Source organism: Anabrus simplex, chromosome 8, assembly GCF_040414725.1.
Source record: "Anabrus simplex isolate iqAnaSimp1 chromosome 8, ASM4041472v1, whole genome shotgun sequence".
In the NCBI taxonomy this organism is placed as follows: Eukaryota; Metazoa; Arthropoda; class Insecta; order Orthoptera; family Tettigoniidae; genus Anabrus; species Anabrus simplex.
In genome coordinates this window covers 129,179,351-130,332,783 of record NC_090272.1, presented here as the reverse complement: position 1 = coordinate 130,332,783, position 1,153,433 = coordinate 129,179,351, and the positions used below count along the sequence as shown (strand labels likewise).

The following is a 1,153,433-nucleotide window of genomic DNA, read 5'->3' as shown; positions in this document are numbered from 1 at the left end:
CTCCCTACCTTCTTTGATTTTCCTGTTTACTATTCTACATTTTCTTTTTAATTTTCTTATTTCCCTTGTATAAGCAGGGTCTGAGGTCATTTTACCCTTCTCAACAGGTACAAATCTCCCAAATGATTCCTTTGAATTTAGCCCAAAGTGTATCCACATTATTCACTTCACTTATCAATCAACTGAATTGTGATTTAAGGTAAGTCCCAAATTCATGAACTTTAGTTTTTCTGTACAATTTCTTGTCTTGTGCGACCCTCTTATTAAGCCTTTTTGGTACCAGTCCCACATCCATTATTACAGACTTATGGTCACCTATTCCTTCAATTACCTCAGTTTTATCAACAATTTCCCATGGTTTAATCAAGAATACATTTAGTAAGTTATTGGGACGAGTTGGCTCTTGTACTACATGTGTAAATCCTCCCTCAAAAATTAACTTTATTTCCCAGTTTCTGTTCATGGGCTTCACTTGCAGCTCCATTCCATTCAACCTCTGGCAAGTTTAGATTTCCCCCAATTATTACCACATCATTATTATTGTTTTTATGATTATAATCTATTAGTTTCTCAAATATTTCCATGTCTCTTTCCTCTTTTCCAGGCCTGTATGTTCCTATAATTCCCACCTCCTTCATATTTTCACAAATTAATTTTATCCCTAATATTTTCATCCCTTTCATCGGTGAACAACAAGTTTCCTTCACCAGAATAAACACCCCACCCCTTCCCTTTTTATCTTCTCGGTCTCTACGATAGACTGTGTACCCTTCTGGAAATACTTCTCTATTACCCACCCCTTCTCTCAACAACGATTCCACTCCTATCACCACATCAGTCTCATAAGATTCCATCAATGTACCGAATTTGAATTGTTTATTTACTACACTCTGACTGTTTACCAAGAGCCTAAAAGTAATATTCCCAAATGTTTTTTAAAAAATCTAGTTTTGCACTCACCGTTACAGTGGATCATCACGTTTTTCCTCTTATTCACAGCTAATCATGAATATCTTGCAGTGCTCTTGTTAGAATAATGAAACACTTGTATGGAATGACAAACTTTGTAATGTTCATTTTATTTCCTCACACACTTAGTTTCACGGCAGTGATAAAAAGCACTAGCTACGCAAATGTTCTGTCTACTTTAAATGATAAGAAAAAAATACGAATCAAAAAATCTGTACTGATTTAGCAGCATTAGGAATATGAAGGCTTAGTTTTCTAATACGATTTCCAGCATACACATTCATTCAATCAAAACATATCTATCACAAGACAAATATTATCCATCATTTTTATTTAAATGGACGTAAACCACGCTTAAATCTTATTAATACTTTAAATTGCTTTTTTCTTAAGTAATATGTCCTTAAACAACAGAATCGGGTTAGAGAAGTTGCATTCTTCTAGGAACTCCTCTGGAAAATCGTGTAAGAACGTTTCTAATAAACTTCTGTTTGTCCTCGGCCATTCTTTCACGGTACAAAGACAGCATGCAAAGCCCACTAAGTCGATCGTTTGTCATTGTTGATCTAAGCCAAGATTTCACCCTACGAAGCGTGCTGAAACTCCTCTCCGCTGTGCACGTTGTCGCGGGCAGGGATATATACAAATTCCTAAAACAACACCTACACTTGGGTAAAAATCCTTACTTTATTTTAAAAGTTCCAGGAAATTCATATCTGGTTTACAGTCCTTGGTTTGCCACACGTCATACCACAACTCTGCGTCCACCATTAACATGTCTACTTTGTAGATATTAGAAACAACTTTCATGGAATGCAAAAATCTTCCTTTCTTAATGTCTTCATAACACAAGGATGGAGAGAATACAGCATCAGTTGTTATGTTCTCCAAAACGCGACTCTAGAGACTGTATCATTGAGTCCATGTAGGGAATGTAGACTGAAATTCTGTAATAGTCCTCAGCCATAGTTTCATTCTGGTTTGCCCTGTGACGCTCCTTGGCAGCGGGGCGAGGGATCGTTATTTCAAATCCACTATTAGCAGCTGTGTCCTCAGCATCTACCATTATTCTTTGAAAGTGGGTAATTGAGTTTGATCGTTGCTTTTTAAAAAGGTCCAGTAGCAACAAGATATGTTCTCTAACTTTGAAGAGTTCCAGTCCTTCCGCTTGAAGGGAGTTTGTTACGGGTTCTAAAATGCCACTGTATTTTGCCATTACGTGAATTGCAACAACAAAGGCCGAGTTCGATGCTGAACAGTGAAGATTATGTGCATGTTGTCGAGTCTTGGAATTGAAACTTCGGCAGTTAGAAATATTTTCAAGAGCCTTCATGATACTGAAAAAGTTTTCTGAAAAGAGCCTAATACTTTTGTACTTTTAGGACCATCTTGTTTCACAGAAAAGAGGCAAGTTACAGATCTGCTTTCTTCGGAGTGGACTTTCGCGAAAAGAGTGAATTATTTCCTTGATGGAACCTGCCGCATTATTCACAACAGAGAGTTCATTGAGGTCGTTTATTACCAGGTTAAGTTTATGACTAGTACAGTGACAGAAAATAGCCTTTTGATACCTATCTTGTATTAATTTTGCAACTCCACCTTCACGTCATGCCGTAGTAGCACAACCGTCGTATCCTTGACCAGAGCTTGTTAAAAAATTCAAAATTGAATTTGCGACTGACTTGGCATTCATTTCTTCCGAAGGCTGAGACCCAAGGAATTCTTTACATACTTTCAAATCATAACTAGATGTATTCTTGACGAACCGAATTCCAATAGACAGCTGCTCGGTTCCAGATATGTCAGCTATCTCGTCAGCAATAACAGAGAAAGCATTGCATGAATTTGCTTCCGTAACCAGTATCTCTCGTAATTCCTGTTCACAAAATCTTATCATTTCATTTTGAATTCGATGAGAAGTGTACTTGGCATTTTTTGCAGAATTTGAGAGGTGTTCTTGTAGTTGAGCATCTCCCGCCTCCAGGCGGAATTCCAATAAATCATGGAAAATTCCGCTTTCTGACGTTTTCCCTCGAAGTGAGATATCATGGGTGCCACAGAAAATTATAGTTGACAAAAATGGTTCCAGCTTCTTTCTATTTTGTTCAATCTGATGGTGGAGACTACTATTTATTTGATCAGCTACCGTGAGTTGCCTTCCTTCGTAGATGTCCACAACAGTTTGATTTTATATGGTCTTTGGCGCTGGCATTGAAGTCCTTATATTTTGTGAAAGGTTTCGTAATGAATGAACCTTGAAGACCTCTTTTAACGCTCGGCTTAAACAGAACACACGTTCGGCGTAAAGCACCCTTCAGTTCACGAGAATAGCATAGCAACGTAGAATAATCCTTCAATCACTGGTGTCTGAAAGCGCGGCTGGTTCCAGCACACAAATCGCCTTTAAAATCGTAGGTTACTTGTGGGACCCATGGTTTTAACAATAATTCATACTTAAGAGTGTCACATATATTTTCCTGCATTAAGAACATGCCCATGTCTTTTCTGTCACTTTAATCTTGCAGAAATACTTCGTTAATAATCCCCCCTTGAAGTTCAGCCTTATCACAGCATTGTTCTACATCTTGTGAAGATTCCAGTTCGCGAACACTGCACTCTTTGTTCTGTTCAACACTGTCACTTGACGCACTTATTTCCTCAAAACGTCCAGTCCCTTCACTTAAGTTACTAAGTTTAGCCTTTTTGAAAAACCGTCTTATATCCATTTCTAATGCAAAAAGTCGCCAAATCGTTTGATTGTATTCGCAATAACTTATAACCGTTAAGTCAAATAGATAAAAAATCACTGAATCACTTCTCACTATAATAGCCGCTTTGATAACAACACAAACATCGCAGAATCAATGAACTATTATACAATGATTCGATTGTAGATGATTTAACACTACAAGTTAAGAACATACTGTACAACAACAATGGCAGACTGCCATTCTCTTATAGCAATCATCACTTTGTTCACAAGAAATTAGCCACCGTATTATTGTACGCCTTAAAAATAACAATGTACCGAATTTCGCAACACGAACAAAGATTGCGGTAAGAGGAAACAGCGTAAAATTAGGCGAGAGCACAATAAAAAGTCCGCTTTGTAAGCACGATCTTACTGGACTAATGTCTTACCAGTCAGCAAACACGACCTTGCTTTAGGGGGTTGAACTTCGCTAGAGGTGTGGTAATGTATAAAAATATCTCAAGAACGTGCTTTCCCTTATGGCCACTGCCGAGGACAAATTCCTAAGGTACCATACGAGGGGCGGCAAAAGAAGTCAGTCCGCACTCATGATGATGATTAGTGTAATGGAAACATACGGTACCTAAAACTAGGGTAGGCGTAACCACATTGGAAACTGAAGCAATATTTCCATTAGTAGCCTATTGCATGACATTATTATAATATTTTTCTTGAATATAAAAACCAATATAACGTCAGCAACATTAAATTGTTTACAGAAATTTCCGGTTATAACAGATGTTTATATGACTGTCCGTATAATCTGGTATGATATTACACAATTGAACATCAACCGTATTAGAATTCCAGGGGGGAAAGCGCCCCCGCTTCCCCCCCTTGCGGGCGCCCATGTGGAAAGTCGCGGAAATATGTTGAATAACTGTGAGATCCTTTTTGACGCCAATAACAAACCCGCCCCGCGGTTCATTAGGACGGTCACCACGAAAGAGACTGAAAAACCTGGATTGTGGATGTTGACGAGGAGTTGACAATCCGTCTCAGATGTCGCCGGTCACGGTCATCGAGGGTGGCTGGACGGCCGGTCGTTCGTCTGTTGTGGACGGTGACACCCGCATTCAACCGTTCACGATACACCCTGGACACGGTTGATCGTGTGAAACCGAATTCCCGCACCACTTCCGAAATCGCACTTCCCATCCGTCGGGCACCGACCACCATACCGCGTTCGAACGGTGTCAGCTCACGACGACGTTCTACGTTACACCTGTCACATGCAAAGCCACTGCTCACAAGGTCTCCTATACTACTGCCGCTGGCACAGGGGGCGTGTGGTGCGCAGACAACACACCTGCGCATCAGTGCTCCACTATCCCATTACATTTGCTCAATCAGTGTATATGTACCAGATATGAACAGAGAAAACATAATGTTTCAGTTAAATTCTAATACTTTTATGTAATTGACATATTTCCTCTTTCAAATGTCTAAAATGTCATTATTGGGAGAAGGAGTAAAATTCGATAGATACGATTGAGCCCATTCGTTCGAGTGACACCGTACAGGATGAACAGATGTGGCTTGGCAGTTACTTATACCCCATGAAGCTAATGGCCCTGAAATAGCTCAGTGGAAAATCTTTGAGAATTTTAATTGGTAATCTGAATTTGGTCGATTGAACTAGTTTCATACACAGGCGTACTTGTTGACTAGGTGAATACTTTTCCTTTTATACATTAGTGTAATGAAAATCTATTACACTAACATACGTTCTCTTAATGCCAACCGACCACATTTTGACGCTTCCCTTTCCATATATACCCCGGATATTTCTGTACTTAATGAGATCTTTCTGACTCCTCGTCAACATACACAATCCAGATTTTTCAGTCTCTTTCGTGGTGACCGCCCTAATGAACCGCCGGACGGGTTTGCTATTGGCGTCAAAAAGGATATCACAGCTATTCAACATAGTTCTGCGACTTTCCATAATCAGTTTCATGAAAACGTAATACTTAAAATCCTAAAATCTCGTTAAACTCTTGTACTTGCTACCCTTTATATACCGTCTCGCAATCCTGTACCTATCCATCGAACATTATGGTTCTGCAGCGTGGCGGCAATTATTGAGGCAAGCAACATCTAATTAGATCCAGATCTCTACGTATTCGAAGCTCACATCTATGTTCAGGCGTTTGCGGCGACCATCTACCATCTCCGCCATCTGGTGTCAGTTTCTTCAAGCTTTATACTCATCGAGGCGACTCTTCACTATCAGCACCATCCCCGAAGTTTCTGGAAACTACGCCCGGTGCCATGTCGGAGCTCCAGGAGACGGATCGAGACCATTCTGGATCCCGCCTTATGGACGACGAATTTGCTAAATTAGCCCGACCCTTGGATAGCGACGATGACCGCCACTTTAACCCTGAACGTTAAATTAAGAAACGCCGTGATGAGGGCAGTCTAGCTCCTTGTTGCACTGGTTCTACATGTACGCCAGCTAGTTCCCAGACCGAGCGAGCAGGCACGCCGTCCTCGATTCTCGGCATCCAACAATTACCACCTTCGTCACCTCAGTATCAAGCACCCCCACCTCTTCTATATATGCTTACTAATATTCGCAGCTATGCTACGGTTGCGAAAAATCTGGCCCTTCTTTTTAACATCCGACAGCGCAGTATCATTTCTCCCACACCACAGCTTCTACCTGCTTTTTACGTCATCAAACTAATTTATATTGAACCACATCTGGCCAATACCCGCTCTCTCTACCAGCTTATCTCCAGTTTTACCCCCAACATCTCTCAATACGATCTGGAGATTCAACGTACAACAGAAGGCTTCACCCTGAAAACGTGTAAGTCCATCTGCTCGCGTTTCACTTCGGCGACTGCAGCCCACCAACTAGGAAAACACGCCCGGGCGAATAATCTTACTCAGCAGCAACCAGCCCGTCGAACTGAGGCTCACTCTCGACCCACCCCCTTCTTCTTATCTGTGGTTGCTTATGCGGTTCAACGGGATTACACGGAGGACGAAGTGGTGGCCCAGCTCCAACAAGACGGCCATCAAATATACCGCGTCTTCCGCATCAGGAACGCAGAGGGACCAACTACTCTGGTACGCATTCTCTCCCGGGATGTTAACACCCTTGACTGCCTGCTCCGCGACGGCGCCATGATCTACACCCGCTGCCACCACCTCGAGCCATCCCAGCCATCACCCCCTAGGAAGATCAGCTGTGACCACTGTTAGCGGTGCGCCACCTGTCGAGTGAACCCTGCAAACAAGATCAGGTATGTGCCACATATGCGCAGGATCATCCTACATTTTCTTTCCTTAATCGTCAGAATCAGAAATGCATTAATTGTAACGAACCTCGCCCTGCCTATAGTTATAAACGTGAAGTTAAACCCGCTCCTGAAACTTCTAATCCGAGTCTGTTGTACCCGTCATTTCCCAGGATCATCCAACCTCGGCTCTTCGTCATCCCTCCCCTCCCCTGGTGTGGAGAACATCATCCACTTTATGATGATGGTCCTCCAAAACACCCTTCCTTTCCTGCGTCCCCATATCCCTACCCAGATCCAATTAGCGACACGGTTAGTTTTGAATACGCATGTCGATGTTGGTTATACGGGGAATAAAATGCACTTTGCTTTTTCCCCTAAATACCATCCCCAATCGATAGTTCTTGGAAGGTTTATTATGATAACATAAGATCACTTCAGTCTAACCGTGCCCTGTTCACCACTTCCCTTTCCATTTATACCCCGGATATTTTTGTGCTTAATGAGACCGTTCTGACACAGCGCCAACGACCTAACTTTTTTACTTACACTTTGTACCGCGGTGACCTGCCCCATAAGGCTCGTGGAGGCGTAGCTATTGGTGTCAGGCGGGATCTCACTACTAAACGTCACTTTCATCCTTCCTCTCTTACTCTCCATGAATATCTAATTATTGACATTTTTTCGTCTACTTGCACTTTTGCTCTCGCTACCACTTATTTAACTGCCGGTAACCCTCCTCCTTCTGATTTTATTCGGTATATTGACAATCATTTTCACGATTATATTATAGTCTGTGATATTAATATCACCTCATATACCCTTACTGCCCTTACTAACTTTAACACTCTCTGCGCGAATATCCTGGGTAATCGCATTCCTTTCCCCTTTCCTACCCTACCACGATCCAACACCACACCTGACGTTCTTATCATATCTCCTTCTTTTTACCTATCTCCGATTATTGCTAAATGTTTAGAAATCGGTAGTGATCATACACATGCCCTCATTGCCATTCCCGGTGTCCTCCTCACCTTCATTCTCTTCCACCCCGCCCCCCCCCCTCCTACTTGACGCTACAATCAGACTAACTGGACAGCATATCGACAGACTATTACAGACCTGCTTCAGAACTCCCCTTCACCTAATTCCTCCCAGAATCTTCTCTCTCTCATAACGCTCCTAGAACATGCACTAACAACAGCTAATCACTTACACATTCCCCGCCGTTCCTATCGTCCTAACAAGCCTCCTATTCCTCAAAAAGGACTACAGTTACTGCATTTAGTACATGACCTGTATCATCACTATCTTCGAACTCGTGACCCCACTACTCTGACTCAACATCGCCGAACCTTACGGCATGCTCGTTTCTATATCAAAGCTATTAAGCGAAAACAATGGACTACAGCGTGTACTGAACTCTCCGACGAACAGAACTCTCGACGATTTGGCAGACATTCAAACGTTTGACACAGAATACAAAATCCTACCCCATCTACCCCATTCATCATCTTCCGCACTCCCTACTACTGATAAGGAAAAAGCTGATTTGTTTGTTGATGATTTTTCCAAAGTCTTCTCTCCCTCCTTCTCTCCTGCACTCTACCATCCAGATAAGTCCATAATTAACCACTATAGTCATCCAGATCGTCCTGAACTTCAACCGTCCTTTCATCATTATCCTAAAATTGATTATACTCACCCACTCAATACCCCTATTACGCCTCATGAAATTCGTACCTTCCTTAAACTTCGGAAAAATACTGTCCCTGGATCTGATTCCATAACCTACCGTCATATCCCTGAAGCTCCACCCATTCTCTTCGATAACCACAGTTCAGTCTATACTACTATGCTCTATACTGGTATTTATCCCTCTGACTGGTGTCGAGCTAACTACTTTTCTTCTTCAAGCCTGGCAAACCTCATCCGAAATTTCTTCCTATAGGCCTATTAGTCTTTTACTCGTCTTATCTAAGATCTTAGAAGCCCTCTCATCACGTCGTATATCTAGCTATCGTACTACCATCAACCTCCTCCCCATCTGCCGAGCCGGATTCCGATCAAATTTCTCAACCCAGGATCATTTATTGCAAATTACGTCATCCCTAAATTTATTTCTACGCCCCCGGAAAACTGCTGCTCTTGTGTGTCTTGATAATCATAGAGCCTTTGTTACTATGTGGCACTCCGGGTTACTGTTTGAATTGCGCCATTTACCGCTTCCTCTGACTCTTATTCGTTTTATTTATCACCATCTTCTCTCCCGTATCTCTCGTATCTTAATTCATGGCACATCCTCTTATACTTTCCCTATGACTTCCGGAGTTCAAAAAGGTTCCCGACTTTCACCTTTGCTGTATATCCTTCTCACTCATGATATTCCCCAACCTGATCCCCCCTCCCCCTGTATCAATATGCAGATAATCTGGCTATTCTTGCCCTTTCCACCACGACTAACACATTAACTACTCAACTCCAAGCCTGCCTCACCACCCTCGAAACCTGGCTTCAATCCTAGTATCTGTCCGTTAAACCTGTTAAAATTCAATTTACTGTTTTCCGTAAAAAATCGAGTCTTTGCCGCCCCCGCCATCGAGTCCTACGAACTATGTATAATACACCCCTTATGGAAACTAATCTATTAAAATATGGAGGCATTACCTTTAAAAATAACCTCCAATGGAACCATCTCTTTGATATTATCTATGAAAACGCCTTTTCTCGCTTCCGCGCCTTCCGTACGCTCACTGGGAATATCTGGCGTCTTCGCCCCTCCCATATTATCCATATATACACATCCTTTATCAGTCCTGTAGTCACCTATGTCTCCCTGACTTGGTTGACTGCTCATGTTCGACAGTATATTCAGCTCTTGAAATTCGACAGACATGCTCTACGCATCGCACATCCCCTTCCCCTTGACACTCCCTCTGCTAACTTACAAACACTTTATTACTTACCCCACTATCCTTGGTCACCTTCACTCTCTACGCCTCAACTACCTCACCAAAGGTAATTATAATCCTACAATCCTATCATCACGGAAGCCCTGCCCTTATTCCATTTAGCTGATGCCATTCTTAATGACCGTCGCACACCCCAGAATTCTCACCTCTTTCCTTCCCCCACCCCTCTCCTCCACTGTCCTGTTATATGCTATAAACTGTACATCTTTTACAATTCTGGGTGAAGTGGTGCACGCTGTATTTCTACAGCACGACCAGTGTCTATCTATTGTTTTATTTATTTTATTATTATATTTGTTATTATTATCATTATTATTTTTATCATCACAATCTTTTCCTGTTTCTACTCCGGCACAAGCAAATGAACTTACCGTCCCATTAGTCGTTATCTTCTGTTAATTATTATTATTATTATTGCACCGGGAGGTACACCTCAACGCCGCGTATTCAAAATAAGCGCCTTAATGAACTCCTCTATCGAACAAAAGTGGAAACTACAACCACAGGAACTTAGAACTTTAACGAGAAGATGTCGCCACTGAAGAATCAATTAATTGTTCACTTGTAAAGTTTCCTAAACGGAGTGAATTTATCCTTGTTTTTTAGCCATTCATCAAGAAGTTTGGACATTTTTCTATAGATGTCACTACCTAGAAACTATGATTTGTATTTCTAGGATTTTGTAACTGATTGCTGTTCATTTATTTTTGGGTTTGCAATGTTTCATTTTTCTTTCCGCCAGTTTTGCATCTGGCCAATGAAATATTTCTGTTATTAATTTTCAACCTATCACTGGCTTCTTGTTCGATTTGGAGTGTACTTTGGAGCTCAACCTATAAAATTAAGAGGATGTGTCTTGATCAGTCGTGAATGATCTCGAACTTTCCCTGAGGGTTTATAAACTGCGGAGTTTCACGTTTCTTGGCCAGCTGATCGTCGTCTTCCAGAGAGTGTGTGTTTAAATAGGAGGCGGGCGGCCTCTTCGTTGGCAGCTAACACATCCATAAGGTAATGGCCATCTTTAACTGTAAATCGGGGATAGAGAGTGAATTACACTCTCGAGCTACCCTTCATCTTGGTTTGAGGTGACTACGTATGGTAACTGTTTTTCTTTCCGTAATGTGCTAAAGTAATTTCTATACGAGTCACCTCAGTAGTTTGGGAATAGCCCCTGTTTCATCGGCCTAGAGCCCCGTAGGTTTCTAAGTTTTCATTATCTTGGAGCGCAGTGTACGCCTCCATTCCTTTTGTGTTTGGGCCAGTTATTTAACCTGTTCTTTTCCTGGAAGGCCCCGTATGTTGGGTACCGTATTAAGTTTGAGAGACCAGAGATTGCTGTAACGTTGCCTTGAGTGGGCAGTAAGAAACTGAGAGCCTGTTAGCTATTTTTCAAGTTTTGTAATTGTAACGAGTGCCCCTGGAAGGCTAGATATTGTGTGTTGGGAGCAAGTGCTCTTGATTTGGGGGCTTTCTGCCCTTGACTTAATGGTTCCCAAGTTTTATCTTAACTTGTGTAAATGGATCCGGTATATCCGGAATTGTAAAACTAGGGGCTTGAAGCCTATAATCTGTAAATGTCAATAATTTTCGATTTTCCCAATCTTGTTTAATGATTGCTATTTGTACCTGTAATGTTGTTGTGAAAAAGATTGTTAAGTTCGTTTTCGGAAAAGAAATATAACCTTCTAAAATTTTACCTCAATTTTTGATATTATAGATAGACCCATTCAAGCCCGCACCTTCTTTCAACTCTGCGTTCCACAGATACCCTGGGTCATAATTAAGCCCTAAACACAGTATCCGTATCAAACTCTAAGAATTTTCTAAGTCGCTGGATTTTTTTCTCTCCTAAATTTGTAAATTTTCTTTCAGCATGTCTGGCCCTCGCGAAGTCCTCCATTCCGGCTACTTGCGCAAGGAGGAATTGATTTATGAAATACTTATTAGAAATGTTCAATCTGGAGGCACGGTTGTGGCAGATACAACAAACTTAAAGAGTCATTAGAATTACCTATTTGTATCCCAAATTTTGGGGGAAAAGAAATTGATGAGGCTCTATCCACTATCACTGATAACACCACTGAGCTAGCATCCGTAGTAAGTTTTTTGAAGTGAGTGATCCTTCTGCTAACCAACTTAAAAGAGTACAGGCTAAATTGTTCCATTTATATAATAAGGTTAGGGAACTATTGTCTCTCAAACTAAAAGAAGATCATGCTGAGGAAGCTAGTAATCATGTTGATCATCTTTCAAAAATGTCTAATAGAGTCAATCCACTTTTTGGGACTGCTACTCCCAAATCCGATCAAGCACCTTTAATCAACATGTCTGCTGAGGAAGGTCCTTCCAAGGGTGTAGAAGGTAGAAAATCTGGAGCAACGCAACAATCAGTCCCATCAGAAACAGAGTCTGGTCATCCCAAACAAATTCCAGCTTTTTAAAAATAATACTGTGTCTGAAGTTTCTCTACCCCCTAGGCAGTCACCAATTATGTCACCCTGTTTTAGTAGTTTGCCCCATCTTCTGACTATGTTGCTTGGGGGAATTTCAAAGTTTTCGGGAAATTCTAAGATTTCTAAGATTTTTAGTTGAATTTCAGGATCACACACTAATGTTTTCCCTCTCTCACACACAAATTCTTCAAATTATGCACCCGTATTCTGTAGGCGTCCTAGCGGACAAAATAGTCCAGGCAATTGCTGATCACTCGTCCATAGAAGACTTCCATGCTCACCTTTTAGCAAATTTCATTCCGACTTGGGCAATGTCCTCTCATATACAGAAGTTCTATTTTCGGGTACAACGTCTGGACGAAAATCTTGCAGACTTCATTCAAGATATCTAGTTTTATATCCGAGTGTTCGCTCTGCATTTTTCCGAGGACGAGGTTGTGCGGACTATTGTTGAAGGTATCTCTCCACCTTATAGATCCTACTTATGTTTTGAATCTCGTCCCCAAACATTTGCCGAGTTAGAGGCTATGGCGGTGTCAGCTGAAGGAGTAAGATATGCCGACACCTTAAGAGTCGCAAGAGAGCTCCCTCCGACCTCGCCGAACTTTCACCACACGTAAATGCTAGGCTTGCGGGTCTACAACAAGTGCCCTTTGATCAAATCCAGTGGGTCAAAAAATGGAGCAGGGTCATCACAAGGATGTTCCAAATGTGGCTCGTTTACTCATCTAGCCGAAAATTTCCCTAATGTTAATAGCGCCCCCTCCTGCTCAACTTCTGGTGCAACCTCCACAAACTCAAATAATAGGAAATGGCTAGTGTCTCCGACTGAGTCGGCGTGTTCATATTTTCAAGGCTCAACACCCGTTAAACCCAACGAAAGCTCGGAACAGGGTAGAAGTTCTTCTAACCCCGCATATGAATGCCCTAAAGAATGCCTCAGAATTGCCACGGAGTCCCGCGCACTCGTAACTATTTCTTAAGATTGAGTTGAATAGTGAACCCGTTACAGCTCTGTTAGACTCTGGGAGTGTTTGTTCTATTATTTCAGCTGAATGATATTCCAAATTAAAGTCGGTCTGTAAGTTTCCTGATTAATATGTGTCTTCGGTACAATGCGTTTCGGCTAATTCATCTCCTTTAGAAAATTTATGTTTTATCCTTGCCAAAATTCGTATTTCAAAGTTCACCTGGAAGGTAACATTGTTTGTGGCTAAACACTTGTCTTGCGCCATGATATTAGGAGCGGATTTCATGTTTTCTACCGGTCTGGAGCTCGACATTCAGAGCAAGTCGTGCACCTTCATATTTGTTAATAATTGTAAAATTCCTTTGCTAAAATGTAATTCTGTGTCATGTTCATCTGTTTCGCCTACCCAGGATGAGATTTTGTTGGACCTAGGACATCTACCTGAGGAGCAGGTTGATAGTATTCGTAAATTGCGTCAGTCGTTTCCTGATGTGTTTTCTGATACTCTTGGTGTTACTGACCTTATTGAATACAAGACTGAGGTTACGTATTCGATCCCAGTCAGATTTCCACCTTACAGGCTGTCTCCACCCAAAATGAAGGCTCTTAAAGAGATCATCGATCAGATGCTGAAAGATGGAATTATTCGACCCTCTAAGTCGACGTATTCATCGCCTATTTTTCTTGTGCCGAAACCCCAAGTTTGCTTCAGGCCTGTCATCGATTATAGGGCTTTAAATCGGAAGGTGGTGTTACAATGTGTGCCTCTTCCCGACCTTCACTCTTGTTTTTCATGGTTTCGGAGAGCTAAGTTCTTCACCATCCTTGATCTCAATCAAACGCACAACCAGATCCCTCTAGCTGAAGAATTGAAACATCTAACTGCCTTTGCCACGGATTGGAACTTGTATGAGTACAAGTGCGTGCCTTTCTGGCTCCCCACGGGGGCAGCTGTGCTCACTAGACTGCTAGATAGGGTTTTCTCCGATATCACATTTGAATACTTGTATCACTATCTTGATGATGTCGTCGTATTTTCAGAGACCTTTGAAGAGCATCTTGATCATCTGAAGGATCTTCTCAATCGTGTTCGTAAAGCTGGAATGACTGTCAAGTTATCCAAGGTAGCCTTTGCTAAGCCTTCCATGTCATCCCTATAGCATATTATGTCGCCCGATAGTGTTTCTATCGATCATTCCAGAACACAGTCGTCCGTGATTTCAAACCTCCCAAGGACATCAAAGGTGTTGCCAGGTTCATCGGCATGGTGAATTTCTTCAGTACGTTGATTCCTAATTTCGCTAACAGAGCGACGCCCTTGCACTTACTTCGTAGGAAAGGCGTCAAATTTGAGTGGGGGCCGTCTCAACAAGCCGCTTTTCAAGATCTTAAATTAGCTCTTTGCAACGTCCATGTCCTTGCTATGCCAGATTTTTCGAAGAAATTCATCGTTCAAACCGACGCCTCGTCATCGGCGGTAGCTGCTGTGCTTCTTCAGGAAACTGAACATGGAAGGCGACCCATCGCCTATGTGTCTAGGACATTTCCTGCCCAAGAGGCCAAATATTCCACCTATGAACTTGAGGGTTTGACAGTCTTATTTCCACTAGAGAAATTCCGACTCAATTTTGGAACATGTCAAGTTCGAACTGGAAACTGATAATCAAGGCTTATTTAGGGTATCAACTAGGCCGCGTCGTATTGGTCGTATAGCACGCTGGGCCATACGTATTTCTGCATTCGAGTTTGATGTAAGACATATTAGAGAATCTGAAAATGTTGTTGCGGATGGACTAAGCCGCATGTTTTCTCATGATGTGGAGACCGCCGAACAAGAATATAGTTCTTCTCTTCCCACGCCCATGCCTTCCGGTATTAATGCCATTCTAACTGATGACTCCATGTTGTTTAGGGATATTGAGAAATATCAGCGTGAAGATCCTGTGTTTGCCCCTACTAATGAAACACTTTCTTCTTCGGAACATGTCGTCCCTTATGTGGTGAGGAACGGGGTTTCTTGTTGCCCGTCGAGGCATGACCAAAAGATGAAAGTTGTACTTCGCGCTGTTCTTGTGCCTATGATCTTCAATTACTATCATGAGACCCCATTAAGGGGGCATTTAGGCATCTTCAAAACTCGAGAAACGATCCGAGAGATGTTCATTTGGAAAGGTATGGACGGTGAAATTTGAGAATTGGTAAAAGCTTCTAAATCATGTTTGATTAGTAAGCCCACCTTGTCCACCAAGCTAGGTTTATTATCTTCTCATCTGGCGTCACGCCCCATGGAACGCCTATATATAGACTACGCCGGACCCTTCCCCCAATCAAAGGGGAATGCCAATAAATTCATTCAGGTATGTGTAGATGGTTTCAGTAGATGTTCCTGGTTATTTTCGACTAAGCTGGCAACCGCTCAATCCACCATTTCTTGTTTAAATACCATATTGGCTTCTTTTGATCCATGTCAATATATAGTTTCTGACAATGCTAAAGCCTTTACACCCGACCTCTTCTGTAAATTCTGTTTTTATCTGTCTATATCACATATAACTACTTCGGCGTATTACCCTCAACCATCTCTGGCCGAGCGCGTCAATCGTAATCTCCGATCTGCTCTAATTGCATTTCATCATGAAGATCATTCCAGGTGGGATACGTCCCTACATTCGCTGGCCTTTGCTTTAAATTCGGCGGTCCACGAGTCTCACTAATTCACACCCGCTTCTCTTTATGTTTAAATTTATTTCTAACACACCGCTCTCTAACCTTTGGTCAATTAATGACATTTTGCCAGAGACAATAGATGCTGATAATATTAGGGATCTAAAAAGAAGGCTAAGTACAACCTGAAGGTTTCTCATGAAAATGTTAGGGAAGGATATGATCGTGGACGGAGGTCCATCAATTTGAAAGTCGGAGAAGTTATGGTATACGAAATTCCCTGTACTTGCGGTAAGGTATACATCGGACACATGCCGGTCCATTGGTACCCGTATCAAGGAACATGAACGTAATATTCGTGCCAACCAGCCAGACAAATCGGCAATAGCTGAGCACGCTCTATCGTCGGGTCATGATGTCATGTTCCAAGATGCCCGAGCTCTTACCCACACTAATCACTATGGGTCCAAGATTATACGGGAAGCTGTGGAAAAACGTAGAAATCCTAACAATTTCTACAGGGACACTGGCTATCAATTAAGTAATACCTGGTGGCGAACTATTAAGGATTTACGTAGGTAGTGCCCTTGCCTGCCCCTTCACTATTGTTATTTCGTCACGTTGTTTTACGAATTCGTGGATTGATGACATCAAGGAAGCCACGGCTCTCAGTTTAGAAAGACTTCGGAAATAGTATACGACAGGAAAACATGGCGCTCTTTGGTCTATGGGGTCACGGAGAGTCTTAAGCGACTAAGCGACTAAACGACTAACAACAACAACAACAACAACAATAACAACAACAACAACAACAACAACAACAGCAACAACAACAACAAATTCCTCATCGCCAGATGTTTCATTCCAGGCTTGTATTAATGTCATATGTTACGTACTCATGTAATGTGACCCTCTTAGACTGATCCGGATGGTTCGGTCAGTTTCCGCTTCGAACTCTAGCGGTGTGTCCCGTCCGATGAGCTATCTGGTGACGAATGACCGTATCATTCCCACTTCTATTATAACGTCTAAATTTCAAAAGCTCATTGTTTAGGAAGCCTTTCTGGTGGACAGTCGAGATTTCTTCTGATGACGCAGAACACAGTTTTCTGCGAAACGTAAAGAATTTCACCTGATTTTCTGGACACGGCATAAGCCAAAAAGCCGATACAGTATCATGCCTATGGTATTCGTGTGATGGTAATACTGCCAATCGTACTCATTCATAACAGGCATAGAAGCTCCATAACTGCTGTTAGAGCTTACAGAGGAGCTGAGATTAGGATCTGACCACAATATGAATATTGCTCCTGTTAAAATTAAATTGAAGACCTCTTGTGAGTCACAAACTGAGGAAAGATGCAAAGTTGACGCTAAGAAACTGAAGCAGGAGGATGAAAGATGAAAGCATAATGTGGAAATTGTAAACAGACTTCATATTCTCGTAGAAGATCCTACAGAAGTCATTGATGAAACAAATGAAGTTTGTGAACGAATGTGGAATAACGCGAATCAAATCATAACAACAGTAGCAATGAAAGTGATACCAAAAGGTGTTAATAAGAAAAAATATTAATTATTTATTTATTTAGCGTATAGCTAACACGTCACTTTACAAAAATACATTCTGTTTACAGTTTGAAGTATTTATAGGTTCAAATTATTTACATAGTCAACACACAATGGTGAAAACAGAAAGAGTCTCTTGGGTTTCCATGCTCTACAATGTGCCGAACTGTTCGCTTCACAACACCACAACTGCACGCCGCTGAATTAAGTATTCCCCATTTATGGAGCGAGTCGGCGCATCTGCCATGGCCAGTGCGAATCCTGTTGATAGTTGTCCAGGTCTTCCGTGGAAGATCAAAACCCTCTGAGATATTCTGATGGAGAACAGGTTATTCATACTTGCTTCCTGGCCTCAAGCAGATTAAAGTTAGCATCTGCTAGGTTTCTGGCTGTTCTAATAGGTGGGTGTCTAGATTTTGGCCTTTTAATAAGAGCACCACTCATGTCACCATGGATTGGCAACTGACTGTTGTTACTTATTCTCTTATAATCTCGTAGGAGAGCATTTTCTCGACGGAGATGGGGTGGTGGAATATGGCATAGAACTGGTAGCCAGAAAGTGGGAGTAGATCTAATTGTCCATGATATCGTACGTATAGTGTAGTTCAGCTGAGTGTCAATTAATTTGGTGTGACTGTCGTTCAGCCATATCGATGAGCAGTATACTGCAGCAGAGTACACAAGCCCAAGAGCTGAAGACCGTAGGGTAGATGCTAATGATCCCCAGGTGGTTCCACACAGCTTCTGTAAGATGTTATTTCTTGATCGTAACAGCAGCCGTATTCTGAAGGTGTTTCTTGAAGGACAGAGTTCTGTCAAGAGTAATCCCTAGATATTGTGGATATCTGTTGTGGGCAAGACAAGTGTTCTCAAACTGAACCTTCGGTTCACGATTGGCCATTTTGTTGCTAAGGTGAAAACAGGAAGCTTCACTTTTATATGGATTCGTTTGTAATCTCCATTTGCGAAAGCACTGTCCCAAGGTGGTAAGCTCAGCTGTAAGTGTTTCTTCAGTGTTCTCTATGAATTTATCTTGTACTGCCAGAGCCAAATCATCAGCATATCCGAATTTCCTAGAGATAGTTTCAGGTATATCAGCTATGTACAAGTTGAAAAGCAGAGGAGCGAACATAGAACTTTGGGGAAGATCATTAATTAGAGTTTTCTCACTGCTAATGCCATTTCCCAGTATTACACGAAACTTCCTCTTGGTGAGCATGCTATCAATAAGTCGTGCAAACTTCTTACATGGAAAAACGCGTAGTAGTTTGGAGGTAAGTCCTTGTTTCACGTCCGTAGGTTTAACCTCAAAGTGTCCTACAAGTGATCTCTGGGTGGTGCTAAGAAAGCAACGGCATTGGCAGCCAGACAATCCTTGGGATCTCCTGGCTTAAAATATACCAAAATGACAAGACTTCAGGGAAACGGTCCTTATAAGGACCAACAATATAGGAACCTAGGTCGAAGTAAGAAAAAAAAAGGATTCGATGAGGCATGTCAAGTTGCAGTTAATGAAGTGGCAATATGGCGTAAAAAAGTGACTGCAGTCTAATAAGAATATAGATGTTGAGGAACTATACAGAGAAAAACGGAAAGAATGTAGTAAATTCATTCGTAGAAAGGAAAAAGTCTACCTGAGACAACAAACAGAATCAATCCAAGATGACTACAGAAACAGGAACATCCGCAAGATGTATTCGAACTGTCAACACAATTAAAAACAGGATTTCAACCACGATCGAGTATTATGAGAGATAAGTCTGGAAATATAATTGCTGATCAGGACAAATTATTAAATTACTGTAAGCAATACTTCGATTCCTTGCTGAATTGTGACCAAGATGAGTAAAACCGAAGGTAACAGGAACTAGAATTAAGAATGCAAATAAGGCATTTTACTCTATGAGCCCTATATTAGGCTCCAAGTTTTTAACAAAGGAATGCCAAAATGATTGTCTACAATACAATCATTCGACCTGTACTCCGGTATGGTTCCGAGATATGGGGTATAACCAAGAAAGAGCAACAACAGTTGCAAATCTTTGAGATTAAAGTTTATAGAAACACATCTGGACCATGATTTGATCCTATCTCTCAAAGCTGGCAGAAAGGAGCTAATTATGAGACCTACACCCTCTCTCAACAACACACTATAATGGGTGCGATAGAATCCAACGGACTGCACTGGGCTGGACATGTAGCTAAGGATGAAGGATAACAGAGCACCAGTAGATCTATACAAGGGATCTCTTAATGGGGAAATACCTTCAGGAAGACCCTGAAGCACCTGGAAGGATGAGATCAACAAGGTATACCGGACCCTCCAAATTGATAAGTGGGAAGAGCAGGCTTAAATCGAAAAGGATGCAAGAGGATTGTGAGATCGGCACGGGAACTTCACGTCCCTCAGAAGCCTATGGAGTGAACGAGCGAGTGAGTATTACATACAGTTAAATCAGTTTCCAATATTTTACCATTTATATATTTGTATTTTATGAGTAACAATAGTATTTAGAAAAATAAGCTACTTCTGTTGAAACGAGAATCTATAAGACTGTACTAATTGTCCACACATAACCTCCCATGTCCAAAGTTAAGTATTATTTATTTAATACACTATTGAGTTGTGATTTATAGGCGTTACGTGAAACGATTCCAAGACCAATAAGCAAATACCACAACCTTCTTTTAACTATCAGTTGTAACATTACGGTTATTCGCGTTTTTCATCCATGCTGAACATCTGTATTTAGTGGACGTGCGGGATTTTACACACCACCACCTCAAATATGGCACCATCATTTTAAAAATATGTTCATGTCAAAATGACGTGAACCTCATTTTATTAACCTACTTCTCACCGTTAAAAGAAAAAATGGTTTATATATTTGATATTTTAAAAAAATTCACAGGTTCCTAACACACCAAGACAATTTCTTAATATTAGAGTTGTTTCACAGTGTTACCGAGGTAACGTTTGTAGCCTCTCTATTTATGTTTTTGGTCTGGCAAAATGCCGTAAAATCACTGTCACGTCGTGTTAACGTTCAACTCGTTTTCTGCTACTGTTTTCTAAGTGACTGGAGCTCATATTCCTAATTTATTTTATCTACCTTGCCTAAAACGCTCATTCCTATTTTAATACGGGAACTGCAAGTTGTGTTTCCGTTATTCAGTGCGAGCCAGCGCTGAATGTGTATCTGTCTAGTGCTGCCTTCTGCGCAGGCTAGCGCAATTTCTTAGCCTTGCCTATATCCCTGGCCAATCAGCGCTAGCGCTAGCGTAACTGACCTCTCCGTCTGACTTGAGAAAGCCAGGAGTCTGTTGATTGCTACAATGGCGAGAAGAATCAGGTTTGGATGGAGCTCTGAGCTAGATCTCAGGGTAACCATGGATTACGGCTAGTAATCATTGAGTGAGGATGTTGTTCTTCCTCAAGAAGAGTTTTTGAATTTTGCCTTCCATATTCTATTTTTTTTTCTCTGGTGGATTAAGTACGACTCCTGCAAGATAAATTTTGTGAGTATGTAACAATATGTGTCTCCAACATGGAATCAAGTGTAAACTGTAAGTTATTATATAGTTTTCATCACCAATCGCTTCGTGACTTAATGAAATGCTAAAACCTCGATTTGATTCCGGTCTTGAGTGTCCCTTTTGAAATTAATGTAATTAATGTAAACTGTTTAAAAACATTTCGGACTCTTTGTATTTTTCTATAGAAGGATGAGTTTCTCATTTATGTTTATTTCAAAACTATTATTCCCATGATTATTATTAAATGTTAAAATTAATATTTTCGGCAGTAACGTGGTGGTACTATTATTAACCTAAAGAAAAGTGTTAATTTGATTGTGATGCCTGACGGAGTTTCCACAAGTGTTGGTAACTAGTATTCGATCCCTTATTGATACTATTTATTTTTGGACTATCCTTTCTCTTAATTTTATCTTATTTTCTGAAGCTTCGTTATCCTTGATACCCTTTTGTTCATTCATGAATTTCTTTATTGTGGGATTGCTGGGATTGGTGCCTTCTTGTAATTTTGCCTGCACCGGTAACCATGGTGATCAGAGATGGGCACTATCGACTGAAAACCACTATCGACTACTCGGGCGATAGTCCCTTCGAACTATCGACTGAATAGTCGAATGTTTTCAGTCGAACAAAAGTATTCATTACCGTACTTCCTGTTGAGAAGACTGAACAGTCGAATGATTTCAGTCGAATGAAAGTATTCATATCACGCAAGTAGTCATTCCATGAAAAACATTCGAATGTTTCCAGTCGAAACTCTCCGTATCAAAAGTGGAGAGTGGTACTTTTACGAATTCGAGCCAATTTAACGCATTAGAAGAAAAGAAAAAAATGTTATATTGAGTGCCTTACAAATTTATTCAAAGAGACCCACGTTCGCAGCCGAGAAGTCCACTCCGCTCCACATTAGGAATAAGAGGCTGCACCACCTGGATATCCCAGTTCCGTATTCCATTGACGGAGAGCGGATACCAGAATCCGATTTACGCACTCGTTCGTACACGGGGCTAACAAATAGAGAGATGCCCTTAATACGAACCAACATCATACGAATGGCCTTTCTTGGTGCTAAATGGACAGTGAAACGTAGAAAGACGAAAATGAGGCTCTATTACTGAACAATGCTAACAATAATAATATGAAAAACTTATTGCTGTAGTACACCATCAAGATATATATGAGAACAGCCAAACACACTATCGTACTACTGTATTTTCTAGATTATTATTATATTTATGCCTTTATAAATGAATACCGGTAACGTAATTAATATAAACAAATATGCAACGAAATAAAGAGCACATAAACGACAAGAGAAAATCGCCATATTAAGTAGGTACCTATAAAGTTAACATATTATATATTACATATTCGAAGTGACTATAAACCGATGGTTCCATTCGCTGTGACGGGAGTGCGACTGAATTCAGTCGACTTGTTTAGTGCTGACTGGAGAGCAAAACGTGGGAGATCCGTGACGGTAATGCGACTGAATTCAGTCGACTAGTTTTTCAAAGTAGTCGACTGTTACGATAGTTTAAACTATCGACTAGTTCGATAGTTATCAGTCGATAGTGCCCATCTCTAATGGTGATGTTTTCTGATTTGATGATTGTTGATTTTTCAGTGACCTGATGAAGTGGAAATATCATTTTCTCTGGCACGAATTCAGTATCCTGTGCTGTAATTATCGTGTACTTTGATTCTTTTCTGATGTTTTAAAACCATTTCTTTTTATCTCTGATTATTTCTCGTTCCCCTTCGTATGTTGTTTTCTTTAGCCTATTTCTGGCCCATGATTGAATGTTTTTAATGGTGACGCGTGTGGAAACTCACGGCATGAAACTTGACTCCACGCAAGTGTACTAACTACCCTATTTGATCTCCCTCTTATTTAACTTTGGTCGGCCGTCCGCAAACTATTTATATGAGATCTTAATTTATTCTAAGTAGGTTTTTAGTGAATTTTCTTAACCCTGATTATGTTACCATTCTTTGAGCCTAATATTAAGGCATTGTTTCTTTCTCAGCTGTTAAACCAATTTTCGGTAAATTTCGAAATTAAATTCATTCTTGAAACCTGGTATCTAGTTTGTTTTCTTTCAGCTAGTGCTAAACCGGTTAATATCGTACGTTTTGCATCGCAGTATCCACGGTAACTTCTAGTTACTCAAGGTAAGCATTTCTTTGCCTTGGTCTTTATTCGTGTGGGTATGTGCCCAGAACTTCGGTTCATCTTTAAGTATTGTTTAACATTGACTTGTACTAGTACCAGCTCAATGGACGGTACCGGCTGGTGCAACAGCATGACTGGGTTACGTAAACGATGTTGATCCACGAAATATCACTGTAATATTTGTCACAAACGAAAGGTTATCATTGATTTAATCAAATAAACTCTCAAATCCCAGGTTGATTAAGAAATACCGTCGTTACTAGCAAGAAATATGTATACGTATTTACTGGCTGTAAATAGGAGACCATGGTGTTGCATTCCGCTGCTTGCGCAGTCTTTTGTTTCTTTCTTGAGGTCCAGGGCTGGCACCGATGAATGGGAGTGCTATGTCTGCGATTTTTGTTATCTTTGGCCATATGTCTTGCATTCCGCTGCTCGCGCCGTCGTTTGTTTTTTTCTTGAGGTCCAGGGCTGGCACCAACGAGCTCTCTTTCTAGCGAATGGGAGTGCGGGTACTTTGTTGAAAAAACAGCATGATCCCTGGACCAATATAAATATTGTAACAGTAAATGTGGTACTTTGGTGAGCACGAGAAACGCAGGGCGTGTACCAATATGTTGGAGTGCATACAGAGGGAGAGGGTTTTCTTTAAAAAAATCTGAGTTTATTAATAAGTCCAAATCATATCACCTCTGTACACAAGAAACAGTATGAAGTGTTCTTTCCTCGTCCTAGGGTTGGCGATGTCCTAGAATTCCGGCTGCTCCTCTCTTTCCGCACCATTGGACCACCATTCCTCCCTCGATGGAAGTTCTAGAAGATCCATGCGATGTCTAGAAGATCCATACGGTGTTGAAGTAGAGGGCGTTGGGATAGACCACGTAAATGATGAACGTGAACGAACACCGTTAAGCCTTGGGGCGTGTTAATACAAAAACTGCTTCTGCACAGATGAGAAAAAGGTAGAGCAATGGTTTTAACAAGGTTCATAACACGTAAGAATTGTATGATTGAAGGTTTATCACACGGTAGAATGTCACTGAAATCTATCCCGTGTTAAGTCATTAATCATTTGAAATGAAAAGGAATGTCACTAAACTCGAATAAGTATATAAGTTTAACACTCATAAAATGAAAATCCACTCGAAACTTGTCGTCGAATTTCATTAAAGTCAACTAATAAATAGTCACCTAAAGTTTGTGACACTTGGCAAAATGTGAAGTTATGCCACACGACACATTTCTTAGTTTGAACACCGTTCAATGTAATCAATTGGATTGAAATGAAGCAAGAATATTTCACTCGTGAAGTCAATCTTGTTCACGCATGTTAATGAAAGCGAAATTAATCATTTATCAACGACTGTTCGTAGAATTGAAAATGCACAGCTCTTAGTTCGAATGTTCATCGAATTGAAATACACAGTTCTAATACACAGTCTGCAGTTCATCACCTACAAATATTCACACAGTTTAGAGAATTATCTCCACACGAAATTGTAAATTAGTGACGTAGTCACTGTGTACTCAATCACTTGTTAATGCTTGTAATTTGAGTAATTCTAAGTTAAAGCACAGTCTCGTTAACTCGAAATATTCAATCACTTTGTAAGGAGCAAACTGTTCCAAATCCTGTCCACAACATTAAACTTTAAATTACAAGCACCTGGAGAAATAATCGCAAGTCTTAGATACTCGTGCAGAATAAACAGTCACCTGATAATGTTCAGAGTTTGATGGCGCACAATTTATATCACTCCCCGTTGGAGCAGAAGTTTATCACTCACGATTTAAAGAAACTAGTATACGTTCACACTCGACGGACTCGACGAATTATGACAGTCGCTTCACGTTGTATCGCGGTCCTCGCGAGCTGACTGCACGAACTCCACTGCAATGCATGCTCATACACACTGGTCTGCTAAGCGAAGCAGTACTACATTTATATTAGATATTTGAGCAAGTATCCAAAAGCGTACGAAAAGGGAACGTGCTCTTTACCAAATCACTTATGGCCAAATTAAGTGTGTGCGCTACACAGGGGACATGGCGGATAACTTTTGTACCGCAGCTACCATATTTGCAGCGTTATCTGTAGTAATTGCTGGCACTTTACCAGACAGCTGCCAAGAATTGATGATGTCTGGCAAGCGGCTAGCGATATGTTCCGCGGTATAACTTCCTTACAGAATTTCCGTTGCCAGACATGCGGACATAGGTGCATTTGACGCCTCTGATATAAAATGGGCAGTCACAGTTATGTACGGGTCTTGTCTAAGATGTCCAACAGTCCGTCGTTAAAGCTACATGTTTTGCTGCTGCCAGTTCTATGTTCAGCTTATTACGTACTTCGTCATATATTTCGCCGAGAATTCCCTAAGAAAAAATAAATATAACGTAGGTATCGATCACAGAAATAGCCGGCAATTAATTGTAATACTGTACAATAAATGGTGCAATATGAGTTCATTTTCCACCTACCTCAGACAGAGTTCGGCGACATGGTAGTTCATACCTCGGATTTAAATCGTTAACAAACTTCCTGAAGCCTTCATCCCGGACAGTGTCGAGCGGTTGCATATCTATAGAAACAAACATAGCCAAACTCCGATTCAACCGCTTATGCTATTCACTGCCTGGGGCGTACACCTCGTTACTTTGCTCAGTTGTTGTTTACAAACACTGCTTATGACTCCTCTTTAAATGATCAAATAAATTAAATGTGCCGCCTACCGTTGAAAAACTACGCGCACATAACTTGCACTTGGCAGATTTCTTCCGATCGCGTTCTGCATCGAAAAAATTCACCCGTCACACGCAGCAACTGACAACAAGGAGAGTTTTGTCTGAATGAGCAGAGCACGTTCGCTCCGTTTCCTCAGTCACCCTCCGTATACCTCCGCAATAGTACCGGAGAATACCGGTAGAGCGCTTCACTTGCTACTACCGATTCAATCACTCGGAGGACTGCCTCCTCTCCTCCTCTCCCAGCACTACAATATCCAAAACACGAATACAGACGAGAGAGGTTGCTACCAACAGCTCCTTTAATAAATATATATATATATATATTTTTGAAAACTCAAGACTTTGTAGTCTGCCATAAAACTTACTGAAGTATATCAACGGTTGAATCACAACAGTACTTGAAAAAAGAAATATATACTGTATTTATTTACGACAAGGGTTTTTACCACGAAATATCATGACATATATTACCCAAATAGAATATTCTGGAAGATCACTTTATAAAACTAATTTAACACAGACATAGAAGTGCAAGAACTATAAGGAAGCTTGAAGAAGGAACTCCACACAACACGAACTCTCAAATTTTAACAAGTGTTTTGACATACATAGATAATATCTTATGCCTTTGCTGGCGAGATGTAGTGTTTACAGTGCACTATGTCTTCTGGTATGGGCTATATCAAATTTGTTACTTTCATTGACCTGTCTCAGTCTCATCCTTGGCTTTGACAATATGAAAGTGACTGAGGTATGAGTGATGCTAGTAATACCATTGCTTATGCAGCCAGTCCCTGTTATGGATGGTGTGAAGTAGTGATGGGCAACGCTCTCGCTCGAGACTGACGTCGCAGATCTCGAGACTCTCGCGAGAATCCCGAGACCGATCCTCCTGTAGCGCAAGCTGTGAGACGTACCAGTAAGTACGACTGTAAACTTGACAGTATATCATTGGCAGTTATTGCATGGAATAACGTTCTCTTATGAAAACGCGTGAGCCAATACATTTTGTCAAACGCCTGGAAAAGTACTGCATGTTCAACTATGAACCCCTTAATACCATTAACTAAAGTGGAAACAGAATGTCAGTATCTTAAACTGTTCACGATTTATTTGGGGTGAACATCTTAGGTGAATAACAATGCATACTTTGTGAATAATTGTAGATAGGAGGTACACCTACTTGGATACTAGAGGCATGCATTATTCGAACCTGAGACGGGGAAGATGTGCTTTGCTACATATGCAACCCCCATTACACAGGAGTGGAACGTGTAACAGGGGTGATGGGCAACGCTCTCGAGTGCTGCGAGCTGTGCGACGTCACAGTATCTACGAGTGTAAGCTTGATAGTTATCATCAGCAGTTCTCACATGGAAACGTGTGTGACGATAAATTTTGTCAAAATCCTATGAAAGCACTGCATGTTGAACTATGAGCTCCTTACCATTAACGAAAGTGAATACAGAATGGCAGTATCTTAAACTGTTCACGAGTTGTGTCAGGTGGACATCTTAGCTGAATAACCCCTATAATTTGTTAATAATTGTTATTAGGATGTAATCCTACCTGGATGCCTCACAATCGTTGTCGGCAGGGTAGTTTCTTGTGATTCAGACCGGGTCGGAGGTGTTCGGTGACGATTCCTCTTCATTGACTTTTTGCTAGGGGCTTTACGTCGCACCGACACAGATAGGTCTTATGGCGACGATGGGATAGGAAAGGCCTAGGAGTTGGAAGGAAGCGGCCGTGGCCTTAATTAAGGTACAGCCCCAGCATTTGCCTGGTGTGAAATTGGGAAGCCACGGAAGACCATCTTCAGGGCTGCCGATAGTGGGATTCAACCTATCTCCCGGATGCAAGCTCACAGCGGCGCGCCTCTACGCGCACGGCCAACTCGCCCGGTCTTCATTGATATTATGCGTTTGTAAGTGCCGGATCATCCCAGAAGTATTTCTACCGATGTATTTTACTTCTTTTGAATAAGCAACACAGTGGGCTGTGCTATGTGACATCTCTTAAAAATAACCGACATCCACGACTTACGTTGCGTTTCGGACATCGTCTTCAAGTTGTCGCGTACAGTTCGACACAGTTCACATAGCACCGTCATATATCGAAGTACCTACCTAATTATGACGCGAATACTCTATAGCAATTTAGATTGCACATTCCATTCGTGCGTAATGGTGGTTGCATATGCAGCAAGGCGCGTTTTGCCTCGTCTCGAGTTCGAATAATGAACGCCTCTAGTATCCAGTTACGTGTACCTACAGTAGCCGTCAGGTTCTGTACTTAAAGCACTCATTCGTGTACCTACCAGTGCATACAATGCCCGAATGCGTATCCTTTATAATTATGTTATACTTCGTCAAAATAGACCTCGGTATAAACGAACGCCCTAGTCGCTTGTTGACACGTATTTACGAAAATGAGAAGGCCCGTGGGCTATTCGCATATTCGGAACAAACAACGTTCAGCTCCGACTACCTGCAGGACTAGGACACGCTGCTCGCCGTACATTGTGGGGACAACGCTCCCGAGATTTCTCGAAGTTTCTCGCGAGAAATCCCGAGACCTCGTCTCAGCCTGCCCATCACTAGTGAGTGCTGGTTGAAGGTCCACTCAGCATACGTGATTACAGTTGCGGAGCTATCTGACGGTGACATAACGGCCGAGAGGATTCGCCGTGATGACCACGTGACACCTCGTAATCTGCAGGCCATCAAGTTGAGCAGCGGTCGCTTGGTAGGCCATGGCCTTTCGGGCCTGTTGTGCCATGGGGTTTGGTTTGTATATGAAATAACGTAACTGGGTGAGTAGAAGTTAAATTATCATGTTTGTGTGATTTGGATTTAGGTCAATGCTGCCTGACATTCGTTACACTGGTGCTAGTCTTCCATTGTGTATTTCTTAAAATGAAGTCAATGTCTACGGTTGGTTTGAGTTTCTCCGCGTGGTTTAGGCTCAAGTTTTATTTTCTTCAATTTGCTTTACATCGCACCACCACAGATAGGTCTTATGGCAACGGTGGGATAGGAAAGGCCTAGACATGGGAAGGAAGAGCCCGTTGCCTTAATTAAAAGTACAGCCCCAGCATTTGCCTGGTGTGAAAATGGGGAAACCACCTTCAGGGCTGCCAACAGTGAGGTTCGAACCCACTATATCCCGCATGCAAGCTCACAGGTGCGCGGTCCTGACCGCATGGCGAACTCGCCCGGTTGGGCATAAGTAAGAATGTTATCATTTAAGATGTAAAACCCTCCTAATAATATTATCTTCTTAAATATTACTGCTTTTACAAACTCATTCTAAATTAACATTATCTGAGCACATAAAAATTGAAAGTGCGTTGTAATTTTTCTCTAATATGAGCACCATGATTTATAGCAGAAAGAAAATAAAATGAAATTGAAAAGACAAAAAAGATTAATATCATAGTGAAAAGTTAATTTGATTAGCTTTCTCCAGTGCAGACTAGGATTGACAAGATTGTAATGAGCTTTGTTTAGACTTTATGTTGTAATATTTTTCTGGAACAGCGTATTAACAATTGTATTCTTTTATTATAAAGCATGTGGGAAAAATTGGAAAAATTAAGACTTACGATACTAAGAGATCATTTTTCAGATAATTAATAATTTGAAGCAATACCTTACCCTAATATTAGAAGGTTTTATCAAGTTGTATCAATCATATCTTACGAATTCTAGGCCCAGGTTTATCAAATTTGTAATACCACTACACAGTTTGTATGAAAAATATGTAGTCTTTTTCAGAACAGCTTTTTAGTTCTAAACAATTATCCCCGATGAATTGGAAAAAGACAAACAAGAAAAAGAAGCCTAAATATTCTATATTTCATGTCAATGCGTTCTCTGAATCAACCACCCTATAACCTGTTTAGTTCTCGATTATAGTAAATGAAACATTTTTTGACAGTTCAATTTTTACTCACATGTGAAAAGAAATACCAGATCCCTTCTGATAGCTGTCTGTACAAATGAAGGCTGCACACAAATTCACCATCGTGAATATCTTTCCATTCCATAGGTAATGCGTAACTTTAGGCCTAATATTGCCGATCAATTTAACTAATGTAATGTATCAGCTCCCAGATTCCTTGAAAAGATTTGACAATATATTATCACTCCGTCACATATAATACCAAACCAGACACACTAACAGGCATGATTCAAATCGAAAACATGCAAGGGTCTGTAAACATTACCATGTGCTAGCCATGCATTCGAAGCTTAAGCGCTCGCAACATGGCGATGCGCGAAAGTGTTCAATATTCCGCTTAGCATCAGCGCGCTCTGCGAGTCTAGATAAGTAATATTAAAGTCTATGGTATTGAAAAGGTGGACCCTCTTGACAATTTATTTCTTATAATTGCACTTCAATACTGAACAAAAATTAAATTTATAGGTTATAATATTGTAACATTATCACAAATTCCTCTAAGAAACTTCACCATCATTTGCAACATTTATAGAATGCAAATACAAGCTTGCTTGAATATTCACGGTGATGAGAGTAAAGAATAAGTGATGAATCCTATTGTGTTACTATTTACACTCCTTATCTTTTTAAATAAGACCTGGAACACACTTATAGCTTCAGTTTAATTAATGCAGTTCTGACTATGAAAATTCAACCTCCCATGTATGGATTCTTGACTACTGGAGGCTAACAGAGACCTGTGGTTGCGACAAGTGCGTAACATAATACTGACACACTGCATGCATTGTATGAGCATATACCAATACTTTCCAAAATCTGCAGTTTGTGGGTCAAGTTTAAACAATTTCATTTAAGATATATCGGATTTGCAAATCTGTTTACACTCATATTCAAGTACTCTGGTTTTCTGTCTTCAGTAATATACCTTGGCTATCATTCATCACTAGAAGATTCTCAGAGCTGAGTAGGAGAAAAAAAAACACACACACTCTCTCTCTCTCTCTCTAAGAACACAGGTGACAATAGATAGAGACTTGAGAAGTCGTGCTGAAGAGCCTTTCCTTAAGGCTTAATTTTCTTAAGTTTTCGAATGTGATGTGTGGCCCAGGTGTAGTTCTTCCTAGCCGACACTCAAGGGCTAGCGGTGCAATGTCTATAATGAGGTAAGGAGAGGGTGAAACCTGGTGTCGGCACAACCTACTCCTGATGAATAACACCAAGGGGTCTGCTCAAGGTTTAATGTCCAATCTGGTGGACGAATCACCATCAACATGATATGACATCACTCCATACAAACACTAAGGAAAGGTTTGGATTTTAATCGTAACTTCTAATGCACAATCTAGCGATTAGAAATTGTAAACCTCTCCTACCCTACTGGCCAACATCCTGATAGTGACTTTGCTTTCCACCACCGAGACTTAAACTAGCTAACCATAGTGTCACACCATAAAGACTTGATACCGTAACGATCACAGCCACCAAGCAAGCAGTCTGGCGATGTAACTGCCTTCTTTTATGTCCAGTTGTTAAGAAACGAACTTCATACAATCTAGTCTAGAAAAAAACTATAAGACATCATCTTAATGTATTTATACATCTTCTACATACTAAAGTAAAGCACACGAGGTGCAAGTAACATCACCAATAGTTATTACTCTGAAAATAAATTCACCAATGTTCAAATGAAATGAACAGAAGCCATGTTAGATTGTTTATTGAATTTTAATGACACGATAATAAAAGTTTACTGATGTTGAAAACATAATACAAGTACATAATAGTATACAGTGATAAAAACTGCAGAGAATATATCTCAAGAAAACAACACACGCAGCTAGCCTTTATGTCAGGTTATCGACTTTTCTTGTAATAACACATTAATCTTTTAAACAATCAAAATAGCATACAACTATCTTGTCTGCTATGGGAAATCTTTGAGGTGTGTGAAACTACTAGATATTTGTGACACACTTGACAAATAGGAATGATGTGAAAGGTAATTTTTAACCACAAATGCCTAAACAGTATTTATTATTCAGATTACTCTATTATGTACAGTTCTGATCATCAGTCACATGACCATGCACACCACAATAAAGAAATTACAATCTTTCTATGAAATACAAAATGGAACACAATGAAATAAATATTTACATCCACGGACCAAGGTTGCATGACAGGTCTGAAGAGTCACGTGTGTCTCTGATGACCCAGAACAATTTTAGAGGGCTAAGAAACTTTTATCACCACAATGCAACTGCCACTCTGCATACTACATGTAATTAATTGTCAGATAAAAAATATGGTAAGTCAGTTGTATAAATTTGAATAGGCCTATTTAAAACCAATTTCTTACATAACAAAACTTAGTTATTTACTGTACATTACACTCAATTTCTTTCAATTTTTACAGCCCCAAAAATTGAAGGATCCAACATGTGAGAACCTCCAATTTTGTAGGGTGAACACAACTTTTAAGCCTACCTAAAGTATTCACTCACGTATCGACGACACGTTTACAGTTTGGAAAAAAATTCTCTAGTTAATGGACACAGTTCATTTTTGACAAAAATTGTCTTCATAAGTTACATATAAAATTTGAAAATTGGATTGATTGCTGTACGCAATAAAACTAATAAATGGAAATCAATAGGGTCATACTCAAGTTGTGCTGAAACGCACAATACCATACACTTGCCACAAAGCACAGCAATTCTTTTCCTTAACGTATGTGTAAAGGGGATGACAATGTGCAGTATTACTGCGGTTTCAGCGAGCTATGACTTCACTAGAATGCTGTCGAATGCTTCTATTAGCATAAAATATACTAGTTATGAACGTAAGCTGGGAGCCCTTCTTTCGAGGCATTGATAACACAGCCACGTTCTTACATAACCTGGGGATGCGGCATTGTTGACTCTCACCTGGAAATGGGCGGGAAAATACATATGGTACATGTGGACGGGAAGAGTATGTGTTCAAGTGGCAGGCTTGTTTATGTAATTCTTGTGAATATTTACCATGTCTAATTCAAGAGTACGAAATTTCGACAACGAATCCATAATGGATGTTCTTATGGAAGAAACGAGTTCTGAAAATGAGGATGAAAATTACACACTAAGTTAACATGACGATTCTGGCGCTTCAGGCAAGTAAATGTAGGTAATGAGCTAATTTCAAATTGGTATGAAGCGTAACGTAGTTTTATACCGCTTCGTGAAGTGGGTTCTGTAATACTGTTATATACCGCTTCCTAAAAATGTGGGTGTTTCCTGTGTACGGATGACAATCTGTAGCAACTTGACGCAACAGTGGGCAAGCAAATTCCTGATTGTAAACAAGGATACCAGTGCCAATTGATCAATTAGGTTAGAATCGGTATTACTGTGTTTCAGTAGATGTGTGCACAATACTAAGACAGATTTCGAAAGATAACCAAACTGGCATCTACAGCTGCGTCAGATTTTTTTAGTTTGTAAAACTTATTATCTTCATAAATTTATATTTAAAGATTGCTGCACTATTATGATAATTAAAACTCATTTTTGTGTAGAAGAAAATGGGATCTTTCTAAATATTCCAAAACTTGTTATAATCATGGCTTACCCTAGCATTGAAAAAATTTCAAAAACCATTAAAAATCCTGCGATTTTTGGAGGGTAGCACATTCAAATATGACCGTCTCCAATGTATTAACATGCCTGCAGTAGCCTGTTGTATTGATGAAACTTTTTGCAACAGAAAGAAATAGGTATATTAAACACGTGAGTAATGTTTAGCTATACCAAAAATTCCCGATACGCTTTATTTCCAAATTTTAAGGTATGGCACGCCGTATACCATCGGCATATTGTTACATTACATATTTAGCTGAAGCTAGTCGTCGGTTGATAGATCGATTGCAGACTCATTTATAGGAAGATCATCAATACATACATTGTAGTCGCCACTCCATGTTATAGTGTGTTTCACATTGGAGGTGGTGCTTGTTTTGAAATGTCTAAATTTTCAGTTACAAATTCTTACGAGTAAAGATTCTCTAGATTTTTATAGTAAATAATTGGAGAAGAAAAGTGTGTATTTTTGCAGATTCAGGTCCAATATATTTACCCAATTCAACTGGGTTATAGTTACTTTACCAACATACTTATTTTGTATATACAGGTGCTTATCTGAGAGGTAGTGCTTTGGAACTGCATGTAGTTGCCTGCCTCATCCCATTCTAAAAACAGTTTATCCCTATTTTAATCCAGTGTCCTCTTAGTCAAAAATTCTAATGTCAAAACAGGTTTCAGTAAAAAATGCAGAACTGATCATTAAAATTCATTTATAACATGGGCTATGGCAAACCATTATTATTCAACTTATAGACTGTAGCACTTCGGTATTGCTATCATGATATTTACATTTTTTTCTTGGTATCATGAAAAACTGCACAATTTTATTTTCTGCTTTCAGGTTCACTTTTTATTGTACCAATATCTGCTAAGGTTAGGTTGAATATTAAGATTTTGGCTATTGGCTTCAAACATTGTTTTCCTGCAAAAGACACCATTTAATTTGAAAGCTGTGGTAAAAACTACACTTCTGGTTTTACTTAACAATACACAATTGTGCAGTGTTATTGTAATGGTACAAAGTGGAATCATTCTTAAGACAAATTATTTTGCGGAGGGGTTTTGCATGCAGACTTTATTAATATTCTCCTTGTCCAGGGTTTAACACACAAGTGAATACAGTATATTGCAACAATCTACTTCAAAGGTGTGTATACATATATATAATTAAAAAACACTAAAGTGCAATGGGATATGATGGACCAAGACCAAATTTCAATTGAGAGATGTTTGTTACTTTGGTAATAATTATTTTACCATATACTTATTTCATATGTAAAGAGGCTTATTTGAGAGGGAGAGGCAGTGCTGTGGAACTGGAAGTTTCGGCCAGTTTCCTCAAATTTCGTAAACAGTTTATCCATATTATATAACACAGTTGTCTTGGCCTTCAAAGTGTCAAAATACTGCAGGTTTTAGTACAATATGCAGGACTGATAGAAATTAATTTTTTGAGACAATGTTGGTACAAAATGTTTGATGAACAAGATTTAAGACTGGAAATTTTAATTCAGTCAACATTAATATAACAGTTACTGCAAATAATTAAGCGCTTTGAATTCAGAGGGATGTTCAAGATAGCCATATCAATGGATGTGTGAAGTTCAACGAATCAACAACTATATTTCTTTTGTGAAAATTACTAAGAGTATCAGTAAAAATTTACCAATTTCTTGATTATGATGACTTTGAATTAATCTTTTCGGCTTTTATAATCCTAGGAGTACAAGTGAGAGTTGTGCGTCATTACTGAAGTATACTATAGTGATGTAATAATGTGTGAAGCGGCTTCTGGTGACAAATGAAAGATTCAAATGGCTCTCCTGAAAACAAAGTTTTCACGAAAGATTTTTCAGATGTTATGCATGTCTTCCATGTCAAGGTCTGCATGTATTGCATTTTGTACTCTGTAGCAGCTCCTTATTTAATGAGTGAACAGAGTTGATGAGATTATTAGGATTGCCTTCTAGAAATTATATGTACTCTTCATAGTTAAGGATCAAACAAAACCTTATGAAATTATAAAAAAAGAATCTGTTATTGTAGAAAACTTTTCTTAGGACATGCATGTTCAGTATAGCATAAACAAATTTTATATTTCAAGCATTTTTAGTTCCAGACTAACAAAATATATTACCCCCCCCCCCCCCCCCCTGCAAATAATTTTTAAGTATGTAGTTTTAAAAACTGCAAGAACTGCAGGAGTATTTCACAAGTAAAGTACACAATCAATCACACTATTATGCTGCATCGAAAGTTGTGTTTTAGAGTATCTGTAAAGTTCAAAACAGAAAGACACTGACCAAGCATACAAAAGAAGTGAACAAAATCCAAGTATACCATTAGAGTAACTTTGCACGATCTTATACTTCATAGATGGGCAACATCTATTATATAACTACAACATATTCATTTCCAAGACAAAGACATTTACCAGCAGTAAAATATATGAAGTGAATATTATACAAATTCTTGTAGTTGGTACTTAAATTCATCTTTATGAACCACATAATGCATTTTCAAGAGGAAATAGTTCACCTCTTGAAAGATAATACATTTCAAATTGTCCAGTCATTTCGTAAATCTAAAATACATACTGAAGAACCCAGCACACCATATGCACACACACATATTCAATTAACAGCAGCAACAGGAGTAGATGTTGTAACACATGCCTTCTTAACAGGGATATTAGCCTCGGGTTCAGATGCTGTTTGTTTCTTTTCACCCTTATCTTCTTCGGCATCTGCCTCCCCTAACTGTTCTTCACCTTCAGCGACAGCCTTGGCACCATCCCCTTCAGAAGATGGGTCAGCTCCTACACTACCCTTCTCGCTGTAGCGGAACCTGTCGTACCGTCCTCCTTCAGCATGAGAATCATCATCCTCGTCCGAGGATTTATTGCCCGGTTCAACTTCACGCAGTAACTCTCCTAGATCCTTGTCAACATCAGCCCATAATTTATCATCCATTCCTGCCTCCAAATCCTGGTCTAGATCTGTTTCGCGAGATTCACCCACAGTTTCTGAAGAAACATCAACTTTAGAGTCCCCCTGGGAAGCTTCACTACCACCCTCTTCCTTCTTTTTCTTCTTAGGCGAGTCAGTTGAAGGTTCTTCCAACTCCCCTTTGACATCCTTTTCTATGGATTCGTCTTCATCCATTTTCTGAAATAACATGCAACAATATTAAAAAACCTCATGCCAGTATTAGTTTAGATTTGCATTAAATAAAAAACCAACATAACACACCTAATTACAGAGAAAAATGAACTACAAATCTAAAAATTTGCAGATTTATATCAAGTATACATTTAAGACAGGTAGAAAGGAATATAAAGAGAAAAACTACAGATAGGCCCAAAGTATGGGTGAAAAAGAGGCAAGGACAAACATGAAAATATCTAAAGACAATGGTAAATTCAGCACTATCATGAAATATATATTTACATCAGGGCTGCAGAAATCCTGGGTGCCAGGATGACTGTATTTTTGCTAATGGTGGCTAGCCCCCCCCCCCAAACTGGTTTTCCACTTTTTTCGCACTTTCCTTCTTCTCATAACCATCAATTTGCAAAAAATTCCAGTGACATACGTCACTGAACCAGCTTAACCCATGCCACAATCATCTCAAAAACAAATCATTGCAAAACGAAAGAGAATATCTATTCTTTCATCTGCACAGGACAATCTATGTACATCCACGAATGAGAGACATTGCACTACGAATAGTGGATAGTAGACGTGCATAATACAGCTGGTCCTTATCTGTTAGAGCAGGAGAGCCATTGGTGGAAGAATAAAGAATTAACCGATTTCATCAAGCTATATTTTCCCAAGAGTCAGTAGTACAAGATTAAACCCAAGACACATGTGTGACTGATGTTCAAGTTTAGTCCTACAAGTGTTCAATATGACCACCACCAGCAGCACGGACCACATCGTGGTGATAGGACAATTCCTCCCAACCCGTTGCAGCATATCACCATCCACTGAGTTGATCACACGTGTTATCCGCTCTTGAAGGTCATCCAATGTAGAGGGTAGTGGCGGAACATAAACTTTGTCACCGACATATCCCCACAGGAAGAAGTCGAGAGGAGTGAGGTCTGGGGATCTAGGAGGCCATGCAAGTAGAGCACTATCTGTAGCAGTGTGTCGACCAATCCACCGTTGAGGCACTGTTTTATTCAGAAATACTAGCACTGGTAAGCTCCAATGGGGCAATGCTCCATCTTGTTGGAAAATGAAGTCGCATGAGTGTCTGCAGCAAAGGGAATAGCCTGGACCATAACACTGCGAGATAGCTTTGTCCTGTGACAGTGTTGGTGTTGAAGAAAGGGCCATAAACCCCGACATTACTGACCGCACAGAAAACATTTATCTTGGGAGAATCCAGTTCGTGCTCGATTGTAGAATGCGGGTGTTCGGTTCCCCAAATCCGAACACTGCGATGATTGACACAGCCATTGATCTGAAAGGTTGCTTCGTCACTAAAAGGTGTCTTCATTATTTTTCATGTTCAGCATCGCAGCACAGAATTCCATCCGTTGTCCCTCGTCAACATGTCTTGGTGCCCGAACAAGCTGAAGTCTGGACGGTTTCATGTGTAGGCGTCTTTTCAGGACACGCCAGATATTGGTACTGCTCACCTGAAGCTGACGGCAACCGTGAGATATGGATTTCCGGGGATTCCGAGTAAATGCCTCTTGGATTCTCCTCACAATTTCTTCTGACCATGCAGTTCACAGTCGATCAGGGCTTTTTCCTTTACGCAAACATCCCGTTTCCTGGAATTGTTGGAACCACCATCGGATGTTCTTGGGAGAGGGCCTGTAAGCGTCTTCATTAAATTTCCTACGGAACTCACATTGCACCATGACCACAGACCCGGTCCGTGCGAACACAACACCACAGAACGCTTTGTGCTGAGATGCTGCCATTGTTAGACTCACGCGGCAATCGAGTGAGCTCACTGCTGTGCAGGTTGAATGGAGTCTAGAGAAGGGGAGGGGAGGAAGGCGCGGAGCACTCTACTGACTACTAATAGAAATGCGAGGCCACACCCTTTGTAACGATATGCGACTCGTTCCGCTGCGTGGCTTGAGTACAGCGCAATAAGCCTTGGAAATCCGTTAAGTCTTTACGAAATACCCTATAGAATGAATCTGTGGTACTGTGTTACGTTTCAGAGGTTCTACGCACGCCCTGTGTTGTTATTCAAGTTTTAAAAAATGCAGGGCTTAGGCCTTTGAATCATAAATCTTGTGTCTGTGCAGGCATTTAGTATTGTTCTAGCCTTTGAACATGACTCAATAAGAAACTGGAGTGTAATGACCGATAAAATTCAAAGAAGAGAGGTATAAGAAACTGCCTTGGCTAGCATTCGATGAAACTACAGGTATGGCTCAATGTAAATCATGTATTTTGTTTCCAGATTCTTCAGATCAGTCTCCAAAAGAAGTAGCAGGTTTTACAGGGCCACTTACATCTAAGAAACGTAACGTATCTTTACAAGACAGAAACTGCGTGGCAGCTAGTAATACAACACGTTTTCGGACACAACTGCTGGCCATGTGTGTAAAGAAAATGGATTCTAATGCGCTTTTTAATATGAAGAAGCTTTTCAATACTGCAAATAACAATAACCCATTCACAGATTTGTAGGAAAATAATGCATACAAAACGAGAGGTATGAGTTCGAAGTTCTTGGAAGAGGGAAAAGAATTGTTCGAACTGTTGGAGTTGGTAAGCAGTGACAGTTTCATATTTTGGGACAACTCCTATCTATTGTGTGTGTTCTTCCAGTCTCTACAAGTTTGTGTGAGCAAGGATTTAGTCACATGAACCATACACAAGACAGATTCTGCTCATCATTAGAAACAAACATTTTGTGTGGTCTGATGATGTACCTGTAAAAATAATTTAATCGTAACAGGCAGAAAATACGGCGAGTTCTTTCATAAACCAGCACAGGAACTCAGGCTTTTGGTATGTCTGCAAGAGAGCCTCTAAATGAAGTTTAATCTGAAGTTAACTTGATTTTTAGCAGCAAGACCACAAGGAACAACCATGCTTGCAAATGACCATCAAAGAATTAAGTCATTATTCCGTAAGATTCTATGTTGAATATCAACTGAATTTTGTAAAACAAAACTGACAACTAGCATTTACAACCAATAGTTGTAGTAATCATCATCCTCTTCGGTTCCCATCTCCAGCCTCCTGGGTAGGGTTGTGAATGAAGGACCTCCATTGCTGCCTGTCTTTCCAAGACTCTTCTCCTCCCTTAAGTACATCTTCTGGTTTTCCTCTTCTCTATGGACTCCCACACTGAATCTGCCCATCTCTTTCGGGGTCTTCCTCGTGGTCTCTTCCCTGTTAACTTTTTTTTTGGCACACTCTTCTCCTATTCTCTAAATGCCCTTACCACTTTAGCTTTGTTGCTTCTATCCTGTCTTGAAGTTTCAAGATCCCTGCCCTTTTCCTTATCTCTTCATTTCTAGTTCTATCCTTTCTAGCCCTTGATGCCTGTGTTCGTATGCGTTCACAATAGGTTGAATATAATATTTTCTCCCATTTCTTCGGGATGTCTTGGTTCCACAAAACACCCCCTACACTCTGGTAGAAGCTGTTTACTTGTTGTATTCTTTTCCCAACTTATATTTCTGGACAGTTTAACCTTTTAAATGCTGAGTTACCACTTGACTGTTTGGTACCTCAGTGCTGAGTTTTTGCATTTGTATGTAAATTTATTTTGTAGAAGCCTCAATTTTTAACTGAGCAGTGTGGTGATTAGCTTGAAATGTTTACAAATGTTGGTTCTTTATAAATCTAAATGGAAATGGAAAATCCTACATTTATGTTCAATATTACTTTGAGAGAAAACAAAATTACACTTTTGTGCCCATGCGTACATTATCTTTATACAAAGTAAAGAGCCCACAATATTATTTCCGCAAATCTGTAGGCAATTAATACACGTAACTTCTTAGAAGAACATAAGTTGATATTTTAATATATCTTCTAAACCTGGAATGTGGTGATAAACGTTTTCTACTGGTTGTTTGTGATGTCGATTTGTTCAACTATCTGCACCAACTCCACTGGCACGAAAGTTTTTAAAAAATCAATTATTTAAGGGCTGTCATCAAACAATACTTGGCCCTCAGAGTCTGTCACAGTTACTTGAAAGTGTGGTGGAGAAAAGTAATCCGTCCACCAGGAAAATAGTGATAAAATAGCTTTTGAACTCCCCGCGTTTTTCTTTTTTTGTTTAGAAGGAGGCTCTATTTCTCTCACACATACAATATTTTTGGCACACACTGTATCACTCTCACTTTCAAAATGGCTTAATTCATTAAAATAATCATCACCATTTTTCACTTTCCGCTGTGATTAATAACTAAAAGATTCTTTAATCCGAAATAATATTGCTGCAAGGGCAACTAGACTGTTGTCCTGCCATGTTTGTTTACATCACAGATGAACTTCACAGACGTCTGCTATAATCTGTAATCGATTGATAAGAAGGCACAAAGCTCTTCATTTTACTTCACAAATGACACCATTTCAGTCAATTACATTCCTAGGAGAAATAAGATTCTTGCACTTATGAGAACTCTCTACCATGAGGTCGGTCATTTTATGTAGAAGCCTTGGCTTATTTTTCTATGTAGTCCTTAACATAGTCAATTTCCTTTTCACAAGCAGCTATCCTAAATTGTAAGACATAAAAATATTGTCACACACGATATTCTGACCACGTAACTTTCCTTATTTCTTTCTGGTACCACTCTGCTCTCCTTTCCTGTATAAATTTGGGCTTTCAGTATACATAAATATTTGCTATTGCACATGGTCCATATTTTGCTGGTTTACTTGGGATATACTGCTTGAATGGACAGTGGCCTCTAATTGGCACGAACTGCTCATCAACAGTAACATTTTCTCCTGGATTGTATAGTTTTGGAAGGACTTCTACCCACTTCTCCCAAATACTACAAATTGCAGCAAGTGGTTGGTACGTTATCATTGGTGCGGAAATTTTCCCTGAATTAAAGAGCCAGCCCAAAAGTTTAGGAGCCGGCTAACATTCTACCAACCTGATAGCTAAAAATAATTGAGTTGCACTACTTAGAGTTGACCTCTGTATTACCTTTTCTAATCTTAGCATTTAACCCGATGAGAGCTACGCCCACCTATAGACAGGCTGACGCAGCCGGTCCAGCACTGCTAAGCCCGTCTATAGACAGTGAGCGAAAACTTGAATTTTTTTTGAGTTTCCCGGTTTACTCTCGAGTGCCAATTTGATCTCTGATATGTTCTGCCATCTTTTCGACATTATGTGAGAAGAATTTTAGAAGTGGAGTGTGACAAACTTGTAATTTAGGCATGGATTCTAGAGTAGAACACAGCCAGGAAGTCGGTTTGAAGAGGGTTGCGCAGCAACATTCGCGCGCTTTATAGTATGATGGGTTTTTTGCAGGGTCAATAGAATCATTTCAGTAAGAAGTGCCTGTTTGTGGGGTCACGAGTGAATGTTTCGAGTTTTATTTGTAAATATCATAACCAACGAAATTACGGAATTATTTGCGTGTACGATGGATCTAGGAAGAGCAAAAAGACAAGTATTGTATGAACAGGCGAGGGAAATAGTATTTAGAGTGTATTTATATTTTGTAAGCATGCAGCAGCAGGTGTTCAGAGGCAGGGAAGGTGAGGAACGCCATGTTGCCATGCCTCAAAAGAAGACAGCTCGCGCGTGTATCGGCCTGCGGACAGTACAGAGGATAAAACAAGTTATGGGAGAAGGAAAAAAAAAAAATTACAGTGTTCAGGTCGCCAGGGAAGAAACCACAAGAGGAAGAAGCCAGCGACGGACTTTGACGAAAAATGTTCTGTGAACAACAATATTTAATATGTATTAAAACGGTGAATATCCTACGACATTGAAACTAGCCCATCCATTTACCTTCCTTAATATCTCCAAAATTTCCCTAACACTTCCCCTGGGTTTGGTGTTAAAAATTAATTTGGATTTTCAGGAAACTTTTAAGCCCGTGAAAAATATAGGTCATCACTTTGGAATTAAAGATATAACTGGATGAAAAAACATACGCCTACTTGCTCATTTTCATGGAAAAAATATTTCATAGCAGTGATAATGTATTTTTATCTCAGGCAAAGCAGCTATATCCGCAAATTAACCCATTAACTGCCATGATCCCCAATTGGGGATTTCTTCTTCCCTTGGAGATTCTGTTTCTATGCTTAGGTTGGTAACAATGATTACATACTGACATTGTTCTACAGACATTTTTGAAGCATGTGATTGAAGTGTTTGTTCATTGTTGCGAAGGCTGTGGGTTGTAGTGCGTGATTTCTGTGATGAGGCATGGTATTCAGAAGTTTCAACACTTTCAACACAAATCACAGTAAGTCACGTTATAATATTTTATTTCCCAATTCCAATCAACTGAATTTAATGCGTAATGCTTTCAGAAGATACAGAACACCTTTTCACCTCCATGGTTATTTTCATTTAGCATTGTAGGCTTCTGAAACAATCCCCATTTGGGGCTCATGGCAGATACCATGTAAGTTTTGTTTTATTTTTTTCAGATCGTAATGGGTCGCTATACTGCAGTTTGTCTTAGAGAAATTGAGGAAGTAGTCAATGATCCAAACTTTATGGTTCGTGACGTCCATGAAAATGACTGTGATGAGAATGGTACTATTGATATTGTTCAGCTACCACCGGATCACGTAGACAATATTTCTAACTGTGAGGACATTCACGAAACTGAACTAGAAGATATAGTCCCAACTGATGTACTGGGAAGATTGGAACTGCATACTCACCAAGAACAGCAATGTGAAGGAACTGTAGAACCTGAACTGGAAGATGCAAACCCCGCAAGAAAAAAAAGTAGGTCTAATATCACTTCTAAGTGGATAAGGGAAGACGTAACATACAGTAAATCATATGCTGACTCTCAAGAAATTGAGCAGCGGAAAGTCAGTCTGACAACAGAAAAGACCGCTGTTGGATGTTTTGAAGAATTCTTTGATGAAACAGTACTGAGACTGATTGTTAGTGAAAGCATTCGGTATGCCTCCCAAAACAATAATCACAGCTTCCAACTATCGCCCGAATGTATCCAAAAGTTCATAGGGATTCAGCTATTCACTGGATATCACGCCCTCTCTTAAGAGCAGCTGTATTGGAATGAAGATGAGGATTTTTGACGTATTTAACTGTGCGGAAATGTATGAGTCGCAACCGATATCTTGAAATACAATGCGACCTTCACTTCAACAACTCACTTCTGGATAGCATCCCGAGATCTGAGAGAGATAAACTTTGGAAAATTCGTCCATTATTAGATTTGCTAAAGAAGAGTTTTGATGAGCAAATGATACAATATTATGGGCATCACTACTTGAAGTAATTTATCAGCGGGAAGCCAGTGCGATTCGGCTTCAAGCAATGGGCCATGTGCTATTCCCAAAGTGGATACTGTAATCAGATGTCCGTGAACGAAGGAAAAACGAATGATACAAATGATGTATCACTTCTAGGACATGGTGCTTCAGTGACACTGAAAATAATTTCCATACTAAACGATCTCCATAAGTTCACAAAGTCTAATTTTGAGAACTTTTTTACAAGTATCCCTCTGATGAAAACACTAACAGAAATGGGAGTGAGAGCGACAGGGACCGTACGAATGAACAGAATGAACAAATGCCTTATTGAAAGTGAGATGAACATGATGAAGGAAGAGAGAGGAATCTGTGACTACAGGTTTGATACAGATCAGATGTAAGGCTTTTCAGGCGTTTGCTCTATTAACCAGCGTTTTGTCTTAGGTCTGACACTAGACTCATCAGAGTGGGATGTGTCAGACCCTACCCACTGACGCTGCTATAGTTCACCTATCCTTATGTCGTCCTGCACAGAAATATTGTGTCTCCTACACCACTCAGAAAGAAACAACTTACTTGCTGCCATTATCGGTATTCATAGTTATTGTACAACTCTCAGGTAGGATATTCAGTAATGTGTATTCAAGCCAGTTCTGAAAATTAACATTTTTCTTCTTCTTAGACCTCGGTACATACAACCAGGTAAAAATCCATTTCTGGTACATGCATGTAGCACAATAATTCTCTTTCACCCCTCTTTCAACGGGCACTGCCATTGTCCCCTCCGCAGAATCGCCTGGCCATCCTTTTCCTATGACACGGTTAGCATCGATCCAGTGTCAAGATGTCAACTATTACGATTCAATCGTAATAATTATGAATTACCCATCATAAATGCGCCTTTACGAATGACACAACATAAATTATGATTTTTTTGCTGACTTTTAAATGAAAGTGTATGAAATGTTCAAAAGGATGATTTTTTTGCTGACTTTTAAATGAAAGTGTATGAAATGTTCAAAAGGATACACAAGGAATGCCAATTCAGCTTGAATTCTCAAAATATTCTTTTTGGATTTCTCAGCAATCATTTATACCCCTGCCCTTTCTGGTCCCTCGTTTAAGAATATTTCGAATTCTCATGTGCCGAATGTAGCGTGTGCTTCCATACCGGAAAAATAGCCACCCGTTTAAGTGGTACATCTTGCAGAGTTACCTTTGATCGTCACATGATCAGACTTCCATGCAAGTATGCTAGTTCTTTTGTCTTTGTTTTGGCAGCAAAGTGGTGACAAACTCAGTCTCATTGTGAATACTGTGTGCGAATTTGGTTGTCAAATTTACATATACAATAGCAAACACTCGAAAATGAGTAGGTTGGTTTTCCAATCAGAATTCCTCTTCATCTATTGAATCCGTAGCTGACTGAATGGAGGAACAGACTTTTCCGCAGAGATGGCAGATAGTCCCAGGTGGAGAAGCCGTTGTTCTCCTTTTTCGGTCTTTATCCTTCCTTCGTTGCCTCTTATTGTTCGCTATTCGCTTACATATATTGCTCTTCTAGGATATATTCTAATCATGTGTTACGAAATGCAAAAAGTTTGAAATAATGAAGCGATTTCTTGTGCAGGAAAATACGAGTGGTGACACTGTGACTAGCGATGCTAGTAAGAAATCAAAACTAGGCTTAGTTCAAAAACTTAGGGAGGAACTCAAAAGAATAGCTCTGTTTACTGCGTTCCTCAAAACGTCCTTCATACGTGTTTTGAAGTATGTGTAGCCGCGATTTTTCAGTTGCGCATGGTGGACGAGTCTACTGTCGTAAACACGTGGCTAGCAAAATTCATACGAATACAGTTTAGCTGAGGGACACAAAAACAAGAATTTAACAATTTTTGCTAAATCCTCATAAGATGAAAGCTCAGTAAGTAACGCGGAATTGTTGTTTAAGATTTTTCTTGTTGAACACAACTTGCCTTTAGCCTGCAGTGACCATGCGGGATGTTTGTTCAAGAAAATGTTTCCTGATTCGAAAATAGCTTCGAAGTACGGTTATGCCAGAACAAGAACGGGAGCGCTAGTTCTACATTTGAGGGAAAGGTAACAGAGTTAATGAAGTCCCAGTCCTTTCCCTGGCAACAGATGGCACTCATGCTGTTAGCTCAATGAGGGGGGAATATCATTGCCCACCTATGCTATAGATTATTTTGCAACATTTTTTTTATTTTTTTAAACCTAATGTCCACCTCCGCAGCGCAACACTTGGGATTGTTGTCTTTGGAGGTTTGGGTTCAATTCCTGGTACTACCCAAGGTTTAAGAATGGCAGGAGGGTTGGTATGAGGTTAAAATGGTACATTGGAGGTGTGCCTGAAAAAAGCTGCAACACTATGCGATGAGAAATATATTTATTTACTAGTTTTGATACTGAAATTTTTGACATATTTCATCAGGAAATAGTAATTCTAAGAGAAATGGAAACATCATTAAACCTCGGGAACAAAACGTAGAATCAAAGACTGTGGTCATCTCCAAGTCTTTGTGAAATAAGAGTAAACTGTGGAACTACTCTTATGCCTTTTATGCACTAGCATGCTGCTGGAATTTTTTTGGAAATAGTCTACACAGCTTTGTGAGTGTACATCCAATTTTCAGGGTAAATTAATTATATCATGTACATATGCGAATTTCTGGAATATCTGTGCAACTATTGTGGCAATTGAGGAGTTTTATCATCAGAATCAGAAAGAAAGTGGAGTGTCATGAAATCCCTGGAAAGAAAGTGGAGTGCCATGTAATCCTTGAGCAACATAAAATTGATTCTCAGAGAGTACAATAATCTTTACAGTAAACCCTCAAAGTAGTCCATTGAATTGTCTAACATGTTGCCAATGACGCAGTTGCTTCAAATGTTTGAATTTTGCAACCTCATGTCCATAGCAATGGCAATGTCACCTCGCGTCCCATGCAATGGTTTGTACACTTATAAGGTCAAAACAGCACACAGGCAGGTCCTGTGAGTAAGGTTTGGTGTACCAGTACTTCCCACAGCCAGCATTGAATTTGCTTCTGCAGCCCCTGCTGCATGCATTCTAATATCATAAAGAAGGATGCCACTGCAGAGAAGATCTGAGCATTTGACCCCTAATGCCACGACATTAACTATGTCTGGATGAAGGTTCTGTAGTACGTTGTTGTCACTGATGTGTGGTGTGTGTAACGGACTCTTCAATTCATCGGCAACTACTGTTATGAAATTCGCCACGCACATAACCTTTTTTCTACGATTAGTATGGACTTACCCTCATCATGATATAAACTGCATTTTTTCTCCAACTGGAACTGGCATACTTCATACTTTGCACGAACTCTACTCTATTCATCTTCACCATCTTCGATAAACTAACTTCCTTTTTGCCGGCTGACGTCACGTGACCGCCTGGTTTATACGCGCGTGCTTCACTAATCTCTGGAATCTTCCAGATATATTTCTCATTCTACTCCACACTATAAATACCTGGCCTTCCTCTGGAAATACTGAGATGGACTTAGGCCTGTCTGGAGGGAGCAACATCCTACATCAACTTCGTCCTTAATTACATGTGCCCAGAAGTCTTCATTTGCGGGCAGTTCAATTTGCTTCATGATGAGGTATGACAAACTGATTTCTTTACTGTAAATACTTTTAATTGCATTGGGACAGACTTTCCCTGCAAAATTAAACTGGGAGCATGGCATTTCCAGGACGAAATTTCACTTGCCCCTTTTGTATTTAAAACTTTTCATTGACGACCTTCGTAACAACTTTCTTTTGAAATGTGCGTGTGGTGTATTGGCAACTCTGCGACTTCTACTGTACACACACTTCTATTCGTTCAGTGCTTCGGGATATTGTGAAACTGGTTCAATGGAACTACATTGTGATTATTCGGCTGTAGAACTACGTTACCTAGTGTTAATCTGTGTGATAACGGAACTAGTGATGACCTGCATATAGTATTTACATTTTGCTCAGACAATTTTTCTGCTGGTATACTCGGATTTGCTAACTGAACATCTTCCCTTTCTTGTCGTTCTGGGTTTCTCTTTTTATTGCAGTATTCATCCTTTCCTTGTTTGTCCCTTTCCTTTCCTGCGGCATTTTCTCTTTTTCCTTTCTTTCTCTTGGATATCTTATCTCTTTTTTTAAATAATGAATTTGTAATCCGTGTAAGTGGTTGGGAAAATTTTATATTTGTATAGTCCTCCTTTCATGTAAATTGTCAGGTCTGATTTATTATTTCAATATATATATCTAAATTTTATATTGGTTTCTGATCTATTTTCACTTATCATGTCCCTTATTCCTCCTTACATTTGTCTTTAACTTTCCAGGTTATGTAGCATCCTTTCCTTTGCCCAATATCTTGTTAGTCAGCAATGCTTGTTGGAGATTTCTAAGACCACGGCCTCCATTCTTAATTTGATAGTTATTTCATTGCATAAAACTTACTACTTGAGGGAAACTATTCTTAGATTTTCCCTTAGCACTCTTATACATAATATATGTATATTACTCCCATGGGCCCCGTTACATGTGGAACAAAGTGACATGCAATAACACCTCTTGACGTTGTAAGCACAATGAAAATGAGTTTCACAGGGAGGATGGTTCATCTGACACTTCTGTCTTCACGGTGGTCTTGCAAGTTGCCATTTCTGGAGACTGCACCCTGGCCCAAAATTCATCCAGGGTCACTATTCTCTCCAACATTTGTTCACCCAAATGCTGGTACTGTACGAAGTGGTCAGAGCATATGGAATACAGTGTTCACTTTTGCATGTCAGTTAGTCCAAATGGCACCAAATGTGATGAAATTTTAAAGAGACGATTTTCCCATAAAATTTTGTGAATGGTTCGTGTTTCAATGCCTGTTTCGTCTTTTAATTTGAGCAGTGTACATATGTCAACGTCCATACACTGGATGACATCAAAGTGGACATTAAAAGGTCTTCTGGAACGTTGCATGAAATGCTGATGCCTGTCTCGCAATGGTTCGGTGTGGATGGGCATTATTTCCCACAGCTTCTGCAAGCGCTCTGACTTTCTTTGGCACAGCAACCCCGACAAATCGGCCACTTCCATATAAACATGGAGGTCGAATGACTACTCCAGTCCCATCGCCCTGTGCGTAGTACCTGTCCTACATACTGCTATCTTGCACTGTGTCTTTGTACTATAAGAGACATGCTTTGCGCTATATACGACCTTTTAATGGTAACAGTACAAATGTGAGAAAACAAAGTTATGATGACCTATGCCCCCAATCATTGTATTTTACAAAAAAATAGCTGTAGATGTAGTAGAGCATGTATCCTTAAATAATTAGTATGATGGTTTAGATTCAGTCAAAACAATAATGCCAAAGAAACTTCAATTTCTTACCTCAACTTCTCCATCCTTCTTCTCATCAGAAGTCTTTTTTGATCCTGCTTCTTTTGCAGCATTTCTCTTGGCAATTCTTTTGCGATGAATTCTTTCGGCTTCCTTCCTCAGCATCTCATCGTCACGATGTCGAACATATCGTTGCAAGTGAGTTCGTGTACGACAGTGTACTGCCCGAGTTTTTTCTGGATTGTCAGACCTTGGTAAATAATGGCTGCACAACTCACAATAATAAACTTCTACAGTCTTGACATGTTCAGATCCTGCAAGAAATATAACAAATTAAATCTAATGCCTAAATGTCAAAAGAGTGCTAATTTAAAGAGAACAGTAATCACTATTTTCATACCTAATAATAAATTTTTAAAACATACGAATGTCGAGTCATAAGTCATGGCAACTATTTTTTATCTTGCAAACAGGAGACAACACGGAAAATCTAAGATATGCATTTGGAAATATAGGGCATGTACTTATACGTGGTGCCTGAAGACAAATTCTGACTTCCGGGGATTCTTGTAGGAAAGTGACAGAACACAGGCCATTGGTAAACATTGTTTTATTATGGTATAGACAGCAAATACACAAGACTACGTATGAAAGACAGGTCTCCACCAATTACAGACCCTCGAAATAATCACCCAAGGTTTCCACTGTGCATTGACAGCGGTGGGGCAGGCATTGAATACCATTCGCTGCATGTATATCGCTTACGTGTGGCACCCACCCACCTCGCCACTGTTCTACAACGCATGGCATGCACACCTAATGCTTCCCACAGCTTTGCATGGCACTGGAGTGCATTTTTGCTGCAGAGAACTGCTATTTTAATATACGATCGCTGCTCCTGCTTGTTGACTTCCATTTTGTGATACTCTTGCTCACACACTGAACTTGGGGGCATGCTTCGACCCACACGGTTGTTTACATACACCATCTAGTGGCATCTTGTACATACCGTACGCTTCCAAAATACATAACTTAGATTTTCCGTGTTGTCTTTTGTTTGTGAGAAAAAATATAGTTGCCATGACTTATGCCTCGACCTACGTATATGTAAATATAGGGAAGTTTTACACTTTGCCTCAACATACAGCTTCCGATCCCAGATGATGTTCAGGTTCACATTTTTAATGAATATCGTACATCATAAGTAGAGCTGGATTGTCTATGTAAGTACATATTTTGTTCCTGGCTATATAGATTATTGGAAAAAGGTACACATAGACAAATCACTATTTTAGGGTTATAACCAAAATATGATTTGACAAGATATTCTATATATTCTAAGGGTTATTAAATAAAATTATCAGAAGCCGGCACAATTCCTATCCTCACTGCTAGATGGGGGCTTCATTCTTTCCATCCCTGACCCAGTCGAATGACTGGAAACTGGCTGTGGATTTTCATTTTTCCTTTTCTTTTTACATATTTCAGCATTTTCCTTTTCACATACTATAAAAATGGCTGAGTTGAAGCTTCTCAGTCACATGTGGGGCTGTTAAGGGGTTACCTCAATAGGGGAGGATTAAGATAATTACGAGTGACATTTTTTGAAAGGGTGACAAGTGCAGAAAAAGACAATTGTAAAATCGGTGTTTTCTATACTTTCCAATCACCGGCAGGAAACACTGTTACTTTAATACTATGTGCCGGTATTTACACCTTTCATCCCTATTACAATAATTGCATTTAAACTACCCCCTTTCATATTCAAGCTCCCAGAACTATTTTTCTATTTCTGTGACCTCCTCCTCAAGAATTTCCAAATCTATATAATTATATAAAATAACATGTCCTGACTTGACTGATTCATCATCGCCGAGTCAAAAGTACTGGAGATAAAGAAATGAAGTTTGGAGGAAACATTGATATAATTTAGGTGATCACTACGGGAGGATTTTAGGATATTCCATCGCTAAGGGAGTGAAAAGCGGGATGATTTTTAAAATAAGTACCTATATCTCAAACTTAAGTTTTAAGACATGAAAATTGTTATTTGGAATCTCCTTAAAAAATAAGGAAACGCATACTTTTTTCCTTTGTTTTCAGAAAATCCTCGTATGGATGGCGAAAAATGGTGAAAAGGGTGCTGGGTGCTGAACATATTTTGTGAGGACATTTATATCTCAAAATCTGAAGATGTTACAATCATGAAAATTGGGGTTGGGAATCTCCTTTAAAAATTTGTTTGGAAAATCTACTTAAAGAGGGGGTTAACAAGAGTGACAAAGGCGGTGAATTTTAAGTATCTACACTATATTTTAAATATCTATACTATATCAAAAACACAATACGTTGCAAACTTGAAGATTGGTATTTGGAATCTCCTGTAAAAGTGAAGGAGCACGCAGTATTTGTTTCCTGAAAATCCACTTACTGGGAAGTGTTAGAGGGGATGAATTTTTAAAATGAGCACATAAACATTTTACAGATGTGAAAATTGGTATTTTTAATCTCTTCTCCAAATTAAGTAACACCTTTTCTGTTTTGACAAAAAAAGTGGAAATGATTGAAAAAGGGGGTTGAATTATTTTTCTTAGGAGATTGGTATAGCCAAAACTGGAGATATTACAGACGTGAAAATTGGTATTTGGAATCTCCTATAAATATAAAGAAACATGTTTTTTTTTGTTTCTGGAAAATTCATTTCATAGGGGGAGGGGAGTGTAAAAAGGACTGAAAAAGGGGTTAGCTTCATAAATGAAATAATTCATCCCTCCAAAATCGTTTGACGTACAAAGTTACAATTTTATGAGAAGGGTCTTTATGTCCTAGGTGTCTGATATGGTATACTTAAAAATATTTCTCCCATAGGGGTTTAGATGGGGGTTGATTCTCAAAAACACAATATCCATTCTTCCAAAACTGTTTCAGGCACAAACTTATTTTTTTTTGAAGGGTGGTTATCTATATCCTAGATGTTAATAAATATTTAAAAACATTCACCCCTTAAAAAAGTATTCATTCCTCCATTACTGTTTGACGTACAGAATTAACATTTCACAGGTTGGTCGATTTTACATCCTAAATGTTAAATAACACAGGGTTTACAACATTCAAATTCTTCCGTATGGGATTCAAACGAGTGTTAGATCAGAAAATAAATAATCATTCCCACAAAACCGTTTGACGTATGAACTGCGGGCATATTTTACCAGCTCAGCCGACAGTGGACTCTCCAAAATGTAAAACTTTGAAAAATAACTTTCAGTTTAACACCGTAGCAAAGCATGGGTATCTTGCTAGTCTATTCATAAAGCTTTCCTCTGTTAAAATATTTGCGAACATCAGTATATGGCATGCTTGCTGGCTTAAGACTTAAAATCAAGGATTGCATTGGACAAGTCCTTAACAAATTATGGCAAAGTAGGGATTTGTTCAGCATGCAACAAACATATTGCATGTTCCATGAAATTCCAGCTTGAAAAAAATGAACAAAGTGCTCTGCATAGAAAACAACAATTAGGTCTATAGAAGAAACAAATACAGTTGCAGCCTTCATTTTCTTTTTATAAAAGGTTATGGCAAACTGAGATGTCAAGAGGTACAGTGATATACTCTGATGCTGCAGCATATACACTGCCGAAAAAATTAATAGCAACTCTGTGAATTTTCTCCCCAGTTCAAACTATTTCATGTTTCAGTGTGACAGAATCTATAAATTTTCTGAAAGCTTGTTTTATTGCCTCTCTAATGCAAGGTAACAAATTAATTTAATGCCCTTCTTACTAATAACAATTGGCAGATATGCCATGCCCCTCCCCCCCACCAACCACTGTTTATGAGGTGGGGGGCATGGACAGAAATGGTTAACTTCTACAGTGGGCATCTACTGTTGGATTTTTTATTACGGACACTCGAGTTTAGGCGTTACTTGCAAATGATCTGATAGGCCAAATTTAAATTGATTTATACCAATATGCCCCTTGTTTCATTGTGCATGAGAGCATAAAAAGACAAATGATATTTGAAACTCATTAGATGTTTTTTATATGTGGTCGTAGTAAATATTTTCCAGGTTTTTGGCTTCTCGAGGAATCGCTCACTGAAACATATATACATGGAAAACTACTTGTCCAATTGTAATGAAATGTCTATATGCTATAACCACATGCATTAGTATTGCAATACTCAAGTTACAATTTTTTTCAACCAACCCCCCAAAAAAGTTGCTTTTCTAAAACAACTTTTTCTCAACCTAGGATAAACGTACAACAGGAAACTTGGAAGATAAAGTTGGAATTCAAGAGGACAAACTGGGGCAAATATTCATTTATAGGAAAGGGAGTTAGGGATTGGAATAACTTACCAAGAGAGATGTTCAATAAATTTCCAATTTCTTTGAAATCATTTAGGAAAAGGCTAGGAAAACAACAAATAGGGAATCTGCCACCTGGCCGACTGCCCTAAATGCAGATCAGTATTGATTGATTGATTGATTGATTGAATGATTGATTGAACTACAGCCACTGTAGCTGTACAGTGTGATACTGAATTTATAAACATTGATGGGAAGTTGTGTGCGCACTGCGATCGGTACCACACTGTACAGTGGTTGTAGTTTCTGATAACCAGTCGAGTGCTTAAAAACAAACCCTAGTTTCCCGTTGTAATTTTATCCTGGGCTAAGAAAAATTATAATATTCTTAGGGGTGGTTGAAATAAATTGTAACGAGTATTACACTACGAATATGTGGCTGTAACATATAAAAATTTCATTACCACCAAATACGCAGTTTTCCTTGTAGGTATTTATAAGCGAGCGGTTCTTAAAGAGGCAGCCAAAACCCCGTACATTTACTACAACCACAAATAAAAAATTATTGATCTGGAATTTTTTTTTGCTATTTGCTCTACGTCGCTCCGACACATATGTTTTATGTCTTACGACGACGATGGGATAGGAAAGGCCTAGGAATGGGAAGGAAGCAGCCGTGGCCTTAATTAAGGTACAGCCCCGGCATTTTCCTGATGTGAAAATGGGAAACCACGGAAAACCATCTTCAGGGCTGCCGACAGTGGGGCTCGAACCCACTATCTCCCAATTACTGGATACCGGCCGCACTTAAGCGACTGCAGCTATCGAGCTCAGTTGGAACTGGAAAAACAATTTATCCTATACACCCTAATGCAGAATTAAACAAGGATAATATTGGTATAACTCATATTGCAACAGGCCTATCAGTTTGAGAGTAATTGACGCCTAAACTCGAGTGTCCATAATAAAAATTCTGACAGTAGATGCTATAAAATGTTGTAGTCTTAAAAGTACCGTATCTATTTGTGAGTAACAAACTGCCTTTAGTAACACCAAAGTGGTCTCCTCAATAGCCTACATCAGCGGCAACTCCACCTGGTTTCAAGAAAACACTGGATGTCTAGAAACATCAGGGCTGCAACTGCAAGATTCTATAGGTGTCATGGAAGATGCAACTGAAAAACTAAGTGCTGAGAGAAATTCTGGTTTTTCAACACTACACAGCATGTGCTGGATCCTAAATGGAGATGTTGATCAACATGAGGACATTTCTCCACCAAAAATTTCACTCCTAAAATTTGCCCCAGTTACGCATGTGACTCTGAAAGATCTTTCTATGCATCTAAAAACATCCCGAGTAATGTCAGTAATAAACTTATCTCAATGACCGGAAAAACATTTAAAAATACGTAATTATTCACTGCGCTAAAAATGAAATGCATAGACATGTTTTGAATATTGTAACTCAGATAATTATAAGTCTGTACTGAATATCTATCTGATATATGGCTCCAGAGAAAATTAAGAAGTTGCTGATTGTGCTATAAAATTTAATATAAAGCATGTTTTGTAACAGAATGGTAACTTTATATTAAATATTACATATTTTGCCCACTCCACTTATTTTGGTGCTTTTTGTTACAAATTTAGCCACTTGAAACTACATAAAAATCCCAGCACTAATCATAAGTTAGGAAAGGGAACTAGGGTAGAGCTAAAAAGACAGAAGTGGAACATGATCATGAGAAAGTCAGGAGAAATAGGTTCTGCAGCTGAGATGATCTAATGAGTTGGGTGGATTTTGATAAATCACTCCCCATTTTTAAATTATTGTAATTTTTTTTCCTTGGTTATCTGATTTGACTGAAACCAAACCATTATACACACACGACCATAAGGTTTCCTTTGGCACTATGTATCTTTGTTGCAGGTGATAAAGTTTACGTGCAGAAGAGAGCACCAATATAGCAGCGTGATATGTCGTTTGGAGATCAATGATATGCGTGGGAAGGTGGTGGAGGGTTGAATGTGGTATTAATGTGATGTCAGATCCAAAAACAATTATGGTTCATGCAGTTAGAACCATTCTGAAAATCGACTTATCTAGGATATTGAAGTCACACTATTCCAAGGAATTGGAATTGCCCCCTGAAGACTGTGACCGCAGGATGAAGTTCGCTGAACCCTATCTGGTATGACAATGATTGGCCGGAATTGATTGACAATGTGTTGTGATCAGATATTATGTTGGCAGTTTTGTAAAAAGACAACTGTCATTACTGGGTGAATACGAATCCGCGCATTTGTTTGAAAATGCGCAGGGACGTCTGAAGATGACTGGTTTGTGGAATGACATCGCCTTCCATTGTTGGTCCGTTCTTTCTCCACACAACGAATGGCGAAAGGTGTCTGGAAATGATGCAATATTGTGTCTGGCCAGCAGTTAGCTAGTGTGTGTGGTTCAAAACACTGATCCCGTGCAATCAGCTGTCTTGATGCATCGACACAACAACGCTTCACTGTTATGAAGCAGTGAAAATGCATTGTGTCGTGTCACGTGAACAGAAAATCCAGTCGTTCTGTACATGTCAGTTAAATCGATGCTTCGAAACAGCAAAGCTTTGAAACAGTGACAGTGCGTGGTTTATCCTCTTGCCTGAATTGAAACACTCCGCATGACATTACCCCGAAAATGAGCCGACATTCACTAACAGACTCTCCATATTGCGAACCATGAGTGAAGATACTAAACGAAATATTTACTCCGCAATGTAAGATCTTCGTTTTACACACACGAAAAAAGGACATTATTATTCTCAAAGCAAAGTCATACTATAACAGAAAGATGTCAAGGTTGTCCAGTGAGCAAGTCTCAAATTATGTTTTTAAAACTTCAATCTGAAGTAGATTTTTAAACTGGATTAGGTCAAGTCTTACTGTACATGCAATACTAATCTTGGACTTTCCTTAGATTTAATTACTTATTTTATAATCATTCAAAGTAGTTCATTTAGTTTGTTAATGTATGTAAAATTCTGATTTTGGACACTTCTTATATTACCTTACCCATTATATAATTATTCAAGATATTCATTAACTTACATTACTATTTTACTATACATTTGTAACTTGATTAGGTTGTTACTATACACAGAATACCTTCCTGGAACTCTTCCTACATTTCATTAATCATTTTATAATTCATATCAGTTACTCTTTTAGTGCGCCTTTAACTATAAAATGATCCCTTTTAGTATCATTGTAATCTCGTACTGAAGAAGCAAATGAGTAGGGTAGTATCAAAGTTCAACGTGTCCATTTTTCACTAAAGGGATGTTTTGATCTATTATTGTATGAATTTTCATGCTGAATTCAAGTATGGAACCTGTTTGTTTCAAAAGAAGAACAGAAGTACTTCAAAACTGAGCTTATAGTTGGACATTGGGATCAAAACATGGCCAAGTCCAGTGTGCGTGTGAATCAAAACGGCCAAGTCCGCCAACAGTGAATCAGAGTGGAGTATTCATATAGCCTACCCATGATGCAACGCACACACAAACAGATATTACGTGCTGGTACTTTTGTTGGTGAAGCTGTTTCGACTGTTAGCTGTGTTATTTTAATGTTTTTACAAAGGAAATCCTTTTTATAATGGGAAGTGCTGTTTGCATTGTTGCCCCTCATGATGCTAGGAAACGTTCTAGCGACAGAAACAACTGGAAAGTAACCAGAGCCAAAGTTGGTAGGTAAGAAACCATCATCAATCACAACAACTATCAGCTTTCTGTAGATTATTGTAGGTAGTAAAACCTTGTGTCGTTGGAAACCATTAGTACTGTTGCTTTAACGATGCAGCACAATAAAGGTTAATAATGCATGTAAATAACTACTAATTTGTATGCAATCAAAGTTCCGTTGTTGAAGTACAATGTTCTTTGTAGATCGCGATCGGTATAGTACTTGCTGAATCTCATCACAATTTTTTCTTTTTATTCACAGATACTCTGAAAAAGGAATGCCTGAATATCCGAGGTGCAATCGCAGAGGAGGCCTCGGGTAGAAATGATGTACACTTCTGAAAATGGTGGATATTCAGAAGTTCCATTCAGGAGAAGCAGAAACAAGGCACTTTCCTCCTAAAATACATCAAAGAAACTCCGCCAGCTCGCCAAAGACCAAGGACAGGTTCAAGACCAGAAGCTACAAATTTTTTTTTTTTGCTACCTGTTTTACGTCGCACCGACACAGATAGGTCTTATGGCGACGATGGGACAGGGAAGGGGTAGGAGTGGGAAGGAAGCGGCCGTGGCCTTAATTAAGGTACAGCCCCAGCATTTGCCTGGTGTGAAAATGGGAAACCACGGAAAACCATTTTCAGGGCTGCCGACAGTGGGGTTCGAATCTACTATCTCCCGAATACTGGATACTGGCCGCACTTAAGCGACTGCAGCTATCGAGCTCGGTTTACTACAAATTATTTGTACTACGTAGAGAATGAAGTGAAAAATAAGATTGAGGATTACTAAACATAGAGTCGGAGGAGTTTTACAACGATTTAAAAGAATGGCTCTCTGCTACCAGTGGAGACCCAGAGGAGGTGATAGAAAGGAGCCCCTATTCCGGTATCGTAAGGAATCTGTCATAACATTTATACAGAAATTCAAGGGTGTGGAATCTCACTATGGGAGATCGCGAAGCAAGCGAATTTACCTCTCTTCTGATTTAAATCGGAACAAAATCTTCAGACTGTATCAAACCGAAGTAGCACAGGGAAGAGCCTTGGAAGGAAAAAAAACACCCCGTCCTTGTGTATTATTCGTAGGAAATTAAACATCAGTTTTGCAGCATCATTGGCTGATGCCTGTTCTTGCCATCTGGAGAGGCAAAAGTGGCCTCACATGAATAGCTGCCCCGCAGTCCAGACCTTAAACCCTGCGACTTTTTCCCAAGGAACGAGCAAAGAAAGAAGTGTACCGATAGAAACCAACCTCAGATAAATTGGAAGCAACAATCACCGCTGTGCTCATGAAGGTTCCAGCTACATGTTGGCACCTGAGGGGGTTTTCTTTCGGGCGCGTCCCAGGTGACGGATAGGGGGGGCAGTCCGGAATTGTCTGGAGGGTCTGAGGGAAATACAAAGGTTGGACCTTGACTAGTGGCAACTATTTATTTACAACAGATACAAAAGGGTTACATGTTAGCAACCTTTACTGTCCGTCAATGCAATCACCAGCGTTGTGTATAAATCGTTGCCAGCGATGTGGAAGTCGTAGCATACCTTCAGCAGAGCCTGTTCTGTTGATGGTGCGATGGAGCGGTCTACTGCCTGTCGAATCTCTGCAACAGTTCTGAAGTGAATCATCTTTGGAATCAAATCGAAGTCACAACTGTGTCAGCAGCGTCGTAACGGAACCATTTGTGCATTTCCGTCAAATCATGCGGAACCCACCATGATTCAATTCTTCGCATGCCCAGGCGTTCCTTCAGGATGTGAAGCACAGTCATATGCGCTAATCCGGTTTCTTGGGCGAGCTCGCAAATCGCCTGGTTTCGATCACTGTCCAGTATTGCACGTAGGACGACCTACCCGATGAGTGTCCGCCACAGTTTGCAGATCATCGCTGAAGGCTTTTGCCCAACGTGTCACTGTTCTGTAAGGCAATGCAGATTCCCTGCAAGCCACTTGAAGACCCTGATGACACTGTCGTGCTGTATGACCTCTGCCGCATTCAATCTTGATCCAATTCCGTTGTTCCTGTTGGGAAAACATAGTGACGTTATGTTAGACAGCTAGCTCACAAGAGACCGTGTTTCTTTCGCTTGGGCGTACGCAGGTGATCTGGGAAGGGCGAGTCCATTTGCTCTGAGGTAAGGTAGGTATGTAACCAACGTGTGCTATCAGCGCCAATATTAGATTCCGTTGCATACCTTGTCCACAGTAGTGTTGCCACTATTTAAGGCCCAACCCTTGTAAAATATCCTCTCGCGGACAGGTATTGCCAGAAAACACCTTGAGGCATTGTGATTGTTACTAGCCCAATTCAAAGCTTCTTGGAAGTGGAACCTCTCCCACACATGTCAGGGAGGCATCCATAGTTCCTCCAAATAGGTGATACGGTGGTTCAGGTGAGTTGGGCTGGTGGTCGAGGTGAAGGCTCACTGCGGAGGGCTGGAACCAACACATCACTTTGCTCTACGTAGCCTGGACAAGCCGCGCGTTGGGAAAAGGGCTACCCCAACCTAGGGGGAAAGTCATGGCTGTGAACTCGGTCATGATAATGCCAAGTGGAGACCACGTGAGTAGGCCTACTGAATGGGGAACCAACCTGGCTAGGTTCGGGCCAGGGACGGACCGCTGGACGGACAACAGAGACCTGGTCTCTGCTACAGAGAGCCTGAGTTGCGGGAGGAAAATGCCTGGCTGTATGTCTCACCATGGATGGTGAGAACGACGCTCAGGACCCTAAAAGGGGCACAAACCTCAGATAGATTGAAATATGGATGCTTATAAAGAACCAATTCAAAAGCATAAACATCAAGGGAAGCCATGGAAGCAGATCTGGAAGCAAGCCCAAGATGAAAAACTGGAGACAATTGGACAGGAAGTCGCCGACTCAAAACAAGAAATGGCAACAGAAGCTCCCGTAAAGACGACTGCTGCCACAAGCAAATCAGTAACATCCGTAGAGACAGAACTGAAGATTTCTGCATCGAAAATCAACAGATTTCGTATCGAAAGACCACCTCACAACAGTGCATATTACGAGGAAAGGAAGAGAGAGAGGAAAGAAGCCAAGGAACAGGGATCGCCGAGAGCCTATCCTTCTCACAACACCCAAAAGGCCAAGGTCGGGGGATAGTACGCCATCAACTTAGTTTACAAAACCGCCTGCCTAGAAACAGAAAGAAGAGAGGGTCACGTCCTTTTCGGAAAGACTAACTTCAATCAATGTAGCAATAATACCTAAAACATTTCCAGACGGGAAACTGAAGGAGGAAGACACAAAGGAACTTTCATCCGCACTGATAGCGCACATGAAACCACTGTTGGACGGATGCTTTCCAGGCTTCCATTAGTCTCCAAGGCTGGAACGTGGAGCAATGGTACTGATCTGTGCAAATCCAGAAAATAAAAGCTGGTTGGAATAGACAGTGGCCAAGTGCAACCCTTTGAAAGGGGAGAATTTGGAGGTGACAGAAGCCAAGAAGGTGCTGAATACTACAAAGGTCATCACCATGTTTCCTCCTCCATGTGACAAGATGAAGGCTGATGATGCGATTTGTCAGGATACATCAGCATGACACCAAACTTCCAACGAAAGAGTGGAGAGTGCTGAATGCAACAACTACTGATGACACAGGAACGACAATTGTTTTGGCCCTTAATGAAAGAGATTTTGAAGAGCTCAAGAAGAGAGGATTTACGGCCAAGCTTGGACTTCAGCAGATCAAATTTCAAGTAATTAAGGGAAAAACAAAACCTAGCGTTGGCAAGGATGGTACTGAAAGTTCTACAGGCCAACCAATAACATAAAAAATCAGCAGTTGCTAATTTCGTCAGGAAGTTCAAGTTCGAGGCTATCGATGTGGCACTTATACAAGAGCCATGGGTAGTTAAGGGTAGAGTAGCAGGACGGGAGAATCTGGAGGTAATCTACATCGAATATGCCTAGAACATGTTTACTTGTGAGCAGAAAACTGAAATGCCTTCTGTTACAGGAACATTGTTCGAAGGACTCAGTGGCGGCCAAGATGAAACTTGGAAATTGGGAAGGTCCCAGGGAAATAACCATACGTTCTACATAAGTCCCATATGACTCAACTAATCTGCCCCCATCAGAAGAAGTTGAGAACCTAAATTGCAATGCAAAGAGGAAAGGCGAACACCTAGTCCTTGGAGAAGATTCAAATTCACACCACACGGCATGGGGCAGTACGACTGCAATGTGAGGGGCGAGTCTGAGTTTATTATTGGAACTGAGTTGATGATATTAAACCTAGGAAAGCCTACATACATACATTATCATTATAGACTGTTATGCCTTTCAGCGTACAGACTGCAAGCCTCTGAGAAATTACTAAACGTCGCCACAATCCTCGATTTGTAACTAGTGTTGTGGCTTCATTTAGTTCTATACCTCTTATCCTTAAATCGTTAGAAACCGAGTCTAACCATCATCGTCTTGGTCTACCTCTATTTCTCTTACCCTCCATAGCAGAGTCCATTATTCTCCTAGGTAACCTATCCACCTCCATTCGCCTCACATGACCCCACCATCGAAGCCGGATTATGCGTACAGCTTCATCCATCAAGTTCATTCCTAAATTAGCCTTTATCTCCTCATTCCAAGTACCCTCCTGCCATTGTTCCCACCTGTTTGTACCAGCAATCATTGTTGCTACTTTCATGTCTGTTACTTCTAACTTATGAATAAGATATCCTGAGTCCACCCAGCTTTCGCTCCTGTAAAGCAAAGTTGGTCTGAAAACAGACTGATGTAAAGATAGTTTCGTCTGGGAGCTGACTTCCTTCGTACAGAATACTGCTGATCGTAACTGCGAGCTCAATGCATTGGCTTTACTACACCTTCATTCAATCTCACTATATTACCATCCTGGGAGAACACACAACCTAAATACTTGAAATTATCGACCTGTTCTAGCTTTGTATCACCAATCTGACATTCAATTCTGTTGAATTTCTTACCTAATGACATCAATTTAGTCTTCGAGAAGCTAATTTTCATACCATACTCATTGCACGTATTTTCAAGTCCCAACATACTAGACTGCAGGCTTTCGGCACAGACTACCATTAAGACCAAGTCGTCAGCATAGGCCAAACTGCTTACTACATTTCCACCTAACTGAATCCCTCCCTGCCATTTTATACCTTTCAGCAGATGATCCATGTAAACTACGAACAGCAAAGGTGAAAGATTACAGCCCTGTCTAAGTACCCTGAACCGAGAACTCATTCTACCATCAATTCTCACTGAAGCCCAATTGTCAACATAAATGCCTTTGATTGATTTTAATAATCTACCTTTAATTCCATAGTCCCCCAGTATGGCAAACATCTTTTCCCTCGGTACCTGCCATATGCTTTCTCTAGATCTACGAAACATAAACATAACTGCCTATTCCTCTCGTAGCATTTTTCAATTACCTGGCGCATACTGAAAATCTGATCCTGACAGCCTCTCACTGGTCTGAAACCACACTGGTTTTCATCCAACTTCCTCTCAACGACTGATCGCACCCTCCCTTCCAAGATGCCAGTGAATACTTTGCCTGGTATACTAATCGATGAGATACCTCGATAGTTGTTGCAATCCTTCCTGTTCCCTTGCTTATAGATAGGTGCAATTATTGCTTTTGCCCAATCTGAAGGTACCTTACCAACACTCCACGCTAATTTTACTACTCTATGAAGCCATTTCATCCCTGCCTTCCCACTATACTTCACCATTTCAGGTCTAATTTCATCTATTCCTGCTGCCTTATTACAATGGAGTTTATTTACCATCCTTTCCACTTCCTCAAGCATAATTTCACCATTGATGGTTATGAATTCCATGTTTTTGGTCCGTATTGAACTGAGAATAATATATAAGTAATAATAATAACAACGTAAACGTTTCCACCTTTTCAATACCACAATATATTCACAAAATTATAAATTACACGGTACTAGTTTCGACCCATCTAGGGGTCATCATCAGCCGTATTGGAGCAAAGATCATTTGTGGCGAAATCCTAAGAAAATGTAATTTTAAAGAATAACAAGTGAAATGAGATGTTATGGTAATAGTTAATAATACAAGGAATATACATACTAAGAGGTTTTTAACAAAGAATAAAGTATAAATGGCGTGTTGTAAAAATTATAATCATGGAAATCAGTAAGTTCTCGTATTGTAATGAAATATGGCTTAGGAAGAGGGCTTAAGGTGGGGCTGAAGGGTGCGGGAGAAAGTGTAATTGTCTTGGAAAAGTACCTTTGATTAAATTTAGGATTGAATTTAGGTTGGCTGCATTATTGTTTCTGAGGAAAGTGATAAATAGATCGAAGAGTATGTTGGGTTTCTCTGAGATTTCATTGGGATTGTGACTGGCATTAAAGTATTGGTCTAGGTGATGTAGTAATTTTCCATTATGTTGAGTAAAGGCCCCTTGTTTGCTAATACGAGGATGTCCATGTCTTGTTCAATATTGGTGAAATTATGGTTATAATCTTGCATGTGTTGGCCGATGGCTGAAAACCTGTTGTATTTTATTGCGTTAGTGTGCTCGTGGTATCTGATAATGAAGTTTCTCCCGGTTTGCCCGATGTAGGTTTTTTTACAGGTAGTACATTTGATCCTATAAACTCCTGATTTAAAAAAAACTGCTGGTCTTGTTGATGTGTGAAGTATTGTATAAAACGTTCATGTTCTTATTGTTGGTTTTGAAGGCTATTTTAACGCCTTGTTTCTTAAAGATGTTGGTTAACTTGTAGATATCATTGTTGAACGTGAAGGTGGAAAATGTTAGAGGTTTGGTTATTTCTTTTTTGAGGGTAGTTTTTGGGCGATGTTTGTGTTTATTGATTATCCTTTCTATAAAATGATTGCTGAAGCCGTTGAATTTTGCGATTCCGCGGATTGTGTTGAGTTCGTTTTTTAGATCCTTATTGGACATAGGTATGCTGAAGGCTCGGTGAACTAGGCTGTTGTATGTGGCTCGTTTGTGGGACTGGGGGTGCACTGAATCTTGGTGAATGGTGGAGGCTGTTTGAGTGGGTTTTCTGAAAATTTTATAACTGAAAGAATCTGAGTTTCTAATGATGGTTAAATCTAGAAAGTTGATTTTTTGATTTGATTCGGATTCTAGTGTGAATTTGATATGAGGATCAATATTGTTGAGTCTTAAGAGGGTGGTGGGTGCGTTAATTGATTTCTCATTCATGATTACAAAGACATCGTCGACATATCTGGCCCAAAAGAGAATGTTTTCGAATTCGTTGTCAATTTTGGTGTATTCGAGGAAGTCCAGGTATATTTCACCAACATCATTTTCGTCCTCCCCGTGAGCTTGGCTGTTTGCAACACCACCAGGATGATTTCCTTTTACAGTGAGATGATGTTCAAAATATTCCCTCCACCTCTCCAGTGCTTCCCTGGGATCTATTATGAGTTCACCTGAATTACTCAAAACACTGTTCATTTCCTTTTTCCCTCCCTTCCTAAGATTCTTTATTACTGTCCAAAAAGGTTTCCCCTGCTGCTTGACCTAGCCTTTCCAGGTTATTACCAAAATCTTCCCAAGACTTCTTTTTGGATTCAACAACTATTTGTTTTGCTCAGTTTCTTTCATCTACGTACAAATCCCTGCCTGCCTCGGCCCTGGTTTGGAGGCATTTCTGATCAGCCTTTTTTCGTTTACAGGCTGCTCTCACTTCATCATTCCACCAAGATGTTCGCCTTTTCCCATCTTTACACACAGTTGTTCCTAGGCATTCCCTTGCTGTTTCTACTACAGCATTCCTGTATGCCACCCATTCACTTTCTATATCCTGAACCCGCTTACTGTCTACTGTTCAAAACTTCTCACTAATCATAACCATGTACTTCTGTCAAATTTCCTCGCCCTGGAGATTTTCTACCCTTATTCGTTTGCAGATAGATTTCACTTTCTCTACCCTAGGCCTAGAGATACTTAGTTCACTACAGATCAGATGGTGGTCTGCATCATCGAAAAATCCACGAAAAACTCATACATTCCTAACAGATTTCCTGAATTGAAAGTCTGTTAAGATATAGTCTATTATGGATCTGGTACACTTATAAATAAAAAAATCGCAGGGAGGTAATAGGACATTATACTAAATACTACAGCTATTGCAAACTTTATTAAAGACTTAAAGGTGCCGGAGGTACCATAATCGGCATACCACCAGCACATCAGATTTGCAATAGATGCGAGACTATGTGGATTGAGATGTACAGAGACCCAAAAAGAACTAACTGGGATAGATACAGAGAAGTTCTGGGAAAGGCTGTACAAAAACTTCCAAATAACGTGAGGACAGAATGAATTGGATGAGGCAGTGGAACTATTATAAGAGGCCATTATAGACTCATTCCATGACAACTGTCCTCTCAAAGAAAAGAAAAACACCAAAAAAGTAAAGTGGTGGAACAACAAACTAGCCAAAATGAAAAAAGGAGGTTAGGATGTTGTATAGAATATCATCTAGAAATGGTATGTGGGACGTATATCATACAAAACTCGCCGAGAATAACCTAGGATACGGACAGCAAAAAGATCTTGGGGACTGTTTCGGTGAAAAAGTGGAATCACACACTGAAACAGCAAGGCTCCAGAAGGTTCTGAAAGCAACCCATATAAATCAGGTGGGGACACTGGAGAAACCAGATGGGTCGTTTACTCAGACGGGGAAGGACACGCTGGAGATGCTAATGGCGTCACTTTCCTGAGGCTGAGAAGACGATAAAAAGAAACTGTTGGAACAGAGACCGGAGCTCGAAGAGCAGACTGGAACTGTGCCAACAGAATAATAAAACACAACCATGTAAAATGGGCAATCGACACGTTTCACCCTATAAAGGCTCCGGGGCCAGGTGAGATACTTTGGATACTCTTACGGGAAGGATGGGAGATACTGGTCAATGCCCTAACTGACCTCTTAGAGCTAGTCTAGCTTTAGGGTACATGCCGAAATCATGGTCTGAAGCAAAAGCAATATTCATACCTACGCCTGGAAGGGCAAACTATGCCCAAGCTAAAGCATACAGACCATTATGTTTCTCAGTCATGCTGAAAGCAATGGAGAAAATTCTGGATAAACATATCACAAGAACGGTGCAATTGAACTCAACGTTACATGAAAATCAGTTTGCATATACACCTGGCAGATTCACTGAAGTAGCACTCCACCAGTTGGTTTGTAAACTAGAGGAAAGCGTAGAATATAAAGAAATTGCACTGGCGGCATTTCTAGATAGATATATATATATATATTTTTGTACAATTGGCTTTACGTCGCACTGACACAGATAGGCGTTATCGCGACGATGGGATAGGAAACGGTTAGGAGCGGGAAGGAAGCGGCATTGGCCTCAAGTGAGGTAAGTCCCAGCATTTGCCTGGTGTGAAAATGGGAAACCACGGAAAACCATCCTCAGGACTGCCAAAAGGGGGGTTCGAACCCATTATCTCCCGAATACTGGATACTGGCCACACAAGGGACTGCAGTTACTGAATTTGGTTTTCTAGATATAGAAGGAGCCTTCAGCAATACAACCTATGACTATGATCAAAGCACTGGAAAAGATCAAGATGAGTAAAACAGCCGTCAAATGGATTAAATCCACGTTACACGGATCGAAAATAAAAGCAGCCCTGTCTGAAGAAAAAAACGACGGTTAGGGCCACCCGAGGCTGTGCTCAGGGAAGAGTTCTTTCGCCTCTTCTGTGGAACCTTGTGGTGAAAAAAATCATAGCTATGCTCAACGAACAGGGTAGATATTCTTCCCGACACCAGTTCTCCACAAGGTTGGGTGATCTTTGCACGAGACCTTTATAACAGTCATCACCTTACCTCATACTGCAATTACTAGGTCATCTGCGTATCCTAGTGTATAGAAACCCTGGTATTGCCACTCACTTCTCCTGAAGCTCTCAAAGTACAACATTATCAAAATAATAAGGGTACCAGGGCATGCAGGTATAGGAGGAAATGAAAAGGCAGATAAACTAGCCAGGAAAGGAGCAGAAACACATTTTGTAGGCCCAGAAACTGTGTGCAGGATTTCCTAAGGACAAGCCCGACATTGCACAGAAAAATGGGTACAAAAGAAACAGGATACAGGCTCGCAAAGGAACTGTTAAAAGGGCCAAACAAGCATACTAAAAGAACTTTTGAAACCATTCCAGTTGGCCGTATGAGAAAGACGGCACAGAATAGTTCCCCAAGAGCATACCATGGAAAGAAAATTGCCAATAAAAGGCCCAGGGTTTGCTAATGACCTTGCTCTCTTGTCCAACAATAATCAAGAAACCACAGAACAAGTGATATCACTACAGGAATTAGCACAAAAAATTGGTCTTTGAATATCTTTTTAGAAGACAGTATTCATGTTTACTGACCCACCACTCAAACAAAATTGCCATAGGAACAAAGAAATCATAATTGTAGATACATTTAAATATCTGGGAGAAATAACATATAACCTCAATGAAAAGCCAGCATGGCATAACAGAATAAATAAATTCACCAGAGCAAAATATGTTACAAGGAATACCTACCAAAAAAAAGAGGGCCTGTCAATAGGGAACAAAATTAAAACACTACAAAACAGTCACTCAACCAGAAATAACATACACAAGTGAAACTATCTTCAAAACAACTAACACTGCACAAATAGACAAAATACTCAAGATAGAGAGAAGAATCATTAGAATGTGCAACAACAAATCATACCAAAAAGATAGACACTGGAGAGTAGATTCTCATGAAACAGTCTACAAGGAAATAGAACCAGTAATGAGCACAATCAGGAAGAAACGCATTTCATTTTTTGGACATCTAATCAAGACACCAGAGAACAGGATCATCAGGAGAATAATAGAAAAATTATGGAATAGTAAGCGCAACATTAAGTGGATTACAGAAAACAAGGAGGATAAGGATGAACTACAAATTTACAGTGGAAGACCTGAGAAACAAAACCAACAAAATCAGGAAACTCATAGACAAGCAAACCAGAATCAACAAACGGGCAATAGGAAGGGTGATTTCCGATGAAGAAAGAAGAATGAAGAATTACTGGGGTGACAGGAAACTGAAAAATTCTTTATACAAAGAAGTTGGCTAGAGTGGTCCAATGAAGGCCATAAAATGTATATAATAATAATAATAATAATAATAATAATAATAATATTGCTATTTGCTGTACGTCGCACCGACACACAGGTCTTATGGCGACGATGGGATAGGAAAGGCCTAGGAAGTGGAAGAAAGCGGCCGTGGCCTTAATTAAGGTACAGCCCCGGCATTTGCCTGGTGTGAAAATGGGAAACCACGGAAAACATCTTCCCGGCTGCCGACAGTGGGGCTCGAACCTACTATCTCCCGATTACTGGATACTGGCCACGCTTAAGCGACTGCAGCTGTCGAGCTCGGTATAATAATAATAATAATAATCCTGTACTGACTATATATCCAAAAGAGAATATTTAAGATAAACTTAAATATTATAAACAAGGGGTTGAATTGTACATTAAATTAAATTCTTGACAATGTTAAACTGTTTTTATCGATCATATGACTTATTATTTTAACGAAAAAAATTTGCTAAAATTATGTTTTAAATGTCATACCATACATCAATGTTTTTTAATATATCTTGCCAATTTTAAAAATACTTATTTTGTATTCTGATATACACACATACATACATACATACACACATAATCCCACGTCGTTCCATCCAAGCGATGGGTCGACAAACGACGCTTCTCTACCAGTTGCGGTCCTTGAACTTCTCTCCTTTTTCAATGCTTTCCAAAGTATGTCCTCTCTGTTGAATGTCAATCTTCACCATGTCCTTGTACCCGAGTCTTGGTCGCCCTCTTGGTCTTTTGTCTTCAAGTTTTAGATCGTACATTTTTTTTTTTGGTAATCTGTTATCACCCATGCGTCGCGTATGTCCATACCATCTCAGTCGCTGCACTGTTATTTTGTCCTGCAATCTTACAACTTGAGCCTGCTTGCGGATTTAATCATTACGGACTCTGTCCCTCCGGGTTTTGCCGATCATGCTACGGACAAATTTCATTTCTGCTGCCTGGATTCTACCAACATCTTTGTTTCTCACTGTCTATGTTTCGCAACCATAGGTCAGGATTGGTACGTAATAAGTTTCATATATGACTCTCTTACATTTTGTTGGTATTTTCTTGTTCCATATTATGTCTATTTTGTAAAAGTTGCTACCTGCCTGAATTCTGTGGGAAATTTCGTTATCTATAGAACCAGTATCAGAGATAACGCTTCCAAGATATTTGAACTGATGGTTCACCTGTAGCTGTTTCCCCTCCATTTCAATGTGTCCCATTGGTTGCCCGTATCTCTTCATGACCATAAAATCACTTTTCTCTTGGCTGAAGATGAATCCAAATTCTTTAGCAGATTCTGCCCAGGAATTAATTTGTCCTTGAAGATCATCTTTAGAGTCTCCCCAGAAGCATATATCATCCGCGAACAATGTAACTTTCATTTTCTTACCTCCAATGGTTTGGTTGAACTTTTCTCTGGATCACGTTCATCACAGTGATGAAAAGAAGAGGAGACAGAACACCACCCTGACTGAACCCAGATTTTATATCAAAGGTTTCAGTCATTCCTACACGTGTTTTGACTTTACTTCGGGTATCTTCATACAAATTCTTGATCCGGTGTATCATGTCATCCTGTATTCCAATTTTCTTCAGTGCTTCCCACACCTTCTCTCTATTCACTGCATCAAATGCTTTCTTGATATCCAGAAAGGCTAACCACAAATCTCCGTTGTGTTCAAAGTATTTTTCCATTAACTGACGGACTGTAAAGATTAAATCAGTTGATCTCCCCTTCCTGAATCCATACTGTTCTTCGAAGAGGTTCTCTTCAATAAGGGGTCTGATTTTACGCTCTATAATTCTTTCATAAAGTTTACCAACTTGAGATGTTAAAGTGATGCCTCTATACTTGGAACATTTCTTTCTGTCTCCTTTCTTGAAGACTGGAATTATGATGCCTGTTTTCCAATCGACTGGTATGTCCCCTTCTTTTCAGATCTTACGAAAGAGTCTGTAGATCCAATGTTTTCCAGAAATGCCCATTGCCTTGATCATTTCTCCATTAATTTCATCAGCCCCTGCTGGTTTTCCAGTTTTGATGTATTTCCAGGCATATTCTACATCATTCCATGTTAATTCTAACCTGTTGTCAGAGGCAGACTTGCAGGAGGTAGTACCGGTACTGTCTTTTTGAGTAGACTGCATGCAATTCACATTTAGTAATTCATCAAAGTAAGTCTTCCAAGTCTCTGATATAATAATATTAATTTATTATAGCTGATGATGTCCCTTACGTGACGAAACATGCACTATATAATAAATTATATTGTTTATAATATTTACGTTTATCTTAAATATTCTCTATTGAATATAAATTAATGTTGTTTTATGCATCAACAATGGGGGTACAGTGGCACAGTTCCTCAACATCAGAAGAGACATGAGGCGCAAGTGCAATTACGTGTAATACTTTACGAGATGTGTTAGAAATCACCAAGTTAGCTATGTAAGATAACACAGTCCTTAGCAGAAATTTTAGATGAAATCGAACATTAACACTAGAATGTTCGGTGTCTCATTCACTTGTATCAGGAATTCTGAGAGTACATGGGAATTGTTTAATACTCTATCACGCACAGCACGTTCTACCTGTATTACTTGCTTTGAACATTGTTGGTCGCCTCGATTTAGTTTTCATACTAACAGCCGGGCATTGAAAATGAAAATCTTTCCTGAAAACTAGTCACAAAATTCAAATTAGTTACGTGAACAACAAATTTTCGCCACGCACATAACCTTTTTTCTAAGATTAGTATGGACTTACCCTCATCATGATATAACTGCATTTTTTCTCCAACTGGAACTTGCATACTTCCGTGAACTTCCATACTTCATACTTTGCATGAACTCTACTCTATTCATCTTCACCATCTTCGATAAACTAACTTCCTTTTTGCCGGCTGACGTCACGTGACCGCCTCGTTTATTCGCGCATGCTTCACTAATCTCTGGAATCTTCCAGATTTATTTCTCATTCTACTCCACACTATAAATACTTGGCCTTCCTCTGGAAATATTGAGATGGACTTAGGCCTGTGTGGAGGGAGCAACATCCTACATCAACTTCGTCCTTATTTACATGTGCCCAGATGTCTTTATTTGCGAGCAGTTCAATTTGCTTCATGATGAGGTATGACAAACTGATTTCTTTACTGTAAATATTTTTAATTGCATTGGGACAGACTTTCCCTGCAAAATTAAACTGGGAGCATGGCATTTCCAGGACGAAATTTCACTTGCCCCTTTGTATTTAAAACCTTTCATTGACGAGCTTCGTAACAACTTTCTTTTGAAGTGTGCGTGTGGTGTATTGGCAACTGTGCGACTTCTACTGTATACACACTTCTATTCGTTCAGTGCTTCGGGATATTGTGAAAACTGGTTTAATGGAACTACATTGTGGTTATTTGGTTGTAGAACTAGGTCACCTAGTGTTAATCTGTGTGATAACGGAAGTGGTGGTGACCTACATATAGTATTTGCATTTTGCTCAGATAATTTTTCTGCTGGTATACTTGAATTTGCTAACTGAACATCTTCCTTTTCTTGTCGTTCTGGGTTTCTCTTTTTATTGCAGTATTCATCCTTTCCTTGTTTGTCCCTTTCCTTTCCTGTGGCATTCTTTCTCTTGGATATCTTATCTCTTTTTTTTTATATAATGTATTTGTAATCCGTGTAAGTGGTTGGGAAAATATTATATTTGTATAGTCCTCCTTTCATGTAAATTGTCAGAGGTTTGATTTATTATTTCAATATATATATATATTCATTTCAAAATTTTATATTGGTTTCTGATCTATTTTCACTTATGTGCCTTATTCCTCCTTACATTTTTCTTTAACTTTCCAGGTTATGTAGCATCCTTTCCTTTGCCCAATATCTTGTTACTCAGCAATGCTTGTTTGAGATTTTTAAGACCACGGCCTCCATTCTTAATTAGATAGTTACTTCATTGCATAAATCGTACTACATGGGGGGAAACTATTCTTAGATTTTCCCTTAGCACTATTTTACATAATATATGTATATTACTCCCATGGGCCCAGTTACAAGAGTTGTTACATTTTACAACACTCCCAAAATCCACCAACCTCACCTGACAGCATCACAAGGTTAGGCATTCATACAAGAAGTTGAGGCTACAATTAATATATAAGATTATCCTGCTTTTTGAACTCACCAAGGTTTTCGGCCTTTTTCTTCTTTTCCTCTCCCTCCTTCTTCTCCTTCTCACCTTTACCCTCTTCCTGTTCTTCACCATCCTCTCCAGTATCTGGAACAAACGATTTAATGAGTAATATAGCAACATACTAGCAAGTTAACAAACTGGAACAATACAGTTGACATCAAGTGTAATGAGGCGTCTTCAAGGCTTTTGCCTAATTAGCTATTTACTTCACATTTCTGATGATCTATTTTGTTTTTCATTGGCTTAATGCTGGTAACAGAATTATATCAAGCTTCTCAAACCTGTCTCTTTTTAAATTAAAAAAACAAAACAAAATACACCACTGTTCAACATGATCTCTATTCTATTTGGAGATTATGCAGCTAGCCATTTCAGACAGACAATCATGTTGGATAGCGTGACATAAGTGTATACAACAAAGTCTCTTGGAACTTCTTTGCTCGAAGTCATGGGACGCGACTTGTGGACAAGATTTTCAAGGAAGTAAAGAATTCAGTATGTACTCAAGTTAAACGGAGGTAAAATCAGGTTCTGACTATAACTGTGGTATCCCATAGGGGTTGGGGAGAAGGATAATAGAGAAGGGAAGAAATTAGAGCTGTGAATTGTTTAAAATAGGGTGTGAAACAAAATACCTCTTGAAAAAAAAAAAAAAAAGAAAAAAAAAGAAAAAACCGTGGCAAGATATTTAACGAATGCATTAATATTTAAAAAAATACAGAAGTATCAGAGTTCTTTAACGGCAAATGTCATAAACCACCAATAATTCCTTCCTATTATAGATGAACAGAAATCTATGTTAAAGTTGATTATTCCCAGTACTTACGATTTATGGAATCTCATGGACTGCAAAACAATGGAAATCGTGATTCATCTGATCACAACTCTAGAAAATTACTATGAGTGTTGCTGCAATACAATGGAAAAACATAAGTTAATCTATGCAGGGAAAATTACCGCATTCGCCACATAGTCGTCGCTTATGGCCAATTCATCAACACAGTCACAGTTGTGAGATGGTTACAACATATAAATAAAACCGGCACAAGCATGATGTATTCCCAGTTTGCAAACATTGGTCGATTGGTATCCGAACACGCAGACGAGGTGCAACAAAATGACCAACTGAGAATCTAATTCTCAAAGAAGAAAGTTATTATTTGCTCTTATCAATGGTAAACATCAGAATGAAAGTTCTTATCTCACAACATCGTCACATTCTTGTGGTCTGGTATTTATTATTTATTTATCATATGTCATATATACAGCGTGAAGCGAAATTCGCGCACTCGCAATAAAACGTGTTCGAGGCTTACATCAACGTAGTGGCTCGTACACTTGGTATACTTGCACCCTAGCTTGGGAATGACTGATTTAAGGTTTCTTTTCCTGTAAGTTTCCATCAAGATATTGTGTAAGAAGTTACATTGTATTTATCAACACATTTAGGATCCACATTCAAATACATACTTTTCCACGGTCATTGAAAGTCACTCAAACACTTTTTAAACACGCTTCGTACTTCATTCTTCACGAATATGAAGAGTTTATTGATCATACCTGTGCATAGCTAGGGGCGTTACTGCATATAATGTACGTTTTCTACAATTTGTTTTACGTCGCACCGATGATGGGATAGGTTTAGGAGTGGGATGAAGCGACCGTGGCCTTAATTAAGGTACAGTCCAACATTTGCAAGGTGTGAAAATGGGAAACCACGGTGTTGAACGCCATGTGTTTTCTTTCGTCAGAGGTCAGCACAATCAGACTGCTACAGCCCCAGTGGAAGGGGGACAGAGTCACGCACCTCACCGGCGTCAGTGAGTTCAGAGACTTGGACGAGCGTGGGTAACAGTATTGTGTTTGTGCGCTACAACATGGACCACAGCGTCCTAATGTATATTTTGTACAGTGTAAATAGTTTTGTGAATAAATGAAGTATGTAATGTACATTATGTTGGCCTTCCCTTTGCACTTAATGAAGTACATTTCGTGGACTGTGGGAAGAGCTAAGCCTCGTTCAACACGAGTAAGCAACTCTAAAACGAGACCGAACATTTTGGTCCTCCGGGCCGCATGTGATTCAGTGACGATATTACATCTCATAATCTGCGCATTTAGGTCTATTAGTGATAACAGTTTATTTACAAGTGTTTACATTTGTGAAGTACGAATGTGTTCGTTTTACCGCCAAACTTACAACCACCCACGTGCTAAGTACTGCGCAGTAAGGTACAAATGAGTGACTTCAACTAACGTGCCGTGTATGTGATTCACAACCATTTTGTACATGAAATACTGTGACTTGTGATGTGATTAACTGAGTTCTAATACAGTTCTCATTCATTTTAAACTTCGAGATTGGAGCGTGTGTTGCCGCCATCTTGCGCAGACGAATACAGTCTTGCCAACCCAATTGATGGAAAGTCCAAGGAGTAGTAATCCAGATCCGTAGCAGTAGTTCGAGAAGTGACCACCAGAGTGCAACCCACCCGCGCAGTGCCCTTTGGTTTTTAGCCCTGCTGTGGAAGGATACATTCTCCTGATCTGTAAGTAATCTGGCATTCCCAGTCCTTTATAACATATCCATTATTTCTTGTTATCCTTCACCATGGATCCTGTCCAGCAAAAAGGTCTCATAAAAAAGAGAGCAGTTATTAAGTCTCGTATAAAATGTATAGCTAGTTTTGTCAGTACATTTAATGAAGGCTCAAATCTGAATGATATTCGAGTTAGGCAAAGGCTGCTGTGTTCTAGTAAGGAGGAATACAACGATGTTCAAACCCAGTTAGAAATTAGCGATACCGAAGAAGTTCATGATGCAGATAGGGAATCCACTGAAGAAATCATCCTAGAAATAGAATCTAAGATGGAAACTGTTGAATGCAAATTCAAATGCAACTTCCCCCGCAACATCTAGTTCTTCAAATACCAGTAGCATACACGAAATAAGACTCCCTACAATTTCACTGCCAAAATTTACAGGAATTATTTCTGAATTTATTCATTTTCGAGATACCTTCCAGAGCCTAGTAATTAATAATCATGCCTTAACAGACATACAGAGGTACTATTACCTACTATCATGCTTATCGGGAGAACCTCATAAATTAATTTAAAGCTAGCCTGTCACTGAAAGCAATTTCAAGGTAGCCTGGGAATTAATCTTTCAGAGATATAATAACCCCAAATTGATTGTAGACCTACACATTAAGCAACTGCTAGATCTTCCGTCAGTTAAAACAGAGTCAGCGAAGGACTTAAGAGTGTTGCTAAATCAACTGCTGAGCAACCTGAGTGCTATTGAAGTAATGGAAATATATGTGCCTCTGTATGAAATTTTGTTATCTCGCTTAGTGCCAGATCGAATCAGCCTCGGTCTAAGAAAACAGTGGGAAGTTAAATCTTCAGATAAGAAGTTCCCTCGCTTGAAGGATTTAGTAGCTTTCTTGGAGAATAGTTGTCAAACTCTGGAGCTAATCAACCCCGAAAAACCCCAAAGCGACCAGCAACAGGTCGTATCCAAACATGGTGGTGATAAGAGCAGTAAGAAGTCCTTTGTCACAACAGCAACTCATTGTGAGTTTTGTAAGGCTTCTTACACCCTAACAAAATGCCCTAAGTTTCGTGAAGCCAGCGTTGGAAATAGAATAGATTTCACCAAGAAGTGTAAACTTTGCTTTAACTGTCTGGGTGCTAATCATACTTTAAAGGAGTGTAGTTCAGGAAATTGTCGAATCTGCAATACCAGACATCATACTCTGTTGCACAAGGATCCTACAATGCACATCCTACAATGCTTCTACTACATCAGAAACCAACCGGACTCAGCAGCAAACCTACTGTGCTGTGAAGAGCAACTATACTCATGTAGAAGTTCTATTGTCAACAGCTCTCGTAGTGGTCACAGACAAACGTGGGAATGTACATCAGTGCCGAGCTCTACTGGATAGTGCATCTCAAATGCATTTCATGTCCAGGCGTTTGGCAGATCGCTTAGGGATTGAACTGAGTCGGCACTCAATGCCTATAAGGGGAATTAGTGATACTAAGGCAACTGAATCATCACATATTTGTTAAATCCAAGTTACATTTAGGGTCACAGACTACACTACCCCTATTGTTAGTGCTGTACTTCCTCGCATAACTGGTCAGCTCCCTACAGTACAGCTTGACACGTCTGACTGTCAGCTACCACAGGACATTTCCTTGGCGGATCCTCAATTTAGTACACCAGGTGAAGTTGATTTACTACTGGGGGCTTCTGTGTTTTTTGACATACTGCGTCGTGGTCAACTCACGAGAGAAAATAATCTTGTACTACATGACACTGAATTTGGTTGGATCTTATCAGGCAAGATACCACCACACTCTCTCAAGTCTACCAGCAAGAAAGTAATGTCTTGTCTTGTGCGCGGCAATGAACTGCACGTACAGGTCGAACGATTTTGGCAACAAGAGGAAGTAAAGACGTCTCCCCCGCGTTCTAAGGAAGAAAGTCAGTGCGAAGAACACTTTGTGAACAACACTACTAGGGACAGCACCGGAAGATATGTTGTAAGACTGCCTATTAAACCACACCATGAGGAACTTGGGGATTCATTTAAATACGGCACTCGTTGCCTAAGTCAAATTGAACAGCGGTTACATCGTCAACCAGACTTGAAGAAGGACTATGTTGAGTTCATGACAGAATATGCTGATCATCACATGGAACTTGTGACAACGCAAACCAATAAGACAACATATTACTTGCCACATCATGCTGTAATTAAGCAGTCCAGCACTACCACTAAGGTCAGAGTCGTCTTCAACGCCTCTGCCAAAATTACTAGTAACTACTCACTGAACGATATCTTGATGGTTGGACCTACGGTGCAAGAAGACTTGTATTCTATCATCTTGAGATTTAGAACACATAAGTATGCCTTCACTGCAGATGTTACAAAAATGTACAGGCAAATTCTAGTTCATCCTGATGACCAAGATCTGCAACGCATTGTATGGCGTTCATCTCCGAATGAACCTATCCAGATTTATCGACTTTCCACTGTAACTTATGGTACCTCAGCGGCACCCTTTTTAGCCACGAGATGCCTGGTACAACTTGGCAACGATGGTGCACTGCAATACCCAAGAGCGTCGGAGACATTACGAAGAGACTTCTGTGTTGATGATGTTCTGAGTGGAGCAGATACCATTGAAGATGCACTCAGTCTGCAACAAGAGCTGATCGAACTACTCAGTAGCGCAGGCTTTCCTCTTCGTAAATGGTGTGCTAACCATCCTACTCTTTTAGAGCACATACCTCTTGAGCACCAAGAATCACAACTGCCCTAGAGTCTGGATGACAAGGAAGAGGGTACCATTAAGGCCTTGGGACTACTGCGGCATCCTCTAAAGGACATCTTCCAGTTTGTAGCTACCAGTCACACCCAGAAGACCACAACCTGGACAAAACGTAGTGTGTTATCCTGCATTTCATCCATTTTTGATCCTTTGGGCCTCTTAGGTCCAGTAATAATAAAATGTAAAATTTTCTTGCAACATTTATGGCAGGCGAAAGTGGACTGGGATCAGAGTTTGCCTCCTGAGCTATTAACTACTTGGGAACAGTTTCATGCATATTTGCCATCACTCAACGACATTCGCATCCCTCGAAGAGTGACGGGAGACGGACAGATTAAACAATATGAGTTACACGGATTCTCTGATGCTTCAGAAAGGGCCTTTGGAGCATCTGTTTACCTACGGAGTATAGATGTCAAGGATAATGTAACAGTAGTGCTGTTAAGCTTCAAATCCAGAGTAGCACCACTGAAACAGATTTCCCTCCCTAGACTTGAACTATGTGGTGCATTACTCCTTGTAAAATTAATGGATAAGGTTAAAACTGCACTTAACCTCAAAATTGAACAAAACTACTATTGGACTGATTCTACCACAGTACTAGCATGGCTTGCAGGAGAGCCCGCATCTTGGAAAACGTTTGTTGGTAACCGAGTGTCTGAGATACAACAACTTTCATCTGTAGAACAGTGGAACCATGTGACGTCACAGGACAATCCAGCCGACATCATTTCGAGAGGGACTGAACCACATCTTCTTCAAGACAATCTGTTATGGTGGGCGGGACCATCCTGGCTCTACCAGCCACCGTCAACCTGGCCTGTCAGCGACATGAAGAAAACTTCCGAACTCACTGATGTACCAGAGCAACGGAAACCAGCTGTTTGCTTACTTGATGTCAGTCATTTCCTTGAAGACTTAGTACAACGCTTTTCTTCTTGGTCACGGCTGGTGAGAGTCATGGCCTTCATACTGAGATACATAAACAACCTCAGGCTTGCTGCTTCAAGGAGACAGGTCTGACTGTAATAGAACTTCAAGAGGCATCGCACAGGATCATTCGTACTGCCCAAGAACGAGAATATGGTAAGGAGCTTCAAGATCTGCGACTTGGCAGACCGATCGCAAAGGACAGCAAGTTGAAGTCTCTTCATCCCTTTGTAGATGCAAACCAGATGCTTAGGGTGGGCGGCAGATTGGAACAATCGCAAGCTCCGTACAGCCAGAAACATCCCATCATCCTACCACCTAATCATCATGTGACTAGGTTGTTAGTAATGTGTGAGCAAATGCGACTTCTGCATGCTGGACCCCAACTTTTGCTTGCAACCATTAGACAACGATATTGGATACCTAATGGTAAGTCTGTCATTAGGCACATAACACACAAGTGTCTCCCTTGCTACAAGTTGAAGGCAAGTACATCAACTCAACTCATGGGCCAGCTCCCACACCACAGGGTAGAACCCAACAGACCAATTTTGAACTGCGGAGTTGACTATGGGGGTTCACTTTACATTAAGCAAGGGACTCGTAAGAGCAAAACAAAGCTAAAATGTTATATTGCAATATTCATCTGCATGGCTACCAAGGCGATCCATCTTGAACTTGTCTATGACCTGTCTACTGATGCGTTCGTAGCTGCTCTGCGTAGATTTACATCGCGTTGGGGTATCTGCCAGAATATCTACAGCGACAATGGAAGTACCTTCGTGGGAGCAAGAAACAAGCTACGGGAGCTTCACACCCTTTTCAGATCTCAAGTACATCAGAGGAAGGTGTATGACTTCACATCTCAATGTGGAATCCAGTGGCATTTTATTCCACCGCATGCCCCTAATTTTGGTGGGCTGTGGGAGGATGGCATAAAGTCTACTAAGTCCCATTTGAAGAAGGTTGCAGGAAATCTTGTACTGACTTTTGAAGAAATGTCTACGTTGTTAGTTCAGATTGAGGCATGCCTGAATTCGAGACCAATAACCAAATTGTCTTATAATCCTGATGACTATTCATTCCTGACTCCCGGTCACTTCCTGATTGGAGAACCTCTCACAACCATCCCAGAGCCAGATTTACTTACAGTTTCAGGTTCTCGTCTGTCCAGGTGGCAACTACTTCAGCGTTGCAGACAGTACTTCTGGAAGCGATGGTTAAGGGACTATCTATGTCAACTCCAGCAGCGGACTAAGTGGTCAGCAGGAAGGGTCAACCTTCAACCCAGAACTCTGGTTCTTCTCAAGGAAGACAACTTGCCACGTCTCGTGTGGCAGACAGGGATCGTGGTAGATACGCACGCAGGTGCTGACGGCTTGGTGCGAGTTGCCACTATTCGTACGCCCAAGGGGACCTTCAAACGGCCAATTGCAAAACTTTGTGTCTTCCCAGAAGAGGTTGAAACTGTATATAGTGAAAAAGTGTAATTAGTGAAAAGGTGTAATCTTTTATGTGCTAAAACTTTGGTTTTTTTCAGTTGACTTTTTCAGTGTGAGTGCTAATTTTTATTGTTCTTAATAATATTTATGTTTGTAATTTATATATAAATTAGGTGGGCGGTATGTTGAACGCTATGTGTTTTCTTTCGTCAGAGGTCAGCACAATCAGACTGCTACAGCCCCAGTGGAAGGGGGACAGAGTCACGCGCCTCACCGGCGTCAGTGAGTTCAGAGACTTGGACGAGCGCGGGTAACAGTATTGTGTTTGTGCGCTACAACATGGACCACAGCGTCCTAATGTATATTTAGTACAGTGTAGATAGATTTGTGAATAAATGAAGTATGTAATGTACATTATGTTGGCCATCCCTTTGCACTTAATGAAGTACATTTCGTGGACTGTGGGAAGAGCTAGGCCTCGTTCAACACGAGTAAGCAACTATAAAACGAGACCGAACACACGGAAAATGATATTCAGGGTTGCCGACAGTGGGGCTTGAACCCACTATATCCGGATGTAAGCTCACATCCGCGCGCCCCTAACTGCACGGCCAACTCAGCCGGTATATAATATACAACCAATACAGAGGTGTGCAAATTATTATGGTAAAACACTTTGGTCTACTCTTTCTTCTCACTAGTAACTCTTAAGACAATTTCTTGGTTGACTCATTAGTCATGACACATAATATGTATGCAGGGATACTATGCAGCAAATATATTACTTTTTATAACAATATTGGGTGCAAATGGTGGCAACACTGACTTGAACTGGAATTATTGACCATCTGTTGTGCTTCCATGTTACAGTGTGTTGCTTACATAAAGTTTGTGAAGGTATCTGATCTTTTATTGTTCAGTTTGAGTTGTGATATGCATAATATGATGTTATTTGGTTATGTTAGACTGTTTTGTTATAGTTTATGGTATTTCTTTTGCAGCAATTTTATTTTGAACTTGGATTCTTTGAAGTGTACTAAATTTTTAGGTTATGGGGCGTAAGAAGGACCTCTCACCAAGAAAAATAGGTATTGCAAGGACCTTACTGCAAGAGGGGTGTTATACACAGCAGCAGGTAGCTGAAAGACTCTGTATTTCTAAACAGGCCGTGAGTAATATCAAGAAAAGTGATGACGGTGGTTGTGTATACCAGCAAAGTCGTGTTGGGAAATGTGGCAGAAAGCCAAAACTAACACCAAGATCCAAAAGGAAACTCAAGAATCTTGCAATATCTAACCAGAAAGCAACTACCAGGGATCTGTCTGTGAAGATGGAAGAGAGTGGGGTACAGATATCTCCTTCAACAGTCAAAAGACAACTTTGCCTTTCAGGTTTAAAGGCAAGGAGACCAAGAAGAAAAGCCAAGATCACCCCAACAATAGCAGCTAAGACTTCAGTGGGCAAATTCCTTAACCCTTAGCACTCACGCGGCGGGCCATGCCCGACAACGAGAATACCCCGCATAGGTCCTATGTCGGGCAATGCCCGACATGACATCGTTCCCTATATAACTCCTTTGAGGGGTTACGCGTGCATGAATTACAGGTACAGTAAGGTACTGCAAACCTTCGACGAAAATTTGAAGCCATGTATAGCTATAATCTCTTTGAAAACAAGGTTTGGTCAGATCTTTGCAGACCATGTGTGTTTGTAAACAAACATTGCTTAGCAAAATGGCATCGTTCGAGCAGCGCGAGAAAGAAATCGCCAGACTTTTAGGTGAAAGTGACGTTGATTTCAGCGATAGTGGGAGTGATTTTCAATTAAATGGTGAGAAAGATATTGCGGAATGAGATTGTGTTGGTGAGTTTAGTGATAAAAATCCCGATAATGAGAAAATTATGCTGAATGATAATACTGGTACCTCTTCTGATGGATGGAGGAAATACCGTGACACTGACTTGGATTTCAAAAGCTCATTAACAGGTACGTCAGGTTATAAACAACCGCATGGTTGAATGAACTTACCTTTTTCCAATTATTACCTTTGACTAATGAGTAGACCTGGGATTTTAAGGCAAATGCCTATTTCGTTCCTTACGAAATAACATGATTTTTGTTAAATATGTTGACGTTTCATGATAAATCCCTTACATTAAAAGAGTTTTATAGTGCCCTAAAATGCCTATTTAGACCTTTAGAGCCTATTTTACTATTTTAGTGCCTAAAATGCCTATTTTCTATATTTAAAATAAAATTCAACTTCTGTAATTTTTACAATCACCCAATGGACATCCCTGGAATGAGCAGAACAGCAGAGGGTGGGTTTTTCGCAGAAATGTCGTTCTTCCAAGACAGCTGTCACCAAAGGAATGCTGAGTGAAGTGTGGAGGTGGAGGATTAGCTCAGAAGAACGAGCAGGTAGTAAAGGACGTACTGTGTCGAGTGACGGGGTGGAGGGGAGGATTATCTAGGAAGAACAAGGAGCAGGTAGTAAGAAGGGACATACTGTGTCAAGTCGCCAGTGAAAGAAAATCTGTTTAAGTGAATATAGTTCATCATGCCTAAAACGAAATCATCTAAGAGTGCTCTTATACAACAATGGCTTGTACAATTTCCATGGATGACTTTTGATGGCAAGATTATTTTCTGCCTGTACTGCAATAAACAGGTATGTGCATATATCTTAAATTTCATATTAATCTAAAACTAAGGTTGTGATATTGGCTCCTCTAATTAACTGTAGAGACCTAGTCCAGGCAACCTGGGTTCGATTTCTAGTATCAGCAGTAATTTAGAAATCTACGAGGTCTGGAACGGTGTTGACTCAGCATCGTGAGGACAACCGAGAAGCTACAGTGAGCAGGGGTCACGGAGGCAAGGCAATACGGCTGAGGGATGTATCGTGCTGACCACACGCCACCCAATATCTGCAAGCCATGAGCTGGGCAGCAACCGTTATTGAAAGCCAAGGCCCTTCGGGGATTGTAGTGTTCTTGTTCTTAATGAACTTTAGAGTAATAATGGTTTAATTTAAAGTTCAAAATTACACATTTTATTCAATAGCTCACCTTTTCTATTCATCATCTTAGTTTCTGATTGACATCACTTTATCGTGTTTTAGATTTCACATGAGAAAAAATGCCACCTTCAGCAGCATGCAGATACTGCCAGTCACAAAGCGAAAGCAGCCATGAAAATTAACATTAGACAGACTCTGCTCACACAAACTATATCTCCTACAACCCATAATGGTTTCTATGCTGATATGTGTAGAGCCATATTTGCAGCAAATATCCTCTGGAATGCGGTGCATAATCCTGTTTTCTGAGATTTTTTTACAGAAATACACCAAGCAGCACATCCCATCAGCATCTACATTAAAGAAAGCTACTAACATATTTGTTACAATGGGGTCATTTTGTCAATCAGGGAGGACATTCAGGAGTCTTGCATATCGTTATGTGTCGACGAAACCACCGACTCTGTGGGCACGTACATTGCTAACCTTATAGTAGGAAAACTGGAACCCAATCAGGCATCTACCGCTCACCTCCTTTGCTCTAAACAGCTTGAGAAAGTCAATAGTCAAAGCATTGCATACTTCATCAACAAGGGGTTGCAATTATTGTATCCTGGGAGTGTTGATGATTCTAAAGTCCTTCTCCTTGTCTCCGATGCTGCTTCCTACATGACTGCCACTGCACCTCTCCTCAAAACTTTCTGTCCTTCTTTGATTCATGTTACTTGCATGGCCCATGCCTTGCATAGACTCACAGAAACAGTTAGGGCCGAGTTTCCTGCAGTAAATACTCTTATTTCAACAATGAAGAAAGTGATCTGTAAGGCTCCATCAAGAATAGCCATCTTTCGAGAGAAACTCCCCTCTATTCCCCTTCCACCGCAGCCAATCATCACCCGTTGGGGTTCCTGGATGGAAGCTGCCCTGTATTATGCAGAACATCTTGAGGAAAACATGACTGTGATAGGCAAATTGCCTTTAATGGACAACTCTGCATGTGTGTCATCTGTCGAAGAGCTGTTAAATGATCGTTCCAGTGTTCAGAGAGACATTGCGTATATTCAGACAAATTTTTCATTTCTTCCAGTCACCATTACAAAAATGGAGGAAAAGGGAAACAGTCTCAAACAGAAATTTTCTCTAATTGAGGAAGCTGAGAATAACAGACAAAGTGCTAAGGGCAACGTAGGGGATAAAATAAGAGACAAGTGGTCTATTGTACTGCAGAAGAACCCAGGTTATTCAGTGCTGAAACGGGTACATCAGGTAATGGATGGGGAAAAGGTAGACTTACCAAGTGAAATTGAATTGAAAAATGTAGGTAAATTTCCCTATGCCCCTCTAACATCTGTGAGTGTGGAGCGCTCTTTTTCTGATTTCAAAAGGATTTTAACAGACAAAAGATACCGCCTTACTGTGGAAAATTTGGAGAAGATTATTGTTATGTACTGTAAAGCAAACTACGAATTAAAGTACTGTAGGAATGTTCCTCACAAATACTAAACACATACTCCATTCGCATTTACACCGTTATTGGATGCCTACAGTGCTGTAATTGTGTACAGTGATTTTAGTATTAAGGTTTTAGATCAGTACTGATAATGATATATCATATAATCCATAAGTTTTTTGACACATGACTTTTTTATATTGTTTTTGATAAATGTCTTCTTTATTCTGTCCTAATTTTGCAGGTATTTCGGTTAAGAATAGGGATACCACATTTCTTAAAGTAAAATAGTATAACGTTACACTTTAAGCGTATATTGTAATATCTTAAAGTCTATTTCCTGCCTATCCACACATTTTAAAAACATATTTTAAGTGCCTATTTTCTCTTTTAAAAGCCTATTTTAGGTGCCTAAAACTAATTTTTTTTTTAGAGCCTAAAATCCCAGGTCTACTGATGAGTCATTGTCGGAAATTGTGCGCGAGACTAACCGGTATGCTAGTGTTAACATTCAAAAGGTTACGCACCTCACGCGTGAGTCTATTAGGGGGCCGTGGATGGATGTTACATTTCCTGAATTCAAAGCATTTTTAGGCGTAATCCTAAATATAGCAATGAACAGCAAGCCTAAATTACGATGCGAGAGTAGTTTTTTCAGCAATACCTGCAGAAAAAAGCCTGGATTACATCCCGGCGAGTGTTTTGGGAAGTTTAACACAATGCACTATTACATACAAAACGTGACTGCCTGAGATAATTTTAGGTTTGAAAATGCTGAAAATTGCACCCGAATACTGTGTTGTACTTGTATTATATTTATTTTGTGTTTGCTTTAGCTGATTTTTATAAATATGCTGTCAATATGGTTGTGCTCTCTGTTATCCGTCGGCAAGCAGATTCTTAAATGGAGCTGGAGTAGCAGCAGTGTTCAGAATAAAAAGAGGGCTAAGAGTTAAAAGATTGGAGTGTTGTAGCCTGGAAAAAGGCAGGAATATTATTTTATAAATTCTTGAGCAATTTCTGTAATGGTAGGGTTTTCAAACATTGCAGTGCGGTAGTGCCACTTTTTTACAATGAAGTGGAAAAAGTTATCAAGATTAACAGTTCCAACACAATTTATTACCATGTAATCATGTGTCAATGTATGGCCTAAATACTTCATTTTTGCTTCAGTGATGAATCTGTCTTCAGTGTCGCTGAAGAATCCGCCCAGTATGTCCGCAGGAGGAAAAACGAAGAATTCCACCAGGAGTGTGTCCAAGAAACAGTGAAGCGCCCAGCATCCGTAATGGTGTGGAGTGTATTTTCTTGGCATGGAACTGGAAGGTTGTACATTGTGGAGGGCACGATGAGGCATGAACAGTATCTAAAAGTGTTGGATCAAAGACTACTAACTCAAATGAACGACTGGTATGGCTCAAATGAGTGCATTTTCATGCAAGACGGTGCACCATGCCATATGGCAAAGAAAGTGATATCCTTTCTACAAGAAAATGGTGTTACCCATTGGAAAATCTGTGGGCTACAGTAAAAACTTTAAAAAGGAAACCATTACCAATAAAGCACATTTGGTCGAGACACTCACAAAAATATGGTATCAAGATGAAACTATCAAAGAACACTCATAAAGGTCAAAGGCATGCATACCAAGTATTGAAGTGAAATAGTGATTCACTCTGTAACTTTTATGTCACTTCAAAACTGAAATAAAATATTTTTTTGTCTTTACCATAACAATTTGCACACCTCTGTACCTATATACTGTTGCATAAACTGTCTAAATTTCAAAACATAGAAATAATACAAAATGCTATCCATATTCATAAACAAATATAACTAACAAGGGAGTTGTTCGATTTGGACCCGACAAATTGCAATGAAACTTAGTAACATGATGAGCTAAGACATCCGGAACTCAATGGTGATAACCGTTCTGCCGTGATATCATATTTTCGTACCGGTATTTATTGACAGTAAATTTTTGCTCCAGTTTTCAATGGAACGTGGTGTGTAGATGGCAGCGATTTCAATGAAACATGGTAGGATGATCAATTAAGACATCAGAACATCGCTGCATGCATGATTGACGTTATATAGGTTACCCGCAGTGTGAAAAAATGAACGACTCTCAACAAGAATTCGAAAGTTTAAGCCTATTTATAGCATGCAAGTTTATATACAAATGACGAGGATTTCATATTACATATTTTAGCTTCAATTTTAAACGACAAGGAAGTATTAAAAGCCTAATATTTTGAAATATTCATATACTGTGCATGTTAGTAAAAGGGTTTGACGAGCAAGACATTCTGTTCATGTTGTCAAAATCTAATTTTCACTCTAAAGCGCACTGTTTAATGTAACTTTAAAAAAGAACTACAAATGCATTTCTTTAAAATATAACTATCAGTGTATTTCTACAGTGCATATGCAAGGTCAATACAGCTGCAAACCACCCAGCTGTTCTTTAGCTATTAATTATAACAATGACGTCGATTTTATGATAAAGTGAATATCAGCAATAAATTTAAGACAGGTGGATTGACAATTCATCAAAGTTTCATCGAAATCTGTCTGATCCAAACCAAATGCTTTCCTTGTAGTACTCAGCGCAAGTGAGATTTTGGTGCGATGGTTGAGAAAGAGCAGCACTCATAGAGGCAGCAAATCATTGGCTGAATGTCATTATGCGAATCTGTTAAACGTTGTGAAACCAGTTACAGCATATTTTTCTCAAGGGCACGAGCCACCGGTTGAAACTTTTAAATAAACTTAGAAACTGTGCAATCGAAATAGGCATGGGCAGGGAATTTTACGGCACTTAAAGTAAACATAAATGGGATAGCTTACACCAGGACCAAAGATACTCACACATTCGTTCAATACCATTTGGCCAACATGTGATATAGAGCGATAATTTTCAGACTTGAAAAAATATCCTTCCAGATATCGAAATGTGAATAATAATAATAATAATAATAATAATAATAATAATAATAATAATAATAATAATAATGGTAATACTAGGTAATAATTCCGTGCGGCTATTTCTAGCCTGGTAAAGCCCTTGTAAGACAGACCCTCCAATGAGGATGGGTGTCATCTGCCGTGTTATTGTAGTGGTGGATAGTGCTGTGTGTGAGTTGGAGGAATGTTGAGGATTTAAGGTTAAAATGTCTGACCCGACCACGAATCGAACCCAGGGCCCCCTGAACCAAAGAGTATTACGCTGACCATTTAGCTAAGGAGCAGGACGGAGTGAATAATGAAAGCCTTGAACAATTGAAAGTCATACCTTAAACGTAGCTGTTTTGTTTCGCCCTTTTCCGTGATTGTGAATGAATTTTATTTATAAAATGGTAGTCTATTTTGTGAAAAGAAAAAAATGTAATCTTAGCAATGAAGCCAAGGGAGGTATCACGCAAACACAACATGCCCATAACTCAGTTTAAGGCGAGTCGTGGTTGAGTAATGAGGTTCATACGACGACACAATGTTAGTACGAAGAACAATACAACGTGAAAGGTAGCCTGCTGATTACAAAGAAAAGATTGTAAATTTTCACCAATTTGTCCTTCGTCTGCACCAAGAAGCTTCCTCTAGCTTCTCAAATCGATAATGATCAGGTCTCCCGTCTTTTCTGATGTGCCTCGCGACAGTATTAGAGCACTAAAAGGATCATGAAATGCATATTTTATGGAAATCAGCAGCAGTGAGAAATTATGATGCACAGCAAAGCTTGCCATTACAGCTGACAGAAGAAAGTTACTGCCTTACATAATTTTCAAGAGGACAACAACGCTTAAGCAAATACAGTTTTTCACCGGGCTGAGTGGCTCAGATGGTTGTGGCGCTGGCCTTCTGAGCCCAACAAGGTGGGTTCAACCGTGGCTCTGTCCAGTTGTATTTGAAGGGCCTCATGCTTGTAGATTTACAGTCCTGTAAACGTACTCCTGCAGGACCGAATTCTGGCACTCAGGTGTCTCCAAAAACCGTAAAAGTAGTTAGTGGTGACAAAGCAAATAATATTAGAAGTACAAATTCCCCATGGAATTCACGACAAACATCTCCACATCCTCGTCCAACACCATACCCAATCCAACGATACATACGGTCTTTTACAGGGTTAAAATAGCAAATCAGCTCTCAGAAGCTATCAAGAATGCAACCTTGCCACATCCCAGGACACTGGCTGTTAAAAAAATTGTTATGTGGGATTCGAACCGTCTACTTCAAGTACTGTCTACTATCACTTATCTCCCTGCCCACTTGACCTATGGTGCCCATTTCCCAGCCTATACAGTAGCGTGCTCCCGGTCTGTTCGTCCACCTCCTGTTTTAAAGTACGTGTTCTGTGTATCTGTACTCGCTTTACGAGTTCATTCGAGGTACCCTTCATGAATTAATAGTGGCACCCACGATTTCTGCTGTCTTTAACCCGCAAACACACAGTTCGTTATATCACCCAGGTTTGGGGAGGGACCGATGTCTTTCAGAACTGTAGTAAATGTGAAGGGAGGCATGAAACTGTATTGCAAGGGGCTGATGGACCATGCAGTAAATATTAAAAAAACAATTTAAAGACTACAGCAGAAGTCCGTTATAACGAGAATTCATAACAGCCCCTGTAACGGATTGTCATTATATCCAATTTTTTTTTAAGTCGGGAAAACCCCCATACACATTAAAATCAGTATGACACGGCAATAAGTTTGTTCAAAACTAACATTTTTGCGGATAATATCCACACTACGGCTTACTTGTTTGTTATATTTGGAAATCCGATACTACGTGAAAGTGAATGTATAATTTCATTCTGAAAAAATTATAGTACTGTATTTCTCAGAATTCAAGACCACCTCCACTTTTTCCTTCAAAAAATGTAAATGTCTTAAAAAGTGCTTTGTAAAATCTTGTGAAAACCTTTCTTATATAGTACGCATTTTAGACTATTTTTAGACGCCGAACATTGGCTTTAGTTATGGCGTATTCCTTTGCGGCTGCACGATCATTATTTCAGCGGGTGCAATATCCATTAACTTAAAATTGGCATCATAATATCGAATAGAACCTGTTGAAAATTTGCTGGCAATACCTATTCCATGCGTCTCTACAACACGACGTTCCATCAGGAAAATATTCTTGCTTACTATAAAATTGTTACTTTCACTCAGCGTCCGATATAACTGGCTGCCGCTACACACACGTCTCACTTGCCGGGTTTAGCCAACTTCAGCGGCTAGCGATGTATATACCTAAGGTTTACAAATGAGTTTATTGTCCCACTGTATGGCAATTTCCGCCCTTGGGTTTCAAGTGCACATACCTCACAATTTCATCTTCGACTTCTTTAAAGCGTCCATGTTGTGGACCACTGAATGCATTTTTTGTGCAGTACACATTTTTAAGCTATCTTTGTCTTCACGCTAACACCGAATATTGGCTTTAGTTAGGCCTATATTTCCGAGTGTTTAATAACCACTTACTTAAAATTGGCATCATAATAAGGACGAGAACCTGTTGAAAATTTGCCGGCAATACCGTTGCCACGCAGTCTATCTGCAATCCATCGTAAAAATATTCCTGCGATCTATAAAATTTAATTTTACTAAGCGTCAGGTACAGTAGACGCGTTACAACTCTGCTACTGAGTAATCATGGTCTTTCTAAGAATTCGAACATGAATTTACAAGAAGGATAAAAAAAATCAGCAATATTTGGATGCCTATCATTCATAGTTGAAGACATACAGACCACAACATAAACAAGCAGGCCAGACCTCCAATTACATAACAATGCGGGCAAGTTCCCACTACCTGGCTGTGACACACCTTCCAGAATTCTCACGAGACATCCAGGGGGCTTACGTCAGCCAGAAAGGCTAGGATATAAAAGATCAAGGTCAGGGCCACTCTTGTAGTTTGATTGCCGCCTGGGAGACTGACTACCTCGGATCGAGTAGGGGTATTTGTCACCTTGACAAAGAATACTGCAATGCATTCGAAACGTCGGCAAACTGTACGTGATGTACAGACAACATAGTTCAACCCGGAAAATAAACTAAATTCTTCACACTGTGGAAGCTCCACCTCTAAGCTCGCATTTTTTATGCCATTCTGCAGATTTGAGAAACAATTGTGTAGAGGTTAATAGAATGTCATTCACTCTTTTATAATTCCCCGAGATCCAGTGGTGTTACACATAGGCACTATGACAACCGGTCGCCGCGGGTAGCGATGTATAATAAAGAGACGATCGTTTGTCAACGAGTTTTGAGCGAGTTTGCGCGAGGGTGAAAAGAAGTAGCGTGGTTCCAGAAGTTGCCAGTGGTATTCATTACTGTTAAAATTCTGAGGAAAAAATTGTCGTCTTGGATTCGGAGAAATAAGGTATTACTCCACAGGTGTCTGTGGCAAACATTTCAGTTTTCTTCTTCAAACGGCATCACCTAAACTACCCGTGTATGTATCACTAAAAACATTTCAAACGCATGTAGAGAAATGATAACTTCCTCGGTAAAAATTACACAGGAACAGCCTTTCCGAAATTTAACTAGACACGAGAATATCACGGAGATATAATTTAAGTTAGGACTGATCCTGTTCGACTTTCTCATGGCAATTTTCAAAAATATTAATATTCCGTATAACAGATCTGTCTTTCACATTATGCATAATATTTTCTCATGCCACGCACTTTCACTGCATCACCCTCCCTAATTCCTCCTCCTTCCACTTCTCACACCTCCCCTACCGCTCCTTCCCTCTCCCCACCTATGCCAACAATTGCTGTTCCCCTGACCTAAGCTGTCCATCGCGCTCAGTTCCTCTTCATCACGTGCCATAGCTTTACTGCCTCAGGTCCCACATTGAACTGCGAACATCATAGAAACCTTGGCTTCGAAACGTATTTGCACTTTACACGTTATGCTGCAACAATAGACAACAGACAATAGCACAGTCAACTTCAAAGCTCTCAGAGGAACGTTGTACATAAATCGAAGTTTGTATTTTTGTCAAATGAAAATGTTTACTACACCCTCAGCAAGTGACATTAATGAAAAATTACTACAAATGTGAATCTTTAAAAGTTTATGTTGAACCCTAACTCATGTTTGTACTACGCTCGTCCTATGTGACATTTAATGAAAAAGTAACTACAAATTTGAATCTTTTACTGCCAATTTCATCTCGAACTTACGCAAAATTTGAATGTGTTATATGTATTTAAAAGTTAGTGTTTATTGAGTCCAAACTCGTGTTTATTATAATTTTATTTCACCTTTCATAGACTGTTTTGAAGTGACATTTAATGAACAGTATGTACAAATTTGAATCTTTATTTATTTAATAGCGCACAAATGTGCATTAAAATACATTAATCTTTTGCATATTCTAGTCAAGATTTTGTTCTCTTGTTGCACTTGCTGAAATGATAGCGATTGCAATGTTTGTCACACAACATACACACACAATGTAGAGACGGTTCATGAAAGCCTGATCTCCGGCATAGACGATGGTGAAACCCATGTACCGCCAGCCTATTCAAAGCACTTCTCATGTCATTATTTGGATCGGTCCAGCTGTGGTCAATCATAGCATCGGTTGAGTAAAAGTCCAGGCTGATTTCTGCCTGTTTCCTCTTTCTCTCTCGGAGAGCTTCCTCTTTTTGCTGCATTCTCAATGCTATGTCTTGCCTCGCATTGAAGTGGTCTTGCTGCTCAAAGATCCCATAAACAAATGACAACTCTGGAGACGAAATACGCGGGAAACGGAATACGCATGTGCAAATATGGTTACGGATGATTCTGCTAGTGAGCTGGACTTACACGATGTGCGGGATGACAATCAGAGCCTTTCTTACCATGTGGGAAACCTGTGATTCATATTTCGTAGCAACCGTCCCATGACGCGCTAGGCGCATGATTGGCATGTGCTTATGAAGTAGCGTCACACGCCCAGCGCGTGATCCGCATCGAACGTGTTAAAATGGTATACAATACATGTATATTATGACTTGTGTGGCTACAATTTTTTTTTTTTTTTAAATGTCTGTAATGCAGTAACTTTACCCTCAGCATTTGAGGTAAAATCCTGCAGCAGTACTTGGGTTAAAGAAGCCCTCCTTGTGAACAAATAAGATTTCCTTCTGAAGACTCCAAGCAAGGTTCTCTGCGAAATGTAAAGAATTTCGCCTTGTTCTTTTGACATGGCAAAAGCCTGAAAGCTGTAAGATTACATCTATAATCATGAACTGTAAAAGCATCACACTAAATGTATTTAAGAAAAGGGCTAGGTAAATAATTTATAGGGAAATCACCTCCTGGACAACAGCACTACATGCAGATTTCTTTTAACAATCTGCTTTACATTGTACCAACACAGTAAGGTCTTATGGTGACAATGGGATAGGACACGGCCAGGCGTAGTGGTAAGGAAAGGGCCTAAGTCTTAACTAAGGTAAAGCATGGTCTGAAAATGGTGAAAGTATGGGCTGACGACAGAGGAGTTTGAACTCTGTACCGAATGCGGCTCACAGCTGCAGGCCCCTAACCGCACGGCTAACTTGCTCGGTAAAATGCAGATTACCGACGATTGATTGAACATTGTAACGTATAGTTTCCTTACACATATTACACTCTGAACATATACAATAACAATGCATGAAGGAAGAAAGGGGAAATACAAACCATCAACATCACCAACAGAATCCAAAATCATGAAGTTATCAAGATTGAGATCCTTATCTTCATCATCAGCACCACTGCCTTCCTCCTCAGTTTTCAATTTTTCTGACCGACGCCGCTGTCTTTCTGCTTTTGCAGCTTTACGCTGTAGAACAAAGGAAGAACTCATTTTAGTATGGAAGTATGATTAAGATATTTGCTACACCCAACAAAACGGCAAAGGCTATGTAATACACTACTTATAAGTGTTCTTATTTAAACTCAAGTCTGCTAATACTGTACCTCTAATCGACATAGGGGACCTAAAATGAACGGGTTGTAGTAGCAAGACCGACTCCAATACTCAGACCTTAATGCTACTCTCGATTGCTCAAAAATGCTGAATCGAGTAGCCGAATTTGTTGGAAATGTGGGTTTGTTTTGGTTTGTTGTGATCGTGTTCAGTCGGTGTTTTTTCATGAAAGTTGAGGATAAACGTTAGGTTATTTGTAGAATTTTAGTGTGGGATTGTGTATATGAATCAGTGAACATTCATGATATGTAATTATATGTACTAATGTGAAAAGGTGTTTATTTTAATATGGGTCGCTCATGCTGTGTGCCGGGTTGTAAATCAAACTACACGAATGCCTCTCGTACTAGTATTTTTAAGTTTCCTAAGGAGAAAACATTAAGAGTATACACTGTGACAATTTTGAAGTAAATGATAAAACAGTCGTATGCATGCACCACTTTGAGGATAAGTTTGTGGTTAGGGAAGATGTTTTTCCAGTTCTAAATGGAGAACCTATTCGTGTTCCTCGAAAATATCCAAAACTAAGTTATGATGCTTACCCCACAATTTTCCCCAATCAACCATCATATCTAACAGTCAGGATAAGTAAAGGAAGAAAAGATCCTGAAGAACGTGTGCAGAAGATATTACAGAGAGATGAGGATACTTTTAACGAATGGTGTGAACAGGATACTATTGCAGATTTTGATTCCTTTTTAAGTGAAATTAAAAATAGGCAGGTAAATCCATTCACAACGATCGTAAAGGAAGACTATGTTAGTTTTACTAAAATAGATGATAATGGATATCGAAATATTCCATCACTGTCTGTGTGCTTTAAAGTGTCTAGCGATTTAGATGTAAGTGTATTTATCTGTGCTTGCCTGTGGAAAAGTCTGCCTGGATCTTGGAGTCTAATGGAAACAAAACCTACAAGTGTGATAGATGGAGCAAACTGGAGAATCTGGTGAGTTGTCTTGCTAATTACAATGAGGAAAATGTAACTTCACTGATAAATGTTACAAAGGAGGGCATGCTACTCGATGCTGATATGAATGTAGAGAGGGCTGGAAAGATAAAGTTTGCATTAGAACAGTTGGAACTTGCTCTTTCTTGTCAAATTAAGTATTCAGCAGACCTTTTAATATGGGCTGCAAGTATTTCTTACTCACATCTAGGGTCTTATCAATCTTTGAGAAGAACAAACATAATGACACTACCTCACCGTGTTTATCTGAGACAGTTCTTGTCCAAAATAGGTCCATACAGTTCTGGTATCGGCCCTTTGCAAAAGTCATTTTTAAGAGAAAAAAGTAAGCTCCTGAATGATGATGAGAAAGTTGTCGCTATTTTGCTGGATGAGATCTATGTCAATTCCAAACTCGGTTATAAAGCAGGGAAAATAATAGGAATGGCTGAAAATAGCTCAGGAGGAGACTGCCACTACCATTCAGGCTTTCATGTCGTCCTCTTTCTTTACATTCAGACAATAAAGAAGTAATAGGTCATTTCCCTGTGAGAAACATGAATGCAAAAACTCTATTGACTCTATTGATGTCTTAACCTTCTATGGAGGAGCTTAAATTTGATGTAGTCTGCTTGATATCAGATAACCATAGCATGAATCGCAAGATGTTTGAGCTTTTGGGTGGTGGTACTCAAAAATCCTGCATTGCAAACCCAGCTAAACCTTCCAGGTCACTATCTCTTCTGTTTGACAGTGTACATTTGCTGAAATGTGTAAGAAACAATTGGTTAAATCAACCCAGTCAAACTTTTGTCATTCCTAACACTGAGCAGATATTTCCAAAAATAGAAAGCTTGCTACACTCTACTGCAAACCAATCTACTTTTCAGTACACAGATGTTGAGGCAAAGTTATCTGATAAATTAGAGACCTGTTCAATTCTGAAAAAAATATATTAAAACTGGCTCCAAACTTATCAAGAAAGGCACTGTATCCCACCGCTATAGAGACAGAATGTTGCTCTTGCTATGAGTATATTTGATACCAAAAACACAGTGGCACTGGATATGCTTAAAAGTAAGGGTGTCACTATTTCTGAGGGGACTGTCCAATTTTTAAAATTAGTTTCTAAGTGGTGGACTATTTCTAATGTTCAGCACCCAATGAAAGGGAAATACACACGAAATGATGATGCTAGCCCGATTAATGGCCCTGGTGATGCTAAGCTTGTCTTTCTAGAAACTATTAAGACATGTGTTGATATATGGCTTAGCAGCAGCTCACACAATGAGGGTAAACTTAGTAATGAAAGATTCTTAGCTTTTACACACACACTGACTGCAGTTGTTCAGTTATGCAGATATATTTTCAATAAATATAAAAGGTCCTACATTCTGACAGGTAAGCTACAGACAGACAGTTTACAGGGCAGATTCGGAGCATACAGAAGGTTAAGTAGCTGCACATATAATGTCCCAGTAGAACAAGTGCTAGAATCTGAACGAAGACTCAAGGTTATAAGTTTGTTAAAACTTCATTCTACAAAGTTAGGGGAAGTTACTCTCAAGGATCTGACAGTTACTTTCAGCCAAGATAAAATATTTGAGAACTTGGACAAATTTCAGTCTGCCCTGGATGAAACACCTTTAGTGTCGATTTCTCGAGACGCTAAAAATAACTGTATGTATTGCAAGTAACACGAGCATGAAGGTTTTGTTAAAGTTAGAGAAAAGTGGAAAGTGCACACAGTGGAAGCAAGTATTACGATCTGAAGATGATTCGATCATCAATTGTGACAAAGAAGATCTTCTATCTTACTTCAGTGAAGTCAACAGGGGTGGTTTGAAGTGTCCATCTTTTTTGATGTGTTTATGTTGTGATATTTATAGACTTTTTCAGGTACTCATTAGCAGCAGGTTTGAACCTGCATTTTTGAAGTTAGAAAATCAGAGAGATGCTGTGATTACATTAGGGATACGGTTTATAGAGAGCAATATAAGCAATGTAAGTGATGAACGCAGTTGTGGTGTGCCTTTGATAAAAATTTCTTAATAATGTAACTGAAGGCTACATTTACAGAATTGTAAAACATCTCTTCATCACACTGATTATCTTTCTAGTATGCCCTAGCTTTTGCTCCAATTACCGAGTCCTCATTGGCTTTCTGGTATTTCCTCCTCTTGAATTGAACACTCAAAAACGTAGGTAGATTCTGACAATATAACATGGCTGAACAAATCTGACCAACAGGTCAGTTGAAAGACCAGTAAGTTTCCTCATAAGAAGATCTATGGCTGGAGCATCTTGTTGCAGATATGTATTCACTGAGTTACTGGTCAACCCTCCTCATTTCAATGTTTGTAAGTTGGCACCTAAACATGTTTGGAAGTTATATGGTCGTCGCTTCCTTTTGTTTCCTGCAAGCGTTGTGAAATCACGGCCAGCTACATAGATATACGCTGCTCTCTCAACTAGAATAAGGGCGTATGACACATCAAGTCGGCCGTGTAGTAGGCTCTACTCCTTGCTCTGCCGTTCTCCACTGCACGCATTGTGGGCGTAGATAGAGTGGTATATTTAGCGCATTTCAGTTCTAATTATCCTAGTCGTTGGTTCGAAAAGAAGTGATTGGTTTTGTAAAATGAAGTGGAGTAAATGTCAAATTCTATCTTCTTCTAAGAAGAAGCAGTGTTACAGAAATATGGAGATGGTTACACAAACGAATGGCCAATCCCACTTGCTTCACATGTTAGCGAAAACCGCGTGTTCTGCCACTCCTTTTTGGACTATTTGAGTTTAATAAAGTACCGATGAACATCTCTAATTGGTGGACAAGCGCTCAGCCGCGTGATGGATTCGATCTTCGGAGATCTGGAATTTTCCTATGTCTTCAATTTTTTGGATGATCATCTCATTTTTTCACCAAGCTTTGTGGAGCACCCTGCTCACCTTCGAGAAGTTGTTAGTTGGCTGCACAAGCACGGCTTTACTATCAATCTGAAAAAGGCGTCTCTTTGCTCCAAGCATTCAAATTTCCTTGGTCATGTCATATCCGATTCCGGAATTGCCGTGAACCCCGACAGGGTAAAATGCCTCAGAGTGTTTCTCCGCCCAAAGAATGTCCGCGGTGTGAGAAGATTCCTTGGTATCGTCGGTTTTTACAGCCGTTTCATCAAAGATATTCCTCCAATTTCGACCCCCTTAAACCTTCTGAAAAGGAAAAACTCCCGTTTCGTCTGAGGAGAAGCTCAATCCCGTGCTTTCAATCAACTGAAGAATGCCCTTTGTGAAGCGCCTGTTCTCCACAGTCCAAATTTTTCCCGTGACTTTGTCCTACAGCGTGACTCCAGTGAACTTGCCGTTTCTGCTGTGCTTAACCAATCCGATGAGGACGGGAGGATAGTCCCTATTGCATACTTTAGCAAGTTGTTGCATGGAGCTGAGTTACGTTATTCCATCTATGAAAAGGAATGTCTGGCCGTAGTCTTAGGTGTTGAGAAATTCCGATCTTATTTAGAGCATAGTCATTTCTTCGTCCACACGGACAATCAAGCCCTATCGTGGATGAGCGCCAACGTCACGTGACTCGGCAGGACAGCTAGGTGGATCCTCCGGCTATCAGCTTACAAATTCACAGCTGTGCATGTTCGTGGGAAGGACAATGTTGGGGCCGACTGTCTGTCGCGTATGTTCGACAGTGTAAATGAGTCTGAGGTCGAACCTGAAGAAAATTGCCGTCAGTCCGATACAGTTGAAAGTCTTCATAAAAGGAAAGAAAAATTCCACCTAATCAATCCATTTATTTTCTTGTAAAGTATTACAATCTAGGACCGGTTTCGACCCTTCATAGGTCATCCTCAGCTATATCAGAATCACATTTGCATTTCTATCTTATACCTCTGAAAGACCTTCATGATATATTGTTTCATAATTTTCAGTGAAAACTTATCTTAAATACTTACAAATCAACAGTTGAAAGTATCAATATTTTTGCAAAGTTATCCCTGGTCCTTCACGGACATTTCTGAGCACCATAAAGATGACAGTGAGTGTCAGGAACTGATGACAATTTTTGGTCGAAACCGGTCCCATATGACTAAATAAATGAAATGTGAAGGTTTAACAGACTTGTAGAATCTATCACATAAATTTTCTTCAGTATTGAATAGGTGGACCTTGCAATTCCCTTGCTTATTTCTGAATCTCGATTCAATGCAGAACCAATAATGAAGTTTCTGACTTTAAATACACTGTATTAATTAATACAGAATGAATTTCTAACCTGTGAATGGAATGCGAAATACAAGCACAAAAAGGCTTACAAGGGCTGTTCAGTAATATCATTTAAAACCTTGCTCTCTCAAGATATAATTTATGCAGTGAAGTTCAGGAATTCAATTCTTGCCCCTGTTTTTACACCACTCTTCCCCAACCTACCTGTGTTGGAAATTGCATTCCTTTCACAAGGCATGGCAAAGAACATTTTCAGGGCTATGAAAAATTTAATCACGCCAAGTGGTAGTAGTGAATATTTGAGACACGGTAAGTGAGGTGTTTCTATAAGGATTTATTATGATGTGAATTGGAACTTCAAATTAACGATAAGCTAAGGAAGAAAGCACCTTAACCCCTCAAGCCGGAAGTTTAATCCAGAGCTGCTCACTTCTCAGACAGTATTTAAATTGAAGCTCAACAGAGGTTTAGACACCATCAAGTTAAAGAATTCATAATGTGAAATCTACGAAATATAATGTAATGAAACTTTTAGGACTACTCACCGGGACCAAGTCCAATATTTCTGAGTAACATATGTGACGGCTGCTGTTCAGGGTTGTCCATAATCACACGCAATATTTACAAAAATATATACGGGCATATAAATTTTTATTCCAAGTCTGCCTTTCCAGAGTATAACGAACTCATCCACAGAAGTATTTTCGGTGGGGATGCAAGCCGTCTGAAAATTTCCGTTTATAATATACAGGAGAGGGTGAATTTGAAAAGCTTTTTAGGTCCCATGTATGTATCCTGTGTAGAATTATCAACAAAATGTAACTATCGCAAAATGAGTTCAAACCTGCTCCTTGCCACTGTGTGAGGGAATGTAGGGGTTTCTAAAACTCCATCCCTGGTGAAATAGCTCTAGACGGTGCGTTTCTGTTCCTCATAAACATTACAATCCCCAAGAACACAAATTTCCTCCCGGCACTGGCTTCCACTTCCGGGTGCGTGAACTTGGTTTCAAGGGCACGCCATGTTCACACCCAGCTGCGTACCTATTTGTTTCTCGAACAATTAGGTCTATCACTCAGTCGTCTAAAAATAACAAAACATCCAAAATAAACGTGAAATGCTTTCTTGTAACTGGCGCACCCGAGAAGGGGATCTTTTGTGTGCTCGTGACGACATCTACCTCTCGCCACAACCACTGAACAGCGGACAAAGATATTACGGCTGAAGCTATTTCTGCTTCATTTGTGTTGCCTGCCACTTCTCCAGCAACCTCTTGCTATGCATAGTCACTATCTGTATCACTACCGAAACCACTGCCTTCTGAAACATCACTTCCACTACTCTCGTCTATCAAACCAAAAATTACCACGCCTGTAAGAGAATGAGATGGCCCAGCTATTCGTCGGCACTGAAGCAAAAAAATATCTGTGCAGGATTTGCTTTTGGTGCTTCAATTTTCAAGTTATAGTGCACAAAATATTCTTGAGATGGCAGGAAAGAACTGATACCTTTTAAAGAAAATACCTTGAAACTAAATAGAGCGCATCTCATGTTCTATCCCTTATCGATATGGTTGAAAAGCAGCATATACCAATCAATTTCGTATTAGTTCTAATTATGAAAGAGATGGCATGAAAGTACATAACTTCTAGATTCATATGGTGAAAACAAATCCCGCGAAGCAGCAATGTTACGAGTAATAGCATTTTAACTTCTGCATGCACTGGCCGTTTGTGGCACGTTAAACTGGCTGAACGTGTCTAGTCCAGGGGCGAGTGGTAACGAGGTTTCAATGTTAACTTGAACATCGACTTTCCATAATAAATTTGCTGTTAGCCATAATATTAGCACAAAATCTGCATTAACTGCGAAAAAGAAAAACTGTCATTGTTTGCAATCATACATACTATCAGAATAAAATTATATTCCTCCTTACCTTTATGTGGTCAAGTGAACAAAGGTGATTTTCATACAGCATAGGAGATTTAAACTCAAGTTCACACACATAGCAGATGGGCATCAAGAATTTCATCATTTCCTGTTGAAAGAAAGGGAGGTTATTGCACATTAGATCAAAACATTACACACCAAAGTCACAAAAAACCACGTACACAGAAAAGGACCTACAGGTAAAGGTGATAATCTGCAAAATAAAATAATAGATTACCAGCAGGTGTTAACATTAATCATGAGATAAAGAGGAATAGGCCAGAACCTTCAAAAATGACAACATGGAAATATTTAAATCTAAAGGGGCCCATAGACGTGCAAACTTATTGCGCAATATCAGGGTTTGTGCAATAAAATTGATAGTGTGTATTTAATATTGAAGGGTTGTGCAATATATCGTACGAAATCAAGAAAATTTGAAATATATTGCGCAAAACGCAATATACTGCGTTGTGTTTTGGCAATATTGTGCAATATCCCGTCCTTACGCCAGTTGGTATCAACCAGCGTTGAGAAGGTATCGTGATGGCAGGCAAAAAGGAGGATTAAAAGTTTATTTTTGAGTTTATCGAAGTGTACCATGGCCTTCCGGAACTGTGGGACATTAAGAGCAAAGCGAGGAGTTCATCATACAATTCACCATTCATGGGCAGAAAGTTTCGAAAATCATTTGGTTCCCATTTTCTCAGTTCATTGAGTAAATTTTCATGAGTGTACTTTTCTCTGTCTAGAAACCACTGTTTGGCCCTTGTGCTACTTATGCTTTACTCACCGAGATCCATCAAACATAAAAGCCGTTTAACCCTTACAACTCGTGTGTCGGGTGAGGCCCGACATTACGATATTCCCATTCTGGTCTCATGTCAGGGGAGACCCGACATGACATTTTATCGCCCACCGCTCGTCTGCCGTCTCTTCATCATCATCATCATCAGTTTTCCACTCCAGTTACCCGGGTGTGGTTTATGAGCACTCTCCACTTCTGTCTGTCCATGTACCACTCTTCTCTCAAGATGACATCCCAGCTGATTCCTTTTGTTCCTATGTCCTCTTCCACTTGGTCCAGCCACCTTTTCCTAGGTCTTCCTACCGGTCGTTTTCTGGCCACGACTGTGTGTAGCCATTGTTTTGCTGTCCTTCCATCGTCTATTCGTTTGACATGGCCAAACCATTTCAAACGAGCCCTTGTCACTTTTTCATTCAGGGATGGGTACACACCAGCTTGCTCCCTTATTCTTCATTCCTTACCCTGTCCCTTTTTGTCTTCTGTACCATAGTTCGTAGGAACTTCATTTCTGCGGCTTGTAGTTTGCTGTCCACTTGTTGGGTTGTTGTGCAGGTTTCTAGGCCATATGTCATTATGGGGGTGAAGTATGATTGGAATAGAATCTGCTTTGATCTTAAGGGAACTTGTTAGTTCCAGAGGAGGTTCCGAACTTGATGGTAAAACTGAGCTGATTTTTTAATGCGGTTGTTAATCTCAGGCTGTATTCTGTTATCACTTGAAATGATGCACCCAAGATATTTATATCGGTCTACTGTTTCCAGTTGTGTACCTTCCAGCATTATTTTTCCTTTCTTCTTCTGCCTGTTGATAGACATAGTAACAGTTTTCGATTCATTTATTGTTAATCCGTGTGCTTTCAAATGTTCATTCCAGGTGTTCAGCCTCTCTTGGACTTCCTTCTCTGTATTTCCCCAAATTACTACATCATCTGCAAATGCAGTGATGTCCATATTGTTCTTTTGCTTAATTTCTTACATGACTTCATCCATGACAGTGATAAAAAGTAATGGTGAAAGGGTACTGCCTTGTTGCACTCCTTTAGTGGTTTGGAACCAATCAGAATTACCGTTTCCTATCTGTACGCAACTGCAGCAGTCTTCGTAAAGCATTTTAACTTTCTGGATAAGCCCTTTGGGTACATTCTTCTTTCTTAAACATTCCCATATAGTCTTCCTTGGAACACTATCAAATGCTTTTTCGAGATCCAAAAACACTAGTGTTAAGTCTTTGCCCTTCTCCCAATGCTTTTCTAACAGTATTCTAAGTGCAAATATGAGATCGGTAGTTGATCGGTGTTCTCTGAATCGATATTGTTCTTCCTGTAGTTGTGGTTCTATTACTTTCCTTAGCCTTTTTTCAAGTATTTTCTCAAATATTTTCAAACCATGAGACAATAAAGTGATCCCTCTATAATTGCTACATTTCTACCGGCTTCCTTTTTTGAAGAGAGGTATTATTATTCCCTTTTTCCAATCATCTGGGACTTTCCTATCCTTCCATATTGCATTAATTACTCTATGAAGCCACTGTATTCCTATTGCACCAGTTGCTTTTATCATATCTGCACTGACTTCATCAAATCCTGTAGATCTTTCTTTGGGCATACTATTAAGGGCCGTCTATACTTCCTTCCATGTTGGCGGACTCTCTTGATCAGGCTCATCATTGCAGCTTAACTGACCTGCGTGGTTACATCATTGGAGTCTTTCCCAGTACTGTTGTATAAATTATCAAAATAGGATTTCATGATCTATCTTATTTCTGTCTCCTCCCTAACTATGTTACCATCTGGTTCCTCTATTGCTGTTATGTATTCATTGTCTCTTCTTATATTTCGTATTGTTTGGTAAAGTAGTTTAGAATTAGCTTTGCTGTCTTGCTTTAGTTTATCTGTGAAGCTTTCTGTTTTTCTTCGGCCACAATTTTCTTTACTTGTAACTTCTGATCTCTGTATTTCTGCTGCAGTTCGTTTACTCTAGATTCGTTCCTTTGACTTCCTTTTTGCATTTCTCTGTCTCTGGCTTTCCTGGTTTCATTTTTCACTTTCACAGCAATCTTCACCCGATCGTTCCACCAAGGAGTTTCTTTTCCCTTCATTTTGCTACTAGTTTTACCACAAACTTCTAATGCAGCTCCAACAATGCTTTCTTTGAATCTAGTCTCTTAGCCAACAAAATACGCAATGATATACTGTACTGCCATCTTTTGGTTCCGTGTGGTACTTTGTAGAATCCAGATACCATTTGACAGTCAGTCAAAAATCTATGATTTAGATGGCAGTGTAGCCATCAGCTGTCTACTCACGCCCATGAAAGCTAGAGCGATAGTAAATAAACATGGTCGCCATGTACTGTTCTAGTCATATACATGTTTTGTATGTCAGGCAACACACAAAACCACAGTATTTTCACACCTGTGATCCTAATGAATATATCTAATAGCATTTCACGATGCCTAAAAGTGAGCTGATGATGGTCGGTTTGTCTACTGTAACCCAACATGTACCTGATGTTGACGGCTGGCACAATTATAAATCAACAGGTCCAGATTTCAAGAAATCGCCATTTACAGTGGTTTCAGCCTACAAACTACTGTGAGGTATGAAACCAGAGGCTGAATAGTTTTTCAATTGCTTTTAAGCGATAAGTTGTACACTGAAATTATTAACGAAACCAATTGGTATGCGATAACGATAATAACAAAAAAGCAAAACAATTTGTCTTAAATATTGCTTACATTTTCTCCAGTATAGCTTGCTGTAAATGTGTCTCGCTTAACTACATCATTTAAAAGCAAGTGCTCTCTCCAAAATCATGAGAGATGAGTACAGGTCATATAAGATAAAAATTTACATTTAAAATACGAGTAGTAGAGACAACACACAGAACTTTAATTCGAGGGGTAAGGGTTAGAGACCCAGCAGAGTTTGCATTATCAATGTTATGTTCGCCTTGGACATATGTGCAGAGGACAAAAGGTTGTTCAGTCGAATGAATGTTGTGAAAACCAAAATTAGAAATAGGATAGAGACTGAGTTATTACAATCAATCTTAATAGTTAGAGCTGGTGTACGATAGCATAGTAAATGTTGTCATGATTCTCAACAGTCTCAACAAGTGATAAAACAAATTGGGACAGTACAAGATCACAAAGCAATATCTGCAGGAGAATCAACATCTATAGCAACTTCAAAAAGAAAACAGACCGAGATCCAGAAGTTCTATAATTCTAGTTCTTTTAAGTGTTCTGTAATTTTTTTTCTGTATGGTAACAACTCTGCAGGGCACTGTACGGTCTTAACATGTTAGCTGCCAGAACAGTACATTGTACTACTGAGAGTTTCTCATGAGGTCACAGGTGAACGAAATACTGCTGACAGGTATAGTTACATGACTTTCTCTATGGGCAGCTGACCACTGAACTGTTGACTTCGCTATGCTAGTGTGCATCTATGACCTCACAGCAAATCCTGGCACGCTTTTTGTTACTCCTACCGCCTTTAATCAGCAATGCACCAGAATTTGTCTAACCAGTTAAGCTGTGCTCTTTGGTGTGCCGGGTTAGCTAACTCACAAGCTCGCAATTTGGAAAATATATAGTGGGTTTGAATCTTACTGTCGGGGAATCTGTTAAGATTTTTGTTTGCATTTTCTAAACTGAAAACATTCATTGACAACACAGCAAAATTACCAATGAGTATCAGTCAAGGAGTAAATGGGAAACAACTTATATGAATAAATGTTCAAGAAAAATAATTTATTCATAAACTTTCACATATATGTTTGCCTTGAGAATGTCTGCCACATGGTACGTGAAACATGCAACCACCACTTCATAACCCTACTGCAGAACAATGAGTGCCATGAGTTTGTAGTTTTAAGAAGTAGTAAACTAATGGTGGCACAGACTGAGGTCCAATACCATCAAGCAACGCAAACTTCTCGTACCACTCCGGCCATCTAGCCAAAATCTTATACTGAATTTTTCTGTTTGGCCACACGGTACACTGGGGCGCCAGGAATTTTTATTGTGTTTAGTATGTGTATTGAACACTAAAGTGAAATCTCACTTAGAATATTGTTATACTTCTGATTTACTACAAGCACAGTAGAAAGAAAGCTTTGGAAACCAGGATATTTCTAGCTATGTGTCTCGGCAGACAATGTGTTAATACAAGTGTACTAATATTAAGGATATTGTGTGTGTGTGTGTATGTGCGCGCGCATGTACAATATACACAATATATATAATGAGCGAAGAAAAAATCAGTACATTTTAGTTATATTCAAAGGTATTTGCGTGTGTTTAGTGGCTTTGTTCATAGTGTAGACAACATTGTTGGAGACACATATCTGAGCTATATTAAGAATTAGGAAGAAAGTAAAATAAAATCATGCCTTCCTGTTACAAAACACATTGAAGTACAACGGTTCTTACAAAAAGAAATATTTTATACCTACCTAATTCATACATAAAGATTTTATCAATTTAGATCAATTAGATCATGTACCCTAAGACAATAAAATTAAAACAAAGAAAAATGATTTCCGTTGAAAATATTTTGTACTTACCCGATGATATTCAGAAGCCACATGTTTTGATTTCAGTTGCCTGTAATTCAGCTTGCAAATATGACAAAACTTTGTTCGTGCAGAGAGGGTGCCTCGTGCTTCCTCACTTTCTTCAACTACACGCTGCTTCTGCCGTTGTGTCAGACGCATTGAAGCCAGAGTTTGCTTGTGTTTAAGAGACTGCTTACGCATTGCACCAATATGTCGAGATGTAAACAAGTGCATAGTATATTCCTGAGGGGGAAAGAAAAAAATGAGTCGTTAAAATACAGACAAATCAACAGATACAGGGTCTCATAAGAAGGGAGAGAGAGAAAGGCAGCCTATATCATCATACCATGACTGGAGGCAAGATATATTATTTCACCAGCCCCTTACAAATACAGTAGAACCTCGATAATTCGAAATCGGTTAATTCAAAATCCCACCTAATTCGAAGCAGCTCTCGTTCCTGGAAACATGGGATAACAGTTTTGCATGTTATTTAAACTGTTTAATTCAAAATACGGACAATTCGTAATTCGAAGTACAATGTCCGTCCCATTACCGAAATTCAGACTTTTAATTCGAAACTGCCTTTGCATTTTAAAACAATAGTATGTTACAGAGTAATTTCAACTCGAAATTTATCCGTGTTATGATAGAACGCGTGCTCCGGAACGTGGTGGGATAGCTCTCCGCACTTACATTCATTACGGTGGGTCTACAGTGCGCTTCACGATTGCTAAGTTGAATGAAATCGGACTTCTTTTGTATTCAACCTTTTAAGGAACGTCATAATATCACGCAACAGGCAGTGAGCGGCAAGGATCATATAAGAGAAAGCGGAAAAACAGAGTCCGCCAACACTGGCGATGCCGACAGTTGACGAAAAAACATGGCTCATATAATAAATTCGTAGGCACCGAACAATATTGTCATTGCCAATGAAACTGCATTGCTTTATTTTAATGCGAGCCCAAACGGTCTTATGGTTTTAAAGGAGAAAGTAACAGCCGGGAAATCGTACAAGGTGGGGGTCATTGTAGTGCGTTGCAATGCACATGGAAACGAGAAATTTTATCCCCTTGTCATTTTAATATCGTCATAGGAAAGTTCGATAAGCCACAATGTTTTAAGGGCGCCGGGCACATTCCATGGCAGTACAAAGCATCCGAAAATGCAAACAGTACAGAAATCCCAAAAATAATGCATTTGTACAGGGGAACCAGAATAATTTATCCTCGTCTTTGAATTGTGTGAATTTTTTCTTTCGTTGCATGAGGTTATGTTTTTCAGCAATTGTAAATTGTAAATGCACCTTGTAGGATACATTTCAGAAACAATTTTTCCCATGGCATTTGAAAGGTTTAAACTGTGAATCAAGGTGACTGCATGTATTAATGGGTCTTAGAATACTTCGTCACGCGGCAAGTGTTTACGTTACTGAAGTACGAAAGAAGAAATCGTACAAGGATAGTCATAGTCAACGTCGATTTTAAGGGCATCGGGTACTTTCTGTGTAAATACAAGGCATCTAAAATGCATACAGTATAGTAATCCAATGAATAAAGCACTTGCACATGGGAGCCAGCATAGATTTCTCGTCATCTTGGAATAGAGGTTTTTCTTCTTTCGTTGCGTGAGGTTATGTTTGCCAGTGAGATATCCAAGTGGATACAGTAAATACACCTTCTTGGATATATTTTGGAAACAGTTCTTTTTTTCATGGCATTTGAAAGGTATAAACCATGAAGCAAGGTTAACTGCATGCAGTAACGGGCCTACGAATATTTTGTAACGCGGCAATGGTTGGTACTTCGAGAGAGAGAGAGATGAACCAGAATCTTGAACAAAACACTTTACTACCACATTAGCATGTCAACCACCTACCAACACAACAAAATCACAACATGAGTTTACATAGGTCCACTTAAAATGACGACTTTTACTAACAACTCAACTCCTAGGAAGGTCTTTTATATACCTTGCCTGGCCAGGCTTCTAGAAAGTATGACACCATGCATTCTTGTACCTTCGAGTAACAAAGACTATTACCCTGTGATGCACAAAATTGCACTGGATTTATACATCATAATTAAAGGTAATAATAAGTTATATACTGTTAAGTGTTCTTACATTAAATAAAGTTGTATTAATATATACAACCAGCAGACGTATCGTGACATAACCTCGTTTTGTTACACAAGACAGATCATACAACACACAAATAATGAATGATATGACTAAGATTTATACCTAATAAAGTTTCTACCGACAACCTGTCGTACATAACTACGTAGATAATTTTATTTTAATTTTTTAGCCAACATAGGACTACTTAGGTTTATGGAAGTTTTTCTTCTTTTCGTCAGCCCAATACAGTTTCATCCTTACAGAACGTAAATTTCTTTCTGCTCCTGAAATCACTCTTCCTGCTTGTTGATTTTTGTCGTTAGTCTAGTGTTTTTATCTTTCAATATGTTGAGTGTATTTGTTTTGTATTTTAAATCTTCGATTGTAATATGCAACTATCTCATGTCTTCTTTAAATTCTGTGATCCTTCTAATATTATTCTGACTCTTGCAAAATTATTCTACTATTTTTCAAGTGACCATATTAGATGTCCAAAGAATGATGTTCGTTTCTTTTTCATTGTACTAGTCACAGTTTCTATTTCTTAATAAACTGTCTCATTGGAAGCTGGCCCAGACTCCATTTACTTGATAATTTTTAACAATAATGTAAAACGGGTGATTGTTTGGTCCGCCCTGTCAATATATTATTAATATTTGAATAATTTATAGTACATGTTTCGGGAGCTGTAACACCCTTTGTCAGCGTATTTACATCAAAATCTACCTTACCCAAGTCTCAAGATATAACATCTTATCATATTAACATTAAGCATTGTCCTGTATAACCTCAACTCTACAACACTATATGTACATTTTGAGTTTTTGTATAATAATGCCTGTTGTAACCCAACACGTAAGACATGGAACATATTTAAAAACACTCTTGCATCGCCCACTCATTCCTCCTATCCTTTACACTCATACAATGTGTATCATCACTCTGGATGGATCGATTAGCTGAGTCAGCCACTGATAAAATGTTACTTGTCACTGCTTGTATTGCTGCTGCCACTATGAAGCTACCATCTTATCGCCCAATTGCACATCCTTTGAAGTTAACACCCTAATAGGTTGCATTGATATGTTCATCGTATCCATATTAAAAATTTTAGCCATGCATGTGCCGTCAGGGCAGATGGCGTTTGCTCGACTTTTTGAATCAGAGCGGAACCAACCTCCCGTTATGTTCCTGCAAATGCGCCCCTAACCGCACAGCCAACTTGCCCGGTAATACATTATTTACACCATCACACACACACACACACACACACACACACACACCTTCATTCTGATTTAACAGCCAAAATTGTGGCTTGCTTTGCTTTCTTCAGAAAGTCAATAGATTAGTGCTTGTATAACATGCTTCAGAACTTGTGGTCTTCAAAACAGAAATGGCTTCCAAAGTCCATTGGACATTGATGACCTAAACTATGTTCTGTTCCTCGTAATCAAACTAAAAATTAGTTCACACTCGGCATTACTATGTTATATGGTAAAACAAGACAGCATGAATCTATATATCTTGTCATATATGTCCGTCAGCTTCATGGATATTCAACAATACCCATTTTGAATAATTTGTAGCTTGGTTACTAACAACACTAGATAAGTCGTCTATCCGAAGAGCCGCAACTGGCTTTGGAGTTCATTCACACCATCATCTCTTGTTTGATATTCCCTTATACACAAAATAACTTGTAACTTCTCCAAAACAAAATTAACAGAAGAAAACTGTGCTCCTTTAATAGCATAAAGTTTAGCAACCTGTGCATGTTCTAGCACATTGTTTTAAAAAGGGAACTTGTTAAGCATGGAGTCACAGGCTGCACAAAAATAGTTTCTGAGAGATTGAGAATAAAGATTTGCCATCGTCTACTAGCACCGTAACCGCGCAGTTTACGGTTTGAATGCAAATTACCAGTTCTAGGAATAACCACCTCGTGCACACATGCTTCTACAACTTCTTCGTTAATTCTTCATGCATGCTTTGACATTTCTAAAGATGTTCTTTTCTTTTGGCACTTTTCTGCGAGTAATAGAAAATGTCAACAAGAATCTCATCAATTCTACCCGGTAAAGTTGCAACAGTTTTTTCAGCAGCTAAGTTAATTAGATGGCAGCTGCAACCAATACCAAAAATATCCTGACGAGCTTCTTCCAAAACTGCTAGAACTCCATTTTTCTGTCCAATCATAACAGGAGCCTTGTCAGAACAGAATGCCAGACGGTTCTTAATTGGCACTTTATTTAATTTCAACTGCAACAATAGCAGCTCTCCTATGTTGCACCCCAAACCCTCCAGGTTTATCAGTGATTTGAAGGTGTAAGATCGGCATTTACGTGTGTAACTTTCAACTAAGTGGGCTACCAACAGCCAGTTCAAAGTGTATCACAAGTAATTAAGAACATAATCCTACTTGTAAACAGCCATGCCAGGGAAAGGAAAGGTAGTAACAAAACAGCCCAGTGAAGCGCGCCCTACAAGAAGCTCTGAGAGACAAGGAAACACTCGCCACGCTAGCAAACATCATAGAAGACCAGGTAGCCAGGGCCATTAGAGACCAGCTTAAAGCTACGGTAAATTTTAATACGAAAGTAATCGAGGAGATGAGGGAAGCGCTCAAAACTAAGACCGATGCTCTCGAACAGTATCATCGGCGGCAATCACAGCGTGTGTTCGGCGTGCGGGAATCGAGTGGTGAGGACACGGACAAAGTTGTCATCGAGCTAGCTGACAGTATTGGAGTATATTTAATGCACGAGGACATAGACAGAAGTCGCAGGGTAGGCAAGATGGGTACAGATAAGCCGCGTCCGATAAAAGTGAAGTTCGTGTCACACCGCAAACGGAACGAACAAACTATTCAAATCTAAAAAGAAAATGAAAGGAACGGGCAAAACAATTAGAGAAGACCTCACGTCAATCAGGATGAAACTGTTACAAGAAGCTGCACTATATGGTATGTTGCGTACAAAAAAAAGTAAACTATCGGCTTTTATTACACAGTGAACATTATCTCCAGCTTTGGCAATAAACTGTTAATTTTCTGATATCCTTCCTTAGATTACAAATTACCAAGATATTTAACACACTTTACACGGTTAGCGAGGTCAATTTTGCCGCCACGTGGTAAGGTAATAACACGAGCACACGGTACAAAGCGCAAATTCGCCACCTTTTCTTGAATTTGGTATACATGGGAAACTCAAAGAATTGGTTCCCCTAAACACCTGATGATGTTTTTTCGTAGATTTACTCATGATTACCGATAAACAATGATCATAAGACAAAATTCACAATTCACGTACTCCACAACCTCAGTTTTTCCAATACGTGGCAATAAATATGAAGCAAATTAAGTGATGAAAATAATTCACGTTTTCTTTTCGTAACTACAGCATAAACTATGCTTTGTACTTCATGGTGAAGAACAAACTATTTTTTATAAAGAACGTAAATATTATCGAACGAATCAAAGCAAAGAACAAGCGTGCTGTTATCCAAGGGTCGGTCTCTACAAAAAGACATCAATCGACTGGGATTCAGGACGCATCCCGTATTCCCAGTCGAAGACTGTAAAGATTGGATGAATATAAATCAGAGCGGTGTATTGAATATTCGCTGGTCACACAGCGTGTACCAGCTCTGGCGCGAATTTAGAAAGAGGATCTTGGTACGTAAAATCATAAAATATTCCAGTTCATCCGCAACACACATTGCCTTTCCATAAACTTTACGGACAAGTCGTAAAAGTTGGCATGTATGCACTGCCCTTTTGCCTTCTTTATGAGCTGCAATAATTCGGCCCTGATTTGTGCTGCATCATGTCGTATACCGTAACTACTTAGCCATGTAATGATATTCTTCCGTGTGTTTGCTGTAGGAGGCTTGACCACTACAACTCAGTGATAGCTCGCATTGTCCATTACAATGACAAATGTGGGGCAGCAAGGCAAGAGCTGGTTAGAATACTGGTCTCGGAATGTTTCCCGTTCATTTTGTGTGGTAGTCTGAAATTTTTCAATTTTGATTTCGCCCTGAATAATAGTTTACTCTCTTAAACAAATCCAGATGCAGAAGAACCAGCATGGCATAGAATGAGGCAGACATCACCTACAGGAACATTACAAACACCCTCGCCTCTCTATTGACGGCCAATCATCGATCTTGTTTGTTTCTGGTTTACCCAAGCCTTGTCTAAGTAATACACGTTGTGGAATCTTCTCATGAATTTCGTGCATTGTCTTTTAGGTACTGTTTGTTTTTTCTCGCCTGCCCCACGGTGAAGGAGTAGTGTGCCTGCCTCTTACCCGGAGGCCCCAGATTCTATTACTGGCAAAAAAAGAAAATGCCCAATATGAGAAGGGCTGGGCATCAAAGGAGGGACCCCTGTAATATTTCCCCTACCATTCGTATTTGCCATGCCATTTGGGCAGCAGCAATAGCGCTACGTTCCATTGAAAAATTTCCTCCCTTAATTACATTATACACACCTGAAACATGCTTGTTTTAACATTCTCTGCATAGAATGAAATCTCCTCTTAAATCCAGTGGATTCATGCATTGCGTGGACTAACTTCTTTGCTGTAAGGAACACACCTCCATCATAAAAACTTAATATTTTACGGCTTAAAAAATTTGATCAAAATCGTCAAAGCCTGTTACTCTTTTAGGTACTGTGTGTTTTTTCCCCGCCAGTCCGACGGTGTAGGATGTGTCTGGCTCTTGCCCGGAGGCCCTGGGTTCTATTCCCGGCACAAAAAGAAAACTGCCCAATATGAGAAGTCCTGGGCATCGAAGGAGGGACCCTTGTTATGTATCCCCAACCATTCGCATCCAATCTTGTACAAGTAACCCGTCCATCCACCCCTTTTCTGGGATATGAACGAGGATCCCTCGTGAAAAATTTTACTTTAGGCATTGTTTTGTTTTAGAACAACATACGGTGGAAGCTTTATGCCAACACCTGTTACAGCAAGCATTGCAGTACATTGTTTTTTCTGCTTCCGGTAACACATGCGATAACACTACATGTCCCTTTCATATCGACTGTACAACTTTGTGACGTAGGAAACTGATTGGCGTCTGACCTGTGGTTCCTATTTGGGGAGCAAATATTCCTTTACTTTACGCTTTTCAAACACAAAGCGATGCAAATCAATTACTTTTTGGTAGATATCATTCGGCATTTTGTGGCATAATGTTGTTCTTCGTCAAAGAGAAAGTCCATTTCTCTGCATAAAATTAATCATAAAGTCTCGGCTAACCTTCAAATCCGAGACAATGATTCCATGTGCAGCAGCTATTTCTTGTCCTTTAAAAATACAGCATTTCGTGAGAACCGGCATGTCAAACACTGCGTAAGGAAATCTTATATTTAAGCAGATTCTCCAATGCTTTCGGAAACTTGCTGGTTTTGGCTCGCAAAATGCTTTGCGAGACTTGTTGGTCACTTGAGGTACGGTACACTTCTGTTACCACGGTAGCACATGTTGCATTAGGACACTGAATACCTTCGACCCACTGCCTTATTCCAGTATGTTTCGGTGTAACTAATCACTAGTTAATACAATTCTTGTTTTTATTATCCACACAGTTCAATAAATAAAATGTTTATTGTCTCTAAAGGGACAATACAATACAAATGTTAATTGGGACACGTTTCGCTCGCTGAATCGAGCATCTTCAGCCATCTTTTATATGATTTTCTCAAGGTTGAGTCATACAACAACATACATACATACATACATACATACATTATCATTATAGACTGTTATGCCTTTCAGCGTTCAGTCTGCAAGCCTCTGAGAATTTACTAAATGTCGCCACCATCCTCGATTTGCAACTAGTGTTGTGGCCTCATTTAGTTCTATACCTCTTATCTTTAAATCGTTAGAAACAGAGTCTAACCATCGTCGTCTTGGTCTCCCTCTACTTCTCTTACCCTCCATAACAGAGTCCATTATTCTCCTAGGTAACCTATCCTCCTCCATTCGCCTCACATGACCCCACCACCGAAGCCGGTTTATGCGTACAGCTTCATCCGTCGAGTTCATTCCTAAATTAGCCTTTATCTCCTCATTCCGAGTTCCCTCCTGCCATTGTTCCCACCTGTTTGTACCAGCAATCATTCTTGCTACTTTCATGTCTGTTACTTCTAACTTATGAATAAGATATCCTGAGTCCACCCAGCTTTCGCTCCCATAAAGCAAAGTTGGTCTGAAAACAGACCGATGTAAAGACAGTTTCGTCTGGGAGCTGACTTCCTTCTTACAGAATACTGCTGATCGCAACTGCGAGCTCACTGCATTAGCTTTACTACACCTTGATTCAATCTCACTTACTATATTACCATCCTGGGAAAACACACAACCTAAATACTTGAAATTATTGACCTGTTCTAGCTTTGTATCACCAATCTGACATTCAATTCTGTTGGATTTCTTACCTACTGAAATCAATTTAGTCTTCGAGAGGCTAATTTTCATACCATACTCATTGCACCTATTTTCAAGTTCCAAGATGAAGACTGCAGGCTTTGGGCACAATCTGATATTAAGACCAAGTCGTCAGCATAGGCCAGGCTGCTTACTACATTTCCACCTAACTGAATCCCTCCCTGCCATTTTATACCTTTCAGCATATGATCCATATAAACTACAAACAGCAAAGGTGAAAGATTACAGCCTTGTCTAACTCCTGTAAGTACCCTGAACCATGAATTCATTCTACCATCAATTCTCACTGAAGCCCAATTGTCAACATAAATGCCTTTGATTGATTTTAATAATCTACCTTTAATTCCATAGTCCCCCAGTATAGCGAACATCTTTTCCCTCGGTACCCTGTCATATGCTTTCTCTAGATCTACGAAACATAAACACAACTGCCTATTCCTCTCGTAGCATTTTTCAATTACCTGGCGCATACTGAAAATCTGATCCTGACAGCCTCTCTGTGGTCTGAAACCACACTGGTTGTCATCCAACTTCCTCTCAATGACTGATCGCACCCTCCCTTCCAAGATGCCTGTGAATACTTTGCCTGGTATACTAATCAATGAGATACCTCGATAGTTGTTGCAATCCTTCCTGTTCCCTTGCTTATAGATAGGTGCAATTACTGCTTTTGTCCAATCTGAAGGTACCTTACCAACACTCCACTCTAATTTTACTACTCTATGAAGCCATTTCATCCCTGCCTTATGACTATACTTCACCATTTCAGATCTAATTTCATCTATTCCTGCTGCCTTATGACAATGGAGTTTATTTACTATCCTTTCCACTTCCTCAAGCATAATTTCACCAACATCATTTTCCTCCTCCCCATGAGCTTGACTGTTTGCAACACCACCATGATGATTTCCTTTTACATTGAGAAGATGTTCAAAATATTCCCTCCACCTCTCCAGTGATTCCCTGGGATCTGTTATGAGCTCACCTGAATTACTCAAAACACTGTTCATTTCCTTTTTCCCTCCCTTCCTAAGATTCTTTATTACTGTCCAGAAAGGTTTCCCTGCTGCTTGACCTAGCCTTTCCAGGTTATTACCAAAATCTTCCCATGACTTCTTTTTGGATTCTACAACTATTTGTTTCGCTCTGTTTCTTTCATCTACGTACAAATCCCTGTCTGCCTCGGCAAACTTTCACGTTGCGTTTGCATACAATAAACCTTATAAAAATGTTTAAAAAAAAAGTCACTGCTTAAAAAGTAAACAAGTAAAATTGACAAATTGTATCAGGAATGGACTAGATGTTACATACATAATCATTATAGACTGTTATGCCTTTCAGCGTTCAGTCTGCAAGCCTCTGTGAATTTACAAAACGTAGCCACAATCCTCGATTTGCAACTAGTGTTATAATCTATTAGCTTCATTTCCGTATTGATTAGTATCACAGTATAAAGATAATTTAAAAGTCACCACCTTATCAAAACACAGATTTATTTACTTCAAAATTGGTAAATTAGGTCAAGACCGGTTTCGACCCCTAAGGGATCATCTTCAGTTGACATACATATAAAAAAGATATATACAAAAACATCATATGTAAAATATTAATCTTTTAGTTAATTCAATTGAGTCAATTTTTTTTTTTTTTTTTTTAGAATGTTGGTGGGTACATCTTAGTTTGAAAACGTGTGTGAGATTTATAGGCTCACCATGTCCAAATTATTGCGTATACAGGTCTTATACCTCCCTACATACAGCGTCAAAACTATTACATTCAATACAACCCATCTATTTGATGAAAACACTGGCAAATTGCTTACTGAAATGGCAAAGTGTGTACATTTGTAGTTCAAAAGCACATGCTGTTTGTTACATGCTGTCATATTACAATTTATATTACAAAGTATAGAATAAAATTATTCTCGTATTTGTGCACATTGATAATAGTGAGACTATTGTAGGGTCTTCAAAAAATACCGTTGTTTGAGGTATGTCACTGTATATCTGCTTTTTTGAAATGTCAATAGTCTAGTTACATTCTTATGTATAAGTTATGAAATTTCACTTTTTATGGTTCGGTCAAATGGAAGAAACATAGAATAACCTTGTTAATTTAGATTCTTCATGACTAAAATACTGGTATATAGTACATTAATACTAAAATACAAGTATGTGGTACCTTCTGTACTTGTTTAATATATCAAAATGGGGTTTACATTTCTTGACATTAGTTCTAAGGTTTGTTATCATTTGTAAAGTTGTGGTCTAATATGAAAGCCAGTTGGAAATGTTTAAAGTTAGTCTGATGGGAAAGGGTTCAATCCCTTGTTTATATTGTTTATTTTTGCCGCTTGTACAAGCATGGGATGATCTAGTTAAAATGAACTCTTTATACCTAAAATATTGGTATATGGTAGCTTATTAAAATAAATTCTTTACATTAAAAGTACTGATATGCAGTGCTATATGTGTACATTTTTCAAACGTAAGATAGGGTTAACATAGGTTAACAACAGTACTATGGGTTGTTACCGTTCGTGAGATTATAATCTGATAAAACTGGTCAGTTAGAAATATATGAAATGTTTACATAAATAGGACCGAATACATATTTATACTATGTTGCTTTGCCTCTTTTTACAGGTGATTTACGTGATGTAGTATAATATTGATGCAATTTTGTAAGCTGCTGCTGTTGGAGTTATCTTGAGATTCTGTATGTCGTTAGGAAAACATTTTCCTTTTTTTCGCGTGTCGTTACTAGTTGAATGGGTGATTATTGTGAAGTGGAGTGCATTTCAAATGTTGTGCGTCTTGATAAAGTTGCACGTTTTGTTGAGGCGTGGAGGCTTCTATATGTTGTAAAATAATGTATCTGCAAGCAGAAATAATAAGTGTATAATATGATGTGTAGTAGAGATGTGGAAAGTAAGTTACGTGTCGTATCACTTACGTTAAATGTTGAGACCGTGTATTCTGCGTGGCTGCCTGTCAGGATCTGTTGCGTGTTATTCTGGGGCTGTAATTAGCGGTGGGGGAGGGGAGGTTTGAAGGGATGGGTGGAGCGCTTGTGACGGGAGTGGGGTTGGAGGAGGGGAGATCTTGGAGCGGTTTATTTGTATGTATGGATTGTTGTTTGTCGATTCTTTGTAAACAATAATCTGCCAGGAGGGGAATAACGGCGTGGAAAGGAATATTGTTTTTGTCTATATTTTCGTTCAAGTTAAAATCTGGGTTGATGTATTTATCTAGGTTTATGTAGAATTCTTCTAGAATACTGAGCAAGGGGCTTTTTGGATTAGTATTAAGGATTTGCAAGTCGTTTGTAAATTTGTGCTTTTGATCATTAATGTGCTGTCCCATAGCTGAAAAATGTCTATATTTGATAGCATTTACGTGTTCATTATATCGTATTGAAAAACTTCTTCCAGTAAGCCCTACATAGCTGGCCCGGCAGTCGCTGCATTTTAGGCGGTAGACACCTGAATGGTTGTATTTGTTTATGTTGTTAACTGTTTTGGAATTGTATAGTATGTTAGTGTTGTTGCGTGTGGTTTTGTAGGCTATTTTTAGGCCTTGTTTTTTAAAAAATGTTCATTATAGAGAGTATATGGTTACTGTAGTAAGTAAATAATGCGTATCCTTTTTTATCTTTGACGGTTCTAGTTAACTTGGTTTTTGGTTGGTTTTTATTTTGTTAATGATCCGGTTTATCATTTCTCTTTTATATCCGTTTTGTTTGGCTATTTCGTGGATTAGGTTCAATTCTTCGTTTAAATCTTTTTTCATAAGTGGAATATTATATGCTCTGTATATCATGCTATATTATGCGGCTTTCTTGTGGGTGTATGGGTGGGTGGAATCCAATATTATTGTATTCGATGTATGGGTAGGTTTCCTGTATATGTTGTAAGTTAAATGGTTGTTATGTCTGGTTATGGATATATCTAAGTAGTTAATAGTGTTATTGTTTTCAGTTTCCATACTCAATTTTATGTGAGGATCTATTTTATTTAGTGGTTCTAAAATTGTATTTCCATTGGTATCTCTATTATCCATTATAATAAATACATCGTCAACAAATCTGCACCAAAGGATGTTTTCTATTTTTTGGATTTCTTGATGTTCTAGGTAGTCCATGTATATTTCAGCTATTATGCCTGATATTTGTGATCCCATGGGTAATCCTTTTTGATGGTATATGGTCTCGTGAAATTTGAAGTAATTGTTATTGATGCCCAAGTGTAATAATTTTATAAATTCATTTATTTCTAACTAGCATAGTTTGCTATAGTTGTTAAGATTGGATTCTATGATTGTTATGGTTTTTTGTGTAGGTGTATTAGGATACATGTTTGTTATGTCATATGTTGCTAGTTTGTAGTATTGTTCTATTTTTATATTTTTGGTAATATTGCAAAATTCTATTGAGTTTTTTTATGGTTTTATTTGCTTGAAAAATGTAATGTTTCTTGAGGAATTTTTGTATGAATTTTGAGAGTTTGTAGGTGGGATTTGGTCTATAGTTTATTATGGGTCTCATGGGAATATTGTCTTTATGGATTTTTGGATAAGCTTTAGCAGTAGGTATTCCTGGGTTCTTTGTGATCAATTTTGTAGTTTATTGTTCAGTGTTTTTCAACAGAGTTTTTAAGTTCTTTTGGATACTATCGGTTGGATCTTTGGTCTTAATTTGGAAGGTTTCATCTTGGAAACAAGTTTTTGTTTTTGTTATATATTCCTCTTTATCCATAATAACTGTTGTGTTTCCTTTGTCTGCTTTAGCTATTAAGTCATTTTGATGGATTTTGTTTTTAAGTTCTTTAATTTGTGTTTGGTCTATGATATCTTGTTTGTTAGTTTCTTGGTTGATTCTATTAATGTATTGTGGTAATGTTTTTTTTGATTTCATATCTGATTTCGTTTTGTTGTTCTTGAGGTATATTTTTTATGGCATTTTCGGTTTCAGTAATGTTTTCAAATACTGAGTTATTTTTCCAATTATGTTTAGGTCCCTTGCTCAGTATAGTAGATTCTACTTCATTGAAGACTGTATTAGTTAGATTTTTGACTGGTGGATGAAATTCATGTTGGTTGTTTTCAATGGGTGTAGTCATACGTTGTCTATTTTGTGTATAGTTGTGTGTATGTTGAATTTGTGATTGTTTTAATGCGTTAAGTTTTCTATTTAGGGTGTTTTGTTTCTGTATAGCTATGTTAGCTATCTTTTCATTAGTTATTTGTTGAAAATTGATCCAGTATGTATGTGGTAATTCATGTGAGGCTTTTAAGGTGTGTTTCATACATTTGTATGTTAAGGTGTTGTTTCTTTTTGTACATGAATTTGATCTCCTCTTTAAGCCATATTCGGTTTGTCTTATTTTGTGTGTTTCGGGTTTGGTAGGTACTTCTATGTTTGTTGTTATATTTCCAAAGAAATTTTGGAATTAAATTATTTTGTAGACATTGTTTTAAAAAAGTAATGTTTTTGACAACGTTAGTGATCTTAATTTACAGATTTTGATATTTGTATGCTGTTCTTTTTGCCTGGTTGGCTGTTCTATTATAATCTATTAGCTTCATTTCCGGATTGATTAGTATCACAGTATAAAGATAATTTAAAAGTCACCACATTATCAATACACAGATTTATTTACTTCAAAATTGGTAAATTAGGTCAAGACCGGTTTCGACCCCTAAGGGATCATCTTCAGTGACATACATATAAAAAAGATATATACAAAAACATCACATGTAAAATATTAATCTTTTAGTTAATTCAACTGAGTCAAAAATTTTTGTGTGTGTGTTTAGAATGTTGGTGGGTACATACGGAGGTATATGGTGAGCCTATAAATCTCACACACATGTTTTCAAACTAAGATGTACCCACCAACATTCTTTAAAAAAAAACACACACACACACACGAAAGACTCAAGACTCGCGTTGTTCAAGTTTGCCATGCACGTTTTTCATTTATACTGTATTTACACGAATAATCCAGGCAACTTAACTTTAGGTAGGCTTATTCTAAAAGAAAAAAAAGCCAACACTGACATAAAAACCGCACCCCAATTTCGTACCTCAAATTTCTTTTAAAAATATGCGGGTATTATTCCCGTAAATACAGTATTAGTATTATTTTTGTTTACGCTTGTGTTCTGGGTCAGTGAAAAGTGATCTGTTTAGAAATTGCAGTGTATTTGTATAATTTTACCGACGATAACGATCAAGGTGAAATTTAAGACGATGTGAAAAAGAGGTTGGGGGGGGGGGGATAAATTTGCATTATTCGATCAGATATGAGAGATTATTCCATGCTGAATGAGACTGATTGGAATGACTATGTTTGCCAACCAGTGCTCATTATAGAAAACTTCTGCTAGGGAAATAACGTGACTACTACCAATATACCCATGATTAGTACGAATTTCGCACGCTGTTTACAACGTTGCCAAGCAAAATTCTATGATGACGGATCAAAGAATCAACATTACACAACACAACGAGCACCGTGGAAAGGATAATTTTCTGATCTCGAATCAGCTATGGTTATATAACCGGCCCTAAACAGAATAATTTTGTCGCAATTTCTCAAGCTAAAAATACCATTTCGAATAATGAGAAAGCAGCCGAGCTTCAGAAACTGGTGCAACAATTCTTTCAGGAAAGGTATCTAATTAAAAATGAATTGAATGAAGGCGTGAAATGTATCATGCTCCCAGTAACTGCACTGCAGCCAGACTGCACTGGTTTTGATAAATTTTATTTTGATTTAATGTGGACGCCAACAATGTTCTCAGTGAATGTGATTCACCTCAATATGGTACAGTGGTTACAGGCAGAAGTTGCAACTTGAAGGCAATGCCGAACTTAATACAATGCTGTCATTAGAGCAATGATTTTCTTTTTGTATTGAGCAATCTGATTTGTTGTGGACCATAACAAACTATGTTGACTGTAGGCGTGATTCATCTCATTAAAAAACTAATTTTTGAAAACAGATGTTAATTTTGATAAAAACAGATGCTAATTTTTCCTGTCTTTAGCTACTGGCGTAACAAGAGGGAAAAATTGGGAGAGAGAAAACACATCTAGTTCCTTGCGTAGATATAAAAATTCTTAAGTGGGTTATACTCCAAACGGCTTTACTTCTAAGTTGACGTTTCGCAAAACAAATGATCATCGCCTTACCTCTGTTGCCAGCGCGCTAATGCTGCGGGAGCAGCTGGTACAATACAACTGCGGTAAACAGCCCTCGTAAAATGTAATACCGAACTCAGAAAAGCTAATGAATCGGGATTGGAAACAAATTCATAAAAACTACAGTTACTAACAACATCAGATACTAAAAAGTGTATGAGGAAATAACATCACTCACCCCTAACGGCTGGCACAGGAAGGACGTAGTGGCCTACAGAGGGAACTCTCCACTGATCTCAGAGTCACTTTCTTACCACCTGTCTTTCCCGAACTGCACCGAGACATACAAAACTCGCACGAACCAATACACGGACGTATTGTAAATAAAACTCGAGGTATTTTTATACACAACTATTAAACCTGTACTGTACTAACTTATGCTATGCTAAACTGTGAACTACACTATACTGCACTATACTAGAGAGATAAAGACTAATATGTAAAACAGTAATTACTGAAGAAAAATGCAGAATATCCCGATCCATACCGAATACCGTTCATGCTGAGCGAGATATGTTAACCATGTGGTCAATGTAAATATCGGAGTTGGCAACTAGGTTCTGAGATCGCACTCTGCCGATTAAGTCAATATGAACGGTAACTCGGGATTGGATGTCTATGTTTCAGCGCTAACCACCAGATAGAGATAAAATCAGTCAAAACTTGAATTTAGAAGTAAAGCAGTGCGGAGTATAACGAAGCAAGAGACGAAGGCAATGCTATAAACCACAAAATGATTAATTTTAAAGCACAAAAATATGTACCAAATGACACCACCTCTGCCAGCAGACCTACAGATCACGAGAAAACTAGCAATCAGTGTTACAAATCATCTCAGCTGTTATTTTTGGCTTTGACACGGGCTGCTACCATCATGACATAGCTTCTCTATTTTAACAAAGACTGACTGGAACCCCAACCCACCCTCAGATTCAGATAAAAATCCCCCATCCGGCATCTCGGTGTATGAGCAACGCGCTCTACCCCTAGACTGTGGGGTCAGTACTCCAAACGAATGAAATTATTTTAAAATTTAGCATGGCATGGGGATGTGGCGACCCCATCGCCCAATGGGTAACCACTGCACTCGGCCTCCCGAGTATTGGCGGGTAAACCATAGACTTTACAGACATGAGGAAATGCGTATCAGGCACAAACAATCTAGTGCATAACAAAGTATCAACACGATGATCCATGGTAGGCGTAGCAAGCCAGTGGTAGCTCACTTCAAATTGCTTTCAACAATCAAACGAGCCTCAGATGGAGATAAAAAATAATACCGAAATTGAAGAAGTCTTCAAGCAGATCTGTCAGGTATGACTGCCAAAATGGCTCCGACGAAAGACATATGTCCGAAGAACATAGTAAGATTTGGGACCATGAATATTTTGACCCTGACTGAAAACCTGAAGAACTTATAGATATGATGAAGAGGAAAAATCTATCCATATTGGGAATGAGTGAAACAAAATGAAGAAAAGCATGTAGAGAGATTCTCAGAGATGGCTACAAATTAGTATGGAGTGGATGCAAGAAGAGGCCAGAAATGGTGTAGCTTTCCCGATAACAAAAGACGCCATTATTGAAGTATCCTAAAACAATGAAAAGATCATTAACCCCTCAGCGCCGGCCTCTGTACGTGGTATGCACCCTATTTTCTTCCGTAGCTGCCGACCTCTATTCGTGGTATAGACCCATACATGGTTTCATATTTACGGCTATAGCGCAAAGAGTTTACGATTTATGGATATGAAAATTGTTTTGTTTCCAAGAAGAAATTTTGGGGTTTATCAATGTTGTAGAGTAAGAAATAAAGAACGTTAAATTGTAGTTGTTTTTGCAAGGATTAACATCTGTCACGTAAGTCTGAGCACTAATCTCTGTTTCGATTTTGAAAGTCTGTTTGCTTCATTCTTTCGCACAGAATAAAGAAATGATCTGAGAAATTTGTCTTTACACGTGATGGTCTTTGCTCTATTTGTGCATTGAGAGTGTGGTTTATTTATTATATTTGTCTTTATTTATCGCCTTGTAATATTTTTGTAACTCTCCAGGAGCGCTCCTTGTAGACATCAGTTAGTCTGCTTTCTGTCATACAATACGAGAACCAGTTGCGCATGGTATACATCTTGTTTGAAAGAGATATCTCGACCCTTCATCTGAAACACGTATAGAGTTGGTTTGTTTTGTCATAAATGTTATTCCCCTCATTCAGTTTCTTCATGCTGCTTTCGGTATCACTAGAGCTTCATCAGTCCGTGTGACGCGCCGCGCTCAATGGTTAGCTCCAGCCGTGGATTGACTGACAGTAACATGCTTGAAATATTGTACAATTAAGATGAGAATTTAGTCGGAAATAGTAGCGACAGTATGAGCAGAAGTGATAATGAAATAGATGATGTGATAAATGATGAAGAGGAACCAGTACTTGGAAATTTTGTGTGGTAGCCTAAGGATAATCATACAGGTCAAAGGGAAGTTTTCAACAGTGAATTTGGATTCCTGAATTCTCTAATATTCAGACAAGTAACAGGGACAAACATTGAGCAGTTATCTTGTCGGGTTCAGCTGATGGAAAGTTTCTTCACAAAATACGCTTGCTCGGGAAATGAAATATTCAAGGCCGGCGCGCATCCGATACCGTATTTCCCAGCATGATCGTCGCATAATTTATTTTCAATACAAAAATGGACTTTAAACATTTAATCGCATAATCGCCGCACGTCCAAATTTCGTTCACCAATCTGGTTAAAAGGTACATGGAACTGTTTTTCATCGAAGACCTACGGTTTTCTATGACCCTGCAATCGACGACAGAATACCAAGACTTCCTGCGTAATTTGAAATTTAAAAAGACCGAAATGTGGAGTGACTTCTACACAACCGACGCAATGACTACAACTGACCAGCAACAAAGTTGTTTTGAACTGAGACACGCGGTGACCTGTGCACCGGTCCACGGATTTCACCACAAGGCTTGTGCTACTCTCCGCTTTCACGATCCGAATAGTGACTGTGTATGTCGATGGTGCAATAGACTTTGTGGCCGTTACCATGCTTTGGAGTGCCCAAAGAGAGCCTACTCTCTGAAAAGTCTGTGTAGTGAGTAGTGCTATGTATTCTATTCTTTTATTTGACCATTGGTTGCAATAAAGATTTATTAACTGCAATGTACGTTGCTCATGAATGTGCAATTTAAATGATTTATGGGCAATTTGGCAACACAGTCACATTTGCGAGATGTTGCACAACGTACAAATAAATACCGGTATATGTACGACGCATGGCTTATTGGTAGGCTATCCGCACTATGACAACGTGGCCGCGAGACCGTGTACAATTTATTCACCCCCTACATATGAGTTCGCATTCAAAATACGTAAGGCTGTAAGTTATCGCTTATCGGCAACGTCGCCAGGAAATACCGGTACCAACACACACTTATCTCTTAGTGGACAAGAAGTCTGATAGAATTCTACGTTATTACAACCACCCGCCTCCCGGCGCAACAGTCGCGAAGGACCTTGGCCTAGCAAGCGGCCGCTGCTCAGCCCAAAGGCCTGCAGATTACGAGGTAGCGTGTGGACAGCACGACGAATCCTCATAGCCGTTATTCTTGGCTCTCTATACCGGGGCCGCAGTCTCAATGTCCGATAACTCCTTAACTGTAATCACATAGGTTGAGTGGACTTAGAACCAGCCCTTAGATACAGGTAAAATTCCCTGACGGGGCCGTTAAACGAACCCGGGGTCTCCGTGTAAGAGGCAGGCATGCTACCCCTACACCATAGGGCCGGCCCCCCGTGTTATTGAGCACAAAGTGAAATCCAAAGATGATAATGCAGATTTCCACGGAATTATACAGCTCACAGTCAGTTGTCATCGCTAGACTCTTATCTTATTACTACGTCATAAGTGTCCGGGCATGCGATGAAAACTCTTACCCAAGCAGTCTAGATAATTATTATCCAATGGTATTAAAGTTTTATTTTATAAAGTCGTAAGTAATGTAAAATCATCAATAACTTGGAAGAAATATTAACCTATTAACTATGTTTAAAAGTCATTGAAAAAATGAACGTTTGTTACTGACGTCTCCGAACACAGTCAACTACAGTAGATCTACACCGCGCTAGCTAGAGCGATGTATGAAGAAATTAAGTCATCCGGTTTGCGAGCTTTACGCAAGCGCACTAGTGCGTCGCAACCAATGAGCTCAACTGATAATAAATTGCTGCGTGCTTCCTTGCTGCCTAACAGTATTGGCTGATCTGGAATGGACAGATAACAGATGCATTTATTTGTTTATGACCGACGCGATTACTGTAGACATGTGTGCGTGAGAATTTAAGTTTTTAATTTGTGTTTGGGGTGTTTGTAGAAATAATTTGTTTTAATAGTGAACAATTACGGAAAGTGATTTATATTGCAAAACGTTCAACGTGTGAAGTATTTATAAGCGATTATGGGTAAATATAGAAACTATTCTGTGGGCTTCAAGCTAAGCGTAATTAACTTCGCTGAACAGCACGGGAACAGAGCTGCAGAAAGAAAATTTTCAATGAGTGATAAGTTGGTGCATGACTGGCAGAAATTAAAAAACAACCTAAAACCCACAAACCCATCTAGACGCGCATTTAGAAGTCCTTAAAAAAAAAAAGTTTCCTATAACTGAGGAAAAAGTGTTTATGTACGTCCATGAAATACGTAGCAATGGCTGCAGTGTATCATATGAAATGTTAGAAATTAAGGGATGGGAGGTAGCGTGCAAACACAACATAACTCAGTTTAAGGCAAGTCGTGGGTGGATTAAGGGGTTCATGCGACAACACAATCTATCAGTGCGAAGGAGAACAACACTAAGCCAAAAGCTGCCTGCTGATTACACAGACAAGATTGTAAATTTTCACAGATTTGTCAAACGTTTGCGCAAGGAAACTTCGTACTTGCTTTCTCAAATCGGTAATGCCGATCAGACTCCAATTTTTTTTATTATATGCCTCGCAACAGCACTATTGCGCTAAAAGGATCATGGAGTGTATTAATGAAAACCAGGGGTAGTGAGAATTTGCGATGCACGGCAATGGTAGCCATTATAGCTGACGGAAGAAAGTTGCCACCTTACATCATTGTCAAGACGAAAACGATGCCTAAGAATATACAGTTTCCTCGTGGAATTCATATACGGGTGCAACCAAAGGGTTGGATGGGCGTAGAACTCATACTGGACTGGGTTAAAACTGTGTGGGATAGAAGACCCGGTTCACTACTAAAACAACCAGCTCTGCTTGTTTTAGATAGTTTCCGAGGTCACCTCGTGAACGAAGTGAAGCAACTTCTCAGTAAAAATAAGACATGACAGATAGTCATTCCTGGTGGCCCAACATCTGCTTCGGAGCTAGTAGATGTATATATTAATAAACCCCTTAAAGACCACTTACGTCGATTTTACGAGTGAATGATGAGCGGCGATCAGCAATTGACGCCCGCTAGAAATATGAGGCGTCCACCCTCGGACTTGTTATGCTCGTGGGTGATGAGTTGGGACCTTATACCACCTGAGCTAGTCTCCAAGAGCTTCAAAAGGACTGGAATTTCGAATGCACTAGACCAGGGATGGCGAATCTATGCCACGCGTCACTAGGTGACACGCGAACACGATTTTGGTGGAACGCCACATGAACACAATATATATCTAAATTTTTTAAAATAATTTGTTTTACGTCACACCGACACAGATAGGTCTTACGGCGACGATGGGATAAGAAAGGCTTACGAGTGGGAAGGAAAATGCTGTGGCCGTAATTGTGGTATAGCCTCAGCATTTTTCCTGATGTGAAAATGGAAAACCACGGAAAACCATCTTCAGGGCTGCTGATAGTGGAGCTGGAACCCACTATCTCCCGGATGCAAACTCAGCCGCGCGCCCAACTTACCCGGTGATAATATTTAATGACGAAATGTGTTATAGTGGGAGCTTATTTTTTTTTACAAATAATATTAGGTATTCTCGAAACTTACATACGTAAAAATGTATTTTTGGAACTATTTGCAAAATACGACAACGGGACATGCAATCAAATGTGTTTACTAGAAATGTATCTAGTAAATAAATGAATCACTAAGTAAATAAATAACATATAATGAAACATAATCGGAAATTTAGAAAGGAAGTCGCGGGAGGGTATTGTTGTAGGTTGTAGACATTCCTTATTGGAAAATGGCAAGTGGCACAGACAATAGTTGAGAATAATAATCCAGACTTAAAATGGCACACTTGTTGGAAAAGGTTTGCCAACCCTGCACTAGACGGATGTGAAGATGACGCAGTGCGGCAGAGAGACGAAGAATCTGATAAAGGTATTAACAGCGGCGAAGACGGCGCATCAGATACCGAAACCTGCGATAGCGTCACAGAAGATTTGGAATAAATTGTGTACCGGCACGTCCGTATCTCACAACAAAGCGATAATTTTTTGCAAGTGTCATATTCTAACTTTAATACTCAAATTAATGACAATTAACTTAATACGTTCATTTTTATTTTCAGGTTGGAAAAACATTCGCCGAGTTGTTGCAAATTGTACCGGGCGGTACACCCCTACCCCACAAATTTAAATCTTACACCAATAAATCCTCCCCTATTAGAGAAAATCCGAACCTTAAAAACTGGACCAATTTACATGTTTCTCAGAAGATGTCACTACAGTAAAATTTTGTGATTACCAAGTTGTCAATACTGTGTGAATTTCAACGTGTTTTGTTTTCTATTGATCAGGAAGTGTGGACCTTCTCTTATAGATGTCCCTACTAAAAAATTAAGATCATGCACCCTGGTGCGAAGTGAAGGATTTTATTTGAAGATATTTTGTATTCATAGGTTTTTCTCTTTACTAAATTTCGTTCTATCATTTGTGGGTTGGCAGCAGTAATCTTTTCTTTCCGTCGGTTTTCATTTTAACCAATCAAGAATTTCAGTAATTAATTTTTGACCAATCATGTGTTTCTTCTTCGATTTTGGGTGTACCGTTTGATATCAACCAATAAAGAAATAGGGTGTGGCGTGTTTATTCATGAAAGGTCTCGAATCTTCCCCGAGGGCTTAGAAACTGCAGATTTTCACGGCTCTTGGCCACTTCAACAACCTCTAGCTTAGTGTGTGGAAGTGTAGCAGGGGGGCGGGAAGCACCTCTTCCTTCGGGCAGCCGCTCTTCAACAAGGTAATGGCCTTTTAACATATTTATTTCTTGCTAGCTCAGCAGTTTAACCCGCGTGGCAGGTCCGAAACCTTTAGTATGTAACCTATACCTATCTCTTGAAATATGTACAATTCTTCCGTCCTTGTAAAACTTCATATATCTTTAACTGTAATCCGGGGATAGAGAGTGCTTTACCCTCTCGAGCTCCCCTTCATTTTTGATTTGAGGTGACTACGTTTTCATAACCGATTATCTTCTCTTCCTAAATGTGTTAAAAATGTTTTCTTATACGAGTCACCTCCCTAGCTTGGGAATAGCCCCTGTGTCATGGGCCTAGTGCCTCTTAGGTTTTAAAATGTGTATTTAGGAGTGCTAATTCACGCCTCCTTTCCTTTCTTGTATTTAGGGCCATTTAAATTAACCTATTATGTTTCTTTTAAGGCCCTGTATGCTGGGTACGAGATACCCCTGTTTAATTCTTGTAAGTTGTGCCTCGAAGGCAAGTGATTGTAAAGTATGGTATTGCCTTGAATAGGCTTGAAAGATTGAGAGCGGGTCAGCTCTTTCTGGTGTTTTGAAAGGTGCCTCTAGGAGGCTTGACATTACTAGGTGGGAGCAAGTGTTCCATGTAATTAGGGGTTTTCTGCACTTGGGTAATTGTTGGTTGTGAGCTGAGAACTCAAGAATTATAAAACTTGGGGCTCAAAGCCCAGATTGTTAAATCCTCTTAAATCTTGGCTTTTCCTGGTCTTGTACCTGATTTGTTGGCTTCTTGTTATCTGTTGAAATTTAATGTGAAATTTGTTAAGTTTTTCTATTTTGAAAAAAATAAACTTTATTGAAATTTTAATTCATCTTTCGGCCTTGTAGTTAGACCCATTCCAGGCCGCACCTCCTTTCCCCTCTGCAGTCCACGGGTAACATCCGTAACACAAAAAATTATGAATTTTGTTTTAGACTATTTTAATTATTTTGATGTATAAATGCGAGTATTGCTTGCATCTATATATATAAAATAAGAGTTTTGTCTGTACATTGCTCAGAATTTGAAAAGAATGGTATTTCTGTATCTGTCATGTCCACAGTAACAAGAAAATGCAACTTTTACTTTTCCGTAATTTCTGTCTGTCTGTCTTTCTGTCTGTCTGTCTGTCTGTATGTATGTATACGCATCACGAGAAAAAGGCTGAAGAGAATTTAATGAAAATCGGAATGTAAAGTCGGGTGATGAACCGCTACAATCTAGGCTATAAATTATTTTAATCACGCTGAGTGAAACGGTAGTTTAGGGGAAGGCCTGAAATTTAATTCTCAAATATTTATGTTATTAGTGGTCGTGTCTTAATGAAAATCGCTAGACAAAGATGGGAAATAATTCGCTACAATATAGGCTATACACGCTGAGAAAAATGGTAGTTTAGGGGAAGGCCTAAAATTTAATTGTCAAATATTTATTTTATTAGTGGTCGTATCTTCATAAAAATTGGTATGCAAAGTCGGGGAATAGGTCGCTATAATCTAGGATATAAATAATGTTACTCGCACTGAGTGAAATGGTAGTTTAGGGGAAGGCCTGAAATGTAATTCTCAAATAAGTTATTTATGTTATTAGTGGTCGTATCGATAAATACTACATAACTAACATAACTTCAGTTATGTCGTAAGTTAGTAGTAGTTATGTAAGAAGTTATTAAATTTCCGATCACTTATGTCTTATACATTGTTACCGTACCGCATATAATCGGAGATATTCATGAATTTGGATTTTTGTTACTAAGTCCATATCAGGGCAGAGTCACGAGAAAATGGGTAAACAGAATTTAGTGAAAATCGGTATGTAAAGTCTGAGAATAAGGAACTACAGTCTACGATAAAAATAATTTTGTAAGACACCATAATATCACAGAGTCAAAAGAAAACTAATGTGTAGGCCTGATATATAGAAAGCTCATAAACTTTATCAACAATAACATTACATTGACCATTGTTTGTTGTAATGTGCTTTTTGTCTTCTGTTTCCTCTGATCCCCGATAGATAGGATTACTGCAGCGTACCAAAGTTTTTTAAAATTTGCTTGACGTCGCACCAACACAGGTAGGACTTATGGCGACGATGGGATACGAAATGAATAGTGGTGTGAAGGAAGCGGCCGTGGCTTTAAGGTAGAGCCTGGTGTGACTGGTGTGAAAATGGGAAACCAGGGAATACCATTTTTTTTTTTGCTTAATATCGCACCAACACAATGTTTTATGGCGACGATGGGATAGGAAAGCTCTAGGAAGTGGAAGGAAGCGGCCGTGGCTTTAGTTAAGGTACAGTCCCGGCATTTGCCTGGTGTGAAAATGTGAAACCACGGAAAACCATCGTCAGGGCTGCCGACAGTTGGGCTCGAACCCACTATTTCCCCAAATACCATCTTCAGGGTTGCCGGCAGTGGGGTTCGAATCCACTATCTCCCGGATGCAAGCTCACAGCTGCGTGCCCCTAACCACACGGCCAACTCGCCTGGTCGTACCGACTGTAACAGCCTGCCTGTATATTAGTGGGAAGTAGCTGGGGAGTAAGATAACTTAGAGGAGTGTTCACGGCAGTCTGCGACCTGGTTATTCCAGCTCTGGAACTTTGGACTCTTAGATCAGCACCATAGTACTGTTCGTTGAAAGTGAGAAAGTGTCCGGATTTTCATTTGATCGAGTATTTTATATGACAACATTGCTTTCAATCGCTACATTCCTACTGACGTTTTTGTAATGACCTATTTTGAATTCAGTTAGGAAAACCACCAAGTCAGTCTTTCTGAGAATCCCGTAGCGAAGCACGGGTACATCAGCTAGTCTTAAATATGTATCAAATTTTGTTATAAATAAATTTTTTGTGTAATACAAATACTGGTATTAAAAATTCTTCATATCATGGTCGCACCCTACTATTTTTTCGAAAATTTTGCTACAAAAAGTGTGACGATTATGCCGGGAAATACGGTAACACAGTTCCAAGGTTGCAGGAAAGGGATTTTATCAAGAAATTAGCACCCAAGAGTGAGAAATCCAAACCTCAGAGATACATCGTGTGTTCAAAATATGGCAAAAAACAACACGTCGAGGTACTGCTGCCAGGAGTGTGGCGTGGGCCTCTTATCACATGAAACTACAGTAAATTACTAAGGTAATGCGAAACAATTATCTAATTATCTGCATGTACATAAGTATCATGAGGAATTTCAAATTTTGTGAATATTGGGCTATTCTTATACTTGGAGTAACACTTTAAGTGAATCAAAGTATTTCAGTCGCGCGCAGTGGTAATCTCATCTGAACGCGGGGTAAGAAGCTCTTTAAAATGTTGCGATGCTGAGGGGTTAAATTATCTATGCAGTTGGAGTCCACAAATTACACAGTAGTGCAGGTATATGCACCACAGGTTGGATGTAGTACTCAAGAGAAGGAACAATTCTGTCATGATCTAGAAGATATAATTGATAAAGAAAATTTCATCATTATTGGCAACTTAAATGCACAAGTTGGGGCAGACATTTGGTTATGAAGAAATCGTTGCTCCCTATGGGTTTCGGAACAGAAATGCAGAAGGCGGGCAACTGCTTGATTTGTACAGAAGAACTGGATTGATCATCAAAAATGCCTTCTTCCAAAAACAAGACAGCCACACGATAAGATATAGCTGGGATGGAAAACATAAAAATCTCATCAACTATATCATCAGTAACAAAGGTGGAAGGAAATATGTAAATGTCAAAGTTATCCCCAGTGAGCGTACGAACTGATCACAGATTGATTGCAGACCTAAATCATGTGGCCAATACAACCCCAAAGAAAAAGTAAAGACTTAAATTAGACAAAGCCAAGCTGAAGGAAGAATATAAAATAAGGATACAGAGACACCAAAAGGGGATGTGAATACATTAGAAGAATCGAATTTTTTTAATGAAGTAACAGGATCAACCATGAAAGAAAGACATACCTTGGAGGAATGACAGGAGTTGGATTGGCTATAAAAGAGAGAAATTGGGCAAAAAAGATGCTAGACAAAGAAAACCAAGAGATGCACAAGATCCAGAAATGACTGAACTACAGGAACTCAACAGGGCAAAAACTTACTGCTAAGATGATTGTAAGAGAAGAGAAAGAGAAAAAATGGAATGAGTTTGTGGAAAAGTTGGAAGAAGACAGCAGAGGAAACAAGAAACTTCCTTGCAGAGTAATTAAAAACAAGCTAAATAACCTAGAAGACATCAAAGTAATAGAGCAGGACAATGGATCAGTAGTACGAGAGGAAGATGGAATCAGGAGGGAATTCAAGACTTTCTTCGACAAGCTCCAGAATGGAGAGGCATCAAATGTAATTCGAAACAGAGAAGAATCTCGAAAAATTGAAGAGCCCAGTAAAAATATGGAGCCACAAGTCACATGGCTGGAGGTGGAGAAGAGCCTTAAAAGTATGAAGAAAGGGAAAGCTGCAGGAATAGATGAGTTAAGTGTGGACATGTTGAGAGCAGGAGGAACGCCGGCAATCCAACGGCTATATAGACTCCTAAATGTAGAATGGCAGCAAAATTCCATCCCAGAAGACTGGAAGAAAGGTAGAAATGTGTCTATATTCAAGAAAGCCAGCAGACTGAAATGTACCAACTACCGTGACGTCACTCCACTCTCTCATGGACTAAAAATTCTGGAAAAAATGATAAGAGGATGGATTACGAGAAATTGTAGAATCACTTTTAGAAGAAGAAAAATATGGCTTTAGGCCTGGAAGATCAACAACAGATCTTATATTTGCTGTCAGGATGCTAATGGAAAAAAAAAAAAAAAAAATTGGGAAAAAGAGAAGCCTTTGAATGTATTGTTCCTTGACATCGAAAAGGCATATGACAGCATACCAAGGGAGCTTATTAGGTAGGGCCTGAGAAAGCTGAAAGTTCGAGACAGTAATTTCAAAAGTTAATATGCTTTACGAGAAAACCAGAAGCAGTGTACAAGTCCGTACTGGACGGTCAGACTGGTTTGAGAAAAAAAGGGGAGTACACTAAGGTAGTGCCTTGTCGCCCTTATTATTTGTCATTGTAATGGATACCATATTAAAGGCACTAAAAGAAAAGGGGCAACAAGACTTGAAAGCATTTGCAGATGTGTAGTAATTTGGGGTTACTTGGGGAAAGATATAGAAGAGAAAGTGCAGGGGTGGAGTCGAGAGTTTGAGAGATATGCATTAAACATAAAGAAACTAAAACAGTTGTATAGAAGGTACAGAAGGGTGACAATTAACCAGAAATCATGCTAAATGGCACTAAGCTGGACAATGTCACAGAATTTAAGTACTTGGGTAGTATAATGCCCACTGATAACTTAGCTAAATATGAAGTAAACAGTCGAATCAGCAAAACAATACATTTTTAGCTCCAAGTAAAACCGCTACTATGAGATAAACACGTACCACTCAAAACCAAGATGACACTGTATAAATCAAACTATACCCCTATCCTCACATACAGAACAGAAACTGCTACATTAATACGAAAGGACAACTAGAAACTCCAAGCAGCAGAAATGAAGTTCCTACGACCAATGATCCAGAGGATCAGGAATGAAAAAGTCAGAAGACTTAGAACTAGAAGACTCCTTACTCCAGAAGATCCAAAAGGCAAGACTGAAGTGGTTTGGTCATGTGTAAGGAATGAGTGCCAATACGTCTGCAAGAAAGGAATATGAAAGGGAAATAAGGGGAAAGAGACCAGTGGGCAGACCTAGAGAAAAATGGACAGATAAAGACTTAGTGAAGAAGGGTGTAGAGGAGACAGGTCAGGATTGGGAGCAGATGGTAACGGAAGAATGGTTCATGGACCGAACAAAATGGAAGGGGCGCGTATACCACACCTGGGAAATTGGAGATGGTCTATGATGATGATGATGATGACGATCATGGCAAAACAATGAAACACTATCCCCTTTAACTGGTTTCCTATTCTAGCCTAACTTCCCACTTTTAGAACATTCACTTTATGTTAATTCGTCTTTTGACATCTCATGATCTTGTATTATGTTGGAAATTCACACAAATGTGCATTCTACCAGTCAAAATCAATCAATACAACATCACGAATTCTGAAGACACATGAATACAGAAATGAAGGGAATCAATAATTCACCAAACAAGTCTTTCAAGGCAAGAGAGATGTCAATATCAGGCTAGATAATTCATGAATGGTACAGTCTAGCTTATCAATTTACTTTTGTTGCATGTAACAACGTTAATACAAGTTAAGAATTGAATTTCTCTCTTTTCTAAAAAAAAACTCTACAGCCTACCTGAAATGTAACACACTGTTTCAGACAGTGTGGGCACGAAAGTTTGATAAATGGCTTCCCGGTGAAAGTTCTGCGTACTGGGCGGCCTTCCTCACTCACAGCACGAGCATCAGAGTCCTGTTTTATTGTAACCTGCAAACAAATAATGTAGTATTATATTTTAAATTTATTAATTTGTTTGAAATTTCAGGCAAAACGCAAAAATCCAGAAGTTACAAATTAATAGACAACAGCAATTATGAATCACGAAAATCAGTTGCAATTCAGCCGGGGAGGTGAAAGGACGCAGAGTGCTGAGCGAGTAATAAGTGTACGAAGTATATATGTGAGTGCATCAACCGAACACGGGAGTATCAAAAGAGCAATATCGGTGTGGTACAGGCAGGTGGCAATGCAGGATGAAAGTGAAATCAGTAAAGAACCAGAAACAATAACCGTAACATCATCCAGATGGCGTTAAGATTAGTGGCGCTGCCATGAACGCTTTTGCGACCCGTACTTATAGACGTGATACTGTATAGGCTTTTGGGCTTATGCCTTTCAAGAAAATAAGGTCAAATTCCTAACGTTTCGCGGAACACTGTGCTCTGCGTCCTCAGATGTAATCTCAACTGACCACAAGAAAGACTTCTTAAACAATGACACTTTGAAATTTGGACGTTAAGACAGAAGTGTAAATGGTATGGTAATTCGCCACCAGATGGCCCCCAGGACGTGGCATAGGCCTAACGTTCAAAGCGGAAGCTGACCACACCATCACCATTGGATTTAGCAGTTCACATAACGTGTTTGCGTAACATGTTACGTCCTGGGGGCCACCTGGTGGCGAATGACCGTACCATTTCCATTTCTGTTATAACGTCCAAATTTCAAAGTGTCATTGTTTAAGAAGCCTTTCTCGTGGTCAGTCGAGATTTCATCCGAGGACGCAGAGCACAGTTTTCTGCGAAACGTCAGGAATTTCACCTTATCTTCTTGACACGGCAAAAGCCCATACAGTATCATGTCTATCAGTGGTGCTATTGGTGATTGGTGGTACTGAATTAAACCCGGGTCCTGAACTGTCTTGGGAAGATATGGCGAAGCTCAAGGAGGCCATGAAAGATGTGCCAAGTGGATAAGATGCAGGAAATGTTAATGGAGCAAAATAGGGAATTTCTGAGGACTTTCTTAGAAGCAGAAATAGAAACATCAAGGAGAGCCTGCTGCAGAATAACACAGTTGGGGCCTATTCCACAAAAGTACGGTCTTGTACATTACTAGTTACTAGTGTGTGTTCTTGTAATGTATTGTATGAGTTACGCGCGGTACATGCCGTATTTTTTTAGATCAATAATATTTAATCATAATGCAAGGCATTTAATGCGAGCTTGGTCTGTCTGCGCTCGGCGGAGCGAGCCCACCTGAAGAAGCTACAGCTGTACGAGTGACGTAGACGCAGGAGCAAGATAGGCTACCCGCCTGTTCTGCCACGTGCTACCCTGCATGGACTGACGTTCTAGAAGAAACGTCACACATTCCCAAATCTTCGACTATGAAATTTTCAAAACTCCTTTAGTAATGATCCTATCAATGCGAGGGATACGTCATTTTGCAGAGAACCATATAAACGTCTCTAATATTCAATTTTAAGTAAATCCAACAAAGGGATTCTCCAGTTATTCTACTTCAAAGAAATCTTGATATATGATGACGTAGAAGCACAAACTGTATTAAGACGAGCTCAATCCAACCAAGTCAGTCATAGCTGGGAGACCAGTCTGACTCACCATGCTGCACCATTACTCTGTTCGTCGAGGCAAAGTGCTCTCAAAATTTATCTTCGAATTCTACAAGTTTTTACAGTGGACTTATGTTCCGACAGTCGATTGGAACTTAGAAATTGTGCGCATGTAGGATCTTCGACATGTGACAAGTCTTTATAATTTGTGGAACTTAGTTTCTATCAACAAGTTTTGTGAATTTCAAAGTGACACACCACTACATTACAGGCTATTATTAACAGTGGAATTTTTTAGAACTCAGTCAGCTTATTTTCTTTGATTTATTAAGTAGAAGTGATCATGAAACTGTTTGAACTTCACTACCATAAATACAAGTGATTGCCTACTACATATTTTATACTTGCGTGCTTCGACACAAGTGATTAACTCTGGCTAGAAGCTAACGATACTCACTTCAAAATGAATTGAATTTAGAACTGTGTAAAATAATTGCTAACTTTATTATTTCTTCATATTCGGGGTTGAAGCGAACGATGCTCTATTCAAACCGAGTTCAATTTTGAACTGTGCATAATAATTGCTAATGTTATTTCTTCTTCAAAGTGTTTAATAATTGATTAGAGCGTTACTGACAGCAGTGTCAGTTGGATAAACTCTTGAGCAGCTGTATATTTATTTAAATGCTGAGTGCAACCATATTTTAGTGGAAAGCAACCACGAACTGTGCATAATATGTGAACAGTCTTCAGTTTTGTTATTTCTAAAGCTTATGCTCATGAACTGTGATCTATTTCTTTTCTTAATCTAATGCTGTCCACATCTTCATCCTTAAATAACATTTGATCGGCGTCATATTATGTCGATATTAAATCAAACGTTGGTGTCAAATAAGTGTCGGGGGACTATGCAATAGTGGACACTTGTGTGAGTGATAAAACTAGTGATTACCCTGCAAGATCATCGGAGACCAACTAGAACTTCAGAGGTACGAGTTCAATCCCATGTTGGTCTAACCAGGGTGTTCCAGCTCCATTCTATGGTGACGAACGAGGCCTGCAGAATGAGTTCCAGTCCAGTTCAGGATGGTAAGCTGGGAGTACGGGTTACCCAATAGACTATGCTGAAGACGACGAAAATCTACACCAAGGTGATATCCAAATTCAACATGAATTTATTTGAATAACCATTTTTAAAAGAACTTTCAAGTTTTCTTGTAGATAGGACCCTCCCTCCTGACCAAGCCCTAGCTATGTATTTTACCTGGAAATGCCGAGACGTAACTTGTGCGAATATAAACTAAATAGTAAATCTGGGCTATATTTTACTGTTACAGTATGGAGTCGAACACTTCTGCTCCACAAATATTGAAAGTCTCTTGTACATTACCAGTGAACTGTTACAAGTTTTACAAGTGACGAAATATCAATAAACATACTGCACCCTTGAAAATTGGTTATTGGTTTGTATAGAAAGAATATTTTATTACTGGGGTGGAATGATGCATAAAATTATCATCCAGGAAGGTGATTTCAACTCTGCACTGTCTGCTAGCCCGCAGGGAAACAGGTTTTTCCCGTGCCGTGTGTGCGAGTCTGGTTTTTTTTTTGTGCCTTGTAGAAGACATCAGAGGGGTGGCACGTGGACAGGAACTCGACCAGATTAAAAGTGATCAATACTTTGAGATTTTGACGTCATGATATTTAGCCAATTGGACCGCAAGGTTAGCCCGATCGCAAAATCTCAGCCAATAAAATTTAATTAACAAACACACCTACGTCTTAAAGAAATAAATACCCATGTACTTGGGGAAATCTTTCTCATTCTCATTTGCTCATTCGGCTCATTCTGTTCTGCTAATTCGCTCAGTTGCTCACTTGTCTACGGGAATAATTGTTCGAGCACGTGTTATTGGAAACGGCGTATCCGACGTGGAACATTACCAGCATTCATTTGAGGAAAGACGATAAATTTTCTGCTTCTGAGGAAATTTTATATCACAGAAATATCGGAAACGCCGCAGTTCAGATTTCCTTACCTTTATAAATCTGAAGAAAATTTTTAAAGTAGGTAAAAACTGTGCCATCTTGAAGAATCGAGTGTGTGTTATGAACTATTTCTAAGACAGATCTTTTAGTTTCAGCTTTCACCAGAAAACGCAAGATCCCCAGCAATCCTGAAATAGTTCGGAAGAATGGAACTTCAGTATCACGACGGAGTTTGTAATTGTCCTAAGTCCTCGCCTGCTGCAGCCATGTATCATTAAAATGTGAGGCATAATTCAGCCCGGGAGAGAATAACATCGGAGATGGAGTTTCGTTAAATATTCATTGATCATCAACCGAGTCCAGAAGCCAAGTCTACTACAGCTAAGATTTTAAATTATATTTTTCTCTATTTTCTGTTGTAATAATTATGTAGACGTAGTCCTTGCTTGAATATTTGAAATCATTTCTAATAGTCTTTGTAGTTAGGATTTTCACTCTTCTTTCACTGGTGTTGGTAGATTTGATGTGTGTGAGAGTGTATTTGGGACCTATAATTTGTTCTATTTGAGTGAGTGCTTCGTGACATGTTCTCACTGTCCCATGATAAGTCTAGGAAAGTGTTAAAAATATTTGACCCACGCGATAATAGTTATTAATTTATAAATTAATGATGGAATTTTTTTTTGAATTATTTGGGACAGAATATCGACGTGTTCTGTGAATTTAGGATTTTTCCTTGATGTTTTATGGTTTACCATAGATTCGAGATAGAATAGAGTCATCTATGATTTCATTAAACCATAGCCTGCGATGACGCGACCGCGCGCGTATAATAATAATAATAATTGGCATTATTACGGTCTAATAGAATGTTTAAAGGTCATGAGTGTAATTATTACTGTGCTTATAAGTGATTAATGTGTGCTATATAGAAGTAGATGTTGGCCTGGAATATTGGTCGTGGTTTGAATGCCCACAAATTTTGCATTTACTGTTATTGGTATTTCTGAGACTTGTAGATGGATCGTAAGATAGGATTTTATTTGTGTGTCCATTACATGAGTCAGTTAAGGAAGAGAGTGTGTTTTTGAACATAATTTCTTCTTATGCAGCACACCCATGTTGATCAATAATTCGAGATAATAAGAGATTAAAAATAACGTAGTCGTGACTCATAGACCGTATGCGCGAATGTTTATTTATCTGTGACTGTAGGCAGTTCTATGGAATTTTTAGTGATGATTTCTACTGTAAAATTATCCTGGAACATCGTTGTGGAATCTATTTCATTGGAAAAGTGATAATCCTGTCACAATCACACGTCAGACGATCGTAAAGGTAGCCCTTGTCTGATATTGTCATCGAGAGAAGCTCTCATATTTCAAATAAAATTTAAAATTAAAAATCAAGAGATAGGGTTCGATAAATCTATTTAATAATATTACCGTGGACCAAAGCTTGAATGTGAGATGGATGAATGACTGATTTTGTTTGTAATTGTGATTTCCATGGTTATATTTCGTCATGATATGTGTACGCTGAGCGCGTAAAGTTTCGATTATTTGTTGTTTTGTGGCGAGCATATTTGGCTCAATTATGAATCTTTAAGTAATTTTATGACGGAATAAGATAGATTAGGATCTTTGCTTTGAGGGAAAATGCTTAAGCAAGGATCGCGTCAATGAACTAAGCTCACAAAATGTAACTGTTTAACGCTATAATGCGAGAATTTTAAGCCTTTATTGTGAGTTGTGCACAACACTAGGTCAATTGACATAAAAATAAGAACCAAATGAGTTGGATATTTGATTTCAAAATAATTTTATTATATAATTTGAAGCTTAAATAATTAATTAGAATAATATTTAATTAATAGAAATGATTTATTTGATTTTTCGTCTGATGTAAAAAAAATTTTACTCACGGTTAAATGAATCGCAGAGTATTGCTAATTTAAATAATAATTTAAAAAAGGAAAAATAATTCAGATTTTTGATATTTTGAGACAGGATTTTCTCAAATAATAATTTATTTCATTTCCTCAGAGGATTTATTAAGACCCACTTTCGTATCTTTACAGAATGAAATTTAATGGAGAACTGTGGGTGCATTCCAGCAGGGAAGAGATAAATATTTTTATTACAAGATTTTGAAAATATTTATAGAATCTGGAAAGTGCTGATATTTTATTTAATAAATGTTAAAACCCATTTCTTTTCTCTGTTTTCATTTGTCGTCAGTCCTTAGATTGTCCCTGACCCCTATAATTTAGCGTTGCCTGTAAGCGAACGTTCCGCCTCTGGGAACTTTTGCTTACCGGCTGAGCTGCCCGGCAAAACGGGGGCAATACGTCATAGCATGAATCGGCTGTTTATCTTCGTATTCCATTCGTTGAATTAGGTTATGCTTGCCTCATTTATTGTAACATCGTATTTTAAGGTATGTTAAGAAGCAAATCTTGTAAGAACGCTAACATTTCTGTGAATTTCTGAATGCCACAATGTTATTTTTCAGTTTCTTTGATGATAGGAAATTACTCCGTTATTATCACCTATTCTGTTCTTCAGCAATCCTCGCATATGTTCCACGATAGCCTAACATACCTTGGTCCGTCATTAGGAATCAGATACCGCTAATAACGATATTCAGCCGCCAAACTTAATTGTTACGAAATTGCAAACTCTGCATGAATTGTTAAAATGGTGTCAAGAGAAACAATGTTATACATTTTGAAGGAAGTAGAAAGAAGGAAAGACATTTCTTTTCGGTGCATTCAGCGAGAGTCTGAAAAAACAAGACAAAATAAAAAATAAATGGTTGGATGGAAATATTTGACTTGGGAAAAGCTCATGGGAGTTTTTGAGGGGAAGAGTTGGAAGTATGTAAGATATTCTGCTCATTAATGATTCCAGGAATGTCTTATAACATGTTTGTTTAGTGGTTTCAGGCCAATGAACAATTTGAGGATAGTTCATATCATTTATTGCAGCTACCGCAGAATCCATTTCCTAGCAAATGTAGTGTTGTTAACAAGTGTTGTTTAGCGGAGAGAGATTTATTTGTGATTGTAAGATATTTTAACCTATGCCCAACACCTATCAAAAGTTCTTACAAATGTATTGTGCTTAACCTAAAACGCTCATTGTATTCAAATACAGTGCTACACTGGAAGTTTATTCTTACCCTATACAGACAGTTTTCATCACCATTACCAACACTACTGCTACCAGTAGACCACATATTTTTTAAAAAGTATCTGAAATAAGTATACTGAAATAGCACTAGTACTTTTATATATTATTGTTCTTTCACTGGTAGAGAATACTTCTCAATCACTAGTAAGTTACAAGTACTAGTACTTTCGTGGAACACAGCCATAAAACCTCACTGGTAATTTCTAAGTATGGAGTAGTAAAGTACAACTGTAAAAAAATCTTTGGCGGAACAGAAAGTCTGGTATTTGTACTAGTTACTAGAGAATTCGACTTGTAATATACAAGACCATACATGTGGAATAGGTCCCTGGACAAAATGAAGAAGTCCTCATTTAGAAGAAAGCATACAGAGGATGGGGCTAAAAGAACAAAGAAGAGAGAAGGCAGATAGGAGGAGAAATACAATAATCTAAGTGTTGGTAGAACCAGATATGGAAAAACTAAATGAAGTGATGGACAGCGTATCAGGGAGAAACTCAAGGTTAAATGCAATGACAGTGTCACTAATTGTGTATTCAAAATAGGGAAATATATGAAACGAAGACCGATCAAAGTAGACCTGGAACTGAACTTGAAGGCACAAAAAAGCTTTGAAGTATGAAAAACTTGAAAGGGTAAAAAATTTGGCTTTGAAAGAACTCAATCAAGAAGAAATGCAAAATATAAAAACACTTTCCTTTCATTGACTAAAAGCTCATCAATCAGGATTAAAAGATACATCCATGGAAACAAATTAGTGCTAGAGTTAATTCCTGGAATAGGCAGTGGACTGTTATACAGCGAGAAGTATCAACGTTCTGATATGTCAGCAATGAAGGTCAGTGATACGGGGCCAGCCAAGGCTGAAACTTGTCCCCAGTTTATTATAATTCAATAATACTGCATAATACAGTATTGAAAAAGGTGGACCATACGACATTAACTTCATAATTATAACTTCATAATTATTGTGATCACAATTCAATAGAGATCAAAACCATGAAGTTTATATCTTATCAGAGACCCTCTCCAGAAACAATTTGGGAAGAGCTTCACCCAGTTTGCACTCTGAAGTCTGGAATGGGACTATTTTTAAAAGGTTCAAAAGACGGGACCTCGAATACACTCGGTCTTCACTGCGGTGCATGGCTGACGAGATGACAGTGAAGATGACTTGGAATGACGCCATACCGGTAGCAAGGAAGTTAATGGCGCCAGACAATTAAAATGAAAGCTCTGGGGTAGGCCTACTGCTCAAGTGACAGAGACAAATTACCGGCCATTGAGTTATTTTTTATCAATATTGCATAACATAATACAATACCATTTATCCCTATTCTCTACGGGGTCTAATATGAAGCGAGACGAATTTTTGTAGGGAGTTTTTATGACCGTATACCCTCCCTCACGTCGACCTCATCAGAGGAATTACTGAGATGAAATGAATGACGTGATACGAGTAACTAAAAAATGGATTATAATTTATATGTGGGCCTAAAAGTTGTGTTCACCATTATAAACTTTTTTTCATTTAGAAATACTGCCTTCCAATGAAAATAGCCAGTATAACTCAAATATATCCATAAGTTTGTTAAAAGGCAGCGTAGAATGTATAATTTATAGCTTTTTATAGCCCAGAAGTCATGTACAAAATTTGAGATTATCGCATAATGGAACACATTTACTTTTTTTGGCTGTTAAAGTGGGAAAAAAAGGGGGTCGAATACAAGAGTAAATACAGTAAATGAAAGAAAGAAGCAGGAATAATTATAATGGAAGAATTCAATGCAAGTGTGGGTGAAAAAATCCAATGCACAATAGAGATATAGATGAAATTTTAATCGAAGTAACAAGAAGATAAAGGATGTAATGAGAAAGGTGAGAAACTATTAGAAATGTGTGCAGTACGGGAATTATACATCCTGACCGGTGGGTGGTCAGGGGATTAAACATGAAACCTGATTTATATTGTTGAGTCAGGCGGAAGTGCAATAGACTTAGCAATAGCATGTAAGTAAGCACTAACTTATCAAAGATTTACAGGTAAAGAACTGGACAGCTTCGCATCATTCCCCGGTTGTAATTCAATTACTGAGAGCTGAAGGAAACAGAAACAGCTGGTTAGGTATACACAGAGGAACTAAGAGGATAGTTCGGAGATTATTATAAAGGACAACCTTTTGATATTAAGAAGTACGGTACTGAGCACATGATAGAGTAATAACAACATAGAAGAAGCAATAAAAATTGGTTGCAAGACCAATAATTCGCACGATAAAAAGTGTAAGAAAGAGAAGGGCATATATAATTCAGGATACAGTGGAATCTCATTGGTACGGTCCTCAGTAACATGCTTTCCTGTTAATCATGTATAATGTCCGACTCGTTGCCTAAATGGTCAGCGTACCAGCCTTCAGTTCAGAGGCAACCGGGTTCGATTCCCAGCCGGATTTTCAGCTTAATTGGTTAGTTCCAATGGCCCGGGGGCTGGGTGTATGTGCTGTCATCGTCATTTCATGCTCATCACGACGTCCAAGTCGCCTACGGGGGTCAAAAAGAAAGGCCTTCACCTGGCGAGCCGAACCTGTCCCAGCATTAAAAGCCATACGACATTTCATTTCATGTCCTGGTCCCATAGCTTTAGCATTTTTATGCGCTCCCGGTTACTACGTTCAAATCTGGCATTCTTCATTTAATATTTTGGCCAGTCCTTGCCCATTTGTCAGTCAAGTTGGGCAACCAGCCATTGACGTGCGCGCATGTTACTGATGCAATGCGTGTTAGGGTGAGAGAGAAGACTTAACTACCCTTGCAGACAGCAAGTACCATTAATTTTATGTTGTGAACATTGGAACATGCCCTGGAGCATTCACAGGCTATTTCACGATGCCACACATTGCGTTTTCTCCACTAGCATTTGAAACGAGTCCGAGGACGGCCGCAGTCCACCTTTGTCTTGTATAATATTACAGCATACCTGCCAACCTTCAAAAAGAGAAATCCGGAAGATCCTCAAGCGGAAAATTTTTAACAACCCGCGCATGCGTAACAGTCTTCAGACCTAATGAAAAGTACGGACGGGGGGGAAGGGGGATTATAAACAATAGTAAAACAAGTCAAATACAGTGGAACCTCGCTGCATCGTTCATGGAACTGTCGTTTTCCCGTATTCATCGTTGAATTTATTCGGTCCCAAAAATGTTCCATATAAACCAATGTTGAATTTCCCCGCATCTATAGTTTCTCGAACTACCGTTTTATTGCATCGATCGTTGAAAAATTATTTGTCCTCGGTCACAATTTTCCCGCATTGATCGATCGTACGTAAGAAAAATATACGCTAAAGTTTTTTGTATTTTAGAGGGACAGCTCAATACCCTTAGCATATAATAACGGCAACCTGTTACACGAGAATGAACGAGCGATTCGGAGTTGCAAGTCTTGAACAAGGATCTTGTAGGCTGGAGTGCTGTGCGTAGGTTATTCGCGCACAACCTCACTATGAGGCTCCTGGTGACGTTTCTCCTCAGCCCGGAAACCGACCCCTAGAAGTATTCTTACCAACAAGAATTAAAACCTAGACAACGTAAAACTCAAATTTGCCACCACTTTCTGTGTTGGCATAGGCTAGCTAGGGCTGCCAACTTCGTCGAAACAAAAAAAGAAGAGAAAATTGTGTAGTGTGCCAAATACATTTTAATTAGTCACAGGGTGATTAATCGCGTCACACCTTGTGGAGTGTGAGGGATGCTATAGGCCTGTTGACTGCTTTGTTGCCCACTACCTCACAGTCTCATTACAAGCCAGACCAATAATCTTTTTCCATAACCTGGTCTTGTAGGCCTAGACACAAGTGTTCCTAATTTGGCAGCTTCGCACAAGCTGCTGTGATATCGTTCAAGACGCGGCGCCAACGAGCACAGAATATTCTCTGCTCGGTGCGTTGAATTTCTAACCTCAGTGACATCGTCTGGGTTGAGCTGCGGGGGCCGCGCCGTGTTGGGTATCTAATCTATCGTTCGCGAAGGGTCAACGGAATCTTTTCCTAAATACAGGTTATCGCCGTAATGTCCGTGTATATCTTTGATTTGCAAAAAGGGAACTGGACTTAAAGGTTTTCAGTTATTACGAAACGTGAAACGAAACTGCGTAAAAGTCACGCTTTTTATTTTCAACTCGTAGGTCTATAGCTCGGTTGCAATATTTCGATACCAGTGTGTATGGTATGAGCTAAATGGTTAGCACGTGTTGATCGTTGGTTCAAGGGGTCTCGACAGGGTCGAAGATTTTAACTTTCCTCGGTTAATTCCAAGGGTTCGGGGTCTGTCTGTTTGCCGAATTAAATATTAGAATTCATCTTAGGTAGGTCCGCATTTTCATTTGCACCTAGATCACCTATCACGCGACCACTCGAAAGACCTACACCCGGCTCCGGAGGCCACGCGCCATTATTGTTTTTATAATAATTATTATATTTACAAAACAAAGAATGTCCCAATAGAGTACCCGTCTTATTATTTAGCTTTTCGCCTATTATTTATGTTGCCTATATTTCGTTTTCCCACATCAGTCTTCATTTTCCCCCTGGCCCCTGAGAAGCGATGCATCAAGGTTTTACTGTATATGTTATAATCACCCCTGAAATTAAATACTTAAATAAAGTTACGTCTTGATGAGTGCTCATCCGTTTTTACTTAACACTGGGTCACTTTCCGTGATCGTATAAAATAAGGAAATTAAGCAGAATATGCCTCCCGAAAAGACTGATAAGAGCGTTTCTTAGTTGAACTCATTGCGAACACTACTAAAAATACTAAATCGCTTAGAAATTCGTCACACAATTCCACGAGTTTCAGAACTTCTGCCAATGTTACACACGCACACATACAAAGCTTTTCAGCTGCTACGAAGCATGACGCAGTTACTAAAGTTGTTTTATATAAATTCACCAGCCTGCTACTTTTCACGGATTTCATTTCTTCAAAATCACAGCCTGCTACTTGTTTGGGAACATCTCGCTGAATGAAGTAGCAGTTGTGGTAGGTGACAAAAGCACGGTGATAATCGATAATGTGATTATCGATACATTTACCGGTAGAATTTCAAACCAATTATTGTAGCTGGTCTTGCTCAAACACAATCTCGTACTGCCAGCTACTATCGAAAGTTGAACAAATCCGATTTGACCGCAGAGACCGAAACCAAGCGCGGATATTCAAAATCCGTACAATAACATTGTTCATCTGTACAACCGTAAGACACTCAAAATCCGTACATTTTATGGAAAACCAGAATACTTGGCAGGTATGTTACAGTAATTGATATTCAATTGCTATTTAAAGCATTGTCTCTGAATTCTATTGAGGCAATCTTCACTTGTAATATCCTACAAGACATCGCTATTGCTCATTAATTACTAAGGGTCGACTGCACAAACGATTACTACTTTTAAGCCTTAGCAACGTCTACCTAAAGAACGACTAAGTTGCGCATGCTCTTCCATTGCATAAACAATGCTCAGCTGGTATATAACTAGACATCGTTTGAAGTTTCAATATTGGTTCAAAAATAGAGATAGAAGTAGAGATCGGGCCTACTAGGAAGACGTCTGTTCACGTATGCGCATTTTGGATGTTCCAGCGTAGTGCATCCACTACTAATAAAGCTCCTGCTGCAAGGACAGTTCAGTGCATAAGATTACACTCAGCTGTCACGCACCGCTTTCTAATGTCTCGGTGTAGTGACAAACGATTACTAGTGGTGTACGTTAGGTCTATCTATGACAGTATGAAAGCGTTACAAGTAGCCTGCATTGTAAGGTGCTAAAGAGTCACGACTCGTGCAGCAATCTCGAACGTTACTGACCTTATGGAAAGGGAGGCAATGGAAGAAAAGTTTGTGATAGATTGTAAGAAAGTGCAGGAGAGACTATCACCAGCTGTTGGAGTGTCAAAAAGTCATGTGGGACAGATTAAGAGCGAAAAATGTACGAATTAGGAAAACTTATGGATAGTATGTTTGAAACAAACAAAAAATGAATGTCATGGACTCGACGACTTTGATGAACGTGCCATACGTCGAATTAACAATTTTTATTTAGTTGAAAAAGGTTTACCTACAGTTTCAAAAATTCGCGCAGAGTTAAAGAAAGACTTAATGTTCAAAGGATCCAATACTATTGTCAAGCGAATGCCTCGATGATTAGGATATTGTTGGAAAAAAAGACTACCACTAACAAGCGAATCCTAATAGAAAAACATGAGATAAAATTCAAAAGGTTTACGTATTTGAAAAACATTGCCCAGTATCGGGCAGAGGATAGGCCTATACAGTAGTTTACACGGATAAAACCTATATACATTTGTCCCATGTATCCAGCAAAGGCTGGTCTGATGATTCAATATCAGGTATAGCAGCACTCATGTCAAAAGGAAAAAGACTTTTCAATTTCCTTGGAGTGTGTTTGTTCTTGATGTGTATTATATTATTAATATCAACTTCTTTTACACAACGTCGCTCAGGTTATGAAGGCAGCTGTTATATCAAGCCATATTCTACACTGTACATCTACAGCGCCGTAAAGTTAATTTTACATCTAAATTATAATTCAAAACGATGGCTACGCAAATTGATACATGAGAAAGATTTTGACAGCTACTATAATAAGAGGTTAAATTATGTTCTAACTCCTTAAATCTATCTGAAAAACTTCTAAATACATTCATTTCGGCTAGGTATGTCTATAATTTACAGCTGGAAGGGAATTCCACCAAGAAAAATTTGCAGGGTGTTACATGTCAGTTATAACAAAAATTTCGGGTCAACTGTACGTCGCCACAACAAAGAGCGAGAAGGGAAAGTCAGCGTTCTCGCTCCCATGGCTCATCTGACTCATTACATGTTACACATCTCATGTCATGGTCCGTAATGAAATGTTCTTAAAATCAAAGAATAATACAGGATGATAAATTGCATCTATTCAATAGATAAGTTTTTTTCTTAATATTTTGACTTCATTAATATCGTTAAGGTTTAAATTTTTGTTGTAATATTGGTCTAAAAATATATAGATGTTTTCTAATTCTTTCATTAATTTCAGTTTAGCAACTGTTTTAATAGTGAAGTCTTGATCTATAGTAGTGAAATGATGACCTGCTTCTTTCATGTGAGACTCATAGGTGAAAATTTGTTATGTTTGGAGGCATCATAATTTTCCAAGTGTCTAGTGTGAAAGCTGCAGCCAGTTTATTACCATTATATCAATTTAGCGAAGAAATTTCTTCGTCTATAGCCATCCATGACTGTCGAGCTTCTGCCTTCACCCTCCACTTCTGTTCTAATTCTTTCGGCAACGCAAACACAAACTGTCCTCTGCCTACGACAGCTACCACAACGAACTCTTATCATATATGACTCCACTGCTTCTTTTCCTTCTTCCATTAAAGAAGGTTCACCAGGTGAGATGTCTACAGAATTAACTATCAGGAGAGCAAGTAACCAAAGCTGAGATTATATGGTGCATGCAAACTGTCATGCGGCACCATTCTTTTTGTGCCAGTTTGTTTATATCGTGTCAGAAGCACACATAAGTTTTAGATAAAATATGAGGAAAGTACATAAACATAATATAAATTCTTCAGTGACGAAGAGCCACATCAAACTATGTGAGCCCAAGACCTTGCGAGATCAAGTACATTTGGCTTCGATTTAACCAGGTCTTCTGTTGCGCAACTGAATGGGCATGATCTACATTACAGCAAATGGGCTGTCGTCTGCTCTTCTCTAATGCAGACAAGGTACTGTCCACTTCGAAAACCCATTTCTTCTGGTTGACCCTGCACCGAACACCAGAGCGCAGCATATTCAGTTCTCTCCAATTCACCCAATCTGTAACATGGCCAGGAGGGAGTTCCTCTTTTGGGGGCCATCCATTGACTTATACTCGTATGCTGAATCCTGGCACGCCATTCTTGAATTCTTAATTGCTGCACTGTTCCTGCAAGTGTTTCGGTTACTCTCAAGCAGCTTTTCCTAGACTTAAGGCACTGGCATGGTGGCTCATATCCAAACAAAGGGTAAGCTTCAGATGTCAAAGTCTGTCTCTTTTCTTTCTTGGTTGCCACTTCACGGCGGATATCAGGAGGTGCAATCCCCGCAAGGGAATACACTTTTTCCAACGGTGTAGGCCTCAAACATCCAGTAATAATGCGGCAGTCTCGTTGAGTACAACATCAACTGCGGAATAGCAGAGAGAAAGGGCATATGTTCTCACTGTTTCTGGTTGTGCTCCCCAAGATGTTCCAGTTAGCTTCTGCACAATATTGTTTCTAGCAGCCACTTTCTGCTTGATGTTCAAACAATGCTTTCTGTAGGTTTAAGGCACGATCCAGAGTGACTCCGAGGTACTTCGGGGTAGGACGGTGTTGTAATGCTATGTGCCAGTGAAGCTAGTGTACCCTTGTTCCCACCAACGTTTCCAGACTCTGAAATCGCTTCAAAAGTTCAACAACAGCATAGAACAAAAGTTGCATATACAATCACTCATGGTTTGGCTCCCTACTTTCACACACAAGTGCACACATTTCACAGTTGACTCCGACGAGTCATTGAATAACGTTTCTCAGATGGGCCAAATGGATTCTGTAGTTCGTTGTTTCAATACTGATACTAATGAGGTTTGCAATTCTTATTTGAATTCAGTGTCTCTTGGTCACTCTACCTCCTAGGATTTGTCAAATGGTTTTTTTTTTTTTCTTTCAAAACACTATATGGACTCAATCAAAGAAACTCTTACAAATTTCAATGTATGGTACATATGTTAATAAAACGTTCCTTCAGGATATAGGTAATTTATTAAATTACAATCCAAATGCTATTTTGGTGAACACAGGAACTTGTGGCTTGCATATTGTGCACAATTCACATACAGTAGAACCTCGACAATTCGAAATCGGTTAATTCAAAATCCCACGTAATTCGAAGAAGCTCTCGTTCCCGGAAACATGAGATACAGTTCTGCATGTTATTTAAATTGTTTAATTCGAAATACGGATAATTCGTAATTCGAAGTACATTGTCGGCCCCATTACCGAAATTCAGACTTTTAATTCGAAACTGCCTTTACCTTTTAAAACAATAGTACCGGTATGTTACAGAGTAATTTCAACTCAAAATTTATCCGCGTCATAATAGAACGCGTGTTCCGGAACGTGGAGGGGTAGCTTTCTGCACTTACACTCACTTCGGTAGGTCTACAGTGCGCTTCGTGATTGCCAAGTTGAATGAAATCTGAATTCTTTTGTACTCAACCTTTTATGGAACGCCGTAATATCACGCAACATGCAGTGTGCGGGAAAACATAATGCGCGAACAATGGCGATGCCGACAGTTGACGAAAAAGCGTGGCTCATATAATAAATTCGTAGGCACCGAACAATACTGTCATTGACGATGCAACTGCATTGTTTATTTTAATGCGAGCCCAAACGGTCTTATGGTTTTAAAGGAGAAAGTGCCAGCCGGTGAATCGTACAAGGGTCGGGGATGATGATCATTGTAGTGCGTTGCAATTGCAGTGCACATGGAAGCGAGAAACTATCCCCTCGTCATAGAAAAGTGCGATAAGCTACAATGTTTTAAGGGCGTCGGGCACTTTCCATCCCAGTAAAAAGCATCTAAAAATGCAAACAGTACAGATATCCAAAAAATAATGCATTGGCACAGGGGAACCAGCATAATTTATCCTCGTCTTTGAATTGTGTGATTTTTTTTCTTTTGTTGCGTGAGGTTATGTTTGTCAGTGATTTATCCAAGTGCATTATATGAACATTATAAATGCACCTTGTTGGATACATTTCGGTAATAGTTTTTCCATGGCATTGGAAAGGTTTAAACAGTGAATCGAGGTGATTGCATGTATTAATGGATCTTAGAATACTTTGACGCGGCGAGTGTTTACATTTCTGAAGTACGAGAGAAGTGCCATGGCGGGAAATCGTACAAGGATAGAGTCATAGGAAAGTTTGATTTTAAGGGCATCGGCTACTTTCTGTGCAAATACAAGGCATCTAAAATGCATACAGTATAGTACTCCAATGAATAAAGCACTTGCACATGGGAGCCAGCATAGATTTCTCCTCGTCTTTGAATCGTGCTTTTTTTTCCTTTCTTTCGTTGCGTGAGGTTATATTTGCCAGTGAGATATGCAAGTATTATTTGAATACTGTAAAGGCACATTTTTTGATAAATTTTGGAAATATTTCTTTTTTCATGGCATTTGAAAGGTATAAACTGTGAATCAAGGTTAACTGCATGCAGTAATGGGCCTTAGAATATTTCGTAACGCGGCAAGGGTTGGTACTTCTGAATTGCGCATTGGCGGTTAATTCGAAATCACGTAATTCGAAGTCCGATTTTTGAGTCCCAACGACTTCGAATTAACGAGGTTTTACTGTAAAATGCCAGTAAAAGGAAACCCAGTGGAATATTGCAGTCTCTTCGTGCTCTCCACTCCTTGATTTGTCCGGCTTGTTGGCTGAATGGTCAGCGTACGGACCTTCGGTTCAAAGGGTCCCGGGTTCGTTTCCCAGCCGGGTCACGGATTTTAACAGTAATTGGTTAATTCCAGTGGCCCGGGTGTTTTGTGCTGTCCCCAACATCCCTGCAACTCACACACCACACATGACACTATCCTCCACCACAATAAGATGCAGTTACCTACGCATGGCAGATGCCACCCACCCGTCATCGGAGGGTCTGCCTTACAACGGCTCCACCAGGCTAGAAAAAGCCACACTAAATTATTACTTCTTGCTTTGCTACGTTCCTGCAAAACGTGCTGATTATACACATTATTCAGGTTCAAGCGTATTTCCTTTGGAAAATTGTGCTATAAGGTGGCTTGCAAATTCGAAAGTCATTGAACGTGCTATAGAAATCCTACCTAATGTTGACAAATATGTGGAAGGAAAAAACAAAGACAAGAAAATCCTAAACTGTAAGAGCTTCAAAATAGTGTCAACTTCACTAAGATAATGTATGCACTTCCTAACAATATCTGACACTAAAACAAGAATAGGCACATTTTTAGCAAGAATAAAAGAAATTATTCGCAGCTAATGACTGGCATAAGAAGGATTTCATGGCTGATCATGACCACGGTGCTAATTCTTGCAGGGTCACATTGTCACTTGACTTTCATGAACTATACTGACATATGGTACACAGACGAACTATATACCAACCAACACAGAGATATAAATAAAATTACATCTACACTGAAGACTATTAAACCTATACCGCACATGCTGAGCCAGGTACCTTAAGCACGTGGCTGCCACATGGTGATGTATTGTAGACAATACTACACTACTACTGGTACTATAATGATTTATGTATGTATGTATGCATGCATGCATGCATGCATGCATGTATGTATGTATGCATGGACAGTATAGAAAATTTAATCAAAAGGTAATGATTTTCCAATCCCACCTACCACTCATTTCATCAGTAACTAAACAATTCTGCTGCAAGGTTTAATTACAAGCAGTAAGATGCTTCTCCGTGTGGCAAGAATTTGAGCCAATTTTATTAACTAACTAATTAGAGCAAGAAATAAATTCTTAATGCCTAAAAATAAGCATGAATACTGCCTCTTTACCAACAACTACAGTTCTTGGTTTTTAGCATTTGCGATAAAAACAAACTACGTGGTAGTATGTAAATGGGCTTTCATCTCATATGACCCCTACGAGTGGTTTTAAGCAATATAATGCGAAATTGGTTCCAAATGAGAATTTATATAATTTAGGCTAAATAGATGTGAAATGCTCTGTTTCATACAAAATAAACATGTATCTTTTTAAAAACGTCTACATTAGGCCGATTGCAGAGACAGTATTTAGACGACCTGTACGGCTAAATAATGCTTAAGTATGGCTGCCGCATTGCAGACACATTATTTATCTTGGACACCGTCTAAAACCAATGTTCAACTGGTCATGTATAAACACTGCAAAAAGCACAGTTTAACTTCAACACTGCCAAGTAAACACACACAACAGTGAAAACTAAAAAGTAGGTTGTATGGCATTTTTATATATATGTAATCGTATAAGTTTTCGGCAACTATCAGATGGGAAAAGGCAAGTCGTGGTGAGGGTGGTGATTATTGTTTAAAGAGTAAGAAGATCCGTGGCCATAATAACAACCCTAGTATTTGTCTTGTGTAAAAATAGGGAAACTAAAGAAAACAATCTTTAGCGCAGCCGATGATGCGTTTCGAACCTACAACCTCCACAATGCAGCTACATCTATGTGGCCCGTACAACACAATCCGTTACACATTACTATCCCTTCATCCTCCCCTCGTCGAAGCTACCATACTTATGAGTAGATAACACTCACTGTAACAATGCTATAATCAAGGCTACACTTCCACGTACCATGGCGTCGCTTTAGTGTCAATAATATGATGAGATTTAATTTCCACTTGAGTGACACCCTTACCTGTGGGCACGTCATGTTCATGCTTAGCCATATTTGAGTAATGTGTAGGAAGACAAACAGCTGACTGGCATTCGGCGCACACACCGATGAATTTCTATGGTTGTGACAAGCAAAGAGTTGCATGAAAGATACAGCAGATGTCCACTAGAGCGAGTGCGGCGTATAAGGAGAGCCCCGCTATAGCGACAATTTTTGGCGGTCCCTTCAAAATTCCTATATTAAACTGTGTGTTATCCTTCGGTTACAGCGAGAGCCCTATCACTGACGCATCCATCATTACGAGCAATTTTTTTCCGTTACCGATATTTATGCAGCCTAGCGATTATGTTGCATGCGATCGATCACCTTCGGTATCGTTTCCTCACTCTGTCCAGTAGCGAGTTCTCTAGTCAACATTCGAAGGAACTGCTGTGACATATAGAAAATTCAAAGTAAAATAACGTTTTGCGTAATAAATGCGTAAATAACTTGTCCGATAACACTTGAACCCTCGTTAAAAATAAAGACTGAGAAAACGATCGCTTAATTTTTATGCTAAATACCGCAATTAATTAACAATGGAATACACCTCAAGATATGGCAGCATGTATCATTGATTTCAAAGGTTAGTTTCTATTTTCTCGCATCTGTTAAATTTCAGAATATCATGTAAATTTATAGCGAGAAGGGTATTTTCTACTGGCGCTAGAAATACGTACCAGTACATATGTATTCGTGATAAATATAGTACGGTTAATTTACGTTCGGTGAAGCTGTTTGAATAAGAAAAAACTGGAATGTCTGTCACAAAATGCGATCGATCATCTTCGGTGCGGTATAATTTTCTCGCTATGGGCACTTGCGAGATCTCTCATAGACATTCGAAGGAGATGTCAGAGTTGATTAGTAACACCTGTCGACTGATGTTCTCAAGAGGAAATTCGAAATTAAAGAGAATAACACATTTTCGTAATAAATGCTTAAATAACGTGGCCGATAGCAGTAGTTTACTTGTTAAAAGTAAAGGCTGAAGTAAATGGTCTCTTAATTTTAATGTGACCGGTTACTGAAATTAAGTACATATGTAATACACCTCTACATATGGCAGAGTACTTCACTGATTTCAGAGGATAGTTTATACTATCTCGCGTTTGTTAAATTTTGGAATGGCCATTCCCATGTCAATTTTAGCTAGGAGGTTATCATTTCTCTACGTGCGTTTGAGATATGTTTTCATGTAACATATACGGTTACGTTAGATGACGCCGTTTGAAGAAGAAAATGGAAATGTTTGCCACAGAAGCCTGTGGAGTGATACCGCATTTCTCAGAATCCAAGAGGACAATTTTTTCTCATATGAAAAATCAAGATTTGTCATGCAATCATGGCCTTCACAACTACAGTAGTAAGTACGCTGCTACATTTCAAACCCCCTCCCCACTCGTGCGTGCACACAAAACTCATTGACGATATACGACCGTCCATTTATTATACATCGCTAGCCACGGCGACCGGTTGTACAGTGCCTATGTGTAACGTCACTGGGTCTCGGGAAATAGTGAAGAGAGAATGACATTCTATTAGCCTCAACACAATCATTTCTCAAATCTGCAGAATGGCATCAAAAAATTCGAGCCTTCAAATTCTTAGAAAGGTCATGGCTACTCAGTAGCAGAGTTATAACAACTCTACTGTACTTGACGCTTAGAAAACTTAAGTTTTATAGATACCGGTAGCAGGAATATTTTCGTGATGGATCGTTGTACTGTAAAGATACGTGGAACAGGTGTTGCCGGTAAATTCTCAATGGATGCTAGTCGATATTATGATGCCAATTTTAAGTTAATGGTTATTAAACACTCGAAAATGTAGAACAATCACGCAGCCGCAGGGAAATACGGCATAGGCCTAACTAAAGCCAATATTCGACGTTTGTGGGATGACAAGGATAGCTCAAAAATGCGTACTGCACAAAAAAAAGCATGCAGTGGTCCGCAACAAGGGCGCTTTTAAAGAACTCAGATGAAATTGAGAAGTACCGGTATGTGCACAAAAGCGCAAGGGGAGAACTGTGATACCACAGCGCAATAAAACTCATTCGTGGACCTTAATGTTCTCGATTAGGCCTATACATCATTAGCGGCTGAAATTGGCCGAAGCCGGCAAGTGAGATGTGCGTGTAGCGGTAGCCAATCACTGTATATTTGACGCTGAGTGAAAGTAACAGTTTTATAGTAAGCAAGAATATTTTCCTGATGGATCATCGTATTGTAGAAACGCATGAAATAGGTATTGCCGGCAAATTTTCAACGAGTTCTCTTCGATATTATGATGCCAATTTTATGGTAATAAAGAATGATTGTGCAGCCGTAGAATAATACGCCATAACTTTAGCCAATGTTCAGCGTCTAAAAATAGTCAAATGCGTACTATATAAGAAAGGCATTCATATTATTTTACAAAGCACTTTTTAAGACTGATTAACATTTTTGAAGGAAAAAGTAGATTCGAAAAATACGGTACTATAATTTTCTCAGAATGAAAATAAACACACACTTTAGAGTAGTATCAGATTTTGAAAAATAACAAATAAGTTAAGCCATAGAATGGATATTATCCACGCAGATGCAAGTTATGAACAAAGTGATTGCTGTTTACACTGTTTTTAATGTGCAAGGGGGTTTTGCCGACTTGTACAAAAAACGGTTGTAGCGACAATCCGTTATAGAGAGTAAATTTTCCGCTGTTATGAATTCTCGCTATAACGGACTTTTACTGTACTTCTGTCTCCATTTTCAAACCAAAATGAAACTTTAAGCGATGTCTAGTTAAACATAGAGTGAATCTTGTTCATGCAATGGAAGATCGTGCTCAATTTAGACGTCGTTTAGGTAGATGTTGTCTAAGGCTTAAAACTAGTCATCATTTCTGCAATCGGCCCTATGTTGTCATTTCTGTGGAAATTATTAGTAGAGTGCCTTAAATCTTTCAATGAGAGGAATATCTTTCAATGTGTGGAGTATCTTTCAATGGCCAAAGAGAAGTGCAAATAACAAGCAAACAGCTTAGTACACCTTCAAGCACACGCGTTCATTCACTTTGTGTTGACCCCTGATAACAGTCTGCTGTTCTTGACATAGGTGTTGAGCAACAGTTCTGTTTTTAAAGTACGGTAGCGATTTATTATCTGGTAGCCGAAGAACAGCGTGCCGAGAGTTACAAAATGGAACATATTTATGTAAGCGCTACAAATATATTCATGTGTCGACTTTGCAATAAAATTATGCCCATTTTTAACCAATTTGCTGCAAAACACTAAATTTGAGAAGTATAGATGCTACAAAACACTGCATGTGAAAATCAAAGCACTAAATCTCTGATTTTTAAATGCTATAAACCAGTAACTCTTCAACCTAATAACAAAATGAAAATATATGTCCTTACATGAACGCCTCCATTGTTCTTAGTTTCCGTCTTCTTTCCTTTGCCATCATCTTCCTCTTCCTCGTCATCATCCTCTTCTACTTCATCTACTTCTTCACCTTCTTCAGGTTCTTCATCCTTAGAAACTGTCTTCACTTTTCTCAGTTTCTTAACCTTTTCTTTCTTATCCGTAGTCTCTCCCTCTTCCAATTCACCATCTTCTTCAACCTAAATCGAAACAGATATAAAATGCAAAGTGTAACAAAACCATCAAGACAGCTTTCATTAACATAATATTCAGTACCAATGAAATAATAATTGGACAATGAATGGATATATGCATTACCATAGTTAATATTCATACAAACGACAAAACTTGCTTTTCAATAACACACTGATTATTAAATGAACAAATCAAGCTAGAAACACTTAGTCTGTCCATCACAAAGAGGATAGAATAGAATAGAGATGTAACTCAATGATGGATTTAGGTACAAAGCCACACAGCGCTAGTAGTTTCAGTCTGAAGTTTGAGATAGCACCACAGTATGCAATGTGTGCCATACCCGACTGTTATTAACAACAGATAGCGCAGAAGTAATATCCCGTGTAGTGACGCATATCTGGTTATGCTTACAGCTCTGCCCTCACCACTTATTTTTCTTTGCCCCTTGACCCCCACCCCTCCCGGCGATTATAATGCAGTTCTACTACTTCCATACCCAATACATTGTAATTCATATAATTTTATTTTACAAGTACTTACTATGGTGTAAATAATGATCTGATACCCCTAGTTCGTATGGTATACTATGTTATTAAGAACATAACCTCACGCCTCAAAGCAGCTTTAACTTCAAATGAATGATTGACACATTAACACAAAGCTGATATAACAAATAAGAAATCCCTTCAAAATCAAGACAGCAAAGCACACTGTATGCAAGAGAATGGGGGTATCACATAAATATCGAAGCACAACACAAAAATAACAAATGCACTGACACAGGAAATACATTATTATAGAATCACTCAGTTTCCAGTCCCTGAGGTATACTCAAGAGGATTTCAGGGGGACTGGTGAAGATATATTTCTAATAAACAAGCACAAGGAACAAAGAATTACAGCACAAGCACATGGAATTCAAACAAGAGAAATATTGTAGCATCATGGGATCTATCGCTTAAAATCGATATTAGTTCAAACAAGGTTAATCGATTGAGTCAAGTCTGATTCAATGCAATCCGGGAATATTATCTCCATAATACTTCACATTATACAACCAATTCTTTGTCAGAAGGACCCATTGATTGAGGTTAGACTGGAAATACTTCACTTTGAGACGAACAGCCTTTCTTTATCTTTGCATTTAAAATGGAAAATTCTAAATTCCCATGGAGAGAATTAGATATTTTTCACCAACAGAGCAGAGCAAAACACCTGAAAACCCTTACATCTGGCTATGTTTTGATATCTCTGCATTTAAGCCCTGCAGACCACAGGGCTTGAGTTCTAGCTGTGCTTTTGTCGTCGTCTGCCCCTTTTAGCATACTAGATTGTGTTGTTAGTGGCCTCTTGAGCCTCCCTATTGGCCCAGTATTCCTTCATTTTCTCGCTGAATTCTTTCCTCTGATCAATTTCCGGCTCCTTTGTAGCTAGCTGATGTAACCGATGTTAGGAAAGGTTTAGTTTTGACGATTAAACGGTATGGATTCTTGTCAGTTATGGTGGCTTGATTAATATTAAGCTCTGCAAGATCTCTGTGAACTTGTTTGGTCCACGGGAATCCAGGAGCTTTGCCTTTGTTAGCGATCTTCAAGATCTTATGAGATAACCTATTAGGATCCATCCTGTGTAGGGGTCCATAGAAAGTCAGACGTCTTTTGATGGCATCTATGAGGTTTTCTTGATGCTGGTAGAGCTCATTGTTGGGTTTCTACTAGCGCTGTGAAGTGGAGGCGGACCTCCTGTTGATTGAATCAGATAATACGATTATAGCGCTCCTCCGGTGATCTCCGTTACTAGCGACGGAGGCAAAGCAGTTACGGAGCTCCGGAGGTTAAACGGAGGGCCGCCTCCTATTCGCAACAGTAGCTCCGAGTGTAGGGACGTAGTGAGCTGTAATTTCAAACTTACGTCCGTGAATGTAGGCGCCCTATAAAAATCGTAACGTACATACACAAAAATTGATCTATATCACCGATATTCCATACAAAGAACGTATAGTCATTCAGAATAATTAATGCATCCTCTCATTTGTTATCAAGAAAATTCAATTATATCGATATATAGTACATACCCCATATACCAGTAGGTATAAACCCTATAGATACAACAAACAATACATCTAAATAGGTTCAGATGTTTCTCAGAAAAGTGCAGGCGCTTCCTGTGCAGAACTTACACAGTACACTTCGTTCATTATTATTATCATTATTATGGAAATATTCCGTTTATATTGGCGTTAGAATACAGTAGTTTCAAGTTAAATTTGAATTCGCTTTTAATTTCTAGACATACGTTAAAACAATCCGCAAAGGACATACATAGGTAAGGGATGATTATTTACGAGCGGATGGAGGAGTTCAAGCGGTTCAAGTATAAGTGCTGCGCTGTAAAATATGGCACAAATGACTCATTAACACCGGCCTCGCGTTGTAGGTGGCAACGCGCCCGCCTGTCACCCGGCAGCCCCAGGTTCAATTCCCGGCTGGGTCAAGGTTTTTTGTTTAAATTATTAATATCCCTGGTCTGGGTACTGGGTGTTGTTTGTGTCATCCATAACGTTCCTTTCCTCGCATTGAACACTTTACACTACCGCCATTTACATAATACATGCAGGTTTCCACACATATGGTGCAAGTAGAGGCAACAGATCTTCAAAGGTAGACGCCCCGAACATATAGCATTTAAAAAAAGTTAAAGGAGTGCAGTTTTGCGTAATAATAGCGACAAGTTATAAATTCCTGTGAAAATGCTTGTTCATTCCTCCCGTATGAAGTTCACACTACACGCTTGTCATTCAATGTGGGGTTTTTTTTCTAGTTGTTTTATGTCGCACCGACACAGATAGGTCTTATGGCGACGATGGGACAGGGAAGGGCTAGGAGTGGGAAGGAAGCGGCCGTGGCCTTAAGGTACAGCCTCAGCATTTGCCTGGTGTGTAAATGGGAAACCACGGAAAACCATTTTCAGGGCTGCCGACAGTGGGGTTCGAACCTACTATCTCCCGAATACTGGACACTGCCGCACTTAAGCTACTGCAGCTAACGAGCTCGGTCATTCAATGTTTGTATGTAAGAATGCTATCTGTAATATCGTCCAATAATAAGGGTACCGGCATAAACTGAGGGGCCTAGTTTCTCACGATAATAGTGACAAGTTATAAATTCCTGTGAAAATGCTCGTTCATTTCTCCCGTACGAAGTTCACATTACGCGCTTGACATTCAATTGGAGGTTCTGATACATAATTACCTTTGTACGTAAGAATGCTATCTGTAATATCGCCAAATAATTAAGGTATTAACTGAGGGGCGTAGTTTTGCACATTAACAGCGACAAGTTATAAGTTCCTGAGAAAATGCTGTTCATTTCTCCCGTACCAAGTTCACACTACGCGCTTGTAATTCAATCAGAGGTTCTCTGGAGGCACAGATTGAAAGCGCCCGGAGCCTCCGCTCCGTAAACAGCACTATTTTCTACCATCGTCTTCCTTCTGGTAGGATCCTTGGCCCTATAATTCTTCTCAGGAATTTCCGTTCTTGCACTTCCAGGGTTCTCAGTGGGGTCTCTTTAGTTAGGGATAGGTAATCTGCTGCGTGGAGAACTGATAGTCTGACTACTGCATTATAATGTCTCAGTTTTACATTCTTTGATAAATGTTTTGAGGCATACAGTTTTCTGCAGGCATGGTAGGCCTTCTCTAATTTGATTTTCCTTTGTTCAAGAGCCGCTGTTTCACTTTCGTCCTCCGATATCCACTCTCCGAGGTACTTCACACTTTTAGCTCTCTTGATATGCTTTGTATTAATGACTCCCATTGTTGTAGAAGCATCTTTGATAATGGTGATAAACTCTGTCTTTCCAATGTTGATCAAGAGACCCGCTTTAGCTGCTATAGAGTGCAGTGTTTTGAAGCAGCATAGTGGCCTCATGCATGTCCTTTGCTAATAAAGTATGCATGTCGTTTGCTAATAAAGTAAGGTCATCAGCAAAGGCCAGGCATGGAATCCTCAAGTTGTCTGCCTTAAACCCGATCCTTAATCCGCTGTTCTCAGGTAATGACCTGGGCCATTCTCACTTAAATAATATGCATGAGATACCATCTCCTTGCCTCACCCTTGTTTTGTTTGTGAAGCTCTCTGATAATTGACCTCTAAACTTAGGAAGTGGTGATGTGCAGGGTCGCTTGCACCAACCATTAATTTTTTTTTTAGGTCCAGTTCTTTTAAGGTGTTGAAGAGTCTGATTCTATCCACGGAGTCATATGCCTTCTGAAAGTCGACAAGTCAACAAACATAGCTACCCAATGTCGGCATCTTTTCTTGCTATACTGAAGGACGGTCTTCAGATTTTGTATCTGTTCCGCACAAGACCTTGCAGTTCTGAACCCTGCTTGATATTCTCCTACAGCCCCATTCACAATGCAAACGTAACGTAAACTTAAAATTAACGTTAACTTAGAAGTTAGCAGCCATGTTATCTAATGGAACCATTTGAAATGCGCCGACGTAAACTTAAATGAGAGTCCGTAAAATTACAGCATTGCAAACTCCAAGCTCTTGCGGTTAATTTTACGTTAGGTTTAACAACCAGCCAATCAGAGCAGATGTAAACCTTATATTTTGTGCACGATATAATGAATTCTTTTAATGAAACACTTGTATTTCTCGTTCAGCACAATCTTTGTGTGTATATATGATAAAAGGAAAAAGAATTACAAAGACATTGTGCCGAAAAAGAATACGTGGAAATCAATATACTCTAGCAATAAAATCTGATGGAAAATGGCAAGAGACAAGCTTGCAGCTCTGGTGACCGGACGAGAGACAATCCCTTACATAGATAAAACAGTGTTGCTGTACATTTCTTAACATTATGCCAGACTGCTAGTTTACGAAAACTGTATCATCCAAACACCTCATCGGATTGTGATAACTAGGCGCATGTCGGTAAAGGAGACCTTACACTTCTTTTTATTAAGAAAGGGGAATCCAATCGTAAGATAGTGTTAAAACAGTTCAGGTTCAATCCGCATGTACAAAACGAACTGATGAGGGTCATTTCTTAGAGTAGATTACCGAAATCGCCCTGAGATAACCTGTTTTGATTCAAGGGATGAACCCATTTTCTGCACCGTTGTTTAGTTCTCCTTTTCATGTAGGCCTACACATTTCCCAAGAGCAAAGCAAGAGGTGTCTGAAGTAATATGAATTCCGCTACCATGTTGTTTGATTCCATTGAGATATTAAAATATAAAACAGCGAGATAACCTAAAACCCTATTTCCATGCTAAATAACATGGCAGTGTTTTGACTGGCTGTTGTGTACTCCTTACGTTCCTCCATTGAGAATACAACAAATGTTACGTTAATTTTACGGTTACGTTACATCGTTAAGTTTACAGGTACGCTTGCATTGTGAATGGGGCCTAATTCTTTATCCAGTTGTCTTGTTATGTGCCATTCCAGAATCTTGGAAAAAACTTTATACGATACTGCAAGGAGCGATATTCCTCTATAGTTGCTGGGATCTGTTTTGCTTCCCTTCTTGTGGACTGGGTGGATGACAGCTGATGTCCAATCATCTGGGAGCCTTTCCTTAGCATATATGTCCAGGATTACTTTGAGTATGTGCCTGAATGTTTGCTCACCAGCTTGTTTCAACATTTCCACTGCTAATCCACCTTCTCCAGGGACTTTGTTGTTCTTGAGAAGTTGAAGGGTATCTTAATTCTTCATAGATGTGAGAAGGGATGTCTTTGTTATCCGGGTTAGCTGGTTCTCTTAACTGGGAGGTGCTGTGCAGGTTCTTCAGCATTCGAAAGTCCTTGGAAATAATCAGCTAGGGTCTTAATGCAGTCATCATTGAGGCACAGTGAACAGTCTGTTCTCTGGACGTTTTCTTTTCACCCCTCTTATGATGCTGGAGAAAGCTTGTACTTCAATCTAGCAACCCGTCGGAAGGACATTTGATTGCTTTCAAGTCTTGCAAAAAGAAACATGAAAGACCGTAATGGGACACGTGACCCAATACTTGGAAGGAAGATGATGATAAATGCTTGTAGGTTGGCTTCATTTTTATGATGGTTCCATTTGAGCCATGCTACTCGCCTGGCTTCTATAGCCTCATCGCATTCGTAAGACCAACATGGGTGCTTGTTTCCTTTAGGTCTGTAGGGGATAGTCTTCTGAGAAGCACCTGTTATAGCATGCAGAAGTGGGTCTCATGTTCGAGTGGTGTTAACCTATTGATATATTGGTTCAGACTCTCTTGGTAACTTGCACTGTCTTTAAGTCTGGTGATATCAAACCTAGAAATCATCTTTTTCTTCATCATAAGCATTGACTCTCTCTTATACGGTGGTTTCAGATTCATCTTAACCATGGACAGGTAATGATCAAAGTCTATGTTAGCACCTCGTAAAACCTTCACGTTCATGTCGCTGTGGTGCTTCTTGTCTATTACTACGTGGTCAATTTGCAACTCTCCAATCATGCTGTTTGGGCTGCGCTATGTCATGGCTTTCCTAGGTAGGTGTTTAAAAGCTGTAGACTTCAAGAGTAATCCACACTTCGTGCACAGATTGATTAGCCGTTCCCCATTCTTGTTGGTTCTCTTATGGACGGTGTGTATCTTCCTACAATCTTCCGGTATTCCTGTTCTATCCCAATCTGAGCATTGCAATCTCTTAGTAATATAGTTGTATGATGATGTGTGGAATGTGGTATAGGGTTTCCTCAAGGGTGTCCCAATACCGATCTGTAGTCTGTGGGTTTTTCTTGTTAGAATCATTTGTCGGAGCAAGGAAGTTAACCGGAGAGTATCCCCTATTGCTAAACCTGAAGGATAATACTGAAGTTCTGTCACTGGGTGAGGAGAAGCCAAGTATGCTAGCAACTAGTTTGTGGTGTAATGCGAACCCTGTCCCCAGCAAGGGTACATTCATCATGACTCTCTTACCAGGCTTTCCCTTATATATTCTATATTCTTGAGACTCCAAGGCATCTTCATCTGGGAACCTAGTCTCTTGTAAGGCTGCAATGCTGATGTTCTAGTCTTTCAGGATATCAAGAGTGTGTTAAAGTTTCCTGGTCTTGATCAGGGAGTTAATATTGATCGTAGCTAGGAATATGATGTTCTTTTTTCTTTTGGTTATGACTGGGTCACATCAAGGCATAGGTCCCCCAGAATCCGACGACCTATATGAGCTGTCAATAAAGGGGATGGATTGGTTACCACCTGAGGATCTAGCATTGTTTTCATACTTCATGTTTGATACAGTCTATCACGCAAGTGTGTATAGTTGGCCACCCGAAAGTGACCATGACTATCAAGGTTGTAAGCCTTGAAACTCCCAGCACTGATCGGCTAACTGACCCAGCTTCACGCTGAATTTGGTTAGCAAACCTTCCACTGGGTTGCTCAGCTTAACAGGCACACCTCTTGTAGGTTACATGCTGCAGTTCGAGTGAAAGAGACTAGTTGGATTCTCTTGCCGAATCCAATATTTTATGTTGCAGATACCTAGCAACGACGCATTTCACTCCCATTTGCCCGGAGTCACAAGGACACCCATCATGCCTACTTCCCTGCCATCAACAGAACATCCTACAACTATCGACTCATTGTGAATGACCTCCAGCGCCAACTAAAATTTTGGATGGGAACTACCTAAAGCTAGCTACAGATTGGAACCATAAGCCCCGTTAAACATTCACCGGGGTGGTCATCACATCTTTTGGGGACACTAATTATTGCTTACAACTTGCAGCCTTCTAGAGCACAGGGTGGAGAAGACTATATGAAACCTTTGCTAAATAGCTGACGATTATATAACTTGGTCACAAAAAATAACACCAGTATGACAAATAAGAAATCAGTAAGGGATGTGGCCACGATTCTAGATTTTGATTTAGTTAATATGAAAAATTTTAGGATAAGTTACGGCAAAACGGAGAGGTCACTGCATGGCTTTGTAATGCAACCAGTTAGATCTATCTAGCTTCTCCAACTTTAGAGACAAATACTGCGAGACGAGTGGGGTGGGACAGTTCATTTGAGTCAAGGAAGTGATTCCCAACAGTAGCAGAGATTTGGAATTAGAAGTGGAGGAGTATAAAAATGTATAGACAACACAGTTCCAGGGTTTGCGGGATATAACATGAGGGGAAGGGTGGAGGTTTTAATAAAAATGATATTTGTTCATGGCGTCGACTTCTGAAGGTCTTTTGCCACTACTTGAACGATATGACATGAACCTGCGTGTAATTGGAATTGTGGAAGTGTAGAATATTGAATGTGAGGAAAGGAACATTACGGACAACACAAACACTCAGTCCCCAGGCCAGGGATATTAATGATTTACAACTAATAACCCCTGACCCGCCCGGGAAACGAACCCGGGGCCACCGAGTGACAGGCAGACGCGTTGCCCCCTACACCGTGGGGCCGGACCAGGAGGGAGGGTTATATCAAAATTGAATAAAACAGGTACAAAGTGAATGGTCACTCGATGCTCTCTGAGCGAATTCCAACAGAGCGGTAAAGGTTCACAGTTTACTAACATGAGGGCAGTAGGCTTTAAAGGTGGTAAGGAATAGTAAAGATCCACTATATTATAACAGAGAATTAAAGAGATTAAGAAGGAGGTACAGGTTGGAAAGAAATAGCTGTGGAAGTAAGGAGAAATTGAAGGAACTTACTAGGAAAATGAATCTAGCAAAGAAGTCAGCTGAGTATAACATGAAAGCAAGCATAATAGGTGGCCATACAAATTTTAGTAAAAAATGGAAGGGTATGTATAAGTACTTTAACGCTCATGATTTTATGTTTAGTTTGCCTACATGAACAGTGGCTAAATATTTAGACACTTCAATAAGGTTGAATATGCTTGACAGAAGCCACTGATATTGAGCCTTATTGAATGTGGTGGTGTCTGCAGACGTTCAGCGACTTAATCTTTGGCCACGTTCTGTTCTGTGTGTCATTTCCTGCACTGTGCTACCATTTGGAACGAAAGTGGCTAAATATTTAGACACTGAGTTCTAGCATACCTAGCAGTATCACATGTTGTGTATATTCTTCAGTTTGTTGCTAATTATAGAATGTTTCTGGAGTGATTGCTATATTATATCCCGATAGTCATAATTTCATGCAAGTGTAATGATTTTTAACTACTGAATTGTCAATAATCCGTGTGAAGCTAATAGCCAAGAGTGCACATATTTTAGCATCAGCCTACTGTCAGCGGAAATGAACACGATCTGAAGTTCGTTTGAAAGGGTTTTATGAAGGAAAAAAAAAAAAAAACCAATATCAAATCCAATTAACAGTTTACCCTGCTACAACTGTTCTTCTAATAAAAAATAGAATTTGATCACTCGGGGAGAATTCATGTCACTACATATTTATCCACTGACCGATAAAGGGTTAAAGCAGAAACAGGTTCCAAGAAGGATATTCTAGGAATCATTAATGAACAACGGGAGTGTGTATGCGAGGATCTTCAAAAGGCAGAAGTTATCAGTTAGCAGTATGTAAAGATTGTTGGTTACAAGCATAATGTCCAGGTAGAGGAGGTGACTACTACTAAGGAAGTATTAAAATTTACCTATAACAACAATGACATTTACAGTAAGATACAAAAGTTGAAAACTAGAAAAACAGCTGGAATTGATAAGATTTCTGGGGATATACTAAAGGCAATGGGTTGTGATATAGTACCATATCTTAAGTACTTATATCATTATTGTTTGCTTGAAGGAGCTGTACCAAATTAATGGAGAGTTGATATAGTAGTCCCTGTGTATAAAGGAAAGTGTGATAGACATAATGCTGAAAAATTATAGGCTAGTAAGCTTTACACGCATTGCATGTAAGCTTTGGAAATGCAATCTTTCTGATTATATTAGACATGTACGCGAAATTAATAACTGGTTCGATAGAAGGCAATTTGGGTTTAGGAAGGGTTATTCCACTGAGGCTCAACTTGTAGGATCCCAGCAATATATAGCGGATATCCTGGATTCGGGAGGTCAATTGGACTGTATCGCGATTGACCTATCTAAGGCATTTGAAAGGGTAGATCATGGCAGACTACTGGCAAAAATAAGTGCAATTGGATTTGACAAAACAGTGACTGAATGGGTCGCTATGTTTCTAGAAAACAGAACTCGTAGAATGAGTAGGCGAAGCTTTGTCTGTCCCTGTAGTAATTAGGCGTGTTATTGGACCTTCATGTTTATATATATATATATACCAATGATATGTGTGAAGAATTGGAAATCAGAGATAAGGCTTTTTGCTGATGTTATTCTGTACAGCAGCCCTGTCCAACGCGGCGCCCGCGGGCGCTATGCGCCCGAGGTGCCCTTTTATGGCGCCCTCCGGAATTATTTTCCAAATTAAATTTTACTTAATATTTGAAAACAATACTTTTGCATTTCAATAAATATTCTTACTTTTCTCTTAAAAATACCGTCCTCAAATCAGTAAATTTGTTATATCCGTACCTCCAAATACACAAAGAGCTTTGAGTAAGCCATAAATGTGATCTAGGCCTAACTGACTCGTGTCCGCAATTAATTAAAGGATAGAAGAAAGGTTCAGAAGAGATATTCGACATGCAAGTAGGTGTGACAATGGTAAATCCTCCACAAACCCCTCACTGTGGGGTGGGGGTGTGGGGAGCTAGCGCCAGTTATGAGGCCCTCTCTACTCACGGAGCCAAATATAGTCGCATATTTATTTGCCAAACAGAACCGCTTCCTTATGATTCACTCGATTGCAATGCCATAAACTAGCTACCATGAGAGTTTCACCAGGACGACAATGGGACACCCAATTTGCCCACAAAGTAACTTTAATCCCAACAAAGCTGTGCCGTAAACAATGAACAAACAATTTATGAAGGTCTTACAATGGAATGTTCCCAGTTCCTAGCTTTCAGGCGAAAATTTAGTATTACTTGTGAGTTTATGCAGGGCCTATGGAATACGTTTTCAGTGCCTTGTGTTGTGATAAGTTGTACATTCAACATGTTTCGTGTGCTTATTTAATTACTATTTAAACTTTAAATTATTCAGATTATAACCAGTTATATTTCATTAAACATAACTCTTCGTAGCATGGCTAAAAGGCACAGTGAATGGGAGGACCAGTATTGCTTTATTGAAAACAAAGGAAAGTCTGTGTGTTTATTGCGTAATGCTAGCGTGTCTGTTCCTAAAATAAGTATTGTACAGCGACATTTTTTGACTAGTCACAAAAAATTTTACAGCGAATTTCCTGTTAATTCTGAACTAAGAAAACACAAAGTGAAAGAATTTAATTTAAATTAGCATTGCAACAAGGTGCATTTAAGAAGCCAGTTCAGCAAACGCGTAACGTGACAATAGCTTCTTACAAAGTTTGTTACGTTCTCGCTAAAAGGAAAAAAAGCTTTCATTGATGGGGAAGTAGTGAAAGAAGCTATGCTAAATGCCGCTGAATCTCTGTTCGAATCTCCCAAAGATAAATCTGAATTGATATCTTCAATCAAATGACTTCAGTTGTCTCACCAAACTGTTGCTAGGCGGGTTGAACAGATTTCTAATAATATGGAATCTAAATTACATCAGGATTTGAAATCGTGTGAACATTTTTCACTCCAGTTTGATGAAAGTGCTGATATGTCTGACACTGCTGAGTTGTGTATATTTGCTAGAAAGGTTTTTAATGATTTTACAGTAAAGGAAGAATTTGTCAAGCTATTGCCACTTCATGGACGTATTAGGGGAGAAAACATATTTAATGCTTTCATTAAATTCACCAAAGAGAGTAACTTACCACCGTCAAAGCTTGTCGCTATAACAACAGATGGGACACAGTCTATGACTGGCAGAAATAATGGATTTCTTTCTCTTTGCGCTAAGGATGGACCATTTCCAAAATTTCTTTCTTATCATTGTATTATTCACCAAGAAGCTTTATGCGCAAAGGTTTTAAAGTTCCAGCATGTCATAAAAAATTGTAACTCATGTCGTGAATTATATAAGATCGTCATCTACTCGTCATCGATTGTTCAGAAATATTTTAAGTATGTCAGATTCGGAGTATGGTGACGTCATCCTTCATGCATACGTAAGGTGGCTTAGTAGGGGGAAAACACACGAACGGTTTTGCTGCCTGTTGGATGAGATACAAGACTGGGAAATATTATCACGAACTTGATGATATACCTTGGCTAATCAAATTAGCATCCTTGGCAGCCATCACTTCAAAATTATATGAGTTAAATCTCGAGCTGCAAGGAAAAGATCATAATATTTCAGGTATGATAAGTATTTTCAATGCATTTGAAAAGAAATTTAAGGTATGGATTATCCATTTAAATAGACATTTCCTTTCACATTTTCCAAATTTGAAATCTATGGCAGATACAGTAAATGGCGGCGAGCGTGACTATTCATCTCTGGCTAAACATCTTGAAACTCTTGGGTCCGAATTTGGTAGCAGATTTGCCAGTTTTCAATGCTTGAACCAGTGGTCATGTTTGTCAATAATCCCTTCGCATCTGTTGACGTTTGTGAGCTTGGAGAGAGGGTGTGTGAAATATTTGAAAATTATAATCCTGAATAATTAGAAATGGAACTTTTAAGCCTTCAGTCAGACCTTTCTTTGAAATCCTTCTATGCAACATGTGGCAATTTCTGGACTCTGGTGGACGGTAAAAATATCCCATTACCCGCAGTGTTGCTCTGAAAAAGCAATCTTGTTTTGTTTCAATCTATCTTTGTGAAGTTGCGTTTTCGACTATGAACATAATAAAAAAACAACTACCGATCCTGCCTGACAGACACACACCTGGATGACGTGTTAAGAGCAGCCTGCTCCAGTTACACACCAGACATTCCTCAACTTACAGCGAGCATGCAGTGCTAGATTTCACATTAATTATGTGAGTAAATATATTTCCATAATTTTTAATTCTAGATGTATTATTATTATTATTATTATTATTATTATTATTATTATTTAGTCGTTATAGTACCGACAACAGTAGTCGAATTAGTGGAATCGTACCTGGCGCACGCATACCCATAGTTATCATGTGATGGTGCTCGCGTAGAAACGAACGTTGGACAGCCCTGCTGTACAGCATAATAAATAAGTTACAAGATTGTCAGCAACCACAAAATGACCACAATGTTGGGAGATGGACAGTAGGCAATGGTATGATGACAAGGGCCCGGATTTTTACGTTTTAACCTAGTCTTTCCTCGCTATTTAATTCACAAATTTTGATATATCCGTTTGTTACACGCTTCGTGCAGCAGAATATGCGAATTTTAGTGCACCTAAAAAAAAAAATTTTTTTAAAAGAGGTGTTGACACCTAAAATAACCTAAATAGCTCCTTTACCTTCTTCGTTATTTCCCCCATTGAAATGCATTGTAAAATTACTTCCACCGCAATTGCAAGCAGTAGGACAGATATAGTTCAGGTTACTATCATTAAATGCAGCACCACCCATGCTTCCCACTACACATGACATCTGGTAGCCTCCGGTCGTCCACAGAGAGTACAACCGGCAGAGTGTGTGATGAATGGTTCCTGCAGTATTTTCTAACCATAATTGTTGTATAGCGAAACAATGCCCAATTCGCGATTATTGAAAAAATGGATTCCTACAGATGGACACTTCACTATGAATGGTTGAGTAGCCTTCTATCAGGCGTGCTCCAAAGAAGTACGTTTCCCGTAACTGAGCTACAACCCGCATTGCAATACCCTACCTCGCTTCAGGTTAAATGTGAGCAGAAATCGCATCTTGAGCAACATAAATCTGCAGCTGCTCACATGCTTAGCATGGCGAGGAGAAATAAAGCCCGCCAGCAACAGTGAGCAAACGAATGGCCATGTGGTTGCGCGGCTGAAGGGGAGATAGTGGGTTCGAATCGGCAGCCATGAAGGTGGTTTTCCATTTTCACACCAGACAAATACTAGGGCTGTACCTTGATTAAGGCCACAGCCGCTTTCTTCCCACTCCTAGGCCTCTCTCATCCCATCATCTCCATAAGACCTAACTGTGTCAGTATGACGTAAAGCCACTAGAAAAAAAAAAAAAAAGCAAACAATTATTTCTTCCACAGTTGGCAGGCCTGAAATAAATAACTTTCACCTATGTCAGACGTCTGCACACAACCCACGGAACGTGCTAAGTAACCCGACCGTGAAAAAATTCTTGGGAGACATCAGTGGCCGCAGTATACCTAATGAATCCACTTTAAGGAAGAAATATTTGGATACTGTTTACCAGAAGACATTAGATGAAATAAGAGAAGATATAGGCAATCACTATAATTGGTGTTCCAACGATGAAACAACTGACAGTTGCGGTTGCTTAATAGAGAATGTTCGAAGATATGAGTTTTACCTTTGGAAGTGTGTCGGAGCCTTCTATTGACTTGGATTGGTGAGAGGACCATGTAAATGTCTCAGTGTGTCACTACGCCAGTTCTGATTATTATTGTTTAATTAACACGGGATGTGAATGGGCGTACAAAGACTTTTGTGCTTTGACTTCATATCAAGGAACTTCTTTTAATCTGGGAATAGTGAGAGGCTAAGTACATACTTCCACTGCGCCAGCTTTATTATGCCGTTGCTCTTTTGTTTTGACCGTTTGTTTCACACATGGTGTAAATGGGCGTATAAAGACATTTAATGTATATATTTCGATGTGTAACTACACCAGTTTTAAATAATATGTCCTTACTCATTTGTTTGTGATTTGTTTTATGGCTGATGATGACATTTAAATGTCAAAACCGGTTAAATAAATGTTGTGAATAACAACTATACAACACGTGATTAGTATTGAATAGGTTGAACCTTAAAAATAACTCATCTCTGTCATTGTGAATGTAGTAGTAGGTAGGCTGGATCAAAATGTACCAGGTAACCTTCATCTAATTGTTTATAAAGATATAGAACAAACTAACAGCAGCACAGTAACCTGCGCAGTGAGAGATGCTTAACGCGTATTGTGGCCAGCAGAGAACCAAGATAGTAAGTTCCTTTCGTTAGTGACAGACAGTGATGCGAACATGTTTAACGCAGGGCAGGTTCTGCAGTCCTGCCCGGGCACGCTACACGTAACGTGCTTGGCCCGAGGCCCGCAACGCCTTACGGAGGAGATTAGAAGCAACTTCAGTGATATGAACAGCGTGGTTTCGTCAGTCAAGAAAGATTTCTTAAATGCCCTACACGTATACAGTTGTTCACTTCCTCCACCTGGGCCGATACTTACCCGCTGGGGAACTTGGCTATCTGCTGCTGTTCTAGAAGGAATTTAAAATGTCGTCAATGACTTGGATGAAACAGAAGCTTCCTGCATCGCCAAGGCCAAGAAATCGCTTGAGTGCCCGACCCTCGTCGCTTCCCTTGCATATATTAAGACAGATTTTCGTTTTATACCAGAAGCTATTCTCCAGTTGGAAAGTACAACCTTGTCACTCAAAGATTCCCTGGACATCATTGGCAATGTCTCCAGAAGAGAAATACTTGGGCCATTGGGAGTGGCATGTTCTTCAAAGCTGATGAAGATTCAAAGCAATCCTGGTTTTGAAGATATGAAAGTCATCAAATCAGTATTACAGGGTGAAAAGTATTCAGGAAAATTACCCCTGTAACCTGCTGCAGTAGCTTTCATGCACTACGCTCCAATGACGTCATGTTCCACTGAAGGAACTTTTTTGTCATACAGGAATGTGTTAAGTGAACAGGAAATCATTTACACCAGACAATTTGGATATGTACGTTGTTACTTACTGTAATACCAAAAAATTACAAATGAACAATAAAGTGTATTCTCTGTGTGTTTTTATAAAAATGATAATGGAAACTTTTGCAAAATAAGTACATAAATTTTACAAAACTACAAAAACAGAAAATTATTGCTGCCTGTATTGATCCTGGAGGCAAAACCTAAATAACCTATTTTAAGAAAACAAGAAATCTAAAGTGAAGATTTATACCACCTAAAAATCCGGGCCCTAATGATGATAAACGGGGTTAAAAATCAGGTTGAAAGTTTCACAAATAGGAGAAGTCCTCTCAGTTTTAATTACTGTGTTGATGGGGCGAAAGTTTGCTTTGGGGATCATTGTAAATACCTAGGTCTTAACATAAGGAGGGATCTTCATTGGGGTAATCACGTAAATATGATTGTAAATAAAGGGAACAGATCTTTGCACATGGTTATGGGGGTATTTCAGGGTTGCAGTAAGGATGTAAAAGGAGAAGGCATGTAAGTCTCTGGTAAGAACCCAACTAGAGTATGGTATCAGTATATGGGACCCTCACCACGATTACTTGATTCAAGAACTGGAAAAAATCAAAGATAAGCAGCTCGATTTCTTCTGGGCGATTTCCGACAAAAGAGTAGCCTTACAAAAATGTTGCTAAGTTTGGGTTGGGAACACTTAGGACAAAGGAGACGAGCTGCTTGATTAAGTGGTATGTTCTGAGCTGTGAATGGAGCGATGGCGTGGGAGGACATCAGTAGACAAATAAGTTTGAGTGGTGTCTTTAAAAGTAGGGAAGATCACAATGTGAAGATAAAGTTGGAATTCAAGAGGACAAGTTGGGGCAAATATTCGTAAGGGGAGTTAGTGATTGCAATACCTTACCAAAGGAGTTGCTCAATAAATTTCCAATTCTCGGCAATCGTTTAAGAAAAGGCTAGGAAAAACACCATAGGAAATCGGCCACCTGGGCAACTGCCCTAAATGCAGATCAGTAGTGACTGATAAGCTTTTGGTTCAATAATGTACAATAAATGACGGTAGAAGATATCACACGCCCTAAGCACGTTTGGAATTTCATTAATAATAAAATCTTCCCGTCTGCCTCCCACTATGCTAATAAATGGAACTGAAATCCTCGAAAAAGATATAAAATTCTAAACGTATTTGTGCAAACTTTCGTGAAGTACCATTCTCCTTCAGAGCCCTGCAATGAAACTTTGTCCCCCATTTTCATTAGATCCAGTATCTATTCAAACTTCTGTGGTGGAAGTGACACGGATCCTGTCATCGGTGGAAATCAACAAATCATGTGGACCTAACGAGATACCTGGCATCGTCCTCCGTGAATGTGCTTCCCAACTAGCAAGTCCCTATGTGAAATTATAAATAAATCATGTAAGTGTGGGTGTTTTTCAGCTGAGTGGAAAAAGTGTTACGTAATCCCTACCTTTAAGGAAGGTGGTAAGGTGGTGTTCCATAACTATTGACCAGTAGTGCTGCTCTCACTTTTATCGAAGGTGGCGGAGAAAGTCATATATAATTGCCTGTATGAGTCTTTTAGTCAGTACATAGACCCATCACAGCATGGATTCATTAAAGGCAGGTCAACTGTTACCAATCTGGCAGTTTCTCTACAATTTCAGAGGCGTTGGACAGAGGTAAACAGGTTGATATGATATATACTGATTTCTCCAAAGCCTTCGACTTTTTACAACATGAAGCCTTGTCGAGAAAGTTGTCAGCTTAAGGAGTGTCCGGGAATATTTTTGAGTGGCCTAATGAGCTACTTGACGAAACAAATATGTTTTGTCAAGTCCGAGGGCTTGATCTCTAACCCCTATCGACCATCTGACGTCCCACAGGGATCACACTTAGGGCCTCTTCTATTTGTTTTGTTTCGAAATATTACTGCAGTCGTTCAGAGCAGTGAATGTCTCGTGTACGCTGATGACTTGAAACTATACTAAGTCATAGAAGAAGACAGTGATTGTGATTATCTACAAGAGGATCTGAAGCAAATATGCGAGTGCTGTAATAAGTGGTCCCTTAAAGCGAATAAATTCAAGTGTGGTGGCATTTCATTTACTCGGAAATTAACACCCGTACTTTAAAATCGTGGAGAACGTTTAAATCGTGTGGAGGAATTTAATGATCTAGGAGTAATTCTTAGTACAGGAATGGCTTATCCTTTGAGAAACACATTGATGGTCTTATAAAGAAATCTTTCAGGCTCCTGGGGTTTGTCAAAAGGAATTGTAGATTTCAGTAATATTGCATGCGTCAAAACACTGTTTTGTTCCCTGGCGAGGCCCTGTATCGAGTATTATTGTGAGGTGTGGATCCTGTATCAGAAAGGCCACACCATCTCGAGAGAGTACAGATAAGGTTCATGAGGTGGATTAGTTTCGGATTGCTGGGCACGCCACTCACTTCAAGCAGGTATGAAGAATTTGTAAACATTCTCGGAATGAATACGCTGACAATGCGCCGAAAATGTGCGAACGCAATGTTAGCGAATAAGTGCTTGTAGAGTAAAGTGGACTGTCCGGCTACAATGGGGTTGACCCCACTTCATGTTCCAAGCCGACGAACAAGGCAGAAATGTACATTCCACCTGCCCAAATGTAGGATGGTTGCACATGAAAATTCTTGGTTCATGCAAGCCCTTGGGACCATAAATCAGCTGGAAGGGTCACTCGACATTTTACGTCACCCTTCCACTGCAATTCGGAAAGTTCTTCTCAAGGGTGGAACGTCATAATTTTGTAAATTATGTAAATAATCAACATGTTAAGATTTATATCCGTTTGTATATATATATTATTTTATTATTTAATTGAACTTTTATTTAACTGTCTATTACATCATCTGCAATTGGGACATTCTGTAGATGATAAATAGATTCTATTCTATTCCATTCTTGTTCTAATACAACTTTTACCAAAGGAACAATAATTACTTTTTTATTTATTTATTTATTTAATTATTAGATACAGCCTATGGAGGGCCATTTTACACTAATTATATAATAATAATAATAATAATAATAATAATAATAATAATAATAATAAGTTTAAATAAGTATAAAAGATAAAGGTATAAACAACAATATTAAGTAACAACAATAATTAACAATTTTAACAGTAACAATGTAACAATGACAACGGTAACTGGCAAGTGTCGGTTTCAGAAATTAGGAAGAAGAAAGGTCAAGGGTTGGAGGGACGGAAAAAAGTGAAAACCTGGAGAGGACTTCAAAGGAATCTTTCAATTTTTTGTTTGAAGGATGCAAAAGGTGTGAATATGTCGATATCGGGTAGTGAATTACCAAGAGTAGGGAGACGGTGGAAGATAGAGCGTTGTGGTAAGGTTAGGCGCGGATGGGACACGATGAGTGTGCCGGTTGCGTGTAGGGCGGGGAGGAACGTGTATAGGGAAGTACGCCGGAAGAGTATTACATATGGTGTAGCCATTGACTATTTTATGAAGGTAACATAGATCAGAGAACTGTAAACGGCTTCTCAGGTCAAGTATACCTAGGTAGTTCATAATATCAGATTTAGTTTTGTACTTAAAAACAGGATTGCGAGTCTTAACAATGAAAGTGAAAAAGTTAAATACTATTTAGTTGAGATATGTTTGTGATAGCAGATGAGGACCAAATAGGGGAACAAAAGTCAATAATGGGGAGAATATACGGGACAAAGTATAACTTTAAGGCGTTAATATCATTAATTTCAGTAAACCTGTAAAGAATGCCTCGAGTACGCATAGCAAAGGATTTTATGGAGTGAACGTGAGCAGAGAAGGTTAGTTCACAGTCTAATATAACACCTAGAACTCTTACCTGAGAAGCCAATTGCAATGTATTTCCGTGGATGGTATATGCAGTGTTCATTCCTTGCTTTAGCAATGAAAAGCAGATTGTTTTGCACTTCTTAAAATTGGGAGAAAGATTCCATTTCTTGACCACACGAATACACACATATATTAAAATGAAATAGATGTTCGGCATAAAAATCATATAGAACAAATCATGAACATAATACAATTTGATCAGAGCCATGTTATTCAGCACTAAATTCCTATGAGAAAGAATATGAAATGACCTGATCTAACTCAAAAGAGTTAAAGAGCATATCATAATTAGCGGGAAGCTGCATCAAAGTGTACTAAACAATGAAAAGCTTCATTCTCCAAATAACGCAATCAGATTCTAACAAATTGTACCTTTCTCTTTTCAAATGATGAAAAGTTCTTAGAAGTGTATAAAAATGATTATTTGAATTCTCTTTATACTTTTTCATACTGAAAATTTAGAACAAAAATTAAACTTCACACGAACAAGGTAGAATCTGTAACATCTTGGGCAAGGCCGCACTAGATAGACAAGCCACAAGGCTCGGACCGTGACGTCACGAGAGTGGCTGGCGTTCTGCCTGGCAGTGTAGGGCCCGCTCTCACTTTCACCATGATATTGTTCATTTATTCAACCATAACAATGTAATTGAACACTCCTTTAATTATGGCTTTACTTAGGCTTGTATACTACAAGCGTTTTATGCGGGGGAAAAACTGGCTGGGCAGTATATGTACATCTCTTTATGTAAAATTACGCTGACATCGGTCACTCGTAGCTGAACACGGTATCATGTAAAAGATTAGAACGCATAATACGTATGCAAATAGTTGTAATGTTACCAGGAAAATACATGATGGCAATTCACAACAATAGTCTGAAACCTTTCTTAGAAATTAAGCTGCAACTTAAAACTTACCTAACAATTCCTAAAGTTTCAGTTTACATATTTTTATTTTCCTGAGGATTTCTTCTTCTTAGCCATGAGTTTGTATATGATAAATTTTCTAGTTGTCAGCTTGATTAAGCCAGTTATTTATTAAGATTTTAAATAAATCACCCGTGTCAATTATTTTTGGTGTTTCGTCAAATGGGTTTTGAAAAGTGGTTTGTAAATTGCTTTTGCACAACTTTTCAAACATTTTCCTACTAACACTATTATTAGAAATTATGCATGCTACCTTATAAGCTATAGGCCCATCTGTTAATACTTTAAAGACTTGCAAAGTTAGTTCTTCTAAGAAATGTCACCTTAGGTACTTGCATGGAAACAAATCAACAATGTCTTTATTTTTTTAAAGACTGGATGACAACATAAAAGTTGGTGCAGTTGTAGGTAATGTAGTGTTATTTTCTCCGCTTTTACTACTAAAAGCAACTGCCTCTACCTTTCCTCCTACCGGGCGACTTGGGTGTGCGGTTAGGGGCGTGCGGCTGTGAACGTGCATCGAGACATTGTGGGTTCGAATCCCACTATCGGCAGCCCTGAAGATGGTTTTCCTTCCAGCTGTTAGGCCTTTCCTATCACATTGTTGCCATAAGACCTATCCGTATCGGTGCGACGTAAAGCCACCAACAAAAACAAAAAATAAAACCTTTTCTCCTTTATAGTTCAGCTCACGTTTTACGTAGACTCCATCCAACAAGTTACAAAATCTTTCATGCTCGTTTAACAATTTTAGTTTCTTATTCAAGTAATTCCAATGTGAATCATTAATACCCGATTTTCCTGTACCTAGTTCTGCAGTAAAAGACTGAATAACCGGGTGAGGCATTGTAAGAAAAGTTACTGTCTTATCTTCCTTTACGCCCCAGGAAATACGAAAAATATTGAAGTGAACCATGTTATTAGTATACAGGAATAAGATACTTTCTTTGCAAAGGCTATATTTAACTGTTCCATACAAAAGTACAATTTATCAGTAATGATACACTCAACTTCACTTTCAATTTCATCGATTATTTTGTGCACAGATTCTATTTTGTCGTGGACAGTCACTTTTGAATTACAAGCAGGTCTAAACAGGAAGTTACAAATACTTTTCTAATTTGACCAATATCTTGCCCCCGTCACCTAATGCACGTACATCAGGGTTATCACTCAAGAAAATATCATGTTTAATGGCTTTAAAACCAAGAGCCGCGTTTAATGTTAAGGAAGTACCAATTTTTGGAATATTTTCCTCAGTCAAAAACATTCTGAAAATACAGAGACTCTGGCTGTTAAAATTGATGAAAACTTTGTCCAAATCTAATTTGCGTTTAATACTGAAATTACCCTGAACGTCATCAAAGTCCTTGATCCTGTCATATTCTTCCTCAGCTTTCTTTATTTCCTTCCTCTTCCCGTTTGTCAACTTCTTGTCTGAATAGGATTTTCGCTCGGTGTTGGAAGATTTTTGGACAAATTTCAAACTTAGGAATAGCGTCGTTTGAGAGTTTTAAATAGTTAGGTTTTACAGTTAAAATAGACTCACCAGGTCTTTTAACAGAGACATCCCCAATTACGAAACTTTGTTTAAGTGTTTTATGCAAATAACTGAGCTTGCTGAAGGGACGAATTCGGTTTGATGCATGGCTATAATCCACTTTTTGTTTCCGAAACAAGTCAGTAGGAAATTTAAACACTGAAATATTAGGCTGTTTTGAACTGTAGTTGATTCTACAACCAGGTATACAACATGACGTGGCCATAATTCACCATGTTCACACACGACAGCCTCACTGCTGCGAGGTTCAGATCAGCCTACAAGTCACTGGCGAGAAGTGAAGCGGCTGGCGACTTGTGTGACGTAGCGCCCGAAGTGGAGGGGGAGCCTTATGGCCTGTCTACCTAGTTGGCCTTGATCTTGGGCCGGGAGAGGGTGGGGTAAACAAAATTTTGACTACAAATAAAAGAAAGTGATGGAATTAATTTATTTATAAATTTGCAGTTACACTATATCTGTATCCTGAAGCACATAAAATAAGTAGAATTAATGTATTTAAAAATGAATTAATTCTGTATACAAAAATATGCTCCGGGGAAAACATCACTCATCTTGTATAGAACACTATCTTATTTTTATGTAGCACTGACACAGACAGGTTGTATGGCCGTGATGGGATAGAAGTGGGGAGGAAGCGACAATCCTTAACGTCTTCAGTAGCACGGGTGGCGCACGCTTGCCGATAACATTGCCGCCCGAAAAATTCTAGTTTAGCTGCAGTTTTCATTTCCTGACAATTAAAAGGTCTTCTAAACATCTATGGCCTTTTATTTGTGCATCTAGCACTGAGGTTTGTGAAGTTGTGGACTCGTCAGAATCCACGACACACTTCCCGGATGCTTCGACTTAGACGAGGACGCAAATGACTGGTTGAAAAATGACTAATTCAGGCTACTGCATAATGACAGACGAAGAAATGATTGCCTCGTGTGATGGTGAATTCAAAAATGAAACTGCCACTCCATCAGAAGCAATGAGTCATGGAGAGGCTATAATGCAGACGGACAAGCTCATAGCCTATTTAGAATCCCAGACTGAAACCACCCCGGCAGAACTGATGTTAGTAAAAAGTCTTTGTGATTGTGCTGCGCGCAAATGCTATACAACTGTATTGTAAAACAGATAAAAACTCGCACATGATTTTAGTGCAAAAAAACAGTGTCGTATATTTAAGAAGTGTTATTTTTTGTACAACTGAAAAATGTATTACTGTACAACTTCCTTAATAGATATTTGCTCGTGCATTAGACCCCCCCCCCCCCCGGCTTTTCGAGACGAATAAAATGAAAAAATAAATCAAGCCTACAAGACAACCAACGTAATTCGTCAGAGAACAACGATGATGAGTACAGATCTTATTGCAGCTCTGGTGACATCGCACAAATTGGAGAATAGTTTCGTCCGTACGACCTACGCAATGAAAAACGCCTTGGATCCATGTGGTACATCTGTGTTTCGTAGTTAAAAAATATCCGCCTCTGTAGCGTATGTCTACTGCAGCTCTGATGACGTCGCACAAATAAATAGGCCTAGCTTCGTGTCCAACCCGCGCAATGCAAGCATGCATCAGTCATGCTATACGTCTGTGTTTTGTAGTTAATAATGTCTGCCAGCATAATTGTTAGCACGATTAGTTGCCGCTTTCAGGGGTCTGACTTCGATCCCCGGTACCGTACTGCCAGAGATTTACAAATGGCAGGAAGGTTGATATGCAGTAAAAGCGGTACATGTTACTCCTCTCCACTGGGGGTGTGTCTAAAAAGAGCTGAACCACCTTGGGATGAGCAAACGGGTTTACTTTAGTAGAGAAATATTCGCGGTTGTTGCTATTTATACAGCAGGCGAGGTCATTAACAAAGTGGTTGTTTAATATCTCGTAATTCATGCCAATACAGGTATATATTTGGAGAAAGAAGGTTAAAAACGTGATAAAAGCTATCCAATTAAAACGATTGTTTTGCTTGCCAACGCAGCTAACAAACCATAATAATTTTATATCCCCACGTACCATAAAGGATTTTCGGAGACACCGAGCAAAACATACTAAGAGTATGCATTAATAAAAAAAGAGACAACGAACGTACAAAATTACACATTATGATAATAAAACGCATTACTGCCACACCTGTAGATATCCCCAAATGCGGTGTATTTCCCTGTTATATATTATCTTTTCTGTCAAACTTTGGGCACTATTTGGGCGATAATATACCTAACCTAAACAATGGGGTCTGTCTTACCTCATGGACAGCTGTTTTTGCAAATCCTGATGTGATAAATGTAGAGAACAAGCATGAAATGTACTTAAACATAAGGGTCTGTGTTTCAACAATCACAGTTATCAAGAGAATTTTCCAGTTACTATGTATTACATTCGGAAGTACAACTCGTAACATACGCTAGTTATCAACTGATGGTTTGGCATGCCTTCTACAGCACGGCTTTATTCGGAAGGAGTGGCTTCTGCTACATATAAACCAACTGGGAATACCAGAGACCATCTGGGAAAAGATTTACACTGTTTAGACTCTACAGTCTGGAACGAAATTATTTTTAAAAGGTTCAAAAAGCCGGGACCATATATACTCTTCATTGCAATGCATGGCTCACAGAGAATGAAGCATGGCTGACGCAACTGGCGAGATAGCAGTGAAGATGACGTCGCATAAAATGCCAACACGCCAGTCGCAAGGGAGGGAGGTTGGCGGCGCAAGGCGATAATTTAAATGAAAGCATTGATCACGTTTACTGTGTGCTACTGCTGAACTGACAGAGACAAATGACACACTATTAAGTTCTTTTGTATCAATGTTTAGTTATATGATAACACGATACCCTTATCCCTTTCTTCCACGGGATAAGAGTATGAAGCGAGACGAATTTTCGTAGCCAGTTTTTACGGCCGTATGCCCTTCCTGACGTCAGCCTCACCAGAGGAATTAATGAGATGTAACAAATGACGTGATACGAGTATCTAAAACGGACATTTATATGCACCGTAGGCCTAAAAGTCGTTTTCACCATTTATTGTCTTTACGCTTAGAAATACTGCATTCCAACGAAATTAGCCAGTAAAACTTAAAGACTCTAAGTTTGTTAAATAATAGTAGTATAGAAGGTTTACACGTACAATATATAGATCGGTATAACCTAGAAGTCGTGCGTTTGCTGCACAAAATTTTGAGGTTATCGCATATCGGACCCCTCTTAACTATTTATAGCTGTACAAGTGTGGGGGGGGGGGGAAGGGGTCTAATACGCAACTAAATATGATATATAACATATTGTTTTTCAGTTTTTCCGGAATATCCGCATTTTCGATAATCCGGATCAGTTCCGGTCCCACTTAATCCAGATAACCTAGGTTTCTGCGTATTACGTGTTGATAGTCTAGAAGTAAGTCGAAATCCAAAGTATATATCCGTTTTTTTGTTGGGGTAAGTAAGCGAATCTAATTGTACAGCGGTGGCTTATAGTGTGCCTGTGTCTGGAAGATAGATTTGGTTCTGGGAAAAGAGCTTTTCAATCGCGATCATAGTTCCACCGCTATCTCCATCCTTGTGTGTTCTGTATATAGTGTATTGTGGTACAGAGTATCGTTTAGCAAAATGTCAATGTCGTGTTCCGTGAGGTAGTGTTTTGGCTCTTCCTTTTTTTTCTGGGTCTTTTAGGCTGTTTGCATTCCATGGCAGGATTGAATACTGCAGATATTGAAACTGAGCTGAATATAGGTGACAAAAGTGACAGAATCGTTGAGTAGGGGTGGAGGTGAATTTTTAAGTGAGGAAATAACGCATCAACGAAGATAATTTTAGTGATAACAGTGATGCAAGTGAAAACAGATATGGAGAATTCGGACCTGATTGCGATGCCGCGGCATTTCAGTTAACACAAATATTTCGTTTCGTTACTCCGAATGATTATATGGATGATGTTGAACCTGTGCTTAATTTCGAAAGAGAATTGCGAGAAATATATCATTTTTCACATATGTTAGGAGGAGACAAACTATTCAGTGAGATAGCCACTTGCATATATATCAATGCAGCATTAAAACAGGCACATTCCGGAAACATAGATACAGAATGTGAAAACACTTGCTCAGGGGAAATAGAAGGTGATATACAGTATAGATTCCACTTCCAGAATCACGCAGTTATTGGTTTAGAGGGATTCATACAACATGAGAATGTGACAAATAGAGCACACCTTACTGTCGAGTACCACAATTAGGGAAGGGGGTGGAGGTCTGAACCAACAACCTTATGACTCAATGAATACGGATATGGATGTGATGGTTAGTTTTCTAATATTATTGAAAATTTGAATACATTGTGATCAACAGTTTATATTATATTTAACTTTTTCTGAAAGAGTGTGTTCTGCTTCAATTTTTCCTTAATAATAAGTTGAAATCTGGCGACGAGCGGCTAGAAAATGTGGGCGGGAAAGGGTAAATACATTAACAAACTAGATAGCTGCAGTCGCTTAAGTGCGGCCAGTATCCAGTATTCGGGAGATAGTGGGTTCGAACCCCACTATCGGCAGCCTTGAAGATGGTTGTCCGTGGTTTCCACATTTTCACACCAGGCAAATGCTGAGGTTGTACCTTAATTAAGGCCACAGCCACTTCCTTCTCTGTCCGATTGTCACCATAAGACCTATCTGTGTCGGTGCGATGTAAAGCCAATACAAAAAAAAATTAAATGCATGCTAGAAACTTGGACAGCACATTTAAGTCACTCTTTAGTACGTTCGTAACTCCAACCGTAGGAAATTTAAATTAGCGGACCCTGTTACGTTGCGCACATGACAGGCAAGCAACAAATGGCCTGTGGAAGGATTTGGTAGAGTATTTAATTTCACAGTGTAGGAGCTTTGTTGTATGTTGGCCTACAGCTGCAGGGAGCTTCAGTCCCAAGCCAGTCTTACGGCCGGTTTCAGCAAGCTTCTTTTATGAATTTGACGACTGTTTAACTTAGACAATTCGTTTATCGTCCATTTTTTCATTTCTTCAATGTCTGTTTACTTTGACGATTGTCAAATGCACAGTCAATTTTGACGCGCCAATTTTGGACCTTCAGACATGATGATTCGTTTAATATGGTGTGTCCGTGTTGTAAATTACAGATCTCTTTCAAAGTGTTTTAAGCGTTTCGGCATTTTACAGGAAGTGTTAAAGCATTTCACAGAACATTAGTTAGAAGATCATAAATGTGGGAGACAACTTTGATGCTGAATTACTGTATATAGAATTATTGGAGAATCTGGGACCTGAACATGCAATTTCTGATTGTAATGATCATTTCTTCTCAATGGATGACTTCAATTTTGTAACTAGGTTCAGACTTTCCAAGAGAGTAGTACCGAAACTTTTAGAGTAAATTGAAAATAGACTGAAATATCCTACTAATAGAAACCGTCCGTTAACACCGATACAACAACTACTTTTAACTCTACGTTTTTATGTTACTGGTTTTTTTCAATTGGTACTAGCAGATGTGAATGGTGTACCTAAATCAACAATTTGTCGCTATATTAGGAAAGTTTCTGAAGCAATTGGTTCCTTGAAACCCCTGTATGTGAATTTCCCTGAAGGTGACGAAGCTCGTTCAGTTATACGCGATTTTTATATGATAGGCAACTTCCCCGGAGTAATAGGTGCCATCGACTGCACACATATACCTATACAGTCTCCTGGTGGACATAATGCATTAGTTTTCCGCAACAGAAAGTCCTATTTCTCAATTAATGTAGACTATTTGTGATGCTAATTCACTAATAAGGAATATTGTTGCTAGATGGCCTGGATCCGTTCATGACAGTTTTATTTTGGTAATTCTGAAACTAGAATGAAATTTGAAACAGGAAGAATCCAAGACGGACATCTCCTAGGGGATAATGGATATCGGCTTACACATTTTCTTCTTACGACATTCTTAAATCCACGAAATCAAGGCGACGAAAACTAAAACAGAGCCCAAATTAAGACAAGAAACACTGTTGAACGACAATATGGAGTATGGAAGAGGAGATTTCCAGCCTTATCACTGGGTTTAAAAACAACAATAACAACATCTTTGTCTGTCATAGTGGCTACCGCTGTGCTACATAATATTGCTATGCAAACAAAGGAAGATGAACCCCCGGAAAATGAAGTACTCAATCACTATCTAGAAGAAAAAAAGACGACTTAACAGGAATTATTTAGCCTGTGAGGAAATTAATGTAGGCCTACCAGGCTTAGCTGCTCAAGATGGTCCTCCAGTTGTTAATCGGAACAGAATCGTTGAAAACCATTTCCGTTAAGACACTGCTTTAAAAGTGGAATACATTTAAAACACACGAGTTCTGTATCACTAATATTATATAAACAAGTGCAGACTTTGTTTCCTATAGCACATTACAGGCAATATTTAATGTGACTATTATTCTTACCAATATGTCATTGGTTAATGTTACTTAAGTTTATAGGTTAATACATTCATAGATCATTATTACATTATTATTATTATTATTATTATTATTATTAATAATTTAGTCTCTTGTTTCTTCAAATAAAAGGAAAGTTTTGCCTCTAGAACTGCACTTCAGTTTTTCATTTTCTTGCTTTTTTTTCGGTTCCTTTTTTCATGTGTATTAAGGCTAGTTCTTCGTTATGCCTTAATTGGAGCCTGTCTAATTCTTGCTTGCAGAGATCCCTTCTTGCTTCTGACAATTCAATAACTTTTTAACGAGCTTTCAATGCTTCCGATTTCTTAGTCATCTTAAAAGAAGGCCGGTTTCTTGACGCCCACGGTAACTTGCTACCGCTAGTTGATGGTGGAAGGTCATGGATTGTATTCGGGACCGTTTCTTCACTAGTAGGAATAAGGATCTCTGTAATAGGTTCTTCTTCAAACGCCACCAGTACATTGCATGGTTCAATAGTGTTGCTACTGGATGCGATTAGGCCTATGTATGCAGAATCGCTATCCAAGTTGTTGGGAAGAGACTCTACTTGGTCCCCGATGATTTCTAGGAGTTGTGATGATGTTTGGTCTAATGAATGGGTTACAGCAATTCCACTTCCAGTTTTAAACATATTTACCTTATCCTAGCATCTTTTTTGCTTAGCCCTTCTTTTGAAGTTGTCATAAAACATTTTCAGTTGTTTCACTGACTTCTTACAAACAAATTCATGAGAATGAAAACAATTTGCAAGTTCTATCCACGTTTTCTCTTTAACACGCAACTTTATGCCATCAGCTTTCTTGTTTTCAATTGTCTCTTTCCTTTTGGCAACAAGACTCACGAACAAACTCTTCTCGTCTTCAGAGAATTTGGATCCTCTCTCCTTTGACGACATATTATTATCTTCCATTTTTGAGACCACTCTTACAACAGAAAATTAAATTATGAAACAAGTCTATTTTCAACCACAGCTCAGTACTTCAATTATTAATCGAGAAATGGTAATCAGATCGTAAAATGAAACTCGATATAACGTCGTTTTGAAATGCCGAGACCATGTCAAAATAAACGGAGCGTCTATTCCAGCTCACTAGTGATGATTAAATGTAAAAGGTTTTGACGAAGCGTTAAAAAAGAAACGGGTTGTCATTTTTGACAGGCGTCAAGCATATTAGGACGAAGCTTGGTGAAACCGGCCATAATTCTCTTTGCGTCTGATGTGTTGGTGTTTAAATTTCCAATCGTGAGGCCTACTTCAGTTGGTGTGGGTTTGACCCTCTTGCGTGCTTAGCCACCTTCACGCCTAGGCCTAAACTAAGAACTGATTGTTCAAATAGAATCTTACAGATGATGCAGAGGCGGAGAGTAACGGCCATCATCAGTTAACCGTCTCCAGATTCCCAGGTGCGGTGTATGAGCGCTCGCCAGTTCAGTTGATTCACGTACCATTCTTCTTTCTGTACTTTATTCCAATTCACTCCTGTATGTTCTAGATTTTGTTTGACTTGTTGGATCCATCTCCGGGGCCGATGGCCTTCAATGTTAGGCCCCTTAAAACAACAAGCATCATCATCAGATCCACCTCTTTCGAGGTCTGCCCCTATGTCTTTTGCCATTTAAGGTCTTCCCCAACCATTCCTTAGCTACTGAGCAAGAATCCGTTCTCATTACATGGCCATGCCATTTCAATCTTGATCCGACTGATAGAACAAGGTATGAAAATGTGATTGGTCCAAATGGCTTTGGAAACAGGAACCAAGAAAGTGAAGATCTGCTGGACTTCTGTTTAAGAAATAAGCTCACACTTCAGAACACCTTTCTCCAGCCATAAAGTACCAAGATACAGCTGGGATGGACAGCCGAAGTCTTTAATCGATTATATTACAATCTCTGATAAGGAAGCAGGTTTGTTCATCACCCATGTGAAAGCATCACCAGGGGAAATCTTGGACAGTGGGCACTTCTAGAACAATATGCGGATGAAATGTCTGAGGTGGCAGTCCATGGTTACTTGTTACTGGACATTAGTTTTTATGCACGTCAAACAAAGCGGATCGCCCATGAATTCAACATCAGTATTGTGACCTGTATCAGAACCCGATAGTGTACCTATAAGGACACATTTGACACATTTCTCACTTTTAATTTAAAAGTTACTTGTGCAATTATTTTTCTTATGTGATTTACAGCAGTTGTTATGGAACCCACAATAGACAATAACTTTGTCGGATATACCAGTGGTCGTGTGTTTCAGAAAGAGTGATATAATTTAACCCGTTATTGAGAGAGTATCCTCAAATTTGTACCCATCTCCTTCTCTAATGAAATGTGAAGGACCCAGCATGCTTGCATTATTTTTGCATTTCCTTAACCCTTTGTTACCCATACCTACCATATGGCAACAATTACTTTTACTCTTTACAGAAACAATTATACTGAACACCGTGCTATTTCAGCCCATATTAGCCACTTGGATATCTTTTCTTCGAAATAATTGTGTTTGTGAAGTTGGTAACACTGTTAGAGCTCCACGACTTCTATTTTAATCTCAACAGCTGCTTCAAACATGGAATGTGAATGGCGGGCTTCATTTTCAGCTATGAATAAAAAGTTTATTTGAAGCAAGAGTCATTAAATAATAATAGATACATGTCAGTAAAAGACTCCAAATTATGTTTTTACTATGAATGAAGTCATATCCCAAACGTATTTCACTGTAATTGGTTCCTAAAATAATTATTGCCATATGGCAACTATCGTCATTGGAGATTAGGTTGTACAGATTTGTTTACTTCTAGAATTTCATACCTTTATTTCATATGATTCAATTTTCTTGATGAATGTACTTCTTCTTCTTGCGTTACGGCCTCTGTAGGACCACGGACAGCTCCTTCATGGATTGCATTTTCTTCTTGTCCTCCCAGAACCTCTCTTCTTCTCTCCCGCTCTTCTTCCGAGATATTCAGTATCCTCTTCTCTTGTCTACTCCACTGGTGACTCTCAATCCTTTTCCTGTACCCATCCCTATCATTGATCTCTGGCATATTAGTCGGTATGTACTTGCTTCTCCAATTTTCCTTTTCTTCCACCTTGATCCCCAATTCCGACCAATCTTTCCGAGTTCAACTACCCACTTGGTTCCTGTCCTTCCTCGTGTCCTCGCTGTTGTTTCCCATATTCTTTTCGTCATTCTATCCATATTCATCCTGATTACATGTCCCGCAAACCTTGCTCTTTTCAGTGTGATTTCTTCTGAGATTGTTCTCATGTTCCGGTATAGTTCTTCCCTGGGTCTCCTCATCCATCTCTCACCTCCTCTCTTAGGGCCTAGTATTTTCCTCAATATTTTTCTCTCCTCTTTCTCTAGTTGTTCCGCACCATTTCTTCCTAGTGCTATTGTCTCAGCAGCATATAATACAGCATTTCTCACCGTTGCCTTGTAATGTCTAATCTTTGCGTCTGTAGATATATTCTTTTTATTGTATATATCTCTGGTCATACAGAAGGCTGATCGCATCTTCTTTACCCTCTCTGTTATTCCCTCATTGCTCCTATTCCTTCCTGTTATAAATTCTCCCAGGTACTTGAATTTGTCCACCTTTTGCACGGTGCCTTCCGGTGTTGTCCAATCCTCAGTGGTATTCAATGTCTTTGTCTTGTTGTAGGCGATCCTCTGTCCTACCCTTCCGGCTATATTGCTTAAGTTGTTGAGTTGTGTCTTTGCATGTTCTGTCTCACTTACTATAGCTATGTCGTCCGCAAAGGCTAGACAATCTACTTGGGCCCTATTGTCCTTTTTGTCCCCAACATGCGTCTTTGGTATTCCCATTGTCTCATTCATCGTTCTCCACTGCCTGATGACTTCATCCAGAGCTATGTTGAACAACATTGGTGATAATCCATCTCCTTGTTTGACACCAGTGTTGATATCAAATTCTTCAGAGAGTACTCCTCTGAATCTCACCCTTGCCTTTGTGTCTGATAGTATTTCCATTATGAGTTCATGTGTAGTGCCATCTAATCCTCTGTTCTTCAGGATTCTTCCAAGGGTTTGTCTGTCGATGGAGTCATATGCCTTAGTGAAATCTACAAAGGTTACCACCGTTTTTTTTGTTCTTTAAGGCCCGATGTTCTATCAGTTGTTTCAGTATAAATATCTGTTCTATGCATCCTCTTCCCTTCCTAAATCCTGCTTGGTAGTCTCCAATTGTACTTTCTAACTGTTCTTCCAGTCTATTGAGCAGGACTTTCGACAACACCTTATAGCCAATCTCTAGTAGCGAAATTCCTCTATAGTTGTTTGCATCCCTCTTGTCTCCCTTCTTATGTATTGGTATTATGATTGCATTCTTCCATCCTTCTGGTAACTTCTTTGTTCTCCAAATCTGGAGGATGATGTTGGTCATGTTGTCTACTGCCTCGTCACCTCCCCACTTAATCATCTCAGCTGATATTCCATCTTCTCCGGTTGCTTTGTTATTCTTTAGATCACTTATGGCCTGTGCAACCTCATCTCTAGTTGGAGGATATGACTCTCTTCTGTGTTTGTCCCCAGCTCCAGCTCTTCTTCAGGTGGTTCACAGTTTAACAGGTCATGAAAGTATTCTGCAAGTATCCTACAGTTCTCCTTCGTACTAACTGCCAGATCCCCATTCTTATCTCTTATAAAGAGTTCTCTGCCTTTATATCCACTCAGACTCTTTTTGAATTTCCCAAAAAAGTCTCTACTATTGTTTTTCCTGAAGTTGTTTTCAATTTCATCCAATTCCTGCTTCATCCTCTGTCTTTTGGTCCATCTTATGGTTCTGGCTGTTTCCTTCCTTACTCATAGGAAAACTTCCCATTTTTCCAGGTTCTTCTTAATGCTCCAGTCTCTCCAGGCTTTCCTGCGATTCTCAATCGCTTTCTCACAGTCCGTATTCCACCACCAGTGTTTCTTTTTCTTTTCTTCCTTTCCCCATATTTCAGCCTGTTTCCTCATATTCAGCTTCATGTCATCCCATCCATTGCCAGTTTCTATTCCTTCCTCGTATTTGGATCGATTGTGCCGTAATTTGTCTCTGTCTATATTTATTTTTCCAGTTGGTCTACTTGTCTGTGACAGTCTATCCCTGTGCGGAATCCAAAGGCACTTGATTTCTGTAAGATAGTGATCTGATTCTATTCTTGTGTTCTTTCTGACCTTTGTGTTCATAATCTCTTTAGTGTTTGTCAGACTGATTGCCACATGGTCAATCTGGAATTCCCCAATGTGGGTGCATGGGCTTGCCCATGTCTTTTTCTTATTCGGTTTGGCCCTGAAGTGAGTTGTCATAAGTCTCATTTTGTGTTCTCGACATAGTTCAATTAACCTTTCTCAGTTTTTGTTCGTCCTCTTGTGTGCTGGGTACTTGCCTACTATCCGCTTATGTTGCTTCTCCCTCCCTACCTGTGCATTATAATCACCTACAAGTATCTTTACTTGTCTGTGTGGTATGCTTTTCAGTGTATCATCCAGTTCTTCCCAGAAACTGTCAACAGCTTTCTTGTCTTTTCTGTTCTTGTCATTGGTAGGCGCATGTCCATTTACTATGGTATATTTTTTGTTCCCTGCTCGAATTGATAACGTGGATATCCTTTCAGACCTACTCTTCATTTCAATTATGCCATCCTCATACCTCTTGTCTATTATGAATCCTGTACCAAAGCATGTAGGTGTGTGTCTTCCTTTTCCCACTCTGATTCCTTGTTTTCCTTTCAACACTATGAAGCCTTCTGACTCCACTGTGTCTTCATCACTATATCTTGTTTCTTGCATGGCTAGTATCCCAATGTTTCTTTCTCTCATCTCATCTATTACCTGTTTAAGTTTACCAGTCTTTGTCATTGTCTGTACATTTATGGTCCCCATCCTGAAAATCTTTTTCGTTTTGATCCTTTTCGAGGTTCTTGGGAGCTCCGACTCTTCCCATTCGCACATTCTGGCAGGTCCCCCAGAATCCGAATGCCTGCTTGCGTCAACTTTGTTTGACGGGGGATTGTCCCCCTGGGGTAATCTCAATTCTACAGTGCGATCCATTCCATGAGCTAAAAGGAATGTTTGTTGGGACAGTTATACGACTGAGGTTGTTAGCCCCAGAAGATGAAATAAGAGCTTGATGTTCAGCTCAGGCTGGCATTTCCTCCAAACCTCACGCTTCGGTTTTCCCGCCGGTACTCGGGTGGCTGACTGCAGTGGTTTCCCACTGGGCGATGGGTGCGGCACGTCCCTACGCCTGACTTGATGAATGTACTGTGTACCCCACTGCATTATTGTTTCTTTATTAGTACATATAGGTCATTCATATTAAAACTAAGTTACGAGTTATTTTTTGATGTAGTCAACCTAACAAGAGATGTTTTCTTGGTAGGACCCCAACCTCCCAGTGTCACATGAAGATTTGCACTTTATCCGTAATGAGGCAGTAATTCCTGATGGGGATTTATCAGATGTTGATACTGATTAAGATGACCCTGAAACAGTAGAACAGAATATTGTTCGCAGGAGCATTACAACTGATCCTGAACCACCAAATTCAGTAGACATGACTGCACTGACTCATAGGTCCAATCTTCCTGCATAGATAATTGTGCTGTAATAGACATTTCTGGTACCAACAGTTCACCTACTTAACTCTAGCAAACATCCAGCATCAACAACAATTGAAAAAATTAAAATTAATCCAAAATGGAGAAAAGTCTATTTTGATTCCCCTTGCACTTATATTGTTGAAATTTCAGATTGTGATTGGAAATTCACTCACAACTGCAGAAAAGTCACAAACGAGGAAAAGAGGTCAACCGAGCTCAGAATAGCAGGCTGCTGTGACAAAAAGGCCAAAAGTAGCCATGCCAGTTTCAGATGTGAGCTTTGATGGGTTGTGCCAATGGCCAGTTTATATTCCAAAAAACAAAGCGTAGGAACCGTTAAGTGGGTTTCACCAGGGTGATGTGTAAGGTTGGTTTATGCTTGAATGGTAATAATGACTGCTGCTTGCCATTTAACAATGGTTATTTAAAGTTCAGATGAACGAGGCCCACATCATATTTAGTATTCAACTGTAATTGCAATTTCTTTCACTGTTTTATTATATTAATTGATGAGTTTATTGTGATGTATTCAAATGTAAGTTGAATTTTTAACTTTTTCACCGTTTTACTCTATTAATTGATGTGTTTATTGTGATGTATACCAATTGTGCAATAAGAATATGGAATTTAGTGAGTGCAAATTACTTTCTCTTCTTTACATAAACCAATTTCAAGATTAATAAAGAGACTTGATATTTAACACAGCTACTTACCATCAAGTACTCTTCTTCACTCGTGTTTCTAAAGACTGCAGTTTCATCTCTTTACATGAGAGTTTCCAACAGTCTAACAATTTTTATGCTGATGTTTGAACTGTTTAATACCCGATAAAGTTTCTCCTACACCCTCAACCATCAAATGCCCCGCTTTACTTGTTTAAACGTAACAATTTATTTCAAACCTCACTTGAAGCGAGCAACGGAAACATCTCTTTACAAAATTTACGATCTTAAAAAACTACCAGTATACAATTAGTTACCAATTTTTAAACAAGGACAATCATAAATTTACGACTATTTCTATATTAGACTTTATCACGGTTTCATTTTGTCAACCATTTCGCTCACCATTTGAAACACATTTCCAACATCATCTTTATATTCATATGTAATTTAATTATAATCAGGTACATGATTAATTAACTTTCAGATTAAGATTAGGCTGAAGATGCCCTTAATTAAAGGGTGAAACATGTCCCTATAATTTTGTTTACAGATTTAATTCTTTATTAACATCTCTTTTTATGTATTGAATAGGTGGAATAATGAAACTTTATTATTTACTTGGCTTCATTGTACATTTCAATACAGACCAAAATATGAGAATTTTAGCATGTAATATACAGTTTATACTGATTTTACGTGCATAAGCATTAAGTTATGAAACCATCAATTTAATCATTGATTGGCAGTTAGTCTGTCTCTGTGGGGTAGTGGTTAGTGTGATTAGCTGCCACCACCAGGTGCCCGGGTATGACTTCCGGCTCTGGAACGAAATTGGAAAAGTGGTACGAGGGCTGGAACAGGGTCTATTCAGCATCAGGAGGTCAACCGAGAAGAGGTGCGTTTGAATCCCACCTCAGCCATCCTCGAAGCGGTTTTCTGTGGTTTCCCACTTCTGCTCCAGGCAAATGCCAAGATAGTACCTAACTTAAGGCCAAGGCCGCTTCCTTCCCTCTTCCTTGTCAATCCCTTCCAATCTTCCCATCCACCCGCAGGGCCCTGTTCAGCATAACAGGTGAGGCCGCCTGCGCACGGTACTGGTCATCCTCCCCAGTTGTATAACCCGACCTAATGTTTCAAGCTCCAGGACACTGCCCTTAAAACAGTAGATGTGGGATTCCTCACTGAGTCCAAGGGAAAAACGAACCCTGGAGGGTAAACGAACAAAGAACGAAAGAAATTATTATTTCTATTATTTTATGGGCACGTCCGCCGACTGCCGGCAAGTAGACAGATACACAAGATTCTCACCTACATAGAACATCTAAAAAAATATTCCGTGGGTACTGGAAGTGAAGAAGGATCTGGAAAAAGCCCAGATGAACTCAAATGACACCGCGGACAGAAATCTCTACAGAAAAAAAATTAATGGATGGAAAGTGCAAAAAGAGAATGAAGTGAAAAAGAAGACTAGAGCAAAGTGGACAGAAGAACGAAAAAGGATCCACAGAGAAAGGATGAGAGTATGTTTGGCAACTCAGAAAACAGAATCGTTAGAGCTTTGCATTATCCATTTGGTCCATATGCACATAATAATAATAATAATAATAATAATAATAATAATAACAACAACAATAATAATACCGAGCTCACTAGCTCCAGTCACCAGTATCCAGTATCATGGAGACTGTGGGTTTGAACCCCACTGTCGGCATCACTCAAGATGGTTTTCCATACTTTCCCATCTTCACATCAGGCAAATGCTGGAGCGACGACCACTTCCTTCCCTCCCGCGTCTAGCCCTCTCCTATCCCAATGTCGCTATAAGACCTATCTTTGTCAGAGCGAGGTAAAAGCAAATTGTAAATAATTGTCTAGTAGTTACCAATAATAGCACACAATAATAATAATAATAATAATAATAATAATAATAATAATAATAATAATAATAATATTATAGATTATTCCCCCACCCACCATCCCTGATGCGCCTCTCGACTTCTGGCCAGGATGTAATAGTGTTGAGTATGGTAACAAAAGTATGTTCCTGCAACGGTACAAATTACTCGCATATATACAAATAATGTTGCCGCAACATTGTAAGAAGAACTTGATGTGACGCGTTGTCTCTGTACTGTACATTCAAATGAAGTTCTGGAGGCAGTCAGTATATTCTGGGGAGGCATTTGCAATGAATCGTCACACATACACAGAATTTTGGCTGTCTGTAAATTGCAGATACATTTTGAAGGGATTATACGCTAAAAATATACAGAAGTGCACACCAAACGTAGACCGAGGCAGTATCGCCTAGCTCAGTAATCAAACACAGCCTTCTTGAGGTTTCTGTCTGATTACAAGCAAGCCACTAAGTCGCAGCGCACCCAAAAGCTGGAACTTGTTCGAACTCCGACGTCCCTCGAGCAGCTCAAGCTGGGCTCAAGCACATCGCTAGTGGGCAGGGCAGTAGCTGGAGAAGCTGCCTGCACAACACAATAGGCTTCTTGTTTGGCTATCAGCTGCAGCTCAAAATGCTTCATGTTCACTAAACCAACTATCGAAAAGGGCTAACCTAAGTCTGGTGGAAGCCCACGAATTGATACCAGCATACGCCACTGGCCTGACGCCACCGATAGCGAGAATAAAGTGGTATTTTTTGAGCTTAATAGTTACTCCAATTACACTCCACTCAAGTCATGAAATACAGAACTAATGGACCTTTAAATGCTGCAACATTTATTATTTAAAACTTACAGGAAAACATACTACTTCACATCCGTCTTTGTAAAGGAAAAGAGGCTCTCACAACGGCTCGAAAGATGGAACGCAGTCCTTCCGACCCCTTGGCAGGTTCAATCCTGGCTCAGTGCAGTGGTATTGGAAGATGCTCAAATATGTCAGCCTCATGTCGACACGTTAAAGAACTCTTGCGGGACAACATCCCAGCACCTCCGGGTCTCCGAAAACACGTTATTTGATCGAATCCATATTTTAACAGAATATACAATGGGATGTTTCCTATATTGTTCATATATTTCAGAACCGTTTGTTTCCAAGGGCAACAACTGTTATAAATTTTGTGAGCCTTTTTTTCTTTTTTTTTTCAGGGTTGTTGAAAAATTCTGTTCTTGTTCGCGTTACAATCCTTATCATATATCCAAAGTATTACTGTATGACTATGAAATGCGTAAATGAATTCACTTTTATGTCAGTTTGTATTTTCATTGGATAGAATTATATTGTGTATCACTGACTGGGTCCGCCTCTGTGGTGTAGTGGTTAGTGTGATTATCTGCCGACCCCAAAGGCCCGGGTTCAATTCCCAGCTCTGCCACGAAATTTAAAAAGTGGTATGAGGGCTGGAACGGGGCCCACTCAGCCTCGGGAGGTCAACTGAGTAGAAGTGGGTTCGATTCCCACCTCAGCCATCCCCGAAGTGGTTTTCCGTGGTTTCCCAATTTTCCCCCAGGCATATGCCGGGATGGTTCCTAACTTAAGGCAACGGCCGGTTCCTTCCCTCTTTCTGTCTCTCCCTTGATATCTACCTATCCCCCTACAAGGCCCCTGTTCAGCATAGCAGGTGAGGCCGCCTGGGAGAGGTACTGGTCATCCTCCCCAGTTGTATCCCCCGACCCAGAGTCGGGAGCTCCAGGACACTGCCCTTGATGCGGTAGAGGTGGGATCCCTCACTGAGTTTGAGGGAAAAATCAAACCTGGAGGGTAAACAGATTAAGAGATAAAATGAGATCACTGATCAATAATTTCCTGGAATGTTTAGCTTTCCGTACAACATCTGCTCCGTGCAAATACTGTATTACAACTTCCTGGTGAGACGACGGTTTGACGATGGAGGGCGAGAGGGGAATCGCTCGCTCGATCTTGGCCTTTCTGACTGACATATGCACCCGCGATGTAATCATCAGTGGAGTTAGCTGTCAAGAGCAACGAGACTAGTGGCAATATTTTGAAATAAAATGTGGTTCTTGACCTGACTATGGCCTCCTCTGAAGGGCAGTCACCCAGGTGACAGATACCCTATATGTTGTCTTCCTACCCTTTTTTAAAAAATGATTGCAAAGAAATTTGGAAATTTATTGAACATCCCCCTTGTAAACCATTCCAATCCCTAACTTCCCTTCCTATAAATGGTTTGCAAGACATCCAGTTATGGAGAAGATAAAGTTAGACAGTTTATAAATTATGAAAAATTAAAAGTTTGAGAAAGTGCATATTAGAAAACACATGGAACCTGTGCAAATCGCCCAGATGTTGGACTTTCCTGTGACAACTTTAAACATAGTAAGCGACTGGTATAGTTCACAATTCTGAGAACATTTTTCCTTGATGTTTTACTATGCTGGTGTTCTTAGAATGTATTACATCTCGATTTCAATTATAATTCTACACATTTGTTGCTTTGTTTTCATTATAATTATTTTTACGTTCAAATCTAACCTTAAAGGGAGTACGTACTGCCTATGCTGACAATGTTATTTCTCCATTTTTAGGTTAAGGATTCTTTGTCCTACAGATTTGAAACTTAGTAGTGTTATTGTATGAACGTTGTACTTTACATTGCTGTCCATAGTTTTGGATTACATGCATAGTTATCATTTGAGAATTTTTCTCCAGACTTCAAAAATTTTCATGAAAAATCTACATACACATACATTATCATTATAGACTGTTATGCCTTTCAGCGTTCAGCCTGCAAGCCTCTGAGAATTTACTAAACGTCGCCACAATCCTCGATTTGCAACTAGTGTTGTGGCCTCATTTAGTTCTATACCTCTTATCTTTAAATCGTTAGAAACCGAGTCTAACCATCGTCGTCTTGGTCTTCCTCTACTTCTCTTACCCTCCATAACAGAGTCCATTATTCTCCTAGGTAACCTATCCTCTTCCATTCGTCTCACATGACCCCACCACCGAAGCCGGTTCATGCGTACAGCTTCATCCATCGAGTTCATTCCTAAATCAGCCTTTATCTCCTCATTTCGAGTACCCTCCTGCCATTGTTCCCACCTGTTTGTACCAGCAATCATTCTTGCTACTTTCATGTCTGTTACTTCTAACTTATGAATAAGATATCCTGAGTCCACCCAGCTTTCGCTCCCGTAAAGCAAAGTTGGTCTGAAAACAGACCGATGTAAAGATAGTTTCGTCTGGGAGCTGACTTCCTTCTTACAGAATACTGCTGATCGCAACTGCGAGCTCACTGCATTAGCTTTACTACACCTTGATTCAATCTCACTTACTATATTACCATCCTGGGAGAACACACAACCTAAATACTTGAAATTATCGACCTGTTCTAGCTTTGTATCACCAATCTGACATTCAATTCTGTTGAATTTCTTACCTACTGACATCAATTTAGACTTCGAGAGGCTAATTTTCATACCATACTCATTGCACCTATTTTCAAGTTCCAAGATATTAGACTGCAGGCTTTCGGCACAGTCTGCCATTAAGACCAAGTCGTCAGCATAGGCCAAACTGCTTACTACATTTCCACCTAACTGAATCCCTCCCTGCCATTTTATACCTTTCAGCAGATGATCCATGTAAACTATGAACAGCAAAGGTGAAAGATTACAGCCTTGTCTAACTCCTGTAAGTATCCTGAACCAAGAACTCATTCTACCATCAATTCTCACTGAAGCCCAATTGTCAACATAAATGCCTTTGATTGATTTTAATAATCTACCTTTAATTCCATAGTCCCCCAGTATGGCGAACATCTTTTCCCTCGGTACCCTGTCATATGCTTTCTCTAGATCTACGAGACATAAACACAACTGTCTATTCCTCTCGTAGCATTTTTCAATTACCTGGCGCATACTGAAAATCTGATCCTGACAGCCTCTCTGTGGTCTGAAACCACACTGGTTTTCATCCAACTTCCTCTCAACGACTGATCGCACCCTCCCTTCCAAGATGCCAGTGAATACTTTGCCTGGTATACTAATCAATGAGATACCTCGATAGTTGTTGCAATCCTTCCTGTTTCCTTGCTTGTAGATAGGTGCAATTACTGCTTTTGTCCAATCTGAAGGTACCTTACCAACACTCCACGCTAATTTTACTAGTCTATGAAGCCATTTCATCCCTGCCTTCCCACTATACTTCACCATTTCAGGTCTAATTTCATCTATTCCTGCTGCCTTATGACAATGGAGTTTATTTACTATCCTTTCCACTTCCTCAAGCATAATTTCACCAACATTATTTTCCTCCTCCCCATGAGCTTGGCTGTTTGCAACACCACCATGATGATTTCCTTTTACATTGAGAAGATGTTCAAAATATTCCATCCACCTCTCCAGTGATTCCCTGGGATCTATTATGAGTTCACCTGAATTACTCAAAACACTGTTCATTTCCTTTTTCCCACCCTTCCTAAGATTTTTTATTACTGTCCAGAAAGGTTTCCCTGCTGCTTGACCTAGCCTTTCCAGGTTATTACCAAAATCTTCCCATGACTTCTTTTTGGATTCAACAACTATTTGTTTCGCTCTGTTTCTTTCATCTACGTACAAATCCCTGTCTGCCTCGGCCCTTGTTTGGAGCCATTTCTGATAAGCCTTCTTTTTACGTTTATAGGCTGCTCTCACTTCATCATTCCACCAAGATGTTCGCCTTTTCCCATCTTTACACACAGTTGTTCCAAGGCATTCCCTTGCTGTTTCTACTACAGCATCCCTGTATGCCACCCATTCACTTTCTATATCCTGAACCTGCTTACTGTCTACTGTTCGAAACTTCTCACTAATCATATCCATGTACTTCTGTCTAATTTCCTCGTCCTGGAGATTTTCTACCCTTATTCGTTTGCAGACAGATTTCACTTTCTCTACCCTAGGCCTAGAGATACTTAGTTCACTACAGATCAGATAGTGGTCTGTATCATCGAAAAATCCCCGAAAAACTCTTACATTCCTAACAGATTTCCTGAATTCAAAGTCTGTTAAGATATAGTCTATTATGGATCTGGTACCCCTAGCCTCCCATGTGTAGCGGTGAATAGCCTTATGCTTGAAGAATGTATTCGTAACAGCTAAACCCATACTAGCACAGAAGTCCAGCAAACGCTTCCCATTCCCATTAGCTTCCATATCTTCCCCACATTTACCAATCACCCTTTCGTATCCTTCAGTTCTATTCCCAACTCTCGCATTGAAATCGCCCATTAGCACTATTCTATCCTTGCTGTTGACCCTGACCACGATGTCACTCAATGCTTCATAAAACTTGTCAACTTCATCCTCATCTGCACCCTCACATGGTGAATACACGGACACAATTCTTGTCTTAATTCCTCCCACTGACAAATCTACCCACATCATTCGCTCATTTACGTGCCTAACAGAAACTATGTTGCGTGCAATGGTATTCCTGATAAAGAGCCCTACCCCAGACTCTGCCCTTCCCTTTCTAACGCCCGTCAAGTACACCCTATAATCTCCTATCTCTTCCTCATTATCTCCCCTTACCTGAATATCACTTACTCCTAGCACATCCAGATGCATCCTCTTTGCTGACTCAGCCAGTTCTACCTTCTTTCTTCCATAAGCCCCATTAATATTGATAGCTCCCCATCTAATTCCATTTCGTTCGCCAAGTTGTTTCCAAGGAGTCCCTCGCCTGTCAAATGGGAGTGGGACTCCGTTACTCCCATAGGTCCGAGGCTTGCTTAAAGTGTTCTGAGCTCGGTAAATTCATGAAGCAGGATGCTGCCCTACTTGCACATAGTCCAAGTGAGGATCTCTCCTCTAACGGGTTATGGACCACCGGTGAATTGTATAGTCCTAGCCGCCTGAGCACAAGGAGGGCCACGACTCAGAATATGTCCGAGATGCCCACTCCCATTCCATAGCAGCTGGTATCCCGACTCTCAGGACCACTTACTAGGCCACTCAGCCGTTGCCCATGGTTCACGAACTAGGACCTGACTACAGTAACCCACAAACATGAACCAATAATTTGTTTCTGGTCTGTATTTTAAAGTATCTAAAATAAACTGGCAGCTGTACAGAGAGAAAGTATCAATGATAATTATTTCAGATGTCTACCTTTTATGGTTTTCTGACTGAGCATACCTATATAAAGAAAAAACCAAAAGCAGAGAAAATTAACTTTAAAGTTTAGTTTATATAAATCTTATTTGATAGGTAGTCTAGACCCCTTCTGCTCCATATTCCTCATCCTCCTTGTCCTCCAGACGCCTTTTCATTGCTCTTCTTGACTTCCTTTATGTTGGCTTCAACTATAAACAGCTTTTTATCCTCCATTTGATCCGACGAACACCAAAAGCTTGAAACGCACTGAGCGAATTCCTCCCTGGTCGGATCCTCAGTTGTTCTAGTACCTTAATTCTGCCTGCATTTCAAATATTAAATGATAATACAGCACAAAAATAATTTTGGGTACACAGCTCCAAATAACACTGTTAAAAGACTCGTTTACATTTTGGATTTCCCATACAAACATTTCTTCGATAAATCGGCATGGGCAAGATCCTTTTAAATGGGCTTAATCATAAGCATCACTTCTTCAGGAAGTCCATGGTGTCTGCACCAAGGGCTTTTTGTCAGTAGAAATCTTACGGAGAAAAGTTACCCCCACAGCCTCCCTCATTTTGTTCAAGTCGCCAACATTCTCTCTCATAGCTTTGCCGTAGTAATTTTGTAGCCCGTCCATTTCAGAAGAAGTGAGTGTTTCTACCACCAAGTGCCGCACCATCCTGTAATTTCTTCCCTTTCATGATATGGACTAACCTCCGCATTTTTGAACACATCCTTTTGTGAACGACCTACGCTCAGTTTTCGATTTGCATGCAAGGCAGTGTTTACTGAGGCACTGCACATCAATTACGTTACCGGTACGACACCCTCATTTTCTATTACTGCCTCCTGAGTGGCGTCCTTCATGCTGTGTCCACTGACTTCCTCTACTGCCCTACTAACAATGTTCGTGAACCTATGGAATCTAGTGGGAGGGCTAGCCAAATTCATAACGGCACACAGTGTCACGGAAAGAACCATGGTGCAAGCTGGGCCCTTATGGAATGAAGCCCTTTCAGACACTGTCACACACTCAACATTTTTACAATATTTACACTGCACAAAAGCTTTCACAGCAGCACACAAGAGCTGAATACCTATAACCTGGTATCCTACTGAAATGTTTTCAATATTTACACCACTAAAGGCACTACCTGAGTGATATTCTTCATATACACTTTCGGAAGTGGCCAGTTTTCTACGACACGAAGTTGGAGGAGTACAACTTGGACTTGCGTCACTATCGTTTGAGGTTATGGGAGTGGCGGGTATATACTCACTACTCCTAAAAGCAACACCAACATTCAAGCATTCCTTCCTGTTCTTATCTTGAATCAGTATCATTACTTCTGCCGAACATTTTAATCCTCGGCATTCTGAAAGTAAACCCGCAAAGTAACGATATCTCACACCATGCGCCAAATTATGCGAATATAAACAAGCCCAACAATATGAACATTGCTGACAGTAGTACCAATAGCTAAGCAACAAATTACCTTCAAAATGAGACCACATTCTCTAGTGTACTTACTTTTCCTAGAATGTTATCAAAGAGGAAAGTCCAGCCTGCAGTTAGAGGAGTGCGTGGCATTTGTAAATGGGAGGCGCCACGGAAAATCCAAATTATGGGCACTTGCAACGCAATTTCGTTGAAAAAAAAAAAGCGGTGCACTACAGTACACATACCAAAGAATACTAAAATTCATTAAGATAAAAACTGCAACTTTTTGCAAAAATTTAGGTACGTACTTCCCTTAAATGTAACAGCAAAAATTGTTCATTTTTTAGCACGTTCCCCCTAGGACGTATTTTCGATCCCCACAAAAACGTGCTAACCAGTTTTGGCTTAGGTGTTTTCAAGTTATTTTTATTGGTGTTTTACAAGTTACATTCAATAATAGTAAAAAGTCAGCTACGTATCTTGTCCAGAAAAGGATGCCTTTAAGGTTATCTATAACTTTAGTATATTCCAAATTATCAAGTACAGGAACCCATCGGAAAAAATAGTTGATTTCTAAGAACAAATTTTAGGAGAATATTAAAATGTTGCTTTAAATTTTACTTAGCCTACTAAGTTTGTTAACATTTTATCTCAACGACACACTAGTTTCGGTCGCCGGTGTGTTAGAATACAGTAGAACATTGATAATTCATAATCAGTTAATTCAAAATGCTGCCTAATTCAAACAATTTCTCATTCCCAGAAACACGAGATACGTTTTCATATGTTATTTAAATTGTGTAATTCAAAATAGGGTTGATTCGTTATTCGAAGACCAACGTCAGTCCCATTATTGAAATCCATATTCTTAATTCAGGATGTTATATATTTTAATTAAAATTACTGTTTTACAGCGTAATTGAACTTTTAAATTTCTCCATCACAATGGAATGGGTCTTCGGGGACATGCAGAGACTAACTTTATGCACTCCTGCTTTGACTTAGACATGTCTAGCGAAGTCCAGAGTTGCCAAGATCGAGTGAAATATTAATTCTTTTGTATTCTTGTAGTTAATCATTGAACTTAAGTTTTAGTGTACAGTTATAAACTTCAAAGTTATATTTTATTCGCAGTTTATTTTAGTTTGTTATTTACGGTATTTTAGTTTAAGGTACGTGTGTCAGTTTTTGTGTTGTGAGACAGCTAAGAATCAGAATTCTCCCAAGACAAATGAGGAGATGAAAATTATAAATACGAGAACGGTTTAAAAAAAAAAACTGAAATAGCTAAAGAATTTGGAATTCCTTCGTCCATGAATTAAACATTTATAAATGATAGGAAAAACTTAAAACGGTCCACCTTTTCAATACAAAAAGTTATATTTTATTTATAACATGTATTTGTACTTGGAACTAGTTTCGACGCTGTGTTTGCGTCATCATCAGCCAAAATGGGAAACAGGCAAGCATGTAGGCATTTATGTTACACAAGGCGTTACATTAAACAATACACATCTTACAAGGAGATAAAAACAGGGACGAATATAGGAAACAAATGAATCGTTGAGAAAACAAAAGTTATACAAATTAAAAATAACCTTAACCACACATCTTGCAGTGCGAAAGTGTTCTTCTTGAATGATTCCTGAATGTAAAACACACGCGCACACATTTCTGAGGAGCCAGCAGGCAGGACAAAGTAAAGTGAAACCTTAAGAGTTCTTCTGAGAAGAGTTCATCATTTTTCTATGTTCCAACTAACTAATGAAGTCTCCCTTGAGTTCCTGATAAACATATACAACAGGAAATTCTCCTTCACTCTCCACACTAGCTATAAAGAACAACGGTAAAATTTTTAAATATTGCGCAGAGACGTGAAAGCATGATTTTGAACATGATATAACTCCTTCAGATAACCCAGTTTTTACACAAGGTGTTACATTAATTAATACACGTCTTACGAGGAGATAAAAACAGGGACGAATGTGGAAACACATGCATCGTTGAGAAAGCAAAGTTATACATATTAAAAATAAGCTTAACCACACAACTTGCAGTGCGAAAATATTTGCCTTGAATGATTCCTGAATACAAAACGCACGCGCATACACTTCTAAAGAGCCAGCAGGCAGGAAAAAGTAAGGTGAAACCTTGAGAGTTCTTCTGAGAAGAGTTCATCATTCTTTCTATGATCTGACTAACTAATGAAGTCTCCCTTGAGTTCCTGATAAACATACACAACAGGAAAATTAAACAATACACATCTTACAAGGAGATAAAAAAACAGGGAAAGTTATACATATTAAAAATAACCTTAACCACATATCTTGTAGTGCGAAAATATTCGTCTTGAATGATTCCTGAATACAAAACACACGCGCATACATTTCTGAAGAGCCAGGAGGCAGGAAAAAGTAAAGTGAAACCTTAAGAGTTCTTCTGAGAAGAGTTCATCATTTTTTCTATGTTCCGACTAACTAATGAAGTCTCCCTTGAGTTCCTGATAAACATACACAACAGGAAATTCTTCTTCACTCTCAACAATAGCTATAAAGATCAACGGTAAATTTCATTTTAAATATTGTGTAGAGACGTGAAAGCATGATCTTGAATATAATATAACTCCTTCATTTAACCCAATTTTTTACACAAGGTGTTATATTAAACAATCCACATATTACGAGGAGATAAAAACAGGGACGAATGTAGAAACAAATGCATTTTTGAGAAAGCAAAAATTATACATATTAAAAATAAGCTTAACCACACAACTTGCAGTGCGAAAATATTTGCCTTGAATGAATCCTGAATACAAGATGCACGCACACACTTTCTAAAGAGCCAGCAGGCAGGAAAAGGTAAGGTGAAACCTTAAGAGTTCTTCTGAGAAGAGTTCATCATTCTTTCCATGTTCCAACTAACTAAAGAAGTCTCCCTTGAGTTCCTGATAAATATACACAACAGGAAATTCTCTTTAACTCTCAACAATAGCTATAAAAGAGCAACGGTAAATTGTATTTTAAATACTGTGCAGAGATGTGGAAGCATGATCTTGAACATGATATAACTTCTTCATTTAACCACCTTTGAAAGTTTCTCTCTATATTACATAGCTTCATTAACAACCATTCTGTAGATGCACAAATTAATCTTGTAATCTTCATAGGTCCGGTATTCAGCTTGACAAGAATATAAAATAGGTATTAAGGAATACATTGTTGAGAGTTTGGAGGTTGACTGTGCCAGTATTGGTGGTGTATTGTTGCAGCGTTACGTGTAGGGTGGGGGCAGGTTTCTATGATGGTTTATTGCGGGACATAAGGCGGTAAAGCTATGGCGCGAGATGAAGAGGAACAGAGCGTGTTGGATAGTTTAGGTCTGGGCAGCGGCCGTTGTTGGATTAGGAGGGGAGAGGGAAGGAGCGGTAGGGGAGGAGGGGTGGAAGGGGGGGAAGTATGGAGGGTGATGTGGTGAAAGTGTGTGGTGTGACAAAGTATTATGCATGATTTGAAAGACAGATCTGTTTTTCGGGATATTCATGTTTTTGAAAAATTCAATGAGAAAGTCGAATAGGATCTTTGGTTTCTCTGAGATATCATTTAAGTTTAGGTTGGGATTGAAATATTGGTCTAAATGAATATAGAGGTTTTCAGTGACGTCTAGGAAAGAACCTTTGTTTAGAATATCTAATACTTCAAGATCTTGATTTATTTCAGTAAAGTTGTGCTTAAATTCTTTTATATGTAGGCCGACCGCGGAAAAACGGTTGTGTTTTATGGCATTGACATGTTCTGCATATCTGATTTTAAAGCTGCGTCCTGTTTGCCCTAGGTAAGAACTTTTGCAGTCTTGGCAAGAAAACCTATATACACCTGATTTAGAAAAAGGACTACTTTTATTTATTGATGAAGAGTTGTGTAGGATCTCTGTGCTTCTATTGTTAGTACGAAAGGCTATTTTAACGTTGTGTTTTTTAAAAACGTTAGTGACGTTGTAAATTTCTTTATTGAAGGTAAATGTGGAAAGCGTGGCAGTGCTAGTATTGTCTTTTATTAGGGTGGTTTTTGGGCGGTGTCTGAATTTATTGATTATTCTTTCAATAAAGGATTCATTATATCCATTGAATTTTGCTATAGAGCGAATGGTGTTCAATTCTTTATTTAAGTTTTTTCTTGACATTGGAATTTTGAATGCTCGGTCTACTAAGCTATTATATGTAGCCGCTTTGTGTGTTTGGGGGTGTAGTGAGTCATTTCTTATAGTAGTGGCCGTTTGAGTGGGCTTTCTATAGATACTATATGTGAACGAAGAGGGGTGCCTGTTGATTGTTAGGTCTAGGAAGTTGATGGAGTTGTTTGTCTCTGATTCTAAGGTAAATTTAATGTCATGATCAATATTATTAAGGTTTTTGAGGGTGGAAGGCGCGTCTATGGAGCGTTCATCTAGGATTATAAATGTGTCATCGACGTACCTAGCCCAAAATTGGATATTAGCAAATTTGATGTTATTGTCGATGGCGGTGTGCTCTAGGAAATCAAGGTAGATCTCTGCTAAAATTCCTGAGGCTGGTGAACCCATAGCCAAACCATCTTGTTTGTAAATGATCTTATCGAATGTGAAGTAGTTATTGTTAATTAGTAATCTTAATATGGTCATAAAGTCTTGAACTTCTAGTTTACTTAGTTGATTGTTAGTAAGTAAGTTCTTTTCGATGATCGGGAATAGTGAGTTGGTGTTTATACTGGGATACATGTTGACTATATCAAAGGAGTGCATTGAATGATATGGTTGAAGCTTGAAACTGTTTAGTTTGTTCACTAATTCTACAGTGTTCCTGATGGATTTATTTGATGAGAATTTATAATGTTTATTAAGAAATTGTTGGATAAATTGAGATAATTTATACAAGGGGCTTGGTCTGTAGTTTATTATGGGTCGAATAGGGACACCGGTTTTGTGGATTTTGGGTAGTGCTTTAGCTATTGGTAGGCCTGGGTTCATAGTAATTAACTTTTGTTTTTCTTGTTCAGTGAGGAGAAAAGATGTGCTCTTTAGAATTTGTTTCAGTTGCCTTTGAATTGATTGTGTTGGGTCCTTCTTAACTATTGAAAAGGATTCATTATCTAAGAAAGTTTTGGTTTTTTGAATGTAATCTGTTTTATCCATAATGACTGTTGTGTTGCCTTTGTCGGCCTTGGTAATGATGAGGTGGTTGTCTTTGACTTTCTTTTTAAGATTGAGAATTTGTTTTCTTTCAGTAAGGGAGTCTTTGTTGATTTTGGTGATAGGGGTCGCAGTACGGTTTTTTGAGAAAAAACTTTTGTTTAATTGTTTTTTTACGTCCATTCTGAGTTCGTCTTGTAGTTCATATGGCATTTTGCTGATAGCAACTTCTGATTCAACTACGAGTTTGGAGGCTGTAAGGGCCGAGTTGAAACAAGGCCAGTTGTGCTTTGGACCTTTCGAAAGAATTCTTATATCGTCCTCATTTAAGTTGGTGGTGGAGAGATTAATTACTGGAGGGTGGAATTGTTGTAGATTGTCATTAACGAGGTTAGGTTTGCTGTTAGGTTTTGGAGGGGAGTTGCTGTGTTTTTCCTTATTTTTAAGTGCTACAAGTTTTTTCTCTAGTGTTATCTGTTTTATAAATATCGAGCATAGAATTTCAAGAAATTAAGAGTGCAATATACTGCATAGCGAATGTTCATTCGAGGAGTTAAACACTCCGATTTCGAAGTGGAATTGATCGAGTGACTGTAGCACGTTCGAGTGAACAATATGCCGCTGATGGCGAGATTATTAAGCGGAAAACAAATTAACTGGCGCTAAAGATGGGACTGGAGTGTCAGTTTTTTAGTGAACGACACTATCACATGGCAGGCAGTGTGTGGTGAAGCAGAATCCATGAACACTAGCAATGTTGATATTTGGGCAGAAAGCGTAGCTCATATCAATTCATAAGCACCGAACAGTATCTTCAACACCAATGGAACTAAGTTTTATCATGCCGAACCCGAACAGACTTATGGATTTAAAGGAGAGACGTATACAGATATACAGCAGCGTGGAAATGAAAACAGCATTGTACCATGAGTTTGGTATGCAGTTTTAGGTCATTCATGAAGACTCCGCGCATTAACCGTCCAAATGCTGCGTGAGCAGCCCCAACACTTTTTCCAACATCTTGTTTGCAGGAAGACCTTTTAGACAAGATGCTACCAAGATATGAAAAGTAATCAATCTGCTCCAGTGTTGTGCCTAAGATGGAGATAATGAACTCTGGAAGAGTTAAACCTGGGGCAGGTTGTGCAAGTACCTTAGTTTTCTTCGCATTAATGGCAAGAACAAAGCGAACATATGCAATTTTTAAGTAGTTGATTGACTGTTGTAGTTCTGCGGGTGTTAGAGCAGGAGATGCAGTGTCATCAGAATACGGCAGTTGTGTCGTTCGGGTAACCAGAGTACGTCTTTGTGAGCAGTCCTGTTAGATTGAAAAGGCCACCATCAAAATGAAATTTAATCTCCATGCCTAAACTGTCTGCAGATGCCATTGTAGGAGCAAGTTCACAGCCTTGTTCCAATCCAAGAGTGATTGGAACGCATTTGATAATGAGTTACCATGAAGAACCTGTCCAGACATGCCATCATGAAGAGCTTGAACCAATTCCACAATACATTCCGGACATCCAAAAAGTCTCAATACTTACCACATAGCAGATCTTGGTACTGAATCGAAGGCTTTTTCCAGATGATAGAAAACTAAAGACAGAGGCTGCTGTTGCTCTCTGAATTTTCCCTGGAGTCGTCTAGCACAGTGCCTCTCGAGGTTTGGAAACCCCACTGAGACTCGGGCAAAATCCCATCTGAGATAACTTGGTAGGCGGGTTAATAGAATTATTGCGAGAATTTTACCAGCAATTAACAAAAGCGATATACCACAGTAATTCCCACATACTCTACGACCACCTATCCTGAAGATAGTGATGATGGTAGCATTTCTCAAGTCATCAGGTACTTCGAGTTTCCCAAATCACGAGTATGAAAAACCTAGTCTTCAAGGGTCTACCTCCATTTATTATCAGGTCCAGAGGGATGTTATCAGGACTGGGAGCCTTTCTTGGTTTTAGCTGATTGAGTGGTTTGGTGAAGTCTTTGTATGTGGATGGAACTGCCATCCATGTTTGTTGGGGGTGTCTAGGCACATTACGAAGAAAGTCATCAGCAGCATTGGAGGCATGATTTGGAAGCGCAGAGAAATGTTCCTTCCAACGCCCTACAGTTTCTCCATTATCAGTTAAAATGGAGTTGTCAGCAGTCGTCAATGACCCTGACGAAGATCGAATTGGACCATGTATCTCCTTTATGCCAGCATAGAAGTTTTGCAGACATAGTCTTTGCAGTTCTTCAGCTTTTTTTGCCACCAGTTATTCTTGATTTCCCTAATTTGTACCTGACATTTAAGTTCCATGAAATGTGATTTCTTCACATTGGAAAACTGTTCCTGAAGATAGGATAGGTGGCCTACCCATTTGGCATTAATCAGACATTTAATTTCTTTGGTACAGTAGAACCTCGATTATACGTTCCCGGAAACGTTTTTCCGCATTATTCGTCCAAATTATGTGGTCCCGTGAGCATTCTAATTAAATTACATTGTAAAAATACTGCATTATCCGCACCTCGAAGAAACGATTTCCCGGGTCAGCCGTCCAGAAATTTCAGTCCCATCAACGCTGAATCCTCGATCACGCGTTCTTCAAGAAACTGCATCTTAAAGGACGGCATATTTACGGCTCTTGGTGTTGATGTCCCTAACATTGCGGTAATTTGAGGAAATACTGTACTGGAAAAGCGATCGGCGGTGAACTTGCATAAGGTATCATCTTAGCATCGCATTTGGGTAGTATTGTTTAGAGAATCCTCGGAAATCATAAAGCAGAGTGCCCAAAACAATTATTGGAAGGAGACAGAGTGGATTTCAACAGCTCTTGAAGACGGAATGAGTTCCGTGAAATGTTCGTACCTGCAAAACGTCTAGGGTTTGTTGTTTATTTTTTTCGAGTGTATCGCCAACAGGTTTTCGGCATTTCCCTCAGGGCTCTGTGTTGTCACTGGGCTATCAGTAACACAAATTTAGTATTTAACATTATCGTATACGATTACGTTATTGAGACCAGAACAGATGTTGCACCTTAGATATGGTACATAAAGCCATAGGAGGTTTTGGGATTGCCTATTACTGTTTTCGTCCTAATATTGTAAGACTGAAAATTTTACGTTTTTGTGTTAAAATGTTATAAAAACCGCAGTTGTTTTATTTGCGCTTTTTACATTTAAAAACCTTGTATCTTTTCGCACTCGTACCGGCATGTACAGCGAACGCGCTTTCCAGCTGAGCTCAAGGTCGCGAATAAACGGAATTTCGGAAGTGTTAATGATATTTTTCTCTTTTCAATTTGATTGTGATTAGTGACAGGCAGAAATACATATAATGAATTCGAGAACTTGAGGATTGATACTTTCAAAACCATATTCTCGAGTTCAACATAACTTTTAACCTCTTAACATACCAATTATTTACAAAATTGTGATTTTCTTTTTCCTAATTTTTTAGTTAAAATGGGCTATTTATTGAAAACTAATGACAGTGGTAACAATGAAAATATATTTTTCGAACTAAACAATGAAATATAAGCCACCGAAAAGTTCTAGTTTTAATATCCTGATTATACTCGTTATATTTTTTACGGGATCTAAAATAACTCGGCACTAAACAGATGGCAAGTAATACAACATAACACTCGATACTGTTCATATGTTTGTGGCTGTATGAAATGCCCTAAAACAAGGATCAACACACAATGCTACATCGGGCGGGAAAGCCGCGAAAACAAACTGCCTGAGTCACCGACATCCACTACGGTTGAGTCAGAGACATCTGTTTGCAAAAATAAGACCCTGAAGTAATAATTTCATAAACACTTGGCGGAAATATTGAGAAACAAAAAGAAACTAGTATATTCGGGCTTTTAATTTAGGTACCGATCAACGAGCGACATTCCCGAGTATACTCGGGATTTTATTTTATATAAATATATAAAACAAACTTATTAGTCTGATTGGTATGACTTAAGAATACTCAATCTAAAGTTTGATTCAGAAATGAGTTATCTAAATCATTTGCAATACAACAGGCCTCCGCCAGGGAGATGGACTTTCGCCATTATTGTTCAATTGTGTATTGGAAAAAGTCATGCGAGAGTGGACTACGGTATGCCCTCCAAAAGTCAAAATTGGAAAAAACATCAAACTAAATTGCTTGCCATTTGCGGATGATCTTGCGATACTGGCAAATGGTTTCAAAGACGCTGAAGTTCAATTGAAAGAACTTGCAAATGTAGCGAAAAAAGTTGGATTGCATATTTTGTATGACAAAACAAAAATAATGCCTACTTTCAGAACTTTAAATTCAGAGCTATTATTAAATAATAATAAACGAATTGAACCAGAAGCAACTTATACTTGTGAAACATTATTTAAACTCAATACTAGATCAACAACAGAACGCTTAAGAGTTGATCGAAGGATACTCAGGACGATCATAAACAAGAAACATCAGGTGGATGGACAGTGGAGATTGTTGGCGAATGAGGTTATCTATCGGGAAAGTGAGTCCATCACAGACACGATGAGAAAAAGAAGAATTGCCTTTTTTTGTCATATATTTCCGCTAAGTGATAACAGAGTTTTAAAACAATTAATTAATTACTTTTGGAATAGTAAATCAAAAAACAATTGGTTTAAAGAAGTTCAAAGTGAGTTCGAGGAGTTGAATATTGCCATGCAAACCAAGAAAACAGAGGCGAGAAAAGTATTTTGAAGAATAAATGCATCAGGCTTCCTCTGACCACTGTACAGAGGAAACAATATGTTATGACGGATGCGGAGAGGGCAGCCAGGTCAACCAGACTCAAGAATTTTTGGGAGAAGAAAAGGAAGACAAATTTGTTGTAGTCTGATTTAAGTGCTCCAATGTGGGCGTAAACTCTGTAAATAAATAAATATATAAAACCCCGAGTATACTCGGGCTTTCATGTTAAGAGGTTAAAAGTCGACGTAGGCCTAATTTACGCGGTAAAAGATTTCCATAAATTGACTAGGAACAGTACACCGGTGATCAAATTGCAATGGAAGATTTTTTTTTTTTTAAATAAGGGACTTTGCCAACATGTTGGATGCTTTTGTATCTAATGTGCTTTATTTTATTAGATTAGAGAATGAAAAACCACTTGTGGTCGATTGTTGTTTGGCTTGACGTTACGGATATTAGATTTTTCTAAGAATTTGGCGATCGAAGTTGCTGAACTGAAGGAAGATTTCAAAGGAATTTGACGAAGTTTTCAGAGGAAACTGACGACGTTTCTTCAGTAAAACTGAATGTAAAGTTTCGAGATTTTTATGTCGCGTACGGTACCGGTAATTAACGTTTGATGCCAGCCCGGCAGTCTAACTTGCTTGCCTCTCATCCGGAGGGCCCGGATTCGATTACTGGCTAGGTCAGGCATTTTTACCTGGATATGACGGCTGGTTCCATTCTAAGATTACCGGTACCTTTAAGTAAAGAGCTACTTAATGGTGATATGGCAACCCCAGCCTAGAGAGCCAGGAATAACTGACCATGCGTCACCTCGTAATCTGCAGGCCTTCGGACTGAGGGCGGTCGCTTGGTATGCGGAAGGTCTATTCGGGCTCTAGTATGGTTTGGTTTAGGAGCTTTTGTAAGATTATAAGAAAACATGTTCCATTTTTGTGACGTATAGCCAAATTGTTGATGGTTCATTCATTCCCGGTTTATCCGTTTTCCCGTGCTGTACGCTTTTTTTCCGGGGTCACTCCAAAAACGGAGAATCGAGGTTCCACTGTATTTTCATCAAACAGGTCGAGTTTTTTTTGCTGATGCCCATTTTTTCCTCAGCTGACTCAGCGATGACCTTCTGAAGCGTGGCCCATTCCTAATTTGTATTATCACTGCAGACTGGATGACTAGCCAATTTTTCTTTTTGACATTGCATTTCTGTAATCTGTAGCAATGGATTCAATTTGAAGATCAGAAGTATCAAATTTTTTTCCAGGCAGGTTGTGGATGGATCTTTTTGGTTTTTGACAGATTAGGATTCTCAACCGGCAAAAAAGGAGCTTATGATCTATCCAGCAGTCATCGAAGTCTCCTGCAGTCCTCCTAACAAGGACAAACATTGAAACGAGGAGGGTTGACCAGCAATGCTCTAAGGGATTAAACTTTTTTTTTTTTTTTTTTTTTTTTTTTACAGAAATTAATATTTATCGCGACAATGTTGCTCTTCTGTAATAATTTCCCCTTCGACCGTAATGCCGTAATCGCGAAGTTAAATCCGTAATCATTACGGACAATCCGTAATAGTTGGCACCTCTGGTGTGGATATGTTATTCGGACTTCATCAATGGTTTAAATTAAGACTATAAAGTGTGTCATACCAGTGTTTATATCATTGTTGGTTATATGTGTGCTTATGTCTTCCAATTGGGCCGTGGCTGAAAATAACCCAATATATATGAGGTCGAAACTAGTCCCATTTTTGTAAGACAATATACAAGCTAATAGTATTGAACAGATGGACCCTTCCTACACTTCGACAGTGAATCGCAGCTTGCAAGGAGTGACCCACACACTATGATCTGGAACTATACCTGCAACACAAATGAAAAGCGACGATGTTCTACTACCACGACTTCAATGGACTGCCGCAGACTTAAAATACCTTTGAGTGGCGCCTTCACAGCCAATCCATCTGGCATGACCGCATCCACGACCGTTGAGAACCACAAAAAGGACGTTCCTAGTCCGTTTTGAAGTTGAGCCCAAAACACAGACGATGGGATCCAGTGTCATTTCCTACACTGAGGAGACCACCACACAGCGCCCATTTTCCCGAAGCTGTTGGCTCCTACGGGGGCAGAGTTATTTACCGCCACTCGACGTTAGCAGTTTTTTTACAGCCAGTTGCCAAGCCAGTTAACCCTTCTCCTTTCCCATTCCGGACTTGGGATCGGACAATGGTGGATGTGCACCGTATATTCTGCTCAAAAGATTGAAATACGTAATAGGAGGCAACCTGAAGAGTGCATGATGAAACCCAAATACATACCTGACTGCAGTCAATTCATGCATAGGGTTGACAATACAGATCAGAGTATATCTTACTCCTTTTCTTGAGGAAAACAGTGAAATGAACAAAAAGAAAATGGGTTTTTGTACTTTTTTGCGCAGTCTGTAATTTACACTCTGTACAAAATGCATAATCCCAAAAGTATATTATTGGACACTCTACAGAACATTATTCAGAGTATGATACAGACAGACAATACAACTTCTCCCCAATGGAGTAACCAAGATAACTCCAATCTCTTAAGTCCAAGCAAAGCCCCGAAACCAGGGCAGGGCAAATCCTTGATCCCAGGTCGTTGCTATAATAGCCCGTGTGTATGACGGAAAGGGTGATAGACATAAAGCTGAAAATTACAGGCCAGTCAGTTTGACATTCATTGTATGTAAGCTTTGGGAAAGCATTCTTTCTGATTATAGACATGTTTGCGAAATTAATACAGAAGGCAGTTTGGGTTCAGGAAAGGTTATTCCACTGAAGCTCAGCTTGTAGGATTTCAGCAGGATATATCCGAGATTCAGGAGGTCAAATGGACTGTATTGCGATTGAGCTATCTAAGGCATTTGATAGGGTAGATCATGGAAGACTACTGGTGCTTTTGGACTAGAAAAAAGAGTGAATGGGTGGCTATATTTCTAGAAAATAGTACTCAGAGAATAAGAGTAGGTGAAGCTTTATCTGGCCCTGTAATAATTAAGAGGGGAATTCCTCAAGGCATTATTATTGGTTGGACCTTTATGTTTTCTTATATGTATCAATGATATGTGTAAACAAGTGGAATCAGAGATAAGGCTGTTTGCAGATGATGTTATTCTGTACAGAGTAATAAATACCGTATTTCACGGCATAATCGTCGCACTTTTTATACCAAAATTTTCGAAAAAAATTGTAGGGTGCGACCATTATACGATGAATATTTAATACCAGTATTTGTATTACTCAAAAAATGTATTTATAACTAAATTGTATTTGATACAAATTTAAGATGCACGTAATACTCGCGTTTATACATCAAAATAATTAAAATAGTCTAAAACAAAATTCATAATTTTTCGCAACAATTCGGCGAACGTTTTTCCAACTTGAAAATAAAAATGAACGTATTAAGTTAATTTGTCATTAATTTGAGTATTAAAGTTAAAATATTAGGTCTACACTTGCAAAAAATTATCGCTTTGTTGTGAAATGCGGACTTACCGGTACGCAATTTATTCCAAATCTTCGGTGTCGCTATCGCAGGTTTCGCTATCTGATGCGCCGTCCTCGCCTCTGTTAATACCAGTATCAGATTCTTCGTCTCCCTGCCACACTGCGTCATCTTCGGAACCGTCTAGTGCATTCGAAATCCCAGTCCTTTTGAAGCTCTTGGAGACTAGTTCAGGTGGTATAAGATCCCAACTCTTCTTCACCCACGAGCATAACAAGTCCAAGGGTGGACGCCTGATATTTCCGGCGGGCGTCAATTGCTGATCGCCGCTCATCATCCACTCGTTGTAAAATCGACGTAAGTGGTCTTTAAAGGGTTTATTAACACATACGTCTAGTGGCTGCAAAGCAGATGTTAGGCCACCAGGAATGACTAACTGTCGTGTCTTATTTGTAGTGAGAATTTGCTTCACTTCCTTCACGAGGTGACCTCGGAAACTATCTAAAACAAGCAGAGCTGGTTGTTTTAGTAGTGCACCAGGTCTTCTATTCCACACAGTTTTAACCCAGTCCAGCATGAGTTCTACGTCCATCCAACCCTTTGGTTGCACTCGTACATGAATTCCACGGGGAAACTGTGTATTCTTAGGCATCGTTTTCCTCCTGAAAATGATGTAAGGCGGCAACTTTCTCCCGTCAGCTGTAATGGCTAGCATTGCCGTGCATCGCAACTTCTCACTACCGCTGGTTTTCATTAATACACTCCGTGATCCTTTTAGCGCAATAGTGCTGTTGCGAGGCATATCAAAAAAGATTGGAGTCCGATCGGCATTACCGATTTGAGAAAGCAAGTACGAAGTTTCCTTGCGCAAACGTATGACAAATCGGTGAAAATTTACAATCTTGTCCGTGTAATCAGCAGGCAACTTTTGGCTTAGTGTTGTTCTCCTTCGCACTGACAGATTGTGTCGTCGCATGAACCCCTTAATCCACCCACGAGTCGCCTTAAACTGAGTTACCGGTATGTTGTGTTTGCGCGCTACCTCCTGTCCCTTAATTTGTAACATTTCATATGATACACTGCAGCCATTGTTACGTATTTCACTGACGTACCTAAACACTTCTTCGTCAATTATAGGAAACTTCCCTGTTTTAGGACCTCTAAACGCGCGTCTAGAAGGGTTTGTGCTTTTTAGCTTGTTTTTTTACTTTCCGCCAGTCACGCACCAACTTTTCACTCACAGAAAATTTTCTTTCTGCATCTCTGTTCCCGTGCTGTTCAGCGAAGGCAATTACGCTTAGCTTGAAGCCCGCAGAATAGTTTCTATATTTACCCATAATCGCTTATAAATGCTTCACACGTTAATGTTTTGCGATATAAATGACTTTCCGTAATTGTTCACTATAAAAACAAATTATTTCTGCAAACACCCAAAACACAAATTAAAAACTTAAATTCTCACGCACACATGTCTACAGTAATCACGTAAATCTGAAACAAATAAATGCATGTGATCTGTCCATTCCAGAGCAGCCAATACTGTTAGGCAGCAAGGAAGCATACAACAATTTATCAGTTTAGCTCGTTGGTTGCGACACACTACTGCGCTTGTGCAAAGCTCGCAAACCGGAGCTCTAGCTAGCGCGGTGTAGATCTACTGTATAGTTGACTGTATTCCGAGACGTCAGTAACATTCATTTTTTTCAATTTCTTTTAAACATACGGTAATTAGGTTAATATTTCTTCCCAGTTATTGATGATTTTACATTACATTACTGACGAGTTTATAAAATAAAACTTTAATAGCATTGGATAATAATTATCTTGACTGCTTGGATAAAAGTTTTCATCCCATGCCCGGACACTTATGACGTAGTAGTAAGATAAGAGTCTAGCGATGACAACTGAGACATCGTAAATAATTCGGCTGAATAATTCCGTGGAAATCTGCGTTATCGTCTTGGATTTCACTTCGTGCGCAATAACACAGGAGCCGGCCCCATGGTGTAGGGGTAGCGTGCTTGCCTCTTTCACGGAGGACTCGGGTTCAATTCACGGCCGGGTCAGGGAATTTTACCTGTATCTGAGGGCTGGTTCGAGGTCCATTCAACCTACCTAGCCGGTATTTCCTGGCGACGTTGCCGATAAGCGATAACTTACAGCCTTACGTATTTCAAATGGGAACTCATAATATGTAGGTGGTGAATAAATAGTACACTGTCTCGCGACCACGTTGTCAAACTGCCGATAGCCTACCGGTAAGCATAATATGTAGGTGGTGAATAAATAGTACACTGTCTCGCGACCACGTTGTCAAACTGCCGATAGTCTACCGGTAAGCCATGCGTCGTACATATACCGGTATTATTTATTTATACGTTGTGCAACATGTCGCAAACGTGACTGTGTTGCCAAATTGCCCATAAACCACACACGTATTTAAATTGCGCATTCATGTGCAACTTACGTTGCAGTTCCATTTACCTTTTAACCAGATTAGTGAACAAAATTTGGACGTGCGACGATTATGTAATTAAAGGTTTAAAGTCCGATTTTTGTACTGAAAATAAAGGATGCGACGATTACGCGGTGGCGACGATTATGCTGTGAAATACGGTAAGTACAAGATTGTGAGCGGTTGCAGGGTGACCGATAGTGTTGTGAGATGGACGGTGGGCAATGGTATGATGATAAACGGGGTTAAAGGTCAGGTTGTGAGTTTCACAAATACGAAAAGTCCTCTGTTTTAATTACTGTGTTAGTGGGGTGACTTTCTTTTGGGGACTTTTGTAAGTACCTACGTGTTAATATAGGAAAAGACCTTCATTGGGGTAATCACATAAATGTGAGTGTACAGATCTCTGCACATGGTTATGAGGGTATTTAGGGGTTGTAGTAAGGATGTAAAGGAGAGGGCATATAAGTCTCTGGTGAGACCCCAACTAGGGTATGGTTCCAGTGTATGGGACCCTCACCAGGATTACTTGATTCAAGAACTGGAAAAAAATCCAAAGAAAAGCAGCTTCATTTGTTCTGGGTGATTTCCGACAAAAGAGTAGCGTTACAAAAATTTTGCAAGGTTTGGGCTGGGAAGACTTGGGAGAAAGGAGACGAGTTGCTCGATTAAGTGGTATGTTCCGAGCTGACGGTGGAGAGATGGCGTGGGAGTATATCAGTAGACAAGTAAGTTTGAGTGGTGTCTTTAAAAGTAGGAAAGATCACAATATGAAGATAAAATTGGAATTCAAGAGGACAAATTGGGGCAAATATTCGTTTATAGGAAGGGGAGTTAGGGTTTGGAATAACTTACCAAGGGAGATGTTCAATAAATGTCCAATTTCTTTGTGGTCATTTCAGAAAAGGCTACGAAAACAACAGATAGGGAATCTGCCACCTGGTCAGCTGCCCTAAATGCAGATCAGTAGTGAATGATTGATTCAGCCCTTCAAAAATCCTACCACCTCTTCCAGGTTTCAACCCGGTATCTTGGGATCCGGAGGCCAACACTATCACTGATCCACAGAGGCAGCTTACATCTAGTAAAAAAAAGTATTACGAATACCACCCTACGATACTGCTTTACTATCAAAACAGAATCATGTTTGCTATTGATTATTTCAACAGAGCTATAATTGTAGGGTGAAACAGTACATAATCTTGCGGAATTTATTCCTGTATGTTGACAGGATACAAAACTCCTAGTCACGTGCATGGGACACAAACGGCTAATTAAGGCTGTCTTGGTAAGTACGGGTTGTTCCATGTATCGTATTTGTTTTTAGATAATACTTAAATTTTATGTTATTCCTTTAACATGACAAACTAATACATAGAAAGGAATTGTGCAATCTGGCAATTTGGTGTTGATGATGACAATATTCACTTTGCTATTTACATTTTAAGGTTTCTTAGAAAACTATCCAAATGTAAGTATGCAACAATTGGCTAGTTCCATAAATTTGAATACATAGTGGCATGTATTATCTAGTTCAAGGTCTTGTTGTCTATATATTTTTGGTAATCTGTTGTGTATAAAACTATAAAATCGCAATACCTATTCCTATTGCTATGTATTTGTTTTCAGAAAGCTAGTCGCCAGTATATTAACGATGCCAGTACTAGAAAAATTACATGGCTCTTAGGTTTGAGTGCAGGCTCCCAGATTTAAACATTTGTCACAGCCTGCCCAAAACTATCAACAACAGCCAACAATTGAACCTGTTAGCAGATAGGGTGGTAGCATTAAAAAGCACACATGAGCAAATATTACTGGATCATCAAAGAAAGAGAAGCCCTCCAGAGGCTGCAGAATTCCCCAGAAGAATGTTACCAGCTCTACAAAGTTCATCTGCACTTCTTGCAGTATTCCACTGCATCTAGGAGACTGTTTCACGAGATACCACACCCAGAAATATTACTGAATGTTCATGATCTTATTTGTGCCACTTTTCTTTATATGCACCTTTATTTGTAACTATGTCACACTTTTCACCTCCCTTAGAAAAGTATGGCACAGGGCATTTAAATCTCTTCCAAATGCATGGCAGTAAATGTGTTAACTCTTTGAGATAATGTTCGATTGTCTGTGAATTTTGATTTTCAGTGTAACCCCCTAACATTCATTAACCCAAATAATGGATATAGAAAACACAGACTATCTAGGGTTCAACATCACTACTACCAACAAGATTGCTTTGAAATTGTTTACGTACCTTTTCTACTTCTTCTTCATCATCATCATCATCATCGTCATCGCTGATGTCCTCTGTTGCTTTAGAGCTATCCTCCTTTACTTTAGTTTCCTTCTTACTTGCAGCAGCTCTACTTGCAGCAGCTTCTCGCAGCCTACTTGGACACAAGTGATAGTTAACACAAAGTATAAATAAAAACTGAAGAAGTATTTAAATACAGCAGTGGCCAGATTATTATACTCCCCCAAGACTTCTTTTAAAATATTTTACATTACCTACGGTCATCACTAGAGACGGGAATTTGCCTATTTGCCTATTTTATTCCTTTGTTCAGAAAGGTAGGCTTTTGAGACATAAATCCGTTTTAGGGTCTTTTTAGCTATATGTCGGTTTTATGTTGCCTATAAATGCCTATTTCAGGGGATTGTGCCTATTTGAGTATACTTGCCCATTTGATACATTTTGACTATTTTCAAAATGCCGATTTTCTTCCAGTGCATTACATTGTAGTTAGTGTGTTCGACAGAATTATCTTCTCTTTTTTCAATATCTGTTTACACCACGCACGAAAATTGGAATTCTCGGAAGTCACCAAAAATAGTTCCAGGGAAATTTCCATCGGGATAAACAAGGAACAATTTGACCTCGAAGCCTTCAACCCCTCCAACCTCCTACGACATATGCGAGGACCAGTCAGCGGTGAACTATTTTGCACAACCCATAAGGCCTGTACCTCCCTTTTGATGCAAACTGTTGTATGCGTATGTTTTATGTTCAGAGCGTGTTGTGATTTATTGGGAGGTGGAAGAAGAAGTGTGCTTGCGGCAATACCTAAAGATAAATCGTCGAAGCCCTACTGGCTGAAGCAGTGAATCACGGGGGATCCGAATTTCACGACGGGTAATCTGTCAAGCTTGCTGAGAGGAGGCAAGTTCCTTTTACCTTTTTAGTGATTGAGAACTATGATCGCATTTCAGTGTAGCATATATAGGCCCATTAATTTATGTATTGTGGCAATTTGTTTTGTTGCAATGCTGTATTAGTCGTGAACTTTCAAATGTAAACAATCATTAAATTGCTGAACGAGAAGTTAGAACGCCGGTGGTCTCTGGTCACAAAATGGATGAAAATTAAATCGGTATTTTCAACTGTGATTCATTTCCTGTGAAAATAAATATATACAAATGGAAAAAAAAAATTTAACTTAAGACTTTCTCCTCTTCTTCTCCTGTTCCTCCTTTCACTTCTAATCTTCCTTTCTTTCTCAGATATGATCAATTTGAGTCTACATTTTGGTGGTCTCTCCTGGAATGTTTTGATGCTGTACACTCGGCTTCTAAATTGTTTTCTGTTGTGAATAATATCCATTGTAAGTCCACTTTCTATTGCATTTCTTTTTATCTCCTGGACCCACCTCGTCGAAGCTTTCACCCCAGTGATGCACTTTAATATTTTCTTAGCTGGCCACTTCTCATCCATTCTTTCTAGATGCCCATCAAATTTCAGCTTTCACTTTCGCTCGGTGACAGTGATTCTGTCGTTGTATTTGCAGAGATCATTTTTTCTATTCCTCCACTCCCTATCAGCATTTTTCTGTGGTCCTAAAATTTTATTTGCGAGACTCCTCTCCTTTTTTCGCGATCTTGAAGCTCACCCATTTTATTCATTGTCAGACTCTCTGAAGCGTAGAAACCCTGTGGCTTTACCACTGTGCTGTAATGTCTAAGTTTCACTTTCATTCTTCTTCTATATAAGTAAGAATACTATTAAGGCCAGCTTAGCGAGTCCTTGGCAAGCATAAAGGATGGATCTGTCCTCTACACTACTCCGGAATCGTTTCAAGTCTTTTTTATTATATTCTTCACCCGGTGAACGACACGACACTGCCAAATTATAACAAAATCCTTGAGGACATATTTCCATGTAAATGACCAATTTCCTTGTTCCTACTTTAAAGTTTTGTACTTCTAGAAACATCATCTCTAATAGTCTTTTTTTTTTTTTTTTTAATGAAGCAAATGCATGATATTTACTAAGCATTATTGCTGGTTAGCCCAACTGTAGAAATTTAAGATATAGGGACAATGTAATTTATGTCAATTTTACTATTTTTCAGATCAAATGTGAGAAAAATACCACATACCACATACATCAACTTAGAAATACTGCGATGCATCTAATACGAGTACAGAAATCTGTATCAACGCAGCTTTTCTACCAGTCCACTTTGGGCAGCGACCAAAAACCATTTTCTTCAGACCTATGCACTGCAATGTTGGGAGATAATATGCAGCTGCATAAACCAGAGCATCTTCAAATTTCCACAAGCTGCTGGGAGCAATCACCAAGTTGGAGAAGAATAGCATGCCAGTGGTGGAGTCATTTAGGATTGTGGAAGAAGTCAGGGGAAGATTTGACCGAACCTCTGGGAAGGCAGCCACGGTCAGCGAAACAAAACTAGATGAAGTGACTTCACTGAAGTTTTGTCCAGTTACTTTATATGACGAGATATTTTCTCTTAGTACAAAAACATTATGCATGAGAGGAGAACAAGATTGTTACCGGAAAACACTGAAACGTTGCTTGTAAATTCCTGTTATAGTAATTGAGTGTGCTATTATATTATAAGTATTTTTTTCGTGCCTATTTTGTTGCCTATTTCAAACGTTAGTGCCTATTTAAATGCCTATTTTGGTTAATTTAGGAGCCTATATGCCGGCCTATTTTAACTGTTTTTAGTGCCTATAAATCTAGTCTCTAGTTATCACACAGTGTACTTGAACATTTAGAACTTCGTATACATCTCCCTGTTCTTAATCAACATTTCAAGCATACTTAACATGCTGTACGTACATCAGTGTCATTATCCCACATTCAAAAAGTTCAATTTTCAGTTCTTTGCTTGTAAAATTTTTCTGCTTCAGTTCTTACTTCAGAATTACCCACAGGTAGAAGAAAATAGTATTGTAACAAAAGCTAGTTTAATGAAAGGTTAAGAATAATGAAATTATTTTTAGGCCCCTTCCCTTTCCCCTATTTAATGCGTGTTAGAATATTTCATTTAACGCATTTCAAACTTTCAGTGTAACAAATTAAAAATTGGCCTTTTTCTTCAAAATATAATTGAAAGTCATCATGTTATAATCGCCGGGTATTTCGCACATGTGCCTATACAGGTAATACCAGACGGCACACACTACACAACACGGGTGAAACTACCCGATTACAAATCAGGGGGAAGTAAGCAAACGCATCACAGTTCTGACTAGCAGGTCGCCTACCAACATCAGTGAAGATTATCTTATTCACTTTTGGTGTACCGTCACAGAACGCCATTACAGTAAAGCCTCGAAGTCGTCGGGATGCAAAAATCGGTCTTCGAATCAATTGTCAACACATAATTCAGAAACGCCAAACCTTGGTGCATCACAAAATATTCTAAGACTCGTTAAGGTATGCAATTAACCTTGATTTACGGTTTAAACCTTTCAAATGTCATGGAAAAAGCTATTCCCAAAATGTATCAAACAGAGTCAGAGGTGCTAACCTAAGTTAGTTACAAGTAATCTCTCCCCCCCCCCCCCCCCACCGAAAATGTTTGAGTCAAATCCAAAGCATACTCCTCATTTCTCGATAGAGAACTTCCTTTGCCCTTCCTGACAACAATCTAACCTAATTTAAGTATATGATATTACACAGTAAAATGCGCAGATTACCAGTTACAGTGAAACCTCGTTAGTACATTCCTCATTAAAATGATTTCCCGCTTAGCATATCCCGACGCCCATCGCATTAAATGCGTATAAAAAAATCCCTCACTTAACAATTCACGAGTTTTTTGCCTTCACCGCTTAGTACAATCATATATTCCCCAGACCTGAAAATGTTCTTTGTCATCCCTGTGTACGTAATGCGATTTCCAACACAGAGAAGAGCCCTCGCCACGGGTCGGCCCGAGAAAGTTGCGCGAGAAGAGCAAGTGACCTTAAATTCTCTAACATCAAGTATATTGCACCTTCGAGGGGCAAGCTGTTAGCTTAGGTAAAGTTGAATTTTGCGTTCTTGATTGGCAGCAAAGACTTTACACTAGAACAAGCCAGGACAGTGCTAAGTTAAAGCATATTAACAGATTCCACTGCCGCTAGAAGTGCTGAATTCAGTTTTCACGCCTTCTTTTTTTTTTTTTTTTTTCCAACGCTGTCCTGTTGACTACATGGCTAATGGCTGGGAGTCATACGAAATTATGCGTCACGGAAGTTACTGCCTCAAAACGTGTAACAGAAGTGTAACTCGAGCAACAGTGCAGCCGTTGGTGGGTGGTTATGGCCGAGAGACATATATATGATCATTTGATTTCCTCGAAGGGAAAAGGGGTTTATTTTTCGTTCTATGGAAAGGTCTTTGTTGTCAGTCAGATTGTTTAATAACCCAGTGCGCTTGATTGTGCTTGTAGCCTATTTTGCATTCCAATCAGAAGTTAGAAATTTATTTATTTAAAACCATTCTTTCCAACTTTGGAAACTTTCCTTCGCGCACACGTTTTCTTGTTCCATTTCTAGTTAGCTTATACGCATTTTCAATTTTGTCTCCGTTGCCCACACTAGTGTTCAAAGTAGAAGGTGCTAGTTTTAACGTTCGCACCAACTCTGTGCGTAAGATGTGGATTCCTATCTATTCATGAAGGATTAAAATTTTTTTTTCAACAGCGAGTGGTATCATGGCCCTTTTATCATCCATAGCTAGGCTATCACAAGACAGATACCGTGTATACCACGCTACTGAACTTCTCACAATTATCCTATTAGTCCGTAAGTAGGCTTACGCACAACAAATAATCACTTCACTTCTTTACCACTCAACACAATTAACTGAAGGTAAAGCTGTGTCCCATTCATACAAAAATACACACTGCTAGTTGACAGTCGGCAGGTTTATTCACTGGCGAGTCTGTCCGAACCAATGCCGAGTACTGGCGAAATTTCGTGTTCAAGATGGCGGGCGAAAGTGCTTCATCGCGAATGGTGAGAAATTCATGCTCGAGCAAAGTGAGCAGAAAACGGTGCTTAACTACCCACCGGTGAGAAACCTTAGGCTTGAACCAACAATTCATTATACAACTGTTTTAGGAAGAAAGTGATCTGCTATAATATGTAGGTACTGAAGAGGTGCCAACTTTGAAGTGGATTATCAGTAATCGCCCTCCGCCCCCGAGAAAAATTTTGAGCCAAGTCAAAAGCATGCTCCTTCCTTCTTGATAATGGCACCCCTTTCGTCCTTCTCTCTAGCAATCTCTCCAAAAGTATATCATATTACAGAATAACATTTGCACGCAACCTGTTGGTACTGTGATAGAACATTCCCTATAGCTCGTTTCTCACGCAGCAGCTGCTCTTCAGTGTAGGTTTTCTTGAAGCATCTTTCCGACTGATGACATTTTCGTTTTCTGAACCATAAGCGATACCAGTGCAGATGTGCTTAATGTAGGCCTCACTTCTTTCTCAATATTTCTGTCAACTGTCAAGTACACTTAACACACCAAATACAACATTACTGAAGGATTTGTAGTGGAGAACAGCAGCGACTCAGCTCCTTCAATCACAATGAATTTTACAACGCTTATGGGTAGCAAAAGGAAGTCGCGATCGAATAAGTATTGTTGCTAACTCACAAGCATTGAAATAAAGACGATTTAGGAGAAAGGCTCATACGGACCGAACATTTTCCTTTTCTTTTGTTTCCGTCAAGTTATTTTTTCGTGATAATACCAGCTTTTCCGTAATAATTTCCCCTTTGACCGTAACTCCATAATCGTGAGGTGAAATCCGTAATAATTACGGACAATCCGTAATTGTTGTCACCTCTGGTACTGTAGCTAATTCTATGAACCAAAGGGCAAAACAATGTTGTATCTGTTTTTCACATCTTTTAATAGTCTCTTGTTACTTTAATAGGCTCCAGTAGAGAATTGATATTTGTTTCCTCGACCTTTTCACACTTTTTTAGTCCTCTCGTTTAACCCCTGAAAAAAAAACCCCCCACAAAATGTACTAATGTGTAAAATTATACCGCCTCCCTTTTGGGTAATATTTAATGGGATATTCAATCACCGCCTCCCTTTTGGGTAATATTTAATGGGATATTCAATCAAACGGTTTCCCGCTTAACACGATATTTTTTCGTCGCCCCCTGCAGAAATGTACTAATGAGGTTTCACTGTAGTTCTGTGATAACATTCTTTGTAGGCCAGCTTGTTTTGGAACCATCAGGTACTTTCCAGCGTACATTTTCCTGAAGCAGCCTTGACCCACTGTGATGAACCATAAATTTCTATGTAGCTGTGCTTAACCCCCTTGAAGCCAGGAGCCGATCTCCTCGGCCACTCATCATCAGCTGGAAGAGGCCAGAGCTCATCCTCCACTCTACTACTGTAAAGAGCCAGGCCGTTTTTAGCTTGTCAGAAAAGTATGCACGTCACTATAGGTTGTCTCAAAATTTTAAGATTCGCGTATATCTACCGATCTACAAATACCGGCAAGAAATTTTCTACATATCAACTACATAGAATAAACAACCGATCTAGAGTGATATAAAGAATCATAAGTGTTTTATAGTTGATTTATAGTTGTCGATAAAGTTTATTTTTAGCAAGATAAAAATATTTTCGCACTTTCTCTCTCAATATCTACTTTGAAAAAAATTTACGATACAAAAGAATATACGTATTGAAGTATAATGTATTTCTAAACACAATTATATAGAATAATAGAACATGTCGGTAGTAAAATCAAGACAATTTTACTCACTGAAAATATTCGCATACATGTATCAATGTATGGCAAACAAACAAGAAATTTTCTGTGTGCAGACATTATACAAAAATAATTTTGAATAATGAAAAGATAAAAGGTAATAGTTAATATTACAGTTTTTGATTTCAGACAAACCTTCTCGTTTCCGGCCCTAATACCTATTTGAAAAAGCATTTTACAATAAAACAGAATATGTGCAATTTAAAAATCTATGGCCCTAAGGCCCTGATTTCCTTTGGCCTACCAAGCGACTCCTGCTCAGTTCGAAGACCTGCAGTTCACGAGGTGAGACATGGTCAGTGAGACGAATCCTCTGTCATTATTCTTGGTTGTCTAGACCAGGGTCGCCCTCTCGGACTCATATCTCCTCAATTGCAATCACTTAAGATTCACTTCCGTTGAGTGGACCACAAACCAGCCCTCAGGCCCAGGTAAAAATTCTTGACCTGGCCGGGAAACAAACCCATGACTTCCCGGAGAGAGGCACGCACGGTAAACTTGGCCCACAGAGACCGGCATTTACGTAATAAGAGGATTATATGTGGTTAAATGTTGAAGAGAAAAAAGTGAAAAGTAAATTGAATTATGATACGGATGGAGAACCGAAAGGAAGGACATGTTTAGGTCCAAGAAGTTCCTTGAAAAAGAGAGGAGGTACAGGAATGTTGTCAGGTTCATTGGGAGAAATTTCCACAAAATGTTCTCCCGAGACATTATTATCATCGTCACTAGTTTCATTTACCACCAAATTCACAGTAGCTTTAGAGCCTTTAGAAACAAATAAACGTCTCATCTTCAGCTCTGGCGATTCCGGGCATGTCCGGTATAATTTCGTCGCTTTACACTGAACTAAATGCGTTAACTTCGCATTGTTCTGCTGAGAAAGCATCACGTGAACCACTTGCCATTTTGCTGTCACAAATCCACTCACTCTTCCTGACCGGTTTTGATAAACACAGGAAACGACTCTTGTGACAGCTATAACACCCCCTTAGAGCTGCCAAAGCGACTACAGACACACGATAACCTGTAGCCCGTTTACTATAGCTTGTCAGAAAAGTATGCACGTCACTATAGGTTGTCTCAAAATTATGTATACCAAAGAATTTTAAGCTGGCGAATATAATCAGCTCTGGCAACTTCTGACTGGATTTTTAAAGGCCAATTTACTCGGTTTTGGCAATTTAAAGGGCGGTTGCTCGCACAACCATCTGGCTCCCAGAGGGTTAATGTAGCCCTGAATTGCCCGATATTTTCTATCAACACTACAAAAAAATCCTGTGGGAGAGTTGCTGTCAGGTAACAAATACAAAAATTATGAAAGGTTTTGCAATGGAGAAGAGCAATGAATTTCACAACGCTCACGGGAAGCAAAAGTATGATGATGCTTGTAGTAAAGGGGCCTAATATACCGTAACTATTGAATAAGGATCGTTGCCAACTCACAAGCAGTGTAAAAGGAAGGGTTGAGCAATAATACTCTAAAGGATTGGACACTTTTAATTCGATCCTTTTTTTGTAGATTTTTTTATGTCGTCACTTTTCCGAAATAATTTCACCTTTGACCGCAATTGTGAGGTGAAATCCGCAATAATTGCAGACAATTCGTAATAGTTTGCACCTCTGCAAGGTACATATACAGTATTCAGATAATGCACTGGGATAACTCACTGACAAACATAACCTCACGAAGAAAAGAAAGAAAAAAGAAAAACAGCAAAGCATGATTCAAAGATTAGGAGAAATCTCTGCTGGCACTTGTGTGCAAGTGCTTTATTCATTGGATTCCTCAATTGTATGCATTTTATATGCCCTGTACTTGCACGGAAAGTGCCCGATGCACTTAGAACGTCGTGGCTTATCAAAGTTTCCTATGACATGGAGATAAAGTCTCTCGCTTCCGTGTGCACTGCAACACTACACGACTCCAACCGTTGTACGATTTCCCAGCTGGCACTTCTCTCCCTTAAAATCATGCGTCCGTTTAGGCTCAGCATTAAAAGAAACAATGCAGTTTCATCGCCATTGACAATATCGTTCGGTGCGTACGAATCGATTATATGAGCCACGTTTTTTTTCCAACTGTCGGCATCGCGAGAGTTCGCAGATTTTGCTTCTCTGCACACTGGCTGTTTCGTGATATTGTGGCATTCCTTAAAACACTGAATATAAAAGAATTACGATTTCACTTGATCCCAACAAATATGAAGCACACTGTGGACGCCCCGAAGAGAGCTAAAGTGCAGAAGCTATCCTGTACGTTCCACACAAGTATGTAAAGGCTGTTTTGAACCAAATGTGTGTCAAATTCACATGCAGTGTTTGCTGAATACCTTGAATATTCGAATGTGTCTCGTAGTGTTCAGAAGAAAATCACAGACTTTCTCATAAAATGAAGTCAAGGAGATAAAGTACCGGTACAGTGTAAAATTTGAGATTCTGAAAATTTCTTGCAAGTATCTGTATTTCATATCATTACTTCATATAAGTACAGTAATAAGGTGTTTCATGTGTAAATTAATGTTGAAATAACTTTGATTCTTTACCAGGTTTAACGATAGGCGAGTTCTTAACAACTGACTAATTTCAGTATAACAAAATTTTACTATAACAAATTAATTTCAGAGGTCCCCAAATTGTTGTACTGGTATTTTACTGTAATCTATGGAGTTAATATATGGACCATTACCTGGCCAAGGAAGCACACCGACTCCATTATCTAGAAGAAACTATGACGAAGTCCTTGCTTTGTGACACAGTGCCCCTTCATGCATGAAGGTGAACTCCATGCTTCCACGCCACTGATGAGCCTGAGGCAATACAGTGAAACCTCATTAGTGTGTTCCTCATTAACAAGTTTTCCTAGTTAGCACATAAATTTGAAGTCCCAATTCTCATTGTATTAAATGTATATAAAAATACTTCGGTCATCATGTCACAAATTTTCGCTATTACCACTTAGTACAATCACATTTTTTGTTGCCCTGAAAATGTTGTCATCCTTTGTGGAAGGAACATGATTTCCAACTCGGGAAAGAGCCCACGCCGCAGTTGTGTGATAACTGGAAAAGGCCTTGAATTCTACAATTTCACAGGATAAATTACAACATCGGAGAGCAAGGCATTAAACTCAGAAAGGCTAAGGTTTGCTTGCTGCTTAGCAGTGAAAATGCAGATTTACACAACGACCATTTATATCGCTATTATAAATTTACTCATTCGGGACAAAAATTTCTGATTCCCTATGGGAATCAATATCTATATCATAGCAAGTATTTGTCGCGCAATAACCTACATCTAGAACATAATCGTGTGAATTTGACCAGCATGGTGCGTATTTGTCTTGTGATGGCCTAATTACGGATACGGAAAAGGTCATGAAATTCCTTACTACTGAAGACAAAATGTATGTCGGCAAGTCAACTGGCATCTACATCTTTAAGCATGCAGAGTTGGCGGTTGAAACTCACACCTTCCAGTTTCGACTATCATTCAAATTGATCTTGGTCGCTCAAAGTTTTGTTCAATACAAAATGGCAGCCGTAGCCATGTATAACCTCCAATTCATTGTCTAAGTGTGTAACTAGATAAATGTATAATAACCCACTGGTCCAAAATAAAAGGCTTTCTCTAACATTTGTTTTAAGGAGTGTGATCTGCAATAATACTTGGATATTTTTATGGGCCCCATTCAAATGCTTCGATACTTTTTTGACGTTTTTAAAATTTTTCAGTGCCGAATAAGTCCTCATATTTTTTCTCGTGTGTTTTTTCACCTCTTAATCCTCCCTTCACATAGTGTCAACTATCCCGTAGATATACAACGAAAATCCCCTTATTGAAGTCAAAGAAATATTATTCATTTAATTCCACCTATTCAATACATAAAGAGTGATTTTTTTTAAGGGCATCTTCAGCCTTAATCTCAAACCTGAAAGATAATAAATCAAGATCCTGACTGCTCTTATTGTAGTTTAAGATTAATTACAAATTATAGAAGTGAGAATGATGTAGGTACATGCATCAAAAAATGAGCGAGAGAGATGACAATAGTTAAGATGTTCTTATAAAAAAAAGCCTTTATAAAGCCTTACAAACAGTCCTCATTCATATAATTTTATTAATGTCCTTGTCTAAAAATGTGGTAACAAGTTGCATATTAGCAGTTCTACAAGGAAACGATTATTGCTGCGTCGAATCTTGTTACAGTGCGCCCTGTATTGGTTGAGGGCGTAAGAAATAAGTTTGGAGCCTAAACGGTTCAATCTTTAGAATGACGAAGAAAAATGTTAGCGATTTCTCCAAGTGGAGTTTAAATAAATTTTTTGAAGCTGGTTTGTAGTGAATCTTTTGTGATGAGACAATTCTGTGGCCCTCCCAAATTACGCTGTAGGAGCGAGGGAAATGCTTGCTTGATAGTAAGTAGCTACAAGTATGAAGTTCTATGCAAACACAGTTAATTCTACTAAAAGGCGCCCTGTAAAGGTTGAGGGCGTAAGAAATCAAATTAGAGCTTAAAACAGTTTTATCTTTAGAATAACGACGAAGAAAAGAAAAGTTTAGAATAAAAATATAAAGTTGTTAGTTTGTTGTTAATCTTGTGTGATGAGATAACTCTGCAGTCTTCTTAAAGCACGTACGAGTGAGAGAGTGCTCGTTGGTAAGTACCTGTGTTTATATTAGCTGGAAGGTGTGACTGGGGCTTCTTATATAGAGTCGAAAGGGAAATGGGTTTTAAAGTCTGTAACAAGGGGAGATTTACGTATTAAGGAATGAAATTGAAAGAAAGGAGAGTTCAAAGAAAAAACAATGTGTAAATTTAAATACTCCTTTATCAATTATGATATTAATTGGTTGACGTAAAGGTGAGTTAAAGAAAAATGTTTTATGTAATTTCATTTATCTGTTAGACTGTTATAGTGTTAATCAGTTGCTATGGTAGTGTTGAAGTGACGCGAGATCAGGGAAAGTGGCGGTGGTGGAGGAGGGGGATTAGACGGGGTGTTAAGTTTGTGTGTTATTGGTTGTGGTGGGTTAGCGGGGACGGACAGGGTAGGAGTTGTGTTTTTTAAAATAGTAGGGGTTCTGGTAGATGATAATTTAAGATTATTTAGACGTTGTATTGTTTTAAATTTAGTGATTGCAATAATTTTGGTAATATTTTGTACAATGGGTTTTTTACTTTAGTTATATCATTGAGGTTTAGATTTTTGTTACAGTATGCAGCAGAAGCACTCTTTTACCTGAATAAACAATCAAAGACCGACAGACTTCAGAAAATGGAAAGGAGGATTGGAAGAACCTGTATCAACAAAAAATATCAGAAAGATGGACAGTGGCGGTTAATACCTAACAAAGTCGTGTACAAAGAGCTAGAACCCATTACAGATACTATGCGTAAGAGGAGACTGGGATTCTTTGGACATATCATGAGGATGCATGACTCGAGACTTCTGAACCAACTAGTACAACACAATCTCGTCTCAAAAAATACCACAACAGGATGTAAATGGATCAGAGAAGTAACAGAGGATCTGAAGGAAATAGGCCTTACAACAGAAGACACCAAAAATAAGATAAAATTGAATACAAAACTCAAGAATACAAACCTCCGCTTTACCCTTACACAAAACAAACCAACAACACGCACATTTTCAACTGAGGAAAGGCCACGAAGATCGGAGCGTCTGAAGAAGTACTGGGAGGACCGCAAAGCCCGAACAATCCCTTCAAAGAGACCTGAACGACGGGCTGACTAAAGTGATCCTATGTGGTCATAAAAGAAGAAGAAGTATTGGTCTAAAAATATATAGATGTTTTCTAATTCATCAATGTCCCTTTACCTACTTCTTTAATAATTGTGAGGTCTTGATTTATATTGATGAAATGATGTCCTGTTTCTTGCTTATGGGAACTCATAGCTGAAAACTTAGTGTGTTTGATGGTATTAAAATATTCCAAGTACCTAGTGTGAAAACTTCGGATTGTTTGTCCAATGCACGAGGCACCACATTGTGTGCAAGCGAGGCTGTATATGCCTGAACCCGAATATATGTTGCTGTTTGGATTAACTGTGTTGTGATTGAAAATTTCTGGTTATTGTTGGTTGTTCTAAAAGCTATGCATGTCTTCTGGTTTTTTATTGGGTTTGAGACCTGACAAATGTCTGGACTGTTGTAAGTGAAATTAATAAACTTGGTTCTTTTCGGATTTGTCAGGGATGAGTTTTGTTGTTAATTTGAGTTTGGTCTTGTAGATTAAATGGTTAATTGTTTCTAGTTTATACCCATTTATAATTGAGTTCTGCTTTTAGATTTTTATGTTTGTGGGTTACTGTAGTCACGTCCTAGTTCGTGAACCATGGGCAACGGCTGAGTGGCCTAGCAAGTGGTCCTGAGAGACGGGATACCAGTTGCTATGGAATGGGAGTGGGCATCTCGGACATATTCTGACTCGTGGCCCTCCTTGTGCTCAGGCGGCTAGGACTATACAATTCACCGGTGGTCCATAACCCGTTAGAGGAGAGATCCTCACTTGGACTATGTGCAAGTAGGGCAGCATCCTGCTTCATGAATTAACCGAGCTCAGAACACTTTAAGCAAGCCTCGGACCTATGGGAGTAATGGAGTCCCACTCCCATTTGACAGAAGAGGTATTCTCAGAGGCTTGCAGACTGAACGCTGAAAGGCATAACAGTCTATAATGATAATGTAAACGTATGTATGTAAGACGGATTTTTAAGGCTCTGTAAATTAAGCTGTGAAATGTAACTAGTTATGGGAGTTTGAATGTAATGAAGTATTTTTCACTGTTGTTGAGATGTGAGTAGGTTTTATATAAATTTAGTAAAAGTCAAAGTTGTCATTATTATGTGTTACAGTGATATCTAGGAAAGTTAAGGATCTGTTGATTTCATCTTTAGTAAATTTAATATTTTGGTCCAGGTTGTATAAGAAATTTAGTATATCATTACTATTATCGAGTTCTTTATTAATAATTATGAACGTGTCATCTACGTACCGAAGCCACAAGTTAATAAAGCCTTTCATATTAGTTGAAATTTTATGATGTTCTAAAGAATCGAAACAGATGTCAGCTAAAATGCCAGATAAGGGATCTCCCAAAGGTAGGCCATCTTGATGGAAAAATTTACCATTAAAAGTAAAATAGTTGTTTTTTAGAACAACGTTTAGGATTCTTAAGAAGTCTTCTAACTCAAGGTTGCTAAGTTTACTATGTTTTGCTAAGTTGCCTGTGATAATATTTACAGTTTCTTTGACCGGTACGTTAGAATGCATGTTAGTAACATCAAAACAGCACATAATGTGGTTAGGTAATAAGGTGAACTTTTTTAAAGTATGAAAAAAATCTACTGAAATTTTTATTAGGGATTTATTGTTAAAAATGTAATGTTTTTTTTTTGAGATAGTTGTGGATATATTTTGAAGTTTTATATGTCTGAATATTTCTGCAATTGATGTTTGGGCGTATGGGTATATCTTTCTTATGCAATTTAGGTGAAGCTCTTGCTGTGGGAGTATTAGAGTTCATTAGGATTAGTTTTTTTCTGTTCTTGTTCATTCAGTAAAAATGCAGAATTCTTTAATAATATTTCTAAATTCTGTTGGATTTTTATTGTGGGATCTTTAGTAACTATTGTGAAAGTCTCGTTTGTGAAAAATCTTCAGTTTTTTAATATAATCCATTTTATCTACTTTAACTGTAGTTTCCTCCTCCTCAGCTTTAGTCATTATTAAATACCTATATTTTATTTTGTTTTTCAAGTCTTTAATTTACTGTGGTTGAGATTAACATTTTTACTTAATCCCTCTGTTAATATTGGTAGTTTCTTTTTTATTTCATAATTGTTTTGTAATTGTTTTGTAATTCCAAAGGGAGTTTAGAGATATTCGTCTCTACCTCTGCTATGGTGGTGGTGATGATATAGTCCCCCCCCCCACTTTTTTTAAAATACTAGGCCAATTGTTGTTTTAACCCTTTACTTGAATTCCATCTCTTTTTCTGACAAGATCGTACTTGTTAACTATGGCAGGTGTGTTGTTGAAAGGAGTCTTTTTACTTCTTTCTTCATGCCTTTTGGGTGACTAGCTAATTTTCTTTTGAACAGGCAAGTTTTTATCTAATGTTAATTGTTTCTTATTTAGAATATTATTTAATTTGTAATGTACATGTAATTGAAATGAATTCCATTCTCTAGCAGCTACATATTGAGACACTGATAAGTGTAGTCCGTATAGTTGTAACTTCAAGAGGGACTTCTCTACCCTGAGTAATCAGTAAAATTTTTGTACGTCATTCTAAAGATTGAACTGTTTAGGCTCCTAACTTATTTCTTACGCCCTCAACCAATACAGGGTGCACTTCAACAAGATTCGACGCAGCAATAATGGTTTCCTTGTAAGAACTGCTAATATGCAAATTTTTACCACATTTTTAGACAAGGACATTCATAAAATTATATAAATTAGGACTGTTTGTAAGGCTTTATAAAGGCTTTTTTTATAAGAATATCTTAACTATTGCCATCCCTCTCGCTCATTTTTTGATGCATAAACCTACATCATCTTTACTTTTTCAATTTGTAATTAATCTTAAACTACGATGAGAGCAGTCAGGATCTTGATTTATTATCTTTCAGGCTTGAGATTAAGGCTGAAGATGCCCTTAAAGGGGTGAAACATGTCCCTATATTTTACTTCATAACATGTAATGCTTAATTAAAATCACTATTTATGTAATGAATAGGTGGAATTAAATAAACATTAATATTTCTTTGACTTTAATGTACAATTCAATAGGACCAAAATATGAGAATTATAACGTGTAAATCCCCATAATGTCAGAAAAATCTTTATCTAGTGCTTCCACATCCCTGTTGTATAGTTCTTATTCATATATTCAGTAATACTTTTCTCGCTTAACACGTTCATATTCCTTGTCCCCTGCAGATGCGTCTTAAGAAGGTTTCAATGTAGTTTACTTTGGAGCAACGATGAATATTGGTCCTGCCTCATGGTGTCTTCTACAAAGTAGAGACCCTGTGCCATGCACAGAAATCATCCCCCAAACCATAAAAGAGGTAGGATGCTGTACAGTTTGATGCACACATTCTACCATAAATTCTTCACCGGGCCTTCTCAACACATACTGACTGGATTCCTCTGACAAAGAGAAGATGGACTCAACACTGAAGACTACTGGAAAGCCAAACCAACAACAATTGCTGCTTTTGATGAAGCTGATGTAGAAATACTGTGCAGCAAAAACTGAGTAGAAGAAACCGAGGTCTCATTGAAATGTTGATGCAACAAAATCACAATTGCGCCGAAGTAGTGTGAATTAAAGCTATAAATATATAGTTTAAAAGACAAGGATACCTTCTTCCCGTCTGAAGAACTTCAATGCTGAAGTTCTTTGGCCCACTGAAGGCAGTTCTGAGCCATCGAGTGTGTTATCTTTGCTTTCTTGCGAGGCCTACAGTCTTTAAGACCCATACTCACTAAGGATCTCTGCACACTTCGAGGTGAAATCACAACTCTCAATTCATAAATTTTCATGCTCAAGTCCTTGATAATCAATTTCTAGTTGTCAAGACGCATTCGTCAATTTCCTTAAAACCCCAGGTGAAAGTATTTTCTTGCGTCCACAATTTCCAACTGTTTTCTTTGAACACTTCCCCTTTGGTCAAAGGTTTTTTTTTTAAATATTGCTCACAGATTTTTCAGAAGTATTAAGTCTCTTTACAATGTACCAATGAAAATATCTTTTCACTTCTAACAGTGCAAATTATCCTAGCAGATGTCACCTTTTCGCCTTATAGTCTCGAGATACGACGGCAGTTGTTCCATTGATTAACACACCACCACATCAAATTCTCGAATTCAAAATCTAATAATAACACCCCACAAATGATAAGAGGTGAACCACTTGACAATTACAGCAAAATTGAAGATTAACTACAAAAGAATGCCTGTATGAACGGAACATAAATGCATGAATCCCTCTCATAACTGAAAAGCAACAATTCGCCATTGTAGATTCCTGGAATCTATGTTGGAATCTATTATTGAACAAAGAAAACGCCCAGTTCATTCTTTGAAATAGGTGCCAATTACAGAGAACACAAAGAGAAAAAACAATCTTGAGCATAATAATTTGGCCACCTCTGTAAGAAATGTTTAAGTTAATAGCAAAAATCGTATCTGTAACAAGAAGAAAGTTTGTAACCTTAGCTACTACTTATAGTAAATATTTTTAAAAAATGGGGCTTGGAATATTTCTTACTGGTCTTCATGATATCTCATTAAACATGTACTTCCATGTCAAAGAATAATCTTAATTCTGAAACATGGCTACTTTTTTCCATAAATTAGAGATTTCTTGTTCTCTACAAGAAAATATTACCTCTCTGTATTTCAACAGAAACAACCGACTGTAACTAAATAGTCTGATTTGCTACTGAAACGTCATATCTGACGTGACAGTTTATTTTTGAAGTTCACTGTTTTTCAATTTACATGCATTTAAAATATATAGCATATTGAAGGTCAATTTTTCCAACTCATTCTCTAGAATCATTCACAAGTCATAGATTTCAAGTAGTACAGAGCTACAAAAAGCAACAAGAAAAGCCAGGAATAATAAACATTAATACAGGCCACCAATGAGCCATTTTTTTTTTCAATCAATGAATATCAGTAATTGTACATTATCTGTACCTGTTCCATCTTCAAATAAGGTACTTTTAAAACCAAATTATTTCCCCACATATTCAGTAGAACTTCTCTTGTGAGAATTTCCATCACATTTTTCTTTGTTTTGTTTTTTAAATAATTTTTTAACAGCCATTACCTCCGGAGTTTTAGAATCCTCAGCTTCCTGAGAGTATCAGCCTGCGTTCTTGCAGTAAGTATTCGTTTACGGACCGAGTATGAATCCGCCATGCTTCTCTTCCTGGCAAGAAGGGCGTTGGCTCGTTTGGCAAGAAACATTCTCGACATGCCTCTTGCTCCTCTGCTACTGAGTCGGCCCCTGAAGGAGCCACGGGGGGAAGACACATGGCGTGGCGGAACGCTCGAGGGAGGAGGCATGCTTGATTCCATAACCTCTGCTTTTCTATGGGTATATTCTTCCCTCGAGCGATCTCGAAACGTCCCAGTAGACCGCCTTTCATCACGGTAAACACGCCCTCTCTCCTCTCCATAACTTCCTCTGTCCTCGGGATAACTGTAACGACTATTGTAGTCTGTCCCACCCCCGTAACCTCCTTCATGGCTGCGTCGGGTAGATGAAGCCTGTATGCAAAGGCAAAACATAATAAAACCATTACAGTTCCATGTAGCAAGATACAAATTTCTTTGTTATACTTTCAGGAAAAAATTTCTCCACCACTAAAATACTGCAATCACAAAGCATGTCTTAAAATGTGTCTTAAAGTCTGTAAACAATAACATTCTCCACACAAAAATAAGAAAATGTGTCAGTTTTGTCAAAATGGGCTTCTCCCAAACTCCACACAAATACCACATATCCCGTGGACAGCAATAATCAAATTACTAACTGCAGAAATCTTGTTATTCCTGGAAGGTAAAATCAAGTACAATTTTGGTTTTTAATAAAAATCTTGTCAATCTCATTACCACTTAGACAAAATATTTTCATGTAAAAAATCATCACAAATGTACATATTTGGAGGCATGTCCTATATCAAGGATCTAATTTCAGTCAGAAAGAAATGGTATGTGTTAGGAAACAACCGCTATTGCAAGTCATCTTGCTGTAGGTTAAATGTATCTTGAAGACTTTCAGTGACACAAACAATTTTTTAGCTTCTGGAAATACGTTTCTCATTATTAGAGGCACTGAATGCGACAATTTTGTACTACTTCTCTCAACAATACAGACAAGCTGTACGTGAAAAATCGATGGGTCATTACTGATTCCATTGTTATAACATACCAGCCAACCCCTTTGATTTAAACGAGAGACCTCTGCTGTCTTTTCTTCTCTCCTTCACTGAATCAAGACCCAAACTTCACGAAGTCATAAGCTACATACATAGTAACAAAGCCACCAAAGTGGAATTTGCAGAGAAACTTGCCATAGAATGGGGTTACATTACCTGACAAGCATGAAGCCAATTTCACATATACGATGCAGGCTGATATATCATACTTCTGTTCACAGGGGAAGCTGTGCTCCATTATCATCTTGACTACATAAAATGAATGGCAGATGTAATCATGAAATATTCTACAGAGAACTATTTGTTAGAGACTTTTGCATCATATTACAACCATACCAATGTTTCTGGCTTGAACCTTTTGTATTGCAAATCTTCTAAAGCAATCAGCTTATAAGATCATCGCAATGAAGGGGAAGCAAATTAAATGAAGACACAGACCACCTCGAAATGCTGAAACATCAAGAGACTTCATGAACTGTAGAACTGATGACTGTACTTATCTTGAAAATCAAGCATTAAAAGATCTTCGCTATAGCTTAGGTAAAAGTATTTTAAACAACATGAAAACTCATTACATTCAGTTTAAATTGTTAATTTACATGCAGACAACTTATCTTACAGGAATGTAAACGCATCTGAAAGACGATAAAGAGCTCTACCTGTACATAGCCGTGGTCAGTTCTCATGCGCTTCCGTTGAGATTCAGGGGATCTATGATCCCTGTGGTCTCGAGGAGAGTAATCACCAGCATCCTAAAAAAAAAGTATAACAGTTTATCCCACGTTGACATAAATAGATGACAGTCATTTGGATATATGTGACGTAAAAAACGACACACACAAAAAAACAAAAAGGCACTACATCCCGATTAGTCCTGGACTATCAAGTGACCACAGCTCAGTCCAAAACCCTGAATTATTACAAGGAGAGTCACAGGGAGTTCAAATAATCAACTCTACCATTATTCTTGGCTTTTCAGACCGAGACTACTATCACCCTATCACATAACTCCTCGATAGCTGCAATCTAACTGTCCACGCTGTTATATCGAAATCGACAATGAAATTTCGCAGAGACCAAGACGAGACTCATAAAATAGCAATTTACAAAAATTTACCTGCCTTTTTGAATTGGAACGTTTCAGAATCTTGATACAATATCCATGTGAAAACACAGCTTACTGGACAACCCTGGGTTCTAGCTGGCTCGCGCGTTGCACAACGGAGTGGAGTTGCAGTTGTGCTAGAGAGAGAAAGACAACGAACTGGCTGGTTGCCATGCACCAAGGTCACTTTATTGTTACGGAACGAAAGTGAAACATAAATGAGGTGTGTTAATTGCATGATAATAAGAAATGTTGGCAGCTTGCACAACGAATAAGCACTTTGAGGCCACATTGTTGTTCACAGTTTTCTTGTTTGAAGGCAATATTACGCAAGCACTTCAAAATTGGGAGGTCTCTCCGTTGTATAATTGGTTGCGAAGGACATTTGATTGCTTTCAAGTCCTGCAAAAAGTAAAATGCAAGACCGTAACGGGTCACATGGCCCAATACTTGGAAGGAAGACCGACGACGACGATCCTTGAACCGTGGGGAAGAAAACTGAAAATGAATGAAGGGCTGCATTTTTAGTATGCTGTTACCCTGATAGACATCAAACTGAGTCTTCACAAGTCGGCACAATGTCTTAAGCGGCGATACAAAGCCTTCCACTGCCCGAAGAAAATCTTGTCCAAGGGCTGTATTTTCCCTGTAGTGCCAGGAGAAATCGGGAGAATTTCTATACTGTTGCCTAGAGGAATATCTTCAGGACAGCTATTATCACTGGGAGTGTTCCAGGAATCAAGCAGTAGCAAACACTTCTCTACCCAAAATGGAAAGGGTTCTTGAAACCAATATTTTAATTCCGCTTTCCCCATTTTTCCTGATTTCGTGGCAGTTAGAATTATATCTCTGGCATGAAACATTTCTTTGGAAACTCTTGGACCGAAAGTTCCAATTGCCTCCAGTAGTACAATGAATAATTTCAGGAAAAGAGTACTGGCCATACTAAATGTAGGCATAATTGAGTACGAATGGGTGAGTGCACTGATTGAGCAACTGTTTCTGTATGTTTCTCACTAACAAGAGAGCCTTTTTCGCTTTCATTTCAAGCACAAAACCACCCTGAAAGTGTGTTGTCTAAAAATCGCCTCTGTAGCTGCTTCCAGAAATTTCTTTGAGACTATCTTTTTCGTCTTGTTGCAGATATGTACGGGATCCAAATGTCTTAATTTTTCTACTTTTTATTCTCTACTTTTTCTTAAAACGACTCAACCAACTAGCACATGCGCTAAAAATTTGTTCGCCCCATTGAAATCTCAATTGAAATTTTCAAGGCCCACAGTCGCAGGTCTTCACTGCATACAATCCACTTCAGTCTTCTTGCTTCTGTAAAGCGAGAAAATGATTTTGTATGCATCAATTTCCTGTGTTCAAATGGGCGTTCTGATATAGATTCTAATTGGTTCTTCCACCTGTACAGTTGTTGTTGTTGTGATGTCACCTTACAACAACCTTTGTGAACAGTGGTTAATGAAAGCTGACCTCTTAAACCCCTCCCCCCTAACCATAAATTTACAGCTTTTCTTTTTCCCTTGTACTCAAGATCTACAGTTTCGTTCCCCCCCCCCCACTTTATGTGGACTGGAAGCACAGCTTGAACTAGTAGATTTGCTCAGTGACTGCGGGGTGTATTCATTGGATTGACAGGAATCAGACTCGGGAGTTCAAAATCGGACCCATAACCTATCTTGTTCCTGGCAATGGTGTGCTGCCTTCTCCTTCAGATAATGCAGATGGGTTGCTCATTCCACCATCACTTTCACTATTTTTCTCCAGACACGACTCCCAAGACAATGCTGACACCTATGGAATGATTTTCAATTAGTTCAATCAAATGTCGAGCCATCTCCCTTTCTTCCGAAGTTATTTCAAAGGAAGAGAAACCTTTATCATGGAAATAATGTAAAGCATACTCTAGATCACTAACCGGACTCATGACTGCTCTTTCAAAGGAACATGTGTCAACTGGCTAGTGCAGAAAGCTCAAGGTAACCCGGTAGTTTCAACTGATCACCAGGGCTGCCCACGTCGAGCTATACGCCAACGCATGCAATTCTATTAGACATTTCCGTATGAATTGGGAACATGCATCATTTTCAAAAATTTTTTTTTTGAAAAGTACACCAATGAAATAGTACGTAAACGTATTGCATTGTGGTATGTTGCCTTGTTTTCTACCATTTAAAAAATATTTAATAGTGCCTTTCCACAAGGCGAGTGAAACGGCCTCTGACGTAAGCGGCGCGCTGTGACGTCACGATCCAGTACCGCATGGAGCTCTACCAGCCGTTGTGCATCAGCCAACTGTTTATTATTCATGATTGCAAATAACTTCGAAATGACACAAGAAAGGTTCAAAACATCACAGTCAGACAATCTACCATGTGTAGGTGTCATCATTCTTCAAAAATGCGACTTTTGTGGCCGCAGAAATTCGCGGATAACAAGCAAGTTTGTAAGTGGCGTCTTTTATATACGTGCAATGTACTGTAACCCATAGTATTAGGATAACAACGAACCTGGATAGATATCATATCACTTTCAACATTTCCTTCTAGACTGATTCCCCTATTAAAGAATAACATTACATTTTCGGGCTTTCAGCATTAGTAAAGTAAGAAATCGGATTTCAGCACTCACATAAACATATAGGTAGCATTATAGTACTAGTCCGCTTCTGTGGTGTAGTGGTTAATGTGTGCCACTCCCGGAGGCCCAGTTTCGATTCCCGGCTCTGCCATGAAAGTTGAAAACAAATAGTACGAGGGCTGGAACGGGGTCTACTCAGCCTCGGGAGGTCAACTGAGTAGAAGGGTTTCGAATCCCACCTCAGCCATCCTCGAAGTGGTTTTTCGTATTTTCCTACTTCTCCTCCAGGCACCTAAGGCCACGACCGTTTCCTTCCCTCTTCCTTGTCTATCCCTTCCGATCCTCCCATCCTCCAACAAGGCCCCTGTTGAGCATAACAGGTGAGGCCGCCTGGGCGAGGTAATGGCCCTCCTCACCAGTTGTATCACCATACTCAAAGTCTCACGTTCCAGGACACTGCCCTTGAACCTGTAGAGGTGAAATCCCTCGCCGAGTCCGAGAGAAAACCAACCCTGAAGGATAAACTGATTAAGAAAGAAAGAAAGAAAGAAAGAAAGAAAGAAAGAAAGAAAGAAAGATCATAGTACTATAGGGGTATAATCTATCATTCCCCAAAAGTATATATTTATGGTTGGGACAACTGGCCTACCCACTTCCAGGGCCCATGAAAGAGAATGAAATATCTTTGTGGAGGGGAAAAGTTAAACATGATAAAGATAAATATGACTTAATCTAGTTTTCACAAGTCGGGCTGAGTGGTTCAGACTGTTGAGGTGCTGGCCTTCTGACCCCAACTTGGCAGGTTCGATCCTGGTTCAGTCCGGTGGTAGTTGAAGGTGCTCAAATATTTCAGCCTCGTGTCGGTAGATTTACTGGCACGTAAAAGAACTCCTGCAGGACTAAATTACTGCACACCGGCGTCTCCGAAATTCGTAGAAGTAGTTAGCGGGGCGTGAAGCCAATAACATTAATTACATTTGGCTTTTAACAAGCCGAGCATATCAGGAAAGGAAAGTGTCCTGGTGACATTTTAGTCGCTCAATACAGGAATGTCTTTGGGTACTGTGACTTTTACTTTTTTTTGCTGTTTGCTTTACGTCACACCATCACATATAGGTCTTATGGCGACGAAGGGATAGGAAAGGCCTAGGAATGGGAACAAAGCGGCCGTGGCCTTAGGTACAGCCTCATTATTTGCCTGGTGTGAAATGGGAAACCACGAAAAACCATCTTCAGGGTTGCCGGCAGTGGGGTTCAAAACCCCCGGATGCGAGCTCACAGCTGCACGCTCCTAACCGCACAGCCAACTCGCGCGGTATTTTTACCCTTCGGTTTATTGACTTGGCTTGTATAACCTAAAACTAAGTTGGATAATCTTTTAAACACCTACATCACTATTTTCACCTGTGTGCAATTATGTTATTTATTTCATTAATAATATGATAATTATTATAACTGAGCACTGTTAACTTATAAGACCCCAACAGACAAGCATTGGTTTTGTGTAGAGTTATACATTTGTTAAATTCACGTTGTTTCCTTTCATGATGTACACGCCTATTCTTTGTTACATTATAGAGTATTTAGATATAGCCTAAATTTCTTTACCAATTAAGCTCTTCAATAAAGACATACATAACTGTCCCATGCCAAGATTGAATTAGAGCTGTCAAAATGATTCATAACCCCTTTGATTTATTATCTTGACATGGATCACCCAAAACATAGGTTAGGTTTGGAGGATACTTTAATAATCAGCATTATTCAATGCACTGTTTATTACTTTCATATTCCAAGATGTAATTGAAGCATTTAAATAAAGCATCATACATTAAAATTTAAAGTTTTACCACTAGAACAGCTGACACGAAAAGTGATTTGAAAATTCAAACAAATTCATCTTACGTTAAAATCTTCAAAAAAATAAACTGTAGACTTTTCCGATATAGTTTTAGCGTCTTTGGAACATTTATAAACAATTTGTTTGGTACGGTATGCGATGTGCTCTACACCATTTATAAGTTTTCTGCCTCACTGTCTGCGCAGGATTCATTTTAAGTCTAAAATATACCACTCAGATTATTATCCAATGTATAGACCTCGAATTTAACCATACTAGACACTAACGTAAAGTAGAAATACGCGAAATATATCCTGCTTCTCACAGCACACTATGTGTTATTTCATCTGCTAATTCAGTCAACCTGTACGATGACGTCAGACCAATGAGATCGCGTACTTGCGTGACGAGACATTTTCGTAGACTTTTATCATGTTTGGAGTTATTATTTGTACATTCTGATCACATTTTTGAATTCTGCATGAAATTTTGAATCAGATTAGCATATTTATAATTAAAACCCCGGATCATGCATGTTCCCTATATCAGCACCTTACAGGTCGAAATGACAGCTGAATATTTGTACATCGTTTTCTTACGTACCCCCCATCCTCTCTTAACAAATTTCATTGTCGATTTCGATGACAGGATGGACAGTTCCCTTGTAAAGTAGAAGGTGCCCGACCTGGCTAGGTCCCAAACCATGGGAGTCCAGACAGGAGGGAGTTGACTAAAATTAACAGCATGGCCACTTTGCAAAACACCAATGGCAGGAATCCCAAGAGAAAAAAAAACTAGAAACTTCATTATAAACTGTTAAAACCTTTCAGCTTTCAGTCTGAACATGTCTGAGAATAAAAGAAGAACTTCAACAATTTTCTATTTGGAACTAATCCCAGTTTGGGATGCGAGGGATCAGGTCATGATACGGCGGGAGGAGTTTATGAGACCTGAGATTGTTATCATTGGGATACTGAGCAGGAGACCGACTGACTGGAGTGTTTAACGAGACTAGGGAATGAGCATGGTGCAAAAACTGACAGATTTTTACATATTCATTGGTGAGGAGATACGGATCTGTGCTCAAATAGCCCTCGCTTGAACCCCTGAGACCCACATACATTAGAGGGTTTTTTTAGAAGGGTTATTAAAGGAAGCAGGTGTGACAATTATTAAATAACCTTCGTTTGAAATAACTTGGAAAGAATTATTTTAGTAATTATATTTTTCTATTAACATTATCATTTTCCCTACTGAGTCTACGGCATCCAAATCCTCCTAAAACGTTAGCAGCGACAGATTGGTTCATTAATCTGTATCCAGCTGTGACGAGAGCCTACAAATCATGCTTCCCGTTGTGAGACTTCTCATAGGCCGGGGTAGATGCTGGGAGCCACTATCGCCAGTTGGTCTCAAATCATCGTGCCTTCTACACACCATTTTCAGTCCTAATGTTTGGGGCTTTTTTTGTTTATTTTGATCCATGATGTTTTAATTTTTAAACCATCCATGATTTTAAATCCCTGCTGTTTATTAAGATGGATTTCTCACATTCGTACCTCCTTACCTTTTACACCCATTTCAAGGACTGTCTATGTTAATCATTGTTCTAAAATAATTTGAACTAATTTATTTTGGAGTAACGTTCTTATGATCAACATTATTTTATCTTGTCCGGCTGAGGCGGTAAAGGTTTGTTCGGTTCACCCGAAAGGATGAGAGTTCGATTCCCCGTCAGGAAGTCTAAAGTTGTAAGAAACAAGATTTCCACTTCCGGAGATATACATGGCACTGAGGTTCACTCAGCCTATTACAGAAATGAGACGTCTGGCAGAATTTTGAGGTATTTGATATGACTGATGATGCCCCACAAAAGGGGCGAAACATGTCTCAAAGATTTTTAATGATGTTTAATATGTTAACATCTTGTACTGTACTGAATAGGTTGAGTTAAAACAAATTTCTTATATTATTATAAATTAAGATTCTTCTAATACAGAAAAATGATTTTCATTACTTGTAAAAACATACCACTTAATCGAGCAGCTTTTCTCCCAAGTCTTCCAAGCCCAATCTTTGCAACGTTTTTGTAACGCTACTCTTTTGTCGGAAATTGCCCAGAACAAATCAAGCTGCTTTTCTTTGGATTTTTTCCAGTTCTTGAATCAACTAATCCTGGTGAGGGTCCCATACACTGGAACCATACTCTAGTTTGGGTCTTACCAGAGACTTATATGCCTTCTTTACATCCTTACTACAACCCCTAAATACCCTCATAACCATGTGCAGAGATCTGTACCCTGTATTAACAATCATATTTATGTGATTACCCCAATGAAGGCCTTTTCTTATATTAACACCTAGGTACTTACAATGATCCCCAAAATGAAATTTCACCCCATCAATGCAGCAATTAAAACTGAGAGGACTTTCCCTATTTGTGAAACTCGCAACCTGACTTTTAACCCCGTTTATCATCATAAAATTAATAACTGGTTTGACAGAAGGCAGTTTGGGTTTAGGATAGGTTATTCCATTGAAGCTTAACTTGTAGGATTTCAGCAAGATATAGCAGATATCCCGGATTCGGGATGCCATCTCAACACTTTGAAGGTCACCCTACAGCCGGTCACAATCTCTCAACTTATTTATTACTCTGTACAGAATAACAACTCTGCAAAAAGCCTTATCTCTGATTCCACTTCTTTACACATATTATTGATAGATATAAGAAAACAAAGGTCCAACCAATAATACCGCCTTGAGGAATTCACCTCTTAATTATTACAGGGTCAGAAGTGTACCATTACGTTACATTAGCGGCCGTAAATGTCATGCAAACAGTGGACAAATATGGCGTACAATAGCTTCAGGCAATGTGCAAATGCACAGAGTAGAGATATAGTAAATCGATATCGACCGGTCGCAAAGAAAAGAGTCTCAAGATTAAATAATGTTGGACCATAAAAAAAATTTGAATGGAACCGATTCTTGACTACCTTGAGAAGAGTTACGAGTTGAAGAGGATCAGCACAACCTACTGAAGGAGAAGAAAAAGATTAGCGCAACGTTAAATATTAAAGTAATAATACATAGACATCGTTGAAGACTTTTTCTGCAAAATATCGGCAGGAAAAACGAAGATTTGAAGGAGAATATTTATTACTGCAACAGCCAAATTCAGAAGCAAAAAGAGACTACAGCCGAGTCGAACATTGCCGAAATCCATATTATAGCGGCAAATTTAAGCTAAGGAAGGCATAATTTATTGTTTCCAAGTGGGAAACAATATCTGTTTAGGCTAAAGAATTAACAAAAAGTAGGCCGAGTTAAAGAAATTATCAGATTAAGAAAGATATTTACGACCAATACGAGAATCACAAGGCAATTAATACGTATTGAATAACCTACTGATCACCAGTGAAATATGCATTCTACCATGTATTTGTTATTTTATCATTTCATGAGAACTGGAGACAAGATGGAGTCAGCTTAAACAGATGGAATTGATCGCTCAAGATGAAATAGCTCAAGCCAAGATTCCCAGCCGGAGCCGCAGATGACGTAATCTTTGGACTGCAAGGGCTGCCTGTTCCAAGATGTCCTAGACCAGGAGAAATCCAGCAGCAAAATCCCGTTACGAGATAAGTATTATGAGTTGCATCGTATTGAATTTGAAATTAGTTGATGAAAAATATTTCATATATGTGCAGGAGTGCTAGAAGTAAGAGATTTAGTGCCAATGAACGGATATTAGAGTATAAATGCCAATTATTAACCAATGATATGTGCCAATTTCTGCAGTATAACTATGGTGCTTATGAGATAATTTTAGGTTAATGGAAACAAGGTCAGATTGAGCACATATGCATGTGTAGTGCTAATCTATACGAGCAGACCGTGAAACGTTAAACCAGTTGTGGTTGTAGAAAATGCATGCGAGATACAAGACGTAACCTAATATTTGAGGTCAATATGAGTTGAAGTCATGGCCAGTACTATAATTTTATTGTAAGGAAATGTTGAAATATTACGGAGTTGCAGTGAGTGAAAGAATATTCAGGCTATTAAGTATTTCTACCGTAACACAGAGGTTATTTAAATGGAGTTAAATGAATATGTTTTTAAATATGGAGGTATATATAAAGGAAATGGAATATTAATGTGGCAAGATGTAGTTTGAATGAGGAGATATGTTTTCTGTTCGTTGCATGAGTAAGGGATAGCTGATTGAATTGCGAATTCCTGTGTTACATATAATATTTCTATTATGATTAGCACTGCAAGTGAAGGATTCAGGCCATGTTGAGTGTATGACTTGAACCAAACATAATATGTTTCGTAGTGACTTTCAAGCTGAAGGTATTGATAGATTACTTGTTTGTTATACGCTACGTAATATAAATATACAAGAATAAAATGGAGTCTCGCATATATATATTTGAAGTTCAGCGCGTCAACGCTAATATGAAGAACGGTTTTCTTTGATAAAATTTTGGCACAGCGAAGAGATATTTGAGAATAAGTAAATATATTGGCATATGATTAGGAATTCATGGCACGATTTTTGCAGGTTAGACTGATTTACTATTATATCTATGGCACTCTGTAATAAGGATATTTGGTTTATTATGTACATATGCTGGTGTACAGTTTTAATTTACTCAATTTTGGCTATGATAGGAATGTTAATAACTGCATTGGCGTTTTTGAACCCAGATTTAAACAACGTAATGCTTTATCTCGTGATGTGATGAGTCAGAAGTGAGAATCCAAACAAGTATCCAAAAAAATTCAGACAAATAGACCTAAAAGAAAGATGAAATCCCAAATCATGCCACAAAGACAATCCCAAACATTAATAACAGGAAGATATTCCACTCCCCCTTGATGAATAAAGTTTTGGTCCCTACCTTTTCCCATAAATCAACTTGAATACTGAAAATATGATATATTATTGAAGGTTAACGTAAATGTAAACAAATATAATGGTGATTTAAAGATTTTCAACTATGTTTATCTCAGAAGTCAAGAATTTAAGAATGATCTATGTAATTTCATACGATTTTCTTTTCTTTATTGCCGATAGATGCATTGATATTCCACTTTATAATATATTAGCATGCTAATAAACTAGATATAGTATTAATATTGCGTTTCTATTCCTGAAGTAACTTATAGTACGTAGTAATAAGATAATATATGGATCAACTGAATTTGTTTATGCCGAATACTAAGCGTTGATCAGGCAATTTCCTAAATGTATGGAAACTGAATGACTGGTTGAGCATATAGCTACTCTTCAACGGAATCTACGACTTATCTAGAGTATATGGGAATACAATGAAAGTAATTTACCCTGAGAAACGAATATGCACCATATTGTTATTGCTCGTGTTCATACATGATATCCCCATTTTCATGTAAATTATCCATAAATGATATAATACAGTGTCTAGGTATGATTCTTGACCCGATGTTGTGAATTTCGTAGCCGGCGCAATGTTTAAACAGGTGTATATTTAATTAATGCTCCAACGCGGCGCAATAGAGGAAATCACCGCGGGAACATTAATAAACCAAACGGTGCAGAAGAAGCTTCGCCTACTTTAATTCTAAGAATTCTATTTTCTAGAAATATAGCCACCCATTCAGTAACTCCTTTTTCTAGGCCAATAGCACTCATTTTTGCCAGTAGTCTTCCATGATCTACCCTATCATATGCCTTGGATAGGTCAATCACAATATAGTCCATTTGGCCTCCCGAATTCAGGATATCTGCTATATCTTGCTGAAATCTACAAGCTGAGCTTCAGTGGAATAACCTATTCTAAACCCAAACTGCCTTCTGTCAAACCAGTTATTAATTTTGCAAACATGACTAATATAATAAGAAAGAAGGATTTCCAAAAGCTTACATGCAGTTCATGTCCTATCACCCTTTTGTTTATTCACAGCGGCTACTATAGCAACTCTCCATTCATTTGGTATAGCTCCTTCAACCAAACAATAATCAAATAAGTATTTCAGATATGGTACTATATCCCAACCCACTGCCTTTAGTACATCCCCATAAATCTTATCAATTCCAACTGCTTTTCTAGTTTTCAACTTTTGTATCTTACTGTAAATGTCATTGTTATCATAGATAAATTTTAATACTCCTTTAGTATTTCTCACCTCCCCTACCTGGACATTATCCTTGTTAACAAACAATCTTTACATACTGCTGACTGAATACTTCTGCCTTTCGAAGATCCTCACATACACGCTCCCCTTGTTCATTAATAATTACTGGAATGTCCTTCCTTGAACCTGTTTCTGCTTTAAAGTACCTATACATACCTTACATTTTTCACTAAAATTTGTATGACCACCAATTATGCTTGCTATCATGTTATCCTTAGCTGACTTCTTTGCTAGATCCATTTCCTAGTAAGTTCCTTCGATTTCTCCTTACTTCCATAAACATTTCGAACTATTTCGTTCCAACCTGCACCTCGCTCTTAAGTCTCTTTACTTCTCTGTTATAATATAGTGGATCTTTAGCATTCCTTACCACCTTTAAAGGTACAAACTGTACTATTTCATCACCCTGATTATTTCGAAACGAGGTGTTATAAATAGTTATTTTGCCGTGAATGACGATAAAGTGTCAGAAATCATGCGGCAGAAAACATGGTGGAATCCAAGACGCCAAAAATATGAAGTAAGAAAGTACAGACCAACGGATTCCAAGTGGCCGTGATTTAGATAAATGCAGTAAGTTTAAAATGTTAAACCAACGGTAGGAACAGTCGAACATTACACTGAGTTACGAGACAGAGATTTAGAAGAGGATTCATACGCAAGAAAAATAGCATATTTAAAAGGGACATTTCCTAAATTATTGAGAAAACAAGTTGGAATATAAAGTCATAACACTATATAATTCTCGTAAACGCAAAATAAATCCTAAGCGGAAGACCCAAAACGGGACGAAGAGTATAGCTGAGCGCAGATTGGGATTATCAGATTTATTACAGAAGACACTGAAAATTGCTAACTTAAAGTATTTAATCATAAAACAAGGCAATAATTAAGATACCTTTTATGTCATTCAAACTAAAGTACTGACGTTTGCGACGTCATAATGTACCTTGCTCAACATAGGCATAATTCTAAATAGCAAGATTATGAAACTAATGATGCTTTTAAATATGTTTCTTATGCATATCTATGAGAAAAACATGATGGCCAACTAAACTGGAGATGGGATTGACGTCTGGCGGTAACCCCAACAACCCAACCGGCTATTCCTAAGAACCCGAGACTTGAGACCACAGCCCGGACGTGACGCAGCTGTATACCGGAGATGATCATCCCACAGAAGAACGAGAGAACATCCGTCCCAGTCCAGAAACGCAGGCAGAAAATTAACCCTTTCCCTCCCTTAGCGCAAGACTCTTCACTTTGTCTTCCGGTCCTTAGCGCCCGGCTGAATTATCTGCATACTTTCGCGAGCTATGCGATAGTATTTAGTTCTCTTCGGTTTTGAAGTGTTTATGAGGCGTTTATGAACATGCAGTACGATCTACTAGGCTTAGGAAATGAAAGAAGAGCAATAATCTGTCGTGACGTCACCTAGGAAACTGTCTTCCACGAGCGCGGACAGCTGTGTCGTTCGTAAACATGGCGGGATTGAATACTGCGGACATTGAAACTGAGCTGAATATAGGCGACGAAAGTGACACAGAATCGATGAGTAGGGATGGAGGTGAATTTTTAGTGAGGGAATAACGTATCAACGAAGATAATTTTAGTGATAACAGTGATGTAAGTGAAAACGGATATCGAGGATCCGGATCTGATTGCGATGCCGCGGCATTTCAGTTAACACAAATATTTCGTTTCGTTACTCTGAATGATTATACGGATGATATTGAACCTGTCCATAATTTCAAATGAGTACTACGAGAAATATATTATTTTTGACATATGTTAGGAGGAGAAAAACTATTCAGCGAGATATCCACTTGCTCAATGCAACATTCAAACAGTTACATTCCGGAAACATAGATACAGAATGTGAAGACACTTGCTCAGGGGAAATAGAAGCTGATACACAGTATATATTCCACTTCCAGAATCACATGGTTATTGGTTTAGAGGGATTCGTACAACATGAGAATGTGATAAAAAGAGCCTACCCTTTTGTCGAGTACCATAATTGGGGGGGTGGGGTGGGGGGGGGGGGTGGAGGAGGTTTGAACCAACAACCTTACGACTCAATGAATACGGAAATGGATGTGATGGTACGTTTTCTAATATTATTGAAAATTTGAATACATTGTGATCAGCAGATTTTATTATATTTAACTTTATCTGAAACAGTGTTATCTGCTTCAATTTTTCCTAAATAATAGGTTCAAATCTGGCGATAAGCGGACTAAAATTGTGGGCGGGAAAGGGTTAACTTTCACAAAGTTTATTCAAAATTTAATTATATATACATTTTATTTAGAAGGAAGTTATTGTGTTGTTATAAGAGATAGATCGATGAGCTTATAAACCATGGGATAATTTCCACGGAATTATAGGTCACTTCGACTACATGTCAGCATTACTTGTCACGGTCATCAGAAGGCTGTCACATCAACCAGGAGGTATTGACTTGTATTATATTTACTGCCAAGTAAGTAGTTATACGGTAATAGTGACAACTAAAAAGTAAGTTGTATGTGGGTTTTTAAAATCATCGCACTAATTCAGATAAGTTTTCGGCAAGTATGAGATAGAAAAAGGCACGTAGTGGTTATGGTGGTGATTATTGCTCAAGGAGGACTGGGAGAGAAGAGCCGTGGCCATAATAACAGCCTTAGTATTTGGCTTGTGGGAAACTACGGAAAACAATCTTTAGGGCTGCCGATGATGCATTTCAAACCTATGATCACCAGAATGCAAGCTACATCTATATATTATAGATTTGGTTACACAGTGCTATTGTTTCATCTTCCCTTCGCCGAAGCTCTTTAGATTACTGTACACTCACTGTAACTACACTATAATCAAAGCCACACTTTCTTGTACGGTGGCGTATTGCTTTAGTGTTGATACTGTTAAAGGGTAGAGAAGGGTCCACCTATTCAAAAGCATCAACTTATATAGCGCCTATATAACTGGGACTAGTTTTGACCCCGTATACATGGGGGTCATCTTCAGCCATGATCCAATTGGAAAAATATATGCTCATATATAACACATAATAAACAATCTGGTGTGTCTCAATTTACAATCCAAATTATGAAACATTATTTAATTTATTGTGTGTTGTATGTGAGCATATATTTTTCCAATTGGATCGTGACTGAAGATGACCCAGTGTATATGGGGTCGAAACTAGTCCCGGTCATATAGACTTGAAACAAGTTAATGGTACTGAATAGGCGGACCCTTCTCTACCTTTTAATGGTGATGAATCTTTAATAAGGACCATTATGAAATTCATAATCTATGATTAGTGTTGATATGAGATTTAAATTCCACCGAAAGCAATATTCTTATCTGGGAGCAAGTCATGCTTAGTAGAGGTCTGCATTATCTCAGATTTTTACCGGCGAGTACCGCTCGCCTCTCTGGCTCTCGGGAGTATGCGGCCGAGCGTCCTGTGCAGCCGGTTGCGGGCTACCGATCATCAGCGACTGGCCGAGCGCGCCAAACGCTCGGTCGGTCGCCAGTAACCGGCGGGCTCAGTGCTAGCCAGCCAGCGAGCTGCGCTTCGCCGGACTCGAGATCATAGGCCACTACTTCACATTAATCCTCACCTATTTCTTTTACAAATGTAACCTAAATATTACAGTTGTATATGTTACATTTGAAGTGTGTTAATATGTTGCAGACTATTGGATTTTCGTCTTTGAGGTGATAATGTATCTAATAATTGTAACGTTATGAACTGTAATGCCTTCATATAGTATTTTGTTCCGTTCGCTAGATAAACGGGGACACAGTAATAGTGGGTTATGTGTAGCCTGTCTCCAGACTCGGCCACATATACACTGTACTAATATCAAATGCAGGGTCAAGAAGAAATGCCGGATTGTTTTTAAACAAATACTCATCAATTTTCTTTTTACAAGCGTTAATTTACAAACAAAGTGAAAGTGGTACTGTAAATGAAGTTATATGTGAATCATAAATATACAATTCGTTTTTCGTCATTGGTGCTGCCTGATGCACAGGATTCATTTGTGTTCCTGGAGCTACTACTAGAGCTGGCGGTTTGCACTTCTTCCTGTGAAGTAAATGAAAGTAGAATCAAACATTCATAGCGTTTGAGGAATGTTTCCTTTCTTGTGATTACATGGTATGTTCAGAATACTTACGAAATTGTCATGGATCAATAAGAGATCATCCACCTTATGATTCCAAGCACGATCTTTTGCTAGACAGCAGGTGACCGGCCTGGCTAAAATTTCTCTCTCTGGAAACACTAGTGGCATGAATGCAGAGAACTCTTCTACTACTACCGACAGCCTTGGAAATAACTCCGCATGCGTTTTCCACCACTTCAAAATGTGGCACTCGGCACAGCTACAGTCAGATTTGGAGAGCGAAAGGTACCTGTCGATCCATTAGTAGTATTTGTGTGTCCATCTTCGTCGTCCTCATCCGAACTCCAGTCCACCTTGGACTTTTTCATGGGAAGAACTTGGTCACTGTTTGCTTGAATGGGCTCTAAAAATGAACAAAACATCCGTAATGCATTCATGTCACCTTTAAATATGTATAAAAGTTAGGATACTGGTTACTAAAAGCTATATTTCCAGTGAATTCCTATATATATATATATATATATCGCAAAAATTACATCAAAACGCATTGTGGAATATTTAGGTTGCGAAACCCTTCCCAAATATTGTATTGCCTTATTTTCTTGACACGGCATAAGCCCAAAAGCCTATACAGAAACATTCGTTTACTACTTTTTTTCAGTGATTCGACCTTACCATTTACAGGCACATTTACGAGCACAATCGTCGAACTTCAGCATACGCGACCTGCTTTTCTTCTGCTGTGACTTTCTTCAAATGACGTCGTGATGGCCATAGAACCGTGGCTTTGTAACGGATAGCCTCCAATTTGCACTTCTCTCTGTTGAAATATGCTGCTCTCGTTTTTATTTTCGTCATGCATTGAAAATGATAAACAATATATACATAATTATATTCCGATAATTCAGCAGGTTTATAAACGATCGTAACTTATAAAAATATTTCTTACTTCGTTGTCACTCTCTTCTGGTTCACAATGATGTAACAGACGCGTGTACCAAGGCAGCACACGTTTCAGCCTTGTTACACTTTCCAAATCCAAACTCGCTTCTTTAAAGGGGGTTAGAAAAGCGATAACTTCTCGTATGCACTCTTCATGGAAAGTTTCTAAGAGTTTCGATTGCCCACGGGATTCTAATAGATCTAGAATATCGTCAATTAAACTTATGATGGAATTGAGCATTAACAGTATACTGTTCCACCGCGTTACAGCTTCTTGCTTCATAGAGTGCTGCAGACGCCCCGAGTGACTCGATCTCTTCAAATAGCCTACTATAGCTCTTGCTGATAGCAGACATGTCAGTATTTCAGGAGCTGCATCTTCTAAAAACGTCTCTTAACATGTGTGACGAAGCGCAGTCATCAGGCAGTGATCAAAGCAAGGCAGACGGTCGTAAGATTCAAGTGCCTTCTTCATATTAGCTCCTTGGTCGGTGACAAAGTAACATTTTGTAAGATCATTCTTGTTAATTGCTAACTCAAGCAACCGCTCTTCGATTTCGTGCCGAATGTTCTCTCCTGTCTTAGGTATGTCCAGAAACTCAGTTGTTAGCAAAACAAGCGTTTCTAGCTGCCACTCATCGTTAACATAATGCGATGTCAGAGTCAAGAAATTTCTCTCCTTGTAGTTATCAGACCACAGATCAGCATCTGAAGCGCACATTTTGTTTTTTATGGCACATATTAGCTTGGGCACCATTGTCGCCCGTATTTTTTCGACCTTTTCTTTAATATGCCGTGATACAGTGGTAGGGTGCGGAAGAACATCTTCTATTATTGACTTTGCCATAAGTGGCGCCAACATTGATGAGCTCCTGCGAATAATTCTTGAAGCCAATCTTACTACTAGTATTTAACGGCAGCAAATCTATTCCACTGATATCGACCAACTTATAAACACCAACTTTCTTTATGCTGCTTGATACTGCACGTGTTCGGTGGAATTCTGATCCTCAGTTACTTTCGCAGCGCCAAATCATACCTGTTTTGCTTGACTGGTAAGAAAGTACAGTATCACATGTAGCACACTGCACGAACCCAGAAGAAGCCTGCGTGACAGGATCCACTACAAGTGCAAACGATTTCCAAGCTTCACTCTTCGCCACCTCTTCCGACATATCTTTCTTCTTCAGGACTAACGAGCCGCTCCTAATTCTCTCCAGAATACTTCTCTTCGTTTCTTGAATGCAGCGTTTAAGACTTATACTTGGTTGATCCATAAGCTGTCTGCACTGCTCAAAGCCCAGTCACCAACTGGTTTTACACACGATGTCTAATGCATTCCGCACTGTAGAGCGCGCGGCGGTTTTACAGTCACCGACCGGGATTATGATTACGCTCGAGCGCCCTGCAGTGCTCGACAGTTCCACTGATCACCGAGAGGTGAAGGGCGACCGGCCACATGGTGTATTAGACGGCCACAGCCTTATCGCAGCGTGGGCTTTTCCCAGCCGTCGAGCAGCGGCACGAAGTGGGCAATGCTCGAGCGGTTGTTTTCTTCTAAATGCAGAGCTCTAATGCTTAGCCATATTTGAGTGATGTGCAAGACAACAGCTGACTAGAAGGCTTAAAAACTAGTCCTCGTTTCTGCAATCGGATCTAAAAATTTCAGAATGTTGTAAATTTACACGCCAGCTCCAGGGTGTAGGGGTAACATGCCTGCCTTTTACCTGGAAGCCCCGGGTTCAAATTTAAATTTCTGGATACCTCAGGGACTTTTATCTGGATCTGCGAGCTAGTTTGAGTTTCACTCAGCCTATGAGAACAGCTGAGGAGCAAGCTAACGGTAAAACCGCAGATCCAGCCTAGAAGGCCAAGAATAACTACCAAGAGGATTTGTCACACTGACCGTCAGAGTTACAGTTACTTGGCAGGCCAAGGTGCATCGGGGATGTAGTGCCATGGGGTTTGGTTCGCCAAGTTTATTGATTAGGCCAACATTACAAGATTTCTTTTTTTTTTTTTTTTGTAAACCTTCTTATATAATTGTTATTCATTAACGGGTAAGCCTCAGCTGTGTTAAGCTCTTCATATTTGATGACAACATAATCTTTCAAATATTTCACAACACATAAATAGCATGTAGTAGTCTTACAAGTAGCTTTGGAGATTACCACTAGTTTTATAAAACTGATCATGTACAGGACAACACATGGTAAAAATTTCTTTTGGGGAGGCCTATAATGCAATACTTACTGCACGACTGTAACGACGGTAACCGGAGTCATCTCCCCTACCCCGAATAGAATACTTCTCCACACCACTGCTACCTGCAACAACGATTCATATGCATATGACAAGATTTACACAGTTCACTGATTTTTTATCAAAAAACTGGGCTTAATTTACATTTGCACAGGACCCATAAAAATATCTAAGTATTATTGCAGATCACACTTTTTCTGAAGAAATGTTAGTAAAAGTCTTTTATTTTGGACCAGTGGGTTTTTAAACATTATTTTCTGCACACAGACAAATGCCCGAGTGCACCAAGCTCGGTAATTATCAGCCTTTACGAAACTGTGGTATTGCCGTAAAAGCAGTGCACCATTATTATCGCCCAGTTTCGTTACCGTGGTTTCTTGACGCTCGATTTTCTCGCTATTATTCCCATCGGAAAACATTCGAAGTAGTATTCAGGAAGTAGTGATCATTTCGATAGTCACTTGTCTAGTTTATCCATCCGGCAGTGATCGTTTCGACAGTCACTTGTCCATCGTGTTTACATTTTGTGACAGCGCAATCAAGTTATCAGCTCCTTAAAATGGAAAATAAAGTAATGAAACGCCCTAGAAATCCTAATTTCAGTCCTCACGAAAATTTTGTCCTCTTCCTGTTGGATTTGGCTGAAAAATACAAGGCAGTCATTGAAAATAAAAAGACGGATGGCGTGACATTAAAAGAAAAGGAGAAAACTTGGTTAAGGATCAGTCAAGAATTTAGTTGTGTGCCAGGTAAGTAAATATAAAAAGCAATTTAATAGACTATCTGCCCCTGGGAGGGAAAGTACACTATGCCGCTAGAGAAATATTTGTGAAGAGAGTTTCTTTGGTAGTTGCGTTTTTGCATTGAAGTTAGTTCTATTGCAATTATTTTGTGGGTAGCTAGGTTAGTGTACATTTGCCAGTGTGAAAATTTAATGCCGTAGTATTTTTTTTAATTCCTGAAAATGGGCAGAAGTGGATTTATAATGTTCTATACCTCTGAAAAAGTAACTTAGAAGTGACTTGTGTACAGTGGAACCTCGATTATCCGTTCCCGGAAAGTACGTTTTCCCGGAAAATGCGTTCAAATTACGTGGTCCCGAGGGCATCGTAATTAAATCACGTTGTAAAAGTCCCGCATTATCCGTTCCTCGAAGAAACGATTTCCCGGATCAACCGTCCAGAAATTCCAGTCCCATCAACGCTAAATCCTCGATCAATCGTTTTTTAATAAACTGTATCTCATGAAAGGACGGCTATGGCATATTTATGGATCTTGGCGTTCGGCGATCGGCGGTGAACTTGCATAAGGGACCATCTTAGCATCGCATTCGGGTGGTATTGTTTAGAGAATCTCAGAAAATCATAGGGCAGAGAGTGGCCACAGCAATTGCTAGAAGACACGGCGCATTTCTACAGCTCTGCGTGAAGACGAAACGAGTTTCGTCAAATGTTCGCACTTATAAAACGTTCATATTATATCCAGGGTTAGATGTTTTCTTATTTACATTTTTTCGATCGTACGGCCGAAGGGGTTTTGGGCACTTTGCTCAGGGCACTGCAGACCTAAGTGGGCTTTCAGGCAGGAATCGAAACTGCTCCTTAACACAAATTCAGTATTTTTTATATTATCGTACATGATTATGTTAGCGAGACGAAAACAGATGTTGCACCTTACATTAAAAAAAAAGAAAGCCATGGGAGGTCTTGGGATTGCCTATTACTGTTACTAATGTAAGACTGGGAATTTTACGTTTTCGTGTTAAAATACCAAAAACCACAGTCGTTTTACTTGCGCACGTTACATTTTAAATGATTGGTATAATTTCAAACTCGTACTGACATGTACAGCGAGCGCACTTTCCAGATGACCTCAAGGTCACGAATAACCGTAATTTCTGAAGTTTTGATATTTCTTTTATCTTTCCAATTTGATTGGATTTGTGACGCGCAGAACTGAATATAATGTATTCGAGAACTTTTAAGAATCGATACTGACATTCAAAACCATGTTTTCGAGTTCAACATAACCTTTAAAAGTCGATGTAGGCCTAATTTGCGCGGTACGAGATTTCCAGAAACTGACTATGAACAGTATACCGGAGACCAAATTACAATGAAAGATTAAGAAATGAACGGATTTCGCCATTATTTTGGGTGCTTTTGTATCTAATATGCTTTATTTTATTAGATGAGAGAATTAAAAGTTACTTGTGGTCGATTGTCGTTTGGCTTGGCGTTGTTAGATTTTTCGAAGAGTTTGGCTAGCGTAATCAAATTTGCTGAACTGAAAGAAGTTTTCAGGGGAAACTGACGAAGATTCCCCTGTAAAATTGAATATAAAGTATCGAGATTTTGAACTCGCGTACCGGTAATTAATGCGGTTCGCGGTCTAAGATGCCCGGCTCTCATCCAGAGGGCCCGGGTTCGATTGCGACCAGGTCAGGCAATTTTACCTGGATATAAGTCTGGTTCCAGGTCCACTTAGCCTACGTGATTACCTTTAATTGTGGAGCTACCGTATCTAATGGTGAGATGGCGACCCCGATCTACAGAGCCAGGAATATCGGCCGAGAGGATTCGTCGCACTGACGATGCGCCCCTCGTAATCTGCAGGCCTTCGGGCTGAGCAGCGGTCGCTTGGCAGGCAAAGTCTCACTGGGGCTGTAGTTTGGTTTGGTTTAGGAGTTTTTGTAAGATTATAATTATACATATTTCATTTTTGTGATGTTTAGCCGATAGTTTTCATTCATTCCCGGATTTTCCGTTTTCCCGTGTTGTACGTTTTATTTTCACGGTCCCTCGAAAAACGGAGAATCGAGGTTTCACTGTATTACTTTCAAAAATAAAGCTTTCATTCATATCTGTTATCTCCATCTTCATTTTCGATGTTACCCCTTTTTCAGCGTAATGTCAATGGTAGTAAAAATTATAATAATATATGTAGGCATTAAAATTAAATTACCAAGAATGTGAATTTTATCTGTATTAGAAATACCGAGTGTAGTGAGAAACACGACTTTACATACTCTTGCTACCGTTTTATTCACTATAAGTTTGCTTTTGATTTAAACTACCTGCTCCTAGACTGTGAAATCTGTGGGCGAACGAATAAAATGCCTTTCGGTATCATTACTTTTTATGTTGGGCATACCAGTAATATGAACAGAATATTTCCAACCTTTCTGTTCCCTTTTATGGTAATGCATCCTGCAGAATCATGGTGATTTCATTGCTCTGTACTTTACATTCTGACCCATTTTATCTGTGTAAGATTTCCTGGCTATATAGCTGGCATTGGGCTTGTTACTTACCCACTGACTTGGATTCAGGACACGTTTCCTTTATTGCTGACTGATTGCTGTTGTGATTGTATGTAATCTTTCTAGTTGTGGCTTCATTGCCTGCTGTACTATTCACAACCTAACGGGATTATCCAAAATACTGTCACCAGTGCGACGAGTCTGTGTAGGGACCAGTATCTGACTCCATTCTGGAACTCTTCGTAAAGAAAAGCCTCATAATTTTTATCATTTTCAGTCATGAGGTCCACTGCAGCTTAATAGTAAATAATCATTCAATATCTTGCTCTCTGAAGTGGAACACAAAGGCTGCTTTGATACTGCATGCTACTGTGGTGTAATGAAGCACACAATTAGTTAGTGTTATAATCTACTGAAGTAATTTTGCTTCGTATGTCAGTATGCTCAGATGTGGTTATGGGTGATGTATGTGTAACTCCAACAAATGGTAAGCTCTGTAAGAGTACTTGTTCTGCTATAATAAATTTACAAAAACTAATGGGGATCTGCTGATCACACAAATGGAGAAACTTACCGTAAATTCCTATAGATTTCACCATGGTAAGATTGAATTGACCTCATGCCAGTTTAACCTTATTGCTTACCTGGACAAGTGTTATGATTTCTATTGTCAAACGTCCTCATCACTTCAGTTTCTCCAAAGAATTCAATAACTTCATGCTATTAGAACACTGCAGCAAACTGCTGAACAGTCCGAAAGACTCTGCATAACAGCTGTCACACGGTGCTCAATGAGCCATCAACGATGCAGGTTATGTGGGAACCATAAAGTATTTTTAGGACTACATGCCACTAGAAAGGGCAGAATGTGTAGGTTAGCATCATATGTAGTAAACTCATATATATATATATCTTGCTTGTAAATTTAATTTAACAATAGCATACAGTAGATCACTTTAAAATAAATAAACTGTAATATAACTTCCAGAACCTGATGACAGTCTGAAAAGACCGCCCAGTACTTCCAACCCTCTGGACACACTACGAGATATTGCTAATGTGAGTACGGTATGTTAATATGTTTACCATATATCACAATGCACAAAACTACACACAAATAACTGCAGACCACAGAAGTACAGACTGTGTTTATGTAATAATATAATTATTCTGTTTTAGGGGGGACTTTGGTGCTGACAATGGTGGTGGTGGTGGTGATGATGATGAGGGTGACAACTAAGGCCAGTGTTCTCATGATTATGGGCAAACTCCATACACCAACAAGACCTTCAAGTGGTGTAGGCCTAAAGGTGAAATCTTTTCTGTTTTAATTTAGTTTGAGAAAAACTTCACTGCACTGGCTGGAGGTAGAGTTTAGATAGTGAAAATAAATTTAAAAACCACTAATATTTATAACACTGAGGCCAAACTATTAAATATTCTTTTTCAATTTACATGGCACTGCATTTTTTCTCTTCACTAAAAGAATGGACCAATCGAGGAAGACACCCGGAGGTACAAAAAAGAGGAAGCTGACAGCAACGGAGTCCATATCAAGCGCTGCTGAAGTGCAGCGAGAGGCACTTCTGTTGGACATGGTGCTGAAGTAAGAAAAACATAAGGAGGAATTAGAAATTTCTAAATTAAAAAAGGAATTATTAAAAGAAAAAATTGCCTACTGGAAAGGAAAAAATGCTGAACCATTGTAAAAGAAATTTTAAAAATAAAATCTCACCTTTACTTTGTTTGAATTTAAGTAAAATGTCTGTTAATTACAGCACGTCTGGTAACTTGTCCTGGATTATCATCATTCCTGAGATGCAGATGCACAGCAGGTATTGGTAAATTGCCTTCTTCTTCTTGATCAAGTAATTGAAGATTAATTTCAGGGTCATTGGGAGGATCTATTTCTCGAGCTGCAATGGCAATGTTGTGCAGCACAGCCGTGGCAACAATAATGTTCGACATGTTTTGAATGTTGCATCGAAGTCCTAAAGACATGGAAGGGAACCACCTTTTCCACACACCATATTGTCTCTCAACAACATTCCTTGTGGCAATATGGGCTCTGTTATATCGTTGTTCTGCTGGGGAGGTGGGATTCTGAATAGGTGTAAGGAGGAAGGATTTACATGGGTAACCTCCATCACCCAAAAGATAGTCATTAGCTATTTCTCTCGTCTCGAGACGCGCTCTCAGCCGAGAATTGTGAAATATTGTGCTATCATGAGTCGACCCTGGCCATCTTGCTACAATATCTCGTATCATGAGGTTCGAATCGCTCACAGTTTGCACGTTTAGCGAGAAATAACCTTTCCTATTTCTAAATACCTCCCCATTTTCACCTCCAGGAGACTGTATTCGCACGAGTGCAGCCCAACGCACCCAACACACCAGGGAACCCAGCTACTGTATGAAACCCTTCCATAATCTCCCTTTGTTCCCGCTGCGTAAGTGGAAGTTTAATGAACTGTAGCGATAACGACGCAAGTAGATCAGAAACCTTGTGTATTAAGCGGCATACAGTTGTTCTGTCAACATCACAGACGTCACCGATCACTCCTCGAAATGTTCCAGTTGCATAGAACCGCAGCGCTATTAAAAGGCTATTTCTAGGCGATATAGGACAGTTTCTCCCAGTCAGGAATTCCAATTGTTCACCAATTAAATCTAAAATGTAATTCACAGTTTCCTTATGCAATCTAAATTTTCTCTGGAACGAAACATCGCTTAATTCTTCAAATAAATCGCGTCTCTCTTCTATAATTCTCCCTTCATTTCTTTCAAACTGATTAAGATACTGGAGATATAACCTACAGTTGTTAAGCTCCATCTTGGAATCTTTAACCACAGAGCACAAATACAACTTTACCGCTGTTTTCTTAGTTAACCGCTCGCTCGCGGACGGTAAACATTATACCGCGGTAAAATGTCGGTAAACTCGAAACCGAGCTTGGTGCAACCCTGGTAAAATTGTGCAGTTTACCGCGGTATTCTCTTTGCTGAGGTTGGTGCACTCGGGCAAAAGAATTGGAGGTTTATACTCGGCCATGTGCTTGTGACAGAACGACCTTTTGAATCCGTCAAAACTTTACACAGTCGAAACTCAAAGGGGTGAGTTTAAACATTAGCCCATTAGTGCATAGTATTTTATTCTGCTTCATTTCAATTTAGCTACTCTTATGTTGGCACCACTACAAAAATGAAATGAAATTAATAACGTCACCCGCCAAACAGTCGCCACTAGCACGTAGTTAGCTGTGATTCGCGCGTTTATGGAAGTTTGGTTTTCTTTGTGAGATAACCGTGAAATTTGATTTTAACGAATGTAGTGCGATGTGACGGAAACGACCAAGTCATGAACCGCGAAGTGATAATCCTTTGCGGCACGGAGTGACTTAATATAATACCAATATAAATGGTCCGTTATTGGACATTCAGGACAAATATTTCACATCTATATCATCTGATGGCCAGGCAGGCATCAATTTTTGATAATGAGACAAAGTCTCTTAGTGCATTGGCACTGCCGGTGGCTCCAGTTAGCCTACGCAGTGGCCTCCACGGTATGCACTAGCCAGCGTATTGGTAGGTTTGCTAGGTACCAACTGATGAGCCCACCCTAGCACACAAGGGCGAAACGCTGGCAACCAAGAATGAGTTAGCTGGAAAATTTATAATGTCCAATAACGGACCATTTATATTGGTATTATAAATTTACTCATTCAGGACAAATATTTCAGATTCCCTATGGGAATCAACATCTATATCATCGAGTGACTTAATAGTCGGGTGTTAGAATTAGGAATCAATCATTGTCAGCGTTTCCATTAGCATCTTTATATATTATATCACTTTTCACGTTTTTATGTCCCGAATTTTAATAACTGGCTAAACTTTTAGCTTCCACTTTTAACATTAGTTGTACTCTTGATTGTTTTTGGACTGAAGATGCCCTTAATTGAGGGCGCAACATGTCCCATTTAACTGATAGTCTATTTATGTAACCACTATAAGTGAAAATAAAAGTACTGAATAGATGGATTAAATTAAAACACCTTTATTCTTGTTGAACTGTAAATTTTCAATACGGACCAAAAATGAGATTTATAACATGTAAGGCTGATGTAATACGAAGACACGTGTACGATTATTACAGCTCGAAGTCCCTTCTATCATTGCTATGGACAATGCACCGTACCACTGTGTAGTAATGGACAAGACCCCTACTTCGAGCGCCCCTAAAGAACTGTTAGTGGAATGGCTGCTGTAAAGAAATGTCCCAGTGCATATTTCTATGATTAAATTAGCTGACGAGGTAGCGAAGGAACAAGGACACGAGGTTATTAGGTTGCCGCCGTACCACTGTCACTTCAACCACATTGAGTTGGTACGGTATGGGGTGAAGTAAAACATTACGTACGCACTAATAATAAGTCCTTCACAGTTACTGAAGTTGTTGAAGGACTGCTACGGGAGAGTATTGCTCGAATGGATGCAGCTTTGTAGAGGAAGAAAGTTAGCCATATCACAACATTCATTAACTCGGCAATGACAATACATGGCATCATCAGCGACTGTCAGGAGTTTATGATCTGCCTAGACAACAACGAAGACAACGGTATTGATGGCAGTGATCTGGAGGGTATAGAGCCTTTACCTGTGTGAATCAGGTATGAAAATAAGGTTTCTGAATTTTCGTAAATTGTATATATTTTAGTTAAAACCTTTAGTGTTAGCATCGGTGTATATTATTCTAACACGCATTGGTGTATTTACAGCGAGATTCTTGTCGGTCAATTTCTTCCGTATCTTCTAACATGACGATAATAAGTACTCTGTAGTATATTTATCTCGTATTATTTTGTATTTTATTGTAAACTTAATCGGTGTATTGAAAGTTCGATTTTGTCACCCAATTTCATTTGTATTTGTACCACGATGACACTAAAAGCATTTCTCCCATGTTTTAAAAAACTCACGTGTCATGCAATCAGCTAATGTTGCAGCGGCAACATCTCTTCGTATGCCACTGCAGAGTGACCAACATTGTGAGCAGCTGTCATGTGCAACCTATAGGCAGTGTTAGCGAGTTGGCCTATCTTATCCAATTTACACTGTGAAGAAGATCTACAATTTCCACTAAAGACATATCACAATACTGTATACGCTATTTACGGTTATGTATTTCTGATTATGATATCCACAGAAGCACTTCAGATGAGGTCCAAACTGGTCATGCTGATCCACAGACACTGCATTTTTTTTGTACGCTAGACCACCTTGATGCACTGCTTATCACTATCTGTTTGTAGTTCGTACCAGCACTACCAAAACTCCTGCAGTCGTATGATCCCTTCTTTTTCTTGTCTGCCTTTCGTTGAAGGCGCACTTTTGTGTGTGGTTTTCTTGAAATGTCCCAGTTGCACTTATTCCCTTTGAAACAAGATGTCTCACCAGTTTCAGGAATGTAAAGTAGTTGTCGAAGAATATTGTATGCGCCATGTTTGATTCAGTTCCACCTGCATCAATGAGAGACAGGACTACACTTCCACCAAGTCCAAATTACTTCAGCCTTTCATTTTACATTTGGAAAGGTGGAAAGGTATCCTATAGCCACTGGCAGAGAAAGAAGTCTAGCAGAATTTCACAATTTTGCACATCTGATATGGGAGGGGGGGGGGGGGGGGCAGGAAAACCATCGCCAAATGAGATGTACAGACATGCCAACTTTCAAATGTGAAAAATCAGGAGAAATTTCGCAGCGAATCGCGACGTATTACGACACATCACTGATGGCAAAACATGTACAAATTCATTATAATACAATACTATAACCTTCCAATGTATGTCAGGATGAGGTTGGTGAACACATTGGAAGTTTATGTTGAGAAGTAATGTCAATGAAATCTTATGTCCGGTCATCACACCTCCAGGAGAATTTGAATTCAGTTGACTTGTCTCATTATGTGAACATCGCTGAATTGAAGATATCGGCGGATTGATAACATGCTCTAAACCCCGTGGTGCCTCGGAGATATTGGTAGACAATAAAACATCGTGAAACATAGGGCAGGATTAAATGAATAATACACATTCCTCAAGTAAAGTTACTGAAATGCGTATGAACGGCAGAAAATGTCAGTGACAGAATATTACTGAGGGCCATGAAATGTGTGAATGATTTGGAATAAGCAAAGTTTATATGAGAGGGCCATACCTTGTGCATCTAGTCTCGCACGATTCGACGATCGAGATGGAGAATGAAACTGTCAAGTACTAACCTAAATACGAGGCAGTAAATTATTAAACAAGTTCCTTTGCCGGTACAGCTGATTTATACGAGATGGTTATGCATTATGTGTCAAATGTTTTCAACTGTCAAGAACACATGGGAGCTGGAAGCACAGAAGAATTATGAAAAAGCAAACCATCCGCGATTATTATATTGATGTAGAATGTTTTGTCTCTATGGAAGTTGACTCTCAATCTGCATCTTAGAAGGATCGGAATCGTAAAATTCGTGGGGAGAAAGATTGTTTTGAAGAGATATATAACGTGATATTGGCATATTGTAAACGAAAATTACACTGTAAAACAAGATATCTTGTTATCGAAACGTAAAGGCAAGTGTGTTGATTGAACTGTGAAATTGTATCAAGGTGTATGACCCTGTCCTAATAGATATCTCTGAGTTTCAGGTAACATGGAACCGACAATTATTGAATATAATTATGAGATGACAACACGTATTAACATGAACAACTAAAATAGAGGGACCTCGAAGGATCTGGCCAGGAATGTGATGGACACTAATGGATAAATATTAGAGCTGAACATGGAAGGTGACACCGTCGTGGAGCAACAACCCAGGATGAGTACTTAAATATCGTCTATATATTCCGCCATGTAGTTGCTTATTTTAGATGTAGAGTAGTATTCATTTTTTTTAATGTCGATTTATGACGTGTATAATTTTCAACTTGAAGGCGACCGTTATTTATTAATCATTGCGTTGTGTTGATTATGATCGTTGCATCTAGTGCGGTGATTCGATCTATGTTGTGATAGTATGTGATGGGTCGTGTGAGTTTTCTTTTAATGTCTTCTAGCAAGGTTTTACGGAATGATTTTTCGGCATCGATGGTACTGGTGCCATAATAATGTTATTGTGATGAACGTTAACCTAACTCGTGGCTCAAAATACCTCGGAGGAGCTCAGTATTTGCGACGTGTGATTCTATGGTCTTCAGATATTATGTGCTTGTGCAGAAATACGGTGTTTGATAATAGAATTGCGATATTATTGTGGTGATATGGTGTTAATGCGGCAACATATTTAGTAGTCTTTGACGTGAAGTGCCTGAATAGGTTGTTTTCCTAGGTATTGTGAATTCGCCGTGCATGACGTTTTGTGTGACGTGATAAGGTGTTTGATACGGTAGGATCTTTGAAAATATATATACGGATAATGAAATGTGGATGGTTATAGACGTGTCATTATGATTACGTATTTTAAGATGATTCAATGTGAAGGTCCTGATGAAGGTCTTGACGTTAGGAATTGTGTTGGTCATGCGTGAATTTTAATGTCGTTATGATGAATGATTTATTTAGGCACGATGCCGTATTTGGGATAATGGTTTAGGATTTCATACTCGTGGACTCCGATAGATGGTCGTCACATTTACCCTATTTAAATACAATATAGACCAGAGCGCATAGTATCAAGGGGATGTTAGGATCTTCACAAAATGAACAGTAATATAAGAATATTGGGTCATGTCTTAAAGGGAATACGATCTCCAACGGTAAGTAAATCATTTCTTTGCTAGTTGGATATTTTTTGTAGATCATTTGAGTTGATGCCTAGTGCTGATGTAGTTATTTCAGGCCAAACGTCGCAGTGGAATCCGGTGGTGCAGAATTAACGTAGTTAGAGAAGGTTATTGTAGATGTCGCAGTGTCTCTTGATGTTCTTTATTTAGGTGCAGACTTCGATGAATGACCGAGAGGATCGAGTTTGTCTTTTAAGTGCACGATATTGATGGATGATATACTATGCTCCAATCCTGTGCCTTTCAAACAATTCTCTTGCATGTGCGATGATTTATGAATTTAGAATAACGGTGTTTTCAAGTTGCTAGGTAGACAGTTTATCGATAAATAATGCGATGATTTAAATGAGAGTGACGGAATACTATGACATATTTAAGTAGGAACAGCGTTTTAACGTGGATGATTCAACAATTCCCAATTATTTATTTCAAAATGTGTGATGGATAATAGATCTTTCACTGTAAGCCTTCAGCAGTGAGACACTTTGTCTCTCTTGTTTTCGATTTCTCTTGATTGACGATGTTGTAATTCCTTTTGTAACAAGAGCAAGAAGTTAGGTGTTTATTTCGAGTTAAGTAACATTCATTTTTTTTCCTCCTATATCCGTTTGTGTTGCTATTAATTTGCTCATTGTGTAGCTGTTATTCGAAGTCATTTTGTAGTCATTAAACGGAAGATCCTTCCATAAATGAAACATTTCACAGAGTTCTCATTTGATGTAGTGTAGGAATACTAGGATAGTTATTTAATTTAGGATGAAATGAAATAATGATCGATGAAGCTTGAGGAATATGCCAATATCTTAGATTTCTTGACATACAGTTGCGGAATATTCACATAATTTTGGGTAGGAAATGATGATTACTTTTCTACGTTTAAACTATACTGATACCAGTCCACTATATAAACCTGTGGCCCAACTCGTCGGACTTGCACGTCCCTAGAGTGGAGGCTTCATGGAATACCGACTGTTTTGCTTTGCCGTAGCGTAACCCAACACCGAGATTCAGAATTGAGATGTGCAAAATGGTCACAGGGAGTGCTGTCACGGCACAATACATTAACAATTCTATTTGATCATATATATTTCTTTCATCATTTACATGTGAATACTAAATAATGGACATACCTAAACTGTAGAAACATGTGACTTCTCATCCTTCAACATGGTGATCACTCACATTATGACTAATTGTTGTTCAACACACCAATAGCTGACTTAGCCCTCTTCAGAAACTCGGAACTAAATTTTTGCTCAAAGCACTTGCCTTGCTGAACTGATTTCAAGGTTAAAAGTTTCTCCAAAGTTTGTTCAGACAGCAAGGATCTGAACTGTGTTTTTGTCTTTGTGACTCTGCTAAAAATCCTTTCACATTATGCATTGCTATGTGGAATTGATAAAATAGCAAGCATCACCTTAGAGAGTGTCATATTTAAGTACACCATCAGCTGATTTCATCTGACCTACCAATGCCCACTGAGCATCAATTCTTCCTTTTGCCAGGTCTGTTTCTTCGAGCTGAAAGTTACAGAACTGGGAGTGCAGAATATCAGTTTCTTTGTCCAAATGTTCCGTTTCACTAGTCAAAATGTTCGGACACTTGTTAATGTCAAATCTAAGGCTAGAAAATGATGCCTTACTTATAGCAGAAATATTTAACTTCTGCATTAATTAAAACTTCATCTTTGAATGGAAATTTGTGAACCATGTAGTCACACGATCAAGAGAAACACTTCCTAACAGACTTAAAGAATACGCACTTTTCCTCAGACCTCAAGGTGTTCACTAAAACAAACGCAGAGTTCCCTATCATCAAATCACAATCATCCTTTTGATTTGCTGGAGTATGATAATCTACATCAAGGAGAGAGGAGGATCTTTTAATAACGTCTGGTTTCACAAACCTTGCCATCACATTCTTCAATAGTTCCTCCAAAACTGACCTCAATAAGTGGATGTGCGGCATACTTGACTGAAGAGCTACATTTGGATTCTCAAAGATATCCATAAAACTTGAGAGAAAATGGCAAAAAGATTTATGTAAATTTGATGAAAGGAACATAAGTCGTTCTTCACGTGACAATGCATGGCTCTTAGTGTGATCAGTAGTTTCATTTTTTTTTTTTACTGAAACTGATGACTGGGTTTTCCTTTTAACTGAGAAGTGAGGTGAAATGTTATGATATTCCTTAATGTTTTCAGACAAACAAGACACATCTGCACTTAAACTGCGCTTAGGAATTTTGTAAGTCTTCAAAGTTCCCATCTGAGAATCCTTACTCACAATTTCGCTCCTGAATAATGTAACCAAAGGGTCCCACTGAAGCAAAATCCTATCTAAACACCTTCTTAGTGATAACCATCGAGTAGGTACATGCTTCAGAATTTTCCTGATCTCAGTGTTGTGTAAAGTCTGAAATTCTCTGAACTTTTCTTTCCTCTTTGCACTCCTTTCCAGATAATAAAATATATCAATTATACTTTCATCTACATTTACGGGCAAGCACGCCGCACCCTTCTCGACAGCAAGATTAATTAGGTGACAAGAGCAGCCTACGATGATTATGTTACTATTTTCCCGCTTCAAACATCCTGCCACACCATTCTTTAATCCTACCATTACTGGAGCATTATCAGCACCAAGAGCTAGGCAGTTTTTGAATGGAATGCAGAATTCCCGAAAAGTTGAGAGCAAAAGATTGGCAATGTTAGCTCCAGTAGCATCCCCTTCTAAATTAGGCACAGAGAGTAGACAACTCTGAATTTCATTGAGTTCAGGCCTAAAAAAATGTTACAACAATGGGATATATCTTCAAGTCGCTTTTATTGCTACCATCAGTAGCAACAGAAAATGCATTCACCTGCAAATGTGATACAATTTTCTTCCTTTCTTCCATGCACATTTCTGTAATCATAGTCGCTGTTTTCGTTCTAGCACACCCATATCGTTTAGCGATTTCCGAATCAGGAAACATTTTGCAAAACAAAGGCCCGGTGTGATCGGCACAATTTACAGGCAGGTTATGTTCTACTATAAATGACATAAATAACGCCTCGACATTCGTCACAGGATTTACATCTTGGTTTTTACATGAAAAGTTCAGTTTCTGGTTTCTTTCTACACACTGGACACTCTCCTTATGTTTTTTCGTTTGTATATGCTTGAGTATATCGCATTTCCCGCCATGTGCAACTGAAAATTCACACCTACATATAGTACAGAATGTGAACGTTGGTCCCTTTCTGGATTCGCTCAAACACGGAAACTCTTCCCTATAAGCACTTTTAAACACTGCATCGTATTTCTTTTTTGACATTTTGGCCAAAACAAATATTAAGGCACAACACGAGCACTTCTACGGGTAAAACAACTATGGTGTGCTACTTCTGAGGTTAGGTTACTCCAAAGAGAATGTTACTCGCTTGCAAAGAGAATGACTGTATTATAGATCAAAGAGCAACACATGACTAGTCACCATGCCCCGTACTGCCATCTGGTATCATTATTAGAACTACTATCGATCAGCCATACTCAGCCATATATCGATAGAACGAGGAAATACGCGGGAGTTTAAAATAATACGAAAATTACGGAAATTGCTCTGAAAATCGGGAGATCGGACCCGGCGATCGGGAGGAACGATGAAAAATCGGGAGACTTGGCACGTCTGGATGTAGAATGTGATCTTGTCCACTTTGGAGTTGCTTCTTTTGTATTACAATTTGACCAACTAATATTTTTGAATTTTCTATCACGGATATGGAAACAGGGGCACTGGCCCTGTCTTATGTATGACTATTTTCATATGACAGTTTCCTTTTGCACGGTTTTCTGGTTTTTCCTTTCCATCAGTAAACTTTTAGTATTATTTTGACTAAAACTGGACCTAGCCTTCCCTCACTCATATTTTGTTGTTTCTGAATAATATTTTCTTGCCTGAACTATGTATTTTTCTAATGGCTCCACATAGTGAATATCATGTGTTTTTGGTACTGCACAAACATCAGCGAAGCGGCTTTCCAGAAGGGGTTTACTCCTTTAAGCATCTTCAGAAGGAACAAATAACATTTGTGTTTGCTGAATTTCTTTTCGCTACTTCCACGACATCGTGTACGTTTATAAAGTCTCGTTTTGCACAAAGAGCAACAGTCAAATTACGTTTTAGTGTTCCCAGCACCTTTTCCGTGCCCAGACGCAAAAAAATTCCAGTTTACATTCATTCCAAAAGTTTCTTTAAAAAACGTTAGGTTAGCGAACAAGAACCTTTGCTTGAACTGGCTCGCCGCCCCGTCCGAGAAGATAAACAATGTGCTGATTTCTAGTAGTTTTTCCTTGGATGTCTGTTAATACTCTGCTTAAAAATGAGTGCGTGGCATATTTGTCATGCTCCATATGGTCAGACATAATCGCATATGAACCATGATTTCCTCCCACAAACCACGCAACAGCAGTAAATATTGTAATCTGTCAGTGATGCCAATAACTCTGAATTTCATCTTGTGGAAGAATAGTGAAATTCTCCGCGAAATCCACTCGCAAAACCATTGAATTTTCAGTCATTTGTTTTCTCTGCACTTTGAATATTTTGCTTCGCATTCTTTTAATAAATGTGTTTCATAAACAAGGGACACGATTTTACTAGTTTATCAAAACACTCTTGAACTGTGCCAGATTCTTAAATTCGAGATACGTGATTTTGATCATCACTTCGCCACTGGTACCACTGAATTTCGTCTCCAGCGTTCTCCTCTAACGGTGAATATTTTAAAATATTTTAGAGCAAGTATTACATTCACCAGTCATACACTGTTCACTAGTCGTCACACGCCACAGAAAAAGTAAATTCACTAAATTTGCTAGGAATGTTAAGTCCCTCTTTATTTAAAGCATCAATCAACAAACCTAAATTTTCATGCTGCTTGCACAGGCACACATTTCTTGGAGTTTGATGTTGCAGAGAAATGGGCTTTGGTTGAAGTCCAGGAAAAAAAAAGACCGGCCTATAGCGCGATGTGGGTATTCTTGTTTAAAAAGTTCATATGGCTCTTGCATTGTGACGCACATTAATCATTTCTGTTTTAATTTCTGTCCAGAACTATCCTTTACGGAGATAAAATCTCTTGCTCGAGAAGATGGCCAACTGATATCATCCCGATTCAGGAATTCAAGAACTTCTTGATTTGGAAGTGAAGACTTACTGCTCTTGCTAGAGGTAGATGAACTTACACAAAATTTTGCACTCAGCTCAGAAACAACTTCCCGTTTCATCCGCGAACTCACTGGTAAAGCCTGCTCCAAACGCTTTACAGCTTTCCCCAAAGTTTGGCTGCATTTATAAGCAGATGTTGGCGTACTCGGCTCTGCAATCGATGTAGACAGTTGTGTTGTTGGACTTGTAGTACTGGAAGTAACTGTTGATAAGCCCTGATGTTTCTTCTGAGCTGAGTATTTCTTGATCGATTCTCGTACCTGTTGGCGCCGTACACGTAACTGGGCAGGTGTCATCTTCCTTCTTCTCCTTGCATGTCTTTCCCCTTCCTTTCCTTTAAAACGGTCATCATTCTTATTCTTCTCGCGATACCATTTACAACTTTCTTTGTGAGTAAGCGGCATTATAAAAAACCGCAGTTTCAACACCGATTGCTATTCTAAAATACGTCCGTTACAAGCGAGTGTGACACAGAAACTGAATCCCAGGAGCAGCGTATTGCTTCACTTAGTGACATAATGCATTCCTGTACGCACGACTCCATGCGACAAGGAACACCCTAGCCGCCCGCTCGCGAAACGTCATAAACACGCAACGTATTTTACTATCAGCCTTGTACGAATCCATTTGAAATTTTAAAGGAATGATATAGCAGTTTGGAAGGGTGTACAATATTGGCTTTGCATACCAAATTTTACTCAAATTGAGCCACGCACTTTTTGTCTACAAAAACTTTGATACTTTTTCACCGCGTGTTTACGCGGCCTGCAGCAATAAATTTGTTGCCTTATTATACCTTACATAAACTGTTAATAACCTAAATAAGTACTTTAATACGAAGAGAAAGAGCATCATAATTAACATTTACCATAATTATTTTGATACCTTTTCATCATAATAAACAGCAATTCCTAAAACATTGAGATATATGAAATTTATTTAGACTGCACATAAAAGTTCAATTGACGACACAATTAAAAATTGAAAGACTCAATAAATGAATACATATCAAAAAATTAATAAAATTTAATGTTTTATCTATCATAATAACCAATTGTTGAGTTTAATTTTACACTTTACTTTTTTCCTTCTTGGATTGACAATTCTCTGGAATCAGCCTGTTCTTTAATGTTTATATTTTGAATTTAATTGTGAAGGAAACGGACAGGTACGCAAATCAGTTCCTCTCTTCTCTAAAGCCTCTGTCGCCATATTCAACAGCTCGACAATGGAGACCTGTTACTGTCACAGAAATAAAAGAATCTGTCGCAGTATTATTGGAAATGTGTATTACAAGAAGGCCAACTATACTTTCATACTGGTCTACTAATTCAAGACAGATTCTTGGTTGGGTACCATGTTTTCCTGCAATAGATTAATTCTGAAATTTTTCAACCTTATTGACATCTTTCCACATGGCCACCCTAAATATGATCCATGAGCAAGATTTCAGCCAATAGGTGACCATGCCAATAGACTGTTCCGGTTTCACTATGTACCTCATCAGCAATTAAGTGTAGATGAATCGTTAGTGGGCACGAAATGTCATTCATCTTTGATGCAGTACCTCCCAAATAAGAAGCATCATAGGTGGGGCTTTAAGTTTTGGATGATTTGTGACTGTCATCAATTATTGCCTGGGGTTTTATTGCTACAGAGGGGCAAATAGTGATATAGACAAAAGGAAAATTAAGAAGTTTGGCTTGGGACATGTAGTAGTTCATACATTACTGACTATGGGAAACTATTTGAAGAAAGGCTATCACGTTTTCACTGACAATTTTTATACCAGCATTCCTTTGGCCAAGTACCTATTTGAAAATGGTACTTACCTAACAGGCACCCTCAGACGCGACAGAAAAGAATGCAAAATACAAGCACAAACCAGCTCGGTGTTATTCCGCAGTCCCACTGCTAAACGGCAGGCACAACTGAGCATTTTTGAGGCTAACAGCTCGCTCCCTGAAAGAGTTACTTAACTTGTGAAGTTCAGAAATTCAAGGCCTTTTCCCGTTACCACACAAATGCAGCGAGGGCTCTTATGCGAGGTGGAAATCACTTTCCTTAACAAATAACATTTTCAGGGCTAGCAAAAATGTGATCATACTAAGCAGTATCAGTGAAAATTCGTGATTGTATTTTATATAGATTTAATACGATGAGATCCGGGACTTTGAATTTATGACATGCTAAGTGAACTACAGGATTCCGAAACATGTACCTCAAGGACAACAAGATACAATGTTTACGGATTTGAGATTGCTCTCCAGACATAGGGAGCTGCCATGGTAGACATTCTCAATCTAGCCCACACCTTGTAACATCTGTGATATATAGCATCAGGAACTGTATGAAAAGGCACGTTTCATCTTCTCTACTGTCATAAAGAACGCTCACAAGGTATGCGAGTTAATTACTAAATTTCGAACTATTTAAAGATTTTATGTTTATTTATAAGCTACGAATTGCATTTTTGTTCTGTACTGAATTGCAATTATAAGAAATTGACATTTTCAATACAATATATCAAGTAAATAATATTATATCAGTCTTGGGACTAATTTCAGCCACTTATTGGCCATCTTCAGCCAAATAAAAATTTAAAAGATCATGTTATAACTAAAACATTAAATACATATAATCACAAAAATTATGGTTGTGATCAATGACATTGAAGATATAGACTGCTAATCTGATGGCCATCTTTGAATCTACTTGAACCACTGGCAGCCATGACACTTGTAGGCAAAACATATGCTTATTTCCTCTGAATCTGCCATAGAAAGGCTCTGCAGAAGTTGTTGTGTGATGGAGTACGGTCTTTGAGAAGGTGTGCAAGGTTAAAATAAATAAATAAATAAATAAATAAATAAATAAATAAATAAATAAATAAATAAATAAATGTAGGCTATGAATTCAGTCGAATGAAGTCAGGCGAGGTTTGACCAAGAGAGGTCCGGTAGAAATATTAAAGTGGTAAAGCTGGTAGGATACCGCATGTGGAAGGAATGCTACACTCAACCAGGGGTCCGGTGGTCTCAACTTTAGAATCTGGGGTTACCCCATTTAGTGGCCCCTTACGACAGGCAGAGGATGCCGTAGAGATATTGTACACCGCAACCAACGAACGTCTGTGCTACATGTCGCACAGCAGTTCTTAGAAAGTAGCCATAAGTAGCAAAAAGCATAAAACGTAACAAACCAGACAAAGAAGCAAAATTCAAAAATGATAGCAGAATGACACTGAAGGTATGTCATGAAAAGGCAGGGTACCTTTCTCTATGCGTATGAATTCCTCAATGAACTGCTGTACGTATAACATGTCTTTCTGTAGTGAATTACTTTATTGTTAGTGCACGACGCCGAATTATCCATTCTTCTACATACGTACTTCTCGTTTTAACCAAGCAAATGCTCACCATATTCACTGCGCTTATTTCATTATAACGTCAATGCAACATTAAGCATGTTTGAAAATGTCGTGTTTATTCTTAAATATATCTTTAATTTGCAATAACGTATAATCTCATCAATTCATTGAACTGATAAGGGCTAACTGTCAAGACCAAGAAGTGGCAGCCGCCATGACAGTTGTAGGCAAAAGTTAGTTCCCTGTGCTTCAACCAGGGCCGCTGTAACGAGTATGTTTAGCAGTCTATATATCTTTAATGTCGTTGGTTGTGATCATCTTGTCATAATATGATGTCTAAGTTGAGTTAGGACCTTGGGAAAAGAAGTAAATCTCTATAGTGAAATGTACAGTGTATCTAACGTCTGATGTAGAACAAACTCCGACATGCTCAAGGAGTCAGGCAGGCCATGAAAACACAAAATTTTAAGCTACAAAGGGAAAAAGTGAAAAGGGAGACACATACTAATTTTTTGATTTGACCGCCATCTGTTTGCCTCATCCTTGAACTACATGATAAAAAGGAGTGATAGTGATGTGACCATACGGAAAAAAGTTCAGCATAACCTTGGAAACAAATTGTGCAGTCCTACAAAACCAAAACATAAGTCACAAAGGGAATTCAACATTGGCGATTTAAGGTATTGTTACGTTTCTTCTTGTCCCAGACAAAACAACAATATCACTGGCAAATCTCAGAGTTTTGATTTCCTCTCCTTGGATTGCGATTCCCTTTCCAAATTTCTCTTTGATTTCCCTTACTGCCTGTTCTACGTAAACAGTGAAGAAATGGGAAGACAAACTGCAGCCCTGCATCATTCCTTTCGGGATTCCTGTTCCTTTTTCAAAGCCCTCGATTCTTATCACTGCAGACTGATTTTTATATACAGTCAAACCTGGTTAAGATGTCCCTCTCTAGCGCATTTCCCTGGTTATTACGCCATTATACCGAAGTCCCACGACGTGACCTATTAAATACATGCTAAAGAAACCTGGAAAGCACATTTATGTCACTCTTTAGTACGTTCGTAACTGACACCATAAGAAATTTAAATTACCGTTCCCAGCCATGTTGTGTGCACAACCTGGATAAGGATTTAGTAGAGTACTTAATTTCAAGCCCGTGGAGTGCGGTTGCATGTCTAACTACATCTGCAGGGGGCATCAGTCACCAGCTAGTCTTGTTCTCTTTGCATCTGACGTTTTCGTGCTTACTTTTTCGTTCGTAAGGCCTCTTTCAGGCGGTCCGGGTTCAACCTGCTTCCAAGAATAGCCACCGGTCCACCTAGGCCTAAACCAAGAACTGATTGTTCAAACAGAATCTTTCAGATGATGCGGAGGCAAAGAGTAACAGCGCACAGGAGAAATGGTTGAACGGGCAATCTGGGATGAGTCACAGTCCCACACCCAGTTACTTGTTATTGGACATTAGATTTTATGCATGTCATCATACACAAGGGATCGACTGTGCTTGCGAAATCAGTACAGAACCCGATAGTGTACCTATAAGAAAGTAGAAATGGATTTAGACAATAAACAAAAGCAGCGCGCTCTCACCGATTTGACATAAAAATTTCTCATTTTCAATTTGAAAGTTATTCGTGGCGTCTCTTCTTTTTCCGTGAGATGTACAGCGGCCGTTATGGAACCCAAAACAGAAATTGAAAACTTAACTTAACGTCGGAAATACCAGTGTAAAACAAAAGCTAAAGGTTTCCACGTAATCAAAACTGATGATGGACTTCGTTAAGACCGAAACCAGTTTCGAGAAATATATGCAACTTTTTCAAGGTTTCGAAAGACAGTAATGATTATGCGGCTTTTGTTTTACACTATATTGCTCTTCAATACAGATTAACATGAAATTTATTACCTATGAATATCAGTGGTCTTGTGTTTAGGAAAGCATGATATCATATAGACCCGTTATTGAGAGAGTATCCTCAAAATTGTACCCATCTTCTCTAAAGAAATGTGGACACAGCATGCACGAACTATTTTTGTATATTCGGAAGTGCAAACGAAGATTATGATGGTCCATATTTATTACAAACACTGAAAAGGGTGTTAAAAATGATCCGCTGGGAAGCGCGAGGACCATTCGTGTAAGAGTCAGCAGAAGCGGGTGCACCCGCGTATACACTCGGGACGCATTTCACTACTCCCGCGCCACCTGAAAGAGGCCCCAGTGACTTAGGTACGTAAATTAGGCCTACTGTACTTACGAATACAGCTGGTGCTTACGTTTACGCTCATAAATGAATTGTGTAACAACGTAGATAAATTAGACCTACTGCACTTACGCAGGATATTCAGTTATGGAGAAGAGAGCCAAGACGTTTACAGATGATGAAAAATTAAATTTATTGAGAAAGTGGCACAGTCTGATAACTGCATACGAGAGATAAATCTCCACAATGGAATTAATGCCTGACTAGCAATTCCGAATGGACTGTGACTCTTATAATGGACTTCTGATAAGTTCACCCGCACACACCCCAGCGTCAGTGGGTAGGGTCCAACACATCCTAATCTGATGAGTCTAGTGTCAGACCTAAGACGAAACGCTGGTTAATAGAGCAAACGCCTGAAAAGCCCTACATCTGATTTTTGATCTGATAAGAGAAGGTTGCGTGTGGTTGTGCGGCAATATGGCTTTGGTTGGCTGCTTCGACCCCGGATGAAACCAGGCCTCTCCGGGCATTGGATCCTTTTAATCTGGTAGTTGTCCTGCTACGAGCAGTTAATTTGCATTTTATTCTTCTTTTCGTCTAGTTGTGGAAGGTAACAATTATGTAGCCTGGTGTTGCTGTGTTGCCGAGGGATCAAAAACTGTAAGTTTCATTCTTTAAATTATTCATGGGAATTCTACTTTCAAATGAACTCTACTGAAGAAATACTCCAAGGAATTATTTTAGTTATGTGCATTAAAAGTGGTCTTATCCCCAAGAATAATTATTATCTTCAACTCGCATAATGACATTACCACCGTCTCAATTAAGGAAGCTTCATCTTGGTGTTTTAACCCTTTATAGGGCAAAACTATTTTTATGAAAAATATCATAGGACGCATAATGTACATGTTCACTGTTAACCTTCAATATAGATCATATGTTTGAAATTTATATAAAGTTTGTAAAACACTGTCTATTCCTAAAAAATTCAGGTCAAAAAATCGACCACAATCCATTTAGGAAAGTGGTTTGGACTTTCATGGTTTGTGGTTGATAAATAAACCACAAAAATAAAACAATTAATTTGGATGTTTATTGTGATTTAAACGTACATTTCTTATATAATTGTACAATATCTATTACTTGAAAATATAAAAAGAAAGAGAAAACATTTTTACAATAACGTGTGTACTTTGTCAGCTCAAAATCAACTTGTGAATACATGGTAGTTACTTTTGTTGGTGGAAGGGCTCGAAACATATCTTACATAACGCCACTTTACACTCTAGACAGGCTAAATTACTACGCTTGGGTTGTTTTCTGGTACTGCAGAATGCACATCTTCTAGATGTACCTTTAGTTGGCATATGCTTACCAACATCAGAGAATTGCGCTACTGCCAAACCTACTTGATTTCCCCTCCGGAATTTAGCTCTACTTATCACTACTTTGGATGAACGAACAGGCCCACGTTTTGTTCTTGAACAGAAGTTCCCTATAAGCTCATTTGCTAACGAATTTCTGAATGACAGGTGAGTCATAGGTTTGTCCCTGGTAGCAAGTTGCATGGTTTCTTTGTATAATATATAAGAGTTCACAATTGCTGCATCAAGTAAATAGTAAAGAAGTTTTACCCACCAACGGCGTGATTTCCACGCAATATTATATGAAGAATGGTATTGATCGAACTTATCGACACCCCCCATATATTGGTTATAATCAGCTACCGATAATGGACAAGATACATTTTCCTTTTTTCCCTCTTTGTTTCTCCTAGAAACAACAGTCTTTTCTTCAGGGTCGTGCATATTGCTAGCAATTACAACAGACTTTTTCCCACGATCCCTCCATTTACTGATTGAAATATCTTGCGACATAGCATAGTCGGACTCCCCATATTTCATTTTTTTGTCAGCAATAAATAATTCTTTTGGAAATCCTTTCCTTGTCTGCATCATTGTTCCACAACCATATAAACCCCTGGCAAGTAATTTAGACAAGAGAGGAAGACTGGTAAAGAATCTGTCGAAGAAAATACAATATGATAAATTTTCAAAACATCTAGCTAGGTCCAGAACAGTTCTCTCACCCAATGGTCCCTCTTCTTCAGAGGTTGATTTACCTTCATATACATGAAAACTTAGCATGTAACCTGTCACTGAACAGCAAATTGCAAAGATCTTAAAACCACGTTTTATCGGCTTCATGGGCATGTACTGCTTCAGTGAACTTCTGCCCTTGAATGCTACCATACTTTCATCGACAGAAAGGAATCTGCATGGATTGAATGCCTCTTTGAAAGCCTTACTGAGGTGTGTTAGCAGTGGTCTTAGTTTGTACAGCTTGTCAAAATTAGGCTCGTTTCGTTTTGGCATTTTCTCGTTATCGTTCAAGTGAATGTACCTTAGTATTTTTAAAAATCTTTTCAGTGGCATTATGTTAGCTACCCTTACTACATGAAAGTTAGAATCTATTGACCAGTACAATCGGATGCTTGGTAACGAGTGAAAACCCATAATTATGAGTATGCCAATGAACGCCTTTAGCTCTTCCAAAGACAAGTTGAGAATTGCGCCCTTCTGTACTGCATATATATTTGACTGATTTACGACATCTGTAAGTATGGAAGTTGTGAAGAAAATTGAAAATATTGCCAATGGAGACAGAAGGTTAACTGCAATTTTTGGGCCAAATGGCTGGGAAAAGTTTGAACAAGAAAAATGTGTCGGATTATTATTATGCTTTGAAAAACTAAATTGCTGGACAGGTGGTGGTGTCAAAACATCACCGATTTCATCACCACTAAGAGTACCCTCAGAGTCCGAACTTGAAAAGTCTAAATAATCCTGTCTTTTCTCTGTTGTTGTTGTTGTTGGCTCAATAAAATCAGGATCATCTATGTCGATGTCGTAATCGGATTCGAAGTCTGGACCCATTGATCTATCTCCACTGAAGCCTGGCACTCCGTTGTCTGTCGAATATGTCTGCTTTGCTGCAGGAGATGGACGACAGTCCTCAGCATCAGAATCACCCCCTAAATCTGACTCGGAAGCTTGTTCTTCTGTTATTGTATCTAAAATATTGAGTAGTGCTTCCGCATCCAAGCAATCAAGCCTCCTCGCCATGATATTAGCCTACAACAAAATCAACAGTTTTATGTAGATAAAAGGTAACCTGGTGAACGATTATATAAACAATTTTGTTGTTTCAGGCCTACACGATACGGAATGAAACAGCACGCAATGATAACGAATTTTGTGTTCACAAGGAATCATGGTGGCCCATGGAACACTTGACACCACCATAAACAAAATGCTATAACAAGTCAGCGCAACACATATGGCGACTATATATTTGTTGAACTAACTGACAACATAGCGCAGACATGTATTTTGATAAGAACATATTCCTATCTATCACTGTGGGTTTAGAATGAACGTAATAATATTGGCATGAATTCGAACAAAGTGAGGTTACGAACGCATGGCCTCTTTCTAAGATATATAACTACAATGCTACGACATCTGTTGTGTTATTTCCACGTAAATACGGTAAAACATATGTTTCAGATTACCTTAGAACCACTATATACAGGAATAAATGGAATAATATTGAATAAATTTAACTTACCTCGTGAGATGATCTACTTCCAAGCACAGTGGGTGAGCTGAATGGATTGTGGTTCAGTTTTCAACCACAACGTGCACTGCGCGCTGCAATGTGCTGCGCTCTGTTTATTAGCGCTTGGAAACACATTGTGGCTGATTTTCCGACCACAGAACGTTCCATGCCAGTAGCCTAACACCGTTAGGCTGATATTTATAATATAATATAAGAGAAATTGAACCTTAAGTGGTGTGGTTGAAAAATCGACCACAAACCTATAAAGAGTTAAAGAAAAGAAAAAAGCGTGGTGTGGACAGTTTTTCAAAATTAATTTTCAGTTCTACAATAATTTTAGTCTCTGTGAATCGCAGAATCCACGCAAGGGCCTGTTTAATTCTGGTTAACCTTCCAAAATTTTATTTTTAGAGGGGTTTTTCCATTTTATCTTATTCTATTCTGCTTTTATTGGCCCTTTCCTTTAATTATTTAATTTGGGATAGAAGTTCTACAATAATCTTAGACCATAAATATTCCTATTACTCTCTGTGAATCGCAGAATCCACACAAGGACCTGTTTAATTCTGGTTAACCCTCCAAAATTTAATTTTTAGAGGGGTTTTTCCATTTTATTTTAACTTATTCTGTTCTGCTTATATTGGCCCTTTCCTTTAATTACATTTGGGCTAGTTCTGTGTCGTTTCGTTTTGGTGGACATGTTGTTGTTGCCTTAGCAAAGTGTTTTCACTGTTCGGATTACTCGGGTTTGGTTCGACCCGGTGGACCTTAACTATAACTTCGATTGTGAGGACATGCTTTGATTTTCGTGTGCACTAAGTGTGATCCATTTTTTAACTTTATTTTCGCTATCTATTTATCTAGGATTCGTAAATTTTGTTATTGTTCATTGAAGGTACTATCCCTGCAAAGGCTTCCTTGATGTAGTATGGAATTTAAACCTGCGAGGCAGTAAGCAACCTAAGGCAAATAGCTTGCCTAGATCTAGGCACATTAAAAGTTAATTAAGAGTATGTTTAGCGTAAGTAGTTTTAAGGGTATACGGAAAGCAATTTTGGAGGAAAAAATCAAAAAAAGTTTTTTTGGTTGTTATTAAACTTTGGAATTTCCTCTTTAAGATGACATATAAATCTTCAACAAATAATGTATAGAAGCATTTTAAATTAATTTTAAAAAATGTATTGTCTTACGCACGGCGAATATTCTGCCATGGCATGGCGGATGACTTATTGTCAACATTTTGACATTTCATTATTTTTGTGCATATCGTGCTGATCTAGGAATTATTTCTTTGTTTGAAAGAAATGTTGTCTTAGATTATTGTCTGTTGATCATATTGTAACAGTTTACATTATTGATAGTCCTTTGTTTGCTGTTTAGCAACAGGTTGGGCCACGTTTTTTCGCAAGATCTTTCTGTGAGTTTATGTAAAGTTTGTGGAAGTTATGCCTCGATTTTCGAACAAAGTGTTCAGGAAACGTGTGGCAAAAGATGAAATGTCCTTCAACTCTGCCAAAAACCATTGTTTAGAGCCTTCACGATGTGAAGCAGGGCCGAATACACCTAACCTAATAAACGTGAGTGAAAATATTTGTGAAACCCCGTCTGATAAGATGGATGCTGGGACTGAGCGCTCATCTAATAGAAAACTGAATGGTGTCGAACAGAAATACGATAACTTTCGTACTGGACGTGAAATTAACGAAGTGATAGATATATCAATTTTATCTGATATATTAAAACATAAATTATGTTGCAAAGAGTGTGGTAAGTATGGAATTTCCTTGAAAACAAGGAGACATATTGGCCTTGCTACTGAATTAGAACATTTCTGTGCTTGTTAATACAGTGTCAGTTTTTCAATTCCTCAGCTATAAATAGTTTACAAGACAAGAGCCTTTACACTATAAATATTAGATTAGTTTATGGCCCTCGGTCATTAGGGAAGGGCAGAGCAGCAGGTGGGCTCCCGAACAGTAAATGCTATGCATTCTATAGACATGGAGAGAATAAGATCATTTGAAAATGCTACCAAGTACATCATGAACTGTGGAAGAAACAGGAGAGCAATGAGCTGAAGTTTATTTAGTTACAGCGTGCATCTTAGTATGGCATTATATTATGTCAAGTGTCAAACAATATACATTGTGATGTCTTGGGTGATAGCGTGAGGGCTTCTGTTATGTTGTAGGCCGTATTGTCTGTAAATAGAAATAAATTGTGTAAAGAACGGCGTCTGATGAACTGTAAGGAGTGAAGATGTGTGTGTTGTACTTACGTTGCGTGTTGACACTGTGTGTTGCACGGCTGCACGTCGAGATCTGTAGAGAGTTAGTTTGGGACTGTTGCTCGCGGCTGTAGAGGGGAGGTTTGGAGGGATGGGAGGACGACTGTGGAGAGAGCGGAACTAGACTGGGAGGGATCTTTAGGCGGTTTTTTGTATGTATGGGACGTTGTTTCTTGACTCTTCAAACAATGACTTTTTAGGAGGGGGATAAGTGTATCGAAAAAATGTTGGTTTTTTCCGTAATTTCGTTTAGGTTGAAATTTGGGTTGACGTATTGATCTATGTTTATGTAAACTTCTTCTAAGATACTGAGCAAGGGGCTCTTGGGGTTTGTATTCAAGATTTGCATGTCATTGTTAATACAGTAGAAGTCCGTTATAGCGAGAATTTTTACATTTACATTTTTTACATTTACATACATTTTTATTCACAATCAGTATCTTACATATACATACAAAGGTAGTATAAGATACAATGTGAATCCCACATAAGGTAAACTTGTGTGTGGGCTTCAAAAATACAATAGCTAGATTATGTACATCATAGCATCTAGTGAATATCATTTACTCCATTAACATTTTGGTGATATTAAATTAGAGTAATTTTATGAACTGTTTTTCTGTATTTGGTGTAATAGGCCTAAACAAGAAGCTGGAAAGGAGGGGCATGGGTTAAGGAGAAGGTTGGTTTCTTAGTAGAGAGGAATAGTGTGCTCGTTGATTTAAATATTATAATGGAAATTTATAAGTTGATCTACTTTGTAATAATTGTTAATGAGCCATGTGAATAGCCTTTTCTTCAATGTATTCTGATTGCCACTGATCACGTCCACAGGTAATGCATTGTATATCCGTGGTCCTAGACAACTTAGATTTCTTTGTCCAAGTAAAGTGTTCCGGCGTGGTATACTTACTCCAGTTCTGTCTTGCAACCTAGTGCAAATTTTTGGCTTGTGTTCTTTGCAGAAGAGCTTTAAATTTTTATGCATGTATAGGGTCACTGACTGCACAAATAGCTGCCGTATGTTAAGTACCATGCTTTGCTGGAACAGTTCGTATGTTGGAAACATCACTGGCTTTTTGTACATGACTTTCAGTATGTAGTTCTGGCATGTATTTACCTGAGCCAAGTGTGAATCAAGTATTCCACCCCAACTGTTAATTCCATATTGCAGTTGTGATTGAACTAAGGCAAAGTATACAGACTTCAAGGCTTTTGTTGAAAGAACATTTCTAATTCTGTAAAATATATAAATAAGTTTCTGAAGTTTAATGATCAAATTTGATGCATGAAAATTCCATTTCAGATAACTATCTATAATTATCCCTAGGTATGAAACATGTATTGATTTCTGTAAAGTATAACAGTTGCAGCTTTCAGTATTTTTGCAAGTTGGTATGTGGAGTTTTAGTGTTAGATTGTCTGAGGGTTGCATTGTTTTATTATGTGAGAAGCAGAGGAATTTTGTTTTATTTTCATTTAAAGTAAGTAGGTGGTTGTTTAGCCATTTCTGAACTATGACTAGGGTTTCTTGAGCTCTGTTGAAGGTGTCCTCCCAAGTTTCACCCGTGACTGTGACTACCGTGTCATCAGCATATGAGTTAATTTTTGCATTACAGTTTAGCTCACACAGATCATTGATATATAACAGAAAAAGAATTGGTCCTAATACTGTTCCTTGGGGTACTCCGATTTTTACTTGAGCACTTTTACTTAGAGTATCCTTGATTCTTACCTTTTGTATTCTGTTAGAAAGAAAGCTTTTAATTAGATTTTGAGGAATTCCACGAATGCCTACTTTTTCAAGTTTTCTAAGGAGTATATTGTGATCTACGGTATCAAATGCCTTTGTTAAATCCAAAAATATAGAAATAGTCCTTTTGGAGTTATCAATGGTTTTATACAAATAATCAGTTAAGGAGAATATTGCATCTTGAGCACTAATTTTTGGTCTAAAACCAAACTGATTTGGAGACAATATGTTATACTTATTCAGGTAATTAAGTAATCTGGTTTTAATGCATTTCTCTAGTAATTTTGAAATGTGGGTTGTGAGAGAAATTGGGCGATAATTGTTTAGTTCTCTCTTATCGCCTGATTTATGGATTGGGACTATGATAGCAATTTCGAATGGGTCTGGAAATTGTCCTTTCATTAGTGAAAGATTAAAAATATATTGCAGAGGGTGTAGAATATGTGAACTAATTGTTTTAAGTGTTTTACTTGAGATATTGTCATAGCCATTGGCTGAGTCATCTTTTAGTGCAGCTATGTAATTCATTAATTCTGTTTCTGTTATGGGAAGAAAAAACATTGATTGTGGTTGAGGTATTGCATGAATATCATATGTACATGTGTCATTAGGTTCTTCGCTGCTATTCATTATTTTGTCAGCAAGTTCTAAACCTATACCACTGAAATAATCTACAAATTTGTCTGCAATGATAGTTGGTTGGGTTGTTTCTTGTGAGTCTGTAAGATTTATGCTGTCTATATCTGCATTTCTTTTCTCCTTTCTACATGTTATATCATTTATGTTTTTCCATAGGATTTTAGTATTGTTTGAGCTTGACATAATTTTATTAGAATAGTACTTCTGTTTTGCTACTTTAATGAGCCTGTTTATCCAGTTTCGGTATGTTTTATGTTTCTTAATAGTGTTTGTGATCTCGACATTATTAGAGGACCTCATCTTTTGCTTTACAATTGTCTGGTGTAATTTGTCCCTTATTCTAATGGAAGTTAGGATTCCAGTTGTGATCCATGGTGTTATCTTTCTGAATTTTGATCTTACATGTCTTGTGTTAGTAGAGTGTTCAGAGATATGTTGAGTTAATAGCTGCATAAAACTACTGGTCGCTTTGTTGACATCATGTTCATTCAGGACAGATTCCCAATTTTCCTTTTTTAAGGCTTTATTTAAAGCTTCATAATCTATTCTGGCATTGTTCATTATTTTTCCTTCCTTTTGTGGTATTTGATGTTTCTGGGTTTGTTTATGTATCAGAAAAATAGGACTGTGATCTGTGATACTAGTATGTAGAACATATGACTCAAAATTGTTATTTGTATGCGATTTAACATGTATGTGATCTATACATGTTCTAGATTTTGGGGTTATCCTTGTTGCAGAGTTGATATATGAAATGAAACCATTAGCACTTAAGGTGTTTATGTATTCATTTTTAATTTTTTGAGCATACTGACCAGTTGGGTTTAAAATGTCTATGTTAATATCTCCTATTATTATATAATGTGTGGCTGCAGGTAGCTGCTGAAGTGTATTTCCTAGTTCTTCTATGAATATCTTTGGGCTTGTGGAGGGTGATCTGTATATAGCAAGTATCAAATAGCTTTCTTTATTATATTGTAAGTTGAGTAGGCTACCATTGGCTGCTTTTAGGGTTTTCACTGCAGATATTGCAACATTTTGTATGGTTACATGTGTGTATATTTTTAGACTGTCATGTGTAGAATTTTGTGTGGGTATAAAGTACTCATTATATCCTAAAATAGAGAAGGGTATATCCCTAATGAGTTGGGTTTCAGATAATATTATAATGTCTGGTTTATGGTCCAGTTGATTTAACATAACTAGCAGGCTATCAAAATTTGTTATCATGCCACTTATATTCAGGTGCATAATTCTCATTCCTGCAGTATAGTGGATTAATTTGTTCAAGTCTTGAGGGGTGTTTACAATGCCTGTGGTGTTATCATCTTGTAAGGTAATCCCTAACTCATGATCTGATTTCATATCCATAGCCTAATGTGTAGTATTACTATTTGTAATTGCTTGGTGCACACTTCGAGAGAGAACTTCAATGTAAGTATATTTATGAATCACTTGGCTCAGGTATACATACCCTAACTTGAATCCTCAGTCTCTCAGCTTCGTAGGAGCTGCTGGTAAGTCAGCTGCAGTCTTGATTTGCAGTATGGGGCTGTTGTCATTTTTCCTCATGAAGATCTTCCCATTCTTGGTCCAAGCAAATTTGTAGTTCATGGAGTGCTTCATACTTCTGGCTAGCCAATATAGATTTTGGTTCTGTTTTGTTAGGTGTTCATTTAGATATACAGTTGTGTCCCCACTGACTTTAATATCTGCACAGAGAAGTTTCCCATGTTTTCTTTTCTTGTCCATGATCATGTTTTTCGTTTTACGCGAATAGAATTTTGCAATTATGAGAGGAATCTTCTTCCTTCCATCCTTATCTAAAGCCGCTGGGAGTCGATGGCAATATTCAATGTCCCGTTCAGGTTGAATTTCCACTCCAACTGCACCTGCAACTTGAGATACGATCTCATACACATTCTCATCCTTAGAGACTGGTATGCCGGTGATTTCTAAATTATAATTCTTAGAATACTGTTCAAGATCATTGATTTGATCCTTCAAATGATTATTTTGTTCTTTGAGAGCACTATTTTCAGCCTTGCTGTTGTTCACTTCGTTGGTTAAATGGTCTATGCACTTTTTAAGTTCACTGTTTTGCTGTAGCAGTTCATCAAATTTTCTGGACTGAAACTCCAGTGAGCTGCAGACATCTTTCAGGATTTGCTGCATATTGTTCACAGCATCACATAGGCTTGTATTGTCCGCTTTGACTTTATTCTGCTGAAAAGAGATTGAAAACGGTTTACACGAAGTTGGGTTATGTTTGCATTGTTTACAATGCCACAAAATTTCTCCCGGATTTGACAGCATTGCCTTAAAAACAGCATTTGAAACACGTGCACAGTTTAAATGGAACGTTTCACTACACTTTCCGTCACACTGTACATAATTCTCGTTCTCCTTGAGCGACACTTTGCAGGAACTGCACATAACATTGCTGGTATTGGGCGCCATGATGTCAAGATAATTAAGTGTGGTGTACTTTTCCCTATAACAATTCACTTAATACTCAATTTTTAGTTACAGGCGAATAGAATATTTTAAATAAGCCAAGTATGGAGAGGTTTCAAAACAGCAAAAAATTTACTCGCTATAACGGATTGTCGTTATATCCAATTTTTGTATAAAAGTCGGAAAACCCTTCATGCACTTTAAAGTCGGTATGAAACGGCAATCAGTTTGTCCGAAACTTGCGTTTCCGCAGATGATATCTACACTATGACTTATTTGCTATTTTTCGTAATCCGATACTACGCGAAAGTGTATGTTTAATTTCATTCTGAAAAAAATATAGTTCCGTATTCCTCCGAATCCAACAACATCACCGCTACACGCACGTCGGGTGCGGCCAAATTCAACGGCTAGCGATATACCTTGAAGTTTTCATTCAAAAAATTTAAATCAGGCTCAAAAAGAAGTTTGTAAAATCATACAAGCCTACGCATTTTTAGACGCCGAACATTGACTTTCGTCACATTTCTTTTTTTTCGCGGCTGCACAATTCTTCTTTATTTCTACGCGTTTAAGGACCATTAACTTAACATTGGCATCATAATACCGAAGATAACTCGTTGAAAATGTTCTGGCAATACCAATTCCATGCGTCTCTACAATACAACGAACCATCAGGAAATTGTTCTTGCTGTCTATAAAACTGTTACTTTAATGCAGCGTCAGATATAACCGGCTACCGCTACACGCACGTCTCGCTTGTCGGGTACGGCCAAATTCAACGGCTAGCGATGTATAGGCCTAATCGTGAACGTTGAAAGTCAACGAACGAGTTTATTACGCCACGGTATGGCCAGCCGCCCTTGCGTTTTTCGTGCACATACCTCACAATTTCATCATCGACTTCTTTAAAGCGTCCTTGCTTCGGAGCACTGAATGCATTTTTGTACACTACCGGAATGCATTTTTTCTTCATTTTTTTTTGTCTTCACGCTATCGCCAAATATTGGCTTTAGTTAGGTCTATGTCTTATTTTCTTGCGGCTGCACAATTATTCTACATTTTCGAGTGTTTAATAAACATTAACTTAAACTTGGCAACATAATATAAGACTAGAACCTGTTGAAAATTTGCCGGCAATCCTTTTTCCACGTATCTTTACAATACCACTATCCATCACGACAATATTCCTGCTGTCTATAAACCTTAATTTTACTAAGCGTCAAGTGCAATAGACGCGTTATGACTCTGCCACTGCATAGCCATGGCTTTTCTAAGAATTCGAAGAGTCGCATGTTTTGATGCCTTCTGCAGATTTGAGAAGCACACCGGCACTGTACACTGTCCAACCGGTAGCGATGTGTAGTAAAGAGGCAGTCGTTTATTGTCAATGAGTTCTGTGCGCGTGTGAAAAGAAGCAGCGTGGTTACCGTGGTAGTTGCCAGTGGTATCCATTAACTTACTGTTAGCCCGCGAATGCAACAACCCTTGAGTTTTCGCATAGGATTCTGAGAAAAAAAAAGTCTTGGAGTCAGAGAAATACGGTATCACTCCAGAGATTTCTGTGGCAAACACCTGAGCTTTCTTCTTCAAACAGCGTCACCTAACCTAACCGTATATATGTAGCCTATCATGAAAACATATTTCAAACGCATGTAGAGAAATAACCTCCTCGCGAAAAATTTACAGGTAAAAAGCCATAACTAGACGCGAGAAGATATGAAATATCCTCTGAAATCAGTGATTAATTTTACTAAGCGTCAAGTGCAATAGACGCGTTATGACTCTGCCACTGCATAGCCATGGCTTTTCTAAGAATTCGAAGAGTCGCATGTTTTGATGCCTTCTGCAGATTTGAGAAGCACACCGGCACTGTACACTGTCCAACCGGTAGCGATGTGTAGTAAAGAGGCAGTCGTTTATTGTCAATGAGTTCTGTGCGCGTGTGAAAAGAAGCAGCGTGGTTACCGTGGTAGTTGCCAGTGGTATCCATTAACTTACTGTTAGCCCGCGAATGCAACAACCCTTGAGTTTTCGCATAGGATTCTGAGAAAAAAAAGTCTTGGAGTCAGAGAAATACGGTATCACTCCAGAGATTTCTGTGGCAAACACCTGAGCTTTCTTCTTCAAACAGCGTCACCTAACCTAACCGTATATATGTAGCCTATCATGAAAACATATTTCAAACGCATGTAGAGAAATAACCTCCTCGCGAAAAATTTACAGGTAAAAAGCCATAACTAGACGCGAGAAGATATGAAATATCCTCTGAAATCAGTGATGTACACTGCCATATCTTGAGGTGTATGACATTCTCACGTAATCTTGATTAATAAATTTCATGATGTTCTGTATTGATATCTATGTCATAGAAAGAAAGAGATCCACCTTATCAATACTAAATTTATTAATTTACTTATTAATGTTTTTAAAACAGGACCGGTTTCGACTTTTCACAAGTCATCCTCAGCTGTCATATACATACATATTAGAATACATGTTTTAACAGTTGTATCTTACAAATAAATATGTCATATTTGATAGACATTAGGTAGTATGTCTAGAAGTGAAATACTGCTTCTTACGTCTAAGTTTAGAGGATCAAGAATATATTAAAAAGATATATATATAGATGACATTAAAATTAAGATATCGTTTATTCAGTCTTTAATTTTACGAGTTAACAACTGCTATCGGCCACGTCATTTACGCATTTATTACGAAAACGTGATATCCTCTTTTTCATTTTGAATTTTCTTTAGAGAACAGCAGTTGATGGGTATTACTAATCAACTCCAACATCGCCTTTGAATGTCAACGAGAGAGCTCGCAAATGCACAAAGAGAGAAAACTATACCGTACCGAAGATGATCGATCGCATTTTGTTGCAAAAGTTTGTTTTCTTATACAAACAGAGTTACGTATGCTAACTTAACCGTGCTAAACGTATGATGAAAACACACTTCAAGAACCGGTAGAAAAATTATACCTTTCTCGCTATAAATTTTCATAATAGCCTTTCCGTAATTTAACCAGACGCGACAAAATGCAAACTAACGTATGAAATCAATTAAGCACTCCGCCATATCTCGAGGTGTGTCCTTTTCTTACTTAATTGCAGTATTGAGCCTCAAAATTAAGCGGTCATTTAGTCAGCCTTAATTTTCAACGAGTTAACAACCGTTATCGGAGACATTTATGCATTTATAACGAAAACATGTTCTCTTCCATTTCGAATTTTCTTTACGGAACAGCTGTCGACGGATATTACTAATCGACTCCAACATCGACTTTGAATGTCGACGAGAGAAATCGCTAGTGTACATAGCGAGGAAACGATGCCGATGGTAATCGATTGCATGCAATTTCATCGTTGGGGTACATAAATATCGGTAGCGGAAAAAATCGGGCGCGCTTAATCGCTCGTAATAACGGATGCGCCAGTGATAGGGTTCTCGCTGTAACCGAATGACGATAGACAGTTTAATATAGGAATTTTGAAGGGACAGAAAAAAGTCGTCGCTATAATGGAGTTCTCGTTATATGCCGTACTCGCTATAGCGGACTTCTACTGTATTTGTAAATTTATGTTTTTGGTCTTCGATATGTTGTTCCATAGCTGAAAAATGTCTATGCTTAACTGCATTAATGTGCTCGTTGTACCGTATCTGGAAGTTCCTTCCGGTATGCCCTATGTAGCTGGCTTCGCAGTTGTTACATTTCAAGCGATAGACACCTGAGTGGTTGTATTGATTTTTATTGTTAACAGATCTAGCATTGTGTAAGATGTTGACATTGCTACGTGTGGTTTTATAGGCTAACTTTAGGCCTCGTTTTTTAAAAATATTCGTTATAGGATGTATGTGGCTAATGTTAAAGGTGAATAGTACGTAGTCATTTTTGCTTTTTTCGGTTCTGGTTAACTTGGTTTTGGGTTGGTTTTTATTTTGTTTATGATCTTGTTGATCAAGACATCAAAATGTATATTGTTTGACACTTGACGTAGTATAATGCCATACTAAGATGCACGCTGTAACTAAATAAACTTCAGCTCATTATACGCAATTTTAACTCAGCATTTAGTACATACTGTGAATATAGTACACAGACAATGCATTCGATCGATCGATTATAAATTAAGACGTAATTCTTCATAACAACGTTTAGAATCTTCAAGATATTTATATCACCTGCAATATTATACAATCATCTGAAGAAGAAAACACTGGAATGAATTTAAAACAGTTATAAGTTTCAACATTAAATAGTAGCACTCCATAATACCTGTGTGCTCTCCATACCAACAGGAAAATTGTAGTTACAACAAACATGTAACAAGTTGGAGTAGAAAGAGGACCCATTTTATTTTGTTTTTACTACTTCATTCTTTAAACGGCCTGTTATATCAGGTCAACTTTTTATGTACGTTAAACATTGTAATATCTCAATATCACAAATGTAAATAGTCATAACTTCACAAATATCAGTATACATAAGTAATGTAAAAATTTTAATTGATGTTCATTAGATCAACAAAATAATGAGGTGACATGCCTCTCACAACATGTAACTTTTCAAGTTCAAGAGGAAAGGACCCATTTTATTATTCTTACTATTTGAACATTTAACTTGTTTTTAATCATTTGTCAAATTGGGTCAGTTTTCATGCATATGGAACCGTTTTGCAATGTGATGTTTTTGAAACTAGTTCGATATATGACAGCTGAGGATGACCCCATAGGGGTCGAAACCGGTACTGGATTTACTGTAATCAATAGTAAATAAACACTGTATTGATAAGGTGGAGGCTTCCATATCATTTTTATGTTGTCGAACCCATCGGTCGAAATTTCCACTCCACCGTTCCATCTAGCGGAATAGAATCGAACGTGATTCTACCTGGGAAACAAAGCATGCAATTGATGTTTGATAAAACTTCAATGCAGTAATTTGCGGGCCGCGACAGGGTGAAGTCCTTAATCGAGGTGGCCTAAACATTAATTAAAAACCGTAAAGTGTACTTGTCCACAACATTACTGTTAATCTACCGCAAAATTGAATATTCTAACCTGTTTGATTTTTCACTCCCTTGCTTATTTCCTTCCAGGCATTCTCTCTTACAATGTTGCAATAATACTTATGGGTCTTGCCGTAGAGGAAGATCCCGATAGTTTACAAAGATGAACGATAGTTCATAGCCAACTGGGTGTTGGTGGGAGGCACACAGAGGCATTGCAATACCACGTGTTGGCATAAAATTGAAAGTTATTTTTAATTTTACCTTTATACGAGCTAAACATTGCACTATCGTGTCAATCGTAATTATTACATCGCATTATTAGAATGTAGCACAAGGATGAGGAGATATGAAATAAAATTCTGGCGGGGAAAGAAACTGTTTACGTTTAAATGTGCTAGCGTTGCTGCCACGCCTTTATCACTCTCACGTAATACCCCAGATAGTTTTCCATGCAATCATTTCTACAACTTCGAACCTGTGTTGCTTTCCTTCATTCGCTATAGCATGAAGAGGATTGAAGCGCGAAAATAAACTCAATACTGGTTTTGGCCATGCGGTACTAGTGAACAGCCAGAAACTACGCCTTTGCAGTGACAACCAGTAGGAATGCAGGGGCAATGTAGGCCTAGGTTCTAAGAATCTCTTAAGAATAATTTGCCAATTTCCCATTTGCTGCCAATATCCTTGAGGCAGGTGTTGGGGGTGTGAGGAAGATAGAAAGCACATGCTGACAAACTGTAGTACACGTCTTGTCTTTGCCTCTTGTAAGCCTAAGCTACGGATTGCCAAGCATAGTGTAGCATCGTAATTAGTATGAATAGGAGTCTGTGAAGTTAGTTGTACTTGTAATATCAACGTACAAACGTTTTAAATGAAAATGAGCGGAACTCAGATGAAAGAGCTCAAGCAAAAGGCACTCACAATAAAAGACAAAATGGAGATTATGAGGAAAGTGGAGTCATCTACACTTTCCCGTGTTGCTTTGGCAAAGGAGCTGGGGATGGCGCCGTCCCAGGACGGGTTCAGCTCACCAGGTGCAGGTCTTTTGATTTGACGCCCGTAGGCGACCTGAAATTATATAAATGTAATAAAACGAATAATGGTTCAATGATAGTAAAAACAATAATGAAAATGGGAGCTCTTATGAAATTTTATCTAAAATAAATTTTATTTAAAATACATGAATAAAATTTCATAAGAGCTCCCATTTTCGTTAGTGTTTATACTATCATTGAACAATTATTATTTTTATTAAATTTACATCATTTCCATTATTGATTTGTAATTCTAATACCTATTTTACGTTATCAAAATAGGATATTTATGGCAGTATTTCAAAAAACCGCACTCAGTAATCCGCCATACTTTCTTCATTTGCAAAACATGGTATATTATATAAACAATTTTAAAACCTCAAGTGATAGCTGACGTAAATCTAACAACACTTTTCAAAGCTAAATACTCAAGCACAAAGGAAAAGTAATCATGCAAATATTTCCTATAGGTACAGATATATAATTTTAAATCCTTGAATATGCCCAGTCCAGTCCGTTTGTTACGGATTTTCAGGCCCAGACCGGAACAGGTTAAGTTACAAATCTTATATAAGACACCTACAACTATGGATAATTTAACTTTTATCACATTTGGATAATGCATTTTGATGTTGTACGTTGGTTATTCAATCCGAAGGCTGAGTTTGATCCTCCATAGCTCTGCCAACCGCTGTCATAGATAGTCCAGGCATCACTCAAGAGACATAGTAGGGAAATGAGGAGTGAGGTAGTTTCCCATTGCTTTCCTCAACGAGCCAGAAGTTGCAATTACATACCAGTCTACCAAGCCTGTGATATGCATGAGCAATATTTTCACACCATTCATAACAGGGACTAGCTCCATAAGGAATGATATTACTAGCATCGCTAACACCACTGTCACTTTAAAAGAACGTAACAAATTGAATTAGCCACTACCAGAAGAGATAGTGCACTGTAAACACCATATCTCCCCAGCAATATTTTGAAGTCGAGATTTGCGCACAGAACGCCAAAAATAAGTGGTTTTTTTTGGTTCCGTATAGAAACGCAAACAGCAAAAGAATGGGCCTATGAAGTTCGTGCAATTAGGTTGAGATTGGTGCACCCATTCGTTGTTTATACGGAATTAAGGTACTGTTCAAACCTTTTAATCGAAGTTAAGCTTGCCAGGCAGCCTAGAAAAGACATCTGTTTTTAAACCTCAAGATTAAAATATATGGTTGTTCAAAAATTAATCAACCAACAGATTAAATCACTCTCCGGAGTTCGGACAGAAAGTGGTAGTGATTTTTGAATTAAGAGGAAGTATAACTAGGCAACAATCCTCTTTTTAACACTAATTGGAGGGGCAAAAATGGAAGGAGTCCAAAATGGTATAGGCCCTAGAATGACAAGGGCCATACAAGGCGTGAAACTAAAAAACCTCCAAGGTCTCCACACAACATACCATCGTGGTTGGAAAAGAATAAGAGTTGACCAAGGGAGGTCAGACAGAATAGATGTATAGTGAAAAGCCCGACACAAACATGTGGAAGCAATGCCAGGACCTAACAAAGGGCCCCATGGTCACCCACCCATACTCTCAAGTTAAGAGCCCCTGGGGGTCCTTTTAGAACCGGCAGGGTATACCATTGGTGATATTTTACCACCCCGCACCCACAGAGGTTGTTCAGATAGAAGACCTTGTCCTCTTACATAACGGAAAAGTGATGCGACCTCAAGTTTTCCAGAAACAAATTTGCAACTTCACAAATGAAATGCTCCCCTATAGTCTGCGCCCAGAATCTAGGAAACATGATTGAACATTCTTATTTTGATAATCCATACATCAATCAACACTGACTTACCAGAAACATATCTGCTGTGCGACTCAAAGTTTGGTGAAGAATGTTCTTTGTACCAGTTGAACCTTCCCCTCGAAGGTCCTGAGAAACCACGTCCCCTACCGGTACTCCCACTGCTCCAAGTACCCCCGGAGTCGCCGCCTCCTCTACCTCTGAAAGAACCACGAGTACTGAATCCACGACCTCGGGATACACCGGAGCTACCATAGGAGCTGCAAAACAAAGGATCACCAAAAAAAATAAATCATAATTCATCTACGAGAAAACCTTGCTACAAAGTTTTCATATCGTACATTCTCACAATTTTGACATTGACGACGCAAAGCACGTCCTTTGAGTCTTGTCACTTGCCAATTAACGAGAAAAAAATCTTCAGACAATTTCTACTTGCCACTTTCCATTGATATACCAATGTTACAGTGCAGAAATATATCTCTTGACCTGAAAGCTTGGTTCCTTCAGAAGTTCCCTCACAGTGGTGCAACAAATGGATCTCTGCATGTGATAGTGCCTGCACAAGGGTTAGGCCCAGTTTCAACAAATGTTAAGTGTTAACACTGCTGTTAAGTGGACTAAATACATAATTGAACAAAATAACCTCATAATCAAGAATTGTTAACTCTAACAAATTGTTAATACATGTGTAAAATTAACACGGCAGCAGTCCTGTGTTAACCCCTTAGCTGGGTTTGATGCCTTTAGGCGTTCTTGTACTTCTTAATGTGTTCTTACGTAGGGTTAGCTTCCTATAAGCATCTGACTATTCTTAATCACTTTTGGCATCTAATATCGTAATTCAAAACAAATTTCATTCATACTAGATGTGATTATTGCTGCCCTATTCATTTCTATCTGGTCTCACGCCAGTCGGGTAGTTCACGCCTAGGCGGCAGTCCAACAGCTGTCTCGTGTTGGTCTTGTAAATTATTCGTAAATAATTTGTGTATATGTACATTGAAATAACTAAATTTGCGAGTTGTTGTCATCGTGGTTGTTACGATATAGTTGTTCTGCGAACTCCATTGTCCATGTTCTGATAACTTTTTGTAAATTGGTCTGTATATGATGGTAATCTGTTCCGTGTGACGTGATAATGGCATGGTTAGGAACAACGTTGAATTATCTGAGAATCCACCGAACGGATGTAGGAATCACTCGAGAAAACCTTTTGAAGTGTGCCTGTCAAACCAGAGGCGACGGGGAACTGTCTACTACTGTGAGGAATGTGACATGGCACTTTGTGCTTGCCCGTGCTTCCGTATTTACCACACTGTGGGCAATTTCTGAATGACCTACGAAGCAGAAAGTATGTAGAACCTATTGATGCATATCTGACAACTTGAAAAATATCATAATAATGAAAGGAACACTTTTTAAATTCACTTTTGTATGAATACACTGTATATATGTATATATTTACAGGTTTACAAGAAAAACGGTAATATAATGCTATTGAATTTCTACTATATCACTGATAATTTAAATAAATCAAGTAAAATGTATTTTTCTGTAGTGTATTTACATCCACGCCGGCCCGTGGTGTAGGGGTAGTGTGCCTGTCTCTTACCCGGAGAGCCCGGATTCGATTCCCAGCCAGGTCAGGGATTTTTACCTGGACCTGAGGGCTGGTTCAAGGTCCACTCAGCCTACGTGATTAGAATTGAGGAGCTATCTGGCGGTGAGATAGTGGCCCCGGTCTCGAAGGCCAAGAATAACGGCCGAGAGGATTCGTCGTGCTGACCACACAACACTCCGTAATCTGCAGGCCTTCAGGCTGAGCAGCAGTCGCTTGGTAGGGCAAGGCCCTTCAAGGGCTGTAGTCCCATGTTTTTTTATATATTTACATCTGCCGCACGCTACAGTACCAATTCCAAAAGTGCGTGTTGCGCTGAATAATTACCCACTGGCTGGTTGATGTTCTGAAACTAATTTCCCAGTTAAGGGGCTAAACCTCTTAACAGCAGCTATAATTTCAAAATGGAGGCATGTATAAGATCTAGGTTTGAAACTTTACTGCTGTATGGAGACTATAACCTAAAGAATACTAAGGACGACCCATACTAACAAAAAACTACTTTTTCGAACTGTCAGACGAATGATTTCTACAAAGATGTCCAATTACCAAAGCCATGTCCACCTCCGTAGAGTAACGGATAGTGTTATTAGCTGCCATCCTCGGGAGAACAGGGTCGATTGCCGGTACTGCCAGAAATTTAAGAATGGCACGAAGGCTGGTATGTGGTTGAAATAGTGTATGCAGCCTGGGGTGTGCCTGAGAAAAGCTGCATTATCTCGGATGAGAACGCCAGTTTACTTACCAAAGCCATAATGAAGACGGTACTACAAGAAATTGAAAATAGGTTCGAGTTTCCAACAGACTGAAACTTACCAGTCTCTCCAGTGAAGCAGTTGCTTATAGATTTTACAAGGAGACGTCAGACCCTGCGTCCAATCTATTTCAACAAGCTTAATGTACCTGTTGGGGGGACACTAGACAGTTTACGTTTAGATCAATACACTTTCGTTTTTGAAAAAATTGAGGACAAACGTCATGAGGCAGGATCAGTTTCGAGCCAAGTAGAGGTGACAGAACAATAAAAGGTGAACACGTTACTTAAACATGTCAGGTCCGTAACCCAAAAATTTCCAAAGAATTGATGAATCCCCCAATTCCTATGTGACATGAACATACTTGGACAGTTGCAGCACAGTCAAGCAGAACGGAGGCCGCTTTTTTGCCATTAGACACTAATTTATCCATTTTAGGATGCTGAGCCTGTACAGTTTCAAATAACCAGCGTAGAGCATGGACTATGCAAGTTACGTGTATCATTTTTGGAAAGCTTACAGAAAGTCTTTCAGCTGATTTTCTTTTTTCTGTACGCTGCAGTATCAGTAATTGGAAGAACATTGTGTTTTACACCTTTTGGCAAAAGTAAGTGAATAGCCGAATTAAATAACATAGCTACAGTGGCATGGTTTGCAGCAGGCATTTCTTTACATGCTAGCAAATAGCAATGTTCAGTTCACAAGCAGCTTTGTCATTCTTCAACACGCCAAATACAACAGTTCCTACTTTTCTGCCACTTGAATCTGAGGTTTCGCCAAATCGATCTCCTCTCACCAATTCGATTCAGTGCTTCTATTCTTTCTTTCTGAACTAGTTGTCGTCCATGTTTCACTTCCATACAATGCCACGCTCCACACGAGTCTTCAAAAACATCTTTCTAATTCCTATATCAATGTTTGAAGTGAGCAAATTTCTTTTCTTAAGAAAGTTCTTCCTTGCTTGTGCTAGTCTGCATTTTATGTCGTCCTTACTTCTGCCATCATTAGTTATTTTACTACCCAAGTAACAATATTCATCTAATTCCTTTAAGACTTCATTTCCTAATCTAATATTCCCTATATCACCTGCCTTCGTTCGACTGCAGTCCATTACTTTTGTTTTGGACTTATTTATTTTCATCTTGTACTCCTTACCCAAGACTTCATCCATACCATTCAGCAACTTCTCGAGATCTTCTGCAGTCTCAGATAAAATAACAATATCATCGGCAAATCTGAAGGTTTTGATTTCCTCTCCTTGGACTGTGATTCCCTTTCCAAATTTCTCTTTGATTTCCTTTACTGCCTGTTCCATATAAACATTGAAAAGGAGAGGGGACAAACTGCAGCCTTGCCACACTCCTTTCTGGATTCCTGCTTCTTTTTCAAAGCCTTCGATTCTTATCACTGCAGACTGATTTTTATACAGATTGTAGATGATTCTTCGTTCTCGGTATCTGATCCCTTTCATCTTCAGAATCATAAATAGCTTGGTCCAATCAACATTATCGAATGCCTTTTCTAGATCTACGAATGCCATGTACGTGGGCTTGTTCTTCTTGATTCGATCCTCTAAGATCAGACGTAAAGTCAGGATTGCTTCACGTGTTCCTACATTTCTTCTGAAGCCAAATTGATCTTCTCCCAACTCAGCTTCAACTTGTTTTTCCATTCTTCTGTAAATAATACGTGTTAAAATTTTGCAGGCATGAGATACTAAACTAATGGTGCGGTAGTTTTCACACCTGTCAGCACCGGCTTTCTTGGGAATAGGTATAACAACATTCTGCCGAAAATCGGATGGGACTTCACCTGACTCATACATCTTGCACACTAAATGAAATAACCTTGCCATGCTGGTTTCTCCTAAGGCAGTCAGTAATTCAGAGGGAATGTCATCAATTTCAGGTGCCTTGTTCCTATTTAGATCACTCACAGCTCTGTCAAACTCTGACCTCAAAATTGGGTCTCCCATTTCATCAGCATCAACAGCCTCTTCATGTTCCAGAACCAAATTATCTACATCTTTACCTTGATACAACTGTTGGATATGTTCCTGCCATTTTTCTGCTTTGTCTTCTTTCCCTAGAAGTGGCTTTCCATCTGAGCTCTTAATGTTCATACACCTAGATTTCTTTTCTCCAAAGGTTTCCTTGATTTTCCTGTATGCAGCATCTACCTTTCCCAGGACCATACAGCCTTCGACATCCTTGCACTTCTCCTTCAGGCATTTTTCCTTAGCTACCTTGCACTTTCTATCCACTTGATTCTTTAATTGTCTGTATTCTTTTCTGCCCTCTTCATTTCTAGCATTCTTGTATTTTCGCCGTTCATCAATCAGGTCTAGTATTTCCGGAGTTATCCACTGATCTTAGTTGATCTTTTCTTCCTTCCTACATTTCTTCAGCAGCCCTACTGACTTCATTTTTCATGACTCTCCACTCTTCTTCTATAGTGTTTCCTTCAGCCTTTTCATTTAGTCCTTGTGCAACATGTTCCTTGAAACAATCCCTCACACGCTTTTCTTTCAACTTGTCTAGATCCCATCTTTTTGCATTCTTTCCTTTCTTTAATTTCTTCAACTTCAGATGGCATTTCATGACCAACAAGTTGTGGTCAGAGTCCAAGTTTACTCCTGGGAAAGTTTTGCAATCCAACACCTGGTTTCTGAATCTCTGCCTAATCATAATGAAGTCTATTTGATACCTTCCAGTGTCTCCAGGTCTCGTCCACGTATACAGCCGTCGTTTATGGTGTTTGAACCAAGTATTGGCAAGGACTAAATTATGATCAGTGCAGAATTCAACCAGCCGACTTCCTCTTTCCTTCCTTTGTCCCAATCCAAATTCTCCTACTGTACTACCTTCTCTTCCTTGGCCTACTACTGCATTCCAGTCTCCCATCACAATTAGATTCTCGTCACCTTTTACATATTGTATTAAATCTTCTATCTCCTCATATATTCTTTCGATTTCTTCATCATCCGCTGAACTAGTGGGCATATAGACCTGCACTATTGTGGTGGGCATTGGTTTGGTGTCTCATCTTGACGACAATAATTCTTTCACTGTGCTGGTCGTAGTAGCTTACCCGCTGCCCTATTTTCTTATTCATTATTAAACCAACTCCTGCATTTCCCCTGTTTGATTTTGTGTTGATAATTCTGTAGTCGCCTGACCAAAAATCCTGTTCTTCCTGCCAGTGTACTTCACTAATACCAACTACATCTAACTTTAGCCTATCCATCTCCCTTTTCAGATTCTCTAACCTACCACAACGATTCAAACTTCTAACATTCCACGCTCCGACTCGCAGAATGTCAGTATCCATCTTCCTGATGATCGCCCCCTCTCGTGTAGTCCCCACCCGGAGATCCGAATGGGGGACTAGTTTACCTCCGGAATATTTTACCCGGGAGGAAGCCATCATCAGTACATCATTCATACAGAGAGAGCTGCATGTCCTCGGGAGGTAGTTACGGTTGTAGTTTCCCGTTGCTTTCAGCCGTGTAGCAGTATCAACACAGCTAAGCCATGTTGAGTATTATTACAAGGCCGTATCAGTCAATCGTCTAGACTGCCGCCCTTGCAACTACCGAAAGGTTGCTACCCCCCTTTCGATGAACCCTTCGTTAGTCTGGTCTCTCAATTAATTACGTTCCTATTTCGTCCCATACTTATACGAACAGAATTCGATTGGGATGTCTAAGAAGGAAGAAAAATCTGCAAAAACTCCTCCGAAAAGGAAACCAAGGTTACGTCCTTTACAAGCTTCAGGTCAAGAAATGCTTGTACATTGCTACGAGCAATTGAAACAGGAAGACGACGAAGAAGGTATCAGTCGTAGTGATACGAAGCTAATGGCAAGAGTTTCATTATTAACTGGGGTAAGTGTTCGTTTTTATCTTGTTTCTATGATAAGTTTCTGGCATAATGACAATCAGTTGAAAAGGAGCAGTATTTCATTCTGAACCTAACCTAACCTAACCTGATCATGTAGGCCTAGGCCTATACCGGTACCATGTCTTGTGTCAAGACTTCGATACGGTTCGTAGACTTAACCTTTGTGTATTCATGTTGACTTATGGTATATGTGTATGTAATATATTTCTGTGTGTGTATTCTTACAGTGTAGTTTCGGTTTAGTCCGAAAAGTAATAGGAAATTTCAAGAAGGGAGTTGAATTTTCTACACCAGGTAAACGCCGAAAGCGTGAACATCCAGTGACCGGCATAGACAGTTGTCTAAGGAAGCGATAGCAAGGTTTATTTATGATAAATTACATAAAGGTAAGGTGACTTCATAAGGAATCTATTGCAACATTATTTATAGAAATTGGCACGCAGGTGAGATAAGCTCCCAGAAATGTTTTGTGCATGTATTGTCATACAGCTCTTTTGAGTCCCTTGTAACTCCCTTTTTTCTTCCCACAGGAGAAGTCGTAACTGTAAGAAAGGTTTTCGACCACATGAAAGCAAATTATGACACTTATTTGTACAAGGGCTCCGAAACATCATTAAGAAGAATTTTGAAGGCCATGGGGTTTGTGTGGAGTAAAGGTGATCCCTATGCGTATGTTAGAGAAAATGAAGACATTTGTTTTAAGAGATCCTGTTTTCTGAGGGAATACATGCGTAATAAGGACAGTGAGAAACCAAAACCTGTTGTTTTCTTGGATGAGACTTGGATTTTTATGAATGGTGAATATATATGTTATATATTACATTTTATATTTAAAAAATCTTGGAATAATTTATCTTCATCAGGTGTCTTTGGTTTCAATTGTGCATTTGTCTTTCAGGGTCACCCACATACTCCTGGAATAAACCACACAAATCTGGACATGATGTTCAAGGAGTAATTCGTCGACCTGTGTCTGAGGAAGACTGGTTATTGTTCATGCTGGAACGAAGGATGGCTTTGTACCTGGTATGTTCTTAATTTATTTTACTTCATTTTATTGTAGTGAGGTGATCTCTCTTTACATAGTTATGAGGGTATTTAGGGTTTGTAGTACGGATGCAGGGGGGGGGGGGGGGCACATAAGTCTCTGATAAGACCCCAACTTAAGTACAGTTCCTGTGTATGAGACCCTCACTGGGATTACTTGGTTTGAGAATTGGAAAAGTTCAAAAGACAGAAGCACGATTTGTTGTGGGTGATTTCTGACAAAAGAGTAGCGTTACAAAAATTTTGTCGGGTTTGGGCTGGGAAGACTTGGGTGAAAGGAGACAAGTTGCTGGACTAAGTGGTATATTCCGAGCTGTCGGTGGATAGGTGGTGTGGAATGACATTGGTAGACGAATACGTTTCAGTGGTATTTTAAAAGTAGGTAAGATCACAGTACAGTGATAAAGTTGATGAAAAGTGGGGCAAATATTTGTTTTTTTTTAAGAAGGGAGTTAGGGATTGGAATAATTTACCAAGGGAGATGTTCAATAAATTTCCAAATTCTTTGCAATTATTGAAGAAAATACTAGGCCTATCCCTGAAACTACATCTTCTGTCCTAAGTGCAGATCAGTGGTGACTGATTGATTGAAATTGACTGGCACTAGGTCGGAAGTGGCATTATAACTTACCGCTCATTGAGCTCTGTACGTGGTTTTTGATTTTGACTTCTCCACTGTTATTAAAAAGACTTGCAGGTATTCACTTTAGGCCAATGATTAACCTTAGAGAGGTATTTCAATCAAAACTTACTCAGTGTATTTTCATATAATATTACTGGATATTTGTATCAGTAAATTACTTGTATTGTAGGCCTATTTATTATGTTTATTCTGCATTCGACAATCTCCACCTGAATCAGTGCTTGATACCTGACTGTTGAACACCTTCCAAGCTTCTTATTTCTTACTGCCTGATATAGGTTCAGTGTTCGCAGCAATTACATTTGTTCTAAGGTATTGAAATGGGTGTTTATACTTATATCTTTTATGCAAGTGATCGTGGACTTCTAATCCAGATATAGGCCTACTAATGGAGATACATTCATGAGAGATGTTACGATAAAGTAGTGTAAGTAGTAATTAATTGACTTCATCATCAGGTGACTTTGCTACACAGTAGTTGGTTTTACTTAAAATCAGACAGCTTTTTGTATCATTCAACAGAAATCACATTTTTTATTAATAGGCCTATACTTTTTTTAGAACAAATAACTTCATACTAAAACTTAAAATTCTTACAGGTGCTGATTTGATATTTGCTACAAACTTGAAGAGAAATCAGGATTACCATGGTGCTATGAACAGCGAGAAATTTCAGATGTGGGTGAAGACGCAATTAATCGTAGGATTAAGAAATATAGGACCCTGTGTTATTGTAATGGATAATGCACCATATCACTGTAAGCTTGTTGAGCATCAACCAACAACGAAATGGAGGAAGGATCAATTAGTGGTAATTATACTTAATTGAATATTTCCTTCTACTGAATGATGTTTAATGATGTTACAGAAATTAATTTTTATTTTTCCTTTAATTTACAGTCATGGTTAAGGCAGAATGGAGTTTCTCCACCAGAAAATGCCACAAAAGATGAGCTGCAAAGGTTGTGTAATATGAATCGAAGTCACTTAAAGAGGTACAGAAGCACGTAAACATAAGTTTAGATAATGTTGTTTACACTCGTGTATTTGACTTTCATGTATGCATAACAATATTTCTCTGTTTCTTTAAAACCAGGTACATTGTTGACGAGATGCTGCACAGTGAAGGCCATACTGTCTTACGACTTCCTCCATACCTCTCATTTTTCAATGCCATCGAATTTGTATGGTCTGTGGCAAAACAGTATTATAACAAAACAGTGGCTTCAAGACCTGGTCACGGATTGGACAGAGCTACAGCTGTGTGGAAAGAATCTCTTGATCAGGTAGGCCAAGTGGAAATGTTATTTATTGGATATATGCAAGTGGAGTTTATAATATACTTGTCAGGTTGTGATACTTCAATATATCTTATAGGTGACAGCAGAGATATGGAGAAATGAAGTAAAACACACTGAGAAGAAGATTGTCGAGTTCTACAATAATGAGGTGAGAGGTCTTCCTGAAGTGGAGGAACTAGTCATTCATCATGGAAGCAGTGAATCAGAGGAGGAAGATGAAGAAGATGAAGAAGAAGAAGAAGAAAGAAAGAAGAGAAGCCGAGGAGTTAGCTGTACCATTGTAAGAGCCATTCCATGAGATTAAGAATGTTATAACTTTGCCCCACTGTCGGCAGCCCTGAAGATGGTTTTCCGTGGTTTCCCATTTTCACACCAGGCAAATGCCGGGGCTGTACCTTAACTAAGGCCACGGCCGCTTCCTTCCACTTCCTAGGCCTTTCCTATCCCATCGTCGCCATAAGACGTATCTGTGTCGGCGCGACGTAAAACAAATAGCAAAAAAATACATTTCTGATTGCCCCGTCCTTTCTGATATAACGAAGTTACATTTCAAAATTGTTCTTCTACTGTGTCCATCTTCTCCAGCCACTTGTACCATTAAAGATCTAATGAGAGCAACTCCAAATGCGCTTGTCGTGGCCAATTTTTGGTCAACCAATGTTTAAAATTTTTTGGTTTAATTTTTGTCTCTCTTACTTTGTACTTCTGACACGATAAATAAATAATAAATAAATTTCAAAATTGTGGGAATTGTGTATCTACAAGTTACAGGGCGGTATAGATGTGCAGGTGGGGATCAGTGTCCAATCGGAGTGGAATTATCTAGAACTGCTGTGGCGCAATGTGATGAGGAGCGGGCAAGGGGGGGAGAGAGAGAGGGAGACAGCACTCTGTCACCAATACACGATGTAAACATTGTACGCCTGTTAAAATACTGACATAACTTAAATTTTATACACTATCTAATGGTTTTCCACAGTTCTCTGAAAGTCACAACTCACGTATACTGTATATATATAGAGAGAATTACATATAAAAATACCTGTGTACACAATAAGTAGCCCACATATTAAATATAAATCAATTTGCTTTACGTCGCACCAACACAGATAGGTCTTATGGCGACAAAGAGGATAGAAGAGATAGGAAAGGGCTAGAAGTGGGAAGGAAGCGGCCGTGGTCTTAATTAAGGTACAGCACAAGCATGTGTCTGGTGTGAAAATGGGAAACCACCGAAAACCATTTTAACGGCTGCCGACGGTAGGATTTGAACCCACCATTCCCCGAATGCAAGCTCATAGCTACGCGACCCTAAACGCACGGCAGCTAACTCGGTCATCTTTGAAAATGTCTTTTTCTATCAGCAGAGGCTTTTTTAAAATCGTCATATTTTGTATAGGCTACAGGAGATGTACAGTAGCCCACTGGTTTTCTGATTAAACATCATTTATTTAATCTATTGCATCAGTCTACTTACATACTCACTGTCCACGTACATCGGTAACCTCGTGATTCGATTATTGAAGTATTGTGCAATGATGCGACATACAAACTAAGAAAATACCGAGTGGTTCTTCCAAATATAAAACAGACAATTTCGAGTGGTCATGAGCATGACTCATAGTCATAGGGTAGGCTAAATGATAATGTTATTGGCTTTATGTCCCACTATCAACTTTTAGGTTTTTTTTGAGACGTCGAGGTGCTGGAATTTAGTCCTGCAGGAGCTCTTTTATGTGTCAGTAAATCTACTGACATGAGGCTGAGCACCTTCAAATACCACCGCACTGAGCTCGGCCCTGCCAAGTTGGGTTCAGAAGGCCAGCGCCTCGACCGTTTGAGCCACTCAGCCAGGTGTGGAGGCTAGAGAGCTGAGTTTAAGTAATTGTCGAACGTCAACTAGTTATAAAGATACTGATTGATTAAACTAATACAGTAATTAGAATAACCTAATTGACTACCTACTTACAACCTAGGTACTTTGGAATTGTGTTCTATCTTTTTAACACTGCAAATAAATCCATGTATTGTTTAAAACTCCCTGTAAGAAGAGGACAGTGGATGCGAATAGGTATTATTTTCAAATGAGCTGAGCTCGAGAGTCCATTATAGCATACGATTTTTTCAGTGTACCATGACTCTGTATGTATTGCTTCAGAGGAAGTTCGGCTCCCCGCCAATGTCCAGTGTACCGATAATGAACCATGTGTGTGTTGTGTCTCACTGATCCATGACTGCGTACGATTCTTTCAGTGTGCCATGATTCACTGTGGCTCGCTGCAGCGAAAGCTCGACTCCCCGCCAGTGTCCAGTGTGCCTATAAGGAGCCGTGTGTGTCGTGTGGCTCACTGAGCCGTGATTGTGCATGATTTGTGTGCCGTGAGCTTGCCGTTCCTGTGAATCGATTCACTCGGACACTGAATGAATCGATACACTGCTTCGAATCAAGCACTCAGTAGCCTACACTAGTAGAGGTACATAGTACATTACCATTAAGATAGATAGCATTGCAAAGTAATTTGTCTTTACCATAATAACAATAATAATAATAATAATAATAATAATAATAATAATAATAATAATAATCGTATGGCCTCAGCTACCATGTGCAGACATTTCAAGTTGACGGCATCTGGCTGTCTGCTCGTCAATTTTGACGTTCCGTTATACTCTAGGCCCACTAGATGGCAGACCGAGTAAACCGAAACTCTCTTGGGCGTCTGTGGCTGAGATTTAATGAATTTTGTCGGGTAAACACCAAATGTGTCACCAGAGATCTTTTACATGCCGACATCGTACGACATGAAGTGTCGAATGGACTTTTTTCTGCCCTTCAAAAATCCGACTACCTCTGCCGGGTTTGAACCCGCTATATTGGGATTCGGAGGCCGTCACTCTACCACTGATCCACAGAGGCAGCTGTCTTTACCATGAAATACATCGTCGTCGTACATGACTGAATTACTATCAATATATCTTAGAGAAACTGTAATGTACATGAAACCGAAATTGAGTTAATTTCCACGATACATTCTTCCTATATAAAGGAGACCATGTAGCTTATCCACCTTCATTTCAGCCACATAAATATTCAGCAAAAATTGCAAAATCACATTAAAGGACAAATACAATTTTTTAAGTAGAAATAGTCTGGAACATAGATTAGTGAGGTTGGACATCCTGCCCGTCATCATTCAGGAGTCGCTGTTGAACATACTGTACTTGTCAAAACTATTAAGTTTCTATTTTACACAATAATAGTGAAATGTTGATGAAGACGACATACACCCAGCCCCCGTGCCAGAGAAATTAACCAACGGTGATTCAAATTCCCCACCCTGTCGAGAATCAAACCCACACCCTGTGACCAAAGGCCAGCACGCTAACCATTTAGCCATGGGGCCAGACAATAATAGTGAAAAAGCATGTTCACTGCAGCTATTGTTGACAGGATATTTCTTCTCTTTAAAGAACAATGAGTACCACGAATTAATATCCTGTTTTGTTGATTCCTGTAAACTTTGTATGTACGGTTTTGGTTCGCCAGTTCCTAGCGTATCTACTGAATGAAAACTTTGTAGACCAATGGATTCAGTTTTTCGTTTATTGCCTTCAGTCGTCACGACAGTTTTTTCAATGACAACAGTCGCTCAATTACAAATCCTGTCAAACCTAACCTAACCCTGCGACAATCAGTGGTTTTCGATGGATCACTACCTAACCGGTCATTATAATTTGTTTTCGGTGGATCACAACCAAACCTGTCCCTATCAGTGGTTTTCGGAAGAATACAGTGGTTTTGTCACAAGTCAATACAGACTCTTGAATCAATGTGTGAAAATGGGAAAGTGTAGAAAACCCTCTTCAGGAATGCCAATCTCTAAGTCCATAGTCTTTTCAGCGTTGTCACACAACTGAAATTCACTTTAGAAGTAATTGTAAAAAGTCGTATATAGGCTCTACAGATACATAGTACATTACCAATTCCATCTCGATTGCTATGATACGCACACTGCATAGCGGTTTTGCTCTATAGATAAATCATATTATAGTGAAAAAAAATTTGTTTAAAAAAAAAAATCTGTCTGGCATGAAGGTCCAGAAGGAAAATACTTTCATTGAATTCTTATTTATGTGCTCACCACCCTAGTAGGTTTAAATAAACCTTATAAATACGTTGTAAGACCCATTCTCGAATATGGATCTGCATGTTGGTTTAATAAATTCCCTAGAGAAAGTTCAAAGAAGAGCGATGCGTTTCGTAACTGGGAATAGAAGGAATACCATTAATTGGGAAAGTCTTGAATCTAGAAGAACTAGAGCTCGCCTGTGTGGTCTTTATAAGAGCTATACGGGAAGGGCTGCTTGGAGTTGTATTAGGAATAGGTTATAACCTCCCTCATTGTATCACTATTTGCAGCGATAGCCAGGAAGCGTTAAAAGCACTATGTGCAGTTAAAACAACATCAAAAATGGTATGGGAATGCCAAAGGATGTTAGATCAGCTGTGTGAATTTAGCTCAGTTACCCTATTACGGGTCCCTGGGCACACAGGTATCAGTGGAAATGAAGAAGCTGACAAACTAGCGAAACAAGGCTCAAAAGGTCCTTTTATAGGACCAGAGCCCTTCCTGGGAGTGTCACTCCGAAGCGTGAAACTGGTAACATCCCAGTGGACAAACCAGTCTCACTTAAGACATTTGGAAGAGGTTAACTATAGCAAGGCAGGCACGTGAACTTATCAAAGGGCCTAGCCAAAGTTATAAAAAGGTCCTGATAAATTTGAATAGGACCAGAATGCGAATGGTAGTTGGACTGTTGACAGGCCACAATACCTTACAGAGACACCTACACATCATGAAAATCAGTCAGGATCCGATGTGTAGAAGATGCGGTAGGGAGGAGGAGACCTCCGTGCATGTGTTATGTCAGTGTGAGGCTCTTGCAAGCACTAGACATCGATACCTTGGCTCACATTTCGTGAGCCTGGAAGACATCAGGAATGCCAACATCCGGGCACTGGTATCCTTTATAGGAGCACTAGGTCTGGACTAGGCAAACCCGTTTAAGGGACACAAAGGGTCTTCACAGACCTACGTGTGGAGCCCTGCGAAGGCAGGGTTCACCCATTCTTTATCTATCTATCTATCTAACCTCCCTCATACTTATCGAGAAATTATCATAAGCATAAAATTAGGGCCAGAAACCAGCATACGGATGTGGGCAAGTTTTCCTTCGTCAACAGGACCATAAGGGATTGGAATAAATTACCTGCGGCAGTCTTTGATAGATTCCCTTCTGGTATCAAGTCATTTAAGAAGACCATTTGTGTAAAATGAAAAGTAAAAGTTGTAAATTACGGGCACTGAATTTGTGATTTTCTGCTTGGTTTCGATTGTGAAACTGGGAGGCTTTCTCTTGTGGTTTTCTCTTTCCAGGGAAGTGCTTGCTGTACTCATGTTTTTGTAATTGTTGTTGTTCTTGGTTAATTAACAATGTTTTTAACTTTATTTTATCATCACTTGTAACGTTAAGCTAGTAGTAAGCTCAATCTATAGTTTTGTAAGCCATAGTAGCAAGTATTGGAAATAATTAAATTGTGTATGAAACTGTACATGATGCTGGATTTAGAATGACTAGTAGTATTTCTTGTAATATTTTTTTCCATGGAATTCCTTTTTGTACTTGAGTTGTTGTAGTTGTTGGGTAGTATGATTTAACTTTATTATCACTTGTAGTGTTAAGCTAGTAGTAAGTTCAATCTATAGTATTGTAATTTGTAGTGTTAAGTACTGGAAATACTTAAGTTGTGTGTGAATATGTATATAATGACACTGGATTTAGAAAGTTTAATTAGTAGTATTTCTTGCTTGTTGTAATGTTGTTGTTGTTGTTGTTGTAGGGTAATTACGGTTTAACTTCACTTTATTATCACTTATAATGTTAAGCTAGTAGTAAGGTCAACCTATAATATTGTAAGCCAAATTGTTAAGCACTGTAAATACTTAAGTTGTGTGTGAATTTGTATATGATGTTGCTCGATTTAGAATATTAAACTAGCAGTAATTCTTGTTATATTTTCCTTCCATATATATGCTTCTTGTACTCTTGTTGTTTGTTTGTTTGTTTGTTGTAGTTGGGTAATTATGTTAACTTTATTATCACATTACTGTAAGTGACCGTTGCCACCGGGGTATTTCCCATTTGCAATTTATTAATAATAATAATAATAATAATAATGAGTGACAGAGGTTTAACGTAATTTGGAAGGAATGTTTTGCGTATGATAAATGAGTACCAGTTAACTATTGGGGGCAAAGGCGGTCATGCGTTGAGCTAACCACTCCACCCCACCCCACCAAGTGCCAACGTCATGGATAGTGGAAGCCTTCACCTTCCCCCTTTCCAATGGCTTTCATGGTTTGTACGGAGATGACTTTGCTTTTTGCTTTTTAAATATTAGTATTCATGTTTATTATGTTTGTTTATTCATACCCCTGCTTTGTAATTCAGTGACCATGGAATGGCTCTAAATGTTGTAAATTATATTTATATTTACTTGTATTTATTTCCTTTTTCCTTATTGCACACGTTTGTTGTTGTTATTGTTATTACTACTACATATCGCTTAACATGTAAATAAACTAATATTTAATGCAGTAAATAATGCTTATCTCTTCGGATTCATTTCTTCGTTGCGTATTCGTTTTGCTATGACAACATGACTTCTTTATGATATAAATAAATATAAAATAAAAGTATTTCTTCCCAAACATATTTGTTATACGTGCACCAATCAGAGAACCAACTAGGGAAGTACCTCTTACTAAGGTGCATAATGTTTTTGCATACATGTATAATTGAAGAATTGAAGATCCATATACAGGTAAGTGGGTCGCCCATGTGGTAGGCCTATTACGCGTCATAGGAAACTGAGTGAACTGGCTGTGCAGTTTGATCACATTGCTGTTAGCTTGGTTTCAGGAGATGGTGATGTATTCGAACCCCACAGTTGGCAGGTCTGAAGTTTTTTTTTGCCCGTCATTTTCATTTCAGGCTAGTGCTGTGTCTGTACGCTTATTTACATCTTAAATCCTAGCCCTCTTTCCTATCCAATTCTTGCATCACAACCTGTCTTCATGTGATTTAAGCCAATATATATGTAAAAATCTGGTAATGTTGTTTGACTCATAGTGCTCCTGTACATTGTTTCCGTAATGTTGAAAGCTTGAGATACACCAACTTGTAAGCTGAAAATATGTTTAAAATGCCAAATGCCGAAAACCGTAAAAGTTCTTAGTGGGATGTAAAGCTGTTAGCATTATTATTAAAAGGAAGGACATATGTCTTATGTGGTAAGTCCTTGAACTTGCAGAAATCGCAATGAATTATTCAATCTATATTCCCTCCCCCCTTTCTTTAAGAATGCAGTTATAGTAATGCATACATCAGAATCAGAATAAAGGCAGGAAATGTTTAACATTATTTTAAGCGAGTGAAGGAGAGAATGTATGACTAGCTCAGGTTGGCGGATTCGAGTTCGGCGGTATTTGAAAGTGCTCAAATACTCCAGCCTCATGTCTAGATCTACTGGTACATAAAGAACTCTTGCGGGACGAAATACTGGCACCTCGGTGTATGTGAAAACGATAGAAGTAGATAGTAGAACTAATATTCAATTCTGCAGTGAGCTTGAAGCTGACCTAATTTCCGTTCACGTAGCTTGGCACATTAGTATTCCTGTATGTTTCCTGATAACCGTGAAGATATAACCAGCCTGCAGGCTGAAAATATGCCCAATCTCTCTCCTTAGGCTACGGGTTACCGGTATTGAAGAGAGAAGGAAATGTTCGCGCAAAAGAAAGGGAAGTCATTGGACTTTCGAAAATCACACTGCAAAGACTTATTAAACAAATTGCATCGTTTAACACGCCCCTATTTTCAAGAATATGGTTATAGTACGCCTACTGCATATCAAAATAAAGACAGATATATGTAACATTAATTTGAGTGAGAAAGGGTGTTTATTTCCTAAATTTCTCATTGAGCGTGGAAACCGACTTAATTATGAATATCTTGATTTATTTCATCTTAACTTTTATCATTTACTAGGGTAGGGAAACATTTATTATCGGTGTTTACATTGAGGTTAGTTTGTTTGGTTATGTCTGGTGATTTTAATATGTAACCAGGCAGGTTGGCAGCAGTGATCAGCCATTACAAAAAAGAGAAAAGAAGAGCATCGGGCGGCGATATTTACTTTCTGGGGTATTTCGTTACGTGGCGATTACTATACGCCGCGAAGCATAGCTTCCAAACATAAAGTAGATCAGCTTGATTGTGCGGGTATTTCGACAGTTCCGAAGGTGGATTGTGTGTTGGTCCCAAGGGAAGAGAAAGGAAACATCATACTGGTGTCCTGACTGTGAAAAGGCTTTGTGTGTAACACCTTGTTTCTGCCTATATCACACAGATAATCTACAAAACCTATAATCATCCTGATTCAGAACAATGTAAATAATGTTAGTAACACATTTGGATTCATAACAATCTAAATAAAGTTATTATCACATTATTGAAAAATAATAATTACTATCGTATTAGATTAAACTAATTGTGTACACATTTATGAAGGAAATATTTAAATATCACAAAGTGGGGAAAAAGTACCCACGGCAGGTTACGCATATGGAGAATGTAGTACCCAGTTAAGGGGTTAAAATGTTTCATTCAGAGAAAATATTGCATCTTAGATAATACTATAACCATTCTAAGAAAGTAACTGCTGTAATAAAAGGATATATTACACAAATTTTTAACCACCTACTGGTCACCTCCTGGCCAAAGGATGAGCAGAATTACAAAGGCAGTGTAGTCAAAAGTTAATACAGGACAGTACGTGGACCCTTATTTGAGGTAAGTATAGTAAATCGATTGAGATTGAAATACTCTATAAATGAATAATAATATGCATTTGTGTAACATTTACCTCCTTTTCCAGAGCATTTTTATATATACCTGCACAAGTTGTTCCCCCCAATTTACACTTTCCCCCCTTTTACACCAATACTGTAGTTAATATGACTTTTGAAGGGATTTCCTGTTTTTCACTCAGCTGTTACTGCACACAACCGTAGCGAGACTGGCGACGGGTAAGAGGCCGATGTCATAATCAAGCGTAGCCGAAAACTTCCGATCGCAAAAACCTGTTCTAGTCTATCTGTTAATACGCCAACCTTGGACCTACTAAAACTCAAACGTTTGAACTAAAAATTGTCAAGTACAGGTTAGCTTAAGCTCATTTCCAGCCCGAAGATATTTGCTTCAACAAGTTGATGAAAACGACTGTTAGACCCCGGGATAACAAAATCCGTTTGAAGAAATACTTCCATTTATGACTTCCTGTATGGAGCAAACACAGTAGAAGAATTTGAAATGTAAAAGGATATTTCAAGAATTCCAATTCAGATAAATTTCAGTCGTAGTTTCTCTAGCATCAAAATTCTTTGATATGAAATTTCACAATAAAGGTTTACCTTATTAGACTGTAAAATTGGGAAAAACTGAGAATGTCAAGACATTGAGGATATCTTGGTCAAGCTCTAGTGACAAACTAATTTCTGACTTGCTGAAAATTTAATCTTATTGATGATAGCTCGCGTACACAACCCGCAGGAATTTAATTACCACAAAAATCACATTTCAAAAATAGTGGAATCAAGTCATCATGGGATAGACCTTCGCAACCTCATACTATCACAGCATTTTACTGTAGGCACCTTGAAACTACACTGAACTACTCATTAGCTGATACAAAAGGATACTGTGGGGGAGCATAAATAATTTTGTAGTTCAAATTTCTTTCTAACATTCCACAGAACAAGGAAACTGAACGTCTATCAGGAAGGGGGTGATAGAGAATGTTTCTTCCTCACGCACAACCATACTTCGAGGATCTCAAACGGGCTCATGGTCTTCCAGACAGAACCTTTCATTCACAAGCCGACAGCACATTCCTGGTAAACCAAGTTACCACCATACTATAATCTATCAGCTTCATTGTCCGTATTGATGAATTAAGAATGCAAGTATACTTGCAAGTTACCACCAAGCGAAGGTTACAAACTTCCCTTCTGATAGCTGCACAAACACTATGAAATGTTGCTTAAAACAATATATACTGAAATTTAAATACTACATAAATATGACAAAATATGCTCTAATTCGATTTGGCCCAAATATAACCTAAAGCTAAAATATGGGTAAATATGCACTTATATGAACAATAAAAACTGGTTTTCCATGTTCATAAATGTTGGAGACTTGCTTAAATAAACTTAATCATGAAAAATTAAGTCAAAATAAAAATATAAGAAATAAATTGACAAGACCTTTTGAAAGGTATATGTATAGAACCTTTCACTCTTTGTGTGGTATACAGTACATGTTTTAGTAATCACATAATCTGTTTAATTTTTATTTAGTTTAGATGACCATTAAGTGGCTGAAACAAGTCCCAAGACTGATGTAATATTATTTACTTGATATATTGTATTGAAAAGGTGCACACACTTGTCAATTTATTTCTTGTAACTGCACTTCAATATGGAACAAAAATGAAATTTATAGCTTATAATAAAGAATTAAAAATATGTCAAAAATCTGAGCCCTAATTTACTACTGTTCACCGAGACAGCACAAGAAGAAATAATATATTGAACTTACCTAACTTTGTAGCTGTTGTAACTCATTCTGAATGAAGTTTAGTCACTCGTTCCAAATCAAATGCACCTAAAATACAAACAAGTGTAAATATTAGCCTCAAAATAAAAAATTTCTAACACAAGCATACCTGCCAACTTTAAAAAACCAAAAATCAGGAAAAATAAGGAGATACAATTGGTCAAAACTGCTTATTCTACATGTCTTACACAATACAGTACTATGATATATTTATAACACTTACATTCTCAAAGCCCGATATTTCCTGTGAGGCTACAAGGCTAAAAATTACACATCTCTATTCCCTCACAGGAAGTACATGAGTGAGATGATCGGTCTCTGATAAGCCTACCGAAAATAGTAGGAACTCGTAGTCCACATGTGTAAATCAGTCACGCAAGTAGATGCCATTACTTAGCAAATGCATATATTAATATACTAGGGCCCGGTTTCTTCAACGAATGTTAAGTGTTAACTCAGCTGTTAAGGAGACTTAACACATTATTTAACAAAATGGTCGCCTCATCAAGAATTGTTTGTTTTTTTTTTGTTTTTTTTTTTGCTAGGGGCTTTACGTCGCACCGACACAGATAGGTCTTATGGCGACGATGGGATAGGAAAGGCCTAGGAGTTGGAAGGAAGCGGCCGTGGCCTTAATTAAGGTACAGCCCCAGCATTTGCCTGGTATGAAAATGGGAAACCACGGAAAACCATCTTCAGGGCTGCCGATAGTGGGATTCGAACCTACTATCTCCCGGATGCAAGCTCACAGCCGCGCGCCTCTACGTGCACGGCCAACTCGCCCGGTATCAAGAATTGTTAACTCTAACAAATGTTAATACTTGTGTTAAATTAACCTGGCAGCAGCCCTATGTTAAACCTCTTAACAACTGCTAAAATTTCAAAATGGAGGCATGTAGAAGACGTAAGTTTGAAGCTTTACTGCTGTATGAAGACTATTTATAAGCTGAAGAAGGCAAAGGACGACCCATACCAAGAAATAACTACTTTCTAGAGTTGTCAGAAGTTGTATTTTCTAATTACCAAAGCCATAATGAACAAGATACTAGACGATATTGAAAATACGTTAAGAGTTTCCAACAGTGAGGACAAATATGAGACAGGATCCGCTTCGGACCACATGGAGGTGATAGAACACTAAAATGCGAACACATTTTACTCAAACTTGACAGGTCTGCAACCTAATAACTTCCGAAAAATTTATGAATCCCCAAATTCTAATACATCTATATACGTGAAAAGTTGCAATCCCGACAAGTGGAGCAGTGGGCGAGTGGTCATCGTACTTGTTTCCTAACTGCGACGACGTGAGTTCGAGTCCAGCCACAGATATACTTTTTAAATACAAATTAAATTATTGATTCAGGGAATGTGAAGGTAAAATGAGAATAAAATAAATAATCAAATTTCATTGGAACTTTATTTTCTACCTAAAGTTAATAGAAAGAGATCCAGATATATATAGAAAGAGATCCAGCAGTAACTGTGAGAACGTTTAGGACTATATTAATTCCGGGTAGAATATAAACTGTACTGCAATTTCCGTAATATTTTTGTTCCAATTTTTATCTTAACGTTCCCTCAAATATTAATTTAATCTTATTCTTATTTATCTGTTTACCCTCCAGTGTCCTGGAGCTTCCGACTCTGGGTCGGGGATACAACTGGGGAGGATGACCAGTACCTCGCCCAGGCGGCCCCACATGCTATGCTGAACACGGGCCTTGTTGGGGGATGGGAAAATTGGAAGAGATAGACTAAGGAGAGGGAAGGAAGCGGCCTGGCCTCAAGTTAGGAGAAATGGGAAACCACGGAAAACCACTTCCGGGATGGGTGAGGTGGGAATCGAACCCACCTCTAATCAGTTGACCTCCAAAGGCCGAGTGGACCCGTTCCAGCCCTCGTACCTCTTTTCAAATTTCGTGGCAGAGCCGGCAATCCGCCCCGAACCTCCAGGGGTGGCAGCTAATCACACTAACCACTACACCACAGAGGCGGACATAATTTATTTTGTGCAAAAATCATAGCTGCGACGAGACTCAAGTTAAACAATTAAAAATAGGAAAGAATTTCCACCAATCAATACTTGTTTTTTATTGCTTAAATTAAGCTACAGGACCGGTTTCGACCCCATATACAAGGTCATCTTCAGCTGAACCATGAATACATATTTATATGATGAAGCTTTGATTAAATTGCATTGTCAAAGGAATGTTATATGATGATGTGCATTTAGTCACATACAAATGGGGCATGTCTTATCGTGAATTGGCATATATGTCAGTACGTACAATATTGCAACTGCATGTCTAAAATATTATGTTGAGGTCCTAAAATTAGTGTATAAAACATATCTTCACTTTAACTTATATATATATATATATATATGTACAGGATAAAATACAATACAATATAATTATAAAAAGCTACAAGCTCGCACGTCAAACGCAACTCGGCTACACCAACAATAATAAACATAACACCATTGCACAGCTACAAACGGGAAAGGAGCCATTACTTTGAACCCAATTTTACAGACGCCACAGGACAACAAGATTTGATTCTAACATAAGGCAACATACATAGCAGAGCTGAACATATTTTAGCCAAATTTTATCCATACATCTGGCAATTTTTTTAAAAGTGGAAAATGTTTTATCCCGCATGAAGACTAATATTTTACTCATGCAATTTTACAACCATATCTTTTAAACTCCAAGAACAGCAGCTAAGTGTACAAATGTAAATGGGACTTAAATACGAGAGTTGATGAATTGACCAACAAGCAAGATACAAATGTTCATGTGCACGAAATGTTTTTTATATATTGTATTTTATCCTGTACATATATATATGTCGACCACAACAACGTGTACAAAAAGGGCGATGCATCGTCGTTTAACCATTTGAGGGTTAAGCGCCCGCTCTATTATGCGAAGCACAATGCTATTTGGATCAAATAACTACCCGGTGTACCCGTGCTTCACTACGGAATTCCCAGAAAGACTGTCCTTATAGTTTTCCCAACTGAAGTCAACATAAATATTCGATAAAATGAAAAACAGCACCCACTTTTAACGGAAAGTACTACAGTGTCGATCTAACAGTTTAAAGTTTCAGAGTTAGAATGACCAGGCTGCAGAGATCCGCAAACACTGCTCTGTACTTTTTCTGTTTAAGTATGCACACTGCTCATTCCAATCGCCTCAGAGTAGAGATCGAATAGCTGGAATACTATGACGATCCAGTGTGTTGCGTACCAGTAGTATCAGAAAATTTATGAACCAGAGGAATGGCATGCTAAAGAAGCTACCAACTACCTCCGGCCAATATTCAGGCAGGCTGTTATACTCGACGCGAAGCAGTAATAACATCTATCGGAGATAAATGGCAGCAGAATACACAAAGCACATCACAACAACATACCTGCCAACTTTACAAAATCAAAAATCAGGAGATTTTGATTTGAAAATCAGGAAAAATCAGGAGAAATCAGGAGATAAAATTGGTCAAAATTACTTATTCTACATGTCTTGCGCAACACAGTACTACGATATATTTATAAGACTTATTGTCTCAAAGCCCGACTGTTGCTATACGAGACTACAAGGCTAAAAATTACACATCTCTATTCCCTCACAGGAAGTACGTGAGTGGGATAATCGGTCTCTGATAAGCCTACCGAAAATAGTATGAACTCATGCTCCACATGTGTGAATCAGTCATGCACTTAGATGCCATTACTTAGAAATGCAAAAATTAATATATTGCATCAAGTGCCCGCGCAACTATGTGAAGCACAATGCTATTTGGATCAAATAACTAGCTGATGTTCCCGTGTTTCGCTACGGAATTCTCAGAAAGACTGTCCTTATAGTTTTCCCAACTGAAGTCAACATGTCATTACGACGATGCCAGTACGAATGTCGCGATTAAAAGCAATGCTTTCATACGAAATATTCGATAAAATGAAAACAAAACATTTTCTCACTTTTAGCGAAAAGTACTACAGTGTAAATCTATCAGTTCAAAGTTTCAGAGCTAGAATGACCTGGCTGCAGACAGCCGCGAACACTCCTGTGTAATTATTCTGTTTAAGTGTGCACACTGCTCATTCAAATCACTACCTCAGAGTAGGGATCGAATAGCTGGAATACTATGATGATCCAGTGTGTTACGTACCAGTAGTATCAGAAAATTTATGAACCAGAAGAATGGCATGCTAAACAAGAGAGATCCAACTCCCCACTCCCCAGCTTCTTCCCGCCAATATTCAAACAGGCTATTATACTTGAAACGCAGCAGTAATCCCGGCTATCGTAGATAAATGGCAGCAGAATACACAAAGCACATCACAACAAACAATGGTCAATGTAATTGTTGATCAATTTTATGAGCTTTCTATATTGGAGGCCTTCACATTCAGTTTTCTTCCGAATCTGTGATATTAGAGCATCTAATGTAAAGCGAGTTGTCCTTTCTTTCATGACTCCCTCTTGTGTTATTATTCAAGCGATCGTTCCTTCGTGACTTTCCTCATTCTTATAATCTTCAAAATTTAATCACCATCACCACCAATATTATTGTAGTCGGAACGGTAAAACTGAATAAGCAAATTATCACAAAAATAATTTATTCCATTATTACCACCTATTCAATACAAGCCACGTGCTACGTGGATGAAATCTACGTAATACTATATACACTTCTCAGGGACATTTTTCGCCCCTTGTTAAGGGCATCATCAACCTTTAGGTAACCTTAAGGTCACATATCTGAAACATTATCTATTCATACATGGATTACAATGAAAAGTATGTTTCAGACATTTGAACTTAAGGTTTCCTAAAGGTTGATGATGCCCTTAACAAGGGGCGAAAAATGTCCCTGAGAAGTGTATACAGTATTATGTAGATTTCATTCACGTAGCACGTGGCTTGTATTGAATAGGTGGTGATAAGAGTATATTTTTGTGATAATTTGCTTAAGTCAGTTTCAATACGAATCAATCATGAGAATTGTCTCTTGCAAAACTGAATAAGACAAATAATCAGAAATTGCATTCTCTGTAACTTTTGTTATGTAGTACTTTTCAATATGACCACTAAGATAGGTAATTAAAAATTAAATTTTTGGCACCTTCCCCTCAACTACCATTTCGAATAGAGTGAATAAAATTATTTATAGCATAGACTGTAGTTCCTTATTCCCTGACTTTACATCAAATTCTGTTCACCCATTTTCTTGTACCTCGGCGCTGATACGGACTTAGGAAAAAAATCCAAATTCATGAATATCTCCGTTATCACAGCCGGTACGGTAAAAATGCGTAAGACATAAATGATAGGAAATTTAATAATATATAACTTTAGTTATGTAGTATTTATCGCTAGGGCCAATAATAACATAAATATTTGCGAATTAAAGTTTAGGCCTTCCCCTAAACTACCATTTCACTCAGCGTGAATAAAATTATTTATGGCCTAGATTGTAGCGACTTATTCCCCGACGTTATATACCGATTTTCAATAAATTCTCTTCAGCCGTTTTCTCGTGATGAGCCTGCGTACGTACAGACATACAGACAGACAGAAATTACGGAAAATTAAAACGTGTATTTCCCCCTTGTTACTATGGTCACGACCGGTACGGAAATATCGTTCTTTTTAAATTCAATGTACAGACAAAACCTTTTATTTATACTGAGATAAATTACAATTAGTCAGAATTGTCTCCAAACGACTCCTAAAATCTCTAGAAAAGTCACTAGTCGTTATCATTGAAATTATGTCACTAAATTACTAAGAAAGCGACTAGTCTCTAGAATCGACCAAAGAGGATGGAATCGACTAGACTGACGTGAACGAACGCGAACATAGCACGCGAGAACGAGAGATTGACGATATACGCGTCGCAATATACAGGTTTCAATAAACATCGCACATTCGCGCACATTTCTCGCATTAATAAACTTCGATATTTCGTTTGAAAGCGGCCAATGAGCGAAGGACTTCCGGCCACTGGCGTAAAAAAGCTGAAATGGCGGGATTTGAAATCAAATGTTTGAAGTTCACCAAAAAAATAAGCTAAAATCGGGAGAAAAGAAAATAATCGGGAGGCGGGAAAAACTGTCGAAAATCGGGAGTTTCCCGCCTAAATCGGGAAAGTTGGCAGGTATGCAACAATGTAATGTTATTGATCGATTTTATGAGCTTTATTGGAGACCTTCACATTTAGTTTCCTTCCTACTCTGTGATATTAAAAAATCTAATGTAAAGTGAGTCGTCATTTCTTTCATGACTCCCTCTTGTGTTATTAATCAAGCCACCGTTCCTTCGTAACTTTCTCATTCTTATAATCATCTTCAAAATTTAATCACCATCGCATCAACACCAATATTATTATAGTCTGTACAGTAAAATGAATAAGACATAAATGATCAGAAATTGTATTCTCCATAACTTTTGTTATGTATTACTTTTAGATATGACCAGTAAGATAGGTAATTAAAAATTAAATTTTTGGCATCTTCCCCTAAACTACCATTTTGAACAGGGTGAATAAAATTATTTATAGCGTAGACTGTAGTTCCTTACTCTCCGACTTTACATAAAATTCTGTTCATTTTCTCGTACCTCGGCCCTTATGTGGACTTAGAAACAAAAATACAAATTCATGAATATCACTTATTAGCCGGTACGGTAAAAATGTTAAAACATAAATGATAGGAAATTCAATAATCTATAACTTTCGTTATGTAGTATTTATTGATAGGGCCAATAATAACAAATATTTGAGAATTAAATTTTAGGCCTTCCCCTAAACTAACATTTCACTCAGCGTGAATAAAAGTATTTACGGCCTAGATAGTGGCCACTTATTCCCCGACGTTATATACTGATTTTCATTCAATTCTCTTCAGCCGTTTTCTCGTCTTGAGCGTGCGTACATATACAGAAATTACGGAAAATTAAAATGTGCATTTCCCCTTGTAACTGTGGTCACGACCAGTACGGAAATATCATTCCTTTTAAATTCTGAGCACTGTACAGACAACTCTTATTTACATCGAAATAAATTAAAATCAGTCAGAATTGTCAGCAAATGGCTTCTAAAATCGCTAAGGCCCGGTTTCATCAACACATGTTAAATATATACTAACAAGTAGTTAGTTAATACGGAGTTAGAAATTTAACATCTTGTTAGGTTTCTTGCGTTTCATCAAACTTTTCTTGTGAAATGTTAACTAATCGACTGTTAACTCTCCCAATATTGCGAACTGGTGCGAATCAAGGAGGCAGTGGTACGAACATGCTGTTTTACAGCGCGCTCCGATGCGCTTTTGTTTGAGCACAGCTGTAAAATATGGTGCGTGAAGTGAAAAGGAATCGTAGTTCTAATTTTTCCTCCTTCGAAAAAGGGTTGTTAATTGAATTAGTAAATATTGTACCGGGCGGTACACCTCCACGCCGCTAATTTAAAATGTGCGCCAGTTGAAACTCCTCTGCTGGAGGAAGTCTGAACTTTATTGACGGTATTAATTTTCAAGTTTCTCAGAAGATGTCACTACCTGGAAATTTTAGAGTTTTTGAACTGTGTCATTTTCGACGTATTTTTGTTTTGCTTGTAGTAAGAAGTGTGAACTTTCTCTTCTAGAGGACACTACTGAAGATCAACAATAGTGCACCCTAGTGCGGAGTGAAAGAACTATTTTTTGGAGAAATTTTTATTTCAAAAGTTTGTTTCTTGTTAAATTTCCTTCTGTTATTGTTTAAGTTGGCTGTATACCCCTCTCTTTCCCCTTGTTTTGTATTTAGCCAATCCCGAATTTCTTTTATTAATTTCTGACCAATCGGATGTATCTTCCCCCAACTTGAATATGTTGCTGTATCCTACCCAATAAAGAGTTTGTGGGAGGGTGTTCTCATTCCCCTAACGCCTCGAACCTTCCGCGAGAGTATATAAACTGCTGATTTTAGGGTCTCCGAGCCACTTCTGTTCCATCTTTCTGTGTGTAAAGTACATAGCAGGGGGCGGGAAGCGCCTCTTTCTCCGGCAGCGGTCAACAACCAGGTAATGGCCGATTAATTACTTCTTTTCTTGCTTGCTCAGCAGTTTAACTCTCGGGGCGGGTCCGAAGTTTTTCCATTATGTAACCTTCCTTAAAATGTAAAGGAACTTGTATCTATTCCATCTTTTAAACTGCATATCGGGATAGAGAGTGCTTAACCCTCTCGAGCTCCCAATCATATTGTTTTGAGGTGAACTTATTTTTCTCAACCTATTCTTAGTTAACGTAAAACAAATTGTTCTTTTCTAAAGTCACCTCTGTAGTATGGGATTAGCCCTAGCATTAGTGGCCTAGAGCCAGATTAGGTTTTAAAAACAAGTGTATTAGGAGTGCAGATCGCCTCCTCTCAAATTGTTATTTTAGAGGTCATGTAATTACCCCTTTTCATTTAATAGACCTCAGTAGGTTGGGTATTTTACCCCTGTGTCTATGTCCAGTGAGGACAACTTGAAGGTGGAGTTTGGTGTGGCCTTTGAGAGGCTTAAAGTTGAGAGCGAGTGGCTCTTTTTCGAAAATTGAGTGTTGTATGCCTCGTGGAGGCTTTTGGTGTAATTTGGAGCAAGTGCTCCTGAGCATGAATGGGGTTTTCTGCCCCTCTGTTAATACTTATTTTGAAGTAAGGTTGGGCTGATTGCCCAAGCATTGTGAAGTCAGGGCTCGAAGCCCAAATCCTGTAAATATTGTAACTACCCTTTTGACTTGCTACTCTGTACCTGCCATGCTTGTTATTTCTTTATTTTGAAAAGAAAATATAACCTTGTTAAATTTTAAATTAATTTTACTTTCGTAGCTTGAGACCTGTTCACCACCCCGCACCTTCTTTCACGCATAACTACCATAAAAACACGGTAACAAATATATATAAGTTATTGAGTGCAAGCGCACAGATGGCTTGACGATAAAAGAAAAGTACGAGGCGCGGGAAAAGTCCGCGAGGGTTTCAATGGGGTAAACAGATACTTTATTTTTAGCGGGTACCCGCTGTCACCTAACACTTTGTTAATTGTCCCACTTCAAACTGTGCTCCAATATGGGAGTTATTAAATATTGTATTGTCGTGTGCAGAACCAGACCACTTAGCAAGTACTGTATATCCCTGATTTGGAGGTTAGGCTCACTAATCACCTGAACATTAACATTAACAGAGAAATATCCCTTTCGATTACGATATATCTCGGCCCTATTGCCTCCAGGTGATTAGATTCTTACATGTGTGCAATCTATTGCACGTAGAACAAACACGAGGAAAACGGCTTATTTCATAGAAGTCGCGGATAATTTGCTGACGCTCTTCTACTGAAGGGAATGTTATATACCTCCTCATGGATGCTATTGCTGCAGACACTCGACAAACAACTCTATTAACAGTGGCTTTAGAAATTCCAGCATTGTCTCCGGCCATTATGTGAAAATAACCAGTAGCAAAAACTCGTAATATTATCAGTACCTGCAACATTGGAAAAAGAGGTAAGTTTCTCTTCGTAGGATACTCTAACCTCACTTGAATTTCGTCAACAACCTTAGCAACGACTGTTTTCGATAACCTGTATGTATGAAGAAATTTCGGATCCATCAAATTTTCAAAGTCATTACGTCGCTGAACTCTTATTCGATCAGGATTGTTTTGTAAAAGATCTAAATAGAGCAATTCCGCCTCGAAAGCGAGATTCACAGCAGCCATTTTGGAAAAGGTTGCTAAATGCTAATGTTAGCAATTTAACATTGGAAATGGCTGATGTTAACTTTAATACGCAGTTTAACATTTATTAATGTTAACATTTGTTGATGAAACGCAAATTTTCTTAAATCGTATGTCAAAATGATTTAACACCTTGTTAAGTACTAACATGTGTTGATGAAATCGGGCCTAAAAATGTCACTAGTAGTTATCATTGAAAGCCTGTCACTAAATTACTAAGAAAGACTCGATATCTACCGACTAGTCTCTAGAATCGACCAAAGAGAATGGATTTAAAGTTAAAAGTTTCATTGTTCCGTATTGAAGAATATTACAGTTAAAATTAAAGTAATTGATAGTTTTTTTTTTTTTAAGTCCACCTTCATTTCGGTTCTGTGATATCTTTGCTCACTGAAGTTCTTTGGTGTAGTTTTATTGATTTTTCTCATTCGATGTAATTTGATGGGCTGTCACTTCATGTGCATTAACTGATTCATTAAACGATTTATTGGTCCAGGGATCATGCTATTTTTCAACAAAATACCCGCACTCCCATTCACTAGAAAGAGAGCTCGTTGCCAGTCCTGAACCTCAAGAAAGAAACAAACGATGGTGCGAGCAGCGGAATGCAAGACATTTGGCCAAAGATAACAAAAATCGCAAACATTCATCGGTGCCAGCCCTGGACCTTAAGAAAGAAACAAAAGATAGCGCAAGCAGCGGAATGCAACACCATGGACTTCTATTTACAGCCAGTAAATACGTATACATATTTCTTGCTAATAACGACGGTATTTCTTAATCAACCTGGGATTTGAGACTTTGAGTAAATCAATGATTACCTTTCATTTGTGACAAATATTACAGTGATATTTCGTGGATCAACTTCGTTCACGTAACCTCTGGCAAGCTTAAACGAAGGATCTCCTTTCTGCTACTTAAGGTATCGTTGCACATCATTTGGCATTAGTACAGCCCGTAGACCAGCGTAATTTGTAATGTTACAAGTGAGTGGAATTAGTGAAATCTTACTTGGGGAGTGTCTTAGAGGAGAGATGTGCTCTTTGCGATGTCCAGGAACCCACCATCCCGCCCCAAGAAGTACATTTACTTTTATAACCTAATAAAGATTATTACACTCCATGTTCATTTCTGAAGTAGGTACTTGCATTCTTATTGGCCAATGTAAAGTGGCACGTGATCACCTTCCCGCCAAGTATGTTGATGATAATCCGTTACCAACCGCAGCACAATAAAAGCGCAAGTCGTATAAGAAACTAGGGGCCTAACGCCGCTTCTAACCGTCCAGACCAATGGTCTTGTCCACGGCAAGAATCCTAACCGTCCAGACCAATGGTCTTGCCAAGATCCTATCCTAACCGTTTACGAAACTAGGGGCCTAACACCGCTTCTAACCGTCCAGACCAATGGTCTTGTCCACGGCAAGAATCCTAACCGTCCAGACCAATGGTCTTGTCCATGGCAAGAATCCTAACCATCCAGACCAATGGTCTTGCCTAATTCCTATCCTAATCGTGTACGAAACTAGGGGCCTAACGCCGCTTCGCGGCATATAACCGCCCAGACCAATGGTTTTGTCCACGGCAAGAATCCTAACCGTCCAGACCAATGGTCTTGCCAAGATCCTATCCTAACCGTTTACGAAACTAGGGGCCTAACACCGCTTCTAACCGTCCAGACCAATGGTCTTGTCCACGGCAAGAATCCTAACTGTCCAGACCAATGGTCTTGTCCACGGCAAGAATCCTAACCGTCCAGACCAATGGTCTTGCCAAGATCCTATCCTAACCGTATACGAAACTAGGGGCCTAACGCCGCTTCGCGGCTTCTAACCGCCCAGATCCGTATACGAAACTAGGGACCTAAGTCCGCGAAGTCCGCTTCGCGAATGGCAAGAACGGGGAACAATTCGAAGCATAGTTCCTAAGTACAGAGGTTGGCAGCACTGAGCACTGCTACAGAACATCCTTTCCAAGAAAGCCGCGAGCGAGAAAACAAACGACAGTCGTTACGCGCCTGTGTGAATAGCGGTCGACGGGCTGGACTAATGATCATCATTTTTTAGTATTTTTATCATCCCTAAGTCTGCACACCGGGTATGAGATTTATTACTTGTAATATGGAAACGGCACCGATTTAGTACAATAATCTACAAGGTTTGTTCATCAGACAATGGTTACTGTTGGAGATTCACGGTTTATACTGGGAAGGTTAGTGATGTTGACGTGTCTGTAACTACGTCCCAATTTCTTGCAAGTGAGAAAGTAGTAATGGAAATGTGCCGAGAACTTCTACGTAGTTGGAGAATTCTGTACATGGATAACTGGCACACATCTCCCACACTTTTTAGACATCTGCCAGATAACAGGACTTATGCAGTTGGAACAGCAAGGCCAAACAGGAAGTTCATGCCTAAAGAACTTGGTGAAACAAAACTGAGAAGGGGCAAGCTTACATTGTCCAGTAATGGGGGTTTTAGCAGTGAAATGGGCAGACAAGAAGCCAGATCGTATGCTTTCTACACTTCATGATAGGCCAAACTTTGCTGAGGTGAAAAGGCACGATGGTAGAGAGAAGCCAAAACCCAATCATGTCACTGAATACAATTGTGGAATGGGTGGGGTTGATTCTCACAATCAGCAGCTGGCATCATTCCTGTTGATGAGGAAATGTGTAAAAGGAAGCGAGAAGGGTTTACGACCTTCAGAATCAACGTAGCTGAGCCGCTGTTGGCAAGTCCAGCGAAAACACCACTAAGACTTCAGGGGAAGTAGTGGGGACATTTTCCATCCAAAATACCACCAACATCAATGAAATTCCATCAAGGAATAAAGGACTTCTCAACGTAAACCTGAGAACAGGGTACCCATTTCCAGTTATGTTCTTGTAGGGCCTAGAGTGTTTCAATTCACTATACATAGCTGCTGTAATTACATTTTTAAAATGGTATCCTATGTCACATTTATTCCAACAAATAGTACTTGAATGGGTTAATAAACGGACCCCTCGCAAGAAGCTAACTAAACACTTTCAGAACATCCTCCAAGTCAACAGTGGTGAAATGTTGCAGACTGGCATTAACACGCCACAACTGATCATGGTAAGTGGACAAGTAAATACAAAATGGCTACATCTGGCAACGAAGAAGGTAGTCTAAGGAAAACGTGCAACTGCTGTAAACCACATTGAGAATTATTGCGCACAACATAAAATTTTAAAAGCAACGTTCAAATTCAAAATGGCGCTATCGTAAAGAGTATAAAAAACGAATTAAAGAGGCTACAGAAATTAATACGAAAGCCTTCCTATTGAAAAACATTTCTAATGTCGTACATCAACCTACGCTCAAAACACAATCCCTCAAAATCAACTGGACCTTTTGTCCAACATTGTAAAACTCCCAACTATATAGCCTGTAAAAACTAGGCTCAAGACGAGAAATCACTTACGTTGTAGATAAAACAGAGATTCCCGCTACAACACTTCACAATATCATCTTTCAAGTAAACATTTACGATATTTCTAAATACCGGCAAACGTGACCAACACCCAAGCACCACACTACACCTTCTCTCAACAGTAAAACGGAAGCACTTCATAAAGCATGGCGGCAGAGCGGCGTCACTCGGCCATGTAGATAATATACCACGGTGGACTGGATCCCTCGTAGCGCTGTGAAGAGGAGGCGGACCTCCTGTTGATTGAATCGGATAATACCTCGTTCCCCATCACGCAAACAAATGGGGTCCTCCAGGGTGATCCAATTAGCCCAATCTTATTCAATATCGACACAGCAGATGTAACGAAGATAATACAGAACTCTCCAGTCGTGCTATACGCCCATGCTGATGACATGATACTAGGCTCTAGAAACAGGGAGGTCCACCAGGAAGCAATGGACAAGTTACAGATCTGGGCTGAAGAAAATGACCTACAGTTAAATAAACACAAAACTGTTTACATGACATTTCGAAAAGGAGGAAGAGTTGTGGCACAAGACACAATCACGTTTTCAGGACAGACCTTGAAAAAAGAGAAAGAACGGAAGCAGGCATACGAGGGATCTACGACATAGAAAACCCCACCATGATCTCGCTAGAAACAGCAATGCTTCTCTTCCGCAGCAAAATTCTCCCTGCTCTCACCTATGGTATTCATCTCTTCTGGGACCACCTTACTATGACCGACTTAGAAACCCTAGAAAGTGTAAAAGCAAGATTCCTGAAAAGAATACTGGGCATAGCAAAAACAGCGCCGTCAAGACTAGCGTATATGATTGCAAAAGAACGCTTTTTCATAGAAGATATGAAGTACATCCTACAGCTACCATCTACACCACAAGCAGAAGAAGTCCTTAGGAAAAGAAAAGAAAAACAAGAAGAAATATGGCCGGAATTTTTCACAACAGAAGCCATGCTAGACCGAAGATGGAGTGGACCAAACCAGGTTTTGCGAAGTGCCATTACTAGACTATAGTACATGGATTTCATCATAAATTGTGCATGAAAACATACTTCCATGACCCAGATGAAGACTGCTTATGCAAACTATGCAACAAGTTGGGTGAGCGTTTTCATTTTACAATTTGTACACAGAGGCACAAGACTCTAAAGGAATACAGCAAATAATAATGTATTTTGTATCTATTCGATCAGTGTATACCAATTTTATGCACGTTTGTGCACTTTCCTTAATAATAATAATAATAATAATAATAATAATAATAATAATAATACGATTACAGCGCTCCTCCGGTGATCACCGGTACTACCGAGGGCGGCAAAGCAGTTACGGAGCTCCGAAGGTTAACCAGAGGGCCGCCTCAAATTCGCAACAGTAGCCCCGAGTGTAAGGACGTAGTGGGCTGTAATTTCAAACTTACGTCCATGAATGTAGGCGCCCTATAAAAATCGTCACCTGCATACACAAAAATTGATCTATATCACCGATATTTCATACGATACCCCTTAACAAAGAACGTATAGTCATTCAAAATAATTAATGCATCCTTTCATTTGTTATCAAGAAAATGCAAATATATTGACATATAATACATACCCCATATACCTGTAAGTATAAACCCTGTAGATACAGCAAACAAAATCTAAAATAGGTTCAGTTGTTTCTCAGAAAAGTGCAGGCCCTACCTTTGAAGAAATTATTATTATTATTATTATTATTATTATTATTATTATTATTATTATTATTATTATTATTATTATTATTATTATTATTATTATTATTATTGTCATTAGTATGGAAATATTCACATTATATTGGCGCTAGAATACAGTAGTTTCAAGTTAAATTTGAATTCGCTTTTAATTTCTGGACATATGTAAAAAATGAGAAAGACGTGCAGAAGTAAGGGATTATTATTTACGAGTTCAAGCGGTTCAAGACTGTAAGTGCTGCGCTGTAAAACATGGCACAAATAACTCGTAAACACCGGCTTCGCGGTGTAAGTGGCAACGCGTCTGCCAGTCACCCGGCGGCCGCGCGTTCGATACCCGGAGGGGTCAGGGTTTTTTTATTTAAATTATTAATATCCCTGGTCAGGGGACTGGGTGTTAGTGTCATCCTTAACGTTCGTTTCCTCACATTCAACACTTTACACTACCGCCATTTACATAGGCCTAATACACGCAGGTTTCCTCACATATGGTGTAAGTAGAGGCAAAAGATCTTCAAAGGTCGACGCCCCGAACATATAGCATTAAAAAAAGTTAAAGAATTAGTGTAGTTTCGCGCAATAATGGCGACAAGTTATAAATTCCTGTGAAAATGCTCGTTCATTCCTCACGTATGAAGTTCACACTACGCGCTTGTCATTCAATGTTTTTTTTTTTTAGTTGTTTTACGTCGCACCGACACATATAGGCCTTATGATGACGATGGGACAGGGAAGGGCTGGGAGTGGGAGAGAAGCGGCCGTGGCCTTAATTAAGGTACAGCTCCAGCATTTGCCTGGTGTGAAAATGGGAAACCACGGAAAACTATCTTCAGGGCTGCCGACAGTGGGGCTCGAACCCACGATCTCCCGATTACTGGATACTGGCCGCACTTAAGCGACTGCAGCTATCGAGCTCGGTGCTCGTTCATTCCTCCTGTACCAAGTTCACACTACTCGCTTGACATTCAATAGGAGGTTCTGATACATAATTACGTTTGTACGTAAGAATGCTATCTGTAATATCGCCAAATAATTAAGGTATTAACTGAGGGGCCTAGTTTTGAACAATAGTAGCCACAAGTTATAAGTTCCTGAGAAAATTCTAATTCATTTCTCCCGCACCAAGTTCAGACTACGCGCTTGTAATTCAATCGGAGGTTCTGTTACATAATAATTATGTTTGAACGTAAGAATGCTATCTGTAATATCGCCAAATAACTAAAGCAGGACGAATAGAAATGAATAGTGTGACGACTCCCTCTGAATCACATGTTAACAGCACCGCCGTCTCGATCCTCATGTACTGCCTGCCCTATGCCACTAGTTTAACACAGGAAGGCGCGACTACCAATATTTTTCCAAGTCGCCGTAAGAGTGCATCAGTAGACGCACAATCTTCGCTGTCAGTGCGGGTGTAGCACTGTGTTATTGGTGCATGAATGTGTGTGAAAACCTGAGTTATTTCGTACAATGAGTAAACGTGTCTAGTCACTTCCGTTCGTACAAGAGATATTTTGTTTAGAACTGTGAAATGAATTAAACATGTTATGCTAATAGATATTTCCAAAGTGATTTTAAGGTGTTGGTACTTGTTTTTTTCCGTTCGCGCAGGGTATATTTTAAGTAGAACTGAAACTTCAGCTTCTGTCCCCGAAACATTCAACTGTTGTATACCGTTTTGCCAATCTCGGCAAGGTGGTTCGCAGCCAGAAAAGATACGACTCCGTGAAATACCGTCTAGAAGGGAATTAAGAGAAAAGCGGCTGGCGGCTTTATCTAGGCAAGGACCTAATAAAGAAAGTAATTGGATATCCTCAGATTACTCTCGCATCTGTGGCTTTACACCTTATTTCAGAAGGTGATGGAGCCTCCGCGTCTCAGGCGGCAGCGCGCCGGTCTCTCACCACTGGGTGCTGTGGTTCAAATCCCGGGCACTCCATGTGAGATTTGTGCTGGACAAAGCGAAGGCGGGACAGGTTTTCCTCCAGATACTACGGTTTTCCCTGCCATATTTCATTCCAGCAACACTCTCGAATATCATTTCATCTGTCATTCATTAATCATTGCCCCGGAGGAGAGCTACAGGCTTCGGCAGCCGGCACGATTCCTATTCTCGCGGCTAGATGGGGACTTCATTCATTCCATTCCCGACCCGGTCAAATGACTGGAAACAGGCTGCGGATTTTTTTCCAGAAGGTGATTAAAACCGTGGAGGATAGTGGATTCCTTGTGATAAGAATTGTGACGGTCAATCACAAAACAAACGTCTTCATGTTTAGACATTTTGGACAGCCTCAGATATCCAGACGATAATATTCCAATGAAACTAGAAACAGGAAATCAAATCCTAATTTGAGGGTACTAGGTTCGGGTTGGTGAAGAAGGATGGAGTGTGACATTTGTGTCAGCAACATCTCACTGCCTAGAACTTCGAAATCGCTAAATGGAACTGAGTATGCATCAGGACAGAGGAGGAGTTCGATACCCAAAACCTTGTTTTGTTGCTTTGATGAAGTATCTGCAGGAGTTCGTTTAAGCTGCTGTGCCTTATTGTCGCAGTCCTTCAAACGTACAAGCGTAATACGAGGACGTGCGAAGTCTTCCCTTTCAGTATACCGGGCGATTTGGCCGTGTGGATAGGAGAGCGCAGCTGTGAGCTTGCAACCGGGAGATAGTGGGTTCGAACCCCACTGGCGGTAGCCCTGAAGATGGATTTCCGTGGTTTCCCATTTTCACAAAAGGCAAATGCTAGGGCACTACGTTAATTAAGACTACGGCCGCTTCCTTCACAATTCCTAGGCCTTTCCTATCCCATCGTCGCCATAAGACCTATCTGTGTCGGTGCGACGTAAAACAAATAGCAAATAAAAACCTTTCAGAATGAGTTTTTTTACAGTGTGAGGTCAAAAAACAACAGCAAACTGTTAGTAATATTATCCTAACCAAGTTCGTACGATCTCTTATTTGATATTGCATTGGCAAGAACACAAAAATTACAGTACCACTCCAAGCCTTCGTCCAGGAAAATCTTTAAATTGTGCATGAAGAGGCCAACTGCGACTTCATACAGGTAATATTGCCGATATTTAATATTACTGATGTAATTTACGAACTTCAGTGAACATATGACCATACTGCATAGTGTTTTGTAGGCTGTCGTCATTAGAATAAGTTTGGAATATTGTGCGTCTATGTCTGCCATCTAGCGGAGAAATTTGTCGCAGCGTGGTCGCAAAAAGGCTTGCATACAGCAGGCAGTATAGGAGGATCGAGACGACGGTGTTTAACAGACACGGTGTACATGTTCTCCGCCACCTGCAGCGCTGCTGTCGATAAAAGGGCGAAGTACGCGCGCTTTTCGTCGGCTTACTGTGGAAGTGTGCAAACAGTTTGTGGTCTTTTTCAGTAGTTTTATACATTCTCCAGTTGTATAAGTGCAAAATAGCTGGCATTAACATTTCATGAACTGAAAAGTGAAAAAGATTATGCATTTGAGAAATAGGACGTATACTTTGACATATGCTTCAATTTACTACCGCATGTGAATATGCCTACAACTTGCAATGTCCCGGGTTGCAATTCGGGTTACAATAAACATTCGAATGATAAGTGTCATTTTTGTTTCACCCCCAAAAGATCCCACTTTGTTCTCAAAGAGGTCGAAGGCTATCCCACGTCAACATCTGCTTTTGAAGTGATAGTACCCTTAACATAATTTTTCAGTCAGATTAGAACCATGGCAAAAGCTGTTGTCAAAGAGAATGCCAAAATCACAAGTACAGCTCAGGAAAAAAATTACAGCACGCTTACCTTTGATCAGCCAAAATTATCCTTTTTTTCTTTTTTTGCTAGTTGCCTTAGGTCGCACAGACACAGATAGGTTTTATAGCAACGATAGGATAGGAAATGCCTAGGAGTTGGAAGGAAGCGGCCGTGGCTTTAATTAAGGTACAGCCTCAGAATTTGCCTGGTGGGAAAATGGGAAACCACGGAAAACCATCTTCAGGGCTGCCGACAGTGGGATTCGAACCACTATCTCCCGGATGCAAGCTCACAGCCGCGTGCCCTTAACCACACGGCCAACTAGCTCGGTCCACCATTATCAAGTTGGGAAGATGAACCAATAGCTACTTTCACCAGTTTAAAAATTAATGTCATTCATCAGTTCTGTGGGTATATTGTTAAACATGCAAGCGAAGTGATAGGCTGTACAGCATGTATTGGTTCTATGCAAAACAATACAGACGAGGACCTAACAAGTCTAGAAGAATATTTTAACGCATCCAACTATCTTATTCACCCATCGAGTGAATTATAATTGATGTTTTCTCATGTAGAGGAAGTTGTTGTGAGAAATATTAGTGTACAAGAAGCATATGGGGTGAAATATTTTAAGAATGCCTGGATAGTTTACCTTCAATTAGTGTTTCATAAAGACTTGGCTAGTGTACTGAACATGCTCAGGACTTGGTACCAAAATTAATTTTTCATTACATACGATGCCGATTTTATTTTGGAACAAAAGAAGTACGGGAAGAAATGCAAGCTTGTACGACCGCAAAACATACCCGGAAAATGTTCAAGGTGTCCAGTTAACTGACTGATGGGGTGAAGTGCTGATAAGATTCATTGATTTGAGCATGTTAATATATAATTTAACTTAAGTAGTTATGTAGGAATTACATATGTATGACATGACGATACGTAACATCATGTGGGTGCCTGCAGAGCTTTAATGTCTTTATATTACGCAGCATGTACACTAACAGTCGAACATGTGTTTTTTTAAGTTTATAGCTGACAATTGCAACTGAGTTTGATTTTGAGGTGAATTAATGAAATAGCTCTATACACACATACACGTTTGACATATTCGTTAAGACACTGACGAACCAAATTCAGAAGTAATGTCATTAAATCATTACTAAATGTAAAATATTTCCTATGAATTTGTTACATATTACTTTCAAAACAATGAACACTATAATCTTAATTTGCACGAAACACAGATCGCACATAAGCACAGTCAACGGTTAGTAAAGAGAATGCACATTCCTGAAACATAACAATAATAACACACGGTTTTAAATAATTTACTAAAACGATAAATTCCGAATTAAATCACATCAGATCTCATTTAAAATCACATGTTCTTCTTCTGCTTCTAGAATGGTGTGGTTGGACACATTTGTTATCGTCCAGTCACGAAAAATCACATGTTCAGGGACAGCTGATCCCTGTTTACCTACAACAGCGCCGCGTAGTGTAGGAACATATCAAACAGCAGAAGTCGTCACACTATGTACTTCTATTCGCCCTGACTAAAGTATTAACGGAGGGGCGTAGTTTCTCACATTAATAGCGACAAGTTATAAATTCCTGTACAAATGCTCGTTCATTTCTCCCGTACCAAGTTTAAACTACGCGCTTGTAATTCAATCGGAGGTTCTCCAGAGGCACCGATTGAAAGCGCCCGGAGCCTCCGCTCCGTAAATAACCGCACCGTTAACAGCGCTAATCCCTGGACCACGACAATATTCTTATCCTTCTTCTTCTCCTCCTTGATAGGTTCGTTTGGGTTTGAATCGTACTGTCACCCAGTCACTATACACACTTTCATCTCTTAATGCCGGTCTCCACTGATTAACATTTAACAACAACATGTTAAATGTTAAAAATGTTGAATGTTAACTGTTGACACCATCAACATGTTAAATGTTGAATACTGTTTCATTTAACGTTGTGTCCACACTTAATAAACATGTTAAACTTGAATTTCTTTGTTTATATATAGGTAGGTCATCATATCAATTTGTGGTAATACATTTAGGTAGTGTCTAGTATTCTCAAACAAGGACAATGGACTCAGATGAAGAGAATTTGGCCGTTGTTATTGCCATTGTTGCTTCTTGTTATGATTTAGAAATGCAGTTCTATTAGACACATTTCCTCCCGTCATCCTGCTCATTGCTTCAAAAGCAAACCACTTTGAAGTATAAATTTTGCCCGTTCCCGCCCCAGACTTTTCTGTTTTGCAATACTCGATTGTACTGAGAGCGGAGGGACGCTAGGTTTTTTCCGATGTACTCGCGGGAACAGCTATAGTTAATGTAGAGTTCCTCGATAATATCGGCTTTCTTCGCGCTATCCCTGCATTCCTTTGATGAGACATCCCAGAAACAAGGCCTTTCTATTATTTCATTAATATTAACTCCAAAGTAATCTTGCTCCACTCCATGTCTGACTATAAATTTTAGTATAGTGCAGAGAGAACCACGCACGTGCGCGTATCGGTACCAGTACTGTATTTGTAGCTTTTAACAAAGAGAATGAGTGTTGCGGAGTGTTGAAACTATAATCTTACTTCACGAGAAGCACGTCGTTCGCTTCGTTTGGCGATCTGTTGACATGGAAACGGAAAGGAAGTTACCGAAGCTGTGCCAACATCTCACGAACAACGAAGAGACTTGACATGTTTTCCACTTGGAGCGGAAAACACGCCAACATGTTAAAAGTGTTAACCTCAACATTCTGAATTAAAATGCAAAGTCAATTGGAAGACACAAGCACAATATACATGTCAATTGTAACACGTTAAATTAACATGTTGGTGTTAAATGTTAATCAGTGGAGACCGGCCTTTAAATGGTAAATGAGACATAATATACACACGCATCACTCACGCAGCGGTTTAACCACACGTAGATTTGTAATATTGTTGGTAACGACAAGTTATCTCGCCATTGTATATAACACCAAAAGAATGTAGAAGTGCAATTCCCATAAGAGCACGAAAAACAATGGAAGATCGTTTGTTTACAATCTTAATTTGATATGGTCAAGAAATTGGTTTACTAGTGAAATAATACGTGGTGAAAGTTCAAATAATAAGGATTGAATGTTAGTTGGCAGAGGTATGTTAAATTGTATTAATTGCTTAATTAAAAGACGTTGACTATACGCATATTGCGGACATTGAAAAAATATATGATTGCTATCTCCGTATGGTTGTTCACATATACAGTTTGGGAGGTTAGAGATGTGAAATCTATATTTATACTCGGGAGTTAATGCGTGGTTAAAACGCAAGCGTATGATATTAATTATATGACGCCAAGTGTAAGATCCATTTAAATACCATGGTTTTGTACGAATATAGGGCTGCAATTGATAGAAGTATTTTCCTTTGATACTTGACGATTGGTGCCACATGGTTTGCCAAGATTGACGAACTTCATATTTGAAAAGGGGAAAATAATGTGTAATCGGAACTTTGATTTGTAGGGGGTCAGAATTAGAATGATTTGCTTCTTTAGTAGCTAGATCAGCTTGATCGTTACCTGGGTTGTCCGTATGCCCTTTTATCCAGATTAAGGTGATACATACTCCCGACTGCTCGAGATGATACAGCATTTGTTTGACTTCATATAAATAACATTATAAGACTGCGGGGGTCTATGCAAAGCGTGAAGAACACTTTGAGAGTCTGTAAAAATATTGACTTTCGAAAATTCGTAACGTTGGACGTATGATAGAGCTTGGTGAATTGCATAAAGTTCAGCCGTGAAAATAGTTATAGTATTAGGTAAATGATATTGAAAACTTTCGCGCGTTTTGGAGTCAAAGTATGATGCCCCTACATCATGCTGAGATTTTGCTCCATCTGTAAAACTATTTACGTCGTGTGGATTCGTAGATACTTTAAGTTTCTTTACTGTTGACAGGATAACTTCTGTACTCTGTGAAGAGTGGGGTGATAGAGAAGAAGAGTGAATAATAATCTCAGGCTTAAAATTAAGGGTTTCGTAGGAGTATGAGTGCATAACTAAATGAGGTGTTATAAGGACTGAGTCTTGAATATGCTTCAATTCAGAGTACGCCGCATATATCGCTCGACATCTACCATTTTGGGGGGGGACGTTGTTGATAATATTCGTACAAAAGTTGCATTTTGGGTATAATAAATGAATCCGTTCGGGCAAAGTGTTTCATAATATATATTTTGGCTAACATTAAACGACGAATATTGAGAGGAGGCTCACTTGTCTCAACTAAAAGCGCATTGGTAGGAGTGGTTTTAAGGGCATCAATACTAGATCTCAATGCAGTAAGTTGTATTATATCCTATTTTGATAAAGTATTTGTTGGTGCTAGATCGATTATATACGCACTATAATCAAAATAAGAACGAATGATAGCTCGATACAGTAATAATGCAGAGGATGGGTCAGCTCCCCAGTTTCGCCTAGTGACGGTGTGAAGAATTCTAAGATAAACCTCCGCTTTTCGGTGTAAAGCCTGGATATGATAATGCCAATTAAGATTGCAATCAAGACTGATGCCTAAATAGGTATGCTGATTAGTAAATGAATGCTATATTGGACAAAACTTATTGGACTTTTATCAAAAATCATAGCTGCACACTTTGGAATCGAAAGTTGTAAACCGTGAGTAGTTAACCACTCAAGAGCTTTGCTCATAACCGGTGAAATCGTTTTCCGGCGTTCATCTATGTTGGTATGAGAAAAATAAATGACAAAATCATCTGCAAAGGCCAAAACTCGCGCTAACGGAGTTATTATGGATGCCAATTCTCGCATATATAATGCAAGTAATACTCCACTTAATATTGAACCATGGGGTAATCCATGAGACGTCTGGCGACATGGAAATTGATACTGTGCAGATTTTAGGGTGATAGTACGATTAGAAAATAATTGATGCAAAATGGAGATGAAGTTAAAGGGAAAGCCGGTCATAGATAATTTTTCCCATAATATATGTAGTAAATAAGCACCTTTTATGTTTAGGAATATAGCTATGGTAGATTGCTTTCTCCACCGGGCTAATAATATATCAAGGATGAATATGGTAATTGGATCATGTGTACTACGCCCCTTTAGAAAGGCAAATTGGTACTTAGGGAAAATATTATTATAATAATCTAATACCCATATTAATCGTCTAAGTATAATTTTACAAAGTGTTTTACGAATACACGAAATTAAAACAATACCAGGGAAATGTTCTGGAACATCAGGGATTTTTTGAGGATTTAACATAGGGTTTACAAAAAAAGTTGTTCCATTGCACGGGGATGTGAACTGAATATAGAATATCATTAAAATACCGCAGTAGGAGAATTTGAGCCTGTGAAGGAAGTAGTCTGATCATATTATATGTTATAGCATCCGGTCCAGGCGAGGAATTATTTGTCGTTGATATCACCGTTTGAAGTTCGTGGAAGGTTATAGGTTGCATTAATATGGAGAAATGACGATGTGCTGGTGCTACCGGTGAAATAAAAGGAGGTAACGTATAATCATATGAAAATCATCTAGCACGGTTCGGGAAAACGAATACTGGGACTGATGCTGAAACGTTCGTGTTATCATAGTGTGGCACATCGAGAGACGAGGAAGAAGGCAATCAAACAAATGAAATCACATTACCGCAGCCCAAGTCCTTGTCTGTCAGCGCGGCCACCGAAGAGATAAGAGGCTCTACCCAGCGTGAATCACGCCCGCTACTGAGAGAAGGGCCTCAATAGAACACAAACACAGGAAAGGGGAAGCGATGGGAATCTGGGCGAATCCAATAGGTTAACGACCATGAAGGAGGGTGGAAGGAATATGAGGTAGAGCAATTCACAATAATGACACACACTGTCACACTTAAAAAGAACAAAATTTAATATAATGGTAAAGAATAAGAAAGGTAGGTGGTGCAATTAAATATATAAGAAAATAAAAACAAAACATTATCTTTTAAGAAAAGAGAAAATGGATGACAAGACTCATTAACAGAAATACCACCAATCGTAGTCACCATACCAATAGTCAAAACCTTTTTTAGAAGAAATTCAAGAATATTTCCCAGACAGAATTAATTCTTCAGTAGATTTAAAAGCTTCATTATCATTTTACTGTTAATTACAATTTGTTTGTTCGAGCTCGAACCATCTTTCCTTAAGGGAAGTCATAAATAACTCAGGTGCACCGGTTGTGGGTACGCGCGTCCCAATAACATTCCCCAAAATGATAACTTATTACATATTTGAAATTCATCAGTGAACACGGAAGCGTTTCAAATTAAAACCTTCGACCGCGCCCCTAACACACTGACAATGTCCACAAGAAACATTAACGAAAGCAAAAATAAAATTAAAATTAAGAAAGAGCCCACATCAAAAGAATAGCAATGAATGATGAAAGGAAATCAATAATAATAATAAGGAAGCACAATAACATAGAAACAATTAAAACTCATCTTGTGACCCAGTTCATCACATCAACAACATAGGTACGCCATGTAACAAGGAACGTCTGCACATCACGAGTATTGTTATAACACTCACATCGCTACAATGCAAAATTATCACACCGTTATTAGAAAAACAAACGAAAGAATATCAGCAACAATATAATAGAAATGGAGTGTAGCTCCAGATCAGTAACATTACTCAAAATTCAGGGAAAAGAAGATTTCAAAATAATAATAATAATAATAATAATAATAATAATAATAATAATAATAATAATAATAATAATAATAATAATAATAATAATAATAATGAAAATTAATTTTGAAAGAGAAAATGGAATCAAATTTACTTCGATCCAAAGCACGCTTCAGTATTCACTGGGGTTTAAAATATATTTTTCTACATTCAGTCGCCTTTCTGAGGCTAATGATACAAAAGACTACACACACCTTCACTGTCACAGCTCCAGTTAAAAGAGCAGATCATTTTAAACCACACTGTTCCCGTGACGCATAAGTATGTGCATCAATAGAAATTATTCACTTGTTTAAGTATAACATAATTGGTAGGGAAAATTTAGATTAGCGGAATTCAATAATGGCAGATGCGACTGAAAATCGCAGATAAGATCAAGATAACTCAACCTAACCGTCGCAAGATCGATATAACAATGCATACAAGACAAATAATAGTATGAACATTAGCAACTTCCGTATACTTCAGAAGGAAGAAAACATAATGAATCTACCTAAAATTTCACATTAACAAATATAAATATAGGAGAGTGTCCAACAGCTAATATTTTTATCAAGTAGCTTCGAAATCATTGCATTTATTACTGCCTGGAAACCCATCTTTATCTCATCACCAAGATGCAGCACGATATAAATATGAACCCAAGCAGATTTGGGAGTAGAAACCCACAATAACGCTTACGGAACGAGCACATTGCTCTCGACTAGATTTTATGAGTTCTCGACAGAAAGCAGTTATTATTATTATTATTATTATTATTATTATTATTATTATTATTATTATTATTATTATTATTATTGCCACATTTAAGTGCCAGCGAATCAAAGGGGCTTCACACGAGAATCTTCTCAGTACATAATTTGGCGAACAAATATTGCTCTCCTGCAAATTGTATGTCGAGATTGTGGTCACAAGAGGTCTTCCAAAAAAAAAATTCAAAACATCGACGAAGGTAGCCATGTTGGTGTCTTAATCACTGCAGAATAATTTCCTGTAGCAGGGGCGTATTCTCCTTGAATGCAAGGCATTAATTGCATGCGTTACGATACCGCAAAGAACTGTCTGAAGTATAATTTTAGGTTGTTTCAAGTCAAATATTAACGATTTCATCTCTCAGAAGTTCAAAAGCTCCGCGCGACTCTACTAGTTCCGTTGCTTGACTACGTGTGGTGCTGGTGTAGTCTCGCCATCTATTCCACTCTTGAAAGAAATAGACAACAAATGGAGGAGTTAAGGATGTAAGGAATTCAATCTTAAAATCGCATTCGGTGGCAGACATAGTTCTGAAACCCTCCGAATGATGTCGCTGTAATTGAAACTTGGTCACACTTTGTCACCCCATACAAGTGCTACTCTCTGCCATCTGTTAGCAATTTGGAGAAAGTTGGAATGTCCAAGTTTACTGTGAACGGGACCCACTGATTACCCCCTAGCGAGAACCCAACCTGAAGAAACTGACAAATGCTACTGGGGTGACTTACCTCCAGTGCTTGAGTTGTAGCTGACTAGTGAGTTCATTCATGTGTTTTGCTGATTAGTGAGTTCATTCTATGTGTGGTGTCCCTGTGCTATTCGTCGTCTTGGTGTCTTTGTTATATTCTCTGCATGTGTGGTATTAACGATGGATGAGTCTAAAACAGATATAAATGTAAATCTGTTTGAAAAGCCATCAACTGGCCGTTCGTTTGATGAAAAGATTCCAATACTTAAAGCCGGGACGCCTCTCTCTTCCCTCGCAATATTTAAATAAATTTAAATAACAAATTTAAAAACATAAAACAAGAATTGTGTTCGCACGTTCAATACAGAAACTCTGAGTCACTAAACAAATTATTCTGTTGGCCTTGCTTATTATTTGTTACTGAAAATTCCCCCTTAGAACATAAAGAAACGATTGTCAAATCCACGCATGGATATCCTTAGATACCTTTGGTAAAACTAGGATAGATTTGCAGTTGGATAAGCAGAAGCAGGAAAATGCTCTAAGGAACAAAGAAGCCGTTAAGAAAAAACAGGAAAATTCTGAAACGGCTGATTGAGATGACATGCTTTTTGGGGAAGCAACAGTTGGCTGTTGAGAGAGCTCTTGCATTATTGTAGTGATAAAGTAGTGAAAACCTATTGAAATAGCTTAATTTTGTGTATATCTGATTCATTTAGTGCTGTTTATAGAGTGGTGTTTAGTGCTTGTTGGTAGAAATTGGGAGTAGTAATAATTATTTAAATTTTGTAACAAGTAATTCAGTTGGTCTTCAGTAAATTACGTTTTCTAGGTTAAGTAGGCTAGCTAGGTGCACCTTGTTTCGAATTTAGGTTTAGGTAATACTTTAGGTAACAATATTAACTTTAAAAATATTTGTAAATATCTGTAGATTCGTTGGTTGTACTTACAAAGGTAGATTATCATAAGGAATAGTACCGTAACTTCTGCAGCAACTTCTCCGGTATTTCGTATAGATATACGTTCAAACTATCGCGAAGGTAATAATTTACTACATTAAAAAAACGATACGCCTATAAACTTCCATTTAAAAAGAAGTTAAAGAGATTACACGGTAATAGTTAACAGTCGTATTGTTATTGATTATTGTCGCTCCTCATATTCAAATATTGCATTGTTGGCTACAGTCGTGAACAAACGGTGTAGTGTAGTCAAGTAAATATAAATAAAAATCAGCTGAACTTGTATTCCATTCATTTGTACATCTGAGTAGGTAGTTAGTATTCGTAATTTATATTTCGCTCCCTCGATCTTTCAGTATTTATGAGCGGTTAGCTAATAATAATAAAGTTCATATATCCCAGTAATTGCAGTTCAAGTCCCTGGAGTAGTAGTAGTAGTTTTGATAGAAATATTTGAGGAATTATTGTAGACAACCTCGTATTTTTCAGTAGGCCTAATTAAGGACACTTTATTCTCCGTCCCGTGGAGTAGGGAAAATAATAGTAATCCACCAGCTGTAATAATCACATAACCACATTTCAGTAGAATTGTAGTGAAGATAAGGTATAATATATTAGATAGTATCTTGCCAGTTATATTCGTGTTTTTCTTCGTGTACGGCAATCCTTTTCATACTTAAGCATTTAACCAAACGCAGTGTAGTGTAGTGTAGTGTAGATACATTGTAGTTTAGATACAGTACATTTAGATAGTGCCGTATCTTGCGTGCTATATTCGTGTGTTATCTTTCGTGTGTATCTATTAGACCGTAATACTAATAATAATTTGTCTAAGCATTTAGCTTCGTTGGTAATCTTTGAGTACAGTAGTTCTTGCAAATTTCATTTCTGTTGTGCTTAGTAGTGACATACGGTACGGTACCGGTATCGTAATTAGGATACGTCTGAAAGTAGTTTAAAAATTACTGTAATGTACTGTACAATAGTATCCGAGTAATATCCTATTAGAATTTAGTGTGCTTATTTTATTATCGTAAAATATTTGTGTAGTACTGGTGTGGTAGAGGTATCCGTAGAAACTCTTACTAAAATATTGTTGAAATTAGGATAGGCTTAATTGCAGTTTGGAATTGTGTAGTTCTTGTGTATTATTTTCGATATTCAGTAATTAACAGCAGCTTTTATCCTGTTAGGGGTTGTAGGATAAAAAAATAATACAGCACGACTAAGTAGTATTGTAGTGTAGTCGTATATTAATTACCTTATTGTTGTGTACTACCCCAGACAATATATCCCTCCGTTCATTTAATTTTTGCAAATAAGTTATTTTATTTTTTAATTTAAAATTTTTCCCCCGTAAAGAATGGCTAAGGAGCGCGAGTGTACTTATTGTGGGTGTGGTGAGGCATTGAGGGGTATGAGGGAGGAGTTGGAAAGTTTGAGGGAGATAATTAAGATTCTCACAGAAGACGGGAAGGAAGATAGGACTCCCTCAAACAATGTACAGGTTACAGTAGGTGTACAAGAGGGAGGGGAAGGAAAGGGAGGAGTTGTAGAAGACAGGTGGTCTAATGTTCTAAGGGGAAGGAGATTGCAGGCCAAGGGCTCTATTCAGGATCAGAATTCAGAACAGGTGTCTGTGAGAAATCGGTACGAGTCACTCCAGGTAGAACAACAGAGGGAAGATGAGGGACAGGGTACTGTTGCTGAGATGCTTGGAAGTAGGAGGAAGGGAAAAGGTAGGAAAGGGAAATGTAGAGTAGAGGATAGGAAAAGACAGGTGGAACAGGGTCATGGGAAGGAGAAAAGGGAGGAGGAAGTAGCTTCTGCAGCTATCAGGGAAGATAGGGCTGACCAGGAGGGGAGGGGATCAAATGAGGTGGGTAGGGTTGAGGCTCTGGTCATGGGGGATTCCATCGTTAGACATGTGGGGAAAGTGTGTGGAGGAAAGGGAACCAGGGTAGAATGTTATCCAGGAATTAGGTTGAGGAAGATGTTGAGGAAAGTAGAAGAGAGGGGGAGGGGAAGGAGAAGGTGGTAGTGTTTCACGTTGGTACCAACAACGTAAGGCAAGCTGATATAAGTACCAACATTGTTGGGGATGTGTGGGATCTGGTAAATGCAGCACGGGTGAAGTTTAAGAAAGCGGAGATTGTTATTAGTGGAATACTGTGTAGGAGGGATACTGACTGGAGGGTGATTGGGGATTTAAATGAGACTATGGAGTGGGTATGTGGGAAACTGGGAGTGAAATTTCTGGATCCTAATGGGCGGGTAGGAGAAAGGGATCTGCGCTCGGATGGCCTTCATTTAAAACGCAGTGGTACGTATAAGTTAGGAAATTTGTTTGGAAGGGTAATAGGGAGGTACATTCAGGGAAACGGGATGGCCTAGGGAGCGGTGATAAGGGAACAGGGAACTGGAAATCAAGTAGGGATGACACAAAATTGTTAAGTCTTGAACTGTAGAAGTATTGTAAAGAAAGGAATAGAATTAAGTAATTTAATAGATATATATTTACCAGATATTGTAATAGGAGTTGAATCATGGCTGAGAAATGATATAATGGATGCAGAAATTTTCTCACGGCACTGGAGTGTGTATCGTACAGATAGGATAGGAAAGGTGGGAGGGGGAGTTTTCATTCTGGTGAAAGAAGAATTTGTAAGCTACGGAAAAGTTAAATATGAGTCACATGAAATTCTAGGTGTAAGGCTCATTTCTAAAGATATATTTGGAGTGTACAGATCGGGAAAGGGTAGCACTGACGCGGATTCGGAATTATTTGATAGGATAGTCAGCTATGTGGGAAACGACATGGAAAGAAATGTGATTGCAGCAGGAGATCTGAATTTGCCAGATGTCAATTGGGAAGGAAATACGAACGACAGGAAGCATGACCAACAAATGGCAAATAAGTTAATATGGGAAGGACAGCTGATTCAGAAAGTGATGGAACCAACCAGAGGGAAAAATATTTTGGATGTGGTGCTGATAAAACCAGATGAGCTCTATAGGGAAACTGAAGTAATAGATGGAATTAGTGATCATGAAGCTGTTTTTGTGGTAGTTAAAAATAAATGTGATAGAAAGGAAGGTCTTAAAAGTAGGACTGTTAGGCAGTACCATATGGCTGATAAAGCAGGTATGAGGCAGTTTCTAAAAAGTAACTATGATCGGTGGAAAACGGTAAATAAAAATGTAAACAGACTCTGGGATGGGTTTAAAGAAATTGTTGAGGAATGCGAAAACACGTTTGTACCTTTAAGGGTGGTAAGAAATGGTAAAGACCCACCTTATTATAATAGAGAAATAAAGAGACTAAGAAGGAGGTGCAGACTGGAAAGAAATAGAGTTAGAAATGGCTGTGGAAGTAAGGAGAAATTGAAGGAACTTACTAGAAAATTGAATCTAGCAAAGAAGGCAGCTAAGGATAACATGATGGCAAGCATAATTGGCAGTCATACAAATTATAGTGAAAAATGGAAGTGTATGTATAGGTATTTTAAGGCAGAAACAGGTTCCAAGAAGGACATTCCAGGAATAATTAATGGACAAGGGGAGTCTGTATGTGAGGATCTTCAAAAGGCAGAAGTATTCAGTCAGCAGTATGTAAAGATTGTTGGTTACAAGGATAATGTCGAGATAGAGGAAGAGACTAAGGCCAAAGAAGTAATAAAATTTACTTATGATAACAATGACATTTACAATAAGATACAAAAGTTGAAAACTAGAAAAGCGGCTGGAATTGATCAGATTTCTGGGGATATACTAAAGACAATGGGTTGGGATATAGTACCATATCTGAAGTACTTAATTGATTATTATTTTGGTCGAAGGAGCTATACCAGATGAATGGAGAGTTGCTATAGTAGCCCCTGTGTATAAAGGAAAGGGTGATAGACATAAAGCTGAATATTACAGGCCAGTAAGTTTGACATGCATTGTATGCAGCTTTGGGAAGGCATTCTTTCTGATTATATTAGACATGTTTGTGAAATTAATAACTGGTTCGATAGAAGGCAATTCGGTTTTAGGAAAGGTTATTCCACTGAAGCTCAGCTTGTAGGATTCCAGCAAGATATAGCAGATATCTTGGATTCTGGAGGTCAAATGGACTGTATCGCGATTGACATGTCTAAAGCATTTGATAGGGTTGGATCATGGGAGACTACTGGCAAAAATGAGTGCAATTGGACTAGACAAAAGAGTGACTGAATGGGTTGCTATATTTCTAGAAAATAGATCTCAGAGAGTTAGAGCAGGTGAAGCTTTGTCTGACCCAGTAATAGTTGAGAGCGGAGTTCCACAGGGCAGTGTTATCGGACCTTTATGTTTTCTTATATATATAAATGATATGAGTAAAGGAGTGGAATCGGAGGTAAGGCTTTTTGCGGATGATGTTATTCTCTATAGAGTGATAAATAAGTTACAAGATTGTGAGCAACTGCAACGTGACCTCGAAAATATTGTGAGATGGACAGCAGGCAACGGTATGTTGATAAATAGGGCTAAAAGTCAGGTTGTGAGTTTCACAAATAGGAAAAGTCCTCTCAATTTTAATTACTGCGTTGATGGGGTGAAAGTTCCTTTTGGGGATCATTGTAAGTACCTAGGTGTTAATATAAGGAAAGATCTTCACTGGGCTAATCACATAAATGGGATTGTAAATAAAGGGTACCGATCTCTGCACATGGTTATGAGGGTGTTTAGGGGTTGTAGTAAGGATGTAAAAGAGAGTGCATATAAGTCTCTGGTAAGACCCCAACTAGAGTATGGTTCCAGTGTATGGGACCCTCACCAGGATTACCTGATTCAAGAACTGGAAAAAATCCAAAGAAAAGCAGCTCGATTTGTTCTGGGTGATTTCCGACAAAAGAGTAGCGTTACAAAAATGTTGCAATGTTTGGGTTGGGAAGAATTGAGAGAAAGAAGAAGAGCTGCTCGACTAAGTGGTATGTTCCGAGCTGTCAGCGGAGAGATGGCGTGGCATGACATTAGTAGACGAATAGGTTTGAATGGCGTCTATAAAAGTAGGAAAGATCACAATATGAAGATAAAGTTGGAATTCAAGAGGACAAACTGGGGCAAATATTCATTTATAGGAAGGGGAGTTAGGGATTGGAATAACTTACCAAGGGAGATGTTCAGTAAATTTCCAATTTCTTTGAAATCATTTCGGAAAAGGCTAGGAAAACAACAGATAGGGAATCTGTCACCTGGGCGACTGCCCTAAATGCAGATCAGTATTGATTGATTGTTACCATTCCGTGGGAACAATGAAGCTAGTGAATCCAACAACAGAGGGAATTACATAAAACTAATTAAATTGTTAGCGGAGTTTGATGAAAAATTAGAGTCACTTCACAAAAGCGAGTGCATTTACAGGACTGCTTCCACTCATTCAGAACGATTTGCCCGGCTCCATGGCTAAATGGTTAGCATGCAGGCTTTTGGCCACAGGGGTCTCGGGGTCGATTCCCGGCAGGGTCGAGAATTTTAACCATAAATGGTTAATTTCGCTGGCAGGGGGCTGATAGTATATCATTCTCATCACAATGCGCAGGTCGCCTAGGGTGTCAATTCAATATTCTTGAACCTGGCGAGCCGAACTTATCCTCGGACACTCTCGGCACTAAAGGCCGTACGCCATTTCATTTCAGAACGATTTAATTCAAAGCATCTGCATCGTAAGGACCGCTGAAATAAAGATTCAGGTTGGGGAAGCTAAATTCGTAGGAATTATGATTCATGAGACTTCTAATGTTTCGAACTTTTCACAGTTATATATTGTCCTCAGATACGTCCATAATGGTGATGTTGTTGAAAGATATGTTAGTTTCTATAATGTGAGTTCTGATAGGACAGCGAATGCATTGGTGAGACTTGCGATTGAGTGTCTGGATAACTTTGAATGTCGCGAAAAATTAGTTGCGCAGACTTTCGATGGAGCGGCGGTGCTTGAAGGTCAGCTGAATGGTATGCAAGCTAAATTAAAAGTAGTTCCTGAGGCTGTATTCACCCACTGTTACGCTCTCAAGCTTCATTTAGTCTTCTCTCAAGCTGTTTCATGACAAAAGAATGTCGTATATTCTTCGCAACGATGAGCGGCTGTGCGATATTTTTTTTGCAATTCTTCTCTAAGAGAACTAACTTGCTGTACAGTATCCTCAAGAAAAGGTTTCCTAAACTTGTTCCAACAAGGAGGAACTATTCCAGCCGTTTGGTACAGACCATCGCTAATACCGTGCTCCTCTCGAAGAGCTTCTCGAAAGAACTTTGGAGGAACCTGGGACTGGGATAACAATACAATTAATGAGGCAAGCGGTTTTCTCGCGAAGTTAATAGAATTTCAGTTCAATTTTCTTCTGAGCGGTTTTGATGAAATTTTTCATTGACTTATGTTACATATATCATCCTTCATTTAAGACCCTAGACATTGCATATTGCACCAGAGAAGTGAATTCCTTAGAAACTAAAGTATCTATAACGCAAAATATTGGATTTGATAACATGTGGGATAGAACAGAAGAGAAATTTGATCCACTAAGGAAGAGAATAAAGGATGAAACTTCATTTTCGGTTAAATATGAGTAAATGAGTGTTTACCTGGAACTACATGATATTATTCTAGCACAGTTAAGATATCGCTTCTGTTCATTAGGAGATCTGTCCTTCATTGAAATGCTTGATTGTAGGAAATTTTCACTTTTCTGGCGATTTTCCAGAAGAGCAATTCAGTAAATTGATTGAAGTTTATGGAAAATATTCTGATATAGTACGACTTAAATCAGAATTGAAGGAAATGCTCGCTTCTGAACACTTCAAAGATAAGGCTGTGGCTCAAATCCAGAAATTCCTATTGACCAGTGCTCTCCTCAGCGGTCTTCCCGAGCTTTATATGTTGTGCACATTGATTACTACTATTCCCGCTACATCATCATCTGTAGAAAGCTCTTTCTCGGCCCTAAAGCGAATCAAATCTTTCGTCCGCAATTCTCAAAGTCAAAGTCGTCTCTCTGATTAGGAATGTTTGTCTGTAGAGAAAGATATTCTTGTTAAGATGAAAACACTTGAGGACTTATACAGTGACGTCGCGAGGAATTTCGTAAAAAGAATAGCAGGGTCGAGTTCACCTACATGTAATTAGGGTGAGTAGAATTGAAATTTGCTTAATATATTGTGTTACTAGTTGCATGCCTCAGTGGACATTCCGGGATACGCCAATGCCCTGTAGATTATATGGAAAGTCTGTTGGAGTTAATATCATGCCAGACGATCATTTACCAGACTGTTGAAAACAATTTTGAAGTACTCACTTATACCGTTTCGTTCAAAATATTCCCAAGAAAAATATTATAATCAGCTGCAGGCACTTGTAGTCGTAAATAAGGTTGCATTCAACATTTATACACAAGTTAAAATTACACCACCACATAGCAAAATCCACATATAAAGGTCAGTACACAGGCCTACGCCTTCCTTTCACAATCACCTTACGGTGGTTTCAAAGCATTTTTGCCTGCCATTGCGACTGGCAGCAAGCCAAGCGACATGACACCTACAATAGCCGAGCGCTGGAACAGGAGTGCTCGTTTGGAATCACGGCCTCTAGGGAGCGCCATGCAGAACAGTTGACTATCAAGCAGCGGAGCTGCCCAATAACAAGCTCATAGACAAAAACGTTCAATAAAAGTCCAATCGCGAAGCAATTGCCCAGAGTTATATTACAATTTGCACCAATGAGAATCCCAACAGTACAACAATTAGTTATCGCAGAGTTCCCTTCTTTTGGGCAAGATTAAACGATAGTTTCCATTCACCTTTTTTATAAATTCCATACGAACAAATTTCCGGTGTAGCGGTCCTTAAATTATACCGCTACAATACGTATTGAATTCCATAATTGAGAGAGACAGATATGTGACGTTAATGATGATAGAAACTTTCTCCAAGCATTGCGCTTTTTAGTGTTAAAATGAGTTTGGTTTTAGCAATGTGTTTTTAATTGCAAATGTTATTATCTTGAGACATAGATTGACGATAATGTTGGAATAAAATTTTACGCCGATGAATTAGTTCATGATATTCCTTTTCCCACCATTTTATTGATTGAGATGGTAGAGGATTAGTTGTCTTGATCGGTTTACATGGGTGATAAGTATTTCGGTATTAATTCAAAAAGGTGAGGAGGGTAGGCAATCTTATCGTATTACTGAGTTCACGCTATAATATATGTGTCACGTATTCGCGATATGTCTGAGTATTAAAATTTCTGTAGGAACGTATATTACTAACGTGATCCGTTTTTGGCGTTGAGTTAACAGATTGACTAAGACCATACGTGATAAGAATAGGAAATTGATCACTAGTATGGGTATCAGCTAAGGTATGCCACCATGTGGTGGATGGGACCATGTGTGTACGACAAAGCGTTAAATCAACTGCACTGGGAAGGGAAAATGGGGCAGAGAGACGAGTGGGAGACCCGTTATTAATAACTGTAAAATTATGTTGATTTGACATTAATAGCAAGTTAGATCTTTTCGATGTATCCGCTAAGATTCATCATTCAGTATGGTGAAAATTGAAGTCGCCAAAAACGAAAACATATTGGACTTGGTCAAATTGCGATAAAAAATGCGACCATTGACTTCTCGTAACATATATGTGTGGGGGACAATATAAATTGATAAAATAAAGATTATTATAAATGAGTCCTATAACATACGTTTGACGTATTAGATTATAGTAGTGGTAGGACGCCGGTTCAAATCCACTTTGTGGTGGGGATGGGGCGTGGTCTGTGCTCTGATTGGTTGGAGTTGGGGGCGTGGGCTGTTCTCTGATTGGTGGGTGGGTGGGTGGGGGTGGGGTCTTTGCTCTGATTGGTGGGGCGGGTGGTGCTGACGGGATGGGTGGGTGTGTGTTCTTTGCTGTGGGGGGAGGAGGAGGAGGGGAGGTGAGCGTGCGCGCCCGCGCGCGTGCAGGGTTGTGGCGAGGTGCGGCCTCCACCCCCTTGCCGGGGTTACGTTTCCCTTTGTGCAGCTGTGTGTGTGGGGCAGGTGCGCCCTCACGCTGAGTCAGCATCGTTCCCCCTCGCTCCCCCACTGAGTCAGCCTCATTTCCTCCCCCTTCCCCTCCTTGGTTCTATTGTGTGGCAGGTGGGCTCTCCCGCTGAGCTAGCATCCTTTATCTCTTATTTTTAAACGTGCATGCAGGTGCGTTCTCCCCACTGAGTCGGCATTGTTCCCCTCGCAGGTGCACACTCCTGCTGAGTCAGCATAGTTCCCCTTGTTATTTTTTTAAAATGTGTGCAGGTGTGCTCTCCTGCTGAGTCAACATCGTTATCTCTTATTTTTAAATGCATCCGGGTGCAGCAGGAGTGCTTAAGAAAAAGAAAGTGTTATAACATTAGAAGCGTTGTTGGCTTGCACGTACGCTTTCAGGGGAGCGCTCTCTCCCCTAGCCTAACCACCTACGGTTTCATCACGCGCGCTCCCCTGCTAGTGAATAAGCATGTAGTGCCTAAGAGCAGGGGTAAGAGATTAAGTATATATGCTGGAGGGTTTTGTAGGCTGTATTATAGAATCATCTCAGACATTGAAGGGAATACTTTTCAACAGCAATATGGTACGAGTGAAACAGAGCTTGCCGCGCTTCTATAAACCTCTGGACTTGAGGTTTAGCCTTCAGCAGCAGCAGCAGCAACAACAACAACAGCAGCGGGAGGAGAAGGAGGAGATGCCAACGATGAAGATCTTTCCTCAAGTCCGAACACTATTGGACTTGAGCTGTGATGGTAGCCTTCAGCAGCGACAGCAACATTACCAGGAGGAGAAGATGCCGTTGGACTTGAGCTGTAATGCTAGCCTTCGACAGCAGGAGATACTGACTACACCACCACCACCACTTCGTAGAGTCCAGCAGCAGCCGCAGCAGCAGCAGCATCAGGAGAAGGAGGAGGAGATGGACTGCAGTCTACGGCAGGAGGAGGAGGAGGAGATGGAATGCAGTCTAGGACAGGAGGAGGAAAAGGAGGAGCAGCACAGTAGTTCTATTGTAAAATGGATTCAGGAAGTGATGCAATTAATAAGAAAAGAAGAGGAAGAAGAGGAACGGAAGAAAAAATGTTTTCCTCTTCAAGGAGGAAGAAGAGGAAGAAGAAGACCTAGAAGATGAAGAAGACAGTGATGATCATAATGATGAAAATACATTCATCAAAGGAATGAAAAACTTTTCACTTTTGATTCAATAGTTCAAAGGGGGTTGAGGAAATAAGGGATGAGGAGCATGGGTGTTGCAAAGCAGCCAATTTGGAAAGAAGCAACAAATGGGACTTTTATATCTGCAAAAATTGTAAATGTATAAATATTTTTTTAAATATTGTTTTGTATTTACGCATTTTTTTTATATTTTGTGTACTATTTTTTGTAAATATATAATTATTTTATATCTTTTTTATTTCTTAAACCTTTATCTGTATCCTTTTATTATTACTAAGAGCAGAAGGAAGGAAGGAAGAAGGGAAAACAAAAAAGCACTATATCGTTTATAATTTCTTATTATAATCTCTTCCTTACAAAACATTTGTTTCCTTAATCCAAGAATTATGAGAATCATCGTACCCTAACCATTTTACAAGCAATTTATTTCCTTTCCTTCGAAGTATGCGTTCCACTAGGTAGCAGTGGCGGTTCGTGCATGAAGGGCTTTTGGGCGCCGCCCCACCGCCTTTACTAAAACACGTAATATAATTTCACTCCGTAGCTGATTATATAACGAGATGGACAATGTAGCAAAGTCTAACTTATGGTAGTGTGTTATTCAGTTAAACAATGTTATCTTTATTGTTTTGGCTGTAAACGTTTCGCTTTTTTATTTTCAAAGACATGGCATCCGTTCAGCAAGCACGATGTTTTCTCTTTAGTCCAGCACAATGTTTTCTCTTTAGACATTAGGCGGTCGGGTGCTGGCAGGAGAGCCCTCAGTAAGCTCCTAGAGTTTAACAAGGGTGAGGGGTGCGGGAGGAGCCTTGGAAGACGATATGGGCTTGTCAGGGGAAGGAAGAGTGCAGGCGGGGTGTATGCTTAGAGCATTTAATACTTGGTCTGTCCGGCAGAGCCCGTAGCAACGTCGCCAACCACTTTACAATGTACCTAGGCCATTTCTCACACGTCTTACGTTAACTGTTGTTAGAGGTTAATTCTAAAACTGTTTACAAAACAATGGATTCCATTAGACTGGCTATTTAAACAATTCAGTTCTAAAAATAAGCTAAAATAAAGATTTAAAACCTAATCATAAGGTGACGGCAGTATTTGTACGTTGGTCACATTGCTTTGAGATTTGAGGAAGCCGAAAGGAATTCTGGCGTGCATTGTTTATTTGTTCTCGTGAATGTCATTGTCGTTTGTGATCAGTGAAACAGAAGTAGCCGTGATTGCAGTAGCTGTTAGCCGGCTAATTTGTGTGTGTTTAAATGCCATTGTAGTGTAGTGTTGCTGTGCAAGTGTTCAGTAGATAAAACTACGGTACCATAATAGTTTAAATAACATTGTAAATTCTACCTTCAGTTTTAAGTGTCGTTTTAATATTTTCATTCGTGTGTTTAGTACTTACCTGCCCATTTGAAAACTAAATGTTACAGTCTTAATTTAGGAAGACAAGGAAGATGAATTCTGTAAATAGTATTTTAAGTAGTGACGGAAATTTAAGTTTTGAACATAGGATAGAATTAAAGAAATTAGGGCCTCCTCGACCGAATTTAAATATTGCACAAGAACAGAAGGGTTACAAGAACAAAAATGCATATACTAGGAAATTCAGTCCGTCACTTTATAAGCAGGCTGATTGGCTGTGCGGATGTGAGATAAGGAATGCGTTCTTCTGTTACTCTTGTTTAGCAATGAATGTCGTTGACGCTCCATGGACATCAGTCGGGGTATCAGACATAAAACACCTAGGTGAAAAAGTGAAAAAGCATAAAATGAGCGAGAAACATATAAACGCTGGTATTGAATTTGCTATGCTTGGTAGAGTAGATATTCGATGCTAATTAGACAGTGCATACAGACTTAAAATTAAACAATCAAATGAACAGGTTTCAAAGAATCGATACATTCTTAGTAAATTAATTGATGCTATTAAGTTCTGTGGGAAGTTTGAACTAGCTCTCAGGGGCCACGATGAGACATAGACGTCTGATGACTCAGGCATTTTTCGAGGTTTAGTCAATTTAATGTCAGAGCTAGACAACACACTGAAAGAACATATCGAAAGAGAAAATAACAGAGTATTTGTTGGGTTATCTAATACCATACAGAATGAGCTTCTGAATTCAATCTATGCCGTGTGTCATCAAATTATTTCGGAAGAAATCTCTCAAACAAATTTTGTGGCAATTCAAGTTGATGAAACCACCGATTGTTCCACCTTATCTCAACTCGTTTTCGTTGTACGGTACGAGCTGGGTAGCAAAATAAATGAAAGATTCATTAGTTTTGTGTCGCCTGATAATCACTCAGCAGAAGGCATTACCTCTGCAGTATTCCAGGAGTTGGAAAAACTTAACCTGGACCAAACTCCGGACAAAGTCATTGCGCAGACGTACGACGGCCATTCAGTAATGAGTGGAAGGCAGACTGGCGTTCAAGCAAGGGTCAAGGTCGTTTACAAAAACGCTCATTTTATGCACTGCTACGCGCATCAATTAAATTTAATTGTTGAGCGATGTGCTACTCAGAATAAGCAGGTCAGGATCTTTTTTAGTAATTTAGAAGGGTTTTCATCATTTTTTTCAAAATCTGCGAAACGAACTGCTGTTTTGGACGAAGTGGTAAAAAGGCACATCCCAAAAAAAACCGCCACAAGGTGGAACTTCAAGGCACGATGTGTAAGTACGGTTTTTATGTACAGAAATTAAATATCGGAGTGTCTCGAAAAGATCGCCGATGACAATAATGACTATTCGACAGTGAGAAAAGCTGTAGGCCTAAGGAATCTACTGAAGGATCCCGATTTTCTATTCTGGCTAGAGCTATTCTCTAAAGTTATGCCTCACTGTGACTTTCTATTCAACGAGCTTCGGCACCGCGAAATTGATAGTATAAAAGCTCAAAAAAGTATATCTGATTTCAAGTTATCGGTGCAACGAGTCAGAAACTCTCTCGATTACGACCATCACTGGCTTAATGGCACAGACACCAGCGATGGAAATCCAGCAGGCTCAAGTCAGAATCGCGCACGGTTTGAAGATAATAGAAAGATTGCAGCGAGAGAGGTGTCCGATGTTATTTTAACCGGGATAGAGGACCGTTTTTGGTTCAGTGACCATCTGTCTGTTGCCAAACTTTTCCAGCCTAGTTTATTTCCGAGGTATAGGATACTGTTCCCGCAAACTGAATTTGAAATTGCTGCTAGATTATTTCCTATTAACCAAATTGAACTAAGTCATGAACTCTCAGTTTTATACGGCAGAAGTGATTTTGCTAACGCTTCAGGTGCCCTAACTCTTCTGACATGCATTTGTGATAACAACCTGGAAGTACTTCTTCCCGAGTCAATTAAGTTATTATGAATTATTTGTACAATTCCCATGACGTCAGAAAATGAAAGGTGCTTCTCTACGCTGAAAAGGATTACGTCGTTCACTAGGAATGCCATGGAGGAAGACCGACTTAACGCGCTTGCTATGTGCTCCATCGAGAAACAGCTGTTGGCAGTTCCTAACTTCAACGAACGTGTCATCAACCACTTCGCAGAGCAGAAGGAGAGGAGAATGGATTTTGTATACAAGCAAGTCAGCTAAGGTATCGTTACCTACTTTCTTGTATTATTTTCATGTGTATCTTCATCCCGTCATTATCATCATCATCAAAGTACGAACTGTATACTTATAATAACAATTGACTGACATTTCGTAATCTACTAGAATTGTTTTTCGGATACAGTTGTTGAGTTTTCTTGTTAGTGGTGTTCGCTTAGATGTCTTCACACTTCACTTCACTTCACTTCACTTCACTTCACTTCACTTCACTTCACTTCACTTCACTTCACTTCACTTCACTTCACTTCCCTACATGTGTTGTAATATATTAGCCTATGTTTTTTTTGAACCTCAACCAGAAAAGTATATCGAGTCATGAATTTAGTAATTTTGTGAAAATAAGTATATGTTTATTGTCGATGTTTTACGGATATGTAGATTGTAATGCTTCCGGATTTGCGATGCTTTATGTTTCTACTTTTTTCCGCTTCGCGATATTATCTGATTTTCGTTACGTGATCGTTCTGCCTCGGAAGAAGATACATACAGTATTTAGCCAGTGTCATCGGATTATTATTATTATTATTATTATTATTATTATTATTATTATTATTATTATTATTATTATTATTATTATTATTATTATTATTATTATTATTATTATTATATTTCATCTACAATTATCGTGGTGCTGGACAGTGAAAACTCGGCCGTTGGAGGGGGGGGGGGAGGAGATGACGGCACAGCCCTGCCAGAGTAAAATGTCACGAACCGCCACTGCTAGGTAGATGTCTGGATGTTTGGACTTTTGCAATTCTTCTGTGTAGAAAGCACCAGCTATTAGATGTTGTTGATAATCTTTTAAGAGATATGTTACAGGGTTAGTAGGTTGCACCTTATAAATAGTGAAGAGCTCAGTAGTTCAGTTAGGCGTATACCCTTTTTGAAATTGATGTTTTTCCTTGCTGATGCGAACAATATCACCTACTTGAAATTTTCTCTTTCCTGTACCTACTGTTTTAATTGCGTTATACACTGTTGCAAGCAGTCGATTGTCTTTTACATCACAAGGTTTCATTTTAATAGTACGGTGATAGGTGTGATTATAATCATGGATAAGCTTTTGTAACCTATGTATCCATGAATGTGTTCCTTGATTAGTAAACATTCTCCACATACGTTCACGAAGTGTTCGGTTGAAACCTTCTACAACACAAGCTTTCATATGTCTGTACGTTGAGTAATGATTAATGTTGTGTGATATGACCCATCGTTTGAACTCAGCATTGTAGAACTCTTTTCCTCTGTCTGTTTGAATATGTTTAGGAAATCGTTTGCCCTTTTTGTATATCTTACACAAAACTGCAGCAACTTCTTTTCAACTCTTACTTTTTAAAGGCTGAGTCCAAGCATTTTTAAAATAAACATCTATAGTGGTTAGCATGTACTTAAAACCATTATTTTCTCGAGAATAGGGTATCATTTCTACCAAATCCATTTGGTGTAGGTCATCTAATCCTTTAGAAATAACCCTCCGCCGCATGTAACATCTGCGAGCGGGGCGGTGTAATTCTCTAGCAATATTAGCTCTGATGTCAACACTCATTCTGATGTGGTGTAAAACGAAGACTGGTTACTTATGTAATGATTCGAGCTTCACGAAGTTCTTCAATAATAGATATAATTTCGTTTTCGTGCGCAGTATGACCTGCTGATTTATAAGCCATTAACAGCTGTAGACGTTGTGCAAGCTCATTAGGATCATCCCAGTGTACATAGTCCACAATAGGTTGTTGATGATTATATTTCCACTTCAGACCCATGCCTGTACGCTTTCTTTTTCTACATGGTGAGCATTCTGTAGAGAAGAGTGGTTTAATAATGTTTGTATATTTATACCCTCGATTACATATTAACTGTTTAACCGATCGATGCTGAACTCAAAATCAAAATCAAAATCTCTTTATTTGCAAATGAGGTGTCTACCTCGGTGGCAAATGGTACACTAAAATACATTATTGTCAAGCACTAAATTTTAAATTAACAGGAGACGAATAAAATTTTCCTAGAATACAATATTATACAATTTACGCTAATAATTTTTTCTATTAAACACACACATCATCCTTAATAAATTTATATTGTTTACAAAATTCTACTTATAATATCTTACAAACATAGTCAACTCATATACAGTACGGTATGTGAAATTACTTCTAATAATACTATACAACTGGTATAAGATTAAAATTAACATTGAATTTATTTACATATTTATATTTTACCCATTTTGGAACCTAAGTAGCATAACGACCTGCTGCGTCTTAACCAGAGCCCCTTTTGCCACCACTTTTCAGAGTTCCTGAAGGGCCTTCACAGCTACCGTAGCGGTCCCAGGGCCCTCGAAGTCCCCACTGTACTTCACCCCTACAGGCAGTCCCCTACTTGGGCTGTCCAAACTCCTTAGACCAGGGGATGGAATTAATTTAATCACACACATTTATTATTTACAATATCCTGCACTGGTCGAATGCCCTCTAACATTTAATTTATTATCTCTGTTGTTGTTTATTCTCTTCTTGAATATCTGTACAGATTTTGGAAAAGGATCAAACACTACCCCTGGTAAACTGTTCCACTCCTTCACGCCCTTCCCAATGAAAGAAAATTTACCCCAATCGCTTCTGCTAAAATTTCTTCTAATTTTGTACTTGTGGTCAGTTCTACCAATATAATTATTTTCCAACTGAAGCCTCTCACGGATATCTCCCCATGCTTCTTCTCCTGTATAGGCTCTATATAATCCTATAAGTCTACTTTTCTCCCTTCTCTTACTTAAAGTTTCCCACCCAAGTTCCTTTAACACTTCCGATACACTACTCTTTCTCCTGAAATCCCCTGTTACAAACCTTGCTGCTTTCCTCTGCACACCATCTAGTTCTTTTATTAGGTTTTCTTGGTGAGGATCCCAAACACTGTTTGCATATTCCAATAATGGACGAACCATACTTAAGTAACATTTTTCTTTTAATTCTTTGTTGCATCCTTTAAGTAGCCTCATTATGACATGTAACGATCTGTATGCTTTCCCAACAACGTCATCAACATGACCCTTCCAGTGCAAATTACTTTCAAATCTCACACCTAAGTATTTGCACTTGCCATCTTTTGGGATAACTACCTCATCCAAAGTATATTCAAATTCAGTTTTAAAGCTCCTGTTTGTAAAAGTTGTAACAGTTGATTTGGCTCCATTAATCTTCATATTATTTTCTTCAACCCATTCCTGGATACTGTCAAGGTCCCTTTGTAATTCTGAACAATCCTCAATGTTATTTATTTCCCTATAAACAATTATGTCATCTGCATACAATCTTATTTTCGATGTTATATTGTTCCCTAAGTCATTTGCGTATATTAAGAAAAGTAACGGACCGATTATACTACCCTGTGCAATTCCCTTCCAGACTTTCTCTTCCTGTGATATATTATTTCCTACTTTGACTTTCTGAACCCTTGAATTTAGAAATGTTCTTATCCAACGTATAACCCTTACGTCCAATCCTATTCCCTCCAATTTCTTTAATAATATTCCATGTTCCACTCTATCAAAGGCTTTGGAAAGATCAATGGCTATGCAATCTAACTGGCCTCCTGAATCTAACTGATCTGATATGTCCTGCTGAAATCCCACCAAATGTGCCTCGCAAGAAAATTTCTTTCTAAATCCATACTGGCTCCTCATGAACCAATTTTTATCATCACATATCCCTCTGATGTACTTTGCTATTAAACTCTCCAGTATTTTACAAACTATACTGGTCAGGCTGATTGGTCTGTAGTTCTCTGGTTTCCTTTTATCACCCTTTCCTTTATAAATTGGTATTATTATAGATTCCTTCCATTCCTTTGGTATCACACTATTATTTATGACATAGTCAAAGAGAAATTTTAAATAAGGCACTATATACCACCCCATTGTCTTTAATACCTCCCCAGTAATTTGATCACTTCCTGCTGCTTTTCCTTGCTGAAGCAGTTGGATTTCTCTGAAAATATCTTCATTTGTGAATGAGAAGCTTCTTGTTTCCCTCTGTGTCTCTTCCTCTCTATCTTCTGTTACGGTTTCCAAGTCCTGACAATCTTCTACTGAATCTCGGAATTCCCTACTAAAGAGGTTTGCTTTCTCAGTATCTGTTAAATAGTGTTCACCCCCTTCTCCCACCATTGTAGGAATCTGGATTCCTTTTCCTTTCTGATTCCTAATATATGAATACAGCTTTTTCCATTTCCCTTTGTGGTCATTACCCTCTTGAAGAATGCCATTCATATAATTCTCTTTTGCTTCCTTTTTCACTCTATTCAGTTCCCTCATTAGTTGTTTTCTAGTTTCTCTATTCTCCCTACCTTCTTTGATTTTCCTGTTTACTATTCTACATTTTCTTTTTAATTTTCTTATTTCCCTTGTATAATAAACAGGGTCTGAGGTCATTTTACCCTTCTTAACAGGTACAAATCTCTTCTCTCCTTCCCAAATTATTCCTTTAAATTTAGCCCAAAGTGTATCCACATTATTCCCTTCACTTATCCAACAACTGAATTGTGATTTAAGGTAAGTCCCAAATTCATCAACTTTAGTTTTTCTGTATAATTTCTTGTCTTTTGTGACCCTCTTATTAAGCATTTTTGGTACGAGTCCTACATCCATTATTACAGCCTTATGGTCACCTATTCCTTCAATTACCTCAGTTTTATCAACAATTTCCCATGGTTTAACCAAGAATACATCTAGCAAGTTATTGAGACGAGTTGGTTCTTGTACTACCTGTGTAAATCCTCCCTCCCAAATTAACTTATTTGCCAGTTTCTGTTCATGGGCTTCACTTGCAGCTCCATTCCATTCAACTTCAGGCAAGTTTAGATCTCCCCCAATTATTACCGTATCATTATTGTTTTTATGAGTATAATCTATTATTTTCTCAAATATTTCCATATCTCTTTCCTCTCTTCCAGGCCTATATGTTCCTATAATTCCCACCTCCTTCATATTATCACAAACTAATTTTATCCCTAATATTTCATCCCTTTCATCAGTAAACCATTCATGCGAACAATAAGTTTCCTTCACCAGAATAAATACCCCTCCTCCTTTTTTATCTCCTCGGTCTCTACGATAGACTGTATACCCTTCTGGAAATACTTCTGTATTACCCACCCCTTCTCTCAACCACGATTCCACTCCTATCACCACATCCGTCTCATAAGTTTCCATCAATGTACCGAATTTTAATTGTTTATTTACTACACTCTGACAGTTTACCAAGAGCAATCTCAGACCTCCTTCCTCCCTAAAACTTGACTGTTGCAATTGGGTAACGTTTGACTCATGAGTTGAGAACTTCCCTGGAACCCAGATCCTTGTACATAGATGTTGATTTAAGGGTCTGGGTTTTCTGGCAAGTTTCCCTGTATGTGCCAGTTTAGTGGTATGGGTTTTCTTAAGTACTCTGTGTGCGTTTGTAGATTCTAATATTTTTACATAATTTGAAAGATCTTTCTTTATGTATATACTATTATTGCGGTAGGATTTGAAAATTAATTCATAAAGGCCTCGTGTGCCTTTATATCTTTTGTTATTTATGACTATGTCGTTACCGTGGAAACGTATTTCTGAATCAACAAGAAACCATCTAGCCCCTTCCTTTCGTACACCATAAACTCGATCTAATACTTTGCGTAGACTGTGTGGTTGTGTAAATAAATCCAAGTAAGAAGAAGCAATATTCCCTATTATTGGCTTCTGTGCTTTAAAAATGAATGGAACTTCTGCATAGGGTTGTTCTAGAAGATTTCATTCTTCGTTTTCTTTTGTTCCTTCTGTTTCTTCTAGTTTGATAGGAGATGGTGTAGGAGAGTTGAATGAATTAGATTTTTCTGAGACGGTAGCCAGTATAGATTTTAAGGGTTTGGATATAGGACTAAATGTTTTTTCAAGTTGATTTTCTTATAAAAGCTCTCCTTATTTAAGCGTATCATATTTATATTTTACATTTTTAATAGCTTGCGCAGATATTGATGGTCATATATGTCTTTCTTTATGTCAGATTGTACTTGGTTTCTCGAACGGGTACTGTTTTTCAAACAGGTGTTCGTCGAACGGGTGCTGTTTTTCAAACGGGTGTTCGTCGAACGGGTGCTGTTTTTCAAACGGGTGTTTGTCGAACGGCTGCTGTTTTCATACGGCTGTTCTTCGAAGGGCTCCTCTTTTTCAAACGAGTGTTCTACGGACAAGTATTCGTTGAACGATTCATCTTTTTTCAAAGAAGTTCTGTAGATCTTTAGCTTTTGCTCTGTATCTATGAGCGGACAACCCCATAATGGTATTGTAATACGTTTTTCAACGCCTTTTATTCTATCATAGAGAAATGGAGTTTAGTTGTGTAGTCAAACACAATATGTAAAGGTAAAGTAGTCGTTGAATGCTTACCATCGTCTCCAACCAATTTAAATTGCAGTTTGTCTTTTGCGTGAACAGTAATTATAGTTCCTTCTCCGATTGTTATAACATTTTCATTATGTTTACATTGAACCTTGTCAGCTGCAGGAACAATAGACAATACTTCAAGTGTTCCCGAGTGTGGTAATGTGTATGTAAGATGTCCATTATTGAGACGATAAGGGATTATCGTACATTGATGGTATGCTTGTTATTTGTGGAAAGGAAATGAACAAGCAGCTTATTTTTTAAAGCCTGCACTATACATAGAACACGTTCATTTACATTGCTTAATATATTATATTTTGTTTCAACGATGGATTTTGGATCCATTCTATGTTCTTTTCGTTTAACAAATTAAGAGTTTTAGTCATGCTAGCTTTGAGTGTAGCGATTTTTTGCTTATAGGTAACCTCTATGCTTTCGGTGTGCTGTTTGTTGTACACGTAATCTTCTAGGTGTTACAAAGTGCGAATATCTTGAGCTTCTTTAGGGTTTGAAACACCAGATAGACGTTAGACTTTTATGTTGATGGTTTCTTCGTTTAGATCAAACTGAGCAACATGATTGCAAACTTTATTTTTAAGTTAATTGATATCTTTGACCACCACATCAGTTTTTTGAGTTTTAATATCAGCAATATCTTGCTTATAGGCAACTTCTAAGTTATCAGTATGTTGTTTGCTGCATGCATAACTTTCTAGATGCAGCAAAGTCACAACATCTTGAGCTTCTTTGGGGTTTGAAACCCCAGACAGACGTTTGCCTTTAATGCTGGTAGTATCTTCTTTTATATCAAAGTGAGCAACATGATTGGTAACGCTATTGTTAAGTTTATTGATATCATTGGTTACTACATCAGTTATATGAGTTTTGAGATTAGTGATATCTTGCTTATAGGTAGCCTCTATGCTATCGGTATGCTGTTTGTTGTATGCATAATTTTTAAGTGGTGCAGAGTGATAGCATCTTGATCATTTTCAGGGTCTGAAACATCAGATAGACGTTTACCTTTTATGTTAATGGTTCCTTCCTTTATATCAAAGTGAGCAACGTTCTCTTTAAGTTCATTAATATCATTTTGATGGTTGGCTATCACACAGTCTGTGTATTGTTTCTTTTGTGCATAATTTTCAAGATGATGCAACGTAACAACACCTTGAGAATCAATAGGATTGGAAGCTTTCGATATGCGTTTATTATGTATATTGAGGTTATCACTGTTTACTTCTATAATGTCATTTTGCGTATTTAAGTTTGATATGAGTTCGTTTACAGCTTGGTTTATGCTTTCTACAACAGCATTAACATCTTCCTGACTAGAAGCATACAGTTCCAAATATTGTTTATTTACCGCATCAAGAGGTTTTCTCGGATCTTCTAAACCGGTCAGTCTTCTTTTCTTAACATCTATATCACTCTCTGTTTGAATATCAAAAATATCAGCGTAAGTGTCAATCTTACGTTTCAATTGATTAAGTTCTTTTACAACTGATTCGTCTAAATACTCTTTGGAATGTGTATAATTATGAAGATGTTCCAAGGTCACTGCTTTAAAATCTGCGTTTGGATTTACTATTCCGCTAACTGTAGTGGATCCTAATTCCAAACATCCCACTCCAAAATTGTTACCAATTGTTTTCTTGAATTCGTTAAGAGAATCTACAACAAAATTTTATTGCATGCATCATTTTCAAGTATAGGATCGGCTACACAACGTAGTCGCTTGTTATTTAATGAATAATCTCCATCCTCAGTGCGGTATAAGTTATTGGCTACAGCTTCAAACAAAATACCATCCACATAAGCCTTAGTTGGTATATCATCTTCCAGTACTGGGTAAGATACAGCAACCCTAACATTTCCACATACCTCCATGATGTTTACACTCACCACTTAATAGATCAAATGAACATGATCCATATTATATTCACAGTATTTATACCTTCCGTGTATCGAAACACTTATCGAATCCATTACGACACCGCCCGCTACGTAAATCACTATCTTTGTCGATAACAAGGAAACTATATCGATTTTCATTCCAACACTGAGCGCAGAGTTCTTTAAACTCATCGAAGCTCATATCCGTATTAACATGGTCATCGTACACATGTTTTAGGTTTCCAAAATCTTGTCGAAATAATATAATAAAATTTGCGTTATCTCGAAATGTTTGGGTAGACAGGTGTAAGTTTGACATAGATAAAACACATCAACACCAAAATATCTAGGAATACTAAAATATGTTTTCATAATACTTTGTTTATCGCACGCTACATCATCGAAAATAATCACAGAGTGAGGTTTTGTTTCTTCAGGACGTATAACATCTTCGTTTTCAGAATAGCTGTAATAGGAGATACTTGGAATGGAAGCCAGCACCTTTTCTAAGCGAGCATATTTACTTTGCTGTAACGATTTCGAATAGACGTAGACGTTGGCGAAACGCAAACCATTTGGATGTTCCAACAGATTAATCATAAGATTAGTTTTTGCACAACTCGATGGACCACATATGATACAACGCAAAGAGTTTGGAAGGAGAACACTGTGGCGTCGCATAGCATTTTGTTCTCCTCCTCCATCACCGTCTTCTATTACACGAACAGGTAGAGAGATGGTTTGTTTTACCGTTTTAACCATAGCGGACTGAATGATATGCATCACCTGCATGCTTATATATATGCTTACCTTGAGGTGAAAGCTTTCACACGATGTTTGTCACTCGAACGAGTAACAACAACGTTACTAGTACTACAAGGAAGACGAAGAAGAGGAAGAAGAAGAAGAAGACTTGTTGTGGACGTGGGTTATGGAAAAAAATTATAAACAAAGGTAATGACCACCTCCCATTTGAAGCACACATTCCACGTTACCATTATTCTGGACCAGGCACCTGACTCGAAAAAAGATTGAAACGTGGTGATCCAGGCATCAATCCTCTAGATAAAGCGTGCAGAGAGCACGATATTGCGTACCAAGAAACTGATGCAAATCATCGATGTGTAGCCGGTCGTGTATTAGCTTCTAAGGCTTGGGCTCGAGTCAAGTCACGGGACACAAGGGTACGAGAAAGGCTTGCGGCGTTAGCCGCAGCTGGAATTATGAAAGGTAAGGTAAAGCTAGGAGCTGGAAAACAAAGAAGAAAAAAAAGGAAAATCCATTTGTCGTTAGCTATTCAGAAAGCTCGCTCTGCGCTCGCACGTCTAGGACCAGCTGTCGGCAACAAGCAGGCAGCTACCGCAGCACTCAGAGCTGCACGCAAAGCTGCACGCAACAACAACAACAGTGTAGGAAAAGGAAGAAGTGTTATCCCATTACCACAAAAAAGTTCGGGGTTTATTCCACTTATTCCACTATTCGCAGGCCTATCAACCTTAGGAAGCCTAGCGGGTGGAGCGGCAGGTGTGGTGAACGCTATAAACAAAGCCAAAAAAGCAAGAGAGCAACTGTCCGAGATGCAACGTCAAAACCACGTCATGGAAGCAGTAGCTTTACGGGGCGGAAAAGGACTACGTTTAGCTCCTTACAAAAAAGGATTGGGGCTATAACTTTGAAACTACCATACAAACCGCTCTCCAACATTGAATTACATCAGTATGCCTTACAGTTAAGTATTCCTTATTTTCGTGGTGTTTACATGAGAGACACGTTGCCTAAGTACTCACACAAAAACGAGAGTTGTATTGTAAATCTAGAACCCTCTTCCCTTTCAGGTTCACACTGGGTAGCAATATACAAAAGAGGGAAGCATACACACTATTTTGATAGTTTTGATGATTTGAGACCGCCTTGTGAAGTATCACACTATTTGCGTGTTTGTAACCGTATTCTATATAACTACGAATGTTACCAATCTTTTGATAGCGTTATTTGTGGACATTTATGTCTACAGTTTCTACTAACTATAAATACTGCTTATAAGTGTTGACCACACTCATTCATCATGAAGAGTAGAAAGGAGTCGGTGTACACGTTGACTGGAAATGGGTCTGAATTGAGCATGGAACTATCTCCAGCGCTTGTTTTACATGACTATTCGTACTAAGTAGGCATGAAGAGTTTGTATACCTCATACACGATTCCTAATATAACTAAAAATAACAATCTTCTGAGAATTAGGTATGTAGGTAAACATAAAGATATCAATCAATACTGATCTGCATTTAGGGCAGTCGCCCAGGTGGCAGATTCCCTATCTGTTGCTTTCCTAGCCTTTTCCGAAATGATTTCAAAGAAATTGGAAATTTATTGAACATCTCCCTTGGTAAGTTATTCCAATCCCTAACTCCCCTTCCTATAAATGAATATTTGCCCCAGTTTGTCCTCTTGAATTCCAACTTTATCTTCATATTGTGATCTTTCCAACTTTTATAAACGCCATTCAAACTTATTCGTCTACTAATGTCATTCCACGCCGTCTCTCCGCTGACAGCTCGGAACATACCACTTAGTCGAGCAGCTCGTCTGCTTTCTCTCAATTCTTCCCAACCCAAACATCAATCAATCATGATATAAAGATACCACCAGGAATGTGTGAAATTCAGGATCTTATAGATGTTTTAAATTGAAAGTTTTCACGAATAGGAGATACTCCCGATCAAACAGATGAATGCGAAAAGAATAGTACAAAGAGACCCAACAGTAATTTTACTTTAACCTTTGACAAACATACTTTAAAATCAAAACTTTACAGCAAGTATACAATCGATTTCACCGTTGACGGTTCTATAGCAACTATTCTTGGTTTCGTACGAACTATTTTGAAACCAAACACAACTAATATCTCACCTTCCCCTATCTGCATTTCGAACATTAACGTTATCCGTGTAGAGTGCAATATTGCAAGCGGCGCATTTTTAAACGGAAAACGTACACATTCCATTTACGATTTTTATCCTAACGTTGCTCCAGCGTATAAAAAATTGAGCAACCCTTACCTATCATTTATTATCCTATTGCCTTACAAAGTGCAAACAACATCACTCTGACTCTCAAAGATCAAACTGAAAATAAGGTTGATTTGCTTGACGAAAACCTTTCGGTTACGCTTCACATACAACCTATGGAATAAACACATGGGTATCGTTTATAGAAATAGAAGCGATGGAAGTGGTAGTGTAGAACGTCGAACAGCATCTATCTAAAACCGTTGACATTAAGCAACAAACGAAATCTGGAATCTTTAGGATACAAAGTGCTTTACCCTTATAAAGATATAAAACTAAACAGACACACCTCGTTCTCACCTACAGTCAGCTAATCCTTTATAGAGTAAACAACATATTCACCATGTCTCAAGCGCTAAAAGAAGAAAAACTGTTTTTCAATCATTCTACTACGGGTACTGCAGGATACAATGATGAAATACGAATTCCCTATTACGCAAGCAAAGATAATATCTCTTGTAATCATCACGCTATAACTACAGTTAAGCCTCATTCACAATGCAAACGTAACCGTAAACTTAACGACGTAACGTAACCGTAAAATTAACGTAACATTTGTGGTATTCACAATGGAGGAACGTAACATTAACGTAAAGAGTATACAGCAGCCAATCAAAACACTGCCATGTTATTTAGCACGGAAGTCGGGTTTTGGGCTATCTCGCAGTTTTATATTTCAATACCTCGATGGAATCAAACAACGTGGTAGCGGAATTCATATTACTTCAAACATATATTGCTTTGCTCCTGGGAGCTGTGTAGGCCTACGGTACCTGAAAAGGCGATCTAAACAACGGTGCAGAAAATGGGTTCATCCCTTGAATCAAAGAAGGTTATCTCAGGGCGATTTCGGTAATCTACTGTAAGAAATGACCCTCATCAGTTCGTTTTGGACATGCGGATGAAACCTGAACTGTTCGCCTTTCTTACGATTCGCTTCCCCTTTTCTAATAAAAAGAAATGTAAGGTCTCCTTTACCGACATCTATGACCCTATCTATCACACCCCGATGAGATGTTTGGATCTATTTGTTTGGATGATATCGTTTTCGTAAACTAGTAGTGTGTCATAACGTTAAGAAATATACAGGGACACTGTTTTATTTATGACAGGGATTGTCTCGTCCGTTCGCCAGAGCTGCGAGCTTGTCTCCCCCCATTTACCGTCAGATTTCATTGCTACAAGATATTTATTTCCACCTGTTACTTTTTCGGTACAGCGTATTTGTAATTCTTTTTCCTTCTATCATACATACACACAAAGATAATTTTGAAAGAGAAGTACAAGCGTTTCGTCGAAAGACGTCATTATATCGTGCACAACACACAATGTTTACCTCTGCTCTGATTGGCTGGTTCTTAAAGTTAACGTAAAATTAACCGCAAGAGCTTGGAGTTTGCAATCCCTTAATTTTACGGACTCGCAGTTAAGTTTACGTCGGCGCATTGTGAATGGCTCCATTAGATAAGATGGCCGCTAACTTCTAAGTTAACGTTAATTTTAAGTTTACGTTACGTTACGTTTGCATTGTGAATGGGGCTTTATTCTCTTTGCTTGCACGTAACACTTGTGAGATGCTGAAGGCTCCCATGTTCTCCTAAGCAGCATTTCCTTCTCAGAATTTGTAATGCTCGATACTGGCTTTCCTATGAATATACCGATGTCTTCTCTAGGGTAATCCTGATGTTCTCCGAAAGAAATGGGAGGTCGCTCTAGACGACTAATCTGCCCGTTGCTCGTGCTGGGATTGTTATCCGATAATGTATATTTCTCTGAGTTTCTTCCCTGCTCATGTAAATTAATGGAAAATATAACCACTAAAAAGCTTAATACTGAAAAATACACACCTCGTCTACGAAAATATTAAGCTCCTAGAAACATATTATACCTTAACTTTCTCCTATCCTAATGACTCAAATATGAGCACATGTCCTGTACTTTGACTCACGTGTATCCTGATATTGTTGTTCACAATGTCACTTCCAGCTTTTACATTTGGATTTTCAAATAATTAATCTATCCAGTGGCGTATCATGGAGGGGAGGTAATTTAAGGGCAGAATCCTCTACGAAAAGTACATGAAATTAACACAAATGGGAATTGAATGTTTTGAAAGTCGTCATTACGTTAGTAGTAGTTCATTTCAAGTTCTACGGAATATAAACACACACATCGTTACTTTGTCCATTACCGACCTCGATAGCTGCAATCGCTTAAGTGCGGCCAGTACCCACTATTCGGGAGATAGCTGGTTCGAACCCCATTGTCGGCAGTGCTGAGGATGGTTTTCCGTGGTTTCCCATTTCCACACCAGGAGAATGCTGGGGCTGTACGTTAATTAAGTCCACGGCCGCTTCCTTCCCACTATAAGCCCTTTCATGTCCCAATGTCGCCATACGAGCTATCTGAGTCGATGCGACGTAAAGCAACTTGTAAAACAAGAGCTCTGTCCATTTAGTTTGAAGCGATGTGGCTTATGATTCTCTTGTTGGCTACATACGTGTGTAATCGCGGCCGACTAAAATCTTTTGAGTAGTCTGATGAATGAAGTCAGTACCAAGGCTATCGGTGAAGCCATAACCTCAAATGAGAACAATGGAAATCTAAAGCACATTATAATGTAAGCATTTGACACATTGTTCCATTTACAAAACTTCGAAGTAATGGGAAAAAATCGCCGCTCGTATTTCTGAGTGCAAGGTATCGAAGACCGACATTGCAGGGCCGAATATGCAATAGGTGAGGGCTGCGGGGACTGATGGGATAGGTGTGCAAAGCTTTGCTCCGTCAGTTCGCCACGAGAGAAGAGAAGTTCTACAGAAGCCTCCGAACGGACACGACAAGGTCCTAGACAGACCTTGGACACGATTGACTCATGTACTACAGTGTCAAGTCTACGTGTTTGCTGTCTTATGTACAAAGCCTTCTTACTGATTGTTTATAGATGAGAAAATGATTTCTCAGAACAATTTTAATTTATTTGAAGTTACAGCACATAACGTCACTGACAATATGGAGTTGCTTTTGTAAAAGGGCTGAACCTTGTACAATGAAACAAGTACTGGATAAAACAGTCTCACAACTGAAGTATGCAGATAAATTGTCGATTGTTTAAAAAATCTACCCTTCACCTTCCTCTTCGCACTCTTAATTCTCCAGCCTTGGCGATTGGGTGTTTATGACGTCTTTGCAATCATTCATTTTGTCCTGAATAGGTCACCACTAATCTTTTCCAAAGACCATGCATTATTATTATTATTATTATTATTATTATTATTATTATTATAATACATATATCATTATAGACCGTTAGCCTTTCAGCATTCAGTCTGCAAGCCTCTGTGAATTTTAGTAAATCCCCAAATCCTCTATTTACAACTAGTGTTGTGGCCTCATTTAGTTCTATACCTCTTACCCATAAGTCATTAGAAACTGAGTCTAACCATCGTCGCCTTCCTCTACTTCTCTTACCCCCCATAACAGAGTCCATTCTTCACCTGGTAACCTATCCTCCTCCATTCGCCTCGCATGACCCCACCACCAAAGCTGGTTTATGTGTACAGCTTCATCCATCAAGTTCATTACTAACTTAGCCTTTATCTCCTCATTCCGATACTCTCCTGCCATTGTTCCCGCCTATTTGTACCAGCAACTCTTCTCGCTACTTTCATGTCACTAACTTCTAACTTATGAATAAGAAATCCTGAGTCACACAGCCTTCGCTCCCGTAAAGCAAAGTTGGTCGGAAAACAGACCGATGTAAAGATAGTTTCATCTGGGAGCTGACTTCCTTCTTTCAGAATACTGTTGATCTCAACTGTGAGCTCACTGCATTAGCTTTACTACACCTTGATTCAATCTCACTTACTATATTACCATCCTGGGAGAAAACACAACCTAAATACTTGAAACTATCTACCTGTTCCAGCTTTTTATCACCAATCTGACATTCAATTCTCTTGAATTTCTTATCTACTGACTTCAATTTAGTCTTCGAAAGGCTAATTTTCATACCATACTCATTGCACCTATTTTCAAGTTGCAATATATTAGACTTCATGCTTTCGGCATAATCTGCCATTAAGACCAAGTCGTCAGCATAGGCCAGACTGCTTACTACATTTCCACCTAACTGAATTCCTCCCTGCCACTCATACCTTTCAGCAGATAATCAATGTAAAATACGAACAACAAAAGTGAAAGAGTACAGCCTTGTCTAACCCCTGTAAGTACCCTGAACCAAGAACTTATTCTACCATCAATTCTCACTGAAGCCCAATTGTCAACATAAATACCTTTGATTCATTTTAATAAACTACACTTAATCCCATAGTTCCCGAGTATGGTGAGCAACTTTTCCCTCGGTACCCTGTCATATGCTTTCTCTAGATCTTCGATACATAAACACAACTGTCTATTCTTCTCGTAGCACGTTTCAGTTACCTGGCGCATACTGAAAATCTGATCCTGACAGCACCTTTGTGGTCTGAAACCACACTGATTTTCATCGAACTTCCTCTCAACGACTGATCGCACCCTCCCTTCCACGATGCCAGTGAATAGTTTGCCTGGTATACTAATCAATGAGATACCTCGATAGTTATTGCAAGCCTTCCTGTTCCCTTGCTTATAGATACTGCATTTACTGCTTTTGTCCAATCTGAAGGTACCTTACCAACACTCAATGCTAATCTTATTATTCTATGAAGCCATTTCATCCCTGCCTTCCCACTACACTTTACTATTTCAGGGCTAATTTCATCTGTTCCTGCTGCTATACGACAATGGAGTTTATTTACCATCCTTTCCACTTCGTCAAGCGTAATTTCACCTACATCATTTTCCTCCTCCCCTTGAGCTCCGTTGTTCATGACACCAACATTTGATTTTACGATGAGATTTTCAAAACATTCCTTCCACCTGTCCAGTGATTCCCTGGGATCTATTATGAGTTCATCTGAATTACCCAAAACACTGTTCATTTCCTTTTTCCCTCCCTTCCTAAGATTCTTTATTACTGTCCAGAAAGGTTTCCCTGCTGCTTGACCTAGACTTTCCAGGTTATTACCTAAATCTTCCCACGACTTCTTCTTCTTCTTTTTTTTTTGCTTTACGTCGCACCGACACAGATATGTATTATGGCGACGATGGGATGGGAAAGGTTAGGAATGGGAAGTAAGCGGGTGTGGCCTTAATTAAGGTACAGCCCCAGCATTTGAAATGGTGTGAAAATGGGAAACCACGGAAAACCATCTTCAGGGCTGCCGACAGAGGGGTTCGAACCCACTACCACCCGATTACTGGATACTGGCCGCACTTAATCGACTGCAGCTATCGAGCTTGGTGACTTCGTTTTGAATTCAGCAACTATATGTTTCGCTCTGTTTCTTTCATCTATGTACAATTCCCTGTCTGCATCAGCCCTTGTTTGGAGCCATTTCTGATAAGCCTTCTTTTTACGTTTACAAGCTGCTCTCACTTCATCATTCCACCAAGATGTTCGGCTTTTCCCATCTTTGCGCATAGTTGTTCCTAGGCATTCCCTTGCTGTTGCAACTACAGCATCCCTGTATGCCAACCATTCTCTTTCTATATCCTGAACCTGCTTACTGTCCACTGTTCGGAAATTCCTACTAATTATACCCATGTACTTCGTTCTAATTTCCTCGTCCTGGAGATTTTCTACCCTTATTCGTTTGTAGACAGATTTCACTTTCTCTATCCTAGGGCTAGAGATACTTAGTTCACTACAGATCAGATAGTCATCTGTTTAATCAAAAAATCCCCGATAACCCCGTACACTCCTAACAGATTTCCTGAATTCGAAGTCTGTTAAGATATAGTGTATTATGGATCTGGTACCCCTAGCCTCCCATGTGTAGCGGTGAATAGCCTTATGCTTGAAGAATGTATTCGTAACCGCTACACACATACTAGCACAAAAGTCCAGCAAGCGCTTCCCATAGCCATTAGCTTTCACATCCTCCCCACATTTACCAATTACCCTTTCATATCCTTCAGTTCTATTTCCAGCTCCCACATTGAAATCACCCATTAGCACTATCCTATCCTTGCTGTTGACCGTGACTACGATGTCACTCAATGCTTCATAAAACTTGTCAATTTCATCCTCATGTGCACCCTAACATGGTGAATTCACTGAGACAATGCTCGTCCTAATTTCTCCAACTGCCAAATCTACCCACATCATTCGCTCGTTTACGTGCCTAACAGAAACTCTGTTGCATGCAATAGTATTCCTGATAAACAGCCCTACCCCATACTCTGGCCTTTCCTTTTTAACACCCATCAAATATACTTCATAATCTCCTATCCTTTCCTCCTTATCTCCCCTTACATGAATATCACTTACTCCTAGCACATCTAGATGAATTCTCTTTGCTGACTCTTCCGTAAAAGCAAAGCAATGCACAGCAAAGTCACCTCCGTACAGGCCATGAAGGCCCTTGGAGGAGTGGAAGGTAAAGGCTTCCACCATTGTTAACCTCAGCATGTGATGGGGTAGAGTGGTTAGCTCTACGCCCGGCCGCCTTTGCCCCCAGGAATTAATCTGGTACTCATTTTTGGTGTAGGCTGAGTGAACCTCAGGGCCATATGCACCTCCGGAAGTGAAAATCGCGTTTCTTAAATTTTACGACTTTGTGGCGGGAATTCAAACCCACGTCCTTCCGGGCGAACCGAGCACGCCTTTACCGCCTCGGCCTCTTTGAGGTAAAGTCGTATCCACGCTACTGGCCTGGATTTATACTGCCCCCATTTTTCCCGAGCTAAGCCCAGCCATCGAGCGAGGAATCCCAAGGTGGACCGTTCGATCGTTGGCTATCACTTTCTAGAGGCATTTAAGGGTTGTTAAGGATTGATGACCAAGCAGGATAAAAAGAAATATTAAAACAACACTCTGACATTTATTCACATAAGCAGACAAACAAATGAAATATTCTTGCTAGTTTCTTTCTAATACAACAGAGAACTTTCATAATATTGGATTTCTTCCTCGATTTAGAGTGACGCGTGTTCATATCTCCAGCCTTACTGTGCTGTAATGAAACCAAAGAAGTAATTAGGCCACTTGCCTTTTCAAACCAAACATTTGACTGAAAGAATTAAATAAATTAACATGTGTTCAAAGCTTTACCAATTTAAAGTAGTCTCAACACGTGGTTTTAAGATGTATTCAACTGAATTTGTCATTTACAGTATTTAATATTGGTCAATGACACCCACATGAACTTCAGTAGAAAATGAAAATAGTTTCCAAAATTCTCAAAATTAATTAATTATTATTCTGATTATTATTATTATTATTATTATTTTCTTATCATTCAATTAACCTGTTTCATTGTCACACGATCGTGTTCTTATTAATTTTCCACTGCATCATTTACCTAATGGTCATCATTAGCATTTTAGAGTAATTATTTTTAATTAATTATTAATTACTTATTTTCACAATGTTTCAAAGCAATCATGTGGCTAACGAATTTCTACCTCTGATCTTTGCATTTCATTTCTATTCAAATTAATCTTAAAGTATTTCAGATTTTTAGAAATTTACATTACCAACGTGTGAGCTAGTTAAATAAATTTTGTTTACAAATCGAGTGCCTTCATAAAGTAACGAGATGATCTTTCCTTTTAAATCTCGCTAATTAAGAAAATAAATTCCTTCCTAGTCTTCCTTGACTTAACTTAATTAAACTTTCCCTTAAGGGCATGAAATTATTTCTTAAGGCGACACACAACGATGAGTATGATCCGCGTCACAGCGAGTGCGTGACCAGATCAAAATTAAATGAAATCAACATGACACAAGAGAAATATACACATTTACACACACACACACACACACACACATTCACACTAGGGAAACACGTTTTTATGTACACTATTTACATCGAATCCTGATTTGGCAAATTTATTCATGATTTTTATTGGTGGTCGGGACGCGCAATGTCTAGCTGAAATAATCCGTGTACTGAAATTCTCCTTCATTACTGGTGGCTAGTGATCGAAGTCATGGGTATCACTTGATAGAAACACATTTCACATATCAACGCAAGTTCATCTAATTCATGAAATTATAATGGAAGATTCTAGTAAAATCCATAAGCACTACCATCATTTGGGCTACAGGTTGAATTTACCGCAAGCGTGAGCCTTACTCGTATTATTTTTACTTCCTACTTGTGAAATACACTCGCAACACGTGCTCCAATAATTATACTCCATCTTGCGCCCCAAATACACAAGAATAAATCAAATATCTCCACTAATTCATCAATTGCTCAATTATACAACAAATATCCCTCAGGATAGGCCATATTCCAGACCCTTCATGAACAGAGCACATTCCATCTCACATTTAGGAACTCTACAGTAGTTTTATGGCTCACGAGCGTTTACTTCTGTTTTACCCGATCTTTAATCAATATTATTATTACTTAAGTGATTATTACATCTACTAATCCTCATGGAATGTCGTAAAATTAGATGACTTCATCATAAAAACAACAAGTGATCTTAAAAGACACTAGGTTCGACCCTATTCACTCAAAATGTACACGCAAATTCTCCGTCCGGTAACTTTCAATATTACAAGGAAAGTAGATTTATCGTGTGGTCAGTGATTATCAAACATGAAGCTCCTTAAGCATGGGAAATCATTCAAAGACAACCTACATGTCTACTCTAATAGATTCCAAAATTTCATTCACACGTACCTAGTCTACCACGACACCTTAAGAAGTAGGAAAAATGAAATATATCTAACTACAGCAATCTAATAGATCTACGACTTAAGAAGAAAGACCTCTAGTTGTACAAAAGGTAAGACAGATAAATTAAATTAAAAAGGTACTCAAGTTTTGTGAAGTTCGATTCCCCTCGACAGTCAATTATTTCAGCATACTCCGGCCAGTCTCCTTCCAATTACCAGAGACGCCTTACATTTTTACAGCTCCATGGAGGCTCTGCGACAGGTGTCCCTCGATGAAATTGTGTTGCCGGTGGTTGCGGAATTCTTCATCTTGAAGTGTTCAATTCTAAGACGTCTTCCGTAGATTGCTGGTCACAAGCTGTAACTGAGATGACAAAATTAAGTATTTTGCACAAGCACACGCAGAATATAAACAGCTCGTCTACACTGTCACACTTAACTTGGCTCCTAGGCGTTTTTATTCCACAGAATTCACTAATTATCAGACTAAATTCTGGTAGAACGGGCGTCGACTTGACTTGAAAATTTTCTTTCCACGTGGTCCGGTAACGTGATGTCTCACACAGCGAAGAATATACTCAGAGAGCTTCAGAACAAGAGAACAAGCATTAAGAGAGCGATTCACTCGAAGCAAGGCCTTTTATCTAATTAGCCAGGGAGGCGTGTTCTTCAGCGAGAACGGTAATTGGCTGATGGTCTCCTTTAATTTGCGCAGACTATTCCAGAAACAAGCTGGGTTGCGCGCGTGCGAAGGCAGTCACGTGGTTTGGCCTGACCTTGGCATAGCCTCGCGGTGTATCTCACCCCTCTGAACGACAAAAAAAACTCGTTCTCAGCTCGCCACTACTTCCCAAGTGATATGCTGCAGTTCTAGGCAGACAATAAAATTTTTGCTTTCCACTTGTTAAAATATTCGTAAGATCGCCAATTTTAACGGGGACATCTCTCCCTTGGTTGGAGTATAATTTCGTTTGCAGATGAAATTATAACATAATAGTGTCCATTTCTATTGTTCCGGAAAATTGGCTGATGAATCACCTGGTAGTAATGTAGTTGAGCTCGCGACAGGAGTCCGTCCTCCTCGAGACTCGGAGTTCTTCGTTCCGCTCCTGGCATCCAGTAGCATAGTCTCTCCATACAGGGTGTTCCATAAGTTTTATTTCCATCTTCAGTAACTTTTTTCCCTTTTAAATAGATGGTTACACGGTGTCAGTTAGTGGTGTAGGTGTTCGATAGAGTCTTAAATTAGCGGCATTGTGGACAGCTTCGTAAGATTTATCCAGACTTTGTATTTTATAGGAGTTGTTGCCAAAGGCTTTAATGATCTTGTAGGGTCCCACAAACAAGGGTGCAAATTTAGCATAAAATTTGCTCGTAGGCTCGGACACAGCAGGTCTCCTCAATAATACGTATTCGTTTAATCGGAGAGGCCGGTGAAATTTTCTCCCTTGAACCCTTCGGTTACGCCTCTCAGCGTGGCGTCTCAGTGATTCCGTTGCCTTCTCAATGTTTTCCTGGGGAGTAGGTCTTACGGTACCCGGACACTGAATGATGTGATCCCAAGATCTCACAGGGTAATTATTAAAATGAAGCACTGATGGAATTTGGGAGGTAGCTTCGTGAACAGTGCCATTAGAACACTCCATAATAATCGGAAGTACATCTACCCATTTCCAATGAGCATTCCCGCAAAATATTCTACAGAACTTGGCCAGCTCTTGCATTACACGTTCCGCTGGATTGCTGGACGGATGTCTCACGGAATTTAGTACATGTTTGATGCCCAATTGGGTCATGGCTTGCTTGAATTCGGCCGAAGTGAATTGTGGTCCGTGGTCAGTTAGTATGGCTTGAGGCTTTCCCATGTGAGGAATTATATTCCGGGTGATTCTCCACAGAACGGCTTTAGTAGTGGCCTTCTGGATTGGATATAACGTCACGTACTTGGAAAACACATCGATGGTCACAACCACATGACGGTTCCCTCGCTTAGAAGTTGGAATTTGACCGAACAAGTCCATTGCGTAGAGTTCTTTCGGAGCAGATGGCAAAATAGGAATGGGACTTTGCTGTAACAAATGAGAGCTTGGTTTGACTCTCTGACAAGTGCCACACGTCCTGATGACATCATTTACAAAGGTTCTCAATCCTTCCCATGTGAATGATTCTAATATCGTGGCAACAGTCTTATCCACTCCACCATGACCTGTAATTCTATGGACGTGCCAAGTAAGAAGTTCCCGTAGCTTCGGTGGTATAACAGCTCGTAATTTCGTCCTAGCAGAGTCAATGAACTTATAGAGGATTCCATTGATATAGCGAAAATTTCTCGCCTGCCTCCTTATTTTCCTAAATCCTGGCTCGTTTGGAGTAAGTTTGTCTTCAAGACAGTCAATGATAGGCCGTAACTTAAGGTCCCGTTTCTGTGCCTGTCGAAGGTAACCAAGTTTGCGTAGGAACTCGTGGTCTTCCTGTATTAACGTTATCTGATGTATCTCTGCGACTTCAGAATTAGGGTTTCGACTTAGGCAGTCGGCTAACAAGTTGTTCTTCCCGGAGCAATGTTCTAACTGGAGGTCAAATTGTTGTACAAAGAGTGTCCATCTGAAGACTCGTTCGGAAGCCATAGTTGTTTTTAACATGAAGGTTAATGCACGATGGTCAGTCCTGACAATGATGGGAAATCCGTAAAATAATTTCTGCCAATATTTAAGAGCGTAGACTATGGATAACATTTCCAGTTCAGTTACGGAGTAATGTTTTTCGTGCTTCCTTATCTTCCTGCTGACGAAAGCCAAGTATGTCCTGTTTTCAGGGTTCTCCTTATCTTCTTGGAAAAGAACGGCTCCTATCCCAATGTTTGAGGCATCAGTTTGTAGAATAAAGGGCCTAGTAAAGTCAGGGTATCCCAGCTTAACGTTGTTTACGAGCATTTCTTTCGTCTTAGCGAAGGCTTTGTCACATTCGGCGCTCCACTTCCATCTGTTGCCCTTCTTTAGGAGATCCTGCAACGGAGCAACTGTCTGAGTGTAGTTAGGACAGTGGTTCGAAAAGAACTGGGCCATTCCCAAGAATTGTCGGACCTGTTTCACTCTCACAGGCTTAGGAAAATTACTGATGGCTTCGATCTTGACTGGGTTGGGTTTCACGCCATCGCCGTCTATGACATGTCCCAGAAATAGGATCTCGGACTTGCAAAAGTGGGATTTCTTCAGGTTCACGTGGAAGCCAGCGTCGGATAAATTCTTGAGGAGTTTCTCCAATTTAACGAAGTGTTCCTCTAATGTCTCACTCGCTAGGAGGAGATCATCAATATACCTCGTTGTAAAGGCTTTAACCTCGTCGGTTAGGCATCTTTCGAGTGCTCGGATAAGCGCGGAGCCAGCGTTACGGATTCCAAATGGTAGCCTGCAGAAAACATAGGTTTGTTGGTCGTATATGAACCCTGTCAATAGCCTGGATTTTTCTTCAAGCAGAATATGGAAGTAGGATGACGTAAAGTCAACAGAAGAGAAGTATCTCATACCCCTGAATTTTCTAATGATGTCTTTGATCGTCGGAGGCTGATCATTCTCCGGAATTAGCTTTTCGTTCACAGAACGAGCATCCAAACACACGCGCAGTGATCCGTCTGGCTTAGACACGACTACTAAAGGGTTAATAAATGGACTGCTAGCTTTCATGACGATTCCATCCCTCTCCATTTCTTCAATAATCTTGCCGACTCTGGAGTAAAATTTTTCCGGTATCGGATACGGCTTCTTCTTGAAGGGTAGCCAGTCTGTCACAAGAAGTGAGTACTGAAAGTTAGGAATAAGATCTGGTTTGGAATCGAACAAGTTCTTATATTTCAGTAGCAAATTCTGCAGCTGGATCTGTTCCTCTTCCGTACCCATAGCTTGCCTTGACTTCTCGGAAATGAGATCGAAGGGGTGTACGTCGTTATCGCCTTCTTCTAATTCTTTATCCATGGCCATTAAAATTTCCTCAGAGGCCTCATGGTCTTCGGTTTCCCTCGGAGATAAGGCGTCTGTTTCCCCGCAATAAGCATGTGGATCGTTTACATCTGAAGGGTTTAACATAGCAGTCTCGGAAAAATCCGCCTTCCTGAATTGAATGGAGTTTGACTGCATGTCAATCATGGCTTGGTAAGACATTAGGAAGTCTGCACCTAAAATAATATTAAATTTAATGTTGGACATGGCTAGGAATACTTGAGGAAATATCGTCCGTCCAATCTCGACATCCAACAATGTCTGTTGTTTACACATGACAGACTTGTCCGGTATTATGCCCTTAATTTTCACATGAGATACCGGTATGACAGGTACGGTATATCATTTCTGTCCCTCAGATTCTCAAAAATGCCGTCGAAATGACGCTAATCGTCGATCCAGTATCTATGAGACATTTTACGTGAACATTGCAGATCCGTGCTGAAATAATGGGTAGAGTTGATGGTATTCCGCTGTTACGCTGACCAACTTCATTCAATAAGTCTTCGGGCTTGGTAGTCCATGAGTCGACCTGTACCACGGTCCATTCTTGAAGTTTAGTGACCTTGCCTTCAGGATTCAGGCTATCTCCTCTCACTGGAGATGGAGTTTTTTTTTATCGGCACCTTGGCTGTGCTCCTGACTCGAGTTGTTATGTTGGCTTCCGCGAGCCTTGGCCTCTTGATATTGAAGGCTTTCCGCCCCCACGATATCAGGGTTGGTATCCTGGGTTTGGAATGCTCTTCGCCATCGTTCGTTTTCCTGTGTCGAGTTCTGCAGGTCCTTTAGATATTTTTCCTTTTCTTCTCGCCAGTCTCTCCTTCCTCTTGATTGGCGGAAGTCCTGGTTTCGCTTCCAGCTCCTTCGGTAATCTGAGTATGGACGCTTCCTCTCGTTGCGTCTGGAATATTCCCAGTTTCTAATGGGTCTATTTCTGCGTACGGGCGATCGATCACGAGGTGAATCTTGCCCTCCAGGGTTACGTTTCCACGTTCTCCCTTGGTTGACTGGTTTCGATTCCTCCTCCTTATTCGTTGTCACCTGATGGATCTGCGGTTCCGAGTTTCGTCCCTGACGAACTGGTTCCTTGGACGTCATGTCTAATTGTCTTAATAACGCCTCAGCCTGGATTGCAGATTGTGTATTTGAGGCTATCATGATCCTCTGCACATCTGGTGGTAACTGTCGTGTGATCAACTTAACCAACTCAGGTTCTGATGGTGGTGAGTCTAGTTCTCTTAATTTTCTTAATTGACTGGACAGAAAATCCACATATCTCGTGGGCGTAGATGATGCATATTTTCTAGCATATAACTCCGTCCTAAGGTTGTATTGGACGTCGCTATTCCAGTACTTCTCCAGGAATGCTTTCTTGAAACTTTCGAAATCGTCAAATGAAAACCGAAATGCGACAAACCAGGTATGAACTGAGTCTTCCAGGAACTTTTCGGTGACTCTTAACTGCCTTTCTGGTGGAATTTTCGCATCGCGAAAGTAATCCTGCAGTTCCCGAATGAAGCCTTTCGGAGTCACGTTTCCTCTAACGTTATTGAATTTCTTGGGCTGGTCTTCGTGGAGACGAATTATATTTACTATTTGCGTCTGGCCGGTTGTATTCATTTGAGACGCGTTTACTGTCGGCTCTGAAGAAATGTCAATTGTGTTCGCAGCGCCTGTTCCTACAGCTGCAAGTGGAGTTGACGTCTGACCCGTGCCGGTTACACGTTGCTCCAGTAACGCCTGCTTTTCTAGCAATGAGTTAGTGACCTTGCTAGTGTTCTCGTTCTGGATCTTCAGGAGATGCATTTCATGTACAAGCTCCTTAATTCCATCCGTGTACTCCTTTCGAATCCCTTCGGTTTCAGTTTTTGACTCAGTTGTGACCTTGTGTATGGCATTCATTAGGGTGGTTTTGATTGTTTTTATTTCGCCCCAACTATCCTCAAGTGACTCGTGGATATAATCCATCCGTTCTGAGTTATCGACTTGGGATGTCTCGATTTTGTCGAGAATGCCCTTTTCGACTTGTTGTAGCTTTTCGTTTAAACCAAGGAATTTCTTTGCCCAAGCCGTTTTCGTAACCTTAAGGTCCTCTGAATTTGTGTCAATCTTTCCCTCAATATTCAGGAATGATTGTTCGACTTCGCCCTTATATTTGTCGATTCCAGTTAATATGTCCTGCTGAACGTTCGCTAGTCGTTCACTAAATTCATTGGACATGCCCGCCATAGACTTGGCAATATTTTCGTTTACTTCCTTTTTCATGGTAGCGAAATCATTTTTAACTATTACGAGCTCGCTCTGCATTGAGGCTAGCTTGCCGTTAAAAAGTTTAATGTCAGAACATATCCTTCCTAAACCTTCTTCAGTTTGGTTTTTAATGTCCGTCAACTTTTCTTCAATAGCTTCCCCGAGAGATTTTTCGAGATTTATTTGTGCGTCACTGAGATCACTGAGTCCTTTCTCTAAGTGTACCTGAGTGTCACTAAATTTTCTCTCTAAGTTCGCCTGACTATTGTTGAGTTCAAAGAGTCCTTTCTCTAAGTTTTTCTCTAAGTTAGTTTGACTATTATTGAGTTCAAAGAGTCCTTTTTCTAAGTTCACCTGATTTTCACTAAGTTTTCTCTCTAGGTTTTTCTCTAAGTTTGCCTGATTTCCACTAAGTCTTTCCTCTAAGTGAGCCTGATTTTCACTGAGTTTTTGTTCTAAGTTAGCATTGATCCTCTCCTCCATAGCCAACAACATCTGCCGTAAGTCCTCCATAGTTACAATTATTCATTAAATGGCTATTCTGGTACTGGAAGGATTCTGATCGGAATACTGGAATATTGGGAATCGAACTCCATCAAATTTATGAAGGCAGCGATTTGTCGATATCATGAAAGTTCCAAATTTTCACCAATATCGGTCGCAATTATGAATCTAACTTTAATTAATTATCATCGCAGCAAATTCGAATTTCTAATTACCAGCAAGAATTTTTTTTGTAAACAAATTCATACAAGTTACATTTAACATGTGCTTATGTTAGCCACAAGAATTTGGGCGAATAAATGTATCAGAGTCAGCCTAATTGAATTGGTCATCAGATCTTGTCAATGTCATAAACACTGGACAGCACAAGACCATTTTCGAGCTTGGATAAGCCAATCTCGAGCCCCACGCTTGGATTAAGCCATCTTAAATGCCCCCATATTTCCCGAGCTAAGCCCAGCCATCGAGCGAGGAATCCCAAGGTGGACCGTTCGATCGTTGGCTATCACTTTCTAGAGGCATTTAAGGGTTGTTAAGGATTGATGACCAAGCAGGATAAAAAGAAATATTAAAACAACACTCTGACATTTATTCACATAAGCAGACAAACAAATGAAATATTCTTGCTAGTTTCTTTCTAATACAACAGAGAACTTTCATAATATTGGATTTCTTCCTCGATTTAGAGTGACGCGTGTTCATATCTCCAGCCTTACTGTGCTGTAATGAAACCAAAGAAGTAATTAGGCCACTTGCCTTTTCAAACCAAACATTTGACTGAAAGAATTAAATAAATTAACATGTGTTCAAAGCTTTACCAATTTAAAGTAGTCTCAACACGTGGTTTTAAGATGTATTCAACTGAATTTGTCATTTACAGTATTTAATATTGGTCAATGACTCCCACATGAACTTCAGTAGAAAATGAAAATAGTTTCCAAAATTCTCAAAATTAATTAATTATTATTCTGATTATTATTATTATTATTTTCTTATCATTCAATTAACCTGTTTCATTGTCACACGATCGTGTTCTTATTAATTTTCCACTGCATCATTTACCTAATGGTCATCATTAGCATTTTAGAGTAATTATTTTTAATTAATTATTAATTACTTATTTTCACAATGTTTCAAAGCAATCATGTGGCTAACGAATTTCTACCTCTGATCTTTGCATTTCATTTCTATTCAAATTAATCTTAAAGTATTTCAGATTTTTAGAAATTTACATTACCAACGTGTGAGCTAGTTAAATAAATTTTGTTTACAAATCGAGTGCCTTCATAAAGTAACGAGATGATCTTTCCTTTTAAATCTCGCTAATTAAGAAAATAAATTCCTTCCTAGTCTTCCTTGACTTAACTTAATTAAACTTTCCCTTAAGGGCATGAAATTATTTCTTAAGGCGACACACAACGATGAGTATGATCCGCGTCACAGCGAGTGCGTGACCAGATCAAAATTAAATGAAATCAACATGACACAAGAGAAATATACACATTTACACACACACACACACACATTCACACTAGGGAAACACGTTTTTATGTACACTATTTACATCGAATCCTGATTTGGCAAATTTATTCATGATTTTTATTGGTGGTCGGGACGCGCAATGTCTAGCTGAAATAATCCGTGTACTGAAATTCTCCTTCATTACTGGTGGCTAGTGATCGAAGTCATGGGTATCACTTGATAGAAACACATTTCACATATCAACGCAAGTTCATCTAATTCATGAAATTATAATGGAAGATTCTAGTAAAATCCATAAGCACTACCATCATTTGGGCTACAGGTTGAATTTACCGCAAGCGTGAGCCTTACTCGTATTATTTTTACTTCCTACTTGTGAAATACACTCGCAACACGTGCTCCAATAATTATACTCCATCTTGCGCCCCAAATACACAAGAATAAATCAAATATCTCCACTAATTCATCAATTGCTCAATTATACAACAAATATCCCTCAGGATAGGCCATATTCCAGACCCTTCATGAACAGAGCACATTCCATCTCACATTTAGGAACTCTACAGTAGTTTTATGGCTCACGAGCGTTTACTTCTGTTTTACCCGATCTTTAATCAATATTATTATTATTTAAGTGATTATTACATCTACTGATCCTCATGGAATGTCGTAAAATTAGATGACTTCATCATAAAAACAACAAGTGATCTTAAAAGACACTAGGTTCGACCCTATTCACTCAAAATGTACACGCAAATTCTCCGTCCGGTAACTTTCAATATTACAAGGAAAGTAGATTTATCGTGTGGTCAGTGATTATCAAACATGAAGCTCCTTAAGCATGGGAAATCATTCAAAGACAACCTACATGTCTACTCTAATAGATTCCAAAATTTCATTCACACGTACCTAGTCTACCACGACACCTTAAGAAGTAGGAAAAATGAAATATATCTAACTACAGCAATCTAATAGATCTACGACTAAAGAAGAAAGACCTCTAGTTGTACAAAAGGTAAGACAGATAAATTAAATTAAAAAGGTACTCAAGTTTTGTGAAGTTCGATTCCCCTCGACAGTCAATTATTTCAGCATACTCCGGCCAGTCTCCTTCCAATTACCAGAGACGCCTTACATTTTTACAGCTCCATGGAGGCTCTGCGACAGGTGTCCCTCGATGAAATTGTGTTGCCGGTGGTTGCGGAATTCTTCATCTTGAAGTGTTCAATTCTAAGACGTCTTCCGTAGATTGCTGGTCACAAGCTGTAACTGAGATGACAAAATTAAGTATTTTGCACAAGCACACGCAGAATATAAACAGCTCGTCTACACTGTCACACTTAACTTGGCTCCTAGGCGTTTTTATTCCACAGAATTCACTAATTATCAGACTAAATTCTGGTAGAACGGGCGTCGACTTGACTTGAAAATTTTCTTTCCACGTGGTCCGGTAACGTGATGTCTCACACAGCGAAGAATATACTCAGAGAGCTTCAGAACAAGAGAACAAGCATTAAGAGAGCGATTCACTCGAAGCAAGGCCTTTTATCTAATTAGCCAGGGAGGCGTGTTCTTCAGCGAGAACGGTAATTGGCTGATGGTCTCCTTTAATTTGCGCAGACTATTCCAGAAACAAGCTGGGTTGCGCGCGTGCGAAGGCAGTCACGTGGTTTGGCCTGACCTTGGCATAGTCTCGCGGTGTATCTAACCCCTCTGAACGACAAAAAAAACTCGTTCTCAGCTCGCCACTACTTCCCAAGTGATATGCTGCAGTTCTAGGCAGACAATAAAATTTTTGCTTTCCACTTGTTAAAATATTCGTAAGATCGCCAATTTTAACGGGGACAATACCGCACCCACTGAGTATGCCACTGAATCCACTCATCATTTCAGATACAAGGAAAGCCCGAAGAATGGTTGGATACTCAAAATACACTAACATAAATGATGTCGTAATGATTCAGAAGTAAGTTACTTAAAAAAAGTAAGCAAGCTTAGGGCTCGTGGGATTTTAAATCTTATAATCATTAGCGACGAGAACTACGGTTTTAAGTAGACTCCAGATCAACAGAACGTGACTTCCCATTTCAAAAATTGTGCATGCATCGACTGCGATTCAAACCTCGGCCGTCTCGATGAGAACATAGACCCATTGGAACTGAGGTATCACGCCTGCCAATTAGGAAATAGTTACCCGCACTTTTGATGGTGCTATGTGAAGTTCCAATCAGTCCCCGGGCATCTGACAAAACACAAGTTCAGCACACATCCGCGATCATGTCATGCTGCTACTCGTACATGCTAGTGCTGCTGTTAGAATACAATACATTTTGATAACTTACCGAGAATGGGCATAGCTTTGGCTTCTTTATAACAAAACGGTCCATCTTCAATGATGTCACTAATATGGCACAAAATTAACTAACGTGCAGCTCGCAATTCCGTCACAGTCTTCCGAACACTGCAAGTTAAATACAGCACATATCTCAAGCATGGTACAACCCGACAATCGCGACCACGTGACGTTGTTTCCAGGAACCGAGTTTATACAAAAGCTGACACGATGTTGTAAGCTTGCAACTGTTTCTGACCGTGGTCCCTCCCGTCATCTCGGTAGTCACATTCCGGCCCCCTACAGAGTAATCCCTTGCTAATTGCCCTTCTCCTCATCTTTTGACATTTGTCAACACGCAGTTATATTCCTAATAGTGAGACTTCTACAGGGAATATCCCTGCTCATCATAATGCTAAATGTTTTCCTTCCATTCAAGCTCCTTCAAGCAGGACATGTATGGAGAATTATGTATGGCCCTACTGAGCCTTGCTAGTAGATCCGTTGTCGCTACGTTAATTTAACATTTCGGCGTAAGTTCTTTATTTGTTCCTACCGTACGTAAAACAACGGCTGATCCTCGCTCTAGTTTCGGGAAATATTTTGGGGGGGGGCTCTACGCCAATGTTAGGGCCTATCGCATTAATATTGCGGTTTAAGCCCCCGGCGTAGTTTTGACAGACATTGTTTTAGACAATCTCTTACTTTTAGGCATTTAAGGACACTTATATTCTCCGTCCCGCATAGTAGGGAAGAAAATAGTAATCCACCAGCTGTAAAAATCATATAACCACATTTCAGTTGATAATTGTAGTGTAGATACGGTACCTATATTTAGATAGCACCGTATCTTGCCTGCTATATTTGTGTGTATCTTTCATGTGTATCTATTAGAGCATAGTAAGATAAAATAGTACTAATAATAATCTGACTCAGCATTTAGCTTTATTGGTAATATTTGAGTAGTTCTAGCAAATTTCAAACTTGTAATTTTCATTTCTGTTGTGCTTAGTAGTAACATACGGTATTGTAATTTCAAAATTATTGTAGTGTACTGTAGTATACGAGCAATATCTATTAGAAATTAGCGTGCTTATTCTATTATTGTAAAATATTTGTGCAGTAGGCCTACTGTATAGTGGAGATATCCGTAGAAACTCTCTTACTAGAATTCTGTTGTTGTAATTAGGATAGGCTTAACTGCAGTTTAGAATTGTGTAATTCTTGTGTATTCCATTCGGTATTCAGTAATTAACGGCTGCTTTTATCCTGTTAGGGTGTTGTAGGATAAAAATAGAGTACAACTAAGTAGTTTTGTAGTGTAGTAGTATATTAATTACCTTATTGGCGTGTAATCTTTGTGTACTATCCTGAACAATATTTATTTCCTTTCATTTCTTTTTGCGCATAATAATTATTTTATTTTTCCTTTTCATTTCATTTTTCCGTAAAGAATAGCTAAGGAGTGCAAGTGTAGGAAATGTGGGTGTGGCCAGGCATTAATGAGTATGAGGGAGGAGTTGGAGAGTTTAAGGGAGATAATTAAGATTCTCTCAGAAGACAGGAAGGAAGGTAGGCCTCCCTCAAACAATGTACAAGATACAGTAGGTGTAAAATAGGGATGGGAGGAATTGTAGAAGACAGGTGGTCTAATGTTTTATGGGGAAGGAGATTGCAAGCTAAGGGCTCTATTCAGGATCAGAATTTAGGACAGGTGTCTGTGAGAAATTGGTACGAGTCACTGCAGGTAGAATAACAGAGGGAAGATGAGGAACAGGGAAATGTTGTTGAGAAGTGTGGAAATAGGAGGAAGGGAAATGGTAGGAAAGGGAAATGTAGAGTAGAGGATAGGAAAAGTCAGGTGGAACAGGGTCATGGGAGGGATAAAAGCGAGGAGGAAGTATATTCTGCAGCTGTCAGTAAAGATAGGGTTGACCTGGAGGGAAGGGGTTCAAATGAGGTGGGTAGGTTTGAGGCTCTGCTCATGGGGGATTCCATTGTAAGACATGTGGGAAAAGTGTGTGGAGAAAAGGGAACCAGGGTAGAGTGTTATCCAGGAATTAGGTTGAGGCAGATGTTGAAGAAAGTGGAAGAGAAGGAGGAGGGGAAGGAGAAGGTGGTATTGTTTCATGTTGGTACCAACAACGTAAAGCAAGCTGGTATAGGTACCAACATATTTGGGAATGTGTGGGATCTGGTAAATGCAGCACGGTTGAAGTTTAAGGAAGTGGAGATTGTTATCAGTGGAATACTGTGTAGGAGGGATACTGACTGAAGGGTGATTGGGGATTTAAATGAGACTATAGAGTAGGTATGTGGGATACTAGGAGTGAGATTTCTAGATTCTAATGGGTGGTTAAGAGATAGGGATCTGTGCTCAGATGCCCTTCACTTAAACCACAGTGGTACTTATAAGTTAGGAAATTTGTTTGGAAGGGTTATGGGGAGGTAAATTCAGGGAAACAGGGTGGTCTAGGGAGCGGTGATATGAGTACATGGATCTGGAAGTCAAGCAGGGATGATATAAACATGTTAGTGTTGAACTGTAGAAGTATTGAAATGAAAGGAATAGAACTAATTTATAGACATATACTTGCCAGATATTGCAATAGGAGTTGAATCATGGCTGAGAAATGATATAATGGACGCAGAAATATTCTCACAGAACTGGAGTGTGTATTGTAGAGGTACGATATGAATGGTAGGAGGGGGAGTATTCATTCTGGTGAAAGAAGAATATGTAAGCTACGAAAAAGTTAAAGATGATAAACATGAGATTGAAGGTGTAAGGCTCATTTCTAAAGATAATAGTCAACTTGATGTCCTTAGAGTGTACAGACCGGGAAAGGGTAGCGCTGATGCTAATTCAGAATTATTTAATTAGATAATCAGCTATGTGGGAAACAACATGGGAAGGAATGTGATCGTAGCGGCAGGTCTGAATTTACCAAATGTCAACTGGGAAAGTAATGATAATGACAGGAATCATGACCAACAAATGGCAAATAAGTTAATATGGGAAGGGCAGCTGATTCAGAAAGTGATGAAACCATCTAGGCGGAAGAATATTCTGGACGTGGTGCTGATAAAACCAGATGAACTCTATAGGGAAACTGAAGTAATAGATGGTATTAGTGATCATGAAGCTGTTTTTGTCATAGTTAAAAATAAGTGATAGGAAGGTCTTAAGAGTAGATCTATTTGGCAGTACTACATGGCTGATAAATCAGGCATGAGGGAGTTAAAAAAAATATGATCAGTGGAAAATGGTAAATAAAAATGTAAACAGACTCTGGGATGGGTTTAAGCCAATTGTTGAGAAATGTGAAAAGAGGTTTGTGCCTTTAAAGGTGGTAAGGAATGGTAAAGACCACCTTATTATAACAGGGAGCGTGCACGGTACTAATAACAGAGCGCTCTGGCAGAGTTCCAAGAATTAATACGGTGAGAGTGCGTTCCGCTGGAAGACTTGCTTCATTGTTACGGCAAAAATTATCGTTGCATCTTGTTGTCAAGATAAATTTGAAGTAATGCTATGGAAGTTGTAAAGCTGTGCATATAAAAATACATTTAAACCTGATATTATTGTCACACGGCAAAATTAATAACAATATTGTAACTAACTCATATCTATGAATCTCTGAAAACTCAAATTTCGCGAGTGAGATTTCTGATGAAATTGACAGCTTTTGACAAGCTATTGACAGGCAGCATCCGGTAAGCAAATAAACAGGAATTCAGTTGGAATAAGTAGATAACACGTCATGTTGCTAAACGAAGTTCTGATAAGATAGATTTATATGAGTGGATTATATGCAGGGGTTATAGTTCTACGTTCTTTATTATTGGTGGCAAGAAATTTGCTAACACAAGCTACGTAAACAATGTCGCTGATATACGGAATATTTTTCAAGATTTTGAAAATTTTCACCCCACTGTATGCATCTTTCAACATGTATTTGCACACTTGCTACACTCCGAGTTTGTAACACTTCATCTTCTGTAAATCTCCCATTGTGAAGAAAAGGCAGCATAACAAGTAAAGAATGAGGTGACTGTGTTTTAAAACCTGGGAATCCCTTGTCGACTAATATAACGTCCCCTTCACTCAAATGATTTAGGAAGCCTGAATTGTTAACAATAAAAGTATCACTAGTTCTTCCACCATAACAAGGGGAAACAAAAACAATAGTTCCGTTTGGGGCCACAACTAATAAAAATTTACATGTATAACATGACCTGTACGAAAAATACATGTAACATCTCTCAACTATTCTTGCTGGAGTTTCTGATTTCATTTCTGTGCAATCTATTATAACTCGTGCGTCAGGATATGTTTTAAAAGCGCGAGGCAAAGTATTTTGCACGGATAGTTTGCTAGGCCAGAAAATAAAATTACAAGTGCGTTTCTTGACTACTCCGAGAGCAGTAAAAAATATTCGCGCAGCAGTAGTCCTATGTACACCAAATATGACTGCCACGGAAGCAAAGGTCCAATTTAATTTTCATTAAAAAGAGTAAACAAATATCGTTATTACTTATATTTATAGACACTTTAGAAACAAAGAAGGAAAGTAAAAAACTGAATGTTTCGTATGAAACACTTGTAAAATCCTTCAACTGTGCCTCATTGTTTATGCTCTGGTATCCATGAAATCCTCTGCATATGTCCAGGGAGTGGGGAGGGTGTTGGGACCACAACTTTTATCCACCTTTTCCAAAATACTTGAAGGTACTGTGCTTGAGTAGCACTGTGTGCCTACATCATTCCCACTAAAAACACTAGTGAATTCGAAAGTCGTTGCTTCCATCTCAAATGCTGCTTGCACCGACATATGTTTTTTTTTTTGTTTTTTTTTTTTGCAAGTTGCTTTATGTCGCACCGACACAGTTAGGTCTTATGGCAACGATGGGTCAGGAAAGGTCTAGGAATGGGAAGGAAGCGGCCGTGGCCTTAATTAAGGTACAGCCCCAGCATTTGCCTAGTGTGAAAATGAGAAACCATGGAAAACCATCTTCAGGGCTGCCGACAGTGGGGTTCGAAACACTCATTTTTAACAATAAATTCATGAGTTTCCTGAAATAAAAGACATATGTATATTTTTTTTGCTTGGGGCTTTACGTCGCACCGACACAGATAGGTCTTATGGCGACGATGGGATAGGAAAGGCCTAGGAGTTGGAAGGAAGCGGCCGTGGCCTTAAGATACAGCCCCAGCATTTGCCTGGTGTGAAAATGGGAAACCACGGAAAACCATTTTCAGGGCTGCCTATAGCGGGATTCGAACCTACTATCTCCCGTATGTATATTTGAGCATTTCATTCGTTTACTCGCTCTTAAAACCGGGATACATCACATTCTCTTTTCGGTTTCTTCTTATAGCTCTCATAAAACACAGATGGTATATATGATGGATGATTTTCAATATTACTTGACTTTCCTCTAACAAAATGTTCACTGCAAATGACGGAGCACTTGGTGGGTTCCGACGGAGTTCCATCTGCATTGAAATGCAGGGAAATATTTATTATTATTATTATTATTATTATTATTATTATTATTATTATTATTATTATTATTATTATTATTATTATTATTATTATTATTATTATTATTATTATTATTATTATTCGGCGTAGTCAAGACACGTGCACATGGAAGGACAAGAATGTAAACATTCGAACCTGCTGCAATGCCTAATTGAAATGAAATGTACTATTTCAATGTATACTTAAATGAACGTGTTCTTGACTTGGCATACCTGGTATGTTTAAAATGTGTGATACATGTGTGATTTACGTCACAAATGAAATAAGGTAGCCTACTGTACTTACTTTATTCTTCCCACAGCCGAAATCCACTTCCTGCATCTGCCCGATTCCTATGGACGACCAGGAAATGAGTGCAATGTAATTCCTTTTCCATGCGTGATTCTTTGTGTGTTGTGGCAGTTCACTGCACAACAGTTTCTATTTGATTTAGGCATTTTGGTACACTACTACTACCACAATTTCACACCCACAGTTACGCAGCCTGGACTGACTGCTCAAAACAAGATCACCAAAATGTTACCGATTTCTTCCGCTAGAGGCACTAAGAGCGGCTGTGCACGCTCCCTATAGAGAAATAAAGAGACTAAGAAGAAGGTTCAGAGTGGATAGAAATAGAGTTAGAAATGGCTGTGGAAGTATGGAGAAATTGAAGAAACTTACCAGGAAACTGAATCTAGCAAAGAAGTCAGCTAACAATAACATGATGGCAAGCATGATTGGCAGCCATACAAATTTTAGTGAAAAATGGAAAGGTAAGTATAGGTATTTTCAGACAGAAGCAGGTTCCAAGAAGGGCATTCCAGGAATCATTAATGAACAAGGGGAGTGTGTATGTGAGGATCTTGAAAAGGCAGAAGTATTCAGTCAGCAGTATGTAAAGATTCTTGGTTACAAGGATAATGTCCAGATAGAGGAGGTAACTAATGCTAAAGAAGTATTAACATTTACATATAATAACAATGACATTTACAATAAGATACAAAATTTGAAAACTAGAAAAGCAGATGGAATTGATAAGATTTCTGGTGATATACTAAAGACAATGGGTTGGGATATAGTACCATACCTGAAGTACTTATTTGTTTATTGTTTGCATGAAGGAGTTATACCGAATGAATGGAGAGTCGCTATAGCAGCCCCTATGTATAAAGGAAGGGGTGATAGACATAAAGCTGAAAATTACAGGCCAGTCAGTTTGCCATGCATTGCATGTAAGCTTTGGAAAGGCATTCTTTCTGATATTAGACATGTTTGCAAAATTAATAACTGGTTTGATAGAAGGCAGTTTGGGTTTAGGAAAGGTTATTCCACCGAAGCTCAGCTTGTAGGAATCCAGCAATATATAGCAGATGTCTTGGATTCAGGAAGTCAAATGGACTGTATCCCAGCCTTGGTAAGTTCCAAATCAATCATGTTGCTATTACCTGGAAAGCACAATGAAAGATCCAGAATGGGAAAGTTCTGAGATGTGCCAACTTGGATTTCAATCAATACCTCTCTAAGATCAAAGATAAGCTCCTTTCAAGAAATACAAGAAAGACCTAACCCATAAATTCAAGAGGTTCAACACAGAAAGCCTAGGATCCAACCAGGAGTTCAATGTGAAGCTTGAGCCATTGGATCCACAGAATAACAAATGCAAGACTGGATGGAATAGCTAAGGGGTTCCACAAACAAAACCAAGGAAGCATGCCTGGTGTAAACAGAAATTGCAGAAGGTCTGAAACTGTTTTCCAGTCCCTCAAAACTAACCTAGGATTAAAATATTAGAGAATACCTCAAAAAGAAAACTAAAACAGATTATACATACATGAATAAATACATCTTCATTACAGACCATTCTGCCTTTTAGCATTCAGTTTGCAAGGCATTGTGTATTTACTAAACACTACAATCCTCTATTTGTGACTAGTTCTATGGCCTCGTTTAGTTCTGCATATCTTATCTTCAAATCATTAGAAATTGAGTCTAACCATCATCATCATCATCATCTTGGCCTCCCTCTGCTTCTCTTACCTTCCATAACACAGTCCATTATTCTCCTACGTAATATATCCTCCTCCATTCTCCTCACATGACCCCACCCCCCGAAGCTGGTTTATGCGTACAGCTTCATCCATCGAGTCCATTCCTAACTTAGCCCTTATTTCCTCATTCCGAGTACCCTCGTGCCATTGTTCCCACCTGTTTGCACCGGCAATCATTCTCGCTAATTTCATGTCTGTTCTAACTTATGAATAAGATATCCTGAGTCCAGCCAGCTTTCATTCCTGTAAAACAAAGTTTGTCTGAAAACAGATTGATGTACAGGTAGTTTTGACTGGGAGCAGACTTCCTTTTTACAGAATACTGTTGATCGCAACTGCGAGCTCACTGCTTTAGCTTTGCTGCACCTTGATTCAATCTCACCATCATGGTGAGAACACATATCATACATACTTGATATTATCTACCTGTTCCAACTTTGTATCACCCATCTGACATTCAATTTTCTTAGACTTCTTACCTACCGGTACTGACATAAATTTAGTCTTGGAAAGGCTAATTTTCATACCATACTCAACCCACCTATTTTCAAGTTCCAAGATGTTAGACTGCAGGCTTTCAGCATAATCTGCCATTAAGACCAAGTCGTCAGCATAGACCAGACTGCTTACTACATTTCCACCTAACTGAATCCCTCCCTGCCACTTTACACCTTTCAGTAGATGATTCATGTAAACTATGAACAACAAAGGTGAAAGATTACAGCCTTTCTAGCCCTTGTAAGTACCTTGAACAAAGAACTCATTCTACCATCAGTTCTCACTGTAGGCCAATTGTCAACATAAATACCTTTGATCGATCTTAATAATCTACCCTACCTTTTCCCTCAGTACTCCGTCATGTGCTTTCTCTAGATCTACGCAACGTAAACATTACTGTTTATTCCTTTCGTAGCATTTTTCAATCATGTGGCGCATACTGACAGCACCTCTGTGATCTGAAACCACACTGGTTTTCATACAACTTCCTCTCAACCACTGATCACACCCTCCCTTCCAAGATGCCAAGTGAACACTTTTGGTATACTGGTCAATGAGTTACCTCAATAGTGGTTGCAATCCTTCTTATTCCCTTGCTTATAGAGTTATTGTGCAATCAGAAGGTATCTTACTAACACTCCATGGTAATCTTATTGCTCTATGAAGCCATTCTATCCCTGATTCCCACTATATTTATTCATTCAAGCCTCATTTCATCTATTCCTGCTGCTTTATGACAATGGAGTTTATTTACCATCCTTCCCATTTCATCAAGCGTAATTTCATATACATCATTGTCCTCCTCCCCATGAGCTCAGTTGTTTGCGATGTCACCAGGAAGATTTCCTTTCATGCTGAAAAAGTTTTTAAAATATTCCATTCACATGTCTAGTGATTCCCTGGGATCTATTACGAGTTCACCTGAATTACCCAAAACACGATTCTTTTCGTTTTACCCTTCCTTCCTAAGATTCTTTATTACTGCCCAGACAAGTTTCCCTGTTGCTTGATCTAGCCTTTCCAAGTTATTACCAAAATCTTCTCATGATTTCCTTTTTGGACTGTTATTAATTATGGCAAGGTCTGCCATGTTAGTACAATTCAAAATCTAGTATATATACTAAACCATCAAATACATAAATATATAAGTACATGTTTTGAGAAATAAAATTCTCTTCTTCAGCTTATAGATTAAAATCACATGCATGTAAAAAGACCTTAATACTGGATAAAAACAACTGTACAATAACAGCATTAAAAGTTCAAACATGAATATCATTCATGTTATGTCCAAAGTCCTGTAAAAAGTTTGTCTGTGGTACTAAAATTGAGCTGGTTGACAATTATCTAATGGTATTTTGGTGTGGCATCTTTATGACCTTTTTTGGATTCAACAAGTATTTGTTTTGCTCTGTTTCTCTCATCTACGTAGACTTCCCTGTCTGTTCCAGACCTTGTTTGGAGCATTTCTGATACCTTCTTTTGTACATTTACAAGCTGCTCTCACTTCATCACTCCACCAAGATTTTTACTTTTATTCCAACTTTACACACAGTTGTTCTTAGGTATTCCCTTGCTGTTTCTACTACAGCACCCTTGTATGCCACCCATTCTCTTTCTATATCCTGAACTTGCTTGCTGACTGTCATTGCTCAACGGCTTGGTTACACACAATTAACATCAAATAATAATAAATTTATGAACACAGTAAACGCATGCAAATAAATTTAAGGTTGAACAGAAGCGATGGACTACAAAATGTAAACAACAGGTTGCTTTACAAAGGTAAAATTAAGAGTATCCTCCTAATTCAATACAGCATATAATTTCGCCTGCACGTTATCTCAGACGTGGTTTCTCAAACTTTTCCGCTCCCGCTCCCCTCCTAGCCATTTGATGTGATGGTGTTTCTACAAAGGCAGACTTTCGGCCTGAATTTTTGACACAGTTATTTCATCCTGGTTTGATTTGTTTTAAAACCAAAATTTTATAGACTAAGAGGTCTGCAACCTTGCTATGTGCACTTATTGTTCGTTTCCATCTGTATCATTTGTTTTCATTTCTTTCCTTCTTAGGTTAAGACAGTTTTTAGATTCAATTATGTTTTGTATTAAACCCTGTTTTCATTGAATTTTATCGCAGAGAGTCATTTATTGCTCCATATGATGAAGAAAATATTGTATGTTGTGCTGTTTTTATTTCCGTCATGTCTCTCTTTTGTTTTTTAATTTGTTCCTTCATTATGTTTTATGGCACATTTTAAGCTTGTATTATGTAAATTAATTCAACCTTCCCCCTTCCCTTTTTTTCACTGAAGATGGCTCAAATGAGTCAAAACATGTTTGAATTTGATTACTCCATCTAATGATGGAATTATACTCTAATATCTTGTAACAACAGGTTGGGAAGCATGACAACTACAGAATGGATGTGGAAAGCGGCATGACCCTGCGAGGTTGTGGAACGTAGCCTTTGTGAAGGAACAAAACGTAGAGGGTAATTACCCTTGAATAACACACATTTATTTTAAAAAGGAAACACAGCAAAACTCATAATAGAAAGAACAAAACAAAAACTCAAAGATATTTATGAAGTAAATTTAAGTATTAATCGCACCTGGAGACATGCGCAATGCACCAAAGAAATTTTAAACACAATTTAAGTATCCAACGATATATACGACGATTTAAATGAGGGCTATTCCCAATCTACACAAGGTAGAAAAAAAAGTGTAGCAGCAGAGTGCACACACAAAATAATAATAATGAGCACATACACAAAATAATAATCATAAAATAACAAAAATTTAAAAAATATGAAATTAACGCCATGTTCGCATTGCAACAACTTAAACTTACAGATCTAACAACGAGAACTATGAAAGGATGTGGAATGTGGAAGGAACCCTAATGAAGCCATGAGATCGTATCTCATTGTGGGGAAAGAGAAACGCGCGGCGACCATCCTTAAGCTCAAATGTATTGAAAACTTAAAACACAATATCAAAAAGGAAATGAGGCCAGCTGACAATATAAAAAATTAAAACTTAACACTAAACAGAAATACATACTAACGGACAACTGAATACTACAGCTCTCTGGATAGTAGGTTATATAAACCATAACACAAAATTACTGGAGGCAAACCTAAAGAAGGTTAAATTTACGTAGGTTACAAATTTAGAACAAATAAGAGTTGCCTCCGAAAATACAAATGTTGCTACGACTGTCCATCAAGGCACGGTCATTGAAAAACTTAAAATTGGTGAATGTGGAAGTCTAGAGGAAAACTCCATTACGCAAAAACGAATTACATTACCGTACCACCAAAAGTTACATAAAATTAGAAAAGGCTGAAACACAAGAATCAATTTAAATGAAGTGGAAAGCAATAACATAGCGCTTACCATGAGAGGCTGGAGTCCCAAAGCAGGAGCACGTCTGCCCACTGGGGCGATCAGAATTCAAAGATGTGGACAAATGCCTTGCTCACATGAGGAACCCAAAACCGGAAATCGTGCGATCACAAGTAACCAATAACAACACTGAATTTAGATCTCCATATTCACCAATGGAAAAGATCGTTATTTTGACCAATACAATTACACTTCCTTAGCCTATATGGGTGGGTTCTAGATGGTTTGATTTTGAAACAGCAATTTCGTTATTGAAAACTCCACATGTCAGTACAAGCTGACACAAAAGCTGGTTATCAATTTTAGATGCAATTTACAACAGGAAATTTTAAATACAGTTACAGTGTGGTAAAAATCCTGTTGTACCAAAATTTTGGATGTGGCACGCAACAAGACATGATAAATTATCACTGGCTGTCCGGCTCCATGGCTAAATGGTTAGAGTGCTGGCCTTTGGTCACAGGGGGGGCCCGGGTTCGATTCCCGGCAGGGTCGGGAATTTTAACCTTGATTGGTTAATTTCGCTGGCACGGGGGCTGGGTGTATGTGTTGTCTTCATAATCATTTCATCCTCATCATGACACGCAGGTGTCCTACGGGAGTCATATTAAAAGACCTGCACCTGGCGAGCCGAACATGACCTTGGACACTCCCGGCACTAAAAGCCATATGCCATTTCATTTTTTCATCACTGGCTGTCTATGTTCCACACTAGTATAGTATCTCCTGACATCCAATGAGAAATAGCTGCCAGGAAAGAGAAGAACAAGGCAATGGCATCTCAGTCCTATCCTCTGTTTGGACGCGAGCCAACTTGCCATCGTCTCAGATGGAGGAGCTTCTTACGATCTATTAAGGCATTTGTTGGAACATCACTGCAAGGACAGATTCAGGCCAGAAGTCAGCATCTTGAATGGCTAATGCCAGAACAACAGCTCCCTCCTGGCCACTTGGCAGATTTGGTAATTTCGAATTCACTCAATAGACTGCATTCAGGTGTTATGAGATGTAGAAACAACTTGAAGAAGTGAGGTTTTGGTGTGGATTCCACTTTGTGTGAATGTAGAGAAGAGCAGGACACAGCTCACTTGTTACAATGTGATATATGCCCAGGCAGTTGTACAGCAGAAGACCTGCTCAAGGCAACAACTAATGCAATCTGCGTGGCAAACTTTTGGTCCACAATGTATCTTTTGTATGTACTGTTCTTTAAATGTAGGTACTTCTCATTAAATATACTTCACTTTTGCTTCTGCCATGATTAATAAACAAATATCCTTTAGCTTTTCCCACACCTTTGTGGGGTCACAGGTATGAACTGTGGTTTATAGATTTGGTCCTGTTTTATGGCTGTATGCACTTCCTTTATTCACTATTGCATGTTTCTGTGGTAATCGGTAGTGGGGTGAATTGCGCCTATGAACAACAACAACAACAAAAAAAAACAACCACATTTAGTTTCCCGAGCCAGAGAAATTAACCATACACAATTAAAATTAAACCTGTGACTTTCTCAACAAAAGGCCCTTACACTGCCCATTCAGCCAACAAGGCAGACTACACGATAAATACAAGACGTGTCTAGAATGTTTTTGTGCAAATGTTGGTTATACTGGCTTTGAGACATTTATTTTAAGAAAAAGTTGTATGGAGATTACTTATGTAATTTTCACAGAGGCTATCCAGAGGCTGCATGGCCATCAAAAAGTATGGTGATGCATTTGTTTAGGAAATGCCAAGAAACAGGATCTATTTCCTATAAGAAAAAGAAAGTGAGAACTGAAACGAGCTCTAGCAGATGAGATGCTTCCAGATATTCAAGGCAGTACAGAAATGAGTTAAGAGTGAGAAAAACAAAAACAAAAAACAGAGCAACTTGTGCAGGACGCGGCATTTCTCACCATTCTACAATGACAGGTCTTAAAACTCTCATGTCTGGTCCACATAAAGTGTTAACCACTCATAAATTTACCCCTGCTGATCTGGCTGTGCACTCTAATTTTTGCAGCTCGGTTATATAAAATCTATTTGTAATGGAAATGTGGATGCCACACTTCTTTTAATGAACGTTGCACCTTGATTTCATCTCAGCAAATAGCTTCCTTTGTGGATCAGTGGTAGAGTGTTGGCCTTGGGAACCCAACATTGCAGGTTCAAAGTCAGCAGAGGTAGTCAGATTTAGGGGTGGAGAAAAGCCCATTCAACATACTATGTCCTATGATTTCAGCATGTAAAAGATCTTTGGTGTTTCATTCATTGTTTACCCCAAAAAATTAATACAAACTCAGCCATAGTCACCAAGAGAGATTCAGTTTACTCTGCCCATCTGGTAGTGTAAAACAGAATGTCAAAACTGATGCACAGTGAGCCTAGAGGAGTCAAATCAAAATGCCTGCACATAGTAGCTGAGGCCATACGATTATCATCATCACCATCATCATCATCTTAGCAGATATGCGAGCATTCAGAATATATGGTATTGAGACAGCTAAAGTCCACACAAACTTCACGAACACGAAGTCCCATTGCACAAGCAAAAGGCTGGGGTACAGTGCATGATTGGCATGAGATACATAATTGGTTCAACATTAATTTTTATGAAACAGTAAATTTGGAGCAGTATGAGAATGACATTTTGTGACCATTTTCGGAAATACTAATGGAAGAAGAAAAAACCCATGTACGTCCACGAGAAAAACACAACAGCTCGCATATCGGTTTGTTCTGTAGGAGTTGTTAGTGAGATATTTTATGAACAAGTAATCAGCCACAGATTTTGGCCCACCCATTTGCCAGACTTAACTACATGTGATTATTATCTCTGGACTATCATCAAACTGAAAGTGACACTTTAGGCTACTAAACAAGACATCACAAATTTAATAGACAGTACAAGACAAGATGAAATGCAGCAAGTTTTCTAGAACTTTCTATGCTGCTGTGAATCATACAATCTCAACAGCTGCTGTGAAATACAGGTAAGCCATAATCTTCACAACCATAAATTGTCAGTTAAATATATTACTCCACAACATCATATAGGGATCTCCTTGGTGAAGACATGTACGCTGTCGGTTACACGGTACCTGATCCAGTCCACCAATTTCCTGGTGAGTTAGGTTTGTTTCTCCCTTTACTAATCATAAGAAATTCAATCAAGTGTTCAGAATAAACATTGTTAGACAATTTGCATTGTTTCACTGGAACAAATATATGTCCTATTACAGAATCCTGCTCGCATAAATAGTTCACCAACCACCAGTTTTCTTGCCGTAGTAGGGTTTCATTCAGTCCTGTTTAGTTTCATGTTAACCAATAACTTCTGCATGGAATGTTCACATACATATTGTTTTCAGTGAAACTATGACTTGTCTGGAAAAAGAGAGACTGAGTACCAATCAATCTCTAGACTTAAAAAGCCAATTATTGTAATAATTCCTTTGCAACCATGAACATCTTTCATTCAAAACTTGTTCTCATAAAACTGATAGGGTTTGAGATATAATAAATGTGTGTTTTGTCCAGAAATGAGAAACTCATGGCTGACAAACTCAATGAAAAAACCTGATTTCAGCAATGCTCACTGGAAACTAATATTAAATTGATCTAAATTACTCTCTATTAAAACCAATCTTTCTCTATATTTCTTAAAATGTCTTACACACAGTTCAAAGCACCATATTTATTTACTAGCATATATTCTGGACTGTGGGACACTTCTAACCTTCACTAAAAATTATCATCAAATAATCTTCACTTTACATGTAGTGGTCTAGTGGTCTGCCTAGTTTTAACCAAAGGTCATGTGATTATCTATCTCATTTCAATGAATGGTTACAGAAAATGTAAATCTTGTTATCTAAGGCTATCTACTTCAAATGATTTGTACGTACAAGTTGTGTACAATTAATATTCAAACTTAATTCACAAAATATTTAGGTTAGATCCTTAAAAATGTCTATAAACTTAATAGCCTGAGTCACCAGGCATAAAGAAAGAACTTGTAAACTATCAGAATGAATGGAACCAAAAGAATCCCCACCTTCTGGTCACATGGAGAAATAGAAATCCTGGAAGTCCTTGAACAGATTACAAACTGAAGTTGCAAGATCCAGGAAGAACTTACAAAAGTGACACTTCCTTACCAACATTGTTTTATGTGATTGTGGTGAATTGCAGACAACCTGACATCTCTTCTGCTGCACCTTGTGTCCATCCACCTGCACAATCAAGGAGAAAGAAAGAAAGAAAGAAAGAAAGAAAGACAGAAAGAAAGAAAGAAAGAACTTGACTAAGTGGTATGTGGTATAGATGTTTATCCTTATGGTCCGTTATTGGACATTATAAATTTTCCAGTTAACTCATTCCTGGTTGCCAGTGTTTTGCCCCCATGTGCTAGTTTGGGCTCATCAGTTGGTACCTAGCACACCCACCAAGACGCTGGCTAATGCATACCGTGGAAAATTTATAATGTCCAATAACGGACGATTTATATTGGTATTAAGTAGTATGTTCTGAGCTGTCAGCAGACAAACAGCAGAGAGATGGCGTGGAATAACATTAATAGACGAATAAGTTTGAGTGGCCTATTTAAAAGCAGGAAAGATCACAATATGAAGATAAAGTTGGAATTCAAGAGGACAAATTGGGGCAAATATTCATTTATAGGAAGGGGAGTTAAGGATTGGAATAACTTACCAAGGGAGATGCTCAATAAATTCCCAATTTCTTTGAAATAATTTAAGAAAAGTGTTGTGATTATTGGGATTTGATTATTTGGACTCGGAAGACGGTGATAAATTATGTATGTAAAGGATTTATTCAATTGTTTGTTTTGGTTTTCCTCAGTATGTGAATTTTGGAATTGTTTAATTTGTTTGAAGTCGATATGATTTTAAAATTATTTGATTGTCATTGTAATTCTGGTGCATCCTGTACCACACGCGCCACATCGGTGTGGGAGATTTCCGGTTTTGTAAAGTTGCATCAATTTCGTAATTTCTAGAGGCTTCCTAAATGTTCTTTGTCAGCACTATTTTTTTCTGCGCTCCTATTGGAGAAAATAAAAGGAAATGTGATTGGTAGGTGAAGGAAATCATCGTACGCTCATTGGCCGTGGTAATATTTCATAATTTCCGGGGAGAAGCGTTGTCGCTGGAGCCTTGCTCTGCGAGGGCGTCTTTTCTGTTTGACCACTGAAGGGAACGGTCACCTTCCAAGGTACGGGTCTTCTGGGCCCCGCCATCCGGTAAGCACTGATTATTTTTTTTTTTTAACTTTTCTGGTATTCAGTTTCAGATGTAGTGTTTCATTTAATTTATCTTGCCGGAGCGTACCCGTGTTTCCTTCTGCTTCCAAATGTTATAATTATTGACTTAGCCGTTTCGGTAAGTCGCCTCACTTTGTCAAGAGATAGTTCCCGTTTGTTGTTTTGTAAATTAATTGTTATACGCCTTTCGAAGTAATCCTTATCAGTAATATTTTTCTCGGGACTATCTCATTCATTCCGCTTCATCATGGAATATTCATCTTTAGGTCGGGTACCCTTTCTCAGAAGTGTTTTTGAGGGGGCTACCCACTGAAGATGCTCTGCTCCATGATTATACGTAAATTATTTTTCCTCCTTAGATGTATCTCTTCACTTTAGTATAACGTTACCTTCCTTTATTTATTTCGAACTGTTTTGGGTTTTTAAAGGTAACGCCACGACAGTGGAACGTCATGTGTGATGTTCCGGTGTAAAATAAATTTAATTACTAAAAGCTACCCTCATGTAAATTGTAATGGTTGTTGAAATTATGCCGTCATTATTTTAATTGTATCTTGGTTATTGCTTTATATATGGAATCAAATCTAACTTGTTAAGTAAAGTTTAGGATTACATTGACTTCGCTTCTTCAGTGTTACCATTACCTTCCACCGCCTGGATATGGTTCCCAGCCGCTTCCCGGTTATCCTTTCTTAATAGTCATGTTGGTTAAACTGTTTGTTTATTTCCTGTGATTTATGTGCTTGCAAATTTAATTTCGTACATGTTTACATGCCTAGTGTACAGTACTTTTGGTGAAAGCATTACGGTAGCAAACATTTTCTCTTCTTTAAACCTATTAATTGTAACCTTACCCTTTGGAGAGGTTGCAGTATGGCTAATGGTAACACTGAAGAAGCGAAGTCAATGTAATCCTAAACTTTACTTAACAAGTTAGATTTGATTCCATATATAAAGCAATAACCAAGATACAATTAAAATAATGACGGCATAATTTCAACAACCATTACAATTTACATGAGGGTAGCTTTTAGTAATTAAATTTATTTTACACCGGAACATCACACATGACGTTCCACTGTCGTGGCGTTACCTTTAAAAACCCAAAACAGTTCGAAATAAATAAAGGAAGGTAACGTTATACTAAAGTGAAGAGATACATCTAAGGAGGAAAAATAATTTACGTATAATCATGGAGCAGAGCATCTTCAGTGGGTAGCCCCCTCAAAAACACTTCTGAGAAAGGGTACCCGACCTAAAGATGAATATTCCATGATGAAGCGGAATGAATGAGATAGTCCCGAGAAAAATATTACTGATAAGGATTACTTCGAAAGGCGTATAACAATTAATTTACAAAACAACAAACGGGAACTATCTCTTGACAAAGTGAGGCGACTTACCGAAACGGCTAAGTCAATAATTATAACATTTGGAAGCAGAAGGAAACACGGGTACGCTCCGGCAAGATAAATTAAATGAAACACTACATCTGAAACTGAATACCAGAAAAGTTAAAAAAAAAAATAATCAGTGCTTACCGGATGGCGGGGCCCAGAAGACCCGTACCTTGGAAGGTGACCGTTCCCTTCAGTGGTCAAACAGAAAAGACGCCCTCGCAGAGCAAGGCTCCAGCGACAACGCTTCTCCCCGGAAATTATGAAATATTACCACGGCCAATGAGCGTACGATGATTTCCTTCACCTACCAATCACATTTCCTTTTATTTTCTCCAATAGGAGCGCAGAAAAAAATAGTGCTGACAAAGAACATTTAGGAAGCCTCTAGAAATTACGAAATTGATGCAGCTTTACAAAACCGGAAATCTCCCACACCGATGTGGCGCGTGTGGTACAGGATGCACCAGAATTACAATGACAATCAAATAATTTTAAAATCATATCGACTTCAAACAAATTAAACAATTCCAAAATTCACATACTGAGGAAAACCAAAACAAACAATTGAATAAATCCTTTACATACATAATTTATCACCGTCTTCCGAGTCCAAATAATCAAATCCCAATAATCACAACAAAAAGGTTAGGAAAACAACAGATAGGGCATCTGCTACTTGGGCGACTGCCCTAAATGCAGATCAGTACTGATTGATTGATTGACCTCATGTTAGCTGCAACTAACATCAGTTGGCATGCAGTCTAAATTCAGCAATGCTCTGTAGTTTGTTTTACATTATTAATTTTGACTTCATGTTATTTTAGTATAATATATAAAAAATTTTAGCAGGTGACACACAGAAGGGCTAAAACGAAGAATGCACTAAACGATTATCATTTAGGAGTTGTCTTTCTTTACAATATTTTAAATATTTTTGGTTATCATCGTCTAAATTGTAAAAATTCAAAATACTTGTGGTTATTCACAATCTGTAAACTGATGTGTTATGAATATATATAAATAGAAAATTTTGAAAATCTTATTTTGGAGGGATTTGAACCCTGTCCCCAAATATGCCCCTGATAGTGAGAAGGGGAGACAAGGGCATGATTAGTAAAGCAGCACTTAGCTGCTGGCTTTCCATCCAGACTACTGACGTTCAAATCCTGGTGGATCCCAGAATTTTTATGTAAAAAAATCGTGTGGTATCAGGGAAGGCTTTAAACTGCTGGCCAAGATCCAAAATGAACCAGAGTGGCCCCAACGGCCCAAGAAATATTGTACATGAGATAATCTAAAGAAAGCTATACCTATACATAGTGAAAGGAGGCTCTTTGTCTGTCTGTTAAGTCTTCAGGCCAAAGGCTGCTTGGATCCTCAGCCAACACCACCAGAAGTTATGTGGTTAAAGAGAAATGGCAAAAACCAAGTGTGGCACTATATTAAGGCATGCAAGACATGATAAGGAGTGAGGTATTTTGCCATTACTTTCCTCACTGGAATAGAAAGTGTTATTACAGCACTTATAAGTACCACCCATACCTCAACAGCTTTCACAGTATCACAACCATAAAGGAGACAGACTGGTGGTGGCTACTTTTGCTTCTCCTCTGCCCCCCTCTCTCTCTCTCACTCATTTCATTACACCAGATTTATGTAAAATTGATATTTAAGTCAACTGGGATTCTTTATTTTATGCAACTGATTACCTAAACAAAAGAAAATGGCAGAAACAAGCTATGTTTTGAAATTATGATAATTAAGCATGAAAATGCTTGATATTAGACTTCTGTTATTCTGTTCTTTTGATATGGATAACAAGTTAATCTCATTGCTGAATGAAAGCATAGGTCTCTGTTCTTCGGTAAGACAACATTTTAATAAAACTTCATTAGAGGTACAAAATTACAAGATATCAGAAAATGGTGACATAATATATTTTGATGTAGAAAAAAAAAACACATAGTTGTACTTTACGATTGGAATGAAAATCAGAAATTCTACACATTATGAGGTAGGATCGTTGAGAGATGGAATAATGATGAACTACAAACATTTCACAATTTTTGACAGACTAACAGAATTATACAGTATTCTTTCCAAAATTATCAACAGCTCATAGTTTGATTCTGTACAAAATGAATAACACTTCATTCACTGATGATAATCATAATATCCTCTCATAACAGGCAAAGTATCTTAAGTGGCATTTCTTAAACTTTACTGGAGACAAAAAGAAAAGTGACAACATGATCCCAAAATTTCCTCACACAATAATACCATTGAATTATACTCCATGTTGTAATTGTGAGAACTACTATTACAATTCTTTTCAAAAAATATTTATTTCTTTAAAAAAGGCACTTTAGATGTTTTAAATCACCTTTTTCTGAAGCATTGTTGATGGTGCATGAATCAGCTGTTGACTTTGCAAAAATATTGTGCCACTAAATATGATTAAAAACACACTCTAATAGTAACACCCAATTCAAAACAAAGACATAACAATGCACCAACGAGCACAGGGTAACATAGAGTCATCCATGTGGTGCCCGAGTTGTAGCCTGTGGACATGTGTGGTTGCTATATTGGTTGTACCAAAACATTGGAGACTAGTTACTGTAAATAAATACAATATCTATATTGTATTTATTTTAACTTATTATGCATCATGCGGCTGTGCACTCTGTAGTGTTTTCCACTAGCAAAATCAAAGGTTAATATCTCTTTAATTTAGCCATTCATGTGAAGATTACGTCGAACAGAGGTACTTATTTAGGGTGTAATATTTTAAAAATTTATTTTACAGGAGAACAGGGTCCTTTACTCCTAAAACTTTTGAAGTTGCTTCATTAGACTACTGTATGGCAGTAAAGGAAATGCCAGATGTGAAATGTTCTCTCTTTAATAAAAGTGGAGAAACTTGTGTTTACATCCAAATAGACCAATTGAGGACTAAGGGAGTTACTTACAGAAATAAATTAAAATTATTGCACCAGAAATAGAGGTGACCAAACATAGTGGCTGAGCTCATCCCTGTTATAGATAGTCTTAAGGCTCAGGCAGATAATACAGTAAGTAGCATACTGAATGATATTAAGGGGTTTGTCAGATAGGCCTACATCATTTTGACTGTATAAATGACATCTCTGGGTAACAAACTGCAAAAAACTATATGACAAGAATATTTGCCCTTACCCTTCATTTTCTTTCTCCAAAAGCATGCCGGTATATATTTGTAAGAACCTCTTTTGACAATTTAACTTCACTGTATTACAAATTAACCCAAATTAACCCATAAGATTATTGAATTTATATGTTTGCTAAAATTTATGAGTGGCTAGCCTGGTGCAGCCCCTATAAGGCAGCCCCTCTGGTTATGGTGGCTGGCTTGTGTAAAAAGCTGTGTGTTAGTATGGTGGAAGATAGTATTGTCTGTGGTACATGAGTTGCATGAATGTTGGTACAGCATAAACACTTAGACCCCGAACCAAGAAAACCATTTACGATTAAAATTCTTCCACCTGGCCAGGAATTACACCCAGAGCCTCGAGGACCGAAGTCCAAGATGCTGACCATTCAGCAAGGGAGGTGGACAACTTATTAATTCAAATATACTGTTATCTAAATATTTATTTTATGATTTACATGAACATTTATTTATCCTGCATACTGTTCCAATGAGCTATTAGCTCGATGGAGGGACTGCCCTTTACAATTTTGACTTAGCAATTCATGGTAAAAATGTCTATTATTCTTAATATAATATATGTTGATCACAACAATGTTGGCAGTACAATGGAGATAATTAGAAATTATATTTAACTGTGGCATAGTAATTAATACATTTCTATATATTTTTGTAAAAAATAACTAAAAACAAACTTCTTAAATAGTGAAAATTTATTAACACTCCTTGACTCAATTGGCAATTTGTTATTAGATGCTGCAGCAGAATATGTTGTACTTTTTAATCCATACCTTGAAGGAGATACATGGACAGTGTATATCTGATCTATTGACCTAGTTTGGTAGTTATGAATGGCTTTCTTGTACCTAATTTCTGTGTTTAAGGATATTATACCATTTTTAAATTTGTACGTGAGTAGTGCTTCAGAGTATGTATTAGGCATTCTGACAGGTAAGATCTTCGTGTGCCTGTATATCTCAGTGGAATGTTTCAAAAAGTTATATTTATAAATTAATCTTATGACCCTATTTTGAATTATTTCAAGTTCAATTATTCTTCTCTATTGCACAAACTCTATATTACATTCATGTAAAGTAGATGTGAGTGAATAAGAGAAATAAGTGCTTCTAAGCTGCTGTGTAGTTAATCCTATATTCTGTAATCTTTTCAACACTCTTATAACAGCAGTTATAACAACCTTCTATATGAGATGTATGTTCTTACCAGCATAAAGTTGTGTTCAATATAAGACCTAAGTATGTAAATGAATGGACTCTTTCCACAATTTGAGTGTTAATTTTTACTCTATTTAACTCTGACAATTATACCATACGATTATTAGATGAATGCCATCTAGTACTCATAAGGAGGGGAGAGTTATCCCCTCCACCACCTCTATTCCTTGTTCATTCCGTCTAGTAACTTTAACGTAACTTTAAATAATAGGCTTTGAGTTGCAAGTCTTCGAGACGTGTGGTGTAACTAAAGCAATATTTATAGACATGTTACTGTCAGGGTTAAAGAAGCTATTGCATAAGACGACTTGTGCAAAGATATATATTTAGTTTTAGAAGTATTTGAAACAAGACTGTTTTCTGTGACCCATGGTAGGAGAGTATCTACATCTCTTTGTACTTTATCCATTATTTGTTCTTCAGTGTCATTTTCATAGAAAAAAAAAAGATCTGCAAATAACAGCAACATACCATATACATACTTAAATCATTTATGCATATCAGGAAGAGTATTGGTCCTAGCACTGAACCCTGAGGGACACCAAATGCAACTGTTGATTCTAGACCGATTGTATCATTCAAACATTTTTGCTATTAAGTAACTTTGGAACCACTTATGTGCTGTTCCTCGTATTCCTGTTGCTGTTAACTTATTCAACAAGAGCGGATGATTAACTGTATCAAACGCTTTCACTGGGTTGATGTAAAGGCCTACCGCAATGTTATTGTTATCGAGGGAATTTTGTATCAGAATCACTATGTGAAATCTAGCTAAATGAGTGCTGCAATGTGGAAGAAAGCCTTACTGGTTTTTAATGAAAAAGTAACATGATTTTCGGTAATCTATTAATCTGACTTTTAGTATTGACTTGACTAATTTTGCAAAGTAAAACAAGATACACACTGGTCTGTAATTCCCTGGGTCTGATCTATTCCCACTTTTAAAAATTGGTATAGTCCTAGCAATTTTACACTTGTCTGGTACTCCCCCATTTTTTAACAACATGCTAATCAAAGGGACAAATAATGATAATAAATGATCACCAACTTTTTCAAAAAAAACGTTATTGATTTCATCATCTGTAACATTATCTTTGTACTTTAAGGATTTTATAATACCCACAATTTCAGTTTCTATAGTCAGTTTAAGGAACATTGATTGATAAGGTGAATTCTCAAGAAATGACATTTCTTTTGAGGACGGGAGCTTTTCCACTGCATCCTGCATCACTTTCCTATAATACAGATTGAAAGTATCACATATATCCTTTTCAGAAGTATAAGTCATATTTCCAACTTTTAATTAAGAGATCTAAAGGCTAGGAAAATAACAGATAAGGAATCTGCCTCCTGGGTGACTGCCGTAAATGCAGATCAGTAGTGATTGATTGGAATGAAGTCATTCTAAGTTTTTTGTCTTAATACTAGTTTCGATCAGTGTAATGATCATCTTCAGCCAACAAATGAATTAACAAGATAAAAACAACCACGAAATGAGTATATGGATATCTAAAAACACAAAGGTGAACTGTCCATTTAAACAAGTCAAAAGGGACTGTGAAAGTCCTATAAGAAAATTTATTTATTTATTTATTTACTTATTTATTTATTTATTTATTTATTTATTTATTTATTTATTTATTTATTTATTTATTTATTTAGTGTATGGCTTTACAGATACAATACATACGCACATGATTTTGGAAAGCAAACTATATCTTTATGTCCAGGTCGTTTATGTAACTAATTGTCTCTGAAAATGCATGAGCAAAATCACTGATGTCGCCACTGTACTTTCTTTTTGGTTACTTGGTGATAATATGTTGGATGGTATGCTTAGAGGCACCACAGTCGCTGTTAGGTCTGGAAATTCTTTTCCATTTGTAGCAGAAATCTGCGCAGTTACCAGGGACCGATCATATCCTTTTAATACAAGGCAAGGTTTTATGAGGAGGCTGAAACCCAGGTGGCAGAGTTGACTCAGGTCTTCCCTGCCATTCTTTAGTTATACTGAAGTTGGTATTCTTCAATTCTACTGCAGTTCTTATAGGTGGATTTCGAGACCTTAGATGATTCAGATGGACATCAACGATGTCATCATGTATTGGTAATTGGGGATTATTCATTACTTTCTTGAGCTCCCTGAGGAGAGCGCTTTTACGTTGAAGATCTGGTGGAAAGATATGGCTAAGGCTAGATAGACAATATGTGGGTGTAGACCTTACTGTGCCGGTGATGAGACACATCGTGGTGTTGAGCTGTGTATCTATGAGGTTGGTGTGAGGGCTAACCAACCAACAGGAGCAAAGTACTCGGCAGTCGAAAACATAAGTCCCAAAGCTGTGCAATGAAGTAAAGTTGCCATTGAACCCCAAGTTGTACTACATAATTTTTGGATTACATTGTTGCAAGTTCTTACTTTGGATTGGATGTTACGAAGGTGTTGTCTAAAGAAGAGTGTTTTATCTAAGGTGACTCCTAGATATTTAGGGAATCTGTTATGTTTCAATAATTGATTTCCAATGTACACCTGCAATTATGTATTAGCCATCTTGCTGTTTAGATGGAAACAACATAATTCTGTTTTGTTGGCATTAGGTGTAAGTCTCCACACCTTACTGTACTGTATCAACTCCATAGGTCGTCCTTTAGGGTCATCTCTGATTTCTCGATAGTTGTACCTCTGGTAGCAATCGCTCAATCATTATTATTATTATTATTATTATTATTATTATTTATTATTTTCTCAGATCTACAATAAGAATACCTATTTGATCCGTTAAAGAGAAAATAACAATGTCCAACCTAAGCCAAAATTTACACTCTATGAACTGTAAAAAAAAAAATAAAAAATACATATCACACTCTATGTGCTGTACAGAAAAAGAAAAGAAAATAATGTACGGAATGAACAAATATGAATAGAACAATATTTCTATTGTTTTCCCAGGATATGCAATTTAAGCTGTATTATGTATGTCACAGACCTTCGTGCCCCTGCTGAGTAAACACGCGAACCTTTGCACATTCCATTCCTCCTACATTTCCTCTACTTGACTCCCTCTGAGTTGCTGATTCCTTACTTCCGTTGCACACACATTCTGCTACAACGTACTCTGCACATGTTGCAAATTTATCACTGCACTACTTATCTGTTCCTGCTCGTCTTATACAACCATTCTTAATCTAATTTAAATGATCATATACAACCAACTTTGCTTACCAATCTACCATTAATTAATGCATCACTTATCAATACCATTTAAACTGTGCTGTCTCTCTTATCATCCATCCATCATCACCTTTCATATTTGACACTTCAATTAGAGTCCTCCATCTAAACTTCACTACCTTTCTTATCATCCATCTATCGAACTCCACAAACCATACACATACAGACACCATCACTTGAATAATTACCATCTAAACTTCGTTCCATCCATCATCTAAACTTCACTACCTCTCTTATCATTCATCTATCGAACTCTACAATTCATCCATCTTATACCTAAAAACACTTGAATAAATACCATACCATTACAATACACTTAAAAACACCTTATCACCTAGTAACCTCTCTTATCCTTCGTTCATATATACAAACACCATCACTTGGATAAATACCATCTAAACTTCACTACCTCTCTTATCATCTATACCATTTAAACTTCGCTACCTCTCTTATCATCATCCCTCTTGATACTTCCAATCCAGACGTCATATCATCACTTGAATAAATACCGTACAATTAATCCATCCATCTTTTACCTAAAAACACCATCACTTTAATAACAATTATACTACACATCATCCATCTATCGAACTCCACAATCATCCATCATTTTCCAGGCCACAATTACTTCAACAATTAGATACACATACTGACACCATCACTTGAATAATACCATCTAAACTTCTTTACCTCTCCTCATTTCCATCCCTCATCTAAACTTCGCTACCTCTCTTATCATCCATCTATCAAACTCCACAATTCATCCATTTTGTACCTAAAGACACTTGAATAAATACCATACAATTGCAATACACTTAAACCCCTTATCACCTCGTTACCTCTCTTATCTTTCATCCATATATACAGGCACCATCATTTGAATAAATACCATCTAAACTATGCTACCTTTCTTATCATCAATACCATTTAAGCTTCGCTACCTCTCTTATCATCCATCCCTCATCATCACCTTCCATTCTTAACACTTCAAATCCAGTCGTCATATCATCACTTGAATGAATACCATACAATTAATCCATCCATCTTTTACCTAAAGACACCATCACTTCAATTACAATTATACTACACATACAGGCACCATTACTTGGATAAGAACACACATACAGACACCACCATAAACTACACTTCCTCTCTTGTCCTCCATCCATAGGCAAACTATGTTACTTACTACTGTTACTTGACTTTTTACTTCTCGTAATTATTCCTTCCATTTTTCCTTTTTTGTCCCATAGGTCCTTCAAACTCAAGCTTCTCCCTTTGATCACGGCACTTCTTACTTCTGCTTCCTCCCTCAAACCATTATTCTCGCTCCGATTCTGTCCACTTGTCTTCCCCTGTGATTCTTTTTCTTCCCTCGCGCAGACCTCCGACACTAGTTCATCCATTAATTTCCTGGCTACTTCCATCCTCCTTGCATTTCCTTTTTCTTCAGCTCTTTTCATGATCTCTTCCCAGGAACCCCATCTACTCAGTGTTCCTTCCTTTACAGTATGTACATCAGCCCTGGTAGTTTCTTCTTGCCTCGAACTGTCAGCCCTGCTTTTTTCTTCTTGCCTCACATCATTCCTGGTAGTTTCTTCATGTCTCAATCTCTCAGCCCTGCTTATTTCTTCTTGACTCAAACTCTTTTGCCTCGAACTCTCAGCCCTGCTAGTTTCTTCTTGCCTCAAACTCTCATCCATTAATTTCAGTTTCGATATTGTCCACTTTCGGGTCCAATTCCTGTCGCTCACCACAAGTATCTGACCACTAATATACGCTTTCAATCCCTGAATTTTTGCTTTCACAAAATGTTTCTTAAGAATTTTAAAATTTCTACTCTCTTCTCTTCCGAAATCTCTCTTAATTCTAATGTTCTCACACTGTAGATTACCAGCGTTCCTTATCACTATATCTGCCATCAATGAAGATAGCAGCGACACTTTTATGGGCCTGTGCCCTCCCACCTTACCAACTCTCTCCACATTGTCTATATCTACCTCACTGAAATTTATTTTCATTTTTTTTGTATAACATCTACCACTTTGTAAATAATGTCCACTTTAGATTCTGCCTTTTCTTCCTCCACCCCATAAATAAATATGGATTTCTTCTTGCGCTCCTATCTGCAGACTTCAATTTCTTTCTTCAGGTTTACCATCTCTTCTTCCATATTTTTTATTTTTTCTCTTAGTGACACCAGTTCTTTCTCGCTGCCTTCTATCATCGCCTTCGTATTTTTCATATAATCCTGGATCCACTGTCTCGTCTTTTCTTGCTCCTGGACTTGTTCTTGAAGCATCTTCTTTAATTGTTCAAACGGACATACCTCCTGTATTACTTCTCTTACTACTTTCCTCATAGCCTCTACGTCTACCCAATTCATCGTATCTATCTCCTTGCCGATCGCTTGACCTTACCGCTTCCTCACTCCTAATCCACTCCACTCAGCAGGCGCACGCCACACGACACGTCCGTCCTCCTCACTGGCTTAAGCTAGACAATCGCTCAATCATCAGCATAATCAAATTTTCTTGAAAGTGTGGCAGGCATATCTGAGATACATAAGCTAAATAAGATTGGAGCAAGAACAGAACCCTGAGGAAGTCCATTATTTAGTGATCTTTTGGTACTCATAGTATTCTCCATATGTACTTGGAAAAGTCTTTGGCTTGACATGTTATTCAAGAGCCGGTATCACTTCCAGAAACTTGAAGAATAGGCCATCATTCCAGACTGTATAAGAGGCTGCTGTCAGATCAATAAAAGCCACCAATGTCTTAAGCTTTCTCTGATAGCCTGCTTCTATGCAATTTGTAAGATGCATTATTTGGTCTGCAGTGCTTCTGTGTGGTCTGAATACTGCCTGCTCCACTGGGATTTTATTGAATATCTCTGGGCCAATTCTATTGAAAAGGAAGGAGCCTTTCTAGTAATTTATATGTCACACTAAGCAGGGCACGAGGGTGATAGCTCTCTGGTTTATTACTAGCTTTGGCTTTCTTCAAAATGGCTATGATCTTTGTTTATTTTAATAACTTGGGCAATTGCCCACTCTGTAGGATGTTCATGAAGAAGGTGAATAGCCATACTCTATCTCCACAATGAATGAAAAAATTCTGGGTGAATACCATCCATACCTGGTGCTTTGCCCGGCTTGAAATCAGCAATTGCAGTAGTTATCTCATTCATAGTAAAAGGTCTGGAGTACTCTGATATATCTAGACACTATCTTCCAGAATTTTCAGATCTTGATGTGTTTTATGAATACTTTATCCATGCTACTTTTGGAAGTCATGACTATATGAGACGCAATTATGTTTAGGTGAATTTCTGAACTCATTCGTGTAATGGGTTTATCATCCCCCAGCTTTCTGAAAAGGGATCAAAGTTCATGACTGGATTTTGTAAAGTCAAGTGATTCAACTTTCAAAATCCACTTTTGTCTTCTTGCAAAATCTAAGCAATGTAAAAGCTGATCTGCAATTTTGTGATCACCACTATCAATGTATTATTAATATAGATTATCTGTTTCCTCATTCCATCCAGGCATATACTATCTTTGGAAGCCCCTTCTTCTTCTTCTTATTCTTATTCTTCTTCTTCTTCTTCTTCTTCTTCTTCTTCTTCTTCTTCTTCTTCTTCTTCGTCTCCTCCTCCTTCTAGCCTATTTCAATCCACTGCTGGATATAGGCCTCTTCCATATGCTTCCATCGTCTTTGGTCTTGAGCCACTTGGAACCAGCGTGTTCTAGCCAACAGCTTTATGTCATCGAGCCATCTTTTCTGGGGTCTTCCAGTGCCTCTCTTGTGTTCCCATGGTCTCCAGTGAACAATCCTAGAGGTCCACCTGTTGTAGGCTTGTCGAGCTACGTGTCCTACCCATTGCCATATTAGTCTTGCTACTCTCTCTAGGATGTCTGTTACATTCGTTCTTCTTCCGATGCCCTCTGAACAGATCTTATTCCTAAGGCTGATCCCTAGCATCTGTCGCTCCATGGCTCGTTGTGTTTGCTGAAGCTTATGAGCACTTCCTTTGTCAGAGTCATCATTTCCAGACCGTAAGTAGTAACTGGCAGCACGCACGTATTATAAACCTTGGTCTTCAGGTTAATTGGAACATCCTTGTTGGTCAGGGTGAATCTTAGTTTTTGTAATGCTATCCAACTCATACCTATTCTGCAAGGAATTTCTGCACGTTGGTTGTCTTTTCCAAGTTTTGTTTTTTTTTTTTTTTTTTTTTTTTTTTTGCTAGGGGCTTTACGTCGCACCGACACAGATAGGTCTTATGGCGATTTCCAAGTTTTATCTTGTGCCCAAGATAGATGTACTCATCGACAGCTTCTATATATTGGTTTCCCATTTTAAGTGGTTTACTGTCTGGACTTAGTATTTTCGTTTTATTAATGTTCATTTCCAAACCAATCTTAGCAGAAGCAGTTTTTAATTCTTGGATCATGCTTTCTAGCTCATCTAGATTTTCACTTATGAGCACAATGTCATTGGCAAAACGCAGGTGGTTCAAATATAATCCGTTGATTTTTATTCCTTTATTATCCCAATGAAGGGTTTTGAATACATCTTCCAAGGCAAGGGTAAACAGCTTTGGAGAGATTGTGTCACATTGTCGAACTCCTTTGCCAACTGGGATTTTATTGGTGATGAGGTCTTTGTCCACTCTGACTGCCATTGTTGCTTGATCAAAAATTTTTTCTAGGAGCTTTATATACCTTGAGTTTATCATGGCATTTTGAAGTGCCTTCATGATTGCCCAAATCTCCACTGAGTCAAAAGCTTTTTTATAATCAATGAAGGCCAGATGAATCTTGATGTTGTACTCTCTGGTTTTTTTCAAGAAGATGAATAGTCTGGATGTGTTCAACAGTTGAGAAACCTTTACGAAATCCTGCTTGCTTGGCAGGTTGATAAAAATCCAGTTCTCTTGTGAGGCGGTTGGTTACAATTTTAGTCAGGAGCTTGTAAAGGTGTGATAACAAATTCACAGGACGATAGTTCTCTAAATTTTCCTTATCACCTTTCTTGAAGAGAAGTATCACTTCAGCATTTTTCCAATTTTCTGGTATTCATCCAGAGTTAATACACTTGTTGAGGAGTATTCTCACAGCTTCTAGCAGATCTCTTCCACCTAATTTCAGCATTTCATTTGTTATTTTATCCTCCCCAGGGGATTTTTTATTCCTTAGTTGTTTAAGTGCATTTTCGATCTCGGCAGTGGTTACTTCTGGTGTTACTTCATGTGTATAATTCTGGACTAGTTGTTCATCACTGGGTGGTTTATTAATGGTTTATGTATACTGCTTGTAATAGAAATCTCTAATAACTTCAGTAATGTTTTGCCTATCTGTGTCTATTTCTCCATTTTGGTTCTTAATTTTTGTAATTTTTGGTCTTCCTGTAGACAAGTTTTCTTTAAAATCTTCATGTTTTTATTTTCTTCAATTGTCTACATGATCATGTTATTATTAAATTTTCTTAGATCTTTTCTTAGTTCCTTGCAAATGGTCTTGTTAAGATTTTTGTATTCTGCTGTATCCCTGTCCATTGTCCTCCTGTCCTTAATGAGCTGTATGGTATTAAGTGAAAGTCAGCTCCTCTTATTAGTTTTCTTCAATGGGATCCTCTTTGCTGCATTTTGAATACTGACTGTAATTTTCTCATTAAGCTCGTTAATTTCCAAGCCCCTTAGGGGTGTGTTTCTTTGCTGTAGATATCAAGGCTCCTAAGAATCTCTCATATCCTGTACTTGTTGGTGGCATCCTTTGCAAACATTTGTCAAGGCCCTCTGTAAAGGCAGACCAGTTAGCTTTATTGAAGTTTCAGTGTGGTCGTGAGGTAGTTGAAACTAGAGGAATCTGGATGCCCAGCTCATAGAGGACTGGCCAGTGTTGGCTATCAGAGAAGTCAGTGAGCACTTCCTGGGTGATTGGTAAAGATTTATTGTCTTGGTTTCTAGACACAAAGCATAGGTCAGGGCAATACTCTAATCTCCACGCTGCAGATCTAAAAGTACCTCGAACCTTGGCATCAAAAACATGGAAAAGGTCATTACTTTCTACCCAACTCATTAGAGCCTCTTCGTTGTCATTGTTGATTCTATAATTCCATTCCTGATGATGACTGTTGAAGTCTCCTGCATAGATAGTTGGATGTTGATGCATATCTAAAACTTGATTAGGCCACTTGATATTGGCTGGTTTATAGATATTTGAGACTACAGTGTCACCTATCCAAGTAACAACAGTGTGAATCTAAAGGTACACAAATCTAAATCCAATCTCATCAGAGAATCAAAGCCACAACAAAAGTATGTTACTTTCACTTTCATTAATAATAGTCAAGTGTAATAGGCAGGCATCTATCCAGACCATCATACAGGAATTCCAGACTGCATCAGGAGCCACTCCAAGTTCTATGACAGTTCAGCGGGAGGTGAGACAACAGATTCTACGGTCAAGTGGCTGCCCGTAAGCCACACATCACGCAGGTCAATGCCAAATGACACCTCGCTTGTTGTAAGGAGCGCAAACATTGGATGATCGAACAGTGGAAAAACATTGTGTAGAGTGACGAATCATGGTACACAATGTGGTGATCCGATGGCAGGGTGTGGGTATGGCGAATGCCCGGTGAATGTCATCTGCCAGCGTGTGTAGTGCCAACAGTAAAATTCGGAGGCGGTGGTGTTATGGTGTGGTCGTGCTTTTCATGGAGGGGGCTGCACCCATTACTTGTTTTGCGTGGCACTATCACAGCACAGGCCGACATTGATGTTTTAAGCATCTTCTTCTTGCTTCCCACTGTTGAAGAGCACTTCGGGGATGGCGATTGCATCTCTCAACATGATCGAGCACCTGTTCATAATGCACAGCCTGTGGCAGAGTGGTTACACAACAATAACATCCCTGTCATGGACTGGCCTGCACAGAGTCCCGACCTGAATCCTATAGAACACCTTTGGGATGTTTTGGGATGCCGACTTCATGCCAGGCCTCACCGACCGACATCGCTACCTCTCCTCAGTGCAGCGCTCCATGAAGAATGGGCTGCCATTCCCCAAGCAACCTTCCAGCACCTGAATGAACGTATGCCTGTGAAAGTGTAAGCTGTCATCAAGGCTAAGGGTGGGCCAACACCATATTGAATTCCAGCATTACCGATGGAGGGCGCCACGAACTTGTATGTCAAGTTCAGCCAGGTGTCCAGATACGTTTGATCACATAGTGTAATGTTCATGTAGCATTTAGAAACATTAGCAACAATTTCCATTTTTCCATCATTCCAATTCCATAAATAGATCTAACAAATTTGGTTGTTCAAGCATATATAGACTAAAATGCTCTGACTGCAAAACCACCTATGTAGATCAGACTGGGAGGAATTTTAATGTACGTTATCTCAAACACTTCAATGCAATAAAACATATAAGGTTTCACCTATGGGTAGCATAACGGTTAGTGTTATTAGCTGCCATCCTTGGGAGCCACAGTACGATTCCCGGTACTGCCAGAAATTTAAGAATGGCAGGAGAGCTGGTATGTGGTTGAATTGATACATGCAGCTCACCTCCATTGGGGGGTGTGCCTGAAAAGAGCTGCACCACCTCGGGATGAGGACACGAGTTTACTTTACTTATGGGTCAACATGTCAAAGATTTTAATCATCATTTCACCAATATTCAACAGGATTTAGACATAATTAGCTTCAATCAGAAAGGCCTCCTCCTTACCATTACTGAGGAGTGGATCATATCTCTCGACCAGTTTACTGATCCTACCTTTAATGTTAACGAAATATCTGAAAATAATAATATTCTTCTTGAGTCTACAATTACCATAATCGCCAACTCAACAAGCATCACATTAGTAATTGTTCACATGCATCTTACAAGTTCCCCCACCCCTCTTCCTCTTTGCTTTCCCCCTCCCACTCACTGACTCTACCACTTCCTCCCATTGCTTTGAGCCAAAACATCCACCAAGCTCTTACAACATTACCAGCTGTTAACTGCTGCAGTCCCACTGGAACATTTTTCTTTATCCATCTTTCTCTCACCTTTTCTAATTCCTGTTCATTTTTCTCTTTTTAGATATACTATCACATGCCTCATTCAGCGGGTTGATCACTATGACTTTATGTTTACACACAACTAGTATAAGCCTTTAAGACTCAACTTCTTTTGCTCAGCATTAATTTGGACATCATTACAACCTTGGATAAAGATAGAAGACTACAGCTATACACAGAAGCCTTGTATAATCAACTAGTTTCAATCAGACACACAAATCTTACATGCCTAGGCATCTCCCGGATGCAAGCTCACAGCTGTGTGCACCTAACCGCATGGCCAACTTGCCCAGTAATATATTGCTAATAATATTATGGTCTATATATATAACTTTTAGAATCATTAACCCCATTGATTATACAAATTCTCTTGCTCATTGTATTCTTGTTTCCACATTCCCTTTTGACTTGTTTAAATGGATAGTTCACCTCCATGTTTTTAGATATCTATGTACTCATTTCTTGGTTGTTTTTATCTTGTTAATTTATTTGTTAGCTGAAGAGGATCATTACACTCATCAAATCTACTACTAGGAAGAAAAAACTTTGAATGAGCTAAATTTGAACTATCTGAAATCTAATGTATTGATTACATGGATTTAAACTTTTTTGTACATTAAATCATTATCCTGTTGGAAAACAACCCCTTGAATACTGTGAATGAATGGCAGCATAACCGGTTCAGTCACCAGTCGGACATACACATCTACTGTCAAGGTTCTTGGGATGATGATGAGAGTGCTCCTGCTGTCAAAGGAAATCACTCCCCAAACCATAATTCTTGGTGTAGGTCCAGTGTGTTGACATCGCAGACAGCTTGGTTCCAAGCGCTCACCTGGCCTTCTTCTTACCAACTTACAGCCATCACTGGCACTAAGTCAGAAACGGCTTTCATCTGAGAACACAACAGGTCTCCATTCCGACCTACAATGAGCTTCAGCTTGTGACCACTAAAATCACAGATGACAGTGACTCAGAGTTAGTGTTCTGAACACTACATGATGTCTCGCTCGGAGCTGTCCCTCAAGTAATCAATTTGTTACAGTTCCCTGTGTCACTCTGGTGTCAACTGAAGCTCTAATGGCTGCTGCAGATGTAATACAATCAACCACAGACATGCGATGATCTTCCCTTTCTGTAGTGCCTGGTAAGTGGCTTGAACCCGTTCTTCTTAAGACAGTGACTCCCCCTGTCCACTATTGCCAACACCGATGCACTGTGGATGCATCCCTGCCAAGTCTTTCTGTGATATCGCAGAAAGAACATCCACCTTCTCGTAGCCATATCACATGGTCTCGTTCAAACTCAGTAAGCTACTGATATTGCCTTCATATTCTCCTTAAAGGCATGTTTGACTCACAACTACCTCATGTCAGCACTAGACTGTGACTAACACTCACATAGTGTACAGTGCATATTTAACCCTTACCCCTTGTCTGTCGGGTGAGGCCCGACATGACACTGTATTGCCCACTGCTTGTCTGTCGACTCTTAGCCAACAAAATACACGATGCTATACTGTACTGCCATCTTTTGTTCAGTGTGGAACTTTGTAAAATCCAGATACTATTTGACAGTAAGTCAAAAATGTATTATTTAGATGGCAGTGTAGATGTCAGCTGTGTCCAGTCCACTCACGCACGTGAAGGCTCGAACGATAGTAAACAAACATGGTCGCCATGTGCTCTCTTAAGTCGTATACAGTGTACAGTTCAGCGTTGTATGTCAGGTAATTCTACAAAACCCCAGTAATTTCACACCTCTATTCTTTACTTGCACCCTAAAGTATATATCTAATAGCATTTGACGGCACCTACAAGTGAACTGACGATGGTCGGCTTGTGTACCGTAACCCAATATGTAGCTGGCGCTGACGGCTGGCAAAATTATAAATCAACAGATACCAATTTCAAGAAATCACCATTTACAGCAGTTTCAGGCTACAAACCACCACGAGATGTGAAACCAGAGACTGAACTAGAGTTTTTCAATTGCTTTTTATTGATACACTGTTCAGTGAAATTACTAACGAAAACAATCAGTATGTAATAATGATAGTAATAATAATGAAAATGTAAAATAATGTGTCTTAACCCCTTGAAGGTCATGGCGCAATATATTACATGTAGCAGTAAGTGCCGCTGTGGTTACGGTGCAATATATTGTGTGTCAAAATTTGAAGTGATATATCTTCGTAACTGTATGTCTTTGGACAATGATTGAAAAACGGATAGCTCCCGACATCTGTTGGCTATTTTCTGAAGTTGTTAGGTTATTGTTATCACCACAGAGAGCACTGGAAATGAAATGTTTTTAAGCGGATGTCTTCAGCTTTAGCGAGTCAATTGCAAACAATTGGAAATAGCTGCGCCAAGTCGAGCTGACTTGCTTACAAGCGACAATACAGTTCTTGAAATTCTTATGAATGATGAAAGTGATTGTTCAGTATTTGAAGACAGTGATAAAGACAATGTATGAGGTATATCTGGAAATAATTCAATTGGTGAAGATTTAAATGAAAGTGAGAATGAGGTCTTACAACCGATTCTTATGAATGATGAAAGTGATTGTTCATTATTTGAAGACAGTGATGAAGATGATGTAAGAGGTATATCTGGAAATAATTCCAGTGGTGAAGACTTAAATGAAAGTGAGGATTAGGTCTCACAGCCACCACGTCCGGAGCAAACAAAGGTAAATAAAGGTAAATAAATCCTTATGAATGATGAAAGTGATTTTTCAGTATTTGAAGACAGTGATGAAAATGATGTAAGATGTATATCTGTAAATAATTCAAGCGCTGAAGACTTAAATGAAAGATAGGACGAGGTCTTACAGCCGTCATGTCCGAAGCGAACGAAGGTAAATAAAGCAGCTTAATCCCCCAAATGAACCAGGAAGAAGACCACCTTCAAGAGTGTGCCATGTGTGTGCTCACACATCAAGAAGAGAGAAAAGGAACAAAAGGGCTATCTACCATTGTAAGGAGTGCAACAAAACTCTTTGCCCTGTACCTTGTTTTGAGGATTATCATACCAAAAAACATTACTAAAAATGATGTTTCACAATTTTTGTGCTTAAACTAGTTGTTTGATGTCTTGTTAACATACTGTGGTAAATTCATTCATTTCATTAAAATATAATGCCTCTTGAGGGTTGTTTTACAAACATGTGCAAAAACCTAAATTTTGGGGTGTGCAGTGGGCTAAGAAACCTGACTCTCAAAGGGTTAAATTGCACATATTGCTTTTATTTGCTCCAGTATAGCTTGCTGTAAACGTTTATAGCCTAAATACATCATTTAAGAGCAAGTGCTATCTCCAAAATTGTGAAAGATGAATACAGGTCATATAAGATAGAAATTCACATTTAAAATATTAGTAGAGTTAACACAGAGAAATTTAATTTGAGGGGTAATGATTTGCTTTGCAAAGTCATACTGGTACAATTAACACCACTCTTTGTCGACTAGTGTGCAAATCTGAATAGGCACCATCTTTCAGATGTACAAACATGCCTCCCAAATTTTGTTTATCTAGCACACTCCTTCTTGGTGTTGGGATTGCATTTTCTGCCAGAGTATAACAAAATAATATACCAGTAGAAAATAATACAGTATTAAACAAAGAATGATATTTTTCATTCTATAAGAACATTCTCATATTCTATTGAATCATTTTTTAACCCGGCGTATATATGCACAATATTGTTTGCATTGCATAAAGTTGTCACCGATTGTGAATTGGTGTGTTATGAACAAGTGAGATAAATTATTAATGCAGAAGTCCTCCACTGTCATCCTTGTAACTCTGAGAAAAGTTTTTGTACTTATCTTAAGCTGCTGCCAGCCCTATGGTGTAGGGGTAGCATACCTGCCTCTTAGCCAGAGTCCCCAGGTTCGATTTCCAGCCAGGTAAGGGATTTTTACCTGTATCTGAGGGCTGATTCAAGGTCCACTCAGCGCATGTGATTACAATTGAGGAGCTATCTGATGGCGAGGTAGTGGCCCTGGTTCTGAATGCCGAGAATAACGGCTAAACAGCGGTCACCTGGATGCCAATGGCTCCTTGGGGTCGATAGCAGTAGGAGATTTATTTATTTATCACAGGTGTATGGTAGAACTTCAGGAAATGTGAAAGACAAAGAGACACATTGGTGGAATGATAGGGTAAAGCTTAAAGTGAAGGAAAAGAAAATGGCATGGAAAGCATGGAAAACATCTAAGACTGAAGAAAGTAGAAGAAAATGTGTAGAGGCAAAGAATTTGGCCAAGAAAGTAGTGGAAGAAGAAAAGAGAAAAAGCTGGGCCTTATTCACACAGTAACTGAGAGATGATATGCAGGGCAGCAAGAAATTTCTGTATGGTATCTCAAGAAACAAAAAGAGAGATCAAGTAAACACCAGATTTGTGAAGGATGAAGGTGGCATAATATTAACAAAACCAGAAGAAAAAGTAAATAGATGGAAAGAGTATTTTCAGAAGTTGCTGAACATGAAAATTAATGACAGTCATTCAACAGACCACCAGGAAAGGCAACTAGTTGATGAAGAAATGGACAAAGAAATTACAATGAATGAAATTGAAATGGCAGTCAGAAAGATGAAGAATGGAAAAACTGCTGGAATAGATGAAATTTCAGTGGAGATGATAAAGGCAGCTGGAGCTGTAGGGTTGAAAATCAGATACAGGAAAATCAGTTTGGTTTCAGAAGTGGAAGGTCAACAATAGGGCCCATTTTCATTATGAGACAACTAATGGAAAAGCAATGGGAGTATAGGAATGATACGGTGATGACATTCATTGCCATTGAAAAGGCATATGACAGTGTCCCCAGGACTAAAGTTTGGGACAGTCTGATGCAAAAAGGAATTGGGCAGGGATTAATAAAAATGACCATGGCAATGTACAAGAAATGTTGTAGTTGTGTGCAAACACAAGTTGGCAGGACAAGTTGGTTCAAAAAGTAATGGATGACATCATGAGAACAGCAAAATTAGCATATGGAGGAAGAGAAACAAACATGTTATTATTTGCATATGATATTGTGATTTGGGAAGAAGAGGACATGAATGTTCAAGAACAGTTGGATGTGGTGAATGGGAAGATCGAAGAATGTGGATTGAAAATAAGTGTAGAAAAAAGTAAAACTCTTATTATGACTAGAGGGGAGAAAGAAGGGAAAGGTCAGATTAGACTTGCAGACAAGCCCCAGGAAGTAGTGGAGACGTTCAAATACCTGGGGAGTAAATTAATGGAGAATGCTCAACTGGATGCTGAAATTAGTAAGAGGATTCAAGTTGGAAGCTGTTTCTATCATAGTGTAAGAGTGTAAGAAATATGTTACGGGACAAAGATTTGCCAATGGAAGCAAAGGAAACTATGTACAAGATGTATTACGTACCCATAACAACTTACGGAGCAGAAACTTGGACAATGACAAAGAAGGATGAGAGTCGAATACAGGTAGCCGAAATGTTCTTGAGGAGTATGATACAGAAGAGTAAGGAATGAGAAAATCTGGGAAGAAATTGGAGTGGAAAAAATGATGATAGAATAAAGAAGAGATGGTTTGGGCACATAAAGTGAATGGGTGATGAAAGAATGCCAAAACAAGTGATGGAAATGCAAATGCAAGGAAGGAGAGGCCGCGAACGATCACGACTTAGATGGAAGGACACAATCCAACACAGTATTAGAGAAAGAAACCTGGACTGGAACACAGTGTTGGAGCAGGAGTGGTGGAAGGACTGAAGAAAGTGGAGAGGAACCATATTTTCCCCTACCCAGTTACAGCTGGATAATGGGAAATGATGATGATGATGATGATGATCACAGGTGAACATGAAAACACACTTTACAGGGACATTCCCATCAGCATAAAATCTATCATAAACTTTATACCTAATAATGAGTCATTTTGGTGCTTATGATACTTTGCCTGTTAGGAGATGATAACTAAGTTAATCACTGATAAATGACCATAATCATATTCTAAAGGTTTCCATATAACTCTGTGCATATGCAGTGTCACTGCTGCTGTGAAGGATCGTTCAAAAATGACATCATCGCTAGCTTCTCTCCAAGGCAGCTGCAGTTCAAATCAGGTGGTTTGTATTCCATTTAAAATCATACATCCTGTAACTTATAATTGCTGGATTAACAGTTACATAAAGCAACAAGCTTATTTGACCCTTCAGGAAATACTGAAACAATCATACAGCACATGGCAAACAAAACTGGGATATATTTCAATAATAATTTACTCTACCATCTTAAAAATGCACTTTCCTAGTAAAAAGGTCAACATAATATATTGGTGCAGACTTTCATGGCTGATGTCAACTGACAAACTTTCATCTTTTTCCAAGCTATTAATTAGATCATGTCGGCTGCAAGAAGGCTACGTGGTTGTGCCAGTATCGACTTGCTTCTCTCCCAGATAGGTGTTTCCAGGACTTGAGCTGTGTGACTCAGTGTAGCCATTCTTCCATTGACTGATGGCAAGCAAGGGTTGCCAAACTCTACTAATCTGTAGTCCCTCTTCTTTCCCATTGAAACAATTGTCATGTTTCATTTTCTCACAGCCTATCAATAGAAATGAGCATGATACAGGCAAGTAGTAGCCAGAACTGTGGTTTCCTTAAAGTTCAATTCATGATCGAGAAAAGTGATTTTTCTGGTTGGATGAGACAACAATAATGCTTATGTTATTTCAGCCTGGTGTTAATGCTGCATTTGTCGGTCCTGATATAAACCTTTCTGAATGAACAGTGAATATGGTACATGCCTGCCCTGGTGATAGGGTCCCAAGGTTCCTTTGTTGAGTGAAACTGGTCACACATTTTCTTTGTTATTGTATAGGTAGTCTTGATATTGTGATGACCAAGTGAATGGCTGTGTGGCATGGGTCACGTAGTTGACAGCTTGCATTAGGGAGGTAGTGGGTTTGAAACTCACAGTTGGCAGCCCTGAAGATGTTTTTCCGTGGTTTTCCATATTCACAACCACAATCACAATCAGCCAGTTCTAGCAATAACTGACGTGCCCTCTTGAAGTCTGAAACTTAGGTAAGTATTTAGGAGTTGTCTCCACTTCCAGCGATCTTGAGCGATGTTTTGCAGATTAACTCTGGCGATTTTACGGATGTCCTCGTGGTCTCAGTTTATCTCTTAGGCTCTATTCGAGAACAACCTTGGTCCAACTGTCATCCCTTCTTCGGGCCACATGTCCTGCCCATAGCCACTTCAAGGTTGAAATTCTCGTTATGATGTCAACGACATTTGTGACTGCAAATGCTAGGGCTGTACCTTAATTAAGGCCATGGTTGCTTCCTTCTCTATTCCAACATCACCATAAGACCTATCTGTGTCAGTGCAATGTAAAGCAAATTGTAAAGAGAGAAAAGAAAAAAGATACTGTGATGCTTTAAAACCTTGCTAATTCTGACTGTAATTCTTGGAATGTATAGAAAGATTGCCTTTCTCTCAATTCTCTCTTCCTGTTTATCCTTAGATCATGGAGAAGACTCAGCAACCCTCTTGATTTAACTTTTACTGCATCCATTAGCTTGTAAAGATGATAAGAGATGCTCCACTTCACTCTGGCACAGATTCAGCAGACAGAGCCTCTTGGCTCACTCAAACTATATTGTCATCATCTTTCAACAGGAAAGAAGATGGGCAACAGATCAGCAAAGACTGGTGACAATTGTTCGCTGACAGATGACGGAAGAATGAATAAGTCCTGGAAACATCTGTCTGAGAGAAATGAACGTTGAAGCAGGTGCCACCACCTACTTCTTACTACTATTAAAAGTAAAGGGCATCAACCCAGCCGTGTTATTTCATATTGGCAATGGCTACTGAGGAGTAATTCAAATGTCAACATGTTTACGTCAACATGGCCTAATATCTTGGTAAAAGATCAAACCTTGTCAGTACAATATAATTATGAAGCTGAAAGTTAGTGGAATCTGTAAAATTCAGTTATAGAGGAAGGTATTCTTTCTCAAAACATACTTAATGCTCACATCTACTTCTCTGTTACTAGTCTGTATTCTTTATCTGTAGATTGTAAATATTGTTTTTAAAGAGCACATAGACACCTTTGACCTTCACACCACGCTAGTCATGACTGACAAGCAACAGCTGCTCATGCACAAACTTATCTGGATATTGGTTCACACACTAAGATGATTCTAAAATATAAATGAGTTCTTAAAAAAGTGGGATGATAACTATCTTCAAAGTTTTTGGCACAAGTTGGTATATTTTGGAGTGTGACAAACTTTCATCCTTGGATTAACTTCTGGATACCTTTTAAATTTTCATAACTGAATCTTCCACATACATTACTTTACTAACAATTCTGCACTTTCTGACATGCAGTTTATGACTGGAACATTACAGGTAATCAGATCAAGTTTCTTGCAACTTGACTGTGAAAGAAAGGAACTGATATTGCTGAGCACTTAAAACAAATACACATAATGTAACTGAACACAAAACACCATGAAATCACAGAGATTCACATTCACTGATGCCATATATCGCGCACTTCATTCATGAACTGCTATGAAATAGCATCCTCATTAGCTGATGGCTGTTTGATGCGGCGACTGCGATACATATCACGATGGTAGATTGAGAGATGATTCTGAAGACTATTGGCAGTTCGGAAGATCTTGGAGCAATACTGGCATTGCCAACCCCCGCTAGGCATGTGACGATCGGCTAGGTGTCGTTTGAGACTGGATCGACGCATGGCTTTGCCACAGAACCCACACACTGCTTCAAGGCGACCAGTTGTGCCTGAAAGCAAAGTTCTGTACCGTCAACTCTTACAGTTAATTTCATGAGTACATGTACATAAAATGATGTGAGGAAAAAGTTCTAAGTAGACCAAGTTCGCTTTTACTTTTTCTGTCATATTTAATCAAGGAACTTGTACATTCATATACATGCAAATAGGAATCAATAAATATCTTAGAAACATCAACATTTTCTTGCAAATTCTTAATTTAACATTTACTACTTTCCAACAGTTAAAATCTATACTGGGTGATGCACAACGTTGTGCAGAAACTGAAGGGAGGTTGAAATACAACAACTCTTGAATAGGAACATATAGTCTAGGATGTAACCCTGCATCAGGGTAAGCCTGGAAATGTCAGCAATGACATAATGGAGTATTTATTTTATATATTTTTCCAAAATGGTCTATATTCCTAAACAATTCAGAAATGATAATCAATGAAGCATTTGTGCACAGAGTGAAGTTAGACAGTGGACACTGTATGTTATTTACAATAACTGTTGCTCACCACATCAGTGTAGTACAACAACATGCAGTGTCCAGTGTGTGCATAAAAGACTATCATTTCACAGATTGACTGTTCAGCATTATTTAGGAATGTAGAAAATTTTGGAAAAATATATATATTTTGCAAGTGGTTTAACATTGCACTGACTCAGTTAGGTCTTTTGGTGATGACGCGATGCGGAAGGCCTAGAATAGGAAAGAAGCAGCTGTGGCCTTAATTAAGGTAAATTTACATGGTGTGAAAATAGAAAACCAAAGAATATCATCTCCATGGCTGCTAACAATAGGGTTTGAACCCACTACCTCCTGAATGAAAGCTCACGGCTATGTGACCCAAACCGCATAGCCAACTAACTCAGTTTTGAAAGAATAGATAAAATAAATTGTACATTATGTCATTCCTGACATTCTCAGCCTTGCCCTGATGCAGGGTTTTGTCCTAGACTATATGTTCCTATTTAAAAATCACCGTACTTTGACCTCTCTATGGCCTACTTCAGTTTCTGTACAACCTTTAGAACTGCCCTGTAAAAGAAATATCTGGAAAAAGAATACAGCTTCATTCTTCAGTTTTATGTATAGTTGAATGTGACTCAAACTGAATATTTATCTTGGAAACTGTTTACAAAATGTTATCTTAAATCATTTAATTTTGTGCCTGTGGTATGATGATAACCTTTGCATCCTTTTTTGTTGTTGTTAGTAGTTAGTCACTATTTGCTTTACGTTGCACCGGTTGTTAGTAGTTTAACATCACACTAACACATTAAAGGTTTTTGGCAATGCAAGGATGGGAAAGAGCTAGTATTGGTACAGCCCCAACATCTGTCTGGCGTGAAAATTAGAAACCACAGAAAACCAATTTCAGGGCTGCCAACAGTGGGATTTGAACCCATTGTCTCTCAAAAAGAAAACTCACAGTTACACGATCCCAACCGCACGGCCAACTTGCTTGGTAGTCTTTACTTCTTACTTGGAGGATCTGGACATGATTCCAATCCTTTCTAAGGATTCTTATCTGGTCTGAGGGTTTGTTTGAGGTTTACTCTGCGTTGTGAGTACAACTAAGGAACTATCTTATACGAAATGCAGAAAAACTGGTTACACCTGAGGGAATCATCGTGCTTATCATCTGTAGTGAAAGCATTAGACAGGGTAGTTGAGGTTTCTCAAAAATGTTCTGGAGAAATACGAGCAAATATTTTATTTGAATTTAATATACCACTGAAATGCGCATATAACGAATCTGTAAGAGTGTAGCCCCACTCTGCAATGAAGTATATATTGTCCTTAGTAGAGCATTAGCGTAAGCTGAGTGAATTCAGCCTTCCTATGTTATCTGATCCGGGCGAGCCCACTGATGCATGCAAGTGCACATTCTGTCTGTGCGTTTGGCCAGATTTGCCCCACGAGTTTTGTACTCGAAAGAAAAATAATTTTTGAAATGGCTACATCACACAAAATATGTATATTTAATGTTATGAAAAGCTTCAAATAAGTGTCTTACTTTTTGTATATCACTTCTGTACACCTAAATATAATTTAAATTATATCCATCATGCACAGTTAAAAGTAACTATCTGCTAAATAATACAGGTAAAATTAAACTTCATGAAAAATTCAGGAGGGCATTAAAACCATTGTGAAACCTAACTTTTTTTTTTTCTTTTTTTTTTTTTTTTGCTAGTTGCTTTACGTCGCACCGACACAGATAGGTCTTATAGCGACGATGGGACAGGGAAGTGCTAGGAGTGGGAAGGAAGCGGCCATGGCCTTAATTAAGGTACAGCCCCAGCATTTGCCTGGTGTGAAAATGGGAAACCACGGAAAACCATTTTCAAGGCTGCCGATGGGGTTCGAACCTACTATCTCCCGAATACTGGATACTGGTGAAACCTAATAAGAAAACTACATGTACTATTAAAGATTTCAGAGCTGAATCAGCAATTTCCAAATCTCACTTAACAAACCACTGGTGTGCATGGTTTCATCATCATCATCATCATCATCATCATCATCATCATCATTGTTGCGTGATGGAAAGATGGGTGAATATTTGTGTGTGCTGCTTCTTATGATGTATTTGTAAGTAATTAATGAAATGCGTCACTAGAAGTTGAGCTAGAATGTCCTTCTTGTACCCGTAGTATTGATTTACAACTTTATCAAATCATTTTGTCAACTTGTAGACAAATTAATTGTAGATAAGTGTTTGATGATTCAGGATTATAGGTTATAAGTTGCTTTAAAGGAACATTCGACATCAAAAACAGGATCTTTCACTGCCGTGACTCAGTGACGGCCAGTTAGATTCCTTTCTTGCATGATGATGGAGGCATAAGTTCAGAGAGATCCGGTAGAGTTCTCCCTTTTCGTGTCAGAACAGAAGTGCAAACGTATTTGAATTTGTCAGTTTTGGAACACAGGATATGATGCAAGTACCTAATGGGAGGAGTGAGGAAATGATAATGGACGAACAGCATAAGAGGAGGAACATCTTGAGATTGCTAGGGCATTGGTGAAAAGCATTCTAGCTATTCCGTTTAAGAATCTTAAGATTGAAATCCAGAATGGATTACGAAAATTGGGGGAAGCTCTCCATGCTGGAGCAGCATGCAGGACATCCTGGAAGAGAGCTAGGGAAAATCTAAAACAGGAACAAACAACCGTAGAGATAAATTAATTGCCTACGACACCATTAGTGATGAATGGGGAGGAGAATGATAGGGAGAAATGAGTAAAGTTTTCAAAAAAAAAAAAAAAAAAAAAAAAGGGGGGGGAAATGAAGGAGGATAAGGATATTCAACATTTAACAGATGGGGTGGATTCTGGCAGAATGGAGGTCATTGATAGTGGGAATAAACAAGATAAACGGACCCATTTAAAACCAAGGGATCGTTCAGATGCTCTCCTTATCAAACCAACAAACGGCAAGACTTTTGCAGATCTTTTGAAGGGTATTCGGAGTAAAATAAAACTGGAAGACAGCGGTGTGAGCATTCGATCTATTCGTAAAACTCAGACGGGGCGATTCTTCTCGCTTTTAATAAAGCCACACAAAACGAGAAGAGGGACAATTTTAATAAATCTTTAAGAGATGTCCTTGGAACGGATGGCGACGTGAAGACTTTGACTCCCCGCACTACCTTGGAAATTCGGGACATGGACAGTATCACCACTGCTTTAGATGTAGAGGAAGCTGTAAGACAGGATCTTCAGAATTTTGAAGGAGAACTGAAAGTCTCAATTAATAATCTGAACAGCAGAGGGCAAAAACTTGCTATTATTGAGATAGAAGATATGAAGGCTCAGAAACTTTTTGAAATTGGTAAAATTAAAATAGGATGGTTGGATTGTAGAATTTGGAAAAGGATCATGGTATCTCGCTGCTTTCAATGTCTTTCGTATGGGCACCATGCACAAAACTGCAAAGGTGCAGATAGAAGCAAACTTTGTTTTAAGTGCAGAGAAGCCAGGCATAGGGCGGTAGGTTGCAAAGCAAATCCGAGGTGCATAATTTGCACAGACATTAACGTTGACGAAGCTAATTGAAGTCATGTTCTTGGCTCAAGAGCCTGTACAGCGTTTCGTGAAGCTCTCAAAAAGGCTATAAACTAGTAGTAAATGATGAAGGTTATTCAGGCAAATATACATAGGGGTAGAACTGCCAATGATCCTTTGACGCAGACGACCTTTGAGATAGGAGTAGACGTATTTCTTCTTATTGAACCTTATCAAGACAGAAACCACCCAGAATGGTTCGTGGATAATTGTGGGACAGCTGCAATTTGGATATTAGATTTGGGTAGATGCCCAGTATCAAACGAAGGATGCGTAGACAGTTTTGTTTGGGCCCGCACTGGTACATATACTTTAGTGAGCTGTTACTTTATGCCAAATGAGTCAGTATTTGGATATCAGGCTAAGCTGGATGGCCTAGAGGATGTATTACATGGTTTTGACAACGGTTTAATCGTGGTTGGTGATTTCAATGCACAAGCACTAGAATGGGGTATGTCGCAGTATGACTCTAGAGGGCGCCGAACTATGGAGATGGCCGCTAGGTTGGATTTGATGGTCACTAATATTGGAAATATGCCAACCTTTCGACAACCGGGCTGTAGGGGTACCATACCGGACGTGACTTTTGTATCTGAGGACATTGTGTAGAAAATCAATGACTGACGGGTGATTGAAGAATACACGGGAAGTGATCACCAGTACATTACTTTTTGTGTTCTTCCTGAAACTTCACAGATGAATATTACATCATATAAATCAACATGGTGGAATATAGAAAGTATGGACAGAGAAAAATTTCTTGCTATCTTAAGAAATGAAATGGATAGTATAACAGAACAAATTTGTTGTTATAAAGGAAACGTGTTGAACTCACCATGCAGCTTATTTGGAGAGCATGTGATCTGTCCATGACTCGTAATACATTACAAAACAAGAAGCGTTCAGCGTATTGGTGACCAAAGATATTGCTGACCAGAGAAGACGTCTGCAACTTAGACGGAAGGCATGGAGAGCACGAGTCAGCCAAGAAGACACCTCAATCACAGCTGATTATAAGTTGGCAAAGAAAGAACTGAGAAATGTTATCAAAAAGAGTAAAGTCGACAAATGGTGGAAAATGGCTAAGGAAGTGAATGACGATCCGTGGCGTTTGGGATACAAGATCATTATGAAGAAACTTGGAAGTTTCTCGAACCCGAACATGGGCTCAAATACAATGAAGGATATTGTAGATACAGTATTCCCAGATCTTTCTAAGAGGTCTGATGATGATGATGATGATGATGATGATGACTTCATAGATTATGTACCACTTTTTACACAAGAAGAATTGAAGAGAGCGATTAGGTCCCTTAGAAATAAAAAGTCCCCAACACCAGATAGTATTGCAGCAGAGATACTAAAGCTGATAGTAGATTTCTGTTAACAAGTACTGCTGAAAATGTACAATAGTTACTTGCTATCGGGGTTTTTTAGTGTTCGCTGGAAAACAGCTTGGCTAGTTTTAATAAGCAAAGGGAAATCTGGGGGCTATAGGCCTTCATGTATGCTGGATACTGCTGGTAAAGGATTAGAGAAACTTTTGCAGCCAAGAATACTTTCAGCAGTTCAACTAGCTAGGGACCTCTCTGATCGTCAACATAGTTTTTGAGGAGGATATTCAATAATCGATGCAGTATGGGAAGTGTTGAATACAGCGAAAAGTGCACAAATGGGTAGTCATCATTCTCAAAAAGTGACACTCCTTGTGATTCTGGATGTTAAGAATGCTTTCAACTTGGTGGAATGATATATTGGAAGCGCTTCAAAATACTTTCAAACTACCAGAGTATCTCATGCACATAATGAGAAATTATTTGAAAGACCGTACTCTAGTATATCACACAGAAGATGGGCAGAGAGTGAAACAGCTCACAGCTGGTGCAGCACAAGGGTCCATCCTTGGCCCAAATCTGTGGAACATTGTGTATGATGGATTGTTGAGGTTAGAGATGCCGGAAGACACAATGCTAGTGGGCTATGCTGATGATATAGCTGTTTAGATAGTAGCTCAAAACTTGCAGTTGGCTCAGTTTAAGCTAAATCAAGTGACGCGACGGGTGAAAGATTGGATGGCGAATCACAGATTACAACTGGCAGATCATAAAACAGAGACCGTTCTCTTGACAAGAAAAAGGATCATGACCGTCATTCCAATGTATATTGGAAAAACAGAAATTGAAACATCTAGAAATATAAAGTATCTTGGAGTGACACTTGATACCAAACTTACTTTTTGGGATCATATCAAACAGGTGACAGATAAGGCAGTGAAAACAACGATTGCGCTAAGTAGATTAATGAGCAACGTTAAAAGTCCGAAGTCTAGCAAACGACGGCTTCTGATGTCAATAGTTCACTCAACACTTCTATGTGGTGCCGAAGTGTGGGCTGAATCTCTGAAGTTTGAAAAATACTGGCGAAGTGGGTAGGGTCTGACACATCCCACTCTGACGAGTGGGACCTAAGACGAAATGCTGGTTAATAGAGCAAACGCCTGAAAAGCCAACATCTAATTTTTGATCTGATTTTTGATATGCTCTATTGGTGGAAAAATATCTAATTCCCTCCATGGGAATTTAGAATTACCATTTGGATAGTTGTGGTACAGCGGAGATCAGCTTTGCGTATTACAAGTGCATATCGCACTGTATCCGAACCTGCGGTTCTTACGGTAGCAGTGGTAGCACCAATTGATTTACTTGCATTGGAGAGACAGGTAGTCTGGCGAACTCAAGGGGAACTCAGAAAGAAGCGTGCTAAGGAGCTAGCTTATAGGCAACAAATGGAGCGGTGGCAGCAAAGATGGGAGGAAGATACTCGAGGAAAATGGACTAAGCGGCTGGGACCACGTTTAGCTGATTGGGTTGCCCAAGCTCATAGTGAGGTTACAATGATGTAGTCGATGTATTTCACACATTTTTTGTGTGCTATCACTGGTCAACTCAGAAAAGATGTTTACATACTGAGCAAGGAGAGTTGACGCCAGAAACCAAGAATCTTGGGATCAGGTAGCAGTATATGTAGACGGCATCCTGCGTCAGGAAAAGAGGGAAATGAATGCTCTTAAATGGCAGTAAGGAGAAATAAAGGAAGAAGAAACCTGAGAAATTAGCACGACATCGCCCTGAAGTAAAGCGAGAGCGGTTCCGGGGCGGAGATATACGTTGTGGGAAAAGGGTGTGTGGGTTTTAGTGAGTAGGAATCTCACACACTTGTGGACTACGGACCCTCACAAGTGTCTCATGAAAGATTTCCCACACTTCCCTGTAAAAAATATTATTATTATTATTATTATTATTATTATTATTATTATTATTATTATTATTATTATTATTATTATTATTATTATTATTATTGTCCGACTCGTTGGCTGAATGGTCAGCGCACTGGCCTTCGGTTCAGAGGGTCCCGGGTTCGATTCCCGGCCGGGTCGGGGATTTTAATCGCGTCTGATTAATTCTTCTGGCTCGGGGACTGGGTGTATATGTCCGTCCCAACACTCTCCTCATCATATTCAGACAACATACTACACTACCAACCACCACAGAAACACGCAATAGTGCTTACATCCCTCCATAGAGGGTTGGCGTCAGGAAGGGCATCCGGCCGTAAAACAGGGCCAAATCCACATGTGCGACGCAGTTCGCACCCGCGACCCCACAGGTGTGGGAAAAAGCGGCAGGAAAAGAAGAAAGAAGATTATTATTATTATTATCAGGATAAAGCCAAATATAGACTATGGCTACAAAACCTGCCTGCCATTTTTCTTTTGGAGGCTTAACCTACAACTTTTTCTTTACATTGTAGCAAAATGGTTCTTCAATCTCAGGCTTCTCTTCTGTCGCTCTTCCGCCAAAATGCTGCGTGGTTTAGCAGGATGTCTCTCTCGATTCTCTCTCAAATCTGCAACTTTCTTCTTGAAGATTGTTCTGTATTGAATTTCTTGGGGTTTATGCCTCTTTCCCTGAGATCTTCATGTACAGTGGAACCTCAGATTGCGAGTAACTTGGTCTACGAGTGTTTTGCAAGAGGAGCAAATATTTTAAATAAATTGTGACTTGATAAGCGAGTGAGGTTTCGCAATACGAGCGTCACGTGTACGTACGTTTCCACCTCCTCTGTGCCTTTGTTTTCCCCTCCCCCTGCCACTCTCTTTTCTGGGAAAGTGTGTGTAATCATTAAAATTAACATGTTCTTAGGATTTCGTCAAGAGTGATCTTTGCTATGATGTGGCTGATGATGACCCCTAGATGGGTCAAAACTAGTTCCATGTAATTTTAAAATATTGTGAATATATTTTGTATTGAATAGGTGGAAACCTTTACTGTGTTGTTACTCATATGTTATTCTCAGTTCAATACGGACCAACAACATGAAATTTATAACCCTTAATTATTCATAAAATGTCAGCCTCCTCTTTCTGATTGTGGTGGTAATCTTCTCTGTTCTCTCAAACAGTTCCCTATTGGATCTTGGATGGAATATAAAAACCTCTGACACTTTTTTGGTCCACGAATTTTCCTGAGATACTTCCTTTCTTTTTTTTTTTCACAGCTTGCATGGTGGCCATGATCATTAAGGCATGAAGTCTATAGGGTCTAATACTGTGGTTAGCTGCTTCAAGTCCTGTTAGTCGAAAAAATTTTCACCATCAGAGTTTGGTCAGTAGGGTAGGAGAGATGGTGGTATACAATTTCTAATCACTAGATTGCATACCAAAAGCCTGGATTCAATTCCAAACCTCTCTGCAGGGTTCATACGAAGTGAGGGCATATGACGCTGTTGAAGGTGATTTATCCATCGTGTGGGGACATTAAGCCTTGAACAGACCCCTTGGTGCTATTCGACAGGAGTAGGCTATGTGCAGAGACCAAGTTTCACCCTCTTCCAACTATCTTTTATTACATCATTCATTTAATCTCATTAACTCTGATGAGGTTGACATTAGGAAGGGCATCCGGTCATAAAAACTCGGTATGAAGATTAATTTCACTTCATACCCGAGCCTGTAGAAAAATGGGACAAGGGTTGAATATGCACTTCCTTTCCTTTTCCTCACTTGTGTGATCATCTATTTTGGCTAGTGTCTATGCAGCTAAAGGGATTCTGGTGGACTGTTGTGCGATAGTGCCTCAGTTTTGATTCTTTTTTCATTGCTAATGGTAGTAAGGATCTCACCCAGATACTTAAAATTCTCAGTCTTCCAGATACTTCCATACACCACTTCATTCTTGTGCATAGGGTCTATTTTATTTGAGTCCATATACATTGTCTTCTTAAACGAGGTTCTCAGGGCAGTCTCAGTAGCTATGTCTTGTAGTACTTCTATTTCTTTCACTGCTCTTGGAGGTTGTCTGCAAGGATCAGTACATCATCAGCAAAGGCCAGGCAATCAAATGTGATACCAGTATTTCTGCAACCTACTCTTACACCACCTTGAATATCATTTGTTGTCAACTCTTTTCTCTATTCTCTGATGACTTTCTCCAGAATAAAATTGAACAGGAGTGGGGAGAGGCTATCCCCCTGTTATAAATTTGAATGTTTCCGACAGTTCACCCAAGAATTCAACTTTTGAATATATGTTTGTGAGGGTCTGTTGAATTAAAGCTAGGGATTTATTATTGATTCAGAACTCCCTGAGGATTTTTGCAAGAGTCTCACGGTCCACTGTATCATAGGCCTTCTTGAATTCCACAAAGGTTATGATCAACCTTTCCTGCCCCATTGTCCTAATCTTGATCAAAGATTTGAGGATGAAAATTTGTTCTGAACATGAACGTCTCTTTCAGAATCCTGCCTGGTATTGTCCCAACTGTTTATCCAGGTGAGCCTCCATGTTAGTTTGAAGTGCTTTTGACAACACCTTGAACACGATGGGAAGAAATGAGATACCTCTATAATTACTGACATCTGTTTTATAACCCTTTTTTTGCAAGGGGTGAATCAAAGCTTCCACTTCTTCGGGCTCTTCTGTTGCTCAAATATGACCGAAAATTCCTTCCAACTGTTTAACCACGTTTTCACCTGCATACATAAACATTTCTGCCGTGATAGTCTTTCTATGGGCCTTGTTGTGTTTAGCTCTTTAATTATACACTTGATTTCTTTGTCATGAGGATGCGAATTTGCAGTTTTTCTATGGGTGTTCGAAAACCATATCCTTCCTCAGGGGGATCACATTTCAAAAATTTCTGAAAATAATGAGCTGTTTGTATTTTTCTTGTTGGTCGTGATGAGGTTTCCTTCCCCATTCCTGAAACTAAGATTCCTAGGAGTGAATCCCTAAATTTTATTCTTAAAAACTCTGTAAAATTCCCTGATGTTAGTTATCTTTAAGTCCTCAATTTAGTCGAGTTTTTCTTTTTCGTACCATCACTTGGTGTTCTTGAGGATTTTGGCAGTGCTTTTTCTCTGTTCTTTGAGTTTCTCAAAATCTTTGTGGATAGAGTGGTATCTGTTCCATACTCTGGATCTTTCCTGCAGTGCTTCATCACACTCGTTGTTCAACTACAAACATTTTCTCTTCTTTGCCAGGAATATTGTATGTTTGACTGTTTCTAGGATTTTATTATCATTATATCAATCGATCATCATTGATCTAGCCCGCCTGGTGGTTGTGAAGAAAAGTATTTTTGCAGCAAGTGAAATATATGGTAATTCAAAACAGTCTGTATGACAATATTTGTTCATTAGCAACTCAAGTTCATGAAACGGACTTTCCATGCTATATATAAGCAGCTGAGAAAGGGCCAGGGAAGAATTTCGAGAAAGATATAAGTAGAGATAAGGGGATGGGAATTCATGTCACACCTTGCCGGAGACTCAGCGGCTGGACTTTAGTTTATTTCAGTTGTCCAGTGAGTGCCTGAGATTCTACTTTTCAACATGTTGTTCAGAAAGGCTGCTATATTTTCTCCCACCCCGCAAACAAAAAGTGACCCTCACAATACGTATTCTTGAGTCTGTACGTTTTCCTCCTGTGATGCCTCCTGTAGCGCCAAAATTATCATCAAAGTTAAAGTCGTGGATAACAATAGATGATTCATTCACTACTGATGGTGTTGCAGTTCAATGAAATCACAACCTGAACAACATGTGCACAATGCCCTGCTACTAGGAATAAAGCACTAAATACATCTAAAAAGCAAGTCCTTCTATTTCAAATGCAACATTCTTCAAGTACAAAGAATGAATTCTTCTATGATACGTGTACTGCAATGGTTGCTGCAAATATCCCATGGTACAAACACCAGGTCCCTAATATCGCGCATTTTTAGATAAATATTGTGGGAGCCAGATACCTAACAATTCTACGCTCTGAAAAAACTACCTGCATTTGTGTTATGAGGAAGTGCTGGCATACGTGCAACTACATATATATGGATCGCTGTCAATGAAACTGTGGAGGTAAAAGAGTGCTATGTTTCCAACTTCATTATTGGTAAGCTGGACGGAGAAGAAGCCCCTGCACCTTTTCTGATTTCTTCGGATGTGTTGGAACACACAAATCATACAACAGTGGCTTGTTTTATGAATGATGGACTTATAGTGTAGTGGCCTAAAGGCATTCAAGAAGATAAAGTTTGCGTTCTTTATTCTGATGCTGAAGCGAACATGCTAAAAGCAGAAACTGCTTTACATGTGTTCTGTCAAAATATGATCCATTTCACCTGTCTCATCCATGGACTGCAACGTGTTGCCAAAGAATTGCAAAGTAAATATCAAAATCAAATCAAAATCTCTTTATTTGCAAATGAGGTGTCTACCTCGGTGGCAAATGGTACACTAAAATACATTATTGTCAAGCACTAAATATTAAATTAACAAGAGAAGAAAATTTTTCCTATAATACAATATTATACAATTTACGCTAACAATGTTTTCTATTAAACACACAGCTCATCCTTAATAAATTTATATTGTTTACAAAATTCTAATTATAATATCTCCTGTACTACTTACAAATATAGTCAACTGATATACAGTATGTGGAATTGCTTCAAATGATACTATAAAACTGGTATAACATTAATATTTACATTGCATTTATTTATTTACTATTTTCTTTTTTACCCGTTCTTGATCCTAAGTAGCATAACGACCTGCTGCGTCTTAACCAGAGCCCCTTTTGCCACCACTTTTCAGAGTTCCTGAAGGGCCTTCACAGCTACCATAGCGGTCCCAGGGCCCTCGAAGTCCCCACTGTACTTCACCCCTACAGGCAGTCCCCTACTTTGGCTGTCCAAACTCCTTAGACCAGGGGATGGAATTAATTTATTCACACACATTTTTTTTTAAATTTACAATAACCTGCACCGGTCGAATGCCCTCTAACACTTCATTTATTTTCTCTATTGCTGTTTATTCTCTTCTTGAATATCTGTACAGATTTTGGAAAAGGATCAAACACTACCCCTGGTAAACTGTTCCACTCCTTCACACCCTTCCCAATGAATAAAATTTACCCCAATCGCTTCTGCTAAAATTCCTTCTAATTTTATATTTGTGGTCAGTCCTGCCGATATAATTATTTTCCAACTGAAGCCTCTCACGGATATCTCCCCATGCTTCTTCTCCTGTATAGGCTCTATATAATCCTGTAAGTCTAGTTTTCTCCCTTCTCTTACTTAAAGCTTCCCACCCAAGTTCCTTTAACATTTCTGATACACTACTCTTTCTCCTGAAATCCCCTGTTACAAATCTTGCTGCTTTCCTCTGCATACTATCTATTTCTTTTATTAGGTATTCTTGGTGAGGATCCCAAACACTGTTTGCATATTCCAATAATGGACGAACCATACTCAAGTAACTTTTTTCTTTTAATTCTTTGTTGCATCCTTTAAGTAGCCTCATTATGACATGTAATGATCTGTATGCTTTCCCAACAATGTCATCAATATGACCCTTCCAGTGCAAATTACTTTCAAATCTCACACCTAAGTATTTGCACTTGCCATCTTTTGGGATAACTACCTCATCCAAAGTATATTCAAATTCAGTTTTAAAGCTCCTGTTTGTAAAAGTTGTAACAGTTGATTTGCCTCCATTAACCTTCATATTATTTTTTTTCTCTTTTCTTTTCAACCCATTGTTGGATACTTTCAAGGTCCCTTTGTAATTCTGAACAATCCTCAATGTTGTTTATTTCTCTATAAACAATTATGTCATCTGCATACAATCTTATTTTTGATGTTATATTGTTCCCTAAATCATTTGCGTATATTAAGAAAAGTAACAGACCGATTATACTACCCTGTGCAATTCCCTTCCAAACTTTCTCTTCCTGCGATACATTATTTCCTACTTTGACTTTCTGAACCCTTGAATTTAGAAATGCTTTTATCCAACGTGTAACCCTTACGTCCAATCCTATTCCCTCCAATTTCTTTAATAATATTCCATGTTCCACTCTATCAAAGGCTTTGGAAAGATCTATGGCTATGCAATCTACAAGTGAACAGCTTCAAACACCAAGAAAGTATTTGTTAAAGCCCCCAACGTGTGTTGCACTACAGAGAACAATTGCCAAATGTAACATTGTCCCCTCAACCTTTCCTGACTAGGTGGGGTAAGTGGATCGAAGCTGCCTGCTTTTATAATCAACATTTAAAAGATGTGAAATCTGTGATAGATTTGTTTCCAGGTAAATCAGCAGTTTCTGTGAGAGATGCCTAAAGAGCCGTCAGTGATTTTAATGTACAGTGCCAATTAGCTTATATCCAAAGCAATTTTGAATTCACTCATGACAGTATTATAAATTAGAAACTTGTGGCTGCCTTTGAAGAAATCATTGGATATTGTGGAAGATGTGAAATCCAAGTTAAGTGCTGTTGAACTGAGCTTGATAGCTGCAGTCGTTTAAGTGTGGCCAGTATCCAGTATTTGGGAGATAGTAGGTTCGAACCCCACTGTCGACAGCCCTGAAGATGGTTTTCCATGGTTTCCCATTTTAACACCAGGCAAATGCTGGTGCTGTACCTTAATTATGGCCACGGCCGCTTCCTTCCCACTCCTAGCCATTTCCTGTCCCATAGTCGCCATAAGACCTATCCGTGTCGGTGCGACGTAAAGCAGCTTGAAGGGACTGTTGGAACATAAGTTATGAAGAAATTTGAGTTTGATATGGAGAGAAACCCTGGCTTTTAGACATTCACTGCAGTGTGCAAGATCCTCAGCGGTGAAGAAGAGAATCCTCCAGATGATATCTCTCCTGAAAAATTCTATTCTACTTCGATTTGCAACAGCAACTTCCTGTGACATGAAGAGATCATTTTCTGCATCCTCTCTGACCAGCAGCATTCCTTGACAATGGAAAACTTGGAGATGTATCTGACAGTTTATTGCAATTTGGAGTGAAGTAAGTAGATTGAATTCTGCAAAGTAATATTTTGTGGATATTTAAACAGTGACTATGAAAATTATAATAATTATGAAACTTCAATGAAATGTTTGCATTTTTTTCATACATAATAATGGAATTTTTTAAAGTTTGGACATTAATTAATTAATTAATTAATTAATTATTGTACCACACTTTATTTTTTGGTACATATTTCACCTAAAATTAATCACATTAATATGTACATATTTTGCATGTTGATTATTACATAAAAATCCTAGCCCTAGTGACAAATGGTGGACGAGAGGACTAGAAAGTTTCTATGTGTAAGGGATTAAGGTTAATTATATGTCACAGTGGGGTCAACAGAAACTGGTTGGCTGTTTGCTTTTTGTTTCTTATAATTTGCTTTGCGTCACACCGACACAGATAGGTCTTATCGCGATGATGGGATAGGATAAAGGGCTTCGAATGGGAAGGAATCAGCCATGGCCTTAATTAAGCTACAGCCCCAGCACTTGCTTGGTGTGAAAATGGGAAACCATAGAAAACAATCTTCAGGACTGCCGACAGTGAGGTTCAAACCCACTATCTCCCAAACGCAAGTTCACAGTGTGAAACTGCATGTTCCGATAAATAATTAAGAAGTGAGCTCCTGAAACTAGTAAAATCAAACAAGCCAGCCAACAAAAATTATAAGACCGACTTTATCGCTGTGCAGAATGGGCATGTGATTCTACGTTTACCTATACACCAATATCAGTACAACTCGACAGAACTGATTTGGGCACAGGCAAAGTGGTACACAGGGGAATAGAACTCCATGTTCAAAATTGCAGACACAGAGAGACTGGCACACAAGGCTATACAAAGCATTAGCATTACCATTTCATTATAGGAAAACTGTGAGAGTCATGCAGGAAGAAGTTTTTAGGAATGTTCCAAGGGATTAGATCCTGCAGCCAGCTATTATAAATCTTAGAGAATCAGATTCTGAGGAGTCCAGCAGCAAACTTAGCAACAATGACGAAGGGGATAGCTGTGATCCACTGTAATGGTAAGGTTGAAATATGTTGTATTAGGTTTTGGAGGTGCAGGGGTAAAAATCAGAGCATAGTGGAGAGAACTTGGGAACTGATTCATTGTTTTCGATACCAACCTGTTGATTTCATTCTCATGCGACGATCAAGAATTCCGTTTTTGCTTCCTTTCATCCTTAGTCCAGAAATGTGAGTTATTAAGTTTAAATTATGATTCAGGGTAAACCTGCAATATTTATTGTACCGGAAGGTACACCTCTATGCCGCACATTTAAATCTTGCGCCTAAAAGAACTCCTCTTCTGGAGAAATAGTTCTTACTTTGAAGTTTCATGTACTGTATGAAATTCTACGTGCTTTGTTTACCAGTCATCAAGAAGTTTGGATTTTCTTCAACAGATGTCTCTGCTAAAAAACTATGATCATGCACTCTGGTGCGAAGTGAAAGAACTTTTTTGAAGAAGTTTTGTATTCATAAGTTTTTTCTTTACTAAATTTCGTTCATTCATTTTTGGGTTGGCAATATTTATCCTTTCTTTCCGCCAGTTTTGAATTTAGCCAATCACAAATTTCTGTAATTAATATTTCGCCTATCACAGGCTTCTTCTTCAATTTTGTGTGTAACTTTAATGTAACCAATAAAGTGAGAGGGTGTGGCTTGATTATTCATGAAAGGTCTCGAACTTTCCCTGAGGGTTTATAAACTGCGGATTTTCACGTCTCTTGGCCATTTGATTGTCATCTAAGTGGGTGCGTCAAGCAGGAGGCAGGAGGTGCCTCTTTCATCAGGAAGCAGTTCTTCTGCAAGGTAATGGCTGTTTAACATATTTATTCCTTGCTAGCTCCACAGTTTAACCCGAGGGATAGGTCCGAAACTTTAACGATGTAACCTACTTTTCTGTAAATGTAACTTCTGCCGACTTATGTTATAACTTCATAAATCTTTAACTGTGAATCAGGGATAGAGAGTGATGTACCCTCTCGAGCTCCCCTTCATATTGGTTTGAGGTGACTACGTTTTGTAACTGATTTTCTTCCTTTTCAAAATGTCTTTAATTTCTTCTTATACAAGTCACCTCCATAGTCTGGGAATAGCCCCTGTTTCATTAGCCTAGTGCCCTTCAGGTTTTAGAATTCACATCAAGGAGTGAAAGTATTCGCCTCCTTTCATTTTGTGTTCGGGCCATTTATGTAACTGTTATTTCTTTTACACGAAGACCCTATAGGTTGGGTACGAGATACCCCTGTTTCAGTTTGTAAGCTGGGCCATGGAAGGCCAAAAAGGTGTAAGATATTTTTGGTGTTGCCTTGAATTAGCTTAAAAACTGAGAGCCTGTTAGCTCTTTTTCAAAGTAAGATTACTGAATGCCTTTTGAAGGCTTGATATTGTGAGTTGGGAGCCAGCGCTCCATGTATTAGGGGATTTCTGCCCTTGTGTAAAATTGTACTCTTTTGTAAAGTTGAGCTGAGAGCTCAGGAAATGTACAGCGAGGGGCTGAAAGTCCTGATTATCAAACAGTCACTAAAGTTTGGGTTTTCTTGCTTTGTCTAAACTTTGTCATGGTACCTGATATATCATTGTTATCTCACTAAGTGAGAATTTTGTTAACTTGTTGCTTTTTGAAAATATAACCTTCCATTTCAGTTTAAATTCCTTCTTGACATAGTAGTTAGACCCATTCGCCCCGGCACCTTCTTTCACCTGTGCTGGTCCACGGGTAACATTTATAAAGAAAACTCACATTTTCTTACCATGCATATTTTGGGAATACAGTATTTGACTGCTATGGTTGTATCATTGGAACAATGTGTATCTTGTTGTCCACTGCATCTCAAGAACAACAATGACATCTAAGAGAACTATTTTTCCCATGGATCAGAATCATTTTCTCTTAAGAGAAAATACTTCCAACTGGACTTTGTAATAATACAGTTTTTCTCTCCGGACATGGGAAATTTAATCATACTTTGATATATTTAATATTCAAGTGTAAAGTGACTATGTCTCTGTGGAAATTCACAGACTCTTGTTCATTTAGTGTTGAGTATGCTGTCTATAGCAGAAGTAGGGATAATTTTGAAAATCATTTACATTTTTGTGACTTTGATCTTACACATCCATTATTTATAAAATAGTGTTGTCCTGGTTGCTATAAACAGTTCATACAATTTCTTCACTGCATCTTTGTAAAACTTGGTTTGTTAGCCAAAAGCTAGTTTTGAGAAAAACGTGTTTAAAGTTTTGCTAAGTACCACAAAGAGAAACATCTACATACACATTAAAATATTGTACATTCTTTAGAAATGAACCAGCAGGCATTACCACAGGAAATTATAATTATAAGATACAATTTTACAGATATTCTAGGTTTTAGAGAATTAATTTTATATATAATCTTTTTTAAATGTAAGGTATGCGTATATGCACGTCATGAACAAAACTGATTTCTTGCAAAATGGAAATACATAGGCCTACTATATAAATAAATTAACTAATAGAATAATTAGTTTATTTAAACAGCTGTTCAGCAAATTGTAATCCACTATTTTCCCAAATATTTCATCAATTTCATCTCGATCCACTTTCTCTAAACAACCACACCGACAAGAAGGCCCCACTTCCTTTGCAGTTATAACATTTTTAGTTTTTGAACTTAAATAATCTTCAGCTGTATTTCTCTTTTTCCTGGCCATGTTTATTCTCCATTTGCTTTAATGCACACAAATTTTCTAGGATGACTTATGTTATAAGAAGGAGAAGTACTGTCTGTATTACTCTTTGTTTGTGCTTAATAAAAGTAAATAATAATGAAAAGTCTAAACAACAAGTTTCATCCCTTGAATGATAATAATAGTTAGAAACACAAATTTAAATACACCAAATAAAAATTACTGCAAGAACTGTATGATATCAAGAATGGGTGTTATAGCTAGCTGTTGAAGCAAAAGACTGAAACAAAGGCCGAACTTTCAAACAGATACCACCATACAAGAATAAATCTAAAACAACAAATATCCATTAAAACACTTAAAGAATTTCTGAGGGTTGTAGGGCTGAAAACAAACAACACCCTCTGTTAAGAGATTTATTGCCCTGTGTTGTTAAATACGTAGTAAGTATCGCAGGAAAGTGACCGGCCTACAGGCTGGCTCATACATTTTTGCTATTCTCAAGATTGAGCTGCAGCGCATAAAGTTGAACGACATGCTATATTCAAATGCAGGTTTAATTCATAACCAAGGCGTATCGACCATTCACACTTAACAGCCATGAAAGAGTACACTTCATACAATATGTTGCAAGAAAAAACAAAAAAGCACACTTAGGCACATATGCCTCTACTATTCTAAGCACCAAACTCATTAATGCCCATGGTATGATATATCATACGCCTCACAGAATATTTACTTTCCTTTTGACAATTGTAAGGTGAGGGAATTATTTGCTTCAGGTTGGTAATATACTATTGTCTGCTGTCTTCTATGGTTTGCGCAAAAATATACAGTACTCATCTTCGCGCAGTGCGGATGCGCACGTCTGAGCATCTGCGTGTTGTTACATCGCCATGATGAACTGTTAGTTGTGTAAAGAACGTTCTGCTCTGTGATTGGAAGTGACAATGGGTCTCGTGACAGAAAAAAATGTGTTTATAGTGGAGTATTATTTTCACTCGTACGGGAACGGTTATCAAGAAGGGCCCGAGTTTAAGGTTAGTGGTGGAACAATATCGTGAACACTTCAATAAGCCTGCACCTAGCAACACAGTTATGCTTTCTATTGTTAAAAAATTTCGTCGTACAGGTAGTGTATTGTGTCAACGCAAGGGAAGGTCTGGTAGGCCAGTAACTGTGTCCACAAATGAAAATCATGGACGTGTCCTCAATCAGGTATTGCAGTCTCTAAAGCGAAGTGTTCGGTGAACAGCCCTGAAATTAAACATCAGCCCTACATCACTTCGATGATTGTTTAAAGACATAGGTAGATTTCCGTACCGAATACAGGTTGGGCAACGATTGATGGAGCACGATAGGCATGTCAGGCTGGAATATTGTGCATGATTTTTGGCCATGGTGTACGAGGATCCAGATTTCTTGTTCAACGAGTAGTTCTCCAATGTAATTATTAAATTAATGTAGTAATGGTCCACCTTTCAATACTATAATATGTAGTATTCTAAATTACATTAATTAGGGACTAGTTTCGGCCGGTGCTGGCCATCTTCAGCCTTAATGTAAAACACCTAATAACTAAACAAATGTACATGCACACAATTGACATAAAACAAATGAAAACAAATACATACAAAGTGACATTAAAAACTGGGATGGAATTATGAATAAATCTGAAAATGAACTAGGTTCTAACATCTTGAGTATGTTCATCATTGAGAATAATTTCAAGTATTAATTTATATACACAGAACTGTTAGTTCTAATACTGCTGGGAACTGGTAACTGTTGATCCTGTAGTTTGTCATCAAATCTATTTGTGTGGTGTTAGAGGTTATTTACAGCAGTGTCCAATGGATTACATATAGCTAACACCACACAAATAGATTTGATGATAAACTACAGGATCAACATTTACCAGTTCCCAGCAGTATTAGAACTAACAGTTCTGTGTATATAAATTCATACTTGAAATTATTCTCAATGATGAACATACTCAAGATGTTAGAACCTAGTTCATTTTCAGATTTATTCATAATTCCATCCCAGTTTTTAATGTCACTTTGTATACATTTGTTTCCATTTGTTTTATGTCAATTGTGTGCATGTACATTTGTTTAGTTATTAGGTGTTTTACATTAAGGCTGAAGATGGCCAGCCCCGGCCGAAACTAGTCCCTAATTAATGTAATTTAGAATATTACATATTATAGTATTGAAAGGTGGACCATTACTACATTAATTTAATAATTACATTGTACTTGCAATTCAATACGGATCAGAACCATGAAGTACCTATGAGTAGTTCTCCGACGAAAGTCACATTCACTTGGACAGTTTTATCAATCGCCAAACAACTCGCTTTCATGGTTTCGAGAAGCCAGACACTATAGTCCAGAAACTGCTACATAGTGTGCGTGTGACGATTTGGTGTGCAGTGTCAGGAAACGGTGTGCTAGGTCCGTATTTCATAGAGAATGATGATGGTGCACCTCTTACTGTTAACCAGGAACGCTATAGGGACATGGTGATCAGGCCATTTATTCAGGATCTAAGAAGGTTTTGTCGTGCCAGGAACATGCAGATGAATAGACAGTGATTCCAACATGACAGGGTGACCTGTCACACTGCTCGACAGACTATGGCTATGCTGCAAGAAATCTTTCCAGGATGAGTAATTTCCCGCGGGGCTGAGTTCCCCTACCCATAATTCCCCCGATCTCTGGGACTCTGCAGCAACCTATGTTCCAGAATATGTTGGAAAATCTGCGTGATCATTATGAACACTGCCTACAGCGCAATGGAGCACATTTTGAACATTTACACTATCGTCTTGATAAGTAAGGTAATGACAGTAAGACTAACATAATTTCCAGTACTGTATATTTTGGCGCATACTGTATGTGATTTTCATTTGTTTATTTGCCCTCTCTCTTATACCAGACCTGTTTAAACTTGTTAACAATTGTCAGGAAAATTTCCTCAAAAAGATGTAACTATTGTGTTCTCACTTTTATTGCTAATTATATAATTGTTGTTTAGAATGATAGCCTATAATGTAAATTATGTCTTTTTTTATAATATACTGGTTTTCTAGAATAACTAGGGAGCTATAGTCTGTCCTTCAATGGTGTATGATATATCATATGTTGGACATATACGATATCATAATTTGCTGTTGCAGTATGTTGGCTTATCAAATTGTCAACTTGAATAAAGGCAAGAATAGTGGACCACACGGTAAATGTGAAGTAAAGTGTAGGTATAGGCTTCATTTCCTCAGTACCTGTCGCCTCAATATACTTCCTGTACTGTAAAGCATTTATTTTTCATATAAAAGAAGTGAAGAGCACATGCAATATTACAATCAGGGCAGATCGAATTAGAAAAGCACCACTAAGCGATCTGAAGAATGCACTGAATGGGAGTTGCTATGCCTTTCAGGATGAACAAATAATCTTTCTTTAGTAAGATGGAATGACAGTGTTCGTTATTGTATCAACTAACATTTGGATACCTTAACACATTCAGTGCGGATTACGCGCTGGGCCCGTGATGCTACTTTATAAGCACATGCGGAGCATGCTCCTAGCGCATCATGGGACGGTTGCTATGAAATGTGAATCACAGGTTTCCCGCATGGTAAGAAAGGCTCTGATTGTCATCCCGCACATCGTGTAAGTCCAGTCTACTAGCAGATTCATCCGTAGCCATATTTGCGCATGCCTATTCCGTTTCCCGCGTATTTACTCTCCAGAGTTGTCGTCATACGTCACCATTCATTTATGGGATCTTTGAGCAGCAAGACCACTTCAATGCAAGGCCAGACGCTGCATTTTCTGTTTATTATTACTTAAAGAGAATTACGAGTGATTCCACTTTTGAAATAAATAAATTCCACTACTGCAATATGTTCGGTAAAAGAAATGACTTGTAATTGTCATTTATTCTTGCATCATATATGTGTATAACACGAAAGAACTTCAAATTGTCATTTATTCCTGCATCATATTTATAAGTAACTTGAAGGAACTTGCAGTAATCATTTTTGATTGCGTCGTGATGCTTATTGTTTGTGTTATCTATAGGGTTTCATTCTTCTTGTTATACTGATCACTTCTATTAGCTAAAGCGTTTCATTTTTGTTTGTCAAATTCTGTAATAGAGAAGTGTAAATGTCTGTAACATACTTTACGCATTTGTTTGCTATCCACGGTAAATAATGCACAGTAATCTACCAATGCACGTGGCGTGTGATCCGTTTGGTAACCAGCATTACTTCTCGATTTCAACCACTGTGCGAGTTACGCACCAGGCACGTGATTGGGATAAGTCCACGAGTTCGATAGAACTCGGCCTACCAACGTACAAAACTTCAATAATTACTACTTTTAAAGAGTCCCACACAACTATTTTGCTCAGGTTGGTGGGTATGTCACGCTCTGCTAATACGCAGTGAACGAGTTGAGTAGTTGGTTTGGGAACTTGTACACAACAGAGTGCGAAAGAGCAGGAGAAACAGACTACAACTACCAATGCTTGTGAATAAGACTTAATGGACAAAATGAGATGTATGGAGTGAGGATATAATCCAAGAAGTGATATTGGCTACACTTTAGGTTCTATCTCAAATTACCTATCTTCAGTTTACAAATTCTATATAGATCATTTCATCATGATATTCCTCTGCTAGTAGAGAATTGTTACTGCACTGCTTGTGGGGCCTGAAGATAAGCTGCAGAGACCTCTAACACCTAAAGGAAGAAAGCGTACTTAGGCAGATATCAGACAATGAATAGATCACTTTGTTGCTTGGCTGAGCACCAAATGGCGCTGTGCATATTGTGGAAAGGGTGCCAAATTTCATTTTCAGTGCAATGTTGGCCTCCAACCTGAACTTCGTTTTGCTGCTTACCGTACCAAACAAATGTATTTCACAGCTGGGCCCACTGATATAGTAACTGACGCTAAATGTATATTAGTGGAGTAATTTTTAATAATTCACTGGTTTATTACTGTTAGACAATTTTGATATTGTTAATGCCCATGGTATGATATATCATATGGGTCATTATTCTGACATTACCAAATTAAAAATGTTTTGCCTCTGCTTCTGACATCACAACTGACCTTGTAACTATTTATTAGAATTTCAAATAATTTGGACCAAAAAATATTCTCTGGGCATTAATGGGTTAATTATGCCTCTGGCAAAACAGGGTTTCTTGTATCTGGATATTTATTATTATTATTATTTAAAATAATAATAATAATAATAATAATAATAATAATAATAATAATAATAATAATAATAATAATAATAATAATAATAATAATAATAATAATAATAATAATAATAACAACCTTGATATATAAAATAAAACATCAAGATTGACTTTTTTTAAGCTGGAGCTTTAGGGTTGATGTTTAGAGCCCAAAATTCTTCACCTAAAATTTGACAGATGCTATGATTCATAGGTCATATAAATCACATAGGAAGCCAACGATTTACTACTTATACTCATCTCTGATATCAAAATGTAAAAGCATCGAAATGTTTGTATACACTTCACTATGTTGCCAGATAATATGCACCATTGTTTTTATTGTTTAAATTTGTACTCAGAGGTACACATTAGCGGGTAAGGAAAGTGATATGTCTGTAACTCGAGATTATGCCTAGAAATAATTGCCACCTGATGGTTTGTCTTTCCCCACTTTAGCTCCAATTCTTTTCCCAAATTCATGATTGTCATCTAATATTGTCATCAACCTATTATTATTATTACTCATATCATTACTTTATTTATTTATTTATTTATTTATTTATTTATTTATTTATTTATTTATTTATTAGATACAGAATGTCCCAGTGATCTTGTGGCTCAAGGTGGAAGATTACAATAACGATTATTATTAATATTAATGAAGTTGTCCTTAACAGGACCCCAATTTGATATTTGTCTGAAGTAGGCTGTGAAAAGTCTGACACAGAATGGGCACCAAAACTCCACATGGACTAAGCTTAAACCACTCAATCCTGCCTCCAAGAAAACCTATGATGGCATGGTTACTGCAACACCAAGCTTTCTTCATTTGTTAAAATTAAAAAATTATGACCATTACCATATTTCCATACTCATATAACATTTAAGCATTACAACAGAATACCAATAGAAGTGCACCTCTGGTCACCATGTGCGTGAGGGATGGAGGGCCAGCAACAATGCAGTCAGGTGGTGGTGATGATTACCATTTAAGGGGAAGTACAACTGGGCAACCATCCTCTATCACAGTCGGGCAACAAGTAAGACAGGCACTGTTGATTCTTCTCTCTCTCTGCACAGCTGAATGATCATTTATGAATCAGATGACAACAAGAAGCATAAGAAAGCATCAAGAAGGTGGCAAGAGCAGCTACGCGTAAGTTTAGTATTGCTGCAATTTGTATGGTGATGTTCAGAGTCGCTACACTGTATAGTTCTCTACATGATTCTATCTGGTTCAAAGAATCAGTGTGTGCAAGTGAAAATGTGAATGCTCTTTTTACAGGGTGTCTACTGATACTGGAAATACTGGAAGTACTGGAATTATACTGGAATTTAATATAGATACTGGAAATATACTGGAATTTTGAACCATATACTGGAAAAATGATAAAATATACTGGAAAAAAATATTATAGTTCTTTATAATCCACCCTGGATATTTGTACTCCAAAAGTCCAGTTAATAAGAACATTTGTTTAGGTTGGCATTATAACTTAAGTGATTTTATTGAAAAGTAATACTTACGCAACACTATCGAAGCCGGAATGAACTACTAAAGACTGAAAGGACTGGGCAAGTTGCCCGTGCGGTCAGGGGCGCGTGGCTGTGAGCTTGCATCCGGGAGATAGTGGGTTCGAATCCCACTGTCAGCAGCCCTGAAGATGGTTTTCCGTGGTTTCCGATTTTCACACCAGGCAAATGCTAAGGCTGTACCTTAATTAAGGCCATGGCCGCTTTCTTCCAACTCGTACACCTTTACTATCCCATCGTCGCCATATGACCTATCTGTGTCAGAGTGACATAAAGACACTAGCAAAAAAAAAAAAAAAATGTAAAGCAGAATATTAAGGAGGATTTACAGCCCAAGGGTGGTAGAGGGAACCTACAGATTACGATCAAATAAGGAGATATACAAAAGAACAGAAGACCTGGAAACAACAATAAGGAAAAGACGGCTGCGATTCTATGGACACATGGTCAGAATGGATCCAGCAAGGTTAAATAAACAAATTTTTAATAAACTATACTACTTGAAGAGCCAGAGGGGATAAGAACTCAAGAGGTTAGGAATTGCAGATGAAGAATGTCATGATAGAGACCAATTCGGGAAAAGACTTTCCAACATAAAAGTTCTTGTGGAAAAAAAGAAAGAGCATAGAGGGGAAAGATGGACTGAAGAGAGAGGAGTGCAACATTCTGAAAGAATGCAGGCATTGTGGAGAAAGAGGAAGGAAGAAGGGATGATAATAATGAAGTGAAATGGTATTGGCGTGGTCCTAAGGTTGGCCGGTTCGCAAGAAAGAAAGAAAGAAAGAAAGAAAGAAAGAAAGAAGGAAAGAAAGAAAAAGAATACTTATGCAGTACGGCAGTAACAGTACAGTTATTAGAACAATAACTTGTGTTTTTCTGTAATAACCCGGCATCGGGACGAGGCGCCCTCATTACCGAGCATCTCTCTTGGTGTTGTAGACAGTCACTAACTTCCTCTTTTCTACTAATACTGTTTTCAGTTTCTGTTCCCTTTTCCTTCATTCTTCTTTTTTTGCAATACTCAAGTATATTAACAATGGATACATTATATTATACTGTATGCTATACTTCAAGTAGCCTATATCATGCATATAATATAAGTCATCCATTGTTATTTATTCATTTATTTATTTACATACTACTGAGCTCGATAGCTGCAGTCGCTTAAGTGCGACCAGTATCCAGTATTTGGGAGATAGAGGGTTCAAACCCCACTGTCGGCAGTCCTGAAGATGGTTTTCCGTGGTTTTCCATTTTCACACCAGGCAAATGCTGGGGTTGTTCCTTAATAAAGGCCATGGCTACTTCCTTCCCCCTCCTAGCCCCTTCCTGTTCTGTCGTCACCATAAAACCTATCTGTGTCAGTGCGACATAAAGCGACTTATAAAAAAACTTACTTACATTGGTGTTGCACTTATTTTTCCGAGACAGTGAGTAAAATAAGAAGAAAGACTTCTTTCAAAGATGACTGGTTGGAGAGAACAATAAATTAAGATTGAATTGGCTTCAGAGAGTGGAAAGTGATAACTATAAAGGGTATTCCTCTTTGTGTAGGACTAGTTTTGATTTTAGCATCATTGGGGTGTCTTGAGTTCAATGTCATGCCAAAGATAAAAGGCACATCAAAAGAGTAAATGCTTCAAATTCCAGCAAAAATTTGTTTCATATGATACCTGCCAAGGAAGCAACTACAGACTCTGTTCCTGTGAATGTTGCTCCATCATCTACAAACTCTGTTCCAGTGAAAGCTGAACTTCGTGAAGTGCTAACTTCATTGTTAATGATAAATATACCTCTGTTGTGCCTAGATGCCCTCTTAACAATTTGATCATTAAGGATGAAGCTACCCTGCAGAAATACTGTGGGCTATTACTCAAGTTGTGACCCATTCTTCTGCTAGAAGTTTTGGCATTTGTAGTGATCTTTTTAAAATCATGTTTCCTGACAATGAAATTGCAAAGAAGTTCAAGTTGCACAAGGATAAACTTTGATACCTAGTTACATATGGACTGAGTCCATACTTCCAAAAAGAATTGACAAACTTGGTTAAGGAGTGACCTTGCTTTAGTATTTCTTTTGATGAAATTCTACAGGCTGTTTCCAGTCATCCGACCGGGTCAGGACTGGAATGAATGAAACCCCCATCTAGCGGCGAGGATACGAATTGTGCCGGCTGCCGAAGCCTGTCGCACTCCTCTGGGAAAATTATTAATGAATGACAGATGAAATGAAATGATAGTGGAGCATGTTGCTGGAATGAATGATGACAGGGATAACCGGAGTACCCGGAGAAAAACCTGTCCCGCCTCCGCTTTGTCCAACACAAATCTCACATGGTGTAACCGGTATTTAAACCACGGGACCCAGCGGTGGGAGACCGGTGCACTTCCACCTGAACCACGGAGGCTACCTGTATTTCTTTTGATGAATGTTTAAATTCTGTCGCTCAGAAGGATTAAATGGATATGGCTGTTAGATTTTGAAATAGAACTTAGTTCAAACAAAATATCTTACATCCACATTTTTAGGTCATGCTACTGCTGAGTTGGCCATGTGGTTAGGGGCGCACAACTGTGAGCTTGCATCCGGGAGATAGTGGATTCGAATCCCACTGTCAGCAGCCCTGAAGATGGTTTCCTGTGGTTTCCCGTTTTAACACCAGGCAAATGCTGGGACTGTACCTTAATTAAGTCCATGGCTGCTTCCTTCCCACTCCTAGCCCTTTCCTATCCGATCATCGCCATAAGACCTGACTGTGTCGGTGCGACATAAAGCCACTAGCAAAAAAAAGAAAAGAAAAAAGAGGCTACTGCTGAGGACCTTCTGATGCCATTTTTTTAAAACTTGAAAGACACTGGTTTGGATGCGAAAAAGAAGTTCTTAGGTGATTCACCTTTATATCCAGAGCTGTTGGATTTTGGTACCTGCTCCTTGCATACTATTCATGGTGCATATAAAACGGCACACAACAACTCTGAATAGAACAACATTCACAGATTTTTGCACTCTGTATATTACTTCTTCAAGGACTTTCCATGTAGACATGTAGATTACAAACACATAACAGGATCACATCTCTTTCCTCTGAAATTCTGCTCTATTAGATGGGTCGAAAACTCAAAAGTTATTAAAAGAGCTGTTGAAATCCTGCCACATATTAAGAAGTATATTGATGCTTTTGAGGAAAAACCTCCTGCATCAGAAAACTTTGGAATTATAAAAAGTTTTGTAAGAAATTATCTGCTCCCAGCACAGCTGGGATTCATGTGTTCTGATTCCCTTGAACTGGAACAGTATCTTTTTAAGTATCAGAGTAATGATCTTCTTTTGCCTTTTATGTTTTCTGATCCGAGTACTGTGCTTGAACACCTAGAAAGAAACTTCTCTCGATTGATTTGAAGAAAACAGAAAACCTCTAGCTCTTCCATGCTGTTTACATTGGATTTGCAGCCTCAGCAGATTTAAAAGGTAAGGGAATAAAAGACGTGAAAGTTCTTCAGTTCTACGGAGACTACAGAAAATTTCTTGTTGATTTAGATTTTTATCAAAAGCCCTCTTGCTTTCAAGTTTGTTAGAGGTGCCAGCTGCTTCAATCCTGCAATTATGACCAATTCGTCTATTAGGACCTGCGGGTTAACTGCTGCACTAGAAGTTCTAGTTGAGACAAAACAATTACCTCCTATGGAAGCTGATATTGCAAAACGAGACTACTTAGATTTCTCATCAAAGGAAGAGGTAGTGAAGTATATCAAGAAGTTTGATCCCAAAACCGATCGATTGGACAATTTTCTTAGCACTGCCTATTTTCAACACATTGTTTCAAAAGAACTGATCCACTTCACACAAAAAGTGTTTGTTTTGTTTCACGGCAACACTACTGTAGAAAGAGGTTTCTCAATAAACAAAGAACATAACATCGCAGCCAAAAGAAAGTTAGCAGCAGAAGAAATAAAACATATAGAATTGAAGACATGATGTATTATGCAGAGTGCCAAGGAAGAGATAAAAGAACTAGAGAAAGAGGTAAAAAGACTGAAAAAATTGCAGTGTGTGTGTGTGAGGTGTCTCTCTCTGTCTCTCTCTTTTGAGTATAAGCTACAGTCATTGTGAATTGATAATTACATATGATAATAATTCACAAATTTGTTATAAAATGTATGAACAATGTAGCATAGGACACAACTTTTTGTACATTACATATATTATAAAGCATAAAAACACTGTATATAGAATAACATATTTTATGTTTTTTCTGTGATGCATATAAAAGTGATTGATTTAATATATATGTCTTTCTTGTGACTTATTATGTAGAACAAGTTTTTATTTAGAATAAGGCTAGACTCTATTCAAGAATGGTTTACTTCCACAGTGTGTGTTATGTGATACTCTTTCTTTGGCTGTTTTTCTTGGATGTAAGTGTTAACAAAGTGATCCAAACAGCCAAAAGTGCCTTGTCACTTATAAGCGGATAAGCAGCGATGTTAGATAAGACTTTAAAGAAAAAAGGAAAAAGAAAAAAGAAGAGAGAGAGAGAGAGAGTGAGTGTGTGAGAGAGAGAGAGAGAGAGTGAGTGTGTGTGAGAGAGAGAGAGAGAGAGATACAGCATTTTGAATTGAAAATGAACAGTTAGATAGTATGACGCTATAATACAATGATTCTTTCATTTATATAAAACTGGCAATTTGTCAACTTTTTGTCTTGTAATTGTTTTAACAGTCTTACAAACAATTTTGTATTCACTGGGATTGTAATTTTTTTCCAAAGCAAGAGTTGTATAAATTTTCTAACTATGGAGATTTAAAATCAATGGGTGGAATGGAGGACTGTGAGGGGAGCAGGGAGGCCCTGTAAAAATGTTTAACAAAGTTTGTATTTAAAAAATCAAGGCTAACTGAATTTACTAGAAACAAAATATGCATTTGTTGGCAAAAAGTTACAAACCTGAAATCATCAAGGGTGTAATTCTTCCTAAGAACTTTATAAAATAATTCATAGCATTAGGTACTGTAATGTTGTTGATAGTTACATACTGGAAATATACTGGAATTTTGAAAATGGAACTCAGTAGACACCCTGTTTTACATGGCTACTACATGCCAGCATTGTCTCTGACTGGATGTGCCATTTTCCAGACTTGCAGCAGACACTTCCTTGCTCACTCTGAGCTGGCCGAGCCTAGGCCTGTTCGCTGGGCAATCAGGGGATTGCTCTGTCTCCTACTGCTAGTAGGGAGTCATCCATTTAAACCCTGCCCATCCCCCTTCCACTTGTGAATTAAAATCAGATCTAAAATCTAATGTCAGAACGTGTCCAGCCTCAATAATAAACTGACTGACTGTGAACTATCTTTATCAGATTTAAGTGAAGTAGACGTGATCAGGTTGACCAAAATATGGTTTTTGAGGGCTAGCAACAGCGAATTACCACTCAGCGCTAACTACGCGTATTTCACCATGATCACACTACTTTGAATGGTGGAGTAATGCTACCAGTAAACAGTGCGTTACCATATAAACAAAGAACAGATCTTGAATGGAATTGTGAGTTAATGTGGATGGAGTTACTCTTTTCTCAATGCCCTGTACTTCTAGCTACCAAACAGCTCAATCTATGATGTTGAACAATATCAGGACTCGGTGCTCGCAACCCTATCTCACAGCGAAGTAATTTCAATGGGCAACTTTACCCTGTCTATTAAGTGGTCTCCTCCCACTACAGGAGTGTCAGCTAACAAGTGTGGCACATACTTTACATATAGATAGCTTCATAAATGGTCTTGGGTTGAAACATTTAATATGAACCCAGCCCATGGACCCAACACCCAGGGCCTCATGCACTCTCCTCATTAGAACTTGAAACAATAACTCCAAGCAGAAACCTTTTCCTTTGTGACCACCAGTCCCTTGATGCCACATTCCTTCTATCCCAACCCTCTTCAAAGCCTCACAGCAATACATCCTCCTGCCCAACCTACACCTGGCGCCGTGCCGATTGGTCTGTAGTTTATCATACCCTGGAATGCCTTCCCTGGAGCCTTCTCGAAACAGCTGACATCGAGTTGGCTGTTGATCTGCGGTTAGCTACAATTAAAGATACTGTACCAGCAAATATCAGTACTAGATATTACAAGAGACCACAGAGCTTGATGCCTCTGGAAAGACTTCCCTAATCCACTCAGTAACAATACCTTCATTACCATTTGCCTCCATGCAAGGTTTATGGTCAGAAGAGACTACAAGACTCATACAGACACTGTCACTGAAAAAGACCGGAGCAATCTCAAATGCTACTAGTCTCAACACCACAAAAAGAAGGACATGGGGGATTCCTGTCAGCATGAGGCATAATGATACACTGGAGCTGAATGTAATGAACTGTTCAGCAGGTATTTCTTTTCCAACTTCTCCACTTGAATGGAATTGTGAATTAGTGTGGGTGAATTAACTTTTTTTTTTTTTTTTTTGTACCTTGTATTTCTGGCCACCAAACAGCTCACTCCACGACAATGAGCAACCACTCCCTCCCGTTGATACAGTTTCAAACAGAATCCTGTCAAGTACACTATCACACCAAGTGAAGTTCAAAACCTTCTTCAAACTCTCTGTACCAATAAAATTAGCCGTCCTGATGCTATAGGTCCTCCTTTCTTGAAAAACACTGCCAGCAGCCTTTGCACCACTCCCTATAAATGATTTAATAGAGGTTTTGCCACAGGCTATTTCCTTACGATGCTAGAAACAGGCAAATATTGTCCCACTATTTATATCAGGTAACCAACCAGCATGGTTTTCTGCTAGAGGTTCCTGTCTAACAAACCTGACCAATCTGCGTTATTTGTATCACACGCTATTGCAGCTAAGTTACAGCTGGATATCTGCTATGTAGACGTTTTGTATTCTTTCTATTCTATAGACCATACCCTACTACTCGTAAGCTCTCTTGAATGATTCACTATACACAGCAGTCATCTGACTTCTTGATGGTTTCCTGCATAATCGTTGGCAGAGAGCAGTAATCAGGCACATCATCCTTATGGTTACCAGTCACCTCCAGTGTCACAAGCTAGTGCTCTTGGCCCTTTTCTATTTTTCTTGTTTTTGGATGATTTATTGTCTAAACAGAAAGAAACAGCAAGTACCTACTATTTGCTGATGACTGCAAGATATTTAGGGTGATCAAGAATCCAGTAGATGAAGTAGTCCTCACTCACTTCTCACTCAAACTAATGCTATACTTGGAAACTTCACCCCCATCCAGAAAAATTCAGCCACTTAATCATAACCTTACATAAATCTTAGTTACGCAACAGTGAGACTTCGGTGTTATATTTGATATCAAATTAGAATTCAAGAGCCACATAGAAACATATACAGCCAAGGCCATGAAATTACTAGGCATTCTCTTTGCCTCTATCTCCCAAGGGTCATTCAACCTCTCTTTGAACTATAGCCCTCCAATTTGGTCAACAGCCTCCCCTTCCAATATTAACCAGTAGACAGAGCAGCATCCTTATTAGATAGATAGACAGGTGATTTAATCACAATATTAACCAGTAGACAGAGCAGCGTCCTTATTAGATAGATAGACAGGTGATTTAATCACAATATTAACCAGTAGACAGAGCAGCGTCCTTATTAGATAGATAGACAGGTGATTTAATCAATCTGGCAAAGTTAGGGACATTTGTCACTGTCTTACAGAACCTGCACTGCCATTGTAAGGAACAGAAACACCAAGCTTAGAAATCAGTCTACGCAACAGGTATTAAGGACAATAAATGTGTGACCTCAAATTATTGCATAAGGTTTAAATATATAATATCCACTACTTTACCATACTAATCACTTTTATATTGGAAATATTGATTTTCATGCCATATTTGTAACAGCTCACGTCAAGTTTTCGAATTATTCCAGTATATTCAGTACTCCACCAAAACCACCAATTTGTGCAAATTGTCCTTTTTTTTTTTTTTTTCAACCCTCACTTCTAAATTGTTCAGAATATCACAAAACTCATCTGTATTTGTTACATCTTCTTTAATTTGACCAATCACCTCCTTCTGGGGCATCCAGCTGGTCTTCTTCCCAGGAATTCATTCATGCACTCACTTTACACAGCCAAACCATTTCAGCTGTGCAGCTCTAGTCTTTCTTCCATTGTTGAGTTCACTTGCATGGCTCTTTTTATGTAATCATTACTAATTATGTCCTCCATGTCCTATACTTGATCTTACAAACGTCATATCACATGCATGTAATTTACTAATGTCTTGTGTATTCATACACAATTCTCCAAGCTGTATGCCATGATTAGCAGAAGGTATGATTTGAATACTGCCTGCTTTGTTCTTAAAGGAATTGTCTTGTCCCAGATTAGACTCTGCACTTGGTAGGAGTTGGATCCTTTGGACACACTATTTTGAACATTCCTATTACTGGGGACAACACTTCCAAGATAACTATTCTTTTTCACTCATTCAGTTCTCTCTCCCTCGAGTGTAAGGTTATATTGAGAGACTGCCCTATTCATTTTCAATGACAATGCCCTTTGCTTGCTCACAGTTAACTTAATTATATTCTTTAAACTTACTGTTCCAAAAATTCAAGCTCCTCTGTACCTTCTACTCTTTTCTCTCCCCGGATGATAACATCATCAGCAAAACCAAATGCATTCAAATCACCAGCATCTGCTGCTTTAGTTTCTTTGATAATGATATTTGTGAGAGTGATGAGGAGTAGCAGCGACAGTAAATGGCCATGCTGTACGTCTCTCTTTGCTCCAAATCATTGCGATCTGCTACTTCCCACTTGAATATTGCTCTCAGAATGTTTACACTGGACTTTGATCTTCTGAATTAGATTTGGAAACCCTTATATTTTACTTCTTGGCATGCTGTCAAAAGCGTTTTCTAAGCGATAAGCTTTTTCTAAGTCCAAAAACACATGAAGTCATTTCCTCCTTCAAAGTACTCAATCTTAGTCTTAATTCCAGCAGTTACTGATTTTATTTACATCACTTGTTCATCTACAAACACTATATAGTGAGTGATATATGCTAAAGGACAAGCCAACTCTGCATTCAGCACTACATTGTTAGACACCTGTTACGAAGAAGTTATAATCTTTTTTCTTTTAACTCCTAACCTGAACTCAACTAATTCCTAACACATTTCACTCCCAACTTGCAAGCAAACTCAAGCAATGCTACTTTTTCTAACAGTCTCATTGATGTTGAATACAAAACATCAAATGCTTGATAGTTTATTTCCAAGGAGCATCAGTTCTTCCAAATGAAAGATGATATCTGTCACTCCCATACGCCAAACTTTGCTGAAAATGCTGACTTAAACAACGAGTTTTTGACTTGAATGGTGTCTTAAATATTCAAGTCAAAAGCCTTTTTCATAACATTATACGTCACACCACATGGCAAAGCAACAAATTGGTTGAAAGAACGTTGCAGAGGAAAATACCTGAGTAAGGGTCCCCTAAATCTCTAATAAGAATGATCTCTCTTGTATACATTGTCTGTAACATAATGACATAAACAAATCTCTACTCACATAAGGGCAAGATGTGAAGAAAACCTGATTCTGCTTCATTGCTGAACTTCAAACGTCAACCTATATGGCCTATTCCAGAGACTACAAGTCACTGTGCTCGAGTTTCTCCTAACGAAAATTTCAAGTTTGCCTATTTTTTTATTTTATTATTTATTTTTATTTCATTACTTTTTTACACTTTCATCCCCTATCTGGCAATAAACACCAAAAAAATTCTAGGCAGAGGAATTTTTTGAAGTACAGATTTATTCAAAAATGCAATTTGGGCATGAAAAATTATTTTTATGTTATTAAACCATAGTCCACCACATGCCTCTTGTAGCATCCATATATACAGTAGAGTCTCGATTATCCGACTTAAACGGGACCTGGAGTACGTCGGATCACCGAAAATGTCGGATAATACGGAATAACTTTGAAAATGAACTAAAACAAACAGGAAGGCTACACTGTATTATGTACTATGTTTTACGGGACTCTGTTTATTGACTTATTAATTCAGTTGTACAGTGGATGCAGTACCCTTTTCTTACTACGCCTGTAGCCAAGTGCAGACGTCTTGGCTTGGGCTGCAAGAGTTTTGATGTCAGCATCTTGAAATTCAGCCCAGTCTCATCACAATTTAAAATCTGATCACCGGATTATTTCTTAAAATTGTCTTTTAAGTTTCACAACCTAATCGGATTTAGCTGACAGTTTTTCTCCACAGATATTAAGCTGCCCAATGCCGTACCGTTTTTTCCACCGATCAAGCCACCCAGCACTGGCAGTAAAATTAGAGTCCCTTTATTAAACTCCTTCTGGATATACACCCCCATTTCTTGCAGAATGGGGCCAGATATTAACAAGCTCTTTTCCTGGTTTTTAGTGAACCAAAGAAATAGTGCTTCACTTACTTTTTCGTACTCACATTTTTCATTGTTTTTTTTTTTTTTAATTTTCAGTGCATCGCTTGTTGCTCTGGTATAGCACCACTTTTCAATTTATTTCCTCGTATGTTTCCAGTCTCCCACTGCAACACGTCCAACAGCATAATCTGAAGCCACTTTTTGGAGAGTTTCCCCTTTGTCCAGTCTCTTTAACACTTTCTTACGTTTACTCGCCATACTCACAGAGGATATGAAAACTATAACATCCGCACCCAACCAATACTACATTGAACAATCCTACCGCATGACTGCCAGTGCTTGTCCCACGGTCGCACCCTCCACACCCCGTGTCCCAGAATTGCATCCACCTAAAGTTCAAATTAAGACTACCAGTGTCGGATAACACGGAGTGTCGGATAAGCGAAGGTCGGTTGAGCGAGATTCTACTGTATGCTGTTTTAGTTATCATAGAAGTTTCAACTGGATATGAGTATTATTTATGTAATTACATGATGCAGTTTAAAAAAAGAAAGAAAAGAGGAAGAGCAAAATTTCTACGTGCAATCAGTGGAAACAAGACTTGTCAATCAATGTCTCCCGGATAAGACGTTTACATTTAAAGGCAACGAGTGTCCCACACAAGGAAACAAAGTATGCAGCATCTTACATTTTGCTTATGTACCACCATGACTGGGACTGACAAGCTTCCTCTTCTTGTAATTGAAAAAAACAAAACAAACAAACAAAGAAAATATGATGCCTGAAAGGTAAGCTTGTAGATTTTCATTTTCTTGTCACTTAATTTTGTTTTTAAATAAAGCACAATGCAATAACAAAACTTTATTATAACAGAGTAAATAATTTACTTAGAATTGTTCTTAATATTCTGATAATCTGTTCTCAGGTATTAAAATTCTTCCTACTCACTATGAACACAAGAGGAAGTCCTGGATGACTGGAGACATTTTTAAAGAATGGCTCAAGAAATTCAACAGAAGAAATGAAGGCCAAAAAATGGAAGTCCTCCTCTTCACTGACAGCTGTTCAGTTCTCGCAGATTTGCTGAAACTGGACAATGTTAAACTGCTTCCTTCCATTGAATATGACAAGTAAACTTCAACCTTTAGATCAGGGCATTATTCATAGTTTTAAATGCTATTACAGCAAAGAGATTGTGTGACATTTTTGGATGTTTGGACAATGTTATAAACTCTGAAATCAACATGCTTCAAGTAATCCCCCTGGTTTGAATTTCCTTGCAACATTCTAAATTTCACTTCTCATTAATTTTGTTTTTAATGGTGGGCAATTAAGAATGCACATAGTAATTTAACTTAATATAAAATTTCAAAGAGGATATGGGTAGTACATTATGTGCCCTCATGGTAAGGTTGTATGTGTTTTTTACTTCAGTCAATGAAGGTCTAGTTTGGGTAATTTATTACTTGGAGGATGTTTTCTCTTTTATGCTGACCTGTCATACCTGTAGGGCTTGAAAAGGTTGATTGTAAATTGTGTATAATGGAATTGGGTGAATTTAATGTGTCATGCTGTATCCTCAGCAACATATGTTTTAAAAATTTATTTTCCTGGTAAATTTCCTTTATTTGAATTTTGAGTTGTGTAAAATCTTGATTTCTTCCTGTAATTTGTGGGTCTACGGTAAACTCCGGAAAAGTTTTATGTACAAGTAACAACTCTCATTATTGTTCCGTATTGAAGATGACGTTAAGCATAGATATCAAGGATAATTAAATAAAAAACCACCTATTCAATACTTTCCACGTTTAATGTGGTTATTATCTACATGATTTTATGTAGACTTATTTGGTCAGGTACATGTTTCACCCATTATTTTGGGCATCTTCAGCCTGTAAACAACCTTTAGGTCAAGGTTTGGGACCTTTTTAACCAATATAAACATACTAATATATACACTATATACAACATATACATTATATACAATATATACAAACATAAGTCAATACAGTAAAGTTTTTTGGTCCTAATCTATTTAATATGGAAAATGTCCAAAACTAAAATGGATCTTCTTTTCGGTGAAGAGGATTGCATATCGGGGTTTATGTGACCCCTATATCATATTAAGTACTTGACGTATCGTGTGTATCGTATCCTGTCACCAGACACGATACATCAAGTACTTAATATGATATAGGGGTCACATAAACCCCGATATGCAATCCTCTTCACCGAAAAGAAGATCCATTTTAGTTTTGGACATTTTCCATATTAAATAGATTAGGACCAAAAAACTTTACTGTATTGACTTATGTTTGTATATATTGTATATAATGTATATGTTGTATATAGTGTATATATTAGTATGTTTATATTGGTTAAAAAGGTCCCAAACCTTGACCTAAAGGTTGTTTACAGGCTGAAGATGCCCAAAATAATGGGTGAAACATGTACCTGACCAAATAAGTCTACATAAAATCATGTAGATAATAACCACATTAAACGTGGAAAGTATTGAATAGGTGGTTTTTTATTTAATTATCCTTGATATCTATGCCTAAAGTTTTATTTGTTTTGCTTGCCTTCTTTCTTTTGTAATTTTAAATAGTGCTTGCCTGGGGGGCTGGGGAATCCTAATGTCATAGTGGGAGGGGACCTCCCTAAGGAGCCTTGTGGAGTCACCGGGTTGATGCCTCTAATTAAGTTAGTTGTTTAAATGAAGAAAAACAGAAAACCGACCCTTCATCCCTTCATTATTCTAAAAAGCTCTTATAAATGGTCGGACGATGGTTTTTCCCTATGTCTTCTTTTTCTGCTGCGGATTGATTTCTGTTACAGTGACTGCGGTAACCGGGTCCACCCAAAAGGAGAATCCGCCATGCCTGTTGAAAGGGCACTATCAAATTTCTGGCCGATTAACATCCGACCCTGGAGTGGAATGACGAAAAGCTGGTGGTGGCAGTTGCTCTGTACTGTGCCACGTTACACTACTTATTGTTAGTTTACTACACGAGTGAGCTGAAATGAAGCTTCGCTGGTGGCCTCGGTTGGACTGAAGGTGGATGGAGGGCGATGGCGATCGGTCATAGCCAGCGCCTACATTGGACAGCAATACCGGTGGTCAACTTCTGACTCTTCGACCAATAATGGACGTTCTTCTCAAGAACGACAATATTGTGGTGTTGAGTGTCGGATAGGGTACGTGGTCACACCCCCCTCAGTAAAATTAAAATGTATTTGTTTCGAGTGTACCACCTGTAAAAAAACCTACATCGGGCAAACCGGGAGAAACTTCATTATCAGATACCACGAGCACACTAACGCAATAAAATACAACAGGTTTTCAGCCATCGGCCAACACATGCAAGATTATAACCATAATTTCACCAATACTGAACAAGACATGGACATCCTCGTATTAGCAAACAAGGGCCCTTTACTCAACATAATGGAAAATTACTACATACACCTAGACCAATGACTTTAATGCCAGTCACAATCTCAATGAAATCTCAGAGAAACCCAACATACTCTTCGATCTATTTATCACTTTCCTCAGAAACAATAATGCAGCCAACCTAAACTCAATCCTAAATTTAATCAAAGGTACTTTTCCAAGACAATTACACTTTCTCCCGCACCCTTCAGCCCCACCTTAAGCCCTCTTCCTAAGCCATATATAATTTTATATATGTCATTTCAATACAAGAACTTACTGATTTCCATGATTATAATTTTTACAACACCCCATTTATACTTTATTCTTTGTTAAAAACCTCTTAGTATGTATATTCCTTGTATTATTAACTATTACCATAATAACATCTCATTTCACTTGTTATTCTTTAAAATAACATTTTCTTAGGATTTCGCCAAAAGTGATCTTTGCTCCAATACGGCTGATGATGACCCCTAGATGGGTCGAAACTAGTACCGTGTAATTTATAATTTTGTGAATATATTTTAGTATTGAAAAGGTGGAAACGTTTACGTTGTTATTATTATTACTTATATATTATTCTCAGTTCAATACGGACCAAAAACATGAAATTCATAACCATTAATTTTCGAGTGTAGCTCGAGTTTAAAGGGGGGGTGGGGGGTGGAGATGTGCCCTGTGGGTGAACGGTCATCAAAAGATTCATTTTGTGATTATAAAATCTGTTTCAAATTTGGCTAAATATGATGTTTAAATTTGTAATGCTGGGCTGAGTGGCTCAGACGGTTCAGGCGCTGGCTTTCTGACCCCAACTTGGGCAGGTTCGATCCTGGCTCAGTCCACTGGTATTTGAAGGTGCTCAAATACGTCAGCCTCGTGTCGGTACATTTAGTGGCACGTAAAAGAACTCCTGTGGGACTAAATTCCGGCACCTTAGCGTCTCCGAAAACCGTAAAAAAGTAGTTAGTAGGACGTAAAGCAAATAACATTATTATTATTATTATTATTATTATTATTATTATTATTATTATTATTAAATTTGTAATTGTGAATTTGGACTGAAGAAGAATGCTAATTACTACTATTATTATTAAGATTCAATAGTTAGGCCTTGTTAGGCAAATGTGAACTATTGATTATGAAGAATGTGAAAACTGAATTTGAGGAATGCTTGTTTTAAGGAATTTTTTGTAATATTTTAAAAATTTGTTTTAAAATTGAAAGCAACTTTTGAGGCAACTTGTATGGGCATGTGTAAATTTCCGATTGTGAAATTGCTATGTTTTGTAAATCCAACTCTTTTGAACTTGCCCATATAAGGAAATGTATTTTTATTGGTCGGAATAATGACCTTTTCCATTGGTGAATACGGAGGTCAAGGGAAATTCTGTGTTTTCATTGGTTACCTTGTAATCGTATGATTTCCGGTTTCGGGCTCCTCGTGAGAGCTAAGTCTACTGTCCACGTCTTTGAATTCTGATAACCTCAGTAGGCGAACGCGTTTTGCGTCCGTCCCGCCTTGGGTTCCTGGTCTCTAGGTAAGCGCTATGTTATTGCTTTTCGCTTCTGTTAAATTTATTCTTGTGTTTCGGCCTTCTCTTGTTTAATGCAACTTTCGGTGGTAATGAAATTTGTTTTCACATAACAGAGTTTTCCTCTAGACTTCCACATTCATCAATCTTAATTTTAGAATGACCGTGTCTCGATGGACAATCACAGCAGCATTTGTGTTTTTCGAGGGAACTCGTTTTTTTGTTCTAAATTCGTAACCTATGTAAATTTAAAAATTGTACATCCACCATCAGAAGAGCTGTAGTTTTCGATGTTAGTATGTATTTTAGTTTAGGGTACTTGTGTTTTATTTCCAAAATTTAGCTCTCCTCCTTTTCTTTAATGTTATATTTTAATTTACTTAATATATATGTTTTTTTAGGAAAAAAAAAAAACAATTTAGCAGCAATTTGCATCTACACAATATGATTCTAGTGATTTCCTGTTTCATCAGAAAGGAAGTTTCTGTAAGTTGTAAAGATCTTTTCTCATCAGAAATGTTGGAGCTCTGATTGGCTAAAATAACGCGATTCCTAATTGGTGAATGTAAGACCTGCGGGTGCGCTAATTGGTTATCTCTTGATTGCCCATTTCTGGGCTCCTCGCGACTTGGCCAGGGCCAAGCTTGTGCCTGTCGTCTTTGAATTCTGACCAGCGAAGGGAGTAGTCATCTCCTCCGTCTGATGAGACCTCCGGCCCTCCAAGTTGAGCACTATTTGGTTCATGTTTTGAATTTTAACCTTTAATGTAAATTCTTATTTTAAACTTCTTTCTGCACCGGAGTTTGCCCGGGGTATCTTACATTCGCCAATTTTAAATTTAAATGACTTAGCCCTAGCAGCTAGTCATAACCCCTTTGTTTAGGAGGCATTCCCCTTCTTGAATTTTGTAAACTGTGTAATAAATATGTAAATTTAATTTTCCTCTGTGATTGTCTCCAGTAGTCCAGTTTCATCTTAACATATTCCCGATTAAGGTATGCACGTTATTCAGAGGTGTTTTTGAAAAGGCAGCTTCTTGATCGGGCTCTGAGATAGGATTTTTAATAATTAACATGCTTTCTTTCCCTTGCTAATGTCTTAACCTGTATGTGGTGTTATGTTAACACATATTTTTTTCTTTAACTTCTTTGGTTGTACAGGGATCGCCCTTGCTAAACTGAGAGCTCATGTTCTTATATGAAATTTTAAGTTGGTATCGTCTGCAACTATCTTACAAAACTACCTTGTCATGACTTCAAATTATGACTGTTAAAATTTTCTTTACATTGTTTTTAAGTTGTTGGCGTAAAGCTGAAGCTTAAAGGTTACAACAACATTGTTGAAAGCTGGGTCATTTGAACTGTTAAGGGACAGGTGAGTGATGAAAAAGGTGATGAGGTAAACGGAAGTTTCGATTTGCAGAGAAGCCCACTGTAAAAAAGCGAGATGCTAAGAAGGCAATGGAGCCTATGAATAGCTTATATAGGTCTTTGCCTTATCATGAACAGTCCGTTTTTGATAAATTTTGTGAACTACAGTTGTACGCAGAAAAGCAGAAACCCAGAAAACAATCTAAAGTGACAGATTTTTAAAAATGAAACTTGGCCTTGAAATTAAGATTTCTTATAAAGTGACAGATTTCTTATAATTTTTTCTTAGTTTTGAGTTTAGATATTTTTCATTATTATTCCTTTAAAAGTTGCAATGCAACTTTCCTAAAAAAAAAAAAAATTGTTGACTTTTAACACATTGTGTTCGAAGGTCATATGCCGTACAGGCTGTGCCATTTATTGTGGAGAACAAAGCCCGCACGGTGTACGTTCTCTGGTTTTGTTACTACAAAACAATGTTCTGTGTGCGTTGATCGGCACTGCAGTATAAGATTTGGTTCATGTAGTTCTTGAAAAAATATAGATGGCAGCAAGCTACAGCTCTACACGTTATATTCTTTCTTCCAAATCGTGTCAGAGCTGTGCCGGCTCAACAGCAGTGTGCAGGTAATGGCGGCTGCACGCAAACATTGATTGTACAACAGTGATTTATATTTACTCAAGAGACCTAACAGATGATACATAATATTTATGTACTAACTGTTACATAGATTTATCTCTAGTATAAACAATTCTGAATGGCCTAAAAACCAAATAAACTCATTATCAGTCATATTTTATTAGTTAAGGTTATATGGTGAATTTTTTAACAAAATTAAAAACCTACTAATTTCAATCCACCTTTTCTGTGTATCACAGTTTTTACAGATTTGGAATAGAAAATATGAACTCAAATATAGTAAAATAAAAAAGTTACCTAAGTTCAAAACTAGTATTTAATTTAAAAATCTGAAATTAGTGAAAAATGTCCAGTACAGAGGCTTAAAATGTATGAAAGTGAGCAAGACTGCAGTGAGTTAATTTTGACATGTGAAGCCAAATCCAACACATATTCCTCAAAACATTCATCTACCAAGTCCCAAACCACTCTCAGATCATGTAAGGGAATGAATGGTAAAGACATTAAAAGACAGCAGGTAACTGAATTTTTATTCTTTTATTTTAACTCAATTGATTGTTATTACGACTGCACTATGGTACTTTGGATATGCAATATACAGGAAAGTATACTGTGATTCTAAGTTTTTGTAACCAGTTTCTTTAACCATTGAAAAAAAATTCCAGCCTGACCTACAAAAAAAAAGGAAAACCCTGGATAAGTGAGAAACTGGGTAAAGTGAGAAAAATAATCCAGTCTCTTGGACTCTACTCATACAGATTCAACTGTATTTAGAAATATTTGGCAGCAAAGATGGAAAAAGACAAGTAGAATGTTAATGGAAAAAGAAACTGCATGCCCATTAAACTCTACACTGCAGTTAAGGCAGAAGCATGCTATAGAAGTTACAATACAGTATGTAATGGTAGTACTTCTGACCAAAGGAGTAGGAGTAGGAGGAGGATAACAATAATAATAATAATAATCATCATCATCATCATTTCCCAACTCCAGTTTCCCGGGTGTGGTGTACAAGCGCTCGCGCATCTCCTTCTGTCTTCATACATCTGATCCAGTACATCCTCCCATTTGTATCCTCTCCCCTCCACATTTGATCTTACAGTCTCATAATAATAATAATAATAATAATAATAATAATAATAATAATAATAATAATAATAATAATAAAAAGATACATCTCCATTATAGACTGTTATGCCCATCATCATTCAGTCTGTAAGCCTCTGTGAATTAACTGTGCACCTTCACAATCCTCTATTTGCAACCAGCTTAGTGGCCTCATTTAGTTCAACACCTATTATCTTTAGAACATTAACAACCAGGTCTAACTTTGGTCTCCCTCTGCTTCTCTTATCCTCTACTACCGAGTCCATTGTTTTCCTAGGTAATGTATTCTCTTCCATTCGCCTCACATGATCCAACCACCTAAGCCCATTTACATGCATAATACACACAATAATAATTCTGTTGCATGGTTTCAGCTGCTGAAATGCAAGTCTTCAGAGCTGATGACAGCTGAGTGAATTGTATATCAATTTCAACATTCCATTATCACTGTCAGATCATGCCACTGTAGTTAATTACAGTTGTGCTCTTATAATTCATTTTGGAACTTAACCCGTTGGTTGCACTCAAGTTTGTCACATGGTTGGTCGCGGCCCTCACCACTGAAATTATTGCAGTTTAGAGATGGGTGAAGTTGTTTCTTTTGTGAAAGAGTTCCAGTTGTTCCAGTTCTGGAAAAAAATACTATGTTTCAAATAATAGTTCCAAAATAACAGTCAGGGGTTTAAGAGGAGTGAGGGAGGGGAGAGAGAACTAGAAAAAATCAACAAACCTCGTGATCAAGTATGCTAATTCCAGAATTGTTCCTCACTGTGAGTTTCATGCTTTGTTTTCATTGGGAGGCGCTTTAGGGTAATTGCGCCAAAGCAAGGCAAACTGGTACCTATCTATCCACAGAGTACAAGGAGCATTATGGGCAGGATCGCACAAATTCAGATCGAGGAGTTAGCTGATGATGTGTTTACTTAATGAGACTTGCTAGGCAAAACTGAATCTGTGGACCAAGAAATCTGCACTGAGAGACAAAGGCATTCACTCAATTACCTTTATTCATCTGATGGTATATATACTGTACATTTAAAATGATTGTTAGGATACATTCTAATGCCTCTAATTTATGAACTGTTGTAAATGCCACAACACAAACAGTTGTAAACAGCGGTAAAATAAATAGTGATAGTTGACAATACACGTGGTTAAATGCAGTGAGAATTAAAAGGAACAAAGATTAATAATCGTTGGCATGTCATGGATACTTACCAGCAAATTCACTGCCTGTTGAATTGTTGACTGAGGCGAGCGCCTTTTACACACCTATATTTCATAGGTTACCTTCCCTGGTTTCTTAGTATTCACTGCTGTTCATTGCATCTGATGATATGGTAGTTTCAAAGAACATCAAAACCATTGTAGAAAACTAGCACTCGCGCTCTCCTGGAGTCGGAACAATCAGCCAACCAGCAGTGCTTGCAAGGTTCTCAGACACTTAAATAGTGATGTTGCTAGACCAATATCGCTGGACTGCAGGCGATACAAAACACTCTTATTTTGGAACAGGATGTTGCTACACCAGTCCCACTGGAGTGCAGATGATACAGAACAGTCTTATTTTGGAACAGGATGTTGCGGCGGACTGTTCATCTTAAGAACAGTTCCAAAATAACTGTTGTGTAATTTTTTGTCCAACTCTATTGTAGTTATTTATTTCTCTTGTTTTATTATATTTTATCTATGATTTTATTTTCTCATATTACTGGGTAGGATTTAGGGCTATATTTATTAGAGGATAGAAATAAAAACATTAAAATAACCTACTTTATTTATAGATTATATGAAAAGGAAGTGTGCAATAGCTTTTGTTGAATACATTGAACTAATTATTACATATACATTCAATCATATTTGAACATTTGTTGTTACCAGTCCTGAAACAATAATGAGTGCAATTGGACTAGTCAAAAGAGTGACTGAATGGGTTTCTATATTTCTAGAAAATAGATCTCAGAGAATTAGAGTAGATGAAGCTTTATCTGACCCTGTAAAAATTAAGAGGGGAATTCCTCAAGGCAGTATTATCGGACCTTTATGTTTTCTTATATATATAAATGATATGAGTAAAGGAGTGGAATCGGAGGTAAGGCTTTTTGCAGATGATGTTATTCTCTATAGAGTGATAAATAAGTTACAAGATTGTGAGCAACTGCAACGTGACCTCGAAAATGTTGTGAGATGGACAGCAGGCAAGGGTATGTTGATAAACGGGGTTAAAAGTCAGGTTGTGAGTTTCACAAATAGGAATAGTCCTCTCAGTTTTAATTACTGCGTTGATGGGGTGAAAATTCCTTTTGGGGATCATTGTAAGTATCTGGGTGTTAATATATGGAAAGATCTTCATTGGGGTAATCACATAAATGGGATTGTAAATAAAGGGTACAGATCTCTGCACATGGTTATGAGGGTGTTTAGGGGTTGTAGTAAGGATGTAAAGGAGAGTGCATATAAGTCCCTGGTAAGACCCCAACTAGAGTATGGTTCCAGTGTATGGGACCCTCACCAGGATTACCTGATTCAAGAACTGAAAAAAATCCAAAGAAAAGCAGCTCGATTTGTTCTGGGTGATTTCCGACAAAAGAGTAGCGTTACAAAAATGTTGCAATGTTTGAGTTGGGAAGAATTGAGAGAAAGAAGAAGAGCTGCTCGACTAAGTGGTATGTAATACCAATATAAATGGTCCGTTATTGGACATTATAAATTTTCCAGCTAGCTCATTCTTGGTTGCCAGCGTTTCGCCCTCGTGTGCTAGGGTGGGCTCATCAGTTGGTACCTAGCACACCTACCAATACGCTGGCTAGTGCATACCATGGAGGCCACTGCGTAGGCTAACTGGAGCCACCGGCAGTGCCAATGCACTAAGAGACTTTGTCTCATCACTAAAAATTGATGCCTGCTTGGCCATCAGATGATATAGATATTGATTCCCATAGGGAATCTGAAATATTTGTCCTGAATGAGCAAATTTATAATACCAATATAAATGGTCCGTTATTGGACATTATAAATTTTCCAGCTAGCTCATTCTTGGTTGCCAGCGTTTCGCCCTCGTGTGCTAGGGTGGGCTCATCAGTTGGTACCTAGCACACGAGGGCGAAACGCTGGCAACCAAGAATGAGCTAGCTGGAAAATTTATAATGTCCAATAACGGACCATTTATATTGGTATTATAAATTTTCTCATTCGGAACAAATATTTCAGATTCCCTATGGGAATCAACATCTATATATGTGATGGCCAAGCAGGCATCAATTTTTGATAATGAGACAAAGTCTCTCATAGTGCATTGGCACTGCTGGTGGCTGCAATTAGCCTATGCAGTGGCCTCCATGGTATGCACTAGCTGGTGTCTTGGTAGGTGTGCTAGGTACCAACTGATGAGCCCAGCCTAGCACACGAGGGCGAAACGCTGGCAACCAAGAATGAGCTAGCTGGAAAATTTATAATGTCCAATAACGGACCATTTATATTGGTATTATAAATTTGCTCATTCAGGACAAATATTTCAGATTCCCTATGGGAATCAATATCTATATCATAAGTGGTATGTTCCGAGCTGTCAGCGGAGAGATGGCGTGGAATGACATTAGTAGACGAATAAGTTTAAATTGCGTTTATAAAAGTAGGAAAGATCACAATATGATAAAGTTGGAATTCAAGGGGACAAACTGGGGCAAATATTCATTTATAAGAAAGGGAGTTAGGGATTGGAATAACTTACCAAGGGAGATGTTCAATAAATTTCCAATTTCTTTGAAATCATTTAGGAAAAGGCTAGGAAATCAACAGATAGGGAATCTGCCACCTGGGCGACTGCCCTAAATGCAGATCAGTATTGATTGATTGACTGAAACAATAAACCTTCACCAATAATGCATTCTTGACACAATAAAAATTTCTCCGAGTATTTGCAGCAAACAAAAGCGAAATCAGTGTCATGAAACTAATAAATCAAAGAACAAAATGTCTGAGTGAAATGAAAGTGTGTCCAGTCCTAAACACTCCCACTATGATCATCATGTCCAATGTTCCCGTGACATTGCTTACATACTGGAACGGTGTGCTCACCACATATCGGTTTCAGACAGTCTACACACCTTGATGTTGTCTTTCTGTTCTTCTTTTTAGGACAGAAATAGCACTTAACCCTATCCTTCACAGACTTCCCTCAGGCACTCCTTCAGCTCAGTGATTTTTCTTTTCTTGTTCAGATTCTCCCAGCAGTCTGAATTACAGTTCTCTGTGTATTCCTCATCCCCTAGATGCAATGTGGGATCTGGTGAGTTCTAGAGTTAAAGTCTTTAGGTAAGGTCTAAGCCTTATGATTTCACCTGTCTGTAATGGGTGAACAATCTTGGAGTTGATGCCAGCAATATCCAGCATCATGAAGAAAACTGTCAGTGGCCACCTGAAACTTACTCTTGCAAAAGTGTACTTTGATGGTAACATGCCCACCACATCCACTCCACCCTTTATCAGGTCATACCATGTAATTAATTAGTTCTGGCTTCTGTTTTACACCTGTGCTGTCATCTATTTCATCTCCATCATGCGTAGATGATATCCTCAACACATTTGTGTACTTATTTGGAACATATGATAGGAGCATAGCATTTTCTCCCAACGCAAACAAACTGTTGTAAACATCCCTTTTTTCCATCACTGCTGAATTTCCTGTTTATTCCTCCAAATAGTACCGACAACAGTGATATTCTTCTTACTCTTCAGGTAGTACACAAAGTCAACAGAGTAAATCAGTTGTCTATGGTTATATTTCAACCAATTCCCAAAATTTGCTCCACTAGCCTTTTGACAATACTACCAGGTTAGTTCGCTGTACAAAATGGACTTGCAGGCTGTTTGCTTGCAGATATCTCCATATTTACAGTGTAATACATTTGTGCATCAACCAATGACATTATTTTTAGGCCATATTTTGTTGACTTTCTTGGCATGAACTGCCTAAAACTACAAGGGCCACCCACCAATATTTTGTCCACAGTTACATTACAGTATTCTGAAACGCTGAACATGTGCTGGAAATGCTTCACTAACTCCTAAAAATTACCCTGACAGCCGCAAGCTTATCTAGTCTCTTCCTCTCAGACCTAGTTGCTTTGTCATTGAACCAAAAAGGTTATTACAAGGAGAAAATGTTCAGGAGCTGCCCCATCCGTGGTCCGGAGATCTTGAAGATTCTGATGAGAAGATTTCATGACACCCGTTAGGTACAATAATCTAAGAAGAGCTTCCACTTCTTCTACATTTGTCTCCAACACGTTCCTTCGGCGACTGTAAGTCATCCTTATTTTCTGTAGCTGCACATTTGTGAATTTTAAGATATGCTCTAACATTTCATCAGGGAAGGTCAACTTGCAGCAGCCCATAATGGTATTTGCACCCTTCACTGCACTTTTTACCCCTGGTGGACGGAGAGCAGTGTTCCATTTGTTCCACCATCTGTTTCTTGGTGAGCATGAGTTTTCCAAATAGCCTTATTATCAAGTCCTATATACACTGCCAGAAAAAAAAGACATGCACTATCCTCAAGGACAAGGTCATTTTATTCACAAGCAATGTGACAAGTAGTTCATCATTGTAGGAGTATATGTTCACAAATTCAGACCAAATGAAAGACGCATGTCACAGTAAAGGGTGCCCAAACAGTAGCATCAATACACAGTGTATTCACATATGCAAATGGCCATAAAGGTGCTATCCTGCGATAGATTGTCCCAAGCATCTTGCACCTTGTGATGCAATTCGGCAATGGTTCTTGCAGGCTCTGGAGAACGTGTAAGTTCCCGCTTCATCATACTGGCAAGAGATCCGGTGAGCTTGCTGGCCAGGGTAGTTGTTGTACACCACGTAGAGCACAATGTGTTGCAGCAGCACTGTCCTGCTGAAAAAGCACATCACCTTCCTGTCGAAGAAATGGAAGTAGCACGGGGCAACAACCTGTGCTTTGTAGTGGGCACTGCTTACATTACCTGGCAGAAACACCAATGGTGATCGCCAGTTGTAACTGATGTACCCTCACACCATGAATCCTGTGGTGGGACCTGGGTGTCATGGGTGAATGCACTCTGGAATAGGTCATTTACCAGGTCTACACCATGTGTACATCCATCACTTGCATACAGACAGACCCTACTCTTGTTGTTGAAGGCAACAGAGCGCCATTCTCCTCTGGAGTCGACTCTTTCACAACAACAGAGTAGCCGTGCTTGGCAGTGTCGTAGTGTCAGTGATAGCCTGGCCAAAGGCACACGTGAGCGTAATCTTGCTGCAAGCAGATGGTTCCCAATGGTCCTTGGTGAGACACCAGGTACATGTGACAGGATTTCGTTCCTGGATGATGTTTGGTCAGCCACCGCTGGTCGCACAATGCAACGATGTTGCTTACCACGCAACCAACCACAGGTTAATGTAGACAGAATAGTATGGTGAGAGAATTTAACCAAATAACCACCTAATGTATTCATCAGAATTTTTTTACCTGCTTATTAGGATGATGATGTATGCTATGAAAGTTTGCACCTTCTAAACCCACAATGACCAGGAGTAACATCTGTGATCTTCATTTCTGGAGACATGGTCCAATAAGATTTGTCCACATGGAAAAAGATACATTCGACAATGCCCATACACTATGTGGTTCGCAAAATATGGTCTAACGACATTTTTTTTTTTTACAATTTGCTTTACATCACACCGACACAGATAGGTCTTATGATGACAATGGGACAGGAACGAGCTAGGAGTGGGAAGAAAGTGGCTGTGGCCTTAATTAAGGTACAGCCCCAGCATTTGCCTGGTGTGAAAATGGGAAACCAGGAAAAACCATCTTCAGGGCTGCCGACAGTGGGGTTCGAACCCACTATCTCCCGAATACTGGATACTGGCCGCACTTAAGCGACTGCAGCTATTGAGGTAATGGTCCAGAAACAATATTGCCCTAGAAACAAAATGTCCAAAGCACAAATACACCCAACACAGATAAGTAATATTAGTTTTTTCACAGCTATATTATCCTCCATGCTGTGGCATTGCTTTGGAAATGTTCACATTTAGATGATGCCAAATGATTCAAATTAAGAGTGAAAAATAGCAGAAGTGTTATGTATACTGAAATATTAGTATATTGGTTCCACCTAGTCAATACTTATAAGTTTTTTTATAATTTAAAGTTGTAAAAGCATCTTATTAAAATTACGGGACATGTTCCGACCACATTAAGCCTTCTTCAGCTGTCTGGAATTAAATATACTAAACATTAAAAAACATGGATATAATTCACACTCATATGATTTATAGTATTTATAAATTAAAAAGTACATGTTGAATCATCATCAGATGAAGAAGTTGATAGATGTAATGTGATGAAGTTAGAACAGTTCTATGTAAAATGATGATGATGTAATTAAAAGTTTCTTCTGTACTTAGAATTTGTTTCATACAAAAATAGTGTTCATCTTCATCTTAGTAATTTTTCATTTTCCTCTAGATTTCATATTGCACAACATGACCGGACGACAGTTGATTCCTACTCAGTAGTCTGGCTGGCATTGAATTATTTTGATCTACATTTGTGAATTTGTAATATTTGAAAAGTTTTTATATTGAGCGGAACAACAATTTTACTGAATCAACTGACATTGTTATTTGCATGAAATAAATTTTAAGGACAGAGGAAACTTTTAATTACGTCATTGTCATTTTACATAGAACTGTTCTAACTTCATCACATTACATCTAGAGACTTCTTCATCTGATGATGATACGTGTATTTTTTAATTTACAAATACCATATATCATATGAGTGTAAATTTTATCTATGTTTTGTAACTTTTAGTATATTAATTTTAAGTTAATTCTAGACAGCTGAAGATGGCCTAATGCGACTGAAACATGTCCTGCAATTTTAATAAGATGCTTTTACAACTCTGAATTGTAAATGAATCGGCACATGCTAAAAGGGCCTCAGTCACAAAAAATGTCAAAGTGAGTTAAGCATGAAAATCGCATGTTATAGGATAGCCCCAACTATCTATGCTAAAAGGAATTGGGTCACACGCGCGGGTTAGCTAATATTAGCTAGGGAAATTCCTAATGTATGCTAAAAGGGTCGCTGAGAGACAGTTTTTTTTTCGTTTTTATCAAAACTGGGTTGCTTGGACTGAGGTTCTTATAGCATGTGCCGATTCATAATAAACTTATAACTATTGACTAGGTGGAACCAATATACTAATTATTCAATTTATATAACATATTTGTCAATACGGATCCAAAATGAAATTCACTTCAAGCAGAAATGTTATTAATTCATAAAGAGAAGCCGATAATCTTGTTTTGGCATAATAATGATCTGTTATCCAGTTCATTCACAGAGTGTAGCAAGGTATATACAGTAAATACTGGTGATTCTTCGACAGAAAAGAATTAAATGCAAGATACAAAACAACTGCTGACTTGTGAAACATCCAAATAACAAGAGATGGTAGCACTGATCATCTGCATCCATTAAACATGACTGAAGTCCAAGTCACAAAGTTAATTAGCACAAGAAGTGATGAGCTCATGAAAATCCCACTCATCTACCAAGTTTATTGATCCAAAAAGAAGTTTCATATATTCAAAATGAAGAAATTAGAATGAAGAGATTAGAATGACTTTGTATCAATGGAACATCGTCCTCCGTTCCCACTTCCATTTCAGACATCGTTATACTTGAGCCTTACAACAGGAACACTAACAGAAGAAAACATTTTTAAATATACAATTCACCGGGCGAGTTGGCCGTGCGTGTAGAGGCGCACGGCTGTGAGCTTGCATCCAGGAGATAGTAGGTTCGAATCCCACTATCGGCAGCCCTGAAGATGGTTTTCCGTGGTTTCCCATTTTCACACCAGGCAAATACTGATCTGCATTTAGGGCAGTCACCAGGTGGCAGATTCCCTAACCGTTGATTCAATTTCAAAATTGCTATTGTAAATGCCTGCAGAGCTACACTCCATCACGCTACAATTATTGGTTGCCTGGAAAGGCTAGGTCAAGCAGCAGGGAAACCTTTCTGGACAGTAATAAAGAATCCTAGCAAGGGAGGGCAAAAGGAAATGAACAGTGTTTTGGGTAATTCAGGTGAACTCATAATAGATCCCAGGGAATCACTGGACAGGTGGAGGGAATATTTCGAAAATCTTCTCTACATGAAAGGAAATCTTCATGGTGGTGTCATGAACAATGGAGCTCATGGGGAGGAGGAAAATGATGTTGGTGAAATTATACTTGAGGAAGTGGAAAGGATGGTAAATAAACTCCATTGTCATAAAGTAGCAGGGATAGATGAAATTAGACCTGAAATGGTGAAGTATAGTGGGAAGGCAGGGATGAAATGGCTTCATAGAGTAATAAGATTAACATGGAGTTTGGTAAAGTACCTTCAGATTGGACAAAAGCAGTAATTGCACCTATCTATAAGCAAGCGAACAGGAAGGATTGCAACAACTATCGAGGTATTTCATTGATCAGTATACCAGGCAAAATATTCACTGGCATCTTGGAAGGGAGGTTGCAATCAGTGGTTGAGAGGAAGTTGGATGAAAACTAGTGTGGTTTCAGACCACAGAGGGGCTGTCAGGATCAGATTTTCAGTATGCACCAGGTAACTGAAAAACGCTACGAGAGGAATAGACAGTTATATTTATGTTTTGTAGATCTAGAGAAAGTATATAACAGGGTAAAGATGTTCGCCGTACTGCGGGACTATGTGGTTAAGTGTAGATTATTAAAATCAATCAGAGGCTTATATGTTGACAATTGGGCTGCAGTGAGAATTGGTGGTAGAACGAGTTCTTTGTTCAGGGTAGTTACAGGGGTTTTAGACAAGGCTGTAATCTTTCACCTTTGTTGTTCATAGTTTAAATGGATCATCTCCTGAAAGGTATAAAGTGGCAGGGAGGGATTCAGTTAGGTGGAAATGTACAGTAGTAAGCAATCTGGTCTATGCTGACAACTTGGTCTTAAGGGCAGAAGTACGTGAGCGTCCACTGAAATAATGCTGAAACTTACCATAACATTTCTCACAATATCAATTATAACATGAAAGATAGAAATGCACCAATTTTACCATGTCAAGTCAAAGCCCTTCTGATGCTAATGGACTGCAATTTATAGTATTTAGACTTCTAGTTTCTTGTAAGGAATGTTTTGAACATGAGAAATTTTTCAAGGTCTTATTCAAACATGTCGTCATGTTGGTACACATTGCTCCTAAACTATTCTACCTAGAGATATAAAAGTTTGCACACTCATGTATGACTGTACTGTGATACTAAACCTCTAGAATGTTTAATGTTGCTTCTAAATTGTGTTTTTTATAAACCTTTTTCTGTTGCTAAAAGTTACAATATTTTAAAATTAAATTTTAATTTATAACTGAAGACATAAATATTTATCAAATGTTAGAATTCTGGAGTTTTAAGACTTTCATGCATCTATGAATGTGTGGTGATAATTTGGAAGCAGTGGTACCAATACTTCAGTAGTAAAGCCTGCAGTCTGATATCTTGGAACTTGAAAATAGGTGCAAAGAGTATAATATGAAAATCAGCCTTTCAAAGACTAAATTGATGTCAGTAGGTAAGAAATTCAACAGAATTGAATATAAGATTGGTGATACAAAGCTGGAACAGGTAGATAATTTCAAGTATTTAGGATGTGTGTTCTCCCAAGATGGTAATATAGTAAGTGAGATTGAATCAAGATGCAGCAAAGCTAATGCAGTGAGCTCGCAGTTGCGATCAACAGTATTCTGTAAGAAAGAAGACAGTTCCTGGACAATACTATCTTTACATCGGTTTGTTTTCAGATCAACTTTGCTTTACGGGAGCAAAAGCTGGGTAGATTCAGGATATCTTATTCGTAAGTTAGAAGTAACAGACATGAAAGTAGTGAGAATGATTGCTGGTACATACAGGTGGGACCAATGGCAGGAGGGTACTCAGAATGAGGAGATAGAGACTAAGTTAGGAATAAATTCGATGGATGAAACTGTACACATAAACCAGCTTCGGTAGTGGGGTCATGTGAGATGAATACAGGAGGATAGGTTACCTAGGAGAATAATGGACTCTGTTATGGAGGGTAAGAGAAGTAGAGGGAGGCCAAGACGACGATGTTTAGACTCAGTTTCTAACGATTTAAAGATAAGAGGTATAGAACAAAATAAGGCCACAGCACTAGTTGAAAACAGAGAATTGTGGCGACATTTAGTAAATTCACAGATGCTTGCAGACTGAACCCTGAAAGCCATAACAGTCTATAATGATGTATGTATGTATGTATGTATGTATGTATGTATGTATGTATCAGTGGCGTATCCTGGAATCTCCACTGAGGCATGCAACTAGTAACCATGCAGTTAACACAACGTATTAAGTAAATTTCAATTCTACTCACCCTAATTACATGTAGGTGAACTCGAGCCAAACAGTTTTACTGTAAGTTTCTGGATTGAGCGTGCGTACACAATTCTTGTTTTCTGTTTTTAAATTTACGAGGGTTCGGCTCTGTGGTGTAGTGGTTAGTGTAATTAGCTACCACCCCCGGAGGCCCGGGTTCGATTCCCGGCTCTGCCACGAAATTTGAAAAGTGGTACGAGGGCTGGAACGGAGACCACTCAGCCTCGGGAGGTCAACTGAGTAGAGGTGGGTTCGATTCCCACCTCAGCCATCCTCGAAGTGGTTTTCCGTGGTTTCCCACTTCTCCTCCAGGCAAATGCCGGGATGGTACCTAACTTCAGGCCACGGCCGCTTCCTTCCCTCTTCCTTGTCTATCCCTTCCAATCTTCCCATCCCCCGCAAGGCCCCTGTTCAGCATAGCAGGTGAGGCGAGGTACTGGTCATCCTCCCCAGTTGTATCCCCCCACCCAGAGTCTGAAGCTCCAGTACACTGCCCTTGAGGAGGTAGAGGAGGGATCCCTCACTGAGTCCGAGGGAAAAGCCAACCCTGGAGGGTAAGCAGATTAAGAAGAAGAAGAGGAATAAATTTACGAGGGAAGGTTGAGGTCTCCCGGCTTTAACTATTTGAATCTTTTCATCAAACGAACGGCCAGTAAATGGCTTTTCAAACTGATTTACAATTATATCCGTTTTAGACTCATCCATCGTTAATACCACATCTGCGCAAGATATAATAAAACACCTAAAATACAATGAATAACTCACTAGTTAGCCACAACTCAAGCACTGGAGGTAAGTCACCCCAGTGGCAATGGTCAGTTTCGTCACGTTGGGTTCTCGCTGGGGGGTAATCTGTGGGTCCCGTTCGCTGTAAAGATGCCGACTTTCTCCACGTTGCTAACAGATGGCAGAGGGTAGCACGGATATAGGGTGACAAATTCTGACCAAGTTTCAATTGCAGCGACATCGTTCGGAGGGTTTCAGAACTACGTCTGCCACCGAATGCAATTTTAAAATTGAATGCCTTTCTTCCTGAACTCGTCCATTCGCTGTCTCTTTCTTCCTAGAGTGGTGTAGACAGCGAGACTACACCAGCACCACACGTAGTCAAGCAACGGAACCAGTACAGTTGCGCGGACATTTTGAACTTCTGAGAGATGAAATCGTTAATATTCGACTTGAAACAACCTAAAATCGTACATCAGACAGTTCTTTGTGTTATCATAACGCATGCAATGAATGCCTTGCATTCAAGGAGAATACGCCCCTGGTATGTATGTATGTATTTTATGTCACACAAAGCTTCAAGAGAATTGTTATCAATAAAGGCCCGCAAAACATGGTTCTAGATATTGAAAACCCTACAATTCAAAACCAAATTCAAAAATTATTTTTTTCTTTACAATTCTTTACATCACACTGGCAGAGATAGGTCTCTTGGCGATGATAGGATAGGCCTAGGAATGGGAAGGAAGCAGCCATGGTATTAATTAAGGTACAGCCCCAGCATTGCCTGGTGTGAAAATGGAAAACCATGGAAAACCATTTTCAGGGCTGCAGACAGTCGGGGGTTGAACCCACTATCTCCTGGATGCAAGCTCACAGCTGCACACCCCTAGCCACATGGCCAACTTGCCTGATAAGAAATAATATCTTTACCATTCATTCTTCTAAGCCCAACTTGACAGGTTCGATCCTGGCTTAGTCTGGTGGTATTTGAAGGTGCTCAAATACGTCAGCCTTGTATCGGTAGACTTACTAACTCGTAAAAGAATACCAGCAGGATAAACTTTTGGCACCTTGGTGACTCCGGAAATTATAAAAGGAGTTAGCAGGACATAAAATCAATAATGTTATATTATAATTCTTTCCCTTACAAGATCTGAGAATGGTTTGGCACCTGCTAATTGATAGTTCTGAGGAATATGGGTTGGATTTGGCTTCGTATGTCAAAATTACTTATATCAGCAGACATCCTGCAAGCGGAAGACTTCCAAGATTCCCTTGTAAGATCTGAAATGTTTAAAATTTAGGGTTAAACGAAAGACAACACACAAACAATATTGTAGAGGGATTTCATTCTTAAATCCAAAGATGTGCTGAGGCTCACCATGTGAATGTATGAGGAACACCAGCAGCTTCTGAGTCAGAAATACAGACAGAACCAATTTCGGATTTCTAATATTGTGCATAATTATCAACATTACAAAGGTGGAAATGACATTCCAAGATACCTGATATCATTCATACCACTTAAAATTGAATGTGATGCTGGCTGAGTTGAAGGAAATAAAGAAACTGAGTGAAACATTTCTGGTTTTATAGTGAATGGTTTCAATAAATTCTTCTTTTCTGTATTTCAAACACATGTGTTACATATTTTTGATATTTCTTTTATTTTGGACATTTATAAAAGTTCAATATTTTTGACTTTTTAAGAACTTGGGAGTATTAGTACAGTGGACATGATGGCCATTTTTCACTGTGTTTGGTTATGACTGTTGGGACATTTTTGACTTGAGGACATAATAAGATGTAGGGCATTTTAGTATAGTTCACATTTTCACAGTGGACATTGTTTCTGATATCCATGATCTTGGGTACAAATAGCTAGGATATCAAGCAATCAACCACCAGCACCAGTAGGGGCTACAGGTGTAAGGAATGAATTGTTAATCTTAGGCATATAATTCAGGGAAATAAGACAAATGATGTTTAAAAGGACACCTCAATGAGATTTTGAGTTTCAGAAATTAGGTAGAGATGGGAGGGAGAAGACAAGGCAGGTAGGAATGCAAAAAAAAAAAAACATTTTTATAAAATCTGTTTATTTAGTTCATACACTGCACATATTTAACATTTTGTACGTACTTTCACGAAAATATATTGTAAAGTGTCAACAGGCTCTAATGTTCAAAACTGTCTATACATTGCGATATTTACCCAAGTATAAGCTGAAACTTATGAAGACCTTAATCAGTCAGACACTCAAAACCTTCAGAATAATTAAGGGCTAAATATTAGATTGCAGTAATATAGCAGACATCTTCTTGAAGTTTTCTGTTCAAAACCTAACAGATTTCATATTGTATAAAAGCTACAGGTGTGGCATCAAACTCACCATAAATAGGTTTTCACCTTAAAATGACATCCATGCAGTTAAATACCCTTTGACTTTTTTTGGTAACTCATTCAACAAATCCATGATATATAAATAAAGTTCTTATCCAAAGATTATGACAAGCTGTCCTCCATAATTGAAGATTTGTAAAGCACAAGTATATGTACAGAATAATAATATTATTGGATTTTACATCTCAGAGATGCTGAGGTGCTGGAATTTTGTCATGCAGGAGTTCTTTTAAGTGGCCAAAAAATCTATTGACATGGGGCTGATGTATTTGAGAACCTTCACATACCACCGGACTGACCCAGGATTGAATCTGCCAACTTGGGCTCAAAAAGCCTGTGCCTTAACAATCTGAACCACTCAGCCCAGCAAATGTGTACTGAATAAGGAAGGAAGAAAGAAGGAATTAAGTTTTATAAGGAGTTTAGAGTATCAATTGCTTGCATATTACACTTTCAATAAGATATCATAATGGACTATGGGGAGATCAGCAAAAGGATTCAAGCTAAAGGGTGTTTCTATCACAGTGTATGAGATATATTACCTACCCATACCAATGTATGGAACAGGAACTGGTTTGATGACAAAAAGAGATGAGACCCGATTAGGCAGCAGAAATGAAATTCTTGAGAAGTATGGTGTAGAAAACAAGAGGAGAAAAAGTGAGGAATGAGAAAATATGGAAGAAATTAAAGTGGAGAAGCTAACAATAAAACAGAAAAGCAGACAATGGAAAGGCAAATGAAAGGGAGGAAAGGCCACAGACTTACAAAACAACATAAGGCAGTGGAACCTGGATTGGAACAGTGTTGGATGGGGAGTGGAGGAATGATAGAAGAAAACAGAGAGGAACCATATTTGCCCCAAACTGGCTGTAGCTGGAAAATGGGAATGGATGATGATGATGATGATGATGATGATAAATGGACTACAGCAGACAACAGTATCTCTTTGAACATTTTTCCATGCTTTTATGACCAGTGAATAAAGATACCTAATTTGTCTTCCATTTTATTGTATGGGATGCATGTTTCAAGTTTCCTGACACTTGTTCCTTCTTAACTTCAGTCCTGACAATTTTTCTTTCTGCCCTATGCTATCTCTTTGACAGAATATAAGGCAACTTTCCTCCTTCATATGGAGTTAAGTTTTTTGAGCTTAAGATTTACAATCTGACTAAAAATGAATGCAATCCAATCATTAAGTTTAATTTTCTCTTCTATTATTTCTCAGTATTGTTTCTATGTACCAGGGACATGTGGCATGTGACATGTACCACTGTTCCACCCCACAATAAAATTGGAAGTTACTGAATTGCCGAGTCCCATATAACATGCGGCAATATTATTAGAGATTATGAACTTCATTCTGTATTGCTGGTTGAATTCTTATAACAAGATAATTTATTGCAATCCTCCTCTTCAATACAAATTACCACCAATGACTCGTTGGCTGAACGGTCAGCGTACTGGCCTTCGGTTCAGGAGGCCCCAGGTTCGATTCCCGGCCGGGTCGAGGATTTTAACCTTAATTGGTTGATTCCTATGGCACGGGGGCTGGGTGTATGTGTTGTCTTCATCCTCATCACGGTGCGCAGGTTGCCTACGGGCGTCAAATAGAAAGACCTGCACCTGGCGAGCCGAACCCGTCCTGGGATATCCCGGCACTATAAAGCCATACGACATTTCATTTCACCACCTAATAAGATGAAGGTTTTCATCCATACATGTTTTAACTCTGTAGTCATTCCCAGTGGGTTAACATAAAATTACAAAAACACATTGCTAATATTATGCTGCGGTTAAAATGTCACTAATAAAATCCATTTTTCTTATGTAGTGTCTAAAAGAGTTCATCTTAGTGTTGTCTTAGTTGACGTAACTGATAAAAACACATAAAACAATTGTTGTGATGTTGGAAGTCCTCTTGTCTAAATTCTAAAAATAACACATTATTGTATAAATTATCCATCTTTGATATATTGTTTATTGGTCAGTAATTATATGATTTGTTGATGTGATAATTCAATGGCGCTACATGTGTTGGATAGAATAGGGTCGTAATATTGTATCGGGTTACCAGTAATGTTGTGGTTTTTGATTCAGGTGAGTACAACCGTCAATTCATTAATCCTAGTGGATTTATATATAATATGTAATGGAAAGGAAAAAAAAAAAAAAAAGAGGAATATGTATGCTGGATAATGTATCGGTCGGGTCGGCGATTTTAACTTTCATTAGTTCATTTCTATGGCTCGGGAGCTGGGTGTTTGTGACGTTTTCCACATTAGATTTCACCTTAGGTAGGGCCCCAACCTTGCAGATGCACAGGTCGCCTATATCGCATCAATATAAGTTAAGAACTTAATTTTCCCGTATTGAACTGAGATTCCAGGGGCGTATTCTCCTTGAATGCAAGGCATTCATTGCATGCGTTATGATAACACAAAGAACTGTCTGATGTACGATTTTAGGTTGTTTCAAGTCGAATATTAACGATTTCATCTCTCAGAAGTTCAAAAGGTCCGCACAACTGTACTGGTTCCGTTGCTTGACTACGTGTGGTGTTAGTGTAGTCTCGCCGTCTACACCACTCTACGAAGAAAGAGACAGCGAATGGAGGAGTTAAGGATGTAAGGCATTCAATCTTAAAATTGCATTCGGTGGCAGACGTAGTTCTGAAACCCTCCGAACGATGTCGCTGCAATTGAAACTTGGTCAGAATTTGTCACCCCATACCTGTGCTACCCTCTGCCATCTGTTAGCAACTTGGAGAAAGTCGGCATCTTTACAGCAAACGGGACCCACAGATTACCCCCCAGCGAGAACCCAACGTGATGAAACTGACCAATGCCACTGGGGTGACTTACCTCCAGTGCTTGAGTTGTGGCGAACTAGTGAGTTAATTCATTGTGTTTTCGGTGTTTTATTATATTTTGCGCACATGTGGTATTAACGATGGATATTCTTCTTCATCTTGTGTAGGGGGTTTTCTTTAACCACCAATAAAAGATTGTGGGCGGGTGTTTTCCTTCCTAAAACGCCTCGAACTTTCCGCGAGAGTATATAAACTGCTGATTTTAGGGTCTCTGCGCCACTTCTGTTCCATCTTTTCGTGTGTAAAGTATATAGCAGGGGGCGGGAAGCGGATATAATTGTAAATCAGTTTGAAAAGCCACTTACTGGCCGTTCGTTTGATGAAAAGATTCAAATAGTTAATTCTTCTTCTTCTTAATCTGCTTACCCTCCAGGGTTGGCTTTTCCCTCGGACTCAGCGAGGGAATCCTCCTCTACCTCCTCAAGGACGGTGAACTGGAGTTTCAGACTCTGGGTCGGGGGATACAACTGGGGAGGATGACCAGTACCTCGCCTCACCTGCTATGCTGAACAGGGGCCTTGCGGGGGATGGGAAGATTGGAAGGGATAGACAAGGAAGAGGGAAGGAAGCGGCCGTGGCCTGAAGTTAGGTACCATCCTAGCATTTGCCTGGAGGAGAAGTGGGAAACCACGGAAAACCACTTTGAGGATGGCTGAGGTGGGAATCGAACCCACCTCTACTCAGTTGATCTCCCGAGGCTGAGTGGACCCGTTCCAGCCCTCGTACCACTTTTCAAATTTCGTGGCAGAGCCGGGAATCGAACCCGGACCTCCGGGGGTGGCAGCTAACCACGCTAACCACTACACCACACAGGCGGACCCTCGTAAATTTAAAAACAGAAAACAAGAATTGTGTACGCACGTTCAATCCAGAAACTTACAGTAAAACTCTTTGGCTCGAGTTCACCTACATGTAATTAGGGTGAGTAGAATTTAAATTTACTTAATACATTGTGTTAACTGCATGGTTACTAGTTGCATACCTCAGTGGAGATTCCAGGATATGCCACTGTGAGATTCACAATTAGAATTAAAAAGGTTCAACCTATTCAATACAAAATGTGTTGTACAAGGTGTTCACAACATATTATTTATTATTACTAGTACCGGTTTCGACTCGTCCACAACTCTTCTCACAACATACAACCAGCACGCTAAACAAGCTTCACCACCCACGTTGAGCTGAGACAACCTTAAAAATCAACCTTATTCAACCTCTCAATGTCAGGTGTCCCGGCCTTAGAAAATTTTTTGATGGTCTTGCCAACCACATACAACACTGGACCTGGACTTATATATGTCTCCATTGAACAACAATAGAAGAGTGGACAATTTTACTGCATCGTTTTATTATCATATGAAGACTTTTATTCTCGTTCATCAGACCAATTTTATTGTACAATACTCACCTGCCTCATTAGACTATAACGCCTCTATGTGTTATATTATATCACCATATTTTACACATCATTCTTCTAGCTTTTAATGAGAAAACAACCTATCATTTGTACTTTGCAATGTATGTGTTATCTATACAACTTTTATGACATGTACTCTGTATATCGCATCAAATCGAAAGACCTGCACCAGGCCTCTCCGGAGGCCACACTATATTATTCATCATCATCATCATCATCATCATCATCATCATCATCATCATCATCATCATCATTTCCCTTTATCCAGCTGTAGCCGGGTAGGGGCAAATATGGTTCCTCTCCACTTTCTTCAGTTTTTCCACCACTCCTCCTCCAACACTCGTGTCCCAGTCCAGGTTTCTTTCTATAATGCTGCGTTGGATGGTATCCTTCCATCTCAATCGTGGTCGTCCACGGCCTCTCCTTCCTTGGATTTGCATTTCCATCACCTTTTTTGGCATTCTTTCGTCGCTCATTCGCTTTATGTGCCCAAACCATCTTAGTCGGCTCTTCTCTATTCTATCATTCATTTTTTCCACTCCAATTTCTTCCCGGATTTTCTCATTCCTTATTTTGTCTTGTCTACTCTTCTGTATCATACTCCTCAAGAATTTCATTTCGGCTGCCTGTATTCGACTCTCATCCTTCTTTGTCATTGTCCAAGTTTCTGCTCCGTAAGTTGTTATGGGTACGTAATACATCTTGTACATAGTATCCTTTGCTTCCATTGGCACATCTTTGTCCCATAACATATTTCTTACACTATGATAGAAACAACTTCCAGCTTGAATCCTTTCACTAATCTCAGCATCCAGTCGAGCATTCTCCATTAATTCACTCCCCAGGTATTTAAACGTTTCCACTACTTCCAGGGGCTTGTCTGCAAGTCTAATCTGACCTTTCCCATCTTTCGCCCCTCTAGTCATAACAAGAGTTTTACTCTTTTCTACACTTATTTTCAATCCACATTCTTCAATCTTCCCATTCACCACATTCAACTGTTCTTGAACCTTCCTGTCGTCTTCTCCCCAAATCACAATATCATCTGCAAATAACATCATGTTCATTTCTCTTCCTCCATATGCTGCTTTTGCTGTTCTCATGATGTCATGCATTATTATTGTAAACAGGATTGGTGATAGAACACTTCCCTGTCTCAGCCCACTAGTTATTTTGAACCAACTTGTCCTGCCAACTTGTGTTTGCACGCAACTACAACATTCCTTATACAATTATTATTATAAATGGTATTATAAATTTACTCATTCGGAACAAATATTTCAGATTCCCTATGGGAATCAACATCTATATATGTGATGGCCAAGCAGGCATCAATTTTTGATAATGAGACAAACTCTCTCATAGTGCATTGGCACTGCTGGTGGCCGCAATTAGCCTATGCAGTGGCTTCCATGGTATGCACTAGCTGGCGTCTTGGTAGGTGTGCTAGGTACCAACTGATGAGCCCAGCCTAGCACACGAGGGCGAAATGCTGGCAACCAGGAATGAGTTAGCTGGAAAATTTATAATGTCCAATAACGGACCATTTATATTGGTATTATAAATTTACTCATTCGGAACAAATATTTCAGATTCCCTATGGGAATCAACATCTATATATGTGATGGCCAAGCAGGCATCAATTTTTGATAATGAGACAAAGTCTCTCATAGTGCATTGGCACTGCTGGTGGCTGCAATTAGCCTATGCAGTGGCCTCCATGGTATGCACTAGCTGGTGTCTTGGTAGGTGTGCTAGGTACCAACTGATGAGCCCAGCCTAGCACACGAGGGCGAAACGCTGGCAACCAGGAATGAGTTAGCTGGAAAATTTATAATGTCCAATAACGGACCATTTATATTGGTATTATAAATTTACTCATTCGGAACAAATATTTCAGATTCCCTATGGGAATCAACATCTATATATGTGATGGCCAAGCAGGCATCAATTTTTGATAATGAGACAAAGTCTCTCATAGTGCATTGGCACTTCTGGTGGCTGCAATTAGCCTATGCAGTGGCCTCCATGGTATGCACTAGCTGGCGTCTTGGTAGGTGTGCTAGGTACCAACTGATGAGCCCAGCCTAGCACACGAGGGCGAAACGCTGGCAACCAGGAATGACTTAGCTGGAAAATTTATAATGTCCAATAACGGACCATTTATATTGGTATTATAAATTTACTCATTCGGAACAAATATTTCAGATTCCCTATGGGAATCAACATCTATATATGTGATGGCCAAGCAGGCATCAATTTTTGATAATGAGACAAAGTCTCTCATAGTGCACTGGCACTGCTGGTGGCTGCAATTAGCCTATGCAGTGGCCTCCATGGTATGCTCTAGCTGGCGTCTTGGTAGGTGTGCTAGGTACCAACTGATGAGCCCAGCCTAGCACACGAGGGCGAAACGCTGGCAACCAGGAATGAGTTAGCTGGAAAATTTATAATGTCCAATAACGGACCATTTATATTGGTATTAGAAACTAATAACAGGTGCGCCAATATTCACAGTGAAAGAGATAACCAGGAATTATGTCAAGATAGATGGTATTATCCAGATACTGTAATGTATTACACAAGAAGAGCATTTGGGCTAAAATCCTATGTATTCTTGAAGTTTTCCAGTCAGGCAAAACTAATGTAAGATAAATAAATACAGAAAATAACTGAAGTAAGAATTTAATTAATAACAGAATATACCTCTTACTAATTAAATTAAAATAACTGTTAGTCAAGGCCATTAATATGGTCAAGTTTACAGATGATGACAACCCTGTAGCATTGTACAGGAGGTCCATGAGAAAATGTCCTGACCTCGGATCCAAGGCAAGCTTGTGTGTGAGCGAGTGCCAATTGAAAGATGTGGTTGTAAGTTGTCTGCTGTTCTGTTCAGTGTATTAAAAAATTACAAAGTGTATTATGGCTCAATATATATTTACTTTCTTTTACAAGTTGCTTTACGTCGCACGGACACGATAGGTCTTATGGCGATGATGGGATAGGAAAGGCCTAGGAGTGGGAAGGAAGCGGCTATGGCCTTAATTGAGGTACAGCCCTGGACTGAAAATGGGAAACCACAGAAAACCATCTTCAGGGTTCCTGACAGTGGGGTTCGAACCAACTATCTCCCAGATGCAAGCTCACAGCTGCGCGCCCCTAACTCCACAGCCAACTTGCCTGGTTTCGAGAGATATCTTCAAGTTCTCCTTTTCCAATCATATCCAATGTTTCTGCTGCATGCAGGCACTCAGGTTTAACAACAGTGTCTAGATGCCTCAATTCAGTCCCATGAGATAGAACCTTCTTGTTGTAGGTGTTTCTTGTGAGTTGAAATGTGATTTCAATTTTTCTCGCCCACTCCTCAATGGCATCATTCTTTTCCGGCCCACTCTCTTGTAATGTTTCTCTCTCTCTCTCTTTTTTTTTTTTGGCTCCTTACTTCAGCAACTGAGGGGTCTCTTTAATATTGGTCATGAACGCAGTCTTCTCAAAAGAAATTTGAAGCCCAGTTTTCTTTGCTATCATCTGGAGTTCTCAATCCTTTTCTTAGCTGTTGTTATATCGCTAGTGACTATCACTATATCACCAGTGAATGTCAAACAATCTATACTTATACTCTCTATTATTATTATTCCCACCTGATGAAGCTGGGAAGCAGAAACAGAACCAAGAAGAAATGACCGATGTAGAAGAATTCAGACTGAAGAGTAAATGCAGATGTCGAAATAGTACTATCTGTGCACTTTTTAGTGATAGATTTACACCCTAGTGCTGAAGTGGTCGACTTCGGTTATCTTCGAGATTCGTATTGGCAACCTTTGAAACACAAACTAAGAATTGCTTATCATCGCTGTGCGACATCTGGCGTACACTTTAAGTACTCGTACTGTTGTTATTTACACAGCAAAGCCCAACTATAGAATTCATGCTAGGAACATGTTTTGCAACGGGAAATGTTATATAGTATTACATATTGTGTGTGTGACACAGTTGTTTGCTTAAAATAATAAAGGTTTATAAAATTCATATCGATCGATCGATCATATTATCGATTCAATTCAGATTTCATTTCCATTCAGTTGGCAGTATTAACGGAACCCTTCTTACTTCTCCAACGAGTACAAAAATCTATCACTAAAAACTGCGCATACTATAATTATCCTTGTATTCCTCCATGTTTGTTTTAGTATCTGTTTCTACAGTTGGCTCAGTCTGGTGGTGTTTAAAGGTGCTCAAATATGTCAGCCTCATGTCGGCAGATTTAGTGGCACATAAAAAGTAGTCACACAGAATAAAATTCTAGCATCTCAGAAAGCCAAAAAACATATTTAATGGAATGTAAAAGCATACCATGCATTCTATTCATGTTCATATCATTCTGCATAAGACTTGAGATTATCAAGGTAACTGATTGAAAAAGTAAACTTTCAACTAAATAACTTCATGCTTCAAATTTTTGCCTCATACTTCATTTTTATCTTGGATTACGTATACAAAAGTTGAAAAGTAGCATCAGTTCAGTTTTGTCTGTCTGTTTATTAATGTTGACATCAAGGGAAAATGGCTAAACAGAATTTCTCAAAACTTAGTATTTGAGTTCAGAGAGTGTTTGGGTGTGCTTTAGGCTCTACAGGCAATTTGTAAGATAAGTTTAAATAACTTACAGAAAATAGGGATGAATGTCCAACAGTTTGTAAAGTAATTTTTTAAAATTTAGCGAATGGCCTGTCTGAGGGAGGAGCTTGAAGTAGAGTGAGGTAGCTCACGATGATGATGATGCTTGTTGTTTAAAGGAGCCTAACATCTAAGATCATCGGCCGCTAAGATTGAGGTAGCTAGCAGCTTCATTTGCCCCTCGTCTTTTACCACCCACCGTACCATGCTTCAGGCAGTATGCATGCATGATGTGTAAGAAGCAATTCTGAGTACACAACTGTACTGCAGCTGCACACATCACTTCACTGCAGCTTCAGGAAAATGAAATCGCATATGGCTTTTAGTGCAGGGAGTGTCCGAGGACAAATGCATGCGTAATGTACAAGAAACAATTCTAAGTACATGACTGCCTTACAGCTTCAGGTAGTATGCATGCGTAAGTTGTATGAAAACATACCAGAAGTGAACATTCTCACAATAGGAAAAATTGTATGTCCACAAAGCCCTAAGTTGTTCATCATTATATACTATTTGAGCTACAAACATACAATTTTCAATTTCTTTTTTATTTTTTTATTTTTGAAACAGGACATAATTTTTATGTCACATGCATTCAATGCCCTATCAATATCCAGCAGAAAAATTATTTGTACTTATCTCCCTAACATGGGTATATTAAACTGTGGTGTAGCAATGTTAAGGGGAGCATGACAGGAAATTTCAAATCACTCCATTAGCTGTATTGGAAATCTATGTGTAATAAAAACTGCGCAGAATGTAATTTCCAAACTTTTATGTTTCATACATTTCTGCTGCATGAGGAACAGTAATGGAGATATTTGTGATTATCATATTTTCACAAACTTCCAAATAGTTCGATCTAGCCGGGCTGAGTAGCTCTAGACAGTAGAGTGCTGACCTTCTGAACCCAACTTGGCAGGTTCAATCGTGATTCAGTGCAGTGGTATTTGAAGGGGCTCAAAGCTCAAATACGTCAACATTTTGCCAGTAGATTTACTGGCATTTGTAAAAGAACTCCTGTGGGACCCCCCTGCACGTTGGTATCTCTGCAAACCATTTAAAAAAGTTTTTAGTGGGACGCAACATCAATAACATTAACAAATTGTTGGGTAGTTCCATCTAAAAGGTGCATATGGCAAAAATGATAGAAAATCAAATTGCCAATCTTTTACATCTGATACAATTTCACAGAACGAGTCATATTAGTGTAGATATTCACAAATTAATTTTTTATTGCTGAGTCCATCAATGCGAGCATCACTGACATGGAAATATTGCACTGCTAACATGGTAATGAACTAACTGGTAATAGTGGTGATTGTTGTCATGATTGTTTTTAAAAGCTGGAAAATCATGTGGTCATTAACCCCTATTGATCAGGAAGGTACGGAGGCCAAAATAAGAAAAGTCTAATTTCTCTGTTAATATTAGCTGTTTTGAAAAACTTCATATAAGAAGAATTGAACAAAAGATAATTTCCGATCTTTTATATATTCTTGTGTTTTTATCGTACAAGGAATAATAACAGATATACTTGTGATGTTCATTCTTTTCACAAACTTCTGAGTTTAATGGTAACCGTAATCGACAATATCATTAGACTGACTGACTGTTGGTATTTGTTAAGTTTCTGTACCTTTGGTTGCAACTCACTTCCGCTAGATGGCATTATTTCTGAAGGAATGGTAAAGATACCATATTTGCAATTGTACAAAAACTAACCCATCAACGATGGGTGGAACATCTAGTTTTTAACAAAGTTGAAGTTTAGAAGTAAAAGAAAACCTGCTTCTCCTAATACATTCCACTGAATACTTTGAGCTAGTATATTTATGGATTAAAATTTGGGAATTAATATTTTATATAAATGAGGCTTTTTTTTTTTTTTTTTTCATGAAGGATAGCCAAAGCTGAAAGCCAAATGGTACTCCCAATGGATTTACAGTCTCTCTCTATGTACCTCATATATATACTGTAAATGGTTTTACTAATATATAGGAACTGATAGCGAAGACAATTTATTACCAATAACTTGAACATTCAAAATAAGAAATTTCATTAAGAATTTTATGATCAAAGTCATCAATGCACATACTGAGAGAGCTTTTTTAAATAAGTTCTGCAAAAACGTAGTGTACCTAGGTCAATTCAAACAATTTACCAATTGAGTTAAACATTTCTCAGAGCTTACAATAACTTATTTTAATCAGACTTAAGAAAAAAAAAAAGAAAAAAAGTTGTACATGGCAGTCACAACGAGTGTACACTGCACAAATATCGTGCACCAAATAGAGAAGAAACCATCACCCCATGAGAATATCTTCTAGCAAGCATAGAAAATTAACTGCACTGATACTAAAAGTTTCTACTACAACGTACCCTATTGCAGTTTTACCAAGTATAAAGTAAAAAAGAAAAAAAAATTCTGAAGAATCCAGATTAGAAGAAAATTTAATCTTATATTTGGGTGAATATGGAGAAGAAAAACAAAAGAAAACAAACATGCATGTTTTACTTTGGTTTATGATAGATTAACTCATCTTTAATGAGGAGAAATATTTTCAATAATAATAATAATAATAATAATAATAATAATAATAATAATAATAATAATAATAATAATAATAATAATAATGAAATGAAATGGCGTATGGCTTTTCGTGCCGGGAGTGTCCGAGGACATGTTCAGCTCGCCAGGTGCAGGTCTTTTGATTGGACTCCCGTAGGCGACCTGCGTGTCGTGATGAGAATGAAATGTCAGCGAAATTAACCAATTATGGTTAAAATTCCCGACCCTGCCGGGAATTGAACCCGGGACCCCTGTGGCCAAAGGCCAGCACGCTAACCATTTAGCCATGGAGCCGGACATAATAATAATAATAATAATAATAATAATAATAATAATAATAATAATAATAATAATAATAATATTAATAATAATTAAGGTAGCAGGTAGGGACCCTCCTCGGAGGCAGGCCTGCCCAGGGAGTGGCGCCCCTGCCTATGTGAGTCCCAGAGCACACTGACCCGGTGTGTATCATCTGGTAAGGGTCCCAGCTCAGGGTTACGAGTGAAGACCTCAACGGTAGTGAAGGCGGAGATGAAGATCATTGGTACGGCGGAACTGGCGGATGAGGCACCCTCGCTTTTTGGGTTAGTAATAAAAAGCCTGTTTAAAATCCAGGTGCGTCTGAGTGGTATCCACCGGCTTCCTGGTCCGCGTCTGTCACCTTGTAGGTGCGGCGGCAATACCAAGCTCCAGGAACTAACAATCCCGGGTTCTAAGCACCCAGCACTGCTGGATTTTCTATTACAAGCCAAACATGATTCGTGAGCGTACTAACAACATTACCCCAGGTGGTATCCAATCCACCCGTTGCATTGAGACGGCAACCGGGCTTTCGGATTCTGGGGACCCTGGACAACCACGAAAACACGGGAGAGAGTCGGAGCTCTCTGGTAAACTATCCCACAAAACCCCCACGTATATTGGTACATTCAGTATCAACACTTTGATACAACCAGGAAAATTACTAAATTTACTCACAGAACTTGATCGGCAAAAAATTCTTATCCTTGCCCTGCAGGAAACTCGATTTACTGATGATGCCACCTTGGATTATGGAAATTACCGTATATTCAAAAGCAAAACAGACCAAAAGATTCTAAATAGGACCCCTTTATTTGGCATGAGCTTCGTAGTACATAAAAGTATACTGAACTCGATCCAAGAAGTTAATTCCATCAGCAATCGCCTAATGACCATGAGGATTCAGTGTGCCAATAAAAAATATACATTAATAAATGCACACGCCCCTACAAATATAGACAACAAGAAGAATCCCCAAAACGTGGACAAATTTTGGAACAGACTTGAAAAAGTGATGTCAAAAATTCCAAAGGATGACGTCAAAATCCTCTTCGGCGATTTCAATGCACAAATCGGCCGAGAAAAGGAACACAGGAAAACTGTCGGACTCTACCCGCGCACAAATTTACGAACAAAAACGGCTCAAGGCTCATTGAACTATGTCAACAGTGCAACATTAAAATCATGTCCACATCCCTCAGGAAGCATCCCAAGAAACAAAAAACCTGGAGGTCCCCCATTGAATCCATTGGAGAATTTCAGATTGATCATGTAGCTATCTCGTATCAGCTACAGAAAGAGGTACATGATGTACAAGTGAGAAGAGGAGCAAACGTTGACTCTGATCACTATCTCACAAGAGTTAACGTAAAATTTACTCCAAGAAAATACCACCCCAAGAAAATCCAACAACAGAAATTTGACATAAAACAGATTCCTGTTACGGATCTAAAAGAAGCATGGGAAAATCAACCAGCGAAAACACGGGAAGAATTCCACACCAAAGTCATACAGAAGGCACGAGAAATGGTACCCTTAAAAAGGAATGCAAAACACCCCTGGTGGAACTCAACATGCAACCAAGCCCTAGAGATAAGAAAATCCACGTTTCAGAAATACAATAGTAGAAAATCCCAGAAAACTCAACGAGAATTTTATGAGACCAGAAAACAAGTATCCAAAACCATCAGGCAAGAGAAAAGAAAGCACCTGAAAGAACAACTGGAGTCAATTGAAGAAAACTTTAGAAACCACAACACAAGGGATTTCTACAGAACATTCACAGAAAAAATCCGAGGATACATTCCACAGAACTTATGTTTTAGGAAACAAGACGGAAAATTGGCGCTTACTAATAAAGAAAACTGCCAAGAACTTGCGCGGTACTTCTCAGAACTTCTTAACTGCCCCGAACCCACTGAAAGATTTCTTGAAGAAGCATCCAGTTTCACTCACCCAGAATCACCTCCACCAAACCACAAAGAAATTCAGAGCCACATTAAACGACTAAAGAACAACAGAACCTCAGGAAGAGACGGGATTGTTGCAGAATTCCTTAAGAATCTTGGTCCAATTTCACTCAAGGAACTTACAGAAATCATACAGAAAATCTGGAAAAATGAAAAACTCCCAGAAGACTGGAAATGTGCCTTTGATTCACCCACTTCACAAAAAAGGAGACAAAACTGATGTGAACAACTATAGGGGAATCTCCCTCCTTGAAGTCGGCTACAAAATTTTCTCTGCATGCCTGTTGAAAAGAATACAAGAACAACTAGAGCATAAAATTGGTGAATATCAGGCTGGGTTCCGCCCTCACAGATCATGCACTGAACAGATCTTCAACCTCAAAACCGCTCTAAAATTCAGGGCCCTCAGAAACCTTCCAATCATCTGTACCTTCATAGATTTCAAGAAGGCTTATGATTCAGTTGATCGTCAATCTCTGTTCAGCATCCTGAAAGAACAGGGACTAGACTCCAAAACGCTAAACCTGACCAAACAGACCCTCACTGACACGAAGTCAAGAGTGAAATTCATGGGAGAAATCTCCGACGAATTCCTGATAAAAACTGGTGTCCGGCAAGGAGATGGACTATCACCCCTCCTCTTCAACCTCGTACTAGATAAGGTGATGAGGGAATGGGAAAACGAACTGAAAGCACAAAATAGCTGGAACCCAGTAAACATCAGGACACGAAAAAACAAGCTTGAAATTCCATGCTTAGCCTTCGCGGACGACCTGGCCCTTTTGTCCAGCGATGAAGTCACAGCAATAAAGCAAGCTGAAATTCTCCAAGAATGTGCCAGAAAGGTCGGACTTCATATCTCCTTCCAGAAAACTGAATTTTTCTGTGCAAAACTAGACATCCATAGTCTCAATACAAAATACGGACAAATCAATAGAGTCCCTCACTTCAGATACCTGGGCGAAATCCTCAAACCAACCGGACAAGAGAAAATAGCCCAAAACAACCGTGTCCAAAAACTCAGAAGAGCTTATGGGAGAACAAGAGAAATCTACAACAAAAAATGTATGTCTCTCCACGTTAAGATTAAACATTACAATACTGTAGTCAAACCGGAGGCTTTATATGCAGGGGAAACTCTAACGCTTCATAGAAAGGGCAAACTGGAAAATATCCTAAAAGAAGAGCGAAAAATCATGAGGGAAATTTTAGGACCAAGACACACGGGAGAAGGGTACCGCCTCCAAACCCGGAAATCCACAGAAAAATTATCTAATATTGCGGCAGACCTCAGGAAAAAAAGGCTAAAATTTTATGGACATGTTAAGAGGCTTCCAGAAACTAGACTAACCCACCAAGTTCTTGAAAGAGTTGACATACTGAAGAATTTTCCTTGGATACAACAAACAAAAGCGGACGTGAAGAACGCACAAATTCTCTGTGAAGACATTTTGAATCGAAATATATATAGAAAGAAAATTGACAATTGGGAAGTTACTCCAGAGAATGAAGTACCAAAAAGAGCAGGTACCAAGTGGACGGAAGAAAGGAAAAGGATCTTTAGTCAACAGATGAAAGCATCCTGGATCCTCCGCAAACGAAATCATAAATAAAGCTTTGTGTGTTCCGAAAGGGACCATTCACGCATAATAATAATAATAATAATAATAATAATAATAATAATAATAATAATAATAATAATAATAATAATAATAATAATAATAATAATAATAATAATAATAATAATAATGTTTGTCTGTCCAAGCCTTGTCCCGTTTCTCTACAGGGTCGGGTATGAGGTGAGATGAATCTGTCATGGCGGGTTTTTATAACCAGATGCCCTTCCTGACGTCAACCTCATCAGAGGAGTTAATGGGATGAAATTAATGATGTAATATATGATAGTAGAAAGGGAGAGGGTGTGAAACCCTGTGCCGACACATAGCCTACTCCTGTCGAATAGCACCAAGGGGTCTGCTATAGGCTTAAAGTCTCCATCTGACAGATGAATCACCATCAACAGCGTCATATGCCCTCACTCCATATGAGCACTGCGGAGAGGTTTGGAATTTAATATGGGCTTTTGGCACGCAATCTAGAGATTATAAATTGTATACCACCATGTCCCCTACCCTGCCGGCCAACATTCTAATGGTGAAATTTTTTTCGACCAACGGGACTCGAACCAGCTAACCACACTGTCGGACCATTTAGACTTCAACACTTTAATGATCATGGCCACCAGGCAGGCTGAATGAATGTATTATACAATACTTATTTATCCACACCTTTGGTTCCATCCTTCTCATATTTCATTTAGGCCAGGGCCAGTCAAAACCAAAAAATAGAAACAGAGTAATTTGAGTTGCCCTAAACAGTTGCTCCGAACCACACAGCTTCCTCACTCCATTCCTCTCCTCATACCTGACTATACTAGTATATGTATTTCGTGTAGGATTTAATCACTACAGAATATAATTGTATTGAATAGGTGGACACAGTAAATTTTATTCTTGAAAGAATTTTACTAATTGTTATCTTTAATACGGAACAGATGAGATTAATTACATGTAATATGTCCATTTTACCAACTTATACGTATCTGTGACTGAACAACAGAACAGAGATGATGTAATGCCATGTAACTGCACATTGCAGTGTTCCATGAAAAAAAAAAAAACTTTCAGCAGCAAAAAGGATCTTGAAAATTTTGATTTTGAGTTCAATATATTTTCTGTCCCCTTTTCAACTGATAATTTGACTGATCTGCAATATTACTGACAGTAGGTGAAAAATTATGTACATTTGCCAATGTAACAGATTCCTACAAAAACTTCTCAGTAGAATGGTTCCCAATACTACTCAGTCTTGTAGCTCATGCAATAAGTATATTTGGAATGACATATTTATGTAAAAGCTGGTTTTCAGTAATGAAATTAACAAAGTCTTCTTTAGAGCTAACCTGTCTGGCTCCATGGCTAAATGGTTACCATGCTGGCCTTTGGTCCAGGGGGTACAGGGGGTCCTGGGTTTGATTCCTGGCCGAGACGGGGATTTAAACTTTCATTGGTGAATTCCAATGGCTGGGTGTGCATGTTGTCTTCAGTATTAGAATTCATCATAGGCAGGGCCCCATCCTTGCAGACGCACAGGTCAGCCACACAGCGTCAACTCGAAAGACCTGCACCAGGCCACTTCAGAGGCTACATGCCATTATTATTAGAGCTAATTTTAAGGATTCATGTTTAACAGCAGCCCTAAGATAAACATGCAGCAGTACCATTAATCCTGATATAGTAAAGCTATGTATAACCAAAGGTCAGAAAGGCAACTCATAATCAACAAACCAAGGAGTAGGATTGACAACGGAAGTGTCACACTCTTCATACCAAAACCTACGTATTATGTTGGTGACAACTAAGGTGCTATGAGAAGACTCCATGCAAAGCATTAGCTGCCTGTTTCTATGGCATGGCCCCGAAATAGAAAGCTGGAATCCTATGAGGCCATGTGTTAATGTGGCGCAGCTCGACATGACTGGCTCACTGGTGACCCGTCCACTTGTATTACTGACCGTAACTCACAGTTTTCTGTTCATGGTTCCAGTGCTGGCTTGTCCACAGTGAGGACTGTACAATCTGTAGTAACTAGTATCACTTTCCTATTGCTTATATGCATAATTCAGGGGTTTAAATTGGGAACCTTTTATTTCAGTTCTGAAACCTTTTGTCTACGTATTTATTTATATACTGATATGAACAACTCTAACAAATATGTGCTTACATCCTTTCAGTTGAAATAATTTTACTATTTACATGTTCTGCCACCAAGAACAGAAATAATTCCGATTTCTTTTATTTAGAAAGTTGAATTTCGAGTCTTATACAACACAGTGATATTGGTTAATTAGTTAGCCACAAACACAAAACACCATCATAATGGAAAACAGAAGCAATTTTTGATATGTTTTGATCGGCCCACTACATCACTTGCCTACCTGTATGCTGAGTACCCTCCCATCCCCTTGTCAGTCTGTTATTACTGTTACCAGACCAGTATAGCACTCCTAGTACCGAGCTGCTGCAACAGTTGCACCAGTGACCAGCCCTGATCTAAGCTTTCTATATACTGCCATAAGCAGATCCCTTGGTGTTATTTTACAGGGGTAGGCCACGTGCCGACATCAGGTTTCACCCTCTCCCTACCTCATTATTATCACCTCTCACCCAGACATGCAGGTCGCCCATGGGAGTCAAGTAGAAAGACATGCATGAGGTGAGCCGAACATGTCCTCGGCCACTTCTAGCACTAAAAGTTGTACACTAAATAAATTAAATATGAGATAAATGAACCACATGAACCTCTGAAGTTGTAGATTCATTTCTAAATATAAATTAACTCATAAACGATAAATGTATTATATTCATTCTACAGAAGAATCATAATATTCTCGGGGCAACATGAGCTGTTTCAACTTCCTCAGCTATTAGAAAAGGATCAACTAATTCACTGCTAGAGTTTCACAGAAAGAAAAAAATGTGCTTTGATCCTGAAGAATCCCATAACTAGGATTAAACTTTTACATTCATTTTCGTAAAGATGATTTTTCTTCATCTTTCTTGTCTGTCTCTTTTAATCCGTATGTTTTAGGTCAGCTGTCCTCATTTATAAAGTATCATAAATAATATTTTCTTTTGTAATTTGTCCCATCTCTAATAATTCTCAATAAGTTTTAAGACTTCTGGTACTTCAATATGGCAAGACTATGAGTATTAATAATAACAAAGAACACTTAGAGCTTTACATGAGTGTTTTATTACAGATTAAGGCAATATGTAAAAATACCCCCTGTCATAGTACTACCAGAACATATATAATCTGTTAATAGGCAACAGGTCATTCGTAGATGGAAGTTCATTTTAATATGCAAATGATCATAAAATAATATACTGTATATTAAACACAAATTAAAAACCAGAAGAAAAAATGCAATCTGAAGGAAGTGAATGACAAATCTCTACTTATAATAATAGTTCTATATGAAAATATTTTCAGTAAGACCTGTCTTTAATTATGATGTCACAGTAATAGACCCTAATATATTCCAGTTGCTATAAGCATTAAACTACTGAATAAGAGCTAATCAATATTACTTCCAAGCTGATGAAGTAACTTGATATGCATGTCCAGTATTTCATATAAATATTATGCTAGAGCAGTAGTGACTGCCTGTCCCGGCGCCTCGCCTCCCGATGGTACATCGACAGGTGATTCTGGAGACTGTTGGCTGTGCGGAACACTTTGGTACAGTAACTGCAGGGCAGGTCCTGGCGAGGCATATAATGACGATCTCGTACATGCTTACGCAGACTGGTGCGCAGCATCACCTTGCCACAATATGGACACGGGCAATGAGAACCCCCACCACCACCGTCTGCAAGTACATCCAGTCTTCAGCATACACTTAACACATTGTTAATAAAACACCTTACTTTTCTAAAAATATATACCACACTGTTCATCAACATCTGGGAATGAATTGATCCTGACACCACAGATGAATGAGCTTTTACCTCTTTATTAACATCAGGATACAGGAAAGAGAAATTAAAAATAAAAGATTTTAAAATCAATATGGACACGACACACAATTCATATTCACCACAAAACAAGCAACAAACAATGAGTCAAATATTCTTAATATTTAAAAATATATAAATACTTCTCTTAATATTTGTACCTTATTTTGATTGCATAAATAAAAAAAGACTTATGTTACAGATAGGGGCAAAAGATCTCTATAGGTCAATACCCCAAACAAAAATGATGTTACAGATGAATTCTTCAATTAGTCTCTAAATTAAGACACTGGATACATATTCAACAATTCTCCCAAGATCTTTAGTACTATTTATTGGGTAGGGTTCTAATAATTTCAAATTACAGTAGCATACATAAGGACAGCACATCTAAAATACTTCCAAAAACCTTCACTGTAATATAGTGTTTTCTGTGTCAGTATTTACTGAATAAAGAGTTAAATGTTTCAGAGATTTTTTTCACTTTTAGGAATATCCAGTTCTCTCTTCTTAATTCTATACTGATAAAGTAGGCAAGAATTAAATACTATGTCGACATCTACTGATAAAATTTAAGCTTTCCTTTCTTTTTTTACCAAGTGGAAGACTACTTTTTTACAAGGGTGTAAGGTGATAGAGAAATTTTTAGAATATCCCTAAAGTTTATGCAAACATTTACACGGGTCACAATATAATGAATGCAGAAAGCATCAGGATACAGAACACGGAATACATGAGGTCATGAAACATAAATTAATGTTGGTAAGTGACTGAGGTAAGCTAGAGGATTAATAGAAACCTCCAAAGATTGCTGTCCAATCAAAAGAGATACTATCTCAGAAATAACCTTTATGACATTATCACAAAGCACTACAGGACTATCTACCATAGTTACACCAGCACTCCCAACTTTTCCCCAACTGGTTTATTATCTGCTTTTAACAACCAAAGTTTAAACACTACACGATTTTGCCTCCTCCAATAAATAGCCTCCAGTCTTGTGGCATAGAATGCTACATGGAGAAAATATTTGTGCGCATCTTTACATATCCGTGGTTGTGTGAAGGCTGTGTGACCAAGAGCTGGTTGTCAAGTGTGATGCAGCGTCCGCGGCACCCAATCTTGTGATACTGCGAACAGCGCCAGAAGATGCGTGAGCCTTTGCGTCGATCCGTGTTGAATACGTAGCCATTGTGGACGAGCTGCAGACGGCCCTTGGAGCTCGTAGTAAACTGCAGCTCGCCTGAAACACAACACGACCCTCAGCCTTCCTCTAGATAGGCTAAGAAGGGAGGCACAAAAGTTCTAACACAATGAATTGCAACTATTTCAATATAAGAATATCAAAATCGTTCATGGCATGAATCAAGAGAATTCTCTGCATAATATCAGATATAGAATTGAGTGATATGGGCGATGATCATTTGAAATTATGTCTTAAAAAAGAACTGATAGGGATATCATCAGTTTTCTGTTCTTGGCTTCATATATATAGGTCAAATTATGCCAACTGACATAATTATTATGCATTGCTTATTTTCAGTCATAATTCCATTCTCCATCTTCTTATGGGAGTCGAATGTTAGTTTTTAATTTTCTTCAGTGAGAAAAACAACAGGAATGTTAACTGAAATGAAACCTTTCCCATTTCCACAATTTTATCTCCTATAAACTACTACATGTGCAGAATTGTGCAAATTAAATCAGAACAAGGTTTTTTTCTAGTGTGCTACACACTACTTATTCTTCGGTCCTGCACTCTCTATGCATTCTTTGAACTGTTATTCATTGGAAATGAATCTGTGCGACAACTGTTTTAGGTTAAAAGTGTATTTTGATGTGTCACTTTTGAGGTTTCCTTGTGCAATTAATAATACCTATGTCTTTAACTAGCCGGCCCCACGGTATAGGGGTAGCATGCCTGCCTCTTACCCTGAGGCTCCGGATTTAATTCCTGGCCAGGTCAGGGATTTTTACCTTATCTGAGGGCTGGTTCGAGGTCCACTCAGCCTGCATGATTACAATTGAGGAGCTATCTGACGGTGAGATCGCAACCCCAGTCTAGAAAGCCAAGAATAAGGGCCGAGAGGATCTGTCGTGCTGACCACACGACACCTCGTAATCTGTAGGCCTTCAGGCTGAGCAGCAGTCGCTTGGTAGGCCATGGCCCTTCGGACTGTTGCGCCATGGGGTTTGGGTGAAGGTATGTCTTTAACAGATACAACTCCTAGGAAGCGTAGTGCAATTGCAGCATTATCTCAGAATACTTCCATGACACAAAGAGAGTTAGTTACTAAATTTGGTGTCAATTAGCACCATAAATAGAATTATTCAGTGGAACAAATCGACTGGCTCAATTTCACTGACGCTAAAGGGAAACAATAAGAAGAGAGAAAATAACACCAACTGATGAACACTTTCTTCTCAGAAGAAGCTAATCAAACCCCAGGCTCAATGCTGTGGACTTGGCTAACAAACAGGAAGAAAGGGAGCGAATATGCACGTTTCTAATGTTCGTCGTCGACTCGTTGCAGCTGGAAGGAAATCCTGCAAACCTATAAAGAAACATCTTCTAACAGAAGAAATGTGCAGTGGGAAACTGGAAGAAAGTTCTTTTCTCTGATAACAGTCACTTTGAAGTGCAGTGCCAGAAGGTTTAATATGTCCACTGACTGAAGAATGAGTCAACAACTTCAGTACATTTTCAACAGACTGTAAAACAATCTGGCAAGAACCTCATAAGGAGGTGTTTCATGCATGAAGGACTGAGAAGCTTAGTACCAGTCAATGGGATGATGAAATCTGACCAGTACATCCAAATACTGGAAAGGAGAGTTGCTGGCGAACTGCAAAAGAGGATTCCAAGAAGACAGATTTCTTCAGCAAGATTTGGCTACTAGCAGTACTTCAAAGAAAGTAAAGATATTCTTCAGTGAGAACATACCATTTAGAATGGCCAAGGAGCTATCCTGACATTAATCCAACAGAAAACTTGTGAGCTTTTCACAAAAGGAGACTCACAAAATTTGACTGTTCCACAAAAATATGCATGATAAGAGTCTCTAGTTATAGTGTGGTTTCATGATTCATGTTTCATTATTCAGTAAAGAATGGCTAAGGAGTGCAGGTGTAGGAACTGTGGGTGTGGCCAAGCATTAAGGAGTATGGGGGAGGAGTTGGAGAGTTTGAGGGAGATAATAAGGATTCTCTCAGAGGACAGGAAGGAAAGTAGGCCTCCCTCAAACAACGTACAGGATACAGTAGGAGTAAAAGAGGGATGAGAAGGAAAGGGGTGAACTGTAGAAGACAGGGGGTCTAATGTTTTAAGGGGAAGGAGATTGCAGGCTAAGGGCTCCATTCAGGATCAGAATTCAGGACAGATGTCTGTGAGAAATCAGTACAAGTCACTCCAGGTAGAACAACAGAGGGAGGATGAGGAACAGGGAACTGTTGCTGAGAAGTGTGGAAGTAGGAGAAGGGCAAAAGGTAGGAAAGGGAAATCTGGAGTAGTTGACAAGAAAAGATAGGTGGTATAGGGTCATGGGATAGAGAAAAGGGAGGAGGAAGTAGCTTCTGCAGCTGTCAGGAAAGATAGGACTAACCAGAAGGGGAGGGGATCAAATGAGGTGGGTAGGTTTGAGGCTCTGGTCATGGGGGATTCCATTGTTAGACATGTCGGGAAAGTGTGTGGAAGAAAGGGTACCAGGGTAGAGTGTTATCCAGGAATTAGGTTAAGGCAGATGTTGAGGAAAGCAGAAGAGAAGGAGGAGGGAAAGGAGAAGGTGGTAGTGTTTCATGTTGGTACTATATATACCGCATGGCTTTACAAGTACACAAAAAATCTAATATCAAATGGAAATGTCCAAATTTGACAACCAGTCCAGAGCACTCATTCAGATCACCGTTAAATGCTCAAAGTGGGCACTCCTTAACAATCTGTTCCATTGTCTGCTCCTCTGCTCTGCAGTTGCAGTCAGCAGATGAACAGAAACCCCATTTCTTCAACATGTAACCACACCTCCCTTAACCCATTCTAATTCAGTTCCGCTTCAACCAGGTTTGATGTGGCAGTTGAAATCATTCAACCTTCTTTGTTGGATCTTGAACCAATTGAGCATTGTTGGGTGGATGTTCATGCCAACGTTGTCGCCACTCGGAGGTCATGTTGAAAGAACTGATACTTTTAAAATCAGTCCAGGATGGTTTGCGTGATTTCAGACGAGTTGTTGGTGTGTCTTGTAAGGCATCGTACAAGGGAGAGTTCTTAAGAGAAAATATCTTCTTGAGCAAGTTTACCTTAGCTGCTTTCCTCTTTACATCTTGCGAGGCAATATTAGCTAAGACAGGTAACCACTGAATGGGAGTAGATCTGACAGTACCAGTGATAACTCTCATGGCTTCATTAAGCTGGACATCAATCTTTGTTGTGTGAATGCTGTTTTGCCATACAGGAGCACAGTATTCACCAGCAGAATTCACAAGAGCGAGTGCAGCAGAGCGTAGCATATTGGCATCCGAACCCCAGCTACTTCCGGCAATCTTGCGGAATACATTCACTCCGGAGCCAAGTTTCTTAGATAACGTGATGCACTGTTGTTTGAATGTCAAGGACCGATCCAGAGTGATTCCTAGATATTTTGGATTGTAGTCATGCGGTACTTCGGTTCCGTCGAAAGTCACATGTAGCTTCCTTATTATTTAGATGGAATGCAGTAACCTCAGTTTTATCTGGGTTAGGTTGAAGTCTCCATTTATGGAAGTAATCACTCAATTTCATCAGATCACTTGTCAGTACATTCTCACAGTGCATAACATCTTTACTCTGGAAGACTAACGCTAGGTCATCTGCATACTGGATTTTCAATGAGTCAGTGCCTGGCATATCATGAATATACAAGTTAAACACACTGGGGGCCAGAACTGATCCCTAAGGTAGGCCATTGTTTAGAGTCCTCCATCTGCTAGAATGTCCATTCAGAAACACCTTAAAGCGTCTGTCAGAGAGCATGTTATTCACTAGAAACCCCAGCTTTTGACATGGGATGATTCAATAAACTTCGACATCAAGCCATTCCTCCACACAGAGTCATAAGCTGCTGTAAGGTCCATAGAAACTGCAGCTGATCGGAGACCTCGTTGAAATCCTACTTCAACTACAGTTGTCAATGTTAAAACCTGGTTGCAGCAGCTCTGATGTTTCCTGAAGCCACCTTGTTCAACAGGGATGGTTTGATCAATGGTCTCTTGAATGCAATTTAGAATAAGCCTTTCTAGTACCTTATAGGTCATGCTGAGTAGCGATACTGGCCAGTAGTGAGAAATATCGGTTCCGTCTTTGCCTGGTTTTAGGATGGCAATTATCTTAGCCTGCTTGAAAAGCTTTGGTAATCTTCCAGTCGTAGAATTTCACTGAAGAATTCAATGAGCCACAATTTTGTTTTAGGGCCTATGGCTTTAAGAAACTCTGGATATACACCATTAAAGCCAACAGCTTTATTTACCTTTAGCATATTAAAGGTTATATCAAGTTCCTCAATGCTGAAGTTACCTGACTAGTCAGAATGTGGTGTTAGGTTGAATCTCTTTATGTACAATTCATTTTTCACGATTCCTGTATGTGCCTTGTCGATTTTAGCTTTCAAATTCTTCATTAGTCTGGATGCAACAGCATTGGCATACACACATGGGACTGTGCTTGACAGCGTTGGATCTGTACCAAGTTTTCTTATAAGGTTCCAGGCTTTGCGACTATAAATGTGTAAAGTTAAGTTCCGCCACTGTTTTATGCCATCTATCTCTTCTGTTCTAATTGAGAGCTCTCAAAAAGTCATCAGCTGTTGTATCATCGTCAGATTCTTGATATTTAGCATACAAATCATTGCATTCTTGAGACCGTCTGGGGATGTATTCCTTCCGAAACCCACATAGAATATAGTTTTTGGCATTAACTTTAAAAGCATGCACAAATCATTCATAATTGGATGGAATTTGGGGAATCCACTGAATGGTGTTATCAAGACCTTTCTGAAACAGTTCCCAATTCGCAAGTTGAAAATTTCATCGAGGTTGTGGGATGGAGGTGACCAGTGGAATTTCTGTACCATAATAAATAATGACTGGCCTATGTTGGCTGTGTGGGAAAGACTTGATGACTTTTCGTTGTGTCATATCGTTATTTCCAGATTTAGATATGATGCTAAGATCAGGGGAATAATCCTTTAACCATCTACCAGATCGGAACGTTCCTGGATCTTTAGCGTTGTACACAAGCTAAAGATTGTACAGATCCATCCATTCATTTAGAATTGCCCCACTGATGTCTTCATTCTGATATCCCAATACATGACTATGGCTGTTGAAATCACCAACATACACTACTGGGTGAATGAAGGATCTTACAATAAGATTTGGCCAACTGACTTGTGGAGGTTTGTAAATATTTTCTACAGTGATGCCGGCAATCTCTACAGAAAAAACAAAGACATCTGCCGTTCTGTCAAGTTACTTTGCAGTCAGTGAGATGGGACCTGACATATGTAGCTATACCATATTGTTCATCACTTATGGCTCCAGCTAGATCATAACCACATCTCCTTCCTCTTCTGTAAAGATCTGTGTCATCCTTGGTGTGACTTTCCTGTATTGCTATTACATCTACAGTATTCTGCAGCATCAGGCGTGAGAGATATTGACTCTTAACAACTGAAATCGATTCCATGTTCAAGTAACATATCCGTAAGTTGTTACCAATGGAAATTGATGAGTGTTCCGTGCTTGGTTGGTCCTGAAAAGGACTATGTGTAGATAAGTTCTCTTGCATACTTGTTGCTGTGTAGCAGCACCTTTGTGGAAGAATCAGCCAGTTAAACCGTTGCCCAGGGAATGCCCGATTGCATTAACCACAATCTTCCGGAAGGCTTCTTCTTTAATCCCCACCTGGTAAACCTGGTAAATGCAGCACGGGTGTTTAAGAAAGCGGAGAATGTTATCAGTGGAATACTGTGTAGGAGGAATACTGACTGGAAGGTGACTGGGGATTTAAATAAGACTATGGAGTGGGTATGTGGGAAACTGGGAGTGAGATTTCTGGATCCTAATGCGTGGGTAGGAGATAGGGATCTGCACTCGGATGGCCTTCACTTAAACCGCAGTGTTACATATAAGTTAGGAAATTTGTTAGAAATATTATAGCGAGGTACATTCAGGGAAACGGGATGACCTAGGGAGCGGTGTTAAGGGAACAGGGAATTGGAAATCAAGTAGGGATGACATAAAAATGTTAGTGCTCAACTGTAGAAGTATTGTAAAGAAAGACATAGAATTAAGTAATTTAATAGATATATATACTTACCAGATATTGTAATAGGAGTTGAATCATGGCTGAGAAATGATATAATGGATGCAGAAATTTTCTCACTGAACTGGAGTGTGTATCGTAGAGATGGGATAGGGAATGGTAGGAGGGGGAGTATTCCTTCTGGTGAAAGAAGAATTTGTAAGCTACCAAAAAGTTAAAGATGACAAACATGAAATTCTAAGTGTAAGGCTCATCTCTAAAGATAATAAGCAACTTGATGTCTTTGGAGTGTACAGACCGGTAAAGGATAGTGCAGACGCTGATTCAGAATTACTTGACAAGATAATCAGCTATGTGGGAAATGATAAGGAAAGGAACGTGATTGTAGTGGGTGATCTCAGGTTACCAAATGTCAACTGGGAAGGTAATGCGAACGACAGGAAGCATGACCATAAAGGGCAAATAAGTTAATATGGGAAGGGCATCTGATTCAGAAAGTGTGGGAACCAACTAAAGGGAAGAATATTCTGGATGTGGTGCTGGTAAAAAAAAATGAACTCTATAGAGAAACCGAAGTAATAGATGGTATTAGTGATCATGACGCTGTTTTCGTGGTAGTTAAAAATAAATGTGAAAGAGAGGTAGGTATTAAAATTAGGACTATCAGGCAGTACCATATGGCTGATAAAACAGGCATGAGGGAGTTTTTAAAAAGTTACTATAATCGGTGGAAAACGGTAAATAAAAATGTAAACAGACTCTGAAATGGGTTTCAAGCACTTGTTGAGGAATGTGAAAATAGGTTTGTACCTTTAAAGGTGGTAAGGAATGATAAAGATACACAACAGAGAAGTAAAGAGACTAAGGAAAGGAGGTGTAGGTTGGAAAGAAAGAGAGTTAGAAATGGCTGCAGAAGTAAGGAGAAATAAAAGGAATTTACTAGGAAATTGAATCTAGCAAAGAAGTCAACTAAGGATAACATGATGGCAAGCATAATTGGTGGTCATACAAATTTTAGTAAAAAAATGGAAAAATGCATAGGTTCTTTAAGGCAGAAACCGGTTCCAAGAAGGATATTCCAGGAATCATTAATGAACAAGGGGAGTGTGTATGCGAGGATCTTAAAAAGGCAGAAGTATTCAGTCAGCAGTATGTAAAGATTGTTGGTAACAAGGATAATGTCCAGATAGAGGAGGTGACTAATACTAAAGAAGAATTAAGATTAACCTATGACAACAATGACATTTAGAGTAGGTTGAAAACTCGAAAAGCAGCTGGAATTGATAAGGTTATGGGGGATATACTAAAGACAATGGGTTGGGATTTAGTACCATATCTGAAGTACTTATTTGATTACTGTTTGCATGAAATAGCTATACCAAATGAATCGAGAGCTGCTATAGTAGCCCCTGTGTATAAAGGAAAGGTGATAGACATAAGGCTGAAAATTACAGGACAGTCAGTTTGACATGCATTGCATGTAAGCTTTGGGAAAGCATTCTCTCTGATTATATTAGACATGTTTGCAAAATTAATAAATGGTTTGATAGAAGGCAGTTTGGGTTTAGGAAAGGTTATTCCACTGAAGCTCAACTTGTAGGATTCCAGCAAGATATAGCAGATATTATGGATTCTGGATTCAGGAGGTCAATTGGACTGTATTGCAATTGACCTATCTAAGGCATTTGATAGGGTAGATCATGGGAGACTACTGGCAAAAACGAGTGCAATTGGACTTATAAAAGAGAGATTGAATGGGTGGCTATGTTTCTAGAAAATAGAACTCAGAGAATTAGAGTAGGCGAAGCTTTATCTGTCCCTGTAAAAATTAAGGGGGGAATTCCTCAAGGCAGTATTATTGGACCTTTACGTTTTCTTATATACATCAATAATATGTGTAAAGAAGTGGAATCGGAGATAAGGCTGTTTGCAGATGATGTTATTCTGTACAGAGTAATAAATAAGTTACAAGATTGTGAGCAACTGCAAAATGATCTCGATAATGTTATGAGATGGACAGTAGGCAATAGTATGATGATTAACGGGGTAAAAGTCAGGTTGTGAGTTTCACAAATAGGAAAAGTCCTCTCAGTTTTAATTACTGCGTTGATGGGGTGAAAGTTCCCTTTGGGGATCATTGTAAGTACCTAGGTCTTAATATACGGAAAGATCTTCATTGGGCTGATCACATCAATATGATTGTAAATAAAGGGTACAGATTTCTGCACATGGTTATGATCGTATTTAGGGGTTGTAGTAAGATGTAAAGGAGTGGGCATATAAGTCTCTGGTAAGACCCCAACTAGAGTATGGTTCCAGTGTATGGGACCCTCACCAGGATTACTTGATTCAAGAACTGGAAAGGAAAACCAGCTCGATTTGTTCTGGGCGATTTCCAACAAAAGAGTAGCGTTAAAAATGTTGCAAATTTTGGGCTGGAAAGACTTGGGAGAAAGGAGGTGAGCTGCTCGAATAAGTGGTATGTTAAAAATGTTGATTCCCATAGGAAACCTGAAATATTTGTTCCGAATAAGTAAATTTATAATACCAATATAGTTGGTCCGTTATTGGACGTTATAAATCTTCCAGCTAACTCATTCCTGGTTGCCAACGTTTCGCCCCAGTGTGTTTAATGTGAGTTTGACATTGTAACAAGAATCCTGCAGCTGATCACTGTTTTGAATTCTGGGCTAATTGGTTTACAATAATGGTAAGTTATAGCAACAAATGTCATCGTCAGCAGATGTTTACTACGTGTGTCACACTCATGAAGTAAAGACATCAGTTCGATAAGTTCCGCTGCCACCAAGTACCTGAGCTGAAGCCTTTACTCTGATACAAAGATCTTAAATACCATACTTCATATGCATGTTCAAAGTTAGTACACTTTTGACACTATGTGAATCGAAGTGTAGTATTCTATTTTTGTAGGGTGAATTTGATTGTGTGAGTATATAACAAGGTTCTGGGACCAACTAAGATAGTGCTGGCCTTTGGTCAGAAGGGTCCTGGGTTCGATTCCCGGCAGGGTCGGGAATTTTAACCACCATTGGTTAATTTCTCTGACACGGGGACTGGGTGCATGTGTCGTCTTCATCATAATTTTATCCTCATCATGACGCGCAGGTCGCCTAAGGGAGTCAAATCGAAAGACCTGCACCAGGCGAGCTGAACATGTCCTCGGACACTCCCGGCACTAAAAGCCATACGCCATTTCATTTCTCTTAGACTAAAACGTTATAAGAAACACTAGGGGGGATGTGGAGATCTCACAACGCAGCACTACTACCTCTCTCAGCCCACCACCCGTTCTAAACATGAGCAGCATACCGTGCCAGTGTGTTTTGACCATTGGTCTCAGCCAGTCAAGCGGAGCTCATGCATAACAATGGCATCGACCAGGAGAAAGTCCGTTTCTTAGGTGTTGCAGAGAAACTGAAACTTACTGAAAAGTTGGAGTCTGGTGCTTCTGTGGCAAATATGCGTAAAGAATATGGGATAGCACAACAAACAGTTTCAGGCATAAGAAATAAGAAGGCAAAATTAAAAGAGGTTTGCCATGCAATGTGATGTTGAAACAAGTTTCCAGTACAAAATGACTGACGTTGCCTGGTGACACAAATATGGTAAATGCTGCACATAAATGATACGTGCAGCAGTGGTCTACTGGTGTTACAGTTTGTGATGTGGAGCTTAAGGTAGCAGCCGAGAGACTTGCTAAGCATACAGTACGAACATTAAATTTGAAGCAAGCGATGGCTGGCTCTATCATCTCCACAACCGGCATGGTATTGTAAACAAGAGAGTGTTTGGTGAAGAGCAAAGTGCCAATAAATCTAATGTTGAGTCATTTAGAACAAGACTTGACACACTAATCAAGGAAGAAGGATTAACACACACTCAGCAATACAATGCCAACGAGACCGGGCTGTTTTGGCATTCACAATCTGAAAACAAGCAAGCTTATGAGCATGAAGGCACTGTACCAGGTTGAAAGCTTAGTAAAGCGAAATACAAATGCAGATGGAAGTTATCGTCTTAAATCAGTTATAGTCGGCAAATCTTGCCGGCCTCATACGCTTAAGAACATCACAGATACAGTTACTCTATCAAAGCACTATACAAATTCCTGAAATGCATGGGTCACCCAAGAAATCATAATGGACTGTTTTCAAAAACAATTTGTTCCTGAAGTACGACAATTCCAAATCGAAGATCTAAAGTGGTGGTGGTGGTGGTGGTGATTATTGTTTTAAGAGGAAGTACAACTAGGCAACCATCCTCTGTATAACACTAATCAGACGGAAAAATGGAAGGGATCCGACACTTTGAAAAATGAAGGTATCGGCCAAAGAAAGACAAGGGCCACGAAGGCCGTGAAAACGAAAGGCTCCCTAGCCCTCACAAACCTAATAGCATCGGGGTCAGAAAAGAACAAGAGTTGACCAAGGGAGGTCGGATAGGATAGATGAAAGTAAGGAGCCTGGCACAAGTAAGTGGAAGCAATGCCAGGACTCAGCTGAGAGCCCCGTGGTCGCCAACTCACGCTCCAAAGTTAAGAGCCCGTGGGGGGAAGATCTAAAGATTGCCCCTAATAACGTCAAGGTTGTTATGCTTGTAGACAATGCTCGAGCACATCCAGCTGCGACAATGTGTGGCAGTGATGGAAAAATGAAGTGTCTGGCATGCCTCCTAATACCACCTTGCTTGCCCAACCAATGGACCAAGGTGTTATTTTGGCATGCAAAAGATTGTACAAATGCAAGTTTCTCCATGAAGTAACGATGGTACTGCAGGAACCTCAGGACAAAGAAGAAGACATGCGAGGGCAATGAACAGTGCAGAACATTCACACCTACATCAAGTAAACATTTTTTAACTGGGCTTCTGCTTGGAATGAAGTAAAAACTTCTACACTTGCCAAATGCTGGAATAAACTTCTTTCTGATACAGATGTAGAGTATAATTTGGAGGGTTGTAAGGCCATTGATTATCTTCAGTCACTGTTAGCAGCCGGTGAAACAGGGTCCACTCTAAAAGACATTCATAGTGGTTAGATAGAGGCTACCAGATCCAGACAGCAGAAGAGATCGCTCATGATTTCCTGTCTCCTACCATCAAGGATGAGAGTAAGTATGAGGAGGAAGTGGAACAACCCTTGTCTAAGCTGAAACTGCTAAGTGTTTGTGAAGCTTTGGATGCACTAATTCATGTTATAGACTAAACTTCAGACCCTGAACTACAACCATTCTATAGACACTTTCGGACTGCATGCAGATAATTTTTGCAGGCAACATAAAAACTTTTCACAAAAGAAGACAGCTTTTTTAAACCTATTAACAGAGTCGCTGACCAATCACCATCATGCTTCTATAACAGGTCTACGAAATCAGACTCTGATTAATGTACTTAGTGCAGGAAGCTAGTACTGTACTTTATCAGTTTTAGAGTTCCAGTATACTGTACCAGGAAGGTTTAGGCCCTGGCACATATGAGTTATAAATCTTTATTCATGAGCGTACGGCTAAGTTACGATGCACGAAAAGCTGTGTGAGAGAATGTTCTCGTTCTCACTGCACTGCGCGAGGGAGACCACATGAGTGGAGCAAAGTCAAGTGACGTCAGCACTGCCTGTAGCTTTCTTCCCCTCAGAATTCTCTCGAAACCATTTTTGAACTTTTCAACGCCTGGATCAATTAATGTGAGACCAACACTAAATTGTAGCCTATATTTCAAAAATAAAACCCTGCAAATTTGAGATCAATCCATCCAGTGGTTTCCAAGATATACAAAGTTAAAGTTTGGGGGGTATTATCACCCCTTCATCACCTGATTCCGAGCGCTTTCCGCAGCCGGGTATAAATAGGTCAATGAACTGAGGGTATAGCCAGTGTGTGCAGCGTGTTCTGCGATTATGACAGAAGGACAGTATGCTCCGTCGCGATCCGCGAGGACGTAGATGTCACACTCGAACACTTTGAAATTGTGCGAAGATGTCGCTAGTAAAGTTTCTACAGCGTCGTGACGAACGAAATGTTATAAAATTTTCCCCGATTAAATCGTCATTATATAACATTTAGGAGTGTGTTAACCGAGTGAAGTTATAATAGAAATTGTGAATTGAAGTGTCAAGTATTCCATTTATCAGTAAACGATATTGCGGACTTTGTCATTTTCACGTAACTCTGAACTTTATCATGGACTGTCACAGTATTCTAAGACATTGCGTATGATAAACTAAACTTCTAATTTGTGACCATTTTAATGATTCTGAGATGTATTTCTCCTACACTAGTACAATTGTGAACTGTGTGAGATATTATTCCACTAAACATTCACCAAATAACAAGGCTAAATGTGACTATTTTTCATGTATTCTCTCGAACTTTCGATCACCACTACGAGAAACTAACTGAATATTAAGAACTTTTTATGACAATATTAAGTCGTATGGACTCGTGTTGTGCAAATTCAGTCATAAAATCATCTTAATCTATGAACAGTATTATTCCAGAGACTGTTGTTAATGACATTTTTTCAAGTGTTTTATGGACTGTGATGATTATTCTACGCTGGAACCTCAGACATAATCAGTGACTATTATGAACTGTGAGTGTTAAATCCTAATTCTATAAACTGTGTGTGTGTGTGTGTAAAAACTGAGTTTTCCGTCTTGAAAACGACTGAAGTCCTTACTTCATTAACCTGACTTACAAATCATACTATAGCATACACTGTGATATTCTAAGTCACATATTCAACACCGTAAGACTAATGTGAAAATACGAACTGTGCATTAAGACCTGTGTCGGTGTATAATATCAGTCTTAGCTCTATAGTGCCAATTGAACTTTCCGTGTTCCAACATTATTTCTAAAAGAACATCGGAAATCTTGGCAAAGTGTTGTGAGATTCTGCTGCGTCGAACGTCGTTTCCAACGTGGGATTAACGTGGTTTCTTTGATCATGGTACCCAAACGAGGGACGTTGACGAGGGATATTAACGGGGTATCTTCACTGAACAGACTTGTCACGCTGCTGGTACTGAGTTCGAGCCTTGGCTGCACACTACAGAAAGTTCCAGCCACCAAGCCGCAGGACAGCACAACACCAACACTTATAAGCAGATTCCAGGTGATCTCATATTTTGAGTGAGTAATTCCACTAACTGACTTTTAATAAAGGACTCAGTTAATCACAGTGCTCCAACAACAGAAAAGTGCTTCGTGTGAATTTCAGCTTGCTATTCATACTAATTCAAGAAGGCTTCATATCTTGTTTTTGAACTGTAAATTCATTTTTAAAATCTTTTATAACTTGAAGTAATTTCAGGTAGATGAACTCTAGGGTTTGCAAGTGCTCTATTTTATTTTTCAACTTAGATGAACTGTAGGAGTATACAGCAAGTGATCAAATATTTTTTTTATTTTGAACTATCAACTTATTCATGAAAGTGTGTGTTAATATTATGTTCAAAAATATTAGAAAAACTGTAGGTCTGCACCATAAGTGATAGACTTAATGAAATTTCACGTGCAAAGTGCTATTTTGGTATTTAAATCCATCTTAGATGAACTGTAGGATGTTTACGATCTCTAAAAAGAGTGATATTTATTTTGGACATTTTTAATCAAGTGGATGTCTCTGAATACAACAGCACCGATATTTAATTTGCATTTTTGAAAATATTGACAGGAAATTTGATTTTGAAGTTTCAACTGCAGGGTGATTTTCCATGAATATTTTTAATAAATATTGTCAAAAAGATTTTACCATCTATTATTCGCCCTGTGATACTATCCATCTCTGTACCTGCTCCAATAAGAAACCAAACACTACCTGAGATCCTTCCCCTGCTCTGGCGCCATAATCATTTCCTGGTACAATACCTAGTTGTGTTATTTCTGTTTCCGTTTTTCAGTACCTGTTATGTATTGATAACCTTGTTTCATTAAAGTTTAGTGTAATATTACTACTGTATAGGTTATGTATGGTGTTGGTTTTAATTTTTTAGGCACAACTTATTTCCTTTTGATAACACAGACTTTTCACAACTCGGACAGATATCTGCCCATTTTAGTCTGAGTTATCAAGAGTTGACTGAATAACTGTCAACAACTTTCTCAAAAATATTTTATAAGCAACAGGTAAAGAATGATATTTATTAACTTTTGAGACTTTATACTATGTATCCTACGTATCCATGTCTTCTGAAGTTAACAGGTTTTCATCATCATCATCATCATCATCATCATCATCATCATCATCATCATCATCAATGTCCAACTCCAGTCACTCGGGTGTGGTTAACAAGCCTCCTCCACTCCTTTCTGTCCTTCCACTTTTCCTCCTCCATTACTTCCGCCACATCCAATCCAGCTTCTCTAATGTCCTTCCAAATCTGATCCATCCACCTTCTTCTCGGACTACCAACTGGTCTCTTTCCCTTAACTTCTCTTTCCAATTCCCTTCTTGCTATCCATTCCTTTCCCATTCTTTTTACATCTCCGAACCATCTCAGTCTTGCTTTCTGTATGTTCTGTACTAACGGTTCTATATTTAGCTCTTCTCTGATTTTAATATTTTGGATTCTATCTCTTCTTGTCTTTTTAACTGATGTTCTTAAAAATGTCATTTCTGCTGCATGGATCTTACTATCTTGTCTCTTATTAGTTACCAGCATTTCTAGTCCGTATGTTACAATTGGTATGAAATACTGTTTATATAATGTTAATTTCGTTCTCTTGGGTACTTTGTCATCTCATAAAAGCTCTCTGACTTGATGATAAAATGTTGTACCTTTACTTAGTCTGTTGTTATTAATTTCAGGGTTAATTTCATTACTTCTATTAACAATGCTACCCGGATATGTAAAACCGTTCTCCATCTATGTTCACATGGCTTCGCTTTTTCTCTTTTCCACAGTGAATGACTACAGTTTTCTTTTTACTAATTACCATTCCAAACTCCTTCAGATTTTCATTCCAAATGTCCAGTCTCCATTGTAGTTCCTTTTCTCCGTTTCCCCAAATCACCACATCATCTGCAAATACCAAAGCATTCACTTCATCACTACTGACGTTTTACATGTTTTATGATTTCATCCATCAATATAATAAACAATAATGGTGCCAGTGCATTTCCTTGCTTGAGACCTTCTTTTGTATAAACAGGTTTTGTGGTTATTTTAGTGCTACCATTGAAAGGTAAAAATGTTCAAGCATGATATATGTAAATTATGTGATAACTCTTCTCCTGGGTAGTCAGCCTTATACCATTATTTATTAGTGAGATATGAGTATTAACATAAGTTTTTTTTTTAATAGCACTATGTATTTATTTGTCAAAAGTTAATTGAAACTCATCCAGACCTATTTAAAAATATATCAAAATGCACCATTCTAATAGACAGATCGTTAAAAACACACACAAATTTGGACTCGTAATGATTCATGAAGACCCATTATTTGATGCCTTGCAGCATGATTGCACTGCATGGTACAGTGCAGTACAAAGCTGGCAATCTGCAATTGATTTTGAGGTGATGTAAAACATTGAAGGTACCCAGAGCTGGAAACCTCATTCCATGAAGGTTACACTTAGAGGAAACAAAGGAAAACACGTCATGCGATGATTTCTCAATCAATCATCCATGTGCAGAGTGCCTCCGTGGCTCAGTGTGCGCCGGCCTCTCACCACTGGGTTCCGTGGTTCAAATCTTGGTCACACCATGTGAGATTTGTGCTGGACTAAGCAGAGGCAGAACAGGTTTTTCTCTGCATACTCCGGTTTTCCCTGTCATCCTTCATTCCAGCAACACTTTCCAATATCATTTCATTTCATCTGTCATTCATTAATCATTGCCCCAGAGGAGTGCGACAGGCTTCGGCAGCTAGCACAATTCTTATCTTCGTCGCTGTGTGGGGGCTTCATTCATTCCATTCCTGACCTGGCTGAATGACTGGAAACAGGCAGTGGATTTTCATTTTTCATCCATATGCAGTTGAATACAGTAAAGTTGAGAGTTGTTGTAACAAAAATGTGCTCCAGCAAATTCAAATTTAAATTTTGAATAGAAGTTCAATTGTTATGACCTTTTTGTATGATTGAATATCATTGTTATTTATAGGATTTGTATTATTTATTTCATTTTTAGTGATTTTTTTACAGTGACAAATATATACATGGTGATTTAACTATTAATCTATAGAGAATGTACTGTAAGTTTTCCTCTCTCTATTGAAAGATTTGTTGTTCTTATGGACTGGCCATTGAATAATAAAGCAGATCAATGTGTTTGTATTATTTTACAGTGCAGCATAGTAGGGGGAAAAACCTCTCTCTCTATCTGTTTGTTATTACCATTATCAATAGCTTGGTTTGCTCACAAGTCTTTCATTCTGTTGAAGGAAAGCGTAATGCTTGTCAGGCACAGTAACTTTACAGAGTTACAACTAATAAACTTGCTTCCTGTCTGCTTCTTCTGCTGGCAGGAATTTCACCACACGTTATAAAGAACATGTAAATGCCAATAGGTAAAATACATTTTCTGCAATGGATGAGCATATGAGTGAAAATATAATATATTTTTCCCTATAGATCAAGATTTGGGAATTATCCAAACAGTCAACAAGGGAACTTCCCAAATATTCTCAAGAACTTACATATACATATAGATCAAAGGAATAACCTCAACTACAACCTTAATGAAATAACAGAAAACACTAGTACCTTACTCAACAAATGAATAGACATAAATTCTCAACCATAAACAAACAAGCTTCCAATAACATGCAGTAAGCAAGCTACATCTTCCCCTCTCACTGCCTCAGATCCACTGCTTGCCCTTCACTACCATTTCCCCTCAACAGCAATAGTCCAAGGCAAACGCTAGCACATGCTCATCTAGACGACCATCAAGGTCTGGAAGAGACAGCTGAGTTTCACTTCATTCATTCAACTATCTAATTCTATTCAGTACAGGTTTCCTAATTCTCATTTTCACTTCTTCTTCTTCTTCTTCTTCTTCTTCTTCTTCTTCTTCTTCTTCTTCTTCTTCTTCTTCTTCTTCTTCTTCTTCTCTTTTTAGACCTTAACTATCCACTAAGAAGAGTCACTCTGTCACGTTACTGGATACCAGTTTCAAAAGTTCATGACATCTCTGGCAAAACAAGGTCCACAATCTAAAGACATGTTTCTTCTAGTCGCATTCAGTCCGTAATCAGCACAAACCTTCTTTTCTCAACAATCATTTCTTCAATGAAGATTTATACAACAGAACTTCAGACAATTTTCAGATCAATTAAAACAAATTAAGGTTTTTACGAATTCTTTAACAGAATAGTGTGCTCAAGTGTATTGATGTTCTTTTGTGTGTCCTATATGATTTTAATATATTTTAATTTTTAAAATACTATTAGAAGACTGCCGTCTGTGCTGTATCATCAATATAAGATGGCTTGAAGTGATCACAAATGAAAAATTGTGGACAGAAACCAAAGAGAAACCCACTGATGTAGAAATAAGGAAAAGAAAGTGAGGATGGATACAATACATGTTAAAGAAAACAGGATGGAGCAGTTGAAAAATCAGTCTTGGAATGGAACCCAGTAGCAACAAGGAAACGTGGAAGATCTAGAAGCACTTGGAGGTGAACAGTTAGAGAGGAACTGATTGGAAATGGGTAAATATGGGAAAAGAACTGACTGCACAACTGCGCTTTGCTCCAAAAGGAGAAATAGGGATTAGATTAGATTAGCTGAAGGCACATACATACATCTTCATTATAGACTGCTATGCCTTTCAACATTCAGCCTACAAGCCTCTACGATTTTACTAAACTTTGCCACAATCCTCTACTTGTAAAATTTGGTGGCCTTGTTTAGTTCTAGACCTCTCATACTTGCATCATTAGAAACCGAGTCTAACCATTGTCGTCTTGGTCTCCCTCTACATCTCTTACCCTCATGACAGTCCATTATTCTCCTAGGTAGCCTATCCTCCTCCATTTGCACATGACCCTACCAATAAAGCCAGTTCATGCGTACAGTCTCATCGAATGCATGCATTCCTAACTCAGCCTTTATCTCCCCATTCCAAGTACCCTCCTGTCATTATTCTCCCCTATTTGTACCAGCAGTGATCATTCTCGATAATTTCATGTCTGTTATTTCTAATGAATAAGATATCCTGAGACCACCCTACAGAAAGGCTGATCTGAAAATAGAATGCTAGTTGCTTTATGTCACACCGAAACAGGTAGGTCTTATGGTGACGATGGGATAGGAAAGATCTAGCAGTGGGAAAGAAGCGGCCGTGGCCTTAATTAAGGTACAGCCCCAGCATGTGCCTGGTGTGAAAATGGGAAACCATGGAAATCCATCTTCAGGGCTGCCGATAGCGGGGTTCGAACCCACTATCTCCCGGATGCAAGCTCACAGCTGCGTGACCCTAACCGCACGGCCAACTCGTCCGGTGAAAATAGACGGGTCTGGGAGCTGACTCACTGCATTAGCATTGCTGCACCTTGATGCAATCTCACTTGCTATACTACGATCATGGGAGAATACACATCCTAAATACTTGAATTGATCCTCCTGTTCCAGCTTTGTATTCCAAACCTGACATACAATTCTCTTAGTTTTCTTACCTACTGTCATCATTTTAGTCTTGAAAAGGCTAATTTTCATTTCATGCCCATCACACCCATATTCAAGTTCCAAGATATTAGAGTGCAGGCTTTCAGCACCATCTGCCACTAAGACTAAGTCGTCAGCATAGGCCAAACTGCTTACTACATTTCCACCTAACTGAATCCCTGCCTGCCACTTTATACCTTTCAGTAGATGATCCATGTAAACTATGAACAACAAAAGTGAAAGATTACAACCTTGTCCAACCCCTGTAAGAACCTTGAACCAAAAACTCATTCTACCATCAACTCTCACTACAGTCCAATGGTCAACATAAATGTCTTTGATTGATCTTAATAACCTACCCTTAATCCCATAGTCCCTCAGTACAGCTAACATTTTACCCTCGGTACTCTGTCGTTTGGTTTCTCTAGATCTATGAATCATAAACATAACTGTCTGAACCTGTTAGTCCCGCTGTGGTCTGAAACCACACTCGTTTTCATCCAACTTCCTCTCAACCACTGATTGCACCTTCCTTTCCGAAATGCCAGTGAAAAACCTTGCCCATTATTCTGATCAATGAAATACCTCGATAGTTGTTGCAATCCTTCCTGTTCGCTTGCTTATAGAGAGGTGCAGTTACTGCTTTTGTCCAATCTGAAGGTACCTTACCAACATTCCATGCTAATCTTATTACTCTATGAAGCCATTTCAACACTGCCTTCCCACTACACTTCCCCATTTCAGGTGAGGAATATAAAGTACGACATAGGTTCATATCAAATTATTGGTTACCGAGGTCATAAATATCAACAATTTATTGCCAAACGTAAGTCAATGTAGGTTAAATATCATAATGTTTTGACAAATGAAATGCATATTGCTAGGAATATGTTAGTTGTTGATCCATGAAATATTAATTTTACTGAGTTGAGAAGTTAATCAAGTTGAGCGTTACATTGAATTGATTAAATAATATTTGCATATGCGGCGATATAAAGATATGATGAAAGTATGAAGTAAGGAATGTGAGATTAAGGAATAATATTATCTTGGATAATGTAATTGAGGAATTATGATAAATATGATGACATATAAGGAAAGATTTTTATGTAAGGTTAATTAATGAAAGAGTAAGTAACGGAAATATGGATCAAGGTTATAACAGATTCTAGTAATGATGCGAAATATGGAATAACCTATAATATGAGTTTATGGCAATTTGATAATTGGACTTATACGTCAATAATAGATTATGGTCATAAAAAATAATTTCAAGTAACCTGTAATTTTTTTTTTTTGCTAGGGGCTTTACGTCGCACTGACGCAGATAGGTCTTATGGCGACGATGGGATAGGAAAGGCCTAGGAGTCGGAAGGAAGCGGCCGTGGCCTTAATTAAGGTACAGCCCCAGCATTAACCTGTAATTAAGAATGTGATGGCAACTTCAAAGAGAATTTCATATTATATTTTAGGTTTAAGCTTATTTAAGCTGAAATAGCAGATCACTGATGGCTGATACGATCTTAGTGTCCTCATTATGTTAATCTATCACTATTAAAGAATGAGGAAGTTCATTTATGGTATTCCTTGTCGACCTACAATCATACAACTGAATTTTATGAAGTGATATGACTTAAATACAATCTGTCAACAAACTTGTAAACTTCTTGAAGCTATTTAGGGCAATTTTACCTATTTCTTAGAAAATATTTTGAATATATCTAGTCATGATTAAAAATATTTTTTTTATATTATGATAGGTACCCATTGAAAGCTACAGAAATAAAACTGATCTTATTCTGCGAATGTTTAGTCAAATAATTTAATCGCATACATTGAAGATGAATGAAATATTTTCTCTTAAATATTCTTGGTAATCCTGAAGAATTTTATTTTATTTTTATGGCATAATTTCATTACTTTCAAACATGTTAATTGAACTTTTTTTTTTTCCATGTCAACATAAAGAATTCTTGAAACTTTTATCCTTCACTAAGAGGCATAGGAGATATGAATTGTAATTTATGCGAGGACAAGATGATTTTCATTAAGTAATTTCAATCTAAACAAACTTCAAGGAGAGGAATTACTTTTATTTACGAAGTCAAGACATTGGAAGATGATAGTATATTTTATGATTGCAGATCAGAATGTCGAGATCAAGAGAATGATTATGAAACAATACTCTCAGGGAAATATCAATGTAAATAGTAAAAAAATATTGGGATGATTGATTTAACTTATCTGAAGTATACTGTATTATTCTGAATAAATAATAGTAATTAAGAATTTAAGTCATTATTTTTATTTATAGACTATAGTATTAATATAAGATAATCTCATAGTTGATAATAAGTTAATGAAGTTACAGTTGGTTCTTTATGACACAAAGGTCCGTTAAATTTAGATATCGCGGATGAAGAAGAGATGAAGGGTAATTCTCAATTGAAGTCATGTAAAATATCTTGTGTATAACATAATCCCTGAGATGTTCTCCGACGTAAGTTGCAGATTTTCTTGAATGCCAGCGTGGAATAAATGGAAGAGAGTTAGGATACCCAATAACCACGTAACGGTGCAGTACCAAAATAGTAGGGACGTGTGGGATATGGTAAATGCAGCTCGGGTGGAGTTTAAGGGAACAAAGATTGTTATCGGTGGAATACTGTGTAAATGGGATACTGACTGCACGGTTATCTGGGATTTAAATGAGACTGAGGGTATGTGAGAACTAGGCGTGAAATTTCTAGATCCTAATATATGAGTAGGAAATATGGATCTGTGCTCAGACGGCCTTCACTTGAACCGCAGTGGTACGTGTAAATGAGGAAGTTTGTTTAGAGGGGTTATAGGGAGGTACATACAGGAAAACGAAAAAGTTGACAGTAACAAACATGAAATTCTAGGTGTAAGGCTCATTTCTAAAGATAATAGGCAACTTGATATTTTTGGAGTGTACAGACCTGGAACAGGTGGCACATATGCTGATTCAAAATTATTTGATAAGATAATCAGCTACATGGGAAACGATGTGGAAAGGAATGTGATTGCAGATGGTGATCTCAATTTACCAAATGTCAATTGCGAGGGTAATGCAAATGACAGGAAGCATGACCAACAAATGGCAAAAAAGGTTAATCTGGGAAGAACACCTGAATCAGAAAAAAAATGGAACCAACTAGAGGGAAGAATATTCGGGATGAGGTGCTGGTGGAAACCAGATGAGCTGTACAGGGAAACTGTAGTAATAGATTATATTAGTGATCAAGAAGCTATTTTTGTTATAGTTAAGAATAAATGTGATAGAAAGGAAGGTTGTAAAAGTAGGACTATTAGGCAGTACCATATGGCTGATAAGACAGGCATGAAGGAGTTCAAAAAAATTATGATTGGTGGAAAACTGTAAATAAAAATATAAACAGACTGTGGGATGGGTTTAAAGCAATTGTTGAGGAATGTGAAAACAGGTTTGTACCTATAAAGGTGGTAAGAAATGGTAAAGACATGCTATATTATAACACAGAAATAGAGACTAAGAAGGAAGTGCAGGTTGGAAAGAAATAGAGTTAGAAATGGTTGTGGAAGTACGGAGAAATATTTAAGGAACTTACTAGCAAACTGAATTTAATGAAGAAGTGAGCTAACGATGGCATAATGACAAGCATAATTCGCAGTCATAGAAATTTTAGTGAAAAATGGAAGGGTATGTATAGGCACCTTAAGGCAGAAACAGGTTTCAAGAAAGACTTTTTCAGAACCATTAATGAACAAGAGGAGTGTGAATATAAAGATTGCTGGTTACAAAGATAATGTCCATATAGAGAAGGTGACTATTACTAATGAAGTATTAAAATTTTCCTACGATAATAAAGACATTTACAATAAGAAACAAACGTTGAAAAGTAGTAATATCTGAAGCACTTATTTGATTACTGTCTGCATTAAGGAGCTATATCCAATGAGTGGAGAGTTGCTATAGTAGCCCCTGTATATAAAAGAAAGGGTGATAAACATAAAGCTGAAAATTACAAGCCAGTCAGTTTGACATGCGTTGCATGTAAGCTTCAGGAAAGCATTATTTCTGTTAATATTAGATAGGTTTGCAAATTTAATAACTGGGTTTGATAGAAGGCTTGATAGAAGGGTTTAAGAAAAGTTATTCCACTGAAGCTTAACTTGTAGGATTCCAGCAAGATATAGCAGATATCTTAGATTCAGGAGGTCAAATGGACTGTATTGTGATTGACCTATCTAAGGCATTTTATAGGGTAGATCATGAGAAACTACCACCAAAAACGAGTGCAATTTGACTAGACAAAAGAGTGACTAAATTTCTAGAAAAAAGAACTTGGAGAATTAGAGTAGGTGAAGCATGATCTGATCCTGTAAACATTCAGAGAAGAATTCTTCAAGGCAGTATTATGGGAATTTTATGTTTTCTTATATATACTGTATATATAAATGATAAATAACTTAAGGTTTTTTTTGTAGATGATGTTATACTGTATCGAGTAATTAGAGTTGCAAGTTTGTGACAACTAAAAAAAGACCTTGACAGTGTTGTGAGATGGACAGCAGACAACAGTATAATGACAAAAGGCGGTTAAAAGACAGGTTCTTAGTTTCACTAATACGAACAGTCCTCTCAGTTTTAATGACTGCACTGATGGGGTAAATGTTCTTTATGGGGTTTCCTGTAAGCACATAGGTGTAAATATAAGGAAAAAATCTTCATTGGGGAATAACATGAATGGGATTGTAAATAAAGGGTACAGATATCTGCACAAGGTTATGAGGGTATTTAGGGGTTGTAGTAAGGATGTTAAGGAGAGGGGATATAAGTCTCTGGTAAGACTCCAACTAGAGTATGATTCCAGTGTATGGGACCTTCACCAGGATTACTTGATTTGAGAACTGGAAAAAATCCAAAGAAAAGCAGCTCCATTAGTTCTGGGTGATTTCCAACAAAAGAGTAGCATTACAGAAATGTTGCAAAGTTTGGGCTGGGAAGATTTGGGAGAAAGGAGATGAGCTGCTTGACTAAGTGGTATGTTCTGAGCTGTCAGCAGAGAGATGGTGTTTAATGACATTATTAGAAGAATAAGTCTGAGTGGTGTATTTTAAAATTGGAATTCTAGAGGTCAAATTGGGGCAAATATTTGTTTATAAGAAGAGGAGTTATGGATTGGAATAATTTATCAAAGGAGATGTTAAATAAGTTTCCAAATTCTATGCAATTATTTAAGAAAAGGATAGGTAAATAACAGATAGGGAACTTGCCACCTGGGTGACTGCTGTAAATGCAGATGGTGATTGATTGATTGATTGATCTGAGTTTTTCACAAGTTGTATTCATTGAAAAATCTTTCATCATATACACTGTTTATTACGATACAGAACTGTAGAACCAAGAGAAGATAAAAACTTATACTTATCGTACTGAGCTAATATAATGTAACTATATTGTAGTGGACTGAGAAGATACTGTTCTGGAAGAACTGGGTTTGATGAGGGGAGAGACTTTGTATGAACATGGCAGAGTATGAAGATGAAGAGGTTGTCATTATCTTTTAATGATTTCAAGTTTGTTCTTATCCTTCTTTTCTGTTGCTCTCCCTGACTTTAACTAGTATGTCACTCTGTGTGTTCTTATCTTCCTTCCTAACTTTGATAACTATTATTCCTGCATTTGCATGTTCCATTTCTGTTACTTAAATGTTAACCTTGATAAAGTCAGTATAATTAGCAGCCATGTTATACCGGTAGTCACATAAATGTCATTTTTACTCATGAACTGATGAAATGTTTCATTGTCGTAGATATTATTATTTTTCTTTTCAGGGAAACAAGAACTTGTTTTGTCTTCCAGATCCATGTGGTCTTCTTTAAGTGCAGTCGGACATCTCTTGTTGAGAAATACAGTAAAACCTGTCTTAATGGACATCTCTCACTGGCAGATATCCCTCCTTAGTAGACAGTTTTCTAGGTCCATGATAAAATCCCCAGTTGTGTATGAGTTACTTACCAATCTTATATGGACACTGACACATCATAGCTACTAGAAATTTCAATGAAACTTCTAAACAGACAGTTGTTTTCATCACAAATCTGTGTGCGCACTGATTTTGTACTAGTACAGCATTCACTTACTATTCGCACAGTCGGTACCTCCAAAAATTGAAGTTATCATAACCTGGCATTACTAACATCACTCATACCTCAGTCACTTTCATATTGTCAAAGCCAAGGATAAGACCGAGACAGGTGGTACATATTCTTGGAAGGCAACACCAAGCTATGCTCTCACTCCCAGCAGTTCTGTTATCTGAAATGCTTGACAATGCTAGAATTGGTACTTTCACCATAAGGTTACTTTTAAATTGACTTGTAGTCTTTTGATCTGCTCAGTTTAATATTAGTAAGTAAGAGTGTTTCAACATACCAAGGAACTGTTTAACTCTAAAAGAAAAGGTACATGAGATGTTAGTGTGGTGTGTGTAAACTGTCCAAAGTGTTTAAGATAGGAAAAAAACAAGCAGCAGAATTGCAAAAAAAAAAAAAAAACCAACAGGAGGTAATGAATGAATTGCATTTATATAATTTGTTGTCTTTTCCATACACTGCAGCTGTGTATCTACAACTTTCTCATGTGAGTACAGCACATTGCAGAAATATAGTGCAGTATAACTTACTAATTAGCAACAGGAATTGTCATTTACAGGACATGGGTTTTTTGTGTTCCTACTTATTTTGAATGGTATCTATTTCATACACTATCTTGGTTGGATACCCTTGTATAAAGGACATTTCTTACAGTCCTGAATGTGCTTGTTATAGAGAGGTTTCATTATATATATATAAAAGGAACATTGGAGAAAAATCCGATAGGCAAAACTGTGGAGCAAACAATAATACTTTGTTAAGAAGGAAGCAAATCTTTTTCACTGTCAGCTCAGTTATCACAACTTACAGGTTTTCTATTCTATGAAAACATGAAATATACACTTAGAACACTGTGATGTATGTGTATGTTATGTCCTCAGCCCTAAGGCTGGTTGGATCCTCAACAGCTCTGCCATCAGCTGTCATAGATGACCTAGGCATCACTGAAGAGGCATACTAGGGAAATGAGGAGTGAGGTAGTTTCTCGTTGCTTTCCTCATAGCGCCAGAAGTTGCTATTACATATCAGTCTGCCAAGCCCACTGAAATGCATGCATCAACCAACCCTATGAGAAACATTTTCACACCATTCATAGCAGGGACTCGCTGCATAAAGAATGGAATTACTAGCATCACTCATACCTCAGTCACTTTCATATTGTCAAAGCCAAGGATAAGACCGAGACAGGTCAATGAAAGTAAGAAAATTGCTCTAGCCTGTACTAGAAGACTAAGTGCTGTATTTGTCAATATGAAAGTAACCGAAGTATAAGCGATGCTAGTAATACCATTCCTTATGCAGCCAATCCCTGTTATGAATGGTATGAAAATATCACTCTTAGGGTTGGTGCATGCATTTCGATGGGCTTGGCAGACTGATATGTAATAGCAACTTCTGGCTCAGAGAGGAAAGCAATGGGAAAATACCTCATTCTTCATTTCCCTAGTATGCCTCTTCAGTGATTCCCTGGTTACCTATGAGAGCTGTTGACGGAGCTGTGGAGGATCAAACCAGCCTTTGGGATGAATACCCAACATACATACATACATACATACATACATACATACATACATACATACATACATACATACATACATACATACATACATACATACATACATACATACATACATACATACATACATACATACATACATACATACATACATACATACATACATACATACATACATACATACATACATACATACATACATACATACATACATACATACATACATACATACATACATACATACATACATACATACATACATACATACATACATACATACATACATACATACATACATACATACATACATACATACATACATACATACATACATACATACATACATACATACATACATACATACATACATACATACATACATACATACATACATACATACATACATACATACATACATACATACATACATACATACATACATACATACATACATACATACATACATACATACATACATACATACATACATACATACATACATACATACATACATACATACATACATACATACATACATACATACATACATACATACATACATACATACATACATACATACATACATACATACATACATACATACATACATACATACATACATACATACATACATACATACATACATACATACATACATACATACATACATACATACATACATACATACATACATACATACATACATACATACATACATACATACATACATACATACATACATACATACATACATACATACATACATACATACATACATACATACATACATACATACATACATACATACATACATACATACATACATACATACATACATACATACATACATACATACATACATACATACATACATACATACATACATACATACATACATACATACATACATACATACATACATACATACATACATACATACATACATACATACATACATACATACATACATACATACATACATACATACATACATACATACATACATACATACATACATACATACATACATACATACATACATACATACATACATACATACATACATACATACATACATACATACATACATACATACATACATACATACATACATACATACATACATACATACATACATACATACATACATACATACATACATACATACATACATACATACATACATACATACATACATACATACATACATACATACATACATACATACATACATACATACATACATACATACATACATACATACATACATACATACATACATACATACATACATACATACATACTGAAACCGTACAGTGTCCTGTACAGCTCCATGGGAATGATATGGGCTTTTCTACTCCATTAAAATTACTCCTAAAGGTCGCGTCATAGGTAGCAGTATGGGCGAAGGGGATCGAGCGGCGTCCTGCCAGAACGGAACCCGCGAAAAGAGCGCCTGCGAACAAAGGGAGGACAAAGCAAAAGCCAAGCCCCCGCGGAATTACGCTCTCAACTCGCAGAGAGAGATAGAAGGGGACGCGATGCTGGAGTAGTCAGATACGCCCCGAGGTGGAGCCTAACTTCCCAGAGTTCCAAACGAACATAAGGAACTTCCGGTTTTTTATGCACGTGTCACGGGTGCCAACGTCGGACTTTGGCGCGTAAACAATGGAATGATATTTTAATCCAGACATAGGAAAATTATGTGAGACACACCATTGAATAGAGCGAAATTTTCTGCATTCCCTAGACTAAAAATATGTAATAACTTATGCAGGGGAAGAAATGAGGTCACCAGCCGTCAAGATGTAACATATCGCTAACACATGTGGATATAGCGGCGTCACCCAAGCCAAAAGTCGCGCTCAAAATTGACTCCGCCTCCCGAGGGACGCTAATGAATTAATCAAAGGCGGGAAGCAAATTACATAAAAACTGCTGATCGGAGGTCCAGCACGCTTGGCTCAAATGAAAGGGGAGACAGAGGGCTACAAGATGCAATATTTAAATATCGTCAATTCTTGGTACGAAAGGAGCTCTTGTTCTTAATGAACCGTGAAGTTGACGCCCCCAAGTTTCCGGCGGGCGAGATAATATAGGCCGAGCGGGCCCTTGCAGAGACAGTTGTTCTTTTACGGTCGTGAGACGGACACTGCGTCCCGCGGTGCTCCAGTTACAGTCAGAAACCCTTGTACAAAAGCCTTTGTGTAGTGAACGGGAGGCCAAACGAGCCTAGGTGAATTGTTTCTGTGCTGCGTGTCAAACTAGTAAAAACCGCGAGCATAATTTTCGAACAAGCATTAGAATTCGGCGGAGAAACTGCCGGCTTAATGAGTCAGTGAAATTCATAATTTGGTATCACCCAAAGTGTTACTTTGGATCAGGGGCTCGAATCTCGTGAGCCACCCGATTCTTACTGTGAACGCGGGTGTAAACTCTGAAATAGAGGACGTGTGACGAGTGTAAAAGTGTTACCCACTTGGATTACTGTAAGATTTCAGCTGTGACGAGTTCCCCAGGATGTCGGACTTGTATGGACCAGGGATGAAGGACTGCACGCCCGCCACCTACCGAGTGGTCATGGAGTACTAAGAACTTCACCATGGGTCTCCCGTGGGGGGAGAAACAACGGCCACCAAACAGATGAGTGATGTCCAAATTTAATTTCTAAGCATGACATAACCCGGGGATAGGATTAGCGTTCTTTTGTAAATATCAAAATGTTGTAAGTTAATGCATGTCCTATATGGAAATTTTATTGATTTTATAATGTTGAAGTAAAATTCAAGGGAGCTAAATTCCCGGACGACTCATATTTCTTTCTTAATGATTAGCTTATCGTGAGGGTTATATTTTTAATGTAGAGTGTCCTAGCAAATATGGGAACAAGGTTAGGAGAATATTTGAGTTTCCCGTAGGGGTGGATATGAAACATAGTGCTGGCAAGCAGGGAAATATGTCGAATGTTGGTAGTCACTGTCCCACGTGGTTGTCGGATATGCCAGGGAAACTCATGGGTCAGTCAGACAATGCATGCCTAGCTTACAGATATAATCAGTGCATGTACTGCAAGAAAGAAGAAAATCCCGACCGAGAGAGGTATATGTTGTGTCATTTTGGTAGGTGTGTGGAACCATGTGCAAGTCTCCCGTGATTTTTGATTAATTGGCCATAATGGTTTGGAGTGTTTTCTTTTAATCTATAGCCGGGGTGAGGCCCATCCGTAATCTTTGGTCAGAAGGTTTAAATATAAGTGTATTTATGTGGTATGAACGAGGAGCCATGAGAGCCATAGGCCCAAGGGAAGAAGATACGCGATATGAGACGTAGTGAGAAGGCCGAATAGGAATTTACGATGAGATGATTGAGAAGTGATCGTGCCCACAGTCTCAGTGATAATAATGAGAAGGGAGTGAATAAAAAGAGTATTTCATGGGAATTCCATAATGATATGAATATGCAAATGAAGCGGGCCGTGGAAATGTGTCCCCGAGATGAGGGGGTAGACGTGTGAGCGAGAGAAGAATCAGAACGGCCGTGCGAAGTGAATGGCCGGCCTTCCTGTTGTTGTGAATGCCAGGCTCTCGCCCTCGTGACAGAGGGATCCCTTTAAACCATTGTGTTAAGACTAACTTGGAGCCCTGGGTCAACCTCGCGCTCCCCTCGGTTGGTTTAAATGGCCTAGCTAAGAATACTTGCATAATGATAATATCACGGTGATTTCTTTTAAAGGTATTTAATAAATGAGTAGGGATTCCCCCAGATATCCGGCGATATGAGACTGTAGCTATTCTCGGTATCTACAGAAACCCACAGTACCTCTCGGTCGGGAGTCTGCCAGTTCGACTCCGGATTATGGTGGTGCCCTTGAGCGAGCTGCTCCAAGCTTGCGCGTTGGGCCGGAGACAGTGATAACCATGCTGTTTCTTTTCTAGGAATGGTTCTCTTGTGTGCATGAAGTGTATATATATCCATATGTTTTGTGTATGTTTCGTAATGATGTGCACATATTTTTGAGTTCAAACAGAACCTATGTGCACGTCGTGTGGTCTTGGTAATAGATGAGGAGTCCGGGGTTTAGCAAAAATGGTATTTGTGTTTGTTTGTGCATTATGCAAATGTGTCTTTTAATATGATATTATGTAGCGTAGGCCCCGGTTATGTTCGTGCTTAGAACAGCTAGTAATATTTGTGAATAAGGACATCAGGTCATCCCACGGTGTGATAGACAGAATAATTTACAAATTTCATGGAACGGTATGAATTAATGAGGAAAAATGAACGATAGCAAGTCGCGAAACCTCAATCATACCGTTATGCAGACGACGCCCATGGGCGATTCGTATTTTAAAATGATTATTATTTCTTTTCCTCCCATATGTGGAGAGTCATTGTATAGAGCTGTGTCAACTTTTTTTTTAAATGGTCATATTTGAATAAATTTGCATTCGTAACCCCTATTTTATGATTCTTGTCATTTGTAGCAGTGTTAAGCAGTATCCAATAGGCATTTGAACCCAGAGATCCTACTTTCATATTATAGACATAGGACTCCATCTTAAGTATTTGTTGTTTTTGTTTTTCTTTGAACGTACCACTTCCCCAAGTGCTCAGGCTGCCGGGCCGGCACAGAAAGTAGGAAGGGGAGCGGTTCGAAGCTCGTTAAGCAATTCGACCCGCTCTCCAATCAAATCTCATCCGTGGGTGTTTACCCCGTTACGTGGAGGCATTCTTATGCGGGGGTCATCCATTCGAAGCCCGGAAGGGTGTATACTTGGCGCCCTTCGTGGCCGGGCATTGTTTATAGTTTACACTGTAGCATTTTTAGTAACAGATAGGCCACTCACAGGGAGGATAGTGTGCTATGATGGAGTCAAATTGCCAGGTTCGTGCCACAATCTGATTACATTTGGTATCGAACGGGTTGGCAATTATTTGGAATGGAGTACCCGCCACGTAACCGAACGGATGGAGACGTTAAGCACATGTCCGAAGTGCTAAGATTCATAATTATAGATTGGATACTGCAAGGGTTGTTCTGATTGTGTGATACTCAGCCGGACTGTCATGGTCATCGTACGGGTGTGCGTAAGTCACAACTCGTGATAACTCACACAAGATCAGCCATGAAAGGGAGCGACGTGAATAATAAACAGGATAGGAAAATGACAAGAACAGAAAAATCATGTGTCCAGTTTAAGTGGAAATCCGCATGAGTGTCGCTCATTAATTCAAAATGGATACCCGGGACAGACTATGAAGCTGTCATTTCTTTGGGAGACAACGTTATGGTTCTCTCAGTGTGAGGTTAAAACGGCCGGCAAAATTCTTCAAATTTCGCCAGTTACGGGTATCGGCCAAAGATTGTGCGCTGAGGTAACAACATTTGGCAGATATAAATATTTTTCGAGAGGGCTTTAGACGCCGCGGATAGAGCAGGGTACCTCAACCCATGCTCTAATTTTTGCGCAGTGACGGATGCGATGTTGCCAGTTTGAGACGGGTAATTGTCTGCTAACGTCATCTTACCAATCTCAAGGTGATAACATCCATTAGTGACTGGGGTATGCCATGTTTCCGGCATACGTAAAATCGAGCCCACGGTAGGCCGCGCGCGTGACCGGAAAACTTATTCCAGGATAAAGGGGCTAACGTAGAATCAGCATTATTATTGTTATTATTATTGTCAAATGATATGACGAAATTTCCTATACAATGAGTTGTGACGTTAATATGGTAGGGGGCGTGACACAAGCCGTTTGTAGGCCCAGTTTGGATTGATTTGTTGGAATTTCGAGTAAAGTTAGGTCACGCTGAAATTTATATTTTAAAAAAATATATATATATATTTTTTTGAATGCATCTATGCTTTCTGTCGATCACCGGTGGTCAATTTTCTGCCCACGGGAGATCCGCTTTCTCCAAGATAGAATCTAATATGGACGTGGAGGTCATTAGGGAAATGATGTGCCAATTATTGGCAGAACAAAAGGAACATTTCGAAGAACAATTAGGCAAGCAGGCAGCAGGCTTTAAGGCGCAGTTTGACACGCAGGCAGAGCTTTGCCGGGCTCAGGCGGCTACGAATAAGGCTTCGTTAGACGAGCTCGCAGAGGATATGAGACTAGGTCGTGAACGTAGCGACGAGAACGCCGCGAGGCTGGAGGCAAAGATGACCGAGGCGTTAGAAGGGAAGTTGGAGGACGTCATCCAGCAATTAAAGCAAGTGGAGATTAGGGTGACGAATAGGATCGACGTGACGGACACTAGGGTAAGCGCGTGCGAGGAAGAAATGGGGAAGGTGAGCACCCGCGTAGAGGATGTTGCAAGAGACATGCAGGAGGCCAAGGCTGAAGTCCGAGAACTAAGGACACAGACGACGGAGGCCCTCGACAAGGTGGCGAAGGAGGTCAGTGACCGTCTGACCCAAGTGCAGGATATTGCGACCGCTAAGGTCAAGGAAGTCCAGACTCAGGCCCATGGAGAAGTGATGGAGCTTCGGAAGGAGGTGACCGAAGAGATGGAAGCGGAACAAGAAGAAGTCCGAGGGAAAATCCAAGGCCTGAACCGACAGATGGAAGAGTGGGGCAACAAGACCCACAAGGCTGCCGTCCAAGTAGAAGTCCACACGGAGCTTATTAAGGAGATCCGGGAGGAGGTCGAGTTGTTAAAGTTCCAAGAGGCGAGAGGTGAGATCGTGATGCGATCGATCCTCAAGAAGCAGGATAGCGTTGACAGAGTGAGTCCGCCCAGCAGTATTGGTCACGAGGCCAACGCTGATATTTCGCAGGGAAATGAAAATGCCCAAGTGCATAATGCACCTCGGGGACAATCGACCCCGCAAGAGAGTGGAGCAATTCCGGTATATAATCTCCTCCGGATGACGAATGACGAGCCGAAGAAATTCGGGTCAAACACTCATCTTACCCCGAAAGGTTTCCTTGCTGAGGTAGACCAATACTTCATTGATCATCGAGTTCCAGCGGACCGAAAACTGAGAGTAGTCGAACGGTACTTAACGGATCAGCCTTTGGTCTGGTACCGGGCGTTCAAATATTGTTTCGATGGGTATGAGGAGTTCCGGCGGCGCTTCCTCGAGAAGTATTGGGGGATCGAGACGCAACAGAATTTGAGGCTAGAATTGTATTCGCGAAGGTATTCGGGTGCAGGGCAGACCCGTTTCTGCGAGTACTTCGTGGGCCAGTTGTTGAAGTTTAAAGAACTGGATAGTCCTCCCACAGAGCTAGAGTTGATTTCCGCCATCGGGAAACAGCTCCCACCGGAAGTACAGAAGGTGCTCATAGCGGCGAATGTCCGAAATGCGGTCGATGCTGAACAAATATTGAGGCAGCTCGATCAAACGAGTGGAATGCAGGCGCGACATCGCCATAGCGAGGCGGTCCATGTTGTCGACTTAGCTCAGGATGAAAGCCCACCGAAAAGGAAGAACCAGGGGACTAGTACGAATGAAGTTCGGGAGATGTACTCCTCGAGAATTAGGAGTGATTGGGGTCCCCAGACATGGAATGGACCGAAACGGGAATACCAGGAGGGCTGGAACACCCGCGAACCAGGACCCCGTGAGAGGATGAATCAGGGACCAAGGCTTCGGTATCGCCAGTATGGACAGCGGAGGAGGCCGTACCAGAATTGGGGACCGAGCGGACAACGGTCGACAGGGCAACGACCAGGAAGAAGGGAAGAGTACATCCGAGATCGCAGGAATGAATCACGACAGTATGTGGAACAACTGCGAAACACGCCGCCCGGTATTGACAAGTGGCAGAGACCCATACAGGGTATGGCCGCCGCGGGAATGTGCGAAGGGGCAGAAAGCCTGCAACTGCAAGCCCACAAGAAGGAAGGACGTGGAAGAGAGTTGAACCCTCATGCTCCGGAGTATGCCAGTAGCTCCGGAGCGCAAAAAAAAAATTCGCCTAACCAGTGAGGAGATAGCCTGCGGTTCGGGGAGCAACCATTCTTTCGATTCACAGAGGACGTCAGTTACCATAGCTGCGTGGGTGATCCAACCCGAGGATTTGATCGAAGACGCACACCGACAGAATAAGAGGATTATCAGGGAATTACCAGTGGTGTACATAAGAGCTAATGGATTGCGCGTGCGCTCTCTTGTAGACACGGGAGCCAGCGTAAGCGTCGTATCTAGAACGCTCATACGGGAAATCCAATCGAAGGAGCAGATCCCATTATTACCGGTCTCTAACATGAAGGTACGAGGAATCATCCCAGATCGCACCACAGTGTGCAAGGCTCAGGTTTATTTAGATTTGCAGATCGGAGAGGCCATTACTTCACACCCATTTATCATCCTCGAGAAGATGGAATACAACATTATATTAGGCGCCGACTTCTGGAGGGATTATAAGGCAGTTATCGACATGCACCGAAATGAAATCAGGCTAGAGATCAACATGCATTCCGAAGGGGTGAAACTAAACGAAATTGGAGACTGCGTAGTCGATGAGAGGATTTGGACTACTCAAGTGACCTACGACGAGGAAGTCCGTCCGGATCAGACTCTGGATGGGAAACATCAGGAAGAAGAGATAATAATCGGACTCGAGAGAATGGTTGCAAACTTGGAACAGGAAGAGGAAGAACCGACATTTGAGGAGGCAGTGCTATCAAAAATTAATAAAGCAATGATAGGTGAAGAGGGAAGAGCTAGACTGAAAGAAATCTTGGAACGCCACCGCGATGCATTTGGGTCACAACCGGGAAAAATTTCGAATTTCAAATACAATTTTGTCGTCACAAGTTGGGAACCCTTTCGACGGAATCCGTACCCGATTCCCGAGAAACATTATGCCAAGGTACGACCTATCATCAAGGATATGGAAGAAAACCAGTTAATTTCCAAATCTCCGACGCCATTTTTAAACCCTTTAGTCATCGTGGAGAAGACGAACGGTTCGCTGAGGGTGTGCCTAGACGCACGTGCCATTAACGAGCGCTTGGTACCAGAGTACGATAGGGCACCCAACATTAAGGATATCTTGAAGAAGTTTAGTCACAAAAATTATTTTTCTGGGGTCGACTTGAGATCGTCCTACCACCACATTGAGTTGTCAGGGGAATCCAAGGTACTGACGGGATTCATGTTTGACGGACAGACGTACGTCTACAACCGTTTGCCGTTCGGCGTCAAGAACGCAGGATCGGCTTTGATAAGGGCACTTGATAGGAATTTGAGCGAGCAGGTGAAGAACTTTACGGTGCGTTATGTAGACGACATTCTGATTGCGAGCGAGACTCTGGAGGAGCATTTGGAACACTTGAACCTGTTGCTAGCAGAACTGAATAAAAACAACTTCAAAATCAATTTGGATAAGTCAAACTTTTGCCAGAAAAGCATTTTGTTCCTGGGACACGTCATAGATTCGGAGGGTGTCACTCCGAACCCCGTTAAGATTCAAGCTATTCAAAATTTCCCCAAACCAACACGAGTCAAACACATCAGGCAGTTTTTGGGAATCTGCGGGTTTTTCGCCGATCACTGCCCCAGTTACACTGAGGCGGTAGCTCCTCTTCAGGACCTCCTGAAGAAGAATAATAGATGGAAATGGGATTCAAACTGTGACGAAGCTTTCCAAAGGACAAAGGAATTACTTGCCAATAGCATCAAGCTTGGGTATCCCGACTTTTCGAGCAAATTCGTAGTCCAAACCGATGCATCCATGATAGGTGTAGGGGCGGTATTGTACCAGGAGACGCCGGATCAGGAAAAACGCAGAAACTACATCGCGTTCATGAGTCGTAGACTTCGGGCGCATGAATGCCAATATACCGTCACGGAATTAGAGATGTTGGCAATTGTTACAGCCCTCAGTCACTGGAGGAAGTATATATACGGATTCCCGGTCGTGCTGCGGACAGACCATAAAGCTTTGACCTTCGCTTTGAAGTCGACGATGGCATCCGAGAGAGTAAACCGCTGGACGTTATTCATCCAACAATTCGACTTAGGGATCGAACATTGTGCAGGAAAGGACAATGTGATTGCCGACGCATTAAGCCGAAACCCCGAACCGGAAGCCCAAGTTCTTCATCACATAGAGTTGAGCGGGGGTGACCGTGAGACGTTGGATAGGCTACAACGCGTCGGAGAAGAGCAAGAGAATTGGCCCGCAACCCGACGATTGATCGATTTCTTCAGGAAGAGGATACCAGCAGGAACGCCTGAATACCAGGAGAGTGAGAGGCAGGCACCAAAATATAACTATTTCAACGGGATCCTTCACCAGTTCATAGATGAAGATCATACGAAGTACCGTATTGTTGTTCCGCCCGTGCTGCAAGTGGAACTGATTTGGCTCGCACATCATTCCATCGGTCATGCGGGAATCGATAAAGTTACCTCGACACTTCAGGAGACCTTTGTCTGGCCGAGAATGAGGCGGATGATTAGGACCGTGTTGACAACATGTGATACTTGTCAACGAATCAAACCAAATACCTATCTCCTGCGGCAACCACCTAAGCCGTTGTTGCCAGAAAAGCCACGAGAGCTATTTGCGATAGACTTTTACGGGCCCTTACCCAAGGCAATTAGAGGGTTACAATTCATTTTGGTCTGCGTAGATGTTTTCTCGAAGTATGTGATGCTGTGCCCAGTACAGAAGGCAAACTCCAGGTCGGTACTGACACAGATCCGAAATAAGATCATTCCATCTATGGGGAAGCCAGATAAGATATTGAGTGACCATGGGTCTCAGTTCACGTCCGCCATGTTCAAACGCGAGATCGAGCAACTCCAAATCCAGCATATCTTCAGTTCTATTAGGCATCCTGAGTCCAATCCATCAGAAAGGATCATGCGCGAAATAGCGAAATTTTGCAGAGTTTATTGCGCCAGACAGCATTGGCGATGGGTTGATGTTCTTCCAATCATCATGGAGTGCATCAACGGGACGATTCATGAATCTACGGGGCAGATCCCGATAGCGGTACATTTTGATCAGAAACCGGAGAGACCGTGGCACCGCGTGCTACAGTGCCCAGAAGATCCCAGGCCTTCGGCTGAACTTCGTGTGAGGATAGCTTTGGACCATCTCAAAGCCCAGGCAGAGAAGAGGCTCAGACGTCATCGAAACCGGAGATTTCATCGGCCACTTCGTGTGGGAGAACTAGTTTTAGTCAAACGACCAGCCATGTCCGACCCTCCGAGGAAGTACTACCACAAGTTTGCAGAACTTTACATCGGGCCGTATAGGATAATCCAGAACCTAGAGAATAATGCCTACAAAGTACAGTCAATGGATGGAAGAACAGAGGCCACTTACAATGCTGCAAATCTCAAACTGTACCACGCCCCAGGACAACACCCTGAAGAAGGTCCGGAGGAAGAAGAACCAGGAGAAGCCGAGGATGACGAGGACAACCCGGATCCAATGGAAGAAATGGAAGCCGATGAAGAAGATGATGCCGTGAATCACATTGTTTTGGAAGAAGGGAGCGAGTCCGAGGCATCAGCCTGTGAAGATTGTCCAGAATGCTCTGAGAGGACCAGTCTTAGGAACGCTTTAATTAATCTATGCTACCAGATACAACTGGAGAACACAGAGTTGACCGAGAAGGTCCACCAGTTACGCGACCATCACCAATGACTACTTTCCGAGACAGTTAAAAGGGAAAGAAAAATCCCGAGTTCGTGATTTTTCTTTGATGAAGTAGGAGGAGAATGAAACCGTACAGTGTCCTGTACAGCTCCATGGGAATGATATGGGCTTTTCTACTCCATTAAAATTACTCCTAAAGGTCGCGTCATAGGTAGCAGTATGGGCGAAGGGGATCGAGCGGCGTCCTGCCAGAACGGAACCCGCGAAAAGAGCGCCTGCGAACAAAGGGAGGACAAAGCAAAAGCCAAGCCCCCGCGGAATTACGCTCTCAACTCGCAGAGAGAGATAGAAGGGGACGCGATGCTGGAGTAGTCAGATACGCCCCGAGGTGGAGCCTAACTTCCCAGAGTTCCAAACGAACATAAGGAACTTCCGGTTTTTTATGCACGTGTCACGGGTGCCAACGTCGGACTTTGGCGCGTAAACAATGGAATGATATTTTAATCCAGACATAGGAAAATTATGTGAGACACACCATTGAATAGAGCGAAATTTTCTGCATTCCCTAGACTAAAAATATGTAATAACTTATGCAGGGGAAGAAATGAGGTCACCAGCCGTCAAGATGTAACATATCGCTAACACATGTGGATATAGCGGCGTCACCCAAGCCAAAAGTCGCGCTCAAAATTGACTCCGCCTCCCGAGGGACGCTAATGAATTAATCAAAGGCGGGAAGCAAATTACATAAAAACTGCTGATCGGAGGTCCAGCACGCTTGGCTCAAATGAAAGGGGAGACAGAGGGCTACAAGATGCAATATTTAAATATCGTCAATTCTTGGTACGAAAGGAGCTCTTGTTCTTAATGAACCGTGAAGTTGACGCCCCCAAGTTTCCGGCGGGCGAGATAATATAGGCCGAGCGGGCCCTTGCAGAGACAGTTGTTCTTTTACGGTCGTGAGACGGACACTGCGTCCCGCGGTGCTCCAGTTACAGTCAGAAACCCTTGTACAAAAGCCTTTGTGTAGTGAACGGGAGGCCAAACGAGCCTAGGTGAATTGTTTCTGTGCTGCGTGTCAAACTAGTAAAAACCGCGAGCATAATTTTCGAACAAGCATTAGAATTCGGCGGAGAAACTGCCGGCTTAATGAGTCAGTGAAATTCATAATTTGGTATCACCCAAAGTGTTACTTTGGATCAGGGGCTCGAATCTCGTGAGCCACCCGATTCTTACTGTGAACGCGGGTGTAAACTCTGAAATAGAGGACGTGTGACGAGTGTAAAAGTGTTACCCACTTGGATTACTGTAAGATTTCAGCTGTGACGAGTTCCCCAGGATGTCGGACTTGTATGGACCAGGGATGAAGGACTGCACGCCCGCCACCTACCGAGTGGTCATGGAGTACTAAGAACTTCACCATGGGTCTCCCGTGGGGGGAGAAACAACGGCCACCAAACAGATGAGTGATGTCCAAATTTAATTTCTAAGCATGACATAACCCGGGGATAGGATTAGCGTTCTTTTGTAAATATCAAAATGTTGTAAGTTAATGCATGTCCTATATGGAAATTTTATTGATTTTATAATGTTGAAGTAAAATTCAAGGGAGCTAAATTCCCGGACGACTCATATTTCTTTCTTAATGATTAGCTTATCGTGAGGGTTATATTTTTAATGTAGAGTGTCCTAGCAAATATGGGAACAAGGTTAGGAGAATATTTGAGTTTCCCGTAGGGGTGGATATGAAACATAGTGCTGGCAAGCAGGGAAATATGTCGAATGTTGGTAGTCACTGTCCCACGTGGTTGTCGGATATGCCAGGGAAACTCATGGGTCAGTCAGACAATGCATGCCTAGCTTACAGATATAATCAGTGCATGTACTGCAAGAAAGAAGAAAATCCCGACCGAGAGAGGTATATGTTGTGTCATTTTGGTAGGTGTGTGGAACCATGTGCAAGTCTCCCGTGATTTTTGATTAATTGGCCATAATGGTTTGGAGTGTTTTCTTTTAATCTATAGCCGGGGTGAGGCCCATCCGTAATCTTTGGTCAGAAGGTTTAAATATAAGTGTATTTATGTGGTATGAACGAGGAGCCATGAGAGCCATAGGCCCAAGGGAAGAAGATACGCGATATGAGACGTAGTGAGAAGGCCGAATAGGAATTTACGATGAGATGATTGAGAAGTGATCGTGCCCACAGTCTCAGTGATAATAATGAGAAGGGAGTGAATAAAAAGAGTATTTCATGGGAATTCCATAATGATATGAATATGCAAATGAAGCGGGCCGTGGAAATGTGTCCCCGAGATGAGGGGGTAGACGTGTGAGCGAGAGAAGAATCAGAACGGCCGTGCGAAGTGAATGGCCGGCCTTCCTGTTGTTGTGAATGCCAGGCTCTCGCCCTCGTGACAGAGGGATCCCTTTAAACCATTGTGTTAAGACTAACTTGGAGCCCTGGGTCAACCTCGCGCTCCCCTCGGTTGGTTTAAATGGCCTAGCTAAGAATACTTGCATAATGATAATATCACGGTGATTTCTTTTAAAGGTATTTAATAAATGAGTAGGGATTCCCCCAGATATCCGGCGATATGAGACTGTAGCTATTCTCGGTATCTACAGAAACCCACAGTACCTCTCGGTCGGGAGTCTGCCAGTTCGACTCCGGATTATGGTGGTGCCCTTGAGCGAGCTGCTCCAAGCTTGCGCGTTGGGCCGGAGACAGTGATAACCATGCTGTTTCTTTTCTAGGAATGGTTCTCTTGTGTGCATGAAGTGTATATATATCCATATGTTTTGTGTATGTTTCGTAATGATGTGCACATATTTTTGAGTTCAAACAGAACCTATGTGCACGTCGTGTGGTCTTGGTAATAGATGAGGAGTCCGGGGTTTAGCAAAAATGGTATTTGTGTTTGTTTGTGCATTATGCAAATGTGTCTTTTAATATGATATTATGTAGCGTAGGCCCCGGTTATGTTCGTGCTTAGAACAGCTAGTAATATTTGTGAATAAGGACATCAGGTCATCCCACGGTGTGATAGACAGAATAATTTACAAATTTCATGGAACGGTATGAATTAATGAGGAAAAATGAACGATAGCAAGTCGCGAAACCTCAATCATACCGTTATGCAGACGACGCCCATGGGCGATTCGTATTTTAAAATGATTATTATTTCTTTTCCTCCCATATGTGGAGAGTCATTGTATAGAGCTGTGTCAACTTTTTTTTTAAATGGTCATATTTGAATAAATTTGCATTCGTAACCCCTATTTTATGATTCTTGTCATTTGTAGCAGTGTTAAGCAGTATCCAATAGGCATTTGAACCCAGAGATCCTACTTTCATATTATAGACATAGGACTCCATCTTAAGTATTTGTTGTTTTTGTTTTTCTTTGAACGTACCACTTCCCCAAGTGCTCAGGCTGCCGGGCCGGCACAGAAAGTAGGAAGGGGAGCGGTTCGAAGCTCGTTAAGCAATTCGACCCGCTCTCCAATCAAATCTCATCCGTGGGTGTTTACCCCGTTACGTGGAGGCATTCTTATGCGGGGGTCATCCATTCGAAGCCCGGTAGGGTGTAATACATACATACATACATACATACATACATACATACATACATACATACATACATACATACATACATACATACATACATACATACATACATACATACATACATACATACATACATACATACATACATACATACATACATACATACATACATACATACATACATACATACATACATACATACATACATACATACATACATACATACATACATGTACAGTATGTACAATATTGTTTATGTTGTGTAAACTTGTCAATGATTGTGAATTGGTGATATTATGAATGTGGAAGTCTGTTATTGACACTTACTAACTTGGAGAAAGTTTTCTGTACTTTTCCTAAATCTGGTTTATTTCTGTTACTTCTTGCAGCAACTGCTGGACTGATTCCAGGTCTCTTGTTTTGGCTGTGGTTAGCCAACATACTTGTCGGAGTAGTTTGAGGGGAAGGCAGAATGATAACAACTCTGTTCATTGAAGAGAGCGGCAAGTGTTACATGGGTGTAGTACATTTGTCCTAATGTGTATTGGAATGAATGCATGATAATCACTTTGGAAGATATAAATATGCAGTAAAGCATTAAAGAGTACCTTGTCATCACCATCATTGTACAGTTTCAGTTTCCCAGGTACTGTTAATGAGCTTCTTCCACTTCTTCCTGTCCATATACAACTTGTCATGGAGAACATCATTCAATGTCCATCCTCTGGTAATCAGATCAACCTTGATCATGTCCATCCATTGGGTTTTAGGTCTTCCTGCAGGTCTTTTTCCCTCCACGTGTCTTTCCAAATTTATTCTGGTTGTTCTTGTAAGCTCCATCCTCATCACATGCCTGTACCACCACAGTATGGATGTGCCAATGCGATCTAATGTAGAGTTGGGCACTATGTCCCTGTTTCGGCACACTGTGCCAGTGCACAGTTATGTTCCGCTGTTCCGGAACATGGAGCGTCAGTTGTTCCGAAACATTCTCAAGCAAGACCGAGACAGTGACTCACTATCCCGTCAGAAACGCCAATATGCACTGCCCTTCGCCCACTAGCTGACTGTCGATACCGGCAGCATGCCGCCATGTGCTGGAGTGTTCTGTGTTCCATCATATCCTCTTTGTTCTGTGAGTTCCGTTGCACCGGCAACTGGCCTTCGGTACATGCGGATAACTTAATGTGTTTCGTTAAGAGTGTTTTCATTGAAGCCTAATAATATATACCGTATGAAAGACGGTAAACTTTGAATAATGTCACACCGGAGTCCTGTTTACGACTTTCTTACTAGAATAAAACCGGACAGAGTGAAATGCAATTTTCTTCTATTTTGTCTGAGAAGGGATCTTCAACCGGCATAATGACAAAACATTTGAAACTTAAACATCCCACAATTTTTATTTGTGTTCTGCTTGTAATAATTTAATTTTAATCTCCTGTTCCGCTTGTATATAGTGTTTCATTTTTATCTTCAAGTTCTGCTTCTATGGGTTATTTTTTATTTTCGTGTTCCGCTTGTATATTGAGTATGTAAAGAGAGTACTGATGAATGTTTCTTCAACTGTGCGAGTATATTTTCAAATGGTGAAAATAACATTGTGACATTTGTAAACACGTCTACTGCCAGTGTAATTGTGACAGGTGTATTTCAAAATGAATGAAAACATTCATATCCTAAAAACAACATTTAGACATGATTTTCTGGGTGCCTGTTTCAGAGTTCTGTCTGCTTTTTCACAATATAGGTTGATACATTCAACCGGTGAAAATATCCTTGGATTAGTTACTTTCAAACACCTGTACTGTCATTGTCACCATGTTATGCGTATTTCATATTGACCGAAAAAATCTTCACCTAAAAGCAACCTTTGAACGTTATTATTGGGCGTGAATTTAAGTGTTCTGACTGTTCCTTCACGTTCTGTGCAGCTTTACGCTGACCGTACCTACACACAGCACGTTCGGTACAGCAGCACATTCTTGCTGACGCGGAGCATGTCATCTAGCCTCACAAAGTTCTCTCTACTGTGCAGTTACAAACCCGTGTTCCATGTGCCAGCACATTATACCAAAACACTCCACCTAAAGCTCCTGCCCAGCCCAAGTCTAATAGGGATGTCTTTATTCCGGCTTCTTTCCTCACCTCTTCATTTCTTAACTTGTCCATCTTGGTCTTCTGGATGGTGGATCTAAGAAATTTCACCTCTGATGCTTGCAGTCTTGATGAATCTCTTTTTGAGAGGGTGCACGCTTCAATACCATAGGTCAATAGTGGTATGAAATAGCTGTTAAACATCATCAGTTTGGCCAGTTTTGGAATCATGTCATTTCATAAAAACATAAAAGTGTTCTTACTTGTTGGTAGAATTCTGATCCCTTTTGCAATATGTTTGTAATTTCCTTTCTGACCAAATGATCACTGGAGATTACACTTCCAAGGTAAGGAAAACTATCCACACACTCTAGCTCGTGGTCTCCTAGATTTACACTTGCTGGACGAACTTCTCTGTTGACTGCCATCACCACTGTCTTGGTCTCACTGATGTTGAGGTTATATTCCTGCAACTGAGATTTCCGTATGTTCAGTCTGGTCTGTTCTTCTTCTTCTTCTTCTTCTTCTTCTTCTTCTGTTTCACCCCAAATCATGATATCATCAGCAAATCCCACTGCATTCAGTTCACCTAAATTTTCCTTGACATTCTTAATTATATCGTCCATAACAGTGATGAGCAGTAGTGAGGACAGTGCACTTCCTTGCTGAACTAAACTCTTGGTCTCAAACCATGATGATCGACCATCCCCAATTTGTACACAGCTAGTACAGTCAATCAATCAATACTGATCTGCATTTAGGGCAGTCGCCCAGGTGGCAGATTCCCTATCTGTTGCTTTCCTAGCCTTTTCCGAAATGATTTCAAAGAAATTGGAAATTTATTGAATATCTCCCTTGGTAAGTTATTCCAATCCCTAACTCCCCTTCCTATAAATGAATATTTGCCCCAGTTTGTCCTCTTGAATTCCAACTTTATCTTCATACTGTGATCTTTCCTACTTTTATAGACGCCATTCAAACCTATTCGTCTACTAATGTCATTCCACGCCATCTCTCCGCTGACAGCTCGGAACATACCACTTATAATACCAATATAAATGGTCCGCCATTGGACATTATTGGTATTATAAATTTGCTCATTCGGAACAAATATGTCAGATTCCCTATGGAAATCAACATCTATATCAACATACCACTTAGTCGAGCAGCTCTTCTTCTTTCTCTCAATTCTTCCCAACCCAAACATTGCAACATTTTTGTAACGCTACTCTTTTGTCGGAAATCACCCAGAACAAATCGAGCTGCTTTTCTTTGGATTTTTTCCAGTTCTTGAATCAGGTAATCCTGGTGAGGGTCCCATACACTGGAACCATACTCTAGTTGGGGTCTTACCAGAGACTTATATGCACTCTCCTTTACATCCTTACTACAACCCCTAAACACCCTCATAACCATGTGCAGAGATCGGTACCCTTTATTTACAATCCCATTTATGTGATTAGCCCAGTGAAGATCTTTCCTTATATTAACACCTAGATACTTACAATGATCCCCAAAAGGAACTTTCACCCCCATCAACGCAGTAATTAAAACTGAGAGGACTTTTCCTATTTGTGAAACTCACAACCTGACTTTTAGCCCCGTTTATCAACATACCATTGCCTGCTGTCCATCTCACAATATTTTCGAGGTCACGTTGCAGTTGCTCACAATCTTGTAACTTATTTATCACTCTATAGAGAATAACATCATCCGCAAAAAGCCTTACCTCAGATTCCACTCCTTTACTCATATCATTTATATATATAAGAAAACATAAAGGTCCGATAACACTGCCCTGAGGAACTCCCCTCTCAACTATTACAGGGTCAGACAAAGCTTCACCTACTCTAACTCTCTGAGATCTATTTTCTAGAAATATAGCAACCCATTCAGTCACTCTTTTGTCTAGTCCAATTGCACTCATTTTTGCCAGTAGTCTCCCATGATCCACCCTATCAAATGCTTTAGACATGTCAATCGCGATGCAGTCCATTTGACCTCCAGAATCCAAGATATCTGCTTTATCTTGCTGGAATCCTACAAGTTGAGCTTCAGTGGAATAACCTTTCCTAAAACCGAATTGCCTTCTATCGAACCAGTTATTAATTTCACAAACATGTCTAATATAATCAGAAAGAATGCCTTCCCAAAGCTTACATACAATGCATGTCAAACTTACTGGCCTGTAATTTTCAGCTTTATGTCTATCACCCTTTCCTTTATACACAGGGGCTACTATAGCAACTCTCCATTCATCTGGTATAGCTCCTTCGGCCAAACAATAATCAAATAAGTACTTCAGATATGGTACTATATCCCAACCCATTGTCTTTAGTATATCCCCAGAAATCTGATCAATTCCAGCCGCTTTTCTAGTTTTCAACTTTTGTATCTTATTGTAAATGTCATTTTTATCATACGTAAATTTTATTACTACTTTGGCCTTAGTCTCTTCCTCTATCTCGATATTATCCTTGTAACCAACAATCTTTACATACTGCTGACTGAATACTTCCGCCTTTTGAAGATCCTCACATACACACTCCCCTTGTTCATTAATTATTCCTGGAATGTCCTTCTTGGAACCTGTTTCTGCCTTAAACACCTATACATACCCTTCCATTTTTCACTAAAATTTGTATGACTGCCAATTATGCTTGCCATCATGTTATCCTTAGCTGCCTTCTTTGCTAGATTCAATTTTCTAGTAAGTTCCTTCAATTTCTCCTTACTTCCACAGCCATTTCTAACTCTATTTCTTTCCAGTCTGCACCTCCTTCTTAGTCTCTTTATTTCTCTATTATAATAAGGTGGGTCTTTACCATTCCTTACTACCCTTAAAGGTACAAACCTGTTTTCGCATTCCTCAACAATTTCTTTAAACCCATCCCAGAGTCTGTTTACATTTTTATTTACCGTTTTCCACCGATCATAGTTACTTTTTAGAAACTGCCTCATACCTGCTTTATCAGCCATATGGTACTGCCTAACAGTCCTGCTTTTAAGACCTTCCTTTCTATCACATTTATTTTTAACTACCACAAAAACAGCTTCATGATCACTAATACCATCTATTACTTCAGTTTCCCTATAGAGCTCATCTGGTTTTATCAGCACCACATCCAGGATATTTTCCTTCTGGTTGGTTCCATCACTTTCTGAATCAGCTGTCCTTCCCATATTAACTTATTTGCCATTTGTTGGTCATGCTTCCTGTCGTTCGCATTTCCTTCCCAATTGACATCTGGCAAATTCAGATCTCCCGCTACAATCACATTTCTTTCCATGTCGTTTCCCACATAGCTGACTATCCTATCAAATAATTCCGAATCCGCATCTTTGCTACCCTTTCCCAATCTGTATACTCCAAATATATCAAGTTGCCTATTATCTTTAGAAATGAGCCTTACACCTAGAATTTCATGTGTCTCATCTTTAACTTTTTCGTAGCTTACAAATTCTTCTTTCACCAGAATGGAAACTCCCCCTCCCACCTTTCCTATCCTATCTCTACGATACACACTCCAGTGCCGTGAGAAAATTTCTGCATCCATTATATCATTTCTCAGCCATGATTCAACTCCTATTACAATATCTGGTAAATATATATATCTATTAAATTACTTAATTCTATTCCTTTCTTTACAATACTTCTACAGTTCAACACTAACAATTTTATGTCATCCCTACTTGATTTCCAGTTCCCTGTTCCCTTATCACCGCTTTGTGCAACACATGAATTTTCCTTACCAGTCCTTCAGGCACATTTTTTTCCCCTCAGACAGTCCTAGATCTTATCTCTTATAACACTATCATAGGCCTTTTCTATATCCAGGAATACAATGACCAGGTTCTTGCCTTTCTCCCAATACTTTTGCATCAGCATGTGGGTGCTAAAAATTAGATCCATTGTTGATCTGTTACTTCTGAATACATATTGCTTCTCCTCTAACTGTAGTTCAGTGGTGGTTCTCAATCTCCTTTCTCCTTAAAGAGTACCTTGTATTACTATGTTTTTTTGGTTATAACATAATAACCTATATAATGTTCCAAAGTGACAGGCTGCTACCTAAATTCATAGAATTTAATACAGGTAAGTATAATCTAACCCATATTCCAGACATACTTTGCATAAGAGTAACCTCCATTGGAATTCAAAACAACATTTGCACACTACTTTTCATCAGAATTTAAATGAATTGGGGGTTACTCTGATGCAAAGTACACCTAGAATATGGGTTAGATTATACTTGTCTGTACTGTCCCATCATCGCCATAAGACCTATCTGTGTTGGTGCGATGTAAAGCACAAAAAAAAAAAAAAAAAAAAAAAAAAAAAAAACTATGAACTTTGGCACTGGCCTGCCACTCAGGACCATTCTGTAGGTTATTATTTTATCACAAAAACAGAGTTATACCAGGTATTCTTTAATTCTTTATTGTGCTATTTATTCCAAAGCCTTATCATGCATTCATTCTAATACACATCAGGACAATTAGACCACAGCCACTTAGCACTCTGCTCTCCCTTTGTTCTAATCACACACGTCTGAAAACCTCTTCCCCCCACCATTCTTCATGCCACTAAACTAATTGAAATTTTGGTAAAACAACATCTGCATGCTATGTTCACACCAGCTTTTAATGAATCCCACTGGAGTATATTCCGACGCAAAATACGTCTAAAATGTGAGTTAGGTTATATTTATCTGTACTAAATTCTATCAATATAGGCAGTGGCCTACCATTGGAGACCATTATGTAGGTATTATGTTATCACTAAAAAGGAAGGCACACAAGGTACTTTTTAAATTCTTTACTGCATATTTATATTTTCCAAAATCATTATTAGGCATTCATTCCAATACACGATAGGACAAATATACTACAGCCACATAACACTTCCCCTCTCTTCGCTGAACGAAGCAGTTACCTTTCCACCTTCCCCTCAAGTCCTACAGAGACGTATGTTCGCTAATGACAAGCAAAGCAACAGACCTGGAATCAGTCCTGCAGTTGTTGCTAGAAGTAACAGACATAAAACAGATTTAAGACAAGTAAAACAAAATTTCTCGAAGTTACTAAGTGTAAATAACAAGTTTATATGCAATGTAAATAATACTGCACAGATGCATGCATGCACACGCACGCGCACACACACACACACACACACATATATATATACATACAGTTACAAGTGATTTGAACTGAGTATGTCCTTATAGAATGAAACATGTCATTCTGCTAATAACAGTCACCTTTTTTTTTTTATAGATATGTTGTAGTGTTCTATGTTTCACGTTTTGACAGTATGGATAACTTGTAAATTGTGTAAGCAGTAATGCTTGCAGCTTGGATTTCTATGACCTAAAAACCATACACGCATTCATGCCCTAAAAACACCAAAAAAACACCGAGCTCGATAGCTGCAGCTGCTTAAGTGCGGCCAGTATCCAGTATTTGGGAGATAGTAGGTTCGTACCCCACTGTCGGCAGCCCTGAAAATGGTTTTCGGTGGTTTCCCATTTTCACACCAGGCAAATGCTGGGGGCTGTACCTTAATTAAGGCCACGGCCACTTCCTTCCCACTCCTAGCCCTTCCCTGTCCCATCGTTGCCACAAGACCTATCTGTGTTGGTGCGACGTAAAGCAAAAAAACCCACCAAAATACAATATAATAGCTTGTAACTATGACACAAAAGAAATTAAATGTAGTGTAAAATTGTTTATAAGACTTAGCAGACAAAAAAGAAATAGAATAAACAGAATTAATTTTTTCCCATGAAAACAAGAAAAATGTAGTTTTTTTAATCCATGCTTCACTGTAAGTAATACGACAAAGGATTCTGAGAAAAAAAGAGATACATTTCCAACATTTGTTCTTTGCACAGCTAATGCTTTCACAGTTATGTTAACAGAGCTACTGACTGCTCGGAATTACTACTTGGCAACAATGGGGTTAAATGGGGTTAAAACCACAACGGAATGTTTGGAAGGGGTGAAGTGGGTGAAGGCGAGGCTGCCCAGTAGCTAACTGGTCCCATTTCTAATGTTCTTTTATCTTTTCCATTTTGACAACTTATTGCTTGCAAAACTTTACTTAACTACAAAATATTTCTAAGGAAAGGAAATCCAAAATAATCAAACATAAATAAAATCAATTGGCAGTATCGGTACAAAATGTGTGAATAATACTTGGAGAACAATTAAAACAATTATAATATGACAAAAATATGTTTTTAAATATTATTATTTTTAGCCAAATACAACTTAATGATAAAATGCAGTAAAATATATGCATTTATATGACCACGAAAATCATGTTACTGGATTTACAAAAGCTAGAATTGTTTTTAAAGTTTGTAAAAAGAGGCCAGGATAAAAAATATGACATAGCATACCAAGCCCTAGCAATGTATCTTTTGAATACATTGCAACCAATTCACATTATATTAACAAAATTTAACCAGTGGATAACTATTGATAATACCTGGATAGTTATTGCTTATTAATCTCGGCTATCAGAATCATTTTTCAGTTTTATGGTTCCAATATATTACTTGCCAAACATATTTTGCTTATCATATTGCAGTATGATTAAATCCGTATTACTGTAGAAAATTCTATAGGATATAATCCTCATCAGTTTGGGATGATGGGTATACATTATTTTTAAATCCATTTCATACAAATTCCATGTTAATGCTAATTTCTTATCTATATTTCAAAATCATTTTCCTTCTATTAAAGGTTTATAATGTGATAAGTTAGAGCCTCTGTGGCTCAGGTGGCAGCACGTCGGCCTCTCACCACTGGGTTCTGTGGTTCAAATCCCGGTCACTCCATGTGAGATTTGTGCTGGACAAAGTGGAAGCAGCACAGGTTTTTCTACGGGTACTCCGGTTTTTCCTGTCATCCGTCATTCCAGCAACACCCTCTACTATCATTTCATTTGTCAGTCATTAATCACTGCCCCAGAGGAGTGTGACAGGCCTCGGAAGCCAGCACAATTCCTATCCTCGCCGCAAGATGGGGCTTCATTCGTTCCATCCTGGTCACTGACTGGAAAACAGGTTGTAGGTTTTCAATGTGATAAGTTACTAATGAAGTTTACAATATTTGAATAAATAAAAGAAAATCTGCATTCATTTATTGATTTGTTTTGTTCAATTATTTAGCTTCAGTGAGTCATCACCACTGTTATGGGAGAACTTTGAAGGGAGATCTCCGACCATGAGTAAATTTTGTCTGAAATTCAACTAAAAATACCTTTCCTTTAATTCCCTTCTCTCCCTCTCTTTCTTTGTGTGTGCTTGAAAGATTCTCTTTGACAAACATGTTAATTTTGTCACTCTGCACCATATTTTTATCAATGGCGGTTCGTGACATTTAACTCTGGCAGGGTTATGCCCCTTCCCAATCGGTCCAGTTTTCACTGACCAGTACCACAATATTTTAAGCTGAAATATAATAACAATAATGTCTGCCTCTGTGCTGCAGTGGTTACTGTGATTAGCTGCCATCCTTGGAGGTCCTGGTTCAATTCCTGGCTCTGCCACGAAATTAGAAAAAGTGGTGCGAGAACTGGAATGCGGTCCACTCAGCCTCGGGAGGTCAACTGAGTGGAAGGGGTTTGATTCCCGCCTCAGCCATCCTTGAAGTGGTTTTCCGTGGTTTTCCACTTCTTCTCCAGGCAAATGTCGGGATGATATAGATGTTTATTCCAATAGGGAACCTGAAATATTTGTTCCGAATGAGTGAATACCAATATAGTTGGTCCGTTATTGGACATAAATAAATTTTCCAGCTGACTCACTCCTGATTGCCAGCATTTCACCCCAGTGTGCTAAGTTGGGTTCATCCCCACACTGGGGCGAAATGCTGGCAACGAGGATTGAGTTAGCTGGAAAATTTATAATGTCCAATAACAGACCAACTATATTGGTATTATAAATATCGGGAGGGCACCTACTTTACGGCCATGGCCGCTTCCTTCTCTCTTCCTTGCCTATCCCTTCCAATCTTCCCATCCCTCACAAGGCCCCTGTTCAGCACAGCAGGTGAAGCCACCTGGATAAGGTACTGGTCATCCGCTCCAGTTGTATCCCTGACCAAATGACTCATGCTCCATGACACTGCCCTTGAGGTGGTAATCCTTGCTGAGTCCGGAGGGTAAATAAATAAATAAATAAATAAATAAATAAATAAATAAATAAATAAATAAATAAATAAATAAATAAATATAAATTTGCTTCTAAGACAGAACAATCATGTAGCGAAAATCAGATAATAACGTGAAAACCTCAAAAAATACTTGGGTTGTCAGATGTATCTGTATCATTGTGGCCCCTGAGAACTAGTTCAAACTGCCCATAGAACTTAACAGCATAGATTAATTTACTACGAATGTATCAATTCTTCAAAACCTGTTCGTTTGAGTGTTTAATTCTTAGTCTGTATGCACTGTATAATTGGCATCAGATTTCTACTCTACCAAGCATAGCAAATTCAATACCAGAGTTTACGTGTTTCTCGCACATTTTATGCCTTTTCATACCAAGGTGTTTTATGACCGAAAGCCCGACTGATGTCCATGCAGGGTCAACGACATTCATTGCTGAAGAAGAGTAACAAAAGAATGCATTTCTTATTTCACATCCGTACAGCCAGTCAGTGTGTTTGTAACATGACGGACTGAATTTCCTAGTTTATGCATTTTTGTTCTTATAACCCTTCTGTTCTTGTGCAATATTTAAATTCGGCCAAGAAGGCCGTAACTTCTTTAATTCTAGCCTATGTTCGAAACGTAAATTCCCACCACTACTGAAAATGGTACTTACAGAATTAATTTACCTTGTCTTCTTAAGACCGTAACAGTTAGTTTTCAATTAGACAGACAAACGCTAAACACATGAATGAAGATATTAACATGAGATGTAAATACTGAAGGTATAATTTACACTATTTAAACTAGCATTGTAGTTTTATCTACTGAACACTTGCACCACAACAGTAATTACCTGCGCTACAATGGCATTAAAAAAAAAACACACACGCACGCACGCGCGCACACACACACACACACACACACACACACACACACACACACACACACACACACACACACACACACACACACACACACACACGCTAAAACAGTCTAACAGCTAATGCAGTCACGACTACTACTATGGCACTGAACTGTTACATGATCACAAACGAAAATAACGACATTCACGAAAACAAATAAATAGTGCACGCCCGAAATTCTCTCGCCTTGCTCAAATCTCAAAGCATGAAGATATATTTAACAATCTGCCGTCACTTTATGATTAATTTTTAAATCTTTAGCTTCTTTGTAGATCTTAATTGTTTCAATAGTCATTATAATGGAATTCACTGTTTTGTAAAATGTTTTGGAATTAATCTCTGGCAACAATTAATGTAGGACGTGGGGGAACAGCACTACGTACTTGTAAAGTGGTTGGCAATGTTGCTGAGGGCTCCGCCGAATAGACCGCACACCCACCTGAACTCTTCCTTCCCCTGACAAGCCTATATCGTCCCTCCAGGCTTCTCCCGCAGCCCGGACCTAGCTAACTCTAGGAACCTACTGAGGGCACTCCTGCCACAGCCCGAGCGCTTCAAGACCAAAGAGAAAACATCATGCTTGCTGGAAAGTAGCCACAGTCTGAAAGCCTTTGCTATATCTTTGAAAATATTGAAAATAGAAAAGTGAAATGTTTACATCCAAAATAATGATGATAATATTGTATAACTAAATAGCAATTATATGTTAATACCAAGTATTGAATAGGATTGTTTACATTTGAATCGATGTAATTGAAAAACCTTCAATAATGAATGAAATTCACACTGTGCAATAACTAATAAATAATAATAATGTTATTTGCTTTTACGTCCCACTAACTACTTTTACGGTCTTCGGAGACACCGAGGTGCCGGAATTTAGTCTCGCAGAAGTTCTTTTACGTGCCAGTAAATCTACCGACACGAGGCTGTCGTATTTGAGCACCTTCAAATACCACCGGACTGAGCCAGGATCGCACCTGCCATGTTACGGTTAGAAGGCCAGCGCTTTAACCGTCTGAGCCACTCAGCCCAGCATGTGCAATAACTGAACAGTACATCCTATAAATTCAACCTCGCTACATTTATCCATTCCTTTATGTAATCAGTTACAAAGTGAAAATTATGTTACGTGTTTTTGAAAAAGGAGGTGGGCAGCCCCTAAAAACCCTTCATGCACCAACCACCACTGATTTTTATGCCTGAGTGCAGAATATTTTAAAGTTATGGACAGGCAAAGTCATGACCATTTCTCTGTTGTGCAGCAGGTTTGTTGACAGATTTTATGTTTAATTTAATCTCTTGGCAGCCACTGTAGTATTAGATTGGCATGGATGTTTATCACAATTATTTCACCTGCAACAAATTACCAAGAGTAAAATTTGACCGAGGTGCCAATGATACATACATATTTGTTATAATTTATATGGATCGTTATTTGTTTATAGCAACATATTTTCTTGTATATATTTAAAGGATATCATCTTTTGTTAGACACTCAATGCCCCTAAAATGATGGGGATTTGCTCATGTTTTCCTCATGGTTAGCATGTGTTGTGAACTGAGTTGTATACTTGGTGTCCTGTACATCTTATTTTATGTTGAGTGTTTTAATCCGCAGAGTACTGGTGACAGAAGTTTGTATAGAAGTAAATAATGTTGCTTTGCAGATGCAAGGATTAGAATGGATAAGATGTCAAAAGAAGAGAAGAAGGAACTGGCAAAAGGACATACGTATGACCCTGGACAGGTTGAAAGGAGGCATGTAGAATGAAAAATGTTTATCTGCTATTGCTCAAAATTGAAGTTATTTAGGCTTCTTTTCCTTCAAAATGTCTCTTGAGTCATAGTTTTAGTTCTATGAGGTTGAAATTTGGAACATATGTTCATCAATAAGGTGAACAGAAGTTGGTATGGATCCAGGTATCAGTTGCATATAAAGGTAGGTTTTGATATGCATACAAATTTGCTGTTGTATTTAAAAAAAAAATTAAAAATACAACCACCATTACAAGTTTTTATGCCAAAATGTTAGTAATGAATATTACACCTAAAAATCAAATGCACCTCAGCTAAAATATCAATGGAATGTAATAAAAATGGTTGTGCAAGGAACTTTTTTTATTAGAGCAGCAATTAATTCCATAAAATATTTAATACCTCAAAAATTATACGAGCAAATTCAAATTTTGAGGTTATACTCATGTTATTGACAACAATTAGTAACAAAAAGTTTGAAGTGATAGGATGAACAGTACCTAATTTTAACATGAGAAGTAAAACAGCGGCTTGAGAAACATACTAGAAATTATGGCAAATGAGTTACCTCTGCAGACTATACTGGCAAGTTGCAAGAAAGAAACAACCACTACTGACATTTCTCACAGTTAAACTGAATCTGTTGGTCATGTCTGATAGGAAATATGCCTGATAGTATTTTCCAAATCAAACAGGTTACTGATTCCTCAGAGCCAAACTTATTCAATATCATTAATATTACCAGAAGAACCTAAGACTAAAACTGATAACTACAAGAAGACTAAGAAGGAAAAAGCAAACATTTTTTATGCATTTGAAAAGCTACTACAACAGCTGTTAAGAGTTCGGAAAATCTCACATAATGTGCTGTTATTCTGGAGGATTAGATGAAATATTAGATAAAAACCTACTATGAAGACAGAAATGAAGGACAAGTTTAAAATTTCATCATGGACTGAAATGTTTCAAAGTGAATTATATTTCCCATTATGTTGTAGGAAATGCTATAATATTGAGCATCCCACCTGGATCTTTAGTGATACTCTTCAGTGATAACTTTCAAAAAGTAAAGATAGAGAAATACTGAGATGAAATAGGAACACCAGAGCATGAATATGCATAACTAAGAAATAAAGCTGATCACCATTAGAAGTTGTTCTTTAGTTTCAAACAGGACAGTATACTGATTACATTAAAAACTAGATGTTGTGAAGCACACAAGAAAACACACACAGAAAGAACAATAGGAATGTTAATTAGGTCCTGAATAAAGGGCATGAGGATGTGTGAATAGTTTAAGCACAATGAATTAAGTGAAAAAAAAAAAATGTCACCGTTTCCAACTATCTCAACTGAACAACACACTGTAACCACTTTGTAACTAATACAGACACTTACTGTAATCCCCATTCATATTACTGAACTTTGCAAGGGTATATAAGGTGAATATTTTGAAAATGCACCCAAGCAAGAAATTGTATTATATTATGTGTTAAAGCAAATAAGACATCAAAAGGTTAACTCCATCACTCTGGTTTGATCTGGCAAGAAAAAGGAGCAGTAGCAGTTCTTTTGAGGCAGTAACGTTGTTTCAATCGCAGCATGGCTTCTTTCTCATGAATCTTCTGATACTGAGGTTCATGAGTATGAACAACTGACTCTGACGCCATCTTGTTGCCATGTGTTTTGCAGTGACCACGACAACCATGATGAGCTCCATACTTGATACACTGCCAGTAGCGCTTATCTCCACTCTGGCGCTGAAGGTTGAAGATGTAGCCCTGGTGTACCAGTTGAAGTTTACCGCGGTTGCTCTCCACAAAACGTAGGCCCCCTGCAACAACACATGCCTTGCTCGCTAACCCTCCCAGCAGATAAGACATGCTTCTCTGAACAGTAATTCTAACAGAAGGCACATAGAATAAACAAATACAACACCAGGGATTACTGCAAATTAACAACTATTGATAACATTTATGCCAAACAAGTATTCATACATTTATCCTCATCAGACCATACCTACACAAATGTGTACCTTCACTTCTAAATGAGCACCAAGCAAAAAAAGTCAAAATTTTCCTCTGTGGGCCAAAAATACATTTTTACTCTCTGGCCTTCCTGTAGCAATATTCTACCATGCATTCATCTGACGAGAAAAAAATTCTCGAAAAGGAAAATAAAGTAAGATCAACTGTAGTCTATCAGGAAACTTGTGCCTACTGGAGCCATGGCAATCATGCAAGCATATACTAATTGTTTAAGTGCCTAATACTGTCCGATTTCCAGCTGAATGAAGAAGTGAGATTTGTGAGGTAAGCATATATCTTAAGTGACAATTCTGGATTACAAGTTCATAAAAGTTGCACAAAAACATTGAACTCTCACTCTCTCTCTTTCTTCAGTTTGCTTGTTGACACCCAATCACTGGAGCAGGGTAAGTAAAATGTTTTTTATAGTAGTAGTAGTAGTAGTAGTAGTAGTAGTAGTAGTAGTAGTAGTAACAGTAGCAGCAACAGCAGTAGAAACACGAGTGATAATCGGAGCAAATTATAGCAATGGCAAAGAGAGCCTTCCAAGATAAAAAGCATCTGCTGGCTAACAAACATATATATATTCAAACTTGGAAGGTCTTTGCAAAAACCTTTATATGGAGCGTGCTTCTGTACGGTTGCAAAAGCTGGACATTAGGAGAGCAGTAAAAGAAAAGACTAGAGGCAACTGAAATGTGGCTCTGGAGTAGAATGCAGAGGATAAGTTGGACTGAAATGAAGAGCAATAATGAAGTCCTTGGAGGGATAGGAGAAAAATGGAGCCTGGAAACTGAAAATGAAAACTGGAAAATAAAATTTATTGGTCACATTCTGCGGCATGAGGAGTTTCTTTTAACATCACTGAAGGAAGAATTGGCAGGAAAAGAGGAAGAGGATGACCAGCGTGTCTTATTTCAAGAACATGGCACAAGATAGACATTCTATGGCTGCGACAACAAGGCTTAATCTTTCGAATATGAGTAGCAGCAGCAGCAGCAGTAGTAGTGAGCTTCAGGCTGTTAAAACTTCTTTGCAACACATTTTTGCATTTGCAAATTATCGAATTCCATTGCCTAATTTGTATCAATATTCTTTTAGCACTTCAACAGGAGAGTCAATGACAAGCAAGTTACAAACTAAAGAAAATACACCATTTCATTTTTTTCATCGCATGACTTTTGCAATCTCAGAACAGTATGCAGGAAATTGATGTCACCGAGTTCTTTCCTACTTTCAATGTAGAATGCATTTCTTCCTGTAGTGAAATTTCAAGTTCTTAAGAATACATTGATCCAATGGCTGCCTGCAGCTTTAAAGATATGTTTGGTGGCAAGATTATTAACAAATGGGTGCTAGTTCACGAGTGATTTTAGGATGAGAAGGACATTTTTCAATAAATAGAATAATTCCATTTTTCATGCACGTGTTTCCTGTCAAGGTTTGATTTCAAAATTTTGTTTGTCATCCATGCTGTTTTACTGATTTGTTAGTCAACAGGCAACGATTTCACACCTGAGAAATACCTTGGATCCACAGAATTATTGATCAGCAGAAGTTATAATTTTTCAGCACCTGTCTTATCTGATGCAACCATTACTGTTAGTCTTTTGTTGCTCCTTCTTCCAAAGTGAAATATTTTGCCCTTAAATACCAGAGTTTTTCAGGTAAACACATGCAAAAACAAGCCAGGTTTGTTGACATTGAAAATGCTGCAAGGTTGATAGTCTTCCAAAAGAGATGGCAGCATGTCACTATGTTTTTCTTTACAGTCAGCTTCAACTAGCACTCTCTCAGAAATCACATTCTGTATGATTCTGCTAAATTCCTTAAATTTATCTAACCATCCTGTACTAACCCAAAACAATTCATGACTAACTCATCAACAAATTTTCAGGCTTGTTCATGAAGCATAGAGACTCGGAGTGGAATGTTTTGGTCCCTCGTACACTTTACTCATTTGAACATTGCTTCTTCTAATTGTGGGTAAATTTAAGTTATAAATAACTTTGTTTTCAGAGAAAAACATTTCCACTTCTTTAATCACCTTCTGTTTCTTATTTGCACTTAACTATTCAGTACAAGTTTCTTCTCCATGATGCTGATGTTACTTGCTGCTATGGTATGAAGCTTCTGAAGGTTGTGAAATGCAGCATCATTAACATGGAATGGCATACGGCTATCAAACAACACACGCTGACTCATTCTTGTATAAGAATATTTAACTCTGTAAGAACAGCCCAGTAGTTCGTTTTCCTTTATCAAAGAGCCATTAGTAATTTAAAAAAACAGTATCAAAGACAGCACCTGTTATCCTATTTGACTTCAAGAACCTACAGTGATGATAGAAAAAATAGTTACATTGTCAAGAAATTTCACTACTTATCTACTTTTGGCTTTGACAATTCTGACAATATTGCAACTGACTTGTAACTGTCTGGATTGCTTTATGAACTGCATTGTTGACTACTACTGTATTATCTATGCTTATTTTTTAACTTGCCAGAGAACACACCTGCTAGAAAAATTATTACTATTTCTAACAATCAGAGCAGTTATAAATTTTAATAAATTCTGACTTGTACACATTTTAATACATAAGCAACATTCTAAAATGAGTAAAAGCAAAAGAAGCAAAGTCATCTCCGTACAGGCCATGAAGGCCCTTGGAGGGGTGGAAGGTAAAGGCTTCCACTATCTGCAACCTCGGCACTTGATGGGGTAGAGTGGTTAGCTATACGCCCGGTCGCCTTTGCCCCCAGGAATTAACCTGGTACTCATTTTTGGCGTAGGCTGAGTGAACCTCAGGGTCATGTGCACCTCCGTAAGTTGAAATCTCTCGTTTCTTAATTTTTTACGACTTCCTTCCGGGCGAAACAAGCATGCCTTTACTGCCTCGGCCAGGCAGCCTCATTTTTAAAATGAGTACTTTATGTAAACAAATTTTAACTTACTCTTCACAACATCACTATAACATACTACTAATAGTACTACCACAGACTGTTGTCTTTGTGGTGAAACATTATATTGATCTATTAATATATAAGGAACCAAAATACGTTTATAATATACATTTACCAATAATAAACTTTACAAGGACTAAAAATTTTGCTGAATGTGCGTCTGAAAATTTTTACAATCTAGTTTATGTCGCTCTGACAGGGATAGGTCTTATGGCGACAATGGGATAGGAAAGGACTAAGAATGGGAAGGACGCGGCTATGGCCTTAATTAAGGTAGAGTGCCTAGACTGAAAACGGGAAACAACCATCTTCAGAGTTGTCAACAGTGGGGTTCAAACCCACTCTCTCCTGAATGCAAGCTGACAGCTATGTAGAAACCCAAACAGCATAGCCACTTGCTTGATTCTGATAATTTTCATCACACAGAAACATTTTAAATGACACTCAAGTATTTCAAAGAAATGTTTATGATTAAGTTTTCACAATTAATTACATTATCATACTTTTGAGTTTTCAACATTTTCACCAATCTTCACAAAACAATGATGATGCTTGTTGTTTAAAGGGGCCTAACATCTAGGTCATCAATCCCCTCACAAACAATATCACCACATCACGTTAATAAATTAACCAATACTAACTGTTTGGTTTTCACTATAATTTTACAAAACAACATCACAGTATTTTGTTGGCAAACGAATAGCTAGTCCCATTTTAATTTCTTAATGACAAGCCCTATTAGTTGAAATAGTATTATCAACTGCTTCTTCTGCCCCTTTTTTTTTTCTTCTCCTGGCAACACTTTTGGAGCAGAATCAAAGCAATGTGGTTTAGAAAAACGACACAAGAACTGAATTATGCTGTCTTCAAAACCACAGTTGTTTCAGTGTTCTGGATCTTGTAGTATACTTCTCCGACTGGACTCATTATTCGGTATGGACCTTTAACCCTTTCAGACCGGAAAGAAAACTGGAGGTGTGAATTTTTGTTTGTACGTCAAGAACTGACTAAAATGCTCCTCAATACACATATTAATAGTTTATTTTACAAAATAAAAACTAACATCCGAAAAACAGGACCCACACAATTGTGCGTATCAAAATTCAAAACCTCGTTGTATCACGTACGATGGTGTAGCTTCAAAATTTACGTTCACTAATCAATGTACACACTTCATTGAATATATTCCGGTATTCAGTAAAGCTTCTAGATTAATATAAACGCAGTAAATAAATACTTACTTTCGGCACTACTGCTTCCTGCCATCTCGCCGATCAACTGTGCTTTTTAAACTCTTCTTCCTTCGCCCTGGCGGTCAAGCGCATACTAAAATCAATTGAAATACACGCCACGTGTCCTGCACAATCACTGCAGTCCGGTGTAGCGCCGAAAAAACATCAAATAGAGTCAGGGATAACTAAAATACGAACCCGCACAATTGTGCGTACTCGGTCTGAAAGGGTTAAACTTGGGTGTCAGCTTTCAATCAGTACTTGTGGCCAGTTGTACAACTCAAGATCTCCCTGCTGAAGTTTATATGCTATTTGCGTGGACAGGCGATCCTACTACAGTACGGAAATGGACCGTATGCCAGCTACTCAATGCAGAGTGTCAGTAAATAAGTGGTGGTGGTGATTATTGTTGTAAGAGGAAATTCTTTCTGGGCAGCCATCCTCTGAATGAAATGCCGTATGGCTTTTAGTGCCGGGATATGTCCGAAGACCTTGGCTCGCCAGGTGCAGGTCTTTTGATTTGACACCCGTAGACGACTTACACATCATGATGAGGAAGAAATGATGATGAAGACGACACATACACCCAGTCCCCGTACCAGGGGAATTAACCAATTATGGTAAAAATTCTCGACCCTGCCAGGAATTGAACCCGGGACCCCTGTGACCAAAGGCCAGCACGCTAACTATTTAGCCATGGAGCCGGACAGCCATCTCTAATAACACTCATCAGAAGGAAAATGGAGGACTGTCACTATCAACAATTAAGGTATTGGTAAAAGAAAGGGAAGGGCAACGAAGGGCATGCAAATGAAAGGCTCTCAGGCCTGTCTGTCTGTCTGTTAGGTCATCAGCCCAGAGGCTGGTTGGATCCTCAAATAGCACCACCGGCCTTGCAAACCTAATATCACCACGGATGTAAAAAGGAACAACAGTTGACCAAAGGAGGTTGGATAGGAAAGATGAAGGCACAAAGCATGACACAAGTATGTAAAAGCAATACCAGACTCAGCTACGGGAAGCGTGGTCACCAACCCACACTCCCACAGGGGGTGGCAGTAAATAAGTCGACTCGCTAAAGAGACCAATGGCTACGGGAGGATGAATCACTTTAGGTGGAGTGATGGCCCCAAGGATGGAGGAAATGACACCCAAACACATAAAGCAGTGATTGTTCTTCATGTTAGGAGCAACAGCCTCCTATGCTGGGCAGCAGAAGTGTAGGCGGATGTCTAAAGGGCCATTCACACATGTTTTACCTCGGGCATACTTGTGCAACCTATTTTGCAGTGGAAAGCTTGTATGTATGGCTAGGAAGCCGGCTTCTGTAAGCCAAGAAGCGCGGCAGTGCATCTACAGAGCGAGTATAGCACATGGCACAAATGTACTACTGCATTTAGAGTAATTTAAAAAAGTTTGTGTTAATTTCATACCATCATGTATTCCTAATTTATTCTAAATGCTATTTTCCCATAACCTCTCTCTTAAGCAGACATTTCTTTCAGTGCTGATGGTGACGGTTATAGAGAAGTTTCACTGTATACGTTGTATTCAAAATGCAGACATTTCCATTGTATTCTGTAAATGTGACCAGTTGTGTAGAAAGGGAACTAAAGTAGGATTTTTCAATTTTGAGATTTTTGTGGTTCTAAAACTGGCACAAGACACTGAGCATTAAAAAAAGAAGGACGCTTCTATGTGCAGTACTTCAGAAAATATTAATTAATGATGGTTGACTCCAAGAAAACTATACATTGAGAAAAATGCCATTCAAGTTTTCACTTATTTTTTTACTAATTGTAGCACGTTTTCATGGCATCTAGGGCAAAGAGTCAAACTGCTTTGTAACTTAATTTTTTAAGAAGACCCATAGGTAGTACAAGACTTCAAAATATAGAAATTTAATTTTTACTCTCCAGTCACTTTGTTCACCTCTGCTGTAAAAAGTTCTTTGCCAACTTTGGGTCGTTTTCTGTGCAATGGGTCACAAATGGATGGTGTTATGCATCACTTGACCAAGCGCCAAAAGTAGATTTTGAGATATTGACAAAAAAAAAATCCTTTGTATTAATTCATATTTCCTTTTAAATGTGAGGTATTATATACCAAAATGAAGATAAGAACATAAATTTTCTTCTTAATGTATTCAATTTAGGGAAATTTGAAGTATATCGTCGTAATCTGAGATAATGGCGCTTGGTCACTTGATGCTTTATGGCGCTTACATTAGTTTTTGCTTTGCATCCCTTGACCAACAAATAAAATTGTCACTTAGTGTTAGATTTGACTTTTAAAAATTCAGTGCAGTGTAAAATATGGTACTTAATAACTGATTTTATTGCTTATTTATTTAAGTACACGATTAAATTATACAGAACAGCATATAGAACATAGAAAAAAAAAACATAAATTTTAGAATATACAGTATTATAGATATTACACTGCTACCGATCTCGATAGCTGCAGTCGCTTAAGTGCGGCCAGTATCCAGTATTCGGGAGATAGTAGGTTCGAACCCCACTGTCGGCAGCCCTGAAAATAGTTTTCCGTGATTTCCCATTTTCTCACCAGGCAAATGCCCGGGCTGTACCTTAATTAAGGCCATGTCCTCTTCCTTCCCACTCCTAGCCTTTTCCTGTCCCATCATCGCCATAAGACGTATCTGTGTCTGTGCGACGTAAAGCAACTAGGAAAAAAATAATTACACTGCCCGATCATAATATTAAAGCATCATAAACACACAGTTTCTACAAGTGTAATATAATGAAGGATTTTAAGAATTTTTGAGTTCAAAATCCATATTTCCACAATCAAACCCATCAATATCATCGTCTATTCTAGGATCACCAAACAAGACCTTATAGAAGGGCTTAGCATCATTGGGAATTAGCTCCATGAGAGGGTGCAGGTCGTTCAGTTTTGCTTCTGAAACTGGTTTTGCATTGGCCCATAACAGAGTGAGCAGACCATGTAGAGCTGATCGATTTTCATTCTGAAGCCGTGACCAACAGTAGATTTCTTAATGTTCACTTCAACAGTACGTTCTGCATCAAAGTGCATTTTGAGGAAAATGCTAAAAGGTTTATCTTTCTTCAACTGTATTTATCTCACATGCAGCCAGTTTACCTTCTCACTGTATGCCTGCTTCCTGTTTAAAATGTGCTTCTTCAGATGAACTGTATTATGAAACTGTACTATGAAAATCCGGTCCAGTCATTCTGTCCACAAAAAGCAGGTTCTTCTTTCGGCACATCTTCATTACATTTATGTAGTCTTCGATGGTATAGAGACACTGCTGAAATTTGAAAGCACATTCTACATTTCCTAAATCGCTGTCGTTAGGGAGGAAGCTATGGCCTGGAAAAAAAAATATTTGTGTAATCTTGTCAATGGTAGGGTGTTGTTCCAAAACTGTTTTCAGAAGTAGAACAATCTTTATATTACGATTCTGGCCTCCGCAAAAATCTGACCACAATATGACTTCTTTGGCGTTGTGCATGTTTTCCATGAGATGCTTGTACAAGCAGGATCCAACCTCCTGTGCCCCTCGTCCTGCTTTTCCTTCCAACAAGACATAACAATGATCTTTATTATCTTTCCCACTATGAATCCTTAACCACAACTGGCGCTTGTAAAAAAACACATCTGTGGGAATACGGGACAATGGCAGTGTTTTCTCAAGGCCAAAACCAAACGCTTCCAGTTTTTCATCCAACTTTGATTTTTCCATATCGGAGAATTTTAGGTTCCGGTTGTATGTCACAGGGAAGAAAATCTGTGCGGGAATCTTCTACGCGGGAATTGACATTAAGCATCACATGACCAAGCGACTGCACGCTTGTCGTGTGGTCATTTGATGCGTAATTCAGACTCAGATATGGTGGTTGGTCATTTGATGCAAAACTTCAATTTAATGATTGAGAGGTTGGCGTTTGGTCAAAATTCATTTCCTGCAAAATCATATTGAGAATTAAAGTCCAAACAATAATCTACGTAAAGTTTACACCTTTAGCTACCAGATGGTGCAGTAATCTGAAAAAATCCATTTTGGCGCTTGGTCAATTGATGCATAACACCATCCAAATGTAAATTATTGGAATCTCTGCTCTGAAATCTTACATTAGACAAATCAGTAAAGAACATATGCCAACAATTCATTAGGATTTAGGTCTATAGGAATCACAAGTTAAATTTGAACTGCGACCATAAAATTGCTCATAACTGTGAAATACAAACAGTTACATTTCCATCAGCCAACAAGCCATCCTGAAAAAAATTACGGAAGTGGTAAGGTTGGGGTTTGAATTTGAATGCCAAAAAGGATCAGAAGCCTGTTCCATAATGATTCACTTCTAATAGTTTACTTTCAATTTAATTAAGCATGTTCCCATAGGTATACCAAACATGCCTGCAGTTTTATACTGTTAAAAATGGCACAGTATATCACAAATGTTAGTAATATCTATGCACGTAAAAAAGAAGCCCATATAACTTAATGGTTTGTAAGAATTGTTATAGACATTTTACTCATCCTTCAGTCTAAAAGAAGGATGACAAACTCTGTCCTAAGTTGAATGTTTTCATCATTAAAATATACAAATTATACATCATTTTATGAACTCCTCGATTATTTCAAATGCTTGTTAACTTTAACTTGCAACAATAATATATTTTAATATATTTAGGAGCACAACAAGCAGAAACATTATCAATAAAATAATTCTTTGTATTTTTTCAGAGGCATATAAAGTGGAAATTAAGAAACTCAGATTTCTGTGCAAGTCGTTCAAGTACAAAAATCTATACTGTAAAGAATGTCATACAAAATTACCATATAAAGATAACTATTGTCCGTTTTACAGTTTCTTTATTATTTCATAAAATAATACAATTTGTCATACATTATACAAAAGAGAGAGAAAAAATGTGAACAAACATTTGCAATACTAATATGCAGTATAATGAACATCTACATTTAACAGAAATGTTACAGAAGATATTAAACAAGAAACAATTCAAATACATTTTTCTCAAAATAACAAGCTGCCACAATGTATTACAGTATAACATACATTCTATATCCAAAGGTGAACATTTTCATTAACAGAACACAGAGAAAAGTTAAACCATATTTCGTTTGATTTTTATGAACTAAATTCCGAATCGAATCCAATAACTTTGCACACTAATCTTGTAAGGTGCAACACCTCTTAGTCAGATAAGATAAATTAAAGCTTGTTTCATATTGTATGATTACTTTTAATAAAATAATAAGCTTTAGAAAAGGATCTCATGCTAGCAATTAATTCAAAATGGTAAAAAAAAACTGTAACAATTAAACCTGATAACTGATTACTACTATTAAAAAATTATGAACTGTGTGATATGGTGAGAATTCCTTTATGATTTGATAAGCTGGTGGCCATGATTGTTTAGGTGTCAGGTCTATATGGTGTGACACCGTGGTTAGCTGGTTTGAGTCCACTGGTTGAAAACATTTTACCATCAGAATGTTTGTCGGCAGTGTAGTGCATAGCTAGGAATAGGCCGGTAGCAATTCGAAGTTTCATTACGCGGAAAAATTGGAAGGGGCTGGTAAGTCAACTAAGGCGTTATTAGCAATTTTTAATAAGGGGTGGGATACTCACATGGGGTAGCCATTAGAACTTTTTCCGCAGGAGCCCTTGGAACATGTTTGTAATTTTTATAATTGCAATTAGCGTAAGAAATAAGTAATTTAGTAACATTAAGGTGATGAGGTGATTAGGTGGGGCATGGCTTCTTTGTTTAAGGTGTTAGTTGTCCCGTCAATAGATATTAGATCCATATTTTTTATGAGTATATTTCAAAAATATGGATACGTAATGGAGGCAATTGCTAGGATAATGGTAATGGATAGGAGGATTATCACAAGGTTTTTGATGGAAGCATAGAATAACTCATTAGAGACTAAGCTTGTGATACAGAAAAAGAGTATTAATATTCCCCTAGAAAGACTAAATATAGGATGTAGGAAAATCAGAAAGAGGATGATATTATTTCTAGTTATTGAGGCAATGCGTGTTTGTACAATGGTAATTAGTGTAGTAGAACACAGTAAGCTTCCAAACATAACGCTACACGAACTCCACAACAACAACAATAATAGCTACAATACGAATACAGACGAGAGAGAGGTGTCACCACCAACAGCCCTTTAATCAAAATTTAAACTTAAGACTTGCAGTCTATCAAAAAACTTACTGAAGTATATCAACGGTTGAATTACACAGTACTTAAAAATTTTCACGACACGGGTTTTTGCCACGAATCAATATGACATATATCAGCCATAGAATATTCCTGAAGATCACATTATGCAACTAAATTAACATAGATATAGAAGCGCAAGAACTAGAAAGAAGATTGAAGAAGGAACTCCACGCAACACAAACTCTCAAATTTTAACAAGTGTTTTAATATACATGTACCATATTTGAATGTGTTTAACTTATTGTTTTATAATGTGCTATATGTATTTTAATATGTTTAATGTACTCAATATGTCCAATGTACACTCAATAGGATTTAGTTTATTGTAGCCTTCATTACCACACTGATCATAGATATTTTAACCCCACATAGACAAAACACTACTACAATATATTTTAGTTTCATCCCCATTAGACATCCGGATGATCTAACCATAATAACATCTTTGAGATATTATCTCTAATGGCTGTAATATATTAATGTACTAGCTGATGATGGCCGCGGAAGGCCGAAACCGGTACTAATGTCAATTCATTTACAATAAATAAGTATTGATAGGTGGAACACATTTCTTTTCTAGGGTAATGTTAAGAGCTATGCAATTTAATACACTCTTGCTCACAGTGTGTACACTACCTAACCTAGAATTCTGTATACATTGTAGAATTCCGTAGCAAAGCATGGGTACATCAGCTAGTACATAAATATATGTAGCAATCACCTACTAAAACCATGCAATGAGCAAGTCTGAGCTCATTCCATCAGGTTATTCCTCTACTCAACTCTTTTGGTCAGAGAACGAGCCTGCTACCAGCACAGAAACAGACTCGTAAAAGAACAAGTCTGGACAGACTCAAAAAGAATTCATTCTGCTCAGTCAAAATGGGCAATTTCTGAACAGTGAGTCAACTAAACTCGATAACAGACTTGGTATACCAGACCACTCAGTTGACCAGTCACTCAACGAGTGATCAAACTGCGACGAGTTGTCTTGTTTTTGCTTCATGTGCGTGCGTTACGAGTGTTACATGCAATGGTTGTACAAGAAAGATATCCGGAGAACCAATGCATGTGGCGACAGTGTACCAATGAGTGAGTCAATTGAACTCTCGAATTTCTGAGCAGCTCAATTTGTCCAGACTCATTTCTGCTCATTGTGATCAGACAGCATGGACAATTCAGTAGACACATTTGTTAAGGGAAGTAGAGTGCCTTTTTGAGTTTAGTCCTTCTAATTACTCATTAAACAGAGTGCTTGAACAGGAAGCTCTGAAAGAGTCTAGACTGAGCGGGACCCACTTCTTGTAAATGAGTTTGAGCAAGTCCATACGTCATTTCTCACAGCTCTACTACCTACAGTACAAGCTGATTTCAGGAGATTTGGACCTACAGGATATACAGCATATATGTGCATACATACATTTTACTCCCGATTTCTAAACAAAGATTTCAATAATTTTTTAATGATTTCATTCTAATTCTGTTAGAGCAAATTTGTACGAACTCCTGACCATCTAATATTAAGAATGTAATTTCTTCTCTAAGTTTGCAGTTCTTCTCAATTTACCAGACCCCATTTCCAACCATATTTGAAACTCTCAAAAGGTTTTTACAAATGCCCAAAATAGCAAGGTGTTAAAGTTTCAATTAGAAGCACCCATATTCATGGGGAGAGTTATACCATAGAATTTGTTAAAAGCTTTCACCAATACAAAAATAAACTGTAAGTTGTATGTGTTATACCCAGCAGTTATATGAAACTTCATGTATCAAAACGATTCAGCGAGAGGTGTTTGAATCAAGGTTTTAGTAACACTTGCCATATTTCATTTGCAATGAGTGAACGCAATAATTTCAAGGTCAATCTATTTAACAGTGCTTCAAGTAAGTTGAATGCCGTACGGGGAACTTGTATATAAATCACGCCTCACCTTTCATCAACATTGTCGTGGGAGATCGAACCCCGGAACTCTAAAATCCTCGAGGAAATTCCAGAACGTCGAGAACTTCACATCCAGGACAGGCGTGGTTCCTGTCCAGGCCGTGCCCAGCAACCATCCCAGGGTCCAGAGATTCCAGCCTGCTACGACGCTTCAATTCAACATGTATGAAAGGTGATATTAATTTGTCTTCAATGAACAATAAAATCAGATTATCAAAAAAATCTAAGTTCAATGAACTAATACCCCTCTCTGTACCAACTCCACTGTTTTCATGCCACACCCTCAGAAATAGTCCATGCTCTTCAAGCTAGTATCAGCGCCTCAAAGACAGACATTTTTCCTGGTACAATACAAATGCAAGATTATAACAAAACTTTCGGCTGATATTTCCAAAAACATGAACGCCCAATATTAATACTGAGAGATAAATCAGGAAAGTTAGCCCATAGTATCCGAGAAAATGCGGAGATCCTCGCAGAAATATTCAACAAACTTCTAAGTTGCTATGACCCACTAGAAGCATTTCAAGTTAATACCTACATAAACATTTTATCCATCCCTGGTCTATAGATCCGCCAACCATCAACGAATTAGGACTCACAGTAAAAGAACTAAAACAATTACAAAGCATGTGGTGAAGATGTAGTCTTTGCTGAAATCTGGAAAAATGCCAGAAAACCAGCAATAGCAGATCTCCATCAACATCTAGTGGAAATGTGGGTCACAGAGAAAATTCCAGAGCACTGGACCACAGGAATAATCCATCCATTATTTTAAAAAAGGAGATAAAACCAACCCAGATAATTACAGAGGAATAACCCTTCTGGACTGTACTTATAAAATTTGTTTCTTGTATAATTTACAACAGGATCAAAAACACTCTGGAACCACACTACAAAACTGAGACTCTCCCAGAAGCCACTTATGCTTGTGAAACCCTGTTCGAAATTAAAAATGAAAGTAGTACTGATCAGCTCCTCAAAACTGAAAGAGGAACCATTAGAACCTGGAAAAATAAAAAAATAACAGATGAAAGGACTGTGGAGAATCCTTCCCAATGAAACTGTCTATCAACAGATTGAGAGAAACACCAGCATAATGAAGAAGAAAAGAATCTTATATTTCTTTCACATCATGTGACTGCTAGAAAACTCGATTTTATAACAACTAGTGATGAGAAATCTTGAAAAGAAGAAAGGAGGACAATGGATCAGCGAAATTCAGCAAGAACTCTCTCATAAGCAGTTGGACTCGAAATAGAAGATGCAGAGAGCAAAAATAAAATTAACACCCTTAAGACTTATAAATTTTCAGCAGAAATGACACAGATTGCAGACAAACTGAGAAAATTCTGATCGGAATGATCACAAAAACCACACAGTACAACCTTCAAGGAGAAAATGAACAAAGAATGACTCAAGTGGTCCAATGTGGCCAGTAAAGTTAATAAATAATAATGATATACCAGCTAGTTAAATTTTGTCTTTAGGGAATGTATGTTTAAATAGGGAAAAAATCTGAAGTTGACCATAATGACAAAATGAGAAAACAATGCAAGAAGAAGAGCACTGTTGTCACTTTCAAATACTGTCAGTATATGGGGCCACTTCATTTTTAGCAGTGCCTATTCTCTTCAAGATTTTTTTTTTTTTACAATTTGCTTTATGTCGCACCAACAGAGACAGGTTTTATGGTGATGATAGGATAGGAAAGAGTTAGGAGGGGGAAGAAAGCAACCATTGCCTTAATTAAGGAATAGCCCCAGCATTTGCCTGGTGTGAAGATGGGAAACCATGGAAAACCCTCTTCAGAGCTGCCGACAATGGGGTTCAAACCCACTATCTACAGAATACAAGCTGATAGCTATGTGACCCAAACTGCACAGCCACCTGCTTCAATTCAATCAATATCAAGTTCAGTCAATACTGATCTGCATTTAGGGCAGATTCCCTATCTGTTGCTTTCCTAGCCTTTTCCGAAATGATTTCAAAGAAATTGGAAATTTATTGAATATCTCCCTTGGTAAGTTATTCCAATCCCTAACTCCCCTTCCTATAAATGAATATTTGCCCCAGTTTGTCCTCTTGAATTCCAACTTTATCTTCATATTGTGATCTATCCTACTTTTATAAACGCCTTTCAAATTTATTCGTCTACTAATGTCATTCCACGCCATCTCTCCGCTGACAGCTCGGAACATACCACTTACAAGTGATGAAAATCATTTTTCGTCCGTATTGAAAGTTTCATAAACTGTATATAGGATAATATTTTTTGTTTATTTTCACCTATTCAATACATTACAAGATGTTGGCATTTACTTTAAAACATTATTCAGATGAGACATGTTTCGCCTCCTACTGTGAGGCATCCTCAGTCATTATCAAAAAATAATAAGGTTTTTGATAATGACTGAGGATGCCTCACAGTAGGAAGCGAAACATGTCTCATCTGAATAATGTTTTAAAGTAAATGCCAACATCTTGTAATGTATTGAATAGGTGGAAATAAACAAAAAATATTATCCTATATACAGTTTACATACCACTTAGTCGAGCAGCTCTTCTTCTTTCTCTCAATTCTTCCCAACCCAAACATTGCAACATTTTTGTAACGCTACTCTTTTGTCGGAAATCACCCAGAACAAATCGAGCTGCTTTTCTTTGGATTTTTTCCAGTTCTTGAATCAGGTAATCCTGGTGAGGGTCCCATACACTGGAACCATACTCTAGTTGGGGTCTTACCAGAGACTTATATGCCCTCTCCTTTACATCCTTACTACAACCCCTAAACACCCTCATAACCATGTGCAGAGATCGGTACCCTTTATTTACAATCCCATTTATGTGATAACCCCAATGAAGATCTTTCCTTATATTAACACCTAGATACTTACAATGATCCCCAAAAGGAACTTTCACCCCATCAACGCAGTAATTAAAACTGAGAGGACTTTTCCTATTTGTGAAACTCACAACCTGACTTTTAACCCCGTTTATCAACATACCATTGCCTGCTGTCCTTCTCACAATATTTTCGAGGTCACGTTGCAGTTGCTCACAATCTTGTAACTTATTTATCACTCTATAGAGAATAACATCATCCGCAAAAAGCCTTACCTCCGATTCCACTCCTTTACTCATATCATTTATATATATAAGAAAACATAAAGGTCCGATAACACTGCCCTGAGGAACTCCCCTCTCAACTATTACAGGGTCAGACAAAGCTTCACCTACTCTAACTCTCTGAGATCTATTTTCTAGAAATATAGCAACCCATTCAGTCACTCTTTTGTCTAGTCCAATTGCACTCATTTTTGCCAGTAGTCTCCCATGATCCACCCTATCAAATGATTTAGACAGGTCAATCGCGATACAGTCCATTTGACCTCCAGAATCCAAGATATTTGCTATATCTTGCTGGAATCCTACAAGTTGAGCTTCAGTGGAATAATCTTTCCTAAAACTGAATTGCCTTCTATCGAACCAGTTATTAATTTCACAAACATGTCTAATATAATCAGAAAGAATGCCTTCCCAAAGCTTACATACAATGCATGTCAAACTTACTGGCCTGTAATTTTCAGCTTTATGTCTATCACCCTTTCCTTTATACACAGGGGCTACTATAGCAACTCTCCATTCATCTGATATAGCTCCTCCGACCAAACAATAATCAAATAAGTACTTCAGATATGGTACTATATCCCAACCCATTGTCTTTAGTATATCCCCAGAAATCTGATCAATTCCAGCCGCTTTTCTAGTTTTCAACTTTTGTATCTTATTGTAAATGTCATTGTTATCATATGTAAATTTTATTACTTCTTTGGCCTTAGTCTCCTCCTCTATCTCGACATTATCCTTGTAACCAACAATCTTTACATACTGCTGACTGAATACTTCTGCCTTTTGAAGATCCTCACATACACACTCCCCTTGTTCATTAATTATTCCTGGAATGTCCTTCTTGGAACCTGTTTCTGCCTTAAACACCTATACATACCCTTCCATTTTTCACTAAAATTTGTATGACTGCCATTTATGCTTGCCATCATGTTATCCTTAGCTGCCTTCTTTGCTAGATTCAATTTTCTAGTAAGTTCCTTCAATTTCTCCTTACTTGCACAGCCATTTCTAACTCTATTTCTTTCCAGTCTGCACCTCCTTCTTAGTCTCTTTATTTCTCTATTATAATAAGGTGGGTCTTTACCATTCCTTACCACCCTTAAAGGTACAAACCTGTTTTCGCATTCCTCAACAATTTCTTTAAACCCATCCCAGAGTCTGTTTACATTTTTATTTACCGTTTTCCACCGATCATAGTTACTTTTTAGAAACTGCCTCATGCCTGCTTTATCAGCCATATGGTACTGCCTAACAGTCCTACTTTTAAGACCTTCCTTTCTATCACATTTATTTTTAACTACCACAAAAACAGCTTCATGATCACTAATACCATCTATTACTTCAGTTTCCCTATAGAGCTTATCTGGTTTTATCAGCACCACATCCAGGATATTTTCCTTCTGGTTGGTTCCATCACTTTCTGAATCAGCTGTCCTTCCCATATTAACGTATTTGCCATTTGTTGGTCATGCTTCCTGTCGTTCGCATTTCCTTCCCAATTGACATCTGGCAAATTAAGATCTCCCGCTACAATCACATTTCTTTCCATGTCGTTTCCCACATAGCTGACTATCCTATCAAATAATTCCGAATCCACGTCAGTGTTACCCTTTCCCGATCTGTACACTCCAAATATATCAAGTTGCCTATTATCTTTAGAAATGAGCCTTACACCTAGAATTTCATGTGTCTCATCTTTAACTTTTTCGTAGCTTACAAATTCTTCTTTCACCAGAATGAACACTCCCCCTCCCACCATTCCTATCCTATCTCTACGATACACACTCCAGTGCCGTGAGAAAATTTCTGCATCCATTATATCATTTCTCAGCCATGATTCAACTCCTATTACAATATCTGGTAAATATATATCTATTAAATTACTTAATTCTATTCCTTTCTTTACAATACTTCTACAGTTCAAGACTTAACAATTTTATGTCATCCCTACTTGATTTCCAGTTCCCTGTTCCCTTATCACCGCTCCCTAGGCCATCCCGTTTCCCTGAATGTACCTCCCTATTACCCTTCCAAACAAATTTCCTAACTTATATGTCTGGTCTGTCTTCAATTGATGCCAGCAAAATATACATATATGCATCATCTTTTCAGTGACATAGCTTTCATTATTGCTTAGCAGGAAGATTTTCTAATATTTGAACAATTTTTTTTTCAGTACGATCCTCGTTAACACAAAATATTCAGTCAGGCATGTACAAATTGCTTTCTGTCTACTCTTCAAAAAATGTAACATAAAAAAAATGAGAAATACATTCAGAACCTGTTGTGATTATTGGGATTTGATTATTTGGACTCAGAAGACGGCGATGAATTGTGTATGTAAAGTATTTATTCAATTGTTTGTTTTGGTTTCTCCTCAGTATGTGAATTTTGGAATTGTTTAATTTGCTTGAAGTCGATATGATTTTGAAATTATTTGATTGTCATGGTAATTCTGGTGCATCCTGTACCACACGCGCCACATCGGCGTGGGAGATTTCCGGTTTCGTAAAGTTGCATCAATTTCGTAATTTCTAGAGGCTTCCTAAATGTTCTTTGTCAGCACTATTTTTCTGCGTTCCTATTGGAGAAAATAAAAGGAAATGTGATTGGTAGGTGAAGGAAAACATCGTACGCTCATTGGCCGTGGTAAGATTTCATAATTTCCGGGGAGAAGCGTTGTCGCTGGAGCCTTGCTCTGCGAGGGCGTCTTTTCTGTTTGACCACTGAAGGGAGCGGTCACCTTCCAAGGTACGGGTCTTCTTGGCCCCACCATCCGGTAAGCACCGATTATTTTCTTTTTAACTTTTCAGGTATTCAGTTTCAGATGTAGTGTTTCATTTAATTTATCTTGCCGGAGCGTACCCGTGTTTCCTTCTGCTTCCAAGTTATCATTATGACTTAGCCGTTTCGGTAAGTCACCTCACTTTGTTAAGAGATAGTTCCCGTTTGTTGTTTTGTAAATTAAATGTTATACGCCTTTCGAAGTAATCTTTATAAGTAATTTTTTTTTTTAATCACCATACTGCAACCTCTCCTAAGGGTAAGGTTACAATTAATAGGTTTAATGAAGAGAAAATGTTTGCTACCGTAATGCTTTCACCAAAAGTACTGTACACTAGGCATGTCAACATGTACGAAACTAAATTTGCAAGCACATTAATCACAGGAAATAAACAAACAGTTTAACCAACATGACTATTAAGAAAGGATAATACCGGGCGAGTTGGCCGTGCGCGTAGAGGCGCGCGGCTGTGAGCTTGCATCCGGGAGATAGTAGGTTTGAATCCCACTATCGGCAGCCCTGAAAATGGTTTTCCGTGGTTTCCCATTTTCACACCAGGCAAATGCTGGGGCTGTACCTTAATTAAGGCCACGGCCGCTTCCTTTCAACTCCTAAGCCTTTCCTATCCCATCGTCGCCATAAGACCTATCTGTGTCGGTGCGACGTAAAGCCCCTAGCAAAAAAAAAAAAAAAAAAAAAAGGATAACCGGGAAGCGGCTGGGAACCATATCCAGGCGGAGGAAGGTATTGGTAATACCGAAGAAGCGAAGTCAATGTAATCCTAAACTTTACTTAACAATTTAGATTCAATTTCATATATAAAACAATAGCCAATATACCATTAAAATTCTGACGGCATAATTTCAACAACGATTACAATCTACAGTTTACATGAGGGTAGCATTTAGTTATTAAATTTCTTTTACACCGGAACATCACACATGACGTTCCACTGTCGTGGCGTTACCTTTAAAAACCCAAAACAGTTTGAAATAAATAAAAGGAAGGTAACGTTATACTAAAGTGAAAAGATACATCTAAGGAGAAAAATATTTACGTATAATCATGGAGCAGAGCATCTTTGGTGGGTAGCCCCCTCAAAAACACTTCTGAGAAAGGGTACCCGACCTAAAGATGAATAATCCACGATGAAGCGGAATGAATGAGATAGTCCCGAGAAAAAGAAAAAAAAATTACTTATAAAGATTACTTCGAAAGGCGTATAACATTTAATTTACAAAACAACAAACGGGAACTATCTCTTAACAAAGTAAGGTGACTTACCGAAACGGCTAAGTCATAATGATAACATTTGGAAGCAGAAGGAAACACGGGTACGCTCCGGCAAGATAAATTAAATGAAACACTACATCTGAAACTGAATACCTGAAAAGTTAAAAAGAAAATAATCGGTGCTTACCGGATGGTGGGGCCAAGAAGACCCGTACCTTGGAAGGTGACCGCTCCCTTCAGTAGTCAAACAGAAAAGACGCCCTCGCAGAGCAAGGCTCCAGCGACAACGCTTCTCCCCGAAAATTATGAAATCTTACCACGGCCAATGAGCGTACGATGTTTTCCTTCACCTACCAATCACATTTCCTTTTATTTTCTCCAATAGGAACGCAGAAAAATAGTGCTGACAAAGAACATTTAGGAAGCCTCTAGAAATTACGAAATTGATGCAACTTTACGAAACCGGAAATCTCCCACGCCGATGTGGCGCGTGTGGTACAGGATGCACCAGAATTACCATGACAATCAAATAATTTCAAAATCATATCGACTTCAAGCAAATTAAACAATTCCAAAATTCACATACTGAGGAGAAACCAAAACAAACAATTGAATAAATACTTTACATACACAATTCATCGCCGTCTTCCGAGTCCAAATAATCAAATCCCAATAATCACAACAGAACCAATACTCACTCTCCAGAAATTAATCAAGGTCAAAAATATAATTTTTTGAAGAAAATCTAATAGACCCCAAAATGGTGAGACTAACATGTAACCTGATCACTAACATTCTTTTAAAAGAAACTACAGCAAAAGGAATATACAAAGAAGAAAAAATGGATATAGAATACAGCACGTAACTGTCGTGTTTCAAAAGTAAAACAAAAGGTTTACAAAGTTACCAAATTTTATCACAACTGGTAATATATAGTTTATTGCCATGGGCACAGAATAATATAAAGTTTACTTCAATAGATTTATTTACATGTTATATAGTTTACTGAGCTGTATTTAACTGCTGAAAATGAGAACGAGTTCGTTTTCGTTGAATGAGATCATGCTGGCAACAATGATTGTGTGGCTTAGGTTCAAGCAGCATGGAATTTCCAAACGTGGTGCAACGCACGTGACATTCTTGCTGCTTGCGCCAGATGAAGTACCAGTATTTGTGATTATTGCGCTGACTTCACAGAGAATACAGGTAGCCGTCATATACCAGCAGTCTCTTGCCTTTTTTGGTCTCAATGAACTCAACTTTGCCTGCAAGATGACAAGCTTGCATGACCTATCTTTATGCTATTTTGTTACCACATACGATTTATAGACATGATACTATATAGGCTTTCGGGCTTATGCCGTGTCAAGAAAATAAGGTGAAATTCTTTACATTTCATGGAGAACTGTGCTCTGCGTCATCAGAAGAAAATCTCGACTGTCCACGAGAAAGGCGACTATTTTTTGAAATTTAGAACAATACAATAGAAGTGGAAATGGTACATTCATTCGTCACCAGATGGCTCCCCAGACGTGGCACAGCGCAAGCCTTTCTCGTGGACAGTCAAGATTTTCTTCTGATGTCGCCGAGCACAGTTCTCTGCGAAACGTAAAGATTTCACCTTATTTTCTTGACACAACATAAGCCCAAAAGTCTATACAGTATCATGTCTATAAGTACGGGCCGTGAAAGCATCAACAGCAACACATAAGATTTGAATACTGTTAGGCAAGTCCATATGAAATTAATTCCTCATACTTTATTTCTTACATCAGAAGAACTGTTAAAACTAGATACTCATCTGTTTTCAGAAAATCATGAATATTTACATCTTACAACTATACTTTAAGAACAAGAAACAGAGGAAATTGTATAATAAATTATGAATAAAAGTAGCAAAAGTATAACAGTTAATTTCTGTAGGAGGGATTTCATGATGCCTCGATCATTCCTTCCATATAACATAGTGAACACAAATATACCGCAATTAGAATGTCAACCAGTACCCTGTAAACAATTTCAACAAGAATATGAAGGACTCTATTTATAAAATAAAGTGCAGTCATAGTTGTTGGCATACTAGAAGGATTTAAAAAACTGGCATGAACGTGTACCTACATGCTACATCAAATACTGGTATTAATAGTTCATTTGAAACAGGTCTAAAGAGTCACTTTATTTGCAAACCAAAATCATAGAGAAAGATCGGAGATCACATTGGTATGGGTATGTGCAGAGAATAGATGACACCCACATACCAAAGATAACAAAATGGGAGTCTGGAGGAAGGAGGGTAAGAGGTCGGCCACTAACCACCTATAGATGTTGATTCCCATAGGGAATCTGAAATATTTGTTCTGAATGAGTATATCATCTGATGGCCAAGCAGGCATCAATTTTTGATAATGAGACAAAGTCTCTCATAGTGCATTGGCACTGCCGGTGGCTACAATTAGCCTATGCAGTGGCCTCCATGGTGTGCACTAGCCAGCGTCTTGGTAGATGTGCTAGGTACCAACTGATGAGACCAGCCTAGCACACGAGGGCGAAACGCTGGCAACCAGGAATGAGTTAGCTGGAAAATTTATAATGTCCACTAACCAACTAGTCGCACAACATATTCAGCTCGATGCAAAAGTAAAAGATGATGTAAAACATTGAACATATAACATAACAAGAGTTTTTCTTATCTTGATTTTGTTTTACATTAATTATGATGATGAATTATGCTGTGTGTTGTTTAGTTTGAGAGAACTTCGGTATGGAGGAAAATTCTCAATATAGATAGAAAAAATCATACAAACACAGGAAATTGTACATAAATGAGAAAACTTTATCGATTAATGTCTTTCTTCACTTAAAAGCCCTTGTAATCAACTTTATACGCATGGTCCATCCATGCTCTAATGGAAAACTAGTAAGAATAAAAAATGTAGTAGCATATCATCATGCTAAAACTGTGATTAACTTTCAACATGGGGCAGCTGGAATTGATAAGATTTCTGGGATTATACTAAAGAAAATGGGTTGGGATATAGTACCATATCATAAAGTACTTATTTGAATAACGTTTGCATGAAGGAGCTATAACAATTGAATGGAGAGTTGCTATAGTAGCCCCCTGCGTATAAAGAAACGGGTGATAAACATAAAGCTGAATATTTTCTCCAAAAAGTGGGGGGCAACTGCCAATCACCGCTACTGAAAAGAATGTACCTCGCTTTTCAGTTTCACGGAACATGCAACAATGGTGTTCTATGTTCCAAAAAAGGGCGTAATACTAATTTCATCAATACATCATGATAAGTCGATGGTGACGAAACAGGCAAACCATTGATGATTCACTACTACAATGGTACAAAGGCGGGAGTAAACTCACTTGATGAGAAATATGCTATCTACTCACAACATGCCACAGAATGAGAAGGTGGCCAATGGCGATTTTCTTTCGAATTCTGGTAAGTTTTGTAAATGCCTTCATTCTGTTCAGCCCCTATAAAGACAATCCTGTAATTAACAGGTTTGATTTTACGAAGACCTCGGCAGCACACCTGGTGAAAGACCATATGCAGAGGAGGGCGACAAATCCCCACGTTAGCCGGTAAGTCCGAGAGTGCATAAGAAGGGTTCAAGGAATTCGTGACAGTCCCATCATGGGGAAAGAGGAAGCTTGAAAAATGAAAAACATGCTACACTTGTAACCCATGAAAGAAGAGAAAAAGAGCGTACCTATGTCAAATGTGAAAAAAAGATGGTGTGCTTGCAGTGTATAAAGAAAGTGTGTAAAAAATGCATGGATGATGTGGTGATAATCTTGAGAAAAGAAAAGTTGACAGTAAACTTTGAAACTGTAAACGTAAGAGCACCACGAATGGCTTCAGCATTCATTTATTGCCTGTTGAAGGTGTTTTAAACATTTCTATTTTTTTTTTCTTTAAACATATCGTAGTTCAGTTTTTATTTCATTCAATAATTAAATGGATATTATTCCACTAATTTTGTTCCATAACAAACATTACTACTTATTGAATTCTTAAAGATATATCTATATGCACACTCATGCATTTCCAACTAGTAGCTGCTAAGGCGTTGAGCATTTTTATGTTATAAATAAGATATTCCATATATTGCATGTCTGCTTCTTAAATCAAGCAAAGGAGTATAACATCACTATAGTTATTTTACATCTATAGTTATATTATTCTACAAACAACAATACTAAATACAACAGCGGTATCAGAGACCACACGTCTGTGCCGATGGCTCATATTACGCACATCTGTGGCTGAGAATTAAAAAAACCTGATGAGCATGTTTTTTTCTTTTCAAAAAGCTGCTGCTGACCATTCCAGAGTGGTTATAATATTATTTGTGAAGTCTGGGGATAACATTTCACTGTTCACAGGCATTATGAAGAGTGAGGTAATTTGCCACTGTTTTCCTGACTGGGTCAGAAAATGCTATTGCAGCACAACTGGTCCTATGAATAGCACTCTTTATAACATCCAAATGCACTAGTCATGCTCTAAATACTATTACTCAGCAGCTTCCATACTGTCACATCCATAAATGAGACTGAGGCCTTGGTGGAAGCTACATTTTGTTCTGGTCTGTACCAAGAGACATATGCAAAAATACTGCATCCATCAAGAAACAACAACATGTGGGGTTGGAAGAAGTAACGTTGCATAAATGGGAAAAACGGCTGAAAGTCAGTTTTGTTAATACAGCAGGACTCACACAATGCAACATCTATGGAATGATAAACTAATCTATTCTATGACCATGCTCCTGTACAACAGAAGATATAGTTTCTGGATTAAGATCGAATGTGTATGTTTGCCACTGAAACGTTATCAGTTATTTCATTGCAGTTCCTTTCCAGTTATGCACCTGCACAAAATGATGCTAATGATGATGCTTGTTGTTTAAAGGGGCCTAACATCTAGGTCATCGGCCCCTAACGATACGAAATGAGATGAAATGAAATGACAAATTAAAAGCCCAAAAACATCCACTGACCACAATTCAAAACATGAGGACGAAGAATGAATGGATGGATATGAATTTAAAACGATCAGAGGAACCGACCCACAGTGCCTCACGTCCACAGAAGCTGGAGTAGAACAATAGTATTACTGACCAAGGGACTGCTTCTATAGCACAATACTGAATCGATGATACTTGTAGTTGAAAGGGGTCCAAAATCTAAGTCAGCGGCCCCTCACAATGGTACTTATCGCTAGGAAGGTAGAACCATGATATTTGTCATGTTGCGGTATCAAGAGTAGCGTAGACTCGCGGTATTCCATACATTATGGTACTACTCACAGGTAATGAAATTCGGATATTTATTACAGACCTATGCTGTTTTGCACATTGCGGCACCATTTATTGGCAACGCAAACTTACAGTGTTCATCACATAAGGGTACTAACCAGAGGGACTCGTACTATCCCGTGGTGTTCCTCATACAGTGGGTACTAACATAGGCAAGCCAGAACCATGGGTTCCCTAATCTCATAGTGTCGCTCATATAGTGCTACTAATCACAGGTACTGTAAAAGCCGTCGCGTTCTCGTTTGCTACAAATCACAAACCTATTTGGTACTCAACATAGTGGTACTATGTGCAAGTACGGCGACCCATGGTGTTCCCCGCGTGGTGCTACTAATCACAAGTAGTAATTTGATCAGGCAGGGGATACCGTGGGTAAATTCTTTGTCTGCGTCCCCCACCCACAGGGTTCTCCACAAAATGATGATCCTCTTATATCTGAGTTCACTGTACTGCTTTATTTCTTAAGAATACCATATAAATGTTCTAAAATGTACATATTCATATACAGTTGGAGTTGATTTATGCATAGACTTTATATTCTTTTGGGTTTATGCTATGTGAAAGAGACACATTACAGGGGAACCATTGATATATGTATTAGTTTTTTTTTCTAAAAAGGTGTTACTTTCATAATCAGAAAAACAAACAAATTTTAACTTAAAAACTAGCCCTTTTGTAAATATGACAGGAAACAAACCTAGTTTCTGTTGCCTACACCAATGTGAGTTATTCCAAACTTTGTTTACAGGACGTACATGAAATATAATAATTTTCAATATAATGTTCATGGCCTTGAGATGTTTCCCCAGGAGTAATTTTTCAATGTCCTCTGGACAGAATTCTGTGTCCTGTGAGTGTAGTCAGTGTCTTACTAATATTGTCAGTCCAAAACTTGTAGCCAGCAAGATGCCTCTTTAGAGCTGGATACCTTTATTAATGGTGAAGTTAGGGTTCATAGTTCTTTATTACACTTATCCAAAAAAACTGGTACATAATAGATTTACAATTACAAATCTACATAAAAAGTACATTATAACAATGAATATGATGATTAGCAATGTCTTAGTACAGTTTAACCTAATGACGTATATTTTATTGTTTTATTGTATATTTTATCCCACATGACAGTCACATGTTTCAGAGGAAATCTCAACATGACTGCTTAAGCAAGACTACTGGAGAGCAATTTCGATACTGTTAGGGAGAGGACATCACAGCCTTGCACCAGACATCGGAAAGGAATGGTTCTGTATGAATAAGCTGTTAACAGGTATCATAAGACAGGAAGTCGATCCGCGGTTATGTCCATGAAAACAAAACTGAAACTAAAATTTGAGGATAGGTATTTAGGTGTAGATTCATTTAGGAGTCAAAATCAATGTGCATGTTTCTTAATTTGATAGCTTTAGGCTAAGGAATTCTCTTATTATATTGGAAGACACTTTCTATGAGAAGATCAAAGTCACACTGATGCTTGCTTAGTCACTTATATCTTGTCCAATATTATCCATTCAATGTGCACTGTGTTTTCTAACATTCATAATTAGGGTTGTGTATTCCTTAAATATTCACATACAGTGACATGGGAAAATTCTACCATCTCACATTAAGTTCTTACAGCCATATATGAGGGTTAGTATTTTAACAGTGGTAACACTTTTTTATATATGAAAGTAAATAAACCCAGTGCCTATTGTCTATAACACATGCAAGTCATAATTTAACCTTTCTTACAGTACACGGATTCTTCCACCCAGTTCTCCATGCATGTTCGTGCAGTGAAGAAGAATGAGGTTTGCCCGTGAGCAAAGTGAATAGCCCCGTTTACTGTATTACTATTCATTTTTGAAACAGTGCTGTAAAAGAAGCAACAAAACTTTCTGCAGACTTCTCCCGTCATTTGCAGGACAATCCTCAGACGCATGTGGCGCAACCTGTGGCTTGCACATGTACACTCAATGGGGCTGGGAAGAGCTCTACCATTCCCGATACTGCCCGGACTGACTTAAAACTATTTGCTTTACGTTGCACTGACACAGATAGGTCTTATGGCAACGATGGGATAGGAAAAGCCTAGGAGTGGGAAGGAAGTGGTTGTGGCCTTAATTAAGGTACAGCCCCAGTTCAGCATGTATTGCATCCTCTCCAGGTGCTTTACCATTCCTTAGTTTCTTCAAAGTTTTGTCTAGCTCCTCTAATGTTATAGATTCCAATGTATTGTTTTTAGATACAGTATTGGCAAAGTTAAACTTCATTTTTTGAACTTGTCCAGAGTGTTTGAAAATAATTAAGAGAGTCATTTGGTGGTATTGTTAAAAGTTTTACATCTTCCGTAACTTCCCTGTTTAATTCCTTCAGAATTTTATAAGTTTGTGGTTGTGATCTTGTTAAGTCTGTTTCCAATGTAGATACAAAATTTTCCAAACTTTCTCTATGTTTTCGTCTAACTTCTCGTTTAGCTACTGCTTTCTTATAATTGTATTTTAGTTTATCTTCTATTTTACCAGTTGACAGAAATTTCTTGTAAGCATCTTTTTTTTTTTCTCTTCCATTTTATTTTTATTCCTAAACTTTCAAAAGCTGCCTGTTTCAAAACTAAGCAAATATTTGACCATTCTTCTTCTACACTGGTACTCACTGGTTTTGCCTGAATTAGATTATTAAGTCTATTTTGGTATAGCCATTTTATGCTTGGATCTCTTAAAGACCAATTTTATTAGTTTTTTTTTTTTGTTCCATGCAGGGTGTATTTTTCTTCATTCATTTTGGCTTTATGCAGACTGGTGAAATTACTAAGAAAGGATCTGTTTCCATTTCAGGACCTCGAAATACTCTAACATCTAAAATTAATTCTGCTAGCTTTTGGTTGCAGATGACATAATCAATGATAGATAGCTGATTCCTAGCTGTCTTTATGAGGAAACATGGCATTAATTATTTTTAACTGATTGAAGAGAACAAAGTAAGTTTCCTTCTGTTACTATTGCAAGTTTCCTCCCCATTTGTTCCTATATTGTTCTGAATTTTGCAATTTCCTACTCTGGCATTAAAATCTCCCAGTAAAAGTATCATATCTTGCTTATTCATTTTGTTAATTTCTTTCTGTAAATTGTTATAGAAACTATCATTGTCTTCTAATCATCCCTCTACTGGGGCATAAACACCTACGACCATCAGCCTCTGGATAGCTTTAGCCTTATCGAAATAATTCTTTCATTCTAGAAAGTGTAGTTATCTATTCTCGATCTTAGTATTTTATGTATCATGATCATGAATCCTACTTGGCCTCTATCCTCTTGTTTGACCCCACTATAGAATTGTAGGTAATTTACCGTTTCTTTTGAGCCTTGTAGTTTACTTTAATGTGATTCTGAAATGAAAGAACTGCTGTGAAGGATCCATTTCTGAACTATTCCAGACTTTTTCACGTGGTAGGCCATTCCATTTAAACAAATCCAAAAAACAGATGCTGCGATAGGTATACCACAGCTTAGAGTTGCCACTATTGAAGTACGAAACCTCACATATTTTTACTTTTAGAAACAAAATGACACCATAAATCTCTTGCTTGGTCCGATGCTGCAGTAGGGACATAATCTTGCACTAATAATTGCCACTAAACTGACTGTGCATGAGGTAATAAACTGTCACCGCAACTATCAACAGAATACAAAGAAATATTCCATAACCATTTTGCTTGAACAATCTAGTTCTACACACACTACACCCCTTGGCAACTTACTTATGGTAACATCTAAGTGCACATACACACTATCAATATTTAACATCTATATGCATATAAACACTATCACTATGTCATATTGCGATGGCCCAACACTCCAACTTTAGTAGCCCTTGACTAAGCACAGATGAATAACATCACAGGGAAACAGGATTTTTACTGCTAATTCCCTCCCTTCACTATGGATACCCATTTTCCATTTCTTACAGAAAAACAGTTTTCTTCATTTCTTCCCCAGGTCTTGTACTGAACTAATTATTAATATGCACACTTAAATATAGAATAAACTATAAAATGCATAATACTTCATAACTGGAGACATTAATATCATTATTGCATTTTGTTTTCTTGAGAAATTTAGTCAACGTTTTAAGGTGCATATGAAATAAAATATCAAAATATGAAGATCATAATGAAGCAAATAATATCATTTCATAAAAGACTAGATGAACAACTGCTAGGGAATCTGCCACCTAGATGACAGCAATAAATGCAAATCAGTGGTGACTGAATAATATAACAATAAACAGGCATACACATACTAGCAGCCATCAGAATATGGGCAACTTTACCTTGCATGTAGCTACCAACAATGTAGTAAAATTCACAAGCAAAACTGTCATTTATATGAAAATATCCATGTTTGATGTTCTATCAGGTATCCAAAAAAAGTTGGTGCCGAATTTTTCAGTACGAAATAACAACTCTGTAATTTCTTGCAAATTCATTTCATTCAGCAAAATAATCTCCTTCAGCTTGAAGTACATGTTCCCAATGTGATACAAGCTTACAAATCCTGCATTTGTAAAAGTTCTTGTCCCTACAAGTAAAAAATTGTCCTATGGCCTGTGTGACATCATTTTGGTTCCAGAACTGTTGTTCACCAAATGGTTTTCCATGGTAACAAAAAACAGGTGGTAGTCAGATGGAGCAATGTCTGGAAAGTAAGGAGAATGATGTAAAAGTCCCCAATCAAGTGTGTTGGTTACCTCCTTGGTCGCTTTCGCCGTATGAGGTCTAGCATTGTCTTGAAGAAGGAACATTCCTTTTCTGTTGACTAGCGCTGACTGCTTCTGATGCAGTACAGCTCCAATTCTTTGCAACTGGGATGAGTATACCTCGGTTTTGATGGTTTTGCCATGCTCTAGGAATACAAAGCGCACAATACCAGTGCTGGTCCATCAAACACAGAGCAGTACCTTCTGTTGATGAATGTTTTGTTTGGTGGCAAATGCAACAGAACCAACCATGTTTTCTTTTGTGGTTACTGTAAAACACCCATTTCTCATCACATGTCAATACCTGGTCTATGAATGGGGCTTTCTTGTGGTGTAACAACAATGAAGAGCAAATGGTGAGCCGCTGGAGTTTGTTTTCCTCGGTCAAAACGTGAAGAACCCACTTACAGAGGTTCCAAGTCTTCCCACAGTAGTGCAGATGCAATACCATAATACCAATATAAATGGTCTGTTATTGGATATTATAAATTTTCCAGCTAACTCATTCCTATCGAATAGTTTCCTCCGACTATCTAAACCCTTGTGCAATTTCCTTACACGTTTGATGTGCATCACAATTAATGTTCTGCTTCAGCAGGCTTTGTTGAAAGTGGATGGAGTCTAGCTCAAGGCTTGTCTTGGAGGCTCTCATCTCCCGATGCAAATCGACTGAATCACTTCCGTGCTGTGCGCTCACTCAATGATAAACAACTGACATGCCTCATAACTCTGCATTGACTGATGTCAATAATATCTGGATGCCTGCCATTTGAATTGAACCTTTCTTCCCAGCGGCACAAACTCTTTTGGATACCTGATATATAACAACTCTGTCCAAATTTTTCATCTGCCTTGAATAATAAAGCAAGTACTATGAAATAATAATAATTGTATGGACTCAGGTACAATTTGCAGGCATTCTATGATGCCAGTTACGTTGCTTGCATGCCAGTTTCGATGGTCCATTTTACTCTAATAGATAGCAGAGAAACGGATTTCTGTTGGGTGATATATGGTGAAGTTTTAATTAATTTTGTTTGGTTTGACGTGTAGTGTCCTCTCTTCTACCTTTAAAAAAATCCAACAACCTCTGCTCAGCATGAACATGCGATCTTGGAATCTGGAATCCTACACTCTACCACTGATCCACAGAGGGAGCTAGATAAAAATATAATGAAGTCAGTAAGCAAATAAGTGTCACATATCATCCATTAAACACTTCACGACTCACAAAAGATCCATCTGTACTCTGAACAGGCTGATTCAGGGATTAATTTCCTTTTTTTTTGTTGTTGTTGTGTGTGTAGATCTTTACTGGAATTGAAATGAAGTACTTCCTAAACTGTGTTGTTATTCTATTTATATTTTAAACTCTTCTGCTATTAGACATATCCATACCACACCGTATGATCTGTATTTTAAGCATAGCATCAAAGTATTTGTATTTGTAGTCCCCTTTGTAGCATGAATTTTCTGTGATGTATTAAGCATATTCATTCTGACTGTCAACAAATAACAGTAAATGAATGAAGAGCAGTTCTAGAATTTAAAAAGTATAGTCAAGACTATCCTCTTAATAAATGCCATGCCAAGTCTTTTCCTTTTGTGAGATTAAAAAAATAGGGCCCACTGCTGTTATAGGATGAGTGATACTATACACCTTGTCAAAAGTAGTAATTCCCATTCTTAATTACTTGATAGTGAGAGGAGAAAATGGAATCTACTACTTTCCAGACAAACTGACTATACCTTTACCACTTTGTAAGACAGCAAGTGCAATACAATTTACCTATTCACATTTTTCCTATTTTAAATAAATAATATTTCCTGAAATTAACACCACATACTTTAATTTTCTTCCAACAATGTTTATTAGCTAAAACGAAGAGAAAATACTGATTCTGATTTGAATAACTGAATTAGAAGAACAGCAGAGAATAGAGACCAAGTCTGTGGGCACCTAAGACTCCCATAAAACCAATCTGTTAATATCAAGATCAAACCTTGCAGAATATGGGCAAAGATGTGATGAATCTCATGATAAATGAATGATTAAGAAGGCACTCTAGACCATAATTTAGTATACATATTATGATTAGTGGAATAAGTATGAACTCAACAAATGAGAAATAAAATATTAACAGCATAATGATTGAGAGAAGGACAATTACTTTTAAAAATACTATGGAAGTTACATTATAATTACTCAAAGCTAGGCTAAAGACATTATGATTTAAATACATAATGCTTTCTACTACAGTAAACTATAAGAATATACTGTACTTATGTAGATCAATACTGGAACAATGACTTACAAAAGCCTTTACAATCTCTTGCACGTTTAGTCTGTCCATTAAGGAGACACATTTTGCTTCTAGTACACAAATTTACTGGTAATATTCTTTCTCTAAGAACACCAAATCTCCTTAGTCACTTCCACTAGGAAAGGTCCGAGAAGAAAATCATCCTGAATGATCAAGGGAAATATTTTTCTGCACAATGTAGACAGCAAAAATATGACTGATTTAAGTTCTATTATTTGCTTAGAACTCCTCCTCAAGGCTTGTTGGCAAACCCAATAAGGATCTTCTTTCTGAATTCAGCCTGTTCTATCTTTTGGCGAATCAGATAATACTGACGCTCATGATTGTGTGAACAAGTATCGGCAACAACTCGATCCCCTAAAGTCTTGCAGTGACTGCGGCAGCCACGTCGTCCATAGTTGATGCAGTACCAATGCTTGAAGTTACCCGACAGCTGGTTCAAGTTGTAGATGTAGCCATCATGCACCAACTGCAGCTTCCCCTGCTTGCTCTCCACATAGCGCACTGCAACACATATGCAGATATAGCAACACTTCATTTTTCTGTAATTTTTAGAGCAACGAGAGGACTGCCATTCAGAGAAATGCTTAAATTACCCTAAAAAGTAGAAAATAATAGAAAAGGTTATTCGACTTTTTGTGCCGATAAATTTTGTCTCATTTCTTCAGATTGCAAATAGTGATTCCTCTATTACAACAGAAGTAATTTCATAGATTCTCTTGAGATTTTTCAGTTCTCTTTTCTGCTAACCTTGTCATATGTGCACAGCAAGCTATCGTACTATCAAACTTGTACAATACTTAATCGCATAAGGCCACAATCAAAAGCACCTGTCCCAGACTGATATATACAGCCAACATAAAAAAAAAAAGGTCAGTTATGAAAATATATCGGTATTATGACCTTAGAGGAGGAGCTCTTATATTTCATACACATAAGAACTTTAAATACAAGAAATGCATACACTCTCTTAATCTTGTAAAGTTTACATGTAGTCTTTCTACATAATGCAAAATATAATTACGTCATGAATGTAATGAAAATTAAATATTATTCTCTATTCAAATAGTATCCAGAAGTTTCCTATCAATAATAAAACAATCATTCACTGGCATATATAATTTTTACAAGTTTTGTTGGTTTCATCATGATACAACTCATCAGAATTCACTATGATAGAATATTATATTCTACTGTATAATGATAAAATAAATCCATTCTGAGATTGGTGGTTCAGAGTTTCTAATCAACTTTCTAACTGCCTCTCCTACATATGCACCATCACCAGTGCCATGGTGTTGGCATTATCTTTATATTAGGGCTTACTGACATCTTTATGACCTGCAGTTTGTATCATTTTCTTTTCAGAGATAACAGAAGAGAGGATGGACTTACGTTCTTTTCTCAAAAATACCAATCCCAAGAATGTTTTAGTTTAGTGCACAATCTGGATATAACTGACAGTAATTTGTTTATTTAAATACATAATATATTAGTACATTTTCAAAGAAGTTGTGAAAATGTCCTATCGTTAGTGTATGAATTGTCCTGATTTATTTTGCAGCACATGTGATAGTTGTATGTTGCAAAGGAAGACAAGATATTGAAGACCTCTTCAAAAAGACTTGCATGGTTTACTTCGGTATAAAACTGGTTAATGAGAATAGATCCCCCATTCAGTCTGGTTTTGGTGACTGAAAAATATTACTATGGGGTTCTTAGCTAACAGAAGTTATCAGCATTTGGTATCACCATGATGTGGCATAAAGCAGAAGCACCGGGATTGCAGCATGTTATCCAACTTCGCCAGTTTCATTCATACCTGTTGCAATAGTTGACAATGCTGATAAGCTACCCATCTTGACAAAATGTCACACTAACCCTCAGAATGTCTTTTTGGAAGATGGTGCAGTATTTCATCAGTGTAACAATCTCTCACCCACCTTCCCAGAAACTATACTGAAAAATTAGTATTACTGACCAAGGGACTGCTTACAATGTACAATTCTGAATCGATGATTCTAGAGAGACTGTCTAAATTGAAGACCTTCATTGTGGTTATCATATTAATAAGGTTGTAAATAATGGTTACAGATCTCTTCAAATGGTTATGAGGACAGTAATGGGTTATAGTAAATATGTAAAGGAGAGGACGTATAAGTTACTGGTTAGATCTCCATTAGAGTATGGTTCCAGTGCACAGCAACCTCATCAAAATGACCTGATTCGAAAACTGGAAAAGATGTAAAGATACGCAGCATGATCAGTTCTGAATTCCAGTAACTGGTCTATTATTGGAAATTATAAATTTTCCAGCAAACTCATTCTTGATTGCTCCACGGGAATCAACATCTAAGATCAGTTCTAGGTGATTTCCAACGAAAGAGAAGTGTTATGAAAATGTTGCAAACTTTAACGTATCCACAAAGATGCACACAAAATGCTGTCAGTTGGTACAGTTATTTATTCACATCTTGGTACTTCTGTAGGACAAAGGGGCTAGCTCTCCACCCCCTTGGAATTAAACCTAGTGAGGAATTCCCTCTTGAAGTCCATCCAGTTTAAATTTATACCCTTCAAGTAATTCCACCAAGTAGCAGCTAGCCCCTTTAATCGCGGTCTGACGAGTTGCATGAGGATGTCCTCTGATAGGTTGGTCCTTCCTAACAGACTGACCGATCCCTCTATGAAGCTAGTCAGATTCTCTGCCCGTCGCCTGTGGAATTCTGGAAGGCTCTCTATAATCACCTTCAGGTCTAGGTGTCCTGTACTGCCGGTTAGGTTTGAGGGGGTTAGAGGTGTGACAGTACGTCCTGTTTGAGTTAATCTATCTTCTACTGCGTGAAGGATGCTTTCCCTTATATTCTGCATATCTCCCTTGATGGTCGAAAACCTGTTTTCTAACCTTCCTTCAACAGAACTACAGTTCCCAAGATTTCCCTCGACAGCAGATACACGGCTTTCAAAATTTTTCTCGATGTTAGAAATCCTTCCCTCAACCTGTTGCTTTATGCTGGAAACATGGATTTTCAGCTCCTCCTTGAGGTCCAAGATATACCCTTCCAACTTGATTACTCTACTATCGATCTGGTCAACCTGTCCCAGTTTTGATCTGATGTCCGAAAACTGCTGCCTTAATCAATTGGTGACGTCGCTAATTTGCGATGAAATTTTGTCATTTACGGTTGAAATTTTTTATTCTAGGCCCTGTTCTACATTGTAAAGCTGTGTGTACACTTGTGCTATATGTCCAGTTAAAACTGAGTTAGCTTCAGAAATTTTGCCTGAAAGTTTGTCATTTACGTCTGAAATTTTGTTATTTACTTTCGAAAGTTGATTTGCAATCTGTCCTGTTAGGCCGGAATTGACATCTGAAATTTTGTTATTTAGTGCCTGCATTAGGGTCATTAGGTTAGAACACATTTTGGTTATATTTACCTCTTCTTCTATTTCTGAAATATTTACCTCTTCTTCTATTTCTGAATCTTTGTCAAGTTCAATGAAAAACTGTTCAGGATCTTCTCCTTTTTCCACAAGATCTTCCCGCAGCCGCGTCTGTAGCAGTTTTTCCCCCATTCGTCGGGAGATTCCTCTTGGTGAGTTCGCCCTTGAGTTGTTTCAGAGACATATTCTCTAATTTAAAGTTAAAAACTTCATAATTGTTCAGTATTGAACCTAGAATCACAATACTAAAAAGAAAGTATAGAGGTTCAACCTTTTCAATACACTGTTATTAAGTTGTACCAATATTAAGTTACAACATGTTAACTTTGGGACCATTCTTGGCGCATTATAAGTGTCATCATCAGCCAATTAAGAGAACAGGGCAAAAGGACTAAATTGTAAAAAATTATAAACACATACATCCTTTTTAGCTGTGAATAATGTCTTATATTTGTTGTGTTTGTTTATAATTGTTTATGATTTAGGCCTAGTCCTTTTGACCCGTTCTCTTAATCGGCTGATGATGACACCTTAAATGTGTCGAAACCAGTCCCAAAGTTAACAAGTTGTAACTTAATATTGGTACAACTTAATAACAGTGCATTGGAAAGGTGGAAACTCTATACTTTCTTTTTAGTATTGTGATATTCTCCAGTATCACTTGCATTATGATCTATTACACACTTACACTCGTATTTACTCATAAACGTTTTTCGTCCTCGTCACAATCGCCAGTTAATGTAGCCACAATGGTGCACACAAAATGCTGTCAACTTGCGTACATGGATTTATTTACAATTATTAACAAATTGAATGCACATAACCTTAATCACTGTATCACAAACAAAACACTTCACTCCGAGAACATCACCAAGCTGCCATTTTAACAACTGCCTATCACTTCATCATGGAGACTGCAACCACTGGATGCCAACTACCAACTTTACTAAACCAATTCACATACTTCAAACACTCGTCAGCACGATGCATGTATGATCAGAAAAACTCCTGTAACTCTGTAACTCCAACTAAACAGTAACTAGTCGTTAGCATCAAGATAGCCTCCTTATATAGGTGCCTGGCCAGGCTTCTAGAAAGATACATTACAAAAAATACCTTCTCAAAGATTCTAGAGTGCTTAATACATAGAATATTCACCATCGTTCTCGTCTACCCAGTACCATTCTGGAAGTTACAGTGTGTTCAACAATTTTGTAGTGGATTACAAATTATATATACAGGTAAGAATAAATTATATACAGGTTCTTACATTAATTGAACTGGTATAAATGTGCATGTTTCATGACATAAACTCACAAACAACATGATCGTATCGTATGTACATATGATATAATAATGATACTAATACTAAATGGATGTAAATACTTCATAGCTGTACATTACGAGTAATAATAATAATAAAAAAATAATAATGATAATAATAATAATAACCATAATTGTAAAATAATAATAATAATGATAATAATTCGAGCTCGACACTTGCATTATTTATCCATGGGCGAGAGAATACTGTTTTCAAGTTATATCTGTTTATCACACTTGCATCAACTTCAGGCTGAGAAAACTTGGGAGTAAGGAGATGAACAGCTTGATTAAGTGATATGGTACTAGCTGTCAGTGGAGAGATGGCAAGGAATTTTATTAGTATGTTACGGTGTTAAAGTATTTTGAAAGATGTTATGTATCATCTTATTACATTTCGAAAACCTCAAGAAGAGACATTAAAGTATGTTACGGAAGGGCAAGAGTAATAGTTTGCATTTTAATTTTGTTCTATTTGATTTTGTAAAATATATTTGTTTGTTTTGTAAAATACCGTATAATCTCGAATACCACCTGCCACCGAATAAGACCCACACCTTTATTTTGAAAGAACAACATTTAAAAAAAGTGAAGTCAAAATTACTCACAATCTTCACTAACACACATAAAATGATTAGAAAATACAAATAAAAGTAAACAAACTTTACCAGAACAATACCCGATGAGTTCATTCATCATCATTATTATCAGTACCAACTTCGAAATTTTCATCACCATCACCTTCCCACAAAATGTCATCATCGCTGCCATCCGTAGCATTAGAAATGCTACATTTCCTGAAGTTCTTCCGTGTAAGGTCTCCAGGGATACGATTCCATGCCGTCAAAATTCACAAACACCGCAGCTGAACTTCCGGGCGCTGAATGTGACCAGTTGGCGTCAGTGTGTGATTATCAGTCGTCATTCATTCTGTACAGAGCTGTTTCAAAGCTGTTTTAAATGGACGGTTCATGCAGACATCCAGCGGCTGTAGTATAGACGTCATCTTGCCCGGAATTAATGCTAGGTCGGTTTTCCCATCCATGTTATGTTTCTTCACTGCGTCTGTTGTGTGGCCACGATAACTGTCGAGAACAAGCATGCTCTCTTGTCCCAATAATGCACCAGGCCGATGTTGCCAGACACACTTTACCCAGTCTTCAACAAGTGAACTCTCCAACCACTTCTGAGATCTGACGACAACACCAGCGGGTAGATTTTTAGGAAGCGTCTTTTGCTTGAGAACAATGTACGGTGGCAATTTGGTTCCGTCGGCGAGAATACACAACATTGCTGTACACCGTTGATTTTCATTACCACCTGTTCTAATGGTAACACTTTTTGCACCCTTAAGATTCACAGTCCTGTCCACTGGCATTTCAAAGTGGACTGGCGTCTGATCTGCAATGCCAATTTTGGAAAGCAAATATGCATTTTCCTTCCGCAACCGAATTATGTGACGCTGAAACTACAATAACTTCTGAAATCAAGTCAAAATCTCTTTATTTGCAAATGAGGTGTCTACCTCGGTGGCAAATGGTACACTAAAATACATTATTGTCAAGCACTAAATATTAAATTTACAAGATATTAAATTTACAAGAGAAGAAAATGTTCCTATAATACAATATTATACGATTTACGCTAACAAATTTTTCTATTAAATACACAGCTCATCCTTAATAAATTTATATTGTTTACAAAATTCTACTTATAATATCTCCTGTACTACTTACAAATATAGTCAACTGATACACAGTATGTGAAATTACTTCAAATGATACTGTACAACTGGTATAAGATTAAAATTTACATTGCATTTATTTACTTTTTTTTTTCTTTCTTTTTTCTTTACCCATTCTGGAACCTAAGTAGCATAACGACCTGCTGCGTCTTAACCAGAGCCCCTTTTGCCAACACTTTTCAGAGTTCCTGAAGGGCCTTCACAGCTACCGTAGCGGTCCCAGGGCCCTCGAAGTCCCCACTGTACTTCACCCCTACAGACAGTCCCCTACTTTGGCTGTCCAACTCCTTAGACCAGGGGATAGAATTAATTTATTCACACACATTTTTTATTTATATTAACCTGCACTGGTCGAATGCCCTCTAACATTTCATTTATTTTCTCTGTTGGTGTTTATTCTCTTCTTGAATATCTGTACAGATTTTGGAAAAGGATCAAACACTACTCCTGGTAAACTCTTCCACTCCTTCACACCCTTCCCAATGAATGAAAATTTACCCCAATCGCTTCTGCTAAAATTCCTTCTAATTTTATATTTGTGGTCAGTCCTGCCGATATAATTATTATCCAACTGAAGCCTCTCACGGATATCTCCCCATGCTGCTTCTCTTGTATAGGCTCTATATAATCCTGTAAGTCTAGTTTTCTCCCTTCTCTTACTTAAAGTTTCCCACCCTAGTTCCTTTAACATTTCTGATACACTACTCTTTCTCCTGAAATCCCCTGTTACAAATCTTGCTACTTTCCTCTGCACACTATCTATTTCCTTTATTAGGGACTCTTGGTGAGGATCCCAAACACTGTTTGCATATTCCAATAATGGACGAACCATACTTAAGGTAACTTTTCTCTTTTAATTCTTTGTTGCATCCTTTAAGTAGCCTCATTATGACATGTAACGATCAGTACGCTTTCCCAACAATGTCATCCACATGACCCTTCCAGTGCAAATTACTTTCAAATCTCACACCTAGGTATTTGCACTTGCCATCTTTTGGGATAACTACCTCATCCAAAATATATTCAAATTCAGTTTTAAAACTCCTGTTTGTAAATGTTGTAACAGTTGATTTGCCTCCATTAACCTTCATATTATTTTCTTCAACCCATTGTTGGATACTCTCAAGGTCCCTTTGTAATTCTGAACAACCCTTAATGGTATTTATTTCCCTATAAACTATTATGTCATCTGCATACAATCTTATTTTTGATGTTATATTATTCCCTAAATCATTTACATATATTAAGAAAAGTAACGGACAGATTATACTACCCTGTGCAATTCCCTTCCAAACTTTCTCTTCCTGCGATACGTTATTTCCTACTTTGACTTTCTGAACCCTTGAATTTAGAAATGTTTTTACCCAACGTGTAACCCTTACGTCCAATCCTATTCCCTCCAATTTCTTTAATAATATTCCATGTTCCACTCTATTAAAGGCTTTGGAAAGATCTATGGCTATGCAATCTAACTGGTCTCCTGAATCCAATTGGTCTGATATGTCCTGCTGAAATCCCACCAGCTGTACCTCGCAAGAAAATTTCTTTCCAAATCCATACTGCCTCCTCATGAACCAATTTTTATCATCACATATCCCTCTGATGTACTTTGATATTAAACTCTCCAGTATTTTACAAACTATACTGATCAGGCTGATTGGTCTGTAGTTCTCTGGTTTCCTTTTATCACCCTTCCCTTTATAAATTGGTATTATTATAGATTTCTTCCATTCCTTTGGTATTACGCTATTATTTATGACATAGTCAAAGAGAAATTTTAAATAAGGCACTTTGTACCACCCCATTGCCTTTAACAGCTCCCCAGTAATTTGATCACTTCCTGCTGCTTTTCCTTGCTGAAGCAGTTGGATTTCTCTGAAAATATCTTCATTTGTGAATGAGAAGCTTCTTGTTTCCCTCTGTGTCTCTCCCTCTCTATCTTCTGTTTCGGTTTCCAACTCCTGACAATCATCTACTGAATCTCTGAATTCCCTACTAAACAGGTTTGCTTTCTCAGTATCTGTTAAGTAGTGTTCACCCCCTTCTCCCACCATTGTAGGAATTTGGATTCCTTTTCCTTTTTGATTCCTGATATATGAATATAGCTTTTTCCATTTCCCTTTGTGGTCATTATGCTCTTGAAGAATGCCATTCATATAGGCCCTAATTCTCTTTTGCATCCTTTTTCACTCTATTCAGTTCCCTCATTAGCTGTTTTCTACTTTCTCTACTCTCCCTACCTTCTTTGATTTTCCTGTTTACTATTCTACATTTTCTTTTTAATTTTCTTATTTCCCTTGTATAATAAACAGGGTCTGAGGTCATTTTACCCTCTTAACAGGTACAAATCTCTTCTCTCCTTCCCAAATGATTCCTTTCAATTTATCCCAAAGTGTATCCACATTACTCCCTTCACTTATCCAACAACTGAATTGTGATTTAAGGTAAGTCCCAAATTCATCAACTTTAGTTTTTCTGTACAATTTCTTGTCTTGTGTAACCCTCTTATTAAGCCTTTTTGGTACCAGTCCCATATCCATTATTACAGCCTTATGGTCACCTATTCCTTCAATTACCTCAGTTTTATCAACAATTTCCCAGGGTTTAACCAAGAATACATCTAGTAAGTTATTGAGACGAGTTGGTTCTTGTACTACTCGTGTAAATCCTCCGTCCCAAATTAACTTATTTGCCAGTTTCTGTTCATGGGCTTCACTTGCAGTTCCATTCCATTCAACTTCTGGCAAGTTTAGATCTCTGCCAATTATTACCACATCATTATTATTATTATTATTTTTATGAGTATAATCTATTATTCTCTCAAATATTTTCATGTCTCTTTCCTCTCTTCCAGGCCTGTATGTTCCTATAATTCCCACCTCCTTCATATTATCACAAATTAATTTTATCCCTAATATTTCATCCCTTTCATCGGTAAACCATTCATGTTAACAATAAGTTTCCTTCACCACAATAAACAACCCCCCACCCTTTTTATCTTCTCGGTCTCTACAATAGACTGTGTACCCTTCTGGAAATACTTCTCTATTACCCACCCCTTCTCTCAACCACGATTCCACTCCTATCACCACATCAGTCTCATAAGATTCCATCAATGTACTGAATTTTACTTGTTTATTTACACCACTCTGACAGTTTACCAAGAGCAATCTCAGACCCCCTTCCTCCCTAAAACTTGACTGTTGCAATTGGGTAACTTGAAATTCCTTACTTTCCTGAGGTTCATTTTCTAGTTGGCTGAGCCAGCTTGAAGTACAGCTGGCTCTTTCTACTAGTTTTCCTGGTCAGTATTATAACTCAAGGGAGTTGCCTTTTTTACAGTACATATCTTATGATTAATAAAATCTAGAACAATATTTGCTATATTTCTTTTACCTGAATTGTTTAGAGGAAGGCCATGCTTTGTGTAACAGTGTCTCTCGAAACTGCTGCTATCAATTACCTGTGTATTACGAAAATGTTTACAAATTTTAACCATATCTGTATTAACTTTGTCCACTTCAATGTTCACACACGAGTCTCTAATCAAATCATGCCTGAGGGGCACATTCACTACAAAGATGTTAGTGTGAGTCAGCTTACCTAGCGTACATTTAAGTTCAGAAATGACATTCTTAGTGTCGTTGTGAGCTACGTCGTTCGTCCTGCCGATGATCACTACTGCATCACGACTTCCGAGATTTCTTGCCGCCTGCTCCGTGTTTCCCAATACCTTCTTCATTGGGGCCCCAGGATAGACGACAGCCGATGCTGCAATATCTTTATTGTTCATTTTCTCCGCAATTCCCCTCGCCTGGCTATCACCAAATATAAGAATGTTCGAGACTTTCGCCGGTGCACTGTGTGGGATTTTAGGCCTACCTTTGCCGCTTCTCGTAACGGATTTTGCGCTATACGTTTGACTGCTCCCCGTACGGATACCTTGCGTATCACTTACTTCCCTCAGGGCTGAAAATCTATTTTTGGTGTCAATTACAAAATTGTCCTTATTTAAGTGTACACTTTTCCTCCTAGAATCTGAAGCAACTTGACACCACGCGCTAGAATTCACAGAGCCACCTGTGTTCTGAGTGTTTACTGGTACCGGTACTTTCGATTCCAGTAAGCGTACCTTCTCCTTTAAAATCTCATTCCCCGCTTTTAATGCTTGTAAATCCTATTGCAATAAAGAGAGAATTACAAGTACATTATCATTACCTCCATCCTCTAAGGAATGAGACGCCAGCGATTCGTTGTCCGTTGTAGGCCTAGGTTTGTTACCGCTATTCAAATTGCTCTCGCCACAGCTAACACAGGTCCAAGTATCTTCACTTTTAGCAAAACCAGTACTACATATACACTCAAAATGGTACCAAATTAAACACTTTTCACACTGGATACCATTCTTTACTCGCTTCTTGTTTACACCACACTTATTCCCGATTATTTCGCAAGAGAACCGGGAGCTATCTTCACTTACATCCTTCGCAGACGCCATCTTGATACGCCTTCGTACGCTCAACCCTTTCCTTTTATAAAAATTACAAACCCATCCTCGGCTTGCCTTAAACCAAATACAGTAGAGATAATACGCGACACTGAGCGAGATATCGAGGGACAGCTACTGGACCTCACTCTAGCGGATAGACCTGAACAGTACTGATTCTCTCATAAGAGCACGTGTATTTTTGTGTGAAGTTTTTGGTGTTATTTATGCGTTTTCAGTGAGTTGACATAAATAAATAGTAGTGTGTGTCATTCCTTGATATCTCCTCTCAACATGAGGGGAAAGGTATGTGCTGTGTTTGGCTGCAGTAATTACGAAGTAGAGAGATTTTTATAGTACTTCATAATCTTCTGACCTGCTCGACCCATATTTTAACTGGCATAAAATGTAATACGCATATTTTATTCTATAGTGCAGCACTTAACCTTCAATACCGATGTGTTGTTGTAGGTGTCATCTGTGGGTTTTGAAATGTCACAGAAGCGATTTGGATAAGGTGTACAAGAAAGAAGGGACGTTACGCTTATATAAGAATTATAAGATCTGTTTAGATCACTTCCAGAAATCGTCGACAATACAGCCAAGGGTATGTTACATTTTTGCTCTAATTGTACGTAAATATTCCTTAAAGCATCACTATCAACAACATTTTCATACTTTTCTTTCTTTATCCCTCTTCTCAGATTAAAGCCGGGATTTTATAGATTATCTTTCTGTTAGTAGGCTTTATGTTAGGAGGAAAATTGTCCAGCTATTAAATGTTAATTCGCCGGGCTGAGTGGCTCAGACGGTTAAGGCGCTGGCCTTCTGACCCCAACTTGGCAGGTTCGATCCTGGCTCAGTCCGGTGGTATTTGAAGGTGCTAAAATACGTCAGCCTCGTGTCGGTAGGTTTATTGGCACGTAAAAGAAATCCTGCGGGACTAAATTCCGGCACCTCGGCGTCTCCGAAAACCGTAAAAGAGTAGTTAGTGGGACGTAAAACAAAACATTATTATTATTATTATTATAATTAAATGTTAATTCACTGCATCATATGTGTAAGGAATATCTTTCTGTTAGTAGGCTTCATGTTAAGAGGAAAATTGTCCAGCTATTAAATGTTAATTCATTGCATCATATGTATAAGGAATGTGCCGATATTTTTATTGACAAGTGTCTTAATGTGATGATACAATGTTTTTAAATGAGAAAAAAGACAAATCCAACCGTAAAGAGTTCAGACAAGAATGCTAAAGCTAAAAAAATAATGCATAAATGAAAGATCAAGCCATTTCACACCAGTCCATTTCACTCCTTGTTTATATGTCTAATTTCAGTCTTTGAATAATAACCTTTTAAATAATTCTTCATTCATTTATCCAGAATTGCTTTTTGGCTGCAGTAAAATATAATACGCATATTTTATTGTATAATGCAGCAGTTAACCTTCAATACCGATGTGTTGTACGTGTGATCTGTGAGTTTGATTTAATTCAGGAAAATACATATGCATACGGTATTTATAAAGTTTTCTTTTTCAATTTCTGGAAACCACTCAGTCCACGAAAAGCTCTACGATCACTAAATAGCACATTTTTCTTTCTCCAATCGCGAATACACGACCCGTCAATATCGTATTTCCTGCCGGCGGTACGATTTCCAATAATTTCGGCTTTCCGAACTACTTACAGTTTCTCACTCGCAGTAAAAATCGCAAACGCTTTGTGGAATTCATGTTGATACTCCGAGAACGTGCGTGAGACCAAATACAGTACAGACAAATACGCGACACTCGGCGAGATATCGAGGGACAGCTATTAGAGCCCTCTCTAGCGGATTGACCTGAGAACTACTGATTCTGTCATAAGAGTACGTGTATTTGTGTGTGAAGTTTTTGGTGTTATTTAACGCGTTTTCAGTGAGTTGACATAATTAAATAGTAGCGTCTTTCAGTCCTTGATATCTCCTCTCAACATGAGGGGAAAGGTATGTGCTGTGTTTGGCTGCAGTAAAATATAATACGCATATTTTATTGTATAATGCAGCAGTTAACCTTCAATACCGATGTGTTGTTGTACGTGTGATCTGTGAGTTTGATTTAATTCAGGAAAATACATATGCATATGAGTGTGGCTGGTTGTGTTCTAAGTTAGCCCATTTGGAATGCCGTAATGCGTTGTCAAGCACTGAAGAAAATATGGGTGATTTAAGAAATGTACATATTTTGTTGAAACAATATGATGATGCTAATTTGCCTTACCTAATGTAATGGCATTATGGCAAGTATTGCTTATAGGGAACGTTTGAATGTTTTTGAGGCTAAATTCACAGATTTTCTTTCTGTCAGTAGGCTTCAAGTTAAAAGGAAAATTGTCCAGCTCTTAAATGTAAATTCATTGAATCATGTGTGTAAGGAACGTGCCGATATTTTTGTTGACAAGTGTTTCAATATGATGATACAATGCTTTTAAATGATTTTTTAAGTAATTTTTGATAAAATCATAGGTTTGCTTAAAGGGAATATGTTGCCTAATTCAAGCTCTGAAGTGCAAGTGTCAATCCCTTCTGAATCATGTGAAAGTGAAAGAGTTACTCCAATTTCTGTATCTACTGCTTTTCAAACTTGCACTGAGGTGATTAGTGATAATGTTCGGGTGCTTTAGTGCCTGTAATTAATGCAAGTAATGGGTCTTCTACACATGTAGGTATATCTTTTAATTTTCCCATGACATCTGGTAAATCTACTGTGTCTCAGTGTCAGCCTACTGTTACTACACAACCCGTTTCTCAAGTAATGATGCAAACATATCCGCCTGTCCAAACGCCACCTGTATCAAATGCTTCGGTGGTTTCTCAAATTTGTGAGGATGTTTCGCAGATGAGAATATCTGCGCCTGTTGCATTGCAATCTAACGCTAGTCCTAACCTCTTTTTCAGTACTCCATTATGCTGATGTAATTCCTTCTCAGGATCACTCTAGTCCTTCCCAGGTACCTCCTACACCTGCATTCTCTCAGATTTTTTCCAATTTACCTCACCCATTAACGTCTGTATTTAAGGGAGTGTCAAAGTTCAACGCTAACACTATTGATGAGTTCATTTCTTTCCTTCGATTTTTAATTGAATTTAAGGATCTGGCTACTGTGTACAATTTACGTAGCAATCACCTTTTCCAAGTCTTATATCCACATGTATCTGGAGCTCTTTCTGAGCATATCATTAGGGCCATTTCTGAAAGATGAACAGAGGATCAATTTCATGCACACGTACTTGAATTCTTTATTCCTTCTCGTGCTTTGTCTTCATTGGTGCCGAAACGTTATTTCAGAGTGCAGCATTAACGAATCATTGTCTGAGTATATTCAGGATATTAACTTCCATGTTAGAATTTTTACGCTAAACTATTCGGAGTCTCAATGGGTTGTCAGCATTGTTGAGGATCTTCCCCTAATTATCAGTCATATCTTGCTCTTTCACGGCGACCAACAACTCTTGCTCAATTGGAAGTCATCACTGGTTCTGCCGAAGGTATTAGATATGCTGACCAGCTACGCGTTGTTTTAGCTCCCCCTCGGATGAGGATGACTTTTCCAATGGTCAATAAAACCGCGTCTTCTCTTTCTACCAAACCACGTTCTTCTCGTACATGTTTCAGTTGTGGCCCCACTGAACTTTTCCAGCGGAATTGTCCTACGATTGGACCCCTAGGCAATTAAAAACCTGACATGGGTCGCCGCACTGAAAATTTTCAGAGGAATTGTCCTAAGATTGAGCACTTAAGAAATTTAAAAGCTGGTGTGGGTAGAGATTCTTCTACCAATGATTCTTGACGATACTGTGGGTCGAATAGGCATCTTTCTACACAGTGCCGTCGCAATTCTTCCGGCTCTGGGGATTCTGGTAATAGAAGACTAACCGCCAATTCGTGTGTCAAACCTCAAAGTGTAGCTTCATGTTTGGTCTGTTATAATTGTAAGTTAAAGGATGGTTCACCAAATTCTTTGGCTGATTATAGGTCGTAGTCTGAAGCTAGTGTCGATTTCCTACAATCTTGTGGCATTTCTACTATCCCTCCTCGTAAATTACATTACATATGCTTAGAGGTAAATAATGAATCATTCTGTGCATTGGTAGATTCTGGAAGTACCATCACGTTGATGAGCAACAACTGGTATAACTCGGCGAAAACTGTTTGCAAGTTCCCTCCATTGAAACCTGTATCTTTAACCTGCCATACTGCTAACACTTTGAATGTGATTGGATGTCTAGATATCAAGATCAGAATCCGTGATTTCACGTAGAAAATGCCCATGTTTGTTGCAAAAGATTTATCTTGTCCTTTCATTCTGGGTGGAAATTTTATTGCCAAAACTGGTATGATATTGGACCCTCAGTTCAATGATTTCCATTTTAAATCTTCCGTTAGAATCTTTTAAGTTGTGTAATCACTCCCCTATTCTTCCTTGTCATGTCAATGCTCTTCCTGAAGACACGGGTGAACCCAAAGCTTTCGATTTTGATCATTTGCCTGATGATCAGGCCAACCAACTTAAGGGGGGACGTTCATGAAATGGGCACAAAATGTCAATTTTCAATTTATCTTTTATTTAATAGTAGAACTCACTGACAATATATTCCCGAAGTTTCAAGGATGAAATCGCACCCGAACTGCCTGATGAATAATAATTAAATGTATGGCGCGACCTTACTGCCACGCCCACGTTTGAAGCATTACTTCAATACTAGCTCGGTGAAGAACGATTTCGTTCAAGCAAACTTGCACGGGATATATCTAGAAGGCTGCGATACATACTCTTTGGTTTTATAGATCATCTATGACTGTGTTCCGCATGCCGCATCTTAGAAACAATACCAAACCAGCTGCTTTGTTTATGAAGAAGCAATAAATTCTTGTTTTGCCTTCTGCTACTGACGGAGATTTACGCAAGTGTTCGATTCTTTCATCATTCAATAATGCTATGGACACAAAGAGTGTATAGAAGACTTCTGATTTTGCAGAAGTTAGTGAACGCAAGACATGAGAAACAAACCAGGAATGAGGTTAGGTCCGAAGTAAGAACTGTATGGGATACATATTTTCACATGGTGTAAACAGATGAACAACCCATTCGTAAACTGTGCCATATTAGCTGCTGTAAATATCTACAGGCTCAGAGGGATAATAACTCCTACATCCACAAGCAGAGGCTTCCAAAATGTATCCTACATGTTGTCAAGCCCACTTACAGTTTTCTGGCCGAACTTGAACTTCTCAACAAGCGTGTTTTTGGCAAAACCCAATTCCAAATTAATCTCTAAATTGACTCCTAAGGAAACGATGCCCGAAAACAACATTTTCATCTGCTACAGTTGTCAGAATTGCAATCTATGATACAGTTCTTGTATTTTAATGGCGGGAACTTAGTGAGGATGTAGGTAGTAGAAAGAATGAGCTTTAATTAGGAATTTTCACTCAAGACATCTTGAGAAAAATACATTTACAGCTACTCTCTGTAGCTGAAAAGATAGTTGAAGACCTGGTAAATCAAAGAAGGCAGTAAACAAGAAACCAAAAGATAAGTCTTGAAGGAAATGAGGACACTCAGTACAGTTCTGGAACCTTTTAATAAACAGAATTGCAAGGAAAAAGTAAGTTCAACCTTTACGTGCATTTTCTCAGAATCACAATTTCTGGGGTAAATTTCCAGATGTATTTACCGACAAGTTAGGCGTAACCAATGTTTTGGAGTACAAAATTGGAGTTACTGACAACGTACTTGTTAGTTCTTCGTATTCGTTCTCGCCTCGCAAAATGTAAGCCCTTAAGGCTATTATCGATCAAATGCTTGCTGATGGTGTAATACGTCCTTCTACATCTATTTATTCTCCTCCCATATTCCTTATCCCTAAACCACACGGTGGTTTCAGGCCTGTCGTTGATTGTCAGATGCTGAACAAGAGAGTTGTACTTCCATCTGTTCCCCTTTCTGACTTGCACTCTTGTTTTGCCAATGCCAAAATTTTTACCACTTTTGATTTGAATCAGGCATATTATCAGATACCTCTGGGTGAGGAATCAAGGCACCTCACTGCTTTTGCCACTGATTGGAACTTCTATGAATTTGAACGCGGACCCGTTCGGATTAAGTACAGGCGCTACTGCCCTTATTCGATGTTTTGTTAAACATTAAATTCAAATTTGTACACAATTACCTGGATATATAGTAATTTTTAGTGAAACATTTGAAGAGCACTGTGTCCATCTCAATGAAGTCATTGAAAAATTGCATAAAACAGGTCTAACACTTAAGGATAGCAAGGTTACTTTCGCAGAACTCCAGATGTCCTTCTTAGGACATATTGTGTCTGAGAAAGGTGTCTTCATTGATCAATCTCGTACTGCAGGTATCCAAAGTTTTCCTACCCCTAAATATGTCAAATCTGTAGCTAGGTTCATTGGCATGGTCAGTTTCTTCCATAAATTCATCACCAATTTTGCTTTGAGAACAAAAGATGCTAAATTTGAATGAGGTGATGCCCAACATAAAGCTTTCTCTTAAAATCTACCTGATGTGGCTCTGCCAGATTTCTCTAAACGTTTCATTCATCAAACCGATGCCTCATCAACAGGTATATCTGGTGTTCTCCTCCAGGAATTTGAAGAGGGAAGTTGTCCAATTTCTTATGCTTCTCGTAGTTTAAATCCTGCTGAACGAAACTATTCAATTTATGAATTGGAAGCCGTAGTTGTTGTTTTCTCTTTGGAAGGATTTAGTATGTACCTTGAACATCTCCCTTTTAATCTTGAAACAGATAATCAGGCAATGAGCTGGGTACTGGCCAAGCCACGAAGATTGGAATGATAAAAGATAAAAATGGAAAAGATCTTACTGAAGCAGAGGAGATTAAAGAGAGGTGGAGGGAATATGTAGGCAATTTGTATAGGAAAGATGGGAATACTCCTGATGATTAAGTTACTCTGTTGTCAGAGCCAGAACCAGGGCCCTAGAAAGTATTGCAAACAATAAGGCAAGTGGTTACGATGGGATCCCAGCAGAACTGTTCAAAATCCTAGGAAAGGATGCTGTGAAAGTGCTACATTCAATATGTCAGCAAATATGGAAAACCCAGCAGTGGCCAAAAGATTGGAAAAACTCGTGTTCATCCCAATTCCAAAGAAGGGCAGCGCTAAAGAATGTTCAAACTACCGAACAATCGCACTTACATCGCATGCTAGTAAGGTTATGCTCAAGATCCTGCAAAATAGGCTTCGGCAGTATGTAGATCGAGAACTACCTTAAGAACAAGCCGGTTTCCGCAAAGGCAGAGGAACCAGAGATCAAATTGCTAATATTCGCTGGATTGTGGAGAAAGCAAGAGAATTCCAGAAAGACCTATACTTATGCTTTATTGACTATGCTCAAGCCTTTGACTGTGTCGACCACAATAAATTGTGCAAGTACTCAAGACTATGGGAGTACCAGATCATCTTATTTGCCTTATGAGAAATCTCTACTCTGATCAGGAAGCTACGGTGAGAACCCTATATGGAACAACTGAATGGGTCAAGATTGAGAAAGGCGTACGTCAAGGCTGCATATTGTCACCTTACTTATTCAACTTATATGCAGAGTATGTGATGAGGAATGCCAAATTAGATGAAACAGAAACTGGAGCTAAAATTGGTGGGATACATATAAATAACCTTAGATATGCTCATGACACCACCCTGTTGGCAGAAAGTGAAGAACAACTGAAGTATCTACTAATGAAGGTGAAAGAAGAAAGTGCAAAAGCTGGACTAAGGTTGAATGTCAAGAAAACAAAGATCATGGCAACTAAACCTATCAGCTCCTGGCATATAAATGGTGAAACAATGGAGGTTGTTCCTAGTTTCATCTACTTGGGCTCCAAAATAACTGCTGATGGCGATTGCAGCTATGAAATTAAGAGACGCTTATTCCTTGGGAGGAAGGCAATGGCCAACCTTGATAACGTTTTCAAGAGTAGAGACGTAACTTTAAGAACGAAGATTCGTATAGTGAAGGCTATGGTCTTCCCAGTAGCAATGTACGGAAGCGAAACCTGGACAGTAAGAAAGGGTGAGCGCAGAAGAATAGATGCATTTGAACTATGGTGTTGGAGAAAACTCCTTAGAGTTCCGTGGACTGCGAAGAGATCTAATAAGTCCATATTACAAGAAATCAACCCAGGCTGTTCACTGGAAGGTCAAATGCTCAGGCAAAAACTAAAGTACTTCGGTCATATCATGAGAAAACATGATTCACTGGAAAAGACCTTAATGCTGGGGAAGACTGATGGTAACAGGAGAAGAGGGCGACAACGGATGAGGTGGATTGATGACATCAAGGAAGCCACGGCTCTCAATTTAGAAAGACTTCGGAAAATAGTATACGACAGGAAGAAATGGCGCACTTTGGTCTATGGGGTCACGGAGAGTCGAAAGCGACTAAACGACTAACAACAACAAAATAATTACTCTATTTACGCGAATAGTCCCTGAATTGTTAAAAAAACTGAGGGACGAAATTGGCGTGCGGTTTTTATTTGCGTCTATGTTGGCAACACTCTCCTGGCTCATCAAGTTTTCAATATTGAGTGTACAGTTATGCTTTGATTATATTAGACAGGTTTGCGAAATTAATAACTGGTTTGATAAAAGGTAGTTTGGGTTTAGGAAAGGTTATTCCACTGAAGCTCAACTTGTAGGATTCCAGCAAGATATAGCAGATATCCTGGATTCAGGTCAAATGGACTTCATCACGCTTGACCTATCTAAGGGACTTGATAGGATAATCATGGGAGAATACTGGCTAAAATGACGTCAATCGGACTTGACAAAATAGTGACTGAGTGGGTGGCTAAGTTTCTACAAAATAGAACTCAGAGAATTAAAGTAGTCGAAGTTTTATTTGTCTCCGTAATAATTAAGAGGGGAACTCCTCAAGGCAGTATTATTGGACCTTCATGTTTTCTTATATATCAATGATATGTGTAAAGAATTGGAATCAGAGATACGGCTTTTTCAGATGATGTTATTCTGTACAGAGTAATAAATAAGTTATGAAATTGTGAGCAACAGCAAAATTACCTTGATAATGTTGCGTGATGGACAGTAGACAATGGTATGATGAAAAACGGTATTTAAAGTAAGGTTGTGAGTTTCACAAATAACAAAAGTCCTCTCAGTTTTAAATAATGCTTTGATGGTGAATAATCCCTTTGGAGATCATTGTAAGTACCTAGGTCTTAATGTACGGAAAGATCTTCATTGGGGTAATCACATAAATATGATAGTAAACAAAGAGTACAGATTTCTACACATGGTTATGAAGTATTTAGGGGTTGTAGTAAGGATGTAAAGGAGAGGACATATAATTCTCTGGTAAGAACCCAACTAGAGTATGGTTCCAGTGTATGGGACCCTCACCAGAATTACTTGATTCAAGAACTGGAAAAAGAAAAGCAGCTCAATTTGTTCCGAGTGATTTCCGACAAAAGGGTAGCATAAAAATGTTTCAACGTTTGGGCTGGACATACTTGGGAGAAAGGAGACGAGCTGCACAACTAAGTGATATGTTTTGCAAGAAATCAGCTTCATTTCCCGTAACGAATCCTATTTACAAAGACTTAATAACAATAAAAATTCTTCCACCTTTTTGATACTTATATTTGTATTTAAGCAAATCAATTAATCATACACAGTATGGATATGTCTCGTTCTTTTTAGAACATCTTCAGCTGTTTTACATTTGTTTGGTGAATTCACTAAGTATTTATCTTTTTAAGAACCTCTTAAACAGGTGCCTTGTTCATTCTTAAATACTACGTAAAATTTAAAATAAATTAAAAACAATGTGGATGGTTGAATGGGGTAGTGAAATGAGAGGGAAATGGATCTACTTATAGTTAGCCTATTAAAAAACTATTTCTATTCATTTGAACAGATGTTGTAAAAAATGTTTCCTGCACTTTTATCGCTAAAATATTCCGCTTGTCTTCTAATAAAAAGTTTTTGAAAAAAATAAGTGTTCTTTGACACTGTTCTGAATATTGCTAGGTATTCTCTTCATTTACTCCCTCCAAGGTGGCTGCTGTTTGTTTTAAATTTACAAATTGTTTCTTGAATTCGGTTAGTTCAGGAACCTTGAAGCTGATTGCTGTTTTGCTATTAATAAGTGAGCCTCCCCATAATCTGAAATTAAATAAAATGGGGGAATTGATTTTTTAAAACATGTCTGCACAAGGAAACTTAGTACCGTATATAAAAGAATGGTTTCATACGTTGATGTTGTCAAAATCCACACCTACTGTGTCCTTGGAGGAGCTACGGTTGAAGAAGCCTTCTACGTTGTGTAGTAATGATGTGTGTGTTCCAATGCTTGCCCCACCTTCAGGGGAGGCAAGGCTGTGGAGTAGGGAGCAGGCGAGTCGCTTACAGTCACGGTTTCGGCTTTTATTGTCTGTGTTGTTTTTAATGCCTAATGTTTCAAGATTTGATAATATCCCTTCGTATAAAGGGTTCCTGTTATCAGTTATTTCATTCAGGTTATTATCGTGATTACTTTGTTGATCTAAAAATATATATATTCCTCGTTTGTTTATTTTACGTTATATTGTCAAATCTTGCTCTATAGTGGTGAGCTGATGACCAGTTGTACTCATATGTTGGCCCTTCGCGGATTTTTTTAATGCCTCTCAGCAATGGCATTTTCTAAGTATCTTACCATTAAACTACATCCAGTTTCTCCGATATAAGATTTTTCACACTGATGGCATTTTAATCTGTAAACCCCCTGTTTCTCAAAGTTTCTTATTCCCTAGGGAATTAACGCTGTTGTAATTGAACAATTTTTGCTTTGTATTATTGCTGGTTGAATACGCGATCTTATAGTTATGTTTCCTGAACAAATTCGTTACTGCTTATAAATTAGGTTTGTTGAAAGTAAACCTGACGTATTTATCTTCTTTATTTCGGGTGTTAGATTAATGTGAAACTTCTGTTTGAATTTTCTGATTATTTTATTTCATAATAAATACAGGATAGAGTATCTACACGACGCCGCAGAAGATGACTACCGCAGCAGTAGTCGAAATGTCTGGACGAAATGAGAGTGGACCACGGCGTAATAGCACGGAAGATTTTTATTATATTGACACCGGCCGTGAAAGCCTTCATACTTTAATTATTTTATTTACCATATTAGGTCCAAAGTCGTTATATTGGACTTGTTTACGGATAAAGAGCAGTTATTTTTCTCGTTCTACGTGGGATATATATTAAATGTTCCCATATATGTAACTGTAGTAAGCCGATCTTTTTTGCGATTTCGGATGCAATGAGTAGTTATTTATCGTAATAGGAGTAAAAGTGGGTTTTCTATGCATCTTAAAAATAAAATCTTCCTTATCCCGTCTTATATTTATGTCTAAAAAATTAATGGAACCTTCCTTTTCTTTTTCTACTGTAAACTTTACTCTAGAATCTAATAAATTTAAAATAATGCGGATATTATCACTGTTGTTCACTCTATGATCTATTACTACAAAATTGTCGTCTACAAAGCGTATACATAAATTAAGACCCTCTATCTGTCCTATTATTTTGGTATGTTGAAGATGATCTAGATAAATGTTGGCTAAAATGCCAGAAGCGGGAGCTCCCATAGAGAGGCCTTCCTGTCTGTATACCTTTTTATTAAAAGTGAAATAATTGTGTTTCGTATCGAATTTGAGTATGTCAATGAAGTCTTCTATTTCTGGTAGGCTGAGTTGCTTATGTTCTATTAGATTATTCCTTCTTCTTTTTTCGTTATGCCCGTTAACAGAGCGCGTCGGAACTTGTTAGCTTGATAATGGTTTTTCTTTCTTCTGCTCCCAAAATCTCTTCATGAACTCGCTATGCTGTTTCTTGCGTCCATTGCTTACCTGTGGTTCTTTTAGCCTTTTCCGTGAACGTGTGCTTAGCAACCAGATTCCCAAATGCCTTGCGATCCCTGATGATATCTTCTGTGATATTCATTTCTTCTAAGACCTGGTTTATTTCATCTAACCAGCTTATTTTGACCTTCATGGATTTAATTATACCAAGCAGTTTTTGCATATCTAGTGTCGTCCATTCTACAGATGTGGCCATAGAATTTCAATCGTCCCCTGCGTACGGTATCGGTGAAATTGTCGATTGCTTTGTACGAATCTACAGTTCTTTTGATCAATATACCATTTACATGAACGGGGCCATATATTTTCCTAAGAATGTTTCGTTCTTGTTTTTCAATTTCATCAATTTTAGAGTGGCCTCCTCGGGATATGGTTCCGAGGCATACAAGGCGTCCGGAAGAACAACAGTCTTGTAATGCCGAAGTTTTGCATTTCGTGACATCACTATTTTATTGTGGTGGTTCCATGTTATTCTGTATGCTTTCAGGAGTTTGGTGGTTCTTTCTAAATTAGATTTCCTGTCCAATCCGGATGGTACAATGATTTCTTCCAGATATTTGAAGGGGACCTGTGCGATTACTCCATAATTTGTCTGTTGTGGGGCTCTTTGGATATTGTGGTGTCCATTAACCATGATATGAGTCTTCTCATACGATATTTGGAGGCCTGTCTTTGATGCTATCTCATGTAACTTCTCTATGGCATACCGGTACCTGGTTTCTTCACTTGTCTTGGTAAAGATAGATAGATCATCAGCAAAACTAGGCAATTCACGTTAATTCATTTTCCCCGAGTACCAATGTTTATACCTTCGATTTCTTTTCCCCATTCCCTGATCTAACACTAAGTTAAGAAGAATTGGGGAGAGGCCATCTCCTTGTCGAACTCCTGTATGCACTTCAAAAGGCTCTGATAATTCACCTAGAAACTTCACTTGAGATGATGTGTCTGTGAGAGTCTGGCGGATTAATTCTGTGATCTTCTCGTCCACACTGAGCTCTGCTAGCATGTCCACAGCAGTTTGTCTATAGAGTCATACGCCTTCTTGAAGTCTACAAAGGTGACAAATGTGGTACTGCGGCGTGTCCATAATATCGTCTTCAGACTCCAAGTTTGCTGAGAACACCATCTACCTTTTCTGAAGCCTGCTTGGTATTCACCAATCAAATGATCTGTTTGTTGTTCTACTCAGTTTAATAGCGCTTTAGATAGAACCTTGTATATGCCTCTGTAGTTGTTGGGGTCCGCTCGATCGCCTTTCTTATGTAACGGATGGATGGCATTCTTCCAGTCCTTCGAATCATCATGGCCTCCCATATTTCTGTTAACAGTGTATGAATTATTCTGATGCGGTCATCTCCTCCTATCTTCAACATCTCTGCTGTTATGCCATCGTTCCCACGGGCTTTATTATTTTTGAGCGATTGGATTATCTATTTTATTTCTTGAGGGCTGTGAATCTGGGTTTGGTGGAGGTTTCTCAAAATGCAGTCTTTCAATTGGTGGATCGCAGTTCAGTAGATTTTGAAAATAGCCAGTATCTTGCTGTTCTCTTTACTGTTTGTCTCTTGTGATCCGTTAGGTCGACGAAAACTTAATGTTGGTGGTTTGTACCATGGTAAGGCCTCACGAAATGTCTTGTAGAAACTCCGAGTGTGTTTTTCTGGAAATCCTGTTCTATCTCTGCGAGTCTGTTTATCTCGTATGTACGTTTTTCGCGGCGGATTGTTTTTCCGGTCAAAATCTGTGTCTTAAGGAAATTGTGCCATCTGTCGTCTGTTCGGTGTCCATTCCAATGATTCCAGGCTTTGATTCTGTCACTGATAGCTTCATCACAGGTTGTGTTCCACCATCTGTGTTTAGGTTTCCTGGGTGGCTGTCCGAATTTCATTGCTGATGACTAATGTGTTGCGAATGTCTGGCCACACCTTAGGATCTTGATCGTGTATGCCACGTACGAAAACGTCAGCGTTCTTCCTCAGACGGTCCGGATCCACTCTTGGAAATCGGTTGCCTTTTGGTCTGGATCAGTTTGGTTGGAACCTAACCTTGATTTGCGTAAGGTAGTGATCCGAATCGACAACTCCCTTCCGTACTTTAACATTCTGAATTGTTATTGTTTCTTCCAGTGGAATATTTGTATACATGTCTTTGATATCAAAGGAGCATGTTATATTATGATGTGGTGTTAATTTAAAACAAAAACAGTAGAGACAATACGCGACACTCAGCGAGATATCGACGGACAGCTATTAGAGCTCTCTCTAGTGGGTAGACCTGAGAACTACTGATTCTGTCATAAGTGCACGTGTATTTGTGGGTGAAGTTTTTGGTGTTATTTATGCGTTTTTAGTGAGTTGACATAATTAGATAGTAGCGTGTGTCATTCCTTGATATCTCCTCTCAACACGAGGAGAAAGATATGTGCTGTGTTTGGCTGCAGTAACTATGAAGTAGAGAAGAATGCGCGGTCTTTCTTTCGCCTCCCTCGTGACAAGAAAATGTAAGTAATATTGTGTTTGCATATATATTCTTCTAGTGACAAAGAGATTTTTATAGTACTTCATAAACTTCTGACCTGCTCGACCCATATTTTAACTGGCTTAAAATATAATACGCAAATTTTATTTTGTATAGTGCAGCAGTTAACCTTCAATACCGATGTGTTGTTGTAGGTGTGATCTGTAGGTTTTGAAATGCCACAGAAGCGATTTGGATAAGGTGTACAAGAAAGAAGGGACGTTACGCTTATATAAGAATTATAAGATCTGTTCAGATCATTTCCAGGCCAGCGACTTTAGAAATCCTCGACTTTACAGCCAACGGTGTGTTACATTTTTACTCTAATCGTACGTAAGTATTCCTCAAAGCAACACTATCGACAACATTTTCATACTTTTCTTTCTTTTATCCCTCTTCTCAGATTAAAGCCGGGATTTTATAGATTTTCTTTCTGTTAGTAGGCTTCATGTTAAAAGGAAAATTGCCCAGCTTTTAAATGTTAATTCATTGCCTCATGCCTGTAAGGAATGTGGCGAATTTTTATTGACAAGTGTTTTAATGTGTGATACAATGTTTTTTAAATGAGAAAAAAGACAAATCTAACCGTAAAAGTTCAGGGAGGAATGCTAAAGCAAAACAATGAATGCATAAATGAAAGATCAAGCCATTTCACATCTTGTTTATGTGTCTAATTTCAGTCTTTAAATAATAACCTTTTACATAATTCTTCATTCATTTATCCAGAACTGCTTTAGCAACTTCGAAGTTAATATCTCAAAAATCCTTTCTTTCTAGACGTAATTTATTTATCCATTTTCGAATATGCATTTCTATTGATATTTGAATTTAGCGCGACTTTTCAGGTCAAGTCACTAGGAGCGCCACCGTCGAATTTTCTCCCATTTTAACAAGGCTAAATCCGTAAGTGTCGCGCATTGTCTACTGTATTTGTTTAAAATTCTTAAGTACTTTACAGAAATCTAAGGCTTATTGGTGTCTTATTGTGAAAAACGTAATGATTGGTTAAAAATGTATGTATGTATGGCGATGTTTTATAAGTAGGATTGCTACAGAAGTTTATAACTGATCTTATGGGTATTCCTTCTTTGTGCAACTTGGGTAAGGCCCTTGCAGTTGGAAGACCGGGATGCATATTAATTAGTTTCTGTACATCTTCTTCACTTAAAATGAAGGTTGCGCTTTTTAGTATTGCTTTTAACTTTTTCTGAGTACCAACTTATTGTAGGGTCTCGATCTATTTCTGAAAAAAAATGTCAGCAAGCTGATCACAAATGGTACCAGTTTCGACACCGGATCCGGGTAATCATCAGCCGATCGTTCAAAAGATACAAGATAAAAGAAATGCACAGATGAATAACAAGTAAAGTAGAAGAAATAATTTTATTTTCCAAGACGAAAGTTCGTGTAGAGCTATATGACACTTGAGTATAAAGCACTAGGTTTTAAATGTCTTTAAAATCTTGATGTGAAGGTGAATAAATAGCTCGATGTTAAATCTTATAATCGTATGTTTGATATATTATGATGCAAATGGGCTAATGGTTTTGTTATGCAGGAAAGTTGAAATTAAACACCATTGTGAAGAGAAATAAGTAAAATATAGGCAGCATTAGAACGACTGAGAATCACATTTGACAAACGAATTTATCTTTAAGATAAATAGTCGAGTAGTTCTTGAAGTGGGGAAGAGATCAATTTGAAGGTCATATTGCTCTGAATCATGGCTGACTTTAATTCCCAGTTCGATGCGGAAATAGAAATATATAATGAGAGTAATAAAAGCCAATTTAGGCAATGTGATGTAACCCCGCATTATTAAGTGTTATTGTATTGAATAGGTGGAACCAGAATATATTATTAATTTACAGTAATTGTAATCGCAGATCAATAAGGAGCAAAAATGAAATGCTTATAATCTCTCAAAGAAAGAGCAAGACGAAGATTATCTCTTTCATTTCATTTAATCCCGATCTGATGACATGAAATAGTAGGAGAAGAACGATAATTTTAGAATGGCGATTTATGGAAACTTTCATCATGTGCTCGAACAACAGACTTCGGTCCAGAAATCCACCAATAAAGACTGCCAAAATCCTAGTTGACAAATTCAGCCTGCAGCAGGATTGGATTCAAGAATAGAATTCCATGGGTCCAGCTGAGTATCAGAACTTCCCCTGTATTACAAGAATACCAAAAGAATTTGACCTACCTCGCAAAACCTGGACAAGCCTCAATCGTATCAGGACAGGCCATGGAAAGTGCGCTGACTTCCTCTATAAATGGGGCAAACTTCCCTGCCCGGAATGTAGCAGCGGTGCCCATAAGCAAACAATTCGTCATGTAGTGGAACAGTGCCCCCCTGAGTTCTTATCAGGGTATCCCAAAAGACTTTCTTGACCCAAATCCTTCTTGTATAGACTATTTGCAGAGCTTGAAGGTGAAATTGTAACCTACATAGTGATGCCAGTGCAAAAAAACAGATATTCTGATAAATATGCATTCGAATCTCAGGGATAATTGATCTTCAAGGGAAAAGTGGGGCATTGGAAGGTAAAGAATATCCCTCATTTGCAGACTGGCTTCAATGTCAGCCACAAAATACTGGATTCAGTTGTCAACTTCCATTCGCCCAATAGCAGAGTATCTCTACTAACATTTTGGTGCACCAAGAAGTTCTACACAGCTCTGAATGTACATGCACCCATTAACCAGGACAACAAGTGGAACCCTGAAGACATACACATTTTGGGAAGGCACCCATTAACCAGGACAACAAGTGGAACCCTGAAGACACATACACATTTTGGGAAGAACTTGAAAATACAATTAATAAGATTCCAGAGCGCCACACAATCATCTTATTGGGTGATTTTAATGCTCAGCTAGGAAAGGAGCAGAAGTGGAGGAATACTCAGCTCACACTCGGACCAACAGAAATGGAGACAGACTTGTTGGATTCTAGTAATGAAATCAATGGCTTTCAAACATATAAGACAAAGAATGTTACAAGTGTTTATTCATTTCCACCTATTCAATACAATGCGAGTTCTTGTGATTAAGATTTATATCTTATCATATTAATTACAGGAACATGTTTTACCCATTATATCGACATCATCAGCCTTAATCTCATACCTGTAGATAAAAATCACGATCCTGATTGTTCTTAATTGAAGTTTTAAAGAGAAAAGTACATATCATCAATTTGAGAATACTTGTTTAACATTTACGTACTAAAATATGTCTAAAAGATGAAATATTCTACCGCAAAATACATGGATTTGAGCAAACAAACTTCTTGGAGAATTTCAGATAGACCATGTGGCCATTTCAAGGAAATCCTGCAGAGAAATACAAAACGTCAGGGTACTGAGAGGGGCAAATCTGGACTAGACAACTACCTCTCCAAAATAAAATTTCAGTTCATACCCACAAACACAAGAAGAACGCGAACACCCAAACTCACTAAGTTTGACCTGGAGAAACTGAAATCAAACAACATCATTACAAAGAAAATGCAAGCGCTAGAATAAGAAAGTTACAACTGGCACCAACAAGACAACTTTGACAAAGCTGCCAGAGAAGTCACCCTGTTAAGGAGACAGAAGAAACACACCAGGTGGACCAGTATCTACAACCAAGCGTTCGCACGGAGACAGGTAACTTGGCTACGATGGAACTCACAAAAGTCCCAAGCAAATAGGGATAAGTTCATAGAGCAGTGTTGACTAACTGCTAGAATAATCAGATAGGTTAACCGTCAATACACCCAGGACCAATTAACACAACTGGATGAAGACTTTAAGAAGAACAACTCCAGAAATTCTACAAGACCTTCAAACGAAACCTAAGGCACTATACCCCTCCCAGCCTACGCTTCAGGGGACCAGATGAGAACTTAGCCTAGAATGACAAAGACAACTGTCACCTATTGGCCAAATACTTTGAGGATCTCAACTGCGAGTCCCCTGAGACTTACTTTGTCCACCAAGACTGACCCAGACAACCAAACTCTCTTCCTCCAACAGAAGAAGTAATAAACATCATCCAATCTATGGAGAAAAAAACAACAAAGCACCGGTAAAAGATGCAATAGTTACCGAACTATGAAAGCAGGCCGGGGGCAAAACAATCAGCAAGTTGACAGAGATCCTACGGAACATCTAGGAAACTGAGAGGCTACCAGATTACTGGGCATCTGCTCAGATCCACAACTTACACAAGTTGAGTAACTTGAGTGATATGAACAACTACAGAGGGACCTCATTGATACCAGTTACCTACAAGATATTATCTAAGGCCTTATTGAACAAAGCCAAAACACAATTGGATCCTCAACTTGAAGTCGGTACTAATGCAACTTAAACTAGCGGGCAAGAAGTATGTAGTCACCTTTGCTGATTTTACGAAAGCATATGACTCAATAGACGGAACTACCCCCGAGAGAATTCTGCAGGAAACGGGCCAGGACCAGAAGACCCACAGCCTTATACAAAAGACCCTGAGTAATACGCGATCACAAGTGAAGTTCAGAGGAACCTTTTTGGAAAGTTTTTAAATAAATAAAAACAGGAGTTAGACAGGGAGACCGACTTTTCCCCCTTCTCTTCAACTGTTCATTGGACAAGATCATTAGAGAGTCACGGAAAGAGTTGGAAGAACAAAAGATACCGAGTGGTATTTACCTGGGACACAAAAGGAAGGCGCTACTAGTTAACTGTTTGGCGTTCGCAGATGACCTGGCACTTCTGGAGAACTCTGTAGAAGTAGCAGTGAAACAACTCGATCTACTTAAACACCAAGTTGCCAAGGTGGGATTAAAGGTATCTCTAAAAAAGACAAAATACTTCACCCATATCAGTGATAATCCCAGCAGAATACAGTTGGAACAGGGCCATATTGAGAAAGTCAATTTAAGTACCTGGGAGAATGGCTGGAATCCAATATGTCAGAAGGGGTATTACAAACAACTCGGATTAACAAACTAGAGTTAGCATTGGAAGTTAGAAACATTCTGTTCTGTATTGAACTGGGATTACAGAAAAATGAAAACGTTACGGGTCTACCTTTTCAATACAATGAATATTTATATATATTTGTGAATAATTATTTTTACACAAGAAGAAATCTTACTTGAATACTAGACTTTAGGAGACTCAAATCAAAGCAGCCAATTTGCTCCCTAGTGCCCTGTGGAATCTATTCCAAGACCAAATTAATAATAGACTTTTCGACCTACTTTCGCAGAAACAACTTAGGCCTACCTTAGAGAAAAAAATTTAACACCTTAAAAAAGAACACAACTCCATCAAAAAATCAGTTTAAAGAGACTAGTTTGTCTAAAAATGTAATTGAGAAATTCCAACCCCCCTGTGGTTAACCTGTCTAATGTAATTCTTTAAATGAAGAAGAAACCACCATTCTATAGAAAGGCCCAAAGCACAACGGGCCTAACTTGAACAAAATTAATATCGCCACTGATTTAGTTATTGAGTCTGAAGCCGCCATCAACAAAATGCTGCTAGAACAACATGACGAACTTAGATTCGAAGTAAAAAGAAAATTAGACAAATTTTTTTTTCCTCTGACAACGTGAACGAAAGATTCACCTCCATTAATCCTAATGACAATGAGTCGATTTACAAACACAAACAAATTGCTGAACTTAAAAAGAAAATCAGTAGGCCTAATAATGACCTAATAATCACTAAAGCTAATAAAGGTAATACCACAGTTATAATGAATAAAACTATGTCTCTAAAACTAAGGAATTTTTTAACAACAGCACCTTTTCAATAATTAAGAAAGACCCAACCCAACGAATTCAGTGACAATTAAAACAAAACCTAAAGAACATATCCTTTCTTTTCACGGACCACGAAAAATCTTATAAATATGAACCCGGGTCTACCTACAGCTAAAATCCTCCCAAAGATCCATAAGGCAAACATCCCTATCTGCCCTATTATTAACTATAGGCTTAGTCCTTTGTATAAAGCTTCTCAATTTGTCCAAAGTTTCTTGGCTAAAAGCTACCATTTTCTCGCCAATAAGTCTATTAAAAACACCACTGAACTAATTGACAAACAAAAGACCTTTGACTTACAACCTATCCACTTCATTCATTCTTTTGGCATAGTCAACATGTATCCAAGCATACAAACAGCAAAGCTTTTCCCCATTATTGAAAGTAACTTAAAGAAATATAGTCCTCTTAGCAAACTTGAAATACATGATTTCATCTCCATTCTGAAATTAGTCGTCAATAATAACTTTTTCACTTTTAACAAAACTATTTATCAACAAGACGGATTAGCAATGGGATCACCCGCCTCTGGAATCTTAGAGAAGATTTATTTAGATTATCTCGAACACTCAAAAATCAACAACAATTTTTCTAACATTCTTCTATGGGCCAGATACGTGGATGATGCATTTGTAATTATGAACGAAGAAATTAATAATGCGGTCTCCGACCTTCATGATCTTAACAGCATCGATCCCCACATTAAAATTACACTTGAATTTTAAACAAACAAAGTAATCAATTTTTTTTAGATTTGACTATTCATAGATACCCTTGCTCTTTATCTTACAAAATTTTCAGGAAACCCACACAAACTGCAACTACCATTCGTTAAGACTCCATACATCCCCAAGCACATAAATGTGCTACCTGTAATAGTTAAGTCCACCGTGCCTTCACAATACCCATGTCAAAGAAAGACTTGAACAACGAACTTAATATATTCATGCAATTGCCAAATTTAACGGTTACAATAAGTCCTTTATAGAACAGATTGTCAATAAATTCAGACACCGACTTAAGACCACTCTTACTAAAGAAACATCTAAAGATATGTACAAAGTCACCAATCTCTTCACAAAGCATAACGTAAAAATTTCCTTCAGAACAAATAAGAGGAATTCTGAAATTCTGCACAATTCCCCATCAGTTAATATATCCCACACTTTCTCAAAATCCGGAATCTACAGATTCAAATGCAACAAATGCAATTCCTCATATATTGGCAAACAGGGCGCAGTTTCACAATTAGATATTCAGAGCATGTCAACGCTATAAGATATAATAGGGTTTCAGCAATAGGTCAACACATCTCTGACTCCAATCACAAGTTTACCGACATTGAACACGATTTAGAGATCCTTCAAATGGCCAATAAAGTGTCTTTCATGAATATAACTGAGAATTGTTTTATCCATTTTGATCAATACTTTAATCCTAACTTCAACTTAAATGAAATTTTTGAGAAGCGTAATATCCTTTTCAATTTCTTAATTTAACTTGTTTCAAAATATCAGATTTACAAACACTAGCACAATCTTTCAAGCCATGCGCAATACGCATCCCCGTCACTTACCCCCGCTACCTCATCCCTCTGCCCCACATTAGCCTTACTCCCCAGCTTTAGCTCCTCCTTTTTTCCCCTTCCCCTCTGTTACTCGGCCTCTATTACTGCCCTCTTCAGTAGCCCAGCTCCTCTCCTTTCAACAACTGTGCCATCACGCTGCTCAAGGTGAGTTCGCCGCTTTTCCCTTATCTTTCTTTTGTCCATGTACAATTATATCACACCTAATTTGGCTTTCAATCTTTTCATCAGGTCTCCATGTTTCCATACTGAACTGGGAATCATAACGTTGATTCAAATTATGATCTTAGCATGACCACATTGTTGGCTTCGGAACCACCTGAATTAAGCCTGTTAATTACCGTAACTTAAGAGAACAAGGTTTATTCTTCCCACTGATAACACAGTTACCTTATGATCTATGCACCTCAAGCTGGGCTATTCTCTTGCGTATCAAGACTCAACAACTGGGATACCTTCTCAAATTTTATACTTTACGGTCAGACGCACCTCATCATTTTAACTCGTTACAATTTAACAGTGATATTATAGGTGCTGTCATGTGTTTTAGACTCTCATCAATTTAACGTTACATTTAAAATTTGTCTTAGCAGGTGCAGTCAAGTGTTTTATAAGTTATACCTTACGTTCTATACACCTCAAGCTGGACTATTTTCTCATGTATCATACCTAAACAACTGGGTTATCTTCTCTGATCTGCTATCAATGTTTTAAGTTGTTACAATTTAACATTTAACATTTGTCATTTTATTTGCTATCATGTGTTTTATATTAAACTACCCATAATTTAACATTTTTCTTGTAAGTGCTATCATGTGTTTTATATTGTTGTTTGATAAGTTGGGTTTTGCTCAATTGATTCATAGGTTGATGATGGCACGCAATGAGTGTCGAAACTAGTACCAATCTTCTTTAAACGACATGTGCTATATACTCACATCAATAAATATTCATTGTATTTAAAAGGTGGACCCTTAACATTTTCATTTTACAGTAGAGTTAGCATATTGACTAACCAAGAACATTTATAACAAGAAATGTCTCTCTCGTAACACCAAATTGAGGTGCTACCAGACAGTTATCCGCCCAGAAGCCCTATACACCACAGATTGCTTGATACTAAACAGGAAAGGACTGTTGGAGAAACTGGAGGTCCAGGACAAGAAGATCTTGAGAAAGATATTAGGACCAATCAAAGTAAATGGCGAGTACAAAAGGCGACCAAACCATGAGCTATACAGTTATACTGAAAAAGTCACGGATGTAGCCAGGAAAAGGCGTCTGACCTTCTATGCACATGTCATGAGGATGAACCCAATTATGATGAACTACCGGCTTCTCAACTACTGGGCAAACAAAAAGACAGGGACACCATGGCTAACACAAGTGAAGATAGACATGCAGGAACTGGGAGTAAATGAAAACGACATCAGCAACCGAGCACCTCTCAGAAGAATAATCAAACCAAAGAGGTTTCAGGACAGACCATCATGTTAAAAAAGAGGCACCCTTTGGACAAAGGAAAGAAGGGAGAAACATAGCCAGAGAATGCGCGAGTATTGAGCAAATATCAAGTCCCTCTCCAAGCAGAAAAGCTGAACATTGTGGTCCTTAGTTGGCCCATACGAAGGAATAATAATAATAATAATAATAATAATAATAATAATAATAATAATAATAGGTTCGCATAGAATGCAGTAGTTACAAATGCTAGTGATTTACACTACACAAATAGACACAAGTGCACTCATAGACGTTCACGTAAAATGGAAGTGAAATTCAGTTTCTTCAGAATTATAAATAATTCTAAGAGTACAGTTATTCCATCAGACGTTCTAGTTATCGACATAACTGTGTTGTGATGAGTTCCAATGAACAGTGCAAATTTTAATTTGGTAGAAAGACTCTACGAAAGTGACAGAAGTCAAACTTTACTTTCTTCTTCCTATGGAAAGCCACCACAAGTTTCCCAAGTGCAACTTATTTAACAAATTTTACGTTTTTGTTTCTAAGTTAGAACTGAGTCAACAATGTCAATTCACAAAAGTGCTGTGGTTTATGTGAATCATTTTGATATTCGGGGGACAGTTAAATGTGGACACCTGCATAACATAATCAGTGAGGGGTTACTCCATGCCGGGACCTTCAAGAATCAACGACGATCCGTTGCTGTCTACAAGTGCCCGTGGTTCCATGGTTTGGTTGCTGCCTACAAGGGATCGTGGTTCCATGGTTTGGTCGCTGCACACGAGGGATTGTGTTTACATGGCTGGGTCGCTGTCCATCAAGGAGGATCTTTGGAAACAATTTCAGTGCAACCAGAATAATTGTAAGGTGAACCTTATGTAAATAAATTCAGTTTAAAAAATTTGGAACTTATTGTAGTTAGGACCTCTCTCTGTACCCAGCTCCAGGTCTATACCCAGTGTGCCCAGTGATTAAGATATCATTACTCTCCGAAATATCTAGTCGTACCTTATTATCAAATCATTTCGTGGCACAGAATATGTACATATATATAATGAGAGTTTTGCCCGTAAATTGCTCAGAATGAAAAGAATAATGGTAGTTCTGTATCGGCCGTGTGTACAGTAAGAAGGAAATGTGATTTTTAATTTTACATCATCTATAATTATAAAATGAAGTGTTTGTCTGTCTGTGTTCATGTGTGCAATGCCCAGCCAAATCCACGGCAAACAAAGATCTAAAATGTTTATCATAGGTGGGCACAGGTTTTCACCTAAGACGCATGGCTGTGTCTGAGAGCAATTCTTGCACCACGACATGAAGCTGTAAACGTCATCAACAAGCTACATTCACAAGAATTATCCGGTTTCCTATAAATTGAAAAGTCTATCGACCCGACATGTCATACAGATGAAGCTGTCTACTACACGACATAGATTCTGAACAATTTGGATTCACCTGGAGTACCCTCGAACATCTTGGAGTGGATGATTGTGGCACCGATTATCCTTATCAGGAATATGATTCCTTCCCTCTGCAATGAACACGGCTCTGAAACTGATGACGAATATTATTGAAGGCACCATCATGACTGAGCATGCCGCGGGTGGAATAGTATTCCTCGGACTGGAAGTCCATTGAGTAGGAAGCCATTTTTGGCCTGCGACGTGAGGAGAAACCAGGCCGTAATATTCGGAAATGTTTCTGTGTATGTGTGCGAAGCCCAGTCAAATGTATAACACACAGAGATCTGAAATTTTAACATAGGACAATTGCTTAAAGTTGTAGGACTCCATCTTCGAAAACGGTTCTTCTGCTATTGTCAACTGTACCTGGATTGTTCAAGAGTTCGAAAGGCAAACACAATACAGTATACATCTTACCTCCCATTGGAAGCACATTAATATAGTTTATTCCGAAGCTCTATAAGGAAACAATATATTTTGTATTATATATCATGGTCTTTTACAGGGTTTTAATATTATTTGTACCATCCATCAACCCAGTATCTTAAGCATTGAAAGTAACAATATAATAAAAATTAAATAGACCTAATGTTTTAATTTGCTTTTAAATAAATAGTTTAGAAACATCTAACGGCTGAATTAGTAAGCACGGGCAAAGCCACGGGCATGTATGTATGTATGTATGTATGTATGAGAAATTGGCTAAACAGAATTTAATGAAAATTGGTATGTAAGTAGAGGAATAAAACATTACAATCTAGACTATAAATAATTTTATTCTCACTGGACGAAATGGTAGTTTAGGGGAAGGCCTAAAATTTAATCCTAAAAAATCTGTTTTTAGTGGTCTATCGATAAACATCACATCCCGATAATTTATGTCTTATACAGTTTTACCGTACCAGTTATGATAACGGAGATATTCATGAATTTAAATTTTTGTTGCTTAGTCCATATCAACGTCAAGCATCGCTGACAAATACACACTGTTCAATCGTGTTCACTGGTGATGATGGTAGTTTTTGTCAAGATTATCTTAAGGTTATAAACAGCGTGGTCATCAGCCAGTATCGGTAAGGAAAAGTGTAAAGACGACTAACAAAATGGGAAGGAACATCATGAAAGGAGAAAGGACTCGCTTTACAATGGATGTCCTAATATCACAGAAGTAGGAAAAAAACAATATCAAAAGCCAACAAAATTGATTAACAATAACATTCCATTCACTACTGTTTGTTGTGATGTGCTTTATCTCTTCTGTTACCACTTATTTCCAATAGATGGCATTACTGCTGCATGCCCACTAGCACAGCCTGCCTGAATATTGGTGCGAAGTAGTTGGGGAATTATATAACTTTCTTTTTAGCATGCCATTCATCTGGTTCATGCATGTTCCGATAACTTCGGGTATTTGACACACTTATCGAGCTCAGTTTAATGTTTGTCTGTGTCTATTTTGGAAAGATGGATGGGTGGGTGGATTTTAATCAAACTTTGTATTTCAGTTCAGAATAAGGTCAAGTATGATCTTAGCTATAAATTGTTCAAAAAATGTCAGTTGGATACAGTGCTCCAGAAGGGACCTAAAGGGGCCTCTTATGATTGGTTTTTTACAAGAATAGCTCATGACAATTTTTAGTTTTATGTCTTCTTCCAAAGCAGCAAAAAATAAGGGAAATATCAGTGGCAGCTGAGTGAAATTTTAAGTCCAATAGCTGGTAACTAACTCTATAGACTGTAAAGAGAGATGCTATGGAGACTATTTTAATCGGCAATGTTTTAAAGGCTTTGTACATCTGGCAGTATTATTTGAATATTAACCCAATTCTTGGCTTTCTTTCATAAAGGAAGGAAGAGATCAAATCAAGATCAGCAATAATGCAAAATAATACAGAAGTGCAAAGCGCCACAGAGAGCAAGGAAGCAAGTATGTCACGACAAGTCACTGACAGGGAGAAGCATGCCAACTTACGTCACTCAAAATATGGGCGGAAATATGAAGGGTGGACAAGAGTGTAATCATGCACATCAAAGTGATTGACCCATCAAAGACAGGTACTATAGCTTGTCAGAGTATAAGTGTAGCTATGACAGCAAGAGGGAAAATGAAATGTTCAAAATTATAACAGGAACAGATGTGTGTGCACATGACTTGATTAGACAAGCATGCAGGTCTATACTACTACTATTTACTTCTTTCACACAGGATAAACCCAAAAGACTATGATGTCTATTATTCAATGCCATGAAAGCATAAAGCCAAAACATGTCACAATCTGTTTATTGGTTATGTAACATTTCCTCCTGTTCCTTAACTTTCTTCATAGAATATCGTAAACATTCTGCTTTGGGGACTAATGTACGAGTTTTAACCTTCCTTTTGCTGTAAATAAGTTTAGCTCTTGATCAGTTTATCATGAAAGTATGCCACTGGATATAAAACCCATGTAAATCCAGCTTACTTGTCATTCTTTTGAATCCTGAGACTGTTAACTTTCAGCTTCATTCTCTTTTAAGTAAAGTCTGTAAAATAAGAAACGAAGCCTGAATGCACCTAAATTGAAAAGTAGAGGGGTTTGAGAGATTATGAATTTTGCTTAATCTTTGAATAAACCGAACATTACAATAAATTAGACATCTTAAGTCTAAGAAGGAAAATGGAATCTACTTTAGTGATGCAGTCGGTTAATCATTGGTTTCTCATTACCATGGTGGTGGATCAAACTCCCCCACAAGGGCAATGCCATTCATAAGTGTCCGAATGCAACGACTTCAAATCAACGGTTTCTGGTACGTTAAACAACTTATAAAAAAAATCCTGACTCAGCCCCAGGATTTGAATCTAAATTCTCTAGATATTCAAGTTAATCCCAATAATTACATGAGAACTGTCACTACTCGAGACCCTCACCTTTCTTTTTACTGATGGAAGGAGCAGTATGTGATGTATAAGGGGCAGTCAAATGAAAACCGAACACCCGCTACAACATGACCATGGAATGGTTTTATTCAAAAGTAATTGCCAAACACGTTAATACATTAATTCCACTAGGAGACGATGAATTTCAGTTTTGTAGAAAGAGGTACGTCGCTGGCACATCCACAAGCACGCCCACTCTTGCACTTACTTGTCCGAATGAAACCGACTTCCATGAATGTCTTTCTTCAGGTCACCAAAAATGTGAAAATCATAAGGTGAAAGATGTGGGTTATACGGAGGATGTTGAAGTGTTTCCCCACCAAATCGTTGACAAATAGCCTTTGCCAGCTTGGAAGTATGGGGGCGAGCATTACCATGCAAAGGGATGAGTTTGTCTGACAGCATTCTAGGGTGCTTTGATTTTATGGTGCACCACAGTTTCTGCAGTGTTATCACAGCGCTGTGCATTGATTGCGGTTCCACGCTCAAGGAAGTCGACAAGCAGATGGCCACAATAGTATTTAAATATTTTATTATTAAGGTCCACCTTTTCAATACAAACTGTACAATGTTTTACATTACATTTACATTCAGGGACTAACTGTAGGTCATCATCAGCCTTAAAGCAAATCAACACAAATACATCGAAGAAAATAAACAATGTATAGACACAAAGGTCTTAAAAACTGTATGTGCAACTCATAGAATTGAAGTAAAGACTGGTTACATAAAATAAAATTCCATTGAAAGTTCAAGCAATTTAAGACACAGTGCAGTGTCAATGACAAAAAAAAAAAAAAAAGGAAAAATACATACCTGTAAGAAATTAAGGTAAGCTTCAAGAGATGCACTGCACTACGTTAAAAAGTTGCTCTTTGATAGAGATTCATAAAAATCCTGTGCACTGCACTACATTAAAAAGTTGTTTACGATAGAGATCTTTAAACTGCTGGTCAAGGATGATGCGTATAAGCTCAATAAAGGCTGGCTCCTTAAATATGCTGCTTTCTATTCAAAGTTCAATAGGGCTGAAGAGCTGTCCTCTCAAATATTCATATATTCAGTATACATGAATGCGATGCATGATGTTAGAAAGGCTCTTCTGTTTTAAGAATCTTGAAAGATGATGATTGTTACACATGGAGATCTAAACACAAAATAGTAATTAAAGGTGGTTGGATTTCACAGTTCAATGCGGACTGTAGAGTTTACCTGGATAAATGACTGCTAAGATAGAAAGAGTTATGTTAGGGGGTGGGGGGGAGAATATACTTAAATGACATATGTCGTATGGGAATCACCTCGTGTTGCAACAAGTTGAGCAAAGCTGGAAATGAAGCATGAATGAGGAGTGGAGTGGGTGAGGTTTTAACGAAGCTTTGAGAAGGAGGTGCAGGGAGGAAGAGAGGAAGAAAGTGAAGCGGAAAAAAAGAGGGTCAAAGCGGGGCTGAGGGATTCAGGAAAACAGACAATTGCCTACGTAAAGTACTGTGAATAAAATGAAAAATCGGAACTTGACTATTTGATTTTGTGTTTCTGAAAATATGAATGAGCAGGTCAAATAGAATATTCAGTTTTTGGAAATGTCATTAAGATTGCAATTTGGATTAAAATATTGATCGAAATGTATAACGCAGTTTTCTGCTGTGTTAAGGAGGTGTCCTTTATTCATAACTTTGAGGATTTCCATACCCTTCTTAATGTCAGTAAATTTGTGATTGTAATCATACATGTGTTGTCCTACTGCTGAAAATTTATTTATTTATTTTAGGGCATTTACATTTTCTACGTCTCTTATGTTAAAGCTCCTTCCAGTCTGACCAACATAAGAAAAATGACATCTGTTGCATTTTATCCTATTTACTCCCGATTTTTAAAAACTATTAGTCTTATTAATACTATTATTTAAATACTATTGTAATCACAGTTCAACACGGATCAATCATAATGAAATTTATATCTTTTAATTTAAGCAGAGGGCCCCTGTAGTCAAAGGAGGTCACCACGACTTTACTGGAACTTGTGTGAACAACTTTGGATTTCTTTGGTGGGGGAGAATTGCGATGTTTCCATTGCTGGCTTTGCCGTTTGCTCTTGGGCTCGAAATGGTGGCACAATGTTTCATCCCCTGTGACGGTACAGGACAAAAACACATACTCTTCCTCATGTACCTCTGCAGATGACTCAAGACATGACAATCTTTTTCCCTCCGTCAACTGATGCGGAACCCACTGCACGCAAATTTTGCGGGAATGCAAGTGATGTTTGATAATGGCATGCACAGAGGGCTAATGCTGACCTGAACATTAATTTCTTTCTCCGTGATCGCCAGTTTTCCAGGATAAGGCCATCAATCTGTCCTATCACATCAGGAGTAATGGCTCGATGGGCCTGTCCTGGGCGTGCATCGCCTTGCAGTGACATGCGCCCTTCTCGGAATCTCCTGTGCCATTCATACACACTTGTCATGGACATGCAGTGTTCACCATACACAGCAGACATGCAAAGATGAGTTTCGCATACTCCAGCACCCTCAGCCACCAGAAAACGAATCACACTTCTCTGCTCTTCTTTGCTTGCCTCAATTTCTACAGCTGGACGAACACACTAGACCAGTCCGCGCACCAACAAAGACATAACCCAACAACTGCGTGCACTTGTGAGTTGTCATTATGCAGTTCTCCTACCACAGCGACAGCAGTATCGATATGTAACAACAGTATTGCCACCTTTCACATGGAGTGTGTGTTATGGCCGGTGTTCGGTTTTATTTTACCTGCCCCTTATATTACTAATCACGTGCAAAATCAATTGATTTAATTTGTTATGTACGTGTGCTCTGTCATATTGCATCACAACTCTGACAAAATCAAGATAATTCTGATGAAATGCCCACCTAAAAGACATGGGTATCAGAACCAAGAACATCCTAATTTTAAAGATGTTATTATCTAACAACAATTCCTCAAGAAATGTTATTCTCTAAACCAGTGAACCTCAAGTTTGAGGAGAGCTGTGTGAATACCTTTCACAAAATCATACTTCCCAAGATGTTTTCTTTTGTTACAAAAAAGACTTTGAGCTTTGGATGTGTTGCAGGGAGTTATTTTCAGTCCACCTACTCAGCTCTGAGGCAGATAGCCCAAGTCTTAGTGGTGTACTGTGAGAATATGCAATACGATCAGCATTGTGGCACACATGGGAGGTCAGGCTTAAATACTCTTCCCAACTCCTAAACTGAGCTTGAATGCTCTGTTCACCTCACATAAAAGTAGGAAAGTGGCATTGGTAAGAAATAAAAAGAAATACAAGATCAATTCCGTACCTGAAACGCAAAAGGGCGTAGGCTATGTCCATTTTTTGTGATTCTGAGTTACGGCCAGTTTTGTTCAGTATAATCAAATGCATCTATGGAATAAAGGCAGTTGTCCTGTTGTCATTCCCTGTGGATATAGAGTGTGACGTAGAGGTGGTAATCTAGAGGGCTTTTGGGAGGGAAACTTAACAAAATGGACATAAGCTCTTAGGGTTCTCAGGTACAGAATTAGATGTTTCTGCACTACAAAACATTTCTTTCATTCAACAGTAATGATGTCAAAAATGATAAGCAAGAAGCCAATGGATTCCATTCCTAAAAATGAAATGAACTTATTTTCAATGACAAATGCTACTCCGGTACCTCGAACTAGACGCTGTCCATTGAATAAAACACCCCAAAAATAAAGTTCTTTATAATCAATATAGTGAAAAAGTAATGTGTTGTATCAGAGAAAGGTCATATGTTTTGCATGTCACTCAAATACATATACATGGTTATCATATCTTTCAGTTTAGAAGGTCCATGTACTTCATCGTATACTTTTGTAATTTTACAAGTAATATATGATGCCCGTATTGTCAACTCTGAACAGTTTAGACACATTATCATTGATAGTTCAACGTTTATGATACTTACAAAAGTTTTTATTCTTAACCCCTTAAGTGGGTATGACGTCTTTAGACGTTTTCGCGCTGGGCTTCTACAGTGGGTATGACGGCATTAGTAGATTGTAAAATTTATCGCGTATGTATCTTGATGGTGAAGGCATATGGCGTGTCCATGGAATCTATTGCATTAGTTGATATGTTTTCCACGAGATCACGCTGTGTATTGTTTTTTAGAGCTGTCACAGCTTCGTGAAATGCATTTGTTTTGGCGCCTTGCACGAAGTTCACGCGCAGCCATTTATGTCGCAAAGCATGGCTTCCAAACGTAAAGTAGATCGGCTATCTCTCCGAAGGTGTATTGTGTGTTGGTCCCAAGGGAAGAGGAAGGAAACATCATACTTGTGTCCTGACTGAAAAGGCTTTGTGTGTAACACCTTGTTTCCGCCTATATCACACAGATAACAATCTACAAAACCTATAATCATCCTGATTCAGAATATGTAAATAATGTTAGTAACACATTTGGATTCATAACAATGTAAATAATGTACATAATGTATCACATTAATCAAGAATAATAATTACTATCGGCTATACATCTGGAGACATAACACGAGCTGTGAAGATCAACGAGCCTAACTTGAATAGCACCAACCAGGACTACAGCAAAAAGAAAAAAGTATTCCTTCCTTACGTGGCAGGCATAACTGACAGAATAGGGCGCATTCTTAAGAAGTACAATATAATTCCAGTTTTCACCGCAGACCGGAAGCTCAAATCCCTGTTTCGACCAGTTAAAGAGAAGCCACGTCTTGAAACACCGGGCGTATATGAAATTCCATGTGGTTGTGGTTGTTCATATGTTGGCATGACAAAAAGGCTTGTTAGCACCAGGGTGAAAGAGCACATCAGATCAGTAAAGAATGTCGCTCTCTCATCCTCCACGGAGAACGCTATAAGCCAGTCTGCCATAGCAGAACATTTCTACAGTACAGACCATGATATCCTCTTTGACCAGGCGAAGGTCATCGCGCCTGTAAAAGACTTCTATGCTCGTCTTGTGAGGGAAGCCATAGAGATAGAGCTGCGCCCAAATAACATCAACAGGGAAGACGGCTTCAAGTTATCAAATACATGGAGACCTGTACTGCAGAAATACATGCTTAACACCACCATGGCACAGCGGAACGCACTCAAACGGTCGACAGAGGGCGGTGCATCAGTAACTTCCCTCCCAACCACCACAGCACAGCGCCACGATCCTTGAGTCCAGGCCAGTTAGTAGGGTGGATGGTACGGGCATGACTTCCATGTTCTTTCAGATAATTTCTTTGCTCACTGTCGGAGGCAAAACTTCACATGCCCTGATGAAGGCCAATGTAATTTGGCAGAAAGCTTGGCTTTATTATTAATAAATAAATATATATATATATATATAGTGGCTTTAATCCAGTTCATTTATTTCTTTGTGTTAATACAATGAGCCACGAAAACTTACGTTCATTAATTGTGTACATATTTATGAAGGAAATATTTAAATATCACAAAGTGGGGAAAAAGTACCCACGGCAGGTTACGCATGTGGAGAATTTAGTAACCAGTTAAGGGGTTAAAGCAAAGTTATAAGTACATGTTTCGTCCCTCTTGGGGACATCCTCAGCCTAGCAAAGAACCAAAGTTAAATAGTAAAATTAGCATAACGAAAAAAAAAAAGTGTTATATACATGTCTACAGCAAATCAAATTTACATGGTCTTAGTGTGCCATCTGACAACAAAGTGGTGACATGAAATTCATTTGAAACATCTTGTTGTTCAAGTATAAAAGAATCTTACGTTTGCTGACACACAGGTTTTAAGAGAGAAAAATCATGATTAGTATTTTAGTTTTGGTTCTATACTGCTATTCATAAAATGTGTTCCATTAATGGGTTAATAGATTATAAACATCTCAACATTGAACAAGTATAGAATCTTACACACAGGTTAAGAGAAAAAAAAATCATGACAATATAGAACCACTGAACTGCTAGTCATGATTATTTTATACTTGAATAATGATCAGATTTTTCAAATGAAAATGGATTTCACCTCATCGCTCTATTTTCAAATAGCACACTAAGACAATTTAAATTTGATTCACTGTAGACATGTATATTACACCTTTTTTTGTTATGCTGATTTTACTATTTAACTTTCGTTCTTCACTAGGCTGAGGAAGTCCCCAAGAGGGACAAAACATGTAACTATAACTTTGCTTTCAGAATAAAAAACTTTTGTAAGTATTATGAAGGTGGAACTTTTAATGTTAATATCTTCAAACTACTTTTATAATGACGTTTTTGCAAGGCATTAATGATCATAGTTCAAATACGATGATGGTGGTCGTTTCTCAGAGGTTCACCAGTTTGCAGAAATATTCATGGGTTTATATCTCAGTTTGGCAATGATGACCGGGATTTCCAGCATGGAGCCTGCCAGGTAATGCCCAGACTGGATAGATGTTAGCTATGACTTTGAGTAGATCCCTCCATTCGCTGCAAGATAATCCTCCACATTTTCTCATCCATCTGTTCGTTTGGTCTATGTTCCTTGAACAAGATATCTCTTTTGCCATTATATGATAACGAGCAACATCTTTCACATTCAATGACATAATTCTTGTCTCAATTCGTGGTCATTTCACAAGCTAAATACTAGGTTGCCACAAAAACACAGTCTTCATTTTTAATGAAAATTTGCAGTGAACGTTTCACTTTTTACAACATTGATATATTTAAATTAAATATTACAAAATAATACTCTACAATCTGTTTCTCTTCTTACACATCATTAATTTCCTATAATTCAATACAGCATGCAGAAATAACAATCCTCACAAAATCATATTATTTTCCGATGCTACTACTAGAAGTAAGCTATATACACACTCATGTACATAAAAACCAGAACACCTTGAAAGACTAGAGATAGGAAGTTCATATTAACAGGACATGTGCATTAGAATGTTCTGAAGAAATGATTAGCATTGGAACCATGTCGGCCCTCAGGTTCAAGATCCACATTGATATCTCGGCGCACCACCACCGACTGGTATAATGTGCCTGCAGCTCTCGTTGTCGCTATAAATCGAAGGTAATGGATCACTGTGGATTAAGCAGACGTGCAGAATGCCTCGCAGACGTATGTAAGAACCATACTGTCAAATGAGCGAGTTTGAAAGAGAGCGCATTATTGGCATGAGAGAACGTGATGCATCCATCCGGGAAATTGCTGCTCTTATGGGATGAAGTGTGTCGGCAGTGCAACAAGTGTGTACAGAATGGTTCACAGAAGGCCGTAGAACAAGGCGAGATGTGTTGCACCACCCAGACCACCCCCCGAGAAGATCGACACCTGATCCGAATGGCACTGCAGGACAGATCTGCATCCTCCTTGGCTCTGGTGCAGCAGTGGAACAGTGTAACACATTGTACACAGTCCGTAGCCGTTTATTACGGTCTGGGTTATCGGCACGCCGTCCACTTCTCCGCATACCTTTGACTAATGTGTATTAACATACTAGTCTGCAATGGTGAATGGAATGATGTCACTAGGGACAGGAATGGCAGCAGATAATGTTTTCGGACGAATCCAGGTTCTGTTTGTTTGAAAATGATGGCCGTATTTTGGTTTGCCGCAGACAGGGTGAGATGCATCACATTGACTGCATTCGCGCAAGGCATACAGTGCCAACTCAAGGCCTTATGGGTGTGGGGTGCAATTGGGTACAACCACAAATCACAGCTGGTACATGTCCAGGGCACTGTGACCAGTTTGACCTATGTGAATGACATCCTAAGATAAAATTCTAAAAAAAATTAATTGTTTAAGTCCACCTGTTCAATACACGTACGCCATTTGATAAATGGTCTGTCTAAAAAGCTACATAGGACATGTTTTGACCTAGCCTAGAGGTCATCATCAGCTAAAATAACATAAAGAAGAAAGACATACAAAAAGCACATAAAAAACTTGCAATGAAATACAGTTAACAAATGCAAATGAAATCTATGTTTAAAATGTACATAGCTTTAAACTTGGACAAATTTAGTTGTGTCATTCCAACCATATTTAATACAACCATTGGTTGGCTGGAGGAAATACTAAAAAATTGTGAAGACCTGTAAATGATGATGCATTTGTCATGCTTTTGGAAACGGAGTGAAGTTTTGAAAAATCTGTTACATTTCTTCACGGAGAATACAAGTATAGCCAGGATTTCCTCTTTCCTCCAGCGCTGTGCTTGTATAGATCAGGTTGGGTCGGTGTTGACCTCCATACTGACAGACAAACGGTTGCTTACACTTACAACTAAATTCGTCCAAGTCTGAAGGTATGTACATTTTAAATACAGATTTCCATTGCATTTGTTGATTGTATTTTAAGATTGAAGCTATATACGTTTTAAACATAGATTTCCTTTGTGTCTGCTGATTGTATTTCATCTAATTTTTTTTTTAATGTATCACTGCTTTTTGTGTATGTCTTTCTTCTTAATGTTATTTTAGCTGATAATGACCCCTGGGCTAGGTCGAAACATGCCCTATGTAGCTTTTTAGACAGACCATTTATCAAATGGTAAATGTGTATTGAACAGGTGGACTTTATACAATTAAATTCTTTTAAAATTCTATCTTAGATATGTAAAGCCAATATGGAACCAGCATGAAGATCATTACTTGAATGACATATTGCGAATCATAGCCATATCCTTTCTGCACGACATCCCAGCAGGACAATGCGCGATCACATGTTGTTGCACGAGCACGTGCCTTCTTGTTGTCACAGGATGGCAGACTGTTGCCCTAGCCCACTCTCAATCACCAGACTTGTTGCGATTCGAAAATGTGTGGTACAGGGTGAAACGACAGGTGCGGCACTGTGACCCAATGCCAACCACCAAAGATGAACTGTGGAACCAGGTGAATGCAGCATGGATGGCTATACCCCAGGACGCCATTCGCGCCTTATACGCGTTGATGCCATCAAGTATGGAATAAGTTATCAGTGCCCATGGAGGACCCAGTGCCTACTAGGCAACAGGACACATGCTGAACCTAGGTGACTGAAATGCTAATCATTTCTGCAGAACATACTAATTAACAAGTCCAGTGAATATGAACTTTTTATCTCTAGTGTTTCAAGGCGTTCTGTTTTTTCATGAACATGACTGTACATTGCTAATGGTTTTATATCACATTGACTCACACAAATCTTATGGCAATGACAAGCTAGGACTGGGAAGGAAGCAGTCATAGTCTTAATTAAGGTACAGCCCTAGCATTTGCTTGGTGTGAAAATGGGAAACCACGGAAAGCCATTTTCAGAGTTGCCAACAGTGGGGTTAAAACCCACTATTTCCCAATTGCAAGCTCACAGCTATGTGACCTGAACAGCGTAGCCAACTTGTACAGTTTAAACATAATAATTATTCACAATTAAATCAATTATTATTACTTATAACTGTTAGGTTCTACAATCTGACTAAATACATTTAAAAACTATCTGAAAAAAGAAAAACACTCCAAGTGAGCTTTGTGCTGGACAAAGTGGAGGCAGGACAGGATTTTCTCTGGGTACTCTGGTTTTCCCTGTCATCTTTCATTCCAGCAACACTCTCCATTCTCATTTCATCACATCTATCAGTCATTACTCAGTCACTTTGGGAGTGGCGACCCCATCGTACTAATAGCCTATATATGATTTATTCATTACATCCCTGACCCGGTTAATGACTGGAAAACAGGTTGTAGGTTTTCATTTCATTTTCATTGAAAAAGAAAAAGTATGGTAACAGAAATATACCAGAAAAAGAAATATTTTTTTTTTTTCAGTTATTTTATAAATTTATTTATTCAAAATTACATTCATCAGACTGAAGAACCCAACAGTTATAAATTGACTGAGTTGAAACTGAAGAGAGATGGCTTCCGATATCACACATCATCATCATCATCATCATCATCACAAAAGAGAACTTGGCAAATCCATTTACTAACATTTTACAAATCTGAAATCACTATAAAAGTGTAGAAAAATACACGTTTCTGTTATTATTAAAATAAAAAATTGCCACTCATAATTTCAGAGTTAAACTTGATTAACTTCACTGAATACAGATGACTTATCTGTGGCAGAACTGTGGACCATGCAAGTTCTGTTCTTTTACCAACTGATTTGTCTCTCTCCATGTTTTCAGTCAACAGCAGGCAGCTCAATTCACACCAATACATAGTCAAAAATGGGAAACACACATTAACTACCATTTCTGACATAGTCAGAGTATTCATTCCTTATTGAAAATCAAAATTTGTCCAAAGGCACATTAGGTAGTTTTAATTTCAATGTTCTATCATTTGTAAACCTGCTGGAACATCTGTACTTTACTAAAATGAATAATCTGCTATGAATGTATCATGAACCTAGTCAGAATTTTTTATGCTTTCTCTGAAACAATTCCATAACTAACTTCTGTAAGATCTTGAGATGTTCTTTAATGAGAGACATCACTGCTTTACTGGCAGTAAGCCATGATAGTCAGACATGTACCAAACAATCCACTTACATTGTATTGCATCAATAATTTCAGCTTGTTCACAAATCCTTGAATCCTATTGGTAAGTCATAATATTCTTGCCTTATATTTTTTGGTTCAGCTCATTCGAGTGAAAAACAAATATCAGAAATATTTTCTCACCACCAAACCCATTAAAATATGCAAATAACTCCAAGTACTCACAGCTTTGTGAGTTAAAACTGTACATAGCTCCTCTTTAAAGCTTAAAAATCTTAGTTTGCATTTCCATCACAGCAACACTGTACTTCTGTATGTAACAGAAGTGTGTGTGTGTGTTTTCAGATCCCATTTACGGATAACAAAAAATATAGGGGTTAAAATTTCGAAAAGTTTATAATTTTGCTACTCCATTGAGCATAACTTTCAATGGAGATGGCAATGAGTTAGCACCAATACTTTTTTTGATGAATGAAACACTGATTGCACTAAATGTTAGATTTTAGTGTATATTACCAACTAATTCCTTTACTCGGCTTAGCATGAACTTGTCTAAGTCTGTATGAACACAATTCTATTGATTTAATTAATCATAACACAGAGGATATATCTCTTCACCAGTGGTTTATTTGAGTAATTCCTTGCAGAGACCAAATTTGATGCTGTGAAATTAATATAACAGTAATTTTGTGGGCAATTTCTAGCCTGATGCAGTCCTTATAATGCAGACCTTACGGTGAGGGTGGGCAGTATCTGCCCTGTACAGAATACTGTGTTATTGTAGTGGAGGATCGTGTAGTATGTGTTGTGAGAGTTGCACGGATGTTAGGGATAGTACAAAACCTCAGTCCCCAGGCCAATGGAATTAACCCTTTAAGATTAAAATGTCCGACCCAGCCAGGAATCGATCCCGGGACACTCTGAGTCAAAGAGCACTACGATGACCATACAACCAAGGAGCCAGATTGAAATAATAACATTAAGTTAAGAGTTGGTAAAGGAGCCAGTCATTAAATTAATAAAAACCTTAATTAACAGACAATGATACCAGCTTCAAGACTGTTTATGATGGTAAATAAAATACCTCATTGGAACACTTTCGACAATTTTTTAAATCATTAAGTTATACGCATGCTCATACTTCTTTCGGTGCCACCCCCTCACAGACGGTTGGCGATCAACACAGAATAAGATTTCCTATTTTGTATTTCCTGTAGGTTAAGGGTCCAACAGCTCTGCACTCCGACTGGCCAACCAAGCAGAGGAGGGGTAGCCATGGCTGTAAGCCTCTGTATTCGGGAGACAGAGAGGGTTTGGTCCCTACCGTCGGCTGTTATGAGAAGGGTTTTCGTGGTTTTCCATTCTCCTGCACTAAGACGAATGCCGGCACAGTTGCTAGTATAAGCCTCGGCCGCCAACCCTCTCGCCTTCTTTGCACATCTCCTCCTCTGATAAAAATCTCCTGGCCTGAGAGACGGTATCACCATCTAGGAGCCCCCTTCAGGGGAGGCATGAAAACATTTGGCAGCAGCAGCAGCAGCAGCAGCAGCAGTAGTAGTAGTAGTAGTTCCCTTTACCCTGTATCATGCATGTCAAACAACTGTCAGAGGTTCAATGCCCAGGATGGCTGATACAAAGGTTGAGGTAATTTGCTTACGATTATAAGTAGCAGTAAAGTTGATATCATCACTGTGATAGTACATATATCACACCCCCAAATTATATGTAGAAGTTATAGATATTATTGTCAGTATTCGATTTATTATTATTATTATTATTATTATTATTATTATTATTATTAGTATTTCATTTATATATTTTGCCATTTATATTGGTAAGCTGGAAGATATCCACATATGCAGGTATGAGTAATTTGTTTTGCACGAGTGGGAAAACATTGCTTTAAGAACTCTGGTAATTTGAATGAGTCATCCGGCTACCCCAGTGTTTGTTGATGTACTTGTGTCGGGAAATTCATGAGTCATGTATATATCCCAGCCTGATGAGATGAGCTTGTTGTTGTACCAGGGAAGTTTGGTGACTCATGGAATATACCCCAGAGTTTGTTATTGTCTTGGGAGGAAGAAGTAGTTCAGGGCTTGGTCTTGATTTGAGATTACTCATGATTGGCTGGCAAGCACCAATCAAGACGTATCATCTGAGAGGAGGGGGATGTTGATGTCTATAAAAGTTGATCATACGGCGGCAACCAGGGACATTGTAAGTGATTGTCAGAAACATTGTAAGGGTGATTGTAGAGGTGATTGTAAAGGAACGAGAAGGAAGATAACTACAACTACAACTGACGCACTGTACGGGAAGGAAGTAGTGCTGATACACGGTATTGGAGTGACACGGCTGCAATGGACTGGACTTCAAACGTTTGTGGAGCGTAGTCTTGTTATGTTCGTAGAAAGTGGCTGATTGTGGAGAGTGCTTGCGCATTAAGTATTGTAGCACTTGTGGTGGCCTAGCATTATATGTTGGTGAAAGCTATCTCAGACTTTCCATAATTTATGTTGAGGATCGACAGACGTGTGTATATATCTTTACAAGTGTTAAAATATGTGAATACAGTAGTACAAGGTACAGTATGTGTGTGATGTGATAACTGCCGATTATGAGAATCGGTAAGTCGAACTGATATAGAGACAGTGAAGGGTATTTATCTTCATACATGTACATTGTTCATCGGACTATTTACAAATGGTAACTTAGTTCTCGCTTTCGTTTTCCCACGATTTTCATTATTATTGTTGTTGTTGTAAATATGGAGTCTTCCAGCAATATTTTATGTGTGTATTATATGTATTATGTTGTATGTTGATGAGGTGCTCATGCACGGAATTTGTTCAGAATATAGTTAGCTATTTTAGAATCAGTGTTATTGATGAACCTAGGTGCAGTTCCTACCTAATTAGTCGTTTTCAGGAGGTTAGGTAAGGCCTGCAGCAGATGTACCAGTACGCAGCATTATGTACACGCCCTGGGATATAAAGTTTATCATGCTCTTATCTAAATTCGAGGGATCCATTCTGGTGAACTCTGGCGCCCATACTACGGACATTTCGGTTAATTATGCTTATTAATTTTATTAAGTTTTTTGAGTAATTTTATTTATATATTTTTATTCATGATTTTATTATTATTATTTATTATTATCAACAAAACGTTACATCACTATCAAACAGAAACCAGCACCAAAGAATGTAAAAATTTGAAGATGCTGCTTATAACAACAATAGAAAGAATCTGGTTCTGACAAAATGTGCTCATTACTGGAAATTTATTTTTATATAATAAATATGTGAGCAACTTGAACAATTCATGGTAGGAATAAAATACCATTTATTGACATAAAATATATATATATATAAAGACCACACATATAGGGGTTTAAATTTTATGAAGTTCACAATTTAGATACTTCATTCAGCATAGCCTCCAGTGGAGGTGACCCAGAGTTAGCACCAATAGCTTTTTGTTTAGTGAATGAGACACTGGTTTCATTGAATGTTAGATTTTAGTGTATTTTAGCAATGATCGCTTTACTCGGCCTGTCCTGTCATTGAATGGTTTAAACTACAATGATTCCTTTTAAATAAACTAAGTCGGGGAGGCTGAGAAGAGATGGATGAAGTAGTGGAGATTGACCTTGACTTCTGTGTTTTCATGTTTGTCCTTGTGTCCTCTTTCTGTCACTACCTCGTCCCACACTCGCTTACCATTTTGGTTTCCTGTTATGTACTTCTTTCCTTGGTCCTGTCTCTCCATGTATGACTTGATTTGACACTTGTTTCTTTCCAATACAGTACTTATATTGTCCCACTGCGGATCCTTTTCTCCTTTTGTGTTTGTTCTGTCTTCCTAACCCTTTATCACCTGTATTTAGCTTTACTATATGATTCTTCCCTTTTCTGGCTTTCTTCTTACCCTACACTTTACACATCAAGACTGAAGATTTGTCAAGATGGCCACTTCAGTAAGCATTGATGCCTGCCCTCCCGAGAAGCTGGGAAGCAGATACGGGCTTGTCGGGGGCTGAGAAGAGATGGGTGGAGAAGAACCGGGTTTGATGAGGAGACAGCTTGTCTGTTTGAAGACAGCAGTGTGCGCAAGGAGACTGTCCTTGAACTTTTGTGTTTTCATCTCTGCCCTTGTGCTTTCTTCCCACGCTGATCGGCCAAAAAAAATTTGGATCCTGATACATTATTGACAATTCTTGGCTGCAATACTGCAATCAGGCTTGTACATCCCTTTCTGTAAGACGCTGAGCAACTTGAATGCGGAATGCAAAATCCACCCAGCTCTTTAAACATCTGCCAAAGAGACCTATAGTTCACATCAATTTCTAGTGACGTTCATTGTAGTCTATGCCTAGGGGACTGCAACATCTGTTGGAGAAGTCGTCCATGATTCTCATTTGCGGAGGCAGATCTTGGGTGCCCCGTTGTTCTCTTTCATTGACATAAGACTGATCTCATATCATGGAACTTGTCAACGATAACTCTGTTCAGTTGTTTGGCACCGCCTTATTAAATCACTCCTCGTACTGTCCTGTAACTGGAAGCAAACTCGGCCCATTCAGACACCCCACTCTGTATGACCGGAAATTACGTTCCATGGCAAATGCCTTCTCCTCTGTTGTGAGAACCATAATTGCAGAAATCAACACAACACTGAATTCATAATATCTGAAACTATTATATACAATAAATAAATAAATAAATAAATAAATACGTTGTTGCTATGGAAACACAGACAGATAATAAGCAATAATTTCAGTGTCGTTTGTTTTGCCACATACCATAGTATAGTTATTTAATCTTTTGACGTTTACATCTTTCATAAATCATATCTCATATACCTGTAGTGTTATTTAATGGTTTTGTTTTAATATTGTGTAACAGTCGTCTAACTATTTAGAGGTTATTTTATAAACACTATAATAATGAAGAGACATTTCTGTATGAAATCACAATATTGGTGACTTGAGTTCTCAAAATATAATATGATAATTTGTAATTCAGAATTTAATTTGCCAGAAAAACTTAACTTTCAGTATGAGCGTAACTTACTATTTACTTCTCTTTGAGTTAATAAGAAGCCACAAAGGGCTTAAATTAATTTAAACTGAATATCTAAAATTTAACATGGATAAAAAAAACCGACGTTAAAGAAACCTGTCTTTAATGTGTGTAAGCCTGAAAGAAGGTACATCATTGCCATCAACATGCACATTGCAACTTTAAAATGATAAAGTTGAAGTGTATTTGTGACATTAAGTGATTCAAACATTTTGACTTCAAATTCATACTTCATTTCTTCAACACAAACAACATGTATCACTGATATGAAACAAGAGTGTGTAATAGGAGCAGTTTACTTAATGTAGTGACGTACTTAACTTCTTCTCTTATGAGGGAACGGTACGAAGTCGGACGGCGAATTTCGATTTGATTTTTACATATTTGCGAAGGTCTTCTTAAGCTGAAGCAGGTAGTGGAAGTCTAATTTTTCTCTGGTCTTTTTTAAGGGGGCATTTGGGAGCTCAGAGTTGGCGGTGCGTGCCCTGAATTGTACAGTACATGCTGGCACACGTCAGCGCTCACGGCCAGCAGCTGCCCTGCCTCGCCTTCCCTCTCCACTCCTTCGGTTCTCCTCTGTCCCCCACCACATATGGCTGCCAACAGTTGTGTATATGAGACGGCGAGTCCTATTCTGTTCGGTCAAGTTCTTCACGACTGATGGCTATTCCACATACAGGAAATTGCATTGGATTCTTTACTTTGTTATGGCCGCTTGCAACATTATTGAAGCTCTTATTAATGCCAACGGTGTTAATATTCAGGAAGCTACAGGGCTTTCTGATGAAGAGCAAATCATGTATATACAAATAAAGACAACCTTTGATGCAATATTGGAGGGAAAATGTGAATTTATTCAGGAGGAAGAAGCCATTTTCGTTGATTCAGAAGACGAATATGGTGTTGAGGAAAGGATAAAAACACAGATAAAACGCAAACACGAAGATTAACGAAGATAACAAGTCTTGTGATGGCCGAGAAATACCCTGTAAGTCAGTGGAAGATAAAGGAAAAATAAAGGAACAAAGACCTATGTACGCCGTACAGAAGTATACTCGGAGACAAATTTATGGAATTGTCAACAACGTTCAACACAATGGAGAAATGAGAAAATATGCAATGGTTCGAGCTTATGTGAAAGAAGAGTTCACCAAGGCAAGGATGCGTTATTTATGTCACAAAATCGGACACTGAGCATTGGATTGGTGAGGGTAGAGAGTTGTATTGCCCAAAACACTCTCCCCAAAGCGACTCATACTTGACAAACCTTAAAATGCGTTTGGAAATTCAGTTCCGGAAAGTAACCAAACTAGTCAGTAAAATGTTTAAAACAGACGAAGTAATACACGAAGTGGTTAAAAAGTTTGTAACATTCATTAATGAACTGCAAGAAAAGAAAGAGATCCCGGATGCCAATATCTGGAATTCGGACCAGTCCCGATTTGGGTACGAAATGGCAACACAGAGAAGTCATGATTTTCGTGGTGTGAAAGACGTTCTTGCTACGCTTGTTTGCCGAAATAGTTTTACGCACTCCCACACAGTGCAATATCACATTTCTACAGCCGGAGTAATGGGACATTTGTTCTTGATCGTTTTCCAAGAAATTAATGGAAAGTTTGGACCTAGAGTACAAGAAAGTATCAGAGCCTACATGGATGCCTTTAAATATATCGTAATTGATTGTTCATCTTTCGGGAAAATGGGGAAAGGGCATGTACGTGACTGGTTTCAATACGTTTTCCATCCGCAGTTACAGGAAGACGGAAGAAATCTTCTTCTCATAGATTCATTCAGTGACCAGGGCAAAAATGCACAACTTGAATCCCTGACGAACAAACATGTACAAATTGAATACATACCGAAAGGAACTACGTATCTTTTCCAGCCGTGTGATCTAGGACTCTTCAAAGTGTTTAGTCCGTCGAATGGAAAACATTTGCCGGGTAAGGAATTTACAAGGCCAGTCAAAATTAAAGCCGAAAAACTGACTTTTCACTATAACTAGTCAAATACTAGCGCATAACCAATTACAAGCTGATTGTTTTGTACCAATGCTGAAATGTGGTTGGAAAGCGGGTGGTTATTTCATTAATGACAAGATACCACAATTTCATACTGTCTCGCAAACGAATTTTCATGATTTGACTGATAAAAAGTGCGCTGGAAATGATTGTACCAATTTTTTGTTTATATGGTGTGCACATTGTTGTCTTGTGTTTTGTTATTGACATTTTGTGTTAGATTTTCACCATAATGCCATGAACAATGAACCAGTCCCAGACTGTGTTAGAATAAAGTCATTTCTTGAACACTTGAATGTCATGATGATGCAGATAATATTTGATTATGTATTATTTGTATGTTAAGTAGTGATTTGTAAACCATTTTTATTGTTTATTTATTCCATAATGAATTCATCTTTCTAAATAAAATGCCCCAACTAACGTCAGTCTTCACAAGCAATCCCGTGTACACAACTGTAGGCAGCTGTATGTGGTGGGGGACAGAGGAGAACCGAAGGAGTGGCGAGGGAAGGCAAGGCAAGACAGCCGCTGGCTGTGAGCGCTGACGTGTGCCGGCATGTACTGTACAATTCAGGGCGCTCACCGCTAATTTTGAGCTCCCAAATGGCCCCTTAAAAGGACCAGAAAAAAAATTACACTTCCACTACCTGTTTCAGCTTAAAAAGACCGTCACGAATATGTAAAAATCAAATCGAAATTCGTCGTCCGACTTTGTACCGTTCCCTCGTTAGTGATGCGTATGGAAGTCCATACCAGGAATACTAAAAATCTAATGAATATCTCCATACTATTCAGGCCCAACTGGAATATTCTAGTGCATTAAACTGTGTACAGAGGCGATCTTTCACCCAGGTTGATTTCTGCTTGGTGTGAATCTTATCGTATTGTGGTCCATGAGTATGGGCTACACCAATTGCTACCACCATGTCCCCCCTTGTTGAACAGTGACTCGCACAGCCCAAACGAGTATAATTGATGCACTTCCAGTATCTCTTATCCCCTGCCTGTTTGTGTAGATTGTAGATGAAACCGTCCTTCACCAACTGTAGCCTGTTCCGCTTGCTGAGCACGTACTGCAACCCGCTGCAGCCTGCGAACACAGCGCCAGCCAGTTCGTTAGTTCATCTACATAGCTGTAGTCCAATGATCACGGTATTTGAACAAATTTCTTTGAAGCTAGTAGTTCATTCAAGAATGAATTCCCAAATTCATACAGGTACATTTAAAAAGCATAAGAGGCATTTTTCTGCACAATCACATAATGAACTACCTATGTCAATTTCCATTAGTTAAACACGTAAAGTATAAATTCTACATAAGATACATTAATATGTGCATCATATCTCGAACTAAAAATGTGCTTCAATACTATAATGGAATACTAAACTTCCACGAGTTATAATTTTCAGATCGCTGTTACGGACAATGAACTCCGATGTTCATCACGAAGTCGGCCATGGTTGTGAGATTGGGTTTCAGCAGCAATCTGACGCCCCACCATACGACAGAAGCCTCGACAACCTTTTCGTACATGTTCCACACAGCGCCAATATTCTCGACCACCACATCGTTTGTACAGGCTGTACATATAGCCATCCATGATCATCTGCGGTGATGATTTTGTAGCTTCAAATACTCGACAGCGACCTGTAAGAAGTAGCACTGTAAGTGCTACACATGCATCTATCCAACAACCCATATACATTAGAATTGAAACACAAACAACAAGACCACCCACAGTCAGAATATTCATTCCCAGGTTACCAGCTGTTAAGAAATAATTCTGGAATTCCTGGATAATGGTAATTAAAGATTAATTGAAGGATAACATGAAATTTACTATTTTCTTGTAATTTCTCCCTGTAAGTAAATGCACAGTAGACACCTGACCTAGTACAGTCCAATATATGACACATATTGATATAAAATGGGCAAGTCGATGAAAAGCCACGTTCAGAAAGAATTAGTTAAATTCTTACTGTAGAGATTCACCAAAATAGTTTATAAGGAGCGATTCTGCATTACATTTTATTACCAGTTACTGCCCTCACCACAGGCAATCTGTCACTTTTCTACAATGTATGATCTTTTAACCACGCTGGTTCCTGTTCGGTGCGGATCTTACTGTATTGCGGTCCATGATTATGGGCTACACCAGTTGCTACCACCATGTCCCCCCTCGTTGAACAGTGACTTGCACAGCCCAAACGAGTATAATAGATGCACTTCCAGTATCTCTTGTCCCCTGCCTGTTTGTGTAGATTGTAGATGAAACCATCCTCCACCAACTGTAGCCTGTTGCGCTGGCTGAGCACGTACCGCAACCTGCTGCAGCCTGCGAACACAGCGCCAGCCAGTTCGTTAGCTCATCTACATAGCTGCTGACCAAATGATAACAGTATTTGAACCCAAGTAGTTTATTAATAAATGAATCCCCAAATCCCTACAGTACACTTAGAAAGCATAAAAGGCATTTTTGCACAATCACATAATGAACATTCTTTGTCAACTTCCATTAAGTCAAACATGTACATTAAATATAAATTGTGTAAAAGATACATTCATGTGTGTGTCATATCTCCATCCATAAATGAGTTTCAGTATTATAATGAATTACTAAATTTCTGAGTTATAATTTTCAGCTGGTAGTTACAGATAGTTACTGCGTGTTGTTACATCGCCATGATGAATTGTTAGTTAAGTAAAGAACGTTGTGCTCTGTGATTGGAAGTGACAATGGGTCTCGCAACGGAAAAAAAAAAGTGTTTATAGTGGAGTATTATTTTCCCTCGTAGGGAAACGGTTATCAAGGTGGGCGGAGTTTAAAGTTAGTGGCGGAACAATATCGTGAACACTAAAATAAGCCAGCACCTAGCAACACAGTTATGCTATCAATTGTTAAAAAATTTCGTCGTACGGGTAGTGTATTGTGTCAACGCAAGGGAAGGTCTGGTAGGCCAATAACTGTGTCCACAAATGAAAGTCATGGGCGTGTCCTCAATCAGGTGTTGCAGTCTCCAAAGTGAAGTCTTCGGCGAACAGCCCTGAAATTAAACAACAGCCCTACGCCACTTCGACGATTGTTTAAAGACATAGGTGGATTTCCGTACCTAATACAGGTTGGGCAACGATTGACGGAGCACGATAGGCATGTCAGGGTGGAATATTGTGCACGATTTTTGGCCAGGGTGTACGAGGATCCAGATTTCTTGTTCAACGCGTCGTTCTCCGACAAAAGTCAGATTCACTTGGACGGTTTTATCAATTGCCAAATAACTCGCATCTTGGTTTCGAGAGGCCAGACACTATAGTCCAGAAACCGCTACATAGTGTGCGTGATGATTTGGTGCGCAGTGTCAAGAAACGGTGTGCGAGGTCCATATTTCATAGAGAATGATGATGGTGCACCCCTTACTGTTAACCAGGAAAGCTATAGGAACATGGTGGTTAGGCCATTAATTCAGGATCTAAGAAAGTTTTGTCGTGCCAGGAACATGCAGGTGAATACACAGTAGTTCCAACAAGACGGAGTGACCTGCCACACCGCTCGACAGACTATGGCTAACGGAAAATTCTAAATTCCTATGGAGGGAATTACATATTTTTCACCAATATAGCATGTTTTTGACATTTTTGCCATGCTCTATTGGTGAAAAATATCTAATTCCCTCCATGGGAATTCAGAATTTTCCATTCGAAATTGATAGGCGGGCAATAATTCCATTGTGGAGATTTATCTCCCGTATGCATTTATCAGACTGTGCTTCTTATAAGGGCTTCTAATAAGTTCACCTGCATACACCCCAGCGTCAGTGGGTAGGGTCTGACACATCCCACTCTGATCAGTCTAGTGTCAGACCTAAGATGAAACGCTGGTAATAGAGCAAAATGCCTGAAAAGCCTTATATCTGAAATATTTTTGACATGCTCTATTGGTGAAAAATATCTAACTCCCTCCATGGAAATTTAGAATTTTCCATTCGGAATTGCGAGGCAGGCAATAATTCCATTGTGAAGATTTATCTCCCGTATGCAGTTATCAGACTGTGCTTCTTATAAGGGCTTCTGATGAGTTCATCTGCATACACCCCAGCGTCAGTGGGTAGGGTCTGACTAGAGGCCTTAATTTTTGGTGAAGTAAAACTGTTGATTTCGGTGTTAAAACTGACACTATTTCGGTAGGTATTTCATGAAATAAATTGTTATACTGATCGATGTTTCCTACGAAATCTTCCTTGTAGTAGCGTGTGGGGTAAATGTAACTAACTTTGAGATAAGGGTTTTTAAAGTAAACTCTTGTAATGTATCATTGTTAATAAATGTTAGGAAAACCAAATATGCAAATTGTTATAGAAATAAATATATAAATCACTCACTGATACTTCGAAATGAAGTTAGGTGATCTGCCCTGTGATATACATTTATACATAGCCTACATTTTTAGATGTTGAATTACTTGCCTCCAAAGTAAAAACGAAGCATGGTTTCAACATTATCAGGATGCAGACTAGTGCGACATTCAGAAAGTGTCTTTGTGTAAGCAGAGAAGCTCCTCTCGCTGACCACATTAGACGTTGGAAACCATAATGCTTGCAAACACTTGGATGTAAATTCACTGTGGTCTTTTATGAAACCTCCAAAACTTTGCTAACACTGTCTTCTTTCACTGCCTCAACCAGATGTGCTTCCATTGCATTTTGCAAAAGTCAAATAGCTCTGGAAGATGTTCATGGATATGCTCTTTTCCCCTGTCGGGAATGAGTAGCTCAGACAGTAAAAGCGCTGGCTTTCTGACCCCAATTTGGCAGGTTCGATCCTGGCTCAGTACGGTGTATTTGAAGGAGTTCAAATACGTCAGCCTCGTGTCACTAGTTTACTGGCACGTAAAGGAACTCCGGTGGGTCAACATTCCGGTATCTCGACGTCTCCGCAAAACATAAAAGTGATTAGTGGGACATAAAAACAATAACATTATTACTACTCAAACAGGCGATATTTACAATAGGCCTACCAATACCGTCATATTTTTTATCTTTCCTTTTATATGGTTCATGTTTGTGGGTTACTGTAGTGACGTCCTAGTTCGTGAACCATGGGCAACGGCTGAGTGGCCTAGTAAGTGGTTCTGAGAGTCGGGATACCAGTTGCTACGGAATGGGAGTGGGCATCTCGGACATATTCTGAGTCGTGGCCCTCCTTGTGCTCAGGCGGCTAGGACTACACAATTCACCGGTGGTCCATAACCCGTTAGAGGAGAGATCCTCACTTGGACTATGTGCAAGTAGGGCAGCATCCTGCTTCATGAATTTACCGAGCTCAGAACACTTTACGCAAGCCTCGGACCTATGGGAGTAATGGAGTCCCACTCCCATTTGACAGGCGAGAGACTCCTTGGAAACAACTTGGCGAACGAAATGGAATTCGATGGGGAGCTATCAATATTAATGGAGCTTATGGAAGAAAGAAGGTAGAACTGGCTGAGTCAGCAAAGAGGATGCATCTGGATGTGCTAGGAGTAGGTGATATTCGGGTAATGGGAGATAATGAGGAAGAGATAGGGGATTATAAAGTGTACTTGACGGGCGTTAGAAAGGGAAGGACAGAGTCTGGGGTAGGGCTCTTTATCAGGAATATCATTGCATGCAACATAGTTTCTGTTAGGCACGTAAATGAGCGAATGATGTGGGTAGATTTGTCTGTGGGAGGAATTAGGACAAGGATTGTGTCTGTGTATTCACCATGTGAGGGTGCAGATGAGGATGAAGTTGACAAGTTTTATGAAGCAATGAGTGACATCGTGGTCAGGGTCAACAGCAAGGATAGAATAGTGCTAATGGGCGATTTCAACATGAGAGTTGGGAATAGAACTGAAGGATACGAAAGGGTGATTGGTAAATGTGGGGAAGATATAGAAGCTAATGGGAATGGGAAGAGTTTGCTGGACTTCTGTGCTAGTATGGGTTTAGCTGTTACGAATACATTCTTCAAGCATAAGGTTATTCACCGCTACATATGGGAGGCTAGGGGTACCAGATCCATAATAGACTATATTGTGCCGTTTCACAGTTCTTTTTAAGAGCTGTAGTAACAAAGATGGAGTCTCTGCGATCAAAATGTCAAATAAAATGCATTTAACGTCAGTACGGGCTGAAATGTAAGTCTTTTCGTCGGTCGGTTACGGAAATGACCGCGTATAGAAGGCGCAGAAAAAAATGACAAATGGACATTATTTAAAACCATTATTCAAGAAAAAAATGCTCATCACTTATTATATAATCTGACTTCGACGTGTTAAGAAGACGCAAGACTAGATTTGAAAGGGATTATCCAGTGGAGCTAAATACTATAAACTGGAAACGAAAGATAATTTGCGACTACACGCCAATCTGCTGATATCAAGATTTAAACGCTGCGCGGGAGATTAAATACGCAAAAAGAAGAGATAAATAGACTACAGTAGAACTACGTCACGAAGTGGCGCAGGTCCTCAATAAAATTTTCCCGATACTGTTTAATGTTGAAAGACACCTACTGACCAGTTGTTGAGTGCATTTACGCCAATAAAAAGATAGCGGAAAGAAATTTATTTTCAAATTGGAATATATACAGAACATCTGTCTTAGTCGATTTTGAACTAGTTTATTGGATCAACTGTACCCCAACGAAATCTATGCAATCTGAGCAACGCAAGAGATATATTAATTGGAAGATGTCAGCAATGAATCAAATATTCTATTATTGTTCTGTTTCATACGCACGAGTCTTCACCATGGGTCTGTAAGGAAGCAAGGCGATGCTGCTTGGATCCTGACGAGGCGATACGATGTTAGCTGTCCCGGATGACCTGTGATCAGTGTTGAGAAGCTACGATGTACCCGACCACTTGTGGAGGAACCAGATGACGAGATCCTAATCTCAGATGACCGGAGATGAGGAAACATCGAGACCATCTTGAGCAAAGCTAAGTCCATTACCTAAGTCGTTTTCGTAAGTAAGAGTATATTATTTCTTTTATTGCATGTTGATGGTTGTTTTGTGCTAAGACGGTGCGTGGATAAACGTATGGCTGATGTGATTGGAAGTAGGTATTCATCCATATGGTATGTTAATTCCACTTGTAGGCGTGGTCACCAAGTGATTGTGCGATCGTAATGTTTTCCAGTGATATGTGAGGAGAGACAGCGAGAGTTATTATTATTACCAGTGTTGAGTAATGCGTGAAGTTGGCATTAATACCTGTGTGTCCTAATTTAAGCAATGTCAATCAGTTCGAGATCGTATGTAGGATGTGTTTTATGAAGGAATATGGCAGTAGACTACTCCAAGTTCATGTTAAATTTGGCACTATGACAGTAGTAAGTAAAGTAGGCATTTTATGAAGGTCACGGCACGTTGATGTGTAAGTTAAGGTTGTGATTTACATATGATGAAGTGAAAGAGTTGTTATATATGAAATATGTGTATATTAACGCGTCATAGATATGATATATGGATGTTAATGATTTATGATGGTGGTAGTTATTGTTTTCTTCGAGAGAGAAATAGTCATAGTGGTGCGAAGTGAGATCTAGTCATTTCAAATGATGTTTCGGAGGGTGTCACAGAATTCTCGCCAATTCCATGTAATAATTCTGGATCTTACGCATTGTACATAGCTTAGGATATGATCTCGAGACGAGTAGTGCAATGTTTTTTTTCATCCATGTTAGGATTACCTAGAGAATCATATATGTACTCAAGATAAGATCTGAGCTTTCACTGATTTACTTAGGATGATCTTGAAAATTCTCACGGTGTATAACTTTATTTCTGGATAAATTTCAACCTATAGGCTGATCACTGGTGACCTAGATTTTCAAAAGAGAATTAATTTTTTTTTTTTTTTTTAGTCGGAGATAGTGTCATCTGACCATGTAGATTTTCCGTTGATAGTATGTGTTATGATAGCTACATATGATATGTGTGGTGACGTTTTTTTTTGCAACCATGTACGCACGTAGTCTGATAATCAATAAGCTAAGGTCATATTACCTTAAGTTCAGAAATTAAATCTTGCGATAATGTTACTTGTAGGGTGATTACGACTTACAATGGACGTAGCTTGGCTCATGATGTGTGACACAAGGAAATATGAGCGTCTAAGAGGCAACTAAGTAGGCAGAAGTGAATGTTTAAAATGTAAAACATACAAGAGAGTACTTGTCAAATCAAATCTGAAGAAGAGCTTGGTGATAGCCTCATTGAGAGTCCTAAACCTGCATCTAGACAAACAGTCAGTGAAAATTAAGGAATGTGACAGTTTATAGAGTAAGGATTAGGTGGTAACTAACAGAATCCCAAGAATAATTGATTCAGACAACTTGAACTCCATTTCTTGACTGAACATTAAAAATCGGCAATTCTACTAGCGTTTCTTTATTTTCTCAAGAGAGTGTCACTAGAAATACTGTAAATAGTAGTTAATACAATTTTTATTTTCTTCTTTGAGGATGCATCCTATATTCTTAGTATACTTGATTTTAATGTTTATTTTCTTGCCAGTATGGCACATGTAAATACCATTATCTGTATTCACATTAATTTATTTTGTTATCACCCAGCATTGTAGGTGAGTTGTATACGAAGGAAAACATAGCTTTTTCAAAAATTTCCCAGATGTTACATGGAATTTATGCTAATAATTTATGATTTTGGAGATTAATGGGCTTATGAAAGGAAATAATATGATCCGAGAAGACATTTATTTAGGATGAATTCGGAAGATGTAATTTTTCTGAAAGTTGTTGACGGATATAGACTATAGGGTTGACAATGAGTCACTCATTTCAAGAACGACTTCATTGGTAAAAATTTGAGATAATTTTCTTGAATATTTGACTTAATATTTAAAATAAATATGGAATAGTGAAACCTAAACACTCTTTCTCTGTGTTCTTAGAATAAGAATTAGTTGTAAGACTGTAGTAGTTTCAAGCGACGACAATTTCTATAAGAGTTAATAAGAATATGGTACCTAACTAGATACGAGTAAGAGACGTCTTTCTGCGTTAGTTAGAAACTACCATTAATCGACCTGGACGTTTTTCTATTACGGAACTCACACCCGTAGAACTCAGTCACCAGATTAATTGAATTTAGAGCTAGTCAGGATCTCTTGAGTCCATGCCTGGACGCGGGAACGGCGCAATATCTTAACAGACTTCGAAATCAGGAAATCTGTTAGGAATGTACGAGTTTTTCGCCGATTTTTCGATGATACAGACCACTATCTGATCTGTAGTGAACTAAGTATCTCTAGGCCTAGGGTAGAGAAAGTGAAATCTGTCTGCAAACAAATAAGGGTAGAAAGTCTCCAGGACGAGGAAATTAGACAGAAGTACATGGATATGATTAGTGAGAAGTTTCGAACAGTAGACAGTAAGCAGGTTCAGGATATAGAAAGTGAATGGGTGGCATACAGGGATGCTGTAGTAGAAACAGCAAGGGAATGCCTAGGAACAACTGTGTGTAAAGATGGGAAAAGGCGAACATCTTGGTGGAATGATGAAGTGAGAGCAGCCTGTAAACGTAAAAAGAAGGCTTATCAGAAATGGCTCCAAACAAGGGCCGAGGCAGACAGGGATTTGTATGTAGATGAAAGAAACAGAGCGAAACAAATAGTTGTTGAATCAAAAAAGAAGTCATGGGAAGATTTTGGTAATAACCGGGAAAGGCTAGGTCAAGCAGCAGGGAAACCTTTCTGGACAGTAATAAAGAATCTTAGGAAGGGAGGGAAAAAGGAAATGAACAGTGTTTTGAGTAATTCAGGTGAACTCAAATTGATCCCAGGGAATCACTGAAGAGGTGGAGGGAATATTTTGAACATCTTCTCAATGTTAAAGGAAATCATCATGGTGGTGTTGCAAACAGTCAAGCTCATGGGGAGGAGGAAGAGGATGTTGGTGAAATTATGCTTGAGGAAGTGGAAAGGATAGTAAATAAACTCCATTGTCATAAGGCAGCAGGAATAGATGAAATTAGACCTGAAATGGTGAAGTATAGTGGGAAGGCAAGGATGAAATGGCTTCATAGAGTAGTAAAATTAGCGTGGAGTGTTGGTAAGGTACCTTCAGACTGGACAAAAGCAGTAATTGCACCTATCTATAAGCAAGGGAACAGGAAGGATTGCAACAACTATCGAGGTATCTCATTGATTAGTATACCAGGCAAAGTATTCACTAGCATCTTGGAAGGGAGGTGCGATCAGTTGTTGAGAGGAAGTTGGATGAAAACCAGTGTGGTTTCAGACCATAGAGAGGCTGTCAGGATCAGATTTTCAGTATGAGCCAGGTAATTGAAAAATGCTACGAGAGGAATAGGCAGTTGTGTTTATGTTTCGTAGATCTAGATAAAGCACATGACAGGGTACCCAGGGAAAAGATGTTCGCCATACTGGGAGACTGTGTAATTAAAGGTAGATTATTAAAATCAATCAAAGGCATTTATGTTGACAATTGGGCTTCAGTGAGAATTGATGGTAGAATGACTTCTTGGTTCAGGGTACTTACAGGAGTTAGACAAGGCTGTAATCTTTTACCTTTGCTGTTCGTAGTTTACATGGATCATCTGCTGAAAGGTATAAAATGGCAGGGAGGGATTCAGTTAGGTGGAAATGTAGTAAGCAGTTTGGCCTATGCTGACGACTTGGTCTTAATGGCAGACTGTGCCGAAAGCCTGCAGTCTAATATCTTGGAACTTGAAAATAGGTGCAATGAGTATGGTATGAAAATTAGCCTCTCGAAGACTAAATTGATGTCAGTAGGTAAGAAATTCAACAGAATTGAATGTCAGATTGGTGATACAAAGCTAGAACAGGTCGATAATTTCAAGTATTTAGGTTGTGTGTTCTCCCAGGATGGTAATATAGTAAGTGAGATTGAATCAAGGTGTAGTAAAGCTAATGCAGTGTGCTCGCAGTTGCGATCAGCAGTATTCTGTAAGAAGGAAGTCAGCTCCCAGACGAAACTATCTTTACATCGGTCTGTTTTCAGACCAACTTTGCTTTACGGGAGTGAAAGCTGGGTGGATTCAGGATATCTTATTCATAAGTTAGAAGTAACAGACGTGAAACTAGCGAGAATGATTGCTGGTAAAAAAAGGTGGGAACAACGGCAGGAGGGTACTCGGAATGAGGAGATAAAGGCTAATTTAGGAATGAACTGGATGGATGAAGCTGTACGCATAAACCGGCTTCGGTGGTGGGGTCATGTGAGGCGAATGGAGGAGGATAGGTTACCTAGGAGAATAATGGACTCTGCTATGGAGGTAAGAGAAGTACAGAGAGACCAAGACGACGATGGTTAGACTCGGTTTCTAACGATTTAAAGATAAGAGGTATAGAACTAAATGCGGCCACAACACTAGTTGCAAATCGATGATTGCGGTGACGTTTAGTAAATTCTTGGAGGCTTGCAGACTGAACGCTGAAGGGCATAACAGTCTATAATGATAATGTATGTATGTATGTATGTTATATTCATTCTCTTCCTCATGCCAGGATTATCCTATTTTTCTAGAGGAATGTTGGCTTGCATGAATGATTTTTTGTGTGTCTATTACAAATTGCTCTCTATAATTTTTTCAACACCTTTACGATCTGCAAAGTATCGTCGATTGTTATTTGCCGCTTAGAATTATGTTCATTTACTTCATTCTGATTCTCTGCAGTGTATATCGCACGTTTCCACTTTACGAATATTACCGGTACACAGTGCGTAATTTCAGGAATCTAGCCGGCCAAAAATCGTATCTGGGAAACTAATGGACCGATTTACATAAAACTTAGTATGTAACTGTTATTATTGGAGATAATTAAGTGGGTAGTCAATCAAGTACAAAGGACAAATTACTACGCCAGGAATAGAATTAGTCATCTTTGTAATTTTAATCATATTTCGTTATAGATATTGATAGCGGGACATTCTGTTTAGAATGTTTAAAAACAGATAAATGAATACATGTACTTGCCAAACAATTTATTCATCAGATGCAGTTACATCAGAATCGCTATCATCAGTTTCATTATCTCTTTCGGCAGAACCAGATACAGGAACCTCAGACAGTAAGTTGAGCACTTCTCATGAAAGCGGAATCAACTACCTTCTCCTTGATTTCACTAAGGTTGTAATATACGGGTGCGATGATATAAGCAGCCTATGGAAAAGGTCAGTATTTGTGTCTTTCTGGAAGGTTTCCTATTATCTTTATTCCTGGTCTCCTGGGCTTCCTCGGAGAGGTGTCCAATAGGTATAATACAGTGCCATGAATCAAGAGTTTGTGCAAAGTTACAGGCATGTAGTACGATTTATATTTTTGTAAGTACAATTGTATAGCAATAGAACCCGCGTTTGGGTGGTTAGGCCGTGTGCATTATGCAGAGTTTCGTCCAGACGTGCCATTTGGACTCATCAGCTGGAATGGCACGCCCCTTTGCGTACATGCCAAATGTCACTTTATCAATGGCATACCCACACGAAAGAGTTTCTACGATGGCACGTAGATAGTTTATTAAATTTATATCTACTCCAGTAATATCCGCAGAAGTGGAAGCCTTTCTGAAGTATCTTCTAGCGGTTTCCATCATTGGTATTGCCAGCACTTTGCTTCGGATATCAACCAATAGATGCTTTTCCTACCTGAACTTCTGTAGTGAAGTCATCTACAATATTTATTTATTGTGTGTGTATTTTAGGCTTTAAATCAGTGCGTAAATGTATTGTGTTGAATGAGAGTTATGCGATAAGCCTACGTGTGTGATTTATTACATTAATACTGTGATCTTTTGTAGTCACCTGCAGTATTTATTCACTGCATCTGTTTTCTAGCTTTTATTGTCTGGATAAATTTATTAAATGCAATTAAATACATCACCCGCCCCTCAAGACCATAAAATGATTTGTCCATTTTCTCTCGCAATTTGCCTTATATGTCAGTGCTGAGGTTTACCTCTGATTCTGTACAAACCAAAAGTGGCCCCTGTAAACCCCACGTCCCCTTCAGTTCATAAAAGTAATTTGTAGCTTAGTTTCTTCAGCCTTTTGTCTTGAACTTACATACTGAATATCACAAATTTATGTGCCGCCGTTTTCCCGTGATGCCGTTGAGTGGAGCCGTTCGATATGGCAAGCCTGTTGTCATAAGAGCAATACTGTTTTCTTAACATGGAATGAGCTATAGTAGGCTAATAGAAGGCTTATCCTGACGTTGTGATGCACGTTCTTCTGCAAGGCTCATTCTCTGCTCGAACCAACTTTTATTTTACTTCAGCAATTTGTCCCTTTTTCTACTATATTTTGTCCAGCGTGATAGAATTTTAGTACACAAAATACTGACAGATTTCCTTATTGACTTGGATATATCCTATAAACAATCCTCAAAGCCTAAATGTTCAATTACAACATTCGCAATATCATCGTTCCGCATATATTCCCTGCTGTTCCTCAACAGCTCGAAAACCGACCTCTGGGTAACAGAATACATGGCTTCTGAAAAAAATTAATTACTGTCATGGTCGCGCCTGGTCGCAGCAAAAAGTCACGGTTTTCTATTTATGAAAGTATAGATAACTCATCCAAAAGACTTTCATTGCGGAAATCAAAGGCAATCCATCTTGAAAGTCAGCTCAAAGTTGTATAATTAGATAGCGCTTGGACACCGTGTACCTGAATTTTAAGTGAATATTTCGGACAACAATATAGTAATTTTCAGAAAATGCTACATACTGTATAAAAATACATACCTTAATCTAATATAACCACATTGCAAGCTAAAGAAATATTTAGTTCTGACGTCTTTACTGAGCCCTCACATAATAATAACTGCGCACTCGCCTCGCCAGAATATGATGCCCTAACGGAGGAGAGTCACTTTAGGCCTTCGGTGAGATTAGATAATCAGACAGCGCGACTTTTCAATAGTTAATTTCTGCACCCAAGAGTCTTATAAACACGACTCACAGAAAATGCGCACCAAAGACAAGGGTTGAAAATATTATTTTTGGCCGCCTGGATGCTAGAAATTACCCATTGTGCGGTACACTACTGATACATTAGAATCTTTCTTGCAGCATCAAATACATACAACCCCTCAATGTTGTATTCTTCGGCACTCGAAAACCTGTTGTGACTTCAGTTTTCAGCATTTTTATACTTAAATGTTGGACATTTGCCGATAAATATTCGTAAGTAACCAACCCTCATTGCACACTACTGTATCTACGACCGGTCTTGTATCTTGTTACGACCATGTTGCTGTAATCGATAACAGATATTTATTTTTATCGACTGCCTTAGAGATCACGGAACTGAATGCACATACTTTCTATACACAGTGCGTACCTCTTTGTGTGCATTTGTGTGGAGAATATACAGCGCAATCAAGTAAATGAGAAGGAAATCACGATAGTCAAGTTCTCAGAAGCATTTCAACATTTACTGGAGAGCTCTTCCGGTGCCATTTCACATTTTTCGCACCAAGTGGTGTATATTTCATGATTATTTGCGCAATTCACGCAATATATCAAATTTCGCGCTATTTCACGAGTTCATTTTGCCAACATGCGGTATTTTTAGTACCTGGGAAGTCATATATAGCCAAGAAAGAAGATATCAAAAAAACTCGTGCATATCTTTATTACCAAAAAACACGGCCCCTAGGTCTGACACATCCCACTCTGATGAATCTAGTGTCAGACCGAAGACGAAACGCTGGTAATAGAGCAAAATGCCTGAAAAGCCTTACATCTGATATATTTTTGACATGCTCTATTGGTGAAAAAAAATTTCCTCCATGGAAATTTAGAATTCTCCATTCGGAATTGCTAGGCGGGCAATAATTCCATTGTGGAGATTTATCTCGCATATGCAGTTATCAGACTGTGCTTCTTATAAGGACTTCTGATAAGTTCACCTGCATACACCCCAGCATCAGTGGGTAGGGTCTGACAAATCCCACTCTGATGAGTCTAGTGGGAGACCTAAGACGAAACGCTGGTAATAGAGAAAAACGCCTGAAAAGCCTTACATCTGATATGTTTTTGAGACTGTGGCTATGCTGCAAGAAACCTTTTCAGGACGAGTAATTTCCTGAGAGGCTGAGTTCCCCTACCCATCACATTCCTCCGATCGCACACCACCTGATGCTTACGTGTGGGGAATGTTAAAGGAGCAAATTTTCAATTGTCCAGATCCACCCCAAACTGTGCCTGCATTACGTCAGAAGATCGTCTCGTTCTTCTGAACTCCGCAGCAACCTATGTTCCAGAATATGTTGGAAAATCTGCGTGATCGTTATGAACACTGCCTACAGCGCAATGGAGCACAATTTGAACATTTACACTATCATCTCGATATGTAAGGTAATGACAATCTCGATATGTAAGGTAATGACAATAAGACTAACATAATTTCCAGTACTGTATATTTTGGCGCATACTGTAATACATGGTTGCCAGCCATTAAGGATTTATATAGGTAGTTCCCTTAACTATCCCTTCAGTAATGTTATCCCGTTAAGGTGTTTTCCAAATTCATACATTCCTCATCACCAGATGTTTCATTCCATGCTTGTGTCAGTGTCATACTTTCATAATATGTGTATGCCTGTTATGTAACCCCCTTCTCAGACTGATTCTGATGGAGCTGCCAGCTTCCGCTTCGAATGCTAGTGCTGTACCACAAACGGTGAGCCATCTGGTGATGAATGAACATACCACTTACACTTCTATTAGTAACGTCTAAATTCATTTTCCATTCTTGGAGAAGTCTTCTTCGTGAACAGTCGAGATTTTCTTCTGAAGACGCAGAGCAAAGTTCTCTGCGAAATGTAAAGAATTTAACCTTATTTTCTTGACATAGCATAAGCCCAAAAAGTCTATACCATGTCTATAAGTGCAAAAATGTTTACCAGATGTTGACAAACTACTGTCCTAAGTTAAGAAAGTTTCATTAAAATCCCTGCCTAGAGTGCACTATTTTCGTGAGAATGTTCCTGATATACATCTACCTCTGGAACCAGTTCTGATACAGTGGAGTACTTAGTTAAGTGTTTGCATGTATTACTGCAATCATTTTGACGTGATTAAATCTGTGATCAACAGCTTGGATAGTGAAGATGCTGCTTCCATAGCCAGGTCGCAAGATCTAATGGTTGAACCTCAGCTGAAGGGCAGTTTGGCATACCTTAACAGTAATTTTTCTCATTTACTGACATCCCTAAACTATGATGGAAAATGTAATGAAACTGTTCATTCAATATTTTGTAAGGTGAGTGATTTACAGCAACAATTGCACAATGTGAATGTGAAATTGGAAAAGCCGTCAGAAAAAAAAGAAAGAAAAGAAACTAGTGCTTGGAAAAACCAGGGGTATCAAATTATGTGCAAGAAAAGCGGAATATTGAAAGGAGAAAATTTTGATGTGAGTGTTTTTTAAGAGGAATTTTTGCCACGAGATCTCACTTGCTTCAAGAATGTACCCTTAACACTATGAAGACGATGTCACCCCATGTGGGGTGACGGACCCTCATACAAAATATAGTATGTCACCCCTCATGGGGTGACACGGCAGTGTGTCCAGGCCTTTCAACTTTAGGCTGTCGCACGAAACTAGCGCTACCATTCGCTGTTGTATTGCATTGCTTGTTCACGCAAGGTGTTCATAGAGTGCAGCGCAGTGCCCATTCCTTTCTCAGCACGCTGGGCATTGCGCAACAAACAGTGGAATTTCTCTGACATTTGTCACCCCATATGGGGTGACATAAGCAACCATCAGAATTCAATTATTAATGGCAAGGACAATAATGTGGATTGGAGTCTATTATTGCTTTATTCTTACATACTGGTTGAGATTTAGCACTCAGATGAAATTGTAAACCGGGGCTACGTGTGAATAAAAAAAATGTTTCTGGAAACCTGGGAATGATCCCCAGTAATTGTCACTGGCTGATTATTTGGTTGAATCATTGCCCGATGCAGCACCGGAATCTTTGCTAGTGTCCTCACTACACAAACTATTGTTGAATTCTGACTCGGAAAAGGTGGCATCACATTGCAAATCCTAAATGTCAACATCTCTTGATTCAACAATCGAGCCCTTTTCAGGTTGTTGTTCTTTCTCTCTATCTGTAATCATGGCTAACTCAACACAGAAACACATAACATGAATTAATTTCTTGTCACAAAACTGTAAATTACAAGGAACTCGTTGAAAGGCGCGTAAATCAACAGCTCACAGTACAGAGCACAGTGTTCCACAACAACAAAGGTAAAAAGGCCATCACCCCTACGTCACCCCTGTAGGGGTGACATGCGCTTTCTCTGTTGCATAGTCAACCTAATAACCATATGTCACCCCAATGGGGGGACACAAAAATAGTAACTTTGAACATAAAATATGTCTTTGATTATCATCTACGAATGAAATTACGAACATCCGTAGCCCACAACAACCTGAAAAATGTATACGGCATTTCAGCAGTTTACCGCAGAAAAAGCAAATGTACACGTCGACGCTAAAGTGTTAACATCTGTTGATGTAGAGAGAAGTTTCTCAATATTCTGCAACATGCTGCCTGAAAACCGATGATCTTTTACACCTAAGAATCTGGAGATGACTATTGTGATATACTGCAATGCCAAATGATGTAAGGTTACCGAATTCCAGTTTCTCCAACCCTAGCGTGGTTAAGCCAAATATGACTCTAGTTATACTAATGGAATTTTTTTTCACAATGCCTGAAAGAAGAAGTATTTCGTTCATATATGTTCGCACTGTATGATGCATACCACCAGAATTTTATATTTTTTTAAACATTATATTCCTTGATTAAATAAAATTAATAAAGTTATTTTGATCATCTTTTTACAACCTTTTTTTTCAGCTTTAAGTCTTTTTTTGTTGATATTTTTAGGTCTTTATATAGGTTTTTTTAGGCAATTTATAGGCCTTCAACTTCTGAGCCCTAGTGACAATATTAGTTGCTTTTATATTGCATATGCAGTACTGTACAGAAAGAAAGAAAAAAAAAAAACAACCTACAGCCTGTTTTCAGTCATTCGATCAGGTCAGGGTTGGAATGAATGAAGGCCCCATCTTGCGGCAAGGACACGAATTGTGCCAGCTGCTGAATCCTATTGCACTCCTCTTGGGCAACGGTTAACGACTGACAGATGAAATAATACTGGAGAGTGTTGCTGGAATGAAACATGACAGGGAAAACAGGAGTACCCCGGAAAGAATCCTGCCCCGCCTATGCTTTGTCCAGTATAAATCTCATATGGAGTGACCAGGATTTGAACCACAGAACCCAGAAGTGAGAGGCAGGCGTGCTGCCGCCTGAGCCACGGAGGCACCTCTGTAGTGTTCAGTATTTCAGATAATAATATGGTATGTAGTTTTTATTTGACCATTATATGCGTTGTATTCATGAAATGAAAAACCTACAACCTGCTTTCCAGTCATTGACCAGGTCAGGAATGAAATGAATGAATCATATATAGGCTATTAGTATGATGGGGTCACCACTCCCAAAGTGATTTTATTAATGACTGATAGATGCTATGAAATGAGAATGGAGTGTGTTGCTGGAATGAAAGATGACAGGGAAAACCGGAGTACCCGGAGAAAAACCCGTCCCGCCTCCGCTTTGTCCAGCACCAATCTCACACGGAGTGACCGGGATTCGAACCACGGCATCCAACGGTGAGAGGCCGACGCGCTGCCGCCTGAGCCACGGAGGCTCTTGTGTTGTATTCATACCTAGTGTAATATATTATTATTATTATTATTATTATTATTATTATATCCCCATTTTAGCTTCAAAGAACTATTTTAGAAAACATTTCTATAACTTGGACTTTCACTCATTTGGACCAGATCTCACCTCCTTTAGTCCAAAATAGTGAGGGTTTACTTTGTAGCAATAAAAGAATATTTTAGCACTGTTATACACATCTATTAAAACTATGCTTCAATGCAGTCATGCTAATGATGTAATACAGGATAAAATCTTACTGCAACTCAAGGTAAACAAATCATTAAGAAAGTGCCCGAATAGTATCAATATGAAGGAATTTGTTGTTACCAGGAGAGTTGGCTGTGCGATTAGGGGTGCGCGGCTGTGAGCTTGCATCCAGGAGATAGTGGGTTCAAACCCCATCCCATTTCCTATCCTATTGTCACCATAAGACCTATCGTTGTCGATGTGACATAAAGCAGATTGAAAAAAAAAAAAAAAAAAAAAAAAAAAGGGAATTTGTTACTAAATGATTTATCACTTTATCACTGGATGTACAAAAATCAACAGCAAACTACTGTCAAGTTATTGAAGCAAAGTAAATCCTTGGTAGGAATCTTCTAACAGCCAAGGACACAAATGTTTTGATATAAACTGTCATAGACATAAAATACACAGGCAAAAGTTATCCGTATATAATTAGCTTATTACACTACTGCATCTCAACACAGGTAGCTCTAAAGGCAGGATTCCACTGAGGCAACATTTGGGCGACATGGAGCATGCGACAGTGAAGCATGCTGCAGTCGACTTTCAATTGAAGAAACACGGCATGACATGTAGCATGCGGATGTGTGGCATGAGACATGTTGCCATCTGTCGAACACTCTCTGGTGCCGCATGCCTCAAAAATATGCTTGTCAAACAGTGTCGCCTGGGATCCAACAGTGTGTGGATCGGTGCTACAATTTCCGTGCAACAAGATGAAGTGGGCTATTGAAAACATTCCGAATTTAATTGGGGATTATCACAATGCTCCGGAATTGCGGAGTGATTATAAAAACAGTAGAAAAGAAAGCATACGTGAAAACGGCCAAGACTGCAGTGTCCACGAACTGAAGAAAATTAAAAAAATGTGTTCAGCTTTCTACCGAGAGCATATAAAATTTAGAAAATGAAAACTGGTGTTGCTTCTCCATTGAGAAGAAATCTGTGGTTTGCATATAATCTACTTGCCTTTCTTCTTGACATCGATGATCCAAACGTTAGGTGACAATGAGGAAAGTGAGGTGAATTGATTATATGCTACTGTTTTCCTCTAATAAATAAAATAAGTTAACTGCCTATGAACTTTTGTAAATAAAATTGTGATTTATTCAATGCCCACCGGGCTGAGTGGCTCAGACGGCTGAGGTGCTGGTCTTCAAATCAAATCAACATCTCTTTATTTGCAAATGAGATGTCTACCTCGGTGGCAAATGGTACACTAAAATACATTATTGTCAAGCACTAAATTTCAAATTAACAAGAGAAGAAAATTTTCCTATAATACAATATTATACAATTTACGCTAACAATGTTTTCTATTAAACACACAGCTCATCCTTAATAAATTTATATTGTTTACAAAATTCTACTTATAATATCTCCTGTACTACTTACAAATATAGTCAACCTATATACAGTATGTGGAATTACTTCAAATGATACTATACAACTGGTATAAGATTAAACTTTACATTGCAGTTATTTATTTATTTTTTACCCATTCTGGAATCTAAGTAGCACAACGACCTGCTGCGCCTTAACCAGAGCCCCTTTTACCACCACTTTTCAGAGTTCCTGAAGGGCCTTCACAGCTACCGTACCGGTTCCAGGGCCCTCGAAATCCCCACTGTACTTCACCCCTACAGGCATTCCCCTACTTTGGCTGTCCAAACTCCTTAGACCAGGGGAAGGAATTAATTTATTCACACACATTTTTTTTATTTACAATAACCTGCACTGGTCGAATGCCCTCTAACACTTCATTTATTTTCTCTGTTGCTGTTTATTCTCTTCTTGAATATCTGTACAGATTTTGGAAAAGGATCAAACACTACTCCTCGTAAACTGTTCCACTCCTTCACACCATTCCCAATGAATGAAAATTTTCCCCAATCGCTTCTGCTAAAATTCGTTCTAATTTTATATTTGTGGTCTGTCCTGCCGATATAATTATTTTCCAACTGAAGCCTCTCACGGATATCTCCCCATGCTTCTTCTTTTGTATAGGCTCTATATAATCCTATAAGTCTTGTTTTCTCCCTTCTCTTACTTAAAGTTTCCCACCCAAGTTCCTTTAACATTTCTGATACTCTACTCTTTCTACCGAAATCCCCTGTTACAAATCTTGCTGCTTTCCTCTGCACACTATTTATTTCTTTTATTAGGTATTCTTGGTCTTCTGACAACAACTTGGCAGGTTCGATCCTGGCTCAGTCCGGTGGTATTTGAAGGTGCTCAAATATGTCAGCGTCGTGTCAGTGGCACTTAAAGGAATTCCTGCGGGCCTAAATTGCGGCACCTCGGCGTGTTCGAAAACCGTAAAAGTAGATAGTGGGATGTAAAGCCATTATTACTATTTTATTATTATTATTATTATTATTATTATTATTATTGAGTTCCTGGTTTTATCCTTATTAGTAATGGCAATAGTTTGCACTAGAAATAAATAAATTAGAGATAAATATTAAAATAGAATTTAATGACATCATAGTACAAACTACAACAACAACAACAAACTTGGCAGGTTCGATTCTAACTCGGTCCAGTGTATTTTAACTGTAGACCTACGTCAGCCTTGTGTTGGAAGATTTACTGGAATGTAAAATAACGCCTGCTGCACTAAATTCTGGCACCTCAGCGACTCAGAAAACCGTAAAAGTAGTTAATGGGACTTGAAGCCAATAACATTATTGAACAACAACAACAAATAATAATAATAATAATAATAAATTCTACATTTCACTATATTATAGCATTTCCATACCTATGGATTTCTCGTAAATACAGGGTTTAATAGCATAACAACAAATGGTTCTCTTTTCTACACTGTCAACACACAACAATTAATCTATTTTTTATTTGGATATTCTTCGCCGCTACTCTAATTACGCAGCCTTCCAACACTGTTTCATCATAGTCTTTTTCTTCCTCACTACGTCTACTTATTGCAGGCCCCGTGGTGTAGGGGTAGCGTGCCTGTCTCTTACCCGGAAGCCCTGGGCTCAATTCCCGGCCAGGTCAGGGATTTTTACTTGGGCCTGAGGGCTGGTTCGAGGACCACTCAGCCTACGCGATTAGAATTGAGGAGCTATCTGACGGTGAGATAGCGGCCCCGGTCTAGAAATCCAAGAATAACGACCGAGAGGATTCGTCGTGCCGACCACACTACACCTCGTAATCTGCAGGCCTTCGGGCTGAGCAGCGGTCGCTTGGTAGGCCAAGGCCCTTCAAGGGCTGTAGTGCCATGGTATTTTTGTCTACTTATTGTCATTGTCACAGTTGCCACGAGTTATCTTTCATTCTCCTAGTATAACTGTATTAGACATGTGAACTATAAGGGGGTAAAATAATCAGAATAGGGTTAGGATATTTTGCTTAAAACTAATACATACATACATACATACATACATACATACATACATACATACATACATACATTATCATTATAGACTGTTATGCCTTTCAGCGTTCAGTCTGCAAGCCTCTGAGAATTTACTAAACGTCGCCACAATCCTCGATTTGCAACTAGTGCTGTGGCCTCATTTAGTTCTATACCTCTTATCTTTAAATCGTTAGAAACAGAGTCTAACCATCGTCGTCTTGGTCTCCCTCTACTTCTCTTACCCTCCATAACAGAGTCCATTATTCTCCTAGGTAACCTATCCTCCTCCATTCGCCTCACATGACCCCACCACCAAAGCCGGTTTATGCGCACAGCTTCATCCATCGAGTTCATTCCTAAATTAGCCTTTATCTCCTCATTCCGAGTTCCCTCCTGCCATTGTTCCCACCTGTTTGTACCAGCAATCATTGTTGCTACTTTCATGTCTGTTACTTCTAACTTATGAATAAGATATCCTGAGCCCACCCAGCTTTCGCTCCCATAAAGCAAAGTTGGTCTGAAAACAGACCTATGTAAAGATAGTTTCGTCTGGGAGCTGACTTCCTTCTTACAGAATACTGCTGATCGCAACTGCGAGCTCACTGCATTAGCTTTACTACACCTTGATTCAATCTCACTTACTATATTACCATCCTGGGAAAACACACAACCTAAATACTTGAAATTATCGACCTGTTCTAGCTTTGTACCACAAATCTGACATTCAATTCTGTTGGATTTCTTACCTACTGACATCAATTTAGTCTTCGAGAGGCTAATTTTCATACCATACTCATTGCACCTATTTTCAAGTTCCAAGATGTTAGACTGCAGGCTTTCGGCACAGTGTGCCATTAAGACGAAGTCGTCAGCATAGGCCATGCTGCTTACTACATTTCCACCTAACTGAATCCCTCCCTGCCATTTTATACCTTTCAGCATATGATCCATGTAAACTACAAACAGCAAAGGTGAAAGATTACAGCCTTGTCTAACTCCTGTAAGTACCCTGAACCAAGAAGTCATTCTACCATCAATTCTCACTGAAGCCCAATTGTCAACATAAATGCCTTTGATTGATTTTAATAATCTACCTTTAATTCCATAGTCCCCCAGTATAGCGAACATCTTTTCCCTGGGTACCCTGTCATGTGCTTTCTCTAGATCTACGAAACATAAACACAACTGCCTATTCCTCTCGTAGCATTTTTCAATTACCTGGCGCATTCTGAAAATCAGATCCTGACAGCCTCTCTGTGGTCTGAAACCACACTGGTTTTCATCCAACTTCCTCTCAACAACTGATCGCACCCTCCCTTCCAAGATGCCTGTGAATACTTTGCCTGGTATACTAATCAATGAGATACCTCGATAGTTGTTGCAATCCTTCCTGTTCCCTTGCTTATAGATAGGTGCAATTACTGCTTTTGTCCAATCTGAAGGTACCTTACCAACACTCCACGCTAATTTTACTACTCTATGAAGCCATTTCATCCCTGCCTTATGACTATACTTCACCATTTCAGGTCTAATTTCATCTATTCCTGCTGCCTTATGACAATGGAGTTTATTTACTATCCTTTCCACTTCCTCAAGCATAATTTCACCCAACATCATTTTCCTCCTCCCCATGAGCTTGACTGTTTGCAACACCACCATGATGATTTCCTTTAACATTGAGAAGATGTTCAAAATATTCCCTCCACCTCTTCAGTGATTCCCTGGGATCAATTTGAGTTCACCTGAATTACTCAAAACACTGTTCATTTCCTTTTTCCCTCCCTTCCTAAGATTCTTTATTACTGTCCAGAAAGGTTTCCCTGCTGCTTGACCTAGCCTTTCCAGGTTATTATCAAAATCTTCCCATGACTTCTTTTTGGATTCAACAACTATTTGTTTCGCTCTGTTTCTTTCATCTACGTACAAATCCCTGTCTGCCTCGGCCCTTGTTTGGAGCCATTTCTGATAAGCCTTCTTTTTACGTTTACAGGCTGCTCTCACTTCATCATTCCACCAAGATGTTCGCCTTTTCCCATCTTTACACACAGTTGTTCCTAGGCATTCCCTTGCTGTTTCTACTACAGCATCCCTGTATGCCACCCATTCACTTTCTATATCCTGAACCTGCTTACTGTCTACTCTTCGAAACTTCTCACTAATCATATCCATGTACTTCTGTCTAATTTCCTCGTCCTGGAGGTTTTCTACCCTTATTCGTTTGCAGACAGATTTCACTTTCTCTACCCTAGGCCTAGAGATACTTAGTTCACTACAGATCAGATAATGGTCTGTATCATCTTAAAATCCCCGAAAAACTCGTACATTCCTAAAAGATTTCCTGAATTCAAAGTCTGTTAAAACATAGTCTATTATGGATCTGGTACCCCTAGCCTCCCATGTGTAGCGGTGAATAGCCTTATGCTTGAAGAATGTATTCGTAACAGCTAAACCCATACTAGCACAGAAGTCCAGCAAACGCTTCCAATTCCCATTAGCTTCCATATCTTCCCCACATTTACCAATCACCCTTTCGTATCCTTCAGTTCTATTCCCAACTCTCATGTTGAAATCGCCCATTAGCACTATTCTATCCTCCCTGTTGACCCTGACCACGATGTCATTCAATGCTTCATAAAACTTGTCAACTTCATCCTCATCTGCACCCTCACATGGTGAATACACGGACACAATTCTAGTCCTAATTCCTCCCACTGACATCTACCCACATCATTCGCTCACTTACGTGCCTAACAGAAACTATGTTGCGTGCAATGGTATTCCTGATAAAGAGCCCTACCCCAGACTCTGCCCTTTCCTTTCTAACGCCCGTCAAGTACACTGTATAATCTCCTATCTCTTCCTCCTTATCTCCTCTTACCCGAATATCACTTACTCCTAGCATATCCAGATGCATCCTCTTTGCTGACTCAGCCAGTTCTACCTTCTTTCTTCCATAAGCCCCATTAATATTGATAGCTCCCCATCGAATTCCATTTAGTTTGCCAAGTTGTTTCCAAGGAGTCCCTCGCCTGTCAAATGGGAGTGGGACTCCATTACTCCCACAGGTCCGAGGCTTGCTTAAAGTGTTCTGAGCTCGGTAAATTCATGAAGCAGGATGCTGCCCTACTTGCACATAGTCCAAGTGAGGATCTCTCCTCTAACGGGTTATGGACCACCGGTGAATGTTGTAGTCCTAGCCGCCTGAGAACAAGGAGGACCACGACTCAGAATATGTCCGAGATGCCCACTCCCATTCCATAGCAACTGGTATCCCGACTCTCAGGACCACTTACTAGGCCACTCAGCCGTTGCCCATGGTTCACGAACTAGGACGTGACTACAGTAACCCACAAACATGAACCATACATACATTTTAATTTTTAAAAATATCATTAAATTCCAGTGAACAAGAAGTTTCTAAATCTTCCCGTACCTCTAGGCATACAGATTCTGTCATGGTACACGACCTTCATCTGACAAAGTACTCCAAAAAATCATCACTAATGGCTTTCGGCTCTTGAAAATTCCAATGTGGTTTGTTTGCCAAGGGCTCCATGCCTTATCAGCTTGGATCACTCCGGGCCATGCACACTTCCAGGATGATTCGTGAGATGATAGGTTGAGAAATTCGAAGCACGGAAGTATAGCTGTCACCAGCCGGTCAAATTCGAGTGAGGAACTGTTGTCTTGGTTGCTCTGATGGAATAACGTTTGTAGTTGGCGACAAGTCTCCACAAGTGACGTATGCTACACCCGGCAACACATGTAGCATACCACATCTTTTGTGCCCGACTGACAACAAGCCGCATGCTACAAAGAGCAACATTTGTTGCCAGCCGCATGCTCCATGTCACCCAAATGTTGCCTCAGTGGAATCCCGCCTTAAGAAAACTACAAGGTGCTGCACTAAGAATTCCCCACATGGTCTTGTGAGTAGAACACAACATTTGGTCACAATACTACTTCCCTTTATCTTTCTACCAGGAGAAACTTATTGAACCCAACCAAAATCCAAGCACAATACACTGGAGAAACTAATGGATGATGTAATTTGCCTTCCATGACAATATCAGCTAAGTATAGGACTTAATTCAAAGAAAAATGGACAATCTTGTGAACAGTATGTTGTTCATGAAGAATCATTACACAGTATATTATACATTATGCTTCTGGTCAAAAAACTGAAAATCAGATAAGTTGTTGGTAGTTCTACAGTCCCCGGCCATATTATTAGATGTTTCTTTTTACAATTAATTTCTTTCTGGTGTTTTGTAAACTGGCTCATCTATCACTGTTTAATGAGTTTGCTGACAGTTAGTCCAATGACAGCAATGATGAATATTAATGGGTTCAATATTGTAAAACAGCTATTGTTGAATGAAATAGGAGAGTTGATTTTTTATGAACAAGTACCAGTTGCAGTCTTGAGAACAACAAGAGCTGACGTGTTTGAAGTGTGAGTGCATTATTAACATCTAGCATTGTTGGTTTCCTTGTTTATTCACAATCTACAGCCTACAAAAAATGTTTTCTGATTACTGAGAGATTTTATATCCAATACATTACAAAAAGAATAGTTGAAGTAAGTGATTTGACGCCTCAAAAAACTGTGGAGGAAAAAGCAGTGATTGGCACTAATATGTATTCAAACTGGGAGATTTTTCAAAGACTGGGTGTATCTGAATCATCCATGAGGTGTGTAAAGAAGAAAATTTATTTTGTTGAAGAATTAGTCCCTCAAAGGAGCAACTGGTGCGGCAGGAGACCAATATTTTCACCAATTCCAAGTGCTCCTGAAAGAAGACAGGCCATGAAAAACAGGTTTGCTTCTATAAAATAAATTATGATGAAACTGGAACACAGTGGCGTAATCATGTCCGAAGGAACTGTACAGCGCAAACTTTCACAGATGAACTTCAAGGCACACAGGCCTGCACAAAAACCAAAATTAACTGCTGCTATGATGTCAAAACGTCTTGAATGGGCAAAGGAGCACAAGCATCAAGATTTGGACTTCTTGAAATCAGTGAGTATCATTAAAGTGTACAGTATTTGCCTACATACAGCAGTGATAAATGTATTTTTGAGTTCAAGGCCATTCTTAAATCAAATTTTAATGGCCTTTTTTCATCTTGTTTCAGGTTTGCTTTAGTTACAAGTCCACATTTGAAATTTTGGCAAATAAATCTCAGTTTGCACGAAGGTGCCCCGGTAAAACGTACCATCCCGATTCTGTTGTGCAGACTGGGAAACATCCCACCAAAAGTCATAGTTTGGCCATCACCAGTGCGAAAGGCACTGGACGTCTGTACATGGTTGAGGGAACAATGCGGCAAGATCAGTAAAAGGAGGTGTAAATGGAGAACCATTTGTATTTATGCAAGATGGAGCTCCACACCACACAGCTTCATAAGTAAAAATCTTTTTGCAGCACGAAAACATTCCTTTGTTACCCTAGCCAGGAAATTTGTCGGACTTGAACCCGGCAGATAATGTTTGGGAGCTGGTGAATAGGGAAGTGGCAGAGGAAACAATCACAATAAAAATTTGTCTCATTGAAAAGATTATTCAAGTCTGGTATCATCACCCACAGATGCAGGACACTGTATAAGCTTGTATTAACAGTATGGCAAGCCAAATCGCAGCACTGATAACAGCTAAGGGCGGCTTGATAAAGTGTTGAGATGTTTGGCTTGGTTCTGTTTACTGAACAATTTTTAAAAACAGTAATAATTAAAACTGTGTGGTTTAAAAGTTATTAATAATCTGTAATGTTTGAAGAAATTCAATCCCTTCATTTACAAAGAACAAAATAATATTAGCAGTACGTCAGTATTATGTTAATAATTCAAGGTGCGTCTATTAACATGGCCAGGGACTGTAATAATTGTTTCTGTTAATAGGCCTACGTTAAGCAGTATTACATGATGACTTGGAGGATATTCTACATACCAATGCAACATTTTTTACTTGAGAACCAATGTAACATGCTATAGCCCACTTAATTTTCTCCTAAGGCAAATGCCTATCCCCAGCTTCTTCCAAATTCCTCTGTTATGTGCAGTCCTCATCCAAATTGGTTCTACATCCCATTTCAGGACATAAGACCATCTGATTAAAGGGCATCCCCTGACTCAATGTCCATTTCTGGGGTACGATTCAGTTATCACCCTTCTCCACTTTCAAGTACTTATAAAAATCACATAAATGTATACCAAAAGGAGATAGAAAAATTCATTTGATAGGCATTGAAAAAGTTCTTAGAGACAAGATAATATCTTATACATGGGGTCCATTCTTGCTATATGACCTTCCCAACTCCACTTCTGAGCCCAACAAGAATCTACTGAAGTTCCATCTATAAAAAATAGATCACAATAGCTCTTAGAGCACAAACTTATGAGAGAATCAAGAGCTAAGAAAAATATTGAAAATATTTACCGAATTTTCTATCCTTTTGCCAACATAACACAAACACACAACAATTTACCTGTCAGCTTTATTCCATATTGTAAAAACTCATCACAGAAAAGTATTATAAAACCAATGGTAATTTCCATGAGAATTTAGTATTTAGTTAGGCAAGCAACAAACCACTAAGTTTTCATACTTTTCCAATTTTCATAATTTCCTGTGGAAGAAATCATTCAGTAACTCCAGTAAAATGCAGGAACAATTAAATATAAAAATTGCTGTAGGAGACAAAAGAAAAAAATCATACAAAAATCATATGAGACCAGACGAACATGTTACAAATAATACTAAAGAGGAAGGATGGATTTATTTTTGAGGAAGAGGAAGAAGACATTTCTAAATTAAATTACACTATCCAAGAAAAAGAATTGTATTTTCAATCAACTGACAATTCATCTTCCATTAGCTAAAAAGTATATCTTGTCATAAGCATTTTCAAGTACTTATACAAAAATCACGTAAATGTACATCTAGAAGTGATATTAAAAATTGTTTGATAGGTATAGGTATTAAACAAGTTCTCAGAAACAAGATATCATATTCATGTCTTGATGCAGAGAGAAATACAGGTTCTGTGAATTCATTTTGACATATTTCCATTTTGTACCATTATAATTCTCACAGGCAAATCTTACTCCATCTGACTTCAGGAAGGATGAATAAGAGTAAATTCAATATCCTTACATTTCATATAAAATTTCTGTTAAATAGTACAGCAAAAATGTGGTAGGTTACTTCAACCTACTTGAAATATCATGAAGCAAAACACCACTAAAAGCACAGTGGCTTCCACAGCCCAACAGCTTCCTTCAGAAGTTCCTTTTGCAGTTTCAGACTATGTTTGAACAAAATGTAGTGATTGTCATAAAGTCATACTGCCATAGTCCAACTTAATTAAAGACATACCGCACCAAGTAATCCTTAATTTAGAACAACCAGAAGAAGTTCTACAGCACATTTTGAACAAGCTACATCATTAATTGTTAACAGGCTGTTATATAATGAACAAAACTGAAAGGAAAATTGTAATACTAACACAGAGCATATAGTGGAATACTGACAGCATTTTTGAGAACTGCACTTTCACTGATCCAGTGTACATTTTTCTAATTTCCTCTTAAGATTTTCAAATCTTATCTGTCTACAGACAGACTTCACACTCTACATCCTACATTTCCAGCAACAGTGATCATCTGCAGTATGACAGCAAAGACTGTTGTTATATATAGGGGTGAAACAATGAGATTATGATAATCACTTCTTCACAGAAAAAATAGGGGTAAAAGGACCAAACGTGTACAAATTCTACTTCAAGCTTACCCCAAGCAACTCTACAACAAGCAGAACAGCTTAGCTTGTGTGTCACTAAAAGTGCATGTATACCGAGTGTACAAACCTTAGGGTTCCCGTAAACCTGCCAAGTTTTGTGAGAACCATCTGGACTGCCGAAATTGACGAGAATGTGTATCAGTGTGCTGCTTATTTAGTGTAGCCATGCATTTCATTCAGTGTAGTTCTGTTTTTGTTGTTAGATATGCAAGCAGAAGGAAAATGAACAAATCACCTGTAAAGGAAATCTAGGAGTGATTAAGAAATGGTGGATTTCTACCATTAATGTAAGAGGGTTCAAGTTTCAGCATAGAACATTTTCACGTGTGTACGAGCAGGTATCAAATAAGCCAGTAGGTTACACATAATGCAATTTTTGTAGAAAACTGCTAAGCACGCATTCAGGAACCTAAAGTATGTTATGACCTGTTTCTAAATTGACTAAAATTTACCACAATCAATAAATACTTTAAAAGGGAGAGAAAACTTGATGGCTAAAAAGTGCGTGGAAATGCGCACTAAGGACTCACTCTGACACTATTCAGGGCAGATTTTTCCCTTCAAATTAGCTCAAAACACTGAGTGAAATGGACAAGAAGCTATTGCTTGTTGGAGAGTACAAATGTTATACCCTCTCGAATCACAGTACTCAGGATAGTGCATGCCATTCAGTCAGGTATCTGTGAAAGTATCACAGCTCTGTCGACAAATAATAATTTGAAGAGAATACATTAAATCAGTATGGAGTGGTTTCTAAATAAAAATAAAGGCTACTGCAATAATGTGTTCAGCGTTTCCAGACTGCTCAAAAACTGGTGCAAATATTCACAGTGAGTTGGAAGAGCATCTGAAAGGTTTAGGCACTTCTCATGAATATATCTGCAATATTACATTTGTAACAGATGAAGAAAGCAATAATGCTAAGGCTTTCAGCATATAAAAACATCTCCCATCCAAGCTCTTACAGGATATTCTGGTGAACCGTTTTGGAAAGAAAACATTCCTGATGTGTTAGCCATTATCACAATTCATTTTCAGTTCTGTATGGCATTATAATATTTGTACAAAATTCTTCGGAAATAAATTTTAATAGGTTTACCTATTCATTAAAAATAAGGCTTTTCACTTCAAGAGAAAAAGGCGGCCACATCATTCGACAGTGCTATCATCACGGGCTGGAAGAGAGAGTGTGAGTTTTACTCAATCTAATTATGTAGTTCTATTCACTACAGGTTTTCTTGTTCTGATCTTCTGTTTCTTCCTTTTCTCTTTTTACATTCTTTACTATACACTAAGAAGAGTCACTATGTCAAGTTCGTGGATATAAATTTCAAAAGTTCCATATTGACATCTTCACAAATAGATTATTCTGTTAAAAAAAGGTCCATAAGTAACAATCTAACGAAATGTTCCTTCCAGTCCCATTGTATCTGTAAAAAAAAAGCCTTCTTTTCTCAACAAGAGCCATTTCTTCAATAAAGATTTTTACATTAGATTAACGTAAGACAATTTTAAGTTTAATTAAAGCAAACTAAGGTTTATACGTAGTCTTTAATGGAATAGTGTACTCAAGTGTACCAATGGGTATCAATGTTCTTTTACGTGTCAAATAGGGTTTTAATATGTTTCAATTTTTTACTGACTTTTGGAATATCAATTAAAGATGGTGTTATAATGGCTGAAACATGTACTAGTTTTTAACACACCTATTTATAGCGAACAGCCTTATTTTCTGTATTGAACAGGTAGACTTATCAATAAATTCTTTCCTAAGAATTTTGCACAGATAGTGTTAGCTATTACACATTCAGTAAAATCGCTGGTTGCATACTTGATGAGAAGAGATTTAAGAGTAAGATTACATCAATAAAACAGTATGTTACCACTCAGTGAAACAGCTATTTTGACACGCTAGTTAGTTCCCTTCCAGGTAGATGCCACAAATACCAGTTTTAGAGAATGAGGGGCCCCTCTGATACAATGCTAAGTTATGATTGGGATATTACTGGCCAGTTTATAATGTTTCCTAATATATTTAAGAAAGCTTTAATTTATTCATCTTGAGTGTGAAGAGAAGCTGACTTTAATGTTTTTGTATATTTTGTAGCCTGTCCAAGTTGGGCTATACTTGACCTGGACAGGACAGTAGCAGCCTGCCTGTACTGTTGTTTACGTGGGACCAGCCTGCCTATTTTTCAGGCAAGCATCGATAAGTTAAAAGTGGAATTTAGACAACTCTGAAAAAGGACTAAATAGAAGCAATGCATGACTCAGCTGAGACCATATCATACTTCCTTCTACACTTGTAAATTATCTCCAACATCATATTCCCACACTCAGACCTCACAAAACTTCCTAAAAAGCTGAACAAGTATCTCAATGTGGATGGCACTGCAATTCTGGTGAATATTGTCATGATACTACTATCCATTGCACCATCACTAGCAGGAAAAGCCCTCGGGTGTTTCCTGTCACTTCAATGATCAATTGCTGAAGATTATATGTAGCAGTAATGGCAACAGGGTTGTTTTTTCTTTATTTGACAGAGATCATGGGACACCCCAAAACAAAGAGGCAGAGTCACCATTGTTAGTGTGTTCAATCATCCTTACCACCAAATAAGTTGAGGGCCATACAGAACTGTGTGGATAACGATAACACCATTTTTGATTGAGATGGGCCAATCTTATTGGAATTCCTGGAAAATGGGGAAACAGAGAATGCAGAGCCCCAAGTTGAAAGGTTCAAGAAGTTGCACCAGGTGATGAACACAAAATACCCAATAGTGCTCTCCACAAATGTAATTCTCCTCCATGACAATGCTCGACTGCATGCTGCCAAGGCTGTCTGTGCGACACATTACAGCACTTCAGGTCAGAACTGTTCACGCATCACCCACAATAATCCTGACACGTTTTCATGTGATTTTCACATATTAGGGGAGTTGAAACATGCCTGCAGAGGCCAACAAATCGCATCACACAATAATGTAGAGGATGCAGTTCAACAACATTCTAGCAGCAAACCAGTGACTAGTTCCATAGAGACATTTTTCAGCTGATTTCACAGCAGAATAAGTGTGTCAATAGATGCAGTTACTATGCATAACTAAATGGAGGTTAGTGTGCTTACTTTCATGAGTGGCCATCAAAAATAGCTCAGAACTCTCATCTAACGCTAAAAAATAGAAAAAGCTGGGACTATGTATAAATAAAGCAGCAGATAGCTTCACAGATACTATTTCCAGCAAATTTGAACAATGCTTTGAACAAGCCCTTGAACTCAAGAGGGTGATGGGCTCCACTTCCATTTGAAAGATTACAAACATCTCGGAAATAAGAAGACATAATAGGATTTACAACTTACTTTTGTTTTGCTTCACAGTGTCCTGACAAATTTACAGTAAATGTAATCACTGATTATATTGGCAAAGTTCACAAATGATCATCAGCACATATTAGGTAGGCATGAACTGTTAAACTGATGGCTACAAGATTCCAAGAACAAACTCCTATTACCTTTTGCAGCTATAGACATCATTCACACTGAAATCAAATAATCTCCCTGATGGTATAATCCATTTACACATTATAAAGGTAATTTTTAGAAGGCTGTTTGGTGTGAAAATTTTTAGTACAAAATTTCTTGCTCAAATCCGATTTTAAAAAGATATTTGTAACCTGTTGCACAGAAGGGGCCCTTAAAGCAGGAATTTTTCTTTTGAGATTTTTATGGTTTTAATGTTGGCATAAGATACTGAGCATTTAAAAGAAGAGTTCATGCTTTTAGATGAAATGCTTCAGAAGATATTACTTATTAACTGTTCCTACTAAGAAAACTGTATTTTGACAAAAATATACAGCTTTCACTAATTTTCATGACATTGAGTGGCGAAGACTCAAACTGCTTCATTAAGAAGACCCATAGGTAGCGCAAGAAGTCAAAGCATAGAAATGCCATTTTTATAACCCAGACACTTTACCTCAGCTCTGCAGTAAAATTTCCATTGCCGACTTTGGGTCCCTTTCTGCACAACCTTACATTTAGTTTCTTTTCCTCATTATTACTTTTCTCTACTGTTGCATTAAATTGTTCCAATACTAAATAGTCATTCATTTATTCTAAAAAAGGTGTTAAACTAAGCAGATCCATTTCTAGTGAGAACTAGTATTCAGAGTGCACTAAGTCTTCTGGTGTGGGCTAGAAGAAATTTGCTACTTTCATTGATCTGTCTGTCTATATGTCTACCCCAGACTCATCCATGGTTTAGACAATATAAAAGTAGCTGGGGTATCAACAATGCTAGTAATGCCGTTCCTCGTGCACCCAGTTCCTGACATGAATGACGTGAAAATATTGCTTAAAGGGTCAGTTGGTGTATGTATTTTGGTGGACTTGGCAAAGTGATATGTAAAAGCACCTTCTGGCTCAATAAGGAAGGCAATGGGAAACTACCTCACACATTTCCCCTCTAAACCTCTTCAGTGATGCCTAGGCTATTCGTGACAGCTGACAGGAGCTGCTGAAAATCCAACCACCCTTTGGGCAAAAAAAAAAGTATGCTAAGACTGCACACTGGTGCAAATAAGCACAGAGTAAGTGCTTGTGTATGTTACCAATAAAACACAAAATTAAAACAGTATTTAGTCCACCATAATATTACTGTATACTTATGAGTAAATGGCTACAGAATTTTGGTCTCAAAAGCACAATAAAGAACACAGTCGGAAGAAGAGATCAGTGATGTGTATTTGTTATTTTTTTTTGTTTTTTTGGGTTCTCGAATTCGAACAAAAAGTAACCAATTCAAATCACACAGGAATATAATTTTAACCAAAATGTTCCAATTTATATTTTTAACTACTGTATATGAACATTCACTTATTCAATTTTACTGCTCTGTCCATATGTTTCATATTCATGTGTTATAGGTGAAATTAATTGAACCTTTTAGTAATAAAATGGTTCTCTGTCACACTATAACTACAGCCCTGCGCGGATATACAAAATAATATCCGCATCCGCTCCGCACTTCCTTCATCCGCATCCACAAAATGCACATCCGCGGATGTTGTAAATATTTAACTACAGTATATTACACCAAAGATATTGATACGGATAGATCTGTTAACATAATACAATAGGCCTGACACCTGGCACCAGAACCTCTGTAGTCACAGGTTCGTGAGGGATTTCCTCTTGCGAAAACTACCGACATACTGACCTTAGATCCTTACTTCCATTGATTGAGGACAGGAGCCAGCTAGGCTTAGGTCAGATTTTTGGCTTTATGGTCTCAAGGCTCTTCATGTATCACTATTCTCCCACACCAGTGTCAAGGGCTGCCTAACCACAAAAAAGAATATACCTGAGTGAAAATTAGTAAACATCATTATTTAGAAATTATCTGCACTGCCATACAGTTTGTATCCACCAAGACATTAACTTCGTGGATATTCGCATCCATGCAGGGCTCTAACTATAACCTGTTATCAAGCTTCATACACACCACGGTTTGTGAATTTGGTCCAATGATGTATTATATACTGTATACCGCTAGATGTATGGCTCCGTGCAGTCTCAACAAGCACGAGTGAAGCTAGGCATAATGCCATTCTACGCAGCAAAACACACATTTCCACATTACATAAACGGAATTGTACACTATAATTATAATGGAAATTCACACTATTAAACAACCTAATCCCCTAAATATTGTCTGGACTTTTATAAGGCATGTTAGCCAAACAATAAATGACAATGACTTAAAATGGAGACATGGGATAGGATTATTAAATGAAAAACAAGAAGAACAATATAGTACTAAAGACCCTCTTTCATACATAATTACACTGTTTACGCAATATTAGTGTGTTGAATGAAGGGCAGTATTTACATAAAATCACAGTCCTTTGAAAATACAAACTTATTACTACCGGTATGTTGCCTGAAACCACATGTCTTTCACTGAATCACTTCTGTGTAGTAAGACTGGCTGTATGTTTTAAATCTTATTTGGTAATACATACAACTCATCAGTGTAACGAGTTGAACCCTGTGACTGTCTTCACATGCTACATCAGTCACATGGTGATCTGCCACTGTTTGAAATAATGATGGCCTTTCAAAAAAAAAGTAATTAATGGCAGTACTTGGAACTGCATTTTTAATTAGTGAGCATTTTCCACCATGTTCATTTTCAAGGCCGTGGTTCATAATCCTCGGGTAAGAAATGTGCACTATAAATACAACTGTACTTGTTGGGCACAAATACTTTTCGCTAGAAAGCAATAACCCACCTTTTCAATAAGTCTTTATTATTCAACAGGAATCTTCATGTAAAAGAACACTTCTTCAATAATAATAATAATAATAATAATAATAATAATAATAATAATAATAATAATAATAATAATAATTCGATAGATTCTATACAGTTATTATTACAGTTTTCGGTCGCGAAAATGTACACCGAAGCAAATAATGGATCATTAAGCTATTCATCAAGTTCAGTCGGCGTTTGAAAGCACAGTGCCTGACGTTGAATATGTCGCGCTGATCTTCGGGAGCTGGCAATTTACTTCAATTGAACTACTCGTCTCGGCTTCTGCACGATTTTGGATCTTCACATTTGTTGGATTGTGTTGTGACTTCGCACCTGATAGTGTATGCAAGCTGGCTCATTTAACTGTTCTCCGCTTCTCGTAAACATTATGAGACAATGCCAAACTTTGCGTATGCTATGCTACTGTTCAGAAGATTGCTCCTTGTTTCTTTTAAGTGACTTACCTTCTACTTCTTCTGAATTTTACAGTGCCTATTCCCGCTGTTTTATTTTCCCCCTTGAACTGTTTTTGTGGGGACTTGATCTTTAATTTCTTTCTTACCTATGCATTGTTTTTTGTGTTTTATTCGGCTGATGGTGACCCGGATTAGGGTCGAAACCGGTACCGCTTCCGCTTATAATTAAATAGGAATGTAACACATTTCGTATTTATTTGTATTGAATAGGTTGAACTACCTTATTTATTATTTCAATTTCATTGTGATACATTTCAATACGGAACATTATGAAATTTTTATCTTTAAATGGGCGAGTTGATAGTCTTAAACATTTTTGAAAGCACAGAACAGAACAGTACAGGTTAGCTACAGAGCTGAAACTGAGCATAGTTGTTCCCGAGGCATGCCGGTACACGACGCACACGCTCGTTGCAATATGCACGCGAACTACTAGTGTCTACAACAAAACGGACTTTACTTAAAAAACACGCTTCGTACATCACTGTCTATTGATGATCCATAGTATGAATCTGATGTATGTAATTCATAAAACAACTAAGTAGCCAAAATGATCAATCATCAAAGGTGGAATATTTGAAGGATATGCCGATGTTCTTAAAGTGAGTTTGCATCCGTCCTTAACAGCGTTAAATGGGGATATCTAAAAAAATATGAAAAAATGTTTACTAATCAAAGATAAGAGAGGCACAGGCAAACATTTTGTAAACAAATAATGGGAAGTCGAGCTTACCTTTCGAGGTCACTGTGTGACACCTTTCCCAGCTGTCAAGGACACACTACCTTAGAGCTAGTAGTGGTGTGGTGAACTACATACATCAGATTCATACCATGGATCATCAATAGAGTGATATTCATCTTACTCTCATAGGACTCAATATCCTCCACATGAAATAATTTCTTCAGGGCCCAATTTAAACGGTTTGTTTTGAAAATCTTAACAACCATCATCAGGCTGTTTTGCATCTAATTTGTACATAATCTTTTGAATATTTTACAACATGGTTAATTTGTATGATGCAACCTTTACACAACTGATACATTCCTATCAAGTTTTTAGATTAGTCTATTCTCATTATTTCAGAAGACTGAAGTCAAGTGAAAGTTCAAGAATTTTAATGTGGCTAGTGTTTTACGATATATTTATACTTTTAGCTCAGGGTTTACAAACCCCATTTTATGTAATGATTGTGTCCTTATTTCAGTTTAAATTAAATGAATTGCTGAAGATGACTAAGTCAAAACTAGTCCTCTTCATACAAAACAGATGTATTGATTAGGCAGAATAAAATGTCAAGTTAGAAACTAAGATTGTTAAAAGTGAGTTACATTCATCAATAGGACAAAAAATGAAAATTATTGCTTATACTAAAGAACTTTGTACACATGAAAATGATTGATTCCGCACAATAAAACTGACATCACAGGAGTATTTTCTGAAGGCAAATGAACTACTTTGTAGGAGCACTCTCTACAACGGAGAAATTGTCATCTCCAGCAACTGAACTTGGTTCTTCTCCTCCTACCATCTTAATTTAGCCAACCACTTGTTACAGGAATTAGTTAAACATGTAGTGCATTAGAGCACTCCCTGGGATAAATACAGTACAGACTTGTTTGTTTGTTTGTCCAACCCTTGTCCTGTTTCCCTACGGGGTTGGGTATGAGGTGAGATGGATCTGTCGTGGTGGGTTTCTAATGACCGGATGCCCTTCCTGACGTCAACCTCATCAGAGAAATACATCTTAGTATTGAATAGGTGGAAATCTCTACTGTGTTATAATTCATATGCTCATCAGAGGAGTTAATGAGATGAAATGAATGACGTGATATATATATATATATATATATATATATATATATATGACTAAGTTATGCAAATAGCAGCACAATGTAAAAGCAGAACGTAGTACATCATTGACATACTTTGATTATGAGTATATAAGGTCAAAATATTCCTTTCACATGCTAAAAAGCCATTCAACAAGGTAATTTATTTACCTTTTAAAAATATGGGCAGTGAAATCAGTTTTATGAAAGCGCATTGTTTTATCACTATTATACAGTACAATGGACATCAACATTCAAGAAATATTTCATTTCTTATTCATTCGCACATTCTTAGACTTTCCGAACAAAATGGTACAGGTATTCTGAGATAAATTAGTCTTCCACACCTAATTTACAATTGGCAACAATGGTAGGCCAATTTAACAAAAGGCTGCGCAGAGATCTACCTGTGTAATTTCTAATATAGTTCATGCACAGAATAATCTATCCAGTCATTAAGCACCTGTGGTAGCTGAATGATATCATCACAGGCTTCTGACCATGGCGGCCATGGTTTGAGGCTATGATAACGATATGAGGGTTGAGGCATAAGTCAGGCCAGATTTTTCTTTTCCCTTGCACGGTGCTACCATATAATGGTAAGTATGGCACTCATAGAACATGGAACTGCAGTAGTGAGTCAGGCTTTGTGCAGAATGGATGTTACAATTAAGGAATTTCATCTTATTCCAATATCCATGTTGACAGAATATCCAATCCTCAAGTTAGGTACTTCCTGGAAGGGGCTAGCGAGTCTCATGACCGGGGATCTCCCAGCCAACCTGGAGGGTGAGACCGGCCTTTCTGTGTGTTGTTCTTGTTGGCTGGTTTACTTGCGAGTTTTTGAGAGATGAAATGAAAATGTTCCGACTAGTCACATCACGAATATTCTGATACATGTCGCGCAAGCTATAAAGAGGAGGCTAGCCACGGACAGTCTGTCAGTGATGGGCTCCATGGTGGAGTCAGAGTTGGTGTCTGGCCGGTCGCCGGGGTCACATTGCCAAAAGATGCAGTAGAGAGTTTGTGGACACTGTGGGGAATAGTGCCCTTCCGTTTTGAGATGGGTGGCAGCATTTCGGTATGGACGTGAAACAAGCAACGACGTGCAATGGTCCACAAGGCCTCTTATAGCTGGGACTGATGAATTATGTAGTAACTACCCAGTGAAAGGATGTTGACAGAATATTGACACTAACTGAGCTACAAGCTGGAACATTTTCATCCTCCTCCAAGACAATGCCAGACTGCATGTAGCAGAGACTGTGTGGAGGCAACTTCAGCACTGGGGGTGGCAAGTACTGAAACATCCGACATACCTATCAGATCTATCTCCATGTGATTTTGACCACATCCCTAAAGTGAAAGAACCGTTGAATGGGAGGTGGTCTGCGATACAGGATGACATTGTCAGAGTTGTGAAACATGAGATCACAAAATTCACACATGGTGAGGCGGCTGGTATACATCGTCTCCCGCATCGTCGGCAACGTGTTGTGGGCAATCGAGGGGGACTACTCTGAGGGTTTACCATAAAAAATTACTGTACTCTCTGAGAATAAACATTACGAAGCACAAGTATTTCATGGCTGACACTTTCCTCGCTTTATATCCTACACCTGGTAAATCTACTCAGCATAATTAATACATTCCCTAGAACCTTACTCTCCATTCCCATCTCTATATTTCTTTTTTGTCTGGTAAACTGCATATTCTGGCAGAAACAAAAAGTTGCCTTGACTTATGGTCCTACCTTCATATCTACAATGATGTAAAACTAGATGCTTTTTAGGGTGCCACTTAGGCTTGAAAAATTTAGCGCTCAAGAACACCTGCATGAATTCAACCAACAACAAGCTTGCAGTTTTGTCATCATCATCATCATCATCATCATCAGTTATCCACTCCAGTTACCCGGGTGTGGTTTACGAGCACTCTCCACTTCTGTCTGTCCATGTACCACTCTTCTCTCAAGACAACATCCCAGCTGACTCCTCTTGTTCCTATGTCCTCTTTCACTTGGTCCAGCCATCTCTTCCTAGGTCTTCCTAACGGTAGTTTTCCGGCCCCAACCGTGGGTAGCCATTGTCTTGCTGTCCTTCTATCGCCCATTCATTTTACATGGCCAAACCATTTCAAACGGGCCCTTGTCACTTTTTCATTCAGGGATGGGTACACACCAGCTTCCTCTCTTATTCTTTCATTCCTTACCTTGTCCCTTTGGGACAGAACTATGGTCTTCTGTACCATAGTTCGTAGGAACTTCATTTCTGGGGCTTGTAGTTTGCTATCCACTTGTTGGGTTATTGTGCAGGTTTCTAGGCCATATGTTATTATGGGGGTGAAGTATGATTGGAATAGAATCTGCTTTGATCTTAAGGGAACTTGTTTGTTCCAGAGGAGGTTCTGAACTTGATGGTAAAACTGAGCTGGTTATTGAATGCGGTTGTTAATCTCATGCTGTATTCTGTTATCACTTGAAATGATGCACCCAAGATATTTATATTGGTCTACTGTTTCCAGCTGTGTACCTTCCAGCATTATTTTTCCCTTCTTCTGCCTGTTGACAGACATAGTAACAGTTTTCGATTTATTTATTGTTAATCCGTGAGCTTTCAAATGTTCATTCCAGGTGTTCAGCCTCTCTTGGACTTCCTTCTCTGTATTTCCCCAAATTACTACATCATCTGCAAATGCATTGATGTCCATATTGTTGGTCTGCTTAATTTCTTTCATGACTTCATCCATGACAGTGATAAAAAGTAAGGGTGAAAGGGTACTGCCTTGTTGCACTCTTTTAGTGGTTTGGAACCAGTTTAGTATTGTGTTTAATTTTGCTTTCATACACTACTGGATATATAATCTAAACTGAAGGATCAAAAGTTAAGACTTTTAAGAACCTTACTGATTAAGATTCCAACCAAGGTTGCCTTGGTGAGAAAATAGTGATGGTACCAATCTCATGAGTAACCCGCTTGAGAGCAATGTTACAAGTTCGATGCCCATGTAAGGCCATTTGAAAGCACCTGTACTTTTCTTTTGTTATTTGTTTTACACTGCTCTGACACAGACAAGTCTTACGGTGACAATGGTGTAGGGTAGGGCTATAATTACAAAGAAAGAGTCTAACCTTAATTAAGGTACAGCCCCAGCATTTGCCTTGTGTGAAAATGGGAAACCACGGGAAACCATCTTCAAGGCTGCTGAGAAGATGGTTTAAACACACCATCACGCAACTGTGATCTTATAGCTATGTGACCCAAATTGCGTAGCCAACTAGTTTGATACCAGGGTAATCCCAAAAATAAGGTCTCCTATTTAAAAAAATACAGAACTCTGCTTGTGTGGCTGTTGGTCACAATATTGTGAAGAGTATGTTTCCTGCGCTCACATATAAACATGTGCACGCCACACTGAGGCACTCAGTCTTGGCTTGGCAGCCGTTGAGAATGGAGCTTCTGTTGGATGTTACTGCCAAGTGCGAAGTGCACGCAGTTATTTGGTTTTTGAACGTAAAAGGTACTGAACCGATTGAAATCCATCGCCAACTGACGGAAGTATAGGATGAGTCGTGCATGGATGTCAAAATTGATCGTAAGTAGTGTGGAAAGTTTGGAGCCGGTCGGATTGAAATTCACGACGAACAAAGGAGCGGGAGACCATCCATTTTCGCCAAGACAGTCGTGAAGGTTGAGCAAATCATGCGTGAAGATCAGCGGATCACCCTGATTGATCTCTGCACTTTGGTTCCTGAGGTTTCCCGAAGAGCCGCTCAAAGGAATTTTTACGGAAAAGTTGAAATACCGGAAGGTGTGCACAAGATGGCTGCCACGCATGCTGACTGAAGACCACATGCGGCAACGAGTTGATTCTTCCCGTGCATTTCTTCAACGCTTTTCAGCTAAACAGGACAACTTTTTGAACTCAATTGTCATGGGCGATGAAACCTAGGCGTTCCACTTTACACCTGAGACCAAGCAACAATCACGCCAGTGGCGGCATCCCTCTTCGGCAAAGCCGCGGAAATTCAAGCAAACACAGTCTGCTGATAAAGTCACGACAACTGTGTTTTGGGATCGAAAAGGGGTACAGTTGGTCGACTTTATGCCTGCTGGGACCACATTAACACTGACAGGTATTTGAGACCCTGAAAAAACTCAGATGGGCAATTCACAACCAGAGAAGAGGAATGTCGAGCAAGGGCGTAAACGTTCTTCATGACAACGCTCGCCCGCTCATCGCCTGGCAAACCCTTGCTCTCCTGCAATAGTTTCAGTGGAACATCATCACCCACCCATCCTATAGTCCCGACTTGGCGGCCAGTGACAATCACTTGTTCTCTAAGTTGGAAGAACATTTAGCTGGAAAGCGATTCAGCACGAACGATAAGGTGAAAGATGAGAATCACAACTGAACTTAATTAAGGTACAGCATGGTGGCAAGCTGGTATGACATGGCCATACAAAAACTGTCACAGCATCTACTAAAATGCATTGACTTAACATCTCTTCAACACGTACTACATGTACGTAACACGACCTAATACACTGAAAGTCTGACTGAAATGGTGATTATGTAGAAAAATAGCTAAATGTTCAAGCTGTAAAATGATGTAAACCATTGTAGAGATGATGAACAGATCTATGTACTTATTTAAAAAAAGGACACCTTATTTTTTGGGATTACCTTCGTAGTATCAGTACCGAATATACATACAACAAAATATTTGCTGCTAATAACTCATTATGCAAGAAGGAGAATGACAGAAAATTAATGTTCAGAGGGTGTAGAGAGTAACCTTTTACAGAGTGTATTTGGTACACTTCACTAAATAAACATCATATAATATGTATACAATTAGTTCAAAACAAATTTTTAACCACACCATGAGCTGCAAATGAAAACGATGTGCCGCAGCAATCATAAAAGATCGCATCAGCAAGTTTGAAGGTGATCTTGTTGGGATTTGTAACGGCTTCAGGACAATCAACAAAGAATCCACTCTTATAGAATACATAGAAAATCATATAAGGTAATAAAATAATGTAAAGAGACAGCATGCAAACAAATGCGGACCACTCTGTTGTGCAGTTTATCATGAACCTTGCTATTCTTTATGGCACTGCTGCAGATGATGTGGTGCAAGCACAGAAGAGACAGACATCTAGAAGCTGAATTTGCCCTGTGGTTCCAGGTGGTTCAAATATCCAAGAGGGACAGCTTGCGCTAAAATGGTACGATTCGGATAGAGTGACCAGGAGTCAAGCAACAGCTCATAACCACGTTACACCTCCATAATTTTCTATACATACTATAGGAGTGAATTCCTAGCTGATCACACTGAACACTTTACAACCCCTACCGAGATTACCTTCGATTTTACTGTTGCAAACTCTTGTGATCACTGTGGTGAGTCATTTTATTATTTGTTGCTCATGGTGCAAGGTAAAGGTTTGTTTTGAACATGTATGATGTCTATTTTGTTACGTGTACCAAATACACTCCACAGAAGATTGCTCTGTGTACCCTCCAGTCATTCCTCTATGCACATTGTGTCATTAGCAGCTATAATTTGGGTGCCACCATTATTAATAATAACGCTTTGGAGTGGTCCTAACTATATACTGAGCTTGTGACCTTGCGTTCAAGCAGCTTACTCATCAGTACAATTCGATGGTTATTCAGACATGAACAAACTATTCATTCCTTGGTGTTCAAATGTCACATTTACATCAACTCTCTTATATCTGACATCACTGATTATTTTCTACTATATAGACACTAGAATTTAAGAAAGCTAACATTACATATTAAAAACCTAAAATACTAAACATAACCTACATTAAAAAAGTAGCCAGCTACAACAGTGTGTAACATATTGGAATATGAATTATTATTGTCATTATGAACTATTCCCAAAAATACTGCTTCATAGCAACATATTTCATACCCTATATACATTTTACTTCAAATTTGTGCTTATCGACAAAGGAAACTTCAGGAAACCTTAATGATGAAGACCAGAAGATCATTTGTCAAAGTTTAAAATTAAATTACGTGGCTATAATATCAGATATGTTTCTTCCCAGGTATCACCTGATAAGTTTTAATCGCCCTCATTTTACATATCATTAATATCAGAAGCCCTGTTTTCAACTTATTTTACGAGCCACATGACTTCAGTTGGGGTATAATGACAGAATTTAACGTTTTAGCACCATCATGTGATTCTTGTGAACAACGATTTATTTCAGTAGCATGGATACAATATCCTACTGATAAATATGATTACTTAAAGTACTGATACTGCAGTTCACTTTCTATACAGGAAGAGTAACAGCACATTGTCGTCGTAGACGTGCCCATTCCTCCTTGCGGCGGATTTTTTCATATACACGATCATGGTTGTGCAGCACACGTTCAGTCACAATGCGATCATCCACTGTGACACAGCGACCGCGACAGCCACGGATCTTGTACTCATTGCAGCTCCAGTAGATCCGGCGGCCTTGCTGACGATTCAAATGGTACAGGAAGCCGTCCACCACCAACTGACGTGTGCCACGACAGCTCTCCACGAACCGCAGCGAACCTACGAACAGGAGCCAGCTACAGCAGCCTGTTCCAGAGATATATTCTGTATTCCTCCCACAGCTTGAGTATAATCCCAAGATTAAGGAAACAGGAAATGTAGAAATATATGAAATCTTACAAAACACAAACACTTTTACTTGGGATTAGTGTATTAAAATGGAATAACAAGGAAGCAAAGAATATGCAGTAAATAACCTGCTGCACATAAATCTAACTATACCGGAGAATTAGATAATGTACATATATTAGATTCCAGAAACTACTGTCATAAGGGCACAAGATAATGGGCTTTTCTGCAAATGGTTTTGAAAGAGTGACTTATTACTCAATATAGTCAACAGAAAATAACGAGATGCTTTTTTTTTTCATTACAGTTATGACAGATAATAGCTTTGACCATTAACTACCATAAAAAGATTGCCCTTACTTTATTATGAAAATACGAAGCTAAAGAATCATGATAAGCTATTTTATAAGTTAAAATACCAAGATAGAAAGCAGAACGTAATCCAGCATCAGGGTTCCAAGAGGGTTAAGACCAGTTGATGACAATAACCAACAAAGAACTATCAAGAATTTACGTAAATGAGCTAGTGGTATAATCAGTACAAGCAATTAAAAATGTATGAATATTGTTAAGACATGGTAAGTATCACACCAACAAGACTACAAAACTAAAGACCTTTTGGAATCACTACGTACTTTTATGATTCCAATGTTGCTGAAGTTATGGACAAGATGATTCCACAATGAAAAAGAACAAAGTTTCATAATGTCTGCTTATTTTTCTTTATCTGTTTGCAACACTAGTTTTCAATAATGCACAATGAAGGACAAAACAGTAAAACTCGTATGTATAGTCACATTTGCAGTTGTGGCATTCTATTAATTCTAACAAGCAGAAGAAATGGTTATTTAAAATATGAGTTTCAGGAAGATAAGACTTTTTGAATCAAGCATAAAACTTTTCTTGATTAACTCTTACAGACATTAATTCTGCATTAGCAACTTAAGGAGATCTCAACAGGTTCAGTACAGGATGCAGTACAAAGTGACACATATTCTAATCTGAACAAGGACAAGCTTCAGGATACTTCACATTGAGTGATGACAGTCCATAAAACACATCACAGTAATTAGCACGTCTTGAAATTGTGTATCATTTCATTCAAATGCGATTTAAAATTATTTTCAAACAAGCAACTGTATTTAAAAAAAATCAAGAACTGAAATATATTTCTATTTTACAACGTGTAATGATTTCACTTGACAGAGACTTCCATGAATACAGTAAAAAGATGCCATTCCATAGGTAACTGCCATAATGCTGTAACTTATGACTGAGACCCACATCTGTAAAAGTTTGTGGCACTACAATCCTCAGACAACATTACTAGATTAAGGTCCGGCTCCATGGCTAAATGGTTAGCGTGCTGGCCTTTGGCCACAGGGGTCCCGGGTTCGATTTCCGGCAGAGTCGGGAATTTTAACCTTAATTGGTTAATTTCGCTGGCAAGGGGGCTGGGTGTATGTGTCGTCTTCATCATAATTTTCATCCTCATCTTGACGCGCAGGTCGCCTACGGGGGTTAAATCAAAAGACCTGCATCTGGCGAGCTGAACTTGTCCTTGGACACTCCCGGCACTAAAAGCCATACGCCATTTCATTTCATACTGGATTAAGATAAGAATCTTGTTTTGGCATAAATGACCCCGACAACCTGAAAGGTGATGGTGGCTGTTATAGCTTTAAGAGGAAGTACAACAACTAACAACCTGAAAGTTATCATAACTATAAACATAAAGAGTATTTTGTACCTTGAGCAGATTCTAGTACTGTATTTGGCCATTAAATGACATGGTCACGTTAGTCAAAACAATATGGCTGAGAATGATTCTGTCACACTGAGCACACATCATTTTAATATTTGCAGATCCTCAGGCTGCTTTCAGGAAAGATAGTGAAGGTACAAAATGAGTAGCAAGACTAATTATGATCCTCTGGCTGGGCAAGGGTTGTCTTAGGAAATAAAGGCTCTTAATGGGCTGTATGTTCTAAGTTAAAAAATAAAATATAATGGCTCAGGACCTGTACAGAAGCTTGTGAAAAATCACTAACATAATTTACTTCTCCATAAACTTTATAAATACCCCTTCACACTATAAACATAAGCACTGTGTTGTTTCCTTTTATAGTTTAAACTAGAATTAACAAATAAAGTCAGAAATAGTGATCAATTTGCAAACCTAGTTCATCCAGAACAGGATCCTCCTTTTTCTATCTGACCTCCCTCAGTCAACCCTTCTTTTCTGAGCTCAACGGTATTAGCTTTGTGACATCTGGAGAGCCTTCCATTTTAATGCCCTTCCCTTTTTATAGCCAATGTCTTCACTCTCCTAAGCATTAGACCTTCTCCATTCTTTGTTATGTTCAAAACATATTTTATTAATTCGGAAGACAGGGATAGTCTCATGTTTATCACAGTAAACTCTTTAAAGCATGATTTAAAGTTTAGAGAAAAAATAGTGAAGGTACAAAATGAGCAGCAAGACTAATGCAGTAATAGATGTTAGGGACATCATAATAGTAAAACAAATTTATATTTAGGTTTGGCTGACAAAGGCCATGTATGTACAAAAAATAACATTCCATGGTCACATTTAAACAATTATATCAGTGTATTTTCCACCAACAACAAAAATGACAAAAATATCTCCTTTTTTAATTAAGTAAGTGGGAGTGAGTGAGGGAGTGAGTGAGTGAGTGAGTGAGTGAATGAGTAGGAAAGATGAAATGCAAGGGTACCGTATTTGTAAACTGTGGATAACTGGTGGCTGAAGACATGTACTTGGAAACCTAAACCTGCACAATTTGTTCATCCTATTATAAACAAGAGGATTTTGAAAAAAGTAATATTGTGCAATGGCCAATTTTTGTGTTCTTATTGTATATACTGTCAATTCATTAGCAATAAATAGAGATGAATAAATCTCAGATTTAAGAATATAAAGATATTAACCAGGCTGTTGGGCATTTTTATAACAAAATAAATCCTGCATTGTACTCTAAGGAAAGAAGTGTCTCATATGAAGAAACAGTATCCTTGATTTTCTCAGGAAGTTATAAATAACCTAATATTAAAGGAAATTAATGGGAAATGGGGAAAATATTTAGAATGTATTATGATGACAATCAGTTATTTAAGAAAATGAACATAAACTTTGATTAATGAAGCATATGACATAAAAATTGCAATTGTAACTTTTTATGGCCAACATAGGACTACTCCAGTTAATTATACAAAGAAAATCTAGCTTTCTACATATACAAAATTTTTTCATCCTCTAAGATGCTGACACTCTTTCTTCAGTTGAGAACACATTACCTTTAACAGCTTTATTAATTTTGGTTTGTAGTCTCACATAATATAATTATATAGGCTTGTTACAGGATCGGCTGTAGTGGGGTGGAGAGAGAGCTGGGGCAGCAGGTTTAAGAGGCAGCACAATCTTAAAACACTAACAATATATACATGATTTACAATGGACAAAATAAACCTAACACTGGAAGTTTTGTATCAATGAAGATATATGAAAATACAACAGAATTATGAAAACCATCGAAGGCGGTATATGACTTTTTAAGATTATTAAAATTTTATTAGTCAACCTATTCAATACAAATGATATTTGCAAATAGGTTGACTAATAAAATTTTAATAATCTTAAATTGATAAATACATTTTCAATACGGACCAAATATGAAGTTTGTAACATGTGAGGCGCTATATGAATCTGACAATACTGCTTACCCTTACACATCGTGAGTGATTGCTCACTATTGGCTTGGCTTGTCCCTCTTTTACGGATATGGTCAATATCTATCTATCTATCTATCTATCTATAAACTGGAAATTTATTGAACATCTCCCTTGTTAAGTTATTCCAATCCCTAACTCCCCTTCCAAAGAAAGCTGTGGTTTCTTTGTAGTTCATGTTGTAACTTATAACCATAAGACCCAATACACTAGCCACGCTGAAACAATGATTAGTTTTGTATTTTACAAATAAGTGATACAAGAAATATGGTGACTGATGATTAAATTGGAAGAAAAAAATAGTATATTGGTGCCTGCCTGGCTGTTATATATTATAGTTGTTCCATAAAGTTGTATTTTAAAGTTTACATTAATTTCGGAACTGGTTTTGCTTTATTATTATATAAATACTAAAACGTCAGGAGCATTTTAATATGGATTTATTTATTCGGTGCAAAACTTTAGTCGGAAATTTTCAGTGTCATTATTGAGTTGATCTTTTATGTGGTGATGCTTCTGGTTCCTTTGTTATACAGTTGGACGAAATGCAGTAAAAGGGAGAAAACCTGTTAACTCTGCAGCTGCAATAATACAACCTTCACAGCTTAGTTTGTCCCGAGTTGTGAGTTAACTGGTATCTATTTAAGGACAAGAATTTCATTATGTTCCGTACTGAACTGAGTTCACATAACTTCTTTCAATTTATTTGTAATTGGTATCTGTTATGCAAGAGTATTTTTAGTTTATTATGTGAGTTTCAAAGTTATAGTAGGGTGATAAAGAAAGAATACTTTTGGTGTTGAGTATGTTACGCACACACATTTATATCCATACTTTCAGCATGCAATATCCAGTGATTAATGGTTTATTTGCATTAAAGTGCTTCTGATCGTGATTTGACATGTTTCCTTTAGGCTGTTTTGAGTGTAGATAATTAAAATTCTTGTGATGTTGGATGATAGAAACACATCTCAGGCAGTCAGTACAGGAAATGATGAGCAGGAGAAAGAAGATTTTAAAATATTTAAAAAATGCTCTTTAGATACACTTTTTCTTCCTATCCACCAAACATAGTTTTTTTGAGCAACTGTTATCTTAGATTCTTAAGAAGATGACACAGGTCAAAGAATAACAACTGACTTGGAGTTTCCGGGTAAGGCACAATGCTCCTAATTTACTTGCTTTTAGAAAATTGTTTCAACATAGATTCACTGGTCTTATGGTTATAAAATACGATGTAAATTACAATGAAACCACAGCTTTCAACTTCTTTGATGACAGGCCTGATAATTTTTCATAAAGAAATACACTACAAGTAGTCTGTATTTAGTAGAAAGACCACAAATTAGGAAGCACAATAATCTGTTAGCTAACACTGATCAGTCCTTAGTCAATGATGCGCTTTCTTGAATGTCTCCATTGGAAGTTACAAAAGTCCTATAGTGTCTGAATGTAGCTTGAAGTGTCTTCTCCAAAAAATACAATAAGTTTGGCATAATACAGGAGCTGCTGCTTGACTGACATTTAATAAATAGACAGTACAGAAACTCAGCCTTATTGAGATTTTCAGCTTCTGCCATGTACCTAGCTTTAATTACAGGCGTAACTCCAGTTTCAAGACAGACATCTCGTACGAAATGAGACAGACATCATCTTTTTTTTTTTTTTGCTAGTTGCTTTACGTCGCATCGACACAGATAGGTCTTATGGCGACGATGGGATAGGAAAGGTCTAGGAGTTGGAAGGAAGCGGCCGTGGCCTTAATTAAGGTACAGCCCCAGCATTTGCCTGGTGTGAAAGAGAGATCTTTTATTTGGCAGTTTCTTCTTCTTCTTCTTCCTTTATGACCACATAGGATCACTTTAGTCAGTCCGTCGTTCAGGTCTCTTTGAAGGGATTGTTCGGGCTTTGCGGTCCTCCCAGTACTTCTTCAGACGCTCCGATCTTCGTGCCCTTTCCTCAGTTGAAAATGTGCGTGTTGTTGGTTTGTTTTGTGTAAGGGTAAAGCGGAGGTTTGTATTCTTGAGTTTTGTATTCAATTTTATCTTATTTTTGGTGTCTTCTGTTGTAAGGCCAATTTCCTTTAGATCCTCTCTTACTTCTCTGATCCATTTACATCCTGTTGTGGTATTTTTTGAGACGAGATTGTGTTGTACTAGTTGTTTCAGAAGTCTCGAGTCCTGCATCCTCATGATATGTCCAAAGAATCCCAGTCTCCCCTTACGCATAGTATCTGTAATGGGTTCTAGCTCTTTGTACACGACTTTGTTAGGTATTAACCGTCACTGTCCATCTTTCTGATATTTTTTGTTGATACAGGTTCTTCCAATCCTCCTTTCAATTTTCTGAAGTCTGTCAGTCTTTGATTGTTTATTCAGGTAAAAGAGTGTTTCTGCTGCATATGTAGCTTCCGGTTTTATAACTGTGTTGTAGTGTTTTATTTTTGTATTTATTGATAGACATTTCTTTTTGTAGATATCCCATGTTAATTTTTGTGCTTTAGCTAATCTATTTGTTCTTACTTGGATTGAGATTTTTTCATTTAAGTTATGTGTTATTACTTCTCCAAGATATTTAAACTGAGTTACTATTTTGATTTTATTACCATTTATGGTGACTTCTTTTAGCTGTGTTGGTTTTTGGCGCATAATTTCTGTTTTTTCAAATGATATTTTGAGGCCAATTTTATTTGCAATGTTTTGAAGTTCTGATATCTGGGCTTTTGCTTCTTTTATGTCCACTGCTAGTAATGCTAAATCGTCAGCAAAACCCAGGCAATTTGTTTTGATTTTTCGGCCAATCTTTATTTTGGGGGGACATTTTCTAAACCATTCCCTCATTACCATTTCTAGAGCACAGTTAAATAATAGTGGTGAGAGCCCATCTCCCTGCCGTAGTCCAGTTTTAATTTCAAATGTCTCTGATGTTTCACCCCTAAACTTCACTTTTGACTTGGTATTGGTGAGAGTCAATTTTATCATGTTTATTAATTTGGGGTGTAGTCCAAGGTGTCTTAAAATTTTAAACAGAGATTCTCTATGGATGCAATCATAAGCTTTCCTGAAATCTACAAATGTTATCACCATATCTCTGTTTCTTCTCCTGTTATTTGGCAGTTTAATTATATGGTCTTTCGCAAATTTATATCCTTTCAGCGAACAATGGTGCCATAGTGCTCATTGTTTTACTTAAGTTTCTGACCTTCTTGGGGTAAATTTTCTCAAATTCAGTATTTCATCTAATATACATACATACATACATTATCATTATAGACTGTTATGCCTTTCAGCGTTCAGTCTGCAAGCCTCTGAGAATTTACTAAACGTCGCCAGAATCCTCGATTTGCAACTAGTGTTGTGGCCTCATTTAGTTCTATACCTCTTATCTTTAAATCGTTAGAAACAGAGTCTAACCATCGTCGTCTTGGTCTCCCTCTACTTCTCTTACCCTCCATAACTGAGTCCATTATTCTCCTAGGTAACCTATCCTCCTCCATTCGCCTCACATGACCCCACCACCGAAGCCGGTTTATGCGTACAGCTTCATCCATCGAGTTCATTCCTAAATTAGCCTTTATCTCCTCATTCCGAGTTCCCTCCTGCCATTGTTCCCACCTGTTTGTACCAGCAATCATTCTTGCTACTTTCATGTCTGTTACTTCTAACTTATGAATAAGATATCCTGAGTCCACCCAGCTTTCGCTCCCATAAAGCAAAGTTGGTCTGAAAACAGACCGATGTAAAGATAGTTTCGTCTGGGAGCTGACTTCCTTCTTACAGAATACTGCTGATCGCAACTGCGAGCTCACTGCATTAGCTTTACTACACCTTGATTCAATCTCACTTACTATATTACCATCCTGGGAAAACACACAACCTAAATACTTGAAATTATCGACCTGTTCTAGCTTTGTATCACCAATCTGACATTCTATTCTGTTGAATTTCTTACCTACTGACATCAATTTAGTCTTCGAGAGGCTAATTTTCATACCATACTCATTGCACCTATTTTCAAGTTCCAAGATGTTAGATTGCAGGCTTTCGGCACAGTCTGCCATTAAGACCAAGTCGTCAGCATAGGCCAGGCTGCTTACTACATTTCCACCTAACTGAATCCCTCCCTGCCATTTTATACCTTTCAGCATATGATCCATGTAAACTACAAACAGCAAAGGTGAAAGATTACAGCCTTGTCTAACTCCTGTAAGTACCCTGAACCAAGAACTCATTCTGCCATCAATTCTCACTGAAGCCCAATTGTCAACATAAATGCCTTTGATTGATTTTAATAATCTACCTTTAATTCCATAGTCCCCCAGTATAGCGAACATCTTTTCCCTCGGTACCCTGTCATATGCTTTCTCTAGATCTACGAAACATAAACACAACTGCCTATTCCTCTCGTAGCATTTTTCAATTACCTGGCGCATACTGAAAATCTGATCCTGACAGCCTCTCTGTGGTCTGAAACCACACTGGTTTTCATCCAACTTCCTCTCAACGACTGATCGCACCCTCCCTTCCAAGATGCCTGTGAATACTTTGCCTGGTATACTAATCAATGAGATACCTCGATAGTTGTTGCAATCCTTCCTGTTCCCTTGCTTATAGATAGGTGCAATTACTGCTTTTGTCCAATCTGAAGGTACCTTACCAACACTCCACGCTAATTTGACTACTCTATGAAGCCATTTCATCCCTGCCTTCCCACTATACTTCACCATTTCAGGTCTAATTTCATCTATTCCTGCTGCCTTATGACAATGGAGTTTATTTACCATCCTTTCCACTTCCTCAAGCATAATTTCACCAACATCATTTTCCTCCTCCCCATGAGCTTGGCTGTTTGCAACACCACCAGGATGATTTCCTTTTACATTGAGAAGATGTTCAAAATATTCCCTCCACCTCTCCAGTGATTCCCTGGGATCTATGAGTTCACCTGAATTACTCAAAACACTGTTCATTTCCTTTTTCCCTCCCTTCCTAAGATTCTTTATTACTGTCCAGAAAGGTTTCCCTGCTGCTTGACCTAGAATTTCCAGGTTATTACCAAAATCTTCCCATGACTTCTTTTTGGATTCAACAACTATTTGTTTCGCTCTGTTTCTTTCATCTACGTACCAATCCCTGTCTGCCTCGGCCCTTGTTTGGAGCCATTTCTGATAAGCCTTCTTTTTACGTTTACAGGCTGCTCTCACTTCATCATTCCACCAAGATGTTCGCCTTTTCCCATCTTTACACACAGTTGTTCCTAGGCATTCCCTTGCTGTTTCTACTACAGCATCCCTGTATGCCACCCATTCACTTTCTATATCCTGAACCTGCTTACTGTCTACTGTTCTAAACTTCTCACTAATCATATCCATGTACTTCTGTCTAATTTCCTCGTCCTGGAGATTTTCTACCCTTATTCGTTTGCAGACAGATTTCACTTTCTCTACCCTAGGCCTAGAGATACTTAGTTCACTACAGATCAGATAATGGTCTGTATCATCGAAAAATCCCCGAAAAACTCGTACATTCCTAAAAGATTTCCTGAATTCAAAGTCTGTTAAGATATAGTCTATTATGGATCTGGTACCCCTAGCCTCCCATGTGTAGCGGTGAATAGCCTTATGCTTGAAGAATGTATTCGTAACAGCTAAACCCATACTAGCACAGAAGTCCAGCAAACGCTTCCCATTCCCATTAGCTTCCATATCTTCCCCACATTTACCAATCACCCTTTCGTATCCTTCAGTTCTATTCCCAACTCTCGCATTGAAATCGCCCATTAGCACTATTCTATCCTTGCTGTTGACCCTGACCACGATGTCACTCAATGCTTCATAAAACTTGTCAACTTCATCCCCATCTGCACCCTCACATGGTGAATACACGGACACAATTCTTGTCCTAATTCCTCCCACAGACAAATCTACCCACATCATTCGCTCACTTACGTGCCTAACAGAAACTATGTTGCGTGCAATGGTATTCCTGATAAAGAGCCCTACCCCAGACTCTGCCCTTCCCTTTCTAACACCCGTCAAGTACACTTTATAATCTCCTATCTCTTCCTCCTTATCTCCTCTTACCCGAATATCACTTACTCCTAGCACATCCAGATGCATCCTCTTTGCTGACTCAGCAAGTTCTACCTTCTTTCTTCTATAAGCCCCATTAATATTGATAGCTCCCCATCGAATTCCATTTCGTTCGCCAAGTTGTTTCCAAGGAGTCCCTCGCCTGTCAAATGGGAGTGGGACTCCATTACTCCCATAGGTCCGAGGCTTGCTTAAAGTGTTCTGAGCTCGGTAAATTCATGAAGCAGGATGCTGCCCTACTTGCACATAGTCCAAGTGAGGATCTCTCCTCTAACGGGTTATGGACCACCTGTGAATTGTGTAGTCCTAGCCGCCTGAGCACAAGGAGGGCCACGACTCAGAATATGTCCGAGATGCCCACTCCCATTCCATAGCAACTGGTATCCCGACTCTCAGGACCACTTACTAGGCCACTCAGCCGTTGCCCATGGTTCACGAACTAGGACGTGACTACAGTAACCCACAAACATGAACCATTTTCATCTAATAAACATTTGAAATTTTCTTTACAGTCTTCTGAAAGTAAGAACTTGATAGTTTTGTGATACTCATTCTCTAAAAAATACTTCAGCTTCTTAACTGATTCCTCATGCCTTCTTAAAAGGTCTCTGACCTTCTTATTGGCCCGCCACAGTTTGCAACTTAGGGAACAGTTTTCCTTTTCTAATTTCTGTAATCTCGAAACAAAAGTTCTTTCCATCTGTACAGCAAATCAATTGATGTTAGGTTGGTCATTTCCTTGTAGGATTGCAGCATCATTGAGTGTACAAGAAGTAGACATTTAATTAATTCCTGTCTGGTGTTACTACTGTACTCAATTCATAGGATGGATAGTTTGGGAATATACTTGGCACGCTACCTGGTCTTGGAGCTCAAATTTTAAGGTTTGGGCTTGTAATCATATTCTGAAAAATGTTTGCTACAAACTACAGATGAGTTAGACTTCATACTTGGCTCAAACTTATCTCGTGAAATTACTTTTAACCATTTCCTTTTCACTTCCTGATCCACAGAAAATTTGTGGTAACCTACCGTTCCATTAGTTTTCGCCTCCTAATTTTTACAGAATGGAATGCAACAGCACACCATTCGAAAAGAATGAGATGTCATCAGTGGTGACATATTGGTTTTTTTTTTTTAAAAGAAGGAAACCACACTTTCCAGTGTTGACTTAGATTTATTACAAGTTGTCCATTTCATGACCGTATCGATGTTTAATCAAGAAGTAAGTATAAATAACCACCTAATCGATACTTTATTAATGCCTCAGGCAAAATTGAATAAAATTAAAACTTACAGGACATGTTTCGACCACTTAGTGGTCCTCTTCAGTTCTTTATTTATACAGCTGAAGAGGACCACTAAGTGGTCGAAACATGTCCTGTAAGTTTTAATTTTATTCAATTTTGCCTGAGGCATTAATAAAGTATCGATTAGGTGGTTATTTATACTTACTTCTTGACTTAGATTTAGTCAAAGGAGACATAAAAATTTTCCAGTCTGTAAAAACACGCAGAATTTCAATGTAAATTATAACACGATAAACATACCTGTAAAAAAATAAAAGAGCTAATTATTGACATAGTAACTGCTTGCAACAAAATCCCCTCTCAACAAAGGGAAATAATAAAAAATGTAGCCACCAATGAAGCCCTAAGAATAATCACACATGAAAATTCCACCATACAACCAAATTGTGCCACTCAATACTCAACAAAAAACTGTTAAGAAAAAAATTTAAAAAGACAACCTAACCGCCACAAAAGCAGATAAAAGGAACACAACAGTCATAATGAAGAAAGATGAGAAAAGAAAAGAAAAAGAAAAACAACAGAATTCATCAACAATAATGGAATGAAAGAACTACAACGATACCCAACAAATACATTTCTAAGTGCAATAAAACAAACAAGCTATCAAGGAAACAGACTTTATTCTCACAAAACAAGAAAAAGAAAGCCTTGCCATCAAAAATATCAAACTCCCCACGCTAAGAGCCATCCCCAAAATACACAAAAACTTGTAACCCATTAGACCAATAGCAAATTTTAAAGACACACCAAGTTATTATTTAAGAAAACAACTCAACCAAATTGTAAAATAAAAAAATCTCACTTAAAGAAGATAGATCAATTAAAAACAGCCTAGAACTAATTAAACAACTAAAAATAACAGTGAATACACGTATGATATCCTTCGACATCACCAACATGTATACCGGTATACCAATACATAAATCCATTAAATTATAGAAAACCTTCTTAAAGAAACCACTTCACTACAAGAAACCCAAGAGATTATTAGCCTTCTTAGAACAACGTTAAGCCATCACATTCAACAACAAAATCTACTGTCAAAAAGAAGGGTTAGCCATGGGCTCACCATCGTCAGGTATAATAGCTAACATTTTTCTAAATAACTTTAAAAACTTCTTCTTAACCGGCCAGCATTCAAAATGAATCTTACAATGGAGCAGATAAGTAGATGATGTAATATGCATATAAGATAACGACATCACTAATGATCACCAGTTATTAAACACATTAAATTCTTTAAACAAGTCCATCAAGTTCCCAATAGAATCAGAAACTAACAAGAAAATAAATTATCTAGACATTACAATCAGTAGGAATAATGATATCCTGTCTTACAAAGTAAAAAAAACGCCCACTCAGACATCACACAACACTTCTAGTTGAACCACCCATACACAAACATAATAGCAGGAAGGAATACAATGATACACAGAGCTATTTCCATACCAATGAGCACAATGGATTTTAATAAAGAGATACAAATCATTAAACAAATCGCGAAAGAAAACAACCCCTTCCGGGCACAGTAGATAAACTATTAAATAAACATAAGAAAAATGCCCAGGAAACCACCGCACATGACAGGGAAAAATACGCCGTTCTCAACTACGTTAACAACAAAAAATACAAAGTAGTGAATATTTTCAAAAAACAAGGTCTAAAAGTAGCCTTTAGAACACACAACGCACTGCAGAGACACATCAGCAAGTACAACCTAAACAAAAAAGATCCTTCCTCCAAGTCAGGTGTCTATGAACACAAGTGCCAAGAACATAACTGCAATGCCACATATCTAGGATAAACAAAACATAATTTCCGCACAAGATACAAAGAACACAAAAACTCAATAAAATATAATCGGCATTCAGCCTACAGAGAGCAAATATACGACAATTCACAGACATCAACACAGATCTAAAAATTTTATACATTAAGTGAAAATAAGTAAATCTTTAAGGAAGCTATTGAAATTTACATCTCAAAAAAGCTAACGAAACCAACCTAAATGACCATACACATATAAAGAATTCCCCCCTCTTATCTCTACATACATAACATCTGGTCAACACTTATTCTTTTAAATTAGCGCTTAACACCTTTTATAGTATGGTTTATCATAAAAATAACGTCTCATAGATACTCTCCATTTCAATTCTGCACTTTATTTAACTCAAACTCATTAACTTGCATTCATCCATAATACATAAAATACATTTTAACATGAACAACAATAGACGAAGGAAAATTCCACAACATTCACATCGCTCCACCCCAACTCCCCCCCCCCCCATCCCCTTTCCACGGTACAGTATGTTGATTATAACATAGAGAGCGAACTGACCTGCTCTCCCTTATAGGAAGGACCCACAATATCCACTCACCTCTCTTCTGCTTCCCCATCCCTTCTCCGCAGAACATGCTTTTCCCAAAACCTTCCACTAGCCTCTCCTTGACAGCAGCCGTGGAATAGTGTGTAGAGACAACGAACTATGCTTCGCCAATCGAGATAAGTACAACATTTCATTAATACGGTGATGGTTGAGTTCTTATAAAATCATTATTTGTTAATACTTGTTCATATTATCATCTATTTCTCTATCATTGACAAGTTTACGCAACATAAACAATACTGTACGCTTGATTGAAGTGATGATATAGATGTTGATTCCCATAGGGGAACCGAAAATATTTGTCCCGAATGAGTAAATTTATAATATACTGTAAATGGTCCGTTATTGGACATTATAAATTTTCCAGCTAACTCATTCCTGGTTACCAGCGTTTCTCCCCAGTGTCCTAAGTTGGGCTCATCAGTTGGTAAATAGCACACCCACCAAGACGCATGGCTAGTGCATACCGTGGAGGCCACTGCATAGGCTATTTCTGTGGCTTGGTTCTAAAAGGGCCAATGTCATTTTTTATCGAAATTGAGATATTAACTGATACAAACGTGTTTTATCCTGGCTCGCAACATGTTAAATAATAATAATGTTATTTGCTTTACGTCCCACCAACTACACTTTTATGGTTTTTGGAGACGCCGAGGTGCCGGAATTTAGTCCCGCAGGAGTTCTTTTACGTGCCAGTAAATCTACCGACACGAGGCTGACATATTTGAGCACCTTCAAATACCACCGGACTGAGCCAGGATCGAACCCGCCAAGTTGGGGCCAGAAGGCCAGCGCCTCAACCGTCTGAGCCACTCAGCCTGGAAGGCAACATGTTAAAAGGGCCAATGTCTCTGTTAAGTACTAAACGAACAGTTAACATTTAATTAGATAAGCCCTTGCCAATAATGTTAGATTGCCAATAAAGATTAGGGACCTGGCAATTTTTAAAGAATACGATAGAAAAAATGAGCATTTAATAAGGTGACTTCCACAAAGAAAGTATAAAGTTATTAAAAGTTAGTTGTTGAAAAAAATAATTGGAAAACTATAAGCAAAACTTCAAATGCTTATAGCTCAAAAACAAGTTTTTTGACATAGGCCCTTTTAGAACCAAGCCACAGATTTGTAGCCACTGGCAGTGGCAATGCACTATGAGAGACTTTGTCACATTACCAAAAATTGATGCCTGCCTGGCCATCAGACGATATAGATGTTGATTCCCATAGGGAACCTAAAATATTTGTCTCGAATGAGTAAATTTATACTACCAGCTGGAACATTTATAATGTCCAACAACAGACCATTTATACAACTACTCCTACTAGGTTTCGTGGCTTCCGCAGACGTCAAAATCAGGATAGAACTCCCTACAGAACTAGACCTTCCTGAAGAAGACTGGATGAAACTGCAAAAGAGAAAAGGAATACCAGGGGAGAAGACGTAGAACAAAGATGGAGAGAAACTCGAGAGTATGTGAAAGAAAGGAACAGACCATATCCTGGAGTGACTTCTCTGGAATATCAATGACACTTTGAATCACAACAGAAATCCAACCAGGATGCCAACAGGACGGGTGTGAAAATACTCCAATTTTGCAGTGAGAAGATTGCCTGAAATCCAAGGAGAGGACGACCAACTAACCACGTGTACCACTGAAATTAATTATTGGGACGTGGACGGTTCAGAACTTCTATATGAGGACACTTAACAGTTACGACTAAAAGTTTTATGTTCACTGCCATTGATCACTGTTCCGTGTTGGAAATTTAAATGCGACCACGTTAACTGACTCTGGAGCACAAGCATCACTCATTTCCGACAAATTAATTGAATCTTTTGAGTAACCAGAAAGACTGTTTACTTATGGCAGCTGCACAACTGAAAGTTAGAGGAATAGTCCCAGATAAAAATGTCAAGTGTAAACTGCAAGCTTTTATTGAATTTTATATTCATGACAAATTATTTGAACACATCTTTCTGGTAATTTCACGTCTCAACTTTAACATTATCCTAGGATCAGATTTCATGATTAAACACAAGGGAACCATAGATTATGATGCCACGGTGGATCACGGAGACAATGACCCAAGAAGTAGGAACCCTTACCAAGGAATCTGGTGGTGACTATAAAATACCCACTGAATGCGAGGATGCACTAGCCGGAGCAATAGTGATTAAGAAGGGTAATCCCAAAGAGGACGAGATAGAGTCCATTATTGGAGAAGATGCCATAGTCAGCCCAGAATATTTCATATCCACAACCAGTGTGGCTGAAGATCCAAACCTTTCCGTCCAATTAACAAAGGCAAGGCAAGAGGCGTTCAACATTTATCCTGGAGTATTAGACGATAAATCCAGTGAAATTAAGGGATTGGAATACCACATTAAGGAAACAGATCATTCTCCCGATAAGAAGAAACTATATCCTATCCCCGAGAAGTTTAGAGACGAGGCTAAAGTCCTCATACACCAAATGAAGGAAGATGGAATTATCTCACCTTGCATCACTCCTTACATCAATCCATTGGTAATTGTTTGTAAAGCTGATGGTAACATTAGGATGTGTCTAGATGCTTGTGCACTCGAGAGGTTGATCATGGAGTATGACCGTCCTCCTCTGTTGAAAGATGTTATCAGGCGATTTTATGGCAAAAACTTTTATAGTTGTCTTGCAGTACTTTGTCCTACAATAACATTCACTTGGATTTGGAAAGCAGGTTGTTTACTGGTTTTATGTTTGAAAATGTAATCTATGTTTTTAATCGCCACCCATTCGGAATTAAGAACTTGGAAGGTGTGTTGACACAAGCCTTGGAAAAACAGCTTTCGAAAGAGGCCATAGCCATTACAACTATTTATGTTGACGACATATTGATAGCTTCTAACACTTTGGACCAACATATTTAAAGACGTACACTTGGTATTAAAGAACTTGATGATAAGAACTTCAAAATAAACACCAAGAAGAGTCAATTGTTCCAAACTTCCATTCTATTTTTGGGCCATGTCATTAATGGCAAAGGGATAAAACCTAATCCTGCCAAGATACAATGCATCATAGATTTTCCTAGACCTCAGAGGATTAAGCATGTGAGGCAATTCTTGGGCCTATGTCAATTCTTTTCACAACATTGTCCCAAGTACACTGAAACAGTAGCTCCTCTTCAACAATTATTAATGAAGATAACAGATGGAAATGGACAGAGGAATGTGAAAGGGCGTTCACCAATACCAAGGACATGCTTAATAACTATGTTATATTAGCATATCCTAATTTTTTCTGGCCATTCTTTATAGAATATGATGCTAGTACCATTGGAATTAGGTGCAGTGTTATACCGAATCAACCCTGAGGATCCCGATAACGGATTATCTCATTTATGAGTAGGAAGCTACGTCCGAATGAAAGGTCTTGTACCATCACAGAACTCGAAGCATTAGCCATAGTTTACTCTTTACAATATTGTAAGGTTATTTATAACTACCCTATCACAATTTTCATGGACCATAAGGCCTTAACCTTCATTTTATCATCTGACATGACAAATGAAAGAGTGACCAGATGGGATCTTTTCACCCAACAATTTGATTTAAAGGTTATACATAAACCAGGTCGTAAGAACATACTGGCTGACGCACTTAGCCGTAATCCAACTAATGCTAGTTGCTTTATGTTGCACCAACACAGATAGGTCTTATGGCGACGATGGGACAAGGAAGGGCTAGGGGTTGGAAGGAAGCGGCCGTGGCCTTAATTAAGGTACAGTCCCAGTATTTGCCTGGTGTGAAAATGGGAAACCACGGAAAACCATTTTCAGGGCTGCCGACAGTGGGGTTCGAACCTACTATCTCCCGAATACTGGATACTGTCCGCACTTAAGCGACCGCAGCTAAATCCAACTAATGCAATACTAGCTCGCCCGATAGAAATCATCAATGATGCTTATGAATTTTTACTAAATTGCATTATCTATCTCAGATGCAACGCAGAGATGGAAAGAGCAGGGAGCTAATCAGGTTTTTTGAAGGATCAATTCTGATTACTGATGATGATTACCCACAAACTCATCACAGGTCTCAAACCTATTGCTACAGGAACGAATTACTCCAGAAATACATAGATATGGCTAAAACCAAGTCCTGCAGTTATGCACCACCAAAAATCAGAAACGTTATTGTTTGGCATTGTCATTCTATTTTGGGACATGCCGGTATTTTATTTTATTTTCAAAATATTCCTCCACTTGGAGGCTGCCAAAGACAAAGAATACACAAACAATTTCATTCAAAAATAAAAATAAGTAAATTATGTCTCAGTCTGGTGAGTATAAGTGGTGTCCGAGTATTGAAAGAGAACCCCTGAGCGCTTTCAGCCCCCAGTCAATGAACTCCTTGATACTGATGTTAAAGTCCTTCATCAGTTCTATCGTCTTCTTAGGGACTGTCCCTATCGCACCGATCATGAGACTCCTCACTTCTATGTCGTCCAGTTCGTATTTATTCTTGTAATACGGCACTGTAGGCAAGTAGATATACTTCTTTTCTTGGTCCACTTCGCCTGGTTGGGCGGAGTGTGTTTCAAATCTTACTGTGGGGTCTAATATATATCCTTTCTTCCCTTTAATTGCAATCATATAAATCCTTCTCATGCTGCCATTTACTCCAATGCCATGGACTTCCTCACGCACTTGAAATCCTTTCTCACCGAGCGTCTGTGCTATGGATAAGCTGATGTTGTGATGTCTAGTGTTTCGAAGAGCTTCACCGAAGGCACAGGAACCCAAGACGTGAGGTAATGTTTCCGTCTCACTACATCTTTTGCAGCGGTTACCATCAAGGGACTTTCCTGGTACAGCTCTTACAGGTGCAACATTACATGCCATTTTCAGCGCATCTCTCCACTCCGTGCTAGAAAGGCCATCGTGGTTCCTAGCCCAGCGGTTTGTGGGAGGGAAGTCCTTGTACAGACACACTCCCTGACCTTTACTTCTCAACTGGCACCATTTTTCAAATTCAGATTCTCGTAATTTATGTCTGAGTTTCTTGGTGTCATACTCACCGTGCCTGTTCTTCATATCCTCAGTTTTACTATTTACGTTTAACTCAATTAAACATCTGTTAATTTCTTCATCTAGGTTTCTAGTGGTTTCAATATATTGGTTCTCCTCCCATTTCAGAATGTTGCAGCTGTTTACATTCTGAATCAAGGCTTCCCAGCTTGCTCCAAACCACCCAACCCTTTGTATCGTTTATCTTAGTAAATAATAGAATCTGGAGTGTCAGTAGGATGGGACAAGATCTCCTTTAGTGTACTCTTAGCAAGTTTATCAGCATCTTCCAAAAATTGCCGTGGTATTTTACCAGCAGGAACGCAGAGGAACTGGTAAGTCAACATAGGGCAGACTGAAGAATTTAGAATTGAAAATTTCTGATCTGGATGAAGCCAGGGACAGGATGATAACGAGGTGAGTTTCTGCTTAAGGAGTGTTATTGTTTTCTTGGAATCAAATAACATAGTATCTGCATAATTTGCCCCTACGTATTTGACACATTAGTTCCTTGAAATACATTTAATCTCCATACCTTCTTCGACTGTAACAAGTCCTCCGTTTATTTCTCCTCTACTGATATTAATAACTTTGGATTTTTTGAGGGTTTATTGTTAGACTAAGTTCGCGAAACCTTTGTAAAGCTAGTTTCGTCAGTTCTATAGCAGAGTCTCTGTTTTTTTCTACAATAATCGTATCATCTGCGAAGCCTAGTATTGTTAAAGGTTGCAGTTCATTGGCAAGAGAATAACCATGTGTGTCACATAGTTCTTTTTCACCAATTTCTCAAAAAATGTGATCTGTTGTGAGATTGTATAAAACTGGCGACAATGGGGATCCTTGCATTATGCCACAGCATAATTTAATGGGATTCATTTTCTTGAAATTGGCCTGTATCTGAGTTGTATTATTCTCCTGAAGCGCATCAAACCAAAACAAATATCTGTTAAGAGAATTTTTGAGACCTCTAATACCGGAGAAACTTGGAGAAATAATGGCATTAGATCTATATGGTACTCCTCCCAAGGCGACCAGTTGTTGACGTCTTCTCAAAATATACCATGTTGTTGCTTATACAGAAAGCCAAGCCACAAACATACTAAGGAGACCCAAGAAGAAAATCTTTCCTGAGATGGGAAAACCTGAGTATTTCAGATACCACCTGATATCAACCATCCCTCAGGAAACTAAGAGCGCCAATGTATTGACAAGACACATTGCGACAATTAGAGAGCGACGACAATGTAACAGAAAATTTCATCAACCCCTTAACCAGGGAGATTTAGTATTGATCCGTAAACCAGCTATCTCTAACCTAGAACAACGGATATATGCTAAATTTTGTCCTTTGTTTATCAGACCATATCGCATAGCAACAGTTCTTAGAAACGGGGCATACCAAGCAGCAAAAATTGATGGTACTTTGGTAGGTATCTACAACGCCTCCAACCTCCAACCTGAAAAAATATATCGAAAGGGAAGCATAGGAAAGAAAATCCTTTGAATTTTCTTTGTTCACCGAGGGAGGAACATGTACCAGGAACCATGTATGGACTGGAACATAATTTTACTTAATGGAAGTCAGGGCAACGGGACGACCGTAGCATGCAAAGTAGAGCAACGGAACAGCTCAGGCATGCATACAGGAAGCAAGCTACATCACGCAGGGGGGTGATGCAACTATCACACGAACACCACCCGATATTGTCGAACATACTACAAGAAATTTTAAACACTCATGAGAAATAAGCGTGTGAATTTTAAGATGATTTTTAAGTAAAATAATTGAACGTTTAATCTGTCAAACTAATCTATTTCTAAATATTACCTTAAATATGTGTGTAGTAACTACTGGCTGAAGTTTTAATAAGGCTAAACCTTGATCACAAGTGAACAGTATTAGACATTATATGACATTGCCGTCATAGGAACTTGTAAATATCCGCAAATTAAGTATTTCGTTATGGCGAATACGACTTTGATTTTTGTGTGTAAATATGTTATAACCGTGCTTCAGCATGAACAGTGAATCCAATCTAATAAGCATTAACAATTTTCTACCAGTGATTAAACATTAGAGGAAATGCACCTAGTTAAGTACAGGTTACTCGCAAGTTAATCTTGTCAGATGAACTTTCCTGTGTTTATAAGGTTTATAAATGACATGTTGAAACCCTGACCGAGTGCCTATTTTGTCATATAATTTTGAATACGTGGGATTTGGAACGTTGTGACTTCATGCAATTTAATCGTGGTTCGACGATGGATTTGGAACGTGGTTATTACGCAGGAATCAAACGTGGTAGCATGGGGATGGCATCACAACACCAGCTGCCAAGGACTTCATATGCTGTTCGTTGAACCGCATTTCTCTACATTTCCAGTCCTAATATCTAGATAATTCAGGTGATATGAGTGCCTCTCAAAACAAACTTGAGACTTAAACAGACTAACTTTATTACAAGCTGAACTTTAGATTCAGTGATTTAATTCATAATTCAACAAACTATTTCACTCATTGGAATTCATATTACATTTTGTGTGTTGAACGACAATTCTAAAAATAGACTATAGCACAGAACTTTAGAAGATGATAAAATTTACGATATTTTGAAGTGTTGAAATATTAAAAAGACTCTAGGGAAATTATTTTTTCAAGTGAAAAGATGTTATTTTGAATTTCATTTATTCATTCCAACAAATAGTTGAAGAACTTTATGGACTTTATCAGGAAAGAATTTACTGATTATCAATGAAAGATAATCATTTCACATTAAAAGATAGACAAACATAAAAATTGATTTTATTTTAATTAGCCAGGCAACATTAACTTGTTTAGAAAATATTTTAATCTGATTTAATACCATGAGTCAGAAATAATAGGGAACTTATTCATCAAATTCTGAAGCTGAATAAATTAAGTTTTAAAATCTATCCATTATTTTGCTCTGCATCTACCTCTCTCTGTACCTGCTCCGTAAGGACCGTACACCCCGTACAAGATTCTGATGCCAATATCGTTAATTTTTCCTGGTACAGTATCAAATAGTTCATAGAAATAGTAAAAAAGTTGCAAAAACATAGTGGATTTAACACTATAAAGATGAAGAAGAAATAGTCACAACTGTGATAAAAGCTTCAGATAATGCACCTCCTTACCCCTCTCCCCAAATCACTGTTTCTCTCCGATCTGTCCTATCAATTTTTTTCCCCTCCCTTCCTTACCTTCCTTACTTATACTTCCACGTCACATAATTTATGCGATACGTCCAAAACATCGCAGCACAAGGTGAGCCACATATTACACATTACATGTTTTTATTACTTTTTCTATTCATTTTCCCCCCTTTCTTCATTACCCCCTTTACTAATTTGGCTTTTATTACCAACAATAACATTTATTTCATTATTTCCGAATTGAACTATGAATCTTCTCTACCTACATCACGGAAATATTTTGACTTTCAAGCGCTACTTTTACCTTCAGATTTTTAAGGACTTAAACCTCTTTAAATGACATCTATGTACCATCTTTCTACATTGTTCACTATGTGTGCGTAAATTGTTTTCTTAACACCACTACTACCTTTGATGACATACAGCTGTTCGAACTTCATAACGAGTGATACACAACTCTAAAGATTCTTCTGTATCCAGACTGATCATATTAAATTGATCCTTCTACAACAACTAAATGCATTAATTCATGCATTTTATCCATGAAAATGAAACTTTAATCACCACTGTGACCTTCCCATCATATCAATTATGCAATACGTCCAACACATCGCAGCACAAGCTGTCAGAACCTCATAACAAAGGCATTACAAGTCTCAAGATTCTTCGACATCCAAATTGATTATCTTGAGTTTTTCCTTCACTGACAGCTAAGTGCATTAATTTATGCATTCCATGCACTACCTGAAACTTTTATTACAATTGTGACTATTTCTTCTTCATCTTTATAGTGTCAAATCCAATATGTTTTTGCAACTTTTTTACAATTTCTATGGACTATTTGATACACTGCACAACTCATGCTTTTGGCTGATGATGACCCTGATAATGGGTCGAAACTATTACCTAATAAATGTTTCTTCACCGGGCGAGTTGGCCGTGCGCGTAGAGGCGTGCGGCTGTGAGCTTGCATCCGGGAGATAGTAGGTTCGAATCCCACTATCGGCAGCCCTGAAGATGGTTTTCCGTGGTTTCCCATTTTCACACCAGGCAAATGCTGGGGCTGTACCTTAATTAAGGCCACGGCCGCTTCCTTCCAACTCCTAGGCCTTTCCTATGCCATCGTCGCCATAAGACCTATCTGTGTCGGTGCGACGTAAAGCCGCTAGCAGAAAATGTTTCTTCTGTAAAGTAACCTACTATATTTGAATTTGTATTGAAAAGGTGGAACTATTGTACTTTTAATTTTAATTGTAAGGTCAGTAGGGTGTTGCACCTCCCCCTCCCTCCTAGCTGCAATGCATGCCATTTTGTTGTTGGGAATGCAGTCTTTGGATCCTCTCCTGAGGCAAGTCTATGCACAGTTGTTGCAGCTGCCCTCCAGATCTGGCAGGTTGCTACTCGAACGGAGTCCACTTCCAATGTCATCCCACACGTGTTTAATGATGGAGAGGTCCACCGATCTTCTCGGCCACAGGAGGACCTCAACATGCTCTAGGCAGTCCATAGACACACGTGCTGTGTGTCGACGTGCATTATCTTGTTGGAACACTGTCCCACGGTGCTGTGCCATAAGGGGTAGGATATGAGGACGCAGAATGTCTATGATGTATCGCTGTGCCATCAAAGTCTGCCGAAGCACTATTAGAGGTGAACTGAATGCATATCCCCACACCATGATGCCAGGGATTACGCCTGTGTGTCATTCTACAATATCAGCAGGATCTGTCCTCTGCCCTTGACGCCGCTAAACCCGCACAGGATGGTCATCGGAGGTTATGGACAAGTGGGACTCATCACTGAATATGATGCAACACCAGTTGTATTCTGTCCATGCCTCCCGGGCAAAGCACCACTCCAAACGCAGGCATTGGTGGTCTGGTGTTAACAGCAACCAACACATGGGGCAGTAGGATCTCAATCCGGTGGATGTGAATCGTCGAGACACTGTGTGGGAGCTCACAGGATGTTGCAGAGTCTCCAGCACATGTTTGCAAATGGCGGGTGCCAAAGTTATGGGATCCCACAATACTTGGCGCACCATACGCTGGTCCTCCCCCGGAGTGGTGTTTCTTGGTCGACCCGAACCTGCACGACGTGATTGGGCGCCATCATACACCCATTGAGTCCAACATCAGGGCACTGTGACATCTGAATGGCCCACATGCCTGGCAATTGCACGATATGACCAACAGCGTCATGGAGTCCTACAATGCGGCCTCTGTCAAAATGCTGTCAATTGGTGGATAGGCTGCGTAATGCATCTGCGAGGCATCACAGGTTCTATGTACTGTATGTAGTCTTCTCTGCACGTCTTGGTTAACTGTCTGACTCACAGCAGTTGACTGGCAAACACTTATCAATAACAGGACAATACCGTCACGAATGCACTCCGATGGGTGTGGGAGTATAGCAATAAATACACCACTGACAGTACTTTCTTCACCCATCATTCAAGAGCAGTTTATAATGTGTTGTGCATGTTGAAAATGTGGTGAAGAACAAAAAATTCTCCTGTGAACATAATCTATAGGGGGATATATTTTACGAGTGATTGGACAGTTTACACAGTATTACTATTAATTTGAAACAATTAGGATGCTGTGATAACCATGATGTGGACATTATCCCTAAACTTATGTTACATTATATGAATTGTTGATTTTATTTTGTAACAAGACAGATGAGAAAAGGAACTAAAATCTTCTAAGACCACAAAGTCTACCTGGAGGCTATCTAAACTATCTGACAACTGACTTTTGGAACGGTAAGCATAATATTTTGTATGAAATAATTGTATTATTCGTATGTCGACTTCTAAGTGCAAGCTCACTTACTGGTTGAAGTGCAGCCTGCAAGAGGAATCGATGAACTAGGGGAGAGATCACAATATTCCTTCTACTCACTATCTTAATACAGACTGTACCGACTTGAAGGCAATAGAAAAATTGGTTTGTTGCCAATACAATCACACTATGTGACTCAGGGCATTGTTAAGCAACTGAAAGAATGCGTAAGGCCTGAAATGACAAAAAAAAAAAAAATTTATAAATTTGACACAAGACATAGTAGAAATATCGTACATAGTATGTTTGTGGCTTGGCTTTCTGTATAAGCAATAAGATGGTATATTTTGAGAAGACGTCAACAACTGGTCGCCTTGGGAAGAGGACCATATAGATCTAATGCCATTATTTCTCCAAGTTTCTCCGGTATTAGAGGTCTCAAAAATTCTCTTAATAGATATTTGTTTTGGTTTGATGCACTTCAGGAGAATAAAACAACTCAGATACAGGCCAATTTCAAGAAAATGAATCCCATTAAATTATGCTGTGGCATAATGCAAGGATCCCCATTGTCGCCAGTTTTATACAATCTCACAACAGATCACATTTTTTGAGAAATTGGTGAAAAAGAACTATGTGACACACATGGTTATTCTCTTGCCAATGAACTGCAACCTTTAACAATACTAGGCTTCGCAGATGATACGATTATTGTAGAAAAAAACAGAGACTCTGCTATAGAACTGACGAAACTAGCTTTACAACGGTTTCGCGAACTTAGTCTAACAATAAACCCTCAAAAAATCCAAAGTTATTAATATCAGTAGAGGAGAAATAAATGGAGGACTTGTTACAGTCGAAGAAGGTATGGAGATTAAATGTATTTCAAGGAACTAATGTGTCAAATACGTAGGGGCAAATTATGCAGATACTATGTTATTTGATTCCAAGAAAACAATAACACTCCTTAAGCAGAAACTCACCTCGTTATCATCCTGTCCCTGGCTTCATCCGGATCAGAAATTTTCAATTCTAAATTCTTCAGTCTGCCCTATGTTGACTTACCAGTTCCTCTGCATTCCTGCTGGTAAAATACCACGGCAATTTTTGGAAGATGCTGATAAACTTGTTAAGAGTACACTAAAGGAGATCTTGTCCCTTCCTACTGACACTCCGGATTCTATTATTTACTCAGATAAACGATACAAAGGGTTAGGTGGTTTGGAGCAAGCTGGGAAGCCTTGATTCAGAATGTAAACAGCTGCAACATTCTGAAATGGGAGGAGAACCAATATATTGAAACCACTAGAAACCTAGATGAAGAAATTAACAGATGTTTAATTGAGTTAAACGTAAATAGTAAAACTGAGGATATGAAGAACAGGCACGGTGAGTATGACACCAAGAAACTCAGACATAAATTACGAGAATCTGAATTTGAAAAATGGTGCCAGTTGAGAAGTAAAGGTCAGGGAGTGTGTCTGAACAAGGACTTTCCTCCCACAAACTGCTGGGTTAGAAACCCTTTTATTAATATAGACCAAAAATGCAATCCTGCTTACAATTTGAATGAAATTTCAGAAACTGTGAACATAATTTTCGAGGCATTGCTCAACAGTTCCTATTTTGACAAACCTTCTAACAAGCTTCCACGCAGTCGCTCCCTGCCTACTGGTACCAGACTTCCTCTACTCTCCCCTCATACCAGCTCCCATCAAACACGGCCTCCATAGTTTGCCTCCAGTTAGCCACAAACATCCATACCACGCTGAGCTAGTCATTCTTGGGTAGGCGAGAACGGAAGTAATCAGATGTGCCGCATTTTATCTTCATTCATTCTTCTTTTGTACTACAAGATACTTTGAAAATTTGCCTACTTTTAACGTTAATAATAACCACCATTCTCGTTCTAGGGTCCTCCACTGCAAAATTCTACATACGATATTCTACATCAGATATTCTGCCTAATTTCTTAACAAGAATTGTCAACATCATCACGCCAATAAGACGATCTTAACATCTTTTTACTGGATTCCTCACTCATGTTTATCACAAGTTTATCGATCGTCTTTATTCTACAGGAACTAAACATTGTGCTCCTTATTATCAAGTTTTTACTGACACATCGGAATGCCGTATGTCAGTACAGCACCATCAAGTCAAGAAGGACTTTAATACTAATTTTATTGAATCATCTCATGTGTACAATTTTTTAATTTCACTTTTAACAGGATTCAAGTGTCATGCTCATAACATTCCAGCACATTCTTCACTATTTTAACTGATGCATTCGGCAATGCAAATTATTTTAATGTGTTGTTTTTTGTCCTTGTCCTTTGTGCTTGATCTTAAAACTTTTTGGCTGATGATGTCTACAAGATAGATGAAATATGTTTCGTTATATTTTTTAAAAATGTCATTTAAATAATTAAATAATAAAACTTTTAGTATTGTAAAGGTGGAACATTTGACCATACCTTTAAAGTATATGGAACATCTTTCCCGCTAACGTGTAGCCATCATGGTGTCTTGAAGTATACATTCATCTCTTGTTGACGAAGAAATTGAATGTTTCCTCATAAATAGTGATTCTGGAGTGCTATATTTTGATAATGAAGATGGAGAATATCTACGTGGCGATATTGAACTACAAGAAAGTGCGAGACAAAGTAGTAATGATGAATCTCATGCGGAATTGTCACCCCTTCCTCAGATAAATTATTTTTCACCCAAATGTAAATGATTTTGATAATACCGGTTCTTGGATCAACAATTTTATATTTTATTTCAGTAATAATATCACTGAGCAGAGTAGCCGTGTGTATTAACATGATACAGCTATGAAGACAAGCTCTGCACAGGCAGGCGAGTGGGTTTGAACCTCACCGTCAGCTGGCCGGACGATGATTTTTTGTTTTGTTTTGTGTTTTCCCTTTTTGCACTCCGAAGCAAATGTCAGGACAGTTCCTATTCATCAACCACAGCCAATTGCTTCCACTTCCTTACCCAGTTTCATTCACCATCATCCATTTCATATTTATCATCTTCTAAAGTGAGGGTTGCATCAGGAAGGGCATCCAGCCATAAAAATATGGCATAAAATATAATCTCACTTCATCCCCGGCCCTGTAATGGGCTGTGGGGCTAAGGGTATGATATGCATTCCATTAATAGTATCAGTAAATATGTATCTGTGCAAATGCTACTTCCTAAAATAAAAAAGCCCAGAGGGCTTGTCTGGTCATCAAAACTCGGCAGTGAAAATGTTAAAAGAATTAACTGAAAGAATTGAGTACTCACTTCTCTGCTGGTCTCTTTAAAACGGTGAGCCTGAAACGATATTACATTTGTATTCCCATTGACTACCAGTGTCTCAGTCAGCTGTTAACGAGGAGACATTGCAGGGGCAGGAGGAGTAAGGCTGTAGTAGGGAGGACATGTAGGAGGGTAGTTTGTGTCATTAACCCTGCTGTTCTGTTCACTTTTACCTGACGAATATACTGTTCGGGTTAATATGACCCGACATACCGAAATGCTGTAGAAATCTTGTAAAAACATACATTTTTGTACAGTTGTTAGTCATCAACATTGTTGTTCTATTCCGATACATTTTTGATGATGATGATAATAATAATAATAATAATAATAATAATAATAATAATAATAATCATACACAAAATATTATTAAAGGACATTTCCTATTTATATAATCATATAAATTTGAAATAACAGACAGTTTTCAATAGAAGTATCTTCAAAAACACTACAGTCCTTTTCTTATTTTTCTTCTTACTGACTGCAGTGTGGACACAAGTAGGTGACATGTGTATTGCAAATATGTCTACAACATTTTCTCCACAGCGTGTTTGTTTTATTGTCATTGCTTGATGGGCAGAATTTACAGCATGCACGTTTCATAGATTTTCTTGTTGTTACTGACTCCTACACACCGTCACATCTTCAGTCTTCTGGATGCTTCTGATCATTCTCAAAGAATCGTATGTTCTTGGAAAATCCATTCTTGACGCAACGTGTTCTCTTGTCAGTGACTTTCCAAATTCCTCCAAGAATATTCTCCTTCTAGTCAATTTGCTCGTATTCTATTTAGGGTCAATCAAGTCCATAAGATATGCACTATAAGCAAAAACATCAAGAATATTGTAGAAAACTATCATTGGCCACATTTTGGTTTTTTGTTTGTATGTATATATACCTGATAGTCGATCAAGCATGTCTACAGCCCCCTTGGTTGAATTATAGTCCAAAATTCTTTTTGGCTTCTTATCAACCCTGTCACTGATTTCATCATAGTGGAGAGTGCTCATACGTACAATACTCTTATTTCTTTTAGGAATATAACTGGCCACAGTAGTGTCATTTGTGAAGTAAAATGAAGAGCTATTACTTTTTTGTAGGTCACTTTATGTGGAAACTCCGGTTTATTTTTCCGTATACTTCAGAAAATAATCAATTCCCTTTTCAGGAACAGCTGTCTAAAATTGTATGATGTAAACAAGTTTTCACAAGCGTTATTCTGACCATGTAACTCAAAGGTGAGATCCATTACTACCCTCATTCGCCCATTCCGTTCTGGTACCAGACCGATTGCCTGCTAACTCCAGGGGTACTCTTGATAATGTCCGAAGCTGGTAAGTGGCGTTGTTGTGCTGGTCGATGCAACTACTATTTTATATTCTCATTTTTAGAAAGATCTCTACACTATTTTTTACAGGCTGTCGACTGTTATAATTGTCATTAGAACACACTCTTTCAGATGCTTTACTGATATGATCTTCGAACTCAGAAAGTGCTTCTTCATCTGCCTAGGCACTTACTAATTCTTCCAACTCATCATCAGTCAATGGTCTAATCCCCACGGTGTCACAATTCAATCTGAGCAGAAACAAAGCATTCAGATTGTTGAGAGCTGCTAATTATGATTTTCTAGGAAGAGCAAGAAACAAGCCCGTTGTCGTAAACGCATGGAGGCTTAGTTGATTGTTAAGAGTAAGTTGGAGTGCTAAAAACCACTATTTCCATAATATATAAAAGAACAAAGTTCAACATTTCCATTCTTTAAAAATAAATCCAAATAACAGTAATAATATTTGTGTCGGGTCACAATGACCCGAACGTTACATATGTAACTGTTACATTTTACGCCCAAACTACTTAAAATATTTTTAAAAAACTTTTAAACGTCTGTTACTCTTCCATTTTCAGACAAAGTCACCGAGTTTCATAAACATATATTGGTATTTAAAGTATGAAAAATGACACGTATATTCATTTCGGGTCATATAGACCCGAACAGAACAGCAGGATTAATAGTTTTATAAACTTTTTTCAGAAGGTATTTCGAAGTTTTCCTCTACGAGAATATTGACATTTTCAGTAATTTCATTTAAATTATGGTTAGGGTTAAATTTAATCCATTTGAATGTATATGTCAAGTTAAAATGCCTTTGTTTACTGTGTTAAAATAGTTAAGTCATGATCTATGGTAGTGAAAGTGTGCTGGAGATGTATTAGATACTCAGCGATGAGTACCCATATATTATATTTTTCTGCGTTAATATGTTCCTGATAACGTGTTATAAATCTTCTGTTTGACCAATATATGTTGCTTTACATTGAGAGCAGTTAAGTTTGTAAATGTCAAAATTCATTATTTTTATCGGTAACTAGCAAATGTACCCGTGCTTCACTACGGTATTCTACATTGTATATGGATATCGAAGTAAATTACTGTACATGAAGAGAATAAGATTTTTCACATTGCATGTCTCTTGACGTTAGCCGGGAAACAGCATAGGGAGGTCCGCAGACGTTGTTTCCAGTGTAAAGTGCGAGTTGCCGAGTTGTGATGATAGCGACAGGTCCACTTGTACACCGCAATTCACTATGCGTAACGTCAGTCACATTTTGATGGGTAAATTTTTTAATAATCGGGGTCACCCTTGCAAAGGGGCACCTATTCCTAATGATAAAGAGTTTTGAAAAAATATACGCTCCCTTGCCGTCTGCTAGTCAAATCGAGAAGGAAATTATTCATTACAATGGCACATAGGCACAGGAGGAGGACCCCATTCCTACTGCCAGTTAAAATTCGATGTGGGATGTGCTGATTACAACAGCAGATGCCCTCCAGCTGACAGTCACTATTGATTTACAGAGTATTAATTACAATGTCAGACACACCCCCTTCTAGATCGCTACAAATCGACTTCAGCTATAAAACGTAGATCGACATACCGAAGTGTATGCATGTTTACCTTCATTTACAGAATAACTGCTGCTAATCGGAGCACGATATCGAAAAGCGGATTGTACGGTAAAACGCCTCTGGCCTCATTTAACGATCTAAATGGCTGGCCCTATGATATTTCCTCGTATCACATCTATTTAAAGGTAAGATTGTTGTATAAAGGTTGAATACGGTGAAATTTGTGTAAGATTTTCACACAGTGAATTACTTTCCACATACTTATGCGACAGCTTCAAACATAGAATTTGGATTCACATATGGATACTGGGTGGGCCAATATTCTTGTGGAATTTGATGTTCCCATCTTTCCTATAAGTGAATCAAACCATCAATTAGACGTGTACAAAGTGGAAAAATTAGGGAAATCGAGAAATACCGCCAAATTTAACGTACAAAAAAGCTATAATTTTGGCAAATTTCAATTTTCTAACTCGTCTGGGAGATTGTACCGCCATTTTCATATCGGGGAGGGGGTTAAAATTAGGATTTTCAGGAAACTTTCAAGCCCATGAAACCTGTAAGTTATCCTTCACGATAAATATCACCGACTGTGTTCTTATACAGAATTGAAACTCCCAGCGTGTCCCCCTCAGAGAACTCTGTGAATTTTAGATTTTTCTAGGGATCCTGAAGTCATCAGCTTGTCTGGTACCAAGTTTTAAGTTTCTAAGATTCCTAGAATGGTCTCATTAATTCACACCTGTTTTCATTTTTATGTCGTTATTTATATATTTTTATATCTCACTCCCCCCTCACCCACCCTAAAGGGGGCCAAACTTTGATTCTTAAAAAATCGGGAGTGTTAGTATTCATCTCAGCGACACCAATAACTATGGATTCGACACTATTTCGATTATTTTTATGTATCACTCTCGCATCGCCGCCCACCACGAAGAGGGCTGAACTTTGAAAAATTCCGGAGTGTCACTATTCATTTCACCTACCCCAAAACGTATGGATTTGACGCTACATTTGATTATTTTTATATCTCAGCCCCTCGCTCCCCGCCCCTAGGGGTTCCTGGGGTGTCCTACCCCCACGTGATTTGCCTCCTGATACTAAAAATTTGAAGTGTACAATTCACCCCGGCGACCCCGAAAACTATGTACTCGACACTATTTTCGATTAATTTTATATATCACACCCCCTCGCCCACCATCCCACCATCACTTGGACTTACAAAATATCTGGAGTCTCACTATTCATCTCAGCGACCCCGACAACTATGGATTCGACACTATTTTTGATTATGTGTATACAGTATATCACTCTCCCATTGCCCCCCACCAAGAATGGGGCTGAACTTGGACTTTAAAAAATCCCGGATTGTCACTTTCCATCTCAGCGATGCCGAAAGGTATGGATTCGACACTAACTTCGGTGATTTTGATAATATCTCAGCCCCCTTGCATCCCCCCGCCCCTAAGGGTTACCGTGGTGTATTATCCCCATGTGCTTTGTCTCCTGATACTAAAAATTTGTTGTGTCACTGTTCATCTCAGCGACCCCGAAAACTATGGATTCGACACTATTTTCTATTACTTTTTATATATTCCCCCCATAGCCCCCAACCCGAAGGGGGCTGAACTTGGACATTAAAAAATTCCAGAGTGTCACTGTTCATTTTAGCGAGCCCGAAAAGTATGGATTCGACACTGCTTTCGATGATTTTAATATCTCACCCCCCTTGCCCCTCCTCGCCGCTCTTAAGGGTTTCCTGGCCGTCTTACCCCCACGTAGTTTGTCTCCTGATACTAAAAATTCGGAGTGTACAATTCACCTCGGCGACTCCGAAAAGTATGTATTCGACACTATTTTCTTTTTTATATATCAATCCTCCCTACCCCCCACCCCAAAGGGGGCTGAACTTGGACTTAAAAAATTCCGGAGTCTCACTATTCATCTCAGCGACCCCGAAAAGTATGGATACAACACTATTTTTGTTAATTTGTATATCTGACTCCCTCGTCCCCCTGCCCATAATGATTCCTGTTCTATCTTACCCCCACATGGTTTGTCTCCTGGTACTAAAAATCCGGAGTGTCACTATTCATCTCAACGACCCCGAAAACTATGGATTCGACACTATTTTCTATTACTTTTATATATTACTCCCCCATCGACCCCCACACCAAAGGGGGCTGAAGTTGGACATTAAAAACTTCCGGAGTATCACTATTCATTTCAGCGAGCCCGCAAAGTATAGATTAGACACATTTTTTGATTATTTTTATACTGACCCCCCACCCCTAAGGGAGCTACAGAAGGCTTACCCCCACAGTGCTCGTCTCCAAATAGTAATTCGTAAGTGTACCAAGTTTGGTTGAAATTGCTTCAGTGGTTTAGGAGGAGATGTGTCATTTACATACATACATACATACATACATACATACATACATACATTCAATTTTATATATAGATACTGCGATGATTATAAATTAATATATGAGTAATAATAATAATAATGTAAACGTTTCCACCTTTTCAATACTACAATATATTCACAAAATTACAAATTATACGGTACTAGTTTCGACCCATCTAGGGGTCATCATCAGCCGTATTGAAAGGCTTTCTGTTTTGCCTGGTAAGCTACATCATTGATGGTTATGAATTTCATGTTTTTGGTCCGTATTGAACTGAGAATAATATATAAGTAATAATAATAATAACGTAAACGTTTCCACCTTTTCAATACTACAATATATTCACAAAATTACAAATTATACGGTACTAGTTTCGACCCATCTAGGGGTCATCATCAGCCGTATTGAAAGGCTTTCTGTTTTGCCTGGTAAGCTACATCATTGATGGTTATGAATTTCATGTTTTTGGTCCGTATTGAACTGAGAATAATATATAAGTAATAATAACGTAAACGTACCTCCCTCTGAATTACTGTCTGCCTTAGGAGAAACCAGCATCGCAAGTTTATTCCATTTAGTGTGTAAGATGTACGAGAGAGGAGAAGTCCCATCCGATTTTCGGCAGAATGTTGTTATACCTATTCCCAAGAAAGCCGGTGCTGACAGGTGTGAAAACTACCGCACCATTAGTTTAGTATCTCATGCCTGCAAAATTTTAACACGTACTATTTACAGAAGAATGGAAAAATAACTTGAAACTGAGTTCGGAGAAGATCAATTTGGCTTCAGAAGAAATGTAGGAACACGTGAAGCAATTATGACTTCACGACTGATCTTAGAGGATCGAATTAAGTAGGACAAGCCCACGTACATAGCATTCGTAGATCTAGAAAAGGCATTCAATAATGTTGACTGGACCAAGCTATTTAAGATTCTGAAGGTGATTGGTATCAGATACTGAGAACGAAGAATTATCTACAATCTGTATAAAAATCAGTCTGCAGTGATAAGAATCGAGGGCTTTGAAAAAGAAGCAGGAATCCAGAAAGGAGTGAGGCAAGGCTGCAGTTTGTCCCCCTCCTTTTCAATGTTTACATAGAACAGGCAGTAAAGGAAATCAAAGAGGAATTTGGAAAGGGAATCACAATCCAAGGAGAGGAAATCAAAACCTTCAGATTTGCCGATGATATTGTTATTTTATCTGAGAATGCAGAGAACCTCGAGAAGCTGCTGAATGGTATGGATGAAGTCTTGGGTAAGGAGTACAAGATGAAAATAAATAAGTCTAAAACAAAAGTAATGGAGTGCAGTTGAACGAAAGCAGGTAATGCAGGAAATATTAGATTAGGAACTGAAGTCTGAAAGGAAGTGGATGAATATTGTTACTTGGGTAGTAAAATAAGTAATAATACAGAAGTAAGGAGGACATAAGATGCAGACTAGCACTAGCAAAGATGAGTTATAATAATAATAATTTGCTCAATTCAAACATTGATATAGGAATTAGAAAGATATTTTTGAAGACTTTCGTGTCGAGTGTGGCATTGTCTGGATGTGAAACATGGATGATAACTAGCCCAGAAAGAAAGAGAATAGAAACTTTTGAAATGTGGTGTTACATAAGAATGCTGAAGGTGAGATGGACAGATCGAATCACGAATGAAGAGATACTGAATCGAATTAGTGAGAGATGGCTAATTTTGATGAGAAGAGATAGAATGATAGGACACATCTTAAGATACCCAGGACTTGTTTTTGAAGGAAGTGTAGGTGGTAAGAACAGTAGGGGTAGACCAAGATATGAATATGACAAGCAGATTAGAGAAGATGTAGGATGCAAGAGTTATGTAGAAATGAAAAGGTGAGCACAGGATAGGGTGGCATGGAAAGCTGCATCAAACCAGTCTATGGACTGATGACTCAAACAACAACATCTGAGTACAAATCAGTAATATCAAAATAGTGATAGTGAATGACAGTTGTAATTTAATATTTTTGGTAGCATTCCAAAATTCTATGGAGTTCTTAACTGAGGTGGTATTCTGAAAAGCATAGCATCTTTTTTTTTAGAAGAAATTGTGAATGAACTGAGATGTTTTGTAAGTACAACTATTTCTATAGTAGACTGTTGGTCTAATAGGAATACCATTTTTATGAATTTTCAGATACACTCGTTACCAGTATTCTGGGATTCATATCGATGCGTTTAGATATGTTGGTAGTCAATTTAAGATGAAAATTGTAATTTTTGAAGTTTTTTGGAAGGAACCATCTCAGAAAACTTATTTGATTTTTCTATATACTTGTTTTTATGGATTATCATTGTTGAATTGCCTGCATCTGCCTATGTCACTATTAAGATCATTGTCATTAATTTTATGTTTATGCTGACTGTTCTTGTAAGTGATAGGGGTGTATTTAACAACAACAACAACAAGAACAATAAGATCAACAAAATGATCAAAATTCAACAAAAGACTAACATTAATTTTTTAAAAACTTTGAAGAAGAGATAATTCAAATTTTTTAAATTATCATCATATGATGTACTGTATTATGCAAGAGCTCTGAATTAAAAAGCAAGGAAGACAACAGTGTTGTACAGTATATATGCTGTGTTTCAAACTTTTAAAATGATTTTAGTGTCTTCATTTGTTACATATTTGCCATGTATTTTTGAATATGAATCTTCTACAACCGAGCTCGATAGCTGCAGTCGCTTAAGTGCAGCCAATATCCAGTATTCAGGAGATAGTAGATTCGAACGCTACTGTCGGCAGCCCTGAAGATGGTTTTCCGTGGTTTCCCATTTTCACACCAGGCAAATGCTGGGGCTGTACCATAATTAAGGCCACGGCCGCTTCCTTCCCACTCCCAGCCCTTCCCTGTCCCATCGTTGCCATAAGACCTATCTGTGTCGGTGCGACGTAAAGAAAAAAAATGAAGAAGAAGAGGAAGAAGAAGAAGAAGTCTCACCTACAAGCTGAACATGTCCCCAGTGAGGGATGAAACATATACTTATAAATTACTTGAATAATATATTTCTTTTAAAGATAATAGTATTTAGGATTTAAAAGGGTGGACACTTCTCACTCGAGTATTTACGTCAACATGGATGTAAAAAATGTAGTTCATTACATGCAAGGAGTAAGCAATATGCCAGCACCAGATTTCACCCAGAGATGTACATATTCCACTTTTAACTTGCCCAGGCTTGCCGGGGGGAGCAACCATGCAAGCTAGTTGCACGTAAACAACAGTACAGGCAGTCCAAGTCAAGCTCAGCCCAACTTGGGCAGGCTACAGGTTAACTTGCTTGCTTTCAACTTCCTACTGCACTACTCAACATAGCAGTTTATTTTATTTTATTTTATTTTTGTGTATTCATTGTTTTGATATGAGAAATGTGGGAATGCGGATATGTTTAAATAAATGTATATCCTAATACAGACTTCTTATGTAACTAATTAAAAAAAATATATTTCACAGTCAAAAATATTTGCCTATATAAAAACCAGGCTCTCTGAACAAAATAATTCGATACTGAAGTAAACATAATTCAAACTGAGGTAAATGTGACCATGAATGTAATGTATTGAGGAATTATGAAAGAAGATTAGAAGCAAAGAGATAATACTGTAGGTACAAGTGATAAATATCTCAAATAAAGGTTGATTTTATGGTGAACTTCTTAAAATAGATTCAATAATTTTGGAATGCCCTCCCAACAAACACAAAATAAAATTGTAAAACTAAGCACATATTTTAGAACTGTAATGTTGCCGCTTGCTCCCTTAGTTTGTGAATCCTAATAGATATTGCATGGCAATAGTTAAGCACGGAGAAATTACCGTTTGTGAGTATTATGATGAAGTCTTCGTGTATCAAGCCGTGAATGTTTTTTACTGATTTAATTTTCCAATCAACTGAGGACCCTCTTGCTGGAATGTCCTGAGTATTTTCTGAAGTGGAAACAAATTTTTTTGATGTATTTAACAAACTAAGTCTTTATTTGTCAAAGTATACTTTATTATTTTCTAATGTAATTCATACAGCAATGTCTATGAATGTAGAGAGTAATTCCAGCCAATCTCACAAAACTGTATGTGGAGGACTGAAAATATTAAAATTTGTAATGTTAACACCAATTCTCTTAAGTTCTTGTGCAATACTACAGGCAAGCAACTGTCCAGGAACAGCTCACAGATAAAAATTAATCCCATCAGACAGCAAGCAAACAGAACCTTCTATGAAGGAATATTCCAGAGTACATCTTCTTCTTCTATCTCTGCTCATTTCCCACACTCCATCCACTGAGATGAAGAGTGATATCTGTGTCACACATCAGTGCACAATTTGTGTTCCTGTGGCAGTTAACAGCGTGGTGTGTTTTGTGTAAAGCAGGAGGTGTGTATTGAGACAAAAATACACAGTTCCCAAGCCAGACAATTTAACATGATGATGATGATGCTTGTTGTTTAAAGGGGGCCTAACATCCAAGGTCATCGGCCCAGGAATTAAACAGACATGGTAGAAATATCCAGATGTCCAGCAGAAACAGAACTTGGGATTCTACACCATTCAGTTAGAGAAAATGAAGTCATAGAACACAACACAAATGCTTATTTCATATCAGTGAAAAATGTCCTCCTTTTTACATAAGAAAACTAGAATATAATGATAATGCAATTCCCTCATCCACAAATGAAAGTGAATAACAACGTCTAGCTTCTATTCATCATGATTTATTTTATTACTTAACACATTTAGAATTATTGATCAGATTTGTGGTGTGGAATATTGTAGTCATGCCCTAGTGCGTGAACTATAGGCAATGGCTCAGTGGCCTAGAAAATGATCCTGAAAGTCAGGATACCAATTGCTATGGAAATGGAAGGAGAGTGGGCATGTTGGACATATTCTGACTCATGGCCCTCCTTTTGCTCAGGTGAAAAAGACTACACAACCCACCAGTTGTCCTTAACTCATTGGGGTCTGTGTGTAAGTAGGGTAGCATCCTGCTTCAGAGAATTTACCAAGCTCAGAACATTTAAAGCAAACCCTAGATCTATGGGAGTAATGGAGTCCCACTTCCATTCAAAAAGCAAGGGACTCTTTGGAAAGAAATGGAATTTGAGAGCAAGCTATAAATATTAATGGGGCTTACAGACGAAAGAAAAAGAACTGGCTGAGTCAGGCAAGAGGATGCATCTGAATGTGTTAAGAGATAATGATATTCAGGTAAGGGGAGACAGGAGCTTACATAATAATCAAAAGGTGTTAAAAGGGAAGGGCAGAGTGTGGGGTAGCGCTGTTCATCCAGAATACTATTCCACGCAACATAGTTCCTGTTAGGCATATAAATGAGCAAATGATGTGGGTGCATTTAGCAGTTAGAGGAATTAGGATGAAAACTGTCTCAGTCTATTCACCATGCAGGGGTGTAGATGAAGAAGTTGACAAGTTTTATGAAGCACTGAGAGACATTGTAATCAAGGTCAAAAGCACAGGTAAAATAGTGCTAATAGGTGATTTCAGTGTGAGAATTGGAAAGAAAACTGAAGGGGGTGACAAGGTGATGGGTAAATGTGCGGAAGATATGAAAACCAACAGGAAAGGAAAGCATCTACTGGACTTCTGAGCTAATATGGCATTAGCAGTTACAAAAACATCTTCAAGCGAAAGGCTACTCACTGCTTCACATGACAGGATAGTGGCACCAGATCCATGACAGTCTATTATAAACCACTCTGAATTTAGGATATGCAATAGGAATGAAAAGGTATTCTGGGGATGTTGTTTTGGTGATGCAGACCACTATATATGTAGTGAATTAAGTATTTCTAGGCCTACGACAGACAAAGGGAAATCTATCTGCAGATGAATTAGGGTAGAAAATCTCCAGGACAAGGAAATTAGACAGAAGTACATGGATATGATTAGTGAAAAGTTCTAAACAATGGACAGTAAACAAGCAGTAAGCAAGTAAGCAAGTTCAGAATAGAGAAAGAGAATGGGTAGCATACAGGGATGCTGTAGTAAAAACAGCAAGGGAATGCCTAGAAACAGCTGTGTGTAAAGATGTGGTAGAATGATGAAGTGAATGCAGACTGTATAAATGTAAAAGGAAGGCAAAAATGGCTCCAAACAAGGACTGATGCAGACAGGGAATTGTATGTCGATGAAAGAAACAGAAACAAAAATTGTTGAATCCAAGAAATCATGAAAAGATTTTAGTAATGGTAAAGCAACAAGGAAATGGTCATTTGTCCGTACATTAAATATCGGGATGCAGTATCTATGAGGATTCAAAAACTACGGGAGCAAGTGGAAAAATTACAGTTTTAAAAATATCTGCTTAGGTTTAAAATTTTTTTTGGTGTTTGTTGGGAGGGCATTCCAAAATTAGTGAACCTATTTCAAGAAGTTTACTATAAAATCAATAAGGTGGAAAAGTAGTAAGCAATATGACTTATGCAACTTAGTCTTAACGGTAAATTGTACTGAATGCCTGCAATCTAGAATCTTGGTACTTGAAAACAGGTGCAGTGAATATGATAAGAAAATTAGCCTATCCAAGACTAAAGTGATGTCATCAAGGAAGAAGAATACGAGAATTCAATGTTACGTTGGGAATACAAAACTGCAACAGGTTTCTTAGGATGTGCTGTATGTAGTATGTTAAGTGGGATTGAATCACAGCACAACAATGCTCATATAGTGAGCTTAAAGATGCAATCAACAGTATTCTGGAAGACGGAAGTCGGCTACACTTATTTTTAGAGGTTAATGTACAAAGACTGTGAGATGTTTTACATAGGACGGACTGGCCGAACATTCACTCAGTGTTACCAAGAACACTTTAAAGCCGTGGAATATTACAAATACTCTGCTTTTGCAGAACATATTCAAAGCAATAATTACAAAACTTAAGTGATGTTTTTGATGTCCATTATTAAATGCTTTCCAAGAATGAAAGTGTAACAAGAGGGTGACAGAATTTTATCTTAACCATCAACCTTAAGTTAAACAATCTTAATGTCTTTGAAAATTGTACTAAATGTAAATCCACAGCTTGTTTCCAGTCATAGTGGACATTGATACAAACACTTACTGACATTATGATTTGTAAACAATCACACGGTGGGCATCCTAGCAACCGTCAAGAAAAGTATCATCTATGTACCAGTTATACCATATTATAAGGATTAGTACAATTTTGAAGTGCTTCCGTGGCTCAGGCGGTAGCGCGCCGGCCTCTCGCGGCTGGGCTCCGAAGATCAAATTCCGATTACTCCATGCGAGATTTGTACTGGACAAAGCAGAAGTGGGACAGGTTTTCCTCAGGGTACTCCGGTTTCCCCTGTCAGCAACACTGGAATATCATTTCATTTCAACTGTCAGTCATTGCTCATTTTTGGCAGCCGGTATAATTCCTATCCTCGCCGCTAGATGGGGACTTCATTCATTCCATTCCTGACTCGGTCGAATAAAACTAAATATGATGATCATAGTGTTCTAAAAGCGGAATTAAATCTTGAAATTAGGTCGATGTCTGGTTAAACAGGGCTTGTTTTTTTGTGGTGGAATTACCCAATATGTTGGTTATGTAACAAGAGGGCTAGATAACGAACATATTGAGTAATTAAGTAATTGAGTAATTTTAGAACACTGTGATCATCATATAATTTTTATTTTGAGTATCAAAACTCAATGGGATTTTCATTATTTAGTAATTGGTCTTAAGACAATTTTTAACAACATGAACTGTTTTTTAAAACTGTGTTTACAGATGACAAATAGAATCATCTTGACTCTTTAATATCTTAAGAATATGCTGAACATGTCTCACAAGAAAGAGATGATGATGATGATGATGCTGCTTGTAGTTTAGAACATGTCTCACAAGAAAGAGATGATGATGATGATGCTGCTTGTAGTTTAAAGGGGCCTACCATCGAGGTCATCGGCCCCTAATGGTATGAAATGAAATGGCAACAAAAAGTTCAAAATCATCCACTGACCAAAATAAGATAATGTCATCAAGAATGAATGGATGGGCATGAACCCAAAAAACAGGCAAAAAAGATCATAAATAATAATAATAATAATAATGTTATTTGCTTTACGCCCCACTAACTACTTTTTAAGGTCTTCGGAGATGCCGAGGTGCCGGAATTTAGTCCCGCAGGAGTTCTTTTATGTGCCAGTAAATATACCGACACGGGGCTGTTGTATTTGAGCACCTTCAAATACCACCGGACTGAGCCAGGATCGAACCTGCCAAGTTGGGGTTAGAAGGCCAGCGCCTTAACCATCTGAGCCACTCAGCCCGGCTAAATAAATAATAGTATTACTGACAAGGGACCACTTATAAAGCATAATCCTGAATCGAGGATGCTTGATGTCTAAAGAGGTCCAAAATCCATGTCTGAGGCCCCACATGTTGCGAGTAAAGTAGAACCATGGTATTTGTCATGTTGGGGTACTAATCAAAAGTAGCAAAGACTCGCGGTGTTCCACACAAGATGGTACTACTCACAAGTATTGTACTTCGTACAGGTAACGCAGACCTATGGCGTTTCTCACACAATGGCGCCACTCATAGCCAACGCAAACCGATGAGGTTCCTCACCTACTGTCGGATTTTTATTATGGACACTCGAGTTTAGGCTTTAATTACAAACGAACCAATGCGAGTTATACCAATATTTTCCTTGTTTAATTCTACATTAGCGTATATAAGACACATTGTTTTCGATGTTCATTAAATATTTTTTATTTGTGGTTATAATAAATATTGCCCGGGTTTTTGGCTTCTTCTCTAGGAAGCGCTCACTTAGGAATATATACAAAGAAAACTACTTGTCTGATGGTAATGCAATTTTTATATGTTATAACCACATGTATTTGTAGTGTAATACTCAATTTACAATTTTTTTCAACCATCCCGAAAAAAGTTATTTTCATTTTTCTAAAGCAACTCTTTCTCAGCCCAGGTTAAACGTACAACAGCAAAGTTGCGCTTGTTTTGAAGCACTCAGTTATGGTTATCAGAAACTACAACAACTGCAACCGTACAGTTTGGTACCGAATTTATGAAGAGTAATATTGAAGGGAGGTTTTGTGTACGCCGGACCGTGCGATTAACAGCAGGCCGGGTGGTGAAAACGGGCGCAGTGTTGCCGCGTTCAGTAGTAATCACGCGCGCATCGAACACAGTACACTCGCCCCGGGCAGTTGTGAAACGGAATGCCCATGGCCTTGGTTTATCCGCAAGCTATTTTCAGTTGTCCTATGTTCTGCATGTTGGCCACGTCACTTCAAGATGCCTCCGAGACCACCGTTATCAGAGGGTGAACTTGCAATGATTTTGAGTGCTATTTGTTTCTTTCAATGTGAGGGGGAAAACGTAGGGGACAAAAGGTTCCCTGTGTACAAGAAGGTGGGAGATTGTCTCGGATTATCGCTGTCGTAAGTGAAGAGAGGAGGAGCTGCTTCAAAGGAGAATGATGGAAATACGCCATCCAGGTCAAGAAAGAAGCAGTGTGTGAGACCGGGGCGTCCGAAAATCCATCTCGATGATTTTACTTTGGGCACAATACGAAGAAATATGCACGATTTTTATATGAATAAGATATTTCCCACAATTAAAAACCTCCGCATGAAACTGTTAGAAAATATGCCGGATTTTCCTGATATGCCAATTTCTACGCTTTTGAAAGTAGTTCGAAGCTTGAGATTCCGATTCAAAAAACTAAACAGGAAACCAGTGCTAATGGAATCTGTGACAGTTGCTGCATCCCGACATACCTACCTTAGACAAATTAGAGACTTAAGAGCACAGGGCTACAAGATCTTCTTTACAGACGAGACGTGGTGCGGACAGAATCATACTATGAAATATGGGTGGCAAGAAAACGTGATTGAAGCTTTAGAATACAACTTTGACAACTATAATCTGTACAGAGGGTACATTCAGCAAATTTATGGATGGCGTGGAGGGTTCAAAACACCGTATGGAGCTGGGAGACGCATCATAATTTTACACATCGGAAGTGAAGAAGGATTTCTTGACGGTGCAGAACTTTGTTTTATTGGCAAGGAAGGCAGTGGTGATTACCACAATGAGATGAACTCGACTCATTTTGAATGGTTCATGAAAGCCTTGAGTTTCTCCATATCATACGATGGTCGATCCTTCATCTAAAAACCGAACATGTCATGGCTGAAACTGAAATTATATCCTGGATAACATCAAAGAATATTTCACTACCACCTGGAGTTGACGATTATAACAAATTAACGAAATCAGAGCTGATTGTCCTTGCCAGGCCTTATTTCCAAACACCGGTAAAGAAGCTGGAACAACTGACTAAACGACTTTGACCAGATGTACAGCTTGTTTAGTTACCAGTGGCCCATTGCGAGCTTAATCCAATCGAGCTCATTTGGGCTTACGTAAAAGGGAAAATAGCAAAAACAAATATGGCTAACACATTAGAAAATGGAGGTATGGAAGCAATTAACGCTTTATGCCGAGAAGCCTTACGTACCGTCACCCCTGAACTCTGGAAACAATGCATTAAACACGCTAAGAAAATTGAAGACCACTACTGGGAAAAAGATGGATTGTTTGAAAACGTCCCTTATTTCGAGCCAGTCATAATCAACATGAATGACAGCAGCACCGATTCATCGGAACACAGTGATTTTTTTAGACGAAGAAAATTAATAGAATTAAATATTGTAAAAATATATAAATAATAATGCAAATAACTCTTGTAAAAATTGTACAGTGTGATATTTCTAAATTAGGAAGTCAACCATTTTTAAACCTGCCTTTGAAGGTCCAAACCCCTTATGAGAAAAGGTGATGGGAAGTGGAATTTATAAGAGGAAATAAAATTAAAGGTTGAAAGTAAACGAAAAGCTGTGTTCGTTGCGCGCGTGATTAATACTGAACGCGGCAACACTGCGCCCGATTTCACCACCCGGCCTGCTGTTAATCGCACGGTTCGGCGTACACAAAACCTCCTTTCAATATTACTCTTCATAAATTCGGTACCAAACTGTACAGTTACAGTTGTTGTAGTTTCTGATAACCATAACTGAGTACTTCAAAACAAGCCCATGTTTGCTGTTGTACGTTTATCCTGGGCTGAGAAAGAGTTGCTTTAGAAAAATGAAAAGAACTTTTTTCGGGGTGGTTGAAAAAAATTGCAACTGGAGTATTACACTACAAATACACGTGGTTATAACATATAAAAATTGCATTACCATCAGACAAGTAGTTTTCCTTGTATATATTCCTAAGTGAGCGCTTCCTAGAGAAGAAGCCAAAAACCCGGGCAATATTTATTATAACCACAAATAAAAAATATTTAACGAACGTCGAAAACAATGTGTCTTATATACGCTAATGTAGAATTAAACAAGGAAAATATTGGTATAACTCGCATTGCAATAGGCCTATTGGTTCGTTTGTAATTAAAGCCTAAACTCGAGTGTCCATAATAAAAAATCCGACAGTAGGTATACTAGTCACGGGTGCCAGTATTCCTGTGGTGTTCTTCACATAGTGGGTACTAATCACAGGCAACGCAGACCCACAGTGTCGCTCATATAGTGGTATAGATGGGAGCTCAAGAGAAGAATTTCGCTAGGAATGTGGCCGGGAATGCGTTAGCCCTCGCTTCTCCCCTCGTCCCTGTCTTATCGTCGCCAAGCTGGTGTATGTACTTGCGTTTCTGAAAACGTTCGCCCTCGCAGTCGCAGTGTCCCCAGATGGTCTCTTCCTGCAAGACACTTGATGTATTTTTGTATACCGCAGGTTGGCAAAATTATTCATCTATTAATAGACTACATCTGATCAGCGAAATATTAAGACAAGGCAGTTTCTAACTAATAGTAATCTAGGTTATTTTCCAGTGACACTGGGAATTTATGCCATCTTCAGAATTAGATTTTATCACGGGCAGAGTCCATCCTCAAGGTGCAGATCGAAAGAGCTTTTGTTATTTTTTATTTTAATATATATATATAGTATTAATTATTATAATATTTTTACAAAATGATCGCCAACGTCCGATGACGGTTACATTACTAGAAGAAGACGATATTTATTTCCTGTATTTCAAATGCAGTAAGTTTCATGAAGTGAACTAAAGGCAGGTCAATTTCGCTCGTCAGTGTGCCGAGTTACGAATGCATTCTCTCTCAAACACATGTACCGGGCGAGTTGGCCGTGCGTGTAGAGGCGCGCGGCTGTGAGCTTGCATCCGGGAGATAGTAGGTTCGAATCCCACTATCGGCAGTCCTGGAAATGGTTTTCCGTGGTTTCCCATTTTCACACCAGGCAAATGCTGGGGCTGTACCTTAATTAAGGCCACGGCCGCTTCCTTCCAACTCCTAGGTCTTTCCTATCCCATCGTCGCCATAAGACCTATCTGTGTCGGTGCGACGTAAAAGCCCCTAGCAAGAAAAATTAGCAAACACATGTCCCGGCGTGTTCGTTACGTGAAGAAAATAATAATAATAATAATAATAATGAACCAGATTGAATATGTGCGCGTATAACAATTTTATGATTACGATCCAATCATTCAACTCATCCAGACATCAGTCAGTCATTCACTCATTCAGCCATTCAGTTAATATATAATGTCTATTGTAAGCTAAGGAGAAATATGTTCGGACTCCTAAAACAAATTACACTAATTAATAATAGGAGTACCGGTAAGATACGTGTTGTCCTAGACAATATAACACTGTTAATGTCTAGGACCAAAAGAAATAAAATTAAAAAAGTACAATTTAGAGATTGGGTGTAGGCTAAATAGTGATTAGGAGTAATTATGATGTTTAATGTAGTAATATATATAAGAAGATCATTCATATAAAAAAAATAGCAATAAATGATTACTCTGTCCCCAGTTCCAGGAGATCCGGAACTAGGGGATGGAATTATTCTATTCTACTATTCTGTATAACAATGTTCTCGCTTGTGCGTCACGAATTCTGTGCCGCAAAGGTTACTTTACGTGTCGATAAAGCTGTCGACACGACGCTGACGTAGTTCAGCACCTTCAGATACCATTGCACTTAGCCGAGGTCGAACCCACAGACATATTGTACGCTCAAAAAGCCAGCGCTGTACCATCTGAAATGGGTGAGAGAGGAGGGAATTTATTCGTTATTCGACGAGTTAGTTTACTGACGAACTCAATTTTATAGAATTTTATTTAATCACAAAATATATAAAAATACTGTAGGCCTAATTATCTTCATCAGTCCTTGTGTCTCTGTCACTTTTCTTGATAGGCAAAAATATGAAATAAAATAACATTTAAAACAATAGTCTGTAGGCCTAAATTAGCTTAATCTATCCTTGTGTCCCTATGCCACTTTTCTTGATAGACAAAACTATGAAATAAAATAACATTAAAACAATAGACTGTAGGCCTAAATTATCTTAATCAATCCTTGTGTCCCTATGTCACTTTTCTTGATAGGCAAAACTATGAAATAAAATGACATTTAAAACAATAGACTCTAGGCCTAAATTATCTTAATCAATCCTTGTGTCTCTGTCACTTTTCTTGGTGACACACAAAACTATGAAATAAAATAACATTTAAAACAATAGACTGTAGGCCTAAATTATCTTATTCAATCCTTGTGTCCCTATGTCACTTTTCTTGATAGGCAAAACTATGAAATAAAATAACATTTAAAACAGTAGACTGTAGGCCTAAATGATCTTAATCAATCCTTGTGTCTCTGTCACTTTCCTTGGTGACACACAAAACTATGAAATAAAATAACATTTGAAACAATAGACTGTAGGCCTAAATTATCTTCATCAATCCTTGTGTCCCTATGTCACTTTTCTTGATAGGCAAAACTATGAAATAAAATAACACCTGAAACAATAGACTGTAGGCCTAAATTAGTTTCATCAATCCTTGTGTCCCTATGTCACTTTCCTTGATAGGCAAAACTATGAAATAAAATAACATTCAAAACAATAGACTGTAGGCCTAAATTAGCTTCAATCCTTGTGTCCCTATGCCACTTTTCTTGATAGACAAAACTATGAAATAAAATAACATTAAAACAATAGTCTGTAGGCCTAAATTATCTTCATCAATCCCTGTGTCCCTATGTCACTTTTCTTGATAAGCAAAACTATGAAATAAAATAACATTTGAAACAATAGTCTGTAGGCCTAAATTAGCTTAATCAATCCTTGTGTCCCTATGCCACTTTTCTTGATAGACAAAACTATGAAATAAAATAACAGTAAAACAATAGACTGTAGGCCTAAATTATCTTAATCAATCCTTGTGTCCCTATGTCACTTTTCTTGATAGTCAAAACTACGAAATACAATAACATTTAAAACAATAGACTGTAGGCCTAAATTAGCTTAATCAATCCTTGTGTCCCTATGCCACTTTTCTTGATAGACAAAACTATGAAATAAAATAACATTAAAACAATAGACTGTAGGCCTAAATTAGCTTCATCAATCCCTGTGTCTCTATGTCACTTTTCTTGATAAGCAAAACTATGAAATAAAATAACATTTAAAACAATAGACTGTACGCCTAAATTAGCTTCAATCCTTGTGTCCCTATGCCACTTTTCTTGATAGACAAAACTATGAAATAAAATAACACCTGAAACAATAGACTGTAGGCCTAAATTAGTTTCATCAATCCTTGTGTCCCTATGTCACTTTTCTTGATAGGCAAAACTATGAAATAAAATAACATTTAAAACAATAGACTCTAGGCCTAAATTATCTTAATCAATCCTTGTGTCTCTGTCATTTTTCTTGGTGACACACAAAACTATGAAATAAAATAACATTTGAAACAATAGACTGTAGGCCTAAATTATCTTCATCAATCCTTGTGTCCCTATGTCACTTTTCTTGATAGGCAAAACTATGAAATAAAATAACACCTGAAACAATAGACTGTAGGCCTAAATTAGTTTCATCAATCCTTGTGTCCCTATGTCACTTTCCTTGATAGGCAAAACTATGAAATAAAATAACATTTAAAACAGTAGACTGTAGGCCTAAATTAGCTTCAATCCTTGTGTCCCTATGTCACTTTTCTTGATAGGCAAGACTATGAAATAAAATAACATTTAAAACAATAGTCTGTAGGCCTAAATTATCTTCATCAATCCTTGTGTCCCTATGTCATTTTTCTTGGTGACACACAAAACTGAATGAAAATGAAATAACATTTAAAACAATAGACTGTAGGCCTAAATTAGCTTCATCAATCCTTGTGTCCCTATGTCACTTTTCTTGGTGACACACAAAACTATGAAATAAAATAACATTTTAAACAATAGACTGTAGGCCTAAATTAGCTTCAATCCTTGTGTCCCTATGTCACTTTTCTTGATAGTCAAAACTATGAAATAAAATAACATTTAAAACAATAGACTGTAGGCCGAAATTAGCTTCATCAATCCTTGTGTCCCTATGTCACTTTACTTGGTGACACACAAAACTATGAAATAAAATAACATTTAAAACAATATACTGTGGGCCTAAATTAGCTTCATCAATCCTTGTGTCCCTATGCCACTTTTCTTGATAGACAAAACTATGAAATAAAATAACATTAAAACAATAGTCTGTAGGCCTAAATTAGCTTCATCAATCCTTGTGTCCCTATGTCACTTTTCTTGATAGTCAAAACTATGAAATAAAATAATATTTAAAACAATAGACTGTAGGCCTAAATTAGCTTCATCAATCCTTGTGTCCCTATGTCACTTTACTTGGTGACACACAAAACTATGAAATAAAATAACATTTAAAACAATAGACTGTGGGCCTAAATTAGCTTCATCAATCCTTGTGTCCCTATGCCACTTTTCTTGATTGACAAAACTATGAAATAAAATAACATTAAAACAATAGTCTGTGGGCCTAAATTAGCTTCATCAATCCTTGTGTCTCTATGTCACTTTTCTTGGTGACACACAAAACAGTTTCCCTTCTCGTGCCTATTCATCACATTATTGGATAACATGTCTGATAACCTCCCTAGCTTCGCTGTGGATAGTCTTTTCATTCTTCCGGCAGGGTACCATAATAGTAATACAAAGTAGCACTATAATAACATAAATGTTTTATAACACAGTTATGTAAGTCTCAATATATAAATCGCTGTTCAACACTAACAACACACAGACAAGATCAACACTACCGAACTCTTCGACTGGCCACTTGTATCATCAAAGGGAGACTGGCTGCTGGCTGGCTGGCTGGCTGACGATACTTTTAGGAAGAGCCATAGCCGAGACGACAGAGAGAGAAAGCTGCTCCCCCGTGTCCCACCTCACGTCCCGCTAGTCTTCTCTTCAGCTCGCATCTATACAACTCACAGGCAACATCCAGTTGCTCACATGGGTACGACGCACAGATACTGGAAACCCACAGACCAGTCTCTTTGCTGCTACTAATCACAAACCTATTTTGTACCTAATATAGTGGTACTACTCACAAGTACAGGCAACCCATGGTGTTCCCCGCGCGATGGCAAGAATCAAAAGTAGTTTCATGGTTCTAATGCAATCATCCCTTGGTCGCTCCTTTTAGTCGCCTTTCACGACAGGCAGGGGATACCGTGGGTGTATTATTCGTCTGCGTCCCCCACCCACAGGGGGTGAGAAAGTGATGAAACATGCCCCTTTTTAAATATAAAGTAAAAAAGGAATAACACTGTACTGTATTGTAAAAGTGGAGTCACTCATCATTAAGAACTTCTATCTTGTTGAGGCTGACAATGTGGATTAATTACGAAATTTATTTCTTGTGATCACCTCAAGATTGTAAACATTACGTTATCCATGGCAGTTTCAATTAAAATGTTATCAGGATCCTTTTTCTGTGCTAATTCTCATGAATGTTTTACTCTGATATATTTTATCCTCACTAACAACAATTCTTACCTTTTGGTGTTTGGTGTTCTGAAGTTCACTTTTATAGGTGCAGAATGTGTTGAATAGTTTCAATTTCATTGTGGAACGGCCTACAGTGGCTACTGTTCTGGGATTACCCTGAATGATCCTTTTACGTATTGACTCATTGGAAATCACATTCAAACATCAATTACATGTGATAATATATATAAAGGTTTTCAATAAGACACAAAATGTCATAAACTGACAGAACTTCCCAGGTAAACAAATCAAAGACTCAGAAATAAAGGACAGACTCGAATAGCAAGCTGTGCGGGTGCCCAAAGATAAAAGCTCAGAGAAAAGTCATTCAGAAAACGATTATCTTAGTATAAGCTAGGTCAACCTATATACGAAATTTCATCTGAAGTATTCATGATTCAATATCCTCAGCACCAGGCTAATAACACCAGGTTTCCCACCAGGCATACTGCAGAATACAATGGGCAGCGTATCTACGATCTGAATAACTTAGTTGGACATGGCTCATGCTAAAAGAATAAGTAAGGATACCAACAGCCCAAGGAGCCTCCGTGGCTCAGGCGGCAGAGCGTCGGCCTCTCACCGCTGGATACCGTGGTTCAAATCCCGGTCACTCCATGTGAGATTTGTGCTGGACAAAGCGGAGGCGAGACGTGTTTTTCTCCGGATACTCCGGTTTTCCCTGTCATCTTTCATTCCAGCAACACTCTCCATTCTCATTTCATAGCATCTACGAGTCATTAATAATCACTTTGGGAGTGGCGACCCCACCGTACTAATAGCCTATATATGATTCACTCATTACATCCTTGACCCGGTCAGTGAATGGAAAACAGGTTGTAGGTTTTCATTTTCACTAGCAGCCCAAAACAATGTACATAATTACAGTACCTTTATTTGCTGGTTAAAGAAATCAATCAGAGGAGGGAATCTGAACATATTTTATGGAATATTACTGACGAATGTAGAACTATGATCTCGTATTCAACACGGAGAATAATATCTAGTATGCTCACAACTTTATTTGTAGAAAATTACTATAAAAATTGGTACATTCCTTGGTACACATCTGGTGTCATGATTTAATCTAGGGACTCTCAAAAGCATTAGTAAATATCTATAAATGCAATTTATAAATACAGATCTTTAAATAGATAGGAAGCTGCTTATCTGCATTCCTCAACATTGTATGAAGGAATGCAGCCAACGCACAATATAAATACCAATGTTTTTAAAAGACAGAAATAGATGTTCACCAGATAAGGCTCTGAATGAAGACTTGCATATGTTGTTCATTTTTCACAGTAAAAAAAAATTTCAAAACATTTAGGAACCAGAACATTAATTTTTTTTTCTAACATCACATTACTCAAGGCAGGTTTTCATAACCTGTTCTCATAACTACCATGCTCAATTAATTATGTCCAGTACATGTACTTTTTCTAATCAGTATGTTCTTCATTCGTTTGTGGATAAGTCCGGCAATTTTTCTGAAAATCATATCTTCAGATAGGGAGAATTTGTTGTAAATATATAGACAGTCATGAACTACTACAAGCTCTCAAATTACGCTGACTCTTATTGGACTCGCTACTGATTCACTATTTTGAAAATAAAACATGAAACACAATAGGTACCAACATGAATGTATTCATCTAAAATATGTGCCTTCTATGGTGCTAACTCCTTTCAATTTTATTTTGCATTTTTATGACAAGGGATATATGGATTATTACTAGTAGTGACTATCATTATTCTCCATATGTATGAATTGGTTGATCCCACGCTACGTAGGCATGAATTGGTGCTCTTGCTGCAATGCGATCATGCAGGCGTTCATGGTTGTGTGGCTGAGTTGTCAGAGCAACCTTGTCATACAAGGTCTTGCTGAAACCACGACACTGAAGCTTGCGGTATTCAGTGCACCGCCAGTACTTGTTGGGGCCACTCCGTTTGTGGAAGTTGTACAGGTAACCATCAAGCACGAGCTGCAAGTTGCCACAGCGAGATGTCACGTACTGCAGCTGGCCTGCAAACACAGGGCCGCGCTTCAGTATCGCGCCACCCAAATGTTACTTGTAGGACACACCAAGAGGACAGCTTTCAGACAATGTACTGGGTCTCAATAAGACCAAGCAATTAAAATTAAAAATGACGTAAGTGTGAAATTCATTCTTAAAAATTTAATGATGTATTCATTGAATGGTATGACATGAATTGTCTTCCAGTCAGTTAACTACAATGGCTACATATTATAAGCTATATTTTCCAGTAAATGAACATTATCATGTAATGAAACATAAAGTCACTTGACTCCTCTGTTATTTTGCTAAAACGTAATATAACTACAAAAAATTTGTACATAAAAATAACAGGCTTATTTGGTATATAATACAAAGATATTCTGCAATTGTGAATGGTGTATCCTAAGTAAAGATATTCTGTAATTGTGAATGGTATATCGTAAATATATTCTTGAGCTTCGAATTTCATTCATTTTAACAACAGTTAACGACAAATGTTTTCTTAGGAAGGGCAATCAGCAAGTAATACTACACTCATTTGGGGGGGGGGGGGGAAGAAAGGAAAAGTGCACCATAAAGGAGCCATTGCATAGGCATGTAAATGGATATAGGCACAGGACATGTTAAATAAAGAAAACATCAAATATTGCACCACATCAAGGATTTATTGCAGGGTTAAAAAAAAAAAAAAAACACCTTTCAGGATGCACTTATTGCAGTGTTGGACCACTCAAGGTGATATGGTTGGATATGGAGGTATACAGAAATCTGATGTTCTCCTGATGAAGATCCAGCCATAGCAGGTGCTACTGACGCTCCAAATCTGCTGTCCAATCTGGTCCTAAATGTTCTCAATGGGCGAGGGGTCTGGAGACACTGCTGGCCAAGGAAGTGTGCTGATATCACTAAGGCTGGCCAGAGATAACCATGCTATGAGAGGCCAGGCATTATTCTGCTGGAGAATGGAGTTGGTTAGCTGCACCAGAAAGGGAAGCACACAGAATTTCCTGGATGTACTGCCGTGCCATCAGGGCCTTCAGCCACCACTAGCGGGGAGTGGGAATCATATCAAAATGCCACCCCATAGCATGACACCTGTCGTTGGGGCGGTGGGCTGCTCAACAATGAAAAGGGGATCAGTGGGCTGACTTGAATTTGATGGTTGTCTCTGTCCAACACAACCGTTATTTGTAATCAATCTACAAGATACGCATTCCTGGCTAAATTCAAGTGTGCTCAGTGATGCTCAGGTCATAATGGTAGATGTACGGGGCACCGCAGCTCTACTAGCCATCCGGATATGGTACTGGTGGATACTAATATATCACCAGCTGCCGTAAATGATCTCTTGATGGTGAGCAGCAATGTTCATGAAGTGTTTATAGTCTGTCACATGATGAAATAATCCTCCCTACTTGTGGTTTGGAGGGATCAACCCGAGCCTCCTTGACAAGTTATGTAGTCTCATGTTCCCAATGTGTCCAACACCGATGCACAGTATAGTCAGAATAGTTCAAGTGGCGAACAATGCACTGAAAAATCCAACCTGTCTCTCTCTCGGTCCAACAATGTGGCCTCCCTCAAACCCCTTTAGCTGGTCAAAGGCTTGTCAAATGTGCCGTCTCAGCTCAACTTTAGCTCCGTGACTCGCACTGCTAACACTGCTACTAAGGTCTTATTCAGGGTCTTGCACCTATGAATAAGGAAGAAACATTTATATAGCTTAGTGGCACTTCCAAGCATGCAATCTGCATTAAACACAAATGTGATACGTCATCCTACATGCTCTGCGACATTCTTTATTGGACTTTGCGTGATTTGTTCATGGTGAACTATTTTTTTCCTTTTTCAAATAAGTGTATTTCCCAAATTACTGTATGTGATGTAAGCAAACCTGCATTAAGGATACAACCACATCACAGTACTGAAGATTCCTTAGGATACCATTTGGATATTAAGTTAAAAAATGTTCAATAAAATAAAGATTTGCACTGGAATGAAACCCTTTTCTTCTGTGAAGTTCTTTTTAAATGTATCGTGCTTATTTAAATCTAAGAATTTCATTTTTGTCCGTATTGAACTGAGAATGGAAGATAGGAAACTTAAAAGGGTCCACCTTTTCAATACAAATAAATGTTATAGTTTATTTACAACATATATTTACGCTTGGAACTAGTTTCGACGCTGTTTGGCGTCATCTTCAGCCAAAATGTGGGAAATAGACTAGCATGTAGACATTTATATTACAAGGTGTTACATTAGTGTGATTAAATGAGAGAACATGAAGACGAGAAGTACAATGTTAGTTTTCAAAGTGGTCCTGAAGGGTGAGTCGAACTTGTATAAACATGAGATAACATAATCACTCGAACAATAAAACATATGAACATATAAACTGTAACAAAACCATGCGGAAGTACAAGATGATTGGCATTGGAGATTCAAATTAGTTCAGACACTCTTCCATTGAATGTTGCCTGCTGCGAGTGTAGTACAAAACATAGGTTATATTTCAATAAACACAATCTTCTCAAAAATGCACGTAACATTATAAAATATTTGGGTTGAGGTGAAATTTGGCAGTTAGGGATTGAAATCACTTATTCAATAAGTGTCAATTCAAAAAAATAGCTGTAAAGGGTGAGACAAGAATTGCACAAGCGTGAGTTTGGACTCGATAAATGCAAAAAACACATGAAACACACTCGAAAATGTAGGTTCGTGATGGATTTGGCACAAAGGGTCTGCATTTAATCATTCATTGACTGGCACCGTGCGAGTGTAGTTCAAATGTGAGTTAGGATTTAAACAGCCTCATAGAATTGCACGTGAACTCTGAACTTATGTTGCGAGATGAACTTGGCAGTGAAGGTTCGAATTGCAGATGTTCAGTAATGTCAATTCAAAACAGTCCATGAAGGTGAATGCAAAAGCTATAATTCATACGAGTTAGGACTCAAATAATATTTTCAAATATAAATAACATATTCAACTTTCCGTGGTACACGGTGAAATTGGCAGTTAAATAATTAAAGTTTGTAGGATTTCTTCGTCAGGTGCCATATAAGTCAAGCGCAGCGTAAGTACGAGACAGGGCTCAACATATCCAAACTGGTACAAATGTATATTTGAATCCAAGTGTGAGGTGAACATGGTAGGTTGACTGTGCCAGTATTTGTGGTGTATTGTTGCAGCGTTACGTGTAGGGTGGGGGCAGGTTTCTATGATGTTTATTGCGTGACCTAAGGCGGTAAAGCTATGGCGTGAAATGGCTGTTTAAATCCTAACTCACATTTGAACTACACTCGCACCGGTGCCATTCAATGAATGATTAAACGCAGATCCTTTGTGCCAAATCCATCACAAACCTACATTTTCGAGTGTGTTTCATGTGTTTTTTGCATTTATCGAGTCCAAACTCACGCTTGTGCAATTCTTGTCTCACCCTTTACAGCTGTTTTTTGAATTGACGCCTATTGAATAAGTGATTTCAATCCCTAACTGCCAAATTTCACCTCAACCCAAATATTTTATAATGTTACGTGCATTTTTGAGAAGATGTGTTTATTGAAATATCACCTATGTTTTGTACTACACTCGCGGCAGGCAACATTCAATGGAAGAGTGTCTGAACTAATTTGAATCTCCAATGCCAATCATCTTGTACTTCCGCATGGTTTTGTTACAGTTTATATGTTCATATGTTTTATTGTTCGAGTGATTATGTTATCTCATGTTTATACAAGTTCGACTCACCCTTCAGGACCACTTTGAAAACTAACATTGTACTTCGCGTCTTCATGTTCTCTCATTTAATCACACTAATGTAACACCTTGTAATATAAATGTCTACATGCTAGCCTATTTCCCACATTTTGGCTGAAGATGACGCCAAACAGCGTCGAAACTAGTTCCAAGCGTAAATATATGTTGTAAATAAACTATAACATTTGTATTGAAAAGGTGGACCCTTTTAAGTTTCCTATCTTCCTGTATCATGCTTATTTAAAAATAATTAATAGTGGAATACTTGGTGTAAAACATGCCATGAGAAACTTCTGATATCTTAACAGTTCCGTGTTAGGCTTTGGATAATGTACGAAGGTGGTTTGCAAAGTCCGTGCGAAGTCCGAGAGATGGCACCACCGGCGCGTATTGAGGTCATGTTTAGTTAGTAGCATCTCTTGAATGAACGCATTCCAAGTTTTGGCCATATTGGTCTATTTCTTTGTGTTTGGCATTCGTGTGAATCAAGGAAGTCGAGTGATTTTCAAGAAATGGACGAAAAATAATTTTTTGTGGTGATTCAACATTACTTTATAAAAGGAAAAATGCCTCAGGAGACTAGAGAGAAGCCTGATAAACATTATGGTGACTCTGCACCTTCAAATAGAAGAGTTTATAAGTGGTTGCAAAATTTTTGGACTGGCCATATGGGCACAAGTGATGCTGAACGTTCTGGACGGCCTGTAGAGGTTACGAATCCAGAAATCATTGACCCAATCCATGATATGGTGATGGATGACAGAAGAATTAAGGTGCGTGAGATTGCTAGTGCTGTGGGCATCTTGACTGAACGGGTACATAATATTTTGCATAAACATTTGGACATGAGAAAGCTACCCGCAAGATGGGTGCCGCGATTGTTCACGCTTGACCAAAAATGGAATCGTGCGAAGTGTTGCAAGGATGGTTTGCAGTTGCTCCAGAAGAATCCGGAGGACTTTAAGCGTCGTTTCGTCACTGTGGATGAAACATTGATACATTACTACACTCCTGAGACCAAACAACAATCTAAACAATGGGTTACCAAAGGGGAATCTACACCAAAAAAGGCGAAGACTGTTCCTTCGGCCGGAAAGGTTATTACATGTAACTAATCTCATGTTTAGGCCCGTATTGAACTTTGCTATAATATGCTTACAATATTGTGATTTTTTATTCCACCTTTTCAATACAATTTAATACAATACATTACAATTAATTGTATTGAAAAGGTGCAATAAAAAATCACGATACTGTAAGCATATTATGGAAAGGTTATGGCGACTGTCTTTTGGGATTCGCAAGGGATAATCCTCATCGACTATCTCGAAAAGGGTAAAACTATTACAGCTGCATATTATTCATCATTATTGGACCATTTGAAAACCGAGATGCAAGAAAAACACCTGCGATAGGCCCACAAGAAAGTCCTTTTCCATCACGACAACGCACCAGCACACACCTCAGCAGTTGTGGTCACAAAATTAATGGAAATAAGATTCCAACTCGTTTCACATCCCCCCTATTCTCCAGACTTGGCTCCCTCGGACTACTGTTTGTTCCTCAATTTGAAGAAATGGCTGGCGGGACAAAGATTTTATTCAAACAACAGGTGATTGCAAACACTAATGGATATTTTGCAGACTTGGACAAATCCTGCAATTCCGAAGGGATCAACAAACTAGAACATCGTTGGACGAAGTGTATAAGTCTAAAAGGAGACTATGTCAAAAAATAAAAAATAAAGGTTTACCCCAAACACATAAGTAGTTTTTATTTTAGCACAGACTTTTCGAACGCCCCCCGTACACCATATCTGGTACTTTACCCAAATATTTTGGTCATTTTTTACGTTCTTTTACTTTTATTTAGTGTTCTGTGTCGGAGTTGGTAGATCACGAGTGGCTCTCAGATATGGGAGTTAGCCATGAATAAGGGGAAATTCGATTAAGCAGCCTTGTACTAAGGTAGCACTGTTAGCAAACTGTGGAGGACGCAGTGGAATTAGGGCTGCGTTAATAGCCACACAGAATTAACGAAAACAGTGGGACAGGGCAAGTCTTCACCACCAACAAGTAAGTGAAATTAGTCAAACTGTTACCTTGCAGACAGGGGAGAGCCTCGAAAGATAGGGTAACAGAAAATCCAGCAGGTTGGGGGCTACAAGGGAGGGAATGCCAACCAGAAGATTTTGGGACTTGGGGTGATAACTGAAGTATTCAAGATACCGTTATTAAAAGGAGGAACAGAGATGAAACTGGCTGATTAAATTGCTCATGGCCAGGTAAGAGGAAAGGACTAACATATGCAACATGGAATGTGCAAGGATTAGGTGGCAAGGAGTGTGAACTACAGTCCAAAATGTTTAGAGCAAGGCTGAATGTACTAGCAGTCTCGAAAGCAAAGAAAATAGGAAAAGGATCGGACCCATAGAATATACACGTATCAAGAGCTGCAAATTTATTAATGAAAGAATGGCAACAGAAACCCTTAATTTGACCAGCAATTCCTGTGATGATACCACATTGCAAAATAAAATTATCGTTGGTGACTTCAATGGCAGATTCGGAAACAACACTGAAGGAATGAAAAGCATGCAGAAAAATACGGACAGCAGACACACCGAGAGAACAGACGACTTCTGATACCAATATAAATGGTCCGCTATTGGACATTAGAAATTTTCCAGCTAACTCATTCCTGGTTGCCAGCGTTTCACCCCAGTGTGCTAAGTTGGGCTCATCAGTTGGTAAATAGCACACTCACCAAGACACATGGCTAATGCATACCGTGGAGGCCACTGCGTAGCTAATTGGAGCCACCAGCAGTGCCAATGCAGTTTGAGAGACTTTGTCTCATTACCAAAAAGTGATGCACGCCTGGCCATCAGATGATATATATGTTGATTCCCAATATATTGGTATTATAAATTTACTCAATCGGGACAAATATTTCAGGTTCCCTATGGGAATCAACATGTATATCATCAGATGACTTCTGGACTTGTGCATGCGGGAAAAAAAATTGTATTTACAAGTACTAAATTTCTACACAAAAAAGTAAACTAATACACAAGGTATACAAGAAATCTGGTATTGACTACATTTTGGTGCAGAGAAACCAGAGGCAATTTATATTAGATGCTAGAATGTATCATGTTTCAAAATAGGTAGTGACACTATTTGGCAGTCATGTAGTTGCAAACAGTTGGCAGAATTCAGGACGCTGTTAACAAAAGGAAGTCCAAAGAAATGATAAAGTATTTTGAAGTATTTTGTGGTCAACCAGGTCAAATGCTTTTTTAAGATCTATGAGTAACACTGCTACTAATTTATTTCCATCTAAGGTCTTTTGAACATCTATTACTGTATCAAATATGACATCAGTTTCTCTATTTGAGAGAAATCCTTATTATCAGATAAGTAATTAGTTTTATGTAGAAAATTTACCAATCTAATTTTTACTACCATTTCTATGAGTTTTCGAATCGCAGATAATATACTAATTGCCTGTAATTGGATGGATCTGTATTATCTCCAGATTTAAAGATAGGTACAAATCTGGCACATTTGAGTAATTGGGGTATGTCTCCACTGAGAATTGAACAGTTAATAATTTCCACAATATATGGCACTAAACTTTCAACACAAGTTTTTAACATGACATTGGTTATTTTATCTTCTGTTAAATTATTTTTATTTTTTAGAGAAGTGATAATTTTGAGAACTTCACATTCATCAGTTGGAGACATGAAAATACTATTAGTATGACTTTCAGCTGTTGTGCTGCCATGAACTTGCTCATCCTCTGGAAGGCCTTTTCTTCTATTTTCAGTTACATTAACATATAGTTCATTTAAATGACTAGTATGTCCTCTGTGTTTGTAATGCTGACATCATTTACCACCAGAAGGCTGATTTCATGTTTATGTCCAGGTTTCCTATTTAACACTTCATTGACTTCTTCTTCTTCTTCTTCTTCTTCTTCTTCTTCTTCGTTTTGCCTCATGACTGAGGTGTCGTGAATATCATAATATTCAGCCCTCTAGCCGATGAACCTTACTCCGCCATTCTTCTCTATCTAAAGCTTTCAACGTGGTTGCTCTGAGAGAACTCTGTTCATTGGCTACATACCATGTTTCTTTTTGGTTTTTGAAATTCTGTAATCTGTGTTCATAATACCTTTTTTGTAACTCTCTTTTTAATTTGGTTACTTTATTACTGATTCTTTTGTATTTTTCAATGACTTCTGCAGAGGGGATTTTTACTTATGTTTTCCAAAAATAGTGAGTCTTTGATGTGAATAATTCTTGGGTAACCCAAGGTTTTAGGGGAATGTCTTGGGGGTTCTTTCTTTTTATTGAAAGTAAGCTTGTTTCAGTTTCCTTGCTAATATACTCGATACATTCATTATAATTTTTATGTCCATTTCCTCACAGTTAAATTTATTTTGTTTATTTATTTTTTATGATATACTGATTTAATTTGTTGTAATTTACAAATTGCTTGGCACCATCTTTGATTATTGGTACTTCTGGAACTGATTTTCCACTAGAAATTTCACATCATACCAGTAGGTATCAGCAGGGAATGAAGGGTGAGATGATGATGATGGCAGCAGTGATTATGGTATTTCTAGTGATAGGGGGCATGGAAGTAAACCGAGGCCTGATTTCCAGTGGTGACATAAATTGGGAAGACGCAGAAGTCATAAGAAGAGTGGTAAAGGAGGTTGTGGAGGAAGTTTGCCCATTTAAACAGATTAAAAGTATGATACGGGAACAAGTGAAGGTGTTCGAAACTATGAGGCAATGGATAAAGAAAATAACGGACAAAACAAGGACCAAAGTGGGAAATAACGAGAGAGAAATCGTGCTACTCAGAGAGAAAATAAGAAATATGGAAGAGGAGGTACTGAAGCTAAAGATAGAAATAGAAGATAGTAGTCAGGAGTGCAGGAAGAAATGCGTATTTATTTATGGAGTGCCAGAAGAGAAAGGGGAGGACAGTTTGGGGACAATTTACTAAGTTGTGGACGTCATTCAGAAGAAATGAAAATCAACTTCAGCAAAATTGATATAGATGATGCGGGAAGGACTGGTAAAGCGTATGGTTACAGGCCTATAAGAGTGAAGTTGTTATCTACACTGATGGCTGAAACAGTGATAAGAAATGCGGGTAATCCACAGAGTGAAAGAATTCGGATTAAGAGATACATGGGAAGGGATGGTAATAAGAATCAAAAAATCCTAAAGAAACATTTAGTGAGAGCCAGACTCCAAGGATTAAGAGCACACATTAGGGGACAACAATTAGTGGTAACCAATAGAAGTTGGGTTAGATACCGGACTGTGATAAAATTACGGGCACTAGAAGGGATCGGAATCAGGAAGAAGTGAATGGGACGAGAGTGAAAGAGAGGCAGGTAAAGGAAAGCTGTGCCAGAGATGACGGGCATGGTAATAAGGAAAGAACAAATGGATGCCGCGAGTTAAGTGAGATAAGTATAGTGTCAAGATGAGAGGAAAGACAGGTAAAAGAACACAATGCTGGAGCGAGACAAGACGGGCATGGTGAACAGGGAAGAACAAAGGGAAGCAGCATGTTGAGTATAGAAGTACCCAGGGAAATAGACAGGAAAGTAAGAGAAGAGTCTGGTATTGAGGACTGTGTAAGACACATGCAGAGTGAATTCGAAGGTCTGAAGAAGGAATTCAATAAAAAAGTTGTTTGGAACAAAGGGATTTATGGGGAAAAAAGATACAAGGCGAGGAGGGTGTATTAATGAGAAGTAAAAAGTTAAATAATGTTAGTAAGATAATAAGTGATTGTCAAAATTGTGTGGTGACAAGGGTGGTGAAGAGTGATTAAGTGATAAAACTGTGGCGAGTGGGTTGGAGGTTTGGTATAGAATGATGTAAATAGTTGCCTAGTAGAGTGAGTAATGAACGAGAGTTAAGAGGGTGGAAAAGGATGAGTATGACAGAAAATAAAGGGAAAAGTTGGTCGATGAAAGAGTATAAAGTGGTAGTGGCTAAGAGTAAGTTATTGGTGGAATTGTAGTGCTATTTGTAAGTGATTATTGTAATTGAGTTAAGAGTTATTAAGTTATAGATATGGTATGGTAATTATCAAAGGAGTAAGAAGAGGTGGTATAATTTAATGTGGAGGATGATTAGAGTGATGTAAATAGTTGAGTAATGAGTAATGAAAGAGGGTTAAGAGGGCAGAAATGGATGAGTATGGTGGAAAATAAAGGGAAAAGTTGGTTGATGAAAGATTATAGACTGACTGTAAATAATATGATAAGGGAGGTAGTGAAATATGAAGAAGAAGAAATGTGATTGGAGTGGTGATGGATAAGAGTAAGTTATTGGTGGAATTATAGTGCTGTTTGTAACTTGTATTTGAATGGTAGAAGTTAGAAGATGTCATAGTGAGTAATGAGAGGTAACGTGAAAGTAGGAAGTTTACTATGAGTTGGATGGTGGAATAGTGTAGAGTGGTTGTAAATAATGTATGAGTATGGTAAGATAAGAAGCCTCCATGGCTCAGACGGCAGCACGTCAGCCTCTCACCGCTGGATACCCTGGTTCAAATCCCGGTCACTCCATGTGAGATTTGTGCTGGACAAAGCAGAGGCGGGACAGGATTTTCTCCGGATACTCCGGTTTTCCCTGTCATCTTTCATTCCAGCAACACTCCATTCTCACTTCATAGCATCTATCAGTCATTAATATATCACTTTGGGAGTGGCGACCCCATCGTACTAACAGCCTATATATGATTCATTCATTACATCCCTGACCCGGTCACTGACTGGAAAACAGGTTGTAGGTTTTCATATGGTAAGATAATTGGAGTGATTGGAAATTAGAAAAGAAGTGAGATGTAGTGGAGGAGAATGGTGAGATAATGGAGTGATTGTAAATAAGGAAAGACGGTTCAGTTTATTAAGGAGGAGGAAGCTAGAGAGGCTGTGAGATTATAGTTAAGTATATTTGGATGGTAATTTGGTGAAAAGTTAGATATGGTGGCATAGTGAGTAATGAGAGGTAGAATGAAAGCAGATCAATACGCAATGCAGAAACATGAGAAAAATATAGAACAGTGACTCAGCAGTTGACGCAATGTGATGACTGGTGCAGTAAGTTGTAGTAGGTCATGAGTGAAGATGTAAGTACGGAATGTATAATGACTTGCTGTGTTAGGCAGGAGAGGTAAAGTAGGACATTACCCCTCTGACAGGTGGCCTAACACCAGGGTGTCGGTTTGCCGTGTATCTTATTTTATGTTATTCTGTTAATTGACATTACAGTTGTATTTCCATGGCTAGCGGATCTCCGAAAGGGAGTTGTCCGCGGGCCATTAGCAAGCATCTGCCGATTATTATATGATGATTTATTTTGGTTTGATTCTTTGTCGGCTTATTTGTTAAGTTAGTATAGGAATAAGTTGAAAGAGCTTGGCCTAGGTTGGGCACTGTTATTTTTCTCCATTAATAGATCACTAAGGTAGCAAATACTGTAGATCTGGAGGAAAATAATTAAAGAGACTTTAACAAATCTTGGAATCACAGCTGATTGAAGCATAGTCTGGGTTTTGAACAAGAAAATGTACCCAAGGCCTCATATTTACCATCAGGCAAATCACCAAACAAAGCATAAAGCACAGGAAAGAGACACACCTGGCCTTCAATGATTTAAAAAAGCCATTTGACACCATTTTGAGAGAAATAGTATGGATGATACTGAAGCAAAGGAGATGGACATCTAATTGCAGAATCACAAGAGTCTGAAACTATGGCAGAACTCAAACAAGGATGCATCCTTAGCCTAATTCTCTTCATAACATACATGGATGACAAAACTGTCTCTTCATCCCAAACTGCTGTGAGTTCTGGGACATCTTTGGAACATCTGAAATGTATCTTTTACTCTGTAGTCAGATGGACAATTTCCTTTCCTGTTCAATAACTTGCCTGGTCCTGTGTTTTCTTGGTCTGACCTGCATACTGGTAATTTGTGTTTAACATCCAAGTTTTGCTTATTTTGTACCATTCTCTTTTCAATTCATATACAGTAGTTCAGGTGTGTACATTTCCAGAATCCCTAGGATATTTCTCTCAAGATTACAAAGCTACAACTGAAACTTCCACCATCTTGGTTTCTGGTGAGACAGATATGTTCTTTGAGTTTGGTAGAAATTAGTCACTTTGTTTGTCCTCTGTAGCAGACACTGCATCTATAGTCAATGTGGTAATACTCAACTAAGAACCAAACCATTTTTAAAATTGAATATTAGGCCTCTGGTCTATTAATAATAATGTTATTTGTTTTACGTCCCACTAACTACTTTTTAAGGTCTTCGGAGACTCTGGTCTATTTTTATAATTTTATGAACCAAGTTATTGTGTTACAAAAAATTATACCCAATGATCTAGGTTAAACAAAATGCAATGCTCCTTTTTCCCCCCCTACTATAAACATTTGAGCAATAGAATTAAAGATATCTGGCTAGTAGCATGTGCCCCACCCCCTTTCGCTCTGATGATGACGGTGATGCAGTATGGCATGGGCTTTACAATGCACTGGAGAACCATACTGATTTATGACTGCTGCACAGCCTCCCATAATGCATGGATATTAGTCAGAGGGTTCAGAATAGGCACATTCCTCTTGATAACATTGCAGATGTGTTTAATAGGACTGAGCCTGAGTGACCTAATATCCATGGAAAGTCATCGAACCAATAACCAACAATTCAGGAGATATATTGTCTTCTTGTTGGTACAGGTCTCCTGCAGGGTGCTACAGGTAAACAAATAAATGGGTAGGTATGATCTGACAGCAAGTTCCTGTATCGTTCATCAGTGAAGGACAATGTCAAATGCACCAATGGTCCTATTTTATCCCATTTGAACATTCCCCATATAAGGCTACTAACACCACCAGCTGGAACTGTACCCTGCTGGCAAGAGGGATCCTTTATCTCATTTGCTTGGGAACGCACTCTTGCCCCACCACTGGAAAGTACCAATTGGTACCTCAACTCATCTGTTCAGGCAAACTTTATCCATGCTTTGAGAGTCCAATGGCAGTGTCCCTTTGCTCATATTAGTCTTTGCGCCTTGTGATGAGTGATGTACAGTGAGCAGAGGAACCCTGGTGGGATAGTAGTTTCCGTACCCCTTTGGGAGGAGATGGTTCAGGATGGTATGGCTGTTCACACTTCACTGCTGACCAGCATTAAATTTACATGTGATCTGGTGCACTGTGGCCCGTCAATACACTCTATCTGAACTAGCCAACGGCGATGTCTGTCATCAACATGTTGCACACCACACTAGTTGGCCCTGGTGGTGAAGGTTTTACCTGAATCCACATACTCACAATACACTCTTAACAACATGGACAGTAAAAAGCCCATTGACTGCACTATTTTTTTTTTTGCAAGGGGCTTTACGTCGCACCGACACGGATAGGTCTTATGGCGACGATGGGATGGGAAAGGGCTAGGAGTTGGAAGGAAGCGGCTGTGGCCTTAATTAAGGTACAGCCCCAGCATTTGCCTGGTGTGAAAATGGGAAACCACGGAAAACCATCTTCAGGGCTGCCGATAGTGGGATTCGAACCTACCATCTCCCGGATGCAAGCTCACAGCCGCGCGCCTCTACGCGCTCGGCCAACTCGCCCGGTGACTGCACTATTTAGGAAATGGAATGGACAATACATCTGGCACTGATAATGTGCAATCAAATATGTTGACATCTCATGTCCTACCCATCTTCTGCTCAACTCTTCCTCACATGTCCAGTATGAGGTCTAATTGCCGTTATGTGCAGGCTGTGTCATACTATTAAATCAGCCAGCATGACTCCATCGCCATATTGCCAAAAACACAGCTATAGCTAATTCAATACCTCATCTGTGAAATACTTTTGGATGAATTAATATAATTGTAATTGTTTAATAATATAATTTTAAGTGGGGGATGCAGACACATTTGTGTATGTGAGGCTATGTCCTTTCTCCATTCACTATCCCTGAATTGTATCAATAATTTGTGGGATATATATCCCAAGTAGCACATTTATTGGTGAGTTGGTTTTGTGCTATGCTATGTTTAATTTATTGCCTACTACAAGATTTTGATCCCAATTACACCAGCTTTCTTTATGACACAAAGTAAAATTACTTAAGTAACCCTAGATTACTAAGCTCTTCTATGAAGTACGTTATCACTAAGCATTCATCTATGAGACTACGGAAAAAAAACCTTCCATAACTCTTACAATTACTTTATTTAAAACTTAATAACTAACCCAGCACATAATACATTCTATGCATAGACAGATTTTTCCATTAATCACAAACTGGTGTCATTTCAACACTTAGCACGTTGTTGATCGGTGGTCATCGCACATGGCTCGATTGCAAACAGTACAATAAATCCGTGTCATTCTTCGTAGCTTTGAGGGACAAAATGCACATATTTTCTTTTTGCCAAGTTGTGCTTGATCTGGCCTGTGTACTATATGATTTTCATTGAGGATCTCAAAGATCATACCATGTAATGACTGCTGCAAAGTTAGTTACGTAAGGCGGAGCTGGAAGTGAGGTCTAATCAGGTCACCACTTAACTGTTGTGCGAATGCCCTTCTCGAGATAGGTTTTCCTCCCTTTCGGAGGATGTTGTGGCAGAACAAAATATATCCATTCACTAAGAACATATTGATCATAGTGAAGAATACACACAGAGGCCAGCGCTGCGACTTTCTACTGCAGTTCATGCTGCAACACATTTGTATGAAAGAGTCTGTTGCACCTTTTGTTTCGTTATAAAATTTAATTACTGCAGGTTTGCCGCTGTTATCCCTTACTTCTATGTCCTCCTGAGTAGTGGATAGCAGAACAATGACTTTACCCTGCTTTGATTTGTACGAAACAAGAGTTTTTGGTCCATCAAAACAGAACACTGATGTGCCGATTTTTTGCTTCTTCACTTCAAGGGGCTCAGGAGGTATCTTGCGTTTATTCTTCCTTATTGTTCCTACAACTGTCAGAAAGTACGGTGGTTTCAAAAGGTCTTCGGCCAGTGGGACGGAGGTAAACCAATTATCCATGGTTACATTCCTATTCGAACCATGGATGGTCACAGTCAGTTCTTTTACAAAATAATGGCGAGAGGTTGACCAGACACATTCGTATTTTCCCCCAAATATGGCTTAGTGTTGATCATATATTTGGTCCCAACGTCGTTCAACATAACGATCTTAATTCCGTATTTTGTGGGTTTGTTGGGGATGTACATCCTGAAAGCATATTGTCAACAAAATCCAACGAGTTGTTCGTCAATGGTTGTGTAACTTCCTGGCTTGTATGAGCCTCGACAGTTCTTGATAAACTGATCCCACACTTCTCAAATGGCTGCAAATTTGTCACTCGCTCGTCTCTCTAACCTAGTAGATTTATCATCGAATCTAAGACACTTCAACAGAAAATCGAAATGCTCACTTGACATTGTCGCCGTATTTCTGTAAACATAGAAAGTTGGATCAAACAGCTCTCTTGTAGGAAGATGATTGGTTTTCATGGCTGCTGATAACACAAGTACACCAAAAAGCGTTGATTTCTTCCCTGCTTGTTTGAGAAATTGTTGCACTAGCTGTAGAGTAGATTCAACTCTGAATTTGTATTTCCTCATTCGTGTGTTGTACCAGTTTATCTAAAATGAAATCATTAAAGAATAAAGAAAATGATTCCATGGTTTGAAAACATTTCTGGCTTCTCCTAAAGGGGTTTGCTTTATATGAATTATGTTCCTGTCGGGTGTCCGGGTATTACGGTTTCTCGATGGAAGTGCTGACCATTTGTGTTTATTTCTCCCTTGTAGATTGGTCTCATTAGGGACTACAACATTCGGATGCCTAGCATTGGAAACAATCGGGTTTGAATTGCTATTAGTCGAATCAGGGTCCTCATCAGAGTATGTTGGTTCAGGATCAAGTCTTCTCTTTCTCCCCAGCTCATCAGATTCATAGGAATCATCTAATTGTGGGTTATATTCTGGGTCAGATCCCCTGTCAGTTAATTCGATGTTGTCCTCTTCAAAGCCATCCTCCGGCTCACTGCACATCTCTCCAGTTACTGCTGTGTTGTCGCCAGTGTCATCTACTTCTGTCAGAAGTTGTATTATTGTGGTGGGTCATCTCTGATATTCTCTGCCATCTGAAATATACTTCCATTTTCTGGACTGGATTCCCGATTTCAACACATAATTACAGCTAATGCGAACGTAAGAATGAAATTATATATCTTGATGTTAATAATGGAGGTACTCATTGACAGTGTGCAATAAGCTATTGTTTATTTTTAGAATATGCAGAGTAAACGAATAAATAAATGAATGAATGAATAAATAAATAAGTGAATGAATGAATGAATGAATGAATGAATGCTCTACTACGTATAAAATATAAAAGTAACGTTATCACTAAGCATTTGTACCTCAGACGACGGAGTCCTCGTACAGATGGAATGAAGCAATGTACAGTGACACAACTGTTCTCTACAAGGTCAGGACTCACACAAAGGAAGCTAAAGAGAAAGTGAAGCAAATACCTTTGCGGGAGGGGGAAGAAAGCTACTAATATCCGCGCGCTTCGTCCGGCAGAGGAAAGTTTAATAATCCAGGGTTAATCTAATTTTACTTGTTATTATGGGCTTGGACTTAACAAGACTGTTCCAAAATAGGCCTAGTATTGTATCACAAGTGTTATCTGTCAATGCTAGCCATTAATTCTTTTTAAAAATATTGTCATGTTTTTACCAAAATCAAGAGCATTATTTTTCTGAGATACACTGTTATAGATAATGCATAGTATGTTAAGTGGTGAATTTTGCCGAGCAGATGGTCTAAACTTTTTTATTTAAAAATGTTAAATTTATCTTGAATTTGAGCATGGCGCACAGAAATTCAGTAAGGAAAGGAACTCAAGATTATCAATTTGTAAATTGATTATTTTGTAAAATATCTGGATCTTTTTCTTTACGATCTTCTAAATTCTGAATTCAGCAGAAGTCTGTTGTATGAAATCCCATATGTGGGTATAAGATGTTATTTTAAAATGTAAATATTGTAAGTATTCTTCTGCACTCTTCCAAGCTGATACACACATATTTTGCACCTAGTGCTCCACACCACACACATGTATTCAGGTTCGGCCTGACCAAAGCTATACCATGAATATACATAGCTGGAAAATTGAGAAACCATCATGAAAATCAAGGAGATAAGTTCTATTTCATTAATTCAGAATTTCACCCAAACATATTTTATACGCTTTAAATAAAGCTTAATGTATGGACCAGGTGGTAAGTAAGTAAGTAAGTAAGTAAGTAAGTAAGTAAGTAAGTAAGTAAGTAAGTAAGTAAGTAAGTAAACTCGTGTCCTCATTCGGAGGCGGTGCAGCTCTTTTCAGGCACACCCCCAATGGAGGTGAGCTGCATGTACCATTTCAACCACATACCACACCTCCTGCCAGTTTTAAATTTCCGGCAGTAGCAGGAGTCGAACCCAGGCCCTCAAGGACGGCAGCTAATAACACTATCCATTAAACTATGGAGGCAGACGGACTAGGTGATGAACTCTTTGTGTAATGCTGTGTCCGATGTTTACATTCTATCTACCTTCTTAACTTTCAAGCTTTTGATTAATGTTTCTAAGATAACTATGTATCAGTAGAAAACATATACAAATTTCCAATAACAAGTGTGCACCAATATACCACAGTCGTGATTATAACTATTCAAATATGACTAATTATAATACTGCAATTTCAGGATTCTCATGGGCCTATTTTCCGATAAGAACTAAGATCTGGAGGTTAGTGATAGGTTACACTATTTTATTCCAGTTTCTACACCGCCCTTTTAATTACTAGTTATAGTCTGGACAGAACATATAGCATTTAAATGGAACTCTATTATTTGAGCAAGTTTTTGGGCTCTACTTATGCCATTTTCCATATGCAACATGCAAAAATACTATTATTTTCCAAATTGAATTCTAAAATAATTGTTCCTATTAGCTACACATCTTCATTATTATTATTATTATTATTATTATTATTATAGTACGCCTAGTGGCCATGATCGTTAAGGTGTTGAAGTATATATGGTGTGACATTGTGGTTAGCTGGTTCGAGTCCTGTTAGTCAAGAAAAAAAATTTCACCATCAGAATGTTGGCCAGCACGTTAGGGGAGGTGGTGATGGTATACAATTGCTAATTACTCAGTTTCATGCCAAAAGCCTGGATTAATTTCCAAATCTGTCTGCAGTGCTCATATGGAATGAGGCCATATGGAGCTGTTGATGGTGATTTGTTCATCAGATGGAGACGTAGAGCTCTGAGCAGACCCCTTGGTGTTATTCAACAGGAGTAGGCTATGTGCCGACACTGGGTTTCACCCTATCCCTACAGCATCATCCCACATCCAGATGCACAGGTTGCCTATGGCATCAAATAGAATGACCTGCACCAGGCGAGCCGAACATGTCCTTGGTCACTTCCAGCATTAAAAGCCATACGATAAATTATTATCATCACTATTTCAAATGGGCCACCAGAGGACCACGGTGTTCAACTTTTCCACTTAAGGAGGGAATTGATGTTTGCCCAGTACTGATGCGTTCTCTGGCTACGTTTCTCTCATCTTTCCTTTGACCAGAGAGCACCTGATTTCGTAGAGAGTGGTCTGTCCTGAAACCGCTTTTGTTTAATTATTCTTATGAGAGGTGCTCGGTTTCTGATGTCGTTTTCAGTTATTATTGTTATTATTAACACTAGAATGGCCGAACTTTACTCATACCTACAAAGACTGCAGGCGGTTATTTTGACCACTGCAGCTTACTGATATACTGTATATTTAGCATCCATGATCTGGGAAACATATGAATGTTCAATAATTTATTTTAAAACAACATAGTTAAGCATTGGGATGTATTGTATACAGATCAATCCATTGTTAACAGGTAACAATGAAATATTTTGGTGGACTTGCTACTGAATCAACGCCTTTGGGAAAACTCATGATAAAAATAACAGTCTCTATTTGTTTACAAGCCTATTCAGGCACTTGACAAGCAATTTATGCAAGTGATTACCTTACATGAACATTTTCCACAGACTACTTTGTTGCAAGAAGAACACGTGTCAGAGCTTTTGTTCTGTTTACAATTGGTGTTCACTCGACATTGTCGTTGCTTACGACTGGACCATTGGACCTGAGTCTGAGGCTCAGACTGAAGTGTAAGGAGTTCAATCAACCGGGATGTTGTCTTCAGAAAATCTGATCTTAGTTCTTGCATTACTTCAAGAATATAATCATGTCGAAAGATTCTCTGTCCTGGAACTGCTAGGTCAAGTACATTGTAAAATACATGTACAGGCCCAGGCCACCTTAGGCATCCAGCCGTAGTAGTGTATTCACGCGCCATTTGATCAGCTACATCCATACCATACTTAGTTCCTTCACAAAATTCAGTAGTACTAGGGAGCTTCTTGTTATCTTCACTGACTTGAACGCTTGGGTGTAGAGTGCTTAGCAGAAGCACATTCTTGTTCACTTTTCCTTGATATAATGTGAGATTAGTGTGATCTTCCTTCTGAAGTATGACAGTCTTGTACAGATTCAGACGTAATGCATTGATTGACTCCAGGATTTCCTTTCTCACTCGATTGATTGTTTCAACAATACTAGTTTTCTTCTCTTTCAGTCTCTCAGCCAACTTTACCAAGGTAAAGAAGTTATCAGTGGTCACGTTACGTCTTTTCATGAGGTATGGGTCCCTAAGTTTCATGACAACATTTTCAGGCAGTAACTCATTGGCAGGTCGCATTTTGTCTTTCTGAAGATAAGGAAACCCATTGCACAGTACTTAGAATCAAACATCTACCAGTAGACAGAATTTTATGTCAAATTTATCTGGCTTGTTGGCTATATACTGCGTCAACCTGCACCGAGCTTTGCTGGGGAAGAGATGTTCATCAGCTGTGACATTCCCTCCTGGGTTATAGCATGCGTAACAATTCTCAATAAATCTATTCCAAATACCAGACGCCAAAGCAAATTTATCTGTCTGCAAACGAGTGGATCTAGTTTTACGGAGATCAAAGCGCAAATACCTTAGAATTTCTTCAAACCTGTATCTTGCTATAGTGTTAGTGAAAACATGGGGATCCCATAAAGAAGATCACATATGATCTATGGCTAGACTAGTAAGTTTATAAGCTCCACGGGCGTATAACAAAGCAATAAAAGCACCTAATTCTTCCAAAGAAATAAACCAATTGTTATCCATTGTCTGCCTACGAGCTTCGGTCTCTGTGCACATCTTTATATGCTTCAACATGTGTGTGTCAATGAATAAACACCAGGCACTAACATTTGCTATTAGCCTCTACGTTACGCTTGGCGTGAGAAGTAGGTCCTGCTGCCTCTTTCAGTACATTCTGAGCAGCCATCCTTCCAGGAGTGTACCCACTACTGTCGATAACAGTCCAAATAGTTGTTCCATCCTTACCACGTAACTGCTCCGCTAGTGCAAATGAAGGAGACTTTACCAGCTCATGACCTCTTCCACCTTGCTGCCTTCCTCTTCGAACAGGTTGCCCACTGCTAAGAGACCATCCTCTGCTGCAAGATTTATCATGGCTAATTGAAGGTGTAACTGCATCTATCGTAGGTGCGAAGTCCACTGTGTGCATATTTTCATTAGCCGAATCACTATCACTATCCAACATATTACCACACTGTTGAGGTATAAAATCATCGCCACTGATTGCGTCTATATCAGATAATGTATCTTCGTCACCTGACTCGCCTTCTCCTAGCTTTTCGAGTTCTGCTAATAACTGAACAGCAGTAAGTTTTTGCTGCCGAGCCATTATTACGCACTATACTACACAAGGAACAGGCACTAACTCGTCCACTTGCGACCACAGCTAGAGCCATACTATTTAGTTACATCATAGCCCCTATAGCACCATTTGTAAATATATCACAGGAAGCAAGCAGTGAGCAGAATAGAGCTCACCTTCACCAAGGAAGTGAAGTGGTCAAAATGGCCGTTTATGGCCTTCCTAGGTATAATGGACAATATCGGTGTTCCTTTACCATCTAGAGATGTAATTTTTGGCGTAAAAGTACATAAGCCTAAAAGATTATAAGTCTCAAAAGCACAACCTCGTGCGTAAAAAGGACGAGCGTGGGAATACCTTGAAATTGGCTAATGGTCAAAATGACCGCTCTGGCTGTTCTAGTGTTAAATATCTTTATTGCTCATGGTGAAACTAGGGCTCCTAGCCCTCACTTAACCATATAAGGTAAAAACAAATGAGTACATAATTTTACAGCAATCAGAACAAAACTATTTGCAAAATCTATGACAATATATGAACATACGGGATAATATGATGTCCTTGAAATGGACAGAATGTACCTTTAAGTTCAAAAATTACAATTTCTTTAGATACAAGTGCTGTACTACTTAATTTCTCCACTGTGTCCTCCAAAACTAAACAAAAGAAGTTTGATATGCCTTCCTTTAAACTTTCAACTTCTGTTAAAACTTCTTTAGTTAACTACAAATCCCCAGTGGTTTATTAGTGTTAAAGATAATAAATAATGAGCCTAGAAATTAGATTTGCATATTAGACAATAGTTAAAATTATTTAACCTTTAAAAGCAGAAGAGAATGGTAGGCTTTTTCAACACTTAATGATGATAAGTATAGTGAAAATAACAGCCAAAGTCACTGACAAAATACAAATATTTCTGCTTATTAAGAGCCAAAATAGGGATCAGACATCTGCAACGAAATATTATTAAAGTCATATTTTATTTCAGAACCCTGACATAATGCCTTTTTCAATATATGTTTCTCATACAGGTTAATTTATTGCTTATATTTGAATTTTTAGGAGACTGTTGTGATTTTCTTAGAACTTTGCAATTTATTTACGATGTTTCTTAATTTTTTCAATACCCATATTACATGAGAACCAATCAGAGCCTAGGTATAACTGAACCTCAACTATATACCCATTGCAACTAACATTTGCAACATACTTGACTGCAAACACTAATAACCATCAACTGTCCCGTATACACGTATCAATTATAGGACAGCAAGGTCTTGTCAACAAGATTACTGCTCTATGCCTGCCCAACTGCTGATAGTTTCATAATCTTTTTACAAATTGTGAACTGCACTTAACTGCCCATACAGGAAAAATGTCCCAGAAAAAAATAATAACTAAGAAATGAATACCTTAACAGAGCAATGAAAGATTAAATTCACACATGAATAAGATTTAGTATGTCAATTTGGAGGCTGACAGATCAATACTAATGCATACTGAAATCCGTACAAGCTGAAGAAACGAGCTCAATAAATTTTGCAAAAGGTCTTCAATGGCAAACCTCGCAGTTTGTATTGGATTTAATGCAATCTGAGAAACAATATACAAATATTTATTTAACACAATCTTTACCTAAAAAGACCAATAAAGGACAGCATTGCAAGGTGGTCAGAGAAACAGGATGTATAAGGCCTACTATATGGAATGTATTAGAAAGGTACTTACCTGAGAGATAAGAAGAAAACTTACCTTTAGGTTAGAATCTTCATGCTCCTTCATAAAAATCTTCATCACAACTGAATTAAAAAGTGTCAGTGGCAACAAATGATTTCACACGCATATAATGATGGCACATGAAAATACAGAGAGCCTCATCCTGTTCCTCTCCCAGACCCAACAGCAAGACACTTACTGCATATTTCGATGCATACAAAGGATAAGGTGGAACACAATGGCCGTCAGGCAACAGTAGCGGCACATACTTCCAGCCATGGTAAATTAAAATATTTCATGTAGATTTGGAAGGAAGTTTTTCAAATGCATATGGAAATTGAATTTCTTTCATGATGATATCAAACTTCGATGGAGAGTACAAGCACCATAAATAACGAAAGAAATGCCTCCAGATTCCAGATTACTCATCCATGCATTTATTTAAATTGATCCTATATCAATACTCAACTCATATATGATGAAAAACCTGCCAGTGAAATAATATGTAGAACAAAAAATAAAGATAGCAACATTATTTTAAGAAATGGGCTCAATCAGTTACAGTATAACTGATTATCAAACTTGCAAGATCCATTCCATGAGCAAAAATACCTGCACATGTGTTTGTTCTACTTCCATCCCTTTTATTAAAAGGCTCATTGCATATGCCTAAAAATGCATTCTACACCCATATAAGCCAGATGAAGCCACACTGAAATAAAGTGGATCCTCAGATATCAAAGTTAGGTAACAATGAGCATGGTTAATACTTGGATACGTAAACTGCAGGCTATTGGTTAACAGAGCAACAGAAAGGAACTGGCAACCCTACACAAGTAAACTCAGGGTGGCTGATCAATGGTTCTAAACTAAGGACGTCCAGGAATCCAACATTGTGAATTATATAAGACACTGCACACTTTATCGCTACACAGTAATTTTGTAATGAAAGTGTATCAGAAGAATGTGGAAAGGATCTGAAGTCACTTCTTTCACATGAATTTACTCTCAGTCTTCTGGACAGTCTGTTTCATGTAAGTATGAGAACTGAGTTTGGTAAGGTCTGACTATTAAGATTAAAACATATGAACATACAGGATAGAAGAAATCAACTGCATTCTAGAGATAAACATGGAGACTGAATAAGATATCTTTCCTAATAAAGACACAATATGTTCATATATACTATTATGATATGTATTGTATCCTAATGCTAACTGGATACCCATGCTTTGCTACAGTTTTAAACTGAAAATTATATTTCAAAGTTTTACATTTTGGATAGACTTATGTCAGTTACGCTTAACCAATATACTCTCAGTTCATATGTCAAATAGTTTTGGAGGAAAGATTATTTATTTTTGGATCTAACAATCATTTGAACCCCATAGAATTTGGAAGTTTTAGAACCCTATCTAATTTAACATCTAGGATGTAGAAGCAACCAACATATGAAATACTGACATCGTAGGCTGAATAGTAATGGAGGAAGGAATGCCTTGTTTTAAGGGCAGAATGTCCTATAGGCTATTTGGTATTAAGATTTTGCTTGAACAGTTTTGGGAGAATTAATATTGTGATTTTCAGAGTCAACCCCCACTCAAGCCCTTAGTGGAGAAATATTTTGAAGTATATTTGACACCTACGAACGAAAAAACAACTTTTTGTAAAATTACAACTTCGTACAGCAAATGGTTTTGGAGGAATGAATATTCTGTTTCTGGAGCTAATCCCATTTCACCCCTTTAGAGGTACAGTAGAAGGTTTTAAAATAATTCATATTTCACACCTATATTTGGAATATTGTTTTTGTATGTTAAATGATTTTGGAGGAATATATAGTTTTGTTTTCGGTCTTAACCCCCATTTAACTCCCTGAGGGTTTCTTTCTTTTCAAACATTCCGTTATTTAACACGTAAGATATAATTTGAAATCTTAACTTCATAAGTTAAAAAGGTTTCAGAGAAATGAATATTTTTGTCAACAGGCCTCACCCCCCACCACAATTTTTCAAACTACTACTAATTTGAAATTTAAGGACATACTGGTTCAACCAACATGTGAAATTTTATCTTAATAAGTCAAACAGTTTCACAGAAATTAATATTTTTGTTATCAGGAATCCCACACCTGTGAAAACACCAAGGTGTGTATAGTTTAAAGACCACATATTATTTAAAATCTAAAACACAGAGGAAGAACCATCAGGTACAATTTTAGCCTTGTGTCAAGCAGTTTCAGTGAAATGAACATTTCTGTCATTAGCAGTGGTGTGGTTTGCCATTAATGATAAACATGAAATGTATTAAAAACATAATTTATGCAGGAAAATTAAAATCCCTTCATAAGAAGTCTTATATTGTGCAACATACAAAAACTAATTATAGAAATTGACAACAATTCGTGAAATTACATTGTAATCACAATATTACAATGAAAAACTGGGTTTATGGATAATACATATGACATGTCTTTCTTTCAAATAGAAAATATAGATTTTTGTGTACAAAAATGTGTCAACCTCTTTGCATATTCGATCTGCATTCTGTCACACATTCTAGTTACCTTAAGAAAGGCAATAAATGCTCAAACTTAGGCTCTAGAAAGTGGCAACAAAAACTAGTTCACATATTTTAAGAAGAACGGCCCTGCAGGTAAATTGTTCAGAACGAGACCTCTCCTACCCTCCTCTCTTACAACATGGTTGACAACAGTTTGCTGGAGAAATTTGAAGGCATCCAGCAACTGGATAGTGCTCTAAAATGGGACTTTTAAAAAGAATATCAACCCCTTCGGAAGTTTGCAAAGGAATGCGCAGGAGAAAAAAAGTGATAGAGACTGTGTGAACAAAGTTCTGTCAAGCATGCTTGAATTTCACCATAACCTTTCTTTAAAGTCTCCACACAATTTCTGCAGTCTCCAGTGGCAAACGTTGACAGTGAAAGAGCATTTTAAAAAACAAAGACATTTTATCTGATCTTACGGTAGGCCTATCTATACTGCACAAGTGATGAAAACATTCTTAGCTTGTATGCGGATAAAAATGAGAAAGTAAGTAATTCATTTCCGTGATTGAACTCTACAGAAATCTTAGTTTTAAAGACTTGAACTTAATTTATAATTTGTATTTTAAACAATTTTTATATAAATTTCACCGTTGTGGATCCTGACTTGTGTGTATCTTATGTGGACATACCTTCGACTGCCTCAGCTTGCCTCTGGGATTTACAGCTAAAATTTATCAATTTATTCCAGGGTGCGAAACATGAATTTTTCAATCCTTATCACGTATTCCACCTTTACAATACAATCTGCATCTTTATTAATAGACTACATTAAAATCGATACATGTTTCATAAGTCAACACATCAATTAAAAAACCTCGTAAAAACGGTCACATGGATATTAGTACATATGCACAGTGCAAAACACATTCACTTATAGATAAAAATGATGAATGACACCTTCTCCTTAAAAATTCAGATGAGAGTGCAATTTTGCAGTAAAAATCTTGAGGAGTCTGACCCGAAGAACTCCTGTGGGATGGAATTCTGGCAACTCAAAAAACCAAAGAAGTAGTTAGTGGGACGTAAAGCCAGTAACATTATTATTGTTATTAAAATAGACATTGCTAACTTGTACAGAAATCCTGATCATAGTTCCTATATTGTAGAAATGTTAATTTATTAGGTAATTTTTTGTCATTTTTCCCATTTTGTTTTTAGGTGTTTTTCTATAATTATATGGTCATGGAATTTATTTATTTATTTTAATTTTTTAGCCAACACAGAACAACTTTAGTCAGGTTTATGGAGGTTTTTCTTCTTTTTGCCAGCCGAATACTATTTCATCCCTTCTGAATGTCATTTTCTTTCTGCTTCTGAAAGCACTCTTCCTATTCTCTGCTTGTTGATTTTTGTCAGAAGTCTAGTGTGTTTATCTTTCAATATCTCCAGTGTACTTGTTTTGTATTTTAAACCTTCTACTGCAATATGTAATATTAGATCATTTTATACTTTCTGAGTAATTTTCTTACAAGTTTGAGGATTCTGAAGCATTTACACGTGAGGTATTGGAGACTTGAGAATCTTCGCGACGCTTTATCAATCTGGGGACTAAAGAAATTTTGTTCTCCCCTTACTTCTTGGAATTGTTCACATTCCAAGAGACACCTGCCGTTGTAACTAATCCGAGAGGGATGTTTAAAGCAAGGGTAGCAGGACAAATTTCATTTGGCCAGTCTGGTTAAGTGTCAGAGAGAGAGAGAGAGAGAGTGTGCATGTGTGTGTAGTTAATTTTTGTTATGATTCCAATTTTTGTTTGCAGTGTACATATTGAATCTGCTGAAATGTCATATACATGACATCCAAAATAATAGAAGACAAAAAGTTTTTCACATGTTTCTCACACAAAAAACATCCTCCAGTGACGTCATCCTGTCTGTGTTTTTCAAAGACTTGTGTGAAGCTTTGGTTTCTGCAAACATTCCCATCTGGAAAGTGAACAATATTAAATTCACAGATTTCTTAGAAAAGTACACTACTGTTCACTTCCGGACCAGTCAACTTTGACAAAGAAATATGTATCCCACTGCTATGAGAGCAGTATGAGCAAACTAAGAGCACAAGTTTGCAGGGAAAGACATATTTTTCTCTATTGATGAAATCAGCGATGCTGAGGGCCGTTACATTGCCAAAATTATCGTGGGTACGTTGGAAACAGATGGACCTGGAAGAATATTTTTGCTCACGACCGAGGTTTTGCACTCTGTGAACTATTCAGCAACATGTTGCCTCTTTGATAATTTTTTATTTTTTTTATTTTTTTTGTTATTTGCTTTACGTCGCACCGACACAGGTCGGTCTTATTGCAACGATGGTATAGGAAAGGCCTAGGAATGGGAAGGAAGCAGCTGTGGCCCTGATTAAGGTACAGCCCCAGCATTTGCCTGGTGTGAAAATGAGAAACCACGGAAAATCATCTCCAGGGCTGCCGACAGTGGCGTTCGAACCCACTATCTCCCGGATTCGAGCTCACAGCTGCGCGTTCCTAACCGCACGGACAACTCACCCAGTCTTTGACACTATCAAAGCATGTTACCATTAATGCTTTCACGGCTCGTACTTATAAACATGATACTACATAGGCTTTTGGGCTTATGCCATGTCAAGTAAATACTGCAGAATTCTTAACGTTTCACAGAGAAACTGTGCTCTGCGTCCTCAGAAGAAATCTCGACTGTCCATGAGAAAGGCTTCTTAAACATCAGATGACATAGATGTTGATTCCCAAATCAGGCACGCAGGCATCAATTTCTGAAAATGGGACAAAGTCTCTTTTAGCGCATTGGCACTGCCTGCAGCTCCAAGTAGCCTGTGCAGTGACCTCCATGGTATGCACTAGCCATGTGTCTTAGTAGGTGTGTTGTTTACCAACTGATGGGCACAACTTAGCACACTGGGGCAAAACGCTGGCAACCAGAAATGAGTTAGCTGGAATACTGATAATGTCCAATAACGGACTAACTATATTGGTATTATAAATTTACTCATTTGGAACAAATATTTCAGGTTCCCCATGGGAATCAACATCTGTATCTTCCACACAGCAGCCGACGAAGTCAGATCAAATTTCCCTGAAGTTGAAAAGCTTGTGTCACAAACCAAGAAGGTATTACTTAAGGCTCCATCAAGCAGGGAATTTTGTAAATCCCAAGCCTCCAACATTCCATTATCACCTCCGCCTTGCATCACACAGTGGGGAACGTGGATCGATGTCTGTGTTGACTACTGTGACAACTTTCAGCCAGTGAAACATGTAACAGATTCTCTCAATGAGCAAGACGTCAAGGATATTCAGATTACCCAAGAATTGTTTTCAGGTATGCAAATGGAGGGAAAACTAGCATACATCAAGGGGCATTTCGGTTGCTTGTTGTCAACTATTACACGTCTTCAGGAGAGAGCCATGCCTCTTGAAATGATCAATTTAGTCAGAACAGCCGTAGACCAATCAAAATGCATTCATGGTGATTCCCGTGTGTCATTATAAAACTGAAACATGTTATTGTCAAGAATTTGGGCTTTAATGTTTTGTGCTTGATCTCTCGGGTGTTGATGGATGAAGATTTTAATACCACTAGAACTGAAGAGGAACTTACATCCAGGGACATAGTGCCAAATGTGCTAATCCCATCTGTAGAGGTTAAAATAGATTCTCGAAGTACAAGAATTTGCTGACCAGCAACCATCGTTCTTTTTCCTAGGAGAAGCTGTAAATGGTCACCATCATTTACTGTAATGTAGAAAGAGGTACGACTGTATATCACAGTTTAGGTGCACATTTTTTATGTATGCTCTAATCCAATTATGCGTTCAATTATCCATAGCTGCAAACTTTTGGAAATAAAAAATAGGAAGATTTTTTAATTCTTGGATTTCATCACATGGTCTAAGTGAAAAAAGAGCAGGATAAAAGGCATACATAAAGTATCTAATGTTACAAAGTGAATTGACCATTAAATTTAAAATCTTAAACTAAAAAAAACAACATAAAATTTGTTACACGAAAATGTGCCAATCACTCTCATTTATGACACATACATACGAATAATAATACAGGCGAATGTCGATATCTCGAACCTCCATTACTAGAATTTTCAGTATCTCAAAGTACTGTAACTTAAATTTTCCAGCCGTTTGTCCTATTCTTCACGTGTATTTATTTCTTCATTACTCGAAATTCGGTTACACGAATTTCTCGATTTCTCGAAGCAAACATTTCCTCCGTTGAAGCAAAAAATACTCCATAACTCGAATTTTGTGCAACATTAACTGTGCAACACGACATTTCTGGTTTGTAAGGAACAGTTAACAAGTCAAGAAAGAGTTACAGTGAAGCTGGGAACTAATATGATGGGAACCGAAAAACTCAAACTTTTAGTGATGGAAAATCGGCAAAGCATATGGGAGTATGCAGTTATCAGACTGTGCCTATTAAATAGGCTTCTGGTAAGTTCACCTGCATACACCCAGTGTCAGTGGGTAGGGTCTGACACATCCCACTCTGAAGAGTCTAGTGTCAGACCTAAGACGAAACGCTGGTTAATAGAGCAAACGCCTGAAAATCCATACATTTAATTTTTCATATGCTCTATTGGTGGAAAAATATCTAATTCCCTTCATGGGAATTTAGAATTTCCATATGCAAATCTAGACGAAGCCACGATACGGTGGTTTAATCAAAAACAAGCGGAAGGTTTTCCCGTGTCCGGCCCAATGTGTGCTGAGCAGGCAAAACATTTTCACGACGCTCTTGGCTTAGAAGGCAATTTTAAAGCATCTTCTGGCTGGCTTAAGCGGTTTAATAAACGCTACGGAATACGAGAAATTGCTATTCGCGGAGAGCGTCTCAGCGCAGACACAGGTGCTGCTGAAAAGTTCGCACAGGAATTTCAATCATTCATTGAAAAAGAACAGCTTGACCTTAGACAACTTTACAATGCAGACGAAACAGGGTTGTATTGGAAATGTTTACCGTCCCGAATATTAGTGATGCAACAAGACGAGCAAGCCCCAGGCCGCAAAATATCCAGAATAACAGTTACGGCGTGTGCTAACGCAAGTGGTGATCAAAAATTAAAATTCTTAGCGATAGGGAAATCCAGAAAACCCCGTTGTTTTAAATGAGCGAATGTACCTTTGCAGTACTACCATCAAAAGGCAGCGTGGAAGGACACACACACATATTTAAGGACTGGTTTCACAATCATTTTGTGAAACAAGTGATGGCCTACCTAATTAAGCAGTCACTGCCAATCAAAGCAGTGTTTTTGATTAGCAATGCACCTTCTCATCCACACGAAAGTGAACTTAAAGAAGGTGATTTTTATGTGAAATACCTTCCCCCTAATGTAACTTCTATTCTCACCGAGCTCGATAGCTGCAGTCGCTTAAATGCGGCCAGTATCCAGTATTCGGGAGATAGTAGGTTCGAACCCCACTGTCGGCAGCCCTGAAAATGGTTTTCCGTGGTTTCCCATTTTCATACCAGGCAAATGCTGGGGCTGTACCTTAATTAAGGCCACGGCCGCTTCCTTCCCACTCCTAGCCCTTTCCTGTTCCATCGTCGCCATAAGACCTATCTGAGTCGGTGCGACGTAAAAAAAAAAAAAAAAAAAAAACCCTTCTAATCTCCAACCTATGGACCAAGGCGTTATTGCTGCTTTAAAGAAGAACTACAGGTCATCTCTGTTACAGCAATTGAGCAATTGGTTGAGGAAGTCATAGATATTCCAACATTTTGGAAGGACTTCCATTGGTTGGATGCTCATCATGCAGTCAATAAGTCATAGGACAACATTTCTGCTACTACACTCGCACGATCATTGAAATCTGTTGTAAGTGAAGAGCAAGCATTTGCCGGCTTCAGTGACGATGATATTTCGAATGGGCAACATAGTCTCGCTATGATGATATTACTGAAAAAGCTGGATAAATGCCAAGATGCAGAAGAAAGTGACATTATTGAGTGGTTCGACGTCGATAAGGACGATTATGGTATCAGACATGAAAGTGAGGAGGATATTGTACGGAATTTGGCTGTTGGTGAGGAAGACGGAGATTCAGATGATATTGAGTGCCAGAGTCATGCAACGGAAACTCCGAAAGTTTCCCACAGCCAAGCTAGTGTCTCTATAGACACACTTATCTCTTGCATAGACAATAGAGATGAATTTTTAATTTTCAGATATTGTTTTCTTGAGAAAGGTATGATCCAAAATTAGAAAAAATGAACAATCATCTACGAAACAAAAAGTGATGACTGATTTTTTCGTTAGAATGTTGGCGTAATCTACATGGCAGTTTGTAATTTTTCTCCAATTTGTCTCACAATACAATGTGAAGTGTTTAAATTATTTTCTGCTTGTTCATAAAATACATTTCATTACAGTACGAACTTATGGTTTTGTTTTTACCAGGCTTAGAAATGACTAGGGATACTTCGCGGTTTTCGATAATTTGCGGAAGTTTGTGCATTAATTACCGCAAATTATCGGGAGTGCACTGTATAATATTACTACATTCATGATTTTCTTTCAAATGTGTTTTATTTATGTACTGAAAACGAAATGGTGTATGGCTCTTAGTGCCGGGAGTGACCGAGGACATATTCAGCTTGACAGGTGCACGTCTTTTGACTTGACTCCCGTGGGCGACCTGTGCGCCACTCCCGTGGGCGACCTGTGCGCCACTCCCGTGGGCGACCTGTGCGCCGTGATGAGGATGAAATGATGAAGACACATACACCCAGCCCCTGTGCCAGCAAAATTAACCAAGGGTGGTTAAAATTCTCAACCCTGTGACCAAAGGCCAGCACGCTAACCATTTAGCCATGGAGCCGGACATTTATCTGCCTTTTATCTTATTTAAGTATTTTTGCGCTGACGATGGCTCCAAGAGTCAAAACATGTCCACATTTGTTAATAAATAATCTTTTTGGATTATATTGGGTATCGATTAGATGGTTAATCTACATATATTTTTTTCTTGATGTCATTTTACCTGAAATGTGAATGTCATATTCTTGACCCCATTTAAAGTAATTTGATGTTGCATATACATGCATATTTCAACCATTTTTATTGTTTGGGTCATATTTTGCTCATTTTAGTGATATAAGGCCATATTTGGTTATAATTTCAGCATTTGTTTAAACTGAGGCATCATTAACAAGGTACATGTTATCTTCAAACACAGGATTTCCAAATTGTGTAGTAGATATATTTTTTCTTTTTTTTCCAGAACAGAGAGGTTCGGAAGACCTGATTCCAAAAAGGATGTGTAATGGATGTCTTTGAGCACATCTTTCTGGACAGGTTAGATTACAACACGATACACATGATGTGACGACAAGTGTGTTTCCACCTTTGAATACGTTGTCACTTCAGTAAATATATTTAGCTCAGAAGCAATTAGCAAACAAAAGAATTCTATGTTATCTTGCGTCCAGTTCTTACTTGACAGGTCCAGATACAGCTCCCTTCCCCTTTCACTACCAATGAATTTCAACAAACTGATCACACTTGCAGTACTGGCGTGAAAGTTCATGCTGAAAGTGAAGTGCAGTGAAGGTGTAAAATTAAGAAATTATGTGAAAGAATTCGGTAAAGAGATCTTCAGTACTGACAGAACAAGTCTTTCTTGTAAAACATGCGCAGTTAAGGTAACTTGTGGTAAAGTGATTTAATGTGCAACAGCGCTGTGCTATAGCTGAGCATAAAACCTACACGAATCGAAAGACTTTTGAACAGAGCAGGCACGCTCCTTTGTTTAATACAGCGAAAACTTTGTTTACCAAACTTTCCGTTTTCCCACAAGACCTGTGCGAAATGATGATATCTACAAATATTTTGCTTAATAAAGTGAACAACGAGCACATCTGAACCTTCCTAACTAAATATACAACGCAGTCGATCCCAGACGAGACAACATTGCGGAAAAGTTATTTGCCCTCCATACTTCGAAAAATTAGAATTCGTATAGGCAACAATAGCGTCTGGGTATCTGTTGATGAAACTACCGACGTTTATGGGAGGTATGCTGCAAACGGAATAATTGGCACGCTTCTTGTGGATCATCTGGGCGATGTACAATTACTTCATTTAGCGGTTCTAGATGCAGCTAATCATTCCACAATTGCAGTACTTTTTGACAATGTCATGAAGCTTTTGTGGGCTGTTGAAGTTAAGAGAGAACAAATCTTGTTGTTCGTAACTAATGTTGCAGCGTGCAAGGTGAAAGCAGCAAGGAGACTTTAAAAGTACTCTACCCAAAAATGATCCCTTTAACGTGTCTTGGTCACGGGTTGCACAGAGTTGCTTACGAAATACGGCAGAATTTTCCTGATGTCGACTGGTTAATATCAAACATTAAGAATACGTTTGTGAAGGCTCCACCGAGGGTGGCAAAATTCAAACATCAGGCATCTTTGCTTCCTCTTTTACCTCAGCCAGCGCTCACTTGATGAGGAGCAGTGGAGTACTACTGTGAACATTATGAAATTATGTGAGAAACTGCTTTTGCTTTTGGCAGTAGTGAGGCATCGTCAATAAAAATTGCAATGCTGGCAGAGAAGAAGATTAAGAAGTATGTACAATAATGAACTCAATAAACTTCCTGTTAGGCAATGTCTTCTAACTTATGCCAACAGATACTATAAACATGCTAAGACTTCGTTTTTTGGTTGTTTCTTTTTATGAAAACCGAGCGAGACTTGCACCTCAAGGCTATGATACTGAACGAATGTTGAAAATTTTAACTTACTGTAGCCCTCTGTCAGTTTGTATGATTAAATGTGTCTGGTGTACATCATCACTGACCATGTTTGGTACTTAAAGACGTTTAATGTTAGTAATACTCCAACACTTGCTACCTATCCATAAATTCATGTCATATTTTATCATTTTTAGGTCATTTTTTTTAAACGTCATATTTAGCTTGTTTACAGGGCATATTTACTTGCATATTTTGTACTTCCTTAGGTCATAAACTTCCAAACCATAGTCATAAGTCTTTTCAATGTCCAGGAAAATGAAGTCATTTGCCTTCTCTCAATGTTCCTCAATTATCGTTCTGACAGTAAAAATCAGGTCTGTTGTTGCCCTGGTATTCCTGAAGCCTTATTGTTCTTCTTCAAGCCGTTGTTCAATGATGGCTCTTAGTTGTCATTCAGTGATCTTCTCCATAACCTTTAGTCCGTGTGACAAAAGTGTAATGCCCCTATAGTTACTATACTTTCATCTGCTTCCTTTCTTAAATAATGGAATTATAATGCCCTTTTACTTGACTTCTGGGATTTTCTCTTCTTTCCAAACGACATTCATTACCCTATATTGGGTGTTCCACCAGCCCCTTGTGATCTATTTTATGCATCCTGCTGCTTTTATACAATCTAAAACACATGGGCCCCTCTTCCTAAACCAGGGTAATACAACACGATGTGTTGTTATGGGCTAGAAGACAGCAACTGACTTCCTAGTAAGGACACATTCATTGTGGTCAACTATTAAAAAGTACTGTAAAGCAAAGCAAGCTTATAGTTAAATAAGAATTTTGATATGATCATAGCCAAGGGATCTCCAGTTTTACATGGAATCTGAACTACAGAGATGTGACTTGATATTTCAAAAATCTCTCTTTGCTTTGGCCAAGAAACAACTAAAAGCATTCCCTTTCTAATGACACAGTTTCTAGATGAAGGTTAGGTATTCATGAAGATTTCATTGAAGAAATGGAAAGGATCCAAAAGAAAGCAGCATGATTTGTTCAGGGTGATTTCCAAAAAGAGTGTTACAAAAATGTTACAAACTTTGGGCTGGGAATACATGGGGATGAGGAGATGAACTACTCGACTGAGCTGTATGTTACAAGTAATGTTAATTAACACTCAAAATAAAATAAATCGTATCTGGTTAAAGAATGAAATAAAATTGCTATATAAAAAGAAGACACACTTGAACACACAGTTGTATAGGACACATCTAATTGTCTCACAACATTTAGCCCGTGTTGAATGGAACTCTTTTCAAATTTACGTAAATAACAAGTTGGTGGCAATACTAAGTAAAAAACAAAGAACATTACACGAAAAACTTGCACGCCTCAAAGAAGCCAATAGAAATATAACTAACCAGAACACAGAAACAACAAACTCCAACCCACAAATCAACAATACCCAACTTACTGTCAACATGTCATACACACATTTTTCAGAGGAAGAATTAAGTCTCCTCTATGATAGGTTAAAATTCAACTGGCCCAGTCCACACAAAGATAAGGTCATTATCACAACAATAGCAAAAATTGAATCTAACATGGCTAAACTTCCACCAGAACAACAAAACGATACCAGACATGAAATAAAGAAGACACTCCCCATTTTAGCTAATGAAATTAAAACAAACTCTGATCACATTCACCAACAATTGAGCCAAAAATTATAAACCAAAATAAAAAAGAATAATATAACAGTGACAAAAGCAGACAAAGGACGAACTATAGTATTAATGAACAAAGACAATTACATTTTGTACCGGGAGGTACACCTCAACGCAGCACATTCAAAACTAGTGCCTAAATGAACTCCTCTATTGGTAAAACAGTGAAACTGAAACTACACCAACTTAGAACTTTAATCAGAAGATGTCACCACTAAAATATTGAGTAATTTTGTTATTGTGAAGTTTCCTAAATTGACTGAATTTCTCCTAGTTTTGTTCGCTATACATCAAGAAGTTTGGACATTTCTCCACAGAGGTGACACTACCAAAAATTTATGATCATGCACCCTGGTGCAAAGTGAAAGAACTTATAATTTAAAGAAGTTTTGTATTTCTAGGTTTTTGTAACTGATTGATGTTCATTTATTTTTGGGTTGGCAATATTTCCTTTTTCTTTTTGCCAGTTTTGAATCTAGCCAATCCCTAATTTCTGTAATTAATTTTCAACCTATCACAGGCTTCTTGTTCGATTCTGAGTGTAACATTGACATTAACCAATTAAATTTAGAGGGTGTGGCTGGGTTAGTTTTGAAAGAACTCGAACCTTCCCTGAGGGTTTATAATGGCGGCTTTTCTCGTATCTTGGCCAATTGATCAACGTCTGTGTGTGTGTGTGTTTAGCAGGAGGCGGGCGGCCTTCTTCGTCGGCAGCTAGAACATCTACAAGGTAATGGCCACATAACTTTATTCTTTCTCGCTACCTCCGCAGTTTAATCCGAGGGAAAGGTCTGAATCTTTAACTATGTAACCTACTCTTCTAAAATGTAAATCACCTTTCGGCTAATGTAAAAATTTAATTAAATCTTTAACTGTAAATCGAGGATAGAGAGTGAATTACCCTCTCGAGCTCCCCTTCATCTTGGCTGGAGGTGACTACGTTTTGTAACCTTTTTTTCTTCTGTAGGTGTTCCAAGTAATTTCTATATGAGTCACCTCAGTAGTTTGGAAATAGCCCCTGTTCCATCGGCCTACAGCCCTTTAGGTTTTTAAGGGTTCATATCTAGGAGCGCAAGTATACGCCTCCATTCATTCTGTGTTCGGGCCATTAATTTAATCTGTTATTCTTATCCCACGAAGGCCCAGTAGGTTGGGTATTTAATACCCCTGTAAAAATAAATTCCATTTGTAAATGGTGGTTTGAGAGACCGGAGATTGATGTAATGCTGCCTTGAAGAGGCTAGAAGATTCTGAGAGCCTGTTCGCTCTTTTTCAAAGTTTTTGTAAGATTAATGAATGGTTCTGGGAGGCTTGAGATAGTGATTTAGGGAGCAAGTGCTCTTGAATTAGGGGATTTCTGCCCTTAACTAAGTAATACCTCTTCCATTTTAAAAATTGTAAAACTAGGGGCTTGAACCCCACAGTTGTTAAGGTTCTGAATCTTGGATTCTTCCTAATCTGGTTTCAAGATTGGCATTTTGTACATGATATGTTTTTATGTTCACCAAGTGAAAATTGAACTTGTTATTTTCTGAAAAAATATAACCTCAGTTCAACTTTTTAAATTAACTTTGATGTTGTAGATAGAGCCATTCACGCCGGCACCGTCTTTAACCTATTTCTGCTCCACGGGTAACTATGTAATACATTTAAAAAAACTGAAGATTCTTTCTCAGACAAATCCTACTCAATAGTCAACAAAGATCCCATAGTTAGAACTCGACGAAACATAAAAACTCTACTGAAAAATTCTACATTTTTACTAAATGAACAAGAACACCAAAAACTAATAAACATGAATTCAAACAAACCCACAGCAAGAGAGTTACCTAAAATCCACAAAAAAGACATTCCCACAAGACTTATAGTTAATAGTAAAAATAGCCCAACTTACAAAACTTAAAGATTTATACATAGTTTCCTTAAAAAACATTACAAATTTAACAATACTTCACCAATAAAAAACTCAATAGATTTCTGTGAAAAATTAAGAAAATTTACAGTACAACTCGAACACGTTACGTGTTCATTTGACATAATTAACATGTACACCAATATTCCAACAAATGAAACTGTCAATATAACAAAAGGGAATCTTACTAAACATAGCCATCTAAGCAATTTTGCTATAGAGGAATTCATAAATTTACTTAGTTTTGTGTAAAAAAAACTTTTTTTTAAAATGGTAAAATATACCACCAGAAAGTTCTGACAATAGGAGATCGTATATCAGGTATTCTGGCGACATTTATATAAATTCCTTGAACAAATGTAAAAGGAATTAGCCTTTGGCTACGTTAAGCCGACGACACATTTGTTATAATAGATAAAGAACTTAATAATAGTGAACAATCTTAGGATATCTCAATACCCTCGATCATAACATAAAATTCATGAAAGAAGACAAAATCAATAAATCATTAAATTTATTGGACATCACTACAACACACACAGACAATAGTTTTGATTTTCAAATTTATAGAAAACCAACAAATTCCCTGATTACAATCAAAAATGACTCTTTACATCTGAACTCTCACAAACAAGCAGCGTATTAGAACCTAATCTACAGAGCCTTTAAGATTCCTCTCACACCTGAAAACCGAAAAATTGAAATAAAATACATGGGGAACTTAGCCAAATTCAATGGTTACATTATGGAAATGATCAACCGTATCAATAAAGTTAAATTTAAACTAACAACAAATCTCATTCCTGATAAACCAAACAATGCCTACTTTCGCATATAATCTATCGTATATCTATCAGGTTTCCAGTCTACTAAAAAAACAAGACGTTAAAATAGCCTTCAGAACTCAAAACACTAATCAAAGTAGATTTTTCAATCATAACGTCATAAACTCCAATAACGATTTTTTACTCAGGTTCGGGAATTTATAGGCTTACATGCTCACAATGTCTCGTATCATATCGTCCCTGCTCTGGCAAACTAGCGAAACTGACAAACTAAGGAATCTGTAGTTCTGAAGTTCTGGTCTAGATTTTGTTATTTATATATTGTCTACCCTGTTACAAAGTCTCACATCTGCAGCTCATACTGTATGCCTAACACATAACACCAATAATTAAATATAAAAATTGATTTGACATGAGTAATCACAACTTCTTTCAGCTCTCCTAACCTTTTGACAATTTTCAGATTCGTTAGTTTGCCAGAGCAGGGACGATATATCGGACAGACAGGCCCAGTTTTTACACAAGATGCCAGGAACACTTCAACACAAACAAACAACAAATTTTCTGCAATGAGTACACACATGAAAGAAACTGGCCACCAATACACTACAATAGAGCAAGACCTAACAATCCTCAAAAAGTAAAATAAAGGAAAATTAATGAACCAGTATGAAAACATCCATGTTTTCCTAGACCAGTATTTTAATAAAAATCGGAACTTAAAACGATACAATAGATGTTAAAAAAATTCCCTTTATGAACGAATCCCTAAGTTATTGCAAATATTAAAAATAAAAGGACACATCTTTAAATTCCCTTCTTCAACAATTCCTTCTATATTAACCAATACTAATCCCCCCCCAGTTATCCCCTTCCAACTCTTCCCCACAGATAGTCCGCAAACATAAAGCACCGCCTACCCCTCCTCCTCCTGCGCTCCCCCCCGCCGCAGCCGGTACACATTGAGCACAGGCACAGTGACAGTCAGTCGAGCCGGAACCGTTAACAAAAGGTTTTCTAAAAGGCCTCCCTTAAAAATTGAATCACATACTTTATTATCTAGAACATACTTTTTACTCTTGTTACAGACTCTTAACTACTTTCTGGAACTGGAAACTACTAATTTTCACCAAACATAAAATTTGAGAAGTCTCCCTTTCGACCCGCGTCAACATCAGTGGAATGGAACTTACATTGCAGCATAACAAACGCACAGCACTTGGACAACTACCATCCATTACTGGAAATTCAGTTTAATAAAACTGATGCCGGCTTTGACATCACTGTAACTAATAATAATAATAATAATAATAATAATAACAACAAAAAAAGAGTGCACATTTTTTCTAATAAAATTCACAAGTTACGATAGGACAAACCCTTAAATTTTTGAGGCTGTTAGGCCGCTATTAGCCGTGGGCGACTAGTGGCGGCAACTAGTTGTTCTGGTGAGTCACAGACCATTGGATCAAATGGAGCCTATTAGCCGCGGGTGACTAGAGGCGTAACTGAGCAACTAGTTGCCGGTCGTCATCTGTAGTGATGGGAAGTGATTTGCAAACCTGCTACTAAATCACTGCTAGTGTGAAATCACAGTTCAACCTGCTAGCGGGTTGGCCACACTAGCAGGTCTTAACTGCGATTGTGATGTTTCGCAGGCGGCAGCGCTGCGCTGCGAGAAATCCTTAAACTAACGTGATCAACTGACGTAAAACGCACAGCAAGGCCAATAATAGCAGTCAGTAGCAGTTAAGAAAGCAGTAGCAGATAACCTAATCAAGTACCGGCAGCGCTGCGCTGCGAGAAATCGATAAACTAACGTGATCAACCAGCGTGAAACGCGCAGCAAGGCCAATAGTAGCAGCCAATAGCAGTTAACAGACTAGCAGTTAAGAAAGCAGTAGCAACTAATCTAAACCAGTAATCACAGCATCACACTCACAAGTCCAAGTCTAACTGTGACCCACACCACAGTCGCAGTTGCGGCTGCGCTGTGATTGTAAACATTTATTGTCGACATTGTCATACGATCACAGGAAGGGAAAGTAATTAGAATCTGCGGCCGTGAAAGCCATCTTGCCCATTTTTGAAAGGAGCTATTGTCGTGTTGTGGGATTTATAACCTCCCAACCTGTGATTTTAGTCTTCTCATTATATAATTCATTTTATTGGGTTGTGGCTTGTGGTTGTAGGTCTAAAAGTGAAAAATTGTGATGGTAGCAGTTGAGTTGACTAAGTATTTTGATCAGTGATTTATGACGTTGTAGGCATAATATTTTGCCTATTGTTTTTTTGTTTTTACACTATTGTACAGTAGTATAAGTATTCGGTACTAAAATTAGTGGTATTGCTAACAAGAGAAGTAGCAGCAGGCGAACACTGAGTGAGTTTTGGGCATTTTATCAGAATAATCTTTTCCTCCTCCTGTCTGACTCCTTGGCTGAGTGGTCAGCGTTGAGGCCTTCGGTTCAAAGGGGTCCCGGGTTCGATTCCCAGCCGGTCGAGGATTTTAATCGCGTCATATTAATTCTTCTTGTATCTGTGAGATAGTGGGTTCGAACCCCACTGTCGGTAGCCCTGAAGATGGTTTTCCGTGGTTTCCCATTTTCACACCAGGAAAATGCTGGGAATGTACCTCAATTAAGGCCACGGCCGTTTCCTTCCCACTCCTAGGCCTTTCCTGTCCCATCGTCGCCATAAGACCTATCTGTGTCGGTGCGACGTAAAGCAAATAGCAACAAAAATTATTCTAGCTCGGGGACTAGGTGTTTGTGTTTGTCCCAACACTTTCCTCTTCATTTTCACAAAACACGCTACACTACCAACCACCACAGAAACACGCAAATTACATCTTTCCATATAGAGTTGCGCCAGGAAGGGCACCCGGCCGTAAAACAGGGCAAAATCCACATGTGTGACACAGTTCGCACCCACAATCCCACAGGTGTGGGAAAAGTGTCAGAAGAAGAAGAAGAAGTCATTTTCTCCTCCTCACTCCCTGATTTTCTTCCTTAATGAGTAGCTATAATTCCAATATAATTATACCAATGATTTTGATAAAAGACAATTGGTTAACCTTCAAATCTATAAGAGTTTTTTCTGTAGATTGCTCAGAATTCAAAAAGGATGGTATTCCTGTATCAGTCATGTCCACAGTAACAAGGAAATGCACTTTTTAATTTTCCGTAATGTCTGTCTGTATTACAGCATCACACTCGAAGGTCTAACTGTGATCCACACCAAAGTCGCAGTTGCATGTATATACACGCATCACGAGAAAACCGCTGAAGAGAATTTAATGAAAATCGGTATGCAAAGTCGGGGAATAAGTAGCTACAATCTAGGCCATAAATCATTTTATTCACGCTGAGTGAAATGGTAGTTTGCGGAAAGGCCTAACATTTCATTCTCATATATTTATGTTATTAGTGGTCGTATCTTAATGGAAATCGGTAAGTCGGGGAATAAGTCATTATAATCTAGGCTATAAATAATTGTATTCATGCTGAGAATAATGGTAGTTTAGGGAAAGGCCTAAAATTCAATTCTCAAATATTTATTAGTGGTCCTGTCTTAATGAAAATCGGTATGCAAAATCGGGGAATATATTGCTATAATCGAGGCCATAACTAATTTTACTCACGCTGAGTGAAATGGTAGTTTAGGGGAAGGCCTACAATTTAATTCTCAAATATTTATGTTAATAGTGGTCGTATCGATAAATACTGCATAACTAAAGTTACATAGTGTTAAATTTCCGATCATGTATGTCTTGTATATTGTTACCGTACCAGTTATGATCACAGATATATTCATGAATTTGGATTTTTGTTACTAAGTCCATATCAGTGCCGAGTCACGAGAAAAATAGGTAAACAGAATTTAATGAAAATCGGTATGTAAAGTCGGAGAATAAGGAACTACAGTCTACGCTATAAATAATTTTATAAGCCGCCCTAATAGGCTATAGCAGAGTGGAAAAAACCAACTAAATGTGAAGGGCTACAATATAGAAAGCTCATAAAATTGATCAACAATAACATTACATAGAACATTGTTTGTTGTGACGTGCTTTGTGTCTTCTGTTGCCACCCATCTCCGATAGTTAGGATTGCTACTGCGTACCGAGTATTTTTTTAAAAATTTGTTTTACGTCGCAACGAAACAGAGAGGTCTTACGGCGACAATGGGATATGAAAGAGCTAGGAGTGTGAAGGAAGCGTTCTTGGCCTTAATTAAGGTACAGCCCCAGCATTCGTCTGGTGTGAAAATGGGAAACCGCGGAATACCATCTTCAGGGCTGCCGATAGTAGAGTTCGAATCCACTATCTCCCGGATGCAAACTCACAACTGCGCACTCCTGACCACACGGCCAACTCGCCCGGTCATACCGAGTGTAACAGCCTACCTGAATATTGGCGGGACGTAGCTGGGGAGTTATTTAACTTTCTTCTTTAGCATGCTATTCCTCTGGTTCATAAATTTTCTGATGCTACTGGTACATAACACACTGGTTCATCATAGCATTCGAGCTGTTCAATCCCTACTTTGAGGCACTGACTCGAATGAGCAGTGTGCATATTTAACGGAAAGTTGGTAGAGAATCTTCACGGATGTCTACGGCCTGGTCATTCCAGCTCTGGAACTTTGGACTGTTAGATCGGCACCTTAGTACTGTTTGTTAAAAGTGAGAAAATCTGCAGTTTTTAATTTGATCGAGTATTTTATATGATAATGTTGCTTTTAATCGCTACATTACTACTGACTATTTTGTAATGACCTATGTTGACTTCTGTTAGGAAAACCACAAATTCAGTCTTTCTGAAAATCCCGTAGGGAATCACGGGCACATCAACTAGCAATTATAAATAAAATAGTCCTTGTTGATTCGTACGGTGGCGTACTTTTTGAAAAAAAAGGTAATGTATATAACTGTTTAAAATATGATTCTGAAAATGAGTATTGTTTTCAGCGTTAGCGCGAGTTCGCCCGTGTACTGAATGCTGCACGACATCGTACTCCTCGGTACTCCTCTAGGCCGCAGAGTGATGACGGTCATATTTCAAGTGGCCTTGTATCCTAGGTGGCGTTGGCTGAATCACAGTTAATCACAGTTAAAAATCACTGCTACTTCAAAATAGCAATCACAGTTTGACCTGTGAGTGTAAAATCACTGCTAGTCACACCACTAGTCATCTGAGCCGGCAACTGCTCTGGCGACTTTTAGGCGGCTATTATCTGTGGACGACTAGTGGCGCAACTAGTTGCTCTGGCGAGTCACGGACCATTGGATCAAATGGAGCCTATTGGCCGAGGGCGACTAGTGGCGCAACTGAGCAACTAGTTGCTGGCCGTCATCTGAGCCGGCAACTGCTCTGCCGACTTTTAGTTGTTCAAATGCGTGACGGGGCATTGCAGTAAATGTAGCCTATTAACCGTGGACGACTATAGTGCTATTAAAACAATGTGCGCGTTCTGACAGTTCGCAGCACGTGGCGCCGAACAAAGGAGTGGGAGCGCTGTGTTGCCACGTGATCCGGCAGGAGTTACTACATCACAGTCAACATCTCTCGTTCTGCGCTAGGCTCTGCGGAAAATAATATCCATTAACGGCGATCATGAAAGAGTTAGAAAAACGTTAAATATCGTTGCCATTATTCCAAGGTGCCTCAGCAGTAATGTTATTAGCTCAAATATCGTAAGACAAACTCCTCATAGGCTTTAATCAGTCTATCTCCGGAAGATTTATTTTAATTTTAATTAGATTTCAGTATCAGAATGGCATTTTGACAGGCCTGCTCAACATTCTGGGTTCAAATCCGGGTGAGGGTGAGAAAAATATCTAAGAGATTTTTGTACAAAGAGGAGAAATCGTTCGGACCCTGTCACAGGCAACGGCACAATTTAAGATGCCAGCTATAGTTGGAATTAGAGTTGTGCGAGGTAAAAGTCCGTCTTGTCGTTTCGAGTGCCTTTAAACTTGCAATCATTAGTCATGGCACCTCTTTTTTATTGAAATCCGAAGCAAAATAAAAAAGTATATATTCTAACCATAGATCATGATTCCTAATTTCTAAAATCTCACATGCCTTGTCTAAAATTCGAAAAATCAAAGTCCATCCACCTTAATGAGAAGAAAGCACAGAAGAAGAAGAATGTATAATTATTATTTTCAGAGACAAAAATAATAATCATTATCAAAATTTCGAAGGGTGCTGTAAACACTTCTTATACTTCAATTCAAACATTAGCTTGTCAAGGCAATTTTGTCGACTTCATGCTAAAACTGGAAAATTTGCATTACCAATTTTCAAGAAAAATCCGAAATTACATTTTATGCATATGATACTGATTATCAGTAAACAGACTCCCGTTCTGGTTACTCAGCCTTAAACTGCAGTTTGGAGAAGTTCATCACAGTGGAAAATTACTCACCTTCACGGTGTGAGTGGAGCAACTCCCAGGGAGGAATCGCTTTCTTCACCTGCGGAGCTGGAGCTGGAACCGAGGGAGACACTGATCTCTATACATGGATGGCTGGTGGCTTGGGTAGCAGTAAGCCGAATAGAAGATGACTGGCGTAGTAAGATGGCAGCGAGCGCACGGTGCAGTAGATCCATTGAATAGACCACGAGGAGCACGCTTGCTTTGTTTATGCTTAGTTCAGTGACGACAACCCCCTTGATTGTAGTTCCACGGGTGTTCTGTGCTGTGTTATTTCAAAAGAAATAGTAGTGTATTTTATGAATTTAGGTTTGTTGCCTTCTAGTATGCTTGTAAATTCGTTCGTTCGTAATCTGTTTATCCTCCAGGGTTGGTTTTTCCCTCGGACTCAGCGAGGGATCCCACCTCTACCGCCTCAAGGGCAGTGTCCTGGAGATTCAGACTTTCGGTCGGGGATACAACTGGGGAGTATGGCCAGTACCTCGCACAGGCGGCTTCACCTACTATGCTGAACAGGGGCTTTGTTGGGGGATGGGAAGTTTGGAAGGGATAGAGACAACGTAGAGGGAAGGAAGCGGCCTTGGCCTTAAGTTAGGTACCATCCCGTCATTTGCCTGGAAGAGAAGTGGGAAACCACGGAAAACCACTTCCACGATGGCTGAGGAGGGAATCGAACCCCCTCTACTCAGTTGACCTTCCGAGGCTGAGTGGACCCCGTTCCAGCCCTCATACCACTTTTCAAATTTCGTGGCAGAGCCGGGAATCGAACCCGAGGCTCTGGGGGTGGCAGCTAATCACACTAACCACTACACCACAGAGGCGGACACTGCTTGTAAATTACAAAATTAAATTTAAATGTGCATGTATTTATGTGAAATCCGAATGAAGAAACATCCTACCGGGTATTAACATACCGCAGTGTTCAGCTTATGGATGTACAAACAGAAACGATCAGCAGAAGGAGAAATAATTTCATCGGTGAGTTTTATACTGTACACATAATAATCTTCCTAGGGTAGTGTTTTGAGTTTTAGGTTATTGTATACTTTTTCGCACATTCTGGGAGCAAAATGGCAATTTTTCTAGGTTTCCTTTCTCGAAACCCGAACATCTAAGATCATGGATTAGGAGTATCAGGCGGGAGACTTGGGAGCCTTTTAAAACAGCTGTTCTCTGCTCCCATCAGTTTGAGGAAGACTGTTTAGATAAAAATGGACAAACTGCACGCCTTAGAAGTGATGTATAGCCAACTGTTTTCAATTTTACTGAACATTAACTGCAAGTAAAGATTTACTTATATTTTTATTTATTTGTCATAATTAAACTGACGGTTTTGATGAAATAATTGACGTAACCTTACAACAATCTTAGAAAATGAAGTCTGGAGGAATTCTAGACCTTATTTACATCAGTAATAATTATGGGTTTCAGACACTGGAATGGTGGGAGAAGGCAAGGTGTGGTGGGTGTTTTAGGCTGTCCCATTATACTAGTTGTGGTATTTGGGGCTCATTTAACGGGTGTTACATATTTCTGATGATTACCATCAATATTGCTTTGCTAGCTGAATTTAATTAAAGAGGTCTGTAATAGTAAATTAAGCTGCAGGTAATGTGATATACTGACAAGTTTTGAATATTTGCTGGTTTTATGAATGTGTACATTTGCTTCAATTATATTTTAATTTGATAAACTGCGCGTTATTTCATAGAAACAGGAAACAGGAATTCAAGCACCGATTATGGTATGTCGAATCTAGGCCTGTATAGTGAGCTACGTTTATAGGTACATCATTTTAAGAATGCATAATTTCGTGACATATATGTATACAATTTACAGCAATGTTTCCAGAAACTGATTTTCACTCGTATTGTGTTACCGATCGCTAATTGCATGTATTCAGCACCTAAGTTAATATTAGTCGGTCGTTATTATACACTCATTTTTATTGCTATCCCGGAGATTTACTGACCTCGGAACGACGTGTCAGTGATCCCAATGTCCTTATGCTTCGACTGATCATGTCCCTATATTTTTAATTACTCCAACGCGCCATTAATTGCGATTTAAAATCGACTATATTATCATTGCTTCCCCATAAGGAGAGCTCTAGGATGGGTACGCCAACATGGTGAACAGCGCGCTCAACTTGGCGTACTTTCTCCTGCAGCGGAGAGCTGCCATCAGCGATCCATGTATAGAGATCAGTGGAGGGAGATGATCATTTCTTCCACACAGTGTTCCAAAACTCCTTCCTTTTTCCACTGCTTCTGCGTCAGTCCCCATGTGTGTTTCACCACAGAGGCCCATTTTTCTGCAGTAACATTCTCAATACCCTCTCTGGTCAGTCTCTCTATTTCAGTGATAGTGAACCTCTTGTTGTTCTCAGCTACGTAACCCTTCACTTGTGACCAAATATTTTCTATGGGGTTCAAATGGGCATGGTAAGGAGGCAGCCTGATCACCTGGTGGCCATTCATTTTTGCAATCTCATCGATGACAAACGAGTTTCGGTTTGTAAGCTGTCACAAGCTCCATTAGCTCTGACTTTGTAGTACAAGGTTCAATGGTAATATCTGTGTTTCGAGGCAAGACATTTCTTTCTACCAAAGCCAGCATGTCAGCTTTTCTCGTCTGCATTGTTGGGGCTCTGTCCGCTATTACAGAATGGTATGGAGCATTATCCATAACAATGGTGGACTTGGGAGGAATGTTTTTAAGGAGGGAATTTTCAAATCATGCCGTGAAGGAAGCAGCATTCATTTCTTCGTGGTAGTACCCTGTTTTTCGCGACCGAAACATGAGGAAACAATTTGGAACGAAGCCTCGTACAGTGCCAGCATGCAGGACAATGATCCTACCTCCCTTTCCTATCGGGGCTTGGTTAAAGTGTGGCCAGCGTTTACAAATGTTTCATCAAGCCACACAATGCTTTCGTAATCTGCATTCCTAACAGCCCTCAAGTAGCGACAGCGCCAAGCTACGATATCATCAACACAGTTCGGTTTGAGTATTTTTCAAAATGAAATCCTAACTTATGAAGGGAGATTCGAAGGGAAGACGCACTACCAAAAAAACAATTTATCTTCTCTAAGACTCTTATGTAGTTTTCGTAGTGTTGGGTGTTCCTTTCTCTTGTAATAGGCGCATATATGCCGTCGAATTGCTCCTTCCTGGAAACCATCCATACTGGTCACACGTTTGTCATAGTGTCGGGTTTTGCCCGGTGTTGATAACCCGTCATGTGATGGTCCAGATACATCCACTCCCTCTCTTTCCCCTTCACCTTCTTCCCAAGGCTCCTTTTCTTTTTCTTTCCCTATTCTAATTACTGTAGCTTCAGAAATTTTTAAAGCTGTTGCTATTCTTTCTACAACTTTGTTAACGTCTGTCAGTGGGCCTCCATTTTCCCTTTCAGTCTCAAAATATTCCCGTAAGGCACATACCATATCGCGAGCTTGACCACGAATAGCGAAGCCATGCCTCCCCATTACCCTTGCCTTTTTCCTAGGCGAATGATTCTAGGTCGCCCTCGTTGTCGTTTAGCGGCGCTCTGAACGGGTTGCAACATTTTGAGTTCAGTAAATGAGATGGTGTTAAAATGACACTATACTACACAATACTAAAATTTACACTACACTAGAACGCCAGCCTCGATAACGATACACTTATTAACACGAACACTTCTTCTCTTCTTCATGTGCCATGTCCTCGCAGAACGTTGGCGATCAGTAGCATGATCTGTTGTTTGTTCATAGCTGTTCTGAACAGAGTAAGCTTTGTCACCCCAAACCACTGGCTCAAGTTGCCGAGCCATGATGTCCTACTTCTCCCCGGACCACGTTTTCCATTAATTTTCCCTTGGAGTATTACTTGCAGAAGGTGGTATTTAGAGTTCCGCATCATATGACCAAAGTATTCTAGTTTCCTTCTCTTGATGGTAGTGAGAATTTCTGGTTCTTTGTTCATACGGTGCAAAACGTCTATATTGGTCATTTTAGCTGTCCAAGGTATCTTAAGCATCCTTCGGTACGTCCACATTTCAAATGCTTGCAATCTCTTGCACATGGTCTCAGTGTCCATGCCTCAACGCCGTACAACAGAATGCTGAAAACGTAGCACCGGAGTAGTCGTGTCCGTAGTGAAATGGAAAGGTCACGGCTTGTCAAAAGTTTCCTAAGTCTCTGAAAAGAAGTTCTGGCCTGCTCAATTCTGCATCGGATCTCGTGAGTAAGGTCCACGAACACAATAGCACTATAATATTTAGCTGATTTCAAAAACACACTATACAGAGAATGATGTCACTCAAAGTAGACATTGTTAGCCCAGCCACATGTGCTGCGTTATACTATATTGGCAACTGCATCGGCTGCACTTCGACAACAGAAGAAATAAAGCGTCTTTTACAGTCTGTACTTCACAGCAGCACGATTTAAAATAACTCGGCGTAATGACTCGTACAGTAAACTATCACAAACCAAGCAAATACTGGCTTCGCGAAAAGCTGCAACGGCTGCAGCTCGCGGAAATGCTTTATGCCATGGCTGCACTTCAACAACAAACTAGTGATGGGTCGTTCATGAACGAACTGACTCTTTTGAACGACTCATTGGAGAGAGCTAGCTCAGAGCTAGCTCTCTCAATGAGAGTCGACTCTTGTAAGAGCTAGCTCCCTCCTTGCTCCTTGAGAGCTAGCACGAGCCGACTCTTTTATCAACAGCTAGTCGTTCAATTACGAGTCGACTCTTGTATGAGCTAGCTCCCTCCTTGCTCCCTGAGAGCTAGCACGAGCCGACTCTTTTATCAGCAGCGACTCCAAGAAAGAGCTAGCTCGTCACATCGACTCTCGTTCATTTCTAGCCAATGCCATGCCTCAGATAATCACGTGACGTACTGAAGCAGCTTTCTTTTTTATAGGCTGCCCAGTGTAGCCTCTTCCCGCATTCAGTCAGTGCTCTGAGTGCAGTGGTTGTGGGCTGTTTGTTAGGTACGTTTTTGTGCCATAGTTCTGGCAACTTGCAACGTAACGAAACAATGAAATGAAATAAACAACATGTTATTGAGCAATACTTACCTGTTCACTTCCTGTATGCACTCATAATTTATGAAGGATTTAGGGCCTAGTATAGATCCAGTAGGTTAGGAGCAAATAAACGACACGAAGTTCGGGTTAACTAACCTCAACTAAGCACGAACAAACAGTCGCTATCCAGAATACTGAATATACCACTCGGCAAGTAGAAACTGCGTAGTTTTATTCTGTCTGAAATAATTAAGAAATACTCTGATAAATCCTCATCTGTTTCTTAAATGAGTTCGTAGTTATGAATTAACATATTGCCAAAATCTTTCGGTTTTACGGTACAGTGGATAAAATAATATACCGTAGTTTTAAATCGAATTAAGGCAAATAGAAAATAACACTAGTTTTGGCTTTAAAATATAGGCTAAATAACTCATACCAACGTGTATACCGCAGTACATTTTCAAATAATTATTTATTGACGTGTAAGAAGTCCGACTCCTTAGCTGGATGGTCAGCATTGAGGCCCTCATTGCAGAGGGTCCCGGATTCGATTCTCGGCCAAGTCGGGAATGTAATTCTTCTGGCTCGGGAACTGGGTATTTGTGTTTGTCCCAACACTTTCCTCTTCATATTCAGACAACACACCACAATACCAACCACCATAGAAACACGCAATATTGATTACATCCCTCCGCATAAGGTTAGCGTCAGGAAGGACATCCGGTCATAAAACAGGGCCAGCCGGGCTGAGTGACTCAAACGGTTGAGGCGCTGGCCTACTGACACCAACTTGGCAGGTTCGATCCTGGCTCAGTCCGGTGGTATTTGAAGGTGCTCAAATACGTCAGCCTTGTGTCAGTAGATTTACTGTCACGTAAAAGAACCCCTGCGGGGCTAAATTCTGGCACCTCGGCGTCTCCGAAAACCGTAAATGTAGTTGGTGGGACGTAAAGCCAGTAACATTATTACTTATTATAAAACAGGGCCAAATCCACATTTGCGGAACAGTTCGCACCCGCGAACCCACAAGTGTGGGAAAAGTGGTCGAAGCAGAAGAAGAAGAAGAAGTAAGTTTAGATAGTGTAAGGAATGCCAATATATTGAACATATACGACTCATACGGTTTAATCGTTTTTGAAAAAAAAAAAATAGAAGAGAGTGTGACCATACTGTACACGAAAAATCGGCAAAATGCTATGCGTACTGTAGTATACTTGGTTATATGTACATTTGTGCTGATAGTAGTTTCCATTATTTTCGTTAAAGATCGCGTTTAATCAGCTATGTTTCCTACGCTGCATTAATGTATGAAAGAATCTGTTGCCCCAACGCGGAGTGTCAAGTGAGAACTTTCTGCAGCTCCAGTCGAAAGACGATATTCTGATGACATCTTTTGAGTGAAATGTAAACTACGTGCACAGGAATAGAGATTCTTCTTATGCTTATCTGGATTGCCGGGGTCGAACGGAAGTATTGCCAATATCTCGAACATACGTCCCGTACGGTGCATTCAATCTTGAAAGACATCATTTTAAGGAGAATGGAACTTAGGCAAAGTAATATTAGACGTCATCAATCAACACTGTATATTTGTGACACGTTTCTTCGTTACTGTGTATGAAACTTTATCATCGGATTAATTGCGAATCTTGGCAGCAATGTACATTTGTTTTATTCCAAGAGTAGCGTACCAAACTGTACATTGTGTTGCCATCTGTTGTGTAAAAGGTAAACTATCTCGCTCCTTCAAATAAAGACGGGAGTCATGATTAATCAAGAAGATGTAAAATCACGCTATTTTGGGCGCTTATGAATAAAAAACTCGTGGCTTAGTCTATACTATAGTAACTTACATCCCATTACATTCTTAAACAATTATTTATTAACGTGTAAGTATTGCCAATATCATGAACATACGTCTCGTCACGGTGCATTCAGTCTTGAAAGGCATCATTTTAAGAAGAAAGGAACATGGGCAAAGTAATATTAGATGTTATCCATTAATACTGCATATTTGTTAAACATTTCTTCGTTACTGTATATAAAGCTTTATCGTTAGATTATTTGCCAATGTTGCCAGGAGTGCATTTGTTTATTTGTTTTATTTCAAGAGAAGCTTTCTGAACTAGACGTTGTGCTGCCATCTGTTGCGGAAAATATGAACTATTTGCGCTATATCGTTCGTTCCCGGAAGTCATACAGAGCGACCGGAAGTCATGAAGAGCGACCGGAAGTCATAAAGAGCCGTCTGCCCAAAACCGGATGAACGAATGAACGAACGAACCTGGAACGGAGAGCGGCCTCTGACTTCCTGGCTCGCTCCTACCTTCCCGCTCCCAAGAGTCGACTCTTTTGAACGACTCTCAGTTAGGAGCGGGAGCGAATGAGCTAGCTCCCTCAAAAGAGCTAGTTCGACCCATCACTACAACAAACAAAACAGAGCTTCTTCTTCTCCTTGCCCCACACGTGGCGCGCAATAGCTAGGTAGGCGGTACTAAACGCCGAGGTTTCTCGAGCAGTCACGAGCAAAGCCGATGATGGCTGCTCCTCGACATTCCCTAGACTCAAGTTGTCAGAACACGCACATTGTTTTAATAGCACTATAGTGGCGCAACTAATCGTTCGATGTGCCTCCGCATACATACGGAAACCTTACTCAAGTTAGTGTTCTCACACCAGCTTGACGTAATGCGGAAGATGGAACGCAACTGAGTCAGCGATACAACTAACCATTATCTTTCTTCATTACCTTGTTTGGTCTCGTGCTGTGGTAGAGTAAATTTTTTACTTATTGTGATAGTTTATTTATTGAACATGGAGACATCAAATAAACTACAAGAGCAAATTAAGGAGATGGCAAAATTATTTGAAAGTCAAATAAATACTGAAGACCATTTTTGAGGTAGAATGAAAACCGGTCACTTGGGATTCCAGAACTGAAGCTTACACTGACAAAATAGAAACACTGAATTCTTCGAACAGCATTTTAAAGAACTTCATTCCAGAATTCGAAGCAAAACCTGTAGGCAAGAAGAATACTCTAGGCGAGTATTACAATTTATTTTTTTTGCTAGCGACTTTACATCGCACTGACACAGATAGGTCTTATGCAGACGATGGGATAGGAAAGGGCTAGGAGTTGGAAGGAAGCAGCCGTGGCCTTAATTAAAGTACAGCCCCAGCATCTGCTTGGTGTGAAAATGGGAAACAACGGAAAACCATCTTCAAGGCTGCCGAGAGAGGGATTCGAACCCACTATCTCCCAGATGTATGCTCACAGCTGCGCGCTCCTAACCGTACGGCCAACTCGCCCGGTATGTATTATGAAACGTTTACTACTCTTATATGGAAATATGTAATACCCATAAAAATGCTATAATAGTTTACATCTACAAGTATCACTGATCCATTATATGGCTATATTAGTGAATTACAGCTCAGCTGGGAAACACTTGTTTAGTCCTGTGTCGTTTCCTGTTATTTCTTCTTTTATGAAGTCGAGCAATTTGTAAAATGACGACTCTGACATGCGCAGGTAATTGAAAAATTTACTGTCATCCTCATTTAGATCATCAAAAATATATAATATAATCCTCTAGTCAGTCGAGAAACAAATGTAGGATATTTCCGCATTTTCCTAACCATTCGGTTTTTCATTTTTAATAGAAGAGCAAGAAGGAGAAGTTCTTTGTAGGACGCCATTCTCTCAAATGACTATTCCCTGGTATGAACCGAGCGATTATTCACAAGTTGCGCCACTAGTCACCCACGGCTAATAGCGGCCTTATAGTTGACATCGAAACTTTTACTAACAAAAAGTATGTTTTATATGGATATCCAAGACAATAATAGCTTTCATTAAAGATAACAAGCAAAACTAAGAAATCTTTAACCAGATTCTAAGCCTTCTAAATGACCATTATGTACTGAACCTTTTAACGTGATTCTAATTAATTGTTCACTGAGTGTTCAACATTCATTTTATGTGCTTTTATATCAAATGTGGAATATTTAACTAGTCAATAAGAGTGATAAACAAATGTACCTTTCAATTCACAATCCATTATGCCTAAGCAATAATGAGGTTAATTAATACCGGTACATAATCGGGATCCCGATGCTTCATGATTTTGAGGGTGAGCTAATGGCTGATGATGCCCAATACACAGGGCGAAACATATACTAATTAGGAATGTGAATAATAAAATACATAAGTCCTAGCTTAAGATATAACATATGGTCGAAACCGACTTTAAACCTATTAGGTCGTGTTACGTTCATTTAGTACGGGTTGAAGAGGGGTTAAGTACAGAACAAAAATTGCCAACCGGACACCAGTGGGATCCGAACCCACAACCTTTAAATTTTTTGGACATTACAACAAGACACACGGACAATAGTTTTGATTTTCAAATTTATCAAAAACCAACAAATTCCACGATTACAATCAAAAATGAATCTTTACATCTGAACTCTCACAAACAAGCAGCGTATTACAGCCTAATCTACAGAGCCTTTAAGATTCCTCTCACACCTGAAAATCGGAAAATTGAAATAAAATACAGAACAAAGGTCAATTGGTAGAGCAACCGACGCGAAATCGGGAGGATGTGGGTTTGGATCCCACTGGTGTCCGGTTGGCCACTTTGTTCTGTACTTAACATCTCTTTAACATGTATTAAATGTACCTAACACGACCTAATAGGTTGAAAGTTGGTTTCGATGACAATGCGGGCGTGAAAATTCAATATTCAGTGACTTGGCTCTCAACGGGTGACTTAAATGCACTCTACAATGTGATGGCATTAGTGCCAGACCTGTAGCTTAAATCCTTTCCAACAGAACAAGGGTGGCCTAGGCCACCATAGCTCAATTGGTAGAGAAAGCGACGCGAAATCGGGAGGTTATGGGTTCGGATCCCACTGGTGTCCGGTTGGCCATTTTTGTTCTGTATTTAACATCTCTTCGCCAGCCCCGTGGTGTAGGGGTAGCGTGCCTGCCTCTTACCCGGAGGCCCCGGGTTCGATTCCCGGCCAGGTCAGGGATTTTTACCTGGACCTGAGGGCTGGTTCGAGGTCCACTCAGCCTACGTGATTAGAATTGAGGAGCTATCTGACGGTGAGATAGCGGCCCCGGTCGAGGAAGCCAAGAATAACGGCCGAGAAAATTCATCGTGCTGATCACACGACAACTCGTAATCTGCAGGCCTTCGGGCTGAGCAGCTGTCGCTTGGTAGGCAAGGCCCTTCAAGGGCTGTAGTGCCATGGGGTTTGGTTTTGGTTTACTTAACATCTCTTCAACACGTACTAAATGTACGTAACACAACCTAATAGGTTGGTTTCGATTACAATGCGGTCATGAAAATTCAATATTCATTCAGAGAACATATGCATTGAATAGGTGGAACCTTTTTTAAAACAAATTTAATATTTCAATATTATAAGCTGTATGTTCCGAGCTGTCAATGGAGAGATGGCATAGGATGACATTAGTAGATTAATAAGCTTGATCTGAGCTTTTAAAAATAGGAAAGATCGTATTATCAAGACAAACTTGGGATTCAAATGGACAGTCTGGGGCAAATATTAATTTCTGGAAAGATGAATTTGAGACAGGAATAATTTACTAAGGAAGATGTCCTGACAAATTTCCAACTTCTCTGAAAACATTCAAGAAAAGAGTAGGCAAACAACTGAAAGGGAATTTGCCACCTGGGCGACAGCTCTAAATGCAGAGCAGTGGTGAATAATCATTCACCACAAATAATTATTTGTGTGAAAAGTTCCATAACAATTGTTTTGTATTTCAAGCAGATGAAGCAATCTCTGTTTATAATGATGTACCTTTCCGTACACTCTATTTTTTTTTTTTTTTTTTTTTTTACTACAACACGTCAGATGAATTACTTTTCTGTGCGCTTATTCTCAAAATGACTGCTCAAAGTATCTCTGGAATGATTAACCCATTAACCCTAGGATATCCAACAAGAAGGATCCTCGAACTTGTTGCTCTGATATTTTAGATTTATCAGGCCGAACTATGCAAGTAACAGTTACATTTTTATTTATTGATTGTGAAACTTTTCTGATATGGAACCACTAGTAGTTTCAACCAATTGATACACATTTTGAAGGAAGTATTCCACACCCTCTGTTGGCTGTGTAGTTTTCATGAACACATTGGTGACAGGCCCCAAACAAAGGCTGCTACCCCCTGTCCGCCAGATAGTTCAAGGTTGTAAGAACACAATTACACTGCTGTACTCAAACTCAAAAAGTATTCAAGATATCAACCTCTTCAGGTAGCTTGGTACTTTAGTACGGTGTGATACTTTTCAAAGCAGTACCCAATTCTGAAGAGGGACCTACATTGCCTACGTTTACATCCTCATCAGCTATATCAGTGTAACTGTTCTATTCCAACACATGAGATAGTTGCCCATGATTTGATGTAGAAGTCTCAAAATCACTTCCAGAATCACTAACATCATTAGAAATATCCAATTTACTGTCATTCAGTACATCTGGTACCAGTCTGCACATGATTCATCACAAACTTCGGCATCCATTAGCAGCTGAATGCGCCGTGCTATGCTGACACAGGAATAGCTCTACATTTCCAATATTATTTTCTTAACTACAAGAGTTTTAACGAAAGAAAGAAAGAAAGAAAGAAAGAAAGAAAGAAAGAAAGAAAGAAAGACGCAGAATTAGCTGCCTTACATTCTGTATTCCATGCTTAAACTGTATGAAACTTATAATCCCTCCAGTAGATAGAACCAGCAATCACAGAAACGCAAGGTGCATAAGACTCGCAGTAGGATCAAAATTCAGGACAGGTGTCGGTGAGAAATCGGTACGAGTCACTGCAGGTAGAACAACCGAGGGAAGGTGAGGAACAGGGAACTGTTGCCGAGAAGTTTGGAAGTAGGAGAAAGGGAAGAGGTAGGAAAGGGAAATGTGGAGTAGTGGATAGGAAAATACAGGTGGAACAGGGTCATGGGATGGAGAAAAGGAAGGAGGAAGTAGCTTCTGCAGCTGTCAGGAAAAATAGGACTGACCATGAGGGGAGGGGATCAAATGAGGTGGGTAGGGTTGAGGCTCTGGTCATGGGGGATTCTATCGTTAGACATGTCGGGAAAGTGTGTGGAGGAAAGGGTAGCACGGTAGAGTGTTATCCAGGAATTAGGTTAAGGCAGATGTCGAAGAAAGTAGACGAGAAGGAGGAGGGAAAGGAGAAGGTGGTAGTGTTTCACGTTGGTACTAACAACGTAAGACAAGCGGGAAGTACCAACATAGTTGGGGATGTGTGGGATCTGGTAAATGCAGCATGGATGAAGTTTAAGGAAGCGGAGATTGTTATCAGTGGAATACTTTTTTTTTCTAGGGGCTTTACGTCGCACCGACACAGATAGGTCTTATGGCGACGATGGGATAGGAAAGGCCTAGGAGTTGGAAGGAAGCGGCCATGGCCTTAATTAAGGTACAGCCCCAGCATTTGCCTGGTGTGAAAATGGGAAACCACGGAAAACCATTTTCAGGGCTGCTGATAGTGGTCAGTGGAATACTGTGTAGGAGGGATACTGACTGGAACGTGATTGGGGATTTAAATGAGACTATGGAGTGGGTATGTGAGAAGATGGGAGTGAAATTTCTAGATCCTAATGGGTGGGTAGGAGATAGGTATCTGCGCTCAGATGGCCTTCACGTAAAACGCAGCTGTACATATAAATTAGGAAATTTGTTTAGAAGGGTTATAGGGAGCAGAGGTGCCAACCTTTGAAGTGGATTATCAGTAATCGCCCTCAGCCCCGGAGAAAAATTTCTAGTGAAGTCCAAAGTGTGCTCCTCCCTTCTCGATAATGGCACCATTTTTGTCCCTCCCTCTAACAATCCATTCAAAAGTATATCATATTACACAATAACATTCGCACACAACCTGTTAGTTCTCTTATAAAACATTCCTTGTACCTTGTTTTTCACGAAGCAGCTGATTTTCAGTGTAGTTTTTCTTGAAACATCCTTCACACTGTGATGACATTTTCGTCTTCTGAACCATTAGCGATTCCAGTGCAGATGTGCTTAATGTAGGCCTCACTTCTTCCTGTCAACTGTCAGGTACAACATCACTGAAGGGTTTATAGTAGAACATTATTTTTTCTAATAATGTCAGCTTTTCCGCAATAATTTTCCGTTTGTCCGTAATTCCGTAATCGTGAGGTGAACTCCGTAATCATTACGGGCAATCCGTAATAGTTGGCACCTCCGAGGGAGGTACATTCAGGGAAACAGGGTGCGCTAGGCAGCGGTGTTAAGGGAACAGGGAACTGGAAATCAAGTAGGGATGACATAAAACTGTTAGTGCTCAATTGTAGAAGTATTGTAAAGAAAGGAATAGAATTAAGTAATTTAACAGATATATATACTTACCAGTGGTTCATGTTTGTGGGTTACTGTAGTCACGTCCTAGTTCGTGAACCATGGGCAACGGCTGAGTGGCCTAGTAAGTGGTCCGAGAGTCGGGATACCAGTTGCTATGGAATGGGAGTGGGAATCTCGGACATATTCCGAGTCGTGGCCCTCCTTGTGCTCAGGCGGCTAGGACTACACAATTCACCGGTGGTCCATAACCCGTTAGAGGAGAGATCCTCACTTGGACTATGTGCAAGTAGGGCAGCATCCTGCTTCATGAATTTACCGAGCTCAGAACACTTTAAGCAAGCCTCGGACCTATGGGAGTAATGGAGTCCCACTCCCATTTGACAGGCGAGGGACTCCTTGGAAACAACTTGGCGAACGAAATGGAATTCGATGGGGAGCTATCAATATTAATGGGGCTTATGGAAGAAAGAAGGTAGAACTTGCTGAGTCAGCAAAGAGGATGCATCTGGATGTGCTAGGAGTAAGTGATATTCGGGTAAGAGGAGATAAGGAGGAAGAGATAGGAGATTATAAAGTGTACTTGACGGGTGTTAGAAAGGGAAGGGCAGAGTCTGGGGTAGGGCTCTTTATCAGGAATACCATTGCACGCAACATAGTTTCTGTTAGGCACGTAAGTGAGGGAATGATGTGGGTAGATTTGTCAGTGGGAGGAATTAGGACAAGAATTGTGTCCGTGTATTCACCATGTGAGGGTGCAGATGAGGATGAAGTTGACAAGTTTTATGAAGCATTGAGTGACATCGTGGTCAGGGTCAACATCAAGGATGGAATAGTACTAATGGGCGATTTCAATGTGAGAGTTGGGAATAGAACTGAAGGATACGAAAGGGTGATTGGTAAATGTGGGGAAGATATGGAAGCTAATGGGAATGGGAAGCTTTGCTGGACTTCTGTGCTAGTATGGGTTTAGCTGTTACGAATACATTCTTCAAGCATAAGGCTATTCACCGCTACATATGGGAGGCTAGGGGTACCAGATCCATAATAGACTAAATCTTAACAGACTTTGAATTCAGGAAATCTTTTAGGAATGTACGAGTTTTTCGGGGATTTTTCGATGATACAGACCATTATCTGATCTGTAGTGAGCTAAGTATCTCTAGGCCTAGGGTAGAGAAAGTGAAATCTGTCTGCAAACGAATAAGGGTAGAAAATCTCCAGGACGAGGAAATTAGACAGAAGTACATGGGTATGATCAGTGAGAAGTTTCGAACAGTAGACAGTAAGCAGGTTCAGGATATAGAAAGTGAATGGGTGGCATACAGGGATGCTGTAGTAGAAACAGCAAGGGAATGCCTAGGAACAACTGTGTGTAAAGATGGGAAAAGGCGAACATCTTGGTGGAATGATGAAGTGAGAGCAGCCTGTAAATGTAAAAAGAAGGCTTATCAGAAATGGCTCCAAACAAGGGCCGAGGCAGACAGGGATTTGTATGTAGATGAAAGAAACAGAGCGAAACAAATAGTTGTTGAATCAAAAAAGAAGTCATGGGAAGATTTTGGTAATAACCTGGAAAGGCTAGGTCAAGCAGCAGGGAAACCTTTCTGGACAGTAATAAAGAATCTTAGGAAGGGAGGGAAAAAGGAAATGAACACTGTTTTGAGTAATTCAAGTGAACTCATAACAGATCCCAGGGAATCACTGGAGAGGTGGAGGGAATATTTTGAACATCTTCTCAATGTTAAAGGAAATCATCATGGTGGTGTTGCAAACAGTCAAGCTCATGGGGAGGAGGAAAATGATGCTGGAAAATTATGCTTGAGGAAGTGGAAAGGATGGTAAATAAACTGCATTGTCATAAGGCAGCAGGAAGAGATGAAATTAGACCTGAAATGAAGTGTAGTGGGAAGGCAGGGATGAAATGGCTTCATAGAGTAGTCAAATTAGCGTGGAGTGTTGGTAAGGTACCTTCAGATTGGACAAAAGCAGTAATTGCACCTATCTATAAGCAAGGGAACAGGAAGGATTGCAACAACTATCGAGGTATCTCATTGATTAGTATACCAGGCAAAGTATTCACAGGCATCTTGGAAGGGAGGGTGCGATCAGTCGTTGAGAGGAAGTTGGATGAAAACCAGTGTGGTTTCAGACCACAGAGAGGCTGTCAGGATCAGATTTTCAGTATGCGCCAGGTAATTGAAAAATGCTACGAGAGGAATAGGCAGTTGTGTTTATGTTTCGTAGATCTAGAGAAAGCACATGACAGGGTACCGAGGGAAAAGATGTTCGCTATACTGGGGGACTATGGAATTAAAGGTAGATTATTAAAATCAATCAAAGGCATTTATGTTGACAATTGGGCTTCAGTGAGAATTGATGGTAGAATGAGTTCTTGGTTCAGGGTACTTACAGGAGTTAGACAAGGCTGTAATCTTTCACCTTTGCTGTTTGTAGTTTACATGGATCGTCTGCTGAAAGGTATAAAATGGCAGGGAAGTATTCAGTTAGGTGGAAATGTAGTAAGCAGTTTGGCCTATGCTGACGACTTGGTCTTAATGGCAGATTGTGCCGAAAGCCTGCACTCTAACATCTTGGAACTTGAAAATAGGTGCAATGAGTATGGTATGAAAATTAGCCTCTCGAAGACTAAATCGATGTCAGTAGGTAAGAAATTCAACAAAATTGAATGTCAGATTGGTGATACAAAGCTAGAACAGGTCGATAATTTCAAGTATTTAGGTTGTGTGTTTTCCCAGGATGGTAATATAGTAAGTGAGATTGAATCAAGGTGTAGTAAAGCTAATGCAGTGAGCTCGCAGTTGCGATCAGCAGTATTCTGTAAGAAGGAAGTCAGCTCCCAGACGAAACTATCTTTACATCGGTCTGTTTTCAGACCAACTTTGCTTTATGGGAGCGAAAGCTGGGTGGACTCAGGATATCTTATTCATAAGTTAGAAGTAACAGACATGAAAGTAGCAACAATGATTGCTGGTACAAACAGGTGGGAACAATGGCAGGAGGGAACTCGGAATGAGGAGATAAAGGCTAATTTAGGAATGAACTCGTTGGATGAAGCTGTACGCATAAACCGGCTTCGGTGGTGGGGTCATGTGAGGCGAATGGAGGAGGATAGGTTACCTAGGAGAATAATGGACTCTGTTATGGAGGGTAAGAGAAGTAGAGGGAAACCAAGACGATGATGGTTAGACTGTGTTTCTAACGATTTAAGGATAAGAGGTATAGAACTAAATGAGGCCACAACACTAGTTGCAAATCGAGGATTGTGGCGACGTTTAGTAAATTCTCAGAGGCTTGCAGACTGAACGCTGAAAGGCATAACGGTCTATAATGATAATGTACGTATGTTATACTTACCAGATATTGTAATAGGAGTTGAATCATGGCTGAGAAATTATATAATGGATGCAGAAATTTTCTCATGGAACTGGAGGGTGTATCATAGGGATAGGATAGGAAAGGTAGGAATGGGAGTATTCATTCTCGTGAAAGAAGAATTTGTAAGCTACGAAAAAGTTAAGGATGAAACATGAAATTCTGGGTGTAAGGCTCATTTCTAAGGATAATAGGCAACTAGACGTCTTTGGAGTGTACAGACCAGGAAAGGGTAGCACAGATGCTGATTCAGAATTATTTGATAAGATAATCCGCTATGTGGGAAACGATAAGGAAAGGAACGTGTTCATAGCGGGTGATCTCAATTTACCAAATGTCAATTGGGAAGGTGATGTGAATGACAGGAAGCATGACCAACAAATGGCAAATAAGTTAATATGGGAAGGGCACCTGATTCAGAAAGTGATGGAACCTACTAGAGGGAAGAATATTCTGGATGTGGTGCTGGTAAAACCAGATGGTATTAGTGATCACGTAGCTGTTTTTGTGGTAATTAAAAATAAATGTGAAAGAAAGGAAGAGATTAAAATTAGGACTGTTAGGCAGTACCATATGGCTGATAAAACAGGCATAAGGGAGTTTTTAATAAGCAACTACGATTGGTGGAAAACAGTAAATAAAAATGTAAACAACAGACTCTGGGATGGGTTTAAAGCAATTTTTGAGGAATGTGAAAATAGGTTTGTACCTTTAAAAGTGGTAAGGAATGGTAAAGATCCACTATATTATAACAGGGAAGTAAAGAGACTAAGAAGGAGGTGTAGGTTGGAAAGAAATAGAGTTAGAAATGGCCATGGAAGTAAGGAGAAATTGAAGGAACTTACTAGGAAATTGAATCAAGCAAAGAAGTCAGCTAAGGATAACATGATGGCAAGCATAATAGGTGGCCACACTAATTTTAGTGAAAAATGGAATAGTATTTATAGGTACTTGAAGGCAGAAACATGTTCCAAGATTAATGAACAAGGGGAGTATGTATGCGAGGATCTTCAAAAGGCAGAAGTATTCAGTCAGCAGTATGTAAAGATTGTTGGTTACACGGATAATGTCCAGATAGAGGAGGTGACTAATACTAAAGAAGTATTAAAATTGACCTATGACAGCAATGACATTTACAATAAGATACAAAAGTTGAAAACTAGAAAAGCAGCTGGAATCGATAAGGTTTCGGGGGATATACTAAAGACAATGGGTTGGGATATAGTACCATATCTGAAGTACTGTTTGATTTTTGTTTGCATGAAGGAACTTTACCAAAGGAATGGAGAGTTGCTATAGTAGCCCCTGTATATAACGGAAAGGGTGATAGGCATAGAGCTGAAAATTACAGGCCAGTCAGTTTGACATGCATTGTATGTAAGCTTTGGGAAAGCATTCTTTCTGATTATATAAGACATGTTTGCAAAATTAATAAATGGTTTGACAGAAGGCCGTTTGGGTTTAGGAAAGGTTATTCCACTGAAGCCCAACTTGTAGGATTCCAGCAAGATATAGCAGATATCCTGGATTCAGGAGGTCAATTGGACTGTATTGCGATTGACTTATCTAAGGCATTTGATAGGGTAGATCATGGGAGACTACTGGTAAAAATGAGTGCAATTGGACTTGACAAAAGAGTGACTGATTGGGTGGCTCTGTTTCTAGAAAACAGAACTCAGAGAATTAGAGTAGGTGAAGCTTTATCTGTCCCTGTAAAAATTGAGAGGGGAATTCCTCAAGGCAGTATTGTTGGACCTTTATGTTTTCTTATATATATATATATCAATGATATGTGTAAAGAAGTGGAATCAGAGATAAGGCATTTCACAGATGATGTTATTCTGTACATTTATAAATACGTTACAAGATTGCGAGCAACTGCAAAATGACCTCGATAATGTTGTGAGATGGACAGTAGGCAATGGGATGATGATAAACGGGGATAAAATTCAGGTTGTGAGTTTCACAAATAGGATAAGTCCTCTAAGTCTTAATTACTGCATTGATGGGGTCAAAGTTCCCTTTGGGGATCATTATAAATACCTAGGTATAAATATAAGGAAAGATCTTCATTGGGGTAATCACATAAATATGATTGTAAATAAAGGGTACAGATCTCTGCACATGGATATGAGAGTATTTAGGGGTTGTATTAAGGATGTAAAGGAGAGAGCATATTTGTCTCTGGTGAGACCTCAACTTGAGTATGGTTCCAGTATATGGGACCCTTACAAGGATTACTTGATTCAGGAACTGGAAAAAATCCAAAGAAAAGCAGCTCGATTTGTTCTGGGCGATTTCCGACAAAAGAGTAGGGTTACAAAAATGTTGCAAGGTTTGGGCTGGGAAGACGTGGGAGAAAGGAGACGAGCTGCTCGACTAAGTGGTATGTTCCGAGCTGTCAGAGGAGAGATGGCGTGGGAGGACATCAGTAGACGGATAAGTTTGGACGGTGTCTTTAAAAGTAGGAAAGATTACAATACGAAGATAAAGTTGGAATTCAAGAGGACAAATTGGGGCAAATATTCATTTATAAGAAGGGGAGTTAGGGATTGGAATAACTTACCAGGGAGATGTTCAGTAAATTTCCAATTTCTTTTTAATCATTTAAGAAAAGGCTAGGAAAACAACAGATAGGGAATCTGCCACCTGGGCGACTGCCCTAAATGCAGATCAGTAGTGATTGATTGAACACCCTCAAGGTCCTGAGTTCTTTTCCTGACTCTGCCAAGACTTGCCAGAGTATGGAACAGAATAATATTTTTTTTTAATGAGGCCTCTCAGGTCGTCATCCAATGAAACCTTGCAGTGTGCAATAAATTCAATATAGGGACTTGGAATGTGAAAACGTTGCTAAGAATAGGAAAATTAGAAGAAATCAAAATGGCAATGCAAGAAACATCACTTGATTATTTTTTTTTTCTATGGGCTTAACGTTGCACCGACACAGATAGGTCTTATGGCGACGATGGGATAGGAAAGACCTAGGAGTTGGAAGGAAGCGGCCATGGCCTTAATTAAGGTACAGCCCCAGCATTTGCCTGGTGTGAAAATGGGAAACTACGGAAAACCATCTTCAGATCTGCCGATAGTGGGATTCGAACCCACTATCTCCCGGATGCAAGCTCACAGCCGCGCGCCTCTACGCGCACGGCCAACTCGCCCGGTAATTGATATTTTAGGAATATGTGAAACAAGGTGGGCAGGAAACGGGGACTTCTGTTCAGACAAATTTAGAATAATTTACAGTGGAAGTGGAAATTCGGGAATGAATGGAGTGGCTATCTTGCGAAGAAAATTGTCCAGTCACGTGATCAACACATATCATGTAAGTGACAGATTGATGATGATCAAAGTGAAAGCCACTCCAGTTGATCTAGTGATCATTTAGGTATACTGCCCAACTTCAAACAGTTCCGATGAAGAGGTAGTGATAGTCTACGAGCAAATTGGAAGCTTGTTGGAACTCATAGGAAATAAAGATAATGTGGTCATAATGGGCGATTTCAATGCCTCTGTCGGTTCACATAGCAACTTGAAATATGCTGGTAAATTTGGACTAGGGAATATGAACAAAAGAAGTCAGAGACTTTTGGAATTTTGCGAACAGCATGACATGGTTATAACAAACACATGGAAAACATCTGGAGATAATGCATGATATCAGATTGATTATATATTAGTCAGACAGCGATATCGAAACCAGTTTAAATCCAGTCACAGCTAACCAGGACCTGATGTGGACAGCGACCACAATCTTGTAATAGCCAGGTGTGACATTAAGCTAAAGAAGAATATGAAAATGGCCCAGCACAAATGGAACAAACAAAGTTTAAAGAGCACTGGCATATAAAAGGCATACAAAATTAAAACTAATCTGATAGCAGAGACTATTCATGACAGTGCAAAATGGGAGGAAATAAGGAATGGTATAACTGAAGCTGTTGAGGAAGTGCTGGGAAGAAGACAGTTACAGCTGAGGAAGCCATGGATGACTGAGGAAATCAAAAACCTTATTCGCGAAAGGAATAAGGAGAGGAGAGTAGGAAATAAAGAACAGTACAAAGAAATTAGAAATCAGATCATAACGAAGTGTCGCGAAGCAAAGGAGAACTGGATGAAGGAAACAAGCGAGACTATAGAAAAGGACATGATAAGAGGACAGGTGGAAAAGGCATATTTCTGTATCAGAACCCTACAACACAAACCAAAAACCAGAAGCTCCATAGTCAGAGATAAAATGGGAAACCTCCTGTTCAACACCAAAGAAATCTGTGAATGTTGGAAAGAATACATTGAAGACCTGTACCAAGGAAACGATGTAAATAATACAACCAGCTACATTGAAAAAGGACACGAGATAGACGAATGCAGAAAGGGTCCCTCAATTACATCTTCAGAATTTAATGCAGCACTGCTCAGTCTCCAGGAAAAGAAAGCTCCCGGTCCAGATAACATTCCAGCAGAACTTCTGAAACACTTGGGTGATGATATGAAACGTTACCTTTTTCAGCTGGTGTCAGATTGCTATGAGAATGGTATAGTTCCACCTGACTTTGGTAAAACCAGAACTGTTGCAATACCAAAAAAGAGGAATGCCACGGACTGTTCAGATTATCAAACTGTCACTCTCCTATCTCACGCTTCAAAAATACTGCTCAACATCATCAAGAACAGAATTAAAGGGAAGTTAGAACACTATATCGATAATGACCAGTTTGGATTTCGATCAGGGAGGGGTACTAGGGAAGCAATTCTGGCATTACGTTTAATTCTGGAGAGAAGAATTGAGAAGACTGGAACAACTTTTCCTTACCATGAAAAAAGCAGGAATTGATTGGAAGGATAGACGCCTCATACTAAATTTATACAGAATGCAGAACACAGACTTAGAAATCAGTGGGACCAAAAAAAAAAAGACAAAAATAAGAAGAGGAGTTAGGCAAGGATGCCCACTGTCTCCTTATCTCTTCAATATGTTCATTGAAGAAGCCATCGCAGTCATGAAAGAAAAAACAACGGGGATCAAAATTAATGGCAAACAAGTACACACTATAAGATTTGCTGATGATATTGCCATACTAGCAGAAACAGGTAAAAGTATGCAGAGAATGATCAACATATTAACAGAAACTTTAGGCAAATGGAACCTCAAAATTAATACAAGGAAAACAAAAACCATGACAATATGTAAAGACAAGAAAACACCTATAACATACTTCAGAATTGGTCCTGATAACATAGAACAAGTGAAACAGTTTTGCTACCTAGGAACCCTGATCACGAGTGACAATCGGAGTATATTGGAAGTCGCGAAGAGGATAGCCATGGCAAAGAGAGCATTCCAAGATAAAAAGCACCTGCTGGCCAACAAACATATGGATATTCAAACTCGGAAGGCCTTTGCAAAAACCTTTGTATGGAGCGTGCTTCTGTATGGTTGCGAAAGCCGGACATTAGGAATGCAAGAAAAGAAAAAATTAGAGGCAGTTGAAATGTGGATCTGGAGAAGAATGCAGAGGATAAGTTGGACTGAAATGAAGAGCAATACCGAAGTCCTTAGAAAGATAAGAGAAGAACGGAATCTGATAACTGAAATTGAAAAACGGAAAATAAAATTTATTGGTCACATTCTGCAGCATGAGGAGTTCCTTTGTAATATCACTGAAGGAAGAATTGCTGGAAAAAGAGGAAGAGGACGACCCAGAGTGTCCTACTTCAAGAACCTGCTTCCGAGGATGAAGTGCAAGACCTACGCTGAGTTGAAAAGACTGGCTCAAGATAGACAAATATGGCTGCAGCGACAAGGCTTAGCCTTTAGAATATGATGATGATGATGATGATGATGAGTTGATGGTGAGAACCTCATTTACACGGATTCTAAATTGCTATGTCGGCCAATATGATGTTGTATGTCAGCTGAAGAGAAATATCCCTTGTACGATAGAAATCTGGTTGGTTTGCACAAAAATTACCTGTACTTGCAATGGAAACTGAACTGGGTAAAGAATGAAGTGAAAAGTGTGAAATACGTGAAGAACCAGGTGAAGAAAGAAGCCATTCCCATAAATCTGGATGAAGTGAAATGCAAGAAACTCAAGTACGCACCTCTTTCAAAGCCCATACAATGTCATGATACTGGTAGAAACCATGTTTGTGCCAATCATGGTATGAAATGATAGTATGTTGGAAGTACTGAAGTTCATAACATTTGAACTTGCACACTAGAGCATTTGATGGGAAAATGTATGTATGTATAGAGTAGAGTGCAATATTCTTTCTTGTTAGCTTGAAAAATCTATACATATTTGTATTTCACAGTTACCAACAAAAAAAAAGTTTCAAAAGCAAAAGGCAGAATTTATTTAGTGGGTTCTATGAGGACCCCCCTTGGACCTACCTGTAATAAAAAAATATCTTGACTTCAAAGGGTTAATACATTCATTACTGAAAATGAGATATCACATGGAAATGTATTGCTGAATATACACTGCTATCTGATTTACGTTACACTGACACAGAGAGGTCTGATGGCAATAATGGTATAGGACACGGCTAGGAATGGGAAGAAAGTAACTGTGGCCTTAATTAAGACACAGCCCAAACACTTGCCTGGTGTAAAAACTTGCAACCACCGAAGACCATCCTCAGAATTTCCAACACTGGGGTTCAATCCCACTATCCTCGGGATGCAAGCATGCAGCTACATAATCCAAACCACATAGCGAACATGCACGGTGCCATATATACAGATGAGGTTTGTGCAAGGTCTGGTGTTTGAGAAGAATTTCAAAGAAGAAGAATTTAAGCTGATGCTCTAAAAGCAATATGGACTCGCAGTATGATACGTCAGCAAGCTCTGTGCAATTCCTTCATGAAGTGGTGCAGACTCTCATAACAAGCTAAACAAATCTACTATCTCTCTAAATAGTATTTTTAAGTTTATATGTAAGAATTTGGGTGCTGAACACAATGCTTGTTGTTTATTCATGGCAAGGTGTAAAGAGAAAACACAAAATGAGGAACGACTTGTTCCTTAACTGAAAAAATGTGCTCCCCGGCAGGCAGTTTTAGCAAGAATGATTCTTTGCTGAAAAAAAAAAAAAACATATTACTCTGAGTTATAACTAGGGCACAGATTTTGCCTATTTGCCTGTTTTATTCCTTTGAGCTGAAAGATATGCTTTAAGTTATAAACCCGTTCCATGCTACGAGAGTAAAACTGCAATTTTATAGTGCCTCTACATGTCTATTTGATACGTTGGTGGCTATTTTGTTTGTTGATAGCTAAAACTGCCCTTTTTAGATAATTTGTCATCTTTTGCCATACTCTTTTAGTACTTGCAATCATACTGCAGTTAACAAATATTTCAGGAGCATAGCATTTCCTGCAAACTGATATGGAATTTGAGATATTTAATATGATGAGAGCACTTCGATGTAAGGTAGCAACAGAACACAATGTTTGACTGACAGTTTATTATCAAACCAGGAACAAAACATGAGAACATTTTCATCAGACTTATCTACACTGCAGCTTCCTAATAAGTTACACGAAAATTGATGTCTAGAACATCTGAATGTCAAAAATGAGAAGTAATAAGAATAAAACCTGTTGCTTGTCAGACACAGTAAAGCATTGGTTGATATTTGGATGAGGACATTTACATGATGAAAATTCTGTCACAAAGATTTTGTTACCATGAAGTGCCCTCATCACATTATCCTTTTCAAGTTCGTATGGGCCACCTGCGGACTACGGTGCTTGTGCTTTAACTGTGTTGTCAATGGTTTTTTTCCTGCTTCTGGTGTTCTTGATGATGGGTTTGGTTGGTACTGTAAGCTTTCCTATTGGCCCAGTAATCCTTACTTTTCTCCTGAATTCTATTTTGCATTCCTTGGATCACTTCCTGGTCCCACTATGGTTTGTTTCTGTAGCGGATGTTAAGAAGGGTCTGGTTTTGATAGCTGAATGGTAGTTACTTCAGTTCATTATTACGGCATGATAAATATTAAGTTCTCCGAGATCATCCTCTACCTGCTGGATCCACAAGGATCCAGGGGCTTTACCCTTGCTGGCTACTTTGAAGATCTTATAGGACAGCCTGTGGATATCCATTCTATTCAGGTGTCTGTAGGAAGCCAGCCATCATCTTCTGATGGCATCTACGAAGGTTTCTTGGTGTTGGTAGAGTTCACGGTTTGGTTCATACTATCACCTTCCATCTGAGAGGATCCTTGATCTTACTATATTTCAAACCTCCTTTCTTGTACTTTGAAGGCTCCTCTTAGTTAGAGATAGGCACTCTGATGCGTAGAGGATTGATGGTCTGACTATTGCATTACAATGTCTTAGTTTGACAGTCATTAAGATGTTTTGAGGCATACAGTTATCTGCAGGTATGACTTGATTCTCCCTTGTTTGAGAGCAACAATTTCACTAAGGTCTTCTGAAATCTACTCTCCAAGGTACTTCACAGTTTTGGTTCTCTTGATATGCTTGGTATCACTAACTCTCATCATCCTAGGGTCTTGGATATTGGTAATAAACTCAGTTTTTCGGATGTTAATCAGAAGACCTGTTAGAACCACTATTGACTGTAGTGTTTGGAGTTACGTAGTAGCCTCTTGCATGTCGTTTCCGAGTAAGGTCAGATCATCACAAAGACCAGGCATGGAATCCTTAGGATGTCTGCTTTGATCCCCATTCTTAATCTAGTGTTCACTGGTAGAGATCTAATCCATTCCCTGATGACCATTTCCAGAACACAGTTTAATAATATGCATGGATCCTGTCTCCTTGCCTCACCTGTTTTCATTGAGAAGATCTCCGAGAGCTGTCCACTAGACTTTACTTTGGAAGTGGTGTTTCACAGGGTGGCTTGCACCAACTTATTGATTTTGTCATTGAGTCCTAGTTCCCTCAGGGTTTTGAAGAGAGTTGTTCTATCCACGGAGTCGTTTGCTTTTTGGAAGTCAACGAAGGGTAACTACCCATTGTCTGGCTTGTCTTTTGCTATATTTGAGGATGGTCTTGAGGTTTTGTATCCGTTCAGTACAGGTATCATTATTATTTTGCTGAAATAAGATGCACATTCTGATAGGATCGAAAATGAGGTGACTTTTAAACGTAATTTCTGTCTTATGTTTTACCAACAACTGCTTTCAGGTTGCGTAACTACTGCGTAGAGTTCAAAGTTTCCTTTCAAACAAACAATCAATCACCATGATGTACATGTAAGGATGTCAACGAGGTGGCAGATTCCCTATCAATTGTTTACCTTATCTTTTCTTTAAAAACGATTTCAGAGAAGTTGGAAATTTATCGAACATCTCACTTGATAAATTATTCCAATCCCTAATTCTTCTTCCAATAAATAAGTATTTGCCCCAATGTGTCCTCTTGAAAATTCCAACCTTAACTTCATATTGTGACTTTTCCTATTTAAAATTTTCATTCAAGCTTATTCATCTACTGATAACTCAAGATAGTTATAGAAAGAGCTCCGAAACAAAACTTTTTCCTGGATGTTACTTTTTCCTCAATGAACGCATCATTAATAAGCTTCATAAAAATAACGGGGAAAGTTGTGGGTTTCCCTTGGAAGTGTTATAAAAGAGCTTAGTGTGACTATTTTTCAAATCATATCATGTTTACACAAACTGTGCAGTCAAAAACAAGCACATACATCCATTAACTTTGTATAAAATATTTTAATAATGAAACTTTTTATTGTGACACATCAAACATACATTAAACACAGAGAACAGCTGAAACCACCTTCAGAAGACGCAACCCTGGAAGAAATATGGGGAAGGGGGGTTTGCCCACACTATGAGCATATATATGGCACCAGGGAAATGAAAAAGAGTCATGTTATTTTAATTTAACATATGAAGGGATTACATTTTTCATAACAGAATTATATTGATGGCACAGAATTTGTTTTACATTCAACCTAAATCATAAAACTGTTAGCAAAGTCTCAAACTAACTAGGAAATTCAAAGATAACCAAACATTTCTATATAATGCTAATTCTGATTTTTAAAAAATACTGAATAATGAGGAGGTCTTGATTTTCACTGTGAACAAATCAAATAGGAACCTAGGGGCAAATAGTCCGACAAACACTGCTGGCATTGTACTTACAGGTGGGCAAATAATCTCTTGTTTTACATTAGCAAAAACTCAGTTTACGATGTCCTATGTCTTTCAAAGTAAAATGTTCTGCCTAAAAAAGGTACTATGTATTTGCTTTCCACAAAAAACATTTTGCAATTGCAAATACTGTGTGACATTTCATTCTCCTGAAAGTAATAATGAATGTATAAGATGAATTTTATGAACTATAAACTGATAGTGGAGTCCTGATAGAAGAAACATTATTTGTTTTGGCTTTTTTTTTTTTTTTTTTTTTAAAGTTGCTTTACGTTGCACCGACATAGATAGGTCTTATGGCGACGATGGGGCAGGAAAGGGCTAGGACTGGGAAGGAAGCAGCTGTGGCCTTAATTAAGACACAGCCCGAGCCTTTGCCTGGTGTGAAAATGGAAAATCACCGAAAACCATCTTCAGAGCTGCCGACAGTGGGGTTCGAACTCACTATCTCCCGAATACTGGATACTGGCCGCACTTAAGCGACTGCAGCTAACAAGCTCGGTACATTAGTGTTCAAAGTCAAAGACAGAAAAAATTGAATGGATAATACTTGACGAATGAGAGTAATCACTGTTAAATATAGTGAAATTGTTGGGTAAATTTCACTCAAGTTACTGAATGTGTTGTCGACCTGGCTTGTTCTATTCATCTGCAGTGACTGTCTTTGCTAGTGCTGTTTTGTTCTTGTTTCGCTTTTTATGATGGCAAGTTTAAATGAACAACGTGAAAACCTTTTATTGGGAAGTTTTAAGAAGATTGCACAACAGTGTTCATCAAAAAAGACCCAATTTTTGGCAGACAGGAGACTGATTCATCCACCACGACAATGCACCTGCACACACAGCCATCTCTGTTAGTTTTTGGCTAAAAACGACATAGTTCCACTACCCCATGCGTGTCCCGGCTCTGTGCAACTTTCTCTTATTTCCACACATGAAAAGGGCAACGATTACACAACATTGAAGAGGTCAAGGAAAAAACGAGGGAGGAGCTGTCAGCCATTTCTAAAGATGACTACAAAAAAGGTTTTGAACAGTGGAAGCACCAGTGGACAAATGTATTAGTTGTAATAGAGAGTATTTTGAAGGGGATAAGGTTGTTGTGAAGAGAGAAAAAAAATAATTGAATATATATATAGCTTTTAAAAATTAATGCTGGTTTTTTTTTTTCAGGGTACTTCCTGGTACAAAGTTACACGCACAGCTATTTAGGTATGCTTTATATTAATAATGTGCAACAGTGTATTACTAAGGCCCATGTCTGGCTCCACGGCTAAATGGTTGGCGTGCTGGCCTTTGGTCACAGGGAATTTTAACCATCATTGGTTAATTTCTCTAGCATGGGGACTGGGTGTATGTGTCATCTTCATCATCATCATTTCATCCTCATCATGACACAAAGGGCGCCTAAGGTCGTCAACTGAAAGACCTGAACCTGGCGAGCCGAACATGTCCTCGGACACTCCTGGCATTAAAAGCCATATGCCATTTGATTTATCTATGAAAATATTAAGGAAATTATGTTAGTATTATGCCATAATTAATTTCTTGTATCACAGTGTGAATTTCTGGATTATAATAAATAAGTAAAACATTTTGTGTATTTTTTTGTAAAAATAATGTACAGTATATGCATGATAAGAATCAGATAGCCATTTCTGGGACATATCAATTAATTTTTTTTTCTAATTGCTTTACGTCGCACCGACACAGAAAGGTCTTATGGCGACAATGGGACAGGAAAGGCCTAGGAATGGGAAGGAAGCAGCCATGGGCCTTAATTAAGGTACAGCCCCAGCATGTGCCTGGTGTGAAAATAGGAAACCATGGAAAGCCATCTTCTTCAGGGCTGCCGACACTGGGGTTCAAACCCACTGTGCGCTCCTAACCTCATGGCCAACTCGCCCGGTACATTTCAATTCAGCCTACTTGCATTCGAAAGAGGGTCTGTAATCTTGGGTAAAACCATGACCAAGAACATCTGGGTAAATATATTCAAGTACATGTGAACTGAGAGGTAAAAGTAGCTGAACCAGGTGAAGACTATAGAAGAGAAAAATTGAAGGTCTGGGCTTATCCAAGCAACTGATTAGGGAAACGTGGAAAGATGGAATGAACATAAATTTAGATTTAAATTGATAAGTATGCGCGGACATAAAAACCTAGGAAGTATTATTTTCGGGGTTAATGCTTATTCTGATTCAGAGTACTCATTATGTTACTTATTTGGTTACTCATTTACTGTGAACCAAGACTGTTGTCAGTGTGTCATGCAACCAGTTCTATATTTGTGAAGTTTGAGTGATTATACTGTATTTTATTGTGCCAGTGTTATAAGTGAGGGATTGACTCTAGACTTTGTCTGACTTTGGTCACAGTAACGGAAGTATCGCACACAAACTATCGTCAGTCTGCTGGGCTATGTGGGAATAGCTCGACAAATACCATCAAGTGCATTAGACTGGATGGCACTTTAGGTCAGCAGTGACTATGCTTATCATGCATGGAAAAGTGGTACCCGTTGCAACATAAGACAAGATGGTGACATGCGTGCTAGCATAACACAGCATGATTTTGGGTACGTCACAAGGAGGTTGAAACCATGACAGATCTGGATTTCTATGACATAAGGCTTCAAATCAAGTCATGGAAGCAGTAATCTTCTAGAATGAGTAACCACCCATTACAAAGGTGGGAAGTAAATGGATATTAATAAGTGTTAGTGCTGATCTGATACAAATAGAAATACTGTAAATTCTAATAGGTAAAATTTTGTAATGTCCTTGTTTTCTTTTGGTTGATAATATACATATATTGTATATTAGCTCAGATATCTAATCTACACGCTTCATGTGGAAGAAATGCTTGGAAAAAATCTTTATTTCTTGATTAAAATATTTAAATGAAGAAGTTAATAAGGATAATTTGTTGTTGACAAGATAGAATATAATCCTGAAAATAAAATAAAATTTAAAAATTTAATGTACAATTTAATCCTGGATTAAGTTACAGTAGTAGAATACCAGTAACCATTTTCTATTGATAGTTGAAATGCTGAGAAGTCCTTGAAAGTCCTCAACATTTTTCCTTATGTACAAAAAACCTATCTTCCCACTTAAAGCAGCAAAACTCATCAAGTTCACTGAACAAACCTGCCATTTTATTAAACTGCTCCTAAAGCAGACTTAATTTCATAATTACCAATAATTCTCATGAGATGTTTTCCAAAAATGTATCACTGTCTAGCAATAATAATAAAATAATTAAATACAACTAGTCTCCAAAATGCATCTGTTTCATATGTGATGCTGAATGACATTAAAAGAAAAACCATTTCAATAAATGAAGGAAATAACTCCCACAAAGTATACTATCAGTACACATTACATATTCAGGACTAGGATCAATAACATTACAGTCATCGCTCATAATGTTTAAATATCCATGTTGGCACCAGCTTAGTCCTGCATTCAATGACCCTTTAGGATTAAAGAAGAGATAAGTAACTCTCATAACAAATAGGTCTGGTGCACTTTGATCAAAGTCCTCAACTGTTAGTTGAGGAAGTTGCTTAAATATAGTGATGAGTGCCACTACTATTGGACCAATGCGTTCCTCTACAAATACACACACGATCAATACAACATATAGAGCAAGCCAATCTGGTGAACTCTTACTAAACACAAGGAAAAATATTCATCAGTCTGCTGCTAAAAAACAGAAAAATGATAAATTATCTCATTTAATTACTAATTCTTTTGCCTCCAGCATAGATTTTTTTCTTGTTCCTGATCAATTCCTATTTCAATTTCTCCATTTCATAACTAGAATATCATAATATCTTATGCCAACAATACCTCCATTTGATAATGCAGTATATGATACTACTTATACAAAACAAAACATGAAAGTAACATTGAAACTGGCACTTTATCTTCTGAATCCACAACACAGGAAAGACAATCTAATGATTCCATACCGTGAATGTCCAAAGCCATTTTAAAAGATTAAATCGCTGTATCCAGGATACTACAGAGCCTCCATGACTCAGGCGGCAGCATGCTGGATTATCACCGCTAGGTTCCGTGGTTCAAATCCCAGTCACTCCATGCAAGATTTGTGCTGGACAAAGTGGAGGCGTGACAGGTTTTTCTCCAGGTACTCCGATTTTTCCTGTCATATTTCATTCCAGCAACTCTCCAATACCATTTAATTTCATCTGTCAGTCATTAATCATTGCCCCAGAAGAGTGCGACAGGCTTCTGCAGCCGGCACAATTCCTATCCTCGCCGCTAGATGGGGGCTTCATTCATTCCATTCCTGACCCGGCCAAATGACTGGAAACAGGCTGTGGATTTTCATTCAGTTTCATTCAGGCTCCTACTGCAGGACAGGAATGAAAGTAGGTTCTACTCTAACAATGTATAGGGCATGGTAGGTAGAAAAGAGGAAAGGAAAAGAAGGGGAGAAGTTGTGGAAGACAAGTGGGCTAATCTCTTAAGAGGAAGGAAATTGAGAGCTAAGCGATCTACTCAGAAGTGGATTTCAGGAGAAGTATCGGTAAGGAATTAGTATGAGTCACAGCTGGTGGAACAGCAGAGGGAAGAAGGGGAACAGGGCACTGTTACAAAGGAGGGGACAGGTAAGAGGAAAGGGAAAGGTAGGAAAGACAAATATATATATATTTTTTGCTATTTGGTTTACATCACACCGACACAGATAGGTCTTATGGCGACGATGGGATAGGAAAGGCCGAGGAGTGGGAAGGAAGCGGCCGTGGCCTTCATTAAGGTACAGCCCCAGCATTCGCCTGGCGTGAAAATGGGAAACCACGGAAAAACATCTTCAGGGCTGCCAACAGTGGGGTTTGAACCCACTGTCTCCTGGATGCAAGCTTACAGCCACGTGCCAATAACCGCATGGCCAACTCGCCCGGTTGAGCATAAATTCTTGCTATACCTGCTACCTGTTATTTAGAAACATGAGTTCAGACGTGATCCTTGCAACCACTGCAAAACTGACTGCTTCTGCCAAGCCGACAATATTAATTTTAGATAGTATTTTATTACAACAATATCGAAAAACTATCCAACTTACCAGTAGTAGTATCATTAATTCAATACCAGTCATAACTGTTGAGGATCGAGGGTACTGAGGGTTTCAAGAATCCAACTCTAATTTAAAGCAATTGTTGACCAGTGTAAAAATGCAAAAATAAAATTTCGGCGCTGTTATATTCTGAGACATCTACTTGATGTTAAAAATGTCCAAAAGGAATACCAATTTTCTGAGATCAAAAACAACCTACAGTTCATCTAGGATCTCTTATATAGCTTTAAATTCCAAAATAATACTTTGCACATAGTGCTTCATTTAACCAAATTGCGTAAAAATCAAGTCCATCGCTTGTGATGCAAACCTACAGTCTTTCTAAGATTTTTAAACAAAATATTAACACACACTTCCATATATAATCTGATAGTTCAAGTAAAAGTTTTGAATCACTTGCTGTATACTCCTACAGTTCATCTGAGTGAAATGACTTCAATTTTTAAAGATTTTAAAGAGAAAACTACAGTTCAGAAACAAGACATGGAGTCTTCTAGAATTATTAGGAATAGTAAAATTCACACGAAGCACTTTTCTGTTGATGAATGTAGCACTATGAATGCTTGAGTGCTTTGTTAAAAGTCAGTTAGTGTTTAAGTAGAATTACTAACTCAAAAAGTATATGAAAAACACTAATATCACCTGTAATCTGCTTGTAAGGATTGATGAAGTACTGTCCTGCAGCTTGGTGACTGGAACTTTCTGCAGCGTGCAGCCAAGACTCAAACTCAGCACCAGCAGCGTAACACATTCATTCAATGAAGACACCACGTTATTATCCCTCGTTGATATCACGATCATTCCCTCATTGGATATCACAATTGAAGAAACCATGTTTAATCCCACGCTTGAAATGACGTTCTACGCAGTGTAATATAACGACGCTTCGCCAAGATTTCCGATGTACTTTTTAAAGAGAAATTTTGAAACACGGAAAGTTCAATTGGCACAATATAATGGGTTGTAGAACTTTTAATTGTCGGAACAATTATTTCTGATTCCCTATGGGAATCAACATCTACATCATCTGATGGCCAAGCAGGCATCAATTTTTGATAATGAGACAATGTCTCTCATAGTGCATTGGCACTGCAGGTGGCTACAATTAGCCTACGCAGTGGCCTGCACGGTATGCACTATCCAGCGCCTTGGTGGGTGTGCTAGGTACCAACTGATGAGCCCAGCCTGGCACACGGGGGCGAAACGCTGGCAACCAGGAATGAGTTAGCTGGAAAATTTATGTCCAATAACGGACCATTTATAACATTTCACACGCCACGACGCGGCTGAGACTTCACTTGCGACATCTTTGCACACTTTCAAAGTTCTACAGTGTAAATTTTATGTCCCCGCAAAGCGCGACGGAGGATACTGACGTCTTGTCATGAACATAGAGTTTAAGATACACTGACTATACCCTCGGTTCGTCAACTTATTTATATCCGGCTGGGAGCCGCACTCTGAGTTAGGTGACAAAGGGGGTGACAATACTTCCCAAACTTCAACTCGTCATATCTTTGAAACCACTGGACAGATTTGTCTCAAATTTGCAGGGTTGTACTTCTAAAAGGTGCACTACAATTTGGTGTTAGTCTCATATTTATTGGTCCAGTCGTTGAGAAGCTTAAAAAATAATTTCGAGACGTTTCTGCAGGGAAGTGAGCTACCAGCGGTGCTGACGTCACTCGACCTTGCCCCTCTCATGCTGTCTCCCTCAAGCAGTGCAGTAGGGATGAGAACATTCTCTCGCACAGCTGTTCATACATCGTAACTGAGCCATTCGCTCATGAATAAAGATTTTATAACTCATATGTGCCAAGGCCTATGCCTTCCGAGTACAATATCATTGAAAAATCAATGAACAACATACAATTCAAGCAGATGTAACATATTCGAAGACAGGCATATAAAAGTGTACGATTCTCAGCTCCTAAAATAACAGGTGTTCTTTCTTATTTGCGTGAATGGATTCATATTTTTGTCTTAAAAATTAGTGTTATTTGTAGTTCATAGTATTTTAAAGTAATTAGTGTCACTGTATTAACCTTTACATTGCTGCGCTAGCGTGGAGAGTGACCGCTGCTCTGCTGCGCCCGTAATATTGCGAGCGTGACATTCTTCTGACTTTATCAACGCAATACTCCCAATGTTGATATAAGAAGTGATTCAAACTCGTGGGCGGATAAACGGATCTCTCTGCAGTAGATAGGAGCTTACAAAATGACAATCTGTTGATTCAATCATGAGTTATTGAGATAAATACGACACTCTGCTTTACGAGCTGCTCTGCGGTATGCCCGGCGTGCAAGCTAGCAGCGAGGCCCACGTCAGGGATGAATAAGCTGCAGTATGTAGACCGCCAGTAAAGCGCGCGATCTTACCAAATCTGAGGTTGTAACAGTGCTATCCACATTAGAATCAGAAAATGAATATTCCGATTTTAGTGATTTCGAGAATAATGATAGTGATGACACCGATTATAATGAAAGTACAGAAGTTGTCCAACCAGCCGAGGACAAACCGCTTAGACTGACAGAGAGACATTTTCCTTCCCCTCTACCACCCACCCCAAAGAAGAGATTTCCTGCCAGGTACTGCCATGTGTGTTCAAACACCACGCTTGAAGAGAAAAAGAGGAAAGAAAATAGATATATGTGTGAAAAATGCGACATTGTACTCTGTGTACACACCTGCTTCGGAAACTACCATACCCTAGTAAGGTACTGAAGGAGATGAACTTGTTTCATGTGAATGCACGCTTCCGAAGAAGACATGCGATTTGAAAAAATGTAGGCTACCCACAGTTTTGGAATTACCAGTTTTGTACAACCCTTGATTACCTGGTCTGGACAATTTTTTATTTTGATATCAAACGAAGATGTATAGGAAGTTTTAAAGCATTCTCAGTGTTTTATCTTGAATAATATACATACATACATACATACATACATACATACATACATACATACATACATACATTATCATTATAGACTGTTGTGCCTTTAAGCGTTCAGTCTGCAAGCCTCTGTGAATTTATTAAACGTCGCCACAATCCTCGATTTCAAACTAGTGTTGTGGCCTCATTTAGTTCTATACCTCTTATCTTTAAATCGTTAGAAACCCAATCTAACCATCGTCGTCTTTGTCTACCTCTACTTCTCTTACCCTCCATAGCAGAGTCCATTATTTTCCTAGGTAACCTATCCTCCTTCATACACCTCACACGACCCCACCACCAAAGCCGGTTTATACGTACAGCTTCATCCAACGAGTTCATCCCTAAATTAGCCTTTATCTCCTCATTCCGAGTACCATCCTGCCATTGTTCCCACCTGTTTGTACCAGCAATCATTCTTGCTACTTTCATGTCTGTTACGTCTAAGTTATGAATGCGATATCCTGAGTCCACCCAGCTTTCGCTCCCGTAAAGCAAAGTTGGTCCGAAAACCGACCGATGTAAATGTAGTTTCGTCTGGGAGCTGACTTCCTTCTTACAGAATACTGTTGATCACAACTGCGAGCTTACTGCATTACCTTTACGACACCTCGATTCAATCTCACTTACTATATTACCATCCTGGAAGAACACACAACTTAAATACTTGAAATTATCGACCTGTTCTAGCTTTGTATCACCAATCTGACATTCAATTCTGTTGAATTTCTTACCTACTGACATCAATTTAGTCTTCGAGAGGCTAATTTTCATACCATACTCATTGCACCTATTTTCAAGTTCCAAGATATTATTTAGACTGCAGGCTTTCGACACAATCTGCCATTAAGACCACGTTGTCAGCATAGGCCAGACTGCTTATTACATTTCCACCTAACTGAATACCTCCCTGCAATATTATACCTTTCAGCAGACGATCAATGTAAACTACGAACAGCAAAGGTGAAAGATTACAGTCTTGTGTAACCCCTGTAAATACCCTAAACCAAGAACTCATTCTACCATCAATTCTCACTGAAGCCTAATTGTCAACGTACCGGTTGGTATACCTATATGCCGCACATTTGAATTTTCCGCCTTGAAGTACTCCTCTACTACTAAAACTCTGAACTTTAAAACTGAATTAATTCAACTGTTTATCAGAAGATGTCACAGTGTTAATTTCGAATTGTTTTTGGTTACTAATTATCAAGAAGTGTGGACATTCTCTCACAGATGTCTGTACCAAAAAACTATGATCATTGCACCCTGGTGCGAAGTGAAGGAACTTTTTAAAGACATTTTGTATTCAGGAGTTTTGGTCTTTGATAAATTTTGTTTACTCAGTCGTGGGTTCGCAATAATAATCTTTCTTTCCGCCAGTTTTGAACTTAGCCAATCCCGAATTTCTTTAATTAATTTTGTACCAATCGTGTCCTTCTTCTTCACATTTGATCTGTAATTTTTAGCTGACCAATATACGCATGTGGGTGTGTCTTAATTATTCATGAAAGGTCTCGAATCTTCCACGAGGGTATAAAAACTGCTGATTTTCTTGTCTCTCCGCCACTCGTACAACATCTAGCTTAGTGTATGGAAGTAAAGCAGGAGGCGGGAAGCGCCTCTCTCATCCACCAGCAGCTCTTCTACAAGGTAATGGCCTTTTAACATCTTTATTTCTTGCTAGCTCAGTAGTTTTGCCCTCGGGGAAGGTCCGAAACCGTTTCAATGTAACCTACCCTTCTAACAATGTAACCTAGTGCCGGCTTAGGTAAAAGTTTCTTATTACTTTAACTGTAAATCAGGGATAGAGAGTGCTTTACCCTCTCGAGTTCCCCTTCATTTTTGATTGGAGGTGACTACGTTTTCATAACCGATTTTCTATTCTTAAAGTATTAAAATTTTCTTATAGGCCTATGAATCACCCCCCTAGTGTGGGATTAGCCCCTGTTTAATCAGCCTAGTGCCCCTTAGGTTTTAACACGTGTTCATGTACGAGTGTAAGTACACGCCTCCATTCATCTTGGTATTTTGGGCCATTTTAAGTACACGCCTCCATTCATCTTGGTATTTTGGGCCATTTAATTAATCTGTTCTTTTCCACGAAGGCCCAGTAGATTGGGTACAAGATTCCCCTGTTTCTTTGTAGGTGTGCCTTGAGGGCAGTTGATGGTAATGTTGGTGTTGCCTTTGATAGGCTCGGAAAATTGAGAGCGGGATAGCTCTCTTACTTGTGGTAAATGTGCCTCAGAGAAGTTTGAGATTTAAAGGTGGGAGCAAGGGCTCCATGTTGTAAGGGAATTTCTGCCCCTTTGGTAATATGTGGTTGTGAGCTGAGAGCTCAGGAATTGTAAAAATTAGGGCATGTGGCCCAGATTGTTAAAGTCTCTCTAAATCTCGGCTTCTTGGTCTTGTACCTGATTTGACTGGTAGTTATTTGTTAAAATCTGAAATTTTTATGTGAAATTGTTAAGTTTTGAAAATATAACCTTTAATGAAATTTCATTCCAGCCCGCACCTTCTTTCACCTCTGCTGATCCACCAAAACACGGTAACAGTCAACATAAATATCTTTGATTGATTTTAATAATCTACCTTTAATTCCATAGTCTCCCAGTATGGCGGACATCTTTTCCCTCGGTACCCTGTCATACGCTTTCTCTACATCTACGAAACATAAACACAACTGCCTATTCCTCTAGCAGCATTTTTCAATTACCTGGCGCATACTGAAAATCTGATCCTGACAGCCTCTCTGTGGTCTGAAACCACACTGGGTTTCATCCAACTTTCTCTCAACGACTGATCGCACCCTCCCTTCCAAGATGCCAGTGAATACTTAGCCTGGTATACTAATCAATGAGATACCTCGATATTGTTGTTGAAATCCTTCCTGTTCCCTTGCTTATAGATAGGTGCAATTACTGCTTTTGTCCAGTCTGAAGGTACCTTACCAACACACCATGCCAATTTTACTACTCTATGAAGCCATTTCATCCCTGCCTTCCCACTATACTTCACCATTTCAGGTCTAATTTCATCTATTCCTGCTGCTTTATGACAATGGAGTTTATTTACCATCCTTTTCACTTCCTCAACCATAATTTCACCAACATCATTTTCCTCCTCCCCATGAGCTTGGCTGTTCGCAACACCACAAGGATTATTTCCTTTTACACTGAGAAGATGTTCAAAATATTCCCTCCATCTCTCCAGTGATTCCCTGGGATCTATTATGAGTTTACCTGAATTACTCAAAACACTGTTCATTTCCTTTTTTCCCTCCCTTCCTAAGATTCTTTATTACTGTCCAGAAAGGTTTCCCTGCTGCTTGACCTAGCCTTTCCAGGTTGTTACCAAAATCTTCCCATGACTTCTTTTTGGATTCAACAACTATTTCTTTCACTCCGTTTCTTTCAACTACGTACAAATCCCTGTCTGCCTCGGCCCTTGTTTGGAGCCACTTCTGATAAGCCATCTTTTTACGTTTACAAGCTGCTCTCACTTCATCATTCCACCAAGATGTTCGCCTTTTCCCATCTTTACACATAGTTGTTCCTAGTCATTTTTCTTGCTGTTTCCATTACAGCATCCCTGTATGCCACCCATTCACTTTCTATATCCTGAACCTGCTTACTGTCTACTGTTTGAAACTTCTCACTAATCATATCCATGTACTTCTGTCTAATTTCCTCGTCCTGGAGATTTTCTACCCTTATTCGTTTGCAGACGGATTTCACTTTCTCTACCCTAGGCCTAGAGATACTTAGTTCACTACAGATCAGATAGTGGTCTGTATCATCGAAAAATCTGCGGAAATATCGTACATTCCTGACAGATTTCCAGTCTGTTAAGATATAGTCTATTATGTATCTGGTACCCCTAGCCTCCCATGTGTAGCAATAATTAACTTCAATACATCAAAATTGGAAATAAGATGGGAAAACCAGAGGGTTCTTGCCTGCTTGTCATATATTTTTATACTAAATATGGAAATTCCTAAACTGATTTTTCTGACATAAAATTAGCTATATGTTGCGCAGGAAATTCAAGGTTCAACATCAAGCCTTATGCTTGAAGAATGCATTCGTAACAGCTAAACCCATACTCACACAGAAGTCCAGCAAACGCTTCCCATTTCTATTAGCTTCCATATCTTCCCCACATTTACCAATCACTCTTTCGTATCCTTCAGTTCTATTCCCAACTCTCGCATTGAAATCGCCCATTAGTACTATTCCATCCTTGCTGTTGACCCTGACCACGATGTCACTCAATGCTTCATAAAACTTGTCACCTTCATCCACATCTGCACCCTCACATGGTGAATACACGGACACAATTCTAGTCCTAATTCCTCCAACTGACAAATCTACCCACATCATTCGCTCATTTACGTGCCTAACAGAAACTATGTTGCGTGCAATGGTATTCCTGATAAAGAGCCCTACCCCAGACTCTGCCCTTCCCTTTCCAACACCCGTCAGGTACACTTTATAATCTCCTATCTCTTCCTCATTATCTCCCCTTACCTGAATATCACTTACTCCTAGCACATCCAGATGCATCCTCTTTGCTGACTCAGCCAGTTCTACCTTCTTCCTTCCATAAGCCCGATTAATATTGATAGCTCCCCATCGAATTCCATTTCATTCGCCAAGTTGTTTCCAAGGAGTCCCTCGCCTGTCAAATGGGAGTGGGACTCCGTTACTCCCATAGGTCCAAGGCTTGCTTAAAATGTTCTGAGCTCGGTAAATTCATGAAGCAGGATGCTACCCTATTTGCACGTAGTCCAAGTGAGGATCTCTCCTCTAACGGGTTATGGACCACCGGTGAATTGTATAGTCCTAGCCGCCTGAGCACAAGGAGGGCTATGATTCAGAATGTCCGTATGCCCACTCCCATTCCATAGCAACTGGTATCCCGATTCTCAGGAGCACTTACTAGGCCACTCAGCCATTGCCCATGGTTCACGAACTAGGACGTGACTACAGTAACCCACAAACATGAACCATCCCACAAACATGAACCATAATAATATTTTACCGTAAAATTTAGATACATTTTTACTCATTTTAGACACCCCTGAAATTATTGTCTTCAGTTTAGTTATATATTGGTGCTTGGAAGTGGACAGCTAGGACCACCTGTAGCCACTGAAACATGTAAGTTGAGCTTTTTACTGTTATTTTTAATTATTAGTTCGATTTTTGTTCAATTGTTGGCCTTTTATGTTGGACAACCTTGAATTTCCTGCGCAACATATAGCTAATTTTATGTCAGAAAAATCAGTTTAGGAATTTCCATATTTAGTATAAAAATATATGACAAGCAGGCAAGAACCCTCTGGTTTTCCCATCTTATTTCCAATTTTGATGTATTGAAGTTAATTATTAAAAATAATTCAGCACAGGGCTTTTACAAAAGAGAATTTATCTCAGCAATGAAAAGGTTAACAAATAATAATATGTGTGTGGTTAAGTGTAAGAAAGGACCAAGAGCCCTAACTTCGCCACAGAAAATAAAGGGTTTTATCTATCTATCTATCTATCTATGTATGTATCTATCTATGTATCTATCTATCTATCTATCTATCTATCTATCTGAGTGGAGGTTGAAGGATAATTTCTTTTGTTGAAGTACTGTAGTTGCTCCCTTAGCAGCTTGCAGTTCCTGTTTGGTAAACGTACACTGGCGACATGCTTTTTCTTTTGATATCATGTGCATCCTCTGCAGTAACAGAGCACTTAACAGTTCGGTGTTCATACTAGCATGGAATCCAGTCTTGTTCTTCCTCATCATGCGCATCTAAAAGATCGCTGCTACACACACTACAAAACACATGTGAATGAGATTTTGAGGAACGCAGTAAACAGGGCCATTCTTTCGAATATTCCTCCCTAAATTTTTGAACTATTTTTGGTTTATTACTAGTGTCACTAGTCACAGCAGTGTCATCACACGTATTTTCCTGCACAATTATTTCAAACCTTTCGCATTTTGTAACACACGATTAGCATATATCCTAGAAGAGCAATATATGTATATTTGGCAACCATAATCGCAATAAATATTTCTTCAACAGTCACGCACACAGTATTCACAATGAAGCGGAGGTTGTCACCACTTTGCCCCCAAAACAAAGACAAAAGAACTCGCATACATGCATGGAAGTCTGATCATCTGACGAACAAACGCAACTCCGCAAGATATACCACTCCACAGGTGCCTATTTTTCCAGTACTGGAAGCACACTCTGCGTTCGGCACCGTGAAAACTCGAAATAGTCTTAAACGAGAGACAGGAAACGGGTATCAATGATTACTGAAAAATCCGAAAATAATATTCTGAGAATTCATGCTGTTAATGGCATTCCTTGTGTATCCTTCTGAACACTTCATATACTTAGATTTAAAAATCAACAAGAAATCGTAATTTGTGGTGTGCGATTCATAATTATTACAACTGAATCATAATAGTTGGCATCTCTGCATATGTAATGGGTGTTAACACGATGCTGTACTCGCGTCTGAATTAAGATTTAAATTTAAGAATTTCATCTCAATTTCATCTTAAGATGGCGGACCTCGTAAGGGAAGGGATATCAGCTGTTGCTGATATGTTAATTGTGGAGTTAGTGAATAGTGTTGGAAAAATAAAAAGAAAGAAAAAAGAAATGTGGGCACAAGAGTGGATTCTACATAGTGCATTCGGTGCGCTGACAATTTTCTTACGCGAAGTTCCAGAGGAGGATGAAAGTACATTTAAAAAATCACTTACTACTCACTGCTATCCAGTTCGATCAGTTTCTACAGATGATTAAAGTACAAATACAGAAACGCGACACAAATATCAGAGCGTCTTCACCTGCCCATTTGAAACTCCAGGTTACACTACGGTACTTGGTGACTTGCGACTGCCTCAGATCTTTGGAATCTTTATATCGAGTTCCAAAGACTTTTTTTTTTTTTGGCCATTTCTCGCTCCTCTCAAACTCAGGCAACTGGACTCACACCAACTGTTCACATGATGTGAGTAGCGGGCCAAACATGATGCGCACGCATCATGCGAGTCTACTCGCTCTGAGTCCACTTGCACCATGTGAAAGAAATTAAGGAGGAAGTGGAGGTTAGAAAAAGAGATAAGAGTCAGGAATGGCTGCAGAAGCAAGGAGAGATTTTAGGAGATTACTAGAAAACTGAATTTAATAGAAAGGTCAATGAAAGATAACATGATTGGCAAGCACAATTGGCAGTATTACAAATTTTAGTGAAAAATGCAAGGGTATGGGTACTCACAAGCATGTACCAGAGGTAAGTATCTAGTCAGTAGTATGGAAAGATACTTAGACATAGGGTAGCATGCACCAACCAAGAGCAAGTTCTACTTCTGTAGAAAAGTACTCTTGAAGTCAGCATTCGGTGACTTCCATACAACAGTAAATCACTTCCGAAGTATTTTAGTCCTTTCAGACACTCCTGGATTAAATTACTACAAGAGTAAAATGTTGGAGAGCACCATCCTGTAGTATATTACTAAAAGAAGTAAATAGAGCACAAATATAGGTTAGAATTTACTCCCAGGTCGTGCATGGAGTAAGCTAGGATTAGACTTGTTGACTAATTAGAATACTGTGTCGTGTATGAGAGGAGGAAGTTTCAAATATGTTTATGGATTACTTAGATTATATTGACAATCTCCACGAAGAAAACAATGGTAATGTAATAGTGTGTGAAAGGCGACTAAGAAAATGACTGTAAAGTAATAGTGAGTGAAAGGCGAGATCCGTATGATATGTAGGCTACACGGAGAGAGAGTTTAAGGAAGGAATCCTTTACTTTCTTTCTAAATCTACTTGGAGACCACTTAAAACAAAATTCAGACAGGAATTCAGCTCTATCTCCCAAACTACAGTTGTTGTGTGCCCTGCGAGTGTTTCGCACGGGAACATTTCAGTTAGTTGCCAACCGAGCTCGATAGCTGCAGTCGCTTAAATGCGGCCACTATCCAGTATTCGGGAGATAGTAGGTTCGAACCCCACTGTCGGAAGCCCTGAAGATGGTTTTCCGTGGTTTCCCATTTTCACACCACGCAAATGTTGGGGCTGTACTTTAACCCTCTTAGTGCCAGGCCCTGGTGCTCACACTATGCCAAGAGTGCCAGACCGATTTAGAGGATTTTGCAGGTTCTCACACTCTGGGCCATATAATTCACAAATTAATATTATCACTACGACTTGAAATTTTTAGTAAATGGTAACAAAAAGACATTCTTGCTGCCGAACTAAATTATAATACTAAAGTGCTCTTGGGTATTTTGAAAAAAAATAATAATTTTGAACAATTTTACAACACCAAAAATTAAAAATCAGAAACAAATCAGAAAATATCAGAAAATTCAACCTCACCAATAAATATTTATGACTTCTTTGAAATGTCCTATTTCAGATGAATAAACATGTTAAATTTCACATTTTTACCTTGAGTAGTTTAAGAGTTATTTACATTATTGCTACACATGACACACAGAAAAAAAAAAATTTACAAAATGACACGCCTCCTCAATTGCATGTTCTCTGCCACTAACAGTCAAGGTTTGCGATGCACAACCCATGGAGTCCTTTACCACAGTTTTGATATGCTGTACGGGATCTTCGGACAGGGCACCCATCTTTCCTACTGCAAACCACACAAACTTTTTCCTTTCGTCCAGGCAGTTTCCGGATTCCTTTCTCAGTAGAAGGTACAGATACTGATGGTGCGGCTTGACAGAAATTTCCATTTTTCTCCATAAACCATTCTTTTCCAATATCTTCAATTATAGAGGATGTGAACTTGAGACGAGTCATCTTGTTACTGGTAGTGTTTTCCCTATATAACAAATATGCATTCAGGACCATCCGTGCAAATATAGAAAAAGTTACTTCTTTCCAGTATTTGAGTGTTCGTCTTTCATCAAGGAAAGTATAAATCATCATATCGGATAAGTCTACACCCCCCATAAAGTCAATGTAGTTATGGACAATAAGTGGTTTTACTTTTTCATTCTCTTGTCGGTGTCTTGTGATCCGTTTTGTTTTACTTGCAGCGACGGCATCAGTTGACAACAATAAAACTGGTTTTGTTTTAGACTGCTTTTCCCTGAACCCACTAATCAAAACCTAGTTGCTTCTGTAGTATTTGGCCTCTCCAACATTGTATTTTCCCACTAAAGCACTTGGAATACCTTTCCTGTTCTTACGAAGTGTTCCTGAAATGTAGGTCGACTTTTCGAAACGATAGCGCGCCAGGGGAATACTTGTAAAGAAGTTGTCTGTAAAGACATGGTATCCTCTCATCATATAGTTGCCCATAGTTAGTAATTTTGTCACGACAACAAGTCCAAGGCCATATGTCTTTATGTCATCTTTGTCTTTCCTACTACTAGCTCCTTGGTAACAGTAAAAACCTAAACAGTAATGGATTAATGAATCGCACTGCATCCAAACCTTGATTCCCCATTTATGGTGTTTTTTATTAGGCAAATACTGAGTTAGTGCTGAGTGACTTTTGGTGCCAATCAAAGATTCATCTACACTAAGTTGTTGGTGTGGAGTGTAATGGTATCGGAATACACAATTGGCATGCTCAACAATGGGATCGAACCTGGCACATGGGTTGTAGTCAGGGTGACCAGGTGGTGAAAGATTTTCATTGTTCACAAGGTGAAAAAACCTCAAGATCAGCTGGAATCTGTTTCTTGAGAACATATTTCCAAAACACTGAATATAACGAGAGTTTTTGACCCAATAAGAAAATATGCTCGGCCTTCTAGTTATACCCATTTCCAACAAAACAGCAACGAAAGCCTTCATTTCTGTCAATGTAACTGGGCGCCACTGCTGTACTCTAGCATGTGGTGACAAGACATGACTTCTCAAGAACTGATTAGCATATCTGTTTGTCTCTGTAGTTATGATGTTCCATAATTGAGCTGTGAAAAACAAATAAAAATACACAATAGTTTTTGGGTCTGAGGAAGGGGCGTGTCTTAGGCCAGGAGTCTCATAATAACTAGGCGAGGGTTGGTATTTTACATCTTGACCTACCTGAATTTCACGGAAAACAGGAAATTGTTGCTGTTGGGCGTTGTTACAGCAGTCATTGTCGTCAGTACCGTCATTCAAACGGTCATTACCACTTTCGCTACCACTATCACTTCCACGGTTTACACTCGGACAATGAACATGTTGTCGGGTGTTTACAGGAAAATCGCCGTTAACCGTTAACACTCCCAATAACACTTTCACTTCCCTCTTCCTCACTTGTTGGAGGAATGAATTCCTCATCCAAGTCTTCATCATCCTCTTCCTCACTTAAATTATTAATATATACAGCCAGTTCATCATCGTTAACAAAGTCACTTCTCCCGCTAGTCGCCATTTTACTCACACGGCATGGAGATCATACGTCGTACATGAACACGGATTTCAGAAATTCATTGCATGAAAACGAATGAATTTACGCACTATCTACTGGCGTAGTTATAAACTACTGACATTTCTCTATGGACTCGTCACATAAGATGTTGCCATCTGACGGCCGAAGCTGTATTAACTTGTATAGAAAAGCGCGCTAACCAAACAACGATATATCGTAATAATAAAATAATAATGTTATATGTTTTATGTCCCACTAACTACTTTTTCGGTCTTCGGAGACGCCGAGGTGCCAGAATTTAGTCCCACGGGAGTTCTTTTACGTGTCAGTAAATCTACCGACACGAGGCTGACGTATTTGAGCACCTTCAAATACCACCGGACTGAGCCAGGATCGAACCTGCTACGTTGGGGTCAGAAGGCCAGCGCCTTAACCGTCTGAGCCACTCAGCCCGGCTCCGATATATCGTAGTTGGCACTTTACGCGTATATACGGAACAACGATATATCGTTGTCTGGCTCTCTACGGGTTAATTAAGGCCATGGCCGCTTCCTTCCCACTCCTAGCCCTTCCCTGTCCCATTGTCGCCATAAGACCTATCTGTGTCGATGCGACGTAAAGCAACTAGCAAAAAAAAAAAAAAAAGCGCCGGTGATCTAATTAATGTTCACCACAGGATTGCTGGATGTATCTTTCATCGTGAGGTTAAGAGGAAGGTGCATAAATATGCCTGGAAATGATGAATGTTCGGAAAATAAAAGGAAATTATTCATGTTGGCTGGTTTCCCCACACATCGTACGTACAATTGACTGCATGCATATTCCCATTTTGTGCCCTCCCAATGACAACGGTGAACTTCACAGGAATCAGAAGGGGTATTTTTCTATAATTACTGAAGTTACTGCATTTGCAATGGAAGTATAAAGAGCATGACACGAATGTTGTTTGCCGATGGCCTGGTTCTATGCATGATGCATGAATTTTGGACAATAGTGCTGTTGCAGCGAACTTTGAGCGTCGTTTATATAATGGAATGTTAGTGGGAGGGCGGTAAGGTTTGTGCCTGTACAAAATTCCTCATGACACCACTCCTAGAACCAAATACACCTGCTGAACACCGTTAAAACACCTACAATGTTGTGGAACGCACTTTTGGAGCATGGAAAAAATTTCCAAATCCCTGAAAAAGAAATGCCTATAGCATTCAGCAATGCACTATAACTACAGCAGTCCTTCACAACGTCGCTATGGATATGCGAACTGTATGAAGAAAACACCAGTAATTTTTTCCCACATTTCCACGGGTTTCCGGAATTTTAGCCTTCGCTTTTAAATCCTTCCACAGATTTTTAAGTTGCTCTTCACTGCATTTTCCATCTCTCGAAACATTGAATTCTTCTGTCACGGCTTTCCATGCATTTCTTTTCTTATCCAGCATCTTTATGTCGTGTTTCATACACACTTTGCATAAATCTTCAGTATCTTTTCTAACAAGCTTACATTCCCCCCCCCCGTTTCTTATCACACATAACCTTATCCATTTAGATTTTTTTAAAGAAAGCACACCTTCAAGCCAACACTCCACGAGTAACGAATGCTACTTCTAGGGTAGTAACTAAAATAGTAAGTTGTACTTCAGCCCTCCAAAGTTACTTCTGGAGTACCATATCTGAAAGTATTTATTTGATTACTGAATGGTGAACATTTTTGAAGAATGGGGATATTGACAAAGGAAAGAGTAGGCCATGAAAGGTGTGGAAATGGAAGACTAAATAGGCATCACAAACCTATTATCAGTGGGTTAAAAAAAAAAAAAAAAAAGCTGACTGAGGAAAGTGAGATAGGCAAGTAAAATTACATGTAAGCAATGTCAGAAAGAGCTAGGCGCCCAGTAGTCAGCACCTCATGCTTCCAATCCGAAAGTCCCTGTATATATGTATATAAAGACCTAACAGGTCATACTAAACTCATAATCTACGAATTCCAACTATAAGGATGTGATGCTTGGACTGTGTATAACTAGAAGATCAATGGAATGAACTCTTCCATTTCTTTACCCCTGATGAATGCCATTAGACTATGGTTTCCCACTTTTGCTCCCTCTTAAAACAATAATCACCACCAGCAACACACCCAAGTCTGTCTTCCATGCCCTGTTCTGAAGCACATCACAGGTTCTCAACAGACACCTCCATAACATAATCAACGTAAAACCAAATCATTGTGGTTTTGTGAAGGTACATGGCACAACAGACACCATTCCTGCTGCCAAACCACTGAAATCCTCCAGCACACCAAGAGCTTCAACTGTAAGGAGAAATCTGAACGGGTCAACAAAGCCTACTTTTCAGTCCTTAAGACCTAAAGTTCTGGACCACGGCAGGCCAGAAAAAGTAACGGATGATCAGTTACTTCTCTCTACCAAAGAAGGTCGACCAATGCCGAGCTCCACATTGCTTCATTCATTGGGCAAACAGCCAATAAGCGACTGCCCCCACAGCAGGGTGGACCAATAGGCAAGCAGCACACCGTAGCCTGCACTACCACTGGCCAAAGAACAGCTAATCAGCGATCACCCCCTACCATGGCAGATCATAGCCTGCATTGTATATTTAGGTGGAATTATGACACCACTCCATTCCGCTGAAAGCTTTGCAGATATTAAAGTCATTCGGAACCCTTGAAAATGCCAAATACAGTTTTTTGGGAAATTTCAGGACTTTCATGTACTCCTGGACCATGTCCAGAGGTGCCAACCTTTGAAGCGGGTTATCAGTAATCCCCCCCACCTCCACAGAAAATGGTGTCAAACCCAAAGCATGCTTCTCTCTTCTCAATATAAGACCTTAAAGACATAATTAACTGTAGTAATGACACACCATTTGCGCTGTAGTAATGACAAACTGTTTTCTCTTCTTCTTCTTCTTTTATGACCGCATAGGATCACATTAGTCAGTCCATCGTTCAGGTCTCTTTGAAGGGATTGTTCGGGTTTTGCAGTCTTCCCAGTACTTCTTCAGACACTCCGATCTTCGTGCCCTTTTCTCAGTAGAAAATATGCGTGTTGTTGGTTTGTTTCATGTAAGGGTAAAGCGGAGGTTTGTATTCTTGAGTTTTGTATTCACTTTTATCTTATTTGTGGTGTCTTCCATTGTAAGGCCTATTTCCTTCAGATCCTCTCTTACTTCTCTGATCATTTATATCCTGTTGTGGTATTCTTTGAGACGAGATTGTGTTGTACTAGTTGTTTCAGAAGTCTCGAATCCTGCATCTTCATATGTCCAAAGAATCCCAGTCTCCTCTTACACACAGTATCTAATGGGTTCTAGCTCTTTGTACACTTTGTTAGGTATTATCTGCCACTGTCCATCTTTCTGGTATTTTTTATTGATGCAGGTTCTTCCAATCCTCCTTTCAATTTTCTGAAGTCTGTCAGTCTTTGATTGTTTATTCAGGTGAAAAAGTGTTTTTGCTGCATACGTAGCTTCTGGTTTTATAACTGTGTTGTAGTGTTTTATTTTTGCATTTATTGACAAGACATTCCTTTTTGTAGATATCAAATTTTTATGCTTTAGCTAATCTATCTGTTCTTGTTTGGATTGAGATTTTTTTTTTCATTTAGGTTATGTGTTATTACTTTTCCAAGATATTTAAATTGAGTTAATATTTTGATTTTATTACCATTTATCGTAACTTCTTTTAGTTGTGTTGGTTTTTGGGGCATAATTTCTGATTTTTCAAATGATATTTTGGGGCCAATTTTATTTGCAATGTTTTGAAGGTCTGATAACTGGGTGTTTGCTTCTTTTATGTCCACTGCTAGGAATGCTAAATCGTCGGCGAAACCCCAGCAATTTATTTTGATTTTTCGGCCAATCTTTATTTTTGGGGGACATTTCCTAAACCATTCCCTCATTACAATTTCTAGAACACAATTAAATAATAATGGTGAGAGCCCATCTCCCTGCCGTAGTCCAGTTTTAATTTCAAATGTCTCTGATGTTTCATCCCTAAACTTCACTTTTGATTTGGGTCAGTGAGAGTCAATTTTATTATGTTTATTAATTTGGGGTGTAGTCCAAGGTGTCTTAAAATTTTAAACAGAAATTCTCTTTTTTGCTAGGGGCTTTACGTCGCACCGACACAGATAGGTCTTATGGCGACGATGGGATAGGAAAGGCCTAGGAGTTGAAAGGAAGCGGCCGTAGCCTTAATTAAGGTACAGCCCCAGCATTTGCCTGGTGTGAAAATGGGAAACCACGGAAAACCATTTTCAGGGCTGCCGATAGTGGGATTCGAACCTACTATCTCCCGGATCAGAAATTCTCTATGGATGCAATCGTATGCTTTCTTGAAATCTACAAATGTTATCACCATATCTCTGTTTCTTCTCCTGTTATAGTCCATTGTATCATATTACGCAACAAAATTTTGCACATTGCTGTTATTTCTGTGCTAAAAATCATCCTTTGTAGCTTGATTTGCACACAGCAATACTGCACATTTGGCAATACTCTTCCATCTGGCATTGCTCTTCCCATCCATTACTATCCTTAAGAATGGTCACGCTTCCCAGGCATGGATGGGTATGCAGTTCATTAGAACAATTTTTGTTGTGTTCATTTTCCTGTGCTAATGTATAAAATTAAATGAAACCTTAAATACTGTACATTATACTCTAGGAATGCATAAACATGTCATGTAATCATACATTCGTGCGGTTGAAAGTTAAAAATAATTCCAAAATCAATCCACTGTTTAGAATTCAAAAAGACGACGATGAACAATGATTATGAACTTTATATTAAGTTCAGTGGATCCGACCTGCAATGCCCCACCTTCCCAGAAACTAACTTAAAACAATGGTATATATTAACCAAGGAGCTGCTTCCAAAGCACAATCGCTAGTAAAGTAGAATCGTGGTATTTCTCATGTAGCAGTACTAATCACAAGTAACGTACTCTCACGGTGCTCCTCACATTGTGGTACTACGAACAGGTAGCACAGACCTAGGGTATTTCTCACATAATGGCGCCAGTCATAGGCAACAGAAACCTATGGTGTTTCTCACATAGTGGTACTAATCGCAAGGAAAGTCGACTCATGGTGTTCCACTAATCACAGGTAATCTCATGGTTCAAATTTCAGCATCCCTTGTTCGCCCCTTTCAACCACCTCTTATGATAGGCAGGGGATACCATGCTTGTACTCTTCGTCTGTCCTCCCCCCCCACAACATGGGGGTATACAGTAGAGGTCTTTCATTCCCAATTAATTTCACAACATTCATGGGTGGCCAAAGGAAGAGACGATTGAATAAGTATAGCTACCAACTCACAAGCATTGAAATCAGAAGGGTTGAGCAATAATGCTCAGAAGGATTAAACGATTTTTTCCCAGCAGAAAATTATTTTCTCGTGATAATGTATTTTTCCACAATAATTACTCCTTTGACCGTAATGCTGTAGTCGTGAGGTGAAATCTGTAATAATTACAGACAATACATAATAGTTGGCACTTCTGCATGGGCTACAAGGCCAGAAAATACATTTTTTATAAATATTGAACTGCATTGTTCACTTGCTGAGAGGCCAACAAAAGACTAACAAATTCACATTGTCATCTTAAACCAAAAAGAAGGTATTTAGACAGGTTCTTCATGAACTCGTCTGGTATGTGCTCTGGACTCATTGTGTACTAGTTCTCTGGATAAAGCTCCTTTACCATAACTCCAGTAGTAGAGTACAATATCGTACCAGACTCTTGCCTTCTTTTCTCATCCATGTTGGCATCCAGAAGGGCTCTGTTCTCTTACCCGTTCTTTATCCTCTTTACGGATATGACCTGGTCCTCCCATTTGATGTTCAACTTAGATAACATCAAATGGGAGGACCGGGTCACCAACCTTGCAGTTCTTGAGAAAGCACATGCTATAAGCATTGAGGCTACCATCATTGGCCACCATCTCAGAAGGATAGGGCAAGCCTCATCGCACGAGTGAAACCAGGCTTCCTCGTCAACTTCTGTATGAACTCTGTTGTGGTACAAGACCTCATGGAGCCCCTTTGAGGCATTTCAAGGATCAGCTAAAGCATACTATTAAAAGAACTGGAATTGACACTCAATACTGGGATATGCTTGCTGAGAATCGTACACTTCAGTGTCACACTGTTTCTACATCAGTTTCGGTGTTTGAAGACGAATTACGGCGATGTGAAGAAGATAAACGACAAGTACGGAAACTCCGTCAACCTCAATTCAGCCCTCCCATTTCATGTGGTCTATGTGGACATATGTTTCATGCCAAAATTGGGCTGCTAAGCCATATGAAACATATTCACAGAGCTTTGTGAGCGTGAAATTGTAAACTGCTGAAGAATATGTTTACTTGGATACGAGTTGCAGCCGATGACATGACAACAGGGACATTCAAGCGCCGATGTTCCCATATGCCAACGATGTTTTCGTGGCTACTGGAGAAGCTAGAGCCTTCAGAAATTTGTCCAGGAAAGGGAAGCCAGGTTGGCTGAAAATGGACCCCAATTAAACATTGAGAAAATGGAGTACATGGAGGTGCAGACTCCAGAAGGGTGAATTCAACTATGTCAATGACCAAAATTTGAACAAAGTTGACCGATTCAAATCCATTGGCTTGTTCATCTCTGCAGATGGTGAGACAAATGCTTATGCTTGTGTCAATGCAATCCAGCTGAAATGGAGGCAAGTCACTGAAGTCTTCTGTGACTGCCGGATGCCTGTTCACCTGAAGGCCAAGAGATACAAGAATGCCGTAAGTTTGTCCTTTAGGGATTTAAATGCCGGTCAGCCTCCATGAAACACAGGAACACCCAGCATGTCATGGAGAAGTGTATGCTTTGGTTGGCATTTGGGTTCAAACACTTGGACCATGTCAGAAACAATGACGTACAAAGAGTCATGGGAGAATAGCACCAATAAAGGACAGGAGGCAAGAAGCCTATCTGCATAAGCTTGCCATGTTACAGCTTATAAATCTCATATTTTGTCCCGTATTGGCTCAACACAACTAAGGTTAAGTTATAAGGAGATTCTCACCTTCCAATACTTGTCAATTTCTTATAATTGTTTTATTATTTATTACTATTTATTATCCAGCTTCATCTCTAGGTGTATACTAAATAGGACATGTTTCGTTCTGATTATGGAACATCATCAGTTACAAATTTGACAAAATGGCAAGACAATTAAAACACATGTGATAGTTATGGTGATAAAATAAAATGTTCATTCATGTTGGGTTAAAATTTCCAACAACTAGGCAAAAAAAAAAAAAAAATCAAACACCTATTTGAACTTCAAGATTAAAATGTCAAAAATTGGCAAAGACATAATCTTCCTAAAACAATGTTTACATCAAAAACTCGTTCCTAAATTTCTAAATTCAGTGCAGAGAAAACCTTGTACAACAAAATGGCATAAAGCTACTCAAGAAAAAACTAACAACTTATGGATCAAAAATGAAATTAAGTTTCTATACAGAAAAAAGTATTTTTTAAACTCTTAAGTTATATAATGCTCATCTAGAAGCTTCCTCCCTTATGGCCCTTATTGAATGGGATTCCTTTTTGAAATATGGTAATACTAAAATTCAAAACATCTTAGATAAAGAACAAGAAACCTTGAACCTAAAACTTTACAATCTTACTCTAAATCAAAAAAGCATAAATCAGCCAAAAGAATCCTCCATTAACATCGAACCCAATTCAACCTTTCACCTTCCAACTAAGAATCTAACTGACGTTGTTTTCGAGGACAAAGAGCTACAGATCATCAACAAAGGACCCAAGCATAATTGGTCTAGTCAATACACTCAAAAGCAATACATAACAACCATTGCGGAAGTAGAACAAGTCATAGCTCAGCTTCCAATAGATCAACAACTTTAAACTAAATTCGAAGTCAAAAAGAAACTTCAAGAATTATTTAAAGATCAGGAAGTTAACACGCCCCATTTACCTTCTAAAGACATCAAAGGCTTAAAACAAAAAATAAAAGATAATGACCTTATAACCACAAAGGCGGATAAAGGTGATGTGTCCGTTATTACATACAAAGAAGAATACATATAAAAAACCAAAGCATTTTTCTCGGATAATACTTTCACAAAAATTTAAAAAGACCCGACTAACTATGTCCAAAGGAAACTAAAACAAACACTTAAAAACATTAATTTCATCCTTAATGAGAATGAAATATCAAGCCTAATTAATATGAATCCAAGATAGCAAGAGCTTTGCCTAAGATATACAAACCTGACACACTCGATAGTTTTCTAAAAAAAGTACTATACTTTCCAAAGTGGAACCACAATCAGTAATTCAATAGAATTTTGTAAAATTATTAAGAACACTAAATTAAAACCATTTTTCACCTTGAACTCATTCGATGTTACTAATATATATTCTACCATCCCCACAAAAGAAACTCTAGTTATAATTAAGAACAACTTAAGGACACATAAGAAACTTAGTAACCATGAAATAGAAGAATTTATGCTATTCTTAGAATTTAAACGTAACAGTAATTACTTTTCCTTCAATAACACAGTATATCAACAAAGTGGTCTCCCAATGGGATCCCCAGCGTCAGGTATCCTTGCTGAAATATACATAGATCATTTAGAAAAACAAAATTTTAAATGACAAAAAGGTATTATTATCTGGTTAAGGTTTGTCGATGACATTTTTGCAATTATAGATGAACAAATCAATTGTAGGGCTAATATAATAGACCAAATCAACAATTTAGATCCCTTCATAAAATTTACTTTAGAAACGGAGAACAATAAAAAACTAAATTTCCTTGATTTAACAACCGAAAGGAGAGAAGAAAAGTTATCCTTTTCAATCTTTAGAAAACCGACTCAAACTATAAATACCATACGAGAAGATTTGTACCATCCTCGGGCGCGTAAAAGAAGTTCCTTTTTAAGCATGTTAAATAGAGCCTTTAACATTCCCTTGTCCAAAAACGATCTCCAAAAAGAAATTAATATCATTTAAAAAATAGCGATAAGCAACGGATACACAAAACACTACATAGATAATTAATAAATAAAATGAAGAATAAACCACAAACGCAGCTGGTAAAAGAACAAAAAAAAAACTTTGCCACTTTTACTTATAATAATGGGAACATTTCCAAGATTACTAATATTTTTAAGAAACTCAATTTTAAAATTGCTTTTCGCACCAATAACAACAATCAACGTTTAATTTTCAATCACCAAAGCATTGCAAATAATAATAAATATTTAAATTCGGGGATATATAGGCTTCAATGCTCAAATTGTGCCAATTCATACATAGGACAAACAGGACGCAATTTCTTAGTAAGATATCAAGAAAATATTAATGCTGAAATACATAGGAAGTACTCGGCCATGTATCTTCATATGACTGAATATAAACACAATTTTACATCAATAGAAAGGGACTTGATCATTCTACGAACGTCAAACAAAGGTAAATTAATGAATATTTTTGAAAATATCTATACTGAGATTGATCAGAAACAAAACCCCAGCCAGAATGAAATAACAGAGAATATCAATATATTGTTAGAAGAGGCTATCAAATTAGACTCAATTAAAAAAGCCATCAAAAAGGATCCCGAAAAACGTCCAACACACCTCCTTTCAATTAGCTCCACCCTACACAACATTCCCTCTACTTTTCCTTCCGTTTCCCCTAGCCTATCACAACACCACTCCTCAGATAGATCCTACACAACATTTCCCCTGCTTCTCCCATTTCTTCTACCTCTCCTTCTGTTTCTCCTCGCCCACCGCAAGTGCCTCACACATGCACACGGAACTCAGTCAGCTGACGACACGGCATATGGGAAGACGCTAAACACGACCCGATCGACTATAAGGTAAACAATTCCATTATCCTTTTATCCTCACTAACATACATTCTTACAAGGTTTTCTCCTTTAAAATATCTCCTTTTTACTTATTTTCTTCTTGTTTCAGACTCATTTTAATAGTCTAACTGCAACTCAACTTCAACTACGGTTATTTCTCAACAGTTCCCCTGATAACTATACTGTTATATCTTTTATATCTCTCATTTTATCTTCAAGATTAACAAGCATATACGTCTCTGGTCCACCAAATCAGGATTTTAAAATTCCCTGACATTTCCCTGTTTTCCAGACATAAAAACGAGTTTTTTCCCTGACATAAAATGACAAAAAACAAAATTATAAAGGAAGTATCAGTAATACTAAAATACATTTTTAAAAAAGCAATTAATGTGCATATTAAATTTCAAAACTTGGAAGTTTAATTTAGTCTAATTAAATTCACTTAAAGTTTTTTTTTTTTTTTTTTAAATGTACTACCATTACTGCTTCAGTGAAGAAATTTCTTCATAGCCACCAATGACTGTCGAGCTTCTGCCTTCACCCTCCACTTCTTTTCTTCTAATTCTTTCAGCAACAAAGCGGCCTTTCTCTTATTATTATTATTATTATTATTATTATTATTATTATTATTATTATTATTACTATTTGCAAAGAATCTTCTACTTCCAATGCTTCACATTTCTCCTTTAGATTTTGAACATACAAAGCATGAGCACTCCTTGCAGCATGGAGCATGTTCTCATTAATGGAGACCTTTTCAGTTCCACCAGGGTTTGGGATAGCATCATATATTATTCTTTGTGCTACAAGGGATACTTGTAGCATGTTCTTGACTATAATTTTTTTTATTAAAAGCAAAACCACGTTCAAGTGAAGGATTTTCATGAAACAATATTAGTATCATTTTGAGAAATGAAGGCCACTTTACTGTTTTCAAATTTACTGTTGGAAAAACAGTGAAGCCAAAAGCGATCTAACCTCTCGTCTTTAGAAGTCAAAGAATTCACTTCTTATTTCAAAGTATCATTCTCACAAACAGAAGTGAACCCCCTATGTACATGATCAGCTTCATTACCCGAGATCCATTTGTTTTCAACAAAGGCATTTAAAGCTATCCTTAGCAGCCTGCTGCTTACAGGCTTCTTGGCTACACTTAGATCGAAACAAGAAATTAATTTAGTCAGTTTATATGCCAGCGGTGACCTTTCCAGTAACTTCTGGCATAAAGCTACCATTCCTCTTAGACAATCTGTGCGAAACACTAACATATCTCTATCATTTAATCCAGGAGTGCCATGGAGTGCTGCTTTAGCAGCAGAACCTGTCAATTTTAGGTGCAGGCAGAAGATTTTCTTTACTGTCTAAATTCGTTTTAGGACATCTTCTGCAGACTGCAGCAACTCAGACTTCACAAACCTTGTCATGACATTTATCATCAATAAAAGATTCATAAAGGAGTGATGCAAATGGAAGATCTGTCTGAAACTTTTAGGATTTCTTTTACTGCCATTTTATATGAATTGTGCACAGTATGCAAGCCACAAGATCCAATGTTCAACAAAATAGGAGCATCTAGATCATCATTTAATAAATTACCAAAATTCTGAAGGAACTTTTTATTAACATTTGGACCATCCATTGAAATTTGTAAGTTTCTTTAGATGGAGTCCTTGCTGTGCTTGCAAAAAACCCATTTTCAAATCTGAGGAGGTAGAGTGACCAAGAAACATGGAATCAAAATAAGAAGTGCATACCTCATTAGTATCAGGATTGAAACTATGAGCTACAGGATCCATTTGGTCCATCTGAGAAACTTTATTCAGTGACTCGTCAAACCCAACAGTGAAATGTGTGCACTTACTCAAGAACTTGTTTATGGAAATAGCTAAACCATGAGTGATTCTATGCGCAACTTTTGTTCTGTGCAGTTGAACTTTCGAAGTTGTTTCAGAGTCTGGAAACATTACTGGAAACAAACGTACATTAGCTTCACTGGCACGTAAAGAATGGTGTTGCATGACAGTATGCATGCACCATATAATCTCAGCTTTGGTTACTTGCTCTCTTGAAAGATAATTCTGTAGACATCTCGTCTCTGGTGAACCTTCTTTAATGGAAGAAGAAGAAGTGGAGTCATATGTGATAAAGTTTGTTGTGGTAGCTGTGGCAGGCAGAGGGCAACTTGTGCGCAGCCAGGTATTCTCTACTGAGTTTAAGTCTCTTGTTACTTCACTATTCGAATGTTCCTTTATAAAATAACTTGAAAGGGATGATGAGAACTGGCTGAACTTGACACTACTGGCATGGTCTTTCCTGCCATGTGACTTTTTAATGCCTACTTCCCCATGTTGCTAACAGTAAATGATGTTTTACATGTTATGCAGATTACAATATTACACAATATGCTGAAAATTTGTCTTGAGGCATGGGTTTCAACCATGTTCTGAAAGTACCATCAAGCAGCCATGTTTCATTAAACAAAGTTTTCCTTGGCTTTGATGAAGATATTGTTAGCTGAAAAAAGAAGAAAGATTAGGATATTGTAAAAATCTTGTAAATAGTCCTAAAGTCCGCACAGCATTCTTCTAAACTGACAGTTTGTAAAACCTGTGAGCATTGCCTTATCTATGCTGCCAGCACTCTACTGCTTCAATAACAGCTGATGCAATATAACTGTGGCACACAGCCCTCGTAAAATGTAATACCGTACTACAAAAATCACACGCGAATCACAAGTGAAAACAAATTCGCAAATTCTTCTAAGATAGTGCATGCACTTCCTAACAATATCCGACACAAACAAGAATAGGTACATTATTAATAAGAATAAAAGAAATAAATTATTCGCGACTAATGACTGGCATGGGAAGGATGTTATATGGCTGATCGAGACCACGGTGCCAATTTTTGCTGAGTCACATTCTTGCCACTTGGCTTTCATGAACTATACTGAGGTATGATACACAAACTAACTATATACTAACCAACACACGGGTGTAAATACAATTCCATCTACAATGAACACTATTAAACCTATACCACACACACAGAGTGAGGTAGTTTAACCACATGGTGATGTAGACAATACAATTGTCAGCCAGGTTTCGAAATTGCACTCAACCGATATGAATCGATATGAATGGCAGCTTGGGATTGGCTGAATCAAGAACAAATACATCCAAACATACTTCACAAACTCAAAATCTCTTAACCAACAAACAACCTTCATCTTTTTTTTTTACGTCGTACCGACACAGATAGGTCTTATGGCGACGATGGGACAGGAAAGTCCTAGGAATGGGAAGGAAGCGGCTGTGGTCTTCATTAAGGTACAGCCCCCGCATTTGCCTGGAGTGAAAATGAGAAACCACGGAAAACCATCTTCAGGGCTGCCGACAGTGGGATTCAAACCCACTATCTCCTGAATGCGAGCTCACAGCTGCGCGCTCCTAACCGTACGGCCAACTTGCCCGGTAACCTTCACCTCACAATGTGATGTCACTATTTTAAATCTTGTTCTGTATTCACAAAATTACACGATATTACAAGCTACTAGTCGTGCCTCAAAACTTCCGAACTCCTCACATGAAAGATAGGTTGGAAACTCAACGTGGTGCAGCCCAAATGGTGTTGCGATGCACTACACATTTACATAAGGCTTACCTACGTCAGCGCATTTAATAATAATGATCATAAGCACTCGAATGAGTAATAAGTTTAAGAGAATTTCACACTTTTCTGCATTCAGTCAGTGTTTTGTGTCTGTTTTTACATTTTATGAGGTAAAAAACTATCGCACAAGTCATTACATAGTAAACAAACACAGTCATCTGTTGGGTTGTGGAATTTTGTCTATATGCATATATTGTTGTGGAAGCCATGCATTTAAGTGATTAGAAAAACTGAGAACACAATACAGGCCAAATTCATCAAGCTCGCCATTCCTCAACAACACAGAATATTCAATAGTAAGCAGATCAAAACATTGAAAATTCGATCAATCTATCATATAGCTATTGATATTATTGGTTACGTTAAAATTGAATAATTGAAAAAAGGTTCAACCTATTCAATATATGAGAGAAAGAAATGTAGTGATTACATTCTTATTTAATAGTAATTAGAATTGGGACCGGTTTCGACCATAGTCCAGGTCATCGTCAGCCGATCAAAACATAAAAAACATGAAAAACAATGCATATGAAAAAGAAAAAGATTAAGCGAACTCTGGATCGGTATAATAGGCAATATAAAATGATGATGGGGGTAGAAACTGTGAATCACTTAAAAGAAAACAGTGCGTAATTTTATGAATGGTGGTACGGCACACGCAATGATAGGTAAAGTCCCACAATGTTTATGAACAGCGGAGAACGGTCAAATGGGTCAGTTTTTACACACCGTCAGGCACAAAGTCACAACACTATCGAACAACATATGAAGATCTATCAATATGTAACACAATTACTCATTCAATTATACTGAATTGCGTTGTATGTATCTATATATACGTACTTTATTTCCCGCAACCGAGGCAAATACTGGATCTTCAGGATATTCTCCATTCTACTTTGGCGTTCGAGACTACAGCGCACGACCTTGAGTGTGCTGCGCTGATCACCGGGAACTGGCAGTTTGCTTCTATAAATCTATTCGTCTTCGACTTCGACATATTGATAGATCTTCATATGTTGTTCGATAGTGTTGTGACTTTGTGCCTGACGGTGTGTAAAAACTGACCCATTTGACCGTTCTCCGCTGTTCATAAACATTGTGAGACTTTACCTATCATTGCGTGTGCCGTACCACCATTCATAAAATTACGCACTGTTTCCTTTTAAGTGATTCACAGTTTCTACCCCCATCATCATTTTATATTGCCTCTTATACCGATCCAGAGTTCACTTAATCTTTTTCTTTTTCATATGCATTGTTTCTCATGTTTTTTATGTTTTGATCGGTTGACGATGACCTGGACTATTGTCGAAACCGGTCCCAATTCTAATTACTATTAAATAAGAATGTAATCACTACATTTCTTTCTCTTATGTATCGAATAGGTTGAACCTCTTTTTCAATTATTCAATTTTAACGTTGTTACGTCGGGCGTCATTTCGAACGTTAACATTCTTTACCCGATACCTCCATTTCTAACTCGTAGTTGGGCTGCCTAATCAGATGAAATGGGGTCGCTCAGCGGATACCTCAGGGTTTTCAAATGCCGAGTAAGACATGTAATCTTACTTCAAGATACGCTTAACGTGAGTACGAAGAGATTAACAACTCACGGGTGACGCCTATAGAAACTCATGACATATTAACAATCGTCAACAAAATTTTTTTAAATCAGAGTATTTAACTACGTGAGAACTGGTCATGACTAAATGGAGTACTTAATTAATCAAAAATTCTTAGCTAAGCAACTAACTTACGAACTAGGCTACAATGAAAAAACTCATGATACATAAAATTGTAGAAAATAAACAAGATATTTATTGATTAAATATTGGACTATTAAACTGGAATGCAAGGCATTACTTGACGTTTCATATTACAAGTGTGGATTGTGAGTCAACTCTGGCTCGTAGAAAGAGAAATAATATGTAGTCTTAAACTATCTAGATCAGTTCCTTCGTGAAATAAAATTTGCGTGTGTACATATTTACATTCGATCACTGGACATCTAAGGTCCATACTGAAGTTAGTCATTGATATAACACCAACATAATCAAGTTGTTAAGAGAGCTCATTTGCTTTAAGATTAATTAAACAAGTCTGAATTAAACACACGGTTACGCTGAAATGTCTATAAAGTCCACTAATAAACTCAAACTTGTAATTGAACCAGATCCTAACTTTAAATTGCAGGACTGAACTGTATATCACAGATATATTTAATTGCCAATCATATTAGAGTTGAGCGTTGAGAATATTTCATAGTAAATTGTAGCTGATACTCAGTAAATGACGAGTCACTAATAAGTAAATCCATATAAGTAAACTTGAATAATTTAAAGTTAAGAACTTCATATTTAGGTTCCGTATTGAAGCAGAATTCACATCAAAGAAAAGTACAATAAGTTCCACCTTTTCAATACATTATATTATGTGACAGTTTTACGTTACAGTTAAACCTTCACATTTTTATACACTCGGGACCGGTTTCGACAGTGTCCCTGTCATCATCAGCCAAGAACAATTAATCGAGGACAATAAACCTTACAATACTTCAGGTATGATATAACAGTGAATATGATACATTTCTTTAAGAAGTCTATGTCTTTGATTAATTTTCCTATTTTGATTCTTAAGTTCATATAATAATGAGCTTTAGTTTTTGCCTGGTTGGCTACATTATTTAAAGTTAAGAACTTCATATTTAGGTTCCGTATTGAAGCAGAATTCACATCAAAGAAAAGTACAATAAGTTCCACCTTTTCAATACATTATATTATGTGACAGTTTTACGTTACAGTTAAACCTTCACATTTTTATACACTCGGGACCGGTTTCGACAGTGTCCCTGTCATCATCAGCCAAGAACAATTAATCGAGGACAATAAACCTTACAATACTTCAGGTATGATATAACAGTGAATATGATACATTTCTTTAAGAAGTCTATGTCTTTGATTAATTTTCCTATTTTGATTCTTAAGTTCATATAATAATGAGCTTTAGTTTTTGCCTGGTTGGCTACATTATTTAAAGTTAAGAACTTCATATTTAGGTTCCGTATTGAAGCAGAATTCACATCAAAGAAAAGTACAATAAGTTCCACCTTTTCAATACATTATATTATGTGACAGTTTTACGTTACAGTTAAACCTTCACATTTTTATACACTCGGGACCGGTTTCGACAGTGTCCCTGTCATCATCAGCCAAGAACAATTAATCGAGGACAATAAACCTTACAATACTTCAGGTATGATATAACAGTGAATATGATACATTTCTTTAAGAAGTCTATGTCTTTGATTAATTTTCCTATTTTGATTCTTAAGTTCATATAATAATGAGCTTTAGTTTTTGCCTGGTTGGCTACATTATTTAAAGTTAAGAACTTCATATTTAGGTTCCGTATTGAAGCAGAATTCACATCAAAGAAAAGTACAATAAGTTCCACCTTTTCAATACATTATATTATGTGACAGTTTTACGTTACAGTTAAACCTTCACATTTTTATACACTCGGGACCGGTTTCGACAGTGTCCCTGTCATCATCAGCCAAGAACAATTAATCGAGGACAATAAACCTTACAATACTTCAGGTATGATATAACAGTGAATATGATACATTTCTTTAAGAAGTCTATGTCTTTGATTAATTTTCCTATTTTGATTCTTAAGTTCATATAATAATGAGCTTTAGTTTTTGCCTGGTTGGCTACATTATTTAAAGTTAAGAACTTCATATTTAGGTTCCGTATTGAAGCAGAATTCACATCAAAGAAAAGTACAATAAGTTCCACCTTTTCAATACATTATATTATGTGACAGTTTTACGTTACAGTTAAACCTTCACATTTTTATACACTCGGGACCGGTTTCGACAGTGTCCCTGTCATCATCAGCCAAGAACAATTAATCGAGGACAATAAACCTTACAATACTTCAGGTATGATATAACAGTGAATATGATACATTTCTTTAAGAAGTCTATGTCTTTGATTAATTTTCCTATTTTGATTCTTAAGTTCATATAATAATGAGCTTTAGTTTTTGCCTGGTTGGCTACATTATTTAAAGTTAAGAACTTCATATTTAGGTTCCGTATTGAAGCAGAATTCACATCAAAGAAAAGTACAATAAGTTCCACCTTTTCAATACATTATATTATGTGACAGTTTTACGTTACAGTTAAACCTTCACATTTTTATACACTCGGGACCGGTTTCGACAGTGTCCCTGTCATCATCAGCCAAGAACAATTAATCGAGGACAATAAACCTTACAATACTTCAGGTATGATATAACAGTGAATATGATACATTTCTTTAAGAAGTCTATGTCTTTGATTAATTTTCCTATTTTGATTCTTAAGTTCATATAATAATGAGCTTTAGTTTTTGCCTGGTTGGCTACATTATTTAAAGTTAAGAACTTCATATTTAGGTTCCGTATTGAAGCAGAATTCACATCAAAGAAAAGTACAATAAGTTCCACCTTTTCAATACATTATATTATGTGACAGTTTTACGTTACAGTTAAACCTTCACATTTTTATACACTCGGGACCGGTTTCGACAGTGTCCCTGTCATCATCAGCCAAGAACAATTAATCGAGGACAATAAACCTTACAATACTTCAGGTATGATATAACAGTGAATATGATACATTTCTTTAAGAAGTCTATGTCTTTGATTAATTTTCCTATTTTGATTCTTAAGTTCATATAATAATGAGCTTTAGTTTTTGCCTGGTTGGCTACATTATTTAAAGTTAAGAACTTCATATTTAGGTTCCGTATTGAAGCAGAATTCACATCAAAGAAAAGTACAATAAGTTCCACCTTTTCAATACATTATATTATGTGACAGTTTTACGTTACAGTTAAACCTTCACATTTTTATACACTCGGGACCGGTTTCGACAGTGTCCCTGTCATCATCAGCCAAGAACAATTAATCGAGGACAATAAACCTTACAATACTTCAGGTATGATATAACAGTGAATATGATACATTTCTTTAAGAAGTCTATGTCTTTGATTAATTTTCCTATTTTGATTCTTAAGTTCATATAATAATGAGCTTTAGTTTTTGCCTGGTTGGCTACATTATTTAAAGTTAAGAACTTCATATTTAGGTTCCGTATTGAAGCAGAATTCACATCAAAGAAAAGTACAATAAGTTCCACCTTTTCAATACATTATATTATGTGACAGTTTTACGTTACAGTTAAACCTTCACATTTTTATACACTCGGGACCGGTTTCGACAGTGTCCCTGTCATCATCAGCCAAGAACAATTAATCGAGGACAATAAACCTTACAATACTTCAGGTATGATGTAACAGTGAATATGATACATTTCTTTAAGAAGTCTATGTCTTTGATTAATTTTCCTATTTTGATTCTTAAGTTCATATAATAATGAGCTTTAGTTTTTGCCTGGTTGGCTACATTATTTAAAGTTAAGAACTTCATATTTAGGTTCCGTATTGAAGCAGAATTCACATCAAAGAAAAGTACAATAAGTTCCACCTTTTCAATACATTATATTATGTGACAGTTTTACGTTACAGTTAAACCTTCACATTTTTATACACTCGGGACCGGTTTCGACAGTGTCCCTGTCATCATCAGCCAAGAACAATTAATCGAGGACAATAAACCTTACAATACTTCAGGTATGAAGTTCTTAACTTTAAATAATGTAGCCAACCAGGCAAAAACTAAAGCTCATTATTATATGAACTTAAGAATCAAAATAGGAAAATTAATCAAAGACATAGACTTCTTAAAGAAATGTATCATATTCACTGTTATATCATACCTGAAGTATTGTAAGGTTTATTGTCCTCGATTAATTGTTCTTGGCTGATGATGACAGGGACACTGTCGAAACCGGTCCCGAGTGTATAAAAATGTGAAGGTTTAACTGTAACGTAAAACTGTCACATAATATAATGTATTGAAAAGGTGGAACTTATTGTACTTTTCTTTGATGTGAATTCTGCTTCAATACGGAACCTAAATATGAAGTTCTTAACTTTAAATAATGTAGCCAACCAGGCAAAAACTAAAGCTCATTATTATATGAACTTAAGAATCAAAATAGGAAAATTAATCAAAGACATAGACTTCTTAAAGAAATGTATCATATTCACTGTTATATCATACCTGAAGTATTGTAAGGTTTATTGTCCTCGATTAATTGTTCTTGGCTGATGATGACAGGGACACTGTCGAAACCGGTCCCGAGTGTATAAAAATGTGAAGGTTTAACTGTAACGTAAAACTGTCACATAATATAATGTATTGAAAAGGTGGAACTTATTGTACTTTTCTTTGATGTGAATTCTGCTTCAATACGGAACCTAAATATGAAGTTCTTAACTTTAAATAATGTAGCCAACCAGGCAAAAACTAAAGCTCATTATTATATGAACTTAAGAATCAAAATAGGAAAATTAATCAAAGACATAGACTTCTTAAAGAAATGTATCATATTCACTGTTATATCATACCTGAAGTATTGTAAGGTTTATTGTCCTCGATTAATTGTTCTTGGCTGATGATGACAGGGACACTGTCGAAACCGGTCCCGAGTGTATAAAAATGTGAAGGTTTAACTGTAACGTAAAACTGTCACATAATATAATGTATTGAAAAGGTGGAACTTATTGTACTTTTCTTTGATGTGAATTCTGCTTCAATACGGAACCTAAATATGAAGTTCTTAACTTTAAATAATGTAGCCAACCAGGCAAAAACTAAAGCTCATTATTATATGAACTTAAGAATCAAAATAGGAAAATTAATCAAAGACATAGACTTCTTAAAGAAATGTATCATATTCACTGTTATATCATACCTGAAGTATTGTAAGGTTTATTGTCCTCGATTAATTGTTCTTGGCTGATGATGACAGGGACACTGTCGAAACCGGTCCCGAGTGTATAAAAATGTGAAGGTTTAACTGTAACGTAAAACTGTCACATAATATAATGTATTGAAAAGGTGGAACTTATTGTACTTTTCTTTGATGTGAATTCTGCTTCAATACGGAACCTAAATATGAAGTTCTTAACTTTAAATAATGTAGCCAACCAGGCAAAAACTAAAGCTCATTATTATATGAACTTAAGAATCAAAATAGGAAAATTAATCAAAGACATAGACTTCTTAAAGAAATGTATCATATTCACTGTTATATCATACCTGAAGTATTGTAAGGTTTATTGTCCTCGATTAATTGTTCTTGGCTGATGATGACAGGGACACTGTCGAAACCGGTCCCGAGTGTATAAAAATGTGAAGGTTTAACTGTAACGTAAAACTGTCACATAATATAATGTATTGAAAAGGTGGAACTTATTGTACTTTTCTTTGATGTGAATTCTGCTTCAATACGGAACCTAAATATGAAGTTCTTAACTTTAAATAATGTAGCCAACCAGGCAAAAACTAAAGCTCATTATTATATGAACTTAAGAATCAAAATAGGAAAATTAATCAAAGACATAGACTTCTTAAAGAAATGTATCATATTCACTGTTATATCATACCTGAAGTATTGTAAGGTTTATTGTCCTCGATTAATTGTTCTTGGCTGATGATGACAGGGACACTGTCGAAACCGGTCCCGAGTGTATAAAAATGTGAAGGTTTAACTGTAACGTAAAACTGTCACATAATATAATGTATTGAAAAGGTGGAACTTATTGTACTTTTCTTTGATGTGAATTCTGCTTCAATACGGAACCTAAATATGAAGTTCTTAACTTTAAATAATGTAGCCAACCAGGCAAAAACTAAAGCTCATTATTATATGAACTTAAGAATCAAAATAGGAAAATTAATCAAAGACATAGACTTCTTAAAGAAATGTATCATATTCACTGTTATATCATACCTGAAGTATTGTAAGGTTTATTGTCCTCGATTAATTGTTCTTGGCTGATGATGACAGGGACACTGTCGAAACCGGTCCCGAGTGTATAAAAATGTGAAGGTTTAACTGTAACGTAAAACTGTCACATAATATAATGTATTGAAAAGGTGGAACTTATTGTACTTTTCTTTGATGTGAATTCTGCTTCAATACGGAACCTAAATATGAAGTTCTTAACTTTAAATAATGTAGCCAACCAGGCAAAAACTAAAGCTCATTATTATATGAACTTAAGAATCAAAATAGGAAAATTAATCAAAGACATAGACTTCTTAAAGAAATGTATCATATTCACTGTTATATCATACCTGAAGTATTGTAAGGTTTATTGTCCTCGATTAATTGTTCTTGGCTGATGACGACAGGGACACTGTCGAAACCGGTCCCGAGTGTATAAAAATGTGAAGGTTTAACTGTAACGTAAAACTGTCACATAATATAATGTATTGAAAAGGTGGAACTTATTGTACTTTTCTTTGATGTGAATTCTGCTTCAATACGGAACCTAAATATGAAGTTCTTAACTTTAAATAATGTAGCCAACCAGGCAAAAACTAAAGCTCATTATTATATGAACTTAAGAATCAAAATAGGAAAATTAATCAAAGACATAGACTTCTTAAAGAAATGTATCATATTCACTGTTATATCATACCTGAAGTATTGTAAGGTTTATTGTCCTCGATTAATTGTTCTTGGCTGATGATGACAGGGACACTGTCGAAACCGGTCCCGAGTGTATAAAAATGTGAAGGTTTAACTGTAACGTAAAACTGTCACATAATATAATGTATTGAAAAGGTGGAACTTATTGTACTTTTCTTTGATGTGAATTCTGCTTCAATACGGAACCTAAATATGAAGTTCTTAACTTTAAATAATGTAGCCAACCAGGCAAAAACTAAAGCTCATTATTATATGAACTTAAGAATCAAAATAGGAAAATTAATCAAAGACATAGACTTCTTAAAGAAATGTATCATATTCACTGTTATATCATACCTGAAGTATTGTAAGGTTTATTGTCCTCGATTAATTGTTCTTGGCTGATGATGACAGGGACACTGTCGAAACCGGTCCCGAGTGTATAAAAATGTGAAGGTTTAACTGTAACGTAAAACTGTCACATAATATAATGTATTGAAAAGGTGGAACTTATTGTACTTTTCTTTGATGTGAATTCTGCTTCAATACGGAACCTAAATATGAAGTTCTTAACTTTAAATAATGTAGCCAACCAGGCAAAAACTAAAGCTCATTATTATATGAACTTAAGAATCAAAATAGGAAAATTAATCAAAGACATAGACTTCTTAAAGAAATGTATCATATTCACTGTTATATCATACCTGAAGTATTGTAAGGTTTATTGTCCTCGATTAATTGTTCTTGGCTGATGATGACAGGGACACTGTCGAAACCGGTCCCGAGTGTATAAAAATGTGAAGGTTTAACTGTAACGTAAAACTGTCACATAATATAATGTATTGAAAAGGTGGAACTTATTGTACTTTTCTTTGATGTAAACTTGAATAAGTAAATCTAGGTGCGTAAATTTAAATGCATAAATCCATATGAATAAATCTGTGTTAATAAATTTGAATGCATAACTCCATATGAATAAGTCCGTATGAATAAATTCGAATGCTTAACTCCATATGAATAAGTCCGTATGAATAAATCCAAACTCATGCTTTATTGCTACGTTCTCGTTGTGCATGGATAGTATTTACGAACTAAGGCATTTGCTCCTAGTGCCTGTCAAACTCGGCTCCTATTTTAACATTTCCCTAGCTGTAGTTCGTTGAGAAAATGCAAGTTCAAACAGAGAATACGTTAATCTATTCAGCTATCTAACTAACTTCAACATAATCTTTGGCTGTCATACACATGTCTTTTAGGCTCAATGTCCCTTTCCTTCGTTATATTCCATAACATTCTACTTCAATGCAAGCTATTTTACTCATACGCAGTTACAATGCAAGCGCTATATCGCTGTGTTCAGAAACATAATAACGTATTTATCGGTGTCGTGAATGCCTTCGGTCAAATACAGCTATAAAACATATCGTTGTATTCTGATATTCATTACAACACATCTAAAGTTGACATACGATCCCGTCACAAGCATAATTCTACAATAGTAAATTCTGTTCATACCTTGGCTTTGGTCACTCCAACGGTGTGGGCAATCTCACGTATACGAATCTAAAGAATGTAGTGTGGCATATCTTGAACTGCAGGCACTCAATGGCCCCTACATAGTGCGTATAAAACTTCTCATATCACTATATAACTCATACTTTTCCTCAAGCTAGCACAATTGCAACCTTACTTCAACATCCATATAATATCTTAACATCGTAGCCTCAATATTAACTCGTCGCGTTCCCAAATACTTGACCATGTCAAACTACCACACTATGTTTCTTAAAACAACATTTTAAAGTTGCTATATATCTCATAACCTATGATTGAGTTCAATGCCCTTATTGAGAATCAAAAATAATGCGTGATTCCATATGCATATTTTACACCGCGCGCAACCAATCATGACGTCGACTTGTAGCATTACCAATACAAAATCTCTGTAATCTGCCAGTATGTCATTATTATCAGCTGTTTTCCAAAATTATTTTTCAAACCTCACGCATCATACGTGTATTTTGACCAATATACGATGACGTATATATCCAACACATTAGAATCTTATGCTATTTTGCTAGATCACGTAACTACGGACTTAAATATCTCACACTTCGTTGGTAACATTCACTTGCATTTCTTATATATCGGTTTATATTTAGCCCATCGGCACATGCCTAAGGCACATGTGTAGGCAAACCAAAAATTATGCGATTAAATATTGTAAATGACTTAGCTCGCTCATGGTTGGTCCTGGTCCAGCTGTTCTGCTCCCAAATGGATGTAGTTGGGTCTGCGGTTAGCTCATGGGTTGGACATCTGGTACATCATCTGCTTCCTCATCACGGGATTGCTGTCGGTTTCCCGTCGCCTTCCTCATCATGGCTCGGTCATATGGTTTCCCGTCGCCTTCCTCATGATGCCTCGGTCGTATGGCTTCCCGTCGCCTTCCTCATCATGGCTCGGTCGTATAGCAAGATGCACTGGTCCCCAGCTTGGTCCATCATGTATATTTAGCACATCATCCTCATGGTCTTCTTATCAGCAACTAAATTAAGGATTATACTGCAGTGAACAGCCATTATATAATTCTTTTTTGAAGTCCGTAATCCTTAAATTTATTATTTCCTTTGTGGCTCTCCGACGTTTATCTTCGACCTTGTTGGTGTTGATTTCAGTGAATGTATCTCTGTCGGCCGCTTCTTGTAGATCTTGGGAAACTAATTTCTACTCTGATTCAATAACTCGAGATGTATCTCATCTTGTATGAGATCCTTTTTTTTTTTTTTTTTTTAATGCTGGTTTGGTCTCCCTTTGCAGAGTATAGATCAACTGCGCTCCATATCCACCCACACGTATCTCGTGGTACTTAGCTGATTCCTTTTTAATATCTCTAATCAACTCTGCTTATTTTTTTGATGAATTGACTTGTTTTCTTCTCGTTTCCGACGCTTTTTCTGACCATACTCCGCAATCATCTATATAACATCTGACGAACCGTATTGCAAATCTATTCCTGAGCCTTTTGGGGAATCTTCTACCTGGCACACTAGCAAAGTCAACAGTAACTTAGAAGACAAAATACTGTGTAGTCGACATACTTTGTCCTTGTGGCAGCCTCCGCATGGGGGAAGTTGTAATAATAATAAAAATAAATTCTGATCCTTTCTTCTTCTTAAAAATTATACCGCGGTCGGTAGTTCTGTCTTCACTCTTCGTTGAGAAAAATTACGATGGAGATTTCTTAACAATCAAGTTTTCTACTTTTTTTTTGTAAAACAATACAGTAGACAGTCCACTGTCCGTTTCACCCTCAATACTCGACCGTTCCATGACGTGTATGGCCTCCTACGTCACCGCAACTGGTGTCTATTCTTTGCTTCCTATAGATTAAATGGGCCATACCTTCTCTCGGCGCCATTTTGAAAGCTGACGCGGAGGTGTGAACGGGCACAACGTTAATACTTTCAATACGGAACAATGAAATTTTTATCTTTAAATTATTGGTTACTTCACATTCGAGATCACACTTTATTAACTTTTCATTATGATTTATTCCTGGCATAAAAGACGTGCCCTAGAGTAATGTTATATAAAAACTGAAAACTGTGTTTATATTACATGGATCTGGCAGAAGAATGAATTTCCAGAATTTTTCCTGAATTCCCTAACATTTCCAGGTTTTCCAGTTATTTATCAAATTCCCTGACATTTCCCTGTTTCCCAGGTTTTCCATACGGGTGGACACCCTGCCAACATACAGAAGAACCCTTGTGCCGATTTTACTTCATCACTTGGACACTGACTTGTTGGAAATTTTAACCCAACATGAATGAACATTTAATTTTATCACCATAACTATCACATGTGTATTTATTGTCTTACCATTTTGTCAAACTTTCAGCTGAAGATGTTCCATAATCAGAACGAAACATGTCCTATTTAGTATACACCTAGAGATGAAGCTGGATTATATCATGTAAATAAAAAAACCATTATAAGGAACTGAAAAGTATAGGAAGGTGGGAATCTCCTTATAACTTAACCTTAGTTGTACTTGCCATGTACGCGTAGTGATTAGCAGACTGTGACCAAAATGGCCTTATAATTTCAAGTAGAAGTAAACCATTGCCATGGAAGATGCAAAAAATGGTGGCTGGACTGGCTGAGATGTGACAAGATATCAATCACCAGGTTTCCTAACAATGCCTCTAACTGGCAAAAATGGAGAACGGCAAGTAGAAAGCAGAGCAGGAAAAACGCTAAGAAGACTGGCATAGCTCCAATATTACCAGGCAACATTGTGGCCCATAAAAGCTCCTTATTTAGCCGATATGAGTGCGATAAATGGTTTATGGCTTTGCGAATCCCTGTCTGCTTCAGAATTTCCCAAGTGACGAAAAAATGAGAATCCAAAGGAAAGATTCACAATTATTCATTTTATAAAAGTTTCTACGAGAAAGGGAACCTACCAATAGCTCTGACTCACGTAAATTAAATACTAAATCTGGAAATGAAAAGGGCTAGAAAAATGTAATACTCTACCATAATAAACACAATATTAGAGGGAGGAAATTAAGCTATGCAATACACTGGAGGAAATTAGGCTATGCAATACATTAGATACTCAATGATGTAAAACTGTAAAAATGGATAATATTTGATAGGAAGAATATTTACATGACAATTCGGTACCCTTAACTTTTATTTCTAATGAAGGATCACTCTGACATAACATCTACTCATGGAGTGACTCCCACAGTTTCACCAGTGTAACCTGCTCCATATGTTGTACAAGGAAATGTCAAGTAATACTGTCCTACCTTGACTGCCTTCTTGTGAGCCCGAGTCCAGTGACATGCTTGGAATGCTAACCATCGCTCCACTTGGAACAGAAGCCACTGTCACATTCTGACCAGAGGTTCCTGAACTTTGTCCTGGATCACCTGCACATCCATATGAACAACTTCTTAATGAAAGTACACAAACATACAAAATATTGTTCCTTCTTTGTAATGAGACACAAGGAGATAACATTTTCTTTCCTCATTCAATAAAAGTCCATATCAAACCACATGAAGGTTAATACAGGGTGATACAGCGAGTTAGTAAATGCATATTACTGAATTTTACTAGAAAGTTTGAAGATTAAGTTTCATTGCATTATCTATTTTGCAGATAAACTTTGTTGTATGGGAGCAAAGGTAGGTGGATTCACAATGTATGATTCATACTTTGGAGGTAACAGGCAAAGCAATACCAAACATGCTTTAGGAAAACAATAGGCAGGGGTTATGTAGAGAGAGCACGCATGATGAATAAGTAAGGTCTAAATATAAGAACATGCTGAATGAAGATGGACAAGAATAATATAAAAGGGTGAAGTCAAGTGAAGTGAATAGACAAGGTGAAGTCACTTAGAAGGAAATAATTTCATTGGATCAAACCGACTGTTATATTGGATTGAGTAGTAAATGAGTTGTATGGTTGAGCACTATTAAGTTGAAAGAAGACATGGTTGTGAGCAACTGCAGGGGGACTTAGCCAATGTTGTGAGATGGACAGCGGATAATGGTTATGATGGTAAGTTTCACCAAGAGGAAAAGCCCTCTCAGTTTTAATTACTGTATTGATGGAGTAACAGTTCCTCTTTTACTGAGAAACTCTATCGTCTTGCAGGGATAGCACCACCCGGTGTGCGAAGAGAAGTAGCTGCAAATAAGGAAAGGACAAAGGTTAAGCACGAAAGTACTCATCTACTGCATGGACATGAGCTTCCAGTACAGGGACTGAAATCTAGGAAGAGCTTCCTGCGAACATCTCAGGAACTTATTGTACCAGCTGAGAAGGCAAGGATACAGCTATGGAAGACGAAGATCCCCCAAGGCTCTGAGCAGATGGCGGTTGAGAAACGTTTGCCACCCGGTTGAAATGAGAGCTGGACAATCTGGAAATCTCTCAATAGGTTGAGATCAGGAGTGGGAAGGTCCAAAGTTAATTTAGCAAGATGGGGCTTCATCAATGGCGACAACACCAAGTGTGACTGCGGAGAAGATCAAACCATCCAGCATATGCTTCAGTGTCCGCTGTGTCCATCTTCGTGCACGCAAGATGACCTGCATCGAGCTACGAAGAGAGGACTCGAAGTAGTGTTGTATTGGTCCAAGATTATTTAAATGTTACTTGAAATTATTGTAATTGTTTTCTTTTTTTTGATGTATCTGACACAAGAATAATAATAATAATTGATGGAGTGATATTACCTCACAGGGAGCAATGTAAGTACCTACGTATTAATATGAGGAACGAACTTCATTGGGATAATCATATCAACGAAGTTGTTAAGAAAATTTACAGATCTCTTCACATGGTTATGAGAGCATTTAGGGGTTGTAGTAAGGATGTAACGGAGAGGGCATGTAAGTCTCCAGTAAGATCCCAATTAGAGTATGGTTCCAATGTATGAGACCAACACCAGGACTACTTGATACGAGAACTGGAAAAGATTCAAAGTAAAGCAGCACGATTTGTTCTGGGTGATTTCTGACAAAGGAATAGTGTTGTGAAAATGTTGCACACTTTGGGCTGGGAAGACTTGAGAACAAGGAAATGAGACACTCGATTACGTGGTACAGGTAAGTTTCGAGCTGTCAGTGGAGAGATGGCGCGGAATGACATTACTAGATGAATAACCTTACGCGGAGCTTTTAAAAATAGGAAAGCTGATCAGCTCCATGCAGTATTTAATGACTGTAAAATCTGCTTACTGATTCATTACACAATTATAGCCCATCAGAAGCAACTATCATAAATGTTCTAATTGATAATATACTGAGTACAATCTTACCCAATGACAACGAAGCATGACTGGTATCAGCAGATAAAAGCTTCATTAAGGAATCATCTTGCTGACCTTCCTGTAACGAAGTTTTATCATCCATTTGTTCCATATCCGAGTCCACAGGTTCTTCCTTTGGATTAGAAACAGGAGTATAATCTAAACCCATTGAGTCTTCATTGTTTGGCTGTGGACTTTGTGGCGCAGCAGCAGCAGGAAGGGAAGGCTCTGGTCGTATACGTTTGAATGGTGGTGCACGACCTTCATCCGGTTCTGAAGGTGGCTTCTTTTCAACCGGCACATGTGGTGCAGGTGGTGGAACTGACTGTTTTGGTGTGGTAGGCTGAAAGCAAATATAGAAGAAATTATAATTCAAAAGAAAAGCCAGCAGCAGGACTATAATAGAGAACCAACATAATGAAAAGGCTAATCAAAGATATCATTAACACAAACACCCAGATTTTCTTACATCTCTTGAAACTGTTCCCAATATCACATGATGTAAAGAATATTTCAACCACTGAGAGAAAGAGAGAGAGAGAGAGAGAAAGAAAGAGAGGAAACTTATATTTGCAACATGATTCAAAGAAAAAGAGAGTTAACTAGTTAGGATTTCAATGTTACTTCGATAATGTATACAAGAAAGCAATCTAATTATCAGATACTCCCGTTTTTAACATTTATTATTATTATTATTATTTTTAACATTTATTATTATTATTATTATTATTATTATTATTATTATTATTATTATTATTATATTTGTGTTTATTAATAGTGGCATTTCTTTAGCCTTGTACATATGAGAGAAATATTTATAATCTTATCTTACAAACTAAAAGTATCATGACACAAATAACATAAAATGAATATTCTTAATCTTATCTTAGAAACTACCATTACAAACCATAGTAACATAAGACAAAAGACATAATATAAGCACAATAAATATTCTTAATATTAGGAACGACATAGGCACAGTAAACTTACATTCACACCATAAGATTCATTCATTCTGCGAGACACATCAAGGAGATGCTCACGGCAAGATGACTTAAAGGGATTTAAGCTTTTTATGGCTCTAATGTTATGGGAGGGAGGGGGGGAGTTTCATATTCTAGCTCCATTTGCAACAAAGGAAATATGCTGGTGACCTGCTGAGAGGGATAGCAAGTGTGCTGCCGGAACATGCGTTATAATAATTATAATAATAGATTTTATTGCAGCCAATGGCCATACAGATGTAAGATCATATTACAAGAGTTAATATCGAGTAATATGCGTTTTTTTATACTTAGTCCGTTTTATATCTTACAGAAATGTGTTAGAGAGGTTCTTCTGTTTTTGCACCAAATTACATGGTATCGGACACAATTTGACCAACATAACTTGTGGGGTTATGGCATTTCCCTGTTGTGCAGTCGGTGGAGAAACCCATGGACCGCTACTCTCGTCATGAAGTGTCGTAGGTCGTATCTGGCTACAATCCAGTCCCTGTAGATCATTGCATCCGTGGCAAAGAACCTGTTGATGATAAATAAATCTATCTAACTATATCTCTTGCTTCTTGGCGAGTTCTCTTAGTAGATCTTTGTAGGCTTCAGTAGCTGGCAGGAGCAGGTCTGGGTGAAGTTCTTCTATGAAGAACTGTTCCTTTGCTATAGTACGTAGGTTAGGCGTGAGGGTGTGTACTTTGATAGACTTAGAACTCTTTTCAGGAAGTGAGCTTTGACTTTTTCTATGTCTTCTAGATTTTTCTTGTTTAGGTTCTTCCATATCACCTCCAATCCGTAGGGCATAATTGGTACGATCTTCAGGTGGAATATGGTCATCACCGTTTCCAAAGATAGTTTTCTCAGATACTTTATACTATTTGCTGCCATTCTTGCTGTTGAGGTGTGTTCTCTTATGTGTAGGTCGAATATGTCCCCTCGGGTTTGAAGCGCGATTCCTAGGTATTTGAGGTTTGGTACGTTTCACAGCGGATTTCCTTTATACAGGATGTAGTCGTTCGCCACCAGTCTTCTGCCCCTTCTAAATGTCATTTTCAAGTTGGTTTTTTTTTTTTTTCCCCCCCTCCCCAGCCCATGCTACAAGTTCGTTGAAGGCTTCTTCGGCATTTTGAACTTCTTGGAATACGATTACCATGTCGAATTTGATGTATCATCTCTGTTCTTGAGACTCTGTCATCTATTTCTATTTGGTTTTTAGATAAGATGCCTTGTATGAGTCTGGTTTCTTGATTTCTTCCTGTGATTTCATCATTCTTATTATCAACTGCCTATATAGAAGGTCGAACGCCTTAGTGTAATCTATGAAGACGGCATGCAGTTTTTCTCTTGGGTGTTCTAGAGCTGTTTCGTTGTCATCTTGGATGCATTTCATCACCTGAATCGTAGATTAACCTTTTTACAAAGCCATACTGTTGATTTTTTGCTTTATGTCGCACTGACACAGATATGTCATATGGTCACGATGGGATAGGAAAGGCCTAGGAATTGGAAGGGAGCGGCCGTGGCCTTAATTAAGGTACAGCCCCGGCATTTGCCTGGTGTGAAAATGGGAAACCACGGAAAACCATCTTTAGGGCTGCCGACAGTGGGGTTCAAACCCACTATCTCCCGATTACTGGATACTGGCCGCACTTAAGCGACTGCAGCTATTGAGCTCGGTATTTGAAGATTATAGTGTGTTCTGTCCTCAGTCTTAATCGCTCGGTAAGTAGGCTTGTTAGTATTTTTAGGGCTGTGCACTCCAGGGCTATTCCCCTGTAGGAGTTTGGGTCCCTTGTGTTTCCTTTGCCCTTATAGAGCACCTTATGTGTTGCTACTCTCCATTTGTTTGGAATGTTGCCTTGCCTCTGGCATTCGTTGAAGAGCTCCGTCCAGGTGTCTGTGAGAGCGTGCGCTGTTTCCTTGAAGTGCTCGAAAACAATACCATCCAGACCGCACGCTCTGTTGTTCTTTGAGTTTGCAATTTGCCTCCGTACTTCTTCTCCGGAGAAAGGGTGGGATTCCTCTACTTCTTCCTCCCCGCTTGGAATTTCTGGGTGGTTTTTTTTTTTTTTTTTGGCCTGGAGTATTTCTTTAAAATGTTCTTCCCACGCATTAATTGGGAGGTCTCTTGGGAAATAGGGTTGCTTTGGTGAGGCCACTTTGTACCATTTCCCCTCTGCTTGTTCGATAAGTTTTTTCTCCTCTTCCGCCGTGTATCTCTCTTTGTGTTTTTCCAGCATTTCTTTGTATGCTCTCCTGGCGTTGTTGTATTCCCTTAGGTCATTGTTAGTTTTTGTCTTGCCTTATGGAGGGCTGTGATCGTGGTTCTCCTTGCTTGCTTCTTCCTTGACTATTGCCCGTTTGATATGTCCTTCGATCGTGTCAAGGGCTTAGTTCATTTTCCCTTCTTGCATTTCCTTCGATGGTTTTCTTGCTGCTTCTGTGTTTAGTTTGTCCTTGTCGATTTCCCTTGATGGTTTGTTTGTTTTTTAGAGGTGTTTCCTTGTTGTGGATCTTTTACATACATGACGGTGAACGCAGCGTTTGTGCTTTGCCTTGAGAAACGAAATGGCCGTACGATCGCTCTTTTGGGTCAGAAGGTTGGGTCCTCCGTGATCTGGTAGTGTTTAAACTCTATTCCGATTCTGTATGCTTTGTTTCTTCCCACGACAGTCAACTCTTCCACTTCTACATCACCGTTGATATCGTTTTCCAGTAGGTGTTCTATTACCATCTCTGGTGTGGTGGATTTGTGTAGCTTTCCCGTATAGAGCTATGCTCTTTTCTCGGCCGCCTGTAGTTTATTTTTTCCTCCGGTCGTTGTCTTGTCCTGACTGTTGTTTTTCTTGGGTGTCCTCTTCTTACCACTAGTGAGAATGTTTCCTTTCTCTCCTGTTCTTCATGTGTCCGGTCTCATGTCTCGCTTGTCAAATCTGTTGTGTGTTCCGTTCACTCTAGTGAGGTTTGTCCCCCCCTTTTTTTTTTTAGCTCTTTTAACATCCGTTTTACGTCTTCAAGTAAATGCTGTATCTGCTCATTTACTTTTCCTATAATGCTCTCTCCTATTCCGTCATTTGTGTGTGGTGAGCAGTTTCGTGCTGCTCTGTTATGTAATTTATCTCAGTCGCCTTCCTTGTTCCGCTGTTCTCCGCTTAGCAGCGGTAGGTATTGGGTTCTGTTTGTCTCTCGGTCGCCTTCTTTGTTCTACTTGGCTCCGCTTGGTGGTGGTGGGTGCTGGTTACATTTTGTTGCACTGTGCGTCTGTGTGGTAGGCATAGTTTCTTGTTTCTCTGGGCTGATCCTATCCTCGCTCTCATGTAGTGTTTCGTGCGGTGGCCAGGTAGGTCCTTCGGGGCTGCTATCTTCTCCCTTGTGTAGAGCTTCTGTTTTGTTTGCTGGCTCTGTAGATCGCGCCACTTATCCTTCCAGACTGCTGTCTTCTCCCTTGTGTAGAGATTCTGTTTCGTTTGCTGATTCTACAGATCGCGCTACTTGTCTCAATAGCTGCCGTCTTTCCCCTTGTGTAGGGCTTTTGTTTCGCTAACCTCATTTCCCTTGTGTTTGAGAGAGAGCTTTCCCTTCCTTTCAGTGCGTATTTCATATCTAAAAAAGAGTTTCTGATATCACTCACCGCTCTCTGGATGACTTCTATGTTGTCTTTTTTCAGATATCCATCTTCTTCTGTTATACTGGTTATAACTTTGAGAGCGCTATTCACCCGCTGCTCCGTAGTTTCCACCATGTGTTATGCTGGTGGAAAGAGGAAAGGAATTTCAGTTGTGAAGATAGGTAGTACAGGATATTCTCGTTTATTACTCGAAGTATTAATACTGCCACGTGGAGGTTTCTATACTGTTCAAATTTTAGAAGGGAAATTTGATGATAATAAGGGGTAACATGAACATCACAGCGTAAGGAAAAAATAAATCTAATACCAGAGTTCATAGCACGTTGTACTCAGTTTAGTTGTTCACTCGTGGCATCAATTAGTACTATGTCACAATAGGAAAATATAGGAAGGATAAGGGTATTTACAAGCTTAATTCCCATGTTTAGTGGCAGCATATTTTTATGATATTTTAGTGGATGAAGGGAGACGTACACTTTTCTACAGACAATGGTAATGTGCTTTCCCCAATTAAGACTCTCATTTATAATAACAACACCTAGATTTCTTACAGAGTATTCGTACGGAATAATTTTACCAGATAAAGTTAGTGGAGGAAGGTTTTTGCTTTTTTGTGCACTGATTTGTTTAATCTGCCCAACAATAACAGTTTTAGATTTTGATAGATTAATTAAAATAGAGTTGTCATGAGCGTACGTACAGATATTATTTAAGTCGGAATTCATATAACCTATTGCTTGATTCATATCCAAAATTTTGGAGCGATAATACATTTGTAGATCATCAGCATACAAGTGGTATTTACAGTGTCTTAGCCGTGTTGATAGATAGATCATTAATATAGATAACAAAGAGTGTCACAGGTGTAAAATGTGTTGGAAAGTGGAAAGTGTTTATTGAAGTCTTTATTTGTAAACCGTCCGTAGTACTTACTGTATGATCTGAAGTGTGGTGATATGTTTTATTTGTAACGACCAAACCTGTACAGTGTAATATTTGATAGCATATGGTATTTGTAAATAGTAGATTTCAGTTCTACTTTTACTGGAAGTATCCATAAAGTTGTTACATGAATTTTTGAACAGGGTGTGTTGCCTTTTGTTGGTTATGTATTCAAGAAAGTATTTTCTGACTGTTCTGGAAATGGAAGATTCGCGATCGTATGTATTTGAGAAAGTATGTTAAAGTTCGCGACTGAAGTAGGAGTTGTGATTGGTGAATCTGGGTGGCGATAGACGGACTCATGCGTTCTGATTGGCTACTCCAAGGCCAGGGTTTCCCTTATACAGAGAGTGAGGCAGCATTCGTGGTCGGTCTTGGTCTGTCTGTGGTCTGTCAGGAGTCTATCTGGTTGTCCGAGGTTTTGACATCGTCTCGCTACCGGGATGGGCCACCTTGTGGGTAAGCACTCTTGATTTCCGTTCCAGCTTAAATTTCCTGTAATGTTCGGTTGCTTTTTCATATAGGAGTCTGCCCTAACCTCACCTGTATTCGCCACTTAATTATTTATGATGCCTTAGCTTTCCAGCTGGGCTTGCTTGTTTGTTTTCGAGGCATTCCCCGTTTCTTGTTTCGCTAAATATGTAAATTGTAGTTTAATATATTTTCCTTGGGGTTTTGCCTCTGGTAGTTCCGTGTCACTTGATGTACGCTAGAGTTTGAAAAGTACGTTTAACTTCACTGTAAATTGTAATAGTGTATTACGTTTCTTCTTACCTACTAAATTGCATTGTACAACTGGATTTGTAACTAGATGTATAGTTTGGTTGAACCTTTGAACTTATAGGAAACCATATCAAAGAACGTCGAATAGTTGTATCGCAGAACATGTAGTGGGTTGTGTGTTGTGTGTCGGTACCTTCCGCATGACTGAAAATTTTCGGAATTCATTTGTAAAGTCCATTTGTAAATAATATTTTTCAAAATTAAGGATCACGGTTGATTATTTCTGAAACTGCAACCTAAGCCATGTCCGTGCCCTCGGTAGGTTCCAGATCCTTCCTGGTTTACTGCCATCTAGTTGGCCCTACTGATATTTACTAAAGTTGTTATCTGCAGAGATCTGCATAGTTTTGAACTGTTTCACTGAGTGTGTAGTGGTTTTTGGTACTGTGTAATTGCACTTACTTTCCTCCCTTTACTGTGTTTAGTTTTTGTTTAGTGTAACCGCTGTAGTAGCGGTAACAAAGCGAAGTGATCGAAGTACTGAGCCATGTGGCACTCCTGAATATTTCGTTACCCATTCAGATGTCCTATCCTGACCAGTATTTCTAGATTTACTGTGTCAAAGGCGCTGCTAAAATCAAGAAGTGCAAGTAATGTCAGCTGCTGTTTGTCCATCGCATGTATCACGTCGCTTGAAACCTTCAGCAGAGCAGTGGCCGTGCTGTGTCCCTTTTTGAAACCCGACTGTACAGGGTCAAATAGTTTGTATTTATTTAAATAGTCAGTTAATTGCACGTATGCTACACATGCACGAGGCTTAGACAGAGATGAAAGTATGCAAACAGGTCGATAATCTGGTATAAGTGTAGGTGAGGGAGTTTTTAATTTAATTTAATACTTGCTACAGGATTTTTGTCCCAATTACAGCAGCATTCTTTGTGATACACAGAGAACATACAAATAATTATTACTTAATATTACTTAGCCTAACTTAAATCTATTCTAAACTAATTTTAACCCAATCCTTTTTACTGAAAAACTGAACGACTTTCTAGACGTTCTGCATTGCCATAAGAACATAAATAAAAGTATCACAATTAATTAACCACAGTATACAGTCTACAGCATTAACATTTGGAAAAAAACACACACAGAAAAATTATCAAAGAACAATACATTGCTTATTATGACATTAACGGGAATATAAAAGCTGGCCGGTGTGATGCTCCATTCTGACTGTGAGATCAATTACATCTTGCTGTCATGAATTCTTTTAAAAATATTGTTATGTTTATACTGAAATCAAGAGCATTATTTTTAGAGATGCACTGTTATAAATAGTGCATGGTCTGTAAAGTGGTGAATTTTGATGCACAGATGTTCTAGCTTTTCTTATTTGAAAATGTTAACTGAAATCTTGAATTAGGGCTTGAAGACAAATCTAAATCACGATCAGTTCTCATGTTGTAGGTACTTCGTTGTCTTCATGGCACATGGAAATTCAGGAGGGAAAGGAACTCAGGATTATCAATTTGCAAATTTATTATCTTATATATGAATTTTGCTGCATCTTTCTGCCTTTGATCTTCTAAACTCTCCATTTCTAAATTTAACAAAAGCTCATTGTACAAAACCATTTGAGGATATTGTGATGTTTTTTTAAAATGTAAATATTTCAAGTATTTCTTTTACACCCTTTCAAGTTGATACACATGCATTTTGCACCGAGGGCTCCAAACCACGCTCATGTATTCCAGTTTTGGCCTGACCAAGGTGTTGTACAACTTAATACACATATTTATATTTTTAAATGGTTTCACATTTCTTATCACAAATCCCAAGTTCTACATGCTTCAGTGACCACTTTCTGTACCTGAGGAGTGAACGTCAGCTCCCGGTCTAATAACACTCCGAGGTCTTTCCATTCTGTTACAGCTCTCAGGTCATTGTACCCTAACTTGTAAGTGTTAGAGGGAATGTGCTTTACTTCGGGTGAACGACATGGACACACATTTTGGAATGTTTAGATATAATTTATTTTCTGTCGCCCAGTCCGTTATATTATTCAGGTCTAACTGAAGATGTTCATTGTCGCTGATTGTTGAAATGGCTTTGAATACTTTGAAGTCATCAGCATATAGTAGGCAATCAAAATAAATCACTTGATCAGGTAGATCATTTATAAATGCGAGAAATATTAACGGGCCCAAATTAGACGCTTGAATTACTCCTGATTTTACCATGTATTCTTTAGAATTAAATCTTCTATACGACAAACATTGTTTCCTTCCACTCATGTAGGAAGAGAAGAAACATAACAATGAATAAGAGAATCCTAAATGATTTAATTTATTTAAAAGTATATCACAATTAATTTTGTCAAAAGCTTTCTCAAAATCCGTAAATATGACATCCATCTGATCGCCGCTCTCGAGAGCTGTGGATACCGACTGCGTGCAATTAACCAAATTTGTAACTGTAAATCATTTTGAAAAAAATCCGTGCTGTTTTTCTGATGTTAAAGGTCTAATGTGATTCGATATTCTAAGATATAATACAAATTCAAAAATTTTAGTTACTGCTGACAATATGGATACCGGCCTGTAGTTCTTAACCAGCGTGGGGTCTCCTATTCAAATATTGGACACACTCTCAACACTTGCCATAAGGATGGAAATTTCAATGTTTTGAAAATTAAATTGTAAATGAAGAGAAAGGGGTCCTTAAGATGCTCCATGCAACCTTTAGTTAAATAAGGTGGAATTTGATCTGGCCCCGCCGATGACTTTGGTTTAAGTTTCTTCATCGCCATTTCAACCTCTTTTATGTTTATAAAGCTGATATTTAAACAGTTTATATTAACAAATGAATTGTTAGGACAAATATATTGCACCATGTCTGAAGCATATAAAGAATAGAAGAAATTGGCAAATTCTTCGACTATATTCTGATCGTTATATAATATTTTATCCCCATATTTGAACGCAGTACGTTCATGAAATTTCTAAGCTCCTGTGTTTGTCTATTTAAATTTAGGTCTGTTTTGTTATTACATATTGTTGGTATGTTAAAATCTCTGGCAATTTTTATATTACTGTCATGGATCTCATAATGAGATTCCAACCAGGCAAATACCTCCGAATATATATCTTTGAAGAAGGTGGCATGTAAATACCGCAAACCAGACTTTCCCTTGAACAAGTAATTTTAGAAGCAATCCTCCGAAACTCCTCCTTACTTGCTCAACTTTCAAGACAGATAATTCGCTCTTGACTGTTGTGAGGACACCACCTCCCCTCCCCGTCCCACCCCTGGATCTATCGGCTCTGTACACTGTGTACTGCCCACTGTTGACCTCCCTGTCATAAACACTACAGTCAAGGCAGCTTTCACTCAAGATACAAATGTCTATAGAGCGTTCCAACCTTAAATTGCAGTACAGCGTACATGGAGCGCGCTGTTGCAAAATCGACTTGTGAAGATCACGCTCAAGTGTGACTCAAACAGTGCGTCACAGTTCCACATTTTTTGTTTGTAATTTTATAATTTTAAGTTCATTCATTCATAAATTGATATTTGTAGTATGGTAAAATAAATACAACATAGCTTAATCACTGGTGTTGCTCTCAGATAATGGACGTACACCTTCTATCATTTCTGTAAGGCCTGATGTTCCCGCTTTGCATGAACTGAGTTCGGGAGATGAACTTGAGGATGATCCGGATGATGAAGAAAGTCTTATTAAAAACTGTTCATCGTCGACATCGTCCTGCAATTCGTCTGCTTTCCGCAAATCTCTTTCATTTTTCTTTACTTCGATCACGTAATTTGCCCAATTGCCCACTGTAATGTTCTTATACGCAGCAGTTATTAAATTTTCCATATAATTTTTCTTGAATGGTAAGTTATGATACCGGATGTAGTTTTTCACCTAGGACCATACCATCTCAATAGGGTTTAACTCGCAGTGATAAGGCGGGAGACGTAGAACCTGCCGACCTGCCACTCTTGCCATTTCATCTATTCTCTGCTCATCATACAGAGCCCTATGCTGAGAAGCGATGTGCAACAATTCTTGCTTGAGCATCCCGTCCTCAAAAGATATTTGCTTTTTATGTAACCACTGTACGGTGTAATCTTTTCGCCAAGAAGCCACCAGCAAAGGTTCCAACTTACGGGAATGATAAGCGGCATTATCCAGCACGATCACGGCACCTTCGGGAGTGTTCGGCAACAGTTGTTCCGAAAACTACTTCTTGTAAATTTCACCAGACTTCCAACTTACGGGAATGATAAGCGGCATTATCCAGCACGATCACAGCACCTTCGGGAGTGTTCGGCAACAGTTATTCCGAAAACCACTCCTCGTAAATTTCACCAGACATTTCCTCGTGGGCGTCCACCATGTTTTTATGGCATAAAAATGTTAGTTCAGCATTTGGAACAAAACCATGTTCATTACCCGCGTGGACTAAGGCGAATCGCGGTCCTCGGCTTTTCGGTGGCCTAGTCCCGAACTCACCACTTCAATGGCGGCCTGCCGTGCACTTTTCACTATTGTATCCTTCCATTCTTTTGTCACTGTCTGCCCAATATTTACACACAATTCATCTGTGTAAATTATAGCTTTATTTTGTGCCCTCAAACGTTTTATCTCCCTGAGATATCTGTGCCTCCAATCAATAATTTTGTCGGTTTCAAGGAAAGCTGCTTTATTACCCCGTCTTAAATAGCGGAAGCCTATATCATGTAAGAAGCGATACAACATAGTTTTGGAAAATCGTGGCAAAGAATCTTCTCCATTTACCCGACTCAAAATCACGTTCAATGTCAGTGGTATGTTAGCAAACAAAAGAGAGTGAACCACCCGACGCACTCCACTTTGCACAATTTCATCATATTTAATTTTTCCTTGCATTTTCTGCCGTCCTTCTCTCTCTCTCTTTTTTTTTTTTTTTAAAATTTGACAATCCATTGTACATCCTTCTGCACTTTTTCTTCGAACTAAGAACCCCCGCACGAGCACAAGCACAAAATCACAACTAAACAGACTACAGTTAAAATTGAAATAATTGATAAAGAGATTTAACCTACTCAATACAAAAGAATAAGAAATGTAGTGAATTACATTCCTATTTAATAATTGGTAGAAATGGTACCGGTTTCGACCCTAGTCCAGGTCTACACTATAAATTGAGGATAATTATGTCCACCTTTTCAATATAAAAACAATGTGACGTCATTAACACATCACATATTTATTACCTTTCAAACATTGGGACCGGTTTCAGCATTATTTGTATGCCATCATCAGCCATAGGAAACTTTGTGACAAGGCCTAAGTACAATATTAACATAACTTACAACATATATATATAAAAATTGAACATATTCTTACATGACTATTAAAATTTGGTGTACACCTTAAAACCTTAGATTAAAATTGGTAGCATATGTTATGCGACATATTATGACTTTATACAATTATTTGACTAAAGTTAAAGCTTTTTGTCAGTTTTTATAAATATTACAAAATGTTAACTGAGCATCCAGATAACAATTTTCAATCTTTAAAAACTTTTATAACTACTAGGCGTTAAAGATAATAGTGCATTTGTTTGGTCAATAATACTAAATTGACATGAAATTGCCTATTGTCAGATTGGAAAACAGTGACCTATTTGTACTAGGTATGGGGATAAGTTACATTATAAGTCTTTAGTAATTCTATTTCTTCTAAAACCTACCCAAGGACAGGTGACTTCTATATAATTTATAAAAACTGACAAAAAGCTTTAACTTTAGTCAAATAATTGTATAAAGTCATAATATGTCGCATAAAATATGCTACCAATTTTAATCTAAGGTTTTATGGTGTACACCAAATTTTAATAGTCATGTAAGAATATGTTTAATTTTTTTTTTTTTTAAATATATATATGTGTGTTGTAAGTTATGTTAATATTGTACTTAGGCCTTGTCACAAAGTTTCCTCTGGCTGATGATGGCATACAAATAATGCCGAAACCGGTCCCAATGTTTGAAAGGTAATAAATATGTGATGTGTTAATGACATCACATTGTTTTTGTATTGAAAAGGTGGACATAATTATCCTCAATTTATAGTGTAAATCTAGATTCAATACAGACCAAAATGAAGTTCTTAACTTTAACTAGTCCAGGTCATTATCAGCCGATTAAGACGAAAAACGATGCATAGGATCAGTAGAAGAGGCGATATAAAAATGAAATGGGGGTAGACACTGTAAAACTTAGAAGAAGTAAAAGAAAACAGTGCGCAAATTAATAGAGGAATAGTGGAATAAGAGAAGAATGAAATTGAAGTTAAATGGTGTTGAGGAAGAATAAGATAAGGAGATGAAGAAGGAGGGGTAGTTTAGGGTGGGTTAAGTGGGGTGGGTTATTGGAGGTAGAAAATGTGGGTAGGAACTTTGTAAGGCATGGAAAATAGAATTGGGGTTTTGAAATTTAGAATTTTTGAGAAGGAGAATTAGGACCACACAAACACAACAAACACAATCCACTTGTCCTCAAGAACTATACATTTATCACTGATTTTTATTTAATCAATCTTATAATACTGAATAAATGAACACCACTGCACACGGCTGTCAGTATATTTAAAAGCTCAATGTTTGGGAGATCATTACTGGCCAGCCAGCTGAGTCACTCGTGAAACGTAAACAAATGAGACGTTCTCCCTGTCAAAAATTAAGAGATAACGAGGTAAGGACTTGAGGTATGATTTAAAAATAACTTCCATATTCGAAGACCGTTTGATTCGCTTTAACCACGCCATGATCCTTCTGCACTTTTTCTTCGAACTAAGATCCCCACGCACGAGCACGAACTCCCGAACCACACAAACGAAATACACTTGCCCTCAAGAATTGTACATATGTCACTGATATGTATTTAATCACTATTATACATACTACTGACAAAATGAGCATTGCACTGCCTGAGACTGTCTGGAAATGTTCAAAGCGCATGTTTGGGAGATCACTACCTGTATTTCATCCAGCCAGCCGAGTCAGGCGCAAAACCAAAATTCAAGAAGACATTCTTCCTGTCACAAATTAAGAACTAAGCAAGATGAGAACTTCGGGATTATTTTAAAAATAACTTCCATATCTGAAGTCCATTTGCCTCACTTTGACCTCCCATGCAAATTCAATAGGAAAGACGCTGGCCAGCGACTGACTTTTTCGTGCCTGCACTTAAAAATCCCTGAACATGACTGAAAATAAACGCATATACTGTATTTTGTTATCATTTAAATTTAAAAATAAACCTATCTACATCGAGCTGAAATGTTTCTTTACAAGCAGTGGAAAAATGAGGAAAATCATGAATATAAAATAGGAGTTATGACATGGTAAGTTCCATGCAATGAAGATTTTGCATTCGGCGTAACTTTCCATTATATTACCATTTTCACACTATTTTTTTTTTTTTTTTTTACATTTTTTTTGTTAACGGCATCAAATGTGCCTTAAAATTCTGTACATAACACGATATTGACCCATTTTTACCGATAACATTCTGCTTTACAGATATTTGGCAAACCCGCTGCATTAGAGTAGTACAGCGCTACCTGCAAAGCATGGGAAAAGGAAAGAGACGGAATTATCCCATTACTGCTGTACTGCAATTTAAGGTTGGAACATACTATATATTACTACATGATAGGTTCTCACTGAATATATCTAATTTCCTTTTCAGTCCATGTACATCAGTTCTTTTTTATCGTCGCCAGCCTCCTACCCGGAGCCAGACTCTCGTTGATATACAGTATACCGTGTTGTCTCCAGGTAGCCCAAGGTGTCTTGTGCTGAGATTCCTCTTCACTCTACAATGTTCTATAAAGCTGTCTTTATCAAATCTCCTCACAAACTTCACTGTGCTCTTGACTCGGTTGCTCTGGCAGACGGTGGCACGCATCCACCATACTGTCCGTCACTTCCATGTCAAGAGCCTTTCCTATCTGTTTCACAGTCTCGAACACATTCTCATTTCTACACTCAGAAACACCTTGTATTTCAAGGGTGTTCCTTCTTGCATACTGTTCTGACTCCGTTACCCGATTCTCTACAGCCTTCATCCTAAAGCACAGCTGAGAATTCATCCGTGTTAGAGACCCAATCTGAGCCAAATATTGAGCTATGTCATGCTGCTGATTTTTTAGTAGATGCAAATTGTCATCCAGTTTGTCATGACATGAATTCAGTGAATTCCCCAGATCAGTTTCCCTCTGGCACTGTTCTAATTTAATGGCTTGTACTTCTTCCCGTAACTCATTTAGAAGTTCAATCACATCACTTACCGAATACGATTGTTTTTTACAGTCGCAGTCTTCACAGTTCAGCCACGGTTCTTTCCATCAACAAAGGTGCACTTCTCGCGATACCAGTTTTTACATTCCCCACAATGTGCTCTTTCTGCTTTCCCTAGCTCTTTCTTGCACTCCGCATACATATTCATCTTGAGATGAGAGCCCCTGTATTTACACTGACTGACAGAGCAAATGCAACACCAAGAAGGAGTAGTCAGAACTTTATGCCAATTGCAGGGTAGACTGACGTCACTGAGGTATGCTTATGATGTGAAATGCGCCGCTGTGCTGCGCACGTAGCGAATGATAAATGGGACACGGCGTTGGCGAATGGCCCACTTCGTACCGTGATTTCTCAGCCGACAGTCATTGTAGAATGTGTTGTCGTGTGCCACAGGACATGTGTATAGCTAAGAATGCCAGGCCGCCGTCAACGGAGGCATTTCCAGCAGACAGACGACTTTACGAGGGGTATGGTGATCGGGCTGAGAAGGGCAGGTTGGTCGCTTCGTCAAATCGCAGCCGATACCCATAGGGATGTGTCCACGGTGCAGCGCCTGTGGCGAAGATGGTTGGCGCAGGGACATGTGGCACGTGTGAGGGGTCCAGGCGCAGCCCGAGTGACGTCAGCACGCGAGGATCGGCGCATCCGCCGCCAAGCGGTGGCAGCCCCGCACGCCACGTCAACCGCCGTTCTTCAGCATGTGCAAGACACCCTGGCTGTTCCAATATCGACCAGAACAATTTCCCGTCGATTGGTTGAAGGAGGCCTGCACTCCCGGCGTCCGCTCAGAAGACTACCATTGACTCCACAGCATAGACGTGCACGCCTGGCATGGTGCCGGGCTAAAGCGACTTGGATGAGGGAATGGCGGAACGTCGTGTTCTCCGATGAGTCACGCTTCTGTTCTGTCAGTGATAGTCGCCGCAGACGAGTGTGGCGTTGGCGTGGAGAAAGGTCAAATCCGGCAGTAACTGTGGAGCGCCCTACCGCTAGACAACACGGCATCATGGTTTGGGGCGCTATTGCGTATGATTCCACGTCACCTCTAGTGCGTATTCAAGGCACGTTAAATGCCCACCGCTACGTGCAGCATGTGCTGCGGCCGGTGGCACTCCCGTACCTTCAGGGGCTGCCCAATGCTCTGTTTCAGCAGGATAATGCCCGCCCACACACTGCTCGCATCTCCCAACAGGCTCTACGAGGTGTACAGATGCTTCCGTGGCCAGCCTACTCTCCGGATCTCTCACCAATCGAACACGTGTGGGATCTCATTGGACGCCGTTTGCAAACTCTGCCCCAGCCTCGTACGGACGACCAACTGTGGCAAATGGTTGACAGAGAATGGAGAACCATCCCTCAGGACACCATCCGCACTCTTATTGACTCTGTACCTCGACGTGTTTCTGCGTGCATCGCCGCTCGCGGTGGTCCTACATCCTACTGAGTCGATGCCGTGCGCATTGTGTAACCTGCATATCAGTTTGAAATAAACATCAATTATTCGTCCGTGCCGTCTCTGTTTCTTCCCCAACTTTCATCCCTTTCGAACCACTCCTTCTTGGTGTTGCATTTGCTCTGTCAGTCAGTGTATTTTGGAAGTTTATCATCAGTTTATCCCGCTTCAGAACTGTCCACTTGATTTTTAGAAAACACAACTATATTTAAAAAAGTTACTGTTTGTTATTACAGCCCAACTTCCATTTACACTACGTATTTACATAAATTACCAAGAGCTCGACTTTCGCGTGCTACTCACTCTGCCGCCACAATTGAGTGGAACAGGTTTTATAATGGCATTTTTCCACATTGCTGGAAAAAGGCCATGTGTGATCCAATCAGTAATGACAGTAACAATAATGTCAATGATGTGTCTTGTTATGAGTATAGGTATTTTAAAAAATGTCACAAACAAAAAAATAGAAGAGATAAACTAGAAAAGCAATAATGGAATTATCGACTACAAATCAATCAAAAGATTACCAGCAATTAGTTCAAATGCAAAACAAGAATAATTTCCCTACATCTGGAGCACTGCCTGGCAAGATCAAAAAAGACTTGGAAGAAAGGAGATGAGCTGCCCGACTAAGCAGTATGTTAAATAATGGACCAACTATATTGGTATTAAGCAGTATGTTCCGACCTCTCAGAGGAAGGTGGCGTGGAATGACATTAGTAGACGAATAATTTTGAATGGTGTTTTTAAAAGTAGGAAAGATCACGATATGAAAATTCAAGGGGACAAACTGGACCAAATATTGTTTATATGAAGAGGAGTTAAGGACTGGAATATTTTTTTTGTACTTAATGTATATTGGATAATAAATATTTTTATAAACAGATTCATGTTGCAGCAGCTTCAAAAATACAGGTTTTAACACAATAAAAATTGATCAAAAATGATTCAAATTACAGGCAAAATATGCAGTTTCAAAGAAGTTAAACGTATGTACCGAATAATACACTAGATGAATCAGCTGCCCCTATTTCTTCATGTTTATGCAACACACACTTTATAATCTAACGTGAAAACAAGTTTAAAGACAACTGCGAAGGACTTCTCCATGGCTGTTGAAATTAAAGACCAAATGTGTACTGTATATCAGGAGGTTCATGCTCTGTGGTGACAAAATATTTTTATACATTGATTTCAATCCCACATGACAGAAAATACAAAGACCAATAGTAATTATGATCACATATCATTATGCTCTACTATGTTTGGATGATTGATAGCCCTTAAGGGTCTAACATACTGTCTATCCTGACGATGTTAATTTCCTTATGTTTAGGTAGTGGTGATGGTGGTGGTGGTGGTGGTGGTGGTGGTGGTGGTGGTGAATGTTGTTTGTTGTTTCAAGAAGATGTACAACTTGTTAACCATTCTCCCTTAAACTTAATGAAAACAAAAACTAAAACAAATTACATATTCTTGCCACTGATGCTTTCACGGCCCGTACTTATAGACATTATATTGTATAGGCTTTTGGGCTTATGCCGTGTCAAGAAAATAAGGTAAAATTCTTTACGTTTCGCAGAGAACTGTGCTCTGTGTCATCAGAAGAAAATCTTGACTGTCCACGAGGAAGGCTTCTTAAACAATGACTTTTTTTTTTAAATTTAGATGTTATAATAGAAGTGGAAATGGTACGTTCATTCGTCACCAGATGGCTCCCAGGCCGTGGCAGAGTGCTAGCGTTCGAAGCGAAAGCTGACCAAATCATCAGAATCAGTCTAAGGTCGTCACGTTCTGGGAACCATCTGGTGACGAATGAACGTACCATTTCCACTTCTATTATAACGTCTAAATTTCAAAGAAGTCATTCTTTAAGAAGCCTTTCTCATGGACAGTCAAGATTTTCTTCTGATGACGCAGAGCACAGTTCTCTGCGAAACGTAAATAATTTTACCTTATTTTCTTGACACAGCATAAGCCTAAAAGCCTATACAGTATCATGTCTAAAATTACATATTCAATATACGAATTTTTAACATGGAAGGATTTTTTTTTTTATATAAATGAATTTTAAAAGCCAAATTGGACAAGACTACAGTACATCAAAAGAGGATGCAAGTTCCCTGAGTAAATGAACTACTGAAATTCATATATACCTGATATACCAGATATACTATCAATGCTTAAAGTGAATGATGAGATCAGCAGTATTCTTACAGCATAGCAGAGAACAAATATCCCTAGTAGGTTCGTTCATAGGTCTAGGTAGTAGAAGTACCTCTTCTTTCGCAGATAGATCCATCAGCTCATTGTCCACAATCCCCACCTGGTTGGAAAGTCATCCGAAGTTCATTCTGCTGCCAGTATCACACAATCTACCTAGAAGGTTATGGATCTCCTGCACCCTCCGGTGTTGAGGGAAACATGAATAGGCCCTATCAATAGAACGCAGTGAACTTAACAGTCGGTACATATGAGAAAGTGGGACTGCTTGTGCCTACAGATACTAGGTGATCTTGGTGCTAATATCATCTGAGATGAACAAGCATCCAACAGTCTCTTTTATCTTTCTACTGTCTGAGAAGACAAGTCACACATCTGGATACGTGTGAACGAAGTCAGGTTAGGTCCAAGAGTAGATCAAGCAGCTGGGAATCTGGAGAGAAGACACATAGCCATATCAAACTCATGACACAAACTATCAATCAGAATTCCAACTGGTCCTGTGGCTCCCAGCTAGTTTTTGTTACCCTGGGGTTTCTGGGTGCAAACAGGAAACGATAGCTTGAATGTTGCAGCATTTCATGAATTCTGGCAGTGTATGTTAGGAGTATATGTTGCTGTATTCACTCCCAAGTCAGCAAGTAGGAGAGAAATTGGGCATCTAACAGGTTCAACATAGATGTTGCTGAACCACACACTGCACTACTGTAGACTATATGGAAAAGAACAGTAACCATATAAAAGCATTGCAGCACCACTGAGTCAGTTCCCCATGAAGTGCTGCTGAGAAACTTAAGCATGCTAAGTTTCTTCAAGCAGGCAACCTTCAGTTGACAGATTGGAGACCACCACAATGGTCTCTAAACAAAATAGAGTCCAGAAATCCGCAGGTGTCTACCATTGGTAGGAAATGATTCTCAAGGAGAGCTGCAGGTCAGGATGCACAGACCAACATCAACAGAAGTGTACAAATGAGATTTTTGCCACTGAAAATAGAAAACCATATTGTAGGGCCCATCCAACAACTCATTCATAGCTTGCTGCAGCTACCCCAACCAGCATCCCAAGCTTAAATGTAGATCTGAATCAACTACATACAGCAATGGAACAACTGCAGACCGAGAAGAGGCAACTGTGCCGTTGATAGGTACTCCATTTTCTTGAACGTCATATATGCCCCCCACTTCTTGGATCCAAAATAGCCAGCGGGGCATGAAGTTCTCAATAAACGAGAGCAAATTTCCCTGGAATGCACACTAATTTATTTTCAGGTACACTCAGATAAAAAGTATTTAAACCTATAGATTTGAAACTTTGCTACACTGAAGAATAAACATGTGACTGGTAATAATTTCAACTTTCTACCTTTTATAATAGAGTCCAAAACTAAATATCTGTACAAGGTTCTTTTCTCTCCCCCAAGAGTGGATAATTCATGAAATTAATGTTGTTGATTGGACCATCAGTCCACAGACTGGTTTCATGCAGTTTTCCATGCCACCTTAACCTATGTTAACGTTCTCATGTCTATGTTAACTACTACAGCCTACATCTAATCTAATCTGTTTGTCATATTAATGCCTTCGTCAATCATTACTATTCTTAACACCTACACGTCCCTTGAAAACTAACTGAACAAGTCCTAATTATCTTAAGATGTGTCCTATCACTCTTTCTCTCTTCTTCTGGCCGAATTTTGTCGAATCGATCTCCTCTCACCAATTCGATTCACTAGCTTTTCTACCCATCTCACCTTCAGCATTCTTCTGTAACACTGCACTCTAAAATCTTCTATTCCTTTTCTTTCTGAGTTAGTTATTGTCCATATTTCACTTTCATACAATACCATGCTCCATACGAAATTCTTCTAAAACATATTTCTAATTTGTATATCAATGTTTGAATTTAGCAAATTTCTTTTCTTAAGAAAGGTCTTCCTTGCTTGTGTTAGTCTGCATTTTATGTCCCTTTATTGCTTCTGCCATCGTTAGTTGCTCTACTACCCAGGTAACAATATGCATCTACTTCCTTCACGACTTAATTTCCTAATCTAATATTTCCTGTATCACCTGTCTTCGTTTTCTGACCTTCATTACTTTTGTTTTGGATTTATTTATTTTCATCTTGTACTTTCATTTGTACTCCTTTTCCAAGACTGTGTCCATACCATTCAACAATATCTCCAGATCTTGGCAGACTCAGGTAAAATAACATCACTGAGTTCCTCTCCTTGGATTGTGATTCCCCTTCAAATCATTTATCTTATTTCTGCATACTGGTTTAGGAATAAACTATACTACAACAAAGTTCCTGGTGACAAGCGACTTTTACAGGAATATTCCTACCTACCCCGAGGTGACAGCTTTTGAAGGTGGGACAACTCGTGTCAATTACTCACCACTCACTGCACTCCTTTCCATTTTAGCTGTTAATTACATGGGGCGGCCTTTCACTGAAAAATAAATTGTAAAGACTGAAGAAGGAAGTATCTTTATGGTTTTTTTTCAAGTTCCGTTTGTTTCTAAACATAAATTGCGTAGTGGCACAAGTGTTGTACGATTGTGGCGCTCCCTCGCTACAACTGCCTCCAGTGCTGGCTCCAATCCCTCAGTCGTCATCGAGCTACGGGCGAGTAACGATGGTCGCTACGATCGACCCAGTGACTATCACCTATTTCAAGAAATGAAGGCGTGGTTAGGTGGACAATGCTTCGCTATCAACTAAGAACATCAAGACGCTGTAAGGACCTACTTGAGTTCACTGGCAGCAGACTTCTTTGCAGAGGGTATAGGAAAGCTGGTCTTTCGTTATGATAAATGCGTCAACCTTCACGGTGACTATGTAGAAAAATAAGTAAGAATGTGCAATTTTTTGTAATAAAATCATCTTGCTATTTTAATATGTCTATCCATAGCCTATCAGAACTTGAAGAAAGAAAAAAAAAAAAAAAAAAAAAAAAAAAAAAACACAACAACAGCCCTCATAGTATCTGCTTGATTTTCTTTCAGTTTAACTTTTCCAGGTGTATGCATAAGTCTCTTCCGGTTTCGCTAACAGATGGTGCCAGCGAACAGTACGCAGCATATGAATTTGACACATACGTCGGTTCGTTTGTTTGACATTAACCAACCAACACACACAAGTTGAGTCCGCCAAAGACTAGCGTCCGTGATGTATCGTTCAGTGATCATGTCAACGTTTGTGCCTGAAAAAGAACATCTGCAGCATGCATTGCTTTTATTATTTAATCAAAAGAAAAAGGCTGTTGGAAGTCATCGTTTGCCAGTAGAAACATATGACGAACATGGTCCATGGTCCACCCTTGTCCTCTAGTTCTCCGGACTCTTAACAGATAATTTTTAAGCACATGGTTCAAAATTGTGTCTGCTGGGACCAGAGCGGTATTGTGTATTATGAACTCTTGAAGCCCAGCGAAACCATTAATTCACAACACTATCGCCAACAAATTATTCATTTAAATCATGCATTGACCGAAAGACGACCGGAATGGGCCAGAAGACATGGCAAAGTGATTTTGTTACACGACAATGCGCAGTCTCACACAGCTAAAACAGTGAAAGACACCTTGAAATCGCTTGGATGGGACATCCTTACGCACTTGCCGTACTTCCCCAAACTGGCACCATCTATCACCTCTTCGCATCAATGGGGCTCACGCTCGCAGAGCAGCACGTCAGCAATTTCGAGGAAGTTGGAAAATGGCTGGACAAATGGTTTGCCACAAAACACAAGCAGTTTTTCTGGCATGGTATTCATAACTTACCTACAAGATGGGCAAAGTGTGTAGAAGCTGATGGCCAATATTTTGAATAAACAAAAAATGAATTTCCCTTGAAAATTACATGTTTTCCTTACCACAAAAACCGGCAAAAACTTATGCATACGCCTGGTACATTGATTTGACTTGTCATTTCCAAGAGAATCGTTGTGCGAGAAAGTATTTTTATGTGTGTTTTGTGTTTTTATCACTGAAAATGTTGCATGAACAGAAGAAGAAACAAAACAATGGGACTACAGAAATTAAACTGGATGCGTTAAAGAGACTGGATAAAGAGGAAAGCTGTAAATAAAATTGCAATGGCCTTAGAAGGTGGATGAGTCCATAAAACTCCACATTTTCATACTCAACACAGAGTTTGTTAGACTCTTACTTTATCTTAACTGAGCACACCTAAAAGCAAAAAATACAAAAATGGGAATATCACTTTAAAAATTTTCTTATAAATCATAACAAAACATTAGAACTACCCTTGTCCTCTAGTCCTCCGGACTCTTAAAACATAACTTTTAAGCAAACGGTTCAAAATCACATTGTTAATCCTTTAACCGCCAACGTCCAATAGATCGGCCATTTGGAGTTCAGTCGAAAAACGCAAGTCATGTAGATCAGACGTTCGGGAATATAATATTTTCCAAGTCATTTATTCATTTTATTACTTCATAATACATGTTCCGGACTAGTATTAGATTAAATAAGACTACATCAACAACTTTTATTAAGCTGGTGGGACTGACAACCTTGTAGCAGCTGACGCTAGGACTCATCCTGAACATGTGAAAATATAGTGAAACCTCATTAGTGTTTTCCTCCATTAACATGTTTTCCTGCTTAGCACGTAGTAAATTCGAGGTCCCGAATTCTCATTATGTTAAATCTAAATAAAAATACCTCACTTATCGTGTCACAAATTTTCGCTATTACCGCTTAGTTACAGGTAAATTTCATATTATTCCATATTGGAGAGGAATATAATGTAAAACAAAAGCTGAAAGGTTTTCCACCTATTCAATACTATTTATTGTAACTTCAAAAAAGATAAAAAGGTTACATATATTTGATCTATTAATTCCTATTTTCAATAAAAAGAAATTAAGTACTCTAAACCCCTTCTTTTCAAAAAAGATAAAAAGGTTACATATATTTGATCTATTAATTCCTATTTTCAATAAAAAGAAATTAAGTACTCTAAACCCCTTCTTTTATATTTCTCCAAATTCCCGAAAACAATCATCCACCATTCCACATCCCTCAGCCCCCAACTTAGGCTACACTATACCTCCCTTCTCTTCCTCCTCCTATCTACAACTCTGCTCTATTCTATTTGTTTGCTTTTGCTCTTTCGACTATTTCAATGATCCATATTGAAAACAAATGAACATCTCAACACTTAACCATCAACATTATTCTGTTCACATGTGTTTCAGCTGAACTGAATTCAGCAATATTCTTAAACTGCTAGTATTTTAAGGGTTTGGCCTAGTTTTTTTTGTGAAGTGCATTCTTCAAATTGGAAGAAAACTTTGAACTAACACAAGATATGTGATCGTGATGAGTATTTGTCATTCAACTCTTGACTTGTCTTGCACCGAATATCAGCAACACACACTTGTTTCAAAAATTTTATATTTTGTCTGTTATAATTCATGTCTTGCCTTAACTTTAATGATTTTAACTGATGATGGTCTCTAGCAAGACCGAAACTAGTATCAAATATATGTAACTTTTTTTTTAGGTTACAATAAATAGTACTGAACAGGTGGAAACTTTTAGCTTGGAGGAGGTGAAAGAAACCAAGAGACAGAACCAGAAAATTTATAATTGGATGCACGAAGCAATGAGTCCAAAACACATGAGGACTTGCATAATAGATTAAAGGTTAGAACAGTTGGAATGCATCGAATGACAATGTGAGCCCTAGAGTCATTCAAGACTTCGTAGCTTGTTAACACGGAAAGAAAGATAGTGGCCTGTGCGTTGATGACTCCCCCAACTTTGTCAGGAATGACAAATATGATAATAAAAGAAAGATCTCTCACATTATTTGCTCTCTATGCCTCACCTGAAAAATTGTTGCAGTCTGTGGAGCAGAGAACCAGTTCTGTCGCCAAGATAATGTGCTCGTACATCCACCAGGGCTCTCGTTCAACCTGCCGGGTTAGACCCGGTGACAAGTATTTGTATGAATTTGAGTTCATTCTAGAAGTTACAAGAAATAGAATTGATGTCAGGGGAGTGGGAGAGTCAGGTTATGGAGCAAGATGGTGGCCAGTATGCGAATAACAACGGCGGAAGACAACAGTTTTAATAAGCAGTACCGAGAATGTGCAAACTACATCCGGAGTATTTGCATCACAGTACAGCTCTTGTTTTATAATTATATTATCCCTTAGTATGATCACATTTTTCCTACACCTGAAAATGTTTGTCATCCCTTGTGAAAGCAATGCGATTTCCAACTTGGGTAAGATCCCTTGCCACACCTGATAACGAGCAATGGCCTTGAATTCCTGAACTTCACAGGATAAGTTGTAACTTCGGGCAGCATGAAGCCAGCCACAGAAATGTCCAGCTTTGCTTGCCAGTTAGCAGTGAGATAGCTGAATAGCCTGCCAGTTTATGCTTTTATTTTGCATTCTATTCAGAAGTTAGAAATTTATTTTGTCCTCAGTGTTACAGTGAATGGGAGTGAACATTTGTTACATGATAGCCTACTTCTGGATTAGGAACATAATTGTGTGAAGACAAGGTTTTTTTTTTTTTTTTTTGCTAGGGGCTTTATGTCGCACCGACACAGACAGGTCTTATGGCGACGATGGGATAGCAAAGGCCTAGGAGTTCAAAGGAAGCGGCAGGGGCTTTAATGGGAAACCACGGAAAACCATCTTCAGGGCTGCCGACAGTGGGATTTCAACGAGCTCACAGCCGTGCGCTTCTACGCGCAGAGCCAACTCGCCCGGTGTGAAAACAAGTAGCATGATGCATATTTGTCTTGAGATAGCCTAGTTATGTATACAGAAAAAAATCGTGAAATTCCTTATTATTGAAGACAAAATTAAGATCATTCAGAAAATGGACTGGCATCTGCATCCTTAAGCGCTCAGAGGTGGTGCGAATGTTGAAACTTGCACCTTCAAGTTACGATTCCCTATGGGAATCAACATCTATATCATTTGATCACAGTAGTTCGTCCAAGTTTTGTCGGATTCAAAATGGCAGCCAAATCATTCTCTCGCAGTCGCATATGGTCAAGTGTAACCTCCAATTCATTGTCTAAGAGTGTGACCAGAAAATAATGTCTTATAACCCACTGGTCCGAAATAAGCTTCTACTAATATTTGTATTAGAGTGTGGTCTACAATAATACGTTGATATTTTTATGGGCCCTCGTGCAAATGTTTTTATATTTCTTGTCTGATGTTTTTCACATTTTAAAGTGCATTGTTGTTATTTTATAGGCCCCAACAGAAAAGGTTTTCATATATGTTCCCTCGTGTTTTTCACATCTTTTTATATTCTCCTCTCATCTTTACAAATGGTAGATACAGCTTTCACTGTACCCATGGATACACAGTGTCCCGTACAGCTCATTGATATTATGTGCATCTATCCCGCTTATTAGAACTGTGCCACAAGTCGCATTAACTGTATCATGTTCGGGCAAAAATAAATGTCCTCAGGAATCAATCGATGTATGGCCAGAACATACCCACAAAGGAGAGCCCTGTGAACAAAAGAAAGAAAAAGGTGAAACCAGTCCATCGCAAAAAAGGACTCCCCAACACCAGAGAGAGTAGAGGATAAGACGTGACACAACGAATACAATTTATTAAAATGTGTATCCACCTTATTCAATACATTCAATTCAATACATTCATACAATGTATTGAATAAGGTGGATACGAATTTTAATAAATTGTAATCTTGGTTCAATACTGACGAATTATGAAATTTATCTACTTAATACAACAAATAGTCTAATACACCCAGAGGAGAGCTAATTTACAGCGTTCCAAACTAACAGAGGAAATTTTCCGTTTTTCCCTCACATTTCACGAGTGCCGGCATCGAATTATGGCACACAAAATTATCTGATACAGTATTTTGATCCAGACATAGAAAAGTTACGCACAGGACCTCAATAAATAGTGAGGAATTTTCTAGATATTACGAGCTAAAAAGACAGAATACCTTATTCATGGGGTGAATTGAGGTCAAGAGATGTCCAGCGAGATGAATGCAAACCAGATGTGTCCATGGAAGCATCCCTGCGGAAGAGGAGTGCGCCACAATTTAACTCCACCCCTTGAGTGATGCTTGTACTCCAATTAATGGCGGGAGAGTAATTACGTAAAAAACAGCTGGGCAGTTTGCAAACACTAATGGCCCAAGTGAAAGAGGGAGTTGAAGTCAACAAAATGCCCTTTTTGTATGTTTTGAATCCAAGCTACTAACAGTGCCAATTTTCATAACTGGGAGAGACGAACTCTCCAACCCCCAGCGGAAATCAGTAAACAATAAATAAGAGCTGCTTTGCTGACCAGTGTTCAGTCTTGTGAGATCTACCAGTGAAAAAATTTATGCCAGTCAGAGTTGTGTTATAGTTCAGGAGTGTATTTTTGAACTGTGAAATGTGAGAACTGAATAGTAGCTTTCTCAGCCTGAGCAGAGTCTCAAACTTCTATGCATAATATATCTAGGCTGCTATAGAATTGACCAAATAATGGGCAGGAGTTGGCTAGGACAATGCCAGAGTGAGTTAAGCCTGATATCAGCCAATTAATGTTAGAAAATTCAAAGCAGTAAATTTGGCGGCAGAATAGTGTCGACACAGACCACTCTGCTATTATGAGTAAAGGTTTCTAAAATCTTATGAGTTGCCCTACTCGATATACAGTATTAATGTGTGCTGCCCACGACTAGAGTGACCCGCCTTCATAAGGGAAACTCCATTTTTTAAATTGTATGTGTGTGTGCTGCAGTATCTAAAGATGGGCTTGTGTGATGGGTGCTGGAGCTGATATTTATATATTTATTATTGTCTTGTTTTCTACGACGTAGCTCAGGCTATAGAGCCTATTATTATGCCCAACCATAATACACTGTTTAATTTATACTAAATTCTACAACATACTAAAATTGTGTAACTCAGACTAACTGAAAAAGCTTATCGTCTAGTTCCTACGGTTAATATTTACATGAAGAAAGTACATTATCTTAGACACATTCTATCGATTATGTTCTTATATGTAGGTAATGTTTGCAACACTACCTTTTGAACAGCTGAGTACTGTCTCTATTTTCAGCCGGCAGGGAATTTCACACGTGGATAGTAGCGGGGATGAATGAATCACTGTAACTAATAGTGTGATGGGTAGGGATACTTAGCAGGGAGTCAGTTAATGACCTTGTTTGTTGATTATTTCTGGATGATAGGCACTGAAGGTCATCTCTCAAGTAAACCGCTGATTCGCTCCGTAGACCACTATGATTAACTGGCAGAGAGTGCAGATTTTGTCTCTCCTTTAAATATAGCCAAGATAATTGACTGTGGTAGGGAGAGATATGGGAACGTTTCGGTTTACTGAAGACTTTTTTCTTTCTTTTTATTGTAAATTGTTTTACATCGCACTGACACAGATAGGTCTTATGGCGACGATGGGACAGGAAAGGGCTAGGAGTGGTTAGGAAGCAGCTATGGCCTTAATTAAGGTACAACCGCAGCATTTGCCTGGTGTGAAAATGGGAAACCATGGAAAACCATCTTCAGGGCTGCTGACAGTGGGGTTCGAACCCACTATCTCCCGAATACTGGATACTGGTCGCACTTAAGCGACTGCAACTATCAAGCTCGGTTTTACTGAAGATAAAGCGGATACATGTGTTGTATGTGTGCTGAAATTTGGTACCACGTGTGCCACATAAACTGCTGTATATGACGTCTCCGTAGTCGAAAATGGGTAAAATTACACCTTGTATAGGTAATTTCTTTGTTTTAAGTGGGAGAAAATCTCTTAGCTCCATTTGGATCCTACTTTGATGGCTTTTGATTTATTTGGGTTAACTTTTCCAGTCTCTAATTCTGTTCAGGTCTGTGTTCATGTAATTTATGGCCATGTGAATGTTGTTTGGGACTATGTGTAAGTATAACTGTATGGCCAGGCTGAGTGGCTCAGACGGTTAAGGCGCTGGCCTTCTAACCCCAACTTGGAAGGTTCGATCCTGGCTCAGTCCGGTGGTATTTGAAGGTGCTCAAATACGACAGCCTCGTGTCGGTAGATTTACTGGCACGTAAAAGAACTCATGCGGGACTAAATTCCGGCACCTCGGCGTCGCCGAAGACCGTAAAAGCAGTTAGTGGGACGTAAAGCAAATAACATTATTATTATTATTATTATTATTATTATTATTATTATTATTATTATTATTATTATTATTATTATTATTATAACTGTATGTCATCTGCATATAATGGTATTTACAGTTTTTTAGAATTTCTGGTAAGGCATTTATGCCAGGACTCTGCCTTGAAATATGTCTGCTTCTGTTTGTTCCCATCATCATCATCATCATCATCATCATCATCATTTCCCCTTATCCAGCTTCTGCCGGGTCGGGGTATTTATGGCACTTCTCCATCTTCCTCTTTCCTTCCACCATTCCTCTTCCATGATCTTGTCCCAGTCTAAATTTCGTCTTGTGCGGCTGTTCACTGATTCAATCCACCTTGTGCTAGGTCTCCCTCTTGCTCTCTTGCCTTCGCACTTTGCCTCCAACATCTGTCTTGGAATTCTATTCTCCTCCATCCTCTTTACAAGTCCAAACCACCTTAGTTTATTCTTTTCAACTCTCTCATTTAGCTTTCCTATCCCAACTTCCTTCCCAACATCTTCATTTCTCACGCTGTCTTTCCTATCATACTTCTTAGGAATTTCATCTCACTGGCTTGAATTCTACTCTCTTGCCTGCTAGTCAAAGTCCAAGTCTCTGTTGCATAAGTCAGTATGGGCACATAGTACATTTTGTAGATTATCTCTTTACTTTTCCTTGGTACTTCCTTGTTCCAAACAAGTTTTCTAACACTTTGGTAGAATGCATTACCCTGCTGTACACTCCTGTTGATCTCCATGTCCACCCTAGCATTTTGCATTAATTCACTTCCTAGGTACAGTATCTAAAGCTGTCCACAACTTTCAGACTCTTGTCTTCCAAGTTTCACAGTGCCCTTACCTTGACTTTCCCCTCTCCACATCACCTTGGTCTTGCTTTTCTCTGTACTGATTTTCATGCCATACTTCTCAATTTTTTCGTTTAGTACATATAGGTGTTGTTGCACTTCTTTGCTTTTCTCTTCCCAGATCACAATATTATCTGCAAATAGCAGTATCTTCATCTCTTTATCCCCATAGGCTTCCTTTGTTTCCTTTACAAATTCGTCCATGACACTAATAAACAAAAGAGATGACAGCACACTCCCCAGTCTTATTCCTCAACCATTCTGCCTCTTCCAACTGGGGTCAATACTCTGCTAACACAGTTGTTGTACATTGCTTGCACCATTTCTAACATTTCTCTTCTGAGTCTCTTTTTTAACCATGGCTTCCCAAGCCTTCTCTCTGGGGACACTATCATACGCCTTTTCTATATCTATGGAAAAAAATGAAATGACATATGGCTTTTAGTGCCAGGAGTATCTGAGGAAAAGTTCTGCTCACCAGATGAAGGTCTTTTTTGATCTGACTCCCGTAGGCGACCTGCGATTCGTGATGAGGATGAAATGATGATGAAGACGACACAAACACCCAGTCCCGTGCCAGCGAAATTAACCAATGATGGTTAAAATTCCCGACCCTGCCGGGAATCGAACCCGGGACCCTGTGACCAAAGGCCAGCATGCTAACCATTTAGCCATGGAGCCGGATTATCTATGTAAGTCATGACTAGATCATTTCCATATTCCCAGTTCTTTTCCATCAGCTGTCTCATGCTAAAGATTGAGTCCACTGTAGATCTTCCACTCCTGAGGTCATATTGTTCCTCTTGTAACTCTCCTTCTATCTTTCTTTTCATTCTTCTTTCTAATATCCTTTCCATTTTAACTACCTGCAATGTAAGTGTGATTCCTCTATAGTTATCATAAAATTTCTTGTCCCCTTAAATACTGGTATTATTATCTGTTTTTCCCAGTCTTCTGGTACACATTTGTGTTTGCACATACACTTTAGTAGTTGATACAACCATTGCATACCAACAGGTTCAGCAGCCTTTATCATTTCCACGCTGATTTCATTCATCCCTGTTGCATTTCCCATCTTCATCTTTTGTACTGCTAACTCCAGTTCCAGCATTGATATATAATCCTTTGTTGTTGAGTGCTCACACTTTATTGCTTCTATCTCCCCGGTACAGTTGTTCACATTCAATAGCTTATCAAAATACTCCTTCCATCTCCTCTTTATCTCATCTAGATGTGTTAACAATTCCCCATCTTCCCTTTTCACAAGCTTTGTGATAACTCTTTCTGTCCTCCTTTCTCTGCCACTTACATCTACTTCCATTTTTTGTGTAAATTCTTCCCAACTCTTCTTCTTTTCTTCTCCTACCACCTTCTTACATCTCCTTACTTCCTTTTGTTTTCTTCTGTTTGATCTCGGTTCCATTCTTGCCAGGATCTCTTCTTTTCTTTCACCACTTTCCTCACTTCCTCATTCCACCACTGTGTCTCCTTTTCTAATAATATCAACATAGTTGGTCTGTTATTCGACATTATAAATTTTCCAGCTAACTCATTCCTGGTTGCCAGTGTTCACAGTGTTTCACTGATGAGCCGATAGCTACACTGGGGAGAAATGCTGGCAATTTCACAATTGAAAAGTCCTAAAGAGCTTAAATGATTTTAACATAGATTCTTACATTAAATTCACTTAAGAAACGGCGATTAACAAATCCATTAATAATCTTGATCTAACTATAACTAGAGAAGACAATCATCTCAAATTGACATTTTCAAAAATTAATGCCAGCCTGGTCTCCTTTTCTTTCACTCTTGTAGATGTCCCACCACAAGCACTCTCTGCTGCACTAACAAATGCCTTTTTAAAATTGGCAAACTCCTCTTCTACATTTTCCACTTCAGTAACTGGAATTTGTTGCTTCAGTCTTTCCTGAAAATCTTCCTGTACATTTTTGTCTTTCAATATCCATACAAAGGGCACTAGGAAAGTTTTGCAACATGAGTGAACGCTTTAGACCTTTTCAGAATAGTTTCCACCACACTCAATACACTTCTCCATATGTCGAAACCAGTCACTGAAACCAACTCTGCCACTTTTCTTCGGTTACATTTTCACACTCTTGATCCCATGCTGCCAGAAGCTCCTCGTCAGATGCAAAACGCCGCCCTTTCAGCTTCATCTTCACTTCTGGAAAGAGTGCGAAGTCACATGGGGCAAGATCAGGACTGTATGGAGGGTGATCAACCACAGTCAACCCTTATCTGGCAAGAAAATCCATTGTTACATTGGCACAATGTGCTGGAGCATTGTCGTGATGCAAGAGCCAAGTGCTGAGCAGTGACCTGTAACGATGCTACTGACGTTACGCGAAGTCCCATTGGAAACTGTTTTAGCATTTTTCGGCACCATTTCTCTCGACGTGCCCTTTGTTCCTCTGAAAATGAATGGGGCACCCAAAGGCTTTCTAACATGGAGATGGTTGTGTAGAACTGAATGAATAGCTGGTGCAGGGATGTGAAGCTCTACCTCCACGGCTTACCCAAGGTACACAAGGACAACATATCTCTACAGCCCACCGCGTGATCTAGTGGATCAACGAACGATGATATTGCTAAACATCTGGCCACCTTACTACAACCTTAAATCGGTGGCACACAATTGTGTGTCAAAAATTTAGGCCACTACATAGAAAAGCTGAAGAACATCCGGTTAGAAGCCAAAGACCTGCTTGTCAGCTTTGATGTCTCACTCTTCACCAAGGTACCTGTAAATGAGGCCCTGGACCACATTGCCCAGATTTTTCCAACCACTGCTTCACCACAAGCTATTTCCTGTGGAAGGACAATTTTTATGAACAAATCAATAGCGCTGGCATGGGCAGTACTCTGAGTCTGGTGATTGCAAATTTCTTTATAGCACTCGAGACCGCACAAGTGAAACTCAAGGTGTGGCTGCGCTTCATTGATGACATCTTTGTGATCTGGAGCAACGGAAAGGAACAACTACAGCTGTTTCTACAGCATCTGAATAGTACTAACACCAATATTCAGTTCACTATGGAGACAGAAAACGAAGGAAAACTCCCTATCCCCAATGTTCTGATAATGAAGACTGCCGATTTAAACTTGGAATAGAGTATAGAGTAAGTCGGGGAGAGATGGCGCACATTTTGTAATGATTGTGCAGCAAGTCTTCGCCAACATTTCGATTAGCTTATTTTTATGCTAGACGTCATTGCTTATGTCTCTCCTCACTGCCTTTTGAAGGACAAGGTCTTAATGTAAGTAGATTGAAGAAAGAGATCGTTTATTTGAAAGTGTGTCACCTGCGCCATCTCTCCTGAAGTGTCCGGGTGAGATGGTGTTACGTACTTGATATGCTAAGGAGGGAAGAAATTAAGAAGTAAACTATGATTACAGGGATAATACATTTATTTACCTCATTTGCATTCACTTGTCTATTATTCCTTGGCCATTAATAAATCAATTAATTATTTAAACTTCAAGATTTATCCCTCAGTCCTTTTAGGATATGTTTTTGCTTACTCTCTCTTCTCCACAATCATCACATAAGTTCTTATACACTGAACACAATTCATGCAGCCACTTGTTGCAGACGGTGCACTTTATCCGATCATCCTTCGTTTTTTAAAATGATAGTTCTCCCAGCACTCCACACACTAGTTGCAATCATCAGATATTGAATTATTTTGGCCATCTGGAATCATTTTGGCTGCTTCATTGGAATGAGATTTTTCTCCTTTCCTACTCTTTCCCATTGTGGCAGTGGTTGCAATTTTTCTTTGCACTTTGTTCTTTTCGTTCGCTGAGATTTCTCTTTTGTTACAGATATTACGCTTTAAAGTTGCATTAAAGGCATGTACCACAAACTTCGATTAGGCTGTGGCTGCTTCCTCTTCTCCATAATTAGCATAGTTTGACACAGAATTTAACAAAATACTTATAGGAGCTGATCGGAGAATGGAAACACATTTTACACCTAAGTGGACATTCAAAGAATGCCGCGCCATCTCTCCCGGAAATGTAGCGCGCCAACTCACCCGACATTTGGGGAGAGATGGCGCACCCCTGCCCCAGGAACTGTGTTGGCCCAACATGGCATATATCACAACAGCATAGTCGTTGACTAACCTAGTCACCCGCCTGTGCAAATGCAAAGTTAATTTAGCTCGAACAACCCAGTCAGTGGGTTTTTATATCATGCCGTAGCAAAACTTTGGAGGCAGAGAAGACGTACTTGCCAGAAATATCCAGGATTACAGGCGAAATCACTCGCACCATGTGACATCCAACAGTTAGCTTTTGTTCTCACGTACACACTGTACACACGAGAAACAGTGGTCGAGCGATCTAGCGGGCGATTGCCGCACTGGCCTACCCTGCGCCATCTCATTCGGTGCGCCATCTCTCCCGGAATCACTATACATAGTGTACCGCAAACGGACCCACATGGACCGCTATATTCAGAAGAAGTCCAACCACCGCCCACAACAAAAATAAGGAGTGATTAAGATGTTAGCCGACCATGCTAGGAGAATTTGTCAACCTTAGCATTTAAACAAGGAGTAAGTCTTAATTTTCTTCGACGTTTTTCACTATCGAATCACACACGCAACACTTGGCACCTGCTTCCTCATAAATATGTTCATATACTTCTGTAGCCTTCTAGCCTTTTCAAGCAAGTGACTCGATTGAAGACAAACCATTCCACATGTTTTATTTTGTGATTTTCGGCCTCGTTTTTAGTGTGACTACTGTGCTTTCCGACTCAAGAGGTTTCAACCTGCTACAACTTTACATTTTATCAATTTAATTATGCTGCACGTGTTTTTATGTATTCCTTTTTCATTGTGTGTTTTTTTCATTATATCCTTTTAACTTTAATTATGTAGCTTTTAATATGTTCACTGAAGAAGGCTCAGAAATGAGCCGAAACATGTCTGAATCATTCCATCTAAGATGGATATACATTGTATTGAATGAGAAGACGTAATGAAACATTTTCCTCTGTAAAGCTCAGCAAACTCAAAATGGCCCTAATAACCAATGGGTCCAGCCATAAAGATATCCAACAAGCACTCCACCCCAGACGCCCCGCAACCAGAGAGAAAGAAGAGGAGTGACTGGCAGCTAAAGCCTTTCTGCCGTATATTGGGGAAACAACTGACAGAATGGGGAGGCTACTGGAGTCCCATGGGGTAAAAACCATATATAGGGCAATGAAGAAAATGCAGGAACTACTTAGGTCTGCTAAAGACAAGCACCATCCTTGCTCCACAGTAGGTGTCTACAAGATACCGTGCAGCTGTGGCCAGGTGTACATAGGCACTACAAAACATAGCACCGCCACACGATTGAAGGAAACACTGCCATGATTTGTAGCGCCGGCCGTGAAAGCCTCAACTGCTATATGGGCTGGACCCATAAATTGGCTGATGTAAAAACCAGAGCAGAGACGGCTGTAATTGGAGTGGAGCTGCAACCAGGAAGCATGGTCTAATTGTAAGTGGAGTAACATCACACCTGTATATGAAAAGAGTGAGTTTACTACAACTAGCTTTGGCCAATCCGTACGTCCATTCTACTGGACCAATTTGCTTCATTTTGGTTTCAATCTCTCCAGAATTACTCGTCGGTGAATTATGAGACATTCGTAGGTCTCTAAGTTTAGTCAGACTTGAATAATCATAAAATCACGTCATTAAACGATCACTCCAATTATTGCAGGTGAAGTCCTATACTAGCCCACAATACATTCTATACTTAGCAGGTTGCACACAGTTATGGAGCAATATCTTTACGTAAAGATATCGGCAAAGCTAAACTACTAACAAATTATGGCAACTATGGACAAACCTGAAATTTTAACGATACTTGGTACATATATGACTTGATACTATCTGGAGAGAAATGGCATGGGAGGAAGACACACCTGACACCCTAGGTGTGGAGTGGGGAGGAAGAAAAATCATTGAAAACCGAAAACGATCTATATTAATGTAGAGTCCATAGCGTTCGGGGTTGCTTGGATGAATAGTGACACCCTGGATGACATTTAAGTCCAAGTTCAGCCTCCATCAGCATACGGATCATAAGAGAGAGAGAGAGAGAGAGAAAGAAATTGTCTAAAATGACTGAGATCAGTACTGAATTCTCTATGCTGATTGGTGACCATTCCAATGAGAGTTGGAATTGTATACTTCATATCTATAACGCTACGTGTAAATACATACAGTTATCCCTTATTTTAGTTATTTGAAAGATCAATTACTCCCCAGGCAATTTGGGCTGCCAGAAGTACGAAGTTCCACGTGAAACAAAATAATCTAAAACTAAAACTTCAAATTAAACAAACAACAATAACTCTAAAGTTACAAAATAGATTGTAAAAACCAAGAGAGTGGCTGCACAGTTTGATTCATGTAGCTGTCAGCTTGCATTCGGGGAGATGGTGGGTTTGAACCCCACTGTCGGCAGCTCAGAAAGTTTTCCATGTGTGCCATTTCATTGTCATAAAATGATAATTTAACAGAGCTAAAATGGATGCAATTGCCAAGATCTAAGTTAAATATGATGCATAAACTCAGTCATCTATATCAATGAGATACAATATATTACGAGATCGAAGTAGAAAAGATCACGGTGGCAGTGACTGAGACAAAGAAAGAATTCAGAATTGTTAGGACACTACTATTGAAGAAAAGGAAAATTGAAAGAGCAAATTTGAGAAACAGTTGTGTTGATCTGGAGATACCTAACGCATACAATATTTCAAGACTTAGAAAGAAATTAATTTAAGAAAGAAGTTTGGCAGACTATATATATATATACTTATTGGAGAACGCATAATCACGGAAACCACAAATAAATCTGCGAAAAAATTAACCCATAAAATAACGTTAATACAGATATCTGAGACAAGGGTAGACATTTTGATAGTCTACAAACGCTATTAAGACTAAAGTTAAAACGACAGAATTCACATTGAAGCTAGAATGTTAGAAGGCTATGAATTCCGTATTATGACGCAACTAACTTCATATATGTTTATTTCTATTATATTTGCGCAAGACATGGCTCTCATGACGTTCTAAGAAGACTATGGCAAGATGTCTGGAGAAGACTGAAGTGAGGTGACAGCAAAGGAACCTTACCTATCCCAGAGCATCCTGATGACGAGCGAGAGGATGTAATTGTCGAGCCCAAACCACAGATGTCCTGGTGCATCTAATTCAATCCTGGTGGAGCTGACGGGAAAAGATAAGTCTTCTTTCTTAGCGCAGTAAGTTAGATAAATCTTGCAAATTGTAATACAATCGTTAATATTTGATGGTGAATAGATGGTTAAACATTGTAACCTTCAAATTAGCTCAGATATGTTAGATTCTCGTGAATTAACGTTATCCTTGTGTCAGAATACAGATATAATAGGTAGTCATCTGAATAACATAACCAATCCTTGGCTAGGAAATGTGAAGTGAACAATACGTAAGTGCCATTGCAGTGATATTAAAAGCATGTGAAGCGGTTGTTATATATGAATTATGAGATCCATATCTTGTAGTATGAAGATTACACAGTGCCGTATAAGATCAGAATAGAATTATATACGGACATGAGAATAATATGAAGTGGTAATGAAATTGAGAAGAAATGGATTAATCAAGTGAATAAATGATAGTTAGAGGATTCCAAGTGTCAAATTAAGGTTATAGTTGAGAATTATGTGGAAGAGAAAGAAGAGAGATGATAATAATATATGAAGAAAATTATATTGGCATATTAAACGAATATGAGGAAGGATAAATAAATGTGATACGTATTGTTTCGTTGGTAAGGAAGGGAATGATTAATTATGAAGATAAAGAGAAGAGTCTTGATGCAATCCAGGATCAGTAATATACTTGATACCATAATGTGTAATCGTTGACAGGTATTCCATATCCAACATGAATGAAGACATATTATGGTGAAGTTTATAATAAGTTATGGCACTAGTAAATCATTGAAATAATTCATTGTAGGGAGAGTTGAGTGGTATAGGCCCCTATTGATTAAAATTAACCTATATCTCTACTGTAATGTTGAGTATTCGTTGAAGAAGTACACGGCACTCCCCGAATCCTATGCACAAGTATTATAATCTCTTCATATTGTGACCGTCACAGCTGACTGAATATGGGTTAGTCTGCTACTAGGGTCGTTTTGTCGGCGAGGGGCGCGCGCGGCCTTGGCTCAGTGATAGGAAACCAGTTTCTGACATGAAGAGAGTGGCTGGACGATCGACAAAAAAATAAAAATAAAAGTGGACGAAAGAAAAAAGTAACCAGTGTGTGTCACCTGCAATTACATCGATCGGAGAAAAATGAAATATTTATAATATCATTGATGGCGTGATACACATAATTATGAAAGTGCTCATGGATCACATTTTACTGAACTGGGTTAGCAATATCACGTGTGAAACATAAAAATCAAAGATTGAATTTTTATTTAATTTTGATGGTATTTCGCCTAGAACAGTGGTTCCCAACCTTTACCAGCTGACGCCCCCCTTTTCAGATACGGGTGGTCATCGCGCCCCCCTACCCCGTCGCTTCTATAACTGACGTGGAGGATATGGACCTAACCTAAAGACACTACATTATGAATTATTCCATTATTCAATTATTTATGAAAAAATAACGTGAAGTCCGCGCTTTTTATCTATGACGTACTAACTTCATTTTAGCACAATACAAAGAACACACTTCTACAATAAATCCTTAAATTAGTCAACAAATGTCAGTGAGAGGGTTGACACTGTCCTCTTGGTAGTATTCGGTATGTTTGGTTTGATATTTGAGAGAGCACCACGGAGATCACTTGCAACATCAAGCCGATAGTGCTGCTTTGTTTTTATGACACTCAGCTTTGAAAATCTTAACTTGCATAAATATGTCGTTGAAAATGGGACAATGACACGCAATGCTACTTAGGCTATTTCAGGATACACTGTACGACAATTTACCCAAAATTTGCCCAATTCTAATATTTTGTAATCATCTTTTAGCTTTGAATCACACTTCAAATCTATGGCTACTTCTTGAAGTTGTGCTGGCTTCAATGTCAATGGCAAACTGATTTCTTGTTAACATCCAAGACCATTCATTTGACGAGATATCAGAAAGTAGAAAATGAATTCTTGGGCCAGGGAATCAAAACGTGACTGAATTTGCACCTTAAGTTTATTACGATCACGTTCATTTTCCGGCAAAATTTCATGAAGGCGGTGAAAGGATGAGAAGTTGTTCAACTGAAGCCGGCGTTTCCCTAACTGTATCTTTTCCAGGAAAGCTCTGATGGCATCATAAGCAAGCAAAATATTGCAGTTTTTGTCTTGGAGCTTTAAGTTCAAACTGTTCAAAGCTTCAAAAAATCGCAAAGATACGCCAATGAGACGATAAAATTCGCATCAATAAACACTTCATACAGATCGTTCATACATTCACCAAGAAGAAATAATTCAACTTCAGACTTTAGTTCAAACACTGATAGAACATGTTCCCTTTTGATAGCCAGCGAACATCGGCGTGGTAAAGGAGAGTTTTGTGATCGGCTTGAAGGTCAACACAAAGGGCTTCAAACAACCTTGTCTGTAAAGAACTTGTCTTCACAGAGTTCACAATTCTTATAGCGACTTTTAGAGTGTTATTAAAATCTTGGGGAAAGGTTTTGGCCGCCAAACGGCTCCTCGCCCTACAGCACTACGTTCAACAGTTGGTCAAGGTCCTATCATCTAACGGTTCAATACTCGAATTAAATTTCTATTTTCTTACCACAATTTATATTCAATCACTCGTATCAAACAACGAGTAGCATAAGGACAACACATCTTGCTTGGTTCCATCCAGAATAAATACGTGTCAGACACATATAGAAAATAATTTTAAAACTGTAATGTCAAACACCACCTAGAAATTTTGACATAACACATCAGTCTCGTAGCTTTAAATCTGAAATTAATAAATTCTCGACGACACAGTTCCAGTTCTCATTCCTGTATTAACTTGGAGTTTGGTACTCAGTATAAATTTTACCATATTCTCCTTGTTCCTACAATACACTCCTACTGCCCTCTGGCGACCAAAGTGTGGAGCCTCTACGTTCGCAGATATAAAATCGCATCAGAAAATTTACAAAAAAATGATTTACTAACTGATGAGCCCAACAACCTACTTCTATCATCCTGTAAAATGAGTCCCGTTCGGAAATTACTACTAGCCTATGCTATGTTAATAAATTTCTAAATAAATTAAAAACCAAGTGAAATGTAAACATCCAATTTTAATAAACAACGTATTATGATAATGGGGTCATCTCGTACACTAGATGATGCCATCACTATTTATATTTACCTTCCTAGATCTGAATAAATGCTTCCCAAAAACGCAAAACCGTGATGCGGTCTATAATTAATTCGAATACCCCGATTGGGTTTAATCATGATATAATCAGCCTAAATGTTTAAGTCCCACGATTGGGTCTAACTATTATGCAATCCGTCCCTTAGTTGTGTGACATGATGTCGTCACTAATGCAACAAAGTTTTTTTTTTCTTTTCAAAAATTAAATTAAAGTCACACGTTGCTCAAGCATGATGCAATCAGCCTTCACGTTGGCCGCCATGATGTACCCGCTCAAAGCCTGAGTCCCAACCAGCATTTATCTCAGGGAGTGTTACGGTCCGAATCCATCGCAACTAATACTCAATAAAAAAAATATTTTGAGATATAAGATCTCAAACTAAATGTAAGGGCGCCATCCAATCAGTACTACAGGGTTGAACGGGACACTCTAATCTTTAACTTTAAGGCTCATCATAAAACACACAAATTATATATATATATTCAGATCAAAGGGAAATCATGAAGGCTCCATCCTAGGGATGGGGACGGATATTTAAATGGTCACCAAGGGTTTACTATTCTACAAGAACAAGAACCTGGAACTGTTTCTTTGCAAATGCTAAAGGAGCATTTTATTTAAGTAAACAAAATAATTTTTACACACAACAAAATCTGTTGACCCTTGATTTGCCGGTAATTTGGCAAATTATTCCTGAGAAATGATTACATAATATTTATCACTTTTGACCACCCTTCCATTTGGGTGGTAGAACCGTTGATGTCTGAAGGTATCAGATTTACCTTCGTTAACACCATGACCATATTTGATCATGGACCAATCATATGTTGGCTAAGTAGGCACGATCACATGGACCATGTTATCGCCTCCACTTTGATTGAGATGAGACCAATCCGGGAAACTACAAACTCTCCCCAGGTTCCTAACCAAGATATGCTAATCGTTAGTTGAAGGAATATGACAAAGGGACTCTAACCTAATGGTCCAGATGTAGGGATTTGCCTTCATTTTACACATATTAACTTCACTTATTATTTACAACCAACTGACATTATTACGTTAATTCGCCAGCTGACTTCCCTAGTATCATCCATCATCAGCATCCGAAGTAATAAGAAAAATAAATAAAATAAAAAAATATTTTATTAAATAATATTATTATTATTATTATTATTATTATTATTATTATTATTTGTGGAGATCATGAGTATCGTAACCCGTAATCATCCTCGGAATATTATTTCAACTTTTCGCGATTTTTATTTTCATCTGAAATAAATAAAAGTAGCTTCTTTGATTATTCTTCTTCTCCTTCTTCAAATATTCTCATTATTATTATTATTATTATTATTATTATTATTAGTTAAAAATCTCAAATTTTTCATTTTAACTCCCAACATCATTATTATGTCCAAAATATAAAAAAGTTAATTCTTCTTCTTCTTCTTCTTCAAAAAGTAATTAATTTAAAAAAAAAAAATTCGCCTGTTACACGGTAGTCCACTCTTAATATGTTTAACGCATAACCCCTTTTACAATTCCGATTTATTTTGGCACTAATCAATCCAGATATGATTTACTTGGAATATTATTATTATTATTAATAGTATTATTATTCTTTCGAGAATCTTTATTTTTATTCCCCATCTTTATAATTTAGTCACATACGTTCTCTCCCAAACAGAAATCACTAAGATCCGAATTCACATCGGTCGGGACATAATAGTGTTCGAACCCGCAACCTTATTTTCGTACTGTCGTTAATTCAAGGAGACCATATGCTCCTAAGACAATTCTCAAATCCCATAACACCTCGCAGTTGGGCAAATACCTCCAATCTCTGCAAGTGTTAAATTATTCCTTCCTTTTCCATTTTGAAGTCCATTTATCCATCGGAACTCTTCAAAACATTTTCACTAATTAACCCTCGGTGTGTGGACTCTATTCTGCCACTCAATACACCGGTATATAAATACAACCTCTATGTGGGCCTTAAGATCCATCTATTTCTTCATCAACATCAGTACAATTCACTTTCATTTAGGGCCGGATTTCTGTCCCACAAAACTCCAAATCTCAACTTTTGGCTCAAATCCCTCTGGATCTCAAACATAGCGTGACCATATTATAAAAGTGCCTATCTCGTTTCTACCAAAATTATTTATGATTATTATGGAGTCCAAAAACGTTAAATCAAAAATTAGTGTTAAAACCGGATTCACTGCACAAATTATAATTATTCACGGCACATGTGATCTCCACATTTAAATTACTTTAATTTGCAATCATTCTATCCAACTACGCCCGTGCCTTTATTCTCAAAGATTATTATTAAACACGCCTTTACACATTACCAAATTTTAATGTACTATTTCGACACTTGTACAGATTATTATTGTTTTGTCCACTGGCGAACTTCGCGATATTTACAAACAAAATCAACGGACTTCATTCCGTCCCACAACAATTTAAATCACTTGGCAATCCTACCTCTGGATTATCTTAACAACATGCGTTAATATCTATAAAAGTTCCGATAACGGAAAAACACTTTGGAAGCACTTCTAAATGAATATTAACATTATCTTTACGTGAAACGTGCTCCATATCATATCAAACAACTCAAGCACTTGAATGAACAACTCAACCCTACTATACTCTATTTAATAATCAAAATTATGATGAGTGCTCGATCGAATCATGTACATATTAATTTGTCCCTTTGTCTATCTATCTTTGAATTTATACGAACCGGAAACGGCTCGTTTCACAATCAAGTTACCATGATAAAATAATATGATTTCCTCCCCCTAACGATAGCAATCTACAAATATTTTAAAAGGTTACTCATCTCTGCCATTGTAGTCTGCTAAAACCCGACGAGAAGCACAGGCCCCCGTCCAGTCTTTAGCCCTGCATTCCACTGGTATTCATGCCAGCTTGAAGAATTAATCCTTGACCCTTTCCAACTTTACACATTTTGAATAAAAACAAATAAAATAACTGTTGCACTCTGGAATAGTTTCCACCCTAAACTCTACTCACAAATTTTACACTCTCGGCCTTGTATCTAGCCCACTTAATGTAGATATACATTCTTCATTCCTTTCCCGGACACTAGGAACATGGGATACTTCGGGATCCCCTTTACAACGGCCCGTGCGCGCACTTGAATTTCTCGTCTCACGTTCGTGTAGCTGACCAGGTATCAGTTTAGAATTGACTGTTTACTAGGTGACATAAACACTCGTGACCGTTCTCATGTAACGCACTTCCTAATCTGTTGGTAGAATCTCACACTCCGTAAGTTATGCCTTACTGAGTCCTGTCTATTTGAAACACTTCATACTAGTATACTGCTCAAGACTGTAATATGAGCTACATCACGTCATGAATCACTGTACTATGTAACAATATAATACTTTGAACCCTACTCCACGAGTAAGTACACACTCGCACCTCTGGCGTAATCACGGCTCGAACAAAATATCAGAAGTTGTCACGCACCCCTGGCGTGGTGACCGCTCGAACGCTTTGTCAAAAGTAGTAGCGCACCCCGGGCGTGCTATCAGCTCGAACACACTGTCAAAAGTAGTTACGCACCCCTGGCGTGGTATCCGCCCGAACGCTTTGTCAAAAGTAGTTGTCAGTCCTTGTCCCCGACCTCATATTTATACTTGTATCCCCTCTCTTCCGAGTTCAACGGAATTCATCTTGGGACGCGCAGTCCCGATATCTTCATACGACACTTTGCGGTTTGGCCCGTGGCTTAAATATATGATCCAATGATGTAATTATGTTCTCAAAGGCTCTATACCAATTCTCAACTATTATCGTTCGCTGGTAATGGATATATTCGCGAATTTAGCTGCCGTATCCCGGCTCGGGGTTTCGCGCTCTATTGTGGCGTCCTTTGCCTTCAGCCAATCAACGAATAGCGACCATGAATTCTCAGAAGTACACCATGCAATCTCCCGCAATTATTAACTTTTTATAAGTTTTATGGTATAGTAAGGCTCCTAAATTCCACTTTATTCTGAATTCATAATTCACTTCCTTCTATCAGTTTAATCCACGGAGTTAGCCTCGCTAGTGCTTCTTACAATACGAAGTTGTCGCCTTGCTTTGGTCAAGTGAATTTTTCCATTGGTCCACCTAAACCACGTGACCAGGAAGACTCATATTTTTTTCTTCCAGTGCCAACCCCGCGTTAAACTCCCGCTAGTTACATGGAGATACCCGGCCATCATTTCTCAGAAATTTGCACCCGGCTCTCTGCGCTCTTGTCACTACCTATTCTGCTCGAGGCTATGAAAACCTTCCGCAACTAGTCAACAACTCGTGCCTTTCTCTTTCCCCCGCGTCACGATTTCTGAGAATTCTAATTCTGCTGTTCATTGTTTTTGTTAATCTCAATGGAGACAACAGTCTGTGGTATGGTGAAACCTGCCATCTCGGCCTGGCCTGCCCTTACTGCATGTACAGTAAGATACTATTTATTCTGAAAATGAAATATATATTCCTCAATAATTCATCATAATTATAATTGCATGACGCTTATCACACCCCCACCAGGGCGCAGTACAGTATCTTCTTGGATATCGTTATCAATTTTTTAAAGTCACAATATTAAATAACACAATTCACACAGTTGCACTGTTACAGCGAAGCATACACAACACTGACAATAAACAACTTGACAGACACGTCCACTGCGAAGGTATACGAGGCACAGAATTAGCAGTCGAAGGGCCTGGCCACTGATGGTCTATCGGCGATGTGTTGTCATGGCCATTACTGCACCATCTCTGATAGGACAGTTGTGTTATGTAGCTCCCGCCAATTTGACTGCAAGGGAAGAATAAGAATGTGTAGGGGTGGGAACAGACCATTCAAGGACGAGCTACCCACAGAACGAGTCTATATGCCGCAGAGTGAGAGGGAAGGAGGAACTTCCACTTCATATGTTGCTTCTGAAACTCCGATATTCTTTGTTCTTCAGAGTTAATGTCGACTCCTGACTGTAGTAACTTATTGCCAGTTAAGATCTTTGGTGAGAAAATGTCACTGTTTCAATTGCTATGGTTAAACATTAATTAGTTGTAGCCCAAAATACCAGTAGGCCTACATAGAATTTCACGCTAGCCTTGAAAGCCTAACATGTTGTATTAATTAAATTTACTATAATTTAGCCTGCTATTATTATTATTATCATCTCCTGTTGTTCGCGCTACTAGTTCAATTTGATATAACACCGACACTTATACGAGTACCTCCTTCATGTAATATATTTTATGAGAAAAACCTTGTACAGTATGTAACAATAATACTGGAAAATGAAAGCAACTACTACATCGTTGATGAGTTGAAACTTGTAGCATATGGTCATAGTTTACTTTCACGCAAATAGGTCCACAAAGTATGCAATTAAACGTGCGTTGAGTGGTCTTGTTCCCGCACCTGTTCTCATGCTTCATTTTGCTCCTCACAACAGCAAATCCCTTATTTCACATCCAACCTCGCAGCTCCGCAGAGGTTTGTGCCGACAGTTGGCAACTACCAGTGCTTTTGAACGATTGACTTGGCGCGACAATCACTTGGAGAGATTCAACAAATGTTTATTACATAAAATTGTAATATTCGAGTTAAAAAAATTAATTCGGAAATCACTTCACGCGCCCCTGATAAAGCCCCAGGTTGGGAATCCCTGGCCAAGAATGATGGTAAAAATTATGTAGTCTAACCCTAGAAGAATTCAGTACTTGAATTGACTTCACTTTCGACCACGAGGTCCATGCACAATATTTAAGGCAAGTCATATTAGTACAAGCTCTCACATGCTGACAAGTACCCATGCTCACATGCTGAAATGCTCTTGACCTGCGCTCTACTGTTACGCTGTGGACGTCGTTAAAGGATTTCTACTTAGGACAGCTGTGCAATATTATCATCAGGGATAGTAAGCTGCCTCTGTGGATCAGCGGTAGAGTGTCGGCCTCCGGATCCCAAGATAGCGGGTTCAAACCCGGCAGAGGTAGTCGGATTTTTGAAGGGCGGAAAAAAGTCCATTCGACACTCCATGTCGTACGATGTCGGCATGTAAAAGATCTCTGGTGACACATTTGGTGTTTACCCGACAAAATTCATTAAATCTCAGCCATAGACGCCCAAGAGAGTTTCGGTTTACTCGGTCTGCCATCTAGTGGGGGCCTAGAGTAAAACGGAACGTCGAAATTGACGAGCAGACAGCCAGATGGCATCAAATTGAAATGTCTGCACACGGTAGCTGAGGCCATACGATTATTATTATTATTATTATTATTATCAGGGATAGTGAACCCATTCCTGTGTTCGACGCTTCTTACAATTATATTAATCTACAACCAGAGTTCGTGCAGTGAACAGACGTCGAAAGTGCAGATAAAATTTATAAAGTACGTTTTATTTTCAACCTAAAATTATGTGTGTGTTTAGGATTTATTTTTATTCATCTGTACAAGTTTCAGCTACCTCACGAGTGAACGTGGAAGAGGACCTCTCCGTTATCATCGCCTGGAGAAGATGGAATTTCATGTCATGGACTCCATGTGTTTCACCATGAAGTTTTAAGCTATCGACCGCCGTCACCAGCGACGAAATGCAGAGATTTTCACCTTAGCCTGGCTGATTGAGGACCTAGACTTCAAGATGTGAAGGCATCTGCATAAGTCGACTATGTCTTATCTATATCTGTTCTATGCAGCTCTTTATTTCTAATCTTTTCTTAGATTTTCTTCTACAATATCTAGTAGATTTATTTCATGACTTTTCACTGGTTGTTTTTCTAGGTGTAAGATAGGACATGCTGCTTACTTTGCAGACTTACCTGGTTCATGACCACGTGTTGACGAGCTTGACGATGATGGTTCAGTTAAAGCGATCCATGTGTTATCGAAACCATCCTTTCTTGTAGTACGAATTTCATTATGATAATGAGCTGATATGTGTCTGACGAATTTATTGAGGTGATATTTTTCTGATATTTTTCACATTTTCATAGAATTAGGACTTTTACTTGTACCTTACATTTATGATAGCATGTCATCAGGATATTAATTCCGAATCGTGTGTAAGAATTAATTTAGAGTACTTGCATAATTGCATGTGATAATTGATGGATTAGTTTATCATCGGGACAAATTTCAGGAGGATATCACGTATTTTTAGGACGATGATAGGTCCTTATGGTTTTCATGGCTAAACATGAGTGATAATGGATTACGACGAGTTAGGGTCGTCGTTATGATACACTGTGCGTGTAATTTGTGAGAATTTTGTATGTACGATATGAATCTTCATGAAACTGAGTTTTTCACATGTTAATGTTGCGATATTGTTGTGCCTGATGTTGATCAGGATATGAGGAAAATATGGAATCTTCGAGACGTTATGAGGTCTAGATAAGATTATAGTGTCTTCTGATGATAAAGGCAAGTCCATGTTAATCGATGTACTCCATAATTCAAGGAAATATCCTAACAGTGTTCGTAAAAGAAAATAATTGCGAGTTAAGGTACGTGAAAATTTATTGGAAGACCTTAGGTCTTGTGAACAGATCCTCAGTAAATATGCTAATAATATTCAGTTCGAAACCAGGCATGCTCATTCTTCAAGGTATTATTTCGTACTCACGTGGTGACTTTATCTTCTGAACGCAAGGGAACATGTTATAGGAGAATGGCAAGTTTGACTGACACTTTATGATGTGTAAATATTGTAGATATTTTCTTCTTTGATACTTTCAGTAGTTAGTAGTAGATGCAGAGATTTCTTAGTTGTAAGACACTTATTTTCTATGTACTTATTGTGTGCTGATATGCGACAATTTGATAGTGTTAATTGATTGCGGACGGGATGTTCATGTTGAGGATGTTTTGTTTTTTTCATTTGTCGATTTTCGTAGGTCATGATGTTAATTATTTTTGTCCAGTTAATGACCAAGTGATTATAAGTTTATTATTAGTTCTCACAAGGAGATATGTGGGAAGACGTGAACAGATATATCCGACGTCTCAAGTTAACTTGTAGAAAATACAGGCAAATTCAACTTTTCATTTTTTATGTCAACAATTTTTTGATAGACAGGATTTCATTCTTATTGTAATGATGCAGAATTAATTAATTTCGAATATTTCTTTACACTTCATTAAAATTAATTCAATTTTTCAGATTGTTCGTGGAATGATAGTGAAGACCTCATTTTTTTTGTTTTCATTAAAAATTTAATCAACTTTAAATTACTAAATTAATAATTCTGAAATGAGGAAATACAATATGATGTTAAAACACTCTGTTAGAATGGTAGGGAAGATAAGTTACGTGTACCATCCCATTTGTTTGCATTTTGTTTGTTACATCAAAAACCACAATTACGTAAAGTAGCACAATCATTTCCATTATCGTAGCTGTTAGGATGGCTAATATTTCATTTTCATCAATAAATGTGTAATATTTGTTATACATTTTGAACATGCTTATTTCTGAACCCTATGCAAATCCTGAAATTTTTCATATATTTTCTTGAGCTTACGGTCATCGAACTGAGCACCCCTGGGGTGTCTCTAGCTCGCAGACAGACCTAGTCGGGGACAATATATCATTTCAGTAGGTAAAATAAATGATAGAGTCTTCATGAATAATAATCTATACCTATTTAAGTAAATGACACTAGGTAATGTGTTGGAATTCAATTAGTTAATATATCTGACAACATGTCTCGTCAGACATATTTACGTGATTAAACTAATTTGTAAGATTAAATAGATGAATGATATATTTGAGCTGACAAGTGATGTTGAATATTAATATTAGAGCAAATTATGAAGGACTTGATACTTATCTTTTTCCTGATGCATCCCAAAACAGAATCCCAGAATAAAGAAAATTTAACGCTCATCCCAAATAAATAAATGATTATAAAAAGAGTAAAAGACGATGCTGAGATATAATATTTCCGGAGACGATTTGTAAAAAAATTCGAGAAACTTTGATTGCAGTTTAGGAATATTTTCTTTAAATGCATAATTAATGATGAGAAGGTGATAGGCGGTTTCATTTCAATAATTTGAGTTTTAAATAATTATTATTTTAATTTTACTTGTACATAATATTATTACTACAATTCAATCAAGGATCCTACGCATAACAATGAAACTTAATTAATGAATTTCTAAATGAGATGATAAGAACCTTTTTTTTTAAGTTAATAAATTATGAATCAACTTCATAATAAAGAACTAAACGCTAAAAATAGTACCCAGGCAGCTCATGGCCCAATTTCAAACAAGACACGTTATCTGATCCATTTGTAATGAATGCTGCAGAGCAGCATGGATCCTCTAGTAGTGTTATTAATTTACATAGGAAAAGTATGTCTCATTAAGAAATATCTTCTGCAAAAATTGGGTATAGGTAAAGTTTAGAAAAGTTTAGAAAGAAATTTGAATTATTAAATTTGATATTTTGCTATTTGCATCCCAGTTGATGAACTAATGGAGATATATAGTAGATATTACACATGCATTCTGCCTTAGTTGATGTTAAAAGATGAGAAAAGTTTGGTAATCATGAAACCAATAGTTTCTCATAGATATTAACCTACAAATTGTGCTTTAAAATTTTCAAATTTCACGTTCAAGTTCCCTTAATTACCACAGACCATTCTACCTTTTCCGTTTATTAATATGGTAGGAATCCCGACATACTATATCCTTGATTGGGTTAGCCCTCTTGCATCCTGAAACTTATATCAAGAAAGAACAATCGTCCGCCAAGGTTCTGACCAGCAAAAAGTCCTCTGTCATGGACTTACTATAAATAGCGCCTATCGAGCACTCGAGCTCTCTTGTTATACACTTTTCCTATTCTGTAAGTTCTTGCGACTTCAGACTCTCATGTAATTATGTGAAATATCATCAGAACTAATTAGTATTCTCCAAAGTCCAAGACACCAAATTTTCCTTCGAGAGGAGGATATTCTGGAGGCTATTATACTACGCTCTGCTTTGGTCAAGGTGATCTAGGCAATGTCGCCAGCTTCTTTCCTGGAAACCAACCACTTTCCCATATCTGCTGGAACATCAGTTTGCTAACTGCACAATATGTCATAATCTAGCTGTGCAAATTATATAGTTCTACATTCTTTCATACAAGTAATTAGATTTAACCCAATTTTGTATCATATTCACATACATTTGTGAATCTATCCTACGTTTCCGTCTCAACACTGGGGTTCGATCCCTGGATAGACTAGCTGCCCTGGATTCAATCCTTGACACGCGGCAAGAGAAACATGAAATAGTGAGCACTTCATTTCATATATTGTAGGGTTGGTGTCAGAAATGCTATGTGGCTGTGAAACCCACATGAATTGCAGACTAACTGTAGAAATAATGCCAGGAGGAGTCTAGTTCAGTGAAGAAATATTTTTCTGTACCATAGGATATAACTACAAGTCACTGTTAGTAATGATTCAGTGACCTTGACACCATATTCTGTGAGACAGTGATATCTTGTATCCATGCATGTCACATCCTGATACAGGATAACAGGGTATACGAGTCAATGAACCGTCTGTGTCATGTTGAGATACTCCCATGGCCAGCGAGGTACCCCCATTTGCTTCCGACACAATGTATGGGGGATAAGTTTGGATCCACAGAATACAGAAGACCAGTTACAACAGTTGTGTGTTGGTTTGCCTCGAGAGACATATGTCGAATTACTGAAAAGGAGGAGATTTTGAATTTTATTAGAGACTTTTATAGCAATCTGTATAGTAATACGAAGGAATCTTCGACAGCACCTGACCTAAAAAGTGTAACTAAGGTTCCAGATATACTTCCTTCGGAAGTCAGATGTGCTATAGACAACATGAAGAAAGGAACTGTTGCCGGTAATGATGATCTCTCTGCTGATATTCTGAAGCTTACAGGCGATGAAACAGTAAACCACTTGGCTAAAATATTCACTTCTTGTTTACACAACGCTTCAATCCCAGCATCATGGAATAAAGCAGAGATAATATTGCTGCATAAAAGGAAGTATTCACAATATCCAAAACTATTGACCTATAAGCTTGCTTTCTGTTTTGTACAAACACTTTATGAAGATCGTGTTATACAGAATCAGCTTTACCCTTGACTCAGCCCAGACGGTTGAACAAACAGGATTCCGCAGCAGCTTTAGCACAATGGACCACATTCTGGCTCTGCACGAAGTGATTAGCAGGGTAAATGAATACCAGATGCCTCTGTGTATAGCCTTTGTCGATTTTGAAAAGGCATTTGATTCAATCAGCCATTCAGCTATCTTACAAGCCTTAGATGAGCAGGGTACTGAAGTGGCTTATATCAGAGTTCTCAATAACATCTACAAGACTTCTTCGGCATTTGTTAATGTTAGTGAAGCAACTCAGAATCCCCTGTCGACAGAGGTGTTAAATAAGGTGATCCAATCTCCCCGAAGCTGAGCTGTTTTGGAAATGGCAATGTCAAAGTTAGCACTTGAGATTTGCTGATGACATTTCATTACTGGCAAACGACAATGACGAACTCCAGACATAGGTTAATGATCTTGCCATGGAATGTGAGTCAGTCGGATTGAAAATGAACCTTTCCAAAACAAAAGTCAAGTCCAACAATTGGGTCATAGCAGGAAATGTCAACATCGACAACACACCATTAGAGAAGGTCAATGAACATGTCTATCTGGGCCAGTTGATGAATATGAAAGACTAGCAAGATGCCCGTGATTCGCTACTGTATTATACTGAAATTTATAACTGAATGCTTATCGTTTTATGTATAACCCGCCGATATTTGCGATCTGACTCGTTTTCTGATAGATTCCGCCAAAATTCACGATCTGACTCGTTTTCTGAGAGATTACAGCAACGTTCCTCCCATTATTCAATCTTTTTTCCAGCAATCAATTTCGTACTTCCCGGGATAGGTCTAGGTATTCCACCCGTTCAGTTGAATCCCTAAATCTTAGCCAACTTTTCCTACAACCATTTTTAATGTGGATCAAATCCTTGAAGAGATCCGGCGTGGAGTCGTCTTGGCTGCCTTGGCGGTACTGAACCGGTGGCCGGACTGCAATCGTATTCATTACCCGTCTAGAACCAGTTTCCAGCACGGTCCACACATTTTGACGACGGTCCAGAACATTATTATTATTATTATTATTATTATTATTATTATTATTATTTGGGTCAGTGAAATTAGTTGAATTTAGGTATTACTACTATTATTATTGATGTTTTGGACCCCACAGCAAGATGCAGGACCTCTACTTGGCGGTAAATTACATCTGCTGCCATTGTCATCGATGACTGTATGACCAGCACCATTGTCTCCCATAGGCAAGTGCGCAGGACTTCTGGCGATACGAATGACATACTTCCGTGTATTATTGACCTTAATATAGATGTGAACAATTGCATGGTCAATCTTATACCTATCATTTATTTCAAATGTGTTAAAATTTTTATTTATATGCCAGAAAAATCTACTGTAATCTAAGAAGGTTCTCCAAAGGAAAAGAAGGCTCTTGAAAACGAACCCAGGAAAGATTAAAAATGATCAGTTTATGATCAGAATAAGTACATTGAAAATCCACAGCCTGTTTCCAGTCATTCAACCACGTCAGGAATGGAATGAATAAGCCCCCAGCTAGCGGTGAGGATAGGCATTGTGCTGGCTGCCGAAGCCTGTCGCACTCTTCTGGGGCAATGATTAATGAATGACAAATGAAATGAAATGATATTGGAGAGTGTTGCTGGAATGCATGATGATGGGGAAAACCGGAGTACCCGGAGAAAAACCTGTCCCACCTCCGCATTGTGAACCACAAATCTTACATGGAGTGACCGGGATTTGAACCACGAAACCCAGCGGTGAGAGGCCAGCGCGCTGCCGCCTGAGCCACGGAGGCTCCTTTACGTACAATAGGAACAGTAAAATCAATTGATCTCACCACCGTTTTCACCCCACCGCGGTTAAGTTGATTTACCCCCCGCCCCCTACAAAGGAGTGTTTCTTTATGTTTGAAGGAGATTCAAAATACCACTGTTCACATGTGTTACCTTCAGTTTTGATATATAAGTATTCCCATAAAAATAATTCACTTTTTCTTCACTTACTTCCACACTCGCCCCCCCCCCCCCTCTTTCCTTAAGTGAATTTTCCGGCAACAAAATATTTGCTTCTTTAATAGTAAAGGATCTTCTAAATACCGATTATCTTCAGTTTTTGAGATACGTGTCCTCACGAAACGAATTCAACTCCTTTTCACACCTGCCCCCAAAGATGATACCCCCCCCCCGACAAATACGCAGCGTTTTATTTTTAAACATACTTACATACAGTACATACATACATACATACATACATACATACATACATACATACATACATTATCATTATAGACTGTTATGCCTTTCAGCGCTCAGTCTTCAAGCCTATGAGAATTTACTAAACGTCGTCACAATCCTCGATTTGCAACTAGTGTTGTGGCCTCATTTAGTTCCATACCTCTTATCTTTAAATCGTTAGAAACTGAGCCTAACTATCGTCGTCCTGGTCTACCTCTACCTCTTACCCTCCATAGCAGAATCCATTACACTCCTAGGTAACCTATCCTCCTCCATTTGCCTCATATGACCCCACCACCGAAGCCGGTTTATGCGTACAGCTTCATCCAACGAGTTCATTCATAAATCAGCCTCTATCTCATCATTCCGAGTACCCTCCTGCCATAGTTCCCACCTGTTTGTATCAGCAATCATTCTTGCTACTTTCATGTCTGTTACTTCTAACTTATGAACAACATATCCTGAGTCCACCCAGCTTTCGCTCCCGTAAAGCAAAGTTGGTCTGAAAACAGAACGATGTAAAGATAGTTTCGTCTGGGAGCTGACTTCCTTCTTACAGAATACTGCTGATCGCAACTGCGAGCTCACTGCATTAGCTTTACGACACCTTGATTCAATCTCACTTCCCATATTTCCATCCTGGGAGAACACACTACCTAAATACTTGAAATTATGGACCTGTTCAAGCTTTGTATCACCAATCTGACATTCAATTCTGTTGAATTTCTTACCTACTGACACCAATTTAGTCTTCGAGAGGCTAATTTTCATACCCTACTCATTGCACCTATTTTCAACTTCCAGATATTAGACTGCAGGCTTTCGGCACAGTCTACCATTAAGACCAAGTCGTCAGCATAGGCCAAACTGCTTACTACATTTCCACCTAATTGAATCCCTCCCTGCCATTTTATACCTTTCAACAGATGATCCATGTAAACTACGAACAGCAAAGGTGAAAGATTACAGCCTTGTCTAACCCCTGTAAGTACCCTGAACCAAGAACTCATTCTACCATCAATTCTCACTAAAGCCCAATTGTCAACATAAATGCTTCTGATAGATTTTAATAATCTACCTTTAATTCCATAGTCCCCCAGTATAGTGAACATCTTTTCCCTCGGTACCCTATCATATGCTTTCTCTAGATCTACGAAACATAAGCACAACTGCCTATTCCTCTCGTAGCATTTTTCAATTACCTGACGCATACTGAAAATCTGATCCTGTCAGCCTCTCTGCGGTCTGAAACCACACGGGTTTTCATCCAACTTCCTCTCAACGACTGATCGCACCCTACCTTCCAAGATGCCAGTGAATACTTCGCCTGGTATACTAATCAATGATTTACCTCGATAGTTGTTGCAATCCTTCCTTTTTCCTTGCTTATAGATAGATGCAATTACTATACTTCACCATTTCAGGTCTAATTTCATCTATTCCTGGTGCCTTATGACAATGGAGTTTATTTACCATACTTTCCACTTCCTCAAGCATAATTTCACCAACATCATTTTCCTCCTCCCCATGAGCTTGGCTGTTTGCAACACCACCAGGATGATTTCCTTTTACATTGAGACGATGTTCAAAATATTCCCTCCACCTCTCCAGTGATTCCCTAGGATCTATTATGAGTTCACCTGAATTACTCAAAACACTGTTCATTTCCTTTTTCCCTCCCTTCCTAAGATTCTTTATTACTGTCCAGAAAGGTTTCCCTGCTGCTTGACCCAGCCTTTCCAGGTTATTACCAAAATCATCCCACGACTTCTTTTTGGATTCAACAACTATTTGTTTCGCTCTGTTTCTTTCATCTACGTACAAATTCCTGTCTGCCTCGGCCCTTGTTTGGAGCCACTTCCGATAAGCCTTCTTTTACATGTAATTAATCTCATAATAGAACCGTATTGAGGACAATTGTATTGAGTAGGTGGTTGTTAATAAAAGCCTTCTTTTTATGTTTACAGGCTGTTCTCACTTCATAATTCCACCAAGAGGTTTGCCTTTTTCCATCTTTACACACATTTGTTCCTAGGCATTCCCTTGCTGTTTCTACTACAGTGTCTCTGTATGCCACCCATTCACTTTCTATATCCTGAACTTACTTACTGTCTACTGTTCAAAACTTCTCACTAATCGTATCCATGTACTTCTAATTTCCTTGTCCTGAAGATTTTCTACCCTTATTCGTTTGCAGACAGATTTCACTTTCTCTACCCTAGGCCTAGAGATACTTAGTTCACTACAGATCAGATAGTGGTATGTATCATCGAAAAATCCGTGAAAAACTCGTACATTCCTAACAGATTTCCTGAATTCAAAGTCTGTTAACACATTGCTGACCGGATGCTTGAGCTTCTCACATACCCTGCTGACCGGATGCTTGAGCTTGTCACATACCCTGTGGACCAGACATTTTTCTACTAAGCATACTAGGGTGCACTTGATTATGAAAATGTACATAAATATTAAACCAGTCAAGATTTTATCTTTAAAGTTGGTATGAGTACCCACCAATGCCCCTAGTAGTACTTCAATATCTAAGATAAGCAAGCAAATGCGTGTTAATTCAACAACACATCATTAATGTTTACTTTGTTGTCGTCGTCAGAGTCACTTGAATAAATAAGCACACTGGGTAAATTACGGCGTGTAGAGGCGTGAATATCACTTCCACTATCACTCTCACATTCAGTTTCCACCAATTCATTATCACTATATCCATCTGAACGATCATCGGCATATAATTCTTATCATCGTCAGCTAACAACGTAGTCCGCGGGCGCTCCATTTTGTCATTGACTGAACCGGCAGAAAGAAAGCCGACGTTTCAAAACTAAATCAAAGAATAAAAGAGGCCGTGAATAAAAGAAAAGTAGCAGATATGCATCTACGATTTATTCTACTCAATGTGCAAGTCCGAAATAATTCAATATATGGTCAAGAGATGTCACAGAACGACCGAAAACAATGTCGTGAATAAAACTGAGATTTCTCGGGGCCTGTCACCTACCGCTGGCGAGCGTACTACGAGATTCCTCAGGGCCCCTCACCCATGTGTTAAGATATAGTCTATTATGGATCTGGTACCCCTAGCCTCCCATGCGTAGCGGTGAATAGCCTTATGCTTGAAGAATGTATTCGTAACAGATAAACCCATACTAGCACAGAAGTCCAGCAAACACTTCCCGTTCCCACTAGCTTCCATATCCTCCTCGCATTTACCAATCACCCTTTCGTATCCTTCAGTTCTATTCCCAACTCTCGCATTGAAATCGCCCATTAGCACTATTCTATCCTTGCTGTTGACCCTGACCACAATGTCACTCAATGCTTCATAAAACTTGTCAACTTCATCCTTATATGCACCCTCACATGGTGAATACCCGGACACAATTCTTGTCCTAATTCCTCCAACTGACAAATCTACCCACATCATTTGCTCATTTACGTGCCTAACAGAAACTATGTTGCGTGCAATGGTATTCCTGATAAAGAGCCCTACCCCAGACTCAGCCCTTCCCTTTCTAACACCCGTCAGGTACACTTTATAATCTCTTATCTCTTCCTTATTATCTCCCCTTACCCCAATATCACTTACTCCTAGCACATCCAGATGCATCCTCTTTGCTGACTCAGCCAGTTCTACCTTCTTTCTTCCATAAGCCCCATTAATATTGATAGCTCCCCATCGAATTCCATTTCGTTCGCCAAGTTGTTTCCACGGAGTCCCTCGCCTGTCAAATGGGAGTGGGACTCCATTACTCCCATAGGTCCAAGGCTTGCTTAACCCCTCAGCATCACAGCCATTTAAATAGCTTTCTACCCCGCGGCCGGATGAGATTTCAACTACGCGCGAATGAAATACATTGATTCACTTAAAGCGTTACTACAAGTATAAGAGTATCCCGATTTTCATGAAATTTGGAATTCCTTATGACAGAACTATATACATGCAGATAATTACATAATTCTTTCACATTTCCGTAGTAATTTAGTTCCGTGTGATAGAGTTCGAAGAACTCTTTGAGACAGGGACTCAAGTCACACTCCTGGCAGCAGTACACTGACGTATTCTTTTCGCCGTGTTTTGAACAAAGGATACAATGTCTCTGAGGTTTGGATTTCCAACTCTTGGGTGCTAATTTCCTGATAAAATGTCTTTCCTGCAACCTTGGAACTGTATTATCTGATGCGCGCCGGCCTTGAATATTTCGTTTCCCTCCCTCCAGAGCGTATTTTGTAAACAAACCTTTCACCAGCTGAACCCGATAAGGTAATTGCTCAATATTTGTCTCTGTGACCTGTGTGAGTATTATTAGAGAATTTAGCAATCAGAATTCACCGTTGAAAACTTCTCTGTGACCTGTATAATTATCTAGTCTCTTACACGAAATTTCCAAGTACTGTTTCTTCCTCATCATCACTCTCATCATTTACCACTGCTACATCATCTATTTCATTATCACTGCTGCTTATACTGTCACTACTACTTCCGACTAAACTTTCATCTGAATTATACAATATTTCAAGCACGTTACTGTCAGTCATACCACGGCTGAGCGTGGCGCGTCACACGGACTGATGAAGCTGCAGCGACACCGAAAGCAACAGGACGAAAATGAATGAGGGAAATAACATTTATGACGAAACAAACCAACCCGATACATATTTCAGATAAAAGGTCGAGACAATGTCTTTCAAACGAGATATATACCATGAACAATTGGTTCTCGTATTGTATGACAGAAAGCAGCACTAACTGATGCCTACACAGAGTGCTCGTGGAGAGTTACGAAAATATTACACGCTGAGAAATAAAAACAAATATAATAAATAAACTGCACTCCCAATGTACAAATAGAGCAAGGAACATCACACGAAAAGACAAACTGGAACATCACACGAAAAGACAAACTTCTCAGATCATCACTTCTTTATTTTATTCTGTGGGAAAGAATGAATCAAACAGAGTTTAAAAAAGCAAGAGATTAGTGCTCAGACTTATTTGGCAAATAATTATCCTTGCGAAAAGAACTACATTATAACGATTTTTCAATTCTTATTTAAAACACTGATAAACCCGAAAATGTCTTCTTGGAAACCAGACAATTTTCATATCAGTAACTCCAAAACTCTTCGCTCTATAGCCGTAAATGTGAAACCATGTATGGGTCTATACCACGTATAGAGGTCGGCGGCTACGGAAGAAAAGAGGGTCTATACCACGTACAGAGGTCGGTGCTGAGGGGTTAAAGTGTTCTGAACTCGGTAAATTCATGAAGCCGGATGCTACCCTACTCGCACATAGTCCATGTGAGGATCTCTCCTCTAACGGGTTATGGACCACCGGTGAATTGTATAGTCCTAGCCGCCTGAGCACAAGGAGGGCCAGGACTCAGAATATATTCGAGATGCCCACTCCCATTCCATATCCCGACTCTCAGGAGCACTTACTAGGCCACTCAGCCGTTGCCCATGGTTCACGAACCAGGACGTGACTACAGTAACCCACAAACATGAACCATTATTTTTAAAGAAGATCTAAATACCAATTTTCACGTCTGTAACAACTTTAATTTTTATTAGACGTAAGTATCCTCATGCAATTAATTCAATTAATTCTTCAATTTTTCACCCCCCCCGTTCATTGGATTTTCTAAGAATACCTGTTTCTTTACTTTAACAGGAGATTCCAAATACCAGTTTTTAGCTCTGTAACATTTTACGTTTCTGAGATATACTGTAGATATAGTCTTTCTAAACTTCACCCCAATTTGTCACTCCTGTTTGACCCCATTCATTAGATTACATTATTATTATCATTATAGACTGTTATGCCTTTCAGCGTTCAATCCGCAAGCCTCTGTGAATTTACTAAACATCGCCACAATCCTCGATTTGCAACTAGTGTTGTGGCCTCATTTAGCTCTATACCTCTTATCTTTAAATCGTTAGAAACAGAGTCTAACCATCATCGTCTTGGTCTACCTCTACTACTTTTACCCTCCATAGAGGAGTCCATTATTCTCCTAGGTAACCTATCCTCCTCCATTCGCCTCACATGACCCCACCACCGTAGCCGGTTTATGCGTACAGCTTCATCCATAGAGTTCATTCCTAAATTAGCCTTTATCTCCTCATTCCGAGTACCATACTGCCACTGTTCCCACCTGTTTGTACCAGCAATCATTCTTGCTACTTTCATGTCTGTTACTTCTAACTTATGAATAAGGTATCCTGAGTCCACCCAGCTTTCGCTCCCGTAAAGCAAAGTTGGTCTGAAAACAGAATGATGTAAAGATAGTTTCGTCTGGGAGCTGACTTCCTTCTTACAGAATACTGTTGATCGCAGCTTCGAGCTCACTGCATTAGCTTTACGACACCTTGATTCAATCTCACTTACTATATTACCATCCTGGGAGAACACACTACCTAAATACTTGAAATTATCGACCTGTTCTAGCTTTGTATCACCGATCTGACATTCAATTCTGTTGAATTTCTTACCTACTGACATCAATTTAGTCTTCGAGAGGCTAATTTTCATACCGTACTCATTGCACCTATTTTCTAGTTCCAAGATATTAGACTGTAGGCTTTAGGCACTATCTGCCATTAAGACCAAATCGTCAGCATAGGCCAGACTGTTTACTACATTTCCACCTAACTGATTACCTCCCTGCCATTTTATACCTTTCAGCAGATGATCCATGTAAACTACGAACAGCAAAGGTGAAAGATTACAGCCTTGTCTAACCCCTGTAAGTACCCTGAACCAAGAACTCATTCTACCATCAATTCTCACTGAAGCCCAATTGTCAACATAAATGCCTTTGATTGATTTTAATAATCTGCCTTTAATTCCATAGTCCCCCAGTATGGTGAACATCTTTTCCCTCGGTACCCTGTCATATGCTTTCTCTAGATCTACGAAACATAAACACAACTGCCTATTCCTCTCGTAGCATTTTTCAATTACCTGGCGCTTACTGAAAATCTGATCCTGACAGCCTCTCTGTGGTCTGAAACCACACTGGTTTTCATCCAACTTCCTCTCAACGACTGATTGCATCCTCCATTCCAAGATGCCAGTGAATACTTTGCCTGGTATACTAATCAATGAGATACCTCAATAGTTGTTGCAATCCTTCCTATTCCCTTGCTTATAGATAGGTGCATTTACTGCTTTTGCCCAATCTGAAGGTACCTTACCAAAACTCGATGCTAATTTTACTACTCTATGAAGCCATTTCATCCCTGCCTTCCCACTATACTTCACCATTTCAGGTCTTATTTCATCTATTCCTGCTGCCTTATGACAATGGAGTTTATTTACCATCCTTTCCACTTCCTCAAGCATAATTTCACCAACAACATTTTCCTCCTCCCCATGAGCTTGGCTGTTTGCAACACCACCAGGATGATTTCCTTTTACATTGAGAAGATGTCCAAAATATTCCCTCCACCTCTCCAGTGATTCCCTGGGATCTATTATGAGTTCACCTGAATTACTCAAAACACTGTTCATTTCCTTTTTCCCTCCCTTCCTAAGATTCTATATTACTCTCCAGAAAGGTTTCCCTGCTGCTTGACCTAGCCTTCCCAGGTCGTTACCAAAATCTTCCCAGGACTTCTTTTTGGATTCAACAACTATTTGTTTCGCTCTGTTTCTTTCATCTACGTACAAATCCCTGTCTGCCTCTGCCCTTGTTTGGAGCCATTTCTGATAAGCCTTCTTTTTACGTTTACAAGCTGCTCTCACTTCATCATTCCACCAAGATGTTCGCCTTTTCCCATCTTTATACACAGTTGTTCCTAGGCACTCCCTTGCTGTTTCTACTACAGCATCCCTGTATGCCATCCATTCACTTTCTATATCCTGAACCTGCTTACTGTCCACTGTTCGAAACTTCTCACTAATCATATCCATGTACTTCCGTCTAATGTTCTCGTCCTGGAGATTTTCTACCCTTATTCATTTGCAGACAGATTTCACTTTCTCTAACCTAGGCCTAGGGATACTTAGTTAACTACTGATCAGATAGTGGTCTGTATCATCGAAAAATCCGCAGAAAACTCGTACATTCCTAACAGATTTCCTGAATTCGAAGTCTGTTAAGATATAGTCTATTATGGATCTGGTACCCCTAGCCTCCCATGTGTAGCGGTGAATAGCCTTATGCTTGAAGAATGTATTCGTAACAGCTAAACACATACTAGCACAGAAGTCCAGCAAACGCTTCCCATTCTCATTAGCTTCCATATCTTCCCCACATCCACCAATCACCCTTTCGTATCCTTCAGTTATATTCCCAACTCTCGCATTGAAATCGCCCATTAGCACTATTCTATCCTTGCTGTTGACCCTGACCACGATGTCACTCAATGCTTCATAAAACTTGTCAACTTCATCCTCCACCGCACCCTCACATGGTGAATACACGGACACAATTCTAGTCCTAATTCCTCCAACTGACAAATCTACCCACATTATTCGCTCATTTACGTGCCTAACAGAAACTATGTTCCGTGCAATGGTATTCCTGATAAAGAGCCCTACCCCAGACTCTGCCCTTCCCTTTCTTTTTCTTTTTTTTTTTTTTTGCTAGGTCTTTACGTCGCACCGACACAGATAGGTCTTATGGCGACAATGGGATAGGAAAGGCCTAGGAGTTGGAAGGAAGCGGCCGTGGCCTTAAATAAGGTACAGCCCCAGCATTTGCCTGGTGTGAAAATGGGAAACCACGGAAAACCATCTTCAGGGCTGCCGATAGTGGGATTCGAATCTACTATCTCCCAGATGCAAGCTCACAGCCGCGTGCCTCTACGTGCACGGCCAACTCGCCCGGTCCTTGCCTTTCTAACACCCGTCAAGTACACTTTATAATCTCCTATATCTTCCTCGTTATCTCTCCTTACCCTAATATCACTTACTCCTAGCACATCCAGATGCATCCTCTTTGCTGACTCACCCAGTTCTACTTTCTTTCTTCCATAAGCCCCATTAATATTGATAGCTCCCGATCGAAATTCCATTTCGTTCGCCAAGTTGTTTCCAAGGAGTCCCTCGCCTGTCAAATGGGAGTGGGACTCCGTTACTCCCATAGGTCCGAGGCTTGCTTAAAATGTTCTGAGCTCGGTAGATTCATGAAGCAGGATGCTACCCTACTTGCACATAGTCCAAGTGAGGATCTCTCCTCTAACGGGTTATTGACCACCGGTGGATTGTATAGTCCTAGCCGCCTGAGCACAAGGAGGGCCAGGACACAGAATATGTCCGAGATGTCCACTCCCATTCCATAGCAACTGGTATCCCGACTCTCAGGACCACTTACTAGGCCACTCAGCCGTTGACCATGGTTCACGAACTAGGACGTGACTACAGTAACCCACAAACATGAACCATAGATAAAATAAAATAAAAAAATAAATAAATAAATTTTTAAAAAAATCTTTCTGTATTTTTAAAGGAGATTCCCTATATAAACTCTCTGGTCTGTAACATCTTCAGTTTCTGAGATATAAGTATCCTCATTAAAGACATTCAACTCCTTATTCACACTTTTCACCCCTCCTATTGCGATTTACAGAAAAAAATACGTGTTCTTTTATTTTTAAAGGAGATAATAAATATCAATTCTTACAACTGTAAACTTTGAATGTTTTGATATAGAGATACACTCATTTTAAAAATTCACCCCCCTTCAACCCTCCACTATTTGGATTTTCCAAAAACAAAAAGTACATGTTTCTTTATTTTTAAAGGAGATCCCAAATACCTTTTTTCAGGTCTGTAATATCTTCAGTTTCTGAGATATAAGTATCCTGATTAAAGGCATTCAAGCAATTTTTTCACTCCTTTTCACCCCTTCTATTGGGATTTTCCGAAAACAAAAAAATACGTGTTTCTTTATTTTGAAAAGAGATTCTGAATACCAATTTCTACGTCTGTAAACTTTTAGAGTTTCGAGATATAGATACACTCATTTTAAAAATTCACCCCCCGCCCCGCATTTGGATTTTCCAAAAACAAAAAAATACGTGTTGCTTTATTTTTCAAGGAGGTTCCAAATTTAAATTTTCATGACTGAGCCTCTTAAGTCTTTGAGATATAAGTCTCCTCATAAAAGGTGTTCAACCCATTCCCCCCCACCCCCTTTTCACCCGCCTTCATGGGATTTTCCGAAAACAATAAATTACATGTTTCATTAGATTGAAAGGAGATTCTAAGTACCAATTTTTACATCTGTAAACTTTTAAATTTTTGAGATATAGATACACTCATTTTAATAATTCACCCCACTTTTCTTCCCCCATTATTTGGATTTTCCAAAAACAAAAAATTACGTCTTTCTTTATTTTTAAAGGACGTTCCAAATTTAAATTTTTATGACTATAACATCTTCAGTTTTTGAGATATAAGTCTCCTCATAAAAGGTGTTCAACCCCTTTTCCCCCATTTCATGGAATTTTCCAAAAACAAAAAAAAAATACGTGTTTCTTTATTTTTAAAGGAGATTCCAAATGCCATTTTTTGTTACTCTAAACCTTTTTTCGAGATATAGATATTCTCATTTTAGAAATTTACCCCTCTATTCACCCCTTTAGCAACGGAATACCCAAAAATCCTCCCTTAGCGAGCACCCACATGTTAATATGAATGTATCCCCAAAATGTCATTTCTCTATGTCCAGTAGTTTTGGCTCGACGATGATGAATCAGTCAGTCAGTCAGTCAGTCAGTCAGTCAGTCAGTCAGTCAGTCAGTCAGTCAGTCAGTCAGTCAGTCAGGACAAGTTATTTTATATGTATAGATGATATAAGACCAGAAATTTTTCAAGGCATTAAGCTAGGATGGCAGGCGTATGGAAGAAACTCAATTGTCTTCACATCAGATATGCCAGTAAATCTGAAGAAGAGTTTATGACCAGTGCATTCTACCTGTGCTGACATATGACTGTGAGACCTGAACATTGAACAAATTTACGAAAGGGAAACTTAGGACAGCGCAGAGAGGCATGGAAAGGTCAATGCTGAGTTTTACAAGCAAATATAAGAAGGGAGCAGTTGACATCAGATCAGTCACTAAAGTTAAAGACATTCTAAAAATGGCAATCGGCTGGATATATTGCTTGAAGAGAAGATGACAGATGGATGAAGCTAGTGTTAGAATGGAGTCCAAGAGATCATCAGAGGCCTAGAGGAATACGCCAGACAGATGGGACGAAGACATCAAGAGAATAGCTGGTGCTATCTGGCAGAAAACTGCTCAAGACCGTTCCACCTGGAGAGTTCTGCTAAAGACTTACCTGAGATCACAACTTAAAAAGGCCATATCATGTAATGACAGAATTGGCTGATGATGATATGTATGTATATCAATTCTCAAGCTAGAATCAGTAGAAATGCAGATATGGAGCAGGATGAATTGCATGAGCTGGACAGAAAAGAAAAACAATGATGAACTACTGCAATGAGTAGAAGAAAGGACTGTGAAATCAAGAGAAGGAAGACAAAAGTTCAATGGTCTCATTGTATGGCAAGGTCTCTGCAAAATCTTTCAGGGAAGAGTGGCTAGGCAGACAGGAAGAGGGCAAGCAAGAGAGAGCTATTTTAGCAATTTACTAGACAGAATGAGTAGCAAATCTTTTCAAGCTGAAAAGACTAGCTTACGACAGAAACCTATAGCTGCAGCGATGAGGCTTGTTGAGAATATGATGATGACTATAAATTTTTCAAAATAGTATTAACAACAGAGGAGTGGCATGAATGGGACTTCTTAAATTTAATTTTTAAATGTTTTTTAATCCATTTTAATTTTCATATGTAACATCATCTTACAGCAATATATCCATCGATATGTTCAAACCTACCATAACACAAACGCAAGATTACAGCTAACCAGTACTCTACAGCGAACACTCGGCAAACTAGTTAAAAAGAACTCATTATAACTAATCAAATTTCAGTATGAATGGCCATAAACCACGAGACAAATATCCGATGGGAACATTATTTCAAAAAGTACACTACGAAGATAGAAAGCTGCCATCAGATTCTTTTCTTCCAGACCAATTTATGATCATCCGTCTGGCTCCATGGCTAAATGGTTAGCATGCTGACCTTTGGCACAGGGGTCCCGGGTTCGATTCCAGGCAGGGTCGGGAATTTTAACCTTAATTGAATAATTTCTCTGGCATGGGGACTGGGTGTGTGTGTCGTCTTCATCATCATTTCATCCTCACCATGATGCGCAGGTCGCCTACAGGAGTCAAATCAAAAGACCTGCACATGTCCTCGGACACTCCCGGCACTAAAAGCCATATGCCATTTCATTTTTTTTTATGACCATTCAACTCTCGCCAAGATCATTCGATGAGAAATTGGTCCTCTTCACTGAAGGGACTAGCTTCACTTATAGTGAGGTCATAGCTGCCAAAGACTTTATGGATTGTTAGGAAGTAGGAAACAAAACTGAAGGTTTAAAAAAAAAAAAAGGAAAAATTATAATGGTGTTCTGCGTATTGGATAAACACGACACTCAGATATACCCCAAAAACATTAAGAAACGCAGTAACTGGGTATGAAAAGAATAGATGTTAGATGCATTGTACAGTAGTGAACTTAAGTTCCCATACTTCCCAAAGTTTCCTCATAAAGTCAATATTAATTTTTAAGACGTTAGCAACATACGTTCCATAATTCTGCCTTGCCTTTAGATGTTATGTACCTTGAAGTTTATGTTGCATAGTTATCATAGAAAATGTTAAAAAGGCAAAATATTTCACTTACCTTGTCAGGTACAGTGCTGCGAGCTGAGCGAGGTTTTGGGGTTGAGCGTGCAGTAGGCCTATAAGGTATTGGTAGATCAGGTTCTGGAGAATCCTGAAACAAATGTTCTTAACTTGTGATTCAAGTTTTTAATACAACCAACCAACAATTTGATCCATACCATGATAAACAATGAACTCATTTACTGGACTGCAGCAGAAAGAGGCACAATTCGTATCCATAAAATGGCTCAAAATTTTAATGTGAAGAGGTGTCTCACAATCATCCATAAATGGTTTTAAGAACACACAGAGGGAGAAAATACTTCTCTTTTTATTTTTTGCATTAGATTTCTGAAACTCCAGCAATCAAACCAATTTACACTCAATCTAGCAAAGTCATAGATAAATGGACATTTGTGGTTGAATGACAAATAGCACATACCTTGTTATAAATAAAAACTTTTCAGTACATAACAAGACCATCTACTGTAACCAAACCCTTAGCAACTAGGGTGAACAATTATATTCTTGCCTAACCCAGCTGGTGATTATTGCACTGAGAGGAAGTACAACTACCAACACCCTTGTCTAACGCCTGTAACTACTTTGAACCAAGAACTCTTACCCTGATCAATTCTCACAGTGGCCCGATAGTCAGTGTCACAGAACAATTATAAGGTTCAGGAACCAAACGAAACACACTTGTACATACAGTACATGAATCATGCGTCAATATCATCATAACTTCACTCTATCCCGCTGACAATGGGTGGGGGAAAATATAGTTCCTCTCCACTTTGTCCTGTCTCTCCGCCATTCCTCATCCAACACCATGTTACAGCCCAGGATCTGTTGTCCCATGCTGATTTTCAGAGCCCAACCATCATAATTTTGGTCTCCTTAGTCCTCTCTTTCCTGTCTGCTGTCTTTCCACTGTTTATCTTGGCAGTCTTTCTTCTTTCATTTGCTTGACGTCCAAACCACCTAAATTTGTTCTGTTTCAGTTTGTCATTTTTTTTTTTAACATTTAGTTTTTTTATTTCTTTTATTGCTATAGTGGAAGCCATTTTGTTTCAGTTTCAACACAGTTAATTTGTAACTGTTAGGCTCTTCAGTCTGCTGAAACTAATTTATGAATAAATAAAATTTAGAAAATATCTGAAAAACATTATCATTGTCATCATTTTCCAGCTTCAGTTTCCCGGGTGTGGTGTACAAGCACTTGCCACTTCTTCCTGTCAAAGTATAATTTCTGCTCCTCTATACCTTCCCATTTGGCATTCCTCTTGTTGAACTCCAATTTCACTTGTGTCTATCCACTGGGTCCTTGGTCTCCCAACTGGTCTCTTCCCTTTCACTTCTCTGTCAAAGTAATTCCTTGCTGTTCTTGTTCCGTCCATCCTCATAACATGTCCAAACCAATGTAGCCTGAGACTTCCTAAAAACTTGGCAACAAGTATTTTGATGCCAGCCTCCTTCCTGTTTGCTTCATTTCTAATCTTATCCTTCTTGATCTCTTGGATCATTTTTCTGACAAATTTCATTTCTGTTGACTGGATTTTACTATTTGCCTTGTTATGCAGGATACTTTTTTTTTTTTTTCCTGGTGGCTTTACATCGCACTGACACACATAGGTCTTATAGCGACAATGGGATAGGAAAGGCATAGGAGGTGGAAGGAAGTGGCCGTGGCCTTAATTAAGGTAGAGCCCCAGCCTTTTCCTGGTGTGAAAATGGGAAACCACGGAAAACCATCTTCAAGGCTGCCAACAGTGGGATTCAAACCCACTATCTCCCAGATACTAGCTCACAGCCGTGCGCCCCTAACCGCACGGCCAACTCACCTGGTATGCAGGGTACGTGCTTCGAGTCCATATGTGAGAATTGGAAAGAAGTAGGTATAAACCTATAAAACATGGTCAATTTTGCTTTCTGGGGTATTTTATCATCCCAGAGTAGATTTCTCACTTGAAAATAAAACTGGGAAGTTTTCTGAGTCCTATTAAGTATTTCTTGGTTTACTGTATTATCTTCTGAAATGGTACTTCCAAGATATTTGAATTTAGAAACAAATTCCAATACAGTTCCCTCCAGGAAAATGTTTGAATCTGTGACTTTCCTGTTGATAGTCTTTCAACAGGATTTTTTAAAACTAATGTTTAGTCCATATTCTTTAAACTTGCCATTCCGAAGATTTAGTTTCTCCTGTACTTCTGATTCATTTTCTTCCCAGATCAGATCATCATCTGCAAATATTAGAGTGTCAGGCTCTTTAGAATGTTCTTTGATGGACTGTATGATCTGATCCTAACAATGAAGAACACGAGTGGTGACAAAGCACTTCCCTGCTGGACTCCTCTTTTGGTTTCAGACCAATATGATCTTCCGTTCCCTATTTGGACACAGCTTAAGCACTTTTGATAGAGCACCTTTACTGATCAGGAAGTTTGGCACACCTATACCTTCCCAGATTATCTCTCTAGGCACACTGTCAAAGGCCTTCTCGACATCCATAAAAACCATCATTTTAAAAAAAAATTATCTCTGGAAAAAAGTTAATTAAATTAGAATGCAAGTTTCATTTTTGATAGAACATCAATAGATTCTATCAAATCACACACTTACTTTTTTTTTTAAATCTGCTTTAAGTCGCACCAACACAGGGAGGTCTTATGGCGACGATGGGATAGGAAAAGGCAAGGAGTGAGAAAAAGCCGTGGCCTTAATTAAGGTACAGCCCCAGCGTTTGCCTGGTGTGAAAATGGGATACAACTGAAAACCATCTTCAGGCCTGCCGACAGTGGGATACAAACCTACTATCTCCTGGATGCAAGCTCACAGCTGCGCGCCCCTATCCGCATGGCCAACTTGCCCGGTCACTTACGTTTTAAAACGTTATTAAGTTATTAAGGTATTTTCTAAATTTTATACATTCATAAATTAGTTTTGACAGACTGAAGAATCTCACAGTGTTAAAAACCATTTAATTATTTTCGCATATCTTCATTTCTAACTCTATCCTTCCTCGTCTTCTGTACCATACTCCTCCAGAATTTCATTTCGGCTGCCTGTACGCTGCTCTCATCTCTCCGAGTCACCATCCAGGTTTCTGCTGTATATATCGTTATAGGTAAGTAATATCCTTTGTAATGAACGTAGGTTTTCATGGCTCATAGTATTAACGTAAATAAATAAATGATTACTGGATTAAAGCCACTGTGTTTATTTAATGAAGCCGAGCTTTCATCCAAATTGTGTTGGCCTTCATCCGGGCAAGTTAAATTCTGCTTCTGACAGTGAGCAAAGAAATTCAAAGAAACGCAGAAGTCATGGCCGTACTATCCACGGCCTACCCCACTAATAGGTCTCAAGGATCTTCGTGCTGTAATTCACCGCCCTCTGTTAACGGTTTCGTGAGCAAGTCCGCTGTTCCATGGTGGTGTTATGCATGTATTTCTGCAGTACATGTCTCCATGTATTTGATAACTTGAAGCCGTCTTCAATGTTGATGTTATTTGGGCACAGCTCTATCTCTATGGTTTCTCTTACGAACTGAGCATAGAAGCATACTGTACATACATGCACATAATTTAAGTGATTTGATAAAATCTGAGGATGTTCTTGTAGAACGAAACATGTCATTGTTTGTATATAATATGTGATTTCTACACATATATTTATAGTGTTTTAATTTGCATTTGACCGACCTCGATAGCTGCAGTCGCTTAAGTGCGGCCAGTATCCAGTATTCGGAGATAGTAGGTTCGAATCCCACTGTCGGCAGCCCAGAAAATGGTTTTCTATGGTTTCCCATTTCCACACCAGGCAAATACTGGGGCTGTACCTTAATTAAGGCCACGCCCGCTTCCTTCCCACTCCTAACCCCTTCCTGTCCCATCTTCGCCATAAGACATATCTGTGTTGGTGCGACGTAAAGCAACTAGCAAAAAATTTGCATTTGAAATTGTTGTGTCTGACAGACTGAAAAGATTTCATTACACTGCATGATATTAAGTGCATGCCTTGTAGTTTGAATCTTATGGAACATAATTTATGTCATCATTTTCAGATGAAATCTGCTGAGGAGTATTGATATATTTGTGTATATTAGTCATATTGTGGGGTTACAGGGAAGCAGACATCATTGAATAAGGTCTTTGTCATGCGTTCCTATTGATGATAACGTATATGTGAATCCACGATGGTTACTCCATATTTACCCTCTGACAGTCAAGGAGGAGGCCCATGTTTACTTTTTTGAGTTGAAATATTCCTTCACATTGGGTCAAATTCTTGTGTAAATATTTCATTGCACTTTGCATTTTTCTTACCTTCTTTAGAGGGATCAAAATTTATTTTATTTGAGGAATTGGGTTGCTTATTTTAGTTTTCTCTGGAATATAACATCGATTTAACATGAATACATTTATATCAACGCTTTCTTTGAATCACTGATTTCCCGGCAAGTTATGATATGATGCAGAGTCACTTTTAAGTTTATATTTTCATTCATTGCTGTTCAGGCAATCCATTTATTTGGATATGTCAGGGTATCGTTTCTTCAATCCATTGCCAACCCAAAGGTCGCAATTATTATTGTTACAATTTAATGTTATCACACCGAACAAATAGGTTATTATACTATAGTGTAATTGACATTACCATTATTAATATAATGTAACATTACCACACCAAACAAGTTAGTCAATATTTTGGTAAAATTTAATATTACCACACTAAGTAAAAATAATAATAATAGTAATAATAATAATAATAATAATAATAATAATAATAATAATAATAATAATAATAATAATAATAATCCCGTGTGGGGATTTACCGGTTACCTCCATCGGGCGCGTCCCATGGGAATTGGGGAAGCTCGCTGGCTCTGCCGCCAGCAGAGTCAGAGGGTAGTAGGGAAATAAAAAACCACCGTGAAAAAAAACTGGTCCCTTGCCAGTGTTACGACGAAGACTGGTAAATGACCAGAAGCCAGAAAACATCTTGAGGCAACCTCTAGGGCTAACAACCCTAGTTGTAAAAGGATGGGTACCCGTCCAAAGCAAAGTCAAGTCAAAAAGGATGATGGCACAACATTTCAAGAAACATACCCCAGGGGGTAAATCTTGGGATAGACTCGACATCATGCAAGAGACGAGTCGGAGCGTCTCGATGTACCTCGAAGAGTCAAAAACTCAGGCCAAAATCTAAAACCTTTCTAGCAATTTTCAACATAAATTCACTTACACAAACTGGCAAGCTGAAAACCCTCACCAAAGCTCTTCACGAAATTCAGATATCCATAATGGCCCTACAGGAAACAAGGTACCCAGATGAAGAGATTTTTGAATCCGAAGGCTACCGATTTTTCAAGAGCAAAGTGCAAAGAGGAATCCTCAATGGAGCTGTGATGCTTGGAACCGCATTTGCTGTTAGAACCAAGATCCTTAAATCGGTTGCAAATTTCGAACCTGTGAATGACAGATTGTCTATACTCACAATTAAATGCGCGAACAAAACCTACGCCCTAGTTAACGCACATGCTCCTACAAACGATAAGAACAAGTCTGATCCAGACAAAGTTGATAATTTCTGGGACCTACTGGATGAAAAATTAAACAAAATCCCCAAACACCATGTCAAGCTTCTTTTGGGTGACTTATGTCGACCCACTTTCGCCATCTACCCAGAAAGCAAATGACTTGGCGTTCTCCCGTCCAAGCTCTCAGAGAGTTCCAAATTGATCATGTTGCAATCTCCAGGAGAAACAGCCCTGAGATTATGAATGTCAAGGTAAAGAAAGGCATCAATGTGGCCTCAGATCATTATATGTCTCTTATCAAATTCAAACCAGTTCCCGCAAACACAAGGAAGACAACCAAACAGATCACATGCTTTGACAATGATAAACTTCGGCAAAGGGTCGAGGAGTTCCAGGAGAAGGCTAGACCAAATGACTGTGACTTTAACAAAGCCAAAAGTCTCCTTGTTGAGGCCGCTAAAGACATTGCAGAAATCAAGAGAAGCAAAAAGCATGCCTGGTGGAATGGTACCTGCGAATCAGTCCTCCAAGAAAGACTCAATGCGTGGAAACAGTACTACTCTACGAAATCAGAAAATGATTGGAAAACCTACAAAACCCAACGTGCCCAAGCAGCTAGGGTGTTCAGAACTGAGAAACGTAAATACGAAAAATCTATCATTGAATAGAACGAAACTTTAGGAAGAATGAAAGCAGAGAGTACTACAGAGCCTTCAAACGCAAACTCACTGGCTATAAACCACCATCTCTATGCTTTGAGCGAAAGGACGGCACACTGGCGATGTCAAATGAAGAAAATTGCAGCATTCTGGCAGATTACTTCAAGAATTTACTTAACTGCTCTAAACCGCAAAGCGCCATTGAGACCAAGGAACCCTTACTCAGATACCCAGATTCCAGACCACCCGGCAGAGATGAAATCAAGCGCCACATTGCCAGTCTCAAAAATAACAAAGCGCCGGGGGAAGACTCAGTAGTAGCAGAACTATGGAAATATGCCCCAGAAGAATCACTTGATATCTTGCAAAAGCAAATACAAGAAATTTGAAACAAGGAGACCCTACCCGAAGATTGGAAAATAGCATTGATCCATCCATTACACAAAAAAGGCAGCATGAAGAACATCAACATCTACAGAGGAATATCTTTGCTACCCGTGACTTACAAAATTCAATCACTTGCCATCCTGGAGCGTTTGGAAGCACAAATCGAACATCAAATAGGTGAATACCAAGGAGGGTTCAGAAAAGGCCGCTCAACAGCTGAACAGATCCAAAATCTCAAAACGATCATCAGATATTGTACACTAAGGTCCAAGCATTATGTGTCTGTCTTTGTGGACTTTAAGAAAGCGTACGACTCCATTGGCCGGGAAGTCCTGCTAAACATCTTAAATGAATTTGGAGTTGATTTGAAACTGCTGGCATTAATTAGAGCCACCCTGACCGATACAAAATCCAAGGTGAAGTTTCACGGATGTCTCTCGCATTCCTTTGACATCAAAACAGGAGTCCGACAAGGTGATGGGCTATCCCCGATACTCTTCAACTGTGTTCTTGAAAAGATCATCAGAACCTGGCGGGTGAGATTACAGGAAACCAACTACAGTCCATTGAGAATAGGAACCAAATCCAAGGGGATCGCAACAGACTGCTTAGCATTTACAATAGAGTAAAATAATATATTATTATTGGTCCACCTTTTCAATACAAAATGAAAATTACATAGGGACTAGTTTCGACCTAGTAATAGGTCATCATCAGCCTGAAGTAAATTAAAGCGTAAATATCGAAGAAAAACATAAACAATGTAAACACAAGTACAGTCTTTTTAAAGGTACATACCATGTGGGAATTTGAGTAGAGATATATTAAAAATAATAACTCTTCCAACTGACGAAGCACTGAGCGGAAGTTATGTAAAGTTTGGTGCGCCGTATATTATAAAAGACCACTGTGCACTAAATGATGTGTTTTTTTTTGCTAGGGGCTTTACGTCGCACCGACACAGATAGGTCTTATGGCGACGACGGGATAGGAAAGGCCTAGGATTTGGAAGGAAGCGGCCGTGGCCTTAATTAAGGTACAGCCCCAGCATTTGCCTGGTGTGAAAATGGGAAACCACGGAAAACCATCTTCAGGGCTGCCGATAGTGGGATTCGAACCTACTATCTCCCGGATGCAAGCTCACAGCCGCGTCTCTACGCGCACGGCCAACTCGCCCGGTACTATATGATGTAATAAAGAAGAAGAGTAGGTTGAATGCTGGCTTCTTCTTAGCTGTTGTATATTCGAAGAAGATTACGTCGTATTTTATAAGGTATTGAAAGACGTCAAAATACATGGATGTTGGAAAGAGCCTTTCTTCTTTATTACATCATTGTAATCACAGTTCAATACGGATCTATCATTATGAAACTTATTTCTTTTAATTGCTTAGCATTTGCCGATGATATTGCTGTTCTCTCAAACGACATAGAAACCGCTAGAGCTCAAGTTGAAATTTTAAAGGAAATTGCCGAACAAACTGGTTTGCAGATATCGTTTCAGAAAACAGAAGTAATGACTAACCTCAAAGAGGCTCCACCAAAACTCCATACAAAATACGGGGACATCACCCGAGTAGACAAATTCAAATACCTGGGTGAGATCATCATGAAAAATGGACTGGACAAAGGAGCACTTCAGGAGCGAGTACGCAAACTGGAAATAGCCTACCAAACATCCCGCACAATCTACAACAAAAAATGCCTTTCCCAGAACACCAAGATACGCCACTATGAAACAGTTCTGAAGCCAGTAGTTCTATATGCAGCCGAAACCTTGTCTCTAAATGCCAACAAAGGACTCCTTGAAGAACTGGAGAAAAGAGAACGCAAAATTGTGAGAGGAATCTTGGGATCACAGTACAGAAATGGAATCCATCAAAAGAGATCCAACACGGAAGTCTACAGCAAAATAGGGAAAATTACCGACACAATCAGAAAAAGACGGGCACTATTTTACGGTCATCTGAAAAGAATGGACGGAAGAAAGTTAACTAAAGAAATCTTTCACTTTTTTGATTCAAACCCCAAAACCACAATTCCCTGGTTTAGAAATACCAAAGAAGACCTGCAAATGCTACATATGTCAGCTGAAGACGCCCTTAACAGAGATCTCTTCCGCAAGAAAATATTGACGAACAGGCTAAACCGAGACGAGCAACCGAAGAGAAGACATGGTGCCTCTTGGACAGCGGAGCGTAAGCAGGCCCACTCACAAAGAATGAGGGAAATTTGGGCTCTAAAAAAGGCCAAGTTCAGTGTCAAATGCAACAAGACTTAACGTGGTCCTTGATGGCCTCAGTGAATTATATAATAATAATAATAATAATAATAATAATAATAATAATAATAATAATAATAATATTTGTTTAACGTCCCACTAACTACTTTTACGGTTTTCAGAGATGCCTAGGTGCCGGAATTTAGTCCCACAGGAGTTCTTTTACGTGCCAGTAAATCTACCAACACGAGGCTGATGTATTTGAGCACCTTCAAATACCACCGGACTGAGCCAGGATCGAACCTGCCAAGTTGGGTTCAGAGCCACTCAGCCCGGCGACCACACTAAGAGTTGATTATTATCTGGTTATAATCAGACATTACTACACAGAATTCGAGTAACACCATATTAATTTAAGCATTGCCACATATCATTTGAGATAATTGTGTATTATCACTAGGACGTGATATCATTAATAACAATTCCGGAAGTAATTTTTATGTATTATACATTTCAATATTATTATGAAACCATTATTAAGTCAAAGTACTTTTGTATTTAATACTTTGCAATTTAAAAAAAGAAAAAAAACAAGTTAATATATATATGTGGGGATAGTTATATTGCATCTTTGAATATTTATGAGGTTGATTCAATGGTTATTTTAAATTAGATTATATTATTTCTGAACACATGACCTCCAATTTATTAGCAAATATGTGAACTATCTGTAAGTCTCATATCTACAATATTATGAAGATCATTGACTTTTGTGGCTAGTATAGTGGAAAACATTTCTATTAAAAATGAGTCGTCTATTTGCAAAATCGGCCATCTCCAAATGGTTAAATTTTTCAGGAGACCAAAAAAAATGTATAAAATAAAGAGATTTAGAATTATTTGTCTTTTCTTAATCGCTTATAAATAGCATTGTAATGAATGTTACAGAATGCCAATGTTTTATTCGTATAATTATTTGAAATATTTGAAGTTCAAATTAGGAGATGCCCTGGTTTGCACCAAACTAAAGAAACTGAAGGAATGAAAATGTACAAAAAATGCTTTATTTAAAAGTTAACTTTAAAAAATGTATGCAGTGTAAGAAGCCAATGTATTTACAGAAAATGAACCAGAATTAAACATTTAAAAACATTAAACATTAAATTAAACATTAATGCCATTGTCTACACTGTGCTCACATGCATCTCCCTCATCTTCTGGGTTGGTTTGTGGAAGGTTATTGTTATCAGCATGTTCTTTGTAAAACTTAAGCACTTCAACATTTCTCCACTGAGTCCCAAAATGTTTAGTCAATAGAGATTCAACATCTTTTGCCTTTAAATTGTTTACTATTTTATCGGCATGTATAACTTTTGGATACTTCAAAACATTTTTGCCTTTCTTACAAACGCCTAATTTTGATCTAACGTCTATTCTGTAGTTGCGTTCACCTTGAATTAACATTGAATTGCCTCCTTCTGATTCGGTCAAAATAACCCTTTTTGCAGCAGAAAATTTGAAGAGCCATTTCCCTGTAGGCTTGAAAATAGAAATACATTCTCTTTTCCAGTCGAAGTCTGGAACATTGTCATCTTTCCCTAGATGAAATAATTTGCCATACTGAGAAAGAACATTATGAAATTTTTCAGGCTGTATTAAAGTTTCTATTTCCCTTGTCTGTTTTTCAATCAGCCCGAAAACTCTATCGCATGGTAAAAATGTGTGGCCTGTCACAGGGAAAAGTAACTCCATTTCCTTGATGCTTCTTGGTGCCTTTGTGAAAACCAAAAGGAGAGCATTGATTTCATAACAGAATTTTTGTTCTGCTGGCCACATCAGCAAAACACCTTATAAAAGAAACATTGGACATATCAGTAGTATTCAGCATATAACAAAGCACTGATGCTATTTCATTGGCTCCTTTCAGCAAATCATTTTCACTCCATGAATAAATGAATATGTTACCTGTCAATGGATTTTTTGAAAAACACTCACAATGGTGAAATTTTATAAATACACTTGCGTACTATCATATGTTGCCTGGTATGGAACTTTAGGCAGGGGGAAATTTTATTGACAATCAAAAGAGAGAATCAGCAAATCATTTCTCTCTTCTTTCATTAGTTGATAAAATGCTTTAGCCCTCATTTTATGAAGCTTTTCTCTGTTAAGATCTCTGAATTTATCAGCCAGTTTAATTCTCTCCTTTGATTCAAGACACTTGGAACATACATATTTATGTGGAGAGCCAAATCCAATATTAAAGCGTGTAGTGAAAATTTTGCAAATAATACTTTCTTTTACCCTTAATTCAGTGACAGTTTGGGAGTTATACATGCGCCGTATTTTCTTAATATTTAACTCACTACTTAAATTAATTCTAACATCAGATTTACCTCTACAATAATGTGATTCCAGTCGATTTCCTTTATTTTTTTAACTGAAAGGTATTCATGCACAGATTTGGCATCAGGTACTATACATCACTTAACTTCCGCCTTCCTCAAATTAATTGATTTTTTTCAAATTGTTTGTCTCTTTGAAGCAATCATATCTTTGGTTCTAATTGAGGTACGGAGTTTGTTTTGGCCTAAGAACACTCAGTGGATCAAGCTCTTTCATTTCAGCTCTTAACTATTCAACCTGGAAAGTTATCAGTGCACATTCAATTTGACGTCTCATTTCTTAAAAAAAAAAAATTCTCATTGAAGCAATCATATCTTTTGTTCTAATTGAGGTACGCAGTTCGTTTTGGTCTAAAAACACTCAATGGATCAAGCGCTTTCTTTTGAGGTAATAACTACTTACATTGGTAGATTCTGAGAAAAGTTATGAGTACATTTGTCTCCATAACGAAGATCCCTGAAGGACCTTTTAACAGTTCGGCGCATAGTGTTGTTCCAATCTTTGTGTGATGTACACTGACTGAGCAAATGTCAAGGGATGGCGGAGCACTGATGTGTTGTGTAGTCTGTGCACCACACGCGCGTGTCACGGTCCACAACAGACGAACGACTGGCCGTCCAGCCACCTTCGATGACCATGACCGGCGACATCTGAGACGGATTGTCAATAGTGACAGACTGGCAACCGTGCAACAAATCATGGCTCAATTAAACACAGGCCGTGCTAGACACGTCTTCCAGTGAACAATTCGTAGGAACATGGGTTCTATGGGGTATGGGAGCCGGCGCTGCACACGGATGCCACTGCTGACCCAACGTCATCGGGCACGACCCGCATTTGACGCCAGTCACCAGGGATGGACACTGGAACTATGGCGTAACGTGATATGGTCAGACGAATCACGATTTCAAAAGCACCATGCCGATCGGAGGCACCGTGTATGGCGCAGACCACATGAAGCGATGGATCCCACCTGCCTCGAAGGTGTGATCCAGGGCGCTGGTGTCTCTGTTATGGTCTGGGGTACATTTTCCTGGTATAGAATGGGCCCCCTAATTGTTCTGGAAAAGACTTTGAAAGGTACGCGGTATGTTGAGCTGCTCGGAGACCATCTCCACCCATTTTGGCCTTCCAGCGCCCAGACGGTTCTGCGGTGTTTCAAGATGATACGCGCCGCCACATCGCTCCCACATTGCCCGGGAATGGTTCCAGGAAATTGCAGCGGAGGTCCAACGACTGCCATGGCCACCCAGGAGCCCCGATATGAACCCTAGCGAGCATATTTGGGATGTCCTGGAACACAGGCTCCATGCCATGGATCCTGCACCCACGAACAGACCAGCATTGGAGGCCGCTCTGCAAACGATTTGGTGTCAGCTGCGTCCAGAGGAGACCCCAAACGCTATTAGGTGACTATCCTTTGACATTTGCTAAGTCAGTGTATATAATGCCATTGCAAATTTAGAAAGATGTATCAAAGATACCGTCATATATAACAATCAACAAAACCGAAAAGCAAAACCCTGGTTTAATCACAACTGTTATAAAGCAAGGAAAGACACACTGAAGGCACCGAGATGCGCGAGAATAACGCCAACAGAAACATCCGTACGAAAATATGACGCAAGAAAGAATTATAAAACAATCAGAAGAGCAAAAGACATGTTTCAAGACAAAGAAGAGCAAAAACAAATAGAAGAGGCAGAACAACAATGGTACAAAGCAGTACTGCCCAAACAATCACATTTTCCGAGCAACATCCCGATTAAAATATGGAAAGAACATTTCAGCAAAGTCTTGCAGGCAAAAGAAACTCATCCAGAAGAGCTAAATGACGACAAGTATCCAGAGATTAATTTCAATCCTTTTACGGTAGAAGAAGTAGAATACGTAATAAACACAACGAAAGACAAAAAGGCTTGTGGTCCAGACAGAATTTACTATGACAATCTTTAAGGTTCAGCAACACACCTCAAGAAAATATGGACAGGCCTATACAATGACTGCATAAAGCAAGGAAAAATACTTCATAACTGGAGACTTTCTACTCTTAAAATTTTGTACAAAGGGAAAGAAGACATTAGAGATCCACACGCATATTGTGGAATAGCTCTCGAATGTACTGCCCTAAAAATATTGACAAGCCTAATAACAAAACTTCTATACAGCTTGACTGAAGGATCAATACCGGAAGAGCAATTTGGATTCATGAAGTATAAATCCACTCTCCAAGCAGTAAATTGTTTACAAGGGGATGTAGAAGATGCATTAAAATTTCACAGAGGTAAACCACACACTGTCTTTATAGACTACACTAAGGCCTTTGACCTCGTAAATAGAAATATAGCAATCGATAAACTGGAAAAACTCATTGGGAAAAATTACATCACGAGGATGTTAAGGAACTTTCTGAACAAAAATGTCATACAAATAGATGACAATGTTGATATATCAGATCCCATAGAACAAACAAACAAACAAACAAACAAACAAACAAACGGAGTTTTAGAAGGTGATTTGCTTAGCCCGCTCCAATTTAACATAGTAACTGCGGACGTAACTCAGAGCATTAGAACAGAAAGGGTCAAATTGTACTCGTACGCAGACGACATGGTGCTTGTATCCACTAAGTTAGCAAATCTCCAGGAGACTTTCAACAAACTTACAGTATGGGCAACCGAAAACGAACTTCAATTAAATTAAAACAAAACTGTGTCCATGACTTTCAGAAAAGGAGGCAAACCGGCAGCTATCGATGTTATAATTAATAAAAGAGACAAACTACCGATCGTAACACATTATAAATATTTGAGAATCACATTACAGACTCATGGAAATGTGTACAGTATCCATGTTTGGGAGAGAGTTATCACTGCTTTATCAACTATCAACAGTATACCGAATTTACGGAAATTATCATCAAATACTACGTTAAAAATTTTAGTTTAAAATCACCCCAATAGTGACGTATGGTTTGACATTAACCTGGGACCAACTAGAAAGAAGAACCTCAGGGAAATCGAAAAATTAAAAGCAAGATTCCTGAAAAAGGCCTTGTGTATTTCAAAGTATACACCCTCACGTCTCGGATAGGTTCTTGCCAGAGAATCCTTCTACACTGAGGATTTCAGATACGACCAATGCCTGCCATCAACAGGAGCATACCAGAGTCTAATCTGAGAACTGCAAGGAGAAAGAGAAGAAATATTTCCTGAATTTTACGCTACAGATGCTATGGTCAACAGAGAATGGATAAAAGCCAACTATGCATTGAGACACTTTATGATGCGTTCTGCTGGTCATGGTTTCACCAGTGTATCTGCATGAGAGACATCTACCACCAACCAAATGAACTATGCGTATGCAAACTTTGTGATAACCCATGTGACAGATATCACTAATGACATGTAAGTGTAGAGAAATATCTCTTGACAAAATTCTGTGGAAAGGCTTAAGAGTATGCCCCCTCATTATGCACACTGTAAAAATTAAATTAAATAATAAATTTCAAATTCTTAGGTATGTGGACAGAAATTGTAGCACCTCTTGCGTCTACATAATAATAATAATAATAATAATAATAATAATAATAATAATAATAATAATAATAATAATAATAATAATAATAATAATAATACTAAATAGTACCGGGCGGTACAGCTCCGCTCCGCTAATTCAAACATTGCGCCAGTTGAAACTCCTCTACTAGAGGAAGCCTGAACTTTAACAACCATGTTAATTCTAAAGTTTCTCAGAAGATGTCTCTACTGTAAATTTTGAAGAGTTCTGAACTGTGTCTTTTTCGATTCATATTTGTTTTCTCTGTAGTGAGAAGTGTGAACATTCTCTTCTAGATGGCATTACTGAAGAACTACAATTGTGCACCCTGGTGCGAAGTGAAGGAACTGTTTTTTACGAAATTTTGTGTTCATAAGTTTGTTCTTTGTTAAATTTCTTTCAGTCATTTTTTGGGTTGGCAGTATAACCCTTCTCTTTCCGCTTGTTTTGAATTTAGCCAATCCCGAATTTCTTTAATTAATTTTTAACCAATAATGTGTGTCTTCTTCGATATGGATATGTTGCTTGACCCTAGCCAATAAAGTTGAGGGGGGTGTGGGTTCTCATTCTTGAAACGTCTCGAATTTTCCGCGAGGATATATAAACTGCTGATTTTCTTGTCTCCTGGCCACTTCAGTAACATCTTTCCTAGTGTGATTATGTAGCAGGGGGCGGGAAGCGCCTCTTTCTTCGGGCAGCAGTTCATCCATCAGGTAATGGCCTTTTAATAACTTCTTTGCTTGCTAGCTCAGCAGATTAACCCTCGGGGCAGGTTCGAAACTTTTATCATGTAACTTTCCTTTAAAATGTAAAAGACACTTGGTATAAAATTCTGTCTCTTTGACTACAAATAGAGATAGAGTGTGCCTAACCCTCTCGAGCTCCCTCTCATTGTTTTTGAGGTGACTACGTTTTCTCAACCGTTTTTCTTCGTTTCATAATGTAATAAAGTTTTCCTATCGTGTCACCTCCGTAGTATGGGATTAGCCCCTGCATAAGCGGCCTAGAGCCAAATAGGTTTTTAAAATGGTGTATTAGGAGTGCCAGTTACGCCTCCACTCAAGTTGGTATTTTGGGACCATGTAATTGCCCTGTTTCTTTATGGAATAGGCCTCAGTAGGCTGGGTATCATTACCCCTGTTCTTGTGTGCCCGTAGGGCAGCTTGAAAGTGGAGTTTGGAGTGGCCTTTGAATTGGCTTGAACTTAGAGAGCGGGTTGCTCTTTCTTAAATGGTATTTTCTGTGTGCCTCAAGCAGGCTTAACTGGGTAATTAGGAGCAAATGCTCCTTGGTATGATTGGGGTTTTCTGCCACTTTGTTGAACCTGGTGTATAAGTAAAGTTGGGCTAATTGCTCAAGAATTGTGAATCTGGGGCTCGAAGCCCAAAATCCATTAATAAACTGTAATTGTATTTCTTAACTTGTTGATATACAAATGAGTTCCTGTTATACTTGTTATTTCTTGACCTTGAAAAGAAAATATAACCTTTGTTAAATTTTAAATTAACTTTAATTTCGTAAGTTGAGACCTGTTCATCCCAGCACCTTCTTTCACCTCTAACTACCACGGATAACTCCGTAACAACAACAAAAACAACAATAATAATAATAATAATAATAATAATAATAATAATAATAATAAAATAATAATAATAATAATAATAATAATAATAATAATAATAATAATAATAATAATAATAATAATAATAATAATAATAATAATAATAATAATAAAATTTTTAAACTATGAAATTAAAAAAAACAAATTTAACTCCCATGTAAGCATTGCGAAAACTATTAACTTGTATGTCTAACAACAACAACTATGGAAGGAATGTGGAATGAACCGTAATGAGGCCATGAGATCGTATCTCGTTGTGGGGAAAGGGAAACACACGGCAACTACCCTTAAGCTCAAAAGTCCATGAAAGATAAAATGCAACCAGCTAACAATTTTAAAAAACTAAAACTTAACACAGAATATAAATACATACTAACGGACAACTGAATACTAGAGCTCTTCAGATAGTAGGATGATACAAACTTTAACACAGAAATAGTCTCCGAATTACTGCAGGCGAACTTAAAGAAGATTAAATTTACATAGGTTACAATTTAGAACAAATAACAGATGCCTCCAAAAACAAAAATGCAGATAGGACTGTCCATCGACGCACAGTCATTGAAAACTTAAAATTGGTGTTTGTGGAAGTCTACAGGAAAACTCTGTTACGCAAAAACAGATTATATTACCACCGAGTTATACAAGAGTATTATCTGGAATTGAAAGACTGGGGAATTTTATATCATGTATTTATTTATGGTTTATATGTTCTGTGTGTGAATTCTGTAATTATTTAATTTTGATATGGCTTTCAGATTACTTGGCTGTCGTAAAAAATTTAAGTAAGATGTAATAATTAGCAAACACACTGTACCACACGCGCTAGATCGGGATGGGATGTTTCCGGTTTCATCATATTGCATCAATTTCGAAATTTCTCAATGTTACTCGGTGTTCTTTATCAGCACTTTGTGCTGAGCTCTCATTGGATAAAATAAAAGTAAGTGTGATTGGCGGACAAAGGAAAATGCGAACGCTCATTGGTTGTTTTACGATTTCCTCATTTCCGGAGAAAAGCGCGTGGCTTACGCCATGTCTTTCTGTTTTGACCAGTGAAGGGAAAGGTTGCCTTCTTCAGGTGACGGGTCTTCTTGGCCCCTCCAACAGGTAAGCACTTAGTTGTTTTTCAACTTTCATGTTATCTTCAAATGCAGTATTCCGTTTAATTTCTTTTGCTGGAGCTTACCCGTTTTTTCCTTCAGTTGTCAAATTTTTCTTAAAATGACTTAGCCTCCCGGCAAGTCATATCAGATTTGTGTTAAGAGACAGTTCCCATTTCCTTTATTTCGTAAACGAATCACGCTCTGCTACCATTCTGTAACCGCACCGGGATATAAACGGCTACCCGCTCTGCTAATTTTCTGTAACTGCACCGGGGTATATACGGCTACAAGTAATAATAATATTTGCTACCATTTTTTAATTGTTAGATGGCCGCATTTTATATTTCACAGATCTTATGTTTTAAATACATTTAAGCTTAAGGGTAGTTGCCGTGTGTTTCCCTTTCCCCACAAAAGATACGATCTCACGGCCTCATTAAGGTTCCTCCCACGTTCCAAAATCCTTCCGTAGTTGTCGTAGTTAGACCTATAAGTTAATAGTTTTCGCAACGCAAACATGGCATTAACCCGCTAGAGAGAGATCTTCACTTGGACTATGTGCAAGTAGGGTAGCATCCTGCTTCATGAATTTACCGAGCTCAGAACATTTTAAGCAAGCCTCGGACCTATGGGAGTAACGGAGTCCCACTCCCATTTGACAGGTGAGGGACTCCTTGGAAACAACTTGGCGAATGAAATGGAATTCGATGGGGATCTATCAATATTAATGGGGCTTATGGAAGAAAGAAAGTAGAACTGGCTGAGTCAGAAAAGAGGATGCATCTGGATGTGCTAGGAGTAAGTGATATTCGGGTAAGGGGAGATAACGAGCCAGAGATAGGAGATTATAAAGTGTACTTGACGGGTGTTAGAAAGGGAAGGGCAGAGCCTGGGGTAGGGCTCTTTATCAGGAATACCACTGTACGCAACATAGTTTCTGTTAGGCATGTAAATGAGCTAATGATGTGGGTAGATTTGACAGTTGGAGGAATTAGGACTAGAACTGTGTCCGTGTATTCACCATGTGAGGGTGCAGATGAGGATGTTGACAAGTTTTATGAAGCATTCAGTGACATCGTGGTCAGGGTCAACAGCAAGGATAGAATAGTGCTAATGGGCGATTTCAATGCGAGAGTTGGGAATAGAACTTAAGGATATGAAAGGGTGATTGGTAAATGTGGGAAAGATATGGAAGCTAATGGGAAAGGGAAGCGTTTGCTGGACTTCTGTGCTAGTATGGGTTTAGATGTTACAAATACATTCTTCAAGCAAAAGGCTATTCAAATGGAAAATTCTAAATTCCCATGGAGGGAATTAGATATTTTTCACCAATAGAGCATGTCAAAAATATATCAGATGTAAGGCTTTTCAGGCATTTGCTCTATTAACAAATACAGTAGAGATAATACGCGACACGGATTTCGACTTGCTAAAACGGGAGACAATTTGACAGTGGCGCTCCTAGTGACTGGACCTGAACAAATCGCGCTAAATTCAAATACAGAATTCAATACGGAATGATTCTAATATCTTGTAATGGAAATGCCATCCAGGCAAAGAAGAAAGCTAACCTTTATTGCAATCTCAAAATAAAGGTCGCCAAATTAGGGCAAGACTTACGTTTTTTGAAAAAATGCTTGATTAATGAAGTAACCCCCAACTTTCTAAAGTTTACCAAGAAAACTCACAGAAATACAGCAAAAACTTGCGCGACTCAACTTAAAACCGATAAAATCTGGATTAAAGAGGAAATCAAATTTCTCCATAAAAAGAAATCTCTCCTGAACCACAAACTATATGAAACTCATTTAGAAGTTTCCACTCTCCTTTGCCCCCTCGAATGGACGTTTTTTCAATTACACGTCTCCAACAAACTTAACCTCACTTTGTTAAAGAAACAAAACACACTTGACAAGAAATGGAATGCTCTCTCAAAAACAAAAACAATGCTTAGCAAACATAACAACTCAAATAACACAAGGCCTAATGATTTTCACCAACCTGTAGTAAACTTAAGTAAAATCATTCTTGATGCCGATGATCTTGATGTGCTGAGCAAGGGACCTAAACATAATTGGGGTAATCCTTCTAACCGTGATAATTTAATTTCCACCATAGCTGAATCTGAATTGGCCATTAATAAATTACCAATAAATATACAAGAAGAGGTCCGATATGAAGTCAAACACAAGCTATCTTCCATCCTCAATCAACAACAAACCATTAAACCCAACACAGTGCACGTAGCTCAAGTAAACAAACTTAAGAAAAAAGTGAAACAAAACGACTTAATTATAACAAAAGCCGACAAAGGAAATGCTACTGTAATCATGGACAAAAGTGACTATGTTAATAAAGCACACACGTTTTTTGCAGACAACAACTTCATAACCTCTAAAAAAGATCCAACTAATAAAATACAAAGAGACCTAAAAACCATCATCAAGAACATTTCATTTCTGATTAATGACCTTGAAAAATCCAAAATGATTATCATGAATCCGAAACTTCCCACAGCCAAAGCGCTACCCAAGATCCATAAAACAGACATCCCCATAAGACCCATTATCAATTTCAGAAACAGTCCGACCTATGAAGTATCTCGATTCATTCACAAATTCCTCAAGTCACACTATCGTTTTCAAGCCAACACATCAGTAAAGAACTCCTTAGAATTCTGCAATAAGATCAAACACTTTAATTTATCCAAACACCACACTCTGCATTCTTTTGATATTACCAACATGTACGCTAATGTTCCCGTTAACAGCACCGTACAATTGATCGAAAACAATCTCTCCAAATTCAGCAATTTAAGTATAGGCGAAATAGATGAATTTATTCGAATTCTTGAATTTACTTTGAACAACAATTTCTTCACTTTCAACAATGTCATTTACCAACAGATAGGTCTTCCCATGGGGTCACCAGCTTCAGGAATCCTTGCAGACATCTACATTGATCATTTAGAACATTCTCACATCATTGGCAAGATCAATGGCATTCAACACTGGACACGCTTTGTAGATGACACCTTTGTTATTTTAGACTCCCACGTTACTAACAGCAACACAGTACTTGGATTTCTCAACTCTATTGACCCACATATAAAATTCACCATAGAGTCAGAAAATAATAAAGCCCTTAATTACCTGGACTTAACCATTAGGCGCAACAGCAACAACACTTTATCCTTCAATATATACAGGAAACCCACCCACACCATCAATACCATCCATCAGACCTCTGTGCACCCAGACATACATAAAAAAGCAGCTTACAATAGCATGGTCCTCAGAGCATTAACTATCCCTTTATCTCGCAAGAATTACAAAAAAGAAATTAATACCATCTACAGCATTGCAGAACACAATGGTTTCAATAGAACCTTCATCAGCAGAATCATCAATAGATACAAAAGCAGACCCAAGACTACCCTAGTTAAAGATTCCGCTCCAAAAGAAAAATTTTCCACATTCACTTTCAATAATAGTAGCATTTACCAAATTTCTAACATTTTCAAGAAACACAGCATCAAAATAGCTTACAGAACCTCCCACACCAACTCCAAACTCATTTTCAATCCACACACTGTCAACAAAAACAATAGCAACATCAACAACAAATATTTGAACTCCGGAGTTTACAAATTAAAGTGCCAATCCTGTAATTCCAGCTACATAGGTCAAACAGGCCGCAATTTTGTCATAAGATACGCCGAACATCGCAACGCTCTCAAATATAATCGTTTTTCAGCTATGAGCGAACACCATAAAGCATCCAGCCACAAATACACTTCGATAGATAAAGACCTGAAGATCTTGCATTATGAGCAAAAAGGCACCTTACTCAACATTCTCGAGAGCATCCACATCGATTTAGATCAGTTTATGAACCCCACTCACAATTTAAATGAAGTCAGCGAGAAAAAGAACATTCTACTTGAAACATTCATCCCATACATTTGTCAGAATTTCCATAACACAAACAAACCCCACCTCCATCTCCCCGACTCACCACCACTCCACCCCCCCCTCCTCACACCAACCCTCCCCCTCCGCTCCTTCCAACCTAGCAAATACAGCCAACCAACAATAGACTCGATCACGCGACCGAGACCGTCACTTTGAGAAGGCCACGCCATTCGAGCTTTAGAAGTCAGTGAGTAAACTAACATCCTCTTGAAACATTCATTCCTTATATTTGCCAAACAAACCCACCTCCACCTCTCCAACTCAACACCCCTCCCTTCCTCAAACCAGCCCTGCATCTCCCCTTCCCCCTCCGTTCCTTCCATCCTAGCAAACACAGCCGAACCAACAATAGACTCGATCACGCGAACGAGACCGTTACTTTGAGAAAGCCAGGCCACTAGAGAGGACACCACCTACTGCACACCGTAAGTTTAAGCATTCTTCACAACCATTCCACACTTTTTACTTATCAACCCATGTTTCTCATACAACCTCATTTTTTCCATTACAGATTAGAACTTCATTGACGGTTTCCACTAGATTACTACAATTTACTATGCATCTGTCTTCCACCTAACACAGCTTCTCATATTTTTATATGCGGCTCTTCCGACCCCTCTATAATAAGGCAAAACACCAGCCAACATTATGAAACAATAATGAAGAAAGGGACCGCTAGATTGAGAAGATATTGAGAATGCTGCTATTTCTAAAGCCTTAAATTTCATGGTGTTTTTTTCTCCTTATCACAGGCTTTTCGCCTGCAGGTTAATTCAGGCTTGGTTTCTCTCAAAATGTTTGCTCCCGCTCTCCTCCTGACCAATTTGATGTGATGGAGTTCCACTAAGATGATTTTGACAGCGATTTCAAACTGTTTTGTGATTTTTATAAACCAATAGTTTGTAAACTATGAGCTCCACAACCTCACCATGTGCTACTATTATTCATTTCCATCTACATCATTTGTTTTCTCATTCCCTTGTTTCTTAGGTTAACGCAGTTTTTAGTATCTATTATTATTTCAAATTAACACCTGTTTCACTGAATTTTGTCACAATAAGTTGTTTTTTGCTCTGCATATTGATGTAAATATTGTATATTTGTGCTAATTTTGTTTCCGTATAGGCTCTCTTTTGTTTGTTTTTTCATTTGCGCTTTCATTATGTTTTTTAGCATTTTTTCAACTCATATTATGTAAATTATTCCAACCCCCCTAATTTTTTTCACTGAAGATGGCTCAAACGAGCCGAAACATGTCTGATCTTGTTTACTCCGTCTAATGACGGAATATATGATGTATTGATTTGGAGGATACTTTCATTTTTCGCCATTGTAAAGTAAAACTAAATTCAAATATCAATGGAAATGTACATACGGAAATGGATAAATAAATTACGTCCAGAAAGAAAGTGTTATTGAGATAATAACTTCGAAGTTGCTAAAGCAAATCTGGATAAATGAATGAAGAATTATTTAAAAGGTTATTATTCAAAGACTGAAATTAGACATATAAACAAGAAGTGAAATGGACTGGTGTGAAATGGCTTGATCTTTCATTTATGCATCATTTTTTTAGCTTTAGCATTCCTGCCTAAACTCTTACGGTTGGATTTGTCTTTTTTCTCATTTAAAAACCTTGTATCATCACATTAAGACACTTGTCAATACAAATATCGGCACATTCCTTACACATATGATGCAATGAATTAACATTTAATAGCTGGACAATTTTCCTCTTAACATGAAGCCTACTAACAGAAAGATATTCCTTACACATATGAAGCAAAGAATTAACATTTAATAATAATAATAATAATAATAATAATAATAATAATAATAATAATAATAATAATAATGTTTCTTGTTTTACGTTCTACTAACTACTCTTTTACGGTATTTGGAGACGCCGAGGTGCCGGAATTTAGTCCCGCATGAGTTCTTTTACGTGCCAATAAATCTACCGACACGAGGCTGATGTATCTGAGTACCTTCAAATACCACCGGACTGAGCCAGGATCAAACCTGCCAAGTTGGGGTCAGAAGGCCAGCGCCTTAACCGTCTGAGCCACTCAGCCCGGCGAATTAACATTTAATAGCTGGACAATTTTCCTCCTAACATGAACCCTACTAACAGAAAGATAATCTATAAAATCCCGGCCTTAATCTGAGAAGAGGGATAAAGAAAGAAAAGTATGAAAATGTTGTCGATAGTGATGCTTTAAGGAATATTTACGTACAATTAGAGCAAAAATGTAAAATACCCTTGGCTGTATTTTCAAGGATTTCTAAAGTCGCTGGCCTGGAAATGATCTGAACAGATCTTATAATTTTTATATAAGCGTAACGTCCCTTCTTTCTTGTACACCTTATCCAAATCGCTTCTGTGACATTTCAAAACCCACAGATCACACCTACTACAACACATCGGTATTGAAGGTTAACTGCTGCACTATAGAATAAAATATGCGTATTACATTTTATGCCAGTTAAAATATGGGTCGAGCAGGTCCGAAGATTATGAAGTACTATAAAAATCTCTGTCACTGGAAGAACATATATGCAAACACAATATTACTTACATGTTCTTGTCACGAGGGAACCTGAAGAAAAACCGCACATTGTTCTCTACTTCATAATTACTGCAGCCAAACACAGCACATACCTTTCCCCTCATGTTGAGAGGAGATATCAAGGAATGACACACACTACTATTTATTTATCTCAACTCACTGAAAATGCATAAATAACACCAAAAACTTCACACAAAATACACGTGCTCTTATGAGAGAATCAGTACTGTTCAGGTCTATCCACTAGAGTGAGCTCCAGTAGCTGTCCCTCAATATCTCGCTCAGTGGCGCGAATTATCTCTACTGTATTTGCTATTAACCAGCGTTTCGTCTTAGGTCTGAATCTTAACAGACTTCGAATTCAGGAAATCTGTTAGGAATGTACGAGTTTTCTGCGGATTTTTCGATGATACAGACCACTATGTGATCAGTAGTTAACTAAGTATCCCTAGGCCTAGGTTAGAGAAAGTGAAATCTGTCTGCAAACGAATAAGGGTAGAAAATCTCCAGGACGAGAACATTAGATGGAAGTACATGGATATGATTAGTGAGAAGTTTCGAACAGTGGACAGTAAGCAGGTTCAGGATATAGAAAGTGAATGGATGGCATACAGGGATGCTGTAGTAAAAACAGCAAGGGAGTGCCTAGGAACAACTGTGTGTAAAGATGGGGAAAGGCGAACATCTTGGTGGAATGATGAAGTGAGAGCAGCTTGTAAACGTAAAAAGAAGGCTTATCAGAAATGGCTCCAAACAAGGGCAGAGGCAGACAGGGAGTTGTACGTAGATGAAAGAAACAGAGCGAAACAAATAGTTGTTGAATCCAAAAAGAAGTCCTGGGAAGATTTTGGTAACGACCTGGGAAGGCTAGGTCAAGCAGCAGGGAAACCTTTCTGGAGAGTAATATAGAATCTTAGGAATGGACGGAAAAAGGAAATGAACAGCGTTTTGAGTAATTCAGGTAAAATCATAATAGATCCCAGGGAATCACTGGAGAGGTGGAGGGAATATTTTGAACATCGTCTCAATGTAAAAGGAAATCATCCTGGTGGTGTTGCAAAAAGCCAAGCTCATGGGGAGGAGGAAAATGATAAAGGTGAAATTATGCTTGAGGAAGTGGAAAGTATGGTAAATAAACTCCATTGTCATAAGGCAGCAGGAATAGATGAAATTAGACCTGAAATGGTGAAGTATAGTGGGAAGGCAGGGATGAAATGGCTTCATAGAGTAGTAAAATTAGCATCGAGTTTTGGTAAGGTACCTTCAGATTGGGCAAAAGCAGTAACTGCACCGATCTATAAGCAAGGGAACAGGAAGGATTGCAACAACTATCGAGGTATCTCATTGATTAGTATACCAGGCAAAGTATTCACTGGCATCTTGGAAGGGAGGGCGCGATCAGTCGTTGAGAGGAAGTTGGATGAAAACCCATGTGGTTTCAGACCACAGAGAGGCTGTCAGGATCAGATTTTCAGTATGCGCCAGGTAATTGAAAAATGCTACGAGAGGAATAAGCAGTTGTGTTTGTTTCGTAGCTCTAGAGAAAGCATATGACAGGGTGCCGAGGGAAAAGATGTTCGCCATACTGGGGGACTATGGAATTAAAGGTAGATTATTAAAAGCAATCAAAGGCATTTATGTTGACAATTGGGCTTCAGTGAGATTGATGATAGAATGAGTTCTTGGTTCAGGGTACTTACAGGGGTTAGACAAGGCTGTAATCTTTCACCTTTGCTGTTCGTAGTTTACATGGATCATCTGCTGAAAGGTATAAAATGGCAGGGAGGGATTCAGTTAGGTGGAAATGTAGTAAACAGTCTGGCCTATGCTGACGACTTGGTCTTAATATCAGATTGTGCCCAAAGCCTGCAGTCTAATATCTTGGAACTTGAAAATAGGTGCAATGAGTATGGTATGAAAATTAGCCTCTCGAAGACTAAACTGATGTCAGTAGGTAAGAAATTCAACAGAACTGAATGTCAGATTGGTGATACAAAGCTAGAACAGATTGATAATTTCAAGTATTTAGGCTGTGTGTTCTCCCAGGATGGTAATATAGTACGTGAGATTGAATCAAGGTGTCTTAAAGCTAATGCAGTGAGCTTGCAGTTGCGATCAGCAGTATTCTGTAAGAAGGAAGTCAGCTCCCAGTCAAAACTATCTTTACATCGGTCTGTTTTCAGCCAAACTTTGCTTTACGGCAGCGAAAGCTGGGTGGACTCAGGATATCTTATTCATAAGTTAGAAGTAACAGAGATGAAAGTAGCAAGAATGATTGCTGGAACAAATAGGTGTGAACAGTGGCAGGTGGGTACTTGGAATGAGGAGATAAAGGCTAATTTAGGAATGAACTCGATGGATGAAGCTGTACGCATAAACCGGCTTCGGTGGTGGGGTCATGTGAGGCGAATGGAGGAGGATAGGTTACCTAGGAGAATAATGGACTCTGCTATGGAGGGTAAGAGAAGTAGAGGTAGACCAAGACGACGATGGTTAAAATCGGTTTCTAACGATTTAAAGATAAGAGGTATAGAACTAAATGAGGCCACAACACTAGTTGCAAATCGAGGATTGTGGCGACATTTAGTAAATTCACAGAGGCTTGCAGACTGAACGCTGAAAGGCATACCAGTCTATAATGACAATGTATATATGTATGTATGTATTTATTATTATTATTATTATTATTATTATTATTATTATTATTATTATTATTATTATTATTATTATTATTATTATTATTATTATATGTAGACGCAATGGGTGCTACAGAAATGAACATAAATATTTCCAAATATTCATGTGACTTGATAGAACCTGATGATGATCTTTTAAGAACGGAACATGTCATTCTTTGTTAAATAGTGTGTATTTTTATTCCTTGTTTAATAGTGTTTGTTTACAGGTATGTTATACTGCAATATTTATACTGAACTTGTGTCTTCGACAGACTGAAAGCTTTTAAGTTACATTTAACGGAGTCAAAACTGAAAAGTATGGCTTCCTTCTTAATAAATTAGGCCCTATATTGGTAGAGTGCAATCTCAAAACGTGGTTGCCAACTGTATTGTATACATTCACCACATGGTTAAGCTATTGCGCTCAACATGCCTGGGTTATGCTGCCACAAAAAATAAGCAGTTCCTTGTTTCTAAAGTGGAAAATCTGTTAGCTGAAGATGTGGCAAATGTTAGTGTCAATGACTGGAGGAAAATTGAATGCCATGCACAAACGGTAATACGTGAGATGTGGGGAAAATGAAGGTGCAGTGCAGAACTACGTCGAAAGTTTAGTAATCTCTTTGAGAGCTAATCATAGTGACAAGAGATTTATTTTTGGAGAATTCCAGTGACTCTCAGATCAGTGGAGTAACCTCCTTCCTGTGCCAGCCAATAGTGGTGAGTAATGTATTTCTCTACTCTCTTTTATTCTTAAAAATTAGTTTACTTTCCTCATTTTAATGTTGGATGTTATAAGTGCATACAGTATCTTAAGTTTCTGTGAATTTGTTTTCAATCGTGATTCTCAATACAGTATTACATTTTATGAGGACTGTGTGCAGCGGTCGTATTGCATCACCTGTTCTCGCAGAAGTAGAGCGTTGCCAACATACATAAGGCATTGGACATGTGGTTTACAAACTGTCAATTTAGAAGTAAAGCAGTACGAAACATAACCAAGTTGATGCTGCCTTAGAGAAATGCAGAAAAGGGCTGATTTCATGCGTGATTTATCTGAGATGACATTCCAGGACGGTTATTTTACCCTCAAGAATCCTGCTGTTAAAAATTTACCAGATGGTAGAGAAGGCGATCTACTGAAAATGCTCCTCGGACTACATATTCAACATTCTGTCTTCAACGAGAATGTTGTGAAAATGTTGTTGATACTATTTTCTAACACTTACATCAAGAGACTGTTTTCATCACATGGAAATGTGGTAACAAATTTAAGAACCAGTCTTAAACCAGAAAACACAGAACTCATGGTTGCTTTATCTACAAAACAGTAATGATTGTAGGGTGTTGATCATCTCATGAAAACGAAAGTTATACAACATGATACCCCAACAGGCTGACTGAAGTCTGGTTAAAAGCCAAGTTCAAATAAAACATATTTTATTGAGTAATAATTAATTAAGTTACAGTATATGAATTTCATATCTTGCAATAATTATTATTTCTCCTCCATGATTAATTTTTTAGGGCAGATAACTGTATGTCTCCACCAACCTCTTCAGATGGAGGAACAAGTAGGGTATCAGAGCACTCTTTTGTGGTGGGGGTGAGAATTCGCCCCTAAAGGCAGATGAACCGGTGAACTGCTATGGTGTATGATGGAGAAGGTATTGGCAAAGCACACTATTAAAGATTCTATTGGATATCCCTTCTTTTAGAATATAGAATGATGGAGCAGTGTCCTGTTAAATACTCCAGAATAAGGGGTACGTTTATGCTGCAGCTTCGCTGCTGGCACATCACCAAGCCTCGCTGCTCAATATTAGGCGATGATGAAACAAACCAATGGATCCCAATCGGTGCTTTTACCCTGGAGCCCAGCTTATAGCTGCGCTGCTGGCTGCTATCCTCGTCACATCCATGGTCTCAAACATGTTTGATTTTCGAGCCTGGCACATTGCCGGCAATCCTGTAACTTGGACTGTGATTGGTTCTCTCACGGTCACCCACCCCTCTTCTATCTGCATTCCACACAGATGTTATGTGGCACTGTCAGTGATCACTGACTAGCAATCTGAACCTGATATGGTAACTTGTATTTCGCTGTTTTGTTTCTGCTATGGGTGACTATTTTAAACAAATGCTGATATCATCTGTCTCCAAAAGAAATGCCACTTGGAACCAGCGGCATGTGGATCATCGTAACAGGTTCGAAATGGACAAACTACGGAATGAACTATGGAATGATTACGTCAACTGTGTTTTTATTTTTATTCTTGCTATTTACGGACCTCTATCATTACAAGCAGGTGATTTATATAAAAAACCTCGATTTTCATGGAAATTTGGGGCAGTGTTTTTTAAACTGTAAATACATTTTGTTATTTTGTTTAGGAGACCTAATTAAAGTAAAAATGAGGTACACCATTACCCCTTATTTTATTATTTATTTACATATTTTATGCCCACATTGGAGCACTTAAATCAATACATTTGAGTTAATTTCTTCTTTTTCTTCTCCCAGAACTTTCTCATCCTCTCCGACTGGAAGCCCTTTGTGTGTCCAATATAGTATATTGTTTCCGTTCAACTGTTTTTAGTTTGAGACTAAGGCTTTTGTTCTTCAAAATCCTCTTCTCTTTTCTGTCTTTGATTTGTTGCCGAGTTATACCCAATTCTTCCAAATCATCCAGAACTTCTTTGAACCAATATTATTATTGATTTTATTTTTCAAAAAGTAATCAAATAGTTGTTTCAATATCCTGGTGTCTGGTAATCTTGATATGTGACAGAAAAAGGAAATTCTTCTTTTACGCACTGTAGATATTATTGATTCACATTCACGATAGACAATGTTGTTAGGCAACAATCTCCACTGTCCATCAACTTGGTGTTTTTTATTAATAATTGTTCTAAGAATTCTTCTATCAGTTTTCTGTAATTTGTCTGTTGTAGATTTTGAATAAAATTTCACTAGCATACACTGCCTCTGGTTTAACTATGGAGTTATAGTGTTTCAGCTTAGCGTTTATCGAGATTTCTTTTATAGGTTGGCCAGGAAAGTCTTTGTGCTTGTTTAAATTTAGTTGTTCTGTGTTCTATTGCTTCTTTTTAATTTGTGTTCCATGTTATTACATCCCCAAGATATTTGAATTTCTGAACAATTTTAATCTCTTTATTACTGTTCAGTTGAATAACTGGTAAATCAACTTTAAAAGTTGGCATCATTTCTGTTTTTTCAAATGAAATTTGTAATCCCATTTTTTTGCTATAATTTATAGTTGTTCAACTTGAATTTTAGCCTCTTCTATTGTATTTGCAAGTAGTGCTAAATCGTCCGCAAAAGCAAGGCAGTTGAGTTTAATACTTCTACCGATCTTGATAGTTGGTTGGCATTTCTTGTTCCATTCACGCATAACCTTCTCCAATGCACAATTAAATAACAATGGTCAAACTCCGTCTCCTTGTCGAAGTCCAGTTCTTATAACGAATGATTCTGATAATTCACCTCTAAATTTAAATTTTGCCTTCGTATTTTTAAAAGTCATATTAATGAGGTTAACAAGTTTTTGGTGTAATCCAAATTCTTAAGGCTTTTTAATAATGAGTCACGATGAATACTGTCATATGCTCTTTTTAAATCTACAAACGTGATGACTAGACCCTTACTTCAAACTCTTTGGTCCTTCATTATCCATTTATACTAATGATTTGATCTGGACAGCTTCTACCTGGTCGAAATCCTCCCTGATATTCTCCAAGTTCTTGGTCGAGTTGTTCTTGGATTCTTGTGTATATAATCTTGGATAAAATCTTGTATGTAATATCAAGCAAGGATATCCCCCGATAATTATGGATCGGAGCTATCACGTTTCTTATGCAGCGGGTGGATTATCGCTGTATTCCATTCCTCGGGAAGCTTCTCCGTGTTCCAAATATCAATGATATACTTATGTAGGTTTTGAATAGTCTGATCATTAGCATTCTTCCATATTTCTGCTACTATTTGATTCTCTCCTGCTGCTTTGTAGTTTTTAAGTGCATTAATTGCTGTTTTCACTTCATTGTAAACTGGTGGTATAATCTTTTGTAATGGAGTTTTATTTTTTGGGTTAGGGTCAAATTCTAAATGTTCCACAGAATCCTCACAATTAAGTAACTCTTTAAAGTATTCTGCAAGGATGTTAGCATTATCTTGATTATTTTGTGCCATTTTTCCATTTTTATTTCTTAACATAAGTGTGGGATGGGTAAACTTAAGTTGATATTGCTTGAATGTTTTGTAATAGTCTCTTGTTTTATGCTGATTGAATGTTTCCTCTTTAGTGCTAAGCATTTCCTTTTGATAATTTCTTTTAATTGTCCTAATTTCTTTAGCTGTTTGTCTTCTGGCATTAATTAGTTCTTTTCGAGATTTTTCTGTTTTCCTCTGTTGATCGTTTAACCATGCCTTGTGCCTTGCTTGAATTGCTTTATCACATTCCCCGTTCCACCATGCATGTTTCTTTCTCCTTTTAATTGGAGCGATTTCTTGAGCTATGGTTTTAAGTTTGTTGATCATCGTCTCTAATTTGTCATATAAAAGTGTTTTGGATCTCTCTAAATATATTTCATTATTTATTAAGTAAGTGGGATCATAATTTCTCCTTGCTTCGAGTTGATTATGTTTGTGTTTCCTTTTTGGTGTTAACTTGATTTTTATTTTTGGGATATAATGATCCGAGTCAATGTCTACCCCCACGGAGGACTCTGATATTATAAATTTCTTTATGATCTTTACCCATAGCAACATGATCAATCTGAAACTCTCCCAATTTTACATTAGGGCATTTCCATGTCATAAGTTTATGTGGTCGCCTCATGAATCTGGTGGTTTACAAAATGAGTCCATGATCTGCACAAAGTTCAATTAATCTTTGGCCATTTTTGTTCGTTAATTTATGAGCTGGCCATTTTCCTACAACTGTGCGATACTTCTTTTCTCTGCCTATTTTAGCATTGAAATCTCCAAGTAAGATTTTTATATGCTCATCAGGGATCTTCGATAATATGTAATCAAGTTCTTCCCAAAAGTTTTCAACTCCTTCCCTATCTTTATTGTTTTTGTCATTTGTTGGTGCATGGACATTTATTAAAGTATAAGTTTTAATCCCTACTTTAACTGTTAGAAGTGCCATCCTCGAAGAGTTTGAAGAAAAATCTTCAATTGAGTCTATTATGCTACTATGAACAAGAAAACCTACACCAAATTGGGGTACATTCTTCATTACTCTTTGTCCTGGAGGTCCTTTGTAGAGACGATAACCTCCTGATTCAATTGGGTCCTGGTCTGTGCTCCTAAGTTCTTGTAAAGCCATTATTAAAATTTTATGTTGGTCCATCACATCAGTTAAATGTTTCAACTTGCCCACCTTACTTAGTGAATTAATGTTTAATGTTGCAAAATATGAAAATTTTCCTGATTTGTTGAACTGAAGTCTCTTCTTACATTGTTGGGTTTGTCCACTGTCTGTCAGCTGTCTGTCGATTGTCTATTGGGCTTCCAGGTGCTCCGACTCACCTAGGTCTTCTACTTGACACCCCACCGATTCCGAGTGGTGTCTTTGTGCAGATCCTTGTTGTTCAGGACTGGGAGTAGGCATTTCCTCCATACTCCGCAAACGTCATGGTTTTCCCACCAATACTCGGGTAGCTGATTGCAGTGGTTTCCCACCCCATGGTGTCGCCACATCCCTATGCCAATCCCTTATTTTATATTATTCAAAAGTGCACTATCAAATTATGAAATGAAGCATTTGTAACTTCATTTTTCAATCTACAGCCGCAGTAGCAAAGCACTGAAAAAATCCAGGCGAGGCATTTTACACTTTTATTTTAAGATATACTCGCCAACAAAACTGTGACTCACTCGTTAAAAAAACTCTGAATTTATTCCGCACTTTAACTGGAGCTGTATTGTTCCTCCTTGACAGGGTAGCTCTTGGAAGTACGTCTTCGTAGTCAAAGTGTTCAGCCCCTCTATATCTATAATCACATTACGCAAAATACAAACAGCCTTAACTATCAGTCCCGCTGTTTTGAATTTTTGACTACAACCGAGAGCTGCCAGCAACGTGAGCAACGGTACCGCTGCAGGGTAAAAGCTCTATGGCAAGCAGCCAGGCTATAGTCAGCAGCGAGGTGCTAGGGCGAGCATCCATGTTACAGCAGCGAAGCTGCAGCATAAACATACCCTAATAGTCCTCTATTCAAATCTCCGCTGGGAGGTAACTCATGACTACAAAAGTGAAAGAAAGTACAAATACAGACTAGAAACGTGGAATGTGAGATCAGTGAAGAAATATGTATAACTACCTCACGTACCTTTGCATTGCTATGGAATTCTAGATGAAATACTATACCCGTGATTAAGCTTTAATTAGTTTGCATTGCTCTCAGTGTTACCGAACAAACACCACGAGGAGGTTGCCATATGTCGTTTCTCATGTAATGTCCGTGTCGGCGAGTTTTCATTACAATGGCAGGCCCCATTTCCTACTGCCAGTCACAGTCGAGTATAGGAGTATAGATTATCCCTTTCTGACCGTGTACATACAATTGTGCAGGTTCATATTTTATTTATGTCTGAGTGTATTTAACGTTTTCTTGGCACTAGACCAGACTGCAAAGCTTGTGCGGGACACTTAGCATGTACATCAAGTGTTTTTATTTAGCTCCTGACCACCAGGGTGCAGGAAGAAGAGTTCAAAAATACAGTTGATCGGCAAGATTCCGGGAAGCAGTAACGCTATAGCGAAATGTACAGTAGGCTATATCTAATTTCTAATTACAAGGAGCTGCTATCTCACTGCCAGACAGCACATCAATTTTAATCACATAGGCTGAGTGAACCTGGAACCAGCCTTCAGATCCAGGTAAAAATCCCTGACCTGGCCAGTAATCAAACCCAGAGTCTCCAGGAAGCAGGCATGCTACCCTTACACCACAGGGCCAGCATAGTCAGCCATAAAGGTAAAGATAAATAAAGCCTATGCCAAGCCACGGTGACCACTGGTAAGATAAAGCTTCAGAAATCAGGTAAAAGAAGCCGAAAGGAGGGTGCTAGTAGCACCATTATGATGTTGCAAAGCAAGTTTGCATTAAATATGTGTTGCAAACTTCGTGAGTAAGTCATTGTACCCGAGTTTGAGGGAGGTCATATAATAGGGCTACGAGAAGGTGGATGTTTTTCTGCAATATTCTAGAAAGACTTGGTGGGGATGTATCCACAGTGCATCGGTGTTGGCAACAATGGTCATAGTCAAAGAAAGGCATCGTCTCAAGAAGCCCAGGATCTGGCTGAACATGGGCCACTATGGAGAGGGAAGACCTCCGTATTTGCCACATGGCTGTGGTAGATCATTCAGCATCTGCAGCAGCCATTAGAGCTTAAGTTGGCACCAGAATGACACAGCAAACTGTAATAAACTGATTACTTGAAGGCAGCTCCGACCAGACTTTCTGTAGCGTTCGTGCTACTAACTCAGAATCACTGCCATCTGAGACTTCAGGACTGTCAAGCTAGGGCTCTCTGGAGATCTGTTCTGTTCTCAGATGCCAATGATGCCAGTAATAGCCACACAATGGTAAGGAGGCCAGATGCGTTCTGGGAACCAAGCTGTCTGTGGCATCGACACACTACACATACACCAGGAGTTATGGTCTAGGGAATGATTCCCATTGACAACAGGAGTACTCTCATCATTATCCCAAGAACCTCGACAGCGGATTTGTACATCAGACTGATGACTGAACCAGTTGTCCTGCCATGCATTCACAGACTGACTCAAAGTTGAATAATGATAAATGCAATTTTATTATTGTGCACTTTATCAATAGATAATCATGTTATAATTTTTATAAATGAATATATACACTATTATTTGATCCTAAGAAAATATGTTGTTCATTCAGTTTAGTATGCTGTATTCACATTACTTTAATATGTGGTGTCATTACAATAAGGTATAAACCTATCCTTCATCTGAAACTTTGGATTTTTTAGAATACACAAAAATAGAAAAAGATGAAAAATTTTGTGATAGGTGTGTCATCAAGAAAGAACAGCAGAATTGCATTTTTGTCATCAAGAAAGAACAGCAGGATTTCATTTTTGTTTGTAATATTTTGTATAGTGAGAAATGAAGAAATAAGAACTCTGGACTCTGCTGGAATCCTTTTTACATAACTGCAAGAAATATTAATTTAAATATGTTTGTAATAATTTTTTTAGAGAAACATCCAAGATATGTGGAACTGTAAATGAACATTGCAAGATGCGAGAATTGTTTTGAAGTGATTTTTTTTGTACAAAATTTTATGTAATATATCATTTAAATTAATGTCAGCAAACATGAAGAAAAGACAATTGGGACGTTTTAACTTAAAGAATTTCTTGAAGAATTATTTGAAAATTATTTTTTGTAATTCTGTATGTCAAAATTGTAATCTGATGAGAATGTAAAGGTGCCTTAGTTGTGAAACATCCTATACCACACGCGCCGTTATTGCTGTTGGTGTCGCAATAGGAAATCTCGAGAAGTTGCTATCTTAATCTGACCTTATACGGTCATGCAATTTCATTCGCTAAAATAACGAGATTTCCTATTGGCAAAAAGATAGGGAATCTAGTGGAATTTGTTTCCCATTGGTGGAATGTGATTTGTCAATTTCAGGCCTTAGGCAGCTTTGCGTGCGGGAGGCAATTAGGCGGCGTCTATTCCATCTGACCGTCCTCGAGAACTCCTGTCTTTCCACGGTAAGTGCTATTTTCATGTTATTCTCAATGTTTTCTGATTTCGTTTGATTTTATTTAATCTCTTTGCGTTTTGGTATTTTCTTGCTTAATGTCATTTTTCAAATTTTTAAATTCAACGTGTCCGTATTTGCCCTAGATTCCCGTCGTTTGTAATTTCAAGTTTCACCTGTTTTTCTTTTTTTTGATCATTCATTCATTTGTGTTTTTGGATTCGTAATTGTATCCGTTTGTCAAATGTGTTAAGTAACACCTGATCTATCATTTAACTTTGTTTCTTGTAATTTTTCATTTGTTATTTTTAATATAGTTGTGCTAGAGGGTGATTCTTGCGAACCATTTCTCCCCCATAATGCTATACCTTCCCATGTACCTCGTAGGGTTCCTGCACCTTCCACAATCCTGTCTTAGTTGTCATTATTAGGCCTATAAGTTCCCAGCGTACGATTTGATTTTTCATATTGACAGCTACTGTCTCGCTTCCAAGTTTGATATAAAGTTAAAAACTTCATGATTGTTCCGTATTGAATAGAGAAATAAGAAGATGTACAATATTATAGGGAAGGATCCACCTTTCAATACTCCGTAGTAAAAAGTAGTTACAACCTGTTTATTGGGACCGGTTTCAACACGTTTTAAGTGTCATCATCAGCCAATTAGCGAAGATATTGCTACAATATGATACAATGTTAATATTTTGCCTGTGTTCAATATATTAGTTGTTTTAAGATCTTCGCTAATTGGCTGATGATGACGCTTAAAACGTGTTGAAACCGGTCCCAATAAACAGGTTGTAACTACTTTTTACTACGGAGTACTGAAAGGTGGATCCTTCCCTATAATATTGTACATCTTCCAAGTTTGATATGAAATATTCACCGTCACTGTGTTATTTTACGATTTCCATATTCTCATTAAGAGTCAATTATTATCGTATTATTTCTGTATTATTATTATTATTTTATTATTATTATTATGAGTGTGTAGTCGTAATAATTAACCCGAATGCGATTACAAATTTAATAACATACACTACTGGTCCAGATATGTGGATGATTCATTCATTATTATGGACCAACGCACGCATCTACCACTTTAGCACACCTTAATAACATTGATACAGATATCAAATTTATAATAGAATCTGAAGTTAATAACGCCATCAACTTTTTAGATCTAACTATCACTAGGCTCCTGTTTTCTTTTAAATATAAAATGTATAGAAAGCCTACACAGCTACAACTATCAAACAAGATTCCGTACACCACCCTAGTCATGTGCGTGCTACCTACAATAGTTCAGTATACCATGCTTTTAATGTCCCTATGTCAAAATCAGATTTACACAAAGGGTTAAACACTATACATAATATTGCACTTCACAATGGCTACAACCACAGTTTTACAGAATGCATAATAAATAAGTTTAGGCACCGGCCGAAATCTAATTTACAAAAAGAAATCACTAAATCCAAAACCTTCTCAACCTTCACCTTCAATTCCAATATTTATAGGGTCACCTACTGTTGCGGCTTTTGTGTTGGTACTCGCCTGCCGCACTTCATTTGTCACAGGTGGCAATGTGCTGCTGCGTTTAATTATCAGACTGAACATGGCGACCGGCAGCAGTACACTGGTTTTGGTGTACCTCTGAATTTGTTGTACATACGTGTAAATATGCAGTGCTTTATTCATGTGTAATAAATATTTGAATCACCTTCTGAGTGATGTATTTGTGTCTGCTCGTTTGGGGCAGTCTGGTCCTCCATCTGACTTGTTTTAAAATTGTCTTTGTGCACCTATGGAAATGAACTTTGTTGTGTGCGGTCGATATGTTGTTTCATCGTTCGCAACATAAAATTTTGGTCCTTCCGGGCCATGATGAGAATCATTGTGAACTTTGAACATTGTGCTAGTCACCATAAAATTATCGTCATGAATTGCTGCCTGCAACCGCCATTTGAACATAGCAACGGACTTGGCGCGAAAAGCATCGTGAACAGTTATTGTATTAAAGCACCAAGATGTCGTGCTTAAGACTAATAATACGAATGTTTGAATTCGTTATTGTGATCTCAACAAAGTGTACATTGCTTTGGAATTGTTCTGATATCGCACGTTAACAATCTGTGGAATGTTACCACGTGCCAACACATTTGTTCATGTGAGCTGTTTATGTCAGCTTGTATCTGATACACTGATGTTCAAGATGTTAAATACTGCTTGGAATTTGGACCCCAGCAAACATTACATCGCAGACGTCATCCCTTGGACTTTTCAGTCACTTTGGCCATGTGGTTCCAGTAAAGGATCGGTTCCAGTCAAGGAGTGGTTCCAGTGGTAGTGATGATTAATGATACAGCACCAACTGGGCAAATTGGCCGTGCGGTTAGAGGCTCGTGGCTGTGAGCTTGCATCCGGGAGATACTGGGTTCAAATCCCACTGTCGATAGCCCTGAAGATGGTTTTCTGTGGTTTCCCATTGTTCCTATTTTGACTAGGGTGGACATCCTGCCTACTACCCTAACCCTACTGCTAGCACTTTCCGTGCATAGAATTAACAGATTTGTCTTGATTTCTCACAGGAATTATAAACTTTCGTGGTAATACTTTGTTGGGCCGCTTTGTGTATTTTGCATATTTTAGGATGTACGTGACTTATTATACGTTATCTCATGCTTGTATGCATCTACCTAAATTGTTGGTTCCACCGTTGCCTACGTGATTAGTAATAAGGCCTCCGCGTGGCAGCTTATGCAGCGTGCAATACGTTCTAGTTCCAGACTCGCCGCTAGACTGCGTGTTACTCCTCCACTGTTTAAAATAGACTTATACGGAAATAGTGAACAAAAAGTTAAGTTAGTGAGTTTTTAGGTGATATAGGCCTTAAAATTAATTATATAAAGCGTTGATTTGTGTATTCAGCTTGTGGTGAGTACATAGTTTCTATTTAAACATAAAATTAAGATATTTTTTATGAATATTCATGAATATACAAGGTTCTGTATTTGGCGCCGAGAGAGTTATTTACTGTAAACATTCTATTCACAGGAAGTTTATTGCACGTGATAAACAATGGTTTATTGCTGTGTTCCATTCTGCAAAAGTAAACTGCAGAAAGGTAGTGGGATTTCCTTCCACGAGTTCCCAGTAAATGCAGAATTACGAGAAAAATGGGTCAAAGTTATATCTCGTCGGGGTGACGAGAAAAATAGCATGTGGCAACCTTCCTCAAAATCTGTAGTATGTAGCAAACATTTTGAAAGTACGTGCTTCAGCATTTCTACTAAAATCAGACGCCTTCTTCCGAATTCAATTCCAACGCTTTTTTCAGGGTACCCATCGTATTTTCATGACAAGAGCAGGCTTAATAAAACGCGTAAGCTACCCAAGAAACGAAGCTATGAAGATGCATTCACGCAGCCAAGTACAAATGTTTCACATGACGTACAAGAAGAGCAAAGAGAAGACGAAAAAGCCATCTCACGTTCAGTCCAAGTTGACATGACCCCCCAGTATAAAGTACAGTCAACTTCCACAACTACGGTAAATGCGAGACAACTGGCATCGCGTACTCTCAAAAGGAAAAACCTTATCATAAAACAATTGAGGTGCAAAAATAGGAAGTTGCTTGCTGAAGTGAAGAAACGAAAGAGAAAATCGTATGCAGATAAACTCTTTGCTACACTTCAGGTTTCTAGTGAAGCGAAGGACTTGAAAGCTACGTTTTTACTTGAACAACTGAAGGCATTTGGCAAGAAAAAGATACAGTATACAGAAGATATTATAAAAATTTGTGTTCTGTGGCAGAGGAAATCGCCAAAAGGCTACGAATTTGCTAGGCAGATGGAAATATTGCATTTGCCACACAAAAGTTCGCTAATGAAATATATTGGCAGATCATCTGGAGAAACAGGAGTTACACAGGAGATAAAAGATAGGTTGGAAGCAGAATTACAGACACTTTCTACGGAACAGGAAAAGGTTGGCTCTCTTATTATCGACGAAATGGCAATACAGCCTAAACTTATATATGATCGACAATTAGACCAGTTTCATGGGGGTAATGAACTTGCTACGGAAGGAGAATTAGCTAACAGATTGCTTTGCTTTATGTTCAGAGGTCTGGCAGCAAGATTTCGAATTCCCGTGGCGTTTTTCTTTTGCTGTAATTTGGACGGAACTGAGCTCCAAAGAAGAACACTGCAAGTAATAGCAGCCGTAGAAGAAATAGGATTTACGGTGTTGAGAATCGTGACCGATAATGCCAAAGTGAACGTGTCTATGTATGAAAAGTTATGTGGTGGGCATGTTAAACCAGAAACGGCCCATCCTTTAGATGAAACTCGCAAACTATTTCTGAGCTATGATCAAAGTCACATAATCAAGAATGTTCGGTCACAGTTTCTAGAAAAGTCATTTCAAGATGACGGAAAAGAAATCTCAGGAAAGCACGTAAAAACTCTGTACAGACTACAGAGGAACTTAATTTTTTCTCCAGTTCGCTACTTGACCAGAAAGATGGTATACCCCTCCAATTTTGAGAAAATGAACGTTAAGCGTGCGAAACTTTTATTTTCAGTCTCAATTACAGCTGCTCTGGAAACCTGTAGTTCTGTTGCAAGTGAACATTTTCCCGATAAGGAGAGTCTTAATGCTACGGTACACTTCATGAATGTAATGAGAAAGTGGTTCGATATCCACGATGTTTGCAATCGAACTCATGCTCTATTCTCACGAAATTCTGATAAGTTGCATTTCTTTTCCGTTAGTGATGAAAGACTTGAATGGCTAACTAATACCTTTTTGCCTTATATTGAGAAACTTCAGGGTGCAGGAAGAAACAAAAATGAGACGTTAAGTACGGAGACTTACAGTGCTCTTGTCATTACTACACAGTCGACGGTTGCGTGTATCAAGTACTTGTTAACTATGGGCTTCCACTATGTGTTAACGCGAAATTTCTCCAGTGACGATGTTGAACTGTTTTTTAGTCACTTCAGGCAATTGGGAGGATTTAATGATATGATGGATGCTCGTGCTTGTACGCATGGAATTGAGACCACACTGAAAAGTGGAATCATACGTGCATCTATGCATGCAAATGTCGAGATGAATCCTGATAATTTTTCACAAAATTGGCTCGGAACTCAGCATAAAGAGACTCAGATGGAGATGGCAGAAATTCAGCTACCGAATGCTGTGATGGAAATATTAATGCGCCCTTTAAGTAGTAAGTACGAATAATCACATTATATTAATTCCAATGTTAACATGCTTTTTGAAACAAAAATTTTCTTTCCTATTTTTTTTTCCAGCTTGTCCAACAACGTTGAAAGCAGCATCCGTGACGTTTGTATGTGGTTATCTCGTAAGAGTGGCTGAAGAGAACACAACTTGCGATCACTGCCTGGACATGCTCACAACAATCACCACAAACGCACCACTGAATATGCTGATTCAGAGACAAGATAGGGGCGGACTTAGATACCCTAAGCCATCGTTTATCTCTCTGGTGCTACTTCTTGTGGATTTTTGCTCTAATGCTATTCCACTTTTGCCGAGAAGAAATGTTAGAGCAAAACTGTTTAAGTACTGTAAAACCAGGTTTTTTAATGAACTGAAATGCAGTGAATGTGACAATGATAAACTTTGCTCTCTTTTGCTCATCAAGTTGTTGAATCCTCTATTGGACAATGTTGGCAGAAAAGTGACGGACAAACACGGTCGTGCGAAGCAGTACAGTTTTAAGCCACTCAACAGGAAAGTTATGAAGTTGTAGATGTAGCCTACACGACGTGACGCAATTACCACAAGAAACATATCGGTAAGTGAAGTTTTCATAACATTAAATCCTGCTATGTGAATACTGAAGTGGTTTTAAATATACAGTGGAGTATTTTCATTTCTACTTGGAAGTGATCTTTCCGGTCACTATTATACGACGTGACTGTATGAGCTCTTCTTGAATTACTGTGTGATACATTTATTTTTATTTATTAAATATCATAGAAATATCGCTCTTCTACTCAAAACTCAATGTTTTACCTCCTTAATGTGCTTTTATGTGCAAATTATTCTCGTAATGCCAATTGGGATTGTGCTAAAGAATGGAGGGCTTGCCTGACATCTAGCGGCGGTATTTGAACTGCTACTGCTCTGCCAATTTAGTGCTTGAAAACACCGCGCATGCAGAGGCCTGTACTTATCTCGTAGGCAACGGTTCCACTCAAAGACTGTCACTAATTCTAACAATGCAAAATGAATGCAGTGTACTGAATAGAGAGCTTATTGTTTGCATAGTCACCATAGTTGTAAGATTGACTTCTATTATTATATTATTATATTATAAATAATTATAAAATATAATATAAAATAAATATAATAAATAAATATACATAATTATATTGCCAATAATTGATTACCCGAACTATTCATCATGGTGTTTGAATCCGAAGCAACGGCTGTTCAAAAACATGGTCTACTTAAAAGGTCATTAACTCACTTTGAAAATTACTTGAAGCAAGATAACATCAACCATCATGAACTGATTTCCAGGCAAAATAGGCTGCTAGAAATTTGGAAGGAATTCAGCATTGTAAGGGAGTATCTAGAATGTGAATTAGACTCAAAATCTAGCGAAACTCACTTTGGAGAGCATGATGAATTTGAAAACGGATATCATGCAATAGTTGGTAGGATTCAAGAACTGCTTTGCTAATTTGAGACACCCGCAAGTCCAAGCAATGCATCCATTATTTCTGATAACACTACTCAATCGAGCTCCAGTCTGAAACTCCCTCCTGTTGAATTGACTGTTTTTAAAGGAGATTTGACAAAATACTTGAGTTTCAGGAACACCTTTCAAAGCTTAGTTATTAACAATACCCACATTGACAATGTGCAAAGACTACACTACCTACTGTTGTCTATTCGAGGTGAACTTAGGGATTTGTTGGATAACCTAGCCATAGTTAAAAAATAATAAAGGTGTTCTTTAATCCACCTATTCAATACTTTAATTTCCACTTATAGCGGTTACATAAACAGACTATCAGTTAAATGGGACATGTTTCGCCCTCAATTTAGGGCATCTTCAGCCTAAAAACAATCTTCAAGAGTACACCTAATATTAAATATGGAAACTAAAAGTTTAGCTAGTTACTAAAATTCGGTAGTAAAATGTGAAAAATGATACATTATACAACCATGTTAATGGAAACACTGTCAATGATTAAATTAAAAACTATTTTGTCAGAGACTAAAACTTCTTCCGTTAAAATTCTAATTAAAATGGTTCAATTAAAATTGTCATTTGAACAACAAAGTGATAATGACATAAAGCCAACGACATGAGGGCGTAAACACAAGCACAAACGTGAATGTCATAAATACAACATGTTCAAGGCCGTTGATGAATTCGTGAGCATAAGGTGAAACTTAAGCATCAGTTGAATTATTGTAGAAGTGGCCCTTAGCACCGGTAGGCAATATTATTGTCTGAAACCTTGTCAGGAAATGTCAGTAGATTCTGGTAAAAGTTCTATGTTAGTTGAAAGATGTTATTTGTTATCTACTGTTGTGTTGGTAGCTGCCCTTCTTTTGGCTCTGAGTGCCCCATCATTGTGTGCTCAAGGATTCTAGCACTACAACCAAGCTGAGAGTTGTTTCTGACGGAAGTTGTAAATCATCAAATGGGATAGCATTGAATTCTATGTTAATGGTTGGTCTTACTATTCAGCCTGACTTGCTGTCCATTGTTTTAAGGTTCAGAACCTATTTTGTTGCTCTTACAGCCGACACTGCTAAGATTGTACAAATGTGTGCTAATTCATCCTGACCACAGAAATCTTCAGAAAATTGTTTGGCGTGAATCTACTAACGAAGAAAAGGACTACCGTCTTACTACTGTCACATACGGTACAAGTTTCGCCCCTTTTCTTGCTACGAGATGTCTAGTTCAACTTGCTGATGAACACAAGGAATCTCACCCCAAAATCAGAGATCATACGCTCTTGTTTTTATGTTGACGACCTGCTGGCAGGTACTAGTTCAGTTGAAGATGCCAAGGAGCTTCAATCAGAAATCTCTTCTGTACTTGATAGTGCAAATTTTCATCTTAGAAAGTGGACGTCAAATTGTCCAGAAACTCTTGCCAACGTCCCTGTAGAGGATGGAGAAATGTTGTGACCTTGTAACCTCACCAAGGATGAAGCTATTAAAACATTAGGTATTGTGTGGAATCCTAAATGTGATGAGTTTCATTTTTTTTTTAAGAAAGCACCTAAGGAAATCACTACGAGAAGCATTCTCACTATCATTGCTTCCATATTTGATCCCCTTGGATTGTTAGGATGTGCTGTGGTTAAGTGCAACCTTATCCTGCCTTCTCTTTGGCAGTTGAAAATTGATTGGGACGATGCGTTAGAACCTTCATCTGAAATTGTTGACATCTGGAATGCTATCTACAGTGAGTTTCCCTTGCTTAATGAACTCAGGGTGCAAAGAAATGTAATGCCCTTTGCTAAGAATAAGGTTATTGATATCCATTGCTTCTCTGACGCTTCAGAAGCTGCCTATGGTGCTCGTGTGTATGTTAGAACAATATCTGATAATGATGAGGTATCAGTGATCCTGTCGACTTCTAAATCGAGAGTTGCTCCATTAAAATAGCAATCTATTGCCCGTTTAGAGCTTTGTGCTGCTCTATTGCTTTCTCGCCTAATGAGTAAGGTCACTGAATCTCTAAAATTGCACATTCCTTTCTCCACATACTGCTGGACTGACAGCACGATAGTTCTGTGTTGGTTACAGAAACCCGCCAATTGTTGGAAAACCTTTGTTGCTAATAGAGTTGCTGAAATTCAATCCCTCACTTCAGTCTCAGATTGGAGACATGTACGTACCCACAGTAATCCAGCTGACCACTTGTATCAAGGTGTTTTACCCTCACAAATGTTTTCTCTTGATGTATGATGGCATGGTCCTCCCTGGTTGCATGAATTGTCCCTAGTGTACCCTGATTTTGTTGCCAGTAATACACCATCTGCTGTGAATGCACAATCGAAACCCTCTTTGAGAGTCCTGCTAGTTAACGTGCACCCACCTGAGTTAGAGAAGTTTTCTTCCTTTCTCAAACTTAAGCGAGTTTATAGCTATGTTCTGAGATTTATTACCAATTGTCTGCTCCACTAAGGATGCTCGTTTCATTGGTCCACTTACCCCTGAAGAATTGAGGATTAATGAAATGAAAATAATAAGTCTGATGCTGCAAGCTAGCAAATATGAAAGTGAACTTCATGACTTGAGGTCTAATAATGTAGCTGCCTCTTCAAGCTCATTGAAAACTTTGAATCCGTTCCTCGATGATTACGGGTTGCTGAGAGTCGGTGGTCGACTCATGAATTCTCAGTTGGAATATAATGAAAAACAACCAATCATTCTTCCTCCGAAACACTTTGTTACTAAATTGATTGTTAGACATGAATATGAGATACTATTGCATTCCGGCCCTCAGGCTGTATTGTTTTACTTGCGTAACAGATTTTGGATTCCACGTGGGAAGACAGTTATTCGTGGTGTGATCCATTCGTGCTACAAGTGCTTCAGAAGCAAACCTCCACTCACCACTCACATAATGGGTCAGTTACCCTCGTATAGAGTTGAACCGTCGTTTCCCTTTGTTAAGGTCGGTCTTGATTATGGTGGCCCAGTCATCATAAAGGGTGAAAACCCGAGGAGTAAGATAAAGTTTAAAGCGTGCATTGCTCTCTTTGTTTGTCTTGTCACTAAAGCAACACATCTTGAAACGGTAAAGAGTCTAACGACTCAGGACTTCCTCGTCGCATTTAGAAGATTCACAGCGAGTAGAGGATTTCCAAATCTCATCTTGAGTGATAATAGCACAAATTTTGTTGGAGCCAACAATGAGTTATTAAGATTTATTAAGGATAGCTCTACTAAAATAGAAGAATATTCATCTAATTTGAATGTGAATTGGAAGTTTATTCCACCCTCCAGTCCTCATTTCGGTGGGCTTTGGGAGGCTGGAATAAAGTCTGCAAAATCACGTTTAAAGCGGACCCTAGGAAAATGCATTCTTAATTTTGAAGAGCTGAGTACTCTTTTGTATCAAATTGAGACTGTGTTGAACTCGAGACCTCTCTGTTCAATGACTGACGACCCCAATGATCAACGCTATTTGACACCTGGACATTTTCTAGTAGGGAGACGATTGACGTCTATCCCCTCTCCAGACATATCCAACAGCTCCCGCTCCTGTCTAACTAAATGGAATTTGGTGCAACAGCTGTATCACAACTTTTAGCAGAGGTGGTTAAAGGAATACATATTGTATATTTGTATATGTTGTATCTGAAGTTTTTTATTCACTTGTCTGTGATTGTGCATAACACACTTGATTTTGATTTTGAGCATTGCGGCTTTTGTGTTTGTACTCGCCTGCCGCACTTCACTTGTCACAGTTGGCAACGTGCTGCTGTATTTAATTATCAGACTGAACATGGCGACCTGCAGCAGTACACGGGTTTTGGTGTACCTCTGAATTTGTTGTACATACGTGTAAATATGCAGTGCTTTATTCATGTGTAATAAATATTTGAATCATCTTCTGAGTGATGTATTTGTGTCTGCTCATTGGGGGCAGTCTGGTCCTCCATCTGGCTTGTTTTAAAATTATATTTTGTGCACCTATGGAAATGAACTTTGTTATGTGCAGCCGATATATTGTTTCGTTGTTCACAACAAACATATTTAAGAAACAAAACATTAATATTTCCTTCAGAACCAATAATAGAAACCTCGACATATTCCACAATTCCAACTCAATTAAGCCAGGTGTATATAGATTCCACTATAACAACTGTGACAACACGTACATTGGACAGACAGGCAGATCCTTAAAAATTAGATATATGGAAAACGTAAATGCAATTAAATGCAGTAGGACAACATGTGAATGACTACAAACATGAATTTCATGGCATCAACCATGATATAGACATCATTGAAATAATAAACTACGGCCTTTTACTTGATCTAACTGTGCACAGAACTGACAGTCACCACATAACCTCGGACAACACCAAACCGACAAACAGCAATTGGAGGGACATTCAACAAGATAAACCAAGCAGCAGCTTTCAATACAAACGTTGATTTACGTCCCTTTCAATCATCCTTATCAAATCCATTAGTTCAACGAACGGTCCTCGACATCTATAAGAACATATCTTTTCAACAGCATTCGCCGAGGTCACATGACAACAAGCATTTAAATTTCTTGAAGACCAACATTTAACCTGTTATAAGTTCAATCATCAAATTGACGATAAATTTGAATCTTTATAGACTCTTATCCACAAGGGATAAATAACTTTTTTACCAGATCTCATTGCCAAGAAAATCCTCAAATTTAGCTCCTAAGATTGATTTTCACGTCTTTCTAGGATTTTGGACATAATATATATATATTATTTATTTTATATTTTAGTACTCTCTCTTCCATAATTTTAATGTATCTTCCTATTAAGCACATGTAATTAAGCCATGTATACAAAGATTTTATATTTTATGATTTTTCTAATAGAATAAGTTTTAAGTTTGTCAAAAATGTTCTAATAGTTCTTAAGTCTTTATTTACGTAAATAACAATTATTTGAGATTCAGATTGGCTGATGATGCTCTGTAAGGGAGCGAAACATGTCCCATATATAACTTTTTAACTAATGAAGTTATTTTAAATGTAACAACATTATAATGTATTGAACAGGTGGATTCATAATAAAACTTTATTATTGTATATCAACAGATTTCAATACGGATTAAAACATGAGATTAGTCACTTGCAAATCTATTAATCACGAAGAAAAGTACTTTGTAACTTAACATTTTGCAACAACAAAACATAAGTCTAGGTTAAATAATGTTGACCCTAAGATCGATTTAATATCAACACGTAGAGATGGGGATTCTGATTTATGTTGAAGAACTGATTCACCAAAATTATTTGTTCATTTAGTTCGTTCATTTGATTTGTTAATTCGATTACCACGTGACGAAGATCCAAAAGCGGAACCAAAGACTCAGATGAACAAGAAGTGAAATGTTCAAGGTAATTGCTAGTATTTTAACAAGAGTAATATCTTTTTTAGAGGTTACAGTTGAAAAATGCTATACAACTGTCCGACTAATCCTTTCCAAACACAGGTAGCTACCATTCAAAAATATATGACAATCGAATTTGAAATTTATACTAGATATGAACATGTTTGTGGCCATGCTCCTCACATTAGTTCACAGTAGTTCACGAGAACGAGAACGGGAACCTTGAAGTCAACTTAACCTAACATTTCGCAACGAGCTGGAAGTTGAGTGTATATCACAGTTCCGAGAAGTGTGCGACTTGAAACGACGTGATAATTTCTTATTTAAACAAAATTCCTGTAAGGTTAGGTTAGGAGTATCGACTTATAAACTGGACTTTAAGTTCAAATTAAAATAATAACACAGTCGTTCTTCGCAAGTTGTCATTGATTAAAAAAAGGTGGATTCTCGGTTTGGAGATATGAATCAGAACGAACGAGGAACCAAGGAATGAGTTCGGCCGTGCACGTAGAGGCGCGTGGCTGTGAGCTTGCATCCGGGAGATAGGTTCGAATCCTACTATCGGCAGCCTTGAAGATGGTTTTCCGTGGTTTCCCATTTTCACACCAGGCAAATGCTGGGGCTGTACCTTAATTAAGGCCACGGCCGCTTCCTTCCAACTCCCAGGCCTTTCCTATCCCATCGTCGCCATAAGACCTATCTGTGTCGGTGCGACGTAAAGGCCCTAGCAAAAAAAAAGGAATGAGTTCCAGCTGCCATCTCTCTATTCAGCTTCTTTCGATTCACAAACGAGTCGATTCATTTCGTTCACTGAATCATGATGCAATGATTCGTTCATTATTAATCACTCGTTCAGAATCTCCACATCTCCAATCAACAGCAGTTACAACATCCAGCAGGCAATCTCAGATTTCCCTGGATCTATGTAAAGCTTTCTTGGACTCCGCAATTCCGTTCTGGAAACTGGAAAATCAATCCCTCAGGACGTTTCTGCAGAAGTACACTAAAGAAGAAGTTCCATCAGAATCCACATTAAGAAAAACGTATTTGAATATCTCCTTCGAAGAGACCCTGCAGAGGATTCGAAGCAGAGTTGCAGAAAAGAAGATCTGGATCTCCATTGATGAAACTACGGATGCAATGGGACGTTACATGGCCAATGTCATCATTGGAACTATGGAAGCAAAGCAAACTGACCTATCATCGGTATTTCTTTTGACGACAGAAGAGATGGAGAAAGCAAATGATTCCACAGCGGCACAGTTGTTCACAAATTCATTAACCCATTAGTGCTCCCCGGCAACTTAAGTTGCCATGCCGTATTTCATGCTCTGGTGATATATGAAAACAATTGACATCCCTGGAGTTGATCTTAACAGTAACAATGGAGACTCCTACAACCTCTACAGAGAGATTCATTGTTATTCTAGACCAGATTGTTTTCTAAATGAACAGTTATTCAACTACACTACACAGCTGCCACTTGCTTGTTGTTACAGAACTTCAAACATGTAAGTAATTTTCTCATACTCAATAATTTTTTTTAAGTTCAACATTATTACTAGCTTAGATGAAAGTATATACAAGTGAAATGATTGATAATCAAGCACTTATGAGGAATATCTTGATGTACAGATACAGTTTCATATTAGTGGCAACTAAAGTTGCCGAGGAGCACTTGGAATACCAATGTGCCACAGTTAGTAATATACAAGCAAGCCTATCAAAAAGGAATAGTATTTCAGTACAGTCCTTTTCAATGCGTTCATATGAGAGAGAGAGAGAGAGAGAGAGAGAGAGAGAGAGAGAGAGAGAGAGAGAGAGAGAGAGAGAGAGAGAGAGAGTGTGTGTGCATGCGCGCGCGGCGATCAAACAGACAAAATTCTAAAAATGAGTAGATTTGAAGAACATGACAAGACGTACTCAGGACAGTTAGGGAACAATGACATAAAATATTACAAACTTTTAGAACACTAAATGTTTTATTCGATATGCTAACAGTGTTTAGAAGTTTAGAAAATACAATCCTTCAATCAACCGTGCATTTTATAGGTCATCAAGAGGCTCTTATAAAAGGGAGCTAGGCCTAAATTCTACATTTAGATCTTATTCTCGAGGAACTTGCTAAAGGAAATGAGGAAAATGGGGAACTGCCTAATACAATTGTGGTTTGCCCGCACATGGAAAATCCAGCAGCTGACAGCGACGAGGACTCCGGTAAGTCAGATGCAGAGGAGACTGGAGACTTTGATCATCTTCTATCTTCTGTTCTACAGTCTGAAGTGTTGCTAACTTACAACAATGACAATGGTAGATCTTATTTAGAAGAGGAGGAAGAGCCACAACCAAGCACATCATCACCTCGTGCCAGCGTTCCTCGTAAACAAGTCAGGCAGCAGTTTCAGAAAGCACGTTTTTCATCATGGAAGTGATTGGCGCAAATTTGAAACAAGCTATTTCGGAAGGACACATGCCAGTTAAAACAGAATTTTCACCTTTCAGAACATCACGAATGTTCGTGAACCGTGGGCAACGGCTGAGTGGCCTAGTAAGTGGTCCTGAGAGACAGGATACCAGTTGCTATGGAATGGGAGTGGGCATCTCGGACATATCCTTAGTCATGGCCCTCCTTGTGCTCAGGCGGCTACGACTATATAATCCGCCGGTGGTCCATAACCCATTAGAGGAGAGATCCTCACTTGGACTATATGTAAGTAGGGGAGCATCCTGCTTCATGAATTTACCGAGCTCAGAACATTTTAAGCAAGCCTCGGACCTATGAGAGTAATGGAGTCCCACTCCCATTTGACAGGCGAGGGACTCCTCGGAAACAACTTGGTGAACGAAATGGAATTCGATGGGAGCTATCAATATTAATGGGGCTAATGGAAGAAAGAAAGTAGAACTGGCTGAGTCAGCTAAGAGGATGCATCTGGATGTGCTAGAAGTAAGTGATATTCGGGCAAGGGGACATAACGAGGAAGACATAGGAGTGTACATAACGGGTGTTAGAAAAAGAAGGGCAGAGTATGGGGTAGGGCTCTTTATCAGGAATACCAGTGCACGCAACATAGTTTCTGTCAGGCGCGTAAATGAGCGAATGATGTGGGTAGGTTTATCAGTTGGAGGAATTAGGAGGAGAATTGTCTCAGTGTATTCACCATGTGAGGGTGCAGATGAGGATGAAGTTGACAAGTTTTATGAAGCATCGAGTGACATAGTGGTCAGGGTCAACAGCAAGGATAGAATAGTGCTAATGAGCGATTTCAATGCGAGAGTTGGGAACTGAAGGATACGAAGGGGTGATTGGTAAATGTGGGGAAGATATGAAAGCTAATGGGAATGAGAAGCGTTTGCTGGACTTCTGTGCTAGTATGGGTTCAGCAGTTACGAATACATTCTTCAAGCATAAGGCTATTCACCGCTACACATGGGAGGCTAGGGTACCAGATCCATAATAGACTATATCTTAACCGACTTCAAATTCAGGAAATCTGTTAGGAATGTATGAGTTTTCCAGGGATTTTTCAATCTGTAGTGAACTAAGTATCTCTAGCCCTAGGGTAGAGAAAGTGAAATCTGTCTGCAAAACGAATAAGGGTAGAAAATCTCCAAGACGAGGAAATTAGACAGAAGTACATGGATATGATTAGTGAGAAGTTTCGTAGAGTAAACAATAAGCAGGTTCAGTATATAGAAAGTAAATGGATGGCATACAGGGATGCTGTAGTAGAAACAGCAACGGAACGCCTAGGAACAACTGTGTGTAAAGATGGAAAAAGGCGAACATCTTGGTGGAATGATGAAGTGAGAGCAGCTCGTAAACGTAAAAAGAAGGCTTATCAGAAATGGCTCCAAACAAGGGCCGAAGCAGACAGGGATTTGTATGTAGATGAAAGAAACAGAGCAAAACAAATAGATGTTGAATACAAAAAAAGTCGTAGGAAGATTTTGGTAATAACTTGGAAAGGCTAGGTCAAGCAGCAGGGAAACCTTTCTGGACAGTAGTAAAGAATCTTAGGAAGGGAGGGAAAAAGGAAATGAACAGTGTTTTGAGTAATTCAGGTGAACTCATAATAGATCCCAGGGAATCACTGGAGAGGTGGAGGGTATATTTTAAACATCTTCTCAACACAAAAGGAAATCTTCCTGGTGGTGTTGCGAACAGCCAAGCTCATTGGGAGGAGGTAAATGATGTTGGTGAAATTACACTTGAGGAAGTGGAAAGGATGGTTGATAAACTCCATTGTCATAAAGCAGCAGGAACAGATGAAATTAGACCTGAAATGGTTAAGTATAGTAGCAAGGCAGGGATGAAGTGGGATGAAGTAAGATTAGCATGGAGTCTTGGTATGGTACCTTCAAATTGGACAAAATCAGTAATTACACCTATCTATAAACAAGGGAACAGAAAGGATTGCAACAACTATCGAGGTATCTCATTGATTAGTATACCAGGCAAAGTATTCACTGGCATCTTTGAGGGGGGGGGGGGGGGGGTACGATCAGTAGTTGAGAGGAAGTTAGATGAAAACCAATGTGGTTTCAGACCACAGAGGGGCTGTCAGGATCAGATTTTCAGTATGCGCATGGTAATTGAAAAGTGCTACGAAAGGAATTGGCAGTTGTGTTTATGTTTCGTAGATCTATCAAAAGCAAGGATAGAATAGTGCTAATGGGCGATTTCAATGCGATAGTTGGAAATAGAATTGAAGGATACGAAAGAGTGATTGGTAAATGTGGGGAAGATATGGAAGCTAATGGGAAAAGATGTTTGCCATACTGGGGGACTATGAAATTAAAGGTAGATTATTAAAATTAATCAAAGGCATTTATGTTGACAATTGGGCTTCAGTGAAAATTGATGGTAGAATGAGTTCTTGGTTCAGGGTACTTACAGGGGTTAGACAAGGCTGTAATCTTTCACCTTTGCCGTTAGTAGTTTACATGGATCATCTGCTGAAAGGTATAAAATGGCAGGGAGGGATTCAGTTATGTGGAAATGTAGTAAGCAGTCTGGCCTATGCTGACGACTTGGTCTTAATGGCAGGTTGTGCAGAAAGCCTGCAGTCTAATATCTTGGAACTTGAAAATAGGTGCAATGAGTATGGTTTGAAAATTAGCCTTTCGAAGACTAAATTGATGTCAGTAGGTAAGAAATTCAACAGAACTGAATGTCACATTAGTGATACAAAGCTAAAACAGGTCAATTTCAAGTATTTAGGTGGTGTGTTCTCCCAAGATGGTAATATAGTCGGTGAGATTGAATCAAGGTGTAGTAAAGCCAATGCAGTGAGCTCGAAGTTGCGATTAACAGTATTCTGCAAGAAGGAAGTCAGCTCCCAGACGAAACTACATTTACATCGGTCTTTTTCGACCAACTTTGCTTTACGGCAGCGAAATCTGGGTGGACTCAGGATATCTTATTCATAACTTAGACGTAACAGACATGAAAGTAGCAAGAATGATTGCTGGTACAGACAGGTGGAAACAATAGCAGGAGGGTACTCGGAATGAGGAGATAAAGGCTAATTTAGGAATGAACTCGATGGAAGAAGCTGTACGCATAAACCGGCTTCGGTGGTGGGGTCACGTGAGGCGAATGGAGGAGGATAGGTTACCTAGGAGAATAATGGACTCTGTTACGGAGGGTAAGAGAAGTAGAGGGAGACCAAGACGATGATGGTTAGACTCAGTTTCTAACGATTTAAAGATACGAGGTATAGAACTAAATGAGGCCACAGCACTAGTTGCAAATAGAGGATTATGGCGACGTTTAGTAAATTCGCAGAGGCTTGCAGACTGAATGCTGAAAGGCATAACAGTCCTTAATTATAATGAATGAATGAATGAATGAATGAATGAATGAATGAATGAATGAATGAATAATACAACAAACCACATTTCGGTAGTTACTAGCAAATGACTTATTATTATTATTATTATTTATTTTCCTTAAATTGTACATGTACAATTTAGGGGTGGTAGATGGAGAAAGGGCAAGCCCCACATACACGGAAGTGCCTCCATCTCCACATGTGTACATAAACTCTACTGAATATTTACATACAAACTTATGTAGACAATTTTAAATTTACATATTTACACTACAAACACTGTACCCTTAGAATAATAATTATCTTGATTTATCCTGAAAATATTAGAGTAAGAACACCCAGCCATTTATACTCTCACTCAGACCCCTGTATACACACTCATTCACAACCACTCACACACGCGCACGCATACACATTCGCCCACATACACCTGTACTTGCACCCATCCTTCTTGCAATTCTAATTTATACAAGTTATATACATCACATATAGGTTTATATTTACATATACATTTTCTTTACTTCGCGGAGGAAGTGAGGAAGAGGAAGTGGCTTTACCTCAGATGGTATAAGGTTCCACGTACGAGCAGCCCTTGAGTAAAACCCATTTAAATATGAGGTTGTTCTAGCGAAGGGAGGGACAAGAGTAACTCCTTGGCCTCTTTTAACAGAGCGGTAATTGAGCTGCAGGCGGTGGAAAGGGGAGAGGTGTGTGTGATCTGTCAGGGATTTCCTAAGGAAGGCTACATCTATTTGCGTACATAGCGAGTTCACTGGTGGCAATGACCTGGCTGTGTTTTAACCAATATCAAACCGAAGGAAAATCATCGAATGTTATCATTCGGTAGTCAAGCTTCACAAACGGTAGTCTACCGATAGTTTAAAACATTCGATATTCCCATCACTATGACGTCCTTTCCATGTTCCCAATACTTTTCATCACTTGACATAATGTAAATATTGGGTCAAATATGAACCTGCCTCTTCTGCATCCATATTGGTGTTCTGCAAGTTTTTCCCTCTACTCTTTTTCTCATTTGTTTATCCAAGAATTTTTTGAGGATCAGTGTCACTCCTCTGAAGTTTTCATACCATTTCATGTCTCATTTTTGCTAGTGGCTTTACGTCGCACCGACATAGATTGGTCTTATGGCAACAATGGGATAGGAAATGCCTAGGAGTTGGAAGGAAGCGGCCGTGGCCTTAAGGTACAGCCCCAGCATTTACCTGGTGTGAAAAAGGGAAACCACGAAAAACCATCTTCAGGGCTGCCGACAGTGGGATTCGAACCCACTATCTCCCGGATGCAAGCTCACAGCCACGCGCCATTAACCGCACGGCCAACTCGCCTGGTCATTTCATGTCTCCTTTCCTGTATTCTGTCTTGCATTCTGTTGTTCTGTTTCTCAGGTAAAATGAACCCATTTGTGCACTCTTTTAAAACAGTCTTTTCTTTCCATATCACTCTGATGAATCTTCACAACCACTGCCACTCCTGCTGCTATTATCATTTTTAGAGTGACTTCATCTATTCCAGCTGCATTGCCTCATCTCATCCTTTTAGCAGCCAACTCAATCTCTGCCATGGACACCTCATTTTCCTGATTTTCCATATACAATTAATCTGATACTTCGATGTCTCCCTCTTGTACCGGGGTAATTCGTACATCGTAAAGCTGCTCAAATTATCTTTCCCATTTCTGCAATATATCCTGCTGTTATGTCATCACTACCTCCTGTTCATTTTTAATAAATTCAGGACTTTCACCTTTGTTTTTCTTGTTTCTTATCCACTGGAATATGATCTTTTTTCTTCCTCTTACATCTTCTTAAAGAGAATCAGTGGGTTTATTTTACATTTCTTTTTTTGTTTTCTTGCCAGCATTTCTTTTTCTCTTCTTGAACCACTTTGGAGCATTCCTTCTTGGAATTCCTGTATTCTGTCTTGCATTCTGTTGTTCTGTTTCTCAGCCATTTTGCCCATGCTTGTCTCTTTTGTTGGACTGCAACTTTTACCCTGCCATTCTTTCCTGATGCGCTTCCACAGGTCTTTTCAGCAGATTCCACCATGACTCTTTTAAAGTATTCCCATTCTTCTTGCACTCTCCTGACATATGCCTTACATAATCTTGTTTTAACATGTGACTGAAATTCTTCTATTTCCTTATCCTGTAATTTCCACATCCTTGACTTTCTCCATCTTATGTTGTTGATCTTCTGTATTTCTACCCATCTTTATCTTTGCTACCACAATTCTGCAATCTCCTTCAAAAGATGAAACTGGGAGTGCCAAAACATCTACCTACATTTTTCTATTCCCTTTCTCAGCCAAAATGTAATCTATCAGGGTTTTGATTTTGTTATCCCAGCTATACCTTCTTATTTTCGGACTGTTTTTCTTTCAAAATTATGTGTTATGAATTGTTTCTCTTTCCGTATCCAAATGATCCTATAATCTCTTCTTCTCCTTTACTTTCTTGACCTAGTTGGGCATTCTTATCCCCTATGATCACAACTTGTTTGCCTTGTCATTCCTGCCAACTTTTAGAAATAAAAAATTGGAAGATTTTTAATTCTTGGATTTTATCGTGTATATTGCACCACAGAGTCCATGAAAAAAGGTCTACAGATACAAGGCGAATTGACCATTAAATATAAAATCATAAACTAAGAAACCATAAAAATGGTTACAAGAAAATGTAACAAACATGGAACGAAATGCATAATAGTTTCCTTTATTAGACTGTAATACGAACGGAAATTCGATGTTATAGATATTTCTCAATACTTGGAGAAAACGTTTGTTATGTTTTGGGGCCATAATGTGAAGATAAAATACCAGAAACTGTCACCGACACAACTCTCTGAAATACATACAACTCATTAAAATTATGAACTAAGAATGAACACAAATGCACTGAAAGACGCGAAACTAACATACACAAAACAGATCAATATGTCTTATACATTAACATACGACTTTGACGGGGTAGGGAGAAGCACAGAACCGAAAGAAAAATCATGGGCCTACAACTCCAACGAAACTATGCTAGTGGCTTTACGTCGCACCGACACAGATAGGTCTTATGGCAATATGGAATAGAAAAGGCCTAGGAGTTGGAAGGAAGCGGCCGTGGCTTTAATTAAGGTACAGCCCCAGCATTTGCCTGGTGTGAAAATGGGAAACCAGAGAAAACCACCTTCGAAAAGAAACAACGCATAGAATCGATGTTACAGCACACGAACACGAAACTCAATCTTTCGTCCTGATTAACGGAGCCACTATCGCACGCTAGACTCTCTCGGTTGTAGGATGATTGCCGTCCCAAATTCCCAACTGAAAAACACACACGATGTTGTAGTGAGTGGAAAACATACACGAAGGCAACGGATGATACATTTGCCAAATAAATACACTTGAAAATGAGGTTGCATAAATTATACAAAAACACAATACTTTACCCAAGGAGAAAAGTATTGACCGTACTCAAGATTATATAGGTCAAAAATAGGAAGAAGTAAAAATAAATCGGAAAATCAGAAGACGAGTTAAAAAATGGAAAGTTTCCAGTTAAATCGGAAGGGTTGGCAGGTATCCTTGCATATGGCTTTCCATATTTTTAAGGTAATACTCTAGGTCTGTATCTGTATTCCCTGTTTGTGGTGCATAACCTTGAGTTATATCTATCACACCAGTTTCAATTCTCAATATGACCTCAACACATTTGCTCCCGTATCCGACCATGGTCGAATTAGGTTTCATGTGTATAAAATACCATATCTGACCTTAGTCGGATTTGAATTCATGCCAAGCTTGTACATTCAAAAGTACATTAGAGGATGCAGTATATCAGTTTTCCGGTATATAACAGGCCGATGAACAAGTTTACTACAGCTTATGGGTAATTTCCCACGTTATGGGCTTTGCGATCTAAGTAAACATGTGCTAGTCTCAAGTTCTCTTATCTGCAGAGTTGAAAATCAACTGGCGCTGAGTGATGTAACGAGTAGATATGGCAAACTCACTGTTGATAAACTTAACTTACTGACCACTGGTGAAGGAAATGGTTGACTTCCTGAAACATGTATGGATAAATAATTAGTTTTCTTTCATCAATAAGTGTATTGACAAGGCAGATTCATATATAACTATTTTAAATAGTTTTGTACTAGATTTTAGATATGGCAAGTAAAGAATTTATATCTCTCGAGCAAGTGACCAAATTATTGCAAGCTGAAAATTTGGGTGATGATCTAATTCCGGAATTAGATTCTAGTGATAGTGAAAATGAGGAGGCGGAGACTTCTCTATTTCGCACTGACGACAACATACCAACCGTGTCTGACGAGTCGCCAAGTTATCAGCCCCCTTTACCAAAGTTTGTGGCCAATGCAGGTTTAAATAATGACGTTCAGAACAGTGACGATGTGATGTGTTTTGTTAATAAATTTTTGTCAGAGGATTTTATCATGCATGTTTGTGATCAGACAAATCTGTAAGCAGAACAGGTAATTAGTACCGTGCCACACCCATTCACGAAGTATTCAGTAACGCTGACATGGAAACCAGTTTCAGTGTCAGAAATGAAGCAATTTACAAGTTTAAAGGTAGATTTTAAAGGTAGAATTTTGAATTTATGTGGAGCTTGAGGAAGATATATGAAGCTTTGAAAATTGGATTATAAACTAGGATTAGATACCCTATTATTCTCAATGTAAAGATTTTTACTTGAGTAGTAAGAGTTATGTTCTTGAAACTCAAAGAATATGGTGGTGTTTTAGTCTTTTCAGAGGAATCTGTCCTATAATCGATAGTAAACGCTACATTCGACTTGGTTTTGTTATCAGTTTGTATACCGCCGTCGTAAGATTTATTTAGAACGATAATTTTTTATAACCCTTCTTAGAGTAAATGTCAGGTCAAGGTGCAGCTTATAACCAAGTAAGAGATGGATTACAATAAAAAATTTAAATGGATCTTGCACTGAAAAATAGTGCATTTGAAGGCATTGGTCGTTTGTGTTGATTTTCAAGATATGGAACGATGCCATGTAGGTATAGATTCACAATTAAGTATTTATTTATTTTCCACCTAGTCGATACAATGATTGCTTAAGGCAATTTTTAATGGTCAAAAGTGGTACATGTTTCGTATATTATCAACATCTTCAGCCACATAACACTGTTTAGATGAAAAATATATAAAATTGACAAAGTAATGCTTTGGAGGAAGTGTCCTCCAAAGCAAAGTCCTCCAAAGCATTACTTTGTCAATTTAATATATTTTTCATCTAAACAGTGTTATGTGGCTGAAGATGTTGATAATATACGAAACATGTACCACTTTTGACCATTAAAAATTGCCTTAAGCAATCATTGTATCGACTAGGTGGAAAATAAATAAATACTTAATTGTGAATCTATTGAAGTGCGATACGGACCATGAAGCTGATTTTATGTAAGCCATGTAGGTATGTAAGGCTGGGTTCACACGGTGCGAGTTGACTCGGAGCAAGTGGACTAGCATGATGCGCGCGCATCTCCTGGCCAACTACTGGCATGTAATGGGTGTTCACACGACGTTGTACTTGCATCTGAATTAAGATGGCGGACCTCATAAGGGAAAGGATATCAGCTGTTGCTCATATGTTAATTATCGAGTTAGTGAATAGTGTTGAAAAAAGTACAAGAAAGAAAAAGAAAATGTGGGCACGGGACTGGATTCTACGACATAATGCATTCGGTGCGTCGACAAATTTTTTACGTGAAGTTCTAGAGGAGGATGAAAGCACATTTAAAAAACACTTACGACCCACAGCTATCCAGTTCGATCAACTTCTACAGATGATTAAATTACAAATACAGAAACGCAATATTAGAGCGGCTTTGCCAGCCCGTCTGAAACTCCAGGTTACAATACGGTACTTGGCGACTGGTGATTGCTTCAGATCGTTGGAATCTTTATATCGAGTTCTGAAGACTTCAATATCCACGATTCTGCCGGCTGTGTTGGATGCGATCTATGATGAACTGAAGGAATACATTAAGGTAAATAACACATCATTTGTTTCTACTTTTATTTACAGTTAGAAACATAATTATGCAATATTGCTATAGTACCAGGAATACTGTAAACATGGTTTTAACCCTTTTAGGACCACACAAGTTACAGCAGTTGAAGTTAGAAAGACCAACTGTTTTGTAAGTGGTGTAGCAATCATTTTGAGGAAAAATTCAAATGGTTGTAATAATGGAATCTCAATTAATTTTCTTCTGAAATATTAATGAATTCCTTTTTGGTATGAACAGGAAAAATTAAAGTGAACCGATTACTTGATAGAGAGAGTAAATGTTAAATCTGTTGAAATACAAAACCAAAATTAAAGTGCCTCCGTGTATGTCACTGTCTTCTACAGAATGAGTTTCGTCCCTTTCAAAGTTAACACTCACACTCATGTAGTTCCCAGGTAATTTTTCTGAATTGTCGGTGGGCGGTAGTGGTGTTCCTGGATGTGAGTTGGAAGTCGATGAGGTACTGCGTGATAAGGTGTCAGTCATTTGTATGCGTTGTATACGTTTTTGAGCTATGATGTTCATAATTTCAGCTTGACATTGTAACGCATCAACTAGAGGGAGCTGTCGAAGCTGACAGGATACACTGTTGCCAAAATGCGTAAATTCGTCTTATACCTCTCTTCTTTTTACTTCTTCTTTTAACGACACTAAAGCCTTCAATGGATTTTCAATATGCTTTGGTATTTCCGGCTTCAATTTTTTTCTTGGCGCTGGTCCAAAACTGAAATTTTGAGCAGATGGAGATTGTTCACAGCTTTCATTGTTTTCTGTTGTTCCTCTCTTCCCAGTTAGATCATGATGTATTTGAGTGAATGGTACCGTGTCATTTGCTGTGTTACTATCGTTGTTAGTAGGAGATTGCTGTGGTGCGTTTTCAGGTGGTTCAAATTCTGAATGTGTCGTCTGCGCCTAGAGCAGACAAGAGAATAAGAAGATTATTTAACTCAAGGCCTCTAATACTAGTTCTTTATTTTTAGGTACCAAGCATGCCAGAGGAGTGGACATCCACTGCAAGAGAATTTGAAGAAAAATGGAACTTTCCAGGTTGCTGTGGTGCACTTGACGGGAAGTACGTGAACATTCAACAGCCCAACCATAGACACAGCAATTTCTACAACAACAAGGGGTTTTACAGCACTGTACTTTTGGCATTGGTTGACAGTAACTATTGTTTTACGTTCATCGATGTTGGTACGAATGACCGCGCAAACGACAGCACCATATTCACGAACTCATCACTGAAGGCAAACACTGAAAACAAAACGCTTGCCTTTCCTGATTTGGATGTCATAGTAGGGGATGATGCATTTCCACTGAATGAGTTACCTCAAGAAACCTTACTCTAGACGCACTACTTTAACACGTGACGAGAAAATCTACAATTATCGTCTGTCTCGGGCAAGAAGAACAGCAGAAAACGCATTTGTAATCAAGGCGATGACATTCCCTATTTACCGGAGTTCTATCAACCTTTGCCCTGAAAAGGTCGACAAAATCGTAAGGACCACATGTGCCCTTCATAATTGGCTGATAAAGACTTCTCCTCGTCTTTATATACCAACCAGTAGTTTGGACACCGAAGATGAGAGCGGTCAGATAATAACTGGTTCATGGCGAATAGAAAATCCTTCACACTCCCTTGCGAACCTACAGTCTCATCAAGGAGGCAACAACTACACTCAGCCTGCAGAAAATCGGTGGAAAAAATACATGCAATATTTTCTTACTGACGGTGCTGTACCATGGCAGTGGGACATGATCGAGTAACATTTGTGAAACGAAGTATACAAACAGTATATATAGGCCTATAATGCTCAGTGCAAAATAGAAGTAAAATTTCAGTTACAAAATCAACGTAGGCCTACATGTGATTAGTATTAATTCTAACCTATTACGCTTATGAGCCGATATTTTTCATTTAGTGTAACTGTATTATTTTTCAGTTCTTTATTTGCTTTTCATTACAGTCATAACTGTTAAGTGAAAGCGTGCTGCGATTTTAGGTTGTTGGTGTAACTGTTCAGTGAAAATAGAATTGAAAATTCAAGTAAACATCTACACTGAAATGTAAGATACTTAGTGTGTTGGCATATATAATTAATTATGGGTTAAATGTTAAAACATTCACTCAGCCTGGCAATACTAAATGGTTGACAATGTAGATATTATAATCCCTGACCCTTTAATAAATGATAGATGACAACAGAGTAATAAGTAAATAAATAAATATCACACACTTACCAAGTTGGTGAAATTGCTTCTTGTATTCATAACTCCATTTAGGAATATATCAGCGATGTCATACCATTGAATTGTCGGTGAATATATTTCTTCAGGTGATGTGCCTGACTTTTTAGATTTCTTAATTTTTAATAGTTCTTGTCTATAAGTGCTACGAATGTTTTAAATATTTTTGATGATTTCTTCGACGCCTACACCAGGAATATTAATTTTTTCTGCAATCCGTAGTAACGCTGAATCCCTGACACTTTTTATTTTATACGCGGGAAGCCAAATATTCCACAACACTTCTTCAGATTCATACAATTGTACAAATTTGATTGTCTGCATATCTCTCCACTTCCTTCCTTGCACCGTCTTCAAGCTTTCCACCATCTTGAAACTGTTACTCGCTTGTAGAAAATTGGGCACAGTCCGAGTTGACTCACTTCTCTCAAACTCAGGCAACTGGACTTGCATCAACTGTTCACATGACGCGAGTAGCGGGCCAAACATGCACGCGCATCATGCGAGTCCACTCGCCCCGAGACAACTCGCGCCATGTGCACCCAGCCTAAACGATCAAAGTTTCAGACCCATTGGATTGTTGCTACAGGTCTCCCCACGTGATTGGTCGCGGAGGAATCAACTACAGTACATGGACTCTGGTGTAGCGTAGTTGACTTGCAGTCTGTGCAGTTAAGTGTTTCCCGTCAAACATGCCTCGACGACAGAGAAGAGCATGCTATCAACAAATGTCGCTGTTTGAGAGGGCTCGGATAATTGGGCTGTGTGAGGCTGGATTATTGCTAAGGACTGTCGCTGCACGTGTTGACCGACATCCCTCAAACTCTACATTATTGGTTAATGTCAACACGGAAATGAAGATCGTAACTTACAAAGGCATCTACGGTACAACGGGTATGGCAACAGTGGTCAAATGAAGGTACCTACACTTGTAGACCTGGCACAGGCCCAGCGTGACAGACAATTGTGAGAGAGGATCGCCGCATCATTCGGATGGCTCGGATGGAACCCCATGCAACAGCAGCGCAAAATTGAGCAGCTGTGACACCCCACGTTACACAACAAACAGTTGGTATTCACCTGCGTGCAGCTGGCCTACAAGCCCGTGTCCCTGCAGAAGGTGTTCCATTGACCCCACAACAGTGACATGCAAGGCTGGCCTGGTGTCGAGAAAGATCGACGTGGGTCGACAAATGCCATAGGGTCATCTTTAGTGATGAATCGCGCTTCTGTCTTGCCTGCAGTGATCGCCGGAATCGTGTGCGCTGACGTACCGGGGAGAGGGGCCGCCCAGATCTTATTGTCGAGAGGCACACAGGGCCAAGACCAAGCATTATGGTCTGGGGAGCTATTGGCTTTAATGTGAAATCACAATTATTGCTTGTTGAGGGCACTATGACTGCTGGACAGTACATTGATAGGGTACTCAATCCAGTGGTTGTCCCTATCATGGCGAACATTGCTAATGGGATTTTTCAGCAGGACAATGCCCATGTTCACACTGCGCGCATCTCCAGAGAAGCTCTCCACGACATCACAACCTTAGAATGGCCCACCAGATCCCCGGACATCAGTGCTATTGAGCATGTGCGGGACATGATGGGTTGACAACTGGCCAACCGTCCTCAGCCACCCACAACTCTGAAAAAACTGACCCATGCAGTGCAGCAAGCATGGGCCACAATTCCTCAGGAAGCGATCCAGGGCCTTATTGACTCCATGCCTCGACGAATTCATCAATGTATTGCAGCTCGTGGTGGGCACATCCTGTATTGATTGTTGTCCAAACTTGCGGTCAGAGGGACCTGAAAGTGTATTCATCGAAGCACAACCGGAACACTCGCCCTGCATGTTCAATTGCAGCAATGTAGCACCATTCCTTCTGGGTGTTGCAATTTCCATTTTCTTCAGTGCATTATGATAATATGATTTTTAGCTCTAAAACATGCACACATCACCAACGCTCTCATTATAAGGTGAGATAATTCGTAACATAGTAGGTGTCCTGGAAAGTGTATCTAGAATGCAAAATACAGCTTCAAGTGAAGCATATCATTTACACTGAGAGGATGTTCGTGCGATTCGAATTATTTTGAAAGTATCAATTTTGGTGATTACGTAGGAATTTATTAAATTACATTCATCATTTATGTTTTAGTATAGGAATAGAACAAATTTATTTATTTATAGTGAAGTAGTACTGTGAGGGGAAATTGAAACAATTGAAAATAAATTTTTATGAAAGTACATTAATACTGTACCTTGTGTGTCAGGGTTTATTAAAATTGGAATATTTATTTTTCCCAAATTAAAAAGAGCTAAGTTGTTATAATGGTTAATGTTATAATATTATCAAGAATAACAAGTTTGTAATGAAATATTAATGGGTTTTTAAGATATCTGGTTCTCCAAGAAATGAACTTAATTCAGAATTTAATAGCAGCTTTTATATTAATATATTAGCTGTTAATTGAATATAATATTTTAAGGGATAAGCTTTAGAATATAAATTATAATTATTATAGGAATTATTAAGAATTGTAGGCTTTAAATTAGCCATCAGTTGAATAATGTTATAAGTTATTTTATTTTAATATAATTTTATAATAATATTAAGTTGAATATTGGAGTGAATTGTACAACATAAGCTTAATTATAATAATGATAAAATTAGGGTCTTACTAATAAAAAGTCCTTATACCGTTGTTTAACTCTTGTTTAGTTATACAGCGAATAAACCCTGTATAAGCGTTTTACATTTTTCTTACTAATAAATGGGGTATACGCATTGTATTACTAAACAACACGTATACACTCGTTCCAAGGAGTAGGACTCTCTTCCTGCAGTTCACTGACGTATTTCGCACGTTCACCGCCTTTATGATCGCTTCTGCTGGTTATCTACGAGCAAAACTTTCCGGAAAGTCGCACAGTAGCACGGCATATCGAAAAGGCAGTGGAAACACTAAGTGAGACCAACTACTGTATTTGGTGAGACAGCTGGAAATTCGCTTATACTGATATCAACATTTCTTCAGCTTTCTTGTGTAATGAACGCCAAAAAAATAAATGGAATGGCTTAAGAAAAGATCAATAGCTCCTAACTGGGATAGTACGGAAAACGTAATCAATTGTAATTGAATCGGCGAGTTGAAAAGGGTACACATTCCAAAGTCCTTACTTTTCAGGAGAAAGGAAAACCTGTTTTGTAGCTAAACGAAAAGTTAGATCAAAAAAGTTTCTATTAGGCATTTATACATCATATTTCTACGTATTCAACTACAAACTATGGAAATCATATTACGTACGGTTTTCAAGTTATATAATTTTTTATGTCAAGGAATATGTCCCTTTTTATACTCAAATTTGAGAAAGATCTAAGATCTTTGTAGAGACAGATAATGTATAATAAACTCGCAATTTTAAGTCTATTAAGCAGTAACACATTATTACACAAACATACGCCCAACCATCATTTCTTTTATAGTTATTCATTGTCATTCCGTGAGACAGCTGGAAATTGACTTATATTGATATCAATATTTCTTCAGCTTGCACGTGTAATGGACGCTAAAATGAAATGGAAAAGCTTAAGAAAATATCAAAAGCTCCTAACTGGGGTAGTACGGAAAACGCAAGCAATTGTAATTGAATCGGCGAGTTGAAAAGGGAACACATTCCAAAATTCTTACTTTTCAGGAGAAAGGAGAAACTGTTTTGTAGCTTAAAAGAAAGGTTTGATCAAAAAAGTTTCTATTAGGCATTTGTACATCATATTTCTGCATATTCAACTACAAAGTATGGAGATCATATTACATATGGTTTTCAAGTTATGCCACTTTTTATCTCGAGGAATATGTCCCCTTTTATACGGTAGGTACTCAATTGAGAAAGATCTTTGTAGGGGCAGATAGTGTATAATAAACTCGCAATATCAAAGGTCTATTAAGCTGTAACACATTATTACACAAAAATACGCCCAACCATCATTTCTTTTATAGTTATTCATTGTCATTCCGTCTCTTTAAAGTGTTTTACTTTACGAAGATGTCTAGCTTCCATAACCTCTGAATGGTGTAACGTATGTCTTCTATGTTTAAAATATCGTGAAGATCATCAACGTCATCGACCATTCTTTCAACGTGTGTTCAATGTTAAATGGATAAGTCGAATATTTCACAACGATTATATTACTGGCGACAATAAATACCACGAAAATAAACTGCTCACTCGTTTCTTTTTTCCGCTACACGCTGCACACGCTGCTATACAACGCTTATACAAGGGTCCTGGACTGTATAAGCAATTCAGTGAATAACTATAACAGAGGTATACACAGGAGGCTTATATACGGTTTATTAGTAACAAATTTCGCGTAAACGGTGTATAAACCTTGTATAAAAGTTATACACCGTTTATTAGTAAGACGGTTAGTATATAAAAGTGTAAGATACTTATTGAATGTCAATTTATTTAAAGGAACTAGGCAAATTTAATGTTCACCTGTTCATCCTTTTGAGATGTATTTAAGGTCAGGCCTGCCCCCTGATAATAATTAAAGGGCCGCGGTATTTTGACCGTGCAAAGGTAGTATAATCATTACTCTTTTAATTGAAGGCTGGAATGAATGGTTTGACGAAACATTAACTGTCTCTATTGTACCAGGAACTGTTCCAGCCCTGTACATTGTTTTATAATTGCTGGAACATATGGAAAAGGGATGGCGATAACATCTATTCGTATGCCCAACATCTTGTGCTAGCGCAATATGAAGTTCCTCGTGGCGAGCTGGACACGTCACGAGCAAGGAACCTGCGGGTGACGTCACGGCCACATGTTGCACACCTCTCTATCGAAAGTACTGGAAGAATATGTCTAACTTTTCAGCCGATTAAGTTACGGAAATGAGACCTACACCATCGTGTAGCTCATGTTCCAAATGTAAATATTTGTTAATTTCAATAAAACCCGCCAAGGCATTCAAGAGATATAAGCACATTTCATCTCTGTAACGTAGCAAGCAGCCTTGAGCCGTACCGGATATAAGCAGCAAGCCAGACCAGAACAATTCAGTTTGCATCCTTCACAGCTGGCTAGCAAGTCACGCTGCACGCGACGAGTCGAACTCAGTATTCCTACTGCCGGACATCGTAATACTTAGAAACTTTCAACGGCAAGTTGACACTTAGTTTCTGCGAATACCAGAGTGTAACTTATAAATTGTGGGACTTTCAATTCGTCACACATTCAGACTTATAAAATTAACGTGTGTGTAACATCAAAGTCATAAAGACTTGTACTATTTCACCGATATTTGAACTTGACAAATATCTTAGTTTTCGTGTGAATAACCCTAACCAACTTGAAGCAAGCACGGTTACTTCGCATTGTAATGATCTTGAACTATTTCAACTGCGAATATCGTGATTGTAGGTCGCAGCACATTAACTATTTTAAGTATTATCAGAGAACACTGTAATTTGTGCCGAAACAGACTGTACCATTTAAAATTTCAACGCGTGTGTGAACTTTGTAATTCAGTGATTATAGGAAGTATAGGACTTATACATGAATAATAGTAGAACTGTGTTAGTGAGAATTAACATTACAAGATATTAAGAGAGAGAGCCATTTATTTATTTCTTTGCTGTGAAGGTGAGCCATAATAAACTGTGCTTCAAATGAAAGTTATTCTGACTATACGAACTGTGAGCAGTAAGTGTCTAAATGAACTGTGCAGTGAAGTGTATTTCTCATTATCATGATTTACGATAATAGACAGTGCTCCGACGTATTTCTCATCGAGTAAATGGTGACTATTTATGAAACAGTCATCAGTTCTAACAGTGCAAAATCAAATGGTGCACATTTTCAACCTAGTCAGTTGGACTTTCTCATGTTAAAGCCACTCTTTTAATAACATGAGAAATCCTGGCTCAAGACGACGGAGATCGATGGAGAACAACGGAGATCGGCATAGAACGACGGAGATCAGCATAGAACGACGGAGATCGACGGAGATTTGGTACTACGAGGAATAGTTCCAGGGACGTGGTACTATGGAACATCTTGATGTCTGCCGACAGCTGAGTTCCAGATTGCTGTTTGCAGAGCAGTATTCAACTGTTCGTGCTCAACGAGAAGGCGTATATCAGGTAATGTCAGTGCCTTTTCCATTCAATTCTGACTTTGAGCAGAACTTTCACAAACAGTGTCATTACTGGCAAAGAACATTGAAAGTTCACTTAATTAATATTTTACTTGGAAGACAGACTTTCAAATAACAGTGTGCTCTCGTATATTCTCATTCACTGGAACTTTGAAATATCAATCGAGTTCATTATTCGTAGTGGAAGTATATCATAAACTCTTAATACACAATATTTTCATAAAGTGTACAATAATTTACAAAGAGTAGGACAATACTCGGAACTTTATACAAGAAGACTAGATTTGATTTCAAGTGTTTTCATATTTGAGTTTGATGTGTTCTCGAGAAGGAATTACCAAATTTACTTTATTCAATTCATGTAGAAAGTGTAATTTGAAAGCGCAAGTGCCAATAGAAAGACTTTAGGATTTCTTATTTACTTCTTTAATTTATGCCATGAAAGTTATAATGGACATAACAGATTGAGAGAGATATTATTTAGTTGAATTTCACTTGAATTTCGATAATCTGTTGTGGAAATTGGAATTTATTTTCTATTAAAAATTTTATGATTCGGCGACATAATAGTGTGGCCTTCAAAAGATTGAATAAAGGAAAGAAAGAAATATAATATCTATTATTTCGCCCTGCGTTCCTCCCTCTCTGTACCATCTCCTAAGGACTAGGCACCCCTTTGAAAGACATCATGCTCTTCAAAATCAACTTTTCCTGGTACACTATATAATGAGTAGAAATTAACTTGAGTCAAAAGGCTTAATATAAAAGACGAGAAGACCCTATAGATCTCTATATGAGATTATATTTATTTTCTTTAGTGGTATTATTAATAAGTGTATTATCATATTTTGTTGGGGAGACATAAATATAAATATAACTCTTTGTAATCTGAACATTGATTTATAGATGATTGATCCATTAATAATGATTATAAGATAAAGTTACCTTAGGGATAACAGCGTAATTTTTTTTTTTAAGCGTTCACATCGACAAAAAAGCTTGCGACCTCGATGTTGGATTAAGGAATATGATTAGGTGTAGAAGTTAAATTAATAAGTCTGTTCGACTTTTAAATCCTTACATGATCTGAATTCAGACCGGCGTAAGCCAGGTCGGTTTCTATCTTTATAGAAGATCAATATTTTAGTATGAAAGGACCAAATATTCGAAATAATTTTTAATTAGAGTGATAAATATTAATACTACTTTGGCAGAGGAGTGCATTGAATTTAGAATTCAAAAATGTAAGAGTATTACAGGTAGTACTGGTAACAGATTTTGGTAAGAATATTAGGTGTTGTTATGTTAATTATTTGTTTATTGATTGGGGTAGCCTTCCTTACTTTATTAGAGCGTAAGGTTTTAGGTTATGTTCAGATTCGAAAAGGACCTAATACAGTAGGATTTATTGGATTACCCTAACCCTTTGTTGATGTGATTAAATTATTTTCTAAGGATGGAAGATACCCGATAGCATCAAATTATTTGACGTACTATTTTTATCCTATTTTTAATTATTTTTAGCTTTAATAACTTGGATGATTTATCCTTTTATGACAACTCAGTTTACTTTTAATCTGGGAATCTTATTTTTCTTAGTATGCACGAGTTCAGGGATGTATACTGTTCTGCGTTGTTAGAAGGATTACGGGCTGTCGCTCAAACAGTTTCTTATGAAGTGAGATTAGCATGAATTATTATTATTATTATTATTATTATTATTATTATGTGCGCATGGAGCCAATGGATCACGCAAAGCTCTAACGATTTTGTTTTCTGAGTTGCCAAACAGCTCTCATCATTTTTGCGTGGATCCTTTTTCGTTCTTCTGTCCACTTTGCTCCAATCTTCTTTTTCACTTCGTTCTCTGGTTGCACTTTTTCATATAGAGGTTTCCGTCCGCGGTGTCATTTGAGTTCATCAGGGCTTTTTCTAGATCCTTCTTCACTTCCAGTACCCATGGAATATTTTTTAGATGTTCTATGTAGGTGAGAATCTTGTGTGTCAGTCTACTTGCCGGCAGTCTGCGGACGTGCCCATAAAATTTCAGACGTCTTTTGCGGATGTCTGCTGCAATGTTGGAGGGCTCTTCTGTCACTTTGCGTGACCTCAGTCTACATCCATCTTCTGTTTTTTGGGGGCCGAGAATTTTCCTCAGGATTCTTCTTTCTTCTTTTAAAATGTTTTCGAGATCACCTTTCCCATTTAGTGTAAGGGTCTCGCTGGCATATAAGACTTCGGGCTTGATTACTGTATTATAGTGTCTGGTCTTTGCATGGCGGGACAAGCACTTTTTATTGTATATGTTGTGAACCCTACCATAGGCTTACCAAAATTTTTGTAGGCGAATTTTCTGGGCAGCCTTCTCGCCTCCTGTTAGTTCAAGTATTTTTCCCAAGTACTTGAAGTGTGGTACTCGGTTGATTTGCCCGTATGTCGTGTTCAAATTTTGGATATCAAGTTTTGAGTAGAAGAACTTGGTCTTTTCAAAGGAAATTTGTACGCCAACCTTTCCAGCACATTTGCTAAGAGTTACAATTTGTTTAATGGCTGTGACTACATCATCTGTCAGTATGGCAAGGTCATCTGCAAAAGCGAGGCATGATATCTCAATACCGTCTTTGGGTCGTCCTAGTCGTATGGGACGCCAGTATGCCATGTCTTTCAATTCCTTCTCCCACTCGCGGATGACTGTCTAGGACGAGGTTGAAAGAAAGCGGAGATAAGCCGTCACCTTGTCGGACGCCAGTTTTAATCGGGAATGGTTCAGAGATTTCCCCCATGAATTTAACTTTGGAGACAGTGTCAGTGAGTGTTGCCTTGATGAGGTTGAGGGTCTGGGAATCAAGCCCCAATTCCTCAAGAATAACGAAGAGAGGCCGTCGATCAACCGAGTCGTACGCTTTCCTGAAGTCAACAAAAATGCAGATGACCGGTTTGTTCCTCAATGCTTTGTATTTAAGTGTTGCCTTCAAGTTGAATATTTGATCTGCACACGAGCGACCAGGGCGGAAGCCTGCTTGATATACGCCAAAACTTTGTTCAAGTTGTTCTTGCGTTCTCTTCAAAAGGCAAGCTGAAAGATTTTTGTATGCCACTTGGAGAAGAGAAATGCCCCTGTAATTGTTCACGTCGGTCTTATCTCCCTTTCTGTGTAATGGGTGGATGAGGGCGCACTTCCAGTCCTGAGGTAATTCTTCCAATTGTCAGATATCTGTAATGATTTGAGTGAGTTCCTTGAGGGAGTTAGGTCCAAGATTTTTCAAAAGTTCCGCAATGATGCCATCTTCTCTGGAGGTTCTATTGTTTTTAAGTTTTGAGGATGTGACCGCAGACTTCTTCCTCTGTCGGCGGTGGAGATTCTGGGAAAGTGTGCCTTGGGGGTTCTTGAGGAAATCTTGTGAGGGGCTCTGAACAGTTAAGGAGATTAGTGAAGTAAATTGCTAGTTCCTGACAATTTTCCTGATTACTGGGTGTAAGTTTTCCATCTGATCTTTTGAAAGCCAGGTTTTGAGGAGCATGTCCACGGACTTGTCCTCCGAATTCCCTGTAGAAATCTCGTACGCTGTAGTTACGAAAGTTATCTTCAATCGAGTCCAGTTGTTGCTTTAAGTGTTTTCTCTTGACTTACCTGATGATTCTGGCTACTCGTTTTCTAGTTTCATTGAAATATGTTTGGTTTTCTGGTGATTTCTTGCTGTTGTATTTCTGGAATGCTTCTTTTCGTTCTTTCAAGGCACGTTCACATTCAGAATTTGCTCTCGAGCTTTCTGGATGATTTTGTTGAGGAATTTCTCCCAGGTGCCTGCATGTTCCCCTTCCCACACTTCTTTCAGATTAGTGTTTCCAATATGTGTCTATCAAACTTCAGTATGTGTGACCTCTTATGATGAATTTTCTTCAGGGTCAATTTTACCTTTATTCTCACTACGTAGGGATCGGAATCGACGTTTGCTCCTCGGCATACCTGTACATCGTGTATCTCTCTCTGCATGGGATGAGAGATGGCAATGTGATCTCTCTGCCTGGGATGAGAGATGGCAATGTGATCGATTTGAAATTCACCGATCCCTGGAACGGGAGACCTCCAGGTCTTCTGTTTCAGTTGAGATTTTCTCAGTGAAGTTGACATGATTTTAAGATTGTTTTGTTGACACAGCTCAATGAGTCTCAACCCATTTTTGTTAGTGAATTTGTGAGCAGGGAATTTACCAACAGTTTTCTGGTGTTCTTTTTCTTTACCAATTTGTGCGTTAAAGTCGCCCAGCAAAATTTTTGTATCCTCTTTTGGAATCTTTGCCACGATTTTCTCAAGTTTAGCCCAGAATGCATCAGTTTTTTGCAGTTCTTTTTTTATTGTCCGTGTTAGTGGGTGCATGTACATTCACTATTGTATATTTCTTGTTAGCACATTGGATTTGCATTGTCATGAGCCGGTTACATATGGGAGTGACTTCTTTTATTGAGCCTACTATACTTTTATGTACCATTAAGGCCATTCCTAGTAAGGGAGTTCCCTTACTAACTCTCCGGTCCGTTTTACTCTTGAAGATCCGGTAGTTTCCATAATCAGTTGTGTCCTCATCGGTGAATCTTTGTCTGGGGGGTTCCCCAGAATCTGAATACCCAGTAGCCGTCTCATGACGGTTGGAATGGTTACCACCTGGGGTAATACTGATTTTACTCTCATGAATCATCATAGCTTGTAATCAAAGATTGGTCCAGTGTTTCCACTGGGAAATTAGGACCAGGGATTGCTAGTTCCTAGAACGTAACTATACAGCCGTACCTACTAGGTAAACAGACGCTGACCACTTCGCCGCTCAATCAGAGTCAGACGCAAAGTGGATTTAATTTTTGGTTCTTCCGCCCTCTCAGCCATTGAGACATGTCCTCTTCTGCCATCGAAGCCGTTGACCACAGTTCTAGTTTCCTCAGTAGATCCACGAGTGTTATTTGACTACGTCTTATTCACACTTGTCCTGTATATCTACAGGAGACTTCCCCTATCAGCCATTGGGATGCGCCGTGTCAGGGTTGAGGGACCCATCCCAGTGTCTCACGCAGGGTTATGCTTAGTTCGTACTCAGTTCGGAACTAAACCCCCATGTGAGCTGACCAGGTAATAATGTATTATGCTGTCCAGTACATACGCGTCACATTGCCAGTCCTAAAAATGGCTGACAATAGTGGCCGGCAATGTGACCTTGGCAACGCTGATAGTAAAAGGAATATTGTATATCTTATTCATGGTTTCTATGAAATTGATGACAAAAGAAACAAAATGAGTGCAGTTATGTCAAAAATGTTCATTAGATATATCAAGTGACCTCTATATTGTGTTATCTATGGAATAATTTTCATATTTACCAAGATGGCGGACATTTACGGCATGAAATTCATATTAAATATTAATCAAAAACCCTGTTATACAACAACAAAATCACAAGATAACACTAACTCACTATTATTCCTCGGAAGCCATAAAAGAAGTACAGTTCTTCTGTATAAGCCGACAAATGATGCAGCACCATTACACATGATCTTACCCACTGGGCACGGATTAGCATTAATTTTATTAAGATTTATTTTTTTAGTAGATAATTACTGTCTTATAAGATTTATAAGTTTTCAAGGGTATGTGTGATTTATGTTTTTAACTTTTCCTCTTATATTAGCATGATTTTCATCATGCTTAGCTAAAACTAATCGAACTCCCTTTGATTTTGTGGAAGGGGAATCAGAATTGGTTTCAGGGTTTAATGTTGAATATAGAAGAGGTGGATTCGCTTTAATTTTTTTAGGTGAATATACTAGTATCTTATTTATAAGATTATTATTTTGTATAATTTTTTAGGGGGTGTTGTATTATAAATTTTTTTAAAGTTGACTTTTTTAGCTTTTATATTTATTTGGGTTCGAGGTACATTCTATCGATTTTGATATGATAAATCAATATATTTGGCATAAAAGGCTTATTTTACCCTTGTCACTTAATTTTTTCTTGTTTTTCTTTGGGGTAAAAGGTATTTTATATATTCTTTACTTATTTAATGTATTTTATTTAGTAAAGTTAATACAAGAATTGAACTTCTGTCTTATGTTTTCAAAACATATGCTTTCATCAATGCCTTAGCTGGGAGGATGTAGTGTTTACAGTGCACTATGTCTTCTGGTACAGGCTAGAATAAATTTGTTACTTTCATTGACCTGTCTCAGTCTCATCCTTGGCTTTGACAATATGAAAGTGACCGAGGTATGAGTGATACTAGTAATGCCATTCCTTATGCAGCCAGTCCCTGTTATGAATGGTGTGAAAATATCACTCATAGGGTCGGTTGTAGCAACTTCTGGCTCAGTGAGGAAAGCAACGGGAAACTACCTCACTCCTCATTTCCCTAGTATGCCTCTTCAATGACACCTAGGCTTGGTGGAGCTGTAGAGGATCAAACCAGCCTTCAGGCTGAATACCCAACATACATACATACATACATACATACATACATACATACATACATGCTTTCATAAGCTTAATAACTAATTTACTAAAATATCTCAGATGTAAAAGGTTAGTGGATTTAGAATATAATAAAGGAAATATATGACAGTGAGGATTTGACCAGTTAAAATATATGGATCTTCTACAGGTTGAGCACCAATTCATGTTAGGAGGACAATAGATACCATAGATCAAAATAGAATTTGGTTGATAGGGTAATTTATTGTTAGCAGTATAAAGGAGAATAGCAATAGATATTACCAATGCAATAACACCACCTAATTTATTAGGGATAGATCGTAGAATCGCGTAAGCAAAGAGAAAATATCATTCAGGTTGAATATGCACGGGTGTAACCAGAGGGTTGACAGGTGTAAAATTATCTGGGTCCCCTAATATATAAGGCTCGAGAACAGTTAATAATAGTAAAATAGCTACTATAATGATAAAACCAAAAATGTCTTTGAAGGAGAAATAAAGGTGAAATGGGATTTTATCTGAGTTTCTGTTAAGGCCTTTGATCCTGTTTGATGAAGGAATAAGAGGTGAATTATAACCATTACAGCTACAGTAAATGGTAGAACGAAGTGGAAAGTAAAGAATCGGGTAAGGGTAGCGTTATTAACGGCGAATCCCCCTCAAACTCATTGTACTAAATAAATACCTACATAGAGAACAGCTTATAAGAGATTTGTAATTACTGTTGCCCCTAAAAAAGATATTTGTCCTCAAGGTAGAACATATCCTATAGAAGCTGTTCCTATTACTAGGAATAAGATTACAACACCTGTGGACCAAGTGCGTGTAAAATTATATGAACCATAATTCATTCCACGACCTACATGAAGGTAGTGGCAGATAAAAAAGAAGGATGCTCCATTTGCATGTAAAGTGCATAATAATCAACCGTAGTTGGCATCACAGCAAATATGAGCTACACTTGAAAAAGCTAAGTTTACATTTGCAGTATAGTGTATAGCTAGAAAAAGACCGGTGGCGATTTGGATTATCAAACATAATCTGAGGAGAGAGCCAAAATGTCATCAAGCAGAAATATTGGAAGGTGCTGGTAGATCTACCAAGGCATTATTAACAATTTTAAATACAGGGTGTGATACTCATATAGGTTTAGCCATTAAAATTATTGTTGTAATAATAATAATAATGTTATTTGCTTTACGCCCCACTAACTACTTTTATGGTCTTCGGAGACAATTTTTGTTGTAAAGGGCCTTGGAAGATATTTGTGATTTTTACAATTACGATTAAAGTGAGAAATAAGTAGTTCACTAATATTAAAGTGACGAAGTGATTAGGTTTATTTTAAAACTTAATTAAATGGGGCGTAGCTTCTATGTTTAAGAAACTGGATATTATATCAATAGATATAAGATCCATATTTTTGGTAAATGAATTTCTAAAATATGGATCTCTCATTGACGAAATTGTTAGGACTAACGTAATTGATAACACGATAACAAGATTTTTTATCGCTGGGTTGCGAGACACAGTGCCCACGGACGGAGGTGGGAGCGAACGTGTTAAATCACCCTGGTATTTATACTTTCCACCAGCTCCAGGTATTCCTTTAAGACTTGTCTAATTATGACACCTATAGCATTTCTGGCTTACCTTCATCCACTATCATACGATACAAGGTGTACCCTTCCCTCGGTTTCCTCATACCCGTTCCTTTCCATCATTCAATCATAAAATCAACTACTTCTTCCATTTTTCTCTGATAGTGTCACTACATTGCTGGTCGCCCGTTTCTCACAGTTCTCCCAGCATCACAAGAACTGTACATAGCTTGTGGGGAATGCAAATGTCCTAGCAGTTTCCAAGGCTTTTAACAATTGGTTCACCAATCCCAAAGGCATTTTAGAGCTACTGCCAGCCAAAACTTGTAAACTGCTCCTTACATGGAGAACAGATGCCTATCGTAGCCACTGCTCTGAAGTACAGACGCTACTACTGATACGGGGTTACAGTGACATTTTCTCCACTGAGGGCCCATTTCCCTTCTATAAGTCCTCCTTCTGCAGCCATTGGTCCTCTTTTTTTTTGCTAGGGGCTTTACGTCGCACCGACACAGATAGGTCTTATGGCGACGATGGGATACGAAAGGCCTAGGAGTTGGAAGGAAGGGGCCGTGGCCTTAATTAAGGTACAACCCAGCATTTGCCTGGTGTGAAAATGGGAAATCACGGAAAACCATCTTCAGGGCTGCCGATAGTGGGATTCGAACCTACTATCTCCCGGATGCAAGCTCACAGCCGCGCGCCTCTACACGCACGGCCAACTCGCCCGGTGCCATTGGTCCTCATAGTGGGTCAGATCATATACCACCGCCCAACACTCGCCATGGAAACGATCTGGCTGTATACTCTACTCCATTACCATAGCAGATTTAAATGGCCAGATATTCAGGATTTGCTATTTACATTTAATTATTTTCTAGGTGTGTGGCTGTCATTTCAACCTTTTCTTCTCATCTTGTACTACAGAGCTCTCATACTGTGTTTGCTAACCAGTTGGATACTATTTCTTCTTTCTACATTTTACATTTGTCAAAGCATTTTTTTTATAGGCTTTCCTTTTTACATACAGTATATTAGCATGAGACAGCTGATGGAAAAGAACTGGGAATATGGAAAGGATCTGGTCATGACTTTCATAGATATAGAAAAGGCATATGATAGTGTACCCAGGGAGAAGGTTTGGGAAATGTTGGAAATGGTGCAAGCTATGTACAACTGTGTTAGCAGAGTACTAACCCCAGTTGGAAAGACAGAATGGTTTAGGAATAAGACTGGACTAAGACAGGGGAGTGTGCTGTCACCTCTTTTGTTTATTATGACCATGGATGAAATTGTAAAGGAAACAAAGGAAACCTATGGGGATAAAGAGATGAAGATACTGCTATTTGCAGATGATGTGATCTGGAGAAAGGACAGCAAAGAAGTGCAACAACAACTAGATGTCATGAATGAAAAAAACTGAGAAGTATGGCATGAAAATCAGTACAGAGAAAAGCAAGACCAAGGTGATGTGGAGAGGGGAAAGGCAAGGAAGGGGCACTGTAAAAATTGGAAGACAGAGTCTGGAAATTGTGGACAACTTTAAATACAGTACCTAGGAAGTGAATTAATGCAAAATGCTAGGGTAGTCATGGAGATTAGCAGGAGGATACAGCAGAGTAATGCATTCTACCAAAGTGTATGGAAACTTGTTTGGAGCAAAAAGTACTAAGTAAAAGTAAGGAGATAATGTACAAAATGTACTATGTGCCCATACTGACTTATGCTGCTGAGACTTGGACTTTGACTAGCAAGCAAGAGACTAGAATTCCAGCCAGTGAGATGAAATTCCTAAGAAGTATGATGGGAAAGACAAGGAAAGACAAAGTGAGAAATGAAGATGTTAGGAAGGAAGTTGGGAAGGAAAGCTAAATGAGAGAGTTGAAAAGAATAAACTAAGGTGGTTTGGACATGTCAAGATGATGGAGAATAAAATTCCAACACAAATGCTGGAGGCAAAGTACGAGGGCAAGAGAGCAAGAGGAAGACTTAGAACAAGGTGGATTGAATCAGTGAAGAGCGGCATAAGACAAAATTTAGACTGGAACAAGATCATGGAAGAGGAATGGTGGAAGGAAAGAGGAAGATGGAGAAGTGCCATAAATACCCCGACCCGGCAGGAATCGGATACGGGGACATGATGATGATGATGATGATGACATAGGTTATCCGGAAGTACATAATTTCTTACAAGGAAGAAGGGACTATAACATCCGTGGTTGGCAAATAATCATTCTAAAAAAAAAATTAAGAAAAGTAGTAGTAAGCCCTTTAACAAATCGAAGAACCAACAGTCTCACAAGGAAATTGAAACAGCAGGGATGTGATAGCCTCCATTAGAATGAATGGGAAATGAACCTTCATTGTGACAAGCAGATGTTAAGACAATAAACTGCCATTCGGTCTATTGAGAAAACAATTATGAACAGAGAACACACACAATATATATTTTGTTCTATATCCTGATTGGAAGTTCAGGAAGTGAAAATGTGAAAGAGTGAAAGACTATAAAACTATAACAACAGTACAAGTCAGTTTTTGGCAAAATCAGGATAAGTGCATATTTGACATCATCAGCTTGATATCTATGAGTGGACAGATAGGTACAAGTAAAAGTTTGCCATAACACACTGCATTCCAGAGTGCACATAGCAGTACAAAAGGAAACTTTCAAATGACGAATGATCAGAACAGTACAAGTTGACTTGTAGTGTTATTGCATCCCACCACAGAATTGTTCTATAAGAACCAACATCACAGCATTCATAAGATTAAAAAATGAATTGAGTAGATTGGTGCAATAACAACTTAAGTCTGAAAACAATGTTTTGAAAAAATCACATCCAAAAGTTTTGAAACACTGTAGATAGAGTTTTTCATGTATGGACATCTTGATTTAAACATATAATTTAACGACAGTCCTTAAAAATATTTCCATTTCATCGTGAATTTAGATTTCACTAGTTCTTCAATACTTTGATTTAAATGCGAGTTTACTCAAGTCGTTATTGCACAGACTGACAATCTACACCTTAAATTGACATTTATGGGCAGTAAATTTGTCCAAAATAATTTAATATGGAAAACGCTACAGTGTATTGATCAATAAGTATATTTTTATAACAAGATTATAATATATACAATATATGAAAAATTACACAAAAATTAAACTATTTTCTTAATAATGCACTTTTGAAAGAATTTTCAATCAGGGAATAATGATTAAATGATTTCTTATACTGTACACTAGCATTGCTTTGACAAGGTAAGTTAAGTAAAATGTATTCATATTTATTTATATATTTTATTTTTCATTTTATGGCCTTCATTGGACCACTTTAGTCAATTATACAATGGATTTTTTGATTTTCTCTCAACCCAGTACTTCTTCATTCTCTTGGATCTTGATTCTCACTCCTAGCCTGAAATATCTCTTCCCATAGTTTGTCTGTTGATCTTGGTCAGTAGTCTGGTGTCTATGTTTTTGAGCGTTTTGATTCTGTGGGTCTTGTTTTCTAAATCTTCTTCTCTGATTTGTAGCTCCTCCATATCTTTTTTGATTTCTGTAATCCACTTAATATTACTCTTACTGTTCCACAATTTTTCTATTATCATCCTGCTGATTCTATTTTCAGGTGTTCTAATTAGGTGACCAAAGAATGAGATTCGCTTTTTTTCTGATAGTGCTCATTACCGGTTCTATTTCCTTGTAGACTGTTTCATTAGAAACTAGTCTCCAGTGTCATTTTCTTGGTATTTTTTTTGTTTATACATGTTCTGATCACTCTTCTTTCTATTTCCAGTATTCTGTCTATTGCTGTATTATTAGTTGTGTTGAAAATGGTTTCACTAGCGTATGTTATTTCTGATTGTATGACCGTTTTATAATACTTTAATTTCGTGGCTATTGAGAAGTCTTTTTTGTTGTATGTGTTCTTGGTGACATATTGAACTTTGGTTAATTTGTTTATTCTATTATGACATGTTTGCTTTTTGTTAAGGTAGTATGTTATAATTTCACCTTAGTACCCGGTACCTATTTAAATTTGTCTACAATTTTGATTTTCTCTCCTACTTCGATTTTCTTTGCGAGTGGTGGGTCAGTTAACATGATTTCTGTTTTCTCAAAGGATATACTGAGGCCAATTTTTTGTGCTATTTCCTGTAGTGATTTAATTGGTTGTCAAGTTTCCTGAACATTGTTAGATAGGAGAGCAAGATCATCAGCAAATCCCAGACAATTTAAGGTTAAGTTGTGTTTTGATTTTTCAATGTTGATGTTTTTAGAGATATTCTTATACCATTCCCTCATTACATATTCCAAAGCACAGTTGAATAGCAGTGGTGACAAACAATCTCCCTGTCTTAAACCAGCTTTTATGAGGAATGGCTTAGAAAATTCCCCTCTGAACCTGACTTTTGATTGTGTGTTGGTTAAGGTGAATTTAATCAGTTTGATTAGTGTAGGGTGCAGTCCAAAATTTCTTAATATTTTTAATACTGAAGGTCTGTGAATACAGTCATATGCCTTCTTAAAGTCTACAGACGTTATTGCAAGAGGTTTGTATTGTTTTCTGTAATATGACATAATTAATCTTAACGAGATGATTTGTTCTGCACAGCTTCTCGAAGGTCTGAAGCCTCCTTGGTATTTACCTAATTCTTGCTCTAATTGTTCTTTAATTCTGTCATACTGCATTCTAGCAAATATTTTGTATGTACAGTCGAAGAGAGATACACCTCTATAGTTACCTGGATTGCTCTTATCTCCTTTTTTTGAAGCGGGTGGATGATCGCTGTTGTCCATTGTTCGGGAAAATGTTCTGTTGTCCATATTTTCGATAAAGCCATGTGTTGTTGTAGTAGTAGTAGTAGTAGTAGTAGTAGTAGTAGGAGTAGTAGTAATAATAATAATAATAATCACAAAACAGGAGTTTATGAACGTTCATTCTTGAATGGTTTCATCAGTCTCACTGATTTCACTTTCCTCCATAACAGTCTCTTTCTCTAATATGTGCTTAAGTGCATCTGCATTCTCCAGTTTCAAAAACTTCAGTAAAGAAAGAACATCATTTTTCTTTGTTAACTTCAAGCCTTTTTATCAATGAGGCCACAAGGAAAAGTGTCCTGCACTTTCTTATCAATCAGTTCCCAAAACAAATTAAACATTTTTTCCTGTCTTTCTCTGGGGAAAAAATGTGTGGCAGTTTCTCTTACAACAACTTTCAGTATAACTGAATACTTTCTCAGAAACATTCCTGCAACTAGTACTCACACAGCTGTCACCATAATTCCTCTTGGCTTTGTTCTGAATGCATTTCCAAAAATCTCATTAAAGTAATCTCTTCTTTTCTTTTTCCTGCATTGTTCCTTCATTTAACTTATCATCTGCCTCCTTATCACACATCTTTACTGAATAAACCTGCCAAAACCACACACAACAGTCACAAGACAATACTCGCCGATTCCCGCACGTGAGATACTGCCACGTCGAAGCACCTAAGCTGTTCGCCGGAAGAACGTCTTGCTACACAGCTGTAAAAAATGCAAGCTCCTGCCATCTAGCATTGACATAACGAAATAATATTTGGAGAATAGATGAACACATCGAGAATTATAAAAATGCATTTGCCGGGAAAAACCGACTGAAGTCGACTTAAGTGGTTATTGCACCCATTGCCTCAATTATGGTTAACAGAACCCTAAATGGCCTTTTATTCTTGAAAATTCCAAAAAGTGTTCACAATAATTTTGACTACTAATTTATATTTTAGTTGGATAACTTAAAAGAGATATGAGATTCAGACTGTAATGATTTTCTTTGCATTAAAACTCTCCCTAAAATAGAGCAGACAAGTACTTACAGGAGGTGAGTCACGGCCAGTGAGTCCCTTCACTTGAAGCATCTCTGCAGTCTTAAGAAAGGTTGCCAAATCTTCCTGCCGTACATTCACTTCTCCTTGGTACATAAACTGAAGAATATCCACCAGATCCTTATGGCAAACATCCTTAAGGATCACTATTGGATGCTTGCACGGATTTGCCTGCCGAAAGAGACACTCTTGAGTCATGAACTAAATACAGTGCTTGAAAAAAAAAAAAAGTCAAAATTTCACATGATTACCAGGAAAACTAGGACACATACATTACTTTTTTTTTTTTTTTAACAACTGGCTTTACTTCGCACCGACCACCGACAAAGATAGGTCTTACGGTGACGATGGGATAGGAAAGAGTTAGGAGTGAGAAGGAAGCGGCCATGGCCTTAAATAAGGTACAGCCTGGTGTGAAAATGCGAAACCACAAAAAACCATCTTCAGGGCTACCGACAGTGCAGTTCAAATCCACTATCTCCCAAATGCAAGCTGACAGCCTTTCCTGTCACGCAGTGTTTTATGAGCTTCCTCCGTTTCTCTTTGTTCAGTACCCACCGTTCACGTAGGTTCTACTCCTTCAGATTTTCAGAGATTAATTCCCTCTTACTACATCACCCTTTTTCCCCTCATAATCCTCAACTCTTCTCGTGACATGACCAAACCATCGCAATCTTGCCTCTTGAATTTTTTCCATTATTTCTGCCACTTTCACTGTCCCTCTGATTTGTTCTTTTTGAACACAGTCCAATCTGGTTACTCCACACATCTATCTCAATATCTTCATTTCTGCCATTCTCAAAGCTGTACATCATTGCTAGCCTTGCCACAGGCTTGCACACATTTCCTTTAACACATTCATGCCCGTATCAGAGTTATTGGCTATAGCACGTGTCAATGCTCTGCACCGTATCTGAGTTAGCCCAGATAAGCACAACCTCACAACCTTGAATTGTAGCCATTCCTACGCAGCTGTGGTATATTTTTGTTACAAATATGTGCGACAGAGATGAGGGTAATAACCTTATGAATGCTTCTATCTGTTTCTACTCACCAGAAACCACATGGCCTTGGAGACTTTCCTTTCTAAAGCATTTTTTTACTCTGTTTCTGAATGAAGGCGAGTGCAGGCTGTTACACTCGGTACGACCGGGCGATTGACCGTGTGGTTAGGGGCGCACAGTTGTGAGCTTGCATCCGGTGGATTCGAACCCCAGTGTCGGCAACCGTGAAGAAGGTATTCCGTTGATTCCCATTTTCACACCAGGCAAATGCTGGGGTTGTATCTTAATTAAGGTCAAGGCCGCTTCCTTCACACTCCTGGCCCTTTCCTATCCCATCGTCGCCATAAGACCTGTAAGGCAATTTTCATCCTAACTATCGTAGATGTGTGGCAACAGAAGACACAATGCCCACCACAACAAACAATGGTCAATGTAATGGTATTGTTGATCAATGTTACGAGCTTTCAATATTGTAGGCCTTCACATTTAGTTTTCTTCCGACTCTGAAATACCACTCTTATCATAGTCGGTACAATAAAATTGAATAAAACATAAATGGTCGGAAATTGTATTCTCCATAACTTTTGTTATGTAGTACTTCTCGATAGGACCAATAACATAGGTATTTAAAAATTAAATGTTAGGCGTCTTCCTCTAAAGTACAATTTCATACAGGGCGCATAAAACTGTTTATAGTTTAGACTGTAGTTTCTTATTCCTCGACTCTATATACCAACTTTCATTAAATTCAGTTAACCCATTTTCTCGTGGCTCGGCGTTGATATGGACTTGGCAACAAAAATACAAATTCATGAATATCTATGTTATCAAAGCCGGTGCGGTAACAATGTATGTCATAAATGATCGAAAATTTAATTCTATATAACTTTAGTTATGTAGTATTTATCGATAGGACCACTAATAATATAAATATTTGATTATTAAATTTTAGGCCTTCCCCTAAACTACCATTTCACTCAGCGTGAGTAAAATGATTTATAGCCTAGATTATAGGGGCTCAACCCCCGACTTCACATACCGATTTTCATTAAATTCTCTTCAGCCGTTTTCTTGTGATGCGTGTACGTACATACAGGCAGACAGAAATTACGGAAAAGTTAAAAAGTGCATTTCCTTGTTGCTATGAACATGACCGATACAGAAATACAATTCTTTTCAAATTCTGAACAATGTACAGACAAAACTCTTATTTTATATATATAGATATTGAAGCTAGGTACATTTTAACATAAACTCCCATTGCATTTGTTGACTGTATTTTATCTCGGATTTTGATGTATCATTGTTTCTGTTGTATGTCTTTCTTCTTTGTTATTTTGCTGATGATGACGTCTAAGCCAGGTCAAAACAAGTCCTAGGTATTTTAAACAACTATGTAACTTTCAAACAAACCATTTAATAAATGGCAGAAGTGTACTGAATAGGTTGACCTAATATAATTGAATTCTTTTAGAATTTCGCCTTAGATATTCAAAGTCAATACGGAACCGGAATGAAGTTTATTACTTCTCGTTGCGGCATATGGTGTGTGGAGTATTGTTGTGTGCCTCATACTAACAGTTGTGCAATTCAAAGGAAAAGGAAGGGGCAGGGGAAGGAGGCGGGGCAAGGGGTGATGAGGTGGGGCAAGGGGTGAGGTCAGGGAAAGGAGAGGGGTTGGGTGTACGGGAAGAGGGGGAATTAAGGCGAGGCCGAAGGATGTGGGAAAAGAGATGGCTGCTGAGGAAAGGTGCTGTGAATATTATGAAAAACTGAATTATGACTTGTTCATTTGACGTTTCCAAAAATGGGAATTAGAAGGTCAAATAGGATATTTGTCTTTTCTGAAATGTCATTAAGATTATGATTTGGGTTAAAATATTGATCTATATGTATGAAGCAGCTTTCAGTAATGTTAAGAAGGGATCCTTTGTTGATGATTTTGAGAATTTCCATATCTTGTTTTGTGTCTGTGAATTTGTGATTATAGTCATGCATATGCTGTCCTACAGCTGAAAATTTATTGTACTTCAGGGCATTGACATGTTCCGAGTTTCCTCCTGGTCTGTCCGATGTAAGAAGAATTACAACTGTTGCAAATAATTCTGTGTACTCCTGATTTTGAAAAGCTAATTGAACTTGTTTATGGACATGGCATTATGTAACCGTTAGTATGAGGCACACAACAATACGCCATGCACCAAATGCCGCAATGAGAGGTAAGTCTCATAACCTATGCCATTTGACTAACACGCGCACTCTCTCTCTCTCCTTCCTTCTATTGTTTAATTTTATATAATTGTATCTATCATTTACTCAGGTTAACTTCATAGACACCACAATGAATTGCGAATTTATGCCAGCCACAAATTAAGAATGTGTCAGTTTTAATCATATCTTCATGTGCCACCCTGACAATGTAAAACAGCATTTCAGCATGATTTTAACAAGCACTACGGGAACATTTCATTTTATTTACGTTGGTCGATGTGGAAACACCACCTAGTAGTTCTGCGTCAGCTGGTAGTTATTTATAGTGGCGTCCAGTGGCTTGCATACTGCTACCACCACTCAAGTGTAGGTTTGGTGATTAATTATCTCACTACAGAATCAACATTTACCAGTTCCCGTTTTGCAATTGAAATTGTAATGATTAGCAGTGATGGAACTAACGATTCTATGAATATTAATACAAGGAAGAGTCTGGATGATGAGCATACTCCAGATCCTAAGAATTTAGAGCCTAATTTATTTTCCAGATTTCACACATAGTTCATCCTAGATTTTAATGTTAATTGTGTGTTTGTACATTAGTTTTTATGTCAATTGTGTGTTTGAACATTTGTTTAGTTATTAGATGTATTACATTAAGCTGAAGATTGCCAGCCAAGGCTGAATCTAGTCTGTAGTTTAGTAATGTAATTGAATAATATTGCATATTATAGTATTGAAAAAGGTGGACCATTACGACATTAATTTATTATTATTATTGTGATCCCAATTCAATATGGATCAAAACCATGAAGTTTATATCTTATGTTAAGTCTCATTTCAACCAGTGCCAAAGTTTTGTCAGTCATTCAGTGTTGTCGCTTCACTACGGTGTACATCTTTGGGACCTTGCTTGCTGCATCTGTGATCCTTTCTTCAATTCTCCTCCAAGCCATGTCACAGTTTCCCTCTAGGTCAGGTGGCCCAGTGCTTCGGAGTGTTTCTTGATAAGTAATTTGCTCAGGGGCCGTTAACCTTTTCAAGTTTATTTTCACGACTTGTTTGCTCAGTTTGATTCTAAGGTAAGCCCATAGTATACGATGATCCGATCTGCACTTGGCACTAAGTTTTGTTTTCACATTTCGGAAGGAGGTTCTCCTTTTATCGACAAGGATGTAATCAATTTGGTTCTTAAAATGCCCATTCGAAGAGGTCCACCTAGAGACGACATTTGTGGTGTCTAAACATGGTATTCATAATGGAAAGACTGTTATCGTTTGCTAACTGTATCAAATGATCGCGTTGCTCATAAAGTGCACCCAGGCCATACTGTCCTACAGTTTCTCGCAAGTGGTTGTCCATCGAGATGGTTCTTACTTTTGTATTGAAGTCTGCAAATATGATGGTAATACCTCTTGGTTTAAGTGATGCTACTGTATCTTCCATGTCTGCATAGAAGTCTTCGATCTCTTGGTCGTCTGCAGCGATGGTGGGTAGATATACCTAGATCAGGAGTAGTTTATATGGTTTGGTGTCGAGATTGAGGGTCAGTATTCTTTCACTGATAGGTATGTATTCCTCAACATATTGGGATATCCCCTTATCAACAAGAAACGCGACACCATTCTGACCTGTATCATTTGCCCCGGCGATGTATATTACATAGTCATCTGTTACAAAATGCCCAACATCCTTTCCAGTGAGTTTCTGACAGTCCACAAATGTCGATTTGATGTTTCCTTAGTTCTCTTTCTACAATGCAAAGTTTTCCTGTCTGAAGTAACCCTCTCATATTCCATGTAGCTATTGCTTTAGCTTTGTGAAGTTGGTCTGCATTTGGTCGATCAGTAGCAGATTTACCGTACGAGGCCTGATCGTTCACCTCTGCACGTCCGGTCGCACATTTCACATCGTTCGACTCGGACCCAAACTGACGCCGATTGCTACTCGGGTCGCACAGCATACCAATATACATTTCTTGACTCTACATGATGCGCTCATGGGATGATAATCAGATGGTTTCCCCTTGCCTTCCTGATCCTATGCCGTTGGCCATCCAGTGGCTCTTTGGCCTTGAGGGGCAGCTTCCCACCTCAAGGACAAGAGGATGCCCTGGACCTCTACCTGCTCATCCACCCTCCGAGGAGGCCATAGGTACCTGGTAGTGGTCTTATACCGGTGGTCACTCGATAGACGCACTTTAATGTCATGCCCGGGACATATAGTGGTACTACGTGCAAATAAAAGCGAACCATGGAGTTCCCCGCATGGCGGTACTAATCACAAGTAGTTTCATGGTTCTAATACAATCATCCCTTGGTCGCCCCTTTTAGTCACCTCTTACGCAAGGCAGGGGATACTGTGTGTGTATTCTTCGTCTGCGTCCCCTACCCACAGGGGGTTGTGTGTTTGGTCCACGAGAGGTATTTTATTTCCCTCAGTCTGCTGGCAAGCCAGTTAGGATTCCCCTATCCACCACCTGGGACACGCCACATGGGAGTATCAACTCTCCTCCTGCTACGCCAGCATAGTAGGTTCATAGGCACTAGATGATGGTAGAATATTCTGTACATTATAATCATGTTATTAAGCACACTACGATTTTCGAGAAGGTATTTTTTGGTAATGTATCTTTGTAGAAGCCTGACCAGGCACATACATAAACAGGTGGTCTTCATGGTAACGGTGAGTTATTGTTTAGTAGAGTTATGGTGTAGCAAGAATATACTTGTGACCTTGTGTTGTTGAGACATGCAGTAGTTGCAGTCTCCATGTTGAAGTTATCGGCAGTTGTTTAAAATGGCGGCTTTGTTGATGTTTTCAGAGCGAAGTGTTTTGTTTGTGATACTGTGATTAATGTTGTGTGTGTTCATTTGTAAATAGATGTGAATAAATAAATATGTTAACTGACAGCATTTTGTGTGCGTCTTTGTGGATACGTTAACTGGCGACTGTGGGAATACGCCTCAAAACCTAACAGACGAGCAACCCTGGTCAAGTAGGAGAGGGATTGGTCAGATTGTGAGTAGAACAGGCCAACCCCGCCCAGCTATCATCTTAAGGATTGGCAACGAGAATTTTTCAGCCATACTCGACAGCCAAGCAAGCCATTCATTCGTCAATGGGACTGTTGCCGGATTACTATCACTTATGAAGTCTCACCATCTCGGAAGGGTAGTGGAAGCAGTGGACGGGGTAACCTATTCCATCCATGGACAGACTAACCTAACCGCTAAATGTATGAGAGTATACCTATTGTAATTGACATTGCAGTGATTCAGAACCTGACACATGACATCATATTTGGACATGACTTTCTGGTGGAATACAAGGTGATCCTAGACTATGCAGCTCATGAGGTCTTTTTGGGAAAAGACAAACGTCTGAGGGTTGTCTGGCATGATGGAAATCTCTAGACTCACAAGGATGTGGAAGTTGACGTAGACCTGAGAGATATCCAGTTAACGCATCTTCGACCGAGTGAAGAAGAGGAGCTGAGACACACCTCAAAGGACTTTCTGGAAGTCATCACCAGTAAAATAGGATGGACTACCACGCTAACGCACACCATCGAATGCAGTGCTTCCTCACCCATCAAGCAATGTCCATATCCAATCAACCCGGAAAAGCGCAACTTCATCATCCAGAAGATTCAAGAGATGGAAGGGCAAGGTCTCATCGAACCCCCTAGTACTGTTGGGCTTCACCTATCGTCCTACCGAAGAAGAATGGGGAGTATCGACTGTGTGTGGACTTCTGCAGGTTGAACGAGAAGACCGTTAGTGATGCGTACCCCATGCCTGACCTGAAAGACTAGCTGAAACAAGTGGGTCTAGGATTTTCAGCACGCTGGATCTCAACTCTGGATACTGGCAAGTGGAGGTCGAGGAAAGTTCTAGACCACTAAATGCCTTCATGACACCAAGAGGATTGTACCAGTTTGCAGTAATGCCCTTTGGATTTACGAATGCTCGAGCCACCTTCATGTGACTAATGGATAAGGTATTATCAGGATATGTTGGAGATTTTTGCCGAGTGTATCTCGACGACATTATAATTCACAACAAGAATTTTCATGAACACCTTGTACATCTGGAACGACTGAAGATTCATGGACTGACTTGCTAACTGGAGAAATGCCACCTCGCCCAGTCCCGCGTAGAATATCTTGGCCATCTCCCCCCGGAAGGCTTAGAAAGGCAACTGGAGAAGAATCAAGCTACCAAAGAAGCTGAACGTCCGCGGACCAAGCGACAAGTAGGTCAGTTCCTTGGCTTGTGTAGATGGTATAGCAGCTTCGTGCCACACTTTGAAAAGAAGACAATACCACTCACCAATCTACTCCATAACAACCACCCGTTCCAATGGACCAGCAAGTAAGAGGCAGCGTTCCAAGGCAATGAGGGTGCAATATGCAACGCTCCCGGTCTAGCCCATCCCGACCCTGAAAGGAAGATGTGCCTGCAGACGGATGCCAGCGACTCCAGCTTAGGAGCAGTGTTATTCCAGGAGAGGGGTGACGGCGGAAGGGACATCATCAAGTATGCCAGCAGGAAGCTATCTCCCACCGAACAACACTACTGCACTGCCGAGAAGGAAGCCTTAGCTGGGGTGTGGGCTATGGGCAAACCAAGAGGCTACTTGGAGGGAAGGAAGTTCCAGCTCTATACCGATAACGCCGCTCTCAAATAGTTAAAATCTGTCTCTGGCTCAAAATCTAAATTGATGCGATGGGCTCTGTTAATCGCAGAATTTGATTTTGATGTGTGTCACGCCCCAGAACCGACGAACATAGGAGCAGACAGCTTATCTGGGCACCCAGTGACGGAACATGAAGCAAAGAGGGCCATTGTCGAGAAGGAGTTCCCACGAAAACACCAGAGTGAGCCTAAGGAACCTGTTCTTATGACTATCAAGAAGGAACTTGATCTGGGAGTGATCAAACAGTCGGAGGAACAAGACAAGCCCTGTAGGACCCTGACGCAGTGGATTAGGAGACAGAACATCGATAGTCGACTTGTCCCGAGGGAATTCAAGATGTGCTACAAGAACTTCCGGGCTGACGGAGGACTCTTGATGTACAGATCTCATCTCTCCGACACTCATGCAGTAGTGATGATCCCCAGACAGCACATGACGGACATCCTCAAGAAGTTCCACGACAGCACTGAAGCCGGACATCCAGGAAGCAAAGAGATGTATCAGTTTATCTGATGATTCTTCTTGGTCAACATGCGGAAAGACATCCTGGACTACGTGAAGGGATGTTACATCTGTGCCTGCACCAAGGCGAGCAACAGGAAAGCAGATTACCAATTGTAACATTCGGACTAGAAACGAGACAAGATAGTAAGATCCAAGCAGTATAAATAAAATTTTTAAGAACATCGGTTAAAAAGACAAGAAAAGACAATTCAAACTATTAAAATCAGAGAAGAGGTAAATATAGAACCCTTAGTACAGAACATACAGAAAGCAAGACTGAGATGGTTCGAAAATGGGAAAAGAATGGGAAAGGAACGGGTAGCAAGAAGGAGATAGGAAAGACAAGTTAACCCTTTAACGCCGAAATTATTTTTTTCGTCCGTTTTCTTTGAAATTCGTCTAAATCACTTCAAGTGCATAGTATAACATAGCTACAAAATATTAAGCTCATACTTTTCACGGTTTCGTCGTTAGGTGGCGTGTTCATATGATCACGCTAGGCGGATGTGTTAGCATTTCATTCTGTATAGCATTTATTTAGTATTTATAGATTTTATGTATTGATATTGATAAATTATGAATAAAATACACTAAAATAAACTAAAGATGATAATTTATGAAGAATATACATTAATTACAATATGTATATACATAAATAAAGCAATGAAAGTCTCAAGATATTCGTAATATATTACATTCAAGTTATCTAATTCACAGAAATTACCGAACAGGAACAAATATAAGAACTGTATGCTTCACACTGTATGAAATAGGACAAAGCATGGAACATTACATTTTATACACTTGGTGCGAACAGTACTGGAGCATTCCTTTCCAGCACAGCGTCGTCGATTGCAGGGCGCTACGAGGTGCCCAATCCCGTCAAGTCGTACATCGTCGGTGACACTACTCTGCTGGATATTGTATCTCGAGGTGATAGGGCGGCCTCTTCCTACTAGCGTTATTTTGAACTTATGTAGATATGTTTGCACAATGTGGCGACGAAATTCTAGATTTGACAAATCACATCCAGACCTCCTTAGCAATAACCAGGAATTGTGAATGGACACGCCCAGGAGCCATGTGAATAGCGACCACCACCATTTCTTTCCATGTATGCCTACTGTGTAGTACGACACATTCTGGTCCATCCTATGTGTTCCACCCATTCCACTGTTGTAAGCTCCAAACACAGCCGGCCGGTTTATACGCACTTTTCTTTTCTCTGCCTGGGAGTATCGTGTTACCTTAGAAACTGGTTCAACACCATAGCATGTTGATGTTATGGTAACCACGAAGTTATCAACCCACCGAGCAATACTTATACCCTCCAAGTTCGTTGCCATGTCGTATGTCCCACGAGCCTGTCTCTTCATTTCATTTGAAGGTGTGATCGAGCAGTCTTTGGGAATTCTATTCTCTCGAATGGTTCCTGTAGCGCCATATCCGCAATGTTTTAGATGAGCCCAAAGTGCCATTCCAGTAAAAAGATTATCGAAATATAGTTGAAAGCGTAAGTGTGACATATCATCAGGTACTGTAGTTCTTCCAGCATCAGTACCATTGGAGCAGCACACTTACCAAATCGTTGCTCATCCACCATCAAATACACGCACAGGGTGAATAGCTAACACAAGCGCCTAGAGTGATCATACGATCACGCAATGTTTTAAGTGCCTACGGGAGTAATATTTACTGTTAAATGTAAATTAACTGCATCATAATGTGAACATAGATCACTCCCAAACTTGTTAGGCATATGAGTTGTGTCATCTAAACATAAATATATGTGAAATATCAAACTTACTTGAAGCGCGCCATCATGATTCAGCTGCTGTGACAATGACACGAAACGAAAGTGCGCCGAAACAACGAGTCGATATGTATCACGTAATAATATGCTCACACACAGTTGCCACATGCTTCTTGAATTGATCTACACAGTCAGCAATCAATTCCAGTGCTATACAAAGCACTGAGAGCAATCTAAATGAAGGAATGCAGGCCGTGATCGTATGGACACGCACGGCGTTAACGGGTTAAGGGAAAGAGACCAGTTGGAAGACTGAGAAGAAGGTGGATGGATCGGATCTGGAAGGACAGGAAGGAGTGAAGGAAGCTTGTTAACCACACCCGGGCGACTGGAGTGGGACACTGATGATGATTATTATTTTACGATTATGGTTATTTCATGTTATTCACTAGATGCATTTTATCACTATAAATAAATGTTGGTAACCTACTTACCGTTCATGCTGAATACTTCTCCTATTTCTCGCCAGATATTATCGCATATGGACCTATTTGAATAATCCTTTAATCTGTAATTATACAGCACTTCATGCTTCTCCACTTCCGCTAAAAAATTTATGGTAGTTGCCTCTGCTGAGCTGCACATATTTAAATCACTACACTAAACTCACGTGCGAACTGATGGGACATGTCCTCTATAAGTGTGCGCTCCGCCTAAGAGGATCATATTTATACGAATAAAATCAGGCAACTGTGTGATTAGAGTTGAAGTAAACTATAACAGTAATTGTGGTGGAAGCAAAAAGCATATTGAAGCATGGGAAACCCTTTTCTGCTATTGTGCCAGTACTAATGGAAGAAGGGGTTCCTCTTAAGAAATAAAAGCTGTACGACCTGAACACATTGCTGATAAAACATTACAGGGAAGAGTGGGGAAGGAACGATGATCTCATGTTCTACAAGACACTGTTTGACCAGCGGCAAACTTTAAACATTGAAATGCCAGACTATGACACTGATGTGGGAGATTTTGTTGAGGACAATAACGTATTGTTAATATAACTGTACGAAAAGTTAAAGAACTTATAAAACGTTTTGAATGAATGATCATATTTTTATATTATCCTAAAATCAAAGAGCGGGGATTATATATCAAAACATCATATCCTAACCTTTAAATTATTTCCATTCATGCTATTTTCATAGTGTAATACTTTCAAACGTAGCTAATAAAACATGTTCACGATAAATCTGCACACACTATCCCATATACTGCTGCACATACCTTTTATCTCCACAAAACTGCTGCAAAACATGTTATATCCAAATGTTTTTTGCAAACAACAGGGGTTTTATAAGTTATATTTTGTGGAGATTTTGCTGTATGACAAAGATGAACACTTACTGTTTAATTACAAAATTTCAACCTCCTATCTTTGTTGCATAACAAATGACAGTTTTTTGAGCTTCCTGAAAAATTTGTTGGCACGTAATGGGTTTTGTAACTGGACGACTCAAATCCAAACTGTTCATCTGGGAGTTTATGGTCAACTGCTTCTGTAATCTTTTTCGTGAGAAGCTTTGTCAAAATCTTCAACATGTTCTTTTATAAAGCTATCCCTCTGTAGGAGTTTGGATCTAACTGGTCACCCTTCCCTTTGAACATTACTCTGATAGTCAAAATTCTCCATGCTGTGGGAATGTTACACTCTTGGGGACATAGATTCATTAGGGCTGAGATCTTTGAGAGTAACGTCTCTGTTGAGTCTTTCACATGATCATTGTAAATCCCGTCAGGCCTTATGGCCTTATTGCTTTTTAGTGACACGATAGCTTCATAAACCTCCTCCGTTATTTTTACATCTCACTAAACTACTTTGACAGTTTTTGGAGACACCTTGGTGCCAGAATTTTGTCCTGCAGGAGTTCTTTCACGTGCAAGTAAATCTACCGACTCAAGGTTGACATATTTGACGTATTTGGGAACCTTCAAATACCACTGGACTGAGCTAGTATCAAATCTTCCAAATTGGGGTCAGAAGGCCAGCAACTCAACCGTCTGAGCCACTTAGCTCGGCTTTCCTCCTCTTTTTGGGTTGACATTCCAGAACGCAACATAGTGTTTTGATGGAATGTTGTAAACATGTAAAGTGTTCTGATGGATTGTTGTGATCTTGTGGATCTCTTGGATCTCTTGTGTTGTTTCCCCTTGTTTGAACTGGAAGCCAAGTGATTTAAAACTGCCCCCATTTCCAAGAAACCTGAAAAAGAAACAAACTAACCAATAATAATAATAATAATAATAATAATAATAATAATAATAATAATAATAATAATAATAATAATTCTGATGGAGACTATTTTTCTTATAGCTCGTGAAGCTAGGGAAAAATGGAAGAACTAGAACATTCGGCATGCATTCTTACGACATTTAAGGCAACTACCGACAAATGGTTCTGAAGGTGGAAAAAGAAAAGCCTACTATCTTGCCGAGTATTTGCAATTTCTGGAGCCATACGCAAGATCCAGGGGGTAAGTGCTGTCGAGTGTAAACAGCCCACATTCTGTAAATAAATCAAGTGTTGATTGACTTTACATTTTGCATAGACTACGTAATTTTTAAGTAAGTCAAATAAATCTGTGATTCTAGGCAATCAGGGAATATGAATAACTGCCACGAGGAGGAAGGTGTAACACAGGAGCATCCGGATCCAAGTGGTCTTTTGGAAGAATGTAGTTACAATACTACTATCAAAGAAGACGCATCATCTAGTAGCAGAAAGGAGTCAGTGATTTTAGGTAGTACCGAAAAAAATGAAAGGTAAATATTCATCATCAGAAGAAAAAGCGAAAAAGCCTTCGCCGACTACTTTAACGAAAAGAGGGCTAAACTCCAGGCAGACGATTCGGATCCCGACTTGCTGTTTTTTAAATCACTTTTACCAATGGTAAAAGACCTTAATACTGCAAATAAATTGTTGCTCAGAAGTTCAGTTTTAAGTCTCAGACATCTGAATATGTGATAACAGTATCACCGAATGAAGATGAAGGAACTTCTTCTCAACCTGAACAATCGTGTATTGCGTGGAATAATATGAATAAATGATCGGAAATGTGGTTTGCCTAAAAATGTAATATTTACCAGTATCCTATTCATTTCCACTTTACTGTAAGCAGTAACACACTACACTACACCTACACCTACTTATGCTGAACAAATGTGTATAGATCTTTTTAATGTACAACCAAAATCAATCGGTGTTAACCTTACCTGAGTGTTATCAATAATCTTTCAGCTGGTAGAGTAGGATCCCTGAATTTGATATATTTTTTCTCAATTAGTGGTTTTACCATATGCAGTAACTCTTGAAACGTCTCCCAGTTCATTCTATAAAATGTGTGAAATTATCAAGGATCTTCATTTTCGTAGCCAATACGAAAGCACCATTCTCTTGGCAGTCCACATTATATGAGTTGACCCAAAATCTCCTTTTTCTTCTAGTCACCCATTTTCTTCGTAATTTCCGAAGTAACAACAAGCCTTCCATATCACTAGAGGACATCGTTACTAACGACCAACAGATGTGCATGTACGTGGCCCATGGGACACGGGACAGGACAAGTTACTTCAGTCGTGTCCCCTGTCCCCTGTCGCATGTCCAAGAAGTGTGTGCTCTGGCTTACAGGGTTCTGGGACATAACGATCTTTGCTGCATAACATGCTGGACATAACGACTTCTGCAGCAGTTATTTTTCACCTTTAAACGTACGGATTAAATGGACTTTGCTCACGTATTACATTACTGGATTGTGTATTTTGATGAGCTGCATACAATGGTGGTGATAACTCATTTTGAGGAAAAAAAAGACATAACAGGTTTTGCAACTGGACGACTTGTTTCGAAAAGGTCGGAGTACCCTCCATGCCATTAGGAACCTAATCAATAACATTGACGAAGCCTAACGACATTCAAGATGCAAATTTAATGTAATGTTTGTTGATTATGCAAAGCATTTGAAATGTTAAACAGGCCGTTAATAATTGCAAAACTGAAAGCCATAATGGGGGAAGACAACAAACTCACAAAAATGATAAGCAATATTCTGACGACTAACTACCTACAAACTAATGACGGTATTACAACTCTGAATCTGATAATGCAAACCAATGGAGTATATAAGGCAAACCACTCAGCCCCCTGCTTTTTAACATAGCGACATACGATGTTGTGATGGCAAATAAGCTTAGAACAGTAAATGTTAACATATACTTGTACGCATATGATATGGTCACTGGTTCGAGCTCCATACCTGAACCGCAAAAAAGCCATTGACAATCTAGACAGATGGGCACAGGATAGCAAGATGAAAATCAATACTGAGAAAACTGTAAAAATGACGTTAGCAGAAAGCAGGCAGAGAAGCAACTAATGACAAGATTTACCTAGGATCAACTCCCCTCAAGTCAGTAAATACAATCACATATCTAGGACTGACATTACAATCAACAGTTAGAATCTACAGAGCCCACATAAAGTCTTAAGCAACGGCGGCAGCCACGGTATATGAAATTAAAGCAATCACAAAGCTTTCACTGGGAACCACTATGAGATTATTTGATGCAAAAATACCTCCCATCGCCACATATGGGCTGGAAATCATCTGAGAGAAGCTGAGGACACTCGAAGCAGTCAAGTTCCACTTTCTGAAGGCTACCCTCGGGATACCGAAATACACAAAATCTCGACTAGTAAATGAACTTGCCAAAGAGACCTTCTTCATCGAGGACCTCCGAATGAAGAGTGGGCTACCATTCACGGACACCTGGGAGGAACTAATAATAATAATAATAATAATAATAATAATAATAATAATAATAATAATAATAATAATAATAATGTTATTTGCTTTATGTCCCACTAACTACACTTACGGTCTTCGGAGACGCCGAGGTGCCGGAATTTAGTCCCGCAGGAGTTCTTTTACGTTCCAGTAAATCTATCGACACGAGGCTGTAGTATTTGAGCACCTTCAAATATCACCGGACTGAGCCAGGATCGAACCTGCCAAGTTGGGGTTAGAAGGCCAGCGCCTTAACCGTCTGAGCCACACAGCCTGGCTTGGGAGGAACTAATGTAAGACAGAGTAAAAGAGATGAAATCTGGTTTGACTTTTATATAATGGAGACCATGATGAATAGGACATGGACAAAAACTAACCAAGACCTACGACACTTTGTGAACTCGACCGTGGTACATGGCTACCACCATAAGCTGTGTAAAGCAAAGTACTTCCATAACCCAGATAAATCCTGTGTATGTAAATTATCCGGTGCGCAATGCAGCCGAGACCATGTACTCCCTTGTACAAATCGGAGCTCTTCTATTGCGATCTTTTGTAAAAGTGAGTGATGACAGTGTACAGATAATTTTAGTTCGTTCTCGAATCTATGCACAATTTGCGTACTGTATCTTCAATTTTTATTATTACTAATTATTTTTATTATTACTATTATTATTATTATTATTATTATTATTATTATTATTATTATTATTATTATTACAATGGAGGATTTTTTTTTTTTTTTCTTCATTAGTCCAAGCCTTGTTGGCTTTTGCCCTTTATATTAAACACTGATAAGAAGAAATCATTAGCATAAGGAAGATCTTTCAGCGATATCATCATAGAGCACTTGGTGCTGGGGCGCACCAGCACTGCACTCAGCAGCACCGTTCCCCTCCTTCCCCACGCAGTGGTCAGTGCATGTGTACGTAAGATTCAGTACATTCATTCTCATTATGTGTGTGTGTGTCATTCATTCTCAGTAGAATCTATTCGATAGAACAGACAGTGGAGCAGTTGGTTTCTCCTTCGTTAAAAATGTCGTTAAAAATGTCGTTTAATTCTTCATGGGTGGATTCATATTTTGTTCTCAATACCGAAGGGAAAGCTCAATGTTTAATTTATCATGTCATTTTAAGTGTATAGTCTTCAACCGTTCGACGCCGCTACCACAATATACATGTTTCCACCTATGATGACATTTTTGGCGCAGCAAGAACCAAACAAATTGCTAAGTTAAAATCGGAACTGCCAAGTTCTTCAGAGATACGTAATAACTTACTCATTAGGAATTGTTTTATATGCAATTTAGGAGATTCTTTTTGTTTTTGGTTTTGTAATATTAAGAACTGTTTAGAATTAGATGTTGATGTGCTGCTAAGAAAACACACCGGCCAAGTTGGTGGCGCGGTTAGCAGCGCTCAGCTGTGAGCTTGCATCCGGGGGATAGTGGGTTCAAACCCCATTGTCGGCGGCACTGAAGATGGTTTTCCGTGGTTTCCCATTTTCAAACCAAGAAAATGCTGGGGCTGTTCCTTAATTACGGCTAAGGCCGCTTCCATCCCATTCTTAGCCTTTTCCTATCCCATCGTCGCCATAAGACCTATTGCAAAAAGAAACCACAAAGATAATTATTTTAATTATTTTATCTCCCTGTCCCACAGATACTTGAACCCAACACTTTAGAAGGCGCAGTTCGAGCATGTTATGGGCTATTGTTGCTCTGAAAATTGCAAAAAGCGGACGACCATTTACTGATGGTGAATTTGTAAAAGAATGTTTAATAGAGTGCTCGGAAGTACTGGGTCCACGTGCTGCGGCTCACTTTGAGGTGATAAGCTTGTCAAAACAAACCATATCTCGTCATGTACAGGAACTTACGTTTATCTAATTATGAAAATCTTGGAGACCATCAGACGTCGTTACAGACTTTGCACTCTGAACTCAATGCCCGATTCAAAGAAATGAATGATATGGCACTTCAACTTGAAATATTTATGACCCCATTTTCAGCACGTCTTGAAAAATCACCGTATATTTCCAAACAGTGCAGATAAGACTACAGTGCGACGCAATCCTAAAGGACAGGTACTACCACTACAGCGATGGTTTAATATATTTTTACAAAGGTGTTCAACCACAAGAATTTCCAAAACTTCAAACAGTTGCCTTAAAATTTACGTCAATGTTCGGTACAACATATGCATGTGAGCAGATGTTTTCAATTCTGAATTTAAATAAATGGAGAACTAGGACTTCTCTATCTGATGCGGACTTAACGAGGCTGTACTTAGAATTTCTACTGCCAAATCGATTGTACCCATTATTGGTAAATTAGTTGCTACAAAACGATGTCAACAATTGACTTAAACACTAAATGTACATTAAGGCAAACGCAAAGTATGTACAGAATAAATTGTGTGTTTGTGTGTTCACAGAACTCTCATAAATAATATTGTTTTCATAAGCTGCGCTCTGACTTGACGAACTGTGGTTCTGCGTCTGCCACTTATCCTCCTTCTCCCACCACCTCAACGGTGCTATAGCACAGCACCGGGGCTGCTGCTGGGGCCGGTCGGGGCCGTGGGAGCACCTCAGTTGGAATCGCTTGTCCCAGAGCTTCAACTCATGATGGAAGGCCAGACAGATAAACATCCACCTTAAGGTGCTTGTGTGTGCCAACATAACTGCAAGGATCAAATAGAATAAGGAAACGCGTGCACGTGTGTGTGTGCGTGCATGCGTGCGCGCGCCTCATTCCACCGTGGTAGTGATTACTGTTTTGAGGGGAACATTCCCTTATAATTCTAATCGTAGGAGAAATAAGACAAAGAATGAAGTTCTCAGTGAAAGAAAAGGAAAGGCCATGAGAGGCACGGAAGTGACAACGCATCCCAGACTTCACTAACCTACAAGAAAAGAACTGAGAGGGCCAGGAAGGAACAACAGGGGTTTGACCTAGGGACATCCAATGGGGAAGCTGAAAGTTAAAAGCCCGCCATGAGTAAGTCAGAGCAATGCTAGGCTCTTAGGGACCCATTCCGCATCCCAACCTAAGCTATTTTTGTTACGAAACGTCGAAGAAAAGCATATAAGGGTGTTAAGTCAAGCTTGTAAATCTTCTTTTTTTTTTTTTTAATAAATAGAGTCTACAAGGTCCTGGGTTTGTGGAAATTCTTTTTGTCTGTCATCCAGCTTCCTTTTTACCGAACTGTCTGTGTCTGCTAGGTCATCAGCCCAGAGGCTGGTTGGATCCTCAAATAGCACCACCAAAGGCTATGCATTATAGGAAAATCACAAAAACCAATGGCAGCACCAAAATGAGGCATACTAGGCAACATGAGGAGTGAGGTAGTTTGCTACTGCTTTTCTCACTGAGCCAGACAGTGCCATTGTAGTATGACCAATCATATGAGCAACACCTTTTACAACCCTACTACTTACTTTTTTCTTTTTTCTCTTCTTTTCTTTTTTTTCTTTGGAGTTTGTTTGGGCCACCTGTGGACCAAAGTGCTTGTATTTTAGCTGTGTTGTTGATGATATTTGCTGCTTCTGGTGTTCTTGAAGGTGGGTTCAGCTGCTGCTTTCTTGTTGATACCTTGAGCTTTTCTGTTGGCCCAGTAATCCTTCATTTTCTTGTTGAAATCTATGTTGTATTCCTTAGACAATTTCCTGGTCTTATTGTGATTAGCTTCTGTAAAAGATGATAGGAAGGGTCTGGTTTAGATAGTTGAACGGTGGTTACTTCTGTTGGTAATTATGGCGAATTCTTTTAATTGCTTGATCCACAGGGATCCAGTGGCTTTACCCTTACTGGCTACTTTGAAGGTCCTATAGAACAGCCTATGGGAGTACATTCTGCAGAGGTGTCCACAGAAAGCCAGCTGTCATCTTCTGATAGCATCTGTGAGGTTTTCTTGACGTTGATAGAGTTCACGGTTTGGTTTTTATCACTGTCTTCCATCTGGTACGATCCTTGGCCCTCCTACTATCTTTCTCAGTAACTTCCTTACTTGTACTTCCAGTGCTCATAGTGGGGTCTTCTTGGTTAGCGATAGGCACTCTACTGCATAGACGAATAATGGTCTAATTACGAAAGTGTCTTAGCTTGACATTCATCGACAGATGTTTCGAGGCATACAGTTTTATTTTAAGTATTATTATTTTTGTATGAATGTTGAGTATTCAGCCTGGAGGCTGGTCTGGACCTCAACAGCTCAGCCATCAACTGTTAGGTGGCACAGACCATCATTGAAAAGGCATACTGGGGAAATGAGGAGTGAGGTTGTTTCCCGTTGCTTTCCTCACTGAGTCAGAAGTAGCTATTATATCTCAGTCTACCAAGCCCACTGAAATCCTGCATTAACCAATCCTATGAGCAACATTTTCACACCATTCATAAGAGGGACTGGCTGCATAAGGAATGGCATTACTAGCAACACTCATACCTCAGTCACTTTCACGTTGTCAAAGCCAAGGATGAGACTGAGACAGGTCAGTGAAAGTAACAAATTTGTTCTAGCTGACACCATAAGACATAGTGCACTGTAAACACTAGGTCTTGCCAGCAAATGCATATTATTATTTATTCTAAATGACTTTACAACTGAAATGTAAGGTTATGAGGGTACTTAAGCATTTAACCAAATGCAAGGTTTCATATCTATTAGAGCATAGTAGGATAAAGTTTTATTACAGAAATAATCTGTCTACAGGTTTAACTTTGTTGGTAATCCTTGAGTACGGTAGTTGTTGCGAATTTCAAACTTTAGGCCTAATTGCAATTTTCATTTCTATTTGTGCTTAATAATAATCTATTGTAATTAGGATACATCTGAACGTAGTTTAAAAACTGTTGTAGTGTATTGTAGTGACAGTATGATTTAGAGTGCTTATTATATTGTTTTGAGTAGTCTTACGAATTTCAAACTTTAATTGTAATTTCCATTTCAGTTTGTGCTTAGTAATAACCTGTTGTATTATAATTAGGATACGCCTGAACGTAGTTTAAAATGTTCAATGCGGATCACGCGCTGGGGGTGTGACGCTACTTTATAAGCGGGTGCGGAGCACGCGCGTAGCGCGTCAATGGGACGGTTGCTAGGAAACGTAAATCACAGGTTTCCCACATGGTAAGAAAGGCTCTAAATGTCATCCCACACATCATGTAAGTTCAGTCTACTAGCAGATTCATCCGTAGCCATATTTGCGCATGCGTATTCCGTTTCCCGCATATTTCTCTCCAGATTTGTCGTCATACGTCATCATTCATTTATGGGATCTTTGAGCAGCAAGACCACTTCAATGCAAGCTAAGACACTGCATTTTCTGTTTATTAATTCTCCAGGAGAATTACGAGTGGTTCCGCTTTTGAAATAAACAAATTCCACTACTGCAATATGTTCAGTAAAAGAACTGAACTTGTAATTGTCGTTTATTCTTGCATCATATATGTGTATAACACGAAAGACTTCTAATTGTTATTTATTTCTCATCACATTTATAAGGAACTTGAAAGAACGTGCAGTAATCATTTTTGTCTGCGTCATGATGCTCATGTTATCATTTTAATTATATTTTTTTCTAATGGCCGACAATGTAGTTCCTTCAATATCACGAGACCTACCCAATGAGCCAAAGTATTTCATTTTTGTTTGTCAAATTCTGTAATAGGGAAGTGTAAATATGAATATATTTATGTCTGTAACATACTTCATGCATTTGTTTGCTATCCGCGGCAAATAATGCACAGTAATCTACCAACGCACGTGGCGCGTGATCCGTCTGGTGACCAGTATTACTTCTCGATTTCAACCACCGTGCGGATCATGCACCAGGCGCGTGAGTGGGATAACTCCACGAGTTTGATAGAACTCGTCCTACCAATGTACAAAACTTCGATAATTACAACTTTTAAAGAGCCCCACACAAATATTTTGCTCAGGTTGGCGGGTATGTCATGCTCTGCTAATACGCAGTGAACGTGTTAAAATCATAGTAGTGTATTATAGTAGGTATCTTATTATAAATTAGTGTGTTTATTCAATTACTGTGAAATATTTGTGTAGTATAGTATCTGTAGTATCTATAGTATCTGTGGTATCTGTATTAACTCCCTTACTATAATTCTGTTGCAGTAATTAGGGCAGACTTAACTGCAGTTTAGAATTGTGTAGACCTAATTCTTGTGTATTACTTTAACAGCAATTTTCATTCTGTTAGGGTGTTGTAGAAAAAAATTCGTACAACTAAGTAGTATTGTATTGTAGTAGTAGCTTATATTAATTACCTTGTTGTTGTGTGATTTTTGAGAACTATCCTAGACAATATTTCTTTCCTTTCATTTTTATAGGCAATATTTCTTTCCTTTCATTTTTATTTGCACAGAATAAGTTATTTTATTTTTCCTTTTCTTCCCATTATTCCATAAATAATGGCTAAGCAGTGCAACTGTAGGAACTGTGGGTGTCTCCAGGCATTAAAGAGTATGAGGGAGGAGTTGGAGAGTTTGAGGGAGATAATTAGGATTCTCTCAGAGGACAGGAAGGAAAGTAGGCCTCCCTCAAATAACGTACAGGATACAGTAGATGTAAAGGAGGGATGGGAAGGAAATGGGGGAATTGTAGAAGACAGGTGGTCTAATGTTTTAAGGAGAAGGAGATTGCAGGCTAACGGCTCTGTTCAGGATCAGAATTCAGGACAGGTGTCTGTTAGAAATCGGTACGAGTCACTGCAGGTTGAACAACCGAAAGAAGATGAGGAACAGGTAACTGTTGCTGAGATGTGTGGAAGAAGGAGGAAGGGGAAAGGTAGGAAAGGGAAATGTAGTATAGTGGAAAGGAACAGACAGGTGGAACAGGGTCATGGGAGGGAGAAAAGGGAGGAGGAAGTAGCTTCTGCAGCAGTGAGAAGATAGGGCTGACCAGGAGGGGTGGGGAGGGGAGGGGATCTGGTCATGGGGGATTCCATTGTTAGACATGTGGGGAAAGTGTGTGGAGGAAAGGGAACCAGGGTAGAGTGTTATCCAGGAATTAGGTTGAGGCAGATGTTCAGGAAAGTAGAAGAGAAGGAAGAGGGAAAGGAGAAGGTGGTAGTGTTTCAAGTTGATACTAACAACGTAAGGCAACCAGGTATAAGTACCAACATAGTTGGGGATGTGTGAGATCTGGTAAATGCAGCACGGATGAAGTTTAAGGAAGCGGAGATTGTTATCAGTGGAATACTGTGTAGGAGGGATACTGACTAGAAGGTGATTGGGGATTTAAATATTTAAATGAGACTATGGAGTGGGTATGTGGGAAACTGGGAGCGAGATTTCTAGATCCTAATGGGTGGGTAGGAGACAGGGATCTGCGCCCAGATGGAATTCACTTAAACCGCAGTGGTACATATAAGTTAGGAAACTTGTTTAAAAGGGTTATGAGCAGGTATATTCAGGGAAACGGGGTGGCCTAGGGAGCGGTGTTAAGCGAACAGAGAACTGGAAATCAAGTAGGGATGACAAAAATGTTAGTACTCAACTGCAGAACAAAGGAATCGAATTAAATAATTTAATAGATATATACTTACCAGATATTGTAATAGGAGTTGAATCATGGCTGAGAAATGATATAATGGACGCAGAATAATTCTCATGGAACTGGAGTGTGTATTGTAGAGATAGGATATGAATGGTAGGAGGGGGAGTATTCATTCTGGTGAAAGAAGAATTTATCAGCTACGAAAAAGTTAAGGATGAAAAACATGAAATTCTGGGTGTAAGGCACTTCTCTAAAGATAATAGGCAACTTGATGTCTATGGAGTGTACAGACCGGGAAAGGGTAGCGCTGACGCTGATTCATAATTATTTGATAAGATAATCAGCTATGTTGGAAATTATTTGGAAAGGAATGTGATAGTAGCAGGTGATCTCATTTTACAAATGTCAGTTGGGAAGGTAATGCGAACGACAGGAAGCATGACCAGCAAATGGCAAATAAGTGAATATGGGAAGAGCAGCTGATTCAGAAAGTGATCGAACCAACTAGAGGGAAGAATATTTTGGATGTGGTGCTGATAAAACCAGATGAGCTCTATAGAGAAACCGAAGTAATAGATGGTATTAGTGATCACGAAGATGTTTTTGTCGTAGTTAAAAATAAATGTGAAAGAAAGGAAGGTATTAAAATTAGGACTATTAGGCAGTACCATATGGCTGATAGAACAGGCATGAGGGAGTTTAAAAAAAGTAACTACGATCACTGGGAAATGGTAAATAAAAATGTAAACAGCCTCTGGGATGGGTTTAAAGCAATTGTTGAGGAATGTGAACATACGTTTGTTCCTTTAAAGGTGGTAAGTAATGGTAAGGATCCACTATATTATAACAGAGAAGTAAAGGGACTAAGGAGGAGGTGCAGACTGGAAAGAAATAGCGTTTAAAATGGTCATGGAAGTAAGGAGAAATTGAAGGAACTTACTAGGAAATTAATCTAGCAAAGAAGTCAGCTAAGGATAACATGATGGCAAGCATGATTGGTGGTCATACAAATTTTAGTGAAAAGTGGAAGGGTATGTATAGGAACTTTAAGGCAGAAACAGGTTCAAAGAAGGACATTCCAGGAATCATTAATGAACAAGGGGAGTGTGTATGCGAGGATCTTCAAAAGGCAGAAGTACATGGATATGATTAGAGAGAAGTTTCGAACAGTAGACAGTAAGCAGGTTCAGGATATAGAAAGAGAATGGGTGGCATACAGGAATGCTGTAGTAGAAACAGCAGGGGAATGTCTAGGAACAACTGTGTGTAAAGATGGGAAAAAGCGAACATCTTGGTGGAATGATGAAGTGAGAGCAGCTTGTAAACGTAAAAAGAAGGCTTATCAGAAATGGCTTCAAACAAGGACCAAGGCAGACAGGGAATTGAACGCAGAAGTATGCAGTCAGCAGTATGTTCTGGGCAAGCATCAATTTTTGGAAATGAGACATAGCTCTCATAGTGCATTGGCAATGCTGGTGGCTTCAAGTAGCTTATGCAGTGGCCTCCACGGTATGCACTAGCCTTGCGTCTTGGGAGGTGTGCTAACTCCTAACTGACGAGCCCAACTTAGCACACGAGGGCGAAACGCAGGCAACCAAAAATGAGTTAGCTTGAAAATTTATAACGTACCATTATATTGGTATTATAAAATTTACTCATTCAGGACAAATATTTTAAGTTCCCTATGGGAATCAACATCTATATCGACGATGGGACAGGAAAGGGCTAGGAGTGCGAAGGAAGCAGCTGTGGCCTTAAGGTACAGCCCCAGCGTTTGCCTGGAGTGAAAATGGAAAACCACGGAAAACCATCTTCAGGGCTGCCAACAGTGGTATTCAAACTCACTATCTCCCGAATACTGGATACTGACCGCACTTAAGTGACTGCAGCTATCGAACTCGCTGAGAGAAGCTTTGAAGCAATGAGAGATTTAAAAAAAAGCTCAAATGTAGATTTAAATTAATATGACAGTGTATATTACAGTGAAGACAGACTGAACTGTGAACTCTTGCTCAAGTAGATCATAGGTAGTACAACCAGAAGAACTCCTAGTTGATCATGCGACCCCAGAAACAAAATTAAATTTCAGACTACCAGTTTTCGTTGCAAGGCTAGCAAAAGCATGATTTCAGGCACACTGCTTTTAAAAATTAAAAGTTAAGTCAAGATTCCAGCCATTTCTTTCTCCAGTGTCAAAATTCAGGGTATTACACCTGACAAAACTATAGTCTGTAAAATATAAATGTATCTGCGGGTCACTTGAAGATATTACACATCCGTTCATTAATGTTATGAATAAAATACAGTACAGCTTAATAATGGGAGCAGGCTTTATCAAATAAAATTAGATGGTAACTGACATGAACAATGACGAGATAAGGTTTCAAATAAACAATGAAGTACAAGCCATCAAAACATGCATGGATAAATTTGAAACAAGAGGATCTAAAATACATTAGGCTGAATTTTACAATGCAAGAAGAAACTCTAAAAGGTCATTTACACCATGGGAGACAACTCCGCTGCAAGAAGAGATTACACAAATGGTAGAAAACATTGTGGAGAAAATAAGTCGAGAAGATGATGGAAACAAGGTTAATGATAACAAAGAAATTGGAGGGACAAAATTAGAAAAGGATGCTAATATTAAACTGTTGCTCAAGTATCCCAAAATATTCCACACCTAAATAAGGGAGCATCTCTACGTACACAAAACATGTGCAAGTAATAATTCTGTCCCGGTAAACTTATGAATTGTATAATAAATCTTGACAGGGTGGACCCAACAACTAACCATGGCACTTTTCATCAACTGTACAGTACTGTCATTCAAAAATTTTATTATGTGAACGGGCAGGTAAATCTCTCAAAATATACAGATTAGGAATTATTATTTTATTAGTAGTTAGCCATTTACCCATCCTGCTATATTCCATATTGTTGAATATTGGAATATTGAACACAGTCTGAGGTGAGTACCACGAACTCTACCCTGAGTGAAGACAAGCAAAGAAGAAAGAAGAGCGAAGACAAGCAAAGAAGAAAAGAGAGAGACTATGATCGAGACAAGTACAGTATAAAGAAGTAATGGACAGAGTGGGAGGTTCATTACAAGAAAGGGAGTAGAGCAAGGCAGTGTTCTGTCACCAATGCTATTTATCAGTCATGGATGAGAAGGTGAAGTGCATAAGAGAAACATAAAGTAATGAAATGAATGCTCTTATATCTGCTGGTGTCATAATGATTTGGCGAGAAACAGATATAGAGGTGCTACAAGATAATGCATCGAACGAGTTGTTCTGGAAGTATGGGCTTAAAATTATCAAAGTAAAAAAATCAGCAGTTATTAACACAGGCAACTCCAATGTAACCATTTACTTGAACTATCAGCCAAAACAAAATGTGGACCAATTAAAGAACCCTGTCCGTGTAATGAGCAAGAACAGCAGTAAATGAGATATTACTAACAGAACAGTGCAGCTAGTTCCTTACAATCAAGCAGAATACAATATCACTTTGAGATAACAGAGCACCAAGACAGTGCAAACATGCTCTGTTTCAAAAGTTACTAAGTTCCCATACTTGCCTATACACTCGAGGTATGTAATCTCACCACATGAAATAACAGCAGAAATCAAGTTTCTGAAATGAAGTTCAGACACACCATGCTTCAGAGGACATTGAAAGATAAAATGAGGAATGAAGTGAATCGCGATGAGGTGAACATAAGTGGAGCTCTGATTATCCACAGGTCACTCCCAAGATGGTATTAGCACGTTAAATGAAGCAGGGAACGAAAGCAAAAGAGTGCTTCAAGAAAACAATAGCAGGAGAGAGATGTCGGAAGATCTCGGATGAGTTGGACAGAGAGGAATGAACTGAAAGATAAGTGAACAGAATCTGTTCTTGGACAGAAAGAGGTGGCAGAGGCTCTTACTCAGCACCCGGGCAATTGGAGCTGGAGAATGATGATGATGGTCCTTTATAATAAAGAGTCTGAATACTACTTCCTCAAAAGCAATAAATATCGATTATAAAAGCAGTAGCAAGGAACAAGAACAAAGTGCTGAACACATACCAGTCCACGAGATTCTTCAGCCACGAAGTTCTTTTGTCTGCCAGGTCTCCTACGTCCTTCTATCCTTCCCTGATTGACAAATTCCACATTAAATGGCTGAAATATTGTAACATCCACTTTTTGATAATCGACACAATTTCAGTCTTCTTTTTCAGTCGATTCAATGATTTGGAATTCCAGATTCTATCTGTCCACGAAGCGCAGAAAATTCGCCCGTACACCCACATTTGAAACACCTTATGCCTGTTGCTCACGGTAAAATTTTCTGTCAAATTTACTGTACAATAATTTAATTTTATAAATTTCTGTGGCTCACAATCAAATTAAGTTTTATAAAACCTTTGATACAACTTTTCATAAAATAGGACATGTTCTATTCCGTAAAATTAATTTTACGAAACGAACCAATCAGTGAAGCTGACATCACGATGATGTTGGCACTACGTTGTGAGAAGATTGTGAAGCTCGATTGTAAACAAACACTTCTTTCTAAAATGGCAAGACCCGGGTGGACTAAGGAAGCTGTTAGTGTTTTACTGGACGAATACCAGAAATATCCATATTTGTACGAGGTTAAAACACCACTTTACCACAACAGAAATGCAAGAAGAGAGGCAAAAAATACAATCGCCGAATTCCTATATGAATGCTGGTCTTCTAACCTCAACTAATTTTCGACCAAGGACAGCAATCCTCTAGCTTCCTCTCTTCTCTTGATCCAATCCCGAGTCCAGCATTTCCTTTCTTCCTTTTAACCACTGTACAACATATAATTGCAGCTAAAGCAGCAAGTTTTGCTTTGTTTGTTGGAGCCATACTCTCAAACACACTGTAAGTTGAACAGCTGATTCTTGGTTTAAAAGTTTATCGATAGATGGCAGCACATACACTTCTTAGTTCAGAAGTGAGTACATAGATGGCCATCCTGATGCTTCCACGGATTTTATAAAATAATTTTACCGTGAGCAACACAACTTGTTTTCACCAAATTTTTATAAAATTATTTGTACAACAAATTTTACGGAACATTTTACCGTGAGCAATAGGCATTAGTCTCTTGCAGAGAGCCTAAGTAGTGCCCATCCTTCCATTCCATACAGTAACCTTGGAACGACGTAGGTGTGAACCGAACAGAGCTTTAATGTATGCTGTAGTTGATGAATAATTTCATCTGCGAGGATAGTCTCTGAGTAAATGTTGAACAGTGAAGAGTAGAGGTGATAATACACAGTCTTGAAGAACACTGCAACAGACATCAGTTTCTTCCAATGGTCCAATAACAGACCATTTATATTGGCTTGCCTCAATCACGACTGTTGTTTTCTGGCCCCAATACAAGTTATCAATGATTTGTATGTCTCTGGTGTCCAGTTCGATGTTCTGCAAAATTTACATCATCTTCCCATACTAGAATTTATCAACTGTCTTTTTGTAGTCTATGAAACATGTATAGACGCCCTTGTTCATTTCCAAGTAATACTAGACAAGCACGTGCATGAGAAAAGATCATCTCTAGCAACTAGTCCATTTCAGAACACAAATTGTGTTTTGCTTATTACTTCTTCGTACTGAACCCATAATTATACCTTGCAAAATATTGCAACTACAAGATGCAACTACGAGTGCAACCGTATTCTTTATTGCAAGCTCATCTCAAGTTACGTGGCGTGACAATTCAAAAGCCACAAAAAAAAAAAAAAAAAGAACAAGGTCGGAACATTTCGGCAGACCTCAGGTAATTAATGAAATTCTAGATAATAATCCTCACTGCGAGAGATTTCGGCACTACCATTAACAAAGAAATAAGCAATTAAGTATTTTAGGAAATATTTGATGAAGCTTAAGTCCACAGGGTGGAAATGTACTTAATTAGGCCTGGAGAGTAGTTGGCATTTATGTTGGCCATGAGGGAAAAACATGTCAAGGATATGCATTAAAAATGTGCGGCAAACCTAATGCACAAAATTAATTAATTACGCCCATTAAAGTAACGGGATAAATCAGCAAATAACACCATCATGACTGAAAAATTAGGTGGAATTTTTGGGGCGAGTTTCAAAGAAATCAGTCCAGTGGTAATCAAATAGTATGATTGCACTACAATACATCAAGCCAAACAAAGCGTCTCCAGAAAGGCTTTAAATACAGCCTCCTCAAACAGCAGCTTCACTTACTATTCCGTGGTCCGAGTGCGCGAACCTGCGTCGGACAATATCAAGAAGAGGGCTTCAAGTGGGCTAGAATGAACTTGTAAAATTTCTAAAGTCAATTGGCTCGAGGGAGAATATTTTTACTAAGCGGTAAATGGTGAATGAAGACTAAATTAGCTATTGATACAGTGTAGTTACCACATCTATCATGATCAGTAAAGATTATCATTATTTTGTTGAATTATTAAAGGGGTCATGAACTTCTCAAATGGAAACAGCGAATTAATAGATAGCTTTCGTGAATTACTACGGGCGGTGTATGTTTTTGCAACAGGTAAAGGTATTGTTTGTAGACTGGTAGAGATAAGCTTCGGGTTTCACTGTCAGTCATATCTTTAAAAACATCTGGCAAAGGGGAAGTTGGAGATTTCCACAAACTGTGAGAGTTGAGTTCTCGGCAAGAAGTGAAGCGGTTTTCACTGTTATATGTGTTTAGAATAATTTATTATTTACGTGTGTTGAATCAAGTGAAGTTCAGAATCTGTGTAATTATAAGTAATGTTTAAGAGAAGAATGTGCTCTGCAATTATGAGGGGCTAAATACGAGATTGCTGGCGTAAAAAATGAGGTCAAGATAACGCCATGCCCACGACGCAGTTACAGGTCTGTCTAATTTAAATATCATGTTTTGTAGTTAGAAATGTACATGCTTGTCCCGTTAAATTAATATGAGGCATGTGTAAAAAAATTAAGTGTATTGCAATGTTGAGGTGAATTGTCTATTATTTATGTACAGTAAACTTCATTTCTGAAAATGATACTAATATTGTTCCATAGATATGCTAGACTTGAATGTGGTTTGTCTGTTAAAAAGAAATTATAGTAGAGAACATGCTACAAGAATCCCTTGTAGCCCAAAGAAGAATACCGTATCTACACGAGTAATCCCTGCTTATTTTTTGAAAAATTTGAGGCACGAAATTTAGGTGGGGGTTTTATTTGCATCAAGGTTGTCAACACACTCCTGGGTCACGTAGTTTTTGATGTTGGGTGTACAGTTACCCTTTATGTAACCGCAGATGGAAGAAAACTGCCCCATATGTCATATTTAAACAAAAAACAGTTCAGACTTTTAATTCTAAACTGCCTTTGCATTTTAAAAAATAGCAGCCTATTTTACAGAGTAATTTAAATTTGAATTTTCTTGGCATCACGATAGAACGTGTCTTCCGGAATGTTCAGGAAGACACGTTCTGCACTTTCACTCGCTTTGGTGTGTCTACAGTGTGTTTCATAGTTACTAAATTTGAGTGAAATCATAATTCGTTTGTATCCAGTGTTTCAAGGAATGCCACAATATCATGTAGCAGACAGGCAGTTGTGCAGAGAAGCAGAATCCGTGAACATGGTGATGTCGACAGTTGGCAAAAAAAGCATGGCTCATAATTATAATCAATTCGTACGCACCGAACAATATTGTCAATGCCGATGACACTGCATCTTTTTTTTTTTTTGAGATCAAACGGATTTATGGTTTTAAAGCAAATGGGGTCACTGTACTGTGTTACAATGCAAACGGAAGTGAAAGACTTCCTCCCCTCGTCATAGGAAAGTTTGATAAGCCACGATGTTTCTGTGCAAGTGCAAGGCATCTAAAAATGCAAACTGTGCAGTAATTCAAAAAATTAGGTTCTTGCACACAGGAGCCAGCAAAATTTGTTCTCGTCTTTGAACCTTGTTTTTTATTTTGTTGCATGAGGTTATGTTTGCTAGTAATTTATCCACGTGCTTTATTTGAATAATGTAAATGCACCTTGTTGGATACATTTTGGAAATAGTTTTTTTTTTTCATGTTATTTGAAAGGCTTAAACTGTGAAGCAAGGTGACTGCGTGCATGTCTGGCTCCATGGCTAAATGGTTAGCGTGCTGGCCTTTGGCCACAGGAGTCCCAGGATTGATTCCCGGCAGGGTCGGAAATTTTAACCATCATTGGTTAATTTCGCTGGCACGGGGGCTGGGTGTATGCGTTTTCTTCATCATCATTTCATCCTCATCACGACGCGCAGGTCGCCTACGGAAGTAAATTCAAAAGACCTGCACCTGGCGAGCCGAACATGTCCTCGAACACTCCAGGCACTAAAAGCCACACGCCATTTTTACTGCGTGCATTAGGCCTAATGGGTCTTAAAATACTTCGTGATATGGCAAGGGTTGGCATTTCTGAATTACGAGAAGTGCCATGGCGGCAAATCGTTATAGCTGGTATAAGGAAAGATGCACTGTCCTGTGTTACAATGCAGATGGAAGCGAGAGACTTCCTACTTCCTCCCCTCGACATAGGAATGCTTGATAAGCCACGATGTTTTAAGGGCATCGGGTACTTTCCGTGCAAGTACAAGGCATCTAAAATGCATACAAGTAGAGTAATCTAATAAATAAAACACTTGCACAGAGGAGCCAGCATACATTTCTCTCCTCGTCGTTGAATTATACCTTTTCTTTTTTTCTTTCGTTGCGTGAGATTATGTTTGCCAGTGAGTTATCCAAGTGCATTATTTTAATTCTATAAATGCACCTTGTTGGATACATTTTGGAAATAGTTTTTCCATGGCATTTGAAAGGTTTAAAGTGTGAATCATTGTTAATTGCATGCAGTAACGGGTCTTAGAATACGCAGTGACGCAACAGGGGTTGGCATTTCTGAATAACGAGTTGGCTGTTAATTCGAAATCATGTAATTCAAAGTCAAATTTTTGCATCCCTACGACTGTGAATTAACAAGGTTTTACTGCAACGCAAAACTAACAAACGAGTTCGCAGGTGTGTCTTTTTCAGGTGTTTACATTACACAAAAAGAAATATTCACCACTGGTCGTGTTACTATCCGAGTACAAAGAGACTGCGTGTGAGAAGTGTTTTAGACATGGAGTGTGACGAATTTGTAAGTAATTTAGGAGATATTCTAGTGATGCAAGAGACAAAGAATCTTCCGATCTACAGTGAATCGAGCCTATTGCAAATTCAAATTATGAAATGCTCGTCATGTAAGAAGGTCTAATTGTTAGTTTTCATGGCACATATATTTTATAGCAGTGGTCATGCATTTTTATCATCTCAAATATGATCAGGCAAAGTAGCTTTATCCGTCATGTTCATATTTGTGTAAAGACAATGTGTCCTTATTGTCGGTAAAAGAGTCGAAGCCAAAAGTGATCTAACTTCTCGTCTTTTGAAGACAAAGAATTCACTACTTCTTTGAAAGTATAATTCTCACAAATAGAAGTGAACTTGCTTTGTATATGATCGGCTTCATTACCTGAGATCATTTGTTTTCAACAAAGGCATTTAAAGCTATCCTTGGCCGTTTGCTGCTTAGAGGTTGCTTGGCTACACTTGGAGCGAAACTAGAAATTTTTTTAGTCAGTTTATAATGCCAGCAGTGACCATTCCAGTAACTTCTTACACAAAGCTACCATTCCTCTCAGACAATTTGTGTGAAACACTAATATATCTCTATCGTTTAATCCAGGATTGCCACGGAGTGCTGTTCTAGTAGCATAATCTATGTCAATTTTACATGCATGCAGAAGATTTTCTTTACTGTCTAAATTAATTTTGAGGACATTTTCTGAAGACTGCAGTGACTCAGATTTAACAAACCTTGTCATGACATTTTTCATTGTTGCAATACAGGAGTGGTGCAAATGGAAGATCTGTCCGAAACAGTTTTAGGAATGGTTCCAAATCTCCAACAAGTAATAACAAGAATGACAACTTGGCCTTAAGAAGCTTATCTTTAAATGAAGTCGATACTATTTTGAAGCTGTTACAGTTTGGGATTTTCTTGTCTCTGTTCCTTCCACATATTTGTCAACATTAGGTAGAATATCTATAGAACGTTCAATGACTCAAATTTTCAAGCCATCTTATAGGATAATATTTCAAAGGAAGTACGTTTGAACCTGAATAATGTGTATAATCAGCACGTCTTACGGGAACATAGCAAAACAAGAAGCGAAGAACATGGTGAAACTCTGCAATATTCCACTAGGTTTCTTTTACTGCCATTTTATATGAATTGTGCACAGTATGCAAGCCATAAGATCCGATGTACATCAAAATAGGATCCATCTGGATCATCATTTAATAAATGACTGATATCCTGAAGGAATGTTTTATTAACATTTGGTCCATCCATTGAAATTAGTTAAGTTTTTTTTTTTTATTGAGTCCTTGCAGTGCTCGCAAAACAACATTTAACAAATCTGAGGAGGAAGAGTGGCCAAGAAGCGAGAAGTGCATACCTCATTAGCATCAGGATTGAAACAACGAACTAAAAGATCCATTTGGCTCATCTGAGAAACTTTACTCAGTGACTCGTGCGAACCAATGGTGAAATGTGTGCACTTACTACACATCTCAAGAACTTGTTTATGAAAATAGGGAGCCAAACCATGAGTGATTGTATATGCAACTTTCGTTCTCTGCAGTTGAACTTTCGAAGCTAATTCAGTGTCTGCAAACATTACTGTGAACTGTGTTGTGATTGGAAGTATCTTAGTGTCATCTAATGTAATGCATAGTTCAGTAATTTTCCTACTGAGTAGTTGTTTCCAGTTGCATTTTGTACTAGGAATGTAGACATTATAGGCCATGGACAATGCCAGATGCTGTGGAATCATTGTAATTCTAAATCATGTATTATTTCTTAATGATGTTGATACTTAGACATTTATTCATCCACATGCAGCAATCACAGGATTCCAGGGTATGCAGTCTTCTGTTTTACAACCTGATTTATATAATTTTGAGATGGGCCATAATTTATCTTAAAATTATTTATGGTCATGCTGTTAACAGAGATATCACGATGTTGAATGCAGGCTATCGGAATACTCAAGTTGTTAGTCAGATTTTTTAAACGGCGCGATGAATTACGAAAATAATAAAATACCGAAAGACATGAGTTTAGGCCAACAAAGGACAGATACCAAAGGATAAATGTTCCATTAATTTTATTTGGTTGATAAAGAAATGAATGATGTTTTTGCTTGTCATCCAGTCATGTTGCTATTCCGATTAACTTGTCAATTAATAATTCGTTAGGAAGATGATTTTTAATAAATGGAATATCCTTCCAAAAGATAATAATTCTTAATATTCTTATTTATAAACTAAGATTTAGAATAGTTCAGATAGTTGTAAGATATACATTTGAAACGTCGATAAGAGCTCAATAATTAAATGGTGTAAATTGTGACAGGTACTCGCAGAACTTGCACGCCCATGAGTGGAATTTCATAATCTTCGTTGACACCAGCCGAGGCACATCATAATAATAAATTTTTCGAACCCTGAGTTAGTGCCCCATGAAAGGTCATAGTACTAAGAAAATCAAACGGGAATCACAAGTGAAAACAAATTCACGAAACCTTCAAAGATAGTGTATGCACTTCCTAACAATACCAGACACTAAAACAAGAATAGGTACATTATCATTAAGAATAAAAGAAATAAATTATTTGCGGCTAATGACTGGCATAGGAAGGAGGTTATGGATGGCTGATCGAGACCACAGTGTCAATTTTTTCCGAGTGACATTCTGGCCACTTGTCTTTCATGAACTATACTGGGGTATGGTACGCAGACAAACTATATACTAACCAACACATGGATGTAAATAAAATTACATCTACACTGAACACTATTAAACCTATACCACACACGCAGAGCGAGGTAGCTTAACCACATGGTGACGTAGACAATACACTTGGCAGCCAGGTTTCGAGATTGCACTCAACCGATACAAATCGATATGAATGGCAGCTTGGGATTGGTTGGATCAAGACCCAATACATACATATTAACATACTTCACAAACTCAAAATCTCCAAACCAACAAACAACTTTCATCTTACAATGTGATATCACTTTATTTAAAATCCTGTTCTGTATTCACAAAATTACATGTGATATTACAAGCTACCAGTCGTGCCTCAAAACTTCCGAACCCCTTGCACGATAGACGGGTTAGAAACTCAACATGGCATGGACATAACGATGTCACGATGCATTACACAGTTACACAAGGCTTACCTACATCAGCGCATTTAATAAGAACCACAATAATAATTAGTACCGGTTGGTACACCTATACGCCGCACATTTGAATTTTCCGCCTTAAATTACTCCTCTACAGCTGAAACTCTGAACTTTAAAACTGAATTAATTCAACCGTTTATCTGAAGATGTCACTGTGTTAATTTCGAATTATTTTTGTTTACTAATTATCAAGAAGTGTGGACATTCTCTCACAGTTGTCTCTACCAAAAACTATGATCATGCACCCTGGTGCGAAGTGAAGGAACTTTTGTTGAAGATATTTTGTATTTATAAGTTTTGGTCTTTACTAAATTTTGTTCTTTCATTTGTGGGTTGGCAAAATATAGCTTTCTTTCCGCCTGTTTTGAACTTAGCCAATCAGTAATTTCTGTAATTAATTTTCTTCGAATTTCCATGTGTAACTCTTAGCTACCCAATAAAGTCGAGTGGGTGTGTCTTTATTATTCATGAAAGGTCTCGAATCTTCCACGAGGGTTTAAAAACTGCTGATTTTCTCGGCTCTTCGCCACTTCAACAACATCTAGCTTAGTGTATGGAAGTATAGCAGGGGGCAGGTTGCGCCTCTTCCTTTGAGCAGCAGCTCTTCAGCAAAGGTAATGGCCTCTTAACATCTTTATTTCTTTCTTGGTCAGCAGTTTAACCCCCGGGGAAGGTTCGAAACCTTTTCAAAGTATCGTACCTGTTTAAAAATGTAACTTAGTGCCGGCTTATGTAAGCATTTTCTTATTACTTTAAATGTAAATCGGGGATAGAGAGTGCTTTACCCTCTCAAGTTCCCCTTCATTTCGACTTGAGGTGACTATGTTTTCGTAACTGATTTTCTAATCTTTCCTAATGTGTTAAAATTTTCTTATACAAGTCACCTATATAGCGTGGGAATAACCCCTGTGTATCGGCTTAGTGCCACTTAGGTTTTAACAAGCTTTCATGTAGGAGTGCAAGTACTCGCCTCCATTCAATCTTGTATTTTGGGCCATTAATTTAACCCGTTTTGTTTTCCTTCCTAAGAAGGCCCAGTAGATTGGGTACGAGGTACCCCTGTTCCATTATAAGTTGTGCCTTGATGGCAGGTAAGTGTAATAAGCTGTTATTGCCTTTAATAGGCTTGGACGATTGAGAGCGGGTCAGCTCTTTCTGGCATTTTGAAAGGTGCCTCTAGGAGGCTTGACATTACGAGGTGGGAGCAAATGCTCCATGTAATTAGGGGTTTTCTGCCCTTTGGTAATTTGTGGTTGTGAGCTGAGAGCTCAGAAATTGTTAAACTTTGGGGCTCGTAGCCCAGAATTGTAAAAACCCCTTAACTTGTGCTTTCGTTTGTAAAGTTGCATTGTACCTGATTTTTCTTTGTTATTTCACCTAGTGAAAATTGTTAAATCTTGTTATCAGTTGAAAATGTAACCTTTATTTAAATTTTAAATTCATCTTTCGGACTTTTAGTTAGACCCATTCCAGCCCGCACCTTCTTTCACCTCTGCTGATCCACCAAAACACGGTAATAATAATAATAATAATAATAATAATAATAATAATAATAATAATGAGCACTCAAATGAGTATTAAGTTTAAATTAATAAACTTCATTGTTTGTTCGCACTGAACTAAGATTACAACGTTTTATTATAATTTTGGGTCCACCTTATTCAATACATAAAAATTTGTTACATAGATGTAATTACAACATATATTTTTCAATCAGTACTAGTTTTGACACCCTACTGCATCATTATCAACTGGATTGAAATTTGTAGGAAAGTTGACAATCATATAAGTTTATCAACACCAAATTCATCACAATTTAAAACCATATTAATAACAATGAAAACTGTGTTAAAAATATACTGACCAGACGAGTTGGCCGTGCGGTTAGGAGCGTGCGGCTGTGAGCTTGCATCAGGGAGATAGCGAGTTCGGACCCCACTGTCGGCAGCCCTGAAGATGATTTTCCGTGGTTTCCCATTTTCACACCACGCAAATTCTGGGGCTTTTCCTTAATTAAGGCCATGGCCGCTTCCTTCCCATTCCTAGGCCTTTCCTGTCCCATCGTCGCCATAAGACCTATCTGTCTCTAAGTTCATATTTTCAACAAGTCAAAGACTTGTGAGTCTAATGCCACAATCTGTTAAAAACATATGCAAACCGGTTTGCTCACTTATGATATGAAATGGATTTTAAAAAAGAACAACAAATTATAAAATAGAAGTAGTCTTGAAACACTATGTTCTTAATTTATCGCACTTCTTAAAACTTCACGTAGTACTGTAGTAGAAATAGTTCAATAATCTACAGTGTCCCTTTAACTGTATCATTTAATGGAGCAATCCTAACGAGGTGGAAACGAACACAAAGTCCTTTGAGATGTTATCAAGAACAACGTTCCCAGTTCAATGCAGACCTCAAAAGGTTTATAATTTGTTGTTCTTTTTTAAATACACTTTATATTATAAGTGAGCAAACCGGTTTGCATATGTTTTTATCAGATTGTGGCATAAGACTCTCAAGTCTTTGACTTGTTGAAAATATGAACTTAGAGACACTATATTTTTGAAATAGTTTCATTGTTATTAATATGGTTTTAAACTGTCATGAATTTGGTGTTGATAAACTTATATGATTGTCAACTTAAACTTCTATTCAGCTGATGATGACGCAGCAGGGCATCGAAATTAGTACTGATTGAAAAATATATGTTGTAATTACATCTACGCTACAAATTTTTTATTGAATAAGGTGGACCCAAAAATTATAATGAAACGCTGTGAGTACTAAGTTTACTTGAATTTCACACTTTCCTGCATTCAGTCAGTGTTTTTTGTCTGTTTTTACATTTTACGAGGTGTAGCTATCACACACGTAGTTACATAGTAAACAAACACAGTCATTCGTTGGCTTGTGGAATTTTGTCTATATGCATATTTTGTTGTGGAAGCCATGTATTTAAGGGATTAGAAAAATTGAGAATGCAATATAGGCCTAATTCATCAAGCTTGCCATTCCCCAACAACACAGAATATTCAACAGTAAGCAGATCAAAACACTGAAAATTCGATCGATCAATCATAGTCACTACTGCTTGCTACAGGCTAGCCGTATACCTATCAATGCTATCGGTTACTACACATTTGAGATCACATTTGTTTTTTTAATATTTATTAAGTTTTCTTTACAATTTATTCCTGGCATAAAAGACATGCCCTAGATTAATGTTATATAAACGAAAAAATGTGCTTCTATTACACGGATAAATACGGTATGTCTGTTTTATCTGGCAGAAGAACAAATTTCCAGATATTTTTCTGAATTCCCTGACATTTCCCGGTTCTTCCATTATTTATCTAATTCCCTGACATTTCCCAGTTGCCCCTGTTTTCCATAAGAGTGGACACCCTGAGAGATAACATTGCAAAGCTATTGATGATTTATAATTTGCAGGCTACTTAATATCACAAGTACAGTGTCAGGTATGGTACATATGTTACCTACTGCCGAAATTAAATCTTAAACATTTTATTTAAACATGACCTACAAGAACTATCCTTGTGAACTTGAGAGAGTTGGCAAAGAAACTTTCTCCCAAAGAGGAGAAATGGGTGTAACTACATGTAGTCAGAATGTTATTTTTCAACGCCCTGGCTGAAAATAAAGGAGTCTTGTGTGTAAATGATATATTGCTTCCCAGTACCGGTATTGCCATCAATCCATGAATAACAGCATTTAGTGAATAGTTTGCATCTGTGAGGATTTTATTATATATCTGAATGAAGTTTTCATTTGTATGGTTTTTCTTATTCATTCTGCAAGATACCAGATAAAAAATGATTACTGCACTTTAAATTAATGCATTTATAGTTTTAATCTGATACCAAACATGATTAAAATTGATGACATTCTAATTTTCAATTCTGTTAATTAATGTAAGCTTCATATGCAGTTCTACTGTAATTCTCAGCATGTTTATTAAAAGAAACACATCCCATTAAATTGCTGGGCAGAGGGATTTTTGAAAAACACTCATTTAATAAACAATAAATAAACCATACCTTGAAGAGGAGCTTAAAATATGGACTGCATACAGAGAGAACAATTTTGTGGGCATGTACAAATTCTCCACTTGCAGCCAAAGTTACATCTACCATATCTTCTTCTTGCAGCAGAGCCTGAAAGCCTGTACTCATGTTGCTGTGAAAGTTGTTCCACCGCAATGAGAAATGTTCTGCTTCCAAATCCACCATCTGCAATATAAATACAGATGTAGAATACAAAGAATTATTTTCAAATTGTTATAAAATTATTTTGGAATTTGTGTTCATGCACTGATTAAGCATTTTTTAAGGTACTCTCTGAGATCACATGATAACCAAATTCATATTGTCATGTATGTACTTTGTACTAAGATTGGGTAAAGTGTAGAAAAACTTGAAATTGGTATTTTCTAAAGTGATAATAAGGTAGAGATAAAACACATTCTTAACTGGGATTTGAATCTAAAATATCCAAATGGAGCAGATGCCCAGACATACCAAAAACAAAAGGAAAAAAAACAAAAAAGAAAAAACAAGTGATTGAGATCAAGCTATCAAAATTTTTAAAAGTGACGTGAAACACACTCACACGACAATTATCATTATCAAATTGAATTAATTCCCAACTTATAGGTTGCCATAACAACAGAGTATACCATAGAAAAATATCTTGAGGTACATGATTTAGGTAACAGAGGAAATATTTACAATGTGGTTTTAGATAGTCTACTAATGTGCAGAATACAAAATGATTTCTCCAAATCTGAACAAAGCCCTTCAGCAACAACAGAAGTTTACTCACACCAATGCGATCACGAAAGATCTGGGAATTGTTTCCCTGTGCTGTGAATTGGAACTGAAGATGTGTTAATGTCATACGAGGTACCAGTAAGGCTGTACTCTTTTGTTTCCTTTTTTCTCTTTCTTGTTTTTTTCTTTCTAGTGATGAACAACAAAAAAAGGCCACTAACTTGAGATGGACAAAAGATATATTGTAACTTATACATAACTTATTTAACTGTGTCAGAAACATATAATGTCAAAGATATTAAAAACAAAATAAAATTCAACCAAAAATTAGTACTACAAGCATATCATTTCTAGAAACAAGGTAATATCACATCGCATGGGTCTACACTACACAAATGAAATTTAAATGTAGTGTGACCACTATCTAGCCAATGTGCACACTTCCTTGATGGCATCAATCAGGTTCTGTGGAGAATATGTAGTTAGGCACAACCTGCAGACAAGGTATTCATGTATGCTCTTCATTGCATTCACATAATGTTGAGTTGCAGGTGAATCCCCTCTTTCTCATGGTCGTCTTTGATCTGCCAACTCCAGTGCACAGCCTGTTGAATGCCTTCCATGTTGACCAATTTTCCTCAGGACCTGAAGGAAAGCTTTCATAAGATACCATCCATTCTACAAGGCAGCTGTATATGGAACACCATGAATTTACTTGAAATTTTGAAGGTGGTTGATTGAGGCTTTTTGTTGAATGAAGGAAGCTTTTTTCTTCACTTAAGCCTTTGGAATGCTGGTTGATATCCATAAAAGGTACGGCTCCTCTAGTTCACTGACTCAGATTTCTCTAGTCAGGCTGCAGATTCACAACATATATCTGGAGGTGAGATACCTGCTAGACAGAACACTTTTTCAAGTGGTGCAGAGCTCAAACAACCTGTGATGAGTCTACATGTATCATTTAAGACAATATTCACCTGATCAGCATAGCTGGATCTATACCATACGGAACAGGTGTAGTCTGCAGCTGAATAGTAAAAGGCAATAGCTGAAGTTCTTAAGCATATGTAACGAAAAATTATTAAACATAGCTTTAATTCTAGCTTTAATTAACATAAAATCATGACACATCTTTTGTCATTCTGAAGTCAGTACCCATTTTTTATTGTTTTCATCACTACAAAGAAAAAAGAAAATGAAAGAGTAAGGATGTACGGTTACTGTCACTAACTCTGACATTAACACAAATTTAGTTACAAATCACAACATCCTGCACTCTACTTAAAGTAACACCTTTCACCATGAACTCGTAAAACATCATCTTTTCTTCCTGGTCAACTAGCAAGTTTCGAATCAAACTGTGTCAACAATGAGGAAGCCTCATCTCATTTCCTCACTGACTGCCAGGATATCAACTGTATGATTGCAGTGAAATATCTTCAAGCTCATTAGATGATAGATAAATAAAAATCGGCCCTTTAGAGGGCCGGTCTTCCATAAGGGAATATTAAAGTATTTACTAGCACTAATACAAACACAGGATTACACATCATAATATTATGCAAACTGCTTGCAAGACGATACTGTGTCGGAGATTAAGACTATCCAACCATCTGTTACTTGCAGAGAAATTAACTTCACCTAGATCAGAAGCAAATTAGAGGGTTTTTTCCAACAACATGCTCCATTTACAGGTAATTCCTTAGCAGGCTTGAATAAACCACTTGAAAAAAATGCAATGTTCACTTCTTTGTATGATAGCCACTCTCTTTTTTTAATGTCTTTATTCACATTTTCTTCCTATTCCTAATATTGGATTTGACATTTCCTGCAATTAAACTCCTTTGCTACATCACAGAGAGATCTCCCTTTATCACTCTCCTTTATTACAGAAATTCATTCTTCCAGTGAAAGAATATTTGCTTTTTTCTTATGCACACTTGCAAAGACGATGCATTCACCGCTCTCTACTAACAATGAGAACCAAACATTCCAATGTAGGAATGTGCCTTCTTCACTGCTCTGCAATTTTTTCCTCACAGTTTTCTAGTCTTCTGATAGGATATACATTGTTGATTTACAACCGGATTGTTCAAATTATTTAAACTGTTTGTCCTTCAAGTAAATAAAAATGTGTGAATTTATTAAATAACAAGCTTCCTATAACATAGGCCACTAGAATAGTAATTTTTTATAAAATAAAGAGTATATGATCATGAAAAAAAATTAATTATTCTATTAAAAGGGGGGCACTGTTTTGTAGATTTAAATTTGATCAGGTTGCCATGTTCTAATAAAAGGGTGAACTTTATATGTAGAGCTTAAATCTACCACACTATTCTGCCATATTAGAAGTTAGTATAGGCAATTCAGAGTAACTGCATGTTCATTGGTCAGAGAACAGGTTGCTCATCATAGAGGGTGAAAATACATGGGACCTTTGAAAATATCATTCTGTGCCAAATAAAACTGGTTGTAAATAGGGGTAGTCACCTGGAGAAGTTTCACTGTGCTTTCATTTGTTGCAACACAAGAGACCTCATACGTCACCAGAGCTATCTTGCTCCTGGTAGGATGAAACTTTGCATTCCTCAGGAAATCCCCATAAAGGCAGGAGCCAAGAACATGTGCAAGAGTTTCAGTCCCGTCATAAAGTCTGCAATGGGAGTTACCTGACTCCTTCCGTGGAGATCCTTCATAGTGGCTATGTTACCCAGCAATTTTAATAGCATCCCACCATTCAGAACTACCGAGGCTTTGTCTTGACTCGATCCACCTGTTCGCCAATTGACTTCTTCATACAAAACACTGTCTTCGCAGTGAGTTCTTAGCTGGCACCACTTTCTTTATTTTTCTGCCTGAAACAGGCTGCTCATATCCTTGACAGTTGCACTTACGTAGTGGTTGTTCGATCTTACGAGATGAATACTAGATGAATGATTGATTACCACTGCATTTCACATAATCCTAGTACTTTACTTCTTTCGGATGTGTACAATATGACATTTGTGGAGTCAAATGGAAGCTATAGGATTGCCTTACATATGCTTCACCATATTTTTGTCAATGAAGGATTGATACATTTTCCATTTACTGATGTTCTTGATTTATAACTGTTAAGATTCTTTAGTTGTTGAAACCAATTTATGAATAAATAAATTTAGAAAATACAGTCGAATCTGCAAACTCTACCTAATGTGGACTGAGAGGGTACAGAATTTCCAAAATGTTTAGTTTTATGGAATAGGGGGTGGGTTATTCAAAACTCATAACATTTCACTGCATATTACTCTAATGAAAATTCTAGCACAACACAGGACACAGAAAAGTATGACATACCTGAAAATAATTATTAAAAATTTAAAAAACTTGCATTCAAAACTGAAGAAATGACTAGTTCTTTACAGGAATAATGTTTCAATGCTTGAGAGGTCTCTCACACTCATTTATCTTCGTTCAGCTTTGTCACCTGCTTGATTTCATTCTAAGATTCAGATATCAACCTTACTACATCAAACATGTCAATTTTCTTTAGTTTATCGATCATGTCACATCTTTTCTCCATAGCTAAGACAAGAGAACAAAAAAGTTTACATCTGTATCTCTTCTTCAATTCTTCCAGAATGCCCTGATCCATTGGTTGACATACTGAAGTCATGTTAGGAGGGAGAAACATGAGTTTTATAACTGTTCCGCACCAGAATGGGCCAAGGCATTATTGAGAATGAGAAGTGGTTTCCTTGGCAGGTTTAATCCATTTTACTCATAGAAACTTTTCAACCAAACAATAGAAACTCATAGAAACCAGTCCTTAAAATTAATGCCATTAGCGAGAGGTCGCAGACGGAGTTTCGTCCAGGCTCTAAATAATTACAAATGTATAATGTCATAGGATTGTGCTTATGGGCTGTCCCTCTCAATACCTTTTCCTCAAAGTTTTGGCTAGTGGTGAGGGAAGTTTTAATCTGGAAACAATTACGTCAGTGTGAGCACACTTTTCGTGAAACACCTGGCGGATTAATTTGTGTGCGACACCACACATTTCAAAGCGAGATGGAGTTTTCATCCGTGTGCGACTTCTTATGTTACTGAAATATTCATACTCTGAACATAAATGTTTGCATAATTTCAGTTGTGCAGTGCTTTCTGACATTCTGCATTGACACGGAAGAAGAAAATGAAAGAATTCTGAGCCTGTTGGACAGTGTAGAACATGAGGAGCAGCAATAACTGCTAAATGCAAATGGGAAAGGTTCATTTTCAAGACAATTATCCGCTGAAAAGACGTCAATTGATGGAGTAAATGGTCTTGATTATGATGGCGATGTGTTGCAAGACGACTCCCATTCCAAAATTTCTGTTGATGAATTATAGGAACTAGGTGAACTAGACCAGGAAGTAAATGCAATAAACCAACCCCTGAAATAAAATAGATGGGACAACGCACTGGAATGTTCACGCAACGCCTAAAAATATTAGGCGAACTAAACAACGGTGCAGAAAATGGGTTCGTCCCTTGAATCAAAGAAGATTATTTCAGGGCGATTTTAGTAATCTACTCTAAGAAATGACCCTTGTCAGTTCGTTTTGTACATGCGGATGAACCCATTTTCTGCACCGTTGTTTAGTTCACCTTTTCATGTACATAGCTCCCAGCAGAAAAGCTAGAGATGTCTGAAGTAATATGAATTCCGCTACCACGTTGTTTGATTCCATCGAGATATTAAAATATAAAACTGCGAGATACCCTAAAACCCGATTTCCGTGCTGAATAAAAGGACAGTGTTTTGATTGGCTGCTGTGTACTCTTTACGTCCATGTTACGTTCCTCCATTGTGAATACCACAAATTTTACGTTAATTTTATGGTTATGTTTGTACTGTGAATGGGGCCTTATTCACAAATTATACAGGGTTAATCAGCTAAGATGTCCACCTTAAATAAGTCGTGAACAGTTTAAGATAATTACATTCTGTTTTCACTTTCATTTATGGTATAAAGGTTCATAGTTGAACATGCAGTACTTTTCCATGCTTTTGACAACATTTACTGGCTTATATGTTTCCATATGAGAACGTTATTTCACGCAATAAGTGCTTATGGTATACTATCAAGTTTATGCTCATAGTTATTGGAACATTGCAGAGATCGCAGCACAGGAGAATCGGTCAAGATTGAGATCTGTGACGTCAGTCTCGAGAGTCTCAAGCGAGAGCACTGCCCATCACTACCATTCGGAATACACATGTACTGAAAAGTGTTAGGAAGAAAATGTACATATTTTTCCGTTAAAATATAAGATTTTCCTTCTGTTTCCACGTCAGACAGGTTCCACTAAATACAGGTAAACTTACATGAATATTAAACTATAATTCACGGGATGTGGGAAAATATTCTGATATGGACAGTTTTTCGGTTCATAAAGGTTCTGCAGAAGGCAGGTTTCACTGTTATTATTTTTTTCTTATAGTGTAAATGTACATAATATTTAGCTTTTAGCTCATGTACATTTATTGCCATAGGCTACTTGTTTTTTCAGCTACTTTATTATATATAGTATTCTGTTTACGCACTGGCTTATATTTTTCAGTTTGTATTTTACTGATTCATTACCATTTTCTCTCTCTCTCCTTTTTTGACGCTCTGGATTTATTTTCTTTAATTTGTTGAGCTTTGCATTCTTTCTTCATTACGTTTTCTCCAAATCTGTTATTTAGCTTAGTTATCTCTGATTTTATAATAGAATAGTATATTTCTTCTATATGTGTATTACCTTGTAATTTATGTGGTTAAGTGTAAGAGAGAGCCACGAGCCATAACTTTGCCAATGATAAATAAATCAATAAATCAATCTTAGTAAGTTGGTATGCCAGCTCTAACTTGTTCTTATTTTAGTGCTACCCCTAGTGTTCCGACCATTCTCCCTAGTATTTCAACCTACTGACTTTCTCGATTTTTGCCCTGTTCCAGTCACTGATGTTCGCGAAGTGCTTTGTCTTGTCTAGTGACGCATGAAATCCCATCTTAGAAGCCTAATGACAGTGTACTGAGCTCCTTCACTGTCAATTGAAATTTGCTCGCAAACAGAGATAAGTTATCTGTGAACGTCAAACAATCTACAGTGAGCCACTTTCATTTGCGTCGTAGGTAAATGTCCCTTTGGACTTTCTGCCCATCTAGTTTGTTTTGTCATTCTCAGATGATCTCCTCTATTGCATACCTTCCCAAACCGCACCCATCGAGCCAGAGCGCTCTGAGCCGGCTCAGTGCTGGCTCAGAGTAGTTCCCACCACTTAACTAGTCGTTCCCTCCCTCACTCCCTCTCTCTGCTTCCCACTTTGAACCATTTGCATGCAGTTCAAAAGGCGATTCAAAGAAGTGGAGGAAATGCAAAATGAATTGATGGTTTTGATGACACCATTTACCATTCTGCCTGAGGATGCCACAGCCAGCTAACACGGGGAGTTGATCAGATTACAGAGCCGTACGATTCTTGATGATGATGATGATGATGATGATTGTTGTTTAGAGGGGCCTAACATCTAAGTCATCGGCCCCTATGGTACGAAATGAGACGAAATGCAATTACAATTTAAAAATAATAAAAAATTCATCCACTAACCAGAATTCAAAACGTGATGATGAGGAATGAACTGACGAATATGAATTTAAAACAATCAGTGGATAAGATGCGCAGTGCCTCACATTCCCAGAAACAATATTACTGATCAAGGGACTGCTTCCAAAGCCCAATCCTGAATCGATGATGCTTGTCTAAATGGGCCAATATGTATGTCAACGATCCTGCATAATGGCACTTATTGCTAGTAAAGGAGAACCATGGTATTTCTCCAGTTGCGGTACTAATCAAAGGTAGAGTAAATTCACGGTGTTCCAAACATTATGGTACTACTCACAAGTATTGTACCTCATACAGGTAATGCAGACCTATGGTGTTTCTCACACAATGGCGCCACTCACAGCCAATGCAAACAGATGAGGTTCCTCACCTAGGTGTACTAATCACGGCCGCCGGTATTCCCGTGGTGTTCCTCACATAGTGGGCACCAATCACAGGCAACGCAGACCCATGGTGTCGCTCATATAGTGATACAACTCACAGGCTACGCCCAGACCCGTGGTGTTGCTCACATGGGTACGACTCACGGGTACTGGAAACCCACAGTCCACACGCACTGCTGCTACGAATCACAAACATATTGTGTACCTAATATAGTGGCACTACTCGCAAGTAAAGGTGATCCATGATGTTCCCTGTGTGATGGTACTAATCAAAAGTAGTTTCATGGTTCTAAGACAATCATCCCTTGGTCGCCCCTTTTAGTCGCCTTTCACGACAGGCAGGGATACCGTGGGTGTATTTTTCGTCTGCGTCCCCCACCCACAGGGGGTAGAGAGAGAGAAAAAGACAGGATCTGTCACTTCGAAAAATGAAGTAACGGTCGAAGAAAGGCAAGGGCCACGAAGGGCGTGAAAATGAAAGATTCCCTGGGCCTCGAATGCTCTAATACCGTCGGGGTCGGAAAAGAACAAGAGTTGACCAAGGGAGGTCGGACAGGATAGACGAAAGTGAGGAGCCTGGCACAAGTATATGGAAGCAATGCCAAGACTCAGCTAAGGGCCCCGTGGTCGCCAAGCAACGCTCCCAAGTCGAGAGCCCCTTGGGCCCCTTTTAGTCGCCTCTTACGACAGGCAGGGAATACCGCGGGTGTATTCTACATGTGCGTCCCCCACCGGCAGGTGGTCATGCGATTCTTAAAGATCAATATTATTCTACAAAAGATCTATGATCTTTAGAACATTTGTGCCAGGAAGTGTTCCCACGGCTACATGCACAAGACATGCCAATTTGCTGCAATGTTTGGCTCTACGTACTTTCCAGAGCAAATATTTTTAATAATGAACCTTAATAAGTCTAAAAGAAGATCATGCATGTCAGATGCAGTTTAAGAAGCTATATTATACATCCAACCAGTGCAAAACATTTATCCCAAAGTAACTAAATTGGTAGCATCCAGGTGGTGCTGTGTTTCTACTTCCAAGAGACGAAGGAAAATTGTGTTAAATTCAAAAGGACCAAAATTTTTTTTGGTTTTATGTGAGACAGAAAAACTAATGCTTACACTTGTTTATGTTCAATTTCAAACATCGAATTTCTTTTCAATTTGTGAGATAAAATCATTTCCGCACTCCGTTTACTAAACCAAAGGCCATGTACATATTTCTTATACACATTACAATTGCACCAACTTTCAATTTTAATACATATGGAGGCATTCCAGATGGCATAATAGAGTGAAGTTATTCTATTGGTATGCAGCTTACGAAGTCTGTGTCAGCATCATCATTTGACAAAAGGTTATCAAATTTGTTGTATTCCTTAAAACATCCTGGGATTAGGTGAAGAACATCTTCATTTATGCTGTTACAATCATCATTGAAGGGACTTACAATTGCTCTGTTAGAGTAAGCTGAAGAATTAGTCCATACAATTGCCAAAAACATGACTTACCAACAAATCATTACTTACGAAGTCACTGGGAACCCTTATATCATTTCCTTTTTCACTTTTAATTTCATTATTTCCTAATTGTAGTAACCATGCCACAAATTCCTTTTTGGAAGGCTTTGTATGTATTTTTTTTTTCAAGTGCAATACTGTAATTTTTTTGTCATATTTGAGCATTCTGGATACATGCCTCAATTACCTGAGCTCTTCTACCTTTGGATACCACAGGAAGAACTTGATGAAAATCTCCCTCAAATACGACAATCTTACCGCCCATTTCTTTCTCACCCTCGTGGAAGATTCGAGACAATTCATGAATAATTAAGACACACCCACATGCGTTTATTGGTCGGCTAAAGTTTATACATCAAATGTGAAGAAGGACACGATTGGTCCAAAATTAATTAAAGAAATTCGGGATTGGCTACGTTCAAAACGGGCGGAAAGAAAGATTAATATTGCCAACCTACAAAAGAGAGAACGAAATTTAGTTATAGGAAAACTTATGAATATAAAATATCTTCAAGAAAAGTTCCATCACTTCGCACCAGGGTGAATGATCATAGTTTTTGGTAGAGACATCTGTGAGAGAATGTCCACACTTCTTGATAATTAGTAAACAAACACAATTCGAAATTAACACAGTGACATCATCTGATAAACGGCTGAATTAATTCAGTTTTAAAGTTCAGAGTTTCAGCTGTAGAGGAGTACTTTAAGGCAGAAAATTCAAATGTGCGGCGTATAGGTGCACCAAGCGGTTCAATAATAATAATAATAATAATAATAATAATATATAAAAATATATGGCCCCGTTCATGTAAATGGTATATGGATCAAAAGGAAAACTGTAGAGCTGTACAAAGCAATTGACAAGTTCACCAATACCGTACCCAGGAGATGATTGAAATTCTATGGCCACATCTGTAGAATGGACGACACTAGATATGCAAAAAGACTGCTTGGTATAATTAATTCAAAGGAGGTCAAAATAAGCTTGTTTGAGGAAATAAAGCAGAACTTAAAAGAAATGAACATCGCAGAAGATATCATCAGGGATCACAAGGCTTTTGGGAATCTGGTTGCAAAGCGCACACGTTCACAGAAAAGGCTAAAAGAACCACAAGGAAACAATGGACGGAAGAACGCAAGAAACAGCATAGCGAGTTCATGAAGAGATTTTGGGAGGAGAAGAAGAAAGGAAAACCTTCATCAAGCTAACAAGTTCCAACACGCTCTGTAAATGGGCATAATGAAGAAAGAATAATAATAATAATAATAATAATAATAATAATAATAATAATAATAATAATAATAATGGCTGATTTTCGCAAAACATCTGCTTCTGAGTTGTTCCATTTAATACACGAATCTGAACTTTCTGTTACTGGAACTGGCAAAACAAACGTTTTGTGAATTGTCTTACCATCTGGTAATAACAAAGCTGCAATTCTCGTCTATGCAGCAGCGCTTGCAATCTCACCTCTGTTTCTAATCATTTATACTACACTTGAATAAACAATGTTTTCCCACAGCCAACTGGAGCTCCTACAAAAAAGATGTTCCGACCTGATTTCACAGAGCCATCTATCGGACTAACATCTGCTTAGACAACTTTCACAGAGCTCTCTATAGGGCTGGCATAGAAAGATCACTGGAGACAAGTTTCATACAGCCAAATACAGTTAAATGCAATGACCTAAGCATCGTATTACTTGAATAAATGATTATTTTATGCAAATAAAGGACTTACTGAAATAAATGTTGTTTTTTCTAGTAATCCTTGCTCTTGATGTATAACACATAGGCTTTAGCATTGCGGTTTTCTCACAATATTGTGTTACACAAGGTTTTAATGATTTTGAGAGATGAAAATAATTAACTTGTATACTTTAAAATAATCCTTTACTCAAAACTGTGTATTCAAATATATCAACATTTTATTTTTTATTTTGTGGGTTAAAATATAATTTACATTTATAGGTTGATAGAATAATTACCTGTTTACTGTACAAATGTGTTAAATTTGGAAATATCAAAGTTTTGTTTTGATTTTGGGAGACAAATAATCAATTACCCTTGTATAAATATTTAATTATTGTTTATTTTAAAAATTAATTTCACTTTATGTTTAAATGCATGTTCACCAAGAGAATGTTAGGCGAGATGGTCTTTCCCACGTTACTCTTTTGTGAAGAACACCTGCCTGGCCCTGCTGTTCAGCCACTTCATCATATCTATCTCTCTCAGGGCAGTTACTCAGCTCACTTGTAGGTTAGCTGCCCAGAATTACTCAATGAGCAGTTGAGCTGCAAAGGTATGTTCTAAAGCACAGTTGAAGAGAAACGGGAAGAATCCATGCCCCTGCATAACTCCTGTCTTGATCCCAAAACTTTCCTGGTCTAGTTCAAGTTCCCACAGAATTCTCGAAAGAGTATGCCAGTCAATAGAGTCGCATGCCTTATAAAAATGGTGAACCCATGGCCTTTTCGTGATATATCTTACTGCTATACAGAGTGAGTGAGAAATACAGCTATATGCAAGATTAATTGCTAACATTTGATTGTAACTCTTACGGATGGAAGAATGGCACGGTTGTAGAGTCAAGGCCTCTGACTATCGACACACAACAATGTCAACTACAAAATCGGTTACATTTTTAAACAAAATGGGGATGAATATGCAGTAGCAAGTTACCGTAGCTGTATGGTCGATTGCTTTCCAGAATGATTGTGAAGCTGTGAGATGTGCGAGACGTGATTTTAACTTAACATTGCTACCACTGACTGCAGAAAAGTGGAGAAAATTACTTCTAACAATGGGAAACATTCAGAAGGGAAAACCTCCTGGAAGACCTCGCGGCATCACCGATGCAGCAACAACAGAAAGGATCGTGGAAGCATTCAGGAACAGACCCCTGAAATCAACACGTTAACTTGTCATTAGCCAGTCCAGTGTCTTGTGTTTTGAGATGTTGAGAAGTACAGAACTTTCAAGTTGATTTGTATTCATGAACTGAGTGAAGATGACCCTGACAGGCAGTTGCAACTGTGTGAATATGTGTTAACAGAATGTGAAATTGACAAATCCTGGTACAAAAAATTGCGTTTTTCATACAAAGGTGTGTTCCAGGTGAATGGGAATATTAATTGACACAATTGTCATTGTCATGCAAGAGAAAATTCTAAAATTATTGAAGAGAAGCTTATGAAATGCGGATCAGTAACAGTCTGGGCAATGATTGGATGGGAATGATTGTAAATTTTAGGAGAAACGGTTAACAGTGAACTGTATTACGAAATCCTCAATGAAATTGTGATGACAGTGATGCACAGTGTTCAGCACCAACATTGCGTATTCCAGCAAGATGGTGCACCCCATCACTACGCTATTGCGGCGAGGGAAATTTTTAACTGCGAATAACCAAATAGGTGAGTGGAAAGGAGGGCCGACAGAATGGCCAGCTTCCTCTCCCGATCTCACAGCCTGTGATTATTGGTTGTAGAGGGCATTTGAAGGAGAAAGTTTAGTTACAATCGAAAACCATGAGATGACATGCTGAAAACAGCAATTGAGGAAGAAATTCATGCTATACCATGGTTCATGTATAAGAAAGCAATGAGTGATTTTTCCAAGCGCTGTCGACTATGATGTGATGTTAACGGCGAACGGTTTGAGACAATTATGTGATCATAAGTTATGAATTTTATTATGGTCCATACTGACAATTGATCAATATCAAAGGGCAGAGAAGGGTCCACCTAGTCAATACCAATAGCTTGTATATTGTTCTATATAACTGGGACTAGTTTCGACCCTACATACATTGGGTTATCTTCGGCCACAATCCAATTGGTAAACATACGCTCACATACAACCAATAATAAAGTAAACAATCTGGTATCTCTCAATTTACAATCCAAATTCAAAACATTGATGAAATTCGACAACACATCCAAAATGTCACATCAAAGCTACTGGGTTGGTGCCGAACTATGCCATCGCTCCTACAGCAACCAAAACGTTCCTGAGCTGATCTGGAAGTTGGCATTCCCCATCTGAGAGACAAGCCACTTGATTTATAAATTATGTTTTGTTCAATAGTAATATGGGTAATGGTTTGTATGTAGCTTGAAGGGGAACATTCATAACTTGAATAAGTATTCCTTTTCATCAGATGTAGTGATCTATTGTTTAGTTTGGTTTGAAGTGAATGTCCCTATGTTCCTCGTAAATTGTGTGCACTTGGTACGGACACTAACACCAGATTGACTGTTGAGAGGGAGCAGGATTATAGCTTATGATGGCAGGGGTTGGAGGAAGGTCACATCATAGTCAACAGCGCTTTGGAAAAATCACTCATTGTTTTCTGATACATGAACAATGGTATAGCACGAATTTCTTCCTCAATTACTGTTTTCAGCATGTCCCTCCTCCAACCTCTGCCATCATAAGCTATACTCCTGCTCCCTCTCAATAGTCAATCTGGTGTTGGTGTCTGTACCAAGTGCTTACAATTTACGAGGAACAACAGGACATTCACACAGGCACTTTTAACTTATGGTATGGTCTAAATATCAATTTTAATTATGTTTTAAACAACACTTTAGATACAGCTCTTAACATCTTATAAAATAGTTACTATACCAAGAAAAGAGTGCTCAGTGATTGGAACTGTAACAAACCAGTTTTAGGGTATTAACATGAACAATTTTTCTCTCAGAAGTTCAGGAAATGTGTTTTAGACTGCAACAAGAAACAGAACTGTTGGCATTTTAATGTAGATTTTTAAATGTAGATAATTTATTTGAATGTTCGTTTTTTGCGACAAAGTAAGTCATATTATACGTCTTTCACACTTTCACCACACAATAAGTCTTTTATAAGCTTGACAAATTCACAATCCTGATACTACTAGTAAAATGTTTTCATTCCTCCCCTAAAGGGGGAGGTGGGCCTCCTAGAAGGTGACGCCGTCTCTCAGGGCAGGAGATTTGTTATGGGCTGGGTGTATGTGTCGTCTTCATCATGACGCGCAGGCCACCTACGGGGGTCAAATCAAAAAACCTGCTCCTGGCGAGCCGAACATGTCCTGGAACATTCTCTGCACTAAAAGCCATACGCCATTTCATTATTATTATTATTATTATTATTATTATTTGAGATCGGATTTCTTGGCGGAATTTTAGCGGATTCTTAGTAGTATTTAGCGGATCTTGAAAATAAAAGTTGGCAACACTGGGTTTTACAGTCAGGGCATTTTAGTCTGTAAATGCCTAAACATCCAAATTTACTGGATGTGTTTATGGAGTTAGAATTATGGAGCAGATGAGAATTGTTGTTGGTAGTTCTAAATGCTACATGACCAAGCGAGTTGGCTGTGCAGTTAGGAGATAATGGGTTCAAACCCCACAGTCAGCAGCCCTGAAGATGATTTTCCATGTTTTCCCAATTTTCACACCCGGCAAATGCTGGTGCTGCACCCTAACTAAGTCTACAGCCGCTTCCTTCGCGCTCCGAGGCCTTTTCTATCCCATCGTCGCCATAAGACCCATCTGTGTCGGTGCAACATTTTAAAAAATGTAAAAATAGTACATTAATGTTACATACATAGGCCTACATATATAATCATTATAGACTGTTATGCCTTTCAGCGTTCAGTCTGCAAGCCTCTGAGAATTTGCTAAACGTCGCCACAATCCTCGATTTGCAACTAATGTTGTGGCCTCATTTAGTTTTATACCTCTTATCTTTAAATCATTAGAAACCGAGTCTAACCATCGTCGTCTTGGTCTCCCTCTACTTCTCTTACCTACAATAACAGAGTCCATTATTCTCCTAGGTAACCTATCCTCCTCCATTCGCCTCACATGACCCCACCACCGAAGCTGGTTTATGCGTACAGCTTCATCCATCGAGTTCATTCCTAAATTAGCCTTTATCTCCTCATTCCGAGTTCCATCCTGCCATTGTTCTCACCTGTTTGTACCAGCAATCATTCTTGCTACTTTCATGTCTGTTACTTCTAGCTTATGAATAAGATATCCTGAGTCCACCCAACTTTCGCTCCCGTAAAGCAAAGTTGGTCTGAAAACAGACCGATGTAAAGATAGTTTCATCTGGGAGCTGACTTCCTTCTTACAGAATACTGCTGATCGCAACTGCGAGCTCACTGCATTAGCTTTACTACACCTTGATTCAATCTCGCTTACTATATTACCATCCTGGAAGAACACACAACTTAAATACTTGAAATTATCGACCTGTTCTAGCTTTGTATCACCAATCTGACATTCAATTCTGTTGAATTTCTTACCTACTGACATCAATTTAGTCTTCGAGAGGCTAATTTTCATACCATACTCATTGCACCTATTTTCAAGTTCCAAGATATTAGACTGCAGGCTTTCAGCACAGTCTGCCATTAAGACCAAGTCGTCAGCATAGGCCAAACTGCTTACTACATTTCCACCTAACTGAATCCCTCCCTGCCATTTTATACCTTTCAGCAGATGATCCATGTAAACTACGAACAGCAAAGGTGAAAGATTGCAGCCTTGTCTAACCCCTGTAAGTACCCTGAACCAAGAACTCATTCTACCATCAATTCTCACTGAAGCCCAATTGTCAACATAAATGCCTTTGATTGATTTTAATAATCTACCTTTAATTCCATGGTCCCCCAGTATGGCGAACATCTTTTCCCTTGGTACCCTGTCATATGCTTTCTCTAGATCTACGAAACAAACAACTGCCTATTCCTCTCGTAGCATTTTTCAATTACCTGGCGCTTACTGAAAATCTGATCCTGACAGCCTCTCTGTGGTCTGAAACCACACTGGTTTTCATCCAACTTCCTCTCAACGACTGATCGCACCCTCCCTTCCAAGATGCCAGTGAATACTTTGCCTGGTATACTAACCAATGAGATACCTCGATAGTTGTTGCAATCCTTCCTGTTCCCTTGCTTATAGATAGGTGCAATTACTGCTTTTGTCCAATCTGAAGGTACCTTACCAACACTCCACGCTAATTTTACTACTCTATGAAGCCATTTCATCCCTGCCTTCCCACTATACTTCACCATTTCAGGTCTAATTTCATCTCTTCCTGCTGCCTTATGCCTTATGACAATGGAGTTTATTTACTATCCTTTCCACTTCCTCAAGCATAATTTCACCATCATTTTCCTCCTCCCCATGAGCTTGGCTGTTTGCAACACCACCATGATGATTTTCTTTTACATTGAGAAGATGTTCAAAATATTCCCTCCACCTCTTCAGTGATTCCCTGGGATCTATTGTGAGTTCACCTGAATTACTCAAAACACTGTTCATTTCTTTTTTCCCTCCCTTCCTAAGATTCTTTATTACTGTCCAGAAAGGTTTTCCTGCTGCTTGACCTAGCCTTTCCAGGTTATTACCAAAATCTTCCCATGACTTCTTTTTTGATCAACAACTATTTGTTTCGCTCTGTTTCTTTCATCTACGTACAAATCCCTGTCTGCCTTGGCCCTTGTTTGGAGCCATTTCTGATAAGCCTTCTTTTTACGTTTACAGGCTGCTCTCACTTCATCATTCCACCAAGATGTTCGCCTTTTCCCATCTTTACACACAGTTGTTCCTAGGCATTCCCTTGCTGTTTCTACTACAGCATCCCTGTATGCCACCCATTCACTTCCTATATCCTGAACCTGCTTACTGTCTACTGTTCGAAACTTCTCACTAATCATATCCATGTACTTCTGTCTAATTTCCTCGTCCTGGAGATTTTCTACCCTTATTCATTTGCAGACGGATTTCACTTTCTCTACCCTAGGCCTAGAGATACTTAGTTCACTACAGATCAGATAGTGGTCTGCATCATCGAAAAATCCGCAGAAATATCGTACATTCCTGACAGATTTCCAGTCTGTTAAGATATAGTCTATTATGTATCTGGTACCCCTAGCCTCCCATGTGTAGCAGTGAATAGCCTTATGCTTGAAGAATGCATTCGTAACAGCTAAACCCATACTCACACAAAAGTCCAGCAAACGCTTCCCATTTCTATTAGCTTCTATATCTTCCCCACATTTACCAATCACTCTTTCGTATCCTTCAGTTCTATTCCCAACTCTCGCATTGAAATCGCCCATTAGTACTATTCCATCCTTGCTGTTGACCCTGACCACGATGTCACTCAATGCTTCATAAAACTTGTCACCTTCATCCACATCTGCACCCTCACATGGTGAATACACGGACACAATTCTAGTCCTACTTCCTCCAACTGACAAATCTACCCATATCATTCGCTCATTTACGTGCCTAACAGAAACTATGTTGCGTGCAATGGTATTCCTGATAAAGAGCCCTACCCCAGACTCTGCTCTTCCCTTTCCAACACCCGTCAAGTACACTTTATAATCTCCTATCTCTTCCTCATTATCTCCCCTTACCCGAATATCACTTACTCCTAGCACATCCAGATGCATCCTCTTTGCTGACTCAGCCAGTTCTACCTTCTTTCTTCCATAAGCCCCATTAATATTGATAGCTCCCCATCGAATTCCATTTTGTTCGCCAAGTTGTTTCCAAGGAGTCCCTCGCCTGTCAAATGGGAGTGGGACTCCATTACTCCCATAGGTCCGAGGCTTGCTTAAAGTGTTCTGAGCTCGGTAAATTCATGAAGCAGGATGCTGCCCTACTTGCACATAGTCCAAGTGAGGATCTCTCCTCTAACGGGTTATGGACCACCGGTGAATTGTATAGTCCTGGCCGCCTGAGCACAAGGAGGACCACGACTCAGAATATGTCCGAGATGCCCACTCCCATTCCATAGCAACTGGTATCCCGACTCTCAGGACCACTTACTAGGCCACTCAGCCGTTGCCCATGGTTCACGAACTAGGACGTGACTACAGTAACCCACAAACATGAACCATGTTATATTTCTTAAAAGGATTAGTAATATGATGAATGCTGTTATTGTTATAAGTAAAAAAGGTATACTTTTGTTGTGGTTTGGATTCTCTAATGAGATTGGATTTAGATTTATGTCTGATTAATAAGGCTATTTATATCCCTTGACCAGTTTATCAATCCCACTTTTAATATTAATGAAATTTTTGAAATTAATAATATTCTTTTGGAGTCTATAATCTCCATTGTTGATAAATACTATGATAAGAAATTCAATAAATATCACACTAGCAATCATTCATACAAACTCCCCCACCTCTCTCTCCCTCCCGCTTCCACTCCCTCCCATCGCCTTGAGCCTATACCTCCACCAAGCTCTCACAACACTAGCAGCTGTTAACTGCTGTGCTCCCACTGGAGCGTCAAGCGGTAAGTTTGTTACTTTCATTTCTTATTTTTCCATTTCCGTATCCTTTTTCACTATTAACTTTTCTAAGAAAGGGTCTTTTTCGTTCCTTATTTTTAAATACCTATATATAGACTGTTCAACGCCCGGATCAATATGGCTTTATATTTCTACTCAACACCAGGATATCCCTTTTGGAGTAAAGCAGCAGTACTGGATGTCATTGTAAACTTTCACAGAAGACTACATACAACCTTGTATATTCACAAATTTTATGTGCCTGGGCACACTTTTCTATACAATAGTATAGATGTTCAGTGGACTAATTTGAGTGAAAATTTGTTATTTTAATTATCAATTGTGCATCAAGAATTCAAGACAGCATACAATTATGGACTATGTACGCATTCAGAATGTTTTAACCCATCATAGATATGTATTCTGAATTATTATAAAATATCCAAGCCATCTTAGTAAACAGTGCTGATGATAAAATTCTTCTTCTTTTTTAATAACCCTTCTGGGTACATTAAATCAAATCTGGTTACTTTTCTTTGCATTTAACTTTCTTCGTTTTCAAACTTCCTTCATTTTCTGAGAATGTTGTTCCTTTTCCCATAGGGTATGGAAACAGAAAGTAAGTGCTCTCTCGTAGTTAAAAGGCGGTGGCAGCAGACTGCGCTAGTGTAGCTATGGATGAACCGCGCTGCTCGCATTGATACAATAAACAAAATAAATTCTCTAAGACTTCTAGTTGCAGGAATGACCTTCGAAATATTCCTTTTCATGTGCTATGTTTGTACAGTCAAGGAATATTTGAATAGAGGAAGCAGGTAAACACACTAATACATATACATACATACATACATACATACATACATACATACATACATACATACATACATAATCATTATAGACTGTCATGCCTTTCAGCTTTCAGTATGCAAGCCTCTGTGAATTTACCAAACGTCGCCACAATCCTCTATTTGCAACAAGTGTTGTGGCCTCATTTAGTTCTATACCTCTTATCTTTAAATCGTTAGAAACTGAGTCTAACCATCGTCGTCTTGCTCTACCTCTACTTCTCTTACCCTCCAAGCAGACTCCATTATTCTCCTAGGTAACCTATCCTCCTCCATTCGCCTCACATGACCCCACCACCGAAGCCGGTTTATGGGTACACCTTCATCAATCGAGTTCATTCCTAAATTAGCCTTTATCTCCTCATTCTGAGTACCCTCCTGTTTGTACCAGCAATCATTCTCGCTACTTTCATGTCAGTTACTTCTAACTTATGAATAAGATGTCCTGAGTCCTGTTAGCTTTCGCTCCCGTAAAGGAAAACAGACCGATGTAAATATAGTTTCGTCTGGGAGCTGACTTCCTTCTTGCAGAATACTGCTGAACGCAACTGCAAGCTCACTGCATCAGCTTTACTACAACTCGATCCAATCTCACTTACTACATTACCATCCTGGGAGAACACACAACCTAAATATTTGAAATTATCGACCTGCTCTAGCTTTGTATCACCAATATGACATTCAATTCTGTTGAATTTCTTACCTACTGACATCAATTTAGTCTTCGAAAGGCTAATTTTCATACCATACTCATTGCACCTATTTTCAAGTTCCAAGATATTAGACTGCAGGCTTTTGGCACAATCTGCCATTCAGACCAAGTCATCAGCATAGGCCAGACTGTTTACTACATTTCTACCTAACTGAATCCCTCCCTGCCATTTTATACCTTTCAGCAGATGATCCATGTAAATTACAAATAGCAAAGGTGAAGGAATACAGCCTTGTCTAACCCCTGTAAGTACCCTGAACCAAGAACTCATTCTACCATCTATTCTCACTGAAGCCCAATTGTCAACATAAATGGCTTTTATTGATTTTAATAATCTACCTTTAATTCCACAGTCACCCAGTATGGCAAACATCTTTTCCCTCGGTACCCTGTCATAGCTTTCTCTAGATCTATGAAACATAAACACAACTGCCTATTCCTCTCGTAGTATTTTTCAATTACCTGGCGCATACTGAAAATCTGATCCTGACAGCCTCTCTGTGGTCTGAAACCACACTGGTTTTCATCTAACTTCCTCTCAACGACCAAGCCAACCTTCTGGTTAGTCATACACCCTCTCCTACTCCTAGTCCCATCACTCCCCGCTCAAATCGCATACAAGCAGCATACAAGCCTCTCATTGGTCTGTTGGGACCAAAAGAACTACCTTTGTACAGAGTGTTGTGCGAGTTGTGTTACTTGTTTACCAAGATTTAAATGTACTGATAGGTAAACGGAACTATATATGTAATGCATCGACTTGGTTATATTGGTCATATGTGAATGTGTTTGAAGGATAATTTGTGCACGAGTAATCATAGTATATAAACTCATGGTTCTGATCCGTATTGAATTGTAGCCTAAGTACAATATAATTATTAAATTAATATAGTAATGGTCCACCTTTCAATACCATAATATGTAATATTCTAAATTACATTCATTAGGGACTAGTTTCGGCTGGGGCTGACCATCTTCAGCCTTATGTAAAACATCTAATAACTAATCAAATGTGCATACACAATTGACATAAAACAAATGAAACAAATATATACAAACTGACATTAAAAACTGGGATGAAACTATAATTAAATTTGAAAATAAACTACGTTCTAACATCTTGAGTATGCTCATCATTGAGACTATTTCAAGTATTAATTTATATACACAGAACTGTTATTTCTAATACTGCTAATCATTAATAATTCAATAGTAAATGGGAACTGGTAAATGTTGATCACACAGTTCATCACCATATCTATTTGAGTGGCATCAAAATACCTGTTACCGAGCTTTTAGGAAAGTGCAGGCTGAATGGTTTGGACATGTTATGAGGATGGACAGAACGAGAACAGAAAAAAATTACTTCTTTCTGTAATTCTCGTATTTGTTCTTGAGCATTATCTAATGAGTCTGTAATTAACGCCATGTCATCTGCGAAAGCTAAACAATCTATAATGATTTTATTTGGATTTCTTCCTGGTTGAACACCTTACGTATTGATGGCTTTTCCTCCATTCACGAACTACCTTCTCGAAAGCAAAACTGAAGAGTAGAGGTGACAAATCATCTCCCTGTCGTACACCTGATCTTATTTCAAATGGTTTTGAGAGTTCTCCCAAAAATTCCACCGGTGTAGTTGGCGAGAACATCACAGTGCGCTTGTCCTTCCATTTCACACAAGCTATACCATCAGATCTAACTTGCCAGTCACAGTCACCCCTCTCGAGTTCTTTGTCATGTTTCAGAGCTGGAATCCCTTCCAGTTACTCCTTACTATTCTTCAGGAAGGGGGTCCCTTTGACTTGAGTTTCTCGACTAGTGCCAAGCTTGTAAAATAATTGTTGAAATAGATGTGATAACCTTTGTTTTCTAAGCCTTCACGTACGACGACTGGTGTCCTTGGTCTTGTTCGCACGTCACTATCACTCTCGCCAGTGTATATTTCACTATCTTCATCCATATCATGCCCTGGAGTTAATGAAAGGAGAAGTTTCCAAGAACAGAGCAGACAGACTTTCAAATGTTGGTATATTTTAGTATATGCTATAGTGACTAACTTAATATGTTTTATTCATTTGTGATTTGAAAATTATTTATTTTTAAAGTTTTACTAAATAACATAGTAAGTTTAAGTGAACATTTTAGACAAAAAATAGGGATGTTTTAACGATTTCAAGATTTTATGTATAATTTGTTTCATTGATGACTGTATTGTATAAATATATCAAGTCCAAGGATTTTTGTTTGATGTTTTGCACTGCTGAGGAAGAATGCAGTTGAGCTCTTGAAACATGTAACGTGAGGTAATATAATTAAATGTGAAGTATTGACAAGGCGGAAAAGTATTTTCATCGAGTGAATGTACGCCAATACGGACAAAACTGAACGATCAAGGTTGAAATAATCTATTCTGTTTTGGTTTTTTTTTTTTTTTTTTTTTTTTTGCTAGGGGCTTTACGTTGCACCTCTGGTTATGTTAAGAGACTTGTGCTCTTGATGGTATCCTTAGTATTCAGCGCTATATCGCAGGTGCTTCCAGCTCTTTAATGCTCCACAAAGTAGAAGTGACCAAGCATAGTTCTGTCTGCATGAATAAAGAAATTGCCAATAACATCAGACCTGCAGATGACAACTCATTCAGTGTCTACTCACCCTGCAAGATGCACTGTCATCAAGCGTACATTCTGTACATTTCTCGACACTGTTAAAATGATTTTCTTGGGGCTGACATACAAGTAACCATTTTTTGCTTCCCCATACTGGTACTATAACAAGGAGCAGGGCTCTGCATTATTAATCCAAATATAGGCACTTTTAACTTATGGTCTAAATGTCAATTTTAATTATGTTTTAAACAACACTTTAGATACAGCTCTTAACATCTTATAAAATAGTTACTATACCAAGAAAAAAGTGCTTAGTGACTGGAACTGTAACAAACCAGTTTTAGGGTATTAACATGAACATTTTTTCTCTCAGAAGATCAGGAAATGTGTTTTAGACTGCAACAAGAAACAGAACTGTTGGCATTTTAATACAGATTTTTAATGTAGATAATTTATTTGAATGTTTGTTTTGAGGTTATTACATGTTGTAGATTTATGTTCTCCTTAGGGATTTTGAGATTTTATTAGTCGCTGGAGAAGAGGATACATCTGTTCTCAAAACATATACGATGTTAGGAAGTAGTAAATAAGTAAACATATACTATTGTATATTAACTGTACTGGCAGGCGGAGCATACCTCTGCCCTGTTTCACAGGTTTGATGAATGTTACTAGTCAATAAATATCTAACAGGAACCATCAATGGTCAAGTTCATTAATGCTAGAATGATACTAGTCGGACATTCAATTAAAATATCTTGGCCGGGCTGAGTGGCTCAGACGGTTAAGGCGCTGGCCTTCTAACCCCAACTTGGCAGGTTCGATCCTGGCTCAGTCCGGTGGTATTTGAAGGTGCTCAAATACGACGGCCTCGTGTCGGTAGATTTTTTTTTTTGCTAGGGGCTTTACGTCGCACCGACACAGATAGGTCTTATGGCGACGATGGGATAGGAAAGGCCTAGGAATTGGAAGGAAGCGGCCGTGGCCCTAATTAAGGTACAGCCCCAGCATATGCCTGGTGTGAAAATGGGAAACCACGGAAAACCATTTTCAGGGCTGCCGATAGTGGGATTCGAACCTACTATCTCCCGGATGCAAGCTCACAGCCGCGCGCCTCTACACGTACGGCCAACTCGCCCGGTTCGGTAGATTTACTGGCACACAAAAGAACTCCTGCGGGACTAAATTCCGGCACCTCGGCGTCTCCGAAGACCGTAAAAGTAGTTAGTGGGACGTAAAGCAAATAACATTATTATTATTATTAAAATATCTTGAACATACGGTAGTCGAATATCTTCTGACAAAAAAATTTATGAACATTTCAGCATAAAAATAAACCATACTTTAATGAGTTTTAGGAGATCTTGAAGATCGTAAAGATTTTTATAGGACTTATCTACAATTGGAACATACATCCGAATGATTGTGATAATTGGTTTGCTAGCAAGTTAGAAGAGTATTCATCCATCAGACAGAGGAGTAAAGTTGTAACTGCCTTGTATAAGTTATGTATTCACAAGCACTAGGCCTACTCTAATTCCACTGAGTGATAAATGTCACTGTTGCCTGAATATAAGAAGCTCTTAGGCCTACCTACCAACACTAACATCAATATTTAATTTAAAGGATTTGCACTTCAGTTTGTCCATTTCATTACAGGCACACGCTAATTTGCCTCATTCAAATAACAGTACTATCCAGGCTGATACCTTAACCCTTACCTTCTGTAAGCACCTGAATGCACCTAGCAATTGAAGTCTGTGTCCCTGTCTTAGCGCTCATGTACTTTCCAGCAAACCCCCGCCATCTTTCCAACGGTTAGATAATAACTACCACCTTGTGTAAAGTTTTGCGAACATGACAGGCAAGCACAAAACACTATTTAGAAAACCTACGATTGTAGCAAAGAGGAAATAAAATGGGATAAGAGTGGGAAGGAAGCAGCCATGGCCTTAATTAAGATACAGGCCCAGCATTTGCCGGGTGTGAAAATGAGAACCACGGAAAAACATCTTCAGGGCTGCCGACAGTGGGGTTCCAACCCACTACATCCCAAATGCAAGCTTGCAGCTGTGTGCCCCTAACCACACAGCCAACTCGCTCGATGAGAAAGAGAGAGTGTACGTCTGAGATATTAAATCATATGGAATATAGGTGTAAAATTTGAGTTAAATATGTTGAATAGTTTTAATGTTATGAATATCTGTTCAACTGCATGCCAGTCTTTCTCACAGGCTAAAATAACAGGGTGAAAACTGGGAATAAGAAGTCGAGAAATAAGGTAGGTTCTTTTCCAAGAGTTAAACAGTGAAATACAAACAAGAACCGAGTGGTGCCTTCAGTGTTGTCAACTTTACACCGAGTTCTGCAAAGACTCGCTTGAAAGAAATGATAGCAAATATAGGCTACCCAAATCTATACAAATAAATTAAAATACGAAGTGTGAAGAACTAGCCAGAACGTTAGATGACCATAAGTAGTTAGTTGTATTGCCAGCGATCAAAATAAATTATAATGATATAGGTCTTACTGTGCCTAGCTATAAGTTCTTCTCTTCATTTTACATTCAATCTTCAATCTTCCTTGTTTCTTTTGCCTTTATATTTTGTTCTTAATTGTTGTGTCTCTATTGTTATTTTGTTAGTTTTTAATTTTTTCCTCTATTTTTATCATTAGATGTTTTTTCCTCATTGTTCTTCCATTTATTTTTTTATGTTTGTCTTGTACTACTCCACTGTAAACATATTTTTCCTTTGCGGAACTCTGTAATTCGGCTTCTCACAGTTTGGGCTTCCCAAATAAATAAATAAATAAATAAATTTGGTGATAGATGAAAAAACCAGGGGATCCAGCAAAACTGAATGGGATTTATGGGAAGGATCTCAAAAACATGTAATGGTAACCCTAATCTAGTACTATGGATTTGAGTGACATTTCCTCCACTGATGACTTATTACCCCTTTTAAAGAAACTTATCTATGGACAGTCAGACCGTATAGATGATCAAGGTATTTATCACTGCATGGCACTTAGTGTATACCTAATTAAATGTACAGACCATGCAAAATGGTATCACTAAATAGGCCTATGCACTCTACCTACAGTACAGTAGACACTCACATGATCATAAAAGAAGATCAATTCAACCAAGCTTCTACCGTATTAGCACTGAGCTGAGAAAAGACCCACAGGCCTCTAATATCCCCTGTAACAGTACCGCCTAGTAACAAGATCAATGAATAGTTAAGCTGCGGATATTGCAACTAAATGCGACACACGTCATGTCATGTCACTTTCAAACTTTGGAATTTCATTTTCACAGAATGTGGTAGCAGAGGGTCACACATGATGTGAGCTCTATTGGAGACAATAGGAACTACCCTACACCCAACAGAAATACTAGAAATGGCCAATTTCAAAGACAGACATAGTGTTGGTTTTAATTTTACTACATGTCGGTATGGAAGAATACTTCTAGGGGAGGGTTGGTGGGTCCCTGGTAAGCATAAATGTAGGATCTCTCCTCTCATCTACTTTAGGTATCATTTCACATCATTTTTGCATGATTTTCACCCTCCTAAAAATCCAAACCAGCTCGTAAAGTATAACCATTCTTTTACACAGCGTACTTTGAGTTACAACACGGCACCTAATGATATACCTAACAAACATTCTAGTAGGCCTACTTCAAAAGATATATTCTAGCCGGAAAAGACACTTTTAACAGGTTCTATAACATAAGGAAAAGTTCAATTCTATACTAATTTCATTGGCCCATATATTGCCCTAAAGATTCACTGTTAAATATATAACTACTATAAATGACAGTAATTCCAGGAGTGTATGAATGCTGGTATGTTAGAATTATTATAATCTGCCATGCAAAAAATTGAAAATCTCAATGAGAAAGAGGTTTCTGACCTTCAAGGGATACTATCTGAAGAGGTAAAGTGTTCTGAAGTAACTTGATATATCAGTATGAAGAATGCTAGGGCAAACTGAGACCAAATGAAAGTTTCCTCTCTCCGCTAAATATAACCACAACACTTGACTATGGCAATACTTAAGACATACATTTAAATAAAACAAATGCCCGTGTTTTAGCCCAATCAAAATAAACAAGACTGAAAAGACATTAACTAGTATAACAACTGGTTAGTGGTTCGGCCAAACTGAACTCGAAAGTCACCTAGCAAACAGCTGTGTGGTGGGTCACGTAGTTATCAGCTCGCATTCGACAGACAGTGAATTCGAAACCCACTCTCGTAAGTCCTGATGATGGTTTTCCCTTGTTTCCCATTTCCACATCCGCAAAATGCTGGGGCTGTATCTTTAAGGCCACGGTCGTACCCTTCCCACTCCTAGCCCTTTCCTATCTCACTGTCTCAACAAGAAATATCTGTGTCAGTGCAACGTATAACAAATTGTGAAGGAGAAAAGAATTCGAACATCAAACTTCAAGTCGTCTACCACCAACAGCAGAAGAAATCAGTCTAATAAAAATGGTTAAAAACGTCTAAGCCCTATCCACAGTAAATCGAATAATAGAACCCCCGGCGGGGAAAGCCGTGTACCGTACTGCGAAAAAGCAAGTTCCAACAGAAATGACAAAGGTTGCATTTCTCAGCCTAACCTCCCTCGGTTCCAAAACAGAAACTCCGCGAACAGCCAGGAGGGCACTGGCCTCAAGGCAGCTCACCGGCGAGGGTGCTTTATTTACATTCGCGGCCATGAACTACATCAACGATACGGAGATCTCAGAAAGTTCTTTAACGAGTTTTTACGTTCATCCACCCTTCATTCCATCAATCGAATAAAATAGGACCTGCGCTTCATAATGTGCTAAAAGTAATGAAATACTTACTTTTGTCTATTCTTCCGGACAAATCTTGCAAGTATCTACCGCACAGCATCAATTGTTTGCGCTCGACTCAGTAGCGAGGTCCTACTCATAAACATTAAGTACGACACAGCAAGTGTTTTAAAACGTTTTGGAAAGGGCTACTACAAAGAAAGCAATCAAGATTTCGTGTGCAATAATTCACATTAATTTCAGAAAGTCAAAACCTTAAACTCAATGATGCCCAAGCGTAGGAGATTAACCAAATTCACCAATAAAAACCAACGCCCGCATAGCCTCAAGGAATAAACAACATGTCTGGCAAGTTTAAACAAAATTAAATATTACCATTTACTTCCATAACAATCACTGTAAAGCTTCCTAAGCCTATGGCAGCCGAATTTGATTATCAAATAAGATACTAGTTCAAAAAAAGAATAAATTTACTAATCCTACTTATTTTACGCCACATCATCCCCTAGTGCTGCTAAGCGGTGATCATCAGCCCCAAAACTAAGCATACAACTCGATTAAAAACGATTCGAAAGAATAATCATCCAGGGCTGTAGGCCTAATTTCCAATAGTTTAGCTTTTATCGAACACATGGGAAAATTATAATGTTCGTCCAACCTTTGTCCCGATTCTCTACGGGGCCTGATATGAAGTGAGATGAATCTTCACAGCAAGTTTTTAGGACCAGATGCTACTCCTGACATCAACCTCATAAGAGGAGTTTTATATGGAAAAATTGTAATAAAAAATTAATCGAAATGGACTTTCAACCTAATAGATCGTGTTACGTACATATATAGTACGTGTTGAAGCAGGGCCGGATTAACGGGGGGCTAAAGGGGCTGCAGCCCCGGGCCCCGCGTGCCAAGGGGCCCCGGTCCTTGGCCGAACCTAAAGTTGTATAAAAAGTCCTGCTGCTCCACCTCCGTGCATGTATATGGATATTTACGCTCGCAAAATATCGAACACGCACTCTTCCGTCCTTCTTATCAGCTGTCCGCGTTTGTATTTCATCACTGCTAGAATAAGTTAAATCAGTTCTCCGTCCGGAGATACGAATCCTCGCTACTTACGCACTGTAATTTTTGTAAAGGATATTGTTGACGAAAATTTTTAATCTGGCAGCTTGCGAAAACGGGCAGAGAGGCAAGGAGGCAAGAGGTCTAGGAAGTGAACGGGAGGGGACAGGGGAAGCACGGTGGAATGCGCATGCTATATCTTTGCATCAGCAAGAAAACTTCCAGTTCACCTCTGATTATTGAACCATTCGTAAGTTACAACTGTAATGTTCTTGTAAAATGGATAGAAAATATCCTAGTGGTGCCATAAAACGTAAATTAAAAGAACAACATTTGAAAGAAATTGAAAAAAAATTGTCGAAAATATCAATATTTTTTTACACGAAGTCTACAAGCGCATCGACGAGTGAAGACACTGTTAATGGTGAACTGGAATCTTCTACAGGTAAGCGAATAGCGTAATATCTAAGTCTGCTGTTTTAGGAGAGATTAACGGAATTGGAAAGCATGAGCAATAGGAAGATGGTTTTAGGAACAATGAAAGGGAATCCTAATGCGTATTTTAAACTTTTAAACTTCAGTCACATTGTATGGAATACACGGAGTCGTAAATAATAAATTGCTGATCTGGTTGGTGTAGTGGCAGCAATAATGACTGCAACCCCCGAAGACCCAGGTACCTTCCGCAGCTCTGCCTGAGGGGGGGGGGCTTGGTATGGGGTCTCATTAACTTGTTCAGGGCACTCCGAATTAAACCCAGACCCGACACGGTGTGGTTGCATGTTTACTTACTTAGTAATAAATTATGTAATAAATACACGAATTAAAAGCCCCAATGGTCTACAGCCGCAGAGGACCTTGCCTTACCAAGTGACCGCTGCCCAACCTCTAGGACCTGCAGATTCCGAGGTGTTGTGTGGTCAGCACAACGCATATCTCGGTCGTATTTTTCGTTTTCTTGCCCAGGGCTGCCATCTCACCGTCAGATGACTCCTCGATTGTAATCACGCAGGCTGAGTGGGCCACTAACCACTCAGGTACAGCTGAAAATCGCTGACCCGGCCGGGAACGGAAACTGGGGCCTCCGGGTGAGAGGCAAACACGTTATCCCTACACCACGGAGCTGACTAAATACACGAACACACAAGGGACATTTTACTTGTGTTCTTATGTTGCAGATTTAGATTTAGTAAGCAAGAATGAGGCTGGTTGCAGCTCTGCCACTGCTAATGACAGTCCTGCTTCAAATCTTCCTTCTGATGATCCTGGTTATTGGCCTGAGTGCACGATGGACGAGTTTAGAGAGCAATGTATTCAGCTTGGGCCTCAATACTTTCAAAACCGTACAGTTACGGGAAAGTACCTTGAATCCAAACAAGTGTAAAAATCACAAAATCGTTATCTGTCAGATAATTTGTTTATGAGCAAACTCAGAAATGGAGACTCTATTGAAAGGATTTGGCTTGTATATTCGCCATCCACTGGAAAAGTGTTTTGTTACCATTGCAAATTGCTTTCAAATGACAAGATGAACTCTGCATTTTCTTCACGTGGTTTTTGTAATTGGAAAAAGGCAGACCAAGTTGTCAGTAGCCATGAAAACAGTAGAGAACATAGGAATGCAATTAATCCTTGGCTGTATAGGAAGAAAATTTCCTCACGTATTGATAGTCAGTTAGTTTAAACAGATAACTTTAGAGCCCCAGTACCGGGGCGAGGTGGTTGAAACGAATTGCGGCAGTCATAAAATTTTTGTGTGTGCGAGGACTAACATTTAGTGGAGAAAATGAGATTTTTCAAGTGTATAATAATGGGAATTACTTAGGAATCCTTGAGCTAATGTCCCAGTTTGACCCTCTTCTGAAGGAGCACATTTCAAAACACGATAATGAATGAAAAGGGAAGCCTTCGAATTTATCAAAAACAATTGCCGAAGAACTAATTCATTTAATGGAGGAAAAGGTGTTAAACACAATCCTAAGTTAAATAAAAGAATCAAAATTACTATTCACTGATAGTAGACTCTTCCCCGGATTGCGCTCATCTAGACCAATTGTCAAATGTATGTAGACATCTGCATTCTGGGGAAGTCAAAGGAAGGTCCCTTTGTTTTAAGGCTATAGAAAGCCACACAGGAAACTCATTGTTTAATGAAGTAAAATCATTTGGGATAGCAAAAGCATACCTTGGAGTCAATGTAGAGGTCTTTCTTGTGATAACGCGGCGAATGTATCTGGCCACTACAATGGGATTCAGGTACAAATAAAGAAGGAAAATAAATTTGCCCCGTTCGTGCCTTGTGCAGGACACTCATTAAATTTAGTCGGAGTAAGTGCTGTTGAATTCTGTCGTGAAGCTTTGAAGTTTTTCGCCTACCTGCAACGAATGTGTGTTTATTTCTCAAGCTGTCCTCTTAAATGGGCTATGTTGTCGAGAAACTTGGAACCGCGCGTATATTACAAACTTCTTCACCTGAAGAGTTTGAGTCAAACCAGAGGTAGTGTTGTCATTAATGAAGCAGTGAAAGCCTTGCTTATCAACTATGACAATATTTTGTGTGTATTAGATTTTATATGTGAGGATGCTGAAGAAAATCATGAGTCCCGGAGAGAAGCAAAATCACTGAAAAATAAGTTCATGAAATTTGAATCGGTTTTAATGTGTGTCTTTTGGCATGAAATTTTGGAAAGATTTGATAAAGTTAGTGTGAGTTTACAGAAACCTACACTAGACTTGTTAACAGGCTGTAAACTTCCGGAGTCTCTGGTTACATTCACAGCCAATGAAAGAGGATATTTTGACAAATATGAAGAGGAAGCTAATAGGTTATGTGAAAAATATCTCAGTGGTTTTGACACAAATCTGAAAGACAACCAAAGAAGAGATATGCTGATGGAAATGCCCTTAACGAAACTATTTTGAAAGGAAGAAAAGAATTTGAAGTAGAAGCATTTTTGTGATAATTGTTAGTTTATGTAGTGGACTTAATAATCGTCTTCAGTCTTACAGAACATTTCAGTTATTGTTCCAGATTCTTGGAGACTGTAATTCTTCATGTACTGTGGATGACACTTCTCTTAATAACTGTTACGTTTTTACCGAGATGATCTTGATGAATCTTTGAAACTAGAAATTCAACATTTTCATGATTTCGTTAAAAGTGTAGATGTAGTTACTTGGCAGGAGATAGCTAAATACATAATACGAACATGCCTTGATTAGTGCATTTCCAAATATATTTGTGGCTTTGAAATTGTATTTGGTAATTCCAATAACCAATTGCGAAGCAGAGCGTTCTTTCTCTAAACTGGCACTAATCAAAAACAAATTACGGTCAACCATGCTTCAACCAAGACTGGACGGTTTGTCTATCATGTCTTGAAAACATGACATAACAAATGAGTTGTCATTCGATGATGTTTTGCAGTCATTATCAAATCTGAAGGCAAGGGAAAATACATTCTTAATATAAAAGTCATTCAACTACCAATCTGGTCAGTTCACTACAGCATCGATTATCCGAAAGAATTCGGGAATGGGAACGATCTGATAAGTGAGTTTTCGGGTAGCCGATCATTTGAGAAGAAGTCTGCTCCTACGCCATAAGAGCAATGCAGTGATACTGAACACTTTCAAAGTTTTCTGTTTCAATCTTCCGTCCTTATTGTCAAATGCACTTATAATTTTCGAATGGGTATCACTCTCGATTTCTACGTATGTTACTGTGTCCTTCCAGCTCCAAATTCTTGAACTAATCTTGATCCGCCAACACCATTTTTAATAGTCTATTTTAAATTTATTGGAAAAACAGAAAATGACCTGTATTTCTTTAGACGTCTTTGTGAAATGTACAATCATTCATTCCATTTCAACAGCTGCCACAAGCGAAGATTCGTGCGCCACTGACGGCAACGGCAGTATTGTCAACTACGTCGGAATAAAAAATAGGTAAGCTTTGGATGAAAAGGTTTACAATTGGCTGAAATGGACCTACATTACAATTATAATATATTTTAACGATATTTCTGTATTTTTGGATGCGAGGCTGCTGACGTAGGAAGGAGAAAACGTTAATTTGTCACAGCACTTGCGCATATACATATCGCAGATATTTGAATTCGCTGTCCGGGACACTTTCTGTTAGCCGATATTTCTATTGATCGACATTCGGATAATCAGTACTTTATTATTGATAAATGATAACTTGTAAAAGAAGTAGTACAAGTCATAATACTATATTGTCCTTCGTTATCTCATGTTGATTTAGATTTAAATTTTACATTTCAAATTCTTGTAATGCCAATAAGATATTGGGAATGAGATCGCAGTAAGTTCTGTTTTGTATGTCGATTTGATAGTGATGATGAGACAAATGTGAAATATGTTTTGGCATTATGAAATATTAACATGAAAAATAGAGAAAAATTGTACTCTATTTCAACACTTCCCTATTCATCAATTTAAGTGGAAGTAGTTCTATAACGACTGCAGTATGCTAGTCTTACGTGATGTTACGAAGAAGGGGCCCCACATTTTTAAAAAGCCCAGGGCCCCCAAACACCTTAATCCGGCACTGTGTTGAAGACATGTTCAATTACAGAACAAAAACGACCAACCGGACACCATTGGGATCCGAACGCGCAACTTCCCGAATTCGCGTCGGCTGTTCTACTATTGAGCTATGTTGGAATAGGTCATACTTGTTCTGTTGGAGAGGATCTAGACTTATATGTGCAATACGTAAGTAACACGACCTAATATGTGGAAAGTCAAATTCTATTGCAATACGGACGTGAAAATTCAATATTAAAAAAGCAATCAGTCATTCTTATATCGAAAACGGCCAAACTCTAAAAGCATAGAACGCAGATATTAATAGAGAAACATTTTTAAAACAATCGGTCCATATGTATACATGGAGAACAAAAACAGAATTAAGAAAGAGGGTGTGCATAAATCTTCCACATGTAAAACCACAAAACTTACGGTATGAGAGATTTCACGCGTAACGTCAAGAGAAAAATAATGAGAGAATTGTACGGTACAGAAGGCCATGATGCATTAACGTGACTTGATTAGAGGCTACTCATATAACACAATTACAGTAAACCTTATTTTATGAAGTTCTTGCTGCTTTGTCGACTTCTATATTGTTCATGTGTTTTTATTTATATGATTTTTATTGTTAGTGTTAATTACATTGGACCATAGTATATTTTGATTTAGCTTATGGGTTTGCTTGTGACATTATATAGTTGCGTAGTACATTGATTATCGATTGTACACCCTGTTCACATCAACAATGGTTCGCAACGGCTCATGAACCGCGCAACACTACTATACAACACTATTGAGACGCTGTATGGCTGGACACTAAACATTAAATGAATCTACATTAGTATCGTGAATAACTGATCGAAAACTTTCTTTGAGATAGAACTCACGAGCGCAGCAATGCTATACACTCTCTAGGCGCATCGACCAGTAAAGTTCAGCAAGTACTTCAGAATTAACGACAGAGAAAATAACTTTCACAGACATTTCACAATACAACCCAAATCATGAACGTTCGAAAATAATGTATAACACTTTATAGAATACGACAATAACCAGATTATTCGTCTATTGCTACCGGTGACAGATCTTTTCCTTGTCTATTAATAATATCTCGTAAAATTTTGAACCTCAACTTGGGAAGGATTTTTATACGACTGAATTTCATTACCTACTCATGTGCAATATAATTATTAAATTAATATAGTAATGGTCCACCTTTCAACACTATAATATGTAATATTCTAAATTGCATTCATTAGGGACTAGTTTCGGCCGGGCCGGCCATCTTCAGCCTAATGATAAACATCTAATAACTAAACAAATGTACTACCCCACCAGGGAATTGTTACCGCTAGACATGGAGCGGGGCTGTTGTTTATACATTACGTCAGCTCGCCACAGTAAGGCTGCCGCGGACGGGAGAGGGGCAAGAGGGGTAACGCCCGTACAGTCATCAAATGAGAACAGTACCACTAACCTGCTTGAAGTTACGTTGTACTAGACGATGAAGGTCCTGCACACAAAGGATAGATACCAGGTTCTTCATCAGCTGTGTCGGTCTCACTATTCTCACTATTGTCCGTACCAGGTTCACTTGCAGTATCAGTATCCACATCAGTTTGTTCAGTGTTGTCACGACACTCATTTCCATTTGTATTTTCATCACTATCGTCACTGTCAAAGCCAACATTTATGATGACATTTTCTATGGCTTCCTCCATTAACCCATCCCTGAACCAGTAACTTGCCTCAATTGTTCGTACTTATTCTCAAGCTTTTGCCCAGTTCTGTTGAGTGATTTCACGTGAAAAAGTGTTGGTCAGTTCCTTTAGGGTTTTAAGCTAATAGCAGATACATTTTTAGCATCAATCTTTTGTTTTAACAAATTCCAAATAAGTTCAATCGGATTAAGGTCACAATGGTATGGAGGAGCCTTTAGACAGTAAACCCCATTTATTCTAACATTGTATCCACTATATAGGCCGGTTTTTTGGCTTATTACGTGTTATAAGTTTCAAAAGTTCGTCTCGTCTCCAAGTGAGATCACAATATATGTTATGCTGAGTAAACCAGTCTACAACTTCAGTCTTACGAAGTGCATTAGTAGGGGGCTTTATTGACTTGCACAGCATGATAGGACGCGTTATCGTTAACAACAATGCTCTCGGGTGGAATATTTGGAATAAGTTTATCTTCTACACATTTCTGATAATTGCTAACACCACTCAAATGGATATGGTGATAAACTACGGGATCAACATTTACCAGTTCCCATTTACTATTGAATTATTAATGATTGGCAGTATTAGAAATACCAGTTCTGTGTATATAAATTAATACTTGAAATAGTCTCAATGATGAGCATACTCAAGATGTTAGAACCTAGTTTATTTTCAAATTTAATTATAATTTCATCCCAGTTTTCATGTCAATTTGTATATATTTGATTCATTTGTTTTATGTCAATTGTGTATGCACATTTGATTAGTTATTAGATGTTTTACATAAGGCTGAAGATGGCCAGGCCCGGCCGAAACTACTCCCTAATGAATTTAATTTAGAATATTACATATTATGGTATTGAAAGGTGGACCATTACTATATTAATTTAATAATTATATTGTTCTTAGGCTACAATTCAATACGGATCAGAACCATGAGCTTATATACTATGATTACTCATGTGCAAAAATTATCCTACAAAAACATTCACATATGACCAATATAACCAAGTCGATGCATTACATATATAGTTCCGTTTACCTATCAGTACATTTAAATCTTGGTAAACAAGTAACACAGCTCGCACAATCGCACAACACCCTATACAAAGCATTTGCAACTATTGTAGCGAATAGAGATGTGTCGTTCCTGATTGAGCTGCTCTTCGGGATGAGTAACTCTTCAAGGAAGGACTAGCTACGGAGTTGTAGTTCGTAAAGTCCCAACCGACCAATGAGACGCTTGCATGCGATATGAGCGGGACATCGTGGAACTAAAACTAATCATAACAGAAGATTGGCCAGTGATAATGAAATGTAAATTTACTTGTGAAGATTGAATGTATTATGTGATACCAGTTGCGAAACCATAAAACTTGGCGTATATTTATGTAAGTGTCGAGATAATCTTTTAGATTTTCGTGTCGGGAGACTAGCTGTAGTTCTTTTGGTCCCAACCGACCAATGAGAGACGTGTATGCTGCTTGTATGCGATTTAAGCGGGGAGTGATGGGACTAGGGGTAGAAGTTGGAGTTGGAGTAAGACTGACAAGAAGGGTGGCTCGGGGCTCTTCGAAACGAGTGTGCGGAGAGAACTTTCTAGTGAAATGGAAATTAAATTGCGTAGAAAGATTGCAGTACGAAACATCAGTATGGACACAATAAATCTTGGCGTATATTTATATAAGTGTCGACGTAATATATTTTTCATTTTCGTGTCAGGAGACTAGCTACAGAGCTGTAGTTCTATTAGTCCCAACCGACCAATGAGAGGCAGTACAGGAACAGTGGGCGTTCTGAACCACTTCATCAGCAATTTTTTGCTGAGTCAGCACCCGAGGTCATAGACCCAGGCCAAGGTCATTCACCTCGTGACGTCATCACCACGTGCTATTGTTTGTAAACAAAGCCACGTGCTTTTTTGACAGCCGCGTGCTTTCTGACAGCTATGTTGGTATTACAAGTGCAATGAAACTCTACCCTTCTTTCTGTGATGAAGAAACTAATCTTTTGCGGATGGCAGGATGGTGTCCAATAGCTACTAACAACTGGATGATTAATGAGCATGGAACTTTTATGAGTATGTTATCACTCAAAAACATATTTTTGGCTTCGCAGAAGACATTACACGCATTATAATCAACGCAAAACAAGAGCTTATTCTAATCCGTGATCGAAGTGATTACAATTCCCTTAAAGCAACAGAAATACCAGTCAAATCGAAAATTACACTTCATCGTATACTGTGGAGGATTCGACATGTAACCTTATCCGATCGTGAGAAACTTCCATTGCTCAAGATTGTAGAAAATGATACACCATTACCTATACGTTTTCGAAGTTGGGAACTGCATGAATATCCTGTATTACCACCTACAAACAAGCATAGCTGGGCTGTTAAAACATCACGTTTTACTGAGAAGCACTTGTATATCATTTTTGGATTTCAATCCAATCGTAAATTCAATCACGAAAAAGATAGCTCACGGTCTGATCACTGTAAATTAAGACGCGTTAGACTATATCTCAACAGAATTACGTATCCCTACGAAAAGATAGACATTAACTTTGAGAAAAATAAGTTTGGGATGCTCTATGACATGATTTGTAAATTTCAATCATCGTATTATTAGAAAGAAGATCGTCCGCTATTTACACCTCAAGAATTTAAAAATAAAGCACCGATTGTTGTTATAGACTGCTCTTATCGTGAAAAATCAATAAAAGAATCTCCAGTTGATACTCGTTTAGAATTTGAAACATCTGAAAACATTCCTGCTAAAACAGCAGCCTATTGTATTATTATTCATATAAGTGAAGTTACTTACCATCCGCTAACGAATATTTTTACCGGGCTATAAATAAGGATAGCTCTTTATCATCAACAGTTGTGTGCTTCGACATCATACGCTATGGAACAAAACTGTACATGTGCGTGGTGTTTGCATGCTCATACGAAATATCTTATTTATCTTATACGAGTAAGTGAGGCTATTAAGATTTTCTATAAAAATAGAACCTCGATGCCAAAACATCTTATTCAATACTTACTGTACCGGTTGGTACACCTCTACGCCGCAGAAACTCGGAACTTTAAAAACTGAATTTTCTCAACAGTTTCTCAGAAGATGTCACTGTGTTAATTTCGAACTGCTTTTGTTTACTAATTATCAAGAAGTGTGGGGTAGAACTTTATTTGAAGAAATTTTGTATTCATAAGTTTGTTCCTTACTAAATTCCGTTCTTTCATTTGTGGGTTGGCAATATAAATCTTTTCTTTCCGCCAGTTTTGAAGTTAGCCAATCATTGATTTCTGTCATTAATTTTCAGCTAATTGTGTCTTTCTTCTCCAATTTTGATGTGTAACTGTAAGCTACCCAATAAACGACTGTAGGTGTGTCTTAATTTTTCATGAAAGGTCTCGAATCTTCCCTGAGAGTATAAAAACTGCTGATTTTCCTGGTTCTCGGCCACTTCAACAACATCTAGCTTAGTGTATGGAAGTATAGCAGGGGGGCGGGTAGCGCCTCTTCCTTCGGGCAGCAGCTCTTGGCTTTGTGGCTTTGTGTACCCATTCAAATCTCGCGCCAGTAAGAATTTCTGCCGTAAAGAGGGCAGCACTGAGGTTTGCGATGCAAGATGGCGGTGTAATGTAAGTGCTGTGTATGTAAACATGAGAATGTACTAACGCTAAAAAAATCACGTGGCTTTGCTTACCAATTCAAATCTGGCGCTAGTAAGAATTAGTGTCGTAAAGTGGGCAGCACTGAGGTTTGCGATGCAAGATGGCGGATGACAGCTGCTAAAAAAGAACGTGGCTTTGTTTACCAATTCAAAATCTCGCGCTAGTAATGATTAGTGCCGTAAAGATGGCGAGCACTGAGGTTAGCGATGCGTTGAGGTCGATGCCATCTGTCAAAAAGCACGTGGCTGTCAAAAAAAGCACGTTGCTTTGTTCACCAAATCCAATTTCACGGTAGTGAGGTTTAGTTGGAAGAATTGCGGTTTAGGCCCGTCAAGATGGTAGGATTGAGGTTAGCGATGCGTTATTGTCGATGACAGCTGTCAAAAAGCGCGTGGCTGTCAAAAAAAAGCACGTGGATTTGTTTACCAATTCAAATCTCGTGCTAGTGATGTTTAGTTGGCAGCATTGATGTTTAGGACCGTCAAGATGGCAGCAGTGAGGTTACCGATGCGTTGTTGTCGATGATAGCTGTCAAAAAGCACGTGACTGTCAAAAAAGCACGTGGCTTTGCTTACAAACAAGAGCATGTGGCTTTGTTAACAAACAATAGCACGCGGTGATGACGTCACGGTCACGTGGTCATGACTTCACTGGGTCAATGACCTCGGGTGCTGACTCAGAAAAAAATTGCTGACGAAGTGGTTCAGTACGCCCACTGTTCCTCTACTATAGGCTTATATGCGATGTGAGCGGGACGTGATGGGACTAGGAATAGAAGTTGCAACAGGACTAACCAGAAGGTTGGCTCAGGACTCTTCTAAAGGAGTGTGCGGGGAGAACTTTCTAGTGAAATGTAAATTAACTTGTGTAGATTGATTGCAACACGAAATGCAAGTAGGGAAACCATAAAAAATAGGCCTAAATTAATGTGAGTAACGAAACAACTTTTTTACATTTTTGTGTTCGGATGTGTAGTACTGAAAGCTAATGTAGGCCGAATACAATCGCTCGTTATGCGATATTTAGAGGGTTTGAAAACATATCCCAAATGTTATAATCAAAGGGTTTTCCGTAGTTTTCCATTTTCCCTCCAGGAAGATGCTACAACAGTACCTTCTTCAAGTGATATAGCTTATTCTTTCCAAATCCGTTTTCATACACTCACATAGGGAAAATATACCATTAAGGATGAGTGGACTCAACGAATAGATTTCCAATGTGTTTCGCCGTTTATCTCGAAAAATAAATAAGAAGAGGCCTATCTTTTTCATACGTTTCAAAGCTTAGGCCATTATTTCTTTGTCGCTGGTGAAGATGCCCAACCGAAGAAGTATTGTGTGGCTTAATTTGAGCTACACAGGAAACAAAGGTATATATCGATACTGCAAAGCAGAAATTAATGTGAAAGGAGGAAATTAATTTTAGAAATATGTCAAGACACCTAAAAATAAACACCCAACAATCCACAACAGTGCAATGCTGCTCGCGCTCAAAACGCCAACGTACCCACGTGCTGGTCACGGGTCATTGTCGGCAGGCCAGGGCCTGGGAGTCTTGCGAGCGAAATTAATGAGAGAGAAGATTAGGAACTGAAGGAACTACTCCCAAAGATCTATTCATTTCAGGGACTGATCAATGCTGACAGAAGTCCTTCAGGTGAACTACTCTCACCCATCTCTAGTAGCGAATCGCCTGAACAACGAAATAGACCCATTCATACCAGAATGGCAACTAGGCTTCCGCAAAGGAAAAAGCACGTTAAAAGCTGGCAGCATACCTAAAAGTAAAATTGAAGTGTCACTGAGACACCCAAAAGGGAAGTACTATGTCGTCTTTGTTGACTATAGGAACGCTTTTGATCTTATCGGCGGGGATATCCTGATAGGAAAATTAAAACAAATGATTGGTGACAACAAGCTTGTGAGAGTTGTTGAGATCATACTAGACTACAACCTAATCAAAATTGAAGATGGAGCATCCTCATCCGGGAAAGTAATTCAAACAAATGGGGTACCCCAAGGAGACCCCATAAGTCCGCTACTATTCAACGTATCAACGGCAGATATCACAAAAATAATGAGGGACTCCCCTGAGACTACTCTAATAATGTACGCTGATGACATGGCTCTGGGATTGAGCTCAAAGGCGGTACTACTGACAACAATGATGAATTTAGAAGCTTCGGCTTCAGATAACAAATAGATATTAACCAGGAAAAGACAGTACAGATGGTGTTCAGAAAAGGTGTCAAGGCGTCAAGGACGACGATATATCATTAAATAATAAAACACTAGAAATAGTCAAGAAATTCAGATACCTGGGCGTCACGTTCCAATCGAGCATGACATCCTTCAATAACCACACCATAGACAGAACGACAGCAGCAATCAGAGCCATTCACAATATCAAGAATACACCTATGCTATCCCTTAACACAGCGATGACTTTATTCAAGACCGCAATAACCCCAATTGTCGCATACGGAATTGAAATAATATGGGACAACCTGACAATCGGTGACTTGGATAGGAAAGAAAGAGGCAAAGCAAGGCTACTGAAGAAGGCCCTATGAGTAAGTAAACTGGCACACTCCAGACTTGTTTATGTACTGGCACGGGAACCTACTTCATTGAAGATCTACGACTCAATCTAGCACTGCCATCTACCGGCCCATTTCAAGAGCTTCAGAAAAAATTCTTAAGAAACGCGCCGAAGTAGACCCCTAATTCTACGGAAATGATGCCATGATCGATCGTAACACTGAGAATACATATACACCTATAGTATTATACTGGTATTACGTTCCAAGCCCGTATAGTATGCGCGCACACACATACGAAGAGAAAAGAAGAACAAAAGAACAAATTGAGACACTTCAAATGTAGTATGTTTACGTAGTTTTTCTGAAGTAGTATCACGTCAAACTTTATAATCTTAAATCGGTGTCTTTTAAGAGTATGGCGATTGCATTTTACGCTTCTGGTTGTTGGGATGATAAAATGCACTGGATGTTGAGTGGTAGTTGGAAGTTCAATGAAAGTAAAGTTGTTATAAATTTTTCCTGCTGTACATTATAAAGATGGCACGAGAAGAAAATGTGGTTGAGGTCAGCGATTGCTTAGCGGCCACAGAAACAGTAGGGCGAGTTTAGGACTCCGATCCGATAGAGATGATTTTCAAAACTGCCGTGATTGAACCTCATGCGAATAAGAGCAGTAATGTATCTGCGACAAGCATTCCATTTGGAGAACCAAGGTGAGTGAGGACGTTATGGTTGGACTGCAGCGTATTGTTTTCCCCGTTGCCCTTTTGTAATATACCATTCTTCTTCAATTTGCGTCCAGGAACGCTGCTGGATACGTGGCACGTAGTCTCGAATAGCCACTGGTGAATCTAGCCGTTGGCCCAAATGCGTAGCTGCTCTAGCGAGCCGGTCAACATATTCGTTGTGTTCGATACCTTTATGACTGAAAGTGCACAGCAATATTGAGACGAGTAAGTTGTCGAATTCTCTGAATGATCTGAATTTGATGAACCGTTAGTTTGTATGTAGCAGCTGACTGTAAAATCTTCAAGACACTGAGAGAGTCAGTAATTATAAGAACTGCAGAATGTTTAATTGTCAAACTGCATGCTAGAGCTTCGGAAATAGCGACAGCTTCTAATGTAAAAATAGTCCAGTCATTTGATAAAGTGAATAAACGATATTCTTCAGTTGTGGGACAGTAAAAAGCGCATCCCACTCCAGGTGGTGAGGGTATTTTTGAGCCATCAGTAAAGATTTGAAGAGCATTGGGCCACTGTCTTTGAGTATATTCCACAAAGTAAGACTGAACTCTGGTTAGAGGAAGTAAGTATGTTGTAAAAAGATGTATTGGAACAGAAAACAATAGGTAGGAGTACGGAATCTCAAAAGCAGGGCAAGACTTGTGGGGTGTTGACGATGGAAGTACGGGGCGTAGAAACTGAAGACTGTTCAGAGGGCATATATTTTTCATCCATGTTCGGTGTCCGTGCTCTCTCATAACTGTTTCTAAATCAGCCAGACTGCTGCAGATTGGTGGTTCATTGTTGTACATCCTGGATAATACAAATTTGTCTGCTAAATATTGTCGACGTACAGCAAGAGGAGGTTCGACGCACTCTAGTAACAACGCATTTGTTGGGGTCGAAGCCATTGCTCCAATGCAGGTTCTGACACGGCTATATTGTATTCTGCCCAGCTTGCGCAAAGCGATTTTGCTTCCGTTATGATAAAACATACTCCCATAATCCATTTTGGATCGGATCAAACTGCGATATAGGAGAAGGAGAACACAGGGATCAGCCTCCACCATGTTTGTGTGAGAGCACGAAAAATATTCATAGATCTTTACAGTTTTGGTGTAAGCTCAGATATATGTGGCGACCATGTCAGTCGAGTGTCATACGTCAGAGCTAAAAACCTTGCTTGAGGTTTGAGTCTGAAGTTGTATGGTCCCATGTTCAAGGTTAAGGGTAGGACTCTCAGGTATTTTCGCGTAAATATCACTACTTGAGACTTGGAAAGCGATAGGGATAAATTATTTTCAAGGAGCCAATGGTCTAATTGATATACAGCTAAAGCTATGTGGGCTTCTACAGCCTGGAGAGAGCTTGCACTAGTATATACACACATCGTCAGCATATTGTAGTATTTTAATCCTGGGTGAAAATATGGTCTCTAGATCACTGGTGTAAATGGTGTAGAGCAGGGGACTAAGCACAGCACCTTGAGGCAGACCTTGTGAGACTTTCCGTGGGCCAAGTAGTTTGTCATGATAACGCACATATATCCATCTGGTGTGTAGAAGATTGTAAATGCCCTTGATGAGCGGATGAGGAAGGCCGAGGTCTATCAATTTAGATAATAATCTTGAGATATCAACATTGTCGAATGCAGCAGAAATATCCAGAAAAAGGGCAAGCATATAACTGTTCGTAGCAAATGTCTTATAATGTCCGTAGTGAGCAGACTTCTTCCCTTTCGAAAACCATTCAGAGTTCGTGGTAGAAGATTGTGAAATTCTAGCCACCATTCGAGACGAAGTTTAATCATACGCTCGAGGGTTTACAGTATACATGAAGACAAGGCGAAGGACGGTAAGCATTCGGATCCTCTGGTTCCTTTCCGAATTTGAAGATGGGTATCACAATCTGTGTTAGGATATTGGAAATTCTCCTTGAGACCATATTTCGTTTATGATCCGAAGCAGCCACTGTAGAGCATGGATTGATAAATGGGCCAGCATCGGGTAACAAATATTCTCGTGCAGTATTTGAGGACTGTTTTATTGCATATTGCAGCTCAGGAAATGTGAAGGGAGAGCATAAGAAATGAGTACTCGGATTAGTGTTGAACTGAAGGGGTTGAGAATCAACAAACGGTGGAGCTATTTTGTCAAAGAATCCCTCTATACAGTCTGGTGAGATCGTATGGGATCGTGGACAATGATCGCTGTGGCGGAAGGATTTGATTTTGTTCCAGACGTCGGAGATGTTGGCATTCCTATCTAATGATGCACAGAATTCCTTCCAGCTATGTCTTTTCCTTTCTTTCAAAAATCTCGTCACTTGAGCTGTAGTGTGCAGAAATTGCTGGTACCTCTCAAAAGTGGGTTGTTCCCGATATTGCCGAAGCGCTGTCCGTCGTCGTGCAACAGCTCGAGTGCAATCTGGGGTCCACCAGACTGCTGGTTTTCCCGTGTGTGTAGATCCAAATTTCTTCAGGGGAATTGAACCGGATGCAGCTTTCTCCATAGCGGAGATATAGAGGTTGTAGCTGCCACCACTAGGATTTTGCAGTGGAAGGCGTAATATCTCTTCATCCATATTGGCTGTAAATACTGGCCAATTTGCTTTAGAGCAGTTTCATTTTCCTGTTGACAATTTCTGCTGATGAGGTAGAGGAGAAGTCTCTATTGTGATTAAAATGGGAAAGTGGTTGGTACCACCAGAATCAGTAAGGACGGACCAGTTGGTGGACAAGGATAAAGAGGGGGTGGCAATAGTGAGGTCAACTGCCGATTTTTGCCGATTCGGTGAAGGAATCAATGTAGGGGAATGATCATTCAGGATGACTAAATTATATTGTTCGACCATATTGACTATATCATTGCCGTAGCGATCGGTCCACTGACGCTCAACTTGTAGGATTCCAGCAAGATATAGCAGATATCTTGGATTCTGGAGATCAAATGGACTGTATCGCGATTGACCTGTCTAAAGCATTTGATAGGGTGGATCATGGGAGACTACTGGCAAAAATGAGTGCAATTGTACTAGGCAAAAGAGTGACTCAATGGGTTGCTATATTTCTAGAAAATAGATCTCAGAGAATTAGAGTAGGTGAAGCTTTATCTGACCCTGTAATAATTAAGAGGGGAATTCCTCAAGGCAGTATTATCGGACCTTTACGTTTTCTTATATATATATAAATGATATGAGTAAAGGAGTGGAATCGGAGGTAAGGCTTTTTGCGGATGATGTTATTCTCTATAGAGTGATAAATAAGTTACAAGATTGTGAGCAAATGCAACATGACCTCGAAAATGTTGTGAGATGGACAGCAGGCAATGGTATGTTGATAAACGAGGTTAAAAGTCAGGTTGTGAGTTTCACAAATAGGAAAAGTCCTCTCAGTTTTAGTTACTGCGTTGATGGGGTGAAAGTTCTTTTTGGGGATCATTGTAAGTATCTAGGTGTTAATATAAGGAAAGATCTTCATTGGGGTAATCACATAAATGGAATTGTAAATAAAGGGTACAGATCTCTACACATGGTTATGAGGGTGTTTAGGGGTTGTAGTAAGGATGTAAAGGAGAGTGCATATACGTCTCTGGTAAGACCCCAACTAGAGTATGGTTCCAGTGTATAGGACCCTCACCAGGATTACCTGATTCAACAACTGGAAAAAATCCAAAGAAAAGCAGCTCGATTTGTTCTGGGTGATTTACGACAAAAGAGCAGCGTTACAAAAATGTTGCAATGTTTGGGTTGGGAAGAATTGAAAGAAAGAAGAAGAGCTGCTCGACTAAGTGGTATGTCCCGAGCTATCAGCGGAGAGATGGCGCGGAATGACATTAGTAGACGAATAGGTTTGAATGGCGTTTATAAAAGTAGGAAAGATCACAATATGAAGATAAAGTTGGAATTCAAGAGGACAAACTGGGGCAAATATTCTTTTATAGGAAGGGGAGTTAGGGATTGGAATAACTTACCAAGGGAGATGTTCAATAAATTTCCAATTCCCTTGAAATCATTTCGGAAAAGGCTAGGAAAGCAACAGATAGGGAATCTGCCACCTGGGCGACTGCCCTAAATGCAGATCAGTATTGATTGATTGATTGATTGATTGATTGATTGATTGATTGATTGATTGATTGATTGATTGATTGATTGATTGATTGATTGATTGATTGATTGATTGATTGATTGATTGATTGATTGATTGATTGATTGATTGATTGATTGATTGATTGATTGATTGGACAATCCCATGCTGTGCAGTGAGCGTTGAAGTCTCCACAGATGATCTGTGGGGCAGGAAGTTGCGACATGATGTCTTGTCAAATATCCAAGGTGACTGATGTTCTCGGTGGGCAATATCCAGATGCTATCGTAAGAGTTCTAGAAGGTAGTTGTATACTAGCTGCAAACAGTTGAAATGGCGATGGTACACTACGTTGGATAGTTAGCTGTCTGTAAGATAATGTCGTGTGTACCAGAATAGCATTGCCATCATATCCTTCATCACGGTCTTCCATTAAAATGGCATAGTTGCGAAAATGTATATATCTTTGAGGTTTGAACCATGTTTCTGACAGGACAACAACGCGAGGGTTTATATTGTGAAGTGTATTATCTAGACTCTCTTTGTTTGAAATAGCCGATCGTGCATTCCATTGAAGAGTTTGAAATGCCATTATGAGCTTGGAAAATCTGTCGCAGAATATACTTGATCGCCATGGGTTGTAGAGAATCAGATGGTTGAGACGAAAATTGTTGGATCAGTGAAGGAAGGAGCCATGTCCAGATAGTGCGATTATGGATACATTTTGGCTCTGAACCTCACGCTGTAGTACACCTCTGTTCGAGATCACCGACCGGCCGTTCCACTGTAAGATTTTAAAGGTCACTTTCAGAGGCGAAAATATTGGTAATCATGTCGCGGATTGCTGTTGGATGAATGTTGCTGGATGCTGAAGTTTGGAGCTGACCCACGATGAGCATAATAATATTGTATATGTGCTCAATGAGTTGTTCGTTGTTTTGAGCAGGATTTAATGTTACGCGATGAGGTTGGGGAGGGTAGGGATTGTAAGTAATCGGAGTAACAGGTAAATGTGGAGGAATATAGGCCAGTTGAAAAACTGGGGGGAAGATGGGGTTTAAAAGTTTGTACCGGACGTCTTGACGAGTTTACAGGAACTGAAATTTTACGATGAGAGGCGAGTGGATGGTCGAGTTGTTGGTTAAAAGTTGAGTGGGGAGCGTTCTGTTGTGTGATATTCCATGGGACATCTTCCTTCATTGGTGGCTCTCCCGTGATAACATTTAATAATAACAGCTAACAGGGTGTGGGGTAATAAGGTTACTTTTGACAACATACCATATAAGTTCTGGGAAAAGGAGATTGGCGTTCGGTTTCCCCATTAATTTTCAGGTTAAGATATTTTACTGTCATTGAAATAAAACTATGAATTCATTTGATAGAACAAAATATATTATTTAAATAATATATAAAAACAGTGAGTCTTGTTGCTATAAAACAGATGAGAATATGAAATTATGACATTGCAACTGAAAGAAACTAGGCATGAATTTGAATTCTTCTTGACCGGACATTTAACACTTTATACAAAATATACCCCTCACTGTTTCACTTGACTGTATCTTCAACACTTTGGGTGTTATTACGACGTATTCCTACCGCGTACTTTCAAAGATGTATATCACGATAGTATTTGCACGACCATGGGTAATGTGCCGTGAAGAAGATTTCCTTTCACTCTTCGTTTTATTTTATCAGTCTAATTGTGCTTGCAAGCTCTTTTATTTAGATGTTATTTATGTATGTCATGTTGTATTATGTTTTTCATTGCCCTTCCTAAATAAACGTTGTCCTCATGCCCTCATGGCCCCAGGATAAAGGGAAGTTTCTTCCCGTCCTGGGGTGTTTTCAACCTTAGGTTGGCTATCTTCCTCTTGCCTGCACGTCTGGTTACAAAACTCCCCTCCCCTTTGTGTGCGCGCGCGCCTCTCCCTGCTGGGCAGGCGAGCGCTCGCTGCTCCTTGCCGTCATTCTGATTCCGGTCTGCGGGACTTGCTCGGTGCATTCGCAGCCGGTCCCGCCGCGGCCTCGAACTGAGGACTCACCAGACGTGGAGGTAAGACGTTAAGACAGGAACCCCTTGTGTAGCGCGTTATGAAAGTTGAGGAAGCGGATTGCAATTGTAAAGAATTTCATGTTAAGGCTTTAGCCTATGGAAGGTTTCAATAGTTCTTTGCCCCGGGCAAGTTTCACTTAAAATAAAGTATTTATGATAGAGGTATTTTAAGGTCTGTAGACCTGAGTTCGTTTGCTATGTTGTCCTTATGTATGGGACGGATAATGTTTTAAAATTGTTTGAGCGTAAACTATTCCGGTCTCTGAACTTTAAAGAGTTTTGGTCAGTGTGTGAAATAATTGAGAACGAGGGGCGAACAGAAGGCTGTGATGTATTGAGCAAGCAGTATGTACTTAAAGTTCTTGCTGATATGTATGACACTTTAGTGGCAAACGCTCTTGCGTATTTTTCTAGTAAAGATCATACTGGTTAGAGTTAGAATCTTGGTACTATTGAGCAGATTGGCATACCAAGAGACCCTAAGTTAGGTGTTGGTAAACTAAATCATGTATTGTTTACAGGGCTAGACCCCCGGTTTCTAATGAATGTTCTATTAATCAGTATATTGTGCTGGTCACATGTGTTTAAATTCTTTTAGTATGGTACTTTAAATTGGGACATGTCCCTGGTCTTGTTTAACTTTGTATACCGAAGTAACGCAAACTAATTTATATAATAAATTACTATCTGGCAAACTTTATGTGCCTTCAAGCCCCATTCCCTTGGCCCACCGCTTCTTGCTTCGAAAGCTATCGGGTGTAAATCCAGTACAAACTCTGGTAGCAGAATAGCGTGGTTGAATGGAGCTTATCTTACTTATACTTGGCAGTTAACCTTGTGTAGGGGTGGAGTCTGCAAGTTCTTTCGTCAGAGTGATTCTTGAGTTTTGGTCTTTCTGAAAATGTCTACTCGTGACGTTCCCTACCCGGGGGCGCTCCGAAAGGAGGAGCTACTATATGAGCTAAAAATCCGTAGTGTTGAATCCAGAGGTACAGTGAAGGGTGATGAAGCTTTATTAAGGTCAAGCTTAGATAGGGCTATTTCTGTCCCTCAATGTACTGACGACGAGGTCGGGTCTGCGGCGGCCCTGATCGACGCGAATCTTTCTGATATTCTTTCAGTAATCGATTTCTTAGAAAGTGATGTCGCTTCACATCATCAGCTTCGAAGAGTTCAAGGTCGTTTGACCCATTATGTCCATCGTATCGGAGACCTTCTCTCCTTGGACTTAGGCGAGGAAATAAGAAGCCAGGTTAAGGGATTGGAGACTAAAGCGCTTAATCTCTTAGAGAAAATTGACCAATGGCTTTCTAATTCGGTAACTAAATCTAATTCGGTTCCTGAAAGTTCTATTTTACTTGGAGAGGAGCTAAGTAAACCTACGGAGAATGGTGCGTTTACTGATCAGCAATCTGTACTGCCCACCGTACCGTCTTATGTCTCTGCCTTTTCTAGCATTCCTCACCCGCTGACATTAATGTTAAAGGGGGCTCTCCGGTACTCTGTTAATTCAGCGAGTGACGCGGTGTCTTTTCTTCGATTTTTCGTCGAATTTCAAGATCACGCCTCAGTTTTCGGGTTATCGCATGATCAAGTCTTACAGATTATATACCCACATACGGATGGTGTGCTTTCTCAAAAAATCGTCAGCGCTATTGCCGAGCAAATGTCCCTTCAGCACTTTCATGCGTATCTATTGACCCATTATATTCCATCTAGGGCTCTCAATTCATTTATTCAGAAGTTTTATTTCAGGGTACAACGTATGGAGGAATCGTTGTCTGCCTTTATTTCTGATATTAGATTTTATGCGAGGGTGTTTGCTCTCGATTATTCTGAAGAGCAGATGGTTGCTACGATTGTGGAGGGGATTTCACCCATCTATAGGTCTTGTTTGTGCTTCGTGGCTCACCCCCACTCTTTTGTTGAATTGGAGGCTATGGTCGTCTCGGCCGAAGGGTTTCGCCATGCGGACTCCTTACGTACGGGTAGTGAGTCCTTGCCCGCTAAAGTTGCTAGTACCCCTATGTTACGAAAGCCGGTTAATCCTAGGAAATGCTATGCCTGTGGGTCCGTTGATCATTTACGAAACCGCTGTCCTTCTCGTACGCTGGGCGCGCGGCCACCTCGTGTGGCACCTGAGGTGAACATTTCTCCTAGCAGTGGCAGTGTCATTTGTTTTCGCTGTGGCCTTGCTGGACATGTGGCGAGACGTTGTACCACGAACCCGAGTTCCAGTTGACTAGGACAGGGGGCCAGTGTGGATTCTTTCACCGATGGAACCCCCTTGGATAACCGCAGTAAAGATGTCCCGGCAAATCAGTCCTCTATTACGTGTCCGGTGGAGTGTTCGCGCATTTCCGCTGATGTTAGAGGATGTGTCCCTTTCATTAAGGTCGAACTTGGCAACGAGCCTGTTTCTGCGCTCTTGGACTCTGGCAGTGTAGTCTCTCTGCTTAGTGAGCAGTGGTATGTCGCTCATAAAACTATTTGTAAGTTTTCCAATTTAGAACCTACTTCCATTACTTGCGTTTCTGCTAATTCATCTAAAGTTGAGATTATGGGTTTGGTTAAATGTAAAGTCCGTGTCTCCAATTTTACTTGGAGGTTTTCCTTCTATGTTGCAAAAACCTTGTCGTGCCCTGTTATTTTGGGGACGAATTTCTTTTCCTATTCTGGATTAGTATTGGACCTCCAGGACCGTTCCTGCTGGTTCAAGTTTTGTGAGACAGTGAAGATTCCGTTAACTTTCGTTAATTCTGCTTCGATATTTTCTGTCACGCCCCCTCAGAGTGAGATGGTGTGTGGTCTTAGCCATCTACCTGAGGAACAGGCGCAGAGTATTAGGGAGATGTGTAATACCTTTTCTGATGTATTCACGGAAAAATTAGGCATGACAAACATCTTAGAATATAAAATTGAGGTCTTGGATTCGATCCTCGTCAGGATTTCCCCTTATCGGCTCTCTCCTCCTAAGATGAAGGCTTTGAAGGAGATTGTCGATAATATGCTCCGGGAAGGAATTATTCGGCCTTCTACGTCTGCCTATTCGTCACCTATTTTTCTCGTCCCTAAACCTCAAGGTGGGTTTAGGCCTGTTTTGGATTACAGGGTTTTGAATAAGAAGATTGTATTACAGTCGGTTCCTCTCCCGGATTTGCACTCGTGCTTTTCTTGGTTTAAGAAGGCAAAGTATTTCACCGTGTTAGACTTAAACCAAGCCTATTATCAAATTCCTCTCGCGGAAGAATCGTGCCATTTGACCGCCTTCGCCACCGATTGGAATTTATACGAATTTTGCCGCCTGCGTTTCGGAATTTCTACTGGAGCCGCTGTGCTCACGAGGCTCTTGGATAAGCTCTTTTCGGACGTCAAGTTCGAGTACCTTTATCATTATTTAGATGATGTCGTTGTGTACTCTGAGACATTTGAAGACCATCTCCTACATCTACGTGAAGTCTTGACTCGTCTCCGCCACGCCGGCTTGACCGTCAAGCTGTCTAAGGTTTCTTTCGCGAAACCGCAGATGTCTTTCCTGGGGCACACTGTGTCGGCTGAGGGCGTGTCTGTGGATCTGTCACGTACTCAGGCGATTCGTGAGTTCCGTCCTCCGAACGATGTGAAAGGAGTTGCTCGCTTTGTGGGCATGATCAATTTCTTTCGGAAGTTTATCCCGGATCTGGCTAAGCGTGCGGCTCCGCTTAATTTGTTGCGTCGTAAAGGGGTAAAATTTGAGTGGGGTCCGTCCCAGCAAGCGGCTTTCGACGACCTTAAGTTAGCCATTTCGAATGCCCCGGTCTTGGCGATGCCAGACTTTTCTAAAACATTTATCGTGCAAACCGATGCCTCTTCATCTGCGGTAGCGGCTGTATTGTTGCAAGAGTCAGAGTTTGGGAGACGTCCGATTGCTTATGCCTCTAGGACGCTTTCGCCCCTTGAGTCCAAGTACTCGATTTATGAGCTGGAAGAGTTGGCTGTATTATTAGCTCTTGAAAAATTCCGTATGTACTTGGAGCACGTAAAATTCGAGCTTGAGACGGATAACCAGGCATTGAGCTGGGTGTTAGGTAGGCCTAGGAAAACTGGTCGATTAGCTCGGTGGGCGATTCGAATTTCGGCGTTCCAGTATGACGTCCATCATATTCGGGGCACCGATAATGTCTTGGCTGACTCCTTGAGTCGTATGATTGGTCATCCCGAGGTTCAAGACGACGACTCGTCCCTTCCCCTGCATAATGGTTCACCGACCCTTACGGGCGCAATTTTGTCTGACACCCCGCTTTTGTACCATGATGTTGCCAAGTTTCAAAGCGAAGATCCGGTGTTAGGTCCCATTGTGCGAGATTTGGAGAGTGGGAAACACCTCCCTCCGTATGTTCTGAGAAATGGGGTCCTCTGTTGTCCCGCTAGGCACGACCAAAACATGAAGGTGGTGGTACCTGCTATATTAGTACCCATGATATTTAAATATTATCATGAGACTCCTCTTGCGGGGCATCTGGGAGTGTTCAAAACCAGGCAGAGAATCAGGGAGAATTTCATTTGGAAGGGTCTAGATGGTGAAGTACGGGGGTTGGTTAAGGCTTGTAAGATCTGTAGAGTTAGTAAGCCAGCGCTGAATACAAAGGTAGGGTTTCTCTCCTCTGCTCAAGCTACGCGCCCCATGCAGCGTCTTTTCATCGATTTCGTTGGACCCTTACCTAAATCTAAGGGAGATGGGAACAGGTTCGTTTTGGTTTGTGTTGACGGGTTTACTCGTTTCACGTGGCTGTTCCCAAGTAAACTCGCTACCGCTGAAACTACCGTAAGGTGCTTGAAGTCTATTTTTTCCGTCTTTGGTCCCTGCCAGGTTTTAGTTTCAGATAAAGCTAAAGCTTTTACTTCCAACCTATTCAGAAAGTTTTGTTTTAGTCTTTCCATATCTCATGTTACCACCTCGGCGTACTATCCCAAACCTTCGTACGCCGAAAGGGTCAACCGTAATTTGCGTTCTGCCCTCATTGCCTTCCACCACGAAGATGTTTTGAGGTGGGACACCTCGATTCCCTGGTTGGCTTATGCCTTTAATACGGCCAATCATGAGGCCCATAAGGCGACCCCCTTCTCCTTAATGTTTTCGTTTGTCCCTAATTCTCCCTTATGCAACTTGTGGAGCATTGGTGAACTATTGCCTGAGAACATCGATCCCCCTAACATTAGGGCCACCTGGAAGCGTGCTTTGAATAATCTTAAGAGCTACCGTTTGAAGAAAGAGGAGCGTTGCAATCAGGGGCGTAGCCCCTCGAGCATCGCCGTCGGTGACAGTGTATTTGTGAAGAATTTCACCCCCTCTGGTAAATTAGTTCTTCGGTTTCGGGGGCCTTGTACGGTAGTGGACTTTCTTACTCCCGTAACTCTACTTCTTAGAGATCCTAGTGACGGAAGGGTTTTTAGGGTCCACCTCTCGCAGGTTAAGCCTGCTTAAGTTTTCTTTGTTTAAAGTGGAATGAGTTTGCCTTGCTTCTGTATTGTAGTGTGGGGTTTCTTGGTATTTCTAAGGTAAACTGTGTTTATGTTTATGGGGCGTTAAATTAAATTATTGTTTGAATTTGTAATGCTTCCGCTTCCTCATCCTTTCTTGCATTACCCCCCCCCTTTCCCTATTGGGTTTTGGGTATGGTCCTTACCTCCAAGTCTGTCCTCGGTTATTCTGTGTGCGGTCGCTCTCCCCTCTCTATGCCCGTCCCTTCCCTTAAATTGGGATGTTGGAGAAACATACTGTTGGCTCTGCATTTATTTTCCAGTTGCCTGGAGTTTCTGCCTCGCCGTTTGCTCTCTGAGAGGGCCCCTCAGTTGAGCCTCTTGTCGGCTTCCACGTCTCCGGCAGCCGTTCCTCACGGCTAGTATGGACACTTCTTATGCACTGAGCCCCAGGGCTACCACGCCCCCTGGATGGATCTTCATATGGAGCTCCTGGCCTCGCAGGCTCTTTTCGTCCTGATGCGATTTTCAACTGGGCTATGGTATAAAGCACTATTACATCGCTCGGCGCCGCTGGGCATTGGACTCTATTCTCCAGATTGCTGGTAACCTTTCTCCGAAACATGAAATGAAATGCTATCCTGGGAGGTGTGACGTGGCCTGAAATGTTATGTTCGTCGCATGTACGACCACCTTGTTTGCGGTCTGGAACTTACTCCTGAACGACAATCTTTCTACGTAAACCAACGTTTACTATAGAACTTTACACCCTGTTTGGAGTTTTGAGGGGGGAGATCTGTACCGTGAAGAAGATTTCCTTTCACTCTTCGTTTTATTTTATCAGTCTAATTGTGCTTGCAAGCTCTTTTATTTAGATGTTATTTATGTATGTTATGTTGTATTATGTTTTTCATTGCCCTTCCTAAATAAACGTTGTCCTCATGCCCTCATGTCCCCAGGATAAAGGGAAGTTTCTTCCCGTCCTGGGGTGTTTTCAACCTTAGGTTGGCTATCTTCCTCTTGCCTGCACGTCTGGTTACAAAACTCCCCTCCCCTTTGTGTGCGCGCGCGCCTCTCCCTGCTGGGCAGGCGAGCGCTCGCTGCTCCTTGCCGTCATTCTGATTCCGGTCTGCGGGACTTGCTCGCTGCATTCGCAGCCGGTCCCGCCGCGGCCTCGAACTGAGGACTCACCAGACGTGGAGGTAAGACGTTAAGACAGGAACCCCTTGTGTAGCGCGTTATGAAAGTTGAGGAAGCGGATTGCAATTGTAAAGAATTTCATGTTAAGGCTTTAGCCTATGGAAGGTTTCAATAGTTCTTTGCCCCGGGCAAGTTTCACTTAAAATAAAGTATTTATGATAGAGGTATTTTAAGGTCTGTAGACCTGAGTTCGTTTGCTATGTTGTCCTTATGTATGGGACGGATAATGTTTTAAAATTGTTTGAGCGTAAACTATTCCGGTCTCTGAACTTTAAAGAGTTTTGGTCAATGTGTGAAATAATTGAGAACGAGGGGCGAACAGAAGGCTGTGATGTATTGAGCAAGCAGTATGTATTTAAAGTTCTTGCTGTTATGTATGACACTTTAGTGGCAAACGCTCTTGCGTATTTTTCTAGTAAAGATCATACTGGTTAGAGTTAGAATCTTGGTACTATTGAGCAGATTGGCATACCAAGAGACCCTAAGTTAGGTGTTGGTAAACTAAATCATGTATTGTTTACAGGGCTAGACCCCCGGTTTCTAATGAATGTTCTATTAATCAGTATATTGTGCTGGTCACATGTGTTTAAATTCTTTTAGTATGGTACTTTAAATTGGGACATGTCCCTGGTCTTGTTTAACTTTGTATACCGAAGTAACGCAAACTAATTTATATAATAAATTACTATCTGGCAAACTTTATGTGCCTTCAAGCCCCATTCCCTTGGCCCACCGCTTCTTGCTTCGAAAGCTATCGGGTGTAAACCCAGTACAGGTAGTATAAACACGGAAATACCCAATAGAAGGTCGTAGCAACACGTGAAAGGTACTAGGGCCCACCAAGGTCAGGTGGATGAAGAATAAATAATTTACTACTAAGTAAAAGAAGTTAATACTGACTAAAATAAAGCAACAGACTTAAGTTAAACAGGAACTTTAATAATAGGAAAGAAAAGGTTGACACAAATCAAATAATAAGTCCTGCATATAAGACACAGGGAAGATTGAATTAAATTAGGAATCCTTGGACATCGAGGTAGATTCAAATTAAAATCAAAAGAAACTGCTTTCACTATTCAAATCGTATGATAAATCTGGAATATATTTCAGGGTAAATTAGGAAACGTAGTACTTAAAGAAAGTTCCAACCCTAAATTCTTGGTTTGATTACAGTATGGTAGTAGAGTAGAAAAATGCTTTTCTATGACTACTTCAGAAGTTCATCAACATAAATCAGAAAAGCCAAGTTACAGATCCCCAAAAAGCACCAAGAGCAGATCAGGCGAGCGTAATTAAAATAAAACATAGAGGAGAAATTAGAAATAAAAGCCACCAAGTAAACTAATTATTTAGTTTAAAACACCAAGAACCGCAGAAATACGAAGCACAAACTCCGATTTACATACCCAACCAGAACAAAAAACACTCAACTCACGCCATGTGTCCACCAGCAACAGACGTATCAGACGTCAAATGTCAAAATATAATAATTACGTTCACCAACCAAGGGTTGTGAATGTAACCAAGGTAACAGGTCACATGACCAAGAAAATGGCTACCTTACAAGATAATCAACCAAAGCTAGAACCAGTCATTTGAAAACAATTTATCTAATCGTACATTCTCCCATTTTCACACAACGCTTCGTATAGTAAGATATTAAATATTTTCCAGACAGGATTAATGCATAATACCACCTTTTAAAATTAAGACGTACTCTCGAAGGTATAGTAGAAGTATGGAGACGAACTTGTCACAAAATCTTTGAATACATTAATTTTCGTATTAGAAGAACATCTCTAGAGTTGTTAACAACCCAAAATCATTCTATGAATAATTACATAAAAGCCCCACGAAAATTTATAACCTATTCACAATAAAGATAACCAGCAATTCAGTCTCTTTGGTTAATCAAATTTTTCACTAACAGTGATAATTGAATTTTACTTAGTACAATTTAGGTGTAGATATACCCGACGACACGGAACAGTTCGCTGATAATTACTGTTATCACATCCATATACTTCCAGGATTAAACGAAGATTGTAGTTACTTACAGTTTCCCAAGTTGACAAATAAAATACATCAAAACCGACTGGTGACTATCACCACACGGCGATAGAATTACCCCGGATCAAAAGGGTACATTTTCCACCTTTTTTCCTCTGCTAATATGTAATTTAAAGATCCAACAGCAAGAGCAAGATTTTTTTCTTCTATCCTCCATTCAGGAGAAAACAGATGACGACCGAAAATATTGTCGTTGTGTGTAGGAACAATACAGTACAAGTTAACTTGGGTACATGCTACAAGAGGGCAGCACAATACATGTCTTGAAGTTCACTGGAGGCTACTGCCTGCGGGAGGCACCAGTACTACTAGCACTTTGCAGAAAGATAATGTGGCTTATTTTAAATGCCATTAAACTGTCCAATTTCCGTCAGATTCCTTAAATCTGATGTTTACTGTAGATGAGTCACGCCTAATTTGGTGATGTATCCATATGACTGCTTCATCTCCATATCATATGATTTCTTAGTAAATCTGTATGGTATCACTTCTATGCAAGTGTGTCCCTCTGTGACTCCATGTAAGCCTTAGCGTCCGTATCTTCAAGTAGGTGACCGACCAACTTTGGCCTCACTCTCTCAATGACCAAAGAATAATGGCTCACTGAGTCTTCTCCATCTCGTTCACACAATGGCCAACTGTGGCCTCTCCTTCCAGTGTAATAATGACTGTCCACTTATCCATTTGACTTCTTCACTGTTCAGCTTCCGTTTAACTAGTGACTGACGCTACAATATGTAGCCACCTTTTATAGACGTTGCATGGCACACCTACGTTATCTCCAGAAATAACAATAATTTACTCCCACCCGCCTCAAACGGTTGCATGTAATGGTGAAATGCCCTGGGGCTCCCTAAGAAAATCAAAGGAACAGAGCTCAGTGCTAAGTGAACACGATGACGTAGCCATGACGTGGCGATGACTTGACAGAAATGTCAGCAGTATTGCACAATATAGGAATGTCATATCCCACATCTGATATATAATTATTCTCACTGTACATGTCTTGAGCGTTATTCTACACATACGTATATATGCATACATCTAAGTACAATCCTGCAAGCGACAAGCATTGCAAAATTGAATAGAATAAGAATGATAATTACAATAATAGTTATAATATCACAGATAAAATAATAATAATACTGACATCATAATAATAATAATAGTAATAATAATGACACAGATAAATTAATAAAATAATAAAAATACAGATATCATCTTGTAACGGGATTTGAACCGTTACAGCTGTAACCGTTGGTGTCAAGGGCTCATGTTGTCTTGGAAAGTTTCTTGCTGTTGACATGTTAGAGGTTGCAGAAATATTAGATAGCGGGGGAAATTCCACCTGATTTTGATAATTAAATGGTGGGCGTGACGCTGAGTCCACGTACGCTCTGTTGTTATCAATATCAAGCGCAGCCACTTGAGAGATATTGTTAAATGCCATAAGTTCCCGATCAGAAATCTACTTTTTATATTCTTGTCAGTTTTAATCAGTGGAGAGATTAGCTCCTTTGCAGTGAACACAACAGGGAGTAATTAAATCTGAACACTGACTAATATCTTGAGGCCCTGAGGAACGGCTACAGGGTTTAGCACTTCGGCATTGCAGGCTAGAGTGATTGAATCTCAGGCATCGTTCACATAATCGCACAGACATCACAAATGGTTGCACTGGGCACCTAGTTCCGAGTAAGTGGATATATGCTGGCAGTTGTTTTGCACGAAAAGTCAACAGACAAACTGGGATAGGCCTTCTCTCCCCGCGAATAACCTTAGTGAAGCGCTTTACAAGAACAACTCGTAACGGGGTTTGTATCTCCCGTAATATTTCATCTTCACTAAGTGAGGGGTCGACATTTTTAATTAAACCTTTTCTTTGAATAACACTAGACGGAATGTAAGCTTCTAGATTTTGTTTACGAAAAAGTTCTGTTTCCACTAGTTGATTCGCCACTGCCCCTGAAGTGGTTTCAACTCGAAGTCTGTTTCGCCCTATGGGTGTTTTGACGGCAAACGACCTGCTCGTTAAATAAAAGCCTACCAAGCGCCATTGAATGGAGTCTACCCACGTCTTTGCTTACACTTTCGTCAATAACAGCGAAAGGTCCATGATCATTGGGATTGTATCTATTTTCGCTGCTATTGCGATATACAACTCTTTGATCAGTGTTGGGCTGATTTACAGATGAGGATAAAGTATTTATTTCTACCACATCTGCACCATTAGAGCTATTCGTGGTATCAGTTGAACCGGAACTGTTTGTGACATCAAGGAGCATGTCAGACTCCTCTGTACGACGGGATTCACTTCCACTAGGACGCAATATTTTGCAATGGGGATTGAATTCACTTAAAAATTCAGAATCAGAATTGCCTGATTTGATGGCTTGTTGTGCTGATGCAATGGATACTGGAACCTGACCTCTTTGAAGTAATGCGGAAGATGCTCCTTGCATCTCTGTTGAGTAGGTGTTGACAGGTTGTTGAGTCGAAAGACGTTGATGAGGATTCGGTGGAATTTTAGCAATTAAAGTAAAGTCTGTAATCATCGATGGAGAGTTGCTGTAGCATGCTTGTAAGGCAGCGTTAATTACCTGACCCGTGTCAGGAGGATCGTTCATGATGCACTCACATAAACACACACAAAAGGAATATTCAAACCGCTGTTATTCTATTTACCGCAGTTGAGATGATAGTAATTCCTCAAATTCGCGTAACTTCTGCTTTCCCGTGAAAATGGATTAATATTCTTCAAGCTTTCTATTATTTCGTTTGCAGAAAATGAAACTTCTCTCTTCTACAACTCTGTCTACAAGCATTAAACATATAAAAAGGAAAACGATCGATCGTAACTGGACCAAAACAACTTCAAGAACAAAGACATGTCATAACAAGATATGCAATACATGGCTTCCACCACGAAACATGCTCAAAGACAACATTCCACAACCCAACAGATAACTGCGTTTGTACACTGTGTAAGGAAAAGAGCGACCGCTACCATCTGCTACAGTGTAAAAAAAAGATTAAAGACTCTAACAGAATACAGCCAAGTGTAAATTAGCACAACACACTTAATTCTCATTCGAGTGCGCCTTATAAATATATATAACATTGATTATGTTGGGTACCGTACTATGTTTTAATTTAATATTGTATTGTATTGCATTGTACTGTATTTTGTTTCATCCAACTGATCATACAGTGATATGGGACACGTCAATAATTATATTTGCATAGCAAAGTATAAAAGTGTAATACACGTGACATGAGGAATAAAGAGTACAATCTAGCAAGGAAGACAGATAAACAAAAACAAAAATTAAGTATATAGTTAATTTTCAAGAGCTAAGTATTCTTCCATAGAATAACAACAACGGTTAGAAACAAATTTGAATAATTCCTTTTTAAATTTTGAACATGGTTTTATATGCTTAATGAAGTCTGGCAATGTATTAAACAAATGCACTCCTGCATAACTCAAGCATGATAAATTTATAGTATTATACCTACGTACCCTGACTTTAAGGTGAAACTGATTACATTCTCTTTCATATATACAAGAGTTTGGAAGATATAAAGGCTAGGCAATGGTAAAATAGAATATAAATTTAATAAATTATTGCAAAATGTCCTACTGGGAGTAAAATTTCACGTGCAAACGAACGAACGTTCACCTGCATACACCCCACCGTCAGTTGGTAGGGTCTGACACATCCTACTCTGATGAGTCTAGTATCAGACCTAAGACGAAACAATGGTTAATAGAGCAAACGCCTGAAAAGCCTTATATCTGATCTGTTTTTGACAAGCTCTATTGGTGAAATGAAATGGCGTATGGCTTTTAGTGCCGGGAGTGTCCGAGGACATTTTCGGCTCGCCAGATGCAGGTCTTCTGATTTGACACCCGTAGGTGACCTGCGCGTCGTAATGAGGATGAAATGATGATGAAGACGACACATACACCCAGCCCACGTGCCAGCGAAATTAACCAATTAAGGTTAAAATTCCCGACCCTGCCGGGAATCGAACCCGGGACCCCTGTGACCAAAGGCCAGCACGCTAACCATTTAGCCATGGAGCCGGACGCTCTATTGGTGAAAAATATCTAATTTCCTCCATGAGAACTTAGAATTTCCATTTGGAATTGCTAGGCGGGCAATAATTCCATTGTGGAGATTTATCTCCCGTATGCAGTTATCAGACTGTGCCTCTTATAATGGGCTTCTGAAAAGTTCACCTGCATCCTGCGTCGTCCAACGGGTTTCAATAACCGCATGTCAGGCACCTATGGCATTCCCTACTGGAAAAGTGAACTGAACAGGTGGCCAAAGGAAATCGGGGAGGTTACACCTCAGGACGAGCCCATCACCAGGAACTACCACAACACCCATGGAGACTACATTGTCCTGCCAGTCTACTGGAACATACGTGAACACCATGTTTCCATTTTCTCCTCACTGTTTGTCTAGTACAACGGCTACTACTATTACCACTACCACCATCACGGATCTCAGCCCATCAGCAGTAGTCACATACCACTCGGCGGTCATGTCTAGTTATGCAGCGCCAGATTACCAGGCCAGATTCATCACAACGACGCCAGCTCCACAATGGAATGCCTCCACCTTTCAGTTTAAATTTTCGAGTCTGCCGCCAAGTTCTCCAGCACCCGAGGAACGAGTCCAACAACACGCATCAGCAGTGGCACCAACTGACCCGGCGCTACCCATGAATAACTCCGTTCAGGCTATTCCTCCTACAACCACTCCTGCCAACCCCACCTCCACTTCTCCCCAGCTTACTTTCTCTGCTGTTTCCGGTACTCGACGCCCTATCACTCGCACCCGTTTCCACCAACCAGCCCCAGCAGAAACTCATTCCTTCTTACTTACTAATCCTTCCTCTGACTTCCACTCACCGCAGGACATTTTCTCCACCCTATTACGCTCCAACATGTGCCGAGGAGACGTAGCGGATATCCGCAAAATTACAAATGGAGTCAGCATCCAGGTCAACGGAGACGCTGCTGCTAACCTTCTCACCACGGTCATCGGCTCTTAACGTGTCGGATCCAACAACCCCCTTCAACCCCTCCCACAGCCATTTCTCAAAAAACTCCACCTCCACCACCACGCTACAGCCTCCTTAGTTGCGCCATTCGCGGCGTCGACCCCTCTATTTCAGAAGAAACAATCATCTCCTTGCTCAACGCAGAAGGCATCCCGGCGAAAAAGGCATACCCGATCAGGAACGCCACGTGTCCAACTTACATGGTCAGGATTCTTCTCCCCACACCAGCAGACATCGACTGGGTACTGGCCAGCGGAATCTCGATTCACCGTCACCACCATAAGGTTGAATCTTCACGTGCACCGCCATCCCAATCCATCAGGTGTGAGAGGTGCCTCACCTACAATCATCATCTCACCACGCACTGTACTGCCCAACGCTCATCATGTGGACACTGCAACCAACAACACGCTACGTTCCGATGTCCCAACACCCACCAACGACCCCAGTGTCATACATGTGGAGGCACTCATCCCGTATACTCCTGCCGTTGTAGAAGCCGCCCTTCCCCTCCCCATAATCGCCCAGACCTGGTGGCCCCTATTAGAACCATAGACCCGCCCACATTGCCCAATCGCTCTATATTCTTGGCATCCACAGTTGAAGATCTCATCCGCTTCGTCCCTCTCTCTCTGCTCAACATTCACCCCTACAATCGCTCCTTAGTCCTCCATCACCTGCAGGCCGCAGCCAACCAAACCTTAAACCTCCACTTTTCCACCACGCATTCCGGCTTATATTCTCATGACTGTTTCACTCCTCTGGAAACACTGGTTTAATCTCCCGTACTCTTCCGCATGTCTTGCGGGTCTGTAAGTGTTTTACAAGAACATTGTCCCATGGTTAAATATTTCCACCGTTTGCTGTCTGTCTTCACATCTGGTATCCCAGGCGTCGGATATAATAGACAATCCCTGAAGTTTTGTTAAAGCTGTAAATTATGTTATTACCCGAAGGGTAACGCCCTCCCTCCAGCCGTAAGCTTGGGCGGGGTTGAGGAGATTTGGTAGAAGAAGGAGATGGGAAAGGATATGTGGAATATTAAGGAGTGTTGAACAAGGAGGCCTCTTGGCTAAGTTTTTTATTACAAAAGAGAGATGAGCCTTCATTGAGCTGAGATACAATAGAATATGTTAGGTACATAGCTTTACATTACGGTGGGCCGGAAAAAATGGAGGGCTAGGAGATTTTAAAATGAGGAGAGATTAACAAAGAAAGTGAGAATAAGGTGCAAAAGGTCCGGGTTAGGTAAGTGAGGCATAAAGTAGTTGGGAGGTGGTGGAGCGATGAGAAGACGACGAGGTGATTGGGGTGACGGGACGGGCCGGGGATAGTTGCGTGTTGTGATAATACGGTTCGATGGGAGTGGAGAAGAATGGGAGGGTTTAACCCTACGATAGCGGCCATAGATGTGGATGCCTTGATCGATGAAGCGCTGAACGTCGGTGTGCATCGGCAGCTGGAGTCTAACCAGAAATGTGGGACCGTCGGAGTTATAAATACGAGATGCTTTCTTGACAGGTAACCCTGCTTGGCGAAGGTCACGTGTGATGGCAGCAGGCGCAACGTTGGGGTCCATACCGCGCAGAACACTGCTGTAGTTGATGTACGATAAGATGGCAGTGGTGGCGGAGATAGACGTGCCGCATTTTCAGGAGGATCGGTAGAATTTCCCTCGATAGACGGTGGTTGAGACGTTTCCTGGCGACGTGTCTGCTCATGGTTGGGAGGGAGAGGAAGAGACATCAGGAGAGGAGATGGATGGGACGAGGTAGTAGTAATAGAAGTGATGGGAGAAAGTTGCGTAGAAGTAGTAATGCTAGTGGGAGTTGTCGTGGTAGGGACAGGTACGGTAGGCGAAATGTTGGGAGAGATGTGCGGTGTAAATATTATGTTGTTTGTGAAGTGGGCAAGATGGAAATGTAATTGTATATTGTGAGTAATATTAGACGTTTGATAACTTTAATTCTCAGTAAATGTAATAGTTAAGCGTATGATACCTTTTACTCATGGAGTGAAAACCTGTTATGTTACCTAAATTTAATTTCAGGGGTAGACAGGTTAGGTTATATAGCAAGTTTGGAGCATCGTAAGCCTGATGAACGTCGCCTTGGGAGAGAGAGTTATGTCATGCTCTATGAGTCAATTATTCCTGTAAATTGTTTGCAGGTGGCGCCTAGTTTCGTTATTTATACCTTATCCTAGTGACTATTCATTCATGTAGTAGTTTCTGTTTCAGCAACCAGTTTCAACTATTCATCTACTATGTGGAGAAATATAATCTTTTTCCTCTTTCGATCCGGTTCTGGAAAGTTTTGTTCAATTTCCCTATGAATTGCATCAACTTGTGGTCTTTCCCTCATTACCTGTTTTTCTAAACAATCAATGTCATTTCTTATTTGAACACTATCTTAGTTTCGGGACTGAATTTGATAATATAGACGATCAGCGTGAGGAAATAGACTATGGAACACATACAGCCAGAAAACAAATTCGGGATCAAAAAGAATGTGTCTTAAGCCACTTGCTTCATTTAATGTGATCTTGTTTGTACATTTCTCTTCAATTTCTTCAAGGCAATCTATTAGATTTTCTCTGTTTTCGTACACCACGTTCACAGATTTTATGTTATAATTCCAGCGCGTGGGTACAACTTTCGGCATTTTCTTCTTAACGATGTTTTCGAGGAAATCCGATCTCTGAGATGAATTCGAAACGAATGTAGGTATCGCTGATAAATTTCAAAAGAAAACCCTCACTTTAGGAATATGATTTGTTGATTGTTCCATGATAAGATTAAGCTTATGGGCATAGCAATGTACGTAATATGCGTACGGATAGTGGTCACGAAACTTTGCCTGAACTCCACCAAGGGAGCCGCTAAAACATGGGCTCCAATAAAATTATCGCGAGAATGGCCTACCAGGGGACTAATCTGTTCCAATAAGGTTTCTGTTATTCCATTCGCCGATATGTCACTGGGATAAAAGAATCCCCAGAATCTTTCATGTACCGAGCCGTCGTGAAGGTATTTTAAAACAATGGCCAACTGACAATGGTTCGAGATGTCGGTTGTTTCATCACACTGTATACCAAGAAATTCAGCTTCTTTAAGCTGTTGAGATACTTCCTCCGTGCACACTGCCAGCATGCTACTTTAAATGTCATTTTGAATCATCTTTAACGTTCCTTTAAATACACTGGCTATTTCTAAGTGTTGCTTCATTACGCTATCCCGATCAGCCGTGGGGTTAACTAATCCCTGAAATACACCTGGATTTAAAGAATCATCTTCTTCATTGTGGCCTCGGAGCGCCAATTCAAATTCCGCACTAAAACGTTCACAAGTGATGAGTCTCTTTAATATTTGCCTGTTCTTGTCCACGATCGAATTATGTTTACGAACAGTTTCACTGTAGCCTAGTGATAACTTAAACAAGACTCGAAATTGACTTTACCAAGCATTTCAAAGTCCATGGTACTAGTAATATATTCTTGGTATCTTTCATGCTTTTTAGTTTTCTCATTAATAAGCTTGATATCACTTATCCCTGTGGTGATCCATTCATCTCCTTTCCTAGAACGGGAGAAATGTAGGCGTGGAAAGCAGTAAACGGTTTCTGAGATATCATTTCCACATATCCACGGGTTCTTGTTATATACGTCAGGAGAATTAATTTGCCTTTGGAAAGCCCCATTTTCATTTTTCCTGGTCTCCGATTTTTTCAACATGAAGTCTGGTGTCGGTCTTCAGTTCGACTTTCTTCTCGGTAGAAAGAGAAGAGCACGTTAGTACTTTAATATGTTCGACGGTAATCATACTGCACGAAGTGCAAACATAACACTACGCCTCCATATAAATCACATCCTTTCTCCTAATGCCACCTTGTCACAGTCACCTCACGAGATCATTCATCAACACAAAGCTAAACATCACTCTCTCCAGTGAGTATGGCCAACGTGAGTCAAGTGCGAGGAGACAGTAGTTACAGTCGTTACTCGTTTCGTTAATTAATAATCCTGCAAATTGCAAGACAATTTTAAATATATACAAGCACATTTAACTCAGGTAAGTGCCTCAGTAAAATAGTTCCTAGTTTTAGGAGAGAAATAGCACAAACTCTCCCCTGTTAAATAGAATCAAATCAGCAATATTTCGGATATGTTGGCTGCAATGATAGGCCGCGACAGAAACGCGCCGGAATCTCCGTTAAAACAGCACATCTCTACTGTGTTTCTGATTGGCTCCCTCAAGGCCAGTCAAGCGAGACTCGGAGTGTTTGGTCCACTATGAGACAGCGCCCTCCTGTGCAGGGCCACCAGCGCATCAGGCTGCGGTACAGTACAACTCGCGCCCTTGATAATAATCTTATAGTAAAATATCTCCCTTCTTAACATTTAAGATTAGAATTCCCGAATTTAATGGAACCCCGAGGGGGGGGGCGCCTTAGCGCCCCCCAAACCAGCCGCCACAGCCATTAAATTACTTATTCACTCTTAGCATACTATCAATTAATACACCAAGACACTAGGCATTTCATACACAAGCACAACTCCAAATCCCATTTCACCAATAATTTCACAATCACTATCAACGCCTCTATTTACTCAAATACTGTACTCTTGAATCCAATGCAACTTGTCTGATAATTCTCTACTCACACTACTACCAAATACCACTTGCTAATTTCAACTTACACACTACAAACAAACTACACCTTACACAACTAACATAAAGATACTACTCTCACTCCTTATGTTGTCACTCTACCTTCTGCGACAATTCTCTTACTACTTGCTAACTTTATTAGCGTTTTTACTTCTTGTAACAATACCCTCATCATTTCCTCTTTTCCCCACATGTCTCTTAAGCTTCTGCTCCTCCCTTCGTTCCAGTACCGCTCTACTCTCTTCCAGGTTGCCTCTGAACATTCCTTTCTCCTCTGTGCCTTCTTTTCTTCACAGTTCCACTCTGCTGACTGCACTTGCCACTAGCTGTGACCATATCTATATCCCTGGACCTACCTCTTCTCGCCCCATTATCAACTACTCCTTCCTGATCACTGTTTATGATCACATTTTCACTTGACACCTCTCCCTATCTTTCTCCGCACAGCTCATTGTTACTTTTGGTATTGACTTTACTGCCTTTCGCGTTTTCTTCAATATTACTGTCTATAACTTGCTTATCTTCCCCACTAATTACTATATTCCTCTCTGCTACTTCGTCTTGTTCTATATTATTTTCTAGGTCCATCAGTTTATTCACAGACCAGATTCTATTCAAGCCCCGTTTGACAGTAATAGTTCCTGTCCTCTGATAACTGCTCTCAATCCTTTGTGTCTAGCTCGTATCATATGCTTTCTGAGAATTTTTGCATTCTTGATTGCTTCACTTCCCACGTCCCTTTTGATCCATATTTTTCCCTCTGCATTTTGGCCGCATTTCGAACCACAATATCGGCCATCAACGTAGAAAACAGTTGTACTTTAATAGGCCGGTTACCTCTAACTCTCCCAACTCTCTGCACATCGTCTATGTCCACTTCGCTAAAGTTAATTTTCATTTTCCCCTTAATTAGGTCCACCACTTTATAAATTGTGAGCATTTTGTCCTTCCTCTTCTCCTCTGGCACATCATATGTAAATAGGCACATCTTCCTGCGATTTAGAGTGCTGGCTTCCACTTCTGCTTTAATTTTCAGCGTCTCCTCTTCTAATCGTCCTATTTTCTCCCTTAATGCTACAACATCTTCGGCGTTTTCCCTAACTTGATAAGTTGTGTCGTCTGCCCTTTCTTGAAAACATCCCTTCATTTTTTCTAGCTCCCTCGTTTGCTCTTGTATCATGTATTTGAGTTGCTTAAAGGGGCACACTGCTACAACCACCCCTTTTACAACTCTTCTAATTGCCTCCATGTCTTCCGAATCATATTTCCACTGGAAGTCGTACCTGGGTTCAGCTCGAATCCCCCAATCCATAGCAATACTATAATCACCGCCGCTGTCAGCATTAATTCTCCTTTCGTTCTCATTTCCATTATACTCCCTCCTGGTTTCACTTCTTTATTCTTTCTTCCCTGCCATCTTCCTATGATCGCTCTGTATTGCTCCACACCAATCATTGTCAGTAAACTCTTCACTTCTTTCCTGTACTCAGCACCTGCACACCCCTCTCGCTCTCCCGGAACCCTCCACTTATCACGTCTGCTCTCGTCAGTCGCTTAGGCTGTACTGTAGTGTGTTAATCTGTGTCGTAGGAATTTATCATGATGATACTTTCAATATATTTTTCTATATTTCGGTGATATTTGGACTTACACTTGTACCTCGTGGCAATTGCATAGTGTCGTCAGGATGTTAGTTGTGGAATTAGATCATGGTTTAATTAGGAGTACGTGAGTATAAATATATGATTTTAGATGGTATATTTAATCATTGAGGTGAATTTAATGAAAGTAAGACTTGTTTCTTGTATGCTAGCGTATGTTATTATGCGACGTTTCTGACTGCATGTTTTGTGATGTACAGTTATGGATGGTAAGGGCCGTCGTCGTAAGTTTGTAAATGGTACTATAAATTAATGGTGAATTAATATATGCGATGAGAGTCGTAAGATAGTGAATAACGACGTGTTTTCTGTGATGATATTTTATTATGTGATTTTGAAGGTTGATGGGGATAAATGATAGTTCATCGAGAATACAAAATTGTAGTCGCTTTAATAAATTCTTCTGATAATAATAATTAGTTACTTGGCGTACTCCAGAATTCCGACTTAATTCCCATGAATAAATTGATCCTGTTGCAAGTTGAGAAAATCATTGATTCAGAGTTACGAGTGTTTAGTGTGAATATTTACTGAAGAATAATTGAATCAGGACATAGATTCTAGGATGAATATCCGTAGCAGGCTGTAGTTCGATAATAAGCGAACTCACTTTTATCGCACGAATTCTTAACCACATGGAAACTTCACATTTTCAGTTATATCCCCGAAAAGACATCATTGGAGAGTGGGAGCATGAATTCATTCGTAGACGTGGTGTAAATAATGTAGATAGCTCTTCCATAGAATATTTTCCATAGTTAGTTGGTAGAGTTAGTCATATTTTGTAATTATTATAGATGTCTTGTGAATTTCAGATACATGTTTTATTGACAGATTGACAGACCAATTATATGTTTGTTTACTTATAATCCATAATCCACGTTGCTGTCCGCATTTCAGCGTTGATAAATTTCAGTTTGATTGTTTTTGAGAAGTGTTATCAATTTCAGTTTATTAGAAATGTCCACTTAACGTTAACGTCAAATATTATTTCTCAAAAGGAGATAATTGAGAGTAATTTAGAAGAGATATACCCGGCGTTAGGACAGAAACAAAACTACCCGTTTTATTCTTCCACTCGATATTTATTGACACTTGTTTTACATGTATTCCCGATTTCTAATTATAAGCAACCGAACAGGGGTTATGATAAAAAAATTTAGAGTTCCCAGATCCATAGAATAAACACAGCCTGCCATCTAAAATCCTAACAACCTTCCACCTTTTGATTCAATAAATTTATAAAATCAAAACGTACACAACATAGCATTCTTCACAACATATCTAAGTTATATCCTACTTTGCATGCCCCTTTAATCCAACAGTCTGCGATCGACCTTACCCCTCCTCCCATATTGCATCGTATACCGCTCTTTTCTGATTTAAGGCTGTCCTGGAACACCCTTCTCCTCCATCTGTACTTAAGCAGGCGCCGTTATCTCCAAGGGAGAAATTCGCTGCACAGGATGAACCATCTCTCCCTGCGCAGTTTTCAGCTTAACAACACTGATGCAGCCATCTTTACCAGGGTAAGTTTCAGCAACTCGGGCCATGGGCCAAAATGTCCTCTTCTTCGCTTCATTCACGAGAAGAACTACATCACCAACTCTTAACTCTCGTCCCTTAGGCTTTTTTGACGTCTTTGGATCAGCTGACTCAGATATTCTGATCTGAACGTCTTTCGTAATTCTTCTCTCAGTTTTTGTACGTATCGATACCTCTTAGTGAGATCCACTTGTTCCAGGTGGTTAAGGTCAAGTACACATACTTCTGGTATCCCTGGAGAAGCACGGCAGGCGTCAGTGGCATAGGGTCATCGGGATATTCAGAAATATAATGTACGGTATGTCAAAGGTCTTGAGTTAATTGTTGTCTCACAATCACACAATATTTTAGACATCTCTTCATAATGTAAGTGTGCAGATCCCAAGACTCGTATTAACAGTTTCTTCACAATTTGGATAAGGCTTTCCCACCAGCCACCCCACCATGTTGCTGTGGGTAGATTGAATTTCCACTGAATTATCCTGATCGAAACTTCTACCTCTATTTTTCTCCAATCGATGCAACGAAATCTATTTTTAGCTTCAACAAAATTGGTTCCATTGTCACTATACACGATCTTAGGTCTTCCACATCTTGCTATGAATATTGTAAGAGCGTCTAAGAAATCTTCGTTGATAAAGCTGCTGTCAGTTCAAGGTGGGTAGCCCTATATACTTCACAAGTAAAGAGCCCTAGACAACACTTACTACCATCTCTCAACCTGGTGGGCCAGTTAAGTCTACACCCGTAACATCAAATGCGTTGGCGTATCTCACGCGGTCTTCAAGTAACGGTGCCGGAGATCCATGCATTCTCTTAACCACATGGCGTTTACATTTTACACATCTTGATAGTACCTTCCGCACAGCCTTTCTTCCCTGTATGATCCAAAACTTTTTCCTGAGAGTTGTGAGCAAAACATTTAATCCAGCATGATTAGTCCTCAGGTGTTGGTATTCGATTATACGTTCAACCAGCTTGTGATCATTTGGAAGAAGCATTGGAAATCTGAAGTTATCTTCATATTGGCGCCTTACCACCTGCGTTTTCAAACGGAGAACCCTCTCAGCAACTTCTAGAACATGAAATTTATTCAAAGGCGATTCCTTCGTATATCTGAAATTTTCTAGTTGGACGATCTTTATTAAACTCCTTTCTGCAGCATCCAATTCTCTGGCAGACAATTCTCCAGTAATAGTATTCTTCCTTGCGTTGTTAATGAATCGCTGCATCAACGCTACCATTCGAAGGATCTTGTTGTATGTAGAGAAATAGCTCAAGTACCTTGCCCCTTTCTGACATTAAGTAACCAGCGATAAAACATCTTCCTTTTTCTCTCTTGATTTACCTCTTCTTGATTTACGACAGACTGGGGCTTTGGCCATTCTTCTTCAGAAAATATGAGCTATATAGTTTGGACCCTTCCACCATCGCGACACTAGGAGATTTCTTATTTTACAACCTCTGGAAGGGAGATCGGCAGGGTTTTCTTGTCCGGGGATATGTTTCCACTAAAGGAACCTCAGAAAATCTTAATCCCGATCGTGAACAGAGGTCTGAAGAAAAGCGTTCTTAATATCAGAGATCACGCCGATCCTCCTTCGATGGAACTTTATAAGGACTGAGGGGATTCGATCTAGTAGATTCGCCCCTTTAGCTAGACAGTCATTTAATGAAGGACTTCCTTTCACCTTACGAGAAGCATCAAACACGGTTCTTATACTTGTTGTCGAGTTCTCTTCGAACACCCCGTGATGAGGTAGATAATATCCAAGTCCTTGTACTTCATCTTCTGGAACGATTTGTGTTACTCCTTCCATTAGCCACGTTTGTAACACTTCATCATAGCGTTCAAGTTTCCTAATAGCACGGAGTTTTGATGTGTTGAGATCAATCTATTCTCTGCTATCCATCGATTATCCGGTAACTCTTCAACGCTATTTATCCAAGGGATCTTCACTTCATATCTTCTCCCAGGTTCTCTTTTCACAGTTTCCTTGAAATAGTTTCTCACGGCGATTTCTACTTCTTCCTTTGTTCGACTTTCACAGGGGTCTGTGATACCCAAGACATCCAAATTCCAAAGATCCGCTAATCGATAGCAGTTGTGGGTTAGAATTAGAAGCGTAGTTAGCATTGTGGTATGGGTCATAGACTCAGTTTCGGTAAGAATCTTGCCCATCACAACCCATCCCACTCTCGTTTCCACGTCAGTAAGTCCAAGCTGCAGTTCCTTTATGGTGCCAGTGTACAGTTTTCTTAATGCTTCCGCTCCTAACGGTACTTCAACAGGTGGCTGTCCAACTCCCAGGTCAATAAGTTGAACCCCTTCGTCATTAGTTCTTTAAGCCAGGAACCACCTTAAGGGGGGGGGGCGATGCCACCACATATTAGGGGCTTAACCAACATCTGGACATCACATGAAAAGTCTCCTGTCAAACTCTTCAATCTAATGTTGTAGCGCTTGTGTTTTTTTTATTTCGTTGAACCTCCCCCCAAAAGTGCCTGTGTCACTGTTTCAGAGTCAACAGATATACTAACCTTTTCCTCCGCAGTTCTCTTCAATAAATAGGATTTTTGAGAACCAGTGTCAATGAGTACTCTTACAGTGCGCAATTTTTCGTTGGTCTCAAGGTTCGCTAGAAGTGTCTGAAGAACTACTTCAGAACGCGACTGATTTGAGAGCGAAACATTCAGCACTATCTCTGCTGGCTCTTCTGATGCTCGCTTCTGCTTGGTCTCTAGTTGAGGGCACACAATCGTATGATGCGTCTTGCAACACAGAATGTGACTTAATTAGTGTTTACTGTCCCTTGCTCGATGCCCTGACCTAAAGCAGACGAAACATCTTTTCTCAAGATATCTCGCTTTTTCTCTAGCGATAATCTCTGTGACTGGAAGCACTCCTTACGTTCATGAGACTTGCCACAAAATATACAGGATTCTACAAGTGGAAATAGCATGTCCGCATACTTATCCGATGAAGTGCCAATAGATAGCAGCGCACGCAAGTGAGCTTCTAAGTTGTCATAGAGCCGAGATCGGTCGCGGGCGTTCTTGTTTTCGGCACCAGCTGCCTTCTTAATTACTAATGACAGCAGATCCCTTACATAATATTCCGTTAAAAGTTCCTCTCTACCAAATCTATTTCGCAGACCTTCAATAGCTTTCTCATAGTTTTCCGCGGTGGCAGGGAATCTATCAATAATCTCTCGTACTCTTGAGCCATAGACAGTTGCTTGAATCAGATACTGGAACTTGTCTTCTTTTTCCATCTCATCGTCCTCATGTATTCTCTTGAACTGGCTCCAAAAGCTTAGAAAGTTCTTAATCTCGCCGCTAAATCTTTTTAAATCTATTTTCGGGAGCCTTAATTTTCTCCTACCTGCAGCCGGTGATGAAGCATTTGATTGCGCCACACTTACATATTGTACCAGATTAGCCGCAGTAAAATTCTCCACCTTCAATCTTGCATTGTAAATCTTTTCTCTATATTCTTCAGCAGTTAAATACTCGGCCTCAAACTTGCCATTTTCATCCTCTAGCATAAAGTAAGTGACGCTATCATCAAGGTTTTGTAGGTCAGCCGCTAACCTCTCAACAGGCGTAAACTTCGTTTTCACAACTTCTCTATCGGGTTTTCATTGTTTATTTTTTCAATAAACTTGTCGTAAGTCTTAGTAAAAATTATTCTTACTGCATTGCGTATTTTCATGGCTGTTAACATCTTGCAACTTTCACTTTGTTATGATAACAATGCAAGGATATTTAGACTTACCGATATCGGCTGATGATCACGTCGGGGTCACCAATAATGTTAGGACAGAAACAAAACTACGCGTTTTATTCTTCCACTAGATATTTATTGACACTTGTTTTACATGTATTCTCGATTTGTTTTTATAAACAACTGAACAGGGGTTTGGATAAAAATCAGAGTTCCCAGATCAATAGAATAAACACAGCCTGTCATCTAACATCGTAACAACCGATTTAATTTTTACTCCTTTTCAAAGCATATTCAAGTGAAAAATTAAATTGTAATAAATGTTTTCAAGAATGTAGCTTCACTAAAACGTTATCACGAGGAAATGTAATTTTGTGAACCCCAAATATTTTCTCTTTCAAACATTCCATTAAATTTAATGTATTTTTCAGATTTGTCCGAGAAATTGTACCCCGACTGCCTCGTTTCTCAAGATTCAAATGATTAAATTGTTAAAATTGATCGATAAAAATATGTAATCATTAATCAACACCATTATACATGTAAGGCAAATAAGTCAAATGTACCAACCCATTTGTTTGAAATATGTTTATGTCACGTCAAGAATCTTCAGTAATTTAGTTTAAAGTGGGAGTCATTTCTCACAATCAGGCTTAGTCATTATGGCAAAAACATTTTTATTTTATGAGTAAAGCATGAAATCATTTCATCTGATAACGATATTTTATTATTTCCGAGCCTATTGTTTTATCATGCCATTTATGTTTATTCAGCTATTAAAGTCAAGTCCTTACTGATCACCCCTGAGGTCTCTTGCTTTCAGACTTCTCTATACGGGCGCAATATACATATACTTTTAAACGAAACATTAAAATATATATTCAAAATTAAGTCGTTGAATGACTGAAAACACTTTCAGTGCTATAATTTACGCGATTTTACAGAATGAAACAGACTATACGAATGACTTAAAACGTGAATTATTTATCGGTGCTTATTTGGAGCGTATTCAACTTCGGAGCGCCAGTTCCCAACAACACAGTACCCACGACAAATTGTGATTAAAATAGTCACACTGAAGTAATTCATAAAATTGAGCTTTTATTTCATGGTTAAATGAGAACAATTGCGCAAATTGTTCTCAATTATGTTAAAATTGTCTGGAAACTTACTATTCATTGTACCAGGAGTTATCAACCTGGTGCTCGTGAGCATCATGGTGTTCTTTAAACGAGTCTGCATGCTCTCGACGTGCGTATGTTTTACGAACCAGAATAATATTGAGTTACTGTCCATACACAATAATATTTCAGATTTAAGACCACTTAAGATGGTTATGCAATCGATACCTAAACCTGATCAGCTTTTGAAATTTTGGCAATTATTATTGGGTTAATTAGGAACTTCAGCACATGCTTCCACACCAGTACACCACCACTTGCTTCTTAGGATCAATAAAAATCCCACTGCTCTTCCAATATGTATATAATAATTTGTTTGCACTTTCAGTTCAATCGTGAAAATTATTGTTAGTCGAGTTTGTTTTCAGTAGATCTACTGAAATACTCTATGTATGAATAATTTGAACAGTGTTTATTGTTGGCCTATGTTACACTGTTACACAATATGAGTAGTATCACAGTTTTTGTAACATTAAAAAAATGAAATATATCGTGAGGACAACAGCAATGTAGATTAACGCAGTAAAAAAGGTTCGAATATTTCGATACCTTCTTCATCGAAACAATGTATACCTGCATGCGAGTACCTAACGAACGAATATGACAGAAACAATACTCTTTTCAGGATAATTGGTAACAGGAATGTATTGCGGTAAATATATGTGACAATACAGAACGGTTTTGAGGTTATTTTAAACTCACGAAGGGAATCTGAAATTGTGTTGTTTATTATCCAAATAATGAGGGATATATCCAATTAGTACAATACCTTACAAACGAAAAATAAACGCCAACACATGTTTTCTGAGAAAACAAAAAGGTGTGTCCGAATTCAATCCGTACATCGGGGTGATATTGGACGCACATATTTATCAAACCGCTGCCCGAAGTTTCAAAGTGCATCAGGTGATTTCGGACACAAATAGTCCTTTATTTTAATTCTTCGTTCTTTTGCTTTAGTGTTGTGATATTTAAAGTGTTTTGAGGTGTCCAAAGTATGACTAGCTGCTTAAAATCATTGTATAAATTTAATGTGTTGCGGATCGATCTTCATTTTACTGACAAGGTAAATGTAAAATTTTCTGGTCTAAATTGAAATATTAGTAGTTATTAGTAGTTATTAGTAGGGAGCGGATTTTTATGTAATTACATTTTTTTTGCGTAAGTTTTAACCCAAGTTACCTAGTTCATTATTCCTATTGTGCATCCCCAAGTGTAAAAACTGAATCTTATTTCACATAAAACACATATTTTCACATTTTTAAAATGTAAATACATATTTTAAGAAAATCTATAATAAGCACATAAATCAGCAATATTTGTTGATCAATAAAATTTAAAATGCTTCTGTGTTATAAAACAATGCTCATATTTTTATTTTACGATTACGGTATTGTTTTTAACAGTGTATTTAACATAATGTATCTGAATGTTTCGGCTATTTATGGACTTCCCTCCATAAGTTCTAAAACTTGCTGGTCACTGGATACGTCGTTACATTTAGACAGCGATTTGATTTGCTGCACAAGATGTTTACTTGCATGATGTCATTCCAACACTTTATGAGTCAACCCTCTCGGATTTTGTTTATAGAATATCAGCGAAAGGCAATCACGGAGAGATAAGGTGACGTAACTCCGTTATGACATGGGAAACTCGGACGAATTTTGCCCCACCATTAGGTAGTGGAATTTCATCACTCCTAAGAGTAAGGTTAGCTGTTCGTGTCCATATACCATTTTTCCCGTGGTTGTGTGATTTTGTATGGATTTATAAGAAATATTTCCTTCAGTGTACGCTGCTATTCTTTTTATTGAAACAGTGATTCACCGTAAATGCGTGTGTCGTAACCTGCAAAATAAAGCCAAAAGCGAAGTCGAGTACAAGGTCGCGTCTTCAACAATATGTAGTGGAATTTAAAAGCATTTTCACTACCGATGGAAATGTATTATTTTGCCAACCGTGTGTTAAAACAGTAAGTGCAGATCAACGTTCTCAAGTAATCCAGCATTTGTCTGGAAATAAGCATACTGCGGCTGCTTCGCGTGTGCGTTCGCGACAGTTACTAATAGCTGAACCAGCTACTTCAAATGCAGGCCCATCTAAATATTCCCAGTATTATTTAGATGTGTGCAGAGCATTTGTTTGCGCCGACATTCCTCTTGGTAAAATAAATAATCCGGGACTGAGAAATTTCCTAACAAAGTACATTAATTTTAAGCCTCCAGACGAATCCACATTAAGGAAAAACTATCTCCCAACATGTTACGAAGAAACTTTACAGAGAATTCGGGCTATAATTATGTGATAGCGAAAAACTGTGGGTGAGCATTGACGAAACCACTGATTCAAGTGGCAGAAAAGTAGGAAATGTTGTAGTTGGTGTGTTGAAGAATGACAAAACGGCTTGCGAACGTTCTTATTTGCTAGCGTGTAAAGAAATGCTTGCTGCAAAGCATGTCACTGTAGCTAGGTTATTCAAAGAAGCCATGCACTTACTTTGGCCAAAAGGTATAAAATACGACCATGTATTGCTTTTCCTTACTGACAGTGCAGCCTACATGAAAAAGGCTGCCGAAGGCCTTTCTGTGAGCTTTCCGAAAATGATACACGTAACTTGCGTTGTTCATGCTCTACACAGGTTATGTGAAACTGTGCGGTCTCAGTGTCCTCAAGTGGATAAATTAGTATCTAATGGCAAAAAGGTATTCGTAAAAGCACCCTCAAGAATCGATCCCTTTAAAGAGAAAAACCCGGATCTTGCGCTTCCTCCCCTGCCTATTGTTACGCGGTGGGGTACCTGGCTTAGCGCTGTGGTATACTACGCAGACAATTTCGAAAGTTTTGCATCCGTTGTGAACGTGCTAGATAAAAACGACGCGTCGTCAATTGAGATTCTTCAAGAGATACTAAAAGACAGCTCTTTGAAAAATGATTTGGCGTTTATATCCGCCAATCTAAGCTTCTTGTGTAAAACTATAGACATACTTGAAAAATCCACTAACCTGTTGTCCGAAACAGTGAAGGAAGTGCGCGCTGTTGAAAATAAATTAGATTCACTCCCGGCTTCGCAGGTACAGGGACTGTTAAAGGTCAAATATCGAAATTTGTTCAGGAAAAACAGAGGATTTCAAACAATGTGCCAAATTTCTAGTGTATTAGAGGGTGCTCATGTTGGCGAATTTGATGGCGTTATTGTTGGTGACATTCCTCTCGTTAACTACGCTCGTCTGACTTCCTGTGATGTGGAGCGATCGTTTCCGCAGTATAAGGCGTTCCTTAGAGATAATCGGCATGCATTTGTGATGGACAATTTGGAGATGACCTTTGTTGTTCACTGCAATTCTGAGACTACTTCTAGCAACTAATGTTCCAGCGTGTGATGGGTGTGAACGAACTGGTACTATTTTTTCAAAGATGATAGGTTGCTTTTGCCATATTGAAACAAAACATTACCTTTAAAAAAATAACCATTCATAATATCTACTCTGGCGTATCAAAAATTAATATACCATACAGCACGTTTCCATACACAGACACCATTTTGCCTTAAGGAGCACGTTTGGTAGCACCATATTCTAATACAAAACATTATACTTATTTATTTCTTGAGCGCGAGTAGTTATGTGATATTTAAAGGAAAATAATTTCAATTTTTATCACATATTTTAAAGTTTTCCATCACATAAAAAATAAATATTTTTCACATTTTTAGCACATAAAAATCCGCTCCCTAGTTATTAGTAAAAATTCTGCTGAAAGATTTTAATGTTTCTTACAAACGATACAAATCTTAATTTAAAGAAGGTCGATACAATGAACATGTAGCTGCCATGGCCTATAAATCTACAAAACATTTTCTTTGAAAATAAAACATTTCTCTCTTCTGAACTTGGGCTGGACGTTTTTCGAAATTTGTTCTTTAGCTATTGTATCTCCATCGAGGATATCAGAGAACAGAAACAACACTTTTTTTTCTACTGGTTTCATCTGAGCGCAAGTATTTGGCATCCACATCGCTTGAACGATTATTTCAGGCCAGGCCAAAATACTACCTCGTATGCCCTTTGTTCCTCAACTTATATTTTTAATCTGCAACAAGGAAAGCCTCCTCTTGCATCATCAGAACGTCATTACCTTCATTGCATTTTTCATCGCACTCATTTTCACTGCTGCGGCCAGCACCATCACTTGTTTATGCACTGCTTTTATGTGAGTGGAAGTCTTGTCTTGTCTTGTCTTGATCGTATAATTTGATGGGCTTCGCTTGGGAGCGGTATACCCAGCCACGCATCCTCTAAACAAACCCAAAAGATGGAGAAGATGAAAAAGAATATGTAAAATGTAAAAAAAGGGAATAAGGAATTCAACTACATATCTACCACACAGGAAAAGCACAAGGACACAAGGTACTAGACTTCACGCCAGAGTGACCGATACTTGGCGACTTCTACCAATCACAAACAAGACCAGTTCGACACATAAGGGGAAAAGGAAAAACAACACCACCGAACCTACAGTAAACAATTAGTGTCATAAAGGAAATTCGAGAGGGCAATTACCGTAGTAGGCGTGGGATCGAGTATCCAACACGTCAATTGGGTGGGTAACACGAAGTGTGTACGAAAAAAGGTTGTAACCATTTACGCCTACTAATTTCGAGTAACGGACATTGAAAAAGTAGATGATTAATGGTAGCAATCGACGTTCGACACTGACAGAGGTTAGACGCGACCAACTTCATCCGAAATAATTGATCCGGCGTGCACATGTGGTTAAGCCGCAAACGGACAAGATTCGTAATATGACGTCGAGTATAAGGATATTTTGTAAACCACGGAGAACGTGGGACATTCGGGAGAATTGTGAATAAGTTCCGTCCTTTTCGACACGCGGGGTTACTCCACTCAGTCTGCCAAATCTGTCGTAGAGTCTCGCAACAACCGCTCCAAAATTCCATGTAGGGCAACATCAAATAAAACGCCACACCCTGACCATGCGCAGCAGCCTGAGCTAAGCGATCAGCCTTATCATTACCAGTGATATGGGAATGACCCGGAACCCAGATAAATTTAATCTGTGTTTACCTCGTTGATGAAGATCGAAACAAATTTTTCTGAGATTCTGAATGTACCAATGAGAGCGGTAATTGGGATTGTGTAAAGCCTGAAGTACACTCAAGGAATCAGAAGCAATAGTGGCAGTTTCGAGGCGGGAGTACTTAACGTATAAGAGGGCTTGACGGATGGCGAAAGCTTCAGCCGTAAAGATAGAAGTCTCCTACGGGTGGGAGAATTGTTTACCTAGAACAAGATCTGGGGAGAAAAAGGCCGCCCCCACACCTGGGGGGGGGGGTGCAAATTGTGGACCCATCCGTATAGAAGACTGGTGCTAATGTGTGAACATCCTGTGCCAAAATGTGATGGACATATTTCCTAGCACTTTGTGTCCGGGCCGGGCCAAAAGATGGGACCTCCCCTGACGTGGGGAGTATCATGTCAGGGACATAGTAGTTTGCCTGAAAGGGAAAAATGTAGTTAGCTATGGACGGGTTACGCAAAATAGAGTTGCGAAGATAGCTAAATTTCCAATAAGCCCAAGCCAGCGCGGGGAATCTGTGTAACGGAGTACCCATATCTTGATAATAGCGAACGAGCAAAGATAATTTAGGGATGAGAGGGCGAGAGTTTAGAGATAAAGTCCGTAGAAGAAACTTGGTTGCTAGCAATTTTCGCCGCAGATTTAAGGGGAATTCCGCAGCTTCAACCAGGGTGGCATTGTTGGGGGAAGATGGTAGAGCCCCAAGACAAAGTTTAACAAACTGTACTTGCAGTGAATCCAAGTGATTAAGTTTGGTCTTGGCCGCCGTGTCGATAAACCCCGAGCCATAATCCAAAGATGATCGAAGAATGTTACGATATAACAGAAGCATCGTACTAGGATCGGATCCCCAAGATCTATGTCGTAGGGCAACAAAGAGTGATTTTTTTGGAAAGGACTTATCCACCAGGTATTTGATGTGAGAGTGCCATAGTAATTTCCGGTCAAGGTAAATACCAAGATATTTAGTAGACTGGACCATCGGGATCGAAAACACTTGGAAGCGAATAGGCGGGTGATCTGTACGCCGAGCCGAAGAGAAAATCATCGCACGACATTTGGCGAAAGATACCTCTAAGTTATGATCATGGAGCCACTTTCCAAAATCCAGTAACGTCAGATGTAATGACTTATAAACCTCGCCAAGTTGTGGAAGACTGAGATATATCACGAGATCGTCAGCAAATTGGATCATACGTGCTCTGCGTGTAATAATGTTCTCGAGGGACATCGAATAAATTGAGAAGAGAATAGGACTTAGGATATCCCCCTGAGGGAGCCCCGTAGAGGTCAGACGTGCTGAGATTTGTGGGAAGTGTTTGAGTTGAAGTGATCTGTGCCTTAGCATATTCAAAAGGAGATTAATAAAGAGCGGCGGAAAATTATAATTTAGCAATTTTTGGAGTAAAATGTTTAGGTCAACATGATCATATGCTCCCCGTAAGTCAAAGAAAATTGCCAACAAAGGTTCCTTCCGACAGCGTGCTAAACTGATATCTGTAACCAAAAGATGAATGGCATTAGAGGCAGAACGACCCGGGAGGAAGGCAAATTGATATTTTGGTAACAGGTTATAAAAATCGACAGACCATTTGAGGCGTTCCAGAAGAATTTTTTGGAAAAGTTTCCTAAGGCATTGGCCCAGGTAGATACCCCGGTAACTATCAGTAAGGAGAGGATTTTTACCTGGTTTCAACAGGGGTACTAGATAAAAGTCATTCCATGTGGAAGGGGTTCGAGCCGTCTCAAGGCAATGATTGGAAATGTGAAGTAAATGTTGCTAGCTAGAAGGGGGAGTTGCTTTAATACGGAATACGAAATCGCATCCCGTCCAGGTGTCGAATTGTTGGAAGTATTGATAACCAGATTTAATTCTTCTATGTCAATTGGGCTCATGATAGACGAAAAAGTATTGGAACTAGGAGGGATAACGAAACCATACTGAGGGTCTACCGAATCCGGCGTGAGGTGATGAAAAAAGGTTATCAAAGCATCCATATTGAAATGTATAGTAGACGGTGGATTAAGGAGGCGGTTCGACAGACCAGCTATTGCTCTCCATATATGTTTGGACGGTGTCTGCCTATTTAACGAGGCAATGAATGTTTTCCAAGCTCGGCGGCGTTTATCATTAAAAACCTTTTTCGATTGTGCTACTATGACTTTATAATGTAAATAAGATTGGAACGTACCCAAACGTCGAAAAGAGCGCAATGCTGCTTTCCGGCGTGATATTAAGGCGGTGCATTCCGCGTCCCATCAGCGGGCATAAACGATAGTTTAAGTGGGAAATATGGTTGTAGTGGATGGTAGAGGTCGAGATATTCAGTGATAATAGCTGTGAAGAAACTGTAGGACACCGGTTGACCTCCTAAGGCTGCAAACTTGTGGACTAAAAAATGTTTAAACTGAGAAGAATTGAAGTTGCGCATTCGTCTGCTTACTTTAACCGGGGGTTGAGCGGCGGGGAGACCGTCAGCCAACCCAATAAAGATAGGGAAATGGTCACTGGAATGGGTGTTCTTGACGACCTCCCATTCCACACGGTGCGCCAGATTACTCGAACAGATAGTTAAATCCACAGCACTTTTATTCGTAGAAGGGGGCGTAACGCGAGTAGGTGACCCATCATTCAAAATCCGTAAATGATGTGATGCCGCTAATTTAGCTATTTTATTGCCCTTAGGGCACGAAACGTCACATCCCCAACTCCGATGGTGCCCGTTTAAATCGCCCCCCAGAAGAAAGGGGTGCGGCAGGTGTGAGAAAAAAGTCGCCCAATCAGCATAAGTGCCTTGAATTCTCGGGGTTCAATAGATGGAAATAAAATGGATGTTGTCGATCACAATGGCGACCGCCTGTGTACCAGGTATTTTATACGTTAATGGTACCGACGAGTATGATAGGCTGTTATGGACCAAAATACACGCCCCGTCAAAACCATAATTGTCATGACGAATAACAGTATAATGGGGTATATGAAAATGTTTGGCCGGAGCCAACCAAGTTTCACTAAGGAAAATGATATGAGGTTTGTAAGAATCATGTCTCTTGTGAACTACGCTCCGTGCATTCCACTGAAGAATGATCATGTAACGATATAAATGATACTAATGAATGGAGTAGTGACTGAACTTCCTCTTGCATGGTGGGGAGCATTTTAGACCATTTAGCATCGTTTTCAGCCGCCCGGCCATAGACAGAGTGTTTGTTTGAAATAGCTGTAATGGTAGCCGATACCGGGTTCGAGGCCCGGGAACTGTCTTGCTTTGAGTATACAGTAGAATCTACACCTGGAAGTGCCGGGAGGTTCGTCCCCGATATGGAAGGTATAGGATGTATAGCAGTGGGGACAGAGGGAGGCTGTTTGAGAAGAGCACGATATCCCTTGACATCGTAACCTGGCGAACGATCCGGACTAGGTGGAGGCGATGAAACGACCGCCGTAAATTTTCGCTTTCTCGGCGGCTGGGGTTGAGGAAACGACGAAGTGCTCGGAAGCGGAGGAAAGTTGTGTAAGGTCAAAAGGGGGTTGAATCTATTGGCTGTCGGAGTAAAAAAGGACTCTGAGGATAACTGAGGGACGGCCAACGCCTGCTGTTTTTTCAGTTCCTGTTGCCGTTTTTGTTCTGGGCATTGAAGGGAACCTACGGAATGTTCTCCTGAACAATTGAGACAACGTCGGGTAGAATTCTTACAGTCGGTAGTTACATGTTCATGTGCGCAATTAGCGCATCGAGGGTGTTGAGCCCTACAGTTTTTTCTGGTGTGGCCGTATCGTTGGCATCGCCGGCAAATCGTCGGCTGGAAAACAAATGGTTCGACCTGGGTACGAACCCGGTAGATGGAAATGAAAGCAGGGAGAGTCTGGCTGCGAAACGTGAGTCTAATGGTACCAGTTGGAATGTAACTGACGCGGCCATCCTGAAAGGAGCGTCGGTTCATTCTCTGTGCTTCGACTAACGGGGCAGTTGATTCAGCAACCTTACAAAGTTCCTCGACCGATAAATCTTTATCAACCCCTCGAATAAAGCCTATCTTATAGATTGACGCGGAAGGCATAAACGCTTTAAGGTTTTTTTCCTTTAAAATATTGTTGGTGAGAAAATCGTTAGCTTTTGTTCGTGAATTAAACTCAATTTGGATGCTATGGCGACCTCGCCGAGCAATTTGAGTAACACCCTCAAATTTACGATCATAAATTTTTTTTCCCAAAGCCATGGGATGGATGCTGCCCAATTTCTTACCGTCAGCAATGGCCTCCACAAATACTACGTAGGGTCCCGTATGTGTCTCATCATATGTCTGTGTGTCAGGTTACAGAGAATACACATCAACTTTAGGAGAGGGAGCACGGTTACTATCAGGTGGGGGTGGGTCATTTAACACGAGGGTGTTATCCAAAGAGAACTCACGACTATCTACCTCAATTGACTCCTCCTCCATACGCTGTCCCCCACTCGACTCCGCATTGAGGTTCGGAGGGAGTTGAGAAATTAATACATATAGTTATTCACAAGACTCCCACACCACTCCCAAGGAAGCGAAGAAACTTGAACACCTTACCAACACCGAACCTACTCGCACACTATACCGATTAATACGCTAGCACCGATAGTCACGTCCACTCGCCACCGGGAACCAGCGCGAACTGAGGAGTGGAAGTCAGGTTAAAAATCGACTTCCCAGGAAGAACGTTTTATTTGCAGTGGTGCCAAGTAGCAGGTTGTGTTCGAGCATGGAAAGAGGGTAATGAGCTTCCTTGAGCATTTCATTCTTCCTCATTTATCACTGGTTGTCTTCCCAATTTTTGATGTACTTTCTGCACTGTATTTTGTAGGGTGGACCAAGGCATACCATACAAATCAAATGCTTTCCTATAAGACAACTTGCCTTTTTTAATATCACGTACCGCATTTCTAATAATTTTTGTTCGTAATTACACTTTGAAGCAGCTCCTTTCAGCCTCTGATAATTGCTAGGCATTGTCCTTAATCACGCAGAGTGCTTTCAATTTTCAGTAAAACGTGCGTAAAACGCTATTTTTCACCAAATCACACCAAAATTCCACAGCAGTCGTTTATAAACACTTCATTCAGTTGATCTCACTAAGAACCATAGTTATAATGCACTCCTTCCGGTCGCGTCAATCGAAAGTATCCACTTAATGATAATGCATAAAATTTCAGCAGTGCCAGTAAACAATGGAAATGTTCCAAAGTATGAAGTCGACTCGTAATAAAAAGCGCAGAACGCGGGAAACATATCCTGAACGTCAAAAGTAAAACGCGCGTGGAAGTGCAAAGCAGTGGCTACTCGTTGCTGTGCATCGAAATACGGAAAATCTACCATAGGTTACTGTCCGAAAACACCTCTATGTCTGAAATCGCCCCGTTTGACGTTTCTTTAGAATGCACGTTATATTGCGTTTCCTGTCACCGAGCAGATTTGCTCCGTTTAACAATGACCACGTCTCTACCGTGGCATTACAGTTCTGCCTATAGGGAGGCGGTGGGCTGAGCGATCCGTCGGTCGTCCAGATAATCGAAAGAGATGAAAAGAAAACCCATCTTATTAAGAGGATTATATTAAAGTACAAATTTAGAGAAGTCCCTTATTCTATAAGGGATTCTTGTCGCTCTTACCTGCCACCTGAACTAAAGATTAAGTTTATGTGGAGAAGATATTGTGATGGAAGTGTTCGTAAAGTTTGTTTATCACGTTCCCTCTCAAAATACAAATAGGTTTTCTATAAATATCTTAAACATGAATTTGGACAACTGTCCTGCATCTGCTGAGTGCTCATTGAAAAGTAAATCTATACCAAATTTTTGAAGAAAATTACAAAATCAGGACTGACTACAAGCTCGATAACTCCCGTTCAAAAATTTATTTCAAATAAATAAGGAAACAAAAGAAGGTGAACTAAAACGGTTTTGACTGCCAGCAATATCTACCTCTCCCCAAATTGCCCACAGGGGAAATACTCTATAGTAGACACATGTGGCTTTGCAGGTGGAAAACAACAAGAGTACTTCCCATGGTTATAGATGAAAAGTGGTCGTGGGTCAAACGATATCGCATCTGCACTAAACCACGGTGACTAGAAGAGAGACGGTGGGTGTCACGAGACGGATGTGCAGTGGCACTGCATTTGTGAAGTGCAGGCCGTACTGTAGCAAGCGCTGATCGTTAGGGGAAAGTTTAGAACGTGAGTTAGTTTCATATGAATTCTTCGCTGTGTTATTGAAATTGTATCGTTGGCCGCACGTTTACTCGGATATATATCAGACTGAGTAGTTATCGACTGCATTATTAAGTGAAAAGAACTTAATTAGTGAAGAAAACTTAGTGTGAGAGTATTTTCATGTGAGGCTGTAGGTTAAGAATATCGCTCTGCCGTGCTTTAAATTTGTAGTTTATTTGTGTAATGTTATTAATATTCTAGTGTAAAATGAATTTAGTTAGTGCATTCAGCGTTTTGTTATCAAGCACGATGTGTGTATAAATGAATTAATGTTATCAGTGAGAAAAATCTCCATGCTAAAAGTTGCTGTGTGCCTGGCTGCAAAGCAAATAATAAACGAGGAGTGTGCATTCCAGTATTTGTGTTTCCTTCTGATGACGAAAGAGTTAGGTTATGGAAAAAGGCTATTCCTAGGGAGAAATTAATAGTTAATCACCACGCAGTTGTGTGTATCAACCAATTTCCTGAAGAGTAAATCCTGAGGGAAATAACTGCCTCGTCCAGATGGTGAGATGAAATTTCTTATTATGTCAAAATTATGGGTAACATTAGATAATATAGTATTATGTAATAAGACTTACGGCTTATTTGAATTCAGTGTATCTGAAAATTCAAGTTCAATTTATCCATTGTACCATTTTAGGTAGAAATGTATTGTGAAATAAAACTGCTGAGATTTTTCTATCCAATTTCATATCATAGGCAATGGAGCAGGGTTATTCCAAGAAAATTTAATATGAAAATAATTCTATAGACATTATCTGCTGTTTAAAAATCTACATTTTTTAAACAATAACTGAATTTCATGACAGTGACAGTGTATGTAAATGTTTTGTTATTGCTGGAGGTTAGCTTACACGTAATCTTTCTTGGATGCTTGTTTTAAATCAGTGTGCGCGATGTGAATGTTCCATTTGACTAGAAAATGGATAGAAATCGCAAGAATACGTCTCATAGTGGTATCATGTACTCACGGATACGAACTGATATACGCGAGAAATAGAACGTATGTCATAACTAAGAAATATTTATGAATAATTTTGGGTTTTATAAGATGTTACAGGTTTCTCAAGTAATTTAAACGAGTATTTTATTCAAGTGGAGCGGATGCGTATCGCCTCCAAGTCCCACCCAAAGCGTGACGTCATTAGAGCTACAATACGGTCTGGACATCACGAGGACAGTGGCAGTGGACTTCCGTGGTCGTGACGTCACTGGTCCGGCCCTCCCATTGCACTACGCATGGTTTGGCATGCTAATATCAGTCTATCTTTGGTATAAATTATTACACTCAAGCAGTGCAAGCAGTGAAGTTCGGTGCATTGTTGTTCGTTTGTGGTCTGCACATAATTTCTTTAATTATTATTAATTGTCTAATTATTTTCGAACCTTGCCAAAGTTTTGAAAGTCGTAAAACTTGTGCTTATCGTTTGTGAGTGAAGTGAATTCTAGTGTATATGTCGTGTTTGTGCTGTTAATAATATATTGGGCTCTGCGGTTGCAGGCTGTACAAACCATCCAAACAACCCAACGGATCGTACGTTTTCCTTTTATAGATTCCCAAAATATAAAACTCTACACAAACAACGGGTAAATTTTTGTAAAAGAAAAGATGCTTTTAACTCTAAAATCGCTATGCTTCGAACACTTTATGTCCTCTGATTTTGAGAGAGATTTACAATCTGAACTGCTAGGCCTTCTCCCTAAGCGCTTGTTGGAAAAAAACAGTTCCTTTCCAAAACATCCCCAAGTTTTCTGCATCAATAGACAATTCAGAGAGAAATAGACGCGCCGAAAGGCGGGATTGTAAAAAAGATCTAAAATCGCTAACAAGCAAATCTGTAGAAAATGGCAAGTGAGATTAATGACCTTTCTCAGGAAGGACAAATTAACGAACAGTTACGCTTAAAGAGAGGCAACTTGTCCTTCAAGTGTGAACTAGCTTGTGTGATTGTCGAAAATGAAGAATTAGAAAGAAAGAATAAAATTACTGGAGGTCTAAAACGATTCAAAACCAAAATAATGAAATTGGAGACAATTTTAAAGAAATAAGAGGACATTTTTTCTAAATGTCAAAAACAATGTTTAATAAAGAGGAAATACTCCAACTGGTCACCCGAAGATGTAGCCAAAGCAGTTACAGTTCGGTCTATCTCCAAAAAAGCTTTGTCATATGTCAGGAAAACTGGAAGGTCCTGAAAGGTAAGCCTAAATTGGTAGTAATGTATTTTTGTTATGTAGATTTATTATTATTATTATTATTAATTTTATTATTGTTATTGTACTAGGAGGTACACCCCAACGACGCGCATTTAAATTCGGCGCCTAAACGAACTCCTCTATTGCAAAACAGTGAAACAGAAACTACACCATCTTAGAACTTTACTCAGAAGATGTCACAAAAGAAATATAATGCAATTTTTTTATTGTGCAGTTTCCTAACCTGAGTTAATTTCTACTTGTTTTGTTTGACATTCATCAAGAAGTTTGGACATTTCTCCACAGAGGACACCACTAAAAACTCTGATCATGCACCCTGGTGCGAAGTGAAAGAACTTACAATTTAAAGAAGATTTGTATTTCTAGGTTTTTATAATTGATTGATGCTAATTTATTTTTGGGTTGGCAATATCTCCTTTTCTTTTCGCCAGTTTTGAATCTAGCCAAACCCTACTTTTTGTAATTAATCTCCAACCAATCCCGTATTTCTTCTTCACTTTGGATTTAACCAATAAACTTGAGAGCGTGTGGCTGGTTTAGTCGTGAAAGATCTCGAACCTTCACTGAGGATTTATAAACTGCTTTTCACGTCCCTTGGCTAATTTATCAGTATCTTACTGTGTGTGTGTGTCAAATCAGGAGGCGGGCGGCCTCTTTCATCGGTCAGCTGAACATCTACAAAGTAATTGCCACATAACTTTATTCGTTCTTGCTACCACCGCAGCTTAACCCGAGGGAAAGGTAAGAGTAGTTAACAATGTAACCTACTTTCTAAAAATGTAACTTTCTGTCGGGTAATGTAAAAACATAAAATCTTTAAGTGTAAACCGGGGATAGAGAGTGAAGTACCCTCTCGAGCTCCCCTTCATCTTGGTTTGAGGTGACTACGTTTTGTAACTGTTTTCCTACTGTAATTGGTTAATGCCATTTCTATACGTGTCACCTCAGTAGTTTGGGAATAGCCCCTGTTTCATCGGCCTAGAGCCACTTAGGTTTTTTTGGTGTTCATATCTAGGAGTGCAAGTATACGTCTCCATTCATTTTTTGTTTCGGGCCAGTTACTTAACCTGTTCTTTTTCGCAAAGGCCCTTATAGGGTGGGTACGAGGTACCCCTGTTTCAAATTGTAAGTTGTGCCTTGTGCCTTGAAAGGCCCGAGATTGTGAGTTGATATTGCCTTGATTAGGCTTGTGAAACTGAGAACCTGTTAGGTCTTTTCCAGAATTTTGTAATTTTAAAGAGTGCCTTTGGAAGGCCGGACATTCGATTTTGTGAGCAAGTGCTCCATGAATTAGGGGATTTCTGCCCTTAACCAAATAATTCTTCATCCATTTGTAAAGTTGTAAAACTAGGGGCTTAAAGCCCAAAGTGTTAAGGTTCTGAATCTTGGATTTTTCCCAACCTTGTTTAATGATTGCTCCTTGTACCTGTAATATGGCCATGAAAAAATTGTTAAGTTTGAAGTTCTGAAAATATAACCTTCAGTTTAAGTTTTAAATTCAATTCTTGACATTGTAGTTAGACCCATTCACCCCGGCACCTTCTTTCACCTGTGCGTTTTACGGAAAACCTCGGAAAAATGGTAGCAGAGCGTGGCTTGAATGGGTCTCAATTAAGCCCCTTTTGACGGCTAAACATAGTATCCGTATCGAACTCTAAGAATGTTCTCAGTCGCTGGATTTTTTTCTAAATTTTCTATCATTATGCCTGGCCCACGCGCGAAGTCCTCCATCCCGGCTACTTGCGCAAGGAGGAATTAATTTATGAATTACTTATCAGGAATGTTCAATCTGGAGGCAAGGTTGCGGCGGATACAACCAAACTTAAGGAATCCCTTGAATTACAAATTAGTATCCCAACCTTGTGAGAGAAGGAAATTGATGAGTATCTCTCCACGATCACTGAAAACACCACTGAGCTAGCATCTGTAGTAAGGTTTTTCGAAGTGAGTGATCCTTCTGCTAATCAACTTAAGAGAGTACAAGATAGATTGTTCCATTTTATAATAGGGTTAGGGATCTATTGTCTCTCAAGTTAAAAGAAGACCATGGCAAGGAGGCTAGTAACCTTGTTGAACACTTTCTGAAATGTCAAATAAAGTTTTTCAATTGTTGACTGGGGCAGCTACTCCCAAAACCGGCTTAGCCCCCGCGGTAATCATTGTTAGTGAGGAGGATTCTTCCAAGGGTGAAGAAGGTAGAAAATCTGTGAGAACTCAACAAACTTCTGCCTCATGAGGAATTGAGCCTGATCGGCATTTATCCATTCCACATTTATTTTTAAATAATGCTGTGTCTGAAGCTTCTCCACCCACTAGGTCGTTGCCTATTATGTCACCCGGGTTTAGTAGTTTGCCTCATCCATTGGCTATGTTGCTTAGGGGAATTTCAAAGTTTTCTGTAAATTCTACTGACGAGGTCATTTCATTTCTAATGTTTTCAGTTGAATTCCAAGATCAAGCTTTTTTTTCTCTCTCTCATTCCCAAATTCTACAAATTATTTACCCTTACTCCATAGGCGTCCTCTCGTACAAAATAGTCAAAGCAATAGCTGAACAATCTTCTATATAAGATTTCCACGCCCATCTGTTAGTTAACTTCATTCCGGGTCGAGCC

General features: G+C 38.7%; 2 protein-coding genes and 1 long non-coding RNA gene across 17 annotated transcripts; all 3 read right to left on the bottom strand.

The window, feature by feature from the left end:
- Positions 1-35,884: 35,884 nt before the first annotated feature.
- Positions 35,885-334,027, bottom strand: LOC136878887 (zinc finger protein on ecdysone puffs). 3 transcript variants are annotated; one of them, XM_067152463.2, is made up of 15 exons: positions 333,855-334,027; positions 320,618-320,683; positions 300,675-300,883; positions 260,110-260,183; positions 241,727-241,819; positions 239,954-240,396; positions 222,294-222,426; positions 158,658-158,864; positions 135,822-135,953; positions 106,520-106,753; positions 101,148-101,249; positions 93,741-93,882; positions 72,850-72,942; positions 49,502-49,764; positions 35,885-36,814 (listed from the first exon to the last, which is right to left on the bottom strand). In XM_067152463.2, the coding sequence occupies exons 2-15, from the start codon at positions 320,641-320,643 to the stop codon at positions 36,281-36,283; spliced, it is 2,685 nt and encodes an 894-aa protein (XP_067008564.2). In that variant the 5' UTR covers positions 320,644-320,683; positions 333,855-334,027; the 3' UTR covers positions 35,885-36,280. The 3 variants fall into 3 exon arrangements, with proteins under 3 accessions (XP_067008564.2, XP_068084949.1, XP_067008566.2); XM_068228848.1 differs by having other exon boundaries at positions 333,936-334,008; XM_067152465.2 differs by lacking the exons at positions 222,294-222,426; positions 239,954-240,396 and having other exon boundaries at positions 333,855-334,025.
- Positions 226,443-228,641, bottom strand: LOC137501827 (uncharacterized). The gene is made up of 2 exons (XR_011018626.1): positions 228,383-228,641; positions 226,443-228,341 (listed from the first exon to the last, which is right to left on the bottom strand). It is a non-coding gene; the product is annotated as an uncharacterized lncRNA (long non-coding RNA).
- A 74,609-nt stretch (positions 334,028-408,636) lies between the features above and the next one.
- Positions 408,637-1,090,533, bottom strand: LOC136878885 (broad-complex core protein isoforms 1/2/3/4/5). 13 transcript variants are annotated; one of them, XM_067152456.2, is made up of 8 exons: positions 1,090,283-1,090,533; positions 1,062,664-1,062,855; positions 1,023,732-1,023,911; positions 941,838-941,930; positions 875,854-876,187; positions 873,830-873,952; positions 529,409-529,494; positions 512,816-513,009 (listed from the first exon to the last, which is right to left on the bottom strand). In XM_067152456.2, exons 2-8 carry the CDS (start codon positions 1,062,853-1,062,855, stop codon positions 512,959-512,961), a joined length of 1,059 nt encoding a protein of 352 aa, XP_067008557.1. In that variant the 5' UTR covers positions 1,090,283-1,090,533; the 3' UTR covers positions 512,816-512,958. The 13 variants fall into 13 exon arrangements, with proteins under 13 accessions (XP_067008561.1, XP_067008556.1, XP_067008557.1 ...); XM_067152460.2 differs by lacking the exons at positions 512,816-513,009; positions 529,409-529,494 and adding an exon at positions 408,637-408,728; XM_067152455.2 differs by lacking the exon at positions 529,409-529,494 and having other exon boundaries at positions 512,397-513,009.
- Between the last annotated feature and the right edge of the window lie 62,900 nt (positions 1,090,534-1,153,433).

Excerpts from the sequence above, each read along its gene's own strand:
- LOC136878887 (XM_067152463.2), bottom strand. The coding sequence starts at position 320,643 with ATGAGTTACAACAGCTACAAAGTTAG. Across the intron at positions 158,865-222,293 it reads ATGAAGAAGAAGTAGAAAAG|GTTGAAGAAGATGGTGAATT; the intron begins GTACGTAAACAA and ends GTTTCGATTTAG. Across the intron at positions 101,250-106,519 it reads TGGCTTCTGAATATCATCGG|GAAATGATGAAATTCTTGAT; the intron begins GTAAGTACAAAA and ends TTCTTTCAACAG.
- LOC136878885 (XM_067152450.2), bottom strand. The coding sequence starts at position 1,062,855 with ATGGTGGATTTGGAAGCAGAACATTTCTCATTGCGGTGGAACAACTTT. Across the intron at positions 876,188-941,837 it reads GCAGCACTGTACCTGACAAG|CCTACCACACCAAAACAGTC; the intron begins GTAAGTGAAATA and ends ATTTGCTTTCAG. Across the intron at positions 873,953-875,853 it reads TCATGCTTCGTTGTCATTGG|GTGATCCAGGACAAAGTTCA; the intron begins GTAAGATTGTAC and ends ATGGATGTGCAG.